The sequence below is a fragment of the Grus americana genome, chromosome 1 (genome assembly GCF_028858705.1).
Source record: "Grus americana isolate bGruAme1 chromosome 1, bGruAme1.mat, whole genome shotgun sequence".
Taxonomy (NCBI): Eukaryota; Metazoa; Chordata; class Aves; order Gruiformes; family Gruidae; genus Grus; species Grus americana.
Genome location: NC_072852.1, coordinates 48,827 through 1,042,166, shown reverse-complemented (window position 1 = coordinate 1,042,166; position 993,340 = coordinate 48,827). Strand labels below are relative to the sequence as shown.

The following is a 993,340-nucleotide window of genomic DNA, read 5'->3' as shown; positions in this document are numbered from 1 at the left end:
GAGCGCCGTAACGTCCTGGTCTCCTCTTGGCAGGGGCAGTAAGTAATTCTCAAGCGTGCTCTGCAGCCCGTTATCTCGGGCGTCAATACCCCGTGCGCAGCCTCGCGACACCGCTAATGACCTCCTGGTGCTTCGTTCGTTCAAACGGGCTGCAGAAGGTCTGCGTGGGACGGGGGCTCAGCCCCCCCGCTCCCTCTCCCCCAGTGGCACCCAGGGACCGAAGCCACTTGCTGAATGCCGGACAAATCCCGGGCACGAACCATGGCCGCGCGGTAGCGAGTGAACCCCTCGCTGCCGAGAATCTCCTGTAATAACTGATTCCCCGTTCCGCGGCACTATCGGTGGCTGCGAGCTGTGCCGGCAGAGAGCTGGTCCCCTCCGTCCCCCCAGCTCCTCGTCCCTGTCCCCCCCGGGGGTCCCGTTTACCTCCCGTGTCCCTTCCAGCCGCAGGCTCTGAGACCCCAAACCCCGGCACGTTTCCGTTTCCTCGCTGCAAGCCCGGGCTCCTGACCCCCGTGATCCCGGGCAGGGAAGCTGCTCGTCACCCCCCTCCCAGCACTGAGGTTGTCTCCAGCCTGCTGCCGGCTCCCACAGGAGGAAAAACCTCCCGGAGATCTCCGGTGGAATCAGGGGGGGGACTTTGGGAGGGGAACTGGTCCCTAAGCCTCTGGTCGGCCCCAGACCCTGGGGGGGTTTAACCTTGGCTGGACACCCGGTGTGCACCAAGCCGCTCTGTGCTCAGCAGGGCAGGGAGGGCAGCAAAATAAGATGGAAAAACCAACCCCAAACTCGCGGGTCAAGGTAAAGGCAGTTTAATACAGCAAAAGCAAAAGATTATTCTCTGCTTCCCATCAGCAGGCGATGCCCGGCCGCTTCCCGGGAAGCAGGGCTTCAGTATGCGTAGCGTTTGCTCCGGATAACAAACGTAAAACCAAATGCCCCCCGTTCCTCCCCCTATCGCTCCGCTTCTTATTGCTGAGCAGATGCCATTCGGTACGGAATATCCCTTGGGTCGGTGTGGGTCAGCTCTCCCGGCCGTGTCCCCTCCCAAGACCTTGCCCACCCCCAGCCTGCTGCTGAGGGGGGGAAATGTTGGGGAGACAGCCCGGATGCGTGCCGGCAGCGCTCAGGAGTAGCCAAACCGCTGGGGTGTTACCAGCACCTTGCCGGCTACCGGCACACGGCACTGGGGCTGCTGTGGGACAATTCCCTCCATCGCAGGCAGAGCCGACACAGACCCGCCGGCACGACACGGCGCTGCCCGGCATGCTGGCAGCGCAGGATGTCTGCGCCGTCGTGGGCGCAGCACAGGAGTGCCGAGAGCACGTCCTCAAGGCCCCGCTGCCACCCACTCCGCTCTCGGGCTGCACCTTCCCAAGCCCCAGGCGGGTCCCAGGCCGAGGCAGAACCCTGGCTCCGGTGCCGGCGCCTCCTCCGGTTAAACTCCCCGAATCCAGCTGGCGGGGGCACAGAGGAATCGCTTTCCTGGGTAGGGAGAGCTCAGCAACACCCAGCCGCCTGCAATTATGTTTGATTGCAATTACGGGTTGATGAAGGCTCGTCAGAGCTCCCGTCTGCCTGGGGAGCTTTGGGGTGACCCTCGGGGCTCTGCTTCCCCCCGGCCCATGGTGGTCACCGGTCCCAGGTGCACCCACCGATCCTCCTCCCCCTTTGCCACCTGGGACTGGCGCCACCGGGAAATGTCTCCGCTCAGAAAACACGATGCTGGTGGCTGCGGCCGGTCCCGTGGATCCCGCTGCACCATTCCGCTGCAGGCTGGCTCCCCGCAGACAGCATCTCATCTGCCTAACGTGCGCTCACCTAATTTCGCATCACAAGAGGGTTTTACTCAAACCGTCCCACCACGGTAAGTCAAATGTCTTGCAGAAATCCAATTACCCTCTATCAACACGGGTGTCGTCATCAGCCAGACCTGAAATCTACTCCAAAAAGGAGATGGAGATGGAGATGGAGATGGAGATGGAGATGGAGATGGAGATGGAGATGGAGATGGAGATGAGATGGAGATGGAGATGAGATGGAGATGGAGATGGAGATGAAATGGAGATGAAATGGAGATGGAGATGGAGATGAGATGGAGATGGAGATGGAGATGAAATGGAGAAGAGATGGAGATGAGATGGAGATGGAGAAGAGATGGAGATGGAGATGGAGATGGAGATGAAATGGAGATGGAGATGGAGATGAAATGGAGATGGAGATGAAATGGAGATGGAGATGAAATGGAGATGGAGATGGAGATGGAGATGAGATGGAGATGGAGATGGAGATGAAATGGAGATGGAGATGGAGATGAAATGGAAATGGAGATGGAGATGAGATGGAGATGGAGATGAGATGGAGATGGAGATGGAGATGAAATGGAGATGGAGATGAAATGGAGATGGAGATGGAGATGGAGATGAGATGGAGATGAGATGGAGATGGAGATGGAGATGGAGATGGAGATGAAATGGAGACGGAGATGAGATGGAGAAGAGATGGAGATGAGATGGAGAAGAGATGGAGATGAGATGGAGATGGAGAAGAGATGGAGATGGAGATGAAATGGAGATGGAGATGGAGATGGAGATGAAATGGAGATGGAGATGGAGATGAGATGGAGATGGAGATGGAGATGAAATGGAGATGGAGATGAGATGGAGATGGAGATGGAGATGAGATGGAGATGGAGATGGAGATGGAGATGAAATGGAGATGGAGATGAAATGGAGATGGAGATGAGATGGAGATGGAGATGAGATGGAGATGGAGATGAGATGGAGATGGAGATGAGATGGAGATGGAGATGAAATGGAGATGGAGATGAGATGGAGATGGAGATGGAGATGGAGATGAAATGGAGATGGAGATGAGATGGAGAAGAGATGGAGATGAGATGGAGTTGGAGATGGAGATGAAATGGAGATGGAGATGGAGATGAAATGGAGATGGAGATGAAATGGAGATGGAGATGGAGATGAAATGGAGATGGAGAAGAGATGGAGAAGAGATGGAGATGAGATGGAGATGGAGATGAAGTGGAGATGGAGATGAAATGGAGATGAGATGGAGATGGAGATGAAATGGAGATGGAGATGGAGATGAGATGGAGATGAGATGGAGAAGAGATGGAGAAGAGATGGAGAAGAGATGGAGATGGAGATGAGATGGAGATGAGATGGAGATGAGATGGAGATGTGGATGGAGATGGAGAAGAGATGGAGAAGAGATGGAGATGGAGATGGAGATGGAGATGGAGATGAGATGGAGATGAGATGGAGATGAGATGGAGATGTGGATGGAGATGGAGATGAGATGGAGAAGAGATGGAGATGAGATGGAGATGGAGATGGAGACAAGAGATCCCCTTGGCCAGATCCCCATCCTGTGCAAACCCCCAGACACACCAGCAGCCATGGCAGACACCACCTCACTGCCCTCTCTTTGGGACACCCAAAGTCTTAACACTGCTCCGCAGCCCCCCGCGCACCCGGCATGCCGGGGTGGCAGCAGGGACCTGGGTGCTGGTGGGTGCCCCTCTGGGGCAGGAGAGCCAGGCCCCGGCTTGCTGTGGGCAGCAGAGTCGTCCTGCGTGCTGGCCACCCAGCCTCTGCCCTCCAGAGAGGGGATCCCCTGGGACACAGCAGCCCCCTCCTCTGCACCAGACTGGGGGGATGGAGCTGCCTCGGATAACGCCAGAGCTGGGGAAGCCGGGACAAGCCCGGAGCACAGGGTGGGCTCCTGGTCCCTGCAAGGCGCTGGGATGTGGGAGAAAGGAGGCAACTTCTGGAGAGCCCCGTGGCGGGGGGTGATGCCGTGGGGCACCCGGCTGCACCCCCAGCACAGCCCCCACACCCCTTCCCACACCCCTTCCCACACCCCAGCCCAGAGGGACGGACGCTGCTCCGGCTCCAGCCGCGCTCTCCCGCCGGCTGCCACCCAGGAGGGCTGGGTGCCTGCTGCACCCTGCAGCCATCGCATCCGGGCATCTGCAGAAACCGCACCAAGAGCCTCCCGCGCCACAGACTGCTCCGGGCAAACGCTCCAGGCAGAAAATTGCCTCTTATCAGGGACGTGGGGAAAAAATCTATCCCTGGCAAAGGAATGCTTTCCCTGGGGCCAGGTACTTAATTTTCTGAGTTTTCATGTGTTTGGATTTATTCCTCCACCCAAGAGCAGGGACCACCCTCAGCGCCCTGTGCCCACCCAGCCGCATGGATGGAGGTTGGGGAGGGCGACCCAGGTCCGGCCGCAGGCTCCAGGGGCTCCACGGGGGATTTTGGAGACCTGAGTGGCTGCTGCTCTTCCCTACGCCCTTGCCCACGGGTCTGAGCGCAGGCTGGGACGGAGCCTGCAGCAGAGGAAATATTGTGGCACTGCTTATGTGGTGTGAAAATACCCAACGATATCTGCTCTCCTGGGTTTCCTGCATCTGAATGCCTGCCTGCCTTCCTTCCTTCCTTCCTTCCTTCCTTCCTTCCTTCCTTCCTTCCTTCCCCTGCCTGCCCACCTTCCTGCCTTCTCACTTTTTGCCTTGCCTTGCCTCGCCTTCCCTTCCCTTCCCTTCCCTTCCCTTCCCTTCCCTTCCCTTCCCTTCCCTTCCCTTCCCTTCCCTTCCCTTCCCTTCCCTTCCCTTCCCTTCCCTTCCCTTCCCTTCCCTTCCTTCCCTTCCCTTCCCTTCCCTTCCCTTCCCTTCCCTTCCCTTCCCTTCCCTTCCCTTCCCTCCCCTCCCCTCCCTCCCCTCCCCTCCCCTCCCCTCCCCTCCCCTCCCCTCCCCTCCCCTCCCCTCCCCTCTCCCTCTCCCTCTCCCTCTCCCTCTCCCTCTCCCTCTCCCTCTCCCTCTGCACCCTGGGCACAGCTCACCCATGATACCTGCAGTATTTGCCTGCAAGGCACAGGGTGTTCCCTGGGCACTGGGGGAGCTTTGCCACGCTCGTGCCACGCTCATGCCATGCTTGTGCCACGCTCGTGCCAAGCTCGCACACGGGGAGAAGCAACAGTGAATCCCTCCCGTTCCCCTCTCTCCCCACCCGCCCCCCGGCCAGCCCTGCCCGCCGATGCCGGCCAGCCCCTGCACACTCGCTGCTGCGCCCAGTCCCATCCTGCACCCCCCCACGTCCCTCCTCCCCGCAGCGGAGCCCAAAGCGAGGTGGGGGAAGGGGGTGCCGTGCTCCCGGTCGGGGCTGGCCTGGCTGCTGCAGCTCTGCCCTGGGGCTCCTGGGTGCCAGGGAGAGAGCTCTGCTGGCAGCTGGGGTGATGAGGAGCTGGGGACTGGGGACACTTGGGTGCCCACCAGCCACCACGGTATATGATGGCACACAGAGTCAGGAGGTGATCAGCCAGCAAGGTCCCCAGGCCACTGGGCCAGCACCACCACGTGCCAGCTGCTGAAAATCCAGGCAGCCCAGCATCCCCGTCCTGCCCCCAGTAAACACAGCATCCCCGTCCTGCCCCGGGATGCTCAGCATCCCCGTCCTGCCCCCAGTAAACACAGCATCCCCGTCCTGCCCCAGGATGCTCAGCATCCCCGTCCTGCCCCCAGTAAACACAGCATCCCCATCCTGCCCCGGGATGCTCAGCATCCCCGTCCTGCCCCCAGTAAACACAGCATCCCCATCCTGCCCCAGGATGCTCAGCATCCCCGTCCTGCCCCCAGTAAACACAGCATCCCTGTCCTGCCCCGGGATGCTCAGCATCCTCGTCCTTCCCCTGGGAAGCACAGCATCCCCATCCTGCCCCGGGATGCTCAGTATCCTCGTCCTTCCCCTGGGAAGCACAGCATCCCCATCCTGCCCCGGGATGCTCAGCATCCTCGTCCTTCCCCTGGGAAGCACAGCATCCCCATCCTGCCCCGGGATGCTCAGCATCCCCATCCTGCCCCCAGTAAACACAGCATCCCTGTCCTGCCCCGCGATGCTCAGCATCCTTGTCCTTCCCCTGGGAAGCACAGCATCCCCGTCCTGCCCCGGGATGCTCAGCATCCCTGTCCTTCCCCTGGGAAGCACAGCATCCCCGTCCTGCCCCGGGATGCTCAGCATCCTTGTCCTGTTCCAGAACAGCACTCGATCCCTCTCCTGCTTGAGAGCAGCACAGCAGCCCCATCCTTCCCCAGGACACCCCAGCACCCTCCCTTTCCCCAGGCAGCACTCCCTCCTCCAGCCCCTCGCCAGGCACTCGCCTTTACGCTCCCCGCGGTTGAAGGTGCTGCCCGAAGGCTGCCGGTGCTGGCTGCAGCCAGGGCACAGCCCGAGTCCCAGCTGCCGGCAGCAGAGTCCCAGCTGGAGACACGGTCATGGCAGCGCACATCTGGGCGAGCGGCAGCCCGGCTCGGCGGCTCACGGCACCTGCCGGAGGGGCTACCAGGACACCTTCCACTTGCTCCTCACCAGGGAGGCACTGCCCGGTCCTTCAGGCAGGTGAGGGCAGGCAGGGAGGGAGCTGCCCTCCGTGCTGCCATACCTCCCTCGCCCATGTCAGCAGACATGCGTCCACCGAGCACCCACAGGCAGCACCGTCAAACCCTCCCCGGGTGCTCCCTGCCCACCACGTAGGGGCAAATTCATGAAGTCGGATCCAAAACAAAGCTGAGGTCCTGGGATCAGCGTCGGGGGCCAGGCTGAAGTGAGCGGTGTTCTGCTTTGAAATGAAGCACTGGCTTGGAGAAACAGTAATTACACCGTGATGATGAACAGCGGAGCCCATGGCACAGCCAAACTCACCAGGAATAACAGACCTTCATCCCCCCGCCCACGGCTAACACAGAGGCATGAAGATGCCAAAGCCATCCCTGGCTTTCTGGAGTGGGTCCCTGGGGCATGGGGCAGCGTTGAGTGTTGGTGTGGCGCTTTCTGAGCTCTGGTCGCAGCGTGGGGAGGCTCGTGGGGTCCTGGAGCAGGGGACACGGAGAGCCTGACCCAGGGGCCCTGCACACCATCAGGTCCCGGCACGGGAGGTGCCTGCCCAGGCCCAGGGAAAGGCAGGAGAGGAGGGACTGGCACCACGCCCCCCCCCAGCTCCTGCCTGACCCCATCCTGCCAGGTCCCGTCCCTGTCCCCAGACCGCTCTGTTGTGCTACACACACCAGTACTGGCTGCACTTCCCATCACAAAAGAAATGATTACCAAAAGCTCTTCCCTGGGGTGTGGAGGAAGGTGGACAGCAGAAGACGTGGAAGAAAGTATGAAATACAGATGGCACGGTGGGACCCGGAGCATGTCTCCATGTCCCCATGTCTCCACCTCTCCATCTGTCCATGTCTCCCTCTCCACCTCTCCGCATCTCTGTCTCCACCTCTCCATGTCTCCATGTCTCCATGTCTCCATCTCTCTGTCTCTCCATCTCTCTGTCTCTCCATCTCTTGTCTATCTCTTTGTCTTTCCACCTCTCCATCTCTCCGCGTCTCCATCTCTCCATCTCTCCACGTCTCCATCTCTCCACCTCTCCATCTCCCTCCATCTCTCTCCATCTCTCTCCATCTCCCCATCTCCCCACCTCCCCGACCCCCCCCTCACCCCCCCTCGCCTCCCCGACACCCCCCCCCCCGTGCCCGCCCCGGCCGTTCCCCGCTGCCCGGTGGCGCTCCGGCCGCCGTGCCCGAGCCGCGCCGAGGACGCACCGCCCGGTGCCCCCCCGCTCCCGCCTTCCCCGGGCCCTCAGCGCTCCGCCGGCCCCGCCGGGCTCCGGGCGGCTCCGTGGGCCTCGTCCCGCCTGCGGGGCAGCGGCGGGAACCGCTCTGCCCCGCTCCGCGCTCCCCGCCGCTCCCCACCCGCCGCCGGCGCGCCCGGCCCCGGTGCGCACAGCCCCGGGGGGCCCCGCTGAGCGCTCCCGGGCCCGCCCGGCCCCGCACCGCCCGGCCCCCCCCCGCCGCCAGCACCGCCCGCTGCCCGGCTCGGCCCGGCCCGGGCGGGGGGGGGGGGGGAGCGGCGGAACAGGGCTCGCTGCCGCCGGGTTCCCCCCCCCGCCGCCGCCGCCGCCCCGGGGCCGAGCCCCGCTCCCTGGCGCCGCGTTACGCACGGGGCTCGCCCGGCCCGGGGGCCCCGTCGGAGCTCCCCGGCCGTCGGGACGGAGCGAGGGGGGGCCCGACCCCGGCTGCCGGCGCTCCCCGCGCCGCCCGGAGCCCGGCCCCGGCTCCCACGGGTGGGCACGGAGGGGGGGACGGCCGGGGCGCCCCGGGGATGGAGGGGGGGCGGCGCGGCGGCTCCTCGGGGGCCGGGGCCGGGCCCGGCCCCGCAGGGCTGTGGTTAATGTGTAATTCGGAGCATATGGTATTTTCCAAAGGCGGGCAGTTGTGCGCGGAGCGCGGGGGCCGGGAGCGGGGTGCTAATAACGCTCAATTACTCGCGGGGCCGGGCGCGGAGGACCGCGGTGCAGGGCTCCTCGCTGGCTAATATTTGCTCTTCAAATATTTTACTTGAAAGGTTTACAACGTGTTTTTTATCTCCGAAGAGGGGGGGGCCATCTGTGCCGAGCCCTCGGGTTGCACACCAGGGCAGTCCCCGCAGTGCCCATCCACCCCTGGGCCGCTTTCTATTTGTTCAACACCAAGGGGGGGGAAAAAAAAAAAAATTAAATAAATGTAATAAAACCGAATCTGGATTTATGATTGAATCCCAAGCGCTTTACCATATGGCAGCTCTGTCTGTCCCTGTTTGTTTTGCGGGAGCCACGGGAGTGCAGCCCCCCGGGGAGGCTCCGTCGGGGGTTACTGGGGATGCTCGGGGCGGCGGGATGCGGCGGGGCGTGTGCTGTCCACCGGGCGCTAGTGCTGAAATACCGGCGGTAACACCGGTTACGACGCATTGCCCGGCCCGGGGGGGTCCGTCGGGGCTCGGGGTCGCCTCGGGGCCGGTGGCCCCGAGGCGACCCCGAGCCCCGACGGAGCCCCCGGGCCGGGCGTGTGCTGGGCGCGGCCGCTCGTTCTCCATCGGGCCGCCCCTTCCTCCCCATCCTCCTCTTCCTCCTGCCCCGTGACATCACGGCCCCGCTACCTCATCAGCCGCCCCGCACGACACCGGCACGGCAGCACCCGGTTGGCTCCGAGGACGATCCGGTTCTGGTCCTTCGTGGCTCCACAGGTACCCCCTTGCATCCCTCCGGGCATCCCTTGCTGTCCGTACAAAATACACGCACATATATGTGCACACGGCAGCGTGGGTGCACGCATACGTACACGTGTGTGCAGGTAGGCACGCGGAGAAAGGAGCATGTGCGTGCACAAGCGTGCATCCGTACACATAGACGTGTGCACAGACATCTGCGCATGCTTGCACGCACATGGGGTGTAGCACGGGGCAAGCTCGGGCATGGGAAGGCTGCTCTGGGGCACGGGGCTTCTGGTCCTGCGGAGCCACAGGAAACAATTCCCAGTAGCAATTGGGTGGTGAAGGCGCCGTAACGCTGGGAAGGTTTGGGGCTTCCTCCAGGAACGAGCGGCTCTGCTCTAGCCTAGTCGAGCCCCGTCTCATTGACTCCTCTCCTCGCCCCTGCGTGCTGCACAAAGACCAAGCTCACCACCCCTCCGGTTACCAGCTGAGATCCCCCAACGGGACCCCAGAGGGACCATGGGCTCGCAACTCGGCTTTCCCCGTGCACCATTTCTCCGTGGGGAAAGAAATCCCCGTGCCACCTCCCGGCACAGCACGGGCCAAGCCCTTGGCTGGGGCAAAGCCAGGGAACACCTGAGGGGCCACGCGTCCTGCCGGTACCGCTTGTTCCCTCCTTCCCGGAGCAGCCCCCCTGCGCTTTGCTCCAGGGCGATCCGTCCCTTTCCAAACGAGAGGGAGACTGGGTGCACCGCACGCTCACTTTTCACCCATGGGAAATTTGCCGAATTGTCCCATTGTTGGGTTTATTTTGCTTTTCTTGAATTTCATAATGAGGGTCAGTGTCTCCAAACAGCGTTCCCAAGCTGCGCAGGGAAACATTGCCAGGGCTGCAGTGGGATTTGGGGACTGCGGCAGGGAAAGCCCCACGCTGGGGGTGTCCAGGAGTTTTCAGGGTGTCTCAGGTGAGATCCCAGGCTAACCAGGGGTGCCAGCCAGCTGCCCGGGCTTTGGCAAGGCAGCGGTGGCAGCAGCAGCCGTCAGGTTTTGTGGCAACTGCGCGGCTGAGCGCGCTGCTCACGAATTACCACAAGTGTTTCTGCCTGAGCAGGCAGCAAGGGGAGCGGGGTTTTCCTTGAGAGAAGGGCTGGCACCAGCGTCCCTGTGGAAATGTCCCCTCTCCCCCGTTTCATGGGGCAGGGTCCTGCCCCGGACCCCGCAGCGCCCCTTGCCCGATGCCTGGCGCTCGGAGCTGCGCTGCCTTTCACCGCTTCCATGAGGCTGAAACCTCCCGCAGGGATGAGCCGGTGGTGAGGGGCCCCTCCTGCCCTGGCTCCCACCGGGGCCGTCTCCTCCAGGAGGAATGGCTGCTCTCAGCCCGGCGTGGTCCCGGGTGGTCTGAGACCACCGGGGCTTGGCAAAGTGTCTCTCCGCAGGTGTCCTGCAGGATCTGCTGGCGTTGCATTCCTGGCCACCAGTAAATCCCCAGGGTGGCACTCACCGACCCGGGGAGCAGCAGGAGAGGGCAGGACGGGCAGGATGGGCAGGACGGGCAGGGCAGCAGGAATGTGGGGCAGCACTTGCTCCAGGGGTGCTGGGTGCGGTGGCGGTGTCCCGCAGCTGGGGCATCTGTGTTTAAATCCGTGGGGCCGCCTTAGGTCGGGATCTGGAGCGAGGGAAGGTGCGCGGGGGGCAGACGAAGTGCTGGGGATGGGGAGTAGCACAGGAGCTCTGGGAGCATGTGTGCATGCATGTGGGGAGACCCAGCCTTGATCTCCGGAGCTGGCAGAGGAGGTGGCAGAGCGGTGGAGCGTCTCCAACCGAAGGAGGGGGGGCTGCTTGTAACCTGGTCATCGCTTGCCAGGCTCTCCTTGGCTGCGTTAGGCTCGCAGGGCTGCACCCCCCGCTCCCCCCGCCCACGCCGTCGGCTGCAGCTGAGCCGCTCTGGATTTACAGGGGGGCAATGGGAGCGCGGGGCCAGACCCTCCCTCTGAGATAAATAAAAACGCCGAGAGACAGCGATGCTGCCGGCGAGGACGTGAGGGGGAAGCGGTGATCCCATGCACGGGCGCGTGGGAAGGATTCACGTGGGTGATAAACAGCCCGTGGAGCAGCACTGAAGCTGTTGCACACAAACTCAGAGCTCCTGATCCTGTCGCCTCCTCTGCTCCTGCCACCTCCTGCCCCCGTCCCGCCGACACCCTGCAGGACCCTGGTGCTCAGCTGCGGTGGGGTGGGCGTGGGGAAACCCTCCGTCCCCCGTGGCTCATCCAAGGGAGTGCGTGCCGGCGCTGGGACACAGCTCAGCCAAGCCAGCTCCGTTGCGTGCTGGCGGCTGCTGGGTACAGGCAGCGCAGGCAGCATTCCTGGTGTCTCCGCAGCCACTTCAGAGCCCGAGTGCCTCTTGCAGCCATGGAAGCACTTTAAAGCCGGGGTCCCTTTGATCCGCTGTGCCTGGAGTGCAATGATTTCCCAAGCACTCAGATACCCTGGAGCATTTCCACCCTCCGCTCAGGTATTTCTGCCCTTGCTCCCCTGCAGGAGGGTGGGCAGAGGACGTGGCTGAGCCCTGGACACCCGCACTGATTTACCCGGCCTCACGGCAGCGCCTGGCTGTCTCCTCCTGGCAATTCCCAGGCACTGAAAGCCCCGAGAAGCCTCACCATGCAACACCGAGGTGAGCGATGCTGCTGCACCCGGGCGGCCCAGGGACCGTGGTCCTTGCGTCCATGGTCCTGGGGGAATCGGGGACGCGCCGCATCGGCCCCCGCTCCCTCACAGATGAGGCTGCTTTCCCCCCCCAAAGCCTGCATTGGGTGCTGGTAGCTGATAGACCTGTGGCTCTGCAGAGCCCCCCGATGCTTCCAGTGCTTCCCTGCCCACCCCAGCCTGTCACCCCCCTCTGCAGCTGCCTTCCCCTCCTTCTCCCCGTGCTCCTCTGTGGGGTATTTTTTCTGCCAGCATCGCCTGAGCTGGCCCCCCCCCGTTCCCTGCCTGGTCCTGCCGCATGCTGCCTGCACCCACACCCCAACAAACGAGTCCCGCGTTGCTCCAAGACCCCTGCCCGGCCCCCTCCAAACCCCCACTCAATGCAGAGGGGTCCTCAGCGCCACCGGTCCTGCACCCTGCGAAGCCTCAGGACCTGGAGCTCTCCCGGGGAGCCGGGGAGGGAAGGGCAGGCAGCGTCCCCCCTCGCAGCAAGCCCTGTCCCCCGTCACCGGCTGCTTGGCCTCTCCCCAGCACCCAGCAGCGTGAACCAGCTGGGGGGTCTCTTCGTGAACGGCTGCCCCCTCCCCGCCTGCAAGAGGAAGAGGATCATCGAGCTGGCGGCATGCGGCGTCCGGACCTCGGACATCTCCCGCAGCCTCAAGGTGCGCCTGGGTCGGGGATCCCCCTCCAAATCCTTTTCCCGCTGAGCCTCTGCCCCAGCCGCCCCGTCCGCAGGTGTCCAACGGCTGCGTCAGCAAGATCCTGGGCCGCTACTACCGGACGGGGGCCGTGGAGCCCAAGGCCATCGGGGGCAGCAAGCCCCGCTTGGCCACCCCTGAGGTGGTGGCCCGGATCGCGCAGCTGAAGCTGGAGCAGCCGTCCCTCTTCGCCTGGGAGATCCGCCGGCAGCTGCACGCCGAGGGCGTCTGCGCCAGCAACAGGACCCCCAGCGTGAGTCCCCGCCGGGGAGAGCCGCGGGGGGGCTGTGGGGACACCGGGGACGCCGGGACCAGGCTCTGTGCGGGGGCCCAACCCCACGGCTGGGTGCTGCGGGCTGGGGTCCCTCGCCGGGGTGGGAGGGGGCAATGGGAGGGATGCGCTGGGAAGGACTGGGTGCTGGGTGAGACGGCGGAGGGAGCAGCAGGCGGGGAGGGGAAGGCAAATTGCTCCCTCCCAGCTAAAGCAGAGCCCCAGCCGGCCGGCCGCAGCAAGCCTGGCCGTCGCCTCGGGCATTGGGACGCCGTGATGCGTCTGTTACAAGTGCCACTGGTGGGCAGAGACAATAAAATGCAATCTGCAGCGTCAGCGCGGAGAGCCGCACTTCCTAATGACAGACCCACCCCTATAAATCTCACGGTCTGCAGCCCCGAGGTGCAGATTGCCTCACATCAAATATTGTCGGTCCACCGAAATTCAAGGGTTGCCTGTATCAACAAAGAGCGGAGCAGATGGGCACGGCCCCGGCACGGAGAATCCCTGGCACGTGCTCAGGCGCGGCCGCAGGACGGCACCTCGGAGACGGGCTTTGGGGCACCGGCCTCGACCGCCGCCCGCCGCGGCGCTCCCCGAGCGCGTCTCCGGCTCCTGCGGCGAGCGGAGGGATGCCCAGCGCAGGCAGGGGCTTTGCCCAGCCCCCCCGCTCCCACCCTTGCAGGGTCCTGCACCCCCTGCCCATGGCGCAGCCCCGTCTCTCCCTGCCCAGGTCTCCTCCATCAATCGGGTGCTGAGGAACCTGCCCAGCGACCTGCGGCTGGCGGCTGAGCGGGGTTTCGCGAGGGACCCGCTGCCACAGGGTGAGCCTCGCTGGGGGGCAGGGGCTGCGGGGGGGTGCACCCCGAGGGAGAGACCGGCTCCGAGCAGGCAGAGAGCTCCTGCCACCACTGGCCTCCCGGCACCACGCGCATCCACGGGTGCCCGCGCATATGGACACACGTGCGTGTGCAGGCACACGGCTCCTCCGCACACTCCTGCACTGAGCCGGTGCCCCAAAGCAAAGGGGCTCATCGACCCTCCCTGACCCTTCCCAGCCCCCCCCCGGGGAGCCCCCAGGGCCGGATCCCCCCCACCTTCCGCCTTTCTGTCCCCGCAGTTTCCCCTCCCGCCACCCCCTCCGCCCCGCATCCCCCCGGCTGCCACTCGCCCGTCGAAGCTGGTGCCGCCGTCTCCCCGGGGACCCAGCACCCTCCACAGAGCTCCGCATCCGACCGACGACTCCCGCTGAGCACCCAGCACAGGAACAGGACGATCTTCTCCAGCAAGCAGTCGGAGGCCCTGGAGAAAGGTGCGGCTCTCACGGGACGCCGGCCGAGGCCGGGACATTCGGCGTGCCTGCCCTGAGCTGCCGCAGGGTGCCGGGAGGGAGCGGGGCCGTTCCCAGGGAAGGGCACTGCCGCTTTCTGGATGGGCTCCCGCCCCTTTGAATGGCACGGCCATCGCTGCGGTGCCCCGAACCGCTCCGAATTGTGGGCACCGGGCTCTGGTGATGGACCGGCTGCAGCCGCACATCCCAGCATCGCCCGCCAAGGCACCGGGGCGGGGGGGGCTGCACCGGATGGGCTGATCTCACCCCAACCCCTCTTGCAGAGTTTCAGAGGGGACAGTACCCGGACACCGTCACCCGGGAGAGACTGGCCGCAGCCACCCAGCTCCCTGACACAACCATCAGGGTAAGAGGAGACCCTCCATGCTGGCCTGATCCTGCTGACCAAAGCATCCCCGCCGGGGCGCTGGGCTCGGGGCTGCCCAGCCTGCCAGCACGGGGGGAACAGGGTCCCTCTGAGCGTGCGGGGACACCTCCAAACCAACCGTGTCACTGGTGCTGGCGGTGGCAGTGGTGGGAACGGGCAGCGTGCGTGGGGCAGACGGTGTTGGAGTGACCCCCGAGAGCAGGTTTTGTCCCCAGCTCGGGGGTCTCTACCCCCTGATGGCTGGGCACGGGCAGGAGCGGGGCAGGGCTGGCTCCATCGGGACGTGCCGGGCTCTCGTGCTCCCTCCTGGTTGCCGGGGCAAGGCTGGGGCCGGGGGAGCGGGACCCTCGGGCTGCTCCTGGCAGCAGCCCCCATGCCAGGGCCACACGCCTGCGCTGCACAGCCACGAGCGGCCACGTGCCCCGTCCCACTGCAGCCACCGCTCCAGCCCCACTCCCCAGGCTCTGCCCCGCCGTGGGGCCAGCGTGGGGCCCGGAGGGTGTGAGGACGCTGCTGGACCCCAGCACGGGGGGTGCAGGGGAGGACGGCACAGTGCTGCAGAACCACGGCATGCGCCAGGGCACGTTGCGTGGCACGCTTCGCGGCGCGCTCCATGGCACGCACCATGGCACGCTCCGTGGCATGCACCACAGCACGCTCCGTGGCACGCTCCGTGGCACGCGCCCCCTCAAACACGCACCCAGGGCACACTCGGTAGCTCCAGGCAGACACCCCCGTGCTGCTGGCAAACCTTCGCAGGTTCGCGGCAGCCCCTTCCCCTCCCAGCCCCAGACCATCGCCGGCCATCTCAGTTCCCCAGGCAGCAACAGCAGCGAGTCCCCGCTCTGCTGGGGCAGGGCTGCCCGTGCACGCCGTCACCCCACGCCGTGGCAGTGCACACACACGCACACACGTGTCTCCCATGCCCTGTGCTGGAGAAAGCACCCCGGAGCCTGGCATGTGCCTGCAGCCCAACGAGGTGGAGAAGATGCGGGATCGACCCCCTTCCCGTGCCCATGTGCATGTGTCCCAGCAGGAGGAGCGGTGCCGAGGAGCCGGAGCGCTGCCCAGGGCGCGGGTGCTGCAGGGTGAGGGCCAGCAGCCTCAGCCCCTTCCTTCCTCCCCAGGTCTGGTTCTCAAACCGACGAGCGAAATGGAGACGCGAGGCCAAGCAGAAGCTGGAGGCTGGCAGTGCAGGTGACAGCCCAGGGGTGGAGAGGACGGGACGTGGGACCTCATGCCCAAGGAGAGGGCTGGGGTCCAGGGGCCACCCTGGGAGGGGTGCTGAGCACCGGGATGCAGGGATTTGCCTCCCAGCTCCAGAGCCCTGCTGGGAGCTGGGGAGAGGACACAGCTGCTCTGTGCTCCTCCCGGCTCGGGCAGAAGGGAGCCCTCCCCACCCCAAAATCAGGGCTGGTGGCCCCGTGGTCCCTGAGCCAGCACGCTGCCCTCCCCGCCTCTCCCCACGCAGGCTCCTGGTGCAACTGGATGCTGCCCCACGGGGCGGCCGTGGCTGCTTTCCACCCCTGCTCCGCGACAGCCACCGGCTCCGCACAGGTAGGGTGGCCAGGGGTCCCTTCCCGCACCGCAGCCTCCAGCCGGGGCGATGGGGAGCCCTCGCCAGCACCCCAACAGGCTCCAGGCACCCTCTGGAGCCCGCGCTCCCATTGCCGAGCTGCTCTGGTCTCTCCAGCAGCCGTTCCCGGAGCCACCCCGGAGGGTGACACTTTGCAGGTCCCCTCCGGGGTGGCCTGGTCCCAAAGCATCCCCACGGATGCCCCGTGACATCCTGCTCTCTGCTCCCCGCGCAGCATCCCCCAGCCACCCCCGCCGCCTCGCCACAGCCCCTCCACGGCCACGGCCACGGCCTCACCGCCTACCCTCACACCCCGGCCCCGCTGCACCTCTGCACCTCTGGTCCCCGTGCCTGGGATGACGCTTGCTGCGGTAAAACGGCCGGGAGGGGGGCTGGGACCCCCGGGCACAGCCAGGGTGGGAGCCGGCGGTAGAGGGGGGGACCCCATGGGATGCTGGAGGGTGCGGGAAGCCGGGCTGTGGGGTGGGTGTCCCCTGCCCCACAGCAGAGCAGGGCTGGGGGCGAGGGCGATGCTCCATGCGCTGCCTCAGCCCCGTTTCCATCCCGCAGGCCTGGCCCCCGGCAGCAGCCCCCCTCGGGCTCCCTGGCAACCTCTGGAGGGCCCCCCCTTTGCCCTGCTGCCCCCCCGGGCTCATCTGCGCCCCGCTGCCAGCCTGCTGCCCGGACCCCCGCTGAGCCCCCCGGCACCGCCGCTCCACGCCAGCTCGCCAGAGCCCCTCGCTCGCCTCCACGCACTGGGGTGCCCCTGGCTCTGAGGGTCCCTGGCAAGGCGGGGGGCTCTGACACACCCTCTGGTGCCGTGAGTCAAGGATCCCCGTGCACGGGTGCACATCGGTGACGGCCGGGCCGCCGTCACCTCGCCGCCTGCCCCCTCCAAACCAGAACTCCCCGTCCCCGTCCCGGGAGCTCAGCCCCGTGGGGTCTGGCGGGGCAGAGGGGGTGCGTGCTCAGGGGAGAGCACCCTGCTGTGCCCCCCCGGTTTGGCTTATCGGGGCTCAAAGCCTTGCGGGCACGTGGGGGATGAGTGTGCCCCTTCCCAGCTGGGCGAGGGGTTTATCCCAGTGCTACCGGCTGCGGCGCAGCCCTGCCAGCCCGCAGAGCCAGAGCTCGTCCTGCAAGGCTCTGCCTGGGACCGTGCCGTGCAGCTCACCCAGGAGCTGCCAGACAGCCAGCGTCCTGCTGTCTGCACTGCAGGGTCCCCACAGCCGCCCCATGTCCCCGTCATCCAGCCCGCTGCTCCCCATCTCTCGTGGCACCCCCCACGCCATCCCGCAGCCCCTGCAGCCCCCCTCCGCTCTCCCCCGCCCCAGACACCCTCTGATCCCAGCCGGCGTTTTAAGCCTAGCACAGCAGGGCCGGGATGGTCCCCGGCAGCCCCCAAACCATGTCCCCCCGCAGTGGGGTGATGCCCCCCTGCATCCGTCCCAGGGGGAGTTTGCCACCCCCAGGGCAGGAAAGCTTCGTTCCGGGCTTTGCCCGGCCACCGGCCTCTTCCTCAATGTCCTTGGGTGGCTTGTGGGGACCAGGACCACAGCCATGGCACTGGGGCTGTGGTCGGGGTCAGGCAGCGGGGCCCAAGCACCGGGGGACCCTCCCCTCGCGCTGGAGCATTTGTCACCTTCCCCAGCGTCGCGTCCCTGCCCCAACCCCTGGGACGCTGCAGAAGGGTGGGCAGCGTCACTGCCCCGCTTCGCTGCTGCATCCTCCGATTAGCATCCCTCCCGCCCGTTCAAGCTTCCCCCTCCCCTTCTATTTATAATACCATTGAATTACCCTGGGAAACATTAATTAGCGGCACGTGGGGAGGGACATTCAATGCCCACTCTCCCATCCACCCTGCTGCGAGTGCCGATGCACGACACCGCAGCAGCAGGCACCGGTGGCTGGGCGCTTCTGCCCGTCTCTGCCCAGACGTCGGGGCAGTGCTGTGAGACAGCCGGGGCTCGGCCCCGTGCAGACGCTGCCTGGCCCCCCCCGAGCCTCCCTCCCCACAGCAGCCAGCCGGAGCGGCCCCCCGAGTCCCTCTTCCCCGCAGAGCCCCCAGTTCGACGCCTCTGCTCCGGGTGCCGGGGTGCTGCTCGGCGGGAGGGTGCGGAGGAGCGGGGGTGGCGGCGTGGGAGCCCACCCAGGGACCCCTTCTCCTGCCTGCCAGGCTTGCGCTGCATCCCTGCCGCAGCGCCGTGAAGCACCGGCTCCCATCGGGGGCTGTTGGAAAGAGGGGACACCCCGCTGTTAAATGGGGCTTTGCCTGGCACCTCCGGAGAAACCTCTGTCCCGAAGGGAGCTCTCCTGGCTGGAAAGCCGGGGAGTGTCCGGAGCCGGGGAACAGGGGCTGTGCAGGATGGGCAAGCAGGAAAAAATCTCGCAGTGGCTGTCGTGCCCCCCCGGTGATTGCCCGTAGCTGCTGGCCAGCCCCCGAGCTGCGGTATCGCTTCAGCACACCCCGGTACGGAGACGGGAGCGTGCGGCACGGCCAGGACCAGCTCCGGCCGTCCCAGATCCCACTCTGGTCCCTCCACCGTGACCTCGCAGAGCCGACGGGCCCCGGCTGCGTGGCACATCCTTGCTCTAAATAAAGAGTGTTGGGTTTCTGTCTGTTTAGAAGGTGAATTTAACGGCGGAGCCAGGGTAAAGGCACCCATCGCTGGCGTGGAGCATCGCTGCAGGCTGAAGAAATGGTTTTATTTGAAGGATAATGGCTGTTCCCTTCAGCCAAAGGAAACCAACTGAAGGGGGCTTAGCCTGAGGCGGGGGCTTCCCCTGTTTGCAGCCCCACAGGAACACTGCCCGGTGGTCACTGTCCCCATGCGCCCACAGCCCCTGGCCGGGACCCCAGCCTCGGCAGACCCCCACCCCCAGCCTGAGCAGACCCCCAGCCTCGGCAGACCCCCACCCCCAGCTTCGGCAGACCCCCACCCCCAGCCTCGGCAGACCCCCAGCCTCGGCAGACCCCCACCCCCAGCCTTGGCAGACCCCCAGCCTCGGCAGACCCCCACCCCCAGCCTCGGCAGACCGCTCCGGACTGCAGAGCCCAGGCTGGGCAGCCCCGGGGGGCTCCTCTCTCCCCCATGACAACTTTGGGTTTCAGCATAGTTTGTGTCTTTTTAAGCACGAAAAAATAATTTCTATAAGGGAAAAATTTTCTAAGGACTCCTCTAAGTGAAAAGCCACCCCAGGAGTACGCAGCCGCGTTATCCCGACCGATCGGTCTTGCTAAAGTCTCAGGCCTGAGCACCCCGCTGAAGGCTTTTACCCTCTGCACCCAGGACGCAGGACTCTCCTGCACCCTGTCTTGGCTCGCTGGCTGTCCCCGCCGCCTCTCTGAGCTGCGGCAGCATCTTGGGACCGGGTCAGCACGCTGCTGCCTGCGGAGAGGTGGGCTGAGACCTCCCAAACTCGTGGCATGTATTGCTGACCAGCTGATGGGGAAAGCCGTACAGGAATAGGGACGTCGCCGATGTCCGAGCAGACTCATAAGATGGAGGTGAGCAATGATGCCCTGGGCCACCCCGAGCCCCCGGCACCCTCGGGCTGTAGCTCCGCCGAGCATCTCCCTCTGCCCTGTGCCGCAGGCTGCACGATGCTGCGGGCTGCCGAGCACCCAGCGCCGCCGGGGCTGCAAACAGCCGGTACGGCCCCAGACAGCTCCACATCACGCATGGAGCCCACGGCAGTGGGATTTCAACCACGTTCAGCCCCAGGGACAGGGATGGGGACAGGACGGGTGGCACCGCCGCGACGGCGGCAGAGCAGGACCGTGCCCCGGCAATACCCGAACCCGCAGCCACTCCCTGCCGCGGCTGGGTGCTGTGAGGCTGCGAAACGCCTGCTCAAGTCCAGGACCTCCAAACGCCCCACATCAGCTCGGAAGGAGCCTTTTCCTGCCAGAAACCTGGAGCGACTCGGCCGGATGTGGGTGTATCTTTCAGGGGCTGCTGTGGTCGCCGGCACCCGGGCCCTGCAGCACCGCTCGGCAGCGGAGCCACGATTGCACCCCCAGCCCTTCAAAAACGTTTAGACCTGAGATTGCTGGACCCCCTAGAAGAGACCTCAGCAGGGGCTGGCCCCTGGCGCGGCATGCTGCCACGGACGTGCCCGTTCACACGCTGTAGGACCTTGCTTGCAGGGGCCGGCCAGGCAGGAGGGTCTGCAGGTGCCCTGCTGGGGCACCCGAAATGCTGTGGGGTGCTGGGAGCCCTCGGGGTGCCTGGCTGCGGGGAGGGAGCGCAGAGCAGGACCCCCCCAGCCCTTCGGCAGCTCGTACAAAGGCACCATCCCACCGGGAGCCCTCGCCGGCAGCCGCAGTGTGATGGGGGGCTCCTTCCCTGGCTCGGGGTGCAGCCAGGGCGTTCGCTCCCCCCCCTTGGCTGTGACTGTGCAATGCCTTGGGCACCGGCGAGTTTTGCAGCCCCCTCCTGGAGAAGCAAGCGGGCAGCAAGCTCTCCCTGCCTGCTCTCCTGCCTCCGGGCTCCTGCAGCACCAACCGCGCTGAGCGAACCGGGGACCTCAGCGTGGCCAAGGGGACGCGTCCTGGCTGCACCGCTGGAGGAGAAGGGACTCCGGCACAGCTGGGCACCTGCCGGCAGCCGGGGCCGCGGGGAAGCGGCAGGGCTGGAGCAGGCAGCAAACAGGCAGGGCTGCAAAGGGCATGACGGCACGTGCACTCCTGGGCTGCTGGCTTGGAGGTGGCGGTGGTTGGTGCCACAGGGACGTCCCCACGGCCTTACAGCCGGCATTTTCGGGGCACTGCACCTCAGCCTGAGGGTGATGTCCAGGCCAGGCTGGAGGAACTGGTGCTAAATGGGGCGTTAAATTATTTGCAGTGAGTGGCTGTCCTTTTGTTCCCCGGCTCTCTGAGAGCGGGGCGAGCAGGGCTCCAGCCCCGCCGGGCACAGGGGGGTTGCGCATGTCGGACGTAGAGCTGTCGCCGTCCCCCCCAGGCTGTCCCCAGGGAGATGGGGGGGCACAGCTGTCCCCAGTGCCGGCAGGACGGTCCAAGACCCAGGGGAGGGAGCCTGGCACCGGGAGCTGGTGGGCACGGGTGATCCCACGTCACCGTGAAACCTCACGACCTTGCAGGGGTTAATCGTGCCCCAGGGCTCATGGCGGCGAGCAAAGGCACCGGCATCACCTTGTCCTGTGCTGCAAAGCGGCCTCTGAGGCTCGAGGCTGCCGCGATCGTGATCGTGGGGAGGCTGATGCACCACCAGCCGGGATGTGGCTCCTCCCGGTCCGTTCTCAGTCCCCGAGGGTTCTCCAGCTCTGCTGTAAATCAAGCCTGGTGCCCCACATCGGGTGGGATGGATGTGTCCCTCAAAGGCCATGGCGTAACCCCCACTTTCCGTCCTGGGGCCACCCCGGGTGCATCTGCCTCCTGCCCAGCCTGGGCTCCCCGTGCTCTGCCCATGGCCCTGCTCTCACGCCTCTGCACCACGAGCAATCCCGGCTCCAAGCCAGCACCAATCCGGACCATGGTGCTGTGCCCCAGAGCCAAGTGCTCTGGGGAAATCTTGCACCAAAGAACCGGGGAACCCCCCTGTCCCATCCTGTTCCCCCCACTTTTCTCCACCAAAGGCAACAACCTGCATCAGCTCCGGTGGCAGAGTCGGGGCTCTGGGGCAGCAGTGCTGAGCCCTGGGAACATGCGAGTTCTGCTCTCGGGCTCCAGCTGCCCCCCAGCTGCCCCCCAGCTGCCCCCCAGCTGCCCGAGGGACGGGGCACACAGAGGGCCAGCCCCAAGTCTGCCACTAAAGCGGGGTGGGTCTGCGTCCCCCCTCCCCTCGCTGCCCGGGCTGCGAAAGGACCCAGCTCCCATCTCCCTGGACTCCGCAGCCCCCTCGCTCCCTGGCCAGGCACCCCTGGGCTGGGTGGAAGCCCCCCAGCAGGATGGGTGCTGGTGCACTGAGCACCCACCTGAGCCATTACAGGGGGACAGCCAGGGCATCCCCGGGGGGACAGCCTGGGGTGGGGGGGACAGCCAGCACATCCCTGGGCGGGGGACAGCCAGGACATCCCCACAGGGACAGCCCGGGGGGGACAGCCAGCACATCCCTGGGGGGACAGCCAGGACATCCCCACAGGGACAGCCCGGGGGGGACAGCCTGGGGTGGGGGGACAGCCAGCACATCCCTGGGGGGGGGACAGCCAGGGCATCCCCGGGGGGACAGCCTGGGGGGACAGCCAGCGCAGGGCTCAGCTCAGTGCAGGGCCCGTGGTTTCGCAGGGCCCGCAGCTTGCCGGTGCACCTTGCTGATAGACCCCCCCGCCCCAGCCACGCGCGGCCAGGGGATGTGCCGTGCCCATCGCCTCCCACCAGCCAGCCTTGGGCTCTTTGGAGGCAGCACCCGGGACCCGTCTGCTCCCCCTTCTCCTGGTGCCCACGGCTCTGCCCTTCGCTGCCAGAGCACGGCCACCGTCGGGCTGCCAAAAACTTCGCTTTGCCTGGTCCCACTAATTACAACGCAATTAGCGGTGCTGCAGCACGCAGCCCGAGCCGACCCCGCGGGGCTTCCCCCCCGCACGGCCCCAGCCCCCGGGGCCAGCAGCCAGCGCCGTGCAGAGGCAGCACCAACCCCAACAGCACCTGGGGCAGCTATAAACCAGGTCAGACCCGCTCCTGGCACCAGGGCACGAGGAAACGAGCTTGCAAACGCTTCTCGAAGCCTCTGCCCGCCTCCATGCATCCCAGCATAGCGCACGCAGGGTTTTATTGAGACCCAAATCCCCGTGCCCCGAGATGCTTGTGGAAGATGCACGTCGGGGCGCAGGGCTCTAAGGTGACACCCGCAGTCAGCCAGAACCGTGCCGGGCACAGGGTACAAAGTGGTGGTGTTTAATTACTCGATATACAACAGCACGTTATGCAGCCATACGCCCCCTCCCCGAGAGAAAGAGAACTATAAAGTTTATCGAAGGATAAAAAGGAGGATCCTTCTTGTCCTGCAGCGGCAGGGCTGCCTCCCAGCCCCGCTCAGCCCCCGGCTCCGGGCGAGGAGCAGGGACGCGTGGGGACATGCCACCCCGGCAGGTCCGGGCAAGCTCTCGCAGACGGCACATGCAGGTGGGGAGGGCGGCCAGCACGCAGCACTGCCGGGGCGAAGGCAGGACACCGCAAAGTGGAGCTGCCCGAAGAGTCCTTGAGGTTCAAGTCCTACCAGATAAACACACAGAGACGAGGCCACTCTGGGGAGAAAAGAAAAACACCCCCCCCCAAATAAAACAAAGAAACCCAAACAAAACAGCAGTTGGAAGAGACGTCTCCGGCTCATCCGGTCCCTGTGCCGCCAGCCCAGCTAGCGCTTGGAGAGCTCGTGCGACAGCCAGTCCAGCCCGTCGTAGAGCCCCGTGCCCTGGGTCGCGCACGTTGCCTGCACGTACCACTGCAAAACAGAGGGAGATGGAGAAAAGGGCTTCGGGCTCTGCAGATCGCCAGCCCGGCGCTCCCTAGGAGCAGCCCCGTGGCCCCACGGGTCCCTCCTGCAGGGACAGGGACAGGGACGGCACCCCGGCCACTCACGGTCCTGCTGCGCAGCGTCTGCAGCCCCAGCTTGTCGGTCAGCTCGCTCACCGCCATGGCGTTGGGCATGTCCTGCTTGTTGGCGAACACCAGCAAGACGGCGTCCCGCAGCTCGTCCTCCTGCAGCTGCGGAGAGAGCGGGGACGGCTGAGCCGGGCGCTGCCGGAGGGCGGCTCTCGGTGAGCCCTCGGTGAGCCCCCGCAGCGCCGGCACCCCGGCCCCAGTGTCCTGGCACGGTGACACCCAGCTTGGACAGACCTCTCCAGCCCTTCTGCTTGCTTCCAGCACCTCGGCTGCCCTCCCGCCCCCAGCGCTGCTCCAAGGTCTCAGTGGCACCAGGATGCTCTTCCAGGAGCACCCGTGCCCTTCACAGAGGGGACACCCACATTGGAGCGTGGGGCTGCAGGGGATGGGGGGCACGGCGACCGCCGTGGGGGCAGCGCAAGACAGCGGGCACGACGTTCTCCAAACAACAAGCAGGCAGTGGGCATCTGCCCGTCCCTTCTCCCCGCTCTCTGGCTGCGACACGCTCCGCTCTGTGCCAGCTTCCCTCCCCAAGGATGCTCTGCCTCCCCCAGGCAGCTGCACCGAGGAGTAAGCGACCCCCGCCTCGCAGGCTGGCTTTCAGACGTCATTTCTGGATGCTGCCTCCCCTCCCCATGTGCCCTGGCCTCCCGCCTAGCAAAGCCCCGACTAAGTAAAACCTAGAACTGCGTTTTCTTGGCCATTTTCCCCCCTTGCACTTGCTCCTGATCCCTGCAGGTCCAGCCTCTGCCTGGCACAGGAGTTGCTGTCAGGTCCCCAAGCCCATCTCTGGACAGATGCCCCTGGCACCGTGTCGCGGGCAGAGCAGAGCTGGGTCTCATCTCGCACCCACCCAGGCGTTCCTGCAGAGCCAGGCGAGCGGGAGGAAGGCTGGGGGACGCCCACCTCTCTGCCAGACCGAATTCCCCCCCTCCATCACTTACCATCTTCTGCAGCTCGTCAGCAGACTCCTGCACTCGCTCTCGGTCATTGCTGTCCACCACGAAGATGAGACCCTGTGGGAGAATCATAGAATCCCAGAATCCCAGACCGGTTTGGGTTGGAAGGGACCCCACAGCCCACCTTGTTCCACCCCCTGCCACGGGCAGGGACACCCTCCACTAGCCCAGCTTGCCCAAAGCCCCATCCAACCTGGCCTTGAACACTGCCAGGGAGCCAGGGGCAGCCACAGCTTCTCTGGGCACCCTGTGCCAGGGCCTCAGCACCCTCAGGCTGGAGCCAGCAGCTTGCACAGAGAAGGGGGGGACATCCCAGGCGGGCTGCAGGCACCCCCTGCCCAAGGGGGAGAGCGGCCCCACTGCCCACCCGAGGCTCCCTGTGCACCCCCCGCAGAGCCAGAGCAAACACCCATGTGAGGTCTCAGCGCTCCCAGCGGGGTCACCGCACCGGGGACCAGGACGCATTCCCTGTCGCCACCCACACACCCAGTTCAGGCAGGATCAGGCCCCAAGCCCCGGAGAACCCCAGGCCAGCCCCGCCGCAGGGGATGAAGTTTATCCCTGACTCTGCGTACCTGCGTGTTTTGGAAGTAGTGCCTCCAGAGGGGTCGGATTTTGTCCTGGCCGCCCACGTCCCAGACAGTGAAGCAAATGTTCTTGTACTCCACCGTCTCCACGTTGAACCCTGGGGGGAGCAGGAGGGGCATGGGGAGAGGCTGCCCGCTGCCTCTGGGGACAGCTGAGGAGAACCTGGCTCCACTTTGCTCCCCATGAGGGATTTACACGCACGGCTGAGCCCCCCCTGAGCCACCCCCTCTCCAGGCTGAGCAGCCCCAGCTCTCCCAGCCCATCCCCGTACGAGAGATGCTCCAGTCCTTTCGGCACGGCCGTGGCCCGGCACTGGGCTCGCTCCAGCATATCCCTGTCTCCCCTGCCCAGCACCAGGCCCAGCACCCTGAGGCGTCTCAGCAGAGCTGAGCAGAGGGGCAGGAGCTTTTCTCCCGACCCACTCTCGGTGCTCTGCCCAGCACAGCCCAGGGTCTGGTGGCCCCAAGCCACAAGGGCACGTGCCCGGCGCTTGCTCAGGTTCCTTCCCACCGGGACTGCCAGGACCTTCTCCCCAGAGCTGCTCTCCAGCAGGCACCGGGGCCTGGGGCTGTTCCTCTCCAAGGGCAGGACTTGGCATTCCCCTGGTTGAACTCCCTGAGGTTCCTCTGCCCATTTCTCCAGCCTGCCCTGGTCCTCCTGGACGGCAGCGCGACCCTCGGGGGTATAACCACTCCTCCTAGCTCAGGACCGTCCGCAAGCTTGCCGAGGGTGCTCTCTCCCCATCACCCGGGTCACTAATGAAGCTGTTCGGCAGCACCGGCCAGCGCGGTGCACCACAGGGGACCAGCCTCCCTGACCCGGCGGCTCAGCCCGCTCCCAATCCACCTCCATCCACTTCTGGGAGATGCTACGGGAGATGGTGCTGAGCACCCTGCTGAAGGCTTTGCACCCAGGATCTGGCAGGATAGCCGTGTGGTCTGAGCAACCTCCTGCCCATGAAGGTGCCTTCGTGCCCCCCGGACCGGAGCTGGAGCACGCCGGCCTAACGGCCCCGGCGCCGTGTTCGTCACTGCGGGGCAGGCGGAAGGCAGCAAACCAGGGCGGCAAATTTGGGTTGCACCCGCTGCGCCGCGCAGGTCAGGGCGGCTGGGCTGTGCCGACACCCGTGCCGGGGACCGCAACGGGCGTTTTGGGGTGCGAGGCAGGCTCCCCACCGGGCAGCACCCACGGCCGTGCCCCAGCGCCGTGACAGGCAGGGGATAACGGGAGGGTAACGGCTGGGCAACAGGGCGACGGGCTGTCACGCGGCACATCTCACCCCACACGGCCCCCAGCTCATCGGGGTCACCAGTGCACAGGGGACCCGCGGGAAAGCGGTACCCGGGCGGGTGGCACGGCCTGCAGGATGTGGCGGGTGGGGGGCCCTGCCCGGTACCCGGGGCTCGACGGGGGCCCTGCCCGGTGCCGGGGCACTCACCGATGGTGGGGATGGTGGTGACGATCTCGCCCAGCTTCAGCTTGTAGAGGATGGTGGTCTTACCGGCGGCGTCCAGCCCCACTGCAACGAAGAGGTGGCGTCACCGGCGCCGGTACCGGTACGTGCCCCGGCCCCATCCCCATCCCCCGCCCATCCCTGCTCCGCCGCCCCCGCGCTCACCCATCAGGATCCGCATCTGCTTCTTGCCGAAGATGCGGGAGAAGATGGCGGAGACCGTGAGGCCCATGACGGCGGCGGGAGGGACGGGACGGGACGGGACGGGACGGGACGGCCGCGCTGCCACCCCGCTGCCTCCGCGCTCCGCCGCGCCGCAGGCCCCGCCCCCGCGCACCGGGCCCCGCCCCCGCGGCTGCCGCCCCTGCTCCCTGCGCTGCCAGGCCACGCCCCTCACGGGTAAGCCCCGCCCACACCGCTTGGTACCGCCCCCTCCCCGAGGGGCTGCGCCTGGCGGGGACCCGCGCATCGCCCCGCCCCTCTGCAGAGCCCCGCCCCTCTGGCCACACCCCTACCGGCGGGCCCGCAGCCCTGCCCGTGCCCCGCGGAAGCGCATGCGCAGTGCGCGTCGGCGACAGGCGGCGTCCGGCGGAAGTGGCGCGTGGCGCTCTGCGCATGCGCGGCGGGCACCGGCCCGGAGGTAAGGCCTGGGGGGGGGGGGGGGGGGACGGGACATACCCCGCGCTCCACGGACACCCGGGACACCCGTCACACACCCCGGGGGCCGCTGCGCCGCGGCCGGGTTGCGCCCAGCTCCTCCGCCACGGCCCCGCGGCCTCCCCTGCCCCACCGGCCTCTCCGCCGCTGCCCAAAAGCCTCCTCTGTCCCTGCCCCACAGCCCCCCCTCCCCGCCCCACGGGCCTCCCCCCTGCCCCACGGGCCCCCCTCCCCGCCCCACGGGCCTCCCCCTGCCCCACGGCCCCCCCTCCCCCTGTCCCACGGGCTTCCCCCCTGTCCCACGGCCCCCCCTCCCCGCCCCACGGGCCTCCCCCTGCCCCACGGGCCTCCCCCTGCCCCACGCCCCCCCTCCCTGCCCCACGGGCCTCCCCTGCCCGCGGCCCGTCAGCCCCGCCTGCTCCCCGGGCCCCTCCGCCACGGCCCCACAGTCGCTCCTGCTCTCCACGGCCCCTTTGCTCCAGCCGTGTGGCCCCTCTGCCACTGCCCCGCAGCAGCCCCCCCCCCCCCTCCGAACCCCACCATATCCCTGTCCCACCCTGTCGTACTCCCCTCCTGCGACTTCCCCGGCCCCCGGTGCTGACACTCCACCCCTCCGTGGCAGGTCCTTTGCAGTGAACACCCCCCTGCAGCGCTGGCGCGGTTGGCTTACCCTCGCTGTGCTGCCAAGGGGCTGTTTCTCTTGAAAAGGAAAAATTGAGCCATTCATCGATGTGAACCCCCAGACTGACCTGAGCGGGAGCGGCTGCAGTGGCAGGTACCGCTGCACGAGGCGTTAAAGTGCTTTCTCTGCCCCTGGCTGAGGAGCTTGAGGCACCCAAGTCGTAGCACGAGCGCGTTTCCCCTCAGAGCGTGACCTGTGCGCTAAGCCGTGCGGCCCCCGGGCGTGCAGGCGCTCTGCAGGATTCGGTGCGTGGTGGCAGAGGCACCGCAGAGTCATTAGCTGTGTGTGTGCTGGGGGGGTCGGGGTGCTGGTCCTGCTCAGCTGTGTGCTCCTGCCCATCACAAACGTGTCTGATGCTCATTTAGTCTTTGTGCTGTTTTTCTCCTTTCAGATTGCATCAATCATGGAGAAGTTTGGCATGAACTTTGGAGGTGGCCCAAGTAAAAAAGATCTTCTAGAGACTATTGAATCGCAGAAGCAGCAGCTTCTTCGGTACCAGGTTCGGCTGAAGGATGTTGTCAGAGCCTACAAGAGCCTGCTCAAAGAGAAGGAAGCCTTGGAAGCCAGCTTGAAAGTATTGTCTGTGTCTCATGAGGCAGATATTGGCTTGAGCGGTGCTCAGCCTGCGTCAGTGGCTAGCTCCGGCTCTTCCTTTGCCGATTCTGCTGATGACAGGAGCTCAGTTCACAGTGAAGATAGTGTGGGGACCGCTACCAGCGCAGACACTGCTGCCAGTCTGGCCAGTACCAAGGGTGAACCAGGGCCTGAGGATGATAAGCCTGCGGCCACCGCTTCCTCTCTTAAATCAGAAGAGACGAGCAGTTCAGAGAGCGGCATCAGCACGAGCAGCGGAGATGTGTGCTCTCCTGGTAGTGAGGCTGATAAAAGAGTGCTCCAGCTGAAGACCCAGTTGGCCACCTTGACCAGTGCTCTGTCAACAGTCACGCAAGAGAAGTCCCGCATGGAAGCTTCATACCAAGCAGACAAGAAGAAGATGAAGCAGGACCTGGATGATGCTGTTAAGAAAGCAGAGGACGAGACCGAGAAGTTGGAGACAGAGCTGAAGTCTGTCCAGGAACAGCTAGCCGAGACCAAAGCCCGTCTGATCACGCAGCAGCACGACCGAGCCCAAGAACAGAGTGACCACGCTGTTATGCTGCGAGAGCTACAGAAGCTGCTGCAGAGCGAGAGGACTTTGCGCCAGGATGCGGAGCTGAAGCTGGAGGAGACCAGGGAGGTGCTGGCCGGGAGGGCATGCATGGCTGACCGTGCCGAGGGGTACGAGCTGCAGATCAGGCAGCTGAGCCAGGAGGTGGAAAACCTGAAGAGAGAGCTGCAAGCTGTCCAGGAGGAGAACAACAAGCCAGACCCCCGGATACAGGATCTGCAGGAGGAGATGGCCAGCGTTAAGAACCACTTCCAGGTGCAGCTGCTGCAAGAGATGAGGAAGGTAATTCCCTGTCTGGGCCCTGGAGCGGCTCGCCCTGGGATATATCAGCAGCAATTGGGGCAGGGTATGAGGCTGCAGGAGCGCAGATTCCCCTTCCCAGTCCTGCAGAGGTTTGAAATGAATGAGAGCACCATGGCTTTGATGGGATGATAGTTCCTAGGAAAATAAAAGCTGTTTCTGATACAGCATATAAGTCATTTGTTGGGTGGTGGTGACCATTGGATTTGGGAGGACCTCGGAGGTGATTACGTGGTGACTGTCCTCCACAGTGTCACTTAGTTCACGTTACCGTCTGGTGTGAGAGTGGCTGGGTTTGGGAGGAGAGACCTTTCCCCTGACCCACTCTGGCAATGAGTGTGGTCTGGTCTCATAAAGTCTGCACGTGCAATGCAAGGTACAATTCCAGGAGCTCGTAAAAAGGAAGAAACTTCTCAATAACCTTCTTCAGTGGAGTGCTCTAGGGAAGGCAGAAAGGTAAATACAGGAGAAAGGCTCTAGCCTGTGTGCATGCGGGGGAGAGCGAAGAGCCAGAAAGGGGGATGTGGTAGAAAGGAGGAACCTGTGTAACTGCGGGTTGTGGGGCAGTGTGCTCCGGGGCTGGCATTGGGGTAACCGAATTTGTGTCTGGAAACACTCTGGAATAGATCTTCCTCATCTCCTTGCAGTCTGGAACAAGTTTTCTTCTTTCTAATCTGTAGCATCAGGCTGATGTAATGCCATTTGCCCCTTTTTGGAAGTGGTCTCTAACAGCTTCTCTCTGACAGAGGTGGAGGTTCACAGTGGCGGTTGTCAAATGCTGCCATTATCCACGAGACTTATTAGTCAGTCAGATCTCAACAGCTGTAAAAGCTGTGAACACCAGGAGTTTGCTGTAGCTACTCAGAAACCACTCAATTATAGGAATATCAGTGCAACAAAGCATAGCATTTAAGAAAATTGCAGTTAGGTGTATGGAGGCTTTAGAGCACACGTTTTAAAAAAATCCTGTAGCAGATTGTGACGTGAATTTGCTGCTTCCCACCCCCTTGCACGCCTACAGCAGCGCAAATAATGCTGGTAATGGGAACTCTGCAGAGCAGGAAACAAAAGCAAAAATGCTTTTAGTTTGTTTTATCCCCAAATAAACAAAAAGGCACGTCAGTGTGGTGGCTCGTATAGGATTCTAGGGGAAAGGATGGCTCCGCACTTGTGTGGAGTTCAGCAGAGCAGAAGTAAGCCCCCGTGTAAACCTCCTGCTCAGCATGCTGAGCAAATCTAACCCTGCCGTGTCTCTCTGCTCACAGACTGCACAGGCAGAGGAGCAGCTCCGCCAGCACGCCCAGATGGAGGAGCGGCGAGTGGCCGACTTGGAGGGCCAAGTCTCCGAAGTGTCAGAACTACTTGGCACGTACGAAAAAGCCAAGCAGAAAGACCAAGTGGTCATTCAGAAGCTAAAGGACCGCATCGTACAGTTGGACCTGGAGAACAAAACCCTGGCCATCGCTGCCTCCAGCCGATCCCCTCTTGATATTCACGTAGAAGAAGCCAATCTTGATGTTAATGTTCTGAAGGATAAAATGGAGAAGCTGAAGAAGCTCTTGCAGGCAGCAGCTAAGAAGAGTCAACCCGCTCTGGACGTCGAGAAGCTGTGTGAGCTGGAGCTGCCAAAGGGCACTGAGGCTGGGGATGGTGAGAAGGCCACAGCTCTGTACTACCAGCAGGAGCTGAAGCAGCTGAAGGAAGAGTTTGAAAGGTACAAGATGAGGGCACAAGTGGTTCTCAAGAACAAGTCAGCCAAAGATGGCAATCTGGCTAAAGAACTGGAGGAAGCTCAAGAGCAGCTGGCTGACCTGAAAGAGAAATATGTTGTGCTTCAGCTCTCCTCTGATGAAATGGAGAAGCAGCACCAGCAAGACATGGAAGCCAAGAAGCAAGAGCTGTTGCAGCTGCAGCAAATTCATAGGCAGGAACTAGAGCGATGCCAGCTGGACTACAGGGAACGGGCGCTGAAGCTGGAGGAGGAGATGCACAAGCAGCGGGACCGAGCACTGGCAGTGCTGGCAGAAAAGGACCAAGAGCTGGAGCAGCTGAGATCTGTCACGCTGCCTTACGGGCTTCAGGGATCCAAAAACTACCTGGCGCCAGGGACTGACCTTACTGGCAATGACTCACCGGGTAACGAGTCCTCAGACATTCTCCCCCAGGCCCTTCATCTCTCCGCCGCCAGTGAGCCCACCTTCTTCTTGTATGCAGAGCAGCTGGCTCGCAAAGAAGTGGAAATTGTAGCGCTGAGGAAGCAGAAGCACAAGCTGGAAATGCAAGTTCACCAGCTCCAGGAGAAAATCTTGGTTGAGGAGGAGAAGCACCATGAAGAGGTATCCGCACTTCAAAGCGAAATCGAGAAGAACTTCCGAGACAAGAGCAGAGAGGGAGCCAACCTGGAATATCTCAAGAACATTGTCTATAGATTTTTGACGCTGCCGGATTCTCTCGGTCGCCAGCAGACTCTAACTGCCATATTGACTATTCTGCATTTCAGCCCAGAAGAAAAGCAAGCTATTACAAAACAGTCAGCGTACAGCAGCTGGTGGCTTTCTGGGAAGAGATGAGATGGTAGCTTCTGTTCCTAACTGCTTTTGCACAGTGACACGTTTCTGATTATCAACGAAGACCACTTCACTTGTGGTGTAACCTCTTCCCAACCATGCGATGCAGCAGGGAGCTTTCAGCAAAGAATCGGACTTAAACTAGTGCTCTTAGCACTAATTTCAAGTAGAATTGTGCCAACTATTCCAGTAGAATCACAGTGCTTCCTTGCTCTGTGGTGTGAGAATTTGCTCTGAGTTGGAACTTGATTTAAAAAAAAAAAATTGAAGATACTGATGCTTTTTTTAAACACCATTTAAAAAAGCCCTACCTGTCAGGCGTAGGGTGAGGAGCTCTATTAGAGTGGAACTTGCTTGTATCTTCAAACACCAGACAGCTTGTGACTCAGAAGATTTAAAGGCAGGGGGAGCACTTAACATGGTGCTAAAATAACATAAGACAAAGAGCTGAAAGTCTGCAAGGGTGAGTCTTAACTACCAGCGTCATCCAAATGCAGAAAACGTTGAGCAATTTCTCAAAAGTACGGGTTGGTTTTGGGGTGGGTTTTTTTGTTACCTAGAGCCAAACTGACAGCAGCGGATCCAGCAGCTCCTCGCAGCACTGGGACCATCCGATGGCACAGTGTGTTACGGTGTGCTCCGGTTACTGACCGGGGAGTCTCTCTGCAGTCATCCATGTTTCCCAGGAAGGAGGAAAGCTATCCCGAGCGCCGGACAGCCTGAGCCCATGTACCTGCAGTGGTGCAGGCAGCGATTCCCCACCAGTGTCAAACCAGCAGGTGCTTTGTCCCCGTTCTTTTAGAGCAGGTACCTGAGTTTTCTGACCCTCTTTGAGGTGGGAACCAGGGCATTGCAGAAAGCAAACTGAGGAGAGGCTGGAATAGGCACTTTGACCCTTCACCAGTCATTTTCTGAGCATTTGGGAGGTTTGGTGAAGTTTTGGATGTTCCACAACGTTGGTTTTAGAAACAAGGCCTTGCTCCTGCTGGGATAGAAGCAGCAAGCAGCTGCAAGGGGCAGAAGATACCAGCTCTGGTGGCAATGTGTGCCCTGGGTTTGCAGCAAACACTGAGGACGAAGGCCTGATGGTTGCTGCATAGACCTTGAAGTTCTTGGGCAACTTCCTTGCAAATTGGTGAGCGTGGCAGGAAGGAAGTCAAACCATTTTGAAACACCTCTGGCTTTGGTGGACGGCTGTAAGCTCCCTGCTGACATTCCTGCGTTCTGCAGTTGTGTTCCAGATCTGCCAGCTCCCGGCCGCTTTAACCCAGAACGACTGAGCTGAAAGCCCTGGCTGGGTGAGGAGATGGCTGTAGCGCGCGTTTCATGAACGGTCGCGAGACTAAAACCAGAGCCTGTGTTTTGGACATCAGTGGCGAGGGGCAGCTGGCAGGCTCGGCGCGAGGCCAGCACTGGCACGAGCGAACTCCTCTGCTGCGGTGAGAACCTGACTTTCCTTGTGTTGTGTGAGCTCCGCGCTCGGGTGCCTTGAGAGCCGACCGGCTGGAGGAGGGGAACGCGCCGTTTCACCCTCAAAGCCCGTGTTCACTCCGGTGGAGGGGCTGGGGTGGTGGCTGGCCTTACCCTGTTGCCTTCCCTTCGCCTTCCATCTCCCCGCTGCCAGGCTGATGGTTGAGACCAGGGAAGCAGCCGCCTGTCTGGAGGGACGGGCTGTCCCCCTGGGGATGTCCCTGCCGAGCCCCTGGGTGCTGGGGCCACTAGAGGGCACCCACCACTTGCCCAGTCCCTGGGGACAGGGACCCTAGGGTGCTGCAGCACTGCCGGGGCCTGCTCCCCCAGGACGGGACCTGGCTCAGGAAAGCAACACGGAAGGAAAGCAGCAAGGTGGCACGAGAGGGCTGGGCTCGGCAATGCTGCATCTTGGCGCAGCTCGTGCGGGGGCTTTGGGCTCTGCAGGGGTTCTGTGCGGTTGGCAGGGCGGGTTTCTCTGTCCAAAACGTGGTCTGCTGCGCTGAACTGCTCCTGGGGCAGGGTGACGGCACTTTCTGTAACGAAGGGTATGCAAAGTAAAAGAAAGTGTGCTTATTGTGTGTCCGGTGCTGCCTGTTGGCATTAAGTTACCCCAAATGGGAAAGAGCATCTCTGCGAGGCCGGAAGAACTGCGCTGGCTGGATCTCCTGGAAAAGCATCCATCAGGAAGTGTTTGTGCTGATATCTAAATGGTCCTTACTCTCTTAAACCAGGGAGGGATGTTTTGCTTCCAGAGATGTTGGGTGGTTGCCTGCAGCCCTGGGAACCGGCTACTCCCAGCTGTGCTTTTACTGAAGCTTCTAGAGCTTTCTCAGCTGCGTAGGCAAAATCTCACTTGAGTTTTGTTTTCGTGCACCTGCTTTGTTTTTAATTAGAGCTTGGCTACTACAGCACAACTTCCCAGTCCCAGAGTACAGGGAAAGTGTTTGTAAACACCGGCATTAAGTCTCGTTTTAACAGTCCCCAGGCCTTAGTGCACTGCCCAGCCTGGGCAGCTCTTCGGGAGGGAGCTGCTGTGCCTCCGGGCAGCACCGGTGCCTTGGCAGCTTGTGCCGGCTCAGCCGCGTTGATGAGCCGTTGCTGCTCCAGCCGGACAAGCCCCACTGCTCAGCGCAGGGTCGGTGCCGCTTGCTTTTGAGCGTGCGGCCTTGCACGGCTGCAACTTTGCAGCTGCTGCTGTTTTTTTACCGGAGCGTGCCCCGGACATGTGATGGGGCCAGCATGGCGTGCACTGTTTTTCTGGCAGAGGAAGTGGGCTCTGAGAGGCTGCAGGAGCCGAGTGGGGCTCCCCAGCCACTGCAGCCTTCCCTGCCTCTCCGTGTCTCGGCACGGGGAGCCAGAGGCTGCGAGTGCCTCTGCGATCCAAGAGCCTGGGATGTGCGAAGAGCTTCAGCAGCTGAGCAAGACGGGGTCCTTTCCTCTCTCGGTGCTGTGCCAGTGCTCCTTGTCCTGTCAGTGGCCGAGTTCCCTGGAGTCTGCTCCACAAATCCCACCTTGCTGAAGGCAAGGGCGGCGCTCCAGCTAATGCAACCCTTGGTGCCAATTTCTCCTCAAAAAATCCTCAGGGAAACCATGCCCCAGGCAGAACCTGTGGAACCTGTGCCTGCTGGAGGCCTTGGGAGGGGTGACAAAGCCAAGCAGTCGACAGTTCCTCGTGCTGACATGGATGTTGCCTCTGCGCAGAGGCCAGGCTGAGAGCGTCGGCGGAGGGGACATCAGCTGGTTGGTCCCACGCAGGATCCACGTGCTGCTCTGATGGAGGCAACTGGACAGACATTGGAGTTTGTTCCAGGGAGCGTTTGGTCTTGGGCTCCTCCGCTTTGAAACGCTTCTCAACGCTACGAGTGTTGGCTCAGCCCAGGGATCTGCTGAGAAGAGCCCAGTCCAGAGTCCCTGTTTGGAAAGCTTGAATCAAGTGGTGCCTCTGAAACCACAGGGATTGCTCCAAATCTTGCCCTGCAGCAGCAGGAGCCGTTCCTGCGACAGCTGAGGGTGGTGATGCTTCCTTCTTGGTGATGCTTCCTCCTGCTTCGGCCTCGCTGCACAGGCTGAGAGTGGATCCCTGTTCTCCCTTTGCCTCATGCTCTTCCGGAGGAGCCTCTGCCCAGAGAATGGAGTGACCCAGAAGCGATCCCGAGTGGTGGTGGGTTTTGTGATGGTTGTCAGATGCAGCAGGACCAACCCTGCTGTCCCAGGAGCGCTGGGAGGTGTCTGGTTCCTCCTCTGGTCCTGGGCAGGAAAAGTTGCTGGCCAAGCTGGAGAGTGGGTGGCCGGCGGGGAGGCAGCAGCAGCGGTGGTGACGGTGTGAGGGAACAGAACGGGGCCTGGCCGGGACCACGCGGAGCCGCTGCTCAGGGGCCAACAGGGCTTAAGGAGCGTTTCCTCGCCTGATGGAGGAAGGAGGGAGCAGCTACAACGGAGGCAGCTGGGACCCACGGGGGAACATCTCCAGGAGCTGCCAAAGGCCCTCTCCTTGCTGTCAACCTGGTGCAGCTCTCCCCGTGCAGTTCCTTTCTCTGTTCCCCCGCAGCCCCTATCCCTCCTTCCCTCAGACCTTCCCCCACATCCCTCCCTCCTCCCTCTTCATTCAGCCAATACCCTCCAAAATAAAACTAAAACTACCCTGTTTGAAGCATGACCCTGCTGTTTGGTGACCTGGGGTTTAAGGGGTGAGCTGTGCTCCCCAGGAGCCCGGCTCGGCGTCACGCCAGCACTCTCCCCGTGCTGGCTACGTTTTCACCAGCGTTTCATGTGTGTTGACGCAGTCATGTGCCAGCTCCCGCTAAATGCAGTCCTCTCGAAGGTGCAGCATGTTCCTTTGCAGCTGTGGCTGAACCCCCCATGTTGTTGGGGGCTGCGGTTGCCCTCCCTGACATGGTGGTGGGGTGGCTGTCTCCCCTCCAGCAGCTTTTCTGCTGCTCTTGACAGCGTCTGTCGTGCGCGCATGGGCTTTTCCTCCCAGAGCTTCCTGCTGCGAGCAACCAGCGGGGCCGCGTCGTGGCCGCATCCTGCAAAGGCAGCTGCACCGAGCCCTCCTCTTGCCCTGTCCTGCTTGTGCCCAGCCTCCAGGTGTGGGCAGAGCAGCCCTCCCATGGCACATTTGCCATCTCAGCGCCAGCTGGCGCACTGGGCTTGCCTGGCACAGGCTTCCTCTGCCCCGGTGACCCTTTTCCCGTGCCTCAGTTTCCCCTTTGAGCGAGAAGTCTGCGCCCGTAGTGGCGGATGTGGGGATGCCCGTGCTGGTTTGCAGCAGGCAGCCAAGCAGTGGGGAGGCACAGGGGATGGAGAAGGGCAGTGCTCGTGTCTGCACCCCCAGCACCCGTGGGGAGCTGCGTCTCTTGCTGCTTTCTTGCTGCCCAGCGTGCAAGAGGGAAGCGCGAAGGAGGCTGCTGCGAGTTCGCCTGGGCTCCGTGAGCACGAGGGGCTGATCCCCTCCCTGCTCGCAGGGCTGGCACGTTGCAGCTGCGTGTCCGCAGGGAAGCTCCTGCCGCCCCGGCCGGGCAGGTTCCTCCGGCTGCGCTGCGCAGGCAGAGCTGCGGCCGAGTCCCCGCAGACGGGGTGTGGAGTGAGCCCAGCCAGCAGCGGCTGCAGGAGCTGCTCCGGTTCTGGCCTCTCCAGCGCTGCTGGCCCGTCCCCAGGCTCTGCCTGGTAGCAGAGAGGAGCCGGGAAGGCTCCTGGCTCCCAGCTGCCCGGCCATGGCGAATGAAGAGGAACAGCCGTCGGCTCTCTCGGATGACGAGGTAAAGGCGTGTGTGTGCGGGAAACCCTCTGCAGAGACCTGGAAAGCTGCTGCCAAGCGCTGCAGACCCTGCTCAGGCCTCGACGGCAGGCCCTGGCCGAGGGGGCTGCCTCAGCCGTGGGGGTGCCGCAGAAGGCGGCCACGGCTGCCAGCAAAGGGGTGCCAGCCCGCCCGGCCCAGGGCTTCGCGGGCTTGTGCTCGCTGGAGCCCGAGCGGCGCTTCCCAGGGCGGCTGCTCCGGCCCTGCTGTCTCTGCGTGACTCACCGGGCCCTGGGAGCCGTCCGGCTCCGGCGGTCTCACCGGTTCCTCCATGGCAGCCCCACGCCGCGCTGTCTGGGAGCTGCTGTCGGCAGCGTGGCCCAGAGCGGGACGCAGCTTCTTGGCGCTCCTCAGCCCCGGGCGAGGGATACCCAAGCGCTGCAGCGAGCTTGGGAGGGTGCGACAGGGAAACCCCCTCTGCCGCCACCGCCGAGGGGGTCCATCCCGCGGGGCTGGTGGGGCACCGGCTGCTGGCCCCTCCGCTTTGCCCATCCCTGGGGAAGGGCTCCAGCCTCTTGGGGAAGATCCCTTTTTTGCCTTGGCTCTGCAGCGACATGCGGGCACTGGCCGCCCACTGCTGCCCAAGGGAGTGAGTCCGGCCATGCCTGCGGCTCCACGTCCTCCCGCGCCGTGGGACAGCAAGGGTCCCGTGGTGGCTCTGCTGCAGGACTCCTCGCGGTCTCTTTCCTTCAGGTCTTCGTGCTGACGTGCATCTACCTGTCGGCCTCGCTGCTGAGGTGGGTTCTGCCCCCCTGGCCCTTTGGCCACAGCTGGACCCAGCGGCACTGGGGGGAGGCAGCAGCCGTAGCCCTGCCTGCATGGGGACTCTTGTCTTACCCGCAGCCCGCTCAGCCCCTGGACCTGGGGCAGGGGGATCTGGCCTCGCACCGACCCGGGTCTCTGCCCTGTCCTGCTGCCCTTGCAGGGAGGGTCCCCTCACCCCCCCACCCCCCCATCACCCATGCCGGCCCCTGCCCATTCTGTGGGAGGCTGCGCACAGGGTCCCCGCTGGGAGGGGTTCACTGGGAACCACCGTGCTGGGGCACCGTCAGCTCCGCTCTGCCAGGCCATGAACCGCCAGCCCTGTCTCTTCCAGCCTCCTGGGCAGCGGGTCGGTCCTCGCTGTCACCTCCCGGCGGAGGCGATGCTGCCACATCCAGGTGAGTGCCACTGGCTCCCGGGGCACAGGGACAGGTTTTGGCCCCAGCTAAGCCCAAGGCAGAGCTGGGCTGGCACCGCTGCTGCTGGGCTTAAAGCACCCTGGGGCTGGAGGGGGGGTAGGGGATGCAGGATGCTCGCACCAGCCTCCCCTGAGAGCAGCCGGTCCCAGCTCCGCTCCCGGCCGGCCGGGGAGGGACGTGGCTGTGGCAGCTCTGCAGAGCTGGGGAGAGGCTGCCACTCCTGGGGTGCTGCTGCCAGCCAGAGCTAACGCTGTGTCCCGTTCCCCCAGCTTCGCCCCCTTTTCCTCCTTGCCCTGGCAGATTTCCTGGCCGCCGCTGTGCTGCTGAGCATGGCCGTCATCCAGCTGCTGCCAGCCCCGCTCTTCGTCCCAGCGTATGCCGCCTGTCCCTACGGACTGATGCTGGCCACGGTAAGGGTCAGCTCACACCATGGCGTGGCACCGGGAGCGGGGCACCTCTCCTGTACTGCTGGGAACAGCTGAGACCAGTCTGCGGGCTGGAGCATCCCCTCGGGTGGGGAACTAGTTCTCTTACGGAGAAACGGCTCCTGTTCCCCTGTCACTGTCCTGAGCCAGGGGTAATTAGTTCCCCAGGGAAACGTGCCCAGCGTTTCTCCCCAGCCCTGATGAGGCGAGCGCTGTGTCCCCCCTGCAGTGTCCCCCCCCGCCCCGTCCTGCCATGCCAGCTCTGGGATGGCAAACCCGATGGCATGCACCAGAGCAAAGCAGAGCGTGGCTCTCCCTGGTGCAGACGTGCTCTCCCCTTCCTGCGGCTCCACCGGCCCCTCTCCGCCCTGCCTGCACACGGACCCCGCAGCGAGTGGTGCCACTTCCCTCCTGCCCCCCACTCATCCCGATGGCAACGGGGCCTTTGCCTCAGCCACACGTGGGGACAGGGACCAGGAGGGGCTCTGCTCCACTTTGCACGGATCAGCCCGCCCGGCTGTGTAGTGCAGAGGGTGCCCATCACCGTGGTTGCAGGCCTGCTGGCAAGCCATGAGGGCAGAGCTCTGTTTGTGCCACCTAGAGCCCAGCATGGACGGACAGACCTGGGTGGTCAGTGCTGCCTGCAGCTGCCTGCCCCGCCGCAGCAGAGCGGCCACCCAGTCCCCCTCCCCGGGGTGGGTGTGGGGACAGCACCGGGCTGTTTGCCGCACGTCTCGGAGAGCTGCTCCCTTGTTGCGCTGCTGCTCCTGGCACAGCTCTTCTGCGGGGACAGGGGACATCAGGGTGCAGAGCACGAGGAGGGGAAGGTGCCTTCGGGCGCTGTGCACAGCAGGAGCCCGCTCTCCCTCTCCTCCCCCAGACCTTCTACGCAGTCTCATTTCTGATGGTGGTCGTCTACGCGTACGAAGCCTACCGCACCATCCACGGCTGGAGAGCCTGGCACGTGGCAGCTCTGCAGGTCGGTGGCCCCCAGCCACGGTGCAGCTGGGCATTGCCCTTCCCGCACAGAGCTGCTCCGGCCCCGTGAGGACCTGGGGAGCAGCGGGGGGATCCGAGGGCAGCCCCTTTCCCTGGGGTGTTAGTGACTTCCCCTGCACCCTGTGTCCCCACGGAGCGGGGCTGGAGCCCTGAGCTGCTGCGAGACCTGCAGCCCTGGGTCACCGGCATTTCCTCCATGCAGGAGAGGAGCGGCTGCCTGGAGAGCGCGTGGCAGGGGCTGCCTTACATCCTGGCCTGGTAGGTGCCAGCCGCCGGCCCTGGCCCCTCTCCACGCCGGGCAGGGCTGCGGCACAACGCCTGCCCTCCCGGCTCTGCCCAGGGCAGGACGGATGGGCTCACCTCCGCCTGTCCCCGCAAGGCTGGTGCCAGCACTCACGCTCCTGGGACAGCTGATCGCCCGCGGCACCTCCCTCACCGACATCGCGCCAAAACCCATCGAGCCCGTCGTGCCGTGGAAAGGCAACCGCTCTCACGAGACCTACAGCCTTTACTGCTCCAGGTACACCGCCATCCTGCCACCCCCACCCCGAGCGGGCAGCCAGCGCTGGGCACCGCTCTCAGCCCCCGCAAGGCTGGGAGGGACACCTCCGGGCGGTGAAGGCTTTGGGGCAGGGGATTAGGGGACCACCACCAGCACCCTCTGTCCTTTCAGCTGCCTGCTCCTCATCCACCGCGCCCAGGATATCTGCTACGAGGTGAGCGCTGCCGGCTGCCCGTCCCCTTCCCCATCCAGCAGACGCTGCTGCCCGACGCTGCCAAGGGCGGCTCAGAAAGCCCCTGGGAAGGCAGCAGGTCTGCGGTGCGTGGGCAGGTGCTGCCGGAGGGACGGGGCCGGGGGTGTCCGTGCTCGAGCGGAGGCAGAGGGGCAGCTCCCAGCTCCGGCAGCGCCCTGGTGCTGGCTGCTCCCATGCCGTGGTGCTTGTGGCACAGCTCAGCCCTGCTCCTGTGGAAGGAGCCGCTCGGGGCAGGGCTGGCCCGTGGCCCCGCTGATTTCCCGTTGCCGCTCAGTACGTAGGTAGGAAGGACGTGGGCCTGGAGGGGAAAATCATCTTCTTCTTGTACCTGCTGCTGGTGCTCAGCTGCTGCACGGTAAGGCAGCGGCACAGCGGGGCGAGCGCAGGGTCCGGCCGCAGCAGCCAGCACGCCCCGGCTGATGCCACTCCCCATCGCCCAGCTCCTGTACCGCAGGGTGAAGCTCCGGTGCCGGAGGAACACCGTGGCGCCCTTGCTGACCCTGGAGAAGGATGGCTTTGCTGGCAGGAGCATCCGCAGCGTCAGCAGAGTCTCTCACTACTTCCAGCTGGTTTTCCTGCTCTGCTGGGCGCCAGGCAAGTTGCGGGGGGTGTGGGGGGGGTGTGATGCCCCGCAGCCCTAGCAGGCAAGAGCCACCGCTGCTCCTGCTCCAGCCCCTTTATTCCTGGGCGGCAGCAGCACCCAGGCCCAAGACAAGAGGCTGAGACTGAATAACTGCAAAGCCTTGAGGCGGCTGTTTTAAGCCCCTGGGTGGCTGGGCAGAGCCAGGACGAGAGGACAGCCAGCCCCGACCACCGCCGTTGAGTCCGACCGGCGGCTGGTTCAGCCCACACTGACAGGCTTTTCAGCAGCGGTTCCTGAGCTGGAGGCTGCGTCGTGTTGGATGGACCTGCTTTTAATCAGTAGCTCATCACTTTGGGGGCCCAGTTCTGCTGTCAGCCATACAGAAACCTGTGGCAATGAGTTCCCCGAGGTCCCTGGGCACCGTGTGGGGAGGTTCCCTGTTGTACACACACGTGCCTGCCCCGCCACGGGAGATGGGCTGTGACAGGGGACGGGCATCTGCCACTTGGCCAGGGAAGCTCTCGATGAACCATTATCAGAGAGAGGGAGATCAAAGAGTATCTTATTGTTGTCTTCCATCCACAGCCTTCCTCCTCACCCTCCTCTCCTTCACCAGCATCAAGCCTTCCTCGGTCTTTGTCCTCTACGTTGCTACAGTAAGTAAAAACCCGTTTCCTGGGCTCCAGAGCTGGGACGTTTGTCCCCATCAGAGGTGTGAGCGGTGATGGGACAGGGGGGCTGTCAGAGCTGCGCTGTCCCTGTGCCGCAGCGGCAGGGCTGCGGGAGCCGGGCAAGGGGAGCGGGAGCACACCGACCACCCGACCAGGTGCCACCCGAGATGGACGCAGGACAAAGGACCTGGGTGGCCGGTGGCAGCCCTGGTCCCGGCCCAGCCCAGCTCTGCTGGGGCTCTTCCCCCTGGTTTGGTGCTTGATGTTTTGCTCCTCAGCTCTTCCCAGATGCTTGCCCTGGTTTAGTTGACTGCACCAAGAAGAAAGCCACCTCCTGTGTCCCTGTGTCACCCTGCCTGTGTCCTCACATGGGCTGATCCCACACGGCTCCTCTCCCCCGTGGAGAGGGTGATGGGGTTTGCAGCGCCGCTGCCTTCTGTCTCGCAGGCCCTGACCGTCTCCCTCCAGGGCTTCCTGCACAGCTTGGTCTACGGCTGGCTGAGGCAAAACTTCCGTCAGGAGGCAGTGGGCAAGAGACCGTCCCTCCAGGCTTTCTACGACGAGTCCCTGGGGGCTGTTCCCTAGGCTGCCACCTCAGCCCGGTGCCTCCGGGCCACCCAAAGCCTCGGCAGGATTTGCACGTCCCTGGCAGTTCCCCCACGGTCCGGCCGTAGCCGGGCAGGATCTCTCTGGACTTGGCCCTTGGTGCCTGGAAAGGTTCGAGCAAGGTGCAGGCAGCGCCGGGAAGGTTTCCAACAGCGGTGGGGGGGCTGCAGTGGCTCTGCCCCGCTGGGAAGCTCATCCGTAGCCCCTCGCTGCTGGGGGCAGCCCGACTTCCCACCGCCTGCCCATGCGGACAGGAAAACCATCAGCAGTGGCTGCACGGGAGCTGGGCCATGGGAGGTGGAACAGGAGCTCTCCAGGGGAAAGGTGCCCCCGTTCTGCACCACGAACGACCCAGCTGTTGGCAGCAGCGGGGCTCTGCAGGCTCCTGTGCGAGGAAGCTGGTGCCACGCAGACGGTTTGGCAATTCCCAGACCTTCCGGGAACCAAACATCAACTGCAGCTATCCCAGGGACGGTGGCAGTTCTTTCTATTTTGTCTGGTCTTGTGTTACGCTTTCTGCCAGAGAGCAATCCGCATTCCTCCGCAGGGCTTGGGAGAAGGTGCTTACGAATAAAGGTACTACGGTTGAGGTTGCTGCTGTTAGATAAGTAACCGAAACAGGCAGCTCATGGCTCCTTCTGCCTCGGGGGGGAGGCTCCTGGCCAAGGCCATGCCAGCAGAGATGGAGGAGCCGTGGCTGGAGCTGATTCTGCCCTGTCCTGGTTTCGGCAGGGACAGAGTTAATCCCAAGCACAACGCCAGGCTGGGTGGGGAAGGGGGAATGGATGGAGAGCAGCCCTGAGGAAAAGGACTTGGGGGTGTTGGGGGGGTGAGAAGCTCAACGTGAGCCAGCAATGTGCGCTGGCAGCCCAGAAAGCCACCCGTGTCCTGGGCTGCATGTCCAGCAGCGTGAGCAGCAGGTCGAGGGAGGGGATTGTGTGTCCAGCTCGGGGGTCCCCAGCGCAAGAAGGACATGGAGCTGTTGGAGCGAGTCCAGAGGAGGCCACGGAGATGATGCGAGGGCTGGAGCACCTCTGCTATGGAGACCTCAGGCTGAGAGAGTTGGGGTGGTTCAGCCTGGAGAAGAGAAGGCTGCGGGGAGACCTTAGAGCCCCTTCCAGTCCCTGCAGGGGCTCCAGGAAAGCTGGAGAGGGGCTGGTGACAAGGGCAGGGAGTGACAGGCCAAGGGGAAGGGCCTGAAGCTGCAGGAGGGCAGATGGAGATGGGATGTGAGGCAGAAATCCTTCCCTGTGAGGGTGCTGAGGCCCTGGCACAGGTTGCCCAGAGAAGCTGTGGCTGCCCCTGGCTCCCTGGCAGGGTTCAAGGCCAGGTTGGATGGGGCTTTGGGCAACCTGGGCTAGTGGAGGGTGTCCCTGCCCATGGCAGGGGTGGCACTGGGTGGGCTGGGAGGTCCCTGCCCACCCAAACCAGGCTGGGGTTCTGTGATGTGAAGTGGGAGCACAGACTGACTGGGCACTGACTTGGCAGCGGCTCCTTCCAGTGCAGCTACTGGAAGTGTCCCATCTGCCAGGCAGCAGTGTGCCCTTTGGTGACCGCTGGGACCCCTGCGCCACCAAAAATAGAGGTGAGAACTCAGAGTCATTTAAAAGTTGGTTATTACCAGCAGCACAATGCAGATATTTCTGGGGGAGGACAGGGACAAGGTCCCAGGTTCTTACTGCAGGCATGGGAAGCAGGACGTAAGAATAGGGCAGAGCAGAAAAGCCTGTAAGAAAATGAGAGGGTGGAGAAAAAGCAGCGTGGAAGCCTAGATAGAAAAGTGAAAAGGATAATAATGGGTGCAATTTGCAGGAAATAGGATCTGACCTCCTCGGGAGGAATGCAAAGCTAAAAATACATGGTCAAGAGGAGTAATGCCCAAAGGAGGTTTGGGATCTTGAGGAACAGCTACAAGATGAGTGGGAGATGAGCCGGTGGCACAAGGTCAGGGTGCATGATGCACCAACCCGGCTCCGGGCACAGCCTCTGCCCCCGGGGCCGTACACCCATCTTGGTGCAGATGCAGAAGACAAAGGACTTGCTTGGTGTCAGGCAGGACAGCACCCGAGGAGGATGTGAGGGCTGAGTCACCGCCGGGCAGCATGACCCGTGTTTGCTTTGGCGTTACACAAGTCCAAAGGCCGTGGGGCTGCGAGCACTCAGGGCTTCTCCCGTGGGTACCAGGGGAGCGCCAGAAGTGTTTGTGGTGTCATCCTCGCCCACGTGGGGCTGGGAGAGAAAATCATTAGGCTGAGGCATGCTAGGAGAAATGGGAACAAAGCCACTGCTAGGGCTACAGGGGCGGAAAGGCTCCGCAAGCAGAAATGGGAGCAAACGGGTGGGGGAGCAGAAAGGCGGATGGGGACAGCGACGGGGAGGACAAGTTGGGTTGATCTTGGATCCCAGTCCAGCAGATTCCCAGAGGAAAGGAAGGGCTGGAAGAGAGTAAGCAGAGACAAACCACTAGACTGTGAAAACGAGGGGGACCCTCCCCATCCCTTCAGTAGCACCACGTTTCTGTGAAAATACTGCTGGACAAGCGTGGGGCAGGCCCGTGGCCAGCGCTGCAGGTTGGGCACCATCAGGGCACGCAGCAGCAGGGCCATGATTCCAACCCAGCGCAAGGGAGGGGGACAAGCCCGCACCTATGGAGGGTGTAACAGGAACCACAGCTGGCCCGGGTGACAAAAAGCCAAAAATCAATGACCAGGCAGAGAGCGGTGAAGAGCTGGATGTGGGATCTCTGGAGTACCAAAACCAGCTGAGGACAAAACCATCCTTGGAGGAGCGGCAACAGAGCTGGAGGGCAGAGAGAACAGTGCACACAGCAGCGCAACCGGCACAGGAGCCCAGCTGGGTCCAAAGGGGGAACCCGAACGCCGAGATGCCTGGCCAGGGGATTGCTCTGCCCAAGCAGTGGGTCCCAAGGCTTCTGACCGAGGGCCCTCCACCCCATGCAGCGTCTGCTTTGCAGGTGCCACGGGCAGGGCAGAGCGACGCAGAGCAGCGGGAGGCTGCGAGTCACCCTTTGCAGGGCTGGGCTTTGCGAACCCTACGGAGAAGTCTCCTAACGGGGACAGCAGCCTCCATGCTGACCGAGCGCCCCGGACAGATGTGTAACGGAGACAGAAAACACCACGCTGAGGGCCACGAGAGACCAAGCTCCGCAGCAGCTCTGCAGAGAAACCCCATCCCTAACCAAATAAAGCTACTGAGACCCCAAAACAGGACACATTTAGGCTTAATTTTTTTTTTAAACTAGTATTTTCTACTATACATTAGTGCTTCGGTCCACCACAGTCACTGCAGAGCTATTGCACGGACGCACACAGGAACTCTATATACAGAATATACACTGTACAGGCAGGGCGGCCACTAAGGAGTATTGTACAGAATTTGGTACTACAGCGGGGTACGGCTGTGTCTCCTCACTTGGCCGCTTCCAGGCTGGAGGCGGTGGGACCCGGAGCAGCCTCCCACCGTTCCTGCACTGCCATCTCCCCAGCCCCGAGGCAGAGCAGCAACGGGCAGGGACAGGCAGCAAAACAGCACGGCTTCCACCCCGCGGGCTCTGGGCACTGCCGCCAGCTTTGTGCGGGTCTCAGGCAATGCTGTCCTCTCCTGCCGCGTGCAGAGGTACGCTCCGAGGCTTCTTAGGGAACGAGAGCGCATCAGGCTGCCAGGCCCATCCCAAAAACTCGTTCTGTAGGCAAACATTCAGGCCCTGGCCAGGCTGGCAGATGGTGAAATGCAGTTACAGGCGCAGCGATCGTCCCTGGGGTTACAGTAAATCCACCTCCAAGGCAGCTGGCAGAAAGACTGCTCGCTCAGGCAGAGGGCAGCTGCCTCCAAAGCCGGCAGCAGAACTTCAAGTCTTTCTGCCTTCGGCCCAGAAGGACACACACGTGTCTCTCTTTCCCAGGTGAACGGGAGCAGAATGACTGAGCTGGAAGCTGGGTTGTGGTAAGAAAGGTTGTGGTGAGAGCTGGAGAGGCTGCTCCCCTCAGATCTCAGCACAGGGTGAGCACACACCTCCACACCGGGGCCCGCACAGCCACCCGACGGCCGCTCTGAGTCCCCCCTTGGCAAGGCTGACGCAGGCGTAAAAACCAGATTCTCCAACACATCTTATCGGCAAGCGAGCTGACCACATTAGCTATCTCATTGCCTCAGGTAGAGCTCCAGCTCTCTTCTATGTTATTAGAGCACACAAACTTGATTTTTCAAGCAGAATAAATTACATTTGGAGGCCAGCTCCTCTCTGTGGAGCTCCAGCAGCTATTGCCACTCACGCAGCATCCCGCCGTGATCACTGGAGAGCTCTGTTCCTTGCAGATGCACCAGGCCCTTCTCTGTCTCTGCCTTGGAGAGAAAAGAACAGCATTCCACGTCCAGCAATTCATCCTCCCACTCCCATCATGGCTGAAGCTCTTGCTGGCATGAGCCAGACTGCGGAACGGGCAGTGACAATTTTTTCACATCATTTGTGTGTAGGGGACTAGCATCCCTCTCCTTATCATCAGGAGCTGTTCTGGAAAGAACTCCCCCCTACAGGGCTGGTCCTGCTTCTTCCAGGCAGGATGACAGCACTGAAATTTGGAGAGCCCAAGCACTAGACAAAGACGGATGTGTATATACGGGCAACAGGGGTTTTGCACAGCCTGTCACATGCTGCTGGAAGCCTGGCTGTCACTTTCTGACCTACTAACAGCCAGACAGGGAACAGTTTCTGGTGTACAGTCCCCTGACCCGGCTCCTCAAAGCAGGACTAGGCAGAGGACAGTGCACACAGTTCCCCGTCTCTGCTGCAGTTCTGACCCACACGCTCACGTGCTCAAAATCATACGCAGTTGTGAGTCAGGTCCAGATCAGGTCCTGTTGGCTGGATCAGGGAAGAACTTTTCTTTCCGAACGCAACTGCGGCTGCCCACAGCTCGGAGCAGGGTGGGAGCACCCGTCCTTCTCCAAGAGAGTCCCTTCACTGTGCTCAGTGGTGGTGCAGCACAGTCTGGAGGTCCTCTGGCAAGGAGCCGATGATGGTCTCGATGTACAGGCCCACCCGCTGCAGAGTTTCCTCCTTCACAGGGAGGTGCTGGCACCTGGCTCTTACCTACAGGGAGAGAGAGGAGGAAAACAGAGGAAATTTCTAATGGCTTCAAAGTTCCTCCTTCCGCTTTGCCACTGACTGAGCAAACTTCACGTTGTCTCTTTAGTTCAGGGTATGAGACGACAGACAGGAAACTGCCACCTGAGCCTCAGGGAGATGAAAAGAGTCAGAACTTTGAATCCTTTTCTACACAAACACTAAAGTTTCATGACTGTCCCATTTGCCAGTCTACAAATCAGGGAGCAAGAGCAAAGTTTTCCAAGCAACAAGTGTGATCCATGTCCCTGGTCTCTCCCTGCCGCAGAGATACAGGCAGAAAGGAATGAGTGCAGGAAGAAGGGAGGAAAACTTACCAGCTTCTCACGAAGTTTTAGCACCAGGTCTACAATCTCCACCTCAGACTTGTCCTTCATCCAGGCCACAATGTTCTAAAGAGAGAGAAGAGCTTTCTTCAGAGACATTTCTTCTTTACAGAAGCTTTTCTCAAAGAGATACCCCTAAGCAAAGCCTGAAATAAAAGTGAGGAGGAGGTTTCTCATCCTCTTTCATAATTCTGCTCACAGCACTTAAGCCTAAATGAGCAAGAAGACAGAATGCTCTCCACTCTTTTCTGCCCATGGCAGCAGCAAGCTCTTGCCTGCAAGAGTAGTCAAGGAAAGATGCAGTAACGCGCAGACAGAGCAGGGTTCCCCTCCTACAGTCAGCACCAGGAACCTTGTGCCGTGCCCAGAATTTACATCTACTTGCCAGAGTCAGGCCTGTTACAAAAGGAGACAGCTTTGGCATTCCCCACACTGTGCTCGAGGACCTGCACTGCTGAACAGTGAAGCAAGTGCCGCAGCTGAAGATGCACCAGGGCTCCTGGGACTACCCCAGCTGCTGCTCAGTTTAAGAGACTGCACCAGCAGCCACTACTAGAAATCCTACCTATTTTCATTTTTTGTTAGGCGTTAAGGAAGCCAGCAACAGGTGACGCTTCCAGTCTGGCACAATGTTGGCTTGGGAAGGACCTGATGAATGAGAAATAGTTGATAGAAGTAGCCAGAGCAGGACCCGCACTGGCTGACAAAGTGGGGAGCTGAGCTGTTCGTGTTCCTGTCCCCCACATGTGCTGCTATTCCTGCGCCTGGCAGATGGGAGGCAGAGCTGTTATTCCCAAGGGCACAGAGCACCGTCCCCTATCCATCAGAGCCGCATCGAGAGGTGTCAACAAGTGTCCAAGGTAGCAGTGCCCTCATCTCCCAGGTTTCAGGCCTGAGAAGTCTGGTGTTGGTTTTAATACCTGGAGCTGGTACATACCGCTTCACAGATCGCCTCCAAATGAAGGGCCTCCAGCTTCTGGGTCATTTCCTTGTGCCTCTGACGGTACCAGCCATCAAAGTTGGGGGACTTGAAGAAACGCCTGCAGAAAGTGAGGTGCCATTGAGAAGGGGACAGAGGGGGATCCAGAGCAGTACGCTGGCTCTGTTCCACGCAGATTCCCCATCCCACTGCAGCAGACACAGATGTGAGAGGAAAAGACATTCTGATTCACAGTGGCATTAGGGGTGGTAACTGATTAAGAGCTAAAACATGCTTTGCGTATTTTGTCTACTCCAGGGGCTTCTCTAACCAACAGGATACAGCCGAGCAGCTTCAGCAGATTGTCACTGATGAGAGGGGCAATCCTGCCAGACTTGCGCCTCTGCCAAGGCAAGAAGCGGTGCTTTGCCATTCGGTAGCTTTATTTTGGCCCACTTTTCCTTTGGAGTTAGGCTAACTGGGATGGTTCAGCATGGGAAGAAATGTACACTCCTCTGCAGTATCTTGCTTAATTCCTCTCCTTTCCTTAGAGCTTTCAACCATTTGCTAGCACAGAGCCAAGTCCCCTATAACTGGTGATGTACGTGTCTCCTGCATAAACAAGGTATCACCTAGGCTATGCTAAAGGCCCTGCGATTTACAGCTCCCCCGTGCAGTACAGTAGTCAGTCTCGTTTTTTACTGAGCTACACAGGAAAATGAACAGGGGGCAGCACAATACCTGTTTTTATCTCACGGTGCTACAGAGTTTTAGATCAAATTCAAAATGGGATTGAAAAGCCACTGACTGAAAGAGAAGGGTTGTGGCCGCACAGAAAGACGAGATGAGAAAGTTTAAGATGCCGTACAGAGCTGAGACGCAGCCACTTTAGCAGTGCATTCTTTGCAACTCTTTGATCAACAGCGGGGATCTCTCAGATGCTGTATTTCAGCATTTTCCTCTATTAAGAGTGGCCCACTTAGTATCTCTTCAAGCTACTTCCTCCAGCTACCTGCAGAGAGCACTTCACCAGCAGAGCTCAGCTGATGTTTGTAGTTTCTTTTTGCAACTTCAAGGAGTCTTGCTCTCGCACGCTCTCCCCAGCACAGTGGAGTCCTAAAACCCAGCCAAGATCTCAAGACGCCACTGCGATACAGACAGACTTATTTTTTAATTAAAAGTTTGACTTAGGAACACAAGAAATAATAGATATGCAAAATCTCACACAGTTAAGAACCCTGGAATGTGCAAGCTTCTGCATGTACATCAGTTGCCTGCAAACCTCAACCAATTTCCTGAAACAACTTGTTGTTTGTTACTATTTTTCAAAATGTTAGATAATCAAAATTAAATCCGTCTACCACACCCACACCATAAGGAGTGGAACTACTTGCTTTCTGCTAGATACATTAAAGCAAAAAACGGTACAAACTTTATCACAGCAACAAAACATACTCATCCATGATTATTGTCTCTGCTCACTTTCTGGAAATTTTTCCCTTCTCCATAACCGTACATCTCCCATTTTCCTTCCCACTGGGTATCTGATTTCTGGATTTTTCCTACACATATTGTGGTAAGTGTCTTCTCCATCCCAATTATAACTTCAAACAGAAAGACTCCCTGGAGGACAGTAAATGACATAGCTGATGTCAGAGATGAGTCCCCTTCTTCTCCAGCAGTGAGGACTTAGTTTAACTTCCTGAAGGTGGAGAGTTGACAGCTTCCAAACCCAACTGTCTACGCATTTAAGAGATTACGTAAAACATAGGATTGATTCTGCCCTGCATTTGCTTTCCCTGACCATTATCAATCAGCTCCTCATAGGCATGAGTTTTTCAGGTGAGCAGTCTCTGTCCTGAAACTCCCTTTTTGCTCCCAATCCTACCAGGATTCGATGGTCGTTATAACCTGTACCAGCTGCCAAGGGGATGAGGCAAGTCATGAGCAAGCTCTTACCTGTAGAGGCCCAACCAGTCACCCTTAAGCACACAGGTAAGTTGGGGACCAGCATGCTCCAGGGTCTTCATGAAATCTTCCTGTCGGAAAGGACGAATCTGTGGAGGATTCTGCACAACAGAAAGACTGTATTACATGGCTCCCAAAAGAAACGGGGGGAAATGGAAGAGGCTGCACAAGGCAGACTCAGTAACTACGAGAACAAAAAATGCATGAACATCTTAACCAGCCTTGCTAGTAAAATTCAAATTAGCTTCACAATAGCTGAGCTTACTGCAAAACAGGAAGCATCTGTCCCAATGTTTGTTTCAACTTTTTTTTTTTTTAATAACAGAGTAATAACCTTCTTCCTTCAACGAGGGAAGTGCACACAGAATATCAGAGTATGTGATCAGCATATGGCATAACTATTCCAAATCCCCGCAGAAAATTGAACATACCTTCCATGGAGTAATGGCCCTCTGCAGAGGCATCAGACTTGCAATATAATGCTCCTAATAAGAAATTAAAAAAAAAATAAACAAGAATTATTAAAAAAAGTTACAACAATCGAGGAACCCCTTGCACGGTCACTGAGTGTGATGGTCTTCTCCAATGCATCACAGGCACAATCAACAGTCTCCTACCCTCTCTGTTTTTTTCTTCATAGTTGCATTTTACACGAGCTTGAGTGTTCCAGCTGGTTTCCCCCCCAGGGCTAGGTCACAAAATGATGCTGCAAGAATCCTAAGCACACCATGTGAGAAGAGGTCAGGTGGGAAGAAGTTGGCAGGAGGGACCAGAATCTGAGACGATGCACTGTCCTCCCATGTACTACCTCCTGAGATGATGTAGGAAAGAAAGAGGACCCAAAGTTGGACAGCTGGACGGTCACCAAAAAAGCACCAGTGGCTTTCTAGTGGGACTAGACAGAGAAGGCCTTGAAAGCAAGCATTGGCTAAAAGCTGCCTTAGGGTGGTGATCACCGTGTGGACAGGCCTCAAGCTCTACAGCAAAGCTTCCCAAAGCCAGAAGGGAGGTTTTCACACTGGCAGTGGGTTTGATTGCAGCGTTAGAGGGGAAAAGGAATGCTTTGGGCTCCCGTCCCTTTCCTAGATATCTGTTTTGACCGCCTGCTGAAAAGAGGAAACAGTTGGCATTAGAATCCAGTAACAGGTAACACCTATTGCAGGAGACAATGTTCTGTCTCCACACACAGTGTGCTGAATATCCAACCTGCAGACTTTTATGCTAATTACTGAAATTTGCATTCAAGAGACATTCAGTAAAACATCTCTAGAGAGCGCCACATCCTGAATCTGTTTTATTCAGCCACGGGTGAATAAAAAAGAGCAAGTGCAAACTTGTCACTCAAGCATCTCCTGTTCACCTCCCCTCACCTTTACACCACCCTGACAAGTCTCTGCCCAACTCACCAGGGGAATAATGAAACTCTGGGTGAGCTCCAGGAGGTGCCGCCTCAAAAGGGCACTTTGGACTTCAGATGGGCGTTTCCGCTGAATCCCCTGCAAGCACAAGCAGCGTGGTCACAGAGGTGCTATTCTCTATTACACAGGTAGATGCAGAATTTGCAAACACTGCAGCTATAAGCAACCAGGCCAGAGTAGTCTGGAAAACTGTACCACCCAAAATACACATTGCCCTCTCTAGTTCAACATATCACTCACATTTCACCGCATAGAATCTGTTTTCTCAGACTCTTTTTTTTGATAAGGGTTGTTCTCAATTAGATTATCATTAGTGCCAGCATTTAATCCATAATATAAGTGAAAAATTTATAAACTGGCATGATAAACATAATCACTACACACTGTAAAGAGTCTGTTCCTTTTGGAGAGTTTTGTCTGTTTAAACCAAGCTGTTAGCACAGTTTTCCCATAATGACATACAGGACGCAGGATAATGGGAAGTGCTTACCTTTAGTAATCTTTTTATCAGGGTTTTGTCTTTGTGAAGAAATGTTTTATAAGAAGTATAGATTCCTAGACAGAAAAAAAACAAAACCAGAAAAAACCCGCAGAAGTTAGAAACAAATCCTTGCCCACGGATCTAGAGGAGGCACCATTATATAGCGCAGGGATAGCGGAACTGAAATTCCCAGTGCAAACCCTGGCAGCTGTGTGTGGGGGGTTAATTACAACAATTATTAAAAAATAATTACAAAAATGATGAAATAGCTAATGCAGCCAGTACTCACAGCAAGATTAAAGGACACTGAACTATCTCAAGGACCTTCTTATGCTAAGCTTATAGTGAGATAACTCACCGGAGTCAGCCTATGGCTAGGCCTGAGATGAACCGTTAGTTGGGTGACAGACAGCTGATCTAGGTAAGCAAGTTCCTTTGACTTCCATTGCATCTAAAAAGTGGGTATGATATATAAAATAAACCCAAGAAAATTAGAAGCTGTTCTCCCAACACTAATTTGTTCAATTAATTTATATTGGCTTTTTCAATCTGAGAACAAAGATGTATAGTTTTTCTGTATTAGACGGGGATGCCACCACTGTGTAGCAGATCAAGTCTGAGAAGATGGTAATGCCAAAACGGCCATTTGTTGAGATGCAAAGAATACCGTATGCAATGTCCGCATGCCTGCAAAGCCTGCAAAATCCCCCATGCGGAAGGGTAAACAAAATTAAATGACGTCCCACAAAGGGACTTACCTGGTTTTGTGTCTAGGGTTTTTAGTTTAGCTAGCTTCTTCACCTTAACTTGCTTGGGCAGGTCTCCTGTGGAAAAACATCAAATGACCAGTTCAGGCTCCAAATCTCCCCTCGCAGCCACAGCACACACACGAGAGGCTTTGCACTCGAGAACATCCAGCCCTATGCTTGTACATCTTAAATCATATCCTCCCTTAATTCCACCCTCACATAAGCCTTCTCATCTGCTAATTTCCCTGCTAGAATTTTGGAACAGGAACACGTTAAGGAGGCACTGCAAAAACCCAACTCCTCAACCCAGAGATTTTCTTGGCTTTGTAGATAATAATCAGTCTCTCTCTCCACCCCTCTCATCTTCTCTATGCAATTTCCTCTTTCCTGCCTAGGATGGACTCTCCTTTTCTTAATGCTTCAGAAAAAAACACAGCAAGTTATCCTCTCAGCGATTCATCTTCACCATCGTTTGCGCTCATCCTGCACATCAACTGAGTCAGAGTCTAGACTTCCCTTTGGTTTCTCAGCTCTCACAGGAATGAAGATGTGTAAAACAATGGCTAGCACCCAACTGTCAGCTCACTACTAGCCTCCAACAAGGTCTCCCAGCCCAACGGGACTTTGGTTCCACCCTTACCTGACATTCTGAGCTCCCCAACCCGAAGAATGTGTGGCCAGTGCTGGAGAGTTTTGATGAAGAAAGGGTTTGTGACTCCCACAACGATGTTTGGCCTGGAAAGTGGGGGGAAAAAAAGGCAGAAAAATGCTAACCTCAGGGTTTCCTTCACCCAGACAGTGGCAAGTGGGTAGCAAGGGTCTATTGGCTACTTACGGAGCTTGTGTCCTGGTGGTATACTCTTTAAATTCACTGTCGTGGATAGTAAAATAGGGGCGGTAGTCACAACAGTACCTCAGAGGAGCAAGGCAGCTGTAACAATAGACGCAGTAGTTGCCATATAAACTTCACAGAGGAGGAATGTGTGTTTACATCAGGTTTATGCCCTAGAGCAGTGTTTTGTCCTGTCAGAGGTGACACTTTGGAGGAGTTCCAGGCTTTTTTTTTTTTTTCTTGCTAAAGCAGAGTTCAAAGCTGGGGAGACAAAGTTCCTCAGGGCTATGAACCACCAGATCTCCCAACACGGGAGATTTACTTTTACTCTTCTCTACCATTGGTGGAATATGAGCAAGACTCTCTTGCTACGCTATTCGTCTCACATGCTTTCATAAGCAAACTAAATCTAACACAACTGATTCAGTAGAAGAGTGGATCTGAAAAACTGTCACAATTTATTATTAGTTACCTGTATCTCAGGATCTGAAGGCATTACCTGGTAAGAGCCAGAACCATTTCTGAAGAAACCGTAGGGGATGGTGCCATAACAACAATTGGCTCTCCTAGTAACATCAGCTCCCACAACATCTGGATGTGAATTAGCACTGGCTGGAAACACCTGACAGCGAAAGGAAGAATGACAAGCTGAGGTTAGACATGCAGGTCAGAAAAGACCAGACACAGTTATGCCATGTAAGCCTACCCAGATGGGCTTCTATCTGGGAGCGTGAAACCTCGGATTGATTTTTAGGATCCCACAACAGAATGCCACGTGTCTTTACACACGCTGTTGCTGAACCATTTTATACATGTTTAAAGGAAACGTGTTAAGTGATGTAAAGCAACCTGCTGATCATACTGCTCTCAGTATGCCTTTTCATCTAAGTAAAACGCACGTGCATTCCAGCAGATGTACATCTATTACAGTAGCACCTACAACGCTGTGAAGTTTGGTTCCGACACACAATGTGTACGCTTCAGAGCGTAAGCTGATCACCAGCTGAGGCCAAGAAAAGAAACCCTCCTCTAACCAGGACACGGCGGGTGTTAAGGGCAGCGCACACCGGTTTAAGCACTGCACGAGCTCTGCAAGCCCAGTATTCTAAACAACACTCTGCAAAGCAGTCATTTTTGATTCCTCATTTCACATTTTCGCTCTACCTATGATTTAGAGGATACTCTGAGCAGGGAGAGGGGAAAGAGGATTGAGAGGAGAGGGTTACAGGGATGGTGGCTCTCACCTGAAAAGATCCAGTTCATGAATACTGGGGAGAACCAGTGGGGCTGGTAACAGATTCTGAATGAGGAAGGAAAAAAAACACCAAACAAACCCAAAACTGTTAGTAAATGGAAGCATCCTGACTGAAATGCCATCTAAACTGACCACATCAATCACAAAGTAGCTCCCTCTACAATAAGCATAAAAAGAAGAGAACAAGGTTAATGCTTGGAGGTACGAGGCAGGAACAGATCTGAATTGAGCATTCACAGTCCAAATGAATTTCCTTTGGTAAAAGATAGCCAAGAATCCCTTCTTTTCAAGATGTGAAAGGCTTCCTGTGTCTGCTCCTTTATTTTCTAGAGTTTTCTCTGGTGCAATGCAGAGCTTAAGATACAGCTAGAGACAATAAGGGTTGGTAATATGGGTACCAAAAGTTGTGAAATATGACAACATTACTCAAAGGAGAGAAAAAGGGAAAAGACCAAACAAACAAGAATCAAAATCAAAGCTGAATTAAAGCAATAAAGATGCTCAGACAGCAAATGCTGCAAAACAACACAGAAGACTAAGGCAGGGTCTCGTGGAGACCTACCCATGCCTGAATTCCCAGGAAAGGCAAGGTGAACGAAAACTGTGAGAACTATGCACATACATAACCTGAAACACACAAATTCTGTGGACAGAATCCTGTTTTGAAAGGCGCAGGCATGACAGCGTGCAGTTTGAACCAGATGGGTAGCCAAAACCACATTAATCCCAAGCCAAAGTGGTTTCAAATAGATTAAGGCTGAAGGAGTTCCAGTTCTTCTCCACCCTCCTTCCTTACTAGACTAGATTCTGCTCATCACTGGCGTGTCATGCCACACTTCATCTCACCTCTTGATTGAACTGCTTCACTGGGCTTGATCCTGGCTTGTCCACCCTTGATGGGATTCTCACCTAGATTACAAATAAGAACAGACAGCTTACCGAGGGAGATGGAGTCAGCATGCACACACATTTTGCTTTCTTCCCTAACAACCCTCCACATGAGAAAGCTTCCTCAATTATCAGTTCTAATTGTACAGAGGTTTGGAATAAAAGGGAAGAATCTAGAATAAAGAGCAATTTTAACATCCAGAAGGAAAGGGAATACATGTCCCACTTCCCAGTTTGTCTGTCTGCTGATCATCAGCAACAAGTACCTGGATGACAACTCCCATCACTGGAAGGTTCAGAGTCTGTCCTGGCACAGGAGGCGGCCACTGATCAATCTCATTGCACACTGCAGGGACACAGGTAAAGAAAAAAGTTTAATCTGAAGGTCAATACGGCTAATTCAGCTGGTCCTATGAGTTCTACCAATTTAATTATTGCTCATTCCTAGTTCACCTGCCCCCCGGCTAGTTACAGACAAACACTATATCAAATAATTGTGCAAGTTTAGGTCAGACACCAGACTCACATCCGCACCACCGTTTCCAGTGCAGGCCCAGCAGCACTATTCGGTTGATAAATCATGATTAAGTTGAACAGTGCAATAAAGACCTAGACAGAAATGTAGCATTAGCGGTTTTTTCCTCTCTCTGGGAATACATTGTATGCAAAACTGACAGCATCATCTATTAAGGTTGTCAGACATTTCCCATTAATGCATCCTCTACAGCTGTTTATAATTTTGACAAGCCAACCACTTGGATGAAAGTGTTTCCCTGTTGGAATTTGTTCCAGAATGAACTAATTTGGAACATTTCAACTGTCTTTCAGGAGCCTCCTGATAAAACTTCTGAAAGATTTCAGCATGCAAGCCCTCCCTCCTAGATCTGACTGCTCACCTGCCTCCAGGCACGGCTCCAGCTTGTCAAAGTATTCTGGAGCAATCAGCTGCAGCAACGACTGGAACAAGTTCACATATGGAAGGCGTGACACTAGCACCAAAGACTGAAAAAAAGGTACATTTAGGAGTCAGAGACCCCCTGACACGATCGTTTCTAGCACTGCTTACATTTACACTGCTTGCCAGAGGGTTACACTTAAAAAAACAAAATCAAGAACATGAAAGAGCTCAAAAGCAGCACTTTTACTGGTGGAATTCTTGCTAGCTACCTAGTCATGAGCCTTCAGGCTTTGGGAGACCCTAGGTGTCCATGCAGACAAGGAGGTTTTTGTTTCATGAATAAGCACAGCTGGTGGCTTCTACCGGGGAGCCACCACAACTATGAGGGATGAGTTTGTGACCTAGGAAAAGATCAGCTGGAGGAAAAATAAAAATAAAAATAAATTGCTGATAGGTTCAAAGCTACCAAAGCAACCATTTCAGACAAAGAAGTGCAAAGGAGCAGACCGCTGAAACTGAAATTAGATAGATAAATAAAATAAAGGAATTCTGGGGAAGAAGAAACAAAGTAACTTGAAATAATGCTGATTTGTTTCCAGCAATGTTTTTTTTTGTTGTTGTTTTGGCTTCTTTCTAATGCATCCTTATGAAATGTATCACTATTTTTTACAACTTTTCCAACTCAGTCCCACTGGGCGTTTTCATTACTGTGCTGATTATTCCCTTCCTCTAATCATTAATGAATACATTAATTAGGATCCAGTGAAAATTTCCACCACAGTCATTTAAACACCTCCTTCCCAACCCCAAATTTTGCCATTTGAAATAAAAAAGCCATCCAAGCATGACAATATACTTCACTGAGGAATTCCACGTGCCCACTACTTTTGTAAGTCTACCAAAAAGCAAGCACATTACCCTGGGGTAAATATCTGTTCAGCAGGTCCCCATGTTGTCCAGTTTCTCTAATCCCCCAACTGAGTGATCAATCCACTGCTTTAGTGGAGATGAAGAAACTCACTTCTGTATTAGCATTTCTCTTTGAAGGGAACTCCACATCACTGCCTCGAAATGAAGAGAAAGCACAGCAGGGCAAGTACCCGCTGGGACGGAAGGGTGTCCCCAGTTTCCAAGGGGTTACCTGACCCATCTACCATGAAGCACTGCTCTTTGAAGAGCAGGTGTGCAAAGCTCATTTGTTTGAGAGGATGGCATTTTACCTTTTGATGTGAAAAAACACTACTGAAAGCGTAATTCCATGGTTCCATGGAGAAAAACAGGGTCAAAGTAAAATATTTTTCTTCTCCAGAAGAAGTCTGAAATTCCACTCTGTATCAGGCAGCGACCGTACCTATCTGTCTGAATAACACAAAGCACTTTGTGTATTCATACTGAAATAAAGATGCAGTTCATATTCTTTTTTCCACCGCCCGTGTCAAAGGAGTTTATGCGAAGAGACAAGGCTGGTGAGGTACCAGCACCATCATTGCTGCGAGTTAGAAACAACCAGCCCAGCAGGAAATCCATTCCCAGATGGCTACTAGGAAGAAGAAAGATTAACACAATAATAAGAGTGGGGTTAAGGTATAACTAGTGCAGGCTGCAATAACGAAGTATATCCTCTCCCTGTCGGTGACACCAGCGTACATTCTGAAGCAAATGCTCGAGTACTTCAGGATCTCATGATTCAGACAGCAGGTCACTGCTCATGTGATTAACGCACCATGGCAACCGCATCCAGGTTTGTTTGGAATTACACTTTCCACATACTCCTGTTCTCCGTGACCTTTGCTGTTTCCTGCAGAAACACTGTGGGTGTCACGTAGGAAGCGGTGCTGTTTTACAGCTATGGGTAGGAGCCTTTTTACAGCTACGTACCAGTTGAGAGTAGCAAGCTATCCGGTTTCAGTACTCACCTTCTGAAAATAACCTCTCTTCATCGAGCTGTCCTTGACTTGCCTGAAGTATACATAACCAAAGTAATGAGCCGACTCCCGCTGCAAGAGAGACCCACAGTGCTGTTACTGAGAAACCGATGACTGCTGTCGACAAACTCCCTCCGATCTACCAACGTTACCCACACTCAGCTATCTGGGTGAGTTTAACAAATGGGAAGATAGAGAGGAGATACGAGCAGCTAAAGTCACAAAAAATGAAAGGTAGCACCTTTCGCTAGCCCCTATCTGCAGCACCGAAAGGGTTAATTGAGGTTTCCACTAAAACAACCAGCTGAGCCAACCCCGTGAGCTCACCCTGGCACCCCGTGCTGCCACTGATGTTCTCTGACTGTCAGTTTTCTTTGCCAGCCAGAGGATTATGTATTGTTGAGGAAGGAATACATCATGTTCCGAGAGGAGGAAATGTCCCCTACCCTACCCATTGCATTCCTCTTTAGTCAGGCATTTAAGGCAGTGCCAGTCAAGCTTTGCTCAGAACGAAGCACAAAGCTGAATGACGCTTCCTTCACAGCATCCATGAAAACTATCAGATTTAATACAAATCCCCAGTGATCATTTCAAACAGTTCCCACAGACATCAAGGAACTGAACTTCGCTGAACACAATGATCATCCTTAAAATCATTTTTTGAAGCCCCACAGGCCTCATGGTTTAAGGCACCTTTCTCTTCCCAAATACTAGTTTTCCACAACAGAATCCAGTACTTTGGCAGTGAACCTGTGAGGCAATGCCCGATTGCTACAAAGCAGTAAAGATGTATGCAAGCTGAAAAATCTCTAGACCAGCATTTAGGAAAAGCGATCCTCCTACTCCGTCTCAGACCAGCAATCCATTTCTGGATTGCATATCACAAAGAGATTGCAGAAGTGTTAAAAAGGCACATGCACAGGAAGCAGCATCTCAAAGAAGAAAGCAGAAGAGGACAAGTTGATCTGATGGCCATCTGCTCGATTAAAAGAAGCAACAGCGTTCGGCACATCCCTTCTCTGCATGAAGCGCACAGTTCACTGATGGAAACCCCACAACTAACGGACACTCCTGATATCAGCGCTGGGTATGGTTAAACCAGCACAAGTGTGGATCTGTGGCACATCAATTATTCCGGCTGGTTTTATATACATAGATCCTGCAACAAATGAACAGAACTCTCATCTCTCAACAAGAGAGGTAAACATCTAAGTCACTGCAGACAAGGATATTCTTATCTTGCCTCAGGGAAACGTGCACAAGTAGCCCTGCACTCTGTTGGATGTCACCGGTGTGCCACCATTTATCGTTTCGCTGTAGCTAGGCATGGCCACTGCTCCAGTCTGGGGTCCCCTGATTCAGTTCCATCTCTCAGAGTAGCTGAGATTCTCAACACGGCCCTCTATGAGTATTAACGTGGAAGTAAGTCCCCGTGCTGAAAGCCTTCTCCATTTCTGACTATTCCCAGGCCAGAGAAAATGTATTTCGTGCATAGAAAAAAAAAAAAAGTATATTTTAACCCACTAACACTACTGTTTGCTTAGCAAGTAGAGTAGTGCATGGAAATGGAACTGACCTGCAGTGTTAGGGGTGCTTCTCTATTGTACTCGCCATCATCCTCGTAATGAGTGGTCCTCTGTCCCCCAGACTGACGAAGGCGGAAGCTAAATTGAGTATCACCCAGGCCACCTGAGACAGAGAAGATCACAAATGCTTAGGAAGAGGTTTCAGTAAAGAGAAAGCTGGAAATTGCTTAAAAGACAAACGCTGACAAACCAGGGATGCTGATTTACACAAAACTCCAAACCTGAAAATGGAGAGGAACAGCATAAAGAAACCCTCCAAACCTGGTGCAAGGTTGAACCCATAGCTCAATGCAAGAACTGGTATCATCGAGCTAAACCTTGCCAGGCCACTGCTGGGAACCTTAAGAGACATTGCCCAGTATCATCTATCCTGAGTAGCTGCAGCCACCACTTCTTATCCACCATACTGCAAAACCTACAAACAGCCTTAATCCAAGACCACACAAACACCGATTTTAATGACAGTCCCCTGCACAATAGTTTTAGCACAAGCACCAGAGCCAGGCAGCTCCCAGGTCACCCCTCACCAACAATACTTTGTACAGCAGAAAACCAAGCAGCGTGAAGTCCTCAGGAGTTTTCATCAGCTGGACAGGATGGGCAGGAGTAGGGCCGAGTACGTACAAAGAGGTCAGTTATGAGGAAAGAGTTAAACACGCTAAGCTCACTGGTGAACAGTCTTAAGGTGCTCCAAGGGTGAGAGGACGTACTCCCGTCCCACTGTTTGCAGATGCTATGCTCCAAAGAGTAGAGACTGTTGCGTGTGTTACAAAGATATTACTATTAGTAAATAATTTACTTTAACAAAAGGGACATTTAGCCTGAGTGTTCTCTGAGAAACTAGTGAAAGTGCATCCCTAAAAACCTTTAAAACTAAACTGGGCAAAGCTGTAGAAAACGAAGAGTCAGGAACCAGTCTTAAAGAAACAGGTACTGGGATGAATTCATGTACTGATTTCTTATTGCCACCTTTCTGATTTAGAAATACAAGCTTTGGGAATATTTCTGCTGTGAAAGCATCCTCTCCCCATCACTTCTCTTCCCCGAGCGCTTCACTCACAAACACAGAAATGCTGATAGCCGACAGCTGCAAACCTCAGGGAACCTACCCTTCCTGGCTATTTGTTTTATTTTATTGGCACAGGCAAAGCATGAGTGTGCAAGCTTATCAAGAAATTTTCCTGTCACCCACTATATCACAGATTCGATATCCAGAGAGCAATCAAAATCACAAGAAACCTCTTTGTTCAGACCAAAGGGCTGGGTGCTCCTTGATGTCACACTTCTAGAAGATACAGCCCATCAGTCTCTGCTGCATTAGAGGCGATGACTCACTCTTTCCATCATGAACCCGTTTCTTTCATAACGGCAATGAACCATCCCGCAGGCTGCAGGCGAGGCCAACAGATGCCACCTACCTGAGTAGGAGTCTGGGAAGGACAAGTAGCAGATACTAGTTTTCTGCAACAAACAAAAACATACAATAAGAAAACCTTCATTGCCGCTGCCCAGTATCTTTAAAACCAGAAAAAAAAAAAAATAGTTGTTACCTCTTTCTCTGTTAACCTAAAGTCATAAGGATACACCAACTGCAAAAGAGACAAGAGCCAGTAAGTCACTCTGTTCCCGTGACTGCTACAGAGATCTATAAACGTTGCTTCCATACAATAAGTGCCTTATTTTTCCCAAAGTAACATATCCTACAAGGAGGTGCCTCTACCCATTTAAAATCTGACTGTCAATAGCCCACTGCACGGAACCTGCCGCAGAATCTGTGTTTATTCTAGATTTGGAGACAGACCAATTAGCTAATATTTTACTTAGATTTTAACTTGAGAGTTGAGTTTGTTCACTTGAGAGTGAACAAATTCAATTGAGAGTGAACAAACAGCCCCACGAGCCCATTGGTAACTTCTCTGTACCAACCACTAATGTGCAAATGTCCGTTTTCTCTAAAGCAGGCAGGAGAGGACTTATTCCAACGCTGCTGGAAATTATGTTAACATAGGCTTACTCTCCAAGCTCCAAGCCTGGAAAGCATTAATATTCAATTCTGCAGCTAAATATAAGTTTACAAACTGCCCAAAATAATGTCCTATGTAGAAAGTTTTGGACTTTGTGTATTTCTAATTGTTGTTTGGAGGACAGTCACTTTTTATTTTGATTTTTTATACCTGGCTAAAAAGTCACTAACAATTCACTAAACCCACCAAATACTCTGAAGGACTGGGGAAGGCTGGCATCATGAGCTGCTCAGAGGTAAAAGCAGATTTCACAGCAATGAAGTGAGCAGACAGACTACGAGCGGCTTTAAAAACGAAGCTGTGCATACATGCAAAGAGGTACAGAAAGGGGATGGCAGAGAGAGCATTAACAGTCGTGGCTGGGGAAACAACCTTTGCAGCAGCATTCTGCAAAGACACAGGCAGGGCAAGATGACTGTCCTCAAGAGCAGAGGAAAGGATGTGGTAATAATCAAGAGTGAGACAATGACAGCCTGGACAAAGGTTCTACCTGTACGAAGAGACTAACAACCAACATATCCGATGTACGTTAAACGATACAAAGTCTGGTGGCGGACACAGACTTGGGTATATAGCCTAGCCTCCAGGGTGGAAACGTTTATTTAACAGTCCTGAGCAACTGGTCAGCAAGAGATGCTGTTCACAGCAACCGACAAGCAGAAAATGGGCAGCAGCAGAAGTCTGAGGGGATTCAGATCGGTGTTTCAGCCTCCTCGATTTGAGATCTGTCGGCAGAAAGACAAGCCAAGGTTTATTTTGTGCAGAAAGAGGCGGGTCTGGCACAGGCTTGAGGATTCATGCTTTGTCAGCATACCACTGACAGCTGAATTGTGTCACACCCAATTTATCATCCAGCATTTCAGATAAGAGAGGTCGTCAAGAATTTTAAAGCATCTAGTTAAAGACTCTAGCGTTGCAGCTGAACTCTGTAAATGCTGATCACACTCTTTCTGCATTTACTGTAACCCAAAGAGAACTCAAGGCAGGACTTCTCGGGTCGGGGCTGAGGGCAGAACTGTGAGCAAGATCCACGGCAGAAACAATCCCATGAAGAAGAGAGAAATGACACAGCTACAGCAATAACGAGTTTCCCACGTCACTTGGCAGAGGCTAGAAACTGAAGTACTTACAAATCTGTGTAAGCACACGGCCTTTATAGCACTGACTGGAAATGCAGAAATTGCAGGTGGCTTTAAATAAGCGGATGAGAAAGAAACTAGCACTGAATGACTTGAAAAATGGAGATCTGCCCATCAGCCTTCTGTAACTCTGCTTCAGGTCAGCGTCGAGTCATCTGGTCCTCAAATCAGGAGCTCTCTTCAGCGCTTGACTCTTCTTACAAGTCTATAAATAGCAAGGGTGGCACCACGCCAGAGTGCTGGAAGTTCACCGAGCAAGCTCGCTGCGCTCTAACAATTCCCCGCTGATTCCTTGGCAAGGTCATCTAATCAGCTTCAGAGAGCGAGCCAAATTAACAATTAAAAATTACGCTGATTAGCCTTCGGTTAAAGCTTCTCTGAAAGACGAAAGCTACAAAAGTACAGGAGCAAAATTATCATGTACGAGCTATGGGGATGAGGCAGCACATTAAGGCACACTAGAAAATGCGGGCTTTTCAGACGCCGAAGCATGAAGGGACGCGTTACGCTACGCCACGGGAGAAGGCACGCTTCTCTGCTTGCTGTGTTTTTGCATTAGGTGACTGAATCAATTCTTGTGGTTGTGACTAATTTAATGATCATACAAACACGTATTTGGTTAATTCCCGTGTAATAATGGCTAGAGCAGGAACAGAGACCTGGACATCTGATGCAGATTCATCGAGAAGCTCAGGAATCTCACAGCATCGTGCTTTCTGCAGCGCTTGCTGATGGCCTAAACATTAAGTTCAGGTCAAGACGGACTTCTCATTCTCCTGCTGCCTTTTTTGGGGGGGTCCTTCTGCCAGGAGTGGATACTGACGGCTCCTAGCTGCTCTCTGGGCCCAAGTTTAAGTTATGCTAAGCGTATGTTTCACTTGGGGATGTGTGCTCAGTGTTTTGGGAGATAAAAGAAGGGGGGGGGGAAATCAGGCCCAAATGCTTCTGTCTGAGCATAGAAATGCTGACAGACCCAAAAATTCAGATATCATGTTTTTAAAAAACAGGCCTTATCTTCCACATCCTTGCTTCCCCTCCAGTTTAACAGTGACATACACTTCCGTGTTTGGGAGGATCGCTAAATATTTACAAGATTAAAACCCCAGTCTAAAATAGTGAGAACCCTAGTCACTAGAACTTTTCAAAAGCAAAAAGACAGTAAACAAAAAGGAACTTTTCATTTGTAAATGTCCCTAGATATCTCAGAAGTAGCCCAAAAGGGCTTAAATTATGTCATAACTTGCGATGTAGCGCTCTCCCCCATCAATACCGACTTAACAAGCGTGGAGGTGACACATGTTGTTGAAAACAGATCCTCACAGTAAAGCTTTGCTGTTGATATCGGTACGGTGCCAAGGACTCTGCGGCTGTCATAGCAACATGGAGAACACCCCAGAAAATGACTTCTGGTGACTCTGAAGTAACCCAGCTTCACAAAGTGCCTGTGTTTGGAACAGCTCGGGGAGGGAGGAGCCAGTGCCGTGCTGAAAAGGGATATTTCAGAGCCACCAGGATGGATTTTCAGCGTTTCTGACAGTGGCACCAGAGAAGTCGGAGCCCTTGGGAGTCGGATGGCAAACGGCTGGTGGGGAGGGCTGCGGCTGAAGGACACAGACCGCTAGCCGGAAAGAGGAGCGTCTGAGAAACACATCTTCTCGCTCCCTGGTATTTTTGCTATCTGTAACTGAGTATTTGAAGCAATTATACCCAATTGCTGCATTAACCTATGTTTTCCTTTGAAACATCTTTTCTACTGTATATTTAAAGAACAGCAGAGTGGGACTCACAGAATTTCAGGACGATGGTGTATCTGCACTGTGAGTTGACTGACACAAGTCAGGCGATACTCAGAAACCTGAGCAGAGCCTGAACAAGCTCTTGGCTGCCAAGTTGAATCCACAGAGCCTACCCCATTCCGGGGGTAACTTTGCCTTTCTACTCGCTGTCATCAAAGGACGGACAACACACACTAAGCAGGCTTCAACAACGTGGCTTCTGCGTAGATTTGGGCAGCAAGGAAAGAAAAGAGATGTTTTATCTGGGAAGAATCCTATACTTAGGAAAAGGGAATCTTCAGGAAAGGATGACGAAGTCTCAGCGCAGAAAACCTGACTGAGACAGACCTAAAGCAGAACTGCAGGGGACATCCTAAGGTTGGACTATACTTGCGATGTCTGAATCTTCACGCACTGATTTACAGAGATGATGCAAAAGTACAGTGCAGTCTCCAGAATGGGAGGTTTCCCTTCCTTCTGACTCGCTTTGCTGCGAGCACGTGAGGTAGCGCAAGTTACTCCAAGCATTTGTATCCTGTCACCGTGTGTAATCCTTGGGCGTGTGAACAGCATCAATCACTCTTTAGGGGGATATACCCACATCCACAAAACCACAGAGAGCTCTGTCAAGATCTAATCTCAGTCAGCTATGCTGATCTGGTAATGTCTATGGCAAACTTCCCGTGCAAACTCAGCCAGGACTGAAGTCCCACAGGGCTGGGTGCCACAGACGCATTTTTTTAACCCAGAAACTTGCAATCGAGAACCCAACCCATACAACTCCCTCTTCTTGGCTGCAGAAATCAGCCCACTTGGAGACAAGCCATGGTATCTGGACCCAATCTAAACCAATCAAGGCCACAGATGGAAATAGGGAATAATCCTCTGCCTGCCATCCTTCCTGGGCGTCTTACCCGACACAGACCCTGTTCCTTGCCCAAACCCTTCGCTCAGAGACAGAAATCCACAATGGATGAATGAAAGGAAAAGCAACGGTGGGGCTGTGTCACCACTCCATCCAGATGCTGAGATGTTCCCAGTCTTCTGTAATTTATGCCACATGAGAAACATTTTTCCCATCAATACTTATGTAGGCAAAGGAGGAAAAGGGAGGAAAGGAAGAAAAATAATAAAAATACCCTTCCAGGGATTAAGAAACCCTACTACTGCATACCCCGATCAGAGTCCCCTCCTTATAATGCTAGACACGTAATACAACGGGCAAGAAAGCACCTTTATAGCTACATATTAAGACACACCTATGAAGCATTAAGTTGTAAATGCTAATTATTATCCCAGTATTCATATCCTTTCCAGGGTATATCAGGTCTGGTTTTGCAGGAAAGAGTATACAGCATGTGAAACTGTGGTCTACAGTAGATTTTTTTAATTTATTTTCAGGCTTCATGAAAAGAAACATAGTCAAGTATTCAAGAAAACAGAGCAGCAATAGGCTAACTTGATCTCTACTGCTTTCCATTCTCTTCAGAAGCTTCAGCATGACTTTAAAAATGGAAAGTCTCCATTCTCTAAAAAACAGTGTTAACCTCCTTACACAAAGGCAAAGCAAGGAGTACTTCCAACAATTACACAACAAATATCAAGGAATTTGAGATAATGCCCTAGGTTCAGCACAACCCAGAGATACCTGGTCCCCTGATGTTGATTTTGTTGCCTGAACACCAGCCAGCTCTTGCCTTCAGTCCCATTACAAGCCTTAGGTACCTCACTCCCGCCAAATCCTCGTTCAGATTCCAGGGAATAGGGAAAAACCGTTCCAGGCCTTTCACTCCCAGTTCATCCTCTCTGCCCCCCCCCCGGCACATCAGACCTCCTGCGAAGCCTCCGCCACAGAGGCCGACAGAGCCGCCTCAGCCTCCGCTCCACCGCGCCCCATTATCCCCCCATCGCTCCCCCACTCCCACCCAGCTCCCGACTCCTTCCCTATCGCGACATCCACCTCGGGCCCTCCTCAGTGCCTGCTGCCCCACGCATCAGATCCGTATTTCCGAGCAGGATCCCCCCTACGCCCGCTCCCCACCCCCGGCCTTCCTGCCTCCTGTTTCCACATCCCTTCCTCCGCAGCCCCCTCCCCGCCACCCTCCTCCCTGCACAGCCCGCCCCCCCTCCTCGGCAGCGCTGCAGCCCACCGCCCACCTCAGGCACCGCGCTGCCCTGCTCCTCTCGGCCCTGCGCCCCCAGGCCCTGTCCTGCCCGGGCCCCCGAGCCTCCCTGCCCGCTCCTGCCTGACCCAGGAGACAGCCCAGCTGCCCCCCCCCGCAGTAGTTCTGCCCTCTCTGCCCCCCGCACAGGGCCCTTCTCCGCTCCCCACCACCCCTCTGCCTGCTCTCACCCCACCTCGCCATCCCGCCCTGCCCGGCCCCCATCACCCCTCAGCCTCCATCTTTGCTCTGCCCCCACCCTCCCCTGCCTGCTCGCTGCCACACACAGCGCCGCCCCTCGTCCCCCACACCCTGCCTGTCCCCCCTTCTCCACAGCCCCCGGCCCTGCCCGGGCCCAGACCCCCCTGCAGCCCCCGGCCCTGCCCGCACCTCCATAGCCTGGCCCAGCTCCAGGTCGAAGGTGACCACGCAGACACAGTCGAGCCAGGCGGAGAAGCGGGCCCAGGGCAGCGGGGAGGCGGCGGCGGGCCGGCGGGGCCGGGGCTCGGTCCGGCACAGCGCGTCCATGGCAGCGCCCGCTCCGCCCGGCCCGGCCCGGCCCCGCCGCCCCCCGGCCCCGCCCCGCCGCGCCGCGCCCCCCGGCGGACCGGAGGTCCCGCGCCCGCCGCCCCCACCATCGAGACGGTTCCGGCCGCGCAGAGCGGCCCGGGGCCGGGTGTCATGGCAGGCGCTGCCGGGGAGGGGGGGGGGCCGGGCGGTGGCCTGTGTCCCGCGGACCGCAGGGCCCGGCGGCGGCCGAAACACGGGGGGACTTGGCCGCCGCTGAACCCCGCTCCTGCGCCCCGCCGGGGGCTGCTGCCCCTCCCCAGAGCTTCACCCCTCCGCCCCCAGCCCGCCATGGGCCGCAGCTGCAGCCCCGGGTCCTGACTGGGCCTCCCCGGCCCGGGCCTCCCCAGCCCGCACCACCGGGGCGGCTGCCCAGGCCCCCTGCCCGCGGCCGGGCCCGGCCCCTGGACTCATGCGGGCTGGGAACGGTGCCGGTGGCAGGGAGGGCAGCCTGGGTGTGCCGGGCCCCGCAGACGAGGGGCCAGGGGGGTGAGACGTTATCCCGAGTAAATGGCAAAGGGTCAACTGGGACCTTAGCGTGCTTGCTTTTGTTAGATTTAAGGCATGTGAACTCTGTGACACGAGCTGCTTCCTTCTCACATTGACTCAGTGCTCAGGGTGGGAGGACACTGACGTCTAGGTGATATTTATTGGTGATAAGTAACAGTATCATGGCAGATTTCCTGAGGTGCTGGCTAGAACTCCTTCACTTTCTTTTCTTTTTTTGCTTACTAATTGCTAGGCTGCTGTTCAGCCAGTTTTAGTCATGGAGCAGATAAGGCCAGGACCGCTGTAAAGAGAAAGTGCGAGAAGGAGAAAGCACCTGCAGCAGCTCCGACTTGGGCTTACACTGACTGTGAGCGTCCCGCCTGCGCCCCGTGCTTCCTGGAGAAGTTTGTCTGCCGAGTTATGTGATGGAGCAGCTAGTTTTCACTCAGGCGAGCAGTAACCTCAGTCCTAACATTAGCCACGTGAGCTTGGCCGTAAAGCCTCTTCATTGGGCTAAACCAAAGTTTTGTTGTCTAATTTTATGGGAAAGGTGTGTGCGTTTCTGTGTGCTTCCTTGAGAAACTGCATTGTGGCCCAAAGGTACAAATTGGGGGTAATTCTGTGAAAACCAATAGTATTGTTTTGGATTTACGTGATTTTAGAGGAGGATCTGCTTTATTAGCTTTAACTATTAGATCCTTTTCTGGTGGCCTTTCCTTTGGCTATATGTCCAATATATGGGTAAATGATCTTTGAGGTCCCTTCCAACCCAAACCGTTCTATGATTCTGTGAAGTTTAAAACTCATTTTAGGATTCCAATACTCGCCTGTCCTGCAGTGTGACTCCTGGGAATTGCCTCTGAGAAGACAGAAATGGAGACTTTGGATTTGTGCTGCCTTTGTGCCTATGATAGATTCCTGTTCAGAGTAAAGGGGTGTGTTTCAATATTAATTTAAATCTTTCAGCTATTGTTTTGATACTTCTCAGATAAGTACTTTCATTACTGATTTTAGTCACAGTAAATTGTCTTCTGCTTGGCTACCCAGTAACGTACGTGTGGCTGCAGTGAAATCAGCTATAGAGACCCCTTGGCAATAAGATTAAAGGTGACTTTTATTATGGGACAAAGGATGTCAGGCAAAAAATGTCAAGTAGTTTTTATTCAGGTTCTTTTACTTAGATTTTCATCATGCCCCTTTTCTGTCAAGAATCAGCTGTAAGCTTGGGGGTTTTCCACTTGTTTTCTCTGATAACTTGTCCTATGCATTTAGTAATAAAGAAAAATGTATTAGGATTTTCTGAGATTGTAGGTAGGACCAAAGTAGATGTGTCTCTCGTGCTGGACTTCTGTAGAGACCTCACCAGCATTTCATACGATTGTGGTGGCGAAATTGGCTGATGCACAAAGTCCTCAACAATAGGACGACTAAAGAGCTGCTTCTCCTCGTGTGTATGTATTCTGACAGCTATGTGATTGGACGTAACACGCACATCAGACAAGTAATGTAGCATATCATAACAAAAATTATTCAAATACAGTATGCTGAGAGCCTATAATAAATAATAATCAATATTACCGTTCAATATTTGCGTAGTGTAGCACCTCTGCACCCTAATAATGGGCCACAGCTACCTTTGGCAAGGCACAGTGCGATCCAGGCAAGGAGATTATGTGGCTTGAGCATGAAGAAACAGCACGTCGGGGGAATCGAAGTGCAGGAAAAAAAAAAAAAAAGCCGAGGGGATGATGCTGGTTAGCGCAATATGTGTTGGGCCTACCGCATCATTAGCCTAACGATGGTATTAGTGCACTGTGCTGTTTGGAAAACAACTTCTGACCTGCTGGGTCATAACGCACACAGGATATCTGAGGGAAGGCCTGGCATTTGATCTTTACTTTGATATCTGCTGACAATTTACACAAGCTGAGGACGTGCCCCAGAGTATTTTTGGTTTAATGTTGTCTAAACACAAGAGCCTTTGTAATGAATTTCCTCAGCTTGTCTGGAAACAAAACCAGGGGAGGCTTTAAGCCCTGGTGGGTGTCTGGCTCTGCAGCCCTTTCGCGGGGGCTGAGGAGGGTGCTGGTCCTGCGCTCCTCTGGGCTTCTGCAGAGAAAGCTGCAAAGTGCTGTTTTCTCCAAGAGAAGAATTTAATCTGCTCGGCGTGGAGGGCTGGGCCGCCTGAGCTTTCGGTCTCTACAAAAGGGCTGATCACAGGCCCACAATTTCTAGCCTTTTAAGCGCCTTTATGCTCCTGGACCATATTTGGGCAGTAAAGGTTCTGCAGAACTCGAGAACGCTGCAGATCTGATCCTCTCCAAAGCTCCGAGAGGCCGGAGATACTGTGCTGCACAGGGCCAGCGTGTCGTTTTTGCACGGCTCCTAAGCAACCTGAGTAAACAGAACATTTCGCAACCTTAACCACAGCGGTTGCTACACTTTCATCTATAATTATCCTTTGCATCAGAGCTCTCAAGAGCAACCGGCCTACCAGATTTTGCAGGATATTTTGCATTCAGCTTCAGTTTCCCTGCCCTTTCTCTTGCATTGCCAGTCAGGATAATATTCCCCAGACGAGAGAAGAAACATAAATACCCTGCAGACTAGAGGAACGTGCAATACGCTGTAAGCCAAGCGATGTTAGCTCGCCAGCCTCACTTCTGATTGCTGTTTATATTCTGTGCACTTCAGAGCTTTGTTGTTTGAAGGAGGCCTTGTAACTTGCCCCAAAAGGCAGCCAAATATAATTCTCGGTCTTTGGAAAGCCCAATGCACAAATTATATTTAGGAAAAGAGCCTGCGACTCCAGTAGAACAAACTGAGTCTCTTCCCCTCCTCCCTTCGGCGTTTCTCAGAATTAATGTCCAAACTGAAGCTTGGCGATCCTGATACAATATCTGTTCTAGGCACTAGATCACGCTTCATTTCCAAGCCAAGAATAGAGCCCGGCATTCTTGATCATCGACAGCCTATTTCTGGTCGGGCAGCCTCCTAGCAAACTGTGTGCCTGATCCCGCTCTAGGTGTGAATCTTAGGAAGGCTCAGGCTCATTCCTCCGCGCCCAGAACAGGCGAGCTGCGCTTAGGATCTGAAACTAGAAATGCTCCTTGCGCTGAGGGTCTGAAGACACAAGTATCCGCGCTCTGCCCAAGTCTTAGCTGCAGTGATCTCTGGCCAAAATTCTGGTTTTTATGCTTTTTTCACTGATCTTCAAACTCAGAATCCTTAGAACTTCCTTAGAACAGGGTTCAATGCTTCAAAGAAACCAACAAACCCTCGCTAGCTAGTCGTCCAGCAAGTCACACAACGAAACACGATTTAATATGTCCTGACTGCTTGATGTGTAAATCAGTTATTTGCGCTAAAGAGTGGCAGCTTTTCAAGTTCAGAGCTGTATGTTAACGACATCGTTCTGGTGGATTTTGTACCACTGGGAAATCTATGCACAATGCTAAGATAAAAAGTGAGACCGTCTTCACCAGCCTTGTAGTCCAAAGGCTGAGAATTTGCACGCAGGCTGAGGATGTCATTGCACACAGGAATACCGGGGGGTAATCCCGAGGAAATCGGGGCTAAGCGCCCCAGACTGGTGTTGGTCTGGAGCCGGGGCCCTAGGTATGGTGCTGCAGCCGCGCAGGTAAGGAAATCGCAGGGACAGGCTGTCCTCGTCCGGCGCAGCAGGGTGAATTTGTACCGTGCCCTTCGAGTGCCTGTTTGGCCACCTGCGAGAACGAGTTTTAGACGTTGCGTGCTTACACAATTGGGATTGTTTCTAAATTGTCCGTATCCATTATTGTTAGCGTCAATGATATGCTAAATGACACACAAATTGGCACGATGACAACTTTGCTATCTCGGAGAGCTTGCGGCTGAGCTGCTGTTCCACGAGGCTTTTTGACACAGCACAATGGCAGAGGCTGAGCTGCTTAATCTCTCTCCAAGACAGGGAGAACTGAGGTCACCGGCCAGAATAGCGGCTCCGTCCCAGCGCTTGAGTTACTGTTAATTTAAGCGTAGCTGGCACCGTTGTACCTTGCTCCTTCTGCTCATTCTGTGCGACTTCTGAAATGATCGCAGGGAAACCAGGCTGGTAGAAAACACCACGCAAACAGCAAAGTCGTTTCTTTTTCTTATTCACAGGCGTTAGGGTTTAAAAGTAAATTCATGTTTTTGTAACCCGGTGAGATCCCCGTGCTAGGTTAGTACAAAATGGTAAAAATCCTTAGGCATTTTACTATCAAACTGTGAGAGAGGCTGTCCTTTTCTGTATATATTTTCACTGTGTAGGAAACTAAATACTCGTAGAACTGTCCAAGATGCATGTTTTTAAGTACACATTGGACTGAATTTCAGTAATTGCCCTGGAAATGCTAAAGCAGTCTGAGGAAGGACACTAAACGCTCAGCTTCTCCCTGTTTAGGAAAGCTGAAACATTGGTGAGAGGACAATAACACGATAATCTTTTTCATTGCTGACATCCCGCCGTGGATTTTAACAACAGCAAAGGATGTGAAACCAAAAATTACTGAATTTTTATATGTGCACAAGCAGGCAAACACTGATGTTTGTATCTGTTTGAACAGGCAAGAGGTCCTACCCGTATTCGGTGTCTGCATGTCAGCACGAGTAGCCACAGAGGAGAGCGACGGCACGTCTGCAGTGGAATATAGCTGCCCTTGTGAAACGACCAGGGTCCCAAACCCGTGGGTTATCGTCCCTACCGAAGTGGCTCTCCCCGTCCCTGTACCTGCCTGCGTCCCGGCCGGGGAGAGGTGAGCTGGCAGCCCGAGCCCGTGCTGGCTGCCAAGCCCAGCGAGTTAAGCTGTATTTCAGTGGAGGGGAAAAGAGGGGAGCTGTTCCAAGAGCGGTGCTCCGGAGATCAGCTGGAGAAGGCAGGGTCTGCGGCCCCGGCCCTCGGGAATACGCTCTGGGGATGGCTGGAAGACTTGGGAATTTGCCTGGATAGCCGTCGCCGCGTCCCCGGAAGCCACAATAAGCCGCAAAAAATGCTTTATAACCTCATTATCCTCCAAGAGACAAAATAGAGAAATGAAACTTCTGAGATTGTACTGGTTTCTTTTCCTTATTAATGGCTGACAAAGTGTTAATTACCATACTGGTACCCTATAAACTCGTGGAGCCCTTGCCTTCAAGCCCTTATGGTTTAGACCCAAGCATGAAACAGAAATTTTGCCCATTTAGTCATGGGTGAAGTTTTTGGTGGTACTTCTGTGGCAAAACCCCCCCAAACCCTAAAGTCTAAACAGAGCAGAATAAAACCATTTATTTTTTTCACATGCCTTGCTGGCAAACCCCACGTTTCCCCCGTCATCATCCCCATCCACTGGGCACGTTTGCCACCGAGGCTGCTCCAGCAGGTGCTTCCACGGAAGATCTGTCCGCAGGCTCCGAAGCAGGCACGTTACGCGTTAAATTTTAAGCACGTGTATTAATATTTGCAGGGTCAAGGCCTAAGTAAGACCAGCGAAGACAAGAAGACGTTGCGGTAGACGTAGTGGCGGGAACTCCCCCTGGAATTAGGGGAAGGACGGGATCGGTTCCGGTTGGGTTCCTGCGAGATGCTGGCACTTAAAAGCGGTTGATTCACGTACAGGACAAATCTGGGCAAGGCAACACCAGAATGTACTTAACCCAGCAGGCAGGCATGACTAAGAGCTCTCTCTCCCCGGTCCCGTTTTCTCCTGCCGTTCGGGTCGTCCCTGTTTGCTCCTTCTCCCCTTTCTGCCATCAGCCTCCCCCCGCACGGGGAGGGCCGTGTCACCCCCCGAGCCCCCAGCCCCACCACAGTGCCCCTCTCCGGCCTCTCCCCCCGCCCTTATTCCCAGTGCCGCCACCCCCCTCCCCGTGCTGGGTGCGGAGCAGGGGCCCGCGCCCCTCCCGCCGTTTCTGCCCCCCGTTACTCGAGGGCAGGGGCCGCAGAAGGGCTTCCGCTGTCCCCAACCGCCCCGGGGTCCTGCCCTCCTCCCGGCCTGGGCCCGTGTCCCCCGAAGCCGGGAGCCACCGCCCGCGGGCCTGCCCGCCCATCGCTAGGAACCCCCCGGGCCGCGGCTCGGGCCCGGCCCCCCCCGCCCCGCCCCGGCTCCGCCCCCCGCCCCGGGATGCCCCGCCCACCCAGCCCAGCCCCGCCCCTGCCTCGCCACGCCCCCTCTCCGCCCCGCCCTCCCGCCCCTCCCCCGCGCGGCGCTGGGCAGCAGCGGGGCCGCCGCCATTTTGGAGGCAGCCGGAGTGTCCGCAGCTCGCCGCCTCGCCGCCCGCTGTCAGCGCAGCCCCGGCCGCGGCGCTCCGCCTCGGACGCGGCCCATGCCCGCCGGGCCGCCGGCCCTCGCAGCCAGGCAGCGCGCCAGCGGCCTCGCCGTGGGGCGGAGGGCAGGCCCGGACCCCCAGCAGGTGAGACCCGCGGGCCGGGCCCGCCGCCGCCCCGCGTCGCCGAACTGTCACCGCCGCCCGCCCTCCCGCCGCCACCTGCCGCCGCGCCGGGGCCGGGACCGGGGCCCGCCGGGCCGAGGGCTGCGCCCCGCCGCGGGCCGCTTCCGCCTTCCTGCGCCGGGGCCGGGGCGCTGGGCCCGGCGGGCCGCGGAGGCGGTGCGCGGCCTGCCGCCCCGCCAGCCCGCCGCCTCCTGCCCCCGCCGCCGCCTCCGCCTCGGCCTCCCCGGCGGCAGCGACACCCCCGCCCCAGGCCGGCGGGAGGAATTGGTCCCCGGGCCGTAGCGCTGCCCGGGCTGCAGGGCCGCGTCCCGCTGCCCCTGCTTTGTTTTTGGCTGGATTTCGGCCGCTGAAGCAGCCGGTGGTCCCGCTGGCCGCGCCGCCCCTCTGGCAGCTCTGATGGCAGAGCCCCGGTGTTGAGTCCTTGCTCTCGGCTGTGCCGGCCTCCCACTGGGTCGTTTCAGGCGATATCTGGGTGAAATCGCACGTACTGCGCCTGGGAGAGAGATCACTTTGCGTTTTTTCGTGGGTTTTTTCTTTGGGGGGGGGTCCGACCTGGCGGGGCTGGGCCGTGGGAAGGCGGGGATCCTGTTTCCGTGACTCATGCCCAGGCGGAGGTTGATGGGTGAAGCCGTGGGGTGAGGGGGGGATCAGCCTCCCGGGGACCCCCCGGCCTCGCCTGTGCAGTGTGTGAAAATAAATGTCACTGTGCCGGCATCAATAACATACAGAAACCAGGGTGGGAGTCGTAGCTGCAGTTGGAATCACTACAACACGTAATCTTACAGAAAGACGACTTCTTGACAGGTCTAACGAGGGCTCCTTTCCTAATTTGAAGGCCTTGTTTTGCACTAGTTTAAAAAACAAACAACAAAAAAACCCCAAACCCAACAACAACCAAAAACTAGGAAGTGAAAAAGAGAAACTGAGAGAACTCAGAGGGACCTGAGGTATTTTTCATGTTTTGATCTCCCACTTCAACATTAATATTTTAAAAACGGAAGCTTGTTTTCATACTGTACTTTATTTTCTCCCTCAAAAAACAAAGGAGAAAGTTGTGATTCCAGTCCTGTCCAGAGCTACACGTTTGCAGCCAAGCATGTAATCACCTACTAGCAGATTCTTGCTAGAAAGCACCGTTTTAAGAATGATGGCAGAATAAACATTTATGATTTTTCTTATTACTGTGACACTTAAAAGCAAACACTCTGCCAAGATACTTCAGTGGTAAAAAAAAATCTGGTGGATGGTAATATAGCAATTTCCATAGTAACCAATGGTGATATCATGGTAAGCAAAGTTAAATTTTGGAACGTGCAGTAGGAACACATAATGATCTGTGCTGGTTTCAGTGGTATCGATAAACATTTGCTCAGGAGGAGATTACTGAGGATTGGAGAAGAACAAAACGGTTTGAAATTGAAGGCTTGCTTTGTTTTTCGTGTATTCAATATGCTGACATTTCTGGTGGCTTTCGTACGTACTTTGTATTGTGTTGCAAATTCAGAGACCTAGGCCAACGTCCTGTCTAGAAATGGTGGAAAACTTGTGGTACCGCAGCAGCTTTCTGGGAAGAGCTCGGTCTGTAGCAGGATGGTATCAGGCAGGTGGCGCAGAAACCAGTGGCAAGGTTTGGGGAGAGTCCTGGAAACCTCAGGCTGCGAGAGAGCGACTGATGGCAAGCGTTTGTTCTGGCGACGGCAGGGAGCACTGAAGCATCCTCTTCCTGAACCTGGTATCCGATGAAGTCTTGGTTGTATCGTAGGAGGGACAGGTTGAATTTCTAAGTTCATAGTTCAGAAATTGGAGACACTGTCAAAAGTGAATAAGATCGAGAAAACTATCTTTAAGAGCTTATGTTGTTGTGGTTTGTTTTTTTCTTAGTGAGCAAGCATCCTCAGTCTGTGGGCTTACATTATTTTTAGCAAACTCTAGGCCACTGTGAGGAGCGGCACGGCCTGTTTCGCGGTGCTTCCCTGGGGAGCAGGCTAAGCCCTTGCAGCCCCCCTTCTGCGGGGGGTGCCGGAGCGGCAGTGCTTCCGAGGGGGCTTCCCCCCAACACACTGTTTGCTGCTTGGACTGGGAGTCAGCTGGAGCGAATTAAATTCTTGCCATCCACAGATAGTGCAATCCTGAGCTAGAAGGAGGAATCGTTTGGTTACGCTTCTGCTCCTCTTCAGTAGGGAGATGTCCCAGGCATAGCTGATGGTGTCTTTCCATGCTCCGTGGAGGGAACACTTCATTCCTGTTCTCCCCTGAGATTTATTGGCTGTCAGCTAAGGCGTGGAAGAGAAACCAAAACTGTTTTCTCCCCTGCGATGCAGCGGTACAGAAGAATTTCAGCAAAGAAAGGTGATATGTTTGAGGAGACCTCAGGGCGGGGTGGGGGGGAACAGGATGAGCTTTCTTACTCTGTGTTTCTGATAATAAGGTGTTTAGAAGCATAAGTGTAAAAGCTGTAGATTATATGTTAGGGAAAATGACTTCACATACATAATCAAGTAGTATGTTTTCCTAACACAGTGGTTTGGAGCCTGAAGTGTTAGTGCCTGAAGGGCAATAGCTAGAACACTGTAATAAGCCCAGCCATAAAAATGGACGAACTGGAATGCCAAGAAATAGAAGAGTATCTTGTTATAGTAAATGTTTCTGAAACACCAGTAGAATGGCAAGAATAACTGGGAAACTTGGGTGTAAATGACCCAGGAAAAATGGACGAGGTCCGTGAGTTGGGAGCAAAGCAGGAGCTGAGTGGTTGACAGAACTTCTGAGAACTTCATAGGGAGGAATATTTGTGGGAGGTCTGGTTGGTTTGCTAGATGTAAAATTATTGAACAACTCATGGAGGAGACAGAGCTAATAGACTGTATTACTGATGGATGTCAGCTCTCCATCTGAGCAGTCAGATACGGAGCCACAGTTCAGAGCAGCAGTCTTTACTCTTAGTCCTATTTATAGGGTAACACAGTTCTGTTCTGAATTACGTTTTATGGGCTGGGGAATCGGCTTGACTGTTTGGTACCTCCTTTTCACGGAAAATCTACAGATGTTGGTGGGTTTATATAAGGATCGGGGAAAGAACGTGGCCTCTGTGCGACCAATAGTAGCAACAAAGGAACTGAAGTGTCTTCTTTGATTCAGTATTATTAGAAGCAAAAGTATGTTGTCTTTTTCTGTCCACTGCTATGTTTCTAGAGCACTTGTTTCTTTAATTGTGCTTTTCTTTCCCTCTCCTCTATATTCCTCTCACCACCCTCCCCTCCCCCTGTGATGGACTTCTCTGCTCCTTGTTTTGATCTGCTAAAGCAGTCAGCAGTGCAGTAACCAATATTGACATTATTATTTTTGCATGCCTTGGCTATTTTTACCTGCCTGTTAACTCTGGTATTGGGGGAAACTCGGGCAAATAAATAATGGTTATCTTGGGAAATGAAGCTTTCCTAACCAAGGTTAAAAATCTCGAGACTAAAAAAGCTCAGATTTTTGTGGAATTTGAATGCCAGACGCATCACATGCGTAGCGTTCGGATCGGGTCTGCAAATGGGAAGTTTGACATCACTGGCTGAATTAACAGTAACGTTCTCTCTTGTTGCTTATTAATGCCATTTAGTCCTGGATAAAGCCGAGACAGTGCAAGTAGTTAAAATAATAACTGGCTACGTAGCAATGCCCAAAGCTTGATTAAAATCTTTGGCAGGGGTCACTTCAAATGAAACACCGTGTGGCACTGAGCTTTGGAAAGGGGGTAGTCAGCAAAATTGGGATGAGCTAGCTTAGGAGGACGTGATGTCAAAAGAAGGAAGTTAAAATCATCAGGCCGAGCATGGAAGCTCTGCAGCTGTTGAGCTGTGACTGCTACTGATCTTCCCTCTCCATTTCTCTTTCTCTGTGTCTGTTTTCTCGTCCCGTGCATGGATTGTAAGCTCTCCGGGGCAGCGGCGGTGCAGTGCCTGGGACGGGGGGCTGCCTGTCCTTGCAGTGGTGCCTCTGGGTATCACTGCATTGCAAATACCCAACTTCATACTGCTGGGTGCTTAAGGACACAATCTTATCTATACAGCAGGGGAAACCGGAAAGCATGAGAAAATAACGTTGTGGTTAAATGGCAAAGTTCAAGGAGTTATTTGGGGCAAACAGGCAGAGCTTGGAACTATTTCCTTACCGAGGCAAAGCAAGAAACTTGCACCAGCGCTTTTGTTTTGGTAGGCGGGATAGTAGGCAAGCTACCTGAGGTACAACGAAAACTTTCCAAACATATCGATTACTTGAATTCAAGGTTTGTGTTCAGTTGGCAAATGTCTCTGCTGCTCTTCCCAGTATGCCTATGCTAGTACTTGTCTTTTTAATTTTATTTCAGTTCTGCAGTTTGCTGCTATTCAGAGCATTGTGGCCTGCAGTGACACTGATAACTATTAAGTCACTTTGATTCTGATTTTGTTTGGCAGAATTAGGAGCAATAGCAGCAAAGTAGACACTGGCGCTGCTTGCTGGGAGAAAGACAAAAAAATGCGAAGACTCCAGTAGTGGAGATGGTCTGTTTTGCTGCAACCTGCAGGAAGGAAGAAGGAAATAGAACACAAGATATTTCAGTTTCAGTTTTGTCTTTTTCTATGGTAGACTTAATTATGTTAGCTGAGAAAATGCATGATGGGTATGCCTTGACATTTTGTGATAAGCGACTTAGGTTCTCTTCTGCGTAGTGATTTTGTCCTTTCTTTTCATTCCCCATAGTCTTGCAAAACCTACGGATTGTTTCAGCTTCTTGCTTTCATGTGCAGCAGGGTGGGGTGAGAAAGGTTGTGTTTCTTTAGCTGTTTACTTTTCATTTTCTTCCTTCAGAAGATCCTCTGGTATGCCATTTAACATAATCCTTTTATGTTAAGACTGATTTCTTTTTGTTTTAGAAGGATAATTGAGACTGTAAGCTAACAGGTTGAAAGCTGTATCCCGTCTCCCCGAGCCGGAGGACTAAGGGTGCAGTTCCACAGCGACATCCACGGGCCCGAGCCCAGGTTACTGCGTGTTGGCATTAACATTTGCGTGGTATGCCACCTCGGAGAGCTGAGCGGGCTGAACGCTAGCCCTGCTCGGAGGGAGTAGTTCTCAGCTGGATCGGCTCCCTCGACCAGCTCGGTGTGTAGTTGCACAAACGGCGCTGACACGAGGGAGGATGCAGGGACGTGTGACCCAGGAAGGAGAGGAGTAAAAAGAGCAGGTCTGTCACCATCTGGGTTTAAGTCGGGTGTGGTTCAGTTTAACTCACCTACGTTTGGGATGCAACGTGTTCCTGGTGCGTCCCTCTGCGTTAGTGCTGGTCCCGCGCTTACAGGGAGCCAGTCTGGCAGAAAACTACCCCCCTTCCCCTGCTTGTTGCCCGCTGGTTTATTTTACTTAGCAGGCGTGGTAGGAACAGAGGAGCACTGCTGCCGGAACGTTTGCTGGACGATTTAAATGTGAAGGGGTTGGGAACAGTGGGGCTGCAGTGGTGTTAACGAAAGCCATGATTCCGTGTTAGATCAAATCAAACCAAGCCTAGGGAATAAAGTAACCAGGGCGTCCTCAGAGTCCCAGGACCTCAGCTCCTGAGCCAGAGTACCCGATTAATGGTCAACAGATGTTCAATTAGCACTCCATTTAACAAATTAGAAAATACTAAGTAATGGATTTCCACTTAGTTCTATTACATGTTACCCTTTTTTTGGTTGGTTTTTTTTTTTAATATGGAAGATTATTTTTCTTCGTGCTCAGTTGGTTTTTACTATTTCATTCTCCCAGTCCTTACTACTTTTTAACATTACATTGTCCATGGTATATTCTAAATTTTCTTTTATCTTTTTTATTTTCTTCTATGACTTTCTAAGCCTTGTTTTGTTTTTTGTTTTTCCCCCTAACATTGTGTTTCAGACTTTGCCCTCATTTTCAAGGGGCTGGAGGCCTCTCACTGAAGTTCACACATCTATGATGTAAATGCCTACTTCTGAGGTAACCATTTAGGATTCCTTTTTTAGTCAGGGGAGAGAAACAGATGCTTATTTTCTTTTGATGCAGAAGTCTAAAATAGAGCTGAGTTTTGCTGTAGAAGTGCTCATTTCTCTCCTCCTGCAAAGGGAGTCTGGTGACTAATTCAGATTAGTCATCCATAGTATAAATATCTACACATTAGGTGAGACAGATCCCATTGCAGAAGACCCAACTTGCTAGGTGGAGATTCTGACCAGGACCTTCTCAGCGTGGTGCAGTTGCCTTCTCGCCCTTGAGGGATTCTAAGGTGAATGAGACACTGGATGTGTTTTGCCCTTCACTTTGATGAATCTTCTTTCTCTTTCAGAGCTGACTGATAAGTTTGAGGTTGAAAGCTGTGTCTATAGATGATTCAGAATCATATAGCTATCTATTCAAGACCAGTACAATAAAACAAATGTAAGTTTTTGTCATATACATGACGAGCATGGTTGGTTTTTCAGATTCTGTTTGAGACATATGGATGCTATACCATTGCGGTTGTCTGCCTAGTTAGGGTCATAAATAAGCAATAAGCTCCGTGCTGCAGGAGACAGGATTTCTCCATGTTTCTTCAGTGCTTAGCATGAAGAAGGACCCAGACTGAAAAGAACTTTGTCACTCTTCTAGTAAATATAAATATTGAGTTTTTTCCTTGTATTTTCTCTAAAGACCGTTTAATTATGACCAGTCCCAGAGACCGCTACATGTGGCTGGGTTTTGTGAAGACTCAAGAATGAAGTAGCACAGTAATTTACAAAAATACGAAGGGGCTTGAGGATGCCAAATTTTGCAGAAAGGCACGTAATGTTTTAGGGATGCAGTGCCAGGAATAAATGCATATTCGATTTCATTGATGTTACACTGTACCCACTGTTTCCTCTTACAAAATAGGCAGCTAATTTCATTACTTCTGTTTTTCCTGTTACTTCTGTCCTCCTTGTTCTTAGCTAACTATGGTCCTTAGAAAATAACGGTTACAAGTGATTAGTGTTAGTCTCTGCAGTGCTTTCAAGCATGGCAGCTTTCATCCCGTGTGTCCGTGGCCTCCCTGGCACTGGTTTTCCCCTCCATTTCAAGTAGCAGTGCTGGTAAAGAACGTCGTGTCTTGCAGAGAGAGACCTCGCTCCTTCGACTTTGTTTTTCATGAGTGAAATTTTTTACTCAATTGAAGTGGGCTTGTAAGTGCTGGTTTTTAAAATATCCACAAGAAAATGTTGGAATGAAGTGGTGCAGTTCCCAAGAACAAAACTATTTAATAATTTTTAGTTTTAGATGAGAACAGCAAGTAAAAATACTGAGTGTATACTTGGGGTTTGGGTATATGCTTGAGTTTTTACAAGGAACTGTGAAGTGAAACTGAATCACCTGGTAGTCAGGGTAGATATTTGCCATGTGAGGGAGATACTGTTGTGTAATCGGGGTTTGTTCTTAGAGCTGGTGGACTGTGCCCTGTCATGGATATATTATTTTGGGAAAAGCAGAAACTTTACCAAATCACTAACAATCAAACAGCAGACTTAGTGTTTGGAGAAACAGGAGGATCTCAAAGGCCCTTGATAAAAAGAAACAGTCTGCCGTTGACCTACATGCTTAAGTTTTGGTACATGAAAGGCAATTCTTGCTGAAAGGAAATCACTACGGTTTGTGTATATTGGCCAGTTTAAACTCCGCTGCCTAATGGGGAGGAGCTGGGGGAAGACCAGGCAGTGTTGGTGGAAGGTCTGTGAAATTTCATCTCTGTGCGTGAAGTAATAAGCCAGAATAACATGGAAAGTGTAATTATTGGAATGGCTGCTATGCCTGAAAATGGCAAAATATTATGCATTTTAGAGACAATTTTGAGGTACGTGATTAAATAAAATAGTAGGGCAGAAAAGATAAAAACCATGCTGGGTAATCTGCTATATTTAAGAAAAGCAAGGGCAAGTCTGATGGTACGCGTGGAATTCTAAATATGTTTCTTTTTCACAATTTTTGGCGTCTGTATAACTTGCCAAGCTTGATGTCAGGGATATCGATTAGGCCAAGAGTTTGCGTGGGTGTTTTACCTGTCTAAATGAGAGGAGAAAACATTTGTCTATGCATAATGCCTTCGTGCGCTGGGAAGTACGCCGGTGGAGTGGCGAGTCCCTCCTGCATTTGCTCTGACTCTGGAGCACGTTGTGCTCCTGTGGTCCCGTACGGGTGTTCCTGTTCTCGTCCTGAGGCAGCGGGTGCTTTCGGGGACGGAATGCCACAAGCTTTTTCTCTATAATGGTATTTCTTACTTGAAACCTAGGATGCTTCCCTTTCCCTTACCACTTCTTTGTTCTTACTTGGGCTGTCACACGCAGCAGCAGAGGGAAATTTAGCATCGGCTCCTGAGGTTACGCCTGTACCGTGAGGTTATGTCTGAATTCGATGCCGGGAGATGTGTGGACGAGGTGCAGAGCTGGAAGGAGTCCTGCTGCGTCACCTCCAGCTCAGTGCGGGGCTGATGTGCTTCTCTGCTTTCGAAACCTGAGCTGGTGTCTCTGTACAGCGTATGCTGTACATGTAAATGCCCCAGCTTGCTAAATGGGGAAGGACATCTCGTAATACAGTGCTGTATCGTGCTATTCGGATGCAGAAGCAACAAGAACGTTATTTAAAATGTCACTATGGCATTTTCCAGCTGAGGAAAAACCCACGCCTTACCTCCAGAATTTGTAGAAAGCAAAAGGAACTCTTATCTTTAGAAAGTATCAACAGTCTTCTGTATTCTTCATAGTTGAAGTCAGATTTTAAATTAACTGGAAGAAGTTTCATGGAGCTGAGCTGCTGTGAGGCCCGTGAGGTGCTGGGGGCTTTTAGGAGAGTTACGGTGGGGAGTGCTCGGCGCTGGGGAGAACGCTTGGCCTTGCACCAGTGGGGCGAACGTTTCTGTTGTGTATGGTGTGCCTTGCTTGAACCTGAATTTCTGACTTGGGAATTGTTATTCAAATAGACTTTGAGTGTTATATGTGGATTAGTACCTGGCGATGACTCCTTGTAACTGAGTATTTAGTTGCAACACCAAGCAAGCTTGATTACAAAGTTTTATGATAGTCAGAGATGATGATACTCTATTCCTGTAGCTATCATAATTTGCATTCTCTGAGGTATTTATAGAGATCAAGACTATTTACTGATGATCTTTTGTGCAAGGTTGATGTTATTTTCCCAAAGTTTATACAATCCCTAGAATTCTTTATTAAACTTGGAAAAATAAATGTCATCCTTTTCAGTCATTTGAAATCTTCACCATTTCTGTTCCAGACTTTGTGCTTTTTATTAGTGTTTTTGGTTTTGATTAAGGCCATTTAGTTACAGTGTGAACGACTTCTTCGAATTTGTGCTTAAATCTATAGTTTGACGTGCATTTAAGCTGGCGTTGCTGCAGAAAAGCCGTCCCCTTCTTGCTGCTCATACCCATTCCTTGTCACTTCTGTCACCCCTCCTTGCTGGCACCGGTGTTTGTGCAGCCGTGTTGTGAACCAGTCTGGGGCAGTGATCCAGCTGAAAGGCTTTTTTTCTGCTAATACGGCATGGAAAAGGAGAACGTTTTTTTTTTTCCAGCAGTGCCAGTTTAAATACATGGCAACCTGTGGCCTAAAATCACGAGTGCGTAATTCTGATTTGTGATTTCACGAGCAACCTGAGCGTTAATGTTTGTTTGTCTGGGTAAAAGCCCATTGATCTTCTAAGGGTGGGTCTGAGATTTCCAAATGTTTGTTTTCCTTTCAAGATGTTTTATGACGAATGAAGCTTAGCCCATAAATATTGTTTAGGTGGTGCCATGCAGGGAAAACAGGCTGGTGGTCCAGTGTCATATATGAGATTTTTTTTCCTTCTGACTGTCTTAATATTTATTTTAACTGTAAAACTACTTAAAATTTGTGTGGACTGTGTCTGTATGATGTCCTGAAAGATTAAGGAAATTAAAACGCATGGTGTTTAATATCCTGTTTTAATGTTTGTTACGGGTTTGGCAAAGCACCGTTGTGCCTCGTTTGCATGTCATTTGGTTGGTAGAACAGCGCAATGTCAGAATATTCTGGTAAAAACTGCAGCATGCGGAAGGCTGAACTGTTTTAACGTAGGTAGAGGCACAACTGCACTTTGGAAGCTTTGAACTTGTAGAAAGGACCATTAAAGGAGCACAAGCAGTTGTTTTTCTTGCTCAGTTGAGGACATCATGGTACTGATACTATAGGTATATCTGAAACACACAGCTCTCCGTCTTCTTGTAAAGCACAACAGGAAATCTTAGTTTGCAAATGCTGCTGCCTTGCTATCTAACGGTCTGAGCCGTGTGATGCCACATTTATAATAGTGCCTTATTCTGCATGTGCAGCAAAAAATGAAATAGCCGGGGTCCGTAGATCAATGTGGTAAATGGCTTTGACAAAAGGATTTCTGAAAAACACTGTGTGCCCCAGTAAATACCAGCATCTCACTTCTGAGATAATAGTCTAATTAATAGTAATTATTTCTGAAGAGTTTAACTGTGGTGATCCAGGAAAAAAATTAATTTGTTGCTTAAACAATGTCTAGTAAACAGTCTAAGTGGCATCAAAGTCTCTTTACTAATGTAAGCAGAGTGAGTGGAGTGTCTGTCCTGCAAGAGAGATCTGTACACCGACACTTAAAAACCCCCATGACTTTGTTTTGCTTGTTTAACAGTGATTGTGTGCTAGCTTTTTAAGATTCGCAACTCGATCTGAATATTAACCTTAATCTTTGAAGTGAAGCACAGAACCCCCCGAGGTTCCTCGCAGATGCTGCTGCTGCCTGCTTCCGTGGGGGAGATGGGCTCTCGAGCTGCGTAAACAGAGCAGTGACTGAAAATGTTTGACTATTCATCTGCTTAAATTATCAGTGATTGAGTGAAATACAGATTAAAAATGTTGAGATGACTATGCCCTTATAGATAATTTGAAGCTGGTAGGCTGTGGGGTTTAATTCCTTGCTGTGTATTTAGCTCCATATGCTTTTGACTGACCTAGAAAAAAAGACCTTTTTTGTGCAATTATGTTCACAGTGAGTTTGGTATATTTTTAAGACTGACTTTTTCCTGCATTTTTTTGAAGCGCTGCAGTTTCTTCAGTGTCTGGGTGTGTTTGAATTTAATTAAAAATGTAACATTTAAATAAAGAAGCTGTGCAAATTTTGTCCTTAGCATGGGGTAGGGCGTCAATTAGAAGGCTGTTGAACTAGATGAGGATAAAGTTGATCATCAAAACAAAGTACTTCTTGATATCATCTCTTTATTAGGGAACTTCAGAAGCATGGAATAATTAGAAGTAGCTCTTAATTTTGTGTGCGTATTTGTACAACAGACAGGCCTTCATCATTTTTTGCCTGCAGCAGTTTTTTATTAAAAGAAAAAAAACCCAACCCCTTACTGTGCTGGTATAGCAGACTCCTGCAGCACTTGTGATTTACTGTTTGTGCCCAAGGAGTGTAAACCTGGATGTCTCTCTTGTTTGTCAGTTAGATGGTAAGAAAAAATGAAGAAATTCAGATTGCTGGCTCAGAAGAGGAAAACAAAAATAGTCTCGTGGCTAACTGGTGAAATACTATTTTGGTTAAGAGTAAATTATATCTGAGAATTACAAGTGTATCTAAGTGTTTTCAGTCAACAGCAAGGGCTAAGCAATCTCTCGGGGAGCTGGAACACAACTTCAGTTATATGGTAACACCTGAAGATGTACAGAACCCCCTGCTGAGTGTTTCCATCTTCCTCCCCATGTGTTCGCTGCAGCCCCGGAGCGACACGAGTGCCCTCGTAGCCCAGGTGCCCTCAGAGGGTGCACCCCCTTTCTGAAGGGTGGCTTTTCCCTTGCTGGGAGGGAGCCAGCGACAAGGCAAACCCTGAACGATGTGGCAGGAGAGTGCTGTGCCAGAACGCTGCAAAGAAAAGGCTATTGGAAAAGGAGCTGCGGAGCTGGTACCATGGCAAAAGCAGGAGCCCGACTTAAGAGCCGCCTGGGCTGTGGGGCTGCAGGGCGGGTTTCAGCGCTGCTGCCTAAGCGTCGGGAGGTGAACCCAGGCTGAGTATACAGCGCGGGATTCAGTAGTTCTGAAACTCTGAACTTCAGCTGAATCTTTCCTGAAAATGCCATCGATAAAGTGTATTGTGATCGCTGCTTAACTGATACTGTGGGGCTGGATACAGGGTGATGAGGGGTGGAAAATTTCGGTGGGGGGATTCGACTGTTGTTGTTGTTCCAGAGGTGTCTGCCTGTGTCTGGCAGGACGACAACCTGTCCTTTCCTTTGGAAGCAGCTGCTGCTTGGAAGGCAGAGGCAGGTGCCTGCACTGGAGTTCAGGGGTGCACGCACTAGAGGAAGCTCTTTCCACTCCAGCAGACCTTGGCAAGCCGCTCTGCTGTTCAGACAAAGCTGTGCTGGCCTTCTGCTCTGAAAGTGGCCTACAGGCAAAATACTCCTTTTTTAATTTTTTTTTTTATTTTATTTTTGAGATGTGTCCTTCACCTGTACAAACCAGAAGCTTCTCACTGACTGTTCACCTCTGAAGGTTGAGACACTGAGGGGGTGGATGGAAGATGAAGTAATAAAATTATGATAAACTAAGTCTTTTTTTTTTTTACTAAGACTAAAACGTGGTATAAGGTAATAGTTTTCACAGGTTTTAAGTATTTAAGTTATCCCAATACTATGATAGTAGCTAACTACAAAGCTAGCTGAGTACAATAGAGACAATGTATAATTTTGTGTGCTCAGTTGTAGGAGGGAATAAAGACTGTAATTCCTTTCTGTGTTTTATGCTCTTGCAACTTTGATGTGTACATGTGCGGTCAGAGCTTGGCAGAAATTGCTGAGATCGTAAGAGTTTGATGTCCAGTGGGACAGGCCTGCTAACTGGGGAGTGCTGGAACCATCACTGCCTCTGCAGACTCGACTCTATCCTGCTTTGCCTTTTGTTCAGAGTTTATAAAAAAGAATCGGGTGAATGAAAGAGGGATGGGAACAAAGAGAATAGTGATGAATGAGAATATATTTATGTGAAATTCTGATGTTAAAATAGTCGTTTTATTCGTGTCCTGCAACTTCTAAAGGTGTCCTGAAACTGCAGTGATGCCTCTTGCAGAGTTCTGTAGAGAACCCTTCATGGGTAATGTCCCTTGGCTTTATTTTAGCTAAACCTATAGCTGGCTGGTTTGAGCGAGGAAGGGCTTGTTGCATGAGCTGAAGTTGGGAACAGGGAAGGCTGGTTTGGGCTCAGCAGTTGTCCTTAATACAGCAGCCTCATTTCATTGTAATTCTTTAACTTACTGCAGCTATTGCTTGTAAAATTGTGTTCTTATACCTAAGGCCTACTTTGGTTTGCTACGTGAATTGTTACTTATTTCACAGGCTATAATCAAACCCTTGATTTCTGTTTTTCTCATGGCCTTGTGCTTAGTCTTTCATTGTAGTATTAAGCTACAGTTTCAATGTGGCACTAAGGTTGGAACAGATTTGCCTAAGTGTTTGATCTTGGGACATTAAGGCTCTGTGTACTGTAGAAGACAGATTTGTATCTTACTACTTTACTCTTATGCTTTGGGCATTATTGCTTGCAACAGACCGTACTTAAAATAATGCCTACCCATGTTAGCATTGCTTGTGAAAGCATGTGGAGCATGTCAGATAACTCTCCATAACGTCTATTTTTGTGGTTGCTGAGTTGATGTGACACTTTAATGCTTGGGGAGGGGCTGATGTAGAGCTTGCCAAGACTTGGCTTTCAAAGGGTGTCTGCAAGTAGGTTTCTAAAGAGAAAAACATTCTTTCAGGTGAGAGAGGTTCCTCTGTCATAAGCTTGAATTTTCTATTACCATCAAGGATAGCATGACTACCAAGGGTGGACACAATACCAATTTGAATTTGGTGTAGTGTGTATTAATGAAGCCTAAGTCCTTCCAAATTACAGAGTAGGTGGGCTAGAAAGAAGAAGGAGGTTGGTGAAGAGGCGTTCTGTATTTCCTGCTTTTAACTTTCTAGCTTTTATTTTGTCGTCTTGTGGCTCTGTGGACAGCTACTTCCCAGAAGTATCGCTGGTAGGAAGGAGATAGCTGACTGCCTGAAAGGGATTTATTTGTTCTCCTTATAGTGGTGGGCTTCCACAGCTCTAATGCTTATTAGATACGGCAGGAAATCCCCAGTACTGCTTTAGTTTGTCTGGAGAACCACAGTCTTCTCAGGTGCAACTTCATAATAATCTGAAAAAAAATCTCTCTTCTTGAGCTATGGTATTTATTTATGGAGCAAGCTTTGCCTTTTCTCCATTGGGGTTTTTCACCGTTCTTCATGCCTTGTGTGAATGTAAGAGGAATCAATACAGATCTTTGATTTAATCTTGGCTATGCTGTAAGATGAACAAGGAAATCTTTTATCAGTGTTGTTTCGTCTTGGAAGCAAGCACTGCAAGTGCATTCCTAAACAGTCTGAGGTAGGACCCTGAAGAGCTTGAGAGTGAGCTCTACAAATAATTGGGTAGCTCGTGATTCTCTTCCCCTGACAGACCGAAAGGTGGATTCTGAGCATTTTGAACCCAAAGAAGAGTAGACTGGTCTAAGTCATCTGTTACCTGTGTTGTGGGTGTACTTCAACAGCAAGGCATGATGCCGCATCCCAGCTCTGTCAGCACGGGGCTGGTACCGTGCTGTGCCATCCCCTTGTAGTAGGCTTCTGGCTGTGCTAAGTGGAGAGAGAAGGTCGAAGGACAGTGATGAGCCCATGGAGCTGGAAGATGACGGTGATGGCACTGGAGGTATTGGTCATGGTGAACTGCAGAGGCAGTTAGAGGCAACAAGTAACAGCCAGTAACCTCGTACTGGGGACAGGCGACTGCCATGGGGTTTGAAGAGGTGGCAGCCTGGGGTGTGGACGTGCAAAGCAGCAGCACAGTGTAGATGCTTCAGTCCCAAAAGGTTGGAGGCACTGTCATACAGAGTACTCTAACGCAGGTCGTCCGTGTACTGCAAGCAGTTGTCTTTTGACAGGTCTCAGCAGTTAAATCCTTGAGAAACCAAAGTGGTGTGTGCAACAGCAGAAGACAAGACATAGTTGAGTGCTGTTGGTGTGCAGGGCCTCAGCAGCAGGAGAGCACTTGAGGCATTAAAATACATTCGGAAGATGCTAACATCTAATTCGTGCTGTATGCAGCGTAGGTTAAAACATCACCAAGATGTCCATCAGTCTGACCAGGCTAAAATCCTTTCAAACACAACAGCTGCTGGTTGGTAGGAGCTGGAGAAAGAATTATTTCAAAGAGATTGTTAGTGTGCCCAAAGTATATTTTTCAGTTGTTTTGAACAGATCCGCTAACAGCTCTTTCCTTGTTTCTGCTCTTAAACACATAATACTGTTCTGGTCACCTCCCATGCAGAACTGCAGTTGTGAAGTACTTGCATCTTCAAAAGCCTGATTCCTCCCTTTTTGAACAATATGTGCTTCCCTGTCCCTTGACAAATAACAGCATATCTTCTGAACGGATGGAATGAAGCACATCTGGGCTGCACTGTATGACACAAAACTGGGAGGAGCGCTTAACAGACCTGTGCTGCCGTACAGAGGGACCTCCACAGACTGGAGAAATTGGGCAGTAGCAGAATTGAGAAGTTCAGCCAAGGGAAATGCCAAGCCCTGCCCCTGGGGAGTGATAACGCCAAGCACTGGTCCAGGCTGGGGCTGAGCCGCTGGAACACAGCCCTGCAGTGAATGACCTTGAGGTCTTGGTGGATGCAAGACCAGCCAGGGGCCAGCAGTGTTCCCCTGCTGCAAAAGTGACTAGCAGCCTCCTGGGCTGCAGCGTGCAGAGTGTTGCCAGCAGGCCAAGGGAGGTGATCCTTCCCCTCTGCCCAGCGCCAGTGGGGTCACGTCTGGAGTGCTGGGCCCAGTACTGGGCTCTGCAGGATGAGAGATGTGGACGTAGTGGAGAGAGCCTGGCGGAGCCACAAAATTGGTTAGGTAATTGGAGCATTCGCCATGTGAGGAGAGCTGGGGCTCTCATCCTGGAGAAGAGATGACTTGAGGGGCATCTCATCGATGTGTATAAATCCCTCATGGGGAATAAAGAAGATGGAGCCAGCTTCTCCTCAGCTGTCCCCAGTGACAGGGCAAGAGGCAGTGGGCACAAACTGAAATATGGTGAGCTGAATGAAAGAAAATGCAGCGTTACTGTGAGAGTGTTTGCACAGGCAGAGGCTGCCAAAGAGGTGGTGGAGTCTCCATCCTTGGAGATGTTCAAAACCTGCCTGGACGTGGTCCTGGGCAGCCAGCTCCAGCTGACCCCACTTTGAAAAGCAGCGGGTTGGACTGGATGATCTCCAGAGCTACCCTTCTGTCTCTGTGGCTGTTACCGGAAACTGCTGGCTGATACCCTCGTTAAGGTAAAAGCTGCTCAACTGTAAACAGTGCTCTGCACAACTGCCCTTAATTTGCATGAAGCTGCTGTGTCTTTACTTTGTCTTCAGGAGTCTCTCAAACTACCGTACATGGCAGCCAGCACTTGAGGTTGGTTGTGTGCCCCGAGACTGTTGTCGGGCTGTAGTCCTCAGCAGGGACAGGCTGTTGGCCTTATTTGCATCGTTATGTTTTGGCATAGGAGTGCACAATGCTTCTGGACGCACGTGCGTTGTGTCTCCTGTTGCAGTGCAAGCCCTGGCACCCGCTGAGGATGGTCTGTGAGCTGGTCAGCGCGGCTGTCGGAGCCCAGGGTTGCACGTGCGTCAGGGTGAAAGCATGCAGTTCTGTGGGACACAGCACAGCCTGTAAAACAACGCGGTTGCTCTTTACTTACATCTGCTTGCTCAAAACAGTCTGAGTCATTCTTGTGGTGCGTCCCCAGTGGGTACATGCCGGTTTGGAGATCACAGTCAGTACGACAGAGTGTGGTTGATGGTATTTTTGCTTTCTGTTTCCTGGCTTTTGTGGAGTTAGCTTCAGCTCTACTGTCGTTGGCTAATTAACTTTGTATTGGTGTCAGCTTTGGGTGACATTTAATGGACTGGTTCTGTGATAACCCACGTGCTTGCTGATTTTCTTTTAAGCTACCTCAGGTGGGAAATACTCTTCCCAGAAGAGGAGGAATTGAGTTTTCTATCTGAATGTGCTCTGACCTGACTGTCAGAGGGAAAGTGAAGAGAATGAGAATGTTGGAAAGGGGAATAAGCAGGATGGACCCTTCACCCAGCAGCATCTTCCGTTTGTCTGGTTGGTGGCGGACGCTTTTGCATCTACAGATGGTGGTGGTATTGGCCTCTGCCAACCCTGGGGTGCAGGGTGTTGGTGGTGTGGGGCGAGGTCTGGGCCAGGCACCTTTCTCAGCCTTCCTAAGGCTCTGCACAGCATGGTGGTGGGACCGCTCTGCCTCTCCAGGGCTGCTGTGGGCTGCCGTAGGGGCTTTGAAACTATTCTCCGAGATGTTACAAAAACCCTAAATAGAACTTGCTTCCAGCAGGAGAGCGTGGTTTGCATTACTGCTGGGAGCAAGCGGAAAAGAGCCTTAAAGAAGGCTGTGAACGCTCAGGGAAAACTGTCCAATTTCTGTACAAGCTCCATGTGTTCAGGAGACCCCGGGGAACACAGCGACACTGCACCTTCCACTCGCCAGCCGTGGCACTGGTGCTATTTCAGTTGCAAACAGACTGGAAACTCCCCCCCTACCCCTGTCCCCCCCCGTCCTCTCCCCCTTAACCTGAAGTACCCATTTGGGTGGCATGAAGACTTTCTTCAGGAAGGGGACCTTCTGGTCACTGGGTGATTTTTCTTCTTTGGAGCTGTTACCTGGTGTGTGGGTGATGTTTATGTGGTGGTCTTGTTAAATTGGGAAAGGCTTTTAAAAATAAATGATAATAAAAGAATGGGATGAAGCAAAAATGAGACCAAGTGTCTTTTTAGTTGGTAAATATACTTACTGCTGATTCCTTCTGGCAAGTTAGGCTCATGTGGAAGACTGCCCAGGAGATCCGTAGCCTTTTTGTTGGTGCAGAACGTGTTACTGTCGGAGCTCGCCAGACACATTTCTTCTGGCTGGTTAGCCAGCCAGTAACTCTCTTAATAGGTACCAAACAGCTTAGCAGTGCTCCTTTTTTTGTTTTGGTGTGTTTTTCTTCCTTCCTCTTCCCAGCTTCCCATGGACCCGAGGCCTAGGAGTGTGCTACTTGTCAGCAGCGGGCTGCCAAAGCCGCCTTGGAGGATTTGGAACCAGACGCTTTTTCCATTTATTCTACAGAGTTGTTTCTCTCATAGTACAAAAGGCAATGTTCTCGGAGCTCTTGTTATGCAAGCTGAATTTCAGGGAAAATGGCACGCAAATAGTCATCAGTGTGATTGGGAAGCTCCTTTTTAAAAATGATCATGAAGTTGATTTGAAGTGGTAGTGCACATCAGGAGCCTTGCTTGCAGTTTCTCTCATTTCAGAACAAGCATTGCTCATGCCACGTGCACAGCTGACTTTTTTTTTTCCTTCCTGTTTGCAACGTTTCTGTGCGGATTCTGGATGGGATTTTTGTAATTTCGATATTATGCATGTCTTACACGGGATCATCAGTTCAGATGGCATCCTAAAATACTTGTGGAGAAATAAGACGTTCTTGCATCTTTCTGTTCAATTCTTAGAAATAAACCCAAGCAAGAACAGAGGTGATAAACAGCATGACTTTTTTTTTTTTTTTTACTCTGAGAGGTTTTTGTCCTTCTTTTGAAGGAATACCATTCATAATGGTTCATTATAGTAATAATAACTTGAAGCACCTTTCCAGGCAGTGCTTCTCAGTTTGTAGTGTGTCCGGTGAGACTGATTTCCTTCCAGTTGCAGATCTGATCGCTAAATTTGTATGTGCTGTACCCTGTAAATGCACTTCTGGGGAAGAATGAAGAACCTTGAAAACTGACAGTACATTTTGAGTTCCCAAGCGCATGGAGCTGATGTGAGATCTGGTTAAGGAGGCAGAGGCCAGGAGTTAAGTTGAGCAGTCTTCATCGTTGTTTGGTTGCTGTCTATGCATTTCATGCTGAGTTACAGTGTGTAGAGTGCATTGTCTGTGGGTGAGCATAGAAAATTTGTGTGACTATAGCTTGGTGTCCATGCCTTTGATGAGACTCAGAGTGGTTCCATAGCCGTTTGCGCCTTTCTGGCACAGTTGGTTGTTTTTTTGGTGAATGCTTGGTGAGGCCCTGGGCACTAAATGGGTCAAAGCAGCCCCCAGCCGGTGCCGCTGCCTGCCTCGCTGGGTTTCCCTGCCCGCTTGGCACCCGCGGCTGGCACGCCGAGGGCCGGGGCAAGCAGTGGTGCTCATCCAGGGGAAGAGTTGTGGCAGTGGGAGTTCAGAGATTGGCTTGAGCTGTTGTAGAGCTGCACTTCAAAAGCACTCGTTTTAGTCGGGGCAGATCACTGATACAGGATTAAATTATTTCTCACATGCCTTTTTCCTCTTGCTCTGACAAATGTGCTGTTGAACAAAGAGGTGGAAACCACCGACGGTCCTGGTTTCGTTGCCGGTGATGGTAAAGGTGAAAACAAGGGACCCTGACCTGTCCTGGCAGCAAGGCCTCAGGTGTGGGAGAAGCAGGAGAGATTATGGTGAAAAGAAAATGGTGAAATGTAGAGAAGCTTCAATGCTTCCAGGTTTTGTCAGAATTAGTTCTAGACTGTCCAGTGTGCCATGTTTTCTTATAACTGTGTGTTTTCATTGAAATCCATTCTTTTTGTGCCTTGAGTCAGGAGCATGATAAGTTTTAGGTAGTATTTTTATACATTTATGTGTCTTCTAGAAATAGATGCCTTGGGCTCCATGTGATTTTTATTTTTCTAGCAGGAACTCTGTAGTTGCTGTGCTGACAGTTGTCGTTCTGCCCCCACATCCCCTCCGCATGGCCTGCGCAGAGGTGTGTGTGCCACAGCGTACCTGAAAAGCTTAGCAGCTTGGGTTTTCCATTGCAGAATTTGAGCAAGTGTTAGTTTTTTGTTCACTGTGAGTTTTGTATGTTAAAACTAAAAATTGAAATTCTGAGTAGAACGAGTTTAATCTGCTTGCTTGTCCTTACCAGCCCCAACGCGGTGTGCAGACCTGGAGCAGTGCTGGTGACTGTGCTTAGTGACCAGGTTCCTCTCATGGAGCCCTGCACGAGTGGAACAACCCTTACTGAAGTGCAGTTGCAGCTCCATAGTTGAGATTAAATCAAGTTCTGTTCTGAATAGAACAGTAGAGAGACTTTGGGTTTTCTAGAACAAGAACTTGGATAGGCAAGGGGGATTCTCAAGAGTCGTGTGCCTTTTTCGATACAAGCTGAGTCCAGCACGATGACTTTCTGTCCAGTAGTCACAGGAGGAGGACTTCCAGATGTGCCTGCAGACTTTGTCATGGGTGACTTGAGACATTAGTGTGTGCTCTGAATTTTGGAGGGTGTTTACTTAACTCTTCTGGAAAGTCGGACCCTTTTTAGGCAACTTAAGTTGTGCAGTCAAAAAATCTTGATAAGGCAATTTATCAAATTTCTTGGGAAGATCTTGGTGATAAAAATACTGAAAATGTAAATTCCTCTGAGGTAACAGCGTGGTGTTATGTATTAAACTGGCAACTTTCCTCAGCTTGTTTAGTTACTGAGTGGCTTGACACGTTCTTAAAATGGATTATAGCTGACTTAAAGTATCAGCTTGGGAGTGTGAGAGAGCGGTATGCTACATGGGCAATAGAAGAAAAATGGGTTGAGGTGACACTGTCCCCTGCCTTGTGAATCACCGGCCTTCATGTGACGCTTCTGTAGTTATTAATGCAAGGTAAGAAAGAGCAGGAGGGTGCTTGGGCCTTCCATGCTTCTGCAAGTGACTTCTTGTAGGTCCAGCTTCCTTTCAGCCAACACATTTGACAATAAAACGCTGTCCTTGATTTCCTTCTCTGCCACAGCTCTGGTGCTATTTGGCAGTTTGTTGCCATAAAAAACTGCACTGGATCATCTTCAGCTTCCTTTTCGTTATCTGGTTATGCCTGACCTTGTGGATGGGGCCTTCTGTGGACTTCATTGTCTGACCCCAAACCCGTGATGGCTTCGCATTCATCCTGTGTGTACTTCGCAGTTTTGAAAAGATTCCGTGCGAACTCTGTCATCATAACATGCTGTTTTTGTGGATGGGTCAGCTTCTGTGAAAGACATGCACAGTGCTTGGCCAAAAGTTTAAAATAGTAACTGGTCTCGGTTACTTCTATAATTACCAGTATCATTTCATGTATCTCATGATTTGCATATCATTTTGCAGATGTCCAGATGGAGAGGAAAATAAATTTTCAGTCGCTCTGAACCTGAGTTTGTAAAGGATGTATTTTAAACTGGTATTTGCTGTCAAGAGCGTGCGTGTGAAGTTTGAGAAATGAATTGCAGAGGCTGGGAACAGACATCAGCATTCGGGTAGGGAGGAGCAGGCTGTCTGCTCTTCCAGTTAGGGAGAAAATGAATTCCAGGGGGAGTGGAAAAGGAAAATATTTTATAGTCTCTTGAGATGAGAGGGTATATACCCAGACTAATGATTTAAAGGAATTCTTCTGTTGTTATCAGAAAAGTACAATAATATTAAAACCTTAAGATTAGACTAGTTGCTGACTCTTTAAATGCATTCATACCCTTTGACTGAAGGACTGCAGTAAAATAGCCGAAGTTGGACTCTGGACAGTACTGTTGCTGCAGAAATACTGTCCATACTGAAAATTATCCTAAGGGGTTGATAAAAACTAAGAGTACTGCTGTGCTCTCTGTGGGAAGTATTAAAATCAAACCAGATCTTTGCATGAGACACCAGGTAGTATTCATTATTGTTTGAGAGCAATGAGAAGATACAGGCCTCTCGGATCTCGCGCTCTGAGTCTGCAGCTTGCGCAAATGCAGGAAGATGCAACCGGCCTTGTTTCATCTCGTTCCAAAACTGCCGCTAATTACCTCAAATTCGGCAAGGACAGCATTTAGTCTTCAGGGAGACATGAACCTTTGTTTCAGAACATACATCATTTAAAAAGGATGGTAGATCAGTTTGATTTTGTCCACAAATAACGTTTTACTTCTTGGGTGTTGGCTTTTTAAAAAAGTCAGCAATTTCTATAAAATTTCGAGCGCTCTGAAAACATGGAGGGATCCAAATCTCTTCTGCAAATGACACAAAGCAGCAGTGGAAGCTGGAGGAGGATTCCCTATAGCTTTGGTTGCAGCATAGCTTCTGCAGAAATAGCACCGTGTTCAATGTATACTAATAAATGCCCCAAGTAGCCCTTAACTGTACAGTGATTCATTTGTGTAAGCTGTTGTGTTTATTTACTGCTGTAACTAGTGACTATGGGAATATTTAACTTCCCATATTATGGTTGAGGCTCAGAAGTTGGATGGCTGATTTATTTTTATTTTTTATTTATTTTTTTGGCTGGGGAATGAGGAAGTGGAAAAGACCAAACATCGTCTAAGCGAGCTCAGGGCTGTGTGTGGGTTAGTAGAAGGATACAGGATTTTGTGGACTAAAATTAGTCTGGAATATCTGGAGTAATAATGTTGGTCACTTGGTGTTTGTCTTAACTTTGCAGCCCTAGCTGAGGATTCACGTGGTACCTGTGCCTGGCAGAATGCTGCCAGGGAGTCTTTTCCTTGGCACCTATGGATTAATTTCCAAATAAGAGATCGGTGCTAAGTACGGGGCCACAGCTTTGGCAAACAGCCTTGATGCCTGCATGCCTGTGGGCAGTGCAGATGTTGGAGCTGACAGATCATAGTCTCTTGTGGGAGGTGAACTCTTGACAGCTTTCAAGAAGCCAGAAAAAGTATCCCGATTTTTCACCCATCTTTTGGAAATAGTGAATAAGTTGTCTTGTTCTTCTCCTCGACTGTTTTACAGCTGTTACACCATTTTATCCCTGAATTCCTGGCGGCATTATCTTGACAGAAGTAAGGTTAGGAAGGAGTTGATGATCTCCAAAAAGCCCAACCTCAGAAACTTGATGCCAACCGTGTCCTGGGCTGCATCAAGAGAGGTGTGACCGGCAGGTCGAGGGAGGTGATCCTGCCCCTCTACTCTGCTCTTGTGAGACCCCACCTGGAGTACTGCGTCCAGCTCTGGTGTCCCCAGTACAGGAGAGACATGGAGCTGTTGGAGCGAGTCCAGAGGAGGCCACGAAGCTGATCAGAGGGCTGGAGCACCTCTCCTATGAGGACAGGCTGAGAGAGTTGGGATTGTTCAGCCTGGAGAAAAGGCAGCTCCGGGGAGATCTAATTGCAGCTTTACTGGTACCTGAAGGGGCCTACAGGAAAGCTGGTGAGGGACTGTTTATCAGGGAGTGTAGTGACAGGACAAGGGGGAATGGGTTCAAGCTGAAGGAGGGTCAATTTAGATTAGATGTGAGAAAGAAATTCTTTACTGTTAGAGTGGTGAGGCCCTGGCACAGGTTGCCCAGAGAGGCTGTGGATGCCCCATCCCTGGCAGTGTTTAAGGCCAGGTTGGATGAGGCTTTGGGCAACGTGGTCTAGTGGAGGGTGTCCCTGCCTGCAGTAGGGGATTGGAACTAGATGATCTTTAAGGTCCCTTCCAACCCAAACCATTGTACAATTGTATGTATAAGTATTGAAAGTATAAAATCGCATGAACGGGCAAGGCTCTGGACTGTCGTCAGTGGTGCTTGTACTTCTCACTTGTTGCACTGGAGAGGAAAAGGAGGAAAGGATGACTGCTTTATGCCGGCTTTTTTTTCCTTTGGATTATGATCATTTTTGTGTGACTGTTCTTAAAGTAGGTGGGAAGCCGCTGAATGAATTCCACAATATATGCAAGTGGAGATAGAATTGACTAGAGAATTGTTTGTGTTTTTGCTTTTACGTAAACTACCTGTTCCTTCCTTTAGCTCTTTAATTGCAGTGGAGCTACCCTGTAGAAATGCTTTTTTCTTAGTTTGGGAAACTAGAATTCTAACTTTACTAATAAAGTCTTGAGGGACATTATAGCTTATATAAAAGGTTGAATTTAGTTAATCTTGCTTGATATTTCTGATCAAGTGTATGAAAGTAACTAAGGCAGTGGGAAGACTTTAAATTTCTTTAAAAATAGCAGCTTTTTGTATAGTATTATCAAAACATGCATGTCCTTTTTTCAGAGGCTTACATCCTGCTGCTGACTGCAGCTAGGTGCTACATACGGGAAGGCAAGAGTCTTGTTTCCCTCTTGCTGTGCCCAAGCTGTTAGAATAGCCAGCCAGAGATGCTCTTTTTTAAGAGTTAAAATAATCAAAAGGTATATTTTATCTAGGAATTCTCATTCTCCTCAGTATTTTCCTCTTCAAATGCCTTTTCCAGGTAAATAATCGTCCTGTACTAGTAGTTAGTAGAAACTGTGTATAGATACACTGCAGGGAAGCAGTGTTCCAGCCTCCGAGTACCTTGGTGCAGTTTGATCGCTTCTCCCTCCTCCCCTAGAGCAGCCGGTACCAGAGCAGGAGGAGCCCATGGAGAGTTCTCTGCTCACCGATGACTTCCTTATGCATGCTCGGTTTCCAATGTCTTGCTTTTTTTAAGCAGAGGAGCGCTGCAAGGAGCACCCAAGCTCTCCTGGTGCCCACGCTGCGGGCACACTGCTCTCTCGGTTGGCCGAGGCTGACTTGTGCAGGCTCATGGGGTCGGGTCCGAGTCGCAGTTCTCCAGCAGAGATGACGGGGAGGCTGCTGCCCCGGGGCCAAGCGATTTCGGTGCGGCCCTCGGGAGCCCGGGGAGATGGGCACAGCTGGGGGTGCTCCTCTAGCAGAGGGGCTGAGCTGCGGGGGTGCAGTGCCCGTCCCTGTGGTATGGTACCCATGCTGTCTCAGGGTTTCCAGTATTGTATATGTTACTTTGGCACCAGCTACCCAAAGTAATAGAAGGGTACGTGCGATAGGTTGTGCAAATCCTTCAGCAAGTCTTTTTTTAGGTGGAATTTTCCTGAAGAGGGCTCAGGAGGTTGTTGAGAAACTGGGATATTTTTAATATTTTTTTTCTTGACTTGCTAAAGCGTAAATGCTCTTTCAGAGGCATTGCAGAGGTTTATATAGTGGATTTTAGGCTGTTGTTACCAAGCTTTTCTTAGTTTTCTGAGTGGATTCAATAAAAAGACTGTGGAGAGTGGATTCGATAAAAAGACTGTGGAATATCTCTCCAAACCCTGCTGTTGGAAGGACTGCAAGAAGCAGTGGTAGGGAGGTCAGACTCTGCTCGCAGCCTGTTTGAAGAGAAATGTCCGGAAAAGCTGCAGCACACTTCACTTTCATAGTGACTTGGAACTAAACTATATACAAACCGGACTTTCACTCTTGATTGATGTTTTAATTTACATCTTTGAGTTAATATGTTTGGAAGCATGTCTTGCTATATGAAAGACACATAGCTATTTTTAGTTATTTTGGATATTTGGAAACAAGTGCTGCCTAATGAAAGGGGCTGTAAATCAGCACTCTCTTGAATTCCTTTAGATTTTGCTCACACTAAACTTTGGGCAAGTTACTCAGGCATTTTGCCAATGTTCTTTCATAAAGTGAAAGTGGTTCAATTTTTTTCTGCCTTGTTGGTTCTAATGACTATTTGAAAGGTTTGGCTGGTGGGTGGCTACTTTGAAGCTGGAAATCATTAAGTAATGCTGAACAGTAGATTTACCAGCCTCTTGTTCTCTGTGTAATAGCTTCACCAGTTGCTTGCATAACTAAGAGCATTCCATTTTTCCAGGGATACATGATTACAAGACAGGTAATGATGACAGAGTAATGACACCCCAAATCCCACCATGAACCCCTCTCCCTAATCAGGTACTTAACGACAGCCGCTTGTGCTCTACATCGTGTTTATGTTTATTCTTTCAGAGTGTTTCCATCTGTGTTTTTGAGCCTTCCAAAGCTTTGTTATCATTTAACCCAGAGATCTGTCGAATTTTTTGCCATGGCAGTGAATTCTGTTGATTGTCATTCAAAATAATTGGTTTCCTATCGATTGTTTTCAGGCGTGTTGCCTTACAGTGAGTAAGTACAGTGAACTTATCTGGGATGCGTATGCTGGAGGCCTGAAGAACAGGGATAAGTCTAGCACAGCAGCATCTATGAGCATTAGATTTCCAAAGCATCAGAAGTGTGCTGTTGGAATAAGGAAGGTAGGCAGCTCGAATTTAACTGCATTCAAGGCTGTATCTCCCCCAGTTGAAAAGCTGTATTGTGGTGGTGGATTCCAGCAGCGCTAAGGCGAGTGCCGGTGTTTCTGGGAAGTGAGGTGGCTTTCCCAAAGACGCGAGAGCTCCTGTGACACCAGTAAGACTCAGGGTGGTTCTGCTCTTCTGAAGCCTCGTGCTTAATTATTTCATTGTGGAACCTGGGGATGCTTCTCTCTCCATACAGATGCTTTTAAAAAGAATTTGCTGATAGCTGTCCATTCACCTTGCCATACTGTGTCTGCACTGTAGGGAACCACAGCATACTCTGTTTGGCGTATATTTTAAAATTCCTAGCCTGAGTTAAGTTACATTTCTTCCAAAGTCTGTGAGTACGGAGAGTGTGTTTGATCTACTGGGTTTATTCTCTCTTCCCTGTTTCAGGAAATCACTGGAGATACTAGTTGTTATTTTGAGGTGAATGATTTCTCCTGTTAGAAATGAGACGCTTTGGTTTTGATGACATAGAAAGCTGTGTGTGGTTCGACTTCAAAACTGAACTTCTATATGAGTATACTATGCAAAATTTTTGAACATGTCTGTGTATGTCACTGGTTAACATGCAGTGAGTTTAGCGAAAGATTTAAAATCACTAGGAGGGAAGGTAGAAAATATAAACTCTTATTTACTTTAACTACTTCATTGCGCGTTGCTTCAAAACAGTTGTCAGATAAAATAAAGTACATGTCTCAGAAGAGAACAAGGCTGAAATCTCAGCAGTATGTGTTCAGAATGGAGGAACGTACTTAACCACAACATCCAAGTCTGTGTTTCAACTGTACTGAAATCAGCAGATCCAATTGCCCTACCACTCTCATTGGGAAATTCATTCAGTAACTATTTCACTTAAAAAAATAATTGAAGATATTGAAGAAAAATTGAGATGAATGTGGCATGAAGACTAACGATGACAGTTCTAACTGAGGCTGATGTCAGTCACTTGAAATGTTAGAGATTAAATTCTTACTCTTTTTCAAGTTAGGAAGACAGTGTCCCAGAGGCTTGTTCCCATTGTTCGTAGTGCGGGAAGGCCGTTTCAGCAAGGTGTGACCTGGTCGCATCCTTAAGATACACCGCTGTGAGCGCCCTGTCAGTAAGAACCAGGTGGGCCCTCGTTCCTGCTTGCCACGGGTCTCACTGTACGGACTCGGCGTTAGTGGCTGAGGGAGCGTGGGGCTCTGCACGTGGAGTCGTTCTTAGCTCTTCTACCAACCACCTTCGCGTGGGTGATGTAAACTTGAGCCTGGATCTTGGGCTCAGCTGGCCTGACAGGACTGCTCATGTGCTGCACTTAGGCACAAGCTTAACAGAACCAGACTGAAGTAATATTACGTGTCTTGTGGAGCTGTGGAATGAAGCATGGTTTATCTTGACCACAAGAACAACAAACAAGTGTGAGAATAGCGCAGATGTTTTGAATTTCCACAATAAAGTGGCTTCTAAGTAAAAATTACTGTGCCAAACTTAGTCATTATTAAGAGTTGCTCTTCTCACACTTTGCTTTTAAGTAGAAATACAGCAAATATATCCACAACTACAAATTAATTTCCAAAACATAGTTTGACTCTTTAAGGGGAGATGTAGAATCAAAAGGTGCAGCTTTTCCTGAAGCTCTGTCAGAGTATTCTTGCTGTACTCTGACTACATCCAAGGCGAATGGCGATTTCTCTGGAAAACAATTCAATCTGTTTTCACAGCAGCACTTTAATTGTTGGGCCTCAGGTTATGATTTTAAATCTATGCTGCACTGTTTTACGTTCAATTTATCATTTATAATGTTTAAAAGACTTTGTAGGACAAATGCTGAGAGAAAGGAAGACATCAAATTTACAGACCTTAAATATGCATAATAAAATCGTGGACACTCTCTGTTCAAATTGATCACTTCAGGTTTGGGTGAATATTGTACCTCCAATTAAGTAATTACTGATAAAAAGATGAGAAAATATGTTGTTCTTTCTGCTGGTGCTCTCTGTTACACTGTCATGCCTTCTCTGGATTCTAACATTGAGGTTTGCAAGGCCATCTAGATATGCAGAGTATTTGCCCTTATACTGTGAGTGTACTCTTTTTATCGGGATAGTGTGGGAACGTTCTAGGATTCTGTGAATGATAATGGCCTGGGTTGGAAGGGACCTCCCAGCCCATCCAGTGCCACCCCGTGCCATGGGCAGGGACACCTTCCACTAGCCCAGCTTGCCCAAAGCCCCATCCAACCTGGCCTTGAACACTGCCAGGGAGCCAGGGGCAGCCACAGCTTCTCTGGGCACCCTGTGCCAGGGCCTCAGCACCCTCACAGGGAAGGATTTCTGCCTCACATCCCATCTCCATCTGCCCTCCTGCAGCTTCAGGCCCTTCCCCTTGGCCTGTCACTCCCTGCCCTTGTCACCAGCCCCTCTCCAGCTTTCCTGGAGCCCCTGCAGGGACTGGAAGGGGCTCTAAGGTCTCCCCGCAGCCTTCTCTTCTCCAGGCTGAACAAGCCCAACTCTCTCAGCCTGAGGTCTCCATAGCAGAGGTGCTCCAGCCCTCGCATCATCTCCGTGGCCTCCTCTGGTCTCGCTCCAACAGCTCCATGTCCTTCTTGTGCTGGGGACCCCCGAGCTGGACGCAGTACTGCAGGGCAGGGGGCTGATTGCTGTTATTTTCTGTTTGGTCGTAACCCTACAATACAAAAGGAGTACCTGGATTTGGAGAGGTTTGCTTACACCTCAGCTCTGTCAGTTGTGGGGGGAGCTCAGCAGTCTAAGCCAAGCCTCATTCTCTTGCCTGCTTCCCATCTGTGAATCACCTTCAGACAGCACGGAGAACTGTGTTCTGGGCGCGAGTCCCTCGCTGCCTCCTGAAGGTGATGGGGGCCCCAGACCGAATGTGAAATACGTGTATTGTTGCTGCAGTTATTCTTGGAACAAGTGAAAATGACCGTTCGGTTTCCTTGACAACCTATAACTTTCTTTTGAAGTGATGTCAAGAAAACAAACGTGTTCTTGAATGAGGTACAAGGCTCGCAGCTGAGCCCAGGGCCAGGGTGGGGAAGGGGCTGTTAACCCCTGCCTACTCACAGCTTGGCGTGAAGGCACCTGTTTGTCCCCTGCTACAGAGGGGGATCACTGACAGGAGTACGTCCGACATGGCTTCACAAAGCGTGTTAGGCGCCTATGGTCTTGCTCAAATTATTCTTTGGGCTGAAAGGTTACGTGGAAGTTTGTTTAGGAGGGGAAAAAAACAATCAATCTTTGGCCCTCAATTACCTTTGGTTAATAATAACTTTTTAAAATATTTTCCAGGATAGGAAGCTTGAGAGAGAATTCACACTGGATGAAAATAATTTTCTGAAGCTGGGTATATTCCAGGAACTGTAACCCAAATGTTTCTCTGTCCGCGGAGAAGATTTCACATTTGAAATAACCTCTACTGAAGGTATGCACATCTATCTACCTTTTTAAGCTCGGTCACAATAATGTGCTTTATCATGCTATATTATGTGTTCTGGTGGTTGCTAGTGAGATTGTTCTTAGTTTTTAATACCTGGAGTCATTTGAGAGGGAACTGTAGTGTCATTGGGATGGTCCTGCCGATGAGATTCAGAGCTGGTTACACACAGCCGAGAAGCTCAGTTCTGCCGTTGTTGAGTCTGCAGTCCAGTCATGGTATGTTGTTCAGGTTGCTCCTTAAAACCGGGTTTAACTGGTAAGTGCTTCTCAAAACGTGAGCTCTAACTTAATGTACATAATTGTTGGGAAGAAGATGGAACTTCTTTTTTCCTTCCGGTGGCTGTCTGTGCTTCTGGGAACTGCTTGTGGCTGTTCCAAGAAGTAGCAATATGGAAATGACACAGTGTGTTTTCTTATTGGGGTAGTGAAAGTGAATAGGCCGTGATTACTCACAGGTTTTCGTAAGGTGAGAAACTGGAAGCATCCAATAAAGTTCTCAAGCAGGCAGTTTTAAGCAAACAAGAAGAACTGCCCTTTCATGCAGCACATAATTACATTGGGGATCCCCTGCCGCAGGATTATTTGGGGATGGACCTGCTGCCTGTGGGAGCACCGCAGTCCTTCCCGGTCTGACAGTGGAGCTGGCTGACTTGGTCATTTTCCTATTGGCAGTTCAGTTAGGAAAAGCTTTCTTAATGCTACAAGGGAAGAGATTTTACATAAAGCAAGGCTTTCCAGGGGAAATAGGTTATGAATTAAAGGCATTCTCGAAGATCCTAAAAGAATGCAGGAAATCCTGAGTTTTGTTGCAGAAAAGTGCAGGTTTTAGGTGAGCTACTGCTGATGGAGCTGGTTATATTTATGTTGCGTGTCAGACCTGATGGCTTGAAAGTGGTGAAAATTGAGGGTGGATTCAGACTGGATGTAAGGAAGAACTTTTTTTACACCAAGGGCAGTGAGGCACTGGCACAGGTTGCTCAGAGAGGTGGTGGACGCCCCCTCCCTGGAAACATTCAGGGTCGGGCTGGATGGGGCTCTGAGCAGCTGATGTAGTTGGAAATGTCCCTGCCCATGGCAGGGGGTTGGACGAGATGGCCTTGAAAGGTCCCTGCAGCCCAAAACATCCTGTGATTCTATGAGAATTATTCTGGAAGGCATCTAGGAAGTGGAGCATGTAGATGGTACCCAGACATTCATAGTCATCTCTGCCAGTGAGAGAGATACAGAAGTGAAAAATAGTAGTCAACAGTAACAGTGTAGCCCAGCCTGGGAATGACAGTCGCCCTTGAGGTCCACTAGCTCAGGACCCTCTGGTACCTGCTCCTGCTAACGATGTACCTGGACAAAGTTTGGAACGGTACAAATGGAGAGCAGGCACCCCCACTGTCTGACAGTCACCCGGGTCAGTGATTTCTCTGACACAGCAGTGTCTGCGGAACAGTTGAGGGTCCTTTAGAAACCTGGTCTTTATGAACTACTGTGATCAGGTGAGTCTTTGAGCTCAGTCGAGCTTTTGGACACCATAACCATCCATGGCAGTAAGTTCCACAGGGTTTCTTCTTCCCGTGCAGAGCACAGTTAGTGTTTCTTTCTGCCTGGTTTTGAGTTGGCTGCTTGATAACTTTGTGAGGTGTCCCTGTTGTTGGGTGTATAGGAAGCTCTAAGTAACTGTTTATTCACCTCCTTAATACCATTCATGCCTTTCTCTGTATCTGTTGTTTTTCTGAGCTGTGGTCACGTATCAAGTCAAGTTTAACGCGTCTTCCATTAGGAGCTGTGCTGCGTCTCGTTCTGCTCAGTCTCTTTTAAGAGAAGCTGATCAGACCAGCTGTACTGGTTCCAACTCTACTGTCTCTTCTGAGGGAAGCTAACCAGACCAGCACTCAAGATGCAAACGCACGATAGTCAGATGATGTCATGCCTTCTGTTTACTTGCTTATTCTTTCTTGTAATAACTTCTGACATTCCTTTTACCTCTTTGGCTGCTGCTCTATATTGAGATCCGTGAACAGTGGCTCCAAGATCATTTCCAAATGGCTGTAACAAACAGGATCTGTTCTATTTGTATGCTAAAATGTCACGTTTCTTCAAAAGGATTGCCGTGCATCGCAGAGGAGGGCTGCTTGTTTGCGTTGTCCTGACTGTGGCACTCGGGTCAGGCAAAGCCCTCCGGAAGGAGGGGAGGTGGCTCCTTCCTGGGACCATCTGCGCGTAGTTGGGGGAAGGGGTCCCCAGACTGCGGGATAGGGAGGCAGAAGAATGTGAGTGTGTGAAAGTTTGGCAGGAAAGAACCTTGCGGCCCAGGAGAGCGTGGGATACATCTTGGATGAGCGAGGGGCAGATGGACAGCCTGGCTGCAGAACCGGTGGAGAATGAGAGACTTCCTGAGAATCCAGTGAACACTGCAGACCTCGACTGGTCCCAGAAAGCTCCTGGGTTAGACGGACCCAAGCCCAGAGGAAAGGATTTGCCAGTCAGGACACAACTGACAGGGACAAGTTGCTTATTCTCTGCTTGTCCTCTTGTCAAAAAGACAAACTCGCCTGAAGTGACGCAGTGGCTGCTCAAATCCCTGTTGGTGATGTTTAGAAACCTGCAAGTATTTATTTTCCTAGCGTGCCCACAATAAAGATTTGGGCGCTTCTGTCGAAAAGTACGGGATGGCCGCAGGCCCCTGCTCAGAGCGATGTTAGCTAGCTTGGCGGTTGTGGTTCGGCATGGGTTTTCTCCTGTGATTAGGACTTTGCTTTTGTCAGCACTGAGTTAAATCTGCCATTTCATTGTCTGGCTGCTGCTTTGCATGAAATCATTCCGCAGCGGTTTCTGACAGCTCTGGTAGGTTTAAGCTAAGTAATTTTTCTGTCACTAGTAAAGGTTACTACCTTGCTATTCATCTTTCTTCTGAGATCACTTACAAATGCATTGAACAGCACTATTTCTTTTGGGATCCTGCTTGCTGCATTTTTCTTTTTTTTTTTTTTCCTTTGCTTTTGATTTCTTTCTTATGTTTTACTCAGCTGCTGACTCACAAAGGAAGGTGAGCTTTTCTTTCAAGCTGTTTGGAGAAGCCTGTGCAAAATACTTCTGTGGGATTCAGATGAACTATCGATCGATCATACTGTCCTTGTCCATCTGTATGTTTTCGTTGTGGGGTTTTTAAATTGTGTAACCGCTTGCGTAAAAAGCTAGGTTTAGGCTTCAAGTTCACCGGGTTAAATAAAGTGATACTTTATTCCCTGCAATTAGTTGTTTGGTAGCTGCGGTTTAAAGGCGTAGAGCTCTTGGGTGAATGCCATCTAGTCCTGGTGATCTGTGACCTGATTTTCTTTTCTTTTGCTCTGTGTAGTAAAGCTTAAAATTATTTATGTTTATAGAGGAAATAAAAGAAAATTTGTATTAAAACTTAGCAAAACCGTTAATCATGAAATAACCTTAAAATTTGTATCAGGAATCCATACCTGTCAAGACTAACAAGACAGACTCAATTAAATGGCACCTAGGAAGACTCTTGAGCTGGGACATAGCTGCTGAAGTTAGGTTTGTCCTTTGTGTTTTGTAACAGAAAGGATGTTATGGGAACGTCAGAAGTATTCAGAAATACTTTTTGTTTGGAAACAAGTTGGGTAATGTACTTCTCTCAGCATTTCCATGCGTTTCCACTTAGTAACTAAGTGGAAAATGTTAAATGTTTTATTTTATCAGGAATGAGCTTAAATAGGCTTAAACAAAAAAACCAGTAACTCTTGGTAGTTTCCTCCCAGTTTCCAGAGGAGTGGCCCGTGGTGATTGCTGGCCCTCTGTCTTCAGTTTTACTGGTCTCGGAATACTGAGAGCATTCTAAAAGGTTGGGAAATGTCGTGGGTTTTTGTGCATATGCCTGTATTCAGTAAGGCTCAGGGTAGCCTTTGGGACCCATGGAACTTCCTACAGTAATAATCCTGGGCAAAATTACGCAAATACAGAATTCAGATAATAGAATAAGACAAAAATTCACCCAAAGTTTTAGGGGAAGCAGGAGATGCAGTCTGTATTTTTCTTTTTATGGCAGCCAAAGAAGCATTGCAAGGCACCGTAAGTGTTGCAATATGTAGAGGTACTAGTCTTTCAGTCGGTGCATTTTAATCACCTATTATTTTTGCAGACTCCTCCTGACATTTTCTAGCAAAGGTAGAGGCCTGTGTACCAAACTTAATGGGACTTGGGTGAAGGCTCTAAAAGATCCCTGCTGCTCCCCAGTCGTTAACTAAAATAAACCCCAGGGCACAAGTGGGAATCACCAATGAGCAGAGGGATGAGAGGAAGTGAGACGAGAGAGGTGAAACGGGCATTACTGGCCTCACAGAGGAGAAGGGAGACTTTGGACATTCCACTTGTATGAGGAGTAAGACAAAAAGTAGGGATTGCTTTGAAACATGCATCGTAAGAGGAAATACTTGTATTTTTTTAAAAATTTTCTCTTTTTAAACCTCTACCCCAGAATCTTTGTGCAGCCAGGGATTCTTGATTGAAGCCTCTGCATACCTTCTCAATATTAAAACATTCCTGCAGTGTGGTGTTGGCAAATAGCGGGTGTTTGAATGACAGTTTAATTCTACACGTATCACGTTTAGAAATGCTCTCCATAAAGCAGTTAATCTTCAAAAATGGCAGCATATAGTTATGGAAAACTTGTTTCCTTAAATGATTATGGTTTTTCCTTTCGTTGGATACTCTAGTTCAGAAATAACGTGGGCAACCTTGAAGGGCTTTGAGATCTCTGCCTGAAAAAGCAAAAGGTATTTCTAGTTTGCTGGCGGTGCAGATGACTGAGACTGAAGTACTGAGATGGGGCAGACACCAGGGGAAAGATACTTTTTGTAGAAATGTGTGTGGCCCCCATCTGGATTAAAATCTGAATGTAGCCATGCTTTAGTGCATAGTACAAGTTTAGAATACATACAGTTAATTCATTTTAATAATAAAAGGGAAAGGTGGTGATATTTAACTTGTTCGGAAAAATGTTGGAAATATTTCATCTCCCTGTTCCTATACTGAATTACCAGACTGACAAACCCTGCCTCCTCAGAGTGGGGTGTGTGTTATTTCTTGCCCACAAAAGAGGAGGATGACTAAGGGACGTGTTGCTGACCAGGAAGAGAGCAAACACTGCGGTGACAAAAGTGCCCTTCCCTGGTTCACACCAGGGATCGCTCTTATGCACTAGGTTTAAAGATGAGTTTACAAAAAGTCACAACAATTAACCCAGTAAATTTAAAAATAAAAACCAAGGAACACCTTTTGCCACCTCTGTTCAGTTTTTTCTCTTGTTCTCCATCTGATTAGTAGCCTACTTTTTTTTTACTTTTTATTTTTTTTCCCTCTGTACTACCTAGAGCAAGGATGGTCCTTCCTGCGTGCCTGGAAAGCACCTGCCTGCCTTAAAAGCTGCTCATTATCATGAAGGAATCAAATCGATCTTCTGCACAGAATGTTCTGAACCTGACGTGTTTCTTGCTGTGAATTGTAATACAAAATTTGTACTTTTTTTTTTTAAATTCCATGATTTGTCAGAGCTTCCTATTGGTGGCACTCTTCAGTGGAATGGCTTGGTCATAGAGGCCATCGAGCACGCCTAGCTTTCATCAAGTCTCATTTTTGCAACTCCAAGCAAGAACAGAAGAAAGCTGACAAACCAGGGGACTAAATTGCGAATTTATTCTGTTTTGACACCAAAGATGACTGTCATGGGACAGCAGAGCACATAAATTGTAAGACTTTCTCCCTGCTACGAATTTTGCAGTCTGTAGTTTGCTCCTGCCCAGACCAGGTTGCTGGACCCTCCTCTCTTGTGCCAGAGCTGTCTTTCGAGAGTTTTCTAGCACTCTGTGGTGTTACAGTAGTAAAGATGTAGAGGACAGGGAAAATGCTCTTTGTGCATAACGATTGAGCATATTCCTAGATTATTTTGAGTGTAAATCAGAATAGGCTCTTAAGGAAGCTGTTCAGTAAACTTGTTGCCCAGATAAAATTACCTGCACCCGTGTATCAATTGTGCCGCTGTGGTTGAATTAACTCCCTGAGAATAAGCAACTTGAATCTTTTATTTTACATCTAGAAAACCTGAATCAAAAGCTAAGCGTGAACAACAGTGATTCCTTGGTGTCATTTGGAGACAATTGGAAGTGGTAAAGGTCAGTACCAGTAATTGCTGCACAGCTGATTAAAGCGCTTGGGAAATTAAGGCCTCAGGTCATTACAGGAGTTGTAATGAGTACGTTTAACTTCCCCACCACCACCCAAGTATAAGAGCTAGAAACAGCTTTAAAAGAAAAACAGGAGGAGTTATCTTGAGCAGCAGGAATGTGACCCTTGACGCTAACATGTTTATCCTCATGTTCTCATATTCTGATTTAGCTCTTTTTTTACTTGTTGTTTAAGGGAGGAGAGTGAAACTTGAGAAGCATTGTAAAGGGATTGTTTTGAATCTGTACGGGGCTGTAAGCAGCCTGTTGGTCTCTCAAATGAGCTCTGCCTCTGCTGCAAATAAAGGCAGGCCGGTGGTGGGGGATAACAGCTTGGTGAAGAAAGACCCAGTTATGGAAAGCTTATTTTAAGTGTCCACAGCTGTTAATCTCTGTAACGTCCTTGTGCAGCTCAGGACTTCCCCAGCTTTACAAAACTGGAAACTCAAGTATGGGGAGAACCAGTGAACCATGGTAGGTGCAGGAACGAGCTTTGTGTGGTGTGAGGTTAGGCGAAAGAACGACAACTGCTTCGTTCAATATGGTTAGTAAAATCAGAAAATGACAATTAACTACTTAGTTATGGTCCGAAAAGCACTTATGTCTCTCTTCACTTCCTTGAGTTTATCCAAGGAACTTACCCATCATCTTTAAGGAAAAGGTACTACTTTTATCAAATGCTCCTTTTTGGTTGCAGCCTTTTGGTTTTAAGTTTTATAAAGATACCGAGTATTTCAGTGTAGAGATCAGATTAAAACAAAGACTGAGACTTAACTCCAGCATCTGATGTATAGAAAAAACTACAGTACAGCTTTCCAATTTCATATTTCCTAAAAATCAGCTTGCTTTTAATTCATCTGCTGTACACAGCTTGAAGTTTTTAACTTCTCCTCCTTAACTTCTACCATCCTCAGGTACTTCTTAAACAATTGTAACTTAAAGCAATGATTTTTGTGTACACAATGTCATGGCTGTAGACAGACAAAATTATGCATGTACTGCACTCTGGCCTTGTGATCAACGTTGTCTTTATACTTCAGCTTTGCTCCTCCTTCTGCTTTTAATAGAGGAGCAGTTTTTCAGAGTTGACTGGTGTTGTTTGAACAGTTTGTATTCCAATTCTGTGTCTGAGAGAGATGGTAAGGAGAAAGTGAGTGTGAGGCAGCTGTGGTTTATAACTCAGCACGGATGGAAGGAGGAGCGATACCTGGTGAATTCAAAACGGCAGGTTTAAAAAGTACTTTTCCAAAGAATTTGAAACTTTGGTATGGTTTAAGGTCAGAGAACACTCTTGGGTGCAAGCCCAAATGGGTTTGAAAAGATTAGGCATGTTCGGAGGATGTATTCACTGATAGTTATCAAACGTGGGGTTTCAGGTGTGACTTAAGATTCTCTGAAACGATGAGAGAAGGTTGAGGAGGTTTGGCAGCAAAGGATCACTCTTGGCGTGCTTTCCAGCGTCCAGATCCTGTACTTCAGGGGGGCTGCTCTCGTTGAAGGCTGACGCAGCATACTGCTTCCTGTGGCGATGGGGCATCTCACTGCTGTTTCAGGCCTTCTTTGAGGCACTGCTTTGCTTTTTCTGAGAAGATCCAAGAAATGAAGGAGTCCTGACCAAAGAAGTTACTGTATTTCAAGAAAATTACAAAAGCCTCTTCATTTACAGAAGGGGAGATTGGCATCAGCCAGGAGCTGATGTTGGAAGCTGAGCCTTGGGCTCTGTTTGGCGTCTTGCCTGCTGAGTTAATAAACGCTTCCCTTTCCTTCTCAGCCCTATGTTGAGGGTAGGAAAACAGAAACACATCCAGTGTGCCTGGCAACCTAAGCCTCCGTTTCTGGAGTGAGTTGATGCAAAGTAGTGATAGCTTGAAAGTAGAGTAAGCAGACACTTTGCGGAAGGATAGTTGGGCAACTCTGACAGTACTCAAAGGTGCTTCCAGCACTGGAGATGCATTCTTGGAGCAGTATCAAAGGTCAAATCAAAAGTCCACCTCAGACTTTTATACAGTGACAACCTGGGGTGAGGAACGGGCATTCTTCATTTGACAAACTGCTCCCTCTTGCTTAGCTTCAGAATGGAAAGCTCTTTCAAAAGAAAACTGCTGTACTGCTATTAAAGTCAGAATAGGCTATTTCAGCATTAGACCTAGGGAAAAGCAGTTTGTTGAAATGGTGCAATTTGAAGGATTTTGTTCCAATTAAAGAGAGTTACAAACCCCAGTTCCTGAGTATGTCCTCATCCCTTTAAGCACTCTGGGTTAGGCTGCTGCTTCTGACACTCCTGCGTTTGGCCGTTACTTGTTACAGCCCTGAAACTCCCAGCACGTTGGAGTCTCGTTATACTGTACTCTGATGCTTTTCTGGACATAGAATAAATAATTGCAAATACTGAGAAGGCTTAGTGAAGGGTGGTAGTACCTGTAGTGACTGTAAATGAGTTGGTATATGTTTATATAGCAGACTTTTATAAACCTTCAAGAAATGTTTCTCCGTGGTGCTTTCTGATGTGTCTTAGTGTTCAGTCTATCTCCTGATGGTGACAGAGGTTCAGTTCTGTTGTCGATGAAAGAGTTACTCTGTTCCTGTCTGAACTTTTAGTTGTGCCAGGAAGGGGTATGGGAGGTTAGTGGTTATCAGGGAGAGAAGGCAGGAGAAATCACGCAATCGTATGGATACGCTGTGTTGCTTTTCTGATCAGAAATGTCAATAACAGATCTTGTTAGAATGTGGTAGAGCTGTACCGCTGGCCTTCCCTTGAGTGGGGCCTGATCAAAGGTGAGTACATTTTGAGTGCTCTTAGCGGGCTTTAATGCTTCTTAGTTGTTCTATGTCTGGATAACTGAAACTGTCCATGAGATGATACCGCACCAGTAAGGCAAAAGGCCAAGAGTCAAAGTTGTGGGAAAAGCGTGTTTTCTTTGGAGCAGAGACACATTCATCAGCCTTTCTACAGATGTACATATTTAGCGCCCGGCTAAATTGGCCTTTCAGTTCTTTGAGCACCATAATGCACTAAAAGGTACTGCAGAGACTTGGGAAAAAAGCTCAAATTCCTGCTGGTGGAGAGAAGGCTAGTTGTTCCCTCCTCCTTTGTGGGGTTCCCTCCTCTTTGCTACTGGACAGATACAGGTAGCTTGGATGTGGTAGTTTGTTGGATGTTGAACATGGTGCTGATATTATTCTTGTTGGTAGGTTTTTGGGGATACCAAAATAGTAGGGCCATTGAGGCCCTACTTTTCTGAGGACTGGAACCTCCCCAACAAGAACGAAGAAACAAATGCAGAAAGCAGTTCACACTTAAAGGGTATAAAGACCAAGCTGAGCTCTGTAAGAAGATTCGGCAATTCTGCAAGAGGAAATAATGCAGACCACAAAATTATTCAGCGTAGATAGGATGTTCTTCTGCTCTGGTCAGCAAGTAGTGCCGCAGCCGTTGGAAGAGGCACCAGCTCTGGAGAGGACCTCTTCTGCTTTTGTCCTCCTTCAGTTACAGCTGTGCATCATCAGCTTTGCTAGTGACCGAGTTGCTTGTGGTGAAGAGAGTATATACTTCATTTCCTAACCTCTTCTTATGGACTTCCCTACACAGGTCTGTTCAGTGCTATCATTTCCAAACCCAGCTTTTGCAGTAGGGAGTAAAATGTGGTGTTCAGCTTCAGAGAGCCCTCCTGTTCATGCTGGGTGGAAAGAGCCCTGCTTTCGTTAGCTTGTTCTGAAATTGCGTTAACCACCCCACCAGAGCCCAAAACTAGAGAACAGAACTCTGTTTGATGCTTAATAATTGGAAACATTTAAAGTTGGCAGTTAGCATCCACTTCTTCGTGGTCTTTTGTCCTGGAAATCTGCAAATTTTTTTATGCTTTATTTTTTGCTGTCAGATGCCTAAGATGACCCTGATTCGATTTAATTTCCTGGGTTTTTTCTTTATTGGGCTGTGCAATGCCACAAATTGTTAGAGAAAGTAGGATATTCTTTCACATTCCTGTTTTTTCATCTACCTGCCTCTTCTGCTGTACAGTTACCTTGTATTCCTTAACTTTATTAGTGATTTCTAGTGTTTAATATTTTAGTATTTAGAAGTTCCTCAATTTAAGTAGGTGTCTTAAAGACAGTATAAACAGGAAACGGTGTTGAATCTTTGCAAGTCATTTATCACAAGAAGAAATTGCATTTACCATTTTTTGGGCTCATAATAACAACTCAGCAACTCTAGCTGTTTTCAGTTTCTCTTAGCCCATTTCCTGTTATGCAGGAGGTGTTTTTTCTTACCAGCATTTTGGAAGGAGATGAAGGGCACTTTTTGAGTTACAGAGGGAAGGTGGGTTTATATCCTGCAGCTTGATGAATACTGCTGAAGTTCTTTCCGAGTAGCCCTAGTTCTTCATGGGGAGATCCCATTTCCTATGAGTGCTTCTCTTCAAGCTCTCCGTAGCTTGCAGAGAACAAGTGCCTTGTTATGATGGCTTATCTATGGTGAGGCAGATTAAAGAAAAATTAATTAGCTAATCATTGCAGAATGGGGCAGTAACTTTTCTAGATTATCAGGGGTTTTTTTAAGTAATCGTGAACATTTTTTATTATGTTTAGACATACTAGTTTGTTTTGTGATACAACTCAAAATGGAGCATTCACAGGGGTGTAACTTTCATCACGTAGAACTTTTTTCTGGCCTCTGTCCTGTGTTTTTTTCAATATGTTTTCATGTGCTTCATGCAAAAATACGCATACTGAAATCAGCATGTGTGTTGTGTGCATGCTGTATGTATGTGCACGTGTGCTGGTGCTTCCACAGAAGGGATAGCTGGGTTTCAGCAAGAGCTTACCTCTTGTGTCTTGTTGGTGCTGCCTGGGAACGGGGAATGGGGTGCCATTGCCCCCCTGTCGGCTGCAAGCCTCCTGCTGTTGTGTATGTTGATGTTTGGGTGGAAGGTTCTGGACCATCCAAGTCTGTAAAGTCTCAGTGAACTGGCAAGGGATGTGAGAAATAATAATAAAGGCATTCTACGGGTACATTGGCCAGAAAAGGAAGATTAAAGAAAATCCACAGCTGCCCTCCCCCAATACGTAAGGCAGGAGAACTGGTGACAACTGACATGGAGAAGGCTGGGGTACTCAACAATTCTTCTGCCTCAGTTTTTAATGGTAATTACTCTTCCCACTTCTCTCAAGCCCCTGAACCTCAAGGCAGTCCCTCCCACCATAAGGGAAGATCAGGTTTGAGACTACCTGAGGAACATACATAGGTCCATAGGACCCGACAAGCTCCATCCCAGGATCCTGAGGCTGATACAGTTATCAAGCTACTCTCCATCATGTTTGAAAAGTTGTGGCAGTCAGGTGAAGTCCCCAGTGACTGGAAAAAGGGAAACATCATGCCCATTTTAAAAAAGGGTGAAAAGGAGGATGCTGGGAACTACTGAGCAGTCAGCCTCGCCTCCGTGCCTGGTAAGATCATGGAGCAGATCCTCCTGGAAGACATAGAAACATATGGAAGACAGGAGGTGATTAGAGACAGCCAGCATGGCTTCACCAATGGCAAATTGTGCCTGACTAATCTAGTGGCCTTCTACAATGGAGTGACTCTGTCAGTGGACAAGGGAAGAGCTACAGATGTCATCTACCTGGACTTCTGTAAAGCCTTTGATATGGTCCCACACAAGATTCTGGCCACTAAATTGGAGAGATATGGATCTGATGGATGGACCATTAGATGAGTAAGAAATTGGCTGGATGGTTGTGTCCAAAGAATTACAGTCAGTGTCTCAGTGTCCAAGTGGAAACCTGTAATGAGTGGTGTCCCTCAAGGGTCCGTACTGGGACCAGTACTATTTAATGTCTTCATCAACGACAGTGGGATTGAGTGTGCCCTCACCACATTTGGAGATGATACCAAGCTGAGTGATGCAGTTGACTCGCTAAAGGGAAGGGATGTCATTGAGAGGGACCTTCACAGGCCTGAGGAGCAGGCCCGTGCAAACCTCATGGAGTTCAGCAAAGCCAATGCGAGGCCCTGCACATGGGTCAGGGCAATCCCCAGTGTCAGTACAGACTGAGGGGGTGAATGGATTGAGAGCAGTCCTGCAGAAAAGGACTTAAGGATACTGGTGGATGAAAAATTGGACATAAGCCAGCAATGTGCGCTTGAAGCCCAGAAAGCCAACCGTGTCCTGGGCTGCATGTCCAGCAGCATGACCAGCAGGTCGAGGGAGGGGATTCTGCCCCTCTGCTCTGCTCTGGTGAGACCCCCCTGCAGTACTGTGTCCAGCTCGGGGGTCCCCAGCACAGGAAGGACATGGAGCTGTTGGAGCGAGTCCAGAGGAGGCCACAGAGATGATGCAAGGGCTGGAGCACCTCTGCTATGGAGACCTCAGGCTGAGAGAGTTGGGCTTGTTCAGCCTGGAGAAGAGAAGGCTGCGGGGAGACCTTATTGTGTCCTTGCAATATATAAAGGGGGCTTAAAAGAAAGACTGAGACACACTTTTCACCAAGGCCTGTAGGGACAGGACAAGGGGAAACTGTTTTAAACTAAAAGAAGGTAGATTGAGATGAGATCTGAGGCAGAGCTTCTTCCCTGTGAGGGTGCTGAGGCCCTGGCACAGGGTGCCCAGAGAAGCTGTGGCTGCCCCTGGCTCCCTGGCAGTGTTCAAGGCCAGGTTGGATGGGGCTTTGGGCAAGCTGGGCTAGTGGAGGGTGTCCCTGCCCATGGCAGGGGGTCGGAACTAGATGGGCTTTGAGGTCCCTTCCAACTCAAACCAGTCTGTGACTCTGAATTCACTAGCAATCAGAGCTGCTGGTTCAGCCTTTGCTGTACTTCTCTGCTTCCAGAGGCACTGTAGTTCAGACCCTATGGACAATGTTACGGCAGCGTACTGTCTCTGTGCCTGGCTTGTGGCCTTCCAGGACAGTTCATCTGGCTCCTGTGGGTTGTGACTCATTCTGCTGGTCCTGAAGTGGTGTGTATGTCTCTCTGGGGTTTTTTGTGTGTGCGGTACCATTCCACTTTCAAGCTTGCAGAGATACTACGTGGATTACAAAACCTCACTTCGTTGCCTGGACACCTGCATTGGCCTAACTGTCTGTGGTTTTCACTGTGCCATAAACAATCATTTCCAGATCTCACTTCCTGCGTTTTATTGAGTAGCTTATAAGATCACTGTAGCTGAAAGAGCTTTCTTTGGCTGGAGCGATGGCAAGGAAGAAGAGTCTCATGTTGTTGCCTGTGCTTTGGCCAACATGGTGGGAGAGTAACTGCTGCGGGGCAGCCTCTGTTCCCACTTGGCTGCAGCTGCACCCAGTCCCAAGAAGCTGGGAATTGCATCCGTGTCTTCCAGAGGCTCTGCCAGTGAGGACCAGCCAAACTCCTTGGCAATTCTTGCAGAATCCCAGGATGGCTGAGGTTGGCAGGGACCTCTGGAGATCATCTGGTCCAACCCCCTGCTAGAGCAGGATCACCCAGAGCAGGTCGCACAGGATGGCGTCCAGGCGGGTTTGGAATCTCTCCAGAGAAGGAGACTCCACAACCTCTCTGGGCAGCCTGTCCCAGGGCTCGGTCACCCTCAGAGGGAAGAAGTTTTTCCTCCTGTTGAGATGGAACTTCCCGTGTTCCAGTTTGTGCCCGTTGCCCCTTGTCCTGTCGCTGGGCACCACGGAGAAGAGTCTGGCCCCATCCTGCTGACCCCCACCCTTTAGATCTTGATAAGTGTTGATGAGATCCCCTCTCAGCCTTCTCTTCTCCAGACTAAACAGCCCCGGGTCTCTCAGCCTTTCCTCGTCCGAGAGATGCTCCAGTCCCCTCCTCATCCTCGCAGCCCTTGGCTGGACTCTCCCCAGTAGTTCCCAGTCTGTCTGGAACTGGGGAGCCCAGCACTGGACACAGAACTCCAGATGTGGCCTCAGCAGGGCAGAGCAGAGGGGGAGGAGAACCTCCCTGGACCTGCTGGCCACGCTGCTCTTAATGCACCCCGGGACACCATTGGCCTTCTTGGCCACGAGGGCACACTGCTGGTCATGGAGAGCTTGTTGTCCACCAGGACTCCCAGGTCCTTCTCCGCAGTGCTGCTTCCCAGCAGGTCAACCCCCAACCTGTCCTGGTGCCTGGGGTTATTCCTTCCCAGGTGCAGGACCCTACACTTGCCCTCGTTGAATTTCATTTGGTTCCTTTTCACTCAACGCTCCAGCCTGTCCAGAAATTCTCCTCAGCCTTTGCTTTGAGGAGGAGGTTGGGAAGGGGATCTGCCTGCTCTGTGTTGAGAGAAGAGCCGTCCGCCTTTCCAAAGGACAGCTTATCAGAGTGTCTCCTATAGATTATAGACAGCTTTGCTTATAGAGGTATAAAAAGTTTTGAAAAACTGTAGAATTGACAGGTTTATAATGAGTTTAAATTTGAAAAATGAGATTTACTTGTGTATTCTACATATATATATATATGGAATATATATGTATTTGGGTTAACTGTGCACCCAAACATTCTTAATTTTTAAGGCCTTTTATGCCAGCTTTTCACTTGGTGAATTTATAACTAAGCATAGTTAGTTAAAAATATCTGAAGAACAGTGTGTAACGAACACACTATACAGCCAAACAGCACTACTGTCACAGAAATGTCACGTAGGTTGAAAATTCAGATGTCTCTTCCCAACTCAGAAATTCAGTTACTTGAGTGCATTTTCAGTGGCTGATGGATGGATGCAGGTCTTGCTTGATGCTGTAATACTAAAACTTAACAACTTTTTTTATTTAATTCAATATACCGTTGATTTAAACCACTCAAATTAGAAACTGCTTCTCTCTCTGCCATATATTGTGCTGGTTTTTGGAAGGACTAGATCCCAAAAGACTAGGCTCGACCTAAGTTAACTGATCTGGCAGTTTGGAAGAGTGTTAGGAAACACATGGATGGGTGATGGGGGAGGTCTGGGTAAGCCTTTGGTTTGGACAGCACCTCCCCACTTCCCTCCCCGTAACTCTGAGCTTGGGCCCACCGTGAATAAAGCCTGTAGCCTGGGGTTACTCGTAGGGAGCTTTACAAGAAACACGATGCTGTAGGTTTGACTGGAAGCAGTTGACTCCTGATGTTTCAAAGGAACTTAATGTTAAGTATTAAGTGGTGTTCTAGGCGTGCTGCTTGACCAGGGTCTTGGTTCTGTTCCTGCTGGGCTCCAGGCCATGTACTTCCCCGCAATGTGTATATGAGCTCTGCCTCAGAATGCTGGAAGTCCAAAGCCAGCGAGTAAACGCGGCGTAGAGGAGGACTGCGGGAAGACGAGGCTGTACTCTGGGTGGCCTGATCCTTCTTAGCTTAAATGTCCCCTTTATAATCAAGTCTTGCAACAAATGGGGCTTCATCGTATCAGCAATGTTGTGTCACAAGAGAGAAACTTGCCAAGATTTTCTTGATTTCTTCTAAATATCTGAGATAAAGACATTAAAAGAATTACATTGACATGGAAAAAAGCTCTCTGAAATAGAAGAGTTATCTGTGACAAATTTTGAAGCACTGAGTGGAGCTCCATGGAGTTTGTTATTGAATATCCTGGGTAAGGGAGCTATTCCAAGAAAGAAACAGCCTTAATTTCACCAGGTCATCCTCCTTCTTTTAGAGATCCTTAGATCCTTCACATGCACACGTGAAGAATCTTTGAACTGAGGTATGGCAGAAAATGCATCTCAATAACTTAATTGGTAAAAATGTGAAAAGAAAGACTATTTTTTAATTTGTGTTTCATTTAGTACTTCCTATAAGCCCTTCAGTTGGAGGTTCAGTGTGAAAGTTACACTGCGAGGGACCCAGATATTTAAACATGTAATTAAAAAATCTAGGTCTTCACATAGCCTTTTAAATCGCCCGGCTGTGGTAACTGGAAAGCAGTGCCCCCCTTCTGCAGCAAACCTTCCTGGAGGAAAAAAGTGGTGGTTTCTGTTTGGTTTTTAAAAAGGATAATTTCAGAATTCTGCCTTGGATGTAGTTACGCAAGCGGTGGGACTGGTGTGGTGACATTTTTGGATGCTGGTGAAAGCGAAATGAATGGTTGGAGCAAGTGTTCCTGCTGCTGCGGAAATAGTAATGTGGGTTAGGTTAAAAAAAGCATTGTGATCCTGCTGTATAAAATCACATGCTTATACAGAAATAATCTGGGAAAGCAGCACACTGGCATCTCATCCAATTTACTTCATTTTATAACACGTGTTTTAGCTTAATGATATTATTACACAGAATGTTTCTCTTGTTTGAGCTATGCCTCTCACCTTTGCCAGTGGGGAATAACAGTTATTCTCTTGCTTTCTTTAACGTGAATGATCGTTTATTTCTTGAAACCATCTCTGATCTCCGATGCCGTCTCCTCGTGGTCTCTGACATACTGACCCTGGAGCGCACCGGCTCTGCCTGCACAGGCTCCTGCCTTCAGAAGCTCACCCTCCCTTTCGTCAGGCTTCTGTACGTGTAGCGGAGCCACGGGCTTTGAGCGAGGATGAGACGGTGTCTGGGGAGGAATTTAGTCTGAAACGCTAAACGGAAGCCAGCGATGAAAGGCTGTACTCACATTCTCAGATAGTTAAATGACTTGGCTGCTTTTTGAAGTACAAACGTCTGCTGCTGAGGAATTGGACTTATCTTGTACTCTCTGAAGATACCGAAAGCGTTACTGGGGAAGAGTGAAGATTGCTCCTCATTTCCTCCCTATAGGGAACAGAAAAAGACATGACAATAAAAAAAATGAAATTAAAATCAGTAATTTAAATTGTGCCAGACTAATCTGGGCTCTTTCTTTGGCAGCCGATACTGCAAATAAAAGAAATTCAGTAAATCTTGTTTCTTTGTGGAGATCATTAAGATATGCGGTGTGACAGCCAGAGCAGGATTGTGAAGGTTATGGCTCATTGAGGTGAACTAGCCAGGTCCTGAGGCGAGCTGGTAAAGGGCAGAATGCTAAGAGAAAATATTAAGCGGGAGGAAGAAGACCACTGGGAGAGTTTCTTAGGGATCAGTCTGAACACTGTCTGGTTTTGATATCGTTAATGACTGCTCTAAAAGTTGAGGTGTATTGGGGAAGCTAACTGGAAAAATGTAATTCATAGAGCTCACATGGAGAAAAATCAGGAAAACAAAAAGGAAAGAAAGCATTAGGGGTAGGAGTGGGATGTAAATGAGGAATACAAAGTGCGATGTTCTGTACTTAGCAAAAATGATTTGGAGGGGAATATTCTCACTGCTCTCCATGGCAGGAGTGAAACCCCATCTGAGATACAGCACATGGTTCCGGTCGGACGCTGAAGCCTCCTGCGAAGCGCAGCAGATGCAGAGGGGACGTTGAGGGGGGACGGTCTGAGCCGTTGGAGCGGGGTGGAGGGAGCCCTGCTCGGGCAGGGGGTCCCCACGCACTGCCTGGGGACAAAGAGTGCGGCTGGCAGGGTGCGATTGCTGCTGCTGAAAGGTGACTTGTGTGGTTCTGCAGGACTAGGCCAGCCCAAGTCAGGCCTTAAGAGTTAGCCTTTTTTTGTTACATGCCACATCTCGCTTTTAGTGCTTTTGCAAAGAACTGTATGAAAATCTTTTGTAGTTAGTTGGGAGGATGTAAAATGTCCATGTGAAACTTGTGGGAGGGAAGGTGATGGTGAGGAGGATTTCCCTTCAGCAAGTATTTACGAGCACTTGAGGTCCAGAACATGCAGGGAAAGGAGGCCATTCCTTCGGTTTCTGCTTCTAGCTTTGATTTATAGCATCCTTTTGGCATTTCTGGTATTGATAAACATCTGTAAATCCCAATCCCAGGACGTAGTAAAATGTGTGAACCCACCCCAGTTGAGAGGTGGGCGCGTGGAGATTCCGTATTGTCTGTTTTGGGGTGGTCGAGAACAGAGTTTGGGCGTTGTTTTACAGACGAAACTTTAGCTGCCCAGCCGTATGCCCTCTAGGTAATATAAACCACCAGTCTCTAAGCCGTACTTTTTCCCCCAGTAAGGTTAGAGTTCAGAATTTTGGAACTTTCTACTAACGGTGCAGCCCAGCGACCTGCTGTGTTCATCCCCGCTCGGCCTCTCGGGGAGGTCGATGGTCCCGGAGCTGCAGACCTGGCAGTGCAGGTTGCACACCACTCCTGGCTGTGGAACAACAGAATACACACTTCTGCCCCACAAAAAACCACTCACAGTTACTTACACGCTTCTGTGATGTCTATGCGATTAAGAGCATATTCTAGCATTCTGTAAGGTTTATATTTACTGGCAGTTCAGCTCTGGATTTGCTGATGTTATCGCTCACAGTGTCCAGTAGTTTTTTTTAATACTTTCCAATTATGGCCTGTCTCTATTTATCTCTTGCTGTTACGTGTACATTGGAGGTCTGTCTTCCACTCAGGTTAAGTCATTGATTGTTGCAGTTTTAGCTGATGAGCACGATTCTGTAATACAAATAACACCAATCCCCCCCCAAACCCTTTAATGCAAACTGTTTGTAGTGCAGTAGTGTGGTTTCCCTATCTGTGAACAGCCCTGACTCTAATCCAGCATTTCTGTGCACGAACGTACTTTGATTTTTTTATTCAAGCTACTTGCAGTTACAGTTAGTTCATGCGTATATTGTGTCCATTGTTGATACTATACAATTATATAATCTAAGTCGCGTTAGTTTGCTGGTGCTAAAGGTTGTTAATTTTGTTTATGGAGTTTAACTGATTTTTCCAAGCTGTCTGGCAGTTACATTAAGGCGTGCTGCTCAGAATATACGGAGGAGGAGAAAATAGCAAAGATGGAATATTCACTCATATTCTTATGTGTTACAGCTAGTTGTGTCCCATCAACATGTTCTGGAAGTTTGATTTGAACACAACATCGCATGTGGACAAGCTGCTGGATAAAGAAGATGTGACACTTCACGAGCTGATGGATGAAGATGACATCTTACAGGAGTGCAAGGCTCAGAACCGCAAGCTGCTGGACTTCCTTTGCCAGCAGCACTGCATGGAGGAGCTGGTCAACCTCATCACACATGAGCCCCCTGTGGATATGGATGAGAAGGTCCGCTTCAAGTAGGTATTTGTTTTCTGTCATATACGGAGAAAAGCGAATGTGAGATCTTGAGGTTGGAAATGCTCTGGTGCGAGATGGACAGAACCTTTTCAGTCTTGGGGAAAAGGCGTTCGAGGACTGTGAGATGTTTCACAGCCTTTTGTTATTTGTAGTGAATTTTCAGAAGCTTGTTTATTTTTAATGGCTTAACATTGAATTTATCTAAAAAAAAAAAAAGTAAAAATCTCTTGCTGTTTGTTCAAAACTTTGCAAGCAAAGCAATCAGCATCTCAAAAGTACCTTTAGTACGTTTTTATCAAAATTGCAAGCAAAGAGCATTCTGCTCTGAGTTACAAATTTCTGAACTTGATTGGTTTTCAGTAGTCAAGCCCACAGAAGGAGGAGAACTGTACAGTGAATAAAAGATGTAATATTTTCAGTGTGCTGCATATGCAAAACCTGCTGATTTCAGTGATGATATAATTAAGGAGACGGCCTTACTCTGTAGTGGGCCTCTTTCCTATGGTGGTGAACTCTTTAGATGTGTTTGGTTCTCATAGCAAGTTGTGTTTCTACATTTTTAACTGAATGTATACTTGAAAATATTTACATTTTGGATTTGGGAAGTATGTTTTTATTTGTTAAGTTTATGTAAAAATAAAAGGCTGCTCTGTGTATAAATAAATAAAAAAAAATGGGGGAGTCGGTCCCTGCGGGAATGGATCAGCATTGGTTATTGCTGTTGTTGCTTGAAATCCACAGAAGAAGCGATAGTATTGTTTGGAGTTATGGTTAGCTGAGGTAGTTGATCGACTAGGTTTAGGTGACTAACCTGACTATTTCCAGGTAAGTGAATGCCGGGAAATACATTATGTAGTGACGTGGAGTTTTATATGGCTGCTGTTGCAAGGCTTCTGCTATAGAAGGTGAATTACCAGAAGGACCCAGAAGTATTTGTTTTGTGCTCTTGTCCTACAAAGGTAAATTCTGTGCAGGTCTAAACCAGGGCCGTGGCACACAGCAGTCTTCTGACTTTTGGCACTTCCTTTATCGTGTCAGAATAACTGGCTTTTCAGTGGGTGAGCGGCTCCGTGTTACTGCAGCTCTTTAGCCGTATTGTTTGCACAGTGAACCTGAGACAAACTCAAACCCCAGATGTCTGACTGAAGAGATGGGCAACGCTTCCCTGAGCAGAGGAAGTGCTGATCAATGCAAGGCTTGCGGTCCTTTGCCGGAGGAGAGAATGAGGGATTCCAGTACCACACCAGTACCAATTCATATGTTGTCCGTATCACTGCAGAATACCGCTTCAGTTAACCAGGCCATATTTTTAAGTCCTGTTCTTTTGGAGATTTTTGGGGCTGCTGTTGGAAAACGGTTTATCTGTCTGATCCTGCGTGCTACAGGGTGGAAGGGAGACCTTTCCTAGTGTAACCAAACAGATTAGGAAGGAGGAAAGGTGGGGACAAACAAAAAATTCTCAAGAAGCAAAATCCCGGAATCCCAGACTGGTTTGGGTTGGAAGGGACCTCCCAGCCCATCTAGTTCCGACCCCCTGCCATGGGCAGGGACACCCTCCACTAGCCCAGGTTGCCCAAAGCCCCATCCAACCTGGCCTTGAACACTGCCAGGGAGCCAGGGGCAGCCACAGCTTCTCTGGGCACCCTGTGCCAGGGCCTCAGCACCCTCACAGGGAAGGATTTCTGCCTCACATCCCATCTCCATCTGCCCTCCTGCAGCTTCAGGCCATTCCCCTTGTCCTGTCACTCCCTGCCCTTGTCACCAGCCCCTCTCCAGCTTTCCTGGAGCCCCTGCAGGGACTGGAAGGGGCTCTAAGGAGCCTTCCTTATAAAATCCTTAATGCAAACCAAAATGAAAAGGGAAGCTCAGTATGACAGCATTTACCTTGAATTTCCCGTGCAGGATTATGTGCCTTTTCATGAGCTTTTGAGGGCAGCGTGTGGTTTAGGCAGCTGGAGGCCAGGCTGGCTGATGAGGAGGCCCAGACGAGGGTAGACCCTGATGGCGAGAGGTCCCCTGTGCTGGCACCATAGAAGGAAGTCTGGCCTTGGGAAGGCCTTAAGTTAGCAGTCTCATTCACTGACCTCTTCATCAGATGATGGCATTATAGCCTCTTCCTCTTTTGAGAGTGGTCCGTAAGGTGTCTGCTCGAAAGCGGGTGTAGCGGTGGGGAAGTGTGGTTATACACCATAGCGATAAGTGAGTCTTTGATGGCAACAATGTCAGGACAAGCAGCTGATCTTTATGAAGCATTTTTTGGGAAATGCTTCCAGTACCATAGGTCGACCAGGCAGAGAAACATTTTCAGAGCATGGTGAGGCACTGGAGAGGGGAAGGAGGGTTTAAGCTTATTAGAAACTGGGGAAGCTTTTGGAATACATAGAGGCTAAGCAGGAGGAATGGACTCTCGACTAAATCCAAATGGAATCCAATTTTTGGCTTTTAAGAAAAGGTTATGAAAGTTTTTAAACTGGAACACGGGAGAATCTTGATAAGTTTGGAAGGATGTGCAGCTCAGAATGACGCATGCTGTGGCAATGGAATTGTCAAAACGCTTTATTCTCAAAACCTCAGTAGAATGGAAGTTCATAAAGTTCAGAAGGGAAACTGCAGAGAGGAAAACTCAACAGTAAATCCCCATCTAAGCATAGCACGCAAAACTAAGCAACCACGTGAAGTCCTACAGCAATCAAAAGAAGTGTGTAAACCCTTTGTACTAATGGCTATTTATAATGAACTTGTTGACATAGACCTGTTGAGACCATGCAGTGGTGAGAGTACAGCCTCCAGGAAAGACGGCGAGGACTCTGCTGGTGAAGAGGGGGCTGTAGGGGACGGGGTGTTGAGGGAGAGCAGTTGGCTGCAGCGTGGAGAGGGTATGGGTTGGGTGCCGTGCCTGAACCGAACGGGTGAAGTATTAGATCTGACTGTGGGAGACTGTAAAGGCTGCAAGAGCAGAGCATGCTATAACAATGAGAGGTTTCATTTATCCCCATGGCGACAGGATATATATCACGGGGAGGCACGGTGCATGAATTTCTAGGGATCATGAATGCCTTTTGCATGGAGCAGTGAGCAAGAAAAAGGAGAAATAAGTCTCGTATACCCTTGGGGGCTCTAAGAAATGTAACTGTTGTAAAATTACTTTGTAATAGCAACTATAATGTACTCAGATTTAACATCCTCGTAGGAGCAAAGACGACATAAACAGCATTATCAAGGGCTTGGGGTTTGTTTTTCTAACTTTCAGGAGTGGAACTACATAAATCAGAGGAGGCTGGTTAGGAAGTAAATGGTGCTGTGAAAGGGTAAAAAGCTCACAGCTGGCCGGGAAACATTTTAGTGGCTCATGGTAAATGCAGATGCAAAGATTTTTAAAAAATCCTAATGTAGAAAATGGTCTTGGTTCAAAACAAATAATCCATTACAGGTATAATTACATCCTCACAAAAGGGAGGTTCTGTCCAGATACAGAAAAAGGATATTGTGGCTAGTTCATCTGTGAGAATAAGCAATGGGATTTTGAGAAGCAGTTTCTAACAGCAAAACCACTAATACTCTGAACCCATCGAAATAAGGATGCCTCTCCAAGAACGCGTAGGGTGGATAGGTGATCCCAGTGTAAAGGAAGATAGGGCCATAGCAGAAAATCTATTAAACTGGCTGTGTTGGTGCTCACTTCAGAGACTTCTCGGGAGATTCCCACATGGTGTCTGTCTTTACGGGGGAATAGTCTGAGAACTGTCCCAAACTGGAGCACCTGTGGAACTAAATCAGTAGAATAATTGCTAGGACTGGCTGGTGTTCACCCCAGTGATTTAAAGGAACTCAAATATGAAATTGCTCACCTGGTCAGCCTTAAAACCAGTGGAATGGAAGTGGCAAACAGGGCATGCCAGTTCTTAAGAAGGGTCTGTGAGCCAGTGAATCTGACTTCTGCATTGTGCATGTTGAAAAATGGATGGTGTAGTGTTAGTATCCACAGACACCTCTCTGGATGCAGACCGTACCGTTGTAGAGGGACGTCAGGCTTCTGTTCAGGAGCCGAGTTCGATGGAGTCACTGAAACATGTGGATCGTGGTGATGTGCCGAATGTGTCCTGAAAAGATAAGGTCCCTTACAAAGCAAAGACTGTAGACAACAAGCTGTCGGGATAGTGGAGAAGGGTTCTGTCATCAGTTAATAACTGTTTAAAGAAAATAAATACAGATGAGGGGAAGATGGCCGGTCCAGCTTTCTGGTTTTGCGCTGCTGAGTCCTGTGCTGTTTGGTGTATTCACACATGAAATAAGAGGGGGAATGAATTATTATAAAGGTAGAAAATTGGTAATGCAAAATTACTTAGGTTAGTTAAAAGGTAAAGGGATTTAATGTTCTATGGCCAGGGAGTAATAAAGCAAATACAGTCAGTGCTGATTGTTTAACGACTGATAGCCCAAGTTACATGTGCACATTGACGGGCTTCAAATGAGTTTTTACTAATCTTGGGGAAGGCTTTGGCATCCTCATGGGCAGTATGCTGGGAATGCTCAGTAAAGAAGGCGAGTGTGTGTTTGTGGTCGAAAGCACAAGGCTGTACACAAAGCAATTCAGTGTATGTATGGAAAAGTTCTTGTGGTCCTGTAAATCTTGTCTTCACCCTTTATATACTGCCAGGGCAAGAAGTATTTCCCTTGTTAAGAACCAAAGGAACTGTGATGAGTAAAGTAAGGCTTAAATTGAGAAGACTGAAGTGTGGAATTTCTTCCAAAATAAAAATCATATTCAGCGAGTGTAAGAGAACCAAACCAGTAACAGTTACTAAGGGTAAAGGTGGGCATGGTGATGCACTGGAAAGCACAGGAACGGAAAGGAAGCTCCAGCTTGAGCCAAGGGCCAGAAGAGCATCCTGCCAGCGAGGGCAGGTGTACCGCTGGGATGAGAGCCACCCGTACATAACTCCTGGGTTACGGCTAGGGCAAGCCCACGGGACGGACAGGCAGCTGAAGGGAGAGCTGCAGGTCTCTGCACAGAAGAGGTGCAAATGCCAAGAACACAAGTGGGATCAGAGGAGAAGACCTTCCTTTCCTGGGGTCTGGTTCCTGACAGTGGTCCTAGCAGTGTCTTTAGCCAGTGGCATGCTCAGACATGCAGTACTGGAGAGATGGGCACACTGTGAATTCACAAAACGACACCATCTTTTTCCTCTCTGTTCCTTTTGTGGGATTTCCAGCCATCCGTGTGTCCCTCTTGTCGCTCCACAAACTGAGGTGAAATTTCCAGAGCCCCACCGATGTTCCACTGTTCCTTCCCTGGCGATAAGTGGGCATTAGCTGAGGAAACATTGCCAGATGTGTGAGGTGTGCTGGGTCTGGGCGGGGGGGAGACCGAAGCTCTGAGCAGAGGGTCCCATTTCAGGTTCGGGAGTTCTGTTAAGATTTCTTCTTGATTTTCTGTTAATGAGGTTTAGAGCAGAAATCTAACTGATTGCAACTACAAGAGAGCAGCACAGCAGATAAATGCTGCAGCCCAGATCCTGTTAGTGCTCACAGGTCTCACTGCAAAGGTGGTGGAGCTGTGGGAGTTACTAATGGTTTCCACAGCTCTTTTCTGTAAGGTTTTTTCCTTTGCCATTGAGGCAAAAATTGTTTCAGCATCACTGTTCTACAGAAGTGAAGGTATCCCCTTTGTGTTGTAGAAACAGTCATATTATTGCAGGAGTGTTCTATATCGATCTTGGAGTTGGCTTGTGTCTAAAGTTACAAAAAGTGGTAAACCTTGGTCAAGTACTGAAAATGGGAAATCTCTTGGGTTTGTGTCTTATGGAATGGCATGATTTTTATTTGGAAGGTGAATGTACCACTTAAAAAATGGACATGCATTTGCAGCAAGACTGTTCTGTAGGTTTTTTAATGTTGTTATTCATTTAGTTGATCGTTATTAAAATACATGGTAAATTTTCTTTTTGCTTGGGGGGGAGATAACCAGTTATGCTTACAGAGAGAAAATACTTAAACTGTAGAGGACCAGGTTTATTTTTAATCTGTATCAGTTGGTAACAAACAAAAACTCCTTGAGGAAGCACAAATAAGCAGGGCGCGCAGCGGGAGGTTTGGTGCTCAGAACCGCTGAACCACCCGAGCACGCCCTGACAGAGTCCTTAAACAATTAGTGGGGTAAGAGTAAATCATGGTTTAAAAATAAAGTCCAGCTGCCTTCTGACTCTGGGATCATATGTATCATCGAAACTGTGGAAATAGCGTTGAAGTTCAGTGCTGGGTTGAATTTCACAGCGCGACTGAGCTGCTGTTTCTGAGTGCGGAAACCTCCGGGGTGGGGGGGAAGGTCTTTTTCTGAGGCGCTCCCGTAAGCCTTTCCTATAGTAGCTAGAACACGGCATTGAGGCACTAATCTAACAACGAAAGGCTGTATTAAAAAAAGAGCCAGACGAATTTCAGCGTTGTAGCGTGCGTGCAGGACAGGCTCAGGTCGCCGACTTAACCCCGGCTTAACCCCTTCATCGCGTGAGGAGCGGAGAGGCTGGGTGGGTGCCCCTGCGGGCAGCTGCCCTTTAACGGGGAGGTTCAACCAGAGGAACCTGAGTCTTTTCGCAAAACTAACTGTCTAACACTTTGATATTTGAGACTTTGCCCAATTGTAAACATAATATTAATTATAAACACGTTATTGCCCTTTCTGATCATAAATGCGGCCTATTTCTAAAAGTCCCACCTGGAAGAGGCAGAAACAAGGTCTGGGAAAAAAAGAATTTCATTAGCTGTCAAATAGAATTTCATATTCTGATTTAAGTGAGCAAAATTATCTAAACCAGGCGCAGTAATATTTTCTGAAAAACAAGTTAATTTTTCAGAAGTTTGTAGGTATTACTGAAAAATTGAAACTCAGTTGGCTGTGAATGGCTTGCTCTTGTACAGAGTGCATGCTCATTTGTTAGGAGTTTTGCATTAGATCTAATGGTCTGTCCCTAAATTCTAGTCCTCTTGATTAAAAAAAAAAAAAAAAAAAAGTGATGCCCATTTTTAATTCAGTTCCAGTAGCGGAAAGAAAAATTGTTCAGAAACGTTCCAGAAACCTGATAAAATAGGCTTTCTCCAGATCAACCTTCAATTTTGGGGCTAATTTTGCTTGTGCAAATAGATGTACGTTAAAAGATTTTAAGAGACTGTAAGTGTATTGAAACTGATAAAGCATCGCTTTTCAAAATCAGAACTAGCGTCAGCTTGAAGGCAGCCGAGAGGCATAATTTACTGGTTAAAAACCCACACAGTGTGCCACAGGAAATGGTGTTCCCTCAAATTGTGCCATTAATGTCGATGACCCTTGTTTCTCGTGTGGGTTTTTTCCCTGTCTCCAGGAAGGGCAATCCTTCTGCTCCTTCCTTTATAACTTTAATAAGAGAAAATTTCCTTGAGAGTTTTCATTTCACCTTTAGTTGCTGTGTTTCTGTCCTTCCAGGTATCCAAACACAGCCTGCGAACTGCTGACCTCGGATGTGCCGCAGATCAACGACAAGCTGGGAGGGGATGAAACCCTGCTGAACATCCTCTATGACTTCTTGGATCACGAGCCTCCTTTGAACCCTTTGCTTGCCAGTTTCTTCAGTAAGACTATTGGGAATCTCATTGCAAGAAAAACGGAACAGGTAGTGATTAGATTTGTCCTGATACGTAAGACAAATGAATTCACATACGTTGGTTGTGTTGTATGCCGGTAGCATTGCTACCCTCGTGAGCTTGTTGTGTTCTTAGAGTTGAAAAATAGCTCGCTGTACTCTTTAGGGTTGGAGCTGAAACGTAGGCTTTGCAAAGGGCTTCAGGCTTCCTTGGCCAAGGGAGCTGCTGGCTCATGTAGACACTTCTGCATAGTTCTGGTTTCAGATCTGCAGTGGCTGGGATATTCCTGTGCCACAGCTAGAGCTCTATTTTTCGTACAAAGGCATATTGATGCATCCTTTGATCATTGCCCAGAATCATCTCGTTATATAAACAGTGCCTCAGCCTCATGCCTATAAAAGGGGTGCTGGAAACATGAGCTGAGCAGTGTTTTAGGAGTATATGCGTTCCAATTCAAAATCGATTTTTGAAATGAAGGCTGTCAGAGAGCCTTAGTAGAATGGAAAATTCTCCAGCTTCTTGGCGCTCTTATTTCTGCGGACTTGGCCTTCTTTGTGGCATAGAGGAAAGAAAAGATAGCAAAGGAGCTTTGATTGGGTATCGCCTTGAAATGATAATGTTATTCTCTTCTCATTCTCTGGAGAATTTCTCAACCCAGTCACTGTTTTGCATCAAGGTTGGTTGGTTGAGACAAGAAAGTAAAGTCTAGGAAGTTGTGTGCCGTGTCTGCATGTTGTACTAGCAACTGATGATGACGCTTTTATTTTTAGGTGATTGCATTTTTAAGGAAAAAAGACAAATTTATTAGCCTGGTGCTAAAGCATATAGATACATCAGCGATGATGGACCTCCTGCTTCGTCTAATCAGCTGCGTGGAGCCTGCGACTCTACGGCAGGAAGTACTGAATGTGAGAATTGACTACTACTTTTCTTTACGGGATTGGGAACAAGGGGGTTGGTTTGTTTGTGTCTTAAAGAGATAGAATTCTTTTTGTCATTTATTATGAGAGCGGATCCACTCTTCTGAAAACTGTTTTTCTTAGCACTAGAGCCTGCACATTGGTTACTGTGGGTGCTTCAGCCTGTTTGTGGCTTGCACGGCAGAGCAAGCCTGGTTCAGTCACTGGTGCTGAATGATTTTCAACTTGTTTTTCCATACAGCAACCACTATTTACTCTAGCTGGTTTTGCTGCAGAGCTTTGACAAAGGAAATTTGTAATCTTTCCTGGTGTTCGGAATTTCAGACTGATCATTTGGGACAGTAATTTGTTTAATTCCTCGCTGTGTATGTGATTTTTGGAGATGTTATCTCGTGCCTCCTCCTTCCCCTTCCTCTTTAATAGGCAGCCTTATAAAATATCTCATTGAGCCGCTTACTTTGCTCTACAGGTAGGACAAGTTTTTCTCCCTTCATAGCCCAGTCTGGGTGAGGCTGCATCAGCCCCCCTTTATGGGCAGATGTGCAGGATTGGAGGGAAAAACCTACTTTAGCTCCCTCAGTAAAGCAGGAGAGCAGTGTGCCATGTGGAAAACAGAACTCAAGTCGTTGAAGCCCACACTGGGATTTCTAAGTTTGGCAAGCTTTGCTGCCTAAGTCTTGTGTGTCCGGAGCATCGACCACGCGGTAGCTGAGCAGTAAATGTTCATTGCAGAGGCTCAGGAGAGACGATTCCCATCGCTTGATTCCTCCTCTCAACCCTCCCGTGCGTAGTGCAGTACACAAGCAAAAACGACAGGCACAAAGCATTCCTTATGGACTCAGATGGGCATTCACCCATGAAAGGAGGTCTTCATTTTTTGACATCAAATAGTAATACCAGGAAAGGAGATGGGAGGAAAAAACCTTCAAGAGGTGGACTGACGGAGGATAATAATGATGGAGGATTCTCTGGAAGAGAAAGCAGCTTTGCAGAAAAGGTCCAACCGCACCCCAGGCCATGATGGCCCGAGGGGCGAGGGCAGGGATTGCTGCCCTCTGCTCAGCTCCGGTCAGACCCGTCAGGATACTGGGGCCAGGCTGGGGCTCACCAGTGCAGGGCAGACATCACAGTAGTGCAGCATAATATCATTGCGAAGATAAATGCAATTATTTTTTCTTGTGATGTTAAAATGGCATTTTAACTGAGTAGTGTTTTTCTTGGAAGCATGGCTCCAAATATTAACCACACACAAACAGGCAGCTCTGGATGGGGGATATTTAACCCATCCTATTCAGTTAATTCCACCTGTTTTCACACAGTCAGAAAAATGAAAAGAAGTTGAAGATACCAGCTGGCACTAGAGGTGCTCCTGAAGGGTTTGGTTTTTTTTCCAAAACAAGTCTTAAGTATTATCCCAAAGCATTTAAAAATTTGATGGCTTAAGGACATGTCAGAAAACCAGAAAGTAGTAGTGATATTGAAATTTGGGATTGAATGCTTAGAGAAGCCACTTACCAGCAATTTTGGCAATATATTCAGAAACTTAAGTCTCTGGAAAAGTTAAATTGCAATCTTGATTTTTGGTAGGTGTTAGAAGTAAAAGTTACACTTCATGGACTGCTTTAACTTTCCATCACATCAGGAAAAAAATACTGTTTGTTTGTCTGTAGCTCGAATGAATGTGAATGGTTCTCTGTCTTGAAGCAATCTTCATGTTTCTGTGGGCTGCTGGGCACCTCGGAGAGGTATCAGGCTCTTTGGAGTTTTAGCAAGAGGAAAAGTATTATTATTAATTTTTCAGGAACTGATGCAGCTGCAGTTGGCTGATCTTCCCAGGTTCTCACTCCTGCTTAGCCACTCTTCTCTCACTCCTAACTGCTGAAATTGTGGAGAACGTGGTCCGTTGAGCAGTGTATCGGATGGTAACCATAAGGCTGTGCACCTGTTATCAAACAGCAGTTGATCTATCCTGTGATAAGCTTCTGAGCTGCACTTGTTTGTTTGTGTGCACTTAATTAACTTCTTATATATCACGTCCTGTGTATTGTCATCTTGTGTTTAACGGCTTCTGGTTGATTGATTCCTCTATCCATATAGAATCCCAGCCTGGTTTGGGTGGGCAGGGACCTCCCAGCCCATCCAGTGCCACCCCTGCCATGGGCAGGGACACCCTCCACTAGCCCAGGTTGCCCAAAGCCCCATCCAACCTGGCCTTGAACACTGCCAGGGAGCCAGGGGCAGCCACAGCTTCTCTGGGCACCCTGTGCCAGGGCCTCAGCACCCTCACAGGGAAGGATTTCTGCCTCACATCCCATCTCCATCTGCCCTCCTGCAGCTTCAGGCCCTTCCCCTTGGCCTGTCACTCCCTGCCCTTGTCACCAGCCCCTCTCCAGCTTTCCTGGAGCCCCTGCAGGGACTGGAAGGGGCTCTAAGGTCTCCCTGGAGCCTTCTCTTCTCCAGGCTGAACCAGCCCAACTCTCTCAGCCTGAGGTCTCCAGAGCAGAGGTGCTCCAGCCCTCGGATCAGCTTCGTGGCTCTTTTAAACTGTTTGCAGAACTACAGTTTGTGGTGGTTTTCCCCTTTCTCTTCCTTGATCTGTAATTGAGGGCATACAGTTAACATGAAAATATGACAATTCTTTATCCATTTCCTTCTATCCATGCGTGACAGACAAAGTCTTTGTTCATATAGCTTGGATTTGCTGGTTTGGAGAGCTGTGCTGTCAGGAAAAAACCTTGTTAGCACATGCTTTTCCTCCATACTTCTGTCCTGAGCTGGACAGGAGCACCACTGTACAAGGAAGCCTCCAGATTCAGCAGCCCGCAGGTAGGTGCAATGTAAGTGACATAATCTGTTGTCTGCGTTGCATCTTTACAGCCCTGTCTGCCCCCTGTTTCTGGTCTCTCACAATTGAAACTACTAGAGGAGTCTTCGTCAGGATCCTCTAAGGAGGTCGTTCCAGCAGGCTTGTCTTTCAGGCACCTACATTTTGATATCTTTGGACAACTCTGACATCGTGCAGATGGATGACAGCATATTCACTTTGATCGGTGTCATCTGGTCCTGAAATGTCTCTGTGGATTTGTGAAAGAAATAGTATTGACTTTAAATAATTTACTTCTTGTGCAGCAAGAAAGCTCAGATACGGGTTGCTTCTTGAAGCATTTTTAATACCAGGACAGATAAGTGACATCAAAGAAGCCTGTCCTTGGTCTGCATGTTCATGTACCCTTTTTGTCAGTCTAACATGGATAGTGGTCATAACACAGGAAAAAAACCCTACCACATGTTGTCCTGCTTTTTTCTGTTGCTTTCACAGTTAAACTACAGGAATAAACAGAGCGTGTTCTTCATGCTGTATTTACCCTAAAGAAATGGTGGCTCCCAGGGCTTGATTAGACTACACAGATATCCTTCTCTTGTACAAAAATTGTCCTGCTGCACGATCAGTCCTCAGGGAAGTTTAATGTCAGCACTTTGGTGAAGTGACTGTTGGTGGTGTGATCCTTGAGAGAGTAGACAACTTGGTCTGTTGATGGCTGCAGAGCCCCTTGTTTAATTACCATCTTAAATAATAAATCACAATCTTTCTTTTACTGTGGCTGATGAGGAATATGCAAGCCAAAGTCACACTGTTATTAGGTATGTTTTCAGCAGGTTTTAGAAAACTAAGTTTTGCTGAAGTCCTAATATAACAGACTTTCTTAAGCATTGACTCTGCAAGACCTCAAAGATTTGTTCATAGGACAGTGCAAGTTGGAAGGCCCCCAGGAAGGTCCAGTTGCCTCTGCAGAGCAGGTCCCATTAAATAGATTGCTCGACGTCTTATCCAGGGTTTTCAGTATCTCCAGAACTGGAGACCTGCCTGAGCCCTCTTCCAGTGTTTGATCACCCTCAAGTGGAGATTTATTTTTTTCCCTAATACCCGGTTGGAATCTCCTGTGTTGCGTCTTGTGCCTCTTGTCCCAGCACCTCCAAGAGCAGCCTGGCTCCATCCTCTCTCCCCACCCTGCTAAGCAGCCGCAGGCCACAGTAGGGTCTCCCCATCGCCTTCTCCTCTCTGGGCTGAACAAACCCCACGCTCAGCCTCTCCTGTGACCTCATGTGCCCCAGCCCCGACCATCGCAGGGGCCTCCACGGGACCTGCTGCACTATCGCAATGCCTGTCCTGTGCTGGTGAGCCCCAGCCTGACCCGGTATCTTGATGGCTCTCACTGGTGCAGAATGGAAGGGAGCAATCCCTGCTGTCATGCTGCTGGCTGCCCTCAGGGGCACAACGCTGACTCCAGGTGTAAGAGGTCCACTATGGGCCCTCAGCCTTTTCTGCGAGCTGTTCCTGGCTAGTTGACTCTCACCTCGTTATTCCATGCCCCGTGCAGGACTTTGCATTTTGCCTTTCTTGACCTTCTGAGGTTCCTCTGAGGTCATTTCTCCAGCGTGTCTAGGCTCCTCCTGCGTGAGCGAGCAGGACACTCCTGCCTGAGCTCACGCATGCACAGACAGCGCCAAGATGGTGGAGGGGGGACGGAACACCCAGGAGCAGCAGTGAGAGGCTGCCTGAGCAGGCAGGGATGTGGTAGGAAAGCCAAAGCTCAGCCAAGAGTTGAACCGGGCAGCACAGGGACTGACCCAGGGCTTCACCCTAGCAGGGCCCTGTAGTTCCTCCTGACACGCCTGCGATGTCCCTTGGCAGTGGTACCGGTGCACACATGGCATCGGGAGGAAGAGGTGGTCGGCCAGGGGCTGGCCGAGCCTTGGCAGTCTCCCATGTGCTGGGGAGGCTGAGCCGCTGGCAAGCAGCGTGCTTGTCAAAACAGCAAATCTGGCCGGCGAGTGGGTTCGTCATTCCCTGCAGAAGGGAGTCTCCAGCCACGCTCATCTGCTGCCGCCTCTTTCGTTGGGGCGAGTTTCAGGCTCCAACGCCTCCCTTGAGGAAACCTGTTCCTCCTCGCCTGTTACTGCCAAGCCATTACGCCCGTTCTGTAAGTGCACATCTCCTGGTGGTGAAAGAGCTTTTCTCGTGTTGCAACTTCCAGCTGCTCCCCCCTCGAGAGTCTCCATCCTCTAATTCCTGTGCAGTCTCTGGCTATCCCTTCTTCCATGCAAAATTAGAGTCCAGGAAACCCTGACTGTTTCCATGGTCTCTGCAAAAAACAAACCCTGTTGAAATTCTGTTCATCCAGAATATAACATTACATTGTCTTGTCACCTCTGCCCATAACTCCCATTGCCTGACAGCTCAGTGCCTTGACGTGAGTGCACCTGCAGTGGGTGAGGACCATTTTGTCCTCCGAGGAGAAGCACCAGGCAGTCCTGCAGCCGGGGCCCTGGCTGACCGTGCCCTCTCCCAGGAGCTCCACGTGGGTTGAGGCTTCCTAAGTGCCAGATTTAGTTGTCCCAGCTGGTGGTGGGGACCATGCCCTCTTGCATGTCACCGCCGTGATTGCACCAATCTTGCAGACCCACACAGCCTCGAGCAGCATCTCCACACCCCCTTCCATGCCCGCTGCCTCATTACCTGCCACGTCCCAGTTTGCCCGGACCAGTTTGCCGTGTCCCACTTGTTCTGTGGTGCCTGAGCATACGTGATCCAGGTGCTCCCCAGCAGCCCAGCGCTCCCTCATCGGGAGGCAGCAAACAGGAGCCTGGTTTGTTTGCGGACAACAAACAGCTGCTACGTCAACCACCTCCTGCTTGCTGGCCCTGCGTCTTGCTGTCTTCTTTTTTCTGTAGAATAATTCAAGTCGCACATATGTGTGAGTTTTCTGTCCATGAATTCCTTACAAGTGTGTCATTCCTCAGGGAGAGTAAACACGCTGCTGGGTTGCGTGCGGTCAGGAGAGTTTGCGTTCCAGGTGTGACCCTTTGGAGGGAGATGCTGAGGGTAACGCTACTGTACCTCAGTCCTGCAGGTGTCACAGCTGTCGTTCGAGGAGCCGGTTACCGAGTATTCCTTGTCTTGTGAGTGTCAAAATCCATCTCTTCGACAACAGCCTCGAGGCCGATGAATTGACCTCTTCCAGGTTTACTAGGTGCTTCTTAATGCACCAAGTGTTGGTATTGCTCTTCTAATCTTAACAGATTCTTTCAGTTGGGTTATTTTGCTTTTGAATTTCATTTTCTGTGTCCCTCTGTTCCCAGGAACAGTAATTCCTTTGTTCAGATGAAGCTTGTGCTTCCCTCTCTTCAGTACCTCTCTCTGGCCATCCAACTCCCCCCAGAGCCCACTGTTAGGGCAGTCCAGGCAAAAAGAGCAAACCTTATCCTTGCTTACTGTGTAATTCCCAATTTTAATTAATGAGGCCCATAGGCTCAACCGCTGTGGGACCTGGGGGAGGATGTGGACACTGAATGACGTTGAAACTGCAAGGGAGGGCTGGGATTTAACTTGCTGTGCTCTGCGAGGGAAAGGAAATAGATGTAATGCAGGAGCGTTAGTAAGGGTTTTCTTCTGGGCTGTGGAAGTCGTCAGGGTAGATGGAGCTTCGACAGGTAAATTCCTCTGCTGACACGGATCGGCAGGTGGGTTCTGCACGAAGCACAAACAGGCTGAAACGCCCTCTGTACCGTATCGATGGAGCTTAGTATTTGAAGAATGGAAACTTGCAGATAGAAGCGGATAGAAATATTTGGGGGTTTTGTATTGCTGTTGTGCAATGTGTTAATGCGGTGGGAATACCCAGAGGTGGCAGTCAAAATCTGGGCTCATAGTCACGGAGCTGTGCAAGCACGGGGAGTGGAACTGATGATGAAAAGTGAAACGTGCCAATGTAACAGCGGAGAGATGGGTAAATTTATTGTTACAGACGCTGCCGGTAGGCATAACGGGTAGATCTGAGCAGCTGTTTCTTAGAAGATATTAATGAGGAGAATTTCATTAATTTTGGTGAAGCCATTTTGGTAAATTGCCAGTTGACAGCTGCCTGAGCTGTCATCAGAAGACCGAGTCTTGGGATTTGGAAGAAGGGTTCCAGTAGTGATCCAAGCACAGGGAGATGGGAAAAGATGCTTCTAGACTAAACAAGCCAAGAGGGAATGGACAGTTGCTTTGTTAATGGACTGGAGGGGGCCAGACTGATGTATTAAGACACAGGAGGGATCAACTCTACTCTGTTGTCTTGAGAAGAAGGTTCAGGAGTTTAATTTAGATGCTGGAAAATTAGAAACCAGTAGAAGAATCTGGAGAGATAGGTTGGTAGAGAGACTGGTGAGGAAAAATGCCTTAGGAACCCAGGTTTTTGACTTTTTGGGTAAACCGGATCTTGGGAAGAAGAAATTACAGAAACCAGAGCTAAAAATATGGTCTTGAATGAAACATTTGGTTTTGCAGCTGTATGCTGGGTAGATTTTTGGACAGCATTAGTATTTTTGCAATAATAAGGGACACCAGAAAGGAGACAAAGTCAGAAGTTTCAGACTTAGTAAGAAAACAGCGGTATTATTCATGGGAAAAGTCACTAAAAATGGTGATCTGGAATTTTTGTTTTAAGTCAGACGTACGTCATACTCAGCATGGCATCGGAGAGGGCAGGATGAGAGCTGTAGGAAGGTTAGTAGAGCAAAGCCGGGAAAGAGTCAACGTGAGGATTATAGCTGAAGCCATGTGAACAGATAACATAAAAATGAGCGTTCAAGCGGAGAAGATGTGCATAGAGCCTTCTTACAAAGAAGTGGAAGGCAGGAGGCTGATCATTTTCTCCATGACTCATCCGAAGAGTGATGGAAGATTAGATCATTGCAGAAACCTCCAGAGTCTTTTTCCTTTTAATTAATGTTTGGTCAGTCATTTCAAAAGCCACCGAGAATGCATTAGTGTGACTGATTGACGGAATAGTTTGCTTGATGTTGGACATCCAGCAGTTTGCCTGGAACAAAGGCTGTAGAAACGTGAGTGAAAATGCTTGGGTGGAGATGAGACGTTGAGCTTGCAGATGAAGCTGGGAAGGAAGAAACTGGAAGGTATCATTTGCAGATGGCGTACTTGGTTTGCATGAGGTCAGGAAAGGGAGGTAAAGTGATAGCTTCTCTGAGAAAAGGAAGTGGTCTGAAGTTGGTGTAGAGCAAGGAGATGAGGTGCAATATCAGCATTGTTATGTCATCTCGAAGTCTGAGAAATTATTTTGTGTAAACAGTAGTTAAGTCAGTAAGAATATGAAATGGTAGGAGAACAACATGTTGATGATTATGCTAGTGCTGCTTCAGATGAAATTGTGTTTATGACTGATCTAGTCTGTTTTCCAGAGGTATTTAGGTTTGTAGTTCCCTGGGCAGGGTGTACCTGCTGATGCAAATGAAAATACATCTCTCTCTGTGCCTAGGGGAGTTTGTGTATGGCCCACGGCTTTGATTTTAAAATAGAGGGAAAGGGCTTTCCCTTCCTGAAGGGCCTGTGTTACGCAAAGCTTCTCGCAGATCCTCTTGTTTTGAATTCTGTGACATCAAACAAGGATTTTCTTTTCCCCTTCCTTTCCCTCCAGTGGCTTAATGAAGCAAAGATTATTCAGAGACTTGTGGAACTGATCCATTCAAGCCAGGACGAGGACGTGAGTATGACAAGACTAACTTTCGTCTTTGTGGGTAGCGGGTCCTGTAGGTCCAGAAGAATCTCTCTGTCTCTTTGGTAATGCCCAGGTGACTTATGGAGGGAGATAAGCTGTATGGATGGATATTCTCTCCGCTGGTTGCCAAGCTCAATACCAAAACATTTTCTTGTATTTTTAATCTACCAATTTGCTGCTAGTTTCTTAGTTCATTCTGCTGCTGCATCAGTTCACCTCAGTAGCTACAGTCAGCGGTAACTTACTTGGTTTAAGTAGGAACCTGCTATTTGAAACAGGCTGTTGAAAAACTTTTTAAATTAAACAGTTTGCGATAACTTTCAATTCTTTTTAGGCCATAAGTAAGTAGGTATTCCGTTATAGCATCTACAAGATGCAGTTCTGTGAGCCCATGAGAAAGACGTGCTGAGTATTAAATTATACGAGTGCTCTTTTTTTTTTTTTCCCCCCCTTTTTTTCCTTTCAATAATTTTTACAAAACATCTGAGCCAGGAGCTCTAGGTCTGGATTTCGGTTTCCTACACTATTATTTCACGTTTGGGCGTTGACTGCCATCCCTGGTGTCAAGCAGGAAAAAGAGAAGGAAGCGCGTTGATCTCTAGCTCTGACTTAGGTGGGCTGGGGGCACAGATTCCTGTGAGTGCCAGCAGCAAAGTGAGCTGGATGGCACAGGATTCTTTGGGTGTAGTGTTAATGCCGACGATATGATTCCCTCATCTCGTCGCAGCAAAAATTGCCCCTTCTGAGAGAAAAAATGGGAAGTTATGTGCTGATTCGTATGCCCTCAGCAGTGCTGTCTTATGGCTGTATGCTCAATGACAGCCCAAGATCTCATACATACAGTAGCTACAGCGAGTCTTTGATTGATAGCCAGAATGAGATGATTAATTTATCAAAATACTACTTTAAAGCCTTTTAGAACATACTAATTAAATTGTAAAGGTTTTATCAAGCCATTTATTTTCCTTCATGCAGGAAACCTCCCGAGTAGTGAGAACTAAGAATGAAATACTTGTATTTGAAATTTGCAAATTAACGCACTTGGTCAGGAAGATAAAGAAAGAATCCTCGCTTTCTGAAATCTTTAACTGCTTTTAATTGTTAAGTTCAGGAAGCCTTCCTCTTTGATTTTAAAATCTGTTAATGCTTTGACTAATTCACATCACTGTTATATTTAACAGATGAATACTCTAGAGCCTGGTAGCACTTGTTCTGAAAAATTCTGATTTATTCAGTGCCTTGCATCCCCAGCTGTGTTAAGTTTTCTCTGTGGCAGCCAGAATGAGCCAAGTTGAGACGCTAGCACTGAACTGTGCTGTATGTCGTTGTTCACAGAGGCAATCAAATGCTTCCCAGACCCTGTGTGATATCATAAGATTGAGCAGAGACCAGAGCAATCAACTCCAGGATATACCTGAGCCTGATCCACTTCTCACAGCACTGGAATCGTAAGTACTTGTCAGAGGACCGTTGCTAAACTAATTGCTACTAATACTGTCACTTACTGAGAGCTCTCCAGAGACACAAACAGTGCAGTAAGTAGTCTGAAGCCTTTACTTAACTCTTGGCATTTGTGCTGACCATTTAATACTGCTTTTAAATTGTAGCATCTGCCTCTGTTGAGATTTCTGGGTTTTGTCGCTCTGTCTGAAGGCAGGAGATCGGGGTTAGTGATCCCCAAAGCTCACAACTGAATTCAAGACAAGGCAATACTAGTTGTGTGTTAACATGCTCATAGTGAGTTTGGAGGAAGGTGAACTGCAATGGCAAGAGTTGAGGGAAATGCCATAAAGACAAATCTTAAAATTCCTATATTAACAGTGTTCCGTGATGCCAAGTGTGACTTCAGGTGCAAGATGTCACTCATACTTGGCCAAACAGTGGCTGTTATTGCCCGATGGTAAACATGTTGTACCATACAGATGGATTTCAGGTCATCAGGTTGCTCTTCATCAAAACAGGGAAGAAAATGCTGTGACAACAGAAGGAGTTTCTCACCATAGAACCCCAGACTGGTTTGGGTTGGAAGGGACCCCACAGCCCATCCAGTCCCACCCCTGCCATGGGCAGGGACACCTTCCACTAGCCCAGCTTGCCCAAAGCCCCATCCAATCTGGCCTTGAACACTGCCAGGGAGCCAGGGGCAGCCACAGCTTCTCTGGGCAACCTGTGCCAGGGCCTCAGCACCCTCACAGGGAAGGATTTCTGCCTCACATCCCATCTCCATCTGCCCTCCTGCAGCTTCAGGCCATTCCCCTTGGCCTGGCACTCCCTGCCCTTGGCACCAGCCCCTCTCCAGCTTTCTTGGCTCCCGAGTCAAATACCAGTCGAAGACTTAAGTGAACCTTGGGTTGTGTGCACTTAGAGACAAGGTGGTGCTGGGATACGGCCCGATACATCTCACCAAGGAGTCTCTGCCTGCCTCTGACTGAATCATTACTCTCCCTGGTTTTATTGTCCACCTGTGGTTGAACCTGAAGAAGTAAGCCTGCACGCTTTAAATGCCTCCCTAGCCCTCCCTCATCGTTCAAAAAGTTATTCAGTGGATCTGTGGCTCGATGCTGAGAATTCAGGTCTCCTCTCTCTGTACACCATCCCCACGGAACCCTTACTACACTAGAGGTAGTGCCAGCCACTTCTTCCTCAAAGCCCTGTCACCTGCGACCACCACGAGCTCTCTTCATGCCTCAGAAACATCGTCCAGTGCTTTAATTAGAGATGACATGTCACAGCGCAGATACAGAATTGCTTTAATCATTTTCTACCTTCCGATTGATAAACTTTGCAGAGAAGATTTGTAAATAGAGGTATTACTGTCTTTTGTTAGGCCTGGTAGTTTGGCTGGAAAAAGTAGAGAAGCTGTTTTGGTTCGTGTTTTGTCATGTTTGCACATGATCTTGTATAACTTACAGGAAGGTGGTCTGCCACTGACCATTGTGGGGAGCGGAATCTAGTGAATCTGGAAACTGTTGGAGTGTGTTGGGTTGTTCTAAAGGTGTAATCGAGTAATAAAATGGTACTAGTGTGCAGTCGGCAAAAGAAGCTGTTGTAGTCTTTCAGGGTTTTGAAGTTACCTTTGACAGAAAGTGTTCTCTTGAAATAAGGTCGAAGGACGCTGTGGTCCCAGCTAGCGGTGCTCAGCACTTCTTTTCAGAACCTGCGATTGTATGTCCAGACAACTTGAGTGAAACTTGGAAGAATTTTTTTTTTCATTTGAAGTTGTTTTGTTTTTTTAAAATCCAGAGCTAATTGCTCTAATGTTACTGAGGGAACAAATTGATGAGAAACTTGCACATTCGAAGAGTATTTTTATGAGGAGTTATTTCCCAAATAATGTTAAGTATGAATTGTGTACCAGAAAATGTTGATTTTTCAAGTTCCCTTGGCTTTGTTTCTTTGCTCATTATAAGGTAATTTTAAGTTACTCATGTTAGCATGTTTACCACTTCCTACTTTTGCTTCAAACCTAAAAACATTTACTGAAGATTCAACATGAGATTAAAACCAAAAAAGGTTAGGTTTAGGCCTAAAGGAGCCATTTTGACAGACAAAGGATGAAATGAGAGATTTGCAATGAATAATACAGCATCTATAACTAGGGCTTAAAATTCCTCTTTTGCATGGTTTTGCCAACCCAGAGCTTTCTTAGTTTCTGTGACGTCGCTGTTATTTTCTCCTGATTGTGAGCTTATTTTCTTACCAACAAGCATGATGTTGGATTTTCAGAGCAGATTGCACCCCTAGTTACGGAGCCTTTGGCATCTCACCAAATCTGTCTCGGTTTTGAACCTTTGAAAGTTTGGAGATGAGCCTCCAGCTTGGTTGTTTCACCTGGAAAGCCCAGGAGCTTTAACCAGGGTTGTGGTCCACCACGGTGGGAGGTGTGGCGGGCCGTGGGCAATGCGGTACTTTCAGGCTTTTGGGGTAATTTTAGACTTTCTTGGTAGTTTTGGAGTGGGATGTGGAATCCTGCTGTGTGTGGGGCAAAAGATTGCTGCCCGTGGTCTTTCGTGAGAGCCTCAGGGACACCAGTGGTATAATTTAAGCAAGTTTCCTTGATTACACAAGGAGTTGTACAAGGCTGTGGTTTGAAGTTTGGCTTGGACTGTGCTCCGATGGTCGTTGGCTTCTTCCCCCTCTCCCTTCGCTCTCCCTCACCTCCCTGGTGTTCTCCGCCGATGAGCTTTGCTCGTGTTCAGGTACTCCCTGTAACTTCCATGAGATAAATAAAAATGGGGTTGCACTTTCAAAAAGCATTTCTAAAAGTCATTATACCACTTCACTGTTTAGAAGAAAAAATATTTTGAACGAAAGTGATTTTTTTTCACAACTTACCTTTCTGCCAAAGGTCACATCTCGTTTCTTTTCTTGATCAGTTTTTCCAGGCATTCCTGGTAACCTTTTTTGAGCTTTGGATAACTTTTTTTTCCATCTATGAATGATGAATTAATGATTAGCTAGTGCAGCAAGAAGGAGCCCTGCTCAGGGTTATGGAATAAATGCCAAATCTAGATTTTTCTAGACATAGAAAAATACAACTGTGGCTGTATGCAGTAGAAGTGAATTCAGTTAATCATGGTAAACTGTTACTTCTTTTTCTGACTGCCTCTTCTGCTTGTGCTGATGGAGTGTATTTAGAGGCTACTTATTAAAATAATTGTCTCTCATGCATTATTCATGTATTTTTACATTTTTATCTCTATTTATTTATACAAATGTAAATGAGATTTTTTCAAATGTTAGAAAATAGTAAAAATGAGACTGTGAACTTGAGTAATACTGTTTTTAGCTGGACATGTGACTTAGCAAGTCGAGAAAGGCACTTGCTGAGTGCTGGATTTTGGAGAACTATCATCAACATCCGCAGAATCAGCCTGGGAAAGCATCTGAGCACAGATGCTGCAGTCAGGTAACTGCAGATGAGTGACAGTGCCAGCCCAAACCTCGTATTCCTCTTATCTGTTACTCATTTAGTGTGTGGGCTGTTACCTTTGTGCTAATTATTCTTCAGTTCTAAGGTCATGTTTGAGCGTCCAAATAATTTTTAGTGCCAGAAAGGACCGAGGTCATCATTCATTCAGACTCCAGCAGTCTTCAGCACTCGGTGGTCCCTCCACCTGGCCCCAAATCTGTCAGTAATCGGGAGGCATCTTACCTTGCTTTAAGGGCTCAAAGAGATGGTGATTTGATCAAAATATTTCAAGAGGCTAATAGCTAAGACTTCTAAAAATGTGCGTATTATTTACGGTTTGCATTTGTTGGCCTCTCTTTCCAGGATCTTACCATGCCAGCAGCAAATAAGAAGGGTCAACTTCCACTGTTTGTTGTCTTTCTTCTGTGATTTTGGCAGATAATTTTAGTCTATGAGCTAATAGCTTCATATTGTTTTTAATAAATTAAATTGAGTTAACAGTTGGGTTGTCTTCCAGTTTGTAAGAGGTATGTCCTGTTGATAAAGGAGAACGGCATTTTGGGTTGGAGTCTAGGTGTTTATAAGCAGGTCTTGCCTTAGTTCAGAAACCTGGTGTAGAACCGTTCTTGTCATGTAAGACTTTAGAGAGGAATGCCTTTATTCTTTCTCAAAAAAAGAAAAAAAAAGAAAAAGAAAAAAAGCAGTCTTTTTTTTCCCCAGAAAACCCAGAAGTAGATATTTTGTGATTAAAACAACTGCCGAATACTTCTAGTTCTTACACTGCTACTCTGTGTGCGTTGATCAACAGGCAGGAATGTGTGGAGCAGCTCCTGAAGAATATGTTTGACGGAGAGCAGACTGAAAATTGCATAGTGAATGGAACACAAGTTCTTCTAACATTGCTGGAAACAAGGCGCTCTGGGTAAGTTAGCACTTGCTTCCCTAGCAAGAACAATTTTAGGAACTCCCATCTAGTTTTACTTGGGGAAAAAAAGGCAATTTTTTGGCCAAGTGTGAAGTGCTGCCTAGAACGGAGCACAAGAAAAGCTGTCTGGTTGGTTTGATGCAGTCGCTGCACCTCACGGCAGTGGTACCAGTTGGCACCTGGGCCCTGCTGTGGGCTCCTCTCGTTCTCTTGCACACGTCTAGCAAAGGCTTGTCGGGGGTAGCAGAGATCGTACAGCAGAATGTATGCAGAGGGGGGGAGGAAACGGGGCATCATGCGTAATCTGTGTGATGATGGCTATATAGTTTTCATTTTGGTTTTTTAACTTATGTCTGCCTTTTATTTCTTTTTGTGGAGATAGAGGAGAGAAAAGGCGAAAGAGAGTTCTGGGGAGGGAGGGAGACACTGAAAATCTAAAAGAGGAGAAAATAAGGAAGAGCGAGGGAGATAATGGAAGGTTAGGAAGAGGTACTGGAGGGAAGGGCAGAGTGCCCAGGATCTCTGACGAGTTCTGAGTCGGAGGCGTAGGGGTTCCTCCGCAGCCCCTTCCCACCTGGCCAGAGTTACGTTTCATTACTGACATGAAAGCGTTTCTTTTATTGCAGTGCAGACTCTGCTGTTGGAAGGGGCTAGTAATAGTTGTGATTTACTGCTTACCCGGACAGAGGTGCGATTCTGAGCCCAGCTACATGTCTGCTCAAGGCTTTCATCAGTCGGTGTACTTCTGTGCATCTTCTGAACACTTGGGGAAGGTGTACAGTTTTAACAAATGTTTATAGTTCTAATTTACTTTTCCGATGTTTGGGAAGTTCTAAAAAAACAGGAAGCACTTCAGTAATTTGTCAGCTCTACAGACAGCTTGTTCTCTGTCTTCCTGCTCATCTCATTCCCAGTTTTGATTATGTGACTATCATCTTGTAAATGACATATTAATATAGTGTAGTTATGTAAATACAGTCAGTAGCTGGAAATGGTTGTTCTTCCTATTTATAGTTATTTTTCAAGAGAAAATGACCAACATGGGCAGTGTGACTGGAGACCATTTTAAGGTTTTATCAAATCCTAACTGTTGTTTTTTTCTTCTTCACAGAGTGGAAGGACTGATGGACTCATACACTCAGGGATTTGAAAGGTCTTACACTGTCAATAGCAGCATCTTGCATGGCATTGAACCGAGGCTAAAGGACTTCCACCAGCTGCTGCTCAGCCCTCCCAAGGTAGAGCATCACAGCCTTCCTCAGGAGCAACCAAACCGCTCCTGACCCGCGTTTCAGGGTTTCCCTTTCCTTACACAGGCTTCCTGGGTATTTTCTGAAAGTGCTGTATGCAGGAACAAGCAAACGTCTTTGGAAGAAAAATTCATGCTTAGAGCTTATAATTCAGGTGCTGAGGGACTAGGCAGTGGGAATTTTGAAAGCCATTGCATCTGTGTAAAAGCGAGAGATAGGGATACATTGGGACCGTGGCTTGTGGAGAGATGGTGAGGGGTGAAGAGAAAGGAACTTGTAGTTAGTGGGTATTTTGAGTTTAATCTTCAGTTTTGGAAGTACAAGTCTCACAGTGGCCACACGACACTGACCTCTGCATGGGCAGATGGTTTAGGTTTACCTGCAGAGAATATTTATGAAGTGAACTAGTTATGTGTAGTCAAATCATGGTGCGTGTACACCCAAGGCAATGCTGGTCTTTGTTGAGATGCTCACTCTCTGCTTCTTTGATAGAAAACAGCAATCCTAACTACAATTGGTGTCTTGGAGGAGCCACTGGGGAATGCTCGTCTTCATGGATCTCGTCTAATAGCTGCTCTGCTTCACACAAACACTCCCAGTATTAATCAGGAACTATGCAGACTCAGTACCATGAATTTATTACTTGTGAGTAATATGAGTGGGGAGAGGGGGAGTAACTAAACTGGGAACCTTTTTGCTTTCCCTTTTTTTTGTTCAGTGCAAGGTGGTTTGTTTCATGTGTGCCAGTGTCTAATTATTTTTCTAATCTGCTGAAAATAGGAACATCCATCCTCAGAATAGCTCGTGTAATACAAGTACAGTTGCTTAGTATTTTCAGCTGAACCTCATGCATGAAATTTACTGTTTTACAGTAGTTTGGTAGTGTGTATGCAAAACAGTCTGTTTCTTGAGAAAGCTTGGGTATGTTGTGTACCTATCAGCTCTCATACATCTGAGAGCTGATCTTTCTGTCTAGCTGTGGATAGGGACATGTTCTGAAAACGGCCAATATAACCAGGACAGTCTTTCAGAAAATTATTTTTCTACTTAGAAATGATGTAGTTAATATTTTTCTTATGATTAATTCAGCCACAGAATAGATAACTTTTTTTAGTATGTCTGTGCTGTGAGCCCCAGCTGTGTATGAGAGTATTTCCAATGTGCTCAGTTTATAGGAAAGTATACATCGCAGAGCGCAAACAGAGCACATTCAGCTATAAGTCGATACTGTGGCATATAAGTGAATTTGTTTTAGTGGAATTGCTGATGAAACAACTGGCTGGGCACTGTTTTAATATCAGTAGTTAAGAATGGAATGATGTATCTAGAGTGAATTTTTTTTTGTTTCTCATTTTGTTCCAGGACTTATTTTTTAAATACACATGGAATAACTTTTTGCATTTCCAAGTGGAATTGTCTATAGCAGCTATTCTCTCACACTCTGTGCAAGAGGGAAAAACTACTACTAATGACCTAGAAAGCAAAGAAGAGGTGCTGAATGGAAATGTGGCCACAGAGAACTCAGAGACTCCGGGAAACGATACCGAGAATATCATGGTTACTCATGTAAGTCTGGTTGTGTCACCTGAGAATTTTAGACTGATTGATTCAGCCTGAATATGCATTAACAAGAAAATGGTATGACAAACCGTTCAAGAGTGTGGAGTTTATTTAAAAGTATCTAGATATAACTTAGAATCCTAGAATCACAGAATTGTTTCAGTTGGAAAAGACCTTTAAGATCATCCAGTCCAACCGCTATGCCAGCACTGCCAATCCCACCACTAACCCATGTCCCCAAGCACCACATCCACACGGCTTTTAAATCCCTCCAGGGATGGTGACTCCACCGCTTCCCTGGGCAGCCTGTCCCAGTGCTTGACAACCCTTTCGGGGAAGAAATTTTCCCTGATACCCAATCTAAACCTCCCCTGGCACAACTTGAGGCCATTTCCTCATGTCCTATCGCTTGTTACTTGGGAGAAGAGACCGACCCCACCTGGCTACACCCTCCTTCCAGGGAGTTGTAGGGAGCAAGAAGGTCTCCCCTCAGCCTCCTCTTCTCCAGGCTCAACACCCCCAGTTCCCTCAGCCGCTCCTCATCACACTGGTGCTCCAGAGCCTTCGTTGCTCGTCTCTGGACGTGCTCCAGCACCTCCATGTCCTTCTTGGAGTGGGGGGCCCAGAACTGAACCCAGCACTCGAGGTGCAGCCTCAGCAGAGCCCAGCACAGGGGAACAGTCACTGCCCTGCTCCTGCTGGCCACGCTGGTGCTGATACAAGCCAGGATGCTGTTGGCCACCTGGGCACGCTGCTGGCTCATATTCAGCTGTTGTCGACCAGCACCCCCAGGTCCTTTTCTGCCGGGCAGTTTCCAGCCACTCTGCCCCCAGCCTGCAGCGCTGCCTGGGGTTGGTGTGACCCAAGGGCAGGACCCAGCACTGAGCCTTGTTCAACCTCACACAGTTGCCTCGAGCCGTTGATCCCTGTCCATGTCCCTCTGCAGAGCCTTCCTGCCCTCCAGCAGATCAACACTCCCACCCAACTTGGTGTCATCTGTGAACTTACTGAGGAGGCACTCCATCCCCTGAACTTGGTTCTGTCAGTTCCGGTGGAAGTGTATTTGCTTTTGTGTGTTTGGTTTTAACATCCAATTGCAAAATAAACATATCACCCACTGCATTTAATAGGCTTGTGAATCCATTTTTTTTTTTTTTTTAGTGAAGGTGCATATAAACTTTGAACAAATATTTTAGTAACTGCAGCTAGCTAACTACATTTCAGTTTCTGCATTGTGGCCCTAGCGATGAAAACTTTGCGTTGTGTTTGTAAAATGACAGCAGTGTTCTCCATTGCTGCTCACAGCAGGCTGCAGATGTTTACAGGTAGTGCTGTTTCCCTGGGTCCGCTGAGAAAAAAATTGAGAAAGAAGAAACTTGAGCTCTTGGAAAGACAAGTGCTGCACTTACTGTTCAGTAGGAGCGAAGGAATGAACAAAAGTCAGAACAGTTCAGCACAGACTTCCTCAGGCTTGAGTCTTACCTTGGCAATGTTGACGTGTTCTTCCCGTCTCTTTTTTTCCCCTCTAGCTGTTCCAGAAGTGCTGCCTGGTGCAAAGGATACTGGATGCCTGGGAGGCCAATGACAAAATACAGTAAGGGATTTGGGGTTCAGAAGGCCCTTGGTCTAGGGATGCAGATGGAGAATATCCCCTGGAAACAATCTTTGGATCATTTACAATTTAGTGGTGTCTAAGATTATTTGGATTTAGATTGTGATTTGGAATGAGGATTATTTGCATGTTAAAAAGCAAATTCACCAAGTAGATATATAATTTGAAAGCATGACTTTTTTAAAAAATGCTTATAACATCTCAATCCAAATACACAATATGGTTCTTTCTTGCTTTCTCAGGAAATTCCGTAGCATATTAATTACATAGAATATTAACTTTTTTCTTTTTCTTTTTTTTAAAATGCGTAATTATATTCTCCCTAGAGTGAGCAGCTATGGAAACTGAGGTGGGAAAGCATTTTTGCCCCAGATTTGCCCCACATTTAATATTCTAACTTCATAAAACACTTGGATTTCCTGCTGATGGCAATAAGAACTAAATAATTAAAAACCCCCTAAAACATATTAAAGTAAAAATATCGTCTAGGCTTCTGTTTCTTTGTCCATCTAAACGTCCATCCCTCACTATTTTGAGCTCTTCATGGCTTCAAAGCGCTTTGTAGTCTCACTGTAATTACTTTAGGCTTGCTGTCAGGCCATAATTGGTGGGTTGGGGTTTGGGTTGATTTTTTGGTTTGGTTTGGTTTTGTTGTGGTTTTTTTTTCTCTTGTAACCCCTTGGGCTGTTGATAACAAACTTTGCTGATAGTTTCATTGCACAACTATCATTGCGCACAGTTTTGTAGGTAACAAATATCCATGGTTGCTGCTCAAGAGTTTTCCTAATTAAATTAGATAGGAACTAGAGCTCATACATATTTCATGCCAAACAGTTCCAGTCACCACATTGGAAAGAATTTTAATGGCAAGAAAACAATAGTGAGTTAACAAAGAGGAATCTCAGATGGTGTGCTTTAGGAAGTTTGAGTTCCTATGAAGGTTATGGTATGCACTCTGTGAGGAGATGGTGGGACTCCAGCGTCAGAGGTGCCAGGTTGAGAGTTTGGGGATTATTTCTTAAAAATTGTCAGCAAGAATGGTGGTAATATGTTTTCCTGTTGGGACATGGGATTTCTCCTTAGGTTCTCTTCGTTTTAGTTATTTCATATGTTCTTGATAAAGAACTTTATAACTGCTAGAACTTCTGGTTAATCCACGTAATTCTGTTACTGCAGTCCATTTGATCTGCCCAGGTAATTAGAATTTAAAATAAAGTGAGTCTGGTCATCAACATGAGTTTATAGGAAAGAGCAGTTTACTGTAGCGCATCTGTCTTTGCCTTCCTAGCCATGTAAATGTAGTGACCACCACTTGTGGTTGATAAAAATATTCAGAAGTGTCGAAATGAAAGTTAATTTTGTGTGTTTGCTGGCTGCATTCCAGCAGTGTCCTGCTCAACTCAGGAAAAATGTCGTCTTGGTCCTCCCAGAGCATACAGCCGAAGACGACAGATACAACATTGCCGTATGCTGCTTTATCCCCATACGGTTTAAATTTTTGGGAAAGCGGAGCTTTGCGAGTTTGCTAGAAAACATACTTTTTCCTAGAGAGCAGTGGGAGAGTGCCAGGTCCCTTCGCCCCGTCTACCCAGAGGTTTCATCCTCCGGAGCGCTGGCATGGGGCCCTGATAAAGCGCTGGTGTAACCTGTCGCTGGGTTCCTGCGGCTGCGGGGACATACTACAGATACAGGGTTTGTATTCTGGGTTTTGGTGTAGGAATATGTGGAGGGGTAAGGCAGGTTTTTCCCAAAGCGTCTAGTCTCCTCATGTGCCTCTGTTCAGCTCCAGCGTTCAGGGAAAGCCCGAGATAGTTTCAGTATAAACTTATCCTTTTTAGAGACTCAGGAGGTGATGAGTACACTTGTCAAGGGGTGTGAGGGTCATAAAAAACCCCAACTTAAAAATGTAGCTGTAACCCCACGTGATTAGGAGAGCTGATTGTGCCTGATGGCTCTCAGCCTAGGCTGCAACACCACGTCCCCCAGGCAAGGGGAGAGAAGAATTTCCAGGAGCACTGCGTAGCAGCTCAAAACTAATTCTGATGCATTTAGTGTCTTCCTCTCTCCCAGGGGAAAATGAAAGTCTTTACTACGCGTTGGCTCTGTTAGCATTGCGGGAAGGAAGCTTTGTTTTACAGCTCAGACTCAGTAACATGAGGTGGAAACTTCTCGTCATCCTCTTTGTAAGGGGGTTCAGTTTGATTCTGACCCACCAATTTTATTTGTGGTGGCTTGAGTCAACCTCGCGTGCTCCTTCTGCTGCAGCAAGCAAGAATAATTTCTGAATTTGACTTCAGGATTTGGGATACTTTAATGTCACATAATGACATAATGTCACAATGGATAATAGCATTGTAGGTAAGAGTTTTGTCCAGACTCCCCTTCAGCACCAGCCAGTTTCAAGGCAGAAATGCTGTTTCTAAACATGATACAGCAAATTTATTCTAGGAATCCGCCACTAGGATTTACATTTTTCTTCCCAAATCTTGTCAGTCCTTTGATACTGTGGAAAGCAGAATTATTTCAGGCTCTTCATCCCCTGATTTTTAGATTGCTGCTTTGCCATCCAGTGAAGGAGAGCCAATGAAGGTTCAGAGAAAAGGGGCTTAGAGAGTGCTTGGACTTAGTGTTGGCTGCTTAGATTTTTTGTGAGGGGGAAATCTACTGCTTGTAGATTAGTGTCTTCTGTTCTCTTGAATTCCTCTGCTAAATAATTCCATTGCAAGTAAAACTCCACAGCTTTTTCAGCAGTAGTGATGTAAATTCTTACTGCTGAGTTTTCTTTAGTGGAAATTATAACCAGATTATTTATTTCTGCACTGGTCTTTCAATGTCCCCGATTAGCTTACTCTTTGTAACTGGCTTAAATTTTACCTAGTCCATTCCTACTGGACGAGTGATCGCTTCCCTCTCAACATGTGAGAAAAATGCAGAAAGGATCGTTTGTTCTGGGTAAACTCATCCTGTGCCCTGCCTGCACGAGCAGAGCGCGTTCCTGCTGATTCTCTGCTGCATCATCTATACTAATGCTGCTCGGAGGCAGGTGTACGTACGTCCGGCTATCGTGGCAGTGGGGAACTCTCAGCGTGTCTGGGTTATGGCTGCGACCGATGATTCGTGGTGCCTGGTTCTGTTGCTACTGGCTGGTTTCTCTTTTCAGGGCAGAAGGTGGAATGAGGCGAGGCAATATGGGCCACCTCACCCGGATAGCCAATGCTGTCGTGCAGAATATGGAGAAGGGCCCCATGCAGACTCAAATTAGTGAGTTCATTAAAGGTACGTGCTCCTTCCTACATTCCGTTTTTTTTTTCTCCTTGGTTAAATAACCCTTGCAGGCCTCTTGGAAAAACTTCTATTGCACGTATTTCGTGAGGGTCCCTTTTATAATGAACAATTTCCAGATAAATATCACAGTTTCCCATAAGTTAAAAAAAAGGTCTAGACCAAATTTGGTTGCTCTTTGTTTTCATACAATTACATTGAAATTTCTGGAACTTCATTTTTAGAGCTGGAGGCCGAAGGTATCCTTTTTGTGCTAAAGAATGCTTCTTTTCATCCGGATTTGTGTGTACATTTATAGTGCTTATTTACAGCCCTCCAGGGTGGTGTTTCTGCATGTCCTTATTCTGGTACCTGTCTGAGCGGACGGGACACCCCAGAGTAAACGATCCCAGAGACCCTACATCTCTGCTTTGTCGGGGACATTCACATCGCCAGGCTGTGTCCATCATGTCTTCATCGGACTTTATTTGGAGAACTAGTTCTATCTGACATCTTTGTGTGAGAGGAAATAAGATTTTCCACCTGCATTTATTAAGAGAAACAGTGAGCACAAATGTGACTTGAGTTTCCATTTTTGGCATCTAACGAACATGCCCAAATGGTAATATAGTAACTTGGTGTGTTGGCATATCTACGTGGAAATTGAGAAGTCAGAAACGTTTTAGCGAAGACTGAAAGTTTCACGGTTATTTCTCCCCGTTGTTTCACCGTACGGGATGTGGCTGGGATGAGGATAACTTCATTGAGAGCAGCCGTGCGGTGCTGTGTTTCGGATTTGTGACTAGATGATGTTGGTAACACACGACTCCGGCGGCTCTGGCTGAGCAGTGCCTGCACAGCACCAAGGCTTTCTCTTGTACCCACTCCGTGTGTCCCCCCCCGGGGACAGACGGACAGGCGGCCGGGAGGGTCACAGCCGGACAGCTGTCCTGCGCTGGCGGAAGGGCTGTTCCATGCCACGTGCCCAGCAGTAGGAGCGGGGGCATGGTCCTTCCAGGGTAGCTCCTGCTCGGAGGCTGGCTGAGCAGCCGTCTGCGGGTGGGCAGTGCTGAGCGAGTGCCTTCGCATCCCTTCATTTGGGGTGTTTTCCTCTTTGCTCCACTTACTAAACTTTCTTCATCTCAACCCGTGAGTTTTTCTTACTTTTGGCCTTCCAGTTCTCTCCCCATCCTGCTGTGGGGTGGAGTGAGTGAGCTGCTGGCTGGGTGCTGGCTGGGGTCAACCCACCACAGTCACCATGAAAGAAAAGGAAGAAAAAAGCAGGACTTAAGTCACATGTGTGCTGAGTTTCAGAAAGTTGTAGAAATTTTGTGTCTTTAGCCCACTGTAATTCCACGAGCCAGGTGAGGATGGTAAGACCAGTAATACCTTACTGGTTGGCCTGATGAAAGCTGTTCCTTTCTCTGCAGAGCTTGCCAACTTACCTTTTTTAGAAAATCACGAGTAAAATGTAATTCACTCTGCAGAGCACTTCCATAATGCAAGCATTACGTTGCTCATGTGCAGGTATATGTGTCTGTTCAAAAACGTCTGGGTGACCAGTGAGATTGACTGGCTTTGATCCTTCTCCCGAGTCGTGGTAATCTTTATGGTGCCGTTGTTGTTCCAGAGCTACCTGAAGATTGCAGAGGGAGATGGGAGAGTTTTGTAGAAGAGACGCTGACGGAAACGAACAGGAGGAATACAGTGGATTTGGTGAGAACAGTGATATTGTGCCAATTTTGGATAGGCCTGCTATCTTCTGGAATTCTTTAACTAAGAAAAAGAGATACTGCTAGATTTTTTTCTTCTTTTGCTTGTTTTTATGACGTAGGCTTACAGGGGCAGGGTGTTTGTAGAAAACGTATTCCAGAATAGTTCTTCAAGCAGCAGCAGCTCTTGATACATGTTGGTCAACTCCAGTCCACAGTTCTGTGTTATTCACTGGGACAGTTTCTGCCTTCTGGGGAGTTTGGCCTTCAATTGTGTGTGTGGAATGGAAGCATTTGAGCTTTCTTAGCTTTCACTTGTGCTTATTTTTTTGTGCTTTTTTCAGGTGAGCACTCACCATCTGCACTCTTCTAGTGAGGATGAAGACATTGAGAGTGCTTTTCCCAATGAACTTTCTCTCCAGCAGGTGAGTTGACAACATGCTCTTCACTGTTCCTGGGAAGCCTCCTTCTCCGATTCACCCTTAATCCATTCTAGTATAGAGCAGCTTCCTAAATTTTTCTCTCAGTCAGTGTGTTCAGCTCTTTTGTGTTTTCCCACTATAGTTACTTACGTGGTCTAGACTCTGGTTTGGAATAGATTTGGCTCAGACTGCGTGCAAGTCCCAGATACATGATGTGTCTCATGTTCCTGTGAGACACCACGTGTTTCTTTCTCTCTCCACACTGGGGCGATTGGCTGGTCCTGATCTTGCAGACCAGCTGCAGGGAGTTGCTGTATTTCCCAGCTGAGCAGGTAGTGTGTATCGCCTACCTGCCGCAGAACTGGAGCTGATAGACGTGTCCTGCTTCCTCTTGGGCTGTGCAGACTTCTACTAAAAACCGAGAGTGCCATACTAAAATGTTAGCAGTAAAGAGCAGTAAACAGTAGCAGTAAGAGCAGTAAAAAAACCTTGACTTAGGAAGAAATGGAGGTAATTAAAGGTTCACTTGAATTTAGCAAAGATCTCAGGATCCTCAAAACGTGAGGTATGAGGTACTCTGCTAAAGGTGCATCAAATACGTGGAAGCTGCTTTTCAGGATGAAATACTTAGACAAGTCTTTCCAACCTTTTTTGATGCCAAGAGCATAAAGAGCATTAACAGAACCTACGAGTTTCAACCTGTTCAGTAGGAAGCTACCTATGGGGAGTAAAAAGACAATCTCAATCTCAAATCTAGTTAAGGGTAAAACTTAGCTGAAAATAGTTTATAGTTACTCTTTTGTCCAAATACTCTTAACTGGCCACTCTGACATTACAAATAGCTTTCTTTTCTTCAGCTGATACTTAGCGCATCAAAAATGAGAAAATGCATTGCCTTTGTAAAAATAAATAAATAGTTTTGTCTTCTGTTGTGACAAGTATCAGTAGAAACATTGATAGGAGCCTGCAGAACTCCTTGGACAGGAACTTCCTGGCACCTGCAGTGGAGTGACGCCGAAGTGCAGCTGCAGAGATGCTGTAGCTGGAGTGGGCTGCGTACCAGTATTCAGAATTATCCTCCAAATAATCTGAAAAAAAAAAAACCCAAATGCAATGCATAAGAGCAAGCGTGAGATCTATTTGGAGGCAGAAGCAGTCCTTTTCATAAATAGAGAATAGGGCACGAGTGAGTAGGCAGGAATGTGACCAAGAGCATATCTGAGCAATTAACCCGAGATGCAAGCTGAAAACTGGAAGACCCAAACTGCTGTGGGAACCCAAAGGTGATAGGTGGGAGTGTTGTCTCCAGGACATGTGGAATGATTCTCCCATTCTCCTCGGTCAGTGTCCAGTTGGAGGCAGTGAGCTTCAAAAGTGATTTGTGTTGGCGAAAGGTAAGGTGGAGGGTAGTAATGGGAATGATCAGAGGTGCAGGACATGACGTGGGACGAAAAGCTGAAAGAACTTGGTCCATTTGGTCAAGAGAAGACAATATTATGTGGAGACATATGCCTCATCCTACAAGGGAGAGCGACTCAGAGGAACTGAAAAGTACCTTTGTGATGTCCGTGCTGGGTTTAAGTTGCAGCAAGGTAAACTTCATGCTGCGCCAGGGGAAATCAACCAAATGAAAACAACCCAATACAGCGTTCTGACGGAATGACGAAGGCACAAATGGTTTCCTAGGGAAAATTCCATACCTCTCTTTGGGAGAAGTTAAGAGCAGATCACAGAAGCATCTGTCCAGGGCTTGCAGAAGTCTGTTGGATCCTGCTTTGAGAAAGGGGGTTGGAGTAGGTGATTTCTCAAAGTGCATCAGTTTTCTATGATTGTAATGCTTTTTAGAATGTGCGTTTTCAGCCAGCTTAATTGAATATCTTTGTCACCTTAACGATGGCTCTTTTGGGGTTCCATTGCTCAGGCCTTCTCCGAGTACCAGATCCAGCAGATGACAGCTAACTTTGTGGATCAGTTTGGCTTTAACGATGAGGAGTTTGCAGACCAGGATGATAATATCAAGTAAGTTTATAAAACTTTGAGAGGCTTATATGTAGCATTTAAGCCTCTTTGCATCTAATCTTTCTTCTTCTGGTTCAGGTTTTAAGAGGAACCCCGCTGTGTACCCCCTTTGGTTTGATACAAATAGACTGATCAGTGGCTGGGAAAACAGCTGACCTTTTTTCTTTTCATAGGAGTCTGCCACTCAGCTCCGAAGACAGTTGTAGAACCAAGGAAAAGTGCTTCTTCATTTTGAAGAGAAACGTTTTTAATAAAACACACGATTATTATCCAGCCATATTCTAGAATTAATTTAATTGCACAGAAAGCAAAGCATTAGAGCTAACTCTAGGCAATTATACAGCTATTCTCCAGTGGCATTAAGTCCTTACTGAAATTCGGAGTAGAAAGAACAGTGTTCTGATGAAGTCCGTGGAAAAATTGAGCCATTCTCTCTCTTACGAAAAAGGAAACATGGGTAAGGCAGGAGCAAATAACAGTTCAAAGGCGGCAGATACAGGTGGATTTAATGTTACGTGACTTGCTGAATTCAGTGTTTGGAATTTGTGCCGTTTTTATAGAAGAACTGCTGTAATTAATTAAAACTGCAGCTCATCTTCTCACCTTAAAAATTGTAGCTAAGGAAATGACTGGGACTGTAATTATCCCTCTTATCCATAATGTAATCAGAAATTGTAACCGTTTAGTATACATTTATTGACAGAGGATGTTCAGGAGGATACCAGCGTGTTTCCCGCTCGTTGATGTTGCCTGTTCACTTTCATCTTGTGGCAACACTCATCTCAATCAAAGGAGTGGTCTGTCACACAGGGTGACAGGGAGAGAACGTGGCCGTACCCGCGGCGCGTGCTGTCCTGGGGCTGATGCTCATCAGCCAGCAAACGTTGGGTCTGCTCAGCAGAGAGCTGCAGGATCCTGGCGTCCTGGAATCCCGACAGAAACGGGGAGCTTTCAGCCCAGAAAGCTCGGGGCATGCCACATTGCTCCGGCTCTTTGGCTGCCCCACATCTGATTTATCGAGGATTCTTTTGCTGGTTCTGCTCACACCATATTTTTAGCAACTGCTGGGCTCCATGAAATTCCTTAACTGAAATGACGACGTGAAAATAGTTTGGCTGCTTCAGAGGTGCTTTCAAACATGAATCAAAGTAGAGAGTCACAAGATCCTTGGGGTCGTGGGAACTCCATGAAGGTGTTTGCCAGATAGTTGGGAGCTGTATTCCGACATGGAGAAAGATTTTTGAAGTTCAACTTTCCCATCTGTTTTTTTCCTGAGCATTGTAGATGTCCAGATCTTTAATATTAAAGGTCAAAAAGTTCCAGACTAGAAGGAGAATTTAACTGAACATGGATTACTTAGTTCTACACTTTTTTTTTTAATAAAATACACTTTTAACTTCTTATCAGAGAGCAGCAAGTACTGAACTTCTGAGTGTGTAGGTGGAGGGGAAGAGGTAATTGATGTGTGGAGCTGCTGAAGGTACTAACGTCCGTTTTGAAAATGAACATGAAACCAAACATCTGTAACTGAGATGTGCTGGCCTTCTCTGTTGTTAGAAAAGAAGAATATACTATAAAACTGTTCTGGTCTTGAATATTCTGAGAATGCTGCTCCCTGTCATCTGTTTTCCAGCTGTTGAGAACTGTTGCAGATACGAATTTGAATATTTTCAGAAGTATTAATTGTGTTTCAGTGTCCTGGTGTTTTGCATGACAGTATTTTTTACTGAGCAAAGTTGTCTTTAAAAGAAAGTAATACTGTTGAAACTTAGAGAAACACAGATAGGGTGAAAAAATGGTGCCTGGCCCCAGCTGTGTGGAGTTTTCTGGCCTGTAGCACCCTCTGCTGTTCTTACAATAGACGCTCAGGTCTAAATCAGAAATGAGGTTATTTAATGATTTTTGCAGCAAACGTGTCTTAGGAATGCATCGGGGTTGTTGAGCCACTTGTGCACTAAGCTTCCCTGAAGCTGCCGTAATTCCGTTAAACCAGGCAGGTGCAATCCCATCGGGATGTTTCGGATGTACACCCACCCTGCGGGATTCAGTTCCGTCCCTGCGTCTCGTCCCGTGCTGGGGAACCCAGTGGAATTCTTGGGTGGATGTAGGACTGGAATCCCAGAGCTCCTCTTTTGAATTACTTAGGAGTTTGGGTTTTTTCTGTAAGATTTGATTCAGCTGGAGAGAGCTGGCAAAAAAAATTGAGATAGCCTTGATGCTCCGTAGGTACCATGAGAGTTGCAAAATAACAGCCAGACATGGCTGTGGTTGCCGTGAAGCTTCAAAATACCATATCAACAAGATAATGATAAGAGTTGTTCGCTCAGGTATTGAATCAGACCTAAGAATGAAAATCCTACATATTTTTTTAAAAAAATTCAAAAATGCTAAATAATCTTCAAGGGACGAAGCCATTGTGTATGGAAGAGAATATTCAGGGAACAAACGCAGGAGGCGTTGAGCGGTCATATGTGGTTAATTGTCCTCTGGGCTGGGGCTGCGAGAGCGCTCTGTTACTCCATGCCATCACTGAAGTTTCTTTCCCTTCTTTCGCAGTGCTCCCTTTGACAGGATCGCAGAGATCAACTTCAATATCGATGCTGATGATGACAGTGTAAGTGGGTATTTGGGGATATTTCTTTAACAGGACGGATTCTGGCAAGTTAGTTTGTGCTTGAATTAGCTGTTATCATTTTGGAAGAAAAAAGGTTTGGTCTGTGATTTTGGTAAATGAAAAACCGTATTGTAGCTAAATCCAGTTAAGGAACTCGGGCCGTTATGTGGACCCTCGGGGAACCTCCCTACATTTTACTGTGCTGTTGAGAGTCTTCAGAAGTAGCACTCTGTACATCGGAGGAATTTTTCCCTCTGCAGTGGGAATCTATTGTCCTTATTTTTGCTTTGATAATCTTTCCATACACAGTCAAGGGAAAGAATGCGAACAGAGAGGATTGGGTTTCTGTGGGTCTAAATATTGCCGTGCTGCGTCGTGCCTTTTCCATGTGATTGACCTAAATCGGTTCTCGTTGAGGAAGCTGGACAGTGGCTCAGAGGTGATTCCAAGCTCGTCTTCTGGCCTTTTAGTCAATACTAAGTCTTAGGTCCCTTAGTCTTAAAATACTTTCTTTTTCACTTCAATAGTACTATGAAGAGTATTTTATTTTTTCTCTTTCTTCTGGCTGCTCTAGACAGTGCTCTATAGATACAGAAAATTTCCTTTTGAATCTGCCAGCTCAGTCTGCAGCCACCAAGAGCTGTTTATGTGCTTATCTGAACGTCTCTTCCCAAGTAGACAGTTTTTGTCCTAATGCAGCTTGTCCTAATTGGACTGTGCACCAACTGGAAGTCACCACTTAGTCTTAATCGAGAGATCCCAGAACGCTCAATGGGCAGATCGGTTGTGTATTTACAGATAACCTCATTTTACCACTGCCAGAACGTTGCTTGTTGCGCAGCTTGGGATGTAAAATGAAATAAATGCAAACACCTTCATGGTACTGGTTGTGTACAAATGCTGTTCCATCAACTTCTTCATCACTGAACTTCTTGTTTCTGTCTCCAGAGAATAAATTGAACTTGATTTCTTTGTAATGCTGTTTTAGCCCAATGCTTCCCTTTTTGAAGCCTGCTGCAATGAGCGGATCCAACAATTTGATGATAATGAGGAGGAAGAAGATATCTGGGAAGAGAAGGAGATAACCTATGCAACCCAAGTTAAATCAAGAACACGGTAAGGTGAAAACAAAAGATGAATTTTTTTAAAAAATATTTTTCCCCCTAAATGCTATGAAACTGTATGTTTCAGTTAAGTGCATGCTTAATTTTTTATTATTTATGTGCTGTGAGGCCTTTTTCTGACATAAACCAGGGTGCTTTCCGTGTCACACTTCTGCAAAGATAGATGGTGGTTTGTCTTGAATGTGAGACAACGATCCCATTTGAGGGAATGCAGTAATGATGGAAACACTCAACTACTGAGTCTGTTATCAAAGATACTAAAAAAAAAAAAAACCCACACTCAGTTTGAAATACTTAGAACTTAGTCCTTTCCTCATATTTGGAGCGGAGGAGGTTGAAAGAATTGCAAGACTGAGGGTAGTGAACAGAATATTCTTTTCCAGAATGTCAAGAGAAGAAAAGTTCTGTTTTGCCTGAGGAGGAGTGACCTCCCGTGGTGCATCTGTGGCACTGCAAATCACTTACAGTTTGTCATCCCTTTCAATAAAGTTACTCCTGTAATTCGAAGTCTGAAAACATTTGATCAAACGAGACAGGAAAAACGGCCAAGACCTTTGTGTTTATTTACCTGGCATCGACAAACTGATTGTCTTGTTCCTGCACGGAATTGATACCACACTGGTGTTCCCCTCGTTGGCCGCTGGTCTGTCTGCTCACGTCCAGCTCCAGCCCTGAATATGTCACTGCAGCGTGTTTCCCATGACAACTCTGCAGATGCGTTTTGACAAGTACGGCACTTGGGGACGTCAGCGGAAGTATCCAGAGCCGTGCCTGCCATCGCCTGCCTGCGCTTCGTATCTTTGGGGGAAATAAGCCCTGTAAAAGGCGTTCCCAATTCCCAGTTTGTGCATTCTCCCTGGGGCAGGGAGGAAGCAGGAGAGGAATGAACTGACCGCTGTGAGAGCTTTTCTAATTCTGAGTTCTGCAATTTAGATTTGGAGCATCTCAGACCTCAGAGAGTTCATCAAAAAGCGATCTTGAGAACGGAGATCATGATGGTAGTGTGGACTCCGAAGAAGAGGAGGAAACAGAACAGCAGCCACCTCCTTCCTCAGCAAACAACAACAAGAATAATGTTTCTGAGCAGAAAGACTCTGACTCCTCTGAAGGTAAAGGGTTTAAAACAGCGCCATCCATTTGAAACACGATCCGTAACGTCCCTGCAGAATAGCAGTTTGCACATTGCCAGGTTTCTGTGGCTATTCTGTAATTCCACCTGTGCGGACGAGAAGCGTGCGTTTTGGTCGTCATGCTTTGCCTCTGAAATATTAGTGAGATTGAGCCCTGCCCAGCTTCTTCAGAATAGCAGTGTGGTGCTTCAGTTATGCTAAGGCAGCCACAGGTACAAGTACAGTAACACTACTAGCTCTTTTAGTGCAAATACTAAAGAACGAAATATTAGTGGACGATTATGACATTAACTCCTGATAAGAGTTTTATTCAGACCCTTGCCAAGTATCTCCACACTCCATGTATCTGCCTTTTCCCCCTCAGTGCCTTTCTAGATTTAGTTAGCATGTTGTAAACCCGTTCTTACAGTGCCTGGAGGAGGACTGCAGCGGGGCACGGTTTTCCCAGCCCACGATGCAAATAGTGCTGTGTAAGTTCATGAGACACGCAGGGTGGTCAGCAGAACAAATTCAGTCAGCTGAAACAAAGGGACAGAAGTGTTTTCCCAAACATTCATTTCTCGTTTGGTGCACACATTTTCAGTTGTAGAACGTTACTTTTTGTAGGTGATGTCTTTGTACTGTAACCATGAGCATAATGCGGATTTATTCTAGTAGCCAGCGCTCTGCACTCGTTTGGTACTGTCAGGTATTTTCAATTCTTATTAGGAAGAACCAGTATAAACAACACGAACAGCAACCTGGAGGTAGTGTACATCAGTTTAGTTCCCTTCTAGAGACTTTAGTTCAAATTTTGATTCAATTTTTGAGTGAGCGTAGCCTTGGTGGATCTCTCCTACTCTTTGTTTCGTTGCATGCAGATGAGTTTGCACAACAGACCTCTGCAATTCTTTCTCTCTCTCTCTTGAGAGAAGGTAACAAAAATGCTTTTTAAAAATTTGTAATTTGTAGGAATAGAAGTGTGTTCTAATGAAAAGGAGTAGGCTGGGACTGTAAAAGACAAATTATCTTCTTAGTTTTGCTCAAGATCACTTCTGTGATCTTAAACATTTGAATCCGTACATCAGTTCCTTACCTGTGACTGCCAAAACTGAACAGTTTGTGATTGAAATGGTTGCAAGCCGTGCCACTTAGCCTTTGGCAGGAAACTGAGGTACCTGGAGCTCAGCTGAAACTCACTGGCCCAAAGAATGAAGACATTTGTAATGTCACTTTTCTTGATTGATGCTTCTCTCTTGTGGATAACGCTAGTATTTATCGAAGAGGGATTTTCAAGCCGGTTGTCTATAACGTGCGAGACAGGCAGCTTCCTGTAGGTGTCGAAGGAGTGCCGTCGGGTGGTCTGTCTGGGTTTGGTCTCTGGGATCGCTTTGAACGTTTCTGGGATGGTGAAAGATGGTGAAAACTCATAGGAATTCCAGTCCGTTGTTCGGTGTCTCCAGGGTCGGGATGGACAGCCGTGTTCGAGCCCGTGAACGCGAAGCCCCCCGCACCCTGCGTTGCCATGGATGTTGGCTCGAGCGTGTGGGATTCGGCAGCCCCCGAGAACACCACGCCAGAGGAGAAAGGATGGGCAAAGTTTACAGACTTCCAACCGTTCTGTTGGTAAGAGGGGCACACGTTCTTTACGTTTCATCATCACTTTACAATGAAACAGTATCTGAAATACGGTTTGAAGAAAGACATTGACTGTAACCTTTTCTTCCTTCCTTCCCCTTGCCACCCCTTTTAGTTTTTAATAACGTCTGAGTATTCTGGATCAGGGCTTCCTACTTCCCTCTGCCTTCCAGTGCTTCTACCTGGTGCTAGCACTCACGTCTTCTGATACAGGAATATACTTTACGTAGCATCACTGCTGCTACGCTAGGAGTATAAAATAAGTAAATGAGTAAGTTTTTTAGAAGTTACAAGCCCTAATGATTTCTTCTCTCGGGGATATTTGGAAGCACAACCAAGATATTTGTACTTCATTCTCAAGACTTTCCCCCTCTACTTTAGCTCAGAGTCAGGTCCACGGTGCAGTTCTCCCGTCGACACCGAGAGCAACGATTCAGACGGAAACCTGAAGCAAAGTCAAGACAAGAACTGTAAGTGAGACTGTTATAAGACAAACCCGATGTATTATTTAAGCTGTTTGAAATTCTGCAGAGTGTCTACTAGGGAGAACTTCCCTCCAGTGTCATCTGCCTTACCTACGTGAAGGCTCTCTTTCGTACAGAGATCAACCTATTAAAATAGTAACTCAGAAATCCTGAATGCTTGTTGGGATAATACTATTCAGCAAGAAAAGGACGGAGTTTAAGTTACTAAGAGTTGATGTCGCAGAGACAATTCATTTATAAACTGTTCAAAATTCCTGTTCTAACCGAATGCTTGATTATAAAATTACTTGCCAAAAATGAAAAGGATCGGGTAAGCAATACTGTTGGTACTTGTGCCAAGCCAGTTGGTTAGCTTCAGGCTGATTTCTTTCCCTCCTCCTTTCTGAACAAGGGAAAATAACATTTAACAAAGGGCTTTTATGGAACTAAATGAAACTTTTGTCTGTAGTGACCACTGAACGGTGGATAATACTGGAAGGGGTAGCACGGTACCTTTCTCTGCCATGTGTGTTTTCTCGTACACTCTCCCAGCGGATTTGGAGCCTCAGTTCAGTCGAGCTCAGAGTGGCTGAGGTGGCCACTTTACGCACGCACGTTGGTTAGGTCTACCCAGGTGGTGATCTTCAGGCAGGCACGGTGCGTTACATCGAGTTGTGTGAGCAGGTGCCAGCTTTGGGAAGAAAAACACTTTCTGAGACTGCAGCGCTGCTTTGCCACTTTTGAGAGAGGTTTTCCTTGCCTGTAGAAGGGAAACCAGTGAACACTTCAGAAAGTATAGCTGCCTAAATTATGCCACAGCCAGTTCCCAGAGCTAGGTCACAGTCAGCAGCGACCCCCGGGGCTGCCTTAATCCTCCGTTCAGTTACCACCTTCAACAGGCGAATAGTCTCCTCTGCTCTCTGTATTAAACACAGGCGTGAGGTGGCAGGCGGAGAGCAACGGTTTGTGGGGTTATGGTTTTTTTCCTTACTTGCAAAAATAATATTGCACGCTATATGATCTGCACAGAATATCATATTAAAATTTGCAATAGTTGTAATCACTCCATTTCACACCACCCTGCTTACTCGGGGTCATATCTGGAGAGTTATTCCTGTGGTTTTGTTCATTTTGTGATGTGAATTACTTACTTTTCTTAGTCAGCGCTGCCTCTCCCTGTGTTTGGAACGTCTGTGTCACGAGGAAAGCGCCGCTGGTGGCCTCAGACAGCAGCTCCTCTGGAGGCTCCGACAGCGACGAGGAGGAGGACAAAGCTGATATCGTCACAGAAACCATCAGCACGGGCTCAGGCCAGGAAACCATCAAGCTGACCATGGATGCTAAAAACGAGAAGGCTGTTTTCACCAGGTGCGAAAGGAATCTCCTGGGCTGGGGTCCTGCTCTGCCCTGGGTTTGATCTGTGTGTGGATGGGCTTAAGGTGTTACTTCCCCTTCCAAATGTTCGGTGGGAGGATGTCTTACAGCTTTCTTGTCACAGGGGTTTGTTTTAAAAAAATATTTATAACGGGTTTATTTTAAGAGTCGTTTGTGGCTCATTTTAGCCTCTGAGCCGCGTCACGGAAGCATCGCCCGTCTGGCTGGCTGGCTGCACCAGAGATCTGGGGCCAGGCTCAGGGCAGAGATGCCAGGGCAGATCGCACAGAAGAGTCGTGCAAAACCTCACACGATGGCAAGTGCAAGGTCTGACATCGAATCAGCGTACAGCCCCACAGGGGGAAGATTTGAATGTCTCAAGCTATCATTTCCCCCTCATTTTCAAAGGAGTACATTATAGACAATAAATTATGAAAAAACCGCAAGATGCCAGAAGAAGACACGGCAGATCCTGAGATCTGTTAGCTCTTGGGCAGCAGTTTGGTTGGAATTGCATGTGCTCGAACCTGGCCTGCTCTTATCATTTGAGAGGGAAACTTGCTTTTCAAAACAGTAAGCATCTAGTTCACTTCAGTGCATCCAGAAATATTACCCAGTTGAAGATATTTGAGTTTTTTCCCTCGTGTTCCTTACAAGTATGTAGGGTATAATTTAACTAGTCAGAGTCCCTGTATTTTATGCATCTGACTCAGGAACAGGTATTTACTTTTTATAATGTTGTGGTTATGTGACTTTTCTGGGTAGTCCACGTGAGCTGCTTGGCATGTGTACGCGTGCCAGCAAATAGCTACCAGGAGTTAAAAAGCAGTGCCTCAGAAAACAAGTGGGATTATAGAACTAGGTAAAATTCCAGGACGTTTGGTCAGCCAACTCTGAATTGAGGTTTTAATAACGTGACTGGTTTTTATTTTTGATGTCCACCTCAAATGGCCTTCACTCTTCATACTTGAAATGAGTGAGATGCCTGAGATTGCTTGCAGCGCGTGCATCTGAAGAGCTGTTCTGCTACCTAGAGTTAGTTTGTACGCGTAGGGATGGCATGGCCAAGCAGGCTGGCTTCACGAGGACTGGCAGAATAAAAGAACGCTGCCTGCCGTGCTGAAAGCAGCATCTCCTGTTCCGGTCTTCAGAGGACTTGAATTACAGCTAATTAAATCCATTGGCATGTGTATCTAAACCAAACTGTGCTCCAGATGTTTTTCCTCTCGGAATGCATGGTGTTTGTGAGTAGAGTAGCAGGACGCATGTGGCTGCCTGGATTCACAGTAGCAGTGTGAATCGTGTTTGGCATGTTCTTATGTCTTCCACTTCTTTCCTAGCAGGTAGGGAGAGGTTTTTTCTGATTTGGCTGGTTAAATGATGTGGGCTATGCTGCTGTTTCAGGCGGTGTAATTTTGAATGTGTTTTTCCCTCTGAATAAGTGTGTATATCTCAAGCACTTACGGACAAGGCTTCCAGAACCTGCTTGGTTTTACTTGACTGCAGTTCTACAAAACTAATTCCATTTTGGCACAGAAAGTAAATACTTGAATAACCACAGTCTCCACTTTAAAGGTGTTTGTAGCTTTCAACAACTATAACTGTAGCCAAAAAATCAAAATAGAAGCTGTGGGAAGACAGAAGCCTGTTACATAGATGGTGATGGCAGCTGCTCCAGATCTGTTTAGTCTCCAGGTTTCTCCCGGTGCATGAATTGCTGTATTGACCAGTGATGATAATGGAAACCTCCTGGTATCCTCAGCTCTCAAACCTTCTGTTGGAAGAGACGCAATTAAACTCAAACGGCCATTTCTTACTATGTCCCCTTAGTGATTCCAAGGAAATGAACTGTACTAAAAGTTTAAGAGTTTTTTAGATGGAATATGTGGTTCTTGATGACTTTCTCCAAGCACTTCCCCAGAAGTGCTAAGCTTTCACCAAACCACATTCCTGTTTCTGTAGGAACAGGTCTCCCCTCTCCTTTTTCCCTCTCCCTGCGATCCTGGGAGATGGCTAATGCTCCTTGGAGCTACACGAGGACTCTGTAGATCCTACTGTCGCTAGGGTGAAGAAAGCTCCAGAAGTTACAGTGCGTGCCTCTAATACCCTCTGCGATCATCTTCCCAACTGCTGGTGCTTCTCTTCCTGCCCGTGCTGCCCAAAATGTAAACCCTGGAAAGTCAACGGTTTGTCCTTGCATGGCTTAGTAGAATGTCCCTCATGGGAGCTCTGCTTAAACCGCACCTAAGAATATTGGCCACCTTAAACATCATACAAAAGAAGGTGTTTCAGATGTATTTAGCTAACTCCTCTACTTTAAATGTATTTAGCTACCATCTTCCCCATATCTGATTCTGTATGGTAGTTTCTTGGGAAAAAAATAAGTAGGAATGCAGAAGTTCTCTGACTAAAGAGCTTCCAGTATTGCCAAATCTTGCTCTTTGGTAACTTCAGAATATGCGTGTTAGGCTTGAGAAGGATGCTTTTTACGGTGTATTGAATCTTCTGCTTTTTTGTATATTGATCTGAATTTTATGTGGAAAATGCTGTGTTCGGTGACTGTACTCTGAAATAGCTTTTAAAATGTTCCTGCATGTCCTCCTGGCAGGAACACTGCTTGAGGATATGGTTGCAAAGTTAATGATTTGTCTCTTTTTTCAGCAAACTTTACTGTTTTCTTTTTCTTCCTTTCTTTGCTTTCTTTCTATTTCTGCCTCTTGCTGCCTTTCTCTCTTGCTGTGGGTATTGCTCAGAGTATTTAGACCTGCAGTCAGAGGGTATGTATGACCGTGACCTTCGCAGGGTTCCAAACATCCACCTGACAAGTAGTTTCTCCCTTTAGTTACTTCACACTGGGCTGGAAAAAGAGCTGTTGGACCGTTGGACTGGGAAAGCTCATCTTTTCACAATCAGTTAAAACAAATCCTAGATGTTATATTTCGAAAACTTGAATTTGAGGTTGCGTATAGTCCTCTGTGAAAGTATGCGCACAGTCAGCGTAGCCATTGGCGAACCATTAAAAAGCAAATACGGTGTTTAGGTGTTTCATGCATCCTGTCCTTGAGCTTCTGCCATCCCACCTGTTTGTGAGCTCTTTCTGCAAATAGGATTTTTTTAATTATTATTTTAAAAGGAAAGTCTGTGCTCTGGTCAAGACGACTGTAGGAAAGCCTCGCTGGCTGCGTTTGCTAGCGCACACGCTCCTGGGGCTGCTGCCCACGCAGGTGGGGTGGTGGTCAAGTCTCTGGAGCCTTTCTTGCAACAGCGCTAACAAATAGCTTATTGTATGCTGTAATACGCCATCAAATAATGGTTGCTGTGCTTTCCAAAGGCTATTTTTTTTTTACTAAATACTTCCCCCCCCCCAATGTTTTCTTTCTGGTTTAAATTGTGAGTTTTTACTAATTATTTTCTAGAATTCATCCATTTAAATGAATTTTCCCAGTTGCTGTGTAAGCTAGCAAAGTTTTGCTGTAATTTCTGGATGAGATCAGTGACAAAAAGAGAAGTAAGCATGTCTCATAACTGTTTCATTGGAATAGGAGTATGTTACAGCAAACGTGGAAACTTTCATATCTAGAACCCAATGAACAGCAACCCGTCCTGACTTCCCGAGCAGGAGGTTCAGGGGATGTAGCTCAGCGTGAGCCTGCAGTCTCCAGAGACTAAAGGCTTTCGGAATTGTAAGCCGTAGCTGTAATTACAACATGCACTTGCTCAACTTACCATTTTAATAATTAACAATGCCATTTTAACAAACTTTTGGAAGTTTTCTGCCTCTTTCATAAGTAGGCGAGTACGTATTGCATTTATCTCGCCGTACGTGCTATCAGGCTGTACTTTTTGCCAGAAAAATGTCATAATAGTCAAGCTGTTAATGAATGATCGGTGAGGCATGGCCCGTGCCAGTATTTGACCGGTCGAGCGTTCTGGAAGCTGTTCAGAGCAAGCGCAAGCTGTGGAGGCCTCGGAGATCTCTGCAAGGCTTTGCCGAAGCTGGAGAAGCGATCGGTTAAGTCGGCAGATGAGATGCGAGGGCTCTGCAGCAGCATTAGCCCGGGCAGCTCCGCGCTGCTCGCATTTCTCGATCTGTGCGTAGCAGAACAAACAGTCATGAGACTTGCGTTTAATGGGGAAAGCAGAATAATGGATGCAAAAGTATATGCAATGGAAGCAGTACTTTTTGTGGGAAATGGCTCGCATTTCCGTGTCTGCGCGCTTAATTTTTAGTTGTATGCTATTAACCCGAGCTTTTGCATTTCTTCTTTATGATTTCAAAAGCTAGCTGAAGTATTTCGCTGAAGTATTTCGCTGCTGAACTGTTCAAACAGGGTTTCTAAGCGGCTTCTTAAAAGATGAGCTCCACTTAAAAATAATAATTAAAAAATCCAGCTTTTGCTGTGTGTGGTGAGAGTGGGCTTGGGATATTTGTAACTTTTCATTTCTCTTTCAGTTTATTAACTTTACCTGAAATGCTTTTTTCCCCTTTAATCTTTTCCTTTCTTTTCTTTCTTTTTTTTTTGAATGGTTGAATACGTTTACTGTCCCCTTCTCCCTGGTGCCTCCTCACCCGACTAGCTTGGATAAGCAGCTGAAAAAGAAAGGTTAGAGGGGAGGCTGGAATCCACCTGAAAATAGCGTTTGCTGCCTGTTAAAAACAAATACAGTTCTTCTGGGTCTGTATGATGCCAGCTCGCATTTGGGACGTTCTTCAGCTTTGGAGGCAGACGCTGTAGGCGCTGCAGCAGCAGTTCCCTTAGAACTGAGGTGAAAATGAGACAACAATTTCTGCATTTTGCAGAAGTTTCTGCAATTTCTGCCGTACAGTTTCTATAACATCACTGTAAAAGTCTTCTCCCTCTGCGGGGGTCCAGGCGCTTGGCTGTTACTGAGCAAGCAGCTTTGGTGCAGCGCCTGCTTACACGCGGTAGAGAAAATAATCCTCCAGTTTCCCAAGCTGAGTGGAGTGACGTTGTCACAGTGGATGTTTTGAGCTCTCCCGTTTTGGGATACGTTTTTCTTTTCTGTGCCTGCCGACTGTTCATCCTGCATGACGTTCGGATTCGCCGTTGCACGTGACGAGCATGAAACATCAGCATGAGACGTGGTTGTCTTGCTTGGATCTCCTTTTGCTGCCTAACTGCAAGGAGTCGCTGGAATGCTTTGACCAGATGATTAGGGGAGCCGAGCATGCTGTGGGAATTGGGGCATGGAGCATGACGCCACCAGTTTTGTAAAATTTGGCTGCGTATCGGTGTACATTTATGCAGAAAGAAACATAAAGTGACTAATCTGAGGTCCCATTTCACCAGAAAACTTTTCCAATTGAAGGTGAACACTTAGCGCAATAATTGCCGTAGATGGGATTGTCTAAGCTGACCGAAGCGTTGGCCTTTTAACGGAAGATTGCATGTGAATTTGGAAGCCAGACCTCCCATGTTGTGTGACTTTGTCTAATTAACAGCCGACAAACGATTCTGCAGTGTTTTGAGAAGCGTGAGCGTAGCATGGCTGCCCTTGCATCTCTTACTTCCCGTCTTGTGCTTGGTTGTTGCAGAGCCTGGTTTTTAAGGACTTGCTTGTGAGCTCAGCATGAGACTTGTATTTAGGTACGCTTTTTATATGTGTCTTGTTTCTCTGTTTATTGTACCACTGTTTTTCCCAGTATGTCTTCATGTTTTTTGTTGTCTATGATACTAATTGTTTACCAAAGAGACTAGAGGATATCTAAAGTGTATCCCAGGAGCCACAGTAGTGAGCTTCAGAGGTGGGTAGAATTGAACTCTAAGGCTGTTTCGTTCAGTATCAGATCCTTCTTTCCTGAAATACATAAAGCTCTTGGACCGCCTGAACTCTTTACAGACCCTTTGGCAGTGAGATGCAGCTCAGTATTGCACGTAGCGTCGCGAAGAGCTGCGTTAGGTGTTGTAACATGTGGATTTCCATCTGGCACTACAATTCGGGTCAGCTTGGCTTATTTGATCCACCAGCAAAGCTGTTGTAGCTTAATTTGTCATGCTAGGTCCGAGAGGCTCTCAATAAACAGACCGGTGGAAAGTCAGGGTGGGAGTGTGATGTATTTTGCAGTAGTGTTGTCAAAACGGGCGTTATAAAGATGTTCGCATAATGAAACTGGGCAAGAGAGGTGTTCCAAAAAATCACGATGCTGAAGTATTTTCTCTGTGAAGGTGGTGGAAATCTACAGGAAGAACGGAATTCTTATCAAAAGTGAAGTGAACTCCTGACATCATCTTCTCTATAAATAAAACAGCATGCAACTATTTTAACAGGGTATCAGTTTTGATATGGAATTATGACAATTTCAGTAATTATGAAGTGTGAACTTTGTTGAATCCTGTTTTTCTCAGAAGAAATTGCACTTTGAGGAGAACAGTTGTATTGTTAGCTTGGGGAAGCTTTGTGTTTGCAGGATTTGGGCATTACAGCAAAAAAGAATGAACAACCGTTTTGTAGCACCCAAGGTCTGGAATGAGGATATACAGTATTTCTCATTTACATCTATTTATTACATGTAGTAAAAGCTGAGAACGTCACGCTATCTTTATGACAGATTTTTCGAAGAAGTTGCCGTAGTTGAAACTCGTTAGTTGAGAGCGCTGCAAGTTCTCAGCAGCGTGTGAAAAGCACATCTCCGCAGAGCGGTCACGGGAGGGCAGGGTGAGCAGCTCCCGCTCCCCGCGCGGCTCATCCCTGTCGGGCTTCGCCGAAGGTGAACCCTTCCCCAGAGGCAGCTAGAAGCCCAAGTTCACTTTCTCAAGTCCCTCGCCCAAAGCGATGTGTGTGCACTGGGAGAGGTCACTGGGCGCCTTCTTGAAACCAGATGTCCTACTGTCACGGCTTTCCGTGCCTGCCCGCTCTTCTGACCGTTGGTGTAAACAGAAAGCCTGTTCCTGTCTCCCAGTGGTGAGGCAGTGTGCGTGTACGTGTGCGCGCGTGTATTTTGCACAGACACTAGCGACTTTGACTCCAGAAGCGTTTTGGTAGCCTTCCCTGGGCAATACATGTACACATCAGTTAACAGAAAATCACAGCTTCTGAAGAAGCAGTATTCTGAATACTTCTTAGCTTAAAATTATTGTTGTAATTTATCACATAATTATTCTAAGTGAAATCCGAGTGCTTGGCAGTATGCATCACCCAGAGGAGATGTGATGGTACCTGCCTCAAGGAACTCGCTGTCTTAAAAGACAAACCATAGATGATGTTTAAGGTATGAAATACATCGGGAAGAGTAAATGAGAAGGACTTGTTTCCGGTTCACTCTCTGTACAGTCCCCTGCCGTGCCTCAAAGCAGTCTGTGAAACGTGTCCAGGGAGGGTATTCCTCAGCTCGCCACACTCAAGCAGCAACGGCCAACGCTCACCAACTTCCACGTGCTCTGGCGGGAGGTGTTCCTTGCCAGTGTCTGTAGTAGCACACCGGTATCTTCCCCTCCCGGAGATTCCCAGCTGATAATTGCCTGCTTTCTTCACCGGGCTAGATGCCAGGCAGTAATAGTCCACTGCTGCCACAGTGGTTCTTCTGTCTCTAGACCCCAAGATGATCTTAAAGTTCTCCTGCAGAAGCCCTGTTGCATAAAGGTCAAGTAGAGACTGTCCTGTTGAGGATGCTTTGAGCTCAGCTGTGTCCGCCTGCAGTGAAGCAAACTGGATCGGCTCTGCTAAGCCCAATATTCGCCAGGCACCCAGGTGATGACTGGACCGTCCCAAAGCAGTGGTTAGGAGGAGACGTCTCCAACTTATTTTACGCAAACTCTGCTCTAACCTTCTAGAGGGCCTAATAACACAGGTCATATCTTCCAGACTTATTTTCTGATGAGCCTGAAGAGTTTGGACATTCAGCTTGTGCACTGGGGCGGTTAGGTCTCTCAGAAAGCATCGCAGTGCTTGGAGAAAGAGAGGAGTCTCTGTTACAAGTGACCTCCAGAGTAATATTTACAAACTTGGTGGTTGAGTTGCAGAATTTGGCTACGATGTTGAACTTGGTGAACATAAAGGAAAATTGTCCTGACTGTTGTGTTGGAAGGCGCGGTGGGCATGGCTGTAGGTGGCATTCACAAGTTGTGCCGAGTGCTTGTCCACTGTCAACAAAGACACTGTTCTGGACAGACTGGAAAATTTATACAAGTGGCTTTGAATTAGAGCTTAAAAACTCCTAATTCTTTCTGGAGTGGGAAGTATGAGAGATCTGTTTGCAGACCTTAGCTAAGAAGGGTTTAGAGTCTAGAGTAGATACAGACGTTGCTGCTGCTAACACTTTTTCCTTAGCCTGCCGTGACCAGCCTCGTGAGAGAAGGGTTATGTTCTTTGGAGGTAACGTGCTCTCTGTCCCTGCCCGCAGCCTGGTCAGGTGCGGAGCACGGACCCGGGCTGGTGGGGACCGTTCGATCCATGGCACTGGCAGCAGGATTGGGCCAGCCTGGCATTTCGGGGACACACCTTGCTGCTAAAACCAGAGGAATGCTGGTGCAAAATATTGACTGGTGCTAGAGTTTATTCTAGGCTGGCATGAGATATTGTTATTGACCCTCCCGCCTGGGTCAGAGCATTCTCTGTTCCACACAGACTCCTTGTTCTGGTTGACCCCATCGGTTTGGCCTGTGAGTGTCCTTCTGCAGAGGTTCGCGTGTCCGGCTTTGGTTTTCCGTGAGCCTCTTGAAGAGAGATAAATTTCCATGCCCCCTCAGCGGTCAGGTAACCTCAGGACTTCATAACATCGGAATCCTTGTGTCATGGAAATTTTAGTGATTGAATGTAAGAAGTTTATCTTTGGGCGATTTCAATCTCATGAGCTCCAGTTTCTTGTGTGGGAAGTCATTTTCTAATGACATTTCTGGCAACTCCGTTCATTTCTCTGCTGTCTCATCCATCCCCTGCAGTTTCTCTAAAGTATATTTTTGTACTTGCAGCTTTTCTTTTTAAGAGCATGTTAGCCCTTTAGGAAGATAAATGTTTTGATCTCATTATTCCTCATTTTTTATGTGATTTTTTTTCAAGAACACACAGAAAAGTAGCTACAGAAATAGAACCTTGATCTGAAAATCTCTGTCACATGTCTTAATTACCAGACTGTGATTATACAAATGCATTATAAACTCCCTCGGCAGCAGCTGACAGGATTCCAGCTCAGTCATCTGCTGAGCTTTCCTTCCATTTTTGTAGCCGTGCTCTCTGAAAGCAGAAGAAGAAATCATTCTTGAAACTGGGACCGGGTTAAAATTCAGAGGAATATCGTTCACATGCAAGCTTCTCCTCTGCCTTAGAAGGCAAAAAATGAAGATGTTCACAGAAATCGCTTCTCCGGTTAGAAGTATGGCTCTTTTTAATACCAATGTAGACGATTTGGAGGTTTCGTGCTAGCAGGGGTTTCCTTTTTCAGGATTTGAGCTTCTGTTTTGTTGTAGGGAGACATCATTGGAAGTGTTACCCCTCGGGCGTGGGAATCTGTCATCTGATGTGTTACTGAAAGCAAGTTAATTTAACTGCGTTTGGCTTCTGAAGATGCCACTCATGAACATCCTGTCAACTTTTTTTTCCTCCTTAGGATTTTAGGTTCTGTACTTCAGTTTAAGTCTTTTCTAGGTGCACACAGAAGTATCAGGTGCCACGCAGGAAAGATCTGTAGAGTAGAGCAGCGTAGGTGCCTGGCTGAGATCAGAATTGTGCTTTGCCAAAACCAGGAGTTTAAGGAGCTTGGAAATCTGCTGGGCGGTGTTGGGTGACGGAGGGCGATTCCAGGAAAGGTGAGCTCATCTAGGCCCCCTTTCCCAGGAAGGGCTGGACCAGAGATCTTCTGAGGCCGGTCTGTGGTCTCCCCCCACCACCCGACTTGACTTTCTGGACCCTCTAAACTTGCAAAGTCTTGGCCGAATGCACGTCACGCTTGCATCCTTCTGCTGTTTGTTTCCTGTGCTTGTCCGTGGGAGCGCGCCCCAGCAGAGGTGGTTGCAGAGGGCGGTAACGCGTCTCGTTTGCAGGCAGTGAGGATACGTGGGGAGCTCTTAGGCCGGATTTTGCTGCAGGAAACGGGAATGCCTTTCTTGAGGAGCTATCATTCTTGTGCCTGTTTGGTGTCTTGTTGATTTTTAGGAAACATAGCCTCCAGGACACATACACTGCTTTTTAATTCCAGTTTATTTTCAGTTCTTATTTCTTTATGGGGATTTCTGTGGCCTCTGCTAGGAGAGGAGGAGGAATATTTTTTCCTCTGTTGGAATTTAATCTCCGTTAATTGACATTTTAACGTGAACTTGAATTCTCCCCACACAGCGATGCAGACTGCATGGTTATTGATAAGCTGGCCATCACTGACATCGGAACGACAAAACCATCCAAACCCCTGAACAACGTGGCCCAGCACGCAGAGGAGCACCAGAACACCGCCACGGTTGTCACAGCAGTCACGGAAACGGCCACAAAAGACAGGTGAGATGATCAAAACTCTCCTTTCCCAGCCTGCAACAGAGAATCAGTTTTTACTGTGTCACTGACTGCGGTTATTCTACCATTAGTGTATGGTCAGAGCTACACGAGTAGTACATCTGGAGTGTCTTGGAGAGCATTATACTGCGGGTAGCGTAGAACTATTCCTGCAATACATTGCACGTATCTTCCAGTTTCCCAGAAGTGCTGTCAAATAATCTGTTTTATTAAAATAACGGACTTCTCGTTTCTTACTTGTGCATAACAAGTACTCAGCATGAGTTTGTATGTTCAGGTGAACATACGGACATTTACTACTAAAATATTATGAGAAAATGTGGGAATATGTTTTGATAACTGAAACTGGAAATAATCTCGAGGAGAAATGATATTAATATATTTTTTGTGAATGTGATAGTTCTTTTTAAATACGGAAACCGATCCTTCCACGTATCCAGTGCTATCCCCAGTTCCCCAGCTTTGCTCTGGCTCCTGGTTTTGGCCGGAGATGCGTATCAGTACAAGGTGCTTCTGGTCTTCTGGAGCTAAGACAGCCTCTCCTGGGTGTCTCAATCCTTCTGGACCAAGCTTGTGGTTAGATTGAATCTCAGACGACGGGGCTTAGCTGAAGCCAGACTCCAGGCCACCCTACGGAAATTTCTTCTGTTAGGCACTTTTGGTGAGAGGAACCGTTCTCATCAGCGCTTGGAGCTTCTTGCAACCGATTTGCTCCACTCCGTTAAAACCTGTCCTGACATGGGCACTATTTCTGCTTCTCTCTGCCCTGTACGGCTGCTGCCAAGCGTTTGAGCCCACAATTTACCACCAGTCTCTCACAAATTCTAGCGTGGTGTAACTCGTGTTTGGGAGGAAGCCGAGTACCCCACTGGGTCGCTGTTCTCTCCACCGCACCGCCGGTACTGCCAGGGCCCTGCGCACCGGCGGCAGGGGATGCTGAGGGTGGCAGCAAGGCAGGGGACAGAACTCCTGCCAACAAGGTGCCCAGTCCCACCCGACCCCATCCAGCCATCGTCCTGGGACGAGGCGGGTCCCGGGATAAGCCGTGGAGTCAAGTCGGCAGGTCTGTGTCGGGAAGGCGCGAGGCTGGTCACGGCGTGCGTACGGCACAGCTCCGGCAAAGCCCTAAATCCAGCTCCCGGGCTGATGGGGGTTGCTGGGGGGCAGGGGAAGGCCCCAGACGAGGCCGGTCAGGTCAGAGCCTTCTGGTGGACTCGGGACCCTGACGGTCATGTTCCAAACTTCTGGTTCAACGCATTCATTAATGTTGTGTAATCGATGGTCAAAGCTGACTTCTCAGTTTCTATTTGGATTTCTAAATGTAGTATTTTGTAAAGGATTTAGAGGACGTTCTTGCTAGGAAGCTAATAGTCCCAGAATCCCAGACTGGTTTGGGTGGGAAGAGACCTCAAAGATCATCGAGTTCCCACCCCCCTGCCATGGGCAGGGACAGGGTTTATACGTTTATAATGTTTTAGCAGGCAGAAGAAACAAAAGTAGAGGAGGATTGGCTCAGATATTACCAAAGAGGAAGGTTTCCAACCAGGATGAAAGCTTTAGGAGCGAGTATGTTCCAGTAGTTCCGTTTCTGTAATACTACTCTTTGGGTTTCTCTTTAGGAAAGAAGAAGCCTTGCCCTGTGCTGAAGCCACATTAAATGGCCCTGCTTGATGAAACAGATGCAATGGGACGTGTGTGATCCAGGCCAGGCTGCTACCTGGTGATGCAATTTGTCAATTATTTTTTTTTTTTTTTCATTTTAATTTTATTTTTTAATAAATGCTGCATTGATGAGAGAGCTGGCATTCAGGACCAGACACGCAGTTTCAACACCAACAATCTGTTCTGAAAGACACTTGCATTGTCTAAATGTAGCATTGATCAGTTAGTCATCACAGGAATGATGGGGTTCTTCCCAAGCAAGCCTTCTGCCTAATTTTAGTTCCTTGTCCCCTTCCCTCTCTCCCTTGTTTTTGTTTTGTATTTGGGGTTCAGTCCTATTTTCTTAGTGTTATTGCACACAGTATTCAGCTTCTCTTCAGAAAGGTAGCAGGTCTAACGCTGGGACTTGGACAGTGCACAAGAGTCCCGCAGTCGTGTGACCAAAGTTCCTGATGGAGCTGTCTTTGGGCAGCATTTGCACCGCTTTTGTATAGCAATAAAGCCTTATCAGAAACATTTCATAGGAGGAAAAGATGCAAACACTTTAAATGGGATGAAGCAGGGAGGGATTTTATTTTACATTTTTGTGGGGTGGGAGGGAAGTCATTGACGTTGTCCCAAGCCAGAGGCCAAGCGGCTAACTTGCTGTAATGCTGAACTGTCTTGAGAAATGGGAAGTCTCTGCATTCCAGTGAATTGCTCAGTGCTCTCTCCTCTGGAGATGTGACAGTTTGCTGCGGGATCTCGGGTCGGTTAGCAATTGGTCTCTTCTGTCCGAGCCATCAAAACTCAACTTCCCGGATGTCATCCTCCGTTGGCTGGAGAGTATGCAAAGAAGGTAGCGTGTTGTTTGCCAGCTAAGAGGATAATGATCCACTGGACTGCTGCCGTGCAGGAGCGAGAGCAGATATGGCACAAACAGGTTATCAGGTGTTTGCTGGCTTTTTGGAGACTAATGTATTTTCAAATTATTATGGAAATCCTTTTCTGTTTGTTTTGTTCTGTTTTTAAAGTTTTTAATGGATGCAGGAACAGCAACACTTTTGCACTTTGTACCTAGTGACAACATTGGAGAGTGAAACGGCCCCAGCACAGGACTCCTCCTGTTACTCCCCGGGTAGTCGGTCACGGAGAAGTTTTGGGGGGATGGGGACTGGGGGGACACACGTACCCACTGCCTTGGGATAGAGAGTAAAACATAATGGAGAAATGGACTGCGCTTCAGACTGCCTGGGAGCAAGGTCGGTTGAAGGTGTGTGCTTGACTCTGGAACACAGGATCTTCTGCCTAGGCTGAAGGACCTACTCCTGTAAGGACCGTCCCAGTTTCAGACACTGGTCTGCACTCAGCGGTGCTGGCCTCTGCTTTGAGCTTGTTCCCAGACCGGACTTGTGCACATAGATCATACGGGTGTAGGTGTTGGGCCACTTGCAGAAGCAGGCTCGGGCTGGTAACAGCAGGTCGCCGCGGCCGGTGCTCCAGTGCTTGTTCTCTACCCCCGTAGTGTAGATACGGAGCTGGGCCTGCTTTTGTGTGTAAGCTGTATGCCGAAATCCACCTGTCAAATGTTAAACGCCGCTTCTTTTATTAGTCCGAGACCTAAGCTGGAAAATCATTCACTTTGGAATAAAAGCATGAAGCTTGACACGTAGGTAGCCAAATAGCTTATTTTCAGATATATTCTCACTTGTGCATAATGAGGGACTTTACCCTGTGAGTATGAAAAAGTACCTCACCCAGATCTGTTGTTATGAGCAAAGGCATCCTAGCCAGACTTCAGTCTTTTAAAAAATCCTTTATTTTTAACTGTGATATGTATGTAGTGCATATGAAATTTTCTTAACTGTATTGAGAGGTGGTGTGGGGGGGGGATGAGATGAACAAAACGTTTTCACTCTTCGAGTCAGTCTGTTCTGCTGGATCAGTATCCGACGGTGACGTACCCGCAGCACGGGGTTATCCTTGTGTGCCCAAAGATAAAACATATTTTCATTTTTGCTCTTAGGGAAAACTGAGGATTTGCTTTGCTGGAATACCAGATAGGGAGCTCGCAGGGCAGAAAGCGGGATGAGATTTCTGCGTGCATCTTGGAAGTTGTGTGCTAGGGTTGTGGGCCGCTTGTATGCTGCTGACATAGCTGTGGTTTCTCTCAGCTGCAATTACTCGGTAAGCAGGTGCTTTCGTGGCACAGTACTGTTGCTCTGGAAGTCTTCTCACTCGCTCCTTGTAATTTAACATAAATAATTTAAGGTTACATTGCGCTGGGAGGAAAAGTCTCTGCTTTGGTTACCCTGCTTGCTATTTGGAGATCAATCCCCCCCCTTAGCCAGGATTATCAGAAACAATTAGTGGGTTTGAGTTGCTAATTGGAAGCACATTAAAGTCTTAATTTTCAGAGGATTGGTGCTAGAGTTTTTCTGAAATTCAGGTTCTCTTTGGGCATTCTTTAAACACCCAAGAACGATACTATGAAGGCCAAAAAATCATTAATCTAATACAACATCAGCACAGCTTAGTCCAGCAGCTGGTTGAAGACCATGATTGGGCTTCAGTCCCATTAAATACCAGGCGATGGCAATAGTTCTCGTCCAGTCCGTTCACATTCACGGTTCTTGGCTGTGGTGCTCGCGGGTTCCACCATGCTACGATTATGACCAAGTCCATTCAGGATCAAGAGATGAAGGGGAAATGTCCATAGCAGGCAGGATTTGATCATCCTTCTGGCTTGACACGTTTTCAGCCACCCTTGAAACGGATAAATGATCTTTGCATCTTTGCGTTAGGTTCTGTCATAGACAGGGCTCACCTTACATCACCTCGAGCCGTGCTGGCCGATGTTGCAAGAATACCGATTAGCTGTACCCGCCTGATCTGTTTGTGACGCCTTGGTTTGGGGAGCAGTAACCTCCGCCTGGACAGCGGTACGGAACAGCCGGCAGCAACAGCATCCTAAACGTTTCAGAGCTGCACGCGAGGCCGCGCCTGTGCCTTTCGTTGCAGGTTCTGAACTTGTCATTCGTTAGCTTTTGGCTTTGAGTCTATACATTTAAATGAAAGCTTTAATAATCTATTTAAACATATCCAGTAAGCAGATCTAAAAACACAGTTTAGCTCCTGAGGGGCTCGTTATCTAAGTGTGTTAATTTGATTACTTGTGTCCAGCTACTTTTGCGATAAGATGTTTTACCGGTGGTTGGATTTGTAGAAATGCACAAGCTCTCTCGCTTTTGTGACAGTGAATGATTCCTCCACGTTTGGGTTTTAAGCTCCGAATTATGCCTCATTGTTCCTCATCCTTGTACGTTGGAGTTTGCAGATCAGAACAGATCCGGAATCAGGTGGTGGTTTCCTTGCCTGGCTCAGGTAAACCGTGCATAAATTTCTTTCCCGTTGTGAGGTTGAGCTTCCCGTCCCCCTGGAGTCACAGCGGATGTGCAGAGTTGGTCCCCGTCGCTGTCTCAGCTGTCTCCTCGCCGTCCCAAGGCTCTGTGACTGGTTTTGGGTGGCTGTAGGACACAGCGCGCAGGGACTCGGCCGAGCCCTTTCCGCAGGTCAGGCCGTGCCCCTGTCTGTGCCCCGTGCCGTGCTGTCCCCGCAGCCGTTGTTCACGGTGGCATTTGGGGGCTCTTACCTTCTCCCCCGGTAGCCGTGTGCTCTAGGGAGGGACTGTCGCCCCAGGGTGGGGCAGGACGTGTTGTCGACTCAAAATGCATTTACGTCACCCAGCTGTACCCCTTAAAAACCCCTCGGCTTGCTTTGATACCTGGTCAGAGAGCGGCGAAGACTAAACAGAAGTTATATTCAGCACTGTCCTTTCTCATTTATGTGCAGTATTTTGAGTCTGTCCATATCATTAGGGTATATATAATTTTAGGTTTGAATATGTATACTGATGAGTGTGTATATAGATATATATTTGCAATATGTATTATTCCATGTATATTTATACACACACAGTTGGATATTGTGAGGAACCTGGTGAAGCAGACACTCGGAGCACAATGAGCCTGAATTTTATATCTGCGTAGAGCGTAGAGCTCCCGTGATCAATAGCACCTCATCGACAAACATTCGTTGCACAAGACCAAAACCAGCAAGGCGTACCTTACTGCGGGGATGGTTCTGCTGGAACATTCTAGTTCAACCCTGCTACCCAGCTGGGCGTTGATGTGGGGGATTACAGGAGAGCGGTGGCTTGCGCGGTGATCCCAGTGGTGTTCCCGGGATCCCGGTGGTGGTCCTGGCGTCCCTGCTGCTGCAGAGCCGTGCCCACGTGCTTTCACACTGGGAGAGGAGGGGGCCTGTTCTGCACAATTAGCAATTAAAAAGCGATCAGCCGACACTAAATAATTCTTGAATCGTAGCACATTTGTCTCTGGCTGGTTGGGCTGTGGGAAAACACGCTGCTTTGGATGATCCGGCCGTTCGGGCATCCTGCCATCATCACATCAGATGACCGTTTCCAGGCGTCCAAACTCCTGTGCTCGGTACCTGGGTGTTAAGCTGCGGGGGGAGCAGAGCGGTAGGGCTTGTCATCAGAAAACCCTGTGCTGCAGAGAGATCGTTTGGAGCCACAGAGAGGTGATCCGATAGCAGATAAAAAAGTGGTTTGGGTTAATTATTTCTGTTGCTTGCTACAGGCTTTTAATGCTGGTGCAGGGATGACAGCACGGTGAGCAGGGTGGTTACGAATCCGCTTCAAACGGGGGGAGATCTGGAGGTGGGTCCGTGGGTCTGAAGTCCCTCGTGCCGTCCCAACGAGGTGGGGTCCTCTCTAAAATGGTATCCACCAACTTCAAATTAGAGTTTAGGTGCGACAGTCCTTTGAAGGAAAGCAGTCAAGGAACATGATTGTAGTTTGTTCAACAGTTTCACCAGTCTTCTAACAAAATTTCCCCCCCCACAAATATAATTTATTGCTGCTTCTCTTCAGTCATAACAGTTATGGCAGGCAAAATCCCAGTTATTCATCTGGATAATGCGTTCTCAGCAAAGCCCAATAGAAATTTCGTGAGTGTCCCAAGGCTTTGCCTCCCTTATTGCTTTTTAGAGTGCAGCAGTTGGCAAGCAGAATGGAAAACCAGTGGGTGCACAAATTTAAAAAAAAAACCCAAAACAACCCCAAAACCAATGACAAAACCCCACAGTGTTCCTCTCAGCATCTCTTTGAAAAGGCTCAGGCATCCCCGTTTGCCAGTGGGCAGGTTTGGGTATGGTGCAGTGTGCAAGGTGGCTGATAGTTAAGGGACGTTCCTAAAGAACATATCTAAAGGAAGAAAGTTAAAATGGCTTTATCGTTTCCTGCTGGCTTCCCAAAGTCATTTTTCCAAGAATTAGCCAGTCAGCGTAATTGAAATCCTTACTGATCAGTGGCATAACTCAGAGCAGATCTTGGTGCAAGGCACTAAAGGTTTACACCACGGCGTATGCTCCTTGGCGTTCCACTCTCAGCTTAATCCTTCCGGCCACGGAGCGCCGTGACTTCCCTCCTTCCCCCCGCCCGGTTAGAGCCGTGCCCGAGAAGGATGCAGCCTGGGGCTCCAGGTGCGGGTTACACCTCGCTCCGTGCGCTTCGCTGGCACTGCGCTGTCTTCACTAGCGTTGGCGTCAGTGTTTACTAGTAAAGCTTTTTTCCGACTTCCCCTTCGGTTGTGCTAAGCACCGTCCTCCTGCAGTGGTAATCCCAGTGAAGCTGGAACAGCCCCGTTTTCTTCCCTTGTTCGGTTTATCTGGTGGGGGAAACAGCTGCTGTATGGCAGAGTCCCCGAATCTCTGCAGCTCTTAAAGACCAGAGGGGTTTGCCGGTCGTGGTGGAAGAAGCGCAACAAATTCTTGGAAGTCCTCTGGTACTGACTGTGCAATCTGATGTCCCCTGGGACTTTGTGAGAGAGGAAAGTCCTGCATCCTGGCTGCCAGAGTAATTACACTCGATAAATAAAATCATTCGATATTTTTGCAATGTAATGCTTGACTTTTTTGATGCCATACAGCAGCTCATCCCGCAATTTCCAGTCATTGAAGTAATAGGTTTTCTTCTCCTCTTGCTCTTCCCAAAGCAGTGATCTCACCCTGAATCACGTTCAGAAATTATAAACAATTGATTTTGTTGTTACAAGAGGTTTTGCTGGCATTAGAAAAAGAGACAAAACGAAACCTGCTGTTTAGGATGGTATGCTCATTCTCTTTGTTGTGGTGGTGGTGGTGGTGGTGGTTTTTTACCTGGCATCTCTTCTCTCTGAAATCCTCTTTGGCCACGTACTCTTGTTCTGAAAACATCTGTACCTCCGGTTGCCAGCTCTCACGAGACCAGCGTAACACACTGCCGTGCTCTTTGGCCAGCACCAGCTTTAAAAGAAAACCTTTTCAGATGCTCTCCCTGAAGGAAAAGGTGCTCCCTTGTTCTGAGAAGATCCTGCAGCTTTCTGTTCCGATTGCGTGGGACGGGGGCTTTAAAAAAAAAAAAAAAAAAAAAAAAAAGGTTGATGCATAGGAAAGCTGAAGGAAAAATGAGCTGTACTTGGGCGTATCCGTCGGCATGGCACGGCATTGCTCGGGGGCTTATTATTAATTGCTTAAACCAGGACAGGTTGCATTCAGTGCTGTACGCAGGAGAGTCACAGCAGCCTCACCGCTGAACCGATGCTGCTGCACACTCGGAGCGGTTGTAGAAGAGCTGTCGCTTTGATTGCAGAGTACCGTTCACATTCCTGTCAGCTTCGGCTCCTCGACGCGTCTTGTGCCGCTGCCGCTTTCTTTTCTGGTCTTGTCCTAACTCGCGCGGTTTCCCTAGTCGGGGTGCGGAAGGATTTCTTTAAGCCTTGTTGCTCAAACCGCCAGGCGATGCAGGGCATGGTTGGGTGTAATATGGCTAACGCTAGGCTTGGAAGGATTTCATTTTATTTCCAAGAGCAACGTGGGCAGGGAAGAGCCGGAGGCTCTCTGACACCCGATTAAACTCAGACCTTGCCCTCGGAGGCTATCGAGTGTATTGACACTGAGTGTCCGTAAAAAATCTGGGGCTTAGGTATTCATCTGTAGCTGTTCTCTGTTTGATTCAATAGCTCACTAATCAGGTTGCAACAGGATTTTTTCCTTTGCAGAGGTTAAATTTGAGTTTGTGGCACTTTGCAACTGCGGTAGGTACGAACGGGGAGAGCTCTGTGGTTCGGAAGTGGGGGGTATCGCCTTTGTAAGGTGGGCTAAGACCGACTTCATGCAAGTTTTTCCCCTTTTGCTGATAAACGTGTCGTCCTGACAGGTTTTGGTTTGTGGATAGGTCATCCCCACGTTGGTAGTTTGTCCATCGAAGCAAGGACCGTTTTTTGAGTCCCAAATCTGAGAACAACCCAAACCCACGTGTAGCTCATTGAATCTTGGACAGAGGCTTTTAGTATTAAGTATCATGTCTTGGTGAGGTTGCACCGGTGCGTTCAGAGGCAGTGCCGTATCTCAGACGTGGGCGCTGTAAGCTCGTAAGCGCACGCTTTCCATTATTCCGAAATTTTAAAATAACTTGGGATAAAGTTTGAAGTACTAATTTTACCTTTGCATGACAACTTGCAAAAAAGGAATCCTTCTGGTCAGGGGAACCGCGTGGTTTCAGTTGCGTTACGGACAGTGCCTTAGCTTGTTTCCAGAATTACGCTTCATTAATTATTTTCATAGGTCCTAGGCAGCAGAAATGGGCACCTTAGAGGTACTTAACGTGTTAGACCGTTTGTAAAATTCAGGTCAGTGAAAGTTTAAGATTCTTTGGAAAATGGGTTTGGTACAATTCCTGTTGATTTCCTACTGGCTAAAGTTTCCAGCTTCCTGGGGAATGCTGTTTGTTTGGGGTGAGAAAGTGGGGTTTGATAATGGTTTCCCTCCGTGGTAGCTGCTGCCGAAATGCCAGCCGATAGGAAGTTCCTAGGAAACCTAAGCAGGCGTTTTCCGTGTACATTTACATACGAACTTTCTGACAGATTTGAATGCGGACAGTAATCAATTTGGCTCCTATATGTTAGCTCATCTCATCTAAAACTCACTTACCTCATTACTCGAAGGGCATTGTGGTGACCAGTCCGACCTCCCTATTCGTTTTTGTACGAAAACTAACTGTATTTCCTAGTGACTGTTAGGTCACCTTCCACAACGTAAGGATAAAAATGTCAGTGAAATATGCCTATATGTAAAAATGTATTTTTATATTTGATGCTGATCAGGAGAGAAGAATCCTTTTTCTCTCCCTGAACCCGGGGGGCTTTTATAAAGGACAGATCCTTCCCCATCTATTTTTTATTTCCTCAAATTGTTTGGACAGATGTAAACTATTAAAAATCTTTTATCATGTAATTTTGATGCTCGTAGCTAGTTTTTCAGAACTGCCTAGGAATTCTAGAAATGCTGTAGAGAATCTCCCACCGCTGGTGGATTTTGTCTCCTGCAGCAAAGCGTGCCGTTGCCGGCCGCTGCAGAAGCATCTCCTAGCCTAGATCCTTAATGGAACTAAACTTGAAACCTAATTAACTAGAGGCGCAGCAAATGTTAATTGAAAACTTCTCGTCGTGTACAGCTCGGAACTATTTCTCTCTCGTTGGCAAGCCCACGGAAATCCTTTGCCAAAACGCTGAAGATGGCATCTGAGCCAGGCAGAGCCGAGTCGCCGGCAGCGAGGTCCTGCTCTCGCTCTGGCCTCGGTTACAGCGCGTGCTGGCGCGCGTGCCGCCGGGTCACTTGGTGCCGCAGCCGTCTGGGCTCTGATTTGCGAAACAGGAATTGGAGAGTCACCTGCGGTACTTGCTTGCGCTGGCGGCCGTGGGAGAGGAGGGTTGTGGTCCTCACCGCGTGGCAGGGGCTTTGCACTGAAACTTCAACTCTTTTCCTGCTCATCTCATCTTCAGACTAAGGCTTAAACGCCAAACCGTGACTGACTTGCCCGGACAATCTGGAAAAATGGCTTTATGCAGAAAATCACCTCGTCTCTTCTCCCCCGAGGTCAGGCAGCATCCGTGTCTCACACGGCGGTGCGTTCTCTGCGTGTCCCCACCGTCCGGCTGCGTCCGCTCGAAGCGTTGGAGGCGAGCAGGCGGAACAGCTCTTGTGCTCCCTGGCGCCTGATGAGCAGGGACCGACCCCTTTTAGGGGCTTTGTCGCTCACCTGAAACACGCCGGTATCGGTTAGGGTAAGACAGGGCGCTAACCTTGCCTTACAGTGCATCGATCACACCTGCAATTTAAAGTTCTGCGTTCTTACTCTTTCAGAATCAAACAACATGAAACCATTAATTACCTCATGCTGTAAACTCATGTAAAGTTTGACTGTAACATATGGACCACATGAAAATACGCGTGTTACGTGAAAACGTTAGAAGTCTAAAAAAAAAAATAGAGTGTTTAGTAAATAACACAGTAAATTGTAATAGTTAATTCAGTGTTCAGTTCCTATACATGATTTGAAATAGAAACGTCATCTTCACAAAGAATATCTTTGCAGTCGTTTTCAAAGCAGCGTTTTCTTTCTGCCTGAGACTCTGAACAGAATTTTCTTTCTTTCTTAAAATAAACAGGCCAAAGCACGAGGTGGAGAGTTCAAAGTACTGGGGACTCCTTTGTTTCCTTTCGGAAACTTCTCTTCACATGGCATGTATCCTATTAATTTGTAATTAATCTCCATTTATTTGCCCATCCGTTTCTGCTCTTTCCTTTGTAAACCTCTGAGGACTCCTCTCCCTCTGCCAGCGTCTCTGCTGAAGCTTTACCCAGAAAAGGCATTTGTGCTCACCGAGACACGGACCGGCTCCTCGCTGGGATAGAGCTTTTCTTTTTTTTGTAACTTCAGTTTGTCTCATTTCTCACACTTTCATACTTTACCTTTTATGGTACAAATCCACCAGGCCATCCTTCCCCGCCCGCCTTCCCCTGAAACGCTCTGTCACGGGGATCGGGGCAGAACCGCATCATCTTGCGCGTACGCGCGTCGTCTTTCTTGCGCCGAGATGCGTCCGCAGCATCCGCAGTCGCTGCTCTGACCGAAGCCCCGTGGGGCTGGGGGTCGGGATCGCCCACTCCGCCCTGGCTCGGGTTTGCTCCCCCGTTCGCAGCGCTGTCCCGTTCCTCCCCGGACCCCGTCCTCGCGGAGAGCTGCCCTGTTTGCGTTCCAGCTGATGACCGAGCGCCCTTGAAGGAGCGAACTGTCTCTAGGGCAAAACAATGATCAGCAATAAAAGTTCCGGATATAAAAACACCAGTGCCTTTGTTTTAGTTTGGAAGGAGTAACTTCTTCTCATTCCAGCTTTGGAACCAAGTCATGTTTCATCTCCAGATAGCCAGGAAACAGGGAAAGAGAACGTGATGCGCAGAAGGATCCCACGCTCTAACAATAATAATTTTCAAATACCCCGTCGTTGTTCCGAGTGCCTTATATCCATCCCGAGCCCAACAAAAGGTATTTCTGTTCCTTGTGCTCTTCCTCCTCTTGCACCTCCCTCACCTCGTAGCTGCTTACGCCACTCAGCGCGTCCCTGTGCGCGTCGCCGAGCTTCCCGCTGCGGCCGTTCCTGCGCGGGGGGCCCAGCAGGTCGTCCCGCCGGGGCTGGAAGGAGGAGCCCTTCCCTGGGCTCTTCCCTGGGCTCTTCCCCGGAGCCGGGCTGTGAAGAGGAGCCGCAGACCCTTACGGCAGAGCGTGCCCACTGGTAGCGCCGGGGAACGGGGGACGCTCGGCCTTGTCGGCGTCGCCGTGCCCCCTCGCCAGCTCGCGCGTCAGTATTTCACAAAAGGGAAGGAAAGACGCCGTTTGGGAATCGTCGTCTCCGCGCCACGAGCCGTGGGTTGCCTTGAAGGATGGGGCCGTGCGAGGAGAAGGGGCTCCTGCTTCTAAGGGGAATAGAGGTTCCGCAGCGGAGGGTGGTGCAGCAGAGCGTTTAACGTGCAGTAGTCACGGTGAATTTGATGTACGTCCTGCTGTCTATTCAGAATGTTTTACTGATGTCCAACTAAAAAATGTACTTTGAATTTGTCCTCCAAGTGTTAGAGAAACTACGCTTAAAAGCGCCTAAGAAATTGATTATACATAATTTTGTGTTTAAATATAACTAATATTTAATATTAAATATTTTATTATTTAATGTGTAATTTAAATTAAAACCTCATTTGTCAATATGGGCATGTAAATATTTTCCCCTTATGAAATATAAATATTCCTCATCTGAATTTTGTTTTTTAAACGAAAAGCAATTTTTCTGTCAGTCACTGAGAAATACTTGAAAAGCTGCCGACGAGCTTTTCCCTTCCACAGTTACTCGTACCTTTAATAGCAGCACGGGATCCGTGTGACTGAAAATCACGGAAACATTAAAACATTCTGTGTTAAATTGGATGCGCGCCGAACTCGGACCTTGCTCTGGCCGCCGAAGTCACCGCGGATCCCGTCGCGCGGTTTGGGGCCGCGTTTGGGGGTCGTCGCCCTTGGGCGGGATCCCGCAAACCCCCGGCGCTCCCGAGAGGAGACGCGGGCCGGGCCGCGAGCTGGCTTCACCGTCGCTCCGAACGGCGCGAGGTGCGCTGCCACGCTGACTAGGGGTGCGCGAGGGCGGGGAGCGGCAGCTCTGTCCCTGAGCTCGCTGCAGGCTGTTCGCGGGCAGCGCTGGCGGGGGCTGTGCCGTTGCTGGTGGCACTGGGGGGGGGGGGGCACGGCTCGTCCTGGGGCGTCAGCTGGCCCGGCCGGCCGGCGAGCAGCCCAGCAGAGTGGCCGGCCTGTAATTCGGTAATTCCCGGGTGGTCGGTGCACAGCTTGGGCCAGGAGTCACCGAGCAGCAAAAGCCGGCCGTCTCATCCCGCGGGCTCCCGGCGCGGCCCTCGGCAGCGGAGGAGACACGCGCGTGTGCCGGGGGCTCCCCTGGCTCGGGAACGCCTCGTGCCGGGCTGGGGCTCCCCGGAGCCAGCCGAGCGTTGGCGGAGCCGGAGCGGGCGAGGGGCCCCACCGCCGTGTCTGCTCTCCACCGCCGGGCACGGGAGCGTCCGTCCCTCCCGAGGGTTCCCTCGCAGAGGCTCCGGGGGCCACGGTGGGCCTGCACTCCATCCTTAAAACCGGACCTCGAAACAAAGGCAGTGGCCGGAGTTAGGCTTGCCCTGAGCCGGGCTGAGCTCGCCCGAGGAAAGCGACAGGACGTTGTGTCGGGGCGGGCGCTGCAGGGATGGCGGAGCAGCCTGGGGACCGGCTCGGCCGATGTGTCATTAGCACTTGCGCGAGCCCAGCCCTTCCCCCGTGCAGGTATTTTTGCAGCATCCCTGGGAGCGGCGACTTCTCCCTCCTGGCCTCAGCTTTGGCTGAGGGCGTAAGCGACCCAGGGCTGGTGGGTTGGACCGTGGGACAGAAGAGACCTTGGGATTGAAAGCATTACCGGGATTTCCAAGAAGATAATTAGTTCTTCCGCCGGCCTTGTTGGTAACTTAAAGAGCAGATTTAGAAGCGAGAAATAGACTTCCACTTGCTGTACCTGAAATATTTTTCATCTATTTTTATAAATTCTCCTGGAAGCATCATTCCCTGCTTGCAGAGGGCCATGCCCAGTACAAGGAGAGGCCGCTCCGCCGGCGAGGTGGGAGCTGCTGGGCCGAGGGCTGCGCGGGCAGCGGCGGGACGGGCAGGAGCCGCTCGGGCGGCGGAGGCTTTGGAGGAAGGAGCTGCCGGTGGGGAACCCGGCTCTGCGTGTCCTGGGCTCCTCCGTCCCACTCCTCAGCTTCACTTGTTGATGTATATAGGGACTATTTATATATATATATATATATATAGACATATATATATATATTTCTAAATTCACGTTAAACCTATTTTTCTCAGAGCTTTTGGGTTTGCATATGACTTCTTGATTAGCAAGCGTGCACCTTCTAACGTGGCTTAATCATTGGTACAAATAAAAAAGTCAAAGGTACTGGGCGCAGGCGGGAGGCGCGGGAAGGGCAGGTTCGCTGGGCACGCGCCTCCCCCGGCCCAAGGGGCGAGAACGAAACCGCTTGGCTTTTTCAGTTCAAGATAAAATACAGTTTTATACTTGTTGCCATATTCTCTAGGTAGGTAAAGCTGCTTTCAGCCTGAAAAGTGGAAAAAAAGAAAAAAGGAAAAAAAAAAAAAAGCACTCAAGGGTGGTCTCCATTTTGGCGTTTTTCTCAGCGAGGCTCATGGAAAAGGAGGTCATTGATTTTTAACTTCTGTTCCTTGTCTGATTCTGTCTTCGCCTTTTGTATCCAAACCGGGTTTTGACAGCATTTAAAATTTAGATGAGCAGCTTCAGTTGAAATGTAAAGTTTTATAGAAACCTTTTTCTTGATCTAATATTTTGTAAACCTTTTCTTTACCACAACCCAAGTACTGGCACGAGATGGGTTTGGCAGTGCTTAAGGCAGTCGGCTCATGCGTGTGCGTGTGTACACGTATACGTGCATACATGTATGTGCGTACATGGAGCGGGTGATACGTATAATTGCACATGAAAATATCCGCGGTTCTAATGATATTTTTTACTACGGGCTGTACCTGCTCAGACAAACAGAAACTTCCTTTGTAGGCTCTGATTTTCCTAACTCGACAGGACACCATCGTTTAACCGGTTAATTTGCACTTAGCATATTTAAAGCAATCAGAATATTAAATATTCTTTGCCACCTTATCTTGGTCCACAGTCTGGTGAATTGGAGCTTCTGGAGCTGCTTCTCGGGGGCTTTTCCGTAACCTCCGTCGGGTTCTTTTCTGTTTGGCATTAGGCTGCAGTTAGACTTGAGGCGATCGACAACGTGTGGCGCTTTGACTGTTAGCACAAACGCTTATTTAAGGCCTGTCCACCCCAGAAAAAATCCACTAGTCCCCATCTTCAGCTGAAGGACCCGAAAGGCTTGTTTAAACTAAAACTAAACCAAAAATTTTTTTTTTTTTTTAAAGAATTACTTCCCTCTAGGAGACCTGGGAAGCTGTGGTGGGTGCAGCGATGCTGCTCGGAGCTGCCGGCTCCATCCAGGCATCTCCTGCAGGGAGCAGAGCTCCGGCTGGGGAGGGTGCGGGACCGTCCCTGCCCCCGGTGTTTGCTCTTTGCCGCAGCCGCTCGTTTCAGGAGAAGACCGTGGCGACGGCCACGCTGCAGTCCCTGTGTCCCAACTGGGGTAGAGCTGAAGTCCGGGGTGTGCGGGACGGGAGGGGAAACCTTCCCGGGCGCCTGCAGACAGGGGAGCCGTCAAATCCACCGCTCCACGCTGGGGAAGGCACCGCAGCCGCGGGCACCGATGGGTTTGAGAGCCGGGGTTGCAGTGCTCCGTGCCCAACCGTGAGCCCAGATTTTCAACGCAGCTCTGCACCTGCTTTTCTGAAAAAAAAAAATCCAGTCATTTTTGTTCCTGTGTCCCGAGAGCCGAGTTGCCCTGAAAATCTGCCGCTGACCGGTGGGGTGCTGTGGGGAAGCCCAGCTGCCCGAGGAGCGGCTCGGGGACGGGCTTCATGTGCAGGTGCCGGGGGGGTGATGGTGGGGGGGGCTGGCCGGAAAAGCGAGCGCTAGGGGCTGAATCGATGCCTTTAAACCCCCACAACCCATGAAGCAGTGGCCGATTGGTAAGACGCACTCTGTATAGCAATAAGAAATTCTTGCCTGCATAGACGGTATCCTGGGGCTGGGGCAGCGGCCGTACCCGTCACGGCTGAGGGATGAGACGGGGGCTGCTGCGGGAGGGTCCTCGGGAGCCCGGGATGGCCGGGGCGCCACGCCGGGAGACGCAGAAATCCCATTCCAGCTTCACGTGGCCTTTCCTCTACACCGGGAAGGGGTGGCAAAGGGGGGGGTGCCCACTGGGGGGGTAGTTAATTTAGTGCAATGACATAGGGGAGCCTTTTTTTTTTTTCTCATGATGCCTACTGCCCTTAAATGTTGAAACCGGGTCTTTGTAAGCAATGTCTGTGTATCTATGTGTATATATGAGGGACAAATTTTAAATTACTGCCTTTTTTCCCTGTTTATTTTTCTGAGTAATTCCAGATGTACTTTAGTCTCTCTACTGTCAAAACTTTTATATTGTAAATCTGATGCTGGTGGCTTTTGGTTATTTTGGTTTTTGTTTTTGTAAAAAAGAAAAAAAAAGAAAAAAAGAAAAAAGAAAAAGAAAAAAAAAGTCTGCATCTCTCTATGTTGTCAGTTTTAGGCTGTAAATTCCAACTATCAATAAAAGCTGAAAAGTCACGTGCCAGTGGTGGATTCCTCCATCCTCCAGGACACACTGAGCCCTCGCCGTGCCCCATCCCACCCTCCGCTCGCCTGAGCGGGACAACTGCGCTCTGCGGCTTCAGCCCCGCCACCCCGTGCAGGCAGGGGCTGAGCGCAGGCAGGGGCTGAGCGCAGGCAGGGGCTGAGCGCAGGCAGCGTTTTCTTCTTCCCGCACCCGCAGGCTGGAGGGTGGAGGAGGAGCCGGGGTGGGTCCCTGCAGCCCCTGGTCGCAGCTTTTCAAGTCATCTGTTGCTGTCCAAGGGCCAAGAAGGGCGAAGCGGCTTTCCGGGCGAGGCTGCCTCCTGGGCTGCTGTGGGGCGAGTGCAGCTTTGCTCGTAGGACTGCAGAGCTCAGCTGTGATGTGCCAGGGTTGCTGAGTCCAGATCCTCCCCCCCCCGGCTGTAAGAGCCGCCTGGTTAATGGGAGAGGCTCCAAAGTGACGAGGGGGTTCTCCCAGCCCCCCCGGACGGTGCTGTCACGTACCTTGGTTTAGTCTTTGCCGAGGGCTGGCATGCGAGCCTGCAAACTGCAGGCAGCGACCGGGGGCCTTGGCCATTAGCAGCTGTGCCCAACATTTGGCTCTGCACGTGGCTGGGCCCGTTGTTGAGTTGTGTTAGCTGCAGTGGAAGAAAAATCTCAATCCCATGGCTTCTTGTGCCAAAATCCTCTTCACCCCAAAGCAAGTTGCTGGTGGTGCAGCTAAAGGCCACGCCAGCACTAAGGTGGAGCAGGGTTGGCCTCCTGTGCCTCCAGCTGTGGGCAGACCTGGAGGCACCACCCCATTGGCATCTGCTCGGGCCACGTTGACCATGTCAGGCCTTGGTGATGCCGCATGGAGCCTTCTGTGCTCCATGGAAGCGTGGGGGGCATTGCAAACCAGCACCGGTGGGGTTGGGGGGGGGGGGGGGTGTGTGTGTGTCCTTCCAGCTTTCCTTGAATGCTGTTGCCCATCCCCTGCTGCAGTTTTCAGTGTGCATCACCTGCCCTGCAGATCCCGTCCCTGTCACGGTGCTGCTGGTTGCTGGGGCCAGCCATGTGCTCAGCAGGGACAGGCACAGTGGGGGGGGGGCCACCCTCCGTGCTGCAGCCCAAGGTGTACCCCCACCACACCCAGAGCCAGGCAGGGACTGACACCCCCAGGTAAACCTTCACTCACACATACATATGCATGTGCACACCCCCGCCACCCCCACCACCCCCCCGGCCCTTGGGGGGGGGGGGCGTAAAACTTGACAGTGAGCAGGAGCAGGTAGGAGAGTGCAGGCTCAGCACAGGACGAAGGTCCTTGGCTGCCGTGGGGAATGCAGGGCCCGGGGCAGCCTCTGTGTCCCCGGGGCTGTGCCAGCATCTCCCGCGGAAGCAGGGGACAGCCCTGGCCCCTTGGGACAGGCGCTGAGCCCCATCCCGTGGTTGCCGCAGCGCTGGCACTGGTGGCAGTGAGGCAAAAGAGCATGTGTCATATTAATTTTTTTTATTAAATTCAGTTAGTTTTCTCTTTATATAATAACCTTTTTCCTCTAGGCACAATACAATACAAGGACTCTGTATGTTTGACACAATGTACAGCAACTTCAATAATCTACAACTGCTCAGGTAAGTTACAAAAAAACCTCCATGTTACACCAGCTACCTGCCACAGCCATTATTGTACAATGAAACAAAGAGGGGAACCTGGGGGTTAAGACTGTACAAAGGTCTCTGCACTGAAATAAAACATTGTACTCCTTTAAAAACAAGACAGGTAGAAGAGCTGGCCGAGCCTGCAGGGAGGCGGGAGGGTCGGGGCCCAGCCGGCACGGTGGCTCTGCCGGGCAGGGAGGGCTGCGCAGGCCGGGTCCTGTCCAACAGCCGGACGGCAGCAGGTCCTGAGCGACCTCACAACGCCTCTTCGGGGCTCCCGGCCAGCGACCCTCGGGTGGAGCGGGGCCAACCCCCCCCCCCCCCCACGTTCACACCAGTGCAGGGGATGGATGAGGTGCTGCAGGATCCGTTTCTGTACCGATTCCCCCTTCGCACTGACACTGTGACAGCAACAAGCAGGGGTGACAGCGGGCAGTGGGACGCGCAGCCCCCAGCAGCGCTGCTCTGCCGCGGGGCAAACCTGCCTCTCCTGCCGCGGCCCTTTGGGCAGCAGCTCGGCCTGGCAGCGCGGGCAGAGCACAAGCACGGAGGACTGGGGAGGGGAAGAGCCCCGAGGCGGTGGGGAGAAGAGGACAGCGCTGTGCGGTGCCCCCGAGGTGCTGCCCCCTTCTTCCCGCATGAGGGCTCAGGCAGGGGGGTGACCTGTGCAAAGAGATGCGTCCCAGCATGTCCCGGCCCTGCGTCACTGCCGGCGGGGACCCCAACTGCAGCCGAGCCGGACCCCCGTCCCAGGGGCTGGGCTGGTCCTCCCGCCACGCAAGGAGACACAGGGGACCGCCCCAGGACACCGAGGAGGCTGTGGCATTTGGCACCTCCCATGGGGAACGTGCCCCCCCCCCCCCCCCCCCCATGACAGCAAGCCTGACCGTGGAGGTAGAGACCGTGCCCCAGGCAGGACAGGGAGCCCTTGTCACAGCCTGAGCAGGCAGCTGCCTGCTGGGAGCAGAGTGGCCACATCCACGTCCCCTCCCGTGACACGGAACCCAGTGCCTGCAGCTACAGCTGCCACCGTCCCCGGGCAGACAGCAGCCGTGCTCACTTGTTCTTGTGCCAGACTGGCACAGCCGAGGCTGAAGGGCTGGGACTCTCTCCCCACTGCTGCCACGGGGACGCCGGCCGGGCAGGATGGTCCCCGTGCTCAGGCGAGTCACCTCTGCCAACACCAGCACCCTGAGCTGCAGATCCCCGGATCCAGCGAGACGCGAGCGAAGCCCAGGGCACGCTTAGGTCAGCTACTGCGCTGCGGGGTGGTGGCAGCAGGGAGCAGGGCAGGTTCTCCCCGTGGATGCTCTGGCAGACATGCAAGCCGCAGGGAGGACAGGGCTTTCTCCAGCAGCGCAGGGTGGGGGAGGCGGGGTGCACCCTCTCCAGCCGGCTGACGACCCCCCTGCTGCCGCAGAGAGCTGGAGCGGGGCCGCCCGGCGCGGGGGGGTGCACAGAGGACAACACAGTAATTACAGGGCTCAGCCAGGCCCGGGAGGACAGAGCAGGACAGGCTCCCGCCCGCACCCCCAGCCTGCTTCAATGCGAAGAATTCCTCCACTACAGTCCTACCATAGTGTAACATGCTGATCCTGCCCCCACTGCCGCCTGGGGGGGGGTGGCCGCGGGCTCCCCAGCTCCGCACCCCCCTGGCAGATGGGAAGGAAGGCCATCTCCTCCGCTCCAGTCCATCACAGCCCCGGCTCGGATGTGAGCCTGGGCACTGCCTCTGCTCCACGGGCCGGGGCCCGGGAGACTCTGTGCCTGGAATAGAGGCTCCTCGGAGCCAGGCTCACGCGTCCGACAAGCAGCTCTGGATGCGGTCGATCCACTGCTGGGCTAGCTGCACGTCCTGGGCGCAGAAATTGTAAACTCGTTTCGTCGTCTTCAGCTGCAGGGGAGGAGAGAGGAGGTGAGCGGGGCTGCGCAGCTGCACGCCGTGAGCCAGCAGCACCGCAGCCCCCGGAGCCTGGCACTGCCGGAGCGAACGGCTGGGCTCCGCAGCGGGGCCACGAGTCGCCGAGCCCCTTTCCCTAAGGCGTTGCTCGGCGCCACACTCACATCGAAGAAGGCTTTCTCGTCCACCGTCTTGGGGGCCCCCATGGTGGGGGCTCCCGGGGTGATGGACTCCACCTCGGCCAGGTCAATGACCCCTTTGCACTCCGTGTCCATCCGGCTGTCGTAGTACCGCAGCTGCAGGGAGAGTCCCGCTCGGTCAGAGCTCACGGGAGGGAGGGAGGGAGGGACAGACCCCGGGGCTCACCCACCCCCCCAGGTACCTGATGTTTGGTTTTATCCAGCACGAACCAGCGAGGCTTCCACGGTTTCATGAACGCTCCCTTCTTGTACAGCGATCCCTCGTAGGACCTGCAGGGCCAGGCAGCGCGTTAGGGCGGAAAGCAGAGAGGGGCTGAAGGGCGGTTCAGCCTGCGGCACCCCAGCGTCAGCAGGGACAAGAAGCCATCGGGGTCCACGCTCTGCAGAACCCACACGTCTTCACCCCTCCCCAGGGAGGGATCCCCCTCTCCCAGTGCCAACGGCAGCCCCCAGCGCCCCGAGCCCCCCGCCTGCCTGTTCTCGCTCTCCGACATCTGGAACTGGCTGTAGAGCGTGCTGGTGCTCTTGCGGCCGCCCTGCTTCCCGCTGGAGGGGGTGGAGGTGCTGCTGGTGTCGCTGTCGAGGCTGAGGTTGAGGGTAGAGCCCACGCCGCTCTCCTGCAGGTACACGCCCAGCGAGCGCCGGTGGTGGGAGAGGCTGGAGGACATCAGCAGGGAGCTGGGGGTCTGTGGGGAGCAGAGGGCACAGCGTGAGGAGGAGGACGGCACAGCATGATGGGGAGGACGGCCCCGCGCCCCTCGGGCACAAGCCAGCCTGGGGGCAGAGCTTGGGGCACCCTTGGGCAGAGCTGACCCCCCCTCCAGCCCCTCCCGAAGCCGGCACCCACCACACAGCCCCCGGCCTACCCGGCTGCCCTCCGGCCGCGCCTCGGTGCGCTGGGAAGCTTTGACCTTGTCCCACGTGTCCTTCCAGCGCTCTGGGACCTGCCCCAGCTCCATCTCCAGGTTGTGCAGCTCCTGCGTGGGGATTCAGGCATCAGCCCAGGACGGGGCCAGACCCCTGGGATCGCTCTCCCTGTCCGGGGGCTCAACCAACTCCACCCCGGTCACAACCCTGTCCCGCTGTGTGCATGGGGAAGCGTCCCACCCCCGGGGACACCGCGGGGAGCCCAGCCCAGCGCCAAACCCAGACGACGCTGCCGCCAGCCGTGCTCACCTCCAGCAGCTTGGAGATGGCGTCGGGCTCCACGCGGCTGCGGTTGTCGTAGCACGGCCAGATGATCTTGCGCTTCGTCTGGGGAGCGCTGGTGTCCTGCCGATCCGCCTCCTCCACGTGCTCCGGCTGCCCCTGCGCCAGCTCCCAGTCGTAGGAGGGGCCCTCAGAAAGTGTCTCCTCCGTATAGTAGTCCCACACCTTCAGGTTGGAAATGTTGCTGTACGGCCTCAGCACCTGCGGAAGAGGCAGGGTTACGGTCAGGAAGGGCAGCAGCGTCCGGGCAGGACGCATCCCTGGCTGTGCCGCAGGGACATCTGTGCAGATGGGAAACGAGTCTCGTTGCAACGAGCTTTCTCCAGGGGCGATGCTTTCTGAGCGGTAACAAGAGGCAGCTGAGGCCGCTCAGGAAAAGGCAGTGCTGGGCCGGAGAAAGGCAGAGCTGCTCCCAGCTTTGGCCAAGACGGAGCCCAGACCGAGCCAGCGCTCCAAGCAGCTCGACTGCAGCCCGGCCGCATTGGCAGAGCGCAGCCCCCCGCGCCGCCCACCTGCTGAGGCCACGCGCCAGAAGCTGCCGTTTCCTCTCCCTGAGGAAGGACGTTTCCAGCTTGTGGCGGTGCAGAGCCCAGAACAAGACCCTGACGGCTCCAGCTCAGGACCACCCCGCTGCCCCAGCCCTCTGCAGCCTCACCCCCGTCCCCCCGACTCCTCTGCAGGGACACGGCTCTCGCGGGCCTGACTCTGCCCGTGCCCCCCGAGGTGGCAGACACCCTCCTCGGGGCCCCGGTGCGGCAGCTGGGCGAGACCACTCAGGTGGGCAAATGCCATGATCCAGCCGACAAGGGGCTGCTCGCTCGGCTCCACGTGGGCGAGAAGACCCCGGGGTGCCCTGGAAAGCCCCGTCTGAGCCCTGTGTGGCGTGCAGGGGCTGGGCTGACCCAGGGCAGGAGCGGAGCTCTCACCTCCCCATCCTCAGGAGCATACATGTAGTTGAAGAAGATGGGGGCTTTCTTGTTCAGCCGGTCGATGTAATCCCAGATGGACTTGTAGACCTGCTGGCTCTTCCGCTCACCCTTCTCCTCGTACAGGAGGCCTGCGGAGAGGAGGGGGAAGGGGCATTATTTGCGGCAGGGCACTGGGCTGCCATGCACTGTGGGCCCCGCGCACTGCCCTCACCCAGCTCGATGCGCTCGTAGTCGGAGTCCAGCAGGAACGTCCGGAAACGGTTGGAAATGTAGTGGTAGCTGAGGAACTTCAGGTAGTACTGGCTGAACTCAAACTCCATGGGGAACTGCAGGTGGATCTGCAAGGAAGAGCACGGGTGAGACCTCCCGGGACCCACAAACTGCTGGCTGGTCCTGGACTCGCTCTCTGCTGCACAAGGAGCCAGCCAGCCCCAGCGCTCGGGGAGACCCGGCTGGCGCAGAGCCGGCAGCCGACACGCTCGGAGCTCACCTGATGGACGCAGTCCAGGAACTGCAGGAAAATGGGGGCAAAACCGCTGCTCTGGCCGGCCAGGGTCTGGGCCCCGCGGTGGCTGAAGCGGTGCCCGAAGGACAGCCACTCCTTCTCCACGAGCAGGCGGAAGCCCTCCAGCGTCCGGTAGTAGGGGTCCGACAGCAGCTGCACCAAGGAGACCACCTGCAGGGACAGGGGGGCTCGAGACGCTCGTGGGGAGACGGCCGCAGGCAGCCGTCGCGTTCGGCAGCTGTAGGGCTCCTACCTGCGTGGTGATGTCCCAGCCGTCTTCCAGGCTGACCAGCACAGAGGAGCCCGTGTCCAGGAGCTCCACCACCAACACCGAAATCTGCAGGATCTTATGGATCTGCCAACGTAAGGGCCGAGAGTTACCAGGGTGCAGGAAACTCATTTGCTGGACATCATTGTGCAAAGCGACCCCAGCCCCTGGAAGCGGGCGAGCCAAACGAAGCAGAGCACGGGGGTTATGCAGGGCCACGATCACGACTCCCGTGTTCCGACATCTCTGCCGCACCCTTCGTCTGCAACAGCAAAGCCAGTGGGGCAGAACCGCCACAGCACAAGCAGAGCCGGGGGGGTCCTGAGCAGAGCCGGGGGGGGTCCTGAGCAGAGCCGGAGGGGTCCTGAGCAGAGCCGGGGGGTCCCGAGCTGAGCCGGGGGGTCCCAAGCTGAGCCACGGTCCCTCAGTCCCTCCAGCAGCCAGAGGATCCAGTCCCCCAGCAGCTCCACGGTGGGACCAGTCGTACAAGCAGCAGGCACCGGGTCACCCTCGTGCGCTGCCCCGTACCAGCCCCTTACAGCGCTCTGCCGTCCCGCGCATCCTGCCCGGGCACTCGCAGCTCTGCCGTCCAGAGCCACCAGGCAGTACTCCGGGCTCTTTTATCCTTGTTCCTCTTACGCCAAGCTTGCTCCCTTAGTGTCCCCCGCTCCGTGCCAGAGCCATGCTCCGGAGAGGGCACCCAGACCCCGGCCCTCGCCTTGCCAGGAGGTAAGAGCACGTGCCCTTGAGCGACCGCCACAGCAAAGATTCCTGCCGTGGGGACAGACCAGGGCCCCTCCAGGCTTTGGGTGACAGCTGACCTGGGACAGCCACTCGGACTCCTCCAGGGACCGCAAGTAGGTGACGCTGGTGTCGCCAGTGGAGAGGCAGCCAGGCACGCAGGCCTTCATCAGCTTCTTGAAGCTGGCCTTCACCTGCCGCACGTCGAACACCTCGATGGGAACCACCTCCCAGTGCTGCAGCGGGTCCGGTTTCACCCCCTGAGGAAGGAGAATCAGCGCCGTCCCAAGGAAGGCCCCGAGCGGACCCACCGTCGCCCCCCCTCGCCCCCCCAGGAGGCTGCTGCCAGGTGCTGGGGTTACCTTCAGCTGTGACTTGTCCCCGATGATGTAGAGCGAGGCCCGGTGCGGGCGCAGGAAGCTGGCCTCCGACGGGGTGCCGTTGTGCTGGGCGCCCAGCAGGTCTTTCCCAGCCAGGCGCGACCCAATCTCCACGTTCAGGGCGTAGCTGCTCATGCGCCCGCTGGCTCGGATGCTGCCCCATTTCCCTGCAAGACGGCGGGCCGTCAGGCTGGGGGTCTCGGCCGGCCGGTGGGCTGTGCTGGGGGGTGAGCGGCTCGCCACGAAAGCGGCGGCTGAGCGGCTGTCACCCCGCAGCCAAGCGCCCTGGGAGCACATGCCGGGAAGGTGCTGGGAACCAGGTTTGCTTTTGCTCCTCCTCCTTGCTGGGTGCTGTAGGATTTCCTGCCCCGGCGGCTCCGCGTCCCATCACCCGCGCCGCGCTCCCGCCCCAGGCCTGCGCCCGCACCGCCAGGCCCCGTGCCCTCCCTGTCAGCCAGCCCTTGGCCCCGGCCACCTCCACCCGAGCACCCGCAGATGCGCAAGGAGCCTAAAGCAAACCTGAGAGGTGCTGCGGGACCAGCTGGGGACAGGCCCGGTACTTACCGCTGGCGCCGCGAGCTGGACCCAGCCAGCGACATGCTCGGTGGAGGCGTTAGCGGGCCGAGGTGGGGTGTTACTGGGGCATTAGTCGTGTGACGGGGGGAGTGTGCGTGGGGGGGGGGGGGTCAGTGGTCAGGTTAGCACCCGGGTGGCGGTTAGGCGGCCGGCGGTACCGTACCTCGGGGCGTCTCGCGGCCCTTCGCCGACACGCACTTGGGGGTGGAGAGAGTGATGACCCTAGCTCTGTGACCGAGCCCTGAGAGCACAGGACGAAAGCAACCTCAGCGAGGGCACCGGGGCGAGGCGGACCCACGCTCTCGCTGGGCGGATGCCGGCCAGGCGGGAATTGGCGCCCGGGATGGAGCGACTGGAGCGATGAGCGGGATGAAGGAGCTGGCTCCGGGGCACTGCAGCAGGTCCCTCCCCCCCTCCGCGCAGCTGCCCCACGGCAGAGAGCTCGGGGGGAGCAAAGGGGAAGCATCTACTCTACGGCAGCTGCCCCGAGCCGGGGGCCTTTGTGAGGCCCCCACGAGGCAGCGTTCACTCGCACGTCCTCACCTCCGCGGCTAATAGTACCGGGCCCATCGTCCTTCCCTCCCATCACCTGCTTCATGAGCGATCCCAGCTTAGGCTGCCTCTTGTCGGAGAAATCTGTAGCACCAACAAAACGTCAGCTCTCGGCCTCGCTGTGCTGCTCCAGAGGAGCCCTCCCGCCTTGCCTACCCACAACTGCTGCGGCGGGAGGGAGGGGAAGGGGCCAGAGAGAGAAAGCGGCAGCAAGCAGCAGCGCCCGGGGCCGGGAGGCCAGCATGCGGGAAATGCCCTTCCAGCGGGAAAGGCACCGGGTGCAGCAGCGTCATCGGGGGCTCGACCCTCCCGTAGCTCTGCCCCGGCCCTGCCCCAGGTGCTTCGCACCGTGGGGGGGTCACCCAGGCACTGCCGCAGCATGGCAGCCCCCTGCTCTGCGGCAGCCCCCTGCTCTGTGGCTCCCTCGCCACCACGCCGGGTCACTCCTCTGCCACCCCCAACCCTCCCTCCTTCAGCCACAGCTCCGGGCACGTCCCCCCGCGCCAGGGGGGAGGCTTTCGGCAGGTCCTCTCCTCCCCGGGCTGCGCTGCAGGGAGCCCCTGGCTGGGTTCCCCCGCGGTCCCTCTGGCCCCCCTCTGCAGCAATGGGGGGGTGGAATGGCTGGGACAGAGGATGAACGACAGCGGAGCGTGGTGGGGCAGCGGTGGGCAGCTCTGCCCTGGCAGGAGAGGGCGGGCTGCTCAGAGAGCAAGGGAGGCAGAGACTTACCGAGGCTTCCCGCAACAGCCCCCGAGCACCGCAGCCGTGCGCTGGGGCGCAGCCGGTGCCGAGATCTCGGCGAGTGGGGTCTGTCCCCACCCGGTCCTCAACGAGCACCTGGATCCGAGCACAGTCTGGGGCTCCCAGTGCTCACAGGTCCAGGGCCGCCGTATTTCCCAAAATCCGTCCCCACCACCAGCCATGGAGGCCCAGCTGGAGCTGGGAGCTCTGGCGAGCGCGCTGGGAAGGCTCTGCTGCCTCCTCTGATGCGGCACAGCAGCTCACCTGGCTGCCCAGGCTCTGGGACGGACAGCACGACCCACGGCCGGGGCCCCACGCACATGAGTGTGAGCCCTCCTGCTCCCCGCTGCGCTGTGACCGAGCTCCTCACCTGAGCTGCTCATGTGCGCAGAGGTGAAGCCGCTGAGCGTGTTGCGCCCGCTGGCGTCGGCGTAGTGCGGCATGGAGTTGATCACGGCCTGCAGGTACTTCTCCTGCTCCAAACTGGTGGAGTCCGTCTGCGAGGGGCCTAGGAGGAGAGCCACGAGCATCACCGCTCCGCCACGAGACCCGAGGAGGGGTCTGCACCCCAGTCCCGGCACGGGCGCTGCCCAGGGGCGGAGGGGACGGGCACCTGCGGTGGGGGCGTTCTGGGACTTGAAGAGGCCCACGACGCCCTTGCCGTGCAGCCCCCCCGAGCGCAGCAGCACGGCCTTGGTGCGGGAGTTTCGCCAGCACACCACGGGGAAGCGGTTCTGGCGGTAGCAGCGGGAGATCCGCTGGATCGTGTTGTCCTGGATGCTCTGCGGCACGATGAGCAGCCCGGGGTAGCTGCAGGAGAGAGCGGAGGGTCTGCAGAGCCCAGCGGGGCGCAGCACGAGCCCCCACAAACCAGGAAAGACCCCCGCTGTCCTCTCCTACCCCCTGCAGACCCCTCTCGCGAGCCGCGGCCCCGCTGAGTCTCACCTCCGGCAAATGGCGTACATGCGGTTCACGGTGGAGATGCGGAAGGGCTCGTTCTTGGAGCGGGTGAGGCTGCTGCTGAGGGTGCCCAGCCCCATCCGCTGGTAGTCGCGGCAGCAGGCTCGCTCCACCAAGTGGTTGATGGTCATCTTGTCCGAAGGTTTGATGGTGGTGGTGGGGGTCAAAGTGCTTCTGTCCATCTCTTCAGACACTGCGGAGACGAAGGGGAGATGCGGGTCCGCCCTTGGCACGGACACGGCGTCCCACACGCAGCTGGAGGAGACGGCTGGGCGGGAGGCGCAGAGACAGCGCAGGGCAGGGTCTCCCTCCCTCTGCCCTCCCCCGAAATGGCAGAGCTCAGCTGCCCCGACCAAAGGGCTGGGCACTGGCTTGGGGGCGAGAGCCTTTACTTGTGGGGTTAAAAGCACCCAGAAAAGTCAGCTGCCTGGGTACTGACATCAGAGCAGATTTCTTTGGAGCTTTCACATCGCCTGATACCACAGAGCTGAGGAGCAGCCCAAGACAGATCTGTCCAGAGCTGCTCCATCAAACTGGGGTGTCTTCCCTCAGAAAAGGGCAACCTCCTGGGAGATGGGGGTAGCACGGGCAAGCCCTCGGCTCCAGCGAGGCTTTCAGCCCGGGACACTTCACAGAATCCCAGCCTGGTTTGGGTGGGAAGGGACCTCCCAGCCCATCCAGTGCCACCCCTGCCATGGGCAGGGACACCCTCCACTAGCCCAGGTTGCCCAAAGCCCCATCCAACCTGGCCTTGAACACTGCCAGGGAGCCAGGGGCAGCCACAGCTTCTCTGGGCACCCTGTGCCAGGGCCTCAGCACCCTCACAGGGAAGGATTTCTGCCTCACATCCCATCTCCATCTGCCCTCCTGCAGCTTCAGGCCATTCCCCTTGGCCTGTCACTCCCTGCCCTTGGCACCAGCCCCTCTCCAGCTTTCCTGGAGCCCCTGTAGGGACTGGAAGGGGCTCTAAGGTCTCCCCGGAGCCTTCTCTTCTCCAGGCTGAACCACCCCAACTCTCTCAGCCTGTCTCCACAGCAGAGGTGCTCCAGCCCTCAGATCAGCTTCCATCCAGGCAAAATTGCCGCCCTCGGTGGCTGCTCTCTGCAGGCAGCTCTCCTAATGCTCCCAATGCACTTCCCAATGCCAGAACTGGAGGACAACGGATCTCAGGGGCACCTCTTCTGGGCCTGAATGCAGCTGGTGCTTTTGCTAATAACTTAAACGATGGACACAGTGGAGGCTTTTAATGTTTGTGGCAGACCTCGAGCCGAAAAGTGCTGCAAACAAACTGGGGAGCGAACAAAACGAGCAGAATCCAAAGTATCTTGGCGACCAGAAAGATCCAAAAATCAGCCACATCCAGTCTGACGGATCAGCCCTACCTGTGGCAGGAGGGACTGGTCCCCGCAGAGCCCGCTCCCGACCGAACCCCCAAATCCCATCCACCGTGTCTCTCTGAAAGGCCTTCCCCCCGGGAAGGTTGTAATCTCCAACGCAGAGGACTCCTGTCCCTTCCAGTCCTTTGTTACTCTCAAGCCAGTCAAGCCCTTCTCCCGTCTAACCTAACCTGCCTTGCTGCAGCTTAAACCTGCGACTTTCCACCGAGGAGCTGAGGCCACAGAGCACAGAACTCCCTCCTCTCTGCAGGGCTCGCTCGGTATCAGCAGCACGTTGAGCTGCTGACTGGCCACCACCAGCAGATGACAGCGACGGGGAGAGGTGACCGTGGTGGCAACGCTCCACGCCAGGGAAGCTCCCACGCCTGCTCCGCTGCAGAGTGACGGCCGAGACCTCTCCCAGCTGGAAGACGCTCCTGCTCCAGCAAAGGCCCCGCTCCCCACAGCCTCCCTCCCCTGCTCGGGGTGCTCCCGACCTGAGATCTCGTCCTCGTTGTCCTCTGGGAAGTGCTGGCTGCTCCGCTGCTCCCACATGGGCGGCGTGTATTTCTTTCGTGTCACGTACTGGCGGCCGATTGTTTTCTTGGCATTTTTCACCAGGTTTTTGGAGAGCGTCCTGAAACCAGAGAAGAGGTTGAGGCCAGCAGACACCACGTGCGTGACCACAGCCCAGCGCGGCCGAAGAGCAGCCCCTGAAGGGTTAGAGACACCAACGCTCAGTCACACCAAGAGCAAAGCAGAGACAGGAGCATCCCTCACCACCGGCTACAGGCGCGGGGTCAAAGTCGCTGTCACCACAGGAGGGGAGATGTCACCTGCCAGCTCCCCAGCAGAGAGGAGCTGGGTCCTTGGCTGTCGGAGGGCACCGAGCCAGAGGCAGAACCCACAGCGCTGCCTTCCCCCGAGGGTGCCCGGGGAGGCTGGACAGGACCCCCAGCCTCCCGACCCGAGGGGACGCCAGCCTCGTCCCAGGCCCTAACGCCATCACCTCCGCATGGGAGCTCCCACGGGCAGCGATCTGGCTCGTCCCCAGAGGAGGTGGCTCCAGCTCGTGGCAGGGGCCAGGGGATCCACTGCAGGCAGGGCAGGGACGCTGCCAGCCCGGGGCAGACGGGAGGCAGCTTGCGGACGGTGACCTGCCCGACGCCACGTAAGGGACAGGGACAGAGCAGCTGGGCTCAGCCACTCCCGAGGGGAAGGCAGGGAAGGGAGACCTTCCAAAACCCGCGGGTGATGAGGCTGCACGGTCAGACCAGGCTCCGCATGACGGAGCTCCAGGAGGCAGGAATTCCTGAAGGCAGGAACGGCCTGCCCACACGCAGGACCTCGCACTCATCACCACCTGGTGAGCCTCTGGGCTCAAAGGGGAGCAAATAAAGCTGTGGGATACACATCAGCCAGGGAAGGGGCCACATCCAACCCAGGATAACAGCTACGCTGATGCACACATTTCTAGGAATTCACCTTCTCGTGGTGGGGGCCAAAGTGACACTAGGAGGTGCCTTGTTTTGCTTTGCAAAGCAGTGAGGGAATCCAATGGCTCCCTACATTCACCAAGGGAGGGAAAGCCTTGGGAGCGAGGAGGAACGCTGTCCTGAGAACAAACGCTCGGGTACGGAGGCTAGGAACGGGAGGGCTTTCTCACCGGAGGAACAAGATTTGCAGATAGCGTGGGGCACTGGAAGCAGACGTGGAGGGGGGTGACAAAGCACGTCTTGCCAGGTCAGACAGAGTTCTGAGACTGTGCCCAGGCCCGGAGCTGGACCCAGGAGGTCTCTGGAGGTTAGTGGTACACGCGCAGCCCCCTCAGCAGGGGGGGATCCACCAGAGTGCCGTGGAGCACCAGGACGACCGACGGACCGACCGACCGCCTCCAGGGGCCGCGGTGCTGGGACGGCGAGAGCGCGCACCCCAAACCTGAACGTCAGAGGCAGCCTGGAAAGGGCATTCCCCAAGTGACAAGCCCACAGCCCAGGTCGCATGCAGAGCAGGTGAGAAGGAACCCTGGGAGCAGTGAAGGCTGCAGCCTGAGCCAATGCCACCTCGCAAGCTCCCGCCCAGGGTGAAGGCATCTTACGTGGTTGAATGGCCAAGGTGCCCAAGGGACATGACCCCCACTGTCAGGCCCTGGAACATATCGGTCACCTGCTGGGAGCTGAGTCACAAACACATGGGAGAGACGCTTAGACTCCAGGGCACACCAAGCACGAACACAGCAGCAACCAGACCCCAGCGCTACAGCATCGCTTGACCTAGCCACCGAGCGCAGGAGCAGGGTCTGGCCGCAGGTCAGCACCACGCACAGAGCTTTGCCGCTGCCCCGCAGCGCTCCCCGTCCTCCGGCACGGCAGAGACTGCTCTCTCCTGCCCGCTGGAACAAGCCTCCTCGGGGCTCGCGCTGTTTTGGCCTGGGTGACGGGGCGGGGAATGCCACTGAAGCAAACGCCCTGCTTCCCCGAGTCCCACCGGTCCTCTGCGCGGAGCTGGGAGACCGCTGCCGGACGTGCGGCACGTGCCCTCCCAAAGACCAGTGGAGATCCCGTGCAAGGACAGGTCTGGGCGAGGGCGGCTCAGGACCCTGACCTCCAGCTCTGGAGCCCGTGCCCCGGCTTTTCTCGAGTGGCTTTGCTCAGCGGCTCTCTGCTGGGTGGGCCGGAGGAGGGAGAGGAGCAGCCCTGCAGTGCCTGAAAGGGTCAAGCGCATCCCACGTGCTGTTCTCCCACGGCACGGGTACCTGAGCGAGGGGTTCTTCTCCTTGGCCTTGGGCTGCATGGCTTGCTTGGGTGACTGGCCCACGGTGAAGGCGAAGGTGCCACGCACGTGCTGGGGGTAGCGCAGCTTGTGCAGGTGCTTCCTGAAGACCTCCGCGCTGTCTGAAGCCACTTCCTCGTCGAAGGCAATCCTCAGCAACTGCAGGAACAGCGGGGTCGGTCACAGCGTGCTCAGCACGGCGGGGCCAGGGACGGGGAAGGGCTCTTCCCACAGCACGGGGCAGAGCTCGGACCCCGGCTGGGAGCAGGGACCGCAACGGGCACAGGCCATGCCGGCTGCCGTGTCTGTCCCTCCGTGCCAGTTACTCTGTCCCCTGCCCCTTCCTCCTGGAGACCGCTCCGTACCCGGCACTGCTGCCCCTGTGGTGTCCCCAGTGCCCGGTCACTGCGGCTCTGAGCACGCGAGATGGGCAGGAAGGAGGAGACAGCATGTTGTAGGTGCTCTCCTCCCAGCATTGCTCAACCTCCACAAGTCTCTAAAAGACGTAAAATGCTTAAAAACTACTCGCATTGTGACATCTCTCCCCATTGTATTTCTCTTCCCAAGACCTGCTACGAGGTTTTGCAGAACCACCTCCCAGGGTGCTGGGGGGACGTCTCGTACCTTCCCAGGGCTCCAGCAGCCACTGGAGCGGCTGGAAAGGAGCCCTGAGCTAACGAGCAAGAATTTGTTCCTGTGTACAACAGAACGTGACTGGAGCACCTCTGCTCTGGAGACAGGCTGAGAGAGTTGGGGTGGTTCAGCCTGGAGAAGAGAAGGCTCCGGGGAGACCTTAGAGCCCCTTCCAGTCCCTGCAGGGGCTCCAGGAAAGCTGGAGAGGGGCTGGTGCCAAGGGCAGGGAGTGACAGGCCAAGGGGAATGGCCTGAAGCTGCAGGAGGGCAGATGGAGATGGGATGTGAGGCAGAAATCCTTCCCTGTGAGGGTGCTGAGGCCCTGGCACAGGGTGCCCAGAGAAGCTGTGGCTGCCCCTGGCTCCCTGGCAGTGTTCAAGGCCAGGTTGGATGGGGCTTTGGGCAACCTGGGCTAGTGGAGGGTGTCCCTGCCCATGGCAGGGGTGGCACTGGGTGGGCTGGGAGGTCCCTGCCCACCCAAACCAGGCTGGGATTCTGGGATTCTAATTTAAAAAGTAACATTTTTCATTTTTCGAAGCAGTTTATGAACAAACTAAAGACAACAAGCTCTCCGTGACCAGCAGTGTGCCCTCGTGGCCAAGAAGGCCAATGGTGTCCTGGGGTGCATGGAGAAGAGCGTGGCCAGCAGGTCCAGGGAGGTTCTCCTCCCCCTCTGCTCTGCCCTGCTGAGGCCACATCTGGAGTTCTGTGTCCAGTGCTGGGCTCCCCAGTTCCAGACAGACTGGGAACTACTGGGGAGAGTCCAGCCGAGGGCTGCGAGGATGAGGAGGGGACTGGAGCATCTCTCGGACAAGGAAAGGCTGAGAGACCTGGGGCTGCTTAGTCTGGGGAAGAGAAGGCTGAGAGGGGATCTCATCAACACTTATCACGATCTAAAGGGTGGGGGTCAGCAGGATGGGGCCAGACTCTTCTCCGTGGTGCCCAGCGACAGGACAAGGGGCAACGGGCACAAACTGGAACACGGGAAGTTCCATCTCAACAGGAGGAAAAACTTCTTCCCTCTGAGGGTGACCGAGCCCTGGGACAGGCTGCCCAGAGAGGTTGTGGAGTCTCCTTCTCTGGAGAGATTCCAAACCCGCCTGGACGCCATCCTGTGCGACCTGCTCTGGGTGATCCTGCTCTAGCAGGGGGTTGGACCAGATGATCTCCAGAGGTCCCTGCCCACCCCCACCAGACTGGGGTTCTATGGACCACAGTCTACTCCTTCCTCTGCAAGGGGTCTCTGGCTCCATCCCCTCAGGTGCTACAGAGGTTGCCTTTGGTCCCCTCAGGAAAACTGCCCCAAACCACGTCAGCCCAGGCACCGAGTGCCTCGTTCCATGGGATGGTGCCAGCCATAGCCACGTACCCACTGGGTCCCACCAGCCGCGTGCTCCTCAGCTGAGACAGTGCAAAGCAGAGGAGCAGCCCACAGCCCCGGGTGGTCTCACCTGGAATGTGCACGAGCGCAGCTGCCAGCACTCCTGGATCAAATGCTCCACCTGGCCCTGGACATTGGTTAGCTTCTTCTCTTTGGTCAGCGAGGCGATGGGGAAGGATCGGATCACCACCTGCTCCCCCACTGGGCACAAGCAAGAGAACAGGTTAGCCGCAGCCCATCGCCTCAGCCCAGCACATGGCCGGGCCGCTCTGGACCACCCTCAGTGGCCATCACTGCAGAGAGCCCCATAGGACAAAGCGTCCAGAAACAGGCTAGACATACAACGACCAGCCTGTGGCGACTTGGAGATGACGCCTATGACGGGCATGAGTAATTTATCGTCTACCAAAGGTGGACAGCAAGAGCAACCACCTCCTCCACAGTACTGGGAGCAACCATCAAGCTTGTGGTGGTTGCAGCAGCCCCCAGCAAGGCCTGGTGCTGGCCGGTCACTCGTCCCAGGCAGCCGCTCGAGGCCCTCACCACCCGCTCCTGCAGCAAGGTGAGCTGCAGCCACGGCTCCAGGAGAGCTACCAGCTCCTCCCCAGGCACTACCGACCCCAGCAGACAGGGGACGCGGTGCACGCAGGCCCCTTACCCAGAGGGTCCGTGGGAGTGCCTTTGAAGATGATGCGGTAAGTGGTGAGGAAGATGGCTCCTTCTGCAGGGAGGAGAGGTGGACCACCAATATACCCTCCGGCAGCTTCTTCCCGTCCGTCAGGCATGAGGTACACGCGAAGCCCCTCCATCACACACTCCTCACCCACCAACAGGTTGGGGCGCAGCAGCTTTGGCTACGGGGACGTACAACACAAGTTCAGGCCCACGCGGACCGTGGAAGGGGACCCCCACGCAGCACGGGAACCTTCCCCCCGTGCAGTGGGCCAGGTCCGTACCTTCTGGATGGGAGGAAGCCTCCTGCTCTCCCTGTGCACGGCGTCCAGTGTCTCTATGTGCATCTGCACAATATCTGTGGACAGACGCGAAGTTAGAGACCGCGAGCAAAGCCCTGTCCTACGTGCCACCCCGCGGGCTGCCAACCCGCCCCGTTGCGCTGTGGGCCCCTTCTCTTGGCCTTCCCACTGCTTCTTTCAGACCCTCCTCTTGAGCAGACCCCCGAGTTCATCTGGAAGGATCCCCAGTGAGATCACACGGCCGCCCGTTCCCCAGCGCCGCTGTGACGCGCGTTACCAGGGATCATGACGTGCAGCCCCTTGAGGTGCTCGTTGGTGACTCCGCTCTCCGTGCAGACTTTGTCCACGAAGCGGTTGATGAATCGCACCACGTAGTTGGCCACATCTGAGCTCTCAGCATCCTCAAATCCACTTTCTGTGTCATAGCTCTCAGCCACGCTGCCAGCGATGCTGCCGTGCAGGAGTAGGGAAGAGTTAACCCTGAACATCCCTGTCCTCTGCTGTAACCCGTGCGAGGCAGAGCCCAAGGGAGTTCCCACTCTTGATATGAACCCAGGAGAGCTTCCACTCTTGATAGGAAACACCCAATAATCCTGACAGCAGCCGAATGGCCCAGATACCCCAGGCAGCGCACCGAGGAGCTCCCATCCCTGGTTCAGGCTGCTCGGTGTCCCTGCACCACGGCCCTGCCAAGCTTTCCGGCCCTGCTTACCTGTTGGTGACAAAGCTGTTGCTGACGCTCTCCACGTCCCCCAGCCCAGAGCTGCGGAGCAGGCGGTTCTTGCTGGTGTCGAGAGGCAGCAGCAGGTAGCTCATGCGGTTGGCGTAGTGGATGGCCTGGCTGAAAACAGTGCTCTCCTCCTTCTGGATCAGCTCCTGCTGTTTCTCCCGGCTCATGGTGGGCCAGAGCCTCAGCTGCTCCGATGCTATCTCCAGGGCAGACTTGGCTTCCTGTGGCCCCTCCGTGCTCTCCTGAAGGAATTGGAAGGAGATGTCAGTCATCCGCACGGACAGGAGACCTGCCAGCCTTCACCGCGCTGTTCCCGCAGGAATCTCCCAGAACCAGGCTGGCTCAGCATCGTCATCGGCCCCTGGACCTTTGGGGAGAGCTGCTTCTGTGCAGCTGCTCTCCAGGGACGCTGGCACCACCTCACCTCATCCGTGTGGTTCTCCTCGTTGTTGTCCAGGTACAAGGCTCGGATGTGGTTCTGCACATCGCAGTAGAACATGGCCTCCCAGAACTGGATGTTGGTCCACACCACATGCTCCTGCACGCAGCTGTAGGCGAACTGCGTGATGCCTGGGCTCAGTTTCTGGGGAAGCAGAAGGTGGAAGAGAGTTTTGTACAAACGCTGCCTTTGTGCCAAGCTCTCCTCTCCAGGTAATCCTTGCTCTCGCCTGTTGCTGGGAAAGGCAGCGTACCACCCTTGGGCAGGCAGGAGGGACACTTGCATCCTCCACGCATTCCCTGCACGCTCAGAGTTGCCCAGCACCCACCCAGAGCCCCGCGGGGCCTCACGCTACAGATGCGTTTTGGGAGGCAGAATCTCATCTCAGCCCAGCTCGACCAATAGATCAAGCTGGCACTTCGGAGCAGCCCGATTTCTGAGCACCCTTCCGGCGGGTGCTCCAGCTATCTTGGGAGCCTTGGGCCCACGGACTGGTGCAGCCAGCCTGGCCAAGCCTGCAAGTGGCTGGAAACTGCTGAGCAGGACCCTCTACTCTGAGAAGCACCAAGGGGACAACGTGCCCTCGGCCTGGCTCTCGGTCCCGCAGCCTCTGCAGCCTCCAAGGAGTTCCGAGTTGGCGAGGGCCATACAGGGGGGCAGGACCCTGCAGAGACTCACTCGGCAGAAGGCGGTGACCAGCGGCAAGAGAGCGGCTGCGATCCCGTGCTCGTCCATGGCAGTGCAGTCCTGGGGAAGGGAGCAGAGGTCACAAGAGGATTCGCTGCAAGACCCCCAGACCCACTCCGATCCCGGCACCACGCTGTCTCTCGCAAGGGGAGACAAACCCCTTCGTAAGGGACAGGCTCTCCCCAGCCCTCCCCTACCTGCAAACAGCAGTTCATCATGCGGATTATGAAATCAAACTGCTGGTGATCCAGCACTGCCCGGTTCTGCTGCACGTGCAGGTTCAGCTCCTGGGTCAGGCAGTGCCTGGCAGCTCGGCCCTTCATGGCGCGCAGCACGGCAGGGAATAACTGCAGAGGGAAGCAGAAGTCACGGAGTAGGAAGACGGGGCCCAGCGGAGCTCCGGTCAGACACTGAGCACAAGAGCAGCCCGCGACGAGGAGGTGCAGGAGGGGCTTCGCATTCTGGCTGTGCCGGCTGACCCCAGGGTGTTTCCAGACAGCTCGTCCGCACTCAGACGTGGAGGCAAACCAGAGCAAAACCCCACGTCTGGCCAGCCGGAGCATGGCCCGGCAGGTCCCGGCCCGGTCAGCTCCACGGGACAGAGCCCGAGGGGCACCGGGAGATGCAGAAGTAGCGCTCAGCTGGTGTGGCCAGGGCACAACCAGGAGGGACAGCGCTGAGGGGGGAACATGGGAACATTCGGGAACGGAGCTGGTCAGCAGAGATCTGGACACGGGCAGGGAACGTCCCCTCCGGCCCGCCGCAGAGGAGAGGTGAGCACCCCCCCACCTCCCCTCAACCACCAGCTCCTCAGGAGCCCCCCTCACCTTTTTGGCTTCTAACATCTTGTTCTCAAAGACGTAGGAGATGCAGTTCCGGACCACCTCCAGGCGACGGGCGCTGTTGGCCAGGGCATTGCCGTTGCGCTCCATGATGGCAGCTGGGGAGAGAATCGCCTGTTAGTTCCATCGGGGCAGGACTTTCCCCCGGGTGGGGAGAGACGGGTGCCCCCTGCCCTGCTCCGCGTGGCTGACAGACCCCAGGGAGCTCTAAGCAGCAGCTCTAAGGGGACAGTGCTGCTGCTTCTGCAAGGCACGTTTTGCTCACGCGGGACCCTCGGACACGCCGTAGTGTGACAAGGAGCCGGGAACACCACGGTAAAGCTGCTCCCGAGCAGGGTTTCTCACCGCGGGGAAAGGCCCTCGGCGCACACGTACCAATGGGGGGCCCGGATGGCACCATGCATTTCTTCTCTGCCTTCACAGCGGGAGGAGCCGTCTGCAGCTTGGCCGTGGCCTGGTCGATGATCCACTGCACTGTCCCCTCATCCAGACGGGGAAAAGGCTTCTGGTGGAGGCGCAGGTGACAGCCTTCCGTGGGCTTCTGCACCTTGTGCATGGTCACCGCGGGGTACGGGTTCTCCTGGCACAGCAAAGACAGTTTCTTTTCAGGCATGCGGACATCACGCGTCCTCTCCCAGGGCAGGAGCCGCCGCGAGGCATCCTTCAGCAACCTGGGGCTGCAACCAGATGATCTCTACGGTCCCTTCCAACCCAAAGCGTTCCCTGATTCTATAACCTCTACTGCTCTGAGGCCAAACGCTCTCCCAGCTGGTATCTCCACCCCCAGAACCCCGCAGCCCCGAGGGCAGGCCGTCTGGGCAGCCATGCTGGTGTGCTCTGCTCCCAGGGGCCACGAGGACAGCTCGCTTTGGCCCTGAGCGCAGCAGTGAGTACAGCACCATTCAGGATCACACCCCACAAGCACCAGTTCCAGCAGGAGCTTTCGGAGGGAGGGAGGACAGACTGGCCGGGGTCCGACCCAGGCTCTCCCTGCCCCGTCCCTGCTCTGACCAGGTTCCCCCTCCTGCGCTCAGGCCTCTGGGACTCACGTTTTTGTAAAGTTTCTCCGCCAGCTCCTTGATGTGCCGCAGTATTTTCTGCTTGTTCCCCTCTTCTGTGTGCATCCGCTTCACTTCGTACGCCACAAGCTGGGAGAAGAAAGACAGGTGAGCGGAGAGGCTGCGTGCCGGGCAGGATCCGGCCACCCTCCCCATACCCCGTCCCCGGGTGCAACACCGCAGCCACAGCGTCACGGCAGATCCCCAGCTCAGTCCCTCGAGGGGAAGGGAGAGCTGAGCGGAGCAAGGACACGCGGGACTGCCGGGCAGGGGGGTGCTGCTCCCAAACTGTCACTTACCTCGTCAAACAGGTCGATCGAGCGGTACGGGGCTCCCCGCTCGGTCACGAAGCCAGCAAAGGCCATGCCCTCCAGCACCTTGGTGAGGAAGTCGTCCTCCGTCAGCCCCCTCTGCCCAAGGAAGGCTGCCTGGAAGAGGGGGGAGCGTGCACCATCAGCAGCACTGTCCGGGCACCAGTCACTCGGGCTGACGTGGCAGCGCGGGTGACACCGTTACCGCAGCGAAGGACAGGCGCCTGTGTGGCAGCGGGACCACACCATCTCCTTCCCCGTCCCACGCGGGCGCAGGGACTGGGTTTGCACAGAAACCTGTGCTCTGGCCTGCGGCAGAGACACGTCTGCAGCAGGACACACTCGGCGGCAAGTGAAGAGCAGCAGCATCGGCCCCGGCGTGCACCCCCGGGGAAGCGGGGGGGGGCACAGTGGCCGCAGGCTCCTTCTGGCAGCTGTGAGGAGGAGCCTGTGCCCCCCACCTCCTCCCCAAACGTGGCTCTGAAGGAGCCTCTCGCCGGCGCCACAAAGGGAGCCCGAAGCACCAGGTTTCCCGTGCCTGCAGAAGGCCCTTAGGACTCTCCCCTCGGCAGATGAGCGTGGGAGCTCGTCCCACCCGAGAACCGCTGGCTGCAGCCCACCGTGTGCCTTCAGGAGCAGCCGGCGGGGAACAGCTTTTGCTGCTCCGAACACCCTCGCCCGCTCGCTGCACGCTGACTCACTGACTGGGACGGGACAAGGGTGCCACGGCACGGACCCTCGCCCGCAGCCCCGGCGACGCCACCTACGCTCGCTCCCCTCGCCGCTCTGCGGAGGAGCTGGACCGGCCCCTTTCCTGGCGCAGGGCTTGGTGCTGGGGCCACGGGCGCTGCACCAGAACACGGACCTGCGCAGCCCGTGGGCCTAAACCCGCTGTGCGAGAGGCACAGATGTTGCTGTGACCACAGCAGCCGAGTGAGCGAAATTCAGGCTATTTTGGACTGCGTACGGTTGCTGTGTGCAATGGTTTTATGAAATGGAAGTTCATTATGCTTCATTCATTTTATAGCAGTTTTATGAAAGGGCGTTTTCTTACTTTTTTTGTGTGTTTATGATTTTATGGAACTACTGCATCGTTGTTGGGAATAACCTTTTATTGACCATAAAAAACTAGTTCAAAACCCTTACGAACACACTGCCTGCTTTAAACGTCAGGGAACAGAGCACATTTTACAGCGCAGAGCAGCGCTGGTGATGCACGAGCCCAGGACGTGCCCGGCATGTGCGTGCTCACGCTTCTGCAGGTACAAGGTGTTGCCCCTTGACGTCACGGCAGGCTGGGCAGAGCGGGCAGGCGCAGGCAGCAGGTGCAGGCAGCAGTAAGGCTCCTGCCTGCCTGTCCTTGGCAGCCTCAAGCGTGCAGCGGGGAGGGCTGCAGGCCGTGTGACGTGGCCACGCCAAGCTGCAACGCACGAGTCCCTCTGCTCTCGCTCCCCATCCGCTGCCTTCTCCCGCGTTAGGTCTCCTCCACGGATGCGCAAACACTTCAAGCTTTTCCCTGCCCTGCCAGCCCTTCTGGTACAGCTAACGCCCCAGAAACGCCCCAGCAGTGCTGGGGAAGGCAGGCCCTGCCTGCTTCCTCTCCCAGATCGTAAGAAAATTGAGCTGTTGGAGCGAGTCCAGAGGAGGCCACGAAGCTGATCGGAGGGCTGGAGCACCTCTCCTATGAGGACAGGCTGAGAGAGTTGGGGTTGTTCAGCCTGGAGAAAAGGCAGCTCCAGGGAGATCTAATTGCGGCCTTCCAGTACCTGAAGGGGCCTACAGGAAAGCTGGTGAGGGACTGTTTATGAGGGAGTGTAGTGACAGGACAAGGGGGGAATGGGTTCAAGCTGAAGGAGGGTCGATTTAGATTAGATGTGAGAAAGAAATTCTTTACTGTTAGAGTGGTGAGGCCCTGGCACAGGTTGCCCAGAGAGGCTGTGGATGCCCCATCCCTGGCAGTGTTTAAGACCAGGTTGGATGAGGCTTTGGGCAACGTGGTCCAGTGGAGGGTGTCCCTGCCCGTGGCAGGGGGTTGGAACTAGATGATCTTTAAGATCCCTTCCAATCCAAACCATTCCATGATTCTATGAAAATCCCCAGCTCCCGGCCAGGACGTGAGGGACACTCTCTGTGAGCCTCAAAGGCTGCTCCACACCAGGCACGCGGGACCCCAGCTGCAGGGTGTCTGACCGCGCACGGGCAAAACCAGGGGAGCGCTGCCTGACCTGCGAGACCTTGGACGGTGAAGGACAAACAAGGGATGCGGGTGGGTGATGTAGGGGAGGTCACTTGCTGGAAACACAGACCCGCCTTCTAGAAGCAGCTGTATTTGTGCAAACCTCTTCACAGATCAACTCACCCCAACCTCTGCCCAGCCCACCTGGGGAAGAGTTATCCCACAGGACAGTTTCAAAAAATTATCCTGCCGTGTGGACAGGGGACCGTAGAGCTGAGGGAGCAGGGTCACTGCCGGACCGTTCCCTGCCCTCCCTCGCCGGCTGGGCCCCGGAGGGAGCCTCCTCCCTTCCCAACACTCTGTGTTCCCCGCCGGGAGCTGCCTCCGCCGCTCAGACCGAAGCCAGGCTGGCAGACCCGGCATGCCAGAGGTGCCTGCCAGCCCCTGCACGCGTGTGCCCGTGCCGGTGCCTCACCTTATGGAATCGGATGACCGGCTCGGGATGGATGCGGATGATGTGCAGACACCAGCGATAGCCCTGAAGCAGCTGTGCAAACAAGCGGAGGAAGACGGCCCGGATCTCCTTATCCTGCAAAGAGGGGAGGACAGCGTGGTCACGGCGTGGTCAGGCACGGTGCAGGCGAGCCAGCTCACGGGGGCAGGAGTTTACACCCAGCACAGAGGTGAGGGGATCAAACCACGTGTCAGGGTCAGCATCAGCTGAACAGGGCAGGAATCCCAGCAGAGATTCCAGGGAAAAGGGACGCGGCAGGCTGGATTCACTGTTCTGCCTCCCCTCACAGCATCCCCGACGCTGCACACGGAGGAAAAGGGAGCTCCCACAGCCCCAGGGTTTGCTGAAGCGCCCAAACGTTCAGTGTCTGCCTCCAGCCCCTGCTCCAGCGCGGCAGTAAACCCGGCAGCCCCTGTCCAGGGGCCAGCTACCGAAACGGCGCTGCTGGCTTCCAGGCCGTGGCTTGGAGCTGCGGCCTCGGTGTCCCGGCACTACTGTGCTATGTCCCTTAACCTCAGCAACACCGAGATGGAGAGAGGCCTGAAATCGTGCTGTCTACTCCAAGAAACGGGGTGTCCGGCAGGGATGGCAGCCTCACTGCCGGGGTCCCCCTTCCTCCCTGCTCCACTCACCTGCATTTTGAGAGAAGAGGCAGAAATCGTTGAAGGGGGGAATGCGAGATCTGCCACCTCCAGCTCTGGGTCCAAGACCTGCACAGACAAGGCACGAAGCACGCTCAGGCCCTGGCCCAGGGGCGTCTCTACCGTCACGGCCGGAAGAAGCCAAGCAGCATTCCCCAGAGACCCCACAGCACCCACAGAAAAGGTCCAAGGGGCTTGGAAGGAAACCTACAGGGCTGGAATCAGCAGGTATCGGAAAACACTCTGCCGTGCAAGGGAATTCTCAAGCCCCGACCCTTCCTCGCGAAGCCCCGCTGCCCGGGGGCAGCTCGGTGGGCTGAGGGCAGTGGGGAAGGGGGAGCTCCAGCTCTGCGCTGGGGGCTCAGCATGGCGGGGCTACGACAGAACCAGCCCCCCGGCCGCAGTCAAGGAGCAGAAGCTGAGGCTGCAGCATTTGTTTGGCGCGGCTGTCCTGGGCACGCTCTCGCACGGCCAGCGGTCTCTGGGAACACACGAGCAGCCAGAAAAGCTTCAGGGCCGCAGCTGCTTCCTGCCCACAGGCTGGGAGCCAGCCGCACGATTCCCAGAAACCTTTGGCAGAAGAATCCCCCTCCGGCACTGCCATGCACCAGAGGCCATCAGGATCAGGAAAGGTCTCCTGTGACATGGTCAGCAGGACCCCGAGACAGGGATCTCTGCTCTCAGAGGAGCCCCCGCCGCTCCGTTCCCAGCTGCCCTTGGAAACACGTGCCGTTCCCGAGGCGCTCGCACCCCGCAGACGGGGAAAAGGCTGCGGCACTTACCATGGAGAGGGCTTCCCGGGTCTGCTGGAGCAGCGGTTCGGGGAGCAGGGAGATATGTACACACTCGGGGACGTTCACCGTCCCGCCATCCAGGTCTGCGATAACAACGTCCAGCTGGAAGCAGCAGGACAGGCATGAGATGAGGCCAGGCTCTGACCCACCCCACCACCTCCCGCTGGGTGACGGGGACTAGCGAGGGGGTAAGCCCAGCTCAGGGGAGGAGGGCTTGGGAACCGTGTCTGTCTCCTCTCCGTCTTCTGCGAGCACTCTAGCCCTCAGTAGTTACTTTCTCTTATCCACTCTCACCAAACCCAAGCTATAGAGGGATCCCAAAACTCCTGCAAGGAGACGGGAGGGCGAGGAGAACCTGGCAGGAGAGGGACACGGCTCTGCTCAGCAGGAACCCGACGGGACTCTGTGGCGTCCGACCCCTGGGCACCTCATCAGCCTGGGCGAGCACAAACGCTGGCCCCGGCCCCACACAGAGGCCATCCTGCTCAACCAAAGCAGCACACTGCAGTTTGTTCAGACGGCTGCACAAAAGCTTGGTTTGGTTTAGATCAGACTCATTATGCTTTGATTTAATTCAGTTTCTGATCTGAAGTCTGAAGTGCCAATGCAGCCTCTTGGACCAACGCTGCCAGCCGAGTTTCAAAATCAAATCCTCAGTTAACCCCAGCCGTTCCTGCGCCGGCTCCGCAGCCCTAAGCCCCGACAACGCGCGGCCCGGCCAGCCCTGCTTGGCTTGTGCAGCACGTCTGGATCGCGGCCCGGGCTGGCCGGCCTGAACAAGCAGAGCCTGTGCGAGCCGGCGTGCTCAGCCTGCTGCCCCGGGCACCCGCAGGACGACGTTTGCTGCTATCTGAGCCTGCCGGCACGACCCCTGCTTCTTCCTCGGACCGCCCCTGCTCCCGCACGAGGGCCGGGGTACGCGGCGTCTCACCAGCTCCTGTGTCTCCGACTGGAAGATGGAGTGGACTCCGATAATGAAGGGTGTTGGTGTGCTCAGTACCTCGAGGAGCTGTGCAGGCAAGATGGGCACGTACGTGAAACTGAAACCAAAAAAGAGCATCACTGCAGCAGTCGAGTCCTGCTCTCTACCCAAGCACCATCCTCAACACCAGCTGGTGGTCCCCCTCCAGAGGTTCTGGGGGTGACCGCGTCCCCAGGGAGGCAGGCTTTCTCCTGGCATTATCAGTACGTGCCCTACAACTGCACAACATTTCTGAGTGGACGCTGACCATCATCGTTCTCTGGCACTGAAGTTATAAGCTAAGTCTGACCAAGGGAAAGGTTTCCAGCAGAGCAATTTAACTCCAAGAGAAAGCTTTCTTTGGAATACAAATAGCCTTTCTGCAGCCCGGGGGTATGGCAGGCCAGCGTGGAAACAGTGCGACAGGAGCGGGCAGCAACAATAGCCTGTCTATCTCAGCTGTCCTACTTGGGAGATGTGCAAACAGCCCCGGTGGCGGCCGCTCCGCGAGCCGGCATCCCCCTCCCTGGCCAGGCCCCGCGGGTCAACAGCACCCCCGGCTCCCGGGCTGGGGCGAGCGGGGTGCCAGCCGTCCGCAGGAGTCACCGCGGCGGCTTGGCCACCACCGCCGGCCCCTTAACAAAAGCCCTGTATGCGCGTGCCCCTTTCCAGGGAGGGCAGAATTTGCACCGCGGCTCTCTGGAAGCCTCCCAGCGCCCAGCCTCCCCGTCCAGAGAGGCTTGGTGCCTGGGGCTGGGACGGAGGGCTGCCAGCAGAAGTGGTGCACCGGGGCTCTGTGCTCTGCACAGGCTGCAACACGGCTGAGAGGAGGGAACGGGGATGGATTCGGGAGAGATAAGCACCTCCGGCCTCTCCCACACGCACCACGGGCACTGCCAGACCACGTCCCACGGCCTGACGGGCTTGTTTCCCTCTGTCAAGGGTCGCCACGGCTAGGAATAACGCACACCAGCAGCTCCTGGAGCTACAGACACTGCTGGCAACGCCTCGCTCCCTGCTTCCAGTGCCAGAGGCCTGGCTTTGCCCTAGGGAGGAGGGAGGCAGGGGTGGAACGGTCACACCCCTTCGCTGCGGACACACTCTGGAATTACACTGCTGCGCACGCGGAAAGCTTCGGGAAAGGGGCGTTCAGCACAGCCAAGGGCTGTGGGCGTTCACCTACCTGCTCCTTCGCCAGCAGTGCCAAACACGGCCGCGCCAGCTAGGACTAGGGCAGGTTTGGATTGCGTATCAGGAAACCTTTCTTCCCCGAAAGGGTTGTCAAGCATTGGGACAGGCTGCCCAGGGCAGTGGCGGAGTCACCATCCCTGGAGGGACTTAAAAGCCGTGTGGATGTGGTGCCTGGGGACATGGGTTAGTGGTGGGATTGGTGGTGCTGGGGTAACGGCTGCACTGGATGATCTTAAGGGTCTTTTCCAACCAAATCGATTCTGTGATTCTAGGATTCCATGAAACTAGGAGGCAGCGAGGGCGTGAAGCAGGGGGAGGCAGGACAGCCAGCACGGGCTCGGCAGGCGGCTGTGCCCCCGGGCTCTCGGTCGCTGCGGGAGGGCTGAGGGGCTCGAGAAGTGGGGGGGCTCCCTCACCTGTACTTGAGGGGGAACATAAGCGCGAGGAGAGCCCGGCAGGCGTCAGTCAGCCTCTGGTAACTGCTGGAGAGAAACAGGATCTTGTGTTCAGTGAGCGCTGCGCAGAAGAGATACAGCACGTTGGTGATGCCTGGGGAGAAAAGGAGAAGAGTGCTCAGAAACAGGGGTCCCCTCTCACACCCCACCAGAGACCGCTAACCCCCACCCAAGCTGGATCCCACTCCCCATCCCCACATTCTGCACAACGGAGGAATTCAACATCCTCCCAGAGAGCCGCTTCTGGGTCACCCAGGTACGCCCCCCCTTCCGAGGGACGCTCAGCAGCTCCGTGGAGCTGCTGACTTCCTTTGATCAGAGGCGCGAGGCTAACGCAGCGCACCTCCGGGCTCTCCTTCCTGCCACCCCGGCTGTTTCCCATGAGGGCTGGCCACACATCTGCGCCCGAGCCGGGGAGAGCTGCCAGTCTCCTGCCCTCCTGGGAGCAGGAGGCAAAGCAGGGCCAGGGAGGGCTCGCGCCGAGGTGGCTGCAGCCGGAAAGGAGCCCTGAACCAACAAGCCAGGCTCAGGAGCGCGTGGGAAGCGACGTGCGGGGAACTCCAGCCCAGGACTCGGCCAGCTGGCTTTGGCACCGGACCCGATGAGAAGGAGGCGTGGGGAGAAGTCTCACCAAGCTGGCGGAAGAGCAGGGCCACGCTGCAGCTGCTGACGGGAAGCGAGTCATTGATGGGTGTCTGGATCACCTGCCTGTCCCCTGCTCCCAGAGAGATCGTCCTCTGCAAGAGAAAACAGACCCGGTCACCGGGCATCCACCCAAGCAAGGGGCAAGCACAAGCATCGAGGGCGAGCCGGCGAGGCGGCAGGGCAGCCAAGCCGGGGGCAGCCCGAATCCCCCGGATGCACAGGGCCGGGGTGACTGCGCCCTCGGCACAACCCTCGTACCCAACGGGGCGGCGTGTCCTGCCACGGCACACCGCCGCACGGCTGGGGCACGGCTGCTGCGGGAAGAGGGACGAGCACCCTGCCACAACACACATCGCGTGCTTGACTGGGGCCACGGGCTACGGGGAGGAACGAGATCTGCAGAAACAGCCGGCAGTCCCAGCCAGCACGAGCAACCCCTCGACGGCGGGCAGAAGGCAGCAGCAAGCCCTGAGACCCGCACTGCGACACGGGGCTCTCCAGGACCTCGCAACCAGAGGGGAGCAGCTCGGCTGTGCCGTGCCCAGCCAGCACTGCCAGGAGAAGGAGCGGCACCAGCTCCGCAGCCTCCCCCGTCAGACAGGGTGAGCGGCCCCGATGGCTCCTGGTGTCAGGGCTGGGGACAGACACCGCTCATTGCCAGCGGCACGGGGAAGCCTCCACGTCCTCACCCTCTCCAGGCTGCAGGGGCTGGGGCAGCATCAGATCACTGGCCCCCTTCTCCTCTTTCTACACCTCTCTAGGGAAAACGCTCCTCTGCAATAGCAGGTTTCGCCATGCAACCCACCTCCTCGCCCCTGCAGCCGCAAGAGCTCACGCCACCGCAACAGCCCAGAAATCTGTTTCTGTTCTGGCAGAGCAGAACAAACACCCCTGACCTGGTCTTCGAGACCAGGCCACCACGTTTTCACAACCCCCAGGAGAGCGCGCTCACGAAGAGGCAAACGGTGCACAGCCAATTTGCCGCGGTGCAGGAATGCAACCCCCTTCCCCAGAGCCCGCGCGCGCGCGTTCCCCGCTGCCCGTCAGTGCAACACACGCAGACGCGCGCGCACCCGAGGGTGCTCGGACCGAGACGAACGGTGCCCGGGCCTCCACCGCTGCATCAGCTGCAGCGTCTGCCGCCCTCAAAAACAGTAAGAGAGAAGGTTGCTAACGAGGAGACAGACCCAATGAAAGAAAAGGTGTGCGTACCGCTGCTTCGTCGTCCGCGTCAAGCTGAGATAGAGACAGACAGAGATAGCACAGTCAGTTAGAAACACACACAGACAGCAAGGCTGCGGGGAAGACAAATGCAGGCAGAGGCCAACGACAAGCAGGGACCAACACTTTGGAGAGGAGATGCACACACACACACAAAGCAAAAGCAATAGCTACTACACTGGAAAAGAGCGTTCGGACACAGCGGGAGAACAGGTAAAGCACGGGAAGGGAAGTGCCACCAACAAACTGTCCTCCCTGTCGCACACTACTTGTTCCCACAGCACGGATCGATCCTGCAAGAACTGGGAGGTGACAAGTAATTGTGCCAAAAAGCGCTGTTCAGCGAGGCACAGCGGCTCGAGGAGCCGCCCTGGTCCCAACAGCCTCTGCTCTCCCGTAGTGCCGCTTACACGTCCCACCGGGGAGGAACCAGACGGAGTCGGACAGATCCGGGCAGATCCCACAGGAATGCTACTGCTCTCGCCCCCAGCCAGAGCGAGCCCGGGACGCCTGGCAGAGGCAGAGCCGCGGGTGCCGGCAGCACCCTGCCCGTGTCCCCGCAGGGCTCGGGTACGACTGGCATCCCCCCCTCTCCTGCAGCACCAGCACCACTGCTGAGCCCTCCCGGGACCCGCACGGCTCTGGAAGCACCAAAGGTACGGTGGGCCGTGCCGGCGGGCCACGGGGCACCGCTCCTGCCCAGCACAAAGCACCCGCCCAAGAAGCCTGCACAGACCCCGGTTCAAGACAGCAGCCTCCCCTCGGGGTCACGGGCTGCAGCAGCGGAAGAAACCCCTGTCTCCAGGCACCAGGGACCTGCCGCACTGCCCCAGCCCTGCAAAGGCTCCTCCGCTCGGGTGCAGCCGGGGTGCGAGAGAATCAGGTGGCATCTTTTGCTGGGGGAAGCGGAGCTCAGCTGAAAGCGAAGCCAGTACAGGAGACGAGTGCACGTCCATGGTCACGTTCCCGGCGTTAGCATGGCAGAAGAGCTCCAGGGCGTTACGCTGCTGTCTCCAAACGCCTCCTGCCAGAGGGTCCAGCTGGGCTCTCTCCACTTCTGCCATCTCCAAATCAGCTTCAATTAGCCCTTCCTTACCCATCTGCTGCTCACAAGAGCAAGACTGAGCCCAGCTGGCCCTCCTCGAGCAGGAGGAGGAGTGCAGGAGGCACACATGGCTCAGAGGGAAACACAGGAGGGTTATCTCCGATGGCCTCGGTTCTGGGCACAAGCGAGGCTGCTGCTCCTCAAGCCCATCAGAGATGCTGGCCACGCACAGGCACACGCCAGCGGTTTGAGGAGAGCTCCAAGCTGGCAAACATTAGCCGTGCTTGGCCCGTCTCCCTAGAGCTGACTCGCGCCTGCTCTCACAGATGGCCCGTGACCGCTTGGCTCTGGAGCAGCTCTCCAGGCAATCAGACAGGCCTGAGCGGAGGAGCAAGACCTCCCTGATGCAGGAATGACCAGAGACCATGGCAATTGTTTGCACAGATCCATCGGGGACTACGTAAGCCAGCGGGTGGTCGAGCCAACCAGTATTCCCTCCTGGAGGGAGCAAGGAGCCAGACCGAGCCGCCTAGTCATGGCAAGCTGTAGCTAAGCAAAGCAGCAAGATCTTCTCAGCTGACTGAGGAGCTGAGCGGCTCCAAATCACGAGGTTTGTTGTTTCTACTCTCAAGCGCTTAGGAAGGCACTGCCCACGCTAGCCGAGCACGTGCCACTAGCAGCGCACCGCGGCAGCTCCTCGGTTGCCAGCGCAGTGAGCCAGACTCTGCCCACGAGTCAAATCAGCCTTGCTCGGCTCACCCAGCCAGCAAAACCCGAGACAGCTGAGCGAAACGTCCCTGCTGCTGTCAGAGCTGCTGAGGAGGCAGAAGCACGGAGGGGGAAGAGGGGGAAGGGGCAGGTTACCCACCTGAGCTCCCCCGGTGATGGGGATGGTACACGTCAGGAGGTTCCCAATGACGTTCTCCAGGGACACACTCAGTCCGTCCACGTAGATGGTATAGATCAACCCCAGGCTGTTCTGGAGAGGAAAGCACAGCACAGCTGAGCACCAGGGTGGGACGCAGACGCGTACAGGTGCAGCTCCGGTTTGGAGCGCCGTTGCACGGAGGGGCTCCCGGTGCTTGTCATCAGACAGACAGACAGACCCCATGACAGTCACCTTGTGGGTGCAGTGCTCGAGGGCTTCCCCCTCAGACCTCTCACAGCGAGTCCTCAGCAGCAGGGACCCGACGTTTAGCATGTGCTCGGTTTTGCTCACCCCAGCACCGAGCCGTCCCCAGAGGCGTCCCCCGGGCTGGAGCCCAGCAGGAGCAGCACCGGGGGTTCCAAAGCTCCGCGGGCAGAGGTGACTGAAAACAGCTGGACTTCTCCAGCCCCCCCTAAGCACTCCCAGTCCCTGCAGCTTTGCATCAAGTCTCACAAAAACCCCAAGCAAGGGATAGGAAGGAGATCCCCTTCCCTGCCGAGGGCTGGCCGAGACCCGCTCTGCCCGATGTCTGCTCGCTGGGTGCGTTTGGGAAGCGACACCAGCTCCGCACAGACGGAGTCAGGGGGCACAAGCACGGGGCAGCGTTCAACACAAGCTGTAATACACAGATGAATAAGGAATCTGAGGAATTTGTCTTCAAGGCACGCTCTGGGTGGATTTTTTTCACTCGAACCATCTCCCCATGTCAGTGAGGAAAAGAGAGAACACAAATACTGGAGCTCTGGAGAGAACCGGCCAGGCAGGCTGCTGCCCATGGGAATAACTGCGTGAAAAGCAGGCTCACGCTCCTGCACGTCCCTGCACACGCACTGCGCTGCTGGACACTCCATGGAGGAAGCAGGAGGAGATCTGCAAGAAGGCGCAGCCTCGCCGGGTGCCGGAAGGGAGATCCAGGGCAACCTGTCCCTCTTCCCGAAGGCTGGACACCGGCCCAGCTTCAGGGGGCACGGCAGCTACGGTGGTGGAGGCTCCTGGCGTAACGCGTGTATGGCCTGACCTCGCCCTGAGCGAGAGGCAGACCCTCGGACCAGCATCACGCCGACCGAGAGGTCCAGGTCTTGGGCTGCACGGAGATGAGAAGGGCAGAGTTTCCACCCATCGCCCTTCTCCTGGCAGGGCCGGGGAGCAGTGTCGGGAGAGGCAAACAAACACGCCATGTCAGCGCGGTCCCCAGGGCAGGAAACGCCGGTCTCCTGGAACCAGTTAGCTGACCCGCTTTCCCCCAGAGCCATCCCCAAACACAACCGGCTTTTGCCTGGCCGGAGAGCAGCAGCCGCTGCAGCCCTGCTGACCCCGCTCTGCTCTCCCCGGCCTGAGAAAAGGAACAGCCCCTGCGTTTTAGAGAATTCCAGCTCCACGGGAGGCCAGGCGTGGCGAGCCCCATCCCAGATGTGAGGATGGCCCTACGATGCAACTGCTTGCGACAAGGGAAACGGAGTGATGATGCGGGCTCACTTCTGTTCCTACACTCCCTTCTATCTCGGTCTCGCTGCTCCCGCTCGCTGGAAAGGAGCTGCTGTTTTACCACCACCTATAGCCAAGACAGGCTTGACCTCGGGTCAGACAACTTTCCCAACAAAATACCCAAGAATGCAGACTTTTTTACTGTGAGGGTGCCTGAACACTGGCACAGGTTTCCCAGAGAAGTTGTACGGTCTCCATCCTTGGAGATAATTCAAAACCCAACTGGACGATACCCTGGAGAACCTGCTCCAGCTGACGCTGCTCGAGCAGGGGCTCGACCAGAGACCTCCAGAACTTCAGTTCCCTGCTTTGGGACTGGGAGTCCATGACACCCCAAGTTTCTGCTGTTTGACGCAGCTCCAGCCCAAAGAACAGAGTGATTTAATTCCCCCGCCGTCAGTTATTAATGCCTTGAGCACGCTGTGGCTGAATGCCCCGAGGGAACACCGTGTGCTCCCATTCAGAGAGGGCTGTGAACAGGAGGTTTGAGAACAGGGCACCACCCAGCAGCGATATCCTCGCAGTGGGAGGGGGAGAAGGAAGGACGCAGCCTGGCCCGATGGAGAACGCTGCCCTCCTCCAAGCCCAGCACGTGGGCGAGCTAGCCAAGAGCCCACCCTGAATGCCGGGTGGATTCCTCCTTCGGAGCAGGGGAGCAGCCAGGCAGCCAGGCTGCTCAGTCCGGAGGAGGCTGCCCACACCCCACCGGCCGCAGCCACAGACCTGCGGGCACAATACGCACGGAGGCAGTTTGCAAACACGCCAGCTTGCAGCCCGTGCCCTCCCAAACCTTCTACAGCCACATAATGCAGCACATTTTAAAAAAATAAAGATGGCAAAGATAAATGCTCCCACAGGAACGGGCTGTTCTTCACGGTTTTTCTATTAACAAAAGTGGGTCAAGGCCACCAGCTGCCCGGTGCGGCCGAGTCCTTGGTTTGCCGTTCCGCAGCCAGCCGTTCGGGTTCAGCGTGCAGCCGCTGACCCGGCCCGTGGAGCTGGAGCAGGATGTGAGGAGGGTCCCACGGGGTGCTGTGCCAGGGTGCTCCTACAGCTCCCGTTCCTGGCAGCGCCTGCCTGGCTCCTGGTTGCTCCCAGAGCCAGAAAGTCCGTACTGATGTTGCTCCCCCCACCGCCCCGAGCAGGGGCCCTGCTCCCCCAGCCCAGGCACGGGGCATTTCAGACTTACCCTGAACACCTCCGCGTGGTCCAGCCGCGACACCAGCACCAAGCTTTTGGGAGCAAAGAGCTGCGCGGGTTGAACGGGAGATGATGGCTCCTCTTCCTCCTCCTCACCATTCCTGGAGTGGCTCTGAGGCTACAGAGACACACACCACCAAGCCCCAGGGTCAGAAAAAGGGTGCTCTTCACTCTCCCCAGCCTCTGGCGCCAGGACCTGGATTCCTCCGACAAGAGGAAAGCAGGAACCACTGGCCAAAGCTGAAGGCAGCCGGATGCTTCCCCACCAGTGCTGCCGACCACCCTTCCCAACCTGCCTCCGCAGACACACTGCCGGCAGCCCGCAGTACCTGTGCGCTCTCGACGGCCTCCCAGAAGGTGAAGCAGGCGCAGTAATGCCGCTCTGAATTGATGTCGGTCAGCACAGCCACGAAGAAGGTGGGGGGGTTCCTCTCCGTGAAGAGCTGCCAGCCGCTGGGCTGGCAGAACTGCAAGCGAGGGCAGAGGATGGTGGTCAGGGGTCTGGCCTGCCCGTGCTGCTGCCCCTCGCTCCCCCGCATCGCTTCGGCGGCAGGAGCCTGGAGCCGCGGTGGGCTGGACGATGCGAAAGCAAACCACCAGGTACCGATACTGCCGGGAGCGGGCAGCTTGGTGTGGCAGCGTGGCACTTAGGGAGAACACAGGGAAACGCCTGGGCGCAGGCTGCAGCCGCCGCACTCCGGGGAGGGGGGAGCAGGGGCCAGAGCCTCCCGTCCCCTCTGCAGGGGGAGACCTGGGCAGGCGCCTTCCCCTCCTCCCCGCGGGACAGCAGGAGCCGCTCGGGGAAACCCAAGCTGGGAGGAAGGGCGACAGGATGTCCTGGCCGAGCCGGGCACCCTCCACCACCCCGCACCCTACGCCCACCTTGAGCCGCAGGCACTCCCCGGCACAGGGGCTGCCGGCAGCCGGCACCGAGCCCGCCAGCGTTGCCCGGCCCTGCCAGGTCCCTGCAGCCCCCCAAGGTGCGGGGCGGCTGCACGTGGGCACCGCACCAGCTCCGGGAAGGAAAGGCGAGCTGCACGCTGCCGGGGCCCGGCGAGCTCCCCGCAGGGCAGGGCTGGCTCCGGGCACCGGGTCTGTCCCGGGAGGTGGCACCCCTCCCTCCCTGGGGGGGGCAGCTGGGAAACACCCGGCCCGGGCTGCACCAACGCCGCGCTTCAGGCAGCTCAAACGCAGTTTTACTGGTTTCTGGGGACTTTCCAAACACCCTCCCCGGGCCGGTGGGTAATTCCAGCCAGTGGCCCCAGAATTTCCCCTGGGTTTTGAAGTCTCAAGGGATTTTTCTTTATTTCCTCAGCTTCTCCATTTGGAGCTGTGGAAAATTCCGGGCACTTTTGGGACTTCACTGACAGCGGGACAGCTCGGCTCCTCCTGGGGCCGCAGCCCGATGCGCTCTGAGGACAAGGGGACCTGAGCAAAACCGAGGATGAGAATAAGGCGGCAACGAGGCCGGACTGGCAGGAAGGACTGACGCGCTGCAAGCTGCAGAAATCGCTGCTCCTGCCCAAACCCTTGCGAACTGAAGCTGGTTTCAACCTGGGCAGCAGCCGCCGCACAAGCGCTCGGCCTTTTTCAGCTGCCCAGGTACGGCAGCGGGAAGGAGACGAGGCGAAAGCACTGGTGCAGCTGCTTCCCAGGCCCTGCCACGTCCGTCCCTGCACACCTGCATCCCAGGGCCTCTCCCTCCTGGGGCCGTTTCCAAACCGGGCTGCCTCCTGCCCGGCTCCCCTATCAGCGCGCGGGAGGAAGGAATGGCTCAGCTGCTATCAGGGCGAGTACACAGCGTCACTATCCCAACAAGAGATTTCCTCTCCTCGCTGGGCTCCACGACAAACCCGTAACTCACCGCTCTGTGCAAACACTGCAGAGATGACGAGACCAAAGCACACGAAGCCACTACCCTCCCGCAGTTTGCTGCTGGGTCCCACCCAGCACTTCCCAACTGCCGCATCCCGGTGCAAAGGGATGCACCCCACGCCCGCGGCACCAAAGTTTCCCCGCGGAGACAGGTACGTACAAGACAGATGTCGGGGGTCAAGCGTGCTCATCCAGAGGCCTGAGAAATGGAAGTCCAGACCCCCTGGACCGCTCCTCCAGCAGGGAACCCCAGGAGGACATCGACATCACCACACCGAGCAGGCTCCGACACCTTCTGCCCCAGCGCGCGGGCTGCCGGAGCCCTCGGTCCCACCGCGGGAGGTGCGGGAGGCTCCTGACACCCACCTGGGCTCCAGGCACCAAACCGCTCTGCGACTCTTCCCAAGCCACGGGATAAGATGTCAGCTTCCTAAAAATAGCACGTGCTGAGAGCATGGGTCACGTCAAACCACAGCAGGTGGCACCCTGGGTTGGGTCATGCCACTGGGGTACGCAGATACACCCCACCTATGCCCTGGGGTCGCTCACGCCCGGTTTGATCACACTCAATGCTCCTCAGCCAATTTATCCTGCAAAAATCAACACGAAGCAGCCACGCGTTCGTAAAGCACCAGGCACACGGACGTCCGACCTCCACAACCATTTCACGCCTCATTTCAAGCCAGATCCTCTACGCTCGTCCTCCATCAAAGAGGGCGTAGGTTGGCTGGTGATTACAAGTGTCCTCCAGAAGCAGCCCGACCGTGACCGGTGGCGGTACCGTGGCTCTCTGCAGCACAGAAGGTGCCACAGGCAAAAACAGACAAAACTACGGCCCCTCACCAGAACTAAGATCCCCGTGGATCTGTGTCTGCAAGAGGTGAGCTCTTCACCCATACCTTGCCCGAACTCGGAGCCGCGCTGGGAAGATGCTCACCCACCGCCCGGGCAGAACCAGCGCTCCCAGTGCTCTGTCCTCGGGTGCGGAACGACCCCCGCGTGCAGGGCAGCACCACGGCACACGTGGCCGCTGGGGCTGTGCGGGACCTGCTGGGAGCCCACGGAGAACAGGAGCAAGCTGCAGCCAGCCAGAAGAGAGGAAAGTCTCAAATCTTACATGAGGGGGGCACTGATGGAAGCGACGGGCCTGGAGGAGGTACTGCAGCCCCCCTACAGACCAGCGCTGGTGGATGCCCCGGCCGAGCTGCACCTGAGCCTCTCCGGAGCCCTTCCGTTAGTGAGAAAGGTCCCACAGGCAGGCAGAGCTGCGTGCCGGGCTCTGCAGACACTGCCCAGAGCAGTTTTACCAGCAAAGCCAACCTCCGTGACAACGCGGTGCGTGTGTGTGTGTCTGGCAAGCCTCGTTCTCCACATCATTGCACGGCTCAGCGCTGCTTTACCACCTCTTCTTCTTCCACCGGTTACATCACAGGCCTTTCCCAAGCTCGCAAGGATCAATTTTGCAAGGATCTAGCCTACGATGTCCCAAGGCATCTTCCTCATCATTTATTTCCACCCCAGAAAGCTTGAGGGAGAGCAAGGCAACCCCGCAGCAGAGCCGGCTGCCAGGCAGGAGGGACCACGCGTGGAGCCACCGCTGACCAGTGTCCCACTGGATAAGGAGCTGCCCGCTCCTCTCCTGACCAAACCCACGGCCAAGCGTGGCGGCAGCTCTCCTCTCTCCCAGCGTTGCTGGAACAGCCGCTGGCTGCGCGGGCTTGGCTGTCGGCTGCCAACCTCGGGTCAGGATGGAAGCAGAAGAGGAGGCTCCGCTCGGCTACCATCACCCTACAAACACAAAGCAACAGAGGAAGCTTTGCTGCGAGCAGCAGAGCGCCGTGCTGTCCCCTGGAAGTGGAGAGCCCTGCCCCAGACCTGCGGACCCTGCCCCGCCAAATCCTCCGGCCAGCGCCAGGACGCAGCGTTCTCCGACAGACGCCTCTGCCCAGGCGCTCCCGGCAGCGGGAACGAACCTCGTACAGACCCGTGCCCACCCCCACCGGACACGGAGACTGAAGCTGCAAACCCGTGCAGCGGGCAATGACCTGCTGGTTGGAAAACAAAAGGATTTCACTGTTTTCTCTCAGAGCAGCAGAAACCCTAACGCTCTCCAGTGCCCAGGCGCCAGGAGGGAACGCTGGCATATGCTGGCTCGGGTGCCAGCGCGTGCCGGCAGAGGTGAAACACGTCTGGAGGCTTGGACGTGCCCGGTAGGCACGACGACACGTCTGCGACATGGAACAGCCATCCACGAGCGGCCTTAAGACACGGGAAGCGCCACGCTGCGTTAAGCAGCCCTGTGGGACCGTGCTACAGGCGCACAGCCACGGGAATCTCCGCTGCCGTTAACGCGCGCCTCGCTCGGTACCACTGCTGGTGCTGCAACCAGTAACCCCCGGCAGCGGGAGCTGTTAGTCGCAGCCCGAAACGGGGGTCCCTGCGTGGTCTCACCTGCGGTACAGCCCCGGTTGTCCCCGGGGATCCTGCGCCTCGGTCTGCACCGGGCACAGCCAGCGCAACCCACCGAGGGCTGCCAGCGGGGACGGCTCTGGCCTGGGAGGGGAGGATGCTGCCGCAGAGGAGACACGTTCACATCCTGTGTTCCTCTCCAGAGGAACTTCCATCCATTCAGAGATTATTTTTCCCTGGAAATGCTGTCAGACAGCATACAAGGGCAGAAGCTACAAATCCCTGCTCCATATACACACCAGGAAACCTTCTCCCCCAAAAAGCTGCTAAAAAGGAACACAGTGGTGACTGCAATGTAACGTACAGCCCAACCCCCCGGGTGGGCTCCGTCTGATTTTCGGAAGCTGCCCTAGTTTCAGCCCCCGTGCTGTTCACCCAGGACGCCTCCTGACAGCTTGTGGGAAGCCTCAGAGCCACCCCCGGCTCAACGGGATGGGGCTCCAATTGTTTGAATTCCAGGGATTTTTTGGCCGGACAGTTTGACCCTTGGGGAAAAAAAGCAGCTTTCCTCTTTCTTGGGACAGTTCCCAAGTCCCCTACAGACAACCAGGAAACACTAACCAGAAAATTAATATATACTCTTGCCTCAGACAAAACAGCACATAAAAGTCCGAAATGGCGCTGGAGTTACGGCCAGCACGCGATAGAAGACGAGCCGGCCACCGCCGCTGATCCCGGTGACTGGCCACGCTTGCCGGCAGGCACACGGCACGACTCGACGGCTGCACCGGTGACTGCCGAAGCCAAGCGCCTGGGACAGGGCAGAGGGACGAGGACGGGGACCAGAGACATGTCCAGCTCTGACGCCCTCTGCTCCACAAGCTGGTTGCTCCTGGCCGGGTACGAGGAGCACGCCGGCAGCTCTCCTTTGCAAGTGCCAGCAGAGATCGTGGTTTTTGGTGAAGCGTGATACAAGAGTTTTGGAGGGCACACGACACGGGGTGTCCTGGTCGGCCTCCAACAGCCACAGCTCACGGGGAAGTTCTCTGGCACCAGCACACACGAAGAGGGAGATGGCCACCGGCTCTGGACGAGGCCACGAAACATGGGAGGGCAGCCGAGAGCAGAACTGAGTCCGGGCAGGCGAGTAGGGGTGGTCACAGATCCACCGCTCAGAAAACGAGCGTTAAATAGAGCAGGGAACTCGCCCAGCACTTACCCGGGACGCCCCCGACCAAAACAAGCCCCCTCATCAGAGACGCACAAACACCCTTTGGCGAGTCCTGCCGGCAGCACACTCGGGCCGGGCTCGTCCGAACAGGGAGGTGCAAACCCTCTGTGCGCACCGACGGAGGCAGAAAGGGCTGGGCGCTGCCAGCTGCTCTGCTCAGGAGAGGACGGGGGCTCTCGGCTGGCCGGCGTCCCCGCACCGACCATCACACACCGGCCTCGCAGGTGCTGTCACCTCCCAGCACGGCAAAGGGGCTCGCGAGGCCCCGAGGAGCAGGGTCTGGATAGTCCCGGCGCCAGGAGGCTGCGAGGCGCGGAAAGAACCTCTGAAGCCTCCTCTGTCCCCGCGTTCTGTGCTCCGCCGTACTTCAGCTGGGAAAGGGAAGAACTGCAGGGAAGGGGGCGAGCAGCCAAGAAGGGGGCGAAGAGGGGGCTCGGCGTAGGGGTGAACGGGGGGCTTGGCGTAGGGGTGAACGGGGGGCTCGGCGTAGGGGCGAACGGGGGGCTCGGCGTAGGGGCTCAGAGGGGTCTGGACAGCCGGCGGCCCAACCCAGTGGCTTTCGCTGGCAGCGGAGCACGAGCTCCTCTCCTTCAGAGCTCCTCAGCTCAGCACCAGTGCAGCAGGGCAGGGTTTGAGGAGAACTTCTCAAATTTAGCCACCAAGGAGAACAATCTATTGTTCTAGCCGAGGAGAACAAACTATTATCCTTGATTAGTTAAAAGCCGGTTTCTGAAGAACCCACGCAGTGCCGAATTAGAGCGGGTGTGTCACTTTCTGGGTACGACCCAGCAATGCTCACAACCTCAAAGCGCTCACAGCAGCAGGCGAATGTGTCCAGAGGCTGGGGAAGGGATCCAGGGCCCAGCAACCCTCCTCGCCGCGCATGAGAACAGAGCACACCCAGGCCTGCCGGAGGGCGAGCCGCTGCCGACACCGCCAGCCCGAGGAGGGAGCGGTGAAGGGCTCGGGGGAGGCCTGGCAATGGCAGAGCCCGGCTATTTGTGACGGGGCCATTTATACCACCGCTGCATCCGTGCGGCTCCTCCCGGAAGCGTTCCAGCATCCCCAGCAGCAGGCCCCAGAGGGGGAGCATGGAGCCAGCCGCAGGCAGGGCACGCAGCAGCGACCGCCCCTCGACAGCTCTGCCGCGGCCCGGCCGGGAGCCAGTACACCAGAGCCCGTGGTTGTCTGGAGCTGGAGCTGCGTCGGGGGGCAGGTGGGAACCCCTCTCTCGGGGGCTCCCCCGGTCAGACCCTGCAGCGCCCAGCGCGATGCGTGCAAGCAGTGCCACGGTGTCGCCTGCCCCCGCACGCCCGTCCCGGTCCCGAGGGACAGCACACTCACCAGCTCGATGCCTTGGGGAAAGGGGTTGTCCTCCCAGTCCTTCTCTGGGAAACGCTGGAGTATCTGTCCCTGTCCATCCCCACTCCCTGCAGAGACAAGAGGGGGGTTAGAGGGCAGGCAGCAGGCACCCAGCCGGCATTTCAGCCTCCAGTAACTGGAGGCAACACCGGGACGCTCCGGCACCGCGTCAGCCCTCCATGGACACGGGCAGCACGGAGGAGACCCCAGCCCCTTCCAGCGCTGCCCCCGCCGCAGGGAGAAGCGGGGATTTTCACTGGGCCGTTGAGCAAACAGCTCACAAACTCCTTATCTGAAGGTGCGTGACAGGCAAAGCAGAAGTGCGGCAGATCTCTGGTCCAGTTTAAGTTAAAGTTTCCTTCCTTGTGTCACTTACACAAGATCACACGTACAGATTTTGAGCTGTATTTCACTGCTCGTTAGCTACAACCTGGCACTTGACATTTTCCCCAAACCATGGCATCATCCTGCTCGGCTTTACTTTCGGGTTCCCCTGGAGCTGCCGTTTCCCTGTGGCTTTACGGCACCCGGGGCCTGCAGCGCTGTTGGGGGGAGCGCTCCCACCCACGCCTGCCCACCCCCCCCCATGCCAGCCCAAAGGAAAACACCCGCTCTTCACCCAGATCGTGCCCTGCTCTAGCTGGCCACGCAAGCGTGGAAACCGGCACACCAGGGAGCGGGACGGCTCTCCTGGCGGCAGCCGGCTCTTGGGACAGCCTGGAGCAACAGCTAAACCGCCGCGGAACCTCAGGTGGCTGCTGCTTCGTTCACAGAGCGGCGAGGCCGGGGAAGCGCCTCTACACTGGCCACATCCTCGCGGCGACGAAGCTGCTCAGGGTAAAACCCTGCTCCAGTGATCAAGCTGGAGCCTGGGATTGGGAAATCCTGAGAAGGGTTTTGCTTGCAGAGCCGCTGAGGGATTACTGCATCCACGGCGTCGTTCTGGGGGACGACTGCCCCTCTCGTCCCTTACAGTAACGCCTGCTGCCATTGGCAGCGCAAGCCCTCCGGCCTCCCTCCGGCACAGCCGGATTTTGGCCCCGGGACCGCTGACGGGGCCAGGTAGCAGGAGGCGTGCAGCATCGAAGGGCTATTTTCGGCACCTAGACCTGTTTCCACCGCTCCACCTCCCACCAGCCAGCCACAGCTGAATTTAGCAGAACAAGGCATCAGAAAAAATGCCACTTATAGTCTGAGGACCAAAATGGAAAGGTCAGTGCCAAGCTGTGAAGAAAATAGCACCGAGCGTCAGGTTGACCAAATCCACCCCCCATGCTCAGACACCACTTTCCCCCCCCCGGCCGGGTCCCTGGCGCCGCTGACGGCACCCGGTGCTGCAAGGTGCTCACGGCCAAACACGTTGAGTAAGACCTGCCTCCTGCGAGCACAAACGGCCCGACTCAAACTTCACAGACAGGAAAATCCCTTTTAGACACACGGGCCAGAATTACAGCTCTGCGGCGGCCTGCCCTCGGCGAGCTCTCTCGGACCCATGCCCTCCACCACGGCTCGCTCCAGCAGCCTCGCCGCGTCCGCACGCGTCTTCACTCGCACTCTTGGTCACAAGGGAAACAGACACGGGATCGTCCTCAACACGAACGTAAAAATCACTCCAGGAGTTTAGAGCAAGGGGAAACTCAACCCCCTGGGTTTTCTCAGTGCTGCCACGTTATTTAGTGATCTGTGGGCTACATACACCCTGATTTTAGCGACTGGTATCGGCACGCAGCCTGACTTACAAATTCTGGCCAGCCAAGCCACCCAGCGCTTTCCTCAGCCACTCCTCAGGCGGCCTGATCCCTGCCATCCTACTTCCCATCATTCACCAGACGCAGCAGCGTTCGAGCCGCTCGCCGGCCGTATCGGGCTGTCCGATCAGCGCGTCCCTTCCTGCGGAGGGGAGCTGGACCAGCCCTGCCGATTCTTCTGCGGTCCCCAGCTGAGATGCCTGGGAAAGCACGTGTGCCTGCGATTCACGCAGCTGCTTCGCTTCGCGTCTTCCTTCCTGCCCCCTCCTGCCGCCGCGCTGCAGAAAGGCCGGCACGACTTAAGGTGACACCTGGTCACCGTTCCTGGGGCAGCCTGTCACGGCCTAAATTAGCGTTAAGCTGTATTTGGAAGTTTATGAGATGTTATCGTAATACAGGAAATTCTAAATAAGCAAAAAGTTAAACACTCAGCTGACACAACACAACCAGATGACCTTAACTCTCGGGCAGGCCAGCGGCGGTGAGCGCTGGCACGCCGGGGACGCTCTCCGGGAACGGCCGGTTCTCAGTCCGGCGGGGTCACGGCCAAGCGCAAGACTCCCCATCACTTCCCTGACTCTCGATGTCTCTTACGCGACGTGCCAAGCTCAGCCTGAACACCGTGCAGAAAGACCAAGCCAGGACTCTGTCTCCTGGGTCCCGCGGCTGCATTTCCAGAGCGTTTCCAGTCCTGGCAGAGAGGTGTCCGCCTGCCCCGGCAAACTCTCGTGGCAACTGCCTGCGGCCGACGGGAACACGGCTACAGAGCTGTGCTGATGTACAAACCCCACAGCAGCCAGCGCAAAGGCCTCACTGTCCCGGCCACCCGGCGCAGGCGAAGCCGGTCTGTGCCCCAGCGACTGGGCTGCTGCTCCAGGGAAGCCGAAGGGTCTGGGCAGCGAGGAACCCAACCGTGCGGCAGCTTCTCCGGCTGCTGCAGGAGCTGGACCTTCTCTGTGAGCCTGCCACGATGACGGAGTGCAGAGAGTCACAGGACAAGTGAATTTTCACGTTCTTTAGGCAAAGGATCTCGTTTGGAACACGTCCTTTTCCAACACTCACACTTGAAGCCCTCTGCTCTCAGCAGTGAAGGTTCCTGAAAGCACGGGAGGGTGTTTCACCGAGCGACACGGTACCGCCTGAACGGTCAGGCTCAAGAAATCAGCCCAGCTGCAGGCTCAGACACGACTCCCACACCTGAACCTCAAAAATTTGGTATGACACAATACAGGGGAACGCGAAGCTCACAAGTCCTCAACACATGAGCAAGAGGTGCGTCAGCCTTCCTTCAGCCCTGGCTGCCGGCACGGGGGCTGGGGGGTCTCTACCTGGGGGCACGGTTCAAACACGGAAACGTTTTGGCAGCTCATCCCAGGTGGAGGGAGACGGACCTCAACTCCAGCGTTGCTCTCAAGTGTCGCTAGCAGAGGCCACCAAGAGCTGCTCGGTACCTCAAAGCAGAAATGATTTTAAAAGTTTAGCTGTTTTGAAGTGTCATAAAATACTTTATGCTACAAAGCACTGAGGTGGCCTCCTGCAAACCAGTATTAACCCACAAGGCCATGAAACTCAACCTGCAAGGGGACCCGAGGCTTCTGCCAAGAGTGCTTACTGCTAGGATCTGCGGTAGCGGTGCGACGTACCCAAACCACGCCTGCCAGCCTGCTCCATCAGATGCACATCGGACGCCAGCCCTGGACTGCGGAGCAGGTCGCTAATGGTGCTCTTGGAACGAGCAACGAGCCACGTAACCCTTGCAGGGCTGCGAGCAGTATCAAACAGCAGTTGGGCAATTACCCCGCAAGAAGTAGGAGCTATTGCATCAACCGACGTTACGGCCTGACTAACCTGCCAGCACATCCCTCGGCAACGCTCCGCTCCACCTGCAAAGCGAGGCGGTGGCTGCGGGCAGGGGGGTGCGGAAGCACAACTGCCCGGTGCTGGCCAGCGAGGAACGGGCATCGCACGGTGTCGGGAAGAAAACAAGCGCTCTCTCTAGGGAAGCCCCGTGCGAGAGATTCTCATGCAAAACGTGCAGGCTGCAGTTAATACAAAGCAGCACCTGACTACCCAGGATGGCTGGAATTAAAAACCAAACCCACTACGTTCAGCTGCTGTGACAAACCGACGAGATCGTGTCGGGAACAAAGCGATGCGCAGAGCGAGGTCCAGGAGGCTCTGGCAGGCTCCTCGCTCCCCCTCTGCAGCTTTCCAGGGTGACAGGGAGCAGCACATCCTCGCTGCAGTCCATCAAAGCTGAATCCAAGCCAGATCATGCTTCAGCACCTGGCTGCGTGACGCCTGTGACAAGAAAGCAAAGGCAGGAAGCTCCCCCGGTCCACGCCTGCCCAGCAAACAGGAAGGTCTGCCAGGAGCAGGAGAGCGAGCAGTCCAAGGCTGCAAAGCTTTGACAGACGTCGACGGCTGCCCGGGACATGCCCGGCCGCTCAGCCGCAGGCTGGCAGGCAGTCAGCTCGTTGTGGGACGGGGCGCTGCAAACGCTGCGGTCTGACCTGCACATGCAGAGCAGCACGCGCTGCTCGCAGGGGAGCTGCAGGCTGCTCTGCAGGCAGCCCTCGGATCCCACACCCCAACCCACAAAACTATCAAACCGTGGGTGACAAGCTGCTGCAGGTCTGCCGGGCATCGCAAAGAGCTACGTGCCCCTTCCCCAGTCCTCCACCTCTCTTGCCCTGTCCGATGGAATTCACTTTTTAGGTAAAAAATTCAACAGCTTAAAAAGAGAAGGGGAAAGAGCCCGCACAATTTCAGACAATAACTTGCAGCTCTCCCAAGCGGAGACGCACAGGAGACGAGCTGCAGCCGTGACGGCTGCTGGAGGCCACCGCCGCAAGACCCTGCCCTGGCCGGAGGAGACCCAGCCTCACGGGGACGGATGCCTGCCTACGGCCCCGTGGCTCCCACCAAGCTCGCAGAGCCGCACAGTTCTCCTCTCAAGCACGCCAACCAGGAAATACAATTTTATTTTTCACTTTAACATCCACACCTGCTGTTTCGCTTTCAGATATAACCATTACAGGCCAAGTCATCGCTGGCTCTCATTTCCCCTGCTCTGCCCGTCACACCTCACCCCAGCAGAGCAGGTCCAGGCAAAACCCCTCGTCCTTCTCATTTCTCCCATTCTCAGCATGAGAAGCACCTTTGAGATCTCCCCTAGCTGTAAGATCTTCACACCTAGGCTTCCACGTTCATCCTGCTGGCCTCCCACGAGAAGACTTATCGTGCTGACCCGATGAGAAAGGCAGGACTACCACTCAGCACTCCTGGTAACTGGGAGTCAACGCCTGCAGACTGGAGAAGCTGGGACGTTCTAGCACATGGACATCAGCTCCTCCTTCCTGGAGAGCAGGGAGAAGCTTGGGGGGGTTTATGAAACGACACAAAGAGAGGGAGAATGAAGCAGAAATAGGGAGGCAGAACTCGGCCCAGCCAGCCATGCCCATCCTAGAGACCAAGGTCCTCCCCCCGTCCCCACCAAACCCACCGCACCGGCGGGCACAGCAGCCCCAGAACAACACGACAAGTGTCTGCTCGCAGGACAATGACTGCCCTGTTCCCTCGTTACATATTTATGAAAGGAGCACGAAGAATGGCTTTTCTATGGAGGAAAACAAAAGGGCTGTGTGCGGGGCCGGCCTGCTCCTCCCGGCCACCGCGGCAGCCCCGCGTCTGCCACCGTCCCCGGCGCCCAGAGCCCTCCCCTGGGGAAAGCCCACCCGCCCCAAACCGACCGAGCAGGCTGCCCTCGTCCCCACGCCCCGGCCACCAGCAACGTCCCACCGGCACGGGAGGAGATGCCCGTCCCCACCACGCCATGCCGCCCCGGCAGTGCAGACCGTGGCCGGCAGCACCGTGGCGTGCCACCCACCGGAGTTCCCGCCGCGGGTTGGAACCAGGTACAGGATGTGCACCCGGCGGCAAGTCTGCAGGACGGGACGACACAGAGACTTTCGGCTCGTACAAAAGTCCTTTTGACGGTATTTAAGGTAAAAGTCTCTACAAAGAAACAAAGTCGCACCCAGAACACCAATTCCTGTCCTGGGTACATTTAAAAAAAAAAAAAAAAAACCTTAGGGGAAAAATGAACTCATTCTGTGTTTAACAATCGCCTTGGTGATGTTTGGGGACACGTTTGACTCTCTGTAAACACAAGATGATAATGATCAGAAGGACAAACAGTTTGGGATGGGACCGAATGCAGAACTGGGTGGAAAGCAAACTGTCTACATGCAACTCTGACCAAAACACGACCGACTCCTCGATGGGAAAGTTCCTTACAACGGCGGAACAGCCCCCAAAGCCAGGCGAAATACTGCGTTCCTGGGTCACTCACTCCCACACAAAACATCCCCAAGAAGAGTCGGTGGGACGTCACCGGGGCAGCGAGGACCCGCTCGTGTTTTCCCAGCACAGCCCTTCCACTGAAAGTCACGACTCTCGGAGGTTCTTCTGCACGAGCTGCTTCGTAACGAGATGTTTATGGAAGAGCTAAAATTAAAGCCTCTGAAGAACTGGACAGCATTGTTCTCCCCCACAGAGCTCTTCGCCATTCTATTTTCACACCGTTCCTTCCCCGGGCCCCTGCTCCCGTCCCCGAGCTGTCATTACCTTCCTCAAACCCGTTCTTACTCGCTCTCAAATTAAGGCTGAAAAGTGTCAGCGAGACACCCCAGCTCCCCCCGGCCGGCGGGTGCACGGCACCGGCCCAGCGAGCAGGCAGAGCAGGCAGGCAGAGCAGGCAGCCCAGCGAGCAGGCAGAGCAGGCAGGCAGAGCAGGCAGCCCAGCAAGTAGGCAGAGCAGGCAGGTAGAGCGGGCAGGCAGAGTGGGCAGAGCAGGCAGGCAGCCCAGCAAGCAGGTAGAGCAGGCAGGCAGAGCGGGCAGGCAGAGCGGGCAGGCAGGCAGAGCAGGCAGCCCAGCAAGGAGGCAGAGCAGGCAGAGCAGGCGGCAGCCCAGCAAGCAGGCAGAGCGGGCAGGTAGAGCAGGCGGGCAGAGCAGGCGGGCAGCCCAGCAAGCAGGTAGAGCAGGCAGGCAGAGCGGGCAGGCAGAGCGGGCAGGGCAGAGCAGGGTCGGTTGGGGCCCAGACCCCTCCCGGGGCAGCACCGCGCTGCAGGACCTGCGAGGTGTGAACTCGCCGGCAAACCCCTGTGGGGCGAGGAGTCACGGCTGGAAAACCCCGGCGAGCCACGCAGGACCACGGGGACGTGGGGCCGGTCGCTCTCCCACCACCCCGCTCCCTGCGGAAAGGCCCGCTCGGATCTCCCCGCTGCTCCTGCCCGAGCACGACGCTGCCAGGGTGGCACTCGGCTGCCCCGACAGACGCCCCAGAGCAAACGGTGGAACCAGGCAGGAAAGAGGCCGGGCGCGGGACCGGTCGGCTGAAGGACGGATCAGCTCGGCTGGACCTCTTGTCCCCCGTGAAATAAATCATCCTGGGCAGGGAGCTGGAGAAAAAGATTTACTACTGTCTACAAAACAAACCACAGATTTGGAGACGAGGCACGGTACATGCTGATATGGAGCGTGGCTCCTTTGTAAAGCTTTACTGTTCCTTGAGCAGATGCCAAGAGGAGAGCTGTATTTATCTTTAGAAACATTAAGGCATAAGAGGAAGTAATTAAAAAAAAAAAAAAAATCCGCCTGTTTCCGAGAGCTCGTCCCAGGAAAGTGCTGCTCGGGGCCCGGAGGGTTACTGGCAGGGAGACAGAGATAAGCGTTTTACAGCTGCCTACCACTTGTTCACCCACAGCCAGTGCTGGAAACGCTCCTGCCAGCGCCTAACAGGAAGCCCTTGGTAAATACCTGGGGGTTCACGTGCCAGCAGAGCCTCCCGGCCAGCGCAGGGCCCCCAGCCCACCCTGCCCACCACGGCCACCGTGCCTCGGCCGCCACCGGCTGCCGCAGAGAGCACCCGCTCCTCCCAGCCCGCGCCCGGACCCAGGGGGCCCTTCGGAGGAGCCCTCCGTGAAAACACTCCCAGGCCACCGCGGCCCAGGAACTGCCTTAAGGCGCAGCAAAGCCAAGAGCTGCAATGTGACAGGGCCAGGCGCTTGGATGGAGAAGGCGAGATGGGTGTCGGGGGGGTTCGTCCAAGCCCGGAGGGACCAGGGGCGATGCGGAGCTATGGAAGCTGCTGGGAGCAGCATCCTCCACCCAGCGCCACCGACTGAAAACGCTCGCGTGAACTTTGGTTTTTACGCTCTCTCTAGGGAGGAACTGGCCCCGAACAGCCGGCCCTTGCTGTTCGAGCTGCACCTGAAGCGCGGAGGTGATGGCCTCACACCCTGGGGCACGGGAGGCCTGGGGCGACCAGACACTGGTTCCCCATCCCGCTCCTGGAAACGCGGCGGGCTCGCCCCCCACCTAACCCCACTGACAACAGCTCTGCCCGGCTCACGCTGTGCAGGCTGGTTGGATTTGCAACCGAGCTCCCAAATCTCTATAAACCACAACTCGAAAGGCACCGTTTTAGGAAGAGTTTCTGGAGAACCCAGTTTGCCAAAAAGCGAGACAAAGTCGTACCCCAGCCCTGCGCCTGTGCTGCAGAGGGAATCCCCCACCCCGAGCGGCTGCAAACGCCCCTCTGGAAGGGCCGAGAGCAGCAGCAAAGCCTCAGACATCACCAAGGGGCCAAGGCTGCAGAGGACTCACGGTCCTCAACCAGGGGAAACGCTTCCTGACCGTGACTGCCCCGCTCCGGCACTCTCCATTCACCGGGGTCGTACTGGGGTGGAAATAGGGGTCCCTAGCGCAAGCAAGACACCCCAAAGGATGAGACCGCCCGACGTAGGGCATCTGACCAATTCAGGTTCACTCCTCCAAACAAAATTAAAAAAAAAAATCATGGTTCTCAATGTCCCACAGCTGTCATTGGGCATTTGAAGATTGTCTCAAGTACCGCTGCCTCAACGGAGCATCGTCAGGGCAGGGGGCAGCTTCGTGCGGTGGCGCAGCACAGCAGCACGCCTGCGCAGCAAGTGCAGGCAGAGACGTGGCAGGCAGCCCTCGTGGTGACACGCTCACCGGACCGAGACACACCAGGAAGATTTTCACCTCCTCCAAGCTGAAAAGGGCCGGTGCCACCCCACCGGTGATGCTCGCACGGCTGGGCTGAACGCGCGCGGTGCCGGCTTGAGCACGGCCCAACCGTCCGGCGTTGCGGGAAACAGCCCTGCCTGATCTACGGCTCGCGCCGTTTGCCGAGGGCCTTGGTAATGTCGCACAGAGATCAAGCGCTGAGCGTGCCAGGGCTCCTCCAGCCTCGGGGCTGTGAGATACCGGGCACTGCTGAGCAGCCGGAGGGACGACAGGACAGCGGGGATGGTTTCGGAGAGCACCGTTTCCTTGGCAATGAGCACGTTCGCGGCCTCCAACAAATCCCTTGCGCAGGGTGAGCCTCCCTGCTTTGGGTGCCCCCCAGCACTGCCTTGAGGGCAATAAAGGTGGAGAAAGGCGTTGGAGCAGTGTGGAGAGGAGAGCAAGGCACGGCTGCTGGGAGCCAGGTACCCCCGGCTGCGGCCACGTCCCCGGCTCAGCCGGAGAGCAGGCTCACGGCACGGGACGTGCCCTCATCAGCCCCACAGCCCAGACTTCCTGCAACAAAAATAACGCCTTGCTGAGCTAGATGGGACGGCACGGAGCTGCAGCTGGCGCGGCACCCAGGGCGGATGCTGCTGCTCAAGCCCTCCCAGGAGGAGGGGACCCCGCGCCCGTCGGGAGCTCTGCACGGGAAAGCGACCATGTCTGGATGTGGGACAGAGCTGGTCTTCCCTGCCCCAACCTTAGCATCCCTCCCTCTCTGCCGCTGCAGCAGGGACAGAGCTCCCGACCGCAGCCAGCAGAGCCGTCCCGCCGAGCAGCACCGCGGTAATCCCCGGCCATCACACGCGGGCGCGGAGCAAACAGCGCGGCCCACGCACGGCTCCGCGGGTGCACGGCGGGGCGTGGGGAGAGCTGCTAAAAGCGTTTTGGGGAGGAACCAGTTCTATTTTTACCTGATGCCAAATTCCAGTTACTTCCCAGGGGAGCTATTAACCAGCTCCACTGGCACCCTGTCCCAATAATTAGAGGGCCACGCCACCAACATTTACCCAAGGCCTAAAAACAGCACGTGCTGCGCCGACGGCTCCTCCTGCCCCGCCACAGCCCGGCAGCGCCAGCGGGGACCCTCCAGTCCCGCCAGAAACCAGCTCTGGCCGTGCAGACGGGACACAGCGGCTGGGCACATCCCAGCTCTCGGGATACGAGGCACCTCCGTGACCCACCGTTATTTTCAGTCTTAAGCTTCGGGACCTTGCAGCCCCACAGGCAGCACGGGATTTCCAGCGCTCCAGCCCACCGTGCACAGAGGCCTCGGGAAGGAGCACAGAAAGCGGCGTCTTCGCCTCAAAAACCGCACGGGAGCCGTGCATGTCCCAACACGCAGCTGCCGAGGTCCCCCGCGCAGGGCTGCATTCCCCGGCCGTGCCCTCGGCAGCGGGAGCGAGCCCAGCTCCAGCACCGCCTCTCCCACGACTGCCCCGGCCAGCCAGGCTGCCAAAGCTGCTCATTAATTACCGCCTCTTCTTCGACCAGCGCGTTTCAGCCCCTCCTCTAATCAGTTCCGAGCATTATTCGTTAGGCGTAAGCTCCTTTTACTCTCATTTCCAACGCGTTTCCCAGAGCAGAAGAGCAGAGCAAAGTGAAAAGGGACGCCGAAGGCCAAGGGAAAGCCCGACCAAGCTGGGAGTGAGCACGGCGTTGGAAAGTCGCGTTCCCTGCTCCCAACAGCCGCTTTGTTGGGAAACTGTGGCAGCAAATACGTGGACATCCCAACCGGCAAACGGATGCAAAGGGATAGCGGGAGCAAGATACAGCCGCAGGTGCGCGGCAGAGAAGGAAACCGGCTCCGAGTCTCAGGACAGAACAACTAAATGCCGGCACCTCTCCGTCTCGAGGGCACGCTGTCCATCCCGCCGGGCAGCACCCTGGGAAGCAGACAAGGGCAGAGGGGAAAGAACCAAAACCCAAACAGACCGGACTTCCTCTCTGGCTCACGCACAAGTGCCCCCCTTTTCAAGCAGGCCAGGAAAGAGAGAGGCACGATCTAAGCGCTAGCTCAGCTTGTCCCGACCCCGCAGAGATCATTTACATCACAGAGTTTGCCAGGATCAACATCTCCCACAACTGCAGAAGGAGCTTTTGTTCCCGGTGCCCCGCGCAGGAGGCGGCAGCGGGGAGGAACAACGGGGTCGGAGCCGGGAGCGCGGCACCTCCAGAGGGAAAAACGTGCCGTGACGCTACCGAGAGCTGCGGGGATACGAAATACAGAAACTAGAACCAAGGTCAGCTTCCACATGCGCCTCAGCCAGTCGGCTGTGCTGGTACTACGAGAGGACTTGCATTAGGTGTTAAATTGGAGAAACGTTCTTACAAATGCGATACTAACCCTGCTAGAGAGCACTGCCGTTAGCGCACCCGCTCTCCTGGCACAACGCACAGACGAAGTGCATCAGCCGTACTGAACGGCCGCCGGCCGCAGCGCAAATTGCCATCGGAAAGCCAGAGCTCCACGGGGCCGTCGGAAAGGCTCTTCCAGGGACCCCTGTGCTCAGTCCAACCAGCGGCAACTCGGTCGCCCAGGAGCTGTCACGCAAGGTGGCCTCGCAGAGATCACTCCATCGCCTCTCCAACTCCAACCAGAAGGATCCAAGTCAGAAAATAGCTCAGCCAGGAGGTGCAAGATGAACCCTCAAGCAGCCACAATCCGCACAGGTCGGACACAGCCTCCCACCTCCTCCATGTGTGCCTGGTGGGGAGTGGCACCTTATTTTGGGGCCAGGTCTGGTGCACGGTCAAGGCAGCGGGTGCTGGTGGGCTGCGCAGGGCTGCGCTGGCCGAGGCAGCTGCGGGTGGGAAAGCAGGCGGCAGCGGGACAGAACCATCCCGGCGTTGGCCAGCACGGCCTCCGGCTGCAACACCAGCGGACCGAGGGATGAGTTGACATTGCTTGCAGGACTGGTGCTTCAAGTTACAAGCAGCAAAGGCCAGGAACTCTGCAAAGTCGGTGCTGAGGCTCATTGCTAACGGGAGACTGGGATGCGATAGACATCCGCCTGCCTGGCTGAAGAGGGAGGGGAAACGCCGTCCCGCAGCATCTGCTGCAGGGGATGCAGGAAGGAACTCACCTGCCAGCCCAGAGGAGAGCAACCAAGGACTGCGCGCTTCCCTAAACTGGATTTACTTCAGACTGATGTAGTTCTTCCCCCGTCCCCCCAGCATGGTAATATCGATCATGCCCCATTCCTCCCCATCCCTTCCTCCTCCTCTTCCCACCCAGACAATCGCACTAGCCGGGAGACGCCAGGACGCTCTGCAGACTGGTCATCACCAGAGTGCCACAAAGAAAGAGCACAGGACTCTCACCGTCCGTGGGGGTGGAAAGCTAAGGAATCACTTAGCTCTGCTGCTTCAGCGCAGACCCACAAGCAACACGGCCATCTGCTTCACGGCTCCTCTTCCCAAGCTCCAAACCAGACTCTACGTGCAACGCAAGCCCTCCCCGAGAGGCCCCTTGCTGGGGCAGGGTGCACGGAGCAGAACGGCAGCTCACCCGCAGGCGACCGGGCAGCGGCTCAGCAGCTTGCCCGAGGTGCCCGGGCACTCAGCCTTCTCCTCAGCCTTCTTGCCAGGATTCCAGCCTGGTGTGCAGGCAGAAGGAGCAGCTCCATGAAGGAGGACCTGCCTCGGTGGGGTTAATTGGTGTCCTGGGGTGCATGGAGAAGAGCGTGGCCAGCAGGTCGAGGGAGGTTCTCCTCCCCCTCTGCTCTGCCCTGCTGAGGCCACATCTGGAGTTCTGTGTCCAGTGCTGGGCTCCCCAGTTCCAGACAGACTGGGAACTACTGGGGAGAGTCCAGCCGAGGGCTGCGAGGATGAGGAGGGGACTGGAGCATCTCTCGGACGAGGAAAGGCTGAGAGACCTGGGGCTGCTTAGTCTGGGGAAGAGAAGGCTGAGAGGGGATCTCATCAACACTTATCACGATCTAAAGGGTGGGGGTCAGCAGGATGGGGCCAGACTCTTCTCCGTGGTGCCCAGCGACAGGACAAGGGGCAACGGGCACAAACTGGAACACGGGAAGTTCCATCTCAACAGGAGGAAAAACTTCTTCCCTCTGAGGGTGACCGAGCCCTGGGACAGGCTGCCCAGAGAGGTTGTGGAGTCTCCTTCTCTGGAGAGATTCCAAACCCGCCTGGACGCCATCCTGTGCGACCTGCTCTGGGTGATCCTGCTCTAGCAGGGGGTTGGACCAGATGATCTCCAGAGGTCCCTGCCCACCCCCACCAGACTGGGGTTCTGTAACTCCCACCCAGAGCCGGCTGGGCAGCGGGAAGGAGGGAGCTGGGGCAGAGCGGAGCATAAAGGAGAAGCGAAGCAGCGCAGTTCCTGCAGGAACCTCTCGGTTTGAGCCAGGCAGCCCAGCCTGGAGGAGGAAGGGGCTGATGCTAACGAGAACTGAAAACACCATCAATCACAAACTGCTTTAGGATGGAGAACTAACGCTCCCCCTTGAGCCTTCAGCTTCCGCATCGACAGTTCCGCAGTGAACCGGGCACGCTTTCTGGAGCGGGCAGAGCCCGTCCCACAGAGCGACGGGCAGCCCTGGTCCCCAGGGCTGGTTTTGGGCACAGTGCCTCTCCGCAGAGAGACCCTGCTCTCACCAGGGTCAGGACCACCGCTCCCTTCCGCGCAGGGACGGGACGCAGCAGCGGGAGGCACGCACCCTGACCGGTGGTCTCGGGTCTCTGCCCCTTGCAGCTCGGGGGCAGCAGGCAGCTCGTCACCTTTAATCCCTTTGTAATTATCAGACAAGCAGGGAGACGGCCACTGCAGCGGGCGAATCCAAGCACCACGGTGTGCCGGCCGGCACTGAGCCCTGCCAGGGAGATTACCGGGATTAACGTGTCTCCAGCAGCTTCTGCTACCGGCTACCTACGGCACCACCAACACCCAGGTGGGGCTCACCCTGGGCCTCCCAAGCCCGCCCCATGTTAGGTAAACCACCCCATCCTCCGCACACAGGGATTATCTCGAAAGCCTTTAAGAGGCAGGGGTGCCTCCTGAGGCCACCGGAGCCGAGCGGGAAGGACGGCGGCACCGCACCGACCGACGCCAGAGCTGCTCCCAGCCCTGTCCCAGCACCGGGTCCTTGCCACCGACGCCACTCGGCTGCGGCCGCGCCAGGCGCAGGGACCAGCATTTCTGGGCCAGCTCCTCGAGATCGGCAGGGCATGCAGCTCTTCTCTGCTCTAGCCCAGGCACAGGCCAGCAACCCCGTAGATGGTGACTGCTCCCTGCTTGGGGAAATCAAAAGGCATGCCCCGTGCTCACGCTGGACCCCCGCAGGAACGGCCTTTGCAGACTCCAGACTAGCAGAATGCCTGATTTCAGCCCCGAGGGAGAAGCTTCTAGGCAATGTGAAGCACATCCATCACCTCCGGTAGCCTGGGAGATGCACAGTTTGATGGGCAAGGCAAGGAAACACCGTTCAATCTAATTCTTATGAGCATGAAAGAAAATTCTCCTCCTCCACCCAAAATCAACAGGCCCGAGGCACAGGGCAGGCAGCAGGACATGTCATTCATTCCCGGCCTGGCTGCCCGTCTCTGCCCATACCTGCAAAACTGGGTCCCTCCCTAAAAGTGGATCCTGAAGACCAGAGGACAAGGCCAGAAGAGTTTCCATGGGGCTTGAGGAGCTCCCCCATCTCCACAAGCCTAAAATTCCCCATCTCCTGAAAGAATGCAAATTAAATCATAAGAGAGTTCAGAATTGCTTTTGAGGGCAAGGGAAGACAGGGAAGCCCAACAGGAGTAAGAAAGGTCTTAACAGATTGAGACCTGCCCGCTGAGCGGCTGAAATCACGACTGGGCGCTTGGAGGAGCGACCTCAATGCCAACACATCGTCAAGAGAGGGGACAGCAATGCGACTCAGCGCGAACACGGATCGAGCGGATGCTCAGACACCGCCGTGCTTTACAGCGGGTCCCAGCTGCCCTCGGGGTGGGGGCATCGCCGGGGTCTTTCACTCAACCGCAGTGCTGAGCCAGGAGGAAAGCTGGAAACCCTCGCAGCCAGCTCGGCACCAAGAGCTCCGGCCACCCAGCTCCGCGCCCATGCACGATGGCTGGCAGGGCTCGTGTCTGACGGGGCACGCCGCTCTGCCAGACACACATCCAGAAGCCCAGGGAACAGCAGTAACGTCTCTTTTTCATTTCCTAAGGCAGGCAGACCTGGCCCAGCCTCAGCACGGTGCGTAAGGACGGGCACGAACCCCCAACTCCAAGCCAAGGGCTGCATTTTCTACCGATGACAGAGCTTAACCCCTGGGACGAGGGAAACAAAGCACCGCTCTGACGGGTGATGGTTCTGGCAGAGAGGGACTCCCCATCCTGCAAAGACAGAGGAGAAATTGGGCCAAAGCAGAAGTGCACCTCACCGAGATGCCTGCCCCACAGCCTGCCCCACAAAGGGGGCGTTTCCAGCCTCGTGACAACTTGGAACAGCAATCGTTCATCTCTGCTGCTGTTTTGCCAGAAAAATTAAGCGAGACATTGTTACATGGACAGGAGACTCTGAAGATCTCCAAGCCCCAGCTCACCGCTGGCTCGGTCCCCTTTCCCACAGCATCCTTCCATGCACCGCCACGCCTGCAGCGAGCAGGGGCTGCTCACCAGACGGTGCACGCGGGCGCTGCGACGGATGGAAGTCGGCAGCCTACTTCACCTGGACCAAACCCAGTTCCGTTCGGTCCTACAGCTGAGCCTACGCCACAGCCAGTCTGGCAACCTGTTTCTGAACGGCAAATAAAAGTCTGGCTAATGGCAGCACTGAGAGGTCCAGGTGACTCTCGGAGGACGTGTGACCACGCGGGCCAGGCGAGACCTCGGTCCCTGCTTGCACATCTCCCACCCCACGCCAAGCCCACCGCCCCCCCTGCGGCTCCAGCACCCGCCAGCTCTGTCGCCCTGCGCCCACGCACCCCTCTGGGCTTTCAAGCCTTCCATCCCTTTCTCTTCACTACGCCCCTTCCACCCCTCCAGACAAAGATTTCCGCGAGGGTAACTAAATGCAAAACCAAGTAAGCAAGATCTTCCGAACTCCCCGTTCACGCAAGCTTTACAAAGCGTTATAAAACACGGAGTTACTGTCCTGCCTGCAGTAGCAGCCGGCACATTATCAGCTGTTCATTAAGGACTTTTTGTCCTGTTTGTGAATTACTACCTAGGTTCTAAGCTATCCAAATCGAAATTATTTTAAAAAGGAAAGTGATCGCAGCCTCTTAACAATGCAATGCCTGAATTCACGGAAATAGTTAATCTCAAATTGTAACGTTACGGCAGTTTTGCCACTAATTTATACGCAAGCCTGAACTACTTGGCAGCGCCGCTCCTACCCGTACTATAATGCCAATTATCTGAGCCATCAGTGGCTTTAGGTCACTGGTAGAAACTCTCACAGCCCTGCCTCCCCTGCAGCCTACAAACGCCAACACCACACGTCCACACTGACCCAGCTGCCCGGGGGCTGCTGCAACACGGGGGCTGAGCCGAGGGCCCGTTGGCATCCGGACGCCCAAGCCCCCCCGTTGCTCCATCTGCACGGAGTACCCTGGTGCGCGGGACGCGTTGCCTGCAGCCCACGCTACCCCCCGGCTCCCGGCCCAAGGCAGAGCCGTGAACCCCGCTCAGCGCAGGGCTGTTCCAGCTCCCTGCTGCGAGAGGCCGTGCACGGGGAAAGCCATCGGCGCACGGTGCCATCCTAAGCCATGGTTGCACATCTGCCCTCCAAACAGCTTGTGCTTTAACTGCAGAGAGGGGCTGTCGAGACCCTTTTCTCCCCAGAAAGGGAGAAAACCCCTCAAACGCTTTCCTAAGCTTTATCACAGCACAGAAAACAAACTTTCCAGCGACAAGGTAAGCTTACGGTGACAGACAGGAGCTTGGTTTAATCTGACCCATATAACCGAGACATGCGTGGGCACACGGGGCTGGCTGGGAGACAAATCCCGCAGGCAGCCTGCCTGCAGAGCGGCCAGCCTGCCCGGACCGCAGCAGACCCCCCAGGCACAGAGGCAGGCAGCGCTGCAGGTTGTTCACAAAGAGACTCCCACCCTGGAGGGGCCCAGAGTCCCACCATAGAGAATATTTTATCAACTGGAAAGTCACCAGTGGGGAAAGAGAAAATGGGACCAAAATCAAACCAAACCTGTCTAAAATAAGAAATGAAGTAGAGAAACTTCATGGGGAGGAAAACCTCCTACAGCAACTCCTTGAAACAGATCCCCTGCGCCATCAGCGCCTCGTTCCCTGCGCCCAGCTGGGCTTCGGGTTTTATTTCGCCACCATCAGCACATAGACCGAGTTTGTGGGCAGGTTTCAGCCTTTTCCTCCGACACATCTGAAGGTTTCCGTGCACAGAGGAATTTCCGTACAGCCGGGTTTACAAGCAGTGGCCACGGCCGGAGCCGTGCTGTGGGGAAACCGCCTCTGCAAGGTGGAGAGCTCGATGTCTGACTGCAGGTTACGTGGGAGGACCACGCCGAGCCTCCTCCTCCTCCTCCTGAGAGCGGACCTGGCCTGAGCTCCATCAGGACGGTCCCCCCGGCGCTGTGCTCGGGGCTCCCCGCTGCTCAGAGCACCCTGCCAGGGTGCCAGGGCCGTCCCAGCTCCCTGCTCTCCCCTGCGCCGGGCCCTGGGTCTGCGGGGAGGATGCTCTCCACATCTCCTCCCCAGCGCCCAGCCCTGAGAAACAGCACAGGCTCGATAAGGAGATGGAAGATTTAAGAGAAAAGCTTGGCCAGTCGGGGACCCTGCTTTAACCCATCAGCTGCTTTTAGTGCCATCAGTAGAGCAAGCACCTCGGGCTGGAGGCCGCACACATTTCCACCCAAGAGCCTCGAGAGCTCGCTGCCTGCACGCTGCGGTTACTGCACCCCGCGCACGGCCCACCGCACCCCGGCAGCGGTCAGTCCTGGCCGAGGCAGGAGCTGGGACGAGCCCACCAGCTCCACCAGCTCCACCAGCTCCCCATCCCTCCCTCCAGACCCAGGGAGGGGAGTCCGCGCTTTCCAGCAAGCGCTTCTGGGAAGCGATCCAAGCCCAGGGAGCAGCAATCTTCTTGCTCTTCCCCCTCCTCCACAGCCCCTTCCTCATCCTCCTTTTGCCCGAGGCCAGGCTCGATGCCAGGGTGAGGAGACGGCTTTTGCTTTCGGGGTGGTGTGCGATGACACCCTCAACATGAGATTTGCGGACGCCATGGGGTCTGGAGCTCCCTTCCAGTCCCCCCCAGTGCCTGGAAAATTCCATGAACCCCAAAGCCCTCATGGGCTGGGACAAAGCAGCGGAGCCAAGCAAAATAATCACGTTGCAAATGATTTCAGTAAAAGAGAGAGGGAGGGCTGCAATGGGAAACGCTCTCAGGCCCGCCAACAGGAAGGACAGCGTGCTCCCCAGGGACGAGGCCACCAGCAGCCACGTCGGTGTTGGTGTGCCGGCACGGCTCCTGCCGCTTCTCAAACCTAATGCCAGACCAGGTATTGTATCTCGATTGCATCCGAGTTTGCACAGCGAAGCAAGACGCAGCAGCGTGCAATCACCCCCAGAACAGTCCCGGACCCCAGGAACTCCCTTTTCGGCATCTGGATTGCTCCGTTGCGGTTTTGGGTTGGACCGAGCAGCTCTGACCAGCCTGGTGCAGGCCCGTCCTGGAGCGAGGGCTGCCTACGGGCACCCACACACATTTTGGACTTCTCTCACCCTCAGCTAGCAGCCACGAGCTCGTGCTGAGCTGGACGGCTGCACAACATGCCTTCCTCAAGGCTGCACAGAAAATGAAGACGGCGCGCACGGCACAGGCCCCGCCGGGCACCGGCCCAGAGCAGCCAGCCTGCCACACCACTGCGGCTGCGGCCGAGCCATCACAGCCCGGAGCATCTCCCCGTCAGCAGCGCCCACGGGGGTGCAGAGGAAACTGCGGCGAACACAGCTACGCTGACTCCAGGGGACTAAGCAAAAAGAACAGCGAGTGGAAAAGTAACTTCTGTCCTTAATACAACAAGGGGAAAAGAAAACAAGAGCAAAATATTCATGCTGCGAGAAAACAAAACAAACACACACAAAACAACACAGAAAACAAACCAACAAAGCAACACCCTGTGGTCTCACCTTAACCCTCCATCGAGACAGCACCGCTTAACCGGTGCAAGCGCTGCGCACGCAGCCACAGACACGGATGCACACCACACAGCCCAAGTGTCAGAAGAAAAGAGCAGATTTGAGAGGCTGTGAAAACCACCTTCGACTGCACCGGGCGCCGACTGCTCCGCCACTTCTCTTGGGTGGGAACCGGCCCGAGGACGGAGCTGGAGGCTGAAGCCCGAGGCAGCGGCTGCTGCAGTGGAGCCCAGCCCTGGCCCCGCTGCCCTCCTGCCTCCCGCACCCGGCTCCTGCCCACAGCATCAGCACCTCCCGCACAGGATGCTTCTCCCAGAGCCAGGGAGGGCAGAGCTTGAGTCACAGCACCCTTCAAAACCTGCAGGATGCTAAAAAAATGAACGTTCCCCAGTCTCTCCAACTGAAGGAATTGATTTTAGGTAGATGTAGGGGTTGGACTGCTTTGCCCTGATGTGATGAGGCCACATCTGGAGTTCTGTGTCCAGTGCTGGGCTCCCCAGTTCCAGACAGACTGGGAACTACTGGGGAGAGTCCAGCCGAGGGCTGCGAGGATGAGGAGGGGACTGGAGCATCTCTCGGACGAGGAAAGGCTGAGAGACCTGGGGCTGCTTAGTCTGGGGAAGAGAAGGCTGAGAGGGGATCTCATCAACACTTATCACGATCTAAAGGGTGGGGGTCAGCAGGATGGGGCCAGACTCTTCTCCGTGGTGCCCAGCGACAGGACAAGGGGCAACGGGCACAAACTGGAACACGGGAAGTTCCATCTCAACAGGAGGAAAAACTTCTTCCCTCTGAGGGTGACCGAGCCCTGGGACAGGCTGCCCAGAGAGGTTGTGGAGTCTCCTTCTCTGGAGAGATTCCAAACCCGCCTGGACGCCATCCTGTGCGACCTGCTCTGGGTGATCCTGCTCTAGCAGGGGGTTGGACCAGATGATCTCCAGAGGTCCCTGCCCACCCCCACCAGACTGGGGTTCTGTGAATCTGTGCAAACCACAGCAGGGAAGGGCTGAAGGCGAGGAGGGGGCAGCAGCCGGGGGACCTTGCTGTGGCTCCTGGGGAGGCACAGGCCGCCCCTCTGCCATGGGAGGCCGATGCCGGCCGGGCTGCCGGTGCTCCAGCCAGGCAGTCCCAGCACCGCCGGGGCAGCACCCGCAGCCCAAGAGGGAAGCAGGCTAAAAGCAGCGCGTTAACAGCGAGCAGCATCACACACACGCGTCCATGTTGGCAAGTGAAATAAAAACCCTGCTGCGTGAAGCCACCCCAGAGATGGCTCTCCTCTGGAAAGAAAAGGAAGCGGCCGCCTGCCAGAGCGAGGAGCAGCCCCGCCGGGGCACGGCACGGCCGGCGTTCGGCCGGAGCCCCTTCTCCACAATACACCCACTCAAGCGCACCAGCTTTCCATCCAGCCTCTCCGGGTGCTTTGTGCTCGGCGCGTCCATCCCACCACACAACAGGACAGTTTTGCACAGTGGGGACCTGCAGCCCCCCCGGCCCTGCACACAGCGGAGGGGACCTGCCCGTCCCCCTGCACCACTCTGAGGGAGGATCTGGGGTCACCCACAGCCACGCAGGCAAAGCCCTCGCTGGCCGATGCTTCAGAAGCAGCACCGACTCCCACACGGCTGAACCCTCGTTTCGCGACGCTGCCGGGGGACGGGAGGCTCGTGCACAGGGATGCCGGGATCCTCTGCTGCTTCCAGTGAAGGAAACCACGGCACAGCCCCCTCCCCAGCACAACTGACGGGAGAAACAGAGGAATGAGATTGCTGCGCTCTCCTGCGGCTTGAGACAGAGGTGACACAGATGCGCTTTACCGCAGCCGTTTTCCGGCCGAGCTTTAAACAGTCCAAGAGAACTTACTTCAGGTTTCCAGGGCAATGCCCCGCTCCCAGCCTCCACGCTCGGCTCTGCGGGAACTCTTCCCTACATCGCCTTTGGCACCTTCAAGGCCCTGGCCCCTTCCCGAACCAACACAGACGAGGCAGCAGATCTCCCTGGATGCTGCTGGGGGGAACCTGGCACTTGATAGGATGTTTTGAGATCTGTGAATAAAGTCTGGAGAAACACAACGGACTAAATCCCCAAATCGTGTCTCAAACGCGGATTCAAACAGCTCTCCGTGGCAGGGACCGGCTGCTCCAGGGCTGGCGCAGGAGCTCACCGGCACGGGGCCAGGACAGCAGGCGGGAGCCCCGTAACCCGGCCAGAGACAGGGAGCCCGGCGCAGGGCTGTGGGACACACTGCGGGGTGCAGGGCAGAGCATTTGGGGGCTGCACAAGACGGGCCATGGGGGGCTTGAGGAGGGACCAACGGAGGGAAAGGGGGCGGCCAGGAGGTCCTTGAGGAGGGAGTGTGGGGAAATGGGGACGAGGAGACGAAGGGGGTTGGCTGGCGGTGAGCGGGCACTAGACACCCCATGTCCGACCAGCACAGTCCTGCCCTCACTGCACCCCACTTCTGCCCCCTTCCCGGGCGGTGGGCTCTGTCGTGAGCACACAGGGGTTCAGGTGCCAGCCGCTGGAGTCAGGATGGGCGACAGCCCAGCCTCGGCCGTGAGGGACAGCTCGCACATCGGCACGGTCGCCAGCAAAGATCAAGCCAGAGCAGGCGGCGAGCAGGTCCCTGGTTGGGCAGGCAGGTACGTGTGTGCTCCAGAGCGAGACAACCAGGGTCCAGGCCAACTGCTGAGAGCGTAAGGCGTGGGGGTCGCGTGAGACCCATTTGCACGCATGCGTGTCCGTGCGTGGGAGGCAGCTGGGGAGAGCCAGGACCCAGTGCTGGATGGACTGCGTGTCTATGAGGCTCCTGGAGGGATGCCCGGGGTGGGGTACCCAGAGCGAGCGGGCAGGGCAGTTCCTCTTGCTGCCTCCAGCCCTGGCACCGCTCTTTCGCATCCCCTTCTCGCCCCAGGCACGGCAATCTCCACGCCGATCAGGTGAGCGCAGAGGCTGTGTCTATATAAGGGAAGACAGATGAAGGGCTACACGCTGCTCAGAAAACCCCAGCTTCCCGTTCAGTTCCCTTCAACCCACCACAGCTTTTTGTTTTGTTTTGTTTTGTTTCAGACCGATAACAGCGAACAATACCAGGAACGCGGCTTCAGTCAGCGAGGAGACAGAGGAGGGCAAGGCAGGAGCGGCGTGCAAGCCCCAGGTGGCACACGCAGCAGGAGGGCACAGGCTCCCCCCGCGAGCGGCCCGAAGCCGGCGTGCAGGGAACACGCTCCTGCGGTCTCCCCAGATATTTCCCCGCTCCCTGACGCTTCGTCGTGAGTCTCGGGATAGGTGAGGTCCGTAAACCCCTAACCCAAAAGGGCTGGCAGCTGATCTGCAGGGAAGGAGCTACCACGGCAAGGTGGCATTGCTGCTCAAAAAGCTGTTGTGCGTTAGCACGAGGGAACGGGCTGCTATGGTGAATGGTCATCACCCTGTAAAGTGGGAAATAAAGGAGGAATAAAGTCTAGTCGCCCTCCTTTATTTTTATTTTTCAAGTACAACAATGCGGCTCACCGATTACCTCTTCTCAGGAGAGATGCTAACATTACCTGGGTTGGAACGTATCTTTTTTCCTCAGGAAAGCTCCACCCTGGAGCAGGAGAAGCTGCTGTAGGACGTATCGGCACAACCAACAGGAAGCCACAGTGGTTTGAAACCCCAGAGACGAGACCGAAACCTGCCTGGATCCTGAGGAAAGGGAGAGGCTGTGGATGGAGGGAGCTCCAGGAATGAGAGGTCCCTACTGCTTCCCACCCCCAGAAGCAAAGAGCAACCAAACTCACAACAGGTTCATCACAGAACCCTTCTGGAAATTTGAAACCCACTGTGCTTCAGACACAACCTGTTGTCATCATCGGTAAATAATTCATGGCAGGGTCCCAGGCAGCGCTAGGGAGAACACGCTGCCTTCAGAAAGGGCCCTCCGTGAAGACCAGCGATCTCCCACCCGGTGCAACCACCCGTCCTGGGAAGGTCTACGCTGGCCTGGACCAGGAGAGACGCCCATGGACAAGCTCCTGTCACCGCTGCCCATGCCAGGTCACACCACAGAGCACGACCTGCAGCCGCTCGCATTCATCCAACCTGGAAACGCAGCCCGGCCGTTACGTGGTGCTCAGCCGATGGGTCCGTGGCCAGGGCTGGCGTGGTGTGGAAGGGGATCCTCAGTGCCAGCGAGTTCAGGTGTGATCTGCTCCCGCTGGGCTCCGAGCCCTGCTCACATGGGCACCAACACCCCTTTCTGCTACCGATTTGCCTGGGCCGTTATTTCCACAGCACCAACTCAGAGGGGAAGATTTGGAGTCTGTTCTCCTTAAAAACCCTCTTGACCTGGTCAGGCCATTCCCAGATGGGGAACCCCATGAGCCAGGACACCCAGTTTCTGCCCACTTATCCCCTCCTTTCACCCCAACCCACGCTGGCAGGCAGGGACTCGCGCTGATAACTCCCCAGCCCTGAAACGGGCTCTGCCAGCTCCCGGCTGCTCAACAGCAGGAGCCGGGTTTGTGAAGGACCCGTTTCTGAGCCCCGCTCCCCCTCTGCAGGGGTCATGTTCCTGGCCAGGGACGCTGCTGGGCTGGCCACATCCAGCACGGGGGCTGCGGCAGTGAGCACGCCAACACCAACACTAACGCTCCCTCCCACGCGTCCTCCACGGTCATGCAGCACATTTATCTCCATCGGTGGAACGGCCGAGCGCCACACCACGCTCCACTGCTGGAAAACACCGGTAAATCCCAAGATTTTCTTTAACTCCTGGTCACCTCTCCCTCTGGCAGAAGGTTTGCAAACCCCACAGCAGCCTTGCCCTCCCCACTTAAGCCTAGGAGCGCGTGCTGCGCTGCTGGTGGGGCCACACGGGACAGGTCCCCCAGCCCGTAACTGCACTGGGGACACGTGAGCAAGGTCACCCGATGCTGCTGCCTCGGAGGAGCCGCACGTTCCTCCTCCACCTCTTGGGCTCTGTGCTGTCCCGTGGGGCAGGACATGCTTTCTTCCCTTCCCACCCCATGAGCTTTACTCTCTTCTCTCCATCCATCCTTCCCCACGGTTTCTGGGTTCCCTGTCCTCGTTCTCATCACGGTACCATGCTTCTCATGCAATTCATCCACCCGGCTGCGGCACGTGAGCCGAGCGGGCATGCTGCTCGCTCCTGCGAGCCTGCTGCGGAGAAGGCAGGGCAACGCTGGCAGCCGCACGCCAAGGCACTGCCCGTCCTGCCGGTACTGGCTGCCCGCACTCCCCAGCCTGCATCCTGGTGCCTGAGGTCATCAGCAGCGGTGCCCACATCCCTCAGGTCAAACTTCACGGGCGATGATAAAGGAAGTCCAACAGTCAACATCCACCCAAAGCGAGCTGAGTTCTGGGAAGAGGAGGGGGAACCGCTCGCTCTTGGAGTATCCCAGGACTTGGAAATCTGACTGAGGCACAGAATTCCCTGCAGCCACGGCCCTGGGCTCCCCCCTGCGCTGTGGGAAATGCCAGTGAGAAGCACCTTCCGAGAGGAGACCTGGAGCTTTTCCTACCCTCAGCCTTGGGCACTGTCCTCACCCACCGGCTTTCGCTTGCCCGGGCTCCGCAGCCGGCTCCTCGCCTCCCTGCAAGCTGGCAAGGTGGGTGGCAGTGCCACGGGGGTCTGTGGAGCTGCTGCACTAGGACAGACTGAATTAAAGGAAAGCAATTTAAATATTCTATTTTAACATTAAATTCAATCTGTAAAGAAGATGAGCAGTGTTAAGTTACTCTACGTTTGTCCCTTGTTACCTCCCCGCAGGGAAAGGGCTGTGCTGAGCGCAGTGCTCTCTGCAACGTGGGCGAGCTGCCCCGGCAGCTAAGTCCCCTGTCCGGGGGCATAAATCATGCCTATACGTACTAAAGCAATTATGGAGCTTATCACATATAACAAAACGCTGGATGTGCCATTTCCCATTTTCTAATGTATAATCAAAGGCATTTTTCCTCGGGATTTCTGCGCAGCTGTGAACAGCGGTATTCAACCACTACATACACAGATACGTAAGCGAAGCCCTCCTCAAGCCCTGCAGGACAGGTTTCACTAACTTTGAGATGATTATGGAACTGTCATCTCTTGAGAACGTTCCAGGGTCCGTGCAAGAATCAGCATTTGTCCACACGTTTGGTTCCAGATGGAAAGCTGGGGATTTGGTTTCAGATGGAAAGCTGGTGTTGCACACAGAGAGATGCCCAGGAGAAAACAGACTGAAGAACAAATACAGTGGTGATTGTCACGCGTGTGCTCCTGATGGGCAAAGAGCTACTCGAGAACCTCCGTGATGCTTTCATCTTGCGTACTGTTACAGGGAACAGAGAGGAGGGACAGGGACACCGGTGCCCTTCACAAGCCGAAGGTGACAGCCGTAGTCCTGGCTGAAGAGGAATGCTGATGAGATCCTAGGAGTAACTCTTAATTTTACATGTCATCTACGTGTCATGGTGGGCAGTGCTCTGCTGTGCCCACGCGCGGATGATCTAGCCTGCAGAACATCACCAGAACGAACCCAGCACCCACAGAAACAGCTGCGCACCGGGCTTCACGCTGACCAAGGCGAGCACTTGGTAGATACCACCCTCCCTCTAGCACAGAGCCCCTAAACTATCAGGGCTACTTCCTCGGAGGAGTTGGATTATCTCCACCTTCTCCACATGTACAAGTAGAAATATATAAAATCGGACCTAGAACGGGGCCAACGGCCAAACACAATGCTGCAGACAAAACACCCAAGATGAATTCACGCACGCTGCACAGACACGGCAGCTCGCTGCTCGCACCGGCGGAGCGGCTCTGTTCCCCAGGCACGACGCGCGTTTCCACAGCATTACTCATTTTCTCATTATAACCATCCTCCTCTTCTGCAATGAAGCTCTGAACGGGCAGCACTGGCTTCAGACGACAGCTCATTTTCCTGGTCCAAGTGTGTCTCCTAAACCCCAAGTGCTCCCGGACGCTGCCTCAGCGCTGCGGGGACACCCGAAGAGCCTGGGAAAGGGGAGCAGGATACAGGGATCGACAAAACACCGAGTGGGACCCCGAGGGGAGATAATACTGAGAATACTGTTAGCCACCTCCGAACCGTACAAGTTGTCCCAGGTGGAGAACAGTGGAAATGCTTTCAGGAAAATCCTCCATTTGAACTGGGAGTGCTCCAGGGCCGCAGCACTGCCGCTCTGAAACTGGAAAGCGGACGGTATTAAAAGCTGCAATTTCCCTTTAAGGCCAAGGATGTGTCTGCTCTCCACTGGCTGGCAAACCGGGAGGAAAGCTGTGACCGCTTTCGGGGAGGTGCAGTTGCCTGGGGAGTTGTTTTGGGTGTTTGGGAGGTTTTTTTGTTTGTTTTAATACCTCCAGGAGGGTATCCATCCTCCTTGAGCTACACCCAGTGCTCTCACTGGATGGTGGCTACAGAGAGCCCTTCATCTCCAAACGGAAAGCACCTCCTCGGTCAAAACGCCCAGCACTTCGAGCAGTCACACCATCGCCCTACCAGACGAGAACTACGATGCATTACTTCTAATCACACGTGCTGTCAAGACCTTGATTCCTAAGATGTTCACTTCTCACCTTCTGCTTTATGTGGACTCACAAACACTTTCTATACCCGCGAGCTATGAAAGAAAATGGGACCTTTTATGGTGGTGAGAGCCCCAAACCCCTGGCTGGAGCAGTGCAGGCACCACTGCCCCCACTCCTCACCTGCTGCAGCCCAACACACCATCATCCCCCTCTCGCTGCTTGGCAGGACTTCACCGCTCCCAGCTGCTCGACGGCTGAACCTCCAGCTCTCCACGGCGCTCCCGACAGCACCCTTTGCTGGGAACAGGTCTCTCTAAGCAAATGATTCCGAGGACCAAGGCCCCTGGACCTTCCATTTAACGCTCGCCTCATGACTTTACCCAACAACAAGCCTGCAGCAGCTGAATTTCTAAAGAAACAGCACTTGCAATGCCGCCTATTCATCCTACCGTGTCCCGTGACAGATCATATTTATTCTCCTTGGCCCGATGCCACCCGGGGTTTTTCATATCCAGAAGAAAGGGCCAAGATGTGCCCACAGACACATGGATGCTTATGAAGGGCCTTTATGAGAAAGTAGCCACTTTTTCGCAGGCAAAACCTTCTCTGCAAAGGGCAAGACCATGCTGAAGTACAGGTCATGACACTTATCTCGGGGAGGTGTGCCTGACTTCTGCGTGGATTATGTATGATCTGGATAACCTCACTGCTAGACCCTTCAGTGCACCTCTGAGCAAGTCGGAGGATAGCTGCCTGCCTCTGAAGTGGCATTTTACAACACTCAGTCCGTTCTTGCCAAAAAACTCAGTTCTCTAGGGTTTATTTCTATTTGTTCTCTGACAGGTCTGGTGCAGCCTTCCTCTGCGTCCTGTCCTGGAGGAGCCAGTGCCAGCCAGCCCTCTTCTGCACCCACCTCTGGGGCCACGCTCCGAACAGACGAGTCAGGAAGCCCAGAACCCAGCAGTGCCATTCCCTACTCTGCCAAGAACGGGAGAAAGCAGCATTCGTGTCGTTAATAAGCATGATATTAAATGCCCTCTTGAGCATCCATCTCCATAATCCTGCTTCAGAAGACTGCTATTTCAAATGGCTAGTTGCTCCATGGTCTTCAATTCTGGCCTCATGTTTCTCTCTCAGCAGTATGAGTTGAGAAAGTCCCATAAATAAAGCCCTGACGCAGGGACAGCTGGCCAGAAGAAGCGGCAGGAATTTTCCCCGCAGGCTTGGAGCTACGCTTCCCCGCCCTCAGAAGCACCGACCACCACGTCGGAGCAGGGACCCGGCTCGTGATCGAAGGCAGGCGGTTCCTTCGCTAGCAAAGGTTCCCTGCCTGCAGGTCGCAGGCAGCCCCACCACTGCAAACTGAAGGATCACACCGGCTTGACCCGCGGTGCCTCGGAAGCACCAACCACCCCCGAGCTGCCCCCGGGGAGAGCACTACAATAAACCCCCCCACGGCCGCACTCCTGAACTGAGGGGCTCTCCAAGCCCACGTCTCCCCTGCCTACTCATTTTCACTCATTTCTAAATACCTACTCTTCTTGTGCTCTCTGCTATCCCTCAAATGTCACGTCAAGCTGGGAGACTGCAGGTAGAAGCAAAGTTCCTGCATGTTTGAACAGCGCAGCGTCGGTCGGTCCCGGGTGAAGTCCTCCAAACCAAGCAGCTCAAGCAGCAGTTGGAGCTGCTCCTTGAACAGTCCGTTCTGACGAGACAAGCCCAAACCATATGGCAAACCTCGAGTTCGTGCATCAGCACTTTAAAAGCGTACAAAATCCTGACATCCTCAATGGGGAGGAATTGCCAAGAGATGCAACATTTTTAAAAGGTACTTCTATAAAACGAGAGTTGTCGAGAAAACTTAAGGTCAGAAGAGAATCAACATTCCCATCCTCTACATGAATACGATGTTAAAGTGACCTCCGCTGCCAGGACTTAGGGAGGAAACAACAAAACAGGGACGCAAGAGAAAGATGGTAAGGTTAAAACAGTAAGGATGCAGATCATTATGTGAAAGGAACAAAGCAGCCTTCAAACACAGCCAAAAACCAGCCCAAACGGAGAGGAAAATAAAAAGTTAAGTGAAAACATGGACCAGAGTCAAGACAGCTGAGAGAAACTTGGAGAGCCTGAAGCCAAAGGCAGAAGAACAAGAAGTTTAATTGACTGAACCAGCAGCAGAAATCCCCCCAAAGAGTCACAGGCTGCTGGGCCGATAGAAAGATCGGGGGTGGGTTAGGAGACATGGCACGGCTTTGGGACGTGCAAGGTTTGTTTGCAGTGTCCCTGTCCCCCTCTCCTCCGCCGGCACGGCACCTCCGCCAGGGCAGGACACCCGGACAGCACTTTTGTCTGCAGACACGCAGGCCAGTCCAGCACGGCCTCTGCTTTACGGCACATTTTCGAGGAACAGACTGGAAAATCAAAAATGCAGGCAGTGACCAAAGCCAGCCAGGGTTTATCCTAGAACTGAAGGAATAAAAACATGAAAGATCTCCCCGATGCCTCAGAATAACTTTTTGCCCCCAGCTAATTTTTAAATAAATAAAATTACAAAGAAAGGTGTTCCTCTGACTCAAAACCACAGGACAATCACCAGAAGACACTGACAGAGAAGCACTGCCTCCAAAACACGCAGGTCAATTCTCCGATACGCTCCCAAAAAACTTCAAGAAAAGAACTCTTCCTTTGCTTGCCTGTACTCAGGTCAACCGTAAGACGCCCGCGGTGCCCGAGGGCTTGCAGCCCAGCCAAGACACCCGTCTGCCTTAACCTCGGGGTCCAGCCAGTCCCCCATCGCTGAACCCCTCTGCCGCCGCTTCTGCGCCCACGGGACCAGCAGCGACTCAGAGCTGCCGCAGCCGGAACAGCATAGCCTGGCCCACCCCAACTCAGCCTTTTGGGAGAGTTGCTCTGAATTGATCCCCTGCCCCAAAAGCACGCAGACCCCCAAGCCCACGCAGGGGCAAGAACGGCACGGATAGATCCCCGGAGGAGGATGCAGCCGGGGAGAGGGGCCGTGGGTAAAGCAGCCAGCCTGGCAGCACTCCCCGGGTGCCGGGAGCAGCGCACGCTCTGGGCTAAGACGGTACCGTCACTCGGTGTCTGCTGACCCTGAGCAGAAACGGGCCCAGCAGACACAACGCTAAGGGCTTGGCACGCGAGTTGGGCTGCTACAGCCCCAGAAGGCAAAGGCCAAGTCCCCCGAACAGCCCTGACGTCCAGGTGCAAGCTGCACAGCTCTGCAGCCGTGCTCAGCATTCCCCCTTCGCCTCCAGGCTGACAGCTCCAGATACGCTGAGGTTTTCCCAGTAATAAAACAAACGCAAAGTTGCTGTAACAGTATTCCAGGTGCTGGAGGTGGAAGAAGCCTGCTGAAGCAGTCCTCCTCCAGCCAAGCTCCCCCGGGCGAAGGGGCAGCTCCGTGAGCAGGCAGCGGGTCACGGGTGCCAGTGGCGCACACACACCGACGGCGATCTTGCTCCAGCCTGACGCAGAGCTCTGAATCTCAGTCCCACGCCTTGCTAAACACACTGGGCTACATCAGACCGAATGGCATTTACACCATGCCGATACCTGCCGGTGTATGTCGTCTTAGTTACTGCTTAGCCAGCTTAAATATATTTTAATCTCCTTGTCACACTGGGCATACAAGCCCGCCTGAACTGAGCACCCTTCCAGCAGCGAGGGCCCCGAGCGGAGCACGATGGCGGCGGCGCAGTCCCGGCACAGGCAGCGCGGCAGCCCTGGCTCCGGGGATTCGGGGAGCCCGAACCTCAGCCATGTGCTGCGCCTGTTCCCCCTCTCCAAACGCGGGCACCCCAGGCTGCTCTCACCTGCCGAGAGCGGGGCTCTGCCCTGCTCCCCCTGAAAAGTCTCCGATTGTTATTACAGAAAATGTGATTTCTTTCTGGAGCGAATCACAGCAAGAGCTCAGCAGCTCTCCAAATTATTTTTGTGCTTTAAGATACTAGCAACTCCTTCCTCTCAATTTCCTATTGGCCACAAATGTTAACAACATATGGTTCTCTCCCGGCTCATTAAGGGAGGCTATAATTAACAGCTATTCCAAAACCTGCTACAGCGGTGCTGTAGTACCCACCTCTCCTTGCGCAGTTTTGCATAACTGGGTGTTTACACCCTTGAACTTCCAGCTCACAAAAGCACCCGTGTTCCCACTGCCACCTTCTCCTGCGCGGCCACAGCAGCGTCCCTGGGTGAAGCCACCGTGTGCTTGGGGACACGCGGTCCTCAGCCCCTCCTCGCCCCGTAAGCGCCCACCGCTCGATCTGTGCTCAGACCTCTCTGGCAGCGTGATGTCTACGGCTTCCCTGCAGCAGTCAGGTACCCCTCCCGCAGAGAAGGACACCGTCACTCCTCACTTTTTCGGGGGAAAAAGCGCTGCCTGCGCCCACAGCCAGCAGCAGACTCCATGGACTGCCCGTCGGCACAGCCCATGCAGCTCGCTAATCTTGGTTTTAGCCACCTCGTCAGCTGCGCTGCAGACGTCCCAAGGAACAAGGCTGTGTTTTCCTTATCCACTTTAACATCTCTAACAGACCGAACGAACAGGAACCATCACATTAAGACTAGGGGCCAAGTTTTAACCTCCACCGTGGCCAAGCAGTGCAGACGGAGCACGGATCTCCCTGCCGCAGCCTGCACAGGGGCTTCCTCCGATGTGTCTGCCGACGAGGCAGCACCTTCTTTCCCAACGTCACCACAGGTATCCTCATCCACATAAATATCTAACACATCGCTAGACATAGCATTTAAGCTCCTTGCCTTGTTGATAACCCATAGGAGTCACTCCTGCACATAATTACTGCATAAATCAGTACGGGTCTCATTCTCTTCGTTAGGAAGGCAAATTGGAGCAGTCTATCTTTGGTACACCACACTTCACCACGCATATTGTCTGACCTCCTTCCTAACTAGGTCTGCTCAGTTCACATTTATCTCCTCCAGGAGCTTATCTCTCCTCCTTTCTAACCACCTGCCTTTCCAAAGGAAGCCCTGCCATACCCGTCCAGCTGCTGACCGAATCCAAAGCGCCATCCAACGCACTGCTTCCTCACGACAACATTCATCCTGCGCCTCTCAGACAATGTGCAAATCCAAATCACTCATTTCTAAATACAACTCATGACGCATCCCCTTGCTGGTACCCCCGCTGCCACCACAGCCGCTCCCCCAGAAGCGGCTGAAGCAAACGATTGTCCCCCAGCTTCACCCCGGTCAGCGCTGAACAGAGATGTTGTGTTCGAAGGCGAGCGCGGGACAGTATCCCCGCTCTCCGCTCGCGGCGGACGCAGCAGCAGCTGTGCTGACCAACTCTCCCACCCCTGTGCTCCCACCACCCCTGGGGCCGACCCCCAGCCACGACAGAGGGGCAGCCGGCGCGGTGCAGCCGGCACGATGGAGGCAGCGGGGACAGGCAGAGGCACGGGCAGGAGGAGGAGGAGAGGAGATGCACGCACTCCGTTATCTGCCCGGGGTTCAAGCTTCCCAGCACATCGTTGGAAGGATCCAGCTGAAAACCTGACAGGCAAAGATGGAGATAACCAGCACCGATTGCCACAGCCGTGCTCGTGCACTGCGCTGGGACACATGGCATTGTTGGGGGTGTTGACACGAGCGTGTTCACGCTGCAACGACTGCGGGGGTGTTACAGCCGAAGGGGGTACCTGGTCCCGGCACGAACGCCTGCCGGTTATCCACGGACCCCGCGCTCCCCACGGCCCGAGCAGGCAGTCTGCCAGGAGACGTACCACGGGCTTTCCCAGGGCTCAATTAACAGACACACATCTCTGTTCTCAAAACATTAGATGCATGACTGCACGTATCTAAAACAAAACCAAAACAAGACATGTTAGGGTAAGGTGTGTGTCCCGTCCCATCCCCCTCCCCCCCTAAAAAAAAAAAAAGGCAGAAGTCTTTTTCCACTCTAAAAGAGCAATGTTCACAGAATCGTTCAAGTTGGAAATGCCCTTCAAGACCATCCAGTCCAACCGTTAACCCGGCACTGCCAAGCCCAGCCACTAAACCTCAACCATCCCTGCACAAGGGGTGATGGCCTGAAGCTAGAGGAGGGCAGATTTACATTAGATATAAGGAAGAAATTCTTCGCTGAGGGAGGTGCGGCCTCACCAGTGCCGAGCACAGCGGGACGGTCACTGCCCTGGTCCTGCTGAACGCACCATTCCTGGTACGTTACTGCAGTTTTGGAGCGGAGGTGACGTGGACGCTGCCCAGAGCACCGGCGTGCAGGCAGAGCGACCCGGGCTCTGCAGGAGGTGCTCTGCTCCGGCCGCAGCGCCGAGCCCCAGGGCGCACCACGGCTGTGATCCCCCCCCCCGATCAGAAGCTGTCCGAGGCCGGGGCAGGGTGAACGGCCCCTCCGGAAGGGCACTGCTCCTCCTCGCGTGGCTTCGGTGCCAGAGCCGCTCATTTTTGGCAGGGGTGCGGCTCCGCCGGACTGAAAAGCACGGTTATCTGGGCAATCAGCACCTTTTGGAGATCTCTGCTTTGGGGAAGAAGATGCCGTACAGAGGAGAGGAGAGCAGCCTGAGCAGCTTTCTGCTCTACTTCCTACAGCTACCACAACACAAAAATACGTCCAACGAATAGAGACAGAAAGACTCGGGTTCTCCTCCCAAAAAAACTTCCTGCTGCATCGTCTTGATCAAAAAGCATTCAGAAACATAAAAATAACGTGCAAGACTATCCAAATCTCAGCTACGAGGCGGCAGCAGCTGCCAAATACGCAGGCTGTTCCCTGCAAACCGACACGTGGCACTTTTGAGCCACACCATAAACAAAAACCGATTCGAATCGGTGCAAGAGAAAAGCCTTTGGTCCTGGGAGACAAAGGGCCCTCGCACGCTGCTCCTCCTCACGCCTGCCCCTTCTCACCTGCAACTGCCACCACCTTCACCAAACCCTCCCTGCCACATTTTTTTCCGGTTGCAAAACTGGAAGGGATGAACACGCTTGGGATACCGGAAAGATGCGTCCCTAGAAGCAGGATGATCCCCGCCCCGGGGCACTCGCAGGCTCTCAATGCCTGGTTTAATAACAAAAGTATTTAGCGGGCAAAAGCTCTGCAGCCACAGAGAGGAAAAGACAAGCAGCCCAGCCCCGGAAGGCTTCGTGCCACCATCGCGGCGAGAGAGGCGGGGAAAAAGCTCCCCCGGCTCGGCAGTATGGCCCCTCGCTCCTCCAACCCCCCAGGGGTCTTGGGGGAACCGAACCAAAGGGGTTTTTGGGGCAAACTCCCCCTCCTGCCCCAGGAGGTCCCAGGGGAGCACAGCTGGGCAGCCTGGGGAACTCCACGGCATGCTTCTCATTCGGGCCAAGCCTTTTTTTTTGTGTGTGTGTGTGTGTTTTTAGCATCCGTAAGACCGCAGCTGCTTTCCAAGCCTAGCATCCCAGCACGAGAAATGGGAAAATGAAACTTGCTGCAAACAAAGTCTTCAGATTCCTGCTCAGTTGAGATAAATACAAGCTCAAGTGAGATAAATGAAAACGAAGTTTTCAAAATTCTCACTGACAGCAAACAAAATATTAGTAACAGTTAAAGAATCTGGTTACAACATATGTTTTAGACTGATGCTTCCTCCTTGCGTTCACCTACCTTCCCGAAACCGTGACACGGGTGTTATGCGGCCACGCGAACACCAGCTGCCCTCTCGGCAACGCAGCCCCGGGACAGCCCTCACAGAGGACGAGAGGCGACGAGAGCATTACAGCAAAAGGACTGATCCCTCACCGATATCAAATACGTTTATTCCCCCACAAAAAGGAAGCATCACCCACGATGGGGTAGAGAGAATTTTCTGTCTCGTCTTAAGCGACATCATGGGTTTACAACCCGCAGAGGTGAGCCCATGGAAAGCTTTACACTGAGGTGCTTCTTGTGCCATATTTAGACCGTTTCAAAGCATCATCCCACTCGGTGACCTTTGGGAAACGGAGCTGACGACTGCACGAGACAGCCGCGGGGGCTCGGCTGCCCCGGCACCTCCGGGAGAGGCTGCCGGCGTGCGTCGACCAAACCAAGCTCCGGCAGCGACAGGAAAGAGGTACGGTGTAGGGAGAAGTGGTGGCGGGGAGAGAAGAGAGACACACCTCACCGTTCCTGCGCAGACCGGGGCCCGGCGGGGAACAGGCACCCGAGCAAGGCCCGGCGCAGCCAGCATGCCACGGGTGCAGCTGCAGCTCACACACCGGCTGGTGCCGCGCTCACCGGACCCTGCAAGCTCAAGAGGGTTTCAGAAGCCGCGAGAGGATCGCCTGGCAGCGCCCACGCAGGCACTGGCCTGCCCATGACGGCAGCAGAAAATGGCTGTGGTTCCGCTGCCGGGACGGCTGGAGTGTTCACACCTAGGCACTACCAGCACCACGCTGCCGGCCCGGCAAGCAGGATGGACGTACACGGCCGTGAAGAAACGGCAGTGCAGTCCACACAGCCCAAACGATGGCTTTCAGGGCCCGCTGTCTCACAAATCTTACAGCAACCACGGGATCAATCTCTTCCGATCTACAAAAGTGCCTCAAAGGAACTGGAAGTGCCGAGACCGATCGAAGCCAGGGCATTGCTGCACTAAACCCCCACCCTGTGCATCGGGCCTGGCGCTGGCCGAAGGAAGATCTAATCCCGTGTCACTGTCAGGCATCCGACTCCCTGGGTTTTGATCCACAGCACACAGAGCTCCTCTGCCTGGGCAAAAGTTCAAAGAGAATGAGACAAGTATTAATAGAGCATCTGGGATCAGAGGAGCTGCAGTTCCCAGCCCGACCGGTGCGGCTGGGATGCTGCGGCGTGGGGGCTGGCGGCTGCCGGGGTAGGGTGACCCCCTTCGACAGCATCCACGCCGAAGGCTGCAGCGTTCCCTCATTTCGAGCGGCCAGGTAACCGGACAGAAGACAGGCAGCCCTGCACGTGGCGTGGACAGGGGTTATATCCTCTCTTCCCGAGGTCCCCTCTGCAAATATTTATACAGCAAACAGAGCCCGCTGTTAGCAACCACTGGAGGCATTTCAATGTATGGGGTTTTTTTTGCTAGATGTGCGCATTACAAGAACCCAGTCTGAGTCAAACCGATGAGTCACTTGGCCAGGTCCATGCACGACAGAGCAAAATGTATTTTTACTGCCAGTTAGAAATGCCTCCCACCAGCGAGAGCTGCATGGACATCTTGCAGCAGCAGAGCGCCTGGCACTCTCGGGCTGAAAACCCACTCAAAACACAGGTGGGACAGTAGCAGGACAAGTCGTGAGAACTCTCCCCTGCCCAGCAGATTTACTTCAGCATTAGCTCCTCACTCCAGGCATCGGCTCCAGCTGCACAGCGGAAGCCTGAGAGGCAGAGGAGCTGTGAGCAGCTCGGAGGAGCGCAGGACCCGTCAACGCCTGTGTCCACGTTCCTCCGATCGCCTGCACGGAGCCTGAGCCACCAGAAGCTGCGTCAGAGACCTCACAGAAAGAGACAGCACCAAGCACGGAGGCAGTTTCCTCTCAACATCCACCTTTACCTCCTGCAGAAGCTCAAAACTAGAATTCACGTGTGCAAACCCCAGCCCCAACCGCGGGAGCGGCGAGGCATTCTGAAGGAGCTACCTTTCAGTATAGCAAGAGTGCGCTCAGCGTAGCACGACACTGCAGTCCGCACAACTGCAAAGAAACACGGAAAATGCTGCAACCTCCCCAGCTCAGTGGAGGCCTCCGAGCCGCCTCACCAGTCTCCGTGCCACCCCCTCACAGAAAACCAGCACCCTCCCAGGCTGCCCGGGCCTCGGGAGGCAGCAGGAACTGCAATTTTGGATCAGACATCAGCAGGTCTGCGCCTACCGGAGCCCGGGACACTGCTCAGCCCATGCCCCCACGGAAGCCAACCTGGGGTCAGGCAACGGCACGGCAAGAACTGTGGCACATCACCGGGGACACACAGGGCTGCCGTCTCGTTGGGGAGCGATGCCGCGTGGCCTTGCCGTCGCCCCAGGCCTCCAACAGCCCACCCGAGGTTTGAGCAGGCGTGACAATTCACCGGCAAGATCCCACGGAGCTGGGGGGCTCCCGCCACCCACCGCCTGCCCCGCAGGAAGCCTTTCCCTCCTCCCGCTGCACTTGACCTGGGGGGATCCTCAGCAGTTTGGCCCGAGCCTGCAGCCCCCCGCAACGCCAGGGTTGGGGCAGCCGGACAGCTGCGACCTCGGACACAGACAGAAACAGCCGCGGATCGTCAATGGCCTATTCAGAAACGCATGTGCTCTAAATCCCCCTGTTTCTGTTTGTTTGTTTTCTAATTCCCCGCAGGGAAGAGGCTGTGCCTCACTCAGTGCTCCGTATAGAAAACCCTAAGATAAGCCCTTCATCCATGCTAAACGTGTTTCAAAATTGAGCTGGACTCTTCGGACACGCAGAGAAAAACCTCTCGGATCCGGAGGCAAAAAGCAGCCAGAAGTCCTGGCTCTGCAAAGCAGTCATTTGTCTGCATCAACGACAAGAGCCAAGAGATTTAACAACATCCATTTGAAGAGAATAACATGAGCAATCATGACACAATATGACGAACACTCACATGTGAAAAGACCCAATTCCCACTGCTGGGGCACACTGAGCTCCAGACATTGACCCGGAGCCCCGGAGGCGTGCAGCCCCGCTGCCGACACAAGCGCACGGACGCTGGCCCGGTGCACGGCAGCCGCGGCCTGCAACCATAACCGACCGGGACACACGGTATCGGTGTCAGGCAGCCGCTTCTCACCGTAGTGCGTCAGTGCTCTGCTGCCCTGGACGCAAGCCCTGCCACCCCGCAGCTCCGCACACCGTGGCGGGGCTCCGAAACTGGGGGGAAAGCGGCCGGACACCCACTCGCCGGCCCAGCTCACGGTCACGCCGTCCAGCTGGAGGATCTCGTGCTGCATCACGAGCACACCGGTTTCACAGCAGACAACACGTTTACTGAAAGAGTTAACGGTCTTTTCTCTCATCCTTTCAGATGAGCAGAACACCAGCAGAGACGCTGCTTCCAGCATCACCACGACTGCACCGCAAGCCTGCGTGTGCCAGGGAGCATCGGGACCCCTCAGGAAGATAACGCTGCACCGGGAGCGGATGCCGGCTGCAAACCCCAGCAAACGCTGCGGGCACGCCGGGCTCCACCACGGCAGCACCCAGCAGCTGCAGCGAGCCCCACGCTGGCTCTGGCACACCCCGCTTGCTGCCCTCAAGCCCGTCTCTCTTGCTTTCGGTTTCGTTCCCACAAAATGCGCTGAGCTACGTTAACACCGTCGGGGACAGGCCGAGGGAGCGGGGGTGGTGCAGCCTGGCGAGGAGAAGGCTCCGTCCGGGGAGACCTTACTGCGGCCGATGAGAAGGATGGGGACAGATTTTTTAATAGGGCCTATAGCAATGGGACAAGGGGTCATGGTTTTGAACTAAAAGAGGGTGGATTCAGACTGGATGTAAGGAAGAACTTTTTTTACACCAAGGGCAGTGAGGCACTGGCACAGGTTGCTCAGAGAGGTGGTGGACGCCCCCTCCCTGGAAACATTCAGGGTCGGGCTGGACGGGGCTCTGAGCAGCTGATGTAGTTGGAAATGTCCCTGCCCATGGCAGGGGGTTGGACGAGATGGCCTTGAAAGGTCCCTGCACCCCAAACCACTCTCTGATTCTATCTCTGGAGATGATGCAGAGCTACCTCAGGTCCCAGCAGACCTTCCCCTTTCACCATCCCCAACCGCAAACCCACCCCTGCCCAGTAATCCCCCTGGCACACGATCTCAGCAGCCACAGCCCTTTGCCGCACGCAAACACGTCTCAGCTGCACGCACACGTCCGGCTGCAGGCAGAGCAGAGCTCCCTCCCTGCCCACGCAAAGGGTCCCATCCTGCCGAGCCCCCCCCAGCTGCCGAGCGGGTTCCCCCCGCTGTGTTTAGAGCTGGCAGGGAGGTGCCGGCACGGCACGGCCACGGCAGCAGCCTGCCGCCCAGGCCACGGCGACTAACCCAACCTGTAAAGCAATTAGTCACTTGCAGATGCGAGCGGCGTGCCCTTCCTCCAAACATTATCTGTGCCGCCCGTAGGGAGGGGGAATGGGAAAACAGGACAGCGGGGAGTAAGTGGTGTCATATTGATCCCAAAAATCAAATAACCGGTATCAGTCAATCTTCACATCCTTAGTGGATGAATCCTCAGGGGTGCTCATGAGGGCTTGGCACGTCACTTGGACGCACGTCTTGCTTCAAACCGCCCGTCACGCAGCTCGGGAGAGCGCTCGGACACTGGGATGGGGAGGGCTTTGCTTCAGCTGTCACTGGCCAGAACAGACATTTACAGGGCGCTGGGCAGCGTCGTTCTCTGGCAGAGGATGCCCCTGCTCCTGGGTACCTCCTCACCCCGGCAAGGCCGCCTCCACGTCCACCAGCAGCGAGGAAGCTCGGGCTCTGCAGTGGGTCCCCCAGGGGTCCTGGGCACATCTCCCGACCTCGCAGCTTTGCCACGCTCGAAGGAGACAGCTGCGTGTCTTCTGTCGACCGGCCCTGACAGACGTGCTGAATTCTCCACCGAGCCAGCAGCCAGGGGCAAAAAGCCCACCCGAGTTGTACAAAGCAGAGTAGCCCGCAGCCAGCTCCTACCACGCACAAACACTCTCGGCTGCGGAGCGTCCCCCGCGGGCCCCGAGGCCGTGCCGAGGTCTCCATCCACAGTCATGGGGAAGTGGCGGCCCTGCAGACCTCAGGCCTCCCTTCACCAGCAGCGCTGCTCAGCCAAAACACAACCTAGGGAAGTCCCGCGACTTTCAACTGCCTCGCTAATTAAACCAGGATGATAGTCTAAAAGCGCTTTGCTGGGAGCAGAGCTAATAACACCGTACCTACGCCTCCTGGTTCGAGGGCCTCCCAAACCTGAGCCCAGCGGCGGAGGTCAGGGAGGTTCAGGCTAGACACAGGCACGCTTTCACTGGGACCCGGACAAGTGCTGCAGCTGGTGGCAGCTTTTCACGCTACCAAAACCTGCTAATGGCTTTCAAGGCAAAGCTGGATGCTTTGCCAAGGTCTATACTAGCCCAAACACAAGTGTGTTCCGCTCAGTTCTCCAGCCTGTATGCTGCAGATGAGATTTAAAATAAAGAAAGCGAGCAATTAAGAGGAATTCAGTTCATTAATTGTGAGCTCCTTCCTTTCTAATGGCTCACTGCAATTAACCACTTCACCCCGGAGCACTGTCCGAGTCTCAAATGACAGTGAGAGATGCAAGCCACGCATTGCTCCCTCCCAAAAGTTGGGTTTGAGTCTCCAGACAAGGACACAGGGCTAAAGCGCTCACCCGCTCCATGAGCCCCGCTGTGCCCCGTCCGTTACTGACCGCTACGAACCACCGCCAGCTTTACGGTGCAAATGTCAGATGCACCTCCACGAGGGAGGCTGGGATGAGCAAGAGGGGGCAGAGGGAAACGCTCAGAAGGCCCAGAGACAGCGCTCAGAAGTGAGGCGAAGACAGTTCGGCTGCAAACCCTTCGGTCCCGGACAGGCCGCTGCGTCTGCTCACAGCCGGTGCAGCCGCGGGCACCCACCTCCGCACCCACCTCCGGCAGCTCTGCCAGGCAGGGTCCGCCCCGAGGGCATGGGGGACAGAGCGACTCCTTCCCACGCTGACGCTACAGGATGATGCTACAGGATGCTGGGGGAAGACGCCTGCAACGATGATGATAATGAAACACCCCGCCACGTGATCAGACACCACTCAGAAAACACCAAAACTCTGATCTGGTGCTCTCCGGCCCAAACACCTTCCGAAAACCAAACGCATAGTGGGGCTGCGCTGCCCAGAGCGCCTGCCTTCTGCAGGGGAGCCCCGGCCTGCTCCAGAACCAGGGAGATGGAAAGCATGGAGCTCGGGATCTGCACTGAGCATTGCCAACGCGCGTACCCGTACGGCCGTGCAGCCGCTCCAAACATTAACTAAGCCCTCGGCCTCAGCAGCTTCCCGTAGTAACCAAACCCACGGTTTAACAGGCGCTGCGTGGAAAAGGATTCCCTCTCCTCAGCTCTGAGCGCACACTGAAAACAATTCCAGCCTCTTCTTCTGCAAACAGGCAGTTTGGGGAACGGACACTCTCAGGGTGCGTTCTGCAAGAAAGCCCTGATTTTAGGTAAATCTCACCAAGTTTATAACGCCGACAAAGCCCATTTCTGCCACAACCGGTGGAGCGCAGAACACCACGCAGAGAGCCCCGGACCGGTAAAACCCCGGGACCGGGACAACCAACCCAGCGCCCGCGGCCACGAACGGCCGAGGCCCCCCCGCAGCCCCGGGCCGGGCCCTGCGAGGCCGCGGGGTCAGACGGAGCCGGGCCCGGCCCCACGCCCCACTCCGGGGGCAGCCAGGCAGGAACCCCCCGCCCCAAACCGGCCGCCGCTTCCGGAGCGATGGGGGGGGGGGGGGGCAGCCCCTAACGTTACAGAGCGGTAATCCGGCAGAACCGCGCACCGACGCTTCGGGCTGCCCGGGAACGGGCAAAGGCACGTACCCCCGGGGACGGGGCAGCCGGAGCTGCGACACCCACCGCCGGGGCTTATCCCCCGGCCGCGGGCCTGGCCGTGAGGGGCTTCACGGGGAGAGAGGGACGGACACGGACACGGACACACACACACCCCCGGCCCGGGGGAGCGGCCTGCGCCCGCCCGGCCCCGCCGGCGTGGTCCGGGGCTGCCGCGGTCCCGCCGGGCCCGGCCGGTTGAAGGACGCCGACGGCCGCCCCCGCCCCGCTGCCCCGGCCGGGTCCCTCCCGCCACCCCCGGTACCGGCCGCGGTCCCGCCCGTGGAACCAGCCGGGCGCCCGCCACGTCGCGCGGGCGCGGCCCGGGCCCGGACCCGAACCCGCACCCACGGCCGGCGCTGCCCCGCGTGGGCCCGTCCCGTATCCCACCCCCCCCCTCCCGCCTCCCCCGCGGCCCCACGCGCGGCGCCGCCCGCGCCCCTCCCCCGCGGCAAGTGACAGCGGTCGCGCCCCCGCCGGCCCCGCGCCGCCGCTCACCGCGCTTGCCGGGGTCGTAGCCCACGAGGACGAAGTAGTCGGCCAGGCGGGCCATGGCGGGGCGGCGGCCGCTCCGCTGCGCCGCGCTCACAGCCCCCCCGCCGCCGCCGCCGCGCTCCCCGCCCGCCCGCGCGTCCCGCCGACCGCCGCCATCTTGGCCCTTCGCGCGGCCGGCCCGGCCCGCCCGCACTGCGCCTGCGCCGCCGCCGCCGCGGGGGGCGGGACGCCGCACCCCATTGGGCGCGCCGGGCGGGGCGGGGCGCGGCCCGGCGGGGGCGGGGCCCGGAGGGGGCGGGGCTGCGGCACGGGCAGCGGGGGGGGGCGGTGGCCCCGGGTGTGCACTGACACGCGCGTGCGGGGACCCCTGTGTGCACTGACACGCGTGTGCTGAGACCCTTGGTATGCACTGACACGCACGTGCGGGGTGTTCTGGTGTGCACTGACACGCGTGCGCTGAGACCATCCGTGTGCACTGACACGCGCGTGCGGGGTGTTCTGGTGTGCACTGACACGCGTGTGCTGGGACCCCCATGTGCACTGACACGCGCGTGCGGGGTGTTCTGGTGTGCACTGACACGCGTGTGCAGGGACCCCATGTGCACTGACACACATGTGCGGGGTGTTCTCGTGTGCACTGACACGCGTGTGCGGGGTGTTCTGGTGTGCACTGACATGCATGCGCTGAGACCATCCGTGTGCACTGACACGCGTGTGCTGAGACCCTTGGTATGAACTGACACGCGCGTGCGGGGTGTTCTGGTGTGCACTGACACGCGTGTGCAGGGTGGTGTGCACTGACACGCGCGTGCGGGGTGTTCTGGTGTGCACTGACACACGTGCGCTGAGACCATCCGTGTGCACTGACACGTGTGTGCGGGGTGTTCTGGTGTGCACTGACACGCGTGCGCTGAGACCATCCGTGTGCACTGACACGTGTGCGCGGGGCCCCCATGTGCACTGACACACGTGTGCGGGGTGTTCTGGTGTGCACCGACACGTGTGCGGGGACCCCATGTGCACTGACACACGTGTGCGGGGACCCTTGGTATGCACTGACACGTGTGTGCGGGGGCTGCCCGGGTGTGCACGGTCCCCGGTGTGCATGCATGATGCACGGCCCACCCCTGCAATGTGCATGGCCCTGTGGTGTGCACCGCCCGTCCCCTCCACGCACAGATCCCTCGCTGGTGTGCAAGGCCTCCCCCAGTGTGCATGCCCCTCTGGAGTGTGCATGGCCCCCCCGGTGTGCGCAGCCACCCACCCGTGTGCACCGACCCGCAGTGTGCACAGACGCCCCTCCAGTGTGTGTGCCCCCCCAGCGTGCTCAGCCCCCCCAGGGCGTTCACGGCCCCCCCCTAGCGTGCACAGCCCGCTGGTGTGCACACCCCCCCTCGGGTGCGCGTGTGCTCCCCCCGGTGTGCACAGCCCCCATATATACACATGGCCCTCTGGTGTGCAAGCCCCCCGCAGTGTGCATGCACCCCCCATTTTGCACAGCCCCCTCTGTTGTGCAGAGCCCCCAGGGACACCCCCACACACACCCCGGGGTCCCTGGGTGTGTACGACCCCCCCAGGTGTGCACGGCCCCCGAGTGTGCACGGCCCCCCTGTGCACGGTCACCCCTGAGTGTGCAGAGCCCACTGGGTGTGCGCGGCCGCCCAGGGTGTGCATCCCCCCCCGTGTGCAGCCCCCCATTACGCACGGCCCCCCCGAGGGGTGGGATCCCCCACAGGGACGGCATCCCGGGGCGCCGTGACCCCGGCCCTCGCAGCCGCCCGGGGGGTGCCGGGACACACGTGGGGGAGGCTGCGCGGACGCGGGGGCCGCCGCGGTGTTCGGTGCCGACAGGACGCAGCGCCGGGTCCGCGTGGGTCCGGCCGGAGCCAGGATCGGGCCTGCGGAGGGCCAGGCAGCAGTCCGGCAGCCGTGCGGGCAGCGCGTGTCCGGCAGCAGGGCCCCGGTGCCGGTGCCGGTCCCTCCCGGGGTGCTGAGTCCGTCCGGGCCGTCCCTGGTCCCCCGGCAGCTCCCACCGGCACCGGGCCCCACGTCCGTTTGCAGCCGCCCCGGCACAAGCCCAGGCGCGGGGACAGGGCCGGGGGTGCGGGGCAGGACCCACCGCACGGCTGCCCACGGCCCTGACCGTCCCGCAGCGAGCGGGGTCGGCGGGCACACGCCACGGCACAGCCGCTGCCGGAGCGGGGCATGATTCATCGGGGAAAATCCCCGTTCCCACTCCCACGCGGGAGCGGGACGTGGGGTGCGTGCGGGATGGGGGGGCAGCTCGGCACCGCCCGGCCTCGGCCCCTCCGGCCCGTGGGCACCGGCGGAGGGAAGGCAGGAGCGCGTCAGCCCTGCCTGCAGGCAGCTGCCAGCCCCGCAGAGTCCCGCAGGCAGCAGCGGCCCCGGGAGCTCCCCAGCCCCCCTGGACCCCCCGGGGCTCCCCCCGCCCCTCAGCCGGACCCGCGCGTCCCAGCAGCAGCAGGGTACGGGGATTATCCGAGGGCAGAGGGGACAAGGAAAAGGCACAGGGGACGTGGGGACGTGGAACGATGGGGCGTAGAACGAATGTCCTGCAGGTCCCCACGGGCGGGGGGTGCAGGGATGGGGTCCCACGGGACCCCACGGGTGGGGGGTGCGGGGGCTGGGTGGGCTGGGCAGACTTTGGCAGACGGCCTCTCCCCCTCCCTGGGGTCCCCCTGGGCTGGGAGGGGTGCCTGGGGTGCAGGGCACGGCCAGCCCCAGAGTCCCTCTGCACCCCCCGCTCCCGGGCACGATACAATCCTGCACGGCCCCTGCACCTCCTGCTGCCCCGGCGTCACCAGCTGCCACGGGCCGGGGCACGTGCAGCTCCACACCGTGGGCACCGTCCTGGCACCCACCTCCCCGCCCCGGGCACCGCGGTGGGGTCCCACCAGCGCCCCGCTGCCAGGACAGGCACCGTGCCAGCTGCCGGCAGAGGCGGCCGGGCACCCCGGTCCTGGCCCAGGTCTGTGAGCCCCCACCCCGGGTGCTGGGGCGGCTGGGGGACCCCTGGGTGCCGGCCCGTGGGAGGTGCTGCGCGCCCCGAGCCGCGCAATGCCGGGACCAGCCGCCAGGAACAGCTTCCCCACGCCGGGCCAGTGCCCGTCCCACGGCACGGGGCCACGGGGGTGTTCCTGGGGACACTGGGTGCCATGGTGCTGGAGCAGGGGGTGCCCGGTGGCACTGAGCCGCCGGCGTCCCTGTGCCACCCAGCTCAGCCCACCCACGCCACGCACCTGCGCCAGCGCCGCTCAGCCCTTGGCCTCTTCCCGGGGCTTGTGCTGGCTCCGCCGCGACTCTGCCACCCCGGGGCTCCGCCACCGCTGCGCCCAGGGCTGCCTCCTGACCCACGGCCGGGCGGGGGTCTGACACCGGGGTGGCCGTCCCCACGTCCCTACATCCCCGCATCCCCACGCACGGGGCCCGGTGCTGCTGTGGGCAAACCCTCCAGCTCCGACGGCGGTGCCAGCCCTGCCGGGGCCCAGCTCGGAGGCAGCAAGGTCACCCCTGCGGCAGCCGGGGAGGGGACACAGGTCAGGCAAGACCCAGTAGGGACGAGGCTCTGGGCATGATCCCGTGGGACGGGACGGCAGCACAGGGCCAGGGGATGCGCCGAGGCACCTGTCCCACTGCCGGGGGATGCGCAGAGGCAGCCCGGGGACAGCCCCGGGGACGGGGGACCGGAGCGGTGCCGGAGAGTGGGGATGGGAAATGGGGCTGAGCTGCCCTGGGAGCACCCGAGGCGAAATGTGCCCGGGGTGGGACGTGTCTCGCCCTGCGCAGGGTGGAAGGGGCGCGGGGCTGCGGCAGTGACGAGCACCGGGGGAGATGGGCACCGGCAGGGACTGGTGCCAGCAGAGCGGGCGGTGGTCCTGCCCGCCCACGGGGCCGCGGTGGCAGCGGGCAGTGGGGGAGCAGGGGGTGCGCAGGACCTGCGGCGGCAGCAATGGGTGCAGAGCGCCCTGTGGCGTGGGGCCTGGGTGCGGGGTGGGCACAGGAGTATGTGCCCGTGGGTCCACATGGCACACGCAGATCCCAGCCGCGGCCGCGTGCCCGGGACCCTCCCGGGGTCTGGCCGTGAGCCACTTCCAGCACGGGGTGACTCCTGGGTGCGCCGGGGCTCTGCGTGCAGCCTTGGCTGCCTGCCCGCGGTGCCCCCCAGGGACACCCATAACCCCAGCCCCCTGCCCTCAGTGCCCCCCAGGGACGGCCATAACCCTGGCCCCCTGCCCGCGGTGCCCCCCGGGGACGCCCATAACCCTGGCCCCCTGCCCGCGGTGCCCCCCGGGGACGGCCATAACCCTGGCCCCCTGCCCGCGGTGCCCCCCAGGGACGCCCATAACCCTGGCCCCCTGCCCGTGGCGCCCCCGGGGATGGCCATAACCCTGGCCCCCTGCCCGCGGTGCCCCCCAGGGACGCCCATAACCCCCGCCCCCTGCCCACGGTGCCCCCCAGGGACGCCCATAACCCCGGCCCCCTGCCCGCGGTGCCCCCCAGGGACGGCCATAACCCTGGCCCCCTGCCCGCGGTGCCCCCCAGGGACGGCCATAACCCTGGCCCCCTGCCCGCGGTGCCCCCCAGGGACGGCCATAACCCCAGCCCCCTGCCCGCGGTGCCCCCCAGGGACGGCTGTGGCCCAACTCCCCAGGGCAGGAGCAGCCCCGCAGCCAACCTGCTCCGACACCCCGATGCCCCGAGTCACTGCCGTGGGCTGGATCCTGTGGTGGGCCACCCCCGACTGGGCTCTCACTGTGGGACCACCATGGTGTGGGTGATGCCAGGCCCGTGGCCTCCCTGCCTTGCTGTGGGTCCCCAGCCCTGCTGCACCCACGGGTGCCACGTGGCCATGGGCTCCCCGTGGCCCCACGGCCGCTGCTGCTGGAGGGAGGCGCAGCCCTGCCCAGAGCGGGTGACAGGAGGCCGGGGGCTGTGCTGGGGTCCCCATCCCTGTGGCAGAGGGCAGGGTGTCCCCAGGCTGCACCCCGCCTGGGGGTTTGGGTCCCAGAGCTGCCCCCCACTGCTCCCCCGTGGCGAACGGCAAAGCCGGGAGTGGGTGCTGGGGGAGGGACGAATCCTGGCCACAGCCCCCGTCCCCAGCAAGCTGCTGCTCAGGGCAGCCTCGGCTGGAGGCTGCGCCCACGTCCCCGAGCCCACACGCAGTGACACCCCACCACCCCCTGCCCCACACCCCTCGGCCCACTCCCGTCTCACCAACGGTGCTTTGTGCCCCTCTCCCTGCTTTCCCCAGGGCTGGTCCCTTCTGTGGAGATGCTGGGGACCCTGGGGACGTTGGGGACCCTGGGGACCCTGGAGATGCTGGGGATGTTGGGGACCCTGGGGACGCTGGGGACCCTGGGGATGCTGGGGACCCTGGGGACACTCCCCACGTTTGCAGGGCCGGAGGACACGTTTCTCCCCTCTCCTGCGATTTCTGGCTGCTTCCCGTGGGCTGCACCACCACTTTTCCTGGCTGCAGAGCGGATCCGGAGCCCGTGGCTGTGTGCAAGCGGTGACCCCCGGCCCCTCGGCAGTTACCGGGGGGCCTGATTCAGCCTGACGGTAATGCTGGCCCCCAGCACCCCGAGCTCCTCCTGCCGCTCTCCCGTCCCCGTCACCCCCTCACGTCCCTTTCTGCCCTGCGCCCTGGCTCAGCAAGCAGCGGGGCAGGGATGCTGCGGCACGGCCTGGGCCGACCCCGCTCCCCTGGGACGAGCGAGGGGGCTCTGCCCTGCACCCCCTTGTCAGCCACCAGCACCCGAAACCTTCGTTTGGGTTTAAAACCCCTTGGAAGAGCCGGGTGATGGCGGGTTTGGATGTCCCCGTGCCCCGGCTCTGCCGTTCCCAGCCCTGAGCGGCCGAGGGAGCTGGGGCCACTGCTGGGGGAGGGGTGGCAGCAATGGGGCGCCCACTGTGCCCCCCGGCAGCGGGGGCCATGGGCAGAGAAGCCCGGTGTGCCCGTGTCCGTGTGCCGTGCCATGCCAGGCAGGGAGAGCGCTGGAAATGCTGCGGGGACGCAGCAACCGGGCACGTCAGGGGGAGCATCGTCCCACGTCCTCGGGGGGCTCAGCACCTCCCCCAGCCCTGCTGGGGGGCACTGATGGGGCTGGGGGTCCTGGCCACGCACACACCGCTGGCAGGCTCTGCCCCACTGCCGCTTCGCCCCGCAGCCCCAGATGGAGCAGGGATGCGGGCGCTCGGGGGGCCTGGGGGTGGGCAGAGCCCTCACCCCGGGGCACCTCTGTGTGAGCCGGGCATCGTGCTGCGAGCGGCCGGGTTTCAGCGGGGTGTTTGCCATCGGTTCCCTCGCTGGCGGAGCCTGCTGGCAGGTTTCCACGTGGCTCCTGGGGAAAACTCCCCACATTCCCACCTCGCAGGGAATTCCCCAGCGAGGCCTCCCTCGCACCCCCCCATGCCCGCACGGCTCCGCTGCGTTGCTCCACGCGTGGGGTCAGCCACCGTGCGGGGGGCTCTGCTGTGATGAGGGGCTCAGGCACGATAGGGGGGTTCTGTCGTGACGAGGGGTGAAGCCACGACATGGGGCGAAGCGCGGCGCCCAGGCAAGGGCCAGGAGAAGGCCTGGGGAGCGCGGGTGATTCAGCGCGGCCAGGGCAGGGTGCCGCCCGTTCCCGCACCCGTCGCTCCGGGCCCAGCAGCTGCAGGAAAGCCGTGTTTACCTTCCTGATCACCTGCATCACGCGTGGCCGTGGAGCTGCCGGCCCGGGCAGGGGCTCTGCGGCTCCGGCCCCCCGGCCCGGGCATCCCCCGTCACCCCACGCTCTGCCACTCTCCGGGCGATGCCGCCAGCCGGAGGGAGCGGCGGGGCTGGCCGGGGTCCCAGCGGGGCTCGGGGATGGGGTACCGGCCCCTCGGCACGCAGCCGCCGCCTGGGGACCGCTGGGCAGGGAGGGGGCAGGGACCCGGCTCTGCCTCCCCCCATCCCTCCGGGAGGCAGCGGGGGCCCGCGGGCCGTGCCGGGGGTGCAGCGCACCCCGCTCCTGTTCCACGCACCTGCCCCCAAAAGCGCTTTTTGGCGAGCGGGAGAGCGGAGCGGGGCTGCAGCCGCTGTTCTCAGCCCCCGCCCTCCCCCGGGGCCTCAGCCGGGAGGCAATTAAGCTAATTGAAATTTAGCAATTGATTCCCATGGCTGGAAGCCAGGCTGCCTCGGAGGAGAGGGCGAGCGCTGCCGGTCCCCAGCGGAGGGCGGGTGCGGGTCCCGGGGCAGGTCCCGGTGCGGGTCCCGGTGCGGGTCCCGGGGCAGATCCCGGTGCGGGTCCCGGGGCAGGTCCCGGTGCGGGCCGGGCCGAGGCACAGCGCTGGGTGCGGGTGAGGGGTGAGCCGTGAGCTCTGCCGGGATGGCCGGATCGGGCGCAGCTGGGCGGTGAAGCAGGACCCGGGGTCCTTCCCAGCGCCCCCGGGGCGGTGATCCCCGAGGGGGACGGGGTCTGCCCTTGCTGCGGGAGCCCGGGGGGCTCAGCCGTGTCCGCAGGGCAGCACGCCACCGGAGCAGGGACCGGTGGAGAGACCTGCTCCTGCTCCTCTGCCCCGTGCAGCGCCCCGAGCTGCACAGCCGAGGCGTGCCGGGGGTCCCACCGAGCCCCGGCCTCCCGCTCACCCCCGCGTGGGAAGGGGCGACCGGCCAGCGAGGGCTGCTCCCCCCCCCCCAGTACCCTGCATCAAGCAAACGGTAATTAGCCAGCGCCCCCTCCTCGCGCCCGGGGATGCGGGTTTGTCCCCGGGGCCGCAGCGGCTGGCGCTGCCCCGCATGGGGACCTTGCCTGGGGGCGAGCCCCGGCCGGGACCCCCCGGCACTGCCCGGGTTTGCTTTGGGGTGCCGGAGCCGCGCCGGGGGCCGCAGGGTGAATCCCCCCGGGGCAGCGGCGGTGAGCGCGGGCAGGGGGGCGGCGTGCGCAGTGCCGGGTGCCCGGTCCCGGTGCCCCCCGCCCGCAGCTCTGCCGCTGGTTTCGTGCCGGGGGCCCGGGGATCACCCGGCCGGGGCGATCCGGCAGAGCCCGGCGCGCCGCAGAACCCCCCCCCCCCGGGAGGCGCTGGGGGAGGCTGAGCCGCCTGGGCCGGGGCTGGACCCGCACCCCGCTCGGGGGGGGCTGTGCCCGCCGCCCCCCCGGCCCCCCGATCAGGTGCTGCCGCAAATCCCCCTGCCCGGGGACCGGCTGTTTGAAGCCTTTGTGTCCTGATAATGCAGAAGAATCCCAGCGATTTGGAGCACGCGGAGGCCCCCGGCCCCTCGGCCTGGGGAGGCGGCGGCGGGGGGAGCGGGCAGGGGAGGGGGCGCGGGTACCCCCGCCCTGGGGTCCGGACCCCGGCTCGGGCACCCCGGGGGTTCGGGGGGTGTCCTCGCCCCGGCAGCACGGGCAGCACGGCCCCCCGGGCCGGAGCAGGGGGCTGCCCGGGCCCCCTCCCCTGCTGAGCTCCGGCTGCCCGGCTCCAGGGGCAGCACCCCGGGGCACCCCGAGCCCCACCGCCTGCCACCCCCTGTGCCCCCCGGCACCGCCGGCAGCGGCTCCCCCCCCTCACCCCCGGTTCGGCGAGCTGCTTCCCCCGCGGGGGAACGCCGGGGCTGGTCTGACCTCCGCGGATTACATTCCTTAATTGTTTTAGAAGGGCCCATGTGATGTTTAACAACATGAACCTAAATTAGCCCCGGGAGAAGGTGCGTGCAGCCACACGTCCCCGGAGAGCGGCTCCGGCCTCGCTCATGGCCCGGCTGCAGCACGGGGGGGGGGGGGGGAACAGGGGGGTGCCGGGGTGCTGCCCCCCGGGGGACAGGGCTCCCGGGCAGCGTGGGGCAGGAGGGGCTGGCCCCGGGGGCACAGGGGGCACTGGGATGCACTGGGATGCACCGGGCTGCACTGGGATGCACTGGGCTTCCCTGCGCAGCCTTGGCCCTCGAGCCCGGGTTTGCCCCCCGAGCGTGGGGAGCAGCGAGCGGAGCTGGGGGGCTCTGCCCCCCCTCCCTGAGCAGGGCCGCAGGGCGCAGGACGGGGGTGTCGGGGTGCCCCTGGGGCCGGGCCCCGCTCCCCGGGGTGCCAGGCAGGAGGCACGCCGTGGGGCTTGGCAGGGCTGAGCGGGCGCGACGTGGCGCAGCGTGGCTCCCGGGGCCTGGCAGGGCCAGCGCCAGCTCCGCCTGGCCTGGCCCACGGCCGGGTCTGGGCACCGGGGCAGACGTGCTGGGGAGGGGGCTGGGGGGGTACCCCGACCCCCCACATCAGCCCCAGCCCAGATTCCCTGGATGGGCCCCCCAGCCCAGCTCCATCCCATATTGCCCGGATGGGTCCTCCAGTCCTATGCCAGCCCCCCCCCCCCGCCCCATCCCACCCCCAGCCCCCCAGGAGAGCCCCCCACCCCACCCCCAGCCCATCCCAGCCCCCCAGGTCAGCCCCCCCACCCCATCCCATCTCATCCCAGTGCCCCCCGGGACAGCTCCCCCGGCCCCATGCCGGCCCCCCCGGCCCGCTCCCCCAGCCCCGGCCCAGCCCGGTCCCGCTCCGGGGGGGCTCCGGGGGGGCTCCGGGGGCGGCGCTGGGGGAGCGGCGGGGCCGGGAGCGGCGGCGGGGCCGGGCCGGTGCCGGGAAGCGGGGCGGGGGGGGCGGTGCGGGGCCGGTGAAGGGCTGCCCCCGCCCGTGGCTCCTCCCGCGGCCGCTCGGCGGCTCCTCCTCGCCCGCCGCGCCGGGCCCGGCGATATTTAACCTGGGCCGGGCCGGGGAGCGGCAGCGCCGAGCGAGGCACGGACCCGACCTGAGCCCCGACCCCCGGCCCCCGCCCAGGTACGGCCGAGACCCCTCGGGACCCCCTGGGGACCCCGCACCGCCCCCCCGGGCTGTGGGCCGGGCCGGGGCAGGGAGGGACCGGGAGGGACCGGGCGGCACCGGAGCCCAGCCCCGAGCCCTTCTGTTCTCCCCGCAGCCGCTGCCCCGGCCCGGCCCCGCCATGAGAGCCCCGGCGCCGGTTGCGCTGGGTTGCATCAGCTTGGTGCTGTGTCTGCTGGAGCTGCCCGCCTGCCTGCCCCTGCCCGACGGCCGCTCGCCCAAGCGCAGGTGAGCCCGCACCCTGCCCCCCCCGGGACCCCGCACCCCTCTGCGGGGTGGCTCGGGCACCCTGCCTGCGCCTCTGCCTGCGCCCCTGCCTGCACCCCTGCGCGGGCAGCTCTGTGCCCCCCTGCCCACCCCCCGATGAGGGGCAGCTCTGTGCCCCCCTGCCCGCCCCCCTGCCCGGGACCCAGCCCCGCACCCTCCGAGGGGGCTCGGCCACCCCAAGCCCCCACGGGCCCAGCCCCACAGCCCTGCCCTGCGTGGGGGGCTCTGTGCCCACTGCTCGGCCGTGCCCGGGGGGCCGGGTGCTGCCCCCGCTGTGCAGCCCGTGTCCGTCTGTCCCGCCAGCCGCTCTCCCGTGGGCCCAGCCCGGCAGCGTGTCCGTGTGTCCGGCTGTCCCCGTGGAGGGGGCACACTGCCCCACACCGCAGCCCCTTGTGCTGGCGGCAGGTTGGGGGTGTGGGGGGGTACACGGCGCCCCAGAGAGCGGGGGCAGACGGGTGCTGCGTGGTGGGGTGTGCTGGGGTCCCCTGGGCTCCATCTCGCATGCGGACCCCAGCCCTGTCTTTGCTGTGTGTCCCGTGTCTGTCCCTTGTCCCTTGGGGACCGGGGGGGGGTGGCGGGAGTGGGGCGAGGGGTCCCCGGTGGGGATGGGGGGGCGGTGCATGGGGGGCAGGATGCGGCGTGCCCGGGACGGCGAGACCGGTCTGCGGGCTCGGGAGGGCACGGGGGCCGGAGTGGAAACTGCGTGGGTGTGCGTGCGCGGGTGTGCGAAGGTTGGACGAGGTTTCCATTCATGCCGTGATGGAGAGTGTGCGTGTGCAAGAACTCCCGGTGTGTGTGTGCCAAGGTGCGTGTGATTGCATGCGTGTGCAAGGTGAGGGGCAGCTGGGGGCCGCGGTGCCCGTGGAGGCTGCGGGGTGCTGGGATCTCCTGCCCGGACCCCCTGCTGAGGGGGTCCCCCGGGTCAGGACTGAACCTCCTGCGTGTGCGTGTGTGCATGCACAGGCTCTGCGGTGTGCGTGTGTGCGTGCGCAGGCTCTGCGGTGTGCGTGTTGGCGCTTGAGGAGCGGGTTTGGGCCGTGCCCGGCGCCGTGGGAAGCCTGCGCCTGGCTCCGGAGGGATCTGCGAGCGGCTCCTGCCTGCCTGGCAGCCGTCAGCGCAGCTCCCGGGGCGTGGGAGGGGGGGCCCTGCCCGGGCCGTGCGCGGGGCCACGTCCCGCTGCGGGGATGGATGGGGGGGCCGGGGCGCCCCGACCCTGGGCACAGGCTGGGCAGCCGATGGCACGGCCGCAGCTCGCTCTGCCGTGGGTCGTGGCGTGGGGGTCCCTGGGACAGGGGGCTGGAGGCGAGGGGGTCCTGGGGGGGGGGGGGGGGGGGTGGGAGAGCTCTGTGCTGCTGTGGGGGTGTCCTCAGACCCCCAGACCCCACCACACAGGTGCCTGGGGTCCGGGTGTCGGTGCCCGCAGCCGGGAGCGCGGGTGCCAGCTCTGCGCCGGTGGGAACGGGTGGGCAGCGGCGGGGGAAGCTGAAGGGGGCTGGGAGCTGCGCGGGAGCCACCTGCGGGAGCCGGGGGGTGCGGGGGGTGCCGGTGCTGGAGCAGCCGGTGGCAGCCCCGGGCTCGGCACGCATCCCGCAGCGTGTCCGGCGAGGCTCGCAAAGCCCCGGGCCCCGGCGCGGAAGCCAGATCGGCGGTGATCCCGCGGGATCCCACGCGCAGCCGGATGCGCTGGGAGCTCGGCCGAGGCGGGCGCTGCGCCGTGCCGGGGCGAAGCCGGGGCAGAAGCCAAACGTGGGGCGGGAGGGGAACTCCGCAGCCGTCCCGCTGGACGCCGGCACGGGGGGCTTCTTGGCTGGGGGCTGGCGGTGCCGGAGCTGCCTGGAAGAGAGCCGGCCGGGAAAGTCCCACGTGCCGCGGCCCAGGCAGCCCAGGACGGGAAGGCCGAGGCTGCCGGTGTTTCCGGGCACCGGCCGCCTCCTGTAAACACGTCCCGGGCCAGGAAGGGGCAGCGGGTGCTCGCCAGCCCCCCCAGCGCTTCCCGTCCCCGCAGAGCCGGAGGAATTTGGCCTCTGTCCCCGCTCCCGCGGCTCGTGGCCAAGCGGCGTCCGGCCTCGACCTGGCTGTGCCGTGCCGGGATGAGCCCTCGGGCACCGCTTCCCCCCGGCCCTGGGTGGGGGGACGGGGTGCACGGGGGGCGCTGAGGTGTGTGTCCGGGGCTGCGTGTGCACACCGGCACACCCGTGCTGCCCGGGGTCACGCTGTGGGTGTGCACGCGTGCGGGGCTGGGGGAGCGTGGTGTGAGCGTGTGTGTGTGCACTGGGGTGTGGGCGTACCTGCGTGTGTGCAGGGGCTATAGAGCGTGTGCGTGTGCTGGGACACGCGTGTGCCTGTGCGTGTGTACAGGGGTCACCGCATGCGTGTGTGTCTGCACGCACACCGGGCTGTGGGTGGACCATGTGTGTACATGGGTTATAGGGCGAGCGAGTGTGCGTGCGTGTGTGCATGCTGGGACATGTGTGTGTTCACGGGTAGCAAAGGGGGTGTGCATGCAGGGACACGCGTGTGCAGGGGGCTGCGGGGGCTCTGGCCGGGGGTGCAGCAGCGGGTGCTGGTGCGGGGTGCCACCGTGTGTGCCCGTGCGCAGGCAGGGCCGGTGCGGGCAGCAGAGGGGGTCCCGCCAGTGCCACCACGTGCCACCCCCGCAGCCACGTGCCACCCCCCAGCCGCCCCGGCACTGCGGATTCCTCCTGGGCAGCGACCCGGGGCGGCTGCGGACGGCAGAGCCCTGCGGCCACTGCGGCAGGTGCCCCCCTGCAGGTGTGGGGTCACCGGCTCCTCCGTTTGTGCACCCCGGGGGCACCCTTGGGGGGGTGGCAGGGTCAGCGCCCCCCGGAGCTCGGGGACCCCAGGGACCCGCCTGGCCCCGGTGCTGCCTGCGCTTGTGGGTCGGCAGCGGGCTCGGCGTGGGGCTGGCGGGGGTGTGGGGCGTGTGGCGGGGCTGCCGGCAGCGGTCACGCGGTGCCGTGGGGGGTGGTGGGGTCCTCTCTGCCCGGGGGGACGGGGGTGTCCCAGCCCCCCTGGTTTGGGGTGGGAAGGGGCTGGTCCGGGGCTGTGGCAGGCAGCTCCTGCTGCCGCGGCGTGACGCTGGAGCGTGGAGGACGTGTGCGGCTGCAGGTAGCAGCTCCCCTCCCCTGGCTGCTGCCACCGCCGCCTCCTCGTCCTGGGCAGAGCCGGGCAGAGGGACCGGGGGGGGGCGGGTGAGGTGCCCCCGGCACAGCCAGCCCCCCTGTACCCCTGCTGTCACGGTGCCACGCAGACCCCCTGCCCGGGGCGCCGCGGCTCTGCCCGCCGCTGCCTGCTGAGCGTTGCCCCCTCCCGCTGACCCCGCTGCCGCTCTCTTGCAGGGAGCCCCCGGACCGGAGACCCTTCCCGGCCTCGCTCCTTGGGAAGCACCCGGCACCGCAGCAACCCGCCCTGCTGCAGCCCGCCGGCGGCTCCCGCCACAGGCCGCTCGTCCCGCGCCACGGCCCGAAGCTCGTCCCGCGCCACGGCCCCCGCCCGGCCCCCCGGCACAGACTGCTCATCCCACGGCACCGCCCCAAGTTCGTCCCCCGGCACGGACCCCGGCACGGTGCCCTCCTGGCCCCCCGGCACAGCCGCCGCCTCGTGCTGCGGCACGGCCCCCGGCACGCGCGAGGCCGCCGACACGCGTCGGGACGGCTGCAGCACGCGCAGCTGCTGCGGGTGGGCTGCGTGCTGGGCACCTGCCAGGTGCAGAACCTGAGCCACCGCCTCTGGCAGCTCATGGGCCAGTCGGGCCGCCAGGACTCGTCCCCCATGAACCCCAACAGCCCCCACAGCTACGGGTGAGGGGGGGGGGCACCACGCCGGACCGCCTGGCCCCGCGCCCCCCCGCCCTGCCCCGCGGGACCCCCCACTAAAGCGCTTCCAGAGTCAGACGTGGCTGGGCTCCCTCTGCACCTTTCTGGGGGTGCCCGGTGCCCCCTCCCGGGGCAGAGCCCGGCTCCGGCCACGGCCCCACCAGGGACGGGGGGCCCGTGGGAGCACCCCACGCTGTCGCCAGCCGGCGCCCCGTGGAGCAGAGAGGACCACGGGCTGGGGAGCTGGTGGCCCGCGGTGGCCGGCGGTGGCCCGCCCGGCCGGGGTGTTGATGGCGGGTCCAAGGGGCGGCGGGGGATCGTGCTGACCACAGCAGCGCCGGCGCCTTGTGCAAGAGCGTGGGGCCGAGCCCCTGGCCGTGCTCCCGCCTGACTCAGCAGCTCAGCACCCTGCCACGGCACGCACGGCCATGGGTGGGGTGAGCCTCGCTGCAGCACCCCCATAGCACCCCACTGCACCCCCCTCGCCCCACCCCAGACCCCTCCTGCGCCCATCCGGGGCGGCACAGCTACGTGGGTGGGGGTCCCGCAGGGTGCGCGGACCCCGCTCCAGCCCAGCTCGCCCAGGCAGGGTGGGGGCACGGGGCACCCCCCCACACCTTCCCCACTCGGGGGTCCCAGGTCAGGCTCAGCATCTCAGGGGGTCCCTTCCCAGGTCAGAGGCCAGGGTGCCTGGGGGTCCCGTCCTCCCTGGAGAGGATGCTGTCCCCTTCCCCTGGCTCCTCCCCGTACGGCCCACAGCCCTGCGGTGAGACGGGGAGTGGGTGCTGGTGGGTGCTGGCGGGGTGGCGAGCCGTCCCCAAGCACAGGGGGGCAGAGGAAAGGCCAGGGTCCCGCACCCCAGTCCTGCCCTGTCCCCTCCCATTCCTGTCCCTGCCTCTGTCCCCTCCTGTCCCCCGGCGCGGCCTCGGGCATGACCTGGGTGGGCTGGGGATGGCCCCTGGCCCCACCGGTGACAAGTTGTGCCCCCACGGCCTCAGTGAGGGCTGGGACTGGGGGGTGGCCTGCAGACACGAGGGGACCCCAGCTATCCCCGTCACCCCATGCCGTGACACCCCAGGAGTGCCGGTGTCACCCCAAAGGAGCTGCCACCCCCGTGGCCTGGTGGGATGGGGACGTGCGGCCCCAGTCACTGGCCTGGCCCCCCCACCCCCAGCCTGGGCTGCCCCCCAGCCCTGGCGCAGGGACGGGCAGCTGGGGGGGGTGGGGGGTGATGACGCAGATCCAGCCGCCCATGGGGAGGGCAGGGAGCCCAGCCCGCCGGCGGCTTGCTCCTTCCTGCCAGCACCCTTGTCCCCTCCTGCCAGGAGCACCCCTGTCCCCCCAGGAGCACCCCAGCCCCCCACAACACCCCCAGCCCCAGGAGCACCCAGACTGCAGCAGCACTGGGTGAGGGTGGGGGGGGAGCACCCAGGGGTGCTGGTCCTGGCACTTGCTCGAGCCGGCTGACGGGGCAGGATGGGGCCAGGCCAGGACGGGGTGTCCGTGGCTGTCACGGGACGTTCCTGGGCTCCTCTCCCTGGTGCGGGCAGGGGCCGATCCCGGCATCGCCCTGAGCCCGCGGAGCTGCAGCTCTGGGCAGCCCCGGCTGCAGGCAGCTCTGCCCGCAGCCCCCAGCGCTGCCCATTTGGCAAAGGGGTGAGGGACCCAGCGCCGTGGGACACGGGCCCCTTGCCTGGCCAAGGCCTTCACCCCCCCCCATCCCTTGGGTGCCCCCAGGCGCAGAGGGGCCGCGCTGAGCCCCACGGGTGCCTGGGCCGGATCCTGCCCTGCGGCAGCACTGGAGCTGGGCTGGGCGGATGGCGCAGCGCAGAGGACTCCCCTTCTTTTTTCAAGCGACAATCTGATTTTGTGCAGAATAAACTGTGTGAGGAGGGGGTCACGTCTGGTGCCCGGATCGGCAGCGTTCCTGTGGGAGTGGGGCACGGAGTGTGGGTGGGGGGGGGGAGCACAGGGCTGGGGCACCCAGGTCCCACGGCCACCGGTGACGGAAGGTGAGTGGCACCAGCTGTTTCATGCAGCGCAGCCGGGCCAGCAGCACAGCACCCAGCCAGCACCCACGCTCAGCCAGCACCCGCAGCCGCGTGGGGCCGTGGGTCTGGGCAGGAGGAGGAGGAGGAGGAGGGTGAGGAGGAGGAAGCTAAAGGGGAGACGTGGGAGGGTGCAGGGACCGTGCCGGGGCGGGGGGATGTGTGTGTGCACCCCCAGTACCAGCAGCTGCTGGGCACAGCAGGGCCCCTGCCCACGGACGCTCTGCCCACGGACGCTCTGCCCACGGACACGCTGCCCACGGACACGCTGCCCGCCGCTGCCCGCTCCTGCCTCTGCCCCGGCGCGCAGGGACCCACGAGCGACCACGGCACAGCACGACCCTGCCTCTGTGCCCACGGGCGTGCACCGCCCCCTGCCCCGTTGTCACCCCGCCAGCCCCCCCGCCCCCCCCGGGTTCGGCACCAGAGCGGGGGCAGCCGGTGCCCGCCCCCCCCCCGGGAGCGCTGGTGGCCCCGGGGCTCTCGGTGGCCGCACGGCGATGGCCGCGCCGCGGCGGTGCCCCCCCCCCCCCCAGCTGCTCCCCGCGATCCCGCCCCCCCCCCCCCGCCGCCCGCAGCCCCTCGCCGTGCGTCGGGGCGCCAGGTCCGGCCCCGCTCCCTGTGTCCCGACGGGGGGGGTGGGGGGAGGGATCGTCCCTTCGCCCCCGCGAGGGGCCCGGCAGCCCGGGGCCACCCGTGGCCGTGGCTCCCCAGCCCGGGGGGGGGGGGGGGGCTGCAGCGTGGGGCACCCCGGGTCGGGCTCCCCCCAGCCCCTGGAGCAGCGTCCCCGGTGCCGCGCTCAAACATTAACCGGGGCCGGTTAACTGGTGACCGATTGCCCCCACGCTGCCCGCGCCGCCCCCCGCGGGGATAAAGCTGGGGGGGGTCCCACGGCCGCCCCACAGCCCCCCGCCCCGCGCCACGGCCGCCATGAGGAGCCTCCGGGCGGTGAGTACCGGCCCGTGGGACCGGGGGCCCCGCACCCCTCGGGGGCAGCCCCCCGCACGGCACCCCACGCCCCGTGGGGGCAGCCCCCCGCACGGCACCCCGCACCTCGGGGTCATCTCCCCCCACGCGGGGGTGCAGGCCCTCCCAGGCGCACACAGCCACACGTGCAGGCCATGGGGCACAGCCCCCCCAGAATTGCCCCCCGTGGGGTCTGTGCCCACAGGCAGAAGCCCTCGGGGCCCCCCCACCCCAGCTCTGCGCAGGGGGGGGGCCCGCACAGCTCAGCACCGGGGCTGTGGCCTTTTGGGGGGTGGAGGAGATCCCCGGGGCCCTCCCTGCGGTGGGGGTGCCAGTCCCACGGGGACACCACCCCACGTGGGTCCCAGCCCACTCACTGTCCCTGCCCCACGTCCATCCCGGCCCCACGGGGGACCCAGCCCCACGGCAACACTCGTTCCTCGGCAGGTGACATGCCACGAGGGGTGGGGGGGGCTGCTCACCCCCGAGGGGCTGCGGGGTGTCGTGCAGCACCCACAGGCCTCGCTCCAGGGGCTGCAGGGGGCCGAGGCAGCGACTCCTGGGACCCAAACCAGCACCCCCCGCTCTGCACCCCGCCGGGGCGGCCCTCGCTCCGCACCGGGAATGGGGCAGGGGGCTGCACTGTGTGGTGCTGTGCAGTGGTGTGCAACGCTGTGCAAGGCTGTGCAAGGCTGTGCAGCGCTGCGTGATGCTGTCCAGTGGTGTGCAACGCTGTGCAAGGCTGTGCAAGGCTGTGCAGCGCTGCGTGATGCTGTACAGTGGTGTGCAACGCTGTGAAAGGCTGTGCAAGGCTGTGTGATGCTGTGCAGCACTGTGCAACGCTGTGCAAGGCTGTGCAAGGCTGTGTGATGCTGTGCAGCACTGTGCAACGCTGTGCAAGGCTGTGCAAGGCTGTGCAGCGCTGTGTGATGCTGTGCAGTGGTGTGCAACGCTGTGCGATGCTGTATGATGCTGTGCAGCGCTGTGCAACGCTGTGCAAGGCTGTGCAAGGCTGTGCGATGCTGTATGATGCTGTGCAGCGCTGTGCAACACTGTGCAAGGCTGTGCAACACTGTGTGATGCTGTACAGTGGTGTGCAACGCTGTGCGATGCTGTGCGATGCTGTGCAGCACCGCACGATGCCATGCAGTGCTGTATGATGCTGTGGCGTGCAACACCGCGCTGTGCTGTGCAATGCCGTGCAATACAGTGCAACGCTGTGCGATGCCGTGCAGCACCGTGCGATGCCGTGCACTGCTGTGCAGCACCGTGCGATGCCGCGCGCTCAGGGCTTTCCTTTGGAGATGCCGCGGTCTCAACCTCCAGAACACGCTGCCCGGGGTGTTCTCGCTCTCTGCGCACGGCTGCGGGGCCGGGGGCAGGATCCGTCCCCACTGACCGGGCCCGGCCCTTCTCGCCCAGGACGCTGACCCCTCCGAGGAGCCCGAGTCCGGCAGCGCCAAGTCCGAGTACCGGAACTACACGGTGAGCCCGGCAGGGCCGGTCGTGCTGCCGCTGGGGCGGGCGGTGACCCCGAGGCGGTGAGGACCCCCCCGCTCCAGGCAGGGCGTGGGGGGGACCCCGTGGTACGAGGCCACGCCGGGGGTCCAGCCGTGCTGGGGGGCTCATCCTGCTGCTGGAGAGGCCGGAGGAGCCCGGTGGGAGCTCTGCTGCCCCAGGCTGGGAGGGACGCTGGGGGGGCTCCCCCCAGCCCCAGAGCCCCCCCGAGCCCGACGCTGCGCTGCAGGAGGGGAAGCTGCTGGACCGCGTCTACAACACCTACCTGCTGATGCACACCCACCAGACCGTTGACTTCGTCCGGAAGAAGGTGCGAGCCCCCCAGGTTGCCCTGGCCCCCCCCGGGGCCCACCCACAGCGGGGGGATGCCACGGCCCCCCCACCCCAGCGCCCCATCCCGGCCTGCTCGGGGGGCACGTGCTGTGCCCCGCTCCCCACGCGGCTCTGGGGAGGGTCCGGGGGGGGTTCGGGGCAGCAGCGCGGGCGGGGGGGGGGGGGGGTCACGGTCGCCAGCCCCCGCCGTGTCCCCAGAGCGCCGAGTACGGGACGTGCGCCCTGCGCAGGATGAGTGCCATGGAGGCGCTGGAGCTGCTGGACCAGCTGGTGGATGAGTCGGACCCGGACGTGGACTTCCCCAACTCCTACCACGCCTACCAAACGGCCGAGGGCATCCGCCGCGCCCACCCCGACAAAGGTAGGGCCGGTGCCCCCCACCCCGACATGGAGCCCGTGTGGGGTCGCATCCCACAGGGGGTGACGGCCCCGCTCGCCCCCAGACTGGTTCCACCTCGTGGGGCTGCTGCACGACCTGGGGAAGGTCCTGGCGCTCTTCGGGGAGCCCCAGGTGAGCGGGACGGCGGGGAGGGGGGGGCCGGGGCACAGGGGATCCCACCGGCCAGGGGCCCCTCCCTGGGGACCCCCCCGGCCGGACGCCTGTCGCACCCCTCCACAGTGGGCCGTGGTGGGGGACACCTTCCCCGTGGGCTGCAAGGTGCAGAAGTCGGTGGTCTTCAGGGACTCCACCTTCCACGACAACCCTGACACCAGAGACCCCCTGTACAGGTGAGGCCGGACCCTGGCGGGGCGCTGTGGGGGGCCACGGCCCACGTCGCAGCCGGGGAAGGGGCTGGGGGTGCCGGGGGTGCCGGCAGGGGCCCAGCCCTGAGCCCCCACCCCACCCCCAGCACCGAATACGGGATGTACCGGCCCCGCTGCGGCCTGGAGAATGTCCTCATGTCCTGGGGACACGACGGTAAGGGCCGGGGGGCTGGGGGGGTTCCTCCTGGGGGCAGGGCCCCTCACCCCCAAACAGGACACCGACGCCCTGGGGTGGCTGCGCCCGGCCCCTTTGCTGGGGGATTCGGGGCTGGAGCCCTTGGCATGGGGCGGGGGGGGCAGCGGCTCTCAGGGGGGGCCTGTCCCACATGGGGGTCCAGCCCGGCGGCTGGGTCCCGTTGCCGCACGCCCCCCTCTCTCCCCAGAGTACATGTACAGAGTCATGAAGTTCAACAACTTCGCCCTGCCCAAGGAGGTAAGGGCTGGGGGGCGCATGGGGCCGGCCCCGTGGGGCGGGGGGCACCCCAGCCTGGCACGTCCCCGTCCCCCCCCAGGCGTTCTACATGGTCCGCTTCCACTCCTTCTACCCCTGGCACGCGCACGGGGACTACCTGCACCTCTGCACCGAGGAGGACCTCCGCATGCTGCCCTGGGTCAGGGAGCTCAAGTGCGTGCCAGGGGGGCTGGGGGGGCCCGGGGGGTGCGTGGGGGAGCAGCCCCGCACTGACCCACCCTCGCTCCCGCAGCAAGTTCGACCTCTACACCAAGCAGGAGGAGCTGCCCGACGTGCAGCAGCTCCGGGGCTACTACCAGTCCCTGATCGACAAGTACTGCCCCGGGCAGCTCTGCTGGTGAGCGGGACCCCCGCCCGCCCCACCGAGACCCCCGCCTGCCCCACCGCCCCCTGCACAGCACCCAGCACCCCCCGCTCGACCCCAGCCCCACGGCACAGCCTCTGCCAGAGCAGCCGCCTCGCGCTGGGGGGGCACCAGGACTATCTAATAAACCTGCTCGTCACGCAGCCCCGCTGCCAGTCGCTCCCTGCGCAGCCCCCAGCCCCACGGGGGCAGGGACCACCAACCCCTGGGGGGGGGGGGGGCAGCGGCACCGTCCCCACTGCCCAGGGGGACAGGGGCAAGGGCCGGGCCAGCGCCAGGGAGAGCCGCGGGGCTGGAATGTCAAAGGCTTTATTTAGAAAATTATAGGAAACCTCTGTGCTCACCGCGGAGCCGAGGGGAAGCACGTTACAGCCAAAGCCCCCCCGCGGGGCAGGGGGCTCCGGGGGGACACAGCACCCCAAACTGCCCCAAGCACTGGTCTGGGGGCAGCCGAGGGGGCCAGGCAGCATAGCCACGAGGGCCGGCACCGGCTTGCTGCACCCCGCCAGCGCAGAGCACCCCACCGCAGCCCGGCACGGCCCCACCACGGGCCAGAGGGGCAGCTGCAGCCCCCAGGGAGCCGGGCGGGGGGGGGGAGCTGCCCCGCACTGCCCCCTCCAAGCCACGACCGCGCTGTGGGTGAAGGCAGCGGCAGAGAGCAGCGAGCTCACCCGGGGTGGGCAGCGTGAGGGCAGGGGCGGGGGCCTGCCCGTGCCCCAGCCAGGGACCCCCGCCCCGGGAAGGCAGGCAGGGGCAGGCAGGGCCAGGAGGAAGGGCGGCGGCGGGGCGCGCAGGCAGCGCCATCAGTCCGTAGGTGGAAGACGGGACCTGGGCCGGCGGCTCCAGGCGTTACTTCTTCTTCTTGGTGCTGCGGGGGCCGTCACCGTGGCTGTCGGCCACCCCCCGGGCCCGGCCCTCGCTTTTCTCCTCCGCCTCTCTGGCCTCCTTCCGCCGCACCTGCCCGTTCTTCTCGCCGCCCCCTCGGTCCGCAGGCTCCCCTCTCCTGGGCCCTTTGTGGCGGGCGGGGGGCGCGCCCCCCCGGGGCCGGCGGCCCAGGGCTTGCAGGAGGCAGACGGTGGCCGCCACCAGGTACAGGGACCAAAGGATGGTGGGGCCGGAGAAGGGGCGGCTGAGCTGGCGCACGGACTGCAGCAGCCAGGGCAGGAACGCGTCCGCCGAGCGCTTCAGCGGCGTCTTGTCCTGGGGGGGCGAGGGAGGGGGGGGTCAGGGCCGCTCCTCGGTGCTGCCGGCAGCACGGCCCGTCCGCGGCGCGAGGTCCTACCTTCAGCCCGTGCTGGTTGAGCAGGCTCTCCAGCGTGGGGTCGCCCAGGGAGACGGTGGGGAAGAACTCCTGTACGTGCTGCCGCCGCCACCACGGCGCAGGGCCCTTGCTGCGGGACGGAGAGCTCAGCGCCCAGCCCTCGCCCCCCAGCCCGGGCTCCTGCCTCCCCCGCGCAGCCCCCGTACCGACTCAGCCTTGCCAAGCGGAGCTCGGGGCACTGACGAGCTGCTGCGGGCGCGTGCTGAGTTAATGAGCCAATTAGCCAGGGGAGAGGCAGCTCCCACACTCAGGGCTCTCCCCCCTCCCCAGCCCCAGCTGCCTGAGCAGCCAAGCGCCCGCGCCGTCCGCGCCTTGATGCAGCCTCACGCGTTTTGGGGAGCAGAGCGTGGCCGCAGAGGGGGTGCGGGTGCTGGCGCTGCCCTCCCGTGCGCTGGCGCTGCCCTCCCGGCCCCGCTCACCTGCCCTCGGCGCTGCCGGTGAACCAGTACTTGTAGAGCTGGGCGCGGACGTAGACGGGGGGCTGGGCGCTGAAGGGGTACCGGGACTCGTCCACCTGCACCAGGCGGATCACTGCCGGAGACACAGCGTCAGCCCCCCTGGAGCTGGGACACCCCCAACCGCGTGCGCTGGGGCTCGGCCGCCACGAAGCCCCAGGGAAGGGCCTGGAGCGCAGACCCGCTGCATGGGGGGGGGGGCAGCGACAGCCCCCAGCCAGGGGGGACACACGACTGCTGGGTGGGGGGCCTTGGACCGCCTCTGCCGCGACACCAGGCCTGGGGAGCCCCCGGCACAACCTGTCCCACGGCTCCAAGCCCTGCTGAGCCCCCCCCCAGCCCCAGTGAGCCCCCCCGGCCCCGCTCACCGTCCTTCTTGCCCTGCAGCAGGCGGTAGACGAAGCTGGTGAACCAGGGGCTGCTGCTGTGGTGGGCCAGGGCCGCGAACCACATCTGCCAGTCGAGGCGGGGCTGGTGTGGGATGATCATGGGGGGGGCCGTGCTGACGTTCCCGGGCTTGTACATGAACTCAATCTCCTGCGGGCAGGGAGCAGAGCGGGCTGGGGGGCCTCCAGCAGCAGGCACCGGGCCGGGACCTCCCCTAGCTCCGCTGTCCTGGGGCAGGGCTCCCCCCATCTCACCCCCCCGCAGCGCCTGGGCTCACCGGCTCCTTCCAGAGGGACAAAGCCCACGGGGACGACCGGGTGCCCCAGAGGGACCACGCCAGCAGGACAGGGATGTGTGGCTCTGTCCCCGGCCACCCCACCCAACCGGCTGCAGTTCAGCCCTTCTGCCCCACAGCCCTTTTGATCCCCACCGTGACTGTTGAACTTGACCCAGCTCAGTGCCGGGTCCTGCCCTTGGGTCACACCAACCCCAGGCAGCGCTGCAGGCTGGGGGCAGAGTGGCTGGAAACTGCCCGGCAGAAAAGGACCTGGGGGTGCTGGTCGACAACAGCTGAATATGAGCCAGCAGCGTGCCCAGGTGGCCAACAGCATCCTGGCTTGTATCAGCACCAGCGTGGCCAGCAGGAGCAGGGCAGTGACTGTTCCCCTGTGCTGGGCTCTGCTGAGGCCGCACCTCGAGTGCTGGGTTCAGTTCTGGGCCCCCCACTCCAAGAAGGACATGGAGGTGCTGGAGCACGTCCAGAGACGGGCAACGAAGGCTCTGGAGCACCAGTGTGATGAGGAGCGGCTGAGGGAACTGGGGGTGCTGAGCCTGGAGAAGAGGAGGCTGAGGGGAGACCTTCTTGCTCCCTACAACTCCCTGGAAGGAGGGTGTAGCCAGGTGGGGTCGGTCTCTTCTCCCAAGTAACAAGCGATAGGACAAGAGGAAATGGCCTCAAGTTGTGCCAGGGGAGGTTTAGATTGGGTATCAGGGAAAATTTCTTCCCCGAAAGGGTTGTCAAGCACTGGGACAGGCTGCCCAGGGAAGCGGTGGAGTCACCATCCCTGGAGGGATTTAAAAGCCGTGTGGATGTGGTGCCTGGGGACATGGGTTAGTGGTGGGATTGGCAGTGCTGGCATAGCGGTTGGACTGGATGATCTTAAAGGTCTTTTCCAACTGAAACAATTCTGTGATTTGTTTGACAGCAGCTCACCGTCCAGGTCTGCTTGTCGTAGCTGCCCTCCAGCACCACCTCGGGCCGCCCCCCGACGCCCGTCATCCTGCGGAAGAGCCCGTAGGAGTTCACCACCTGGAAGCGTTCGACCGCGTTGAACATCTGGTGGATGCCGGGCCACAGCTTGCCGTTGGACTCGTAGTCGATGTAGGTGAAGGGCACCTGGGGAGCGGCAGAGAGCGGCTCCGTCACCACGGCCAGGAGCGGCCTGGGGGGCCCAGGCCGAGTCTCCCACTGCCCGTACCCCAAGACACGCGCCTGCCCCGCTGCCCCCTGCCCTCCCCAGCCGCTTCCCGCCCGCTCACCAAGCTGACGGCGAACACCCCCACGGTTGCTGTGGTGAAGACGGCCCACTGCAGCGCGGCCCACAGCTTCCAGAAGCAGCCGCGGACACAGGCACACCTGTGAGGGGGAAGGACACGGGTCACAGCGGCACGGCCCCGCAGTCTGGAGCTCCGGCCGCGGGGTTCAGAGCTGCCCGGGCTGTGCCCAAAGCGACGGAGGGCTCGGCCACCTCCAACGCTGCAAGGAAAATCCCTCCTGGCTCCCCCAGCACCCCCGAGCCGCGTCCCCACCCCACACCCACGAGATCCAAGGGTCCCTCCACGCACAAATCGCACCCTCAGGGTGGCACCAGGCCACCCGCACCGGCTGCCCCGCTCCCGCCCAGCTCTCCGGGGGGACCCCAGCGCCACCCACCACCCACCTGTACACGGCAGAGAGGATCTCCCAGGAGAGCGAGAGGAAGCCCAGCCCCACCAGCGGCAGGGTCACCGCCCGCAGCCATGTCGTGAACTCGTGGTAGGTGAAGGCTGGAGCAAAGGAAAACCCACGGGATCAGAGAGGAGCCCCTCCTGCCCCGGGGGGCGCAGGGGCCCAGGCACTGCCGTGGGGACAAGGGCAGGCACGGCTGTGACGTACCCACTTTGGACTCCAGCAGCCTCTTCTCCCAGTTGATCTCCAGGCCGAAGAACTGGACGCTCCAGTAGAGCAGGAAGCTGTAGGTGCTCAGCTCCATCAGGGTGGAGAGGACGGACCGCAGGCTGGGGGGCCAGGCTGCAGCACAGCGGGGCAGCTGAACGCCGGGGGCTGCCGGGGGCTGGGCGAGCCCGACCCACGGCTGCACGGAGGGGGGCAAACTGCACCCCGAGAGCCCGGGCAAGTTGGAGCGGATCCCCGCAGCAGGAGCCAACGTGCTGCTTCACGGGGCTTCATGGGCACAGACCCCAGGAGGGGGCGAGGCGGCCGCGCCGGCAGCGGCTCTCACAGCACCGAGGCAGAGGGCAGCCGCGGGCAGCCACAACGCCGCCGCTTGCTGTCAGACCCAGACAGGGGTGGTCAGTGACGGTGGCCCATCCCCTCCCCACCCCGGGCACAGCAGAGGGGGGACCCCACCCCCCCAAACAAGGCACCCAGGGACTCACTGCTGGTGTGCCTCCTCTTGCTGCGCCCCAGCCAGCGCCCCACGTGCTCCTCGTCCAGCAGGGAGAAGGCCAGGATGATGGTGAGCACGTTGAAGAAGTTGTAGTTACCCGTGAGGATGATGAGGACCTGCAGCAGGACCTGGGGAGGAGCAAAGGCAGGGCTGGGGTGTCACAGTGCTGAGCTGACTGTTCTGGGGGGCACCCCAGCACCCCCAGCAGCGCGGCCACCCCAGCACACAGCACTCAGCGCCTGGGGGGGCCCCACCTGCAAGGGCCCACAGAGCGAGGAGCCCATCCTGCCCACAGACTGAGCAGGGACCCCGGCCCCTGGGGGGCCCCAGGGCACCCGGCAGCAGGAGGGGCAGGAATGGGGGGCCCGGCTCTGCCCACCTACCTGGCTGTAGAAGGCGAAGAGCCGGAGGCGGCGGATAGGTGCGAAGAAGAGGAGCGGGACAGCGATCTCGATGACGTAGGTGGCCACCACGCTGAACTTCTGGAACCAGACGGGCAGCTGGTGGGCGAACCAGGCGCCCGGCGTGGGGATGCACTGGGTCTCGTAGTGGTAGGTGAGAGCTGGGGGGGGGACAGGAGGGGTCGGGGTGCAGAGGGGACACAGGGACACGGCTCAGAGCAGGCAGAGCTGGCACAGGGTGGTGCAGAACACGGGAGAGGTGCCGACAGCAGCTGCCTTCGGGGCGGGGGGGGGCACAGCCTGAGGCTTTGGGCGATGCCCCTGCTCCCCCCTGCCTGGCAGAGTCCCCCAAAGCCCGTGACACCCCAAAACCCATGACGTCCCTCACCTGTGAGCCCCCACCAGGTGGGGCAGCGGCTGGTCAGCTTCACCACGCCCGAGGCGAACATCAGCCGGAAGAGGAGCCAGCGCACCAGCCAGAAGGTGATGCCGTCGTGGGCACGCCAGGCTGTGGACCGCCACTTCAGCAGGCGCAGGGGGGCCACCAGCACCGCCAGGAATCCTGCTTCCAGCAGCAAGCTGTCCCTGCAGGGACACCACTGTCCCTCACCGCCACCTCAGGGCTGCAGACCCCTTGGGGCACCCAGCTCCCACCCCGCTGTGCCGGCACCGAGGGGCCGACCGGCCTGCCGTCACTTCCCAGAGCCCCCACGGCAGCCCCCCCCTTGCTCAGCCCCATGGATCGACGTGACGTCGACTTACCACTGGAAGTAGAGGAAGACCTGCCCCACCTGCGGGGAGAGGGAGCAGAGCGGTGAGCAGGGCGCAGGTTTGGCCCACAGCCCCTTCCCCAGGCCCACCCTGTGGGGAGGGGGCAGAAGGGTCGAAGGGTGGCCACAGATCCCTCCCGGTTCCCCCTGGCGCCACCGATCCCTCCTGGTTCCCCCCCGGTGCTGCCGGCAGCTCCTCTCCCACAACCGGGCTACAGGCCAAACCCAAGGAGCGGAGCAGCGGCTTCAGCTCGCCGCCAAGACTGGCGGTGCCGGGACACCACGGTGGCAGTACCGGGGCAGGGAAGGAAGAGGATGCTCGCCGGTGGGGTGTGCCGGGAGGTGGCCGTGCTGGGAACCACAGCCCCGGACCACCCAGCTCCAGCACCCAGGGTGACACCCCAGGGACTCACAAGGGGGAGGAGGGCAGCAGGCTGGGGGGGGGCCCTGCTCCGCTGCCTGGGTGCTCCCAGCCCCGGGCGCTCCCCTCCTGCCCGCAGCCGGGCCCAGAGCAGCGCTCGGCAGCAGAGCGGGCTGCAGGCCTGGCTGGCGGCAGGGCAGAGGGCTGCAGGGGAGGAGCAGGCACTGTCTCTCCAGCATCACCTTAAAAGGGAGCGAGGAGAGGAAGGCCCGGCTGGCAGACGGGAGCCGCGTGCGCCATGCTCCCCAAGCAGCACGGCACCCTCGCAGTCACGCCGGGAGACAGAGTCCCTGCGGGCGGGAGTCAGCCAGGGCTTCCTGGGTGCCGCTTCCTCTCCCTGCCAAGGCAGTGAGTCACGCCAGAGCCCCGGCTCCCACCCTGCCTCTCCTCAGCCCCAAAACATGGGCCACGCAGCTCGGCAGGGCTGCTCGCAATGGCTCCCCGCGGGACACGGCTGTGTGGCGGGAGGGCCACGAGCAGTTCAGAGGGGTAACCGCACCGCAGGGCAGCCCCCTGCGTGGGAGAAACCCTGCTCCCACGGCTGGCACCTCGCTTCCCCGGCCTCCCAACACCGCTCCCTGCAGCCGCCGGTGCTGGGCACGGCCGAGCCCTGGCAGGAGGGACTGGCAAGGGCTGCCGGCATCGCCAGCCACCCGGGCGGCCTGCCAGCAAGGCAGGAGAGCTCCTCCCTGGGGTAACAGCTGCCCAGTCGGGAGGGATTTCCAAACACACAGGCAGTTTTTCCCTCTAACACCCCCGGTTTCAGAGGGAAGAGAAACCCTCCTCCCCCCGCCGCCTGTGCTAGCGGACTCTGACTCACCCCAGCACGAAGACACCAACCCCGGCAGCGAGCACAAACGGCTCAGGAGGATGGATTCGTGGCCGGGGGGCACAGAGCTCTTATGGGATGCAGGGAAAGGGCCTGGCGCCTGGGACAAGGGTCCCGGGAGGGTTCAGTGAGGCTGTGGGGAGGCAGGGGATGGAGCTACCCCCACAGCGGTGCGGGAATTGGCTTCGTAGGCAAGTCTGGGGGGGGTTTATCCTGGGGAAGGCACTGAGAACCAGAGCAGGGATAGGGAAGGATGTCCCCGCATGGCCCAGGGAGCCGCCAGCACCTTCCCCTGCTCCACGAGGAAGGGAGCTGAGCATGTCAGGAGCTCGTAGGATGATGCTAACACAAGAACGTCACCCCCCTTCCCTCCTAGGTCCCAGCTCTGACCCCTCCAAGTCACTGTGAGATTCCCCCTGACCCAATCTCATACCTGGTAGAGCGAGAGATAGAGCACCCTGAGCAGGGCGAAGAGCAGGCTGTCCCGCAGGGACTCGAACAGCAAGGCGCCGAAGGAAGCGAGCACGCCGAGGAGGCAGAGCAGCTCCATTCCCAGCTCCGTATCCAAACCCAGGCGGGGACCGAGCCACAAAAGGGTGGGAAAATCCCGGAGCTGCTCCCATAGCCCCTTCCCACTGAGGCGCAGCACTCTGCGGGCCGGCAGGATGCCATCTCTCCCGTACAGCCCTGGAAAAGGGACGATGACAGTAGGGACAAAGCCTCCTTAGCTCCATACAACCGAGGCAGCAGAACTGGGAGCCCCCCGCTCGTCGAGACGCTGACCTAGGGGGGCTCCAGATAGTTCTCCCCGCACGCTGTTTTCCCAGTTTCCTCGTGAAACTGGGAAACGGCGCAGCAGTGGGAAGAGCCCATGTGGAGCGTAGCAGCTGCCAGACCCAGCCCGGCCACGTGGAAAGGAAACGAATGCCCTGACTGCTGCAGGCAGGAGAAATCTGTGCAGGCAGAGCTCTGCTGGGCCGCTCCGGTGGGTGTGTGAGGGGCTGGGGCAGCCCCCAGACCCCCCAGAGTGGTGGGGAAGAAGGGAGCAGACCCTCTCCCAACAGAGGAGTACCGGCCTCGGTAGCTCCCGCTCTTCCCGGTGCTCATGGCAGGGCACAGCTCAGCACCTCGCCGGCCCCCCCCCGGGGCAGGAAAACGGGACGCTGGAGGCCGCGGGTAGAGGGAGAACCGGTACCGAGGGGCAGCGGGATGCCGAGCCCCCCCGGGGCAGCCGTAGGGACGGCTGGTAGGGCCAGCCCCGCGCCCCCGGGGGTTCCACATCCTCCTGCCCCGCACGCAGAGGGGGGATGCCCGGGCACCCAGCGAGAGGACCCGCGGCTCCGGAGCGGGGGAACGGCCCCAGCCCGGCTCTCCCCACGTCCCCTCGGGACTGGCCCCAGCCCGGCCGCGGGACGAGCAGGGACGAGCAGGCCGGGCTCCGCTCCCCTCGCTGCTGCCGCCGGCGGGGCCTCCCCGGCCTGTCCCAGTGAGGCCTCCCCGGCCCCCACAGACCCTCCCCGGCCCCCCACAGCCCGGGAACGGGTCCGGGCGGACCCCGGCACTGCCCCCCCCCCCCCCGCTTTCCCTCCCCGCCGTACCGGGGATCTGGACGTAGAGCGAGGCGAAGGCGGCGAGGTACGCGGCGGCCAGCCCGGCCAGGAACAGCGACCGCGGCCGCTGCGGCGGATCCCCCATGGCGCTGGCGGCGGCACCGCACGGCCCCGCGCGCGACCTCAGCGCGCACGCTGCGTCAGCTCGCGCTCCGCGTCAGCACGCCCCGCCCCGCGCGTCACGTCAGGCGGGAAACACAAAATGGCGGCGGCGGCCGGAGAGTGAGGGGCTGAGGGGGGTGAGGGCGAGCGAGCGAGCGAGCGAGCGAGCGAGCGAGCGAGCGAGCGGCGGGACCGGGGGTCGCGATCGGGGCCGGGGCCTGCGGGGGGGGGTGTGTGTGTCTGTCTGCCGCCGGTGTTTGTCTCGGAGGGGGTCAGCGTTAGGTCCGGCTTGCGGAGGCTGTCTGGTGAGGTAAAGGATGACGTTAGGTTTCTGGTTCTGGGTCCTTAGGTGCCTGTCTGGTGGCCTTGGGCCCCTCTGTGAGGCTGAGGGGAGGCCTGGTTGGCTGTAGCTGGGTGGGGTCGGTCTCTCCTCCCAGGTAACGAGGGACAGGGCATGAGGAAACGGCCTCAGGTTGTGCCGGGGGAGGTTTAGGCTGGAGATCAGGGAAAATGTCTTCACCCAAAGGGTTGTCAGGCACTGGGACGGGCTGCCCAGGGACGTGGTGGAGTCACCATCCCTTAAAAGCCGCGTGGATGCGGTGCCTGGGGACACGGGTTAGTGGTGGGCTGGGCAGGGCTGGGGTAACGGCTGGGCCCCGTGATCCTAAGGGTCTTTTCCGACTGAAATGATTCTACGATTCCCTGTTTACTGAAGACTTGCGTTCCTGTTGAAATCCAGTTGACTTCAGGTTTCTACGCTAGCCGGTGACCCCAGGACCCCAGCCGTGCGAGCTCGAGTGACCTGCCACCCTCAGATGTCGCCTGCGGGATCATCCGCGGGGAAGCGGGTGGTGTAAACCCCCTCCAGCCCCGGGGCTGCGGCCATGGAGGAGGTGGAGTCGCGCTTCCTGCACCTCCTGCAGCCCATCCGCGACCTCACCAAGAACTGGGAGGTGGATGTGGCTGCCCAGCTCGGGGAGTACCTGGAGGAGGTGAGGGGGGCCTGGGTCTGCATGGGGGGGGGCTTTCCATCTGTGTCCCCTGCACGGGGGGCTGTTTGTGTCCCCTGCATGGGGGGGGGCTTTCCATCTGTGTCCCCTGCATGGGGGGGGGCTTTCCATCTGTGTCCCCTGCATGGGGGGGGGCTTTCCATCTGTGTCCCCTGCATGGGGGGGGGCTTTCCATCTGTGTCCCCTGCATGGGGGGGGCTTTCCATCTGTGTCCCCTGCACAGGGGGGGGGCTTTCCGTCTGTATCCCCTGCACAAGGGTGCTTTCCATCCGCGCCCCCGCAGCCCTCCAGCGCGCTGCCGGCACTCTCGACTCTTCCTTCTCCCTGTGCTACCCTCGGATGCGGCCTGCTCATCAGCCTTTTGCTTTCCTTCTTTGGCGTGTTTCGCAGCTCGATCAAATCTGCATTTCCTTTGACAATGGCAAAACCACCATGAACTTCATCGAAGCGGCCCTGCTGATCCAGGGCTCCGCCTGCATCTACAGCAGGAAGGTGAGGAAGCCGGCGGCAACTGCTGCATCGGGGCCCCCATCCCGTCACCCTGCCCATTTCGTGATCCCTCTGCCGGGTCCCGAGGCCGAGCTCGAGGGGGGCTGCGCTGGGATTTTGGAAGACTTGAACATAATGACCACTAATGGAAATGAAAGGATATAGATTTATAATTCCTAAGTTCAACCCCTTTATACCCATTGTGGTTGGCAGCCTGGAAAAGAGCAAGAATTTTGCTGTTCAGCACTTTGTTCTTTAGAGGGTGGAACATAAAAACCCTGCTTCCTCAAATCTGGCCTCAGAACAGCTTAGACGGTGAAAAGAGCGTCGGGATTGTGAAGGCACTGAGCTCCAGCTGCCTGGGGATAAGAAGAGGGTGGTGGTTCACCCCGGCGTCAGCCAGAATAGCTTTTCTGGGAGCTGCTTTCTCCTTCTCCAAGAGTCTGGCCCCTGTCTTGCAGGTGGAGTATCTCTACTCACTGGTCTACCAGACGCTCGACTTCATCTCTGATAAAAAGTAAGCAGAGCCCCCGCGCTGAGGAGGTGGCTTTGCCAGGGGCTCAGGTTGGGGCTGCTGCCTTCCGGGGCTGCGGCGTGCTCCCGCCTCGCTGCTCTCGCCCTCTGCGTTGCAGTAGGGTCCGCGTCCTTCCCCGCTCTCTTTCCTGCCAAGGTTCGGTACCTCCTGGCACCCCCTGCTTTTGGGGAGGAGGCTGGGACCTTCCCCGCCTGCAGCGGGAGCCTGTGGGAAGGTCCATGCTCCCGCTGGAGCTCTGAGCTGGAGCAAACCTCTTGCAGTGTCAGTGTCCAGCCCCGTAAAAAGCTCTTTGAAGCAGAAGGGTTTTTGTGGCTGCAGGAAAGGCCCCTGGCGGGGCTGCACTCATCCCCACGCCCCTTCCAGTGGCGTCATCCTGTGGTTTTCTGTGCTGTTGTGTAAGGACGCCTAGCGTCCCGCAGAGTAAATCTTGGCGGGCAAGATACTGTCCTGTACGGCAAAGCAGCTTGTGATTTATTTTCCCTCTTATTGTGATTTATTTTCCCCCTTCTTGCTGAAAGCGGGGCTCTCGAGCTGCCTTGCGTAACTTGCCTATTGCCAGCCTGGCGCCAGCTCTGAGCGCTGCTAAGGTGAGGTTGGCTCAGCACCCTCCCGTCTGCGCTCAGACTGGGGATTTGGGGATAGAGGAGGTTTTTGTGCTGCGCTTGGCTCCACCACGCAAACGAGCTTTCCGAGGGAACTGTCCTGCCCCTGCTTTGCCGGGCTGCGAGCCCCACTCGTGGGAAATACCGGCAGTAGTCGGGCAGTTGAGCCCTTCGCTGCCGCCCCGGGCGGATCCCGACTGTGTGCTCTGTTCCCTGACTCAGGCGGGAGAAACAGCCCAGCTCCGTGGGGCAGGACGGCAAAGACGCCGACGTGAGCTTTGGGGCTGAGGAGGAGGAAGAGGTGAGAGCGGCGTCTGCGCCCCGTTGCGGCGTGGGGAGCGGAGCGCTCGGCGGCTTGTGAGCATGGGCAGAGCTGGGTTCGGCTGCCGCGCTGCTTCTGTCCCCAGGGGTGCGGCAGCTGTCAGGGCCAGACCCTTCCCACGGGAACAGGCACCTTCATCCCTCCCTCGCCTTCCTCCTGCCCGTGCGGCGCTGCCCTCGCAGTGCCGCCCACCCAGCCCCGCTCCCGTCCCGCTACAGCGGCTCGAAGCCGCAGCTCTGCCGTTTCTGCCGCCAGGTCTGTCCCGCCTGGCGGTGCAGCTGCAGGAGCGCCCCGTGTCTGCCCCCCTACTCCAGTGAGGGCGTCTCGGGGGCGGCACGGCCCGGCCCGGCGGGCTGAGCCGGGGTGACCGCTGGCGGGGGGCTCTCTCGGCAGTTCCTCTCCCTGGATGACATCAGGGATGCCAGCCCGGTGACCGTGGACATGAAGAAGGACCATCAACCCAACGTAAGAGAAGCTGTTCTCATCCTTCTCCATCCCTCCCTGGGTGAATTCCAAAGGTGCCCCGGGGCCAGCCGCCGTCCCGTCCTGGCTCTGCAGGGATGGTGGCACCTGGGCAGCGCTGCATCGTGCCGGGCGCCTTCCCTGGGGTCCCTCCCACCCTCCCTCCACCTTGCTTTGCAGGCTGTGAACATCGTTCCCCTGACTCCGATGTCTTTGGTGCCCCCGGAAGAGGCTGAGAAGAGAGACAACCCTCTGCTCAGGTGAAAGCCCCCTCACCGCGCCCCTCGGCCGCCCCTGCGGGTTTTGTTGGCCCCCCCTCCCATTGCTGCAGTAGGGTCAGGCACTCCCCGTGCCTCAGCCGAGGAAGGAGTGCCTTCCCAGTTAAAACTGGAAAGGAAGAGTAATCTCACAGGCCCCGGAGAGCTGGGAGGTGTGGAGTCCTCTGGTGAAGGCAGGGTGGGGGGTCCCTGGGGAGGGACGAGCTGAGGCTCTGCTGGGAGATCCAGGCAGGGCTTTGCTGAGAACAGCCGGTGGTAGGGCTGGGGCTGATCTCCCGGGGCAGAACCCCAGAACCCCAGTCTGGTGGGGGTGGGCAGGGACCTCTGGAGATCATCTGGTCCAACCCCCTGCTAGAGCAGGATCACCCAGAGCAGGTCGCACAGGATGGCGTCCAGGCGGGTTTGGAATCTCTCCAGAGAAGGAGACTCCACAACCTCTCTGGGCAGCCTGTCCCAGGGCTCGGTCACCCTCAGAGGGAAGAAGTTTTTCCTCCTGTTGAGATGGAACTTCCCGTGTTCCAGTTTGTGCCCGTTGCCCCTTGTCCTGTCGCTGGGCACCACGGAGAAGAGTCTGGCCCCATCCTGCTGACCCCCACCCTTTAGATCGTGATAAGTGTTGATGAGATCCCCTCTCAGCCTTCTCTTCTCCAGACTAAGCAGCCCCAGGTCTCTCAGCCTTTCCTCGTCCGAGAGATGCTCCAGTCCCCTCCTCATCCTCGCAGCCCTCGGCTGGACTCTCCCCAGTAGTTCCCAGTCTGTCTGGAACTGGGGAGCCCAGCACTGGACACAGAACTCCAGATGTGGCCTCAGCAGGGCAGAGCAGAGGGGGAGGAGAACCTCCCTGGACCTGCTGGCCACGCTGCCCTTAATGCACCCCGGGACACCATTGGCCTTCTTGGCCACGAGGGCACACTGCTGGTCATGGAGAGCTTGTTGTCCACCAGGACTGCCAGGTCCTTCTCTGCGGGGGGCTTTGGCTTTGGGGACACACCGGCAGCCCCCCCCCCCCGCTGAGGCAGGCCAGTGCCCCCCCCTCCCCGGGCTCCCAGGGGGTCAGGGCAGATCTCAGGGGGTCCCCTGACAGGTTTTCACCCCCAGCCGGAAAGGGGAGCTCCTCGCCAGCCGGAAGGATTTCCGGATGAACACGTGCACCCCTCACGCCAGTGGAGCCTTCCTGCTGGAGCTGGCGGGCCTCTCCCCCACCTGCCTGCAGGAGTGGCAGCGCGAAGGGGGCCCCGGCAGAGCCGCAGGTATGGGGGTGCGGGGTGCCACGGAGCTGGGGGGAGCACCCTGGGGTGCTTTGCCAGCCACTTGCCCCCAGAGCACCCAGCTCCCTGGGGTGGGGGGGATGCGCCCGTGGCGTTCCTCTGCTGCCTGCCTTCAGCAGAACCGCGCTGCCTGCTAGGACAGCCGGGCCCCTCGTTGCCAGAGATGATCGGGTGCTGGGCAAGGGTCGGGTGCTGATGCCGGCAGCTGCCCCCACCCACTCCCTGGCTGTGGGGACGCCGCTCAGCGCCGGCAGCTGGGGGTCCTGTGGGCAGGGGTGGTGGGGGGCTGCCTGCCGGGGCGGCCGGTGACCTCTCGCCTCTGTCACCGTGGCAGGAGCGCAGTCCTGCGTCCTCGGCAGCGGGAGGGAGCACGGGAGCACCGGCGGGGCTCCCATCCAGGCACTGAGCTTCTCTGAAGACGGAGGTGAGACGTGCGTGGTCGGTGGGTCGAGGGGGGGTCCGGCCGTCTGTCCTTCCTGCCCGCGGGCCGGGCCGGGCTGTGTGCGTTCAGGCAGCCACGGCTGTGCGGGATGCTCCTGCCCTCTCACGTCCAGGCAGCCTGGCCCTCGGCAGCTTCGGCTGGGCCCGTGGCTGGCCCAGGGAACCTCCCTGCGGGAGCTCTGCGGCAGAAATGGGGGACCCCAGGGGCTTTGACGGCATTTGACCATTTAGTTCCCCTGCCAGGTGCCGCAGGACCATGCAATGACGATGGCAGCGGGGACGACATGCCCTGGGCCCCGGAGGACAATGTGGAAATGACTCCGGCCGCTAACGAACGTGTCGAGGCACAGAGGGTAGGCTGGGGCGGGGGCTCGTGGGGGCAATGCCATCGCTCGCTCCTGCCCCGGAGCCCGCCGCTGCAGGAAACTCACTGGTGGTCCTGTGTCTGCCAGAGCACGCCGCGGGCCAAGGGGTACGCGCTGCGGGAGAGAGCCCCTGCCGAGGACCCCAAAGCCCACATCAAGGTAGGGGGGCCCAGAGCCGGGGAGCCTCTCTGGGCCGGTGTGGGACACTGCGGGGAGCCCCGGAATGTCCCTGCCCTCCCCCCCTTGCCGTGCACCGGTGCGGGTGGTGGGGTGACCCGCCAAGCCAGCCCGCACCCACCCCGGGGTGCCGCAGGGACCTCGGCCGGGAGCAGAGCAGCCCAGAGCTTTGCCGGTTTCACCTCTGCTCGCTCCTCCGCCAGGAGATGCTGGATCCGTGGCAAAGCCTCGACCCCTTCAGTGACTCTGAGGACAAGCCGTTCAAGAAAGGTCTGTGAGGTGGAGCTGGGGAAGAGGGGCTGCTCCCTGGCTCTCGGTTTGCCCGGGCCGGGGCCCAGCTGCACAGGGGCAGCAAGGCTCGGTTTCCCGGCCACACGTCCTCCAGCGTCCCCAGAGCCACGGCGGGGCTCTCCCAGCCCTGTGCCAGTCCCTCGGGGGTGGCCAGGCCGTTCCTCAGGCACAGCGTGGGACTGTCCCCGTGGCACCCAGCGCCTGGCAGGGCTGCTGATCTCTGCCTGCCTCCAGGGAGGCCCTTCCTGGTGCCGCACGGCCTGGATGACGTGGTCGGGGGGAAGCGGAAGAGGAAGGGACCAAGGAAGCTCCAGGACTTCATGAAATGGTTCTCTGCAGCCTGTGAGTATTGCGGCCACGGTGCTTCCCGTGGGATGCTGCCGTCATCCGGCAGCAGGGTCCCTCTCTGCCAGGAAGCGCCTTGCCCAAACCCTTCTGCTGCGGGCGCTCCGGTCCTGGCCGGCCCCGTTTGGCAGCGGCTTCGGTCCCGTTACGGCTGGCGTCTCTGCTCTCGTCTTGGTCTTGCCGGAGCTGCCCAGGCAACTCCATCCCATTGACCGAGCGGGATGCGAAGCACCTTCATTGGCCCAGGACCTCCTCACCTGGCTTGTCCCTCGGCCTTAGCCAAGGCTCCGAGGACAAAGGCACAAATTCCCCCAGAGGGAACAAACCGGCCAGAGCTCTCTGCCGCGGCGCAGCGGTCGGTGGTGCTGTCGCTGGAGGGCTGCTGGCCGCTGCCGGGCCTCGCACGCCGCTTCTCCCTGCTGGCTTCTCTGGGAGCGTTCTGGGACTGGCCACTCTAACGGTTTGTAACCTCGATCCTCTCTGGTTCCCCAGATGACGGCATCGCCGATGGCAGGAAAACCAAGAAAGGGCCGACCTTCGCAGGTGAGCGGGACGCGGCGGGCCTGCCGGAGAGGGGGCATTGCACTCCCAGCCTGCGGCTCCTGGCTGGGGCTGGCAGGAATCGCCCGAGCGCCGGGGACGGTGCTGATGCCGTGCCCCGTGGCGGTGCTGTGCCCCGTGCCGTACGGCCCCCCTGGGTGGGCTTTGGGCTGGAAAGCGGCAGGGCGCCTCGTCGGGGAGCCGAGACCAAGGCGAATACCCGGGAGGGAGCGCAGGCAGAGCCGCCGCGGCAGGGCTGTGCCGGGGCAGCTCCTGGCAGAGCCAGGGCCCCGCTGTCGGGGCCGGAGGAGGACGGTAGTTTAGGAATCGCGGGAGATTTTGAGGCCTTGGGGCTGTTCCTCTCCCAGCCAGACCCAGAACCTGGCTGGGCTAAACCTCGCTGGCTGCAGAGCCCCTCCTGCGCTGGGGGGGGGACGAGGGCCCGTAGCCCCAAAGCCCCGCGAGGGGGGTGCAGGAAGGCACCCCAACAGCCTCGGTGTGCCGGGGTGGGGGGCCGGAGGGGCCGCATGCCCCCTCTGCGGGGTGCGGAGGAGCGCTCCCCAGGCCCGCGCGCCCCCTCTCCGCAGATCTGGAGGTGCTGTACTGGAGGCAGCTGAAGGAGCGGATGGCGGCGCAGAGGAAGCTGCAGCGCGGGGCGGTAAGCGGGCACGGCACGGGGGAGCTGGCTCACCGGGACCCCCTGGGGTGGGGGTCCTGGCACCCTGGGGTGGGGGGTCCCGACCTGGCGCCGCACCCCTCCTGCGGGCCCTGTGTGGGTGCCAGTGGGCTGCGGGGGCTCAGGGCTGCTCTCTAGCAGGGGCTGCTGTGGCCGCCACCGCGTGAGGAGGAGCCGGATGTGCCGGAGGAGGAACGCAGGGACGACTACGACGAAGGAACGGGTACTGCTGCACCCCCACGCGTCCCCCACCCCAGCCGGGGGTCCCAGCCCCTCCCCTCCTGCGGTGGTGGGGGTGACGGGCGGCCCTTGTTGAGACAGGGCCTGGCCTGGGGGGGCTGGTGGTGCCTGGGGGGGCACTGAGCGGGGGTCCCCTCCTGGCAGATGACTTTGCGGAGCACGAGGACGTGCAGCCCGAGGGCCCGGAGGAGCTGCGGGAAGGAGCCCTGGGTGAGCGCTGGTGGGGGACGGGCGGGCGCGTTCCCCTCGGTGCCACGGCCGGGACGTGCTGCCGGCCAGGGGGCTGCTGCCGCGCCCCTCCCAAATGCCCCCGCCCCGTCCATCCGCGGGCACGTCCCCCGTTGGCAGGAGGGGGCAGCTGTGCAGTGATGCTGCTGGTGACGCTCTGCCCCCCCCCCCCCCCCCAGAACCCACCGACCTGGGCGCGCTGGGCTACGAGGAGCTGGTGCGCAGGAACGTGGTAGGGGCCCGTGGCAGGGCGTGGGGGGATCCGTGGGGGGGTGGCAGGGGGTGCGGGTGCCCCCACTCCCCTCTCCCCGCAGGAGCTGTTCATCGCCAACTCCCAGAAGTACGCGCAGGAGACGGAGCTGTCCCAGCACATCCGCCGCTGGGAGGAGAGGATGGGGCCGCTGCTGCAGGAACAGGCAGGGACCCGCGCGGGCAGGGGGTGGGCAGGAACCCACGTGGGCAGGGGGGCCGCCAGCCCCCTCCCCGCCTCTGAGCCCGCTCTGCCCGCAGGAGGAACGAGCCGCCTTCGACATCCACAGCTACGGGGACGCGGTGGCGGGCAGGTGCGGGGCGCTGGGGCAGTGGCGCTCCTTCGCCAGCCTGGTGGCGGGGCAGCCCCCCTTCGAGGTGTGCCGCTACATGCTGGCCTCGCTCCAGCTGGTAAGTGCGGGGGGACGCGCACCCCCACCCCGGGCTCTGCCAGGACCCCCCCTGACCCTTCCCCCCCGTCCCTCTCCCCAGGCCAACGACTACGTGGTGGAGCTGGCGCAGGACCCCGGGCTGGAGCAGGCGCTGGACACCGTGCGGCTGCGGCTCCTCACCCACCAGCGCCCGCACGACCGCTTCCACGCCTTCCAGCCCCCCTCCGCCTGCCCCTGACCAGCACCCCCCGTGCCCCCCCTGTACCCCCCGGGGCCTCGGCAATAAACAACCCCCGCTCTGGGACCGGCGCTGCTGGTGGGGGGGGCGCGCAGGGAAAGGGGGGGGGGGGCTGGCGGGGGTCCCCGGAGCAGCAGGAGGCGTTGGGGGGGGGGGGGGCGCAGGGGTGTTTATTGCACGGGCTCGTAGGTCTCCATGTGCCGGCGGACGCTCTGGGCGATCTGGGCATCCGTCTTGCTGCGCCCGTAGTAGTCGAGGAAGAGCCCGTCGGGGCCCAGCAGGTAGATGAGGACGGTGTGATCCACCACGTAGTCGCCGTCCTCGTCCTTGGGGCCGGCGCTGGCGTAGACGCGATAGGCCCTGCCGGCCGCCCGCACCTCCTCGGGGCTGCCGGTCAGCCCCAGCAGCCGGGGGTGGAAATCGCGGACGTAGCGCCCCACGGCCGCCACGTCGTCGCGCTCGGGGTCGACGGTGATGAAGAGGGGCTGGACGGGCGGCAGGCCCGGCTCCCGCTCCAGCAGCGCCACGGCCCGGCACAGCTTCTCCAGCTCCTCGGGGCAGACGTCGGGGCAGTGGGTGAAGCCGAAGTAGAGCAGCACCCACCGCCCGAGGAAATCGGCCTTGCGCCGCGGCCGCCCCTCCTGGTCCAGCAGCGCGAAGTCGCCCTGGCCCAGCGCCAGCGCCCGCAGCTCCTCCCGCCGCCGCGCCCGCCGCCGCCGCTCCTTCTCCTGCCGCAGGTACAGCCAGCCCGCCCCCGCCGCCGCGCCCGCCGCCGCCACCGCCGCCACGCGCCGGCCCAGCGGCAGCCCCCCGTCCCTCGTGGGGTCCCGGCCCCGCAGGCCTCGGCGCGGGGGGGCGGCGGCGGGCGGGCGGCGGGGGGGCAGCAGGCAGCGCACGGGCAGCAGCGCCCGGAACATGGCGGGGCTGTGGGGAGGGGGAGGGTGGGGAGACTGACCCCCCCATGCCCTCTGACCCCCATGATGCCCCCTGACCCCCCTGACCCCTCACCTCAGCCCCCGATGCCCTCTGACCCCCCGATGCCCTCTGACCCCCCGACCCCTCGCCTCAGCCCCCAGTGCCCTCTGACCCCCTCAGCCATGCCCCACACATGCCCTTTGACCCCCACACACCCTTTGACCTCTCCCCATGTCTGTTCTGCTGCCCTTTGACCCCCAATCTGACCCCTGCCCTACCCAGTGCCCTTTCACCCCTCCTGCTGACCCCTGACCCCAGCCCCGCCCCCCAGCCCTTTGACCCCGCCCCCGCAGGCGCCCTTGGGCTCCGGCCCGGCCGCTCTCTCCCACCCGCTGCCCTTTGACCCCGCCCCTCCCACGCGCAAGCCCCGCCGGTGCCCTCTGCCCCGCGCTGACCTTTGCCCTCTGACCCCGAGCCCCGTTCCGCCCGCGCCGCCCGGTGCGCGCCGTGCCGGTACACCCGGAAGCGGAAGTCTCGGAGGCGGGACGGGGAGGGCGCATGCGCACCGAGCGCTCCCCGGCGGGGACGGCTTTGCGCTTGCGCGTTCCCGTGTGACTCCGCCAGGGGGCGCCGCTGTGCCCGGCAGGACCCTGACCCTGGCCGTGACCCGGCCGTGACCCCGGCAGGAGCGGGCAGGAACAGGCAGGAGCGGGCAGGAGCGGGCAGACCGCGGCTTTATTGCCCGTCCCCGCGGCCGGGGGCGAACCCCGCCAGTGCGGGGGCCCCGGGGGGCAGGATGGCCTCGGCCAGGCGGGGCGGGGGGGCGCGGGGGGGGCCCGTGGCGAGGCGCAGCGCGGTCTGCAGGGCCCGGCGCCCCCCCGCGCCCAGGCCCCCGTCGTGGTGCACCCGCAGCCAGGGTTCGCCTGCGGGCAGGGCGGCCGTGGGCAGGGGATCGCGGGGGGCCCGCCAGTACACCCCCCGGTCAGCCCCCCCCCCCCGGTCAGCCCCCCCCCCGTCAGCGCCCCCCCCCGGTCAGCTCCACCCCCCCCCCCCCGCCAAGGGTCCCGCCAGCCCCCCCTGCCCCGGGCAGCCCCCGCCACCTGCCCCCCCCCCCCCCATCACATGCCCCCCCCCGGTCAGCCCCCCCAGGGGCCCCGCCAGCCCCCCCTGCCCTGGTCACCCCCCCCAGGCCCCCGCTCCCTGCCCCCCTCTGGTCAGCCCCCCCTCCCAGGGGCCCCGCCAACCCCCCCAGCCCCCGTCACCCCCCCCCGTTACCTTCCCGCAGGTGCTGCCCCACGGCCACCAGCAGCTCGGCGCCCACGTGGGGGTTCACGGGGTCCCCGGCCCGCGCCCGGCCGGCCCCCAGCTCGTGCAGGACACGGGCCAGCGGCAGCGCCTGCACCTGCTGCACCCAGCCTGGGGGGCACGGGGGGCACGGGCAGGGGGCGCGGGCAGGGACCCCGGGGGTTGGTGCCAGGGAGTGCAAACGGGGCAGGGGGAGGTGGGGGGCGCAGGCAGGGGTGCAGGTTGGGGGTGCGGGCAGGGACCCTGGGTGGGGGAATGAGCCAGGGGAGTCCTGAGCATCCCGGAGGGCGATGGGGCCGGGGGGGGGGGATGGGGCAGCCCTGGGGAAGGGCAGGGGGCACGGGGCTCGGGGGGGGCCCTCAGTGCCCCGGGGTACGGGGTGGGGGGGGTGGGGAGGGCAGGGCCGCCCCCTCCCGCTCACCTGCGCTCGGCGCGGGCAGCTCCTCGCAGACCCTCGCCTGCCCCAGGACCTGGCGGCGTTGGGCGGGGGTCCCGGCGCAGAGGCGGTGGGCGGTGTCGGGGGGCACCCCCTGCGCCCCCAGCATGGCCTCGAAGGTGCGCAGGGCCGAGCCGTCGTCCAGCGCCCGCCCCAGCCTCTCCTGGCCCTGCTCGGCCGCCCCAGCCAGCCCGCACTGCCACAGCAGCACCCCACCTGCGGGACACGGGCTGGCACCCACGGGTGGGACCCCCACCCCTGCCCGGCCAGCGCGAGGCAGCGGGGGTGAAGCTCTGGGGGATGGCCCGTGGGGCGGGCGGGCGGGGGGCTGGGGGCTTGGGGGGGGCAAGGGTTGGGGTGTCGTGGGGGGACAAGGGCAGGGAGTGCTGGGTGGGGGAAGGGACAGGGGGGGCAGGACAGGACCCCCAGTGCGGGGGGGGGGACACACGGGGCAGCGGCACAGGGACAGGGCTGGGGGGGGCAGGGACAGACCCTGAGGCCATGGAGGGGTGCAGGGCCGGGGGTGAGGGGGACCCCGGGGCTGGAGGGGGGTGTGCAGGGCTGGGTAAGGGACTGGTGCGTGTACGTGTGCGCGTGCGTGTGTGCGTGTGTGCCCCCCGGGCCGTGCCCCCCCCCCCATCCCCGAGCCCGTGACTGACCCAGGGTGGTGACCAGCTCCCGCAGGTCGGGGGGGCCGCCCCCCCCCAGGCACTCCAGGGCCTCCAGCACCTCCAGCGAGTTGCCCACGCAGCGGCCCAGCGGCTCGTCCATGCGGCTCAGCACGGCCGCCGTGCGGATGCCCAGCCGCTCGCCCACCGCCACCTGCGCGGGGACACGGCAGGGCAGGCAGGGCAGGCAGGGCAGGCAGGGCAGGCAGGGCGGGAGGTGGCCCCAGCTGTCCCGGGGCAGAGGGGGTGGCGGGGGCCGGGGGCTCACCAGGCTCTGGGCCAGCTCCCGCGCGCTCTCCTGCGTGGGGTACAGGGCCGCGCTCCCGAACTTGACGTCCAGCACCAGCGCCCAGAGCTGCTCCGCCGCCTTCTTGCTCAGGATGGAGGCTGGGGCCGGGGGAGCCTCGCTGGGGCCGCTGCCCTCACCCCCCCCGCAGCCCCCTCCCCGGCCGTGCGCCGAGCTGGGGTGCTGCCCCCGGCCCCTCTACCTGTGATGAGGGGCAGGCTGTCGACGGTGGCGGTGACGTCCCGCAGGCCGTACAGCACCCGGTCAGCCGGCGCCAGCTCCTCGCTCTGCCCCACAATGCAGCAGCCCACCCGCTCCAGGATGCTCTGCATCTGCGGGGCCACCGGTGAGCTGCCTCCCACCCGCATCCCGTATCCCATCTGCATCCCGTATCCCACCCGCATCCCGTATCCCATCTGCATTCTGTATCCCACCTGCATCCTGTATCCCATCTGCATCCTGTATCCCACCCGCATCCCATATCCCACCTGCATCCTGTATCCCATCTGCATCCCGTATCCCATCTGCATCCCGTATCCCACCCGCATCCCGTATCCCATCTGCATCCTGTATCCCACCTGCATCCCATATCCCACCCGCATCCCGTATCCCATCTGCATCCCGTATCCCATCTGCATTCTGTATCCCACCTGCATCCCATATCCCATCTGCATCCCGTATCCCACCCGCATCCCGTATCCCACCCTCATCCCGTATCCCACCCGCATCCCGTATCCCATCTGCATCCCGTATCCCACCCTCATCCCGTATCCCACCCTCATCCCGTATCCCACCTGCATCCCGTATCCCATCTGCATCCCGTATCCCACCCACATCCTGTATCCCACCCGCATCCCGTATCCCATCTGCATCCCGTATCCCACCTGCATCCTGTATCCCATCTGCATTCTGTATCCCACCCTCATCCCGTATCCCATCTGCATTCTGTATCCCATCTGCATCCTGTATCCCACCCGCATCCCGTATCCCACCCTCATCCCGTATCCCACCCGCATCCCGTATCCCACCTGCATCCCGTATCCCATCTGCATCCCGTATCCCACCCACATCCCGTATCCCACCCGCATCCCGTATCCCATCTGCATCCTGTATCCCACCCTCATCCCATATCCCACCTGCATCCTGTATCCCACCCGCATCCCGTATCCCATCTGCATCCCGTATCCCATCTGCATCCTGTATCCCACCCTCATCCCGTATCCCACCCTCATCCCGTATCCCACCCGCATCCCGTATCCCATCTGCATCCTGTATCCCACCCTCATCCCGTATCCCACCTGCATCCTGTATCCCACCCGCATCCCGTATCCCATCTGCATCCTGTATCCCACCCGCATCCCGTATCCCATCTGCATCCCGTATCCCATCTGCATCCCGTATCCCACCCACATCCCGTATCCCATCTGCATCCCGTATCCCATCTGTATCCCACCCACATCCTGTATCCCACCCACATCCCATATCCCACCCGCATCCCGTATCCCATCTGCATCCTGTATCCCATCTGTATCCCACCCACATCCCATATCCTATCTGTATCCCATCCACATCCCACCCACATCTCGTATCCCACCCGCATCCCATATCCCATCCGTATCCCACATCCCACCCACGTCCCATGTCCCACCCGTGTCCCATCGGAGCCCCCAGCCCCCCGGTGATGGTGTGGGGGGGCCGCGTCCCCGTCCCTCACCTGCTCGGGGCTCTGGGTGACGCGGAAGCCGGGGATGGCCTCCAGCTTGTCCAGCGTGCCCCCGGTGTGGGCCAGGCCCCGGCCGCTGATCATGGGCACCTGCGGGCACGGGGCGGGTGGGCGCGGGGGGGCCTGGGGACCCGCCGGCCCTGCCCGACCCCCCCCCCCCGCCCCGCTCACCTTGCAGCCGCAGGCGGCCAGGGCGGGGGCCAGGGCCAGGCTGACCTTGTCGCCCACGCCGCCCGTGGAGTGCTTGTCCACCAGCAGCCCCCGCCAGGCGGGGGGCCAGGCCAGCGCCCGCCCCGAGGCCGCCATGGCCCGCGTCAGCGCCAGCGTCTCGGCCGCGTCCATGCCCCGCAGCCGGATGGCCATCAGCATGGCGCCTGGGGGGGCGCGGGGTGGGCCGGGGCGATCCCCCTCTCCCCGCCCGGGGACCCCGGCGCCCAGCAGCCTCCGTCCCTGCCGTCCCCGTCCCGCCCGAGGGTCCCTCTCCCGTCCCCCCGTTGGTCCCCAGCCGCACCCCCTGGCCGTGACCCCCCACCGCAGCCTTGCCGTCCCACCCCCGCCCTGCCCCGGCCACCTCCCCCGGTGCGTCCCGCCGCGCCGGCCTTTGCCCTGTCCCCGTGCCGGGTCCCCGGCGATGTCCCCCCCCCGGTCCCGGCCGTGCCCCGCCGCGTGCCCCCCACGTCCCTGTGCCATGACCCCGCCATGCCCCCGGCCGCGTCCCCCCCATCCCGCCGCCACAAGCCCCCTCCTGCCCCCGCCGCGTCCCCATCCCCGTCCCCTCGGCGCGTCCCCGGGCTGGCTCCCCTGCCGCTCCATGCGCCCACCGATCTGGCCCTGCTGCGCGGTGCCCTCCGTCACGCCGCGCACGAAGCTCCGGATCTCCTCCTCCTCCAGCCGCTCGCCATCCCGCTTCTTGCGGATGAGGGCCGGGAGGGAGGCCTGGGCGGCCATCCCCGAGCCCCCGCGCCTGCACCCCGGTCCCGCGGAGCCGGCACCGCTCCTGCCCAGCCTGGCCCCGTGCCCGCGGCGAGGCGGCGTCTCCGGCGCTGGACTCTGTCCCCGGGGCAGCGAGCGAGGGTCAGGCCGGGTACGGAGAGGCCGGAGTGGGTGGGTGGCAGGGCTGGGTGCCCCTGGCACCCCCGGTCACCCCGGGACAGCCCCGAGGGCTCTGCACGGCCACCACTGCTCGCACCTGCACAGCTCTCAGCATCCCCACCCGCAGCACCCACGGCACCCACGGCACCCACGGCACCCACGGCACCCATGGCACCCACAGCACCCACGGCACCCACGGCACCCACGGCACCCATGGCACCCACAGCACCCACAGCACCCATGGCACCCATGGCACCCACGGCACCCATGGCACACACAGCACCCATGGCACACGTGGCACCCATGGCACATGCAGCACCCACGGCACCCTGAGCATGGGGCGTGTCCCATGACACTTTGCTGACGTGTCCCCTCCCTGGCCGGTGCCCCCAGCGCCGCCCCACACCCCAAGGTCCCGCGTGGGGTCTGGGTGACCTCGTGTGCCCCCCCCACCCACTGGGCTGACACAGCCCCGGGGTGGGCACCTGCCGAGGGGGTCTGGTGCCACGAGGGAGCCGTGGGCACGCCCGGCATGGGGACCCGTGGCCAGAGCCGGGCCTGGGTGGCAATGGGACGGGCACAGCGGGGGGGGCACCACAGGAGATGCGAGTGGCAGTCCTGGCACCGCCGTGGGGCTGCGGCACGGCGGGCAGAGCACCAGCACCCAGCGGCACAGCACCCAGCGGCACGGGGAGCCGGTGGCACCAGCCCTGCCCCGGCCGAGACTCACTGCCGTCCTCTGCCCGGCTGCGACGGGGACCGGGACGGGGAGTGGGACGGGGACCGGGACTGGGAGCACCCGTGGCAGACCCCCCACTGTTCAGGGGTCACAGCTGGACAGGCGGGGATGGGATGAGGGGGGGACAGGGACGGGACAGGGGTGGGACAGGGACGGGATGGGGTTTTGTGAGGACAGCAGCAGCAAAAGGAGGGATGAGGGAGGAGGGGTCCTGAGCTGGGGGGGCTCAGGGGACTCGGTGGCCCCAAGGGCAGAGAAGGGCCCGGGTCCCCTGTGCCCCTTTTGCCCCAGCCCCGCCCCCGGGTCCCTGCGGCTGCTCCCAGAGCGGGGCCGGGCGGGAGCCCCTCGGCCAGTGGGATGGGGCTGTGGCAACCCCGGCTGTGGGGATGGGATGGGATGGGATGGGATGGGATGGGATGGGGATGGGATGGGATGGGGATGGGGATGGGGATGGGATGGGGATGGGATGGGGATGGGATGGGATGGGGATGGGGATGGGGATGGGATGGGGATGGGATGGGGATGGGATGGGGATGGGATGGGATGGGATGGGATGGGATGGGGATGGGATGGGATGGGATGGGGATGGGATGGGGATGGGGATGGGATGGGGATGGGATGGGGATGGGATGGGATGGGATGGGGATGGGATGGGATGGGATGGGATGGGATGGGGATGGGATGGGGATGGGGATGGGATGGGATGGGGATGGGATGGGGATGGGATGGGGATGGGGATGGGGATGGGATGGGGATGGGATGGGATGGGATGGGGTGGGGATGGGGTGGGGATGGGATGGGGATGGGATGGGATGGGGATGGGGATGGGGATGGGGATGGGGATGGGATGGGATGGGGATGGGATGGGGATGGGGATGGGGATGGGATGGGGATGGGGATGGGGATGGGGATGGGGATGGGATGGGATGGGGATGGGATGGGGATGGGATGGGATGGGATGGGGATGGGATGGGATGGGGTGGGGATGGGGTGGGGATGGGGATGGGATGGGATGGGGATGGGGATGGGGATGGGGATGGGATGGGATGGGATGGGGATGGGGATGGGGATGGGATGGGATGGGGATGGGGATGGGATGGGATGGGATGGGGATGGGATGGGGATGGGATGGGATGGGGATGGGATGGGATGGGGATGGGATGGGGATGGGGATGGGGATGGGGATGGGATGGGATGGGGATGGGATGGGGATGGGGATGGGGATGGGGATGGGATGGGGATGGGATGGGGATGGGATGGGATGGGATGGGATGGGATGGGGATGGGATGGGATGGGATGGGATGGGATGGGGATGGGATGGGGATGGGGATGGGGATGGGGATGGGATGGGGATGGGATGGGGATGGGGATGGGGATGGGGATGGGGATGGGATGGGGATGGGGATGGGGATGGGATGGGGATGGGATGGGGATGGGGATGGGGATGGGATGGGGATGGGGATGGGATGGGGATGGGATGGGGATGGGATGGGATGGGGATGGGGATGGGGATGGGGATGGGGATGGGGATGGGGATGGGATGGGGATGGGATGGGATGGGGATGGGGATGGGATGGGATGGGGATGGGATGGGGATGGGATGGGGATGGGGATGGGATGGGATGGGGATGGGATGGGGATGGGGATGGGATGGGGATGGGATGGGATGGGGATGGGGATGGGGATGGGGATGGGGATGGGATGGGGATGGGATGGGATGGGGATGGGGATGGGATGGGATGGGGATGGGATGGGGATGGGATGGGGATGGGGATGGGGATGGGGATGGGGATGGGATGGGATGGGGATGGGATGGGATGGGATGGGGATGGGATGGGGATGGGATGGGGATGGGGATGGGATGGGATGGGATGGGGTGGGGATGGGATGGGGATGAGATGGGGATGGGGATGGGGATGGGATGGGGATGGGGATGGGATGGGATGGGATGGGATGGGGATGGGGATGGGGATGGGATGGGGATGGGGATGGGATGGGATGGGATGGGGATGGGGATGGGGATGGGATGGGATGGGGATGGGGATGGGGATGGGATGGGGATGGGGATGGGATGGGGATGGGGATGGGATGGGGATGGGGATGGGATGGGATGGGGATGGGGATGGGATGGGATGGGATGGGGATGGGGATGGGATGGGGATGGGATGGGGATGGGGATGGGATGGGATGGGGATGGGATGGGGATGGGGATGGGATGGGGATGGGATGGGGATGGGGATGGGGATGGGGATGGGATGGGGATGGGATGGGATGGGGATGGGGATGGGATGGGATGGGGATGGGGATGGGGATGGGATGGGATGGGATGGGGATGGGATGGGATGGGGATGGGGATGGGATGGGGATGGGATGGGGATGGGATGGGATGGGGATGGGGATGGGATGGGATGGGGATGGGGATGGGATGGGATGGGGATGGGATGGGGATGGGATGGGATGGGGATGGGGATGGGATGGGGATGGGATGGGGATGGGGATGGGATGGGATGGGATGGGGATGGGGATGGGATGGGATGGGGATGGGGATGGGGATGGGGATGGGGATGGGATGGGGATGAGATGGGATGGGATGGGATGGGATGGGGATGGGATGGGGATGGGGATGGGATGGGATGGGGATGGGGATGGGGATGGGATGGGATGGGGATGGGGATGGGATGGGGATGGGGATGGGATGGGGATGGGATGGGGATGGGATGGGGATGGGGATGGGGATGAGATGGGATGGGGATGGGATGGGGATGGGGATGGGATGGGGATGGGATGGGATGGGATGGGGATGGGATGGGGATGGGGATGGGGATGGGGATGGGGATGGGGATGGGATGGGATGGGGATGGGATGGGGATGGGGATGGGATGGGGATGGGATGGGGATGGGGATGGGGATGGGATGGGATGGGGATGGGGATGGGATGGGGATGGGGATGGGATGGGATGGGGATGGGATGGGATGGGGATGGGGATGGGATGGGGATGGGATGGGATGGGATGGGGATGGGGATGGGATGGGGATGGGGATGGGATGGGATGGGGATGGGATGGGGATGGGATGGGGATGGGATGGGATGGGGATGGGATGGGGATGGGGATGGGATGGGGATGGGGATGGGGATGGGATGGGATGGGGATGGGGATGGGGATGGGGATGGGATGGGATGGGATGGGGATGGGGATGGGATGGGGATGGGGATGGGATGGGATGGGGATGGGGATGGGATGGGGATGGGGATGGGGATGGGATGGGATGGGGATGGGATGGGATGGGGATGGGATGGGGATGGGATGGGGATGGGATGGGATGGGGATGGGATGGGGATGGGATGGGGATGGGATGGGATGGGGATGGGATGGGGATGGGGATGGGGATGGGATGGGATGGGGATGGGGATGGGGATGGGGATGGGATGGGGATGGGATTGGGATTGGGAATGGGATGGGGATGGGATGGGATGGGGATGGGATGGGGATGGGGATGGGGATGGGATGGGGATGGGATGGGATGAGGATGGGGATGGGATGGGGATGGGGATGGGATGGGATGGGATGGGGATGGGATGGGGATGGGATGGGATGGGATGGGGTGGGATGGGGATGGGATGGGGATGGGATGGGGATGGGGATGGGATGGGGATGGGGATGGGATGGGGATGGGATGGGATGGGATGGGATGGGGATGGGGATGGGATGGGATGGGATGGGATGGGATGGGGATGGGATGGGGATGGGATGGGATGGGGATGGGGATGGGATGGGGATGGGATGGGGATGGGGATGGGATGGGGATGGGGATGGGGATGGGGATGGGATGGGGATGGGGATGGGGATGGGATGGGATGGGATGGGGATGGGATGGGGATGGGGATGGGATGGGATGGGATGGGGATGGGATGGGGATGGGATGGGGATGGGATGGGATGGGGATGGGATGGGGATGGGGATGGGATGGGATGGGATGGGGATGGGATGGGGATGGGATGGGGATGGGATGGGGATGGGGATGGGGATGGGGATGGGGATGGGGATGGGGATGGGGATGGGATGGGATGGGGATGGGGATGGGGATGGGATGGGATGGGATGGGGATGGGATGGGGATGGGGATGGGATGGGATGGGATGGGGATGGGATGGGGATGGGATGGGGATGGGATGGGATGGGGATGGGATGGGGATGGGGATGGGATGGGATGGGATGGGGATGGGATGGGGATGGGTTGGGGATGGGATGGGATGGGGATGGGGATGGGGATGGGGATGGGATGGGGATGGGATGGGGATGGGGATGGGATGGGATGGGATGGGGATGGGGATGGGGATGGGGATGGGGATGGGGATGGGGATGGGGATGGGATGGGATGGGGATGGGGATGGGGATGTGGATGGGGATGGGATGGGATGGGGATGGGATGGGATGGGGATGGGATGGGATGGGATGGGGATGGGATGGGATGGGATGGGGATGGGATGGGATGGGATGGGATGGGATGGGGATGGGGATGGGGATGTGGATGGGATGGGGATGGGACAGGACGGGATGGGACAGGACGGGATGGGACAGGGATGGGATGGGACAGGACGGGATGGGACAGGACGGGATGGGACAGGACGGGATGGGACAGGATAGTGTCCCCAGCCAGAAGGTGTCAGCTGGGTGCACTGGGCTGGCGGTGGGGATGGGGCTGGCGCAGGGAGGGGGCTGGTACCCGTGTGGGCAGCGCATCCTCCATCCCCAGCACGGACAAGTGGGGCCGTGGGGCCGTGGGGCCGGAGCTCAGCCCTGCTTCCCCAGCCACGGCCTCGCTGGGGTCTCCTCCAGGAGAGGGGAGCACGGGCTGGGGCGAGGGCAGCTCCTGGAAGGCCGGTGCTCCCCGACCCCCCGGCACAGCCACGGTTCCCTGCGTGGCACTGACCAGCCCAGGGCGGAGCGGGACGGGACGCGGTGGGACACGAGGAGAGCGACTCTGGCTGAAGGCATCGATCTTTTCGTATCAGTTGTGTCCATCGCCCACGGCCCCGCGGCAGCCCCGCACCCCCCTAGTCGGGCACGTCCACGATGAGGGGAGCCAGGTAGTCCGAGTGCCGGATGCCGAATGTCAGCCCCCGCTGCCGGCCCTGCTGGGTGGGAGAGACGGCGGCGGTGAGGGCCGGGGGTCCTGGGCCCCGCTGCCGCCATCCCCGCCCTGCCCTGCCCGTGCCGGCGGGACCCCCGGTGCCCCCTCACCTGCTCGGGGCTGTAGGCGCCAGGTCCGGGCTTGGCGGTGGTGTCCCCGGGGAGGGCGTTGCGCGCCAGCATGCTGTACTGCGGCGCCCGCTGCTTGTAGACGTCGGGGTTCACCACGCGGTAGCTGCAGGGCCCCGGCGTCTGTGGGCAGAGGGTGCGGTGACCGGACCCCCAGCACCCCCACCCCAGCCCCCAGCCCCCCAGCCCCCCGGCCCCCCCACCTTGCACAGGTCCTCGTAGAAGGCGCCGACGTGGCTGCGTCCCAGGATGGAGTAGTTGGGGGCCGAGCTCTTGCTCACCACGCGTGGCCCCAGCATGGGGGGCAGCCGGTAGGCAGCGGGGCCTGGGGAGTGGGGCGCAGCGGGGGTCTGACGGGGGGGGCCTGGGGCGAGGGGGGGCTGGGGGGGTTGTCCCTCTTGGGGAGGTAGGGAGGGAGGGCCCAGCCCAGGGATGACAGGGGCTCAGCCTGGGATGATGGGGGGTCCCAGCCCAGGGATGATGGGGGGTCCCAGCCCAGGGATAATGGGGGGTCCCAGCCCAGGGATAATGGGGGGTCCCAGCCCGGGGATGATGGGGGGGCTCAGCCTGGGATGATGGGGGGGCTCAGCCCAGGGATGACAGGGGCTCAGCCCAGGGATAATGGGGGGTCCCAGCCCAGGGATGATGGGGGGGCTCAGCCTGGGGATGATGGGGGGTCCCAGCCCGGGGATGACAGGGGCTCAGCCTGGGATGATGGGGGGGCTCAGCCCAGAGATGATGGGGGGTCCCAGCCTGGGGATGATGGGGGGTCCCAGCCCCGGGATAATGGGGGGTCCCAGCCTGGGATGATGGGGGGGCTCAGCCCAGGGATAATGGGGGGTCCCAGCCCAAGGATAATGGGGGGTCCCAGCCTGGGATGATGGGGGGTCCCAGCCCGGGGACGATGTGGCCCAGCCCCCCCGTCCGCCCTACCTGGTGTCTGGTGGCTGGTGCCCTGCTGGGTGCGGGAGCGGAGGGAGCAGGCGGGTGCGGAGGGGAAGGCCAACCTGCCGGCCCGCTCCGGGGAGTAGCAGCCTGGGGGGAGCGGGGGACAGGGCCGTGGGCACAGCTGGGGGTCCCCGGCCCTGCCATCCCCCCCGGCCCCCCCGGCCCCCCCTCACCTGGCCCGGGCGTGTGGATGGGCGGCAGGTCGCGGGGGCGGCCGTAGATGGAGAAAGCGGGGGTCCCGTCCTGGCCCTTGGCGGTGGTCCCGGGGGGCAGCAGGTACGCCGGTCCCGGGGAGCGCTCGTCCTGCCGCCCCCCCGTGCGCACCCCAAAGCTGTAGGCGGGGGCGCGGCCGCGGGAGGGGTCGTGCAGACGGTAGCCTGCCGGGCAGGGGGCTCGGTGGGCTGCGGGACCCCCGGCCCCCTGGCCCCAGCACCCCCCAGCACCACGGGCCCCCCGGCCGCCCCCCGGCCCCGACTCACCGACGTTGGTTGGGAGCCCATACTTGGGCCCGGGGCTGCCGTAGAGAGCCGCGATGGGGCCCCGCGGGCGGTGGGGCCTCCAGCTGCCCACCCAGGCGTCGGCCGACATGGCGGGGCTCTGCCGGCAGCGAGCGCGGCCCCTCAGCACTGACCCCCCCGCCCCGGCGCCGGCCCCGGCCCCTCGGAGGGAGATGGGGGTCCGCAGCCTGGGCACGGTGGCCGACCGTGGGTGAGCGGCTGGCGGCACCGGCATCACAATGGCCGGGGGGCTCTGGAGCTCTGCACCCCCCCGCAACCCCTGCTCAGCACCCCGGGGCACAACAGCCCTGACAGCCCCAGGGAAGAAACCCCGGCCCCCCTGGGGTGCAGCCCCAGCCCCCCATAGATACAGCCCCAGCCCCCCATAGGTACAGCCCCAGCCCCCCATGGATGCACCCCCAGCCCCCCATGGATGCACCCCCAGCCCCCCAGGGATGCACCCCCAGCCCCCCATGACTGCACCCCCAGCCCCCCAGGGATGCACCCCCAGCCCCCCATAGGTACAGCCCCAGCCCCCCATAGATACAGCCCCCAGCCCCCCATGACTGCACCCCCAGCCCCCCATGGATGCACCCCCATCACCCCACGGATGCAGCCCCAGCCCCCAGGTTGGGGGTCCCGGGGGGCTGCGGCCCCTCACCCTGAGTGGTGCTGAGCTCCGGCCGGGCTCTCCCTCCCCCAGTTACTATGGCACCTGCACAACAAACGGCGCTGGGCAGCCCGGGGGGGGACGGGACGGGGGGATGGGGACGGGGGGACGGGGGGACGGGGCTGGGGACAGCACAGGCAGGACACGGGGGGACGCAGGCGGCCGTGGGTGGGGGGCTGCCCCACTGCAGGAGCCATCTCTAGGGGAGACTGGTCCAGGGCGTGGGGGTCCCACGGGGCCGTAGGGGGTCTGCGGGGCTGGAGGGGTTTGCTGGGGGTGATGGGGGTCCCACCTGTGTCCATAGGGGTCCTGGGGGGTCCTGGGGGGTCCTGGGGGGCCATAGAGGTTCCACAAGAGCTGAGGGGGATCCCACATGGATTCCCAGTGGGACCGTGGGGATCCTCTTGTGTCTCTGGGGGTCCCACATGGGTCACAGGCGTCCCAAGGCCATGGGGGACCCTCGGGGATCGCAGGGGTCCCACATGGGCCGTGGGGTCCCTCTGGGACTGCAAGAGCCCCACTGGGGTGATGGGGGTCTCCCAGGGGCCGTGGGGGTCCCGTGGGGGCTATGGGGGTCCCATGGGGCTGTGGGGGTCCCGTGGGGGCTGTGGGGGTCCTGTGGGGGCTGTGGGGGTCCCATGGGGTTGTGGGGGTCCCGTGGGGCTGTGGGGGTCCCATGGGGGCTGTGGGGGCTGTGGGGGTCCCATGGGGTTGTGGGGGTCCCGTGGGGAATGTGGGGGTCCCATGGGGTTGTGGGGGTCCTGTGGGGTTGTGGGGGTCCCATGGGGGCTGTGGGGGTCCCGTGGGGCTGTGGGGGTCCCGTGGGGTTGTGGGGGTCCTGTGGGGGTTGTGGGGGTCCCGTGGGGCTGTGGGGGTCCCGTGGGGTTGTGGGGGTCCCGTGGGGGCTGTGGGGGTCCCATGGGGGCTGTGGGGGTCCCGTGGGGTTGTGGGGGTCCTGTGGGGGCTGTGGGGGTCCCATGGGGTTGTGGGGGTCCTGTGGGGGCTGTGGGGGTCCCGTGGGGTTGTGGGGGTCCCGTGGGGTTGTGGGGGTCCCATGGGGGCTGTGGGGGTCCCATGGGGTTGTGGGGGTCCCGTGGGGCTGTGGGGGTCCCGTGGGGTTGTGGGGGTCCCGTGGGGGCTGTGGGGGTCCCGTGGGGGCTGTGGGGGTCCCGTGGGGTGTGCTGCAGGACTCTCCACCAGCCCCGGCTGTTCCTCCGGCAGAAGCTTTCCCTGTCCTGGGCTGCCCAGACCGTCCCCGTGCCGTCCCCCATCCTGGTTCCTCTCCCCGTTCCCGCACCCCGTGGTGGCTGGTGGCCGGGTGACCCCAGCACCCCGAGTCCCTCCCTCCCCAGCCCCACGGCGCTGTGGGGCAGCGTGGGATCCCGATGGGGGCAGCGAGGTGTGGGATGAAGGATGCGCAGACCAGGCTGGGCTCAGGGACCTTTACTTCGGCTGGCGGCTGCGCTGCACCATGGCAGGCAGGGGTGCAGGCAGGGGTGCAGGCAGGGGTGCAGGCAGGGGGGCAGGCAGGGATGCAGGCAGGGGTGCGGGCAGGGAGGCAGGCAGGGGTGCAGGCAGGGGTGCAGGCAGGGGTGCGGGCAGGGGTGCGGGCAGGGGTGCAGGCAGGGAGGCAGGCAGGGGTGCAGGCAGGGGTGCAGGCAGGTGTGCGGGCAGAGGTGCAGGCAGGGGTGCAGGCAGGGGCAGTGGGGCAGGCGCCGGGGGCTGCCCGTGGCTCTAGGCGCTGGACTTGCAGACGAAGGGTTTTCTGTCGGCGCAGGCGTCGCTGAGCCACGTCATGAAATCTGGGAGGGAAAGAGGCCGTCAGCCCCCCGGGACCCCCCACCCCCGGCACGGCCCCCTGCGGCCAGGAGCGCAGCTTGGGGCACACGCGCTGCACGGGGGGTGTGTGTGCACGCACAGAGTGTGTGTGTGTGTGTGTGCAAGGGATGTCTGCGTGTGCACATGGTGTGTACGTGTGTGTGTGTGTGTGTGCATGGTGTGCGTGTGTGTCCATGTGTGCACAGCGTGTGTCCATACGTGTGCACGGGGTGCATGCGTCTGTGCCTGCACACGTGTCCGTGCGCGTGTCCATGTCGGTGTGTGCGTGCACACCCAGGTGCCGCCCACCACCCAGGGCTGCCCCAGCCGCGAGCTGGCAGGAGCTGTGGGGGCTCAGCCCGTGCCGCGGGTGCCTGAGGGTGCTGGTGGCTGGGGGTGCCGGTGGCCGGGGGTGCCGGTGGTGAGGGGTGCCGGTGGCCAGGGGTGCTGGTGGCCAGGGGTGCTGGTGGTGAGGGGTGCTGGTGGCCAGGGGTGCCAGTGGCCGGGGGTGCTGGTGGTGAGGGGTGCTGGTGGCCGGGGGTGCTGGTGGTGAGGGGTGCTGGTGGCTGGGGGTGCTGGTGGTGAGGGGTGCCAGTGGCGAAGGGTGCCGGTGGCCAGGGGTGCTGGTGGCCAGGGGTGCCGGTGGCCGGGGGTGCTGGTGGCCAGGGGTGCTGGTGGCCAGGGGTGCTGGTGGTGAGGGGTGCTGGTGGCCGGGGGTGCTGGTAGCCAGGGGTGCTGGTGGTGAGGGGTGCTGGTGGTGAGGGGTGCCAGTGGCGAAGGGTGCCGGTGGCCAGGGGTGCCGGTGGCCAGGGGTGCCAGTGGCCGGGGGTGCTGGTAGCCGGGGGTGCTGGTAGCCGGGGGTGCTGGTAGCCGGGGGTGCCGGTGGCCAGGGGTGCTGGTGGTGAGGGGTGCCGGTGGTGAGGGGTGCCAGTGGCCAGGGGTGCCAGTGGCCAGGGGTGCCGGTGGCCAGGGGTGCTGGTGGCCAGGGGTGCTGGTGGCCAGGGGTGCTGGTAGCCGGGGGTGCCGGTGGTGAGGGGTGCCGGTGGCCAGGGGTGCCGGTGGCCAGGGGTGCCGGTGGTGAGGGGTGCTGGTGGTGAGGGGTGCCGGTGGCCAGGGGTGCTGGTGGCCAGGGGTGCTGGTGGCCAGGGGTGCTGGTAGCCGGGGGTGCCGGTGGTGAGGGGTGCCGGTGGCCAGGGGTGCTGGTGGCCGGGGGTGCCGGTGGCCGGGGACACCTGACGGACGGGTCCCCGGTGCCAGCAGCGGGGCCGTGCTCACCGGCAGCATCCTGCAGCGCGGCGCAGGCTCTCCTCCTGGAGCTGGGCTGCCGGTGCCAGGAGCCGTAGTCCACCTCCGAGCTGTCCGACCACTGCCAGCGGCGGCTCTAAAGGGGGGAGAGACCCCGTGACCCCCATCTGGTGCCCCCCGGCCCCGCTCGGGGCTGCTGGGAGCAGGTCAAGGGGGTCCTGGGAGGGTCCCGGCTCTGCCCCGGGGCCGCGCTCACCCCCAGGGGACGGTGGAGGCCGATCCAGATGCCGTCATCCACGTCCTCCTCCTCGCTGTCCTCGCTGGAGCGGGAGGAGGAGAGCAGCGTGGCGATGGCCCGGTGCTCCTCCACGCTGTGCACCGAGGCCAGGTGGGTGCCCGCGCCGAAGCGCTGGCAAAAGGCCTGTGGCGGGGATGGCAGGGTGACACCGGACCCCGACCCCTGGTCCTCGACCCCGGTTCCTGGCCCCAGTCCCCAATCCCCTGGTCCCAGACCCCAGGATGAGGATGGCGGGACCGGTGCTGTGGGCACACGCGGTGCCTGGCGCAGCCGGATGCTCCCTCGGCACAGGGTGGCCGCGGTGCCACCGCGGTGGCCGCCGGTCCCGCACGGGGCCAGGACGTCCTCGGAGAGGAGCGCCCCATCCCAGGTGCCACCAGCACCCCAATGCTTGGTCCCGTCGGGGACCGGCAAAGCCCAGCTCCCTGCCGAGTGCCGTGGGGCACCGGAGGTGGATGCGGTGCCCCGTGGTGGGGGTCACCCCCAAAACCCACCCCCCCCCCCCGATGCCCTCACCTCCGCCCTTCTCCAGCTCAGCTCCCGGGGGAAGAAGCCGTAGCACCCTTCCTCGAAGGGCACCCAGCCCCAGGCGCAGGCAGCCGGCTCCTGCCCTGCGGGGAAGGCAGGGGGTCAGGCAGCGGGGGGGGGGGATGACGGGCAGGGGGCACCCCCCCCCCCATCCCGGCACTCACCGTGCAGGCAGGACACGAGCAGCAGGCAGCCCAGCAGCCCGAGCCTCAGGGTCCTTCTCGGTCCCATCTGTCCCTTCCCTGGGGAGGGATGGCGGTAGGATGGGGGGTGCTCAGCACCCTGCTGAGCTCCCCCCCCACCTATGGGTGCCCAAGTCCGGCTGTCCTGCTGCCAGGCTGACTGGGCAGGGGGAGCTCGAAAGGGGGGCACGGGGACCCCCCCAACCCGGCGGTGGTGTGGTTGCAGCAGTGGGTGCAGGGGAGTCCATAGGGTGCAGCTGGGGGGCGGGGGGTCAGGGTGCTCCAGCAGTGGGGAGGGGAGCAGCAGTGAGATGGCATCAGGAGGGAGGGGAGCAGGGTGCGGGGGGGGTTTGGGGGGTGCAGGGTGCATGGATTTGGGGCGCAGGGTGTGTGGGGGTTCAGGGGGTGCAAGGGTGCAGGGTGCACGCATTCGGGGTGCAGGGTGTGGGGGTTCAGGGGGTTCAGGGGGTTCAGGGGGTGCAAGGGTGCACGGATTCGGGGTGCAGGGTGTGTGGGGGTTCAGGGGGTGCAAGGGTGCAGGGTGCACGGATTCGGGGTGCAGGGTGTGTGGGGGTTCAGGGGGTGCAAGGGTGCAGGGTGCACGGATTCGGGGTGCAGGGTGTGTGGGGGTTCAGGGGGTTCAGGGGGTGCAAGGGTGCAGGGTGCACGGATTCGGGGTGCAGGGTGTGTGGGGGTTCAGGGGGTGCAAGGGTGCAGGGTGAACGGATTCGGGGTGCAGGGTGTGGGGGTTCAGGGGGTTCAGGGGGTGCAAGGGTGCAGGGTGAATGGATTCGGGGTGTAGGGTGTGGGGGACTTGGGGTGCAGCGGTGCAGGGTGCATGATGTAGTGGTGCTGGGGTGCTGCGGTACAGGAGTGGAGGGTTGTGGGGTGCAGGGGTGCAGGGTGTGGAGTGCAGGGTGCAGACATACAGGGTGTGGGATGCTGGGGTGCAGGGGTGCAGGGTGCAGGGGTGCAGGATACAGGGGTGCAGGGTGCAGGGTGCAGGGGTGCAGGGGTGCAGGGTGCAGGGTGCAGGGTGCAGGGTGCAGGGGTGCAGGGTGCAGGGTGCAGAGGTGCAGGGTGCAGGGGTGCAGGGTGCAGGGTGCAGGGTGCAGGGCTGCAGAGGTGCAGGGGTGCAGAGGTGCAGGGTGCAGGGGTGCAGGATACAGGGGTGCAGGGGGCAGGGTGCAGGGGTGCAGAGGTGCAGGGTGCAGGATACAGGGGTGCAGGGGGCAGGGTGCAGGGTACAGGGGTGCAGGGTGCAGGGTGCAGGGTGCAGAGGTGCAGGGGTGCAGAGGTGCAGGGTGCAGGATACAGGGGTGCAGGGTGCAGGGGTGCAGAGGTGCAGGGGTGCAGGGTGCAGGGTGCAGGGTGCAGGGTGCAGGGTGCAGAGGTGCAGGGTGCAGGGTGCAGGATACAGGGGTGCAGGGTGCAGGTTGCAGGGGTGCAGGGGTGCAGGGTGCAGGATACAGGGGTGCAGGGTGCAGGGGTGCAGAGGTGCAGGGGTGCAGGGTGCAGGGTGCAGGATACAGGGGTGCAGGATACAGGGGTGCAGGGTGCAGGGGTGCAGGGTGCAGGGTGCAGGATACAGGGGTGCAGGGTGCAGGGGTGCAGAGGTGCAGGGGTGCAGGGTGCAGGGTGCAGGATACAGGGGTGCAGGGTGCAGGGGTGCAGGGGTGCAGGGTGCAGGGGTGCAGGGGTGCAGGGTGCAGGGGTGCAGGGGCTCCTGAGCTGCTGGGGCTGCAGCTGGGGCAGGGGAAGCCCCACGGCCAGGGCACCCCAACGGGGGAGCGCAGCCCCCCTGCCCGCGGTGCGGCTGCAGGGACTCACCCGCGTCCCCTCGGGCGCTCGGCACGGCAGCGGGCGCTGGCTGGGTCCCCGTGGGGAGCTGGGCGCAGCCCCGGGGGGTTTTATCCCCGGGCAGGAGGGGAGGGGTGGGTGGCGAGGCGCTCCGGGAGCCACCCCAAATGTCGTCCCAGCCCAAAGCAAACAGCCGGGCCCCATCGACGCACGCGGGCGGCTCAGCGACGCGTGGCCCCCGCTGCTCCCTTTGATGGGGCGGCCGTGGCGGGGAGGCCCCGGCTTTGCTTTCGTCCTCACCCCGCAAAGGGGTGGCCGTGCCCAGGGCCCAGCGCCGGAGCCGGGGGGGAGCCCGGCCGAGATGAAAAGGGCTGCCCAGGCCCCGCGTCCCGTTTTCGCTCGCGAGCGGCAGGAGCAGCGTGTCCCCCAGCACCCGCTCACGCGGCCCTGACGCCACCGCTGCCACGTGTCCCCCTCGCCCCGCGCGGGCACCCGGCGGTGGCGGCGGCACCCCGGCCTCCAGCACGCCCAAGGAAGGGTGCCGGCGCGGTGCCGATCCCCGGTGCGGGGAGAAGCACCCGGAGCTGGGGGTGCCGGGGCTGCTGGGGCGGGGGGGCCCTGCCCGGTTGGGCAACGGGGCTCGGCGGGCGCCATGGCACCGCGCACCCCCCGGGACGGAGGGCAGGGGTCACTCCGCAACGGAAGGGGCAGTGACGGGGGGGTCCCCCTCGGCCCAGCTGCACCCCCGGCCCCTCGCCCCGGCAATGGTGCTGGGGGGTCCCCCGGCTCCCTGGCACCGAGGCCGAGCCCCGAAGCGCCGGCCCGTGCCAAGGGCCCCGCAGCCGTTCTCGCCCGCCGATCAAACGCCTCCGCCTGGCACCAAACCGGCCGCGGGCACGGCGCCAAGCCGGCCGGCACGGCAGGGAAAGCACCGGCACAGCCGGGCTGGGGGGGCTCCAGCGCCCGCCCGTGGGGTTCAGCAGCCAGTCGGGGGGGGGTCGCATCCAGCTGTGGGGCTTGGCACCCGGCCGTGGGGCTCAGCACCCAGCTACGGTGTTCAGCACCCGGCCGTGGGGTTTGGCACCCAGCTGCAGGACTCGGCACCCGGCTGCAGGGCTGAGCACCCAGCTGCAGGACTCGGCACCCAGCCATGGGGCTCAGCACCCAGGTGCGGGGCTCAGCACCCAGCTATGGGGCTCAGCACCCAGGTGCGGGGCTCAGCACCCAGCCTTTGGCACTGCTGGAGCAGCCCGCGGCCGACGCGGCCGTCATGGAAACATCCTGTCAGGGAAGGATCTCCGTTTATCTGGGAGCCTGCGGCATCCTTGATAAGGGCGGCAGAACCGGCGATAACGAACGGCCCTTCCAGGAAAGCAGAAGTCGGTAACGGCCGTGCCAGCAGCCGGTGACCCTTCCCGGGCACCGCGTCAGCCGGCGTGGAGGCCGTGACTGCGCGCAGGGGGACGCGCCGGAGAGGCGGGGGGACGCGGAGGTGGCGGGGGACGGGCGAGTGGGAATGGGGTCACCGACAGCGGCGATGGGGGAGAGGCAGGGGTGAGGAGGGGAGAGAAGGATGCCGGGGGGAGAGGAGGATGCGGGGGGGACAGCAGCCGCCTTTGGGTCTCGGTTGTGTCAAGAGCCGCCAACGGCAACGGTCAGAATCCGGCCCCAGCCCCGGCCTTGCGAAAGCGGGAGCAGGGCGAGCGCGGCCGGTCGCAAGGGGAGGTGATGGAAGCGATAAACGCGCCGGGAGCTGGGGCGGGGGCACGAGCCTGATTTCGCTCCGATGATGGGCTTTGTCCCCCCCCCCCCCCCGGCCACGCTGCTGCCTGTCCCTGGGTGGGCAGGGCGCCGGACACGGGACAAGACGTCCGTGATGGCAATGGGGGTGTCGGAACCGCAGAGTGTCCCCCCCCGGCACCCGGAACGCCACAGGCACAGGGTGCAGCCGGCCAGGGCGCAGGCGGGTGTGCTGCATGTGAGACGGGCCCCTGCACAACACACGTGTGCTCCTGCACAACACACGTGTGCTCCCGCACAGCATCCGTGTGCTCCTGCACAACACACGTGTGCTCCCGCACAACACACGTGTGCTCCGGCACAGCATCCGTGTGCTCCTGCACAGCATCCGTGTGCCCCTGCACAACACACGTGTGCTCCCGCACAACACACGTGTGCTCCGGCACAGCATCCGTGTGCTCCTGCACAGCATCCGTGTGCCCCTGCACAACACACGTGTGCTCCCGCACAGCATCCGTGTGCTCCTGCACAGCATCCGTGTGCCCCTGCACAACACACGTGTGCTCCGGCACAGCATCCATGTGCTCCTACTCAATATATACGTGCTCCCGCACAGCATCCGTGTGCTCCCGCACAACACACGTGTGCTCCCGCACAGCATCCGTGTGCTCCTGCACAACACGCCCAGGCTCCGGCGCGGTGCGGGCTGGGGCTGCCCCGTGGCTCGGTGCTGGAAGGGTGCCCTGGCCAAGGGGGTGCTCAGCCCCCCTCGTCTCCCAGCAGCGCCCACCCCCGGTATCCCACATCCAGGGGGATTCTCCGGCGGGTCTCGGGGTGCTCTCCTCCCGGCTCCTCCCCCAGCAGCAGCCGCAGCCCAGGGGCTCCCCTGGCTCCTCGGTCCCACCTTGCCCGTCCCGGCCGCGTGTCCGGCACATCGGCTGGACAAAGTCACGGGCAGCCGGGAGCACCGGAGCGGGGAAGGGCTTTGGGGGACAACTCCTCCGACTGCCTTTCCCTCCCGTGATTATTATTTCCCGTAGATCTGACGGCTGGGTGATGAGTGCGGCGACACTCGCTCCCCGCTGCCGTCACGCCCCCAGCTCACCCGTGAGCCCCCAGCAGCACCCCGCACCGACGCCGACCTGGGCACCTCGCGGGCCCCTGGTAACGAACCCCCAATTAAAAGCGCTGATAGGTTTGACAGCCTGGAGCTCCGGCACGGGGAATACATAACACGAATCACCAAAGTTACCGTCATTTCACCGGCCCAAACCGCACGCTTACAGCCGAAGGGTTGGCCGAGCGCTAACGATAACCGGGACCGGCGTGGCGAGGTGCCCGGCTGTGCGGGTCGCAGCCCCTCCTGCTCAGTCCACGGCGCCCGGTGACGTTCAGAGGCTCTGCCAAGCCGCGGCACTCTCTCGGCCGAGCCCCCAGCGATGCCGCGTGGAGCCGGGCAGCTGCCTGGACCCTGGCACGTCTTGCTCCCTCCGCGTTTCAATCCCGAAATCCGAGGTTTAATGTCCTACGTGGCCATCGCCCTGCGCGTGCTGAGCACGAGGTGTCCGGCCCCCGGCACGGCGCGGTTCGGTGGGGCGAGCTCCGGTTGGAGCTGCCGGGTGGTGCTTCGCGGTGTCACAGCTCGTCTGGGATCGTCGCCTGCAGCGCTTTTGTGGGTTCACTGGTGGGACCTCGCGGGGCCGCAGCAGCCCTGGGCTTGGCGTGGGTACCGCTCTCCGCCTGGCCCCTGGGTGCTGGGGGGTCACTGCTGGAGACCCCAGGGTGCTGGGGGGTCACTGGAGACCCCGGGATGCTGGGGGGTCACTGCTGGAGACCCCAGGGTGCTGTGGGGTCACTGGAGACCCCAGGGTGCTGGGGGGGTCACTGGAGACCCCGGGATGCTGGGGGGTCACTGCTGGAGACCCCAGGGTGCTGGGGGGTCACTGGAGACCCCAGGGTGCTGTGGGCTCACTGCTGGAGACCCCAGGGTGCTGGGGGGTCACTGGAGACCCCAGGATGCTGGGGGGTCACTGCTGGAGACCCCAGGGTGCTGGGGGGTCACTGGAGACCGCAGGGTGCTGTGGGCTCACTGCTGGAGACCCCAGGGTGCTGGGGGGTCACTGGAGACCCCGGGATGCTGGGGGGTCACTGCTGGAGACCCCAAGGTGCTGGGGGGTCACTGGAGACCGCAGGGTGCTGGGGGGGTCACTGGAGACCCCAGGGTGCTGTGGGGTCACTGGAGACCCCAGGGTGCTGGGGGGTCACTGCTGGAGGGACGCTGGTGCCCCAGGGGTGCCCGCAGGCCGAGTGGGAGCAGCCGGGAAGCCGAGCTGGTCTCAGCGGGAGCACGGGACCCCCGGTTCGGGGCAGAGCGGAGGAGGTGCAGCAGCGAGCCCACCTTCCAGGAAAGCAGAAGTGGCCCGGCTCTTCCAGGAAGGCTGTCCTGCCCCGCACCCTCCCCGCGCCGCAGCCATAAAAGCCGCGCGTGCCCGGCCCGGGGAGCTCCCGCCGGCGCAGCCCTCGCCCCGGCAGACGGACGGACCCCGTGGGGAACCGGGCCACCCCGGGACGTGGGTCGCTCACCCGGAGACGTGTCGCCCGCCGGCCAGTCCCGCTGCCGGGAGCCGTCTGGTGAGTGTCTTACGGTCAGCGCCTCACGGCGCGTTCCCGGGCGCTGTCGGTGAGCAACGGTTGGCGCCCCGTGGTAGCGCCTCGCGACGGGGAAAGGTGGGGACCAGCAGCCTGGCCTGCGCCACAGGCTCCCACGCACCCGCCATCCGCACGTCACCCACGCGGGGCGTCTGCACCCGCTGCGGGCACCCGGCCGGGGGGCCCAGCACCCAACGAGGGATGCCGGCACCCAGCCACAGTGCCTGGCCAGGGGGGTCCTATTGCCCAGCCGGGGGTCCAGCACCCAGTCAGGGGGTCCAGCGCCCATCCAGGTGGTCCAGCAGCCAGCTGGGGGGGTCCAGCACCCATCCAGCAGCCAGCTGTGGGGTCTAGCGCCCATCTGGGGGGTCTGGTTGCAGGAGGTGCTGGGTGGGGGTGGGCAGGGCTCCGTCGCTCCCCATTTTCCGGTGAGGGCAAGCAAGGATGAACCACCCTGACGGGGTGGTGGAGACCCAGGGGGCAGCAAGGGCAGCGGGGCGAAGGCAGCACGGCCGCCCTCGGCACCCCAGGGACCTCCCAGCCCATCCAGTGCCACCCCTGCCACGGGCAGGGACACCCTCCACTAGCCCAGCTTGCCCAAAGCCCCATCCAACCTGGCCTTGAACCCTGCCAGGGAGCCAGGGGCAGCCACAGCTTCTCTGGGCACCCTGTGCCAGGGCCTCAGCACCCTCAGCGTAAAACCTTCCGGCCCTATGTCCTTCGGGTGCGGGCGGCAGCGTCACCTCCAGCGCATCCCCCAGCACGTCCCCGCTTCCTCCCAGGGCCACCGCTGCCTCCCGGCTGGTGGCTGTAAAGCCCAGGAGTGACATTTGCCCTCTGGGCTCCTCCGTGACCATCAGCCCCCTCGCAGGGACTCGTGACCTGCCTGTGACCTGTCCCCAGGGCGGCCACCGCCGCTCGGTCCCCAAACGTCGTCCCGACCTTCCCGCCTGCCTGCCCCGTGCCACCTTGGCGAGTGCCTTCCCCTGCCTGCATCTCCTTCACCCTGGTGGGTGCTGGGTCCTGCTGCACCCTGGCTCTGCTCCTCGGGGTGCTGAGCTGAGCTGGGCGTCCCCTGCCCCCTGTCCTGGGATGGGATGGGATGGAGCTGGGCATCCCCTGCCCCCTGTCCTGGATGGAGCTGGGCATCCCCTGCCCTCCATCCCAGGGGGTGCATGGTGCCATGGAGCCCGCCGAGCCCCGTTGCCCAGCCGGGCAGGACCCCCCCCGAGCAGCCCTGGCACCCCCAGCTCCGGGTGCTTCTCCCTGTGCTGCCCCCCCCCCCCCGATCACGGCCCTTCCCCGCTCTCTCCGCAGCAGAAGAGATGAGTGCGGGGCCCCAGCTCCCCCCGTGCCTGCTCGGCGTCCTGCTCCTCCTGGCCGTCCTGGGAGGTGACTCCCTGCCCGGGGCTTGGGTGCTCATGGCAGCAGGCGCCAGTCCCCCTCCAAGGCAGCAGCACCCGGTCCAGCACACCCCGATCCCTGATCCCCCCATCCCTGCTCCCCTGTTCCTGCTCCCTGCTCCCCAATCCCTGATCCTGGATCCCAGATCCCAGATCCCTGCTCCCCAATCCCTGCTCCCCGATGCCTCATCCCCAATCCCTGATCTGTGATTCCTGATCTCCAGTGCCTCATCCCTGATCCCTGATCTCCAATCCCCGATCCCCAATCCCCCTCATCCCCAACCCCTCATTCCCGATCCCCAGTCCCCAATCCCTGATCCCCGATCCCCAGTCCCTGATCCCCAATCCCCGATCCCCAGTCCCCGATTCCCAATCCCTGATCCCCAATCCCTGATCCCTGATCTCCAATCCCCGATCCCCAATTCCCCTCATCCCCAATCCCTCATTCCCGATCCCCGATCCCCAGTCCCCAATCCCTGATCCCCAATCCCCAGTCCCCGATCCCCAATCCCCGATCCCCAATCCCCCTCATCCCCAATCCCTCATTCCCGATCCCCAGTCCCCAATCCCTGATCCCCGATCCCCAGTCCCCGATCCCCAGTCCCTGATCCCCAATCCCTGATCCCTGATCTCCAATCCCCAATCCCCAATTCCCCTCATCCCCAATCCCTCATTCCCGATCCCCGATCCCCAGTCCCTGATCCCCAATCCCCAGTCCCCGATCCCTGATCCCTCATCCCTGCTCCCCATCCCGTGGCAGCCCCCCATGCCCAGCCTTGTCTGTGGGACCCCTCCCTGCACCCTGCCCCGGGCACCCCAAATGCTGGGTGCAGGGCAGAGCCTGGGGGTGCTGCAGGGTGGGGGTGCTGCAGGGTGGGGGTGCCCCTGGGTGGGGGTGCTGTCGGGTGGGGGTGCTGCTGCGTGGGGGTGCTGCTGGGCGAGGGTGCCCCTGGGTGGGGGTGCTGTCGGGTGGGGGTGCTGTTGGGTTGGGGTGCCCCTGGGTGGGGGTGCTGCTGAGTGGGGGTGCCTTTGGGTGGGGGGTGCTGCCAGGTGGGGGTGCTGCTGCGTGGGGGTGCTGCTGGGCGAGGGTGCCCCTGGGTGGGGGTGCTGTTGGGTTGGGGTGCCCCTGGGTGGGGGTGCTGCTGGGCGAGGGTGCCTCTGGGTGGGGGTGCTGTTGGGTGGGGGTGCCCCTGGGTGGGGGTGCTGCTGGGCGAGGGTGCCTCTGGGTGGGGGTGCCCCTGGGTGGGGGTGCTGCTGAGTGGGGGTGCCCCTGGGTGGGGGTGCTGTCGGGTGGGGGTGCCCCTGGGTGGGGGTGCTGCTGACTGGGGGTGCCTTTGGGTGGGGGGTGCTGCCAGGTGGGGGTGCCCCTGGGTGGGGGTGCTGCTGGGCGAGGGTGCCTCTGGGTGGGGGTGCTGTCGGGTGGGGGTGTCCCTGGGTGGGGGTGCCCCTGGGTGGGGGTGTCCCTGGGTGGGGGTGCTGCCGGGCAGGGTCTGGGGGGGGTGTCGCAGCCCACCTGCAGCAGGCAGCCTGGCTCCCTCCTGGCCGCGGCGTGGGGGTCGTGGTGGGTGCCCCCCTCCCGTGGGACAGCGGCGGCTCTGCCCGTGTTTGGAAGGTGCCACCGCCAGCACTGCCGACCCCGCGCGATGGAGGCCGCGGGCAGCCAGCTGCCCCCAGAAATGGCTCTACTACCGGGGGTACTGCTACGGGTACTTCATCGAGAGGAGGACCTGGGCCGAGGCTGAGGTGGGTGCTGGCACCGCCGGGCACGCTGGGGGGGTCCCCGGGGAGGGACAGCGGGTGGGGGGGGGGTGGGCATGGCCCCGGGCAGGAGCAGGACCCCAGCGCCCGGGCAGGGTGGGGGCTGCAGCCCGGGCAGGACTCTGCTCTGTGCACCCCAGACGTGGTTGGGGGGGCTCTGCTGCACACCCCCCGCCCCTGGGCTTTCTGTGGGGGGGTGCCCAGCACCCAGTGCCGGGTGGCTGCAGGCGCTGGGTGCTGAGCCGCCCACCCGTGCCCCCCAGGCCGAGTGCACGCGGTACGGCCCCAGGGGGCGGCTGGCCTCCATCCACAGCCTGGGGGCCAGCAGGGTCCTCGCCCACTACATCTCCGGGCAGAGGGACGGCACCAACACCTGGATCGGGCTGCAGGACGAGGAGCACGTGAGTGTCGGGGGGCTGCGCCTCCGTCTGGGGGCTGCCCCGGCCCCCTGCCCCGGCACACACTGAGCCCCCCGCTCTGGGAACCCACTGACCCCCCCCCAGTCCCCTGCCCTGGGCACCCACTGCCCCCCCAATCCTGGGAACCCACTGACCCCCCCCAGTCCCCTGCCCTGGGCACCCACTGCCCCCCCAATCCTGGGAACCCACTGACCCCCCCCCCCGTCCCCTGCCCTGGGCACCCACTGACCCCCCCAATCCTGGGAACCCACTGACCCCCCCCAGTCCCCTGCCCTGGGCACCCACTGCCCCCCCAATCCTGGGAACCCACGGCCCCCCCCCCATCCCCTGCCCTGGGCACCCACTGACCCCCCCAATCCTGGGAACCCACTGACCCCCCCCCATCCCCTGCCCTGGGCACCCACTGACCCCCCCAATCCTGGGAACCCACTGACCCCCCCCCGTCCCCTGCCCTGGGCACCCACTGCCCCCCGGCCCAGGCACCCACTGTCGCCCGCCCCACAGAGCCGGCGGTGGAAGTGGTCGGATAACTCCATCTTCGACTACAAGCGCTGGGCCCCGGGGCAGCCCAACAACCTGTGGGACAAGGAGGACTGCGTGGTGCTCGACAAGTCCTCGGGTGAGCCAGGTCCTGGGGGGCGGGGGGGGCCCCGGCCTGGCTGGGACCCCCGGCTGCTGCCGGAGAGTTGGGGTGGCTGGTGGTAAAGGGGGTGAGGGAAGAGAGGGGGTGATGGGGGGGTGGAGGTAAAAGGGGGTGATGGAGGTGGGGGGGATGGAGGTAAAAGGGGGTGATGGAGGTGGGGGTGATGGGGGTGGGAGTGATGGGGAGGTGATGGAGGAAAAAGGGGTGTGCTGGGGGGGGGGTGACAGGGCTCGGGGTGACTCGCTGCCCCCCCGCCTAGGTTTCGAGTTCTGGCACGACTACCCCTGTAACAGCCAGTTCCCCTTCCTGTGCCAGCACCAGCTCTGAGGGGTGTCTGGACCCCCTGGCTCTGGGGTCTCGGGGTGCCCCTGCACCCCCCCCTCCCTGCCACCCCCCGTGCCCCTCCCTGCCTGCCGCCTCCCTGGGGCCCCGCCGGCTCCCCCGCACACCCGGCGGGCAATAAACCTTGGCTTGTGCACCCAGCACCCACCTGCGCCTGTCCTCCTTCCCCGGCACGCGTGGGCGCAGGCAGTGCCACACCACAACCACTCGTGCCCTGCGTGGCCACTGCCCAGCCCCACAGCTGGGGACACCCCCTGTCCTGGGACACCCCCTGTCCTGGGACACCTCCTGTCCTGGGACACCTCCTGTCCTGGGGACACCCCCTGCCTTGGGGACACCCCCTGTCCTGGGGACACCTCCTGTCCTGGGACACCCCCTGTCCTGGGACACCTCCTGTCCTGGGACACCCCCTGTCCTGGGACACCTCCTGCCTTGGGGACACCTCCTGTCCTGGGACACCCCCTGCCTTGGGGACACCTCCTGCCTTGGGGACACCCCCTGTCCTGGGGACACCTCCTGTCCTGGGACACCTCCTGCCTTGGGGACACCCCCTGCCTTGGGGACACCCCCTGTCCTGGGACACCCCCTGTCCTGGGACACCTCCTGCCTTGGGGACACCCCCTGTCCTGGGACACCCCCTGCCTTGGGGACACCTCCTGCCTTGGGGACACCCCCTGTCCTGGGGACACCTCCTGTCCTGGGACACCTCCTGCCTTGGGGACACCCCCTGCCTTGGGGACACCCCCTGTCCTGGGACACCCCCTGTCCTGGGACACCTCCTGCCTTGGGGACACCCCCTGTCCTGGGACACCCCCTGTCCTGGGGACACCTCCTGTCCTGGGACACCTCCTGCCTTGGGGACACCCCCTGTCCTGGGACACCTCCTGCCTTGGGGACACCCCCTGCCTTGGGGACACCCCCTGTCCTGGGACACCCCCTGCCTTGGGGACACCCCCTGTCCTGGAGCAGCGGGGGCCGAGCCGTGGGGTTTGCGTGGACCCCCAGGCACACACCCACGGGAACGCACCCTTGGACACCTCGTGGTGCTCCCCCACTGCCCACGCCGCTGACCCCCCCCGGGGCAGCCCCAGAGCGGGGGGGGGGGGGGGGGGGCCCGCCGGGATGGCAGCGGGTCCCGGGGCTGCGGGGGGCGAAGGGACGGGGGGGGTCCCTGCGCTCGGCTGTGCTCCCCCCCCCCCCCAGCCTTGCCCCGTTTCCCCGGCCAGGCCCGTGGGGAGCTCGGGGGACACACGGTGCTGCCGAGTCCCCGTCCCCCGTGGGGGCCGCCCGTGGGGGCCGGTCTTGCCCGGGCAGGGTGGGCGGCGCCGGGGCCACGGAGGCGGTGGAGAAAGACGCGGGGGCCCACGGGTGCTGTGGGGGGGCTTTATTGTCGTGGTCGGGGAGGGGGGCGGTGCGGGAGCTGCCGGGGTCTGGGGGCGATGGGGTGCGGGGTTTGGGGGTCCGGGCTGTGACACGCGGTGCGATGGGGCAGGGGGGTGCGGGGCTGGGGGGCTGGGGCGTGACACAAGCGGGCGCGGGGGTTGGGGTGCAGGGCGCGGTGCGGGGGGGGGGAGGGGGGGCTGCCTCGCCGGGCCCCCCTAGGCAGCGTATTTGCAGATGAAGGGTTTCCTCTCGCTGCAGGAATCGTCCTCCCAGGACAGGAAACCTGCAGGGGGAGAGGAGCGAGCGCTGGGGGGGCGACCCGACCCCCCCCGACCGGACCCCCCCTCCCCTGCCCCCCCCCCGACCCGCCCCCCCCTCCCCTGCCCTCCCCTCCTCTTTCATCCCCCCCTCCCCCCCCCGCCCCCCCCTCCTCTTTCATCCCCCCGCCCTCCCCTGCCCTCCCCTCCTCTTTCATCCCCCCTCCCCCCCCCCGCCCCCCCCCTCCTCTTTCATCCCCCCCTCCCCTGCCCCCCTCACCCGAGGACTCCTCCAGCGCGGCGCAGCGTTTGCCCCTGGGGGAGTCGTCCCCCTCCCAGGCGGAGTAGCGCTTCTTGGACCCGTCCACCCACATCCAGGCTTGGCTCTGGCGCCCCGGGACGGGCAGGAGGCAAGGCAGGCGTCAGGCAGCGACCGGGGGGCGGGGGGGGGGAGCCCCAGCACGGGGGAGGGGGGGGTGCAGACGGGAAGAGGACGGACACAGGCAGTGCAGAAACACGCGTGGGTGCGGGCAGGGGCGCGGGCACCTCTTCGGGACGGGCCCAGGCACGCGTGGGAAGGGTCCGGGGCAGAGCACGGGGGGCGGTTCCCCCCCCCCCCCCGGGAGCGCGGGGGGCGGCTGCAGGCAGCACCGCGGGCAGCATCACGGGCAGCACCGCGGGCAGCACCGCGGGCAGCACCGCAGGCAGCACCGCAGGCAGCACCGCAGGCAGCACCGCGGGCAGCATCACGGGCAGCACCGCGGGCAGCACCGCAGGCAGCACCGCGGCCCGGGACACTCACCCGGTGGTAGAGGCCGATCCAGACGTTCTCCTCCTCGTCCTCCCCCCGGCGCTGGCGCTGGGCGATGAAGGCGGCGAGGGCGCGGTGCTCCTCGGGGGTGTGCAGCGAGGCCAGGTGGCACCCCCCGCGGGTGGCCCTGCACCAGGCCTGGCAGGGACAGGCAGGTCGGGGGGGCTGGCAGCGCTGCCCGCGCGGGGGGGGGCCCGGGCACCCCCCCACCCCCCCAGCACCTACCTCTGCCTTCCTCCAGCTGAGCTCCTGGCCGAAGAGCCCGTAGCAGTGGCCCCTGAAGGCCAGCCAGCCCCGGGGGCACTTGTTCGCCTGCACCGCTGCGGGGGGGGCCCAGGGGCCGGGGGTGAGGGGCTTCACCGTGCCCCCCCCAGCAGCGCCCGGCGGGCAGCAGCCCCTGGGGGGGCTCGGGGCACCCCCGGCCTCCGTCTAGGGGGGGGCTGCTGCGGAGCCCCCGCGTTTTGGGGAGCCCCCGGTGCCCATCACTGCACGGGGCGTGGGGGGGAGCAGTGCCCGTCCCCGGGCCATGCAGGCAGCTGCAGAGGGCAGGGCGGGCAGGGCAGGCAGGCAGGCAGGCAGGGGGGTGCCTGGGGGTGGGTAAGGTGGCGAGGAGCCGGGGGGGGGGAGGGCAGGGTGCAGGCAGGGGCTCACCTTGCAGCGAGGGGTGCAGGGCCAGGCAGACGAGCAGGCAGAGCCCCAGGAAAGCGGCTGGTCCCATCCTCGCCCTTCCCTGTGACAGCCGGGCGGCTGGACTGAGCGTCGTGGGGCTGGCCCAGGCACCCGCTGCCTCCCCGGCACCCACCGCCCCAGCACCCACCGCCCCACTGCCTGCCCCAGCACCCACCACCCAGTGCCCACCCCAGCACCCACTGCCCCAGCACCCACCACCCAGTGCCCACCCCAGCACCCACTGCCCCAGCACCCACTGCCCCAGCACCCACCACCCAGTGCCTGTCCCAGCACCCACCACCCAGTGCCTGCCCCAGCACCCACCACCCCACTGCCTGCCCCAGCACCCACCACCCAGTGCCCGTCCCGGCACCCACCGCCCCAGCACCCACCACCCCACTGCCTGTCCCAGCACCCACCACCCAGTGCCCGTCCCGGCACCCACCGCCCCAGCACCCACCACCCCACTGCCTGTCCCAGCACCCACCACCCAGTGCCCACCCCAGCACCCACTGCCCCAGCACCCACCACCCAGTGCCCACCCCAGCACCCACTGCCCCAGCACCCACTGCCCCAGCACCCACCACCCAGTGCCTGTCCCAGCACCCACCACCCAGTGCCTGCCCCAGCACCCACCACCCCACTGCCTGCCCCAGCACCCACCACCCAGTGCCCGTCCCGGCACCCACCGCCCCAGCACCCACCACCCCACTGCCTGTCCCAGCACCCACCACCCAGTGCCCACCCCAGCACCCACTGCCCCAGCACCCACCACCCAGTGCCCACCCCAGCACCCACTGCCCCAGCACCCACTGCCCCAGCACCCACCACCCAGTGCCTGCCCCAGCACCCACCACCCCACTGCCTGTCCCAGCACCCACCACCCAGTGCCCGTCCCGGCACCCACCGCCCCAGCACCCACCACCCCACTGCCTGTCCCAGGACCCGCTGCTCCATCACCTTCCCTGGCCCCCACCACCCTACCACCTCCCTGGGCACCCACTGCCTCATCATCTGCCCCAGCACCCACCACCGCAGCACCCACCCAGCACCTGCGGGAGCGACGTGGAGATGAGCCTGGCTGGAGCAGGACGTGGCCGCCCCGATGCCTTTATAGGCGCCGCAGCCGGGGTGCAGGGTGTCGGGCAGCGTGGGAGATGGGGTGGGTGGCACCGGCTCTGGGGAGCCGCCCGGCCCCGCTGGCAGCCAGATCAAAGGGGAGATGCGGCCACCCCACGGTCTGGCCCCGCCAGCGGCTCCTCATGTGCTGGGGGGGGGGCAGGGGGGAGCCCCAGAGCTGGCACAGCCCCCTCAGCAGGACCCCCAGCCCGGGCTGACCCCCACCCGAACACCCCCAGAGGCACCGATCCCTGGACGACGTGCCCGCGGTCCCCGTCAGTGCTGGCAGCCAGTGCCACCCAGGACCCCAGGGAGCCCACGGCAGAGTCCCCTCGTCCCGGGGCAGCTCTGCACCCCCCAGCAGTGAGAGCCACCGGCACCAGCCATGGGCGATGCTCCCAACCACGCCGGGAGCCCTGAGCCCCCATGCCCAGGCAGGCCCCACGGTCCCAGCCCCTGGGCACCCTGGGGTGCTGCCCTCCCTGCCTGCACCCTGGGTGCCGGGGCAGAGCACCCTGCGGGAGGGCAATGCCGACCAACCCGGCGTGGGGGAGCTGGGCTGTGCTGGGGTGCAGCGTCAGTCCCGCAGCACGACCTGCGCCGGCCCCACTCGTGATGGTCCCTGGGTGTCACGGGGACTGTCCCGGCAGAGCCCTGCCGTGTCCGTGCTTCTCGGGCAGCTTCTGGTGTTCACCCCAGCCGTGGGGCCCGGCCCTGGGCTGCGCCTCGCCGCGCTGCGTGCTCTGCACCAGGCAGCACCCAGCCCTGGCTGCAGCCGTCTGCGGCACCCACCGCACCGGTGTGAGCACACACCACTCTGGCGTGAGCACGCGCAGCTCCGCAGTGAGCACCCACGGCACTGGTGTGAGCTCTGACCAGCGCAGGGGCCGGGTCGCTGCCCCACAGGTGGGGGTGGCAGCAGCCGGGACCCCCGGGCAGCGCCGCACCCGAGCACGACATGACACGCGGGCCGAGCCGTGCCGAGCGATGCCCAGGTGATGGGCACGGACCCGTGGGGGGAGCGGGGTGCCGGGAAGGAGCACCCTGCCGCAGGGGGACCCCTGGGCACGCAGCCCCCCGAGCAGGGCCAGGCTGGGGTGGGGGGTCAAGGTGCTGCAGCGCTGGGTTAAGGACCGGGGCCGGGGCTGGGCTTGCTGCCCGTGGCTGCGCATCAGATAAGGGAGCAGAGACCAGCGGCTCCCGGCGCGGCTCCAGACGCTCGTCCTGGCTCCAGACACGCACCGGCAGCTCCTGCTCCCCCCGCGCAGGGACCCGGCACGGCCGCCTGGCAGAGGCACCCGACTGTGGCTGCCAGGGTCCCCACCGCGCTCAGGGGGCTCCAGGTCCCAACTTTGAGCCCCCTGGCCACATGGCTGTGCTGGGCCATGGGGGCGAGGTGCAGGATGCGGCCCCAATGCAGGATTTGGGTGCAGGACATGGCCCCAGCACAGGATCGGGGTGCAGGATGTGGCCCCAATGCAGGATTTGGGTGCAGGACATGGCCCCAGCACAGGATCGGGGTGCAGGATGTGGCCCAGCACCGGGCCCGGGGCAGGGGCTGGCAGATGCCCACACAAGGGGACTGGCACCGGCGTGGGCAGGCAGCAGCTCCCGCTCGGTGTCCCCACATCCCGTCGATGCTCCAGCCCCCCTCGGCTGAGTTGGGGTGCATGGCCGGGGGTCACACACACACACACACCCCCCCTTGGGATGAGGGTGACGGTGGCCCCTGCGCCTGGCTGCAGGAGGGACCCCGGCTCAGCAGCCCATGGTGGGTGCAGCATCTGTGCCGGCTCCAGGGATGTCACCGCAGTGCCACCTCCCCATCACCGCGCTGTGTCCCTCTGCGCAGGGACATGGGGCAGCTCTGGCAGCGCAGGAGGGGAACAGGCAGGGGCGCAGAAAGGGGGGGTAGGGCAGCGTGTGCAGGCAGGGTGTGCAGGCAGGGTGTGCAGGCAGGGTGTGGGTGCTGGGTGGGCTCTCAGCCTGCATCCTGGAGCTGGAGCATCCCGGGATGGGGGGGGGGCTCCCAGCCCCGTGTCCTGCTCGATGGGTGCAGGCAGCCGGCGGGAGGAGGGTGCTGGCCGCCTCCAACCATCGGGTGCTGCACAGGGCGAGGCGTCCCGCCGTGCCGGACACGGCCGAGGGGCTCTGTGCAGCAACCGTCCCTGCCGCCGTGCCCCGCTGCACACTCCCCGTCACCACTACGCAGGCAGCCAGCAGGCACGGCTCACCGGTCACCGGCTCACCGCGGGCACGGCTCACGGTGGGCACGGCTCACCGGTCACCGGCTCACCGCGGGCACGGCTCTCCGTGGGCACGGCTCACCGGTCACCGGCTCTCCGCGGGCACGGCTCACTGTGGGCACGGCTCACCGGTCACTGGCTCTCTGCGGGCACGGCTCACCGGTCACCGGCTCACCGTGGGCACGGCTCACTGTGGGCACGGCTCACCGGTCACCGGCTCTCCGCGGGCACGGCTCACCGTGGGCACAGCTCACCGCGGGCACGGCTCTCCGGTCACCGGCTCACTGCAGGCATGGCTCTCCGTGGGCACGGCTCACTGGTCACCGACTCACCATGGGCACGGCTCACCACGGGCACGGCTCACCGGTCACCGGCTCTCCGTGGGCACGGCTCACCGGTCACCGGCTCACTGCGGGCACGGCTCACCGCGGGCACGGCTCACCGTGGGCACAGCTCACCGGTCACCGGCGCCTTTCATCCAGTGCCCAAGGAGCTGCTGACGCCCTGGCCGGTGCCCGCTGGCCGGTGCCCGTCGGCTGCCCGGGGGCTGCCAGGACCCCGTGGGGGTGCAGTGGGTGCGGGGAGCCCCAGCCCGGGGTGCGCCTGCCCAGCGCGGGGGGGACCCCAGCCCGATGGTGGGCGCGGAGCAGGGAGGGGCTCACACCAACAGCCTTTATTGGAAACATTTACAGAGCAGCGACGTCCCAGCTGCCCCCCGCCCCTCGCCCAGCTCCGTGTCCCCCCACACGGGGGGCCAGGCCCCCTCCCCCCTCACTTCCCCCCCTTCTCGGCCGGCTTGTCGAAGAGCTCGGCGACGTCCAGCATGGCCTGGCGGATGTTGCTCCCAAAGCGCTTGGAGTCCTGCGGGGCAGCACCCGTGAGCCCCGCGGCCCCCCCGAGAGCGGGAACCGGCCCCCCCCCCGCCCCTGGGACCCCCGGCACGTCCTGCACCGGCACCACCACAGGCCTCGAGTGGGGTGGGGGTCCCACAGGAGAGGGGCTGGGATGCGGCGGGTTGGGGGGCTGCCCCAGGCCCGTGGGGACCCTGCCCTGCCTGGGGAGCCCCCAGCCCCCACTCGGGGGGTGCCCCCTGCCCTGGGGCTCTCACCGTCTCAGAGCTGGAGAACTTGCTGGAGACATGGAAGGTGATGAGGTTCTCGCCGGCGATGATGTAGGAGACGCCATAGCCGTCGTCCGCCACCTGCGGGGGGTGATGAGTGGGGCCACGGCACCCCGGGGGCACCGGGCACCACTGGGGGCACCCGCCGGGGGCACCCGCCTGGGCCACGGCACTGGGGCACCCGGCTGGGGCTGCCTGCCCCAGAGCCACGGGGGGGGGGCACGGACCACCTGCCTGCCCCTTTGCACACTCATACACCTGCCCCTTGCACACACATACACACACACACAGAGCCCCTTTGCACACTCATACACCTGCCCCTTGCACACACCCCCCCCGCCCCTTTGCACACTCATACACCTGCCCCTTTGCACACCCCCCCGCCCCTTTGCACACTCATACACCTGCCCCTTGCACACACATACACACACACACAGAGCCCCTTTGCACACTCATACACCTGCCCCTTTGCACCCCCCCCCCCCGCCCCTTTGCACACTCATACACCTGCCCCTTTGCACACCCCCCCGCCCCTTTGCACACTCATACACCTGCCCCTTGCACACACACCCCCCGCCCTTTTGCACACTCATACACCTGCCCCTTGCACACCCACCCCCCCGCCCCTTTGCACACTCATACACCTGCCCCTTGCGCACACACACACACACACACTGCCCCTTTGCACACTCATACACCTGCCCCTTGCACACACATACACACACACTGCCCCTTTGCACACTCATACACCTGCCCCTTGCACACCCACCCCCCTGCCCCTTTGCACTCTCATACACCTGCCCCTTGCACACCTGCACTCCAGCCCCTTGCACAGCCACCTGCTGCCCCCACCCCGTGCACACCCCCACCCTCTCTGCTCCCCCCCCAGCCCTGCTGCCCCCCCCCCCCCCCCCCCCCCCGGGGATGCTCACGGGGCCGAAGCCGCCGCCGGTGGAGACGTGGTCGGGGTACTTGTTCAGGTCGAACATCTTCAGCTGCTGCTGCGGCGTCTGGCTCGTGGAGAGGCGCCAGGGCTCCGACAGCACCTGCCCCGACCCCGGACCGGGTGTCAGCGCTGCCGGCTGAGCACCCCACTGCACCCCACTGCTCCCCACTGCGCTCCACTGCACCCCGCTGCACCCCGCTGCACCCCACTGCACCCCACTGCGCCCCACTGCACCCCGCTGCACTCAGCTGCACCCCACTGTGCCCCACTGCACCCCGCTGCACCCCACTGCACCCCACTGCGCCCAGGTGCACCCCACTGCACCCCACTGCACCCCACTGCACCCCACTGCACTCAGCTGCACCCCACTGCGCCCAGCTGCACCCCGCTGCACCCCGCTGCACCCCACTGCACCCCACTGCGCCCCACTGCACCCCACTGCACCCAGCTGCACCCCACTGCATCCAGCTGCACTCCACTGTGCCCCACTGCACCCCACTGCACTCAGCTGCACCCCACTGCGCCCAGCTGCACCCCACTGCACCCCAGTGCATCCAGCTGCACTCCACTGTGCCCCACTGCACCCCACTGCACTCAGCTGCACCCCACTGCGCCCAGCTGCACCCCACTGCACCCCAGTGCATCCAGCTGCACTCCACTGCGCCCCACTGCACCCCACTGCACTCAGCTGCACCCCACTGCGCCCAGCTGCACCCCACTGCGCCCCACTGCACCCAGCTGCACCCCACTGCATCCAGCTGCACTCCACTGCGCCCCACTGCACCCCACTGCACCCAGCTGCACTCCACTGCACCCCACTGCGCCCTGCTGCACCCCACTGCACCCAGCTGCACTCCACTGCGCCCCACTGCACCCCACTGCCCACGGGCACAGCCTCCAGCCCAGCCCCTGCCCCACGTGCCCATGCAGCGTCCTGCGTGCCATGCACATCACCGTTGTGGTGCTGCACGGTGCTGCGTGGTGCTGCGTGGTGCTGCATGCCCCCACGCCCGCCTGGGCTCACCTGGGCCAGGAAGGGGGACTGCACCCCCAGGTAGCGGGACACCACGTAGAGGCAGAAGAGGTGCCGGTCGATGCCGGCCCCGGTCATGGCCATGCGGTACATGTGCTGGTGCTTGTCGGCCGCCAGCTTGAAGAGCCGCTGGCGCTCGGCTCGCTGCGGGGAGAACCGGCTCAGGGCCTGGGTCCCGTCACCCCCGGCCCGGCCACCCCGGGTGCTCTGCGTGGGACGAGCCCTCCCTGGTCCTGCCCGGGGGAGGCAACGGCTGCGCAGCTCCAGGGAGACAGTCCCAAGGGACGGGCACCTCTCCCAGGGAAAGGGACCTCCCCAGGGGATGAGGACCACCCCGAGGGATGGGGACCTCCCTGAGAGATGGGGACCTCCCCGAGAGATGGGGACCTTTTCCAGAGATGGGCACTTTCTCCAGAGTCAGGGACATTCCCAAGGAATAGGGACATCTGCCAGAGGTGGGGACCTCCCCGAGGGACAGGGACCTCCCCAGGGGATGGGACCACCAGAGAGGGGAGGTGCTGGCTCAGCCGGCCGTGCAGGGACTGTCGTGACCCGGCAGGACGGGGCTGAGGGCTCAGAGGGGAGGTCCGGGGAGGAGGGGTGGGGGGGGGGTCGTAGACGCGGACCCTGGCGCATTGCTCACGGTCTGCCTGGGGTCCCCCATGCTGCGCACGAAGGCGGTGGACTCGGCGGTGCAGGACCTCACTGTCTCCGTCCGGCCCTCGCGGAACAGCCGTGTCATGGAGGCCTCGTAGGTGAGGCAGAAGCAGCCCTTGTCCTGCAGAGGCCAGGTGAGACCAGGGCATGTCCAGGAGGTGCTGTGCCTGTCCCTGTCCCTGTCCCATCCCATCCCATCCCATCCCATCCCCATCCCCATCCCCATCCCATCCCCATCCCCATCCCATCCCCATCCCATCCCATCCCCATCCCATCCCCATCCCATCCCCATCCCATCCCATCCCATCCCCATCCCATCCCATCCCCATCCCATCCCCATCCCATCCCATCCCTATCCCATCCCCATCCCATCCCCATCCCATCCCATCCCATCCCCATCCCATCCCATCCCCATCCCATCCCCATCCCATCCCATCACCATCCCATCCCCATCCCATCCCCATCCCCATCCCCATCCCCATCCCCATCCCATCCCATCCCGTCCTGTCCCATCCCATCCCCATCCCATCCCCATCCCATCCCCATCCCCATCCCATCCCCATCCCATCCCATCCCCATCCCATCCCATCCCATCCCCATCCCATCCCATCCCATCCCCATCCCATCCCATCCCCATCCCATCCCATCCCCATCCCCATCCCATCCCATCCCCATCCCATCCCCATCCCCATCCCCATCCCATCCCCATCCCCATCCCCATCCCATCCCCATCCCCATCCCCATCCCCATCCCATCCCATCCCATCCCATCCCATCCCCATCCCATCCCCATCCCCATCCCATCCCCATCCCATCCCCATCCCCATCCCCATCCCCATCCCATCCCATCCCCATCCCATCCCATCCCCATCCCATCCCATCCCATCCCTATCCCCATCCCATCCCATCCCCTCCCCATCCCCATCCCCATCCCATCCCCATCCCATCCCCATCCCCATCCCATCCCATCCCATCCCCATCCCCATCCCATCCCCATCCCATCCCCATCCCCATCCCCATCCCCATCCCATCCCCATCCCATCCCCATCCCCATCCCATCCCCATCCCATCCCCATCCCCATCCCCATCCCCATCCCATCCCATCCCCATCCCATCCCCATCCCCATCCCATCCCATCCCATCCCATCCCATCCCCATCCCATCCCATCCCATCCCCATCCCATCCCCATCCCCATCCCATCCCATCCCATCCCATCCCATCCCATCCCCATCCCATCCCCATCCCATCCCATCCCCATCCCATCCCCATCCCCATCCCCATCCCCATCCCATCCCATCCCATCCCCATCCCCATCCCCATCCCCATCCCATCCCCATCCCCATCCCATCCCATCCCCATCCCATCCCATCCCATCCCATCCCCATCCCCATCCCCATCCCCATCCCCATCCCCATCCCATCCCATCCCCATCCCATCCCATCCCCATCCCATCCCCATCCCATCCCCATCCCATCCCCATCCCATCCCATCCCATCCCATCCCCATCCCCATCCCCATCCCCATCCCATCCCCATCCCCATCCCATCCCATCCCCATCCCATCCCATCCCCATCCCATCCCCATCCCCATCCCCATCCCATCCCATCCCATCCCCATCCCCATCCCCATCCCATCCCCATCCCATCCCATCCCATCCCCATCCCCATCCCCATCCCCATCCCATCCCCATCCCATCCCCATCCCATCCCCATCCCCATCCCCATCCCATCCCCATCCCCATCCCCATCCCATCCCCATCCCATCCCATCCCGTCCCATCCCATCCCATCCCCATCCCATCCCCATCCCCATCCCCATCCCATCCCCATCCCATCCCATCCCCATCCCCATCCCATCCCATCCCCTCCCCATCCCATCCCCATCCCCTCCCCATCCCATCCCATCCCATCCCCATCCCATCCCATCCCCATCCCATCCCATCCCCATCCCCATCCCATCCCATCCCCTCCCCATCCCCATCCCCATCCCCATCCCATCCCCATCCCCATCCCATCCCATCCCATCCCCATCCCATCCCATCCCATCCCATCCCCATCTCCATCCCATCCCATCCCCTCCCCATCCCATCCCCATCCCATCCCCATCCCCATCCCCATCCCCATCCCCATCCCCATCCCATCCCATCCCATCCCCATCCCATCCCCATCCCATCCCCATCCCCATCCCATCCCCATCCCATCCCCATCCCATCCCCATCCCCATCCCATCCCCATCCCCATCCCATCCCCATCCCATCCCATCCCATCCCATCCCCATCCCATCCCCATCCCCATCCCATCCCATCCCCATCCCCACCCCATCCCCATCCCTATCCCATCCCCATCCCTATCCCATCCCCATCCCATCCCCATCCCCATCCCATCCCATCCCATCCCATCCCCATCCCATCCCATCCCATCCCATCCCATCCCCATCCCATCCCCATCCCCATCCCATCCCATCCCCATCCCCACCCCATCCCCATCCCCATCCCATCCCCATCCCCATCCCCATCCCATCCCATCCCCTCCCCATCCCCATCCCCATCCCCATCCCCATCCCCATCCCATCCCATCCCATCCCATCCCATCCCATCCCATCCCATCCCATCCCCATCCCCATCCCATCCCATCCCCTCCCCATCCCATCCCCATCCCATCCCCATCCCCATCCCCATCCCCATCCCCATCCCATCCCATCCCATCCCCATCCCCATCCCATCCCATCCCCATCCCATCCCCATCCCCATCCCCATCCCATCCCATCCCCATCCCATCCCCATCCCCATCCCATCCCCATCCCATCCCCATCCCCATCCCATCCCATCCCATCCCATCCCCATCCCATCCCATCCCATCCCATCCCATCCCCATCCCATCCCATCCCATCCCATCCCCATCCCATCCCCATCCCCATCCCCATCCCCATCCCCATCCCATCCCCATCCCCATCCCATCCCATCCCATCCCCATCCCATCCCATCCCCATCCCATCCCATCCCCATCCCATCCCCATCCCCATCCCATCCCATCCCATCCCCATCCCATCCCCATCCCATCCCATCCCCATCCCATCCCATCCCCATCCCATCCCCATCCCATCCCCATCCCATCCCATCCCATCCCCATCCCATCCCATCCCCATCCCATCCCCATCCCCATCCCATCCCATCCCATCCCCATCCCATCCCCATCCCATCCCATCCCCATCCCATCCCATCCCCATCCCATCCCCATCCCATCCCCATCCCATCCCATCCCATCCCCATCCCATCCCCATCCCCATCCCATCCCCATCCCATCCCCATCCCCATCCCATCCCATCCCATCCCATCCCATCCCCATCCCATCCCATCCCATCCCATCCCCATCCCATCCCCATCCCCATCCCCATCCCCATCCCCATCCCCATCCCATCCCCATCCCCATCCCATCCCATCCCATCCCCATCCCATCCCCATCCCCATCCCATCCCATCCCCATCCCCATCCCATCCCCATCCCATCCCCATCCCCATCCCATCCCCATCCCCATCCCATCCCCATCCCATCCCATCCCCATCCCATCCCATCCCCATCCCATCCCCATCCCATCCCCATCCCCATCCCATCCCATCCCATCCCCATCCCATCCCCATCCCCATCCCATCCCATCCCCATCCCATCCCCATCCCCATCCCATCCCCATCCCATCCCCATCCCCATCCCCATCCCATCCCATCCCCATCCCCATCCCATCCCATCCCATCCCCATCCCCATCCCATCCCATCCCCATCCCATCCCCATCCCATCCCCATCCCATCCCCATCCCATCCCATCCCCATCCCATCCCCATCCCATCCCCATCCCCATCCCATCCCATCCCCATCCCATCCCCATCCCCATCCCATCCCCACCCCCATCCCATCCCCATCCCCATCCCCATCCCCATCCCATCCCATCCCATCCCATCCCATCCCCATCCCCTCCCCATCCCATCCCATCCCATCCCCATCCCCATCCCATCCCATCCCCATCCCCATCCCCATCCCATCCCCATCCCCATCCCATCCCCATCCCATCCCATCCCATCCCATCCCCATCCCGTCGGAGCAGCTCACGCGGAAGTGGGCGAGCTGCAGGGAGATCTGGATGAAGGCGTCGGGGCTGGTCCGGCACTTCTTGATCAGCCCCTTCCCGAAGTCGGAGAACTGGAAGCAGCAGAAGTCCACGTCGTCGGCCAGCGCCTTGGCCAGGCGGTACGAGCCCTCGATGGCGGCACGGCACTGCGGAGAGGCGCGCCTATGGCAGACGGGGCGCACGGCACCGGCCCCCCGCCCCCCCCCGTCGCCCGGAGCGGGGAGACGCTGACGGCTCAGCCCCAGCCCGGGGCGCAGGCAGGGGCGCTGGGGGGGCCAACGGGACCCCGGCGTGCCGATGCTGCGGGGTGCAGAGCCCACCCTGCTGCCGCGCGGTGCAGGGGGACCCCGAGATCCTGCCTGCAGGGCCGGAGCGGGGACACTTGGGGGTCAGACCCACCTCCTGGGGGATGTCCCACTGGAGGCGCTGGGGGGGGGCGAGCAGGGTGTCGGGCTCGCCCAGGCAGTGCCCCCCCTCCGTGTAGCCCAGCTGGAATTTGTCTGTCGCCAGCATGAACTGGGGGGAGAGGTGCCCCTGAGCGCGGGGCCACGGCCCCCCAAACCCCCCGCATCGCCCCATTCCCCCCCTGGCTGCCCCACTCACCCCAGGGCGGCCCCTTGCCCCCCCACCGCAGCCCCCCTCACCCCAGCTTGTCCCAGGGCTCCCCCCAGGGCATCCCCCGGGACCCCCCTGCCCCCAGGAGGGGGGTGCCCATCTCTGGGGTGCCCAGCTGGGGGTGCCCCATGGGGGTGCTCAGCCTGGGGACGCCCAACGGGAGTGCCCAGCCCTGGGGGTGCCCACCTCTGGGGGTCCCTAAGTGGGGGTCCCCAACCCGGGGGTCCCAACAGGGGTGCCCCATGGGGGTGCTCAGCCCGGGGGTGCCCCCCCCCCCCCCGTTACCTCCCAGAGGTGCCCGATGATGGGCGCGTCGGCCCAGGAGTGCTCGGCGTTGGCCCCCAGCTTCCCGTTCTTGTAGACCACCAGGGTGAAGGACTTGTCGAACCAGCTGCGGGGAGGGGGGTGAGGGCTGGGTGGGGGCCGCGGGGCGGGGGAGCCTGGGGTGGGGCCTGGGGGGGTGCCCACCGGTCGTAGCACTGGCCGTGCAGCAGGGACTTGGCGTAGGCGTCCATGCAGCCCTCGCGGCCCGGGCGGTAGCCGTGCTCCTCCTCGTCCAGCGTCAGGAAGAAGGCTGCCCGCTCGATGGCGTCCAGCGACGCCTTGTTCTTCCCGTGGCTGAAGAACCGGGCTCGAGCCTCGGCCCAGGGCACCCTGACGGCACCGCCAGCGTGAGGGCGGGGGCTGCCGATGCCCGGACCCACCACCCTGCGCCAGCTCCCCGAGCCCCCCGACCCGACCCGCACCGCGGCCCCCACCCGTGGGTGGCCCTGGGGTCTGGCACGGGGCCCGTGGGGGTGCGGGGCTGGTGACGCCCACTGTCCCGCTGAGGCCCTGAGCCCACCGCCCCCGTGCCCTGACCCACGCTGCAGCCCCCACCCATGGGTGGCCCCAAGGTCCCCATCCCAGAGCATCTCCTCCATCCCCCTGTGCCTGCTCCTGCTGCTCCGGGCAAGTGTGCACAGCGTGTACAGCACCCACAGCACCCACAGCACCTATAGCACCCACAGCACCTATAGCACCTATAGCACCCACAGCACCTATAGCACCCACAGCACCCACAGCACCCACAGCACCCACAGCACCTATAGCACCCACAGCACCTATAGCACCCACAGCACCCACAGCACCCACAGCACTCACAGCACCCATAGCACCCACAGCACCTATAGCACCTATAGCACCCACAGCACCCACAGCACCTATAGCACCCACAGCACCCCCAGCACCCACAGCACCCATAGCACCCACAGCACTCACAGCACCCATAGCACCCACAGCACCTATAGCACCCACAGCACCTATAGCACCCACAGCACCCACAGCACCCACAGCACCTATAGCACCTATAGCACTCACAGCACCCACAGCACCTATAGCACCCACAGCACCTATAGCACCCACAGCACCCACAGCACCTATAGCACCTATAGCACCCACAGCACTCACAGCACCCACAGCACCCCCAGCACCCCCAGCACCCACAGCACCCACAGCACCTATAGCACCTATAGCACCCACAGCACCTATAGCACCTATAGCACCCACAGCACCTATAGCACCCACAGCACTCACAGCACCCACAGCACCCCCAGCACCCCCAGCACCCCCAGCACCTATAGCACCCACAGCACCCACAGCACTCACAGCACCCATAGCACCCACAGCACCTATAGCACCTATAGCACCCACAGCACCTATAGCACCCACAGCACCCCCAGCACCCACAGCACCCATAGCACCCACAGCACTCACAGCACCCATAGCACCCACAGCACCTATAGCACCCACAGCACCCACAGCACCCACAGCACCCACAGCACCTATAGCACCCACAGCACCTATAGCACCCACAGCACCCACAGCACCCACAGCACTCACAGCACCCATAGCACCCACAGCACCTATAGCACCTATAGCACCCACAGCACCCACAGCACCTATAGCACCCACAGCACCCCCAGCACCCACAGCACCCATAGCACCCACAGCACTCACAGCACCCATAGCACCCACAGCACCTATAGCACCCACAGCACCTATAGCACCCACAGCACCCACAGCACCCACAGCACCTATAGCACCTATAGCACTCACAGCACCCACAGCACCTATAGCACCCACAGCACCTATAGCACCCACAGCACCCACAGCACCTATAGCACCTATAGCACCCACAGCACTCACAGCACCCACAGCACCCCCAGCACCCCCAGCACCCACAGCACCCACAGCACCTATAGCACCTATAGCACCCACAGCACCTATAGCACCTATAGCACCCACAGCACCTATAGCACCCACAGCACTCACAGCACCCACAGCACCCCCAGCACCCCCAGCACCCCCAGCACCCCCAGCACCTATAGCACCCACAGCACCCACAGCACTCACAGCACCCATAGCACCCACAGCACCTATAGCACCTATAGCACCCACAGCACCTATAGCACCCACAGCACCCCCAGCACCCACAGCACCCATAGCACCCACAGCACTCACAGCACCCATAGCACCCACAGCACCTATAGCACCCACAGCACCTATAGCACCCACAGCACCCACTGCACCCACAGCACCTATAGCACCTATAGCACTCACAGCACCCACAGCACCTATAGCACCCACAGCACCTATAGCACCCACAGCACCCACAGCACCTATAGCACCCATAGCACCCACAGCACTCACAGCACCCACAGCACCCCCAGCACCCATAGCACCCACAGCACCTATAGCACCTATAGCACCTATAGCACCCACAGCACCTATAGCACCCCCAGCACCCCCAGCACCCCCAGCACCTATAGCACCCACAGCACCCACAGCACTCACAGCACCCATAGCACTCACAGCACTCACAGCACCCCCAGCACCCCCAGCACCCCCAGCACCCCCAGCACCTATAGCACCCACAGCACCCACAGCACCCACAGCACTCACAGCACCCATAGCACTCACAGCACTCACAGCACCCCCAGCACCTATAGCACCTATAGCACCCACAGCACCTATAGCACCCCCAGCACCCCCAGCACCCCCAGCACCCACAGCACTCACAGCACCCACAGCACCCATAGCACCCCCAGCACCCCCAGCACCCCCAGCACCTATAGCACCTATAGCACCCACAGCACCCACAGCACCCCCAGCACCCCCAGCACCCACAGCACCCCCAGCACCCCCAGCACCCCCAGCACGCAGAGCGTGCCCGGAGCACGGGGACCGGCCGGGACGCTGGCACCTCTCTCCGGCGGTGAGTGCCGCCAGCCGCTCCTCGCCAGGCTGGGGGGCCGAGGGGTCGTCCAGGATGCGCTGGAACTGCAGCTCCAGGTCGCGGGGCCGCAACAGCTGCCCCCCGTAGTAGAGCCAGACCTTGTAGAAGCGGCCCTTGTGGTAGACGGCCAGGTGCTTGCTGTCCACCAGGTGCAGCAGCGTGTCTGGGGGGGGACAGCGGTGTCACGGCCACCCCGCGGCCCCGGGACCCCACCCGGGACAGACCCTGTGCGGGGGATGGGGGATGGGGTGCCCCCCCCCGGCCCCCCCGTACCCGTCTCCTTGCCGGGGATGCGGGTGGTGTTGAACATCCGTTCCGACTGGTAGGAGCACATGGGCACGATGCCCAGCGCCATCATCTGTGCGGGGCCGCGGTGAGGGGGGGGGCCGGGGCACCTACGCCCCCACCTCCAGCCCCTGCACCCCCCAACCCCCCCCAGCAGCCCCGGGACCCCATGCCAGCCCCACGGCAACTCCCCGCTGGCCCTACCCCTGCCCCCCACCTCCCCTGCCCCCCTGCTCTCCCCAAGACCCCCAGCCCCAGCGGTGCCCCCCCCCCCACCCCAGCCCCTCGGGTGCTCACGGGGGGGATCTCCCCGCGGTCCAGCTTGCGGCGGTACAGCAGGATGGCGTGCACCACGTTGCCCGCCCGGGCAGCCTGGATGTGGCTGGGGGTCACGTAGAGAAAATCCTGGGGACAAGGGACGGGGCTCAGGGAGGATGTCGGGGGGACACCCGGTGGGGGTTTCGGTCATGCCGGCGGTGTCCGTCCCCCCCCCTCCTGCCCTTACCATGGCGTAGTAGTTGCTGTTGACCATGAGCGGGCTGCGGCCGCGCAGGTAGATGTACTGCTCCCACCAGTCGCTCACCTACAGGGACAGGGATGGGGACAAGGATGGGGTGCAGGACCATGGGCTTGGGTTTTGGGGGGAGCACCGCCGCGTCACCCCCCCCCGACGGCCGGACGGCCGTCGGGGGGGGGTGACGCGGCGGTGCTCCCCCCCCCTTCTCCAGCACCGGAGGAGCCCCAGGGTACTCACATAATTAGTTGTCCACCAGGACTTGAGGATCAGGTACTTCTGCAGCCGCGGAGCCGTCTTCTCCTTGAATTCCTTGGCCAGAGCTTCCATCCTGCTGTACTTCTCGTCATCCATGAGCGGGCGCACCGACTCCAGGTACTGTGGGGAGGGGGTCTCATCCCTGTCCCACCGTGGACGGACACTTCCCCCCCCCCTCCCCGGTCCCATCCCAGCCCCTTACCCGGGTGATGGTGGCCTCCACGGAGGGCACGGGCAGCTTGGGGAGAGAGGTCTGGAAGCTGTAGAGCAGGGGCTTGCGGACAGACAGCACCTTCATCAGCGCCTGCCGGGCACGCGGAGAGGATGGAGGGGACGGGGCAGAGCCGCAGGACCACGGCGTGGCCGTGCATCACCCGCGTACCAGTTCCTGCTGCCGGCACCGTGAGTCCTGCACGTGCCTGCTGCGCCACAGCCGGGTGCCAGCCCTGCGCCGTCGCCGGTCCCAGCCCTGCGCGGTGTCCCTGGCCCATCCCCGCACGCTGTCCCGGTCCCAGCCCGGTCTGGGCAGCTGCTCCTGCCCGTGCCCACCCCCGGCAGAGCAGCTCCGAGCGGCTCCCGGCTTTGCTGCCGGGTTCCTGCGGCTCCCCTGGGCCCCTGGCACCCACCACGGAGCGGGCTCAGCTCGTCCCCAGCGTCACCAGCCCCCACCAGCACCCTGGCACCCACCGTCTGCACACGCGCGCGTGCGCACACACACACACGTGCATGCAGACACAGCACCCCATGCCGCAGCATCCTCCTGTGCCCATGCCGGCACCCACGCCAGCAGCACCCTGCTCGGCACCACTTGCCCTGCCGGGCCGGTGCCGGTGCCGGCTGCAGGCGTCGCTCACCACCCAAATCCTGGTGCTGCGGCTCATCTTGCCGTGGGGCTCAAACATCCAACCATGGTAGGAGAGGAGCAGCTTCAGCGCCTGCCGGAACAGCACGACGGCAGAGAGCCAGACGCCGGTGGAGAAGAGCGCGGCGCTCACCATCGTCCGGCTCTCGTAGCTCAGGAGGCGGCTGTGGGGGCAGACGGGGGGAGGGGGGACGTGACGGGCTGGGGGACACGAATGGTGGGACCCCCTCGGGGATGTCCGTGGTGTTGGGGGACGTGAAGTGGGCCCCCCCGGGAGGTCTCCAAGTGGGGCTGTGCCTGTGGGGTGGGGGTGCGTGGGGTGGGAACCCCCGGGGGGTGCTGCCGGCCCCCGTGGCCATGCTGGGGGTTGGGGGGCGTGTGGACGGGTGCCCCTGGGAGACGGGGCAGGTGGGGCCGTGCCCACGGGCTGAGGGCAGCGGCCCCCCCCCGGCCGAGCCACCCGCGCTCACCTCTCGGGCAGGCAGTGGCGGATGCGGGCGATCATCCCCAGGGAGGGGTCCACCTGGCAGTAGAAGGAGCCGGCGGTGGCCATCACGACCACCATCCAGCTGGAGGGGGAGGCGGGGTAGACGCCGGTCAGGAAGCTGTTCTGTGGGCACAGGGGGCGTCAGGGCGGTGGGGGCGGCGGGGACAGGGGGTCCGACCCTCCGGCTGCCCCTGGCTGGGCCCACCTTGGCGCGGACCAGGCGCTTCTTCCAGGAGGAGATGCCGGCGAGGTAGAGCTGCCTGACGGCCTCGCGGCTGAGGTGGAAGTCCAAGCCCTCGGGGGTGACAGTGAACTGGAAGGCCACGGCCTGGTGAGCCTCCGCCATCCTGGGGGTCTGCCGGCTCCTGCGGGGGTACACGGGGGTGCTGAGCGCGGGGACGGCCACCGCCGGGAAACGCCGCCCGGGACGGAGGGGGGAACCCTGCCCGGCTCAAACGCCACCGGGGGCGGGGGGGGGGATGGCGGGTGCCCTTGCCCGAGGGGTGGGGGGGCACTGCCGCACGGTGCACGGGCACCGGAGGGCCTCAGAAGCGCGTGCCGGCGGCGGTGCGAGGACGGCCACGTCCCGGGGGGGCCTGCCAGCCCGGTGCGCGTGCCGCGGCCCAGTCACGCGGCGCTGGCCGGGCGCCCACTGAGGGAAGGGTCAGTGCTGCCTCTGGCCCCGGCAGCGTCCCCAGCGCTTGCGGAGAGGGCACGGCGGTGCAGACACACCCCCGCTCACGGGCAGCTGCCTGGGCCCTGCCTGCGGCAAAACACTCGGAGGACAAGGCAGCACCTGCCCCCGCGCCGGCACACGGCACACGGCACACGGCACACGGCACACGCTGTCCCCACGCAGGCAGCCGCGGCCGCGCCGGGAACGCCGCTGGCCGAGGCAGCAGCAGGAGCCATGGGGCGAGGAGGGACCCCTCTGCGGGCACAGCCGGGCTCCCAGGGGGTCCCCGGGGACCCTCTGGTGTCAGCGCAGCCGGTGCCAGCCCGGGGTGCTGCTGGAGCCCAGGCCTCGGGGCGGGGGGAGCCCCCAGAGGTGCCCCCAGTGCGGGTGTGCTAAGGGTGCCCTTTCACAAGGGCGTCCCTGGGCCGGAGGCAAACAGCAACAGCTCTGCAAGAGCCAAGATACACCGCTACCGCTGCACCGCACTGCACCGCACTGCACCGCACTGCACCGCACTGCACCGTGCTGCACTGCACTGCACTGCACTGCACCGCATGGCTACACCGCACTGCACCGTGCTGCACCACACTGCACCGCACTGCACGGCTGCACCGCACTGCGCTGGTGTGCATTGCACTGCCTTGCTCTGCGCTGGGCTGCACCGCACTGCAACCCGCTGCACCGCCCTGCGTGGCACAGCACCGCCCTGCACGGCACAGCATTAGACCGCATCACCCCGCAGGAAAGCGCACCGCAGTGCGTGGCACTGCCCGGCTGCAGGCTGCACCGCACCCCACTGTGCGCAATCACCCGGCACGGCACGGCACGGCACGGCACGGCAGTGTCACCGCAGGCTCCCGGGGACCCCGCAGGGCCCACGGCCGCGGGTGGGACGAGGCCGCGTGGGGCCGCCGCCCACCCTCCCCCGCAGCGAGCGCCGCAAGGTCACCAGGCCCGGGCCGGGCCCGCCGGGACACGGAGCTCACGGAGCCCACGGAGATCCCGCAGCCCCCGGGGGCGGCCTCGCCAGACACCGCCGCCGGCCCACGGAGCCCTCCCCGCGGCCTCGGGCCCCGCTGCCGGGGCTGCGCTAAGGGCCGGGGGTGCGGGCCGGGGGGTGCGGGCCGGGGGCAGCACAGGCGGGACCCACGGCGGTGCGGGGAGCCGTGGGGCAGTGGGCCAGTGGGGGTCTGGAGGGCGCTGCCCACGGACACGGGTGGGACCCGGCGCCGGGCGGGTGCGGGGCCGTGGGGTCCCCCGGCGCCGGGGGTGGGGGGGGGCCCCGTCCCGTGCGGCTCCCGCCCCCGCGGTACTCCCCCACGCGTGGGTCCCCCCGCCCGCCCGCCCGGGTGCCCGGTACCTTCTCGGGGGCGCGGACGGCGGGCGGCAGCCCCGGGAACGGCGGGTCCCTGCGGCCCGGAGCGGGTAACCGGACACCGGCGGCGGGCGGGAGCCGCTCCATGGCCCGAAATGGCAGCGGCGGCACCGCTCCCCCCCCGCCCCGCCCGCCGCCCCGCTCCTCCCCCGGGCAGGGACCCGCTTCACAGAACCACGGAAACACGGACCGGTTTGGGTGGGCAGGGACCTCCCAGCCCACCCAGTGCCACCCCGTGCCATGGGCAGGGACACCCTCCACTAGCCCAGGTTGCCCAAAGCCCCATCCAACCTGGCCTTGAACACTGCCAGGGAGCCAGGGGCAGCCACAGCTTCTCTGGGCACCCTGGGCCAGGGCCTCAGCACCCTCACAGGGAAGGATTTCTGCCTCACATCCCATCTCCATCTGCCCTCCTGCAGCTTCAGGCCATTCCCCTTGGCCTGTCACTCCCTGCCCTTGGCACCAGCCCCTCTCCAGCTTTCCTGGAGCCCCTGCAGGGACTGGAAGGGGCTCTAAGGTCTCCCTGGAGCCTTCTCTTCTCCAGGCTGAACCACCCCAACTCTCTCAGCCTGAGGTCTCCATAGCAGAGGTGCTCCAGCCCTCGCAGCATCTCCGTGGCCTCCTCTGGCCTCGCTCCAACAGCTCCATGTCCTTCTTGTGCTGGGGACCCCCGAGCTGGACGCAGCACTGCAGGGGGGTCTCAGCAGAGCGGAGCAGAGGGGCAGAATCCCCTCCCTCGACCTGCTGCTCACGCTGCTGGACACGCAGCCCAGGACATGGGTGGCTTTCTGGGCTGCCAGCGCACATTGCTGGTTTATGTCCAATTTTCATCCAGCAGTACCCCCAAGTCCTTCTGCCCAGGGCTGCTCCCCATCCATTCCTCGCCCAGCCTGGAGCTGTGCTTGGGATTGCCCTGACCCACGTGCAGGACCTTGCCCTTGGCCTTGTGCATCCCTGGGCAGGGACTGGCACCCCGGGCAGGTCCCCGCACCACGCAAGCCGCCCCCCCCCATCCCGGCTCAGCTGTGGGCAGCGTGGCCGTGGGGCTGCCCCGGGGGGTCCGTGCACGGGCAGGGCTGTGCTGGGCCTGTCCCACTCCCCGGGCCGTACGGGGCCACAGGGCCGGATCCTGCCACGCCACGGCAGCGGAGCAGGGCAGCGCCGGGCAAGGGCAGGTGGAGGAGAGGCCACTGCCTGCGTGCCTGGGAGGCCCTGGCCGTCCCCTCCCCGCTCACTCTGGAGCAGACCGGAGGCAGCTGCCTGCACTGCCTGTGCTGCCTGCCCGCAGGGAAGGGCGTCTGGAGGAGGCTGCAGCGCAGCAGCAGCACGGCCCCCCCAGCCACAGCCCAGGGCAAGGGCTGCCTCCCCAGCGATGGTGGGGGTGCAGGTGGGGCACACGCGTGTGCGCACAGGCTGCACACATGCTCAGGTGTGTGCTGGGTGCTCGCCACGACCCAGGCTCATCCCCTGCACAGCCCGGGGCTCGACCCCCGGGGCTCTGCCCCCCTCTCTGCTCCCAGAGAGGGCCCCGGGCTGGGCAGCGCACGGGGAAGGAGCCCCCCGCCCTGCAGAGCTGCCCGCTGGCCGCGGGGCTATAAATAGCCGGTATGTGGGTGAAAGAGGAGCTGGGCGAGCGGCGAGGGGGAGCACCGGGCCCTGGCCCCCCACGCTGCCCCGTGCTCGGCCCCACGGTGCCAGCGGGCAGCTCCTGCCAGGGCAGCCGGGGACGGGCAGCAGGCAGCGCAGCCCGGCGAGGGCGGCAGGCGGCCATGGGGAAGGCGAAGCCACGAGCCCCCACCGCTCCCGGGAGCTGCCGATGGGGAAGGTGTCGCTGAGGAGCTGCACCGTGCTGAAGCTCCGCTCATCAGCGTGGACAGGCAGAGCCGTGACCCGCTGCCAGGCCCAGGCGGGAGCAGGCAGAGCCCAGCACCCCAGAGCCCCCCGCACCAGCACCCACACCCGTGGGCTGGGTCAGGACCAGGGTCTGAAGCCCCAGGGCTGGCGAGGGGCCGGGGCTGCACCGGGCTGGGGGGCGGAGGTCTGGGGTGAGCCCGGTTCCCCCCTGCTCCCATGTTGCCTGTGAGCCCCCATAGGGCCGGGCCCCCCCCCCCGGGCCCCCGAGAGCAGGGACGGGCACACAGGGCCGGGACCCCCCCGGCCCCTGACAGCGGGGACAGGCACACAGGGCCGGGACCCCCCCCCCGGCCCCCAAAAGCGGGGATGGGCACACAGGGCCGGGACCCCCCCCCGGCCCCCAAAAGCGGGGATGGGCACACAGGGCCGGGACCCCCCCCCGGCCCCCGAGAACGGGGACGGGCACACAGGGCCAGGACCCCCCCCCGGCCCCCAAAAGCGGGGATGGGCACACAGGGCTGGGACCCCCCCGGCCCCCGAGAGCGGGGATGGGCACACAGGGCCAGGCCCCGGTCACTCGCAGCCCCCAGGCTCTGCTGACCGCACCACGGGCCAAGGAAGGTCCCGGGGGAGCCGGGGTGACCTGGAGCAGGGGGTGGACACAAGCCACGGGAGTGGGCAGCAAACCCACGCTTGCCTGTTCCCCCCAGAGCACCCACAGACCATTGCTGCTCTGGGGGGACTGCGGGGGGGGCAGGACAGCACCCAAAAATCACCCAGAGATACATCTTGAACAGGCGAGAAGCCAGGCAGCACCTCTGCCACAGCACAAACCAGAGCTGCCGCGACGGGCGAGACCCTCCTCGCCATGGGTGAGACCCTCCTCGCCATCCGCAGGGGCAGGGTGGGTGCAGCACCCGCCCCAGGGCACAGGGTGGGTGCTGGGACGTACCTCCGGGAACAGGAGGGCGGCAGGGCCTGGGGCTCCCGTGTCCCCGCCATCCCCTCCAGCCCGGCTCCGGGCAGACGTAAGCTGCGGCACCCGCTGCGCGTCCCAAACCACGGCCCCCGCCGACCCCCCGGCGCTGGCTGCTGGCTCTGGGGAGGGGCTGGCACATGCTGCTGTGGGGCAGCCCCCCACCCACGGCGATGGCTGGGGCTGCGGGCCAGCACGGAGGAGGAGGTGGCCACGGGGACACGGAGAGCAAGCAGGAGCCGTGCACCACCGCAGCGTTTATTGGTCTGGGGACGGTTTACATTCTGCTGTCGGGAGGGGAGGGGAGGAGCGGCCCCCGGCCCCCGGCCCCCGGCCCAGCCAAGCAGCGACGCGGCGCAGCTGAGAGCCGCAGGGAAGGCAGCCCGGCACAGGGCCTGGCCCCAGGGGCCTGGGGAGGGGCATGGGGGGGAATGAAACGCAAGAGCAGGGCCCCCACACCCCTCTGCCCCCAGCAGAGCCCTTGGACCTCGGCAGCTCTGCCTAGACCCTGCTGCAGGCAGGGCCCCAGCTGCAGGCAGGAGGGTGCAGGGGACAGGCAGGAGGGTGCAGGGGACAGGCAGGACAGCCCAGCCACCCGCCCCACCTGGCTCCAGGCTGCACCAGCTCCCTGCTGCTGGCCAGGGCCGGGGGCTCCCACCAGCCGGGACCCGCAGCTCAAGCCCTGCTCAGTGCCAACGGCGCAGAGGTGAGGGACACGCTGCCATGGGGGGACGTGCCGCAGGCAGCACCGCGCGGGCCAGCAGCCTCCCTGCTCTGCCTGGGGCCGTGTCTGCAGGAGCTGCAGCAAAGACATGGCCGACGTGCCACCTCTCCGTGACAGGACGTCCCCTCGTCCAGGGGGCACACGCCGGGGCAGACCCACCTCTCTCCCTGCATCGCTGCACAGTCCTGGGGAGCACCTGAACCGTTACAGCCCCCACCCGGGCAGCACACCCCTCGCAGCACGGGGGGGCAGCCCACCCTGGGGGGACACCGTGCCCCTGGGCTGCCCCACGGCATGGGCGCTGCTGGGGGGGGTGGGGGGCTGCGAAGCGGAGGTGGGCGCAGGCAGGGCTGGGCGGTCGCTCAGGAGCACTGCGCCTTGTGCTGGAAGTAGGCCTCGAAGCGGCTCTGTGCATAGTCCTGCGACGGGAAAGGGGCGTCAGGAACCGCCTGTGCTCCCGACACCCCCCAGCCAGCCCCCTGCCCCGACACCCGGAGTCAGAGGAGGGGTGACAGGCAGGGGATCCCCAGGGCAGCCCTGCACGAGGCAGGGCCTGATCCACTGCCAGCGCCCACAGACAGCGCTCACCAGGTACCCGAACTCGATGGTGGAGATCTTTGCCTGCAGAATGGACCACAGGCCCCAGAAGAAGTGGGAGGCCAGAGCGAACCTGATGGGGAACAGCCGTCAGCCCCGCCGGGACCCCCGTCCCCACCCCACCGGCACGCAGGAGGGAGCGGGATGAGGAGGGTTTTGGGGATGCTGCGCTCTCTGCAGCAGGGACCAGGTGATATGCCCTCAGGATGGCCCCCGGGACCCCCCCGCACCCCAGTGTGCCCCTCACCGGTTGATCTCCGTGAGCATCTCCTCCTCGATGCGGGCCTGCTCCTCGTGCGTGGTGTCCCCACGTCGCCCCGAGTCCTCCCAGAGGTAGTGCCGAATGAAATGCAGCTGGAAGAGGGACACAGCAGGCAGGGACGCTGCTGAATGCAGGCAGGGGGCTGGACTGCCCGCACCGACGTCCGACACAGCCCCACCAACCTCCGCAAGGCCCCCCTGCCTCACCCCCCTCGCTGGGAGCACCCCCTGCCCGCTGCCGGGGGACAGGGCAGCTCTACCTGCTGCTGCCGGCTGGGGTAGTGTTCTGGGGAAGCCTTGAAGAAGGGCCAGGAGTCGTGGGTGTAGTTGTAAACCCACTCGCAGAAGTGGTTGCCGATGTCGAAGCCCCTGGGGAAAGGGGAGAGTGAGCAGAGCCCCGGCCTCTCACCAGCAGGAGACGGGACCCCGGCCCCCTCAGACCCACCGGTAGTTGTAGCTGCTGTACTCGAAGTCGATGAGCATGAGCTTGTCAGAGGATGAAGCCTCGTGCCCAGCCAGCAGCAGGATGTTCCCTGCGCAGGGAACAGGGATGGGGCTGGCTCAGGGGGGCCGGGGGAACCACCAGCTCTCCTGGGGCTGCAGGCAGCTCAGGGGGGGCCAGGAGCATCAGCCTGTGCCCGGGGCCGGCAGGGTCTGGCTGGGCAGGCCGGGGCAGAGACCGGCTGCAGGACCAGGCCTCTGCGAGGGGACGCGCCCACCCGCCCGCCGCACTCACCCTCCTGGACATCGTTGTGGCAGAAGACCACCGGCGAGGGGGTGGACTCCAGCAGCTCCCTGCAGTTCAGGGGAGAGATGCCTCAGCAGGGGCAGGATCTGCCGGCCCTTGCCCCCCAGCCGCAGGGATGTGGGGGCCACCGCTGCCACCACACGTGGGCGGACAGAGCTACGGACACGGCTGGGACCCGGAACGTGAGGAACCTGGTGGGAACCCTGCCCCAGGGACGCAGGGACCCCTCTGAGAGCCGCCCCCGGGGGCCTGCATGGGGCCCTTGGGCAAAAGGCACGCTCCAAGGACAGGGGACAGAAGAGACCAGTTTCCGGAGAAGTCGAGTCCCCCCCGGCTCCCCATGAGGGGGCTGGCGATGGAACAGGGTTGTTCCCGCCTGCATTGTGCCAGCGGGCAGCTCGGGTTCACCTGAGGCTCTTCATCTCCTCCCCCAGGTTATAAGTCTTGAGGTGGTTGAACTTCTTTAGCTGCCCTTCCTCGGGGAAGGTGAGCTCCGAAATCTGCTTCAGGTACCTGGGAGCGCAGGAAATGGCGCTGCAGTGGGACAGACGCCCCATGGCGCTGCCACCCCACCCCACTGTCTCCCTCCCCAGCCCAGCGCAGAGCCGGGGCTGCCGAGGAGCTGCTCTGCACCCTGCTCCTGTGGGCCCCGCCAGCAGCCGGCCAGGAAACCTCCCCGTGCTCCAGACCCCAGGGGATTTCAGGAGTTGAGGTGATCCAGGAGCCCACGCAGGACGGCAGCTGCCCTCACCGCTCCATGGTCCCAAACAGCCACTTGGGCTCCTTGTTGAAGGGCATCACCATGCCATGGAACCGGGACATCTTCACCGCAATCTCCTTGGAGATGTCGGGGTCCCGCAGGTCCTCGGTCCACAGGCGCCGGCTCTGGGGGGACACAGCAGTGACGTGAGTGGCCTGCCCGCCCCAGGGGAGCCGGCTCTGCCCTCAGCAGCAGGAGGACCCGCGTGGGGCATCCCTTCCTCCCTTCCTCCGACTGGCCGGAGCTGGGGTGAGGAGCCCCCCAGGCAGCACAGGGTAGGGGGGGGGGGGGAGCCCATCCCGTACCGGAATGTACTGCTCCAGCCTCCCCTGGGGGAAGACCCCGTAGAGCCGTGGCCCCAGCGCCCGCTCGGCCAGGATGGCGAACATCACGCTCTCCAGCACCAGCGAGTCCACGCCCTGCAGACACAGCAGTGAGCCCCCGCGCCGGCAGCCCCTGCGCCGGCAGCCCCCGCTCCCACAGCCCCGCAGGAGACACGGGGCAGCTGCCAGGCCCAGGCCGGCAGGAAGATGCTGGCGGAGCTCGGAGCCGTGCAGCTGCCGGGCGGGGGGTGCTGCCGGGCGGGGGGTGCTCTGCCCCACGCTTACCTGCAGGATGGCCCCGTAGACGCGCAGCAGCACCTGCCGGGGCTCGTCCCCCACGCTCAGGATGTGCTCCGGCAGCGCGCACTTGAACAGCAGGTTGCTGAGCCCCCCGCTGCGGGCACAGCCGGTCAGGGGCTGCCACCGGGTGTGGGGTATGGTGGGGGGGACAACCGGGGCACCCGGGGTGGGGACACGACTGGGGGGGACAAGGGGTAGGACTGGGGAGGGGGTCTGGAGCACCTGGCAGGTGACAGGGCCACCGGTCGGGGGGGCAACAGGGGCACTGGGGGGGACACGGCTGAGGGCAGCACTGGGGCACCGGGCGGGGGGACATGACGGCAGGGCCACCGGTTGAAGGGGGAGTGGGGCACTGGGGGGGGACACACACACACAACTGGGGCACCGGGGTGGGGGGGACTGGGGCACCGGGAGCGGGTAGGACAGAGACACCGGGGTGGCACAGGGGTCCCGGGGCGGGGAGTGGGGGGCCCGGTTGCGGCCCCCAGTTCCGGTTCGTACCTGACAGGCTCGATACCGAACTCTTCGGGCCCGATGAGCTTCCAAGACCCGGCGAGGAACTCCCGGCACCAGGCATAGGCCTGCAGGCGGGTGGCGGCGGGCACGGGCACGGGCACGGCCACGGGCACGGGCACGGGCACGGCCCCGGCCCCGGCCCCGGCCCCGGCCCCGGCCCCGGTCCCGGTCCCGCTGCCCCGTCCCGCCGCCGCCGCCATGGCCGCCCCGTTCCGCCCGGCTGGGCGTAGCCTCCCGTCGCGTCCCAGCCGGGCGGGACAGGGCGCTTGCTGTCCAATAGGAAAGCGCGCAGGGGGATGACGTCGCGAAGCAGAACCAATAGGCTTGAGCCGTGGGGATGCGGCGGAACGTGGAGGTGAAGGCGCGGCTGCGGGAGCTGGCGGCGGTGCGGGGCGCGGCCGAGAGGCTCGGAGGGCCGGCCCGGGCCCAAGTCCTGGTCCAGGCCGATACCTTCTTTCGCGTCCCGCGGGGCCGCCTCAAGCTGCGCCGCACGCCGGTTAGTGCGGGGCAGGGGATGGGGACGGTCAGGCACCCGGGGGGGGCACCGGGCAGCTGCTGGGGGTGCTTGGGCCTTGGGGAGGGGGCGCCTGCGGGCCCGGCACTGACCCTGCCCCTGCCCCAGGGCGGCCGAGGGGAGCTGATCTTCTACGAGCGCCCCGATGCCGCCGGCCCCAAGCTCTCCTGCTTCAGCATCACCCCCACGGACGACCCCGATGGCCTGGAGGTGAGCGCTGGGAGGGTTCCCCCGGACAACGCACCCGGGGGTGCCGGCCGCTCCCCCCGCGGGGCTGCGTGTGCGCCCGTGGCCCGGCCGGGGCCTCGCTGTGGGGGCTCGGGGCCTTGGCTTTGCCGCCCGGCGCTGCGGCTGCCCCTTCCCGGGGCGTCTGCCAGCCACGGGCGGCTCCTCTCCCGGTGCGCAGGCGGTGCTGGCGCAGGCGCTGGGCGTGCTGGGCGTGCTGAGGAAGCAGCGACTCCTCTACCTCGTGGGACAGACCCGGGTGCACCTGGACAGCGTGGAGGGGCTGGGAGACTTCCTGGAGCTGGAGGTGAGCGGGGCACGGCCGGGGCGCGTGTGCCGGCCCCGGGGCGCCCCAGGGCTCACCTTCCCTGTGCCCGCAGGTGGTGCTGAGCGAGGAGCAGAGCGTGGAGGATGGCGAGCGCGTGGCCCGCCAGCTGATGAAGGAGCTGGGCATCGAGGAGGAGGACCTGATCTCCGGGGCCTACCTGGACCTTCTCCTGGCCAAGGGGGAGTCGGGCTCGTGAGGGCTCAGGGGCAGAGCCCCCACTGCCACCCCCGCCCCGGGCTGTGCCAGCGCACCCACAAGTGGCGGGGACGGGGCCAGCCCACCCCACGGCCCCCCGCCCTCTGCCACACAATAAAGGCTGGGGACGGAAGGTGTCTGTGCCTGGGACCGGCCGCTCTGCTGGGTGCTGGGGCCTCGGCGCTGGGGTCGGGGCACCCGCAGTTGCCCCTTGCTGCCCCCCTGTGCTCAGCACTGAGCCAGGATTACATCCTCTCCCCATGCTCGGCACCAGCCGGTGCCATGGGCTGTGCCGGGAACGGAGCACAGCGGTGCCGGGGGCAGAGGGGGGGCTCTGGGCCGCTGCTGCAGCAGCAGATGGGTCAGCGGGGGGGCTGGGGAGGCTGGAGGCCTCTGTGCTGCCTGCTGCTGCCTGCCGCCCGCCGGGCAGGTCCCCATGGCCACTGCTGTGGCTGCCTGATCCTGCCCGGGGGGGTGGGCTGGGGCCTGGGCAGGGGCTGCTGGGTGGGGGGTGCTGGGCAGGGGGGTGCTGCCTGTGCTGCACCAAGGCCGGGAGTCGGGCAGAGATGGGGCTGGGGGCCCTGCCTGGCCCTGCGCACCCAGCAGCCACCGCTCCTACCGAGTCCATCGGCATGCGTCGCAGCCCCGCGCCAAGGGGTGCTGGAGAGAAAAGGCCCGTGTGGAGCCGGGGGTGGTGGGAGCAACTGGTGAGAAGGGAACGGCTGTGGCCCTGCTCTGCCCGGGAGTCTCTGTGCTCCTGTCCCCCCACCCACCCCATTCACGGGGTGCTGCCGAGCCCCTCATCTGCTGGCTGCGCTGCCCGGGGGAGCGAGTGAGCTTCATGGGGGAGGGCGTCCCCTCCGACAGCTCCTCCCCAGGAGCCACATCTCGGGGTGCTGGCAGGGCCGGGCCATGCCGGGGTCAGCCCTTCCCCAGCTGCTGTGCCCAGGGCCCTTCGCAGCCCCTGCTTGCCCGCCCCAGCCACAGACCGTGCTGGGCCACAGCGGCCCTGTCCTGGGGAAGCCTCTCCCCCAGAACCCCAGTCTGGTGGGGGTGGGCAGGGACCTCTGGAGATCATCTGGTCCAACCCCCTGCTAGAGCAGGATCACCCAGAGCAGGTCGCACAGGATGGCGTCCAGGCGGGTTTGGAATCTCTCCAGAGAAGGAGACTCCACAACCTCTCTGGGCAGCCTGTCCCAGGGCTCGGTCACCCTCAGAGGGAAGAAGTTTTTCCTCCTGTTGAGATGGAACTTCCCGTGTTCCAGTTTGTACCCGTTGCCCCTTGTCCTGTCGCTGGGCACCACGGAGAAGAGTCTGGCCCCATCCTGCTGACCCCCACCCTTTAGATCGTGATAAGTGTTGATGAGATCCCCTCTCAGCCTTCTCTTCCCCAGACTAAGCAGCCCCAGGTCTCTCAGCCTTTCCTCGTCCAAGAGATGCTCCAGTCCCCTCCTCATCCTCGCAGCCCTCGGCTGGACTCTCCCCAGTAGTTCCCAGTCTGTCTGGAACTGGGGAGCCCAGCACTGGACACAGAACTCCCCCAGGGAAGCCACAGGCGAGGAGCGGGGTTGCTGTATCTCACCACAGCTGCTCTTGGGGTGCAGCCCTGTCAGCGCTGTCTTGTGGCCCCTGAGCCCCGTGGAGCTGGGAAGGGGCACCCACCCCTGGGAAGGGGCACCCACCCCTGACCAGGGACCCAGCGTGGAGCATGAGTGTCTGCCTGCACCGTGGAGGCTGGTGGGACGGGAGTCGGTGCAGGCATTGCCCGCTGGTGGCAGAAGGAGAGGTGGTGGCTGCTCGGTGTCCCGCTGCCGCCCCGGTGTTGTCCCACAGGACGGGCAGCGCCCTTCAGGCAGCTGCTGCCTGCGTCGGGGTCAAACCCCCTCGGCCGAGGCAGCTGCCCTCATGGGAGCCGTTCCCGAGTGGGTCTGCTCTGCCTGCGAGCTGGGGAGGCTCCGTCTGTACGGTGCCTGGGGGGAGAGGCGCTCCCCTGCGCCCCGAAGCATCCTTGGGGTGGGCTGAGCGGGTGGGGAGGCAGGGCCAGCGCCCCTCCAAGGGCCGGGGTCTCGGGGTGTCACCGGGTGGCTGCTATGCCCCTGTGTGCTCTGCGCTGGCACAGCGCTGGCCTTGCTCTCACCGGGGCTCCTCCATCGGTGGAGGGGCGGGTGGCTGGGAGGTGACGGGGCAGAGGGGGCTGGGAGCAGCTGCAGGACCCCCTGGGCTCAGCACCTCACCGGGCCTGTGGGGGATGGGGTGTGGGGGGGCCCCCGGGGCAGCGCGGGGGTGGGCGCAGGGCAGCCGTGCTGGTCCCAGCCCTCTGCCCGGTGCCCTGGGGCTGCAGGGAGCAGTCGGAGAAGGGGAACCTTGCGACGGGTCCCTGGGGCCCAGCACAGGGCCATGACGGGGGGGAGCCCGGCCACGAGCCAGTCCCAAGCACAGGCCGAGGAGCCACGGAGAGGGGCTGGGGCACCAGCCCCCCCATTCCCACTGCCTTTGGACCCCCCCAGTGCAACCTGCTCCCCAGTGCAGGGATTCCCTCCCCGCCCCCGGGTCCTCATGGCCCCTTCCCGCCTCTGACCCCCAGCAGCTCCTGCCCCCCCCATCCTGTCGCCCAGTGCATGGCCCCCGAACACGCTGACCCGTGGGACCCTACAGCCTCCCGTGCCCCGCCACCTCCCTGTCCCGCTCGCTCTGTGCCCCCCCCACTCTCCAGCCCCCCCACCCCCCGTGCAGATGCTCCTCGCTGCCCCCTCACCCCCCTCACTGTGTCCTCCTGCTCCCCAATGCAACGACTCCCCCCCCCCCCCAAGTCCCGCAGGGCCCCTTGCAGCTTCTAGACCCCCCTCGCTCCCTCTCGGCCCCCCCTTCCACCCTGTCCCCTCAATGCACAGACCCCCCCAAGGCCTCCTGAGCACCCCTTACATCTCGTCCCAGTGCACGTACCCCCCCTCCTCCTGGATGCCCCACTGCACCCCACTCCCCGCAGCACGGACCTCCACTCCTCCTGGACCCCCATTGTGCCCCCCCCGCTGCCTCGTCCACCTCCACCATCTCCCCCCGCCCTCCCCATTGCTCTCTGCCCCCAAAGCAGGAACCTCCACGATCTCCTGGGCCCCCCACCGCCCCTGCACCCCCCGTGCCTTCAGCACCGGGCACCGGACAGCCCGGCCCGTCAGCACCGCGGGGGGAACAGCCCGGCCCGTCAGCACCGGGCACCGGACAGCCCCGGCCCGTGAGTACCGGGCACCGGACAGCCCGGCCCGTCAGCACCGCGGGGGGAACAGCCCGGCCCGTCAGCACCGGGCACCGGACAGCCCCGGCCCGTCAGCACCGGACAGCTCCCGCCACGCGGCCGCGGGGCCGTGTCTGCCCGCCCCGGCCGGGCCCGCTCCGCCTCCACCGGCCTATAGGCTCCCTGCCCCCCCCTACGGCTCCCTATAGGCTCCCTGCCCCCCCTACGGCTCCCTATAGGCTCCCTGCCCCCCCTACGGCTCCCTATAGGCTCCCTGCCCCCCCCCCAGCTCCCTATAGGCTCCCTGCCCCCCCCATAGCCTCTGTGCCCCCCATACAGCTCCCTGCCCCCCCCCCCAGCTCCCTATAGGCTCCCTGCCCCTCCCCTATAGCCCCTGTGCCCCCCCCTACAGCTCCCTGCCCCCCCCCCAGCTCCCTATAGGCTCCCTGCCCCCCCCCCCAGCTCCCTATAGGCTCCCTGCCCCTCCCCTATAGCCCCTGTGCCCCCCCCTACAGCTCCCTGCCCCCCCCCAGCTCCCTATAGGCTCCCTGCCCCCCCCCATAGCCCCTGTGCCCCCCCCCAGCTCCCTGCCCGTCCCTTTACAGCCCCCCGAAGCTCTCCTATACATCTCCCCACATCTCCCTATAGGAGACCCCCCCTGTGCAGCGCTGCCCCTCCCCTGCACCCCCCCCTCCCCAGCCCCCAGAGCCCCCCACCCCCGCGTGCCACCCTGCTCGGTGCCTGTCCCCCCTTATAGAGCCCCCCGCTCCCCCCAGACAGCCCCTGCTCCCCTCCATAGGAACCGCCAGCCCGCTCCCCTTCTATACAGCCTTCCCTAGGCCCCCTCCTTATACAGCCCCCCTCCCCTCCCCAGAGAGCCCCCAGCTCCTCCCTGCTCCCCTCTAGACGGCCCCCCCGGCTATACCACCCCCCCGATCCCCTCCCTATACACCCCGCCCGCTCCCTATACCCCCCCGCTCCCCTCCCTATAACGACCCCCCGCCCCTCCCCGCTCTCCTCCCTATTCCACCGCCCTCCTCTCCTATTCCACCCCCTTCTCCTGTCCTATTCCACCCCCCGCCCCTCCCTATACCACCCCCTCCTCTCCTATACCACCCCCCACCCCTCCCTATACCCCCCCCATCTCTCCCATACCCCTCCCGCCCCCCCCCCCCCCCGCGCAGCCCCCGCCCCTCCCGGCTCCTCCCTCGCTACAAGCCCCCCCCCGGGCGGCCCTCGGCCCCGTCCCCCGCCGCCCCCCCCCGCCATAGCGCGGCTCCCCGCCCCCGCGCCCCGCCCGGCCGCGCTCCCCGCGCAGCTCCGCAGTCCGGCGCAGCCCCGGCCGGGAGAAGATGGCGGATCGCGCCGAGATGTTCTCGCTCTCCACCTTCCACTCGCTCTCCCCGCCCGGCTGCAGGTGAGCCCGGCCCGGGGCGCGGCGGGGGGGCGATGCGGGGCGGCCCGGGGCACTGCGGCGGGGCGGGGGCTGCCCTTCCCGGCGCGCCGCCCTTGGCAGTGCCCAGGGGCCCGGGGCCCGGCGGGGGAGGCGGCGGCACCACGGCGGGTCCGGGCCGCCTCCCGCCCGCTCCCCCGCCCGTTCACCTTGGGAGGCCGGGGCCGCCGCCGCTCGGGGCCGAGCAGGCCGCCTCCCCCCCGCGCCGGGCAGCGCTTCCCGGTGCGGCCCCGTCCCGGGGATTAACAACGCAGCAGCCGCCGGCCGCATCCCGCCCCCCCCCACCCCCGGAGCTGCCCCAGCCGCTCCCTCCCGGGCGGGGGGTGCTGGGGCTCGGGGGGTCCCTCTGCCCCCTCCACCCCTCGAAGCCCCGGTCGCGGACGGACAGAGCTTCCCCCCCCCCTGGGCTCAGGGCCCTCCCCCGGCTCGGCTCTGCCCGGTGCCGCCGCATCCCGCCGCTGCGGGGGGAGCCGCCGCCTCTTTGTCTCTCCCGCCGCGCCGCAGCGGCCCCGGACGCGGCCGGGGGTGGTCGGGGCCGGCACCGGGAACGGGCCCTTCCGAGCCCCGCAGGGCCCGGCGGCCGCGGGAGGGGGCCCGGGCCGACAAACCCCCCCCGGCTGGTGGGTCGGGGGCTCGGCAGCCGCCCCGGCTCCTGCCGGGCTGCCCCGCCGAGGCTCGGCCGTCCCCAGGTGAAGCGCGGGTGCCCGAAGCCGGCGGGTGCCCCCCCCCCGCCCCCGGGAGCAGCGCCAGGGCCCGGCCGTGCCGTGCGGGTCACCTTACCGCAGGTCCCGCGGGACGGACACGCAGGGCCGTGGTGCGTGGGGCCCGGGCACCGGCCTGGCCCCGCCGGCGGGTCCCTGGCGTAGCGGGGAGGGGGACGCGGCTGGGCCCTCACCCCCTTCCCGCACGACCTTGGCAGGAGCCTCAGCGGGTTGGGGTCCCGGTGGGGGTCCCTGGGCGAGCGGTGGGGTGCGGGGCCGGGCGGGAGCTGGGCGCGGGGCTCTGGGGCCCCGGCAGTGCGGTGGGAAGGGTGGGAGACGGCGGCGGGGTCATCGGGGGGGCCCTGGGGGCGCGAGGCTGCAGGCCGAGGGAGCTGGGGTCTATTGGGGACACGGGACGTGCCCTCGGTTGGTTCTGGCCTGCGCTGGGCAGGGCTCATGGCTTCCCCCCCCCGGACTGTCCCCGGCCACGCTGCACAGCGGGACCCCGGGCGTCCCCGCTTGTGGTGGTGCAGGGAGGACGGGACGTGGCCTCTGCCGAGGCTGCTCGGCTCCTTCCTGCCTCTTGCCCGGGCAGTTCTCTTGGGGCTCGGCCGTGTCCTCGCAGTGCTCCCCGTTCAGCCCCCGCGCCCTGCCCGCACCCTGCCTGCACCTTGCCGTGCGGGGTCAGGGCTGGCACGGGCAGGTCCCGGCCGTTCGCTGGAGCTGAGGCCTGGGCCAGGGACGTGTCCCAGCGAGGGGCAGGTGAGGCCGGAGCCCCCCGAGGCCCCCCCAGCCCAACCCAGACCTGCTCCTCTCCCCCCAGGGAGTTCGGTCCCCCAGGACTGAACTTGCTGCTCCTCCATGTCTCCCCCTGCCCTTGTGCTCCGTGAGGGAGGGATGGCAGCAGCCTGGCCCCTGCACCGGCCATGTCTGCTCTCCTCCAGCCGCGTCCATCACCCCTCGGCTCCCATGGGAGCACTCGGTCACCGAGGTCCCCAATGGTGGCCCCGAGCCCTGGGCAGCACCGTGAGCAGCTCGAAGCTCCTTTGTGGGTGCCAAAGGGCTGGAGCCATGACTGTGACCCCCAGCCCACGCCGCTCCCTGCCGGGAGGAGGAGGCGGCAGCCTGGGGAGCAGGCGCTGCACCCCTGCACCAGCCCAGAGAACTGGCTCAAATCCCCGGGGACACCGTGGCAGCGAGTGCACCCAGGTCTCGCTGAGCACCCGCGAGGGCAGGGCCTGGTGAGGGAGGGTGAGTCCCTGGCTGTCCTGGCTCGGCAGCGCCGGGTTCGGGATGTGCCAGGTCCATGTTGTGCCCCTGGGGAGGCTGCACCCAGCCCAGGGCTCGGTGGGGCTGGTGGGGTGGGATCCCCTCACCGGAGGGGAAGGAGCAGCCGGTAAAGGCGACATGACGGGGAGGGATGGGTGCGGAAAGGCCATGGTGCACCCGTGGCAGGGCCTCGGCAGGGCTCCAGTGGGACGGCTCTTGTGTCCAGGGTATGAGCCCCGGTGGGGCCGGTCGTGGGTCAGGCCAGGGAGCCTCGGGGGCCGGTCACAGGTTTGGGGTGAGGTACACTGGCCGGGGCCAGCCCCCGAGGGTCAGCACTGACCTCCCTGTGGCTGCGGAGATGTCGGGGACCATGGGTGCAGAAGGGGGTGGGGGCAAATCTGCCGTCCTGTCCCTGTCCCATCCCTGTGGGAGAAGCCATTGCAGGAGAACCACTGCCAGGGCGAACTGTCCAGGGAGCTGGTCTGAAAATAATGAGGAAATTCAATCTTCCTGTGGCCTGCTCGATCGTCACTCCCTCCTCGGGAAGCCCGGCCCCCGGCAGCTCCCGTGCAAACACCGGTGTGCATGCCTGTGTGCGCCCCGGTGTGTGCCCTGCTCCCCGTCCCTGCGCAGCCCCGCTCCCTGTGCCCCAGGCGTGGGTGATTTTGGGCCCCAGCGCTGCCCCAGCCCCCCGCTTCCCTCCCCCGGCTCAGGACATGCCAAAGCGGAGGTGGCGAGGCCGGCTTGGGGCACTCAGCGGGGTGCTGGGTCCCTGCACAACCCATGGTGGGACATCCTGCTGCCTTCTGCCCTTCCTGACCCCCTCTGCATGTGCGGGGCTGGGGTGAGCTCCCCCCTCCTCGAACCGCTGCCTCGGCTCCACGTCAGCTCCGGACCCTCACTCGGGTGCTCCCCGGCCAGCCGCGGTGCCTGGGGCAGCCATTGCAGGGATGGACGCCGTCCTTCCCGCCTGCTGCTCGTCACCGGTGTGGTGAGGCGCCTGTTGCTGTATCCCTGCACCCAGAGCGATGGTGCTGCCTCTTCTCCGGCTGCAGCGGGGCCATGGCCAAAGCCCCCAAGTTCCCCCCGGGGAGGCTGTGGGGCTGGGCCGGCTCTCGCTGGTGGCCCCATCCTGCCATGGCAGCCCCATCCCGCCGTGCCCGCCCCAGCTCTGGAGCTGCGTGACCTAGAAATTTCAACTGTGGTTTGTCGCTCCCCGCTGCAGGGGATGGCTGCCGTGGGTGGGCAGCAGCCCCAGCCCTGCTCGTGCGGGGCAGCCATGCCGTGCTGAGCCGATGTCTGTGTCCCCTCAGCCAGGACGAGGGCTGGTGGAGGAGTTGGTCCCCACGTGAGGAGGGTCCAGGGGTGCGGAGCGGAGCCCGGCGGGGGGTTTGCAGGACCCCGGCAGGTCTCTGTTCCAGGAGGACTCACGGCCGTGCTGTCCCTGCCCTCCCACCTGCCTCCCCCCGGGTGCCAAAGGACTCCTGAGGCCCCCGGGAGCACAGCAGGTCCAAGCAGCTGGTCTGGTAGCAGGAGGGTTCTGCCCCCCACCCTGCAGCCGCCGATGTCCCCCGGAGCTGGGGAGCCGGGCTCTGGTCCCCGCTGCCCCGGGGCTCCCCCTCCCCTGGCCGGGGTCCGGCCCCATGCCCGGCTGAGGCCATGGCTGTGGTCCTGCCGCCGGCTCTGATGCTTTTGCCACAAATCTGCGAAGATTTGATGCCGTCTCAATGGCCTACTTCTGGGAATTATGTGATTTGGGGAAATGTTTCTCCCTGTGAAATGGGAGTAAGCGCCTGGCCTCCGTGCTGGAAAAAGGGAGTTTGGGGCAAAGTGGGGGAGGCGGCTCAGGAGGCAGCCGTGGCTGTGGGGGCTGGGACGCCCCGCTGTGTGGGGGTCTGCTCCCGCTGCCAGCTGGGTCCCGAGGCCGAGGTCCCAGCGAGGCCCCAGACCCGTCCCCGCCGGAGGAGCCCCACGTGCCCCGGCCCCTGCCCGGGTGCTCCCGTGCTCCCTTGGAGCCAGGCTGTGGGGGGCCCTGGGTGCCCCCAGACCCCGGCGGGGCGGGGGTGGGCAGAGGGTCCCTGCCGGCACCCGGGCGCTGCCGCGCCTCCCACCTTACAGAGCCGCCAGAAACGTTTCATTTCCGCTTTCCGACACCAAACCCTGCCAAGAGTTGTCATCTTTTTATTTTTTTTTTCCCCTTTCCCTGCAGAAACCGCTGGTTTCCATGACACCCCCGTTCCTGACGGGAACGCATCGGCTTGGTTTCTGTGACTGCCCTTACCTGGGGGCAGGCAGGGAGGCAGCGCGGGCAAGGCCGGGGTGTCAGGGTGTCGATCCTCCCTCGCCGCCCCCGTCCCTGCCTGTGCCCCGCAGCGCTGCGAGACGCTGCGTGGCTCTGCTCCAGGTGATGCCTACAGCAAACCGCCCAGGCCCGAGGCAGCCCTGGGGTGCTGGTCACCCCGAAGCCGGCGGCGGCAGCAGCCGTCCCCTCCCTGCCTCGGCTCCAGCACGTGCCTTGGGTTTGGCTCAAGGGATTTTGCTGGGCTGGGAACTGGGGAGACGTGGTGGTCTCGGCACCTCTGCCCGGCCGGGGGTGACCCTGAGCCGTGCTGGGCTCCCACTTTGGGCTCTCACCGCCCCGGCACGAGGCTGGTGGTGAATCTGGGCGGTTTGTGGTGAGCCGGGCGGGAGGGAGCGGCTGCCCTGCGCACCGCTGCGGCCATTGCCCTCCCCATCACCTCTGGTCTCGCCTGGCTCCCGGCGCGGGGCCAAGCCCCGGACTGCGGCTCAGGGTCCCGGGCGCTGCGCTGCCTGGCCGGAGCGTGCCGTGTCGGCTTGGCTGGTGCTCCCGTGCCGGCGCCCTGGGGTGACGGTGTTACAATGCCAGCACGTCCCTGCGGTGCCGCTCAGCTCTCCGGGCCCTCGTGGTGCCGTGGGCAGAGCGGGAGGCGTTTCCCTGAGGCTTGTCGGCATGTCGTCCCCGGCCTGACGTCCCCGGCCCCTCTCCCCAGGCCCCCCCAGGACATCAGCCTGGAGGAGTTCGACGACGAGGACCTGTCGGAGATCACGGACGACTGCGGCATCGGGCTGAACTACGACTCGGACCACTATGAGAAGGTGCAGGAGCTGAGCGTGCCGAGCCTCCCGGGGACGCGATGGCTGCGCAGAGCTTTGGTGGGGACCGGGCGGGGGCATCGGCCCGACAAAGCCCCTCCCGGAGCAGAGGGTGCAGGGGCCCCGTGCCAGCACACCAAGGGGATGCACCGCAGGGCACAGGCAGGGTTCTGAGCCCAGGGACCCCCGGCAGGACCGGGCACCCCGGGGCCTCCCACCTCCTCTGGCTGAGCCCCGTGGGGTGGCCGTGGGGAACACGGGTGGCTCAGCACCAGCCCCACCAGCCGGGCGCCCGCCTGCCGCTGCGCTCCCCTGGCTCCGGTGGCTCCGGTGGCTCCCACTTACTCAGCTCTCGCCCCGCTCTGCCCGGCGCAGGGGGGACGGTGCTGGGGAAACGGGCAGGGGCCAGGCAGGCGTATGGGTGGGATGAGGCACTGGGTGCTGGGGCCGGGACGGGCAGGGAGGGACAGGGAGGGCTTTGGCAGAGCCGGGGGGGTCCCTGGTCCCAGCACAGGGCACCTTCCTCATGGAGACCCCCGTCCTGTTGGGGCAGGAGCAGAGGGGAGTGGAGGTGCTGCCAGCCCGGTGCCGGCGGAGCTGCTGGGGAGGGTTGTACCGCGGCGGCCGTGCCGTCCTGGCGAGCGGGGCCGTGACCACTAACCCGGTGCCGCATCCCCAGGACTGCCTGGTGCTGGAGCGCGGCGAGCAGCCGCACCCCGTCTGCACCTTCCAGGACGACTTCCAGGAGTTCGAGATGATCGACGACAACGAGGAGGAGGAGGAAGAGGAGGAGGAGGGCAACGAGCTGGAAGCTCCACCGTCCCCTTCGCCCTCACCCATCCCCTCGCCCGCTCTGGAGGAGACGCAGAAGCACCGGCCCACCACTCTCAACCTGACAGCCCCGGGCACCCAGGTGAGGGTGGGGGCGGGCCGGGAGGGGTCTCTGCCCCCCAGGGCCGGCGGAGTGGGAGGAGCGGGGGCCCTGTGGGGCGCAGCGTGGGAAGGGGCCCCGCAGAGGCGGGTGATGGGCACCGGGAGCACCAGCAGCACTGGGGCAAAGCTGGCTCCAGCTCCAGCTCCAGCTCCGCGGCAGGGCCCCTGCACGCTCCCTGCCAGGCCCTGGCCTGGGGGTCGGGGGGTCCAGCGGGCCCCATCGCCGTGTGCAGGGTGCTGGGGTGAGCGGGGGGGTCCGGGACGTCTCCGTGGGGCAGAGGGCTGTGAGGTGCCGCGGGCGGTTGCTGGCTGCAGGCACAGCAGGTGTCGCGTGCTGGCCCCGGGCGTTGCACGCGCGTGTGCACGGCTGCGTGTGCACGGGTGCTCGTGCGCGCCACGTCCCTCCTTTTCCATCCCCGGAGCTGGGCTGAGTGAGGGGCTCCCCCAGGGCGGATGGGGTGGGGGGGTCCCCGCAGGCGTGGCGCAGCGGGGGTGTCCCTGTGTGTACGCGTGTACGGTGCTGGCGCTGAGCTGCTGCGCCGCCGCAGTGTGTGGGAAGCCGCGTGCGGTGCCGCCTGCATCCGGCTGCGTTGCCATGGTGCCGGGGGGCTTTTGGGATTCTTGGCCCCCCTCCCGGGAGGGCACCGCAGACGGCGGGGGCCGGGGGGGCTGTCGGGGGGCTGGGGGTCTTGGCCAGGCTGGTGCAGGAGGGCGGCAAAGCCCCAGGGCTGTCCCCCAGAGCCGGCCAGCCCCGACGCGCTGCACCCCGGCGTGACGCACTGTCAATGCCGGATCACGCCGGCCGCCCTGGTCCATTGTCCTCGGGGCGTGAGCGGAGCCCCCGGCGGTGGCCGGGTCTGGCCCCATCGGTGTGCCCAGGGTGCAAATCCCGGTAATCCCTGCTCCGGCCCATTTACACCGGCCCTGGGAGGAGGCGACACCCTGGTCCTGGGACACTGCCCCCCCCCAGCACCCACCCGGGCCTGCGGCACAGCCTGTGTGACGCCCGACCGTCCCTGCCCTGCCGTGCCGGCCCCCCCCCGCGCCCTCCCCAACGCCGCGCTCGTGCGTGCCCTGCAGCACGTGGCGCCGGCCCCGCTCGCTAATCTCCCGCTCGGCAGGATTATCGCTGCCCGCGCTTCCCGACGGGACTAATCCGCAGCTGCCGCCGCACCGGATGGGGCAGCCGTGGCCCTGCCGGCTCCTGCCCGCGCCGTGGGGCCAGCGGCTCTCTGGGGGAGGCAGCGGGGTCCCGCTCCCTGGGGTCGGGCTCTGTTTGCGGAGGGACAGGGCGCAGCAGGGCCTCACACCGGGGGTCCCGTGGGGTCAGCACCGGTGCTGGCATGTCCCCCGCGGGGTGCTGTCCCCAGGGCCGTGCGGGATGGGCAGCGTGCCGTCCCTCAGTCCCGCTCTGCGGCAGGCGATGCCGGGTGTGCGTCTGGCTGGGCAGGGGAGCTGGGGACATTGCGGCCCTAATCCAGATAAGCCCCCGGGCACGTGGCCCGGGCGCTGCCAAGCCGGCGGGGAGCACCGAGCCGTGCCGAGGGGCGTCCCTGGGCCAGCCCCGCCACGTTTGGTGCCCCTGTGTAGCCCCCGCCGGGCACCCGGCACCCCCCTCGCCGGGTCCCCAAATGCGCCTGGGCCCCCTCCCTGGGCTCCAGGTCCCCTCCCCAGGCTGGTCCACCCACCCACCCTCCCACCCTGCCTCCGCTCTTCCCCCAGGACTCCCTGAACAACAACGGCAGCTTCCCACCGCCCGCTCACCGCACCACCTGGCAGGACGCCCTTCTCCACTCCTCCTCCTCCTCCTCTTCCTCACACACTGGTGAGCAGGGGCTGGGGCTGGGGCCGTGGGGCTGGCGCCGGGGCGGGCTGCACCCGGGGATCCCGCAGCCGGCCCCTTTGGTGAAAGCCTGGCGGGGTTTTGGCCCCGGGGCGGGGGGCTGACGCGGGGCTCTGCCTTCCCTCGCAGGACACTCGTCTCCCCACGCCTGCATCCAAGACGGACCGTGCCTGGAGAGCCCGAAGGGGCCGAGCCCCGGCCAGGCCGGGCAGGCCCCCGCCTCGCTGCAGCCCTCCCCCTTTGACTCGCAAGGCAACAGCCACGAGTCCCTGGCACATGGTAACCCATCGCCCCCGAGAGCCGGGGAAGATTATAACATGAATATCATCTCCTCTGCGCTCCGAGCACCGCACTCCCCGTCGCGCCTCCGCCAGCCGCCCCCTAAACCGTCTCTCTCTCCAACAGGGCCTGCGGCTCCTCCCGGCCGCCCCGCCGGCCCCGACGCGGCTTCGCCGCCCCAGGTCCCCGCGGCCGCCGACGGCCGCCACGCCAAGCCAAAGCACGACACGGCTGGCGGGCGGGAGAGGCCGGCGCCCGGCGAAGGGGGCGGCCTGGGGGCCGGGAGCCCGGGGTCCCCTGCGGCCCCCCGTGAGCAGCCCGGCTCCCCGCGGCCCCAGGAGGAGCCGGCGGCCGTGGCCGTCGCCGAGCGGCACAACGGGCAGGGCGCCCGGCTGACAGGTGCCTACGTGTGCCCCGCGGGGCCGGCGGAGCCGCTCAGCTCCGACGGGGAGGGCCCTCAGCCCGGCCGGGCAGCCAGCGTGCGCGGGCACCCCTCGGGCTCCTCGGAGACCACCTCGCCCTCCTCGGACCCTGGCATCGAGGCCGACCTCACCAGCAGGACCACCAAGCCCTTCCTGCCCGGCGGCCGGCACAGCGAAGACCTCAGCTCGCCTGGCTCCGACTCGGACGTGGAGGGGGAGATCGAGGCGGCTTTCGCCGGCGGGCGCCTGGTCAGCAACATGATCTCCTCCATCTCGGAGACGGAGCTGGACCTGAGCAGCGACAGCAGCAGCGGCAGGTCCTCCCACCTCACCAACTCCATCGAGGAGGCCAGCTCGCCCACCTCCGAGGCTGAGCTGGAGACGGAGCTGGAGGCCCCCGGCCTGATGGGCATCAAGGACTCCCTGCTGCTGGACAAGGGCAAGGAGGAGGAGGAGGAGACGACCCTGGAGAGGGAGCTCCCAGAGCACGGCATGGTGAGGCGGGAGAGCCTGGCGGAGCTGAAGATGGAGGGCTACTATGACAGCCTGAACCCGGCGGACTCCTCCGCGCCCACGGGCCAGACGGACGTCTCCGCCTCCAGCCCCCTGGACCTGAAGATCGACCCGGACCACAGCCTGGAGAGCATCCGGCGCTCCTTCTACCTGCCCGTGGGGCCCAAGCTGATGCCCGAGGCGGACGAGGAGGACAACAGCGAGTATGACTCCGACTCTGAGTCGGAGCCCGACCTGAGTGAGGACTCGGACTCGCCCTGGCTGCTCAGCAACCTCGTCAACAAGATGATCTCGGAGGGCTCCTACCCCATCAAGTGCCCGGACGAGTGCTTCCAGCAGACCCACTCGCTCTGCGACACCATCTCCCCGGCCTCTGACCTGGAGCCCGAGATCCTGAGCGAGGCGCTGGACGGGGACCCCGGCTCGCAGGACTCCCCGGTGGGCACGGGGGAGCCAGCCGCCCTGCCCCGCTGCCAGCGCGCCATCGAGCTGGTGGACATGGAGACGCTGCGCAGCTCCCTCCAGCGAGCCGAGGACGAGCGGGCCCTGGGTGCCGGGACGGAGCCGGTGCCGGAGCTGCCTGCCGACGAGCCGGGTCCCTTCCTCTTCCTGAGCAACCCCACGAACGACACCATCGCGCCCGTCTTCCCGGGCCACCCCGTCACCCTCGACAGGCTGGGCGCCTCCGAGGTCCTGGCCACCTTCGGCTGCTGCCCGGGGCCGCCCCGCAGCCCCCTGCGCGCCTCCCCGGGGAGCGAGGCCGCCGGTGGGGAGCACCGTGCCACCGCGGCGCCATCGGCCGCCGGCCCGGAGGACTGGGCCGTCGACAGGGACCTGGACTCGGGTGTCCTGGAGGCCGACGACATGATCGACGATGTCCGGTTAGCGCCCCAGGGGCAGGGCCCCGACGCTGGCCCGCCTGCCCTGGACGTCTCCACCGCCAAGACCAACCGCGGCTTCACCATGGCCTACTCCACGGACGAGGACGAGACGCCCTACCTGAAGGGCTCCCCCTTCGCCGAGGACCCGCTGCGGGGAAGCTTCGGGGGGGAGCTGCCGCCCGCCCCCGGGGCGCTGGAGCCGCGGGCACTGGATGAGTCCCTGGCCTACGACTCGGTGAAGTACACGCTGGTGGTGGACGAGCACACGCAGCTGGAGCTGGTGAGCCTGCGGCGCTGCACCTCGGTGCTGAGCGACGACAGCGACCTGCTCCGTGCCTGTGACCGCTGCGACCTGGATGACGAGGCGGCCTTCGGGGACGGGCTGGTGGCCCCCGATGCCCACAGCTCCTCTGAGGACTCGTCCCCCGAGGCTGACCTGCAGTTCTCCAAGAAGTTCCTCAACGTTTTCGTCAACAGCACCTCACGCTCCTCCAGTAAGTGACCCGCGCCGTGCCGTGCCGTGGTGTCCCGCGCTGCTCTGCGTGCTGTCGGCTGGCTGGCTGCCCTCTGCCATCCTGGCCACGGCATCATCGCCGTGTGGCACGGCACAGCACGGCACGGGAGGTGGGGCAGGGGCAGGGTGGCTGCAGGGGCCGTGGGGCCGGACCCAAATGCCGTGGGCTCTCCCCCGCGGGGCCGTGAGGCTTCACGGGGTCCCCAACATGGCTCCGCACTGGCACCCCGCGGGGTCCTGGGCCCCGGGCTGCTGGGTGAGGGGCGCAGGGCGAGGGGCTCAGGTGGGACCCCCTGCGGAGGGGCCGGAGCCCATGGGTGATGGCCATCTGCTCCCCTCGGCCCGGGGGTCCTGCGGCCCCTGGGGTGGGCAGAGGCGGTGGGGTGGGAGCTGCTCCTCGGCCCCACGGCAGCCGCCTCCTCCACAGGCACAGAGTCCTTCGGGCTGTTCTCCTGCATGGTGAATGGCGAGGAGCGGGAGCAAACCCACCGGGCCGTCTTCAGGTGAGCAGCGAGCCTGGCCGTGCCGGCCATGGGCACCTGGGGGGGGTCTCGCAGCACCCCCTCTCCTGCGGCTCTGCCCCTCCCTGCCCACGTCCTCCTTCCGTCTGTACCCCCCAGGTTCATCCCCCGCCACGAGGACGAGCTGGAGCTGGACGTGGACGACCCCATCCTGGTGGAGCTGGAGGAGGATGACTACTGGTACCGGGGCTACAACATGCGGACGGGGGAGAGGGGCATCTTCCCCGCCTTCTACGCCCACGAGGTCGTTGGCCAAGCCAGGGACACCATCGGTAGGAGCCTGCGGGGTCCCCGGGGCCGTGGGGGTGGCAGGAGCTGTGGGGCGCGGGGGGCTTGGGGGGCTCAGGGCGCCGTCTCCTCCCCTCTCCCCGCAGGCCTGAAGAGGAACCCGTGCTGGGTGGAGCGGTTCAACGTGCAGTTCCTGGGCTCGGTGGAGGTGCCGTACCACCAGGGCAACGGCATCCTCTGCGCCGCCATGCAGAAGGTGAGCCTGAGGGAGGGGGCGGCGGCGGGGCCCCCTCCTCCCCACGCCGGCACCCTCACGCTCCCCCCCCGTGCCCCCAGATTGCCACCACCAGGAAGCTGACGGTGCACCTGCGCCCGCCGGCCAGCTGCGACCTGGAGATCACGCTGCAGGGCATCAAGCTCATCCTGACCGTCACCGAGTACAGCCAGGATGAGGAGGTGAGGGGCGCGGGCGGGGGTCCGTCGCCTGCCTTGCCGCAAGCCGCGCGCCCACACCTCGGCCGGCTTTTCTCTTCCAGTTTGAGCGCTGCAGCCACTTCTTCCAGATGAAGAACATCTCCTTCTGCGGGTGCCACCCCCGGAACAGCTGGTGAGACCCCCTCCTCCCACGGCCCCCGGGCACTCCCAGCCCCAAGGGACCCCCGTCTATCCCCTGCCCGGGGGCACCCGCGCTCCTGCGGTGTCACGCCAGGTCCCCCTGCTTGGTCCCCGTCCCAGCGTGGCCGCCCCAGCCCCAGGGCCCCGGTGGGTGTCCCCTCTGCAGAGCCCCCCGCGGCCGCTGGGCCACCCCATGGGGCAGGAGTGGGGTGTCCCCCCCCTCACCCTGCCCTTCCCCTGCAGCTACTTCGGGTTCATCACCAAGCACCCGGTGCTGAGCCGCTTCGCCTGCCACGTCTTCGTCTCCCAGGAATCCATGCGGCACGTCGCTGAGTGCGTCGGGTAAGATGGGGATGGGGCTGGCCATGTGGGGCACGGTGGGGCTGGGGCTGCAGGGGGGCTGGGGGCAGGGGGGCTGGCTGTGCCGGCACTGGGGGTGCAGGGGGGCTGGGGGTGCAGGGGGGCTGCCCCAGCCCAGCCCAGCCCTGAGCTGCCCGTTGTGCCCTTCCTTGCAGCCGAGCGTTTCAGGAATATTACCAGGAGCACCTGGAGTACGCCTGCCCCACAGAGGACATTTACCTGGAGTAAGGGGGCAGGCGCTGTGTCTCCTGCTTCCGCACCCCCCTCCAGCCCCACAGACGGCCAGAGACTCTGTCTGACCCCACAACCAGCCGGCTTGGCCCCCCCTGCACATGCTCCAGCCCCCGCCCCACGGACTCCCTGCACATCCTCACCGCTTCTTGGGGGGCCAGGGGCCAGGCTGCAGCCGCGGACCACGGGTGGGTATCTGGGGTGCGCCCAGCACCGCCCCGGCCCTGAGTCCTGGGGACCCTGGCCAGGGGGGTGACGCAGCCGAGCCTCGAGGCCGGGGGAGAAGCTGCCCCCCTGCATGAGCGAAGCCGGCCCGGGGGCCGCAGGAACGGGGACCGGCTGTGCCCCCGCTGTCACAGGGGATGGGGATGCCGGGGGTGAGTGGGGTCGGGGGTGTGCAGGGGGGCAACTGCTTGCGGGGGCAGCGGGGGGGGGGGCTCAGGGGGGTGAATGGGGCTGGGGGGGAGGTTGTGGGGGGCTGATGGGGGCATGGGGAGGTAGGGGTGCTAGGGTGAGCATCTCCAGCCATGAAGCCCCCCAGTCCATGCTGTCCCCGTGCACAGTGGCAGCACCACCCTCCCAGCCCCCCTGGGGGGGGCTCCCCCCACAGCTGCAGACCCCTCGGAACAGCCCTGTGCCCCGGTGCAGCCGCCTTGACCCTGGCCCCTCCACGGCCCCAGCACTGCAGCCCCCCGGGGAGCACGGCACAGCCCCTCCTGCCCCCGGCTCCCTCGCCTCCATCGGTGTCCCTGGCTCCCGCCCCACCGCTGCTCTGCCATCCCCTCCTTCCCCGGGGGACCGTGCCGGCCTTGGGGCGCAGGACCGGCAGTCGGGCCGGGGGGCTCCCCACGGGGCAGGGGGCGACGCCGCCGGCCCTGCGAGAGCCCCCCCCGGCCTGAATGTATTTGCCCTGCGAGAGGAAAACCCGCGGCCGGGGCGGCTGCCGGGGTCCGGCCCGAGCGTGGCACCGGGCAGGCGGCCGCCCCCGCTCCTCACTGCTGTGCCTGGTGATTTATTTTGCTTGCCGGCCCCGTATATCCGACCAGTGCTAGTTTAGTGACTATAACTCCACTCCGCTCTATGTACCAATATTTATCTTGTAACTCGAACAACAAGAGGACAACTGACACTTGTACAAACCCTGGTTAAAGGTTCTCCCCTCACTGCCTTGTCATCCACTTGGTCTTTCAATAAAATATATGCTTGGTGTGACTGCGAGGCCGGGGCCGCTCTGTGGGTGCTGCGGGGGGTCTGTGTGGGTGCAGGGTGGGGGCACCGCACCCTGGAGAGCGGGGTGCTGCGTGCAGGGAAGGCAGGTTGCGGTCAGTAGCGGTGTACGCGAGCGGGGGATGCGGGGGTGCGAGTGCAGGAGGAGCAGGGGCACGGCTGGGTGTGCAGCGTGCACGGGGTGGGGGGTGATGCGTGGGGAGGGCGGGGGTGTGTGCAGGAGGAGCAGAGCATGTGAGGGGCATGGGGGGTGTGTGCGAGAGGCGCAGGGCATGCAGGGTGCACGGGGGTGTGTGTGCAGGGGGTGCGGGGTGCTCAGCTGGGTGTCGGGGTGCTGTGGGGTGCACAGCCGATGTGGCACGGCTCCTCTCGCTGCCCCCGTCACCTCTTGCAGCCTGTTTCTGCGTGAGCGTCGCTGCCACGCTGCGGTGCCCCGAGGTTTGTGGCGCGGCTTCCCAGCTCGGGGGGGGCCGCAGCAGTCAGGGGGCAGCGAGCCGTTACCCCAGAGCAGGAGCACCCAGCCCGTGTGCGGCAGCCTGTGGCAGAGATGCCCCACGGACACGCGCTGGGTCCCAGCCCGTGGCTACGAGGGGAGAAGGCCTCAGTGTCACCAAAACGGGGGTGCTGGCCTGGCACAGGAGCATCAGGCGTGGGGACAGCGGGGCTCGGGGACGGAGCGGCACGGGGGCTGCCACGCTCAGCAGGGATGGCTGTGGGGATGCCCGGGTGCCGCAGCCTCGGGGTGCAGGCACGGTGGGGCTGGCCAGCAGCGTGGCCGTGGGGGACGCAGGGCCAGTGGGGGGGGGGGTGTGGGACGTGGTGTCCGCCCCACCACCCCCCGTGCCGGCTGCAGAGGTGACCGTGACGGCTGCTGGGGGCTGCTGTGAGGCCCTGACCCCCCCCGGCCCCAGAGCCCCGTCCCTGGTGCCCGGCTCCGCGGGCTGCGTGCCAGGAGGGCTCTCGCTGGGGGGTGCGACCCCAGCCCGGGCTGTGCCGCGGCCCTGGGGCTGAGCGGTGCTGTGCCCCCTCCCGGCGCTGCCGCTGGGCCCGTGCTGTTGGCCCAGGCCTGGCACATCCCCGGAGGCTGCTGCGGCAGCGTCTTGGCCGGGCTCTCGCCCTCGCGGTGCAGCCCCCCGCACCGGGATCAGCCCCTTCTCCTCCGCCCCTCGCCCGCAGCCCCCGCTGGGGTGGCAGCCCCCCCCACCCTCCCTGTCCCGCAGCCCCTCGGCTGCTGCCGCCAGCGGGTCCCCGGGTGAGCAAAGGTCACTTCATCGCCCATGAATCTCGCCAGGTAGCAGACGTGTGCCAGGCGCTGCAGCCAATCGTCACGCCACATTTGCATCTAATTAAGCATATTCCAATCAGTGCCAATAACGCGACCAAACCCAGACCACTGCCGAGCAGCTCGAGCGTGTGCCAGTGGAGGAGTGACGGTCCTGGGGAGAACTGGGGTGACCGTGATGCCCCCTGTGCTGGAGAGGCTGCCCAGGGCGGGGGTGCTCGGCTGGGGGGACCCCAGGACCCCGCACACCTCTCCTGCCCTCTTCCCCTCCGCTCTTTCTCTCTCGGCTGCTGGTTTTCGCCATGTCCAGGTTTGCCGGCAGCTGCAGACACCTCATGTGTGTCCACCCCCCTCAACTCTTGGCACCCGGCACCCAGGACCCCCAGTGCCACCTGGCCGGGACCCGGGAGCTGCTGGAACTGCCCCGTGCCTCTGCCCCCGCCGCCGGGCTGCCCACCCTGCCGGGCCCCGCTCCCGCTGGGGACAGTGGCACCATGCCCCGGGCTGGGGAGAAGCACCACTCGGCGCTGGTGGCTCTCGCAGGGCCCCGGTGGGGCTGCGGCCGGGCGGCTGGGTCTGTCTGGCACGGGCGGCCCTGGTGCAGTCGCTGGCACCCTGCTCAGAGGCTGGCGGGGGCCAGGGCCGTCCCCACACGCAGCTGCTGCCCGTGGGGCAGGCAGCCAGACATGGGGCAGCGTGGGCAGAGATGGGCACCGACGGCGGCTCTGCGGGGTCCTGGCTCATCCTGCCTGCGGCTCCGGTGCTGCTGCAGGAGCAGCTGCAAGACACAGTGCTGCGGAGGAGGCGGGAACAAATGTCCCCAAAGACACCCAGCGCTCAGCACGAGGTGCCACGGGGCCTGCACCGGCGTCACCGCTCCCGAGAGCTGGCGCGGCCCCAGCCCTGCAGCGGCACAGCTCGGGGTGACCCTTTTGCCTGGGTAAGTCCCACATCGGCCTCAGGGACGGGGAGTGATCCCAGCCCCTCCGCAGCCCACCCGTCCCGGGAACGGGGGGAGTCTGGCCACGGCTCGGCCGGACACCCTGGGGCTGGGCACGGCGGAGGGCTTGGTGCTGGGGAGGGACCCGGGCAGAGGCGTCGGGGTGGGGGTGGCCGCAGTCCCCAGGAGTGGTGGGGCCCCACGAGTGGGGTGGGACGGGCAGGAGCCCGCGGGGCTGTGGCTGCTGGCACGCTCCCCACCATGGCTGGCTTCACAGGGCCGCTTGCCAGCCCCGCGGCCGTGGGCTCCATGCACTGCGGCCAGCCCCTGCCCTGAGCACGTCCGTCCCTCCGGGGCTCCCGCTCGCACCCGGTCCTGCGGGGTGAGCCCCAGACGTCAAGCCTGGGGCAGCGCAAGGGACAGGCCGGCATGGGGGGGGGGGATGTTGGTTGTGCAGGTCACCGCAGGGCTGGGAGCAGGAGGGTGCCCGCAGCACTGCGCCAGCTCCAGGGCAAAGCCAAGCCGGGCACGGCAGCTCCGGGAGAGCCCGGCTCCCTGCAGCGGGGCACCAGCCCCAGGCAGCTGATCCTGCCAGCCAGGGAGCTCTGGGGCACGGGGCGATGGTGCAGGTCTGTCCCACACCACCCTGCACAGACCAGCAGCCCTGGGGAGCAGCGAGCGGCCCTGGCATCCCCCTCCGCCCCGAGTGCAGCGGGACATCGCCCCTGCCCAGCCCCACTCCCCCCACACCGTCCCTGCTGCCAGCTCGGGCCTGGGGCAGCGCAGGAGCCCCAGCGGGCAGGAAGGCAGGCTGCCCATGCCTGCCCACACCTGCCCGTGCCTGCCCACGCCTGCCCACGGCCGGGGGTGCCAGTGCGTCCCCCGTGGAGACGGGCAGAGGGACCCTGGAGGGCTGCCCCAGTCTGGGGCCGCTGGAGCTGAGAGACACCACAGAACAAAGCAGAGCTTTCTTATAAATTTATTACATAATAATAATAATAATTAATAATAATAATATAATATAAGAAACATAGATCTCTGTGGGGTATGTGTATCACAACGTCAAGGGCGGGAGGCGAATGGCCACACCTCCATGACTCTGGAGAAGGAGAAATCTCCTCCGAAAATCCATACAAAATAAGGGTGAAGTCAAACTGACCCTGTAAAATTAAAAACAGAACAAAAACCCACAGGTGAGTCCGTCTGGGTAAGAAACAAGAGTGTGGATGTTGGAGCCGCGCGCGCGTGCGTGTGTGGTCGCACGCGTGCATGTGAGGGCGGGAGCCGGTATATGCACATGCAGTGGGTGTGAGCGCGCGCCCGGGGGCGTGCGGGGGTGTCTCGGCGGGTGACACATGCATGCGGCAGTGAGGGCTGCCCACGGGCGGACAGAAAGAAAACCACGCCGCACTTTGTCGCTGTTTGGAAATGGTTTTGGCTGGGGAAGCTCTTCACCACCAGAACAAAGTGCTTTGGGTTTTGTTTTCTCTTCTTTTACAGTCAGAATTACAGACAGGAGCTGATGGAGAACAGGGACCGATGACGTTAGTTTGGACAAAGGAAAAATACCAACAACTTCTAAAAAAAAACCCCTTCAAAGCAAAAAAAAAGTGTATCCCTTTTTACAGAAGATAACCCAAGTCATTGAGAAGCCATGAGAATCACAGTAACCACCGCGCGCGGCCAGTCCCGGTGCCGCCGGGATGGCGCGGCCGAGGGGTGCGGCGCTCGCTGCCGGCCGCGCCGCAGGCTCGTGGGGTCGGTTCCTCGCCCGCTACCGCTCTGCCTTCTCCTGGATGGCTTTTCAAAATGAAATGTCTCACTGGGTCTGGAGATGTTTGGAGTGGAGGTGCCAATGCAGCCAGAATAGATACAGAGTCAGGAAAGCGCTATCTACACCTGGGGAAAATCCTCTTTGCTTCAGCTGAGAAAATAAACGTAAAGTAGCAGCAGCTGCGTTAGCGGGGGGGTTTGGTTCTGCCGGGGGGGTGGGAATGGCCACGGGACAAGACCTCGGCCCTCGGGCAACCCGGCATCCCCGGCGAGGGCACCGCCGGGCACCGTGCCGCTGGGGCGAGCGCCCTGACCCTGGCCGGGCGCTGCGGACGCCGGGGCTGTGCGGGATGTGGCTGCCCCGGGAGCCGGTGGTACCGCGAAGCGCAGGCTGTGCAGAGGGTGGGAGCGGGCTGTCTGCAGCTCGGGAGGAACACGTGGGGCAGGTGAAGGGGCCTCGGCACCCTGCACGAAACCACCCGCGCTGCCCCAGGTGCCGCCCCGAAGCGAAGCACGTTCACCGGTGACCCTGGTGCTGCCCAAGGACAATGCTGTCTGCAAAGCCCCGAGCCCACGCTCGTCTGGCTCTGCCACGCGCGTGCGTCCGTGGTGGGCGCGGGGGGGGAACAGGGAGGGCACAGCACAGGGCAGGAGGGCGATGAGGAGGATGGAGGTGTCGCTGCTGGGGGAGCAGGTTTGCGGCAGACCCGGGCAGCCCCTGGGATGGGGGCGATGGCGCGGCAGCGTGGTTGGAAGTCGCCTTCTTTTGTGTTACGCCTGACTGGGACGAGCCGTGGTGTCCCTGGGAGCGACGGCCGTGGCCGCCGTCCCGCAGCAGGGATCACGCAGTGTTTGCCAACACAGGTACGGCTGCAGCTGCTTTGTGGCGGAAGCTGGGATGCACGGCAGGGCGGCACGGCCGCCGGCTCCGCCAGGGCAGAGCGGTGCATCCACCATTTCCAGCCCTCCCAAGAGGATCAGGGCGGTTGGGGGGGGGGATCGGGGTGGGGAGGAGGAGGGCTCCTCAGAAATGGCAAGAAGGCGTTCAGCTTTCCTGGTCCCAGACCGAACTTTCTGCAGAAAAGTTGCGCTCTGCAGACTTCTGGCCTCTTGCGGCAAGAGGCGGGTGCAGGCGGGTCTCTCTTGGTCGCCCCAGAAACAGCTGCAGAAGGGGCAGAGACCCCGGGTTTGCCCGGCGTGAACCTGCCGAGCAGCCTGCACTCAGGCGAACACACCGTCACACCAGCAGCGCCCGCCGGGGCAGCTCTGCCGGCCACGGGCTGCAGGGCTGCGCCGGGGCACGAGGACCCCCGGGGTCTCCGAGTACCGCCGGGGTCTCCGAGGGCTGCCGGGGTCTGCGTTACCTGTGGGCAAAGCGGGGAAGGAGCCAGCAGCGCCATGGGAATGAAGCACAGCAGGGGAAGAAGTGACGGGTGGCGGTGGGACGAGCTGGCCGGGCAGGCAGGGGTGGGCAGGAGCGGGCAGGGCTGGGGCGTGCAGAGGGGCTGCGGGGCGCTGGCAGCACCAAGTGGGGCGGGGGGCTGTGCGGCCGGGGACGAGCCATCAGCGGTGCAGAGGCTTGGCCAAGCTGCGGCGTGCGGACCCCCAGCATGCTCTGGCGGATGTTGTTCGGGGGGGCCACTTGTGTCCACCGTGTCCCCGCAGCAGGACCCGTCCCCGGGGGATGGAGCCGCGTGGGGACGGTCGGGGGCTCTGCAAGCAGGCGGCAGCAGGGGCCAAAGCCAGCCAGCGGGCACAGGTCCCCCGTGGCACGCCGTGGCTGCACACGAGCGTTTCCACATCAGCGGGAGGCTCCAGAGCGGCCTCGTAAAAGCAGCGCGAGGAACAGCCAGCCAAGCGACTTCCTAGGAAATCCCGATGCTCCACAGCTTGGGAGAGGCTGCGTGACACCGACCCGGGAACGTGCCCAGGCCCGTGCGTGCAGCGGAGCCTCCTCGGGGGGCTGTGCTGTGGCAGACCCCACATGCGGCGTTCCTGCAGGGATGCAGAGGAGCTGGGTGCTCACCCGCATCCCAGGATGTGCTGGTGCTGCTTCTCCAGGCATGGAGCTGGAGAAGCAGCATCAGCCCAGAGAGACGAGCTCCGGTTGCAGGGGTGAGAACAGCTCAGGTCACGGGGGAGAAGCGGCGAGTCCGGTTCACGGGCAGGTGTCTGTGAACAGCGCCGGGGGTGCGGGCACTGCAAAGCGTGCGGGAGGTGGCGGAGGGGCCAGGTGAGGGGACGGCCAGAGCTGGGGGGGGCTCAGGAGGGAGCGAGCGCGGGGCCAGGGGACGCGAGAGCAGCAGCGGCCGTGCTGGCAGGTGCAGTGCAACCGCGCCGGTGTCACAGGACGTCTCTGGAGCGGGACCGTCCCCACCCATGCAGGACCGTGCCAGCGAGCCCTTGCGACCGAAGGGTGCCGGGCAATGCCAGCACGGGTGAAGGAGCTGAAGGCCGGGCAATGGAGGGTGAGGGGAGCCAGGGTGCGGGGTGGTCAGCGGGCGCGTGCATCTGCGCATGCTGCTGGCCGCAGGCGAGGCGTGCAGGGGCCGGTGGGGTGAGTTCAAGGGTGAGGGTGCCAGGTAGGCGGGAGGGCACGTGGGGGGGCCAGCGGGGTGAACGGAGGGGTGGGTGCGCGGCGGCGGAGGGGCGATGGGCCGGCTGCGACTGCGGGGCAGGGAAGTGGAAGGGGCAGGACCTGGTCTGCGGCGTCCCGCTCCAGGTCACGCAGGACAGTGGTGGCGTTGGCACGGACGGGGCCGGGGGGCCATGGGGTGCGATGGCACACCTGGTAAAGCAGGCGGTGGGTTCAGGCAGACGCAATGGCTGCTATCGCGATTCGGACGCCTCTTGGCTCACCAGGTTATGGGGCAGGAGGCCTGGGGTACCCTGGGGCGCGGACCACAGGCTGTTTGCTCGCCAGTCCGGCTCGAAGCCCCTCGCCGTCCCCGGGCGCCTGCCCCAGCGGGGAGCAGTGGGATGGCGCCTGGGGAGGGGGAGAGGCCATGGCCCCCCAGGGCCCAGTGGCTCCGGAGAGCTCTGGATGGAGCTGCTCGGGCAGGCGCCCAGCAAGAGCTCAGGGAAAAGGAGATGGCACCACAGTGCATCAGGATCTGTCCCGGGAGGGCCTGGTGTGCCAGCACAGGTCAGGATCCGTCCCAGGAGAGCCTGGTGTGCCGGCACAGGTCAGGATCTGTCCCGGGAGGGCCTGGTGTGCCGGCACAGGTCAGGATCCGTCCCAGGAGAGCCTGGTGTGCCGGCACAGGTCAGGATCCGTCCCAGGAGAGCCTGGTGTGCCGGCACAGGTCAGGATCCGTCCCAGGAGAGCCTGGTGTGCCGGCACAGGTCAGGATCTGTCCCAGGAGGGCCTGGTGTGCCGGCACAGGTCAGGATCCGTCCCAGGAGAGCCTGGTGTGCCGGCACAGGTCAGGATCTGTCCCAGGAGGGCCTGGTGTGCCGGCACAGGTCCAGACCCTCCCGGAAGCGCCTGGTGCGCAGGAGGGGCTGCCGCCCCTGCCCCGGCCTTTTCCCTGGCTGAAGGTTGTAAAGGTTCGGAGATGTGTGAGGGTCAGAAGGAACCTCCTTGTCCTTCCCTCTAGCACCAGAAAAGTTAATGCCTTCGTGGGGGACTCAGCTTTTTGGGAACACCGGTCACCAAGCCATCCCCTCCCGAGCTGGCGGCCGAGCCCTGGCCGCCCCTGAGCAGGCACCGCCAGCCCCCGGCTCTCCAGTGGTGCGGCGGGAGCCAGCCCGGCCGCCGGACCCGCACGCCGGCCTCTTCCCGCTCCCGACGGCCGCTCCGGAGGAGCAGCTCCACGGGGACCCTCGTGGCCGGGCCGGCGGTACCTGCGCAGGGCCGTGCCGGCGGCGGCGCGGTGTGAGCGCTGGGCGCGATGGTGGCGATTGCTCCCCAGGAGCGGAGGCGGGAGAGGGACCTGATGGCGCGGGGCCCGTGCCTGCCAGCGGCGCCGGGTTCTGTGGGGAGGTGGAAGCGCCAGCTCCGTGTGTCTCTGCCTGGTGGGGTGGAAGACTCGGTGTGTCCCAAAAACCAAGTTTTTTTGTTTTGTGTTTCTAAATCTTTAAAATCCAGAGTGTCTGAAAGGAGCTGTTGGGATTTTTTTTTGTTTTTTTTTTTTAAAAAGACTTTAACATTCATTCAGTCAGTCGCTAAAAACTCCCATGAGCCATGGGCGTCCCAGGGGAGGGGTGCAGGCACCGCCTCGTCAGCATCTCAACAAGTCTAGAGATATATAGATTTAGTAAAATTATAACAAAATCAGGTGGCTATAGCTATAGATATAGATATATAGATATTTGTTCTCTCTTTTCAAATATATAGCTGATTAAAAAGATGCAAAATAAGGATGACTAGGACGGAGTGGGAATCCTGTAGTTCAATATCATCTCTTGTAGATCATCAGCTGCTCTCTATATAAATGCACGGAGATTATATATTATCCATCAACGTGTCCCCCTTGGAAACAAGACCCCAAACCAAGAGGAAATAAAACATCTCCCTCCCCCCCTCCCTCCCCCTCATTGAACGTTGGCAAAGCGTTTTCTGCTGGATTCCCGACCAGCCTCCCTCCAACATCCCCAAACATGCTTCTATCCATGCGGTTTCAGTCCCTCTCTCACCAGGACACCCGAGGGCGACAGGCAGAGCAGCAGCACAGAGTCCAGGGCTAGTCTCTCACACGGGAATCGCTCTTCTGGCTTGCACGGCAAGGCTGGCCGCTCCCCGGGGCGGCTCTGCGCGGGAGGGAGCAGGTCTGGGCGTCACCGCAGGCGTCCACCCGGCCACCGTGCTGGGACTGCCCTTCCACGGAGACCTCTGCGCGCTGGAGCCCTTCCCCTCCGAGCACTGGCGGGACGACCCGGCTCGGCCGGCCGCCTCCGACCCCGGCAGGGACAGCCTGCACGGGGCCGGGGCCACCGCCGGAGCCGTGGTGCCTCCTGCCCGCTCTTCCCAACGCGGGCCGAGTGCCGGCACCGGTGCTGGCCCTGCCTGCCTCCTGCAGCTGCCCCTGCCCTGCCGTGCTCCCACCACGCCTGCCGGCTCGGAGCAGCTCGGGGTCTCCACGCCGCGGGCTGCCCCGACCTGCCCGAGACACGGCCCGGCGGCACGCGCCCGGCCCGCTCGCCTCCCTGCCGTGCTCTAACATGCGTCTCCCTGCCTGCCAGACCTGAGCCTACAGCAGAAGCCCTCTCCCTAGCCAGGGCCGGGCTCCTCCCTGCACCCCTGGCCCTGCCCTGCTCCCTGCCCCGGCCAGGTGTTGCCCTTCGACCACGGGGAGCCCGGGCTCGGCAGCACGTGGCACCTCGGCCCCTCCGGCCACCAGCGACGCCCCCGGGGAAGAGCACATCAAGCGATATACAGGCCAGACTCTCTGGGAGGAACAGAAACGAGGATGTATTTCATGCAACATTCCTTGTCCCGAAGGCGTCGCGGGGCTGGCGGGGCCGAGCGGGGCTCTGCGTGTGCGTGGCACGCCGGGGCGGTGTGGGAGCGGGCGGGAGCCCCTTGGCTCCGCGCCCTTCAGTGCAGTGCTCAGAATAGAAAGAGAATCAAAGTGGGTTTTATTAGTCTAGTAGAAACACCCCCCACCCCCCCCCGTGGTGGCTCTGGAAGAGGCCAGCGCTGCCTGGGACGGTCAGCTGTCTACCAGCTGCTTGAGTGCCCGCTCAATGTTCATCCGGTGCCCGACACGGGTCACCCCCAACTCCACAAAGTCCTCCTTGGTGAGGGCGGGCAGGTGCGTGCCCTCTATTTCATGGTCCTCAAACTTGTCTCGGTGCTCCACCAAATTGATGCTTTCCAGCCAGTCCCCGACGTCGTACTTGTTCCACAGGTGGAGGGGTTTCTGCATGAAGGGCCGAGGCGGGTGGAGGGTGTGCAGGGGCGGCCCTGGAGAGGGGGACGGGGACGGGGAGCGGCTCCGGGCGCTCACGCTCCTCACCACAAAGCGCACCTCCTTGGGCTCGTGTGGGATGGAGAGGCTGGAAGATTTGAGGATGGTGGGAGGGGTCAGACCGTAGGGCCGGACGGTGCTGAGGGGCTCTGTCCGATCCAGAGCCGGCTTCACGGGGCTGGGGGTACGTCGGGTTACAGGGTAGCGACTGCCAGGTCGGACTGTGTAGGTGGTCCCGGAGCTCCGCTGGGAAATGGTGCTGAGTTCTCCTAAACTACTGAAAAGTCTGCAGAAAGAACGGTACAGCGAGAGAGAGAGGAGAGAGAGCAGAGGGCAGGGGTGAGGCGGAGGTCCCCAGACACAGGAGCACACACACAATATACACGGGGGGGCCGCTGGAGGGCTGGGCCAGCCTGAGACAGGGGGGACCCTGCAGCGCTCGGGGGACACGGCTCGGAGCACTTCAGCCAAGACTTTCTTGCAAGCCCTGCCAGGACTGTTCCAGAGGAGGTGGAAGAGGTTCAAGCAAGTATCTCCAGTAGCTCCGGTTCCTGGCCAGACCTGCCCTGGCTACCACGGCTCTGAAGCCCACCGAGACCGACCAGGGAGGAACATAGCCCTGCAGCTCGCTGGGTGTACAAAGACTTGCTGCAGCTGAAGACCCTGCACCTCGCCCTGATCAGCGAGGACCCCTGCCTCGGCTGGTCAACAAGAAGCTGCGGCAGAGCTGCACCGAAGCCCACCGGCCCCACTTCCCGCCAGGGACCCCCATCTCGCTAACTGCACTACCACCGGCATGCTCTCGGGTCCCACCACGGACCCGGAGTGAACCAGTGCTCCCGAGCACATCGGCCAGTTGGGACAGAGCCCCTTCCCGGGACAAGAGGGAACCTCCCAGCATCTCCCCAGAGAGCGGCGTGGGGACGGCAGGACCGTCACACCACCCCAAGGACCCCAAGCACGGAGGCAGCAGGGTCTGCTCATCACCCGGCGGCGGGCAGCTCGCTCGTGTGGGCTGAGGCAGCCCAGAGGGGTCTGGTCTGCTCTTCCCCTCACACTACGCCACGTCCACCTCCCCAGCCTGCACCCTGCGTCGTGGTGGGCACAGGCCATGGAGCTGGGTGGGGGGCAGCCCCTCCTGCAGCACTCGGCCCTACCCCGTGCTCGGTGCCAGCTCTGCGCCTGCTCGCCCACGAGAGCCTCTGACGGGGGACAAACCATGCTGCAAGCGTGCCTGCCTTCTGCCATCGCCCCTTGCCTTACTGCCTCCCCTCCATAAACAAGTGCTCTGGGTGTGTGAAAAGAAATGGATCTAAAACCTGGCGGGGCAAGATCATGGAGGAGGAGTCCTTCGAGCACAACGAGCGAGTGCCTCAGCCCGGGTGGCCTTGGGAAGGCACGCTGCTGGGCCCGGCTCTGTTCGTGCCCTGCTTTGGGTTCTCCAGCCATAAGCACCCGCTGCTGACTGCAGGGAGCTCCGACCAGGAGTGACCCGGGGCTCCCATGCAGGCTCTCCGTCCTGGCGGCACCCTGAGCCTGCCCCGGGGCTCTGGCCGCTGCTCCGTGGTAGCCTCCGGTTGAGGCTGGCGGCGTCCCAGCTCCGAGGACGGTTCTCAACAGGGGCCCACGTCCCGCGGCAGCTCGGGGCCTGGATGCTCCGGCAGCAGAAGTGCTGCAGCCCTGACCGAGCGGGAGTGGGGAGGGAAGGGAGGAGGGGCCCGCGGCTGCAGGGCTGCGCAGCCCTGGGCCAGGAGGTACGGCATCGCCGGGGCCCGGTGGGTTATCGCTTTGCTAAATAGTCCCTGACCACTCACTTGGGTCAGCAACGTGGCTTGCTTGTCCTCCAAACTAACTGATGAAATGCAACAGACCTGCGGCTCCCTGCCCCGGATGTGAGGTCCGTTAACAAAGCAGCAGTCTGGGTGCGGCACGGTGCCCCGCGCGCAGCCCGGCGCCTTTGCTTCCCAGCCCCGCCAAGCCCTGCCCTCCCATCTCGGGTCCCTCCTGCAGCCGACGGACGCTCTGCAAAGCGGTTGCTGGCAAAAGGAGTCCAAGGGCCACAGCTACTGGCACACACCCGCTGCCACTCACGCGCACTCCGCACAGACCCACGCTTCAGGGAGGTTAATAAGCACTAACGATCTCTTAGAGAGAGATGGCTCCAAGAAGATTCGCTTAACACGAATGCAAAGGCCTGCTCATAGTCCGTGGGCTTAGGCACATTTCCTCTTATTTTTATTTTCCTGCCGCCTTGGCACGGAAGGCAAGCGGGCTATCAAGCAGCATGACGATGAATCACATTTGGGAAGCTCCGTCAGCACAGAAGAGGAAGAGCTGAATGACCTTGAGAGCTGCGGTACAAGAAACAGAACGAAAAGTGACAGTCCAAGACACGGCGTCCTGCTCAGAGGGCTGGCAAGGGATCTCCGCTCTCGAGCGGGAGTGATGAAGGGAGAGAAAGTTCTGGGTCTTCTGACAGACCCCGGGGGGGTGACCAGGAGGCACCGATGTACCGCGGCCACGAAAAGGAGAAGAAACCCTGCAAGATCTAAGGTGCGTATTTCTCAGAGACATAAGGAAGCATTTGTGTCGCCACAGGACACCGCTACGCTCTCATTTGAAATTCTGAGCAGAGTTCTGGTCGCTCGCGTTCAAGATGAATGTGAAGAAGAATGGCTGCAGACACCGCAGCTGGCGTGCCCGAGGCTGGTTTAACCTGCCCGAGGGGGGACAGAGGTGGAAATTGCTGTCAGTGTCTGTGAAAGGAGGAGAGAGACTTCAGAGGGTACCGAGGACTCCAGGCCACCAACACGTGCTCACTGGAAAGTACAAGAGGACGCCTGGTTCTCAAACCGATAGCTCTGGTCAGAGGAGCCTGGGAGCCCACCAGGCGTTTTGGGTGGTACTGCCGAACGAGGACGTGCTTCGGGCACGGTGCGAGCAACGCACGGGGGTCAAGCCGTGGCCCTACCTTCAAGGCGTGCGATCAGCCGTACAGTTACTGGTTGAAGATTCCTCTTCCCTATGGTTGGGAAAACAAATCAAAATCGCTGCCCAAACATGAATGAATCTTGCTACAGGATGAATGACGGCTGCTGCACCGAGGATTTCAGAGGGCAGCGATGCGCTCGTGCTCGTGACCCCAGACATCTTCTGCACTGCTTCATGCTGGGCAGTTCTTTGGTTTCTGGGGTGCAGGGGGTGCTGAGGGCTTCCTCTGCTGTGGTCTGCTGGGAGGGAGAACTCCTGGGCCACGGAGGCATTTCCTATGTGAGCTCAGACAGCAGAGACTTGCCCCACAAGTGCCACAGTTTTTCTTTTCTCTTTTATCTTCTTTTATCTTCTTTTTTCCTTTTCTTTTTTCTTTTCTTCTCATTTGTCCTGAGCATTTTTGAGTTTAAGCTGCAAATAAGAAGGGTTTGTGAACGTGGGGCATTGCTCCAGAGGATTCGGAAAGCTCCACAGATGGGTAAATGAAGCCCTTATAGTCCAGGTGTGTCCCGGTATTCCTGCTGCCCCTCTGCCAAGAGACGGGGTAAGACTGGCGTGCAGGTATAGCCCAGACAACACCGACCTCAGCGCTGCTGTCGCAACACGTAGGTTAGTTCCCACCTGCCTGTTGACAAGGGATTAACTAACTGCTGAGGTGCTGGGACGCCGGGGGCACGGAGAGGTGTTGCAGGCAGCCCCCCCACCAGGCAGCGCCCGCGAGATGCGGAGGCAGCAGGCCAGACCTGCGGCAGCCCTGGGCAGGCGCGCGCCTCACCGAAGCGGCGGCACACAACGGCCGTCCGGCAGCGCGGGCCTTGCCAGCGGTGGAGGTCCCAGAGAGCCGCACCACGTGGCGGCTGTGCTGCAAGGCCTCCCTGGCTCTCGGCAGTTGCTTTTTTGCTGGGTGGCTGTTTGACAGGGCCTGGGAAGTTGGCTGCTCCTGCTCTCGGGGAGCGGGGATGCTGGAGCCACACGTGAGAAATCAGCTGCGTGCCCAAGGTTCCACGGCTGGCAGGTCCTTGCAGTGAGGAGACAGCGGTGCCACGGCAGACCTTCCTGGGCAGGGTGCTCAGCAGATGTAATCTGCAGGTCTGTCCTCCTCTGCAGAGCACCGGCTGGGTCAGTGCAGCACACCGTTGGCAATACACTGCTGGCCCTCAACATCTTGAGCAGCGCTGCTCTGCTCTGCTCTGCCAACCTCGCGCTGTGCTGCAGACAGCCCACCAGTCTCCGATGTCCTGCCCGGCTCTGGAAGCTGACTTCACTATGGGCCATCAGTCCAACCACTTGGTCGCAGGCACGTCACTCTGCTCCGAGCAGGGAAGTTCTTCTGGATGGGACCGTTCACGAGTGGCGCCGCAGCACAGTATCCCTCCCAAGGACTTGCACGTCCTGCACAGTGACAACAGCGGCTTAGGGAGGGTTTTTTAGGGAGTTTTTCCTGCATCGCTGCTCTTCTTCATCGCAGGTTCGTGTTGGCGTATCACGCATTTTGCCAGAGGAACGCATGTTGACAGAGATGTGTACCGGCCAGCTGCAGCCAGGCTGAGGCCAACTGCTGCTAGTTTTAGGATGCTGCTATCGAGGACTTTGGCTCTGCAGGTTTCATGCGCTCTACGGCATTGTCCACTTCTCCTTGAGGCAACACCAAGTCAAGGTAACTGAGGAGCTTAACAAGAAAAATGAAATGCTTCACTCTCCATTTCTGGTGGTGCTCCAGCTGGGCGCTGGAAGACCAGCAGCCCAGAGATGGTGGGATTGCTGGTGGCCACAGGTTTCTCGGTGAGTTGGGACGTGGCAGCTCTGATCCCCGTTGTGGGGCTGCCTCTGCCTGCTGAACACGTGAAACCCGGGTTCTGGCAGCTCCCAGCCTGTCCCGCAGAGCTCAGTGGTGGCAGTCTGTCAGCACCAATAGATTGGTTCCCTGGATCGCTTCTCACTGCAGTCAGAAAAACCAGGCTGTTGAGATGGAGAAGCCAAGGTCTGATTTGTGCACCACAGCACGCGCGTGGAACTGCCTGGGATCAGCAACGAGGGAGAACAGGTCTCGTGGGAAGCGGCCTCGCCAGCATAGAAACACCAGCTTGATGAAAGGGAAGTTCTAACCAAAGAAAGAGGGATTATGCATTTGCAGGACAGCTAATTAAGCCTTCTGGGAATACTTTTACTGAAGGTATTAAAAAGCAGATTTCTTGAATGAGTCACTAATGGATGAGGATTCTTCCTTTGAACTCTGCATCTCAGCCCAAATTTCTTCAAGAGTAACAAAGGGGAGGACAGAATTCAGCAACAGAGGGAGCACAGTTCTAACCACTCCAAAGAGAGAAACTTCGCTTTTGCCCAGCAAGTCCTTCGTGTTGCTGCTCGCGTTCCATACCGGCCTTCAAAAGCATCTCCATTGCTTTGCACTAGAACTGCACGAAGGACTCGCCTCCGGTGGTGAACAACCTTCGCTAACTGATGAGCGGGGCATGAGGCTGCTCTCGTGATGCTCCATCGGTGCTTGGTGAAGGCTCGGCGCTGTGACCACGGCCAGGCTGCGCTTTAGGGCCAGGGTTGGAGACTCATCCTCTCCCTCTTTGTGTGAAATGCAGATGGGCACTTTGAGGCTTCCTGCCTAGAACCGTGATGCACAGATGACACGACACCTCTACAGTTCCCACTTCAAAAGGATTTTGTCTTCTAGAACTGTCTCATGAGAACTGTCCCTGAAAAGGGAGGGCAAAGGGGAGGAGTACAGAAAGGAAAGAAAGTCTGGATGGCCCCCAAACCAAAAATCAGAAGCGTTTGTGCTGCATGTCGCCATGGAAGTAACACAACTGCCAAAGAGGACACAGACTGACTGGCACGAGCCGGACGCTGTCACACACCACTCTGTACGTGAGAACGGCGTGCAGGGGGAGCGGCACTTCCCGGCCCTGCCCGCGCCCTGCGCCCGCCCACGGACTCCGCTCAGAGGAGCGCTCTTTTGGTGGACGGCTGGTGAAGGGGTGCTGGCCTGTTTCAAAACCTCAAAGGAAATACGCTTCTCCGCAGAAGGCTGGGGAAGCCCCACTGAGCAGAGGGCCAAGCAGAGCCTCGCCACGAAGGCGCCGGGAAAGCCCTTCCCTCCCCAGAGCCCTCCCAGCCCCGGGACGAGGGGCAGCACTGCAGCCACCCCGCTCCGTGGTGTGCACGGCTCCGGCGGCAGGCAGAGCTGCCGCGCTGGGAGATCGATGAGCTGCTCTCAGGGACCGTCTGCCAACCCACTGCTCTTCCTTAACTACGGAATTTTGGCAAGACGTTTGTTCCTGGCTCTCAGCAAAAGAATCCGAAGAGAGGATAAGCTTGTCCCCATAAAGAAAGCCCACAGGGCAAAGGGTGCCCAGCAGCGCGTGAGGCTTCTCTGAAGAATTACTGAGAACAAGGTTTTTTACTGAAGGCGATCTAATTTCCTGCTTTCTTAGGACTCTCCTAGTGCAGCCAGCACTTTCACTAGGGAAGATAAATGCGGCACTTCCGAGTTCTTCTCTCACAGCAGAAAACCCAAGGGACGCTGAGAGAGAACACCTGCGAAACCGATGCAAACCAGTGGGGTTATCTGTACCCAACGTGCTGGCCCTCCCGAAGGCAGCGCAGTAACTCCACCAGCATCTGGAGGGCTGATGATGCTCAAGAAGTACTGGAAGAGTTTCCCTTCAGATGAATACAAGAATGAGCAAACCAGAAGAGAACAGTTAAATTTTGTAGCTCTAAGGGCTGCTACATTCTGTGTGGAGTCTCCTGAGCAGAAATAAATGCAGATCCTATGGGCAGTGCTTATGGGGCAGGTTCAGACTAGATAAAAGGAAGAAATTTTCTATGCTGAGAGTGGTGAGGCACTGGCACAGGTTGCCCAGAGAAGTGGTAGATTCCCCACTCTTGGAAACATTCAAGGCCAGGTTGGATGGGGGTCTGGGCAACCCGGTCTGGTTGAAGATGTCTCTGCCCTTGGCAGGGGGTTGGACGAGATGGCCTTGAAAGGTCCCTTCAGCCCAAACCATCCTGTGATTCTATGAACCTAAGCATGAAGTCCTACAAATCAGGAAGCTTGGTCCTATGGGTCATGGCCTGCAAAGATCGGCTACCTTGGCACCGCTCTTGTGTTCTTGGCACACGTGGGACTTACAAGGCACAGACAGCTGAACACACGCAACTGGCCTAATGTTTCCCGAAAGAGCTTTCACAGGGGTCAGAGACTTTATGAAGGGGCCCCGCAACTGCATTGTGCAAGAGCGGTAAAGCTGATGCTTTCCGAAAGCAGCCAAGGTACCGCACAAGCACAGTACGATCAACCCGTACCTCCACGCATGAAACAGCTCCGCGGCAGCGGGGTGCAGCAGTTCAGACTGGCATGCCACCTGCCTAGGAATCCCGGACAAAATTCCCAAATCTTCAGGTTCTGCCCAGACGACATTTCAAGTGGAAAGGCCAGCATTTTGGGGAGAACTCACAAGTTGGGCACCTCTATGCCCCTCTTCTGAGAGGGACGGCTCCTTTGGCAGGTCTGGTCCTTTCGGGAAGGTGGCCAGTAAGAATGCCGAAAGACATCAGGTGGATAACCTGTTACCTTGGCGCTGGGGAAACCAGGCAGGAACGCGTTTCAGACAGGCTGTGGTGCGGCGGGAAGGCGAGCCACACGGCACCAGGGCAGGAGGAGGCTGAGGGGGCTCTGCAGGAGCTTCACCTCGCGCTGGCTCTCCAGCAACTGCACCTCGCTGTGCTGGGGCTCAGCTCCCTTGGCCACCAGCGAGGAGGAAGCTCAGCATCCAGAAGGCAATCCCTTTCTTTTCCTTCTATCGAGTTGCTATGGCAACCAGCATGCTTCATCTAAGCCTAATATTTGGCAAGGGGCAGCCCACTCTCGATGCCTGTCTTGGCTTGCAGCCACTGTCCGGGTGCTCAGCAAAGCAGTCGCTGTAACACCACAGGAACTCCTGTCCTCAAGGAGGAGGACCCGGGGAACAACAGGCCGGCCAGCCTCACATCAGTCCCTGGGAAGATGATGGAGCAATGGTTTGGAAGCCATTTCCAAATATAGGGAGGACAAGAAAGCAATTTGGAGTAGACGGCACGGCTTTACAAAGGGGAAATCACACCTGACCAACCTGGCAGCCTTCTACGACCAAATGACCAGGTTGGTGGATGAGGGACGAGCCATGGATCTTGACTTCAGCAAGGCTTTCGAAACCATCTCCCATAACATCCTCACTGACAAACTGGTGAAGTATGCACAGGACAAGTGGAAGGTGAGGTAGAGTGGGAATGGGCCGAACTGCCAGGCTCTACGGGCTGTGGTCCGCAGCGTGAAGTCCAGCTGGAGGCTGGACTTGCGGTGCGGTGGGAAGGCGAGCCACGCAGCACCAGGGCAGGAGGAGGCCGAGGGGGCTCTGCAGGAGCTTCACCTCGCGCTGGCTCTCCAGCAAAGCAGCTGCACCTCGCTGTGCTGGGGCTCAGCTCCCTCGGCCATCAGCGAGGAGGAAGCTCAGCATCCCCAGTCCAGCTGGAGGGTGGACTTATGGTGTACACAACCCCCCGGGTTGGTATTGGGGCCAATACCTCTTAATAATGTCTTCATTAATTACTTGGATGAGAGGGTATCCTCAGCGAGTGAGCAGATGACACAAAACGGAGGAGTGGCTGATGATACTCCAAATGGGTGGGCTGCCCCTCAGGGTGTCCCCGACTGGCTGGAGGAATGGGCCAAGAGCAATTCATGAAGTTCAACAAAGGGAATCGCAAAGTCCTGCACCTGAGAAGGTGGAACGAGCCCACCCACCAGGATACGCTGGGGGCTGACCAGCTGGAAAGCAGCTCTGCAGAGAAGGACTGGGAGGTGCTGACTGATAGACACCAAGTTGAACAGGAGGCAGCAACGTGTCCCAGCAGTAAAAAAGCTGTTGGTGCCCTGGGCTGCATTAGGGACAGCACTGTCAGCAGGTCAAGGAGATCTCTCCTCTCTGCCCAGCGCCGATGGAGCACACCTGGAGTACTATGTCCGGTACTGGGGTCCCCAGTACAAGAGAGACAGGGACTTACTGGAGAGAGTCCATTGAAGGGTCACAAAGATGATTAAAGTATTGGAGCATCTGACACAGGAGCAGAGACTGAGAGGGCTGGGACTGCTCAGCCTGGAGAAGACAGTTCAAGGGGACCTCATCAGCTCATATAAATACCCGATGGGGGAGTAAAGGAGATGGAGCCAGACTCTTTGGTGACCACAAGAGGACAAGAGGCAATGGGCACAACTGAAATACAGGAAATTCCATCTGAACATACAAAATCCCTTGTTCACAGTGAGGGTGACCGAGCACAGGCACAGGCTGCCCAGAGAGGTAGTGGGTCCCTGTCCTTGGAGGCGACCAATGTCCTGGGCACGCTGCTCTAGGTGGCCCTGCTGAGTAGGGGGCAGGACCAGATGACCTCCAGAGGTCCCTTCCAACCTCAGCCATTCTGTGAGCCTGTGAAATCAGACTGTGGGGCACCAGCGCAGATCTGCCATCAGCCAACAGCCAACGATGAGAAAGCACGGATTTGTGTAAGCCTATTATGACGGGCTGTTCCTTTTTGCGGAAGCTGCCCAGTGGCAGAGCCTTCTGCGAGGCTTTATGCAGAGAGTGCTTGAGCTGATAGACCTTCCCAAGGACCTTCCTCCAGACCCTTCAGCCAGCGTCCTCAACCTTCTCTGGTGCACATGCAGCAAGAAAACAGCAACGTACTCCTGCAGCACCATCCACGCCCGACCTTCCCTGCCAGCCCCCACCATTTCAGTATCAGCTCTCACTCCTCACACCGTACGGTGCAGAAGACGCTGGAGGCATCGGCACCACTGCCAGCATCGACAGCCACAACTCAGGGGGACTGCGCTGGTCGGCCTGCAGAATTCAGCTTTAGCCCTCGGCTGCCCATCCCTTTACGTTTATTAACACTGAACTTCCTCTGCTCTCACGCAGGTCACTCATTTGGCTTGGCTAGTTTCCCTCTAGTTCTTCTCTGTCCTCTCTAAGTTCGATGTCCCCCAAAAATTCATGTTTTCTGCAAATCATGAACTCTCATTAATCGTGATGGTTTTCATGCAATTAATAAATCTATTAAATGAAATAGGACCCTGCTACGAAATACCTGACTGCCTGCTATTAACCTTTTTCCACAGCAAACACTGACAAGCTACTTCTATTCTTCATTTCTGGTATTTTTTTCTCTGTAAAACATGTCCAGACTGAAGTCCTACTTCTTGCTCTGCAAGAATTCCTCAATATTAATAATCCCGCTCCTACGCCTCCGATGCCTGGCTCCTGAACCGCAGCCTGGGACAAGGACTGCCGCCTTTGCTCCCGGGACAGGGGCAGCTGGCAGGAGAGCACAAGCTTCCCTGCTCAAGAGCAGCCTGGGTGAGGAGCGTCGAGTGAGGGACAAGCACAGCTCCCTCCAGCCGAGCGTCCTCAGTGTCAGAGGACTGCGTTCAGCACAAGTCTCATCACGGTGCCCAACCACTGATAAGATGACAAACCCACAAACAATCCACTTGTAATTTTCTGTCTGGAGAGGGGAATGCAAAGGAGCCCAAAGCATCCCTCCCGCATTGCTGGCGTGCTCAGCCGCCGTGCGGGCAGCGCACCAAGACCTCCGTCCCCAGATGAGTGCAGACCTGCCAACAGTGAGGAAGCAGAGGATGCTCAGGGCAATGAAACAGTCTACAGAGGACAAACCTCCCTCCCTGAAGGCATGTGTGCCGCTGACACGCCTCTGCACCGGGGACCAGCTAGAGCCAGTGTCTCCTGCATCCATGGCACACCATGGTACCATGCAGAAAAAGTTTGAGTTCCTACATCTAAGAAGTGAAGTTCTAGATTTCCTCAGTCTGCTCGGGATCTGACTTCCTTCTGCTTACTGCAAGAGCAGACAAGGGAAGAAGTCCTAGAACTAGCACAGATTCAGCATCTTCCTTGACTCTGGGGATGACAAAGAGATGGGAAAGCTGATTCCTACCGCTTAAGCAGAAAGTGAACACGTAGCAACCAATGGTGTGAATCAGGGCAGCTCTGTGCTGCTATTCGGGTGTTCAGCAAGAGACCCTCATTTCACAGGGCAAGCTTTTAATAAACCCCAGGTCATGCAGGACCAGCCAAGTTTGCGGATCACGCTTAGGACTGCAGGACATGAGTGCAGTGATGTGGCCAGAAGCTCTGTGACCACAGGAGCTACAAGCGGGAGAATGCTTTACAGTACAGCTGGAGACAATGAATTTAAAAACTGGAGTAAGATATAAAGTCTCTTAAGCCATGACTCCCTGCAGGCCATAGCACGGGGCGGTAACGCCAAAGCTGCTGCTGGGCTGAGCTGCTACAGGCGCCGCGGCTGGGGTGAGCGCTGGAAGCAGCTTGGTGCGTGCTGCCGTCGGGAGAGCCGTGACCCACCACAGCAGATCCCGGCAGCGCGGGTCGAACCCTGGTCTGACCTGTGCAGCCGGCTCAGCTGGCCTGGTGCATCGCAGAGGACGATTAGGGAGGGACTTGCCCGTGGTCAGGTAACACCATCACGCACAGAAAACACCAACTATGAAACACTCTGCGCAGTCTAGCGGGGACAGGAGCATGAACAAATCCGTGGAAGGCAAAGGCAAGCAGACATGAATGGAAAATAAGGCCCGTGTGTCGGGCTGGAAGATGATGTGGACCCAACTGAAGTTTGTTCCAGCCCTGGGTGCCCTCAAAGCACGGCACTCAGCTCTGGGGGCACGTCCGGCAAATGCCCCAACAGACAAATGGAAACAGCGGGCCTGAAGCTCTTCTCGCCTGAGGAGCATCTCAGAGTGACCTGGAGGATGCTGCGCTAGGTTTAACGATTCTTGTCTAATCACTTCAAGCAGAGTAAGAAAATCCACTCCAGAAAGCCGTGGCAATTGCCACTGTTTTACTCATTATGGGAGGACAAAGCTGAAGATCTAAGCAATGGGACGGTATCCCTGATGAAACTGCGTGGGGACGCGACAAGACGGGGAACCCCGGTTGGTGCCTGGAGAGCAGAAGGATGAAGCTGCTGCTCTGAGGCTTCGGGTTTCCTTGCAGTGCGAGGTGCACGTGAAGACCAAGCCCTGAACTGGCGTGATGCCCAAAGGATGATATTCACCTAGGAACTGCCCGCAGTCCCCGTCTCCTATGGATGCACTGCCGTTCTTACGGAGAGTTCCCGTACCAGCCTGACATGGTCAGATGAGAGCAAATTGCACTTTCGCTAGGTTTATTTACTTTTTTGCTCTCCCAAACTGCGTATAAGACATTATCCCAATATAGTACAGAGGCTGGATTTGGGAAAAAGCCAGCCAGCCATGAAAACCCTGGAGGTATGTTCCCTTTTGTGGTTTCTCAGTGTAATGTCTCCTTCCTGTTTCAAAACAACCCTTTTTTCCTCTCTCTCTCTCTCTCTCTCTCCATAATTTCCCCCTTCTCTCTGATCACACTTGTGCAGCTGGAACAGGAGTCATTCTTGCTGTTCACTGCTAGAGCATTTTCCCCTGACCTCCAAAAACTACCTGACCTTCCTAGCTTGCCGCACCATCCCACAAACTTCAGCAGGACCTGTCTGCAGGGTCAGAACAGCCTGTCCTGTCTCCTGCGCTCCTGGCTCACAGTCACGGGCGGCTGACCTGGAGCAGAACGCCTCTGGGCTCAGCAGCCTCTGCACAGATCACGGGAAGGTGAGAGCTGCTGGCAGAGCATTTGACGCAGAGCTGTCATTTAACGGGCCCCTGGAAGCACCCAACCGCTCTGAAGTGTGGTTCTAGTCCAAAAAGTGCCCAGAAAAAGAAGAACTCGTGACTCTTCCTATTTATTGTTCCTTGCTGGTGTCAGATGAGCTGGGGGAGGGTACGTTTGGGTTTGTTCTTCAGTTCCCGATTCCCAGTGCTGAGCTCTGAGAGCCAACACAGAGCATCCCTTCTCCCGTTGTCGCCCATGGTGGCACGGCGCAGGCCACGTGAAGCCCTGGGGACACTGCTGCGTGCCCCGCGCTGGGGCGTGCATGGGAGAGCGGGGAGACACGGCTTCACACGGCCGGCGCGGTGCTTGCTGCGAGTGCTACAGGCAGGAAGAGAGCAGCGGGCGTTGCTCGAGAAACCCTGGCCTTGCCTCTTGCTGCGCTGGAGCCCGGGGACGGTCCCCTGGCCTCGGGCAGGGCACGGGCTGGACACAGAGGGTTCAGTCGAGCCGTTTCATTGCTTTCCCTCAGACCCAACTCGCCTTGTGAATCTCACCGACAGCTAAAACCTGTGCCTGGGCCACAGGCTCTGCGTTCTGGGAGCTGGGCTCTCCTCCGGGCTGGGTGTGGGGCCGAGCCCCCGGCCGTGGCTCGTGCAGGGCAGCGCTGCCCGATCCTGCAGCCTGAGCTCTGCCACGTGTGGAGGAAAGCTGGTCTAAGGTTTACATTTTAGGTGACAGGTTTTGTTGCAGGGAAAAATGACCAGAGTCTGCAGTGAAAGCCTGACCCTTTGTGCAGCTACTGAGAGGGGACGGTGGCCCGTCGCTGTCTGACTGTGATGGCACAGGAGGTTAATCTACAGGGTCAGAAGACAGATAATTGTGTACACAGAGCTAACCCCGTGCCTCCAGCCAGCGGCAAGCACTCATGCATCTGAACTGATGGTGCCTTAGATCTGTTGTGGAATTGAGTCTCCTCACTTGTGCACCCTAAAAATACTCTGGGCTTACAGCACCCCTCCTTTCCAGGGAATTAAATGCAAAAAACTGTGCTAAGAAAACGCTAAAGGTGCTCAGACCCCTGTGAAACCCAGCACAGATTGCGTATCCAGGTTCAACACTGATCTTCCTGGACCAAAGCAGCAGCTACCCCTACCCCTACCCCTACCCCTACCCCTGCCCCTACCCTCTTCGGGCAGCAGAAGGGAACGATGCCACTCGCGATGGGCCCTGGGCAGAGGCAGAGTCTGCTGTTCCCCTCTCCTGCTCGTGTTTACACGCTGAGCACAGCTCCTGGCAAGGGCTCCCTCCGCCGCAGGGCAGTGCAGGCGGGTGCGGGGAGCGTGGGGGCCAAGCAGCCCACTGCAGCACCCCGAGCCTGGGCACGGGGCTGCAGCCCGCAGGAAAGCAGCAGCCAAAGCTCACACTTGCTGAGCTGAGCCAGAGCCTGCCCGCAGCGTCGGGCCCCTGCTCGGGGCTGTGCTCAGGGCTGGCGGGGCTGCACAGGGTGACTGCAGCTCACGCTCCGAGTCGGGCAGGGATGCTGGGCGCGGGCGAAACAATGTCCAAAGCTTTCACACAAACAGGGCTGTGCAAGAGAGGAAACATCAGCTGATGATCACAATCAGTCAGATGGTGCTGGACCGGAGCAGGCACTGCTATTGTCTGAAGTGCCGGCTCAGCGGAACGGGGACAAGCCGGCTCCCATTCAGCGCAGCCAGCCATCATCCCCGAACGCTTTCTGACCAGCTGGTGCTGCCACTGGGGCCGCCGGGCAGCGTCCTAACGACGCGGGGGCAGAAGACAGACTGAGCAGACCAAATTCGCTCCGTCCTGCACCACAAAGCTGAGGGATGACCCAAGCACCCGCAGTGCTAACGCGAGCGGCAGATCTCCCTTGGGCGCAGCCCCAAACACTCAGACGCTCTGCGACACCAGCAACAGGACTGAATGCATGGAGACATGGGCGTATGCAATGACATGAGCACCCTCCCACCGCTGACCACACGCAAACGAAGCAAGATTTACTGTGCAGAACCTGAGGCATGAATCTCTCCACCCAGCTCTAGCCAGAGCAGCGCTCCGTCTCCGGCCAGACCGAGGGGCTCTACAACCTTTTGCTCCACCAGAAGGACCGAAGTGGGCCAGATGGCTTCTGAGTCTCCCACACCTCTGCTTAAACCCGCCGTGTTACAGCCCGGGACTGGAGCAGAGCCGATCCCTGGGGCAGGCATCCGGGTGGCTGTCTGGAAAGCCCAGCGGTGGTGCAGGGCTTCTGGCAAGAGGAGTTTCCTAGCGCTGCCATTCTGCTCTCCCGGGGCTGGCCCTGTCCAGCTGGGCACCGGGAAAGGGATGCAGACTTGGAAATTCGGCACTTGGCAGAAAATGACAAGTAAAATCAAACATGAGACTGCCCAGCGCTCTGCGTGGGCTCTGGGGTTGCGTTCACACGTGGAAGCGACACAGATGTAGGTAGCTAGTTTCATACACGCTACGGGTAAAAAAACCAGGACAGACAGACAAACACGGAAGCAGCACAACCAAGACCACACAGCTGGCCATGCACACTGGGGAAATTCGCCTGGTGGGCCCCCGGATCAGGGGCGCATGCCACAGCAAAAACCCTCCAGATCCCGCCCAGGCTGCAGGCGACCTGCTGCTGCCGGAGAGCGATCCTGCCACTCAGCCCAGGGGCGTCGTGCGGACAGGGGGGCCTCTCCCAGGTCTCACTGCCTGGGGAATGCACGCAGCTCATCCGCCACGGGCTGGCGACGGGATTCGGCAGCTCTGGTGGCAACTCAGACCTGCTGGGGACGTGGACCAGGGAGCTATGCCAGCGAGGACTCCTCCAGCGGCAGTCATTAACCAGTTTGGGAGCAGGGGGGGGCAGTTTCCTGTACCCTGATTTCCCTACAGCTCTCTCAGGTAAACACTTATCCACGGTTTAAGTTTGTGCCAACAGTGACTTCCCTGGGGACACCGTGAGTCACCCGCTGTGGGTCGCGGGGCTGGAGCTCCTGCGGCGCTGGGGTGCCTGCCGGAGGGCAGCACTGCCTGCGGGCCTCTTCCCCGCTGGCCAGCCGAGCCCCGGCCTGGGACGGCTCTGCCATCTCGGGCAGCAAGAGCTGCTGCCTCTGCCTCACGGGGCTTCTGCTCCAGATGACCCAGGGACACCCACGAGTGGGAAGTCAGGAGCCTGCGGGAAGGGGGAGCCTTGTGCACCAACTGCACGGCGGGAGCTGCTGGGGCTCAGAAAGGGGATGTTGGGGCGGCAGCCGGCTCAGCCCCACACTTGCTGGGGTCCCTCCCGTCCCTTGCTGGGGTCCCTCCCCTCCCTTGCTGGGGTCTCCCCACCCTTGCTGGGGTCCCTCCCCAGGGGCCTGAGTTGCGCCAAGGGGGCCCTGCCCCTGCGCAGCCCTTGCTGGACGTCCCCTGGGCAGCCGCGACGGGGGCACACGGTCTGGTCCGGGCTACGGCAGGAATCCCATGGAAACCCGAGGGAATTTCCTCAGTCGTCACCTACGAGCAACAGCACAGGACATCACAGCACAGGGACACGGACATGCTACCGGGGCACACCAGGGCGGGCGGGGGACACTCACATGCCAGAGCAAGCGCCGCTGCCCGCTCTCGGCCAGCCGGGATGGCGGGAGAGCGGGGAGCGGGACCGGCACGGGCGCGGGGAGACGAGGTGAGTTTGCTATGGGATGAGAACATGCTCACTTACACAACTCGCCCACCCTCCGGAGGCCAGAGGCGGTTCTAGACAGAGCAGCGCGGACATGCAGATGGAGAGCAGGAAGAGAGGCAATGAGAGAGAATGTTAGCTCCGGTCCAGGGCAGCAACAAGACGGAGAAGAGCGAACGGACTTCATCACACGGCCCGAGGCCGGCACGGGGCCGAGGCCAAGCGGCACCACCGCAGGAGCCCGGCCATGCCGCGAGGCCCGAGCACCTCCCATGCTGGGCGGGCCTGGGGGCTCCGGCGTCATCGTGCACGGCACGGCGATGCCCCGCGCCGGGGATGGGGCAGGCCTCGCAGCGCCGGCAGCGCCGGGCAGAAAGGCTTCGCCATCTGGGGAGCGTGGCTGAGCCCCGGGCAGCTCTGGGAAAGGGGCGATCCCGGGGGCAGCGAGGGGAGCCAGGAAATGGCCGACACGGGGCTTTTGGGGCAGTGAAGGTCGGGACGTTCCACAGCGGCTGAGGTTCCGTTCGTGTGTTTACTACAGGAAATGGGACATTCATAATTGCATGAGTTCGACAGCCAAAGCCTGAAGGATTCGACAGAGCTATTTGTAACAGCTGGAGGAGAGGGAGGAGGAGGGGAAGAGACAGGGAAGGGACAGGACAGAGATTGGGGAAGGCAGAAGAGGGAGGGGAAGGAAACAACATATGCATGAGAAAAAATGCCCCACAGCAAGAACAAGAAAGAGCGGCAAATACAGTTCAACATCTTTTCTGACTTTACCCAATAGCTGTGTTAAGCGTTTTGCTTTCATGGTTGTGAGAATAACAGCTACAGCTAAAGGTCAATGGAATATTATTAGGGCCTTGCAAGTGAGTTAGGGTTCCCAGAGGGGATAATCACAGTTCCCCTGGTACGGGCGTTTGCTTCAATCCCTTGCTGAGGTCTGTGCTGTGCCCAAGGACCTTCCCTGGGCTGGCAGGGGAAAATTCAACATCTGCTCTCCAGCGGGCAGGAGGGACATGTCGCAGCTCCTCGCAGGGGCAAGAGAGACCTTGCACCCGCTGCCGGGGTGCTGGGCTGCTCTACTGGGCTTTCCAAACCTTCTTGTGCATTGCAAAATCTCTCAACTGTGGCTATGGGGAGGGAGCAAGAGGCCTCGCCCCACCTAGACGACATGGCCCCCTCCTCCGAGCAGAGACGCCTCGTCTCCCCAGTCTGCACTGCTGGATCAGGGGCTTCCAGCAATGGTTCGGTTTGGCACGGAGGCTACAAACGTCAAATGATCTCTGCTGTCTTTCAGACTTTTATCTCTTTTCTGCAGGTGGAGTGGCTGCACGCAGAACGGGAAGAAATGGCCAGGAGCTGTGCAGGGAGCATGGCCACCTGGGTTGGGAGCTGTGCTGCTCCCGGCAGGGTTTGCTTGGCCAAACAGGGCACTGCAGGGGAAAGCGCTGTCAGGCAGCTGCCGCAGGTCTCTGACGGCAGGGTCAAGCAAAGACTGCGCTGTTTCAGCTAGAGGATCCAGCCCGGTGCTGCGCAGCTCGCAGCGGAGGCATTCGGGCAGCCCCAGGGACGCGTGGTTATCCCCTGGGGAACGCGGGCACCTCCAGGGACGGCGTCCCGGCTGTGTCATGGTGACCAACCCGCTACGCTCGAGGAGTGATGTAGAAGAGCAAGAGGACTTCTAAACGCACTTTCAACGCTCTCCCTCTCATGCTTCTCCATACAAGAGGGTCTCAGCCTGCAGCTATGGTTTTTCTTGGGCAGTTTTGCAGATGGAGCTGTAACTGGACTGCGAGTCTTCCAGCCATGAGCTCTCGCCTGCCTGTGCTCCATCGTGGAACAGGGACAACTGGGAGCAAAGCTGGTGTCACTAAATGTTTACAACAGCGGGGCTCTGGCAGACTCAGAGCATTACGGATCGAAGAGCTGCTTACACCTTAACTCAACGTTACATCTCTTGTTGCGGCAACCCTGTTTTGTCCTCTGATCTCATCTTTGTAGGAAAAGGAAATTTAGGGCTAGTATCCACAGGAGACTTCCAGTCTCCTCGTGTGCTGCCCCTGGGACTCTCCAAGCCAGCTCTCACCGTGGCAGACTGCCTGCAGAACTGCTCCAAGGGAGCGGGCGGCCTCTTCCCATGTGGTTGCTTTGCCTCTTGGTTGCTGACAAAAGAGCTGGAATTTGGGTCCCTTCGTATTTCTCCATACAAGAGGAAAAGCCCTTTCTCTGTGACTTCCACTTCTAGTCTGCTAAAGCTCTGAAAGGAAGAGCCCTTACGGCCCTTCTCCTGCAATGGGTGATAAAGCAACTGCATCGTGAGACCTTCCTGGGGCTCGACTCAGCAACGAGTGAACCCTTCAGGCTTTACCTCTTCCCTCTTTTGGGCCGCTTTGGCACTGACACAGTCTTGGTGGGACCCAGAGGTCTTCTTGCTGAGGCCTAGACAACCCCTCACTGCTCTTCCCAAGTCTCGCTCTGGACAAGCATGAGGCAGAGTCACGGTTTGCTCTTCTACTCACTCGGAGGGATGAGTGGATGAGCTGTGATTAGTAGATGTTAGTGACCAGATGAGGTGAAGCCAGCTGTGCTTGCTGTGACATGGACACATGCTGAGACTTGCTACCCACAATGCCCCTGTCTCCTTGTAGGCAATGCACGTCAGCGTCAAAAACAGACCCCCCGGCCACCAGTGGCAGGAAGCATTGAGCTGGTGTCAGGTCGGTGCGTCACCTCGGGTCGAGGGGAGCGTTTCCCTGCGGTAGGTGCTCTCTCAGTTACTACGTTTTCACAGCACCCTCTAGAAACTCCTGCTTTTCCAAATACCCAACCTCCATCCGCTTATCTCTACACAGCCTGTGCTCTCCCGCTCCCTTGCTGGCTGCAGAGCCACGTTTACGTGGAAAAGTCGCAGAGGTGGACCGGGCTCAGGAGGGCCCCATCCCCAGCCTGACATCCTGCGGTGAAGGCTGGGAAAACGCCATGGCAACCAGGAGGGAAGAGCATCCTTGGGCACGCCGCTCTGAGCTGCCAGCAGAACGCTGGCGTGACGAGCTCCCCTGCCGCCCAGGAGCCCCCGCCGCAGTGCCGGTGGCCCCGCTGCAGTACGCCTCCACGAGCAGAAGCCTCCTCCCGCAGGAAGGGGAGCCCATGGAGCGAAGGATGCATTTTTAGTTACCTACAGGGATGCATTAAGCATCTTTAAGTCCAGCTGCCGCAGGAAAGCAGATGGAGACCTGTCAAGCCTCCGTCACGGGACTGCAGGTTTGCCTTCCCCTTCGGCGGCTGCAGCCGACACGTGAGGAAAGGCGGGGTGCTCGGGGGAGCTCGGGGGCTCGCAGGACAGCGTGCTGCTGCGAGCACCAGCTGGGTCTCACATCTCCAGAAGCCGCAGGCTTCGTGGCCGTTAGCAGCCCGGCCATTCCAGGCAGGGCTGTGGGGACGCCGTGCCTGACGTTGCCGAAGGATGCTGCTGTCGCCTGCCGAGGGGCTTCAGCCTCCCGGCACACGGGGACCGGGGCTGCTGCCGGCACCCTGCCCGAGACTCTGCCGCTCAGCTGGAAGGCCACCTCCTCTGCCAACCTCAGTGCAGAACAAATAATTCCCGTTTGCCCCAAACTCCCTCTAGGGAAGGCGCTGAGCAGCGCGGATCTCAGCTGGCCTCATCAATGCCAATCTCCAGCTTTTCATCAGCTCTCCACGGACAATTCCCTTGACTGTGGAAAGAAAGCTCAGCTCTGCTTTGTGCATGAGTTTAGACACCATGAAGAGACAAAAAGCCTACAAGGAAACAGGGGGTTGTATCTGCAGCGGCTGAAAGCTTGCACCAGAAATGTTACACCATTTAACTGAAACAGAATTAATTGATGAGTTTATATAGAAAGAGGTAGCTTTACCCTAGGAGCTAAATGCCTAAAGGGCTTATTTTTCTTCTCTCTCTCTTTCAGATCTGTAGAAATACAAAGCAGTTGTGGGTTTCCAGAACAGCACCTGAAAAACTCAGTTTTGCATCTAAAATTCTGCTTTACATGATACGTTTGGCATGTTCGGCTGTTGCTTAAAGATAAACAGGCAAGCAAACAAACAAACAAACAAACCCCTTTGCAAAGCACCCTCTAACCCAGGTTCTTGGCTGCATTAGCTGGAGCCCCAAGCCGGACCTGTGTTGGGACTTCGGACGCTTCTGCCCTGCGTCAGCACGAGCTCCCTCTGGCTCGAAGGGCTGGCCGATCAGCATCGCGCCGACCCCGGCAGCGGAGGTGGGAGGTTGAGATCTGAGTGTGACTATGCGCAATGAGGAATGACACAAGCCTGATGAGGCTGGATGGCCACGGCCAGTCACAGGACAAGGGGACACTGAACAAGAATGCCATCTCAACACAGGGTTGAACGTTGCACATTTAACGCGTGAGTCACCCTGAAGCGCGTGAGTTCGGTCTCGGTACTAATGCGGTTCTTCGGCTGGCATTTGCATCGCTAGCTGTGACTCACTGGATCACTAATCAGAAACGTACACCTCTCATTAGTTAGCGTCAGCTTTATTGTGGTAATGGATGTCACACAATGAATCCATCTCAGCGTTCAGCAGCAGCTCTGAGCTGCGGGGTCCTCGCACTGCTCCTGCGCAGCGGAACGACTGCTCGGCATCTGCTGCTGCGTGAGCTCTGTCCGGGGCTGGCTGGGAAGTTCAGGTCAGAGAGACGCCAAGGCGCCTGGTTGCTCTCCTGCAGCTCAGCTCAGCAAAGGCTACTGCGTGTTGGGACGCTGGATCTTCAAGGATCCCGCTCATGTTAGACACGAAGCTAGCTGCTGCTGGCCTCAGGTCAGCCGTCAGAGACATGCTGTGCCAACGTAACGTCAGGGCAGCTCCCAGCGGAGCAAAGTTCCTGTGTCCCCACCTCAAGGGTCATCGCTTATTCCCATGGGACAGCACGAATGAAGATGTCACTCTGCTCTGCTGTCACTGTCACCGCCGAGCTACGGCGTCTCGGTGAGGACTGTGCAGAAGGCTGCATCTCAGCAAGCGGGCACACTACTGCTCCGGGAGCGGAACCTTCCTCTGACAGCATGCGGTGCCCGGCACAGCAGAGCTTCCCTCGCCACGCTCAGCCCTGGCCGAGCGCACAGGGCCCGAGGAGCGGGGAGGATGGAATAAATAGCATCTTTATCGATTGCCTTAACCTTATGTTCTCATGCTCAGTATTTCTTGGCCTCTTTCTCAGTCCCTCTTGTCAAACGTCCTCCTGTGGAAGACCGTCTTGGAAGGAGACACAGCCAGAGTTAGAGTTACGGAGAAAGCGGTTTGTGTCTTCTGTTCCTGGGGTCCCAGGCAGGACCCTCACAGACCTCTGCAAGAGAAACGCACCAGGGCCTGCACTACAGCCGCCACGTGCAAAGAGAAGTCACCTGCTCTTAGATGGAACTACTGTAAATTCAGAATTTAATGTGCTTAGAGAACACCAGCAAGCTGCCCCTCCTGCTTCAGCAGTCCTGGAGGGGCACGGGCAGCATGAGGACAGCTCCTGCAAGGGCACCTCGTCCCCCCCCCCCCCGAGTCCTGCGGAGCTCCAGGACACCTCTGGCTCTAGGTAAGAGCTGCAGTTTGGCTCACGACCCTCTCTGGAGCAGAGCTAAATGTAGGAATGACAGAAGAAGCTGCAGCACAAGTCAGTCCACAGCCCTCGAGTCCTCCACATGCCCCGTGGGCGCTGGCCACAGCATCACCGGGGCTTTCAGGAAGCCTGTCCGAAGGGCTGCAGCACCCTTCAGCCCCTGAGGCGACGCTCAAGGGCTGGCAGTGGCCATCGGTACCACCGCACTCCTCAGCGGTACTGCTGTGTTTAGGGGTGGCTGTTGTGGGAGGTTTTGGTAATACTGTTGTTCTCAGGACAGGCTCAGGGACTGGAAAATGTGTCCCGAAATGGGTTATCTAAGCTTATCTAACTGCTCGTTACATTATTTTCTGAATTTACAGCAATTTCATAAAAGAGAGGAATTTTCACAATGAAGGAGAGTGGCTGACATCATTAAATATTCTATTTACAGCTGACTTCCTGGGAAATATTTCAAATCTTTGACATCAACTGGGAGCATAAAAATTTCAGAGATGAAAGGCCATGACTTTCAGAAAAAGGAATGAGAACGTTTAACTCTGGAGGACAGCTGAAGTGCCAAACACTCGGTGGCAGGGCGGGAAGGAGAGGAGGAGGATGGGGTCTCTACGGAAGGTGATATGCGGCAGGAACACGTCACAGGGTGGGAGCTTGGGCAGGGTCTGCTGCTCCCGGGAGAGACGGAGCGAGGGAAGCACGAGGGGATCGAGGGGAAGCAGTGGTGGTCCTGGAGGCGTGAAGGACAGGAAGAGTTGAAGAGAGGCAGAGGATGGACGAGGGGTATCCCCTGGAAACGGGGGGTACGTGCACATCACTGCCGGGAGGCTGCATGAGGAACAGCAGATCGGCCGTACGCGTGACCTGGACGGACGCGGGAGGGCAGGGAAGGAAGGGGGGACGGGCAGCGGGGGGGGCGGCGTTCTGACACCACCTGGAGTCACAGCTGCTTTTGGCTGCGGGCGCTGGGAGGCAAAGGGGGCTGAGGGCGGACGACCCAGCGGCCCCCCACCAGCCCTGCATGGCGGGGGGGCAGCTGGGCCCCGGAGCAGATCTCAGCGAAGGGCCAATGCCTGGCACGGGCAAGCTGCTTGAGGTGCCACGGCTGCCGTTCAGAGCTGGCAGCGTGCAAGTTCTCTAGTGTCACTGAAGATATGCACAGTCAGCACTCTTTAGGAACGGGGGCGTGGTGTGCCCGATTTCAGAAGGGTCCCCAAACGCAATTAAACTGCGTTCAGCACAGGACCCCGTGGTGCCCGACTGAGCAGCGCAGGGGGAAGGGACCCCGTGGGAGACGCCGGTCTCCAGGGAACGGCCACAATCGGCACCTGGGGCTCAGTCCTGACAGGCAGAACAGCGTAAGATCCACAGATTTTATTCCATGCTGTGGTGGTAACTACAAGTTTGGCCCCTACTGAGAGGTGGGTCAGCGGTGCAGCCAGGCTGGCACTGCCAGCACAGGCACCGCAGGGAGCCGGGAGCCGAAGGATGGAGCTACACGCCCACTCCCTCGGGGTACGTCAGGACGGACTGTGCTACAGCCTGAAACGTCACCAGCTGTGCTAGCACCACGTGGACCTGTCAGCCTTCACTGTCATGACTTGGTCAGAAAAACCCGTCCAAAAGAAGGGCTCCCCTTAGCTCAGAGCTCCCTGCTGAACTGGCACCTTGCTGACCCCAGCAACCACCCATGGGTGACGCCGGTGGGATCTGCTCGCTGCGGCTTTGCTGCTGCGGGAGGTGTGGTGTGGCGGCATCCTGAAAGGGTAAATCGAGATCACGGATTTTGGGTCACTTCCTGATATAACTTAAGATTTCAAAGCCTTGTAGGGTTTGCTCTCAAATCTCAGGCTCTAATTTAGAGTTTTTGTTTAGTTTAGTACTACAGTTAGGTGGGGATGTCGGGGCAGAGGGGCTGCTGCTGCCATGGGGGCAGCAGGTCAGAACAGACGCCGGGTGCCGGCAGGTCGGTGGGCGCCGGGCACTGAGGACACGGCGGGCAGGAGAGCAGCGCAGGGCAGCGTGAGGGACGGAGAGGTCCGTGCTGCTTGGGGAGCGTGACGGTCACAGCTCCAGCGTGAGGGAGAGAACCGGTGTCTCCTGAGCGCGTGAGGGACGAGGGAACCCCAGTATGGCTTTCTAAGAGAAAGAGGCTCCTGCGTGGCCTGGGGTCCCTCTGCCGTGACCTTTCGGGTCTCCTGGGCGGACTGGGCTCTGCGCAGGTCTGTGCGTGGAGGGGGAGAACAAGGGCTGAGAGGCTCTACCACGCTTAGGCGCTGAGTAGGTACCTCTGAGCCAGCAGCCAACCCACCGGCCCGCTGGCATGGAGACGTGTGTGACCGGCGCTGCGAGCGCCCGTGGGAGCGATGCCCGGCTGCACCCCCCTGCCCGGAGCCACGCGTTACACCCCCAGCTGCGCCCTGCCAAAACTCCTCCCTGCGGATCACCAGGGCCGGCTCGTTCCAGAAACGGCACCGAGCTCTGCCTCAGCGAACCACGGTCGGGGCGGTGCTGCTGTGTCCTTTCTAGGGCTGTCACGACCACCCCGTGACGGCTCCTGCTCAGCAGCGACTGACCAGAGCTCTAATACGTAGTGTGACAACATTTGGAGATCCTTTGAAATGAAAAGCACTAGAGAAACACACATTGTTATTAATTGTTCAGGAGCAAACATTTAGAAGTGAAACCCACGACTAAATAGAGCAGCTTAACAATAGCATCGAGACAGAGGAGGAACATGAAACAACAGGAAGGCAATTTAAAAGGAAAAAGCAGGAAAAAGCAACAGTGCGAGCTCGCTACGTGTGCGGTGTGTAGAGAGGAGCCATGAACAAATCACACCAACTTCTGGAAAGCATGTCTCAGCATTGTCTCTCCCCGTGCAGCTGAGAAGTCCTGACATCTCTGAAATGCCCCTCAAAACACACCCTGGATCTCTCAGCACGCTTACACTCTGCTTATGCACCTCCCTGTCCCCCCCGGGGGCCTGAGCCCTGCACCCACCCCCCCGCCAGCGACCAGCACCTTACCGTGCCGCGACCACAGGCGACTTCTTCCCGGGATCTAACGTGGACCCGGCCGGTTCCTCCCCCAGTGATCGTGTATCCTTATTCAGTTGCTGTAGCCGGGAACTTAGCTCACTGATCACAGTTGGCTTGTCATCATCAGCCCCATGGATTGGCCTGCTCTCCATGGGGTCCCCCCATAGCTTGGACCTTCTCTGAAAGAGGTAGCGTGGCCGGCCAATGCTGGCTGACGCCAGAGTGGCCGCATGTTGCTGGGAGATGAGCTCGCTGTCCGAAGACTGCTTCAAAAGTGGGTCCCTGAAAGTAACTGGCCCCTTGCTGAGCTGGGACTTGAGTTTTGGCTTTGGAGGCACTGGTGGCTTCTCGAGTATAAAAGTTTGTCCATCCGCAAAGGAAGTGTATGTGTCAGTAGGCTCCCCGCTTTCTGAGGACAACGTAGACATGCTGGAGACCGTAGAGATGGTGCTTGTGGTCTCCAGGTGATGGTCACTTGAACTTCTGGTGTCCACCTCTTCCACTCCCGAGTCTGCAGCAGACTCTGGGGCTATGGGGGCATCAGAGGGCTTCCCTGAGGGTGTTCCGCCAGTGGTAGAAGGTGCTACTGCTGCCGCTGGTATGGATGGCGTGCTAGGCGTAGCCAGGTGGCTGACTGGTGTGCCAGGGGTGGTGACCAGTACCCCGTTTGCAAACTCATCTGGTGGAGGGACCAGCCCTATCTTGGCCAGCTCCTCCCTGGTCTCTTCGTCACTTGAAGACAACTGAGCTGGTGGGAGGGTAACCGTGTAGGGCTCCACTTCTTCCTCCGAACTCCCTTGTCCCAACGTCTTGTCAGAGGCTGGACTGACTGGAGGCTTTCCCACGGGACTGGGCTGGGTCTCTGCTTTGGGGGACTCTGCTGGCTCTGTGCATGCTTCAGGGACAGCTGGTTTCTCCTCTTTTACCTCAAGTCCTATCTCGTCTTGGCCATTACTTGTGGCATGAACCATGATGAGGCCAGCGGTCTTCTGCTGTGATGTATCCACTATGCTAATAATCATGGACTTCTTGTCTTCTTGTTTCTTCTCCTCCTTCCCAGGTGTTTCTGCTCTTGCCTCAGTTTCTTTTCTCAGCGTGGACGGAGTCCCCCACTGGCTCTTAGTGGGGGCCAAAGTCCCAGAGTCTGTTCCGATTGCCCCTTTGCCTCCGGGTGAGTATGCAGGGGACACTAAGCTCTCCAACTCCCCCCTCTCTGGTTCTTTGGTTTGGATGTCCACAAACAGGGGTGCTGCTCTGTCTGAGTCTGGGCTGTGGATCGGGGTGGGCGACCGGGATGGGACTTGCGTTGAGAGGGCCCGTTCCCTTGCGGCCAGCGCAAGCGCCAGTGGCGAGTTCGGATCCAAGGGCTTTCCTGTTAGGGGGTGGATGAAGGTTGAGGATGAGCTGCTAATTAATGGCTTTAAAGCTGAGACAGGGGAAGGCAGTAGTACATCTCGGCTTCCTAACAACCGCTCATCAATAGACCTGGACTGCTGCAAGGATGGCATGTCGCTGCTGGGGGGGCTTCCTTCAATGGCCCCAACCGAGAGGAAGACAGTGGATTTCCGCCTCTCATCCAGACGACGGTCTCTGTCCTTCATGACTCCAGCGATGGCAGTGGCGAAGGGGATGCTTGTGGTTTCAACCTGAGCAATGCCGGTGTGGTGCTGATATTCCACTCCACTCAGGCGATGGCTCCTGCGGGTGGGAGAGGGCTCCCGTGTAAAGCCTCCGGTGATGGACAGTGCTGCTCTCTCCTGTGCATCCTCCACTTGCAACTGCTTAACAAGAGGACTCTTCTTCCTCTGTGGCTTGGTGGGAGCAAACAGGCTGACGTTGAACTGACCCATGTTGGCATAAGGGTTGTCGATCACTCTCCCCTTCCTCTTCAGCTTCTCTGGAGGAGTTGCAGATGGGCCAGGCCGGGGGATCTCTGTTGGCTCCACAGGAAGATGAGAGGAATCTTGTAGGATTATCATGGATCGGGCCCTCTTCTGCCTTTCAGGGTAAGGAATGGAAGTCCTCGTCTGATCATACATCTCAGCTGCGCTAATGACCTGTGGGAGTCCATGGAGTTTAGCCTCCAGGCTTGGCTTAAAGCTTGATCTTATGGTATCGTAAGCTCTTCCTGGTGGTGGAGGTGGCGAGAAGGATGGAGGGGGGCCTGTGTCAAAGTAATATGGAGAAGGAGGTGGAGGTGGGGCTGTCTGAGGTGGTGGTGGAATCCCATGTCCTTCCCTAACAGTGTCTTGCATCGATGTGCTCCGGGGAAACTTTCCATCTAGCAAAGAAGCAGCAAGTTTCTCATCTTCGCCTGGAAAACAAGAAGAACAGCGAAGTCAGAGAGGATGTCTCTAGAGAATCCAGAGCACAATGCTTGCCGCAAATCAGATATATGACATCCTTTCCTTCCCCCACCACACTTTCCCTCTGAGGTGACTTTCCACTTCATCTTTTGTATGCTTGGTGCAAGCATTTGCAGTTTGGCCCTTTGCTCACGTTCACTTGGCACAGAAGGGTGGCCACAGACTTTCACAGTGTCTTACGTTCTCTTAAATCCATCAGACAGTTGTGCTCAACACTTTCCAACCAGGCTGAACACTTCCAGACCAAGGCAACGGTGACAGAACTGAACACTTGCTCCATCAAACCTCTCGACACCCAACTGCCAACATGTGAGACAGCTGAGTGCAACCAGGTTGTGCAACTCACAGCAAACGGTGCCGTCTCCCATGTGCGGGTTCTCGCACTCTCCCGCTCGCTCTTCGCGTGTCGCACTCCCCCCCTTTCCCCCGAGGGGTTACATATGCTTCAATGTGCCAGACTGAATTCAGAAGCAGGGTCTAGCAGAAACTTGTTATGTATTTCAAGAATTGGAAGTACCCAAGGAAGCCAGATTCTGCCATTCTTACTACTAGCTTACTACCTGGGTGCACAGCGGGAGCTTTTTCAGGTACTCGTAATACTCAGTGAAAGAGTATGAGAATCCTGCTAAGTAAAGTAAGAGGAGGAAAAATCCATTAACGCAGCAAGTATGGTGCAAGCACTTGCACGGATGCAAGTTAACCAGCCCAGCTTGCTCCAGCTTTCGGCATCGGCCTGCCCCTCTTCACCAAGTCCTGCTTTGCTGCGCTCACCTCTCACTTGCCGCACCGCCCTCAGCCACGGTTCAGCTGTTTTCAAAGTTTCGCACTGCTCGTGAGAGAATGCTCGAGCTGGCAGAAAGCCACGTCTTGGCATGGTGACCACTGGCTTTTTTGGCTCTAATGCTTTTTCCGTGATGTCCACCAGCATTCAAAGTGCTTTGGCAACTGCGCTTGCATTACATTACCGATCTCACCAAATGCCTGCAGATGCAGAGTCTGCATTATTAAGGGGAATATTTTGGCCAGTGAGCATTGAACTTTACATCTCATCACATTGTTCCGACTATCACTGTGTTCAAAGCCATGCTATTTTTGCTGAGCACAGTTTGGGGATTTTTAATACCAAGGTAGCATAATGAACTGGAAGCACGAAACAAGTTCAAAGAGGGACTGGACAAAGCCGTGGAGGATGCACTTTTTGTGGGCTATTATGTGCACAGAAACCTCCGTAGCTGCCTGGGTGAGTATTCAGCAGAAATATATCCTTGCCCTGTTTTCACTCTTCCCTGGGCATCTGCTTAAGACAGGATCCTGCACTAGATGGAGCCATGGTTTGATTCAGTATAGACATTGTCATGTTCTTAACAGCATGAAGATCCAAAAAACCCCAGTTGTGCCTTTATGCTTATTTCTGCTCACCTGGGAATGGCCGAGAGTTAAAACAAGGAAATTTATGCAGCACTGAGCTGTTACCATGCCCAGACTGTTACAGAACATGGTCTAGTGCCATCAGAGCTTGTCTTAGGGATGCGCTGACCACCCTGCAGAGAGGTACGACTGTGTCGAGTACAGAGCTACTTCAGGAAGCAAAACTGGAAAGGTGGTTCACCTTCCTCAAATTTCCTGACCTGCAAAGAGCAGCCTGCCAAGCGGCTGCCAGGCCAGCGGAGACGCTGACTACCAACAGTCACTGGCTGCTGCAAACTCTCAGCGGTCAGCCATGAACAGCTGTAGGTGTGGTAACCCCTGTTCTGCCTCCGGGGCTTCCACAAGCCCCAGTAGCTCATGGTTCCTGCTGTGAAGTTCTTTTAAAGTGCTGAAAGCAAAGTATTTCAAGTGAAGGAAGGGCGAAGGGACAGCTAGATAACCTAAAGATATTCAAGGTGTGGGCATTAGTTTTTGTTTTATTTTACACAGCTGCCTCTACAATTATTCATTTTATTCTTTCTGTTCCCCACTTGTTATTTTTTTTTGCCTCCATTTTTTTCTTAAATGAGGGGAGCACTATGGAAAACAATATCCGAAGCACTACCAAGTTCAATGACCAGCTAGACATCTCAAAAGCACTGAGACAGACCAGAGGAATGGGCCAGCAGAAACTCCATGAATTTCAAAGAGGACAGATGCCAAGTCCCACACCTGAGGGGGAAGAACCCCTTGGAACTGGACGGGCTGGGGACGGGCTGCCTGCGAAGCAAGAACTTGGGGGGCTTGGTACGCAGCAAGGTGAACGTGGGCTGGCGCTGGGCCTGGGCAGCAAAGGCCAGCAGTGTCCTGGGCTGCGGGAACAGGAGCAAAGGCGACAGGCAGAGCAAAGCCGTTATCCCTCTCCCTCCCACTCATCAGACCACACCGGCAATACCGCACCAGTTTTGGGGCCCCCAATACAAGAGAGCCGCCCAGATGGTCGGGGCTGGAGCTCTTGCTCTGTCTGGAGAGGCTGAGGGAGCTGGGCTTGTTCAGCTTGAAGGAGGAATGGCTTTGGGGGGACCTAACAGCAGCCTTCCGGTACCTACAGCGAGGTTACCAAGAAGATAAAGCCAGGCTTTTCACAGCGGTACGTGGTGGGGGACAAGAGACAATGGGCAAAACTGGTATGACAGGTTCTGACTGAACAAAAGGAGAAATTTTATGATGAGGCCATTTTGTGATGAGGCTGCCCAGAAAGGGTGTGCAGTCTCCGTCCTTGGAGGTTTTCAAGACCAGACTGGATAAAACCCTGAGCAACATGATCTGATGTCACAGCTGGATAAAACCCTGAGCAACATGATCTGATGTCACAGCTGCCCCTGCTTTGAGCTGAAGGTTGGACTAGAGACCTTCCCCATCCAACCTGAATTATCCTTTGATCCTACAGGAGAAGAAGAGTGGCTTCTTTCCAGTCCTGGTTCCCAAGCTGACCATCTCTACAACCCCGCTCCTTGGTATAGTGGGAATAATGTCTGCTCCCTGTGAAACCGAACGTTTCCTATTGCTCCTCAGCAAGAAAATCAGCACTCAGGAGAGATCACTGATGGGAGTGGTGGGAGGAAAGCAAATTCTTGGCACGCTCTTTCTTCACTACCTGCAACTCACCATTCTGACACAGCTGCTCTGCTCACTGTACCGGCGTGTTTGCCATCCGCGTCCTGCATAAACAACTACATCCATTTACTCATCTGCCTCTCCTCCTCTCCGCGCAGCTTGCTCACTCCCTATATTCTGTTGACGACGCTGCCTCGATCCCCACTTCTCCAGTCTTGCAGATCAAAGGCACATCTTGCCCAGCGTGCTGCCTGGCAGCAGCCAATACTACTTGCCTGAGGAAGCATGTAGGAACACAGCGAGCACGCAGCGCTGCTTCGCCCCTCCCAAATACTCTGTCAGCTTCCAGCAATTTGCTGATCAAGAGCTGGCTGAGTCAGACTGATTTGTGTTTAACCCTTGTAGGACTTTCTTCTTCCAGACGCTTGGCAGTGCTCTTTGAACTGATGCAAATTTCTCGCGCTCCCCATATCCTGCAGCAACGAGTTCTGTGGCTCGCCAGCACCCTGTGCAGAATTACCTCCCTTTCTTGCTTTTGAAATTCCATCGCAGTTTAATTTGGTGCCCATCTGGTCTGTAAAGACCTTTTACAAGGCTTTCTTTGAATTGTGTTGCTGTGTTATTATGCTCTCTTATTCGAATCTTTCACTACCCATTCCTACTGTGATAGTGAATTTTGTAAAATACAGTCTTCACAATAGGAAAAAACTCCTCACTGATATTTAAATGTGATCACATGGGCAAAATGAAACCTCTCCCTTAACACGGAGAAGCATCTGTTTATAGTTAAGCATGAGACTAATCGTTGCTGAGTTTTATTTACTGTCTGCACAGGATATAGTTCTGCTCAGGGAGTCCCCGAAGTTGAACAAAGACAACCAGTAATCCCTTGGGAGCAGGCTTGAAAACTGATGTCTTGATTAAGTATTGGATTTATGAATTGCGTTCGATCCTTGCAGAGCAGGCTGGACTCTGCACAGAGCCCTGCAGAGGTAGCGAGCACCCAGCCACAGAGAAACCCCCCTGGTGAAAGCAGTGCCGAGGACAAGGGTCCTCCTACAAGGTGAGGGACCAGCTACGAGACCAGTGCAATCATCCTGGCAGGTTTTAACTTGAAATGGAGAGACAATCTACTTATCTAAAATGCTGGTAGCCAAAAGCATGGCTCTTTCATCCAACTTCACTCCTACTGACTGAAATGTTAACAGTTAATCACTGGTCGTAAATATGCGGATTTTTCACTTTTACCTTAACACTTGCCTGTTGGCGAGTGCTGCGTCGGGCACTGGGCAGACCTCGGCCCAGGGGACGGGCAGTCTGCAGGAGAAGGAGCCCAACCACCTCCTGCAGCACGTGGAGCCCTTCTACATGACCCAGAGGCACCCAAGAGACCGCAGAGCCACCAACGTGTGCACCCACACAGCAGACCATCACCCCGCACTAGAACTCTTGGGTGAGGAGCCTCAGCCAGACTCTAACACGCAGCACGACACGGGGGGGAGGCAGTTCCTTTGAATTCGGAGCACCTGAACTAGATTGTCCTTTCGTTCTGTGGATCTCAACCTAGCAGTTACCGACTTGCTGCTTGCTGTTCCCCCGTGTCGCAGGATCACGCACGGCATCTGTGCTGTGTTTCCCGGCACACTTGGCTGCCAGCGACCGAGCGCTCCCACCTCCTCCAGACCCCCTCCACCACCCACCGAAGGGCTGCCAGATGAACGTGAAACCTTGTGAGCTGCTCCGGGTTCTCTGGAGGGATGGGGGCGGTGGGGCTGACCTCCGAGAAGAGGGAGCGTTTGTCTGTCACAAACGGCACGACCCCGTGTCTGCCCGGGACCTCCCTCTGCGCCTGATCAGTCTTCCATATGCAGAACTGGAAGATTAAACTTCCAATGACAAACAAACAACGCTGTCCCTTTGCTAACTGCCATTGAGATTTTGTGTCTCAGCTCTCTTCAAACAGCATGTACTGCATCTTCAGCGTAGGGGAGCACATACGCTTCCTACAAAGAGCAACAAGACATCACCGGGATCGAACTACAGAGGTCGGTGCATGCAGGAATAAAGAGCCCGAGTCAAAACGGAGCCTCCAGCGACCAGCAAGGACCAGCGAAGATCCCCATCTCCGAGCTCTCAGAGTGACCTGTCTGAAATGAGAATCACGCTCCGGGCGCACGCCCGAAGCGCAGCCTGGCAGTGCCACAAGCCTCATGGCAACCCCTTCTGCAATTCACAGCATGCTCAATGCATTATTAATCCCCAAGGAAAACACAAAAACTCTCCGTAATGCTTTTGGGCCCGTTGCCATAACAGCCTAAATCCCTGTGAGAATCTAACTCTGTACATTAATTTGGGCCAGCTAATGAGGTGGCTGTCTCCAGAGCACACCCCACCGTTCCCAGCCTTGCTTTCCCCATGCAGGGATGGCAGAGCAGCTCCCAGCCGAACGGTGCCCCGTGCCGCGGCTTCGCTCACGTCCAGAAGCGGAAAGCGGGCGAGCATCGCCATCCTCGGGTGTGCGGGGCTGACATCAGCCACAGGCAACAACCAAACTGACTGGAGGAGGAGGAAAGCCCACTGTCCTTCGGAGAGCAGGGAAATAACAGTAGTGTGCTGGCTGCTATGGCATGAAGCTTAAATCCCAGCCAGGGTGAACCTGAGAACCTGTTTAGAAGAGGGGAAAGCACTGGGAGTTCCCCAGGATGAGGGAAGGACGGTCCTGGAACGGGATCGGGGAGGGCTGCCCCCACCCTGCCAGCCCTTCCTCGGCCAGGGAAGGATGCACACTCACCCTGAGCTGGCAGAGCAGGAGCAGCCCGACATCCTCAGCGTCTCTTTGAACACCAAGTCACCCCGTATTTCCTCAGCAGTGACGATGCTTAGTCAGTACGGAGCATCTGCCACCTACAGCCAGCGCCCACAGTCCATCGGGCTTCTACCTGACACGGGGGGACACGCTACTTCTCTCCGTGCAAAACCTCCCTCTACATCATCTTGAATTTGCTCAGGGGAGAGACTTAGTGGGTACCATGACGGTTCTGCAGACTTTCAAGTGTTTTTAACTTCTGATGCTGGAGCAGATGGCGTGGTAGCTATCTTGGAAGTCTGACAGAAATTTTTCTTTTCTGTCAGCCTCCCCACTGCAATGCATTTCTTCAGATTTTTGTTGAAATATTTCTTCCCCTCTGCTTTCTTTGTAGCCAGTCGAGGGTTAACTACCTGCGTCTCAAGAAATTTTTAGATGCAAACATGAAATGCTTTGATCTTTTGTCACAAGTCCCTGGGAATCTAAACCAGCTGTGTAATATGCAAATAATTGAGAGCGTTTCTTCACCAAAAAACCAAACCAAGCAACCAACCTCTGCTTATTTTTCATCTCGTTCCTTGCTTTTAGTAGTGATTTTTATCATGAAGTCAACTGACTGTACAGCGTGTGAGCCTGTCATTGTGGGTGTGAAATGACAGCTCAAGGAGGACTTCTAAAACAAGCCTATTGCAACCCAATTTCTGCTGTTTGGCTGTTTTCTATTTTAGCTTATCTGGAATTCCACAAAAATTAGCCAGCTTCTAAGAGGCACTGCTTTTGGTGTCTATTGTGGCAGGCAAACTGGAAACAAGAAGTTGCTGTCCCCTGCTCAACAGGAATTGTTCCCTTTCGGTGCAGACAGACATATGTCACTCTTGGATCGAGCCTAGAATTAAGAGCTACGTGTGATTTTTTTCCTGTATTTATTGTTGGGTTCTTCTTAGATGCTGTACTCGTGGCAGCTGCAGCCGTTCCTGCTCAAAACAGGGCATCTCCAGGTCTGCTTTTAATCTTCCCTGATGCAATTAAATCTAGCGTTTCTAATCCCCTTGGTGCACAGCGTGTGTAGCTGCGATGGTTGGGAATCCCGTGCAAGGATCAAGGTCTCAATGCTCTAGGCGCTGAACAGAAAGGACGTACGTGGGGCATTAACCTCTAAGCTCATGAGCTTATAAACCCTACACACAACCCAACAAACTGTACAGCTGTACAGACCCTACAAACTTCGAATCTCTCTTCCCGTACAGAGATCCTTGGCAGCAGACCTGCACGACAAGCATCACACGATGAGGTGTAGCTTTAGGGGACTTCCTCAGTCAGTCTGCTTTCGCAAGCAAAAAGGAGCTCCTTACGGGCAAGTGTTTTGTATTTAATGAATGCTTTTCCAGTTTATGAGCTACTACTGGGTTAAGATGCTATTTTACACAACAGATCGCCTTTAATATGATTTCCAGCTGTTTGTGGCTTGATTGAACCTTGAACAACTTCTGCTTAGAAGCATTGTCACAAACATTCTCACGCATAAACCAAACACCTAGGGTATAGTTTGCAAAAGAAAGATGCACTTGAGACACCGCTGGCGACCGCATGCTTGTCTGCCGGGTAGCCGTACACCTCAGCAGTCCCTACATCCCCCTGCAGTCCTGTGCAGGATTCACCTCTAAGATCAAGACATCAGATAAATCATGTTAAAAGTGCCTACTGCCTCTGTAGAGGGTTCCCGGGCACCTTACTTGGATGGAGATTTCTGTTAACATGTATGGCTGGATGAGACGAATCCCATCCTGCAGGTGCCACTGATGGTTTTCACCTTTGTGAGAAAATTAACTGGTTCCTTCTACTCCAGCAAGCCCGTGGGTCGGTGCTGTGGTGATCCCTGGCACCAAGGCAGCCAGCTCTGCTCTCCGTCTACCGTGTACATTAACAGCATTGCAACGTACGAGCAATTAATTAATGCCTACATTGGCTTCCAACTCCGCATCTCATCGTCTGCTCGGCCCAGGTTCTAGTTCAGCCCTTCAGTTACGGGAGGTTGCGGCAGGACAGGAGCTTTACCAACACGGTGTGTAGGTACACACCAGGGCAGTCCCTTAAACACCCGCTCTTTATTTTTTTTTCAAGATTTTCTCTCCTAGTTTGTTTTCCAGATTAATCATACACACATTTGATTATCTCTACCTCTCTACTACTCTCAGACCAATTTCATGCGGGACTACAGGTACCAGCTGCTCTCACACAAACACAAATGTGAGGCACGTATGCACAGCAATTCCATGGCTCTGTACATTAAAAAGTGCATTTTGAATACTAATCCCTGCATTTTTCAAATATTTTTTACATTTTTCCTGGGATTGTGCTGCTCTCAGCTGTAGTTCAAAGCAGAATTTACTTTCTATTAACTTATTTTGTGTGTTAAACACACAATCTGTTTTGGCACCACCATTACCATCAAATCATGCCTTGGGGTTACCTAAAACCAGCACTCACCACAGAGCACACCGCCTTTCTCTCTGCTCCTTTCCTCCTGCCCCTCAGCTTCTCTACCTAAGTGCCAACGCACTGTCCCCAGCTCCGACCTGCACAGCCCTCAGCCCTCGCTAACACCGCGGCTTGGTGTTACCACCCGGATGAAAACACAGAACCCCAGTCTGGTGGGGGTGGGCAGGGACCTCTGGAGATCATCTGGTCCAACCCCCTGCTAGAGCAGGATCACCCAGAGCAGGTCGCACAGGATGGCGTCCAGGCGGGTTTGGAATCTCTCCAGAGAAGGAGACTCCACAACCTCTCTGGGCAGCCTGTCCCAGGGCTCGGTCACCCTCAGAGGGAAGAAGTTTTTCCTCCTGTTGAGATGGAACTTCCCGTGTTCCAGTTTGTGCCCGTTGCCCCTTGTCCTGTCGCTGGGCACCACGGAGAAGAGTCTGGCCCCATCCTGCTGACCCCCACCCTTTAGATCGTGATAAGTGTTGATGAGATCCCCTCTCAGCCTTCTCTTCTCCAGACTAAGCAGCCCCAGGTCTCTCAGCCTTTCCTCGTCCGAGAGATGCTCCAGTCCCCTCCTCATCCTCGCAGCCCTCGGCTGGACTCTCCCCAGTAGTTCCCAGTCTGTCTGGAACTGGGGAGCCCAGCACTGGACACAGAACTCCAGATGTGGCCTCAGCAGGGCAGAGCAGAGGGGGAGGAGAACCTCCCTCGACCTGCTGGCCATGCTGCTCTTAATGCACCCCGGGACACCATTGGCCTTCTTGGCCACGAGGGCACACTGCTGGTCACGGAGAGCTTGTTGTCCACCAGGACTGCCAGGTCCTTCTCCGCAGTGCTGCTTCCCAGCAGGTCAACCCCCAGCCTGTCCTGGTGCCTGGGGTTGTTCTTCCCTGGGTGCAGGACCCTACACAATCAAACCACGTCTTTCCTCCTGGGCCTTTTATCTTCCAGGTGTCCTCCTTGGGACTCTCCTCTTGACCCACATCCTTCTGGAAGTGTGGTGCTAAGACCTGGGCAACTGGAGTGTTACCTAACTTTAGTAATGTCAACCCCCAACCTGTCCTGGTGCCTGAGGTTATTCCTTCCCAGGTGCAGGACCCTACACTTGCCCTTGTTGAACTTCATTTGGTTCCTCTCCACCCAACTCTCCAGCCTGTCCTGATCTGGCTGAATGGCAGCGCAGCCTTCTGCTGTGTCGGCCACTCCTCCCAGTTTTGTATCATCAGCGAATTTGTTGAGGGTACACTCTGTCCCCTTGCCCAGGTCATCGATGAATACATTGAATAAGACCAGATCAAGCACTGATCCTTGGGGCACACCACTAGCTACAGGCCTCCAACTATACTCTGCGCCGCTGATCACAACCCTCTGGGTTCTGCCATTCAGCCAGTTCTCAACCCACCTCACTGTCCACTCATCCAACCCACACTGCCTAAGCTTGCCTATGAGGATGTTATGAGAGATGGTGTCAAAAACCCACCGACACACAAAAGCAAGAGAAGAAAATGAGACCCCACACTGTCATTGTGCCACCAGCCCTTGTTCACTCTGCCCTGTCCTCCCATCTCCCTCCTCCAGCATATTTTTGGTTTTAGTTGCACTGTAAACCTTTTGGGACAGGGTCAAAAGATCCCAACGTAGCCCATAGACAAGACCCTGTCCTGATTTTACTTAGAAAAAATTCAGAGGTTACTTGCTCCATTGTCTCAGTCTGTGAATGCTCATGGTCTTATGCTCAAGCAGCCATGTGTTCAGCACACTGCATGCCCAGCCCAGCTGCCCCATGGGCAGACAGAAAATCAGCCACCGACCCTCATTTGCCAGCATGGAGGGTGGGAGAAACTCCCGTCCCTGGCAGTGCCGTAAGGAACCCAAGAGCGCCAGGCACCTCTGGAGGTCTCCAGTCCAACCTTCTGCTCAGAGCAGGACCAGTGTCAGCGTTAGAACAGGCTGCTCAGGACACAGGCAGCCTTCCATCCCCTCTCCAAAGATCTTTAGCTACAAGCCGGTTGAGAGGGTCGAGTCTTTCCTGCTGATTCCTGTGCAGGCACGAACGCTCCATAGGGACAGTCTTTCCTCTTTAGGAAGGGATTTCCCCCCAGCTTGCCTTACCTACAGATTTTGTCCGTGGAATTCCTTTGCGCAGTGAAACATGGGGCTTCTCAGCTCCCGCAAGGACCCCCGAGTGTGCTGCCATACCCTGGCGTTCAAAGAGTGACTGGAAGAGACAAAAAGAAATTTCCATTCTGGACATCAGCAAGACTCAGCTGGAAGGACACAACACTTCATCTCAGTCTGCCAGATCCTTCCAACTGTGGGCGATGCTGGGGCTCTACCCCGCATCAGTCTGCACCCAGAGCCTGTCCCTGCTGCGCCTGCAGCTGGGGCTGCCACTGCCCGGGGGGGGGACGGCTTCCCCGGGGACCAGGACGGACCCTTCCTCACCTCTACACTCCATCCTGCGTGCACCATCCAGCACCCCTCCAAACCCTAAGCTATTGCCCTTTGAAGGGCTAACCCTCCCTCCATATCCCTTGCCTGCTCCCCTCTGCCTGCCCGCTCTTCCCTGCCTGCCCTCTCTACCCTGACTGCTTGCTCCCCCCCTGCCTGCTCCCCCATCTGCCTGCTCCCCCTGCCTGCCCTGTCTCCCCTGCCTGCTCCCCATGCCTGCCTGCTCCCCACCGCCTGCCTACTCCCCACTACCTGCCTGCTCTCCCCTACCTGCCTGCTCCCCCCTGCCTGCTCTCAGGCACTTTGTGCCCAGGGTGGGGTGGCACAGTGATGCTGACTCCAGCAGCAGCCTTCCTCCCGTGGGAAGGCTTCGCTCAGGCCAGTCTCTGCTCAGAAGCAGCCTGTCCCATTTTACCTCCTGCTCCAGAAGCTGCCTCCCACCGCCTGCAGCACTTTCACAATCCAGACAGCCTGGAGCTGGCAGCCCCACTCCTACTCCATCCATGCTTCCCCTCGGAGATGGCGTTTTTCTCTTCTTTGATTCCTCCTAATTTCCAGCTTCACATCCAGAAAATTGCACCCAGACTAAGCTCTCCGGCTCAGCTTTCCACACTCCTTCAGATCTGCTCTTACGTCCTCCCCGTGGCAATGCCGTGCCAGCGAGCGAGTGCCAAACAGCCCGGGTCAGCCCCTCCACCACCTGCCTGGACTCCTGCTCTGTGTCTCCATCTCCCCCCAGACTCTCTCCTTCCGCTCCCTGGGGAAACCCTCTCCCCAGCGCGAGTCTCAGGGCTGGCAGTCAGCATCTGTCACAGCACGACGTGCCCTTCCCTCTCCCACCGCGAGCCCTCCTCTCTCACACTGATTTCTGCTGGCGTGATGCGCCGGCTTGTTGGTCGCTGCTTCACAGTGGCTGCCCTAGAATCTGCTTCAACAATGTCTGCTCTCAGCGCGGGCTCGGCTGCTGCCAAAATCTCATCCAGTTTCTCTGAAAATCCAAACATAAAAGCAAACGGATCAGCAAGGGCCACCGTGCCGAGGCAGCTCCCCCACGATGGGCCCATCCCCTGCAGCGCGGCTCGGCAGGGAGCGAATGTCCCCACAGGGAGAGCGGTTCGTAGGCCTGCTGAGCACAGAGTCGAGGAAGCGGCCACTCAGTCGTCTCCTCCCCAGCCAGCGGGTAATGAAGATTTGAGGTGTTTGTGGAGCCGCCCACCCGCCACGATGCACAACCAGGCACCGGCCTGGCTCAGCTGGGGGACCCGCAGCCGACAGCCCGGTGCGGCGGTACCGTGCCATGCCGCTCTCCCACCCTGGCTGCACCCGGCGCATCTGCACCGCCTGGGCACCCCTGACCGGCCTGCCTGACCTCCGGGGTCTGACCTGCCAGCGCCCAAGGTGGGGCCACTCCCACTGTGCCACGCTTTGAGGAAGCCTCGATCCTTACACTAAAAGAGCAAATTTTTGCCCAGATAATATTTTTGATATTCAGAATGAGACCGAGCCCCCCACTGAAGGGGGTGTGGGCAGCGGCTGTGATACGGCAGGTAAGGGAACCCAGGTGCCGCAGGGACCACAAGCGATGCAGAAGTCCACGGGACTCCACGGGATTCAGTCCGGCTCCAGCACAACCAGCGTCACTCCAGTGTCTGTCTGGGACAAACTGGGACGTTTCTTCCCCAAGTGGACTCGTGCCCAAATGGCCCTGACAGGGGTAACCTGCCCCCTCACGCACGCCGTGTCGGTGGGCCCGGGAGCTCCGGGTGGGTGCAGGCTGGGGGCGTCAGTGGTGCAAGCAGCAGCCTCTGCAGAGCTGTCACAGCCGTGTCTGTGCCGCCACAGGCCTGACCCACACACCGACTCCCAGGCCTGACCTCGGCCCTGCCTCATCGCTACAGACCTGCCTGACGCGCTGGACTCGTGGGTGAAGGCGACAGACCTCGGCCTGCCCTGCCCGAGGTGCTCAGGGTGGTGGGGCCGGCCGGGCCCCCGGCCTGTCAGCTGTGCGACCATGCCTGTCCTCTGGGGAGCCCTCGCTGCTCCCACAGCCTGCACGGCTGCCCCGGCTGCTGCTGGGGTTTTCTGTCTGGGGCTGCGGAGCATCCTGAAACTCAGGACATCGGAAGGGGCAGCAGGCAGACGCTGGCCACCGTCACCACTGACCCCTCCTGAGCTTCCTCCGCGTGGAGCCGGACAGGGTCCAGCACAGCCGAGCTAACGAAGGCTGCGGGGCTGGTGCTCAGCCCACACCGGGTCCATTCACGTGTGGCTGCTCCCTGCTCCTACAGCTCCCTGGGCCGGGCAGGGTTGAGTCTCTCGGCTGCATGTCATAAATGGTGCCAGCTGGCTCTGCAGCACGGCCGTCACGCTGGCGTGTTGCTGTGCTGGGGCTGATGGCTCTGCCTTGGCATTCATCAAGAAGGGAGAACACGTGCAGCGTTCACCCCATAAGGCTGACAAGCTCTGCCTGCCTCCAGCTGAGGCTTGTAAACTTCTGGGCTCCTTCCGGCCTGGTCATTGGACTTGGCACTGTGAAACATCACGGCTGTGGGGTGGGAGCTGCTGATCCCTGTGACCCGAGTGACCTGGAGAGCTCTGACCATCAGGCCTGTATTCCTGCAGAACCCTGCCGGGGGCTGACGGGACTCACGGGACGGCTTCAGTACCTTGCACACTGCGGCCACGGCAGGTGTCTGCGGGACAGTTTGCAAGCCAGCACTCCTGAGTTACGGAAGCTAAAAACGAGTCCCAGACATTTCAGAAGCCTGGTCTGTGGAGGAGCAAGCCCTACGCAAACATTGATGCCAAGTGGTCTTTGCCAATGGGACCTAGGTGCCCTCTGAGGCCAGCAGCCTTGGTGGCAGGTATCCACCAAGGCCCCAGAACTAAGGACCTGCACCTGCCTCACGGAAACAGCTCCTGAACTTCCTCGGCACAAGACCTCCAGTAACCAACCATCCTTGTCTCTGGGGGCCTTCATGGTTCCTCTTCCTCGCCGCCATGCGACGCTCACGCTGTGCTCACCCCAAGATGCGGGGGGCTGTTCACCCTGCTTGGCGGGGAGCTGGCTCATCCCTTACGGCCAAACGCTGCTGAGCAACTGCATGGAGCTCTAACAGCCAAGCCTCGGGGGGGCCGGGCCGTGGGCTGATTCTAAAGACTGTGTGCTAGAAGGCCATCTCATCGGTGTCTCTGGAAGCTGCTCTGGGCAGCCCTGTAGCGATGTAGTTAGTGCTGTGAGAGGAGTAACAGCGATGCTCAGCCCTCTCCACCTGCCTCTGCTTCCAGCTTTATCCTACTTTCTGTCCCTTAATGCCATTAGAGCGCAGGGAGATAAATCACCGCTAACTGCACTTTGTATCTGCCATCCTGGAGCGGATCCTGCCTGGGCTGCTGGGGCAGGAGATGAGGCAGTGCTGGGGCTTCCCTGGAAAGAGGGACCCCCCAGGAATGCGTGCACCCCGACGGCTCTGGCTGTCCAAAGGGGCAAGAGCTCTCCACCACGCACTTGGAGATGGCCATCTTCTATGTCAGGACATCCCTGGTGACCTCCAGCTGATCATTCTGGTCCATGGGACCTCTGCATTGCCTCCACCTCAGGGTCTGACAGATCTGCTCGGCATAGAGGAAGTCTGGGGACGTCCCTGAGAAACCTCCCACTTGCAAGCCCTGCTCACCTTCCCTATGCTATCACTGCCATGGTGGAAGAGTTGGTCCCTCAAATTTCCTGTTCTTTGGGCAACAGTTCTCCAGCTTCGCATTACCTGGACAGAGTTTTGCTTCTGAAAGGCTAAGAACCGGGGTCAGGTCTCCAGGCTCCCTGTCCTCTACCCTGTGCTGGAGAAATGCAGAGCTGTGTGCTGGCACAGGATGAGCCTTCCCGTCCATTCAGGACTGTCCATTACTGGCTCTCAGCCCGGGCAAGAACCTCCTGGTTTTGTAGCGTCCCTCATGCAACGTCCACAGGGACACTGCGCAGTGCAACTGTCATGTATGTAGAGTCCTGCTGCAACCAGCTTTACCCCGGCCAGCTTGGGCACCTCTCCACCCTGAACAGCCAAACTGGCTCTCCCCCAGCTAACTGGGGTGTGCCCTTGGAGCTGCCACCAAACCCTGTCTGCAGCGCAGGTACGTGCTCGGCGCCTTCCTCGGCGCAGGACCGCCGGGAGCAGTGGGGCAGCCCACGCAGAGGCAGAAGCAGAGGCAGCACCTGCATTGCTGGACACGGCAAAGAGCGTGGCTGCCATTTCATCTGACTGAGCTCCAGAGGCCTGACCCGGGGTGGAGGGGGGCTGTGCTTAGGACCCCACATTTCTGTGCAGGGCATTTTCACCGTGGAGCAAACACGGAGCAAGCATAACACCCGGGGAAGCCAGCCCCAGAGATTCATAGGCTGAGCCTTCCCGCAACAGCTAGGGGACGGTGACCCGGGCCAGTCCCTTGGGGTGCACCGTGTGTGCCTGCGCGGGGCGGACCGGGTGCTGGCTGGGTGGCTGACGGGGAAGGGAGGAGCCCCAGGATGTGTGGTTTCACTCACCCCCTTTTCTTCTCCGCATGGAGGCTTGGAATCAAGAAACAAAAGACAACATGAATGGCATGCACAGTTCCTGCTTTCATTCCCAGCTCCAGCCTCGCTGCCTGCCTGCTGTGCCTCTTCCCCACACACTCTCCTGCCTCCCAGCATGCGGGCAGGATCAGCCCTGGCAGCCGAGCGCGTACCTGCCTCGCCGGGGGCTCTCGGGACGAAGGCTCAGGTGGGGCAGAGGGTGCAGCACCTTGTGCATCCCCCTGGGCGCCGTTGCCCCTCCGTGGGAAGGCGGGCGCCTGTCCTGGCCCCGAGACAGGCTGGGCTGTTTGCCAGCCGCACGGCTGGGACCAGCCCTCCTCCTCTTCACTCAGACCCGGAAAGCAGAGGGATGGTGCAATGTCAGAAGAAGTAAGACCAGGAGGAAGTCTGGATGGCATTTAATGCCCGAGCCATGGAGAAACTCTTTTAAAAAAGCTTTTAATCCCTTCCTGCTCACCGAGGAGACACAGCAGTCTGCCCATCTCCCAAAGCCAGCTCCCTCTGCTTCCAGCAAATGCTGGGACTGCAGGACAGGAGTGCTTTGTTAGCAGCTTGCTGGGATTCTGCTTTTCCAAGGGGACTGGCACAACATGCAGGAAGAAAACATGAAGGTATGGCTATGGGCACCTGCGATGTCCTGCAAGCTGCAGGACAGGGACAGGCTTCAAGGAAAAAGGGGCAGGGACCACCTGACAAAGCTCCCCTTATGAAGCTGCAGGTAGAAATGTCCCCTTCACTAACAAACACCACTGTCCCCTCAGAAAAGGAGACTGGGCTCTGAACTTACACACCACTGAGGCGTGGGGCTGCTGACCTGCACAAAACCTCCCCCTTCGCAGTAAAAGCCGGAGGATCAACCACCAGAAGACAAAGTGCAGGAGGAGGAGCGATCCCCCATTTTCCCTGTGCTGTGCTCCCTGGGGGTGCGTGGTGGGGCTGGCGACAGCATTCTCCCTGATCCACAGGACATGAAGTAGGGACTAACCACCTCAATTTCCTGGAAAACATGTGCACTAAGGCCAAGCACTGGCGACAAATCCCTCTCTCAGAAGCCATGGGCAGCTGCTGCTCCTAGTCCCTCTCCAGGCAGCAGAGAGGCAGAATCGAGATGCAAAATCCTCAGGGAGACCCAGAGGACTCATCTTTAATATATTCTCTGGCAGAGCTATTTCTTTGCTCTTCGTGACTTCCCATTCCATGAACTCGCTCCCCTCCCCCTCGAGCCCAGCAGCTCTGCTTGCCGACACACATGCAAATGGGGCCCCCTTCCCTCACGCCGCTGCGGGCTTCCACGTGCCGTGGTGCCACGGTGCTGTCCCACACCCCGCCTGGCGCTCGCAAGGCCAAAAGCCGTGGCTGGTGCGCCCGTCCCTCTGCAGAGGCGCCTGCACGACGCGTGCCAGGCTTCGGCTCGGGCGTGATGTTCGCCAAGACGGGCACATGCAGCTGGGGAATGCGTTCTCACAGAGGCAACATGCTGCCTGTGCGTGCAAGCAGGCACCCATCACACCGGCTAGGAACTGCTTTCAGGACCAGCAATCAAGAGGAAAAATATGAACCCTGGGGTCTCTGTAGTATCCGTGCAAAGGGAAGAGCAAAAAGTGGAAGAAACGGGCTATTCTGAATCCTCTCCTCACGGCTACCAGCAAACACAGCGCCTTCAGGTTTAGCAATACGGGTCTGGAGAAGCGGGGAACAGGCTAGGGTGAAAATCTAGCAATGGGCTCAGCATAACATAAATCACAGTGGCCACCAACCAGTTGATGCAAGTTCTTAAATGCTGAGATTTGTCCCTTCAAACCCACATTTGAGTGTGAGCCCGAACCCTCAAGGTCTATTTCTTCCAGGAGAACCCCACAGGGTTGTAAAGCCTGGATGGCATGTGGGACAGGGAGGAGAGCAGAGCGAGAAGGGTCATGGACCTTCTTCAATGCCCTGAAAAAGAGAGGGAGTGGGGGGGTCTCTGCCTGGGTTTCTGCCTCTCAGGTGGGTCCCCTCCCAGGCAGGACAGGGCTCTGCTGTGCGCAGCCTCTGCGCCATGGCCAGCAAGCACATCTGTACACATCACCATACTTCTGCACAGCAAAAAACATATATATACAATAAAAAACCAGCAGAAGCGCGAGCCAGGGCAGTAGGCAGTGCCGAGAGCGGCTCCCTCTCGCTCTGCTGATGCTTTCGGTGGGAGCTTGCAGCACATCCGACTCCCGCCCTGTGTCAGCCCTGAACAGCCCGTCTCGGCAAAGCCAACCTCCTCTGCACCGGAGCCGCGTGGCTGCCCCGAAGGCTCCCCCAGAACGGGGGGTCCCTCCGCACCTCCTGTGCCTGGCAGGCCGCGAGGGCCGCACGGCCACCGTTCTGCTAGCCAGCCTCCCCGGCACTGCCACTGCCAGCGGGACGCCCTGCTCAGCTGCCCTGCGGCCTCTGCAGCGCACCGGGGACAACGCGCAGCAAAACGGGCAAATCGCTCTGTGCAGCGGGAAGGGACCGCCGTTCGGAACACCGGCACCCCTCCAGCCTCAGCTGGCTGAATGCTCCTGGGGGGAGCCCAGCGCACCGGGAAGGTGTGGGCTCCACGAGGCCGCCAGAGGAGACGGGAAGGCTGAGGGGCTGCAGTGCAGGGGGGAGGTGGTGGAGAGGCTTTAGGAGAATACAGGAACATGTAGATGCAAGCTGGGATACCAAAGCATCTGGAAACGTGGGTAGGCTCTGTAGTGACAGCAGAACGTGTGAGCGTGTGTGCATATGCATGTGTGTGTGTAAGGGGGGAGGGCAGCCCATGGGGATGCCAGCTAATCTGGCAGCATGTGGTATCTGCCTGGAGGTAGAGGAAAATAAAAACAAGGGGCTGTTTAGAGTGCAGGAGGAGCAGGGTGCCTGACGACGGGGCACGGGGGCGGCGAGCCTCTCTGCAAGCACGCGGAGGCAGCCAGCGTCCTTCCCCCAGGCTGCCTCTCCAGGGAGGTGGCACCGAAAGGGTGGATCGGCTCTACGGGGGTCTCCCGTGGGCTCTGAGCCCCCCGTGCCCCACACACCACTAAGCACGACGGAAACTTCGGCGCAGGAGACGCACGCGTCGCCTCGCGCTCGAGCTCATGCACCCCTCTGGAAAACAGATGTTGGGCGAGTGTGCTGCCTGCTCCAGCCCGGCCCCGCATGCTCCTCATGCACCCCTGCATGCACGCGCGAGCCCCTGCTGCCGCTTACCCAGCTCTTCCAGCTCGGCCGTCATGGACTTGGAACGCAGCGTCAGGGTGGTGCTGGGCGCTCTCTTGGGAGGCGGTGGAGCTGAAAGGAAGAGAGACGGCATTTTGCATTTCTTGTCCAGGAACTTACGAGGAGTGGCCAGATGCAGATGCCACTTCTTCTCCACAGCCTGGATCTCCTCGTACTCGCGGGATGAGGAGTCGCACTGCTGCAGGATCTTATTGAGGCTGCGCGTGGAAGCAAACTTCTTCATGGTCTCGGTAGCACAGTCCCGGGGCACGGGGCAGGCCCCGGCACGGAGGGGCCGGTGGCTCCCGCAGGCACGTGCACGCTGCCCAGGCTCCCACAGCCCTCAGCGGAGGAGAGTCCAAGTCATGTCCCCGGGCTGCGCCTGCCCCCCTGCAGCTACCGGAGATGCTATGGCTATGAAAGCCTCTCGCGAATTAAATCTGTCTCAGGCAGCTGGCTGCCTGCCTGTGGGACTCAGCAAACAGCTTTGATGGCTGCTTCCCCTCCGCACACGCCATGGGTGGAGGGTAGGAGGGAGAAACAAGTCCAGCAGGCCTGATCTCAGTCTCTCATTCCCGCCTCGGCGCGGCGCATCCCCCAGCGAAACACAGCCCACCCACCCTCCTCTGCCGGCTCGGCTGTATCCAGGACGGGGCGAGGCTCCCGCGGCCCTAGCGAAGCGCTGGAGGCGGCCGGCTCCGCACCGGGCAGCGGAGGCACATGGCCGGCACGGGGTGGCGCGGTGCTGTGCCGGGGCGTGGGGCTGCCCTGAGGGGCTGGCTAGCTGGGCCGGCCCGCGGGGCTGCCCCAGAGGCACTGCATGCCATGAGCCCACCGGAGCGGGGACGAGTTGAAGGCTCTTCCTCTTCACTTGGGGTGCCTCCTCCTCCTCGCGCTCGCTCGCTGACAATGCTGGATTCAACGCTCAGGCATTGCCATGGCAACCAGAGCTTCAGGCTTTGCTGGCGCTGCCTGCATCAGAGACCCCGACAGGGGCGGATTCAGCCAGAAAACGCCAGTCCCACTCAGGCCTCCTTCACCCCCAGGGAGAGGCGAGCCCCGGCCGGGGGTCCGGGGGTCCGGCCCCCTCCCACCACGCTACAGCCGGGGTCCTGCAGGGGCGACTCAGCTCCGGTCCCCACGCCCTGTGCTGGAAGAGCGGCCGTCCAGCTCTGTGGGCTCAGGGCACGGACAGCAGGCAGTGACGGGCAGCGATGGGCAGTGACGGGCAGCTGCTCACCGGCTGCAGGGCTGGAAGCACCAGGAGAAGCGGCGAGCAGCACCGGCGCTGGTCCCAGCACTGGTTCCGGAGCCTCAGCCTTTCCCACAACTCGTGCTTTTGTGCCGTGACAATATAATTGCAGCTCTTCGTGTCAGCGCAGAGAGCTGCCTCCCTCCCCCACGCCCCGCTCCCGTCCCCCCCCGCGCCGGGCTCTGAGCTGCGCTCCCCCAGAAAACACTCCTGCCCCACAGCCTGCCCCACAGCCTGCCCCACAGCCTGCCCAGAGTGGGGGCCGACAGGGACAGTCTGCCCTGTGCTGCAGGCTGCTCCCACATGTGCCCCTGCCCTCTGCTGCCAGATGTGCCTCCAGCCTCCACCTCTGGCTGCCCCTGGATGAGGCCCTATCCTCCACAGACAGCTGCTGCCAGATGTGCCCCTGCCCTCCACTGCCGGCTGCTCCCAGATGTGCCTCCAGCCTCCGTAGCGGGCTGTGCTGAGATGTGCCCCCACCCTCCACAGCTGTATGCCACGATGTGTCCGCCCTGTATACAGCTGGCTGCCTCTCATCCAGCTGCCCTCCAGATGTGCCCCTGTCCTCCTCAGCTGGATGCCCCCCACCCCGAGGGCTGCCCTGCCCCGCTGGCCATGAGCACATCAGCCCACCACCAAATTCCCCTTTGGGCCCCGTGTCTGGCCGAGGGTCTCAGCTCCACCCTCAGGGCTCGGGAATGATGGGGCGAAGGCCCAGATCCTTCTGGTGCCCCCACGGCCGCCTGTGCTCCCCTGCGTGAGGGCAAGTCCCACGCGCGGCCAGCAGCCCCAGGACTGGCCGTGCCCCAGGAGCTCCCAGCCCAGGGGGCTGCTCCAACCCCAGCACCTCCCCGAGAGGACAGGCTCCACCCTGGCATCCCCTCCACCATGGGGGCTGTCCTCCAGCCCGACACCCCCCGCACCCCTGCAGGGACAGTTCTCCACCCTGACAGCCCCACGCATAGCGGGGGCAGCTCTCCGTCACAACCCCACTCACACAGCAGGGCCGGATCTCTACCACGACCCCCCCCGCACGCCGAAGCAGGGGCGGCTCCCCACCATGGCACCCCTCAGGGCAGGGCAGGGCAGGGCAGGGCAGTGTCTGCTCGCCAGCTCAGCCTGCCGCTGGCACCACGGGCCGCAGGCGCCAGAAGCAGCTCTGTTCCCGAGGAGCCAGCTCCAACCTTCGCTGAGCACACGCGGCTGCAGTGTCAGATCGGAGCTGCTGGTGTCCTGCAGCCTGGCCACGGACGGGACCTGCAGAAGGCCTGGTCGGCAGCTGCCGGCTGTGCCGGGCTTCCCCAGCGTCAGCAGCAGTGCTCTGCCGCAGCCCCTCTGCCCGACCACCGTCCCCGTCTGCCCCACGCCGCTCCCAGCCACAGCCACCATCTGCCGGCGCGTCCCGTGTGGCAGCGCTGCGTGTGCGGAGGTTTCTGTGCCCGGGACGGGCAGGTCTTCCCCTCGCGGTGCCCTCCTTCCTCACCAGCTGCAGCTTGGCAGCCTCACGGCCATCCACCCGTGCAGCAGGTCCATGCTGCTGGCTGCTCCCCGCAGACCCACGGGCTTCTGCACGCCTGCTCACGTTTAGGTGGCGCAACGTCCCCCTTAGAGAACTGCGAGACCCCACACCTACCCTTCTTCCGAACAACTTCTTCTGATTCTGGCTTGCGGCTGACGGAAACAACTTTCATCACCAGGTGGTTCCCCCCTTGTCGGATCAAGGAGACCACCTGCTTGTGCCCCACCTTCACCACGTTGACACCATTCACCTAGGACACAAACAGAAAGAGAGCGGCGTAAAGGCTGGCTGTCACAAAGAGAGCGGGCAGAGGGCGAGACCGATGGACGTCGGGCCACAAAACCAGATGATTTTGCATCTCTGCATCTGTTGTGCAGCCAGGCACATTTCTGGATTTACGCTGTCCCTGTGGGATGTCACCCACCCGGGACCGCAACCTTCTGGAGAAGCTGAGGAACCTGCAGCAGGCCAGCGCACACCAGGGCTGCAGCCTGGCAAGAGCTGGGCCCCCTCCCCTTCCTCCGGGGCCGTCAGGGCAGATCACTAAAAATGGGGCATTTCCCGGTTCTGCCCGGGTATTCGGCAGCCACAGGGGAGGTGCCTGGAGCTGCAGGCCTGGAGCTGTGCCGCAGGTCTGCAAGGGGTGCTGGACGAGCACAGGCACCCGCGCAGAGGGATCGCCCCACCAGCAGCAGCCTGTCTTGTACCGACGGAGACACTTGTCTGTCCCCCTAGCTATCGATGTGCCGATCGATCGACTCCTGCCAGGGACGACGCATGCTGAAGCTCACTCCTGCCGCCGTTTTTAGCGCTAGCACAACCTATCAGTTTCCTGGACAGCGCGCGCTGGGCTGTGACGGCGGGCTAGGCAATCTCCAAGACACAAACCCAAGAAATAAACTGGAAAATGCAACCGCAGTACTTGGGTATCTACCAAGCAGCAACGAACACAAGGTTCTCCTGGGGTACTGACAGATGGACTCTCGCTCAGGTAACTGAGGTTTAGGGGTAGTGCGGATGAGGATGCCACAGATGTTCAGACGCTTCACTGCTGGAAAAACTGGTTTCAACTTTTGCAGCTTAGTTACCCACTTCGTAAAAGAACCAGAGGTGTTAACCAGGTGCTAACCAGAGGTGTTAGCACACTTTGGTGTTCGCTTTGGAAACGTGCTGTGTGCTCCAGGGCTGCTGCTACCCTGGGTGGGAGATAACAACCGACCGCAAATAACAGACAAGCGATTATCTGTGGGCAATAAATATAGAAGCACTTATTTTAATATTTACATTAATGTTTACGTTTCCAGAAGCGGAGCACTCGGAAGACAGGCAAGGACAGGATTTAGGTTGTCCAGGCAACATTGCTTTCGTCACCCTAAGTTCAAGGCCAGATGATACATTACAGCCAAGCTGCCGCACGCCACCGGCTTCAGGTCTCAAAGACACCAGGAGACGGAGAGTTCAGCCTCTCCTCCGCAGGTTTGCTCCAAACGTTCAGGAATTCCCAGCGCTTAAAAACCCCAACCCGTTCCTGTATCGCTGTCAGGAAATCGGTTTCAGTCAGAGGCTCTTGTGCTGCCCTCCCCGACGCGCAGTCCCACCTCCCCCACCGCCGGCATCGTCCCTGCGCCACGGCGCAAGAACAGACCGAAATGCAGGACTGCGCCGGATGCTGGAAACTTCGGCACTGCGGGAATGTTTGGGTTTTATGTGTTTCAACTCCAGCTGGAAATGTTTCATGCTTAGACCGAACTGTTGTTTAAATAATTAAACTTATGTAGGTTATAACATTTGCAATACATGAGCCGTAGTGCTGTTTTTCTATGAAAAACTGTAAAAAATATAAAAATAGAAAATGGGGTTGAGCTAAATTCTGAAATGGAACATCAACGTTCTCTGAGATGCAAAGCTTTTGAAATAGTAATTTTATTTCAAATATTCAATTGATTCAATTTTGATTATAATCGACTCAATAATTATTCAATTTGCATGAAAACACACATTTTCCTCAGGAAATTTGGTTTTGATGAAATTACCAGTCTACTCTAGTTAAAGCACCTCTTAAGATTTTTTTTTTTTTTTGGATGAACTGGATGGAATGGATTAACCCTGGAGCCTGGTTCTCCTGTATCTCCTGATGCTAAACCACCTCAGCAGTTTTTCCTTGCAAGCCCTTTAGTTTTCCAAAGCACGGCCGCGGAGCGGAGCCTAGGGCCGCCCAGCGTACCCCCAGCACCGCAGCCCGCGGGTCCTGCACATCTATTACGTATTAGCCGGTCATTTCCAGAAGGCGTATGAAATCACCGAGCAGCATCAGGTCTTGAGCCGAGTCCTGGGGAGACCCGCCGGAGCGCCCGGCCCGCGACGGTTCCTCGCCGACAGGTCCTTGCCGAGACCCGTCATCTGGCAAACCGGTGAACCGCCTCCCCGGCCGGTTTTGAACACCGCGGGTTTTGTAATGGGGATGTTATACAGACGTAAACAAAACCTGTTACATCGAACCAGTTAGCTTTATCAGACAAATCTGACACCTCAAAGAATGAAATGAAATTTGTTTTATGAGGTTTTCTGCTGGCAGTTACGTTCTCGACATTAACTCTTTACCAACTGCCTACAGCCTCTGATGGTTTTTCGCCAGCAGCTGACACCAGACTCCCCGGTTTGTCACTAACTGGAGCACCCTTCGCCCCTTCCAAGCGCTCTGCCAGTCTCCAGGCATTGCCCCAACATCAGGCAACTGCCGAACGCACGGAGACATGACCTGACCACCCGAGAGACGCCCGCAGCTTCGTTTGATCACCTGCATGTGATACGTGCACATCACCCTGCTCCCTCCCAAACAAAGACCAGAAATACTGACAGAACATGCCTGAGCTTTCTCTTTCATTTTTAATCATCCACACTTGTCCACCCAAATGGGCGGCAGTTCAGATTTTTCAGGTTACTCAAACGCAGAGAAGCAGGAGTGGGAGGTTTTCACCCTGCGGGCTGGAAAGGCGAGACCTTCTCCCTCTGCTCCATCCTGCTGCAGCGCTGGTGGCAAAAGCCAAGGCACGAGGTCTCCAGAGAGCATCAGGCCGCTGTGGCGCTGCCTGGCAGAAGCAGGATGGGAGCACCGTATCCGTTGGTGTTCTGGCAGACTGTCGGTGTTCTGCTGACAGTCAAGTGACAGATGGAAAATGCCAATTTTTAATTGTTTATAACTTGGTGAGATCAGGGATGAGGAAAAGGTACCAATGTGGTCAGACAGCTTTTTGCCCGATGTATTTCAAATGTGACCACAGATGGACAACTCCTACAAAAGCCGTAAGACACCAACTTACCCTGTATTAGAATCACAGAATTGTTTAGGTTGGAAAAGACCTTTAAGATCACACAGCCCGACCGTTAACGTAGCACTGCCAAGTCCACCACTAACCCATGTCCCCAAGCACACATCTACACGGCTTTTAAACACCTCCAGGGATGGTGACTCCACCACTTCCCTACTGTGCAACTTCATCCACTGCTGGGCACTCCTTGACTGCCTGGACCACGACAAAGCAGCTGCCGTGACAGCAACACCGGCTTTACAAAGCACACTAAGGGCCAGCCACGAAAGACAAGAAGAACATGACGCCGGCCAGCAAGTAAGGAGAGTCTCAGTGCCACGCTTGGCCGGGAACGCCGACTTGACTCCCTGACCCTGAAACACCCTTGGCCAGAAGGATGTCACCCCAAAGCCACCACCAAACCAGAAACGTGCCAGAGCTGGGTTAGGTTGCAGAGTCTGCAAAGGAAAGCTCGTCACTGCGGTGTGGATGTGGATGATTTGGCCTACGGGAAAAACAACATCTCTGCTGTTGTTTAAAACAGAGGGAACAGCCCACTAAAGGTCTTCCAGTGACAACCTCAAAGCATCAGTCCCACGTTGCCAGGCCTTTTCTGTGAAAGATGGAGTAAAACCAAGTGGGTGCTCAAACCCCAGGAAACTGCAGCTCAACCTGACCAGCAGGAATGACGTCCTGCAGAAAGCAGGTAAGAAAAGCAGCTGAGAGGCTGTAATAACACAGGAGGTCAAGAATGAACGTTGTACAGTGAAGCTGACCACTGGGGAGACTGGTCAGACAGTTGCTTGTACTGTGCAAGAATGTCTGGGGAAAAAAACAATTTCTGAAAAATACAAAATCCTGATTCACCTCCGGTTCCTGGTGATACCCAAGAAGTTGAACTACAGAACTCTGCAACTGCAAACAATTTTGGCTAAACACTCATCCGAGCAAAATTTCTCTAACAGTTGCTCTTGAAAAATTCAAAATACAAAGAGAACAACTCATCTGCTGAAGGGGGTTAGCTCACCAAGAAGATGGTGTGAAGATTTTCAGCTCTTTTTCAGCTTCCAAACCGGGCTGACTCAATACGGCACGAAAAACCGCGTGTACTGAGATGGCGGAGCCTGGTACCCAGGCTGGGTTTGTAACCGACGGGCAGGTGAGCTCTCATCCACAGTGAGCAAACCAGTGGTTCAAGACGCGGCTCCACAGTGGGACGGAAGACCCGGCAGCAGCTCTGGCAGCCCGCCGGCAGGCTGCCCGGTGAAGCCACAACAGCCAGAGACCCCGGCGTCAGGCGCCTGAGAGGGAACGGGGGCTGCGGGTCGATGCTGCTGCACCGAACTGGGAGAGGATCTCAGCCGGGCCACCCCCACCTTCAGCAGCAACGAAGCGTCAGGACTGCGCTCTCAGGAGCACAATGCCATCTCCCACAGGAGGAAGAAAAGCACTTAGACATAAAAAGAGGAGGCAGCAAAATGAACAAAGCAAACTGTTTCATCTCTCTGAGCAGACCCATGCACGGAGGATCCCTGTCACGCAGACAGCCTGGGGCTGTCTGACGACGTTAGAGCGACACAGGGGAATTGCCTGACACACACGCACACAAATCAGGTTTTGGTCCCAGTCTGTGAAGCGCAGAGATGAATCTCGAAGAAGACCGGCAGCTGGGAGTCCTGCCCATTGAACTAAACACTCCAAAGGATTGCTGGCCCTCAAACGAGGAGGTGTTGGAATGAGAAAGATCAGACAGGCAGTGGTGGAAACGTGACTGGTTTTGATCCACCAATAAAGAAAAACTTCCAGTTTCTTGGACACTACTGCCTGATGAGGATGCCCTGCTCTTGGAGATGTGCTTCTGGCCTGGAAGAAGGCAACGGATCAAAAGTCAAACCATGCAGAAAGTGTCTACAAAACATAAAAGAACATACATAGAAATGTGAAGACACTATGTCAAAGTCTGGGCATTGTAAACTGCTGCAACTATCTTCTGAGTAGCCACATGATGCATCAATGCTGATGAGCTCCAGAAGTCCCAGTCTGAGGGCAAAAGGTGGCAGATGGGTCACCAGGTAGATACGTGAAAAGCCATGCTTCTAAGGAAGAGCCATCTGAAGATGCTACATGATGCTGAACATGGACCTGGTGGGTACGGCTCCAGAAGAGTCTTGCTGATACTGACAGCTCTCAAAATCATGGGCTCTGTGCACAACGGCAGCCAAAAAAGCCAACAAAACATATCAGGGAGGAGGTGGAAAGTGAGGTGGGCAATGACATCTGGGGTTTTGCTGGTCCTGCACGTGCACGCATTCAGTGCTGTGTGCTCATCCGGTCAGCATCTCAAGGAGGAAGTGGTGGAACTACAGGAGGTCCAGAGAAAGGCAACTAAAATGGTCAAGGGGATGGAGCAACTGCCCTATGAAGACAGAGTGAGAAGGCTGGGACTCTCCAGTTTGGAAAAGAGAAGGCTCCAGAAGACACATGGCCAAGGCTTACAGAACTCACCGAGGCAGTGGATACAGTGCAGACAAAGCTGCTGTTCACCAAATCCTGCAGCGTTAGAAGGAGAGGACTCTCAAGGAGACTAGTGGCAGATCAGGTGAAACCAGACAAAACCAGGACTTCTTTATGCAGCAGGCAGTGGTCGTCTGGAGCTTGGTGCTGTGGGAGGCCATGGAGGTGGACAGTAGTGGTAGGTTCAGAGAGAGTAGATGAATTCCTGGAGAGCAGGTCTTTGCACAGATTGTAACGGGACTGGGAAGGGTCATTCCTGCTAACGTCCTCAGTGCGATGACACTGGATGCTGGAAGGGACAAGGGGAATGGACCACCCAAAATGGCCAGGCACGTGTCATTTCCTTAATTAATAGCATCTTGTAATGCCAGTGTGAAGGACATGGAACTGGGCTAATGACCAGCCCGGCCCAGCGGGACATGTCATACATCCAGTCTGGTCCCTCCCAGCAAGGTGATAAGGATACGAAGCTTTAGCAGTCTGTCACAGGAGATAATGTCCCCATTCTCCTGATCATTTCAGTAGCTTTTCTATGCTCCTGTTCCAGCCTGAATTCATCTTTCCTGAACACGGATTTCTGCGTTGGTGGTTATTATTCCAGATGACCTCTTGTGTGACTTGAGTAACAGCACTAATGCTTCCCACCTTGTGACTGACTGACAGAGAATATAAAAACTGAACAAACAGAAAGACCTCAAAGTCAACAGCGGGCTTGAGCTGGTGTCAACCCAGTTATGCCTCTGAGGTGACCGGGGACAGCCGGTGCCGTGATGGTGGGCGGATTACAGAGACTGGTAAAAGAATCACATCTGTACGGCCATTCAGCTCTATATTGCACCTGCTATATCCTGCTTTATTTGCATTTACATACATTATATTTGCATTTACATACCTTGCTGTACCACTCTGCTAAATCAAAACCCCGTGTAAAGTCAAATAACTTCAAATAAGTGAATCTGGTATGAAACACTGAACCCACCCGTGTGGAATATCTAAAAGCAGCTGGTCAGAGAACCAGGCTGTGACCTGAGATCAGCACATCTGGCTGTCCTCAAGCATGAGAAAACTTCCTCCTCAAGAAGATGGCACCTACATGGAGATCAGCGGTACATCCATGCAGTCCCTAGCATGGTGCCAGCAGCGCTGGGACAAACAAAACGTTCCCAGCTAAAGTCAGGCTGTGGGAAAAAGAGAACAGAAAACTGTCCCCGTGCAAGGAAGGAATCCTGTAATGGCGACCGGTGCCCAAAACTATGACAATGCAGCGTTTGACTGTTGAAGGAGGATAAAGGTGCTATCCCTGCAGCTTCAGCAACATGCTGTGGTCCATTTGGGAGACTTCATTACCCAAATGATGTTAACCAGTGAGAAGCAGCTTTAGAAATGCACAGTATTATCAGAAAATTAGAAGGGCTGAGTTCTGAGGAACGACTGAAAGAACTGCGCACTACGGGCTATCTGTCCGTACCGTCATTAGCGGTATCTGTCTGTACATAAGAAGCCTGACCTGACAATGAACCACCTGAACCACGCGCGTTCCAGGAATAAGAAGTTACTTAGAGGAATGTAAGCTCTGAAGCCTGAAATAAGTTTGTTCTGCTCCAGAGCTTCGTTATGGACATCTACCAGGAGAAGATGGGGCTTTGGGCAAGCTGGTCTAGTGGAGGGTGTCCCTGCCCATGGCAGGGGGTTGAACTAGATGATCTTTGAGGCCCCTTCCAACCCAAACCATGATAAAAATGGGCCCATCAACGAGGATACGCACAGACCACAGGCAAAACTCAGGGGGCTTCGGGGGTAAATCTTCACCAAAGGAACCAACCCGTACTTCACTCCAGAGCTCCACCCTATGGATTTCTGATTGCCAACTTCACCCTTTCAGCATCTCTAAGCACTCCAACTGGAGAAAGGCTGCAAGACTACCCAGGTCCTAAGATGCTCCTTCTGAGAACTTGAGCTCTAAACTCTCCTTCCCACCTCGCCTGGGCAATCTCGTTCTCTGGGCATAGGACGTACTGGTGCGGAAATGTCTGAAATGCGGTTTCACTAAAATCCGTGACTGTGGTTATCCAGGGAATCTTCTGTACAGGCACTGAGATCTGCGATGAGCTGTCTCCCTCCAAGCGGGGCGATGGAATTAAATACCCCCACACCAGAGCTATTGCCCTCATCGGCCCTGCTTCAGTACCCTGGCAAGACGGACTCCTTAAGCCTCAAACCTTTTTTCAGCTCGTGAATCATTCTGAGGCCCTTTTAGAATTCCACTCAGTAACGCCAGATTCATCCCGCGGTGTGAATGTCTGACTTGCACAAAGCGATGTTTTCGTGATCTTCCAAAGCTGCAACCAGAATATGCAAGTTCACATAACTCTGGAAGTTTGTCCTTTCCGTACACAAAATCTCTCTGCCACATCCTACGCAATCAACTAACATTAACACAATTATCTTGGAGAAACCCATGTCCTTTGCTGAATTACATTTTTCCAGGGTGCTTTCATAGCCTGTAACCTACATTCTTTGCTTGCAGACACGCCACCTTGCACGGTCTGCTGGAAGATGGCTGCTTCAGCAGGAAAGCCAGATCGTTCCGCAGCAGTTACTTTACTCTTAGCAATTCTCCCACTGTTTGCGATACCTGCGATCCGTACAAACACGGGGGTTTGTCACTATTTTGAAACACTGATCGAAGTGTTGAGCTGTGGGGATCAAAAATTGTAAAGAAACCTTGCTGGTGATGGCCCCCACATTTTTCCTTAGTTGCAGCTTTCCGAAACGTGCCCTGCCTGACTTTGCAATGCTTCTAAGCCACGTTCGTTCCCTTAATTCCATTTATTGCAAGGTTGTTTATACACAAGTCACGCGGTTATTAAAGGAGTCAAAACATACTACGTAAACACAGTCCTGACTTTAACCAGTCCTGCGATGCTGTCGAGAAAAGACAGCAGGTTTGTTTCCACCTTCCATGGAACCTCACTGTATGGTATTAATTGTACTTTCACTCTCTAATTCTTTGTTGATTGTGCTCCAAATTAATTGCTTCATTATTTTACCCAGGATTGATGCTGAGCTAAACAAGCTATAGTTTCCTGAATCACCTACTTCGTACCCTCAGAATATTAGAATAGCAACAGCCCTCTACCAACTCTTTGGAATTTCATAGATTAGCAAGATTTTGAGGTATTAACATCAGTGGTTCAGACAACTCCCCAGCTAGGCTCTTTTCGACACTTGGGGATATGTTATTCAAGCCTGTTAATTTGAGTATGCTTATTTTTAGCAAATACTATCTCACTTTCTCCTTGGTTACAGCTGGGAAACTTTCTGTTCCAAGCACATCATATGGATAGATACATCCTCCTGATTTGTTCCAAACTCAGAACAGAACATTTCTGCCTTTTTTTTTTTTTTTTTTGCACCAGAATATACAATTTTATCATTTACATATAGAAACAGATCTCTACCAGACTCTTTTTTTTTTTCTTCTAATGCTCTAAAATTTTTCTTATTATCTTTACATATTGGCCTTTGATATTTCCTTTGGCTCCCCTTATCAACCTCCTACATACTTTAGCTCAAATTAACCGCATTTCCTTCTCCTTTACTTGCTAACCTTTCCAGTAAGAAGGGGATACATGTGTCTGCAAGTAATATTTAACTGCTCCCTCATTATCTCACTGAAGTGGGTGATGTCTTGCCCAGCAGATTTTTTCCCCCCTGATTTTTGGACTGCATTTAGCAGCGCGTCCTCAAATAACCCTTAGATTTTGTTAATTACATAAAATTTATGTTCCCATATATCAAAACCTCTGAGGTTCAGAAAACTGGCACTCTCTCCTCCCCAGGACCCACAGGTTGCGGACGTGCTCTGCACGTGACAGGCACAGCCAGAGCCGACCACCTGCACGTTTGTGTTGGAGCCATCAGTTCTTCTTTTTTTTAATCTGTCAAATGAAATTAATACTAGATCACATTACCTCACGGCGCCAACACTTCTCTGGAGGCAGAAGAGACGTTCAAGACGCGTTCCCCGATGGAACGCACCTCTGCCCTAGCAGGTTTTCTCCTCTCCAGAAAGGAAGGCGACTGGCGGGGTCTCCTCAGCACCCGCGCCCAGAAGCCTCCTCACTGCCCGACACCCCAACGCTCTGGCAGCGCGATCCCGGGCCGATTGTTAATTGCAATTTTCTTGTCTTCTAACAATGCTTTTCTATGACTAGATCATACAGACCTAAGTAATGAAAATATCCACAGCTTTATGTCCGTATTTGTATTTACTGTCCGTAAGTCCTGTGCGTGTACGCGCACATGTGCAACGTATGTGTGAAATGGAAGCGTACGTACAAAGGCTCTCGCCACATCACTACAGGTTCCTCAAGGAAAGAAATCAAGGATCTAAAACCTGCCAGGCTCAGAGGGAGATACAAGGGCAGACACGACAGACCCTGCTCGTGAATCCTGGTCAGTCAAAGCAGGGTTTTGAAGTCCCACGCCCCGATAGGTCTCATCGAGTCCTGACCGGTGGCACCGTCAGTCAGACGCTGTCCCACTGACTCCAGCTGAGCGCTAAGTGCTCAATGGTGCAATTGCCTGCACGTATTTCCTTCTGCGCCCGGCACGGCGAGGCAGCCACCCGGATCCCTCTGCAGCAGCTACTCGACGCAAATCCCACTTCGTTCGGAGGTATCTCGATAAAGCCCATGGCTGTACTCTGCATGACTGCCTAAATCTTTGCAGTTTGAAACCTTCCCTCAAGATAAACCACATCTTTGTGCTACTGCATTTCATCCAGCTACGTGACGTTGTAACATCCACTTCCCCTGCCTTCTCAAGATGACCTACCGTTAAGTGCAGCATCCTCACGACGCGCTGCCCACCAGCGCTGTCGCACTCTGGCTGAGCATCCACCCCAGGAGTCAAGCACAGACCCTCTTTGCCTTAGTCTGTAGGATTTGTTGACCCAGGCTGTCTGGCCGTGGAACGAAAGGGTAAAGCCCACCTACTCCTATCGTTCCGCCAAACCTTTCAGTTCTGAGCGAAAGAGCCCAGGACACGTTGTGACTCTGCCCTGGACGCTGAATTCCTAGGAACACGTGAGCAGTTAGTTACCTCCTTTCCTCCTTCAATTCCCTTACCCACGTGCATCCTCACTCAATGGTTCATGCCAGGCAGCAATGCCGAAGTGAAGAGGTGACAACGGCAGGCCAAGTTCCCATCCGGGGAGTGACGGCGTGGCTCTCCCCAGCCCTGCGTCTCGCCTGCAGGCTGCAGCGCTGGCAGTGACCTTAGGTGCGGTACGCGCCGAACTCCGGAGTGGAGACGCTTCCCAAAGGCAACCTGGAGGACACCTGAGCCCTGCTGAAATATGCCTGGAGAGCTGCTGGCAGCTCCAGCTCAGCTACCAAAGTCCTGCCCTGCGCTGCTCTCCAGTAAGACAGTCTCTGCACTCGGATCGGCCTTCTCAGACACCTCTGCTGCAGAACGCAAGAGACGCAGGGGTCTTCTGAACAGACTTTGTCAAGTGGATAAAGAACAAAATGCATTTAAAATGGAGAGAGAGCTCTGCCTGGGAAGAACAAAACTCAGGAAAGAAAACAGATACAATTCAGAGGCTGCCTTGGCCAAAAACCTTCAGTGGTTCTGTCAGGTGACTGTGCTGGAAGAAAGTAAGGACATGTTTTAGGGCTTTTGGTCTCTACCCTCGCCATGTTATCATCACGGGGAAGGCTGCCACCAGACAACTACTGTTCTGGAAGGTTTGCTGCCTGTCCTGGGGCCTGGATTGGCGGTGCTGTGGAAAGCTTTTAGGACTCCTCTGCCCTTCTGATTACTACCCGTTGGTGCTCATCCAGGTGGGTAAGTGATACAGCCAGGAAAAGCCTTGAGCAGCTGAAGGGTGACTGCAGGGCTTTGGGGTTAAGGGCGATGGAGACACAGCAAGAGTCTGTTCCAGCTATGTTCTCAACAGTCTGTCCCCAAAAACTCTTCTGGCTGAAGAAAAGACCCACTATGGAGTGTACACATCTGCCAGACCAATGCCTGGCTGTGCAGCTGATGCTGCCAGCTACGATTCAGCTTCCTTGATCCTGATGCCTAACCGGAAGATGATGGAAGACTATCAGGAAGAGAAAGACCCTGTGTAACTACAAGACAGAAGAAACCTTTGTGACCATGCTTGCTGCTGTGGACAGAAGGGTTTTTACACTAGGCTCATTAGAGAATGGGCACCTAAACCCAGAGATAAGAGAGGAAGGCATGGAGGAGGTATGCCAGTAAAGGTGCACAGGGGGACATTCATTTTCTTGTCCAGAGGACTGGGCATTCAGAGGCTTTCCTCGGGTTCCCAGAGCGTGGACAGCAAACACAAAGAACCGCACATCGTGCTGTGGTCGTAGGGCTATGATGTGGTCAGACCTGGGACAGCATGTGTTTACCAGGATGTGGCCAGAGTTGCCCACAAACTGTTCAGGAAGGACAGGCAGGGAAGGGAGGTGTCCCCACATGATGGAGCTCCCAACTGTGCAGAGCTGCAGTGTGGGAGCAGACATGCCTTCTGCAAGTCTCTGCATCTAGGTTAGGAGCAGGAGGGACGCTGGGTCTGTTACCACCGCCCAAGAGGAGGTGGTGGGTGAGGCTGTCCATAAAAAACTAGTGGAAGCCTTGCAAGTCCAGGATTTCCAGTGTCCAGACATCTGCTGGGAAGGCAATGGATCACTGGCCAGGGAACCCAAGAGGCTCCCAGACCGCTGGTGACAATTTCCTAACAAACATCGGAGAGGGCTGCTAGAGGTGACCTGCTGCTTGACTTGCTGCTCACCAACAGGGAAAAACTGGTGGTGAATGTGGTCACTGGGTAGCTCGGGCTGCAGCAACCGCGAGATGGCTGCGTGGAGCATCTGGAGGAAGGCTTGAAAGGTGAGGAGCAGAGCTAGGATCCTGAGGTTCAGGACAGACTTCAGCTTCCGGAGAAGCAACCCAAAGGGAAGGGGGTGATGGTATTCAAAGAAAAATTTCTTGAGATCTCAGGAACAACCCACCAACCCTGTCGTTTAGGAAGACTGGATATTTTTGCAGAAGGCTTGCTTGATAAGGTAGCAAGCTTCTTAATGAACTAAAATGCAAGAAGCATTCGCAAGAAGGAGAAACAGTGACCAACGGGCACCAAAAGAATAAAAACATTACTCAAGCACTAGGGACAATATCAGGGACGCCAAAGCCCAGCTGGAGCAAAGACTATCAAAAGACATTAAGTAGAACAAGGACATCTTGTAGTGGTACACTGGCACCAAAAGGAAGTTCAGGGAAAATGCGAGTCTGCTGACGAAAAATCAGCCATGGACAGTACAGACATGACCAAAGTGCTTGACTTGGTTTTATATCTCAGTGCTCATGGACAAAGCGTGCTCCCAGACCTTGGGCTGTAGTGAACAATATAAGACAGGCAGCCAGTCGTGGGGAAGCAGCAGGTTAGGGTCTTCTTAGAAGAGCTGCTGCATCCGGGTCCGCAGGCCCGGTGGGATTCAGCAGAGGGGGCTGAGGGAGCTGCTGAAGCAATCCTCTTCCTAGGAGGAATCATGGTGATTTGGAAAGTCCCTGCCAACTGGTCCCGAATGTGACACTCACCGCTGAAAAGGGCAGCAGAGTCAGCCCTTCCTCAGCCTTGTTAAGGCCATGGAGCATGGCCTCTTCATGCACAAACATTTGAAGGACAAGGCAGCAAACAGGAACAGTCAATATGGATTTCCCAACAAGCTTAACCATTATAATGTGACTGTTTTCTGTGGGCGAGGGGGGAGTGCTGGACGTGCCATAGCATGACTCCAGCAAGGCTTCTGACACCAACTCCCACAGCATTCTCATTTGGAAACTGAGGAGCTATGGACCAGATGCATGGACAGCTAGGCGGGCTGAGAATTGAGGGGAGCACTGCATGAACAGGTAGTGACTGATGACCAGGCAGCTGGCAACGAGCAGAGTGCTCTAGGGGCCAGTCCAGGGGCCCATCTTCTTCAACACCCTCATCAACGACACAGAGGACACAGAGGACAGCCTCAGTAAAAGTACAGATGAGATTAAAGTAGGGGTAGCGCCTGACATAGTGAAACGCAGAGCTTCAAACCAGAGGGGCCTTGGGAAATTTGAGGACCAGGCTAACAGAAACCTCATGAAGTTCAACAATGGGAAGAAGGGTGTGCATCTAGGGTAGACCAACCCAATGCATTGGTCCAGGCTCAGGAGAGACTGCCCAAGTAGCAGCTCTGTTCAAGAGGCTGAAAAGGGATTTCCAGTGACTGCCAGGCTGAGTATGAGCCCGTAACGCACTCTTGCAGAGAGTAAGGCAAGCTGCACGCTGGGCTACGTAACAAGCAGCCTGGCCAGCAGATCGAGGGAAGTCATTGCCCTACAGGCCAGTCAGTCTCACCTCCGTGCCTGGCAAGATTATGGAGCAGACCCTCCTGGAGACTATGCTCAGGCACATGGAAAATAAGGAGGTGATTGGTGACAGCCAACACGGCTTCACTAAGGGCAAATTGTGCCTGACAAATTGGGTGGCCTTCTATGATGGGGTTACAGCGTCGGTGGACAAGGGAAGGGCAACTGACATCATCTACCTGGACTTGTGCAAGGCATTTGACACTGTCCCGCACAACATCCTAAATTGGAGAGACATGGATTCCATGGATGGACCACTCGGTGGATAAGGAATTGGCTGGACGGTCACACTTGAAGAGTTGTGGTCAACGGCTCAATGTCCAAGTGGAGAATGGTGACGAGTGGTGTTCCTCAGGTGTTGGTACTGGGACCAGCACTGTTTAACATCTTTCTCAGCGACATGGACAGTGGGATCGAGTGCACCCTCAGCAAGTTTGCTGACGACACCGAGCTGTGTGGTGTGGTCAACATGCTGGAGGGAAGGGATGCCACCCAGAGGGACCCTGACAGGCTGGAGAAGTGGGCCCGTGCAAACCGCATGAAATTCAACAAGGCCAAGTGCAAGGTCCTGCATGTGGGTCGGCGCAATCCCAAGCGTGACTATAGGCTGGGTGGAGAATGGATTGAGAGCAGCCCTGAGGAGAAGGACTCGGGGGTTTTGATTGACGAGAAGCTCAACATGAGCCGGCAGTGTGAGCCTGCAGCCCAGAAAGCCAACCGTGTCCTGGGCTGCATCAAGAGAGGTGTGACCAGCAGGTCGAGGGAGGTGATCCTGCCCCTCTACTCTGCTCTGGTGAGACCCCACCTGGGGTACTGCGTCCAGCTCTGGGGGCCCCAGTACAGGAGAGACATGGAGCTGTTGGAGAGAGTCCAGAGGAGGCCACAAAGATGATCAGAGGGCTGGAGCACCTCTGCTATGAGGACAGGCTGAGAGAGTTGGGGTTGTTCAGCCTGGAGAAAAGGCAGCTCCGGGGAGATCTAATTGCGGCTTACCAGTACCTGAAGGGGCTACAGGAAAGATGGTGAGGGACTGTTTATGAGGGAGTGTAGTGACAGGACAAGGGGGAGTGGGTTCAAGCTGAAGGAGGGTCAATTTAGATTGGATGTTAGAAAAAAATTCTTTACTGTTAGAGTGGTGAGGCACTGGAACAGGTTGCCCAGAGAGGTTGTGGATGCCCCATCCCTGGCAGTGTTTAAGACCAGGTTGGATGGGGCTTTGGGCGATGTGGTCTAGTGGAGGGTGTCCCTGCCCATGGCAGGGGGGTTGGAACTAGATGATCTTTAAGATCCCTTCCAACCCAAACCATTGTATGATTGTATGATTTTTACTCAGCACGGGTGAGGCTGCACCCAGAATATTGTGTTCAGTTTTTGGCCATTGAGTTCAAGAGAGACAGGGAAAAACTGAAGAGGGTCCAGGCCCAGATTGTATGACAAAACCCCCAAGCAGCCTACAACTGCTTGCAGGGCACTTACAAAGATGACTGAGCCAAACTCTTCCTGGAAATAGCAGATGATGTAATGAACATGGCCAACAGCCACAAATTGTGCTTTGGGAGGGTCAGGTTGGACTCAGATTTTAGAAAAAAAATCAATTTCCCGGGAGGGCGGTACAGCCCAGAACAGGCCAACAGAAAGACTGGAGCACCACCATCCTGCAGAAGGTTTCCAAGGCTTGCTGGACAGAGCCAGAGCTGACCTAACGTAGTCCTTTTCGGAGCAGGATCTCAGAGAACTCTTCCAACCAGCACTTCCATGACTCTGCAGAGCAGCGAACATGCAGCTGTGGGCTCAAAAGCTGGCTCAGGAGGAAGATCAGCCCAAACGTATGGTTTCACTGTAAAACACAGTAAGTAATTGATGGAAAAACCCTCAAAGATCCCCAGAGAGCCCTGACAAGGAGCAATGGGACAATATTCTCTCCACTTTTTGCCATTGAAAGATATTTGGAAACTGTACTGAGACACATGCTCAGGGAACTAAGAGAAAATCCCTCCATTTTAGCACGTAAAAAAGACTCGTGTAACTAGGACACAAGTTTCTACAATGGATAAGGATTCGACCATATCCCAGGCTGAAAAGATGGTCCACCAAGCCACAAAAAGGCATCTGCTAATTATTAAAATTATCTGTCTGTTATTAAAAGGAGTATTTCTCACAGGAAAGGAACAGTCTTCAGAGCCATCTGACGTCCAGGCCACTGAGTGAAAATATCATGCTCAGAATCACGTTCAAAGACTGAATCTCCAAATGAAAGCACTGTGTCCAGGAAGGGTTTCCTCCTCCTACGCCTGCTGCAGGAGGACAGGACAAACTCACAGCAATCTCTGTGTTACTTCTCAGTCTCCAGGAGGTCAGCACCTCAGAGCATACAGATGCCACAAAATTCTCTGACTTCACGTTGGAGAGGCATCACTGGTTTGTTGTCAAGGCTTTGCCACCCCTAGACCTGAGGAGTACCAGTGGCAATTGCACATCCAGCTATATCCATCGTGCCGACAGCACCCAGGCTCTAGCAGTTCCTCAGAGAGAAACCCTCGACAGCACAGAGAGCAAACCCCAAATGTTCCAGGGAGCTGCTCCATGTTTGGTATTTCTCACCCATGGTGCTACAGAATAACGTGCTTTTTGCCAAGAGACCACAGTGCTGGATTCCCTCGACAGAATGTTTTGTGCACAAAATGGGCACCTATGCTGGAAAAAGTTACCCTGTGATTCCTGTCCGGTCAGGGGAGAGCTGGTCAGTGGATCCACCAGATCCTGAGTGCAATTTGCCCCATCCTAAGGCAGACTCCAGGCTGGGTCAGAGGTTCTCCTCCCCCTCTGCTCTGCCCTGCTGAGGCCACATCTGGAGTTCTGTGTCCAGTGCTGGGCTCCCCAGTTCCAGACAGACTGGGAACTACTGGGGAGAGTCCAGCCGAGGGCTACGAGGATGAGGAGGGGACTGGAGCATCTCTCGGACGAGGAAAGGCTGAGAGACCTGGGGCTGCTTAGTCTGGAGAAGAGAAGGCTGAGAGGGGATCTCATCAACACTTATCACGATCTAAAGGGCAGGTGTCAAGAAGATGGGGCCAGACTCTTCTCAGTGGTGCCCAGCGACAGGACAAGGGGCAACGGGCACAAACTGGAACACGGGAAGTTCCATCTCAACAGGAGGAAAAACTTCTTCCCTCTGAGGGTGACCGAGCCCTGGGACAGGCTGCCCAGAGAGGTTGTGGAGTCTCCTTCTCTGGAGAGATTCCAAACCCGCCTGGACGCCATCCTGTGCGACCTGCTCTGGGTGATCCTGCTCTAGCAGGGGGTTGGACCAGATGATCTCCAGAGGTCCCTGCCAACCCCCACCAGTCTGGGGTTCTGTGAATTAATTACTCCCTGAATTCCATCCCCACATTTATTTGGTCTCCACAGGCAGAACTGGCAAACTAGACAAGGCAGGCAGATGCAGGCACCCAGGTAACTGAAGCCTGAAGTGAGGTGAGATGAATCCCACCATCGATCTCTACCATGTACCGAGATCATCTGTCTGTGTTGTCGCAGCAGCCCTGTGGGTTGCAGGACCAGAGCGGTACTTAGGAAATTAGAGTGCCCATGGATAGCTGGCACCTGGACATTCAAATGCGAACAAGAACAGTGACAAGCTGGTGTTGGCCAAATGAACCAGAGAAAAGCAGCCACTTGGCTTCATGTTAGAGCTGTCCTCCAGTCCCTCTACTTGGAGCGCATACGATGGAAGTGCAGCTAAAAGAGATGCTGAGTAAACACTGCGATTACTTATCTAGCTATTTCTATACATAGAAATACTGTGGGAGAGAGGGTGAGGGGTGGTGATCTCAGCGCTGGAAGATCAAGGGCAGAGCTTGATGCCTCTAAGCTAGCAGCAGCCCTGGGAATTTTCTGTCCCTTCTCGTTCCTGGCGCAGCCCGTGTCAACCAGCACAACAGGCTGCTCTGCCCGTGGCTGGTCTGAATCACACTCCTCGCAGACGGGGAGGGTTAGTTGCTAGGAAGAAAGGGCAGCCTGCTCATTGGCGATGAACCGACAGTCTTTCTTTAGAAGATGGTACAAAATAGCTTGGTTCATGCATTTGTTTTTGCGTAAGAATCTGCAAAATAGGATCCTTTGGTTGCTGGATCAGCAGACAACAAAGATGCTGAGCAATACTGCTGGAGTTTCACCTGGACTGCTTTTCTTGAAACCTGGGCAGCTGCACATTTTGGAGGTCTCTGGGCTCTTGGCAGGCAAATGAATGAAGCGGTGAGCATGCCTGTCTGAAAGCCCAACCAGATGTGCAGCCTGAGCCTGATGGAGTAGCCGTGGAGGGGTCAAGGAAAGGAAATGGAGAGACAGGGCTTATGAAGCAAACAAAGGGGTTATGAAGTAAATGAAAAACTAAGACCAAGAGTGAGCAGCAGCTCATGGGAAAACGCTGAAGGATTGCAAGACAAATGCAAGCGACTTGGCTGGATCCCCTGGCAGACTGGAGGGGCTGCCAATGTTCTGCCCGATTTCTGCCTTCAGCCAGCCTGGGGCACAGCAGTGAGGCAGGAAGCCCTGTCCGGGCTCCTCACGGAGACAGGCACGCAGAGGAAGGCAGTGCGTGATGCATTGCTCTGCCCCGCTCGTGCGATGCACACAACGCTCTATGCATCTCCCCGTCTCGCAGGCTTTGTTCTCCTCAAGGCAGAATTTCCTCCCTATGAGCATGGCATAAACGGGTCAGGACAATCAGGTCCAGGCACAAGCTTACAAGATTTTACCCACTGTCTCGATTAAGTAGTAATAAAATTAGGATCAGATTCCAACCCAAAATACACTGCTGGAAGCAGGGGCTGACTCAACACAAAAAGCAGGAGATTTATGACTAGTGACCACTCCACACAGAATCACAGAATCCTTTAGGTTGGAAAAGATCTTTAAGATCATTGAGTCCAACCGTAAACATGTTTTGCTGGGATTAAAAAATGAACCTGTGCACTCCAATATGAAGAGATGGCTTAAGCGTCTGGACCTCCTGAGAGAGAGGCTTTGAAGGAGAGCAGAACAAGCAACAAGCCCAGAACGTAAGGAAAAAAGAGACAGTATCTCTCTGCAAGGAGAGCAAGGGCCAGATGTTCCAGTCTATTATGGTACTTTAGAGCTGCAAATACTTGCAAGACTGGGACTTGGCTGGTCTAAGGGCCTCGGCATAAGCTGTGAGGGCAAAACTTTAAACATGCTTCTTCTGATGCTTGCATTTCTGTTGATAGGTGGCATTGCAGGATTGAGGTTACGTCTCTCCACAGCTCCAGGCTCCCTCTGCCACAGCTCAGAGCCAGAAGAAAATCCGAGGTGGAGAAGCGTGAGGGAGCTGGGCGGCCTCGCAGCAGACGCTTCTGGGATCAGCAGGAGAGAAATTCCACGGGAGAGGAGCGAGCAGGTGGCGCACATGGCTACGTGCAGGCTGCAGATGGGATGACGGGTTGTTCATGGGGGATTATGTGATCAAAGGCTAATCACCACAGTCGTAACGGAGCAGGGGTGTCGGTGGAGCACCCTGGCTCTGCTACCCCCAGGCTCAGCCCCCGGTCTGCGCTCGAGCCCCGTGGGATGAGGCGGTGGGACCTCCCTCCGGGTCACCCTGCGGACTGAGGGGAGCTGCTGCCTGTGCGGCATTACGGGATGATGAGTCCCCTGCCACAGGGACTCATTATGGGATGCCGGGAGGAGCATTCTGGGGTTGTGCCAGACCTACAGAGCTGCTCAGTGAAAGGACCAAAGGCAGGAAAAGCGAGGGAAGATGGTGGATCAGGCAAGAACAAGCACGGGAGAAGAGCGGGAGAAGGGTGTGGAAGAGGCCAGCCGAGTGTCAGGCTGCTGGTCAGTACGCTTGTCACCATACCCTGTGCCTGGGCACCGCAGTCTGCCACGGCTTGTCACTGCACTGCTGCTAACCGACTTTCTGGGCGAGGGTGTGCGCATGAAGGTATAGCTGCCAGCAACTGGGGAAGGGGCTGTGGGTGGTAGGGCCCAGAGGTGCTGGGGTGCCAGCAACTCCAGAGACAGGACTGCATGCATATTGTATGTCGATGCACGTGTAGGTGCATTTAATTTGCTAGGAATTGTCAAGCTGGACTGGCCCATGAGTAGGGTAAGAGGCTTGGAGCCAGGGATCAGAGAGCCCCTAGACCTGGGGCAGATACTGGAGAGACTGGGGGTCTGGGAATTTGCTGCTGGAGGGACCAGATTGACCAGTGGGTTTGAGAGTCAGCTACTGGTAAGGCCCTGTGTCTGGAGCAGCTGCCAGGGAGACCAGGGGACTGGAGACCAGCTCCTGTGGGGACCAAGTGTGTAAGGTCTGGGGAATCCAGTGCACGTGTGTGTGTGCACGTGTGCGTGTACATGTGCACACGTGTGTGTCAAGAGATCCGAGTGCCGGCAAGGGGGTTTCAGGGGTTCACACGCTCAGGTGCCAGCAGCTGGGGAGACTGGGGGAGCTAGGGGCCAGCTACTGGGCAGACTGGAGGTCCAAGGCCAGCTACTAGAGGGATCCATATTGTATATACACACACATATATGTATATATTCTCTTCTGACAGGCTTTCATTCTGATCAGCTGGGGAGGAAGAGGGTCAGGCCATTTGTGCTGTGTGCGTTTGCACGATGCTGTGTGTTTTCCGATCCGTGTGGCAGGCTGTGTGCCTACGTGTGTGCTGTCCATATGTGTGCGTGTGTCCCCATGGGGAACGCGTGCTCAGCCCGGGTACTGACCAGACCAGGGAACACGGAGCTGCAGCAGCCTAGCATCTATTGGGTGACTGGATGTAAAGCTCCCGACAGCTACCGGGGAGCTCTCACTTTCCTTCTTCAAGATTGTCTGCTCCTCCTGGAAGGTTCTGGTGAAATTTTCCACCTTTATAATATTAGGCAGAGGTTTCCTAGTTAAACGTGAACAGAGACCAGTCTTGCTGAAGAAAGTATCAGGTGAGGACACCAGCACTCACCAAATCAGCATCCAGAAACCATCCAGCCATCCCATGGACCTCACTGACAAAGCCACCCCAACTTGCCAACCAAGCAGGCTTCAGCCTGCCGTGTTGGTCCAGGCCGGTCATGGCTCTCCCTTGCACAGAAGGTGCTGGTGAGAAATGGAGGGTAAAAAGGCTGGGGAAGCAGTGTGGCACAGACCAGAGGGCTCAACCAGAGGGCTGGGACATTGCAGTTTAAACACGGTACAACTCGGTCAGGTCTTGTACTACAGTTGTTGTAGGTTGGTATCAATCAATCGAAAAGCCTTAGTGCTAAATGTTGAATTTCCCCGAAGCTCTGCTCCCACTTCAGGGGCAGATTCCCCTCTGCCCACCTCCACAAAGAGCCTCATGGAGGAACAGGATCTGCTGGAGCAGCCACGGGACCACCCCTGCCAGCCACCCCTCTCCCAGCTTCAGAGGCTGATCTCACTGCTGATTTAGTGAGAGGAAGACCAGGGCAGGTCAGGGCTGGGAGCTGTAAGCAGTGTCCCTGCCACCTGGTCCTGGCACAAAAGACCCATTTTGTGGTACCGGAGGAGCTGTTCCCCACCGCTGGGCAAGGTCAGCTCTCACGTGGAGACTGTCACTGTCACCAAACACTTCTCCGCCTGCAAACACCTCTCAGGACCATTTATTTGAGTGTGCTAACTCCTGCGTGAAAGCATCTTGTGTGTATCTGGCTGTCTAGCACTGATCTCCAATACCAAGAAAGCTTTAAAGCTGAAAGACTAATGATTAATTTCAGCAAGAGATGGTCTCAGGCTACAAGTTACAAGGCTAGAAATGAGGTTTCACACTTAAAATGCCCATGCACCTTCCATCTAAATTTAACACATCCCTAATCCATACACTTGGACAGGCTGATGAAGATGGTCCCAGAGAGCTGTACAAGGCTTCAAGCTGTATCACAACATCTCCCCTCCTGAATATTGCCCTTGGGATGTGGCTTTACATTGCGGCAAAGCTGCTGTGCTCATTCTAAACCCACCTCCAGCTTCCCTTCCCAGGGAAAGCACACATGCCTATTGCTCCACTTGCCATAGATTTAATGATCACGCAGCCACGGGGGAAGTCAGCTCAGCCAGCTGATCCAAGGGCAATGGTAACCTGCTGAGGGCAGGTTATCAGCTAAATACATTTATTCTGCAGCTGAACATCCAAACTGGGAGGGAGGGGAGAGGGACTGTGAGTCTCAGCTGGGACGAGGATGCTCTACTGCAGCACTAACCTCATCCTCGCACCCCACGTGCCTTTGTACGCATTTCAAATTCTTCCTTGCTTTGTAATGTTTCTAATACTACATATCAGAAAAAGTATCAGCTCTCTAACGATTTTGTCAGGTTTATGACAATGGGTACTTCCCTGGCATTCTTTAGAGGCTGCAGGAGACACCCCAACCACGCAGGCGACGTTGCCGGCAGCAGGCTGCTGGGGTCACGCAGCCTTTGCCAGGACCCTCCTGCTCACAGCTCTTGGGGGACTTTCTGGCTGCAAGAACTGTGCCCATGCGCAGGACAGACAGAGCCAACGGCCCTACCGGGAGCTGCTCCCCAGAAGGTCTGGTGCGAGCACGAGGGCAAATCTGAGCCCCACTAAGAGCAGACAGGGGAGCAGAGGAGAGGCGTGCTCTCCCCACTGAATTAAGGCCAAACGCCGACCTGCACCTCTGCTGAGAGACCCCCAAGCCCAGCTCCGCTCTCCCCTTCCCCTGTGCTCCACCAGCCGTGGCATTCCCTGTGCCTGGGGCAGCACGTGGCTCCACGTCCCCGCACGTTGGCTGCCGGTCCTCCTGCCTGCCCGGCAGCAGCTTGGGCACGGCACCACGCGTGGGACTCCCCGATGTGGATGAAGGGCACAGCACACGCAGCACCCTGGCATGGACACGTCACGGCCGGTCCCTGCTTTGGGCACAGGCCTTCCATCAACTACGTATTCAATGTCAAGTCCGTTGCTGTGTCTGTGATACTCGCTCCAGAAAAAGTATTGCTAGAAAGGTCCCACAGAGCACTGATGGGAGCTGCAGGGTGCATCGACTGACTGCCCGGGACAGAGGTGATGACCACCCCTGGAAAAGAGCATTTGTCAGCGTAAGCTCCAGACCGCAGAGCGAATCACAGCAGCTGAGCTGAGCAAAGCCTCAGCACCCACCTCCCCAGTCCCAGGAGCACTTCCACGACCAGTACAACTTCACACGTCTACCTGCCAGAAGCGTGCAGCTCTGCTTGCCTTACACCACACACAACCTACAGCACACCACCATCACCACGTTGGACCAACGCAGGTTTCATATCCTACGTTACCGGGCTTAAAGCCTTGTGGTTTTTGCATGGGAAGATGCGAGAAAGCAAAATCCCACGGGATGTCAGCCTTTCCTCTGACCGTACGGACTGCCTGCCCTGGAGAGACTCGCAGCGAAGCCCCACCACGCCACCCACCTCAAACCTTACACAACGTTCCCCTCCCATCCCATCGGTCACTTCACAGACTCGGTGTCAATTCGGCCTCACGCCACCTCTTCTGCCACCGTGGCTCCCTTGGAAGGGGCAGGATTCATCTCACATCCCATCCTGCACTGACCGTGCAGACCTCTCCGTTTGAAACAAACTCTCCGGGATCCCTTTACAATTAAGGCACAGAAACGGGCATCTTGACTGATGATTCACAAACACTTTAATCATTTCTCAGCTGCCTTATTGTAACAGCCTTTTCTCTGGCTTTAAGAAATGCAGACTTGGCCTATTCATACCATACCCAGTTGGCACAGATTCTGAACATAATTTTCCTTTGCAAGTACCACAGTAATGTCTCCTACACTTTCCTCCTATAGCGAGGAGACTCCCTATAAACATTAACAAATTAATGCTATCATTCTCTTTTAAACCACTCCTTAAAACTATCCTCTGCTACGTTCACTACAAGATGAAGCGATACGCCAAGACTGCTCCTTGCAGTGTCATCGCACTGTCCAGAGACAGCGACACCAGCGCGGGACCACCCCTGCCATCGGTGTGCTGGGACACGGCGTCACCGCCCGTACTGCCGCGCACCATACGGCACCGACCACAACGCGTTCCTGACCTGTCGCTGAGGTTCTGGGCAGACACTAATACAAACAGTAACAAAATAATAATGATGCCAAGCTGCCGGACAAGGAAGCGCTGCTGCTGCTGCTGCAGACCTGCCGGCCGGCGTCAGAGCCATGCCCCGGCTTTCTCCCATCTCCCGCCTGCGCCCCAGGGAGGCTGCACCTCTATTTCACCTCGCGGTGCCTTGCTGCTGAGCCCTCGAGCCACTTGTTTAATGTGAATTGCCGGTGACTCTAGTCCTTGCTTTCTTTGTTTTAAACATAATCAGGAAAATCCAGTCGGCTGTGGCCTCGGAGCAGAGCGAAGGCAGCACGCAGCCTCCAACATCGCCTTCTCGAGAAAGGGAAAGGCCAAGGGGGAGATACAAGAGCAGAGCCCGACGTACCTGGTCAATCTAATTCTTCTTGACAGACCCCAAGACTTGTACCACACTGGGCAAAGCTGCAATAAATATCAGTACAAAACAATCCTGATGGGCCTCCAGAGAGGGCATCTAATGAGTCTTTTCTCCAGCCTCCATTTTCCCCATAATTTCAGTTAGCAGAAGGGAACCTGTCAGCTCATCTTCTAGCACAGAGAGCATGTATCTGCTTGAATTACTGTACCTGAAGAACATTTTTTCATCAAGCCATCCAGGCAGCAGGCATTTCAGTAACAATTATTACACAGCTCTCAAAACCCCTTATAAAGGAAAATAATTTTACGCAAGACGCAGGCCCTTGTCCTGCAGAGGAGGATGCTGCTGGCAGCGCCCGGGCTCACCTCGATCAGAAAGTCTCCCGTGCGAAGCCCTGCTCTCCAAGCGACACCTTCCACATCCACTGATTCCAGGTACTGGAGCGCTGGGAAGGCTGGGGTTGGGGTGAACTCCTCAATTGGGGTTTCAGCTACAAAACACAGAGAGAGAGAGAGAGAGATTGAGACAGCGTGGCCAAAAGCAAGCAGTAGCTGGACAAGAATGTCCAGGAGCCTGGGAAAGTCTCTATATTTTGGTTCAGAAAGAACACGCATGCAAGGCTCAGCTTGACTTCAACGCAGGAACCAGAGCTGATGCTACATGTCTACAGTGTTCATCAGCTTAGACCCTGAGATAGCCCCTGGGCCTCCTGGACTGCTGTGACTCCCAGAGTCAGGTTATGTTCCCACAAGGTCCCTAAAGCCTCATCCATCTACCAGTACCACAGACGAACCAAGAACAACATCTGTGAACGATGCCAGGAGGGGTGGAACTCACTCCTCCCATGTCTACGTCGGAGTTACCGGCTCCAGGCCTCTTCCACAGTCAGCAGAGGAAAAAAACCACGTGCCCCATCCGCCTGTGCATTCCTGGTTGGAAAACCTGCTCCTGTCCGCAAAAGAACACCAGGGAAGGGACTTTCTAGGATGGACCCAGGCTGCACACTTACATTATCCAGCTCCAGCCCACCTTGCTTCACTGCTCATCCAGAATGAAGGCATTTTGGACAGGGGATGCTCAACTTACAGCAGAGGGGAGCTTGTGTGATGTGTGCTACCTTGTGTGATGTCACGAAGGAAGAAGCTTCCTTTGTCTGTTTATCAAGAGGACACTGTTGCAGATGTTTAGAAACATCAGATCCATTAAAGAAATGAAGCAGAAAGGCCACAGCTACTCTACACATCTGGCCAGACTCTGGTCACCTGAAACCACGAGTGGTACCCAGGCGGGTTGCTGGCCCAGCACAGTGTATGAACTGTGGCTGTTTCAGGCGCTGGTCATGATTCTCTGAGAAGGTTTTTCTTTTCGCCTTCATGTACTGGGAACAGACCCGCTGCCAGAATACCTCCTTTCGTGCAGAGGGGATTCGTGTGTTGCTGCACGAGACCACAGCATTGGATCAGGGAGGACTTCTTCACTGGGCCTTATGTGACTGGGAACACCTGAAGCAGATCCAGAAGCTCGAGACATCCCTTTTCTGATGGCATGCAATCTCATCAATGGCTTTCACGCGCTACCAGACAGATGGCCGTTCCTATTAGCCCATGCCATTTCCAGATGAGGAAAGAGAGAAGTTACCCTTCCAAGAAAAGTGCTGCTTCTCGGCACTCCGACACCTGGCCACTTGTTTGCGCAGCCTTCCAGGGAGCACTACCTATAGGTCATTCCAGCCCACCCCCACTTAGTGGCAGTCCCAGGACCAGAGAGGGGCTTGTGCCACCTCCAGTGATCTACACTGGTTTCGGAGCTGTTCTCATCTGGTAGCAGCCTCAAAGGCTGAAGATGGGTGACCAGATACAGGAGTACTCAGTGAGTGAGGGGTGACGGTGCAGTCCTGAAGCTACCTGGGCCAGCTAAGCTGTTTTCCCTGCCTGCAGGAACAGGAGATGGTGTTCCACATCACCTGACCGTCACCGACAAAGAGAAGTATTGCCGCATTAGGAATAAGCGGCTGAAAGCTCCAGACATGCTCCGACAGATCGGCGCTCTCCTGAAAGCGTGACACTGGAGGGTCAGCGAGTGGGTTTTACTCTTCCTTGACCTGGGACAGCCACTTTGCTCAAGGCTAGCTGTCAAACAAGAGATCGCAGCTGTACGGCACAAGTCCTGCAACAGCACTACAGCAGTCATTCTGCTGAGTCGCTCTTGAACACAGTTAAATCAGCGGGAGGAGAGGGGCTAACGAGCCATTGTTTCGTCTAATGATGCAGAGTGTGCCATGCACCAAAAGGCACTAGTGCCCGAAACATCTACATTTTGGCTGCTGACCAGTGGCTTGCCAACAGCATGGCACTGCCACTTGCACAGGGTCAGCTGAAAAGCGTGATGCACAGCTTCTGGCACCGATGGTGGTGATGCCGATTATCTCAGTCCACTGCTCTATACAAGTAGTAAGTTTAGGTCTAGCGGTCTTGACTGGGTGTGTAGAGACTCCTGGCAGATGGCATATTTGATGTTGCAATGAATTGCTTTGCATTACTTTCTCTGAAGGGTAATTAATACAGGCACATAAAGAAGGGCTTGCAAACCAGCACCAAGACCAGCACAAGAGACCCTCAGAGCTTGGCTGTGGTGGCTCGTAGTGCCCTACCCTCAAGTAGAGTAATTCTCACGTGTGCAGGAGAGAAGCTGAAGCTGGTTGGTAAGAAATGCAATGGCGAGGCCCCAGTTGTGTGAAGCAGTTGGCTCAAACATATGCAGAGCTGGAATTCAGAACAGAGACACGCTCCCCAAACCCAGGCCAGGCGGGCAATTCTGGGGCCAGGTGAACTGAAAGCTCTCGCTCAGGGCTTTTCAGTGGACTGACGGAGGTGTCTTTCTCACATGAAATCTTTAGCCTGTGCAGGATTCACTGTCTCATCTTCATTCAGAAGAGCCAGTGGTAAAAGGACACTCTTTGCTAGTGTAGGGAGCAGGAGGCACTGAAGGATCCAGGCTAACTGTCTAAGAAATCCAACACCAAATGTCTTCTTCAGTGGCTGATGATGCCTGAACAAACCATTTGCCTTGGAGACGTGTAACAAGCGAGTCAGAAAAAAACCCACAATTATCTCATCTGATATCATGCCTGACAAGGGCCACAGCCTTCAGCAAAGGTCCCTGTAGGTCCACCTCTCACCTTGGCTGATCTATGCAGAAAGCGTGGTTTATTTTTGTTAGCAATATCGATAAAGATGTATTGTATCAACAGGCCTAGATAATTTAGCCATCACTCTAGGTCTACTATCAAAACAACATATTTTTAAAGAAAAAGCTGTGCGAAAACCCTAATGAAGCAGTAGATTTAATAACAGTCAGTGGATGATCTTGTGCATACATCTCCTTTGATGTCAGGTCACTCCAGTAAACGTGACTTACATTCTCTTTCATTTGTGTAAAATGCAGAGACACTAATTTTATACAGATAAAAATATTTCCATCATTTATCATACTACTTCTTTATTATTTTATTTGCAATTTTTATGCAAGATTTTTTCTGCTAACTCAGCCATCAGCTAGCACCAGAGCAAGACGAAGTTTGCCTGACAAGATGTTAATAAGTTGAATGCTTAGATGTTTTTTATCAACAGCTTTCCATAACTTCTTGCTTGGATGGAAGCTAGCTTAAGTGGCAAACAGTTGACAAGTCACCCTACCTATTTTTAGAAATGCCAATGTGACATTTGATTTCTCCAAATCCTTCATGACTTCCCCAGTGTTAAATTCAACTCTTTGGATCACTGTTGACCCATAAGTTCTTTCAACAGTCTGAAGTTCAAAGAACCACAAACATGACCTTGCTGCAGACTGTAGCGGCAAAACTAGGCGCCCATTAACTTAGGGTAGGTGCAGGCCCAGAAGGATATCAGGTGTATGGTGCGAAGGAGGTTGTATATTGCCTGAACCTCTGAAAACGAGAAAAGGGGAGACTGAGGCTCTCTGAATGTCAGGTAAATTATTTACACAGTGATAACGAGACACGCGGTCTCTGAAGAAGATCAGTGCTGCACTTCACAAAACATACCAGTACTGCCCTCTCATCATACATGCATCACGATCAAGTCATGAAAAGGCTAAGCGGAAGTCCTGATCCCTGGGGAGGACAGAGTTGGACGGATGACAATTTAATTGGTTTCCTAGCCAGGAGAAGGAGCCTGACGTGAGCAAACCATGTTATCACAGCGGCTCCAGATACCCCCATCCCATCAGGCTTAACCCCGCTGCGATCCCATGGCTGCACAAGTCAGAAGCGCTGCCCCGCGTTTCCCCACCACGGGGCTGACGACAGCCTGCAGACGGTGGGGAAATCCCTAATCATAGCTCAGAGAAGAGTCGTCTGAGGGATAGTTAGAGGATGCATTTTTCTTATTGGTAATCAAAGATATAAACTCATAGGGAATACAGATAAAATTAACTTAGGAAACCCAGCTTTATAGCCAATTTTGTCCCCTGCGTTATTGATGTGTTACACGAGGACTCCAGGCACACCATTTTCCGTGGGCTGGAAGCCATATATCTACGGTAACTGCAGCCGTGATACACGATTCAGTAAACAAGAAAATGCATCTTGAAGTCAGAACTGTATCCTTATGAAACAAATACTAGAAGCGTAATTTAATGCAGGAGGGGGAAAAATGTAGACAAGAGGAAGCAGCCAGCTCTCCCCTGCTACTGCCTGAAGCCCAGCACTCGGTCACAGGGAACAAGCAAGAAGTTCTAGCAATGGACAAGTGAACATAAACTTCCTTGCAGAGAACAGGTCTGCAGGGCCAACTGCTCCAGCTGTCTCCTAGGGCCACATCAGGCAGTGGATGAGGAGCTGAGACCTCCAGGCATAGGTGCCATCCAGCACTGGAAGGCTGCGGGGAGACCTTAGAGCCCCTTCCAGTCCCTGCAGGGGCTCCAGGAAAGCTGGAGAGGGGCTGGTGACAAGGGCAGGGAGTGACAGGCCAAGGGGAATGGCCTGAAGCTGCAGGAGGGCAGATGGAGATGGGATGTGAGGCAGAAATCCTTCCCTGTGAGGGTGCTGAGGCCCTGGCACAGGGTGCCCAGAGAAGCTGTGGCTGCCCCTGGCTCCCTGGCAGGGTTCAAGGCCAGGTTGGATGGGGCTTTGGGCAACCTGGGCTAATGGAGGGTGTCCCTGCCCATGGCAGGGGTGGCACTGGGTGGGCTGGGAGGTCCCTGCCCACCCAAACCAGTCTGGGATTCTATGGTGATTCTATGATTTCCCATCTGCCTCAATGAACTCGGAGGCTCAGCAATTCAGGGGAAACCCACTGTTTACTGGAGTCCACAGCTGCGCTTCCTCGTTTCAGACCTTTCCCTTACAGCTGCTTTTAGTTTTTATTCAGTCAGTGCTGTGCTCATACCTGGTCAGTACTGAGACTGCTCTGTACTTTATGGCAAAGGGAGAATATTCTCCTGCAGTACAGAGCAATTAAAACTTCCCGGGTAAGTGCCACAAAAGTTGTAACACCAGCTCACCACCTGAAAGCCCAACCCTGCCTTGCGCGTTAAGCTGATGGGTACTGGGCACATCGTTTTCTCAGAACAGAGCAGAACTAAATGAAACGCGTGTTGACAGCAGCCCTGTGGAGCAGCCACGTGCAGGAGGCCTCGGTGATGGCAATGTCTCCTTCCAAACCACCAGACTGTGTGGAAAGGGGCAGAGGCAGAACACCGCTCTGGCAACAGCAAGGGATGAACAGAAACCCCACTGCTGTGGGAGAACCCCAACTGCCACCCCTCTGTCCCCACGGCAGTCTGTCCCGCCCACACGCCTGACACAGGAAAGCCGTGCCATGTGTCATGGGCGATGGAGCCCTGCACGGGATGCGGTGCTGCACACAGCGCCTGAGCGTGGCTGTACGGACACCCGCACGCTGCCTGCAGACAGCACGGCCTTTACAACACCCTCGAGTCAGTACTGGCCACGGGAAGTGGTGGCTCAGAGCAAACCTCAGGAGCACTCCCTGCCCGTTCTTCCCTGAAAGCTGGCCGTTCGGTGGTGGTGGACAGATGCCAACGCCGACAGCCCTGGAGCAGGCACCAACCCGGCCCCAAGATGCTCGATCTGTCTGTTGGGCTGTTCTGCTGACAGCCGGGACCGAGGAGCAGGTTGGACACACAGGGATGGACAGAAGAACAGATTTGGTTTATTGCCCTGACCTGGGCTGTGGTGATCAGAGCTGTGCAGCAGAACTCCCTGCCAAACAGCCCATCATGTCATTCAGGTACCTTAGCAAGCTTTTTCCTGGTTCCTGACACTCCTTTTTGCTGCCCCAGTTTCCCCCCCAAATGAACAATCTGCCTGTAGCTACTTTTACACCACTCACCCCAATTCTGCTACATCTGCACTCAATCTGGTATTTCCAATACCATGACCTAGGTAATGCTGGCCTCACCCGCTATCACCGAGAGGTCACCCCCGAAGGTCTCCCGTATTCCCTCTCAGTTATCTGTGAAGCTTGGCCCCTTCTAGCACCGCTCCCCCTCACACACGGACAAAGTCCAGCCATTCCTCCAAAGCGCGGCCCGTGACTTCGCCAGCTCCCTCAGCGCGGTCACGTCCAACCCCTCCTGTCACGTCCAGTTGTTCTCTGCTCCCTGTTCAGTCAGCGTAACCCCGGCCTCGCCAGCAGCCCAGCCATTCGCCTACAGCCCCAACACCAACGAAACAAGAAATTTTAACCAGAACAACCCTCAGCGTCCAGAGCTGGTTGTAGCCCCGGTGACGGAGGAGGAGGACACCCATACTCCTTACACAGCCCTGGAATCCCGACCTGTCTCTCACGGAGGCCCAACGATGGCTGAGCGCAGCACATCAGCCACCACAAAAGCCGGCTTGGGACCAGACCCTCCAAAACACCGTTTCCAGATCAGAGCCCGTGGGAAAGCTTTAGGACAGAAGTATGTAATTCAGTGACAATTCATCTGCAAGTGCCTATCCAGGAAGGAAATAAAATCGAAGGATGCTCTCTTATCCAACTGGCAAGGGCAAAACTAATTCAAAAGGTTTGGAATTAAATTACAGAAATTCTCGCTGGTAATGAGGTAAAATTTCCTAACAAAGAGGTCTACTGTTCATTGCAAAAGCTCATGACTTTAAATCTTGGGAGGTATAATTCGTACCTCTCAAGGAACTATCACATTAACACTGCAGCTTTGGTTGTGCAATTCGATCACGGCGGCCATTTCCTGGTCTTAGAAACCCTCAGTCCGGGCTGTCTCATACCAGGGACGCCAGCTGCGCCCTGCAGGACCCAGGTGACCAGGGAGCCCCGGGGTGGCTTTGAAAAGCCCCTCAGCACCAGAGGTCTGAGGGCAGAGGCCCTGCAGCACCCCAATCCTGCCCTTTGGCACAGGCGCGCTGAGCCCCCAGACGCCAAGGGAAAGGTCCCTGAGAGGGGTCAGCTCTGCCTCCACCACACCGCTGGCAAGATGGCACCAGTGCTGGCACACAGCGACATCCTGAAGGGACACCCATGGCACAAAGCTGGTTCAGTGGCACCTGCCATGGCCAGAAGCATGCCCAGACCTGAGAGCTCTCGTCTCTTCCCTGGGCTGCCCAGAGAAGCTGTGGCTGCCCCTGGCTCCCTGGCAGGGTTCAAGGCCAGGTTGGATGGGGCTTTGGGCAACCTGGGCTAGTGGAGGGTGTCCCTGCCCATGGCAGGGGTGGCACTGGGTGGGCTGGGAGGTACCTTCCAACCCAAAGCAGGCTGGGATTCTATGATCTCCACGAGGAATTGCTACCCAGAACCTGATACAGTAAACCCCAGCCCCGATTTTGACTGTTGCAGCATCACAGCTGATCGCACTTCAAGAAGCAGGCTTCCAGGGACCCCCAGCAGCCCACAGGCAAACTGCATCCTGGGGGCATCAAACACAGCAAACCCAGCTGGTCCAGGGAGGAGATTATCCTGCTGTATCTAGCGCTGGTGCGGCCTCACCTCGAATACTGTGTTCAGTGCTGGGCCCCACCATTTAAGAAGGATGCTAAGGTCTTCAAATGTATCCAGAGGAGGGCAACAGTTGGTGACAGGGCTGGAGGGCATGTCCTGTGAGGCGTGAGTGAGAACTCTGGGCTTGTCTGGTTTGGAGAGAAGGAGGCTGAGGGGCGACCTCATTGCTCTCTGCAGCTTCCTGAGGAGGGGACATGAGAGGGAGGTGCTGAGCTCTTCTCCCTGGGATCCGGGGACAGGAGCAGCAGGAACCTGCCTGTGGCTGGATGCTCAACAGAGAACAGGTACTAATGGAGTATGCGTATCTGGGGGCAGGGAGAAAAGAGGTGTACAGCAGTTATTTCAAATCAGCTCCAGAGTTTTTAAATTTCTAAGGCTACTATAAAAGGTGTGTCGTAAGTGGCATTTGCCATACGTAGACTGTACTGGGCCTTGTTTCTACTTTTCCATTAGATCTCCACAATGAAGACACCACCTGTAACAACACAGATGACAGACTTGTGTTTGACGTGCTCTGTCTGAACATCTCCAGCCCCAATTTCTGTCCATCCTGAGGGTCACAAAGTGTCACAGTACTCCTCTGCACAAGTTCTGAAAACCACCAGTGAGCTCTTCCATTTCCATGAAACATTATGATTGCATCCCAAAACTTGCTGCAGGGCTTTAGGACAACCTCCCTTTTGCCCCAGACCAACAGCAAGGTCCTCAAGCTTGGGCCGTGCTTCCCTCACCGTAGCTCTCCTCATGCCCCCAGGACTGTGCAGGGCGGGAGCTGCGGCTCTCAGACCCCCGTCAGGTCAAGGAGACCCAGCACCAGGCACTTCACAGCACCAGAACACAGCTGGCACAGGCTTCTGAGCCCAAGGTCTTCACCCCACGTGCTAGACAGGAAACAAAACTACAACTCCCTCAAATGATCCACTGATTGCTACAGCTCCAGGCATGCTCTGCACTTGGATCACTGAATTCACCAAAGGAGATTTGTCTCAGTGACCACAATACCAGCTGCTCTGGCTGGTCTTTACACAAAAAGAGATGCAAACGCAAACATCTGATGCTGAACATCAAACTTTAACCTTCCTGCACAGAAAATGCTGCGAAAAACCAAGTGGGAGTTTGTGAAGCGAGCAGACCATGTCCACACAGAGATCCTCCCTAGCCTGAGCCCTGAGCTCTCTGCACTTTCCCCCGCAGAGCCCGTGCAGCCAGAACTCGCTCTTGGCCGTGGGACCGAGTCACTGGCCAAGGGCACCAATGTGCCGCTGGAGGAGAACTGGGCCTGCCATGCCGAGCTCACCATGGCCAGGCGCAGGCAAAGGGCGGTGGCGATGGCTGCATGGGTGTCCAGGTGCAGGACTGGAAGCTGCGTGATCACAGTGACCAGTTTTTCCATGATGCTGAAGATAACAAGATGCTCCAGGGAGTGCTCCGGAGCGACCGTGGCGCTGGGGACAGCACTGGCTCCCCTGGGGCCCTGCTGCAGCCCAGCCCGGAGGGACTGGGCTGGGGTACAGACCAACCCTCCCCGTCAGTGAGTCCCATGGGTTGGCACTTTGGTCACGAGCTGTGATCTCGTGGTTTTCCAAGTGTTCCTCAAGGGTCCGGCTCCAATGCAAGGACCGACATTGGACACAGGAGGGGCACTGAGGGGCAGGGAGGCCATGGCAGGCAGATAAACACCGGGAGGGCCTGGGGCTGGAGGAGGCCATGGTGCCAGGGCAGGCAGAGTGACAAGGGCACTTGCTCCAGGGAGCAGCGAGAATTGGGAGGTGTGAGGAGCTGGGCAGAAACCTGGAAAGCAGGTCTGCATTCTGCATCAAGGCAGGTGTGCCTGGAAAAGCAGGTGAAGTGGTTGCTTGGCTGGAGAACTGGGATTGGGTGGGGGGAATAAAAAATTGACAATGATTTGGAAAGAAGCAGGAGCAAACCAAGCCCCACAGTGGATCAGCACAGCATTGTCCCCCCAAAAGTGTACGGGATCAGCTCCTTCGGGAGATACACAACTCACGGGAAGCAATCAAATCATCTCGGGTAACTTCGTGAATAACCTGCCCTGCTGGTGGCTCCTCCCCAAACTAAGTAGACAAAAGAAAGGTCGCACCCTGAAGTGAGGACGTAGAGCCATTTCCTTTTCTTTTTCCACACATCATTTGTATTATCGGCAATATCCTTGCCATTCATGTTATCTACTCCTTTCTTAGAGAGTAAACTCCCAGTCAGGGACTGCGTGTCCCTCTACCGCTTCCACAGAACCCACCATAACCAGATGCCAATGAGCATTAACTGGCCCAGGAACAATATTCCTCTGCCCAGAGAACTTGGGATTTGCTGAGAGCATGTGAGGTGCAGTCACTGTATCAGCTCTAACAACCACTGTTTACAGGGATGGCCCCAGGGAAGTATGTATGAATATTTTATGAATCATATTACTAAATAGATAGTGCCTGGTCTGTGGTCAGGTTAGCCAGGAAGAGGGAGGCTGATCCACTCCAGGCACAGAAGAACGGTTGAGTTCCGGATATTACAAGCCAAGAAATACCATCTTTCAGCATTTGAGCACAGGTCTATCATTTGTGTGTGTGAAAGGTAGGGGTGGTCCCTCTGGGCCAAGACATGAAGAAGTGAATGCACCTGCTCACCACCTTCCGTCACAGCGCTGAGTGAAGGGGCTGCTATGCCCCCCCCAATCCGCTCCAAAGGATTCTCCAAGGCAATGGCTGCAGGCAAGTCCCAGGTCTGAAAGCTGCAGCTTGTTTCCTGCGGGGACCAGGATAAAATAATCTTTGCCCAAACGCTCAGTGGGTGTGACTGGGACATCACCTCCTCCCAGTACTGGGCAGAGGTGGAGATGGGATGGGCTGGGAAGGACTGGCTCCCCAGCGTGGTGCAGAGCGTGCTCTGCCGGGGGTGCAGCCGATGGGGCAGCTCACACGGATGGGCAAATTTGGGTTTGGGAAGGAATCAGCCCTCAGCAAGACTGGTAGAAGCCATGCAAGATTCTCACCATCCTCTGCAGCACCAAGTGCAGTTTCCTTTGAGGATCATCCAGCTGAGTCTCACTTAATAACCAGCCCCCTCCCTCTGCAGGGACTTTGCTGATGCTCTGGTCCCTCCTGTTTTCAGACCCCTTCCCTGGTTCACCCCATGAGGCCTGAAGCGCTTTGCACAGAATATCTAAATGAAGCGTGAGTGGTGGTGACACCAACAGGGCCAAGACAGAGAGTCCCAGCGTTCCTTCCAGCTTAAACCCCACGAAGCAGCACGAAGCACCAGGCTGAGTGGCTGGGAAATACGGGGGTGACTCAGAGCCACCACAGCCACCTCTCTGTCAAGAGGATGCTGCTCCCCAAGGGGCTTCAGCAGACCCCCCAGCACCCCTGTCCCAGATGGCAGCACGACAGACCATGCCGCCCTGCGGGGGCTTCCAAGCCCCGACCCTCTGCAGCCACGCGCTGCTCAGTGCCCCCCGCAGCAACACCGGGCTGCGAATCTGTAAGCCGGACCCAAGTCCCACACAGCCTCACACCCACTGTTTAATCCGTTCCAAGTCCTCTCCTTTCAGCCCCAGTAGACAAAGGAAAATACAGAGCCTACAAATGTTAGGAGGGCAAATAAGAAAAAAGAAAGAAAAAAGGAAACAGGACAAAATTTATCCCATTTTTCCTAACACAATAGCTGCAAGTCTGATCCTGCAAAAAATGGATGCCATTTTGAGCCCTGAAGTTTCACTTCACGTTACACAGACTGATGTGAGCAGCACACAGACAGACACGTATGTCACATATATAGGGAAGGGGAGAGAGAGGGAAGAGACAGCAACCATATTCCGACAGGAACGCAAACACACCCACCAGCACACAGAGCCCTTTCGCCATACGGACAGAACAAAGACAATTCAGGAATCCCCACAGAAAATCACACCCAAGATTAAAGCCCAAATCACAACAATCTTCAGGCACACCGAGGTCCAGGAAAGGAGCAGCACTACCAAGCGAGCTGGCAGCCCCTGGTTTAAGCTTTCCCTCCTGCATCCTGCACCCTACGTGCCAGGAAGCAGTGGAAGCACGCACCGCTGTGCCTCTGCTTTCAGCAGCTGCATTGCCGAGACCCCTTCGCCTCTCCCCAGCCTTCAGTCTGGAACTGCTGGAGAGAGGACCCTCCAGCCGGAGGTGGACCTGCCTCCCGAGCACGGGGCTGAAGCCTGTTTCCTATGTGAATATGAGCACCTTCACTACCAGTCCCCAAGGGACTCCCTTCTTTTGTAGCAAAAAGATTGGTTTGTGGCAAGAGGAGCCACAGTAACAACCCGGTCCGAGGTACCGGCTGCACGAGCGCAGGTGCTCCAGCGCTGCGCAGGGGACGCAAGCCCCCGGCACGAGCAGAGGCTGCCTGGCAGCACAGGGTCGAAGGTATGGTGGCAGCTGCAGGACAGACGTCTACCGGTTTGTCCTCACGCTGGGGCTGAACCCCAGCACAGCCAGGGCTCCTGGGAGAAGCACCTCCAACTCTACACAGTCAAAGTATAGTGAAATACTTCAAGTATTTAAAAAAAGGAAAGAAAAAAAAAGCCACGGAGGACACAGGCCCTGCCCCACGGGGCTTACACCTGCACCTGAAACGGAGCACATGCACTTTACACACCCGCTAAATAGGCAGAAGTGAAAACTCCTACAAATGCAAAGCTACAAATACCAGCACCTGTACCGGAGAAACACCCCAGAACGTGCGAGATGCACATTTGCCACGAATGGCATTTTCTGTACAATGCACATAACCAGAGAGAAGCTGCGCTCCCGCTGCCTAGCCATCGGAGAAGAGTCCCCCAAGAGACCCCGATGTGCAGGGGCTGGCGGACTGCTCGGGGCAGCCAGGGAGACGGGGTCCTGAGCACCAGCCAAAGTGAGGAGAAGGAGCTTTCCCTCCCAGCCCCAGCACCGAGCGAAAGAAGCAGCCCTTACCTTTGGCCCCTCGCAACACAAACCCGAATCCCTCATGCTCCCTCTTCTGCAGCACGGCCGTCTTCTCCTCAATGATGTAGTCACTGGGCAGGAAAGAGCACAAGAGAATGATGCTAGGGTTAGATTTCAGCACCATGCTGCCAGGTGGAGGTGGCCTTTGTGCCTGTGACAAGGAGACCTCTTCTCATCGACCGTTTCATCTCAGCAAGGAGTTGGGCACAATCTGCTTCCCTCCCTCCCTTGCCCAAAGTCAGAACAAAAAGACGAAAGCTACTTTCCCTCAACGTGTAGGTGGAGGAGAGCCCCGGCTGCCTGGATCACCCTTCTGCCCACCGGTCCCCTTCTCAGTCACCTGCATACGCATGCAGGGAGCTTACTGATCCCACTTTGGGCTTCCCTTTAGATGATGCCCTCAGCATATAACTGACGAGCGGAGCGCCTGAGCAGAGGAGGTGCGGGGGGAGGCAGCCAGCCAGCCATCAGGGAAGCAGCTCTCTCAGACTTTCCGCTTGCCTCTCGTATGAAAAAATTAGACGCTTGACAAAAGGAGAGGTGCCTCTTTGGTAAGTTCCCTGGGAGGGAGAACAGCAGAGTTTATATCCTCATCCCGGCGCTCTGATCTTCTCTTAAAATCCCCCCCCGCGTTGCTAAGTAACGGTCTGTCATTAGCAGAGGGGGGATGCATTGCATTGTCCTAGTTTAACAAAGCTGCTCTCCCTGCCCTCCGCGGCGGCCAGACGAGAAGAACGGGGAAAATCCAGCGGTGGAGAGAGGTGAACGGACGCGCAGCTCCGCGCGGACCCCGGCCGCCGGCGACCCTTCCAACACAGCACCTCTATGCGTGCCGGGAGGGGCGGGGGGCGCGCGGGGAGGGGAGACGGGAGAGGGATTCTCTCAGCAAACGGGAGCTTAAATGCAGCCCTGCAAATCCCTCCCAGCAGAGCCGCATGTCTGACATCAGAGTGGAATTAATCAGGGACCTCGGTCCCTCTCGGCAGCGCGGGGAAGGAGCCTTGCCCACCCAGCCAAAACCGAGGGAGGCAGAGGGAGCGATGGCGCGGGCCTGTCGCCAGACCCAGGCACGTGCAGCCAGCGGCGGGGTCTGCCCAGCGCGCGGCAGCGGGAACAAAGCCCCGCGCAGCACCGCACTGCACAGGACACGCGGCCAAGGAGCAGGTGGAGCGGCGGGCGCGCGGGCAGGCGCGCAGGCAGGCGCGCAGGCAGGAGGGAGGAGACGGCCGTAGACGGGCGCTGGCACAGAGCAGGCTGGGTTCGCACACTGCGGTATGAGGTGCCCCAACATGCGCGGTACGGCCGCTGCAGGCAGGCACACGCCCCACCGGCACACGCGTCCCACGCCGCACCACGCCGAGCCTGCCGCCTCCGGCCCCTCGCTGCAGGGAAGGGGTGGCTCAGGCTGCGCCCGTGTCCCCCCCCGCCGGGACCCTGCCGAATGCAGCAGGGTTGGGGAGGGGGCGGGTGTTTCTGGATGGGAGGCGATGGGCTCACAGTGCTGCTGCGTGGACTACCCACGATTTTGTGTGTAGTTCCTAGCAGCCATGGACTGACCGACAAGCCCCGGGACAGGACACACCTCTCTGCACCCTGTCTGTCTGTAGCCTCATCTGCCAGGGCTGCATCTACGGGCATCACAACCCCTTTCTGGGCAGGTAGTTCTGTGATTCTGCCATTACCACCACAACAGTACTGAGTTCCTGGCAAGACGGATAGAAACACTCCTTCGTTTTCCAGACCAAGGGAAGGAATCACAAAAGTCAATACACGCAACGGCTGCAGGTACCAAAAGACATACAACAGACATCATCCACGCAAACTAACGCAAGACATAAGCCTGAATTCCTTGGACTTCCCTGGCAGTTCACTTTGCACCATAATTTTGGACACGCTTAGGCGTTATCCATGAAAAAACAGGGTATCTTTGAAACCAGTGACTTCATGCCACAAAGTACCTAGACGTGGATAAACTTCAAGAAAACTATGTGAACCGCTTTAAAGGAGGCGGCTGCTGTCATACAGTCATCCCTTTATGTCACATTTTCAACACATTGCCTGTCTTTGAAAAGCAGAGCTGGTTATGCATATGTTCCTCAATATGCGTGAAACTCTCCCCTCTACAACGAAATCCTCTCTTCCAAATGTAGAGCATCCTACTGGAAACAGATTCATAACTACCGTGCCCAGAAGAGGTCATTACGGGAACATAATCCTCCAGTCCATGTCACTAGAGCCAGACAACCTCAAACCGTGATTCCTGTATCAAAGCAGCTGTGGCTGCCCCTGGCTCCCTGGCAGTGTTCAAGGCCAGGTTGGATGGGGCTTTGGGCAACCTGGGCTAGTGGAGGGTGTCCCTGCCCATGGCAGGGGTGGCACTGGGTGGGCTGGGAGGTCCCTTCCCACCCAAACCCTTCTGGCATTCTGCGATAAGCCTTTTTTTGCGCTATGACTTACCATTTAGGAGGAGAGCTAGACCTACCACGTTTCCATCCACAGGAATATCCCCCCACATGACTTGTCAATCCCTTGTAGATGACCTGTGCCAGATCTTACTCCCATACCAAGAGCAAATTCTGCCACCTCTACAAGAACGTGTTTGTGTGTGTGTACATGCGAGAGAAAGAGAGAGAAGGGAAGCAAAGGTTTACGTACAAAATCATGATTTCTGTTTACCTGGGGTGGGCTGAAGTGCCCAATTAGTCCTGCTGTGATTGCTTTGTCAGTGAGAAAGTGAGGAATCCATGACGAAAGAAAATTCTGTACCTCTGGTTCTTCCCATAGGACCTCTGTGGTTGTTTCATCCACATGATAAACTGAAGAAACTCTTGACAAAACTGCTTGTACTCTGTATAAGTACAATTTCACCCAGCCTCCCCCACCAATCCTCATCTGCCAAGATTTCCTGCAATAATGTAAGCCTTTAAATAAGTTCAGCCTGCTGCTGCTCTTACCCAAAGTTATTCTGTACAAAGAATATTTGATTCTTTCCGCCACCTCTGAATTATTCCTCCTCCTCCAAGTAAACTGGCAAGTACCACCTTAATTCAAAAACCTAAACTTGTCAGAAACAACAGGAAAACTTCCCAACACACTTTCTGTCCCTGAACACTCCAAAAATATGAATGTAGAGCTACCTGTGGGATTTTTAGAAACGCTGGACATTTATTTTTTTTAGCTCACTCTCTTCCATTGTGCCGTCCACAGAGGGATTTATGGAGTTACCCTTGCAAGTTTAAGTCCCTCCAGAACCTGCGAACACTCTGCCTGTTGCCATCTGGCTCTGCAGGCACCTAAAAATCCTCAGCTTCGTAACTGAGTACAGCGAGATCCGTTGGACACCTTCACGTTTGGATACAACCGCGCCATTTGGTTCTATAGATAGATGTATGTAAAAAGTGAAATAAAAAGTCCCTACATTTTTGTGAACTAGAATTGTGGGGGAGTAGAGAGACACCCGAGATGCCACTGATGGGCACTGCTGGAGCTCCGAGGGCTGGAAAATGCAATATAAAACAGCCTGGGGAAAGAGATGAAGCAGTGTAATCAAAGACTTGTGATAGTGTCATACTGAAAAAAATAACCTGAATTACTCATTTTTTTTTTTATTTTTGTCTAAATAAAAATAGGAACTTTCAAAAAATAAGATGTAGTAGGGAGTTATTTTAAGGTATAAGAGAAAGATTAAGCAAAATAATGATTTAATACTCTCATGACATAAATGTTTAAATAAATTTATGATACCCAATGGAAAACAGCACCTCAAGTTCACTGCCAGATTACCGTGCCCTACATGTAACTGGTAAATGAATAAACAGACGAGCTAAAGTAACGATACAGAGGCATCAGAGCACGGCTCCTCAAGATGACACAAGGTCTCTCGGAGCGTCTCGTTTCCGCAGGGTTGAGTGTCAGACCTTCTGCTGGTTTGTCTTTTGTGGAAACCTAATTAAAAAGACAGTTAACGCACATGACTCTTGACTAGGGCAAAATTTTACTAACTTTGGGACTCTTTAGAGGGACAAACCTAATAGATCTGTCAAATGAACAATTAAAAAAATGGCACGGCTATGGCTGTACTAAATAGCTACAGCTGACTCCTGGTAACACCATAACAGCAAGGACTAGCTCTGATCCTAAAGTGAAAACCCAGTGGTTAGAAGAATTAGAGATTTTTTCAATTGTCTGGGCCTGGTGAAATTCACTGAAGGTGCCCAGGCAGCCAGTGGAATGTAGCTGGCATCTGCGGTGGGTTGTCTCTGAGAGTTTGCATGGGATGCACGACACTCCAGAAGATCTGAAAAAGGGACGATGCTCATCTTTAAAAACAGGCAGTAGAAAGATCAAAGGAAGTATAAAATGAAGCAACTCATCTTTAATTTCCAGGAAAATCCTCTAACAAACAACACAACAGTTTAATAAAACATCTAGAAGAAAAGAAGGTGATGAGTACCAGGTGGCATGGATTTGAAAGAACTGATTGTGCTAAATGAACCTAATTTCTGTTTGAACATAACAGGTCTCATGAACATGGGGAAGGCAGTTCTGTGAAATGCATCTTGATGTCAGTTAAGCATTCTGAATGCTCTCACAAGGCATTCTCATAAAAAAAAACAAGGGGAACATAAACTACTGCAAGGTGAGTAAACTGCTGGTTGGACACATTTTTCACTGTTGAACGGAAGGATGTATCAAGTGGGATTTCACAGGGCTCTGTCTTGGGACAAGCTCGATGTTTTCCCCAATGACTAGGATGTAACAGAGAGTAAACTCAATAAACTTGCAGAAGAGCCCATCTGAGAGGGCAGCACCACACCGGAAGAGCAGACTTGGATTCATGTGCTGCTATCACTGGAGAAATGGCCTGAAAAATACCAGAGGAAAAAGGAAGAGTGCGAGGGACTACAGTCAGAGCTATGACAAGAGAAACAGAAGATGGAGGAGGTCCAGCTGGGCAGCCGGCTGGCAGGAGAGGCCATGAACACCGGCCTGGACTCATACGCGCCAGCAGCAGTGTCACACTTTGGTGAAAAAAGGATGATGGACTGACTGGAGATACATGAACAGGAGTGCTGTCTGAGACCTGAAATAATCTTTCTGCCCTAGCCCGTGCTGCAGGAGCCTTGGGAGTCATCTAGTTAAACGTGGGCATATATAAAAGAAGCACCTACAGTGAGCAAGTCGCTCTGGGCTCCTTTTAGACTCAATGGAGAGCTATTCAGTGAAGTCAATGGAGCTGTGATTCATCCCATGCTGAAATGGCCGCCTACATTTGTCAAATGAATGGCACCCCTGGCTCCACTGATTGCACACATCTGTATCGACTCCCAGGGTGAGCCAGGGCGATGAGCTCAGACACCTACATGGCAGACACCTACAACGAAGTGACGTGAATCACATTACTAAAGTTAGGTAACACTCCAGTTGCCCAGGTCTTAGCACCACACTTCCAGAAGGATGTGGGTCAAGAGGAGAGTCCCAAGGAGGACACCTGGAAGATAAAAGGCCCAGGAGGAAAGACGTGGTTTGATTGTGTAGGGTCCTGCACCCAGGGAGGAACAACCCCAGGCACCAGGACAGGTTGGGGGTTGACCTGCTGGGAAGCAGCACTGCGGAGAAGGACCTGGCAGTCCTGGTGGACAACAAGCTCTCCGTGACCAGCAGTGTGCCCTCGTGGCCAAGAAGGCCAATGGTGTCCCGGGGTGCATTAAGAGCAGCGTGGCCAGCAGGTCGAGGGAGGTTCTCCTCCCCCTCTGCTCTGCCCTGCTGAGGCCACATCTGGAGTTCTGTGTCCAGTGCTGGGCTCCCCAGTTCCAGACAGACTGGGAACTACTGGGGAGAGTCCAGCCGAGGGCTGCGAGGATGAGGAGGGGACTGGAGCATCTCTCGGACGAGGAAAGGCTGAGAGACCCGGGGCTGTTTAGTCTGGAGAAGAGAAGGCTGAGAGGGGATCTCATCAACACTTATCACGATCTAAAGGGTGGGGGTCAGCAGGATGGGGCCAGACTCTTCTCCGTGGTGCCCAGCGACAGGACAAGGGGCAACGGGCACAAACTGGAACACGGGAAGTTCCATCTCAACAGGAGGAAAAACTTCTTCCCTCTGAGGGTGACCGAGCCCTGGGACAGGCTGCCCAGAGAGGTTGTGGAGTCTCCTTCTCTGGAGAGATTCCAAACCCGCCTGGACGCCATCCTGTGCGACCTGCTCTGGGTGATCCTGCTCTAGCAGGGGGTTGGACCAGATGATCTCCAGAGGTCCTTTGCAACTCCCACCAGTGTGGGATTCTGTGAATCTGTGACTGATTGGTTTGGTTGTTCCCATGAGAAAATGCTTAAAAGGTGTTGTACAACTTCTCAGTAGTGATATTGCTGAAGCACAGGAACAGGGGGTGGTGATGGAAGGCCACTCACTGGGAACTTTCAGATAAAACTCTCACTAGAAAAAATTAAGTTCAGCTGAAGCTGGTGTTGGTGGAGGGATGGACCATTTCAGGCCTCTCCCAGTAGAAACCTCACTCATACTGTGGTGTTCCACAGTCACAGCCAGGCAGTGCGGGGAGTTTAATTCTGCTCAGCTACCTCGTGCAGAAGCCATCTCGCACAACAGAAGGATGATTTACGGTAACAGTAAACAAGTGGGGCACAGACCATGCTCTGGCCCCAAAAGCATGTGGTACAGCCTGAGTCTTTATGGACAAACTTCCTTCTCTCCCCCCAAAAATCAAAGCCATAACTCAGGGCAGCTCTTTCCAACCTAGAGATTGCCTCTGGCTAGGGCTGGCCTTGCGCTATGCCTGGGCTTGTCCAGGAGGCTGCAAGTTGGCCCAGATCAAATCTATCCCATAGAGCAAGCCAGCAATGAAACAGCACGGCTGACGATGAGATGGCATGCGTGTCTCCTTCCTGCCCCTATCTCATGTCACAGAGCAGATGAAGCTTTAGGGAGGGAGATCACAGGTCACCCTTGGATTTATATACAAAACAGTTAAGCTTCTAGCAGAAATCAACAGGGAAGAGGCATGTCCCCGAGGTTTGGGATCAGCTGGGCACACGGCTATTGAACGGGTTGCTGGGCACAGCGTCCCTCGCAGTGATGGAGCCTGGAGAGACGTACCCGACCCGAGCAAGCTCAGAGGCTGCTGTCACACAGTCCTGCTCTTCTGCAGCGCGGATGCTAGCCAAAGCACAACACAGCTGTATTTCTTGGCTCTACTTGGATACGAGAGAAAAAGAGCGACCACAGTGGGTCAGATCTGGTGTCTCCAACATCTACGGACAGCAGCAGCCTGGAGAGAGGGAAGGAGCAGCTCTGGGGTGACTGCTGCTGTCCCAGGAAAGCTCCCAGCCCAGAGCCTGGCAGCCAGGGACCCCAGCAACAACATCAGAAGTGAAACTGGGAAAAGCCCTATCCCGAATGGAAAAATGAAGCGTTACATCTCCTCTGTAGATGAGGAAATCCCTGGGAAGGCAGGCGACAGTGGTGCTTCTGTATGGAAAGCAAAGGACAGCAGGAAACGGAGAGGGGGCTAGAAAGGAGCCTATTTGTGCTCCTAACTGATCCTGAAGCACTGATTACCATCAGTAAGATTTTCTGTTTAATTTAGTCAGGAGGCAGCTCATCAAGGCACTGATTATGAGCTACGTCAAAAGCAAACTGACAGATGAAAAGCAACTCTGACTCCAGAAGAAACCATCTTCCAGCCATGCACACCCCCCATCTGGAAGCGCAGCAAGCCCCTGGGAGGACGCGTTGTCTGAGATCACATTCCCTCCAGCACGGGTCAAACCCGTGTCAGACACCAGTTACAAACCCAAAGCCAGTACTGCCCCGTCCCAGATGAGACGTGGGCTGCGAGTACCAGAGAAATTCTGAAGATCAGATACTTCAGAAAGTGAGGAAGACCGTTAGTGAAAGGCACCGAAAAGCAGCATCTTCCCCATTCAAACGCGGACGGTTTTCACAGAAACTTTCAGCACTGGATTCATTTCATTTAAACACAGCAAGCTAGGAACTTCTAGGGCATTAACCAAAACACTAAAATACGGCAGCTCATTAAGGGAACAAGAAGTCTAAGGAAGTCCAAGACACGCTTTGCCTGGACTCCAAACTAGCAGTGATACTGAGAAAGCTGTTAAGAACTCGCTGGGAACGCCAAAAAGCAGTCGAGGACAAGGTGCCATCACGGAGATGCGCAACAGGTAAGCCCTTGGAGTAATCAGGCTTATATTTATACTGGCAGAAGGAAACTCTTTGTCCCGGATTTTTATCCTCACTTGCCAGAAGAGGCATTGCAGCTGAAGAGGCGACGCTATCCAGCTCCTTCTCCCCGGGTATGCTCTCCACCAGACAGGCCAAACCTGGCACCCACAGTGGGAACGGACCGCAGATGAGCAAACGTGGCTCCGTCTGCAGGGAGAGGAGGTCAGGTCCGTCATTCACAGCCTCCCGCTACCACTTCTTCAGCAAACGGTGCTAAATGGGGTCTACTAAAAAAGGAGGCAAAGGCAGCCTCTGATCCACGCTTAGCGCTGCCAAATTACCGATGTCACCGGTGGGAATTCTGCTCCACAGAAACAGCATTGTTCAAAGCTGACGTCGGAGCCATTTGGCTGCGCAGATGCACAGAGACGGATAAGGTAACACGCAACAGCATCTCAAATCTTAGGATGTCTCACTAGCTCACGAAATTCATGCTGCATATATCTAAAGGGGAAGATGGCCACGAACAGAGGGATGTTACGGGAGTTAGTCCCACCGCTGCCTTCTGTTGTCACATGTACTGGGAAAGGACAGGTGACACCCAAAATCTCCCTTTGCTTGAATGAAAGGAGATTAAAAAATATTATGTCTGCCTCTTGCCCAATACACATTCAGGAAAGAACAAAGCATATTTCTATAAATAATAAAAAAAAGTCCTAAAAAATCCGAACCCTACAATGTGGATTTATTCCGTCCTCGGCAAAGGAGACAGATGGAGACTGTTTAAGGGCACTGTGCTGCAGACACAGTACAAATACATGCCACACATTGAGAAAAAACAGAAAGAAGCTGGCATGGCTAAACAGCAGGGAAATGGAGGTTATTAAAATCAAGAAAATATCCTTCATAAAGCTGAAGCCATATCCAAATGAGGAAAAAGGAAAGGACTGTGAGCTCTTGCAGGTTAAATGTAAAATCACAGTATGACAGGCCAAATATGCATCTGTGGACCAATGCGCAGAAGACCTCAAAACCACACTAAATCGGTTTTCAAGTGCTTATGGAGCAGGAAGCCTCCCGGAGCGTCTTCGGGGTCAGCTCGTCATGGTGTCAAAGCAGCACCCGGAGAGGTTAGGCCATAACAGAAACTAAACACAATTTCTGCTTCCATGTTGCGGGGAGGTTTCCCCTTCAGACGTGCAGAGACTTGTGGGCAGACGCATCCAAAACTGAACGTCTCTACAAGAGGTTCCGGCACAAGGAGAGGCACAAGCCACCAGGACCAGACAGCAGACAGCTAAGTGTCTGGAGTACCTTGTGGGCGACAGAGCCGTGCCGCTCACGGTGCGTAGGCTGCGGTGAGCAGCACTGTGGCATCTGGGGCCGCGACAGCGGGCACGTGGCGCCTGTTTTTATAGGGACGCTGGGAGAGAAGGAAGGTGCTGCAGGTCCCTCTTCCTGACGCCTCCCTGGGCAAGGCTCTGAGAGCAAGCAGAGAGCCCACCAACACACGGATAAATATTACACTTGGGAAAGCTAACGTGGCATTTTAAGTGAATGCCTTGCCTCATAAACTCCAGTAACGAGTGGTGTCCCTCAAGGGTCCATACTGGGACCAATACTATTTAATATCTTCATTAACAACATAGTGGGATCGAGTGCACCCTCAGCAAGTTGCTGACAACACCAAGCTGTGTGGTGTGGTCGACACGCTGGAGGGAAGGGATGCCATCCAGAGGGACCTGGACAGGCTGGAGAGGTGGGACTGTGAGAACTGCATGGAGTTCAACAAGGCCAAGGGCAAGGTCCTGCACGTGGGTCGGGGCAATCCCAAGCACAGCTCCAGGCTGGGCGAGGAATGGATGGGGAGCAGCCCTGGGCAGAAGGACTTGGGGGTACTGCTGGATGAAAATTGGACATAAACCAGCAACGTGCACTGGCAGCCCAGAAAGCCACCCATGTCCTGGGCTGCGTGTCCAGCAGCGTGAGCAGCAGGTCGAGGGAGGGGATTTTGCCCCTCTGCTCTGCTCTGGGGAGACCCCCCCTGCAGTGCTGCATCCAGCTTGGGGGTCCCCAGCACAAGAAGGACATGGAGCTGTTGGAGCGAGTCCAGAGGAGGCCACGGAGATGCTGCGAGGGCTGGAGCACCTCTGCTATGGAGACCTCAGGCTGAGAGAATTGGGGTTGTTCAGCCTGGAGAAGAGAAGGCTGCGGGGAGACCTTATTGTGGCCCTGCAATACTTAAAAGGAGGCTTATAAGAAATATAGCTGTGGCTGCCCCTGGCTCCCTGGCAGTGTTCAACCTGGGCTAGTGGAGGCTGCAGGGGGATTGGACTAGATGATCTTTAAAGGTCCCTTCCAACCCAAACCATTCTGTGATAAAGCACATATGGATGCAGGTAAGGGAGGTCCCTCCCCCCCTCCAGCAATTCTGGGATTCTGTAGATAGTGGGGGAAACCCAACCCACAACGCTGCTCTCAGCCACGTCAGGAAGTACCCTTGGTCCCCAAAACCAACCAGTGCAGAAGGGCTTGTGTCGACACCGCTCCGGCAACCTCCCTCAGAGCCCCCACCTGCGCCCTCACTGCCCTGGGGGTCCCTGGGAACGAACATACCACCTTTTGTTTTAAAGTGGTTTAGGTTCAAAATGCTCAAATAACCTGAGGACTGTGCAGCAGGTGATGAAGCAGTGTTCCACGACAAGGTGCTAAGGGCGAGCACGGCACAGGGACAGGCAATGGTGTCTGAGGGTACAGGACCTGCTGAGACGACTCTGGAGGATCACGCCGAACTCAAGAGTCTCCTCAGTAGCACCCTTAGCAAGCGCTCGCTAAATTAAACATTCCCAGAACCACAAGCAGGTTTTGTTCCAGAGATGCAGCGGGCCAACACCAGAACGGAGCAAGGGGTGAACTGCCATACAGCCAGAGGGAATGACCAATGGGGAAAAAAGCAGAGATCCAAATTATTTGACAACATAAAACTTAAATAAAGTCTACTTAGATTTCCAAAAGCATTTGACAAGGTCTCTCATTAAAGTCTCTTGAGGAAGCTAAGAAGCCATGGGATAAAAAGGAAGGGTATTACATGTTAAATTTGCTAAAAGGTTTAAAATAAAAGTAAATGATTGGATTTCACATCAGAAGAAAGGTCAGCAGCAGTCTCATGGGGATCGGTGCCAGGACTTACGCTGCTCAACATAGCCCGAGATCACTTATGAGAGAGGAATGAAAAAGAGGTTTGCTGATAATGCTGAATTATTCAGGATAATAAAGACAGGGAAAACTGTGAGGAACTGTAGAAAGATCTTAAAATGTAAGATGAACTGTAAGGTGGAGAAAAACTGATGCACACGGGAAAAAATAATTCTCTCCTCATACATAAAAACACAGGCTCTGAGTTGACCATTACGACCAGGATTAAGAACTTGGGGATATGGTAGTGTCAGCCTGATGTCCTACAACAGCCAGGAAGGACGAGCAATGAAAAGTGAGTTGGACAGAGGAACGTTGTACCACTGGCACAGCCAAAGTGTCCCCACAGCTTAAATACCGGCAGTAACTCTGATGCTCCCATTTTGGAAAAGAATACAACAAAACTGGAAAAAAATAAAGGTGACATGGACTATCCAAAGTATGGGAAGATTTTCCGTACAAGGAAAGGTGATGCTTAGTACCGCCTAACCTGGAAGAAACACAGCCAGGGGAAATGGTTCTACCAAATCCCGAGTGCTACGGCGGGGCCAAGAGTGGTGGCCTGCCCACCGCCTCCTCCAGCACAAGGACTAAGCCACACTGAATGAACCTAGAAGGTAAGTTTCAAAACAAACTGCGTTTTTCACATGACATGGGATAAAGTTTCTTCTTGCCACAGGATACTGTGCTAAAAATTTACATGGAATCAAGGAGCGACTGGACAAACTCCTGGAAGAGCAATCCCTGAAATACTACTGCATACAGGACACACTTTGGATGGAGAATCTCCGACCCACGGGAAGCATCACCGTGCATATGCCCTGTTCCCATACCTTTCCCTGGTCACCCCGGACTGGTCTCACAGAAAGGAGAGGCAGACTTCTTGCCTGAGCCAGTACGACCGCTCTTCCGAAGCTCAGCAAAAAAAAGCCCTTCTCAGCTCACAAACCTCTGCTAAAAAAAGACGCATCTGCAGTATGTGCACATCACGCTGCTCAAAGTCTTTTCTTCTCGAAAACCCACTTAAGTGTTTGAAAAGAAATGTGGCTCTAAGGACTCAAACCCATCAGACCTAAATCACTTCTGAAAGCTTGCTGGTAGAAACCGCAGGAGCAGGCAGCCGCACGGCAGACACATCCGACTTCCTCGCACAGCCGGAGTCACTCGCCGCACTCCCTGGTTGCTTCGACAGTGACTGCAGGAGCGTGCGGTTCCTGAATCACCCCACAGACAGCATCAGAGGCTGGCTGTCCTCGGCCTGTCAGGACCACCAGCGACTGGCCTGGCCATGCTGCGTGCCCCGCGCGTTTGAGGTGATTCGCGGTGATAGCTCTGTTCAGACCCTAACCAGCGACGCTGGGAAAAAACTTCACCCATAGAGCAAAAGATTAAAGCTCAAAAAGAGCCAAGCATGAAATCATACCTGACAGGAGGCCTGAGCCTCAGTAGCTGGAGAACGGTTAGAGCACGGCCCTTCACCGACAGCCCGTCCCCAGCCACTGGCTTTTGTCCATCTTGGTCATTGCTGCATTGTCATTGTAAGAATTAAATCAAGGAGACTCAGCGCAAGACCTCCCTGAAGAAGGTGATCTGGACTGTATTTAACTTCTCCTATTAAGCTGACTCTGTCCACTCACATCCCCATAACCACGTTCTCAGAACTGCCAAAGCGTGAGCTACCAAATATTCCGATGGAGGTCACTTGTGTGACACTACAAGGGACCATGGCTGTTAAGTTCTCACCGTGTCTCCTAGTTTCCTCGTTTGGCGAAACCAAACTACACCATGGACAAATCTTTTAGACCCTGTAGGAGTCAACAGTTGTTATGACATGATCCCCGTCCTGTATCCTTCTTGCTTCATCCTCTTCAATCCTAGCAAGGCTGCTGACAACTACCTTTTCTTTCCTCATTTGGGGCAGGCAGTGGCTGCAGTCTGTCTTCCTGCAGATTGAAAGGATGAGGAATGGCGCACGCAGCGTGCCGTGACCTCGTCGCCATCCTCCCGTTCTCAGAGGGCAGGAGGTCTGCTGATGAGCCGCCTGTGCGGTGGCATTGCCAGCACACAGGACTCCCGCCTAACGCAGCATCTGCACGGTGCGCAGCCCAGGGCAGCAACCCAGCCCCCAGTGTGGGGTTACCTGCGCAGGATGTGCCTTTGATCCCTGGCCCACTGTCTCTTGGTGCTTTCTCATGTGGACATCTCCATTGATATTTTGATCATAACCACCCTCTGTATTTCTCTTACAAAATCTCCACACCAGGACTCACTCGGTGTCTGGGGGTCCCGTCCCGTGACACCAGTCATGGCATTGGTTCTGCTGGCCAGCCCCATCTGCGGCGTCGGTCACGCTTGCTTTCATGAAACACTCAGTGCTGGAGGGCAGCAACTCATCCACAGTCACCACGTGTCGGGTTTTCTTGACACACATTTGTCTAACGAGCCAACCATCCTCAGGCAGCACTTCGGTCCTCTAGCGCTGGAAGCTGCTGCACTCTGCAGATCGTAGCCTCTGGTCTTCGAGTTATCTAGCGGTACTGATGGCTACGTGGCCCAAGATATGGCACTGTTTCTTCAAGGCACACCACTTTGCATTAAAGGTAAATCCAGCTCCTTGTGACAGCTGCAACACTTTCCGACATCATCCTCATGAAGCTCAAAGGTAGGTCCCAAAATCACTGAGAGCGACTGTCTTACTGTCTTTATAAGATCTCAGATTCACAGCATATTCAGAACAGTAGGAAAAGAAACTCGTGTCCCCTAAGTGGAACAGTGAATGTCACGAGAAAACATTTTTGCTGAGGCTGTGCACTATCGTCCAATTTGCCGAGCAGTTTGAACCTCGCAGCCTGCGGAAGGAGCGCCCGGGTTTCACACAGCTGCTGGGTATTCGGGTTTCCCGCTCTTGCTGAAATACCAGTGCAAATGTGATCTCAGAGGGCCTTGTTCTGAGGACCATGAGCGCACACCCAAACCTCACTGACTGATGCAGTAACTTGCTTGAGGGCCGCATGTTGGAACCAATTTTCAACAGCCTTCATCAGCGGAGGCATCGCTTTATCCTTGCTGTTTTACAAATTGTTTTATTTTACCAGGTGTACTGCTGCAACTCAAGATTTGACCAATTTAGTCCTAATTCTCTAAGAGCTCAATAGCAATTATTTAATTTCTCCAAGAGTACAGATGTCATGTATGCAGGATCTTACGCTGCAGCTGCTCCCTTGCTGTTCTGGCAATCCGCAGGGATGACTTGAAGTGCCAGCAGACTCCTGTCATCAGCTGGTTCATGACATGAGTCAGAGGGGACCTTTGCAATTTCTTGGTGATGCCATGAATGGCTGTGCCCACCCTGGGGCAGCTTTGTATGTGTCAGAGTATCGTATGCCTGTGTCTGAGCGCCAATCATCAGAGTGTGTCCCTGGAGAGCACTCCCACCACCACCACCATCAGGGGCCAGCTCTGGGGTGAGGCTTTTCCCCTGAGTGCACGCAGGCACACACTGATCCTCTCCACGACGTCCGCAGCAAGAAATACCCGTGGCATGTAGGCATGTCCAGATCAGGAGTGACTGCGACTGCAGCTGCTCCAGACTCAGCACAGGCAGTGTAGTCACTATTGATCGACACATCCTTCATGGTCTTAACCGACAGCTCCTGTCTTTGTAATAAATGACTTAGCACCTTCAGAATGAGAAAAAAACGAATGATGCTTTCTGGTTTTATGCCTTCAGTTGTCTAGCCGAACCGCTTTCTCATAAATCAAACCAGTTGGGAGCCGCAACGTCTCTGACCCGTGATGGTCCCTCTACAAGGAGCAGCACGACTGTGCATCGCTCTGGATTACATCTTCACCTCTCACGCCGGCTGGGCTGAGAGACCGCTGACAGCTCGCACAGACCTGGCTCGGCTTCCTGGCTCATTCTGAGGGGCAGCGTCGTGCAAAGATCATTTCGCAAACGTACTCCTGGGATGAAAATGACTCATCTCACAATGCGGGATGGGTCCACTTCGCAAAACCCCTCTGCAGTGGCCTGGGACAGGCAGAGGCCAGGCGGAACATCCTCTGGGCTGTCCCCACACAGCAGCCTCCATCACTGTATCTTCTCCCTGGACTCACGTTTCCTTGTCGTACTCACGATATCCAATAATTTGCACAATTCTCATTCTAATACAACGGCTGTTTCCCTTGGGTCTGACACATTTCCTCTGTAATAATTATCATTAACTTTTTACTGTAATTAAGAATAACTTTAAGTTAACGCGCTCTGGGTCTCACAATATATTTTGTCATCTCTGTTTGGAACATGAACACTCAGAAACAAAACCTCTTTTTTATATCTTCTATGCTAGTAATTTAACATTCAGTGCTTATAGTGGGTTTCCAACCAGCAAAGACATCGTGTGAAAAACAATTAATTCCTTAAGCCGCCTCCTGTGTTTATCAGCTACTTCTGCTGCCATTAGTGACAAAGACACCTATTGCACTGACACAGCTAGAAGGGCGTTAGCGGAACTCTGCACAACCCTAATGCTGCTAACATTCAACACGGGTGCTCCTTTGCTCCCAGTCCAGCTCGATGTGGAAAACCTCTCAACCTGACAGAGTGATGCGGATGTGACTGTCACCGTCTGCACGAGCCACTTTTCCGTACGTTACTGAATTTCAGTTAATTAAGCAATCACTTCCCCTTTCTTCCCCGTCCTCCCATGCTTCCTGTCACACACACATAAAATGGACTGCGGACAACCCCCAAATCTCTCTTTCAGGAACCTGTTCCAGAAACGTATTTATTCCTTTTAATTTCCTACTGATAATGATGCATGCTGGTTGTCTGGAGCCCCGAGTGTTCTCCCACCCATAAAAAAGCACCTAGAAATGACACGAACTGCTGTGAAAGAGCATCCTAGGCCCGTCTGTGAACAGAACACGGCCCCGGCAGAACACAGCCCTCCCGAAGAGCCGGCAGGGTCATTTCCCCAGCCGAGGGCTCGCTCCTGCGGCCCCGGCTGCACCCGCACGTCCCCAGGCCTGTGAGCCAAAACCCTCAGCGGAGTTTGACTACGGAAGAGCTCACACTAATTTTTTAGAGCCTTGTTCACCACGGATGGTCTGGATTGGAAATCAATGCAGCGCGTGCACAGTGTGCCTGGCCCAGCGTTCGGTGCTCTAAGCAAGCTGCTTGTCACAGCATTAAGCTCACAAGCAGTCTTCAAAAAATGAAAAGGCCAATATGACCGTGACGCAGGCATGTCATGTCATGTCATGTCGTGGTAAGGGTTGTGTGGGAGAAAGGAACGATCCGCTGAAAAGCCAAACGTGGCAAAGAGCTTTCCGGCGCGGTTGCTACTCAAGGAAGCAGAAGAACATGTGGATCCACAACCTTGCGTTTCTGTGGCTGTCTGAAAAAAAAGGAAAGCCGACCAGATCACCAAGCGAGGCAGCAGACGCCACGACGCAGACTGCACCAGCAGCTCCGCAGGCACCAACCGGCCCCTCGGCCGTGGCGACTCCAGGTTTCACCTTACTCTCGTTCAAACTCTCACCAGTCCAAACTCCCAGCAGAGCAGTACTACGCCGGAGGCTTCTCTTAACGCCCGGGGACGGTGAAGCAGAAAAAAGATCACATTTATTAGCAATGTAATGCTTCTGACTTCTTGACTTCTTATACTATGTATTTATTAGTCCAGTTTAAACAACAAGGAAATGAAAAAGTATTTGTATATGAAGACCACACCACGAAAAACTCCAAGACAGTAACAGGAATGGAAATACTTTGATAATTAATGCTTGCACCATGGACAGTGTAGCAACCCTGACAACTATTCCTGAAAAGACAGAAAAGAACATAAATGTAGCAGAAACTTAAGGAAAGCAAACAGAACAGTATTTTTTCTAAAAAGTGATCCAAGTAATCACCAGCCTGAAAGTTAGTTAGCATTCCTAACAAAAACAAACATTACAAGAAAATCACCCTCACGAAGCATTCACGAGCAGCAGCAGCGTACCGGCACCCGGGACTGCTTCGAAGCCAGCGCTGCAGTCCGTGTATGGAGGAAGAGGGACGGAATTATGGTTTGATTCTCTTCTGCCCTGCAGCTCGAGTAGTAACTTACACCCACGCAAAACAATTATAAAACCTATTGTGATTTGTTAGTATGTGATTCCCGCTGTGCACATGCCTGTTAGCATTCATACATGCAAATATATGCAGCTAACATATGGGTAGCTCTGCACACTTCTCGGGGCTGACGCGAGCACTCCTTGTCTGCTGAGAAGGCTGGGACTGTCCATCACTGGGACAGGCTGCCCAGGGAAGTGGCGGAGTCACCATCCCTGGGGGTATTTAGAAGATGTGTAGATGTGGTGCCTGGGGACATGATTTAGTGGTGGACTTGGCAGTGCTGGGTTAACAGCTGGGCTGGATGATATTAAGGACCTTTTCCAACCTAAATGATTCTGTGATTTTATGATTCCCCAAGTCAGCTGCCTCCAAGGTCTGAAGTTCAACCTTCTCTTGCCACAAGATCTATGAAACCCACTGGAGAAAGCAAGATATTTAATTTTGTGAGGATGGAAACAGCTCTCCCGGAATACCAGCGGGACCCATTATTAAATGACATCTCTGACTGAAACATCCAGTTTCCCATTTGGTGATTGAATTTTCCCTCACCCTACCGAAGTCCTGCTTGGCCTTTATGTGAAGTGCCAGAACCAGCTATAATCATTCCTCTGGAATCAATCTTCTCTTCCTCAGCATCTCCTACAGAAGATGGGCCAAGAAGCTACTTTCAAATCCCCATAACTGATGTCAGCATATTACATGTTGTACTAACTGGATTAAATTCAAATCACAAAACAAAGACCCGTTATTACTGTTGTTTGAACTCTGGGGGTACCTACACCCCGAGCGGGCCATGGCCTTTGGCAGGAGCCCACCCTCCCCGGCCAGGGTGCCCAGGACCAGCGGGGCGGTCCAGAAGCAACGGGGTTGGGGCATACCTGGGAGCCAGGGACACGGCAGTGCCCAGCCCCAGCCCTGCCGGCAGCCGCCACGGGCAGCGGCCACGGGTAGCCCCACCAGCCAGGCTCCAAGCCCAAGCACCCCTGGCTTGGTCCTGTCTCACCCGGACCTCACCAGTGGGCTCTGCAGGGAGGGATGGATGCGGCAGCGAGGGTGTAGTGGGGGGCTGCCTGCAGGCAGGTGGGGACCAGGGACCTGCTCTGCTCCCGGCACCTCTCACACTCGGGAGGTGATGGTGGAGCTCGGGCACTGGGGCAGGAACCAGGTCTGCTCAGCGCACCCCGCCACAGCAGCCTCCTGCAGAGCACAGCTCCTCCAGCCCCACCTGGCTGCCCCCACCACCCCGTTTCAGGTCTGCCCTGCCCTGAGGGTGCAGCTGGCGTAGCAGGCACTGCACAACCACAGGGACCCCCAGCCCCGCCGGCTTACACTGAAACAACCGCCCACGGCACGAGAGGACTCAGCACTGAGGCGGTCTGCTCCCAGCCATGTGGCTGCAGACCTCTGCCCCGACGTGTCCTGGCACTGCTCGCGCTCGCCCCGCGCTCTCCAGGGGGGCACAGCAGCCTCCGGCACCCACGGCCAAGGGCGGCATGAGGTCCAGAGACTGGCGTCGGGCACAGTCCCGTTCACAAGTCGTCCTAACCCCCTGCCTTGAGGAAGGTGGCTTTTCATCAGTGTCTTCACCGAGGACAGGTTCCCGTAAAGAACGGGCTGCAGCTCTTCGCCGTGTCGGTCCCGCTCAGGTGCATGTCTGCCCAGCGCTGTGGGTTATCCCACAGAGGGGGGTCCACTGTATTCTTCAGCTGTTTAACAATAAATTACCTTTGTTGTTAAAAGCTTTGGCGTTATTGCCAAAGAGATGGTATTCAGCCCCCAGCCTGTGTCTGCCGGCTGCAGCAGCACCCTGTCGTGACCCACGGCGCGAGGGGCATCTCCCGGGCCCCACACGGCCCCCCCGTCGTAATCAGACCAAGCTCGCATGGGTAAGCGAGCAGTAAAACAGCCATCACAGCATTTCTGTTCTGACTAGATGATTTGCATCACATTTTTAGTCTGTGTTCTTACAAAGCGTGTTTCTAGCAGATGTATCACAAGGGTCTGAATTACCCTTCTCTGTAATCTTAGTGCAAGTCACGAGTTACTTTGCTGGAAGAGTTACAGGCAGCCGAACTCCAGGCACACAATCCAAGAGAAAATGCCACCACAAACCAAGAGCACGTGCCGCATGTGATCTTCAGGACCCCGCCAGCATAAAGAAGATCTTGGCAAACATTTGCCCAAGGACAGTTGAAAACAAACAAGACAACAAACCTGTAGTAGAAACCTCTCTTATCTTAACTGAGTACAAGAGATGGTGCAGATCCTGCTTTGGCTGGAAAGTTAAATGAGTCCTGTTGAAATAATCTGGTCTCACAAAGCTCTCTAGTGAGGTGAGTCTGCACCGGTTACGTGGGGCAAAACACCTTTTGTTCACTTGCTGAGTGTCAAGATTCATGATTTCTCTTGAAGCATCTTCTTTCTTCAAGAGCACTTACAATCTGTAGTATACACCAACTACTGTTTCAACATATATTCTTCATAGCTCCTACAGCATCGCCATTGCAAGAAGAGATTGCCTACAAGTTAGGCATGGCTCAAGTATAAGGCCATCATTGAGGTGGGTGAGGCAACGTGAACTGTAATGTAGGAAAGACAGAAATGCCCAGTAGATACTTTGGTGCTGAATTTGGACCAGAGAAGGGCACTGCCGTCATCTACTAGAACGATGTGGGTGGAATAGAGAACTTGTCACCTCTATGGAAAGCATGAGGCAGCATCTGTTAAAATAAAGCATTTTCAAATCCAGAAGCCAGAATGCTGAAGAGCTTTAGAGAAATCAGCTAAGGCACTATCTCAGTAACAAATGTCAGCAGTTAAGAAGTTCTGGAAACTTGGGAAATTCCAGCCCTGGAAGGACTGCCAGGCACGACACAAGAAGTATAAACTATCAGCCTGACTCCAATCCTAAGTAAATTAACAGAATGCTTTATTTAGAAGATCGAATAGGAAATCTCATCGGTGTGGTTAACGTGAGGTCGATCCTGTCGAGCATCTTGTCAAGATCCCAATATAATTGATGACAGCAATCACAGGAGACCATGTACTGTGACTTAAGGGTTTGGCACCACTGCACACGTTAACTCCATACGCTGCAACCTTCCCACAGGACATTCGCTGATGATACAAATGCACTGATGATACTAAGCTGGGAGGAGTGGCCGACACACCGTAAGGCTGCGCTGCCATTCAGCAAGATCTGGACAGACTAGAGAACTGGGCAAAGAGGAACCAAATGAAATTCAGTAAGGGCAAGCACAGGGTCCTGCACCCAGGGAAGAACAACCCCAGGCACCAGGACAGGTTGGGGGTGACCTGCTGGGAAGCAGCACTGCGGAGAAGGACCTGGCAGTCCTGGTGGACAACAAGCTCTCCATGACCAGCAGTGTGCCCTTGTGGCCAAGAAGGCCAATGGTGTCCTGGGGTGCATTAAGAGCAGCGTGGCCAGCAGGTCGAGGGAGGTTCTCCTCCCCCTCTGCTCTGCCCTGCTGAGGCCACATCTGGAGTTCTGTGTCCAGTGCTGGGCTCCCCAGTTCCAGACAGACTGGGAACTACTGGGGAGAGTCCAGCCGAGGGCTGCGAGGATGAGGAGGGGACTGGAGCATCTCTCGGACAAGGAAAGGCTGAGAGACCTGGGGCTGCTTAGTCTGGAGAAGAGAAGGCTGAGAGGGGATCTCATCAACACTTATCACGATCTAAAGGGTGGGGGTCAGCAGGATGGGGCCAGACTCTTCTCCGTGGTGCCCAGCGACAGGACAAGGGGCAACAGGCACAAACTGGAACACGGGAAGTTCCATCTCAACAGGAGGAAAAACTTCTTCCCTCTGAGGGTGACCGAGCCCTGGGACAGGCTGCCCAGAGAGGTTGTGGAGTCTCCTTCTCTGGAGAGATTCCAAACCCGCCTGGACGCCATCCTGTGCGACCTGCTCTGGGTGATCCTGCTCTAGCAGGGGGTTGGACCAGATGATCTCCAGAGGTCCCTGCCAACCCTGACCATCCTGTGAATCTGTGACATATTAGTATACTGAAAGTACACTCACCAAAATGCCAAAAAATGTACTCAAAAGCATGCAGACGTGGGCAGCTGCCTCCAGTTAGCCCCATAAGGACCAGTGCTAGTCGGTGTTGCAATCGATGGTCTGTACCAGAGCTGTCCAACCTCTGCACCGTCAGAGTCGTGTCCCACTTCACTGCGGTCACCGAGTGTGGCCGCAGGCCCAGGGCTGACCACACCGGTTCCAGGAAACACCCCAAATAATCGTAGGGATTGGACAGGCTCTTTGAATAAGCCACGTCCAGTTTGTGAATAATAATGTAAACTCGTGATTTAGAAACTCAAGATCTTTGTGTTTGAAGTTTGAAGGGGATACAAGGAACGCTGCCATAGCAGAGAAGTGATTGTTAGAGCGATCTGGACCGCGTCACCTAATACTTAGGACAAAATTTTTTTTAATACAGGTAAATGCAAAGTGTCAAAAACACAGGCTCAGTTTTCAAGATAAGAGACATTCCCGGAAAGCGACAATTCAAAAAGGATATACTGCCGCAACACCAGCTCTCACTGCAGTCCAGTGAAGAAAGGCAATCTCTGGACTTACAAAAATGGTACAGTGGAAACAAAATGCTCTTCCCTCTGTACACACTATTGCCAGAATAGTCCAGCTGGTGTCTTCAAGAATGACGTGAAAACATTTGAGACCAGAAGGCAATGAAAAAAGAATCCCAGGAGTAGGAAAGGAAGTCTTACAATGTGAAATTCATCTCGATTTATTCCTATCAAAGAGAAAGTCAAGAGGCATCTAGATCACTATACACAGGTACATTCTGAAAGAAAAATACTTTCAATATTTTAGAATTTTCAAACAATGCTGAGAAAAAAGGTCAGATTTCAAGATGTGACTCAAGAGCCTTGGAATGAGGCAGAATTCCCACTAGGGAGGGCAACTAAACATTGAACGCCGTGTGAAGAAAGCGGTGGGCTCTTGCTTCTCCAGACTACATATGGGGGAGGACTCGGCTGCCTGGAAGCTGTGACTGCTTCTGGTCTTGACCTCTGTACTGCTCATCCCCCCACCTTCTCCCTTCCGCTCCCTCCCTTTGCGGATGCTGTTTCAGGAAAAGGTGAAAATCAAAACTGGCCAGAACAGGGTAAACGGCAACGGACGGGGCGAGCCAGGTCTCTGAGGTCGTGCAAGGATGCCTGCACGCTCCGAGTCAACCAATTACCGGACTTGAGGAGGGGAACAAACAATCTCCCAAATTAGACTGGTAAAAAAATCCAGGAGTTTTCGCTTCCTTTGCATCCCATGACGCCAGTCCTCTGCTGGAAAACTATCTGCTAAATCCCGTAACTGTGGAAGGGCTTTTGAGGCAAAGAACAGTTCAGCCTTGTGAATATCTTAATGTTTTAGTCTACCAAAAGTCTTTTTGTAATCAAATACAATACCTAGGTAAAATTTAATGGGCTGTTATACACAGGAAGTCAAATTAAATGTAATTGTCCCTTCTCACTCATATTTTATCAAAACAGAAAAAATTTTGGTAATTCTTACCTATTTAATTGAACTACTGTGAGTTGAAGAAGTGCTGGAGGAAAGAACATTTGACACCATTTTTTTAATTTCATTTGTTTATAATGATCTGATTATCTTCTGCCTGGAAGAACAAGAGCCAGCAGACTCTAATCAAAAAAAGCCACCAAAATTCACTAAGGAGATATTGTAAGAATCTGCTGTAGTTTTCGTAATTCTAGTTTCTGCAGATAATGATATAGCTCAGAAAAATATGACAATCTCCTGTTATACCTGCTTTTAATTGCTTTCTGGAAATCAGTACAAATAACTTACAGTTGGTCACATTGAAGAAATACTTTTGTTTCCCCTTCCTCATGACACTCAAAGAACAGCTACCAAGGCTTGCAGCGACACACGCAGCCTGAAGCCCCATCCATCAGGAGTGGAACGCTTGATGAAGGACTGTCGACATTTAGCACAGGAATGATAATAAATATCACAGACCTCCCCCTCCCTGCAAGTGATTTTAAGGCGGCTTGCCCCAGTGCAGAATCAATTATACCAAAACATTCCTAACAGATGTTTGTCTAAAATGTTCTTTATTTTCCAACGACAGACCTTTAAATAACTACCTAGACAATCTTTTCTAATGCTATGCTACCCTTATAATTAGAAATTTTCTCTGACTGCCAGGCTAAAATGTTGTTTGCTGTGATTGTTGCTGATTACCTCTTATCCTATTCAAAAAGGCACGATGCAGAGCTTATTCCCACCTCTGCAGTATAAATTATGCATCTGAAGACTGTTACCGTGCACTCACTCAGCACAGCACCTCGGTTTATACTGTACCAGTGCTAAGCTAAGGAGAGTGTTTGCTGGACTTCTGTTTGAATACCCCGTTATCTTTGGGTTTTGCAACATTTTGATATTGCTAATTGATGTTCAGCTGAGGATTCACTATAACTTCTGAACCTTTTCTCCATTCTTCTCTTTCCCGCCTTTGCGCAGCTGAGTACTTTTCTGCAACTGTGGTAATCTGTATTTCTCCTTACTGAATTGCATCTAAACGTTTTCAAACAATAGTTTCTATTCGTCAAGCTGATTCTGAATTCTCATCCTGCCTACAAATTTGCAGTGGCTCACTGAGGGCATTTGCAGTGTCTTCTGTCCTTCATCAAGCAAGTATTCTTGTCCAGAAGAGGGGAGGATGATGCCTGCCCCGATGCTTTAACACTTTGGGGAGCTGAAGTTAGGTGCTGAGTGTTTCTCTTCTGCTCCTTCAGGTCTCCAAGTCAATAAACAACAATAACGCTGCTGAGACATTCTCAGTGCTGGGGCAAACACGGGGGAAAGACCACAGCAGAAGCAAGTCTTGGTGCAGCGGGGGGAAAGGAACGGATTGCAGGGGATGGGTCATGGCGTGTTAGGGAACGTGTCTGAAGTCAGATAAATTTTGCTGTGGAAGACCCTATTTTTCTGCGTCAAGCCACTGGGTTTAACTGGGTAGTTAAATGAGGACCTTTTGTTGCCAACACCTAGAGTAGGATGCATCTTGTCTAAGTTTTGACAGCGATGGTGAACATGCCTCCATGTGCGCTAGTACTTCTGTGGTTCCCTCATACCCTATGGAGCGAAAGATGCACAACGAGGTCATGATTCATCCCACTTAAATGATTGTTTTAGGTGGAAATTACTTGCACCCTGCAAGTCTCATTTTGCTACTGCATACTATAAAGAGGACCTTGATGACACGGTCAGGTAGACAGGTACTGAAGTGTCTGAAGTTACACAAGATGAATTTCTCCACTAACGACAGATAACAAAAGCTGCTCCTCTCCCCCATTCAAAGATGGGAGAAAACCATTACACAAAGTGCAGCATCAGAGAAAACATCTATGCCTTGCTCAAAGACACCAAATGGTTGGTAGGAAAATAAAGTTTTCAAAGACCAACCGAAGAACTGCACCATGGAAGAAAACCACCTAATTTCAATGGCTGTAAAATGTTCAAAGAACCAAGTCAGTCGTTCATCTCTAAAGGTGGCTGAGAAGAAATGAAAAGGCTTCAACATGGTCTAACTTGTTTTATTCCTCCACCTAGCCTGAAGGAACAAGAAAATGCCCTCTCTGGAATTTGTGACTTCTTGTGGTTGGTGGTTTGTCGTTTTTTTTTAAAGTTAGTCTCGAGTGTTCAATTGCACTCAGTGATAAAGTACAGAGGGGGGCGACTCCTTCCACCTGACATCCTTTTGTAAACCAGAACACAAGGACAGGGGCACTGCAGAAGACTGGGGGTTCAGAGACACCAGCATCCTTTCGTGAGTAGCGGTCAGTAACAAACAGCAAAGGAAAGAGTCTAAGAAACAGAATAAAAAGTCGGTGATTCCACCATGTGGTACCTTCCCCGCTTCCGACAGCCCGTCACCACATTCCTCATCTCAGGCCTCTGAACAGGTCACGGTGTTTCTCGGTCAGAAATTTACTCTTCAGTAATTTTGTACTCTCATTTTGAATCCATTTATATTTTTGGCCTCTACAACATGCAGTAGGAATAAATTCTGCAATTTAATCACCTGCAGTGTGACAAAGTACTTTGTTTTATTTTAATCTTGCTGCTTGCTAATTCCACAGAGTGCCACCTCATTCCTTTGTACTGAGAAATCACTATTGTTCCATATTCACCTTCTCCTTGCCTACTCATGATTTCATAAAACTCTGTCAATTCTTCCTCAGGCACCTCTTCCCCGAGCTGAAGAGTTCCAGTCTATTTAACCTTCCCCCAAGTGAAAAGTGGGCCGTGCCTTGGGTCACCCTTGTTGGTTGCCTCTGAACCTTTTCTAATTCTTCTTATTCAGATGGTTAAACTACAACTGCAAGTAAGAGACCGTCACACCGTGGATTTACATAGAAGTATAACACTATTTTTAGTAGACTTTCTATTTCTTTCCTAACATCCTATATGTGTCATCAGCTGCTGCCCAGCTGATGCTTGCCGAGGACTACCCACATGACTCCAAAAGCTGTCGGAGCAAAATGCCTTACAGGAATCCATCGCTAAGCAGGTGTGTGCTTCCAAGACTTTCAACCTGAAAGACAGCCGGAGCCAGAAGACTTCAGTCTCAGACGAGCTGTTCAGTGACCAACAGCTCTACCAGTTGCCACCTCTTCACCAAGAGCTGGCTGTATTCCGTCTATTACCTGACCAAAACTTACTGCAAACGCACTGCAGACAACAGTCTCTTGACAAATACTGCGGGCAGCGTGCACCATCCCTCCCACCACCCACCATAAACCCTTTGCTTCAGCATTTCATCTACAGCGACATTCACGGCAGTGACGCTGGGCACGGCATCCTTTGCTTGCCTGCAAAAAGAAAGGAAAAACTAAAGGGAAACCCCACCAACTTTTCTGCACCTGGCAAATAATTTCTGGACAGATTGTTCGTACAGTTCCCCAGGACCTGCTTTCCGATCTGCTAGCCAGTGGTCCTGAATAGTTTTTTAACAGAATGAAGGGGCGTTAGTAAACAGTTCCCCTTTCCAACGCTCCTTTGAGCATTAACAAGCAGCTCTGAAGGCTGGAGCTGCTCAGCTCTGCACCTCTCAACAGCTCGCGCTGGCTGGCCGCACGCCGCTGCCACCAGTTCGTCCTATCATTCCCCGGTCCTATTTCTTGTCTAAAACAGGCCCCAAAGGCTCGCATTACCCACCAGTTCTGAAATCCTAAATTTCAGGAAGAGCTGAGCAGTCTGGCACAGGAGCCAAGCACGATGGCTGCTGAGGGAGAGCGCGGGCTGGGGGAGCTCAGCAGTTACCATGCACGTTCCTGAAACTCTCTGTGCAAGAGGGAAGTGGTCCCAAAAGATACTGTTCACCAAAAGATCTTAAAAGACTCTTCTGAAGGCATGTTGATTTGACAAGTGGGACTATACAGAAGCCTTTTCAAGAAGAGATTTAGTTTTCTCCCTCTACGCTTTTGTTGCTATAGAAATGCAGGTTGCACCAGCCCAGTGCAAATTACCTTTTTCCAGCTAGACGGGCTTGCCGCTGTAAAACCCCTTGCCTGTAACACAGCACGAGCAGGCACCTCTCCAGATCGGCTGCCGCCGTCTGACCAGCAGCTCGAGTTGCACAACAAATACGTTTGTCAAAGATTCATCCCCACTCTCTGTTTCTAAGCATGAAACGCCTTTTGCAGGGGTATTTTTGATGCCCTGCCCTGCAAGGCCATTACCTTGGCCTCTTCCACGCTCCTCGCTGAGCCCTGCCTGTAACACGGCTTCTCTCTGGGCTTGCTAATTAGTCACAATTAGACGGAACGACAGAAAAAAACAATGCAATTTCCAACTCCCTGCCTGCTGCTTGCCTCGTAGACGTAATTCACAGGAGCAGAAATTGGGGAGGGTTCCACCCGCTCAGCACACTTTAATACCAATCCTAAACTAACAGCGTGCTGGGGACTGACGAGGCGAGAACAGCCAATAAATAAGCTGCAGAGTGGAAAAGACTCAAGGCAGCTGTCTCAGAGCACGCACCGCCATTAAACAGCTCGAGGAAATCCAGGGCGACTCCTTTAACTCGGTCCTGTCTGGAAGAACAGGAACCAGCTCTTTGCTTGCGTGTCCCCACCGCCTGCACGGCCCCGGCCCCCCGAGGCACGTACGGCCTTTGGACACCGGTGTGCAGAGGAGAAGGGGGATCCCACTGCCCGACGCGGGCAAAGATGCCAGAATCGAGGGGGGGGGGTACGAGCCGTGACCACACTGCCAAGAGGGATGACCCCTGAACAGCACCAGAAGGAAACGGCAGCCATGGAGCCACATCCGTGCGGGGCAAACACGGGTGCTGCGCTCCTGCATGTGGGGGCAAAGGAGAAATAGCAAGTTATTGGTGCAGCCCCAAGGATTTCTAGGTGATTTTACCAGTCACTTATATTACCGACTCATTCTGCCTGAGCAGATGGGGGCTAGTGGGTACAAGGAGAGGCTGAGGGCACCGGGCTTTCGCAGCCTGGAGGAGAGATGGTGGACACCTCCCTGCCTCTGCAGCTACCTCATGGGAGGCTGTACAGAAGAGAGAGACTCTTGGAGGCACGCAGGGATGGGACAAGAGGCCATGGACACAAACTGAAGCACAAGAAATTACAATGAGATGTATTTCACAGAAACACAGACTGGGACATGGGCCCAAGGGGGCCGGTGGGACCTCCGACCTCGGACGCATGCAAAGCAACCTCATCTAGTTGGCCCTGCTCTGAGCAACCGGTTGTGCTAGAAACCTCCGGACATCCCTTCCAACCTAAATTAGTCTGTAATTCTCTGTACTGACATATTTGGCCGGTCACAGTGTCTAAGGGCACAGAAATCCCTGCTTAGAGACTTCTTCATGTTTCCCCTCTTCTAAGGGGAGGCCCATCCAGATGGCTTGTGAATACTCACAGTTGTAATCTCTCTCTCTGGTCAACTAATCCCCGTGATTGATTAATATAAAAAAATAAATCCTAAATTGTCTATTGCTCCCAATTCTTTTCCTTCCCAGCTGTGCCCTGCAGAATGTGGACTCTTAATTTTATAGAGTTAATTTCCAATCACTTTAATCTCTTCCCTTAACATAGTTCATCAGAGAAGTCAATTCCCCTTGTGATTGCCTCTTTCTGATAAGAACAAGCTCAGACTTCTCTTCCTGTTTGCCTTATTCCTATTTCAGACCAGATTAGGTTTGCTGAGCCCTGTCCCGTGCTCCTCATCCTCAGAGGTCTGGGGAAGGCTCTCATTGCCTCTGGTGACCCTGGGTGCACCCCAGCACACCTCGACTCCAGAGCAGCCTCCTGCTCCCTTCCCTCAGACTACGGTTATGCTTCTGCATGCCGTGACGGAGAGGTGGGGACCCTGCCCAGAACAGTCTCTCCGCCGCCGCCGCCGCAGACCTCGTCCCTACCCACCACTGCTGGCAACGTGCTTGTGAAGGTACATTGCTTTCCCAGAGGCTGACTCCACAAAAGAAAGTATTTTTATTCAGTATACAGCCTAATATCTTCTCATGTTCTCATGTATACCTCTCCATATAGGCGTAGCTTTCTTTTCACCTTATTAAGCCAAAAAAGAGGAAATTACATACCCTGCCCAAATCTGCAATTCAGCCGTGTGAATGCTGTTCCCTGCTCTGCTGCACAGGGCATCCATTCAAACCTGCAACTACTTCAAAGGCTTTTCCTGAACTCTGAAGTCACTCGTGTGTAATTTTCTCAAGTACTTTTAAGTTGTTCCTCAAACATTGTCATTATGTTAATCTTCTCCCACGTTTGAGACCTCCAGTGAAGTCAGGGATGATGGAACACGCACTCTCCTGCAAATCGTGTTAATTGATCTGCTGCAGTGATCTTACAACACCTTAGTTAGTTCTTAATTTCTGCTTTCAAGCAATCTATTGACCCAAATGTTTAATATTTTAAAAAAATGGGGAAAAATGCATTTTGTTTATCCTATTTATTAAGGCGGTCCTAAACCCACCGTGTGAATCCTCACACCACACTCCTGACCACCACCCCACGTCCACAAGCTGCCCACTATCGAGTCCAAACCACTCCCACCCCGTAACACGGACAAAATGCACCCTCGCACCCCTGACGGCACGGCTCCGCTCCCCCGTGCTCAGCCCCATGCTGCAAGCCACCGACGCCATCTCCGTGCTGTGGCAACAGCCACATTCTGAGCCCAGCAAACAGAGCAGAGAAGCTTCCGCTGAAATGGCGCTTCTGCAACTGCCTGGTGCCTCTGTCGCGGGACGCCTTTTGCTGGTGGGATGGCTGATGGCTCCACAGCGCTGCTCACACCTCCCACCCCTGCAGACAGGGCGGTGGGTGCTGCACAGGCTGCGGAAAGGCCAGCGCCTGGTCTCAGGGAAGGTAACAAGGGCAGCCACTTGTTTTACCTCGCACCGGTTTTCCCTAACCGAACGGTGCGGCTATGTTTCACTTTTGTGCTCAGAGCAACCTATGAGTGAGTGACAGCATATATATACGCTTCAGGAAACTTCTTTCTCTTTTCCTGTCTCCACACTATAAGCACTTTGACACAGCAGGAGCAGAAGACACAGGTCCCCACTGGTCAGCGCCACCACTGTCTCACCGCCTCCACCAAAGCCAACCCTAGCTCCTTCTCCATCTCAGGAGAGAGTGAAAGCACGCGAGCTACATGTCATCGGGCAAATTAACAGAATAACAACCCATTAAAGGAGATTAAATACACAGACTTTGCCTCTGGCTCAGAAAGACTCTGAACAGAAAATTGCAGCAGGCAGGACTAATATTCTGGGTTGCTTATTCTGTTCTCCTAACTGCACGAAGCACTTGCCATTGGCTACCATGCAACGCAGGATACTGGCCTGGAGGACCTGTAGCATGCGCCAGAGTGGCCGTCCTCATGTTTTTGTGTTGCATGACTGCACACCATACTATGGCAATGCAGCTAAAATCCTCCAACCTTTTGCAATTCAACCCAGCAAAATCTGTCAAAACACCCAGTGCTCACCGCCAGTGTCAGCATCGCTCCTGTGGCCCCAGCTGATCCCAGGCACGCTTCAGCAGAGCAGTCCAGTTTAGCAGTAATTTCCATGCACCAACTACCCGCGAATGCCAAGACCAACTGGACTATGATCTGCAAGAAGCCAGATATGACTGGGTCCAGAGGAGGCTTACATCCTCCTGACACACAGCCCTGGGGGACTTCAGGGTGGAAGATGTGGTCTTCCTCTTGGCTAAGGGTGCAGCTAAAGGCACACGACCTCCTCCTCCTCTTCTGCCGGTCGATTCTGGGGAAACGGGGCCACTATGAACAAAACTGCCTCCAGCAGAACAGCTCTGCTCCCAGCTGCCCTCTGTCATGAGGGTCCCTGGAGACCGAGTTATAAAACAGACGGGACGGCTGCTTATTTACCTGTGGGAGATGACTCCTGTCTGCCGTCCCTCCCAGCACCCTCCTCCTCGACACAGACTCTTCGTGCAGACAAATACTTCTGGCAAATACACATATGGCAGTGGAAGGGATTTCCCCCGGATTAGAGGGAAAACAGGAACAAGTCAGAGCCAAGATGGGCTCCTCTGCAGCAACACAGGGCCCACAGACCAAAGGGCGAGCACCTTTCTCTAAGTACAGTTTTTCTTTTGCCTTACACGGAAAATAAACTGGCCTGAGGGAAAGCGTCTGAACAAGGGGCCTGAGTTGGCAAGGGATTCTGGGAGCATGCGTCACATCATGTGCAATTCTGGAAATAACTGTCCAAACCGCAGGTTTATTCCTGTGGAGGTGTAGCTCAACAAGAAGACTTAAAAGCTGCATCAGTCTACATTTGCCAGTCGGGAAACTCACAGCACTGGTGAGCTTGGAAGGGGACTCCTGCGATCATCTAGTCCAACCTCCCCGCTCAAGCAGCCTGCCCAGGACCATGGCCAGTCAGGTTTTGGATATCTCCAGAGCTGGAAGCTCCCCAGATTCCAGACTTTACATTTCCCTTGGTTGAACTTCATGAGGTTCCTTCTCCGCCCATTTCTCCAGCCTGCCCAGGCCCCTCTGGATGGCAGCACACCCAGCTGGTGCATCAGCCATTCCTCCCAGTTTTGTACGGGCTGCAAACTTGCTGAGGGTGCGCTCTGCCCCAGGCCATTAATGAAGATGGTCAACGGTACTGGACCCAGTATTGACCCCGGGGTACTGCACTAATGACTGGCCTCCAACTAGACTTTGTGCCACTGACCACAACACTCCGGGCCGGGTCTTACCAGTAAAGACTGATGCAAAGAAGGCAGAGGTGATTCTTCCCCACTACTCCGCTCTGCTGAGACCCCCCTGCAGTGCTGCGTCCAGCTCGGGGGTCCCCAGCACAAGAAGGACATGGAGCTGCTGGAGAGAGTCCAGAGGAGGCCACGGAGATGATGCGAGGGCTGGAGCACCTCTGCTGTGGAGACCTCGGGCTGAGAGAGTTGGGCTTGTTCAGCCTGGAGAAGAGAAGGCTGCGGGGAGACCTTAGAGCCCCTTCCAGTCCCTGCAGGGGCTCCAGGAAAGCTGGAGAGGGACTGGTGACAAGGGCAGGGAGTGACAGGCCAAGGGGAATGGCCTGAAGCTGCAGGAGGGGAGATGGAGATGGGATGTGAGGCAGAAATCCTTCCCTGTGAGGGTGCTGAGGCCCTGGCACAGGGTGCCCAGAGAAGCTGTGGCTGCCCCTGGCTCCCTGGCAGTGTTCAAGGCCAGGTTGGATGGGGCTTTGGGCAAGCTGGGCTAGTGGAGGGTGTCCCTGCCCATGGCAGGGGTGCCACTGGGTGGGCTGGGAGGTCCCTTCCCACCCAAACCAGTTGAGGATTCTATAGCTACCTCTGGTTCACTTTTTCCGTGTCACTCATTTAGGGACTTCTACCAACCCCCTTCTCCTTCAGCGTTATTGCTTGAAAAGCATTTTCCAGACTATTCGGTCTCACCTCTTACGGAAGATGTTTCACAGTTTTGAGCACCTGTTAGTTTTCCCTGCCAACTTTTCAAGTATTACTTTGGTCTGAAAGACCAAAACTGCATGTAGGTTTCAAGATGTGGGTATAGCACAGATTTATACAAAGATATTAATAATTACATTTTCCATTTTGTTCTTTTTTCCTTTCCTAACAATTCCAACAATTCAATTTGCTTTTGCAGGTTTGGACTGGAATCAAAGCAAGCCCCCAATCCTGTTCCTGAGCCAAAGTCAATCCAACTCCTTCACTGAATATGAAATACTACTACTGTTTTTTTCCCCACATTCATTACTTTTTGTTCTTCTGTGTTGATGGTCAGCTGTTGTTTCATCATCCAGTACCCAGTGTCACCAGTGACCGTCCTTGACGACTGCTTTACTTCTATTTTCTGACTTACTCTCTGGTCTGGTTTTTTTTTAATGCCTCAGTGCTAAAGATGATGTTTTCACTACGATGCCACAGTGATGTCAGATCTTTATTCCTAAACACATATGAAGAGCTGAAAGATCTTTAATGGGCAAGAGTACCTCACAGTGTTTCTTCTGGTGTGTGCTACCTTGCATGTGCCAAAATAAATTTATTCTACTATCACGCTGTTTATCAACCTAGCTTGATGCAATCCCATCCACCTACTCTTCTTTTGCTTAAGGAAAGTAATTTTGACTCATCCGCAAATTTTGACATATTTCCTGCCCTTTAAGACCAAGAACAACCAGTGACCCCCAGCAGAGACCTTCTAGGGGTTCCCTGTAGCATTTGGCCATGGTGGAAATGGATCGTTTCTCCCATTTGTTTTTCTTCTTTACTGTTTTCTGAGTCATAGCAGCGTTTTCTCTTTCGCCTCATGATCAGTTAAGAAAATAAACAGCTCTGAAGAAGCGTGTCACAGGATTTTTGAAAATCAAAACAAGTTACACACATTACTTTGAGTAAAAAGTGCTCAGACCCATGGAGTCGGACTTGGGATAAGAAGCTCGGTAAACCAGAACACATTCACTGCTTTTCTGGTAAGCTCCAAGACTTCAGGATAATTTGGTTTCTCCATAATGAATTCTCACAATTTGCTCCTGTCACGTCATAAGCAATAATGCCCATCCAATTACTTTAATGACCTATAGCTTTTAAGGGCACTAAAGCTTGACCGCAAGCAGAGATCATATTCCACGGAGTAACCCTACCTCTACCCCTCAAACCCAGAAACCCGGTGCCCAAGCGTATTCCCGAACCCAACCAGCAGACCCTTTCCTACAGGCGAGCCCCCTACGGACATGTCCACCAGCCACACATGCTCATACCAAGCACAAACCAGCAACGTCACCCCTGCTTTCACGACCAGTTCCCTGTAGAGTTTGACCACCCTCCCAAGGGTCGGGCTCCATCGCCAATGAACCAGAACAGCGCTGGTGAACACCCCTGTATCAGGCAGCACTTCCAGCACTGCCGACAGGCTGGAGTGGCAGCTGCCTTCAGGCCAGCCCCTGCACAACAGCAACCTCTTTTCCCCTGCAGAGTAAAGCTGTAACGCTGCATCTGCATCCAATGTATGTTCTTCACTTCCCAGACCACGCCAAAAATTCTCCAGAACGTTTGTTCCTCAACTGAGACATGAGCCAGACTGCTCTGCAGCTTCAACGTTTTATTCAACTAAGCCTTATCTAGGACTTACTGTTTAGACTATAACTGAACAGACCAAAACAACCATAAAAGTTTTCTTGCCATGAAATTAAAAAAAATTAAATAATTAAAACAACGTATATGTCTCTGTCAGGAAAAGGAGATGCTTTTCCATGGAATCCCAAAGCAAAGACACTGATGCTTACCTGTGAGAGGTGAAGTTGTCGTAAGAGCCCACAGTATAATGTCGGAAGAGGCGCTTTGTTCTGTCTTCTCTGGTTTCTACAAGAAAAAAAAGACACATCACAAAGCTGAGAGTTAAAGAACCCTTCTCCCTTGTGCCTGCTTCCCCTACATGTATAGAGTGACCCCCACGTTCATGCATGCATTTACCAATAATCTGTGTGCAGACATGTGTCAGTGTGATCAGCCCCATGCGCGCTTGTGTACAGTCCCGTACGCACACAAACAGCTTCTGTGAACGTAAGACCTCTTCACCAAAACTTCCAAATCCCATCAAGATGTGGCTCAATTTCACCAAGACTCCAAAGTAGAGCCGAAGAGGAGAATCAGCGCTGGCAAGGCAAACACATGCTCCATGTCCCATGGCAGCAGCAGCAGCCAGATTCCTTCCCTTGCTCTGTTCGGCCACACCACTCTTGCACGCCTCAGCGCAGAGGGATGCAGTTCCCGCAGAGGAGATGCTGACAGTCCTGGCTAGCCTTCCTTCTCACCTGGTGGTCACCCAGCTCGCCAGGTGCACACGAGTTATGAGGAAGGAAAGGTGGGATCCCAGAGAGACTTCTGTTACCACCCGGCTGTTAACCCTGGCACCATCCCCAACAGCGCTTTGGCCAAAGCCGGGGCAGCGGGCTTTTCAGGCCGTACTTGTTGGACCAAGTCTCCCCTTCAGGGTGTAACAACTCAGGAGTCTACTTGCCAGCCTCAGAAGTGTGAAAGAGGCAGAGAACCTGCCAGCCTGATCTGTGAAGCCGACAACAAGAGAGATGCCAGGGCCTCCAGGTTGCTGGATGCTGAAGGAAGGCAGCCTGACTCATGGCTAAGTGGACAGAGATGCTACTGCAGACACCCAAAATACGGTCTGCAGCTGATGGCTTAAGAGGAGACACGACAGGGACGTGGAAAAGAATCTGAGCTACCATTCTCCTAACACAGAAGGAATTTGCATCACACTACCAAAGACGAATTTATTGCATGACCCAGGAACAGTATGCAAGACTCACCCTGCAGAAAACAACTGGGTCCTCGCACTAACCTGACTGAGTACACCACATCGAACCAACCCATCCATGGCCACAGTAGGGTGACGGGACTCCAAACATCAGGTAACTCCACTCCTCTATGGTGTCACCACTTTCTTGTGAAGCCCTTGGTGCTGCTCCCTGCGCTACTGGCTACACCACCAGGTAGGCTGTTGGTCTGATTTAATTCAGCAGGTCTTTAAGCACGCCAACTAGGGCAGTCGGCAGGAGTGAATAAAGGGGATGAATAAGAGGAAATCAAGAGTAAAGTATAGAAGAGACTGACCTTTTTCTTCAGTAGGGACATGAACTGTTTGCACCCAAAGCAGTAGCAACACAAAATAAACATTTGGTTTTACCTGCGCTGGAATTCAGGATGGCAACAGCCCATGGGAAGGGGCTGCAAAAGCAGAGGGGCAGTTTTTACTGTTATTACAGTGCTGGCGATTCAACGAACTTTGTTTTAAGCTGAGGACAGGATGCACTTTCGATCCTTTCATCCCGGTGTCACCATCACACGAAACCATCGCTGCTGGCAGAGGGGAATGCCGCCCCAGCAGCCACAACGCCACTGTCCCACCCTGGGGACAGAGGACAGCCCTCGAGGCGGCGGCAGCAGCCCTGTCACCCCGCCGACACGCTGTCCTGCCGCTCGGGTTCCCTCACAGGCACCAGCTGCCCTCCGCTCCCAGAGACTTGGCTGCAGCCTCTGCACCCCACAGGGGCCTCTGATGGGGTCCAAGGTACCCGCTGCGGCACAGACGTCCTGCTCTCGGGGAGCCTCACCCTCAGCACACACCTCCGTTTCACACGCAAAGCAATGCTGACTATCGGCGCGGCTGAAAGAACAACTGACTTTACCAAAGTTTAGAAATAAAATCACCAAAGACACTACTTGTTCATACTATTGAAAACACAGCTTTACTTTTGTTCACCCCTAATTCTTGTTTTTCTGCTCCTCTTGCATGTTTGGTTTGGTTTTTTTTTTTTAGCTTTTTTCTTTTTTTTCTCAGAAGAACTGAAGAACAGCCCTAGCATCCTGGCGCTTGGTCCCCCCAGAATAATGCCCCACACCACGTGGTCCTGGCTCTCCTTCCTGCCTCGTCAGACAGCCTCATACGGCAGCGGTCTCCAAAGTGGGGTGTGCAAGACAATCACTGGGGCGCGGGAAGAAAACATTTTTTTGTACCATTAAAACAATTTAAAAATAGATTTAAAATGTTGTTTGTTCTATCTTTATCTCACTATTTTTCAGTTTCTATTTTTGCATGCGCTTTACAGTGCACGTAGTATATTAGCAGAGTAGTACAGGTGCATAACTCTTAAGTAAATATATGTGTACAGGGCGCGCGTGCTCAAAAATTGTTTTTTACTGAGGGGCACGTGATCAAAACGGTGAGACCCCAAGGCACGGGACATGCAGCATCCCAGAGGTCAAGGCGGGTGCTCTGGAAATCCCCCCAAAAGAAGTGAGTGCACAGCAACCCCCCAGCAAGCCCAGGCAGACAGCGAGGACGAGGCGAGGTGCAGCCCGGCCCGCGCCGTGGCTCCGGAGCGCTCGGGGACGTCACGGTGCAGGGAGCAGCCCCTGGTGATCCGACGTCCCATTCCAGCCTTGCCGCTGTGCATCGCCTGGTGTATTTACCTAATCCGGAGGGAGATTTCTTGGAGCCTGATGAAACAACAAGGGGGGCTGATGGCTCCCCGTGAATCTTCCGATTAGGCGGTCGTCCACTGAGCCCCATCCCTGCAGTCCTGGGAAAAACTGTCTCAAAGAACCAAGGAATTAATCTTACTGGGAAAAAGATATGCCATGCCAAGAAATGGAGATGTTAAGGACTGATCAGCACAGCAACATGCCACAAAGAGTTAAAGGAGGCAACCCTTTCGCCTGGACCATCTGAGGCAGCTTCTCACCTTCCTCACCCTCCTCCGTGGAGGCACAGGGTTCTCAGCTCCGACTTGGGGGAACACCGGACTCTGCCCCTGGCAGCACAAGCACAGCATGCTGCGGCCATGAAGAAAAGGAGGCACCACGCGTTCTCAAGGGGACTGACGTGCTGTCGGGGAAGCACCCGCACCGCACGCCGGCTCCTTCCCTGCTGCTGCGGGAGCACCCAGACAGCGGCAGCAGGGAGCAACCTCCCGCTCCAGTTCTGCCTGCACGCCACGACACGTCTGGGATCCCGCAATGCCTCCCAACGGGGAATAAGGCAAGACAGCAGTGGCCTAAGAAATACCTGAAACATCAGGACAAGACTTATTTGCTGTGCCTGTGAACAAGCTGGCACCCACCACTCTTTACAACTTGACGTGGATGTACAAAAAAACGGGAGGAGGTGGGAGAGGGAAGGAAGGAGGGCTCTCGTGGAGGCGCTGGCACGGCACAGACCCAAGCAGGTCACGACAGTGACGGTGAGCACGTCCACCCTCTCCGCCTCATGGCACGTGAAGAGACTTCGGTGAGGGACATCCGCAGTCCCCTTGGGCCCCTGCGAGGGAGGGAGCGCGCTGCTGCTGCGGCACAGCACGCCCCATTCAGACAGACACCCCCTCCCATCGCTCCTGCCTTCAGGAAGTCCGGTCCCCCCGGCCCCACGCGCCTGTGCTTCCATCCCTTCTCCTCCCTCTTCTCCACCCTACTCTGCCTCCTCCTCTTCATCCCCTGCCTCCCTCCACGCATGCACGGACACGTGTACCTCATCTGCAAACACCTCTATCGATCTCATTCCAGATAAAAGGACGGTGATTTGGTGACGGGAGCTGGATTTATGGGCTGTCCGCAGCCCAAAGGCTCGTTCTCTTCCTGATCCTAAATATAGCTGCTGCCGAGCGCGTGTTTAATGGAGCCGTCACGGAGGCACCAGGGACTGAGGCTGATGGATGGAGAGGAGCGAATCACTTGGAGATAGGTGTGGAGAGGGAGGCTCTATATTTAGAGAAGAGGGAGCAAGAGGACACCAGGGCAGCCCGGAGGGACGGGCTGTGCTGGGGGTGGCAGGGGCTCATCCAGGCGCACGCAGCAGCACAGGCAGCCCAAAAGGACAGGCAGAGCAGGGAAACAGGGAATGCAGAACGCTGGAGGAAACCAGGAGGAGCGTGTGGACGGGTGCAGGCTGTACTAAAGCTGCTCTACACACGGCCTGTAAAGCACTTCTGTAAAGTTTTTTAAAACGCGATTCTTTCCAGGTAAGTCTGCCTCATACATTAGATAAAAATACAGGAATATTACCATCCCGTGGCTGGCTGGCCAAAAGCAGTCCGGACGTGCCAGAGAAAAGGTTCTGGGAGAGAAGCATCTCTCACGCAAACTGACCGGACAGAGAGACCTGCTGGGCCAGGGCAGACTGACGAGGTGCTTGGGTGCCATGCCCATGCATCCTCCAGCGCCTGGAACGTCCCCATCCTCTCCTCTCCTCTCCGGCACCAACGCTGGGTTGCAAATAGAAAAAAATAACTCTTTTGGAATGTGAAAATAAACATTTTTGTTTCTCCAGAACATTGGAACTATATTTCTAAATACTATTTAGAATTTAATTTAATTCAGTTTAATCTTATTAAATGCAAGATTTACGCACCTCTAATTATTGGCAACAATTTCTCTTTCATCATCTATTTTTGACCAACTGCATGCTGCATCACCACGAGCACCTGAACCGCCGGCATTCCCAGAGGTGAGCAGGCACAAGTAGCCCACGCCAGCAAACCCAGGGCTGGACCCCGCAGCCAGCACATGCCTTTCCTGATGCATGCCCTTCGGGCCAGCGCAACGCCTGCACCGTGGCACTGGGTGAAGAATGACAAGTGATATTTTGGAAACTGATCTCTTTAATCATTTGATGCAGCAGCAGGGACGTTATGGTTATCACCCAAGAGCTACTTCAAACCACCTGAGAGGTCAAGGTCACAGCAAACCATAGAGCCATCAGGCAGATAAGGAACTGAGGGAGAGAAATACCAGTTAGGCTCTATGCTAGTCAAGAAAGAGGGTTTAAAATAGATTCTATCTTCTAAGTTGAAATGCCAACTAAAAGCAGTAACATGCAAGTCAGAGGAGATGTGGTCTCAGGAATGGAGAAGGCTGGGGTCCGTGTTTGTGCCTTCTCGAGCACATGGACACTTCTTGTGCCAACACACCCACGTGGGAGGCTCGCAGACACCCTGTCTCGGTTTCAGCGATCCCGTACGGGAGCACTGATTCATTGCTTTTTGAACTGTCTCATCACCCTGGAACAGACACCGTATTCAGCTGATGCTCTCAGTGACGACAAGTGGTGGGTGGTCTCGTCCTCTGCAGCGGCTGGACCACGAGCCTGGCTGATGCTGTTCTCAGTGCCAAGGGAGAGCTGTGCTGCTCCGCGGGTACAGCCAGCACCGGGACCGCAGGCAGAACCCTCCAAAGCTGGGAAGGGGTTCGGTGGGACAGCCGTGCTGCCACAGCACGTCCGAGAAGCAGCGTCTCAGCCCTGGAGCAAGCAAGGTGCTGTGGCACCCCCCTCCCCTGCTGCCCCCCCTCTCCCCGCCCCGGCGCGGGCAGACGGAGCGCTGCTGCCCATTGTGGATTTCACCCACGCGTCCCAAACCGTGCTCCCGAGCACCTGACTCGGAGTAGGCTGATGAGCAGATGCCACCACAATTAAAGCCTCTTCCAGGCTCTCTGCCAGGCAGCCAATCTGGCTGGGGCGGCCTCAGCACGCCGGTGATGAAGAGAAAGGGAATAATTTCAGAAGAAGAAATGCTGAATTACGCTGAGGGGGAGGAAGGACGCTCAGTGCCCGAGACCAGAGCCTGATGCTCCTCCACCCAGGGAAGGAGCCAGAGCAGGACAGGGGCTGGAGCACACCACCTCTGTCGCCAGCAGCAGCGATCGCTGGCCGGGGCAGCAGTGGGTCCCATTCAGGCTGGGGCTCTGCCTGCCGCAGCCAGGAGCCTTATTTCAAGTGCAGGAAAGCACAGAAACCCTTGAAGTATGACCCTTCTCCTTCTCCCGGGACTGCCAGGAGAATGAACTAACTCACATCCCTGCGGCACCGGGATCTGCTGACTGGAAACAGAGAAAAGCCCCAGGATGTATTTGTGTAGTGATTTGTGGTATTACTGCATTTTATGCAGAATGGTTAACTAATTTATGCTTTCACCATGACTGATCTTTATCCTATGAAGTTCAAATACAACTTTTCTCTGAGAGTGAATACTTTTGGAAGCCTTGCTATATCAATTCATAGTTTCATACAACAAATTCGCATACAAGATGTGATACATTTGATGAAATTTTGGCCTGCGTTTCATGAATGCACAGAGGAGATCATTGTATTAGTCCCTCTTGCCCTTAATTTATGAGTTATACTTGCAATACAGTTATGCTTGTTAGCATTTTTAGCTTATCTGCAACTGAAAAAGTGCAAATAAAATGAAAGTCTACTCCCAGATAACTCTGAGTCAGAGAGCAGCATCTGTGCGTTACCTCTCCCGGGGACCCGCGGGCCGGGCTGTCAGCCTGAGGGGAGCGGGGAGATCAGGTAAAGCCACAATGCCGAACCAGCAAACCCAGCACAGCAGGGCCCGAGGAGGTTCAGTTCAGCGGAAGGTCTCCACAGCTATTCCGTGTGGATTTATCCACATTTCTGCCACAACGGTACCTCCCGCAGTGCCATCCAGGCAGCTGTAGCCGTTTCTGACTGAGCCCGAAGCCCTCGGGGGGGTCTCTGTCCGACCTCCCCTCCCTGCAGCGCAGGGCTGAGGTGCTCGGGGCAGGGGGTCCTGGTCCGCAGCCCCCGCAGAGGCCACACGTGTCGGGGGAAGCGGCAGCGGCAGCTCCCCATGCAAACTGCTCGCGCTGGAGACGCTGCCGCCATGAGCTCAGCAGCAGGACATGGCCCTTGGGACATGCCCACAACTCGACAGCACCAGGGGAGGGGACGACACAATCCCAGTATGGATGTTTTTCTTCTGCTTTGTTGTTTTGTTTGGGTTTTGCCTTTTTTTTTTTTTTTTTTTAAAAATAGATATAAAACAAGTCTATGAGGATCAGGAACTCCCCAAGCTGCGTTACCTCCAGGGAAAATCATTTGTGCCAATGGCTTCCACAGCCAAATCCTAGGGTAAAGCCTGCCAGTCCTGCACCGGCGCCTCCGTGCTAGGACAGCCGGTCCTGCACCAACGCCATCTCCAGTGGCCTCAGAGCCGTGACCCAGCGGGGCGGTTTGGGTTCCTGAGCCCAGACCACACACAGCAAGCGGAGCACTGGGAAGTGCAAGGACCCTGCCCGAGTGTGAAGATCCACACCAACGCCTTCGGTACCGACAGCCTGGATTCCTTTGCCATGTCTCCAACCGCCGTGGGGCACACGCCACCTCCCTCCAGACCACTCTGCCCTCCAGGGACAGAAGGCACCCATGGCACACGAAGCCCCGGGAGCCACCTCCTCGTTACGGGGACCACAGCTCTGTTGATGCCAGAGGGGACCAAATTCCTCAGCACAGCCCGGGACAGGCGCTTTCGCTCTGAACGCTCGCACATGTTACTGTCCCGCCATTACAGGGACTCTGCTATTGTGAGCAACAGAAACTGGGCAAAGGTGCTCAGAGGCAGCAGCGGGTGGCACGGCATGCACTCGGTATGCTCCTTCTCCACAGATGACAACGCAGGTGAAATATGAACCAGTTTTCAGTAGAGAGCTTCCCATCGAGGGCTACTCGCCCGCCAACGCAGTCAAACCAGGGCAACTACACCAGGAATACAGCTGCAGCGTCTCCACGGGTCTGTGCAGAGGTGCCACCGAGCAGCATTTTGTTCACACATTCACGTGCTTTTCCCACCTTCCCAGATCTCTAGGGTTCAGCAAATGGCACGGCAGTACCTGACACTGCTTCACCCTTTTACCATCTCGGCCTTCAACGCTCTGCACAGCAGGGTGGCATGGCCCAAGGGTCGCACAAGCCCCGAAGTTCTGCATGTGACAGCACTGAGACAGAGAGGGGCTTCCTCCTCCTGTGGCTGAACAAGCAGCTAGAATAAAAGCATCCTCACCGAGACCAGCGAACCCTGCGCCAGGAGAAGCAGAAGAGAGAGGTGTTCATCCATGATAGCCTTGCTGGCCATTGGGCTTTGCCTAGTGCCCAGGAGACGACAGCTTCAGGAGGACATAACAGCCCAGACACATGAGGAGGTTATTGGGAAGACAGAGCAAAGCTCTTCACTGAGGTGTATGGTAGGAGTGACCCTGCCGAGGATGCAACATCTCCATTTTACACCACTGACTCTACACCAAAACGCTTGATGCCAAATGCACAACCATCTCCACACCTGCCAACTGCATTGCTCTTATGGGACAAAAGCACTTCAGTCATATTTATGCTTCTCATCCTTGTTCTCTGCAGACAGAGCCACTGTCCCCATCTCTTCCAAGGAAAGATGCCTGCAGAAACCTTCCACGCAGACGATCCAGCTCACTGAAGCATGCCCAGAGCTGACTCTCGCCAACAGGCTGAATCCTTTGTCCCCATGCACATGGAGAGAACTGCAACCCTCCTATGAACATAGCATTGCATCTATGAATGTAGCATTGCATCTGTGCTCAACATGAAGATGATACCACAGAGAGGAACAGTCACACCAAAACTGGGTGTTTCTAGTAGAGTTAGGGCCCCAGCGTCAAAAGGATCACACTGAAGACACGACCGTGGCCAGGCCTGTGGACATTTTAGTGCCCACAACCCTCAGGGCAGCCTGCACTCAAGTTCTGGCTCTGAGATGGATCTTAACCGAAGCCTGTAACATCCTTTCTGGAGTACGTGGATGCAGACACAGCTAAAGCTATCTGAGTGTGGCACACCTTATAAATGAAGTGTGTCTGGCCATCTGGCAGAACGGAAAAACAGGAATGCCTCTGGAGTATGCTCTTTTGCCCACAGCATCTAATTTTCTTAAGTCCTGATCTAAAGATTTAGCTTAACTAGACCTTCGCGTAGTAGTCAGGACCATCAAAGTAGGGTACATAATAGGAATTCAGGTTCTTTCTTGGATTCTGGTACTAGGTCTATTTTTAGAGGTGCAGGCTTTAGCAGAGGTAGGGAAGTGCCAGATGGCCGTAGCAGGGTCTGTTATGACCTCACTGATGGACAGGGTCACCTTAACAGAAGCTCTGTGGTGACAGACATCCAAGAGCACATATGTTCACGTTGCTCAGAGTGCGCAAAGATGCAACCGATCTGACATCCTGCTGAAGAGGCCTCGATTCAGTTGATCCCACTGAGAGCGGAGAGCAGCCCTCCCCTGCGGGAATCACGAGCTGCTCGTTGCGGAGTGCTGTCCCAAACCCAGCCGAGAGAGGGGACCACGAAGAGTAAAGAGGGGAAGCTGGCAAGTGAGATTTGTCCCCCTGCAAAAGCTCGTTGCCAAGCTAGGAAACCCACTGACAGCACAACTGACCTGGAACTTGGTGCCAGCGACAGAGAACGGAGATTCTGGAGATACAGGCACCCACAGGGCCACTGAGGACGGTGACACTGCAAGGAGCACAGGATTTACAACCACAGCAAGTCTGGGCAGGATCGTTTGTGTTTCTGTCTGCTGATTCTCGAACATGACACTCCTGCTGCAGAACAATTGGGATTAGCACCAAAGATTCGGGCGCTCTCATCTCCACAGTGACTTAAAAGATTTCCTGGACGGGGAGGCTCTGGAGAAGACCTCTCAGGAGGATGCTTTCGGGGAGGCTTTGCGTGCTGGCAAACAGCAGTGGTCAGTGCAGATGCTCTGAACAAAGAATGTGCTAGAAAAGGCTTCATTCTTCCCCTCAGCAGCGGGAATATCAGAATCATTGCTCTACTAAACCTAAGGGATGCAACCTCCATGGACTTGCCTAACCTCCTTCTGGAGCCTTGAATCTGCACCAACTGTGGCAATGAGATGCACAACCGCGCGCTGCGTGGAAATAGTTCATTTTGTGGCCTTAACTTGCTGCCTAATTTCATTGACTGTCCTCGATTCTCGCATTTAGGCAACCAATAAATCACTCAACTTCTCCATTTTTTCTCAGACCCCACTGTATTCTCCTGACAATCTCTCCACATTTGCCTCTTTTTTTTAATTCAGCTTCTATTCATCTGCAAAGTCTTGTGGCCCACCACTGGCAATCTCCATCTGCTGCAGGACTTGCCTGCTTATGTCTATCCTTTGCTTTTTAGCTTTCAACCACTGTTTTTTTTTTTAAGCAAACTTTGAGAAAGCCTACTTGACAGCTTTTGGGAAGCCCTGGTACACTGTGTCAATCCTCACCCCAGTGCTTGTTGACTACTTCAAAGACTTGTAGGACATCTAGTGGACTTCCTCCTAAAAAGGTTATAAAATGAGGAAGAGTCAATAAAATATTACTTTATTCTAGTTTTCACTAATTTGCAAGATGCAAAAAAATTTAAAAAAATCAGACTTACTGGTCTTTATATCATGGCAGGGGTGCTAGCCTATTACAATAATGAAAATAATGCAGTTAAAGAGTTTAGCCTTAAGCGAGACTTCTTTTCTGTGTATGAGGGGAAAAAAAGATGATGCACAGTGACTACGTAGTTTTTATTCTAGTGGTAACTACAGAGATGCTGAACAACAACTATGAGAGGGGAGTACCTTAAAATTAGCACTTCTAGGTAGGAGTTCTCAGCTAGGATCTCACTTTTAAGGATCTCACCGATGATCTCTCTGGAACAACATTTTCAGTAAGCCCCGGAGCGCAGAGCAAGTAACCGAGGAGCAGAAGAAAGCCGAGTCGGTGGCAAGTGTTCCAAGGGTGAGCGGGGACAACTCCTGCAGTTACAGCGTGCAAGACTGACACCGATCCTGAGGTAGATGTTAAACCCAGTAAGAACTTGATTATTTAATGATTTGATTTGGTTGCTAATTTTGATATTACTCAAATGGGTCACCTGGAACTTAACAGCAACGCTGTATCATGTTTTGCCTTCGGAGAACGTATCACAAACCAATTACAGGCTTACAGAGCAGATCGAGGTTGTCCAAGGGAACCTAACCTTAACCAGCGCTCCTGGCTCTGTGGGGAGATGCCCAGCCCCAGATGAAGCCCTCCAGACTCCACACACACGTTGGGATTCCAACTGTGCAGCCAGCCTTGAGGACGGGCACCTAATTAAGAGCAAGGCCCCTACCTTTCACCTGCCGCCCAGCAGCCTGAAGCTGGACAAATACTTGTTGCAAGCTCCAGAAGATAAGAAATGAAGAAGTTAACCAAGAAAAGCAGGGAACTAGATATAGAAAGGATTTGTATCCATTTCTTTTAAGACCGTTGAGCTACTGAAACAATGGGAAGTGCATAGTACAAAAGAGCACCAGAAGATATTAGCAACTAATAATGATACAGTTGCTTAAAAAAATCAACAGAAATTCTGACTGTCTGAGCTAATATCAAACACAGTGCCAGAAATGAGTAAAACATAAATCAGCCTGAAATAAAAATGATCAGAAGACACTAACGATGACAACTTACAGCATCAACAGACCAGAAAATTTACAGAGCTGGAAACAACCAGCCTGTGGTCAGGCATTTGGATGGCAATAAAAAGGACCGACTGCTGTCAAGAGCTCTGGAATAAGGTACAGATAAGCCCGAGTCCACCACGTGCAGACTAGTGCTTTGCTGAAACAAGAGAGATGCAGAATTCAGAATTACTCCTCTCCTCCCAGGCTACCAGAAGCAGCAGTGCAAGTCTTTGGTCCAGGGAGCCTCTTGGTCTTTATGCTCTGTAATGTCAATAAAACTATTCTGCTGAGTCCAAATTCCTTCTGCAGGAGGCCAAATAGCCATGACGTGGTTTTTTTTTTAAAGTAAGTAATGCTACAGACTTTTTTTTTATTATTTATTTTACAGACCTCAACAAATCAGCCCAGGAGAAAACACTTTAAGCAACTTTTTTTTTTTGTATTTCAAATTCCCTTGCATTCTGAACAGTTCAAATGTCAGCCTAAGAGTGCTTTAAGACAACCAGATCCCTGCTCCTTGGAGACATAGTGCAAGTGAGATAAACGGGCTAAGAGTGCCAAGGCACTGACAAGAGGTTCACAGTAACTGGCACGGGAAATCTGGGTACTTTGTACTGTTCCTTGATACACCTGCTTGAGCTCAGTAGTCTTCTACTAAGGAACAGGGATGTTCAGTTCATGCCCAGAACATCTGTAGTACCTCAGCCTGACCACTGAACTACTCGTGATACTGTGAGGTTTTGTTGCTACGTGGTCAAAACAGCACGAGGTGTTCTGTTACCGAAAATGTTACGGAAAAGTGAATCTGGAAAGAACCTAGCGTCAAAAACTTTTAAGTTCCCACTTTGGGAAGGGGGAAAAAAAAACCACCAGCAAATCTAATAGATACTAGTTTTAAAAGCTAAGCAGCACCTTGGGATATTCATAACGTTGACCTTGATTCTTGACCGCAAGAGGAAGCTGCTGGCAGAGCAGCAGATTAATTAAGACAGGAGCAAAGTTCAGAGAAACGAAGGGGATCAAGGTTAAAGGCAGCACAGTCAGAGAGGAAGCCTAAAACTTGAGCAGCAATATAATGGAGACAAGATCAGGCTTGGAAGGAAGTTAGAAAAGTGAAAGAGAAATCAAGAGGATTTTTAAAATGCTGGGATAGAAGTAGCTAGAGGACTCGTTCCCACCTCGTGCATGACAAGTGATGCACGCTGGAGGGAAAAGCAGCTCTGCTTGGAAGGCTGGACGGTGCACCAGGCCCGGGGGAGATGAGAGGTTATCTGAGCTCTTGGAAGATGGATTTAATTTGCATGCTTTTCCAGCGGCAGCTGGCTGGCCGTGTCAATCAATGCTCCATAATCTACAGCTCTATTGTTATCAGGTCTTCAGCCGCTTCTGCACATGCTCCCGTGTGCTGCTGTGCTGCATGCAGAACTCCAGCCGGGACAGCAGTCAGCTGCGGAAAGCTCAGCATGCATGTTCTGTCTGCAGACGAGGAAATTCCGATTTCCCGTTCTGTCAGGGAATTGTCACCTTATGAGTGGCCAAATGGGAAGAGTCACCTCTCTCTCCAGCTGTGGTAAAAGCAGACACGTTTCTTTGCTAACGAGGAAGCTATTTTAGGCTGCAGATCTCCTACCACCACTCTTCATGTGGAAGTACACGGCTATAAGGATAGTACAGGAGATTGTGTCAAAGGCTTTGTACGACAACCACCAGAGCCAGCCCTCCCAATGCAGGAGGCCATCAGGCATGCCAGGCACGACTTGTCCATGGCGAATCCACGCTGGTCATTCCATTCTTTTGCTCCCCCGCTTCCCTCACTCTTCCTGTCCCAAGCTCAGAGCTTTCATCAGCTTGCCTGTCTGCCTGGGCAACATCTGAGCACCAAGTGCATGCTGGCTGGTCATGCAGGATGACTCGGTGGCCAGTAGGCCAAGAAGGGTTCCAGCTCAGCTCATGCTGAAGTCTTTCCCCAGGACCATTAAGTGTACAGACTAAAGAGGGGACTGAACTCAGCATCAGAAGGTGAAACACAGAGTCGCAGCAGGGTAACTTGCAGCACTTGTGCTGCTCCCTGGCTGCGCCCTTCGTGCGAGCTGTCACTTGGTATCCTCCGAGAAAGCCGCCTCCGAGCTTGTCACCAAGCGCAGGAGCTCGTCACGCAGAGCTGAGGTGCAGATCCGCTCCCCAGCACAGCTACAGTGGAGCGTTTGCGTGTCCATCTTCTTGCTGATCGTTCTGCAATGCCACATCGAAGGGCTGGAAAAGTAAAAGAGGGACCTTCCTTCCCGCAGGGGCTCTCGGGATGGTGCTCCAGCTCCTGAGGCGGGGCTTGTGCCTTGACTCCCAACCTGCTGCTCTGAGGCAGATGCCTCCTTAGGAGCTCCTTCCCCCCACGCAGGGACTCTCAAAAAACCCGCTCAGAAAAGCCACAGTGTTGGGGCTCTGTGCTCGCTGCTCAGCCAGGGCTTCTCCTTTCCATCTGGGAAGTTTAGCTGACTGACTTTTTTCATTTCCCGCTGTCTGTACTCCTCTCCTAGCGTAGTCTTTCTTCAAAAACCAAGGTATTTGTCAAAAGCAATGATTGCTAAGTTACAAGGTACGTGGGTGCTACAAGTGAACCCCTACAACCAATGAGACCCGACTCATACAAACGGCCACAGGGGACACCAACAGCATCTCAGCCGCAGGACTACAACTCCATGCCATCACTCTACACGCCATCCGTCTCCCTGTGGATGAGGCTATGGCCCCCGTTAGCTCAACACCACCCCAGTCTCGCTTTAGGATAGAGTTCTCCAGAGGAGGATCATCATCAGTCAAGGCAGACTCTGTAGCGCACCAAGAAAACAAAAGAGAAGGTGGAATAGATAGCTCATCCCTTCGCATGCAGGACACACAGAGATAGTTATGAAATGGGTACCATAACAAGACAAGCCGACCTCCCCAAAGGCTGGTGCAGACCTCCAGGAGGGAGACGATCGATTCACTGCAGGAAATTAGAGAGCTGTATTTCATTAAGGTACCAAAATCCTCCACAATCCTCCTCCTCCTCTGCAACCTACGCATCTGCATCACCTGAGGTTGGCATCAGAGATGAGCGAAGAACAACAGTGCCCTCTACCAAAAGAAACAGCCAACGACTTCTGCAACCTCCCGTCCTGAGCCAAGCGGCCGGGACAAACAGCCCTGCTCTCCAACGGAGGGCAGCTCGGGCTGGGCTCTGGACAACGTGGTCCAGGTTCAGACCACTGGGGCCAAGCACACACCCCAACACTTCATCCACCTCAGTGGTGATGTGCTCTGCTGCCTCTGATGTACCGGGCTGGAAAATACTTCTGACTCTTACACAACGCAGGAATGGACGATTCAGGAACAGCGATGCTGGTCATTTTTTTTTAAATCCCGTTGTTATACCATCTGCTCTTCCAATATCTACACTGGCCACTAGGAGAGACGGTGAGGGGACAGGCCCAGCCAGCAAGATGCTCTTGCTGTCAGACTTCTGAATAATTTGAAGTATCCAACAACTGTTATTCCAAATTGCAAAACATTTCTTACACAAGAAGCTCATTTCTCGATCAAAAGTTGATTCAAGTTCCTAATTCTTTCTTCAGAAAGCCTTTCCACCACCTCCACTGCTACCCGCAGGTACCAAGGAAGTAACTAAATACACCCCCATCATATGAGAGGGGTGCATTCCACCCTTAAAATTATTTTTATTTTCTCAGAAAAAGAAGAAATGTCAAAGACTAAGTCCACTAGGAACTCAGTTAACATGGTTTCATGTATTAGTAATTTAGACCCTATGATGATGGAAAACAACTGGAAATCTTGCCACAAATAAACGGGCAGACAAGGAGCAGTAAGGAGAGGTCTCTGCCGCACAAAACAGACAGTTCGCTGGACACCACCGACTCCCACATCCTTCCACAGGTATCAAAGCAAGATAAAAGAGATCCAATAAAGAAGATACTCGCGCCACGGTTATTGCACACCCAGGATCAGCCGTAGCTCTTAGTCCCACCCTCCCACAACACGCTCTCCACAGCCCCGACCGCAGCCGGTGTCGGCACCTTCCTGGTCTGCTCGGCCGCGCCCCTGCGTCTCCCAGCGCCGAGGGTCTGCCCACCCGTTGAGAACCCCTACCCCGGGAGCAGGCGTATCTGCAGCGCACCCGCCTCCTGGCTCTGCAATCATCTGAGCCGGGGCACTGCCAGAGCACCCCACGTCTCGGCTGCTTCACAGGCAGGAGACGGCAGCACGTCCCTGAGGGGTGGGGAAGTGGCCGCAGGAAAACCCAGACCCCGTGCGTCTGGAAGTGCTCGTCAGCCCACCGGTTCAGACGCAGCCTAATTAAGTTTGCAAAGAGCTTTCCTACATTTCTCTCCACAGACAGATCTGTGCATGGAAGCAGATAAACAGCACAGAATGTTTGCTAGAGGAGACGGCACAGCATCTCTCCCAACAAACACAACTTGGGAGAGGCAAATAGTAGCAAGGTGATACCCGACAGTCTTGGATTTCTACCAAGGCCAGGTTCCAGGCTTGCAGTGCACGGGGGAGCTTATGCTCCGTTCTCACACCTTCTCTCAGTCCACGGACGAGTTACTGTGACAACAGGCTGCTCACACATACGCACTGAAGCATTTGGCACATTCCGCTTCACACCCCCAAACTTGTCCTTTCATTTCTGGGTGTCGCTTCCCGAGAGATCAGCGAGCTCTGTACAGCAGGTGAGGTCTGTTCCATCACCGAAATCAGGTGGGAGGCACGGCCAGGAGCTGCCGCAAAAGGTGATTTTGAAAAACGCATGGGAGCGAGGGTCAGGGGAGAGAGAGACCATAGCTCGGGGTGAAGTGAGCCCAAACTGGATGCTGACACCACCACAGGACCACCACATTTCAAGGTACAATAAATAAATGCACATTTTACGGTGCCTGCAACCTACCCCAAACAGCTATTTTGTCTTAACTACAGTTACCAAATGTTCCTCTGCAATTTTAACCAAAGCTGCAGGTCCTTCTCCCAACATGTCCCTGGACCACAGACTCAGCACTACTCTGTAATTAACCCAAAGCAAGAATGAGTTGTGTTCAAAGCGGAGGTGCAGCCATTCCAGTGCCAACTTCAGCAGAAAGTTGTCCAGCAACTGACAAACTAGGTCCTGAAAAATTAATAGTCATATTTAATTTCATATATTGCAAATACTTCCTAGTGATATTACTGAGATTTGTGTGCGCAAGCTTAGCACGTGCGTAGTCCCAGCCCTACGAGCCGTTACTCAATTCCCGTCCAAGAAGGGATCCCACCATCGAGGCTTTGGTTCCTCACCGAGCACACAAAGGCTGCTTGCATTTTGAATTTCTCTTATTAGAGCTGCACAGCTCCCAACAGCAAGCGCGGGCAGACGAGGAGAACAAGACCAAGACCGATGTGAATCCAGATTCCTGAGGACAGTGATTGGAATGACAATCAATTCCTGATCTGAAGTTAACAGCTCCTCGTGCCGTAGCACTAACGCCTCCACATACTGGAAACGCCTTGTACGAGACACCCCAGGCTCACGTCTGCCTCTTGGCAACACATGACGCTATAGTCATCTCCTGAGCCACTAACATGCCTCCTCTTGTTGTTTCAAGAAGTAAAACGTTAGTGTGTAACTACGGAGAAGATTTTCTGTTAAGTGCAAGATCCTGCATTTTATCCTACTGAATTTCATCCCACTTCTGCTACGCGAACTCATCCAGCTCTGAACGTAAAGCGTTCTCACCTCTTAAGACGTCACAAGGAAACATTAGCAGTGCATTTCAGTTTTCTTTTGGCCACAGCTATTAGTGAAAGCATTTAGTAGGTGAAATCATTAATCAGCTAGTGACAGATGACAGATTTCCAGTGCTCCCCCACATTTCCTCCAACTTTGCTAATAATTTCCCACGTAACACTGTCCTGAAATACGAGCAAGCTGGAACAACGGCATTTCCTTAGCCAACACAGTCAATCTCCTTTAGCACAAAAATGTTCCTGGATAAACACCGTTCTGTCCTACCCCTTTTCCCATCTTCCCCCATCTCTTTCTGCCTTCAAAATCTACTGTGAACACTTTTGTGCCAGTGAACTCAGAGCATCGTAACTGGGGCCGCCCCAGCGCTCCCACACACAAGGGTCACCGTTACCTCATTGAAATCTTCGCTAACGTGCCACTAGTTTTCCCCATTATTTTTTCAGAATGCTGGTGTCCTTTGTTGGTTGGGGGGTGCAAGGGCAGGGCTGCCCCCAAAAGGGAGGTGGGCCAGGAACCCAGGAGACCCCACAGCCAGCAGGGCAGTGGCCTCGCTGGCCACGACTCAAGCAAGGCAAGTAGGACAGACCCAGAGATGGTGGCCAGGTCCCACCAGGAGTCCGGCTCACAAGGCAGTAGCACAACGATGGGGCAGGTCTCAAGACAAGCCAGGAAGCCAATATGCAGGTTGGGGTTAAGGTCAGGTCTAATGATCACTGGGCAGGTCCACAATCATGAGGCAGGTCTGAGGTCAAGCTGGGAAATCAGTCCATGGGTCAGGGTCTGGACCAAGAGGGTCCATGACCAGCCATAGGCATGACTATGACTGAACTGGAGACCAGGACTCCTCCAACATAGTTCAGGCAGGGACTGAAAGCCGCAGCCTTAAACAGAGCTTCTGGGATGAGTGGTGGGGAGGAGACCCCAGGTGAAGTTGGTCAGGGACATTAAGACACATTAGTGCCCTCAGAGCCCTGATATTCACAGAATCGTTTAGGTTGGAAAAGACCCTTAAGATCATCCAGTCCAACTGTTAACCCAGCACTGCCAAGCCCACCACTAAACCATGTCCCCAAGCACCACATCTACACATCTAAATACCTCCAGGGATGGTGACTCAACCCCTTGGGCAGCCTGTTCTGGTGCTTGACAACCCTTTGGGTGAAGAAATCTTACCTAATATCCAATCTAAACCTCCCCTGGCACAACTGGAGGCCAATTCTCCCTAGCTGGCAGTATCAGTCCCACCATAGCCTATCCATCCAGCCTCGTGCCCGTTTTGACAGGGAACTGTTCTGGTAGGTTTGGACCTTTATCTAATTAGCTTTGATCTTATCTCATTCTCATTGCTTAAGAGCTCTACACCCTCTTTCTTTACTCTTTTATTTGTACAGCTGAAGAATCTACTATTACTCCTCTTAACATTCTCAAGGCTTAGCCCAGTTTTTGGCAAGTTGCATCTTACATGTGTGATTTCAGATCCCCCCGATACAGATTGTTTTTTTGCAGATGAATCCTAGTCGTTCTTTGACAGCTTTGCTTACTCCTAGAGGCCTAGGGACAATTGCTTTTGGATTCCCTACCTGCAAGATTTCTCTTTTGCCAGGAATACATCAGGGCAGGTTTTTGTAGCTTTGACTTAAAATATCCACTCAAAATTCACTGTATTTTAACTCACAGTCAATTCCATTTACTTGCCTACATTTTTCTTCTTTATCAAATATAAAAATCTAGACTCTAGCCTTATTACCCGGATATCTTACACCATCATTTTTCAAAGCAATGTCCAGGTATACGTTTTTGTCCTATCTCTGTGCCTGCACAGCCCATGCATCACACACACTTCCTACCCTCAGCTTTCCTGTTACCTCTGCCTTTCCTTAAAGCACAGACACGCTGCTCTGGCCTGTTCTCGCCCACGACAGCTGTTGGACTGACCAAATCACTTGGCTCAGCTTCTTCCCCTCTGCACTCGTAAGATGGTGTTTGCATTCCAAACACCTCAGCCTTACCCCACAGGCCACCATCATTCCATCGGCAGAGAAGACAGCCTCTTCTCAGAGCAGCCTGCCGGCTTTGCTGCTGCTTTAACCTGTCCACTTGCCTCCTCTCTTGTGTTCCTTCAGGCAAAGATACGTCAACGTCCATCTGATTTTCCTCCTCTTATACTCAAACTAGCAATGCAGAAAGCAGCCTGTCAAAAACAACCCCCTCAATTCTTGGTTTAAAACCACTTTGATTTTCTGAGGGACCAGACGCTTGGGCAGAGTCCCTTCACCGAGTGCCCCTTCTCGGAATGCTTTCAGTAGCTGAATAGCAGGTGACTTACCAGTGCGGGAACCACCACTCGCCTGTGCCTGGGCCATCACCACCTCAGGCAAAGGGCTTTAGCTCTAGCACAGGCAACACGGGCATGTCTCCTTCCCTCAATGATGATGCACGTTAGGCAGCTCATGCTCAGGGACCTGGTGCTCTCTAAACCCTGCACTACATGGTCCTTGGGGACATGCTGAGGAGGAGAGGAAGGAGAATGAGAAGTAGACATACATATAGGCTGAAAAACAGTCACTGACAAACAACCTCTTTTTCTGTTTCATTTTAGTCAGAGCCCTACATGCATTCACACTGTGAAAGACCATCTTCCTACATCACTTGGAGACAGATCTGCAGTCTCTCAGGTACAAGTGCTGCCCACCCATGGTACCCGTCACATCCCCTGGTGACACTCCACAGCACCTCTGCAAGCATGAACGAAGCTCCAAATGGCTGCTCGACAAGTAGGAGCGCAGTCCCTCTGGTCCAAAGCTCCACCAGTGCCTCTGCTCGGGGAGACAAAGACATTCTGGTGCAGAACCACAGCTGCAGCTGAGATCGAGGAGGGCACTCCCACCGCCCTGCGGCAGCTCTGCACACCGTAATCTCATAACAGACCCAGAGACAGGCAGATCTGACCAGCTGGTGTTTGCATGCGGGTTCTGACACCCACAGATCCCAGACCACCAACAGCTGGGGGGACAACCCGATGAGCTTGATCCTGTATGGGCAGAAAGTCAAGGCCTGTTTCAACCACATGGAAGGCACAAAAAGATTAATTCCCTGAATCCAACAGAAATGTCACACCACTTTAAGTAGAATGTGGGGTATGGTGTTAGAGGAGGTGCAGACAGGAATATAAGTGTGCAATGAAGCTATGGCATTGATAGCTAGAACTTGGATCTCCTCTTGGGATGTCAGGATGATACAAGAAGGATCATCTCTATGGGAAAACGGGCAAAAGCAGAGATCTCCAACTCAGTAGGGCCAGAAGAACTAAATTTAGAGCATACAGAAAGTTTGAGTTATTTACCAAAGAAACTCTGTTTAGGCCCCAAAGGATTTCAGTTCCACAGACAGGAGATATCTAAGGAGACCCTCACTGGGAAGTCAGAAACTTAAGTTTCTGCCTTGGGGCCTGTAACAGAGATGGGCAACAGGCCATCTCCCTTTAGAGCCAGCAAGCACTGCAGCGCCTACGAGGTGGGACCTGAGAGGGAAGCGCTGACCCAGAGGCACCCATAGAGAAGAACTTGGCTCATTTAGGTAGATCAATATGCAGCTCATGGCCTCTTCCCTCAAAGCATGAAACTATATGCAGGTTAAAGGAACATCCTAATACCACCTCCAAAATGTCAACCCTGAAAGTTGCTCTGTCTGAATTTCAATGAAGATCACAATGAATTTCCTGAGCTGCTCTCATCCTTGTCACAGTCATCTTCAATCTCTTCCAACAAGAGTCTAGTCAGGTATCTGCTGCTGCTTTCCTCAATCGATAAACACAGTTGGAGATGTCCGCAAGTCTGATGTGGCTTTCTTCCCCAGCAAAGTATAGTCAGGCAAAAACCCTTCCACCAGAGCACAGCCTAGTCAGCTGTTAGGCTATACTTAAACTCAGGAGACAGACACTTCCCTTTCTTTGATCTTGATGAGAAGTGGCAGAGCAACATCATGTCCATACAGATAAACTACTTCTGTGCACAAACATCATGGCCTTATCCAAACACTCTGTACCTGAAAAACCGTGCCCAAGCTTTGTCTGGAAAAGTAAGTCGGCAAAAGCCAAAACCATGCCGGGGAACGTGCCAAGAACTAAACAGTACAGACAACCGGAGGAAAATGCTCATACCTCTGCTCCACCTTTAGTGTCTAAGAACCATCTGTTCTTCACATTTCACTACACAACTTCAATTCAACCCAAACACGTAACATTCTCCATTAAAGCACCCAGCAAACGTGAACTCCTAGATACAGGAAGGGCTTATAAACCACATCGATAAGTCTATTCTCTTTTTCATGCAGCATCACAGAGGACAGGGCAAACAGCCCCTGCACACTGAGATGGCTCCAGAGTAGAGCTCCAAAGCAGCACAAGAGGAAGGAAGGTGGGACCTCCTCAGGGGAAGTCCCAACTCATCAGCCCTAATCACTCCTGAAAAAGGAGGAATATCCCATTCAAGTCTTTACTGTCATCAAGCTTTTCCCATCAGCACAACAGGAGCACATTTGCTTCACTTCCAGTGGGCCCAGGGTACAGCCGAGTGCACAACCCACGCACAACAGGAGTGTGCAAAGGCAGAGGTGACCAGCGCAGCAAGATGAAGCACATACAAAGATAATTTGAAGGAAGAATACAAATGAGCACTGGGAACACAAGTGGGAGCTGCAGACTAGAGAGCTAACAGCCGGACCAGTTCAGAGGCAGGGGGAGAAAAGCTTTGCTGATGAGACCCTGCAGTGCACGGGTGCGAAGTGCTACCCGTGGAGTTTCACTCCTGCTACACCCTCCACGGCCACGAGACCAGGTCCCAAAGGCACCAAATACTTTATCCACAGGGACCAGTGTGCAGGTGTCCCAGAGGGCACGCGACCTGCCACGTACTTGTCACAGCACGCGCAGAGTTTGTGGCTCACTTACGGAATCCAAGCATCCTGGTAAGGAGATGCCTGAGGGTGCAAACACAGGCGTTTAAAACACTCAGGAAGGACTGGGATTAGAGCAAAGAAAAGACTTTGTAAGTGGGTTCAGGCTTCCAGAAACTAATTAAAAGTAGTTGTTGTGCAAAACAGAGAACTGTATTTTATTGATTTTCTTTTCTCTTCTACAACTTTGTTTCTAACTTTGCAATCAAGGTTTAATTCTGACCAGAATCCAGCTGTGTGAATTTTAAAGCTTGTTTAATATGCAAAGTGAACTTTTCACTGAATCTGTCAAACCAGGACCACTTCTGCCCTCTCCTAAGTAATATATTGGAAGAAAAATAAAATCCAGATGTTCTCTTCAGTTGCTTTACACCAGGACAAGTTCAGGCTTGCCAGAAGCGCTTCCCACCCAGTCCTCAGGCTGGGAGCGGAACGCTGCCCGGGCAGCTCTCGGTGACAAGGGGTAAGCTGTGGTGATACACCTCACAACAGCGGGAAAACCACTGAGTCATGGTGACCTCCAAGAACACCGTACTGTTTGGCACATGCAATCCACAGCTCCTCCTGACACCGCTATCGTCCAGGAACAGCAAATTCCTGTTAGGTGGTGGCTGGTGCTGGAGATGGAGAGCCAGGAGTGCCAGGGCTGAGTCACAGCTGGTTTTAGTATTTTCTGTCTGACTAGAACAAACACATGTAGATTACAGAGGGACATGTGAAAACACAGGGACTGGTGACAAGGGCAGGGAGTGACAGGCCAAGGGGCATGGCCTGAAGCTGCAGGAGGGGAGATGGAGATGGGATGTGAGGCAGAAATCCTTCCCTGTGAGGGTGCTGAGGCCCTGGCACAGGGTGCCCAGAGAAGCTGTGGCTGCCCCTGGCTCCCTGGCAGGGTTCAAGGCCAGGTTGGATGGGGCTTTGGGCAACCTGGGCTAGTGGAGGGTGTCCCTGCCCATGGCAGGGGTGCCACTGGGTGGGCTGGGAGGTCCCTTCCAACTCAAACCATTCTAGAATTCAGTGAAACTCAGGACCCATCTACTGCTTTCTTTTGAAGTCTTCTACAATGTAATGCAGTGTTGGAGGCTCAGATCAACAGTCACGGTTCTCTTGCTCCATCACTCGCTGTTGCCTGCAGAAGACCCTACCCCTGCAGCGATCTCTGCAAAAGGGACTGATGATTGCTCTCTCATGAGAGTTCCACACACTTACCATGGGTCAGCGTGTCTACTGCTGGATGCTAATGCCCTCAGTAACATAGACTTTGAGCAATACAATTCTTCAGATGCATCCATCACCCATCGCAAAGAATGGGCAAACTCAGAGACCGCTAGAAATTTAAAATGAATGCTTCTGAATTTCCGGGGTTGTTCAGTGTGTCTGCTGAGAGACACTCAGATCTAAGAAAACAGCTTACCTTGCCGTGGATCATATTGTCGCATCTGCACCTCCTCAACACATTCTGCTGGGAACCAGCCAGTTCTTCCTTTCACGGTTCCTTCCCAAAAGCCACCTTCGCCAATACTCAGCACTGTGGGAAGAAACAAACAGGTACAGGAGAATCAGCAGCGCTCCCAGAAAAAGGGAAGGCCAGAATGACCATCGTGTAGTGTTACTGCAGCAGAGACACGACAGGGCAGAGCACAGAAAATTTGTCTGGGGTCAGGAGAGGTCTGGAGGAAGAGAGCACCTCAAGAAGCCTTCAAAGCTTCTTTCACTCATGTCCAGAAGAGAGACGGTGTCCTTCATGCAGCCACGTGCTGCAAAAACGAAACAGCAAATCGGTAGCATCCACCTCTGTAAAACGGATTGTTAATGGGGGACCCAGACATAACATGGGCTCTGTTAGAACCGTTTCCTGGAAAGATGCTACCTACTGTAACTTCTGACATCCTCAGAGCAACAGAGAAATCACAGACCCATCAGGAAAATGAGATGCAGAGAGGGAAAGAAATTGGCCGTGGAGACCAACACAAGTCACTCCGAGAACTGGGTTGTCCCGACTGGCCCGTGCTCAAAAACCAAGAGCTGTTTCACTCTAAATGACACAGCAAACAGGAAGGCACTTCATTGTCACAGCAAAATTCTCCCAGCCCATTAAGCCTTGTTTTTACTCGCTCAAAGCTTAGAGAAACAGAAGGAAAGTCTTGAAATGTGCTTTGAAGATTAAATGAATTCAGAGTCAAGGAGATTTTAACAGAGAATCACATCAGGAGCATCCTCATTAAACCAGGGAACTATCAGCTTGAACCCCACACCAACTATCGGCTGAAAAGGACGGCTTTCAGGCAGCCAGGACACAAACTGCTGAAGAGGCACAGACAAAACCAGTGCTTCTTATTACACCTGAAGAATGAACTGGGGTCCAAAGCAGACTAGCCAGCACAGCTCAAGGTTACAAAACAGTTTGAGGTTTCTGCTATGAAAACCATTGCCAGCAAATGTCTGTTTGATGTCTCCTACTCCCTGCAACTGGATCCCCCACACCTCATGCTAGCAGGCTCTGCAAGGAAGATCTAGATTGTTTGGGACATTTGAAAATGCATCAGATGTAACCGTTACATTTCCTACGGCCACAGAGAAAACGATTGTCATTCCCAGAGCACCCAAGAGAACAGAAACATGCACAATGCAAGAGAGAAAAAAGGGGGATGAGAATCATTACCAATCTTTCTGGATGTTCCCCATGTATATATGATATCCAGAGTGCCCAGATATTATCCCTATTTTATCCAGAAAATGGCTGATGCGCATCTCTCCCTTGAATTCAAGCACTTACAAGGCCAATTAATTGCACCATCCTGATCCAAGAAAGCGGAGGAGAGCAGTTCCACATGTTTGCAGGTTACTGTGGCTCACAACGCTTTCCCAACTCCTTGTAACACAGTGGTCTCCAGAACAGATTGTGAATTAATGTGTTAGATGTAGTCTATAAAATGCTATAGATCAAGAGAAACTGCTCCGTGTCACCTGAAAGTGATAAGCTTTTGATACATCCTTTGGAAAACATTTTGGTGTAGCATTTGTAACAGCGATTCACTTGACATCCAGACAGAAAATAAACAGAAGAGTCTGTGTCCTGGGGTCCCTGCTGTCAACGATCCCACAGGTATCCCCTCAACATCATCTGGACAGCAAGTTCTTAAAACGAAGCCCACCACATCAAGAGATCCCCTTGGTTAGCACACAGACGTGGGCCACCTTGGGACTTGCTTTGAAACCCCGCAGTACAGAGAGGGGACACTAAACTGGACTCAAACTCCTCAACAAATCCCTGGACAACAGGTGAAGGAAAAGGCTGACGTCGGGTCTATTTTAAACTTGCATTTTTCTTATCTTATGCTTTTTTCCTATGGCTGTTTCTCCAACTTTGTAATCATAACTTAACCTTGCAGCTTTGATAGCAGAAACTTCATCTTCATTTTGAGCTTGCCTACAATCTGAAACGCACTCGAGGGAATTTGACAGAGAGAGCTGGTTCTGCCAGAGGCAGAGACCGCAGGTTTGCAGACAGGCCTCAGGACCTGACCCAGCACAGGGGCACTGACCTTGGGGGCTGCTGGAAGCTCCCTCTGACCATCAGGCAGGTCCCCATAAAAGATGAGGAGCCTCCCGTGCCTGATTACCGAAAAGGCCCTTTGGCAACGGGATGACAGCGATGACCAGCAAGCACGGGGAAACCTTAGTGCTCGTTCTCCTAAGGCTGCACCGCAGCCAGGCAGAAGGAACAGAGCTGATCAGCAGTTAGCTCCAGGTGCAAGAAACCACCACGCAAACGAGAGCACTGGTCCTTCGATCCTCAGTAGGAACAGCTCTCCAGACAAACTCTTTGATAATAATGACGTTTGTACCACAAGGCTATGCAAGTATCCTTGTGCCAGAGCCACACCAACACAGTTACTGCTCGGCTTCTCCACAGCACAAGGATTCTGCACAATTCCCCGTATCCCATTGCTCCACACATTTTTACCTATTGCCTCAGAACGGGCTGGGCGCTCTGCAGGACGCACAAAAATGCCCAGTTTGAAAGGGTGAGCCCCCACCCACCCCCAAAAATCCGTCCTCTCAGATTACCTCCCCATGGAGACACGTCGACCCACAGCCGAAACACGGCGAGACATCTGTCCTGAAGGCCGCAGAGGGCTGTGGAGGCTAGCGCGCTCAACTCCTCTCTCCTGGATGTCTCTGCTTCACCGCGGCACGGGGGGAGGCCGGAGCACTGCGCTCAAACGACCACGCTGCTGCCTGTCCCCTCTGCGTCATCCCGCGTCCTCCACTGCCCCCGGGGCCCCCCCCTGCACCTCCCTCAGCATTCAGGCTTCATGGGGGCTAGCTGCACCACTTTTTGCCCCAGCTAGAAATCTCTACACAAATCACTGTGTAATTAGCTCTCTTCACTACTGCAGTGGTGCCTTCCAAGTCAAAATGGTTTCTTTTCTCTTTTCCTGTCTTGATGCAAAGTATCAGCAAGAGTCCTTGTGCTCTTGCTATGTCCACCGAGGCCAACACCTCTGGGACTCGCTCCCGCTGCTCCTGGGCGTCCGCCACCCGCCCCGGGCGATGGGCAGGGCTGCAAGGGAAAGCTGTCCTTCCCCAGCCAGGCACACAAGTGCCGGTGGTGGGAGTACAACATAAGGCTCACCTCCCGGCTGGCAGATTTACGGGACTTTCCGCTGAGGGAAAAAGCGTGCGATCATGCAGAAGGCAGCACCCCTGACCCCGACATGGACCACGGTCCTACTGCCAGGCTGGGATTTCTGTTGCTGGTAACTGAGCAGTTTTGTTTGGGTTTTGTTTGTTTGGGTTTTTTTTAATCAGTTAACAAACACCTGAATTACTATCGTATCTGATACCCTGACTGGCCGAAGGCACAGGCACAGCCACACTCTGCCAGGTGCTGGTACCTTTCCAACTCGGCTCCCTGCTCACGCCTCACAGACAGCACCGTGGGATTTACCCCTGCACCCATCACCACAGTGCCCTCGTGTCATTCATAGCTACATCCAAACACCACAGTTATTAATAAATTAAGCGCTGCTCCATGCCAGCCAAAGCAAATTCCCCAAAGAAGAGGAACTTCACGATTGTCTGTATCTAGGCATTAGTCTGATCGGAAGCAAGGGAAAAAACAAACAAGCAAGCCTGATTTACAAGGCAGACAGGAGACTCATTTCAGTCTCTTCTCTAGATCTTTTCTTGAGATGCAAACACTCCAGCTCTCCAAAGGTTATGATGTTGTCACCATTTGGAATAGACCCAAATCCCGTACCTTATTTCCCACTGCTCTCGTCCATGCTTTAGAAGCTCTGCTAACACTTCCCAATGGAAAATTTCCCTTTTCTATTACTTTGTAATTCCAGCTTCCAAACCAGCCCTTCATGGAGGAGAGCTCATCCAGAGCCTTCTGTTCTTGCATTGAATGCTTGGCTCTTCAATCACATTGTACTCCTTTTTAAGATTTGCTGCTTCTTGAGGACTGGAAGGACTGAAGTTTCAGTCTGTCTGGCATCAAGCTGCACACTGATTTTAAGGTAACAGCAAATTGAATCTATTCTAATGAAATGAAAAATGTAGAGTTGTCCATATTTCACCAGTTTGTTTCTGAGGATGTTACATGAGACAACATAAAAACCTTGCTCAAGTCAAGATAAACAACATCCACTGCTCTCCCCTCATCCAACAAGCTGCCACCTCATTGCAGAAGGTGATCAGCTTGGTTAAGCAGGATTTCCCCCTCACAAATCTAGGCTGGCTACTCCCAATCACCATTTTGCCCTTCATGTGTTTGGAAATGGTTTCCAGGGTTAGTTGCTCCATCACCTTCCCAGGGATCAAGGTAAGACTGACCAGCTTGGAGGTCCCCACACCCTCTGTCTTGCCTTTCTTGAAGACAGTGGCATTTGCTTTCTTCCAGTCATCAGAAAATTCTCCTGACCACCATGACCTTTCAAAGATGATGGAGAGTAGCCTGACAAAGCCACCAGCCAGCTCCCTCAGCACCCACCGGTGCATCTCATCAGGCCCATGGACTTGTGTATGTCCTGTTCATTTGGATGTTCCCTAACCTGATCCTCCTCCACTGCCCACCTTGCCATGGACTGTCCCTCTGGTCTTGGGGACCTAGGATTACTGAAGCCTGGTCTTACTAGTGAAGGCTGAGGCAAAGAAGCTAGGTACCTCCACCTCAGCCAGCTCATTCAAACTTTTCTTGCTGTATAAACATGCAACATCTTCAGAAACGAGGTACAGACAGGATGAGCTTTGGGCTGGCAGGGAGAGGAGTAGATGGGTGCCAAGGAGCTCTGAAGCTACAGCAATTCATGCCTGGCACGCCAAAAGGCCAGTGCTCAAAGCAGCAGCCCGGATTCAGCTGGGCTTCGGCAGGGCCTGACTTGACCGCAAATGCTGTCTCTCAGCAACCTCTCCTGTCAGGTCACTCCAAAAGCCCATTTCATTTTCTACTGCAAAGTCATCCCTTCTCTGTTGGCGCCAGGCTCGGAACCCCCTCTGAGCCCTCTCACCTGCGACAGCCCTCTGCTCCCGCAGCACCCTGGACCTCGTGGGCAACACCACAGCGGTCAAGAACAGGATGGTGCTGACAGAAGGAGAGAAATAAATGGCCTACTGAGGCCTGCAAATCATGGATGCAAGCTGGGCGACTCAGACACACAGCCATCAGCTCTGAAGGTCACTGGTAATTTGAACAGCTCTAAACATGGTAATGAGGCATATACCGAGTCATGCTGGGATGCGCACATGAAATGCTTAAATATGCTTTCAAGAAATTAACAAACAAGACATACTGGGAAAAGACTTCTTTAACAAAGGAAGTCACAGCTAATCAACTCTTGATGCCAGACCCCGGCCAGTCAAGTCCCACTGCCTTCCCTGGTGTCGCGCTACACTGCTCTTTGCTCCATGGCCTGAACAAAGAAGCCCAAGTGACCGTCACATTCTCAAGTTGAGTTTGCCTGCAAGGATCCTAGAACCTGCTGCTGCAGAAACCTAGAGGAAAAGCCCACAGCAGCTCTGAAGTCATCTTGGCTTTCTCTCAACCACTCCTGAGGGTTCTCTCGCTGGCTCCCTCTCCACTCTCATACCAAATGCAGACATTTCTACCTTCCCCTTTGAGGCACAAATCCACCTTCCACCACTGTTCTACCACGGACCTGACCCTACTTTCCCCCCATCCCATTTGCAGCCCCATCTCATCTCCAAACATGCCTTCCAGACCATTTTGTGCTGCCTCCTACACACTCCACTGTACCTGCAAACCTCTCCCTTAGAGAATCCACTGTAGCATCCTTCAGGTCTTGTGGAAAATTCCCTGCTGAAATGATGCTTATGGACCCCAGCCAGCTGCAAATGACAAGGCAGTTGTCCTGACCAAAGACTATGTTCTTTCCCTTGTGTTCCTTCCACTCATTTCAATCTCATTTAACTCTTAAAGCCTACATATAGAACAAGCTCAGCAGCATTAGCTCTTTAAGACTACCTCTTTGCACCCCATATTTGCACTGCCAGCTGTTCTACTGTTGACTTCACAACCTGCAATTCCACGATCTGGTCCTGCCTCTTCTCTGTCGCACAGCACAAAGCAGGTCTCCAACCTGACAGGACTCTAGATGCCACCAAGATATGACTCTCACGTGGGCTGGCAACGTCACAGGTGGCTGGGACTGCAAAACTCTTCACTTTGTTCCTACCACCTCTGTTCCTCTTGAAGCTCTCGTTTTCCCTTGCTTCACTGGTTCCAAGAACAAAAGAAATGGAAAAAAAGAAAACCAAACCCCAACCCATAGCGGCCATGGGTTTTCCCTTTCTTGAGTCCCCTACACACCTTTCCAGGGTAATCCCAGAAGTTGCCTTCTTACAGTCTCTCAGATACAGATTTGCCCCACTTTGATTTGTTATTGTTTCCTCCCTATTAGAAATGTCACTCTTAGCAGCCAAGCTGCTCATTTATTCACGAGGCTGGGCTCAGGCCAACCCTTGTCTCATTCACTGCTCAAGCAGAATCTTCCTCCTCCGTTTGGTCTCACAAGACAATTTCCCTCTCCTGCTCCATCCCTCTGGCGCATGCTGAGGACTTAGCAGCCACTGGCCCAGTTCCCAGTGATGAGGAACGGTCCCCATCTTGCTCTGAGGAACACAGGATCTCTTTTCAGCATCAGGGGTTCTCCCATAAGAGGAATGCTCTGCCATATTCCTCCTCCTAGCTTCTCCGTGGTGAGTCCCAAGGATGGCACTGTGCCTGGAGCGCAGCACAGCCCGCAGAGCACTCCAAGTCTTGCTTTAGAAGCTGCCTGACCCAGCCACCTGCATCTGCACGGACTCTGCTGGAAGCCAGGCTGCCTACAGACCCTTTGGCCTTTGCAGTCAATGGTATCTTTTAAGAAATGCTTTGGTGGTTAGTCCTGTCTAAAGCCATTACTACAAGGAGAGGTGACAGCTGGAAGACTAGGATCCACCCATGCTGCAGAGAACATGCCCTGGAAAGGTTTCTCCCAAGGGCCACCTGCAGGTCACCCATAAGCCATATGTGAAGGTCTCCTCCTGGCAGGCATGTAGAGTGGCAGCCGTTGGAGACCTGAGCCCATCCTGGGGGCCTCTCCGCACTTACAACAGGCATGCCACAGTAGTTTTCTCCAACACGCCCATCAAATTATTACCTCTGTTCCAACCCCCTGCAGCTCCTGGTCAGCCTCGCTCAGACGCTGCACCTGGATCTCACCCACCACCGTGTTTGCGGGTTTTCTGTGTCCTTGGGAGCTGTCACGGCCGAATTCCTAGATAACAAAGTTAATTTAGTTTCAGCCCCGAGGGGCAGAAAAACATCAGAATTTGCATCCTGTGTCTTCAGCTACACACAATGGACAAAGCCATTCTGCTTTTTTTATCTATTAAATGACCATCAGGAAGGATTTCGGGGACAGATGTAGAATCTGAATCCAGAGACTTTCAAATCTTGTGATAAGGCACACCTCAGAAACCCAGAGACATCGTACTGCACCTTTGCGACAGGCAGCACAAAGATGTGCACTGATGCCCAGAGAGAGGTGTCTGACCTGGGTTTCAGAGACCTCCCCTGACCACTCTGATGGAAAGGACATCCTGAAGCCACCCTGACCATGTAAGATGCCCTCAAGGGTGAGGCAGAAAGGCTGAGGCAGTGTTCGTCTTTCTCTCAAACATGACTGCAAGGGGCATATCTGCAGTGCTCGGTAATCCATGAAGATGATCATCTGGGACCCTTCCTGCTAATAGCACTGTTGCTGTCCATATGCCACAGGGCTTCCTAAATCCCTGGGCATGCAGGATTACTTGCAGTCCCAGATTATCATAGAATCATTTAGGTTGGAAAAGACCCTTAAGATCATCAAGTCCAACTGTTAACCCAGCACTGCCAATCCCACCACTAACCCGTGTCCCCAAGCACCACATCCACACATCTTTTAAATCCCTCCAGGGATGGTGACTCCACCACTTCCCTGGGCAGCCTGTCCCAGTGCTTGACAACCCTTTCGGTGAAGAAATTTTTTCCTAATATCCAATCTAAACCTCCCCTGGCACAACTTGAGGCCATTTCCTCTTGTCCTATCGCTTGTTACTTGGGAGAAGAGACTGACCCCACCTGGCTACACCCTCCTTCCAGGGAGTTGTAGAGAGCGATCAAGTCTCCCCTCAGCCTCCTTTTCTCCAGGCTAAACACCTCCAGTTCTCTCAGCCGCTCCTCATCAGACTTGTGCTCCAGACCCTTCGCCAGCTTCACTGTCCTTCTTTGCATGCTACAACATACTTCTTTAGCTACAAGACGCAGCTGCCAAGCGTGGCTGAAGCTGTAAACTTGACTGCATTGCTAAGATCTTGTTCCAATCTAATCCAACCCTACCCCAGTAGAGGTGGTCCCTGGAAGATGTGTTACAAGCAAAGCCAAACTCTAGGTGGCTACAAAATGAGTAAGAGTGCAACAGGTACCCTGACCTCACTCCAACACTAGATGCACATCACATCATGGAAACACCACCACTACATACTTGTACTCCAAGTCAAGAGGAAATGGGTGCTTCTGTCATACACAAGTCTCTAGGCAGTTTTATGCCATAAGAATTTCCCAGCAAACAAGCAAACGTTGCCTCGACTTGCGCAACAACTCCCTGTCCCATACAATCTCTCATGTAACCTGGGCATTATACAAAGCACCCAAATCTATTTGGGAGGCTAACATGGACATGCCGTGGCCTCTCAACCACACTCTTCACCTTCACGTTTTTCATTTCTGAGCCAGTGCCGTACCAAGGACCCAGAAAAAGGGAAGCTGCCAGAGCCATGCTAACAGCACAGCTTTGCTCAATGTCAGCTGTAAATTACTGTTGCTGAGCTCTGAAAAATCATCAGCAACTGACCCATTTTTTGGTCAAGTCCCTCATCTGAGCAGCAGTATTGTGCTGTGACCTTCACTTTGTTCCAGTGCTTATCGGACTCCGAGTTTCTTCCTACGGTTGTTTTCCCACACTAGGAAAGGTTTCTCTTTTCCATTTAATTTGCCTGTGTCTATAGTGAGACTTAGTCAAAACTGGAAGTAAGCCAAGCAATGTAAAGTTTCACGTGGCTTTAAATCCTTTGCTGTGAGCCCTGTGAACTCCCAGCTGAACTTCAACACCCGACCATGTTGCCCAAGGGTATGCACAGTCTAGTAAGCCTGAGCACATACCACACGCACAGGCTACATATTTGCAAATACACAGTTACTCACAGTCTTGATACTCAAATCCCAGGAGCATTTGTGAACCAATGTTGGCCATATCCTCTTTCCAGAGGAAGCCCACCAACTGTGCCATGCAGATCTCAGGAACGTTAGACCTGGGAAGGTTCACTCTCTAGTAGCAGCACAATGAGGCTACAGTCTGCCTAACTCCCAGGACGGGGGCACTCTCTAACCCCGTTATCTGGTGGAGTTCACAGATCCCTGATGGGTTAAGCTGTAAAACCCAAGGCATTTCTAAAGTCAGTGAGCCCCTGGTATACATCACGATAGCCCGACTTTTAACTCTGCACAGCTGCTTTATTTGTTATGAAATTAAAATGCAATTATAAAAGCTGATTTTAAATGCCCCATCAAATTAATAAACTGACTGCGTACAATCCATCTGGCAGATGTTGAAGGGTCCTTTCATCACAACAACAGATTTCACTTGGGTGTATTAATAAAAAAAACAAGGAAGAGACAAGTTGGCAGTTAAAGAAATTAGGGACAATAGGAAAGATTCATATGGAGCCCCCAGGTCAACAGTCATAGAATTCTACAGAAAAAAACGGTTCGTCCATAAATCTCATAACCTTCCACTGAAATGCCCTGGGGAGGCTTTTGATCCTGGTTACACTTGAAGAAGCCTTCATTAGACACCGCTTGCTCCTTTATTGCCAACAGATGAGAAGCCAGAGTCTGCATGCAACATGGAAACTGAGTCCTCCTCTCAGTCAGGCATGGATATAGACGTCTTCCACTCCAAAGGCACATCCACCATCCCACTGAACACACCTGCATTGACACAGACCTCAAAACACACTACAGAACTACATGTGGACAATGAGCCATTCCCACATTGCTCATGAACAGAAGCACACCCCAATGCACTTTTCGTTCGTGAAGGAAAGCATTTTGCTTTCCAACGGGAAGTCCTACATATAGCCTGAGGCTGGACCTTCTCCCAGCCCTTTGTATGTGCCTAACTCTCCCTAACAAAGGCACTCCGCTCTTCCTCCTGCTGTAGACTCTAGCAAGCCTGCTGCAGAAATGGTACCTGCCTTTGAGGTTGTACACCACCGGAACGAGAACTTCTACTCAGGTCTTGCCTTGTTCTAACCTGCTTTCCACAGCCAGCCTCTTCCTGAGCACCTCCCCTCAGGGAGTCCTCGGTGTTCAGAGCAGTTTACCACACCAACAATTCAGCAGCTCAAAGGCAGGAGCATCTGCACCTGGTTAGCTGTGCCACTGCTAGGTTACACCAGGATGTAAGCGCACGTGAAGATCCCTACGACAGCCTCCAGGCATTCCTATCCGAACAGGCTTCATGTGACTGCTCCTCTGTGAGGGCCATTTGGCACCCTTCAACCACAGCTATCTCCTACTTATTTAATGATAATAAAAAATAGTCTCAAAGCAAATTGAGTGGATTTCTCTCACTCAACGGTTACACGTTTTCTTGATAATGTTAAAACAAATTACTCCAGAAAGCAATCCAACACAGAAAGTGTTAGCTGAGAAGGGAAGAGTCTTCAGACATCCTGCCATGAAAACGTCAGCTCTCCACGTAGGTAGAAAGTCAGTGGGCTCTCTAGTCACTTATTCACCTCTGTGGAGTTTGCAGGTGCTCTCTACGACCAGAGGCAGATTAATCTTGGTGGCTAGTGGAGATCTTGACCAAAACCCATCAGTGAAAATGATCAGAGTTAAAGGAGAGCTTCAGAATCTACAATGCAAGTTTAGTCTTGCAGCAGAATAATGTTTCCCCCTCAAATAAAGACAACAAATTAATAAAGACTGAAGAATTCCTGTCTCTTCAAGCTTCTTTTTCCTTGGTTCACAGTAGGGGCTAGGATAGCAAGTAAGAGTACAAATATTCAGACCATACAGAAGAGACCTTAAATCCCCTTTTGAAATGTCTCACTAAGAATTTTAAGAGTTAAAAACTACCATCGCACCAGAGCATGTTTTAAGATGCTTTTAGTCCTGGGCACATAAAGTCTCAGTGTGACATATCAAATGCCCAACAACTTACAGCCCTTGCCTTGGTTTGCTCAAACTGCAGCCACCAGTGACCCCATGAAACTGTTGGCATGATTTAGAGTTATCAGTGGATGAAAAAAGTGAATACTGCAGCTGCATGTGCTGGCCTGAGTCCTGGCTGCAGCCTGCCACGCTGAGCTGAACAAGCAGAGACAACTACCTACCTGGTCAAGTGCGTGGCTCCTGAGGAAAGGATGCTCTTGGAGCATCTTCAGAACAGCCAAGCCAGCAGAACTGGTGTTAAAGCCAAGTAACTTTGTCAGCAATTCAGCATGCCAGATCATGGACTTCCAAGTCAAGCAGAAAATGCAAATCATCTCAAGAAGAAGGGACAAAAAAGACCCCGGAACTAAAGTGAACTCTGAGGACAGGGCACTTTGATCTGCTTCCTATACAGGAAGAGGCCAAGATGATGGACATGACTGTTTTGGTACCCTACTATTTTGCATTCATGGTACTCTACATCTAAACAATTTTTAAAACATAAAAGGATGAAAAGGAAGGAAAAATCTTCATTGCTGTGTGAGAAATTAAAGAAGAGGGGTGAGGTGCGTTTCCTCATTTTTCTTGAAGAAATCCTGGGGAGAATTCAATTTTACAGTGGTTCAAAGAATCAGTGGGGTAACGCTGCCGCAGCCACCTGCCCTGGTGGTACGTGTAGCTGGGCTGGAAGCTGAGGACAGTAAGGTTGTGCAGGGTTCTTGCCCCAAGAGTTTCTTCCACAAGCTTGGACCAGCTGTGTCTGTAAAAAGAGAAGTGGTGCCTTTGCTGGGGACTATGCTGTGTGCTTGAGGAACAGAAATCACCACTCATCCTGTCCCAGGAGCTCGGGCAAGGGACCAGCATGCTGTCAAGCCCAGTTCTGAAGAACACAAGCCAACAAGCCTCGATGGGTCTGGCAGAGGTTTGCACATACTGGTTCCTCACAGCCTTTCACATCGGACAGTCCAGGCTCAGGTTTGTGGTGGCAGCTCTGCACCCCCAGTGTCCAGGGGGCCATGACAGGGACGCCCTCCAAGCAGAGCTGCTCTGCAGACTTGCAGCCAGCCCTGAGCGGCACCAAAGCACGGCAGTGCTGGTAACGGCTGAGCGACAGCGTCCAGTCCCTCCTCGCAGCTCCTGCCCACAGGCACCCCCCGCCTTGCTTGAACGCTCCCAGGCAGAGACACGGTGCTTCCCCCCTAGGAGCACTAGAACATCTGCTACAAACACATAACCTGCATTTTGACGGACGTAACCTATTTTAGAGGCACACAGCTCTAGACAAAAAGAAACAAAAAGGACTTCTCTCAAGATCTGTTCCTACCATTGCTTCATCAGTGCACACTTAAATAGCTTGCAACTTTTTTTAAACTGCCCTTGAACATCATATTAAGTGTCTATGCTTTATTAAACTTTCAACCCTCAGCTTTTCACACAGACTACCCCAACCCAGGCACGGCACAATTAACAGTCTGGGGTGAGGGGCACTTTCTAAATTGCCTGTTCCATATCTTGTGAAGTTTGGGGCTCCAGCTACTGCAGAGGAACAGAGGCACAGCTGGGTCCAAGTGAGATCTGAGATGGCATAGAGCTCAAATACAGCAGTGGAGGAAATGAGATCATTATGGATGAATGGGGACACGACCTGAAGAACGGGCACAAAGAGGGAACTGGCACGGCAGAGAAAGCTCAGACCACCCTTGCCCACACCATCTGTCACCAACTACATCACAACTTTCCTGGCACCTTCAGATGCAGGCAGGTAAAAGCAATTAAACTCAAGGCCTGGGGACCTGAAAAGTCTCCAGGAGCAGATGGGATCCACCTGAGTGCCATTAGAAGGGAAGGGCAGGAGCCCACGCAGCAGCGGTAAGACCAGAACACACCGCCCTTGGCCCTGCAGCACAGCACATGGTCCAACAGAAGACAAGCCGCAGGCTCTGCAGGGGACCGTCACGCTCCCTTCTCCTGGGTCATTTCGGCTCTACCCGAGTTTCATGTCATGCTCACCAGTGCTTTAAGGACACACCAAATGCTGGCCAGCACACCCAACTATCACGTTTCATGCCCACCACTCCTCAGGGACAAGATCTGCATGAGCAGGGAGGGACTGGGCAGAGAAGGACCTGGTTTGGTTGTACACCGACCGCAGAGGTGGCTCAGCGAGGCGCGGCGGAGCTCGGGGCAGGAGGCAGTGAGGCTGGGAGAGGAGCTGTCAGCACGCTGTCCCTAAACTGGCATGTCTCACCCTGCCTGGGGACAGTGTTGCTGTGCCCGAGGAGCAACACGTCAGTCATGGCCTTAGCCCAGAGCTTCAGGCTCCTTGTGCTGGATGGGGCTGTGGTGCACCCTGTAGGTAAGGGCCCAGACCTTGAACTTGGCTCGCTAGTCTGTGGGACTTGGAGCGCAGCAGAGACCTGAGGCTACGGCTGATGCAGAAGTGCATTACGTTTTGTGGCTTCCTTCATGTCACAGCTCTGCTCCTCATCTGCAGTAATCCCGGTAGCAGGCAGCAACGGCACATCTGCCTCTCCCCCGCCTACTGCTGGTTTAGGCTGAAATTCCTTAAGGCAGAAGGTATTTCTGCAGTCAGGCTCTGCACAGTGCTCAGAACGAGGGGGCTGGGGGTCCGCGAGTGCAACGGCAGAGATGCTGCGTATAATCAACTTGTGAGCACAGCCTCCACAGCACCGCCGCACTGATTTCTGCTCTGAGCTATTCCAGCCCTGCAGCCTCCAGCTGCTAAGCTGATTTTTATAATCATCTTGCTTTTAATACAATCATTATACAGTCATTATGCCTTTAATTAAGCATTTATTGTAAAAAATAGTGCCAATCAAAGTCAGCAGGTTGGAATAGGAAAGGAAGGGAATTAACGTATTCCCAAAATGTTAATGAGGACTTTTCAGCCTAAGCGGAGCTTCAGGATCTGGTACCCAGAAAGCAGATTCAAAACGTGATATGCGAAGCTTGAGCAGGGTGGCCCTGACCCAGATGGCCAGAGCTGACAGGCAACGGCTGCAGTTCTGTCCATGCTCACCCCTCTCCTCTCCCAGCACCGGCTGATCTTTTCCCCTTTCCCTTCCTGCCTCCTGGGGACATTAACCCCACCTGGGCTGCTCACAGCAGCGGTATTTCCACACCGCGAGTGGACTCCGCAGGGCCCCGCGCCCCTTCCCTGGCCACTGCAGGCCCACCGGAGCATGCGTCCAGCGCTCTGGATTTCAGTCAGACAGCCCCGGCCCCTGCAGGTCCCCTGGCACGAGCAGCCGGCCTGACAAGCGGTCTTCGGGGAGACGTCTCAGGACGCTGGGCCTGTCAAACCTTCCCTAAAGCCAAGTCTGCCCTGGAAAACTCAGATGAATCATGGCACAGGTTACTGTGCCCGGCACCCGAGTGCATGCACCGCCAGCAACTTCTCCCACAGCAGTTTCCTCTGTCTCAGGGGGCCGACACCCCCAGGGTACCCCAACTTCCCGGGGGCAGCCCCAGCAGGGCCGGGGCCGTGGGACTGGCAGCCAGAGACCCGTCCCGAGGCACCTTCCTGCCCGGCAGTGTGGCTCCAGCCCTGCCTGAGGGGCTCAGGCTGCTCTGCTGCGCCAGGCGAGCCGGCATGGCTCTCCATCAAAACCTGTCGTTCACTCTCGCCAGGATAAAGGGCAGGTTCCCCCAAATCCAGCTCCTGCTACAGCCACAGTGCAGGGAAACCTGAGGAAACGCGTGTGACCATGCCGCTCCTCCTCAGGTCGTGCAAAAGCACGAGAACAACAGAGCAGTACAAAGACAGAGTACATCCAGCCTTCAGTGACGACAGGAGCCGTAGCAGGTGTTCTCCAAGACATCCCTTCCACACACATGCTCACACCGTGAATGAACACTCAGTCCTGCAACCAGTCAGGGGTACCACCACTGCAGGCTGGCACTCGGAGGCGTGCAACGGAGCCCCTTGCACCCTTGAGTTCCCCCTCGGGCTCAGAGCTTCCCCGTGGGAGTCTGGTGCTGCATGGTAACGCTCCGTGCTGCTGGGGAAAAGCAAGAGCTCTCACAAAATCTGTCACAAAGACCCAGCTGGGCCCCTGACCCCTCCACAATGCGGGCGGCCACTTCCAGGATGCCGGCTGCTGCCAACAGCTGGGAACACGGGGAGCATCCCGTCCGCTCCTGCAGCGGGACAGGCTGGGGTTCAGCCGCACGGGAAGGTGCGAAGGTGCCTGCACTCACTGGCTGGAAGCGCTCCAGGGGAGAGGAGCCAGACCACAGACATCGCCCCTAACGTTTACCGTGTGTGACCACCAGCGACGGGGCGAGAAATTGAATCCAGGCAGGCGTGCCCTGGCTGTGTACGAGCAGAAGTAACTGCGTGGTACGATGCCGGGCTCTGACCTGTTGCCCCTCAGGAAGGAGGGTTTGAGTTAGGTCTTCGCGTGAGAACACCTCAGTGACTGGCAGCAACAAAACCTAACTAAGTGCTAGGGATGATCAGGAAAGGGAGAGTACCTTACATACGTGTGCAGTTCAGTCCCCTCAGCTCAGAGAGGTCACGGCACAACTGGGAAAGATACAGAAAAGGGTGACAAGGACAGTGAAAGGGATGGCTCTGGACGAGGAACGGCAAAGCCTCTAGCCTGGAGCAGAAGTAAGGGCTGAGACAGAAGTGTACAAAGTCGAGAGCAGCACTGCACGAACAGGGATCCCCTGCCTGCTGCTTCTTTCACCAGGAATTTAGGGGTCATCAAGCAAAACCAGCAGACAGCAGGCCAAAAAAGCCTCAAAAGAAATGGCTTTTCACACAATGCACAGCTAAGAATTTGTATGGGCTAAAAGAGCAAAGAGACAAGGTCCCTACAAAAACCCCAGTCCTGTTAGGGACTATGAATGCAGATGAAGAGCTCTGAGCCTCATACGCTTCCCAACCTCATCCTCTTCCCCAGACAGCTGGTGCTGGCCACCGCTGAGGGCAGGCTGATGGGGCCGCTCCTATTCCCCTTCCCAGCAGGCAGGATCACACCAAGGACTAACACGATTCTCCCGAAGATGTTCTGCAGCTTCTGGTCCCTCGTGAAGCGTGGATCTCATGACTGCAGGACTGGCAGCTGCAGCACGTCACACGAGTTCAGCAGGCGCTGCCCGGTGCTGGAGGCACTGCCCGGGAGCGCCGGTGAACGGAAGGAGAACTGCAGGCAGCTGCCTTCCTGCTGCTGGACCCCTGCATGGGCCAAACTGACCGTTGGCTGGCTGTCTCTCCAAAAGCCACAAACAGCCACTCACCAGAGGAGACTCTTTAGGAAGTATTCCAAGTTTCCAGCAAAGGAGGGGAACGCAGCACTGCCGGAGGAGTCTGCTCATGACGTGGTCCTTCTCCCCGCTTGCCCAAGAGGAACTGTAAGAACCCCGGGCACACGGGGCCTGCAGGCACAGGCAGGCAACACACACTCCCCCAAGGCTCCCCGATACGCACCCTCACAGGAGAGCGGAGCCTCCAGCCGAAAGGGTAAACTTTGGATAAAAGCAGGTTGGAGAGAACCGGTCCAAGGAAGCACTACCAGTAACAACCACCCTCATCGCAATCTCCCCTCCAGCTAGTGCCAACTCACTCCTACCCTGCATCCACAGAGCACCGACACATACAGCCTTTCCAGCTTGCTCACCATCCCTCCCTCCCTCCCTCCCTCGGTCTCCAGAGAAACTCCTCCACCCCCTGAAGAGATGCCACCAGGACTGACCCAAGACTCCTACAGAGACGCTTCTCCCAGTTACTGGGTGCAACTGGCACCTTACCACAAGCCTGGTGTCATGTCCTGGCTCTAAAGCTTCTTGTTTGTATGTGTTCAGTCCCCCTTCATTTCAAGATGGCATAACAGACCTGATGGGGAATCCTTTGGGAGTTCTCCTGGTGCTGCATACTTCAGCTGGATTCGTCACAGCTCCTCGTCTGTTCCCTGCACGGCTGATTGCATTGAGACAGAGAAAGGGAGGGAGAAGCCTGCACTCCACTCCCACTGGCATTCTGAAAGTGCCCCAAAGAAAGCTGGTTTGAACTGGTCCCATCCATGCTCTCACTTCACATACCAGAAATATGCTCAGTTCAGCCAAAGCAAGCAACGCTTCCACTCTGTCTCTTCCTCCCCTGTGCTCATCAGCATCTGCCTCACAACATGGAAGGAGTTCTGGGAAAGCACGGGTGGGCACCTCAGACACATCTAACCCAGCTGCGGGCTACAGGCACGGCCAGGCTCTCCTGTGCCAGCAAGCAGCGGCGCGAGCAGCGAGCACACCAGGGCAGCTTGGGCACAGCGCAGTTGTTCAACACGTGCAAAGAGCAGCGTGGGTGGAGGACCCACACGTGTGCAAACAAAGGTATAGACAACAGGCATATCTAGCACTTTCTGTACCCAAGATGCTGATAGATGTGCAAAGCACAAAATAGGTTGATTTGAAGAGCCCTGATTAGGACACAAAGTTGGTAATTAGCGATAGATCCCCTCCTGTAATAACTAGCTATTGATGTGCTGGACAGAAGGTGAGGTATGCCGGTACCTGTGAGCAGGTAGGCTCAGAGATCACCCACCATAAAAAGCGGCATCTGGGGATTGCCCGCGTCTCAGAGGCACAGCAAGAACAACGCCGGGAATGACGCAGCAGTGCAGAGACAGCCGTTTGCAATGTTCCCCTCCTTGCTTTTTCTTTCTTTCTGTTACAGAGGAATGACTATGGAGGCATTCCAGGTAAATAAAAAGGAGAGAAAGAGAGGGTGAGGTGCTGTGCATCTTGCGTGATGTACAATACACGCGCACACCACCCCTCCCTCATTCCCTCTTCCTCCAATCTGCCAGCAACAGACGATAATGCAACAGCAGCCGTATCCGACAGTCTTTGGATCTGGACAGACCGATCAAAAAGATGATGTCTGAGGATGAGCTGAAGGCTACAGAAGTGTCTGCCTCAGAAGGATAAAGTGGAAACTAGTCAATAATCCCTGTTCAGAAACAGTACTAAAAGCAGCAAACAGAAAATCAGAAAATTGCCCATTTCCACCTCTGCTATCAATATGGTGATCTGCAATTCCTAAATTCTCAGAAATTCCTGCTGCTGTGAACACACCCTGTGCGGACCACGGAGCAGGCTCAACCCTACGCTGTACGCTCCGACTGACACTGGTCCAAAGTCTCACTTGTCCACCAGTCACCAGAAGGCCAGCTCAGCCCCTCTGAAGCCCACCTTTGTCCCAGCCATCCTGGTTACCTAACTGAAGCACCCATGGAGCAAGCGTCAGGCGATGAGCCTCAGCCGGGAGCTGCAGTGCCACTGCAGTGCATGGGGAGAGACAAAGGGTGGCCGAGTCCGCACACGACCATATGCTCCAGCACCCCCCCCTCTCCCCCCACCTTGGCAGAACCAGTCAAAGCCAGGCGATTCAGCTTGGTGCCTAAATAACAGGACTTGCAGCTGCACCCCAACCACTGAACACCACATCTACAGACAGTCTGCACCCCGACAGCCTGCCGTGCAACCACAGGCAGCAAGGGGAGCGGTGCTGGCAGGCTGGGAACAGGCGGGAGGAGCAGGTGAAGCATCCCAGGCACGAGCCAGAGCTTCCATGGGCTAAACCTCTCTGCAGAGGCAGGGCCACGGGCAGCAGCAATCACTGCTCGCAGACGACAGCACCACAACATGCTGCACAGGATGCTGCAAGCGAGGGGGAACACGGGAGTCATGCAGCTGCCTGAGCAGGACTTCATCTAACCTCCTCTCTGGTCTGTGAACAGAGAAAGAGGCAGATGTTTGGGGGAAGGAGCAAGGTTCTTTCTAACAGACCAGAACAGAATCACTTGCCCTAGGGATGGGGATGCATCGGGGGGACGTGCCTTCCCAAATCTGTCACAAGAGCTGGTTTGTACCTGAAGCAGAAGTTTGTATACTCTCGTGACTTCTGTCCCGTGCAGGCAGCTGCAGGAATGCCCTCACTGACACGCATGCCCAGGAGCTGGCTCCAGGTCTCAGGGCAGCACGCGTGCCAGCTCTGCCAGGGGCCAGGCAGGTGCCCCATCCACGGCATTTGGTAACGGGGACACTCAGGCTCCAGGAGGGCAGGCATATACCCACTGCTGCTCATTCAGAGAGAACCAAGGCCAGAAAAGGTGGAACAATAACGGCTGCAGGAGCCTGTTTCGAAACCATCCTGCCTGCACAAACCAGAAACCAAGCCTCAACAGCCGATGCTGTTCACAGTGTGATGAACAGATGACAAACAACACTGAGTCCGTGGGCTTCACTAAATACAAAGTTTCTGACAGCTTCTGAGCAGCACCACAACTCCAGCGATCCCATCCTGGTCGCCTTTGTTCTCCCTGCTACACAATCTCTCAATGACCCGTAAGTGAGGCAGAAACATAGATAAAGGATTTCAACACCTACACCAAGTTCAATCCAAGTAAGATGAGCAGCCACTGATGCACCCATCAGCAGGAAATCAGAACCAAGGCTGGACAGGATTTTGTGCTGACCACAGCTTCCACCACCCAGAGAGGGTTGGAGAAGCTCCCAGTGACAGCTCCCAGCTGCTGGGACACACCAGGGTCACTGTCCTCAACTTCACCACTGGGGTCCTAAACGTTTCAGCTGCGAAATCCAAATGCTTGTCTCTTCCTCTGTCTCCCTCCAGTGCCCACCAACGGTTTCAGGGGTCTTCAGGCTGCAGGTCCCAGTAGGGACTTTACAAACAGCTACTGCCTGGAAGAGTCCTGCGTTTCATCCAGTCAGTTCCTAGGAAGGGGCAACCCTGGCTATGCATACAGACTGGGCGATGAGATGCTGGAGACCAGCCATGCTGAAAGGGACTTGGGGGTCTTGGTTGACAGCGAGTTGAACATGAGTCAACAGTGTGCCCAGGAAGCCAGGAAGGCCAACCGTACCCTGGGGTGCATCAAGCACGGCATTGCTAGCCGGTCTAGGGAATGGATTGTCCCACTCGACACTGCGCTGGTGCAGCCTCACCTCGAGTGCTGCGTGCAGTTTTGGGCGCCACAGTACAAAAAGGACATAAAACTATTGGAGAGTGTCCAAAGGAGGGCAACAAAGACAGTGAAGGGTCTAGAGGGGAAGACGTATGAGGAGAGGCTCTCCAGGGAAGTGGTCACAGCACCGAGCTTGACTGAGTTCAAGAAGCGTCTGGATAATGCTCTCAGTCATACGCTCTGATTCGGCTGGGCCTGTGTGGAGCCAGGAGTTGACTCGATGATCCTTATGGGTCCCTTCCAACTCAGGACACTCTGCTCAGGCAGGTCATGTAGCAAGCCAAATCTGACATGCTCAAGGACACAGGGCTTTGAGTTCATGTCTTTTGAGGATGGAGGAAACTGCTGTATTAATCTTGCATTGCCAGTTACCAGAATCTCTTCATCCTGCCCATTGCTCTGTCTGTATTAGAACAAGTGTTTTAGAAAGAAACACTAAATCTTTCTTTAACTGCAGGGGATGGTAAATCCACCACATCCCATTTTCAGTGTCCCAACAATTCACTGACTCTAGGGCCAGAGCAGATGCCCGAGGCAGGGAAGCCACTTCAGCTCTTACTAAGTTTTAACCAGATTAAATTTTACTAAAATTAAAAAAAAACCAAACAAAAAAAACCCCAAACCACAACACAACACTCAGCTCTTGCAGTCTGAAGTTTTCATTTCAGCTTCTACCATCCTGTTTCCTCCTGCGCTATATTAGAGTCTCTTCTGTAAGCTGCCTCCTTCCGTAAAGCTGTTGTGTAAGCTTTCCAGAGTCAGGTCTCTTTCCTAAGATCTCCTCTACACTTCTAATTTGCTAACATCTTCCCCCAAAGTGCAGACATCAGATAGACTCAGGAGACAGCAATGGATGTACAATGGGCAGACACAGCATTACAAAGGGGTCGCCCAGATGAGAAGGACTAAAGGTCACTGAAATATCTCGTTAGCACCTAAAAGTTTTAACGGCCACCAGAGTCATCTCTGGATGACCATGTAATTCTAGTTCAACTGCACCCTGCAGATCTCCTGGTCCTCAGACATCTCCTGCCACGGGAAGGGCACGCAGAGGGCACAGAGTTTGGGAAGGACCTGAACTCCTCCACATGTGCAGAGGCAGTGCTCATGAAACACTCCTGCGTTGCCTGGTGGAGACAGGAGGACACAAACATGGGGAGCTCTTCAGAAGGTGTACCCAAAAAGAGCTGCAGGCAATTGTATTCCTGCTGCTGGATCCCTCACATGTCAAGATTTTGGAAGGATCACATCTCTAGTACAATTGACACCTGCAGGCAACCAGGAGATGAAATGGCTGGGTGACAGAAATGGAAGTAAGAACTATGAGCACCTAACACATCTCTATCCACCTTCCACTGTGTCGATCCACACAACCAGCAGCAAGAGGACCCACTATTTGGCAAAACACTCACGGAGAGCAGCTAGAAGTTAACTATGAGAAAGACATGACTTTGCTGATGTGGTGTTGTGGTTTTTTTCTAATATATAATTACACAGATAAAATTTAGGAGAATCCTAGATTCCTCACAATCTTGATCACTGCAGAGCAGTATGTACAAAAAACACCTGTGTGATGTCTGGTCACCCGCAGGCTCAGCATCATCCTGAGGGCCAACATCCTGGTCTTGTTTTTACACACACCGTACTAGGGGATACAAGAAACAACAAACCCCCAAACCCCAGGGACCCCAGTTACCCAGAGCACATGTGCCTCTCCAGCCAGGCTCCTGCACGCCGACTGCTGCATCGCTTTCTCATGGAGCACCTGAAAGGACCAAAAGGCCTGGAAGAAAGACCCCAAGAGAAGGCGTTGACTGCTCCTTAGACATCAGGGCATTTCTTGCTGTGGGAGAGGCAACACTGAAGCCGTTTTTCTTTTCCTCTCTCTCCTAGGGTGCTGGTGTTTTTGTCGTTGGGGTTGTGGGGTTTTTTTTCTATTGCTAATATACAGAGCTCAGAACAAGTGTAATATATTCATTAAAAATGATAGATAATGCCTGCTTGATTTCCCAGCACAGGGAAGGAAGCAGAACTCACAAGGTGTGTGGACACGCTGGTGACGACGGTCTGAAGAGCAAGGAGAACATCACCCAGCCTCCTCCAGGACAGCAGAGGGAAAAGCAGCAGGTGCCCAGCACTGAGCACTCAGTTGTCCATTTACTGCCTTCCCGGGCAGGTTACACCAATTAACACATGCCCTAGGACCAGAGCACACCCCGGGGGAGGGTGCTCTGCACCGCCCCCAGCCCCACGCTGGCAGGATCAGCCCTGCCAGCTCCACTGTGGGAGGACTTTCTGGATTCAGAGCTCACAGCTCAGCAGTCCTCAAGGGGGGGGCCCTTGACATCAGCCCTGTCTTCTGCACAAGGGGGTGACACAGACACAGCATCCCTCCACATGCCTGCTGTCGTCTGACTCAGTTTTCTCCTCAGCACAAGACATTTTGCTTCTTTTGCCTCATTACCATTTTACCTGCCCTTGCCCATCTCATTTCCAACCCGCTGGCGGGCAATCAGAGGAGAGTGGGGCCGTTAGAGCACTTCTCCGCAGAGCCCGGCACTGCCGCTGTCCTGCTGCGCATACCGATGCCTTCCCACGTCGGGCACGTTCATTAGCACTGCAGAGCAGGATGCGTGCCGTTGGTTTGCAGGGTCACAGGCTCTCAGTGGCATTGCTGGTGTGAAGGAAGCAGCAGCACATGCTTCCCTAGCTCCTGAACACGGAAAAGCAGCCAGAGAGCTCTCTCAGCCGGCTCGCACCCAGAGCTCAGCGTGCTGCCCACAGAACAAACTCCCAGCCACACACTAGCGCTGGGTTGCCAGGAAGAAGAGAGATCCAGGAGAAACGCAGCCACCTTGCCAAGCTGCATCATGCTGCTTGCTCGTCTCCCCCCAGCTCCTCGCCGACAAGCTGTTTTTCTGGAGGAGGAGCCCCGTCAGAGTCCCAGAGTTCAGGAAATCCCTTTGTCTGCTGCCTGAATCCTCTTTACGTTGAAGTGCTGTGACGTGCTTTGCCGTATTAACACCACTCAAGCAGCTAAAATGCCTTGTCAAAGAAAGGCAAGAAAGCGTCTTGCAGGTTATTACAGGCTGATGTGATTTTTCTAAACCCTTGCTGAATGAGCCCCATTCTGAGGAACGTTTCGGGATCAGACACTTATGCAGGGACTGGCAATTGCAATTCTAATTTACTGCTGCAGCTGAGAAAGCTTGTCCTTAAAGACAGAAGGGTTAGGAATGCCCAGATCCACTCAAGAGCCACGCAGAGAGGAAATCCTGAACTGCAAAGCACTTGGTGGCCTCTTGGGAAGGAATCCCCACCCTGACACACTGCTCTCGGGAAGCAGGCAGGATAGCAGAGTGACTAGTACAGGCTCGCTGCGGAGGTGTCCACAGCCATCCATCAGCTCCGAGAGCTCGGAGCGAAGGCTGCTCTCCCAAACGCTCTCTGCGAGACCAGAGCTAAGCCAAACTCAGCAGTTAGAGCCCGGGTACCCAAAGGGAGCTCAGCACGCACTGCCTCACCTAGCCCTGTGCGACGCTCACGTTCTCCCTCCTCCCTTTGCACATCGAGGGCAGCACAAAGCACAAAATCATTCTCCCTTCTCATATTCCCCTCTTGGACTGGAAAAACCAGCCATAGAAATCAGGCAAATTCGGGCAGCCAGCAAGCCCCCAAAAGAATCAGAACCCGGTCTCACATCCAAAGCAGGAGCCATGGGCAATGCCAGCTTAGCCCTCGTGAGCCCAGCCACAGGCTTAGGCACCCAGCACCCATGTGCTATGGCAGCTGCCTGAGAAGGGCTGCGAGGAACAGCACGCTCTGCTTCCCAACGCTGATGGTCCAGGGGGTTTTCCGGAGCCGGAGAGCGCAGCAGCCATACTGCCTAAAAGGCACTGACAAACCAAACCTGTCTTCCATAAACGAACCTACTCCTTTTTTAAAATCCGTTCACATTCTTGGCCTCCACAATGTCCTGCAGCAATAAATTCTGCAGTTTAACACCACACTGCACAAAAAAGTGCTCTCCTCTCTCTTAAGGCTGGAGCCAATATTTCTTTGAGCATCTCCAGGTTCCTGTATTAGAGGATTAGTAAGCAGCCTTTCTCCAGACTATTCATGAAACTACGGACTGCGGTCACACCATTTATTTCCCAAATGGAGAAGTCTTAAACTGCACAAGGGTATCTCCTTGTGCAGATGCCACTGAAGGCTGCGGATCACCCTCCCACAGCTGCATGCCATGGGGGGGGGGGTGGGGTGTGTATGTTAAGCTGTCAGATGAGGCATATCATGGATTTACACCATGCACGTTGATGGGTTTTATTGTGGTCTTAAGAGCTTTCCTAAGAATTCCTAACTTTCCATCAGCTGGGCTGGGGTTGACCAGTTCTGGAGCACTGCACTGATTCTACAGAGAGTATTGCTGGTTATCTCTTTATTTATAATTATTACTGACAATGCTACAGAGAAACTGCTACTCCAAGATCTGGTATCTGAATGCCAATAGCTAATTGACTCCCATTGCTGTTTATGTACCATTGGGCTATTCTTCACTATATGCATAATTTGCATTTATTACCTCTGAACTTCAACAGACATTTTACTCCTCCCTCACTCTGCATCATGTCATCCCTCCACAGCTCTCGGTAGTCAGCTTTCGAGCCCGGGTACACACGGACGCTGTGCTGTCTGCAGACTGCTCGCAGAGACAACGAGGCGAGCTGTTCTCTGCCTGACTCCGCAGACAGCTCGCAGCACTGCGAGTAGTAGCATGCAACCTTTTCCTTTAACTCGTAGCCATTTCACTACTGCCTTTTTTTTTTTTTTAAACAAAAATTACCAGATCATATACTTCTGAGCAACCCACTGACACCTTTGCAATTTCAAATGCCAAGAGCTCGCTGCTCTGTAATTAGCAGCACAGACCTCTCCTCCTGTCCAAGGCACTTTGCAGCATGACACTGCACTTCTGCAAAACAGAAGTGAAGCACTTTGAAAATTAAACATCTCCTGTGATATTAAATACACTGAATTTGACACGAGCGTACAAAGCACAGAACTAGAGCACTGTTAGGGTCACTCAGCTCATTGCTTCAGCTTCCAGAGGGATACAGCCCTGGCTTCTGTCTCCCACGACGGCAGAGTACAAAGCGACCAAGAGGGCAACGCACCCTGGCACGTCACCAGGACGTGGCGCGGCTGGGCCCCACGGAGCCCCCCACCAGCCAGGGAGAGCTGCTGCGCTCCCAGCTTCATGCCTTGCACCCCTCTGTTTCTGCAGTCCAACCAGAGGAATCACCCATGGAAGGACAAAGTTGACCTGAAAACTTTAAAGCCACGTAGGAAATTAGTACAGCTGGGGCAGAAGAGAAGCTGGGGAGTTCTCTGCTTGGAACCAGCAAGGGAGGGAAGGGACCACGCGCTCACGGGCTGGGGTCCAAATCACGGTGGACACCGGAGCAGTTACACAGTCAGCATTGAAATGGCTTGTGAAATAAACAGCAGACACTAAAAAACTGCTCTGTCCTCGGGGAAACTCCCAAATTCATTAATACTGTATTTAATTTTCTCTTCCAAAGTCCATTACGGACAGGCAAGTGAACGACTTTGCCAGGGCTGCTCCAGGGGCTAGATTTGATCAAGTGGCAGGGCACCAGATGCTGGCAGATGCCCCGAGGTCATTGACCACCCACGAGACGCGGCTGCGGTGCCGGTCCTCACACCGCGCTGCCTCTCGCTTGCCAGCTTGGGGGCCACCGGGGCTGGCACCAGCCTCCCTGCAGGTCACCAGGCCGCCCCGCTGCCCGCGCCGGGAGCCGGTGCTCCGGTGCTGCGTGCTGAGCACGGCCGCCGCCTCTAGCTGCCGGCCTGAGCGCTGGAGCTACGCCGGCCGCTTTTCCCAGAGGAGCTGCTTCATCAACCCGCAATCCAATTTGCTTGAGACAGAAACACCCACACAGACGTGAATGAGGGAAGGGAGCGGATGAAAGGGAAGATTCATTTCTGATTAGCAGCTGCCCCCGCAGCCCATTCCTGCAGAGACCTGAGGGATGAGCAGACCCCAGCCCGGGCAGGGAGAAAGGCACTTGTGTGCAGCAGCCATCGCTCCTGGCCGGCACCACCGAGCAAAGCCAGGCACGGCGTTAGCCGCTCCTGCAGGCGGCACAGTGAAAGCAGCTTGTGACTCACCTCGGCGTGCCGGCGTTTCCAACCAGCCCCGCAACGCCGAGGGCTTGCCCGCAGCTCTCATACAGCAGCCAGACATTGGCAGCTTCCTACCTCTTCCATCTGGACTGAGCCACAGGCGTTGTTCTGCTTATCCCCACACCTTTCCTTCCCTGCCTTCTCCTCCATGCATTTCCACTTCATCCCTCTAATACTACTTTATTTCTTATCCTTTTCATTTTTTGTGAAAAGCCTGGGTGACCTTTTGAGGAACGTAACGCCCCTTTGAACATCTGACCAAGAGCAGCTGAAAGCAACAGAGCCTTAGAGAGCTTCGAGGTGAGATGAGTTTATCAGGACTTGGAAGGGCCGACCATATTTTGCACTCCTGCCATGCCTTCCAAGCAGCAGCTCTGAAAATAAAGATGTGTTTATGCTGCACAAGGTAGTTCAGTGCACAGATGCCCAAAGCCGCATCAGGAGCAGACACTGTTTATTTTATCCTGTCTTAAAAGGACTAGATTCCACCCCACTGCTCTAGATCATCACCACTACCTTTCACTTTGCCTCCCCAAAATGGCACATACCAACAAAAAAAAGGATCGAGCATGGGAGTTTCAAATACTGCTCCCTCCTGGGACACAGAGAGGAAATGTTAAATCGAAAGTTTTATTAACTACTTTGTATTTTTAAAGTTATTTTTCCTTTAATTTCCACAGTTAATGCAAAGTTAAAAGTGCTTTTAAAGCTAGTTTCTGTAAAAAGAATACGCTGGTAAAAGCCATCCTTTAGCACACTATTATATGATGAATCACAGAATCCCAGACTGGTTTGGGTGGGCAGGGACCTCCCAGCCCACCCAGTGCCACCCCTGCCATGGGCAGGGACACCCTCCACTAGCCCAGCTTGCCCAAAGCCCCATCCAACCTGGCCTTGAACACTGCCAGGGAGCCAGGGGCAGCCACAGCTTCTCTGGGTGAGTTGGGGATGCCCTCTCTGATGAAGACCAGCTTCATCAGTATCTTCCTTCTTGCTGGGCCTGAGCATTCCCCAGCACCGTTCTTCGGGTTAGGAGGGCACCTAAACATTTTGGTCTCTTACTGCTGCAGGTTCAGTAAGATCAAGCATGAGCAAAGCTGTCACTGAGCCACTGCATAATCCCGAGCGTGCCCACCTATTTAAGAGCACGCACAGCTCCAGTCTCCCCATTTCAAAAGCGACAAAGAGAACTGGGAGAAGGTCCAGAGGAGGGCAACAAGAACAAAGGTCTAGAATAGCATCTGCACACAAAATAATACCCAAACCGGGACCCTTCAGCCTGTAAGAGACCAGTGGAATTGCACATGGCCGGGAAAGGACAAACATGCATCAGCCGTTCACTGCTGCTCCTAACACAAGAGTTGGGGTGTTCAACCGAAATGCCGGGCAGCAGGTCTGAAATGAGACCAGGGAGGCAACTCTTCCTACAGTGCTTACTAAGCTGAGGAACACTTTGCCACAGGACATTACTGACAGTAGAAATTATCATGGGTTCAATATGCCACTGGAGAAATTAGTGAAGGAAAAAAAAAGGTCACTAAGAGCTATAAATTAAGCCTTGAGTCATTACCGGTATAACCTCCCAGCTGCCAGCCAAGCGCCACTACGCACCTTCCTCCCTTCACAGTCTTCTGCAAACCGCTGCTTTGGGCCACTCTCACCAACAAGAAGTGGAACTGGCTGGTCCTTTGTCCTGATCAAACATGGCCGTTTTTAGTGTCGTATATTAAAGGACAAGAACGCAGAGAAGACGTCCTTGCACTGAGCTGACGTCACACACAACTCCTGTTGCTAAGTGGGACAAGGTGATTATGGAAGGAACATGAAAAATCATAGCTCAGAGGGTAATTCTGTCATACGATCATGGACAGCAGTTTGTATGATGCGCACCTTGCAGTGAATGTTAAGAACAATCCGAGAAGCTCACACTCCGTTGCATTCAAACTAAATATATCCCCAGAGCAAGGAGACCCCTGAAGCGTGACAAGCAGGTACTGAGACTTCTGGATAGCTGTCATAACTACAAAAAAAAAAATTCTAAAAAAGTCAGGGGAACAAGACACATGACACAACAAATGGGCCACCTCATCTGTGCATCAAGTGCAACACTGGCACTTCATTTCAAGAGTGCTTCACAGCTACGGACAAGTTAGAGACCAAGTGACATGACCTGAGCCATGAAAGAACTTTTTATGGTAAAAGACTGAAAACCCAGGGAACTTTTAAAGAAGATAAAATAAGGGTGGAATGATGAAGAACTGTAATAATGAAACCCTAGGTGCTGTCCTGCACGCACTCGTCAGTTTTGGTGTTAAGAACGAGGCATTTAGCACAAAGACTCATCAGCGATCGCGATGTCACGCGGGTTCTCAGCAGAGACTACAAGTTAGCGACCCAGTAAGACGTATGCGCAGTAAACACTTCGTATGGCGTATGGCTGGCAACATATGCTATCCATGTTGCAAGCGTTGCAAAGTGAAGGAAAACCTTTCAGGGGGAAAGAAATGTGCTAATTAATGAAGCTGCCTAAGAAAGCGAGAGAATTTCCTGTCTAGAAAGACGAGATAGGAAGGAGTTACGAGTCCTTCGCAGCCGTGCTTCGCACAAGTCTTGGAGCAGCACCCCTGACATAAAACAACAGGGAAGGAAGAAAAAGTCAAAGAAAATTATGAGGGAGGAAAAAAAAACACTCAATTTTTATGAAAGTTCTTAAAGGAGTGGTTCTGAAGTAGCCCAAGGAAGCCAAGGATGAAGACCAAGTAGCCAGTATATCGGTAGGGGAGATATTCCATTTCTTAATTAAGAGACAAAGGCTACTGAAAGGTGCTGGATCCAAAAATTAATACTGGCAGTGTGGAGCATTGTTGGGAAGTTCCCTGTGAAATGGCAGGAGAGGCGCCCCGGCAGCAGCAGAAATACTGCTACATTTGAAGCAGATATTGATAACACCTTTTTTTTTTTTTCCCCTCTCCACTCTGCCAGAGCACCTCATTCTGCACTTCACTGTGCTTGGCACCGAGAGCACTTCACGGTGAGCTGGCAGCGCCGCTGGTCCTCAAAGAACAGCGAATCCCGTTACAGCAACACCCAAATTCACGATTGCACTCCACATACAAGACGAGGGCTGGGGGACTGAAGAGCAGGGATGTGCCTCGCTGACCAGCCTGCCAGAACCCAACCGCGGGCTGACGAGAGCGGCTTCCTCCCGTCCCACGTCCGCAGCTACCCAGCGCGGGCTGGTACCCACGGGGGAGCGGGGTTCCTCCTCCCCTCAGGGCCACGCCAGCCAAGCTGACAACGCTGTCGCACAGATCGGGGCTCGTGAGTCAGCAGAGCCCCAGGAAACGCTCCCGAGCAGCATCAGCATTTGCAAATCTAATAGCATTTCAGGGAAACACTGGCAATGCTTTACAACAGGATAAATCATCACGGTGGAGCTGCCAGTGCGTTATGATGTCTCACATTTTTTCACTGAAACATTCTGTTTGAAGCAACCTTTAGTGTGTCTTAAGCTAACTGTTTAGTATGACTTTTCCTATAGCGAGTATTTGCCTCAATGATCTTCTTTTAAGTAACGAGTTCCAGCCAGGCCTGGAACTGAACTGGAGCCCAGCTGTGGTTCAGAACTACAGCTGAAAGAAAACATTTGCATAGTGTCTAAACCAAACACAAAGCTCTTACAAATATTCTGAATGGGAAGTCATGACACTTGGACACTCCAGATGATGGGCTTACATTTGGCAGAAAAGGTCTCTGCAAGGCGCTTACTGCCACCGACACAGGAAACCAACCCCACCTGGGAACAGTTTCAGCTTAAAAAAATTTTTAAAAATCACTGCTGAACACATGCTTGGTGTCACTTTTCCATGGCTGCAGGTAAATTTCTGGAGCCTATTCACAGTGAGAGCACGTAGAGCCCCTTTCTCTGACAGGCTAAGAGGTCCCATTTCACCCTAGTGAGGAAGAACACCTCCAAACCTGTTCTGGTCCCCTGCCTCTCCTCTTCTGTGCCGCCTCTGCTGCATCCTCCCCAGCTGCCCACAGCATTCCTGCGATGCTGTGCCTCCTCCTCCCGCTTCCCAGCGGGATGGCTGCCCTCCCATGCCGAGGCCACAACGGATACCAGGGGTGGGAGAAGCAAGCCTGGGAAAGCCCAGAAGGTGTGTGGCAATCTCAACTGCCTGCACTCGTAAACTACAATGTCCACGGGCAGAAGGCAACTACTATTCAATGTGAATGAGAAAGACAATTCTGTTTTCATGCGGAGTTTCCTCTGCCTTTCCTGCATCGACTAGCAGCTAGCTTGAGCCTGGAGGAGACAGACCCCAGGTTTAGAGCTACCTGCCCCCCCCCACCCCATGCTGGAACAAGGGGTGGACCTGTTTGGCAGTGAGTGGGCATCTACCTGGAATGAGTGGGGCTTCCTCTGCAGATACAGCAAAGGGATGGCGCTTTTGTGGGACTCAGCTCAAGGCTCCCCCCGCTCCCCACGAAGAGAGCGATGGGAGCAGATGGGACCTTGGTGGTGCACAGCACTTGCTGGGGTCAGTTCTGCTTCCCCATTGCTCCCCAGTCACACCCTCGCAGATCAAGGGACTGGACCTCCAGCCTGGGGGACTGGTATCACAAAGGAGTATGGTATCTGTCCCTCCTGACCAAGCTCAAATACTCCTATCCTGGCATGGAAAAGCCCAAACCACCTACACCAAGACCACATGACCTGGGTCTGAACTTCAGACACCTTGCTCATAATTGTGCTGGCTGTGGCTGGGATAGAGTTACTTTTCTACATCGCAGCTGGTATGGGGCTATGTTTTGGATTTGTGCTGAAAACAGTGTTGATAATACAGAGAGGTTTTTGTTATTGTTGAGCAGGGTTTACGCAGAGACAAGGCCTTTTCTGTTTCTCACCCCACCAGCGAGTAGGCTGGGGGTGCACAAGAAGTCGGGAGGAGACACAGCCGGGAGGAGACACAGCCGGGACAGCTGACCCAAACTGGCCAAAGGGATATTCCGTATCATATAACGTCATGCTCTGGGTATAACTGGGGAAGGAGGAGGAAGAGGGGGGACATTTGGAGTGATGGTGTTTGCCTTCCCAAGTCACCGTTACACGTAACGGAGCCCTGCTCTCCTGGAGATGGCTGAACACCTGCCCACGATGGGCAGTGGGGAATGAATTCCTTGGTTTGCTTTGCTTGTGCGTGTGGCTTTTGCTTTACCTATTAAACTGTCTTTATCTCAACCCACCAGTTTTCTCACTTTTACCCTTCAAATTCTCTCCCCCATCCCACTCGGGGGACTGAGCGAGTGGCTGCGTGGGGCTCAGCTGCCAGCGGGGGTTGAACCAGGCAGTAAGGAACAGGGGAAGCAGCAGGGTCTGGTGCTGCCTCTTCCCTGCTGTCCTGCACCACCTCGGCGGCAAGCAGCTAGCACTTCTGCAGAGACTCTCCTGGGACGAGCTCAGTCCTTTCCACAGCTCTCACCAGACACCAGAGGAGTTTCTTAGGAGGCATGTGCATCTCCTCGGTTAGTCTTCGTGTGTACATCACAAGAGACACTCAAGAACAGAGAAACTTCAGGGACTGTGGGGAAACCAGCAGGATGGGAAAGGAAGGTTTCTTCTTGTACTCTGCCCCCCAACCCCATCCAGGCTAGACAGAAGAATCAAGGAAAGGCAAGGAAAGACTGGTCTCCAGAAGCCCTTGTAAACTCCCACACACAGAGGACACAGCAAGGAGAAAAGCGGAAAAGGATGCAGCGGAGTGAAGGGAGAAAAAAAAAGAAAAAATTCATAGTTACCTAGTTCACGAAGCTGCTCGTCTACTGTGAAGCATGAATGAAAATGAGAGAAAAAACATGGGACACATGCACTAGCTGACAGCAAAGCAGAAACACACAGAAGTGAAGCACAAGAGTTGACTCCAGCTCAGTCACCAGGACATGTCTGGGCCATGGGTAGCAACAGGGCACTGACAGCCTGGCATCCTACAGCCCATGGATGTTGGCCCCACAGTGTCTGATTTACCAGAACGCAGAGGTCCACACGCTTTCTAACCATGCAGCCTTTAGAGGACAACGCTTCTTGACTCCTTTACCTCATGGCCTCACATCCAAGACACAAACCCATTCTGCAAGGCCCTGTCAGTCTAAAACAGAAAGGAAATTCAATTTATAAGATAGTCCATATACTAAAGACAAAAATTAAAAAAGTCTTCTCTCTCCCTCCTGCCCAGGAGGGAAACAAAGCATTTTTTTTTCCTCCCTGCACCACCTCCTGCTCAGATCTGCACAGGCCACTACATTCCTCCTCTAGATTGCCTGCCCACCAGGCAAGCCACAAAGATCATCCGAGAACTGGAGCACCTCTGCTATGGAGACAGGCTGAGAGAGTTGGGCTTGTTCAGCCTGGAGAAGAGAAGGCTCCAGGGATACCTTAGAGCCCTTTCCAGTCCCTGCAGGGGCTCCAGGAAAGCTGGAGAGGGACTGGTGACAAGGGCAGGGAGTGACAGGACAAGGGGAAGGGCCTGAAGCTGCAGGAGGGGAGATGGAGATGGGATGTGAGGCAGAAATCCTTCCCTGTGAGGGTGCTGAGGCCCTGGCACAGGGTGCCCAGAGAAGCTGTGGCTCCCCTGGCTCCCTGGCAGTGTTCAAGGCCAGGTTGGATGGGGCTTTGGGCAACCTGGGCTAGTGGAGGGGGTCCCTGCCCATGGCAGGGGTGGCACTGGGTGGGCTGGGAGGTCCCTGCCCACCCAAACCAGGCTGGGATTCTATGCTGCAAAAAACAGTCAGAGAATGTTACTCTAGAAGCACAGAAGCAAGCAAGAGAAAGGAGTTGGTCTGTCTCCTAGCAGCTTCTTGAATCAAAGGGCCTAAAGAAACCATCACCTTGCATGCCTTGCTGCTTCTTGGTGCTCTGCAGAGATGTGAACATACATTCCTCTACATTCAACTGATATGATCCTCAGTACCATGCTTGTGTAAACTGTGAGGATACTAAACACGCATTCTCCTCGAGCATGGATTTGGACCAAAGTCCACCAAGACTGCGCACACCAGACTGTCCCAGCAGCCCCTACCCTCAAGGTGCTTCAGGCCTGCTCACTCCCAGGTTCAGCTCCCAGCTCCTGGACCCAGCTGAGTGAAGGACGGTGAACCCTACTCAAACAAACACCGTGCTGCACGGGATGTCAGCATCCTCAACGCAGATCCCCAGATCAGGTTGAATACCCAAGTCAGACTGTTACACAGCCCTCTCAAACCTGTTGCTACCATTAAATTGACAGGTACAAAGAATATCCACCTGTAAAGAGAGAAGCCAGGGCTTCACGAGGCAGTTCGTTGGATGTCTAAGAACTTGACTACATAAGCAGGCTCTTGAAGAACACAAAAGCATGCAAACATATGGTTAGTGCCTCAGCTGCTCTGCACTTGTCCACATGCACAATTTACCTTGCTGTGAACACAGCACATGCACTCTCACAGCGAGCAGAAAGCTAAGCTGTCCTCGTGCACATCAATCCTATGGCAAGTAAAGCCTGGCAAGCTCACACCTGAGTTTTCCCTCTAATAATAGGTATGTGTGCCCCCATAGTCGAAAACTGGGACACTACTGAGGTCAAGCTGAGGCATACAGAAGATTTTACTTGAATTAATGAAGCATTTTCTAATTCTGGAAGGTAAATAGGGACAGCTGCCAGCTCAGTGCACACCTAAATGCATTTGACTTGAGTCTTACTAATTTCAGTAGTTCCCAAGGAAAGACAGACTATGTATTGCTAAAATGGCATTCCCAAATTACAACAGGTCATGTTTAGAGGTCATCTACAGAACACATTTTAGCCCCAGATTTGTTTATCGGTATGTCTGGCAAGAAGACACATCCCTGCCGCATCACCAGGTTTGTCTGCAGCCGAGGCAAGAGGCAAGCCTATCTTGTACTTGTTGGTGATCTAGCCAGCGGTTACCAAAACCACCCCCAAACCCCAGAGAGTGTTCCACCACAGAGGAGAACACAGGTACTATCTTGTTTACGTGCGTTTGTAGGAATGCCCCATAACTCCAACTAATAACTGATTTATAGCCCCAGACATCTCAGTGAGGAACGGGGAGTACAAGGAAACTTTTTCCCAGAGGACAGAGAAAAGCAACGCTCCAAACCATGGGATTATACACGCAGTAAGAAGTAAGTGCCAGGAAATGTAGAAATATCCTAGCTAAACCTTAAAAGAAAGAGGGGGAGGTTTGTTTGTTTTTTTAAAACTACAGCAAGTTTGCTACTACATTTACTATTTGTATGTCCAAAAGTTTGTGAATAGCAACTTTGGTGAAAGATGTGTGTGCATCCTGACCACTCTGTACAGATCAGCAAGGTTATACCACCAGGCGCATCCCCTTTATCTGTCACCATTAAAGATTCTATTACCATGTCAAGGCTCTGATGTGCAAAAAAATTAGTTAATTTATATCAGTGATCTGAACTGAAATGTATTAGTCACAGCAAATCATATTTATAAGTGGATGCTCTTATGCAGAATTAAAGTGAATATAATTTCTTTTACCATAATTATAGCTTTGGGAGTGAACTGAACTAAACCAAATGAACTATTTTAGTCCCAAGTCAGAGGCCACAACAGCTGTAAGTGGGTAAACTGGTCTATTACAAAGGGCAGCATGGATCGGCTCTTCTGGTTACCCTATCTGGCCAAGCCATAAAGGAAAAAATGAATTGTGGGATTACGAGATAGAAGGCTCAAAGGACCGTGCTGTTGATAAGCAGACATTCAACACTCAGTACTGCCTGTGCTGATGCTCACTATAGACAGCCAATTAACAAGAAATCCCTGGGTTCAGAAATGATCATGATCAAAAGTTTTAGCTAAACAAGTTACCAAGCTCCCAGCAGCAGATCTAGGTGTCAGGGCCACAGAACAGAGCCGAGTAGAAGTGCAAAGAAAACTCTTGTCAAGTTAAAGGCCAGAAGGCAAATTACAGCTGGTCCAATTTCTGCCAGCACGCAGCCTCACGCAGCAGCTTCTGCACCGAGAAGGAACCCCGGGCAGATCGGAACGGGGCTGGACAGCGGGCTGACAACCACAAGCCATGACTAGGTGCACACCTCAGGGATCCACGCCAAGCTAAAGCCTCTCCCACAGACCTGCGGTACGCTGGCAAAAGCTGCTCCGAAGACACCTCTTCCTGGCCTGTGCTCGGTCCCTGAGACCCCCGCAGTTCAGCGGAGGAGGTCCCCCTTGTCCTGCAGGCATATGAACTCGTACGGAGCACCGAGCATCTCTCGAGCTACAGCAGCCTAAAGCAACCACCTTGAACTGTAACACTTGTGCTCCTAAGAAACTGCAATTATTCTTACAATTAAAAATTAACCAAACAGTATTCAGAGGTAACATACAGAAATGATAGAAAATCATTCTTATCCTTACTTGTATTTTAGAAATAGATAATGTAGCTTCTCCTTGTCAACCTCCTAAAAATCTGCTGGGACACCCCTCCGTGCCTCCCATGGATGGGATCTTGATCTGCATCCTGGCTTTAGCTTTTATGCTGCATCAGAGCTGAGCTCTTCCCAAGACTCAGTTCAGACTCAAGCCTTCCTTCCCGAAGGCTCCCTATGAGTTAGCAACCGATGTGCTGGCGCTTGGGCACACGGAGACAGCAGCATCTCTTGCCCAGTCTGTAGGCAGACTATATTAACAACTGTCCCAACATTTTACTCAACTATATCAATCATGAGCCCACTGAGAAGGAAATGCTGCTTCTGACAGGCAGCAGGGGATCAAAGGAAAATGGCAATGATTTGACAGCGAGCTTGAAACGAGGAGCAGAGTATGTGGATCATTACTAATTCTAATCAAGACGAGAAACAAACCCACCAAGGATGACCCCTCATGCCCACCAGCTATTCCCAGCTGTCGTGACAGCTATGCCTCTAGTTTTAAGAGACTGTGACACACCGTTTGGAGAGCCCAAGAGAGGCAGCTCCGGTGCGTCTTACAGGTGTTAGACCCAAGGTCCATATTTAATCCACAAACATGTGGCTGGATTTGAAGCAAGCTGTTACTGTCAGGCACAGAGATTTCTGCTGGCACGCTTCTTCCCAAAGCTGAAGATTCAGATTATCTAGCAAGCCTGTGTGCCAGCAGAGTCCCAGACAGTCAAACAACAGAGCTCCACCTTGGGAGCAAACTGCTAAAGTGCCAGTCTCACCTCTCCTGAGCTGGAAAGCCTTGAATAGAAACACATCTGATCTTTATGCAAAAGACACCCACCGGTAGGTTTGTTCGGTCGTTAATTAACTTCACCCTTTAAAGATTAAAGATATGAATTCGCTATTTAAATCAAGCGGCGTACGCTGAAGCAGTCATGAACATCTGTCTCTCGCTCCCTTTGCAAAGCGATGCTTCGGCCACACGGAAAGCAGCCTTTATGCTGGGAAAGCACGGCGATTCATTAGGGAACACTTTGCTGGTTCCAAGAGAAGACCCACAACTTTCATTAATAGCCCCTTGGGATAGGTGAGGAGTGTCAGATTGATGACTGCCCTTTTCATTAACTTCCACAGCAGGATGCTGAAGACGACAGCAGAGCACACTTTCTGGACAGAAAGTAGATGCTCAAGTCAAACCAACCCTTGCTATGGTTTGCAAGAGCCACTGCTAATGGCCAAGACAGACGAAAGACACAGCTAAAAGGCTATCTATATCTGAGCTAGTCAACAGAGAAATAGGCTATTTCAGAGTGTGATTCATCAGACTTATTTTAAATGTCTAACTTGGGATGAGATAAATTGCACTTTGGAAGAGCTATTTCTTGCCACTGACTAGAGGGAGTCTAGACAACTACCTGAGGTGTAGCTGTGTACATCAGCCAGCCACACACAGACAGATGAATCACCCCCTCCCCTCTCCGACAGCCTTTAAACTTCCCTCTGGCCCGGAGAGGAGACTCACACCGATGCTTGGAACACGATGGCAGCTCTGCCAGCGGTGGGGTGACCGAACCCCTCGGTGAGTCTGCGCGAGGGCCGCTGCAGCCAAGGACCTCAGCAGAGGCTCTGCAGCAACAGCCACCGACTGCCACTGGTTCGTGCTCGCTGGCTCCTGCCCCCGAGGACGAGCTCCTCAGAGGTGCCTTTGCCCGAGGGAGCCATGACCGCCTAGGAGGAGCTTTTAAAGACCCCAGACTTTGGGAGAATGCATCTTCCGCCTAAGCCTCTCCTTTCTACGGCTGCCAGATCAGCCAGAGAAACCTGATAGAAAGCTGATGAGGGGCAAAAAAATACCAGACTTTCTGCCCTATACAGAAACAACTCAAGTGCAACAGATAAGAAACTTCAGAAGAAAAACTTCCAGAGCTGGAAAAACACCTTGGGGAGGAAAAAAATACTCACTTTGTGGTGGAAAGCTGCTGTGCAAAGAGAGATCCTGGAGCCTAGCCATCCACCCAGGACAGCCAGCTTTTGCTGCGAGGGGATGTGGAAAGGGAGAGCGCCTGGTTCAGTACAGTATCTGGTTAGAACTGCTCAAGTGTGACAGAAATCCCAAATACCAGAGGAAGCCATACATTAAATGCAGGCACACAAGCATTTGCAGCAGGTTGTACCGGAGGTAAGAGTGAAGACCAAAACGCTGTGGGTCTGCGCTGAGGGCAGCGAGGGAACCGGGCAGGCACCGTGCTGGAGGGGGCCACCCAACCTCGTCACCAACGGGAGCAGGGAAACGTGACAAGCAGGAACATTTGGGGGTATGTGGGGGTCTGGTGGGACCATGCAAAATATATTATGTGATATCAGAAAGGAGCTGTGGTATTATGTAAAACTGCAGAGAGACACAGACACATATATATAAAAGATAAAATTCTGAGACTATAAACAGGTGAAAGCTGGTGACAGGCCAAGGGGAATGGACTGAAGCTGCAGGAGGGGAGATGGAGATGGGATGTGAGGCAGAAATTCTTCCCTGTGAGGGTGCTGAGGCCCTGGCACAGGGTGCCCAGAGAAGCTGTGGCTGCCCCTGGCTCCCTGGCAGTGTTCAAGGCCAGGTTGGATGGGGCTTTGGGCAAGCTGGGCTAGTGGAGGGTGTCCCTGCCCATGGCAGGGGTGGCACTGGATGGGCTGGGAGGTCCCTGCCCACCCAAACCAGTCTGGGATTCTCTGATAAATTTTCCTTCATAGCCTAACACAAATTTCAAACTATTTCATGGTTTAAAAAAAAAAACCAAAAACCCAAAACCAAACAACAAAGCCACAAGCAAGTTACAGCAGAAAGAGCAGGCCTGTTCAGCTATGGAGTGACAGCAGGTCAGGGATTACCAGGGCCGCGCAGCTTGGTTAGTGCAGCTGGAGCCAGCGTCAGGTTCAGAACTGCTACGGGCCGAAGACAGGACTGAACTAAAGGGAAGAACCGTTTAATTGATCAGCCATGGTGCAGGCACGGGATGGGTTGTGCTCACAAGAAGATGGCTCAGTAGCACCAAACAGCATCTGCCAGGAATTTGACTGAAGACATTCGGCAGCTAAAGCAAACCTCGCTGTAATTTGATTTAAGACAGAGAGGCAATGCTAGCTGTCAGTACCCGATTGTCCTGAAAGCGCATCTGACAGATGTGGGAAGTAGAGGAGCATGTGGTAGATGAGATGAGACATTTGTATTTGTCCTGCTCTTCCTGTGTCAACAAGCAGAAAATGTTACCGCGTTAAGGAGAACTCTACCTTGCTAGAAGAAACCAGAGGAGGGAATAACCTTGCCTATTATTTTGGCAAGTACTTGGTTCAGCAGCCACTCATGAGGATGCTTTTTAAATTCTTTATGCTTTCAAACATACCATTTAGCAGTGCACAATTCAGAGACAAATTTATCTCTGCTGTAGAATTCAGGTGTAGGCAAAGCATAGGAAATGGAGAAAGACCTTCAGAAAGAGTTCAGGAGAATAAATCCACCCCCCACCCCCAAATGCACCTTCTGAAAAACACTCTCAATGTTAAATTAAGATGATTGATTTTACATTTTTCTCCAAGAACCTGCATCTGTAAGTACTGCAGTGCTAGAAGAGCATCCAGAGGATGAACAACAAACTGGATCACAGGTTTGGTTGAAAAATAAAATAAAAAGGGGGGTATCTTCAGGAGAAAAAACAAAACTCCTCAAAGGAAAAAGTCCATCCAAAAGCGAGATGCAAGAAAGAGACAGAGGCATTCTGAACAACCTCTTGGAAATATGGCTAAAAATAAAGGACAATTTCTGTGCTAGTCAATCTCAAGCACGTACGTTTTCCCTGTACTTGGGTCCAGCTACTGAACTGATGCACACAAGCCAAGTACAACCACCTCAATAAAGTCTGCTGGGAACCTTCCATTTTCCTGCTGCGCACTGGGCTCAGGATGCGGCCGTAGATACTGGGTACCTGACGAGGAGAAAGCAGGAGACAGAGGATTTCTGCTACAGAAGAGTTCTGATGGTATCTTGTTCTTTTGACTTGTCAACAAGGTTTCCTCTCCTACAGTGACAAGCTGATAAGAATTCTCAATGTATCATCGCAGGTGCCAAGTTCAAATGCTATCATTTTTACGGCAATATGCAATAATCCAACCTCACACTGGGTACCTATATGACTTTCAAATGGTATTTGATCCATGCACATTTTGGTGTATTTCAGAGAGATACTGAGCAACGTTACTCATTGCTGAATATGCAAACACAAAGCTGTTGACACAGGAAATGCTTATTACCCTTCTCTTAAAAAAAGGAGAGAAGAAATTCCATTAAAAACGTGCATGTGAAGAAAGAATGAAAAATCCCAAACATCACAGAAAATAGTTGTCTTGACCTAAAGGTGCTCAAACATTTTAAAGCTTCAACACAAATACTCAAAGGCAGCAGAGCAGAGTCCTGCGTGGGAAACAGGCACAATAGGACAGACGGCATACCAGCGCGATATCCAGTAATACAAACCCTGTATCTTACACGGTTGTTCTTCCAGCATCTAATTATCTCACCGGTATGGTGTTACACATATAATGAGTGTCTTTGTAGAAAGCTGGTACCGAAACAAGCTGACATCTGAAGAAAGTTCCCATAGGTTTTGAAGACTAATATTCCCTGGCAGAGGAATTTATGATGAAGAATAAAGAAAGTACAAAAAAGTTTCAGAGATTTGTTTTCTCGTAAGCAAGCAAAATCTCTCCACCAGTGTACCTGAATGGAAAGCAAATTTGGAGGCAAGCGGACTACAACAGCTCAGGCCACTTTTGTCCTTCCTACGTGCAGCAGATCCTGATCCTGTTCTGCCTGACATCCTCTCTAAATCCTCCCTTCATTTTGTGATTTTTTTCCCCCAAATTCTTAAGCAGAGACCTTCTTGTCAATGACACCTTGACTTCCAGAAGGGTTATTTGGCCTTAGCAGGACATTTTCAGTTTAATAGCTCCAACAATCCAGAAACCATGCTGTTGACCTGCAAGATGCAAGAGCTCAGTGGAAAAATCCTGTCCTAACCTCAAGCAAAGAAATTCAGCACAGCAGAAAGCAGGACTTATGACAGACAGCAGTCCCAAGAGGTTGTATAATTCTCATACCAGGCTACAGCAACTAGCCGCATCTTGGCTTCTTCCCATCTCTTTCAAAATGACCTTCCCAGTAGACAAAACAAGAAGGAACAGGAGAAATTCCTGACCCCAGTACAAAGGAAAAGCTTCACCAGTAACTCTGAGTCTCTCCCAGTCGTGAAGCAGTAACAGAGACACTCTGTAATGAACTCATTTACGGAAATGAAGCTAGAAAGGAAAACACAGGACCGAGGGGGGTTTGTTAACTTTTATTGCTAGTGATCATAAACCCCACTCAGCTTAAGCACATGCCAAGAGATGTCTTCTACAGGCAACATACAGCCAGTGGAGCCTGACCCAACCAACCACCCGAACAGCCCTCAGCTGCGACACGAGTGCTGGTGGCCGACCCTGTCTTCAAATACGGCAACTCTGGAGATCAACCCCTGATGCCAGGATGCACCTTGTCTATAGTCGTGTGTGCACATTTCCTGCTTTGTTCAGGGACGGAGCTGGGACTGCCCGTCCTGTCCGAGGTCAGTTAGTGCCCCGAGCCCCAAGGCATGAGCACAAGGCACAGAAGCGCTCCCTTCAGCAAGCAAGCATGCTTATCCCTTCGGATGACACTGAAGAAGCCTGAACGTGCACAGCCTGATATGTGGCAAAAATTAAACTTTAAACAGAGTGAGAAAATTTTAGGCCAGACCGATTTTTCTAGCTATAGTTTAGGATTACTAAAAATAGAGTTTGTGATGTCAACTGGTGGCAGCTTTAATAATCATAGAGGGATTACTTGTTCCATGTGTCCTCAGGGAATCTCCATCTCTTCTTCGCACTGAAGTAGATTTTGACACTTCTTCCCATTGTGCTGTCCTCATCAGATCCCACCTGACCTTTTTCTTAATCCTTGATTGGTATTAGACCATAAACAGCACCCCAGAAAGCTTGTCAGACTCTAACAAGCTACTTTCCTGTCCTCCCCAGTGTCCTAACGTACCTCAAGGACTCATGGGATCTGATGGCCATCTCCTGCAAACGCTCAGAGCCCCAGACTCTGGACACGCCTGGTGCTAGGGGCTGTGCAGGCAGATGCACGTATCTAGCAGACTTCTGATCACCTGTATTCACTAGGAAGGCAGGGTCCTTCGAGCTGAAACCCCTACTGAGGCTCCTGCTCAGGCTTTTGGTCTCCTCCTTTCTTTCCAGGCTGTGCTGCTGCGGTGGGTATAATTCAGAATCACCACAAACCTGCAGCCAGGTCTGAATGGAAGACACTGCCTACTAAACAGCACTTCCCTCCAAAAAGCACATTCCTCCCTCCGGTCCCGGTCTGTTCCAACCACCAAACGACCAGCAAGCGACGTTTCAGGTGTCGGGCCCAGCTCAATGCTGGCTACCAAGAGCTGGCTGCCTGCGTAACCCCGGAGAAACCCAACGCAGTCCCTGGAGCTGCTGGTGCTGCACGGCTGCGTGACAGCAAGCACTGGGGAGGGCGATGCCGTGACTTCCCAACGTAACCCAGCTCATCGGCCCCCTCCTCAGTAAACGGGAGGGTACACTCATAGGATAGTCTTGGAACAACTGTATGCACTGCAATCCAAGCTGTGACACCCCTGAAGAAACACCAAATGAAGTACAGTCACCTTTATTTGTGACTTATGTGGGCTGTTACCAACTTTTAGCATGTGAATAAACATGCGAAAGGAAAGGGAGGTATGGGTCACAGCTTAAGCTAAGTATGCATTTAATATTCCTAAACTTTGTAAAGTTTATTTTCTTTAAAAAAGTAAAACAAGGTATATAAATTCTATGTCCTCTTTATCTTAAACCACTTATTCAAAGCGATGCAAGATCCATCTGGACACCACCCAAGACTGCAATCACAAAGACCTATTTATTTGTAATAGAAACCAAACTGGGTTAGAGAGGAGCAGAAGGGTTGATCAGAGGTGTAAAGAAAATTAACTGCAGGAAAAGATTTATAGAATGGGGCGTATTAATGGCAAAGCGGTGCGTGCAAGCAGATACAAAACAGGCATATAAAATGGTGAGCAGGATTTCAAAAACCCAAAACTTCCGCGGAGCATCTGAACAAGAGAACACTACTCAAACTGAAGAGTAACATAGTTATAAACCAGTAACATTAAATACTTTTCTACATCACGCATAATTAGCTGGCTTATGACACAGAGCACAGCAGGGATCAGAAAGAGATCAGGTATTTACACAGAACACAACAGCCAGAGATGTCCGAGGCAGGACACAAGGAAGCCCACCGCCTCTGCAGCCCATCGCTGAGCCACAGGCCCCACGTCCCCCCACGCACCCTCTCCCTCCCACGCTACCTGCTCCCCACGCAGCCCAGCTCCTCTTCCCACCGCGATGTTCCCAGCCACCCCCTCACTGCTCTTTGGCCCGAACGGGGCAGACCACGCCACGGCTGTCAGGCAGCTTGAGCGGGCTCGGCGGCCAGGACCACCGGGCTCGATGAGCCATGAACCGGCTGCTTTCCCCACCCTCGGCTGCCATGTCTCGAGCAACTTGGCCTTGAAACCTCCACACGTGGGACAAATTTGGTTGAAAATGTTTAAGTGGCTTGAAAGTGAGTATGAAACTATCAGAAGAGAAACAACATTTGCTTATGTCCAGCTGCCTCAGGGGAATGGTCTAAAAGTAGTGACCATGGATCTTCCTGTGCGGGGCAGGAGCCAGACAAGGACCATCGGGCTCTCTCAAGGGCCAGCTCTTCTGCAGGTCAGTGCACTACTGCACCCTTTCCAGGAGCCCCTGGCATTAGCTAATCACCGACTAATTACCATGCAGGGACAGGACACTGCTTAGATCTAGGAGAGAAATTACACAAGCCTATGGTGGAAAAGCGTTACTTGTGTGTCCCGCTGACCTGAAAGGGAGCGGGATTGTACCGTCACCTCGTCACCACGGGCTTGGCCATGCAGCTGCACATATCATAACCAACAAAACCACTTCTTCCAAACAAATTTTTTCACAACCCTGAGATATTTTAGTTTTATTTTGCTCATGAAAGACAAAATGAACAGTTGTTCTTCCTCTTCCATGACTCATTTTTCAAAGTTTCCAACAACAAGAGGAAATAATTTATCCATGTCTCAAGAAGCTCTCATTATTCCTGAAAAATCTTTTAACTTCCAAACATTGACCACTAGACAAACAGCACAGAAGCATTGCTCCCAGGCTCCCACAGCATCCAACAACCTCAGCCACCCAGGCAGGGTGCTTTGTGCTTGGTTCCCAAAGAAGGTATCGTTCAAGTCGCTCCAGGGCGTGTGTCCAAGACTGCCCTGCTCATGGCAGAGCACCTTTGGTAAAGCCACAGCACAGGAGATGCACAGGAACGTACAACAGCGGATGGGGACAGCTCTGCACTGTCTGCCATCGCTCCCCTCCAGCACATGATGAGAGATAATGACTCCTGATCTCTGAAGGCCTGGTAGGATCCACACTCATGACTAATTACCTCCGAGGAACTGTGGGCTGCAGAGATCTAGGACAGCATTCATCCACTCTCACAGTCCCGTTCTCAGCAAAGTCACAATGGTGGGGGCAAAGACAGTTTTTTAACGCATTTCAGTCCTCAGGAGAGTTAAAGAGTTCTTCAAAGGGAAAGCAAGAATGGTCGATATCCAAGGACTGCGAGAGAACTGAGAGAGTGAAACACCATGAGCTCAGAAGACAACAGGCTCTCGACGACCTCCAGCTTTGTCTGGTGCTGCAGAGAACACCCTGGAGCCAGCACCACAGGACAGGGTGGATTGAGCTGAAGAGACCGCGGAGACAACGAGCACCAGGAGATGCTCTGCAGCATCAGGTGGGAAACTGCTCTCACACACAGAACCCTCCTCAGAGCCAGCGAGCCCTGGGATCCCTGCTTGGTGGATCACTAGGATAAGGCTAGCAGGTAGTACTCATGTCCAAGTCCTATCATTTGTTAGGAAAGGAAAAAATCAGTCTCCTCCTCCAAACGAGGACCTGGTCACAGTGCCTTTGGTGTCGCACAGCAGTCAGTTGTGTCTAAAGGCACACTAAAAAATGATTAAACCAGCCATGAACACCTATTCCAGAAGTTAGAAGAGATGAAGCCTGAAGTCTGGAAGGTTCTAGAGCCGCCTCCCCACCAGAAGAGGAGGAAAGCGTCCGTGGTTTTAAAGGTGGAGTGAACATTTGCAGGTGAACGTTTACGTTCAGTTTACAGGTGAACATAAAGCCGTGCAGGGCCAAGGTCTCAACTCATGGACCACGAGACTCCTTCTCCATCTCTGTTCTTCCAACACGGGAGCAGCAGTCTGGCAAGGAGGTGGCAGCTGTTTGTCACCCCTTTGCTCTAGATCACCACGGGCAAAGACGGTTTGAGGGGGAAGTTTAAAGCTCTGGCATAACCTTCAATTATTAACGGCTCCATCTCTAACCAGCTGCATGAACTGCCAGAACAGCTGCCTTCTGGGGGTACTGGGGATCCTACAGCCCAGAGCAAACTGCGTGTGAGCAGCCTCTCCTAAATGTTTCTGGATGGATAAAGAAAGTCCAGAGGAAACTAGCTGGCAGAGCATCAAAAAGAAAACTGCAAAACCCTCCACTAACAAAACCTATATTCACTGTGCAATAACAACTTTATTCACAAGTAAAATAATCCCCTCTATCTAAACAACCTCCAGCACAACTGAGAACTGCTACAATAATAATTCAACAAAACCATAACCATAGCCAACAGAAATTCAGTTTGCCATTTATTTCACAGAGGGTTAGCTTAGATACTGCAGTAGGGAATGTCAATAAGGAACGACACTAGAGAGGAAAACCTACTGTTGGATGCACATGGTAACAGTTGCTTGAGAATAACTCCTCCTAATCACAAAGTGCAAAGAAATGAGACTCCAAAAGCAGCACATTCATAGTGTTCCTAATTTCTCCCTAGTTTCCAGGCCAGAGATTCAATCCTCGTTGTGCCTTGTCTCTGAACCATTTCTCCCTGTGACCTTGTGATTTCAGTGCTGGTGACTACTGGTTCTCCCTTTGCTTGGGGCGCTCACATCTCATTTCATTTCTCATTATCAGTAACAAGCAGATCAAGGACAGACTCTCCTCTGCTTGAATTCTTTAGCTATCTTACAAACGAAATAACTGTATTGATTATTGCCTTTTGTCATCCAACAGCTACCAGGACAGTTACGGTATACAGTCAAGACAGACACCCTGACTTTCACCATGCTCTTGAAACCAAACCAGCTCCTACTGAAAAGGCCCAAGGAAATCATCACACAACGCAAGGTTCAGTGCAGCTCTCGCTCCACCAAATCCAGTACACAAGACCCCTGCTTAACATCAGCGTTCGGCAGAACCTTCACAGCAGTCCATTTGCTTTCAACAAGGAGCACGACCTCTGAATGTGACCCTGGGTGAATGTTCATGGATCCTCGATGTTCTCTCAAGACAGCAAACCAACAAGCAGCACTTGCTTCATAACACAGTCACGCTTCAAACAAGGCCATACACAAACCTTTGCATGCTTTTCCATTCTCCTCTCCAACAGTAACTGCTTGCAGCCCCAGCCATCTGAAATCACTGCGTCTTGTTGCATTGAAGGGATGGCTGCCAAGTCCCCTCACTAACACATCTCAAGATGAGACGCTGGCCCTAACGCAGCTTCCACACCAGCGACCTCCAGTCCCTAGCCTCTGCCTGCTCAACGCTGCCCTCCCCATGGAGGTCCCTTCCCAGCACACTCGTGCCTGTAGACAGCTCTTCACGCAGACTTCCATCTTCGGACACGTTTTTCCCTCAGCATCACACTCAGAGCTCCCTCCATGCAGAGCTCTCACCCTTGCACATCTCCCCAAACGCAGCTCATCTCGTTAGGCAACTGCCTCCTTTGACAACACTCCCCAAATCTGCTCCCACCCATCCCCAAACGGCTCTTCTGCTCATACCCACCACGCTTCAACACTTCCTCCGACTGCCACCTTCTCCCTCCAGGACCCTCCACCCCGAACGCTTTGATTCCTGAGCAGCCCAGTTAGTCCTCACCCAGCTGGTATGTCCTTTTCAGGACCCTGGTCCGAAGTACCCCCAGCTGCCCATGGCAAGGCATCCTGTCAAACCACATCTTCCAACACCTCTCACCGCTGCTGCCCGGTTGTGGACACCCTGGCACCCCCGTTAGCTCAAAGCAGAAGTCCGGCACCACCTCAGAGACCTTCACTTATACCAACTTCTATTTCCCACAAGCCGGGTGTGAGAGAGTTCTTCCCACCAACTGCAGATCACCCGTTTCCAAAGGAGTCCCGAGCCCACCAAACATGACAAAGCACCAGCCGTAGCAGTTCTGCTCAGACCGCTGGTTCCGTTTATCCCCATCACTCCACCTGTCTGCAACGCCGGGGCACCCTATCCAATAACTGTCAATATTCCTATCCTCACAAAAATTAATCAGCATCTCAAAAGCAGTAAATAACTGAGCGCTGCCCATCTACATCGCCTGGGGATCTCTCAAAAGCGAGTCAGTCACTGAAGTGACTCTCTTTTAACTTCTATTAAGCCTTCTCAGTCACACATTAAGAAAGTCAGCTGAGAGTGCCGCCAGCTCTGGGGAGCCATTGCCGTCATAGTCCGCACTATCCCCATGGTACTTTCCACAACTTGCTTTCTCTCTGGAGATCACATGAAGATGATATGCAAACAATTACAGGTGAATACACGAGTTAAGGATTCTGTTGCAATTACTGAGGAATGGCATCAGGACCATCTACTCAATGCAAACGTGAGGAGACACAGAAGGGTGTGATAGAAAACACTGGGTAAGCGGGTGAAGACGAGGGATGGGAAAAGCACTTCTGACCCAAAAGCCCCGTCCATCTGTTGATTACTGCCAGCCTCCTGGAAACAAACACCACAACCACACATTGTGTAGCTCCACACATCTAACGCCCGTAAACTCCAGCTACCCTGCTGCAGAAAGCCTCACCAACTGGCACATCAGCCAAGTCGCAGGCACTTCGCGTCTATCTCCTCCTCCACTCAGGGGACAAAAACACATCAGTGGGGGCAACAGCAAGTCTGCTTGGACTGCTAGCTCCGAGGGGAGGGTTTTGGCATCCACAGCACAGGGCCTGGCTGTCTCATGGGCTTTTGAGGCAGCAGTTCAGAGCATGAACAGCAAGCCCTGACTCCCACTCCAAAGCTGGGATCCACATTACAGCTAATGCAACTAGTCAGATTAGCAACTGCTCCAGCCCGCACTGTAAGAGGCATCAGCAAAAAAAGTGGAGGCAGGAGGATGAAAAGAAGATACTTAAACTTTCTGTGAAAAACTATGGAATTAGCCCGCTTGCAGAGGAAGGCTTTTCTTATCCCTATCTGCTGGAAACTGACTTATGACCTACCGCAGGGTTTACACGTCTTTCAGGAAGCCTGCCCAACATAACGGGCAATGCCATTATCCCTCTAAGCCTCGCGTCTCCCTGTGAGCTCTGCGTTGCTGTGGTTAGGAGTTTGTTTAGGAAGCGCTTCCTTGCCCGCCTCCCCCTCGCTGCTCTCAGCCCGCCCCACCAGCGCCCAGCAAGAGGCGGGCTGGCAACCCGGAGCCTTGCGGATGGCCCATGGCACAGGAAGGAGCAGCTCTCAGGGCACACAGTCAACCCCGGGCTGGGGAGGAGAGGGTTCGGAGAGGTGCCCGCTTCTCCTGGGGGTCCCAGCAAAGCATGGCACCCATGGCCCTGTGTCACAGGGCGGGACCGACGACCCAGGGCCTGACAGCAGGACCAGAGCTCCAGGGCCGCACCGAGGAGCCGTGACCCCACATCTGGGGCCCGACCGGGCAGCCCCAGGGCCTGACCAGCACCCCACAGCCCTGCACCCCAATGGCTTGGCCAAGGGACCCTCGGCTGGAGCTGACTGGGGACCCCACAGCTCTGCCACCCCTCAGCTGGGCTACGGCCCTGGCACCCCACAGCCAGACCCGGGACCCCGTGGCCACAGACAGGACAACCAATGCTGCTGGCCCCCAGCCCGTGGCTGCAGCGGGAGCCCCGGGCAGCAGCCCGCGGCTGGTGGGTGCCATCCCCGGGCCCCCACTCCCCCACCCGCCCGCCGCCCGCCCGCACTCACCCTTGACGGCTTCGCCCCGGTTGAGCTGGATCTCGCCCTCGCCCTGCGGCGCGTAGCTCTTCACCACGATGAACTTGCGGCCGGGCACGGCGCTGTACAGCTTCCGCTTGGGCCCGCGCAGCGGGGCGGGCGCGGCGTGCGGCGCGGGCTCGGGGCCGGGGCCGGGGGGGCCCGCCGGGCCGCCGGGGCTGTAAACGAAGACGTAGGTTACGGTGCTGATGCCCGGCAGCTCGCGGCTCGGCCCACCGCGGCCCGCGGGCTGCGCCATGGCGGGGCCGGCGGGGCTCAGCGCAGCCCCGGCCGCCGCGGCGCCGCCCGGGCGCGGGCACCGGCTGCGGCTGGGGGGCCGCCGCCCGCCGCCGGCTCCATGGCGCGGCGCCGCCCGCCCCGCGCGGCGCTCCGCTCCCTCCGGCGCCGCGCCGCCGCCGCGCGCACCATGGCCCGGGGCAGGTGCCGCCGCCGGCGGCTCCTCCCCCTGCGGGCGGGGACGGCGCCGGCCCAGCCGCCTCCCGCCCCCGGCCGCCGCCCCCGCCGCGCCGCCGCCGCCCCGAGCCGCCGCTGCCGCCGCTGCCGCCGCCGCCGCGGGGCCGGGGCCGCGCTCCGAGACGCCCCCTGGCGGCCGCCACTGCCCCGGGCCGGGGAGCGGGGCGGGGGCAGTGCCGGGGCAGTTGGAGGGGCAGGGCCGGGGGGCGGGCAGCTTGGGGGGGGAGTGGGGAGGGAGGGAGTTCCCGGGGAGCAGCGTACGGGGCGGGGGAGTTTGGAGGGCCAATGCCCGGCGAGGCATTGGGGGGGGGCGGGACAGATTTGGGGGGCGATGCCCGACGAGGCGTGTGCGGGGGGGGGGGGGCAGTTTGCGGGGGGCGGTGCCCGGCGAGGCAGTGGAGGGGGCAGTTTGGGGGGGGAGCAATGCCGAGGTGGGGGGGCGGGGGGATGTGCGGGGGTGCCCGGCTCCCGCTCCCGGGGCGGGGAGCAGTGCCCCGGAGGGGTGACAGCAGTGCCCTATTCGGGGGGCAGTGCCGGGGGCGGGGGGTCCCCTCTGCCCCCGAGCTGCCAGCGCCGCGCACCGCAGTCCCGCCGCTCGCAGCCCCCCGCACACGGGGCGGCGGGGGGCGCTCGGGACTGGCCGCAGCCTCGCTGGCAGCACCCCGGCTCCCGCCGCTCCAGCAGGCTGCTCCCCCCTGCTGCCCCTGCAGCGCCCTGTTCGCAGCCCCCCCAGCTCCCAGCCCCCACGCCCCGCAGTCGCAGCCCCCCTGATCTGCACTCTCAGCCCCTCTTGGGTGGGTACATCCTCACCCCGCAGCCCGTGGGGCCGTGCATCCACAGCCCCTATGGGGCTGCCCCCCAACCACCCACCCGCTGCCCCCCGGGGCCCTCGGGAGGGGCAGGGGCACAGCGGTGCAGGGGGTCTCCTCCCGCAGACCCTCCTGCTGCCGGAGGCGCTGCCTGGTGATGGTGCAGGTAGAGGGGAACAGCCGCTGCGGCAGGAAAAGCTGTCCCTCACACGCCCCCCCAGAAATGGCCGTAACCCAAAGGGGTTCGCCGCTCCTTGGAAAGCAGGGTGCAGCCCGGAGAGAGGACGGCGTCCCTCAGCCTGGGACAGTCTGAGCTCCCCCAGGAGCTCTGCCGCCGTCACGGAGCAGTTCTGCTGGCGGACGCCTGCCGCACAGAAACCAGCAGAGAGCCAGGAACGGTGACCCAACGCAGAAACAAACAGGCCGGCACAAGAGGCACGGCTTCCCGTCTTGGCATCTGCGGGCTGCCCAAACCCTCCCGTCAAACTTCCATCCGCAGCCACGAAGCTTCAGCAGAAGGCACTGTCACGCCGGGGACGTGCGCCGGGTAACCTGCCAGCCTCAGCCCAGAAGCCTGCTGCTTCAGTACTGCGCTAAGTTATAGTCCCTCAAGGGAAAAAACACTTAATAAGAAATAAATAGCTACCCTTTCCTTATAATACTTCTAAATGTCACTCCAGTATCATTTTTAGTCAATGCAGAGATATTAAAGACCAGCTCAGATCTCTAAAAGGGCCCTTTATGTTTTTAGAAACAGTCACGAGAAGCATGCAGAAAAGGTAGGTATTGCAGACAGCTCACAGAAATATCTGCTCAGTGCAGCGCGCCTCGCCAGCACTGCAGCTCTGCACACTGCCGCGTGCTCACGCTGGCCTGGGGACGCTCGGCCCCCAGGACTGGGCACTCGCGCTTCGGGCTTTGCACGTGGGTGTGGGTACGCATGCGGGGCGGCCAGGCTGCCGGCGCACGGTGGGATCGCCGCAGCACTGGGGCCACGCACCCCCTCCAGCTCCGCGGACTGCAATGGGTGCCCACACAGACCTGTCAGCAAGCAGGACCCGCTCCCACCATTGCGCTTCTCCAGGCTACCGACTACGAGCCTACCCTCCCCTTGCCGTGCCGCCGACGCTGCTCTCAAACAACCGCGCTGCCGACGCGCGGCCACTGAGGACCCCACAGCTCCACCACTGATCCTGCACCTTGGCACCCTCCAGTAGGATTGCGGCAGTTTGATGCACCGTTGCCTGTGCATTTTCTCAGCAACAACCTTGCATCGTCTTTCACGTGATTTTTGAAAATACTGCTGCTGGACCAAGAGCCGGTCCTTGCACAAGTGACATGAAGATCAAAACAACAGCCCAAAGTCTCCGTGGCTCCTCTTCAGCAGCTGCACTGGGGAAGCATTAATTATGTGGCTTGCAATCCAGTTCGTATCTGCCATATTGATTTTGTAGCACGCTCATTTTTCAATCGTTAAGGAGTTATTAAGTCAAAATGTCTCAGAAGCCTACATCTATTATATCAGAGGTACATTTATAACAAGTTTTGTAATAACTTCAAAGAATACCACCATTTTTGTTTGGGCACTTTTGGCAGGCTCAATTTCAATTAAAGGATGTTAATCAGTTTAATCGTATTTCGTGTTAATGCCCGCTTGATAGAGACCTGTCGTGCAGCTGCTCCAGGTTCAGGCTCTACTCCGGGAACATTTCTACCTATATTCCCAACTGGAAAATGTGAGAAAAACTGCCTGGAATGGGTTTCAGGCTTTCTATCAGTCAAGAGCAGAGCATCTCTTGGCATGTTTCCACGTGAACTGACAACGTGTTTCTTCACCTACTTTATCACCCTGTGCCATAAGGCACCTTGAGGCCTGAAGGAGCGGGTTTCATCCTTTCTATCGCCTAGTTAAGCTGTAGCTAATCGCTGCTGGATCCATAACTTATTTCTGAACAGCAGCCAGGACGCCTTGTATATTATGAATAAAACAAACACTACCGCGGCGGCGTTTATTAAGCAGCTAAGGAGCTTCTTAACGTCCCCAGTGTGTAATCGTGATTTCGCCGCGTGCGATGCCCACATCCTCCTCCCCCTCTCCGAGTCACACAGGACAGACGCCGTGACCGAGAAGCCTGGGCGCCAGAGGAGGCTGCTCCCCACAGGGGTGCAGAGTGGGGGCAGCTCAAATAAACATCATCACTGCAAAAGAGCCGCAGCCCTTTCTTTTTCTGCACAGAGATCCTGTCCTTGGGGATCACAGGGCTTTTCTCTTCATGGCGGCCGTTTATCTGGAACTTGTCTGTCCGAACTGCACGTCAGATTTCACCGCAGCGACCGGAGAGCGACGTTGGGTAAATCAGCCCAGCAGTAGGTATCGTTCCACTAAAGCACGCGGCAAGAGGGACGCGTCCGGTTTGAATGAGCCTCAGCAGCAGATGGAGGACTCGTCCTCCTAACGTCACCTGCTGCCTCTGCAACCGGCAACCTGCTCTGGAAGCCGGCGAGCTGAAATTTCTCTGGACGCTTCGCCAGAGCCAGGAGGAGCCCGAGCAGCCTGCAGACGGTGTTCCTCCTGGTCAGGTCCTGAGGGGGTTGCTCGCAGTCCAGGTGCTCGGGTTTGGTTCTCCTGCAGATAAACGAGCGCCCAAGAAACGCTGTTGTAAGCCTACGCATCAGTATGCAAAACCTGATGGCACGCCTTTGTATAAAATTTCTGAGATCCCACATTCGCTCTGCCTGTTGAAAACAACTGTTTGAGATGGATTTGATGCGTGACTCCATGTCTTACGCTTCTTACAGATATTTTAGCCCCTGGAAGCATCCAGAGTCGATAGTGCCTGGAGACGGTGATGGAGACTTGACCATCTGACAGGGTGTCTCCATCAGAAACAGTGTTGGGTCCCAGTACGGAAGAGCTTCCTCACGAGAGCAGACACGTACGATAATCCCCTCAACAAGCCATAGTCGTTTCTGAGGGAAGACAGACTTCCTTTCCGCAGGCTGGTGGTAGGTTTAAATCACCGCAAGTGAATTAACAGCCCATAATAGTCCCCACAATTACTTCAAACACATCAAGCAGCCCCAAATACCCAGGACGGCTGCTTTAATTTTTATGCGCTCTCAAGGGGCTGATCAGAAGAGAATCACTTTTTTATCAGGTGAGTTCTGCCTGAAGGAATCTCAGTTTAGGTTTAAACCACCCTCCTCTTCCTCCTCCTTCTCCCTTCTTTGGGGAATTCCTGCCCACCACCGTCCCGGCGGAGCACCCACGGTGCGAGGTGAAGGCACGCCGGTTTTCGGAGCGCACAGCCGATGCTCTATGGGCGCTGCAGTGTTTGTGCCGCAGCACGGGCCGTGAAGGTAGGACCAGGGAATGTGGCAGATCCGAGCCAACGAGGCTGTGCTGGAGCTGTGGGAATAACTCAGGCTTCGTCTTGCAACATTTCTGCATGTCTCCGGGAGGCAGTGAACATACTAAGGCATCTTGCACATTATCATGAAAGTATCTATTATGGATCCTGATTTTTTTTCCCCTTGAGAGCTGAATATTGGATTTTTTGTTGCTTTAGGATACAGAAAGGTTTTTGCATGGGGAAACTTCCTACGGTTTCAAAATGTGTTATAAACTGAACCCTTCAGGAATGAAATGTATTTGGCAGCTTTGCAGTTACCCTGTTAACCTTTCCTAGTAACTGTATGACTGTTAAATTGTTCTTGTCCACAAGGCACCAATCCCAAAAGCATGCTTTTTCTTCTGTTTTTCTTTTTTTTTTTTTTAAATGAGTCATGTCTGGTGCTGGAGTTGTCTTTCACTTCAGCCATGGAAGGAGGGATTTGTAAACTACTCCTCTTGCTCTGAGAACATTTATGTGCTCTCACACACACAGCTCTGCACCCATGGAGTACCTGGAGACGATTTCTCTGTAGGAACCTTTCTGGAGACACCTGTACCCAAAGCTTGGTGGGAAGAAGCACACAACGCATGCCCTGCCACGGGTCTTTCAGCTTTGTCCAGGAGTGAGAGCGGTAGTGGTCTCCTTTGTGAGTTGCACTTTTCGGTACTTAGGTAAGAGAGATTTTGCCATCACACAAGCAGTATTATAAAGTCCACCAGGTCCCTATAACCCGGCACTGTTAGTCAGAATTTGACTGACAACCAAACACTGCTTCTCAGTTATGGCACTTACTACGTGTCCTTTGGAAGAAATGCTTCTGCTGTTCTGGAGCTTCAAATTGTTACTACAAGCGTGGCTGACAGATACAGAAATAGACTGGGTTTGATCGAAACTATTTCAGCTCCAGCAAGAAAATAGCAGCTTCGTCGCTTCTAACTTTCCCAGATTCACAGAACCAAACAGACTGGTTGAGGGTGGCAGGGACCTCCGGAGGTCATCCCATCCAATTCCCTGCTCAAGCTGGGACACCTACGGCCAGTTGCCCAGGACCATGTCTGGATGACTTTTGAACATCTCCAAGGATGGAGACTCCACAACCTCTCTGGGCAGCCTGGCCCAGTGCTCGGTCAATCTCACAGTGAAAAAGTGTTTCCTGATGCTCAGGGGGAATCTCCCGCGTTTCAGTTTGTGCCCGTTGCCTCTGGTCGTGTCACTGGGCACCACCGGAAAGAGCCTGGTTCCCTCCTCTCTCGGCATCCTCCCTGCAGGTATTTATACACATCGATGAGATCCCCTGAGTCTTCTCCTCACCAGGCTGAACAGTCCCAGCCCTCTCAGCCTTTCCTCACAGGAGAGATGCTCCAGTCCCCTCATCATCTTCGTGGCCCTTCCCTGGACTCTCTCCAGTATGTCCATCTCTCTCGTCCTGGGGAGCCCAGCACTGGACCTTGCATGCCAGGGGTGGCCTCACCAGTGCTGAGCAGAAGGGAAAGCTCACCCCCCCTCAACCTGCTGGAGACGCTTTGCCTAATGCAGCCCATGATACCCTTCACCACCTTTGTGGCAAGGGCACATTGCTGGCTCATGTTCAACTTGGTGTCAGCCAGGAACCCCTGGACCTTCTCTGGAAAGCTGTTTTCCAGTGGGATGTCCCCCAGCATATATTTGGGGTCAATGGGAATTTCCTTTGGCTGTCAATTAGCTATTTTTGGAGCGATCTTGAATTCAGAAATGGGAGAAATCTTCAGAGACACTCTGGCTAGGGTATCACCTGGGTCAGACCTGATATAATGACCAAAAGACACAGGTTCTGTCCAAAATTCAGGAGGCAGTTTCTGATATTGAGAGCTTTATGCCTCACCACTGGGGCTCTCCCCAGCCACAAAAGCAGAGCAGGACCCCCACCTTCTCCCCCACGTGCCCCCCGAGCTGGGTAACGAGGCAGACCCGGGCTGGTATTCTGGGGCCAACTGCTACTGCTCTTGCACAAAATGATTTTATTCCTTCCAGTTCCTAGAGCATGGCTCATTTAGCTTGCTGTTCAGTCTGCTGAGAAACTTCTGGTCTCAGATCATCTCTGCACAGTTAAATGAGAATAGCACCGTCACCTGCTAACGAGAGCCAATTAGTGGTAGATTCACACTGTTCGGGAAAGGGGAGGCAACGGGAGAACGGGAGTCACTCGCCTTCCCTGCTCCTCCTCAGACAGCCGCCAGACCAGCGCCCCAGCTAATTAGCATGGGGGCCTGAGCAAGGATGTAAAGCTGGAGCCGTGGAGCCCTCGGTCAGCTCACAGCATCCGCCAGGAGCAGCGGGAGCTCGGCGGGGCTGCTCCTCCCGCCGCAGCGCAGTGAGGATGGAGCGCAGCGCTGCACCGCGCGAGGGAAACGCAGTGTGGGACAACGTCGGCCAACGACCAAACGTGAAAATCCTCAGAAGAGGTGCATTCGGCCGAGCAGCGCTGGCACTCGTGACCTACAAGATGCTTCGGAAACCTGGAATGAGAGTCTGCTGCCAAGGACACACTGATAATGGCTGCGAGAGCTGGCCAAAGCGGCAGCTGGGAAAGGTCCTGCAGGCACCTCCTCTCCGGGCAGTGACCTACGCTTTACTGCAATGATTAGTCTGGATGTTGAACTACCTCCCCTGAAGTATAAACACCTCCGCCTGGCTGTGGCTACAGCCTTACAAATGTGTCTGGAGAAGATGGAGCAGAACTGGAAACCCGAGAGAGACAATTAATTAAAAGGTTTTGTCTCCCTTTATATAATCACAGATATCGATTCACTCTTTAAAGCACTCTGTGTGAATCCCAGCCAGTGAAACACCCCCAGTGGTAGCTGGATTTGTGCCTCTCCACCCTGACAGCTGAAAGTGTTTTATATCACTGGGCAGCTCCATCAGATCTTAAAGAGTCCTACTGAAAAGATAAAATATAGTTTTATCAGTTGACAAAGAGGATAACGGGATTTCCTAAAATTATGCCTCTAATCCTGCCTATCCTGCAAGATCACAGTCCTTAGGAATTTGGACAACCTGTCTGATAAGCCTAGCAAATGCAGGAACAGGCAACTACCGTGAATTAACATGCACCGCACTCTGGCAGATGCTCTTCGCAAAGGTGAGAGAAAGCCTAGTTCTGCTAAAGGCACGTGACAAGTTTAGATACTGACTGAAAGGGGCTGCAAGAGGCTTACCAAACCCCACACCTCACTGGCACATGAAGGCAAAGGTCCAGGTGGATCCTCACGAGCTGCTGCTGATCAAGACAAGCTATTTCAAAAAGTTTGCTCTAGGGGAAAAAAAAAAAGGCGGGGGGGAGAAAAAGAAGAATAATTGCAGCAGTATCTCCTGGTCAGTGTTACTCGGGAGTGACAGGAGATGATTGATCAGTCCCTCCCTACTTTAGGCACCATGAACCTTCCAATCCCAGAAGGTCTGTGGCTTTGCGGCTCCTAGAGGTGGAGGAACCCATGCCGTGCAGAAGGCAGGAGCTACTTTGTAAAGAAGGAAATAATTTGCGAAGTCTGTGACTATGAAATCTTTAATATTTTGATTGCTAAGTCTTTATGTGTGTCTCAAAACCCAGTGCCCTACACATGGCATTCAGCATCTGCTGTATGCAACTGGTTTCTGGGCACACATTCCATTCCTCATAAACAAATGTTAGCATCACCACCTCCCTGTACGTGGCCAGACACTGAGCAGACCACTCAAAGGTCTACAAGGACCTTTTCTAGAAGGTCCTCCCCGAGTGCCCAAGCAGCTCCACAGAGGACCATGACAAAGACTGACATAGATCTGGTTACTCCAGTGCAACTGGTAAACGACATCTGACTCTGCAACCCACAGCTTGACACCTTCTGCCTTCACTAAAATTACCTTGGGAAAACTGTTTAGGTGGCACAGGCATCTGGAGCAAGAACCATGAGGAGAATGAGTTGAGACTTTGACGCTGCAGCCCGAAATGTTGGTCCTCAAAATTATTCTTCAACCTAAGGCACCCTTCTTGCACACCCTTCAGCCAGAGACGCATAGCTCACTTCACCTCTGAGAAACCAGGAAAGATGATCCTGAAACTGCCTTTGTCAAGCTAAATATCCCAACTCCGGTCAGTTTGTTTCAGGAGCCAGCACAAAGATATCAGTATTTCTATTCCAATCACAACCATCGTTACTCTGAGCTCCGTTAGGCTGATGCCATGGCTTGCCTGGACTAATGCCCATAGATCATTACCCTCTTTTGTCCTTGCTGTTGGAAATCCAGAGTTTCCGAATGGATCCCACTCTCACGGATCCCGTGGACTCCAGCAGTCATTTTCTGTCTTTGCGACGGTAGCTGTCAGCTACTTTCCAACTCCCTCTCAATGGTGAATTTAAATAATTTGACCAAATGATATTCACTCATTCTGCTCACACAGTTCCTTAATCACAGGAACAGTGGCTGGGAGACAGCCATGGTCGAGTCCAGAAGTTACTGGAACTGCTTGGAAATGTTAAAGGATTAAAATAAGGCCAAAGAATGGGAACTTGCGCAGAAGCATACCCCATGCTGCCAAAACACCGTTCAGAATATCCCGGAGGGAGGAAGGGCAGCTGTCACTCAGTGCAGCGTGCAAGGTCAGGCACACAGCAACTGCACCATCTCCCGACCCAAACTTCAGAAGAAGCCTTTGGTGTGAGATGACACAGGACACACCTCAGATCCGGAGAAGACAACAACTTTGCACGAAATTCCCACTGCATTGGCAGAGCGTGCAGAGTATTGTCTCTTGGCTGGTCCGCAGCACTCGTTTTCCTCTCCTTGTACAGCGGAGAGAGGAGCCACTGCCATTACTGTGACACCGGGAGAGCGGGAGGTGCTGGAGGGAGCATCTGTGGCAGCGAGCAGGGCTGCGGCACCAGAGGCGAGAGCAGAAGTACCGAGCTGAGCAGTGCCTGGCCGGGTGCGTCCCAGAAACGTCACAGCCCCTGACAGCAAAGTCCCAGCTCAGGCGCTGGCTCTGTTTAGAAAAAAGTGGCTTTGAAACTTGGACTGTAAAGCACTTTACCAAGAATGCTGGGGCCAAACTGTCCTGGTTTTGAGACATGAAAACCACCCCCAGCCTGGGACATGGCCTCCAGAGGACCTCCAGGGTGGCTGCAGCCACCTCCTTGTGATCCAGATATTCTGCTGGCAATTGCTCTTGCACTGAAACTGTCATTGCCCAAAGACTGATCAAAGACAACTGCTGACCTGTATGGCACAAAGGAAGAGATTTCTTCTCAAAGGACTGGCAGTTTGGGAGCATTAGTTTTCTCTTCCATAACATTGTAAGACGCTCAGTCCCGAAGAATTTTTTTACCTGAATCTATGGTGCCATGGATGTTTCTCCACGACATGCTGCACCTCCAGTGAGGGGGGCTGGATCTGCGGGAGATGCAGCCCAAGCCAGCAGAGGCGATGAGGAGGCACCACGAGCATGCCAGGCCTACTGAGACCATGTCTGCGGCTGCTGGGAGCTGACAGCATGCGTCTCCAGAAAGATGAGAGAAATCTGGAAACAACTGAGGCCCCGCTTGATATATGGAAATTAAATTTTTTGTCCTTCTTCTTATTTTCCATATTATTGCTTAGATAAAGCAAAATAAGGAAAAACATAGAGGAGACGCACTGCTCAGCTGGATACGAACACAACTTGCTGTTTGAGCCCCAAAGCAGGCATTCAGGCATTCTGCCCTATGCCGTGTTGCAAACAGACCTATCTTCAGACACCCCCAGACCGCAGGGAGCCAGTCTGTCACTGACTTCCCACTCGTGCACCTCGACCCATCCCCGGTCACTGGCTCTGCCCGAGAGACAGAGCAACAGGGTGAAGCTTGTGAGGAACATCCCAGCCCCTCGAGCCACAGGTCCTTGTTACTCGGCAGTTAAATTGGCCCTTCTTCTCCGTTCCTGGACATGCAAACACAGACACTTTGTTGTAAATAACATTTGGGACTGGCGTGTTCATCTCTCGGACGAGGAAAGGCTGAGAGACCTGGGGCTGCTTAGTCTGGAGAAGAGAAGCCTGAGAGGGGATCTCATCAACACTTATCAAGATCTAAAGGGTGGGGGTCAGCAGGATGGGGCCAGACTCTTCTCCGTGGTGCCCAGCGACAGGACAAGGGGCAACGGGCACAAACTGGAACACGGGAAGTTCCATCTCAACAGGAGGAAAAACTTCTTCCCTCTGAGGGTGACCGAGCCCTGGGACAGGCTGCCCAGAGAGGTTGTGGAGTCTCCTTCTCTGGAGAGATTCCAAACCCGCCTGGACGCCATCCTGTGCGACCTGCTCTGGGTGATCCTGCTCTAGCAGGGGGTTGGACCAGATGATCTCCAGAGGTCCCTGCCCACCCCCACCAGTCTGGGTTCTGTGTGATTCTGTGTCCAAGCACTAGCGAAGGAAAGCCACGCTCTCAGGGCTGCTGCTCAGGTCAGACGCTTATTTCATCGCAGTGGCTGCAGGGTGCCGGGGCGAAGCAGGTCCTTCCCCGCAGTGGAAAGGGGAAGCGGCAGCAGCAATTCCATCCCCGAGCACAGCCCAGCCCCTCGGCGCTGCCACAGGAGGGTCCGCTCAGGAAGGGGCCCTCTGTCACCGGCAGATGTTCGGTCACCGGTGCTGCGGGAACCCTCACGTGTGTGACGTGGCTGAAGAGAGTCACTGCTGAGGAAGAGCATTCGTAACTGAAATTTCCCTACAACTCAAATTAATTTTCAATGTTGTTCCCTTGGAAGGAAGGATGTATCTGTGTCAGATGCCAAATCAAGGGAATTCTTTGTGTAGGAAGTGTAATTGATTCCCATTTACTCCGCATCTGTATTTCTTAAAAAAGAGAGCATGCGTGAGTCATACGCCTGGGCAGAGCGGCTTGTTGTGACGCCTGTAGCAGACAGACACCTGGGAAGGGGCATATTGTCTACCCCGCTGCCAGAATGTTTTGCCACCACCAAGTCTGATTCAGGATCCAAGCGGTGACACAGTTCTTGCAGATGTGGCGGCAGCAGGCAGCAGGCATCCAGAGCTCACCGCGGCAGCGGGGTGACCTTCACACGGGACCCGACTTCAGCCCCAGCCATGGCGTTTGCCCGGTGCTCGAAACGTTTTCAGGATGAGGAGCTGTGTCCCCAGCTTCTGGCAAAATGACGTAAAGACAAGGCTTGCCAACAAAGACAGCTGCAGCAGGTGGAAACGGGACCCAATGGCACTGGAAATGGACCCACTGGGTTGTCCCTCATCTCAGTGCTCAGAGCAGCAGTGGCTGTGCAGAAAACACCACCACTGAGGTTTCCACCACTAACCCTGACCCGCTGAGATCTACCAGAGGTACCGACAAGAAGCATCCGAGAGGGATCACCGTGAACAGGTCCCTGACCCACGTGCTTGTAGGACAGGGGGTGGTGTGGCTATCTCTTACTGCCCCTGCTCAGCAAACACAGGACTGAGGAGAAGTACTCGGGGTGTCAGCGCAGCCTGTACAACACATTTCACCCCCAGAATAGTGCAGCATCACAACCTGGGACTGGACTGCAAGTTTGCAAGTGTCATCCCAGAAAAAAGAGGGGAATGACTGCTTGGGAATATGTAGCAAACACAGCAATGACCCCTTCTGTTTAAAATGATGCAGCTTGGATCTAGGACAACAAACCTGCAGGATAAACTATACGGTAAAGTCCCCAAAGGGTAACTCTTTCACTCTGCAATGGTCCTTCTGTCTACAAAGGATTGTGATCCTGTTGCTAATAACTTCTCATACCTGCAGAAAATCTTTTTCCTTGATATTTAATCTCTCTATACATCAGTCTAGGGGAATAATAAAGCCAGACCTGCTTTATTTTATGTTATCAATGCTTTAATTCTACTCAAAGTTAGACCAACTTTGCATAAAGCATGCAGTGCACATGACTACGGCACAGCAAAGAGCAGGTATGGCACAGTCAAAACACTTACTTGAGCCTGACTCTACCGCACTCACTCATCAAAGCAATTTCACCGTCCTAACAGGGGCTGATCCTTTGGATAGAAACTACTCTTTAAGCAGACTGGCAGGTTTGTCCCATAACTTTAAAGTATTCTACTAAAGCCTGGAAGATGAACTAAGCCAGGTATCCCCCAACAGTGGTAGGGGGATGCTGAAACCACGTCCACGCAGCGTAACGCCGAGGATGGGGTGGGGCGGCAGGAGCCACCACTGCCAGCCCTACCGTGCTGCTCAGGGCTGTGCCGGGCAGTACTGGCACCAGCGGGACCATTTGGGACCCCCAGACTGGCTGAGCGCCATGAGGCTGAGATTGCATCTCGCAGTCCTTCTGGCAGAGCCCACTGACAGTGTCTGGGAAATATATTACTTATAAATTATATGGTCATTAAAATACCAGCAAAAATAGTTCCAGCAAGCTAAAATGAAGCCTTCGGCACTGCAGTTACTACATTTTGTCCCAGAGCCCGAAGCTCCCTGAGACAGCTGTAGCACATGTGAGACAACTGGCGAGCGAGCTCAGGAGAGGATGGGATGTTTTGAGAAGCCAAGGTACAAGGTCCCGCTTGGAGAGGGTGCTGGAGCTGAGACAGGCTGAGAGTTAATGGCAGAATAAAGACCATCTCACGCATTTGTCCCCTTGGAGGAATCTGAGCTTGCAGCTTGAGAAACGGCACACAGCACCAATGCGGGAGATGAAGTTCTTTCCTACGGGGCAGATGTTGTGGACCAGACATGCTCAGGTCAGTTTTAGAGGACATCTCAGGGGCACAAACTAAGAGAAGATGGAAGAACATATTCAGGGAAGACCAAAACTGAATTCAGAGTGGGTTTGCTTGCCAGAAGGTATCAAAAGGTCTAGCAGCCACCACTTCAGCACGTGAGGATTCAGGAAACTGGTAATACACTTCAGAAAGCTGACAGCCCTTGGTGGATGTATGATCCTTTCCTTTCCCTCACCTCCGTGACCTTCTCCTGCACGGCTCCATCTGTAACTGAGAGCGCCTCGTCCCAGGTGCGCGTCCCCTCTTCGCCCAGGAGATGTGCCAGGTGCTTAGCTGGTGCCCACGGAGATGGAGGCAGCCAAAGAGGAGCCGGGCTGCTGCTACAGCTCTGCCTGAGCAGTGCCGTACCTCCAGCGAGGCACGTTCCTCCGGACAGAGGTTAGACTCGCAGCTCTCAGCGTGTTTGGGCTAATGTCTGAATCCACCTCCCAGACACATACGTGATTTCTGTGAACACCCCGCGCTGTTTTCCTCTGCTATCGGAGCAGCGAGAGGAGGTGCTCTCTGCGGGCGTACCCTGACCTCCTGTGCCCGGACAGCCAGGGAGGTCCTGGCGAGACCGCAGAGGGTGCCACAGACTCCATCCACTCCATGGAGCAGCCCTGCCCCGGCACTCAGGGCCTCCAGCCACGCGGACGGACACGCCAACGGCTGCGTGGCTCCTGCGAGGGATGCGTGGGGCTCCCGGGCACCCGCCGCCTGCGGTCTCCCGAGTCACTCTCTAGCTCGTTTCCACGTCAGCCGCCCGGTCAGGGGTTGGGATTGTTAGGAGTTGGGTACTGTGCACAAACTGAAGACCATTATGTCTCTGAAAGTGACTATGGAAAATGTTATACATGAACAACAGAGCGAGTAATTCTCATACCGTGTCTCTTACACAGAGTCCTCACACCGCCTCACCCTCAGGTGTCACCCCATAAGCAGCGATGGCAAACATCGCCAAAGCAGGTAAAGCACACCAAGGACAACGATTCCCACACCAGGTGGATCTTATGGCATCTGTAGCTTCAGATGGAGAGACCACCTCTTCAACATAAAAATGATTACACCTTGAGGTTTCACATTCGAGGGAGGAGAGATGATGGTGCAGAACAACTCCATGAGCACCAACACCACGAGCTGGACCCACAGTACCAGTAAAACAGGCAGGAGCTGTTCCCCGGCCCTGAAGCCAAGCAGCAGTCGCTGGCTCACGTCCACACGTCTCCCCTCACTGCAGAGCGACTGCGAGCAGCCGGACCCTGGCCCCACCGCCCCACACAACGCTGGCCCTGCCTGGGAACATGGCCACGGCCACACCGGTCAGACTGTGCTCCGACCCTGCGGTATTTACTACAATAATTGTAGCTGTTTCCAACTCAGAAACAGCCAAAGAACACTCCAAGGGCTTTATCTGCGTAGAATGACAGTAAGTGCAAATATGAACGGCGGTGCACAGGGCCGTGAGCACTTGCTCCCCACGCAGATGGGGTGTCAGGAGCCTTACACGGCTCCCAAGGAAGAGCATCCGCACTGGGTGCTGCAAACTGGCTTCTGTGCTGCAAAGTCACTCCTCAGCTTGTTTAGCACTAACTCCGTCTTGCAGACAAGCTGCTTGATTAGAGCTGTTGAAGTCACACAGGGTGAGTTTATTATGGAGCACTGTACGACAGCTCTTAATATCTCCGAGTCTGGAACGTCTAACCCTAAAACTTATGCCATAAGGATGACTGACGACAAGCTGTGCACGTGATTTGTAGCTTTGCATGGAGCTTTGAAAGGCACAGGATATGAGCATGCAAGTTTGCAAAAGCAAAGACAACGTGACAGCTGGAAAAAGTGAACCCCTGCAGAGACCTAAGATGCTGAGTAAGCAGTTAAGGCCAACCACTGAAGCAGTAAGCAGATCTGGCTAAGGTGGAGGCCCAGCCACAGCTGCAGTTAGGAGAGAAGAGCTGAAGTCCCACTGCGTGGAGCCATCTCCCTTCCAACTTCAGTCCCGGTGCTGCTGAAGAGGGGTCACGTCTTCACGCTGGAAAAGGATAAAGCTCGAGAAGGGGGAAATGCTGCCCAGCAAGGCAAATTACAGAGCAGTCGATCTGGTTACCAAGCACAGAGATGACCAAGTTTGTGAAACATGAGTAGACTTCACGGTGACTAACGTCCCACCTGGTAGTGCCGCAGACCTCCTGGGATGTCTGGACACACTGGGGAGGATCCCGTGTTTGGGGTCCCTGGGTCTGTGAAATGAGGAGGGCAGGAGAGAGCTGGAGGCAACTTTTTGGGAGCTGAAGATCAAGACCTGCATGTTAATGTCTTCTGAAATACCCTCAGTGCCATGCAGAAGGCAGAAAGAGGAGCAGGGAGGTAAAATCCCACTGCATGACTGAGACAATGGTGTAAAAAAGAAGGATGTGTACTGATTAGAAACTAGGGAAAACTCTGAAAATAGGATACCCATGGAGGAGAGGCTTACTACTTCTAAACCACGGTGGAAGCAAGCTGCTGGGATTTAACATTAACAAGGTTATAGGAGAGCTTTTAGCTAAAGGGATAGGAAAGCCAGCATATGCAGAAAAGCACCTGCTTTGGGATGACTCATGCTGTAGGGGTGAAGCCATGAAGAGATAGGACAGAAGCCGGCAAAAGTCAGCTATAAAACACGGAGAGCAGTTGCACAAACAGAATGAAAAAATAGAAACCCCAGACTAGTGCATATGTTCCTCTGTACAGGAGCTGGAAGTCTAATACGACAGGAGAACCAGAATGCCTAGTTTTAATAAAAGTATTGATACAACAGAAGTGCTGGAAACTGAGTGGAAGGAGGATGCAGTAGGAAAGCGTAACAGAGCGTTCGGGGAAGGCAGAGCGAGCACTCGCAGGGGAGGAGGTGCATCACTGCGAAGACGGCTTAGAGCTAAATCAGATTAACAAGTGTGCCAATGAGGAACACAGACTTGCCAGGGGTTGATGCTCCAGCAGGAGACGTACGTGGTTACGGCTACACTCCCAGCCACCCAGGGATGCTGAGTGTAATCTGCCGGAGACCAGAGAGGTCAGTGAACCAGGAGAACGAGATACGCCGGTTAATTCTGCACAAACTGAGCAAACACCATGTCGGGGCACCATGGCAAGATTAAATTTTTAGGCATGGCCAGTGGAGCAGCCAGGCAGGGAATCGACTGCAGGAAAATGCATTCCTGACCTCGCACTGACCAGTGAGCATCCTGTAGCTCATAATCTTATTAATTAATAGTCATTATTGGGGCCCAATATTGCTAGGTTCATAATCTTGCTGAAGCAATGGAAGCTGATAAAGCAACTACCATTGTGCTCAGTTTAAAACACAGAGACTTCAAAATTCATAAAAATTAAATTTGATATTAAGAAACTAAAAGGGATTATTAAAAGTAAAGCCTTTGCTGGTGTCCTGGAGACTATTTCAAGACATGTTATGGATGCTCAGACACATATTACCCATCGAGAAGGACTTAGACCTAAAGAATAGTAGGGTTCTTAAGGTTATAAGCAGAAAGGAATGCCAGTCAAAAAGACAAAGTTGTATTTCAATAGGAAAAACCAGGACGGATCGTGTATTATGTTGTTAAATGGGGGGGGCAGGAGAGCGGGGAGAGCAAACATGGAGTTGGAAGAATAACATGCAGAAAGCCTAAAAACTAGTAAGTCATTTTTCAGAAACATCAAGAATAGAAAACCTGCCAGGGACTTAAAAGACCAATAGATAACCAAGGTATAAAAGAAGTGCTCAGAGAGAATAAAGGCACAGTAGAAAAACAAAATGAAAATTGCCATCTGTGTTTTCAGGAGGTTGGACAGAGGCTGGCGACAGCCCCACACGGGATCTCTTCCCGCCTGACGGCGTATCAGGGGTTGCCTCAGCCCTGACGGGACTCAACAGAAAAGCAGATCAGCAGAGGGGCAGTAAGAACTCACCAGGAACTCGAGTTGGAAACAGCTGGACCAGTGAGTGTGGTGTGTAACCTTTTCCTCAGATCTGCTTTCAGCGCTAGAACACGGCAAATGGGCCAGCAATTTTTTAAAAAGTTTCTGGGGGACAAATAGCACAGCATTAAACCTGCTATCTCTGCCGGCCAAATTGAGAGGCTATTTAAAGATGAAGACTACTGTACGGATGGACAAACAGGAATTTCTGGGAAGAGTCAACCTGTCTTCATGAATCTCTGTGCAGTTCTGGTCTCTTGCCTCCAAAAGGCTGTTGCAGATCTGGGAGAGGCCAAGGAACTGTCACGGGCATCAGCAGAGTTCTACGATGGCTTCTGCACAAGGAGCAACCTGATCCAGTTGAAGATGTCCCTGCTCATTGCAGGGGGGTTGGGCTAGATGACCTTTAAAGGTCCCTTCCAACCCAAACTACTCTGTGATTCTATGATTCATAACCAAAGCATCCCCAGCCCGGGAGGAGAACACCGGGGGGACACAGCAGAGATCTGTGAAACCAAGGGTGGGATTGAGAAGATCAATAGGGATCTGCTGTTCACAGGCTCTGCCGCTGCGGGACCTGGGCAGTGTAAAACAAAGCAGGGCGAGGGTTGGTCCGCAACGGAGAAAAGGAGGTACTTACGTATGGGTAAGGAAGCTGCAAAATTCTCCCTGTCTGATGTTGTGGAAAGGAAAGTTTACATGGGCTTAAAACCCCACAGAACAAACTCAAGGCAGAAACCTCTGCACTGAGAGCCATTAAGTACAAAAGATACCAAGCTGACTCAAAGAGGACTCAAAAGATAACACCTGATTCAAGGTGCTGCTACTGGAAGAACTCCCCTTGCAGCTCCAAGGGTCACTTTTTATCTTCCAGATCCACAGTGATGTATGGAAAAATTATACCAACTTGTACCTGTACCAACATTGTCTCTCACTGCTGTTAATTTTGGCCTTTCTTGATGCTTAATCCCATCTCTGTCTCCAATTCTTTAGGATAAACAAGCCCATTTTCCAGTGCTTTTATTTTAGTTAACCTTGTGGCAGGGACATGGAGTTTAACACAAGAAGGAAACGTGGTTTCACTCAGCTAAGGGACTAAGTGTCGCAGGACGTTATGAATGTCAATAGCACAGATGACTTCAAAAAGGGATTAGATGAGTTCACGAAGGACGATCCACCGCTGGTTAATGATGATGATAACCCATAGGCAACCTCTGTCTCAGGGAGCCTGATGACCGCTGCTCACCAGTTACGGGCAAACACGTCGTGGGAGTCGCTCCTGGGCATTTCCTCTGTTTTGCGACTTTTCCGTGCGTAGGCACTACCGGCTGTCACTGGGGACAGGGTCCAGGGCGCAAGGAGGCCTGGTCCCATGATGGTCACCCCCGTGTCTTGTGGTCCTACCGACAGCCCTCCTCTGCTCTAGCTTCTCTTCATCTTTTTCTGAGCTTTTGTAATGATGAACGGTGCAAAGTACTTAAAATAAGTCTTTGGGGATGTTGTACAACTATGGTAGCGCTTGCCTTCACGTCACAACAGACACTGGCCGTCATCTTCTGATTAATATCCCCAAACATTTTCCTCTATTGTTTCTAACAGATAAGGCAACTATGAACTCATAGTAGAAATTTTTGTTGTTATCTTTTAAATACAGCTTGCTTACTGTTTTATCTTATTTCTAGTTTTCCCATCCTTCAAATTCTTCCTAATATTCCAGTCCTCCTAAGCACTGACTTTATATCATCAGTGAAGTTCAAGAGTGTGCTCCTTCTGTCAAGGACACTAGAGAAAACACTAAAGACCATTCACAAGACCGACGCTTGATTTTTTCCTCCTAATCTCCTTCCGCCCCAGCACTTCCCCTTTCAGCAACCCACTGCTCTTGCATATTGAGATCACTGCTTATTTACATTACACCTCTGCACGATGCCATGTTCTCCATGAGAACAAACCATTTAACACAGGGCATTATATCAAATGTCCACTGTCACCCAGACAGATTAGATCTATTGTGTTCACCTTTGCTGGGGAACTGCACATGTAGCAGTATAAATCTAAGAGGACTCAATTTTCTGATAATAAAAAAAGATGCACACGCTCCCTAAAACCTAAATCATGGATTATAAAGGGCAAGCCACAATAAATTATTTATATATATATAATATATGCATGTGTGCATCTTCACAGCACTGTAAAATATGAATTCAGCTTCCACATACTGTGGCCAGGCAGGAGGTGACTCCATCTGTCCTCTACCCCTGTGTGACCCTGGGCCAATTCCTGCCTGTGTTTTGCACGACTGCGAAGCCTGCCTGCACCACGCCGAGGCCCAGCTGCAGAGGACCACCAGTGATGGAAACAGCAATGCTCTGGGAAGAGGACCCCATCCTGCCCAGTCCAGACCCTGCGGGTCATGGCTGGTGTCAGTGGGGTGGTGATGCAGCCCAGGGGAGGCTGCTGCAACCCTGAGGCTCCCCAGATTAGCACCATCCCCCGTGGGCACGTGTCCCAGAAACACTTGGCCATGGGGTGCAGCAATCCCCCTCGTTGCCTTGAGCTTTGTGGAGCCACTTCCCAAAGGTCCAGCTCTCCTGTAGTGTGTTTTCTCCTGCTGTGGGGCAGAGCATCATCCCCTCCCCATCTTGCTGCCTTGTCCCCCCCCACCTCCCTCTTCCAACACCTGCACGTCACTGCCCTGGCTTTCCCTACAGCACTCTTTCCAGATCAGAAATTTTTCCATCCATGCATCCCATGCTACCACAAACCCACCAGCAGGCCCCACTCTTGGAGCTAGTGTGGACAGGATGGGTTTCATTACCTTCCTTTCTCCAAAGAGAAACACACATCTGGTACCCCCCAGCACCCCAGCCCTCGGTGAGCTGCAGGAGATGGACCCCCCGAGAGGTGTCTGTAGCCCCGCTCTGTCTCTGCACGCAACGGGCCATCTCACGGGAAGAGCCTCCTCCCCCATCTCCTGCTGGTCCCAGCACCCTCCAGGTGCCTTCACACCTTGGGAGCTCCTCACCTGCTTTCACACCTTCTCTCAAACCATCGTCTTGCTGCTGCCTTTCTTTCATACGTGTCACCGTTGCCCTCTAAAACACAAACACCGCTAATCGCCGTCTCCTGCATTGGCCACAGCGACAGGCTCTGCAACACGCTCAAGGCAGAGGCAGGGTATGCTAAATTCTACACAAAATGAGGTTGTATGATATCGTATGTGCAGCAGCTCCTGTGGAAGGGTGATCTCTGCCACCACCCAACATGCACCTCCCCTACTCCGGGTCTCTGCCAAGGCTCCATGCCAGCCAGTCTCTCCCACCAACTGCAAATTGCAAAGAGACAAAAGGCAACATGGAAGACTCAAGCCAGCTCACCACGCTTCCCATCCCCGGGTAGCAGAAGGCACCTGGGACCCCCTCCCAGCTGCCCGCCTCCTGCCTGGCTAACCAAGGCTTTTGGAACGGTGCCATGGGCCGGTCTGGCCCGACTCCGGTGCTCAACAGCGCAGCCCCGCTGCCTGCACCCTGTCTGGCTGCCAGCACCCCCAGCCACGGCAGAGCTCTCTGCTGCAGTAAGGCAGCCGTGTCACCCCAGAAGACCTCGAGCACATCAGTCAAGGGACGGGAAGCCACAGCTCCTAGAGCAAAGCAGTCCTTATCGGTACCCTGATGTAACACAGTAGTCCCCACCCTGACGTTACCAGCACGATTTTGGGAGCCCACACATCGCTTGCGGCCAGCCCATGCCACCACGCGAGCCCTCCTGGGCCGGCAATCGCTGTGGACCAGCACCCAGCAGTAACCCGCACTTGCACCCACTCCTTAGGCAGAGCTTTCAGGTCCTCTGCAACAGTAATCAGAGCTCACGTGCCCTCTCGCGTAAAGGCTGAGGGACAATAGCTTCACCGATCAAGAAAACTTCACCACGTCTGGGGTGAACTAGGAGAGCTGGTTTGCTGTGCACGGCAACGCTACCCATCAGTTTAATATAGGAAGTGAAGTAGAATGCCATATTCAATTGAAAGTACATAGGAAATTTAGATAAGCAGATTATAAATATACAAACTGGAATTTAACTGAGGGGAAGACATTGCTTATCAGTAGCGGCAATTCTTCACATAGATTGTCACCATAGTATCTACTCTTTGTCTTTGACTAAGCCTTCAGATTGTCTCGCTGATAAAACCCTCCTGCAGCAGTGACTGCCAATGCTGTTTCCTCGCCTGAACACCATGGACTACAACTATACAAACGAGTTCAGCCCCAGCCGTCCTTCCGGCCTTTCCCCTCCACAAGATCCCCCCCCAAAACTGGGGAAGCTGGCGTATAGACCGGGCCTGCATCTAAATGGCAAAGCTGGAATTGCCACAGGTACCAGCAAGTTATCTGCCAGCGCAACTGATATCGTCTGAATTCTGCCTGCACCCTAGCAGACAAATTAGCCAGCAGCAAAATAACTGGATTTAAGGATGTCACAAAACATTACTTCGCTGAACTGCCTTAGCCGAAAAGCATGTCAGACCTTACTCTCTGCGGGGATGGCAAATGAACAAACACACAGCTCCGTTTGCTGCAGTCCTGTGTATGTGGTCTTGCAGGATGTAAGATTATTCATTTCAGGGAAAAAAAGGGAAACTAGAACTGCACCCTTAAGAAATGTGAAAGGAACAACATAATTTAATATATTCCAATAATAAAAAATCTGCTGAAGTACATTAGCCAACTGGAAGGGAGATCTGATTGAATTTTAGAACTGGTTCTTGAATATGTGAATCTGATTAGGAGGAAGAGCTGATGGAAAGAGCGGGATGTGCCTGGTAGTCAGTGTGCAAGAGAATCTCTAGAGCATGTAAATACCTTAAATGAAACTCTAGGAGAGACAAAGAGGACTCGTGGAGTTTCCATTTCATTTTCCTCCTTTTGAAGTAGTCCAAAACAACCCCCAGATGACCATAAGCTGCTGAAGGGATGTTTCACCTAGATGAGGGACTTAGCTGAGCCATGGCTGGGGAAATACTGGAGCAGCACAAGAGCAGACTCAGGCCACAGGGATGGAAGAATCCACGGCATCCAGAGGACACAAGGAGCCGTTTCCACAGAGCTCCAGCAGTCCCCTCACCAAGCTGGAGGCAGCGCTGGTGCAGGGGCTGAGGGCAAGGGTGCAGCAGCGTTTATAGAGATGGTCTTCTGCTCGGCCATTGAACGTGCAATTCTCGGGCTCTCAATACAATCTGAGCAACTTTGTGCAAGAACTCTGCAGGACAAACTAACTTCTCAGTTGCCACTATCACCACAGGCTGCAAGCTATGAGGCATGCAGGGCCTGACCAGCAAAGGTAACTGCCCCTCTCTGTGAGTCTCCAAGCTTGCGTGGAGGGATGTGCCCTCAGAGCTCTTGAGCTTCAGGACATCTCCAGCCTGTTAGAGGTGGGTTAGGAAAGGGCTGTCCGACACTGATCCAACCTCTGCCCCTGGCAGGCATCAGGTGCTGGAGAAAAGACCTGGTGGGAGCCAGAACGGGCAGGCTGGCTGGCATGGCACCGTACTGACACTCACCAAGGCCACCTTCCATTTCCGGCTCGCCCAAAGACCCCTGAGACTGGCAGAGTCTCAGGGGCCAGATCTCAGCCAGCCTCAGATGATTCATTCCCACTGAGACACGTTGGTCAGAGCCAGCGTGACAGAAGTGGCCAAGTGCCCCAGGAACGAGCTCTGTGTCAGGACCTGGACAGCCTCTTCAGAGTTATCCTTCTTCTTTAAGGCATCCTCAAACTGACACAACTGAGACAAGAGAGAGAAAACTTCAGGGATGTGGTTTGAGAAGTTCCACTCAACCGAAGTCGCAGACTTAGCCCCAACAAAGCAAGCAGCAGCTCTGGCAGCACATCCAAAGTATCGATGGGCGCATTGCCCCAGGCAGGGTTCCCACATGCAGAAACTCTACAGCAACACTGGAGCGAAGCTGTGTCAGCTCTAATACGGAGGGAGATAAGGCCTGAGGTTGGAAATCATACCTAACCGAAACAGATCTTACCAATGACACATCTAATGCAATCAGACATGCGTGCTGCTTGCAACTTCTGGCACATACTGAAAGCCAAAAGCTTTCCATGACAGTTTCAACATCTAGGGTGGGAACTGAAACACGCTCTACAAACTTGAGGTCAATGAAATACAACACAACGACAGTAACAATCTCATTCTAAGCTAATTAACCAATAAAACATACTCCACAGGACCAAGTTGATGGTCCATTAGCATTACAAGATCCTGTTAAGGAAATGACACGTGCCTGGCCATTTTGGGTGGTCCATTCCCCTTGTCCCTTCCAGCATCCAGTGTCATCGCACTGGGGACGTTAGCAGGAATGACCCTTCCCAGTCCCGTTACAATCTGTGCAAAGACCTGCTCTCCAGGAATTCATCTACTCTCTCTCTGAACCTGCCACTACTGTCCACCTCCATGGCCTCCCACGGCACCAAGCTCCAGACGACCACTGCCTGCTGCATAAAGAAGTCCTGGTTTTGTCTGGTTTCACCTGATCTGCCACTAGTCTCCTTGAGAGTCCTCTCCTTCTAACGCTGCAGGATTTGGTGAACAGCAGCTTTGTCTGCACTGTATCCACTGCCTCGGTGAGTTCTGTAAGCCTTGGCCATGTGTCTTCTGGAGCCTTCTCTTTTCCAAACTGGAGAGTCCCAGAATCATAGAATCATTTAGGTTGGAAAAGACCTTTAAGATTAAGTCCAACCATTAACGTAGCACTGCCAAGCCCACCACTAAACCATATCCCTAAGCACTACATCTGCGCGTCTTTTAAATACCTCCAGGGATGGTGACTCAACCACTTCCCTGGGCAGCCTGTTCCAGTGCTTGATAGTCCCACCCTTCTCAGTCTGTCTTCATAGGGCAGTTGCTCTGGCCCTACTCTAGTTCCACCACTTCCTCCTTGAGATGCCGAATCAGACATGCACACAGCACTGAATGTGTGTACGTGCAGGAGCAGCAAAACCCCAGATGTCATTGCCCACCTCACTTTCCACCTCCTCCCTGATATGTTTTGTTGGCTTTTTTGGCTGCCGTTGTGCACAGAGCCCATGATTTTGAGAGCTGTCAGTATCAGCAAGACTCTTCTGGAGCCGTACCCACCAGGTCCATGTTCAGCATCATGCAGCATTTTCAGGTGGCTCTTCCCTAGAAGCACGCCTTGTAAGGGAACAGCAAAGCAATGCCGGGCTTTTGCCTGGATCGTATTCAGGAGGGTTTTGCTATGAATGCTGCGAATGATGACGGATCCTTTTTCTGAACTGTGCAGCCAGACGGAATCTTCTCCCCAGCCTGTTGCTGCCAGTCCTGAGCTTGCAGAGGCTCCTCTGGTGAGCCAGGCATCAAGTCTGATGTGCCATCAGTTTAACCTACAGCTTTCTTTTTCATTAAGGAGAAGTTCAGAGCCATCTTCGTTCTCAGGACAAGACTCAGGTGATCCTTCTGTATGTAAAATCATTTCACAGCCCACTCAGTTGTTCAAAGACAGAAGCACAGGCTCCCAGTGCCCACCAGCTTACCAGTCCTTCAAATCCTGGTAGTGACCAGTATCAGCTTCTTCCAGGAAAAACATCAGGTGGATCATCCACGAGGGAAGTTTCGTCTAACTTCACGTAGACAGAAGTTGGTCTGTGCCTAAAGAGGGCTTTTTAAATCCCTTCCTAAATCAATGGATATACTCACCTGCAGCTTCCTTCTTCCTGCTGGATGACTCCAGTCTGAGACCCTGAGTGACTTAGTGCATCCACGTGCATAATTCGCTGCTGGGGGGGAGTTTAGGTCTCTTTCTCTCAATAGAGGCAACAAGTTGGGAGCGGGCAGGTTCAGAAATAAGACACTAAAATCCTGGAAAGACTCCTGTGTGAGAAGGCAGTGAAAAGGCGAGGATTGTGAAACTGCAGCAGTCAGAAAACCTTGCGAAGGAAATTAAAGCAAATGGGGAAAAGCTCTTCTGACACTCAGAAAAGAAGAACACAGACAAAAGAAGTGAGGTGCTATGTGGTGAGAGTGGTATAAAGATAGTCTAAAAATTAGATTAATGCTTTGCCCTAGTTTTTGATAAGAATGCAATGCAAAAGTTGACTGGCTAATGGAGATGAGACTATGGAAATCAACACAGAGGAAGAACAGGCAAGCCCCAGAGTTTGTTGTGTTCAGCGAGGACCCTGGATGATCTTCGCCTCAGATTTCTAAAGGAGCTAGCACATGACAGCAGTGGACCAGTAGCAAGGATTTTTAATGAAGTTTTCAAGTCAGGGAAGGATACTATATTGCTTAGAGAGTGGTAAGTACAACTGTGTGTATTCTATGGAGGGGAAAATTGATACGGGCAACAACCTATTTCAATAACCCCCGCAGCACTATAGCAGCCAGAGTGGGACCCAAAAATGTTTACAGGCATAAACGACACAAAAACCATTTTTGCAACAGGTACAAGGGGCAATGTTACAGTTATGGGAACCTCAAACAGAGTCTGAAGAAAGTGATGGCTTGTAATAAGGAGGCAGACACCACTGCATCTGCTGTTTGTTAGGAAAGACTTTGCACAGAAAACTGGCACGGTGCTGGGGATTCCAGACTGAAGACGAGCCCTTTTGCTCCAGTGACCCTGGAATTAAAGGAGGTTTGAAAGACCATGCAGAAGAAGGCATGGAGGAGGACAGAAGAATCACACATTAGGCAAAAATGTCTGATCAGACTTCTGGGTAAACCTCAGCTCAAAAGGCAACGTTGTCCATGGCCACCTGAACTCACTGCTCATCGGCTGGGGCAGGAAACAGCCAAAGCGCTCCTGACCATCATGACCTCAGGTTTCTGCTACCACCTGCAAGCCAAACACTCAGCTCCACACTGGGTTTGTGCACAGCGCTCACTCTCACCATCGTGCAGAGCACTCACATATGAACAACAGCAGGTCCTAAATGGGCACTCCTCAAAGGAGAACGCAAGTTAAAGGTGACAGCTTTTACAAAACCTGTCCTGGCACCTGTAAAGGCAGCAGAAGATGAGGCAGCATGTCCACACCTCAGGCCACACGCCCCGCAGCCATCTCTCCCAGTCCAGCACTGGGGATCCCAAGGTGAGCTCCATCGTGGAGGGAAAAACGTGCCAAACTGCACGCATCCGCTGATCGCCTGCGTCACAACTGTGCCGGTCCCTCGCCAGGGCTGGCTCCATGGCGTGCCCCAGGAAAAGCAGCGTGCACCTTGACGGAGGGGCACCCAAGCTCCCAAGGTGGCCTCTCCAGTGCTCGTCAAACCATCTCTGCCCAGCTGGTCATCTGGCATCCTCCTCACATCGACACGGACAGCTGTGCTACGAGAAATGTGAGCGAAGTGCTGCAGGAAAGGGCTCCCCACCCTGCTCTAAGGCAGATATTTATATGGGCTGTGAATTTTAGGGTCTATTTCAGGCTCCTGAGCAAGAAGTGTCACCGCCGGCTCAAGTGCTTAGTGCGGTCAAAGGCATGAATGTACATCACCATCTCATGGCACACCCGGGAGACAAGGACCTGCGCTCGGCTTTCTAACTGCAAGCTCTATTAGGCGTCCGTGTAGTTTTGTTGGGGCAAGGATCAGTAAGTGACTGCAGGAGAGGGAAGTGAAGCCAAGGTAAATCTCTCTGTAGAGATATGACCTAGACCACAACAGCATTTATGGGACCCTGATTTAGTGGACTGCCATTTATAAATAAATATATAACTACAAAACCTGATTTTTCTAATCCCTACTACCATGCAAAATTGGAATTCATTTCCTCTGAAGCACTGTCACCTATTTGCTTCACTGCTAACACCCATGTGAAATATTAGCTTTCTATCATGCTGGGTTTTTTTTTTTTAAAGCATCATGTCTACTCAAAGAATATATTGCAACCATTTTTCCTTCACCTTGCCTCATTTGAAAAATTCTGGTCCATTTTAACTGAAACTGAGCCAGAAGCAATGAAAAGCCTGGGAAATTTCAGATTGGAAGATATTTGAACAGAAAGATTAAAACCAGCTAAAAAAAATCTTCACTACAAGCAGTCTAGCTCAGTAAATGCCACTGGCGAGACTTCTACCCACCGTAAAGTAATAGCTCCATAAATGGGAAACACCACCACTTTACGACAGCTGAGATATTGCTACCCAGTGTCAGCAATGCTAAATTCCAGGCAATATTAGCAATTTCATGCCAAGTCATAAAGCGCGGTCTTATTTGGGGCGCAGATACCATAGCTAGGGAGTCTTATAAAAATGTGTAATAAATACTGCATCATTGAAATGGCAATGATGATACGTTCATTGCTTCAGCAGAGGGTCACTCCATATGGCTCACACCAGAAAGCTCCGGGGGTCCTGAGTGCCTTTGGCGGTCTTACAGGGAGACTTCTGCACGCTGGTTATGAGCCACATAAACATTAAACCGAGACATAATATTCTTACAATATCAGATATTATGGGCTGAAGCCCAGCCTCATAACCAGGGCACCTCTTTACCACCCTTGGGTGCCTGGTCCCTCCTGTGAGCCCACCTGGCTGAATGTCCCATGGAGGTGGCGGAGATGCCCCAGAGGTGTATGGCTGCACAACGCCAGCGCTCGTGCCCAGCCCTTGCTGGGATGGAAAGCAGGTAGCTGTGCCTGCCCTGGAGTGGCAGGCACTCTGGGGAAGCTGCAGCCTTATGTCCTGGAGGTGTAGCCTAATGACCCTCCCAAAAAAAGACAGACAGGGAACCACTGGGGAGAGTCCAGCCGAGGGCTGCGAGGATGAGGAGGGGACTGGAGCATCTCTCGGACGAGGAAAGGCTGAGAGACCTGGGGCTGCTTAGTCTGGAGAAGAGAAGCCTGAGAGGGGATCTCATCAACACTTATCAAGATCTAAAGGGTGGGGGTCAGCAGGATGGGGCCAGACTCTTCTCCGTGGTGCCCAGCGACAGGACAAGGGGCAACGGGCACAAACTGGAACACGGGAAGTTCCATCTCAACAGGAGGAAAAACTTCTTCCCTCTGAGGGTGACCGAGCCCTGGGACAGGCTGCCCAGAGAGGTTGTGGAGTCTCCTTCTCTGGAGAGATTCCAAACCCGCCTGGACGCCATCCTGTGCGACCTGCTCTGGGTGATCCTGCTCTAGCAGGGGGTTGGACCAGATGATCTCCAGAGGTCCCTGCCAACCCTGACCATCCTGTGAATCTGTGAATCTGTAAATAGCATGTCATCCAAGTGATAGCGCTGTCCAAACCAAGGCCAAACTCCTGCCAAACCAGGGCCGCTCTCTGGGCAGGCAGACAAGAATTGTAATGCCAAAATGAGACTACAAAGGACGAGGTGCTTAATCATTCTGGCCTTGCATTAGGGCACTTGTTTGGGAGAAGCAGGCAAAAAAAAGGATTATGGACTGGCCTTCCAGATTTAATGTGTATTTCAAAGTTGGCCATCTTTAGATAAAATTAAAAGCTGTGCTGGAGCCCAAACCCCCACTGAATAGGGTGCCATGAGCACTGCTCCCTCCTCTCCTTCTGGCCTCGTGCCCACCTGCACAGTGTGCAGCGTGCGGGCTGCTCGCACCGGGGCATGCGGTGTCGGGGTTATTGCAGTCCCTCCCGTGCTCAGGAAACCCCCTTGCACCGGCGTCTGCTTCCTGCTCCGAGACTTTGGTGATGCAGACAGTTGTGCTCAAGGTGAGCACCACTCCTGCAACATCAGATGAAGCAAAGCACCAATGGCACGCATGCAGACACTTTATGAACTTTGGTATGTGCAGCTTAGCCGAGTTTAAGCACACTGGACCCTTCTTTGCCTGCTGGAGTGTAAGTCACCTCTCCCCACAGCTGGCCACGCTCTTACTGGACCAGAGCAGCGTTTGGTGGCAGACACCAGGGCTGGACGGCTCACACTGCCGCACTGAGCTCTAGGACTCAGCGCTGAGCCTGCTGAAAAGCTCTGAGGGGACGGGTGCTTTCCCAGAAAAGAACCAGCGCCTCGGAACTGCGGGGCAGCACTGCCAGCCCAGCCCCGCTGCTGGCACAGCCACAGAGCAAGGAACAACAACCCCTGCCATGCACCGTGCTATAGAACTGAGATAGTTTATGGCGAAACAAAAGTATAACCCTAGAAATGGCAAATAAAGTCCAGCCTGCACAATCAGCAGTGGGAGGCAGGGTTAATTCAGAAGGCAGGAGGTGTAAAAACCCATAGCAAGCCAGGAATAACCTGCCCCCGCACAGGCAGTTTTCTATTCCCACAGGAATTCCATTACAGGAGCTGTAATGCTCCTGCCATAACTCCTGTGAGCAGCAGCCTCATGCCTTGGCCAGAAGCATCACTCCTCTGCGTCTCCCCGGGTGCTGAGCACATGCGCCTGCACAGGGAGTTCCCCAGGTTCGTTACTTGATAGGCAGCACTGACTTCCTTTACAGTTCAGCATTCCATGGCTCATTCTTTTTGCTGTGAGTCAGCCAATGTCAGTTTTAAAGAGTCTGTACAGGCAAAACTGAAATCATCTACCGATTCCACACACTACAGCATCCTTGTGCCTTGCCAGGGCACCCGGCTCTGCAGCATCTCTGGAGCAGAGCGCGCTCCCCGCTGAGGAGTGCAGTCAGTATTGACCAGCCGACCAGCCGCCGCTCTGCCTGCCTGCTCATCTATCATCTATAAATAAATGTGTACCTGCTCACATTTACAGAAACAGCGATGCTGTGAGGAACGTGAGTGAATCACCACAGGGAGGGCATCATTACGAACAGGTGCCTCCACCCTGCTCAGAACAGACCACCGGTTTTATGGCTCCTCCAAACCAACCGTTACATTAAATCACATCCTCCTTGTTTGATCCCGTTCTTTCCAACATCTCTGCATACAAGAAGCATCTCCAGGCACCCACTAATTCAGAGCATTTGTCTCTGCCTTCACCCTGCACAGCTCTCTTCAACGCTCGCATTATTCAGACTAGACTGTGCCACTGATGGATACAAAGGCACCAGGATATCTTCGCTGCTACTCACTATGCTGTCTCTTACGTTGCCAAAATGCCTGTTTAATTTCTGGCAGTACCTGCACAGCAGGCAAAGCCTCCCCTGATGTGGCTGCAATGACATCTCGGCTCCTGCCCGGCACTCACATGGCACGTCAGGCAGCGGTTGCAGGTGGAGCACCGAGAAACAGTGCTGAAATGGCACAGCAATGGTGCGAAGGGTGGTGGGCAACACGGCAGGTAAATACAGACAGCAGGAGGCTGAAGATGAAGAAGGGCCGAGGGACATCACCTACAGCTCCTCAGGGACAGGAGCAAAGCACAGCGAGTCTGCCATCTCCTATAACTCAAAGACTGAAGTCAAGAGTATTAGCTGACTCCCCAGTGTGAAGCCCTCAGAGATCACAGCTGGAGGATGCTGGAGAGGAGAAAAAATTGTTTTACTGACATATTTGGGAAAAGCAGCTGGATGCACAGAGAACACGTAGATAAGCACAAGTTGAGAGTCGTGACACATCACTATCCGGAAAACATATCGCTGGAACCAGCCCAGCACGCACCAGGGCACCGCATCAGAGAAGACAACCATGACTGTCTACTGCAACGCAGTTTCCTTCCTGGCAAACCTTCCCTCAGGACAGCATCGCCCACCTGCTCAAACTGCTTTGCGTTGCTGTCTGCTCTCCAGGTCCCCGGTGAGGAGGTGTGGGCTGCTCGTGCCTGCAGAGCCTCTCATTGCTCATCCGCATGCCGGGCATTGCCTTCGCTCCCAGCCCGCTGCTCTGAGCCATGCGGCCGCTCGCATCCTGCCAGGAACGCACATCGACGCCAAAACTCACCCCGGGTCTTTTGAGGACATCCCTCCCTGAACCTGCATGGGGACAGAGGAATGCCCAAGTGCACCCCATGGGCACAGGGAGAAGAGCAGGTGCCGTTCTGCTAACAGGGCATGCAAATTGCAAGTGAGGGATAAGAAACTCACACTGAGACCCCGCAGCTGAAGGCAGGCACCCCTTAAAAAAAAAAAAAAGGTTAAAAAATTAAAAGAGGAAAGGAAGAGCTCCGAGCAGAAATATTCTGTGGTTTGAAAAGCTCATCTGGGAGAGCAACATCACAGTGCTGGACTGGGAAGGATGCGGGTGGTCCTCCGGCACAGCCAGGACATCCACAGGACTGACCTGCCCATGGGCTGGCACAGGCAATGCACGGCCACCTCGGCTCAGACCCTGCCGAGGCGGGGCTGGACACCCCGTGGGGGTAAGCTGGTCCTTGGAAAACATCCTCCTCACCAGCAAGCTGACACTCACACGTCAAGTGTAAATCACAAGCAGCAAATCTCAGCAAGCACAGATCGCAATGAAGTACAATTGTGAGAAATGAAGCCACGGGAGTTGCGTGGCGCAGCTGGGTGTGAAGGAAAACACTTTCCTTCTGGTAGCTTTCAGTGTCGCCTCAATTTCACTGACGATTCCCCTCCTCTGGACAAACCCATTGCTGCTCCGCTGGCAGACCCCTCCTCGCAGCCCACCTCGAGGCACGGCTCGTGTCCTCCGCTCAGCTGGGGCGACCGGGGCTGCACTCCAGCCAGGTACCAGTGTCCCACCGAGTGACAGAATAGCATCGTCATGTTATTGACATTAATTTCCATCTCATTGTATACATTCAACGTTTTGTTCTGTATTTTAATGAATGAGTCCTCATAAAAAAGCAGAGCTTTTTCATGGCGGCACTGACAAGGAAGCCTGTGGGACTGCAGTAATTTAAAATCCAGCAAAATGTAGAAGCTGTCTGAATTTCCTCCTTGCGGTATGCATCGCCTGTATTTATCAACAAACTCCATCGGCCTTTGAAGTCTCAGAGTTTCCTCTATAGTACAAAATCCACTAAGCCAGGGACCAGCAATGCGGAGACGCGGAGCGAGGGAGGCACGAAGACCAGCTCTGGAGGGTTTGCAGGGGCCCCAGGGCTCCAGGCTGTCCTGAATTAGGATTCTGGAAGACACGGAGAGCTGCTGCCTGGTCACAGGCTGCCTGCTGCCTGCCAGCCCCAGGGGCAGCGGCTCTGCCTCCCACCGAGCCCGTTGCGGGGCAGGAGTCAGGAGCCAACGCCTCCAGCTTGGGTAAAAGTAGGGACTGGCACTCGCTCCGAAAGGCTGTCAGCCTGACTTAAACAGTTTTTGCTATGTTGTTGTCATTGCAGCACTCATTTTTAATGTGGATAATTTCCTTTCTCTTAGATAAAGTTCATGGCGTTGCTCTGCATCGTACTCCTAAGTACCTAGTTTCCCTATTAACCTCACGCGAGGGGAAACCTAATGAAAGCTCTCAAAACCCTCGAGCGTTAGCTCCGGTCAGTGGCCTTCTTTACCCTCTGTTTCCCCACTCCTGTCTCCTGTTTGGCCTTTGCTCTTCATCTCCATCATTCACCCTGCTGCTCCCAGCCCTGTGCTATCAAAAAGATCAAACCGCTGTACGGGGGTGGGGGGGGTACCCACTCTAATGTGTTATTTGTACATCACTGTAGCATTTCTAATGTAAAGTTTTAATGTTTTGGACTGGTGAAACTGAAATTCTCTGCTAACAAAATCCCATTACAGTTTAAGCCCTTCTCCCCTCATGTAGCCACCACCTGCTAAACATAAACATGTTGTGCAATCCTGCTGACGCTTGCCACCGCAGTACTCTGCTCAGGGGGACACGGTTGCTCTTCCCAAACCTTGATTTGCCCTGCCAGCTCGGGGGGAGAGGGCAGTAAAGGAATTCTCCTTTGGGACACTCCATCCTGCCAGTTGCTCTGGGACCTCACCTTGGCCGAAGATGTCCGATCCCACCGGCATCACAGAAACTCCTCCTTTGGAAGACAGCTTCACCTTGCTCTTGGCTGCTCATGCTGCCTTCCCCAAACCCAGACTCCCTTTACTCTCAGATACTCTCCTAGACTCGCTCCGTCACCTTATTGATGATCTCCTCTTCCAAAGGGCCTGCTTTGTGTAGCTCTGCCTGGATCATCCAGCCCTTCCGATATCACTCTTACAGATGTTGTTACTGCGTTTGATTTTTCAGGCCTTTCTGATGAATTTCTGTTATGTTTCTGAAGCCAGCAAGGCAAGTGTTTTCAGTTGTCTCTCCTTCCTCAAGATGCTGAGCCCAGTAAAACTGTTGTCATTCAATACTCCATGTTTTCTGAAAGGTGGCTACTTCTGCAAAGCCGTGCACAGGCAGTGCAGCCTCTCCTCCGATGCTCTCCGGAGTCAGTGGTTCCCGGGGGTTCACCAACGGAGCTCCTGCCGTGGGACATGCGACCACGGGGCTCTTGCCGTTAAGCCCTTCACCACCAATGAGCCGCCACACCGTCGGGCTCTGGCAGCCCTCCCAGCATCCCCAGGCTTCGGGGTTTGTCTCCACAGCAGCTCGCATCATGTCACACATTCAAACTTCAGCTCCTCAGACTCTGTCAAACCTTCCCAAATACTGCTCCAGCCATCCCAGACCTAACCTCCTCTTCCACATGTCACATCAGATCTAACGCTAGCCCGTCGCGTCTCCTCTCTCTACCATCATGCCAAGACCTTCCTCCACTGCTGGGCACTCCGGTTCACTTGGAACAAAACAGCTCTCCAGGAGGGTCCTGCAAACTCTGTTGCACTTCAGAAATCCTGCAGTATAATTCTCAGACACAAAATTCAATGTTTTAACCAACAGAATACGTGAAAGCCTGTCAAAATGCTCTGCTATTTATTCGGGTGGTGAGTTATATTTATTGTAAGAGCTGTGTGCATCGCGCACTCTCTGAACCGCTGCAGATTTTTGTCTGTATTTGGCAAGAACGCCCTGGCCAAAAGCTGGGACTATCGTCATGAGGGGTGGCCTTCGGTCCTGGGCAGGGCAGGCATCTGCACCCCAGCAGAGGAGAGTGCTCTGCTGGGCATCTCCGCTCGTCTGATCGAGTCCCGTTTTAATTTTGCCCAACTAAAATAAATACTCCCGAAGCTTCGCTGGTATCCCAGATTGACAGCACATATTCTTAAGGGAACTTTGAGGCAAACAGAAAAAGCTATTACAGAGACAAACACTCCTGGCAGGGAAGTAATCTCACTTGAATATTGCTGAGATTCCCTTTTGGTTTATCAAAACTTAAAAAGCATTTGTCCTAGTTACTTCAGGCGAGTTTTGGCGTGCATGGAGGGGAGCAGCACGTCTCAGAGACATTTTGTGGCGTGGGTGGTTACTTGCACGTTTAAGGGGAGACTGTCCTGAGAAGGCATTCTGCCAAAGCAGGTTCCTCTCACCGGCGGCCCTTCTCCTGCAGCAGACGGACGGTGGAGGGGAGCCGGCTCCAGGGTGCATAAGGGGTCTGCAGCGGGTCCTGCCGGGAGCAGTCATAGCGGCCGCCCTGCAAGGGCCGGGGAGCCGGGAGCCCGAGGCGAGGGCAGGGCACCGGCCCCATGGACAGGGGCACAGTCCCAGGGGACAAAGGTGATGGGCTGGCAGGACAGTGACCCTGGGACTACCAGGCAAGCCCTGGGCACGAGGCAGGTCCCAGCGCCCGCCAGGCACCGGCACCCCACGGCTTAGCTCAGGACCAGCAACGAGGCCCTGAGCTCAGAGGCAGGTCCCTGGCCAAGGGGCTGCCCCCGACGAGGCTTCCTGCACCCTCTTGACTCAGCCCCGTCCCTGAGCCCGACCCCGGCTGCAGCAGCTGGAGCCCTTGGTGAGGGGCCAACGAGGCCCTTCTACCAACAAGTTTTTGGAGCCAGCTTTTCTCCTTTCGATGGGAGGGCTGGACCAGATGACCTCCAGATGTCCCTTCCAACTTGAATTATTCCGCAAGTCTGTAACTCCTCTGCAAACACCTCGCATTTCTTGCACAAGGTCTCCAGTCTGACGACTGGGGACTCGGTCTCCTCACCACACATTTCCCCACAAAGCACCGTCCATCTAATTGCTTACTGGTGGACTTATCTTGGACTACGGTGTCACACTAGCAGCAAGAGATCCCCTACCCACGCTCTCCGCTATCCCCTAAAATAAAACCTCATACCCGAAGCGACAGGCACGGCGCTGGCGTTGCTGCGCTGCTCAGCGCTATCAGCTGAGCTGCGAACAGCGCAGAAGGACCGTAAGCAGCCTGGAGACCCCAGGTGCATCCGGAGAAGTGGATGGCCTGTGCACCACCCACCTTCGGGTTCCCCCCCACCACCCCAGCGATTTATTTTTAAGAAGCTGCTGTAGGGAGACCAAGGTTACGGCTGAGACGCAGAGGAGACTCAAATCAACAAGCTGAAAACCGAGGCATGAAGGAGAGAATGAAACAAATTGTGGTAATTTCTTCTCAAATCCCTGATGCAGGTAGAACAAATCAAATGGATCTAACCCCTTCAAAAGCCAGGAAGGGAAAACAAATCGTCTAAGGCTTTTAATAAATAAATAAATAATCCAGTGACTTAGTACTTAGGGCAAAGATCTCATTCACATTGCTGAGGAATAAAAGGGCCTGGGAATAGTGAATCAGTTCATATTGTTAAAAGTAATAATATGAAAAAAGAGATTGGGACAAGGCATTTATTTTATTAAACCCCCCAAGGAGAGGTCAAGAATATTAGAAATAGAGTCCCCAGGTTCCAGTTGATGCAATAACTGCAGTTTTAGCAATTTCAGAAGAAGGATGTTTGTTCAATGTGGCAAAGTGCCAAGAATCTTCAGGGGAGGTGCTAGAGAAGGACGCTGTCTGTATTTACTTGCCGCTGAAGAGCACTGAGCTCAGTGCAGTTTTTATGGAGAGTGTCTGTCTGAACAGGACTCTACCAGCCAGCCGCGCACCAGCAACTCACATCATTGCCTCTTGCGGAGCTGCTCAGGGACAGGACCAAAGGAGAAGGTATTTCAGGGAGTGGGGGGATAATCCCTGGTCTCCTCAGCACGTGTCCTGCTCTTGAGGCACATGCTGGGGGCAGGCGTCGGACAAGATACCGGGCTTGGCAGACATCCATTCTGATCCAGTGCAGTGTCTTATGCTCCGCCCCTCTGATGCTAGATTATGGGACTTAGGGATAATAAGAGATTGCATTTATCCAGCGATCTACTGGGGAAGGATCAGGACACTGTCCAGCAAGCTCTTGGACTATATTCATGACAATTTATTTTTATAGAGAACGTGCAGAAAACAGCCTTAGAAGCTCTTCTAGCACTTTGATTCCAAGTGGCTGAAAATGTGAAGGCAGAGGTAATGCTGGCAGGACTGATCATGAAATTCTAAGTGTTCGGCACTTCTTAGGAAGAAAGCAAAAAAGACCAGCGAAATATGAGCGATGCATTTTGAGGCGACCCTCCATACATTCTTGAACACGGGAGGCAAGGTTTCATGAAAGGACAGCCCAGGGTGGGACAGATGTCCTCCAAAGGTCGCTTTTAACCCAAACAATTACATGATCCCATGATGGGGAAGGCAAAGGAAAACAGACTTCAGACCTATCCCAACATGGAGGATGCATAAGCAGTGAAGTAAGAAACCAGCTAAATCATAAGACGGTCATTGACTTCAAACACACTACATGAACTAGAAAACAGGAGTGATTCCTATGGACACATGTAAAGGAAAAACACAAGCTAAGAGAAGCAAACATCTGGGCAGCACAAGCATGAGAGAAATGCCACCATGGAGAGAAGCGGGTTTTCATTCTGTAAATACACTGACAGCAAGAAAAAGATCCCAGGAACTGCTGGGAATCGCTGGTGCTCTTTTGGCTAACTGCAGAGAGGGAAAGCTTTCAATGGATGGAACCAAGATGACCAATGTGCTTAATACTTTTTTGTCTTCAAATCGGAGATCAACTGTGAGACTTCAGAGGAAGAGAGTTAAAATCCTACCTGGAAACCAGAAGCAGGAATTAATTAAGAATATTTTGATTTGCCTGACTACACATCTGGGAGGAAGTTTAAGAACAGATTGAAGCAATCTAAGAACACCTAAGGTCATCTTTGAAGGCTCATGTTATATAGGGTATGTCCGAAAGAGTGGAAAATGGCAAATGGCCAAAAAGGTGGAAAAAAAAAAGCTAAAGAAATACCGTCACTTCACATCTTGGAAAACAACATGGGAACAAACGCCTAGAAGGAAGCAATGCAGTAACAGTCAGAAGGGATTTGTCAAGGACAGATGGCGAGAGGAGCTGGCTGCCGAGCAGCCATCGCGCACCTCAGCCTTCGCTGGGCTCCTCACAGCCCCGCAGCTGCCCCGAGACCAACCGACCGCAGGGTGGGAGAAGGACCCTCCAATGCCTCCCCATCCAAGGGTGGAGGTACCCCGGGGCTGACCTGGTCAGTGCCTCCTTTAGCACAATGAACAATGGACTGGAGAAGATCCTTGCCAAATCTACAGGCAGCACACAGGGGCTGCAAAATACTCCAAAGGACTGGATTAGGGTTTAAATGGATCCTGATAAACTGAAGGCACTAAATCTGCACACAAGGATTCAGATAGGGAAACACTGGTTATGTAGTGGGTTTTGAGGGGGGGAAGAAACGTGGAGGCTATCACACGCTGAATGTGAGTCACACATCACACCATTTCATAAAACGCAATATGATGAGCTATCAAAACTACAGCCTGAAAAGCATGCAACACAATTCTGCTGCCGCTCTCCTCTGCTGCTGTGTGCCTGCTCCAGGCACCGCACTGCCGGGAGGGACTGGGACAGTGGGAGCCTGGACAGGAACCACAGCAGGAGCTCGGAGAAAACAGACCTTTGGGAAGGGCAAGGCAGCGGGGGCTAACAGCCGACACAAGAGACGACAAGGAGGAAAACATAGCAAGGAGTCTTCAGCGTGCACAAGACTGCTGCGAGGGGGAAGTGAGCAAGCTCCTCACCGTACCTATGCAGAGTAAACATGGCATAAGAAAACTAGAGGAAGAAATATTCGGATCAGACACTAGAAAACTTCCTAGTGGTGAGGACAGAGGGAGGCAGGAGCGAGGAGAACACCAGGGCACATCTGTCACCGGGGTTTCCCAAGAACAGGCAGGATGAGCACAGTCGGTGTTCTGTGGGTTAGACCCTTCCCACTGGTCCTCCCTGGATGCCTGACGATCCACAACATGACTGGGGGGTTCGGAGCCAACTGCATCAGCAACAGCCTCCCCCAGGGCTTGCTCCTAGGAGCGGGCTATTAGCACAAAGGCAGCCAACCACCAAAAGGCATTTGCAGACACGCCACGCATTTGCAGACACGCCACGTGGGGCTCACCCAAGCCTTGCTGGGGTGGATTAACCTCTGGCACCACCTGGGTCCGTTGCTCCAGGCTCCTTGCAGCCCTGCCCGTCCCACTTGGGAGAGGCTCCTGGCCACGGTCCATCCCTTGCTGCAGGGATGGTCCACCCCGGCTCACACCCACCACCCCTGCTCCAAGGTCACAGCTGTGCTGCCATGCTCAGCATCCCCGGCCGGGACCTCTGCGCGGCCTCCGTGGAGGTCAGAGAGCCACAGTCCACGGGAGGACTCAGCCACCAGAACCACTGCCGTGGCTGAAGTGGTGGGAGCAGCATGGACAAATAACTGCTGCTGCTGTTAGCATGACTGAACACCAGCACCAAGGCTACTGCCAGGCAGCCCGCAGGCACATGAGGGGCTTTTGTGCATCATTTCTGGAAAAAATGAAACGCTAACACTAAGCTAGTTTTCATTTAAATTCTCTTTGCCATCCTGAATATATTTGCAAAACAACCTGAATTTTGCTGGGAGTTTTTGCCTTCAAAATAAAGAATTTTGGGGCAACATTGCAGACACTAAATTTTCTTGATATTTACTCTAATAAAAATCTGACCCAGAATCAATTTTTCTGCAAGACTTTTCAAGGAAGATGTGAGAGGACTCCATGTGTTTATGGATGCCTTGTCACTTACTACAAAGCAAAGGCTTTCTCGTTTAAAAATAAAACATCCCTGGGAACTGAGTACTCAGATGAGATAGGGATCACTGCGCTGCTCTTCCCCATCCCCGGAGTAAATAAAAGCTCTGTCAAACCAACGCAGACACGCTGGGAACCGACCGGAGAGCGATAAGGCCAAACAACAAGTGGAAGAAATACTGGGTCAAACAAAATACCACTATTAATTAGCTGCTCTAAGCACCTGTTAGCACACAGCTTCATGCTGAACCTCAATGGTGCGCGCATACATCTGTATAATTTAAAAGAATATCAGCCTGTGCGACTTGGCGAGCGGCACCCACCCAGCACCCCCGGCCATCGCGGGGTGGTGGTGACGCAAGGCAGCTGCGGGAAGGGCCGGCAGTGCTGACAGCCTCCCCAGCGTCACCGGCAGCCCCCGCGGCCGGGGGGGACAGGCAGGAGACCCCCCTCTCTGCTCAACCCTCACACGAGGGCTCCTCCAGGGCTTTGTGGCCCTACGCAGCGCTGCTCTTCAACGGGCGCCACGTGGGGACGGCCAGCCCTACACAGGAACATCCCTTTTGCTGCCCTGCTCACAGCCCGGGGCTGCCGGCCCCCCGTGATGTGAGAGGACATGGGAGAGCAGCTCCCAGCTCAAACCCCGCTGCCTGAGCAACAGCCTTTGCTTTTCCTCCCCTCTGACTTACCGCCTCTGTTTTTCTCACATCACTAAGACCACCTCTGGACAATCCTGACAGCTCTGAACTTACCAGCACGTACCAGTCACTGAACACGTAGGCTGCATGCATGTGACTGTCACTTGCCCCAAACTCAGTGTAATTAATTTCATAATCCTCCTATCCCTGCAAAAATATACAAGTACTTGAAAATAACGCAGTAAAATGCACTTTTATATCTACTTTATAAAATGCATATGACTAGGAATAATTAAGCCACCTCCAGCAATCCTTTAAAAGTTTGCACAAGCAGGAGACAGAAGAAAATGGGGCAGACGCTCACTCTACCAGCACTTAGCTGTAGGATGAAGAGGCAGCTGCCTTCCTCTGCCCTTTCTGGGTACTTGCTGAGCTGCAATGGACGGCATGGCGAGCAGCCTTCCCACCGGCTTCAGCACAGAGCTGGTCAACCCAGGCGCAAAGGCTTAGCAGGTATTTTGGAGGTCGGTGCACCCAGTCAGAGAACAGCCCAAGCCTGCAGCAGCATCCCACCCTCCTGCACGCGGCAGGGAGCAAACGGGCCAGCAGACGAGGTGGCAGCTACCTGGGTTGGAGCCAGCGGCACAGCACACCAGCTGCTGACGCCCGGCTCTTGCAGCGGCACTAGATATCCACTTTTGCAAGCCCTCCTCGCTCCACTGCCCACAGCAGACCCCAGACCCCGCAGCACCTCTGTGCCCAGCCATGCTCCTGCCCTCCCCTTGCCGGGAACTGCCTGGCTGGGTAAGGCTCGACCTCCCCAGCTGCCCTCCTCCTGCGTTGCCATCAGGTGCTCCAGGTAATTCTGAGAACACTTCCAAAATCTTACTAGTTATAAAAGCCCACAGTATTTTTTTACCCACACCAACCTCCTAATGCTTTTATAATCATACTGTGCTTCTGGCTTCAGCAAGATCCTGAGGCAGTGAATCCCCGAGCTAACTGCAGGGTGGAGAAAAACCACTGCTTCGTACTGGTTTTGAGTGTGCTTGCCATTAATTTCATTGCACGCTCCTTTCTCCCTGTGCTGTGAAACAGGCAGAGGTTTCCTATATCCCTCTGATAAGCCACTCAGTATTTTCAATATTTTTAACATATTTCCTCCTATTCATCTCGTTTCTAAGGTAACAATCCCGCTCTTCTAAATCTCTCTTCAAAGCCGAGATTTTTTTTTTTCTCATTCCCAATCATTTTCACTGCATCTCCCAAACCCTTTAACTCACGCTGTTCTTGCTGACTGGTAGAGCCCAGCCAGGTATGCAGCACTCAGAGGTGTCATCATTGATTCTGACCAAGGCATCAGACTGTTTTCCACATTAGCATCCACTACGCTGTTAGGTCATCTAATAGCACTGCATTTCGTACTGGAGTTGCACATAGAGCAGAGGCCTCCATTGGGCTGTTCAGAAAACATCCTGCAACTTTTCTTGAGTTAAGAATCCTAGCAGGTACTTGAGTAGCTCAATTTTTTCCCCATTGGTAGCAATTTTACATTTATTTTCATTATTTTTTATTCACTGACATGTTTCTTTTTCCCCAAATTCCTTAGATGGCCTCACAGGGCTCAGAGCTGTTTCTGCAATGGAGTTAATGTGAATAGCTGCCATCTGCAGACCGGTCCTTCAACACTCAAATCCATTTCCTGGTCATTAGTGAACGCAGCTGTAACCCAGACCCCGTACCCACTCTTCAAAGTCCTGCTCTGGCCTCACAGTACCAGAGCTTCCCGTTGGCCCTTTCTGAGCGGAGGCCGCTTTACATCAGCCAGGGTCGCTCTCGCCTCTACTAACAGAGGACTTCTGAAGCACAGCCTGGCCCCAGCGGTCACCAAAGGGACCCTCGGCCACGAAGGCTCCCACAGCTCCTCTGCTGTCTGAGGGAAGCTGCACGTCTGAGGGAAGTTGGCATGACACGCTTCCCATGTCTGAGGGAAGCAGCAGCCATCCTCCTGATCAGAACGGGTGCCCATACCTGGCTTCCAGCCGAAGGCAAGCGCCAGCAGTGCAGAGCAGAGTCAGAGCCGACGTTCACATTGCATGTGGCCAGTGAGTGACGGGGAGCAGCGGGAGAACATGAGGTCCACGTTGCTCCCGCACCTACAGGCCATGGAAACCACGCAAAACACAAGGAAGACCTCCCCATGTCGCCAGTGGGTCGGGCAAGGGCGTCCATCAGCCGCTCCCGGGCCCCGGTAGGCTCAGCAGAGCAACGCCACCACCCGTGCCCGTAGGCAGAATGCCGATAACCGCAATAACCACTGGTCGGTCGGGACACATTAGGTGTTGGCTTATCTGCAATGTGCAGCCTAGAAGTATTAGTTTTCAAGATGCATTCATTGTCATAGCAACGACAAGTGCAACGCGGCATTGATGCACTTACCATATTCCTGAGACGCAAGATTAGACCAAGGGCTGGGGAGAAGATGGAGGAAAAAACCCCTCAGCACCTTCTCTGGGCCCCGGCCAGCCCCGCTCCCCACGGCACGTGGACAGGGAGACGCAGGGCTGCCTCGGGCTCCACCGGCCTTCCTGCTGCCCACCCTCTGCCCGGGGTCCCGCGGGTGCCCGGCACCACGCAGGCACAGGGGGCTTTGGTGGGTGCCGAGACAGGCACCGGCCATGGCACAGAGCAGCCTCACTCTGCCTCCCCCTGGCCCCTCACCTGGCCTTGCCGCGGCTGCTCCTCCGGAGCGTGGGCAGGTCGGCCTCCTTCTCCTCCTGCACCCGCTGCAGGGACGGGGAGCGGCTGTGGGCGCTGCGGGCGCTGCTGGAGCTTGCCAGGCTGCCGTCCCCTGCCCCGGCCCCCACCGCCTCCTGCATCTGTGCCAGCAGCTGTGGGGGCAGGCTGCGGAGCGAGGGCACGGGCGAGTAGGACGCTCGGCTCTCCGCCTTCAGGTTGTTGTCGCTGGCCGAGCGCTGCAGCATGCGCGGGGAGGCGAGGCTGCCGGCACCGAGGATCCGTCTCCGCTTCGTGTAGCTGGGAGTTTCTCTGAAAGGCACTGCAAAAGAGCCGGGGAAAGCGGTGTTAGCATAAAGTCGGCGTCGGCCATCCACGGTCGAGCTGGAAGATGGCGGCAAAGCTGGAGGGCTGAGAAAGCGCATGGAGCTGGGCCGGGAGGGCGGGAACGGCCAAGGCAGAGGGGGACACAGCTCCGTCTGCTCCCAGCCTCTCTCCCTGCACCACCCTGGGGGAAACCACCCCAGGAGCACATGGGGCAGGCGAGCCTGACCGCAGCGCACCAGCGTGGGGAGGATTTGGAGGTGGCATCTCAGGAAGCACCAAGGAGTGCTGCCGGGGGGGGGAGGCAGTGCCAGCAAGGACACGCAGAGAGAGTGTGCGGGGCCGCCAGCGGGACCCCTGCCAGCCCATCTCCAGCTGCCACCCTGGTTCAGAGGCGGTGACACATGTGCTGGACATTGACACCGGCAGTAACCTCAGCCACTGCTTACTCTTGTTTTGGAGGCACGGAAGGCCTAAATCCACAGCTTCAGGCATGTGCCAAGTGCAAGCCTAGAAAATACAACGCACAGGATAAAATACCAGCTGCTCCCTGCCCTTCTTGACTGTCTACCTAACCCTCAGGAGTGTGCAGAACAAACAGACCTCACGAAGCCACCTGAAGATGCGAACACCTGCCTCTGCCTGCAGTTCTGCAGAGGGAGAAAGAGCAGAAACGGGGAACCTGATGGGGTTGCAGCAGCAAAGGGCTCTGCTGCAGAGCTGCAGCACTGCAGACCTCAGGTCAGGAAAGACATACGTTTTGTTTAATGAATCCATTTCCATCCTGAAGCTTAACATGCATAAAGTTTGTCTGACGTGTGGCAACATCCATCGGTGAACCCAGAGTCGACAATATCCAGCCCATTTCTGGTGCAAACGCAGTGGCAAAAGCAAGGGGACGGGTAAAGCAGGCAGAGGTCTCCTGCGCTCCTGCTCAAAGGCACACTCAGAAGTGGTGTGATCCTGCTAACAGGGGATCTCCGGCCCCATCTGTGTTCAAGACCCCCCTGGCTGCACCCTTTCAAGGCCACCCCTCCCACCACAACTTGCACAAAGGCGCGTGAGCCCTGAACGTGCTCCAACGGCCACCAAGGGGCTGGGAGGACGGGAGCAGCCAGGGGTCTGGGCAGGATGCTGCCCGACAGTGAGGACGCCTCAGACCTGTGTCATCCGTGACCGAACACCCGGAAGGCACTTCCCAGCTGTGCTGGGAGGCCGCACTCGGAATATTTTCTGAGAAATATTTTAGGTTCAAAGTACAAGAATTTCAGGCTCCTGTAAATCTTCCTGTTGTCATAGCAACATGATGCATTTGTTCTCTGATGAGTTTCAGCCACGTGGTGGGGGAATTTCTGCCGGCAGCATCTGCACTCCCCGTGGCGGCTCAGCCTGGCTCCCCAGCCTCCTGCTGCCGGCCGCCTGCCCGCAGCCTCGGCGCTGCCAGCGCCCCACGTCCAGGCCCCCCTGACGGGAGAAACGGGTCAAAACAGTCACCCAGAGGCCACAGGCACGGAGGGATGTCGAACGGGAAGCAGCAAAGCCTGGGCCATGGATGTGATGCAGTCCCTGGGGTAAAATGTGCTGTGGATTCAATGTCCGGGAGTTTGCAGCACAGCACCACACAGGGAGTACAGCGTTCCACCAATGCAACACACTGGAGAGGAAGCCACAGTCAGGGCTAACTACAGCCGTTTCACAGGCAATGCTGAACAGGTTTGGTTGACGAGGACTGCCGACCCAAGTGCCTGTGTCATCCAGATACATGAGAGATCTCCAGGAGACATTTCATTTTGTACTACATCACTTCTCATAGAAAACCACTTTAAAAAAAAATCAGAGAAGCAAATATTAAATGGATGCATGTCATGCTAACTGACAGATCTAAAAATTATTAGAAATTGGAAATATTCACTAGAAACACAAGGAAGTTTCTTGCTAATCTCCAAGAGCTGTTTTCAAACCAAGCCAAGTCAGTAACTTTAAGCATGGTTCTTGGAAAAAAATACAGAATTACTTTTAGTGAAAGTGTTGAACAGTGCCTAGTGATGAAAGTACATCAGTCAGTGCCTGAATACCTCTCCAAACCGAAAGCCAAGACATATACTGGCCAAGTGAGTACAGCGATGGCGTGCTTCCAGGGACTGACGCCATAGGTGAAACCAAGCGATCATGGGATTGTAACCTCAGGAAGGCTGTGAGCTCGTAGCATCAGTCAACCAAACATGGGCATAGCGCCATTCTGCCAGAACAGAGTCAACCCGAGTCTGTTACGTCGAAGCTGGGGAAGAGCAATGCCCCAGAGAGGTGGTCTCGGCGGTGCTCCATCAATAGGCAATGTCACAGCTGGAGAAATGCCTGGTTTGGATCTGCACTGTATGAGAATTTTGGTAAACAGGAAATAGCCAGAAAAAATTCAAGATCTAGAAAAATCTGCCTGGACCATTCTTCCCCCATCCTGGGAGAAGCCAGGAGCAGCAGTCAGCTCTTTGCAGATGACCGGTGCCACCCGTGCTCGCACCAGCTGCTCAGGCAGAGTCCACGCTGTGCTCCCCCCGTGCACACTCGTTACTACGAGGTGGCAAAAAGGGCCACTCAAAGCAGCAGAACTACAGCAGACCCGTGTCGAGGTACTGGTCTAGTTCACCGCTCTTCCGTGCGTGACTGGGCTCAGCATCATTGGTCTTGGCACCAAACCAAGAAAGAAAGCAATAGAAAAACAGGAGTGCGACAATGAAAACTTCAGACAGCAGGAGTTGGCCTGGGCTTGCTTTAGTGTGTTTTATAAATTATTAGTTTCTTGCTATTAATTGCTTAGAAAAAAAAAATCGCAACTGTATGTTGAACTGATCATATGCATGCTTACTGTAAAACAATCTTATTGGTGAGCTGCTTTTACCAAGTCGACAGGAAAAAAAAAAAAAAGGAAAAAAGAAAGAAAAAAAACACACAGAGATTCATCTTGCAAGGGAAGAAAGCAGCGCACCAGGCGGGAGATTCTTTTGGTGCGTGCTAGATCTCCTCTGCTCCTGGGTTGTCTTAGCTTAACTGAAAAGCAGTAAGCCTGTCCCAGCCCCTGCTCTCCCCATCGCGACTAGCACAGACTTTGCACCAGGGAGATGTCGAATGGGTCAGGGTCAGGTTCGGAGGGGGGAAGATCGGCCCGGTTCGTGGCGAGACATTCACAGCAAGCACCAATCACTGGGCAATGAGACACAAACAGGCTGCTCAAGGACTCGCTGGTAAAAGGGAAGGTACTTTATAATTCTTGACACAGGTCAGGGCAAGTGCTTTAATTTAGCCTGTCAAATAAATCACCTGGTCACCCATTTCCACACTCTATGCAAGATCCATCGTCACCATATATATTCAAAGTGCTCCTTCCCAACACAAAATTACAGCATCCACCTTAAGAACAAGGAAAACCACAACCTCTGTCTCAGATTCACATCAGAGAGGAGTATCCAGGACACAAAACAAGTTGTAAAGCCAAAGTTTCCCGAGTATCTCATTCCAGAAGCATATTAAGAGGATGGTATTATAGCTGCAAAGGCAGTCTCTTGAAAGACAGGACGTACATGCATGGTGTAATTCTAATTTGGCCCCCCCAGTGCACAGAAACCGCATGTGAGGTGGGATTCAGACAGCTTATTTCATTTGTTAATGTGGGATTTAGGGGCAAGGGAGTCACACGAGTCCCAGAAATGAGTGAAAAAAACCTGCTTTCCAGCACTATGACAAGAGCTTAGACTTTCAGCTGATATACACTTAGATTGCAAAGTTCCATAGGCTGTCAAGTGCCCAAACATGCTCTGATGTCTCCTGACCCAAGCAGCTGCAGCCAAGGACCCAGGGCATCTACCCTAGCAGGTAGAGGGGGGGACTCAGCAAAGCCCTCAGGAGCCTCAGAGCAGAGGTACAGATGACATCTGCCCCAATTTCAGCGCTTAGCTTCTGGCGCCTGGACTGCCTCGGGGCCCATTTCAGGGCACTGCGCAGCCAGGAAGGCAACTGGACCAAGATCAGATGTTTCTACACAGAGGTGTAGAGCCTGAGTCTTTCTGGACAGAGATTAGATATATTCAGAGAGCTGCAACCGTGTTCTCAGCCGTGATACACAACGAGATGAAGACAGCGAGGGAGACGAAATCCGTTGCACGTGGCAGAAATGTGGAAGAGAAGATTGTCTGTGCTGCAGCCAGATGGCAAAAAGGACAGGAGAGATGGCCACATTGCCTGGGATGTGGGCTGGGGCAAATCTGTAAAACAGATCCTGAAGCAAAAGAGGAACCGGTGGAGGCAGTGTGCTGTTGAAAGGTGCTATGGGTGCACTTTTTTACACCAGAAAGTCCAGCAGGAGGTCAGCATTTGGCACAGTCACAAGGACAGCAAAGGCACCAGGAACACGTCCAGGGGCTGCAGCAGACAGAAAATCGAGGCCACCGCATACACAGGGCAGGGACGCAGGCAAAGGACAACCGCAGTCTGCACTGACAGCAGAGCCTGGCTCAGTGCTGGAGCCCTCCAGGCATCCTCTTATTGCTGGTTTTAAATTGGCCTTTCCTAGGAGAGGTAGGCAAGGGACCAACAACCCTAACGCGTGATTAGCTGTTTACTTCTCTTCCCGGGAGAGCACCGTGTGTTCAAGAGCAAAAGTCTTGGGGAAACTCTCTGCTGTTCCGAGACAAGTGTGAAAGACAAGAACTTCCTGCTAGGGCTGGAAGTGCTGAATTAACCGTAACTCTCTCCTTTGAGCAGCATGCTTCAGAGGCCCTGGCTCCCTTACCGAGAACAATGCACACAGCCATGTGCTCCCAACAGCCGAATTACACTCGTGCAGCTACACCCAGGACTCCAGAATATGCAAGAATCCCAGGCCCATGTAATGTCTTAAAAACGCAGGAGGAGCCCCCCTCTGCCCGCGCTGCCCTGCGGGACAGCTGGTGCTCGGCTCCTGCACCATGTCAGTGAGGATGCTGCGGTCCCACCTGCTCTGCTGGCTCTGACTGTGGAGCCAACCCCCTCCAGCACAGCAGAGTGGCTTCATTCAGCCAGAAGTTAGGCGAACCCCAGCTTTACAGAGAGCTTAGTCCTCTTCTGTTCAGAAGGACATTGAGAAAGGCTTCCTTCATGCCGCTCTCCCCATTGCATCCTCTGCACGAGCCCCAGCTTGTCACTGGGATGGGACCCTGCCCCATCTCCTGCCACCACTGTCACAGCAGTACGAAGGGCTGAAATCACACTCTTCACCAGAAAGCAGGTAGCTGAAAGGGAGGGCTGCAGAGGGCTCCCGGCAGGCTGGGGATCTGTTGCAGGACACGAGATGTGTCTCATCCAACAGCTTCCCAAAGCCAGAAGGCAGAGGCACTCCCTCCATCCCCTCGTCTGCTCCCTCCTGCACTGGGTGCCAGCCCCCAGCGTCCAGCTCCACTCATCAGCCTCCTGGAAAGCACACGCAGCAAAATGAAACCAATGACTAACCGTGTGAGAGCAGTTTTCTTCTGGGTCAGTGAATACCAGAGCCATACAAAAGTAAGGGGCAGGAAAACATGCAGGAGCAAGGTGGACTGGTGGACAAGACCTTGCCCTGGGCCAGGAGCTGAGACCAGCAGGGCCCTGTCCTAGTGCCAGGGAACCGTGGGAGGAACCACCGCTGGCCACAGCTACGGCAGAGGCTGGGAAGCGGCTTCATTACACCATCCTCGCAGGGCTGGGGACAGCATGGGGACCACCAGGGCAGGAGCCAGCCAGGAAAGGGCGAGAAGGGGTGTGCACAGCGGGGCATTCAAGGAAGCCCCCACATGCTAACAGCAGGCAGGGAAGCAGCCCGGTCTGGCTACCTGTGTCCTCAGGCCCCCGGCAAAGGCAGTCGGGATGTTTGGGAACCAGGCTCAGAGAGGGCGGGTTTCCCCCACCCACGGGCAGTGCAGTCCCCAGCCAGAGCAGCCAGCCCAGTGCGGGCAGGGGGACACAGCCGCTGTGCCCCGCAGGCTGGGGAGCAGAGTGCCCAGCCGGGACACTGCTCCTCATCCCCCAGCCTCTGAGCAGGGACAGGGTAGCAGAAAGAGACCTTGGACCAGACATGAAACCTGAGGAGCTGCTCCCCAGCCAGGGTCTGATGTGCCAAACCTCGGGGTGGAGACTCAGGTTTTGTACAGGCAGTTTACTCATAACACCAATTTATAATGGGAAGAGCTAATTTGCCCTGGTTTGGCAGGTGAAATCCTTGCCAGGAGGCTCAGAAGTGCTCTGGCGTGCCGTGATGCCCCAAACCGTACGTCCCAGGGTGCCTGAGGCATGCTTTGGCCAGCCCTGCGGGCTGCATGGCCGGCTTCTCCCTGCTCCTCAACCTGCCTGACGCTGGAAATAATAACCAAAATAAACTGCTGAGCCTGAGCTCCAGCCACCAGGTGCCAGAAACAGGACAGTTTCAGGCTGCTGCCAAATAGTCAATTCTGACAAAAGTTTCCTCTCCCCATCCCCCAAATCCACCGTCCCCAGTGGGGAAGGGAGGGAAGTGAGAGCAATAAAGAAAAAAACTTTGTGCAGTTCATACAATCAGCTTTGAAGATTCTTTTCTATACCTTCTCAAGAGTTTAATCAAAGTATGTTTACTGGATTTCTCGCAGCAAAATGAATCACCAGTTACCATGACAGCGCTGCTCGAAGCAGCACAACTGTGCCCCAGCCAGCCTGGTTCATCTGATGCTACCGCGTTTGCTTTCTGCCCTCCAGAAGGGGAAATGCACGGCGCTCGACTCAAAAACGCCTCTCACCGCTCAGGTGTGGTGGGAGGACACAGCCAGGACTCCCCGAGGAGTTCCTGCCCCAAGACGCTGCATGGGCACCTGGGCAGCACCTGGACCACGCTCCAAACAACCCCGAGCTGCAGCCTAATGAACCAAAGTGTAATCAACACTCGGAGGTTATTTAGATTTGCCGGCTCAATGTTAAATATTCATGTAAAAGAGCAAAAGCACACAGAGTGCAAATGTCTCCACAGTTCCAAGCTGAGAGGCCACATTTACATTTTAATAGTGGAAAATTACAAAGCAAACTGGAGACGGCGCACAGCATCTCCCCTCATGTGGCACGCGGCAGATTATGCCCAGGCTTCCTCCCATGCAGGAGAGAGAGGCCACTCCAGGAGACCTTCCAGGTATTCTTTTTCTAGGAATGAAAACTGAAGGAAAAGGACAAGATGATGAGGCAGACCAGAACCTCTCAGCTCCAAAGAGGGAGCTGGAAATTTACCTTGGTACTGAGAAGTAGTCCACTGAAATGAATTATAGTCTCATTATATTTTTTTAATTTAAAAAAAAAAAAGTCATCCTCATCCTCCAACCACTTCTCCAGCCATCTTCATTTGCCTCTCAGTTACCAACCTTCACACCTGAGGCTGCACCCCTGGACATGGTCCCTCAGAGCCCCCCCGCAGTCCTGCACCTGAACGTAGGTCTCTCGCCCGGTCCTGCTCAGTGCCAGCCCTTCACAGCTGGGAACAGATTTTACTCTGCATTTGTAAAACTCAAACTGAAACTACTAAAAATACATCTTAATTAAACTTGCTAGTTTTCCCCTACAAGCAATTCTCAAATGTGCTGGCAATTCACCTGTGAGTGGTACTCTGATATGAGATGTTCAGCCTTTCTCTTCAGATAAAATCCATCAGCCTGATGCATTTCAACACTGGAAATTTTTCCTTGCAAGGGTTTGGTGCATTTTTCATTCCTCTGTTTTGCCTTGTTACATTCAGCACATCGAGGGTCCTGCTTGGACTATCAGACCATTGCTACCCCCCCCGCAGAGGAAATCCTAACAACTGCTCAGACCTGTTACAGGCGGCACGCAATCAAATTAACAATAATGATGAGAGAAAATTAGAAAAACCTAACCAGTATTTCTGATTTGTCCTTGAAAATAATTCCCATACATACCTCTGTACTGGCAAAAAAATGCACCCGAGACCAAAATGGAGCATTTAAAACTTCCCCAATTCCAAGGATAGCAGTAACTGATGCTTGCTCAGTTATGTACGTTCAAATTAGCAGGTCAAAAGCTTCTGCAGCAAAGTTCAAAAGAATTTGCAATACAGCTGACTGAGTCGCTGGCCTATATTTATAGTACTCCTTCAAAAGCTCCAGAGGTAGGGAGGCAGCTTTGAAAGGGTCAATGGGATGATTCTGATAACCATACAGAGCTTGGCTTCATATCGTTTCTAGGAAAAGTCTGGAAAAACTGAAACAGGACACATATCAATTAAGAAAAAGGAACGAGAATTTAATTTGTATCAGCCAGGATGGCTTTAAGACCTCAAATCTCGCTGACAAAAATAACTGCTGACATCATAAGCTTGGGTGAAAGTGTTGATCCTATGTTACTCTGATTACATGCTACCACTGGACAAGTTACCAGAGCACGTTTTAACAGACACAGTAACGAATTGTTAATGGAGAACCGCGGTTGGGAATATTTCCAATACTATCCAGTAAGTCAGTTCTTGGTACAGTTGTATTTATATTTTTCTCTTTATCAATGACTTAGAAAAAATACAGATCATTTGCAATAAAAGTACAGGTGATGCAATGACATTGGTCAAATGTCATTGGCCAAAGTGAGTAGATTTAGATTGGACATAAGTACAAAATTTTTACTATGAAGGTGGTGAGGCCCTGGCACAGGGTGCCCAGAGAAGCTGTGGCTGCCCCTGGCTCCCTGGCAGGGTTCAAGGCCAGGTTGGATGGGGCTTTGGGCAAGCTGGGCTAGTGGAGGGTGTCCCTGCCCATGGCAGGGGTGGCACTGGATGGGCTGGGAGGTCCCTGCCCACCCAAACCAGTCTGGGATTCTATGACATACAAGAAAAGGTATCAATACAGAGAAGTCTCGGGCATTTGTTAAGACAGGATCATCTCAACATGCTTCATCACAGCTTGATGCAAGATGAAGAATCTGGGAAACATGAATGGAGGTTGTACAATATAGGACTGTTCCTTCAAAAGCAGCAAGATTGAAACAAGCCCGTGAGTCCTGACACAAACCACCTGAGGACAGGCTCCAAGACCAATGCAGCAAGCAGAAGAGCTAACATAACCAGCAGATATATCACCCTCTGAAAAGGGTAGCATTGTCTGTTCATCCATAAGGTTACTATGGAAAAATGCATCTAAATTGAGTCCACATTTCTAAAAATAATGCTAAAAACCAGAAAGTGTTCAAAATAAAGCCATGCAATAGTTCAGAAGCTGGTCAACCTGATCTATATTAAGAAAATAAGGAAACAGAAGCTATTCATGGTTTGCCAAGGTGACAGCTAGAGTCACAGTCATATTTGTATACAGGGAAAGAGTTCTTATGCAAAAGTTTGCATGGACTTGTGCAAGCATTGCTGTTTCCATCAGAAGATCACAATGTGGGTCACTCTGGTCCTAAAAAATTACTGTTCCATCAGTAGCTTTTTGAGGAATTTTTCAAACCCATGAAGAAAAAATAAATTTCTCATGTGAGAAAATTTCTCCTGTCCTTGAGCAGGCCTGGGGTCACTGGTGGATGGACCACATTCCCTGCAGAAGGGGTGGCAAAGAGTTTTCAGAGAGATGAGGACAGGAGGAATATCCTGGGCGCAGGCTCACAGCATCCCGCACGGGTGTCCTAGCCAGCCTGAGGTGAAAATGAAGGATCAACAACTGCCAGCATTTCACCATGGAGAAACAAGTCTCCCAGTGAGGTGCAGATGTCTGAGCATCACCACAAGGCACAGGCGTCCCTTCTCTTCAGAGAGGGGAAACCACAGTGTGAGGAGCTGCTGTGCTCATGCCCAAGATACAAATAAACTCTAAGGTTTGAGTTTACCCAGCCTGGACTTGTTTCCAAACAGGTACTGCCACCAAACACAGCTCAGTCTTCCCAGCCAGGAGTGATTTTCTGCAGAATACCTATGTTCTATGACCATCCTGTGACTTCTGCCGTGGAACATCCCTGGGCTGGACCACTGAATTTGCTGTGCCAAGAAGAGTATGAAACCTACCTCTACCCTGCTGTAATTGGCAGGACCCAGGAGCTGTTCCAGTTGTCCCACCATATTTGACTGCATTTTTTCCAGAGAACCATACCCTTTCTTAGGAACTGCTGGACTGGTCAGACCAAGGCCTCACGTAGGTTAATATTCTGTCAGACAACTGTGAGCAAAAAAAGTCTTTGTAGAAGGCACACAAGAAAGAAGGGCACATAGAAAGCTATCGTTCTCTGTCTTATCTCTTTGCCACTGCCAGCTTACAGATTTCCAACTATCCTTACAAATAGAGTAAGTTCAACAAAAACATTCACACCTGTTACACATTCCAGGAAATTGGTCACAAATAGAGAAAAAGAAATAAAGCTTTCCATCATCAAGAACTCATTTATGGCTTCCATACAAAGTTTTTCAACATCTACCTCAATTAGTACTTTCCAAAAATTACTCTGAGAAGAGATCAAGGGGAAAGGTTAGAAAGGTTAGAAAGAAATGTTATAATCTCTACTTCTGCTTGTTATACACATCTGTCTGAGATGCTCTATGCCATTCTACAGCATAGCTCCAAGAAAAAGTTCTAGCTGAGCTTGGTAGTGGTCAGAAACACTACTCAAACACGGGATACTGTTAGAAAAATATAGAAAGCAAAGCAGACTTCCTTGTGCCACTGCAGAAATCCCCCATCTCAAAAAAGACATAGTAGAGCCAGAAGAGATTCAAACCAGTGCAACATGGATGGTCAAAGATCAGAAATGACATCACATTTCTCTCATACAAGGAAAAATGTTTCACCAATGGTGAATATTATGAACAAGTTACTGGATCTTAGCAACAAGTGATATGAAGTCATAGTGTCCTAAGGAAGCAAAATGCTGTCTTTTAAATCCTTTGGGATGGATTTCTCCTCTTCACAGGGGAGAACTTGAAGAAACAGTAGCACTAGAAGATGTTAGATTTTTAATACACTGGGTAATCCCAGACTGAACTCCCCCAGTTTCTGACAGATAGCTTCGCGGTGCATGGACATACCTGGGACAGGCCTCAGATAATGAGGGCACCTGAAGGACAAGGAGACACTGATCTTGGGTTGGCTCCAGGACACCCTCATTAATGAGAAATAACTTATTTTTTGGTTTGAGCTATAAAACATCATAAAGCTGAGATTTCTCAGCAACAACTGATAATTCAACGCCCAAAGTCTCATGTAATCTTCCTAACACGTCGTGCTCTAAATTAATACCCTGGTGTCAGCTCACACAGAGAAGGGACTAGGGAACGGGCCCATGTGAATCTGGATATGCGCTGCGTATTATCTTTCCATCTGGGATGGACACCTCATGAGGAGTTAGGTGACCAGGTCATTTTCTGACCTTTGCTATGTCCAGTCTGTGTCTTCATATGCCTAAATACCTTGAAAAAAATCCATCTCGAAGTAGCAGGAGAGAGGAAGGTTGTGGTGCAACACTGCCCATACAGAGCTAACGGTATGCCAGGGCTGTAGTAACCCCAGCAGACATGGGCCAAGAGACGAACATGTCCCAAAAGCAGGGACCATGACAAGGTCACTGAGGGATGACTTACCCCCAGCCCTGCCTGTACACGTAAGGAAAACAAGTGGTGTTACGGTGCGCTTCAGTTTGACAAACGAATGCTGGTGATCTCATACAGAGCTGCAGATCATCACCCTCCAACAAAAAGGTATTCCACGTAATATGGGGTAACTGTTTGGGGCCTTGTTATGACTGATAATGAATTAATTCCTTTGACTTGAAGTTGGTGGTTGCCTAGTGACCATGAATCATGACCTGATTATATTCAGCGTAAGAAAAGGGAAGACAGTCCCAACCAGTCTTATGCACATGTAACGCTTAAGGGTAAATTCTCAGTATTGAACTAACGTTATATTATTCCTCCAGATCTACTTTCATGTAGGGAGAGAAAACGTGAATGAAAATCAGGAGTTATTTAAAAAATTAACAAAGAAAAGTTACAAAATCACAATTCTGAAATAAAGCAACTATGGTTAAATGTCTGTTTGGACAAGAGTGGCAAAATGAAGATGACAATTGGTACTGCAGAATATATTTATTCTGTAATTATGGAAAATAATTGAAATCAATATGAAACTACAATACACTCAAAATCAGTACGGGGAGCCAAAAACATTAAAGAAAAACAAGCAGTTTGTAGAATGGAGGAAAATTCAAAAAAGCTTTTGGGTTGTTGTTTTGTAGATGCAGAAGTATATTCTAAAAGAAGCAGGAAGAGGCATTTGTGTCATCACGATGACAAAGCTACTAATTAGCTGAAACAAGTACTTTAAAACTCGCAGGCTAAGAAAACTTACTAAAAAGATGGATCATGAAAATTATTGAGCAGCTGGCACAGGATCAAACTGATAAAAAAAACAATGTGCAATTAACACCACTGCAAATGTTTTAATGAAAAACAGGTAATGTCATGCACATCTGATTTTCTTGAGTGGAATTACGCATTCGACTGATAAATGTTGATGCAGATTTAAGACTTGAACACCAATGGAACAAGCAAATGGACATGCCAGGAGGTTGACAGTGGCACTCCAGAGAGGCCTTGAGCTTCAGACACCATCCTGTTTGCAGTGTTTCCCATTGACCAGCTCCTAGTGTTCCTACTCAACACGCAGCCTTTTTCCACTGCCATCTCCAGGGACTGTGCTGGGTACGAGACACATGGCTCAGGATCGCCTTGGAGTGAGCTCTCCCTTTATAGCCCCTGCAAACCAACCCAAATCTGCTAGAGTAGGTGGCCTAGGTATTTCCCCAAGGCATTAGCAGTAAACGTCTCCAAATCTGCCTGGAGCAGTCGGAAACAAGGCTCTGCAGCCGTACCCTAGGAGACCCTCCTGCCACTTAGGAAGGGGATTAGGGCTGCCCTTGCCACTCCACAGAAACCAGTCCCATGTGGGCAACACCAGAGGCTGCACTGACCAAGCAGCACCGGGATATGCCACGGAGGGTCTATGGTGGCATTGACAAGCCCTCATGATCCAACCTCCCAGGTCCAACCAAGAAAATAAAGCACAGCAGTTGCCATTCATGGCATTCTCTGTCTGCAGATCCTTAAAGCATGAGAACAAGGAAAAAGCCAGAAATGACAGAACAGCCCAATTCCACAGTTTCCGCAAACATTTTGTACTTGTAAGAACATGTTCTCCCTCCCCAGGTTTGCAGCCTTCCACTCTGACCGTCTTCAACCCCAGTGCTGGTGGCTGTGATGAAACAAGCGGCTCTCGGTCTCTGAACCGACTGAAGGGACGGAGAGCTGTGCACAGGGAACCACAGTAAAGCCTGCACGAGAAGTCCTGCAGCCCTATGGGCTGTGCACGGCTGTCGCTGACCGCCCAGCATCCACACCGAGCATATGACTTCAAACTGTGCTGACCCTGGTTAGAGCCACGGGCTGAATGCCTGTCAGCAGACGGAGCACATCAGATGTTTTTCTGGAACACAGTTTCTGGGTTGTTTTCACCTGAAAGAAACTCGGTTCGCACCCTCCGGGCTTCCTCTCCGCTGTAAGACAAAGCACAGCCAGTGGGGACAGCCAGCTCCACCTCAGAGGAGCGCACCGGATCCAGACAGAAACACTGGCCAAAGCTCTAAGAGCCTGGAAGTACAGCTACGTGCCAAGGGCTGTCCTGCAGAACGGAGCAAAAGCCACTGCTAACCATTCTTCCTCCCCCAGCCTTAACACAGCAGGTCCTCTCGGAATATTTCTGATGGTGGGGGCCACCAATTCCTGTCTCACAGCCCAACAAGTGCAGCCTAACGTTGGGAACTCGAGAAGATTTCTCCAAGGGCTATCGCTTACAATGCTGCCCCATGCTGCCCTTTCCCACCAGATTCTCGGATTCAGTATTTCTTCAGTTGTTCTTACAGAACCATCAGAGAACTATCAGACCAAGCCCTGCCCCTTCCTCATCCCAGTAAAGCCAGTCTGCTCTCCTCCGGTCAGACACTTGCACTTCTCAGTTCTTAATGAACTTCAAAAAACAATTTCTCCTTGCTTGGGAAGTTCACTGCCAGTTCCCTTGACCCCAGGTGGATACCATCTGGACCTGCTGGTTTGCATGTGATTAGTTTGCAACTGTTACCTGACCTATTTTATACAAACAGCCATACCTACAACATGAACAATTCATTCTACCTGACATGTTTTCATGCCCTTTTTCCTTACACTTTTTCAATAAAAGTAATTGAGCCAGTCAATCACAGATTAAGATTCAATCATAGAAGAATTTAGGCTGGAAGGGACCTTTGGAGGTCATCTAGTCCAAAACCCCTCTCACAGCACAGTCACTTTCCTCTTGAATTAATACGGTGGCTTTCTTGTGAGCACTGTTCACTGACATACTTACGAGGAATTTTCAGGCTTTCCCCATGTCCTTTCTGACCCTTACATCTTCCTAAGAATTCTCAGCAACTGCTTGTAACTATCAGCAATAGCCAGCTGAGAAAAGAGCTGACAAAGGATGTCTTGGGGCCCAGGTTTCTAGATTCACAGCCACTCTCAAGAACCAAGCCCAGTACTTGCTGGCTGTTTCAAACTCCACAAGTCTTTTTTCAGCTGCTGCTCTGATGACTCTGCACCTTCTGCGGAGGCACACACGCTGAGAATTAACTCTTCGCACTGGTTCCTCCATTGCCCTAGAGAGCTCTGGACCAATACACGTCTCAGAATAATTCAAGAAAACTCAGTAAGTGTTGATTTTAGATCTGACCTAAAACTCAGTTTTGCATAGCATATAATAATATATCGCATGATAATCTCTACACCGCAGAAAGAAGAGATGTCGCAAGGAAAAAGGCTGAGCAGAAAATCCAAAAATATTCTTGCATAAAGAAGCAAGTGCAACCAGAACGGCTGCTGCTTTGCTTCTTTTACTTATAGGAGCTTCAGCGTGGGGCAGCCCCATAACCATTACCACTGCTAAGAGAGAGGATATCTTCTCCTTTGCCAAGCCCAGTTCATAGCCTTAGCAGGAGAAGATCTCTAGTACAAAATGGCCTCAAGGATGCAAAGAGAGAGAAAAAGGTAAGGGATTTTACAGAAGAGCTTTTCAGAGCTGCTCCAGACTAATGGTTTGGCTAATTCTTTAGCTTGGCAATCTCAGCAGTCATAAGCAAACACTGGACTGAATAAACAGACCGGATACTGATGGCCCCAGGAGCAAAGCAGTTCTGTCCTGCCTCTCCCAAGACCCAAAATGAGCTGCAAGCTGCAGCTTCCACTGACCACTGCAGGCAGCACCAGGAAACCACCAGTTAACAGACCCACGCCGAGATAGCCCTGGACTCTACAGCAAGATTAAAAAGGAAGAAAAGTGGGAAGAAGAAAGATCAAACTCACCAACATCGGACTCTTTGTGGGTTTTGATGATTTCAGCCAACTCAAAATTTCCTGCAATGATGGCCACCTGAAAAGAGAGGGAGGGAAGACAGTTGAGCGGCTCTGAATGCACCGATCCTGCACTCGCTTGCACGGATTACGCCATATGGACTAGCAACAGCTGCTTTCCGTGGGGGACGCAGAGCCAACAATTGTTCTGCCTCAGCTCACCCAGTCAGTAACCCCAAGGTGAAAATACGCTCTCGGCACTGCAGGGAGAGCGTATGTCGATGGCTTGTGCAACGAGAGGGTGGCGAATAGCTCAGAGATAACCGTTCCCCTCTCCTCGCTCTGGTGGTGGTATGCCTAACACCAGCTAGGAATTAATCTTAGGTCCTGCAGGTACTGACAAGATGTTCTCCAGCCTGAAGCTTTTCAGTGAATTCTAGTTAGCTGACAAAAGGCGACTTACCAGCAGCCGAGCAACCTGCACGTCTCACCTGAGCAGTCCACAGGACTAACTCACGCTTGCTCCAGGCTGCACTGGCCAAGGAACCGCTTCCACTCAGAAAGCTGCAGCAGCAGCTTGCCCCAGTAAAGCCATGGCATTTTAGACCAACGTTAAATATTGCTTTGCCCACCACCCATCCCGTGGTTTCTCTCCACAGGAAAAATCGTAGAGAACTCAAAGGAACAAGGGAAAAGGGGAAGCTAACGTGGGTTTTGCCAGCAAAAAACACAGACACAACTGCTCCATCTTACTCCAGGAACTGCTTCTACAGATGCTCACATCCTGGGGAACTGCAGAACAGCAGCAGTCTACACAAAGGCAGGTTAACGCGTGAGTAAGATGAGAGAGACTGAAGTAATACTCTCCTGAAGCAAGACTTCAACCAATACACTAGCAACATGAACTCTTTGTTGATTACTCGTGTATTTGGGAAAGAAAAACCCACAAACAGCACCACATCACAGCTAGTAAGGCAGAACAATCCAATATTGTCAGAACAAGGTCCAAAAGTATTCTTTTAATGTGTGAAAGAACCACAGTGAGGTAGGTAGGAGTACACAAAAGCCATCACTGTCCTCAGAAATGAAACTGGAAGAACTGCTCTGGACTGAACCGGTTGAGTCTGATGCCCCCATGAACCGCAGCCACCTCTGCCCTTCCCACCCCTCCCAGCACACCCGGTCCCCACGAGGCTCTCGGGACAGTGTCCTCACTCAGCAGCACCTACAGCTGATTTGGGGACGACAAGAAGCTGGATCAAGTTGATTCTGGGTGAAAACAAAGTGCTGCTGCTCAGAGCATGGAAACGTGTGTAGGAACAGGCTGAGATACAGCTGCTGGTTTTGCCTGTCCGTGCTGGGACCATCACTCCCCTTTTTCTTTTTTAAGTTAGGGTTGGTATTTGAGACAAATGTATTTGATCAGGCAGGCAAAAACCAAACCCTCCCAGACACTGACAAAGTCAAGAGCAATACTGGCAGCTCCAGCTGTTAAACGTTTCCCTGCCCTCCTACAAGAACAGCTTTTAGAAATACGAGGTTCATTTGCATTTTACCACTAACTTGTGACGAAGGGATATATTTAACTTGATGACTCAGTACAGCATGCACACCTCTCTACTATGATCCTTTATCAGCAGAAATAGTCTTACTATCCTCAGCTCAACAATGTTTATGTGAATTTTTCTCTTTTTCTGAAGCCCAGAATTCATGCTCTACTCCTCAGCCAGAGCTGGAAGCAATCAGTGATGGCTGGAAGAAAGGAAACCTTCCTTCTGCATTTAGGAAATTAGGCCACAGCAGCAGAGAAAAATCAAGTAAAAATCTCTGTTTTCCCCCAAGCTTGCTTCAAATTGCAATCTTGCTGTCTCTCCTTATACATACATACACATTTATAAGGTCTGCTCTCCCAAAGGTCGCATTCTTTGAGCAGGCAAAGAAAGCTTCTGTATAGAAGGGCAAATGACCTGATTTGAGGAAATTTGAAAGCAAAAATAACCAAACTGACAAAGGACTGGAAAGGAGAATTTAGGAAAAGCATTTGAACTTCAAAGTTCCTCAAATGAACAATTAAGGTATAGTCCACCGTCTCTGTGAAAAATCCAGACTCAACATACAAATTATGAGCCTCATTAGATGTACGTCTTGGGACTAATTCCTAAAATGTACGGTGAACGTATGTGGAGCAGCTCCTGCCATTGCACATACCCCGGGTATTGCACATTGCACATACCCTGGTCTGGCTGCAGGAGGAGGAGGTCTCCGTCTCCCACCGCTGTGCCCACTGCCCTGCCAAGCTCTCGGCGCCAGGACAGCTGACGCTGCCGGCAACAGAAGCTCCCTCTCTCCCTGCCTTGGAAGTGTTACGACTTCCAGGAAAGGCGAGAAGAAACACGCTGGATAAGAAGTCTGTTAAGAATATAATCTCACATAAATCCCTAGGAAAGGAGAAGAGCCCTGCTGGTTACATTTTTCAGTCCAACTTGGAAAAAGCAAAGGAGATGAAAGGGTTTCACGTATTGCACTGTCACCTCAGCTGGTGCTCCATGGCACACTGGCCTCCCCAGCTGTGAAACCACCGACGACGTTCCCGCACCTGCTGCTCGCTCCTGCCCCAGCACCGCTTTTCTGCATGCAATCCCATCGTTTGAGAGACCGTACCATAGACCACATCAGTGACCTCCTCTAAGTTAAAAGCAATAGCTTTTTGGGGACAGGTAAATTAGAAAAGGAAGTCTCAAGGATGGGAACTCTTGAAAATGTACATTATTTTTTAAAAATATTTCACAGCTACCAATTTTAGTGCTTCTGCACCCAAGTGGGAGGAATTGGTGACTATAAGAAGTCCCCACAGAAGATAAATGATCTAATTTCAAGCAATAAACCAGATTTCCCACATAGGAATGCCATCTTAACATGACAGCCAAGCTACTCATCCTGGTGATGTCACAGAGACAGCAGGCATTGTGCAAAGGGCGTTTCTCATTGAGTCTTGCCCTGATGATTCGAATGTAGACTGTCCTTCCGCACGCCACAGACTGAGCAACGAAAATCCACGTTCAGGCTACACAAGACACACAACTATATTATGGCTCTGGCACAGGGTTATTTTCTGAAATGCTGTAACACCTTGAGTCGTTCCATAGCATGATATCAAAGTGACAATGCTTTTTAATCTAACAGCTATTTGCCTATTTTTATCTTTTGAGGCAAACTCAGTAATTTCTAAAAGAAAGAAGGAGGGACATCTGAATAGGTTGTGCAGCACGTAATGTCAGTGTGCTCATAAGGTCCCAAAAGTTAACAGCAGAAAACAGAACGATCGTTTAAATGTTCCTGGTAAGAGTCGTAGCGCTGAGATGTAACCCAGGTTCTGTGGATAACAGTACTGTACAAACATCCCTTAAAAAAAAAACCCCAAAAAACCCCCCAAACCAAACCCAAAACCCAACCCACTACACTGGATGAAACCATGAGAAGATCCCCCAGCCCCTGCGACCCTCCTGGGGACACAGGCTGGCACAGAGCTTGGGTAACAACCAACGAGGATTCACCACGAACGCGACAACACCGTGCCAAAGCACAAGAGTATGGAGAGGCCATCTGCAAACTGCTGCTGCACATCACGTCAGTAAAAGCAGTATCATGTCAGCTGTCCACTAACCCAGCCCTCAAGCCACACGGGGGGTCCAGCCCCTACAGAACAGAAACCAAAGCAACTCATCTCCACATTGTCAAGGCCATCAGCGCAGCTGGCCAGGACCGCTGCCTCCTGCTCCACCCAGCACAGGTTTCTCGAGGTGTGCAATCACTTGTTTGCCACCAAATGTAAATCAAAGATGCACAGAGACTGGTTAAACAACTTTAAACCATGGCACTTAACTGGGTTTTCATCCTGGGCCTGCTTTTAAGATAATATTTAATTTTTCTTGTTCTGAATTGTTGCTGCATACTCATATTAAAGGATCTGTTAACTCCTTTCACTGAGTTCTGATGCATGACAGAGAGCAAAGATGGATCTCAGATGGATGTATTGAGCTATGGGAAGACATTGTGTTTTTCAGCTCCAGAAGGCATCTCAAAGGGGTAGGGTGCTTGGACAAGTGAGATGACAAGTTCACGTTGCATGAAGAACTGATCCACTGAGAACAGGAACACAGAGGCAGCACCCCCAGGCTCCCATCAGACGGAAAAGAGCCCTGCAGACCAAACCCCGTGGCCCCTCTGTGCCCGCTATCGCCAGCCCGTGTCCTTCACATGCTGCAGATGCGGATCTGCACAGAGGCCCAGGGCAGGGAAACCATCCCCGGGAGAGACTGTGGCTCCCATGCGCCCCCGGGTGGGCAGCCCACTCTAGAGGGGTAACAAACCCTGCAGCCGCCTGCGCTCCACAGGCACCACGCGAGTCCCACCCAGCACGGCTGCTCAGACCGTCCGACAGGACACAACGGGAGCTCCAGCTCCCAGTCCTGCAGTTTTTCTGAGAAAGGAAGAAACTCAGCACAAAGGGATATAAAATCTATTTTGATGATCCTGCTGCCATGGCCAGGATCTCAGCGGTCCTGTGGAGGGCTCAGGTAGGAGTATCTCCAGAGATAGAGAGTCCTGGCCAACCTGCAACACAGTGATGGGAAACGTGAAGAATAGCTGTCCTGAAGATTAAAACAAATGGAGCCACTTTCCTGGCGCAACAACAGTACAACAGTAGGCAGAATCACCTTGAACTTCTTACAAGTACAGACACTGCTAGGTCCAAGGTGGACTTCCACCATTGTCTGATCTTTGGTCCCTAAAAACATTCATGGTAAAGCACCATTCCCCTATGATGAGGAAGCGATGGGTCCTATGGCATGCAAAGCTCACAGACAGGCTGCCACCACTGGAGATATCACCTTGCAAAGGTCTCAAGGAGAAGGACATTGGGGAGTTGGGAGACAGAAGAGTAGCAAAACATATCAACTAGCCATGAGTCACAGACTCCTAGCCATATACATCTGCGTTGAGGGAAGCATCCTGTTGACAAAAAAGCTGATACGGATCTCCACGAAGCAGGAAGAAAAAGGAAGAGAGGGTAGCAAAGAAATCAAGTTCAGTGACAGTTTTCATGGTATCTTCAAAAGGGAGTTACCTGGATGAAGGTCAGAAGAACACTAAGTAGATGCCAGAGCGGCTCTGAAAACGCTGGTATTTTCACGTATTTTCATATCTGAAAAAGTACATACCCCCCACCCACCGGAATCTCTAGCTTGAAAAGTGAAAGACTCCGAATCAAACAAACCTCCATGTTGTTTGCTCCGTACTAAAGCACACCATGCTTTCAGAGGTATTTCTCATTTGCAGACTGCAACAATTAGAGAAGTCCAGAACTTCACTGTTATCATCCTACATGTGCAAAAGGCATCAGGAGCAGTGATGGCTACGGGGTGCAAAGGCAGGAGCAGAGCCATGAGGGAGGCAGGTGAGATGCAGCAGCAGCTCTAGGAGAAGCAATCATCAGCAGTGCTGCTACACAAGAAGGGAGCAGACCTTCTGTGGAAGAGGAATGTAAAAGGGCTTATTAGGTAGGGTGCAGGCAGCCAATTTAGTGTCATAACACGTTCAAGCTACTCAGCTGTCCCCAGACCCTGAGAAGCATCTGTAAACATGCCAGACTCAGTTGTCAACTATTTTTGTATCACTTTACCCAAGACTTCTCCAATTATTGAGGCTTTCCATTGTTGATGGTTGCTACCTCTCCATTATCCCAGATAACAGAGAGCAGAATTCTTTTTAATCATCACACTTTATTTAATCAGGTAGGACTGCTATATGTCTGGACTTTTTCCAAAGTTGTCTACCTTTACTTGGCCAGGCAGACTTCAAGCATGTTCTATATTTGTTCTAGATTTCCAGAAATCTGGCAATCCTACTAGGTCAGTCCTACCGCTCACATATGGCGGTTCCATCTGGGCTGCCATATGAGCAGAAGCTCTAGATACGTTCACAGCAATGTGTGCTGCCATGATATTGCACAGATGCAGCTAGTCTGATGCTTTCAGGGAGTGTCACTAGGGTCAGTCACTGTACGACTATGCTGTAGACCCAACACTTCCCAGAAGCAGACAGACAGACCTCCTGTGCATGAGCTACACAGCTGATCCGGGACAAATGCATCTGAAATGCCCTCTGTGCCTGCAAACCAGCCAAGCAATGCGTATGCAGGAGATCCAACACTTCCTGGAAACACCCCACTTGCAGTCTGTGGTCTATGTAGCAAATGAGTATTTTTTCCCATGGTCCGCACACTGAGCCCTTGATTTAGATGAGGCACTTAGGCAGCTAGACTAACTTTCTGAAAAACATATGAGAAACAAAAAATGTCCAAAGCTGCAACCATTCAGCTCTAGGCTAAGAGAGACAGGTAACTTTCTCAGTATTTTCAGATGAGGCACATGGAGCTTCTGGGAAAACAAGATGATTCTCCTAATGAGACGCATCACAAAACTATCCCAAAGAGAGGCAGATGATGCTGTGATCTCCTCCATCAAGGGGAGCAGGGTGTTCTCATCTCTGAATGTTTCTGGGAAGCAGGAACAAACCTTAAAAAGGCACCTTGGAGCCATTATGCTCAGGAAGCCTTTGAGCTGGAGAAGGAGAAATGTGATCTCCAGACTCCGAGGAGTGAATCTCACCTCTGCTGGGACTGACGATTCCAGCAGGGCTGATAACCATCAGTACAGGCTGTAAGAAGAACAGTGGTGTGTTATCCAAGAAGTACAGGTATGAACATCACCTGCAGCCTTGGCAGAGGGGTGTCACCTCCCCTACACCCTGCTGTGACACTTGCAGGCCATGGCAGCAATGTGCTGGGCAGCCAACCAGGCTGACAAGTGGGATGTCCTGGAGGTCACAATTTTCATGAATTTGTTGTCCTGCAGAAAGGCTCTGGAAATGAGCTACAGCTTTCTGAAGAGACCAAAAGTGGGTTGGTGGCATCTCCTGGAAGATTAGAAACAGATTCTGCAAGGGAATGATGACAGATTTGGCCAAAGCCATGATGACATCTGCACAGAAACCTCCCAGTGCCACAAAGCATGCCTTAAACAAATCAGTTGCTGAGGGGAGCTGCCCCAGAGCTGGCCCAAGCCACAGCACAGCAGCAGATCTTGGCACACAGGGGGGTTTCCCAAGGCAGGGAAATGCTGGGGAACAGAGAGACCAGTGGAGAGCCAGCAGCTCTGGCAGGAGATGCTGATGGGACCTGGGCATTGCCAGAGCCACGGTGGCCACCCCTGCACCTACACAAGGAAGCCTAGGGAGCATGAGCCACCAGGAGCACTGCGACCAGAGTGGGCAGCCAGGGCATGGCATGACAGCTGGCGTGGGAGGGTGCGCAGGGAGGGTGCCTCTTTGGAGGAAGGACATTCCACTGGCCGAGTGGGAGACCTGAAGTACACATAACCCAGCAATCAGGCACCGTGCTGTGAAGGTCAAGGGCACCTGTCCTACCTGACCCTTGAGGCAGAATGGTGGGTGCTTGTTTGAGAGCAAAGGCTGCAACTCTGGCTGGGGGTCTGCGCCATCTACCCTGCGGCGGCCGATGCCTCCACCTAGATGGAGCTGCTGGAGGAAGAGGCTGCAGTGCAGACCTCAGGCTGCAGGACGTGCCCAGCCCTTTCTCCTGGCGCAGGGACAGGTGGCAGACCTGCCTGCAGAAGGTGTGCCCAGGTGGAGGAGCTCCTGCAGTGGTGGCTGAGCCGCAGGAGGTGGTGAGAAGGCTGCCTAACATCAGGGAGGCTGAGAAGGAGTTAGATAGCTCGTTCCAAGCGCAGTCTGCAGTGGACCCCCAGGCCATGGCCAAACAGCCAAAAACTCCCCCACTGGCGCATGCAGAAGGGAGGGAGCCAATAATGCAAAAGAATGGAAGCTTGCAACGGCAAGGGCTGGCAGGAGGAAGAGATTTCCCCCGAAGCCTGAGGTGCCCTTGCAGAACCGCTTCACTGCTCTGCAGATGGAAGAAGAAAGACCCACCACACCAGGAGAGATCCTGGAGCTGCGTAAGGCAGCCTGGTCTGCTCCCTGGGCAACTAAGCACAACCAGTGCAATGAAGAAAAGGCAACAGACAACGGTAGTAGGCGACTCTCTTCTGAGAGGCACAGAGGCGCCCATCCGCCGACATGATGCACTCTGGAGAGGTGTGCTGCTTACTGGAGGCTCGGATGAGGGATGTCACAGGGAGACTACTGAACCTCCCACGGTCCACTCACTATTATCCACTGTTGTTGTTTTTTCACATGGGAACCAGTGACACAGCCAGGAGCAGTCTGAGGAGCATCAAGAAGGATCACAGAGCCCTGGGAGCAGTGGTGAGGGACTCTGGAGCACAGGCAGTTGTTCCATCAATCCCAGCCAAAGGGAAGGGGTACAAAAGGGCCCATCAAATCTGGCAAGTCACAAATGGTTACAGGACTGGTGCCACAGCCAGGGCTTCAGCTACTTAGACCATAGGACTCGCTTTGAGAAACCTAGTCTACTGGGAGCTGATGGGGTCCATCTGTCAGAGAAGGCAAAGATCACCTTTGGTCATAGGCTTGCCAAGCTGGTGAAGAGGGCTTTAAACTAACACTGCCAGGTGAGGGGAACCTCAATCCATCCCATTCCTACCAGTTTGATGACAGTGCCAGCAATAGTTGCCCTCTCTATAGCCTGGAGAAGGATCACAGGTCAGCAGAACACCTAAAGTGCAGCACGAATTAATTCAAACCACTCCAGCCAGTCAGTCGCTTCATCGGGGCCCAAACTTAAATGCCTCTATGCAAACACACATAGCATGGGGAACAAACAAGAGGAGTTAGAGATGTGCGCATGCCTGCAGGGCTGTGATCTCCCTGGCATCACAGAGACATGGTGGGATGGCTCCTATGACTAGAGGGTTGGAATGGAAGAATACAGGCTCTTCAGGAAGGACAGGCAGGGGACAAAAGGAGGGGGTGTCCCCTCTATGTCAGTGACCAGCTGGAGTGCATGGAGCTCTGTCTGGGGACGGGTGAGGAGCCACTGAGAGCTTGTGGGTCAGGATTAAAGGGAGCTCAGGGACAGGGGACACTATAGTAGAGGTCTGCTACAGACCACCTAATCAGGAAGACCGAGCGGATGAGGCCCTCTATAGACAGATAGAGGCAGCCTCACATTCACAAGCCCTGGTCTTCATGGGGGACTTCAATCACCCTGATATCTGTTGGAGGGACAACACAGCAGGGCATAAGCAATTGAGGAGGTTCCTGGAATGTATTGACGATAACTTCCTCCTCCAAGTGACACAGAAGCCAAAAAAAGAGAAGCACCATGCTGCATCTTGTTCTCACTAACAAGGAGGGGCTGGTGGGGGATGTGAAGCTCAAGGGCAGCCTTGACTGCAGTGACCACGAAATGGTGAAGTTCAAGATCCTCAGGGCAGTGAGGAGGGGGCACAGCAAGCTCACTACCCTGGACTTCAAGAGAGCAGGCTTTGGCCTCTTCAGGGACCTGCTTGGAAAGTACCATGGGACAAAGCCCTGGAGGGAAGAGGGGCCCAAGACAGCTGGTTGGTATTCAAGGGTCACCTCCTCCAAGCTCAGGGGCAATGCATCCCAACAAAGAGGAAGTCAGGCAAAAACACCCAGATGTCCGCATGGATGAACAAGGAGCTCCTGGACAAACTCAAACACAAAAAGGAAACCTACAGAGGGTGGAAGCAAGGGCAGGTAGCCTGGGAGGAATACAGAGAAGTTGTCAGAGCAGCCAGGAATCAGGTTAGGAAAGCAAAAGCCCTGATAGAATTAAATCTGGCCAGGGACATCAAGGACAACAAGAAAAGCTTCTACAGGTACATCAACAATAAAAGGAAGACAAGGGAAAATGTGGGCCCCCTCCAGAATGGAAGAGGAGACCTGGTTACCTGGAATGCAAAGAAGGCCGAGGTTCTCAATGACTTCTTTGCCTCAGTCTTTATCGGCAAGTGTTCTAGCCACACTAGGCAGGGACTGGAAGAATGAAGAACCACCCACTGCAGGAAAAGATCAGGTTCAAGACTATCTAGGGAACCTGAAGGTGCACAAGTCCATGGGACCTGATGAGATGCATCCACGGGTCCTGAGGGAACTGGTGGATGAAGTTGCTAAGCCACTATCCATCGTATTTGAGAAGTTGTGGCAGTCCAGTGTAGTTCCCACTGACTGGACATAACGCCCATTTTTAAAAAGGGAAAAAAGGAAGACCCAGGGAACTACGGGCCAGTCAGTCTCACCTCTGTGCCCAACAAGATCATGAAGCAGATCCTCCTGGAAACTATAGTAAGGCACATGGAAAACAAGGAGGTGATTGGTAACAGCCAACATGGCTTCACTAAGCGCAAACTGTGCCTGGCAAATTTTGTCGCCTTCTGTGATGGGGTTGCAGCATTGGTGGTTAAGGGAAGAGCAACTGACATCGTCTACCTGGACTTGTGCAAAGCATTTGACACTGTCCCACATGCATCCTTGTCTCTAAATTGGAGAGATGTGGATTTGACGGATGGACCGCTCGATGGATAAGGAATTGGTTGGATCATTCCACTCAAAGACTTGCGGTCAATGGCTCAGTGTCCAAGTGGAGACCAGTCACAAGTGGCTTTCCTCAGGGGTCAGTATTAGGACCAGCGCTGTTTAATATCTTTGTCAACAACATGGACAGTAAGATTGAGCGCACCCTCAGCAAGTTTGACGACACCACCAAGCTGTGTGGTGCGGTTGGCACACTGGAGGGAAGGGATGCCATCCAGAGAGACCTTGACAGGCTTGAGAGGTGGGCCCATGCAAATCTCATGAAGTTCAACAAGGCCGAGTGCAAGGTCCTGCACATGGCTTGGGGCAATCCCAAACACAACTACAGGCTGGGTGGAGAATGGATTGAGAGCAGCCCTGAGGAGAAGGACTTGGGGGTTTGGTGGATGAGAAGCTCAACATGAGCTGGCAATGTGTGCTTGCAGCCCAGAAAGCCAACCATGACCTGGGCTGCATCACCAGCAGTGTGACCAGCAGGACGAGGGAGGGGATTCTGCCCATCTACTCTGCTCTCATGAGACCCCACTTGGAGTACTGCGTCCAGCTCAGGGGTCCCCAGGACAAGGAGCTGTTGGAGGGAGTCCAGAGGAGGCCATGAAGATGATAGAGGGCTGGAGCACCTCTCCTATGAAGACAGGCTCAGAGAGTTGGGATACCCCTAGTGATAGGACAAGGGGTAATGACTTTAAGCTGAAGGAGGGGAGATTTAGATGAGATCTGAGGAAGAAATTCTTCCCAGTGAGGCCCTGGCACAGGTTGCCCAGAGAAGCTGTGGCTGCCCCTGGATCCCTGGAAGTGTTCAAGGCCAGGTTGGATGGGGTTTTGGGCAACCTGGGCTAGTGGAGGGTGTGCCTGCCCATGGCAGGGGGGTTTGGAAATAGGTGATCTTTTAAGGTCCTTTCCAACCCAAACCATTCTAAAAAAATCAAGTCATGGTTACTTGTCACAGGGATCCACATATAAGGTCCATGGGTTGTCAGTGCCTGGGAAGAGAGTACCTCAGACATAGGAGAGAGGGGAGACATATCAGTGAGGGTATTTCCTGACCACCTTGTTCAGATGGAGTCATGATGGATAGTGCTATCTAGACCAGGGAGAATGGGATAGAGAGGACAGGCCAGTCCTCTTGGGGAAGAGGTGGTCAATCTAGTCTCTGGTCCAGCCAACACTGAAGGATGCTCTCAAGGGACTGGACAGTGTCTAGATCTGTGTCCAGAATGTTCCTTACCACCAGAATTAGAGATGGGTCTGACGGACCTTTTGAGAGCTATCAGACTCAGCCTGAAGGACAGGGAAATGCAGGGCCTCCTGTGCGAAGCAGAGACTTTTGTGTAACATCTGTGACTGGAGTGCGACTGCTGCAGGTCAGGGAAGATTTCAAGTCAGCAACATCATCTGGATAATCAAAGCTGAGATGGCATCTGACTCAGAATTAGATCAGTCTAACACTGAAGACTGTAGGAGGAGTGGGAGGGAGCCAGGAGGCCAGAAACCTGATCAATTTTTACAAGACAAACTTCAAATGAAAAGAGAGAGAAAACAAATCAAATAAAATGAGGATAAGAAGAAAGCCTTGAGAGAGGAGGTAAATAAAAAAAAAATTCATCAAGCAAATGAAAGCTGCTCCTTGGTAACCAGATTGCCCTGTGCCTGGAGCAGCACATGGGAACGTACCTCCAGGTGCCCAGAGGTGGCATATGGGAGAGGGGAATGCGCGTCCCACGCAGGCGGCAAGGCTGGGGTACTTCTCATGCACTCTGTGAGTGTGCCCACATGTGGCCTCTCAAAAAAAACCAACTCCAGCCTGGTACACGATGACAGAATATCATTCATGGCTAGAGTGTCTTCTCAGCATCTGCAATCTTATAGGATCATAGAATCTTTAAGGTTAGAAAAGACCTCTAAGATCATCAAGTCCAACAGTCATATATACTCCAGCAATGGGAAGCCCAGAGTTCAACTATGTCATGATTGATAAGCAAAGCTAAATAAACCAGTAATCTACCAGGAGAAGACATTTTAAATCTATCACAAAGAAAAGACACAGGTCTGTCCTTGGTCCATCACAGGCACAGATGATACAACTGTAGACAGCAACGCAGAAGAGGCAAGAAGGCAGGTGCTTAGCAGGAACAGGGGAATCCATCCTTCCCAAATGACCAGGCGTATGGAGCCGAAGTCTCCCAGCTATAACAAAGGAAGATGGCAGACAGCATTTGCCAAACGTAATTAATATTCAAACAGGCAAATCCTGGTAAGTTACTGAAAAGCTTGAAAAAATGAGTAGAGGAAATTTCCATACCCACTAAAATATTTTGTCTTGGGAACTTAAAGAGAAATTCCAGGGAACACCATCAGTGCTTTTAAACACTTGAAATTATGAAAAGCATTGACCTCAGAAAACACAGGCTGAGCTGCCTGGCATCAATGCCACCATTACCTATACTCACAATATCTAGTTTGTTTTGTAAAATCTTCACAGAGGCCACGTATGGTACATTAAGAATACTGATACATATTTAGCATTTAGAATGCTTTTCTGAATGATCTTCTTCTGCATACCTTATGCCAGTTTTGATACCATAGACTCTAATTAGATTTTATTCTTGTTTTACTGATAATTTCCCTAGTTTTGGGAAAGTAAATCCTGTTAAAAGAAAAACCATAATACATAAAGTTTGATTGACAAGTTTATGAGTCTGGCTGACAAATGTCTGAAATCAGAAAGATGAAATCCAGTAAGGTCTAGTACCAACTGTTACACTTGGAATGGAGAAATCAAGTGCATAAATATGAGGTGGAGAGTAAGTGGCCAGGCATCATAAAGTAGAAAATGTGTGGTAACCCCAAACTAAACACAAGTCAAGAAATGGTGACGTTGCATAAAGACAAATTTCATTCTAGGAGGTATTAACAAGATGGAGAGGACCCATCTGCACTGATACATCCAGTTCTGGGATACAGGTCTTTAAGAAGCAGGTAAAGAAATTTAAAGCAGTAAGCTGGAAAAGACACGTGGCAATCTCAACTATCAAGACTGACAGAAGTGGGTTTGCTCACCTTAAAGCTTAAAAGAGTATTCGAAAAAATGTTGGCGATCAATTATCCCACCAGTCCACTGTTGGAAGGACAAATATGCTTACTTTGCCAAGAAAAAAATAATTATTAAAACCTAAGAACAAATTTCTTGTTTTCTCAGCACAGAGGAGCACTGAGAAAAATCTACCTTGACTGAACATAGGGTTTCCTTAGCTGATAGTTTTGAAGCAGATTTGACAAATGTTTCTAGGACTGATTGCCTACTTAGAGTAGCTAGAAAAAGTAGTATCTTGACCTCCATTCAAGACATTTGTGCCCAGAAATGTACGATACAACATATTTACCTTTTTTCATGACAGTATATCTAGATTGGGTCCAGGAGATAGACATAGATAGATATGTGCACATGTAATTTGTTATATATAATTTTTCTTGCTCAAACTGTATTTGTTAACATAGAGATATCATCAAGGAGGACATTACTCAACAGTATTGCTCAGGTTCTTGGTCCAAACCTGATGTGTGCTAGCAATGACCACCTAGCCTAAGACAGGTCACTCCCAGAGCCAAGGTCAAGACGAACATAGGAACAGAGGAAGATTCACATGATGGACACAAAAGCGATCCAGTAGCTGTAAAAGCCTTTAAAATGTGAATGTTGAAGGAGATTAAATTATTATTCTTCTCAATGGAGATGAGGAGATCACTGTGTGCAGGTGCTAAGGTATGGGGAGAAAGTCCATCTGCAAGGCTTTCCAGTTACTGCAATACACAAGTGCTAACAACAGGATGATTAAATCAGGCAGAGGTAAAAGACGACTTCTAGCAGCGAGGGTAATTAAACAGCTTATGAAGAGAGGTGGCAGACTCCACCATGCATGTGCGAGGAGCACAGACCTGGCAGCCCTGCTGAGCCCATGGAGCCATGCATCGCACCCCCGGGACAGGGGGGTGGGTTTGCCCGCACCCCCCATTGGTGCCCCAAATCCCCCAGTTCCAGCCCTGAATCAAGACCAAGTTTGCACTGCAGAGAGTTAATGAATTTTTATTTTCAGGAGGAAGAGGAGGAAGTTGCTGTACCTATAATTCCCAATAGGCCTAAAGAGACATGACAATTAAAAAATGAGAGAAGTCACCCACGTTAAATATTTGGCACATCAGAGAAGCTGAGCACTGCAGAGGCAACAGCTCTTCTGTATCTGGAGATGCAGGCAAGGTGGTGGGGACAGCCACTCAGCACCCCAAGAGGCAGTGAGCCCAGCTCGGTCCCACAGTCAGACCCGGAGGTGCCAATCATCTGTGGAAATCACCATTGCTCTAAGAGCAAACGGGTATTGCAACCACTAGTAGCTTATTTTCATTGCAAACTACACTTTTAAAGTCTGGATTATGAGTGAGCTTTTAATAAATCTGAAGTATAAGAAAGGTTAGAAGCAGCTGGGTTACTATGTTACCTGATCATTTAGGACAACAGAGCCTAAGCACCAATAATAAACTTCTGAGAGGTCCCAAACTTTAATTAATTACTGTTAAAAGTTAACAAACATTTTTAAATGCCAAAACAAAAAATGTTTTCCCACTCAGATAACAAATGCAATAAGTTTGAGGAAGATGCGTTGCATTTTTAATACGTAACAGGTTGAATAACCACTCCAAGTGCCAACAGGAACTCCACACCTCCATAAATTATTTTAATTTCTACTATAGTAGAGCTAGAGAGCAAAATCAGTAGGCTCTGCACACACACACAAAAATCCACAACCCTTACTATCCAAATGTTTGACAGGAGAGAACAGATGGAGGAGGACAAGGTTACTGTTGTAGTGACGACAAGAAAAATACGGAGCTTATTAATAAAAATAATGCTATAGACATTCTCACATCAGCTACAATTTTTGGCATTAGTTAGGACTAAGTATTTAAAAGTCGTTAAGCAGATGTTGTTTCTGTGTTTTACACATGTTGAGGAACAATGGCAGCTAGCTAGCAAGAGTTTATGGCTAAGCTAACTAAACTGTAAAATATCTAGTAGCTTCATAATTTCCTTCCAAGTATGCTTAACACTGAACACTTTTAATCTATAAACTGAAGACATTCTTAACAAAATCACTCCATTTGAGAATATTCTGTTGCCTGGGCAACATGACTGCAAATTGCAGAGTTCAAACCACGATGTCTATTTTAAAGCAACAAGATACAAATCTTTGAAGAAAATACATCTAACAACCTTTTTGTATTGTACCAAAAAGCCAATACGAACGGTACGTTACGATAAAAGTGTAAATCTTTAAGGAGAACCATTCAAAGCATTGTAAGGCCCAATTATATGTGCGACAGATGCAAAAGAGGTTGAGAAAGATCAAGGTACGAAATGGGATACCACAAGCAAGCGTGCAAAGAAGAACGGGACTGCAGGAAAGCACGCTACCGCGCGCTCTCAGCAAGAGCCGATGGAGCACGGCAGGGCTGGAAAGCTTTAGTACCTCGAACACCGGAGGGTTTGCTGCCTTTTTGCTTCAGCTTTTTACTCCACAATTGGCTGCGATCATGCAGCAAATATCACCAACTCAGCAGATTGGTTGGGCCTCATAAAACTGACACACAGTATTTGGGGTATTATCTGCCTTTGTGCCTGGTTCAGCAATCAATTTATAAATCGCCTTTACTTTTCAACAAATGCCAGAGATCTGCAGACCACGAGCTGAGTCACACTGCCAAAAACCTGCTAGGAGCAATCTCAGTTAGTGGTGAATTCTGATCATCTCTGACAGTTCTCAGATGCCTGGAAAAGAAGAGAAGTTACAACTAGCCTTAAACACACGGCGCAAGGAGAGGAACACTGCACTATGGACCAGGCGACTTAATTTTGTTGTCCAGAAAAACACTGGGCGAAGCAGTTTGTAAACCGAGATGACCAACAGCAGCAATTTGTAAAGAGCAAACTAAATTTAAGGGATCCAAGTTCCTTCTACAAGAGGGCAGCAGGCCAGGCTTTGTGAAGAGCAAAGAAACTGAAGCTATCATATAGCTGTCTTCTGCAAAAGTTTTGACAGCCTTATGTGACATTCTCAGAAACAACAGAAATTAAATCTAACTGAAACTCCTGCCAAGTGATGAAAAACTGATCAGAAAACTAATTCATGACTAACTGTCAGACTAAAAATGTACACTAAATGGATTTCACAGGACCCTACCCCAGGTTCAGCAGTGTTCAATTTTTTCATTAGCAACCTGGATGATAGAGTGCAGAATATGTTTATTAAATTCCTAGATGAGACCAAGCTGGAAGGAGATGCAAACTCATTAGAGGATTAGAATTGAAAGGATTGTTGGAAACTCAAGAAATAGGCAGGGGGAAGATTTAGTCAATAGAGACAAAAGTAACGACAGTTTATGTACAGGGATTACAGAAGATGAAGCCAGCCCCTTCTCCGAGGCGTACGAAGAACAAGAGTCAATGGACTCAAGGTGCAATGGGGGAAATTTTGTCTGGGCATAATGAAAAGGCTCTTCACCAGGAGAACAGCTGAGTACAGGAACAAGCCCCAGGGTGGGAGTGCTTCAGGTGTGGGGGCTTTCCAAGCCGGGTAAGGTCCTGAGCACCCTCAGCAGCCGTGGGGCTGGATGGGAGACATCCCCGGTCTCCCCAGTCCCGATGGCTCAGCGAGTCTGCGACTCCAGGCACAAACGCAGGGTAGGAGACGGCAGGCAGCAGTCCTGCTGAAGAAGATCTGAGGATTGCAGGATCACAAGCTGAAAATGAGTCAACAAAGTCACACTGTGGCAGAAAAAGGAAAAACATACCAGGATGTACAATTAGCAGCCTCACCTTAACACGTGTGATGTAACCTCTCTGCTCTGTGCGGAACAGGTTGGGTTTCAGTTGGAGAAGGCTACTTTAGGAACAGAGTTAAATAAAAGATATGGGGAGAATCTAGAGTAACTCAACAGTAATGATCGGATTGTGCTTTCAAGGTCTCTGCAGGAAAGCCTGTGTGCTCTGGATATTCAGCCCAGAGAACAGAAGACTGGGCGGGGAAGGGGCGATCTGACTGTAAAAGCAGAAAGAAGGCAGCTGCAATGAGGACAAAAATCATCTGTTCTCAATAACCATGGAAAAGTAATAGGCTTAAAATTCAATAATAAAGGTTCAGGTTAGATGTCAGAAAAAGCTTTCTGAGAGCGCAGACAGCTAAGCGCAGGAGCAGACCATCTCGGGAGGCTGCAGCCAGTGCCCAGCACAGGGGCGGCTCATGAGCAGCTTTAGCAAACACCAGTCAAAAAACAAAACAAAACAAAACAAACCCCCAACTCTCAGAGCTAATCCTAACAGGCAGGCAGAAGAGCCCAAAAAAATGACCTCTTGGGTTCCTTCTCAGCCCTGGCTTTTTACTGCCTTCTCCAGGGGGGTGGCTGGCTCTGAACAAGGGGAGCACAGGAAAGGTTGCCAGCCTCAGTCTTGGGGAGGAGTTCAGTGTGGTCTCCCGTAGCATCCTTATTGCTAAAGGGGACAGGGATGGTTTGGGCAGGTGGACAACGAGGTGGGTGGAAAGCTGGCTGGACCACCAGGCTCAAGGCGTGGTGATGGGCCATATAGAGTCCAGCTGGTGGCTGGGTATGAGCCCATTCCTCAGGGATGGACACGGGGGCCGGTCCCTTTTGGTACCTTCATCCACCACCGGGACGATGGGAGGGAGATCCCTGCCACCAGCCTCGGGAGCAGCCGACAGGCAGGAGGGCAGGGCCGCTCATCGGCGGGACCTCCCCAGGCTGGAGAAACGGGCCGACAGGGACTGGTGGGGCTTGGCCGGGACCAGTGCCAGGTCCTGCCTGTGGGCTGCAGCCGCCCCATGCGGCTTCCCCAAAAAGGCCTGGGGGATCCTGGGGCCCCTCAGACCCGGTGCCGGCAGCGCCCTCAGGCAGTGGAGGCTGAGCACCTCCCGGGCGGTGATGGCCGAAGGCGGCCAGCGGGGTGAGGGCAGGGATTGCTGCCCTCTGCTCAGTGCTGGCAGGACCCGTCGGGATACTGGGGCCAGGCTGCGCTCACCAGCGCAGGACGGACGCTGCAGTAGTGTGGCGGGATACCGGGGGGGCCTCGGGACAGTCAGGGCTGGAGCACGGGAGGTCGGAGGAGAGGCTGAGCATGGGGTTTGCTCAGCCTGGAGAGGAGAAGGCAAAGGGGGGACCCTATTGAGGCCTGCGGGGAGAGAGGACGGAGCCAGGTTCCTCTTGGAGATGCCGGGACAGGGCGAGAGGCACAAGCTGCAGCCAGGGCATCCCCTCGCCGTGGCAGGAAAAGCCCTTCACTGGAGGGAGGTTGGACACAGACGGGGGCCCCGAGAGGCCATGAGGTCTCCGTCCTTGGAGATGCTCAGTACTCGCCCGACCACAGCCCTGAGCAGCCCATGCTGATGGACACTGCTCCCTGCAGGGCTGGCACTGGACACCTCGGGGACCCTTCCCCACCTCTCCAATACTGGAGTTTATGATGCTGTTAATTTCACATGTAAAACTATCATAGCTACCTTATCGCCCACGAGCTAGGAAAGGAATCAAGCTGCGATACTGAGACGCACGTCCTGCTCTGCAGTGTGTTCGAGGGACGGATCGCACCCATGCCCGGAGGGGGACCTTGGCTCCCCACGCGAGCTGCTGCTGCCTGTCCCTGTGCCACTGTCCAGTGGCACCATGGGCATCTCTGCCAGCCAGCACATCCCCTGCCCTGCATCCCCAAAATGTGGTAATCAAAAGGTCAGAGAACTTTTTGACAGAAAAGCAGCAGTTCCAATTGCTAAATTTCAGTGAAATTAGAAGAAGTTTGAAGCAACTACTTGCATACTGTTTTTATATTCTGCATATGATAATCCTGTATATGTATAAATGGAAAAGTTCAACCATGAGTATCATGAGGACAAAGATATTTGTACAAAATTGACATTTACTGATCATTAAGAAACTTGTCTGCACTTCTAAAACCTACACTAGACATGTTTGGGATGAGCTAACACAAGCAATCCCATAGCTCCATTGGCATGCTAGTTCGACAGGAGAGAAATCATGATCTATGTTTAGTTTCAGCTTGATACCAGAGTCACCTGCTTGTATACATAAGCAAACCTTTAGATCAATATGAAAGAAAATTATGAGGTTTTTCTCAAATAAGACTGAATTATTATGTCTTGATAATTAAAACTTCCAATGCCGAGTTCACATTTGGATAGGTCCTCATAACCATCATTATTAGCTGTAAAAGCTACATTTATAACAAGCTCACGCATTTACAATAATTTTCCAGTGTATACCTTGGGTAAGTAAACAGTCCAAAGCAGAGTGGAAATGAAATAGAGACAAATGGTTACACCATACAACCAAGCCGTGTTGACCTTTCTTATACGGAAAGATTTTGGTAGGTACTATAAGGAGCACTTGGGCACCAACAGCACCGGGGCCTCGGATGGAGTGGCCCTGAAGGCCACAGTCTGGACATCCGAAACATTGTTGAGGAGACAAGGGAAAAGCCAACGTTGACTTTGGCCAAGCAATGTGATTTTTGGAAAATGCAGATGAGAAGCCTCCATCCAGAAAAGGCATGTCAAAGGTGCGGTAAAGTATCTTCCATTACTGCTGGGAAAGGAAGATTGGAAGAACACATACAGAAACAAAGATCACTTACCAGATGACTTACACCCACATAAACACAGATGTGAACTAGAAACACCCCAATGTCCCATTTGTTTCCCTTTGAACTACCACAGGAAGTCAAGTTCATTGCCATCGCCCTTCTCCTTCCAAGTCTGAAGACAAAAGGTACAGCGTGCCCACCATCATTTCAGATCCCCTTCCACTTCAGTGGAAGAAGTCAGTGCTGCAGCAGGCTCTGGGAAAGGCAGGTGCACAGTAAGCCAGCATGTGGACGAGACTGCTTGAGAAACTGCAACTTCTCACCAGCCTGCATGTACTGGTGTGTGCAAATGACGCTGAAGAAGCGGCACTCTGGCTGCAGAGGGGTCCTGAAGTCCTTCCTGCATGCACCAGCTGCAAACTGCTCCACCAAGACCACTTCAGCTCCAAGATGCTGCAGTATACAGTGCCTAGGGAAGGCAGGGGCCAAGCTCCAGGTGTCCACACCAGAAATATCAAGGGTGGAGATATTCAACAAGTGACTCTGAAGTCCCTTGGGCGCTGAAAGCATTCCTCTAATTAAGACTGGAACCTTCACTATAGCCAATGACAGCAAGGTCTGTCATATGGCCATCGTGGTTGACCCACAGACCTTCTGGGAATGTACAGGGGCAGCATAAGGAACCGCCAAAACTTTCCAGACAAGAAAGATCCATCTTGACATCGAAAACACAAAGTTCAGATTCCATGTGAGACATGTGAGGTTTGGGAAAGAAAACTGGGAAGTTTGCATTGTGAACAAGATAAAACTTGGACGCTTCTTAGAAGGAAACTGCTGGCATCTCTGGCAGACCACTGAAAAATACAGTGTGAGGCAGGTGATGAGGTGCGAGGCAGCCCATAAGAACCTGGACTTTTCCTACTTTTTATGTAGGGGTAAGGGCAACTGGAAAATCTACTTTTTTAAAACAAAAGGTGAAAAAAATGACACAGAGGTTCAAAGTGCAGGGCTGCCAGCATGTGACATCTGGTTTAATGCCAGAGTACTGGGCTCCTGAGAAAGACGACAGTTAAACGACTCCTTAAGATATGAGAAAACCAGGGAGGAAAGGGAAAGCAAGACCTGATGCACTGGCAGAGACTAGCCAGGTGATAAGAAACCAAAAGACTGAACCCAGCTAAGGCAGGGTCTTACCTCCAGCTCACACCAGTCACACAGAGCAGCTGGGACTGATGGGGAAACAGATGCACAGGCACCAGAAACAAACTGGTACAGGTACTGAACAGCAGCAGTTTAGGATTCTCCTGCTGTTCACAGGGAAATCTCTGCGTAGAGGAGAACAGAGTTCCTGTGGCAGAAGCAAATCTCCAGCCCCACACCACTAGGCAGACTGCTGAGAGACAGGTCTGGCACAGACGGCCCAACCTCTTTGATACAAGATAGGAAAACCAGCAGTCATCTCAGAGGACACAGGGAAGTAAGACAGATGGAGCCTTCCAAGTCTCATCTTTATCTGTATATAAATTAGGACATGGATGGGTAGGCAGTTGGATGGGGAAAAAATGGCTGGATGGTTAGGCTCAGAGAGTGGCTGTTAATGGGTTGTTCCCTACCCGATGACCAGTGACTGGTGGAGCATCAGAGAGGTCATCGCATTTGTAGGTAACACCAAACTGGGGGGAATGATCAATATCCACAAAGGCAGGACTGCCATCCAGAGGGACCTGGACAGGCTGGAGGAACAGGCCAGCAGGACCGCCATGAAATTGAAAAAGGACAAATGCAGAGTCCTGTGTCTGGGAAAGCAGCAGCTTTGGCAATCATAGAATTGTTTGGGTTGGAAGGGACCACAAAGATCATCTAGTTCCAACCCCCCTGCCATGGGCAGGGACACCCTCCACTAGACCGCGTTGCCCAAAGCCTCATCCAACCTGGCATTAAACACTTCCAGGGATGGGGCAGCCACAGCTTCTCTGGGCAGCCTGTGCCAGGGCCTCACCACTCTAACAGTAAAGAATTTCTTTCTCACATCTAATCTAAATCGACCCTCCTTCAGCTTGAACCCATTACCCCTTGTCCTGTCACTACACTCCCTGATAAACAGTCCCTCACCATCTTTCCTGTAGGCCCCCAACTCTCTCAGCCTGTCAATGACACAGACTGGGGAGCAGCTCAGCAGAAGAGGCCCTGGAGGTCGTGGTAGATAGCAAGCTGGATGAGAGCCATGAGGACAGTGACTTTTGCAAGAGTAGATGGTATCTCCTTCCCTCTCACACACTTGTTAATGAAGACCCCAACAAATCAAACCATTTCTCACCAGCTGGATGTCAAACCCCAGCGTGACACAGGAAGGCTGTTTCACATGGCCTGTCTGCAACATCAGGTGTGGACCATCATTCAGATGAAGTTCAGCTTGCAAAGGTAAATGATTTCATTTCCAAGTCAAGTCATGTGATTTGCATGCTCAGTGACAGACACGGTCATTCACAGAATTTGAAAGGTCTTCTCTTTTGCAATCACTCTCTCAACCTGACATTAAGGAAAGGGAAAGAAGAAACCCCAAAATACTGCAGTTGAACAGCAGCTAACACTTAATACTTTCATAAAAAACACAAGAAACTATAGACACGCTGATCTGGAGGACTTTGAGCTATCAATAGTCCCATGCAAGAAAAAGATTGAAGTAGTGAGGGTGGGTAACCTTATCAGAATATAAAAAAAGAACCTCTTGAAGAACAAGACTTAGAGACAAGTCTTCACCCTTTGAGACAAAACATTGCCTAACATCGCCATCCTGAATTTAAACTTATGAATACTGGAATTCAGCTCCCTGGGATCCAGCACAAATCACCAGCGGGAGGGAAGACACTACTGACTGACTCAGCCGCCATTCATGGACTTTGCACAACTGCCTACCCATGTGCCTGTCCACACATTCCAGTCCTCACTGAGTACCTTTCCTGTTGTTTAAATAGGATGGTGGGTTCACCACATCAACAACAGCAGCTGCCGGTTTTCACAGTCGCAGCTTGAGTGCCGTGCCCTTCCCATCGCAGGCTCCCGACCCACGGCATGCTCCAGAGGCAACACTCCAGCTCCAGTCAGTGAGCACCTCAAGGCACATGGGAGGTTTGAGACACAACTAATGCTTTTGCAGTACTTTGTTTTTGCTACTGCTAAAGCAGCTGGAAGGTAAAAAATAAAACCAACAACAAACCCCAACTTTCTTTTCATCCTGTGTATTCTGAGTATGCAATATCCATCTGAAAAACGATGTCTCCATCCTTCTGTGGTAAGAACATTTGGATGAGGATGGGGAGCTTTGGAAAGGACTGCATCTGCACAGGGGACTCTGTTAGACAATTTATGAAAGAAAAGTCAGCTAAGAGCAGTTGAAGACAGATATAGGCACAAATCTGGCTTGGGAAAACAGAGAGTTGCAGATTGCCAGAAGCTGGGAAGATACTCTGGGAAAACTCTCACCCTAAACCTGTGCTGCTCTTGCACTGCTACCAGCCACAAAGAGGTGAGATGGCTCCCAGCACTCCTGCCCCACCACACACACAGGTCAGACTGCTCCCAGCACTCCTGCCCCACCACACCGGCCACGCGCTCTGCTCCACAAGTGGGGTCAGGCCCCTCTGCGGCAGGAGGAACTCAACACAGCGAGAGGCGGCGTGCCACCCCAGGCAATGAGCATGCTGATTTGCTTGCCTCAGGGAAGATAACCAAGCAGATTACAACTTCTAAACCCTCTAAATTACTCACTGCTATCTCGAGTCATCTCGGGCCACTGACACCAAGCTATCTGATTAACAGTAGCAATCAAATTAACAGGAGGTACGTGCAGTAAACTGACTAACTAGCCATGCGGCAGCAGAGATATTTACGTGAGCTCCCAGCAGCCACAGAACTGCCAGGGTAGCGCACGCTCCCTCGTACAGGCTCAGCCCTCCTCCACTGTGCTGAAACTCCATCGTAGAAAGGCAGGACCCATTACCACGGCCGTGCGAGGACGATACGTGAGAAAGCGCCAGACTTTGCAGTGGACAGTGACTTAATGACACGCTGAAGTCTTGAGCAAGCAATCCAAGCAGGGAGTCAGAGTTTCTCTTTGGAAGCTGGGAACTGAAGAGAGCACATCACACTAATATCAAGTTCTGGTTCAGATTTGCCAATAAACAAACCGATTGGATTACCAATGACAGTTTTCATTCTCCGGAACAGAAGATTCCAATTAGTCGCACTGCTTCAGAAAGGAAAAAGACAAGCGCTGTTTCTCCCTCATTAGGACCCACTTAGGACTTGGCAGGACACCCTCAGGCAAACGACTGTGCTTCAGTAAGAACACAGACAGAATGGCTATTCCAAGTTCAAAAACTTTAAAAAAAAAAAAAGAAGGGCAAAGCAGACCTTGGATGGGAAGAGACCTCCTCACAAACTACAGCCTGCAGGCAGTCACTTCCCAGAACTGCAAACTTACAGAAGGAGTCACACTGCAAAATGACCGAGTTTCCCTTTTCCACCTGTGTTACCCAGCATATTTACTAGAAAACTATTCCAGAGTTACACTCCTCTTGTGGCTAGAGGTCTTCTAACTTGCAGTTTAAGTTTATTAATGGCAAGTTTAGGTGCATTCATTTCTGTGGCAACACTGTCCTTTATTTCTAAGGATTCTGCTCCTTCTCTAACATTTACATTCCTACGGACAGCAACAACTTCTCCTTTCTACCTCCATTACACGTGGCCAGACACGCTTTTAGCCTCCCACCACAAGATACAACCTTCACAGCCCTTTCCACTTGTACCACACATTCTCTTTCTTCCCTCCTGCTCCAGCAGTTGAGCCAGTGTCAGAATAGACATCCTGAATCAACGGGTTTGTTCCAGTAAGCGTTACCCTACATGTGCCCAAGACACGTTGCAGAGGCTGCCCTCGTCGGGGGCCACGAGGAGCTCTGCAGGAGTGTCGGGGCCCGGAGCTCGCTGCCTCACCTGGAATGCTGTTTGGCTGTTGTAGTTGCGAATCTCTTTGCTCGCACCACGGAAGAGGAGAACCCGAGCGCAGCTCTCCTGTGAAAGCAAACAAGGGGAAGAGGGGAAGAAACCAATTAGCACTGCAGACTGGTGACAACAAAGAAGTAAACCACGTGGTTTCATTGCGCTCGGAAAGCCTCCTTTGGCAAGGGCAAGGAAGGATGCTCAACCCCTACGAGCCAGCCACCCCCAACCCCAAGTGACCAAGTCCACTCGCCTGTGTGCGGCTCTGGGGCACTGGCAGCGTGGCCATGCCCAAACATCAGCCCAAGAGCTACAGGCACAGTGGCCACCACTCATCCCCAGGTATTGCTATTTCCTAAAGCCTTTCATTGTTTTTGTTTTGAACGCTCTGTGCTTCTAAATGATGTTAATTCCACATGCTTACGAGCCCAGTGGACAGGGTACAAGATCTGCAGAACGTACCTACCACCTAACAAGCCACAAACGAGCCTCACTGTACCACTATCCATTGCAAAACATAACAGTACTGAACTTTTAAAGCATGGACACCTCAGAAACTGAAAATTCCCTTTAGAATCAGAACACATAATACAACATATAAAATCTCTAGGAAGAAACAAACCCTGCAGGACAAATCCTTAGATACCGACCTCCACATCTCAGAAAGAGAACAGTGGGTGTGTAAGATCAGAGAGGGCCCACCCTCGATTTCACCTGAACTGAGGGTAGTGACCACACAGAAGATAAAACAGAAGTGGTGCCCTACATTGTCTGGACAGCCTTCTTCAAAATTCAGAGATTAGTAGTAAGACTTCAGGGCCATTTGTGAGAAGGACAGGACCCCAGCCCACATGCCTTCCCCAGAACAGGGTGAAAACCACAGGATATGCCCAACAAGCCCTACCTAGGCCACCTGCCCACCTCAAATTAAATGTGAGCACCTGGGCCAAATTAGCACTCTCCACCCAGGCAAACCGGTCCCTCCCAACCAGTAAAGGGGGCTTGCTGTGAGGTAGGAGTAGGAACCAGAGGAAAAATCACAGACCACGTTAGGCAGTAAATCAGAAAAAACATCTTGGGAATGGGAACAGATTAAACCATGGACTCTTCTCTGGCCACCTGCCTCCTAAGAAATCCAAAATCAGGCTGGTGCTACAAACAGAAACAGCCTCATCCCAGGACAGAGTGTGGATACAATTCAGAAGAACCTTTCAGGGCCTGGGAACAGTAACAGCAATGAGAAGGTGCCCCAGCCCAATGCTGTGCTCTCTCAGGCAGGCTATTGCCCCATATATGCTTTCTAGTTCTCATGCCCCAAATCACACACATTTACCTGGTTATAGAGAGCACAAATATGAAGAGCGGTATTTCCTGAGGCATTCTGTGCAGTCATATCAGCTCCGTAGAAGAGAAGATGCTCCAGGTGCTGAACATGGCCATAGCGACATGCCTGCTCAAAACACAAAACAGAAAAAAGAAATAGAATAAGAAAATCAAGGAGCAGCAGGAAGATGATAAATCTCATAACATCCTCTGCTGGATTCATCTCTGCTAGAAAAGTTATATCAGGCTGGACCTGGAGCCTGAAAAGTCCCATTAACATGCATGCACACACACTGCTGCTCCTTACAGCACTATACACCTGAATACTTATCAGGCAAATTACCGCTACATCAATTGCAAATTTGGGATCAGTATCGTACTGGTGCCAGGGCCTCCTCCTCCAGACTGTTTGCTATCTCAGTATTATTATCCGGTGAAAAGAAGCTCTGAAGCACAAGGAGGCAAAGAGGAGGGCAACGGCCCCACATCTGTAGTTAACTGGTGTGGTATTTTCTTCTACGTTTGGTCCATCCTGGGACCAGCAGTCCTCAAAGATCTCGCAAGGCAAGGCAGGATGGAGGCAGGAAGGAGGCCAGTCATATCCAGTAAATCAAGATCACAAACACACGTCTTGTTCTTTCATTCTCATCCATTCGTCCTTAGCTGTGCCAGTACTCATCCACCTTGCAGGGGGCTGACAGCTGGGTGCTTTGGGAGGCCACGGGCCCAAAGACAACCTGCCCTACCGATGCTCCAAGACTCTAGGCAGAGCCAGCGCATCCTCCCTTCTCCCACGGGTCTCGGTCTTGAAGCACAAAGCCAGCTCAGGTCCCCTAACCCCTAGCCCATGTCTTCCTATGCCAAATCCACTTGTCAATGTGTAAAACAGGGACAGATACCATTGTGGCTTGGAACCAAGATGGCATTGGACTGAGATCCCAAAGCACTGTCCTATGAGCCAGTCATAATCTGGGAAGGATCCCAGACACTACTGACTGAGGCCAGAACAGAAGAGCCTGAGCACTGGCCTGGGATGGGAGCCAGAGCTGGCACACCACGTGCAAGTCCTCCACACAGGAGCCTGGCCCCCTGTGCTGGCCACCCTTGCTGAGCAGTGCCTCCACCACCCACCAGGACACTGCGTCCCCATGGCACCCGAGGGGATGGGATGAGCCCCTCCATCGGCAGCAGGTCAGCGGTCACCCCATCCGGATCCCGTCCTGCTGCCCATCCCACCTGGTGGATCTCCTGCCAGCCATTCTCATCCACGCAGCCGAGCCGGGCGTAGTCGTGCAGCAGGAGCTCGCAGCAGTAGGGATCCCCCCCCACCATGGCACTGTGGTACAGGGGCGTCAGCCCCCGGCTGTCCTTGTAGTCCGGGGAGGCACCCAGGTCCAGCAGCGTCTGCAAGAGAAGCGCCTGCCTTGCTCTGCAGCTTCAGGCAGCCACGCAGCAGGGAAACCTGCCCCGCAGAGGGTCCGGGGATGCTCTGGCCATGGCAGCAGGCAGCACTCACCCCACATTCCCCCCAAGACTCAGGTTATCAGTGCCATGCTTTTGTAATGGGCTGTGCTCCCCAACAGCAACATGAGAGATGCTTTGGCCCAGGGAGGGCACAACCCTGCCAGCAGCCTGGACGGGGCGGGAGGAGCAGCCGGTGCTGGGGTGCAGGGCAGAGGGGAGGAGAGCCCCTGCGGCAGGTTCCCCCAACTCACCAGCAGCGCTGCGTGGTTGCGGCACCGGACGGCCTTGTGAAGAGCTGTCATTCCTTCCCGCGTCCGGAAATCCAGGTGCGCTCCCCCGTTGCGCAGTGCCTTGATCATCTCGGCGCTGAGCTCCAGCTGAGCAGCCGCAGTCAGGGGACACTCTGCAGAGCCCCGGGAGAGAGATGGGTGAGACCGCGGGCGCACCCGCCCCATCAACGGGCGCCGTGACACCACTGGCCTCTGGCTTGGGCACATCTCCTGCCTGTGCTCCAGCAACGCAGGGTGCCCCCCACTCCCCTCGAGGGAGCCACACCAAACCCCACGCCCGCTCCCAGCCCTGCTCAGACGCCAGCAGTTTTCCCAAACACTGTACGTGCACGGTCTGAGCGGGCCATTATGCTGCCCACTGGCTTCTTTTGGGTGCGGATGTGAGCCCCGCAGAGGAGAGAGGGGAGGAAAGCGCCGGCAGTTTAACGAATGGCAGAAATGCCATTGCTGGCTCTTACGCTGCAGGAAAGCACGCATCTGGACCCACCATTTATAGAAAGGAGAGAGGAAGGGGGTGAAAATCAGTATCCTCGCCCAGTTTCTCCCTGCAGCAAGGCACGGAGAAGGGGCTGCTGTTTCAGGGGGAGAGGCACAGCTACGCACCCCAGCACCACCACCAGCATCCACAGAGCTGTTTGGAGCTCCTCCACACACGGCTGTCCCGCAGCCAGTCCTCACCGCCTCACGTCACCAGCAGCAAGCTCCAAAGGCGAAACACTCACCCCAAATGGGAGGAACACCCCTGCATCTGTGCAACACCCCCCCCGGCCTCTGAGGAGCCCGGCTTGTCGCGCAGCAGAGCCTGCACTAACTCACTGGCTGGCTCAGTCCCAGCTCCGACCAGGATCAGTCCCGACTCCTAGGACTGCCCAGCGCATAGGACTTGCTCCACTTAGGGATATAATTTGAGCAGGCCACAGAAGAACCACAGAAATCCCCTTCAACAGTCTTCCCTCACCAAGTGCACCCCCCCCCGGCCCCCAGCCACCCTCTGCTTCTGTTTCTCAGGTGGGTGCAGGCGCCCCGGTGCACATCTCTTGCTCTCTATCGGTGCATGAAGCTCCGAAATGCAGAAAGGTGCCTCTGTGCTGGACGGGCAAAGCCTCTTCCGATGGGAGCTACTACACCCCTCCCTTGGATCTCAGTGCCCAGCTGTCGGCCAAACGCGACCTTGGCAGGTTTGCAAGCTAGCAGCACAGCTTTCCTGCCTGCCCCTGCAGGTCCCCACCGCAGTCCTCGTGTGACACAGCGTGGAGGACCTCTCCTTGGCGGGGGCCACGGTGCTGACAGAGGATGGGGCTTTCTGTCCTGCCCTGATGGGGTTAGGGAGATCTGAGCTGCACAAGGACTGTGCTCACTGATCCACGGGCTGATGTGATAGCACAAAGAAGAAAGAAAAATGTCCTTTGACATAAAATGAGTAAAGTCTCCTTAAGAGACAGAATGTTTTTCTGAACATTTTGCTTATAATTAAATAAATTTGTTTGCCTCAGAGTGCAATATTACAAAAAAAAAAGTAAGTAGGCCTTCTTCCTCAAACAAATCCCCCATACCACAAATGGAGCAACGTGTAGACTAGCTAAAATAAGTTGCCATCAGCTAGAAATACCTTTGTGTATTTTTTAGAAAGGTACCTGCTTTGCACATAAATTAAAATCTCTCCATTCAGTAGAAATGACTATTTAAATGAGAATAATAAAATGGTTTGAGATACAAATAAAAAATACGACTATTAATTTCAGAGCATTGCTATTAGCCAAATTTTTAAATGCGATAGGTAGAGGTCAGACAAGGTTCTGTGGCTTTGCTAAAACTCTCTGGGTTTTGTGCTACAAGACACCAATATAAAAAAAATGAAGATTACTGAAGACTGTTGTCAAGAGGATTAAAGATGGGTTCACCGATAAGAGGAATCGTCAGTGAATGAGAATGTTACAGCTGGGTCTTCTAAGGAACTGTCCTCAACTCAAAACTGTCAATCATTTTTAACAACAATCGGGAAGAAAATAGGAAGTAATCTCTAAGAACTTTCACACTCACACACACACACACACGATGTTGTTATATAGGACAAAGTCAAGGGTACAATGAATAAAATGGCTTCATGCATTCATTGCGAACCGCATGAAGTTCAACAAGGCCAAGTGCAAGGTCCTGCATGTGGGTCGGCGCAATCCCAAGCGTGACTATAGGCTGGGTGGAGAATGGATTGAAAGCAGCCCTGAGGAGAAGGACTCGGGGGTTTTGATTGACGAGAAGCTCAACATGAGCCGGCAGTGTGCGCTTGCAGCCCAGAAAGCCAACCGTGTCCTGGGCTGCATCAAAAGAGGCACGACCAGCAGGTCGAGGGAGGGGATCCTGCCCCTCTACTCTGCTCTGGTGAGACCCCACCTGGGGTACTGCGTCCAGCTCTGGGGGCCCCAGTACAGGAGAGACATGGAGCTGTTGGAGAGAGTCCAGAGGAGGGCCATGAAGATGATCAAAGGGCTGGAGCACCTCTGCTATGAGGACAGGCTGAGAGAGTTGGGGTTGTTCAGCCTGGAGAAAAGGCGGCTCCGGGGAGATCTAATTGCAGCTTACCGGTACCTGAAGGGGCCTACAGGAAAGATGGTGAGGGACTGTTTATGAGGGAGTATAGTGACAGGACAAGGGTAATGGGTTCAAGCTGAAGGAGGGTCAATTTAGATTAGATGTGAGAAAGAAATTCTTTACTGTTAGAGTGGTGAGGCCCTGGCACAGGTTGCCCAGAGAGGTTGTGGATGCCCCATCCCTGGCAGTGTTCAAGGCCAGGTTGGATGAGGCTTTGGGCAACGTGGTCTAGTGGAGGGTGTCCCTGCCTGCAGCAGGGGGGGTTGGAACTAGATGATCTTTGTGGTCCCTTCCAACCCAAACCATTCTATGATTCTATGATTCTATGAAATACTTCCTTAGCTCAGCAGCAGCTGTGAAGATAAGGGTTTGTTGGAGGGTTATTGGTAATGGTCTACAACCCTTCTCACACCGGGTGCAGCCACCAGAAGAAAGCAGTGCCAGATGCAGCCCAAGAAATGGCGGAAAACGCCATCACTTGTGGCGACTATCAGACGGATGGATGCACTGCTGACGTGGTGCCGCAGGAGGTTCTCGGAAGACCTCGGTGGAGTCTGCAGGGACATTGCCGTGGTTTCTCTGCTCAGAAGAGCTGGGCAGCCGTGGTGGAAGCACAGTCCGCTCTTCCACTGAAGCAGGATGGGGATGGGAGGTCCTGACTCACACATCCACCATGCACCAAGGGAGATGAAGAGAAGGTGACTGTGGGTGAGCTCCCAGGGCAGGAGAGCCTTCCTCCTCCTCCCCACCAACACCAAAACCACCTCTGTGCAGCTCCCCAGCTCTCTAGCCACGGCGACCTCCAGTTGAAGGCAAAGATAAGCTAGAGGGGAGAGTCTAGTGAACTTATGGTCTTTTAAGGCCCATCGCTTATCTTTTGCGCCAAATACCATTGTTTTAATTTCTGTTGTTATCACTGACTTTCAGTTACTGCTTTTTCACCAGAATTTCTATAAAATTCTTCCTTATTTATGGTTAAATTATTTTGAGAGCACCTATTTGGCCCTTGCAGTGTGATAACACTGCTGCAAACTTCAGGTTGTGCATATGAACTGAAGTATCCTCATCAGTCCCTGCTCCAGGCATCTACTTCCATTTCCACATGCAGTTAAATCACCAGTCTTTCTTCAATATCTCAGTTTAAATGAGACAAACTTTTCAAAGAGGCAAAAGACACAGAAAACAAGGCTTCGAATCTTCCTTTAGTCTCAGTTATTAATATGTCAAATTCGATTGAAAAATCTATCACATTATCTTGAATCCCTAAGACTGAGAAAGGTCCGAGTAGGGCATTTCGAGATGCACTGAATGAACTGCAGCTAGCAATTTGTTCACTACATCTAATCTAATCACTATCTAATCTAGGATTTTAGTGATTACACTCTGCTAATTCTTGGAAACGTGCATATCCAAATATATGCTTAAAGTAATTAACTAATAAGTGCATGAGATCCGTTGCAGCAAACGAGAACCAGCAAGACAACGCATTGCACGTTGCACAGCGTAAGAAACTGAGTAATGGCCGTGAGAAGGAGACGCAGGTTGGACTCTGCCTTTGGGCTGTCAGGCAGCCGAGCTCCACAGCGTGGGTCTGACACCCTGTGCTCCCTCCGACGCTCACTGAACTGCTCTAATGGGAAGAGCTTGCTGGCAAAGCCAGCACCCAGCTGGGCACAGCGGCTGCTCCAGCACACCTGATCCCTGACGGGGGTGAGATTAAATTCTGCAGCCCAAATCTGCAACAGCAAATCGGGGCCAGCAGACAAGAGCTGTTCTTGGGGGCACCACCGATGCTCAGAGGAACAGGAGCCTGGGGAAGGAGCAGGTGAGATGGACTGGGTCTAAAAAGCTGCTAGTGGGACTGTTCCATTAATCAGTAGGTTGTAGGGAAGCAGAGGTGGGGACTGTAACAGCTTCTTGGAGGATTTCCTCGTGCAAAGGGCACCCTTGCAATCCATCAGCCCGACTGGCGAGAGCAGCACAGGACTGGGACACCGTGCCAAGAGCACTCGGCTCCGGCAGCTGGAGCATGAAGCAGGTATGGTTCCAGGAAAGCTCGCTGAAGTCCAGTTCTACTCCACTTAAAGGAGTTTTTTTCTCTATGTTTTTGTCTTGTAAATATGTTTTCTCTTCTTTCTGCTAAAAGCAGCTTAGGATGAAAAGCATCGCTAATGTTTTAATTGCAAACAAGGTATTCTGGCAATCCTCGGGCTGGTCACTTCTGTGAAAGCGATGAATCCAAACAAGGCTGAGTTGCGGAACAAAACGTCTGAGGTCCCGTACCCAGAACCAGGTCAAGATCCCTGTTCTTGCCAACCGCAGCCAACTCCACTCTGGACCAGGTGTTACCCACACACCCCCCAGAAGCTGGCAGCAAAGAGACAACTTGGGAGGACAGCCACCATGTCACACAGTGTGGACGATCCTCTACAGCCTGGCAGAAGAAACACTGCGGAGGCTCCTCACATTCAGGGGGTGTCATGAGAACTGGAATTCACGTGGCGAGGGAAGGTGAGAAACACCAGAGAGTGCTCCAACATGAGCAGGAACAACGTCTCCACTATGATACTAGAATTTAAAAAAAAAAAACTTTAAAAACAAATAATAAATCTGTGTTAACTGCAGGACTTAATTTATCATTTAGGAAAAGGGAGGACATCTGTTCAAGTTGACATAACAACACTCTCGATATGAAAGTTTTCATGCAAGCTACTGGAGAGGAGGGTTACCATCTACATAGTGTTCCTGTACAGACCTATAGTACACTGTAACGGAAAATACCTGCCTGTGACAAATACCACCTATAAGTAGAACCTCATGGCAGTGTTTTTCAGCTGTAGGTGAAAACATTACGAGATGGCCTTTCACCTCCAATTTCACTTGAATGCAAACATATCATTTTTCATTAATCTCCAGTTGCACATTCGATTCAAAGAGATGATACCAGTTTGCTTAATAAAAAGGTTTAAAGCAACTAGATTAACAGATTTTAAACTGAGAAACCAGCCACTGGAGTTTCATCCAGTGTTTCCCCCATCTAACCACAGCTGCTGGCTGAACCAGCACTTCCAGCCGTAACTTTCAGCTACTAAAATTGAAAGCAACAGAAAATATATCAAATATGAATGTGCGTTATTCAGGTAATTAATCAAGTAATTGCGTGCGTGTACCTTGAATGCATTATGCCACAGCTAGCAGACAGCCTGAATACAGGGCAGCCAAAGCAGGAGAGGAGCAAGCTCCCCACGCCTTGGGCAGAGGGGTTTTTTCCTAACAGTAAGCAGAAGGTTGAGAAAGCACTGTGATGCACAGCAAGTATTAAGCAAATACTTATTCCTGCTGCTATTTGTCCTCGCATTGTATTGGGGCCACAGTCCGTATTGCTGCACACAGTCAAGAATATTTCTTTGTAAATGCAATGATTTCCTCTCATTCTCCTGCTGTTCCCCAGTTGCCATCCTATGTTAAATATTGAGGATTGCCTTTCTCTCTTCTACATGGTAAACTATCACTCAGGCTTGGGTCTAATTTTAGAATAACGGTAACTTCTCAAGTGGTTCTTTTACACCCTTAAAATGTACCTACAGGAAGCAACTGTGATTTTTTTCCTTTCATCTCTTCCAAGGACAGTTAATCTTTCCTAGAATATCTTCTGAACAATCCTGCAGCACTGAAATGTGAACAATGCAAATTGGGCTGCAATGGTTTAAGACATGGCTCTTCTTTGCCCTCTTAGCCCAGCAGAGTCAGGGGAAGGGGAACATGTGCTGCACTTCAGCTGCCCCAGTGCACCATAAAATCCTCCCAAAAGCAGCTTAAATGAAGATACCAGGCTTCGCGCTGAAGAGGCCGGGCCGCTGCCGTATCTTCCTGTTGGCTCTGCTGTGAGGAAGGCACCGCAAAGCACAGAACATTTCACGGTGCAGCCAGTGTTATTTGAAGTCCATTAACTGGATTTAACTCTGCAGAAGAACATTTCTCCAAGCGGGGAAGTCCAGCTTGCCTTGGGGAGCTCCCCACACGCACCACCTGCGTGCAAGGGAACCGCTCTGTTCAGAAGAATTCAGCACAGGACAAGCGTGCAACACCTGCAGAGATGAGGCGTGAGGGGACCCTGGTGTGACCGGGCTGCAAATCCCCCGTGTTTCCAGCAAACCTGGCATTGACATTAGAAATACAAACAGGCTGTGCGAAGGGCAGAAGAAGGGAAACGTTTCCCTTCTAATGGGGACAATTGGATGACAAGTCCCGGAGCACGGCTGCTGTGTGACCTGGGAAGAGAAAGAACAGCACATGCTGGAAAGAGAAACCAAGAGTAAGCACAGGTATTTTGGTGGCCCAGATGAACTGGGCAAACACGCATCATCCTTCTAATCTATGACACAGATATATTCCCTTCTGAACCTCTAGGATTTAAACTTCAGGCAGGATTATATGAGTTCTCTCTAAAAGAAATAGTTCATGAGCAAGGGGAGACCTCTGCTTTCTGGAAAACTTAGCAGGCTGCAGATAAAGACTATTAATTTCCCTGTGTTGAACAGGATTGTGGATAATGACCCACAAATAATTTCTGCAGGGATATTTTTTCCCCCAGTTCAAAAGAGGTAGAAGAAAAGGTTATAGAAACTGAGAAGAGGATGAATCATTTTTTATTAGGGATCTATTCTGCAAAGTCTTTGAGACAGTATTACTGCATTTGCTGCCTCAAAAATCAGCAGAGCAGTTACAAACTGCCTTCAGACAGGGATGTTGCACAGGAGTGGTTAAAGAAGAAAGCTTTAGCAGCTGAAGGCCTGAATTTCTAAAACCTCAACGGTTTGGGTTCCCCCACTCCGCTTTTGTACAAGGAAGGAGAATAAATGGTGGTTGTAATTATCCAAGCTGCTGAAGACCTGGCCACACAGAAAGGAGCATTTGGTGTCAGAGCCTATTTGCAATATCCCTGGTAGACTCATCCCTAGAGACGCAGTGGATAAAAGAGCATTGCTAATAGCAATGCTGCTCTGCCTAAAAGGAGAGTAGATTTACTACAGTGATTTTGTGAAGGGTGGCTGAGAAGTTAAGAATAGCACTTAGGCACTGCAGTTTTTTCTATCTTTGCTAAATACCAACCACTGGAAATACCATCATTTATTTATTCCTTCTCTTGAAATCTTAGTCGGCCATCTGCCCACGGTCCCATCAATTTACTCATAAACCTGAAAGCTCCAGGTTAAAAATTCAGTATAGAAGTATTCCCAACCAAGGAAAGACTAAGGTTTTCAAAGCATCTGGAGAGAGGAGGCTTGACTTGGCAGCAAAGTGGCCTTTTCTCCCTCCATGCACGGTACCCCTGCAGGTCCTTAAAGGAGATACAGAGCAGTCAGCAAGACAATGGTCTTAGACAAAGTCTAAGACCTTTTGGAAAGACAGTGTCTCCTCCTTGTGTTTGTATCCTCTTTATTTTCAGGTTTTACCAGATTCCCACATCTGAGAGTCCCAGCTGACAGGTCAGGAGGGCATCTCCTGGCAAAGAGGAGCTCTTCCGCCTCTGCCTGCCAGCAGCACAGTCTGCACCTTCATCCCTACGTGCCTCCTGGCACACTTCTGCTGAATTCAGTGGGAAGAAGGTAGTTTCCACGATTGCTGGCTGGCCAGGAGGCAGGGATGTCAGTGATTCTTATCCCCCTTGCACAGTGCCGGTCCAGCCTCTCGCTGGCTCTCAGGGCTGTCCCCTGCATGCAGTGCTCAGCAGCCTGGCCTGAAACAGCTCCCTGCTTCCCAGAGGAGGAAAAAAACACATTGACGTTGTTACGCCTTGTCTCGGAGACAGGTCACAGCACCGCTGGCCCCCATGCCGTACGGCTTTGCTGCGGGCAGCCTGGCCACATCTGCAGACCTCCCTGGTCAGCTGGAGGTCCCAGAGGGTAATTCCCAGGCACCTGTAGATTCACAGATGGGTTCGGATGCCAAATCAAAGGCTTCTGCTTCAACAGGAAGGCTTCCCCACAGCCTGCAAGTAAGCTTTAAGAGCAAACATAACGAAAAAGGCAGCCCCTACAAACCCAGTCGGGTCCTGCCCAGAACTGTAGGCACAGAAGCCAGTTCTTGGACTAGCTCAGCCTTGGCATAATCAAAGTCCAAATCACCAACGGTCTTCCCTATTTTGGAAGAGGATATTAAGTATTAAATTAATGCTCTCCTTTCTCTCTACATCCTTTCTCTGCTTCCGCAGGGACTGGCAAGGAGATGGTGTCCTGCAACGAGACTTCAATGGCTTCATCCTCAGCAACTCCATCCATTTCCTGTGTCAGGCAAGTCCCAGTGTCCCTCCCAGCTTGGGCAAGCCAACAGCCTCCTTCCTTGATTAACCTCGGGGACTGCACACGCTCATTTTAGCAGACCTCCTGCATTGCAGACTGAGACTTGGTTAAGCCCCTTGAATATAAAACTATAAGACAAAACATTATTCCATCCATCACCCTTGGCTAGCTAACATAAAGACAGAGCAGGAAGGACACAGAACCATTACATTTTTACTTTACCATTCACCAAGATAAAACGCTATCCTGCACACATGTATATTTATTTTCTCCCAGGACAAGATGGTAAAAAAAGGATCACAACTGACACACATCAATAATACTACTTAACATACTCTCATTAAGGGCAGTATGAAAACTCGTAGCAGAAAACAAATGATCTCAGAAAAGTAATTTGCTTTCTCTCTGCCCCAAATCCTAAAGTTTAGATAAAAACGCATTGGGCTCTTAACAACAGCAAAAAAGCAGTGATCGGAAGCAGGGAGAGGTCTCTAGTTAAAGGAGCCAGACACCACGAAGATGCAGCACTTGTACACCGTGTACTGCTGTTGGGTTTTCACCACTGCTGACTTGTAACGATCAGCATTACAAAACAGGCATCACTGATAATACGAAGAGCTTTATCAGGAGGTAGAGAAGCAAGTGTCCTTTCTAATCTTGCTTTTCCTCATGGGTTTCCACACAGAGCTCTAACCTAAGGCTCCATCCATATGTGCTGCCATTGTACAGATGTTTACTTTATTAAAAGAAAAAAAATGCTAAAGAAAAATAGCCCAAAGATACTTATTTTTATAAAAAAGCTATTTGTAAAGCCTCTTCCAAACCAACTTTAAGATATTCATATTAAAATAACTGTCTCTGCTGCTTTGTGAAGCCTTTAAAATTCATACCATAAATTGAATCAGTGCAATTTTACATGGGAACACTCTGAAGGCTTGTTAAAACATCCTCTTCCAACCGCAATTGTGCCAGTTGAAGAGGCTGCCTCCCCCAGCCTTCCTCCACTGTTTGTTCACTACCCTACACTTGGAGGTTCTCCATCCCGGCATGCTAGCTCAGCTCTTCACAAGAGTCTCGCCTAACATTTTTCAGTAAAAATGAGCCACATTTTTTCCAAAACTTGGGTTAATTGAATGATTAGGTACCTGAGATAACTAATTTATCTTCTTGCAGAGGAACAGAAGGGAGGCAGGTTGGAAGCAGAAGTCCATGATAAATTCCATAAACTTTTCCTTGATGGGAATTGCTATGTGCCTTCTCCACCTGTGTGAGCATTGCAAAATGCTAGGAGGCCGGATAACAAGAAAAGGATGTGGATTGCTGTCACGGGTAATAAGAATTGTGACATAAGTGTCAGTACTGAAATCTACAGACAATGACATCGTTTTAGAATATTAAGGATGCCTGCTTGTTACAAGAATGAGAAAGTACTGAGTGAGCAAGGAGGACCAGAGAAAAAGTTTACATTAAAATCTCATCATGTATTATACTGATTATTCAGAACAGGACTTTGAATGCATGTGGATTAGTGTCTGAAGTAATAAGTTAAAAGGTCCTTCATAAGATTTTGTTGCAGACTACTAACTGGGGAAAAAAAAAAAATGTATTAACTTCTCAGTGTTTACCTCCAAGTTGTATAAATTAACATTTGCTCTACTAGGGCAACTTCAACTTGAAGGAAAATGCTGGGTGTCCCATCCAACAAGCAATAAAGTATCATTTCATTTTTCTAAAAAGGAGAAAATTGATCACTTTTCTATAGATACTGTTTCCCTAGGCAGATAGTGTATAATTCCTAATAAATACAGACAGCAAAATGACCAATCATTTCTTTTTCACTTTGCTGCTGTGGAAATGCATTATTTTCCTTTCCATTACCAAATAAGGATTTTTAGCATGAACTACCCAAGATTGAATAAATTGTTTAACATCTAGTGAATGTTGTAGATCACCCTCCTTATCTTCTCCCTGAAGATATTCCTGGTCCAAAAAAAGTTAAACTTTAATACATTTTGAAATATTGGCACATTCTAAAAGACCAGAAGAAAAGCAGTGTCAGGCCAATGTTCAAAAAGGGGCAAGTAAAACGATCCATGAAACTACAAGTCAGAAGAATAACACTGATCCTGGGAATTTAATTGACACAGCATTAAATAATACCTGTATTATTAATATTGCCCAATCAAGTTTTACAGTAAATAGGTCTTCCTACTCAAATGTAATTCCTTTCCTTGGTAAATTACAAGTCTGATAATGCAGATAGCTGTATTGATGTAAGACTCACGCTTGGCTGAGTCCTACATGACATTAAAAATAAGTGGTATAAAATGTCAGTCAAGCATGTTCCAAATGAACAGAAATCCAGCTGAAGAGCAGCAGTCAGAGCAGTCACTGGGGAATGTGGCCAACCACGTGGGCGCTGAAGAGGCTTCAGGGTATTGGTCTTGACTCTATTCTAGATCCTCATCAATTATCCTGAAGTAAATCTCTGACCAGATTTGTAGATGCCACAGGGCTTGGAGGAGTGCTAGGAGCAATCAGGGCTGGGCAATCCCAGAACCAGGAACAACAGACATGGAAACCCTGCAGGATGATGCATTTGAGACACTACACATCGGGGAGGAGATGTGCTGCCCTGGGCGGCTGCAGCAGCAGCAGCTGCACCCTGCGGTCATGGCTCTGCGACATGCTCCAGCCTGGGGGACCACACCGGACCTCCCCAGACCTCCCCGGCCGCGTTGCTGCAGTTGGCAGCCCGGGGGCAGCAGCACGCTCCCGCCATGCTCTTCCATCAGCCCAGGCTGCACGGCAAGTCAACGGGAAGGAAAACAAACAACGCTCCATAGCAAGGAACTCCTTAGTGGTTCCACTTCGTTCAGTTGTCATGGGCCAAGTAATCTCAGGTTAAGGTGGGCGCAGGACCAACACAGGAGGAGGAACAGGAAGGGAAACCCCCTCCCCCAGCCCCTCCGTCTAGCAGGACATAACGTGGGGTCCCATCCCAGAGACACACGGTCACCCCCATGCTCCCAAACACGGCCCCAGGAAGCCAGAGAGCAGGAAGAGCCGCGCCTGCCCCTGACAGGCGCACAGGCTGGCAGCAGGGTGTCTGGTACCCGCGTTCCTAAAAACCTCTTAAAAATGGAGTAGTGACATATAAGCCACAGAAATGACAGGAAAAATGGAGAAAATACCTTCAGATGAAAGACTGGAGGAGTTTGGCCTCTCTCTAATTAAGGAAAGGAAGATTGAATGTTGACTTGATTACCATGTATAAATACCTTCATGTGAAGACATACCAGGTACTAAAGTGCTCTTTAATCTAGAAGATAAAGTATAACGACAGCTGGAAGCTGAAGCATACAAATTTAAATGAAATACGAATTTTAAACAGTGAAAGTGATTAACCAAATAAGAAAGGAAAGGCACGGCTCTTCTGTTCCCTGAATCAAGATTGATGACTTTCTGGAAAACATGTTTAAGCTTTCCTTAGTGAACACACACACACACACAGAGGGTGAAGAGCATCCTGTGAGATGCAGGAGGTCAGGTCGGATAGTATAATAGCTCCATCTGGTCTTAAATTTCAGGAACCCATGAATACTGAACGGCAGTTTTATGTCATTCTTTCACGTTGTGTTGGGTTTTGTGTGGCAAGGTTTTGGTAGCAGGGGGGGCTACAGGGGTGACTTCTGTGAGAAGCTGCTAGAAGCTCCCCCTGTGTCGGATAGAGCCAATGCCAGCCGGCTCCGAGATGGACCCGCCCCTGGCCAAGGCCAAGCCAATCAGCGCCTCTGGGATAACATATTTAAGAAGGAAAACAAAGGAGTTAAAGGAAACTTTTGCAACCGGAGAGAGGAGTGAGAAGATGTAAGAAGCTCTGCAGACACCAAGGTCAGTGCAGATGGAGGGGGGAGGAGGTGCTCCAGGCGCCAGAGCAGAGATCCCCCTGCAGCCCGTGGTGAAGGCCATGGTGAAGCAGGCTGTCCCCCTGCAGCCCATGGAGGAAGGATGAGGGGGTGTAGAGATTCCACCTGCAGCCTGTGGAGGACCCCACGCCGGAGCAGGTGGAGGCACCTGAAGGAGGCTGTGGCCCGTGGGAAGCCCACACTGGAGCAAGTCCGGGCCGGACCGGTGGACCCGTGAAGAGGGGAGCCCACGCCAGGGCAGGTTTGCTGGCAGGACTTGTGACCCTGTGGGAGAGACCCCACGCTGGAGCAGTTTGCTCCTGAAGGTCTGCACCCCGTGGGAGAGACCCCACGCTGGAGCAGTCTGCTCCTGAAGGTCTGCACCCTGTGGGAGAGACCCCACGCTGGAGCAGTTTGCTCCTGAAGGTCTGCACCCTGTGGGAGAGACCCCACGCTGGAGCAGTCTGCTCCTGAAGGTCTGCACCCTGTGGGAGAGACCCCACGCTGGAGCAGTTCGTGAAGGACTGTAGCCCGTGGGAGAGACTCCATGTTGGAGCAGGGGAATGTTGAGAGGAGTCCTCCCCCTGAGGATGAAGAAGCGGCAGAGACAATGTGTGCTGAACTGACCGCAACCCCCATTCCCTGCCCCCTTGTGCCGCTGAGGGGGGAGGAGGTTGAAGCCGGGAGCAAAGTTGAGCCCGGGAAGATGGGAGGGGTGGGGGGAGGTGTTTTAAGGCTGGATTGTATTTTCTCATTGTTCTACTCTGTTTTGCCTAGTAATAAATTAGATGAATCTCCTCTCTACATTCAGTCTGTTTTGCTCGTGACGGTAATTAGTGAGTGATCTCCCCCTGTCCTTATCTCGACCCAAGCCTTTTGTTAGACTTCTCCCCATCCCGCTGGGGGAGGGGTGAGTGAGCGGCCGCATGGCACCCAGCTACCGGCTGGGCCTAAACCACGACACACGTTCATGAAACAGATTGTAAAGCAAGCATTAATGAAGTGTTTTTGCACAAGAATTAGGACTTCAGAAGTGAGATGTCCAAGACTCCCTCTGCTCCAACAGTCTATTTTCACATCTCATAGCATCCACTCTGGTTTTGCCCTTGGTTCTGAACCGGATCCAAACAACTATTTGTGTCAGGTGTTTTTCCTTCTTCCCCCTCTATATCTAACACAGTCTTTTCAGTACTCAAGAGCCTGCTCCTGTAAGCCTCTACCCTTCTGTGAAATAACATCGGGGTTCAAACCATATCACATTCAAAACTCTCACAGCATCTTTTCAAGCAGCGCACTGCACTCTGCAACATAATGTACTCTGGAAAGCTGAATCAGCTTTGGAAGAGCGGAGGACTTTCTTTATAAGGAAAGATCCCTCAAAACGCTTGTAAAGTCTTGGGCAAAAATGAAAACCACACGGAGCTGAGCTGTTTGGACATGCTCCAGGGCAGACAGTGATCGTGTGTGCATGCTGTCAGCTACTTTTCATATCAGTGGTTGTTCATCAGGACACTGGCAGGTTCAGAGTGGCTACACCAGCAAATTAAACAGCATGAACATTCCTGGGTGCTGTTCAAATGGTTCTTGCCAGACCCTGGCTACACCAGCTTTCAGCTTCCCAGTGCAGGAGCTGGCAGAGACTGTTCTCAAAGGGCAGTTCAGATGCAGCCGTGTTGTCTGAGAGGGTAAGAGAGGTTAATAGTGGCACACTCTGCCACCTGATCTTGGTGCTGAAAAATGGTCTGGACACATTCCCGAGTACAGAGGTACCCAGTGTTTCAGAAACAACCTGAAAAACCATCCAACTGAACCAGAAACGCGGAAAATTAATCATCAGATTCGAGTCCGCTCATGGGTTGGAAATGTGCCCATGATTCACAACACAGAAGCCTAACTCTATAATAAATAATAATAAGCTGCATTACTTTAAAACAGGAACAACAAAAGCAGTAACTCCTCTCTCAGAACAAGACTACGAGACTTCACAGCAGATGAAATGGGGAGAGGTCCTCCCTCACTGCCCCATCAGTAAGGCAAATGTGCTGGAGTCTGATCCTCACTTCTCACAGCCGGGAGCCCGCAGACAACCCAAGAGCCAGCGCTCCAGCGACCATACTTCTCTGGGGTGAATTTTGCTCACATAGATAGGAAAAAAAAAAGAAGAAAAACAATGGAGGAAACCAGAGGCAACTATTTTATTTTCTTGACATCCAAAATACTGCTTAAACCTTCAGACTGCCTCATGAAGAGATCCTCGGGCAGCAATTCGCATTTGCACAACTTGCCAGTCCCAGAGACAGCCTCATCCTCCCCAGAATCCCACAGAAAGGTGCTCAGCCCCACAGCTCTTTCATTTTCTGCTGTGTTCCCAGACCCTGTATCTTTCCCACACACACACACCATCTTCTCCCAAGAGCCTTCTGTAACTTCATGCTCCCAAGACCCAAGCGTCAGAGGCAGACATACTACTGAGAAATTCCACTTAGGTCCCCCTATTCCAAACCTTATGTTTCAGACAATGTATCATTTGCTACACCCCCTCAAAAACAACCACTCCCCAAATTCCCACTGTGTCCGCTGGACGCTTTCTCCCCCAACCCCGCTCTGTCATCCTCCCCTCTCTGGGGAAGCCAGTCTCACCTCCAGTATCCGGATCATGAAAGTTGGGGTCCAGTCCCTTCTCCAGCAGTCTGCAGACCTTCTCCGCATTTAGCATCTGCACGTACTCCATGAACTTCTTCAGATTTGCCTGCAGCCATGACACCCCAGGAAAACACAACACACAGTGTTAACACCCCAATATGAAGAAAGAAGCCACCAGAGGAATATCCCCATTCAGGAGACCCAAGGCAACCATCAAGAATAATGGGGCAGCACCCACCAGAACTCATGAGGGTATGCTGCAAATCTACATGGAACATGGCCCTTCCGTCCCTCTCCTCGAGACCAAGATTGCTGGGTCACCCCATGGAAACCGTCAGGGGCCACCAGCCACCACCCTCTGCCCCCACCGCCATTCCCCTGCTAAAGCACTTTCTGTTCCTACACACCGTGAGGGCAGGCACACAGGTTGCACGCGCTTGTGACACAGGCGCATCAACAGGCACGTGTGCCAGCTGAGCAGCATCCCACCGACAGCGAACCGTACTGCTGGGGTTTCATCCACGTCTCACTGCACCATCGTGTGCATCGTGTTGCGTCACAAACATTTTAAGGGCTTATCACCCATCTGCCTGCTGAACTTAAAACACTTTGGAGGAAAGATCAAGCTACTCAAACACTGACCGTTATTGTATGGCTGCCACACTGTCTGCTGTGCAACTGTGCTTTATCCTTGGTGTAATTTTCTGTCTTTGGCCAAAGACTAAATATTGCTGTCCTGAGGGGACTGAGTGCTCAAAAGACTCTTCTTTAAGTCTGCCTGGTTGTTTGTGGTTTGTTGGTTTTTTTTCCCTTTTTTCTCTTTTGGATAGCTATATGTGATGAAAACATTATTTTATTAAATTTCTAGACTCTAGAAATTGCAACTCTGCCAGGCAAGGCAGGCAACGCTTGGACAGACTACAGTGTGAAAACACCCATTTCAGACACATTTTCAGTCTGGATTTTCAGACCTTTGATTGTAGGTTGGCTGGGGGTTTTCAAGTTTATTTTAATCAAACGTTGCAGTAGCCAGCTTTAGGAAAGGCACTCTAGAAAGTGTCTGACACAGCAGAAATACCGTGCAATTAGCTGAGGGAAGTCTTTGGGAAAAGCTCTAACCAACTGCAGCCAACAGTCAGAGAACTGCTCTTGCTCCTGTGAACCACTGCACAGCTGGCTGAGCGTGTCCGAGCAAAGCAGAATTTTCACCCAGTGAAAGAAATCAAATTTCAACATTTTCTCCTAATTTGATATAGAAAAATTATATCTTTCATGAAACAAAATGAATTCCAAAGTGTTTCATTTCAAATTTCATTTTGAAGATTTCCAGTTGGAAAATAGGAAAAGAAAATCTGAAAATAACAAACAGGATGGAGAAACATGTCCAATTCTTTTCAAAGGCTTCCTAAACAAAATTTCATCATGTTATTTTGCATAATATTTTTGATTTTGTCAAAATTTAATTTTCTAGGGGGAAAACTTAATACTTTTAGAACCAATTCTACAGAGGACCCTGCAAATCCCAAACCTTGGGACCCACAAGCTCATCTCTGCTATTTCTCTGACACGCCAAGGAGACCGTTGTAAGAAGTCAGACAGAAAATAACACCAAAATGAAACTTTCCAGGAATGAGACAAATTAATGCTGGGCTGTGAATCTGATTTAAACCAAATTCAGTCTCTGTGTGGTTAGTCTGCAGAACCAAGCCTAAAACATATAGCACATTTTTTCTAAAATCAGCACCATGGAACCATGCCATAAAGAAGCCAGGTCACGTATTTAAAATTACATAGCCATTTTAGCGCACTACCCCCCTGCAACGTTACTCCATCTCAGCAGAGCTAATTAGCTGAGGCAAAACCCTGTGGTAACAGCTCTACTGCACCCGTGCCAGTACTTGACCTGCTCACTCTGGCTGTCTGCAGCAATATGCAGACACGTGCAGAGATACCAATGCCACAGGAACACACAAAATAATGCACAAAGCCACAAACATGCAATTCAGTTCCAAGGTTCGCTCCCCTTAGTGCCCCAGGGACAACAACGCAGTAAGGCAAGAGCCAGGAGGAGCAGGGATTCACCAGGGATGGCGGATGCCACAGCAGATCCCTCGGTGCGGAACACGGCCCCGCTCCCCATCTTGCCCATCCCTGGGTGCTCCCCCGCATCCCTCAAGACGGCACCAGCCCAGGCAGGGCTGCCAGGACAGACCCAACGCAACCGCAGGACAGTGCACACGAGCAAGGAGAAACCACTCAGAGGGTAAGAGTTGGGTCACCTGCACTGGGAGGTGCTGGAAATGTCTATTGCGCAGTATAAGCAATTCCCACAGCACCAACGCTCTTATCAGCGCGGCAAAAGGGCAACTGGCATCAACTGCAGCAGGGCACAAGCTCTGCCTTTTCGGGTGGCAAGACATTCCCCCGACCCTCGCTGTTCAGTGTTACTTCTCCCCCAGATCCCCTCTCGCCTCGCAAGTAACTGAAAGCAAAATCCACCTCCTGCTCAGTATCCCTTCAGCTACTGCAGAAGTACAGAAACACTGAAGGAAATCACAGCTGCCTGCCAGCAATAGCACAGACGGGACTTGACAACTCCAGCAACCGCCTCCAGGATGCCATCCCAAAATGCCTCTTCCTAACCATCACCCGATTGCGCAGATTTAACCCTGTTCCTTCCACTCCCGTTCGTCCATACACCTCTTCTCCTCCCAGCAGCCGTTCAGCAGATGATGCTAACCCAACCCAACAGATGATGCTCCATGCATGGTCCCACTAAGCCCATGGCCAAGAATGGCACTGCCCAGTCCCACCAAGAACCACACCAGTGGACACATGGAGGCACAAGCCAAGGAAGGGACCCTCTGCCACACAGCCCATCCCCTTGAAGCTGGCAGCCTCTGTCCACGCAGGGCCCTGCCCCGGCAGCCTTCCTGGGGCCTCCAGGGACAGAGGCACTTATGTGCACTCCCTGCAAAGGCAAATGCCGTAACTCTGCACCGGCGACAGCGGCTTACAGCAGTTTCACTTTTATGCTGCTTCCAGACACATCTCAGGCACTAACTTGAAGTTCTGCTCCTGCCAGCGACTCTTACTTACAGCCCCAGAAATGCGTCCTACCCAGACCATTGATGCCCAGCAGTGTGCTTGGTTATATTTCTAGTTTTTTAGGTGCTCAGGAATTGAAAACACCTTCAGACAGTAGGAAGTTGATGCAATATGTCAACTTTTAATAGTACCTTTTACATTTAGAAAGGGAACTGAAGAGAGCGCATGAGCGAAAGGAGGATGCAGAGAAGGCATCCTCAGTTCTGGGATCTGCATTCTCCCACTGTAGATGCTTGTTTGTCATCGTGGTCCTGTGCACCACGCAGGCATGAACAGGTCTACACACGGAATTTCCCTTTGGGGGAAATCAATTACTACTCTGAATTTCCAGATGAAGAGCAAAGAAGGTTCATCTATCCAAGGTCTCAGACCAAATCCACAGTAATGCCTCAAAAATAATTTATAAAGTCCAGGGACTTAACCACTAATTTTTACATAGGAAAAAAATCTCGTTCCATCAGTTCGTAGCTGCCTATCTGTGCTGCAGCATGTTCCAGGTGTGCAGCTCGGTGCCCACGTTAAGAGGTTGCTGCAATTCACAAACTTAACAGTATGGGGAAAGGGTAGGACACCAGCACAGTGATTTCTGGCCCAGTTCTGTTCCTCCGGTTTGGTCCTAGACCTCAAGGAACAATGAAAATGCCTAAGAAAACTGAGAATATAGATAAAGACCATCCGCCCAGAGGCGTAACATTATGGCATTACAAGAATCCCATGCCCAGGATTTAGGTGACAGCCTTGCTCCACTTACAAACAAACCTGAATTAAGGCATAACAAGGAACGAGACCAAAAAAGGGGAAAAATAAAAAGAAGATCACAACCTAGATGGTGTCTCTGATCAGGCCTAACTAGGATCTGTGCTTGTGCAGTGGAGGCGGTGAGCTCTGGCAGGAGACGTGGTTGAGCAGTCAGGAGCAGGGTCAGCGAACACATTTCACTGCCAAAAGACGGCGGGTTTGGAGCTGTGCGTTTGGGTAACCTGGTGGCAACTGGAGTGACCACAGAAACGGGGAGCAGCAGCGTGTGAGAGCAGAACGGCCCAACACTTCTCGTTATCAGTTTTCGGTTTCTTATTCTTTACCAACAGAGAAGTATATAATTAGCTCAATTAAGCTGTTTTCCAGAATAAAGTTATAGAAAAATACGTTGTTTGACTCAAGTTCAATATTTCTATGACCACAGAGAGAAGGAGATCACCATTTCTACGCACAAATTCTGGGGAGGCAGTCTGATACTTCCCAGATAGCTCTACGGCGCTACGTCAATAGCCAGATTTGGGAAATAACAGAAACTGTATTGGGTAAATGAACAGGAACTTGCTAATTGAGATGTCCTCGTCAGTATATGCTTGAAACCACTGCATCAAGATCCAGGGACTCTCTTCGTTGGAGGCATATCCTGCCTTTGCAGCCCAATAACTGGAGAACTGGAACGCCCCGTCAAGCTCCCTGCTCACTCCCAGCACCTCCCGGGCATCCGTCAGGGTCCCTGGAGAGAAGCTGCGTCAGGTCTGGGGACCCCCTGTGGAGGAACCCCAGCTCTGCCAAGGCATCTGCAGATGGCGGGGGGGTTGTGTGTGTGTGTGCAATGCCCCCTCCACAGCCCGCAGCCCCCAGGTGCCATTTCGGCTGGTTTGGTCAAAGCAGCCCATTCCCAGCAAGCCAGTGCAGCCAGACCCGAGGCACCCAATGCTTGAACAACACACCGAAGCACAGCACAGGTCCGACCAAAGAGCTCAACCAAAACCATTCCAGCACTGCGCGGTGCAACCAGAACCGCGCTGCCATCCCCACACGCGGCACGGCCGTCCCCACAGCCCCCTCCTCGCAGAGGGGACGCAGGGGCTCTCAGGGAGCTGCTCCCCACCCAGGCACGACCGTGGTCATTGCAGCAGCCCCCAGAGCTGCAGCACACGGAGCGGCGCCAAGCCAACAACAATTCGATCCTGGCTTCAATGTTTTCACTTGCATAAGATTTCAGTTGCCCTGAAGGTATCTCCCATCTTCAAAAGGCACCTGTTTAACCCGAGTTTGCAGCACGACAGCTGATGCGGCTGTCTGTATTTACAAGCATTCACAAAAATGTACTGGTTAAATGGCCCTTCTGCCAATAGTTATGAATTCAAACGTGCTTTTTTCATTCAGAATCAGAAGCAAAATATACTTAGCTTTTGAAATGAACTCAAACACTACAAATATGTCACAGCCATGTCCCTTGCTGGGCACATTATATCCACTTTTCACAATGAAGCAAACACTGGTATTTACATTCTTCCGTGTCGTTTTTTTCAGCTTACACTGCATAGAAAAGCTTTCCTATCTGATTGTTTTCCATTTCAATTTAGCTAGAAACACAGAATATTTTCCTTATTATTTCGACTGATTCACTCAAAGCTGAAAGGAGATTTGAGAACTGAGAAAGTAAGGAAGCTTGTTTTCCTCCCCCAACCTATGAATAAAACCCTGGTGGGAAAGGAATGAGATCTCATTATTCTAGGAACTTGAGGGATTTGGGGCCAGGTTTTCAAATGTATTAAGGTGACTAGACATGAAGAGAGAGAGCAAATGTCAGACTCCCACTGAAATCAAGGGGAGCTAAGCAGATGCCTAAACCGCTTAGGCAATTTTGAAATCTCACTAGATACTTGCTTATTTCCTGGCACTTAAATACCTTTGAGAATTTGTGATGAGAACCACTCATACAAACCAAATCTTCCTTTGTTTAAAAGATCAGTCAGCTTTAAATACAAAAGATATGTACTGATAAATTTACTTTTCATCTTCCGTGTCCAGTACATTCAAGCAACATTTATTTGATACGGACACAATTTAAAATGTTATTTTGCTTTAATTTTAATTGAATTTCAGCTTTCATCCAAATGCAGTTTGATAGAAATCAAAAGAATAAAAAAATAATCAGAAGCCAGTAAAGGCATGGCATCCCATTTCCTACATGCAAAAATTAAAACCTAAATGTATTTATATAAAGCTATCTAACTGCTTAAACAAACACTCATAACGGATCTTCCCGTGAGCAAAAGCACCATATTCAGTGTGAAGATTATGGTGATTTGCAAATCGATATGTTTGAACGGCTACAGTAGCCAGAGCGAAGCAAGCTTTCTCTGGGGAGGAAAAAAAAACCCAAGACCCAACAAAACCTCATGCAAATAAAATTAAAGCTCAGAGTAAGACTCCGCCTTGCTATTTTAAGGGGACTTTTAAGTCCCTTATTTCCCTGGTGCCTTCGCAAGCAGCAGCAGGTGGCACGGCCCGGGCAGGGCTGGGGGCTCGGGGCTGCGGGCAGGCGGGACCCCTCTCACCCCGCACCGGGACCAACGAGGTCTGTAAGGGAACTGCGACAGAGCGGGGCTCACATCTCCTGTATCTCCCGCCTGCTATCCGGAAACCCTTTGGGAAGCAATCCCTGTCTTTGGGATCTTCTTTCTTGTGGGTAAGGCTGCGCTGCTCCCCGAGGAGGAGGAGGATCCCCGTAAGGAGGGACAGGAACCAAAGCCGGGGTCTGCCATCACCCTTTGGCCCGGAGCCACCGGGGCTCCTGCCCGAACCGTGGCTCCGGTGCTTCAGCTCACGTATCGTTACACCCGCCTCGGCAGATGACTCCTGAGCAAGTTGGAGGCACTTTTGTTTGTTCACAAGAGTGAGGAGGTTCGCGCCGGGAGAGCGCCTGGGGACGGGGCGCAGCTCCAGCCGCCCAGCTGGCAGCCGCCGTGCCGCAGTCCATTATCCTCCGCTAGCACCAAACCGCAAGAAAAATCAACACCCTCCAGAAAAGAAAAGCTCATTGAGAGCAAACTGGTGCGAGGGAACAAGCTTCTCTCTCTCTTGAATTGAAATGAAAGAAAATAAATGAGATATTCTTCTTGCAGAGAAATTATTCTGTCACTTGCTATTCACCGCAGGCTGGGTGCGGGGGGAAGCCAACCGCAGGCACCCGGCTCGGGTGCTCTGCAGGAGCGGAAAGACAACACATCCCCTTCACGTTAAGCACACGCTGATGTTTCCAGCAATTTGAGTACTGAGGAAAGACTAATCTTTTTTCAGGGTCCAGTTTGCTCCAAACAGCAGCTGGAATTAAGACAAACCATCCGCTTTCCAGAGCACGGCAGCTGCCACAGCGTCACCGGCCCTGGAAGGGGCTGAGGAAGACCACCCTCCCTCACACCGGCTGTGTGACAAGCTCTCACACCGGCCATTAGGCAGCAGCAAACAGACACCTCACTGATACCCACTGAAACGTCAAAGAATCGATTTCATGACACATCACAAAGTTTAACCGCAGCCTCGGAGGCCGGCTCAGCACATCTCCACGCCCGCCCGGAGCACCCCCAACGTGAGCAGGACTGAGGCCCTGCAGAGGCCCATGCATGGAGGCAGCCGAGTCCTCGCAAAGGAGCGGGGGCAGCCCCGCCGTCCTGCCCACAGCACCTCCCCAGCGGGGACACCTCCTCCGCATGGACGCTGCCGGGATGTACCGGCTTTGGCTGGGAGAGAGCTGCATTTCTTCACAGTAGCTGGTATGGGGCTACACCTTGGATTTGTGCTGAAAACAGTGCTGATAACACAGGGATGTGTTAGTTACCGCTGAGCAGTGCTTGCACAGCACCAAGGGCTGTTCTGCTCCTCACCCTGCCCTGCCAGCAGGATGGCTGGGGGTGCACGAGGAGCTGGGAGGGGGCTCAGCCGGGACAGCTGACCCCACTGACCAAGCGATATCCCAGCCCACAGGATGTCGTGCTCAGCAATAAAAGCTGGGGAAGGAGGAGGAAGGGGGGACGTTTCAAGTGATGGCGTTTGTCTTCCCAAGTCACCATCACACGTGATGGAGCCCTGCTGTCCTGGAGATGGCTGAACACCTGCCTGTGATGGGAAGCAGTGGATGAATTCCTGATTTTGCTTTGCCTGCGTGCACAGCTTTTGCTTTACCTGTTAAACTGTCTTTATCTCAACCAGCTTTTTCGCTTTCGCCCCTCTGTTTCCCTGCAAAGACACACTGAAATGTCAGTCAGCTGTTACCAGAGGAGGATGGCAGCTGGATGGGCTGTGGTCACCCAGGGCAGCCTTCACATGTGCTCAGCCATTAGATCCTGCTGTCCTGCCCTTCCTTCGTTAGTTTGTCTGGGTAGAGAAGAAGTCAGCGGGAAGACAAGCGAGAGGCCTCCTGCAGCAGAGAGGCAGGACAGGATGGGCCTCATTTGCTGCCAGCTTTGATACGCCAGTTTATGAAGTCCGATGTGTTTCTTGCTGTAAAGGGGGGCCCTGAGACACAGATGGCACTGATGGCAGTGCAAAAGAGCAAACAGCAATACACCACCCTGTTCTCCATCCTCGGGTCTGGAATCCTTGCCCCAGCCTTGATCTCTTCCTGAGGTCCTTCACAGCCTGCACCAGCTCCTTTCTGCTGTCACCTCCCAGCATCGCCATGGCCATGGCAGTCGCTCCCCTCACGCAGGTGCTCCTTGGGTGAAGACGTCCCCCGCGTCCCGCTCTCCGCAGGGCAGTGCCACCGTCCCCTCCCCGCTACAACCACCCCTCTTGCGCACTAGCCCCAACAGGAAAGGTGGTGACAGTCACGCTGTGGACCTGCTGTGGGTGATGTCCACCAAGCCGACACCTTCTCATTGTTTCGCCACCCTCGGTCTGCCTGCAGCCCCTGCCTGCACCCGCCCCAGCCCCACGCCAGGGCTGCCATTCTTCTCTAACTGTACAGTTTGCAGCACGAGAGGATCGCCGTCTGCAGCCAGCGCTTCTGGCTCTTTGCTAATGTCAGTCATCTACCACAGTAATGGCATACATGCTCCTAATAATTACTTTAAGTGTGTTTTAAATGTGTTGCTTCTTTCCCCTGCAGGGTGGTAATATGCCAAGTCTCTTGGTAGCACAACGTCCTTTGTGGACATTCTGGTAAATGCCAAGATTTTTCTGCACAGATTTTTGTTTATGAGCACAATGGGATTACCCTTTTCTAAAACGCAATTTTTTGTACTTCCATTTCTAAATGGTCTACTGCAATTCAACGGGGAGAATATCTACAAGAAATGTCACTGCCTGCAGATTCCAAGAGGTGCAAGGGACTGAGGCTGATTGACTGATTCTACCAAGTCACTTCGTTATTGCTAGTGATACAAGAAATCAGTTTCCCCACTTCTTAGAACAAGTCAAAAAAAGGAGTTATTTTTATTTTTGTTTTTCTTTTTTAATGGCAGTTAAGCATCATGTTTCAAGGTCATTAAAAGATTCAGGCAGTGTATCTTGCCATGAAAAGTCAGACCCTAAACTCTGAACAGGTTCATACTTTGCTTTCATTGAGGTGAGACCATTAGCCACAGGCCTAAAGATTTTGCACATACCACAGCCTCAGGAGTAGTCCCACCATCCTATTAGACCTAAAACTAATCCTTCACAGCCCTTTAAATTACCACATCTCAGAATAAAATGGTATTTCACTGCCCGAGCAATTAGGCATCACTATAAATAACAGAGAAGCCTCATGCCTCAAGCAACGTGTACAGTCTGCACCACATCGCAGAGGCATCACCTCCGTGCATCTGCTTTCCCAGAAGAAAACACCAACCCATAAATGCACAGACAGAAGCAGAAACCCCCGCAGCAGCCGACCCAATGCACAAGCCTGCACAAGCCTGCAGCGGTGGAGGAGCCAGCCGTTCCCCGAGTCAGCTCAGAGACACCTCCTCACTGCGCGTTTGACATGGGGAATGAACCCCCCACCCGGTCCTGCCCTGCCGCCAGCCCCTGCAGCATCCCTCTGCGGGGTCGGTGTCACCGTGGGAGGACTGTTCCCCACATCCCCTCGCCCGGCGGTGCCTGGCGCAGCCATAGTGGAGGCGGCACAGCAGACGGGGCAGAAGCAGGCAGTACCGTGCTCTTCGCTCGGGGTCTGCAGTCCCCAGCAGCTTGCCAGTTTTCTCTCTGCTCAGCCAGCCACCGTCCCAGAGAGGAGCCCATGTCCCTCTGTGCTCCATCCCCCTCTCATCCTCAAGCCAGCTGCCAGGAGGCTGCACACGCACGCTCTGCTCTGACCCTCTCCCAGCAAAAACAGCGTCGATCTGTGCCGGGCGGGTAAGTCACACCACCACACCGAGAGCTCTCAGTGCCGGCATCGCTCCAACGAGTGGCCAGCACGAGCACGTCTCCTGCTTGCACCCCTCCTGGCACTACACCCTGCGGCTGCCTCCGCCGCCTCCCTCACTCCGCACCCCCACAGAGCAGCCCCAGGGCAGGACGAGGGCTCCTCTTGTGACCCCCACAAGCACCGTGGCCCAGGGTACCCGCGGGCTCTAGGAAAACACCAGCCAAAGGAAACACCCATCAGCATCCTCTTGATGGAGGCAAAAGGAGGTGCAGGATCTTGCTCAGATGCCGTATTTTATCGGCAAGGGATAGTTTAAAAATAAAGAAACAACATGAAGGAAATTTGGTTTTAAGTAGAAATGAAAGCATGGAGATTAAGTGAATATTTCATAAAGTGCATTTATGGCTACCAGACACTCGTAGGGGAAGTCCTCAGATGCTGCTGCTCGGGTCTCCCTGTGGCAGACGCCTCCAGCCCTCCCTCCAGCAGGCATGGTCTCTCACTGGCAAGACTCAGGAGGACCGTGATTCACGCTTCCGGGCGCCAGGAAGATGCTGAGAGCTTTCCAGATTTGCTGCCTGGATACTCTTATGCCACCAGACAGAAGCCTCGTGACTTCAATCTTCGTGAGTCAAACCTGAACCCTAACAGCATTTTGTTTCTTGTTTCTGCAGCTCTGCAAACCAAAGGCAGAGGACCTGCTTCTTGCAAACAAAACACAGAGGACCTGCTTCTTCCCATGAAAAAGATTTTTGCCTTTGGGGTAGGTCAAGTCCTTTGGGAGAAGGTTTTCTTCCCTTCTGCTTTACGTCTGTGGCTCCACCTAGCTCAGCTCTTGCTGTTGTACCTGTTAAATGAAAATTTACAACCCCTGTCTGCCTGTCTCTTGCAGAGCAGATGTGACCAGAAGCAAAGCACCACCCTGAAGACCCGTGGCAGGAGCCACGCACGGGTGCCCTGCACCCAGCGGCAACACGGGCTGCCAGGAGGCCGAGGAGGAGGCACTGCGCCCGAGCACGCCTCCACAGCCGCCCGGCCCTGGGCACCTCCTGCGTGTGTCTCAGAGCTGCTGGCTATCGGGCGAGAGCGGCCGAGCAGCCGAGAAGGGTCAAGGCACACAACAGCACGTGTCTCGTCAGAGGGCAAAAGGAAAACAGCCCAGAGGCTGCCCAGCCCTCAGTGGGAAGCGGTCGCTCTGCACGGGGGGGTTTCCGAGGGAGCTTGTTATACACACAACAAGGGAGCTAGCAGGGAGCCCTGGCGTCCTGGCCAGTCCCACGTCCTTCCTAAACAAGAACCTCCAAAGCCTCTCTGCACAGTGTCCTCCACACACGGGCCATCCCTACGTGCCTCTCCACACCACCACTCCCTGCCCCAGTCCTTCCCCACAGACTCTCCCGGAAAATGAGTTTGATAGGGGCTGAAGATGTCCTCGTGTCGCCCAGCAGTTCGAATGCTGCCCAGCTGTGCAATGGCCACCGCACTGCCGGAGCCCACCTCCTCCCTCCTGTCTTGCAGTTCCCACGTGCCGCTGGCCCCAGCCTCCCAGGAACCATCAAAGTCCCCACAGGGAAACATGCCATCTCAAGGCACAACTGTTAGTGGCAGCAGAAATCTTCTGATGGTCCCAGACCTCTCCACAATTATTGGTCTTCATTTCTTAGGCAAGAAGTGACATCATGGGACCACCACAGCTACAGCTGCCCGGGGGGAGAGCAATGCAAGAGGGCATCCAGCCAACACGTACCCAAGGCCTGGTCACCATTAGCATCCCTGACCCTCCGGCTGTGCCAGCTGGGGTGTCCCTGGCTGCAGAGCCCAGTAGTTTTGGTGGGGTGCCTCTCCTCCCAGAAACACCCATGCATGCAAAAGCACCATTCCTGCCACACTCCCTGTTCTCCAAACACCTAGATGGCCCGTTCTGTGCCTGCACCATTAATACTGACATATGCCTTGATCACTGCCCACGACATGTGGGACTGCAGTAGACCAAGAGTGCTTTCCACTTCACATGAGGATCCTACCAGCGAAATCCTGACCCAAAGGCATGGGTTAAAGCCAGAGACAAGGCCACGAGCCCGCGTGCAAGGTGGAGGCGTGCTGCAGCCTCTCGCTGGGGGAAGGGAAGGCGTGCTCTTCAATGCGCACCATTGTGCTTTCCAGGCATTTAGTGACTCCTCCGTGTCAGAGAATAAAGCTTCTCTTCAGCCGGCCCATCATGTGTTCCTCTGCCTCACCACCCCATGGAAAGCTGACCCCACGCTCTCCCGCAGAGCCTAGTCCAACCACATACCTTCCTGCAAGTACACATAAGCCGTGCAAGTCCATCCCTGTGTGGGCACTCTACCATGGCTCGATGGGGTCCTTCAGCTTGCACCCCCACCTAAACCACCCCAGGCTCCAGCAAGCACCATCCATTCCTGGGGAGTGCTTTGCAGCCTGGCAAGCAGGGAAGACTGAAACATCCCAAAACCTGGTATCCTCTCTGTGGTAGGCCACCATCAGTGCTCAACATGCTACCAGGGCTTTGAGCTTGCCAGCTAGACTCCAGCCTTACCTTTGTGTGGAGCTTGGCAAACTGCTTGTCATCCAGCAAAGTCTGGGTGTACACACGCCTTTTGTACCGGAACTGCAAGAGGGAAGAATGTCAGATATGAGATGAACAAAACCCACTCAGCATCAAACTGCTCTTGAGCAGCTCCAGTAAATGTCATATTGCATGAAGACATTCAGCCTGTATCTGAAAACAACAGGTACAGAATACACTGTTCTTCATAATTTGCTATAATAGTTAATTGCTTTCCTCACTAAAGAAATTCTGACCAGTTTTTCATATGAATCTGTCTGGCTTCAGCTTTTAGTGTGGGCTTTGTTCTGCTTCTTCCCAATTAATTAGGGATTTCTCTAACAACAGAACAGTTGGACAGGACAGTTCTTACACAGGTGGTCTCAAGCTGGCCTCCCTGTAAGCAGGCTGAGCTCAAAATCTCTCATTGAGGGATCTTCTGTTCTCAGATCATTTCTGCTGCTCTTTTCTGTGCCGTGCCTCTTTCCAATGTCCTTTCAAGTACACTGACTCTCGCCCACGTATTGCTCCAATACCAACCACTTCCACCCCAACCACTCCTAAAACCGACTCACTACTTGTCAGGGTACACTGAAGGATTGCAGGGTCACGTTGTGCCACAGCATCACACTGGGAATTACTGTTAGGTTTCAAAAAAATTTCTTCAGAAACTTTGTTTTCCACAGAGTCCTTCCTTTGCAAGCACTCCTTGTCCCTGTATGTTTGTCATTTGGCTGACTTAGAGCACACTTCGATGGGACCCCCACTTAGCAAATGACCTGGACAGCACAGGCGACATTGTTACATTCTCTGCCATACTTTGTGTAATAAGACTTTATCAGCAGTGATTTTACATTTACACCCAGATCCCTGGGGTAACCACATCAAGCTTGACGTTGGTCCCTAAGAAACCCCACTAGAAATACATCTGTGCAGTGATGACTGCAGTGACAATGCTTTTCATCAGATTAGTTAGCCAGTGGCACTTGTCCTACTGATGCTTTAATAGTGCTAATCCTGAACTTGAATATCACGTAGAACAAAATCAAGTACCCCCAAGTGGCTGCTACCTTTGTATAGTTATCTTTATCAAGCAGAATTACAATTTCCTTAAAGAATGAAATTGGATTTGTTTGACTAGATCTTTTTTCAATGCATGAATTGTATTCTGAGATTTTGAATTGCTACGAACTTAATCCTCCATCAACATTTCATTATTTCAGCTGGAAATGACACCAAGTTATCTTTGGACTGCAGTTACTAAACTCATCCCACTTACTTTTCAATACTGGCAAAATATTAGCACATTTTCAGTCTATCACAAACTTGTACTGCTTGGCAGATGTTTTCTCACACATCTTTTTTTTTAAATCATTCCACGGTAAAAATTGTCTTGCCCACTGATTTACAGGTGTTGGTCCTCTGCAGACACTGCCAGTGTCAGGGATCCTCTGTGCCTCCCTATGCAGTCATGCAAGCATCCTTCAGTGGCTCCTCTTCACCCCCGGCACCACATTAGAGGGTCTGCAAACGAGCTATGCTCCCAGCCTCCGCCTCCGAGCCCTGGGCAGCGCTCTGGCTGAGCCGGGGCAGCGCTGCTCTGCGGATCGCTCGCTTTCAGCTTCCTGCCCGAACGCACCGGCTCAGGTGGAGTCCCCCACTGCTGCCCTCCCAGTGCCCAGCCTTGGGGAAGGTCCTGCAGGGCTCCCAGCTGCCCCACGCTGTGCAGGCAGGGGCCAGGGCAGCGCATCAGCGAGGCAGGACTGAGAAAGGGAAGCCAGGCTACATCGGCTTTGATGCAAGAGCAATGCACGCTGCCACAGGTGCAAGGCAAAAACCTCATCCAAGCACAGTTAAGTTGTACAACTCATCAGCTGCTCAAAACTGAGCAGCAAAACTTCTGAAGAAGCGACTGAAGTGGGCAGTTGACCCTAAGCTAGTCACAACTCAACAGTTTTGCTCCAACAGCTCACCCATGGACCAGACTTGTGCGGGGAGGACACACAGGCACAAGAATTTCCAAATCCTATTGGTGTTCCAATAGGATTCTCCACTGCTCAGCTGCCATTCTTGTCAAGTTATGAAGAATCAAAATGACATACAACAAATACCCATGTCAAGTCTGCATTTAAATGTGTGTGCTAAGGTATTAAGTGTGGACATTATGCTAAATTATACAAAAACAAAGCATTAAAGCCTGTATAAGGGACATTAAGGAATTTACTACCTCATAGGTTTATTTGCAAGCATTCTTAATGTTGTTCCAAATGTTTTTGTCTACATTAAATGTTAGTTTGCTAAGAAATTGTGCTGCACTTTCTTTCCAAATTAGTCAGGATTAGTTATAATAACAGCATTCACGCTTGCATTTATAAGAGCTTGTGCAGCTTAAGCGTGTAATGCTTTCTAAATAGACTTTGTGGGTAAAATATAGCACAAGATCCCTAAATTTAGAAGTTCACGTGCAGGTAACTAGAGTCCCATTACAGCCAGTGGGGATGTCCACTGTGACAGTCAATGGAGCCCAAGAAATGCTGCAGGTCACCTTAGAATAAATACCTACATGCAATCACTTGAATCCCAGCCCAAGGCAAAACCTATATGAATGTAAATACAGAGTTAATTCAGTTAATATCTGCTCTAGTGAATTTTCTGGAACAGAAAATAGTATAGATTATCCTCCGTGCTCATCACACAAATGAGGTCCATACAGGCACAGTCATTTACTGTCAAAGCACACAGTTGCGTTCCAGTCTCTACAGTAACTGCAAATTAAATAAAATATCAAACTCAAGTCCTTCGGCCTCATATTCAAAGATCTCCCTACGATTTTCCCTCTGTATCTACGAGACTGGCTCTCCTTCTGTTACTGCAATTTCCCATGACAGTTATTTTTCAAAAAGAAATTTTGATCAACAGGGTCAGAAAACAGGGAAGCTGTTTTGCAGGGCTGTGACAGATGTGATGGAGCTCTCGAGCAGACAGTCACGAGCAACTAAAACTCAGAGGCATTTGCCTCAGCTTTCTCTCAATGAATTCTCCGAGAGTAAACATACACCCACTCAAATTTCTATACTTTCACTCCTGGAAGGGAAATGGAAGAAAAAGGGGAAGGGGACAGGGGGCATTAATATTTGTGGTCCCTACAGAGACCACAGTGGAAGGGATCACAGAAGTCGGCTACCTCCAAGTAGGGGACAGGAGTGTCTGGATTCAGGGGGTACTCCCTCAGCAGCCGCTCCTCATCCAGGAACTTCCCAGCCCTGCCGTTGAAGGCCGGCTGGAAGAGCCCGTAGTTCAGAACATCCTTCAGGCTGTGGTTCAAAGTGCAGAGGATGCGCTGCTTGGAAACCCACACTGGGACATCTGGATTCAACCGTAGACACTTCTGTGGAGAGACACAGAGGGCAGTTAGAGTCGAGCATCACCAAGGCCCTGTACCCCATAGCTGCACCCAGGAACAGTCACAGCAAGAACAAGAAGGATAAAATGGGAAAGCCACAACCTGTCCCATGTCAGTGGATTAAAGGAAGGAAAAAAAAAAAAAAAGAGTTAGAGAAGGATGAGACTTAGCAGATCCCCTGTAATGCATTTTGTGGGGCTCAAGGCAGACTCAAACCCTGTATGTTATAACATCCTGTAAGATATGAGAAGTGACAAAGAATATTTTATGGCCTAGTAACTGTGTAATAGCAAAATTTCACTTAAAAATCCCTAATAGGGTGTAAGGAGTCTGTTGACTTCTCCACCACGGAGTTCCCAGGTGTGCAAACACGGGAGGGATGGGCGCAGCACTGTGGGCGCTGGCAGGGGCCAGAGGCACCCAGCGAGGCCTTCCCCAGCGGGAGGAGGGGAGAAGAGCCCTCTGCCTCCCCGCACGGAAAATCACTTCCCCACCTCACCCTGTGACTGCAGCGGGTTTCCCTGATACTGTAAGCAGTTCCCCTCCCTCCTCAGGACCCAACTCACCAAATATTTATAGCCCATCATCCTCACGCTGTCTTTCCTACAGCTGCAACCCCCGCTGCCGCACTCCCGGTTGGCCGTGGGCTGGGGTTGTGGTGCTGGCAAAGCACGCCAGCCATGGGAACCTGCCTCTGCCAGAGCCCGCCGAGCCTCACAGCCCGGCGCAAGCGCTGCAGCACATTCACCACATCCCCTTCGCCATGGTGGCAGGGCAGCAGGCTCTTCCCAGCATCTGCTCTTGTGGGTGAGGAGCAGCAAGGCAAAGGGATGCCGTGCTGGCAGCACCAGAGGTCAGTCTCGCAACAGCCTGCCCTGTCGGCAGCCACCGTGTTCCCTCCCAGGTCCCTGGTTTTGCATTTTAGTGTGCAACTTTTCCTCATTCCCATCACTTTTTTTTTCTCCTTGTTTGTTTCTCCTCCTCCACATTTTCTGCAGGAGAGGACAGCATTTAGTCTTGTTTCAGCATTTCATTTCAAAGCCACAGCCTGTCAGCCCCGTTTAATGCTCCTGATTTTTGTGCTGGAAGGCAAAGTGAACAACCACCCTCCCTGCCTCTGCAGCACTCCCCAGCTGCTGCTTTCCCAGGCTGAGTCCTGCTCCACTCATCACATGGAGGCACTCCACACTTCTGCCCACTCTTGTTACCCCCCTAGACCACATCATCACCCTTGCAATGGGAGACTGGAGGTGCACGCTGTGTCCGAGGGATGGGTGCAGCACGGATCCACACAGCAGCACAAGCACATCGTCCATGAAGGCGTTGAAGAGTTGAGGCCTGAACACAGACATCTATCTGGATTTCCAAACAGTCAGATTGACTCGTGCTCAGCAGCACTTCCAGCGGCTGTGATGGACCCACAGTGCCACAGCTCCTGCCACCGCCACACCACATTCCCACCAGACCAGGAGAAGGACACTCACCCCGGGCACCAGAAGTAACTGCACATCCTCCCTCCCTCACCCCTTCTGCCCCACTTCCAACTGCAAAATTTAACCCCAGGTCCTGTTTCGGTCCCTTTTCCACTTAATAGAATCTGTTTGGTTCTGTGAATTAAACGGGCACTGTTTTGAAAAAATTAAACAGCTTTGCCCAGAGAGAAGCAAAGGACCCTGCCGGGGCACAGGGTGGGAGCCAGCAGAGCCCTGCATGGTGCCAGCCCACACGCCTGCACATCACCACCCGGAAAAGCCACCATGTAAGACAGAAAGCCACCAAGATGATGTTACGGGTCATTTTTCTCAGGCACAGATAACCTGCACTTGGCAGCGTGCACCTGTACTGCAAACAGAGGTCAGTGTTATCTATTTCATCACTGACCATATTAGCGAGTCGGCATGATTATCAGCTATGGCTTGTCCTGCCGCGGGTACTAAGATGCGGCCGGTTGCTGGTGTGAGAAATCAGGAGTTCAAAACCTTTGAGTAACGCCAGCTCTGCTCTCTTTCAGACCTCAGAGAGAAGTAGAACACACATCATTCTTTCAGGGAACCCATAAATAAAAAATAAACTTTGCCTATATCTTCCTACATGCTTATTCAGCCTCTAGGACTCTTCCTCACTGTCAAATTATGCTGTTCAGTATTAAAATATGTGGCTAATGGAAAAAAAGCACTGCCAGGCATGCACATGTGTACAAGCACAAGCACTGGTTGAAGGAAGGTCCTGGCATAAAAAACCACTGAATTTTATACCAAACTTTATACTGCAGAGACATACTCTGGAGACTATCAACACTTCACATTTAAGAGTGAAAACAACTTCCACCCCACAGTATGTCTCTTTCTGTCTTTAACCTGCATCAGAAATCAGAAGGAAGAAAATGCCTACTTCAGTTGTGAGGTCAAAATGCTGCACAGCCCTTTGTGAGCATAATCCAGCTACTTAAATGTCTCTTACAGCTCTGTTTCTCCAGACACCATCACACGTATTAATGACTTTCTCATATCAGAGATCCTGCAACTGAACTTGCTTATACCACTCCATGATCCAGCACAGCCACTCCAGGAGCAATCCAAAACCACAAGGCTAATCCCACAAACTCCTGCCAGGGGGGCTGCAAGAGATATTTTTGTGCAGCCTTAACTCTGAAGCCTGCAGGGATTAGCAGAAGAAAGCTGCTCTGTGCACGGGGGGGACCGGGCTCACTTTGCTCCAAGAGCCACAGCAGCAAGGGTTCCTCTGCTTTCCATCTCACAGAGGGGCACGTTGCTCTCCTCCATCTTCCTGCGTGGCAGGGATAGCAGCCTCGCCAGCTCCCACACCAGCACCAGGCTGGTGCTGGGCAGAGCAGGACTTGGCTGCCCCAGCTGCAGATGCCGTGCCAGGTGCTGATCCCATCTCCATCAGGAGGAGGGGGCTGAGCTCGGACAGCGTGGGGCACCCGCCACCACCACGCAGAGAGATCCAGCCCAGAGACAGCACTTCACAGCAGCTCACACGGGGTGCAAGCAGCTTCCAACCCTGAGGGACTGGACACACAAGTCAACATACATTTTAAAAGGAACCAAATTGCCTCGTACAGTCCCGAACCTGCAGGAGAAAGAAAGGTCTCTGCCCCTTCCTCTTGATGCTCTCCTGAAACCAGGGGCTCAGCACTGTTCAGTCCCCAGAAGACTCAGGATGGATCCCTGGGAGCTGAAGGAGGCACCTCGCGGGGAGCACACCGCGGTGGCACCAGTCCTGTGTGCCATCCGGCACGGCACGGCACCCACAGAGCCCACCTTGCAGCCAGGGCAGGCGCCCGAGCCGGCAGGCAGGCTCAGAGAAGGGCAGGGGTGGGAGCAGCTTTCAGAACAAGTTGCTCACTCTGGTGTGCAGTTACAAGCGATAATTTCTTCCATACAATTCTAAGCTCTGATCACAACAATCAAAGCCTTAGGAACAACTCCTGAAAGAAAATGGTACAGCTTCTCAACTTTTAGACAGCACGGATGACTCCTTCCTGGAGGAAGAAAGAGCTCAGAGCTCCAGATTCAATCCCCAGCAACGCACAGGATGACAGACAAGATCTATTCAAGGGCCACCCTGCAATAATGACAATAAAGAACTTACATTCAACAATCCCTTAAGAGCAAAAAAGACAGAAATTCTTCATCGAAGAGCACACAAATGAGAAAGAGTTGAAAGGAAATTAAAAGAAGCAGCTGAAAAGGTAATGTGCTTGCAGGCAGCAGGGAGTATATTTCATAATATCACATTAGAAGCTCTGAGCAAATGTACGGCAAAAATGAAAAAACAGCCTCTAAGAGGCCCCTACAGAAAGACAGAGCAGCCAAACCAACAGAGCAGAGGAATCTATCAAAAGTAGAAGATTTCCTCTAGAAAATGGGAGTTGCCTCTGAATGGGAACAGAAAAGAGCACAATCCTGCCACACCACACGCAAAATGACAATGGTATTGAAGTCATAAAAAACTAGCAAACACAGAGGAAGAGAGGAGCCCAATGGAAAGTGGGTGAGGCTGGCAAGCAATCGAGGCATGAGAGTCATCCAAGGAGGAGTCCCGGAGCTCTTCCCGTGAGGACCGGCTGCAGGACAGGCTCCTCGCCGGTTGGCATTGCAACAGATGCCAAGGCAAAGGGTCTTGCAGACAAGGAATAAAAGCTCCCCAGTAGATGCACGAGCACGGCAGATTGGAGAGCACAACGGCAAGTGGCACTGATTGCCCGTGCACGGTGCTGGGTGTGCTCTGCACCACATCGTGCACGCCCTCTCGGGAGTGGGAGCACAGCATGGGCAGGAGACGCTGATACCCAGGATCGGCTCTGCGATTCTGCCATGCTCTGGGCCCAAAGGCCTGGCCTCTGTCCACAGGCAGGAACTGCGACAAACATTTACATTGCTGAAAAATCTGCTTATTTTCTGTAGAGTCATGCATCACACCTATGAGGAGAGTCTGGAGGAAACCCACACCTACCAGAATAAGGCCGGCCTGCTTACCAATACACACGTGCATTTCCAAAATGTTTTCAGCAAGGTCCCTTGCTGCCATAAACTCAAGTGCCAGAAGCAAGAAAGCACTCTTTTGGATCCCTAACCGACAAGGAAACTAGTAAACAAAGGTGAAGGTCAACCAGGCAGGTTTCCTGACATGGGAGTTCATCAGCGGAGTCACGTGGGGCCCACGCTGGGATCTGGGCTGAAGTGATGTAGAAAGGGCTGCTATGACACTCATGAATTGGCAGCACATCCAGATCTTCTACGTCACATGCAGGTCTGGTGGCCCTGTCTTTCAGGAAACAACAGGAACAGGAAAAAGGTAAAGAAGACAAAGGTGACCAGAGGCACAGAGCGGTCTGCAGAGGACAAACGCACCACATCTGAACTCGGAGCTGGAGCAGAGCGTCCTGGAGGAGCATGCAGCATCCGCAGCACCGAGCCAGGTGCTTGCACCAAGCGAGCAGCAGCTCCTTGTAACACCAGGACTGGGACGAAGTCACAGGAACAGACGCTATGTATAAAACAAACCCCAGATAACTTTTTCACCTTCCCTTAAAAGGTTCTGTTTGTTTTTCTCCAATTATACTTTTTTTTCTTCACAGTCACTCATTTAAAGCCTATTCCCTTAAGTAGCAGTTTCAGCACCAAGCTCTTCCTGTGACCCAGGGCAGACGTCACTGCAGCATGTGAAATCCCGCGGGATCCTCCTGGCCTCACTCGCACGTCATAGGGAGAAGGGATCAGAGCCACAAGACAGCCCTGAGCAGGACTCTCCCAGAGCACTCCCACCAGCAACCTCTCAAACCCACCACCTTCCTGCGGGGCAGAGGCTGGGCAGCGAGCAGCAGCCCCCATGTGCAGACAGCCCCAGGCCAGGGACCATGGGACAGTTTGAACATCACCGTTACAGCTGGTTTCCCTTCACGACCATGGTCCAGGGAAGGAGCTGGGCTCTGCAGGGTCTCCACTCTGTGTTTTAGTGGAGGAGAGGAAAAAACAACACAAGCTTTCTGTGTGCTGGATGCTGGTGAAAGGCAAACTGAGACCAGCGTAGAAAGCAAGTTGTGTATGCTGGCAAGACAACAGGAATTTCTGGGCTTAGATCACCTCCTGAGGAAAGCTCTGGCCCTGCCATCCGCTGTGCTAAACACCACGCTGGGAGAGGCTGCCTCCACCAAAAGGAAACAAGATAAAGAGCAGGAGGGAGGTTCTCAGCTCCCAGCAGGAAAGCGCCCGGTGCACGAGCCCTTCTTGCAGAGTTACGTGCTGCAGATAACAAAGTATTTTGGTTTTACGGGTTTTCCAGCAAAACGGTTGCGGCTTATGAGCCAGTCTGGAAGGATGTTGCTCACTGTTGTATCATCCCCCGGAATCCACCACCTGAGACAGGAAGCGATCCAGTTACTTCTATTTAAAAAACAGGAGTCCAAGAGCCCCCTTATCACAACTCTTCAGTAGTACTGACAGTGACAACCAGCCCCATCCTATAGTCCCACCAGTCAGTGCTTTCAGAGGAGCAGCTGCCTCTGATATAAACGCAGCTTGAAATGAATGTTTAAAGAGATTCAGCTCCTGATTAACTCTAAGTGACTGGTTCAGGCAAAGCCTCCCTCTTACATAGAGCTACCACAGCTTTATTATTAGCCACCTGCATGGAAAGGGCTGCCGAAGAGCAAAATCGTCGACCGGTTTCATCCAACTGCTGAACTCCTCATACGGAAAAGACAGCACAGAGGGAAATGCAAAAGTGTTGGACCTGTAAATCAAGCTGATCACACCAAAGAGCCCAAGACAGGTTAAAGAGATGACTGTTATCTTCAGTAACCTGGGAATGTTTCCTGTTTGGCTTATTGCAACAACACAACCACCAACCCTCCTCCCCCCCCCAAAAAAAACCCCCAAAAAACAAAACAAAACAAAAAAAAACCCAACCAAACAAAAAAAATCCACCTGTGTCTAACTTGTGATCACATGGAAAATGAGGACGTGGGAAGCTCTAGCTCTACCTAGGGCTGAAAAAAACAATGTAGTGCAAAGCTGCTTCTGGAGAAGAGGGAGTAAGATCTTCTGTTCATCCAGCATCAAGACTGATACATGTTAGATAGATAGATAGGTCCTAATAAACACATGCAAAAGAGATACAGAACTTCTCAGTATAAAGGAGCAAATTAAATCAAGTTTGACTAGAGAATGAAAGAAACCAGTGAAAACACCATACTGTAGTTGCCTTCGTAGCACATATTCAGCATGCCCTCTGATTCAGCAAATTCAAAGCCAAGAGGGCCCGTAAGATCATCTTGTCAGAGCAATGTATCACTGCCCCATAAGTTTCAACCAGTAACTCCCATAGTGGACTAAATTACTTGACTGTGGCTAACAGATTCCTGAAAAGCATCCAACTTGAGTCTAAAAACATCACAATGGAAACCATGTTCCCTCCTTAGATAAATTAATAAGCAAATACTCATCCTCAATGAAAAAAGGTACGTCTTAGTTCTCATTTGATTTCCATCGTTTAAACTTCCAATACAATCATTATTTCTTGTTATATCCTTCTCCATGATACTGAATAGCTCTTTAGTACTCAGTTTCTTGCTACATCGGTAGCCCCATTTAACACTGTCACCTCTCAGTCTTGGTAAGGGTGAGCAGAAGAGGCTGATGTTCATAAATGGTAGTGCATTTTCTCCAGATCTCAAATAATTTCTGTTGCGCTTTTCAGCACCCTCTTTAATTTTAAATACACTTTTTAAAGTGCAGAATTCAGAGCCAGAGGCAATATTCCAGCATCTGTCTCCCAGCTGTCATATGCAGCTATAAAATATTGTCCTCACCTCAACTCACTATCCCCTTGCTTCCATCTCCAGGCATCACATTAGGGCTTTTCACTAATAAAGCACATGGCAGTTTAGGTTCAGTTTACTTTGACCACTCCATTCCTTTCAGAAAGTCAAACCCCACATCCTTTCCAGTATACACTCCCTGTTTTCTATATTGGGCATTAGTCCTTAATATTCTGCATATTAATTAATTAAAAGATAATTTATTTTGATGGGCCCAGGTATAATTTGTTCTACATGTGTATTAAAAAAAAAAAAGAAAAAGAAAAAAAAAGAGAAGATGGGGATGCAGCCTCTAACAACCCTAAACCAGCAGTTGTTGAAACGGGAGGAGCAGGTGGGAATGGAGTGCAGAAAGTGGCCAGACTTCGTGCATTCCCTGAACAGCACGTCCTTCGGCCGCTGCTAGAGACGGATACTGGGTCAGACAGACCACTGATTTGGCCCAGTGGGGCTTTTCTGTGCTCTTATTTAGGGCACCTATGCTCACATCTTTATTCATAACTCCACTACTGCTTTTAGTTATATGAAAAAATTGTCAGTGGAAGTAACATATTTACTCCTGTTTCTGTATATTTATACTTAGCACATTGCAAACCAGGCATTTCTAACATAGCCTAACAACCTGATCCATAAAGATCCTATCAATCAATTCATAAGGTTGTTAATGTAAGAACTCAGGGGTTAATGTTTAGGTCCTTGTGGATCTTTATGATCCTTATGATCCAAAAGGGACTAAATTTCTTATGTTAACCCCTGAGTCCCTTTCCAGCGTTGAGGCAGTTTAGCCTATTCCACAGGCATTAAAGTAGTTCATGTTTCTCGCTTTAATGCGCCTTCTTTTGCATCGTCAACACTGATTCTTGTCCATTGGGCTTTTATGCTTGTGTTACTGATTAGGCCCCCCTGAACCTCCTCTCTGGGCTTGGCCTGTTGCAGATATCTCTGTGCAGCTGAACAGCTTTCCCAGGGAGGAGAGCGAAAGGCCTCCCCTGCACTGACAGCCGAGCAAGAGATGTGCCGTGGAGGGCAGGCAGGCACAACCAGGTTGTTTTCACTTCTCTCCTATGGAGACAGGCTGAGAGAGTTGGGGTTGTTCAGCCTGGAGAAGAGAAGGCTCCGCGGAGACCTTAGAGCCCCTTCCAGTCCCTGCAGGGGCTCCAGGAAAGCTGGAGAGGGGCTGGTGCCAAGGGCAGGGAGTGACAGGCCAAGGGGAATGGCCTGAAGCTGCAGGAGGGCAGATGGAGATGGGATGTGAGGCAGAAATCCTTCCCTGTGAGGGTGCTGAGGCCCTGGCACAGGGTGCCCAGAGAAGCTGTGGCTGCCCCTGGCTCCCTGGCAGTGTTCAAGGCCAGGTTGGATGGGGCTTTGGGCAACCTGGGCTAGTGGAGGGTGTCCCTGCCCATGGCAGGGGTGGCACTGGATGGGCTGGGAGGTCCCTTCCCACCCAAACCAGTCTGGGATTCTATGATTCACGACAGAGTCCCACAGGACTTGTGCCAATGCCTGTGCTACTCATGGGTCTGGGATGACCTGGGAAGGTGAGCAGAACTGTGAGCCAACACCTAAGGTACCAGGCATAGTAAAACTGAGAGCCAACTGCAAAACCCAGCAGAAGGACCTCACAGAGCCAACGGCTGAGGAATAGAGCAGATCAGGCCCATGCAAGTTAAATGCTAACGATGACAGGCCCCGAGCTGGCTATTGCCTGACTGTAGTCGGCAGTCCTGTGACCCCACCGCAGCAATGCTCAGCAGGTGCCTGACAGAACAGCAGGGACCGAAGGAACAGAAAGTGCCACCACATCGCTGTGTGAGCCCCTGGTATGCCTGTGTCCTCAAGGTCACCTGCAGTCCCGGCTCCCCTTTCACAAAGGCCATACCAGAAGTGGAAAACGTGCAGACAAGGGAGAAAAGATCAATGGTCTGGAGCGGCATCTGTGTGAGACTCAACTAAATAGACAAGACTTTTCAGTCTGGGAAAGAGAAGACTGAGAAGGAATATGACAAAACCAAAAGTGGCACGGAAAAGATAAACAGGTATTACGTCCCTGGGAACTGATGCAAACACCGCAAGACAAGGTGACAGATAGGACATCTTCATTAGACACACTTGCGCTGATCTGCTCAACAGCATGCTGCTGGGCTCTGGCAATCGACTCCAAATTGGTCTCCCAGGTACCTTCACTTGCATAGTCATAACCACAAATCAGCACGGTGTGCATCATTGGGCATTTGGCTTAGCCAGTCAGAGCACCCTACCCAGATCTGACTCTAATTGCAGCAATAAATCTTGGGTTAGAGTTTACTACCACTCTTTTCTTCAAAGCTACAGCTTCTCCCATCTTACATTAACCTATACCCCCTCTGCCTTGAGGTCTCAACAACCAGTCTAATTTTGTGGCTGGATCCTTTTTGAGACTTGAGACTCCAAGACTTTGCACATACACCTTGTTTGTTACAATTGGATCATTTCTGTTAAATTACACTAACTCCTACCCACCAGCAGCAAAGTCTCCTTCAAAACAAAACTTGGGAGGGTATTAAGTGAGACTAGTAGAGTCTAAAGCAGGACAAAGAATTGGTATTTCTTTACAAACTGGCATGTGTTCCCTGTGGAGCTCCAGACCAGCAAGTCACAGGCTCATGCCAGGAAAAATCGTCCTGGAGAAAGCTGGTCTGGCTCAGAGCAGGCAGCTACTCAGGGCTGTGGCCGGGCGAGTGCTGAGCATCTCCAAGGATGGAGACCCCACGACCTCTCGGGGCCCCTGTTGGTGTCCGACCTCCCTCTGGTGACGTTCCCTCCAGCCCCGACTGTCCCGAGGCCCCCCCGGTATCCCGCCACACTACTGCAGCATCCGTCCTGCGATGGTGAGCCCAGCCTGGCCCCAGTATCCCGACGGGTCCCGCCAGCACTGAGCGGAGGGCAGCAATCCCTGCCCTCACCCCGCTGGCCGCCTTCGGCCATCACCACCTGGGATCCCCCAGGCCTTTTTGGGGAAGCCGCATGGGGCGGCTGCAGCCCACAGGCAGGACCTGGCACTGGTCCCGGCCAAGCCCCACCAGTCCCTGTTGGCCCGTTTCTCCAGCCTGGGGAGGTCCCGCCGATGAGCGGCCCTGCCCTCCCACCTGTCGGCTGCTCCCGAGGCTGGTGGCAGGGATCTCCCTCCCATCGTCCCGGTGGTGGATGAAGGTACCAAAAGGGACCGGCCCCCGTGTCCATCCCTGAGGAATGGGCTCATACCCAGCCACCAGCTGGACTCTGTATGGCCCATCACCACGCCTTGAGCCTGGTGGTCCAGCCAGCTTTCCACCCACCTCGTTGTCCACCTGCCCAAACCATCCCTGTCCCCTTTAGCAATAAGGATGCTACGGGAGACCACACTGAACTCCTCCCCAAGATCGAGGCTGGCAACCTTTCCTGCGCTAGTTCCCTGCAGCTTCCTTTTTCCCCACCCTTGATGAGAGCACTAAGAGCCTATATGCATTCAAAACATAATACTACAATTTCCTGGAAAAGACACCAGTTGGGGGTTATCAGAGAACCCACCTCTGGCCCAGGGAGCCCTAAGCCAACTGCTGATCTTGGCTGGAAGGGTCCCCTGGGGAGGCGTCACTCTGTGCATGTCCCTTGCCTCACCCCTCCAGGGTTTATCCTTACCCTTTCGGGAGCAACAGTTCTGCCTGTCGCTCCAGACAGGACCCTGGTGGACCCTCGTGGTCTGATCTGGTGTCACCACACTCACATCTGCCTGCTTGCTACATTCGTCTTCAAATCGTTAATGCTCTGTGGGTGTTTTCCCTCCTGCCCTTCAGCATTCTGCCGAACTCTCCTGAAGGCAAGAATCCATCATTTGTTCGTGCTTTCCCATGCCGATCTCTTTGCCTGGACTTGGTGCGTTGCAACTCTTCTGCTCTCCACATGTAACTCCTACAGCCCTTTCAGAAGCGTATCCATCAAGCTGTTTGGAAGTTTTGATAAATCCCATCAGGCAGCTTTCTTGTATGCATTCTCTCTTATTAAAGAATTAAAATAGACTAGGAAGACATGGTCTTCTGAAAATGCAATGGTTAAATCTCATCAGAAATTATTTTCCAGCTGATAAATTTTCCTGTTTTCCATTAACAGTATAACTACTATACCACATATATGTTCATCATTCTTTAGCTCTCCACATTGACACTAAGGCTTTTGCTAAAGAGGGCTTCAACAGCTCCTTCTTGCTAATCTCTTTTCCCTGATATAATAACTGTTTTGAGTGAAAAGAAAATGCACATTATTACTACCTACTCATCTGCTCCATACTTAAAATTTCTTCAGTAATTACCTACTGTTTTGTTTTTTTAAATCAGTTTGCTTCAGCACTCACCTGCTGATCCATTCTTTTGTGAAACTTCCCCAATACCTTACGCTGTTAATTCGGTTTGTTTCTTCGCCTCACTTACTGCCTCCTTGCACGGCTCTGCCCCGAGCTCCAGATGCTCGAAAGGGACCGTACTCCTGCGGGCTGAGGTGCGTGGTGCTCGGGCTGGCACCTCACTGCTCTCCGCCATCACTGAGGCCCCAGATAAGGGGCTGTCGTGGCCGGGGGTCCCGGCACCGGTGACTCTGCAGGTGCTGTCACACAACCCTTTTGGCCGAGCTGCGCTGCCAAGGGGCTGCCGCCCCCAGCTGCCTTCCCACCCCTTGCAAAGAAGCACCCCAACAGCCAGGTGAGCAGCGAGGCTTGCAGCAGTGCCAGCCGGCGAGCCAAATGAGACGCTGGAAGAGGCACGCTCCTCTACTCAGTGGCTTTTAATTAAAAAAAAAATAATGACAATGTTGATAAATTTATTAACCACTCCTCTGATGATCAATTCAGCCAGTATTTGTCCAACATGCGGAGCCTTGGCAGCCTCCCAACAGCAACCCGAAAGCTTGACTGTTCCCAGGCAACCACAGCCTCCAGGTTCACACAGGACAATTTTACAGTATTACTATGCTTTCAATAAAAATTCTGCCGTACAAAGGACTTTCAAGTTGTCAAATAAACTAAAGTTAATATTAAGTTAAATAGTATTAGGAGGGCCGATACTGACTGCCTTACTTCCATATTTTATCCAGTTTAAAAAATTTGCATTTTTCTTCTATTAGCATCTGCAGAGTTTGCAGGCTGCTGCATTTAAGTACTGCAGATTCCTTTGGGTCTATATGGAAATTTATATTACACCTCCCACAGTAAACAAAGACCCTGAAGCAGGATGCAATTACTTTGGTCACAACGGCACAAAAAGTAGGAAAAATTCTAAACCAACACAGCAAAGAAGATGACAACAACTGAACGTGTCCATGCAGTAAGAATCTAGGGAAACATAGTGGGCTAAAAATGGTCTAACAACCATATAAAAATTACAACTTCTTGGTGTTAAGAAAGGCTTCTCAGCAAGAAAAAAATGGTGACTAACCATGAAAAATCTTATCCATACATTCACTTTGGCCTAATGCAAACTAAAACAAGGATATCAATTAAACAAACACTGTTGAAACTCTAAGGAGAAGATGCAGAGCTTTCATCAACATCACTAAGAAGGAAAAGGAAGATTTCAACAGAAGTATGAACATTAACAGAGAAAAAAAATATCAAAAGTATGCATTACTTCATTTCTAAGTTTTTTTTTGTTATCAAATTCAAGGCCAGGTTGGACAGGACTTAAAGCAACCTGATCTAGTGAAAGATGTCCCTGCTCATTGCATGGGGGTGGACTAGATGATCTTTCAAAGTCCCTTCCAACCCAAACCATTCTGTGATTCTATGATTCTAAATAAAACATTTCACAAAGCATTGTACGTTGCTACAAACATCCATAATTTACAATGACAAGTCCATCCTGAAGCACGTGCCCTAATTCCAGCCACCTACTATATATTAGTATTTAGCAGTACCAGCAGGTGAGCTAGCCCAGAAGATAACAATTTGGTGAAAATCCTACAGAACTGGGAGGTAGCAGAGGCACGTGCGCTCTCCAAAAGGAGGTGATCTAAGCTGCTACCATTACACTTATCATCTGTGCCTCACTCCAGAGGCCTCAGTCTCCAACCGTGCTGGAGTGACCCCATCAAGTGCTAACGGCGCAGCATCCAGAGCCGCTGTGCTCACCTCGACGTTGCCTGGGACAACTTGCAGCACAACCTTGGCTCTGCTTTCCCTGCAGCAGCTACACCTCATTACATACAAAATGAATGCCAAGACATTATTAAGGGAAGAGAATGAACATGCCTTTGCTTTACTGAAGTAGACAGTGCTGCTCTAACAACCTCCCATTTTGCGCTTGGTCTACGAGCGCTTTCCACCCATTAGCAGATGCTGCGCCCTCTCCCCTCCAGTGCTCCCTGCCCACACTATCTCTGAGCGTACATCAGCTCTCTCCCTTCGACACCCTCCACAGCATGTGGCCCATCCCGAGCACGCATTGCTGCCCGTCCCAAGCACGCATTGCTGCCCGTCCTGAGCATGCATTGCTGCCCATCCCAAGCATGCACTGCTGCCCGTCCCAAGCACGCACTGCTGCCCGTCCTGAGCACGCATTGCTGCCCGTCCCAGGCACATACTGCTGCCCATCTTGAGCATGCATTGCTGCCCATCCCAAGCACGCATTGCTGCCCGTCCCGAGCACGCACTGCTGCCCGTCCCGAGCACGCACTGCTGCCCGTCCCAAGCACGCACTGCTGCCCGTCCCGAGCACGCACTGCTGCCCGTCCCAAGCACACATTGCCGCCCATCCTGAGCATGCATTGCCGCCCATCCCGAGCACGCATTGCTGCCCGTCCCAAGCACACATTGCCGCCCATCCTGAGCATGCATTGCCGCCCATCCCGAGCACGCATTGCTGCCCGTCCCAAGCACGCACTGCTGCCCATCCCGAGCCTGTGCTGCTGCTCTGCACATTCTGCCTCTGGGCACTTGCTGCCTTTCCCCAGTCACCACTCGAGGTTTCCTCTGCTCCAACGGCTGGTCGCTCATTACAGAAGTCAATTTTGTAAAACAATGGGTATAAAAAAAAAAGTATGTATTTCTGTCGATCAACCAGTAACAACAAAGAGCCAATCAGAAGCAGCAAGGAGGATTTTGTTAGGTTAGCTGGCTGTTTAATTAATCAATCAAGCCTTTAACGATGCCAATGACCTGTGAATGTCAGGACACATTTAGAGAAACAGTGGTCTACAGCAAAACTGAGCTATAAGCCCAAAGCAGTTATGGAGTGTTTTATTAAAACTAGCATCAGCAGGAAAAACATGACTTTTAACAGATTGACAGAAGTTTTATTTCTATTGAGAACTGTAAAATTACTGGACCATGGGAATGGACTAGATGCCATGTTTTAGAGGCATTGTTTAATATTGCTCCATGACATCTGGTTTGCGTGATTTTAATTAATCAAAATTGTCATGGATATGCTACCATCATACCAGCTGAGGGCTGAAGAAACATATAGTAGCAACAAGTAATGTCAAAGACCTGAATGGAGGAATGAGGTTGGATGGCATCTAGGGCCAATCAAACAGCAAAGATAATAAAAGGAAGTAAGATGACACTAACAAAGTTTGCATCCTAAATAAGCAGGATGTTATATCATCAAGTATATACTATCAGAGTTACACCACAAAATGCAACATGTTTCTAGACAACAAAATGAGACTCAGCAAAAACTAATCCTGTTTTGTAAAACTTCCCACACGCACATACTCAGTAGAGGAGAGAAGCTATGTAAGTTGCAATTCCTGATAATGACCTATACATGAGACAGCAAATTAGAAATGTATTTGCCAGCAATAAGGGGGCGGGGGGGGGAGGGAGAGAGAAAAAGAAATATGGAAAAATACACTCTGTCAGATCACAGAAAAGGGAAGAGAAATTACACCCATCCAGCTCCAGTTGAGCTTCATTTGGAGCACCAGTCCCTAAATTAATCTGTGCCTTGATAAATAAGCACTAGGAGTGGGAAGAAACACCATTTAGTTTTAGTTGCTGGTAAATACCAGCCGTGCTCTCAGAGAAAAACCCAGCAAGCGCAAGCAGCCAGCTCAGGCCCGGGCAAGGCTAACACCAAGGCAAAAGGCTTGAAGACAAAGCACTGTCACCGCTCCAGGTTTATGATCCCCTGGGAGACAACACCCACAGGAGAAAGGACACCGCTGCTTCATCCCCTCCACCAGCACGACGCTTCTTTCTGGTACAAGTCAACGTGCAGATTCTGCCTTGAGGATCCCAGCAGTCTGTGACCACGGTACTGCAAAGGGTCCACAGGGAGCAGCTTTGCAATCCTCCATCACGCTTTACATTGCCCTATGGACAGCCAGCCTCCCCAGGGAAATTCCCCCAGCAGGGAAGTAAGATAACCTGCAATGTCCTGCCCAGCACCATCAGAGAAGGGGCATTTCCAAGTGCCCCACTCCCCTTTTGTCCAAGGGCAGAGGAGCAGGGCATGCCTCTTGCTCTGCTGAAGAGGCATCAGGCGTTCAGAAACGGAGCACATAAGAGAGAGACACATCTCTAAACACGCAGCCCAATGTTGTCAGGAAGCACCATTGTGCTAATAGGAACCGTAAGTGGCTCCAAGACTGGGATCCTGGCCCTTACAGCTTGGGATCAGTGATCTCGCTCTGTGCTGCTTTCCTGCACTGTGCAAAGAGGTACATGTTCAGGGCTACTCAAGTTTGCCTTGCCTTGGTCTGGATGCCAAGGCAGTCTAAGGAGTGGGAAGGTAGCACGGAAACCTTTTGCTCCTCATTTCCCAGCTCTTTCTGCTTCGTTGATTTTTCTAAACAAGCACAGCCCAGCATCCCTACTTCACACACACAAGCACAGAAATGGCTCTCCCTCAGGAACACTGAAGTGCCTAGAGGAAATACTGGGGGACCAAGACGGCTCCCTTCTGCAGCAGCAACCCTGAGGTCGTTGCAGCAGCTGCAGGAGCACAGCGCAGCGAGCCCTCTCCGGAGAGCTGCGAGAGCGGCACTGGCCTTGGCGGCTCTCCACGGGCAGCCGCAGGACAGCCATCTGCAGCCCAAGCCTCTGGCCCACCGGGGCCACCACGGGCGGCTCAAGCCATCAGGGATGGGCAGTGGGACAGCAGATCCTACCCACAGGCAAAGGCAGCTCAGCACCCACAGTCCCAGCCATTGTAATAACAGGGCTGAGACAGGCTTTGCCAGGTCATCCCAGGAAAAGACACAAGCCGTAGGGGGATCCAAACCGAGCTCCATGATGCTTAATGCTCTCTGATGTGAATGAAGTTCATTTCTGTGCAGCATGTTGCACTGGAACCTGAGAGCCCAGGTCCCAGAGCTGCTCCTTAGCCATTTCTTGGACTGAGAAATGCTGTGTACCCACCACTGTACAAACGTCCTTACTAACACAGCACTAAAAACTCATACGGAGAGACAGCAGATGATGAGAAAAAGACAGCATCAGAAAATATGTCTTCCCAACAGCCAGGGATAGTAAACCATGCTGTAATCTCCCACAGAAGCAAATAAACTGCTTTCTTGAGATACTTGGGATGGAAAGTAAGTAGCAAGGTGACAAGTTAGGGTGGGAAAAGGCTTACTGGATCTTTTAGTTGTTTTGGTTCTTGGATGTGGAGCTACATTGCAAAGGCATTACACCACAGAACAACTGAAGTAAATGCATTTAAGATCACGCATTAATGTTAGGACACTTCAGTATCAGACAAGTGCCAAAAAGAATGAAAGGAATTCAAAGAACAGTTCGTACTTATTAGTTAATCTGAAATGACCGATGGAAGGAAAGATTAGTAAAACAAATATTGAAACACGATTACTTTAATGGATCATGACAGTGTTGTGCAGTTACAAAGACAGACAAATAATTTATGGTTATTAGTAAAACTAAATCAATGCTTCTGCACACCCTTTTTTATGCAACATATTAACTGGGAAAAAAGCACATACTGAAATGTAACTTTAAGCAGGAAAACAGAAATAGAAATAAGAACATTTGCAGGTTGGAAAATTTGTATTTGGATGTGTTTATACAACACCTAGCAAACTGACACTGCAGTCACAAATGAGAACCTGGATATTGCCATAAATACGTATCAGTATCTCTAACAATTATGAATCCATAAGCCTGCATGACCAATTAAGGTTGCCGCAAAGCTACAGGAAACATTAGTAAGGTCCCTTAGACTCAACTACCAACAGCAAGTGTGCACTCTTCAGTCCCGTATTTCATTCACTACTGGAGCAGCCATTAGCTCTGCCCCCCCCCGCCAGAGAAGCCCCCGGGATCACAGCCGGCTCCGCAGCAGTCCAGACAAGACCACCTACACCAAATGTGCACAGCCCCCATCCCAAAGCAATGCGAAAACTCAAATCCTGTTTGACTCTTTTCACTGAGTGCTAACATGAGCCAGCAGCAGACACTAAAAAGCAGGTATCCTTATATTTAAGCCCATTCCCGAGGGGTGCAGTGACCCGTCCGGTTTTCCTCCCCGACAGCATTCTCTTGACCGCTGCCTGGGTGCAGGCAGTGTGACCGGCACAGGTGAGCTGCCTCCCTCCCCCAGGGACAAGCTTTATCAGCCCAGCAGCCAGACCCACCTCCTGCTCCAGCCACCATCACGGGGTTGCTGCGGGCCTCATTCCTCATCCTGCAAGCAATTGATTGACCAAACCCAGTGAAATGAAAGATAAACTTTCAATTTGTGAAAGGCTGAATACTGCTCTGAGGCAAAGCCAGTGGTTTGCACTGTCCCTGGGACCAACAGCGTGTAACATCATGTAATACCAAATCTTCATAAACTGCTAGTAAACCGAAAGCAAAACTGAAAACAATGCCAAAAACTTTTTACTACGTAGTTTACAAAATACGAGTTTATGGATCTAATTCCATTGACTTTTTGAAAGAAAAAATGAACAGGCTGAAGATGAAGCAGGAGAATCTCTCATATCAAAGAGATGCTTTTTCTCAAACATGCTTACATGTTCTGCTGGGCTCCTCTTCAAGGAAACAAGCAGCTAAATGCATGGTCACAATACCAAGAGGTCCCATCGTTAGTAGAGAATGGGGGGGGGAGGCATTAGGACAAGCTTTCAAATTTTATATATATAAGCTAATTTGGAAATAAAAAGTATAGATTGGAGATCAAGATTTCTGCATTAGAAAGTGTTCCAAATGAGTAACTTGGATGCAGGATACTGCCAGGCAGGAAACTCAGCTTCCTGTAGCTGAAAGACAAAAAATGTAAATGCAAGATATATTCTAAAACTGTGCTCTGTTACCTCTTTTCTAACTGCGCTGCTGACTGTAATCTGGGATTTAACATTTTCTTTTCCTAGCGTAAAGCTCATGTTTTCACTCTGAGCTTGTCTACTGTGTAAAGAGGATTTGGGCAAACCAGAACCATGCTATTCTTTCATGAGTGGTGATGCCCCATAAGCCATGTTGAGAACAAATCCTCTGGGGCCTCTGCAAATTTAGGAGTCCAGGAATCGGGGAATGATTGCTGTCAAGGTACAGAGATCACCCGAGCTGGCCCAGACTCTCGGGGGTGCAGAAGACGTCATGGGAGACTTGGGACCACCGAGGAACGGGCAGCCAGCGTGCCCTGGGCGTGTGCACAGGCACCATCCCGACACCCAGCTGCACCACAGTGATAACTAACGAACAAACTGGATTTTCACACTTATAACTCACTCACAGCTTGATCCTCACAGCTCTTGCCACATCCCAGCCAGGTACCATAGGCAAAGGTGAGGAAAGACATCTCCCCAAAGGCTTGCTACCCCACACTCTTCTGGCAACAGCATTGCCATTGCCATCTACGGCTGTATGACCACCCGGGTATAAAGCAAGAGGTACTGTCTACTGTCAACTCATCTGATACAGCTAAAAAAAACCAGATGGGGTTTCAGGCCCACCACTCATTCCTCAGGTTGGGAGAGCTTTGTCTGCTTTTTCCAGATATATTAGCCCAGGTCACAGAAGGCAGGGACTGGGAGATTGCAGAACCGCCCACTGTAGGAGAAGATCAGGTTCGAGAATATCTAAGGAACCTGAAGGTGCACAAGTCCATGGGACCTGATGAGTTGCATCCACAGGTCTTGAGGGAACTGGCGGATGAAGTGGCCAGGCTACTCGCCATCGTATTTGAGAAGTCCTGGCAGTCTCGCGAAGTTCCCGCCGACTGGAAGAGGGGGAACATAACCCCCATTTTTAAGAAGGGTAAAAAGGAAGACCCAGGGAACTACAGGCCGGTCAGTCTCACCTCCATGCCTGGCAAGATTATGGAGCAGACCCTCCTGGAGACTATGCTCAGGCACATGGGAAATAAGGAGGTGACTGGTGACAACCAACACGGCTTCACTAGGGACAAATCGTGCCTGACAAACTTGGTGGCCTTCTATGATGGGGTTACAGCGTCAGTGGATAAGGGAAGGGCAACTGACGTCATCTACCTGGACTTGTGCAAGGCATTTGACACTGTCCTGCACAACATCCTTGTCTCTAAATTGGAGAGACATGGATTCGATGGATGGACCACTCGGTGGATAAGGAATTGGCTGGATGGTTGCACTCAGAGAGTTGTGGTCAACGGCTCAATGTCCAAGTGGAGAACAGTGACGAGTGGAGTTCCTATGGGGTCGGTACTGGGACCAGCACTGTTTAACATCTTTGTCAGTGATATGGACAATGGGATCGAGTGCACCCTCAGCAAGTTTGCCGACGACACCAAGCTGTGTGGTGTGGTCGACACGCTGGAGGGAAGGGATGCCATCCAGAGGGACCTTGACAGGCTGGAGAGGTGGGCCCGTGCGAACCGCATGAAGTTCAACAAGGCCAAGTGCAAGGTCCTGCACGTGGGTCGGCGCAATCCCAAGCGTGACTATAGGCTGGGCGAGGAATGGATTGAAAGCAGCCCCGAGGAGAAGGACTTGGGGGTTTTGATTGACGAGAAGCTCAACACAAGCCGGCAGTGTGTGCTTGCAGCCCAGAAAGCCAACCGTGACCTGGGCTGCATCAAAAGAAGTGTGACCAGCAGGTCGAGGGAGGTGATCCTGCCCCTCTACTCTGCTCTGGTGAGACCCCACCTGGGGTACTGCATCCAGCTCTGGGGGCCCCAGTACCGGAGAGACACGGAGCTGTTGGAGCGAGTCCAGAGGAGGCCACGAAGCTGATCAGAGGGCTGGAGCACCTCTGCTATGAGGACAGGCTGAGAGAGCTGGGATTGTTCAGCCTGGAGAAAAGGCAGCTCCGGGGAGATCTAATTGCAGCTTACCGGTACCTGAAGGGGCCTACAGGAAAGATGGTGAGGGACTGTTTATGAGGGAGTGTAGTGACAGGACAAGGGGTAATGGGTTTAAGCTGAAGGAGGGTCGATTTAGATTAGATGTTAGAAAGAAATTCTTTACTGTTAGAGTGGTGAGGCACCGGAACAGGTTGCCCAGAGAAGCTGTGGATGCCCCATCCCTGGCAGTGTTCAAGGCCAGGTTGGATGGGGCTTTGGGCGATGTGGTCTAGTGGAGGGTGTCCCTGCCTGCAGCAGGGGGGTTGGAACTAGATGATCTTTGAGGTCCCTTCCAACCCAAACCATTCTATGATTCTATGATTCTATGATTAGTATGTCTAACGAAGCATAGTGCTGCTCCACATCCCTCTCCTGTCTCAGACAAGAAGCAGACAGTAGACAAGTGGCCCAAAGTTCTAGAAAAAAGCCCATGTTGCCATAAAAGTATCTGAGACAACATAATGAGAGATGGGAAGAAAGGAGGGAATCCACCGCAGAACCAGCTTCTATGGGATATTTGGCAAGTCCAAGTTTGAACATCTTCAGATTTGCAATGACTTACAACCTACTGCCAAACCTTCACCTTTGACGTAATCTCACCCACTACAGCAAGAAGGACCTTCACATAATTGGCTTGCGCAGTCCATCCATCCACACATCTATGCACAACATTGCAAGTTTTTAAAAATATACTCTCTATCTAAATGCATAAAAAGCTTCCTGACACAGCTAGAGGCAGTCAGAGTGGTGTTAGGCAGCGAACTTGTCTCCAGAGCTGTACACAACACGCACTCCAATTCCTCCCTCTTAAAGCCTTTTTCTGTTAACTTCTTGTACTGTGTTTGGTCCCTGCATGACACTAAGAAAGAAATAATTTCAATTATGTTTCTTCAGCACTTGTGTAGATACTCATTTTTAAGGTATATGATTCACAAACTCTAACTGCAGGCTGAGAAATGCTGGGGACAGCAAAAAACAATTTAAAGCCAGAGGTGCATGCTGAATAGCGCAGCAGGGCAGTGAATTCGGACCAAGCCCACAGGCAGCCCCTCTCTGCATGCACAGGTCCCAGCCTTCCGCCAAAACCAAGGGAGAAAACATCATGAGTCACCTCACCCATGCTTGATAAAACTGTAGTCTGAAAACGAACAGCACGCTCTAATGTATTACACTGAGTCTCTGCGAAACGTGGGCAACAAAGAACTCTAACAGCGTGTACTTTATGAAAGGTTACCTTGTAAATTTATTATTACAGTTCAATTAACTTACTGAGGGAGGGGACGAACAGCACAGAGGGAGCTGAGGCTGTGCTGTGGGGTGAGCCGAACCCAGTGCAAGAGAAGTGATCCCCCCTCTCCCTCCTGCGAGCGCAGCCTTTGTAGATGATGAGTGGGATCAGGGAACTGGTCCAACAGTAACGAACCCCAGAGTCCCCGTCACTCCAGACATAATCCATTAGCAGATCAGATCCATAGTCATCAACAGCCACCGCCAAGCCATTAGCAAAGAAAAACCCTAAGTGTGAAAGCACATCAGGAAATTTTTCAGACATAATTTAAAAATTCAGGGACATTCCTGAGGTCCCGGCAGGCACCACGTGGGCGCTGAGAAGCCCCGGCCATGCTGGAGCACACTTCAGTCGTGCAAGGCAGGGGCAGGACTGGACAGCCCTGGTCCCAGTGTGTGACCAGGAGCACTGTGTTCCCAGGCACTGCTGGGTGTTTGCACTGCAAAGGGTTCCATGGTACGGGTGCAACTGCTGGTTCTTCCTGAGAGCCATCACAAAGACACAGAATTCAAGGACAGAGCTGGCACCCTGATAGGGTGCAAGTCTCCACCCTGGCCAGACATGGGCAAGGACAGTCAGCAGACTTCAGCAGCAGCACGCATCCTCCGGGCAGCCCCGTGGTGCAGAGCCAGAGACCTGTTTGCAGGTGTAGAGACCGTGCCCAGCTCACTGCTGGCAGCCTGCAGTGGGACCCTGGGTGCCCTGGGGCAGACATCCATCATGCTACAGCACATTGGTACTGGCCCTCCAACGCTGCATCTGCACAAGCTGTTATTCCCACAGCACGTAGCACGGCCAGCCCTGACCTCCTCCCTCCCCAGCTCTTCCAAAACTCACTGCTGTCAGCCCTTGCTTGTGCATCAGTTCACACCAATTTAACTAGAAGAGCACCTCTTAGACCAAAGTATCAAACGGGACAGCACGCACAGCCCCTAAAAGTGCAGAAGTGGGATGCTTTCACCTTCGTTACCACACCTGCATGGCGTACCTACACCAGCATGAGCGTACCCCACTGAGAAGCGGTTGGTTCTGCTACATGATGGCACTGGCTCAGTGGCAACCGCTGGGCACCCACTGTGTGCCTACACCAGCCAGCAGGACAGAGCCAGGCTGCTCCGTGGCACAAGAGGGGCTCAGCTCTCGGGTCACCGGCTGGGCTGCCACGGGAAGGAGGAGGCATGACACGTGGGGAGAGGGCTGCCCGCCTGCCCGTCCCATGGACATGGGATGCTACCAGCAAGGACAGCCTGTGCTCCTTCCAATGGGGCACTTTTCTCCCAGCAACACAGTGTCGTAACAAATCCCACTGGGCAGAGATGCTCCTTCCTCTGCTCGCACTCCCAGATCTGCCATCGCACATTTTCCTTGCATGCGAATAGAGTTGGTGGAGGTTTTGTGAAGAAGTGGGTCTGCAGCACTGTTCATTTTTACTGTAAATTTCCAATAATTTGTGTGGGTTTTTTCACCTAAGATTTCATATCCACCTTTTTTTGGAAATGCTGATAAATAACTTTGGACGTTTACTTTGATATGGGCATCTTCAGCACATCGGGAGTCATGTCACAGCACTGCCGGGCACAGGAATACCAACAGCCCGGCAGCTGGAGACAGCAGGAAGCCTCTTTTTGGGCTGATCCACAGAGAACCATACATTAAAAATGAAGCTAATCTCAGAATTTTCCACCAACCCAGATTTTAATAAAAATAATCTCCCCTGGAGATAGCTGTAATATAAAGCTCCAATACTGCTTCTCATACTGTGGCCCATGCTTTCTTTCCAGTAACTGTGAATTATGGCTCAATTATGTTCACTTTGCCCTCTAAGCACAAGCAGGGAAAGAGAGGGAGGGCTGCCCTCATGTCTTCTTTCAAAAATTAAGTGCATAGCACAAGCTTGTGCCTGCTCCTGAGCTCCTCGCTGCACACACAAGCAGGATCTCATGCGCACGGTGCAATATATTTTGCAAGCACTTTCCCACGGAGGATCTGCAAAACCCACCCTGCTCTGTCCGTGCTGGCCGCAAACAAACCTTCAGCTCCCCGAGTGGATCAATGGTTGAACCTCTGAGCTGCAAAAGCTCTGGCAACTACAGGTCTGCAACTGCTTAGGGGACAGAGCTCAGAAAGACAAGAAATGCTTGTTTTGACAATTTAGCCCAAGGAAAACGTGCCCGCTATATCCTTCATGCCTTGCTTACTCTTAAGTTTTCCTCCATCCATTTCACTAGCAGTTACATACTCCCCCCATCCCACAGAGCTGCCCGGTCTCCTGGCTCCCAACCCCACCACCAGCAGCACTGCCACCTCCCTCCTGGCAGGTTCTGTGGGGCTGTGGTGGCACCTCCTGCCTTGACCACCAGCTCAGAAAGTTGCCTTGTGGGACGGGGAACCCAGCAACCTTCAGATTGACGGTAACGACTTTGCAGAAAAAGAGGTTTTCTCTTTTTAAGTAGAAAAAGCAACGGCAAGGAAAATTTCCACTTTGGTCAGTGCAGCCAGTCTGTGATCGGGGCACAGCTCAACCCCGGGCAGAGCCCCTCGTTGTCACCCACCCCAGCCCTTTGCAACGCCATGCAGGCACCTTCCCTTTCTCCAGCCAGGCTTGAGCAGAGCAAGCTTTCACAGCCCACACACTGGGCAGCCAGGAAAGAAGCAGTCGCAGAAAGAACCCTGTGTCCTACAGCCCGTCTCACAAAGCTGAAAGCACAGGAATAATTACTCCAGAACACAGGACACAGAAATTATGCAGGAGGAAGCTCCTGCAGGGACCCGAGGTCCATAGTGCAGGCTGTGTCCAGCATGCCCTACCACAAAGCTGGCTCTGGCATCAGACAGGAATGGACAGAAGCATCAGCAAACTATCCAAGGATGCTGGAGGCCCCAGAGTGAACCTGACAGGCAAGAATGAAATGCGAGTTCCATTTTTATTTAAATGCATTTATGAGCGTGTCCAGCTGGAAGTCAGGGAAACAAAAGCATAACCCATGTTAATGAGAGAAAAATTCTAGCTCACATGTGTGGTCATCACAGGTGAAACCTCTTTCTTCTCATTTCTCTCTCCATCACTTAACACCTCTACCATCACTGTCTCTGAGCCTCCTAGGATGAACCATGACTCTTTGCCTCAGTTCTTGCACTGATGATGCTCAACGCTGCTTTTGGCACCCGCCCTTAAACAGTGAAGGGCACATCCTAAACGTTAGGGTGAGGTAGCTGCTATTGACCCACTTTACAGACAAGCTCTCTGCAAGGCTGAACAGCTCACTGAAAACAGAAATGAGATATGAATGCTCAGCTCCAGGAAAACATTTCACCCCTGCTCCCGCACCCTCTCCCAGCAAAACACGACAAACAGGGTGTCACGACGACCTGCAATGCTCGGCACTGATCATCAGCGCAGCTATCAGAGCTCTAACCGCCCACTTTCGCCCCTTCCTCCTCAGCCCTGTGCCTTGCCATTCGCATCCTTGCACCAGGACTGCCCATGCATCAGCCCAAGGCGCTTGTGACGGTGGTGCCAGGGACCTTCCGGCACCATTCCCATGTAGGAGTCCCACTCTGTCCAAAGGGAAGGATACAAACTCAGAACAAATGTCCAAGATGGAGGCATGTGCCTCATTAGTCAATGTCGTGTTCAAATCTTAGAGCAATTCTGTGAGGAAGCAATTAACTGGAGAGAAAGACGGGCTCAGAGCAGTGCCCGCCTGCATGGCAGGGTCAGTGCCAGGGAGCCACCTGCGCCGGTCCCCAGGACCCATGGGCTCTTCCCAAGCTGTCCCATGCCTCAGGGAAGGGTCCTCAGCTCCCAACTACCCCAGGACTAGACGGACCCCACTGCCAGAGACAGCCTCTCCTTTTTCAGCCCCTAAACCAGAGGAAGGTTTGGGCACCTGCAGCTGCGCCGCCAGCTCGGGTGTTCTTGCTTCAGGGACCCTAGCCCAGCTACTGCAGCGCCCACCAACCCTCGCCATACACAAATAGCCACACCAGCCACCCTGCTGCCAGGGACAAAATGCAGGAAACCCCAGTGTCACACCGCATGGCAAGGTCCTCCTGCCCTCCTCATGGAGAGGACCTGGCTGCAGCAGCCAGCCTGTGCACCACAGCCACTGGGCTTCACAACTAACTGGCCTCAGTGCCTGAAACACCCTCTCTGCTCTGAAGAAGGAATCCCCTTTCCCCACCCATTCTCCATCAGGGCCGTGAAGTGCTTACAGAGCAGGACCTAGGGAGAGCCAACTGCTTTGCCCTGTTGATAAGCAGAGGGCTCAATCTGCTATGGTAGTGCACACATGCATATTTACGTGGCTTTCTTTAACTCAAGTTTGAACAGTTTTATGCAAATAAATCACATTTATTCAAAACAACTCATTAAATAATTCACCCACAACGTCCCAAAGGATGTTGCACAACACTTGGCAGCTAAACTTTCCAGTCCCCAAAATAATCAACCACAGCCACAGATCCAACGCAGTGACCCGCAGCTCTCCTGCTTCAGGCAAAAGCCTCCCTCCACGCACATAATAAAGCAAAGTGGATTGATTTAAGTCAAAGTGATCACCAATTTTAACCATGATAAATCAGCTGGCAGAAAATCTGGATATAAATAATCGAGTCTGATGTTGTTTTGCATCGGTAGTCCTTAGCTATTTTCCTAAAGAAAGGCTGAGATGGATCAATTCTTAACCATTACATTAGATTAATTTGCAATCTAATATAGACTTTACAACTAAAAGCTCTTTTTCCTAAGTAGCTACACTGTAACTGTATGTATCTATTTAAGCAATTATAATGTAAAATATAAATTCATTTTTTAAATTTTACCCTAATATTTTAGAAAAGAGTGAGTAGCATATTTCTTACTTAATAGAGGATGACTAAACTACCTGTGCTGGATTCAGAGGAAACGTATAAGCACCCAACATATCCCTTGCACCTAGAAGCAACAGACATAAAAAGGGACTTTTATCGGTAATTAAATTAACTGTTTCTTCATGGCCATCGAGATCTTAGAGCTGGTGGGTCTCATACTCTTGAAATTGCTTTTTATGGCTGGACTGGAAGAGGAAAGCAAGTTCTTCACAGCTTTCTCAGCCTCCACTGGCTCCTCACTTCCAGAGTGGAACTGGCTGAAATGAAGGAAACACACTGATTTATGGTTAAAAGTTGGGTTACTATCATCTGAATTAGTTTCACACATTTCACCAAGGGATTCTTTGAGATCGCTCTTTTGATTTACCCTGACTGGCTACCCCGTGGGTCACAGCACCCTGAGCTGGTGCCGTGGGGCTGATCCATGAGTCCCTCCTGCTGGCTGCGCCCTCTCAGGACCCTCCGGCTGAAGTCACCGGTGGGAACATGAATTACTTGTAATGCAGCCCGTGCACGACGCACCTGACAGATGTGCTGCAGGCAGGAACCGGCAGCGTTGCACGAGTGAGGGCAGGGATGGGCAGAATGCCCCAGTGCCTCACTGCCGTAGTCCCTCGAGGCGGCGGCACGGTCTTCAGTCCCCATGCCAGACTTTGAGGCTGCCAGCCCCAGATCCGCCGCCCAGATGCGGTGTGGTGAGGGGCTGGCAGCCTCAAAGTGAGGAGGTGGTGAGGGGTCCCATGTGCCCAGTGAGCCTAGTGAGCTGTGCCAGTACCAGCTCTCAGCACGCAGCCCAGAGTTTGTGCCAGTCTTTGGTGGTCCGTGGGCAACAGGCAGTGCCGGAGCCAGCAGAAAGCCCAGGGCTGCAGAGCCTGCCAGTACGGCCCACCACACGCCTGAACACCGGACCGGAGCTTTGCATCTTGCGACCAGGCATGGCACCATCAGCCCAGCCCTCGCTGGGGCTCCTCCGAGCACCCCAGGCCACGTCCCCCTCGCGCAGGGTGCGCGGCTCTCCCACAGCCGGGCACGACCGCCCCGCTGCATCCCACGGGCTCCAATACCTCAGGCAAATCAGGGGTGGCTGTGGGGCCCCAGGCTCTGCCCTGCTCCCCATGCAGGCTTCGAGGGTAAGCTCCAGCAACCCTGGCCAATGGGTTTAGTATTAACTGTTAAACTGCAGCCTAAGCTGCAGCACCTTTGCTGAGGAATGTGACCCACGTTGATGACTGGTGTGCAAACGTCAGCTGACACCTCTCTGCTCCTCACCTCCCTTCGTGCAAGGGGCAAACTGACACGCTGCTGCGGACACGCTCCCCAGGGAGTGAGTGGGCTCCTCAGCTCGCACCAGCTCTGCACCTGGACACCGTGCCGGCTGGGTGCTACGTTGCAGCTAACCCCAACCTACTCAGCTTGGTGTAAGGGACACTGGATAAAATGTAATGGTGTGCTATACTGAGGCTCTTGGTCCACTCTTCTATAGATCCTACTGTCTGGGTGCTGACAGAGTGCTCAAACGTTTGTGTTGGGAAAACAGACACAAAAAAAGCTACAAAGGGACTTCAAAATATGTCATGCTTGGTGCCGCATTCAACAGCATACAGTAATGAAGCATGGGGCTGCACAGTGAATAAGAAAGATAAAAAAAAGCAGAACAGCTGCCTCATTCATTGAGCACTATTAATCTGATCTGAAAGAGGCCGGCTTCCTATGGAAAAACAATGTGCAGCTTGTAATCAAAAAGCATCTCAAAGCATGTGCATAAGTAGTTTGATTCTCCCCTAAACGGGGTGAAAAATCCAATACAACTATTGACAGCTAGAGGTTTTTACAGTAGCAGAAAGCAGATGCTTTGGCCAAGGATCAAAGTTTTCCGCGCAGGTTTACGCCATTCCAGAGGTCAATTCCTGACCTCCAGATCTTCCCTTTGCAGCAATAAAGTTCTCCTGATTTTTTTTTTCTTCACTGCTCACATAGCTGAGACAAAACAAGAGCATGGAAAAAGGAATTTTAGGATCTAGGTGGCACTGGGAAACCAGTGAGAGGCAAAGCCCAGGACAGCGGAGAGGAGCCTGAACGCCCAGGAGCAGAGGTCTGGTGCGGCCAGCAGCCACGCTCCTGCCCCTGGGGAAGCCGCCACGCTGGCAGGGCGCAGTGCAAGCCCCGCTCTCCTCGCCCCTCTCTTTTCTGCCCAGCACAGAAAGCAGCCGGGAGCACAGGCTGGCTCCTGCCTCTTCCTCCTGAAGGAAGCCACCGTGAGCGGCGTTCCCGCACAGCCTCGGGACCCAGGGTCACGTCCTCCTCGGCCCTTGGGGAAAGGCCTTTGTGGTAAAGCGAGTTAAAAATTACCTCAGAGAAGATGAAATGCAAGAACACAATTCTGAGCTTTTTATTCCTGATTTGTGATAGCAGATAAGGATCTAAGTAGAGCGCGGTGTGGGTGGGTGTATATTTAAATCGCGGGCTCCATTCGTGCCGCCAGGAGCTCACAACACATCCCTGGTGTCGGTCAGTGTAAACACCTGGAATAAAGCTAGACGCCACCTCTCTCGGCTTCCCCGGATCTGCCGGCAAGTGCCGGCACTGGCTCCATGCAGGACAGGGATGGGCAGTCATCGTTTCTGCCAGTGGCGATGTCTGCGGACGCCATTTTACACCAGAGACAGTTGAACGCAATGCAGAATAGGGGAAAGGCCTCTGTTCCCCATGAAGGACACGGTTTACAGACATGTCAGGCTACTGCTGCTGCTGCCGAAGGGGGCCCACCTCCTCCCTGGGCTCCACCGGTGCATGCTGGCCTGGCACAGGGAGCTGCTGCAGGTTTAAGATAATGGGGGAAAATGTCATTTTAACCTACAGCAGCTCCTCGGTCTGGCTTTAACATGATTTAAAAGGGAAAAGAAAAGAGTTGCCAGCACACAATGGAGAAGAAAAGCCCTTGGAAATCTCTGGAGGAAGTCTCATCAGCTGTACATCACCATTCCTCTGGAACTTTCCAAGCTATTTCAATAAGCTCCAGCTCTCTGATAGTTAGCAGCTTCCTAAGTACCACTCATCTGCAAGAGGCTCTTATCTTTCTACATATACATTTTTTATGCGATGTGCCGAGCCATGATTCCTTGGAACAAGTTTTCCCCATTTCCAGTGAAAAAGTAAATAGAAAATCTGCGCCTCATCACTCCATAATTACAGCCATGGTGGCAACTGGCCATGTGGAGGGCAGCCAGTACTGCCCACTGGCTGCTGCAGAAAGTGTTTTCCCATGGGATATATCCCAGGTTTGGTCAGATGCCTTGCAGGATTTTAGCACCAGCACACACTGCAGACAGAGAGGACTTTGATGACTGCTGGAGGCACTTTTGCACTCTCCTAGGATTATTTCTGTATTGCCATCTTTTCCTACCTCAAACCCATGAAAGTTGCGACTCACTTCCAAAGCGCTCCTGCTGCAAGACTTTGGGAATCAGTTTTCAAACATGTTTTAATGATACAGACCCACGATTCATAACTATTTCTCAGAAACAAAACTTAGCTTGGGCATGTTTCTGTCTCCTTAAAAAACAGACTATAATCTCATAAATCTTGTGGGTGTTTTGGATAATTTTATCCTGGGTCTCCACCACCCTCTCCCACAGAGCAACGCACAGCCAAAAGCTGAGCTGAAATGGCTCTTCCTGGTGGATAAGCAGCCGCGGGCCAAATGCAGGACCAGGCAGATGAGATAGAGAAGCTCCACCAGTGTTAGGAAGGATCCTCAGGACCTTGCACATCGGCCTCCTCTTTACTTTGCCCTGGCTTACACTCCCTCCCTGTGCAAGGGCCAGCACCAGTGTGCACCAGCAGCTCATGCAGACCAGGGTTGAAGGAGAAGGGGAGGTTCCCAGGTTATCAAACTCCAAATAAATTGCTATCTTGGGAGTCACTACAGAGCCCAGGCTGCCGAAAAAAATCAATTCCCTGCCCTACAGCCACAGTACAGAATAGGTCCATGGAGTGAAGTGTTAGCACCGCGCTGACAGTGGGTGCGTGGAGCTCCACACCGGACACCGCTGCCGCCAGCAACAAGCCCCTCTACCGTGCCACTGCTTTCCCGGCACAGCTGAGCAGGGAGCAGGACAGTGGCGAGAAGCTAGCACTGGGACCAGTGAAGCGCTCGGGCTCCCCACACCATGCCACCGGCACTCCGGACCCTGGGCTGCAGCCCCGCTCTCCCACCAGGGGTCTGCCCAGCCCTGTTTGGTCACAGCACACTGCTCACCCCTGCCCACCCACTCTGTTTTGCACAGCCCATCAAGCAGGGTTAATCCCCAAATTCAGCCCTGCAGTGCACTGATACACACAAGGGCAGCCAGGAGCATCTGGGGTTTACCAGCAAGTGTTAGATCCTGCAGGAGAGGATCCCTGGAGCCAGAGAGGAGAGTGCCACTTGCCAGCCACGCTGTCTGCAGGCAGTTGCTGAACACAGAGCACGCTAGCTCTGCCCCCTCGTGAGCTCAGCACCTTGCAGTCTTTAATTACACCATCACACGCCACTGCTCAAAGACTACACCACCGATCAGACAATTTTTCCTCCTCCTTTGAAATGACAGCAGCCTCTCATATTTTTCTGTGCAGCAGCTGATGGTGAGGAGGGATTCTATGCAACTGAGTGGTCCTCTGTGTTGATTCATATCACAGTGTATATAGGGCAGATCTACCCAAAGTCTGCACATTAACAACATCAGCCCTGGTGCCAGGGGGTCCTGCGGGGAGCCGGCATGCCCCAGAGCACAGTGCTGCCCCAGGCCTCTGCCACCACGGCCCCAGAAAGCCTTTCCTACTCTGCCAACACCCGAACCCACCCCAGGAGCAACATGGATTTGGGACAGCAATTTATTTAAAGCATGCATGCCAGCAGATTTTCACTACAATTTTTATTACTGGATTTTTAACCCACAACAAATGTTAAGAATAGTTCATTCATCCTTTTCATATTAATTGCTTCCATGAGCTCAGCGTTTCTGTCTGCTGAGGTGTCCACAGTCAGCACCATGTTACTTAGCGTGTGGCATCTGCATAGCCATGCAGAGTAAAACTCACTGTAGCTTCAGGAAAGCAGCCAGTGTGACGGACTGCACCTTGTCCAGGAAGCCAGAGCGGGCTGCGGGCAGGTCTGCTGCTGTGCCTGCCAGCATGGTGCTGCAGTGGCCCTCCCAGCTGCTTCGCAGGAGCTGCTGAGTGACTGCAGCTGCCAAACCAGCGCAGGCAAACCAACTGCACCTCTTCACATACTGTTCATAGTTAAAATCCATCCTGTGTCATGGGCAATCACCAGGGGACAGAGCACACAGCAATGGAGCAAGAGGCTTTGGCACTCCCTGGCTCAGATGTGCCCACTGGCATTTCCTACATCCCCCCTGTCTTTCCTCTGCTTTTCTTTTAGGAAGAGGAAACAGCACAGCAGGTAGCTCCTATGCAAACTGCCTGGTCAGAACCAGTGTCCCTTGTCACACAGCCCCTCTGCAGCACCCAGAGCCATATCAGCAAAGGCGCCACAGCCCCCTCCCTACCTGCCCTGCACCGACCGCACCACACCTCTCCTCCAGCCACAGGCGAAGGTGCGTGCAGTCCCCGTGCCTCTGTGGGCAGCTCGCTTGGCCACGGCTCATGGCCATCGCATCCCCACCTCACCAGGCTGCAGAGACACAGAATTGGTACTGCTTGCAGGATGGACTGCAGCCGCGCTCATGGGTTTGTGTCACAGTGAATTCAAATCAAATGCCAAATGAATGGCAAGCCACACAGTCTCTTAGCAGCCTACCTTCCCACCGTCAGTCCTGGCTAAGCCGAAGTTCAGGAAAACTTTGTCTATCTCTCTTTTATAATAGGAAAGTTTATTTCTTCACTTCCCTTGGCTTAACAGAAGAATCAATGCTTTGTGCACTGGTTTTCAGGTTCTTCTTTCATTTGCATTACAGAGATAACAAGCCAGAATATTAACCTGAAGTGTCAGGTGACTGAGAAGTGGGATGAGGGCAGAGCTCTCCTCAGCAGAGACCTCAAACAGCCTCTCACAAATGGAGCTGGGGGGGGGTCCAAGGCCCTTGGTCGTGGGGCATTTCCTTGCCAGTCCCCGACATCAAAAAAACCCTGCGTGGGGGAGGAGCCCTCCTGCAGAAAGATGCCAGCAGAGGAAAGACATGTCAACCCCGCTGCCTGGACACCACAGGACATCCTTCCACAGGATGCGGATCTTTCAGCATCACCCAGGTTTTCCCGGCTGCGACACATCTAACAGACCGTGCTTCAGAATGGTCCCCTTTGCAGATGAGACCAAATTCTCCCCAGGGCTGCAAATCCACCAGTTTGGGAACCGATGATCTGGCCTGAAACCACCAAGGCTGTCACCACAGGGCTGCACCCAAACAGATGCCACGGGAGACAGTAGCTCCCTCTCGGTGCTGCCCACTCTGCCAGTGCTGAGGAGTAGAGCCCCAGGTTCCTGGCATCACCACGCAGCCGTGCTCACACACCTCCCATAGACGGACAGTCCCTCCAGACAGCATCCTCGCTCACCTGGCTCCCCTGAGCAGCCCAGACCCAGCCCATACGCTTCTGAATGGCACTGTCACAAGAAACCCGTCCACAGCTCCGTGCCTCTCCAACCCAAACATCCTCCCAAATTAGCATCTGCCACTCAAAGGGTCTCTTTGCTCTCAGTATCACTCTTCCCCTTCATTACAGTACAAACTGTCCTTCTTCATTCTGCCAGGCCACCATGACCTGTCATCACTTCACTCCACCTCAGGGGTCCCAGCAGACCGGCTGCCCCCTTTACACCCACCATCCCCTAAAACCTGCTTGCAGAAGCACAGCACCCACAGTCCAGGTGGGAGAAGCAGGAGCTGGGGTCCCATCACGGTGGACCCCACAGCAGGCTGGGCAGGTCCTGGCACCTCCCAAAGTACTCAACCCCAAACACATGGGACACTGCTACTTAGAGTCCAAACTGCTTGTGAGAAGGGAGGGGAGGAGGCAAGGACCCAAAATCAGAGCAACAAGACGTACCCATCTTGTGGCACCTTCCTTTCCCCAAACACTTGCCTTGAGTGCCTCAGCTGCCACACAGAGAGCTCACAGAGGGGAATAGGGGACAGCAAATTTTGGGCACCATGAAAAACATCCAGCTAAGTAGTGGAGTTGCCTGCCAGGGGCTGTGCAGGACAGAGGACCCTCCAGGCTGTAGGGTATCCTGTGGCTCCTGACCGCAGTCCCAGGCACTCCCCAGCACAGGAGCAGTGTGTGCCAGCATGCGGCAAGCACTGCTTTTCTCCCACAGCCCCAGCCTCTGCCCCTGCCCAGGACAGTCCACAGCCCCCATCACCTGCAAGGCTGTCCCATGCCCATAGGCTTTGGGAACCATGCAACTCCCTGGGGCATCTCTGCCCGTCAGAAAGGAGGGCCATTTGCGAGCTCTGTTGGTCAGTACTCTGAGGGGTTTATAGCCTGATTATGTCCCCAACAGAGCTCTTCACCTACACAGCAGGGAATGCCACCAGCTACTTCTGCACTGCGAGAAAAGGAGTCTCCTTTTGGTGATTAACATGTGCTCCCCCACAAGCACACCCCTCCCCAGTTTCTGCACTGCAGAAGGGCCCATCCCTCACCCCATCTCCACCTGCCTCTCTCCATCTCATGTGTCTGTGGGGAGCAGGAGATGTGTCCTGTTTCTCCTGCACTCCAGGCTCCATTTCTCAGGCTGTTTGTATGGGTGTAGGTCAGCTTAGCCTCTCTTCCCTGAGCTCAGAGTTGGTGCAAGTTGCTCAGACTATTTAACCTGAAAGTGCTGGCCCCTCATTAGGATGTAAACAGTGACGTGCCTGAAGAGACTGCCTTTTCAGAGACAAGGTCACAGCCTTGGGTGGAGATTTGCTCCTAAATGGAAACCACTAACAGTGAATTCAAAGGCTTTCAGCTGAATAGAGACAGTGATGGAGAGTTGCAAAGGAACCCGAAAGAGGTTTGGAGACAACTCCAAGAGAGCTGGCAAACTCGACTTGAAAAGTCAGCTGCTTCACAGTTTAAAAACTCACCTGGAGGCTCCAACCCTGACAGAAGACATGAACTTGAATAAACTGAACTTTGCCCAGCTGAAGTCCTGATCTCTGAAATGCTGGCGGCTAATGGAGTCTGACTTGCTACTGAAAAGCTACCTGTCCACTCTATGTCTGAAGATCCTAAAGGAGACAATCCCCATCTTCAAGCAAAGCTTGCGATAGCAAAGCCCATGGCAGATCAGCTATATGCTGCAGCTGCCAAGCCAGACCCAGAGGCACCCATGGGAGGAGGGTAGGGGGTCACTTCAGACTGTGCAAGGGCTGGAGTTCAGTGAGCAAAACCCCTTCAGCACACCAACCAACCCCTTGTTGGCACCACAGATGCCAGCAATCCCTCTGGGGTCCCATCCCTGCTCCTTATGCTTGTGCTTTTCATAGAACAAGCAGGGAAGAAAGCCTTTTCTCTTGGATGATCCCTGATGCATGTGCCCCATTGCTCAGAGCAACTCAACCATTTGACTGCCTCTCTTGCAGGTATCATCAGGGTCCTGTGCCTTATCCTTGTCTACAGGATGTCCTTCCCTTTCCTCAGCCTGCCTGAGTCCCAGTCTGCACCTGTGAGGTCCCTCCCAGGGTGCAGACACTAACCCTGGCCAGGAGCAGGAGCCCCACACAGACTTACAGAGTGGCCAAAGTATCAGCCTCCCTGCAGGCTCTCCATCAGGGAGGGCCACTGCTGCAGCAAAGCCAGACAAGCAGAGCAGCAAAAGCAGAGGAAGGACACCTCTGGGAAGATGCCTGTGCCTCAGGGTCTTCCCTGCCCTGCTGATGCAGACTCAGGGGAACAACAGCTTGACAGCAGCTCCTCTGAAGTGCAAAGACCTATCCCAGCCCAGGGGAAACAGTCTGAGCAGCAGGAGACGGTGCCAGGAGAGGGGTCCCCACCTGGCCCAAGAGACAGTGTGCTGACAGCCCTGCTGAGCCACTGAGAAGGATAGCCAGGCTCTGGTCGGACGGATGCCAGCACAATGTCCACTAACTGCAGGGAGGAGCAGGACCTCTAAGGGCCAGAAGCCAAAGCAGGAAAGGGGTCTAGGATCCTCGCTGCTCTCCAGCTGGGTGAGACCAAGGACCCCGTGACCTTTAAGAGGGGAGGAGGAGACAGGGAACGCACACAGCTCTAGAGCATCTGTCCTATGAGCTTCTACCGAACGCAGCAAACATCCTCTGACACATCCCAGAGCGCCTCATGAAGGAGACGAGAGCGCAGCAGCAAGCCCAGCAGTGGCAGATAGGACAGGCTCAATTGCTCATTTTCCCCTTGTCCCCTTTCACACTGGTCAGGTCACCATCTGCTTGGATGTCACCTTCTGCTTGGATGTCACCTTGCAGACAGGGACCAAGCCTGTCTGCTCAAGGCGCAAGGAATGTGCACTGCAAGTGCCCGGATCAGAGAGCTGATGTATGGGGATGATGCACAGGAGCCTAGGGAAGTTCAGGGTCAGTCACAGGACACTATACAGCTCTTAGGGATGCATACTGTTAAGCAAGCTGGGTTTTTCCTGCCTCCCTTTATTTCAGTGAAGGTACCTCAGCTAGCACAGAAGGGGAATTTGCAAAACAGGCAGTTTCTATTTGGGAAGTCAGCCCCCACCTGAGCTGTAAATGCAACAGCCCTCTGCAAGCACTGCCTTGATCTGAAAGAAAGGGATGCCCCTGACACCAGCTTGAGCATGGCTGCGGGCTGGTGACAGCGCAGGAGTACTGTGCAGGGAGCAGCACAATGTGTCTGGCTCCAATCGCCCAGCCCGCAGGGCAGCAGAGGGTCTGACAGAGCAGCCATCACAGTCCTGCCTCCCACAACTCCCCAAGGCAGACTGTGCTGCAGGACACCTTGCACCCAAATCTCCTTTCATCCTGCCTCTCTCTGCCACGGCACAGCCTTCAACTCCCACCTGCATTCCGTGAAATCCAGCGCATGCTGCCCTGTGGAGCAGCAGCTGTGGGATGGGCTGCCGGAACAGGGGTGATCAGGCAGCCCTGCACCTCCACGAGCACCATGCACGACCTGTGAGCTCCCGCTACTCATACTGCAAATCCAGAGCCCTGAGCTGCAACTGCAGTGAATTCCTCTGCACATCAACCAGGCTCGCGGTGTGCAGGCTGCACTTCCCAGGATGCGAGTGCTGTGGTGCTCTTATCTGTACCCGGCAGCGCTGCCCCACGTCCCCAGCGCTCCCCACTGCACCTCTGCCAGCACCCGAAGTGCTGCCTGCCCGTGTAGCTCGGCTGTCTTGAGGGGAGCATCGCCACCAGCCCCTAGGCAGCCCGCGGGTCTCCCCAGCAGCTCCTACTCTGCTGGCTCCCACCCCCAGCCCAAGGAGGTTGCACCAGAAACATTTCCACTCTTCAGCTCTCTGATATGCATCTGCCCCTTGGGGAAGAGAGATCTGGGAGGGAAATTCCTACTTTATACATGCAAAGATGCTCTGCTCTGCGTGAAGTGCCCCATTCCCTCCACTGCCTCAGGTGATCTTTGGTCTGCCAAGGCTGAGCTGCTTCACTCTTGACTCTGGGACTATCCTCTGGTTGCAGTGAAGGACTTGTAAGGAGGAAGGGGGTGGGGGGTTACAACACACTGTCACACTGACTCCATCATCCCTGCTTCCTCCAGTGCCCACGCACACTCCCAAAACAAACTAAGAGAGGGAAGGGAGGTGCGGAGCGGTGCCCAAGGAACAGCAAAGCAGACAGGTGGATACCATGGCAATGTGCAGAGCAAGGGCCCTCACTGACAGTCCTTGGACCCTGCCCCGTGCTGCATCGCACAACGGAATCTGGGGCAAGGGCTGGAGCAAATGAGGCTCGGGTCTGTGCATCAGCTCAGGGATGCGTGTGCACAGGGATGACGGAGGAGGAGCTGATGTGCCGGGGCTAATAAAGCAGTGAAGGGAAAGAGCAGGCACCATGTCCCCAAGAACCTTGCTCAAAACCCCAGCAGGTTCCTGCAGCACAAGGTCAGTCCTCACTAGAGCAGAGTGTCTGTCCGATTCTTCGACAGCAAAGGCAGTGCTGCCTCGCCTGCCTCGGCTGCTCCCCAGCACTTGGCAGCTGAGCCTGCAGAGCCGTGCCTGTGAGTGTTCCAGCACTTCAGCCCCAAGCGCTCAGCCCTCAGCCTCAGGGTCTCCATCCTATAGCAAGCTCTCTGGCCCCAGCCACTACCCCTCCATCATTGAGCAGGACCCCCACACCAGTCTCCAAAAAAGAACTCTTCCCCCACCAAAGAGGAGAGCTAGTCCAGTCCACCCCCAGCAATGCTCTGCTGGCCCCAAGTCTCTGCCTCCTCATCTCTCCCCACTCCTCATCCCCAAGGGGCACCCCCCACAACACCCCATCCCGGAGCACATGCTCCCTGTGCCTTGCAAGCCACACGTTCCCAGGCAAACCACTGCTCCCAGCACTCCACCTCTAACGAGCACTCTTCATTCGGGCCACAGTTACGGCAGCCCTTCAATGAACTTTTTCCCTGCGCTGACTAAGCTCAGTATCCAAGCACTTGCTCCCCCCTAAGCACCCTAGGTGACCCCCAGCACTACCCCAGCCTGTGACAACCACCCCACACCACAACCTGCTGTGCTGCACCCGGGCCTGTCACCTGGCACCCTGCGGTCACACCAGCATCCGTGCACAGCCCACGCACACCCACACCTGGCTCGGCGCAGCCTGCTGCCCGCACAACCTGCCCGGTCTTGCCTGCCCACACCGCCAGCAAGCAGGCGGCCGTCAGCTCCCAGCGCTGCGCTGCGGCTCCGTGCTCCCGCAGCCCGGCCCAGCCGGTACCGGTGCCGGAGCCGATCGCGGTGCCGGAGCCAGTGCTGGAGCAGTACTGGTACCGGTACCATGCCGGTGCTGGAGCCTCCTGAGCTGTGCCCGCTCCCCACGCCCAGCCCCGCTCTCCCCCGCGCTCGGGGCAGGCGGCGGAGCGCAGCCCGGTCCCGGGCCGGTGCGGGCCCCCGGCGGCGAGAGCGGCCCCTCCCTGCGGCCGCACCGGGGGCCCCGCAGCGCCCCGGAAAAGCAGCGCTGCAGCCGGGGCTACCCGGCCCGCTCCGCCCGCGTCCCCGCCGGGCTCTGAGGGGAAAAGGGGAGCGGGGCAATGGGGAGCCCTCCTGCCGGGCCCGTGGCTGGCCGGCCCACCGCCCGCGGGCGGTGTGAAGTTTGCCGGGTGGTGGCCGAGGCGGCTGCTGTCGCGGAGCGGGGCTGGGGTCGGGTCGGGGTGCGGGTCGGGGCCGGGGCGGGCACTCACCGTCTGCTGGAGGTCGGGGATGCCGATGCGGACGACGATGGCGCCGGGCGCGGGCTCCTCCATCCGCGCCGGGGCCGCCAGCTTGGGGGAGCGGGGCCCGCCGGGGCCCCGGGCCGGGTCGAGCCGCGTCTCCTCCCGCAGGCCGGCTCCCGGCTCCCCGGCGGCGGCGGCGCGGGGCTGTCGCTCCGGCGGCGGCGGCGGCTCTGGCGGCGGCGACTCCGGGCTCTCATGTTTGCTGCCGGCGGGGCTCAGAGGCATGCTCCGTGCGGCGCGGCGGGGCGGCCGGCACCGGGGGCCGCGCTCACAGCCCGCCCGGGGGCCCTGCGGGGTGAGGACAGGCGGTGAGCGCGGCCGTCGCGACCCGCGGGGGTACCCCGGCTGGGACCCCGCAGGGGGACCCCGCCAAGGACCATCCCCCGGCAGCGGCCCGGCGGAGGACCCCCACACTGCACTCGAGCGCCCCGGCAGGGACCCCACGGGGGGACCCCCGGCAGGGGCCCAGTGGAGGACCCCCACGCTCCACCCAGGCCACCCCCACAGGGACCTCGTACAGGACCCCCGTCTGCCCCACACAGAGATCCCCATCTCGGGGCGCTCACCCAGGAACCCCCAACCAACCGTGCAGACCGTGCAGGAATCTCACAGAGGCATCCCCACAGGGTTCCCCATGGCAGGAACGCTGTAGGGACAGCCTCCCCTCCCCCCCCCCCCGCCCCCTCCCCGGGATCCTCGTGTTGAGGGCCTTGCAGAGGACCACTCCCACCCTACACGGGAATCTCCATGTCAGGGACCTCACCGAGAAGCCCCACACCATGCAGGGATTCCTACAAGTGCCGCTCCCCAGCAAGGGCCAACTGCCACTGCACGCCCTCCCCGGCCCCCACAGTGGGCACAGCCCTCATTGTGGTGACTCCCACCAGCCACCCTGAAGGGACCCTTCCTCATCCTGGCAGAGGGATGGGGCAGCAAAGAATGGTTGACCCCACCCAGGCGCAGGTGCAGTGACACCCAGAGCCCTGTTTCCCCAGGGAGGGCTCAGAGTGCAGTGCACCAGAACCAGCACAGAGGGGCTGGACACAGCACTCTGGGGCAGAGGACAGCTTGTCCCAGGTTCTGGGGCCTGTTCTGCTCCTTCGATCAACTGTCTTCACACCACCACCAATGCCTGCAGTTCATCCCAATGGCCCTGTTCCCCATCTGCAACCATGATCCTCCATCTCCACATCTGCACCAGCATATCTGGAGGGCCTGCCCGACTTCCTCCCCATCTGCCAGGGTGGCCTCATGAGGGAGGCTGGACATCAGCAGGACAAGCAGGTATGACTCAAGGGAGCTCAGCACCCTGTCTGTCTCTGGGTTTTACAGGGAAAGGTCTTGGTTTTGGCCCTGTAAACTGTGTCCCCTGCAGGTACTGGAGTGCTGCTCGCTGTGAGGTCCCCGATATGCCTGCTCAGAGGCAGTCACCACCCAGTGCATGTCTGTGCACACCCGCAAACAGCCAGACTGGCCGCTGGCCTGCAGGCTCCAGCAGCATCTCCACCGGCCCGTCAGGCAAGGAGCTGGGGCTGTCTGCCAGGGGTTTCCCGAACTGGCTCGTACTTGGACAACAGGATGCAGAGGTGCCCTTGTGCCAAGCTTTTGGGAGTGGGCGGATGGCTGACCTGTGTTTCCGCCCCAGAGACCTGTCTCAGTCAGAGAAGCCACGTGCAAGCACACTGGAGTGGTGGCAGGCACAGCTACCATTAGCTGCAGCGTAGAGCACAGGCACAAGCAGCCCCCACCATGGGCTGCTATTTCTGCTCGTCCCCCTGCCAGTCAGGGCTAATTAAAGCCAGGAGGACCCTGCCTGCCCAGCTGGTCAAGCCCTTGCTCCCAGGCAGGGACAGACCAGTGACTGCCCTGCCAAGAGCAGATGGGATGCTGGGCTGAGCCCTGCAGGACTGTGCATGGGACTGTGTCCGGTCCATCACTGGCTGGGATTCAAGGCTTTAATCTACGTGACAATCCTCAAACAGAAATAGCCCCCAAACCACTGAGAGCTGGAGAGATTTACAGTATGGCCTGGATCTGTCCAGGAAATGACTAATGGACCTTCCTTCAGCCCTCCCACCCTGAGGCCAAGGGACTGCACAAGGCAGGCATCAGTGAGAGCCTGACTCTGCCAGGGCAGCCGGCCCTGAGCAACTCTCCCAGCTGGAACAGCATCTGCTGCAAATGTCCTGCACCAGCAGAACAGGAGAGACAGGCAGGGAAGGATGCATACACAGACCTGGAAGTTCAGGATCACAGGGGGAGTCTCATGGGTCTTGGAGCACAAGCACTGCAACTCCATGGCACTAGCCCCAGAATGGAAATCATGGGTTGATCATGACAATGAGATCAACCAAGGAGCAACCAGCTGGTCTCTGGGTTCCTCCTTTCCTTCGATCCACACCTGCACTCCTGTGCTGGACAGCCACAGGTCCTGTCTGTCTGCTGCTGCTTTACAGATGCAAGGACCAGGGAGTCTCCAGCTTCCCCTGAACCCTGGACTCCCATCATCCCTGGCATGGGTCAAGCCTTTGTGCCCGGACAGGAGGACACAGTGCCATGACAGTTTCAGTCATCCCTAACCAGTCCTTTTTCAAGGTACGGCAAAACATTCTTGCCCAGCAGCAAAGCACGCCAAACCCATCCCTTTTCAGGGTTCCTGTCCCGCAGCAGCTCTCCCAGGATCTGAGAACAGTCCTCTAACAGGACAGTGGGGCGAGAGATGAGACTGGTGGCATTAGAAAGCCTTCCACCCCATGGAGCGCACAGCACACCCCATCCTGCATCTGTCCAGACCCCAGGTAGAGACACATCAAAACTGCAGCTCCACAGAGCATACGCTGGGGCCGAACAGCTCACAGGTCTCAGGCAAAGGGATGCAGGCTTTGAAGCAGACAAGGCCACCTGGCAAAAGTGAGGGCTGCAGGGAATAGGCTGGGCTCTGCGGCTGAGTCAGGGACACCAGGGATGAGGTGGGGCTGGTGAGGGGAAGAAGTGGATGAAATGACCGTGAGTCACAAACAGCCGACAAGAAGTCATCAGCTGAGGTGTCTCACAGCACAAAAGACAAAGGAGTAAGAGTGGTCAGGAAGGGAGACAGCAAAAATATCTGTCGAACAAAGGGCCAGAGAGGGAAGCACGTAAAGTTTGAACTGGGAAGCCAGCAGCTGTGGCCTGCACATGACAGAGTCACACCAAACGGCTCGAGGCCAAGAGAAGAAACCTGCAGCCACACGAGCGTGGGTCCATGGGGCCTCTCCCAATCCGCAGCCAGCAGCATGCTGAGGTCCTGGGGGACAGGCAAGAGTGGCACGGCATTCAGGGAGGCCGGCCCATCCTCACACACACACTGAAACACTGCAGGACCAGGAGGCACAGCGTAAGGCCAGGCCCTGAGCCCAGTGGCAACGGGCTGAGGGCAGGGCACAGACTGCATAGACCCTTGGCAGGACCCATCACAACCCATGCGCGACCCCGAGAGTGTGTGGTCTCAAATCTCAGCAGCTGATGCTGATGCCTCCTCAGTGGAGGAAGTGGAGCTGAGGGAAGCTGGGTCTGTACAGGTGTGCCAGCCGCCCAGCAAGGCCAGGAGACGGCCCAATGAAGGGTCCATGTTGAAGCCCCTTGCCTGGGATTGCTCCCTGAGGCTGGCAGCTGCTGTGGGATGGGCAGAGCCTCACCAAACATGGTGGCGTGGGAGACTGGCTCTGCCTGCCTCTTGGTCAGGCCTGAAAGTCACCGAAGGCTGGACGCAAAACAAGCTGTCGCCACTGCTGTTCAGCTACTGCCGCGGGCTCGGGGCGAGGACTGGGTCTAGGCCTGATTTTTATTAGTGACTTGGAAAAAGGGATCAAACAGCACCTTAATGGAATGCAGTGTGACACTGGGAGGAGGCAAGTGAAAAGGCTCTAAAGAGATTAGAAACAAGAGCATGAGGAACACAAAGTTTTGCTTGGAAAAATGCACATAGTAGAGATAAATCATCAGAAATACAAGTGACACGTGGTCTGACTGTGTCCCATGGGCATGCATACACACAGAGGCGGGCAGACCCTGGAACAGATGGGACAACAGCAACACACACTTGTGTACACCCTCACAAGCAGCAGAGCAGGAAGACCTCCTGCAGCTGGGGCACACGCGTGTACCTGCACCTTCACGGAGCTGGTGAGGACCCATGAGCTGCAGAAGCCTGGAGCCAGCACACAGGAATACTTTGGATGCGTACCCATCTGCTCAAAGGCATTGTGGAAGGATCCCAAGCTCTGCCCACCACCTCTCCGGAGCCATGCCTGTGCCGTGCAGGCAGGGGCACGCCTCACTGACAGCGGGCACCATTCAGCACAAGACCCCCCAAATGCTACAGCTTTCCCCTGAACGTGCACTGGTGCAGAGGGGCCTGGCTCCCACCCCCTGCCTTCCTCCCTTGGACATACTGCCACACAGGGAATTAAGTAAGAGCAATGCCACAACTGTCCCTTCATGCTGCCTCAGCCAGCACAGCTCCAGCTACTGTCAGATAGCACCCTGTGGCAACAAACCCAGCAGGCCAGGATCTAACCCCTAAATCAGTCCTGCAACCAGGGTGTCCCAGCATGCAGAGGTGGCTTGTGGCCTCTCAGGGGCAAATCTCCCTCCACACAGCCCGGCAGCAGCACCCATCTGAGCCTGTGCCTGTGGCCCACTGCCTGTGGTTCTGTTCGACTAGTGCCATTCATTGATTTTATTTCTTTTCTTTTTTTTTCTTTTCTGTCTTATTTCACTGGGGGAGAAATTAAATGCTCCAGATGGTAATTGTCAGGATTATTCTTGCTTTTTTTCCCCAATCTTCTGGTACCTCATTAGTTCCCAATAATGTTTAAGACACAACTGTGAATGGTTGGAAAAATGCACTGGCCACCCCCACCCCCGAACTCCATTACAGACTTGCAGAGTCATTCACATTCATTTTCTCTTATTAAATCAACTTCTCTGCTGAGGAAAAAAAATCACTTATCTTGAAAAAAGATACAAGTTGAGTATCTTAGAAATTATAATCCAATGAGTCTTATTCTAACATCAGGAAAAAATGGATGAAGAATCATCAAAGAGAGTCATAAAATCTTTCAAGAAGATTTTATAGTGCCAGGGCAAATCAGTAATGCTTCCATCAAAGAAAGTCACGCCTCACTAGTCTAGTAGAGCTCCCTGCATGTGCCACCAGGAGCACCAATAAGCAAAACCCAGAGTAGAGCAGTTTATTTGGATTTCCAAATACTCCTTGCAACAGCCCTCACAAGAGGTTGTAAAGTCTAGCGACCTTTACCTCTTACACTGTGAGGAATACTGTTCCTGGATGGCCTGCCCCTCCACTACTGCCAGTGTTACAGAGTCTAAGCCACCTTCCCTCCATCCAGGGCAGCCATGCCATGGGGATCATAGAATAACTCCAGTTGGAAGGGGCCCATGAGGATCATCGAGTCCAACTCCCTGCTCCTCTGAGAACTACCTAAAACTAAACCATAGGACTAAGAATGTCGTCCAGATGTTCCCTGAACCATGTTCGGGTCGGCAGCAAACCCAGGAATACACCAATTCTGGGCCAAACTTCATACTGAGGCATTCAGGGAAGTGGATGCTGGCAGTGTCAGCAAGCAGGTAGCTGGGCATGGGACTACTCAGCTTCCCTGGTGGGACCGGCCTACTAAATGCTGAGCCACATCACCCCACGCTATGCTGCTGAATACTGCTATGGTATCTTCAGAGTTCTCCATCAGGGCTCCAGGTCCCCCTGGGTTAGAAGTAATGCAGAACCACAGCCATCACTCAGTGTATCACTGAATTACTCTTCCTCTGTAGGGAAGACATCCAGCTGGGAGGATCCTGGGACATGCGCAGTGCTAGCGCTGCAGTGGTGGGACCTAGAAAGGTGCAACAGGTAAGATCTGAAGAAGAGAAGCAGCCCCAGGGCATGATAAGGGCAGGAAGAAGAAACCAAGGCACGCTGGAGCAGGGGTGCCAGCTGGAACTGTTCCTGAGACAGGGGAAGCTGGCACTTCTCAGGGGAGGAGGAAAGGTGCTGCCAGTCCGTTTGGTGGCAGGATGAAGAGCGGGTTGCAAAGACCTGCAGCTGTTGTCGGCATTGGCACCAGATCCTGCAGCCTGGGACAAGAGCCCAGTGCTGTGTGGAGGCAGAGCTGGCCAGCACTGGGCTGTGGGAGGTTGTTCTTTCCACCCTCAGGGACAGGGCTGCTGGCACCCCAGGTGCCACATCTGAAATCTTCTTACCAAACTCCTTCCTCCAGGTCTCCTCTTGCCCTCTCTCCTCTTCCTGGAAAGCTGCTTCAGACCCTTCTTTGCTGTGACTTTTAGAAATGGCCTAATTTCTAGCCCACACATTCACGGCTAGTTTACCCTACTCTTGCGTCAGCATTGTCTGTTAGCCTGTGCAGCTCTTCTCTCCTCCTTTGTTTATGTAAGTATTTATATACATATCACAGGCAGCAATTAGATCCACACTCAGACTTCACTTTGCAGGCTAAACAAGTGCCACTTAGGTGGTCTGCTCTTACATGGCAGATTCCTTCCCCCAGGGACACACTTGGAGGGACTGACAGGCTCAGGAGGGGCCCGGGTCACAGGGATCAACCACAGATTGGATTCATACTTAGGGAAACAAAATAACGCACTTCAAAAGAAATCCTGTGCATGGCTTCTGCCTTTCCAGGATTCAAAACCCTTGCCACCCAGAGCGCACATCGCAGGGATGTTGCAGCTCCTGCCCCAGCAGCAGTCCCACGGATGCTAACAGTCTGCTAGGGAGCACTGGAAATGAAACAAGGATAATAGCAGCTGACATCTCAACAGCAAGAGCCACAATCTTTCCAGAATCAAAGGAGATCTTGCAAGTGTCAGCATGGGGGCAAAGCAGAACTGCACACCTTCCACATCTTCCTCCGCAGGGGCTGTTGGTCACCCAGGCATCATGGCCACAAGCACCTGAGTGGGTTAACCTGCACCCAGCCATGCTGTCTTGCAGAAACCTCCAAGCACCGGTCAACTACAGCAAGCAATGCAGCCTGCCTGGGACTGGCAGTTTTCCCTGGCTGAATCAGGGTTAAATTTCCTTGCCTTTCCAGCGCCTGCTTTCCCATGCACAGCCCTGCTGGTGCACTGCCTCAGGCTTCGCCTCTCCATTCACATGCCCCTTGACTCTGTGACTCCCAAAAGGCCTGGCCCTTTGAGGAACAGGGTCTCCGCAGGCATGCCAGCATGGGAGCATCTGGCTCATCATATCCCCAGGTGCGCCTGCACAGCAAGGGCTGGTGCTTCAGGCATGGCACCGGAGGCTGCAGACAGCTGCTCTCCAGCACAAGTGCTGCTTTCCTGGGAGAGACAGCAGGGAGCAACAGCTAGTGCAGCACCAACTGTGCAGGGACCAGGTATTTGGGTAGTGCTGATGTGTGGGAGAAGCATACACACCCCAGCTCTCCCCCATGGCCGCACGCTGGCAGGGCACAAGCTGCACCAGGTCCCTGTGCTCCAGGGCTCCTTGCGCCACACAGGGGTTGTGGGTGAATACAGCAGCGTCACAAGTGGGGGCCAAAGGGAGATCCAGCATTCTGCTGGGGTGTCACTGCCAGGGTGGGTGTGGAGAGTAGCACACGGGGCTGTCACTACTGGGATCCCTGGGAATGGCCCTGCATGCTGGGACTGTCACGGCTGCAGCAGGACAAGCTTTCAGTTTACCGCCTCTGCCTCACTGCTAGTGAAAGGACCGACTAGGACAGACTTCACCTGACTTAATCCAGATCAGCACCAGGCAGCTGCACCAGGGACAAGGCAGCACATCCATCCACCCACCTGCACCAGCAATGCCCCTGCCCTGCCAGACCTGGCTGCAGAGCCCCAGGCATTGCTTGCCCTTCCAGAGACCAGACCTGACCGCTCTTCCAGTGGCTCCCACAGCACCCCATGCTCCACTCCTAAAACAGCACCAAGCCTGGCCCCGGCTCTGCGTGCAGGTGCTGTGCAAGCTCCTTGTCACCCCCAAGTCCTCCCAGGACCAGGGAGCCCTGGGTGACGTTTAACAGCACTGCCCACAGCCCCCAACCCTCCCACGCTGCTACAGGGAGTCAAGCCCTCACCTCAAAGGATCGGGGAGCGTCCGCTTTTGCTTGGCTGGCAATGCCCATGGGACAAGCAGAGTCGTCCTCTCACACAGGCCAGACGTTACTGATTTACCAGGGGTGGCTGCGACTGCAGCTGGAACGCACGGTCGATGGTTGCAGGCACTGTGGAAGGCACGGTGGCCTCTGCGGGGGGGACAGGGAGCGGGAGGGACTGTGCTGCTCTGTCCCCACCGCAGGGCCTGAGCTCAGTGCCCTGCACAGGGTGTTAGGAGTCCAGGGCTCCCATGAGCCACCTTCCCACCAACCCAGGGTTGGTATCCTGCCAGCTCCACGCCTGGGGCTGCCAGGCAGGGCCCTGCCCAGAGCTAGGGCTCCACAATGCCAGAGCCGTACTCATTGCTTATCTGGGCACAAGCAGGTCAGTTGGCTCTGCTGTTTGCCATGGCTCTGTCCCAGCCCCACGTGACAGGTAGCACAAAGCAGTCTGTACCAGCCCAACCTTGTCCTTTGCCACCACTGCCCGTGTTCTCCAGAACTGACCCATGCAGACAGAGGCAGGAGCAGGCACAGCACTGTGCTTACTGTGGCCCCAGACTGAGTGTCAGGATGCACAGAGCTAATGAGGAGAGGGAGAGGGAGCAATGCTCATTGATCAGTCTGTGTGTGGCCACAGTGTCCTACAGTGCCTGATGGGTAATTCTCCTGCCAATTGATTTTTCCTCTCCCCATTTGCCAGGGTTAGTTGGTCACTGGGGATGTGCGGATGATTAAAGGGCAAGTGCCACAACACACCCCTCTTGGAAGCAAAGCCATTGCACCAGCACTTGGCTTTCCTAGGGTGACAGCGAACCAGTGCTGATCCCAGTGATGGGCAGCAGGATAAGGAGCAACATCCTATGCCCCACACAGTGCAGGCCTGGGAGCAGTGGGGCTCATCTGTGTCTCTGCCCAGCAAAGAGGCAGGGGCACCCATGAACTCCCCCAGCACACGTAGAGGCAGCTGCAGTGCATGGCTGGTGGCGATTTGTAGAGTGTGCAGAGGTCTGGGGCAATAGTCTTTGGCACAGGGGTTCCCAAGAGTTGTCCTTAATAGCTGTTCCACAGTCCTGCAGCTCCTCACTGCCTGCCAATGTCCACTGTACAGCACTGCCGAAGAGGAACCCAGTGCTTGGCCACCAGCGAGTGCAGCACTGCAAAACCACAGGAGCCGATTCCCCACCAGCCTGGCCCCAGGGCAGCCCCACTTGGCCAAAGCAAAGGCTTTCTGCTCACTCCTGACACTGTCCCAGGTGGAGCTGACTCTTCAGGTCAACAGGACAGATGCCAGTAATCCCTGGCCCAAAACACGTATCCTTCCCTGCACAGCCCTGCACAGACTCCTGGCTGCCCACATCCCACAGGGCTGTGCATCCCCAGCTCCAGGACACAGCCACACCACCTGCCCCATCCCTGCTCCATCACCCCATGGGGGATGCAGGAATTCCTCCCTTGTGGAAGGAGCCAGACCCCCTCAGAGGTGACCTGATGGGCAGCAGAGCTCCCAGCCAGCCTGTGCAGGGGAGCAGGAACTAACAGCCCCAGCCAGGACCCCCAGCCCCCACGGTAGAGGAGCAGCACCCACTGGCTGGTCCCAGCCAGGAGGAAGGAGCACAGGCCAGCAAATCCTCTGTCTGTCCCTGCAGTCCCCACATGGGGTACACTGCTATATGGTGCCAGGCACTGGCCACATAGCCCTGAGTGTGGCTTGGGGCAGCACAGCCACTGCCACGCTCAGCTCTGCCTGCTGCCTGGCCATGCACCCCCTTCCTTGACAAGCTGGGCAGGTAGGACAGTGGTCTGGTGGGCAGGACAGCACATGCATGCTGAGGCTGCACGACACAGGCGTTTCAGCAGCAACATTGGGACAGTGCTTTGGTCCTTGCCCCCGTCTCTGTCCACTCACTTCCACCCCTGGGCCAGACATGCAGACACACAGGCAGCCCATGCTGCCAGCTGGCCAAGGGAGCTGGCCCAGGTTAAAACCAAGTCCATTTAGTCGTGATAGCTTTTAGTAGGAGCAGCTCACAACTCCAGCTGTTCCTGTAAAGCAGAAGTGGCGATGAACAATGACACAAGAGCAGGAATGAGGGGCTGGGGTGGAAAGTCTGTAACCCAGACCTGTCAGACTGCATACACAGTGCTAGTCATACACGTGGCCTCTTGAATACAGGTTTCTGTCACATGCCCACCTCCCCAGGGTTTGCTGCTTCCCCACCCTCTCTAAGACAGCCAGTTCCTGGTCTTGCACAGAAACAGCTAACTCTCAGGCAATTTTGGGTTTGTAGCATCCCAGCCTCATTCCTTGGACTCTGTGCATCCATCTCTGCATGGGGCTGCAGGCTCCAGCAGCAGCAGCAAGTGGCTGCCCCTCCATGGTCAGCACCACCGGACACTGCCCACATGAGGACAGTCCCTCAGACCTCCCAGCCTCAGCTCACTCCAGTACAAAGCCAGAGTGGAGAACCACTTCCCAGACATCCCCCTTCCTTCTTCGACTAACCCATGTCTCAGCTCTCCCCAAGCTCTTCTCCATCAGAGATGGGGCAAGTCTCCTGTTGCCTCCTGCCCCACGGCCCCCTCCCGTACCTGTCCCAGTTCCTGGCAAAGCATCAGTGACTGTGGTCCTTCCTCCCAGGCTGCTCTCACCCTTCCCTGTGCAGCACGCACTCAGAGTCAGCCCCATGGGCCACACAGCACCCCAGTCTGTCCCCACAGGACTCCGCCTCAGGGTGCACCTGGCTGAAGGGAAGAACAGAACCTGGGGAAAGGCAGAGGTGGATGAAGACTTTGAAGCTTGCAGGACCTACTCCCCTGTGATTCAGATGGGATCCATGGGCTCCATGTGCAATGAGGGCACCTCACAGGAGCTGGCACCACTAATGCAGGGCTCCAGGGATGTGGTGACTGCTGCTTTAGAGGGAAGGGTGTCCCCAGAGCCCCATCACCAGGCAGGGCCTGTCCCAAGCCTGTCCCAACAGGGGTGTCTGCAAACCGCAGGTCCTTCCCTGTCAGACAAGGAGACCCAGGCAGGGACAGTGTACGGTGGTCCAGCTGCAGGCCCTTGGGGTCTGCAGGGCCCAGCAGAGCCCACAGCCCATGGGACAGCTCAGCACCAAGAGCTGCCCATGCAGCCTCTCCCACCCTGGGAAGGTGTCTCCAGAGCAGGAGCCAGGGGATGGTTGCAATGAGAACAGCCTCACCAGGAGGCGCCAGGGATCTTGGGGGCTTTGCACGCTCCCCCTGCAGTAACTCTGAGCACGAGCAGTGCGTAGCCATAGGAACATCACTTAACACAGTCACCTTGGTAACCACAGCTACACGCTCTCACAGAGCACGTGTGAGGCCCTGTGCACCCTCGGTTGGTCCCCAGATCCGGCACCTGTGTCGCAGCCTGCTGCCTGCCTAGGCTGCGGTCACACTGCCATGTGGGACCAGCGAGGACAGGGACAGACCTCTCCTCACTGGCAGCACTGCACCATCCACAGTACCATAAGAGCAGTTGGAAATCACCACCAAGACCAGAGCAGGGAGTCAGACCCATCCAGAGTCCTGTGGACCAGCCTGGCCACAGACACCTCTGCTTGGAGGTGTGCACTGGATGGACTGGCATCTCCTCCCATCCCACAAGTCACTGAACCCTCATCAGCTCCTCATGCGGAGCCAGAGCATAAGGACCCCCCCACACATGCACTCCCAGCCCATCAATGCAGAAGAGGAACACGCCTGGGTCAGACACACGTGAGGACACAGCCAGGAGGAACAAGACATTGGAGCCTGCCCCTACCATGGACAGGCTGGCAGAAAGCACATCTGCTCCCTCCATCTCCCCACACCACTGCTGGGCACAACTTCAGGTAAGCATAGCCCAGGAAGGTGGTACAGCCAAAGGACAAGTAAATCCAAGCATTAGGTTGCCACACCTCCCACCCTCATCTCAGCAAGCACCTCTGTGTCCCTGCACAGGGGGCAGCAGGCACAGACCCACAGCAGCACAGCCAGGTAAACAATCAGCCCCTCAATGTGTGGGCGATGCCACGGCCCAGGCTGACCCAGCTTGCCATCCTGCACAGATGTAGGGCTGCACAGACTTCAGGACTGCCCTGTACCTGTTGCAATCCTGCACTGTTCCTCCACTGGCTCCAGCTTAGGAGCACAACACAGCAAGAAGCAAGAAAGCCCAGGAATCACACAATCCATGAAGCAACCTGGACAGCCTTCATCATCATCACCAGTGAGGTCCCATTACCATCCCCTTGCTCAGCCTCACCTGTGATGGCCTTGGCTCTGCCCCAGTATGGTCCCTGCACCACCCCAGCACCCCAGCCTTGCAGGCACCCTGGCCTCCCTGCCAAAGCTCCAGGCCCCAGCAGGAGAACGCGTTGTCCAGGGCTGCCAGTGCTGACCCCATGTCTAGGACCCCATGTATATCTGACCTGTTCCCAGGGACTCGGTGCTGCCCGGGTGCAGACACTATCCAGAGCTGGTGTCAGGGTGGTTGCCACCCCAGAAAAACATCCTGCCACTGCAGGAGCCCAGGGCGCCCACTGATCGCCCAGCCTGAATGCAGCGCTCAGCTTCTCCCGCTTAGCCGTTAGGTAATAGGATAACGCTGCCTCCATCTGTTTGTCTGGGACTGAGACGCTAATCGCCTCTCTGGCATCCCTCCCCTCCCTGCACCCCTGCCTGGCCCTGCCTCCAGCCCCATCCCATCTCGCAGACGCAGCAGAGGGCCAGCATAGGGCAGAGCTGCTGCACTGGCAAGGAGTCGGGGCAGAGGTTCCAGGCAGCAGCCGGCCTGGCAGCCATGGCAGGGACAGAGCAGGCCAGGACTGAGCCAGGCTCCCAACTCAGCCACAGCCTCCCACAGATGCTGAGAAGCCTCCCCATGTCCCACAGACTTGGGCTCCTGCTGTAGCAGAGAAGGATGGTCCTTCTCCTTCAGGGCTAGCAACAAAGCCCTGCAACAGCGATTGCCTTTGCCAAGCCCAGCTCCATGGGGCCCCACTCCCACTGGGATTTGCAGAATGAGGAGGACCAGGTCAGAGCGCTGTCTTCTGTGGAGTGATCTGCTGCAACTGTTCAGAAATGATGCTGCCACAGCAATCAGATTTGGGCCCTGCAAATTATGGATGCGCTCTGGGACCAGGCAAGACTGACTTCATTGAACACATAAGCCAGTAGAAGAATAGCTTGGATAAACGCCCACATCTCAGTACAAACACAATTCATCCCCACCGCACATATTCCAAGACTGGACCTGCCCTGCATGGGCAGTCAGTGCTTAGACAACTGGCACAGCCCTGCAGGGAAGCACCTCTTGCAGCAGAGCAGCTTCCCAGCCCTGAACCACCTGGCACAGCAAGGCACGGCACAGCGACTCCCCTGTATGGAAACATGCAGTACAACCCACGCAGTGCAGCCCACGCAGCGCAGCCCGCCCTTGCATGGAAACACGCAGCACAGCCCACACAGCCTGGCCCACGCAGCACAGCCAGCCCTGCACGGGCAGCCTGAATTATCTGGAGGATTTACAAGGTGAAGTGGCAACACATTTCAGGGGTCCTGAAATGAAGCTGCCGGCTCTGAAAGGAGCCTGCCGAAGCCAGAAAAAGCACCCACTATTCTTGTGCATTAGCATTTTATGTTTCCTTTGTTTCATCCTCTGGTTTCCAAGCCTTCACCCTGAAGCTTGACATATACTGCTTGCTGCACACCACACCTCAGCCTGCCTAGTGCACAGGGAGAAGGGGCTGGGTGAGGCTGGGACTTTCTAAGCCCCAGCGCCACAGAGGTGTCCATATGGTGTGCACGTGCTTGGGGTCCCCCACTTCTCAGCTCACCCCCTGCCCTGGGGTGAGACATGGCAAATCTCTGCAGTGAATGGGGTTGGCATCTCACAGCCTGGGGGCAGGGGCAGAAGCTGGAGTCTTGCTCCCCTGCAAGCACCAGCACTGGCTGCACTGGTGCATGGCGACAAGTAGGTGGGAACACGCTCTCAAGGCCATGCTCCAGGTGTGCACACCTGGAGCAGGAACAGCATCAGCCAGACCCTCCATTGGCAGGAACCAGCCAGTACTGTGCCAGGTAGGGGCTGGGGTCCTTGCTGGGCACCAAGAAACCCCTTTGGAGAAGTAAGAGAGAGGGCTTTTCAGAGAAGCATGCAGAGGCCAAGGCAGTGCATGACTCAGGGCAGGAGACTGGGCCTACCACCAAGCAAAGAACATAAGGCAGGCAGGGGACAGACCAGCCCCAGATCATGGGGAGACATTTGTCATTCACCATCTCCAATGGGACATCTCTCCCCTACCTTTCCCCAGCTGTGTCTCACAGCTCAAGCTGCTTCTTCACCAGCTGTGAGCAGCAGCTTCCCCATTGCCCTCTCCCATGTTGTCCCTCATGCTTCCCTGTCCCCAGTGTAGCTCTGGCTGCCTTTTTCTCCCCCTGTGCCAGGTTCCAGCCCTACCACAGTCACAGCAAGCAGCTGCTGCACCCCTCCCTTGCCTGCATCCATTCGGTGCCCTGGGAGGAAGCATGTGCCACCCCTGCCCTTGACCTGGTATCCTGGGGTAGGGGCACTCACCATTGCTTTCTTCCCTTTATGGGCCATGAGCTCCGGCACCTGCCAGCAATGGTGCTGCAGGTTCACTGTGCACAAATGGAGCTGGCTGGCCTCACACCATGGCACTGCAACTCCCATTGTGCCAGCCTGACAGCAGTCACAGAGGCAGCACCAAAAGCCTAAATGACTCAGTGCAGCCAAAGAAAATGCCTTTCACACCATGCTGCACGTTTGCACCCAGCTCCCATCAAGACCTTGCCCTGGTCTGTAGAGTAGCGTGCATGCAGCACCCAATCTGGGAGCACAGCTGTGGGGTGACATGATCACTGAGGGGGGCGGGGGGCAGCACTTGCAAAGGGTCCAGTGTCCTCAGGCAGGGCGGGAAATAGCCCCATTGCATGAGGCAGCATCTGAGCAGCCAGGGCTGGAAGAAGCACCCACACCAGTGCGATGTCCAGGAACCCTCCTGTCCTCTGAGACCAGTGGTACTTGTCCCAGAGAGATCCTGGATCCCAGCTGGATGGGCCTGAGGGTATCCCATCAGAGAAGGCACCCTGAATCCCAGTTGGAAGGCCCCAGGCATAACTGGTTAGCCAGCCTCCCCAGGACCTTTCCTCTTGATGCCTCCTCAAAGCATGCCATGTAGTAATGACCTACCCTTGACTCATAACTGCTTCTGCATCACTTGCAGCCTGCCTGAACACATCCTGTCCCCTCCAGCCCGAGTCCTGCCATCCTTTGCCAGCCCCCACAAGCCCCATTTCTGCCCACAGTTCTCCACCTGGCTGCCCCTGAGCATCACAGCCAGGTCCCTGAACCCACTGCCCCAGGCAGGCCATCCCCTCCTGGGACAAGGCTGCAGGGCCCTCACCAGCCTGAGCCCTCTCCTCACCACCTCCTGTCAGGAGGCCCAGGGGGGTTCTGAAGGAAGAAAGGGAAGGACAGAACAGCGCTTACCTGAAACGACTGTCACGGGCACAGGGTCACAGCGCTCGCTCTTCATCAACCTGTGGACAACAAAGAGCAAGGACAGCATCAGTTCAGCGCACCACATACATGGCCCCCAGGCACACTGCACACACGTAGACACAGCCTCAGGACAGCAGGGAGGTGTGGAACCCGCAGGGCTGGTAACAGGAGCATCCCCAGAGCAATCCTTCTACAGGACACCAGGGAGAGAGGCAAGGTCACCTATGGCTTGCACCAACACCTGCCGCCCCGCTGCAGCAGAGCATCCCCGGCCTCCCTGCACAAGCAGAAGTGCTGTGCCCCGAGCTCTCCTGTCCATGCGAGGCCATCCTCACCCTGTGGACAGGCACGTCTGCTGCCCCCCTAGGAGAGCCACAGAGGCTCTGGCTCTCGCCCAGGCAGGCTGGAGGACTGGCAGCCCCCTGCCTCTGCTGGTCCTTCAGCACGGCTTGGCAAGACCACACGCAAGAGCAATGCAGCTTCCCAAGGGAACAGCCCAGGCCCGAGCACCAGGGAAGGCAGGTGCAGCTGTCCTGGGTTGGCGGGGATCCTCAAACACCTCTCCCACCCTGACTCATCCGCTCCCAGGCAGAGTCCTGGGTGGAACACAGCCCGAGAGCAGAGGAAGGCTCAAGCTGAAATGCCAACAATGCTAAAAGGTCAGCTCCTCCACAGCGCTGACCCTCTTGTTCGGGATGAGCAACAGGGAACCAGGGCCCAGCTGAGCCCACCTCCAGAAGACAACACAGCAAGTGCCCCAGGCTAAATTCAGGAACAGCTATGGGCAGCCAGGAAAAGAGAAAAGTGTATCCATAATGTCTCTGCTCTCTTACGTGCTGGAAACGTGCATGCTCTCACTCCTCGCTTGGCATTAAAGATCCTTTCTGGGTGAGTGGCTGAAATGGCTGCTCTGTTGTAGAAAATTAAAAATGTATGACTTGGGATTTCTTGGAGCACGGCTGTTGTGCTGCAGCTGGTGTCAGCAAGTGCAAGGTGCTGCAGGGGGAAGGGACTGAGGCAAGGATCCCATTTTGCAGAGAGCTCGTGGTGTGCCACATGGGCAGCTGGGGTGCCACCAGGCTTTAAACATTTTATAAGATACACTCCAGCCTCCACTGGCAGAGGGATCACAGACACTGTGATGCACCTGGAAAACTTAGCAGCTATTGTGTGCCTCTCTGTAAAATGATGCTGCTGAGGTCCCAGTGGGGCCATAGCACAGTGCTCCGGACACAGCTGCCGCTGGTCCATTGACTCCTCTCAAGAAAAGCTCACAGGACACCTGTGTCATGAAAACAGAGGAAACCTAGCACAGCTGTTTATGTAGGACCTAAACAAAATAGCACAGGGCATCTCTGTGTCCTGCTTGGACATTCAGTGACTGTAGCGAACTGTGTCTCTCTCCTGTCCCTTAGCACTGGGAATACCAAGACTGCGCAGGGCAAGTGGTGGAGCAGGGGACTGCTGTGCCTGCAGGGACATCAAACCTTGACAAGCACAGCTTTGCAGGGCTTAGGGCTGAGGGGTAACAGGGTGGCACAGGCTGGAACACTTACACAGCCTCTCTCCCACCCACGTGCCATCCAAAATCCCTCACTGCAGCACAGAGCATGGTCCAAAGCCAGGCAAGGGCACAGATCAGTCCCAGACCTCCCACCCCACCACTGTCAGCAGTGCTAGGAGACTTGTTTGCTGCAATTAGGAGGCTTGGATGAGGGGGTGGGTTATGTGGTGCCACAGAGCAGGAACTCCCCATCCACCAAAGGTGCCTCCTGCAGCTCATGCTCCCAGCTCACCTCGCCGCCTCCAGGCAGCCTCAGCCCAGGGAAAGGTTTGGGCTGGAGCTAAGCAGCATGGCTACAACTGCATGTCACCAAAGGTGGCGTAACTCAAAACACGCCATTAAGTCTGATGGCCCAGCTCCACACCCTCTGGGCCTCCGCATGGGCATCAGATAGACAGCTAACCAAACCACACACATGCAGCAGTCATCTGGAGCACAGAAGCCTTCCTCAGACACTCGCCAAGTGCTAGCACAGCCACGGCACAACCCTGGGAAGCCAAGCTACGAGCCCCTGACGGCACCTTGTCCCAACCCAGCCAAGCACTGGCTTCACTTTACCACCATCTCCCTGGGTATGGGAGGGCTGCAGGCAGCACTGGGAGTTAAATGGGCAACAGAGCATGTGGGGAATACGTGCCTGCACAGCCGCCATCCTGGGCACCAACCCATGCATCTAACGGGTGCAGGACTGGGCACCAGGGCTCCCTGGGAAAATGCAAACCCAAGGGGACTCAAAAACAGGAGGCAAGAATAACCAAAGGGCAAGAAAAACTGTCATAAGAGAAAGGAAAGAGCAGAGATTGCTGCCTTAGAAGGAAGCAAATAAGAAGGGACACAGATAAAAGGCCGTAACATCCTGAACAGTCTGCAGAAAGGAGATGACACTTCTGCTCTTTTCATCTCACAGCATGAAGGCAGCGGAAAACGTCGTGGGATCTCGCACTAAGAAAAGGAAATACTTCTCCACATCGCAAATAAGTAGATGGTGTAGTTCACTGCCGCAGGAAGCCCTTGAGGCCCAGAACAGTGCAAGTTCCCAGCCAGATCTAGAGCTTTCTGTGGGTGAGGATACCAACTAAAGTTACCAGCAGTAGCAATCAGGCAAGGCTGTGCAGCCCCCTCCTGCAAACTCTGCTGCAGCCTGCTGATGGCCAGCAGGATCACCCCTCAGTGCAGACAGCCGGTCCCCAACTCCCCGGGGCAGTGCCAGAGATGGGCCAGGGCAGCGAGATGGTCCCAAAGGGTGGCTCTGAACTGCAGAGTGGCTCCCAGCACCAGCAGCAGCCTTGCTCAGTCTCCAGCAGGATGGCTCTTCCTCCTGACTCTCGTCTGCACCGTCTCCATCCCACCCTGACCTCCAGAGCAGATCTGGGCCAGCATGACAACCTCCTGGGCTCCTCCTGAGCTGGGCCTCTCGAGCACCATCTTTTCTGTCCTCAGGTGACAAGGGCCTGGTGGAACGTCGACCATGGGAATATACATCCAGTAATGCCAAAGGCACTTATCTGTACGGGAAGCAGCTCAGGAGATAAATTAAATGCTTATAATATGAGCATCTTCTCCCAACCCTGATAACAGGCAAAGGAGATTTATGAGTTTATTATTGGACCTGATAAATTAAACTCTTCACAGAAGAATAAATTATGCAGATGATCTGCGATGTATTTAGACTGCAGCTTGCACACCGCCAGGATCCTAGCCCTCACAGTCCCTGAGGATCCTGCTGCCTGTGGAGCCAGAGGGGCCTTGTTCAGACTAGCAGGGAGAGCTCCAGGGAGGCTGTTATTCCTCTTGCTCATGAATGGCAATTCTGCCTTTCGTTTGTCTAAGTCTGACTCTTTTATCACGAACGTCCAGATTCCCTGCTTTTTGTTCAGCTTCTTCCCTTTCTGGGATAAGAGGCAAGCACTGCAGACTCACAGTAACCACAGCAGCTGGTCCCCAGCAGTCTAACAAACATGACATGATCAGAAATGACAAGTCATTGGAAGTAAAACTGTCCCCAAGACAGAACTGGGAGCTGGGAAGCATCTGGAGACTCCTATCTCGGGAGGGTTGTGGGAATGCCTCTCTGCGTAGAGACACGTGCATGGGGTTATGATTTGGCAGATGGGACACACACAGATGCCTGTGATCAGGGTTCATACAGAGGGGACGTGCCCATTTCTGCCTCTTGAGGCCTCCTGGGGCCCTGACTCCGCAAAGGCACAATGCCACTTGGTCCCCTCTCACAAGCACCATTAAGGAATCCATTCCAGCTGCTCCAGACAAGAAATGCAGACAAAGCCTTCCCTGGCAATAGGGCAGCCCCAAACCCAGGCCAAGGGCTGCAGTGCCACAGGGAGACACCGCTGCACATCTCTGTGCAAGACCAAGCTCAACCACTGGTCTGGCCACACCGCAGCCAAATTGCCACTGTAGCACAGCACTGCCTGGCACAGCCTGGTCAGGCACTGCTGCTCCACGTGGCTCCCACAGGCCTGTGGGACTCAGGCTGGAAGTGAGCAGTCAGTGTGAGCTCAAGTATGGCCATCATGTCCCAGCAGGCTTCTGTCACAGCACCAGGGATTTATGACCCTGCAGAGGAACAGGAGACATTGAAGAAGGGGTACAGCCTGCAGTCCCCGAGCTCCAGCATGCGATGTCCTGTATCCCCGCGCACGTCGGGAGCTGTAGTCCCTTTCTACCAAGGCCAGGAAATATTACATCATGCTGTAAGGACATGGCTGAGCCTCCACTGAACCTCCTCCGGGCAGGGGAAGGTCCCCCGGGGAAGCCCTGCCTGTGGCCGGCTTCCGCCAGTACTGAACAATAGCGTCCAGGACTGAGCACTTGCGGGGCCACCGAGTTTCCTGCCATTCTTTGCACTCCCCTGAGGATGTCTATAAAAAGCAGAAGAATCCAGACCTGGAAGTCTAAACCACTCCTTAAATAAGCCAGGAATGCCAGCCTCTCCTGGGGGAGGGAGCCCTGCAGTGCTCAAGGCAGGGAGCAGCCGTAGGGAGGCAGGACACAGCCCAGGACCCATTGGTTCTGTCCTGGGGAGAAGCGCGGCCCTGAACCAAATTGTACCCTCGAGTTTCTCGGTGCAAACAAGGCCCAGTCAATCACCAAACCCACCCCTGTCCACCGAGGTCTCTCTGCTGTTCTGGAGCTTGCAAAGTCATTCACCTTAGCATGAAAGAGCAATGCAAAGAACCAACTCCTTCCAAACAAGCAGACCCTTAAAGCAGGGGCTGGGCTGGAGCACAACCGCCCAGCCCCACGATGGAGGACTTGTGGCAAGTCGAGGCTGCAGGAAGTCATTTGTGGGGCGCACATCCTGCATATGTCCTAGGGGCTCAGCTCTGCTTGGGGAGGAGCTCATTGTGGTAAGAAGCTGACACTGATGGTCCCCCCTGCGCCATGCACAGCCCCGTTCCCACCTGAAGTCACCCATGCAGTCACATCTGAGTCCATACAACATCCAGAATCACAAACTCACAGAGCTGCTGTCAGTGAGGGGAGAACGTGCTGCCGCCAGAGAAGATCTTTCAATATTTAATGATGGAAGAGTCTCCTGATCGACCTGCTTCTCGGGTTACAAAAGTCCCCATCCATTCTGCTCCCCATAACGAGATGGGCAGCCTGACTGCTGGTAGTGGCACAGGCACCCCATCCCCTGAAAGTTAGGCTGATACTTGAGAGACTTCCACAAAGCCAGCACTGCCTCCCCTTCCCACGCTGCCAACAGGAGCCAAGACACTCATGAACCAGAGCTTTTGCCTGTTGTCACAGTTACAGCAGCTCAGCTGCATTTAGGAGTGGGATGGCAATTTACTCTTTGTACTCGTTTTAGCTGCATGGCCTCCCCCTGCTCCAGGTCTGCCATGGCAGAGGGGATTCCCGCCCCACAGCACTGTCTGCCCTATGAGGCTGCCGAGCTCCTGATGCACCCTGCAGATCCTGCTCCTTGCGTCCCTGGTGCTGAGGGCAGAGCTGGACCACCAGATCCCACCTCCCGGGCTAGCGGTCGGCACCAGGCTGGGGAAGGAAGCAGGGCACAACCAGTCCCCCTTGCTGCCGGGGAGGGGACCCTTTCCCTGCCCCATGGCTCTGCTCCCTCAGCTTGTTCCGGCTCCCCTCACAGCCCTTCCTTATCTCCTGCGCAAAGGGAGAGTGGGGCAGGAGCCAGGAGCACTGCTGGGCAGCTGGCCCTCCCGACACGACCTCCTGGCGGTGGCCCATCCCTGGAATACTCTTTGGTCCTGAAGGCAGCTGCCAGGAGCAGCTCCACTCCCACATCCCCACCACATGCGTGCCCCTGCCCTGGCTCTCACGGGAGAGGTCTCAGCTCTACCCCAAACACCGTCACCAGACTGTGGCCCAGCTCTGCAAAGCCCCACTGCAGCCTCGTGCTCTGTACTGTGCTCCAGGGCAGGACCAGCTTGCCATTGCCCCATACTCAGCTCCTCACCACTCGCACACGCGTGTCTCACCATTTGTACATGCACTTACACACTCCTGTGTGGAGGCAGTAGTAAGAATTTTTAGCTGGTGGAAATCTTAACAAAATATTCTGTAGCGGGCTGTTTGTGTGTCTGTCTGTGTGCATCTCCAGAACACAATAGTGGTTTAAGTGAACAATGCAGTACAAAGCACAAACAGTACAGATATGCATTATTCATATCATAATACTAACAATATTAAGAATACTTAGGTGTTATATGAATATTTAGGTGTTACCTGCTGTACAACAGGAAAAAAAAGATTATCCAGGAAAAAAAAAAGAAAAAAAAAGGACCTTGCAATATTCTCCTTTGTGCCCTTTTTTTCCCCTCAGTCCCTGTTGCCACATACCTTGCAAGTTTGACATAGCCAGCAAAATCTCCAGAGAGGGCTACTGTGCAGGTGCAAAACACACTTTGTAATACATTTAAGCGTTAGTATAAAAAAATCTTATTATGTGTTGTCTCCATTACCTGCATGTCACTACTGAGACAGAATGACAATGAAAGTTCTTAGTGAAGTTTATAAAGTTCTGGTGGAGAAAGACCCTTCCGTGCCCCAGGTAGGAGCCATCCCTGCCCCCACACTCTTCCCAGGCAAGTTGAGCCCCAAGCCTCATCGCCTGCACACAAGCAATGCACACACCATGCACTGCACCAGTCCCACAGCCTCAAGGTCTCTAGCTCCCGCTCACACTCTCAGAGACTGGGTTCTTGTGCAACATCCAGATCTGCAAGGCCACAGCAAGCATCACTTGGCCAGCACAGCAGACACTGAGCAAGAGCGATTGCACATCCTGGGCAAAGGCACCCTCCAGGAGACCTAGACCAAGAGAAGACCAGAACCCTGCAGAGGTCACTGCCCAAGTCCTCAGCTGCTCTCTTTATAACCCAAGACTCTGGCACAAACACACAACAGCTAAAAGAATGCCTTGTACGCTAACACAGCAAGACATTTTCCCACCATGCCTTGCTATAGGTACAGTTGCAAAGCTAGCCTCATGTTTGACTATGTTTCTCACAGATGCCTGACAGATGTAACCCTTCTTATACCATGAAGGCTTTGAGGATCCCTGCCCATAGACATCAAGGCAAGATACAGCAAGTACTGTTCCTGTTTAAATCCTCTTCACTTAAATCCATTGCTCTCTTCATGCTAGCATCCTGATTTACACAAGCATCCACAGGCACGCATAGGTACCAGTACCTGTGCAGTGAAATCCAGCTCTGGAGTTTCCTGCTTCCTTGACCCAGTTTCGGAAGAGTAGGAGAGTAGCAGACTCTCGCTTTTCCAGCAGTTCCCTAAGACATCAGGGACAGGCAAAATTGCAAGCGGAGGCCCAGACACAAGAACAGAAGCACACAAATCCCATACACAGGGCTGTCCAGCACACCCCAAGCCCAGAGAACAGTTCATTATCCATGACAGCCTAGGGTGGAGGTGACTTACACACAAATTGTGCTTACACAAAGACAACAGAGCACACAGAAAAACAGGGTGCTGAGCATCATGCATAGGTATGTGCAAAGCCCTGAGAATAGATACACCCAATTACGCAGATACACAAGGACCACAAACTACTAAGTTCCAAAACCAATGGCACATGCTACAAAAGCAATGCCGTGCCTTCACCAGAAATCCCTCTGCCTGTCTAAATGCTTCTGGACCATACCGCCGGTGTCATGGTCCCCATCCTCTGATGCATGCTCTGCCTGCATGCATGCTACCAAAAAGTAGGGCTTCTGTTCCCCGGCACATACACCTAATCGCAAACCATGGCCTCTACTTCCCAGCACGTATGTGCCACCACAAACCACAGCATCTATCCCTAAGCACATTCGTCTCTCTGCAGTTCTCAGCCCTTATCCCCTAAAATAGAATCCCAGTATAGCCACAGCCTCCACTCTCCAGTCCACATGCCCCAAAGCACATCACAGTCCTTACTCCCCAGCACAAGCACCCCAGTTCTGACCACAGCTCCTGTCCTGAAGTGCCGACATCCCAAAGCAAGTCATGGCTCCTAACCCCCAAGACATCCCACTGCAAACCACAGTTACGGCCACCCCACGTATACATCCCAATGCAAGCCACAGCCCCATTCCCCAAAACATATATTCAACCACTCACCACAGCCCTTAACTCCCAGGATGGGCACCCAACCACAAACCACAGCCCAAATTCCCCAGCACAAAAGCACCAGACTGCGCACCACGGCCCAATGCCCAGCACATATGCCCCACTGCAAACCACAGCCCCCACCCGGTAGCACACCAATGCAAACCACGGCCCCTGCTCCCCTGCACGCCCTACAGCCCCCACCGCCCAGCACAGCTACCCTCCCGCACCCCATGGCCCCCGCCCACCCGGGCACCCCCTACACGGCAGCCCCCGGCCCCAGCCGACGAGCTCGTCGCCAGCCGCGGCTCCACCTGCACACGGGGCTGCTGCAGCCGCCTCTCCCCCCCCGCCGTGGCACCAGCCCCCGGTAGCTCCGGGTCCAGCCCGCCGGCGGGCAGACCCCTCCCGCCTGTGCCCCGGCGAGCCGCCGTCCCTCCGCCTGAACGCGCACCTGCGCGCCCGGACCCGAAGCTGGACTCTCCGCCGGCGCCCGGGGCGCATCCCCGGGGCAGCCTCCCGCTCCCCCGCGCAGGGCTGACCCCGCCGCCGCGGGCGCCCCGCTCCGCTCCGCTCCCCGCCCCAGCCCGGCCCCGCCGCCACCCCCGCCGCACGGGACAGCCCGGCGCCGGCCCTGCCCCGGGGCCGCTCGTTACCTGCCGGGCGGCGGGCGGCGGGGCCCGAGCCACCATAGCCGCGGCGTGGCCGGGGGCAGCGGCTGCCGCCGGCAGCGGGAGAGGCGCGGAGCGGGGCGGCGGGCGGGGGCGGCGGGGCCGGGGCGGGGAGCGGAGCGCGCGGCGGGTGTTAGTTTAAGGAGTTGTCATGGCAACGGAGAGCCGGTGCGCGCGGGAAGGGGCGGGCGGAGGGAAACTTCAGAGGCGGCTGCTCGGGCTCCGGCACCCGCATCGGCCGCCGCCCCCGGGGGTCGCCGCCCCGCGCCCGCAGCCGCCACCGGCACCCCGGGTTCTCCGCTGCCCGGCGCCCCTGAGCGCCGCGCGGCCCCGCTGCTCCCCGACTCCCCGGCACTTTGGTTCCCCCGGTCTCTCCCCGCTCCCCGCTCCGCGCCCTCCAGCACCCTCCGCCCGACGCGCTCGGCCCCGGCTCGGCCTTCCACCGCCGGCGGCCCCGCCAGCGGCAGCCCCGGGAAGACCCGGCGGGCGGCGGCCTGCAGGGGGGAGCAGAGGGCAGTGTTGTCCCCCCGGCGCATCCCCGCGTGGGGCACCCCACGGCCGCGCAGGCGAGCCCTGTGCTCCCCGGGCCGGGCCGCGTGAGCGGGACGCCCCTAGAGCAGGGCAGGGCTCCTCACGCTGAGGTCCCGGCACAGCCACAGCCCACGGCCCAGCCCCACGACCCAGCCCCATGGTGCCCCACAGACCTGCCTCGTGGCGTAGCCTGAACTGTCCCACAGCCACAGCCAAGACCCATGGCCCAGCCCTGTGCTGCCAAGTCCGGCCCCACTGAGCCCACAGCAAAGCACCAGCCCACCCTGCTGACCCCAGGGCGAGGTACGAGAACTGTCCCAGCACTGCTGGTCCCGCGGGGGTACCGGGCTGCCCTTCCCAGGGCTGTCCCTGCCGCACGGCCGCAGCAGGGAACAGAGGAGCCCCAGTCCCATGCTGCTCGGGGGCAGCCAGGCTCCCACAGCCCAGCCCCGGTGCTGTTACCTGGCACAGGCCTGCGTCCTCCTGCACAGGCTGCTCTGGCTCCTGGCGCCTGCGGAGCTGGAACCTACAGGAAACCCGTGGCCGCCAGCTCAGCCCCTTTCCTGCCAGGAAGGGGACACCCCTGGCCCCCGCCAGGCTACCGCCCCCCTCTGCGCCCTACGTCGCAGCTGGGCTGAGGCAGCGGCCCAGGACACACGGACATCCTGGGTCAGGGTCTGGCCGTGGGGTCATGCATGCATACATGTGGCTGCATGTGCATGTGTTTGGGGTGCTGTGGGGTGCAGTGCATCATAGGGGGTCTGTGTCATGCACAGCTCCAGGGTCTGTGCACATCCGCGGGGGTCAGGATGTGCCTCCGCATCCTATCTGGGGAGCCAGGAAACACCTTGCCAGAGCAGAGATTCTCCCTTCCTGTGGGAGCACCACTGGCCAGGAGGAAACCCTGCTGCAAGGCCCAGAGCGGAGCGCTGGCAGCACTGCCCACAGCGGTGCCGGATGGACGGACAGACAGATGGACGGGCAGATGGCGCGCTGGCCTGGGGCGCTTGCTGGGGCACACAGTCTGCGCTGGCCTGGTGTGGGCAGGACGAGCTCGGGCAGGGCCAGAGCAGCCGGGGCAGGGTGCAGGGCCGAGCCAGCGAGCGCAGGCCCAGGACACAGCGGTGCATTACTCCGCATCAGCACTCTTGGCACGGCGGTGGTGGGAAGGGGGAACCCTACCTTGCCCAGCTGCATCTGTGCACCCAGTGGTGACACCCTCTCCCACCTCGCTGCCCTCCCTGGTGTGCCCCTATGCCCCTCCTGCTGCCCAGCCTGGCGTGCCCCTGGCCTCTGCTCCACTCAGCGGTCTCCATGCGCGCAGCAGCATCATCCAGCTACAGTGCAGCGCAAGGACGAGTGTCTGAGTGGGCTCAGCTGAAAGCATGTCAAGCGTGTCCTCAATGGCCTGACTGAGCTGCACAGGGACCCGCGCCCAGCAGCTGCAGGGCCCCAGGTGCCAGCTCTCCTGAATGCCATGTCCCTCTCCAGAAACAGGCTGCCTTGTCCCAGTCAGTAGCTCTGTCCCTGCCTGACAATCATCCCACCTCGGAGCAGTGGGAGTCACCCTGCAGCAGTCACACCTGGCTCAGGCGAGCCACAAGAGAGACAGACCTGTCCAGCCGGCTGCAGGACCTCGTGAGGCTCTTCTCCCCATCCATAGGACAGCTTTCCAGCATCCCTTGAGACCTGTGCTGGCCATAGCTCCTACACATCCCTCCTCCACCCTCAGTGGGGAGCTACAGCCACCAAGGGATGTCTTCCTGCTACTTACCAGGTCAGTGTTGTCAACGCAGAGGCTCGGAAATAACGTCCAGGCTCTCTCTGTGCCTTTGGCCTGGTTTTGATCACGAGCTGTTTAGTTGCAATTCTTTGGGTATTTTGTAGCTCGTGGAGGCATACTGCCTGGATTTCCTTCATGAGCCTGGAAAGACGAGAACACACTATTCCCATAAAGCTGACACCGTTCCCCCAGTCCCATGACTCCAGGTGTTTTCTGAGTACTGCAGTGCTCACACCAGCAGTTCAGAACTGATATGCTCTGCAGACCCACAGTGTTAGGAACAAGTCCCAGCTGCACAGGAGAGAAACAGGTCCTGGGGTCATAGGAATGGGACCAGACCTAGACACACAGCAGTGGAATGGGTACTGGGCTTGCAGCCCTAAGAATCCCTTCTAGGCAAAATGACACATGAAGAGGTCCTGGTGGAGGTCGAGCAAGCAGATCCTGGCTGCATGGCAGAGGGAGCAATTAAACTGCAAGGGATGGGCCTCAGTGGGGTGGTGTGGGGCAGAACCTCTTCCTTTTGGCCAGCAGCCCCCAGGGAGGGCAGAGCGGGAGACCCTTTCCCAGATCTCCCTGAGCTGTGGTGGGGCAGCCCAGTCCTGAGCTCCTTCACATCACAGCCCAGGCACAGGGCAGCTCGATATGAGCACCACCTGACATATTGAATGTGGCAGCTCCCCTTGAGACCAACCAAGTGTGAAATAGAGCCAGTACAAGCTGGGAGAAGAGGCATTGCTCAGGGGAGAACAGCCAAAAGTGTGCTCAGCTTAGGGGATTTCTGCAGCAGTCAGCACGTGTGGTGCAGACAATGAGGAACCCTGTGCCAATGTCTGTACATGTAACTGACCCACAACATGCATGCAGCCAAACGAGGTGAGCACCTCCAAGCCAGGGCAATCCCAAGGAATGGGAAGCCATCCCTCCTTCTGCCCTTTAGGGAAGTCCCAGTGCAGTCCTGTGGAGTGGACCCATGTTTGTACCCATGCCAAGATGAGAAGCTTATGTACATTACTTTGAACAACTATGGGGCATGCCAGTCCTGGCTGAGCCTCAGCCTCCAAGGAGGTACATGGATATGACACCATGTGTGCAAGCACGTAAGGCAGGTCAGTCTGACAGCGTGCAGTCCAGGAGGTTAAACCAGCACACAGACAGGCTCTGGCTCAGTGAAGTGGGAGTCCCAAATGGGGGGGGGGGGTGTCTGCAATGGGGCAGGTTGATGGTGGTGCACACACTCCTGGGGGATATGGGCACACAAGCCCCAGGAAGCAGGCAGTGGGCTCAACAGGGCTGGGGGGTCTCCACCTGGGGCTGGCACGGGGCAGGGACTGCAGACAAGTGCTGTGCCTTGGAGCAGGGGGCCTGACTGTGCGGAACAGAGCTCGTTGCCTGCGTTGCTTTCTCCAAAGGTCAGAGAACAAGTGCAATGCAAATGCTGGCGAGTGGGAAGCAGCAGGAAGCCATGTCTCCCAGACGGGAGCGTAGAGCCAGGCGGAGGCTGGGCCCATCTGGTCTCTTCAGTCTGGCAGCCAGGAGGATAGTAGAGACCGCACAGGGGCCCCAAGGGAGGCAGGGGAAGGGGGCAGATGTGGAGGGCAGCCGGAGCTGCCCAGCTCTGGCAGAGTTTGCTCCCAGGCATGCCAGGGCACCCCACAGTGCAGGGCTGGGAAACCAGGTCCAGCAAAGGAACCGAGGAGACTCCACAGGCGCTCGTCCTCTGGGTGGGGAGATACGCCCCACGAGGAAGGAGCTCGGATGATGACCATGAAAAGGCCAGAGGACCAGAGAGCCAGGTGGACCTCGGGGGCTGCACAGGGATCCAGGTGGCTCAGCTTTCTGCCCACCCATCAAGTAGACATGGCTGCTGTGGCTTCATGTGGGGATGCTATGCAATGCTCAAGGCACAAGTCTCACTGCAGGGAAGGAGAAGCAGGTAGTATCTCTGAATCTCACACATGGTGCATGAGCTGCGCTGCATATGGAGCAGGGAACTGCCTTCCCCACATCCATACTTCTGTAAGTACGCTTTGTTGAGATCCTGCAGCCCCTGACAGGGGCAAATAATGGGGGAGCAGGGCTCAGCATCAGAGGCACAGCTCAGCTCCCCCTCCTCCTTTGAGCCTCCCTACTTCACACTTGCTCTTCCCATCACTGATGGGCCCAAAGCACAGCATGGGATGGTGGGGAGGTGGGAGGTTGGCTGAAGCCCCCTCTGTTGCTGCCATTTGGAGGGAAGGACATGGCAGTAGAGAGTGCTCCCACACTCTGGTGCACTACACAGTGAAAGAGATCTGCACACGAAAGCAGAGGGGCCAGGCTGGCGCCAGCTGGGGTCAGAGCCGGGCTGGCAGTCTCCACAGGGCCGGCAGCATGCCCAGCACTCCTGGCAGCACAGAGTGGATTACTCCTGGCCATAGCAGCTCCTTCAGCCTCCATCCAAGTCCCAGTCTCCAGGAAGGCCAGGACATGGGCAGGGAACTTCTTGGACAGCTCTGGCATAAACTTGCGCTCTGGTATTGCTTGGAGTGAAACAGAGCTGTGGATGCCCCATCCCTGAAAGTGTTCAAGGCCAGGTTGGATGGGCCTCTGAGTGGAGGGTGTCCCTGCCCATGGCAGGGGGGTTGGAAGTAGATGATCTTTAAATTTCCTTTCCAACCCAAACCATTCTATGATGCTGTGTGCCAGCAAAATGCCTCTTTCACCATATAGTGACACCAAACTACTTCTCCCAAGGCACTCCAAGTGCTTAGGGCTCCAAGGAATGGAGCAATTGGCTCCAGCTGAGCACAGGCAAGGACAGGGCTAATGCCTTGGGTGTAGTGTGCCAACAAGCCTGTGCACTGGGCAGCACTCCAGCTGCAGGTTCACCACTGCTCTCTGCAGCCCTTGGTGAGGGTGATTCAATGCTCAGGGTTTCATTAGAGTCACACTGCTGAAAGCTCTTGCTGGAAATGATGCATCACCCACCACCTATGATGATACAAAAACACTGCAGCGTGGCTCCTCAGCGGCACTGGCTACCTCAAGCAAAGCCTCAGGTCTCTGCTGCGCTCCAAGTCCCACAGACTAGCAAGCCAAGTTCAAGGTCTGGGCCCTTATCTGCAGGGTGCACCACAGCCCCATCCAGCACAAGGAGCCTGAAGCTCTGAGCTAAGGCCATGACTGACGTGTTGCTCCTCGGGCACAGCAACACTGTCCCCAGGCAGGGTGAGACATGCCAGTTTAGGGACAGATTGCTGAGAGCTTGCCAGGCCCCTCACCTAGCTTCACTGCCTCCTGCTCTGAGCCCCGCCACCCCTCGCTGGGCCACCTCTGCAATCATGCAGCCCAGACACTGATAGATGGCATACAGCCTTTATTGCCCACATTGCCCTTCCCAAGGCAAGTGCCCAGCAGCTGCACTTGCCCACTGATACTGCTGGTGCATGTGCAATAGTTGCATTTGGGGTCCACTTGGACCCAGCATCTCTGGGCTATGTTCTGCCTCTGCACTGAGTCCTACCTGGCTGCTCATAGAATAAACTGTACATCTTCTGGGACTCCTTCTCTGTGCCATGTCCTATATGATGGATCCCACGCTGTCCCCTTCACGGCCATTCCTGGATGTTCGGTACAAAGCTGGTGGTCCAAGAACAGGTCTAAAAGGTGGAAAAATGCAGGATGAGGTCTTGTGTTTTCCAACTCCTGATGATAGCAGAAGGTGCAGCTGTCTCTTTTTCCTGAGCTCATGGTGTAGAAGCAACTGCTGTGGGACTCTGAAATGTCAGATCTTCCTAGCTGACACAGATAAGCCTTGGGCTCTGCCAGTAGCAGCCTCCGAGCATGCTGCTAAGGGCACCCCATGCTCAGCCCTCTGCTTCCTGCAGCAGAGGCTTTGATGAGTGCATGTATCCCACTGTGCATCTGCCTGCTTTGGGCTGTAATCTACCTGGGTGCAGAGGCATACGGTGAGGAGGAGCGAAGTGGCAGACCTAGGCCACTGGCTGCAGCCCATGCTTTCTCAAAAACTATGTCATGCAGCACGACTGCGTTGTAGTCGCATATAAGGCATCTCGTATCTTACCACATTTCCTGCCCTCGCCACTTGTGCTGTGCTGGGAGGCAGCTCCAGAATATCACTACCTACAGCCTATACAAAGCTTTTGGCACCAATATCCTGCCCTGGAAATCTCCTGTGCTGAGGTTTGGACGCGGTCCCTGTAGTCCTGCTGCTAAGGAGTCTCTGGCTAACACTTGTTAGTGAAAATGTCTCTTCTATACCAATGTCCTGTGCTACCAGCTGCTTCTCTAGCCCATCCTGCTGCATGGCAAACACCTTGTCTCTTGAGCGCCTGACTCTGTTGCAGTGGGCTACTCTCAGCACCCACCTGTTGAATGTGAAGTCTTGGCATGTGCCTCAAAAAACCTTCAACACAAGACAAATGCTATTGCAAGAGTTAAGAATATTTTTAGTAGGATGCAGCCTTTAACAATGCTGTGCCTAGGATCAGGCAGGGAGGTGACATAAAAAGCTTTATTTACAGCTCCCTGTGCTATGAGGCAGAGTTATTCCTTTCCCTCTAACCAGATCACACCCACCAGGATGCGGATACAATCTTTGGCCATAGTCATAGAATCATAGAGTCATTTAGGTTGGAAAAGACCTTTAAGATCATCAAGTCCAACTGTTAACCTAACTCTGCCAAGTCCCACTAAACCATCTCCCTAAGTGCCACATCTGCGCGTCTTTTAAATACCTCCAGGGATGGTGACTCCACCACTTCCCTGGGCAGCCTGTTCCAGTGCTTGATAATCCTTTCAGTGAAGAAATTTTTCCTAATATCCAATCTAAACCTCCCCTGGCACAACTTGAGGCCATTTCCTCTCATCCTGTCACTTGTTACTTGGGAGAAGAGACTGACCCTACCTGGCTACAACCTCCTTTCAGGTAGTTGTAGAGTCTCCCCTCAGCCTCCTTTTCTCCAGGCTAAACAACCCCAGTTCCCTCAGCTGCTCCTCATCAGGCTTGCACTCCAGACCCGTCACCCTTTGTTGCTCTTCTCTGAACACACTCCAGTACCTCAATGTCTTTCTGGTAGTGAGGGGCCCACTTCAGTTTGAACACAGTACTCAAGGTGCAGCCTCACCAGTGCCGAGTACAGGGGGACGATCACTGCCCCAGTCCAGCTGGCCACACTATTTCTTTGGTCATTACTCCGAGCCTCTACTCTAGCTTTTGTTTTCCTGCAGAGGAATTTGCTTTGGTGCTACAGACACCTTGGCATACCGAATTCTCCCCTGGTGTCTTTTCAGGGTCACACTTTGACTCTTTCTCTGAATGCCAATCTTTGTGCTTCTCCCAAGAATTGCAGATCCACCTAGGGTGCAGAAATGCTGCAGGCCCCTGAGCATGGCAACATGCAGCTGTCTTGTGCCCAGACTCTATATGGAGCCTCTCAGCTTCCCTGGTGCTTCATGAAGTACATTTAACCTCACATGGTAGAAGACTTTATTCTACCCCACTGAGAACAGCTCAGCCCTTTACATGCTCAGCCTTTTGAGCCTATTTTTCATATAAACATATTTTCAAAGTATTCTCTCTACCAGCTTGCAAAGAACCCCAAATGCAAATCCTGACCAGCTTTACACCAAGAAACAACTGCATCTCCCCTGGGGTGGCTTCACCAGCACCAAGACATACCATTTGTCTACTCCCAGGATTCACAAACAAGCCAAACTCTTGCAGCACCACTGGGAAAACAGGTGCTGGTCTCCCAGATCATACCAGCCAGCTTCTCTGCTTACAGATTGAGGCCACATGAAACTGAGCCCTGTCTCCAAACTGCCTGTAGCTGGTGGTGGACCCCTATGGCAGCACCCACCCTGTCTGGCGCAGACCAGCGATGCTGGGCTGAGGCAGGGCTCAGCCTGAACAAAGCACGCACATCTGGTACCTGCCTGTGGTCCTTCTGCAGGTGGCTCCAAGCCCTCTTGGTCACTCCTGATCCCAAGGCGGGGTGTGCCACTGTGCTCTGTATGGGCAGCAAGGCACGCTCAGCTTTTCTGCAGCCAGACCACCAGCCTAAGCACCATCTGCACTTGATTCTGCGTCATACTCAAAAAGTCATGGTAGTCAGGCAAAGTCCTCAGTGACTGGAAAACAGGAAACATAGTGCCTGTTTTTAAAAGGGGTAAAAAGGAGGACCCTAGGAGCTACTAATCAGTCAGCCTCACCTCTGTGCCTGGCAAAATCATGGAGCAGATCCTCCTGGAAGACATGTTGAAACAAATGGAAGACTGGGAGGTGATTAGAGACAGCCAGCATGGCTTCACCAATGGCAAATCATGCCTGACTAATCTAGTGGCCTTCTACAATGGAGTAACTGCATCAATGGACAAGGGATAAGCTATGGATTTAATCTACCTAGACTTCTGTAAGGCCTTTGATATGGTCCCTCACAACATTCTTGCTGCTAAATTGGAGAGGTATGGGTTTGATGGATGGACTGTTAGATGGATCAGGAATTGTTTGGATGGCCACATCCAAAGAGTTACAGTCAATGGCCAACAGGTTGGGGGAGGGGATTCTCCCCCTCTACTCCGCTCTCGTGAGATCTCACCTGGAGTACTGTGTCCAGCTCTGGGGTTCCCAGAACAAGAAAGACATGGAGCTGTTGGATCGAGTCCAGAGGAGGCCACAAAGTTGATCTGAGGGCTGGAGCACCTCTCCTATGAAGACAGGCTGACAGAGTTGGAGTTGTTCAGCCTGGAGAAGAGAAGGCTCCGGGGAGACATTATAGCAGCCTTTCAATATATGAAGGAGGCTTGTAAGAAAGGTGGAGAAAGACTTTTTACCAAGTGCTGTAGTGACAGGAGAAGGGGCAATGGTTTTAAGCTGAAAGAGGGCAGGTTTAGATTGGACATAAGGAAGAAACGTTTTACACTGAAGGTGGTGAGGCCCTGGCACAGGGTGCCCAGAGAAGCTGTGGATGCCTCTGGCTCCCTGGAAGTGTTCAAGGCCAGGTTGGATGGGGCTTTGGGCAACCTGGTGTCCCTGTCCATAGCAGGGGGGTTGGACTAGATGATCTTTAAAGGTCTCTTCCAACCCAAACCATTCTGCGATTTTATGATTCTACGATTTTATGACCAGCCTCCTCCAGCCCAGCCCTGCTCCAGACAGGACAGCAAGCTCCGCACCCAGCCCGGCTGCCCCGAGGTGACCAGGAACTGTGTCCAGATGGGAGACATGCTGCAGCCCTTCTGTCTAGAAACATGACTCTAGGAAGAGGTGTCACGCTAGCTCAGTGTGATCTTGCTTTGGTGAGCATGCACCTTGGTTTCTGTACACCTCCATGGTCTCCATTTTTTTCCCTACATGGCTTGTCCCAGGGCCTTGCCCTCTGTCATGGTCACCCAAGGAGGTCTGCTGCTTCCTGTAAGCCCTCTGCCCCTGCTGAGGGGTGCAGCAGCACCAGGCCAGCACGGCCCAGGCACTTTAACCTTCATCCCCTCCTTGCAGGCCCCGCTGCACAGGCTGGAGTGGCCACAGTCCCCATGGGGGGTATCCAATCCTGCACCTGACCAGGCCACCCTCTGCTGAAGGGTGATGCTCAGGGGCCTGCATTTCATTGCATCCCCACTTGTGTCCGCAGGCAGGTCCTCCAGCCTTGCTGGAGGTGGCGGTCCTGGCTCTGGCAGCTCTGGGCTGGAGGCTGCTGTGTCCTGCTAGATCCCCAGATCTAGAGTCTGTGTGAGCCTTGGGGAAAGGAAAGGGGAAGGGAAATGGAAAGGGGAGGGAAAAGGGAAGGGGGAGGAGAGGGGAAGGGAGCCTTGCAGCACCTGACCACACATGCTGCAGTAGTCTAGCCTCTCCAGAGAATTAATTTCTGCAGGGAGCATGTGGCACAGGCCTGTCTGGACAGTTAGTTAACCAAGTCTCACAGGGGTCAGCATCTGTCCTGGATATTGTCTGAGATGCCATTGTGCATGCTTTGCCCTGTTTGAGCACCACAAATTCCCTGGCTGTGAGAGGAGCCCCAGCAGCAGGCTGGGTGAGCCATCCTCCACGTGCCATGCCATAGTTCCTGTGGGGATTTACCCTGTCCCCCTCATGCCATGCCATGGGCCTCCTGCAGCCAACATCACTGAGCCAGCAAATCCTCCTGGGGACAGGCTTGCAAATGGAAACCATCTGCTCTTGGAAGGGGGAGCTTGTAGGGAGACATTTAAGCAAGGTGGAGCAAGATGTTCAGGGCAGGACTGGCTTGGGATGGAGTGGGGAGATGAGGAGGCTGGCAGAGGACAGTGTCAGACCTGGATGCGTTGGACACAATCCCTGCCCTGCGACAGGAATGAGTGCTGGCTGACTGCCTCCCAGGGGTTCTGCTGGCAGCACCTGCCCCTTCCTGCTGCTTAATCACCATTCTCTATGATAATGAGGCGACAGCTCCTTAAGGGAAACATGCCTGCTAATTAAGCCCTTAATTTGGTGGCACTGCACATTTCCAGAGGCTGCCTCTCTGCGTGCCTGCCTGCAAGGATATCCTGTCCCAGCCTGGCCATGGCACAGCCCTCTGCCCTCCTGCCCTGGCCCTGCTACAGCCACAGGCCCCCACTGCCCCAGGCTCTTGCCACAGAGGGTGGTGAAAAACAGCCACTTACACACACACACACACACACACACACACACAGAGTCATCATGATGCTGGAGAGGAGGATGAACTGTCTGCATGTCCCTCTTGGCTCTCAGGAAGGAGTACTTTGGCTGGCACAAGCACAGATCATGGCAGAGGTTTCCACTCCCAGGTCCTTGCTCTGTCATACTTGGCCATGGCAGAAGGGCCTCCTGCTCCCTTTGGGCCCATGAAACTGAATGGAGTGAGGCTGGGGAGGCACCATCTCTGCCACCTGGCACCGATGGTACCAGGAGACATTTCTGCAGGGACTGGCTTTGGCCAGGATAACCATGGTTTGTCACCTCTGTGCTGCACTAAAGCACTGCCTCGCTGGTGCAGGCTGGAAGAGATCATCAGGTAGACAAGGGGGTGCATATGACCCAGCAGCTTTGCCAAACAAGGGACCAGGAGCATCTTCCTTGGGTGCCCTCCTGCATGTTCGCACAGCATGACATGGCCTGGTGTGTCCACACTGCACCAGCATCCCACAACCATCACAGGGGACACTGGAGTCGGGGAATGGTGCCCTGGCACCACATCCTCTGTGAGCACACAGTGCCAAGCGGGCCACCGCTGCTGCCCAGAGCACAAGCAGCCAGGGACCTCGCAGCAAGACAGGAGTCACTGTGTGATATGAGACAATTTCCCAGCCACAGCTGGGCTGTGGGGTACAAGAGTCCCCGCTGGGGTGGCGGGTGAGGGACTACATGCATGCTGTCTGGCAGCATGTGTAGGGCCTCTGGAGCAGGGGCAGTTGGTCACTCCACTCATGTCCTGACAGGACAAGGGTTGTTGCCCCTCCCAACAGCAGAGCCCAGCCCGGAGAGGGATGGTACCTGCTGCATAAAGCTGACAGCAGCCTCTCCCCTCCCAGCAGCGTGCTAATTAGTGAGGTGCTAAGTCCTGAATATTATTCATTGCTGTGATTACACATTCAGATAAGCATGAGTCGTGCCGTTATTGCCATGTGATTACAGCTCACTCTGGGATTAATCAGGTATCTCTCTCCCTCAAAAACCCTGGAAGTCAGTCACAGTGATATGCAGGAGTAGCCAGTGGATGGGGAGGGAGCTGTCGGGATGGAGACAGAGATGGATAGGGGTGGGGATAGCTGTGGGGACCGTGCTGGTGACAGGGATGGGAAAGTGATCAGGATGGGGACAGGGATGGTGCTGGGATGGGGATAGCAATGGGACTGGGAATGGGTTTGGGGCTGGGAACAGGGATAGAGATGGTAATTTTGGAAAGGGCAGGTGAGTGGGGCAGGGAGGGAGATCAGGGGAGGCCAAGCACAGTTTGGCTGCAGGGGGTGATTTCACAGGGAAATATTAACAAAACAGGCTGCTATGAGACCACAGCAGGGTTTGCTCAGCATGCTAGTGCTCAGTTCGAGGTGCAGTTCTGGGGCTCCCAGAGCAGGGCAGGCACCTTTCCTGGATGTGGAGGAGCCCTTCTGAGCCAGCAGAGAGTGACCCTCCGCAGACCACACCAGACAGCAGTTTTCCCACAGCCAAGGGAGGAGCACGCCATGGGTGCTTGGGACATGCTTGGAGGCAGCTGTCCGCAGCGGGGCGGGTGTTGCATCTCACCCATGTGTGCACCTGGGAAGTGACATACCTGGGCACACCACTGCTGTGGACACAAGAGACAGGATCCTCGGCATCCCTCCCCAGGGGCCAGAGGACCCTGCCTGCTGGGGTGCACTGCCAAGGGGCAGCAGGGCACAAGGCAGGCAGCTGGGGAGCAGACATGGCTCACGCCAGAAGATGAGCAGTTGCCCCAGACCCCGCTGGCACAAAGGCACTAGCTTACATCTGTAGGCCTGTCCAGGGAGGATGTAGCTGCTGCAGTCATAAGCCCAGGACATGAAGTACCCCAGGAACTAAAGCTCTCCTGGGCTGTGGGGCAAAGGTCACAGCTGTCCACCTCAGGGTAACAGTCATGGAGAGAATGTGTGCAAGGGAGATGCTCAGTTTCACCAAGAAACAGGGACTGCAGAAAAGAGGCAATATGCCATAGCATTGCTGAACATGATGTAACTGCCCAAGATCTGCTTGGACTGAGCTCCAGGGACCGCATGCGCACCAGAGTCTCCTGTACATACATCACATTGCACCGGGGCATAGTATTCCTCTCGTCACCATCTCTGGATAGGCACATGCTGGCATGCTTACATGAATACTGAGTACAAAGGAGACGCAGATGGGGCACGCTGCCAAGTCTGCCCGGCTTCCTAATCCAGCAATCATGCCTCCCTCAATCTCTGCCATGACTAAAGCTCTATATGGCACCTGCTTCCAGTAAGACATAGGCAGACTCATGGCACCACCAGGCAGAGCAGCCAGTGAGCACAATCCTGTGCCACAGGACCGTCCTGGGCACAGGCTGTAGCATACAAACCCATGAAACAATCAGGAACACAATCCTAATGCGCAGCACTCGCAGATGGAGCAGGACTCTGAGCCCAAGGCGCCAGAACTGCACACTGTGCGCTCACACCAGCCCAACTCTGGCATCATGACACAGTGACAATGTTATGATACCCAAAAAACATGCACTGCCACAGCCAGCTCACACCAGTCTTCCTTGTCCCCATCCCCATGAACTGGTTCCTCAGGAACTACTCTGGTAAGAGTCTCATCCTTGACTCACGTACAATCTGTTACATGGGCTAAAACCCTGGCTGTGATGACTTTTGTCAACATACTTCACCTTTGGCACCAAGGGCATCTGTTCAGCAATAAAGCTTATAGGCAAGGCCCCCCCAGGGCAGTTGTGCCCACTCCTCTGGGAGCTGAGGTCACTCCACACTACATCTCTGCCTGCTCCAGGCACAAGCACATCTATAAACTGCTTTTGCAGTAATGGCCACAGGAGAGCAAGAAAACGAGGAGAAAAACGGACCCTGGAAAAGTCACACACTGCTGCACTGCACAGAGCGCCACCCCCACGACAGACCCATGGGCATGAGCCACGCACAGTGGTCCTGTCAACCCAGCTCCTGGCCAGTGGGTCTCAGTCACCACAGAGGGTGGCATGGCATAGTGCTGAGCAAAGGGAGCAGCTTGAACATGGAAAGTATTCTGTTGAACACCCTATGGATTGTGCCCCAGGGAGCCTCACAGGAGCAACTCGCACAGGATGGTGCTTTGAAGCACACTCCAGCTGCACACTTCCTCTTGCTGTTTTCTTACCTGCTTGTTCCTAAACAATACGTAAACAGGCACTTTCTTCTTCTGGCTACCTGTCTTTCACTGAGTGACGGGGTAAATCAAGCTGCAGCCACTGGCTGCGGAGATCTGCCTCCACAGGATACTGACCAGGGTGAAGGGATACGTGACAGGATAGCAGCCAGTGCCCACGCAGGAAGCCCCGCAGCCGTTGATCTGTGTTGCAGCTAGTACCCACAAGCTGAGCCTGGTGTCCCTCAGACCCCATGCCACAGCACACACCAGTCCCAGCACAAGGGCAGACCACCTCACCACACCCTCACCTCGCAATATCCGTCATTGGCATGGCTCAGCATGGGAGGTGCAGCGCTTCTGCTGTGGTTGCAGCTATTCCTCACCTGTCCAGGATGGCTGCACAAGATTAAATCCCCAACCCTCTGCTTCTCACTGAGGGGCTCTGAGACTGCAGCACTGAGTATGCTGGGTCACTTCTGCAAGCCTGGGAAACAATGGGGAAGCAAAGAGGATCTCAAGACTCGGCAGCAGCAGATGCCTGCAGCTCAGGCCCATGGAGGAAGAGAGACTTTGCACCTCAGAAGGAAAGACTTGCATCCATGGGGCTGGTTCCCATTGCAGTTCAGAGTGCAGATGACGAATGTGAGTCTTTCACACCCCAGACCCTTCTTGTATGGAACTGCGTTCTCAGGAACTGAATCACAGAATCACAGAAGGATAGGGGTTGGAAAGGACCTCTGGAGATCATCTCGTCCAACCCCCTGCTAGAGCAGGATCACCCAGAGCAGGTCGCACAGGATGGCGTCCAGGCAGGTTTGGAATCTCTCCAGAGAAGGAGACTCCACAACCTCTCTGGGCAGCCTGTCCCAGGGCTCGGTCACCCTCAGAGGGAAGAAGTTTTTCCTCCTGTTCAGACGGAACTTCCCGTGTTCCAGTTTGTGCCCGTTGCCCCTTGTCCTGTTGCTGGGCACCACTGAGAAGAGTCTGGCCCCATCTTCTTGACACCTGCCCTTTAGATCGTGATAAGTGTTGATGAGATCCCCTCTCAGCCTTCTCTTCTCCAGACTAACCAGCCCCAGGTCTCTCAGCCTTTCCTCGTCTGAGAGATGCTCCAGTCCCCTCCTCATCCTCACAGCCCTTGGCTGGACTCTCCCCAGTAGTTCCCTGTCTGTCTTGAACTGGGGAGCCCAGACCTGGACACAGAACTCCAGAATCATCTGGATATAACTTTTAATGGTTGGACTCGATGATCTTAAAGGTCTTTTCCAACCAAAACAATTCTATGATTCTATGAACTACTGAAACTGCTCCCTCAAAAAAGCCTTGGGGTTCAACTTTTCTGCAAAAGAGGGCAGAGGCCTCAGGAACCAGAACAAGCCCCATGAGGACTGAAAGCCTTTGTGGCACCACTAGCTGGTTTGTGCAAACTCACTGAAGTGCACACACAAATACAGTGCAGGGGGACACATATGCACCTGACCTGGGAGAGGAGTGGCTGGAGAGCAGCCCTGCAGAAAGGGATCTGGGGATACTGGTTGGCAGCAGGCTCAATAGGAGCCAGCAGTGTGCCCTGGCAGCCAACGGAGCAAACTGCATCCTGGGGGGCATCAAACACAGTATCACCAACTGGTCAAGAGAGGTGATTATCCTGCTGTATGTAGCACTGGTGCAGCCTCACCTGGAGTACTGTGTGTAGTTCTGGCCCCGAACATTTAAAAAACGATGCTAAGGTCCTTGAATGCGTCCAGAGGAGGGCAACAAAGCTATTGACAGGGCTGGAAGGCATGTCCTGTGAGGTGCAAGCGAGAACTCTGGGTTTGTCTGGTTTGGAGAGAAGAAGGCTGAGGGGTGACCTCATTGCTCTCTGCAGCTTCCTGAGGAGGGGACATGAGAGGGAGGTGCTGAGCTCTTCTCCCTGGGATCCATGGACAGGACACCTGGGAATGGTTCAAAGCTGCATCAGGGGAAGTTCAGACTGGACATTAGGAAGCATTTCTTTACCGAGAGGGTGGTCAAACCCTGGAAGAGGCTTCCTGGAGAGGTGGTTGATGCCCCAAACCTGTCAGTGTTTAGGAGGCATTTGGACAATGCCCTTAACATGCTTTAACTTTTGGTCAGCCCTTGAAGAGGTCAGGCAGCTGGACTAGATAATCGCTGTAGGTCTCTTCCAACTGAAGTCTCCTCTCCTCTCCTCTCCTCTCCTCTCCTCTCCTCTCTTCTGCACATGGCTCAGGGGGCCGAGGGCTGCAGGAGAGGGCAGGAGGTGCTAGACAAAAGCTGTCCTGCTCTGTCTGCCCCTGCTAGGTCTGTGGTCTTCACCAGTCCCCTGTGGCCTGTCCCTGCCACCCCACAGTTCATCTCCCAGCCCTCTCAGGGATACACGACTCATGGTGTTGCGCTCCTGGCTCCTGTGCCAGTCTGTGCTGGTTGCAGCCCTTGGAGAGGCAGCAGCAGGGACAGAAGCAGGCCTTGCAGTCACGTCCAAGTGTCCAGAGGTCTTGATGCAGCCACTGTGGTGTGACAGCCATGGTGGGGCTGCCGGGTCAGGAGAGCCAACTGGCAGGTTGCAAACCAGCTCAGCAGCTGTGGGCAGACGCTCAGTGTGGGACGGCATCGTGGGCCAAGGACAGCGTGTCACTGTGCAGTGAGTGTGCTCCCAGCTTCCCACCCTGCCAGTGCAAGCCCATCAGCAGGATGCCAGGCTCTCATCCCCAGCCAGCACAGACAAGCTCCAGCACATACTGCACCACTGAGAAGAGTCAGACATGAAAGAGAGGTAGAAAGAGCTTGTGGTGCAGAGATAACCTGCCATCCATGCAAAAGGTGTCATGGAGCAGATTTCCCTGTCCTCCCTTTCCCTGTGCTAAATCCTCTCCCGCAGCATGCCTCTCCCCATGCCCAGGGTGATGGACCAGCATTCACTGTGATACATGGGATTATTACACTGAACACCGAGGCATTAAATATTGAGCAACAGTTAAATGCTCATTAGATAGATTTAAACATTGAGACCCAAAGAGCCATTAAATATGCAGTGTGCAGAGTGGGGGGATCTGATGATTGACTGCCCACCATCTCCTTTGTGCAGAGCTGCTGCAAGCTTCCCAGCCCATTTGAAGTCTCTCTGCTGTAGATGTGTCTGCTCCATCTTCTGAATGTTATCTCACAGCAGCCTCTCACAGCTGCAAGAGGTGCGGGAGAGACAAGCTCTGGGAAGCAGCAGGGTGTGGAAGAGCAGCTCAGCACAATGAAGAAAAGAGCACACCTCTGGCACAGCGTGGCCCCAAGCAGAGAGCAATCTCCTGGCATATGGCTGGCCTCACTGTAGCCAGCTGTGGTGGCCTCAGCAGCAGTGCTGGAGCTCTGCAAGGCAGCTGTGGGGCTGTGCAGGGCCACAGCCTTCCCCTTTGCCCAGGAAGTCCTAGGGGCACAGCATGGCACAGGGCAGGTGGACTTCTGGGCTCCAGGGCACCTTGCAAGTTTTCCTCTCTCACCATCCCACCTTGCTCTGCCCTTACGAGCACCCTGCCCTCCCCACTCCCAGTGCCCCCCCCCAGTGCTCAGCACCCCAAATGCACTCCAACAGCCATACAAGCTCTGGCCCCACTCCATGGTCACTGTCTCAGCACCAAGGTTCAAGCATCAACTGCCCCAGCCCTGACCCCCAAGGACACAGGGGCTCCTACAGCCTGTTCCCCGGGAGCCTGCTGCAGGGAGCAACGCAGAGGGTTTTCTGAATGCCCCTGACTGCAGCCCTGGAGCTGTTTGAGACCTTGTATGTCCCCAAACCCACTGCAGGATGCACTGTCTGGGGGCACATTTCACCCTCCTGCTCCAGGCAGAGCAACAAGCAGCATCCCCAGTCCTGCCACCAAGCCTGGAGAGTGGCTAGGAGAGGGCCTTGCATGGCCTGGCCAGCTCCAGAGCTGGCTTCAGATGGCGGTGTGTCACTGGGTTTTGGAGAGGGTGGTTAGCAAAGGAGAAAAGCTCCGCTCCCAGAAGCAATTTCTTCCCTTGTAACACCTTTCCCTGGACACATTGTCCTTCAGCCTGCTATCTCCAAGGCATTCTCAGTCTGCCACACTTCCCAAGCCTCTCCCCTCAGTCTGTTTTCTCCCCTCCTTGCTGCTTGGATCACCCACTGGGCATAACCTTAGCCCTCAGCCCAGAGAGCCCCAATTGCCTCCTGCAGCACAAAGATGCACTTGGCTCCCATTTGGGAAAAAATACCAATTTCCCACATTACTTTGGCTGGCACTGAGAATATCCTGCTCTGTTCCTGGCAGGCCATGGCACAGCATTGGTACTGTGAGCAGCCAGCATCATCCTGCGGTCTGCTTCCTCCCTCTGCTCCTACTCACTCAACCGCACTCCCAATCTGCTTTGCAGGAAAAGTATCTTCCTGCATGACATGCAATCTGCTTTATTTAAAGACCAGTCGCAAATTATTTCTGCTGGAGCCCTAGTCCCAGCCTGTGCCTGCCTTTGTGTTCAAAGGCCTGCCTGCAGCACATCTTCCCCATCACCTGGCAAAGGGGCCACTTATTCCAGAGAGCAACTGGCAGCACAGCACTGCACGGGTGCAGGCAGGGCAGCAGGACAGGGTAAGGAGGGATTGTGGGACAGCAGATGAGCTTGGTTTGCACAAGAATGCAAATCATGGAGGTAGGAATCATAAAATCACAGAATCCTAGAATTGTTTGGGTTGGAACGGACCTCAAAGCCCATCTAGTTCCAACCCCCCTGCCATGGGCAGGGACACCCTCCATTAGCCCAGGTTGCCCAAAGCCCCATCCAACCTGGCCTTGAACACTGCCAGGGAGCCAGGGGCAGCCACAGCTTCTCTGGGCACCCTGTGCCAGGGCCTCACCACCCTCACAGAGAAGAATTTCTTCCCAATATCTAATCTAAATTTACTCTCCTTCAGCTTAAGGCCATTCCCCTTGGCCTGTCACTCCCTGCCCTTGTCACCAGTCCCTCTCCAGCTTTCCTGGAGCCCCTTCAGGGACTGGAAGGTGCTCTAAGGTCTCCCTGGAGCCTTCTCTTCTCCAGGCTGAACAAGCCCAACTCTCTCAGCCTGTCTCCATAGCAGAGGTGCTCCAGCCCTCGGATCATCTCCTTGGCCTCCTCTGGACTCTCTCCAACAGCTCCATGTCCTTCTTGTGCTGGGGACCCCCGAGCTGGACACAGTACTCCAAGTGGGGTCTCATGAGAGCAGAGTAGAGGGGCAGAATCCCCTCCCTCGTCCTGCTGGTCACACTACTGGTGATGCAGCCCAGGTCATGGTTGGCTTTCTGGGCTGCAAGCACGCATTGCCAGCTCATGTTGAGCTTCTCATCCACCAAACCCCCAAGTCCTTCTCCTCAGGGCTGCTCTCAATCCATTCTCCGCCCAGCCTGTAGTTGTGTTTGGGATTGCCCCAAGCCATGTGCAGGACCTTGCACTCGGCCTTGTTGAACTTCATGAGATTTGCATGGGCCCACCTCTCAAGCCTGTCAAGGTCTCTCTGGATGGCATCCCTTCCCTCCAGTGTGCCAACCGCACCACACAGCTTGGTGGTGTTGTCAAACTTGCTGAGGGTGCGCTCAATCTTACTGTCCATGTTGTTGACAAAGATATTAAACAGCGCTGGTCCTAATACTGACCCCTGAGGAAAGCCACTTGTGACTGGTCTCCACTTGGACACTGAGCCATTGACCGCAAGTCTTTGAGTGGAATGATCCAACCAATTCCTTATCCATCGAGCGGTCCATCCGTCAAATCCACATCTCTCCAATTTAGAGACAAGGATGCATGTGGGACAGTGTCAAATGCTTTGCACAAGTCCAGGTAGACGATGTCAGTTGCTCTTCCCTTAACCACCAATGCTGCAACCCCATCACAGAAGGCGACAAAATTTGCCAGGCACAGTTTGCGCTTAGTGAAGCCATGTTGGCTGTTACCAATCACCTCCTTGTTTTCCATGTGCCTTACTATAGTTTCCAGGAGGATCTGCTTCATGATCTTGTTGGGCACAGAGGTGAGACTGACTGGCCCGTAGTTCCCTGGGTCTTCCTTTTTTCCCTTTTTAAAAATGGGCGTTATGTCCAGTCAGTGGGAACTACACTGGACTGCCACAACTTCTCAAATACGATGGATAGTGGCTTAGCAACTTCATCCACCAGTTCCCTCAGGACCCGTGGATGCATCTCATCAGGTCCCATGGACTTGTGCACCTTCAGGTTCCCTAGATGGTCTTGAACCTGATCTTCTCCTACAGTAGGCAGAACAAAGGCTGGGGGTGGGGGGGGAGGGCATGTGTGTGTGGGGGGGGGCCTCTTGAGATTGCGTTATAGTGTCCCTTCAGTGCTGTGAGTTTCCAGGGGAAAGGGGGGCAGGCCTCAGGGAATGGGACTGTTTTGCCTATGGAAGGTGACCAGCTAATCCTGTCTTATCCTGTGGTCCAGGGAAGGGAAGGGCACCTGGGTGCTCTCTGCTGTGGCGCAGCCCTCTAGGACTATAGCTGAAGCCCATGGCTGAGCTTCCTTGGCCCCTTTTGCCACTCCCCTGCTAGCAAGGACCATGCAGGGACAAGTGTCTGTCACCCTCCTTAAGGCAGCTCAGAAGGGTGGTGGGGCAGGGCTGATGCTGCAGCACCTGGGGCAGAAGAAACATCACCTGTTTCCCTGTGAGCTGGCAGGCAGGCCAGCCACAGCCCTGCTCAGTGACAAGTCACAGTCCAGGCACAGGACAGACGAACAGATGCTCCAAGAGGCTCTTGGGGGCCCTGATCCCCAAGCCAAGCAAGCCCAATGGCAGCCGGCCTCAGCCTCCCCACCACCGCATCCGGCCAGACCCAGCCACAGTGCCACAGGATCGGCAACACCTTGGCTTCTTAGCCCACAGCTGGATGAACAGCAGAGGAAGCAATTCTGAGCAGGGCTGCAAGAGCTGTGACAGCCTGGGTGGCCTGCTGTGAGCCAGCCCCTGCCATGCTCTGTCCTGCGCCCTCCCCTCAGACTACGTGGCCTGCTACCAAAACCTTCCCATGCAAACACAAAACACTTGCATGTGTAGGTCAGCATCTGCACAACCTAGGAAGTCTCTGAACATGCAGGGAGAAACTTGCATCCAAAGCCGGGACAGCCTAATGCCTAGTTCTGGGCACCACCCTGACAGTCCCGCAGTGCCGGGCGGCTTGCTCTCTTATCTACACCAGAGGCACAGGCACAGTGTGTGCAGTGAGATGGTATGAGGCAGCAAAGTGAGGCCCTAGGCCATCCACGTGCTGTCTGGGGTGGGGAGGTGAGTGTGAGTGTGAAGATGGGGAAATGGGAGCAGCTAGCCAGCTCTGCATGGGAAGGTAAGACAGGAAGGCTTGCCGCAGGGGCACAGCGCAGAACCCCAAGGCACCAGGACACTCTGTGGGCAGCATCCATACACAGCTTGAGGCTGAGACGCACGGATTGGCTCAGGCCGGGAGAGGAGCTGTCTCTCATGCTCAAACAGAACCACAGTAAGCTCATTTCACTTTAACCTTTCATTTTCAGGCTGCTGTGTGGGTGAGATGATGACCCAGGCACTGATTTTGTGGAGCAAAGTGGGCGTTCAGCTTCTCTGGGGAGACCTACCCAGACACGAGGGGTACCAAAGGCTGCATCCATCAGCGTGTGCTTATGGAGGAGGGCAGGGCTGCTCTGTGAAAGCTTTGAGGAAAGAACCCCCACCCCTGCAGGGAGTAAATGCACCCACCACAGCCCTGGCTCTAGGCAGGAAAGACATCAGATCCTTCTCCAAGTTCCAGCAGCAAGAGGCATCACCCCATTCCCATGTTGCAGCCAGCCCCAGGCCCCTCCACAGTTCCAGCGCCCTGGTCTTCCTCTCTGCCCAGGCTTGCCCTTTGGACGCCACCCAGCAGTGCTGAAGACAGCCCAGCCTAGCAGGGTCTGGGCAGGGTTTGAGCAGTGTCTGGGCAGGCTGCTACAGCCATGCAGAGCTCAGGCTGCCTCCACACAGCATGGTCTGCACCAGGCCATGCACACATGGCAGCAGAGCCCTTCACCTGATCATAGCCATCCCCACATTGCTCTGCAGCCCGAGATAACCACAGCCAGCTGTACCCTGCTTGTCAGCTGTGGCAGGCACTGGCTCCCCTGACACAGGCATGAAATGGGTGCAGATGGCAGTGGTGGGTGCCAGGTGGCGGGGCAGGATGAGACAGTGTGGGTTTAAAAAGGGGAAATTGTGCTTAACCAGCCTGACAGCCTAGTAGGATAAGATGACTGGCTTGGAGGATGAGGGGGGAGCAGCGGATAAGCTGGGGAGCAGCAGATAAGCCTGGGGGGAGGCACGCTAATGTTTGACAGTGTGCTAGTGAGGTCCTTCAGTCTGCCATCTCAGTGGAGGTAGGGGCTGGAGATCCATGCAGCAGCAAAGACGCAAGGGTTATTGATGTGTTAGAAACCACAAAAGTGCCTGAGAATGGTCACATACGAATTAGGGCTTCTCCCCCCAAAAAGGTGGCAGGATCAATAGCCCGACTGAAGTGCATCTACACCAATGGATGCAGCATGGGCAACAAACAGTAGGAGCTGGAAGCCATTGTGCAGCAGGAAAACCATGATATAATTTCCATCATGGAAACATGGTGGGATGACTCTCACAACTGGAGTGCTGCAGTGAATGGCTACAAACTCTTCAGGAGAGAGAGGCAAGGAAGGAGAGGCAGCGATGTAGCCCTGTATGTTAAGGAAGTGTTTTTGATTGTCTAGAGCTTAATGATGGTGATGATAGCATTGAGTGTTTATGGGTAAGAATCAGGGGGAAGGCCAACAAGGCAGATATCATGGAGGGAGTCTGTTATAGACCACCCAACCAGGATGAAGAGGCAGATAAAATATTCTATAAGCATCTGGGAGAAGTCTCATCACTGCTAGCCCTTCTTCTTGTGGGGGACTTCAACTTACCAGACTTCTGCTGGAAATACAATACAGCAGAGAGGAAACAATCTAGGAGGTTCCTGGAGCATGTGGAAGATAACTTCTTGACACAGCTGGTGAGTGAGCCAACTAGAGAAGGCACCCCAATGGACCTGTTGTTTGTGAACAGAGGACTTGTGGGTGATGTGATGGGTGGAGGCCATCTTGGGCACAGCGATCATGAAATGATAGAGTTTTTTATTCTCAGAGAAGTAAGGAGGGGGGGCAGCAGAACTGCAACCTTAGACTTCCAGAGGGCAGACTTTGGCCTGTTTAGGAGAAGCTGGCTGCTCATGGCTTGGATGGGCATATGCTTCACTGGGTAAAAAACTGTCTGGATGGCCGGGCCCAAAGAGTTGTGGGGAATGGAGTTAAATCCAGTTGGCGGACGGTCACAAGTGGTGTTCCCCAGAGCTCAGTATTAGGACCAATTCTCTTTAATATCTTTAACCATGATCTGGACAAGGGGATCAAGTGCACCCACCCTCAATAAGTTTGCAGACAAGACCAAGTTGGGCGGGAGTGTTGATCTGCTCGAGGGTAGGAAGGCTCTACAGAGGGATCTGGACAGGCTGGATCAATGGGCCGAGGCCAACTACTATATGAGGTTCAACAAGGCTCAGTGCTGGGTCCTGCACTTGGGCCACAACAACCCCATGCAATGCTACGGGCTTGGGGAAGACTGGCTGGAAAGCTGCCCGGCAGAAAAGGAGGGGGTTGGTCGACAGCCAGCTGAATATGAGCCAGCAGTGTGCCCAGGTGGCCAAGAAGGCCAACAGTATCTTGGCTTGTATCAGAAATACTGTGGCTAGCAGGACTAGGGCAGTGATCATCCCCCTGTACTCAGCACTGGTGAGGCTGCACCTCAAGTAATGTGTTCAGCTTTGGGCCCCTCACTACCAGAAAGACATTGAGGTGCTGGAGCGTGTCCAGAGAAGGGCAACAAAGCTGGTGAAGGGTCTAGAGAACAAGTCTGATGAGGAGCGGCTGAGGGAACTGTGGTTGTTTAGCCTGGAGAAAAGGAGGCTGAGGGGAGACCTTATCGCTCTCTACAACTACCTGAAAGGAGGTTATCAAGCATTGGAACAGGCTGCCCAGGGAGGTGGTTGAATCACCATCCCTGGAGGTATTTAAAAGACACACAGATGTGGTGCTTAGGGACATGGTTTAGCGGTGGACTTGGCAGTGCTAGGTTAACAGTTGGACTTGATGATCTTAAAGGTCTTCTCCAACCTAAACAATTCTATGATGTTGTTTACCTCAACTTTAGTAATGCTTTTCATAATGTCTCCTGTAACATCCTCACAGGCAAGTGATAAGCATTAGGTAAGCAAACAGTGAGGTGGACTGAAAATTTGCTGAATGGCCAGGTCCAGAGGGTTGTGACTAGTGGTACAAAGTCCAGATGGAGGAGGCCAGTCACTAGTGGAGTAGCCCAGAGGTCAATACTGGGGCCAATATTGTTCAACATCTTCATTAATAACATCTTCATTAATAACTTGCATGATGGGGCAGAGCACATAATCAGCAAGTTTGTGGATGACTTAAAACTGGTAGGAGCGGCTGATACACCAGATGGGTGTGCTGCCATACAGAGAGGAGAAATCTGGAATCTCATGAAGTTCAACCAAGGGAATGCAAAGTCCTGCACCTGGGGAAGAGTAACCTGATAGCACCAGTATATGCTGTGTGTTCTCTGGCCACAAGGCAGCTCCACCAAGAAGGACCTGGGGGTGCTGGTTGACCCCAAGTTCACCATATGCAAGCAATGTGCCCTTGTGGCAAAGCAAGCCAACAGTATCCTGGCCTGTGTTAGGGGTGTTGTCACAAGGGAGGTGACCCTTCCTCTCTACTCAGCACTGGTGAGACCACATCTGGAGTGCTGTGTCCAGTTCTAGGCTCCCCTGTACAAGGAAGACATGGACATACTGGAGAGTCCACCAAACGGCCATTCTGATGATTAAGTGACTGGAACAACCCCTCATATGAGGAAAGGCTGAGAGAGCTGGGACTGTTTAGCCTACAGAAGAGAGGGCTCAGGGGGGATTTCATCAATGTGTGTCAACAGCTGATAGAAGCAAATGAAGAGGGAGCCAGATTCTTCTCAGTGCTGTCCAGTGACAGGACAAGAAGTAATGGGCACAAATTAAAAAACATGAAATGCCACCTGAACACAAGAAAACACTTTTGATACTGTGAGGGTGACTGAGCACTGGAACAGGTTTCCCAGAGAGGCTGTGGAGTCTCCATCCTTGGAGATAATTTGAAATCCAACTGGTCATGGTCCTGGGCAACCTCTTGTAGCTGACCCTGCTTGAGCAGGGGATTGGACCAGATGACCTTCAGAGGTCTGTTCCAACCTCAAACACTTTGTGATTCTGTGACAGTTCCTCACAGCACACTTGGCCAGCATTTCCTTCTTGCACAAGCTCAGCCAACCACTCCCTGACTCCTGGTGTCTCATATGCCCATGCAGCATCCTCCACCACACAGACCATCTCTGCCATCCCCTGGCATGCAGCCTACAGCCTAAGCATGCAGATGGAAAGAAGCAGGCATGGCCTATGGAAAATAATGTTGGGAACAGGATCAGAGAGAGCCCGTCAGGAGACTCCAGCTGGCATGTGAGGGGTAGTACTGGGCTGCAGAGGGACACCCCAGATCCATCTGCCACCTGGAAGATGCAGGATGTCTGCCCAGAACCACCCCCAGCCCAGGAACACCAAGGCCTTCTGTTGGGGGCAATCCTCTGCTGTATCTCCTCATAGTGGGATGGCAGGGCCTTGGTCTGGGAAGGGGAAGGTCTCCTCACATCAGGAAGCAGCAGTGACTCTGACCCTTCCCCTGGAAGGGAGACAGAGTCTCTCCTGCACTTTATCCCCCTTTCTGTGTCCCCTGCCGATAGCCCCTCCATGCCTGCTCTTCTCTGGTGCAATCCTGCATCCCTGCTGCTCAAGGAGCCATTGTCCACATGCCCTGGTCCCGCATGCCAGGCTACAGCTGCATGTGCACATTGGTCCCTCTCCTAGGGACACCCTAAGCCTCACACTTATTTCCAGGGCCTGGCCCCATGGGGACAGAGACCTTTGTTTGCTTCTAGCTCTTGCCTACTGTCATTGGGTTGTTGCAGTGCTCTGTGTAACCAGCACACCAGGACAACGCATACGAGCTCTCCAAACACCCAGAGCTAGGCAATGTCCCTGGGACCCCATTTTACAGCACTGATCCCTATGCTAGTTGTAGCACCTTGAACATTACCCCAGCCTACAAACACCCCTGCATCCCATCCACTACCCCACAGCATCCTCTCCTTGCTGCTCTGCTCCACCAGCAAAAGACCCCTAGAATCCCAGTGACAGGCTGCTGCAAGCACAGAGACCAGGCTGCTATGCAAGAAATTTGGTAGTGCTTGCTTGAGAAAAGCATCACTCCATGGAGCTGCACTCAACTTCACAACAGTGCCACACAGATGCCACTGCTTGGGGTGGAGAGGGGTCCAGAACCTGCCCTCGGTGGAGCAGCTGCCCTGCAGCCACCCTGTGGATGCCCACACTCCCCCTGTGCGCCGCAGCTCTGCCCTGCAGCCCCTTGTCCTTGTTTGCGGCACTTGAACTCCAGGGTGACCTTCCCCCCCCCCGAGTCTAAGCCCTTCTCAGCCCTTGGCACCAGACAGCCTCAGGGGAATGCTTCCTTCCCCTCTGTTGGCATCCTGGAAATGCCACCTGTGCCATCAGCAGCATGGGTAAGACCCAGCTACTACGGGAGCAGCACAGAGCTGGCTCAGAGGCAGCTTTGCACAGAGGGAGGCACAGGCAGCAGGTGAAAGAGCTCTGCAGGGAAGCAGCAGCAACCTCAGCACAGCCCTGCTCTAGCTGCAGGGCCCGGCTCCCAGCCTCAGAGGGTGGAAGACAAGGGAGATGCAAGAACACTGCTCCCCGGGGGACAACCCAAGCTCCAGGGTTGTTCGTCTGCATGCATGGAATGGGTGCGCTACCCATGGTTCCCGCCACCTCTTCCCACTGCAAGCTCCCTCGTTCTCTCCCATCCTTCCTCTGCCTTCTCCTTAGCAGCCACAAATCCTGGGAAGCAGGATTATTGAAACCGGGGTGTCCAGAGCTCCTTCGGCGGTCACGCTGCCCTGAAGAGATGGGAGAGCGAGCAGGGAGCTCCTGCAGGCAGCCCGTGCCTCTGCCCTGCACCCCCGCAGCCCCTCCAGCCCAGCCTTGTCCTGCGCAGCCCGACAAAGCTGCCGGCAGGTCCGCGGGCCCGGAGCGCGGTGCTGGCCAAACGGCGAAGCGGCAGCCCGGGGCCGCCGCTCGGACCTCGCCGCTCCCGCGAGTGCTGCGGCCTCTCTCGGGGCCCCGGGCCGCGGCCAGCCCAGCAATCGCGACCCGCGTTGGCCGCGACCCGCCCCGCCCGGACGCCTCCGCGCACAGCTCCACACGCCCGGACCGCCGGGGGTGGCCCCAGCCCGGCGGCTCGGCACCCCAGGGACACCCCGCCCGGCCCGGCCCGACCGCGGGTGCCGCCTCCCCGCCAGACGGGACCCACCGGGGCACGGGGCTCCAGGGAGAACAGACCCCGGCCCGGCCCCGAGCCTGCGGGAGGCCGGGCCCCACGGCGACGGGCGGCGGCGTCTCCTGGCGGCGGTGGCGGGGAACGGCACGGAGGGGCGGGGACGGACAGGGCTGCACACGGAGGCACCGACACACAGACCGCACACCGACACACATGCACACAGGCACACCAGTACATAGCGCACACACACAGTGCACACCAACACACTCTCACACACTCTGAGTGCACACCAACACATATACACAGACTGCACATCAACACATGTGCGTGCACACATACAGACTACACACAAACACTGCATACCAACACATGCTTGCGTGTACACACCACACATGAACACACCAAGTAATGCACACGTGTGCACACGCTCACACAAAGTGCATGCACAGACAGCCTGCCTGCATACAGACAAAATGCTGACACGCGCTGCACGCACTCCACCCATACGCATGCGTATGGTTTGCACACTCACAGGCTCACCTATACCACACTGCATGTGTACAGTGTGCATCCACACTGTGTGTACATAGATGTAGAGTGCATCCAGACACTGAGTACATGCACTATGTGTGAGTGCACCGTGCAGGCCAACATGCCAGCATGTGTGCACCCAGACGTGCGCATACATAGAGTGTGCACAGTGTGCTGGACTAGTACCACTCACACATCACTGCTTGCCTGTAACTGTGACTGTAACCAGATTTGCTCTACAACACCCAAACATGTGCATACTGCCCGTAGTAGTTATGTTCTCTGGTGTAGGTTTTTTGGGAAGCACCTGGTGGCAAATGGCTGCAGAGAGCAGGGTGGCAATGAACTTCCCAAAGAGGCTGTGATGCCACACTTTGTTTTCTCCTGCTAGTGCACAGACCCAGGTGTTGCTGCCTGCCACGGGGCCTGCACACCCTCATCCCGCAAGCAGAGCATTCAGCGGGGGTCTCTCGGGGCTGTCCGATCCCAGCTTCTGCCTCCCCTCCTGCTCGGAACCCCCCCATGTTGCCCCTCCCCAGCACCCAGAACCAGCAGCTCTGTGACATCAGCCCCAGGGCCAAGGGCACCACGGGCAACGTGAGTACTGTGGGCACTACGTCAGCTGCTGCACTGGCGGTGACGAGCCCTCGGTTCTTGTGGTTGCCACGTACTGCTGGCAACGATGAATTTGCTCCCCCTCCTCATCCTGCTGGCCGCGCGCTGGCCGGTGCACGGCACGTGGGACAACTGTGGGTAAGTGGCCCGAGGCTCTGGGAGGGAGCTTAGGCAACCCTTATGGGATATGCTGGCAGGTGCCCGCTTGTTCCCGTGACCACGCCACACCTTCCCGAACCCCATGTGGGAGCCTCAGTTCCTTGCCAGCACTCAGGCTGCTGGCACAACTCATCTACGGGGCTAAAGCAGAAACGGGCAGACAGACGCATGCCCCATGGGGTTCCCTGGCCCTGTTGTCCATACGCTGCCTCGTGGGGAGGGAAGACGGCTGACCTTCAGCCTGAACAGCAGCAAGCCATCGAGCAGGACAGTAATGAGTTTCTGGTTACAGAGGGACCTGCGGGCTCCGGCCCATGGCTTCTTACTACGGCATGTCACGCGTTGTGGGTGGCACAGATGCCCAGCCAGGGGCCTGGCCCTGGATCGTCAGCATCCAGAATCCCTGGAAAATAGGCACAGGGCATGTATGCGGAGGGTCCCTCATCAGCCCACAGTGGGTCCTCACAGCAGCCCACTGCTTCATCGAGGCCAGGTAAGGAGGACCAGGGAACGGGGATATCCCCACAACACTACTAGCTGCCCTGTCTGCAGCACCATGTGTTACTCCCATCCTGTTTCCTTGCAGTACTCCCAGTGCCCGGGCGCTCCCGAGCCCAGCTGAGAGGCTGCTCAGGGTAAGGCTGGGCTCGTGCCACAGCTTCCTAGCAGCCTCCAGCTCAACATTCCTTGTGCCTAAGGCATGCTAGGGCAGTCGCACCCTCCGTAGCATCGCGTTCCTCTCTCCCTTGTGTAGCAGATGGCAGGGAACTGCTGGGCTGCTGCAGCACGTGGCTCTGCTCCCTCTGACCCCTCTCTCCATCTGCCTTCCAGGCACATTACAATGTGGCGTGTGGTGATCGGCGCCACACAGTTGACTCGGCTGGGCCCTGAGGTCCAAGTGCGCAATATTAAGCGGCTACTGGTTCATGAACACTATAGTAATATCACACAGAGGAACGACATTGCGTTGCTGGAATTGGACCAGCCTGTCCAGTGCAGCTACTACATACAGCTTGCCTGTGTGCCCGATGCCTCGCTGAGAGTGTCAGAGCTGACAACTTGCTACGTCAGTGGTTGGGGCTCCACAAAAGCAAGATGTGAGTTCCCCAAAAGTACTTGCAGCCTGAGTGCAAGCTTGGCATGCTGGGGAGGTGGGTTGGGCTTCCTGACAGCAGAGGCGAAATTTCGCTGCAGTCAGGCTGTGGGGACGTATACCTATAGAGAGAGAGGTGGGCTTGACCCATTACCCGAAGCAAGACAGAAGGGAAACACCGGTACAATGCCTTCAAGATGCAAAGCCAAGACCTAGCAAAGGGGAGGAGAACCGGCAACAAGCTGCTGGGTGTTAATTCCTTTCTGTGCTCGCAGCTGGAGTATCAACTGATATCCTGCAGGAGGCCAAGGTCCACCTCATTGATATCAACCTCTGTAACAGCAGCCGGTGGTACAGAGGGGCCATCCACACCCACAACTTGTGTGCTGGCTATCCGCAGGGTGGCATCGACACCTGCCAGGTAGGAGTGTGCTACAAGTCAACCCCCAGCACCACAGGCAGCCCTGTCACAACCACCCAAACATACCCCGACGTGTGCTTTGCCTGGCGAGTCATCCTCCCACCTCTGGGTCCCCACCGCTGTTGGGGCTCGCCTCCCCTTCCCCATCTGCAGGTCCTTGCCCAGTGCCCCCCTTGTCCCAGTGGCCGTCTTCCGCACATCCAGAATGACTGTGCAGAGATGGGGGAGAGCCCTACCTTACAGGCCCATGACCCCCTCCCAAGGTTCTGTAGGCTCCAGCACCTGAGGCGAGCCTTTCTGCACAGTGAATACAGCTCTGGCAGGTGCTGTGAGAGAGAAGGAGCCAGCCATAGTGCTGACAACAGCCACCCAACACCACCTTAATCCTCTCTCCTCCCCTGCAGGGTGACAGCGGTGGTCCTCTTGTCTGCAAAGATAACAATGCTGACTACTTCTGGCTTGTTGGAGCGACCAGCTGGGGGAGAGGCTGTGCAAGAGCAAAACAGCCCGGAGTCTACACCTCCACTCAACACTTTTATGACTGGATCCTGGTACAGATGGGACTGCACCCAGCAATAAGGGCTGCTCCAACATCACGGGCATGGAGTCATTTTCTCACTGCCTCAACCCCCTTTCAGAGGCCAAGGCCAACACCAACACAATCAGGCAGGTTTCCACCCTGCCCATTTCCACGTCAGAAGCTGGTGGAATTCTTTACTCGGGTGCAGGAGCTCCTGCAGGTCCTAAGGGGAAAAAAGGCTTGAGCAGCAGGATGAACAGGATCCAGTGCAGGCTGCAGTGTACCACGCCACTTCCTTCTGGGGCAATGTCCGCTGATCCAAAGGCAGCCTCAGTGTCAAAGGCCTGCTCTGTCCTGCCCACGCCCCTCTGAGTGCAAACAAATGCTGAAGTTGCCTTAGTTCTTGAAATAAAGTTGCCAATTTTCACAGCTAACCCTGCTTCAGTTCAGTCTCCTGTGCAAGGCAAGGACTTCCATGCCCCGCACCTGCAAAATGAGGCCGCAGTCAAGTAGAGCACAAAGGGGAAGAGTCGCTCAAAAGGGCTGAAACCGTGCCTGGTCAGAGCAGAGGTTGCTCAGAGCCACCATGGGATGGAGAAGGCTGTCACATTGAGGCTAGAAAGAGGATAGGAAAAAACAATGTGACACACAGGCAACTTTGGGGGTATGCCTTAAGGCACACAAGCTGATGATTAGGGCCTGGCATAAGCCTTAGCTAACTGAGCAGACCGTGGGAAACTCCTGAGCATGACAAGAGAAATTGCTGACCACAGCAAACAGAGAGACGAGCTCACAGGAGTCACAGTGCCATGAGGAAGAGCCAGATTTTGCAAGTGGTCAAGGGGGAATGATGTGAGAGGTGGCCACACTTCACAGCTAATTGAAGGAAGAGTTGGGGTCATTTTGGGGAGAGGAATCTGGCACGGACAGCAGTACCCCAGAAACCGCATCAGTAATGCCATGGAAGTCCAAGGTGACCTAGCTAACAGCACCTGAAATACCAAATCTGTTCACAGATGTGGAAACCTGGGAGCAAGGGGGAAAAAAATAACTGTGGGTAAGTCCCTTGTTTGGGAGGAGACAAGGGCGGAGAAAGGGATGAGCCAAAGAAGGTGAGGGGGGATGTATAAGCATGGAAAACGGAGAGAAGGGGGGCGGTCAAAGAGCCAGTCGCACATAAGCAAACTGCTGGTTGGTTTGCTTGTTTGACTGAGCCCTGCACCTAATCACCACAGTACATCCTTCTTTCTTTTTGAGAGCGACTCCAAATCCTTTTCGTGTGGCCCCACTCTGTACCCGCTGCGGGGTGGGTCCAGAGGCCTGGCTGCTAGCAATGGCAGAAGGGAACACAGGAGACTGCGACCCAGCAGTTGGAAACGACGAGCGTCTAGGGCCAGCTACTGGTGGGAGCACTGTGTGCATGTGCAATTCACTAGTGAACCTGACGCTGGACTAGCTCATGAGCAAGAGGAGATACAGATCTGGAAAGTCCCAAGGTCTGTGCCAATTACTGGGTAAGTACCTTGACATCCATCCATGGATTTTAATTGAACTTAATTCCCATGCTAAATATTTAAGGGATCCATGAACATGCTTGTTGTGCTTTAACCCCCACCGGTAACTAAGCACCACGCAGCCGCTTGCTCACTCCCCCGCCAGTGGGATGGGGAGGAGAATGGAAAAGAAAAAACCTTGTGGTGAGATAAAGACAGTTTAATAGCATAACAAAGGAAGAGAATAACAATAATAATAATAATTATACATATAAAACAAGTGATGCACCAATGCAATTGCTCATCACCTACAGAGGAAAAAAAAAAACCCGGGATGCCCAGTCTGTTTCCAAGCAGCGATCCTGCCTCCCAGCTAGCTTCCCCAGTTATACACAGAGCATGACGTTATAGGATACGGAATATCCCTTTGGCCAGTTTGGGTCAGCTGTCCCGGCTGTGTCTCCTCCCGACTTCTTGTGCACCCCCAGCCTACTCGCTGGTGGGGTGGGGTGAGAAACAGAAAAGGCCTTGACTCTGAGTAAACCCTGCTCAACAATAACAAAAACCTCTCTGTATTATCAACACTGTTTTCAGCACAAATCCAAAACATAGCCCCATACCAGCTGCTATGGAGAAAAGTAACTCTGTCCCAGCCAAAGCCAGCACAATGCTGTGCTTGCAAATCTAGGGAGCGATGTTAAGCTGAAGGAGGGCAGATTTAGATTAGATATTAGGAAAAAAAAAAAATCTTCTCCATGAGGGTGCTGAGGCCCTGGCACAGGTTGCCCAGAGAAGCTGTGGCTGCCCCTGGCTCCCTGGCAGTGTTTAAGGCCAGGTTGGATGGGGCTTTGGGCAACCTGGGCTAGTGGAGGGTGTCCCTGCCCATGGCAGGGGTGGCACTGGGTGGGCTGGGAGGTCCCTTCCAACCCAAACCATTCTATGGTTCTATGATTTTATGATTCTATGATGTGTGTGTATGTTTCACTACTGAACATCGGTCCTGATCAGCTGGAGAGGAAGACAAGGACTGGGTTGTGCTTTTTGTGTTAAGTAGGTGCTGGTAAAGGTGCTGCTCTATGTTACTCTGTTTTGCCGTTCATGTCAGTGAAGTATGTGGGCGTGTTCTTGAACGTGACCTGGCTCTTTGAAACACAAACCAAGTCTCTTGTACCTGCACATGGGAACAGCTGTCACATCCATTGGACTGAGACGGGAGAAACCTCCTGGGAACGAGAGTCCTCCCAATTCAGTCCCAGCTCTTCTGCAAGGAGAAATTCTCTGGGAGGAACACGGGCTGGATACACCATGCACAGAGCGCGCGCGCGCGCACACAAGGAGCGCGCACAGAGTACATGCACAAAAATGCTGTGCGCGTGCACACTGCATTCACGCACAGGGCACACGTGCACACAGGGTGCGCGGAGACACACGCAGGGTACAAACAGAAGGTGCAACGCACACCCAGCGTGTGTGCACACCCGTACTCCAAAACACACGTCTTGAACTCGGAGCGCAATGCGCAGTGTTCACATACACACAGAGCGTATGCATATGCATGCCTGGCCGGCGCGCGCACGCACACACACAGAGAGTGTGCACACACACGCAGAAAACATACACGCGCAGAGGCAGTCGTGCACACCCTACAGGAGGCATGCATGCGGAATGCACCCACCTCCACACCGCGCATGCATGCACACAGTGTGCACCCACCCATCTGCCCACATGAATGCTCACAGCATAGACCCAGTTGATGCATGCACACGTAGAATGCACCTCGCATGGGTGCACGTGCAAACTCACTTGTCCATGCATGCGCATCCATGCATGCATACACATACATGGGTATACACACATGCACACACACACAGTGTTGCACCCATACAAACATATAGCCCGTTAACACCCCACATGCTCACGAGCCGCTCACATGGACACAGCCTATCACACCCACCCCTGCCCGTTCCCAGCTGTGCCTGGCCTGCACATGTCTTTCAGCGTGTGCTTCCACAGCACTGCAGCAGTCACTCGGGCCTCGCCTTCCACGCCTGGCCGTGTGGACACCGTTCATCTGCGTGCCCTACCTGCTGGCGCCTGTGTAGGTTGGGGCAGTCATGCCATGCCTTGTTCAGTTTCCTGCAGCCGAGTTACCTGCACACGGCGCACATCGTCCCACACCTCCCGCCCTGTTCCTTGTCTGGTCACTGAAACTCTGTCCCCACAACGTGGGGGCCCCCCCCCAGAGCTCAGAGCCCCAGCTGTTGTCCTCTCAGTGTCCTGACTGTCAGATCCCAGAGCCCTGGTTGCTGTGGCCAGGCGCTGCCATGCCCTCTGAGCAAAGTGGGCTCCATGAATTATGCAGCAGTTTTGCCTCCTGCTGCAGCACCAGCCTCCTTGCTCTGCCTCTTGGCCCTGAATAATTGAGGGCAGCGAGCACGGCAGCAGCAGCAGCAGCAGCAGCCCCAGCACCCTTCTTGTGCCAAGGACCAGGTCGTTAGGAGGCACGGGATTAGACACACAGGAAGGCCAGGAGGTGTTACGGGGACAGTCTGAACTATGGAGGACAGGGAGCAGACTTCACTGACACATTAGAAAGTGGCTGTAAAATTGGGGTGGGTCGTAAGAAATGCTGACTAGTAATAACAGGAAAAATCCAGAACAGACTGATCACACAGGCTGGATGCAAACCACAGGTACATCTCCATGAGAACATCCAGACTAGGACATTAGCCAGCCTTACCCCTGCTTTGTCTTTGGGCTGAAAGTCCTCACCTCTGCCTGCTCTGTGGTTAATCCTAGACCACCACCACTGTGCCTGTGCTTGTACACCATCTCTGGTCTTGCTTTAATCTCATTTTGGATAAACTGAACAAATGGATGTCTTCAGGACATTAGACCTCAATTCCTTTCTGTGCCTGTCTTCCAAGCTTTCTCCGGTTTTCAAAAGCAGACACGGCAATAGGGTACAGCCATCCCGTGGTGCAGAACCTCCCCTTTTCCTCCTCATTCTCCTTATCACTCCCTTCCACCAGAGAATTGCTGTTGCTCTTTCCACTGTCCCTTCCTCACTCTGATTTTTTTTTCTTTTTTTAATCTTTAAGGTTGGAAAAGACCTCCAGGATCAAGTCCAACTGTCAACCCAACCCAACCACCATGTCTACTAGACCATGTCCCGAAGTGCCATGTCTACACGCTTTTTGAACACCTCCAGTGATGGCAACTCCACCACCTCTCTGGGGAGCCTGTTCCAATGTCTGACCACCCTTTCAGTGAAGAATTTTTTCCTAATATCCAACCTAAACCTCCCCTGGAGCAATTTGAGGCCGTTTCCTCTTGTCCTATCACTTGTTGCTTGGGAGGAGACCAACACCCACCTCACCACAACCTCCATTCATTACAAGTCATTGATCTGCAGGATATGGGCTCCTATGTTCAGGCACAACCAGCAGTCCTTGAGCCTGAACGTGAAACTCTGTCATTGCTGTATGAAAACATACTTTGCTTGAAAAGTGCCCAGGCTCCCACAGGGCCCAGTCTGCCCCAAACAATGCCATGCTCTCTGCCTGCATCTGGAGAAAAGCAGCTTCGTTTGCTCTTCCAGAAGGCGGGAAGTCAGGAGCAGAGGCCTGGGCCAGCCGGGCTGGTGGCTGGCACCAGCCACAGGAGGGAAGCAGGGGACGTCCACCCGGGCCACCCAGTACGTCCCCTCGCTGCCACATGCCGAGGTGCCCGTCTCCTCCCAGGACAGCCTCGCGGTTTCCCGGCCTCGGCCCCGGTGCTGCTGGGCGCAGGCTGGGGTGCTGGTGGCCGCGAGGCCATGTCCCCCAGAGACCAGGGGTGGACACACGGGCTGAGTCCGCAGCCCCCAAACCTGGGCAACGCTGAGGGCGGTTCTGTGGAAAATCCCTGTTGTTAATAAACCACCCTCGACCGCAGCACCCGGGGGCAGGCCCGGGTCCCAGGAGGCCGCCTGCACCGGGCACGGCGGTCCGGGAGGCGGCTGCGAGGGACCGACACCGCCGCGAGGTAGGACCCGGCGCGGCCCCTGTCCGGTGCTGTCCCGCGGCGGACTACAATTCCCGGCACGCCCCGCGGCTGTGCTGGGTCACGTGGCTCCCCGCGCCGGTCAGGTGGTCGCCTGCGGCGGCTGGGCGCGGCGCTGTTCGGCTGCGCCGGTCGGGGAGTTGCCTGCCCTGCCCGGCTGGTGCCGTGACGGGGCTGCGGGTCCTGCGGAGCCGCCGCCGCCGCCGCGCCGGGCTCGGAGCGCACCGGACCGGAACGAACCGAACTGGACCGGACCGCAGGAGGGCAGCGCTGTACCCCCTGCTGAGCGCGCGTATCGGCGGGCCGTGGGCCTCTCCGGGCGGCAGCGCTATGGGGCCGCGGGGCCGAGGTCTGCCGTGGGCCCTGGTGCTGCTGGCCTTGCGCGGAGCGGCCGGCGCCCCCCCCAGCTTCGTCCTTTTGCTGGCGGACGACTTGGGCTTCGGGGACCTGGGGAGCTACGGGCACCCTTCTTCTGCCACGCCCAACCTGGACTGGATGGCTTCCAGAGGTCTGCGGTTCACCAACTTCTACAGCAGCTCCCCAGTGTGCAGCCCGTCCCGGTACGTTCCCCACCGCTCCTGCTCCGCTGGCTGGCAACTGCTGCAGGGCCCCAGGGTGGGGATGGAGGAAGCGTCGAGGCAGGGCTTGGGCACCCAGCTGGGGAGCTGCAGTGCTGGGAGGAACGAGTGGCTGATAAACCTGCCGTGTCCCAGGAAGCACCAAGGTCCAGCTGTTCTGTGAGGGGACCGATTGCGTGTCCCAGCAGACAGGAGAGGTGGCAGCGGCAGCCATGAGACTGGGGAGCCAGGCTGCCAGGTCCTGAGGAATGGGGCACCCTCTGCGGAGTTTGAGCACCATGACCTGCGCTGTGTCCAGTGTGATGTCTGTCTCCTCTCTCTCTTTCAACTCTCACCTGTAGGGCAGCCCTGCTGACTGGCCGGTTCCAGATGCGCTCTGGGGTTTATCCCGGTGTGTTCAACCCAGACTCACGGGGGGGCCTACCGCTGTCCGAGGTCACCATTGCAGAGGTGCTGAAGGCTGAGGGCTATGCCACAGCCATGGTTGGCAAGTGGCACCTTGGCCTGGGGATTAATGGCTCCTTCCTGCCCATCCATCAGGGCTTTGACCACTTCTTGGGGGTGCCCTACTCCCATGACCAGGTGAGAGGCCTGTCAAGCCCTGAAGGGTGCCCCGGGGCTGGCTGGGGAGAATGCCTGAAAGATGAAGCTTGCTTGAGAGCACATAGGCCGGATTAGTGCTTGCATGGGCAGATGAGTGTGGGTGGCTGCTGGCCGGGGAGATGGGTGCTGGTGGGGAAAGCCCATCTCTGAGGTGCTCATATGATAGGGCAGTTTTGCAGAATGTGGGTGGCAGTTGTGTGTGGGGACATGTGCCCTTTGTCAAGGTAGCGAGGGTCAGTTTCTGGGCTACAAAGAAACATCTGAATTGCTGCCAGGAGAAAATGATGCTGGGGCAGCATGGTCCTTGGACGGTTCTAGGGTAGGCACAGACTCCTGGGCTTCTGGGAGTGGCTGCCCAAAGGGTGCCTGTAGGACCTGGTGGTGGGCCACTGTGAGACTCTTTGCTCCCCGCCCCTCACTGTCCTGCAACACGGGTAAAAGACAAAGTGTTATTTGTTCTTTCCAGGGCCCCTGCCAGAATCTCACCTGCTTCCCACCTGACATCAAGTGTTTTGGGACTTGTGACCAAGGCTTAGTGCCAGTACCGCTGCTCCGGAACCAGAGCATCGTGCAGCAGCCGATCTCTTTCCCTGATCTGGTGCCACTCTACAACAAATTCTCCCGGGACTTCATTGCTGACTGTGCCCGACGAGGCCTCCCCTTCCTGCTCTACTATGCCTCCCACGTAGGAGACGGGGAGGGCTGCTCTGGGCCCAAGGGTGGGGAAGGGAGCCTTTGTCCTGTGGGGACAGCAGGGAAGCATCTCAGCTCCTGCAGCCCCAGGACTGTGCTGAGCAGTCAATACCTGCCCCTGGATGACCTGGGGTTGCTGTTCCCACACCCAGCTCTTGTGGTAGCACCATTCTGATAATGTTCTTGGGCTGCTTCTCTCTGGAGCTTTGCCCGCTTCTCTGGATCAGGAGTCCACCTGGGAAAACTTCCCACTCTGAGTCTCCACATCCTCTCCTGGGGCTCAGCTCCTTTGTGCCATTTCTGAGAGACACTTCTGAAGCTTGGGGACAAGCCTCCTCTCGTCTCATGGGTATTGTCACATAGCTCCGTGTCCTAGTTGGGGTGCTTACTGTTCCTGGGTGAACTGGGAACCAGATGTGGCTCTGGGAGTTTGCGTAGCAGTCTTCTCTGCCCTTTCTCCAGCATACCCACTACCCCCAATTTGCAAGCCAGGAGTACTCAGGGCAGTCACGGCGTGGGCCGTTTGGTGATGCACTCTTGGAGTTTGATGGCTCGGTGGGACAGCTGCTGCAGGCGTTGCAGGAAAATGGTCTTGCAAACACGACCTTGGTGTTTTTCACCTCTGACAATGGGTGAGTGGGCTCAGCAGGAGGGACTTCGTCACTGATAAGATTCTGCTGCCATTATACGGGGGAACTGGAATGAGGCATTGGTTGGCTGGGGCAAAAGGGACATGGCATGGCATTGCCAGGTGAGAGTCCAGTGACCTGAAGTGAGGCAAGAGGTAGACGCTGCTCTGGAGTGGACCCAGTGCATGATCTGCTCCTTGTTCCTGTGACTCAGCTGCGCCCCTCCTCATGGCCAGGAGCGTGCAGCCCGAATATGCCCCGATTCCCTTTGTGTGTGAGTGGCATTGGTCTCTGGTGCCCTGCTTAGGCGTCTTGCACACCTTGGCTTCTTCACCTGCCCCATGTCTTCTGCCTCACAAGGCTGAGAAGGATGGCAGTGTCACTCGCTGGCACCATGCCTCTCTTGTCGTGGCCTCATTGGCAGCATCAGGTAGCATGAACCAGTGAAACTGATGGTAGGTGGTTCTTCTCTCTCACAGCCCTTCCACCATGCGGATGGCACGTGGAGGCAGCTCTGGCCTTCTGAAGTGTGGGAAGGGCACAACATATGAAGGTGGCATGCGGGAACCAGCAGTGGCTTATTGGCCAGGCCGTATCACTCCAGGTGAGACTTGGCACTGCTTGTGCCTTTGACGTGGTGATGCCAACTGAGGCAGGGGTGTCATGGCAGCTCAGCTGCCCCAGGACAAGCAGAGGTTGGGGGAGAAGTGAGGATGGCAGGGATGGGAGTGGGATCAAGTGCTTGAACCTTTCCTTGTGCCTTGCTGTGGTGGGTGACAGGAGTGACGCATGAGCTGGCAAGCACCCTGGACATCCTGCCAACCCTGACTGCCCTGGCTGGAGCAGCTCTTCCCAAAGTTGCCCTGGATGGCTATGACCTGAGTCCAGTGCTGTTTGGGTCGGGGAAGGTGAGTCCTGCGGGCTGGTTCGGCTGGCATTGTGTGTGAAGGCTGGGTGCAGGGCTGGAGCTGTGTGCCTGATGAGCAGAACCAGCTGGGGGTCAGGGGGGATCCATGAGCGGGGGCCTTTTGTCTGGCCTGGGTCATGCCATGGAGTTTCTGGGCTTCCCCAAGTTGCTCTGCTCTAACACGTGCAACGTTGCCAAGCTAAACCCCCATGGCTGCAGTGGATGGACAGAGCCCCAGTAGCTTTGAGTAGGGAGCAAACAGGATGCTGCTGCTCATCAGCTTCCCCCCTCTCTGGCCATGTTCTGACTGTAGTATTGGGGCTCCTGTGTGACTCCCTGGAGTCTCTGCCTGGTCCTGTTCCAGGCTCTTCTTCAGCCTCATGGCTGCACAGGTGAACTTAGCTCTGCTGCTTCCCACAGAGTCGCCGTCAGACGATGTTCTTCTACCCGCCGTCCCCTGATCCACTGCACGGCCCCTTCGCTGTCAGGTTTGGGAAGTACAAGGCCCATTACTTGACACAAGGTTAGTGCTGCCTCCTCTCCTCTGCATGGGCAGCTTTGTGAAATCCAGTATGGTTTTGCTGTTCAAAGCTCAAAGAGAAGACACTGAGCTACACCTGGGGCTTTCTTTTGCAGGTTCCTTTCACAGTGATACGACCCCAGACCAGGCCTGCCACGGGCTGACCCCGCTGACCCCTCACTTGCCCCCGCTGCTCTTTGACCTGGAGTCAGACCCAGCCGAGAACTATGATCTGCTGCAAAGCGGCGCAGGGCCAGAGGTTCTGCACGTCCTGAAGGAGATCAATCTGCAGAAAGTGCTTTTTGAACAGCGCATGGAGTTTGGGGAAAGCCAGATCAGGAAGGGCAGGGATCCCGCCCTGCAGCCCTGCTGCGTACCGAACTGCACTCCTAAGCCTTCCTGCTGCCGTTGCTCCTAGGCTTTTGCTGTTCCACCCCCCTTCAGTTGCTCCACACTATCCCAAACCCACCAGACACCACCTCCTGCCCCCAACTAGCCAAGCTCAGCCTTAGAGCTACCCTGCAGCTTTGGCTCAGTGACACCTCTGACTAATGGAGTGATAGGGTAGCAAACTGTGGGCTGGGGAGATTACCAACCCCACTAACAGTGCAGATCAGTGGACCGTGTGCTCTGTGTTGGATGTTCAAGTTGAGGACTTGACAGAAACCCTGACTTGTTCAAGGAGGGACCATGATACAGCATCATCTCCAGAGCCAGAGCAGCTCCTTTCAAATCACGATCAAGATGAAGCAAAGGACACTGCCCCAGTGTCCAGAGATCCCAACTCAGCTGGAAGCATGCCGTGCACCCCTGGGTGGGAACAGAGCCGGGAGATGCAGCACCATCATTCACCAGGGGCCAATGGCACAGCAAGAGGAGGATGGGATGGATGGTCCTGGCAGCTTCAGAGGCACGACCTTGTGCAGCTGATGCAGAGGGGACATGCTTAGGTGGGAAGCAGCCCAGGGTATGCATGCTCAAGCATCTCCAAGTCCTTCATGCCTCCAGGAGGTAGGGATGTGGCCAGTGGTTGGCAGGCCTGGTCTTCTTGTAAGTTCTGTCGATGGTGGGGCTGGTCAATCAGGTGGGCTGCACTGCATGACTGAAAGGGTCTCTCTCTTGCTCATGAGCTAGTCCAGCTTCAGGGGTATTTTTATTGGTTGGTTGGGGGTTTTTTTTGGTTTTTTAGAAGGGTAGGGGTTGGAAGGGACTGCTGGAGATCACCTAGTCCAACCTCCCCTGCTAAAGTGGGATCACCTAGAGCAGGTTGCACAGGATCACGTCCAGGCAGGTTTGGAATCTCTCCAGAGAAGGAGACTCCACAACCTCTCTGGGCAGCCTGTCCCAGGGCTCGGTCACCCTCAGAGGGAAGAAGTTTTTCCTCATGTTGAGATGGAACTGCCGGTGTTCCAGCTTGTGCCCGTTGCCCCTTGTCCTGTCACTGGGCACCACTGAGAAGAGTCTGGCCCCATCGTCTTGGCATCCACCCTTTAGATATTGATAAGTGTTAATGAGATTCCCCTCTCAGTCTTCTCCAGACTAACCAGCCCCAGGTCTCTCAGCCTTTCCTCATACGAGAGATGCTCCAGTCCCCTCGTCATCTTCTAAATTCCAGTACCCTAATCATCTTCTAAATTCCAGTCCTCTAATCATACTCTAAATTCACTACTGAATTGCACACATACGTTTTGGACTACGGGCATGCAGGCACTCTGGGCGTGCATTGCACCTTCTGTTTCTACCCCGTGTGTGTCTCCATGCACCGTGTGCACGTGTGCCCTGTGCATGAATGCAGTGTGCACGCACACAGCATTTTTGTGCCTGTACTCTTATGACCCACCCCAATTTTACAGCCACTTTCTAATGTGTCAGTGAAGTCTGCTCCCTGTCCTCCATAGTTCAGACTGTCCCCGTAACACCTCCTGGCCTTCCTGTGTGTCTAATCCCGTGCCTCCTAACGACCTGGTCCTTGGCACAAGAAGGGTGCTGGGGCTGCTGCTGCTGCTGCTGCTGCCGTGCTCGCTGCCCTCAATTATTCAGGGCCAAGAGGCAGAGCAAGGAGGCTGGTGCTGCAGCAGGAGGCAAAACTGCTGCATAATTCATGGAGCCCACTTTGCTCAGAGGGCATGGCAGCGCCTGGCCACAGCAACCAGGGCTCTGGGATCTGACAGTCAGGACACTGAGAGGACAACAGCTGGGGCTCTGAGCTCTGGGGGGGGGCCCCCACGTTGTGGGGACAGAGTTTCAGTGACCAGACAAGGAACAGGGCGGGAGGTGTGGGACGATGTGCGCCGTGTGCAGGTAACTCGGCTGCAGGAAACTGAACAAGGCATGGCATGACTGCCCCAACCTACACAGGCGCCAGCAGGTAGGGCACGCAGATGAACGGTGTCCACACGGCCAGGCGTGGAAGGCGAGGCCCGAGTGACTGCTGCAGTGCTGTGGAAGCACACGCTGAAAGACATGTGCAGGCCAGGCACAGCTGGGAACGGGCAGGGGTGGGTGTGATAGGCTGTGTCCATGTGAGCGGCTCGTGAGCATGTGGGGTGTTAACGGGCTATATGTTTGTATGGGTGCAACACTGTGTGTGTGTGCATGTGTGTATACCCATGTATGTGTATGCATGCATGGATGCGCATGCATGGACAAGTGAGTTTGCACGTGCACCCATGCGAGGTGCATTCTACGTGTGCATGCATCAACTGGGTCTATGCTGTGAGCATTCATGTGGGCAGATGGGTGGGTGCACACTGTGTGCATGCATGCGCGGTGTGGAGGTGGGTGCATTCCGCATGCATGCCTCCTGTAGGGTGTGCACGACTGCCTCTGCGCGTGTATGTTTTCTGCGTGTGTGTGCACACTCTCTGTGTGTGTGCGTGCGCGCGCCGGCCAGGCATGCATATGCATACGCTCTGTGTGTATGTGAACACTGCGCATTGCGCTCCGAGTTCAAGACGTGTGTTTTGGAGTACGGGTGTGCACACACGCTGGGTGTGCGTTGCACCTTCTGTTTGTACCCTGCGTGTGTCTCCGCGCACCCTGTGTGCACGTGTGCCCTGTGCGTGAATGCAGTGTGCACGCGCACAGCATTTTTGTGCATGTACTCTGTGCGCGCTCCTTGTGTGCGCGCGCGCGCGCTCTGTGCATGGTGTATCCAGCCCGTGTTCCTCCCAGAGAATTTCTCCTTGCAGAAGAGCTGGGACTGAATTGGGAGGACTCTCGTTCCCAGGAGGTTTCTCCCGTCTCAGTCCAATGGATGTGACAGCTGTTCCCATGTGCAGGTACAAGAGACTTGGTTTGTGTTTCAAAGAGCCAGGTCACGTTCAAGAACACGCCCACATACTTCACTGACATGAATGGCAAAACAGAGTAACATAGAGCAGCACCTTTACCAGCACCTACTTAACACAAAAAGCACAACCCAGTCCTTGTCTTCCTCTCCAGCTGATCAGGACCGATGTTCAGTAGTGAAACATACACACACATCATAGAATCATAAAATCATAGAACCATAGAATGGTTTGGGTTGGAAGGGACCTCCCAGCCCACCCAGTGCCACCCCTGCCATGGGCAGGGACACCCTCCACTAGCCCAGGTTGCCCAAAGCCTCATCCAACCTGGCCTTGAACCCTGCCAGGGAGCCAGGGGCAGCCACAGCTTCTCTGGGCACCCTGTGCCAGGGCCTCAGCACCCTCATGGAGAAGATTTTTTTTTTTTCCTAATATCTAATCTAAATCTGCCCTCCAGCTTAACATCGCTCCCTAGATTTGCAAGCACAGCATTGTGCTGGCTTTGGCTGGGACAGAGTTACTTTTCTCCATAGCAGCTGGTATGGGGCTATGTTTTGGATTTGTGCTGAAAACAGTGTTGATAATACAGAGAGGTTTTTGTTATTGTTGAGCAGGGTTTACTCAGAGTCAAGGCCTTTTCTGTTTCTCACCCCACCCCACCAGCGAGTAGGCTGGGGGTGCACAAGAAGTCGGGAGGAGACACAGCCGGGACAGCTGACCCAAACTGGCCAAAGGGATATTCCGTATCCTATAACGTCATGCTCTGTGTATAACTGGGGAAGCTAGCTGGGAGGCAGGATCGCTGCTTGGAAACAGACTGGGCATCCCGGGTTTTTTTTTTTCTTCTGTAGGTGATGAGCAATTGCATTGGTGCATCACTTGTTTTATATGTATAATTATTATTATTATTGTTATTCTCTTCCTTTGTTATGCTATTAAACTGTCTTTATCTCACCACAAGGTTTTTTCTTTTCCATTCTCCTCCCCATCCCACTGGCAGGGGAGTGAGCAAGCGGCTGCGTGGTGCTTAGTTACCGGTGGGGGTTAAAGCACAACAAGCATGTTCATGGATCCCTTAAATATTTAGCATGGGAATTAAGTTCAATTAAAATCCATGGATGGATGTCAAGGTACTTACCCAGTAATTGGCACAGACCTTGGGACTTTCCAGATCTGTATCTCCTCTTGCTCATGAGCTAGTCCAGCGTCAGGTTCACTAGTGAATTGCACATGCACACAGTGCTCCCACCAGTAGCTGGCCCTAGACGCTCGTCGTTTCCAACTGCTGGGTCGCAGTCTCCTGTGTTCCCTTCTGCCATTGCTAGCAGCCAGGCCTCTGGACCCACCCCGCAGCGGGTACAGAGTGGGGCCACACGAAAAGGATTTGGAGTCGCTCTCAAAAAGAAAGAAGGATGTACTGTGGTGATTAGGTGCAGGGCTCAGTCAAACAAGCAAACCAACCAGCAGTTTGCTTATGTGCGACTGGCTCTTTGACCGCCCCCCTTCTCTCCGTTTTCCATGCTTATACATCCCCCCTCACCTTCTTTGGCTCATCCCTTTCTCCGCCCTTGTCTCCTCCCAAACAAGGGACTTACCCACAGTTATTTTTTTCCCCCTTGCTCCCAGGTTTCCACATCTGTGAACAGATTTGGTATTTCAGGTGCTGTTAGCTAGGTCACCTTGGACTTCCATGGCATTACTGATGCGGTTTCTGGGGTACTGCTGTCCGTGCCAGATTCCTCTCCCCAAAATGACCCCAACTCTTCCTTCAATTAGCTGTGAAGTGTGGCCACCTCTCACATCATTCCCCCTTGACCACTTGCAAAATCTGGTGCTGCAATAGCAGAGTGTCCACAGAAGACAAGTTGCCTTCTCCAAGGCTGCCTTTTGCCTGATCTAAGTAGATATGGAGCATCGCCTTCAGGTCAGTTTTCAAAAAACAAAGCAGCCTGGAGTGCAGTTTGGGGCCCAGTTTTGGTGCCTATGAAGCCATGCTACACCTCAAGGGCCTTGAGAGCAGCATTCCACTTTCAGACAGAGCCTGCCCTTTCATCGTAGGGACCAGGCTGCACACTCAGCTGTATGCCTTACATCTATCCACACAAGCCAGCATGGCAGCGGGAAGTTCCTGCACCTTTCATGAGCTTTGAGACTGCCATTCTTCAAGCCACTGCTCTCTACCCTCCAGGGACCTAGCTATGCTCAGCAAATGCAACACACGTGGCTGACCCCTGCTTTTCTCCCATGACTGCCCTGCACTCCAGCATGTGTGCAAGGCTTCTCCATGTAGCTGTGGAAGGCAGACTGGAGATGAGAATTTACCAAAGCCATGCAAAATGACATGTGGGGCTGAGAGCAGGAGCATCCTTCTCTGTCTAGAGCTTAAAAATTGCATGTCCTTGGCCACACATACCAGGTGCCACGACTGCCCTTGTCAGCATTGGCCCAGAACAGCAATATAACTCATAGATAGCAAGGACGTGAAGCCTGCTAGAGGGTGTTGCTGTGGTTGAAATAGCCAGTGTGGACTGTGCTGCATTTGCGTTTCACCGTGCTTTGTGCAGGAAGGATGACACTGCTTGGATGTGCTTGGCTTGTTTGGTTTGCACATCACTGCTTGCCTGTAACTGTGACTGTAACCAGATTTGCTCTACAACACCCAAACGTGCATACTGCCTGTAGTAGTTATGTTCTCTGGTGTAGGTTTTTTGGGAAGCACCTGGTGGCAAATGGCTGCAGAGAGCAGGGTGGCAATGAACTTCCCAAAGAGGCTGTGATGCCACACTTTGTTTTCTCCTGCTAGTGCACAGACCCAGGTGTTGCTGCCTGCCACAGGGCCTGCACACCCTCATCCCGCAAGCAGAGCATTCAGCGGGGGTCTCTCGGGGCTGTCCGATCCCAGCTTCTGCCTCCCCTCCTGCTCGGAACCCCCCCATGTTGCCCCTCCCCAGCACCCAGAACCAGCAGCTCTGTGACATCAGCCCCAGGGCCAAGGGCACCACGGGCAACGTGAGTACTGTGGGCACTACGTCAGCTGCTGCACTGGCGGTGACGAGCCCTCGGTTCTTGTGGTTGCCACGTACTGCTGGCAACGATGAATTTGCTCCCCCTCCTCATCCTGCTGGCCGCGCGCTGGCCGGTGCACGGCACGTGGGACAACTGTGGGTAAGTGGCCCGAGGCTCTGGGAGGGAGCTTAGGCAACCCTTATGGGATATGCTGGCAGGTGCCCGCTTGTTCCCGTGACCACGCCACACCTTCCCGAACCCCATGTGGGAGCCTCAGTTCCTTGCCAGCACTCAGGCTGCTGGCACAACTCATCTACGGGGCTAAAGCAGAAACGGGCAGACAGACGCATGCCCCATGGGGTTCCCTGGCCCTGTTGTCCATACGCTGCCTCGTGGGGAGGGAAGACGGCTGACCTTCAGCCTGAACAGCAGCAAGCCATCGAGCAGGACAGTAATGAGTTTCTGGTTACAGAGGGACCTGCGGGCTCCGGCCCATGGCTTCTTACTACGGCATGTCACGCGTTGTGGGTGGCACAGATGCCCAGCCAGGGGCCTGGCCCTGGATCGTCAGCATCCAGAATCCCTGGAAAATAGGCACAGGGCATGTATGCGGAGGGTCCCTCATCAGCCCACAGTGGGTCCTCACAGCAGCCCACTGCTTCATCGAGGCCAGGTAAGGAGGACCAGGGAACGGGGATATCCCCACAACACTACTAGCTGCCCTGTCTGCAGCACCATGTGTTACTCCCATCCTGTTTCCTTGCAGTACTCCCAGTGCCCGGGCGCTCCCGAGCCCAGCTGAGAGGCTGCTCAGGGTAAGGCTGGGCTCGTGCCACAGCTTCCTAGCAGCCTCCAGCTCAACATTCCTTGTGCCTAAGGCATGCTAGGGCAGTCGCACCCTCCGTAGCATCGCGTTCCTCTCTCCCTTGTGTAGCAGATGGCAGGGAACTGCTGGGCTGCTGCAGCACGTGGCTCTGCTCCCTCTGACCCCTCTCTCCATCTGCCTTCCAGGCACATTACAATGTGGCGTGTGGTGATCGGCGCCACACAGTTGACTCGGCTGGGCCCTGAGGTCCAAGTGCGCAATATTAAGCGGCTACTGGTTCATGAACGCTATAGTAATATCACAGAGAGGAACGACATTGCGTTGCTGGAATTGGACCAGCCTGTCCAGTGCAGTGACTACATACAGCTTGCCTGTGTGCCCGATGCCTCGCTGAGAGTGTCAGAGCTGACAACTTGCTACGTCAGTGGTTGGGGCTCCACAAAAGCAAGATGTGAGTTCCCCAAAAGTACTTGCAGCCTGAGTGCAAGCTTGGCATGCTGGGGAGGTGGGTTGGGCTTCCTGACAGCAGAGGCGAAATTTCGCTGCAGTCAGGCTGTGGGGACGTATACCTATAGAGAGAGAGAGGTGGGCTTGACCCATTACCCGAAGCAAGACAGAAGGGAAACACCGGTACAATGCCTTCAAGATGCAAAGCCAAGACCTAGCAAAGGGGTTCACCCAGACAGGGGAGGAGAACCGGCAACAAGCTGCTGGGTGTTAATTCCTTTCTGTGCTCGCAGCTGGAGTATCAACTGATATCCTGCAGGAGGCCAAGGTCCACCTCATTGATATCAACCTCTGTAACAGCAGCCGGTGGTACAGAGGGGCCATCCACACCCACAACTTGTGTGCTGGCTATCCGCAGGGTGGCATCGACACCTGCCAGGTAGGAGTGTGCTACAAGTCAACCCCCAGCACCACAGGCAGCCCTGTCACAACCACCCAAACATACCCCGACGTGTGCTTTGCCTGGCGAGTCATCCTCCCACCTCTGGGTCCCCACCGCTGTTGGGGCTCGCCTCCCCTTCCCCATCTGCAGGTCCTTGCCCAGTGCCCCCCTTGTCCCAGTGGCCGTCTTCCGCACATCCAGAATGACTGTGCAGAGATGGGGGAGAGCCCTACCTTACAGGCCCATGACCCCCTCCCAAGGTTCTGTAGGCTCCAGCACCTGAGGCGAGCCTTTCTGCACAGTGAATACAGCTCTGGCAGGTGCTGTGAGAGAGAAGGAGCCAGCCATAGTGCTGACAACAGCCACCCAACACCACCTTAATCCTCTCTCCTCCCCTGCAGGGTGACAGCGGTGGTCCTCTTGTCTGCAAAGATAACAATGCTGACTACTTCTGGCTTGTTGGAGCGACCAGCTGGGGGACAGGCTGTGCAAGAGCAAAACAGCCTGGAGTCTACACCTCCACTCAACATTTTTATGACTGGATCCTGGTACAGATGGGACTGCACCCAGCAATAACGGCTCCTCCAACACCACAGCCAGTCTTCACCTCAACCCCCTTTCAGAGGCCAAGGCCAACACCAACACAATCAGGCAGGTTTCCACCCTGCCCATTTCCACGCCAGAAGCTGGTGGAATTCTTTAATCTGCTGCAGGAGCTCCTGCAATTCATAAGGGGAAAAAAGGCTTGAGCAGCAGGATGAACAGGATCCAGTGCAGGCTGCAGTGTACCACGCCACTTCCTTCTGGGGCAATGCCCGCTGATCCAAAGGCAGCCTCAGTGTCAAAGGCCTGCTCTGTCCTGCCCACACCCCTCTGAGTGCAAACAAATGCTGAAGTTGCCTTAGTTCTTGAAATAAAGTTGCCAATTTTCACAGCTAACCCTGCTTCAGTTCAGTCTCCTGTGCAAGGCAAGGACTTCCATGCCCCGCACCTGCAAAATGAGGCCGCAGTCAAGTAGAGCACAAAGGGGAAGAGTCGCTCAAAAGGGCTGAAACCGTGCCTGGTCAGAGAGGAGGGTGAAGGTGCAGTGGAATAAGGGAATACAAGTCACAGGGGGCTAGATTTTTTCGGGACAGCAGTTGGAAACACGAAACGTCTTAGGCCACATACTGGCGGGATCGCTGCATGTGTGTGTACAATGCACCAGTGAATGTGAAAGTGGACTATCTCATGACCCGGGAGACACAGATCTAGAAAGACACAAGGTTTGTACCAGTGAGTGGGTAAAGAGCTTGACATCCAATCACAGATATTACATGGACTTAATTTCCATACTCTTATTTGAAGAAGCTATGAACATGCTGTGCTTATGAATGAGTGAAGGTGTGTTTACGTTTCACTAGTAAACACCCAGTCCTGATCATCCTGAAAGGACTGCATTCATGTTTATGTAAGTGATGGTTACGTATACATGGGTGCTTTTAAAGGCATTGCTCTATGTCAGTTTGTTTTGCCGTTCACATTACTTGTGTAAGTCTGTGTGTGTGTTTGTCTATCTGGCTCTTTGGAATGAAGTATAAGTTGTTTGAACGCACACATGGGAACAGCAGCAGCCACATCCATCAGGCTGGGATAGGACAAGCCTCCTGGGTGTGAGAGTCCACCTGATTCAGCTCTAGTGGATCTGAAAGGAGAAATCCTCCATGTTCAGAAGTCTACTGGATTGGGCTGCTCTGTAAGAGAATGGGGAAGGAAACTGAAAGAAACTCTGCATCAGAGATCAGAGGGATGGACAGATAGGCAGCACTGGCTAGGCTGTGAAAGACAGGGCTGGCAGTTGGACTACACTGTATAGTAACTGGACTGCCTTATAACAAAAGTGCAGGAAGAATGCAAGCTCAAAGCTTTATAAAAAAAAAATTCTTTAGTGTTTGTTTTCTCTAGTAGGTACCATTAAAGCATCTGGGCAGGACCCTTCCCTGCAGGTCCAAGAGTGGCTCAACTCTCCTGGCATGCTTTGCCTTGAAGAAGCATGCAGTAACTAGCAACCATGTGGATACTCTCGCCCCTTCCTTGACTGTGACACTCTCCCACAAGAAGGGGAGAGGCCCAGCTGCCCATCACCAGAGCTCTCAGGGCATGAGAAAAATCATTTTCCTCTGTGAAGGCCAGCTCTAACTAGCTCCAGAAATCTAGAGCAAAGGGAAAAACACACTCAGGGTCCAGAGCTTAGGCAGATGGGGGCTTCTCTTCAGGGCAGCTCTCTTCTTTATCTGACAAATTCTCAGTCGTCTTCTGCAGGTCAAAGCTCTGGAAAGGAGCAGGACAAGGAACTGCTGAGAAGTGTGAGAACAACAGCTACACTCTGCTGTGGTTCTTTCAAATTCAGTCTAGTGCAGCATGGGCTCTTCAGAGTGTCACCACCTCATTCCTTCCAACCTAAACATGAGCAGCACACAAACCCCATGATGTCACCAGCATAAGGCAAATCTTTCCATGCCTGCAAAGTTTCACCCTTTGCCACAGGCTCTGCTTTCCCTGAGGAAAAAAAGAACAGAGCTGCTAATCACTTAGGAGGAGTGCAGTAAGTAGAGCCTTTCTTACCTCCAGTTCTCGCATGACCTCATCCATGAAATCTCCTGAATTCTGTTTGTAAGCAACTGCCAGTTTGATAGCATCATTGAAGAGCTGATGAGAAGGAGAATGCTTGTCACTCAAAGTAAGGGGCATTGAGTTTCTGTAACATATGGAAACTGTTCCCACACCCCAAGGAAAAAAAACCCAAACCCAACCTCAGCAACTACCTATAGCTACCAGGACTTCACAAGCAGCCAAACAGATGTACCAGCCCATTTTCTGTTCTCTGTGCCTACAGCAGTCTCGATGTCCTTGGACTGTATAGGGGTCTCATGGATATTGAGCCAACTAGCTATGTTTTACCTTCACTACATTGGTGCCATCTGCAGCAGACACAAAGTAAAAGGGCAAACTGAACTTGCGGGCAAAGTTGAAGCTTTTCTGGGTCACCTTCATATCCGCTGGGGGCAAAAAAAGAAGTGGTCAGCAAGACATCACTGTAGGAAGAATGCCAACATACACAGGAGTGGTGGAACAGATGGAGACCAGAGCCCAATTTAGCTGTCAAGGCCTTCTCACTGTAGTAATAAGGCTAGGAGAGTCCCCCCCAAAAGCTATAGGGTTTTAAAAGCAACAGCATCAGCAAACAGACATTAAAAAAAAAAATAAAGAGTTCTTGTTGGTTTATCCATGGTGCTTGACTAAATTATATATGGATTCTGATGTGCTATAAATGAGTAATGCTTTGCAGCTTAGAACATATCAGTTTACTTGCTGTGTGGCAACTATGAATGTTTTGCAGGCACATCCCTACAATTTTTGCTGTATGTCCACATGACCTGGACACCATTGCCAGTACTAGTTATGCCTCTCCCTCCAATTTGGCCTTTTTAACCAGAACTCCCCACTGCCTTTATGCCATGTTACCTATATTCCTGTGGGTCAAGGGCACACTCACAGTATACGAATGACTCAACTGTTATATATTTTTACTTAACAGGCAGTTAGGTCTAGCTACCTCAACCTCAGTAGGCCAGAGGCTTTATTTCAGTTTTGGAACAAATCTACTGCATATTTACAGGATGTGCTGACACAGCAGTAACAGCTCAAAGTTTTGATAGGTAGGTAGCCTGTATGCCAGTGCAGGAAGATGACTCCAGATGATCTGCCTTTTCTCATAGAAGCAACAGCTGAAATAGTTCAGACTCCAAATGCTTGCCCAGGCAGCCGCTCCCTACCTCTTTGCAGGAAGCTGGATCAACTGTTTTGCACACTGGTCCTGTATTATGTGCTGTGGACTGATCAATTCCTAGCCCAGGTGGAATACAGCAAACGAAGGCAAGGCAGAGGTCTCTCTTGGAGCAGCGTCCACTCATAGAACACTAAGAACAGGATTCATCTGCACAGAGGTTCTGTCTACAATATGGCTGTGAACACCAAGCCTATTTGCCTTGGACTTCCTGTACACTTCATGCAATCAGTGGATTCAAGGCTGACTTGACACATCCTATAGGAAAGGCTTTTATTAGGTAAGATCAATCATGCCCTAAACCACACTGCTGAACCAAATGAACCTCCATAGACTACAGCAGGACCCCAGACATCTCATTCAGGTGGACACACCTATTCATAGCTGCGATGATTTCTACTATGAATGTTAGCAAGGAAGCCCATGTCTGACACTGTACGTGATAGAGAATAGCAGGAGACTGTGGTCCTAAGGGTATGTGTTCTCTCGTTGATGCTGAGCAGAAAGTCAATGCGTTACGAGCTCTCAGAAGCAGAAAGTCGATGCGTTACGAGCTCTCAGAGGATGCAGGAGACAAATCACAACCCAAATTATAGCAATAATGAATGCCTAGCTGGCATTCCTAAGAGGAGGGAATTATCCAGTCATCTGCAGCGAAGGTGAACAATTTTGCCATCAGGTATATTTAGACACTTTATCACAGGGGAGTCCCATGGAAACCTGCAGGCTGAATTAGCAATACAAAGGCAGTTACTGACCATACGAGGGGAGGCCACATAATAGGTTATGCTCTTTTTCCAGCAAGACATCCTGCAATTTTTGAGTAGGTACTGCTCCAGTCAGCTTTTGGGTTCTTGCTGGATGAAATGGACAGCGTGGTAAGGACAGAATTGGAAGGACATCACTTGAATAAACTTTAAATCAATCAAATTTGTATTTTTAATTGCTAGTAAAACAAGGACAAGAGCCTCTAAGACAGCCTGCAAGGTCAGTAGAGGACCCAGCTATTTGTTTGGTAAAATACAGCCCTGAGGGACTAATACTCAAGAACTCATCTGCACCTAACAGATGAATGACATTCTTTCTCAGCCAGGTCAGAAGAGAATCACATCACAATCCTGAGACTTTGCAAGAAGAAGATATACTCACCATCAATTTTGTTGGCCACCACAATGCAAGGAATTTCTGGGCGGAATTCTCTCAGCTCCTTGTACCAGCTGTTTAAGTTCTTGTAGGTGACTTTCCGCTGCACATCAAACACCTTTCGAAAAAAAACCAGCTATCATGGGGCCAACAGCAGGACTGCTAATGATCAGCCCACTGCATCAAACACAAGTACAGAATCCAGAATTTTCCCAGGAGGACAACAAAGGAAGCTGGCCTTTGTTAGAAAGGATGAAAGAGAAAAGGGAGAATATCCAGCAAGCCTTGAAACATGCAGCCAGCCTGTTTCTTTGCATAATGCAGGAAACAGTCCCTCACTTTCCTTTACATTCTTATTTTGTAGTATGACAAGCACTCTATCATCCAAGCACTGGGAAAGACGTGAGGCTTCTCTATTTTAACAATTAAAATATCAATGAAGTTGACTGATGCTCACAAGTGATGAGAAATAGTGGAAAGTTAGAGCAACAGTACAAACCAAGATACCTAAGCAGGTTAGGAGTCAGGAAACAAGACTGATTTGAGCTAATAAATGGGAAGTGCAAAGTATAGGAAAATAGGGCAGAAGACCAGAGAAGAATGTCTTATGTAGTACCCTGCAGAAGACATCAGAACAGTTTTGAACTACATAATCCAATAGTCACATCACAAACCAAGAAAGGAATCCCCTCTCCCCTGCATAACCTCTGACAGGACTGCTTCTATATAAGGTACTTACCACTTTAATGGTAACACAGTGACAAAAGTAAGGAAATTTAGAACACAGTAAATCCAGGGAATATAGTAAGAGTGCTATTAGAAAAGACAGAAGAGAGCTAAACATACCCAACTACTCTGGTTTTATCTGGTGAGAGAAGAAAGAACAATATAGGAAAGTTTTTTAAACCACTGGAAGAGACAAAAAATATAAGATGGCATAATCATAAAAAGAAACACACAGGCCAAGTGTCAACTGGGACGGTTATTAGTCAAAATTCCATCATATCATAGCAGAGACACTACCCTTACCATGATACAAGCATGAGCCTTATGGTAATAGGATGCATGCATGCTCTGGAACCTCTCCTGTCCAGCTGTGTCCCAGAAGTCTGTAAGACACAAAAAACCAAGCTTAGAACGATGTAACTTTCCAAGTTCTGTTTTCTTCACAACTTAAACCCAGGATGCAAAGCCCAGTCCATCTGGGTCACAAATTAGGTTTCACCTCACTAATATGAAACATTCCAGGGCTAAGAGATTAAGCAAAACTAGGAGCTTTTCTTAGCTAGGCTTAGATATGAGATGTGCTGACACTACACATTGCTATAAACATATTAGCAACAGAGAAGTCATCAGTAGACATGACTTATAAAGGACAGTAAGACAAAGCTAGTCAAAAGTGCAAAGAGTGATAACAACGTATGGTGCTTTGTCACTAGAGATGACAACAGGAACCAAAATCTTGAACCAACATCTTGAAACAGCTTGATTTCTGACACAGTGATAAATAACCAGGTGCCTGCCATAGGAAATGTTTCATCTCCTTTCACAGACAGTATAACTCTGCTCCTTCCAGGGGCACAACTCATTTTAAAATTATGAATGGTAAGTAAGTTAGCCTGAGACAGACGGGTCCCAATTCATTAAGCACCTTGCAGATTAGGTATCATAAAGCATACCTGAACAGTCATGAACATTTTAATACCTTTTTCTGTTTGTGTGTCTCAGGTAGAGATCTCCTCCCATCCTCTTACTGGATTTATAGGCTAATATTGTGTCTTATTTGTTGTAAAAATTTATATAGCTTTAACTAAGAACGACCAGATGTAGTTATACTTCTGTCAACTAGACTGAAGCATGCCACTCCACCTAAAGCCAAATAAGCCATTTTCCTTAATGTTTACTTTGCATTGAAATTAGTTTCTGACCGAATACTGTATCAGACTTGCAGGATGGTGATTTCTTAAACTGCCCAAAATATAGACCAGTACTCATCCTACTACGTTTACATTCATTTTGGGTAGTTTTGCTTAGCTTCTAAAATTGCCTGATCCTTTTAATGTGCCATTTCAGAATCCTCATTTACAAGGGAAAAAGAGGTCCCAGTGACCATGACCTACCGAATGTCCCTAAATTAACTTCCTGAACAATGCGGCAGCTGCCATGAGAGAACCTGCCATGGCTTATGGAAAAACACTCCTGCTTTTATTATTAAATCTCCAGATCTTGCCTGTCATACCCCATGTCACTCCAGAACATAGGAATTTATCAACCTTAAAATCCTTGGGGAAAAATAAGATTCATAGAGTAAAGAAATACATCACATTTTAATGCAAACCTAACTCTACCACATGGAATTTGGCCATGGCCGCTAAGAATAGTTCAGTAGAGTAAAAATTAAACTAGCAAGGGAAGTGGTAATTCTGCACAATTCAAAGTCTTCAGATCAAACTACCTGCCTTTACAAATCACACTTCATGACAGGTCTTCTCTGCAAGGTAGCCTGGATGATTAGCATTATGTTCATAAAAGGTGAAGACAGAAGATACTGTGAACTCTTGCATAACATGGGCCAGATGAATTACTTAAACTAGAGTGAGTTACTTTATTAAGTACTAAATCCATGTTAAAAATAAGTCCCTGACACATGAATCCATATTTTCACAAGTTGCCTTAATAGTAATTTCACTTACTGCTTAAAAAAACCTCTACCTTACCTCTTATGAGTTTACCTAACATCAACTAGAGTCTGTTAAATATTTCTTGCTATGTTGAAGTCCCCTTTTGTACCAAGTTCCTGTTTTCTGATATTTTACCTTCTCCCTAAGAATCTAACCAGACTCATCATTAGGCCCCTTTTTCCCATTGTTCAGTTATTCTCATGGCTCTTCTCTGAAACCTTGTATTGGGTTTAAGTGGCAAGGTTTTTTTAAGGGGGGAGTGGGGTGGGGGAACGGGGAGCTGCAGGGGTGGCTTCTGTGAGACGACACCAGAAGCTGACCCCATGTCAGGCAGAGCCAGTTTCAGTCAGCTCCAAGACAGACCAACCTCTGGCCACATCACACCCAATCAGTGATGTTGGTGATAACATATTTAAGAAAGGGTAAAAACACTACACTACACAGGAGCTGTAGACAAGGAAGTAAGAAAATGTGAGACTCTGCAGACACCAAGGTCAGTGAAGAAGAAGGGAGAGGAGGTGCTACAGGTGCCGGAGCAGAGATTCCCCTGCAGCCTGTGGGGAAGATGCAGATAGTTCCCCTGTGTCCAAGTGTCCTCCACCTGGAGAACCGTGGTGGAGCAGACGTCCACACTGCAGCCTGTGGAGGGCCCCATGCTGCAGTAGGATGTGCCCTGAAGGAAGCTGCATCCCATGGAGAGCCCACACTGGAGCAGGCTCCTAGCAAGAACTGTGGCCTGTAGAGAGTAGTCCATGCAGGAGCAGGTTTTCTGGCAGTACCTGTGGCCCATAGGAGACCCATGCTGGAGCAGTCCATTCCTGAAGGACGGTACCCCATGGAAAGGACCCATGCTGGAGCAGTTCTTGAAGAACTGCAGCCCATGGGAAGGACCCAAGTTGGAGAAGTTTGTGAAGGACTGTATCCCATGGGAGGCACCTCACACTGGAGCAGGGGAATAATGTGAGGAGGAAGGAGCAGCAGAGGCAAAGTGTTATGAACTGAGCGCAATCCCCATTCCGTATTCCCCTGCACCGCTTGGGGGGAGGAGGACGAGGTAGAAGATTTAAGAGTGAAGTTGAGCCTGGGAATAAAGGAGGGATGACAGAGGGAAGGTGGTTTTAGTTTTGTTTTACTTCTCACTATCCTACTATGTTACAATTAATTGTCAATAAATTAAATTCATTTCCCCAGGTCAAGTCTGTTTTGCCTATGATGGTAACTGGTAAGTAACCTCCCTGTCCCTACCTCAACCCACAAGCTTTTTCATTATACTTTCTCCCGCTGTCCTGAGAAGGGGGAGTGATAGAGTGGCTTGGTGGGCACCTGGTGGTCAGCCAAGGTCAACCCACCACAAACCTCTACCATTTTTCAATGCTTTTACTGAATCACAGAAATAAGAATTAGACACAGTCTTGCTGTAGCGGTTTCAAAAAGGAGTCTTAGTGTAATGTTTCAAATTTTGGATAGTTATAAAACCTCTGAAATTAATATTCTGGTTTTATATCCAAAGATCACCTTAGCTGTTTGGAATACAGCCCTCTTTTGAAGCTCATATTCAGCTAAGCACTGTTCATTATGTTCTTTTTTGCTTCCCAGGATGGTATCTAATTCTCCCTATAAAATTATATGGAACTATATTATAAACCATCCCAGATTACCTGCATTAGTTTATTACTGAAATCATTGTTACTAACCAGGTAGGAACAATGCAACCAGCAAAATAGGTGAGTGATGATGTACACTGATAAGACTGATGAAGAACAATCTCCATCTTTGTAAAATGTATTTCAAACATGAACCAACTGAATTCAAAAGAACCATAAAGAATGACAAGAGATCTAGAAAACATGCCCTGTGATAAGAGGCAGAATAAAATGATGTTGTTAACCGTAAAAGAGAGAAGAAATAGAATCACAGAATCATAGAATGGTTTGGGTTGGAAGGGACCTTAAAGATCATCTTGTTCCAACCCCCCTGCCATGGGCAGGGACATCTTCCACTAGATCAAAGCCCCATCCAACCTGGTCTTGAACACTTCCACGGAGGGGGCATCCACAACTTCTCTGGGCAACCTGTTCCAGTGGTTCCTGAGTGTCACCACCCTCTTCCTTATGTTGAATTTAAATCTGCCCTCTTTCAGTTGAAAACCATTGCTCCTTGTCCTGTCACTAAAGGCCCTGGTAAAAAGTCTTGCTCCATCTTTCTTATAAGCCCCCTTTATATATTGAAAGGCCACAATAAGGCCTCCTCAGAGCATTCTCTTCTCCAGACTGAATAACCTCAACTCTCTCAGCCTCTCTCCACAGCAGAGGTGTTCCAGCCTTCTGATAATTTCTGTGAACCTGCTCCAATAGGTCCATGTCTTTCTTGTAGTGGAGATCCAAGAGCTGGATGCAGTATTCCAGGTGGGGTCTTGAGCAGAGCAGAGGGGGAGAATCACCTCCCTCAACCTGCTGGCCACGCTTCTTTTTACGCAGTCCAGGATCAATTGACTTTCTGGGCTGCAAGTGCACATTGCTGGGTCATGTCCAGTTTTCCATTCACCAGTAAAGGAGAAAGGTGCAGTGTTCAAACATGTACAAAGCTGGTGCAAACTGGAAGAGGAAAAAACTTGCTCAGTGTCCAGAAAACACAGGAAATAACTGGTTTACCTTGAATAAAGAAGATTTGCATTAAATATCAAGAAAGAAATACTTTCTAGTAGTAAGAACCCTGATATGTTGGAATAGATGGCCTAAGCAGTCTTTGTCATTGGAAGTCTTTAAATACATTTTATATATACATATCAGTGAAGAGTATCATTAAGTAAAGAGTTTTTCCTGTGCAGAGATGTGCAAGATAACCTCTCACAGTCCCTTCCAGAGCTGCAATACTCTGAAAACACAGAAATTGTAGCGATACAGGCAGCAGTACAGAATATCAACTCAAACCACAGGATAAGATGTTTTTCTTGAATTTCCATCTGTAACACACAGTGAACAATACTGTGCTGTCAGAGGCTAATTCACATAGGTTAAAGCAATGCTCCATTGGCATAAAAAAAAGAAAGTTAGCACTTGTGGTAAAACTGAAGTTATGGGATATTTGAGAGGATGACTGATAAATAGGTGACTGATAAAGCTAGGATACTTGTAGTCTATCAAAAAAACTAACAAAGGTTGAGATAAAACAGATAGTATTCTATGATAAGATCATACAGGCTGGACATATCCAGAGAAAGAATTTATTCTATAAGCTTGAAATACAGCAATTGGTACATACACCCAAAGTAATTAATCAATCAAAAATACCCAATAAAAGGATGACCAATAATAGGAAGACTGTGTTAAAGTATATTTTAAAACCAGCAACTAAAATAGTAGATCTACTAAAGTAATCCATGGCATGGATTTTTAGAATTGGTGCTGATAGGCAGCTAAATCCCACTGTAGACTATTATGTAATTAGCATATGGCATATTTCTCCTCACTTGTTTACTATATTGACAGAGTAAGTCTGAAGACAGTTTCATATTGCAGCTAAACTGATATAATACCTAGCTTGCTAAAAAGAGCAAGCCCACTCTCTACTCTTCCTTCCTTTGCCTTTGCATTCCCACTTGCCCCTTTCACCAGCACTAGTGTGTATAGATCTCCATGGTGAAATGTTTTAGGAAACCCATTCACTTATTTTGCGAGTGCTTAATATGCACAGTTAGCTTCCTGAACTGGCTTAACAATGGACAGGGCTAGGCCTATAAGCGAATGCTAGTGGTACACAAGGGAAAAGGACTGCAACTTTCATGGGAAGCTAGTTCAGCTTCATGATAAAATTTAAATCTTAGTTTGTTTAGTTCCATCATGACACTGCATCCTGAGCAACAAGCACTTTCACTAACAGTGACTAACAAAGCTAAATCAAGATTTTTGCACCAATTACTTTGACAGGTATCCAATTCCTTGAAAAAACCGAAGATAATTGTTGACTTAGATATCCCCTTGCCTGGAAGACAAATGTAAAAGACTACTGGCATAGCTGAAGAACCTAATAACTGAACAGTGATCTGCCTGGTAGATGAGGGGAGAGCAGTGGCTATTGTCTACCTAGACTTCAGTAAGGCTTTCGGCACTATCTCTCATAAGAGCCTCATAGAGAAGCTGTTGATGTATGGCCTGGATGAGCAGACAGTGAGGTGGATTGAAAACTGGCTGAAGGGCCAGCCAAGAGGGTGGTGATCAGTGGCATGAAGTCTAGTTGGAGGCCTGTAACTTAGCAGCGTACCCCAGGGGTCAATACTGGGTCCGATCCTGTTCAACATCTTCATTAATGATCTGGATGATGGGGCAGATTGCACCCTCAGCAAGCTCGCAGATGACTCAAAACTGGGAGGAGTTACTGATACACCAGAGGGTTGTGCTGCCATGCAGAAGGACCCGGACAGGCTGGAGAAACGGGCTGACAGGAATCTCATAAAGTTCAACAAGGAGAAGCGCAAAGTCCTGCACCTGGGGAGGAACAACCCCATAGCGTCAGTTTAAGCTGGACACCACCCAGCTGGAAAGCACCTTTGCAGAAAAGGCCTTGGCTGACACCAAGCTGACTGGGAGCCAGCAATGTGCCCTTGCCACAAAGAAGGCTAATGGTATCCTGGGCTGCATTAGGCAAAGCATTCCTTCACCTCTACTCAGCACTGGTGAGGCCACACCTGGAGTACTGTGTCCAGCTCTGGGCTCCTGAGTACAGGAGAGGCACAGACATACTGGAGAGAGTCCAATGAAGAGCCATAAAGATGATGAATGGACACGAGCATCTCTCCTGTGAGGAAGGGCTAAGAGGGCTGGAACTCTTTAGCCTAGCAAGAAGAAGGTTCAGCAAGGGATCTCATCAATGAGTATAAATAACTGAAGGAAGAGTGTAAAGAAGATGGAGCCAGGCTCTTTCTAGTGGTGCCCAGTGACAGGACCAGAGGCTCCCTCTGACCATCAGGAAACACTTTTTCCACTGTGAGGCTGACGGAACATGGACACAGGTTGCCGAGGGAGGTTGTGAAGTCTCCCTCCTTGGAGATGTTGAAAAGCCATTGGACATGGTCCTGGGCAACTGGCTTTTGGTGGTCCTGCTTTAACACGAGGTTGGACAGGATTACCTCCAGAGGTCCCTTCCAATCCCAACCATTCTGTGATCCCTTCATTCCCCCATTTCCCTGCCTACGAACCACTGTTTGGCATCGCCTTGCCCACCACAATGAACTCTGCTGTCATGTTTTTGGGTCCATATACTGTTTCATATGCCAACAGCACCGTTGCTGTTTCCCTCTCTGCACATAGCCGGCATCAGCCTGTCCCCAGGGCCAACTGAATACCTAGCAGGGCACTCCCCACTTACCCACGAGGACGGCCTGCCCGTCCACCCGAGCACGGTACTTGTAGAGCGTCAGGGCGAAGGTGGAAAGCTGCTGAGGGCGGCTGCGCCCGCGTCAAGGAGCCAACGGAGGAGCACTTTCCTCCCGCTCCGCAGCGACGGCCGGCACCCGCTTCCCCGGCCGGGCCCGCCGCAGTTCCCCGGGCCGAGCCGCCCGCCGCCCGCTCGCCCCGGCCGCGCCTCCCGCCACGTTCCGCCGGGCCGGGCCGCCACCTGCGCAGCGGCGCGGGGCTGCTCAGGGCGCAGGCCCGGGAATACGGACGGGAACTAAGGGGGCGCGGGCGGCGCACCACAAGGATACAAGCCGTCGAGCAGGAACCTCTCCAGCAGCCTGCGGAAAGAGCACCACACAGCCGTTAGGCCGCGGGACCGAGCCGCCCCTCCCCTCTCCGAGGGGAACTGGCCGGGCGGCGACGTGCCCGCGCGGCCACGCACTTGGACTTGCCCACGGCGCTGTCGCCCAGGCAGATGATCTTCACGGTCTCCTCTGCGCTGGCCGCGGCTTCATCCCGGGCCTGCTCCGCCGCTGCCGCATCCGCCATGGCACCGCCTCCGCGTCGTCGCTGCTACGCGACATGGCGGGCCCCGCCTCGCGGCCTGGCTCCACCCACGCCTCACGGCCCCTTCGGGCGTCATCGAGCACTCTGCCCCGCCCTTTTTCTCCTTGTTAGTGCGTCACACGCGTGACGTCCCGCTCCACTTGTCGTCACTAGCGCGACGCCTCCCGGCGAGGCGGGCGCCATGGTGGCAGCGGGATGCTCAGGACGGCCGCTGCAGCTGACGCTGGCGCTGCTGAAGCCGGACGCTGTGGCCCACCCGCTGGTGCTAGAGGTGAGGGCTGGGCGGACCGGACCGCCTGGCCTGGCCTGGTCTGTCGCGGGGCGTCCTGGCGGTGCGCGTCACCCGCCCAACGTCTGCGCCTCTGCCCGCAGGCCGTGCACGAAACAATCCTCAGCAACCGGTTCCTCATCGTGCGCGCCAAGAAGCTGCGCTGCGGACGGGAGGAGAGTTGCCGCTTCTACCGGGAGCACGCAGGTAGGCGGGTCGGGGCTCCCGGGCGGACGAGGCCGCCGTTGCCACCAGGAGCACGCGAGCAGGCGCTGCGGGCGGACGAGCATGGCCGCCGGACAGGGCCTGTGCCGGCGGAGCTGGGCTGTGTGACTCGGGCCGTCTTTCTTCCGCAGGGCGGTTCTTCTACCAGCGGCTGGTGGAGTTCATGGCCAGGTACCTGCCGTGCCCGCAGCCGGGCTGTGCGAGGCACGAGGATGAAGCTCACTTCGCTTTGTGGGTCTTGCCTGAGCAGTGCTTCTGTATCTGGAGGGATTCACCTCGGCGTGGGATGCGTCTCTTAAGGAGTTGATGCTTGTGGTGTACCGAGGGGGAAGGCTCTGGCCTCAGGGGTGGAGAAGTGTCAGGAACCATCTCTGCTGTGACAACAGTAGTACTTGGTGGGGTGGCATCCTCAAAGGTTGTGTGTACCATCACCTAGGAGTTCATTCATGCAAATGCTTTGCTTCTGAGCCATGGTCTCAGTGTCTAGTGTCACGGCAAGTCTTTTTCCCATCCCAGAAATCACTGCACGGCATTTGCACTTCCTTGCTTCTTTGCACTTGCTGTATTTATAAGAATGAAGGAGCTATGCCCTTTTGTAACCTTATCTACTTCTGTTCTTACCTGGTCTTTTTCTAGTGGCCCCATGTGGGCTTATATCTTGGCCCATGAGAATGCTGTTCCTCTCTGGAGATCCCTGATGGGACCCACCAAAGTATTCCGAGCCCGAAACAATGTCCCGGACTCCATCCGAGGATCTTATGGCCTCACTGACACCAGGAATACCACTCATGGCTCAGGTAGACCTGTCCTTCTTGGCTGAGTGTTGTGCAAAGACTGGAGCTCAGGGAGGCATAATGGTATTTTGTCTACCTTTGCTTGCTTTCCGTTCTGGCAGAGTTAATGATTCGCTCACTTCTGCAGGCTCCACTCACACCTGTCCTGGTGTGACCGAGCCTGGCGCTTTTCTTTATGGCTTCTGCCCTTCCCTTTGGAATATAGCACATATTTGTGGTGCCAGATTGGTATTTCTTATCTTCTTTTCCTCTGTTTTCTAACAGATTCACCAGCATCAGCCAGCAGAGAAATTGCTTTTTTCTTCCCAGAGTTCAATGAACAGCTCTGGTACCAGCATGAAGAGCCACATCTGCGCTGTAGGCAGGTGTATTACAACGCAGAGGAGCGTGTTCACTGTGTGTTCAGGGATGAAGAAACAGAGTTGACCTGAGTTACCCAGGGGTATGGTTTGCTGATCTGGAAGTAGCTGCTAGGCATATTGTTTGGGTCAGCCCCATAACAAGACCTAGAGCCATGGCATGTTTTAAGGAGTGCAGGGGAGGGAAAGACTAAATGGTCATTATGTTGTGCTACCTGGGATTATGTTATTCATGCAGCATACAGGTGCTGGGGCATTTCAGGAAAACTAGCAATAGTCCGACTTGATATAGAGGTCTAGCCATGCAGTTCACTGGTCCCTTATGTGTTTATTTGGATATAAGTGATACAGGTGAGTTCATCAAAGGGCTCTGTGGAAATGGTGGTGTTAGTTCTAGTTAGGAAATGATTGGTTTTGCTGATAGTAGGCCTCAGATTCTTAATATTTCCTCTGTTCCCACAGTCCCTTAAGGAGAAAAGGAGGGGGGGGAAAGGATATGAAAAAAATGCAGTGGTAAGCAGGGCAGTATTAACTCTCCTGTCCTTGCTTTGCTGGATCCAAGCTGAGAAACAAGGCTGTTTTCAGTTTTGTATCATGATTTGTGTCTTAAGCATCTGGTGGAGGGCATAGTTAGAAGCCATTCTCAGGAGGAAAGCAGCATATCCTTTTGGTTCAGTTTGGTCTCGGCTGACAAGCCTGCAACAGAAGTTCTAGGGGAATTTGCAGAAAGGTGTGAAGTAGTTCAGTGAAAGATCATCTGTTTTGTGCTCTTAGATTGCCTGGGGCATGAGATCAGTAGTTCTGATGAAACATGATAGTGGCTGTTAGAGCTGTGGATTTCTTAAATCCATAAAAAAAGGCCAGAGAAGTTAACTTGAATGCTGGCACGCAGAGGCTGTAGGATGTCTGCCAGGACCTCTTTACATTAAGCCTTGTAACGAAATGCCTAATGGCAACTCAAAGACTTCATTGCCTATTGACTTACTGGGCATTGAAGCACTGAGTTCCATATCCTTTGTAAATTATATGGACAAAGTCATTTAATTATCCAGATAATTGATAAAATTATTATATGGTGGTGCATAAGGACTTGGTTTTGAGGTACAATGCAAGGTTCTGACATGCTTATTTATGTTTTCCTGTTTGACGCATTTTGAGATCTGTTCCTGTATGAGTTTTTAATCCATTTAAACTGTCCCTCTAACAGCTTCTTACAATGCTGATTTTAATTAAGGTGCCATGTTGTACTGAGTGAATTTCTTTCAGATAATTTTAAATGCCCTGTATTGGTGAAGGTACCTTTGTAATGTATTTGGGACAAGAAGTTCATTGGCTTGACTCCCGTTTCTGAAGTTATGTGTGACTAGTGTGGATGATACTAGTCACTAAAGCTGTTGACTGGGCTGTTGATTGAGTCCCAAGTTTACTTGTGCATTATTGTGTCACAGATCAAAGGCAAGTTACTCTTTGAGTAGTCAAAGACAGCTATGTGAAATATTGGGCATTTGAGTGAAAAATGTTTAATTGTAGGAAGTGCTGCCATAGAGCTTCCTTGATTAAATACATCAACATTTTTGTTCCTTCCTTACTATTATGTGAGACTAAATGCAATCGTTGTTTTGTTCCAGGTACAGATCAAAAGGATCTGCGGAATATTTCTGCATTTTTGCATTGCTGCTTTTATTTTCACCAGCAGTATCCAACGGTGGATCTGCTCATGATCGAATATGCGTTTACAGAGGTCTGAAATCTTGCTGTTCTTAATACTACTGTCAATTGATATTTTACTGATTCCCTGAGTTTCTCTTATGTGTGGTTTTCTTGTAACTATTAACCCTTACTATTTTTTCACCTTTCTTCTTTATATTGTGCTTTCTTTTTTGCATATTATCATTTAATGACATCCCAAATTAATTGCTGGCTTACATTTCTCATTTAAAATTTTTTTTCTAGTCACTTGCAATTATTACATTTGGGGAAACTGACCTTTTTAAAATTTCAAGTACAAATAACACTGGCTTAGTGGTGCAGTCTTTTCACAGAATAATTATCAGATCACAATCATCATTACTTAGAAAGCTGCCAGTTGTTACGTCCTAATTAACATTTCTTTGGTCCACCAAGACTGTACCTGAGGAGAAGTTGTCAAAATTGTGCAGTCCCATTTCCCTAGACAGAGTGTTTATTTTGCAAATCTAAAGTTGTTTTGCGAACTTATCAGGAGATCTAATATTGAAATATTTGCTGTTAGATGCAGAAGATAGTGTCAAAATTATTTTTAATATCAAAGGAAGCCTTTGGATTTATGAGATGACAGCAGATGCTCTCGGTTCTGAGGACTCTTATGAATGTCTTTTTTTTTGTCTTTCTTTCTCTTCCCTTCCTTGTAAGTGCTCAAGAAATGATTTTAACTTCTCTGGTGACACTTAGCATCTGTTTTGCATACCTCCTGATGCCTCTTGGTTCTGTGGTGAATCACCTTTGATTTTGTAACTTCCAATGGCTTTAAATTAAACCGATTTCTTGTACCTTTTCTCACTTTTCTCTTCTTGCTGTCCCTCCCTGTCCATAATCTATCTTTACAGAACAAGTTGAAACCTCTGATTATATTTTTTTAACACCTGGGTCAAACCATTCTTAAGAAATCTTTGTAATGCATAGCATATGTTATTTCTTCTTTTTCATAAAGATTTTTGGTTGCTTTATTTGAGCTCCAAACATTATGTTCTAAAATAATAAAGGCAAGTTATCTGAATGCTGTTTTAGCTTAAATTTGTAATGTCTGATGCTGCAACAATCTCGTGTACAGTAGACGTTTGTACTTTGATGGTTGTCCTCTTTTTTACTAATGCTTAAATGCCTTCTGCCTGTTGTTTATTTGCACAGAAGCATGGTACCTGAATATTAGACTGAAGGATGCTGAACCATACAGTTTCTGCTTTCTAGAGGAAGTGCTCCAGTATTTCACAGAAACACCACAGTCCTGTAAACATTATTTATCTTACCAATTGCTTAGCTTCCAGACCTCTCCTTCTGCTCAGGAGATGGGACAGATTTCTGAAGAATTTCTCTAGCGTTTCTTTTCTCTGGAAAAGATAAACATAGTCTCATTTTACATTTAAGTACTCAACTTCAACAACAGCTTGCATAACTGACTACTTTTTTTTTTTTCTCCTCTAGGTGTTGTGTGAAAACATGGAAGCCAGGTTTTGTTTGTCTGGGATGTTTTGGAAGGAAAGGGAGCAAATAAAGAGGAAACCTGGGTAATAACAATACTAGATAGCCAATGGGGAGCCTAATATAAAGATGTTTGAATGCAAGGGTAGTTCATGTCCTGAACATGTTAGTAACTGGTATCAGGATCTGATGAAGAGAGATGGAAACTGTTTCTGACTGGGATCTACCAGGGCTTTGAACTGTGTATCATGTCGATGTGGCTGTCTTGCTTCTGGACCCAGGCAAACCCATGAAGCAAATGTGGATCATTATGTAGACATGAGTACAGTCTGTCATGTGTTTTTTCTTGCCTGTACCTCTACCTTGCAGAGCCTGAGATTAAGTTTGGTTAACAAGTTCAAATCTAGCCCCTACTTGACCTGTCTTGGACATAAGGTGGGAAATTGTTAGTTTTCTGTGATAGGGGGAAAACGGTCCTGATCTAATTGTTTTTCTGCAGTTTGTTCCTCTTATTCTTTCATCTTCCTGTTCTGTGTATACAGAGTTTAGTTTCTTTAGGACTGAAATGCTTGGAGCGAATGGAAAACTTGGGCTCAATTCATAATAAGCCAAGATATTAACAGACTGCAATGCAGGTACAGACAGACTGTGAAGTATAGTTGTGTCAGCATTGCACTTTTTCCATTACTGAGAATGGTGCTGCATATGACTTTTAATGGCAAATTGGACCTCTTACAAAAGAGACTTGCTTTAGAGCCAGTCCTACAACACAGGTAATAAAAACGTCTCAGCAATCATCTGTATCAGGATTTTGCTGCCAGAAAACTTGTGCCACCTTGTGGAGGGAAGCATTTGCAAAGAGCAGGTGAAGGGCAGGCATGGCAGCTTCAGTTTGCTGCAGTCACCTCAGGCTTCACATAGCTATTGTGTACTGGAGGTGTCTCAGATGCAACAGCAGATTCTGGAGAATCTGCACTAGCAGCTGCTTAGTGGCATATTTCTCTTCAGGAGATATATCCATAGTCACAGTGTTGATACTGGAAATAGCATGACCAGCAAATGCAGTACAAGGGTTCAGTTATGGTACTGTCCACCTCTGCAAAGTCCTGTGGCAGCCAATTTCAAAAGTCCATTGCCTGCAGCATAAAAAAAAAAGTTCCTTATTTTTGTCTGTCTTAATCTGATCTGCCATTATTTTCCATGGAGTGTCCCTTCTTCCTAGTGCTGCTGGATTTCATAAAATCATAGAATAGTTTGGGTTGGAAGGGACCTTTAAAGGTCATCTAGTCCAACGCCCCTGCAATGAGCAGGGACATCTTCCACTAGATCAGGTTGCTCAGACCCCCGTCCAACCTGACCTTGAATGTTTCCAGGGGTGCAGCATCTACCGCCGCTCTGGGCAGCCTGATGCTGATTTGGGTAACAGCAGTTCTGTGTTCATCATAATCACTGCCTTTGTGATTTACTTACTTTGGTCAAACTCCACCTCTAGCTTTCAAGCACTAATTCAGATGTTATACTCCCAAGAACATGAGCTTACTATGATACAAGTTTAGTTCAGACTTAGACAAGATGTTACTGCCTTCTACCATGTGATTTGAACTTCCCTGAGGTCCCATTCTCAGGTTCTTCCGCAAGCCTTACTTCTCTGCCTCCTTTTTCCTTCCCAGGTAAGGAAAATGGTAGAGAGTTGGGAAAAGCTGGTAGATGTAGAAATCTTCATTGCCTCCAGCCCCTGAAGTCTTTTTGCTTATATGTTCACAAGTAACACTGGAATATAAATTGCTGCTATTCTTCTATTGCAGACCAGGTACGTAACTGGGTGACTCCTCAGGTACATGACTGTAGCGGCAGCTTTCACTTTGGGGATAGTGAGTCCCTCCCCATCAGAACTTTATAACCCAGAGTAAAAATGATAACACCAAATTGAATCTACTTGACGCCAAGCTTGCGCCATGCTGGAGAGAAGAGATGCTATCCAGAGGAACCTTGACAGCCCTGAAAAGTGGGCCTGTGTAAACCTCATGAGGTTCAACAAGGCCAAATGCAAGGTCCCGCATCTGGGTTGGGGCAATCCCCAGTATCACTACAGACTGGAGGATGGATGGATGGATGGATGGATGGATGGAGAGCAGCCTTGTGTAGAAAGACTTGGGGATACTGGTGGATGAAAAGCGAGACATGAGCCGGCAATGTGTACTTGCAGCCCAGAAATCCGATTCATCTTGGGCTGTGTAACAAGAAGTGTGGCCAGCAGGTTGAGGGAGGTGATTTTCCCCCTCTACTCCACTCTCGTGAGACCCCACCATGAGTACTGTGTCTGGCTCTGGAGTCCCCAGTACAAGAAGGACACAGACCTGTCAGCATGAGTCCAGAGGAGGGCCACAAAGATGGTCAGAGGGCTGGAGCACCTGTGCTATGGAGAGGGACAGAGAGTTGGGCTTGTTGAGCGTGGAAAAGAGAAGGATCTAGGGACCTTTTTCACTCAAGGGACAACAAGGGGAGCTGAGACTAGGAATGGGGGGTGGGGGGAGAAAAGGTGTTGGTCTGAAGCTGAGCCTGGGAAAGGGGAGGAAAGGGATTTCCCTAAGTGTTTATTTGTTATCTTGTCTTTTTCATAGGATGGTTTGGGTTGGAAGGGACCATCTAGTTCCAGCCCCCCTGCCATGAGCAAGGACACCTTCCACTAGACCAGGTTGCTCGAAGCCCCATCCAGCCTGGCCTTGAACCACTTCCAGGGATGGGGCATCCACAGCTTCTCTGGGCAACTTGTTCCAGTGTCTCACCACTCTCATAGTGAAGAATTTCTTCTTAATATCTAATCTAAATCTACCATCCTTCAGGTTAAGGCCATTCCCCCATGTCCTGTCACTACTTGCCCTTGTAAACAGTCCCTCTCCAGCTTTCTTGTAGGCTCCTTTAAGTACTTGAAGGCTGCTCTAAGGTCTCCCCAGAGCCTTCTCTTCTCCAGGCTGAACAACCCCAACTCTCTCAGCCTGTCTCCATAGCAGAGGTGCTCCAGCCCTCGGATCATCTTCATGGCCTCCTCCAGACTTGCTCCAACAGGTCCATATCTGTCTTGTCCTGGGGACCCCAGAGCTGGATGCAGTACTGCGGGGTGTGTGTGTGTCTCACAAGAGCAGAGTGAATCAGTAATTAAAAGTTTATGTTAATTGGCAATAAGTGAAATTCCTCAAGCTGAGTTTGTTTTGCCCATGATTGCATGGATTAAGGTCCAGGTCTGATCTGAAGTGGAGCTCTTCAGACCATGAGCAGACTGTGGGTGGAGGTCCTACGTGAGACTGGTCAGGGACCTTAAGACATATTAGCACCCTCAGGCCCTCACACTTTTTGCCTTTCTCCCTGCTCTTGGGATTCTGAACTCGTGGTCACTGCATCTAAGGCTACCTTCAGCCTTTACGTGCCTGACCAGTTCTTTCTTGAGTACCATGTCTGGCAGAGTGTCTATCCATATCCAGAAACCTCTTGGATTGCTTTTGCCCTGCTTGGCAACAGAAGTGCTGCACACCTGCATCCCTGCAAAATAGCCTTGAAAATGCTGGATGTTGGAAGCAGACTCCAGGGATGCTCAGATTGTCTCAGGCCTGGCATGGGGTCCCTCCCTCCAGAGGGACCATGAGTCTGAGGTGTCCCAGCCTGACAGATTGGGCAAATTGCCCCCAAACTACCAGTCACTCTCCATTGATGAAAGAGAACACAGACTGACTAGTGCAGGTGAGGCTGTGTCATCTTTGTGCTGTGCTATGTATTACTCTAAACAGGTCAAGAAATCAGTGCTGGTGTCTTGAATTCTGGCTATCAAATCAGCAGCACTGTCTTTCCCTGTAAAACCTTTATCAAGGGCTTGTGCTGTGCTCCCTCTGCTTGCTCAGGGCATGCTATGTCCTGCCCTCCAGTGTTGCCACAAACACTCTTGCTAAATTCCTCCAATAGCAAATCAAGTTCATATGTAAAACTGTAAACCATACATTTGTATGAAAAACTCTCTCTTGGCTTCATATTGTGAGATGTCTTTCCAGGTGCTTAGATCAGACACTGTGGCCTGAGCCAATGTGCTTTTGCTGCAGCACCTGTTGTGGTACCCACTCCGGATATGTAGCTGTGATCTAGCTCACCTCAGCCATGGAGTGGGTCTTGCACTAAATATGAACCTATATCTCCCTGTGCACTCACGTCACAGATGGGTCAGGAACCTGTAGTTCCCAGTAAAAGTCGGGGATATCAAACTCCCCTTCGTACCTATAACAATCTGCCATACCTATCTGACGTGGCTGTAATATATGGTGTAGATATACTGCTTCAGAGTGGAGCAGGAATTTAGGCAAGAAGGCACAACTGGTATTACAAATGGCCATGGAACTTCAGCTTTGTATTTCCTGTTGCAATAACTTATGTTTTCCATAAAGTTTACTGTCATTCAGATATTAACTGCTAAAGCACTGTTAAATTATTTACCTTTTTCTCCTACTTCAACAACTTTGTGTGTATTTTTTTGTCTAAAGTGTGAACATTTCAAAGATGGGAAGTCTACATAGAACAAAGACATTATTTCTCCATGTCTCATTCTGCTGCTTTTACATTATGATGCAATTGATTACAGCAGAGGTAAACAGCTTCAAAGTTATTGCATGAGTGACTGCCTCAAACTTTTAATAGCCCGCTTTGTGCCTTGTTTACAAGTCTCACAAAAACATGCTAGGTAAGAAAGTTCTCTAGGCTTTTGGTAATTGGCACTGAAACCCTAGTGGCGTTTTCTCTGTGGAGGGAAGCCTGTGGGGAATTGGTACCAAGGGGACAAACTGGAAACAAGAAAACCTCTCTCAAACTTCAGCCTTCTATTTAAAGCATCTTGTTTAAAGTGCACTAATTGGCCCCTGGGGCAGACTTGATGCCCAAGCCTGGTCAAGGCCTGGGTGAGAAGCCTTGGAGGGCTGGCTCTGTGCAGCAGGAGGATGGAGCTAGTTATAGGAAGAGGGAGGAATGGAGATGGGGCAGCAGGTGCCATAGTTGTCCAGGAAATACCAGGTAGCAATCATCAGGCAAGGGTACTGCTCACTGGTGACAGGAAAGACTTTCCTTGTTGCTTTCTGAGTCCAAGTTGGCCAGGAAGAAACAGTGACCCTGGGGCTGGTGCTAGGACCTCCCTTTCCATTTTCCGAGACCGCGTAGGTGTTAGAACTGCCCCAAAACTCCGCAATGCAGGAATGATACCAGAGGGTAACAAGTCACTTTATGTTGCGTGATCATGATGTTTAAGTTTGTGCATGCTCTTAGCTCATGACAAACACAAGTAAATCAGGTCAGCTTTGGCCACTTTTATAGTTGGAACATGTAGGTGCAACCCTCAATGCCTTTTTTTGTTAAATATAAAAACAAGTGGTTACATAAACTAATAAAAGCTTGAGACAATGCAATTTTCTTCAGCCAAAAAATCTCCTTGTCAAATGTTAGGGAAAAAAAAAGACAGTAATCCATTACTACTCTCACAAGATGCAGTGTGAGGCTTTTGTCCTATCTTGGGTAGGCCAAATAGGAAATGCCAAATTTTGCTTATTCTTGTTTCTTGCCTGGCCCAGGTAATGGGCAACTCCGGCACCTTTGGGGAAAAAAAAAAATTCCCAAAGGAAACTCTTTCCCTGAGGAATCAATGGGAAAAAATCTGAAATACTGTTCTTACAAAACCCGATGAGAATTTCATTCCATAAATCAGATTTGTGCTGATGGAAAGGAGCCCCTGGTCCAAGCCCTGCTTAGAGCAGGACCCACTAGCACAGGTTGCTCAGGGCAGCGACCAGGTGAATGTTGAGTATCTCCAAGGACAGAGAGTCCATGGCCCCTCTGGACTTTAATCCAGTGCTTGAAGGATTTTTCCCTGATGTCCAGTGAGGATGTCTGCTGTTACAGCTTGTGCCTGTTCCCTCTTCTCATCACCATGCAACTGTGAGAAGAGTCTGCATCCATCATCTCTCCCTACTCCCATTAGGCAGTTGCAGACCACAGTAAGATCTCCCTTTCGCTTTCTCCTTTCCAGGCTCAACAAAGCAGTTTCAGCCTTTCCTTGTATGTCCTGTCCTCCAACCCCAACCACCTCCACAGGACCTACTCCAGTATGGCAATGTCTGGCTGATACAAGGGAGTCGGAAGTTCAGGACACTTGACTGTATTGCTGTCATAGTAAAACAGGGTGTTTTACTGTAATCTCTGTTACATAAGTCTGAGTGCTACAACTGTGGCATTTATAAGGAAATCATACAGACCATTGCCATGGAGATTTTTAAAAAGGGATGTTCAGAGGAAAAAGAGGACACCCAAGCCCGAGCTACAGTTTGTACTAAATCTGAACTAGTGTTTGGATGACATCTGCATTGGACAGTTCAGTTTAAGTGCCATCAAAATTGCATCGGTGACAGTCAAAATCACTGAGGGAAAAAACAGAGCACAAGCCCATTGCAGCCAGCAGGGAGAAACATTGCTGTAAACAAATCACTAACCTCCTGAGCCAGATATGGCCACAGAAAGCCAGGGCAAATGAGGTTGCCCAGCTTGTAGAAGTGTGTGCAGAAAAATACAGGATGAAAAGTACATTCAGCTTGCATATGTCAAAGCAACAGCAACATTGGTGAAAACAGTGGTGTAAAACTGTCTGGATCATCAGGTTTAGAGAGCAGTGGTTAAAAGGTCATAGGCTACCTGGAGTCCAGTGATAAGCAGAGCACCACAGGTATCTGTCCTGGGACCTGTCCTGTTTGACATCTTCATTAGTGATATGAAAGAGATAATAGAGTGCACTCTTGTCAAATTTGCAGGTGACACCAAATTGAGGGGACCAGTCAATATGCTCAAGGGCAGGGCTGCCATCCAGAGGGACCTGGACAGACTGGAAGAATGAGTTAGAAGGAACACCATGTATTTCAACAAGGACAAATGCCAGTATTGCACCTGAGAAGGAAGAGCCCCTGTCAACAAGACAGTCTAGGGATGCCTGGTCAGGCAGCAGCTCTGCAGAAAAGACCCTAGGGACCCTTGGTGGACAGCAAGGCAGACATGAGTGAGCCATGTGCCCTAGCAGCAAAGAAGGCCAACAGCATCCTGAGCTGTGAGAACAGAACCAAAGAGAGTAGAATGAAGGAAATGCTTATGGCCCTCTACTCAGTACTTCTGTGATCATATTCAGGTACTGCATCCAGTGCTGGGTTCCCCAAAACAAGAAATACACCAACAAACTCAGAAGACTTCAGCAGAGAGTCACCAAGATGGTCCAGGCTGGAGCACTTGCACAGTAAGCAGAGGCTGAGGGAGCTGGGCTTGTTCAGCCAGCAGAAGGAATGGCTTGGGAGGGACACCAAATAGCAGCCTTCCAGTACCTATGGGGAAATTATCAAGAAACCAATGCCAGGCTCATCACAATGGGGCATGGAGGGAGGATGAGAGGCAGCAGGCAAAATTCAGACAGGAGGTTTCAAGTTCATTGAATCATAGAATATTCTCAGTTTGAAGGGACCCACAAGGATCATTGAGTCAAACGCTTGACTCCACACAGGGCAACCTAAAATTAAACCATATATAAAAATGCTGTCCAGACTCTTTTCAGTGGTGCCCAGTGGCAAGACAAGGAGCAACAGGCACAAACCAGAACACAGGCAGTTCCATCTCAATATGAGGAAAAACTTCACTCTGAGGGTAACTGAGCACTGGAACAGGCTGCCCAGAGAGGATGTGGAGTCTCCTTCTCTGGAGAGATTCCAAACTTGCCTGGATGTGATACTGTGCAACCTGCTCTAGGTGAACCTGCTTTAGCAGGGGGTTGGACTAGATGATCTCCAGAGGTCCCTTCCAACCTCTACCATTCTGTGATTGCGTGTGATTCTGTTATCCAAACACTTCTTGAACACTGACAGGCTTGGAGCCATGGCCATTTCCCTGGGGAGCTTGTTCAAGTGCTTGACCACCCTCTCACTGAAGAACTTTTCCCTAATATCCAATCTGAACTTCTCCGACACAGCTTTAAGCCATTCCCTTGTGTTTTATTACTGTACACCAGAGATAAGTCATCATCTCCCTCTCCACTCCCCCTCATGAGGAAGTTGTAGACAGCAATGAAGTCTCTTCTAAGCTGAACAAACCTAGTATCCTCATGTGCTCCACGTAAGTCACGCCCTCTAGTCCTTTCACCAGCTTTGTTGCGTTCCTTTGGACACATTCTAATATTTCTATATCCTTCTTACATTGTGAAGCGCAAAATTGCACAGTACTTGAGGTACAGTTAAGTATATCATAGAATACCAGGTTGGAAGGAACCTCAAGGATCATCTGGTCCAACCTTTCTTGGCAAAAACTCCATCTAGACAAAAGCACCATCTAGACAAGATGGCCCAGCATCCTGTCCAGCTGAATCTTAAAAGTGTCCAATGTTGGGGAATCCACCACTTCTCTGGAGGGATTATTCCAATGGCTGATTGTTCTCATTGTGAAAAATTGTCCTTTTGTGTCCAATAGGAATCTCCCCAGGAGTAACTTGCACCCATTACCCCTCGTCTTTTCCATGTGACTCCTTGTAAAAAGGGAGTTCCCATCTTCTTTGTAGCCACCATTTAAGTACTGGAACATGGTGATGAGGTCTCCCCTAAGCCTTCTTTTGTCAAGGGTGAACAAATCCAGTTCTCTCAGCCTTTCCTTATATGCCAGGCTTCCCAGTCCTTTGATCATCTTCATGACCCTTCTCTGGACCCTCTGCAGCCTGAATAGTGGGACAATCACTTCTTTCGACCAATTAGCTATGCTGTGCCTAATGCACCCTGGGATATGATTGGCCCTTTTGGCCACCAAGACACATTATAGAATCATAGAATCATAGAATGGTTTGGGTTGGAAGGGACCTTAAAGATCATCTAGTTCCAACCCCCCTGCTGCGGGCAGGGAAACCCTCAACTAGACCACATTGCTCGTTGTTGACTCACATTGAGCTTACCATCAATCAAAACCCCCAGAGGTTTTAGAGTTGTTCAAGAGGTTTCCTTCCATGTGGATGTAGGGAACAATAGTCACTCTGAGGATCATTAAGTAGTGGAGCGGGGGTCTCGGAGAGGCTGTGGAATCTCTGGCCTTAGAGGTTTTCCAGACCTGACTGCATACAGTCCAGGGCAGCTTTATCTGGCTATGGAGCTGGCTATAATTTGGGTTTGGGTTGGATGCAGCAAACACATTCCTGCCACCCTGAACATGATGAATTGCACTGTTTTCATTGTCTCTGTGTCCAAAGAAAGGATTTGTGCACACGTGGAGACCATTAACAGTGAGCTGGCAGTATTGCTGTACTGATCTGTGATACAAACGATGGTGGGTTTTGCTTGAGAAAGAATCCTTGAGCTGGAAGAATACATCTCTCAAAACAAGTAGGGAAACATGACTTTGAGAAATTCCAGGTTTTACAACAGTACACTTGTTTTTTGGAAAGTGCAACACTTATGCTTGGAGAAGGTAAGGGCCCTGCACCCAGTTAAGAGTCCAATTTCCAGAAGTGCTGAGTACTTACAGGAGCTGGACCCAATCCTTGTGGTTACACCCCCAAATTTAGGCATTTGGTTTAAAAAACAATTTCCTTAATACTTTGCAAATTCATGGAGATTTGATTTCTCACTGGATCCCCAAGGCTAGATTTGATATGCCTCAGTAGACCAGAGTAGGATACAAACATTGATATATCTTATAAAGGCTGTCCTGAAGACATTACCACAGACAATGGACATGGATTACCAGAACTGAATACCAAGTTTCTGGCATCTGGCAAGATTTCAGTATATTTCAATATTTATGCCAAGTGTTGATGGTCTTGGCAAAGCCCCATTTCAAATATCAGTGTGGGAGAGGGTTTCTCTGAGTGCTGCCAACATGTACCTTCATCTAAAATCCTGGGAGAGTAGACGGGTTATATTGGAGTGCCATGCCACTGAGTTTCTGTATGAAACAAGGAAATGTTCATCATTGCTGCAGAAGAAAGGTGTAATTTTGCAAAAATCAAAGCAAATGGTTGTGTCACAAAGTCCTGTTATCACGGTCTTTCTACCCTGTCAGCCCAGCTTCCCCGAAAACGTGCTCTTAGACACACAGGACTCAAAATTAGTGCTATTCATCTTTTACAACCTCAGACATCCTCTCTGACACGAATTTTCCCCTCATTGAGGTAGTAGCTCCCTCTAGTGTCTATGCTGAATTTCCTCACAGGGTATTCCTGCCATGCCTGTGCTTTCCCTACTTTCCAAATTATGTTACTGCTCAGCAATTCAACTCTTGACATTTCAGATACAGAGCTTATCCTCCTATCAACTCCTATTGCCCTATGATCAGGAAACAGAGGTTGCAAAAAGATTGCAATAAAGCAATGCTGTATTCCTGCTGCAGAAACAATCATGTCTCAGTCTTGATCTGCAGATTCACACTCTGTTGCAGTCTTCACATTTCCTGGGTTTCCCACTTTACATTTCCATGGCACTATGTGTTGAACTCCAGCTAAACCTGCAGTTTCTATTCAGGAATGGTTCCATGCTCAGAGCAGGCAGCATTCACCCAGTGTAAGTCCATGTAATCCTGTGCCTAGCTCTTCAAGAACTCATAGGACTCTACTTGGTACCTTAGCTAAGTCCAATCAGAGCTGCTGCCAGATCACAGTCCCACCATGGCCATGTCCCCTGGACCACACTCTCCACTCCAGAGAGCCCTGCACAGCCTGGGCCAGGTAGGCATGGTTATTATAGATGGTGGGAGCACTGATGTGGTGAAGATGCCATGCAGTCGCATTATGGCTGTGTTGCCCACAGGTTTGTTGCTGCAAGTGTGGCCAATGGCCGGACCTCCTAATTGCTGCCTCTCTGCTGGCATTGGCCAGTGTAGGCGCCTCATAGCCCTGCAACAGATAAAATGGGGTCGTAAAGAAGGACTTAGGGCACAGGGACTGCAGCTCTCAACCTCTCCAGCCAGGCACCCTCCTATGGCCCAGGGTGCCTGGCATGGTCAGTTGTGCTGCAGCCCAGGCACCTCAAGAGCTGCCACAGGGCTAGAGCAGGAGTCCAGGGCTAGGGAGCTCTGGCTGGTTTGCGTTTCGCATAGCCTGGAGCAGAACAGGAGATCAGGGTGGGTCCTGTGCCAGGACGGCTTTGTCCTGTGGGCTCAGATCCCACTTGTGCAGGCTGATTGGGGGAATGCTCCTTGCTCCTGCCACTGAGCAAGAGCTACCTCTGAAAGCCTCTCCCCCAGGGCCCTTGCAGGGTTAAAAACCTCTCCTCCACTCACAAGCCTTGAGGACACAGACTTTTCCTCATGCAGGTAAGACAAACTGGACAGCACCTGGGGACATTTCCCTCTTACCAAACACTGGATGCCACCCACTATTTGCTCTTGGACATGGAGACAAGGGAGGGCAGGACTCCTACCCATGGTGGGGCAGGGCCTCACTCATGGTGAGACCCTCACAGGGGTTCCTATCAGCACACTACTTGGGGGCAAGCCTAGTTCTGGCACCCAGGGCTCCTGGGTGGTCAGGGCATGCAAGCAGGCTGTGGCTGCTGGTGATGCCTCAAACAAAACAATCCAGTCCTTTTCAGAAGAAATCAATCCTGTGTTATTGCCAGCTCCCTCAGTCCAGCCATCACCTTTAACTGGGACTGGACCATACCCAGGGCTCAGGACCTTTACCTCCCATGGATATATGCTCCAGGCTATCTGGTCTGCTCACCTAAGTGCAAATGGGATGTAGTGGCTTGATGAGGAAAGCCACATCCTCCGGCAGGAGCAGCTGGCTTCCCTGGGTGGGCATGGAGCACATCTGGCCTCCTGTAGGAGGAAGGGTGACATAATGACTCCCAAAATGCTGGAACTATGCAGAAGTGCACAGTGGTGACATAATGCACCCTGCTTCAGGAACTGCACCAGAGCTGAACTAGTCAGGGGTACCTTCCTTGTTCCAGGGGGAATGACAGAAACCAGTCGCCTCTCTAGCACCGATGGCATCAGTGCTCCCTCTCTGCACCTCTATCCATCCTTTCTGGACTTGTCAGTGGTGGGCAAAGATGTAGCTGCACTGGGAAATTCTTGGTAAGTCATTAGTTACCATGAGAAATCGCCTTCAGTGCAAGTGAGAGAGAGAGAGAAAAGGAGCTGAGGCAAGGTGGAGATTTTTTCAAGGCTTATTCCTGTGCAGTCCAAGGGAGAAAGGGAGATTTTCCTACCATGTCTTCCTATTTTGTTGTGTACAGGATGTCTGAGGACAAAGGGTTTAAAGCTGGCATTTGTCATGTGGCTGTGTCCACTGACTGCTACATTGCTCCAAACCATGGTGAAAAATTAAGGTAATTCCTCTGCATGACTCCTATAGCAGTACTGTAGCCCTGTAGCTCCATACCTAATCCAGCCTGAATTTGTCAGCATGGGGAGAACATCATCTGCAGCTCTCCAGAACTCACTGTCATTCCTGCAGTGGAACTAACAATTCCCTGCTGCTGCTGCAAATACAATGACTTACATACCATCACTATGTACCTACATCAAACAAGGGCTTGTTGATAGCATGTGATGAGCTCACACACATCTTGCTCACCTGCTCTTATTTCCAAGTGAACTCCAGTGCTCCAGTTCAGAGCATAAACAGGTGACTAATTCTTACATGCCTAACTCCCTACTATTGAATTTATCCTTATTTTTATCACTCTGGTTCCTGAGGTCCCCTATTCCTCCACACCTTCACTGGTGCTGGTTTCACGGTAACTTGTTGGCAGGCTCCTACCTCTGGCTAACAGATCAGTGGTAAAAGCATCCAAAAAGGTCCTGGACAGAACCTTCACCTCTCACACCTATGTCATGGAGGCATTTGTGCCCTAACAAAACCACCATCTGCCTTAGTGCTGTGAAAGTTCACACATACATAATTTTGAATTTATACAGATCAATGTGCACATTATGCAGCTTTGCAGACAGGGACAGCTGGAGACGGGACGATTCCTAGGGATCACTGCTGTGGTCTCTTTGAGCTCTCACCCCTCTCAGGCACCCCAAACAAGTTGGGCTGTTCTTGCAGCAGAATGCACATGACTTTGGCTAGGGGCTGGCTGGAGGAAGAGTAATGGTCCAAGATTTCCAGAATATTGGATGATATAGTCCTTATGTACCTATCCAGTGTATGCAAAATTAGTAATTAAAAATCCCTATTAAAGAATATGTTGATCTGGGAGACTGCTGGACAGCTTGGCCAGGCAGTGGTTTCTCAGCCTTGTAGCACCCATATCCAGGATGGAGTAAAAAGTTTGGACGTCATTATGCTAGGCAAGGAAGAATTAATCTTTTGACTGGAAGTTTTCCTCTCAATATTAAAATAAAAAAAAAAAATTAAAAGTTTAAAAACTGGAGAGTAAAAGAGAAATGAATCAGAACTTAGCTCTTCTACTTAGCAAACTGATACTGATCACAGTGCAGAAGTAGAAGCGAGGAGAAAATACTATTAGAATAGAGGGTCATTAATCTGGAAGAGAAAGACGTGAAAATTATGAATGAGACATTTGAGTAATTCCAACATGAAAAAAAAAGCACACAATTTTTAAGTGCTTTGACAGTTTATTGCAGTAAGTAGTTATAAGAAAAAAACTCCCAACAGAAGCAGAGAATTCTCCATTGTTCAATGTTTTGAAATCATGACCAATATATAGATACATGCTTTGGGACAGAGAAATTAAAAACAGATTACTGGGTGTAAAGCAAGGGTACCAACCTGAAAATTTAATCTTGTTTAATTTTGTGAAGAGACATGACAATTGACCTCAGTTGCTAAAAACACATTTATAAAGAGGAAAAGGGGAAGGAAATGCCTTTTTTTTGGGGGGGTGGGGGGTGGGGGGGTGAGGGGGTGGTGGAGTCATATTCTCTTTGAGTCCCTACATAGCCATTCAGGTGACATCTTCAATGTTTTGTAAATGGAGTGACATGAATTGATAGCTTCTCTGGGAACACTGTTGAATCCTGACCACAGGTTTGTCAGAGTTACCTATAAGGAAAAGCTGCTCACAGCTGCCCTATACTGAGGCAGGCAGGCTTTGTTTCGAAGCATACAATTTCCAAGTCAGAATAGCAGGGAACTAAATCCTTGAGTTCAGTGATGTGCAATCCTCCCTTGCACCCCAGCCATATCCCAGTGCTGTTACTGAGAACCCATCCAGAAGCCAGTGGTGGTTCTGCTGCAGATCCTGGCAAACTTGCTCAGCAATCGCCATTACACTGTGCAGTTACCTTATTCTCTGATTCAGGAATAGTTTAGAGTGTTAACATCTACTGAGGCAATCAAATAGAGCCAAAGAAAAAGCTGCATAGGGAGAGCAGGATTTTATTATGCACAGCCCAAAGATGCTCTGTATTGTCATGCAGCCACAGTCCTGCTGCTTTCCAACCCTGTTTGCCCCCTTATCGTCATATCAAGGCTCAAGCCTCTCTGGATCCTTTTCCTCACCCAGCTGAGAGTAGCCCCTGGTTTCAGACTGGCTGAGTGTAATATGTGCCTGTGCTGAATGCTGGCTGGGACAGATCTGCACCCCAAGACAAGGTGATTGCAGGTGGTTTTTAACCTTTCTTTCAGACCCATTTATTCAGCAGCCTCACAGAGGTTGCTGTACCAGGCTGAATTTGTGCATCAAAGCACCTGGCCTGTGTTTGCTGGCTTCATGGCACTGGCATGGTGGGCAGCAGCAGCCCTGGCCACAAGCACCCAGCAAGCACCACCTTCAACAGCCCTTGGCTGAGTTTTAAGCAATAACTGCTTCCCCATGCCTCGTTCCTCATGTGGACATGGTTACTGTAGCTTCACATGCCAGTAAGCAAAACCCTTGTGTCGGGGTGAAAACTGAAACAGGATGATGGAACAAAGGTCAGGAGGCCCAGGCTAGTGGAGATCTCTGATGGCTTAAATTCACCTGTGGCTCGACAAACACCATGTGGTGAGTCACCCTCATTCGGAACCTGTGCTTTTTAAAGTGCTGATTATTGCTGAGCAAAGCACCCCAAAAATGGCAGAGCCAGAGACAAGATAAAGAAAAAAACAATTCTTTTAACTGGTGCAGGGTGATGCTACATCCCCACCCTAGCGGCTGGGGAAGAGCAAGCTTAGTGGCTATGGAATCTAAGGAATGATGTGACCACGTCCAGGTGGAAGGGAAGCCTGTAGTCGCCATAAGTGCAATCAGGAGGAAAAGAGGTATGTGTTTGGTGTAGTCATCAAGAAAGGGGGTTGGACTGGCAGGAGAACCCAAGAAGTGTGGGTCAGTCTAGATGCACAGTTCTTGGTTTCTTCTGTGTGATTCTCTTGCAGTCAGGTATCCAACACTGAATGGCAGCTCTCTGGACTCTAAAATCCTAGGGTCTGTGAAATCCCAATATGGGAAGCTCTCAACCATTATGGAGAGAGGACCAAAGCCATCCTGCCAGTGAAACTTTTGCCTCATGGGTAGTTGTGCTCTGGTCTCCTGGCTCACAGTTATCACCTTCTTCTCACGATGCTCATTTCTGCCCACAGACCAACCCAGCTGGCCCCATGGCAGGTGAGAACCAGACTCAAATGACAGAGTTCATGCTCCTGGGCTTTTCCCACGGCCAGCCCTTCTTCTTTGTTCTTTTCCTGGCTATTTACCTGGCCACGCTGCTGGGGAACTCTGCAATACTCACTCTTGTGTCCCTGGATCCCCATCTCCACAGCCCCATGTACTTCTTCCTCAGTCACCTGTCCTGCTTGGACATTTGCTACTCATCAGTGACGGTGCCCAAGATCCTGGCAAATGCCCTGCGCCCGCAGGCGACCATCTCCTACCGCGGATGCCTGGCACAGATGTTCTTCCTGATGGGGTGCGCGGGGGCTGAGTGCGCACTCCTGGCTGTCATGGCCTACGATCGATATGCAGCCATATGCCAGCCCCTGCGCTACACCCATGCCATGAACCGGGGTGTCTGTGTGGTGGCAGCTGTCAGCTGCTGGCTCTGGGGGATGCTGGACTCGGCTGTGCACACTATCCTGGCCTCCAGGCTCTCTTTCTGCGGGGCTGTCCGGCTCCAGCACATCTTCTGTGATGTCCCCCCACTGCTGAGTGCTGCGTGCAGCAACACCCGCCCCAGCCAAGTGGCACTCCACGCTGCCAGTGTCTTTGTAGGCCTCAGCCCCTTCCTGCTTGTTGTCGTCTCCTACCTCCACATCCTGGCCACCATATTCAGGATGCCTATGGCTACCGGCCGGCGCAAGGCCTTCTCCACGTGCTCTGCCCATCTGCTTGTGGTTGCCCTGTACTTTATGACGGCCAACCTGAACTATAACCGGCCCAGCTCTGGCTACTCCGCAGCAGCTGACACACTGGTCTCCGCACTGTACTGCATCATCACCCCCATGCTAAACCCCCTCATCTACAGCCTCCGCAACCAGGAGGTGCTGAGGGCCCTGCGGAAGGCCGTATGGGGACGGGGCACGCCAGGGTCCCCAGGCAGCAACGCATGAGCAATACCAGGGCTGCAAGAGAGTGCTGGTGTGGCACTGGTGCAGTATTGTCCACCTGTACGAAATCTTTGATGGCAGCTGTGGGATCAGGGCTCCCTGTCCAGGCAGTGGCTGCTTGTGGCACACTGCCATCACTTGTCTGACCCTCAGCACATCACTGATGGCAGAATGGCAAAATCAAGTTGTGAACAAGGCTACAGTTCCAGGATTATGTGTTTATTTTGCAAGTGCCATGTGCTGAGCTCAGCACAGGACCCATTGCAGCTATGGCAAGTTTATGTAGCACCAGACACATGCTGGCCCTGAGTAAGGGCATGAGGTCTGCCTTGGGGCTGCCCAAGGTGCTGAGCCGGGCCCTGCATGGGACAAGGGGTAGTGTCTTGGATTGCAAAATCTGGCCTCTGCAACATGGCTGTCACACCATCCTCCTTCCACACATGCTTTGACACTGAGTCTGATGTCTGCTGGGTTTCTCCAGACTGCCATGAAAGCTCTGTAGAATTTCGTACATTAGCACAGCAGCCAGCAGTTTAAACAGGCCACCAATTATTCTCACTGTTTTGGTCAAACACCAAGTTATCAGCACTGAGCTGTGAGCAGGCATTGCTTAAATCCTCACCAGAAATTATTGATTTACTCTACAGCCATAAAAAAATAAAAATGCAGTTGTTGTGAGTGGTGTGGCTGTGGATAATAGTGGCTAAGGGCTGGCTGGTGGCGTGGGGCAGCCAGCTTCAGCCACTTCTCTTTAATATCTTTATCCATGATCTGGACAAGGGGATCAAGTGCACCCACCCTCAATAAGTTTGCAGACAAGACCAAGTTGGGCGGGAGTGTTGATCTGCTCGAGGGTAGGAAGGCTCTACAGAGGGATCTGGACAGGCTGGATCAATGGGCCGAGGCCAACTACTGTATGAGGTTCAACAAGGCTCAGTGCTGGGTCCTGCACTTGGGCCACAACAACCCCATGCAATGCTACGGGCTTGGGGAAGAGTGGCTGGAAAGCTGCCCAGCAGAAAAGGACCTGGGGGTATTGGTCGACAGCCGGCTGACTTTTGGCCAAGGTGGCCAACAGCATCCTGGCTTGTATCAGAAATATTGTGGCCAGCAGGACTAGGGCAGTGATCGTCCCCCTGTACTTGGCACTGGTGAGGCTGCACCTTGAGTACTGTGCTCGGTTTTGGGCTCCTTGTTACCAGAAAGACATTGAGGTGCTGGAGCATGGCCAAAGAAGAGCAACGAAGCCAATGAAGGGTCTAGAGAACAAGTATGATGAGGAGTGGCAGTGGAAACTGGGATTGTTTAGCCTGGAGAAAAGGAGGTCGAGGGGAGACCTCATCACTCTCTACAAGTACCTGAAAGGAGGTTGTAGCAAGGGGGGGGGGGGGGTGTTAGTCTCTTCTCCCAAATAACAAGTGATGGGATGAGAGGAAATGGCCTCAAGTTGTGCCAGGGGAGGTTTAGATTGGATATTAGGGAAAATTTCTTCACTGAAAGGGTTAGCAAGCACTGGAACAGGCTGCCCAGGGAAGTGGTGGAGTCACCATCCCTGGAGGTATTTAAAAGATGCACAGATGCGCTGCTTAGGGACATGGTTTAGTGGTAGACTTGACAGTGCTAGGTTAGCGATTGGACTTGATGATCTTAAAGGTCTCTTCCAACCTAAATGATTCTATGATTCTATGCTCCTGCAGCTTCTCAGATGCTGTGCTATTCAGCATGTCTCCGATTTATTCCTATTGTGATGGTACTTGCATACCACAAAGGATCAGCAAACAACTCCTACAGTGGCATGTTGAACATCTAGCCTGGAATATACTGGTTCAAGGGAGGGTTTCAGTTTGCATTGGATTACTACTGAAAACTGCTTTAAGCAGTAAAATAATTTCCTCTTGTCCTGCTTCCCAGCTGCTTAGCCTTTTCCCCACATCTGTGATGAAGGAGGGCTAGAATGGAGGCCCCTTATCATTGTGCAAAGAACCAAGCCTACAACAGACACAGGGGACATGTGCTGCCACAGAATAACTGAGACGCAATTTTAGTAAGCCAGAACAGAAACAGTTTATTACTACAGCTATGAGGGAGAGCACAGCACAGCAGAATGACAGACACTGCCAATATGAACTCTACCCAAATGGGGCAGTTACAGAGTTTATATACCCTTAGGTTATGCAACTCATTCTTCACCAATGTCACATAAACAGGATATTGTAAATAACAATAGCATTCTTCAGATATAGCATTCTTCAATAGCATTCTTCAGATTCTAGCCAGAACACCCTTCAACAAATAATTCACATCTTTATTAATTAAACTGGTGAGACCATTACCTGTGAATATTTCTTAACTAGTGAGTCCTGCAAATGCCTATGAGTCGTTAACTATTTCACTGCCACACTGGGGATGCCTAACTTCAGCACAGAGACTCAAACCACCCAACAGCAGTGAGAACAGGCTGAGCCAAATACCGGATGGGGGAACCTACCTTTAGCACTGACTGCAAAGCACGCTGGAGCCCTTACGCTAGTGACAAGTTGTGGAACTGTTCTTCCCACCCCATCTGCATGTGTTTGCTTATTTATACTGTCAGAACAGCTAACAGGAAAAATGGAGCGCTCTCAAAAATATTGTACTGCCTGTATTAAGCAGCACTTACTCCGATTCATTTTCTAGATTGAAAGGACTTCCCTAGCAGAACATTCCTTTGATGGGCTGCCTGGATGAGGACCAAGACAGTTCTTAACGTACTCTTTGTTAACTGAAGCCTTTTAGTATTTTTCTTTTGCTCCAAGACAGGTTTTCCATAATAATTTTTTCTCAGAAAATAATCTGATTTTTACACTTCCTTTTTCAAGGTTTACCCCAGAAATGACACATCTCCCAACAGCATTCTTGGCACGTAGAGGAAAACCAAGTGAGTAATCTCCTACCTTAGCAAGATCATCCTACATTTTCATTGATCCAGCGCACACTTCTCTTGTTTAATGGAACAGCCCACTACAGCCAAGCTTGTGTCAGTGTGCAGGAAAATCAGTTCACTGTGATGATGGTTAAATGTTCTAAGGCCCCAGCCCTCAAATCTGCCCAGACAGACCAGGTTCGTGTTTCTCTACCCTATGCTGCAAACATGGTTCATCCTGCAAATGGAAACTCTTCTTGGGAACAAAGGTAAGTTTGGCTTTCACAGTGCTCTTTTCCTTGACCTCTGGGTAGGATGAGATCCAGGGCCACAGTTACTTAAAAAGGTCCCATAGCTCATGTCCCTTCTGCCTTGACTGGATTAGAGTTGGTGTTTCTTTTCTTTGAATTGCTGTGTTGGGAACAGGAGCAACAAAGGAAAGTCCATCCATGGATACTGGCAAAGGTCACTGAAGAAGGCTGTGCCCTTCTCAAGCAGTCCAGCTCTCGTCACATGGAGATACTTCAAAAGCAGAATTGCCCAGCACAACACATGAGCATTGTGCATATCCCTAACATCAGTTGTGCAGATGTGTTTTATAAGAGAGCACGTCAATCTAAAAAGTGAAGTGCTCTGCAAAAATACCATTTTTCTTCTCAAACAAACTTTGTACTTGCTCAAATTCCAGGGGCACATCAACAGCCTTTTTCTTTAGTTTTCTTTATCAAAAAGCCCATAACCTAAAGAGCTCCAGGAGCCTTGCTATGTCATCCTCTATTTCAGACAGTGACTGGTTCAGGACATCAGCTGCCTTGTCCCCATCTTGGTGAAGGGTCTAGAGAGAAAGTCTTATGAGTGGCTGAGGGAGCTGGGGTAGTTTAGCCTGGAGAAAAGGGGGCTCAGGAGAGAACTTACTGCTCTCTACAACTACCTGAAAGGAGGTTGTAGCAAGAGAGGGGTGTCAGTGTCTTCTCCCAAGTAACAAGTGATAAGATGACAGGAAATGACCTCAAGTGCCAGGAGAGGTTTAGATTGGATATTAGGGAAAATTTCTTCACTGAAAGGATTATCAAGCACTGCAACAGGCTGCCCAGGGAAGTGGTGGAGTCACCATCCCTGGAGGTATTTAAAAGACACATAGATGTGGTGCTTAGGAACATGGTTTAGTGGTGGACTTGGCAGTGCTAGATTAGCGGTTGGACTTGATGATCTTAAAGGTCTCTTCCAACCTAAATGATTCTATGATTCTGGGAGTGGACACACTTCTGCAAACTTGCTGGTTGATGTGTGCGACAGCCTAGGTAGAAAAGACGTCTTATGTCGCACTCCCATGCTCTTAAACCATCCCATCTGGAAGTAGATGGGAACCAAAGTCCTCAGACTGAGGGAACCATTCCCTCAGACAATGCCAGTTTGCTCCTTGGCATTTCTTGCATGTACACATACCAGGCCGAGCCAAATTAAGCTAATAACATGTAAAAGGCTCAAGCAGAGAGAGAGAGAAAAGTTTGGACGGAAGCAGTTTGGACAATGCTGGTTTCACTGCAGAAGCTTCACATAATTTGCTGGAAAGAGGCCTACTTTGCCCCGGCACTGCCCCCGCCACCAGCCTTCGTCTACCATCTCGATGTGTGTGATTGTGTCATCAGGATCAAAAGAAATCTCATCATCTCCATCTGCAAAAATTGTTCAGAAAAGATTATCACAATGCAAAAATAATCCCAGAAAGAGCTGGTTTTACATCCCTCCCCGCCCCAGGAGGAGAATACAGAACAAGCGTTCTGATCACCCTCAGAGTTCATCCCATCCAACCCCCATCAAACAGTTCAGATAAAGCAGAGATGGCGCAAGACTACACAGATGAAAGATGAAGCTTCTGTGTTCCCAAGTCAGGTCTCATTCTGCTTTCCAAGAGGAAGAAATATAAACCACCAAGTCAAAATCTTTTCACCATTGCTGATGGTCTAAGTCACCACCTCCCTGTTGCACCACCTCAGCCAGCTCCCAGTGCCTCTCCCCACAGCCTGGATGGCAGACCCACCTCCTTGGTAATCATAGAGAGCCACTGCGCAGGTCCCAGGGCTCTTCACCTCATAACCATTGTCCATTTCCCCTGCAGAAGACAGGACGGGCAGATGAGAAAGAGGCTGAAAGCAGCCATATAGATCTGGTGAGTGCCACCCTCCGCCCAGCTGTCAGCCTTGGGGTGAACCACATCCAAACGCTATCAACAGGGAAAGGTGTACCATGGCTCAAAGCAAGGTATGACTTCCTTCCCCTTCTGCAAGGAGACAGGTGGGGTCCTGACGCTTCATGTTCCTCTCCCAAGAAAAAGGCTGGACATACCTCCAGCCTCTCCACTTACCATGTCCAGTAGCATTGAGGCTGCAACAGAAACATCAACAGCAGCCCATGCAGTTTGCTTATGTGCTTGGAGGAAGACTACCCTGCACTCCTCACACCCAGGAGAAACTACCAGATCAGGTCTTATGGGCATCAGCTGTTTGAGCAACAAGCTGAATTAAGAAGGCACCCCCAGGCCTCAGTGCAGCACTGGCAGTCATTTGCCAGGAAACAGTGCACCAAGAGCATCGGTCCAGGTCCAACTTCTTCAGAGCTCACGGCAGCCCTCTGGTCCTCCTGCCTGAGTTCTGCTCCAGCAGAGATACTTGCTGCCTGGCCCAGCATCCCATGAAGCTGATCTCACACCTTGAAGCCAGCAAGAGAGTGCGAGATAACCAAAGCTGTCATCTTCATGGGCTGCTACCCTGACCACAGTAGACTTCAGGATACAAATTCCCTCTGGAGTCTGTCCCAGACATCCAGTGAGGTGAGTGGACAGATACAAGCTCCCCAAGACATGGGCTCTTCCATCAGTACTCACCCAGGTGGGGCTGACTCTGGTTGGGCTCCTCAGGAAGGATCTCCTCATAGTCCTCACCTCCATCTCCTCCATGGTCATAGATGGCATCTAGCTTTCCCAAAGGAGCTGGCAGCTCCTCATAGTCAGCACCTCCATTGGTACTGTCACAGTAGTCAGAGGGCTCTGGCAGCTCCTCATAGTCTCCACCGACATCCAAGCTTTCACTATAGATGGGCTGATCCTGGCTGTGGATCTTGCATAGCTCTTCACCCAGATCTGCTGGCCTTGGTGGCAAAGTGGGTGGTGTTTCCTCATCTTCCCTTTTTGCCTGCTGCCATGAAGTGAGAAAGTGACAGGAAAATCACCTGCAAAACATCCACTGCAGGCAGCTCTCCCATGACTGCACGGCAACCAACACAAGGGAGCCCGCTCCATTGCAGGTGCCTTTAGTGCTACCATGACAAGAATGGCACATCACCCTCTGCACAATGGGGAAACAGTTCAGCCTTTAGGTCTGTGCTGAACCGGCACCTGGGATTGCTGTGAAGACCCTCGTGGCTCATGTATTTGAACCTCTCACATATTTAGCTACAGCTCACTGTACTGCCACTACACCGACCCACTTCAAGAGCCCATCTCACGCTATAAGGTGCTGTGCAGCCATGTCCCATCGCCACCCCAATGTTTCCTCCCTCACTCCTTCCAAAGCCTCTCCCACACTGTGGCTGCACCCCACTTCTTCCTGCAGGGCTGCCCGTAAAGCACAGCCCCCTCTCAGGTGCCATCCCCTCTGCCTGCTCCCCTTTCTGGCTCTCCCCAGCCCGCCTTGGCACCTGTTCTCCTTGTGACGCAGGCCTGGCTCGGTCAGCACTCTCAGGCACCCTTGCTGGCACGGTGGCAGGCACTGCCTCTGTGTGGTCCTTCTCCCTCTGCGGGATTTGCTGCTGGAGAAAAGTCATCAGATCATAGAATCATAGAACGGTTTGGGTTGGAAGGGACCTTAAAGATCATCTAGTTCCAACCCACCTGCTACAGGCAGGGACACCCTCCACTAAACTAGGTTGCTCAAAGGCCCATCCAACTTGGTCTTGAACACTTCCAGGGATGGGGCATCCACAACTTCTCTGGGATCCCCTCAATCCCTTTGAATGAGGTCCAGAGTGATGTCCACTCCCAACAGAGCAACTCAGAAAATTTTCATTCAGCTGAAATCTGTTCCAGCTCACAGAGCAACTCTCAGTTTTCCTCCAGCTGAAATATGTTCTAGCTCCCATAAACCTGCCCTAGGGACTGGACACTAGCAGACCTGTAATGACTATGGGGTCTGCAGAAAGTAGCCTCAAGGAGGGAATGTATCAGGGAGTGCTTTATTGGTGAAACCTTATCTGCACATAGAATACAGAAACAGCACAATGTAAAAGGAGATCTTGTAAAAGTGAGGGTTTGGGTGCAATCTCCAGTGATACTGGGGACATGTGATTTGCACTGTGTTTGCCAGGCACTAAAGGCAAGAAGGAGCCTAGGCCAAAGCACAGGGGGTCATGGCTGGGTGCAGGCACGTCCTGATCTGTGTGCTGTGAAGTTCAATAGCAGTCCCTGGAAGTTGCAGGGAAGCAGTTTAGGCAAGAAGTTACTGCAAAGAGATCAGGTACAAGGACAGGGAGCTGCATGGCCCTGAGGAAAAGTCTGCTTCTCAGTCCCTGGAGAACATGGCAAGATGGTCATGGCTCACCTTCTGCCGAGCCACCTGGCACTCCCGAGCCTGCCGCCTCACCCGGTCCTCCTCTGCCTGCCTTCTGCTCTCCTCCTCTGCTGACTTAGCCATGTTTTCAAACTGTGACCGCAGGCTTCTGGTGCCACTGGAAGCTCCTGTGAAGACAGCTGATCAAGCCTGCTCAATAGCTCCCTTCCAGCACCCCAAGCATCCAGGAGAAACGCAGACCTCTGCCTCCCCCAAAGAAACTTGCAGTTCAGCCACCTTCTCCTGCCCCTCAACACAGGTTAAATCCACAGCACATGTCTGCCAATGTGCTGCCACAGAGGGACCATGAGGCCCACAGCTTCCAATCAAGCCCAGGGCTGGTACTCAGTTGTCTCACCTGCCTCCAGTGGTCTTGTTTTCTCATACGAGGAGGTGGGAGCTGCCATCTCACTAAAGCCAGCAGCACTCTGCAAGAGGAAGTGAATGAAGTTTCCAGCTTGTTAGGCAAGGCCAGTGCTGAGATCCCCTGCTGGGTTTGGCTACTGGTGACTGCAAGCTTTGTTCCCAGCTGTGTCCATCCTCATCTGTACAACTGTGGAGGCTTCTGGCTGCATCTCTGCTCTCCTGATGCCTCCCTGCCCTGTGGGAGTGCCTGCTGCCCTGCAGCCAAAGGCAAGGGCTGTTCCTGTTAGAAGGATGGCGCTCTGAGGGCTGAAAAGGCTACATGGAGGCAAGTGGAAGACGGTGCACAGTGGCAAGATGACTGTTGCATGGGACAGCAGGGCTGGGCATTCAAGGCAGAAGCGCTCACCAGTAACACAGCAAAGAGCTGAGTGGATGCCTGGCAGTCTACCACTTCCTAAGGTCCAAGGACCTGATGTATCCATCCCCTGCACTCCCAGCAGTATGAGGCATGGAAGCACTTCCCTATTGGATGCACAACTGCAGCTGCCTAACCGTGAAAAACATGTCCCCTCAGCAGGTCATTGCCTGCAGTACGTGTACACAGTAGCATAGTCTGGAAAACATCAAAGTGAAAACGTGTGAACATCTGAGATATCACTGGCTTTATGAGGTGTGAAGAGATGGCTAAACTGGTAATAGCATTGATGGGGTGTTTGCAGCAAAAAGAGAAGTGAGATAGAGGGGTTTTATCTACTTTGATAAGAAAACTTTCATACAAAAAGGAAACTGCAGGTAGGATCCAGACTAATCAGACTAATACAGCTACATTTAGGGTTCCACCTGCAGGTGTCACTAATGGGCTGGGTGGCCAAATTCCTACTACAGTCAGTGGAGCCCAGAGAGCAGCTTTGCTCTCAAAGAAAACCCACCTGAGCAGGCAAGCAGCACTGCATGCTCAGAACCAGGTCTACACAGACCACAGCAGAGACATGTTGCTTATATGACAGCATTTAAATTTATGAGTCTTAATGTGAGAGCTGAATCCCACACTTAGTGTTCAAAACTTTATCAAAAGGGTGTTAAGATTGCCTGGTGGTATATTGCCTGGTGGTGCTCTACTCTGGAGCAATGAATTCAGCACTACCCAGTGCCTGAAAAGCAGGCAATCAAGAACTTGGGTACTTGCCCAAATATCCTTATTTTTACCATCTTTGATTATGCTTCAGTACTCTCAAAATGCACAAATTCATGTTCCACTTTGAGCTGACCAAGAACTGCTTATCTCCTTTCTGCATCCTGCTATTCAAATGACCCACAGCCGTGACTTTTGCTCAAGTGCTCATCTGATTTTGCATGTTTTTTTTCTGCCACATACATGATGCCTTGCCTTTTGACAGTGCACCTCCATTTGCTGCTGTTAAATTCATAGACCATGTTAATCTCTTCCATGGGTAGGATGCCATTCCCACTCTGCTACTGGCCCAATCTACACATGCAGCATGGAAAGGAACATGCTTGGTTGTTGCAGGTATGTGTTTATGTATGTCCTTCCTTGGCTCAAGGCCCTGAAGAAAGGTCCTCATCTGCCTCCTCCAGCTCCTGAGTATGGCGATGTTGATACTGTACTGGGCAAAACACTGCACCACTAGCACTGTGCCCAGCAACAGAAAAAGTATGGTTCAGATAAGGTACCCTCGCTTCCTCTTCCTAATGCCCCAAAGCCCCACCACCATCCAGGATTCTTATTTTTTAGGTTATTCCCATCTGTGCAGATCATCATCCACTGGCAAGACCCCCTTTCCTGAACAAGCTTGCAGGGTAGCCTGCCAAAGCACAACATTAATTCAAGTGCCTGAGACAGTCTGCATTTTGACTGTATATAAACCTTTGTCTGGTTCCGGCCCAGACAGAAAACTTGAACCAGCAAACTGGATGACCTCTTCTCGTGCAAGGTTGATCCCTGCCCATCCCATCCCTGCTGGGTTTTGTTAAGGTTTGCAGACCGATGACTAGGCCCTGGCCTGAGATTTAGCTAACTGAACAGACCATAAGAAACTCCTGGACAGGACAGAAAAACCTGCAGAAGGTAACAAATAACAGAGAAGCTGATGAGTTACGGACAGCACCATGAGGAATGGCCAGATTTCACCAGTAATTAAGGGGGAGTGATACGGGGACAGTTACCCATACACAAAGCCACATGAGCTGGTAATATAAGAGGATAAGGAGCCAGTTACCAGGGCGGCCACAGATCTGCGTCAGATACTGGAGAGACCGGGGAGGTCTGCAAGTTGGCTACTTGAGGGACCAAAGATTCAAGTCAGCTTCTGGGAAGCCTTGTTTACATGTGGGTGTGACAGCTGCTAACAAAACTCACACCATGAGTAAGAATAGCTAGAGGAATGCCAGCCACGGCAATACCACCTTCTCGCTGGAGGTAGTCCAAGGGAAGAACCACGCTCTGTGCTACTGCTCTCTGTGTGATCATGACCTACCAGTCAGCGCTGGGGACATGACACCAGATGAGCTTTCAGTCTGATCCAAAACCTGTCCTGTGTAAGAGAGTTCCTCCACGGTGCAATAGCCTGTGGTCTCTCAGACTTCGCACAAGGCTGCACGCTCACAAAATTTCATCTCCAAGGAGCTATCATTGCTCATCCTGACTGTATTGGTACACACAGGGTCTTCAGGAGTGATGACAAGCAGCCAGACAGAACACTCCCAGTATCTCAGATGGTACTAGATATCCAGGAGAGCACTGCCTGATGCCCTTAGAAAGCTCTTCACTGGCTCTGCTATTAAATCCTGCCCCAAGAGAAAGCAGGTGTATGACTGTTCAGTCTGAGAGTGGAATGATTGAAAAGCAGCTGAGAGTGGAAAAACTTTTTCTCCCTTGCATTATGGTCTCCCCAGGCCGCATTCCTCTGCACCCTCTGGTATTTACACTGGGCCAGTTCCCTCACCCTTGCAATAGCTCTGCACTGAGCAGTGTGACCTCATCTCCCAGCTGGGAAGTCACTTCTTTGGCAGCAGTGCAAAGATCAGTGGTTAGCGGGAAGCAATTGCAGGCTGCAGCATGCAGTCTTACCTTATCTACTCTGTCCTTCTGGATCCCGTAACGGCCTCCAAAACCCTTGGCATAGTCTGTATGGAAAAAATGAGGCTATTTTATAATATTTTACATTCTGTGTGCACCTCTGACTTCAGTATGCTGTGACCAGTGAAATGAGTTACCTTTGTCTGCATCTTATCACAAATGGAACTAAATAGAGATAATACATGCAAAATGCTCTGGACAGTTGCTTTTAAGACTAATCTTTCATTCCTTTCAGTGAGGTGCACAGGTGTTCAGTGAGGTACACTGGCAAATCTGCTTCCAGGGCACTGGGGTGAGAAGCCAGTCATGCTGTTTGAGTGTAATGTGGTCTTGTTCACTGAAGTTAAACATAAAATCATAGAATCATGGATTGGAAGGGACCTTAAAGACCATCTAGTTTCAACCCCCTGCCATGGGCAAGGACACCCTCCACTAGACCAGATTGCCCAACGCCCCATCCAACCTGGCCTTGAACACCTCCAGGGATGGGGCATCCACAGCTTCACTGAGCAACATGTTCCAGTGCCTCACCACCCTCACAGTAAATAATTTTGTCTTAACATCTAATGTAAATCTACCCTCTTTCAGTTTAAAGGCATTACCCCTTGTCCTATCACTACACTCCCTAATAAAGAGTCCCTCTATAGCTTTCCTGTAGGCCCCTTTAGGTACTGGAAGGCTGCTCTACGTTTTCCCCGGAGCCTTGTCTTCTCCAGACTAAACAACCCCAACTTTCTCAGCCTGTCTTCAAAGGAGAGGTGCTCCAGCCATGTGATCATCTTTGTGGCCTCCTCTAGACTCCAACAGGTCTGTGTCCTTCTTATGTTGGGGGCTCCAGAGCTTGATGCAGTACTCCAGGTGGGGTCTCATGAGAGCGGAGTAGAGGGGGAGAATCCCCTCCCTCCACCTGCTGGTCATACTTCTTTGGATGCAGCCCAGGACACAGTTGACTTTCTGGGCTGCAAGCACACATTGCTGGCTCATGTTGAGCTTTTCATCCACCAACACTCTCAAGTCCTTCTCCTCAGGGCTGCTTTCAATCCATTCTCCGCCCAACCTGCAGCTGTGTTTGGGATTGCCCCGACCCATGTGCAGGACTTTACACTCGGCCTTGTTGAACATCATGAAGTTTGCATGGGGCCCACCTCTCAAGCCTACCAAGGTCCCTCTGGATGACATCCCTTCCCTCCAGTGTGTTGACCACACCACACAGGTTGGTGTCGTTGGCAAACTTGCTGAGGGTGCACTCAATATATACTGTAGTTAAGCCACTGCTGGAACCTGCTTTGCCTCATTCCCACGTGCTCACCTTTGGAATGACCTTATGATCAGGAATGTACCTCACAGAAAAAGCACAGTATAGTCTGGGAAGCCTGACTCAGGGACTTGCATTCAATGTTCCCCGCTGATCCAAGCATGCACCTACTCTGGCAGAGTTTACCCTTGTGCTTTGGGAGTTCACAACGTCCCAGCTGTTCCACAACATGGCCATACACATTCAGTTTTCAGCAGCTGGATTTCTGTCAAGTATGAACCACTAGCTCTAGGTCTGTGTGCGCTCCAAGGAAATTGTGCTGCTACCTCTGGCAGCGTTGCCCTACCTGTTTGGGATGCATGGGGTTGCACTTCCTCCTGATGGTCCCAGCCAAGGGCACTCTTGTCCTGACGATCCTTCTGGACACCGAACTTCCCACCAAAGCCCACAGAATAGTCTTCAGCCATAGGGATCCAGATCATGGCATGAAAGAGAACAGACCAGGGAGGGAAAGAAAGAAGTGGCAGCACTGTGAGCTCAGTTCTCAAAGGGACAATAGTTTTCCCTGCCCAGGGCTCAAAGACATGGAGCAAGGCCAGATTTCCCCACTGGTGGCTGCAGCGACAGCCCTCCCTCCTCCCTGTGACATGTCACCTGCTATTAGCACCTGCCTGGGCTTCCCCTGCACCCTTCCTTTGGTGACATACTGCCCAAGAGATCCCTGTGTTCCTCTTCATTTAGCCTGAGCTTTTTCCAGCAGTCATACCATGCAGTGGCTTTCATCATCCGCCCCATTCCCTTGCTGCAAGCAGCGGGTACCCAACAGCTCCCTGTAGCTTTTCCACCATTCATGCAACAGGTTGCAAAAATCAAGCATGGTGCCCCAGAGTCCCAGTGGGCATAGTCCCAAGTTCCAGTCCTGACACTGCCTTCTGCATTGCACTCCCCCAGCTCACCTTTCTGAGAGTCATGCTTCTCTGCCTGGCTCTTGTAGTCAAATCCTACTGCTGCTTTGTCCACCTTGTCCCTCTCCACACCGTAACGGCCACCAAAGCCCTTGGAGTAATCTGAGGTGGTGCATGGAGTGAAAACCTGCCCCACATATGGGGAGGGGAGGGGATAAAGATGGGGAGCAGCAACGGGGAGGAGCACCAGGGAGGAGGAAGAGCAGCAGGGACAATGGAAAACACTAGAAAAAGCAAGAAGCTTGGAGGGGACAGAGTGGATGGCTGGGAGTACCATGAGGGCCATTGAGGACGAGGGTTCATGGGGGTGGGTGCACAGGGCAAGCATAGGTCATGGCAGCAAGAGAGCGTGCGTGCTGTGGGCAGCAGAAGACACAGCAGGCCGAGGGCAAAGAAGAAAAGTGACATGCCAAGGGCAGCTGGGGAGGCAGTGGGAGCTCAGCCACCCAAGGACACAAGGCCAAAGCAAGACTTGGTCACTGACAGCCTGGGCATCTACCCACTCACACACCTCCAGAGCAAGGATTTCAATCTGTGTTCTCCCAGTCTCTGAAAAGGTCGGTGAATAAATATATTGAGCCCTTGAAAGTACAGAACAAATGGCAAACTCTTGTTGTATGGCTTACATTTGCTATAATCGAATCTCAACTTCTACAAGGAAACCAGACTCTGGATGCTGCAGCAAAGGCTGAGACCCACATTTCTGAAGACATGCTCTAGCTTCCCCCCCCCCCCCCGCCCCGACTGTCTCTGGCACACCCGACCATTACGTGATAGAGGCACAGCACATCTTACATCTCTCCTTTTTCCATCTTCTAAACTAGTAATGTATTAACTACTTCAACTGCGTTCAGTTACTCTCTCAGGACTACCTTATTATTATTGGCTAATGTCCTAAGAAATTTCAGCCTCTGTCCTACCTGCTGGCTGTATTGAGACACTTTCCTTTCAGAGACCTAGTCTGCCAGGTCTGTTTCCAAATCCTGCCCTTCAGAAGGAGTAAATCACAGTTACCTCTGTTCCCTGACCATATCTTACTGGTCTGCATTTCACAGGAATGAGTTGGGGCTTCTCCAGCAAATTCAACATTGTCAATTCATGAAAACTGTGATCCAGAGAAATATACATCAAAATATTTTGTATTCAGAAATGGTTCTCTGTTTCATAGAAGCTCAATCACTTAAGAATGAATCTTTAAGTTCTAGAAATGTCTTAAACTTATCCTGATTAAACTATTATTTACCCATTAGGCCATTAGGAAATGGACCTTTTAGGATGCTGCTTTCAGCAAATATAGATTTTATGACTGTTACCTTGATGCTGGAGTTTCCAGTATGGCCACATCTTTATGAAAAACAATCCAAACACCTATTTCTAACATTTTCATTTTGTCCTGAGTGATTTCTCTGGTTTTACACAGCCTGATGAATTTCTATGTCTACAATCTAGTACACAATCTCCAATACAGGAATATGTTAATGTAGCGCAACTGCATGTGAACCAAGAATGCCTCAAAACATCTTCTTTTAGAGTTTCCTCTGAAACAAACATGATTCAGTTCTTCTCTTCTTGGTAATGCAGTATTCCTCACATTTATCTGAAATAGTAACAGACCTTGCCCTCTCATCTTCTCTTGGTTGCAGAATATTTAAAATATATTTAGTTTCAGTTCTTGCAATGTTCTTAATGAACATTGTACGTGTCAAAGTTTGGTTGAATCATGGCCAGAATTCTGCAAAAGTTTGGGTGCTGTATAGGCTTTTGTTTCCATATTCATTGTTGTGCTTTTTCTTATATGCCGTTTTTTCAGAAATCATTTCTCGCATCCTACAGTGCTTGGGTTCCCTCTGGGGCAGTTGCTCTGAAGGACTTTTAGAGGAAAGGGAGCATCAGCCATCCATTGGGGGGGGGGTGTGGGGATGTCTTCTCTGCTCAGCGATGATGTGGTTTCCATCAAAGCAAAAGGTAGAGACAAGTAGAATGTACAACAGAAAGGTGGTGACAGGGCAGCAGGGAATGGAGCCACAAGGGTGACTGACTGGGAACAGGAATCTGAAACAAGTGACAGGAGGGGAATAACAAAGGAGAATGTGCCACAGCAGACAGCACAGGATATTGGGAGCAGAAAAAAAGCTGGGCAAAGTGTCAAGGGGCCTTATGTGCCCATGGACTTGCCTTTCTGGGACGAGTGTTTTTCCACCTCACCCTTGTATTCAAAGCCCAGTGCTGACTGGAACAAGAAGGGGAGAAATGTCAGTCATCCTGAGGGCCAAGCCGGGTCTCACCTAACCTGCTCCAGAGGCCGGGCTGGGATCCTGCTCCCTGTTTTGTGTGCAGGTATCTGGCCACAACTTGGTTGGTATGGACCTTCTCAGCCTCCCACATCATCCCTGCTGTCCATGTGGCAGTGTGCCCAGGAACAGGCCCTCACAAGAGCCTATGCACTCAAGGTAAGAGGGACTCAATCCTGACTCCACACCCTGTCAGCAGGCAAGGGACACCAGGATGTGCATGGGAGGGACGGCATCCTGCTGTCTCCCTCCAGTCCTGCCACGGCCAGTCACTGTGCATGGCACAGCTTGGGGGTTTGGAGACGCAAAACACCACAGCCCCCGCCCAAGACAAACACAGTGCTGCCTGTATAGGATAGTGCAAGTAGGTTAATGCACACCAGAGAGTTAATCTTCACAAAGTGCCCTGCAAATTGTCATCAATCATTGTCCTGCACGCAGGAGGTGAGCTGCGTGCCTCAGTGGAGACCATGGTACATGGCATGCCTAGACCTGCACCCACTAGCACTTTGAAAACTGCAAGTACATATTTCAGCTGCCCTGTCCAACACACCTTGTCAGCTCGGTCCCGTTGGACTCCATACTTTCCCCCAAAGCCCTGGGCGGCATCCGTCTGCGAGGAGTGCTTCCCAACATCAGCAATGTACTCATGGCCCACTGCGCACTAAGAGAGACACCATGACATGAGCATCCATGGTCAGACTGGCAGGGTGGACAGAGACATAGGCACCACACAGTTGCTCTGCCCTGCTGCCAAGATGCTTGCAGCCATGAGGTGACAGGTCCAAATTGACCATGCTGGTGGTGGCGGTGATGCCTTCTGCACAGCCTTTGCCAGTACCAGCTCTGCTCTGAGACCTGTGATCCAGCTTCAAGGGCAGCCATCCCACACAACTGGCCCCAGTGCTAGCTCATCATGCAGACTGTGGGATGCTGAATACCTGCTGCTCCCAAATACCGGTGGAGTGGTGGATAATCATGTGGGGAAACTGAGAAGAAAAGTGCAGATAGGCATGCACATCTGAAAACCTACAGGTAGCAGGTCTGGCACCTGCTCCCTGTTTTCTATGTCTGAGCGTGAGGGTCAGCAGACCTGGCTGGGATCACCCTTTATGCCAACCATAGGCCAGGCCAGGGTCCCACTGCTCCCTGCAGGAGGTGGTACAACTACTGGGGATGGTCCAGTGGAGGGCTACAAGGATGATGAAGAGACTGGAGCATCTCATATGAGGAAAGGCTGAGAGAGCTGCATCTGTTTAGTCTGGAGAAGATTAAGAGGGGATCTGATCAATACTTATGAATATCTAAAGGGTGGATGTCAAGAGGATGAGGCCAGACTCTTCTCAGTGGTGCCCAGTGACAGGACAAGGGGCAACGGGCACAAACTGGAACACAGGAAGTTCCGCTTGAACATGAGAAAAAAAATTCCTTACTGTGAGGGTGACCGAGCACTGGGACAGGCTGCCCAGAGAGGTTGTGGAGTCTCCTTCTCTGGAGACATTCAAAAATCCACCTGGACACAATCCTGTGCAACCTGCTCTAGGTGATCCTGCTTTAGCGGGGGGTTGGACTCTATGACCTCCAGAGGTCCCCTTCCAAACCCTACCATTCTGTGATTCTGTGAAGGAAGTTGTAGCGACAAATTATACAAATGGGTTCAAACAGATCCTGGAGACAGATTATGGGCTAGCTAGACATGTTTGAATCTGCCAGCTCTCCATTCTCTCCCTTTAGGGTCAGATCAGAAAACTGGGATGCTCTTTCCTTCATGAGAAAAAGACTTTTCCACTGGGGTCCAAGGAAGCCCTCTACAACTGTTACCTTATCCATTCGGTCCCGCTCTGTTCCAAATTTGCCCCCATAACCATAGGAGGCCTTGGGGCCAGTCTCCAGCTCCTTCTTCTTGATGACCTCATGTTCCTCTGATACCTTGTTCCTCAGCTGATGGATGCTGGTGAGAAAGAGAGAGTCAGGGCAAGTCACTGTGGGATTGTGCAGACCCATGTAGCCAGGTGGAGTATCCCTGTGCCAGCCATAGGCCAGCACAGAGCAGGACATAAACCCACTGCCAGCTGCCATTGTGTGCCCACACTGGGCCCCCTCTGTGTGATAGCCACATACGTGCAGACACTGCACTGTGGTAGGAGATGAAGCTACCCTGGGGGCTGGCAAAGGATCCAGAGTGGTAGGCTCAGTGGGTGCATCCAGCCACAACCCTGCAGCCCCCATTCAGGGTCACACCCTACCTTCAACAGGCACCCATGCTTCCTTTTTCTGTGTGCTGCACTAGTGACACTGTGCAGGGCAGTACTGGGATGTCCCAAGGAGCTGCTGGATAGGGTCAGCTTTGGACAGGGAAGGAGCAGGAAGTCTTTGCCACAGGGAACCGCTGTCTGGAGGTACTTTAAAGTTAACCCCTCGCAGCATCTCAGGTGGCCTGTGAATTTTGCCTCTGGTGCAACACCATCATCTCAAACCAAGAGCCCGGATGCAGCCGGCAGAGCCCAGGCAGGCAGGCTGCAGCCTCGGGGTGCGGGGGGTGGGGGGGGGCAGTGCAGCCCCAAGGCCCTCCATGACGGGGGTGAGGTCTCCCATGCCACCTCGCTGCTTTCTGGGGCCGGAGGTGTACCCCAAGCGAGGAGTCCGAGGCCGGCCGGCAGGGAACCCGCAGCCCTCTCGGCCTCATCTGTACCCCACAGCTCCGCGGGCGGGCGGGCGCGAAACGGCGGGCCACGCCTCCCCCGGGCCGTTCCGCCCCTGCCGCGGCCTCGCAGCGCGCAAGCCCTTATTTGGCTGGTTTCGGCCGGCGCTGCCGCTTCCCCTCACGGGACGTCGCCGTGGTAACGGCCCGCCCGCAGCTCCCGGTTCCCAGACGCCCGTGGGAGCCGCAGCGCCCGGGGACTGGGCCCCGCCGGCACCGCGACTTGGACCGCCCGCTGCCCTCCGCGCCCCGCCTGGCCGCACTCACTCGATGTGCTCGGCGCGCCCGGAGCCTTCGATGGTTTTAGCTCCCCAGCGCTGCTCCTTCTCGGAAATGTCGTTCTGCAGAGCGAACCGTAGCCGTCAGCCGCCGGCGGGGCCCGCCCGCCCCAGAGAAACAGGGGTCTCTTCCCCCGGCCCTCCGAGCGAGCCCGGACGACCCGTGCCGGGGCGGACGAAGAGACGAGGACGACTCCCGGTCACGGACGGGAAGGGGGTGGCGGGCAAGGCACAGCGGGGACGGTCGGGGGTCCCGGGAGACCCATCCCCGCCGGCGACCGGCGTCCTGCAGGGCCAGGAGCCCGGGGACGGCGGGTCCGCGGCCCGGGACGGTCGCGGGGACAGGACGCAGGGCTGCGGAAGCTCCATCCCTCTTCCTCAGGGAGGAGCTAGCAAACAAAAATGCTGTGGAAATTGTTTAGGAAAATGTTGGAAGAACACTGAAATGAACATTTCATTCAAGGTCTGCTGTTCTGCCTCAGCTTTGTTATGACAGCACTTGTTTTGTCTTCTTTTTGGAAGGTCTGAACATGTATTTGATACTTTGAAGCATCAATAGTGTATTTCCTAACATAAGGTAAAGCTAAAAATATGTATATTTAAAATAGAATTAAAAAATACAAAGTCTTATTCTGTTCAGGCTTATATTAAATGCTTCCACAAATAGAAGAAAAAAAGTAAATCCAAATTTTGACAGCAAAGAATTTTTTTAAAAACATTAATAATTTGGAACTTTGGGGAGGGAACTTGCTTTTCTGTCCCAAACTGGAATTACTTATTGGAAATAACTAGGCAAGACTGAACATCGAAAACATGCGACTTGTGTAACAGAAGAGACTGTTGATCAAGAAACTATCTTGGAAAGGAAACCAAAATCTCAACAGAGCTCAGAGAGACCTGTGGCTGTAGAGTATGGCTGGCACTCCTTGGTGCCAGGAGGAGCAGGACTTTTGCTGTGCTATGTGCTCCTAAGAGGTTTAGAAAAAAGGTGTGAAGAATGAGATGTCAGTGTCTTGAGACAGTAAAGGACTGTTTAGGTTAACCAAATAGAGAAGACAAAGCAGTGCAGAAAAATCTTGTGATGCCAAATCAATGGGTGATAAAATTGTAAATGACAGTTAGTAAGTACAAAAGTAAAGCATACGGGGAAAAAAAAAAATCCTAATTATATCTGCACAATGAAGGTTCCAAAATATTTACCATTCAGGAAGGAGTATGAAATACGGAATTATGTGCAATTACGTAAAAGAGTAGCAAATGCAGAATTGGCCAAAAAGATGAAGTGTGAGTAACTTATTAGGAAAGGAATAGAGAATCAAATAGGCTGAGTCCTATTCTCTCACCATCTCACCTAGAAAACTGGACTAGACAGAAAACAAGGCTATTTAGAGGCATGGAGCTGCATCTGCACAAGGTGACTGTAAATAGAGTAGGATTCTTCCATCTGGAAAAAAGACAAATGAGGGCAATGCTGGAATCCTGTACAATTACAAACAGTGTAGGAAAGAGAAAAATGTAAGTCTTCTCTATTTTTTGTAACATAAGTCGTGGGGAGGACTCAGTGAAGTTACCAGGGAGCGGGTTTAAAAGAAACTAAATATTCTATACTTCTTATGTGATATTACTTGTCGTCAGATGCAGGGTACACTGATGTAGGACGTTCTGGAGACTAAACATAGATATGGGTCAGAAATGGCTTAGACAAGTGACCTGACAGTACCTGCAAGGGGTAGATGGGACTTGGCTGATCCTGCACAGCCTTGCCTCACCCTGAGCCCTGGCCCAGTTGACCAGCACATGCCCAGGGCCAGTGAACCCTTCACACCACCACCAATATTATGGATTACCACACCCGACACTCACCACAAAATCAGGGTCAGTGTCCCAGTCATCTCCCTGAGCCTCAATCTTCACTGACACGTCATGTCCCACGACTGCTTTCCACATCTGCACAAGGAGGACACAGTATCACCCAAAGTCCAGCATGTGGGCACTGCTGGCTCACAGCCATGGGCATGTGAGACCACAGCAGTCATGGCATAACTCGGGCTGGAAGGGACCCTTGCAGGCCATCTGCTCTGCTGATCTCTCTGTCCCTCATACAGCATAGGGCACCCCAAAATAGCTACTCTCAAACCCCAGCACCTCTTTCAGCAACACCCACAGGGATTTTAAGTGTAAACCACAATCTTCATGCACACTGACTCCACAGTTAAAATGCACGCCTTAGTTTAATGTAAATTAGCGCTAGCAACCAACTACCAGATTCTGCTTTTCCAACAACCATTGATTTTCTGTGCTGTGGGAGACTGTTCCCTGCTGTAAGCTCCTTCTGTTATGCACAGTCACAGCACACCACCAGAGGCCATGGCTTGCTCTGCCACCATGATACAATGCTTATTTACCAGAGGTTGGACTCTTCAAGTTTAATGTCTGTTTTCCAACCTTTTAATCACTGCCTAGTGTGCTTGAGAAGGTTCAGAGAAAAACTGTATGCTGATCTGACGGTGCTGGTACAGTATGCTGTGCGGTGTTTATGTATGTTTGTCATATGGTAAAAAACAGGAAATGGGGCTAAAATCATTAAGTGTGCAGGGCTAAAAAGGCTGAAGTTGTAGCGTACAAGCTGCAGAAGCTTCTACAGGCTGTCTGAAGAGGCCTGTAGGAAATGATAGGCCCAGGAAGAGGAAGTTAAATAACAGTAATGTGAAATCTAAACCTCCTGCATTTCATTTTCAAGGTGACAGTGAAAAATAAGAAAGTCCCTCACAAGTAACACAGTTTCTACAAAACGAGAGACAGAGGAAAGATGGCTTGCCTGCCCCTACACAACAGAGCAATCACTCTCAGCAGAGGTCTCATGTCCCACCACCTATTACTCCCTGTGGCGTGGAGGAGCCCCAAATTGTTTTGGCGCCCAAAGTAGCTTTTCGCTGCGGCCGAGAGAAAGACTCAATAGAATTTGCAGCAAAGACTGGGCTGCTGAGCCCTGGTTCACATGGCTGCAAATATCACATAAACCTGTGAATGAACCAACAGGAGGGAACTGCTTTGTGATGCATCCTCCTTTAACAGCATGCTTTTATTAGGTGCTTCTCAACAGCACTAACCCCTCAATCCCACAACCATACAGTAGCCTATAAATTGCCCCCAACTACCCAGGACAGTTGCTTTCTGTGCAAGCAAAATGTTTATGCTGAACAAGTAATAATTGCACAACACAAAAAGCAGTTAAGTGAATAACCTTCCAGTTCAGTCCAGTGCACTGTTCAGTTCAGTTTCAAGCTGCCCTTACCAATTGTCTAGACAATCAGCACTGTAAGACCAGGGAGCAAAGACAACAGAAACTAAAAGAGCACAGAAGGGATGAGTCTTTCTTTTGTTAAACAAAAGCCAGATAGTTAAGTGGATGTAGGACCAAGGCAGATTTACTGTGAAGATCTGGCTTTAGGCCTTCCCCAGGCTGCTTCAGGAAAATAAAAAAAAAAAAAAATTGTCATACTCCATAACACAGCAGGTCTGTGACATACTCTGCTGTGCTTGTATGCACTGACAGTAATCTTACGACAAAGTGAATATAGCTAATTGCAAATGGAAGCAGGAGAATCAGGAAGTCTCATGTGGACAACATAGCACAATCTAACGATGTCTTTCATCTCCTTTTCCCCTCCCTAATTTATTAGCATCTCTCACTCCAAAGATTTTTAAAGTTTGTGGCTCATTTTTGTTAACGATAAAACAGCAGCAATAACCAGCTAGCACAGGGCTGTAAACAGGGTAGCTGATTTGAGCAGCTAGCTCGAATGCAGATGGTTCAGGGTTTTAAATCCTGCTGTAAATAGTTCTCGACCACCTACTCTCCAAAGCCACCCACCATGCATCTTGGGAGCCATCACACCACAAGGCTCTAGACACCCTCTATAGTGAGGAATATGACCCAGAGTAGCATCTCGACCCTTTAGTTTGTCCCATTTTTCCCCTTGAAAGCATCCACTACAGCACAAATACGGGGCTACCACACTTAGAACAGTCATGCTGGTTGATTTGGAAACACGGTTCTTTAGCACCTCAAACACAAGAGCAACAACGATGACCAAAGAACAGACTGAGAAAAAAATGTTGAGCACTATCAACTCCCATGCTGGGTCAGGAAGGAGTTCTCTTCACCCACCAAACCCCTACATTTTCTTGTTGCTGTTTTTCACTTTCCACTCTCAAAATCCACTCAGCTTTCTTACCTTAAAAGGCTCACCAGCTCCTGCTGGCAAACTTGCTGCTTTTTGCTCAGGCACCTGTTGCCAGCGACAGCTTTTCAAGTGCTGCGTGCTCCAAGTTCCTGTTTTAACTTCAGCTATCTTCACTTCCTGTGTCCCAGCCCCCAACCCTGCCCAAGTCATGAGTGCCAAAACCTGCCCTAGAGCGCTGCAGTTCCCTTGCACGCTGCCTGTGGTGTGGGATGCTGACAAGGCACGTACCCAGGATACAAATTGCTAACTCCGTCAGTAGCTCTTGATGGGGCACAATTATATTTCTTAGTGTGCAAAACCAGATTGTGATCTCCATTTTCATCTCTTCCAAAAAATAATTCTGCCCTAAAAGTACAAAAAAGTTAAAAGGCTAAAGCCTCCAGGCTTGACAATTACAATGAGATCCAAAGCAAGCAAGCTACTGCTTACAGAACTTGTTATGAAATTTGACTCAGTACATTACAGCACAATTAAAAATCTATATAAACACACACACATATATATATACATATACATACATGAAAGCTCTTCCAGGATAAAAAAAAAGAGAAGTCAATAGCTTGAACTAGGAAGATGGAAAGCATGTAGTTAAAGAATCCTAATCACTTACAGATCAAACTCTTTGGTACATTGCTCATTGGTGAGAAGTGCACAATTTTGGAATGAGTAGCGTGAATCACACTAGTTTGACACTAGATAAAAATCTCAAACCAAAATAACTTCCTTTCTGAATGAGTCAAATGAAGCAAGATAATCTGCTAGAGCAGTCATTTCTATTTGACATAATGACAAGATATACAGGGCTTAGAATAGAATAGAGTGGAATAGTTCAGTTGGAAGGCACCTACAATGATCATCTAGTCCAACTGCCTGACCACTTCAGGGCTGACCAAAAGTTAAAGCATGTTAAGGGCATTGTCCAAATGCCTCCTAAACACTGACAGGTTTGGGGCATCGACCACCTCTCCAGGAAGCCTCTTCCAGGGTTTGACCACCCTCTCGGTAAAGAAATGCTTCCTAATGTCCAGTCTGAACTTCCCCTGATGCAGCTTTGAACCATTCCCAGGTGTCCTGTCCATGGATCCCAGGGAGAAGAGCTCAGCGCCTCCCTCTCATGTCCCCTCCTCAGGAAGCTGCAGAGAGCAATGAGGTCACCCCTCAGCCTTCTTCTCTCCAAACCAGACAAACCCAGAGTTCTCGCTTGCACCTCACAGGACATGCCTTCCAGCCCTGTCAATAGCTTTGTTGCCCTCCTCTGGACGCATTCAAGGACCTTAGCATCGTTTTTTAAATGTTCGGGGCCAGAACTACACACAGTACTCCAGGTGAGGCTGCACCAGTGCTACATACAGCAGGATAATCACCTCTCTTGACCAGTTGGTGATACTGTGTTTGATGCCCCCCAGGATGCAGTTTGCTCCGTTGGCTGCCAGGGCACACTGCTGGCTCCTATTGAGCCTGCTGCCAACCAGTATCCCCAGATCCCTTTCTGCAGGGCCGCTCTCCAGCCACTCCTCTCCCAATTTATACTTGTGTCTGGCATTACTCCATCCCAGATGCAGAATCCAGCATTTGGTCTTGTTAAATTTCATGCCATTGATGATTGCCCAATGCTCCAATCTATCTAGCTCCCTCTGCAAGGCCTCTTGTCCCTCGAGAGAGTTAACAGCAACTCCTAGTTTACTGTCACCAGCAAACTCCTGCATCCAGATAAGCGATAAAAATATTGAACAGCACTGGCCCTAGAATTGAGCCCCGAGGAACACCACTGATGACTGGTTGCCAGCCAGGTGTTTCAGCCTTGTATAGCCAGTTCTTCACTCAATGCACTGTGTAGCTGATCATGTCACAGTTGTCCAGAAGCATGCTGTGAGGGACAGTATCAAAAGCCTTACTAAAATCTAGAAAAAACTACATCCACCTCCTTCTCTCAATCCACTAGATGGGTGACCTTATCACAGAAGGATATCAAATTAGTTAAATGGGACTTTCCCTTTGTGAACCCATGTTGACTGTGCCTGATGATCACATATTGTTCTTTAAATGTCTTTCAATAGCACCCAATATGATCTTCTCCACAATTTTTCCAGGAACTGAAGTTAGACTAACAGGTCTGTAGCTTCCTTGGTCTTCCCTCACACCCTTGGAATAACATTGCCTAGCTTCCAGTCAGGGGGGACCTCCCCAGACTCCCAAGACCTTTGGCAGATGATCAAGAGGGGTCCTGCCATAACATCCGCCAGCTCCTTCAGTACTCTGGGGTGAATCCCATCAGGACCTGTGGACTTGGGAACATTCAGCTGGTCCCTTACAGTGTGCAGAAATGGAAAGTCACTGTTCCCACACTCATGATCCTCTGACTCAGGGGACCAGACAGCCCAAGGTATATCAATATTATTAAAGACTGAGGCAAAAAAAGCATGGAGTGCCTCTGCTTTTTCTTCATCCCTATTATTCAGGTGACCATCTTCAACAAGGATCACTCCAATGTTTTCTTTAGACCTTCTCTTGCTATTAATCTATTTAAAAAAGCCTTTCTTGTTGCCTGACACAACACTGACCAATTTAAACTCTCGAGATTTGGCTTTTTGTGTCTTCTCCCTGCATATGCGAAACCACAGCTCTGTCATCTTCCTGCGAAGCCTGTCCTCATTTCCAGAGATCATACAATTCCTTTTTCTTCTTGAGCTGCATGAGGAGTTCCCTGTTCAGCCAAGCTGGTCTTCCGCACCGCTTGCTTGAGACAGTGAAATTGCCTGCTCCTGTGCTTTTAAAAGGTGTTTCTTAAAAACTGACCAGCACTTGCTGACTCCTAAGTCCCAGGTGACACTGATAAGTAGCTCCCTGAATAGCTTAAAGTTTCCTCTCGAAATCCAGGGTAGCAACTCTGCTAATCTTTTTTCTCATTACACTGCAAATTTTAAACTCAATCATTTCATGATCACTGTGGCCAAGAGAACCACTTACCATCACATCTTCCATGAATCCTTCTCTATTCACAAACAACAAGTCTAGGAGAGCATCTTTCCTAGTTGGCTCACTGAGTACTTGTGACAAGATGTTATCTTCCACAAATTTCAGGAATTTCTGACTTGCTCGTCACAGCAGCATGGAATTCCCAGTTGATGTCTGGGAAGTTGAAATCTCCCATAAGGACAAGGACTACCGATCCAGAAATTTCTCCTAATTGTCTGTAGAATAACTCATCAGTGCTATCATCCTGGATGGACGATCAACAGTAGACACCCACTATGCTTTGTTTTCCATCCCCCTTATCCTCACCCAGAGGCGCTCAACCATATCATCCCTAACTGTAAGGGCTGTATGGTCAAACCTCTCCCTTACATGTAGTGCAACTCCTCCACCTCATCTGCCCTGCCTAACCCTCCTGAACAGCCTGTAGCCTCCATCCCAGCACACCAGTTGTGAACTCATTCCACCAAGTCTCACTAAGACCAATGATATCATAGCTCTGGGAACTGACCAATGCTTCTAGTTCATCCTGTTTGTTTCTCATCCTGCATGCATTGGTGTACAAGCATTTCAGGTGTGCTCCTGAGCCCTTAGTGCTCCCTGGAGCAGTGTAAATGCTCCCATTAGCATTGGCACTCTCAGGCGATGTCATGCCAATCCTTGGCTTACCTTCAGCTATCTTGTTGGTGTCCCTTCCCCCCATTGACTCTAGTTTAAAGCCCTCTCAATGAGTCCCGCCATTTTACAAGCAAAGATGCATTTCTGCCATCGGGACGGGTGGATCCCATCATGCCCCAGCATAACTTGAGTTTTAAAGACTCTTCCATGGTTATAAAAACAAAGTTCTGCTGGAGGCACCAATCCTGGAGCCAAGTATTAACGTCTTGGGCATGCCTGTTTCTTCCAATGTCTCTCCCCACTGCACAAAAACAGATCCTGGGGTCCTGCCTCAGTAGTGGCCATGAGGTATAAAATATTTAAATGTCTCTGAACCAGCAGAAACTTGTCTTATTTCAGTTCAGGAAAACTTGCATCACAGGCTTTAAGAAAACACACTTGTAATTCTTGCTCCTATTAAATACAGTGGAAACATCATTTATAGTCTTACAACACCCCATTACTACACATGCTGGTTTGTGTGTACCAGAGATGGCAGAGCACAGCTCCATTGGTCAATCTCCTCACACTCTACTGGAGATAGATCAAAAAAACAGGCAGGAAAGGTCCATCAGAGAAGAAATGAAGAGTTGAAATGTTTGAAACAGGAAACATCAGCTAAAATGTCACATCTTTCATTAGGTCAAATCATAAAGCTGTTAGGTCAGACTATGATTATCACATCAGGCATTCCTTCAGAGGTTTTATTTTATTTATATATTTAATCTAAGCAGTAACTGTTCCATCTGAAGGTATAAAATATTTAAATGTCTCTGAAGCAGCAGAAACTTAGTTCACGAGAACTTGCATCATGGGCTTTAAGAAAACATACTCTGCTTAGAATTCTTGCGCCTATTAAACACAGTGGAAACATTATCTACAATCTTACAACACTCCATTACTAGCTTTTATTCTAATGGTGGTGGTGGATTGTAGCAGTTAATATGAACAAAAGTACCTTTCTTTGGCTACACAAAGTTCGAAGAGGACAGTATGTTTTAACTAGTCCCATCTAAGTTACTAGCATGCTTCCAGTTTGCTGTTGCTAAGTCCTGTGTCTTTCCTGGGGCTGCACAACTCCAACAGAGTGCAGTGTTCAGTCAAATGTGCCTAAATGCAAAGAAAGTAAACTCAAGCAGATCTTGTTTTATTGGAATTGCTTTCACTATTAAAGTGCTATTTCCTTTGTCATTGCAGCAAAAGCTGAAAAAGGCCAAGAGAGAAGTGAGACAGGGAAAAAGGTCATCTCCACAGGCATTCAAATAATACCAAGAAACAGAGCTTCTGCAATTGACATACAAGGAAGTGTACACGAAAGTGACCTACAGTCCCATGGTGGTCCTGTGAAAGGTATGATACAGCAGCACTATACCCTCAAGAGACCGCTGACATTTATATGACAACAGTACACAAATTCCATCTGAAAAATAATCTTTATTATATATACAGGAAGCTATAGGCAAAGTATTTGGTCACTGAATTTTATATAGTTGAGGAAGTCCATACAGATAATCAAGGGTAGTGCAAGGGATATATAGTGTCAATGTTCTGGACCTGCCAGAGATCCAGTTATTCTAGCTACCATGATGACATCAATCCAGCCTCAACCAGGCTTTGTTCACTGGCTAGAGAATCTTAGCTTACCAGCAATATCAAAAGAACTACGTCCTTCCCATAGGAAAAATATGACTGTTAATACTCTAGCCAAGAGGCAGATACAATCCTTCTGGCAAGTACTCTGAACAGAATGACCACTTGGTCTCTGACAGGGAACTCGACTGGAACTACCGTCTTTGCATTCAGCATTCTTTCTTTGGAAGAGGGCAGTCTCAATTCCAGGACATATTCAAGAGTTCTTTAGAAAACACAGCTTTCCATACATCCTATAAGATCAAGTCCATTTGCATCAGTTTGCTTTAGATTCAACAAGTCCAATGACCAGCACTAGCTTTCTACAACAGGCTTTTCCTAAAGCAGATACGCCAGTAGGTTTCAGAACTCTATTCCCTTCCTTAGTGTAGGGGGGGGGGGACCAGTTTATTTCTGGAGCTTTCGCCTTTTATTTAGGCCCACATACCACATTATGGAACCCTTCAACACAACCTGTACAGGTTTAATCTTGTGACGAGGGTTCAGTGGATGACAATGCAAGAGCACAGCTGCTCTCATTTCAAGAGGTACACAAGCAACTTCCCTCGTGAGAGGTGTACAAATGCTATAAACAGCAAGTTTATTAACTTGGAGCTAAAAAGTTTCTTGTTTCTTATCCCTTTTCAATAACTAAATTACTGACATTATTTTACAGGATTGTCAGGGCAGACATATAACTCTTTTTAAATGGAATGCTCGGCAGGTCCAGATATACTAATTTTGGCCTTTCTTCAAGAGGAGAGGCAACTGAGCAGGAAACATGATTTTGAAATTCAATACATGTTTCTTAAAGTGTCCAACACTTCCTTAGGATATGTATTTCAAACAGCACTGAGCCATGGAGCAAATCTCAGGGATGGAGGAAAGGGAAGAAGCTTCTCTCTCTTATATCTAGCTACAGGGTTTCCCCAACCCAACTCACTGATTTGGTCTTAGAGGGGGAAGATCCCACAGTTCCTAGAAGTGTTGAAGTACTGCAGCAACTCAAGAATATTTTTCTTATTCCTACCACAGCACAATACTATATAAAATGAGTGGTGATACCTCCAGGTACAGGAACAGATGCTGCCCTTGAAGCTTGTAGTGTGGGGACCCTTGCTCAGAAAATGTACCAAGCATCAGCACTGACTGCTGCATACTCAGACAACAAGCAACCAAGGTACAAATTGCTGGGTGCAGTTGTTCCTTAAGGGCTGATTTGGAAAAAGAAGGCAGCTCGGTGAAGTGCTACCCTGTTGATAGGGAATGCAGGCCCAGGGATTACACAAGGCTCAAGAAAAGGCTGTTATTCCTGTTCATAGGTGGCCTGTAAAGCACAGGAAGAGCAGAACATGGAGAGTAAGGAGATACACAGCCACTAGCAGAGGCAAGTGGGTCCGGGAACGGAAGAGAGAGCGTAACAGGCGTCGTAGTCCAAGGATATTCCGAGTCTGGAAGAGTAAAACAGAGACCAGTCAGTACCAGGAATGGGTATGTCCCTAGCTGCCTTCACCCAGAGCTCTCCAGACCATGAAGACTGTTTAAGCTAATGAGCATGAACCTTCCCAAAGTCATTCCACTGACAAATTTGATCTCTAGAGCCAATCCTCAGTGAAATATTCCCCTTCCCCTGCTCTCTGCAGGTTTCTCATGAATTAACTCTCTCCAACTCTGCTTGAGAAGTGGCAACAGAATGCAGAACATACCCCTCTAACATTTGGTCTCTATGAATTTCTAGCCCTTCCAAGTGAAATGTAAACAAATGGATCAATGGTACTTTACTGCTAGAGCCTTGAGCTACTAGGAATCCTGATTCACTCTCTGGCCTAAAAGAAGAAAATTATTATTTATTTGTTACATTCTTTCACCCTTGCAACAGAAAGGACTTCTGAAGCTGTTAAAAGAAGCTGCTGTAGAGTGACCTTACTCTACTGGGGCTCTTCCAGGAGTCCTCAGACAATGTAACATCTACTGGCAAAGTTCCAGTAGAAAGAAAAAAATTGTCTATTCTAGTAACAAACGCCAAGCATGAACACAGAGTAGCATCCAGTTACGGCTCTTGCCGAAATTCTGCTGATGCTGCTCTTGACAGCACCACCTCTAAGTCTTGAAGAGACCAAGGGACAAACTCTTCAGGAGGGCTTCATCCTTAGCAAAACAGGACAGATGACTGTCAGGCTGTCATTCAGCACAGTGAAAAAGCAGCTCTCCACTTCGGCTCCCAGCCTGACTGATGCAGTTTTGAAAGACGATGAGTGAGGAAAAACTGAGATGGTTACTAAAAGAAAGGGCAAGCTCTCCAGACACTGTAGATTCTAGGGCCAGTAAGATGTATACTTCTTATGCATGAGATTACACATTGTTTGCACAGACTTTGCCTATTTGCTCACCACTGAGGCCTTGAATATTCCACAAGGAACCTGGGACCACATTTTAGGCACAGACAATGCTAGTCTCTGAGATCAAGTCTGCTTATGCAGATTGTAGCAGAGAGGCTTTTGGCATGGAAAACAGAGCAAGACGAGCAGAAACCTACACAAACCCAGATTTAAATGTGCCTACAGAAGGATTTAGCTCCCATAGGTTCACAGTTTTCAGTTCACATTTTCTTGCATCAACCAGGGCTCACATCATTGACAGCTGTGAATGTAAATTCTTACTTTGCTGAAATTATTGTCCATGGAGTCAATCAGCAAGGAATGCTCATGACCTGGAGTCATATCAATGCTAGCACTTAAGGAAGACGCCCACTCACTTGACTGCAACCTGTCACAAAAAACATGAAATTAAATTCAGTTTCTTACGATGCCCCAAACCAACACTGTAGACAAGCTTAGGAAAGGAAGTATTTCTTCAAAAAGTAATCAACCATTGCAAGGAAGCCATGGCCTCACTTGATGAGAACTGGTTTCTTTTGTACAACTGTAGCACCTCCTGAGGTCAAGCTGAGCAGCACTGCGTGATCCACCTAGCAGTAGTCCTGCTTCCTTCACCAGGAGGCTGGAGAAACAGTATCAGAATAGGCATATTGTGCTCTCTTTACAAGTTATACTTGCTCAGTGCCAGCCACTTCCTGTGCCCATAGTCATAGTTGTAGTCAGAGAGAAAAGTAAAACCTCCATACTGCATGATGTGCAGATTACCATTCCTCTCCAGTAGAGAGGACAATTCAGGACAAAGGCAGTGGAGACCTTTCTTACCTAATTTATATCTTGTCACTTCAAAACTCATGATTTTTTTTTGTGCTGGTTTTTTCCTTTAGTCTTTCAGGAATTTCAAACTCTTAAACTTAACTGAGGTGTCTGTGTTCTACATGGGGGCTTTCAAGTGAAATTTCATAGAGCGTGACTTGAAAGAAGCCAGGGCAGATGATTTAACTGTATTTTAAATTCTGTGAATTTATTTTGGGAGCCAGCTCTGGTCCCAATAGTGCTGGTTCTTGCTAACTATTTTCTAGTGACAGATATTCAAGATTGATAAGATACTATTAAAGGATGAAACACGGAAGCACCACTGTCAAATCTTCAGGCAAACATTAGTCAGTGAAGTGAAATCAGTTGTAGGAGGCTTTCATAGACTTAAATGCTGTATGTGAGTTGTGTAGCAATTACCAAGGAACTTCATCCAGCAGACCATTATGTTTTGGTTGAATCAGCATGTGTGTCAGAAGAAAGCCATTGTTTTCATGTAAAAGACTCCAATTTATTTTAACTACCAGGAAATGCACAGCACAAGTGCCTACAATCAGGTTACGTGATAAAACCCACTTTCATAGTCAATGAGGAGAAACAGGCATTTCTAATATGTGACTCACTGCATCCTACTCCTAACATCTAGTCTAGGTCAGCCTCCTTTGCTGACTATAAGGGCGTCTGCCAAGTAACCTGAGATACACTGTGTATTAGGTATAAATGGCAAGGTTTTGGTAACAGGGAATTGCAAGGGAGAGCTGTGTGGCAGGAGGCCATGAAGTGCACTGTACCAGTCTCAGCTGGTTCCAGCTGGCTTGGCAATGGATGATGCCTCACTGTGTGCCAAAACTACAATCAGAGGAGCATATGGTGCCTCTGCTCAGACTTATTTAACAAAGAGCGGTAGCTGCCAGGGGAAGGAGGAAATGAATAAGAAACAAGGAGCAGCAGAGAGAAATCACTGCATACTGACCCCAGCCTCCTATGCTGCCCTTTGCTTCACCAAAGGGACTGAGTGTGATGTGTGGTGCAAACAACGCGACAGGATACTAGGAAGCAGGGAGGAAAGGTGTCTAGACTGAAGTTGAGTCTGGGAAAGGCAGGGGGAAGTGTTTTCCCTAAATGTTCAATTGTTTCTCAATACCCAAATTAAAAGTTTATGTTAATTAGAAATACATTAAAATTGAGTGGCATTCTTCAAGACTGTTTTGCCCATGACAGACAGGTGCTTACTGAGGACACAAATCTCTGGAAGTATGAAAACTCCTCTTATGCTTTCATCCAATTCCTAGTGTCTAAATTATATTTTCCAGTAGTTAATTTAACTCACTGAGAAAGCTGACATCTCATTTCTAGTCAGAATTTGTCTTAATGTCTAGCCAGTTGTCTCATTCTATCTTTGTCTACAATCGAAGGATAGCCTGAACATCAGGAAACACTTTTTTACTGACTGAGCACTGGCACAGGTTGCCCAGGGAGGTTGTGAAGTCTTCATTCTTGGAGGTATTCAAAAACTATCTGGACATGGTCCTGGGCAACTGGCTCTAGGTAGCCCTGCTAGAGCAGGGGCATTGGACCAGATGACCTCCAGAGGTCCCTTCCAACCTCAACCATTCTTAGAATCTGTGATAGACATGGTATAGTTGTTGCTATGCCCACAGTCACATTCAACAGAAGGATGTAATGAAGTGCAGATGAACGCAGAGCTAGGATCACAATACTTTTATGGTGATACTGCCTGTTTGCTCAAGCTCCCTCACCTCCTTATCTGATCCTGTGCTGCAGAGAGTGCCTCCTCTACAGCAAGACGACGGTCCCGTTCTTCCTCCAGCTGCTCCTCCAAATACCTCAGATCTTGCTTTGTGCTGCTATGTAAATGTTCTGTTTCAGACAACCTGTCAGAAAATAAAGCATACGCCAAAAAAGGTCTAATTCATCGACTATTCTGTTTCTGTTGTATTCACTGATGCAGTATGTGAACAGACTCCAGTTCCCTTGCACTTCACACAGAAGACTTAGTTATCTTAAAATATATTTAAATTATTTGGAAAGCAAGAGAGAACATAAATCTTTTGAAGCTTCTGTGTCACATCAGGAAGGAGTTCCTTGGCTCTGTCATCCATAGCCCCACCTTCTGAAAATTATTTTGAAAGAGTATGATGAATCATGTGCTAGATCTTAGTTCCAGAAAGTTATAAGGAATCATGTGCTAGGTCTCAATTCCAGACACTCTCAGGCTAACAGCCTTGAGACCAGGACAATTAATATACTCAAGCAGTTACTGAGGACCCAACCTCATCAAATCAAAGATGCTACTTTGGCTGGTGATGGTCAACTGGAATTGCTGCTGCATGTTGTCTCTTCATTTTTTTGAAGTTCTATCCAAAAAGATAACTAATGACAGCTGTCAAGTGCATATAACAGCTCCTCTACTTCCACAAGGTCCTAGTGTGGAACTGAGTTTTTCCAACGCTCTGACAGAGAGTAACAGGAATAGGCTCATCACTAGCCCAAAGACCTCCATCAGGACTAACACTCCTACCCCTGTTTTCTCAGGCTTTCTTTACCTCAGTTGCAACTCCTGCAGTTCTGGTGTGTAACTGCCTCTCTGAGGCTCATTCTTTTCTTGGGGTGCTCCTGGAGCAGCATCTGTTGGAAACAAATCCTGAAAGAAAGCATCAATAGCTTGAAAGGTAGCACTGAATGAAAAGGATAGATAGTAGATACAATGCTGCACAATTAGTGGAGCCATCTGAAATAAGCTTTTCCCTCCCTTGCACCAAGACAACCACCCTTACCATGCCCTTGTCTGCAGACTGCAGCTCCTGGAGCTGCCTCTCAAGCACGAAGCAACGGTTCAGAACCTCACTGTAGTGCTGATGGCTCTCACAGATGTTCCGACTGCTACTGCGCAGCTGGAGGGAGAGGGCATTTTTCTCCTCAAACACCTGAGATAGCTGAGAAGAGAACGTAACTGCTAAGTAAAGAACTCATATTTTTGTGAAAGTAAAATTGTTCTCTGTGTAACTGAGGGTAAGAATTCTATTGAGAACATGGGAACTGCCACGCTGCACGTTACTAAGGTCCAAAGACCAGTGATAATCTCCAACAGTAGCCCGTGGCTAAGGTTTCCGGAACAGAAGTCCCAAAACATTAACACGATGTACAGAATAACATGCTTCCAGAACAAGATTTATAAAGTGCTGAGATTGACCTAAACCTTTCAGAAATATTATCAATAAATTATGATTTCATATTCTTGCTGTCTACTTGAATGCAATGCTCTTTCTGAAGACTGAAATGGAAGACTCAGAATTTAGCAATGTGGGAATTGGACTGCTTGTGATTCTGCACTGAAATACAGGAACTTTTTCAAGATCACGGGCAGCACTGAAGATCACAAGCATGCCTTCTGAAGGCAGGACTTCCTTCAGGAGGCTAGAAAGAACTCCCAACAACAGAAATGGAACCTGGCAACAACTTTCTTCACATAATCTTGCTCTCTGGTCCCTTTGTCTGGTCTCCCTCTCTCTTCCCTCACCCCCATTCTCCCTTTTGCCCTTCCATCCTTCCCCCATTGTCCTCCTCCCGAATCTGTCCTCTCCCTCCCCTCTCCTCTTCTCCCCTCTCTTTCTTTCTTCCCCTGTCCCTCTCCTCCTCTGTCCTCTTCCCTTCTCCCTCTGGTCACTTTACAGAAAGGGCAATAAAATTAAGTGGCAGAAAAGTTGCTGATTTAGATGCTACTCTCACTCATCTTCCTGAATGTGATCTATATATGGCCTGGAATATCCCTCTGGTCCATTCAGGTCAGCTGTCCCAGTTGTGACCTCTCCCAAACTTCTGCTCACCCTCAGCCTACTCACTGCAGGGAGAGCAAAGTGAGAAACGGAGGCCTTAATCCTGTGCAAGCACTGTTCAGCAATAGCTAATACATTGGTGTGTTATCAACACTGCTTTAGTCACAAATCTAGAACACAACACCCTAGGGGCTGCTATGAAGTAAACAAACTCCATCCCAGCCAGCTCCAGTACACAGAACTTTTTAACACTCAAAGAGTTGTGGTCAACGGCTCAATGTCCAAGTGGAGAACGGTGACGAGTGGTGTTCCTCAGGGGTCGGTATTGGGACCGGCACTGTTCAACATCTTTGTCAGCGACATGGACAGTGGGATCGAGTGCACCCTCAGCAAGTTTGCCAACAACACCGAGCTGTGTGGTGTGGTCGACACGCTGGAGGGAAGGGATGCCATCCAGAGGGACCTTGACAGGCTGGAGAGATGGGCCCGTGCGAACCATATGAAGTTCAACAAGGCCAAGTGCAAGGTCCTGCACGTGGGTCAGCGCAATCCCAAGCACGACTATAGGCTGGGTGGAGAATGGATTGAGAGCAGCCCTGAGGAGAAGGACTTGGGAGTATTGATTGATGAGAAGCTCAACATGAGCCGGCAGTGTGTGCTTGCAGCCCAGAAAGCCAACCGTGTCCTGGGCTGCATCAAAAGAGGCACGACCAGCAGGTCGAGGGAGGGGATCCTGCCCCTCTACTCTGCTCTGGTGAGACCCCACCTGGGGTACTGCGTCCAGCTCTGGGGGCCCCAGTACTGGAGAGACATGGAGCTGTTGGAGCGAGTCCAGAGGAGGGCCACGAAGATGATCAAAGGGCTGGAGCACCTCTGCTACGAGGACAGGCTGAGAGAGTTGGGGTTGTTCAGCCTGGAGAAAAGGTGGCTCCAGGGAGATCTAATTGCAGCTTACCGGTACCTGAAGGGGACCTACAGGAAAGATGGTGAAGGACTGTGTAGTGACAGGACAAGGGGTAATGGGTTCAAGCTGAAGGAGGGTCGATTTAGATTAGATGTTAGAAAGAAATTCTTTACTGTTAGAGTGGTGAGGCTTTGGGCAATGTGGTCTAGTGGAGGGTGTCCGTGCCCGCAGCAGGGGGGTTGGAACTAGATGATCTTTAAGGTCCCTTCCAACCCAAACCATTCTATGATTCTATGATAACATCATCACAGATAGTATTCATGTTTGAAAACTAAGGAGCTATGAACGAGACAAATGAACTGCTACATAGTCAAAAATTGACTGGACCACTGGACAAAGGCAATGATCAATGGCTTGACAGCCACCAATGAGCAGAATACTCCTTGGACCTACCTGGGGCACATATTGCTCAACATTGACAGCAATACAAGTTATGACATCGAGTATAGCACCAGCAAATTTGCAGCCAGTATTGAATTTTGGAGAGTGGCTGACATGTCTAAGACTAAAACTTCGATCTGGAGGGACCTTGAGAAACTTGAGGATCGGGCCAACAGAAATCTCAAGTTCAATAAGGAGAAGTGTAAACTTCTGCACCTGAGGCAAAACCCATGCATCAATATAGGATGGGAAGAGACTGCAGAGGCAACAGTTCTGCTGTAAAGGACCAGGGATTACAGCAGTTACCCAGCTGAATACAAGCCAAGAGTACATCCTCATGTGAACAAGGCAAACTGTCTACATCAGGAGAAGCAAGGCCAGCAGATTGAGGGAAGTTATTACCTGCTCTGCTTCGCAGCAGTAAGACTGTACCTGGTATACTGGGACTGGTTTTATGTCGCTCATTTTGAGCTGGGGAGGTCCCAGTTGACTGGAGGTTAGCAAATGTAATGCCCATCTACAAGAAGGGCGTGAAGGAAGATCGGGGAACTTCAGGCCTGTCAGCCTGACCTTGCTGCTGGGGAAGGTTATGGAGCACATCATCTTGAGTGCCATCACGCGGCAATTACAGGACAACCAGGTGATCAGGCCCAGCCAGCATGGGTTCATGAAAGACAGGTCCTGCTTGACTAACCTGATCTCCTTCTATGACAAGGTGACCCACTTAGTGGATGAGGGAAAGGCTGTGGATGTTGTCTGCCTGGACTTTAGTAAAGCCTTTGATACCGTTTCCCACAGCATTCTCCTGGAGAAACTGGCTGCTCATGGCTGGGATGGGCATACTCTTCACTGGGTAAAAAACTGGCTGGATGGCCGGGCCCAAAGAGTTGTGGGGAGTGGAGTTAAATCCAGTTGGCGGACGGTCACAAGTGGTGTTCCCCAGGGCTCAGTATTAGGACCAGTTCTCTTTAATATCTTTAACCATTATCTGGACAAGGGGATCAAGTGCACCCACCCTCAATAAGTTTGCAGACAAGACCAAGTTGGGCGGGAGTGTTGATCTGCTCGAGGGTAGGAAGGCTCTACAGAGGGATCTGGACAGGCTGGATCGATGGGCCGAGGCCAACTACTGTATGAGGTTCAACAAGGCTCAGTGCTGGGTCCTGCACTTGGGCCACAACAACCCCATGCAACGCTACGGGCTTGGGGAAGAGTGGCTGGAAAGCTGCCCGGCGGAAAAGGACCTGGGGGTATTGGTCGACAGCCGGCTGACTTTTGGCCAAGGCGGCCAACAGCATCCCGGCTTGTATCAGAAATATTGTGGCCAGCAGGACTAGGGCAGCGATCGTCCCCCTGGACTTGGCACTGGTGAGGCTGCACCTTGAGTACTGTGCTCGGTTTTGGGCTCCTTGTTACCAGAAAGACATTGAGGTGCTGGAGCATGTCCAGAGAAGGGCAACAAAGCTGGTGAAGGGTCTAGAGAATAAGTCTGATGAGGAGCGGCTGAGGGAACTGGGGTTGTTTAGCCTGGAGAAAAGGAGGCTGAGGGGAGACCTGAAAGGAGGTCATAGCAAGGTGGGTGTTGGTATCTTCTCCCAAGTAACAAGTGATGGGACGAGAGGAAATGGCCTCAAGTTGTGCCGGGGAGGTTTAGATTGGATATTAGGGAAAATTTCTTCACTGAAAGGGTTAGCAAGCACTGGAACAGGCTGCCCAGGGAAGTGGTTGAGTTGCCATCCCTGGAGGTATTTAAAAGATGCACAGATGCGCTGCTTAGGGACATGGCTTAGTGGTAGACTTGGCAGTGCTAGGTTAGTGATTGGACTTGATGATCTTAAAGGTCTTTTCCAACCTAAATGATTCTAAAATGGATAGAGAAATTGGAAGGAGTCCAGGCAAAGGCTGCTGAGATTGTTGAGGGATTGGAGCGCATGATGCTTGTGAGAGCAGGTTGCTCCTAAAGAGGAGGCTAAAGGGTCATTTTACAACAGCTTGCAATTAAATTAAATGGAGTCATAAAGTAGACAGAGCCAAACTCTTTCTGATAGTGGCAGAAAATATAATAAGGAGTGTTCTGGTTTCAGCTGAGAGGGTTAATTTTCTTCATAGTAGCTAGTAAGGGGCTTTAACTTTTCCAATTCTCTCCCCCATCTTGATGGAGGGGAGTGAGTGAGTGGCTGCGTGGTGCTCAGCTGCTGGCTGAGGTAAAACCATGACAGTCTTTTTTGGTGCCCAACGTGGGGCTTGAAGGGTTCGAGATAACGATGGATTTGATTGGAATGTGCTAGATTGAATTTATAGCTGTTATTAGCTATTTAGTATTAGCTGTTTAGCTATTAATTGGCAGGCTCCTGTGCTTGCCATGGGGCTTGCTTGCCTTACTGCATAGTAGAGTCTAGTGCTCGTTAGTGGCTGCATGGTGCTCAGCTGCTGGCTGGGGTAAAACTGCAACAAGGAGCCATAGCCACAGACTGTGGCTTGGAAGAGTCAGAGGAGACATTAAGGAAAACATTTGCATTAAATGTGTAGAGCGGCATTGGACAAAGGCCCAAAGAGGTTCTGGAATCTCTCTTCTTTCACAACTCAGCTAGACAAAGTCATCGCTGACTTGACCTAATGTTGGTGACAGTGCTGCTTTGAGCAGCAGAAGGATGTACTAGATCATCTCCAGAAGTCTCTTCTAACTAATATTTCAGATTTTGTGTTACTTCACTAAATGCCCACAAGAACAGAAAAAATCTTTCCTGCTCCCTGAGCCGTATTCAAGCTCTTTCCCACATTCCTCATCCCAGACTCCGCAAGCAAGTATAAGATATAATTGGTACCTTGCTGTTTAACTGCTGAATTCTGAGCTCTTTTTGGTGCAGTTCTTTCAGGCTGTCACTTAGCTGGGCCTGGAGATGTTTTGTCTCTGTTTCGAGGTTTGAGAAGTTCCCTCTCAGAACGTCTGAAGAAATCTGCCAGGGAAAGAACAATGAAAAATATACTGCACATGTGACAACCCACTCTCATATTAGTCCCCTCTGTTTAGTATTCCAAGGTCAAAGCCCAACATTATTCCTAGGCCTGGAACTTGATCTGCTCACGCAAAACAGCAAATGGGGAATAAACAGAAATATCCTCAAAGCCATCTGAAAATCCAGACTATTAGGAAGGATCACTGAACTTGCAAATCCTTCTCAAAAGCTGTCTTAAAGCTGTCTACAATACAGGAAGGAAAAAAAAGCGTATGAATGAGAACAAAAAAAACCAAACAAAAAACCAAAGCAATGTCCACACTGCTCTCATTTAACACAGACCAAAAAGTCAGCACTGAAACATTCTCCTGGAAAGCATCACATGCACATTTTTCTAGCTTTTTCTTTACCTATATGTATGTGTGTGTCAAAGGGATAGGGAGAGATTTCATCCCTCCTCCACTAACAGAAAAGCTCACTGAAACATTACAGATGTGGGCAGGAGAGTTCTTTCCTTGCTCATAATGTAATGGTATTGTACGTGCAGCAGGCAAGTGTCCTTCCCTAGACCAAGCAAAATACTCAACATATTCCACTCTACTTTTATGACTGTGATACAGGGGAAAGAAGGCAGAAAGTGCAATGTTCAATCCTCAGCCTCTCTGGCCTTGAGTCAGGATTGTAGATCCCTGTCACGGTAAAAACAGCAATAAAAATTCAATAGGAAACTTAAAAATTAGAATGTGTCATTAAAAGGAGAACTAAACCAGATCTTAGATTCAAACACAGTGCAAGAGGCAATTCTAAAATAGCCAGAAAGAAAGACCTGAGAAGTTCCATACTGCTTAGAAGGACCTAAGGCACCTAGGCAGCCCTGTCTCTTTTACTCGCTTTCTTGAAACATTAGCAACCATGAACTAAGGGAAGAGCACATAAGGATAAGCCAGAGTCTTCTAAAGATTTTCAATGATCCAAGTTGTATTGTTGGTATAGTCCTTGGAGGCCACAAAACAAAATCTGATACTGCAGTCTGTATGAGCTGAATACAAGCAACACATGCTATTTTGGCTGAATTTCAAGCCTCAGATTTCCATGCAATAAAGAATCTGTGTATTTCCACCCACCTTTGTTTGGTACTGCTCCTCTATAATTTGAGACTTGCTGAGGGGCAGTTTAATTTCTTGTGTGATCCTTTGTAAATGGCTCAGCTGCTTGTCTTTTTCTGCTATGACCAACAGGTACTGCTCCTTTATGCTGTTGTTCTGCTTTTCCCACGTAGTTTTCTCTTGTCTTCCCAGTACAACACAAAGGAAATTACCAGAAAGTTACCAGCATCACTTATGATATCCAGGTGTCTAGCTCAGAAGAGCTGAGGATGATTCTATTTCCCATCATTACCCCATGCCAGAAAAGAAGTTTTATAACTAAACCAAAACGAAACCACCAACCCACTTAAGTACAGGAACCTTAAAAGCAGGTTTAAGGAAGTATTCTGTATTTGGCTCAACGCTGCAGATTGTTCAATGCTCACACTTTTGGTATTCCTGGACATGGTTTTGATCTTACTGTACAGAGAGTTTTGTCAAGCAAGTCATTGACAATGCCACTTGTCATCATAACATTATCACTGACTCAGTCAAATGTGCACCAGAACCATAGCATTGATCCCAACATGCAAACTTGAGGCCTTAGCTTCATTTACATTGTAGAAGCTAGACAGGAAATAAATCTCCTTTTCTTTTATCAGGAGATAAATAAAATTTGTAAGCTGTCTCAAACTTTACGAGATCTGAAGTTTAGTCTGAGGGTCAGACTGGGGGCAGGGGGAGGGGGAAGGAGCACTGCAAGTTCTTACATCACTTTGGACGAAGATAAGCCACGTTTCCACAAAACAACCCCCACCTCTTTCACTCTAGGTTCAGTCATTCTTAGATGGATCTCTGAAGTACCTGAAAGGATTTTCTCCCCATTTTTAGAAAACAGCACATTTGTCTAATTTTAGTCTAGTTGGAAATGACAATTTACTAGACTTGAATTACAGACTTTTTTAAAAATAGAAGACATAAAGCAAGTGAAACAAAGGATTAGACAGTCATTCAAAATGAGTATTTTCTAAACAATGGTATCAGTGGGATAATAAAGGGTGTTCATCATCAGCTTGGAATGGAGAGTTCTGTAATTATATACATAAGCTCCAATACAAGAAACAGCCTAAGTTTCCTCTGAAACAGATGATATTGGCCACCACTGGATGAAGGAAATAAAAATTAAAAGGTCATTGATCTATTTAACACAGGCATTTTCTTCCAGTATATTTGGCTGTTATCCTTCACCCTAAGTCTGAGGCTAAAGCTGAACAAGGGAAATGTGTGCTCGCTCCTGAACAGGGCAAAGTGATTTACTGACAGCTGACATAGGTAAGCCTGTGGTTCTCAATGCTTTCTTTGCCTTCTGCCCACAATTGCTCTTTGAATGAAAGAAATGGCACATTTGCATCTCTGAGGCAGTGAGAAGACAGACAATTCTCACCTAAGCTGCTGGAGCTCCCGCTGATAGAAAATACTTTCTTGCTTCAGCTCTTCTTGGAGACGGTGCTGTTTATCTGCATCTTGCTGATATTCCTGCAGTTGTGCTTTTAAGCGAGAATTTTCAGCTGATTCTACCCCGACTAGTATGTATTGCTGCTGCAGATTCTTCAGCTCTCTTACCTTTAATTAAAGGGAAATATCAGAGTGTGTGACAACTGAGCAACTAGCTAGGTTTATGACTTATAAGTGTTTAAGAGCATTTCTCACTGTGGCATCTGGAGGAAAAAAAGTCACATTCAGATGACAGAGAAACTAGAAACTGCACTGGTGATTACAGCAGTCTACTAAAAAACTGCTCAGAAAAAAACCTCAGAGAATTCTACCGTTAATGAGAGTAGTGAGTTCTGAGACCTTCCAGGAAGATTTGACATACATTAAGAAAAAGACCCCAAACTACAATATTAATTCCCTTATTCAGAGGAAGACAAAGTGAGATAGAAAGAGCTGCATAACTCCTGAAGTTAGTATTTACTGCATACCAACTGAGGCACTAAAATCCTTTTGACAGTCTGCTCAGACTGGAATTAGAAATAAGTTGTCATTACATGTCCATCGCTGAAATTAGTTTTTGAAGACAAGAAGACACGACTGACTTTGGAGGCAGGGAAGTACTTAATGAGTCAGGAGATCCCTCTACTGAGGATCTATCTTAGTATTAGCAGCGCTACACAGATATGCAAGTTCAACAAAACAGCAGTAAAGAAGACATAAATTTACAAATAACTGAGATATAAAATGGACAAGAAGGATGATGTGTGTAAGACAGTATCACAAAGTCTGTTGTGAAATAGCAGAAGGGAAAACTAAGGCAGACTCAGTGACAGTGGAAAATGATTGTAAAAGTCATCCGACCAGCAACTATAACTCTGAAGCTTACTGAGCTACATTGTTCCAGAGACTATACACAGACACATTAAGTATGCAAGCAAGGATGTCAAAATGAAGCTGCAATGCCTTGTACCTGTCTTGAAAATCAGCTGCCAAGAGAAGAAACAGACCCAAGTCTTTTCTCTAGTCTCTTCTAAAAATCTAAGACAAATCAAATGCATGAGCTTCCACAGATGTGGACTAAGCAGGTTAACAGGGAACCCATAACTTATTTCTATGATTCCATAATTTAAATCAAGCTAAGAAGAGAAACCACCCTGCAAAGTTAACAATGATATCACAGCTTCTGTATGTCAGAGAAGATGACATAGATGGCACATACTAAATCCATGAGATCTGATGGAATGTGCCCATAAGTGCTAACGTCATACAGAAGCAACCCAATTACCTTTGAAATGTCATGGTGACTGGGAGAGGTTCCTGAAGACTGGAAGAAAGCAAATGTCATCCCTACCTACAAGAAGGGTAGGAAGGAGGAAATGGGGAACTGCAGGCTGGTCAGCCTCATCTCCATCCCCGGGATGGTGATGGAGCAACTAATTTTGGAAACCATTTCCAGATACATGATAAATCAGGTTGCCCAGAGAAGTTGTGGAATATCCACCAATGGAGATATTCAAAATCCGACTAGACACTGTCTTGGGCGACCTATTCCAGCTGACTTTGTTTGAGCAGTGGGGGTGGACTAGAGGATCTCCAGAAGTCCCTTCCAACCTCAACTATTCTGTGATTCGCTGAAAACAATGATCCATGTTTCACATTGCAAATACCAAATCTAAGTGTGCTGAATTTTAAGATGTGAAGATCCTATAGGGCTTTACGTAAGAGCAGGAAAAGAGAACAAGGACTTACTACTCTGTCTCTGTCATTCTGCAAGGAGGACAGTGCCTTCTTAAGACTCTGCACTTCTGAAGGAGTGGTCGAAGTGCTCCCTTCTGCTTGTTGCTTCATTTCTTCAATCTTACGTGTTTTGCCCAATTCATTCAGCAGACGGTCTCGCTCATTCTGGAGGCTTGCCATAGCCTTGGAGAAAGATTTGATTTGGTTGGAAGAGCCTTCTAGTTCTGAAGACAAATGGAGAAGCTCATCATCTTTGGCTCTGAGCTTCTGATTAAGTTTCTCAATCTGGGCCAAAAGACCTCTTTCATCAGTGGCTTTCTGCAGTTCCGTCAGCTCAGACCTCACTGTATCTCGGTCCCTGGCAGTGGAATGTTGCTCCTCTTGTAGCTGAAGCATCTGTTTTTGAAGATTCTGCACTAGAGTCTTTTGTTCCTCTAAGTCTGCAGAGTATTTCTGTTTCAAAACGTGAAGCTCTTCATTGGCCTGGTCCCGGCTATCCTGAAGAGAGCTCATAGACTTCCCAAAAGACTGAATTTGAGCTCTGAGATCTTTGTTTTCATCTGTGACTGCAAGAAATTTCTGTTCCATTTCCATCAAGTCCTGTGCCAACTCTGCTACTCTCTCTTCTGCTGTTTCTGTTTCATTCCTCATTATCCCTGCATCATGATGTAGGTGCTTCAATTCCTTTCGAAGCCTGTCCTCGGCCTCTCCCACTCTCTTGGCTGCATCCCTTTGAACACATATTAGTTCCCCCTCAAGTTCTGTTATCCTTTTCTGTGAGAGGGAAAGCTTATGACTCAGTTCTTGTGCCTCTTCTTCTCGGGCCTTCAGTTGTGCTTGACACTTTATGATAGGACCCCCCTCACGTAATGCTGTCATCTCACTCTGCACCCGAGACAGAGAGGACATAAGGGTTTCAATCTCTTGAGACATACTGACTTTATCCTCTCTCAAGGCTTCCATGAACTTCCTGAGATCATCCTGAGTATGCTCAGACTCTTTCAGCTGTGTTTCTATGATTGCCTTCTCCTTTTCCAGAGTTTGGATCCGCTGAAGCTGTGTTTTGAGAAGTTGTTTCTGTTGGGAGTCCTTTATTGAAATCACCTGGTTCAGGTCTTCTCTATACTGCATCAACTCTGCATTCAGCTTGGCATTCTCAGAGTTGAGGTCGTCCATCTGGCTATGAAAACTTCTGATTTCTTCCTTGAGCTTATTGTTTTCAGAAGCAGCCTCTTGAATTAGCTGGTCTTTTTCCAAGATTATAACAAGATGACGTTCCTCAAGTTGCTTGTAGTCTGTCAGTATGCGGTCTCTGTCATCTTGCAAAGATGACATGGACTTGGTGAAGGAGTCCAGTTGTGCCTTCTGCTGCTTACTTTCTTCTCTGCTTATCTTCATCTTTTCAGTGAGGCGATCAAGTTTGTCAAGAAATTTGTTCTTCTCATTTTCCAAGGCTTTTTTTTCTTCTTCCTCCTTACTTAGCCTATGCTCCAACTCTTTCATCTCTTCAGAATGTTGCTGCTGTAATTCAGATAGAGCAGCCAAAACTGCTTCTTCCTTGGCAGACAGCAAACTAATGATCTTTTGATCCTTGGCACTAGTTTCTTCATGCAGCTTATTTGTTAGGTCCTTGGAAGCTTGCAGATCAGCCTCAAGCTGTTCACAGCTGAATTTAAAATTCTGGATACTGGTCTCTTGTTGCTTGACCATACTCCCCAGCTCTTCTCTGACCAATTCACATGTGGTGAAGGAATTCTGTAAGTCAGCAAGCTGGTCTCTCAGGCTGCTGATTTCTGACTCCAGTTTCTGCTGTTCATTCTGAGACTTGCTGTACAGTTTCTGAGTTCCTTCAAGCTGAGTCAAAAGCTCCTTTTTTTCCTCCTGCAACATTTCACATGTCTTTTGATGATGCTGAATCTCCTTCCTGGATTCAGCCTCCCAGTCTTTCTTGTTGCGTTCCAGCCTGAAAACAGAGAAGAGAAAGTCAGTCATAAATCAGTGAAGTATCTCAGTATCCAAAACCACAGTCATAGTCTTAATTGCTTATACTAGTTTAGAAAAGCCACAAAATTAGTTTTACTTTAAGAAAGCAAGCTGGAAATATCCAGATGATTAATTTTCCCTCAATTTAAAATTCAAGGCATGTTTTAAAGTTCTGACTGTACTACTGCCTGAGGGGGGTGGTGCGGGGAAAATATTTTTTAAAAGTTGTCCAGTGAGATAAATCTTGATGTCAATATTGAAAAAATGGAGGAGGTTAAACATTGAATGTTATCACCTCCTTTTCATTAAAATACTTTTTTCTCTCATCCATTGTAGCTAACATAAAAATAAAAATCAATGAAATCATTGTTCTCATATGCTTGATGTTCATTTCATGTTCCAGCATGCAAAGATATAGCATTTTGATCACAAACTTTATAGAACAATTTTACTCATGTAAGAACAGTTTGGGTTTGAATTTTGAAAATTCCTAAATGTACATTTTGGTACATTTCTATAGCTCCATCTTTCCCTCAAAATCTATTTTGGGATTAAACTGGAATTATGTATTCCAATGCTCTCTCGACCTGCCAAGTTTAATCTCTGAATGCAATAACTCTATGCAAAAGAATCTATTTCAAATTTCAGATTAATAAAGACTCTAGATAGTATACAGATGGCTACTGCTTGTCACAGAGAATAGATTTAACATGGGTACCCTAATGATGAGAAGGAATACTTTACAGTGTTAATCTCCCTGCATCCTCGTGCAGACAACAAATATATAGTAACTCCCTACAACATAATTCCAAACCTCTTTTCTATCCAAATATGAGCGAATCAGATGAGCCTTATGTTTATGGCTGTATTAGGAAGACTAATTCTGCTCTCCATTTTAGGCATTTATTAGTCTTGCCAATCACACGTCCCATTTAGTATATTTACATACTCAAAATTCTTTCTTTCTGGTATACTGCAAAAGGAAAGGGGAATCCTACCTAACCTCTGGCTGCTGCCTTGTCAAAAGGAAATACAAGAGTACCAGCTGAGTCATTAGCACTTTCTTTACCTGGATATATGAGTCTGAAGTTCTTCCACATGTATGGTCATCTGCTTCATCTGGTCTTTCAGCACAACACAAGTTTCCTCTTTTGAACGTATTTCTTCCTCCTTCTTTTGAATAGTTTCCGTGAATTTCTTCTCCCATGTTTTTGATTCATCTATCACTCTATCCCTGTCATCCTGAAGGGAAGACATGCTCCTAGTGAAGGCTGCTAGCTGAGCTAGTGTTTTGTTTAGGCTGCCTTCCAATTGCTGGGCTTCCTGATCCTTTGTCTTCAGGGTGTCTTGAAGATCACCAACAGTTGTTTCCATATAGTCTTTCTCCCTCTGCAAAGTTGCCAGCTTTTCTTCTATGTTTTTAATTTCCTTTGAGTGCTTGTCTTTTTCCTGTTCCAGTCTTCTCTCAAAGTCCTCATCTTTTTTCTTCATTTGAATTTTAATGTTCTCTTTGTTTGCCTGCAACTCTTCTTTCACTTTGACACTCTCTGCTAGAACCCTTGCTGCCTCACTTTGGGTGTCATCCAATACTACTCTGCAGAGAGCAAGCTCTTCTTGGGCTTTCTTGGTGTCTTCAACTGCTTTAGCTAAAGTCTCTTTGGCTGCTTCTACCTCTTTCTGAGATTCACTTTGCACAAATTCCAGAGCTTTAACAGTTCTTTCTAAACTACTGTTCTTTTCCTGGGTTTTAATACAGTCCTTCTGCAGCTGCTTAATCTCCTGCTGTTTCTGTTTCAGCAGTTCCTGAAGTTCCTTTACATGTGTGCTGGTGTCTCCCCTCCAACTGCATTTTAGCTTTTCTACAAATTCCTTTGGCTTTTCTGAACTTGCTTCACTTTTCTGCTTTGCCATCTGACATTTCTCCTCCTCCAGTTCATGCATCATTCTCTGCAAACTCTGAAGCTCATGTTTCAGTTGCTCATTTTTGATCTGGAAGTCTGTTGCATCTTGCTGATAGTTTCCAATACTCCCATTAAGTTCTGCCAGCTGATTCATGAGCCTTTCTTCCAAATCATCCTTCTCAGTCTCTAGCATGTCCTTCAATTCTGTCATCCTGAGGAGGTCGTCTTTGGTTTTTTGGACTGTTTGTTCCATCTTTGCTACTGTGTCCTGAAGAGCAGTCAATTCATGAACTTTCTCTTCCATTTGGGCCTCTAAAGCTCTTTTCTCAGCTGCTAAAGTCTCAACACACATGTGGATGTCACCCAGCTGTTGCTCTGAAGCCCTCCTATTATCTTCTAGTTCTGCGATTCGCTCTGTGAGCTCAGCTATCTGCTGTATATAGGTACTAAGATCTTCACAGGGGCTACTACCTTCAAATGCTTTTTGTTCCAGCTCTGCAGTAGGAGATTCTGGTCTAAAACTTATGTTCACTTGATTTTCAGTCTTCTCCACTAGTGGTGGTGTGGCAACTGCCTGATTTGTTTCTTCCCCTGTTGTCTTCTGAGCAACATACTTGTCTACCAGTTCTCTGCTTTCTTTCAGCTTAGATTCTGTTAACTGCAAATGACACTTTAAGTCTGTGATCTCTTGACTAAGAGACTCCTTTTCAGCCATTACTGTATCAAGCTGAGTAGAAAGAGACTGGTAATCCCTCCTAGAGCTCTCCAGATCTTCTTTCAGGCTAGTATTTGTAAAGACGTCTCCAGTTACATTTGTAAAATGCATCTCTGCTCTAAGCTTCTCATTCTCCTCCTCTAGTTCGAGGATCTTTTGTTGCTTTGATTTTGCAAATTTCCTCATTTTCTCCTTCATTTCATCAATTTCCTGTCCAGCTTCCTGTAGCTGCTTATCTGTTTCCTCTTTTTTTCCTTCAACACTTTTCAGCTTAATAAAAATTTCCTGCTTTTCCTGCCTAACAGTTTCAAAAACACGCTGTATCCGCTCAGCCTCATTACTCACATTCTCATATGACTGCAGCAGAGTTTCATATTCTTTCTGAAGCTCCCTGTATTTCTCATGCCACTCAGAACTCTCAGCAGCGTGAAAGCATTTCAAGGATTCCACCTCCTTCTCCAGCTTCTCCTTCTCTAGAACAACTCTGTCTAAAGTAAATGTCAGTTTTTTGCAGCATCCATCAAGATTCTGATTTTCTTGAAGTACTTTACCAACTTCTGCAATAAGTTTTTCTCGCTCTTCAGTGAGGCCCTCTAACTTTTCTGTTAAAGTATCTGTTTCTTTAACATGGCCACATATTTGGCTCTCCATATTTGTCAACTTGACATGAAGATTTTCAATAGTAGTTTTAGCATTAGCCAGCTCCTCTTTCAGAGATTTGCTCTCCTTTAGTGCCTCTTTTCTAGAGATAAGTGCAGCTTGCAACTTTCTCTGCATTTGATTCTTCTGTTTAGCCACTTCTGCGCTGTCATCTTGCTTCTCCTGAATTTCAAGCAACTCTGTTTGCAGTCGCTTGCTTTGTTCCTCATGTACCTGAGCCTGAGTTTCCAACTGACTACATAGTCTCTTGACTGAATCCTCTTTTTCCAACAACTGTGCCTGCACATTATTGAGAGCTTCACTCTTCTCCCTTAACTGCAAGTTGAGAAATTCCATTTCTTCATCCTTTTGGTGCATAAGTGTTTTTAGTTCTTCCAGACTGCCCTCTCCAGAAATTTTTGCTTGACTCTCCTCCAATTCTGTCTGAAGACTTGCTGCCTTAGCTTCAGCTTGGTCAGAGGTTCTCTTCAGCCCTTCCATCTCCAGAAACAACTGTGCTATGTGCTCTTGCAAATGAAAGACTAATTCTGATTTGCAAGCAAGTTCACTTTGCATATGGCCAACATTATATTCCAATTCCTCTTTCTCTATCTGCAATTTTTCAAGTTTTTTCTTAAACTCTTCCCCAGAAACATCTGCAACTTGTACAAGCTTGTTATTTGTGGCATTTTCTGCTTCCACGCACGAAGAATCCAACCTACCATGACTCCCAAGAACAGTCTCTGTTGATCCTTTCTGCTCTTGGAGTTGTCTGAGCTCAGCTTGGATGCTCTCCTTCTCTTTGCTTTGCTTATCAAATTGTTCTTGTAGGATGTTGTAATCATCTTTCTGCTGTTTCAGCTGTTCTCTGTGATGCCTGTCTTTTTCTTGAGCCTTTTTTATAGTGTCTTTGCGAGATACCAGGGCTTCCTGAAGTTTTTTTTGAAGTTGTTCTTTTTCTTGTTCAAGAGTTGAAATCCTCTCTTTCAGAGCAGACTTTTGGTCTTCTTCAAGATTTGTAGCTGCTGAACTATTTTTTTCATTTTCTTCACAAGCTTTTGGGCTTCTATTGGTTTCAGTTACTTTGTCAGCAATTGTCTGACTCTCCATGATTTCATCTTTAATGGAAACAATGTTTGTCTTACCTTGCAAGCTTTGCCTCATTTCCTCAATCACTGCCTGCAATTGTGCTTCAGTAGTTTCTTTATCCAGCAGATTCTTTCGGACGCTCTGCAACTCAGATTCCTTTTCAGAAAGCAGTTGAATTAGATACTCCTCACTGGCCTGGCTTTCAAGATTCGCTTCTCTGCTTGTCACACTTGTCATATTCTCTTCCCCTTCAGCTTCTTGAGCCACTGAGGTTTCTGATTGATGTTCTTTCCTCAATTGCACTAATTCATTCTCCAATTTGCTAACTTTCTTCAGAAGCTCCTTCCTGTTTACAAGTGCTGCTTGCAGCTTCCGCTTTACTTGCTCATTTTCTTTTTTCAGAAGTTCAAGTTTATTTATTAATACCTCACTTTCTTTACATGCTGCCTCTGTCTCATACTGCTGCTCAGATGCCCCACATTTCAGATATGTATCTTTTGCTTCTATGTTTTGGTCTTTTTCTTCTTGAGCTTTTAATAATAGACTTGTTTGCTCTTTAAGACTCTTCAGCTCATTTCCTAGAGAAAATTTCTCTTCATTCAGCAGGACCATTTTCTCAGACATGCTGACACTGATCTCTGTCATCTGTTGGTCTTTCTCCAGCAAGGTTTGTTGCAGGCTCTCTATAGACCTGGTGTGTTCAGCAACAAGCTGTTCTAGGCTTGCTGCTTCGCATCCCTTTAAGGCTAAGTTTTGGGAAAGCTCTTCTATCTCAGATGTACTCTTCCTCAAAAGTTGTTGGAGATCAAATACTTCGCATTCCTTCTTTTCAATCTGGCTTCTCAGATCTTTTAGTTGCATGTCCTGGTCAGAAAGCTGAAGTTGCGCTTCATCCAAGTCTTTTTGCAAAGCTTCAATTTTTATCTCCTTGGATTTAAATTCATTTTTAAGGCTCTGGATTTGTTCTCTCAGAAGACTGCTTTGACTGTCTGACAGTCTCTGCTTTTCTGAAAGAGCTAGATTTTCCTCAAGTTGCTTTACTTGCTCTTTCAGTTTTGTTATGGTAGAAAGTTCCTTCATCTGACACAGGAGCTGATCTCGTTCTTCAGTCAAAACACAAAATGCACTGTCAGAATCCTCTATTTTTTTTCTGTATTCCTCAGCCAGCTGGTTTAGCCTACTTATTTCTGCACCTTTTTCTCCTAGATCTTTCTTATAGGATTCTTCTGATTTCTGCAGAATTATTTGCAGTTCTCTAATTTGGTTTTGTAACTTTATCAGTTCTTGAGATTGAGAAGTGCCAAGCTCTGGATCTGCTGTAGAGACTTCTTGCATTGCGTCCATCTTCCCTCTGCAGGGGACAGTGCTACCCTGGGGTACTTCTTGAAGACTGATTCTGGTTTTTTGAAGCACATCAATTTGCTGCACTTCTATTTCTCTCTGTAATGAGCTACTGCTCAACTCATCTTCTGTATCTGAAGCCTTTTGCTCTTCCCTCTCAAGAAACTGTATCTGTGAATTATCTTCCAGCTGGTTATCTGCTTCTCCTGTTTGGTCACCTGTAGAAGTTTGGCCGTTTGGGCCCTTGAGCTGCCTTTTCAGAAAAGTAATTTCTTCATGGGCTTCTTTCAGTTCCAGGAGCAAAACTGACAGCTCTTTCTGCTTCTCTGCAGCAAGATATTCTAGAATTCCAGGCGGACAACTTTCCTCAGTAAACTGCTCACTTCCATTGGGAAAGCCATCGGTTCTTGCCTAAAAGAAAATAATAGGTTTCAATTTTCCTTTGAATCCTGTGAAAGGGTCACTTTTGGAAGTATCTGCTTTCTGCATTTTGTAGTTTAAGGATACCCTTTCTTGAGCTGGCTATTGCAATAAATAGCAGCCTCACTAAGAACAGGAGAACTCCTCAGGTCATTTCTGTTCATTTCAGTTTCAGCATGAAAGATTCTGGCTTTAGGATTAGACCATAAATGTAACTTCCTATCCCTTATTTCCCATTCTCTCTTGATTACAAGATAGTATAATTCTGAGGCTTTTCAGTTCTCCTGTGATTCTCACAAGCCCTCCAGTGTACTTATCCAGCCACATTTTCTTGGCATCCTATCCATAGTCTCTGAATGAAGAGGTTTTGTCCCATATTCTATCTGTCCATTTAACATGGCAATGAAACAGTGTAGAAGCCAATATTCCAGTCTGTGTCCACCTCCAAAGTGAGAGCACTAAGACAAAGCATCGGGACCAAAGTGCTTAGCTTTTTCGAAATAACTATCTTAAAGTTTCCTCCCACCCCCCAAAAACAGGCCACAAAAGAAAAGCAGTCACAAATCCTTCCCAGAAACCATGGAACAGCAGCCCACCAATAAGTCAACATCTTGTGTTGTAAAGGCTGTCCGTCAATCAGTTTGGAGGGCAGAAACAATTTACAGGGAACCATTAAAGGAGAGCTATCTCTTAAAGCCTGTTGCAGTGTTGCAACAACCTTTTTAAGTTACAGGATGTTAAAAACACAACTCTTTGGGGCTTTTAAACAAAATGAAAGGTTTTGTATCCATAGATGCATACAATACTGAGAGGAAAAATGTTCCGGACTAAATTTGTACCTCAGAGAGCGCCAGTGTGTCATCAAAAGGCTTTTGCACTTCAGAATTCACCAGGTCTCCTGACACACCTAGTGATAAAAGGTACACTTGTCACCATAAGCATAACAAGTTGCATGTAAAGTCAGTAGATAAGTGGAGAGAATATATGGGACTGGAGCTTCTCTAGTTTCCAAGGTGAGAAAGACACAAACAACAACAAAAAAAACCCAAAACAAAAAAAAAAGTTTGAGCCTATGCATTGCACCCAGACATCCCCAATAATTCTGCACATGCAAAATCTCCTGCATTTGCTGCATGCTGGCATCACCTAAGTCTACACTATAACTAATCTCTACAGAAGAATGAAGAGATGAAGAGGTAAAGAAACAAGTGAACTAGGCAACAGCTTATTTTGTTCGGGGTTGGTTGGTTTCTTGGGTTTTTTTAATAATTTGGGGGTGGTACTTTCAGACACAAAAAGAAACTTACTAGCTTGCAGAGAGGAACCCAATTCTTCATCTTACCCTAATCCTCTTCTGTGTCTCAGACATCAGCCTTTGCATCTACAAACACACTCTCCTTCAAATCCTTCTCCCTTTCTCATCTTAAGAACCACTTCTTTATTCTCTTCTGACAAATCCTATCCATCCCACATTAGAATGCTCTCTTCTACCTTGTGTGCATCTTTTCTATCTCCTGTACATCTTTAGATTCTGACCTCAAAGCTCCTCTTTAGATTTGTCCCTGAAACTCCTCAAATTTCCACAATTTTCTTGTCACATGCCTATTCTGTGTCCTCACCTGTAGAAGTAGAAGAGCAGTCTACATAAGAGGCTGGAGCTTCCAGAGACTGCAAGTCTTGCAATTTCACCTCAGGTCCAACGTTCTTATTCTATTGGTTGAAGAAAAAAATACTTAGTTTTGAGCCATGATCTTTGCATTAGAAGACAGCTATCTTAGCTACCTGCTGATCTGCCAAGGTTTAGGTAAAACTATCAGTCCCAACTTAAAATAAATTAAAAAATTAAAATAAAAGGTATATTGGTTTTGATGTTAAGCAAGAGACTACGACATATTTCAGCAGATTAGGATATCAATAAATGCAATGATTCTAGTAACTTCCTTCCCACCTTGAGATGATTCCTCTTCCATCTTCACTGCTTCAAAAAGACTAATTATAGATTCATAACCTTTCACTGATCTACCCAAGCAGAGAAGGTGAGAAGTCATGTGTTTGTCGCTGTATGCCTCACTACTCCAGCAGAGGAATCTGTAGTCTTCCCAGGAAAGTTACATTAGGCTCCACCACACAGACAAACAAACCACTCCACAACAATCTATTAACTGCTATATGTCTCCCCCTTTTCTGTCAGACAGGACAGAGTCTTCTTCCGTTGAAGACGACAGAACACACTGGAAAGAGAGGACATTTTGCTATTTCACAGACGCAAACTCTATTTGCCCACACAAAGATGGTGAACAAAGCCCAGGAAATTGGTTAGTTTGCTCTTGATATCCATACAAGAACTAAGACTTCATCTACTAATTTCTTCATTCTGAAAAGTCCGCTTATATGTTAACATGCACCTAAAATGAATGGCAATACTTCTGGCTAGCTCCCAACACACCTTGTCTTTCACCACAACAAACAGTTGCCACCATTAGCACTACTTCTGTGGGAAAAGGTTTGAACTAGAGTACAAAGAGACTACAAGTCAGAACTAAGTAAAGTGTCTTTAAAAAAAGCTACTCCCTCCCACCCCAAAAAAACAAGTAAAAAAACCCCAACCCAACAATGGAAAGACTGAGAACAAAATGAAGGGTTCAGAATTAACATTTGCTGTAACTACCTAGAATCTAAGTACAGGGCACTAACAGGTCACACAATCATAAGGAAACTATCTCCAGTCCCAAGTTCTGGAGCACTTTGCCTTTGCAAGCTCCAAGCACTGAAACGGAATGTATGGCACACATCTAAAGAACTTGTGCACATGGCCCAAACCCCTGACCTGGGTTTGGATTCACACATATCTTGGCATAACGTCATGGGTGAGATGCACAGATGGCAAGATATAGCTGTTCTAATGTAAATACTTATATGCAAGCTATTTAGCTAGACTCTTTTTATAATTAAGACGTTGAAATGGACAATTCCAGGGTTGGATTCATTGACCCATTTTCCACCTTGGTCCAGGTGAATCATATGTAAAAGAACCTGTTATCGCCACTGTCTATAAAGGGGCTCTAGAAAATAGCTCAAAGGCTTATGTCTGCCCTTGAAAAGACAGTGTGTGGGTGTGGGTATGTACCCATTGATCCACTAGCTTACACCTTGACTACAGGCAGTTGTAATGTAAGGGTCTGAAGTCAAGCAGGATGAGCTGACTCAAAATGCCTTCTCCAGTTCCAACACGAGTCCCAAATGTCAACTTTTGCCCTAATACTTCATAGTAATATATATCCTAGAAACTTTCTCTGTTGGAGAGGAATGTATTAGATAAAACACAGCATCTTCTTCTTCCTGCTGCTGGCAGGTTGAAACAGAGTGGAGCAGTTTGGAAAGAGCCCAGACCTTGCTCTAAGTTAACAAACAATTCTACAACAAATTCTTACAGATATACAGAGGCAGCCATCTCCATCACCTTGCTGACTGAGTATAAAGCAAAGCAGCAGGTATCTAATCCTGCACTCTTCTCACCACCTGATGGCAATTGTACCTGCAGCTGTTGACAGTGGCAGAGTAAAAGGATAGACTCTACTTGTCTCCCACTTAACAAAGAGAACTCAGCTTCCTCCAGTCAGTCTGCCATATCCCCATCAGGGCAGTGGGAATGGATAAGGTTGGTTTGAAAGGCATTCCATAATGACAGCTAAGCCTTTGGGATTGTACTTCTTGAGACTTGCCTCAGTTTAGTTTATGGTTTTGCTGAAGAACTAACTCAGAAGAGGCAGAAAATAGCATGCATGCAGACTGAGTGGATAAAGGACAACAAGATTTCCACACAGCTGGAAATACAATCTGATAAGAACACAGTACAAGCAGTATTTCGAAGCTATTTTTGTCTTTCATCATTAATCCAGTTAATAATAACCTTCCAAAGAGGATTGTTAAAAAAGGCCGTAACAGCTTAGCTGTTTTAAGGCCAGTCCTTGACCTATTTTAGTTTTAGCTTATTTCAGCTGCTTAATCATTACCTGCTTCGCATTTTCTGTGTCCATCACAGCTTCCTGCTGAGGCTCCTGGAGAACAAGTTGCAAGTGTGGTATTTCTGAAACATCCAAACAGAGATAATTTCTGTGAAAATTAAAACTCTGATTTAGAAAGTAATAAGATATTCTTCCAGGAGCTTTAGAGAACAGAGCACATGGCTGTTAGTAACACTTACGTAGTGGAGATATATAACACTATCATTGGATAATGCATTTTGCTTTTTTTAGAGGCAAACAACCAAAACAGCATGCTCTTTGAAGCACCTTTTGGAAAAGAACGATTGTTGTTATACAGGCTAAAATTAAAGGAGAGTTGATAGAGTTTTGAGTTTTAAGAAACATTTTTATAAAGGAGAGGAAAGAAAGAACTATTGCAGCAAAATGTTTCAAATTTCATTTGGATAAAAGTGACATGAGAAATCGTTAAAATTAGAGAGGAATAAAACACTCAAGGGCCAGGGTCCAAGTCAAGATTGGTATAAGAACTCAGCTGCTGTTTGACTCTGGATATTTTTACACTTGCAGTTCCGTAAACTGGCACATAAACACCATTCATCATAGGTACGTCAACGTATATGATGAAATGACTGGCTTGGTACATGAGGGGAGAGCAGTGGATATCATCAAGGCCTTCAGTAAGGCTTTCGGCACTATCTCTCATAAGAGCCTCATAGAGAAGCTGTTGATGTATGGCCTGGATGAGCAGACAGTGAGGTGGATTGAAAACTGGCTGAAGGGCCAGCCAAGAGGGTGGTGATCAGTGGCATGAAGTCTAGTTGGAGGCCTGTAACTTAGCAGCGTACCCCAGGGGTCAATACTGGGTCCGATCCTGTTCAACATCTTCATTAATGATCTGGATGATGGGGCAGATTGCACCCTCAGCAAGCTCGCAGATGACTCAAAACTGGGAGGAGTTACTGATACACCAGAGGGTTGTGCTGCCATGCAGAAGGACCCGGACAGGCTGGAGAAACGGGCTGACAGGAATCTCATAAAGTTCAACAAGGAGAAGCGCAAAGTCCTGCACCTGGGGAGGAACAACCCCATAGCGTCAGTTTAAGCTGGACACCACCCAGCTGGAAAGCACCTTTGCAGAAAAGGCCTTGGCTGACACCAAGCTGACTGGGAGCCAGCAATGTGCCCTTGCCACAAAGAAGGCTAATGGTATCCTGGGCTGCATTAGGCAAAGCATTCCTTCACCTCTACTCAGCACTGGTGAGGCCACACCTGGAGTACTGTGTCCAGCTCTGGGCTCCTGAGTACAGGAGAGGCACAGACATACTGGAGAGAGTCCAATGAAGAGCCATAAAGATGATGAATGGACACGAGCATCTCTCCTGTGAGGAAGGGCTAAGAGGGCTGGAACTCTTTAGCCTAGCAAGGAGAAGGTTCAGCAAGGGATCTCATCAATGAGTATAAATAACTGAAGGAAGAGTGTAAAGAAGATGGAGCCAGGCTCTTTCTAGTGGTGCCCAGTGACAGCTCCCTCTGAACATCAGGAAACACTTTTTACACTGTGAGGGTGACGGAACATGGGCACAGGTTGCCCAAGGAGGTTGTAAAGTCTCCCTCCTTGGAGATGTTGAAAAGCCATTGGACATGGTCCTGGGCAACTGGCTTTTGGTGGTCCTGCTTTAACACGAGGTTGGACAGGATTACCTCCAGAGGTCCCTTCCAATCTCCACCATTCTATGATACTCAAGACATACCAAGGCATTTTGATACGCCAAAGCAGAAGATAGGCAAAAAAGTGTCCTATACTACATCTAGGGAAAAAAAAATTAACATTTGAAAGTAATAATTATGGCTATTTAGCTATCCTGATTAATTACTACAGGAAGAAAACTTCCATTTACATTTGATACCAACAGACACCATCTCAGTCTTCTCACTGCCTGGGAAGACAGAGAATGTGATCATTTCCACGCTGGCTACTTGCCAGTAAATGTCTGTCTTTAAACTATTTGAGGAAGTCTCTGTATCACAGATCCTGAATCTTCTGGGGGACCTTAATCTCCCTGACATCTGCTGGAAGGGTAACACATCAGAACGCAAGCAATCAATGAGTTTTCTGGAGAGCATCAGAGATAAATTCTTGATACGGGTGCTGGATGGGCCAACCAAGAGTGACACACAGCTGGATTTGCTGTTCATAAGCAGGGAATAACTGGCTGGATATGTGATAATCAGTGAAGCCTTGGCTGTTGTGACCATGAAATAGAGGAGTTCAAGATCCTGAGGAGAGTGAGGAAGGAGAGTAACAGAGGTACAGATCCTATATTTCAGGAGACCAGACTTCACCTTATTTGGGGAACTGGTAGGTGGGATCCCATGGCAGACAGCTCTGAAGGGCAAAGGAGCTCAGGAAGCCTGGCAGGTTTGTAAAGAAAGCACCCACCAAGCACAAGGACAGTCAATCTCAACACTCAGGAAAACAAGCCAACATATCAGGAGACTGGCTTGGGTAAACAAGGAACTCATGACAGAGCTCTGAGGCAAAGAAGTATTATACAGGAGATGAAAACAGGGACAGGCTGCAAAGCAGGTATTGAGGAACACTTAAGGACAGTGTTAGAAAAGCAAAAAATTACTGGAGTTCAGACTTGCAAGGGATGTCAAGGGCAACAAGAATAGCTTCTACCTCTACATTAGTAGTAAAAGGCTGTACAAAGAATATGTGGGACTGTTGCTGAATGAGGTTCATGATTTAGTGACAGTGCACACAGGTAATGCTAAGATACTCTGTACCTTCTTTGTCTCTGTCTTCACCAACAAAGTTTTCCAAGCCTCTGTCCTGAGGATTGAGTCGGGTACTACTTGTGAGAAATCAAACGATATAAATCTATGAGAACGGACGGGTTGTCTTGTATTCAAGGGTCCTTCCTGAGAGAGCTGGCCAGCAATCCTTGCAAGGACAGTATCATCGCTGAAAGGTTATGGAAATTGAGGGAAGTCCACTATGACTGGAGAAAGACAAATGGCATATCCATCTTCAAAAAAAGGCCAAAAAGATAATATGGTAAACTACAAGCCAGTATGCCTCACTTCAGTCCCTCCAGAAATCACAAAGTGAGACCTCTTGGAGCACATTAGCAGGCACATGGAAGAGACGGCAGTGACTGAGAAACAGTCAGCATGGATTTTTAAGGTTAGATCACATTTGGACTACATGATTGCCTTTTATGCATTTGTGGATGAGGACAGAGCAGTGGATAGCATTTACATTGAGTTTAACAAGGCTTTTGCCAGTGTCTCACACAATATTTTTGTATTGAAAATAAGAAGTGATGGCCCGGACTGAAGGGCAACTCAATGCATAAAAACCTGGTTGGATGATCAGGCTCAGAGAATAGTGGTGAATGTCATACTCTATCTGGAGGCTAGTAACAAGTGGAACATCACAGAGGTCTACCTGTGACCTCTCCTGTTTAACAACTTTGTGACCTGGAGGTAGCAGAGTTCACATTCAAGTCTGGAGAACACAACACACTGCGGGGGAAAGAGCTGATACCCTCACAGGCAGGGCTGCCATTTACAGTAACCCGGGCAGGCTAGAAGAATGGGCCAACAGGAATCTCATCACATTCAACAAGCACAAATGTAATGTCCCGTCCCTGGGAATGCAGGTGTCGGACCAGCTCTGCCAGAAAGGATGAAGAGGATCTGCTAGACATTAGGCTACAAATCAGCCAGCAAGTGTGCCTGGCAGCAAGCAAGGTCAACAGCATTCTGGACTGTATGAACAGCAGTCTAGCCAGCAGATTGATCAAAGATATTATCCTCTTCTACTGGGCACTCATTAGACTGCATTTCAAGAACTGCATTCAGTTTTGGACCCCAAATATAGGAAAAACATTGATAAACTGAAGCAAGTTTGGCAGAAGACCACCAAGATGGTCACGGGGCTGGAGCACTTTCCCTGCGAGAAGATGCTGAGGGAACAAGGTTTTTTTACACTGGAGTCTAGAAGGCTTTGGGGAGACCTAAAAGAAGCTTTCCAACACCTATGAAGAGATTATTGAGAAGACAGAGCTAGGCTTTTTACAGTAGTGCAAGGAAGGAGGATGAAAGACAACACACACAGACTGAAACAAAATAGGTTACAACTGGATGTAATGAAGATTTTTTTTTTGCCATAAGGACAGTCAAATACAGGACAACCAGGTGATCAGGCCCAGCCAGCATGGGTTCATGAAAGACAGGTCCTGCTTGACTAACCTGATCTCCTTCTATGACAAGGTGACCCACTTAGTGGATGAGGGAAAGGCTGTGGATGTTGTCTGCCTGGACTTTAGTAAAGCCTTTGATACCGTTTCCCACAGCATTCTCCTGGAGAAACTGGCTGCTCATGGCTGGGATGGGCATACTCTTCACTGGGTAAAAAACTGGCTGGATGGCCGGGCCCAAAGAGTTGTGGGGAATGGAGTTAAATCCAGTTGGCGGACGGTCACAAGTGGTGTTCCCCAGGGCTCAGTATTAGGACCAGTTCTCTTTAATATATTTAACCATTATCTGGACAAGGGGATCAAGTGCACCCACCCTCAATAAGTTTGCAGACAAGACCAAGTTGGGCGGGAGTGTTGATCTGCTCGAGGGTAGGAAGGCTCTACAGAGGGATCTGGACAGGCTGGATCGATGGGCCGAGGCCAACTACTGTATGAGGTTCAACAAGGCTCAGTGCTGGGTCCTGCACTTGGGCCACAACAACCCCATGCAACGCTACGGGCTTGGGGAAGAGTGGCTGGAAAGCTGCCCGGCGGAAAAGGACCTGGGGGTATTGGTCGACAGCCGGCTGACTTTTGGCCAAGGCGGCCAACAGCATCCCGGCTTGTATCAGAAATATTGTGGCCAGCAGGACTAGGGCAGCGATCGTCCCCCTGGACTTGGCACTGGTGAGGCTGCACCTTGAGTACTGTGCTCGGTTTTGGGCTCCTTGTTACCAGAAAGACATTGAGGTGCTGGAGCATGTCCAGAGAAGGGCAACAAAGCTGGTGAAGGGTCTAGAGAATAAGTCTGATGAGGAGCGGCTGAGGGAACTGGGGTTGTTTAGCCTGGAGAAAAGGAGGCTGAGGGGAGACCTGAAAGGAGGTCATAGCAAGGTGGGTGTTGGTATCTTCTCCCAAGTAACAAGTGATGGGACGAGAGGAAATGGCCTCAAGTTGTGCCGGGGAGGTTTAGATTGGATATTAGGGAAAATTTCTTCACTGAAAGGGTTAGCAAGCATTGGAACAGGCTGCCCATGCAAGTGGTTGAGTTGCCATCCCTGGAGGTATTTAAAAGACGCGCAGATGCGCTGCTTAAGGACATGGCTTAGTGGTAGACTTGGCAGTGCTAGGTTAGCGGTTGGACTTGATGACCTTACAGGTCTTTTCCAACCTAAACAATTCTACGATTCTATGTTTGCTTTCCCTGAAATTGGCTGAACTTCATAGGCTTTTCCTGAAGATGATGGAATCATGGAACCATTTAGGTTCAAAAAGACCCTTAAAATCATCAAGTCAACTATTAACCTAACTCTTGTCTATTTTCTTAGTGTAGAAGGGAAAGTAGAAAAAGGTAAACTGAACATTCTTATGTAGCATGAGGAGAGACATTCAATCCCTCAAAGAGCTGCTTCAAGAAAAGTTTATGGAATCCATATGACTAGTAAAGAGAGCAACAGATATACTGGTATAATGTACCACTAAGCCCATGAAAATTAAAAGACTATACAAAGATTTCAAATTGTTTACAATTTAGACAATGATAGTTAAGTAGTTTAGTAGTATTTGTTGAGGTCCCCTTGAAAATCATCAGAAATTGCAAAATATCAGGTAACTATAGGTAAATCCTTATTTCATTCTACTCAAGTTAGGACTGGAGTATTGTGGGCAGTTTTAGGGTTAGGCTTACACTTCAAAGAAGATTGACAAATTAGAAAGTCATCAGGAGACAGAGAGGAGAAGCAAAGTATTTAGAACCTACAGAGGGAGGAGGTTTGAAAGATGATGATTTTTTACATGTTTCCATTTAATCTTTTGGTGTTTTGGGTTTGTTTTTGGTTTTGTTTGTTTTTTTAAGAAATGACATCTCCCAGTGTTTAAAATGTTAAAAAATGTTAGTAATCAAGTGTTCAACACATCCACTGGAGACAAAATTACAACAAAAAAAATCTTGTTTTGAAGTAAACATGCATTGGGAAAGACCATGCATGACAATGACAGTAACATGACAGTGAAGCTTTAAAAGTCACTGCATTTTTCAAGTGGAATTCCTCAGTGGAGGAAGGACCTGCTTTTTAAGGAAGCTGATAAAAGCATTCCAGGTACATTTTGGATATACTCAATCTTAACTCAGGGCATGCTATCTGATTAAGAGTTGGACTTCTGTCAGGCCTTAGATATAGTTCCCCCCAACATTCTTGCCACTAAATTGCAGAGATAAGGGTTTGATGGATGGACTGGTAGACAGATAAGGAACTGGCTGGATGGCTGTGTGCAAAGAGTTATAGTCAATGTCCAAGTGGAAACCAGTAATGAGTGGTGTCCTTCAAGGGTCCATACTGGGACCAATACTATTTACTATCTTCGTTCATGACGTAGACAGCGTGATTGAGTGCACCCTCAGCAAGCCTGCAGATGACACCAAGCTAAACAGTGCAGTTGATTTGTTAGAGGGATGGAACGCCATCCAGAGAGACACTGACAAGCTTGAGGAGTGGGCCCGTGCGGACCTCATGAAGTTCAACAAGGCCAAGTGCAAGGTCCTGCATCTGGGTTGGGGCAATGCCCAGCATCAATGCAGACTAGGAGGTAAATGGACTGAGAACAGGCCTGCAGAGAAGGACTTGGGGATACTGGTAAACAAAAAATTAGACAGGAGCTGGCAATGTGCACTTGCAGCCCAGAAAGCCAATCATATCCTGGGCTGCATGGAAAGAAGTGTGAGCAGCAAGTCAAGGGAGGTGATTCTCCCCCTCTACTCTGCTCTCGTGAGACCCCACCTGGAGTACTGCGTCCATTTCTGGGGCCCCCCAGTACAAGAGAGACATGGATCTGTTAGAGTGAGTCCAGAGGAGAGCCACAAAGATGATCCAAGGGCTGGAGCACCTCTCCTGTGAGGAAAGGCTGAGAGAGTTGGGGTTGTTCAGCCTGGAGAAGAGAAGGCTCCAGGGAGGCCTTATAGCAGCCTTTCAAGAGGGCTTCTTCTCTTTTGGTTGCCCAGAGTTGTCGTCAGCTGCCCCATCATTGGACATGTCCAAGATCAGGCTGGATGGGTCTTTGAGCAACCTGATCTAGTGAAGGATGTCGCTGCCTAGGGCAGGGGGGTTGAACTACATGATCTTTAAAAGTCCCTTCCAAGACAAACCATTGTATGATTCTAAACGATGTCTTGAAGTCCATTGAAGACCTACATTTCTGAGTTCATGGAATAAAAAGAGAGAAGGGAGGTGTTCTAGGATTGCAGGTATCTGGTTTATTGCTGATTACTCCCCTACCAGGATTCTTACAAAGAGGGTGTATCTCTGAATGACAGGAGGCAAAAGGAATCTATTTCTGCAAAAATGAAGACAGCCTATTGCCATAGTGCATCATACCCTAAAGTAAAAAACTGTGGGAACCCATTTTTTTAATACTGTAATTCTGATAGAGTGCTGATATTACTGCTACCAGTCTACATGCCTAGAGACTCAAAATCAAATTAATTGTCTGTCTTTTTTTAATGTGGCATATGTATGGGCTCTTTACTGTTTCAGCAAAAGCCATCAAATATACACCCCCCCTCCCGAAGCACCACCTGCAGATTGCCAGCATTTTATATCAGGGAGGAGCTACTACTTCAGTTATATCTTATCTTGTACAATCTAAAAATGTGCAAGTACATAGTGTCTTGGAATACAAAATTTATTCTACCATCTTTAGGCTTAACTGACATTAATGGAACACAAAACCCAATAAACCAAAACTATTCATTGCACTTAATGTGCCCTATCACAATGAAGCTTACCTCAGCGCCCTTTTATGGAAAAGCCTGCAATCACATAATATTACCGTCCCTGCCTTCATCCTAACTATTTCACATCTTCTCCATTTTATTTGCACCCATCATCATAGATGATACATGCAGGAACATGAAGCATGTGAACCATACAGGTAACAAGTTCTACCCACTCTGTGTCATGGCCAAAACACTAACCATCGCTTCATATCACTAGACAACACCATGCAGGCAGGCCTATGATGCACAGCCCAGTCTTTTTAATAATTGTAGTTGGTTTACTTATTTTTTTCTGTCAGTCTGTTCACTGTCTGAGATTCAGATAGCTCCTCTTCCCTTTAGAATTAAATTCTACTTTAACCATTGGAAAGAATTATATAGTATTTTTTAAGATCTTGGTAATGAAAGCATAATGAACCAGTAACCATGGACATGTTTATTATCTAAAAATAGGCAAGAATAATTCTTAAAATATTTAATTAAAATAGGTAAGATAATCTCACATCACCTTCAGTCTTCTGTCTTTCCAAGTTCTCTGTGGGTAGGAGTGAAGTCCCATTCCAATCTTCCTGGACTATAATTTCTCCCTGTGAAGTTGTTTCATCCTGTTTAAGCATAGGACAGAGGGCAGAAAGATAAATTTCAATACAGTTTATACGTACACATTAGTCTTTGATCTTGCAGTTAACCTTTCAAAAAAAATCAATTGGCAACTTTTAAGTTACTCAATTTGACTCCTATTTCTTCCCAGGCTTCCATAGACATAACATGTCTGCCCATCAGCTGAGAGAACCCATAAGAGCCTTTCTCAAGCAATACATCATAAAAAAAGAACTAGAAATATTTCATTCAGTTTCAGCTCCTGAACATATGAGAAAATTTCAGGAGAGACATATGAAAAGATCATACCTGTTTCTTATATTCGGAGACCTGCACTACTGACTGGGATTTCAGCTCATTCTGACAGCTGACAAATTCTTCAGATTTCTGTACAAGTTCATCTAATGGAGGGGAAAAAAGGGAGTTAAGGTGTGTTCTTGCCTTCTTTTCTGAAATATATCCAGTTCACGCATATGCATAATAGTATATGAGATCCCTTATCTCTCAGTCATTGCCTCTGATTTGGGCTGTAAAGGAGCTGGAAGGAAATCACTTTGAAGTAATAGCTTGAGGCAGGATCAATGTTGTTAGTTCTAATACAAGCCTACATACAAAATGGTACAGTTTGCTTTCCTTGGTTGTTTAACTTATAATTTCAGTAGAAATTCAGACTGTCAAGAATGTGGCGCATCTAAAAAGAACTTACATAAGTTGATGGAAAAAATCCAACAAGTTATTAAAATTAACTAAAAAAATATATCTGGCTCAAGAAATCTATAAGCCTCAAAACATTATAGGCTGGGACAGTAAAGGAAAGCACCATATATGCTGCCATACTCTTATGCTCCTCCTCTTGCAACTGGCTTTGGTCACTGCCAAAGACAGAAAGGTGGGATTGAACCAGAGAGACCTTTAGTTTGATACAGTACAACCACTCCTACGTTCCTATGCAATTAGGAATTGTTATACCAAGAATTTCTTATGAGCTATTTTAAAAACAAAGCCAAATAGAAGGCAACCGAATAACCCTTAGGCTCTTGACAACCTGCTTCACCACCTGCTGTGCTTGCTTACCCTGTAGTTTCCGTATTGTAGCACTGTTTTCAGCAGACAATACCAACAGCCGGTCAACATCCTGTTTCAGCTGATCATTTTCAGCTACAAGGACAGCATGGCTAGATTTCAGCTCTTGCTCAGCCACCTTAAGACAACTGATCTGCAGGTTTTTCTCTTCCACCTTCAGCCTTTGTTCCTGCTCCAGGTCTTTATACTTCATCTCTAATTCAGCTTGTGCTCTTCTTGCTTCTTCCAGCTGTTCTGAGAGACACTGCACCTCCTCCTGCAAGCGATGGGAGGACAGCTTCCTCTCAGCTAGTTCCAGCTCCATCTTCTCTCTGAGATCCTGAGACTCTCGTCTCTCTGCATCTAACACATCCCTCAGGGACCGTAGATCCACTTCCATCTTCTGGCACTGGTCTAGGAGTGTCTGTAAAAGGATATGGAAATCAATTTAACTCTCAACTAGTTGAATACATTGCCAAAGTACTTGAATTATATTTTTAAATTGCCATTAAATCCTTTCGAATATCTAAGTAGCAGAAAGGAGGAAACAAACATGGCAGAAATCTCAATTTGTTAGAAAAATTGCCCTAGTATTTGCAAATTGCAAGAAAGCAATACTGGGAGAAACAAAACCTCTCAATTTTGGTAAAGAAAAGAGCAGGGGAATATAGAGGAAAGAAACAATAGAACAGTGGCCATGAATCCTCTTTTAAAGGAAAGAGAGAGCTTCCCAAAAAGCGAAGGAAGGACTACAACAAAAGAAGAGGAACTCAACTATTACAGAGTACAACTGAAAAAAACCCAAAACAAAAGTGCCTATGCGAAAGGGGGTCAAAACTGCTGAAACAGAAAACAGAAGGTAACAGAGTGCTCCACAGTGCCCACTGCTTCAAGAAAGATCCCAGAAAGCTGGTTGACACTGACCAGGGATTTAAGACAACCAAGGAACAGAAACAGACCCTACTTGCCAGATTTCCTTTTGTCAAACTTCCTCCTCCTGGACCTGTGATGATCAGCATAGCTAGTTTCAGGAGGAGGCTGATAAGGAGCAACCTTTACTTTATGAGTAGGAAGAGAAGCTTCAGCCACATGGCCTCAAGCTTTTAAGTGTACCAAGGTCTCCCTCTGACCATATAATGTGCACGAGGGGAGTCAAAGACACAGAGAAGGAGTCGGGGAACCCCAACAACCATGCCATGAAGATATCCATGCTGCCACTCCATGAAACACTCTGGTAAGAAATGTTATCAGTAGCAAGTAAAAGTCAGCTCACTGAGGTTCTTCACCTCTTCGTAGTGGTAAGAGGTCCCACCACTGTGCCTGGCTGGGACACACAGGAAAAGAAAATATAGTAGTTCACAAGTGTGTAAAAGTTATCAAAGCGAGGTTCAGCACTAGATTGGCTGGAAATTGTGCATCCTACTAACATCCCTTCTGAAGGGATGGAGAATTATTTTCAGAAGTTCAGTCCAGGATACGGTTGGCTTTCTGGGCTGTTGACAAAGTTTCTGAGCTGCTGACAAAGGCCCCATTCACCACTTACACATGAGAGTAAGGCAATAAGCAAAGCATGAAAAGGTACCTGTTTTTGTTGTTCAGCAGTACGTAATTCCTGCTCCAGCAATTCTACCACCTGAGTCCGTCCTAGCAGAGCTGCGTTCTGCTCCTCTAGCTTTCTATGAAGTGTACGCAGGTTCTGTGAGAGATACAGTGCTATACCAGTATCTGGGAGGCTAACATAAGGCGGCTAGATTTCCTAGTTTGATCAACACACCTAGTTTTCATAACACAGTTACTTTAATAGCCTGAATAACTTCATTTTTGTTGACACTTATTCTGGAACTCTGGTGCAATAGGAAGATCTCACCATTGTTTCACAAATAGGGACCTGGAGCACAATAATTTAAGACTTTCTATTTAACTGATAGCAAATCAGCAGATTGAAGCTGAGACCCTGAAAGTCCAAACTAGCATCCCAAAAAACCCAAACAATCAAATCATATCTCTTCTCACCCCTTCTGAGTTACTTTGATGAGAACTGCTCTCTCAGGATGTCTTCAGACCAGTAAAACTTCTTTTCCTTTCTCGTCCCATAATAAGATTATTATATCAAATATACCTGCTGCATCTCTACTTCGAGATCTGACTGGGCCACTGTCTGAGGCAATTCAGCTTGGTGCTGGTGAACCTGCTCTTCTAGGAGAGCTTCCTTCTCCTGAATCACCTCCTGCAGGGAGCTCAGCTGAAAACATAAGCCACAAAATGAACAAACAAACAAACAAACAAACAACAAGAAGGTTATGAGCTTGACAGACATGCAGGCTTCCTTTCAACATGCACCAGCATATTATGTGTGTGATGAGGTCTTCAGCTTAATAATCCTATACGTCACCTTGGTCAAATGGTATCTTTATCCTACTAATACGTACATATGAACTGATAATATTTCAGATCCCAGAAAGCAAAACCCATTGAATTTCATCTACAAATATGCAGAACAATAAACAATATGATTACTATACAAGTTCATAAAACTTCTGGGCTTTTATTTGTATAGGATGCCGCCCACTTCACAGATCAAAACCTAAACCTGCAATTCAGAGTATTAACAAAAATCTTTTCGTAAATAAATACAATGTAACATAACAGCTGTTACATTATGTGATAAAAAGCTCCTCTGCACATTCACAGTAGAACACAGAAAGGCAATGGCAGGTCTGGGAGCTGAAAGAATACTCTGCCCCAGCTATTCCAAAGCCCATCACAGAACAGCAACAGCAGGCAGGAAAGAACTCAAATTCTAACTCAGAGGAAGGAACACTCTGTCCAGGCCCTTCCAGGGGCTGTTCCTCGACTCCTCAGAGAGGCACCAGTCCCATTGTTCAAGTGTGAAACCCATTAAGATGACTTAACTGTGGAGCACCTTTTGCACCAAGGGTGGTTACTGTCTAGGGGTATAGGATATATTATGGGACACAGGTAAAGAGCATTTTGGGATTGCAAAAGACTTATACAATGTTTAGGGAAGGAACCAAAGGCAGGGAAAGGGATGGATTTAGGTGATTTGGGGAAGAACAAAAACAAAGAAAATAGAGTGTAAGGGAATTAAAAAAGGCCAGTTGTTTAAATAGTGGCCGCTCAATATGCTTGTCTGGCCATGCCCTGCACCTGATCAGCAGTCTGTCTTGTCTTCTTACTAAACACCATTTCCAACTACTTCATTGTAGGAGAGGGTCTCTATTTGGTGTGCATTTGTGTGTGTATGGGAGGTCTAAGTGCTAGTAACTGGATTCAGACTGTGGGGTCAGAGGGCCTGTGTGTACACGGTGCCAGAAACTGGATGGAACAAGTGCAAGTGTATGTATGATCACTAGCGAGTATCAAGCCAGGCTAACCAGCAAGTAGGTGAAGTAGCTTGGGAGCCAGGACAGAGCGGGATGGTGCCCAAGGGTGAGGCCACAGGCAGACCTGACTACTGGATGGACCGACCACAGGAGTTCTGGCCAGCTGCCAGAGACCATAAAGTCTTGGGGGTCTCCAAGGACGAGACCTGCTTTTGTGCACTTGTGAATTTCTAAGGGAGTTAGCTAATAGAGAGACAAGGGGGAGTCCTGGTCAACATGCATGTGCATGCCTGTGTGTCTCTAAGAGTGAGACCACAGGGAGGCTGGCTACCAGAGGGACCAGGAGAGTCCTGGTCAGGGTGCGCATGTGTCTCTCTAAGGATAAGACCAGAGGGGGTTGGCTACTGAAGGGTGCAGGGGAGCCCTAGTCAGGTGTGGTGGTGGGGTGCGTGCACACATGCACCAATGCGTGCATTTTTCTAAAAGCAAGACAGCGCAGGGGGGTTGGCTATTGGAGGGACCAGGGGAGTACCAGTCAGTTCTGTGCACATGTGTGTGTGAGCAATGGGTCCGAACCAGCAGCTGGAGTGGAGCTGTGGGCCCTGGGGCTTTGCATATCCACATGCCAGCAACTGGGGAGACTTGGATCCAGGGGCCAGTTACCAGGCAGACTGAACGTCTAAGCATAGCTATTAGTGAGATCCACAATGTATATCCGTATATATTCTTACTATTCTCTCATCTGAGCTGCCATAGAGGGGAACAGGGTGAGACTGTTGGTGCTGTTTGTGTTCATGTGAGTGCTGGGTGCTTCTGTGTTATCTATGTGGTTGGCCATCTATATATGTATACAGAAGTCACACACGCGTGCCAGCTGGGAACATATTCTCAGCCATGTGACTAGCTGGACTTGGAGGGGCATGGAGCTTTGGCAACCTTGCCTCTGTCAGGCTGCAGGATTTAGCCATATTCCCTAGCAGCAGCATGTCCTCAGGAACAACTGTCTCTTATATTATCCAGTGACAAGACACACGTGAATGGTTCACAGCTGCATCAGGAGAGGTTCAGACTTGACATTAGGAAACATATCTTTACCAAGAGGGTGGTCACACACTGGAACAGGATTCCTAGAGAGGTGGTCAATGCTCCAAACCCATCAATGTTTAAGAGGTATTTGGATGATGCCCTTAATAACATGCTTTAACTTTTGGTCAGCGCTGAAGTGGTCAGGCATTTGGACTAGATGATCACTGTAGGTTCCTTCCAGCTGAACTATTCCATTCTATCATGCTAGTGTAAGCGGTGGGGCAGGAAACACAGACTGACGAATAGAAAAATTTTCCTGTACCTGTGTTGCATACTTGATTTCGGCATCTTTCAGATTCACTTTGGCTAGAGCCAGCTGTTCCTTCAGATCCTGAACAGTCTCCTCTCGCTCCCTGAGCTGCTCTTTTAGTGCTTCGACTTTGTCTCTATGCTCTTCATTTGTATTTTGGTTATTCTGACATTGCAAGAGGAAAGAAGTGGGAAGAAAAGAAACAGAAGAAAGTAAACTGATCAGTATTACTGGTCAATCAAAAAAAAAAATGAAATTAGAATGCTACTGCACTCTTGACTCCTAACCAGATGCTTATTTCTACTACATTTCTTAATTTCTTAACTTTACATTTTGTTTCTTTAAATTAAGTTGTCCTACATTAAGTAACTATTTTCCCTATTTCTGTGTAGATATGCATAAGATGTATTTAATTGGGAAGTGTCAAATCACTTTGGAATGACTAATTATCCATAAATGCTTACCACATAAACTAAGGTAAATCATATTATTAAATATAATACACAATCTACGATATGACAACCTTAATCTGTGAGCCTTTTTAATTTCACAGATTTTGCTAATATCAGAAATGAAACATTTTTTAATTAGCAATAGAAAAATATTCTTCACATGACAAAGGGGCAGACATTAAACATTCTAGGCTACAGAAAATGCCCATAGAAGTCTCTTTAGACTAAAGGGATTTATAGCAATGAACCTGTCTGAAATAAGCAAAGGGAACATGCAAACATTCATCAGTTCTATTCCACTCTGAGGCACTAAAATCCTCTGTTTATGACCATGAAATTTAAACTCAGACAAAATTTCACATAAAACACGTGCTTAGGCTATGTCTACTCAGACATACTAGCACACTACACCTGCACTCTTTTTTGTCTCTCAAAGACCATCTGTATGGCAGGCAATCCTGTAATAACCACAGTTGTACACCTACTTAACACAGCGTCACATACTAGGTCCAGCATATCAACACTGTCACTGAAAAGCAGGAAAAACATCCTTCTACTGTTATCATCTCAACACTCCCAACTACTTCAAGCACTCAGTGCTGGGGATTTTTGACTGAATACATACAAAATGTATATCTTTCCTTTTTCTTGTTACAGGTATTGGATCAAAGATCACCAATAACATATGGAGTCTACAGAGTATTTATGTCCTTTAAACCCATTCTGAAAAATTTATGAAGGCATTTAGAAGGACAAGTGAGTGTAATAAAAATAATTAAGAACCTACTGTTCCTCAAACAATGCGTCACCTACAGAGAAGGTCTTTGGAAGCAGGTAGAACAGACAGACAAGGAAAGCTTTAATTGCACTTAAGCTTAGAAGTAGAACAAGGGGAAAAAAGAAACAACAGAAGTGCAGGAATCTTTAAGAAGCCAGGGATATACATATTTTATAAGACTGGGGCAAAGCAGTTGCTAGGGGGAAAAGATGGGTGGATTAGTTTGCTTACTTGGGATTAGCTCTCAGGATCATGCATAGCATTTGCCACTGTCCCGCAAAAGATACTTGTCTCTAAATTCAAGAGACATGGATTTGGCAGATGGACCACTCGGTGGATAAGAATTGGCTGGATGGTCTCAAAGAGTTGCGGTCAACAGCTCAATGTCCAAGCAGAGATCAGTGACAAGTGGCATTCCTCAGGGGTCGGTATTGTGATTGGCACTGTTGAACATCTTTCTCAGCGACATGGACAGTGAGATTGTGTACACCCTCAGCAAGTTTGCCGATGACAGCTGGCACGCTGGAGGGAAGGGATGCCATCCAGAGGGTGGGCCTGTGGGAACCACATGAAGTGCAAGGCCCTGCATGCAGGTCGGGGCAATCCCAAGCACAACTACAGGCTGGGTGGAGAATAGATTGAGAGCAGCCCTGAGGAGAAGGACTTTAGAGTGTTGGTTGACGAGAAGCTCAACATGAGCTCGCAATGCACACTTGCGGCACAGAAAGCCAACTGTATCCTGGGCTGCATCCAAAGAAGCATGACCAGCAGGTCAAGGGAGGGGATTCTCCCTCTCTACTCTGCTCTGGTGAGACCCCACCTGGAATATTGCAGCCAGCTCTGGGGTCCCCAGTACAAGACAGACGTGGAGCTGTTAAAGCAAGTCCAGAGGAGGGCCACGAAGGTGATCAGAGGGCTGGAGCACCTCTCCTATGAGGACAGGCTGAGAGAGTTGGGGTTGTTCAGCCTGGAGAAGAGAAGGCTCCGGGGAAAATTTATAGCAGCCTTCCAGTACCTAAAGGGGCCTACAAGAAGGCTAGATAGGGACTTCTTACAAGGGCAAGTAGTGACAGGACAAGGGATAATGGGTTTAAACTAAAAGAGGGTAGATTTAGATCAGATGTTAGGAAGAAATTCTTCCCTGTGGGGGTGGTGAGGCATTGGAACAGGTTGCCCAGAGAAGTTATGGATGCCCCATCCCTGGAAGTGTTTGAGGCCAGGCTGGATGGAGCTTTGGGCAACCTGGTCTAGCGGAGGGTGTCCCTGTCCATGGCAGGGGCATTGAAACTAGATGATCTCTAAGGACCATTAAGGACAGTAGCACAGCCACAAAGTGCCCAGAGCTCAAGCTTTCAGATATCATGTTTTTCCAAAATGTACAAACTCATATCTGACCATAATTTGTGTTTACCCACTTTAAAAGTTTGAGGAGCCTCAATTGTTCTGTGTACTAATTCCAACAACTTAATGGGAAGATGTAAGCTTATGTTTTGATTCTCCTGGAAATGAGACTCTCAGTTAAAAGCCCAGAAAGTAATAGTAACAATTAGGTATTTAAAATACAGCCTTCCCATGAAGACCCAATCATGGGGGGTGTGGGGGTGTGGGGTGGGGGTGTGGCAGGAGGAAAGCCCTTTGCTATATTTATCCCTCACGATTTCCAAAAGGAACCACTAATGTTCAATACCTCAGCACAACATGCAACCCTAATCTAAATTTTTCATCTTGAAATGACAGGTATCTGTCTAGGAAATATCACCATTACTCAAGAGAGCATCTACTCAGGGAAATAATTATAAATAAAGGAATCTGTAGCTTCTCAGTCATCTAACCTTACAAGAAAGTATCTAGAAAGTGCTTTCTGGGTCAAATACGTAATATTGAAGGTAATTGCCCTAACATCATTTCTCTTAAATGATTCTCTAACCCAAAACCAGTAAGGCTCTGCTCCACACCGTTTCCACTGGAGATTGTATCAAGACCTCATTCCTCTAATTAGAAGGGCATTTCTCTTAATCCATTCACCTGTCAGCACTGTCCTTTCACTTTAACAGTTCTCCCATTTTGTTGGTACTTACCCTCCTCATACAACTGTAGAAATAAATTATGTTTCCTCTCCAACTTTAGTTGACTAAATAGCCAAGCTATTTTGAGCGTCTAGTAAAAGTAGCTACTAACACAATGAGAAAATGGGAAGTCTTTTGCTGCTCTCAGAATTTATCTTTCCTAATTCCAAGTGAACAGAACCTGACAACACTCCACGAGGCCTTGCCACTCTTAGTACAATAGTTGGAAGGATAACTGCCTTACATAAAACACAAGTAGGCCTCTTTTTAAAAATCTACATCCCACTGATTAACTAGTGATAAGCTTTCTCTCTTTGCCACCTTCCAACTGATAAATTTGTATTTTGAAGCAAGAACACTCATTAGTCCATAACAGCAAGTCTACACAAAGTAATGTAACAGCACACAGGTCTACACATGCTACATATGAATAAGCTAAAAAAAGCCTCAGCAGCAGGACAGCAACACAAAGTGACATAGCTAAACAGCCTCCAGGGCCTTTGCTGTCCTCTGCAGCCAGGGGACTTTTTTCATGGCCTTACAGTATACAGTGGTAGGATACCACAAATGCTTGATCTTTCACTTGTTAAATTTTGCTTTATTTTTCTATTATGTCAATCCTCAAGATCATCTAATTCTTCCTGTATGAAAACCAAATGCTGCTTTGCATTGAGAGAGAGTCTCAAGATTGCATTGTAAAGTGAATTACAGTAGCACATTTCTATGATTTTATCTATCAAAAATATTAAGCACAAGTCATGGAACCAATCTTTACTCCGTTACTAGTCACCTCTCACCTGACAGCTCTCACACTCACCCTTTAATGTTTCCTATAATCTTTTAATCCTTTTTTTTTTTTTTTGAACATTTCAAATAACCCTTAACTTCTCTGGTTTAATGAGCATCATCTGATGTCCTGCAACTTCTATCCTGGACCTCTATCACATTTCCCTTGCCTACTATTACTAATTTTTAGAAGAAAACTATGTGGTCAGAAGAACAATTTTAGGTTTTCAAAAATTACCAGTTCCAATGGGAGTTTCTAGCTAGTAGCTAATAGCTTCTTTAATTTCTTGGTATAGGACACTTTCCCCTCATTTTTTACCTAGCTTTACAAAATTATGGCTTGTTAACCATAAAACTTTGTGGTGGCACAGGAAGCTACATCACTGGAAAAAATGTGGGGTTTTTTTTTGGTTTGGGTTTTTTGGTGTGTTTTCGTTTGGGGTTTTTTTTTTTTTTTTTTTACATTTAAGTAACTATCTTTCAATTGTAATGACCTTTTTACCTCCTTGTTCTTGTATTTCAGCCAACCTTTCCTCTCCTTTGCTGTACTCACATGACAGATAACATTTTGAACCTTACAGTTCAGATAGACACATGATTTCTGCAGGAAAGATCTTGGCTACAACAGATAACTGAAGACATGCAAAGTGAAACTGGCCCATACTCTTGGGGAGATCAAGTTGTGCACTCAAGGGCATCTGCAGTACAAGAAAGCTGGACAGACCGGCTTCCTACAGTAGAGACATCCTTGTTGGAACTATGAATGTCCTGCTAACAAGAGATAGGACATGCTAGCTCACTGGGACCTAAGACGTAGAGTGGCACCAGATCATCAGTAGAGGCTAATGTTTTTAAGTAGCCCTGTTCTCCCAACCTTGGGATACACTTGCTCTTCTGATAAGGTGTGTGCAGGCAATGGTGATCCTTTCTCTGTCAGCTCCTCAACGCGTTTGTTCAGAGAGGCCAGTTTGGCTTTGGCCTGAAGTTTAAGCTTCAGCAGCTTAGCATCTGCAGCCTCTCGCTCTTCCTGTAAAAGAAGGATACAAACTGACTGCACTTAAAATTCCAGTGCCATCACCCTGAAAGCATCACTTGGAAAAGTTGTGTAATTTGTCAGTCTACCATTCTTTGCCCAGACCTGCCTCCCCAGTAACAGTCCTAATTAAAACACATCCAAGAAACAAATTTGCTCTGAAACATTATACACAGCAAAATAGTTAGCTTCTGCTCTAGTACTTTCTCCTCAAGGGACTTCTCCTAGCAGTTAGTACAAACTCAGTGTGACTTCCTCTACTATATGCAGTCCCTCAACACTATCTCAGGTAACTGCACTTTCACTCATATCATGCCTCAGGGTATGCAATATGTATCTTTAGTTACATGCCATAAAACCACTGGACTGCTGTGTGACTGCGGCACAGTCTACTCTTTGTCTCAAATACTCTGAAATGGGAAAGGAAAAATCTCACATAAGAGATATCAGTATCTATTAGAGCCTCCAGGAATCTGCACGGGCCTTGAGGAGCTCTGAGACAAAATGCCACATAACTGGGATGTAACTTAGCTAGTCTAGAATGAATTACTCCTAAGCTATCCTACATCTCTTGGGTTAGGGTCTATTCTTTGGATTCCAATAATTCTCTGGAACCGATTCATTTAGTAGTGCAGGTGTCTCAAACGTTCAAAAGAAACCAGAGACTGGCTTGCATAGAAAGCTGAAGCAGCATTTTATCCTTGCTCCCAGGTCCCTGGTGAAAGAAGTGATACCTTGAGTACAGTTTCTTTTTGCTGGAGCAGGGCATCCTTTTCTCGGATCAAATCCTTCAGCTGCACAACTAGTTTTTCTGTTTCAGCTAGGCGCTCTAAAAGCTCCTCAGGTGACTCCTCCATGCTTTCTCTTTTTGGCTGCAAAGCTTCTACCTGAAACAGTGAAATGAGTGCTCTGGAGGTAAAAAGTTTAAACAGACTGCATCATAGCATCCAAATGATATCTTCAGCTCTACTTCTAAATGATGCACTCTGTTCTTTGCAAGCATTTCATGCAGCCTATAGAAGTATACACAATTAGGTGAAACCAGGAGGAAAGCTCAGCATACTGATGAACCAATACACAAAAAAAGAGCACCTTTGCCGAACACACCACCAGCAAATCTGATATGAGTGGCACTGAGAGACTCTACCACTCACACGCTATCCACTGTCTCAAGTACGAAAGGGCAACATAGAGATCAAGCCTTCCAGTGTCACCTGATCATGTGGGGCTTCCCTTTCTGCTATGCAGAATCATTGGTACTCTTAAAAGTCTTTCTTCACTCTAATTCTAGTTTGTTTTCTAGTATGACTGTGAGATGTGGAAACTAAGGAGATTATGGTCTGCCCCACAAAAGCGCTGACTTAAGAGGCCAGGAATATAGGAGAAGCAGAGTGGAATAGAGCACAGAGTGCAGTCTAGTGCTCAGCAATGAAAAAGCAGGAATCAGTTCTCACTGCAGCCAAATGATTCACACTCCCCAAACTAACTCTCAGTAAGATTTGCAAGTCTTTAGATAACACTGTACTTACAGCAATAGAGGATTCAGTAACTGCATCTCCATCATCACCTGACAGCTCTTGTAAAACAGTACTTGCTAACCCTGACAAACGGCTCAGCATCTTCAGCCTAAAACAAAAAGTCAGAATACAGTTACAGAGTCAAAACTGCTAGGAAGAATAAGCATCCCTTCATGCTGATCTCTAATAGAGGTGACCAGGCTTACAGGGAATACATCTCCTCTGCCAAGAGAGAAAAGCCAAAGTAAAACCTCAAGGAATATAGAAATAGTTATGCTAACAAAAGCAGCTAGACTCTCTGAGCATAAAAGCAGAGGATGTGCTGGTAAGACACATGAAGATACCTTCACTACTCTAACATGTATGATTGAAAAATACATTTTTATACCAGATTTCAAACAGATTTCTTAACAATGACATTACAGAACCATGATCTGTTCAGATCTTTGGCCTCTTCAAGGGACCTGCTTGGTAGAGTACCATGGGACAAAGCCCTGGAGGGAAGAGGGGCCCAAGACAGCTGGTTGGTATTCAAGGGTCACCTCCTCCAAGCTCAGGAGCAATGCATCCCAACAAAGAGGAAGTCAGGCAAAAACGCCCAGATGCCTGCATGGATGAACAAGGAGCTCCTGGACAAAGTCAAACATAAAAAAAGAAGCCTACAGAGGGTGGAAGCAAGGGCAGGTAGCCTGGGAGGAATACAGAGAAAATGTCTGAGCAGCCAGGAATCAGATTAGGAAAGCAAAAGCCCTGATAGAATTAAATCTGGCCAAGGACGTCAAGGACAACAAGAAAAGCTTCTACAGGTACATCAACGATAAAAGGAAGACAAGGGAAAATGTGGGCCCCCTCCAGAATGGAAGAGGAGACCTGGTTACCCAGGATATGGAGAAGGCTGAGGTACTCAACAAATTTTTTTGCCTCAGTCTTCACCGGCAAGTGCTCTAGCCACACTGCCCAGGTCACAGAAGGCAAAGGCAGGGACTGGGAGAATGAAGAACTGCCCACCATAGGAGAAGATCAGGTTCAAGAATATCTAAGGAACCTGAAGGTGCACAAGTCCATGGGACCTGATGAGATGCATCCACGAGTCCTGAGGGAACCAGCAGATGAAGTGGCCAGGCCACTATTTATCACAATTGAGAAGTTGTGGCAGTCCGGTGAAGTTGCCACTGACTGGAAAAGGGGAAATATAACCGCCATTATTAAAAAGGGAAAACAGGAAGATCTGGGGAACTATAGACCAGTCAGTCTCACCTCTGTGCCTGGCAAGATCATGGAGCAGACCCTCCTGGAAACTATGCTCAGGCACATGGGAAATAAGGAGGTGATTGGTGACAGCCAACACTGCTTCGCTAAGGGCAAATTGTGCCTAACGAATTTGGTGGCCTTCTACGATGGCGTTACAGCATTGGTGGATAAGGGAAGAGCAACTGACATCATCTACCAAGACTTGTGCAAAGCATTTCACACTGTCCTGCACGACACCCTTGTCTCCAAATTGGAGAGACGTGGATTTGACGGATGGACCACTCACTGGATAAGGAATTGGCTGGATGGTCACACTCAAAGAGTTGTGGTCAACGGCTCAATGTCCAAGTGGAGATCAGCGATGAGTGGCGTTCCTCAGGGGTCGGTATTGGGACCGGCACTGTTGAACATCTTTCTCAGCGACACGGACAGCGGGATCAAGTGCACCCTCAGCAAGTTTGCCAACGACACCAAGCTGTGTGGTGCGGTCGACACGCTGGAGGGAAGGGATGCCATCCAGAGGAACCTTGACAGGCTGGAGAGGTGGGCCTGTGCAAACCACATGAAGTTCAAGGCCAAGTGCAAGGCCCTGCACGTGGGTCGGGGCAATCCCAAGCACAGCTACAGGCTGGGTGGAGAACGAATTCGGAGTAGCCCTGAGGAGAACAACTTGAGAGCGTTGATTGGTGAAAAGCTCAACATGAGCCAGCAATACACACTTGCAGCCCAGAAAGCCAACCATATCCTGGGCTGCATAACAAACAGCATGACCAGCAGGTCAACGGAGGTGATTCTGCCCATCTACTCTGCTCTGGTGAGACCCCACCTGGGGTACTGCATCCAGCTCTGGGGTCCCCAGTACAGGAGACATGGAGCTGTTGGAGAGAGTCCAGAGGAGGGCCACAAAGATGATCAGAGGGCTGGAGCACCTCTCCTATGAGGACAGGCTGAGAGAGTTGGGGTTGTTCAGCCTGGAGAAGAGAAGGCCCCAGGAAGACCTAATTGCGGCCTTCCAGCACCTAAAGGGGGTCTACAGGAAAGATGGTGAGGGACTGTTTATCAGGGAGTGTAGTGATAGGACAAGGGGTAATGGGTTTAAAATAAAAGAGGGTAGATTTAGATGTTAGGAAGAAATTCTTCCCTCTGAGGGTGATGAGGCACTGGCACAGGTTGCCCAGAGAGTTTGTGATCCACATGCCTGAAAGTGTTTAAGGCCAGGTTGGATGAAGCTTTGGGCAACCTGGTCTAGTGGAAGGTGTCCCTGCCCATAATCCTTGAGGTCCCTTCCAACCCAAACCTTTCTATTCTATGATTCAGTTTACTCAAGGGTAAGTGATTCTCAAATTAAGTCACTTCTTCACAGGCCAAACATAGCCTGGAAATACATAAAAGCCTTCTGTTAATAAGTAGTGGGAATGGTGAATTCAGTACTGGCTTTTGCTAAGTAGATGCAAGTGTGTCACACCAGAGAGATGATGAGACCTCTGCATGTCATATACATGACAGGACAGGACCTTGTCATAGGGGAATAGTCTGGAGAGGACATATTCCCTGGCTGCTGCCAACCAGAGGGATCTCAACAGGCTAGAGAAACTGGTAGGTAGAAACATCATGACGTTCGGAAAAGGCAAATACAGAGCCCTACACCTGGGGTGGAACTAATGTGTGCAGTAATACAGGCAAGAGACCAACTGGCTGTAAAACTATGTTGCAGAAAACAACCTAGGGATGCTGGTGGATAAGCTTAACATGAGTCAGCAGTGTGGTCTCACAGCAGAGAAGGTCAACTATATACTGAGTTGCGTTAGTAAGACTGCAGCCAGCAGGTTGAGGCAAGCAATTATTCCCTTCTATTCAGCACTTGTAAGACTATGTTTGAAGTACAGTGTCCACTTTCAAGCTCCCTGATACACAAAGATGACAGCAAGTACAGCAGAAAGCCCACAGGATGATTGGGGGTTGGATTACAAGACATATGGAGAGACTAAGAATGCTGGACTTGTTCAGCCTTGAGAACAGAAGGTAAGGAGGGGGATATAATTGCTGTCTTCCCTATAATTGCCTATTAGGTAGCTAAAGACAGAGCCAGGCAATTCTTATGAGGTCCACAGGAGATGGACATGAGGCAGTGGACGCAAGTTGCAGCATAAGAAATTTCAATGAGAAAAAAAACATGCACAAGGAAGATGATAAAAAGTAGCGGAATAGGCTCACAGCAACCTGATCTAACTTTGAAGTTAGCCATGCTCAGAGCATAGGGTTTGACGAAATGAACTCTCAAGGTCCAATAAGAGCTAAATCATTCTAGTATTCTATTGAGAAAGGTCACATATGTCTTAACAGAAAAGCTATAGATCTGTCCAACTAAGTCCATGCCTGCAAATGGCAAAATAATTTGTACAAATGTAAAAGAAGCTCCAATAGTGAAACTAGGCAAACTCACACTAGCCATAAGATCAATTTTACATTACGATAATTATCTCCATCAAATGGAATTTTTTAATATGACAACATGTCTCTGTTTAGCTAGAAGTAGGCTTCTACAGCTGGCTACAATGACCCACTCATTCCTGACCTCCTTTATCTTAGTAGGCAAATCTTTGCTCTTAGATTGCCAATTAAAGTGCGGAAATATTGACAATGGAGAGAACAGTAGTGCATTATTTTTCTGTAGCAGTCACATCTTCTAACCACCTGATTTTGCAGAAGCAGAAAGTGTCACAATACACATTAGCGTATCAATAACAGAAAAGGGCATGTGAACACCAACCTCTTTTATGCACCGAGTAGCTCATAGGTCTGCTCATTCAGTAGTAAAGAGGCTTCCAAGGCAGAGCAGTCATACACAGGTCCTTCACGCCATTCTTTTTCATCTCTTGAGTACTGATCGAGACTCTTGATTGAGAGAGAAAAGAGACCAAAAAAAAAGAAAAGAGGAAAATAATTTATCCAAGAGTAAAGAAATAAGCCCATTCTTCATCCTACACAGTACACTTTGTGATTATTACAGTCAGTCATTTGCAATAAGCATAAAAAGTGAAAAGTCTTCCTTGTCTGGGAAACTGGATTCCTCCTGTTCTTGCAGAGACATGCCCTGGTTTCTTATGCTGTATGGCATGAGCTTAGTCTCTTCGGCCTACAGAACAAAATGCCTGAGAAGCAGTTAGTGAAGCAAGAAGACATGAGGCAGGAAGCCAGGCCTCAGTCTCTTGCAAAGAGTTCTGGAGGATGAAACTACTCAAGAAGCATACTGTCAGAAAGCCAGGATTGTCCACATTCTGTATCAATACAATAGCCAGTGAAAAAAGTACTACTACTTTGCTTATTTTTCAGCTGGCCTCAGGCGAGACTGAGGCATGGAATTCCAGAATAATATAGTTTTACAGTTCCTACTAGAGAAATTTCTTCTGTCAACATCAACTGTTCACCAAGCTGGCAATATAAAAAAACCCCCTCATTTAAAGATCTGGAATCCCTGGTTCATTATAAGAATAATAAATATTTATAGTTTTGTAAACCACCACCCCACAAAGCCCCAGCAAGGAACAGAACCTGCTGTCCTGGCAATCGTAAAAGCATATTTTAAAAAAAACAGTCATCAAAATGCCTCTTTCTGACTGTCACCAATATTTAAAGAGGATGGATCTGATCTTCCTATTGAGCATTAGGCCACAGCTTCTTGTGTTGGGTTTTGTGTGGCAAGGTTTTGGTAGCGGGGGGGCTACAGGGGTGGCTTCTGTGAGAAGCTGCTAGAAGCTCCCCCTGTGTCGGATAGAGCCAATGCCAGCCGGCTCCGAGATGGACCCGCCCCTGGCCAAGGCCAAGCCAATCAGCGCCTGTGTGATAACATATTTAAGAAGGATAAAAAAAACCAGTTAGAGAAAGCTTTTGCAGCCGGAGAGAGGGGTGAGAAGATGTAAGAAACTCTGCAGACACCAAGGTCAGTGCAGATGGAGGGGCAGGAGGTGCTCCAGGCACTGGAGCAGAGATCCCCCTGCAGCCCGTGGTGAAGACCATGGTGAGGCAGCCTGTCCCCCTGCAGCCCATTGAGGAAGGATGAGGGGGTGTAGAGATTCCACCTGCAGCCTGTGGAGGACCCCACGCCGGAGCAGGTGGAGGCACCTGAAGGAGGCTGTGACCCCGTGGGAAGCCCACGCTGGAGCAAGCTCCTGGCAGGACCTGTGGATCCGTGGAGAGAGGAGCCCACGCCAGAGCAGGTTTGCTGGCAGGACTTGTGACCCCATGGGGGACCCACGCTGGAGCGGTTTGCTCCTGAAGGTCTGCACCCTGTGGAAGAGACCCACGCTGGAGCAGGGGAATGAAGGACTGTAGCCCGTGGGAGAGACTCACGTTGGAGAAGTTTGTGAAGGACTGTCTCCCGTGAGAGGGACTCCATGTTGGAGCAGGGGAACGATGAGAGGAGTCCTCCCCCTGAGGAGGAAGAAGCGGCAGAAACAACGTGTGATGAACTGACCGTAACCCCCATTCCCCGTCCCCCTGTGCCGCTGGTGGGGGTGGAGGTTGAAGCCGGGAGTGAAGTTGAGCCCGGGAAGATGGGAGGGGTGGGGGGAGATGTTTTAAGATTTGATTTTATTTCTCATTCCTCTACTCTGTTTTGCTTAGTAAAAAATCAGATGAATTTCCTCTCTCAGTTCAGTCTGTTTTGCTCCTGATGATAATTAGTGAGTGATCTCTCCCTGTCCTTATCTCGACCCATAAGCTTTTTGTTGTACTTTTTCTCCCCTGTCTAGTGAACGAGGGGAGTGATAGAGCAGCTCTGGTGGGCACCTGGCCCCCAGGCAGGGTCAACCCACCACACTTCTTAAAGTGGCAAATGCACAATATGTGGTCGAGATGTGACATGACGTAATATAAGATAACATGATTTAGGACTGATAGAACCAATAGATGAATTATTAGAAGGGGTATTAGAAATACGGACAAAAGTAGAATCCTGGCATCTGCAGACACCCATTTTAAGCAGAAACATATATGGGGCTCAGCACGTATCTACATGCTACAGGCATTACAATTTCAAGCATATGTACATGGACTATGTTGAGAAAAGATTCCCTGGCCTTCATCCAGGCTGGCTACATTAACCTGATACTGAACTCAAGCTAATATGCCTTGCTGGGCTTGGCTCACAGTTGGCCTCCTCAAAACGCAGAGGAACTGAGACCTGTCTATACGTATTTGCACAGGCATAGACTTTAATAACCTGAACTCAAGTCTTACAGATTCACATCTTTTGAACTCACTTTTAGATTATATTCTCAGGTGAGCTGAATATGGCAAAGGATGTGGAGGGGAAGAAAAAGTGATTCTAGAATTATATAAACAGCAGAAGGAAGCCCAGGGAAAACATGGGCCCACTGCTAAATGTGGCAGGGGCCCTGATCACAGAAAAGGCTGAAGTACTCACTATCGTCTTTTCCTCAGCTTTTAGTGGCAAGACGCAGCTTCAGAAATACCAGTCCACTGACACCCAGTGGAAAGTCTGGAACAAAGAAAACTTACCTTATGCGGAAGAAGACCAGGCTAGGGAGCACAAACTGGTCATACACAAGCCTGTGGGGCCTGACAGGATGCGTCCAAAAGCGCAGAGACAGCTGGCTGATATCACTGCAGAGTGCACCCTCAGCAACTTTGCAGTAACACAAAACTGGAAGGAATGGCTGATATACCACAAATGGGCATGCTGCCATCCAAAGGGACCTGGACAGCCTGGTGAAATGGGCCAAAAGGAACCTTATGAAGTTCAACAAAGAGAAATGCAAACTCCTGCACTTGGGGAAATATAACCCATGCACCAGCACATGCTGGAGGCAGACCAGCTGGAAAGCAACTCCGCAGAGAATGACCTGGGGATCATGGTGAACAACAAGGTGACCATAAGCCATCAATGCACCCTCATGGCAAAGGCCAACAGCATCCTGGGCTGCATTAGGAGCGTTGCCAGGAAGAAGGTGATCCTTCCTCTCTACTCAGCACTGATAAGGCCATATGTGGAGTACTGTGTCCAGTTCTGGGCTCCCCAGAACAAGAGAGGTGGGAATTTGTTGGAGGAAATTCAGTGAAGGACAAAGAAAAGGCTCAGGGAGGATCTTATCACAGAATGGATGAGGTTAGAAGAAACCTCTGGAGGTCATCTGGTCCAACCTCCCTGCTCAAACAAGGCCACCTAGAACCAGTTGCCCAGGACCGTGTCCAGACAGCTTTCGAGTATCTCCAAGAACAGAGGCTCCACAACCTCCCTGGGCAACCTGTGCCAGTGCTTAGTAACCCACAGAGTGAAAAAGTGTTTCCTGATGTTCAGAGGGAACACCTTGTGTTTGTAGCCTCTCATCCTGTCACTGGACACCACTGTAAAGCGCCTCAGTCTTCTTTGAACCTTCCCTGAGAATAAATCCAGAAACAAGCACAACATAGCTTTACATACTGCCCCAAAGCCAATAGTCCACACAGAAGGTGGTAGCTGCCTTATGCATTAGCCTCAAGGACTTGTGGCAGGAATACCCTGGTGCCTGCACTTCATATTTACTTCTGAGCTTATAGCAGGAAAGCATTATACAATGTTGGCCAATTTCCTCATAAGCAGAAGTAGACAAACACAAAAGGACAGAGGTTATTCTGTGTTCCACTGCCTCACTCAAAGTAAACAGCACAGCTCTCAAAGACTATTGCTCTTCCAGGGTCATACTGACTTTGGTATGGATTTTCATTTTCATAATTAACAGCAGAACACAAGAGACCTGCACTGTGTTCATGATGTAAGCCAGTACAGTTTGTGTTCTGGCTGTAGTTGAAAATAATGTTTTAGTCAGCATTCCTATGACTATTGAACTTTTGCTCATGAAACTTGACTTTGAGCACTAGGACTACCAGTGGTGCTCTAGAAAAGGCTCCTTTACTCTGAAATATACTTCCATTACTGACCCAAACAACCTAAATCCATTACTAGTTGTAGGACAATCTCCATAGAAGTAATAAGCAGTACATAAATCCATGCATTTCTATCCCTAGGTATCAGACATAGGAAAGAAATTTTTCCGTAATTTATTCTAAGTTTCTTATACATAAATAAAGTTTAAATTCTTTGCATTTCCCTTCTTTTGAACGCAAACAGGCATTGCTGCTGTACACAAGCACTGGACCAAACCTCTCACACTGTACAGAGTCGCTCTGAAAGAGACAAGGATCGAAGGAGAGCAACAGATCTTGAGCACCACCGTCACCCACAATCCCAGGCCTCAGGAGCTAACAACAACCTTCTACTAAGGGAAGGGGAAGCCAGCTCCAATGCAGCTACAGGAACGCACGGTTGCCCTGCCAGTCCCGCAGACTTACCTATGACAGCGAAGTTGACCGCAACGCCTCCAGTGGGCCGCACAGGGCAGAAACCTTCCCAGGACGGGCCCCACTGCCAGTTACATCTGGGCACCGCGGTCAGACCGCCAGCGAAAGGCGGCACGGTCGCAGCATAGGGCCGGGCGGGACCACGGAGCCTGGAAGAAAGAGGATCACCGCCACCGGCCCAGCCCGCCCTGCTGTTCCTCACCGCCCTGGACCTCAAGAAGCTGCGAACCCGCCCCGGTTCCTTGGGCCCGGCAGGGCCGCTCCAAGCGGAGCTGGCAGCGGTGTCCCAGCGCTGTACGGCGGAAGAAGCCCGGTTCGAGGCCACTGCCGAGAGCCAGGCGACAGCGCCGACCCCGCAGACCGCACACAGCGGAAGGATAACACCGACAAGCAGAGAAGAGGTACTAACCTGCCAACGACCCGCACCCGCCAACCACCCCCCAGCCACCTCAGCACCGGAACACGCCTCGGCAGCTTCCGCTTCCAGATCGGCCCCGCCCCCCGCAGGAGGATAGCCAATCAGTTACGGAGACACAAAGATAGACGTAACCATCAGCTAATTGCGGTGAGGCAGCTGTCCGGCGCCATGGTTATCCTGACACATGGCACAAAATCACCAATCCTGAGTAGGGCTCGGGGACCTGCCCAGTAACAGGGAAGCAACTGATCAGCCAAGGCTTTCCGAGACATAATCTAGGGGTGCGGTGAGCCGGTGGCTGGGACAGTGTGGCTGGTCCGCGTGCTTGCACGGGGGTGCAACACTGCCGGGCAGTGCTTTAAGTGCTGCAAAGTCACAGAATTACAGAATGGTTTGGGTGGGAAAGGACGTTTAAGGATCATCTAGTCCATCCCCCTGCCACGGGCAGGGACATCTTTCACTAGATCAGGTTGCTCAAAGCCCCATCCAATCTGGCCTTGAATGCTTCTAGAGATGTCCAATCTAAACTTACCTCTTTCGGTTTAAAACCGTTGCCCCTTGTCCTATCACTACAGGCCTTGGTAAACAGTTTTTCACCATCTTCTAAGCCCTGTTTATATACTGAAAGGTTGCAGTAAGGTCTCCCTAGACCATTCTCTTCTCCAGGCTGAACAACCCCAACTCTCTCAGTCCGTCCTCATAGGAGAGGTGCTCCAGCCCTCAGATCATCTCCATGGCCTCCTCTGGACTCTCTCCAACAGCTCCATGTCTTTCTTGTACTGGGGGGCCCAGAGCTGGACGCAGTACTCCAGGTGGGGTCTCATGAGAGTGGAGTAGAGGGGGAGAATCCCCTCCCTTGACCTGTTGGCCACGCTTCTTTTGATGCAGCCCAGGATATGATTGGCTTTCTGGGCTGTGAGTGCACATTGCTGGCCCATATTCAATTTTTCATCCACTGATATGCTCTGGATCCCCGGTCTCCCCAGCTGCTGGCACCTGGACATGCCAGACCCCCCAAGGCCCACAGCCCCACTACAGTTGCTGATACAGATACCCTTGCACACACCAACGTGCAGACATGTACACTGTGGGTCTCTCCAGTAACTGTAATGAGACTCAGGATTCTTGCTTGCTTCAGCTGTCTCCTGCACAGAGAAACACACACAGACAAGCGGGTGTCTCTCAACCCCACACCTTACAGTCTCTTCAGCAGTTGGGCTGGACCTCTGGTCCTTCCGATAGTCAACTCCTCCAGCTGTCTCACTAACAGACTCATACACACACCTGGTTCCCAAACCACTTAACCTATTTGCTGGCTAGTCTGGCTTGATATTCATTAGTGATCATATACTGACATACATACTCTCACTCACTCCAGTTGCTAGCACCCAAGACATGGAGGACCCTGTGATCCATGCTCTGGCACCAGTTGCTGGCACTTAGACCCTCACTGATTCCAGCTGCTGGCACCAAATACATGCAGGCCCCTGTGACCCACAGTCCCCATTCCAGTTGTGGGCACTTAAATCCCCATGCACACAGAACAGAGCTGCACAGCCAGAAAAAGAGTTAGAAATGGTAGAAGACAGGAAAGACTGTGCCGATCAGGCACAGGGCATGGCTAGACACTCATACCCACCAGCAACCATTTTACATGCAACGAGCCCCTTGCATCCCCTTTCCCTCCATTTTCCCATGCTAGTTCATCCCCAAACCACCTAGACCCATCCCTTTTCCCGGCTTTGGTTCCTTCCCTAAACATCCCATTATAAGCCTTGTGCAATCCCCAAATGTTCTTCCCCTGCACCCCACAATGTTTTCATACACCTAGGCAGTAACCCCACTCAGTCTGTAAGGTACTCTGACAACTTCTCCCATTGCCTCATTGTGATGGGTGTCACCTCCAGGCCCATGGGTTTGATGGCTCCCCTATGACAGCCTTAGAAGGAACCAGGACAGGGGCTTCATTCCTCTTACTGGGTTACTTGGGTTCCCTATCCTGTGGTTGTCTTTGCTCCTTCCTGTTGGTGCAGATGAGCCTTTTATGGGTTGATTGCATTTCTGTGGTGGTTCTGGGATTAGCCAGGTCAGGGGATTATTTGGGTTCCCTTACCTGCCATTGTTCCTCTGTGCCCCTTTGTGTGTGTGGAGATGAGCTTTTTTCCCCACATAGCCTAATGTTTACTACTTCTGTAATACTTTCTGGTCCTTTACACTAAGTTATCCAACATTTCTATTTGAGAAAACAGACTCTCAAATCCAGTTAGAGGAGCAGATATTTACTTCACCTCAAATCCCACAAATTGTAGCCTTTTCCTCTTATCTTCATGTATAATTGTATCAAGGTTAAAAACTAGGGTAGGGTACCAAACCAGTATAGCTCCTGATGCCAGTGTCTGATTAACCTTCTCACCCTTTCTGATCTGGCTCCTGAAATAGCAGGAGATTTGCTAGATTATCTTGCACCTCCTTTCCATTCTAAGACGACTGTTTGTATCATTGAAACTTTCAGGTTTGTAAATCAGCCTCTAAGCAGATTAACATTTATAATTGGCTTGTGGAAAGTTTGATCCCTCAACTGACACTAATGTCAGAGCAGACAGGCAGTGCTTTGAGAGCAACAGGAGGAAGAGGATCGTTCCTGAGGCATCATTCTTCTGACCACGCATATGCATGGGGAACAACAGCAGCTCCACAGTAGATGATCTGCAAGCTGTTGAGATCCACCACTGGTATAAAAAGTTCATGACGGAGTGTCCTTCTGGACAGCTGACGGAGCATGAATTTAAACAGTTCTTTGGGCTTCGAGGGCTGGATCCAGAGGCCAATGAATATATTGAGCAGATGTTCCGCACGTTTGATATGAACAAGGTGAGTTCTCCGGCAAGGAAATTAACTGCCTTGTACTGCTTAAAAGTGAACCAAGTCCTGCACTATTAGAGTCCTTCATTTTCTCTTACAAACGTCAGTGTGGAAAGCTGCTGGGGGACACTGATGTAAAGTGGCTAAATGCAAGGAACAAATTAATGTGCATAGATAATGACACAGATAACATAACCATAGGTAATAACACCTTATCATCTAAATACCTTGTGCAAGTTTATCTTTGAATTTTGAGAATTCCTTATTGTGTATTAACTGACTTGGCCCTGTTTGACTAGCAAAGTACTAATGAAAGGAGATTTCATGATGATGATTGATGATGATGATGATGATGATGTTCTTATTATTTAAAAATATATCTGTATTACATAGTAGAGACTACAGGAATCAAACACAACAGAAATCATAACAACATTCACAGAGAAAGTAATTTCCAGGTATTTGGCAGCTGAAATTAGTACTTCATGGGCAGACAATCTACATGGCTCTCCTCAGTGGTAGGAGGTATAGTATATAGCAGTGGCTAGGAGGAAGGCAGTATTCCTCACTGTGACATGCGACCACTGTCTGTCTCTAAGGTAAGAAACAGTAGCCCCCATAATTCCTTTAAGCCTGCAATGCCCCTCACTTTTGCCTGTTTTTTATCCATATATACTTAAGCCTATGCTTGCAGGCCTGTAATCTCCGTGACAGAGAAATCTGGTTTTATGGCAGCCTGGGAAAATTCAGCTTCGCTCTCTGCTCCAAGGTTCTGAAATGGCTGGAGCAAACGTCTGTGAGTCAAGGAGGAACTAGTCACAGAGATATGTGAAACAGGTGGGAAATCACAGGGTCAGTTCTGAAGAAGGAAAACCTAGGGACTGAGCAAAGAACATTGGTTTGGACAACATGTGAGAAGGCATAAGGAGTTAAGGAGTGCTAAGGAATATTACAAAAGTCTTAAAGGTAAGAGAGGAGCAGCCAGGCTCCATTAGGGTAGCTGAGGTCTTGTGGTGGATGTAATGACTGGAAATGACTGCAAATCTCAAAGAATATCCTTTTTCATCCTGATGTTCTCTGTGCCCAGGATGATGATAGTGAAGAGAAGCAGTTTTATAAAATAAACCAACATATTTACAGTTCTTGCACAAGTCTTTCCCTTTATCTCTGTCATTTCTTGGGATATTTAAGGACCTTAAAATTTGTTTAAGGATGTTAGGCGTTCCAGAGGTCTCCTGTGAGCCCCATGTTAGGCAGTAAGCAATGTTTCAAGATGACTCTCAAATTCAAACTTGGTCATACAAAGATAAAAAGCTATCTTCTAAATAAAGTGATAGTGATCTCAAGGGGAATGAAGTAAGAGTGTGGCAACTAGTGGAGATGGACCTACATCAGTTAATCTTTGCCTGTTAAATAGTTAGTCGCTTAATCTAAGCTCCTTTTATAACCAAGGGCAAGGAACAAGAGCACCTAGAGGAAGAACCACCCTGTAGTAATACAGACATTGACAATGGATGGAATCAACTGCCCTCTGGACCTTCAGATTTTGAGAACTCTGCTGAGGACAAAGAGGATACATTTTCAATAGAGTTATTTTATAAATTGCAATCATGCCCCCCTTCCCACCTTTAGAGCTGGCTATCTTTGTTTTCTGTGACTTTGCTCAATGAAGTTATGAAAAACTCACATAAGGGGAGTACTACAATGATCCTGAATGAGTATTTTAAAATGTTGTGATCCTTGCTGTAAAACAGTAGTGCTCTGCTAGTCCATTTGTGTTTTACATATATTTACATCCATTCCAGAAAGACGTCAGACTTTGTTTAAATAGCTCAATAAATTAAAGTTTCATTTTTTCCCCCTGTAATTTGTTGAAGGACTTATTCGGAATCTTTGACAGCGATACGCACTTTATTTGTTGTTTCTTTTTAACCACTTCAAATTTTAGTTGGTGTTAAATCTAGGGATTATGATGCTTTACTGAGCTTTTTGAGTTTCTCTGCAGATTCAAGAAATGGAATGTTTAAAAAACTAAAACCATAACAGTTTTCCCAGCTGTCACATCATGTTTTATGCATTTTAAAAAACATTTAGTAATTTTTTTTCCCCAGAGAATGGAGAAATACTGAAATAGCAGCAGTTTCCCACAAAGACAAAGCAGACTAGTACAGAAAACCTAAGACAGAATTACCTTCCACTTTTCTTGCAGCCAGGGCTCTGGATCAATTTTCTCTCCTAGCAGGCCATAAGCAGTCAGCTCTGGTGGAGGGAGAGGGGTTCGTTCACACTGACCATGAGGAGTGACAGGTTCCATCTCTGCGGGTGGCAAGCACAGAGTAGCCTAGACATGTTATAGATCATAACTTTAGGAATCCAGGTATTTAGGAGATCTTAAAGGTGCCCAGAAAAATAGAATGCGCGTGTGCGCGTCTGTGCATGCTAAAGTTTTTCCCTAAGTCCAAGTCTCTGTGCCATTTGTTTTTCTTTCTCTTTTAGCTGTGTATCTAAAGAGCAATAAGGTAAAACAGCTCCAGGGCCAAACTCCCTCAGTTTGTTCCTGTCACAGTTTGGTTTTAATTTTCCCACAGGATGGATATATTGACTTCATGGAATATGTGGCTGCCCTCAGCCTTGTTCTCCGTGGGAAGATGGAGCAGAAATTGCGGTGGTATTTCAAGCTCTATGATGTAGATGGCAACGGCTGCATTGATCGACATGAATTGCTCAACATCATTAAGGTGAGTCTCCAGGGGTCTGTGTTCTTTCCTCCTTCCTTAAAGACAAATTCCACCACACAAGTAAGAGTTTCGTTATTCTCCATATGGATGATCAGGGACAAGACCTTCTTTAACAGCATTCTTTCTTTTAGCAGAACTCCCCACAATCTCATAGCCCAGTAAGCAGACTTGACAGACTCTTCTTTACCACCACGGCACATGTTACAGCATAGCTAACTCCATAAAATTGTTTTAGCTGCCTAGAGCCTAAATTGCACTTTCCAAGATTTCGGACTCTGTGACCGTCAGTTGCAGTTTCTGCAATGTCCCTTCATATGTCCCTTTCCCCATGTGAATAGTCATTGGAGAGTTACTCCCAGTTTGCTTTTTAAAACCAGCTCCTAAATGTCAATGCAATAAAACATTTCTGACTCTGGCAAATAGTTTGAAGAAGAATGACTGTCAATGGAAAAGACTGTATGCAAATAGCTATTGAGGAAGGTGTTGGAATTACAGGCATAAACATGACCTTATGAATATCTCAGAATGAATTATGCTGGAAGCTCAGATTATTCTGTAGAGACTGGGAAACTAGAAAGATGTAGGAAAGATTCAATGACTGTAAATAATTTACATGTCGTAATAAGAAAGGTCAGAAAATGGATTTGATAAAGATTTGAAGCCTGAGCTGTCCACAAATAAAACCACTAGTAAGATGTTAGTACCACATTCTCATCTGGATATGAATTTTAGTGCTGGGCATTGAAGAGACCAAACCAAATCAGTAACTGTAATAATATACAGCCTCCTACTAATACCTTGCAATAGAAATACTCAGACATCACAGTGAAGCAGCAGATAGCAATTGCTTAACATAGAGCTCTTGAGAAACAAGTCCTGTGGGTGACAATTGGTGACAACCAATTTACTACCCTTTGAATTTTGTGGGTGTAGTTCCATGTCTTTATTGCCAGCCTTAGAAAGTTGCTGAGGTGATACTTAGTTTTAGTAAAATGGAATTTTAAAAACAATGAAGAAACTCACCAAATATCAGAAAGTAAAAACTAGAAAATGAATAGTCTTAGAATCAATATGAAGGCTCTGGAATCACAGATTTCATGGACATCCTTAAACAAAGGAAACAATTAGTCATGGAAAGAAAAGAGAACCCTGCACTATATGGTTATGAATAAGAGGAATTGTAGTAAACAGTAGTGAATAATGCTTAAACTTTCTCAAGTTGAAAATGAATTTCCAGTGAGCTTTAGGGAGAAGCAGGACGCACAGGAAGCAGTATATAAATGGAAATAGGGAAATCAAGAATAGAAATAAATAACCACAGCATATAAGAAAGAAATTTCATAACATCAAATGCAGAAGGTGTTTGGCAGTGTTTATTTGGCTTGGTGAACCAGAGGGTAATAGAAAGTGGATCAATTAGGTGGATCCTGATTCTGCCATTTCTGCAGTGCTTAACATCTACCTAAGCAGATTTAGGGTGATCCTCTGGGTTTCACTGCTCATTCCATGCTCCAGAAGCATGCTCCCTTTGCACCCTTCAGTGCCAGCTGTAAGGCCTGACGATTTCTGCTGTTTTCCTATGATGCTGATTCATTTGTATCGGGATGGTACCAGGCATGGCTTTCATGTTCTGAATCTACACTGACAGGCCGCAGTGGAATCAGTCTATCATTTTGGAAGCCATTAGGCAGCTTCCTATTCTTGCTCTTTTATTTTAGGCTATTCGAGCTATTAACGGTGGTGACCACGAAACGAGTGCAGAAGAGTTCACCAACCGAGTCTTCAACAAAATCGATGTGAATGGAGATGGTAAGATTCCTGTCTTTGTCATCCAACTCAGATGGTCTCTGTCCTCAGAAAGACATCCATGCCTTCCTTTCTTGATTGACCTTTACGTATCTTCATTTTATATTTGTTTGTTATATGAATTCTTATCCAGTAATGCATTCTCCATTAATTTTGCTAAGGCATTTTTCTCCTTGCATCATACATAATCAGTATGACAGGATTTGTTCCCTGTACTAAGTCTCAGCTGTGTTCTGTCCACATCAGTTTGGTAGTGAGGTTTTGGAGTAAGGGTTTTTTCGCCTTTTTGTATGTTGTTGTGCAACTTACGTCAGAGTTACAAGTGGGAAATATTAACAGATGGTCCCAGCTGCTCCTAAATATTTCAGCAGCAGGGAAAGGAAGAACTGGAATTTAATGTTAAATTTCAGAATTTCTTCACTGTGTCTGCTACAGGCAGTACAGCAAGCACATGAAGTACCATGGACTAGTCAGTCAAAAGCTGGTCAACACCACTGTCGTTGCTGTATGTCCCTGAGACATATTTCCTCCCTTGCTACTTCATGTACTCATTACCTTCTGATGTGCTCTTTTGTTATTCCAGAAGAACTCTGCCGAGCTGTTTCCTTGCACAAGGGCTTTTTGGCCTAGGACAAGCCTATTTTGTCCTTTTGGCCTAGGACAAGCCTATTTCTGCCTGTCACAGCTTCCTTCTGTCACTTCTTTTAAACATGAAAACCAGCAAGTATGGGGCAGGTTAGGACTATGACAGGTTAGGCCAAAAAGGAGGTGGCTAATCCAGCCTTATTTATAGGAAGCTATGATCCCACGCCTTAGCTATACACTTCCTCCATTCTTTCTTATGTGCCCTTTCCCTTGTGTGGGGAAAAAAAGAAGCTGGAGTTGCCTGGATATTGGGAAGTTTCTTATAAGCTTAAAAAGACTCTGAGGCCTCTTGGTGCTTTAGAACAGTGCACGTATAGTACGCAGTCTCTAAAGTTAGATTACTGTACTCCTTTTCCTGTTCAAATGTGGATTGGCATGATTCTGATGCTCTGTGTCTGACACAGGTGAACTTTCTCTGGATGAATTTGTGGAAGGAGCAAGGAGAGATGAGGAGTTCATGGAGGTTATGATGAAAAGTTTGGACCTGTCACACATTGTGGCCATGATCAACAACCGTCGGCACAGTGTATAAATCAAGCTGGGAGAAAACGCCATGCCAATAGACAGAAGGGTGTACATGCACCAGAAAGAAGAGCCAGCATTTTTAAAAACAAACAAAATTTCCATAAACATGTATATGGAAGTAGGAACAGAAAGACACTGCTATATTTGTGTATCTGAGTGCATGTTCCTGTACAAAGGTTGAAGCTCAGCCACATACATACAGGGCAGGTTCAGAAAAACTGGAACTGGGCGGCAGTATTTGACTTGTCTTCCTAAAATATAAAGGCCACGTTTCAGAGCGCAAATTTCCTCCTTATTCTGTGTCCCAGATTCTCACTTTGCAATGGGCTAAAAGTAACACTAAGTTTGTGAAGAGTGCTAGCAGAATTGAATGATGGAGTGTGGAGAATTTCTGACTTGTACAACAGAAGAGCTTCAAACTGTTATCAATGTAGAGAACTATCAAAAGAATGTAATTTCCGCTGTTCTTGTCATGGTATTAGATCATAAAACCAGCATGTCTGTCCGTACCAGATGCGCTTGGATTTGGTAGTCTCTACAGAAGTAGCTTTATTTATAAGATCTCAAGAGCTGAAAGAAAAATCAGTCTTTAAGGCTGATAGTGACAAATCTGTTCCCAGTTGCACTGTCAGTAATGCTGCTGTTTGCAGCTTTCTGTGGTCAAAGAAGTCTTTAGCTAACAAGTCAACAGTTTAGGAGCAGCTTCTGTAACCAGAGAAAATATGCTACTCTTTTTCCCAGAGCAGAATTACCTGAGAGATCAAATCTTTTTTACACTCGTCCTACTACTCTCCTCTCATATAAGTGAATAAATGAAGTATGTGAAGATGATCCTAATACTGTTGCTTCACACATCCTTTATTGGTCTGTCTTTATTTTTCTTGGGGAGAAAGCCTAAGAAGCAAAAGAAACAACTCAGCAAGGTGATTTGTGAATTCTGCTGTCATGTGAATACAGAAGTTGATACTCTAGATCAGTGCTGCCACCAATGACTCTGTGTCTTTGTACACGATGGGAAGGGTGTTGTAGCACGAATAGAAACTGAGAAAACTGTGTCTTGATCACTACCGTTAGGTAAGGTCACAATCAGAAGCTCCTTTGAATCTGGAGAGAGAATCAGAAAGAAGAATGCAGGAAAAGTTCAGCAGAGTGCCTATGCCGTAGTTGGGCATGTTTTTCCTGTGCAGGAGGAAGAACTTGCAGATCTGTAACAAGAAGACTTTAGAGTGGACTTAATCTTGCTTATATTTAAGCTTCTATGATGTACATGTGCATACTAAACAAAGCGTCTAGGCTTTCATCTAAGTCAAGGGAGATTTAGTCAGTATTGTCACCAGAGCTTGAGAGAGTGAGTGATTGCATTTAGAGCACACACCAACATTTTGGCAGGCAGGCTCATACTCCAGGTCCCACTGGCATATACACATACGCAGTCTTAAAGCTTCTGAGAAGAATCACAACCTGGGTATTGGCAAGCATTGCTCAGTTCTCCAGAGGATTATTATGAGCATATGCTGTTGGACTCTGCCATCCCTTTGGACTGAGGATGGCAGAGGTTTTTTTGTTTGGGTTTTTTTCCCCCCAGATTCTGTTGAACCTGTCCTGTACCTGTTACAAGTCCTCAGTCTCCTGCAGTTTCCCGGGTCAGTTACATGTACAACTGCATTTTTATTAGCATCTGACATACAGAAAAAACCCTACTTTTAGTTCTTAGAAAAGTAAAGAATTTTTGTAAGTACAGCTAATGTATTAAAGAAATAACCAAGAACTTGTAGCTGCCAGCAGTGTTGCAGCAAGCTGCTATACACACTGTACAGGATCTTCGTGATGTACATGAAAGGCATGTATGCAGTACATTCTCAATAATAATCCTGAATATTTGTAAGCTGAACTTAATTTTTTTTTTTTAATAGACATTATAGAAACCTGGTTCTCCCTTAGCTGTCATTGCTGATGGTGCCGAAACATTTCCCAGCTAAGATGCAGTTACGACATTTGTAATAGACAAAAACACCCCACATCATGCTATCACTACACTAAGTTGCAGATGCATGTTTAGGTTTTAATGTTTCTGCTCTTCTGTTACTGAATGATTTCACTGGGGTTTTTTGGTTCTTTGAGAGACCAATCCAGCAGTATATGTGCCTTTGTCAGAAGCTATGGGAAGGCAGACTGGGGAGGAGGAGAGGAACTCCATATAAAGACAATTGTTTTCTGACCTACTTGACTTTCTTTGTACAGTTAAGATTAAAAAAATGTACACTAAACATATCTTGAACTGTTTCCTTTGATAGAAATAGAAGAATTAGGAGGAGTAGGATAGAATCTAGAGCTATGGTTTGGGTTCAGCGCATTAGGGTTTTCAGGTATCTCCACGGATGGGAACTCCACAACTTCTCTGGGTTAGGGTGAGGATTTGGAGTTAGGTGTTTAGGATTAGGGAATATGGTTAGGATGTTAAGTGTTGAAGTTATCATTTGGGATTGGATCAAGGTTTAGGGTTCAGGCTGGGGTTACAATGAGGGGTTTGAGTTTAGACTTGGGCTCAGGTTTGGGATTTGGGTTAATGTTGGTAGTTTAAGGGTTAGGAAGTAAAGTTCAGATTAGGGTTAAGGGGTTTGGGTTGGGGATGTAGGGGTTAGATTTAGGATTAGGTTTTAGAGAGGGTTAGAATAAATTGAAGTTTGGGGAATGGTTAAGGGCTAGGGGTCAGGTTCATCATTCAACTTCATGAGTTAGGGCTTCACGTACCTGGAGGCAGAGGGGGCTCTGGAAACTGTTTGCAGGAGCTGTCCCAGCACTGGCTGGGACCATAGAGTCACACCATTGAGCTGGTGGTATTGGAGCAGCTCCTGAACATCCTGTCTGTGGTGGGTTGACCCTGGCTGGAGGCCAGGTGCCCACCAGAGCCGCTCTATCACTCCCCTCATTCACTAGACAGGGGAGAAAAGGTATAATGAAACGCTTGTGGGTTGAGAGAAGGACAGGGAGAGATCACTCACTAATTATCATCACGAGCAAAACAGAGTAGAGGAATGAGAAATAAAATCAACTCTTAAAACACCTCCCCCCACCCCTCCCATCTTCCCGGGCTCGACTTCACTCCTGGCTTCAACCTTCCCCCCCTTCAGCGGCACAGGGGGGCGGGGAATGGGGGTTACGGTCAGTTCATCACACGTTGTTTCTGCCGCTTCTTCCTCCTCAGGGGGAGGACTCCTCTCATCATTCCCCTGCTCCAGCATGGAGTCCCTCTCACGGGAGACAGTCCTTCACAAACTTCTCCAACGTGAGTCTCTCCCACGGGCTACAGTCCTTCACGAACTGCTCCAGCGTGGGTCTCTTCCACAGGGTGCAGACCTTCAGGAGCAAACCGCTCCAGCGTGGGCTCCTCTCTCCACGGGTCCACAGGTCCTGCCAGGAGCTTGCTCCAGCCTGGGCTTCCCACAGGGTCACAGCCTCCTTCAGGTGCCTCCACCTGCTCCGGCGTGGGGTCCTCCACAGGCTGCAGGTGGAATCTCTACACCCCCTCATCCTTCCTCCATGGGCTGCAGGGGGACAGCCTGCTTCACCATGGTCTTCACCACGGGCTGCAGGGGGATCTCTGCTCCGGCGCCTGGAGCACCTCCTCCCCCCTCCATCTGCACTGACCTTGGTGTCTGCAGAGTTTCTTACATCTTCTCACTCCTCTCTCCGGCTGCAAAAGCTCTCTCTAACTTGTTTTTTTTTTCCTTCTTAAATATGTTATCACAGAGGCGCTGATTGGCTTGGCCTTGACCAGCGGCGGGTCCATCTCGGAGCCGGCTGGCATTGGCTCTATCCGACACAGGGGGAGCTTCTAGCAGCTTCTCACAGAAGCCACCCCTGTAGCCCCCCCGCTACCAAAACCTTGCCACGCAAACCCAACACACTGTCACAGGAGGTGCAGTGCTGGGTGTGGTAGTGCAGGCCTGGGACCTGCACCAAGGCTGTGGCCCTGGCCAAGGGCCAGGTTCTGGCATGCAGGAGCTGCAGATGGAAGTATTTATGTGGTAAAAGAGGGGGATGAGGCCTCCTGCCCTTGTCATGGTTTGGGGACTTTCCCTGTGAATGTGGGTGTATGGATGAGGATATGTCCCATGAGCCTTTGAAATCCTTTTACCTGTGGTCCCCTTCCTCAGGTCACCATGTGGGTGATGGCAGAAGGACCCATCATGGAGATGTCACATCCTCAAGGATCATTTAAAAACCCTGCCTAACACCTACCTCCAGGACACAGCGGAAATGGGCTTAACAAAATGCCTTCAAATCAAAATCTAGACCTTCAGCTCAGATTTCTCCTCCCTAACTCTGAGCATTGAACAGATTTCCTCTCATCTTTGTTAGGAGAGTTCTTCCACTACCAGGGATGGGCAGGGAGAAGGCACCTGGGAGACTTCTTAACTAGACAGGAAGCAGGGAGGAATGCAACTGCCAAAACATCGGGGACCTTATTTAGCTGTCTGAGCATCCTCTGTCTCTCCTACAGACTTGGAGGGGGTCTGTCCCTCATGTTCATTACAATGTTCTTCTCTCAGAGACCAGTAGGCAACTGCCCTGTAACCTCACCACAAAGATACCCCTGAGGAGGATGGACTCTACCACCTTCTTTCAGAGATCCCTTGTGACATGGAGAAAAGGGAGAATTAACATGATGTAGGAGACTAGCCAAGCCTGTTGCCTACTCCTTTCTCGTCTGCGGATAGAGCCCAGGCCCTGGGTGATCTTGGTGTTGATGGGTAGGTAGACAATGGAAGATCAGCCTGAACAAGGCTGACAAGTGCCTTCTCTCCTTACCCTGTATTAAGGGCCCTGCCCAACAGCAGGACACAGCTGGTGAGTCCTTAAGCCAGAGGGCCAACCAATCCCACCTGGGAGTAAAACTACTCACAAGCATTTTCTCCTTGCAGGAATGAGGTGGTTTAGCCCCAGCCGGCAGCTGAGCACCACACGCCACTTGCTCACCCCTCCCCCGGCAGGATGGGGAGGAGAACGGAAAAACAAAGGCAAAGCCTCATGGGTTGGGATAAGGACAGTTTACTGGGACAGCAAGGGAGAGGGAAACAATCAACAACAGTACTGATAACAGATACTCACAATGGGTGATAACAGAAAACACTTTACCGATCCAACGACCACCAACGGGACGCTCAGCCCATCCCAGAGCCATGCCGAACCCACCCCTGCCCGACTAGCCCCCTTTTATGGTGAGCATGACGTCACATGGTATGGAATAGCCCCTGGCCCGCTTGGGTCACCTGTCCTGGCTCCTTGTGAAATTAACTCTATCTTCGCCAGAACCAGGACAGGCAACAAGAGTAAGACAAAAAGGTCACAGAATAAAATGGCAAGATGGATGCCATCAGATCCCAATGGATGTGATCAATTAAATAACAGTTATGTCTCCATCAACTAGCAAAAAGGAAACACAAACTTTCTTGTGCATTGTGGGGTTTTGGCGAATGCATATTCCAAATTACAGTCTCATTATAAGCCCTCTTTATGAAGTGACCTGGAAGAAGAACAATTTCAAATGAGGCCCTAAGCAATGACAAGCCTTTGAACAAATTAAACAAAAAATTGTTCATGCAGTAGCCCTTTGCCAGTCTGGGCAGGACAAGATGTAAAAAATGTGCTCTACACCACAGCCAGCGAAAACGGCCCTATTTGGAGTCTCTGGCAGAAAGCATCAGGGGACACTCGAGGTCAGCCCTGAGGGTTTTGGAGGTGGGGATACAGAGGATCCGAGACCCACTATACTCCAACTGAAAGAGAGATATTGGCAACATATGAAGGGGTTCGAACCGCTTCAAAACACAGCTGGAACACAGCTCCTCCTGGCACCCCAACTGCCAGTGTTGGGCTGGATGTTCAAAGGCAGGGTCACACATCATGCAACCGACGCTATGTGAATTAAGTGGGTTGCACTGATCACACAGCGGGCTCAAATAGGAAACCCCAGTCACCAAGAATCTTGGAAGCAATCATGGATTGGCCAAGAAGGCAAAGATTTTGGAATATCACCAGAAGAGGAGGTGGCACGTGCTGAAGAAGCCCCACTGTATAATAAACTACCAGAAAATGAGAAGCAATATGCCCTATTCACTGATCGATCTTGTCATATCATGGGAAAACATCGCAGGAGGAAGATTGCTGTATGGAGTCCTACACGACAAATCGTGGAAGCTGCTGAAGGACAAGGTGAATTGAGTCAGTTTGCAGAGGTGAAAGCCATCCAGCTGGCTTCAGATATGTCGGTGTTGATGGCTGAACGAGAAAGTGGCCAGTACTTTATACTGACTCATGGGTGGTGGCAAATGCCCTGTGGAGGTGGTTACAGCAACGGAAGCAGAGCAACTGGCAGCACAGAAGCAAACCCATCTGGGCCTCCCCATTGTGGCAAGACATTACTGCCCAGCTAGAGAACCTAATTGTAAAAGTACGTCATGTAAAACTTTGCGTACCTGAGTCGGGCCACTGAAGAACATCAAAACAACCAGCAGGTGGATCAGGCTGCTAAGACTGAAGTGGCTCAGGTGGATCGGGACTGGCAACATAAGGGTGAATTATTTATAGCTTGCTGGGCCCATGATGCCTCAGGCCATCAAGGAAGGGATGCAACATACAGATGGGCTCATGATCGAGGGGTGGACTTAACAGGCTATTGCACAGCTTATCCATGAATGTGAAACATGCACCGCAATCAAGCAAGCCAAGCAGTTGAAGCCTCTATGGTATGGAGGACAATGGCTAAAATATAAATAAGTGGAGGCCTGGCAGATCAATTATATTACACTCCCACAAACCTGCCAAGGCAAGCACTATGTACTTACAATGGTCAAAACAACTACTGGGTGGCTGGAAATATATCCCATGCCACCGCCCGGAATACTGTCCTGGGCCTTGAAAAACAAGTCCTATGGTGACACGGCACCCCAGAAAGAACTGAGTCAGACAACGGGACTCATTTCCAAAACAACTTCATAGGCGCCTGGGACAAAGAGCATGGCATTGACTGGATGTATCACATCTCCTATCATGCACCAGCCTCCGGGAAAATCAAATGATACAATGGACTGTTAAAGACTACACTGAGAGCAATGGATGCTGGGACCTTCAAACATTGGGATATACATTTAGCAAAAGTGACCCAGTTAGTCAACCCTAGGGGGATCTACCAATTGAGCTGGCCCTGCCCAGTCAAAATTGTTACATCCTGTAGAAGCAGATAAAGTTCCTGTAGTGCCCATAAAGAATATGTTAGGGAAGGCAGTCTGGGTTACCCCTGCCTCGGGCAAAGGGAAACCCATCCATGGGATTGCTTTTGCTCAAGGACCTGGGTGCATTTGGCGGGTAACGCAGAAGGATGGGGCACTCCAATGCATACCTCAAGGGGATTTGATTTCAGGTGAGAATAGCCAATGATTTAAATTGTATGATGTTAATTGCTACATAATATTGCATGTCATCACTACTGTGATTCCTATACGCCATAACAATGGTATTACAGTGAGAATCACCCAGTCTAATGAAGAATGAACTTTGATGAAACTGAGCAAGGTGCAGGTGATGAAACCAGAACTGGCTTCAGCAAGAAACAACCAGTAACTTCCTCAAGATTGACATCTTCAACCCGCACACCGTGAGCATGGACCGCACCAGATAAGTCATCTACAAACTCTGGATTCAGCATGCAACAGTCCAACATCACACACAATCTCCCCTGCCCTGAGAGACTGTTGGATGGAGCCCAAATTCATGGACTAAATTAATTCAATGGACATTTTAGACGGATGGCCCGTAGACTAAGGAAATGACATCTGTGTGTACATATCAAAAGACAGGAAAAGTGATGGTGATTAATTGGAATGTATTGGGAGGTGTAGGACCTGGGCACGATGTAGATGGTATGGAATAAGGGGTGGATGTTGTCCTGGTTTTGGCTGAGATAGAGTTAATTTTCTTTTAATTAACTGGTATAGTGCTGTGTTTTGGATTTAGTATGAGAGTAATGCTGGTAACCCACAGATGTTTTTTAGTTGTTACTAGGCAGTTGGAGTGTTTACACTGAATCAAGGACTTTTCAGCTTCTCACGCCCTGCCAGGTGCACAAGAAGCTGGCAGAGCATAACCAGGACAGCTGACCTAGGCTGGCCAAAGGGATATTCCCTACCTTACAATGTCATGCTCTGTGTATAACTGGTGAAGCTAGCCAGGAGGCAGAATCACTGCTTGGAGACAGACTGGGCATCTGGGGTCTTTTGTTGGGGTTTGGTTTGGATTTTTGTTTTGTTTTTTTCCCCTCCATGTGGTGAGCAATTGCATTTGTGTATCACATGTTTTATATATTATTATCTTCCTTTGTTATCCTATTAAACTGTCTTTATCTCAACCCACAAGATTTTTTTTTTTCCCCCCATTCTCCTCATCACCTTGCGGGGGGAAGAGGGTGAGCTAGCAGCTCCATGGTGCTCAGGTACGGGCTAGGGTTAAACCACAACACCCACCTACCTGTCCAGCTCCCCAAAACTTGTTACTCTTCTGCCAACACTGCCCTGTACCACTTGACCTATTAATTTTTTTTCTATGTTTCCCTCTCTGTGGCTCCCTCTCCCTATTTTTTTAATTCCTCCCTCTATTCTGTACCCTGTCACTTTTTAAATTTTCTTTCTATGTTTCCTTCTATCCAGCTCCCTGTCCCTATTTTTTAATTATTTCCTCTGTTTCTTTTACCCCAGTGCTTTTAAAATTTTCTTATTATGGTTCTTTCTATCTGTATCTCTGGTTTTTTTGTATTTCTATGGTTTTTGTACATGATCACTTTTAAAATTTTTTTTCTACATTGTCCTCTAGCCATCTCCCTGTTCCTATGTTTTAATTCTTTTCTATATTTCTTGTACTCAGTTGCTTTTTAAAATTCCTTCTATCTGGTGTGTTTGATTTTTTTTTAAATTCTTCTCTATATTTCTTGCACTCCATTGCTATTTAATGTCTCTTTCAACCACTCCCTTTATCCCGCTCCCTTTCCCTAAATTTTCATGCCTCCTTTTCTTCTGTATACCCCATCACTTTAAAATTTTTTTTTCAATGTTTCCTTCTATTCTCATCCCTGTTCCTATTTTTTAATCTTACCCATGTTTGTCACCTGTCATTTTTAGAATTTCTTTCTCTGTTTCCCTCTGACTCCCTGTCCCTATTTTTTAATTCATAGAATCATTTGAGTTGGAAGGGACCTCAAAGATCACCTAGTACCAACCCCCCCTGCCATGGGCAGGGACACCCTCCACTAGCCCAGGTTACCCAAAGTCCCATCCAACCTGGCCTTGAACACTTCCAGGTATGGGGAAGTGTTTTTCTTTCCTGTACCCAGTTGCTTTAAAAATTTTCCTTCTATGTCTCCATTTATTTAGTTTCCTTTACTCAGTCAATTTTACATTTTGTTTCTATGGCTGCTTTTATCCCATTCACTGTATTTATTTTCTAATTCTCTCCTGTCTGTCCTGTATCCTGTCACTTCTTCAATATTCTTTCTAGGTCTACTTTCATCAAGCTCCCTATCCGTATTTAATTCCTTCCTGTGTTATGTACCCCATTGCTTTTTAATCTACTTTTATGTGTCTCTCTTTTCCCTGTCATTTTTAATTTATTTTTGGCTTTCCTTAAAGCAGTCACATTTTAAATTTTCTATGTCAAAGTTTATCCACTTTGCTGTCCCTATTTTTCATGTTTTCCTGTCTATCCTGTACCTTGTTGCTTTTAAAATTTTCTTTCCACGGCTACTTTAACCAATTCACCATCTTATTTGTTTCTCATCTGTCCTGTACCCCATTGCTTTTGAAATTTTCTTCCTATGTCTCTCTGTATTTTTCTCCCTATTCATATTTTGTACTTATTCTTGTCTTTCCTTAATACCTCCGCTTTTATAATTTTCTTCCTATGTCTCTATCATCCTACCCTTATTTTTAAATTTTCTTTCCTTAATGTCTTTGCTTTCTAAATTTTCTACGTTAACTTTTATCCAGTTTTCTGGCCCATTTTTACATTTTTTTTCCTGTTTGTCATTTACTCAATTGCTTTTTAGATTTTCTTTCTATTATGTCTACTTTAACCAATTCACTGCCTTTATTTTTAATTTTTTTTCCTATCTGTCCTGAATCCCATTGCTTTTTCCATTTTCATTCTGTCTACTTTTATCAAGCTCCCTATCCATATTTTTAATTTATTCCTGTCTGTTGTGTACCCTTTCACTTCTTAAATTATGTTTCCATGCATATGTCTATTTTCTACCCTATCCTTATTTTAATTTTTTTCTTATCTTTCTTAATGCCATTGCTTATTACATTTTCTTTCAATGTCACTATTTATTATGTTTTCCTGTCTTTCCTGTACCCCACACTTAAAATTTTTTTCTATGTCTCCATTTATCTGGTTTGCTGTCCCCATTTTTAAATTTTTTTCCTGTACCACAATTTTTTAAATGTTTCTGTGCTTGCTGGTTTTGGATGGGCTAGAGTTAGTTTTCTTCACAGTAGCTGGTATGGGGCTACATTTTAGATTTGTGCTGAAAACAGTGTTGATAAGACAGGGATGTGTTACTGCTGAGCAGTGCTTGCAGAGAGTCAAGGGCTGTTCTGCTCCTCACCCTGCCCTGCCAGCAAGCAGGCTGGGGGTGCACAAGGAGTTGGGAGGGGACACAGCTGGGACAGCGGACCCCAACCAACCAAAAGGATATTCCAGACTATATGACATTATGTTCAGCAATAAAACTGGGAGGGGGGGGGTGGGGGGGTGCTACTCAGGACTGGCTTGGCATCAGTGGGTTGGTGGCAAGCACTTGTTTTCGTTTGTATTGCCTGTTTTCCTTGTGCTTTATTTTCCTATCTACTGTTGTTCCCCCCCATTTTTTTCTTTTCTTTTTAATTACTGAACAGTTTTTATATCAACTCACAAGTTTCTTTCTCACATTTCAAGCAGCTGTATGGTGCTTAGTTGCCAGCCAGGGTTAAACCTACGTTTATGAAGCTGCCTATTGATATTTTTTAATTATTTCCTATCTGTTGTGTACCCCATTGCTTTTAAAATTTTCTCTGTCTACTTTTATCCAGTTGACTGTATTTTTTAATTGTTTCCTCTCTGTCCTGTGCTCTGTTGCTTCTAAATTTCCTTTATTTCTCAGTTCTAGCTCACTTATTATTTTTTTACTTTTTTCCTGTCCTGTACCAAATCACTTTTTAATTTTTCTTTCTATGTCTACTTTTATAAAGTTGCATATCACTGATTTTTAATTCTTTCCTGGCAATTGTGTACCCTATCACTTTTTACATTTTTCTTTCTGTCTACTTTAACCTATTCACTGTCTTTATTATTTCTTTATTTCCTTAATCACAGTTGCTTTTAGCATTTTCTGTCTTCTTTTATCCCATTCACAATTTTTATTTGCTTACCTTTACTTTTAAATTATTTGTCTTTCCTTAATGCCATTGCTTTTTAAATTTTTTTCTGTGTGTGTTTTAGTTCACTGTTCCTACTTTTTAATATTTCTTTTATTTCCCTAATTCTTCCTCTTTTAAAATGTTCTATGCTTATGTTTTTCCCTTCGCTATCTTTTTTTAATTATTTCTTGTCTTTTTTTAGTGCTGTTGTTTTTTAGATTTTCTTTTACATCTCCATTTTAGTTTGCCATTGCTATTTCTTAATTTCTTCTTATATCCTTAATCACTGTTGCTTTTAAAATTTTCTACTTTTATCCCATTTGCTGTCTTTATTTTTAATTATTTTTTCTTGTTTTTCCTTAGTGACATCACATTTATTTTTTCTACTTCTTTGTTTTAGTTCAATGTCACTATTATTTCTGTCCTTCTTTCTTAATCCTATTTCCTTCTTAAATTTTCTACTTTTAACTCATTTGTCTTTCACTGTCTTTATTTTTAATAATTTCTTATCCTTCCTTAGTGCAGTTGCTTTTTTAGATATAACTAGATGATCTTTGAAGTCCCTTCCAACCCAAACCATATTCCTTCTATGTCTCCATTTTAGTTCACTGTCCCTACTTTTTTCCCTTTCTTTCCCTAATCCCCCTTGTTTGTGAAAGTTTTTTCTATACCTACTTTTCTGCCTTTGCTGTCTTTTTTTTATTTCTTCTCTTGCTTCTTTGCCATCACTTTTTAGATTGTCTTTCTATGTCTGTTTTAGTTTGCCACAGCTATTTTTAATGTTTTTCCTTATTTCCTTAACCTCTGGTACTTTTAAAATTTTCTCTCTACTTTTACCCCATTCACTACCTTTATTTTTTAATTATTTCTTGTCTTTCCTCAGTGTGCTCACTTTTTAAATTTTCTATGTCTCTTTTATCAATCTCCCATCTCTACTTTTTAATTCTTTCTTGTCTGTTATGTACCCTGTTGTTTTTCAAATTTGCTTTATGTTTCTGTTTTAGTTTGCTGTTCCTATTAAGTTTTTTCTTTATTTCACTAATCCTGTCATTTTTAAAATGTTCTATGTCTACGTTTACCCAATTCCTGTTTCTATTTTTTTTCCTGCTCATCATGAAACACATTTTTTTTTAATTTTCTATGATGTCTACTTTTACCAAGATCTCTAACCCTATTTTATTATTTCCTGTTTGTCATGTGTCACATTGCTTTTAGCTTTTTTCCTATATCTACTTTTATTTTTTATTTCATTCTAGTCTGTGCTGTACCCTGTCACTTTATTTAGCTTGCTGTTCCTGTTTAAGTTTTCCTTTATTGCATTAATTCTGTTGCTTTTAAAATTTTTTCTATGTCTGCTTTTATTTAGTTCCTGTCCCTATTTTAATTCTTTCTTGTCTGTTACATACTCTCTTAACTTTTCAATTTTCTATGTCTTCATTTTTTTAGTTTGCGGACCCTATTTTTTAATTTTTTCTTCCTTTAATGCCTTCATTTTTCAATTTTTTCTCTATGTCAAGTTTTATCTAGTTTTCTCTATTTTTATTTTTTTTTATCCTCTGCCTTGTACCCTTTTACTTTTAAAGAATTCTTTCTTGTTTGTCACATACCCTGTTGCTTTTTAAATTTTCTTTGCATCTTTTTTTTTTCTTCTCTCAGTTCATCCTAAGGCTTTAGAGGGTCTCCTCGGCACAGTCATGTCTGGAGTGTAATTCATACCCCGCTCGGTCTGTCAGAACATCTCTTCAGGTCATCTCTCTTCCTCAGAGCAGTCTTTTTGTCATCTCCTCCATCTCACTTATCTGCAATGGGTCAGCATCTCCCTCACAATGTCTGTACTCTGTTCAAATCCAAAGAGTACAATGAGTACTTCTGTGCCCTCGAGCCTTCTTCTGTCTCCCTGGGCACCTCAGCACCCCTCTGTTTCCATCACGACGTTTCCTGAGAGCATCCATGTGTTCCTCTACTATCCTTTAGTTCTGCAGCAGGCTTTGTATCTTTCTTATTTAGAGACAACTCTTCCTCACGCTTTCATTGTGCCCCAGAGCACTCTCACCTTCTCCTCTGCCATATCAGATAGCTCTGTTCAGTCCCCAGTCCCCAAAGGACATCTATACTCTAGTTCTGTCGATGGAGTCAGCCAGAGAGATCATCAAGGTGACTCTGAATTGTCAGCAATTTACAGTAAACAATTTACTGTAAATTAAAGATATTTTTGAGACTAGATTCTTATAGGATCTAATTCTGCTCTGTCATTCAGTCCTATCCAGAGCATAGCTCTAGTAGAAGTTAGGTAGCGTGCGTAGTCTTGTTAGAAATTAAATATAACCCCATAGCATTTGGGGGGGGGGGCGGTTTAAAGGAAATTAAAGCACATAATTTTTAATAATAATACCATTATTGCATTTAATGAACTATTTTCCTACATAGCTTAGTATTATATCTAGCTTTTTCTATACCCTAGAAAACTTAAGTTTAATTGCTTATCTAGTCACATTGCTGATACAATAGCTGTAGTTGTAGTAAAAGAACAGCTATTGTTTCAAGCCAGAATCACTTTCTCTGTTCAGTGCTTTACATTGCAAACTTCAGACACATGGGAAAACTTACTACTGCTCTGGCTGCCTTTATGCCTTTTTATGCCTTCTGGTGGTTGGCCTCGCCCCTTTCCCAGGGATTGTGGGTGGCTGGGTGGGTGGGGCAGCCAGAGTATATGAGCCACAGGCCTCACAGAGGGAGCTCATTCTGCTTACAGGCTTCTGTGGTGTTAGTGTTTTGTTTCAGTTGGTTGCAGCTTTTGAGCTGTCTAAATTTTTTAGGCAGATCTGTCTGAGGTAAGAACTTCAGGACAAGTCAAGGTTCAGCACTGTATATAGTAGAAAGTGTACTTGTATATGGGGTTTTTTTAGGTCAATAATTTTGAATTGAGCATTGTGTTGGGTTTTGTGTGGCAAGGTTTTGGTAGCGGGGGGGCTACAGGGGTGGCTTCTGTGAGAAGCTGCTAGAAGCTTCCCCTGTGTCTGATAGAGTCAATGCCAGCTGGCTCTGAGACGGGCCTGCCGCTGGTCAAGGCCAAGCCAATCAGCGCCTCTGTGATAACATATTTAAGAAGAAGAAAAACACTTAGAGAGCTTTTGCAGCCGGAGGGAGGGGTGAGAAGATGTAAGAAACTCTGCAGACACCAAGGTCAGTGCAGATGGAGGGGCAGGAGGTGCTCTAGGCACTGGAGCAGAGATCCCCCTGCAGCCTGTGGTGAAGACCATGGTGAAGCAGGCTGTCCTCCTGCAGCCCATGGAGGAAGGATGAGGGGGTGTAGAGATTCCACCTGCAGCCTGTGGAGGACCCCACGCCGGAGCAGGTGGAGGCACCTGAAGGAGGCTGTGACCCTGTGGGAAGCCCACGCTGGAGCAAGTTCCAGGCCAGACCTGTGGACCCATGAAGAGGGGAGCCCACGCCAGGGCAGGTTTGCTGGCAGGACTTGTGACCCTGTGGGGGACCCCACGCTGGAGCAGTTTGCTCCTGAAGGTCTGCACCCCGTGAGAGGGACTCCATGCTGGCGCAGGGGAACAATGAGAGGAGTCCTCCCCCTGAGGATGAAGAAGCGGCAGAAACACTGTGAGATGAACTGACCGTAACCCCCACTCCCTGCCCCCCTGTGCCGCTGAGGGGGGGGAAGGTTGAAGCCGGGAGTGAAGTTGAGCCCGGGAAGATGGGAGGGGTGGGGGGAGGTGTTTTAAGAGTTGATTTTATTTTCTCATTCCTCTACTCTGTTTTGCCTAGTAATAAATCAGATTAATTCCCTCTCTAAGTTTGGTCTGTTTTGCTCGTGACAACAATAAGTGAGTGATCTCTCCCTGTCCTTATCTCGACCTACAAGCATTTCGTTATGTCTTTTCTCCCCTGTTTAGTGAATGAGGGGAGTAAGAGAGGGGCTCTGGTGGGCACCTGGCCTTCAGCCAGGGTCAACCCACCACAAGCATTCAGAGATTTGCAAAGTGATTTAATAGTATGCTTGTGGGGTCTTTTACTTTATTCCAGGTGTGTTGTGTTTAACTAGAATTTCTGATTTGATTAAAGATGAACCCTTGTTTTTTTAACCAGGTTTTCTGTATGCTATGTAAGTTACTGGTACAATTTCTCTTAATAAGACTGATGGTATGATTATCTATTAGGGGTTAGGGTGAGTATCTTGTATGCATCTGTTCATGAAGCTTTAGTATTTCTTAAGAAGGCAGTAGGGATGTAAGGCATAATATCTTCCAGGATACAGGACAGCTCATTGCCTTTCCCAATCACTTACAGAGTACCATGTTGTTCCCACAACCTTTGTAGCTTGTGGCAGCTCCCTTGCATATTATAAGTGTTAGGACTTCAGTTATTTTGTGGGCCTGTAGCATTTTGCAGGAAAATAGAAGATAGGAGCTGCCTGTGGAACATAAAGTACGGCTTAGAGGAGCTGATTCAGGGGTGCAAATAGAAGGAAGGAGCTGTCAGAAGGAGGGGGGGTTCCTCCCCTGAGAGTTTGGGAGACTAAAAGGAGTTTCTAAAGTTCTAGGACGGGGGGATGATTGGGGAAGGGAGGAGGGTTCATCAGCCTGTCTCAGGTCAGCTTTGCAGTTGGATTTGGGTGTCAGTGAGGCCTGTTCTGTTTTAGTCTCTCTGCAGCTGACAGGAGGTATGATGGTTCCGAGAGATGCAGCATAAACCATTTGCGCCCCTGTATCAGAATACACAGGGCTGAATGTCAGAAGACTCATCTTGTAAAGCAAGGGGAACATCAAAATATAATCTCCTGAACTCTGAGATCTCTGCTTCTCTGTGCCTTTTACTTTGTTCATTCCCTGACTTAATTGTTGTATCCATCCTTTCACCATCCATCTAGATGTCAGTCATTACTAGAGACATTGACTAAACACCAATTTCCAGCACAGGCTTGTGTTGCTGTGTTCCCTGGAATTTCTTGAAGAAGAGGCCATGTATTATTTGTGCTCATAACAATCTCCAGCCAGGGTCTGTCTTGTATTGCAGTCCCAGGCACGCAAGCTTTTTCTGTTATTCCAGTTTTGCCTTTTTCCTTAAGCATGCAATGAGGTTTGCTGTAGTATTGGTCATGGCAGTTATGTTCTCTTGTTCTTGGTTAGCTATTATGTTTTTAGCACCAGTTTCTGTAGTGGTAAGGCATCTGTTTTGGATCTTTGAGTCACCATCTGGCGATCACTCTGGTTTTTCTATAGGCTGACCACCTCCGTAATTCCCTAAGGGGCTTTGTAGGTAAGGAGGTAGTTCGTGTCACTTGTCTTCAGTGTACAATGCCATATCTTACTCAGGTCTCAGTGTTCCTGTTGAGTGTTTTGTGCTAGGCGGGCACACTGGCAGCCATTCCAAGGGTCTCATGTGCCTCAACTCATCAGCATAATGCAAACAGAGCGCTTTGTTTCTTGAGTTAGATGCTCAGTGCACAGATTTGTCTTGCATGTCTTGAGTCTCGGAAATTTATGGACGTCTTCCCTTGCAGCAGCGAGCCGGGATGTGTTGGCATATCTGCTGTCAAGCGGTCCGTTTTCACAGAGCACTTTTCTGGGACAGCTTCTTCCCTGCATCCTTTTGGCCTTAGTCTGGCTTCTTGGGCATCTATTGTCCTAGTTGCAGCCAGGCCCCTTTATTAGGGGCAGTGGTGTTTGATTTCGGGGGCAGCTGTAGATTCTTCCTTGTGGCCCATGACCCCCTAGATCTTCTCACCTAAAGGCATCCTCCCTCTGGAAGTAATTTTTCTTGCAGAGAGTCTTTTTATGTCTCTGGATCAAGTCATTCATCTTGTTTGTGTGCAGTATCAGTCTGCATATGTGTATGGGTTGGAGCTGATCTGCCTGGGGATATGGCAATGTTAGTTGGGGAAGAATAGCAGTAAGAGTCTATAGTTAATGTTGCTATCTCTAGAGCACTTAGTTACTGACTGTGCAGTCCACTGTCAGAGGAACTAGACCTCAGTAGCAGGTGAGGATGTTGAGGGGATGACTAGAACTATCTGGGAGAGGCTGCTCAAGTGATGGTTGAACAGATTGAATTGCAAAGGTGTTAAGGCTTGTGCATGGAGGCCTTAATGTTGTTTTTTAATGGCAGACTGCTGTTGGAATCCAGGTGGTATTCCTAAATGGAAATGACCTCTAGAATTGTTCAGCTATTGCTCTGCATCCAGGTGACTTGTTTGGTATTGGATTTGCAGATGCAGAGGGATGAGCTGTGTGCCAAAGGGTGACAGAGCATCTCTTATGCGGAAAGGCTGAGAGAGCTGGGGCCGTTTAGTCTGGACAAAAGAAGATTGAGAGGGGATCTGATCAATACTTATCAATATCTAAAGGGTGGATGTCAAGAGGATGGGGCTAGACTCTTCTCTGTGGTGCCCAGGGACAGGAGAAGGGGCAACGGGCACAACCTGGAACACAGGAAGTTCCATCTCAACATGAGGAAAATCTTCTTCACTTTGGGGGGTGACTGAGCACTGGGACAGGCTGCCCAGAGAGGTTGTGGAGTCTCCATCCTTGGAGATACTCAAAACCCGCCTGGACACAATCCTGTGCAACCTGCTCTAGGTGATCCTGCTTTAGTGGGGGGGTGGGGGTGGGCAGTGTTGGACTAGGTGATCTCCAGCAGTCCCTTCCAACCTGTAGCGGACTGCTACTGTATGCAGTTTGTCTCGACATTGCCATCGCACCACCATTTCCCTGCGTTGACGTCCTGCCTCGGAGGGCACTGCCCCGCCCCTCCTCACGGTCTGCGGCCGAGTGCCACCGTGCACATGCGCGAGAGCCAGGGCACGAAAAGGCTTCTTGAGGAAGCAGCACGTACCGCACGATGGGCGCTGCCATGTGCAAGAGCCAGGGCATGAAAAGGCTTCCCAAGGAGGCAACACATACTGCACGTGCTGCACAAACAGCACGTACGCAGCTGCAATCTGCGCATGAGCGTGGGACCCTATATAAAGGAGCGCATGTGCTCTGGTAAGTGGCAGGGCTTTTTCTCCTTCCTCTCCTCCTTGTGCATCTTTCGGGACCTGCTTTGACAAAACCTGTGATGCTTGGACACCATAGAGGGAGCCAACAGAACATCACTGGACTCGGAGTGGTGGTAATTAGACTTGTCCCTGACTTGGTCCCTTCCCCTCTCTACCTCTCTATCTCACTACCTCTCTATTTCTCTATCTCCCTCTCTTTCTCTCCTTTGCTCTTGCCCGCTCTCCCGGTTGCCTCTTTATGTACAGTCCTTATCCCCCTGTTCATACAAAATAAAGCTAAAAGGTTGTATGACATCTGACCTTGTTTGTGTCTTAATCTTGCTCTTGGGATTGTATCGAAACCTCCCTGATATTGGTAGGGGTTGTGTCCTGATCCAATCTGTGGAGAGGCAAGCAGAGCACTGTAAGAAGGTGGGTTGGCATGTGGTGTCCAAGGGAAGACATGACTGGCAGCTATATGACTAGCTTATAGGTCTTGTGGGGTGTTTATTTTGAAGGCGCAAAGGAAGATATCAGCACTGCAGGTGACTCGGGCAGGGTGAGCAATGACTAGTGGGCTGAAATAGCAGTTATTTTTCAGGTGTTGAGTTGAAGTGATAAACAGGAGGACGAGGGAAGAGCAACTGATATCATCTACCAGGACTTGTGCAAAGCATTTGACAGTCCTGCATGACACCCTTGTCTCCAAATTAGAGAGATGTCGATTTGACGGATGGACCACTCACTGGATAAGGAATTGGCTGGATGGTCACACTCAGAGTTGTACTCAACAGCTCAATGTCCAAGTGGAGAACGGTGACGAGTGGTGTTCCTCAGGGGTCGGTATTGGGACCGGCACTGTTCAACATCTTTCTCAGCAACATGGACAGTGGGATCGAGTGCACCCTCAGCAAGTTTGCCGATGACACCGAGCTGTGTGGTACAGTCGACACGCTGGAGGGAAGGGATGCCATCCAGAGGAACCTTGACAGGCTGGAGAGATGGGCCCATGTGAACTGCATGAAGTTCAACAAGGCCAAGTGCAAGGTCCTGCGTGTGGGTCGGCGCAATCCCAAGCATGACTATAGGCTGGGTGCAGAATGGATTGAGAGCAGCCCTGAGGAGAAGGACTTGGGAGTATTGATTGATGAGAAGCTCAACATGAGCCGGCAGTGTGCGCTTGCAGCCCAGAAAGCCAACCGTGTCCTGGGCTGCATCAAAAGAGGCACGACCAGCAGGTCGAGGGAGGTGATCCTGCCCCTCTACTCTGCTCTGGTGAGACCCCACGTGGGGTACTGCGTCCAGCTCTGGGGGCCCCAGTACTGGAGAGACATGGAGCTGTTGGAGCGAGTCCAGAGGAGGGCCATGAAGATGATCAAAGGGCTGGAGCACCTCTGCTATGAGGACAGGCTGAGAGAGTTGGGGTTGTTCAGCCTGGAGAAAAGGCAGCTCCGGGGAGATCTAATTGCAGCTTACCGGTACCTGAAGGGGACCTACAGGAAAGATGGTGAGGGACTGTTTATCAGGGAGTGTAGTGACAGGACAAGGGGTAATGGGTTCAAGCTGAAGGAGGGTCGATTTAGATTAGATGTTAGAAAGAAATTCTTTACTGTTAGAGTGGTGAGGCACTGGCACAGGTTGCCCAGAGAGGTTGCGGAGGCCCCATCCCTGGCAGTGTTCAAGGCCAGGTTGGATGAGGCTTTGGGCAACGTGGTCTAGTGGAGGGTGTCCCTGCCCGCAGCAGGGGGGTTCTTTAAGAAGGAACCCAAACCATTCTATGATTCTATGAGTGGAATGCCACAGCTGTTTGGAGGAAGGGAGTGTTGTGGAACAGGTTGGTGTTGGCTGATTTGATGTCTATAGCCAGTAGGGTGTGTTTGTGGTGTGTTTTGTTTTTCTATTGGCAGATGATGAAGAGGAACCTGGTGACTGCAGGAATGTCCCAGTTAGCTAATGTGTTGTTTTGTTGTCAAGGATGGCTTCAGACCTATAGCCTTCTGAAAGCTAAGTCAAGAGACTGGGAGGATGGGACAAGGTTGGGAATTACAGGGGAGGGATTTTAGTGTAGGGGAGAGGGCTGTCCAGGAGCAATCCTATTTGAGCAGGCAAAGGGAGAAGCTTGCTTTTTAGCATGATGCTAGTATGTGCCAGGCATGGCAGTTCCAGCCTGTGTTCTGTGTCTTAGATCTTCCTCAGGTCTTGATGTCCTCATTGCTCTCTGCACTTGGAGCACTGCACATTTCTTGGGCACCAACCCTAGGTTCTCAAATGCCTGTATTCATCAGCTTAGTGCCAGTCAGGCACTTTTCTTGTGTAATAAGCTTAAAGCGTGGATTGATCTTGCATCTCAGAAGTTTCTGGTCAGTCTTCTTTTGTGGAGTCATTCCAGACTGTGTCAGCAGTTCTACTCTCCACCTGTCCATTTTCATGGCCTGGGCCTTCTTCCCTGCATCCTTATGTTCTTAGGTCTTGAAGACAGGCTTCTTCAACATCCATAGTCTCTGTTTTGACAGCACCTTCTTATAATGTGCTATTGTGTTCAATGCTTTACTGCGGCTGCCATAGAGCCTCCTCGCCTCACAGGGTTGCACCTTGTATGTTGTCTTGCTCGGCAGTGTCTCCGGTCCAGGAGTCATTCCTCCTGTCAAGAGTTTTCTCTCACCTTTGAGTTGCATTGTTTGTAGTGTTCTGTGTAGTGTTGGTCTGTGCATGTGTGTGTTTGGTGTGGAGCAGCTTTGCCTGGGAGTGTAGAGTGAAGCATAGGTAGAGTGATAAGTCTATGGTTAATGTGTTGATCTGACCAGACTATTGGTACAGGTGGCATGGTGACCTCAGGTTGAGTAGCCGTCAGCAGGCTGTGTGGACAGTTATTTCCATAGTGTTTTATGGAGATGATGGGAGCTACCTGGGAGGGGCTGTTCAGGGGCAGTGAAGCAGATGGAATCTCAAAGGTATTAAGGCTTGTATGCATAGGGCTTAATTTGGGTTTTTTTTCTTCTAATGGCAGTGTGTAGTTGGACTGTAGATAGTTTTCCAAAATGGAAAGGAGACCTCTGGAATCGTTCAGCTATTTCTCTGCATCTGGGTGACTTGTTTTAATTCCTTTTTCAGATGCTGAGGGACAAGATGGGCACCAAAGAGGGACAGAGGAGGCAGAGAACTTGAGGAACATGGGTCAGTGCGTGGCATCAGAGGGAAGATGTGACTGGTGGCTATATGGCTATATCACAGTTTGTGGTCTCTTTTTTTTATATTTTGAAGTCGCAAAACAATGAGCAAGCGGGATATCGGCACTAGAGGTGACTCAGGCAAGGTGAGCAGCGACTAGTGGGCTGAAGTAGCAGTTATTTTTCCAGTGTCATGTTGTTGGTGAAGCGATAGGCATCCCTTGTTCATGTTTATAGGTGGTGTGCAAGCTGCAATGTGGCAACCTGTAAACAGCAGAAGCAGGGTGGCTGAGCAGTCAAGGTAAATGACTGAGAGATGGGGATTGGCGCAGGCAGGCTGTGGTTTCGGGCAGTATCTTGGTATGTGCCATTTGCTTTGATCTTTGCAGGTGTCACACGCATCCTCAGAGGTGCAAAGCAGCATCCTGACAGGTAGTCCAAGAAGGTGAGGTGGCTGTCAGTCAGGTCAGAGTCTAAGTGCAAGGTGTCCTGTGACAACCTGAAGTGTTTCTCTTTGGTTTTGCAGGTGCTGTGTGGGCTGCCTTTGGAAATGGACAAGCATTTGAAGTGAGCTTGGGTATTAGCGAGGAGGATCATGGGGCTGGTGACTTCTCACAAGCACAATTGTCACTGTGTCTCTTGGTGTCTTAAGTACCATGAGCAATGATGGCTGCAGCGTCTGTCTCTGGAACGAGCAGGTGAGTTGAACACCACTGTCCTGGTTCTGGCAAGGACAGAGTTAGTTTCACAAAGAGCCAGGACAGGTGAGCCAAGCTGGCCGGGGGCTATTCCATACCATGTGACATGATGCTCATCATAAAAGGGGGCTGGTCGGGCAGGGATGGGTTTGGCGTGGCTCCGGGACAGGTTGAGTGTCCAGTCGGTCGTCGGATTGGTAAATTGTTCTCTGTTATCACCCATTGTTAATATCTGTTATCAGTACTGTTGTTGATTGTTTCTCTCTCCCTTGCTGTCCTAGTAAACTGCCCTTACCCCAACCCTCGAGGCTTTGCCGTTGTTTTTCTGTTCTCCTCCCCAGCCCGCCAGGGGAGGGGTGAGTGAGGGGAGGGGTGAGTGAGCGGTGCGTGGCACCCAGCTGCCGACTGGGGCTAAACCACGTCAACCACGCAGTTTTGAGGAGGAGGATGTTGTGGAAGAAGGTGGTGTTGGCTGGTGTCATGCTGACTGCCAGCACTGTTTTGTCTTCTGTTTGGTTTTTTACTGCAGATGATAAGGAAGAAGAACCCAGTGAACATCTGAGTTAGCCTATGTGTGTTTTTCTTTTGTGAAGGATGGATTCTGACCCCCAGCCTTCTGAAAGTTGAGTGTCTGGGCTGGGGAGGGGCTGACTGGGAGGATGGAACAAAAATGATAATTTCAGCATGGGGTTTTAAAGTGAGTGTAAGGGAGAGGGCTGTACAGGAGCAGTCCCCTTTGGGCAGGCAAAGGGAGTTGGGTTACTTTTCAGCACAAAGCTAACGTGTCCTGGGCAGGGCACTTCCATCTTGTGTCTGTGTTGCATTACTTGTGTAGCCTGTGTTCTGTGTCTTAGACCTTCCACAGGTCTTAACGTCCTTGTTCTCCATGCTCAAACAGATGGCACGCTGCTTCTTGGGCACCATCCCTAGGGTCTTGAATGCCTGTATTCATCAGCTTAGTGCCACTTGAGGGCTTCTTTTCTTGTGTAATAAGGTGAAAGGGTGGGTAGGTCTTGGGTTTCATAAGTTTCTGGTCAGTCGTTTCTTGCGGTGTTGTTCCAGGCTGCATCAGCAGCTCTGTTCTCCAGCCATCCATTTTCATGGCCTGGGCCTTCTTCTCTGCATCCTTATGTTCTTAGGTCTTGAAGACAGGCTTTTTGCACATCCATCATCTCTGTTTTGAAAACAACTTTTTATAACGGGCCATTACATTCAACTATTCTTCTGGGGCTGCCATAGAGCCTCCTTGCCTCACAGGGTTGCGGCCCTGTAGGTCGTCTTGCTCAACAGTGTCTCTGGTCCAGGAGTCATACTTCTTGCTGGGAGTTTTCTCTCACCTTTGAGTTGCATTGTTTGTAGTGTTCTGTGTAGTTTTGGTCTGTGCATGTGTGTTTTGCATGGAGCTGCTCTGCCCAGGGGTGTAGAGTCAGGGGTAGGTGGAATAGCAATATGGATCTATGGGTAGTATGTTGGTATGCCCAGACTGTTTAGGCAAAGGTTGTATAGTTACCTCAGACTGAGTAGCCATTGGCAGGCTGTGTGGACAGTCATTTCCACAGTGTTTTATGGAGATGATGGGAGCTACCTGGGAGGGGCTGTTCAGGGGTAATGAAGCAGATAGAATTTCCAAGGTGTTAAGGCTTGTATGCATAGGGCTTAAAGTTTGGGGTGTTTTCTGTATCTGCAGTCTGTATTTGGACTGAGATGGTATTCCAAAATGGAAAGGAGACCTCTGAAATTGTTCAGCTATTGCTCTGCATCCAGGCGACTTGTTTAATAATTTTTTCAGATGCTGACGGAAAGATGATCACCAAAGGGCAACAGAGGAAATGAGCCGAGAACTTGAGGAACATGGGTCAGTGTGTGGCATCAGAGGGAAGATGTGACCAGTGGCTATATGACTACAGTTAGATTTTTTTTTTGGGGGGGGGCAGGGTGGTATTTTGAAGGTACAAAGCAATGAACAAAGTGGGATATTGGCACCAGAGGTGACTTCAGGCCAGGTTAGCAGTAACTAGTGGGCTGAAGTAGCAGTTTTTTCAGGTGTTGCATTGCTGGTTAGGTTATAGGTATTCTTTCTTGATGTATTTTAGGTGGGGCACAAGCCCCAGTGTGGCAGCCTGTAAATGGCTGAGGCGATGAGGACAAGCAGCTGAGGTAAAGGAGCAGGAGATAAGAATCGGTGCAGGCAGGGAGCAGTTCTGAGCACTATCTCAGTATGTGGCTTTCTTTTGGCAGGTGCCACAGGCACTTCGGAGGGGCGAAGCCGCGTGCAGATGTGCAGTCTGAGAAGGTGAGGCAATTGTCAGCGGCTAATAGCACAACACTATATGGCAACTACTTTAAGCATTTCCCTCTGGTTTTGGAGGCGCTGTGTGGCCATGTTTGGAACTGGAAGCATGTTTGAGGTGAGCTGGAATAATAGCAAGGGGAATCATGGGAGTGGTGACTTCTCACAAATGTAACACTAACTTTGTGTCTCTTGGTGTCTTAGGCACCACAAGCGATGACAGCCACAGTGTCTGTCTTGGGAACAAGCAGGTGAGTGGAACACCATGGCACATCTGAGGAGGGGGGGTGTTGTGGGACAGGTTGGCATTGACTGGTTTGATGCTGACTGCTAGCACTGTTTTGCTGGGGTTTTTTTTATTGTAGATGTTGAAGAGTAACCAGGCGACTGCAGGACCATCTCAGTTAGCTGATGTGTGATGTGCACGTTTTTTATTGCTGATGCTTTCAGATCCCTGGCCCTCTGAAAGCTAAGTTGAGGGACCAGGGCTGGGGAGGGGCTGGGAAGAGGGGACAAGATTGGGAGTTTGGGGGGGGAGGGGGCAGGGAGGGAGTAAGGGCATTTAAAGTTAGTGGTGTAGGGGAGAGGGCTGCCCGGGAGCAGTCCCCTCTGTGCAGTCAAAGGGAAGAGGTTACTTGTCAGAGCAATGCTAGACTGTGTCGGGCAGGGCAGATCCATCCTGTGTCTGTGGTGTGTGTTGTGTATCTTGTCTTTGCCTTAGCCCTTTCTTAGGTCTCAATGCACTCTTTGCACTGAAGGGGCACAGTGTGCTTCTAAGGTGCCATCCCTAGGGTCTCAAATGCCTGTACTCATGGCCATAGTGCCAATAGGGTGCTGCTTTTCTTGTGTAATAAGCTTAAAGTGTGGACTGATCTTGCATCTTGAAGTTTCCAGTGGGTCCTCTTCTTGCAGCATAATCCTAGGCTGTGTCAGGAGCTCTGCTCTTTAGCCATCCATTTTCAGGGACTGGGGCTTCTTCCCTGCATCCTTATGTTCTTAGGTCTTGAAGACAGGCTTCTTGCTGCATCCATCATCTCAGTTTTGACAGTAACTTCTTATATCAGGCCATCACAGTCCATTCTTTTCTGGAGTTGCCATAGAGCAGCCTCGTCTGGGCGTTGTGCCCTGTAGGTAGTCTTGCTTGGCAGCCTCTCTCTGGTCCAGGAGTCATCCTTCTTGCTCAGAGTTTTCTTTCATCTTTGAGTTGCGTTGTTTGTTGCGTTCTGTGCAGCTTTGGTTGGGAGGTGTGTGTGCGTGCGCGCACTTTGGCATGGAGCTGCTCTGCCCAGGGATGTAGAGTCAGGGTTAGGTGGAAGAGCAGTAAGAGTGTATGGTTGGTATCTCGATATGCCCAGACTGCTTGGGCAAAGGTTGTGTAGTCACCTCGGATCAAGTAGCCATTGGCAGGCTGTGTGGAGCGGCATTTCCATAGTGTTCTGTGGAGATGCTGGAAGCTGCCTGGGAAGGGGTGTTCAGGGATAATGAAAGCAGGTTGAATCTCACAGGTGTCAAAGGCCTGTCTGTGTGGGGCTTAAAGTTTGGGGGTGTTTTTTAATGGAGATCTGTAGTTGGGCTCTGAGTGGTATTCCTAAATGGGAACAAGAGCTCTGGAATTGTTCAGCTATCACTCAGCATCTGAGTGACTTCTTTAGTAATTTGGGGTGTGTTTCTCAGATGTGGACAGAAAAGATGTGCGCTAAAGAGGGGCAGAGGAGGTGAGCAGAGTGCTGTAAGAAGGTTGGTTGGCTGGTGGTGTCAGAGGGAAGATGTGGCTGCTGGCTATATGACTACATTAAAATTGGTGTGTGGGTTTTTTTTTTATTTTGAGGGTGCAAAGCTGGATATTGACACTGTAGGATATTGACACAGGAGCTGACTCGGGCCAGGTGAGCAGTGACTAGTGGGCTGAAGTGGCAGTTATTTTTCAGGTGTTGCATTGCTGGTGAAGTTAAAGGTATCCTTTGTGTTTTTCAGGTGGGGCGCAAGCATCAGTGTGGCAATGTGTGAATGGCAGGAGTGGTAGCTGATGTGTGGTGTATATGTGTTCTGTTGCAGATGGATTCAGATCCCCTGACCTCTGAATGCTGAGTTGAGAGACTGTGGCTGGGGAGGGAGTGGGATGAGGAGGGGGCAAGTTTGGGGGTTGCAGGGGAGGCGTTTTATGGTTAGCATAGGGGAGAGGACTGTCTGGGAGCAGTCCCCTTTGGGCGAGCCAAGGGAGCAGGTTACTTGACAGCCCCATGCTAGACTGGGCAGGGCAGTCCCAACCTGTGTCTGTAGCATGTTTGTCATGTATCTCATATTCTGTGTCTTAATGCCCTCTTTGCACTCAAGGGCCACAGTGTGCTTCTAAGGTGCCATCCCTAAGGTCTCAAATGCCTATACTCATGGGCATAGTGTCAATCGGGCGCTTCTTTGCTTGCGTAGCAAGCTTTACAGCGTGGATTGATCTTGTGTCTCAGAAGTTTTTGGTTGGTCGTCTTTTTGCAGCGTAGTCCCAGGCTGCGTCAGGAGCTCTGACACATTTTCAGCCATCCCTTTTCATGGACTGGGGCTTCTTCCCTGCATCCTTACATTTGTAGGTCTTGAAGACAGGCTTCTTGCCGCATCTATCATCTCAGTTTTGACAGTAACTTCTTATATCGGGCCATCACAGTCCATTCTTTTCTGGGCTAGCCATAGAGCAGCCTTGCCTGGGCGTTGTGCCCTGTAGGTAGTCTTGCTCGGCAGTGTCTCTGGTCAGGGAGTCCTTCTTGCTGAGAGTTTTCTCTCATCTTTGAGTTGCATTGTTGGTAGTGTTAGTCTCTGTGTGTGTGTGTTGGGTGTGGAGCTGCTCTGCCTGGGGGTGTCAAGTCAGGGTTAGCTGGAATAGCAATAAGAGTGTATGGTTAGTACGTTGATATGCCCAGACTGCTTGGGCAAAGGTTGTGTAGTCACCTCGGATTGAGTAGCTGTCAGCAGGCTGTGTGGAGTGTCATTTCCATAGTGTTCTGTGGAGATGATGGAAGCCACCTGGGAAGGGGTGTTCAGGGGCAGTGAAAGCAGGCTGAATCTCACAGATGTCAAAGGCGTGGCTGTGTGAGGCTTAAAGTTTAGGTTTTTTTCTTCTAATGGTAGTGTGTAGTTGGACTGTAGATGGTATTCCAAAATGGAAAGGAGACCTTTGGAATTGTTCAGCTATTGCTCTGTATCTTATGGTTTAGCCCCTGCTGGCAGCTGAGCACCACACAGCTGCTTGCTCACCTGCCTTCCCCACCTCCCCTGCTGGGATGGGGAGGAGAATGGGAAGACAAAAGCCAAACCTGTGGGTTGAGATAAGGATAGTTTACTGGACAGCAAAGGGAGAAGGAAATAACAACAGTAGTACTTAACAGCGTTTACAATCCTGGTGACGCAATGCAGTTTCTCACCCAACAACCCTACACCTCAGACTGCATGCTCAGACCGGTGCCAAAGCTGGACTGTCCCACCATCCCTGAGCCACATGTCCTGGTGTCATGCCACCCCTCCCTAACTAGGCCCACTTTTATACTGAGCATGATGTCATGTGGTATGGAATACCCCCTTTGGCTAGTTTGGGTCACCTGTTCTACCTGTGTCCTATCCTAGCCAAACCCAGGACACTTGTTTAATAATTGTTTTTTTTCTTTTTTTTTTTTTTTAGCTTCAGAGGGACAAGCAGCACAGTCTTGACAACTTTTCACAAGTGTAACAGTAATTTTGAGTCTCTTGGTGTCTTAAGTACCGTAATTGGAGTGCAAAGCAGGGATGTGAATCTGTATGCCTGTGAAAGGGGCACCTTGCCCAGAAATTAAGGTATGCAGCAGGGAAATGTACCTTTCCCTGAATGTTCCCATGAAAATTTCTCTTTTCATGAGCTTCATGACACACTCACTTCTATGTGCTGGCATTTGTCAATGGTTGGTTAGGGAACCCTGCAAAATCAGGCCTTTGAGTCCTTACAAAACCATGGATGGACAATCTTTGAATCTTCTTGAAATCTCCCCTGCAAGATATCCCAGCTTAGGGGAGATCCTGGGCCACACAGCCCACTGCCATCAAGGTCTCACTTTTGGATCACAAGATGATCATGAGAGCATGGCCTTGAGTCCCCTATAATGTGCCAGCCTCTAGGAACATCCAATGATATGATGGACTGCTAAAGACTACTCTGAGAGCAATGGGTGGTGGGACCCTCAAAGATTGGGATACACATTTACTAAAGGCCACCTGGTTAGTCGATGCCAGGGGATCTGCCAATTGAGCTGGCCCTGCCCAATCAAAACTTCCATGTACTGTAGAAGGATATAAAGTCCCCATAGTGTGCATGAAGAAGACAGTCTGGGTTAGCCCTGCTTTGGATGAAAGCAAACCCATTTGTGGGATTGCTTTTGCTCAGGGACCTGGGTGCACTTGGTGGGTGATGCAGAAAGATGGCGAAGTTTGATGTGGACACAATCCAACAGCATACAGCATCACTCCTGAACTGAGACACTGTTATGGTAGATGGAACCTAAAGTCATGGACTAAATGAACTCAATGTACACTTTAGAGGGATGGCCCATAGCCTAAGGGAATGATACCTGTATGTATAATTTTTATATATGTATGTAAAAGAGAGGGAAAGTGGTGGTTAATTGGAAGTGTAGGGTGAGGGCAGGATGTAGATGGTATCTGGTTTTGGCTGGGATAGAGTTAAATTTCACCAGAAGCTGGGATGGGACACAGCCAGGACAGGCAACCCAAACTAACCGAAGGGGTATTATGTATCACAAGTTGTCAGGCTCAGCATAAAAGGAGGCTAGATGAGAGGGGCAGCACAGCTCCTGGATGGTCTGAGTATGCAGTTCTCAGGGGAGAGGACTTTCATGGGCTCCAGCTGTGTGCTGGGGCTAGGCACCCCAGGTGCATCCAATGAGGATGGCCTAGTTTTTAAAAGGGCTGCAGTTGGGGAAGGGGCAGGGTAGCTCTTTCTGTAGCCACTGAGGATTGGGCTGGCCCTGCTGTGCCAAGGGCTTTAGCTGGGGAGGGGGTTGCCAGTGCTTGCCTAGCTGTGGGAGCTCGCCTAGGAGAGAAACAAAGGGGCTGCCTCTGACAGGAGGACCTCTGCTGGTCCCTGCAGCAAGGAAGGATCCCTCCTAGCATTCCCTGACAGAGTCCACCATCAGCACACAGCACCAGGAGTTCGGTGCCTCCCTCGCTCACGTGTGTGAGCTGCCATGCATCCAGGAAGCCTGGTGGGAGACGAGCGTCGAGGTACCTGCCACCTGCTCCTGGGTGAGTGAGGGTCAGGCAGCCAGCACTGCAGAGGAGGAAACGCCACCAGTTGCTAGCAGCGCACTGTTGTGTGTTCTGGTGGTAATTGGTGGTCGCTGCGGAGGGGTAACGTGCAGTAGATGCATGTGGTACAGCAGCTGAACGAAGTGGTTGGGTGATGCTCTGGTGGGGCCTGGCTGGTGCTGTTGGACCTACCCCTTGACAACTGTATCCTATGGCAGGGGGGAAATGGGGAGAAAACAGGAGAAAATGGGAGAAAACAGAAACAGTCAGAGAAGGGGAGTGGGCAGAAACAGGGGAAATGGGAAAACTGGAAGGAAAATGATGAAAAAAGGAGAGGAAAAAAAATGGTGGTGGAAGAAAAAAATGAGGATTCTGGGTCAGATGAGGCACAATTTGGGGCAAGAAAAGTAAAATGGCAAAACGCAGAGTCTGTGAAAAGGGGGGAAAAAACCCCAGGTAAACTGGAGGAAAAGCCAGGAAGGACACGGACAAAACCAGGCAGAATGGAGAAAATGGGTCAGTGGGGGGGAATTGGGGGCAGTTATGGGGCACTTGGGTGGTAGGTGGGGGGTGACTGGGAGATAGGGTCAGTTATGGGGCAACAGGGGCACTTGTGGGTCAGGCCCTTGACATGGGTCAGACCTGGAGCTCCTGTAGGTGCCGACAGAGGGACTGGAGTTGGTGCTTCCGGTGAGGGGGGATGATGGGGATGCCCCCCCCACAGTCCCTGAGCACACCACTATGGCCCCATACTGCCTACCCCTGCACCAGCCCAGCACTCCCAGTACGACGCCCAGCCTCAGCTCTCCAAGCATGATCCCGGTATGTGCCCCAGTGTGCCCAGTACCATGCCATCCTGAGCTGCAGCTGCCTGAGTCAGGTCCCAGTACGGACCCCAGCACTCCCAGTATAGCACCAGTGCTCCCAGTACAATGCCAGCCTGGGCTGCAGATGTCTCAGTACAATCCCCATATGGGCCCAGTGCTTCCAGTACACACCCCAAGGCTCCTAGTGCAGCTCTAGCATGCTCACAGTGGTCCCAGTCTGAGTCCCAGCATTCCCAGTAGGACCCCAGTGCACATAACCAATAAGCAGTTTCCACTGCACTGTCCCCTGGCATTTCCTTGGGCCAGGTCCCAAAACCCACACAAATTCCCCCCCCAAAATCTCCCCCTCTCCCCCAGGCAAGCTCAGAGAGGCAGGATGAGCAGGGGGGACCCCAGGTGCCTCCAGGGGGAGCAAGGAAGGGTGAGAGGGCAGCTGCCCCATGGGTCACCATGAGCAGGGACCCCCTGAGAGGCCAGTCCCTGGATCCCACAGCCTCCTATTGTTACCAAAAAAGAACTCCTTAACACTAATGTAGTATTAAAGAGCAGGCATTCTCTATTACGGCACCAGATGCACAGGGGATAGCTCCACCTATTGCACATACCTTAAAACAAAAGTTCATCCTTTATATACCTTAAAGATGTGAATATTCATACATTTTCCAAGAAGTCTCTGCCTATCTACTACATTTACATAATGCTGGTGGTGTAAAACTACATTACATGTGCACAGGGGTCATTTGGGGAGTCAGCCCCCCCCCCCCCTCCTTTTTCCCTTTTATGGTCACGAGTCTTGAGCACAATTTCTTCTCCTTGGATGTTTCCCAACTCTGTTGTCCAGCTAAGCTGTTCTTCCTTATCGACCCTGTTTGGGCGATCCTGCCAGGATGGTTCTCTTCTCAAGGTTAGGATGTCTTCTCCATACACATTTATTGCTCATAAGCCTTGTTAAATTCAAAGCTAATTGTTGCTTGATAAAAGAATTTCTCAACATTTCCCCCCTTTGAGACTTCCAAAGTAAGATCTCTTTGGGAGTTTCACCTAGATGGCATAATTTTGATAGTATCATTTTTGACTCTCAGGTATATACAACTGGGTACAACACCATGCAATTCAGGGTAAATATTGAATCACGATACAACACAATATGCACACAACTACTATAGCTATGATTACTACAAATAATTTCTTCAGCCAGGTTAGGTTTGGTAGCCATGAGGTTAACCAATTCCACCACGAGGGGGAAGACTCCTTTTGTTTTTCCCACTCTTCCTCCACTGCCCTCTCAATCAAATTGATTCCTTTCTGTTGGGTCTCAATACAACATTCTTGTCCTATAACAGCACAAATTCCTCCTTGACTAGCTAATAGATAATCTAGGGCCATACAATTTTGTAGACTCACCATTCTACTTTGGGCCATTTCATAAGATGTAAAAGGGAACCCTGTTCCTCCCAACATTATCTGTGAGCATATCCAACAATTTCTCCCATTAAGCTCTTTAGCCAATTGTATTTTCCTCTCCTCATAAAGGTTGTCGTGATTTGTCCCCCTGGTTAGCTGAACAGTTCGTTAACACCGTAGCTATTCCAACCAAAACACTTAGAGCTTACCAGCTAATTTTCATGTCGGTTTTCAAATTTTTTATTCGGAGAGGATCTTTATCTGACAAGGTGACCTTCCATTGAGGTTCTTTTGGCTCTGATGCTGGTTTTACTTGAGTATAATGGATCCAGGACTCCTTCCTTGCAATGTCAACAGCAATAAAAGTAGTTAATATCACTTGATAAGGTTCTTTCCACCTTTGCTGAAGGGGTTCTTCATTCCAGACCTTGATATAGACCCAGTCTCCAGGCTGGTAAGGATGAACCCATGTATCCAAAACCAGAGGTGAAGAAAGAGGTGTTACGCATATCTATGTAACAAGGAAACAGTCTTTCCCATTTTCATCACATATTGTTTTAAATCCTGATTTCCCAATATATGAGCCAAATTTTGAAGGATTTCAGCCACAAAGCAGGGATCCCTATCAGAGGACATTCCTATTGGTACTCCAAATCTGGGAATTATTTCTTTCATTAATACCTTTACCACTTCTCTAGCCTTGTCGGTGCGATGGGGAAAAGCCTCCGGCCATCCAGAAAAGGTGTCCGCTACCACCAATAAATATCGGTAACCATTTTGACCAGGCAATTCAGAAAAAAATCTATTTGCCAGTGATCTCCTGGACTATTCCCTTTACTAACGACTCCCATAGGCGGCCATCTAAAATTTTGCCTGATATCGCGGCCTATCCTCAGGAAGGTTAATGTGTTTATTAAGGATGATCAAAGAGATGCCCCCCTTAGCTGCTTCCTTAGCTGCCTGATCCACCAACCTGTTTCCTACATTGATTTTGGTACTTCTGAATTGATGAGCCTTACAGCGCGTCACTGCGACCTCTGCCGGTAATCGGACGCCCTCTAAGAAAGAGCTTTACACTAGTTTCTCCATATTTAGCAGGGGACCCTTGAGCTGACCATAGACCTCTCTTTCCAAATAGCTCCATGAGCATGCACCACTCCGAAGGCGTACTTGGAGTCTGTCCAAATATTTACTCGCTTTCCTTGAGAGCACTTTAATGCCCTTTCAAGTGCCACTAATTCCACCTTCTGTGCTGAGGTGTTAGGTGGAAGAGCCTTTGCTTTAATCGCCTTTTCCTGAAAAACCACCGCATAACCTGCCAACCGTCTTCCTTTTTCCACGTAGCTGCTTCCATCCGCATATAATTCCCAATCAGGGCGTTCAAGCACGGTATCCTTCAGGTGCTCTCGGCTAGAGCAGACCCGTTCGATTGTTCGCAAACAGTCACGTTCTGTTTCCCCGCTACCTTCCAAAGAGGTGGATAGAAATAATACAGGATTAAGCATAGATGTTACCTTTAAGTTCACGTCATCCATCTCCAATAAGATGGCTTGATATTTCATCATTCTGCTCGGTGATAACCAGCGATTTCCTTTTTGCTCCAGTACCGCCGTCACCATACGGGGCACCTACTCAGTCATCCGTTGCCCCATAGCAAACTTCCAGGCCTCTCGAATCGGCAATATCGTTGCCGCTACAGCCCAGAGGCAGGACGGCCAGCCTTTACTCACGTTGTCCAGCTGTTTGGAAAAGTATCCCGCCGGTCTCTTCCAGGATCCCAAATGTTGGGCGAGGACTCCCAGAGCCAGGTGAAACCTTTCATGAACGAACAATTCAAAAGGATTAATCAGATTTGGTAATCCTAGAGCTGGGGCCATCATTAAGGTTCTTTTAAGCGACTCAAAGGCTCGACGACACCGTGGGTTCCAGACCAAGCTGTCTCCCTATTCTTTCAATGCCTCGTGAAGAGGAGGTAACCTGCACCACCCCACCATTCCCAGAAAAGCCCGCAGTTCCCTTTTCAAAGTCGGTTCCAGTATTTGACATATAGTTTCTTTCCTCTCCATCCCCAGGCTTTGCAATCCTTGGGAAATAGCGAACCCTAAATATAATACTTGTTGTTTTACTAGTCTAGCCTTCTTTTTAGATGCTCAATACCCCACTCGTCCCAAGAAATTTAAAAGGCTTATAGCAATTTCCATACACTTATCGGGTGACTCGGCCGCAATTAACGCATCCTCCATATATTGCAGTGAAGTAGAGTCCTCATTATGTCAGTTCCATTCTTCTAATTCTTTGGCTAATTGATTCCCAAACAGAGCGGGCTATTTTTAAACCCCTGGGGAAGAACCATCCAAGTCAATTGAATTTTTCGCCCTGTCGTGCGGCTTTCCCATTCAAAGGCTAACAGTTCCCAACTCCCCTTGTCCAAGGATATGCAAAAAGAAAGCATCCTTCAAGTCCAGAACTG

At 53.9% G+C, this 993,340-nt stretch overlaps 30 protein-coding genes across 80 annotated transcripts; 15 read left to right on the top strand and 15 right to left on the bottom strand.

Moving 5' to 3' along the window:
* Positions 1 to 11,708: 11,708 nt before the first annotated feature.
* Positions 11,709 to 16,449, top strand: PAX4 (paired box 4). Its single transcript, XM_054847984.1, has 9 exons — positions 11,709 to 11,721; positions 12,285 to 12,415; positions 12,489 to 12,704; positions 13,456 to 13,519; positions 13,903 to 14,034; positions 14,337 to 14,419; positions 15,568 to 15,637; positions 15,912 to 15,997; positions 16,252 to 16,449. Exons 1-9 carry the CDS (start codon positions 11,709 to 11,711, stop codon positions 16,447 to 16,449), a joined length of 993 nt encoding a protein of 330 aa, XP_054703959.1.
* Positions 16,450 to 22,825: 6,376 nt separating this feature from the next.
* Positions 22,826 to 26,921, bottom strand: ARF5 (ADP ribosylation factor 5). Its single transcript, XM_054837613.1, has 6 exons — positions 26,743 to 26,921; positions 26,563 to 26,643; positions 25,112 to 25,221; positions 24,522 to 24,593; positions 23,554 to 23,679; positions 22,826 to 23,416 (listed from the first exon to the last, which is right to left on the bottom strand). The coding sequence occupies exons 1-6, from the start codon at positions 26,807 to 26,809 to the stop codon at positions 23,330 to 23,332; spliced, it is 543 nt and encodes a 180-aa protein (XP_054693588.1). The 5' UTR covers positions 26,810 to 26,921; the 3' UTR covers positions 22,826 to 23,329.
* A 228-nt stretch (positions 26,922 to 27,149) lies between these two features.
* On the top strand, positions 27,150 to 36,080 carry GCC1 (GRIP and coiled-coil domain containing 1). 3 transcript variants are annotated; one of them, XM_054803726.1, is made up of 4 exons: positions 27,150 to 27,217; positions 27,857 to 28,009; positions 28,308 to 29,366; positions 30,650 to 36,080. In XM_054803726.1, the coding sequence occupies exons 3-4, from the start codon at positions 28,320 to 28,322 to the stop codon at positions 31,952 to 31,954; spliced, it is 2,352 nt and encodes a 783-aa protein (XP_054659701.1). In that variant the 5' UTR covers positions 27,150 to 27,217; positions 27,857 to 28,009; positions 28,308 to 28,319; the 3' UTR covers positions 31,955 to 36,080. The 3 variants fall into 3 exon arrangements, with proteins under 3 accessions (XP_054659701.1, XP_054659690.1, XP_054659709.1); XM_054803715.1 differs by lacking the exon at positions 27,857 to 28,009 and having other exon boundaries at positions 27,156 to 27,217; XM_054803734.1 differs by having other exon boundaries at positions 27,179 to 28,009.
* Positions 36,081 to 37,120: 1,040 nt separating this feature from the next.
* Positions 37,121 to 42,419, top strand: LOC129215179 (uncharacterized). The gene is made up of 12 exons (XM_054847884.1): positions 37,121 to 37,182; positions 37,914 to 37,957; positions 38,317 to 38,380; positions 38,671 to 38,811; positions 39,707 to 39,805; positions 40,028 to 40,083; positions 40,205 to 40,345; positions 40,499 to 40,541; positions 40,855 to 40,935; positions 41,021 to 41,174; positions 41,749 to 41,819; positions 42,282 to 42,419. The coding sequence occupies exons 1-12, from the start codon at positions 37,138 to 37,140 to the stop codon at positions 42,417 to 42,419; spliced, it is 1,077 nt and encodes a 358-aa protein (XP_054703859.1). The 5' UTR covers positions 37,121 to 37,137.
* A 3,254-nt stretch (positions 42,420 to 45,673) lies between these two features.
* Positions 45,674 to 68,504, bottom strand: DENND6B (DENN domain containing 6B). 2 transcript variants are annotated; one of them, XR_008574162.1, is made up of 21 exons: positions 68,319 to 68,504; positions 62,379 to 62,417; positions 62,247 to 62,289; positions 60,819 to 60,931; positions 59,234 to 59,314; positions 57,316 to 57,421; positions 56,686 to 56,765; positions 56,378 to 56,440; positions 55,521 to 55,576; positions 54,776 to 54,898; positions 54,280 to 54,375; positions 54,085 to 54,179; positions 53,454 to 53,519; positions 52,705 to 52,769; positions 52,203 to 52,292; positions 51,228 to 51,281; positions 50,788 to 50,897; positions 48,847 to 48,949; positions 48,475 to 48,557; positions 47,901 to 47,975; positions 47,536 to 47,550 (listed from the first exon to the last, which is right to left on the bottom strand). XR_008574162.1 is itself a non-coding variant. In XM_054803775.1 (20 exons), the coding sequence occupies exons 1-20, from the start codon at positions 68,454 to 68,456 to the stop codon at positions 47,428 to 47,430; spliced, it is 1,719 nt and encodes a 572-aa protein (XP_054659750.1). In that variant the 5' UTR covers positions 68,457 to 68,504; the 3' UTR covers positions 45,674 to 47,427. The 2 variants fall into 2 exon arrangements, 1 of the variants encoding a protein (XP_054659750.1); XM_054803775.1 differs by lacking the exon at positions 48,475 to 48,557 and having other exon boundaries at positions 45,674 to 47,550.
* A 6,685-nt stretch (positions 68,505 to 75,189) lies between these two features.
* PPP6R2 (protein phosphatase 6 regulatory subunit 2) lies at positions 75,190 to 185,906 on the top strand. The gene is made up of 24 exons (XM_054818939.1): positions 75,190 to 75,395; positions 104,915 to 105,047; positions 124,062 to 124,307; positions 131,765 to 131,951; positions 132,693 to 132,830; positions 141,320 to 141,385; positions 142,736 to 142,848; positions 147,121 to 147,234; positions 148,349 to 148,475; positions 148,980 to 149,132; positions 149,850 to 150,053; positions 151,577 to 151,641; positions 154,820 to 154,935; positions 156,551 to 156,636; positions 156,977 to 157,057; positions 158,976 to 159,073; positions 161,630 to 161,687; positions 162,676 to 162,803; positions 163,745 to 163,920; positions 165,384 to 165,546; positions 165,940 to 166,028; positions 167,183 to 167,390; positions 177,687 to 177,842; positions 179,477 to 185,906. Exons 3-24 carry the CDS (start codon positions 124,081 to 124,083, stop codon positions 179,526 to 179,528), a joined length of 2,805 nt encoding a protein of 934 aa, XP_054674914.1. The 5' UTR covers positions 75,190 to 75,395; positions 104,915 to 105,047; positions 124,062 to 124,080; the 3' UTR covers positions 179,529 to 185,906.
* Positions 185,907 to 196,196: 10,290 nt separating this feature from the next.
* On the bottom strand, positions 196,197 to 278,398 carry SBF1 (SET binding factor 1). 8 transcript variants are annotated; one of them, XM_054830292.1, is made up of 43 exons: positions 278,207 to 278,398; positions 236,640 to 236,725; positions 230,110 to 230,247; positions 229,770 to 229,898; positions 227,036 to 227,146; positions 225,114 to 225,137; positions 223,888 to 223,993; positions 223,218 to 223,350; positions 221,581 to 221,689; positions 220,638 to 220,751; positions 219,847 to 219,924; positions 219,176 to 219,289; positions 216,513 to 216,641; positions 216,205 to 216,303; positions 215,531 to 215,735; positions 215,141 to 215,253; positions 214,511 to 214,660; positions 214,305 to 214,373; positions 213,612 to 213,770; positions 213,170 to 213,429; positions 212,735 to 212,907; positions 212,440 to 212,513; positions 212,142 to 212,337; positions 211,554 to 211,684; positions 209,453 to 209,628; positions 207,195 to 207,334; positions 205,307 to 205,514; positions 204,975 to 205,171; positions 204,732 to 204,869; positions 203,612 to 203,704; positions 203,232 to 203,309; positions 202,475 to 202,659; positions 202,193 to 202,372; positions 201,357 to 201,458; positions 201,089 to 201,274; positions 200,810 to 200,936; positions 200,596 to 200,726; positions 199,637 to 199,870; positions 199,327 to 199,437; positions 198,935 to 199,146; positions 198,643 to 198,730; positions 198,425 to 198,556; positions 196,197 to 198,254 (listed from the first exon to the last, which is right to left on the bottom strand). In XM_054830292.1, the coding sequence occupies exons 1-43, from the start codon at positions 278,259 to 278,261 to the stop codon at positions 198,156 to 198,158; spliced, it is 5,772 nt and encodes a 1,923-aa protein (XP_054686267.1). In that variant the 5' UTR covers positions 278,262 to 278,398; the 3' UTR covers positions 196,197 to 198,155. The 8 variants fall into 8 exon arrangements, with proteins under 8 accessions (XP_054686267.1, XP_054686287.1, XP_054686292.1 ...); XM_054830312.1 differs by lacking the exon at positions 203,232 to 203,309; XM_054830317.1 differs by lacking the exon at positions 203,612 to 203,704.
* Positions 278,399 to 287,903: 9,505 nt separating this feature from the next.
* On the top strand, positions 287,904 to 294,051 carry ADM2 (adrenomedullin 2). Its single transcript, XM_054813537.1, has 3 exons — positions 287,904 to 288,000; positions 288,147 to 288,279; positions 291,678 to 294,051. Exons 2-3 carry the CDS (start codon positions 288,173 to 288,175, stop codon positions 292,141 to 292,143), a joined length of 573 nt encoding a protein of 190 aa, XP_054669512.1. The 5' UTR covers positions 287,904 to 288,000; positions 288,147 to 288,172; the 3' UTR covers positions 292,144 to 294,051.
* A 976-nt stretch (positions 294,052 to 295,027) lies between these two features.
* MIOX (myo-inositol oxygenase) lies at positions 295,028 to 298,761 on the top strand. Its single transcript, XM_054844438.1, has 10 exons — positions 295,028 to 295,150; positions 296,591 to 296,653; positions 296,916 to 296,996; positions 297,218 to 297,380; positions 297,463 to 297,530; positions 297,639 to 297,748; positions 297,871 to 297,938; positions 298,168 to 298,217; positions 298,297 to 298,409; positions 298,489 to 298,761. The coding sequence occupies exons 1-10, from the start codon at positions 295,133 to 295,135 to the stop codon at positions 298,595 to 298,597; spliced, it is 843 nt and encodes a 280-aa protein (XP_054700413.1). The 5' UTR covers positions 295,028 to 295,132; the 3' UTR covers positions 298,598 to 298,761.
* A 152-nt stretch (positions 298,762 to 298,913) lies between these two features.
* Positions 298,914 to 307,625, bottom strand: LMF2 (lipase maturation factor 2). The gene is made up of 14 exons (XM_054849220.1): positions 307,472 to 307,625; positions 306,307 to 306,560; positions 304,616 to 304,644; positions 304,242 to 304,438; positions 303,836 to 304,014; positions 303,442 to 303,580; positions 302,939 to 303,073; positions 302,724 to 302,829; positions 302,323 to 302,419; positions 301,997 to 302,179; positions 300,765 to 300,933; positions 300,361 to 300,472; positions 299,903 to 300,011; positions 298,914 to 299,820 (listed from the first exon to the last, which is right to left on the bottom strand). The coding sequence occupies exons 1-14, from the start codon at positions 307,566 to 307,568 to the stop codon at positions 299,470 to 299,472; spliced, it is 2,157 nt and encodes a 718-aa protein (XP_054705195.1). The 5' UTR covers positions 307,569 to 307,625; the 3' UTR covers positions 298,914 to 299,469.
* Positions 307,626 to 307,661: 36 nt separating this feature from the next.
* On the top strand, positions 307,662 to 316,799 carry NCAPH2 (non-SMC condensin II complex subunit H2). Of its 2 annotated transcripts, XM_054849233.1 has the most exons (21): positions 307,662 to 307,722; positions 308,325 to 308,577; positions 308,986 to 309,087; positions 309,546 to 309,601; positions 310,444 to 310,522; positions 310,937 to 311,008; positions 311,186 to 311,265; positions 312,382 to 312,533; positions 312,886 to 312,975; positions 313,236 to 313,345; positions 313,445 to 313,516; positions 313,738 to 313,804; positions 314,060 to 314,167; positions 314,663 to 314,713; positions 315,298 to 315,368; positions 315,525 to 315,609; positions 315,771 to 315,836; positions 316,034 to 316,086; positions 316,169 to 316,270; positions 316,365 to 316,514; positions 316,596 to 316,799. In XM_054849233.1, the coding sequence occupies exons 2-21, from the start codon at positions 308,470 to 308,472 to the stop codon at positions 316,731 to 316,733; spliced, it is 1,812 nt and encodes a 603-aa protein (XP_054705208.1). In that variant the 5' UTR covers positions 307,662 to 307,722; positions 308,325 to 308,469; the 3' UTR covers positions 316,734 to 316,799. The 2 variants fall into 2 exon arrangements, with proteins under 2 accessions (XP_054705208.1, XP_054705216.1); XM_054849241.1 differs by lacking the exon at positions 307,662 to 307,722 and having other exon boundaries at positions 315,528 to 315,609.
* Positions 316,800 to 316,866: 67 nt separating this feature from the next.
* On the bottom strand, positions 316,867 to 318,235 carry LOC129215683 (protein SCO2 homolog, mitochondrial). Its single transcript, XM_054849268.1, has 2 exons — positions 318,104 to 318,235; positions 316,867 to 317,657 (listed from the first exon to the last, which is right to left on the bottom strand). The coding sequence occupies exon 2, from the start codon at positions 317,648 to 317,650 to the stop codon at positions 316,904 to 316,906; it is 747 nt and encodes a 248-aa protein (XP_054705243.1). The 5' UTR covers positions 317,651 to 317,657; positions 318,104 to 318,235; the 3' UTR covers positions 316,867 to 316,903.
* Positions 318,236 to 318,383: 148 nt separating this feature from the next.
* TYMP (thymidine phosphorylase) lies at positions 318,384 to 323,083 on the bottom strand. The gene is made up of 9 exons (XM_054849254.1): positions 322,888 to 323,083; positions 322,238 to 322,440; positions 322,058 to 322,156; positions 320,546 to 320,675; positions 320,326 to 320,444; positions 320,049 to 320,211; positions 319,375 to 319,605; positions 318,924 to 319,064; positions 318,384 to 318,571 (listed from the first exon to the last, which is right to left on the bottom strand). Exons 1-9 carry the CDS (start codon positions 323,012 to 323,014, stop codon positions 318,384 to 318,386), a joined length of 1,401 nt encoding a protein of 466 aa, XP_054705229.1. The 5' UTR covers positions 323,015 to 323,083.
* Positions 323,084 to 328,885: 5,802 nt separating this feature from the next.
* ODF3B (outer dense fiber of sperm tails 3B) lies at positions 328,886 to 331,300 on the bottom strand. 5 transcript variants are annotated; one of them, XM_054847620.1, is made up of 7 exons: positions 331,265 to 331,300; positions 330,586 to 330,703; positions 330,280 to 330,483; positions 330,092 to 330,193; positions 329,362 to 329,483; positions 329,141 to 329,281; positions 328,886 to 329,034 (listed from the first exon to the last, which is right to left on the bottom strand). In XM_054847620.1, exons 2-7 carry the CDS (start codon positions 330,692 to 330,694, stop codon positions 328,954 to 328,956), a joined length of 759 nt encoding a protein of 252 aa, XP_054703595.1. In that variant the 5' UTR covers positions 330,695 to 330,703; positions 331,265 to 331,300; the 3' UTR covers positions 328,886 to 328,953. The 5 variants fall into 5 exon arrangements, with proteins under 5 accessions (XP_054703595.1, XP_054703602.1, XP_054703612.1 ...); XM_054847627.1 differs by having other exon boundaries at positions 328,886 to 329,031; XM_054847637.1 differs by having other exon boundaries at positions 329,141 to 329,230.
* A 1,698-nt stretch (positions 331,301 to 332,998) lies between these two features.
* Positions 332,999 to 339,465, bottom strand: LOC129214986 (struthiocalcin-2-like). Its single transcript, XM_054847452.1, has 5 exons — positions 339,066 to 339,465; positions 335,151 to 335,245; positions 334,593 to 334,757; positions 334,367 to 334,472; positions 332,999 to 333,075 (listed from the first exon to the last, which is right to left on the bottom strand). Exons 1-5 carry the CDS (start codon positions 339,463 to 339,465, stop codon positions 333,008 to 333,010), a joined length of 834 nt encoding a protein of 277 aa, XP_054703427.1. The 3' UTR covers positions 332,999 to 333,007.
* Positions 339,466 to 341,210: 1,745 nt separating this feature from the next.
* Positions 341,211 to 346,234, top strand: LOC129215943 (C-type lectin BpLec-like). 6 transcript variants are annotated; one of them, XM_054850027.1, is made up of 7 exons: positions 341,211 to 341,515; positions 342,437 to 342,542; positions 342,851 to 342,925; positions 344,549 to 344,679; positions 344,958 to 345,095; positions 345,618 to 345,732; positions 346,016 to 346,234. In XM_054850027.1, the coding sequence occupies exons 3-7, from the start codon at positions 342,859 to 342,861 to the stop codon at positions 346,081 to 346,083; spliced, it is 519 nt and encodes a 172-aa protein (XP_054706002.1). In that variant the 5' UTR covers positions 341,211 to 341,515; positions 342,437 to 342,542; positions 342,851 to 342,858; the 3' UTR covers positions 346,084 to 346,234. The 6 variants fall into 6 exon arrangements, with proteins under 6 accessions (XP_054706002.1, XP_054706012.1, XP_054705982.1 ...); XM_054850037.1 differs by having other exon boundaries at positions 342,405 to 342,542; positions 342,854 to 342,925; XM_054850007.1 differs by having other exon boundaries at positions 342,405 to 342,542.
* A 1,366-nt stretch (positions 346,235 to 347,600) lies between these two features.
* Positions 347,601 to 349,267, bottom strand: LOC129201429 (rheacalcin-1-like). The gene is made up of 5 exons (XM_054812700.1): positions 349,201 to 349,267; positions 348,775 to 348,869; positions 348,541 to 348,687; positions 348,019 to 348,124; positions 347,601 to 347,764 (listed from the first exon to the last, which is right to left on the bottom strand). The coding sequence occupies exons 1-5, from the start codon at positions 349,265 to 349,267 to the stop codon at positions 347,697 to 347,699; spliced, it is 483 nt and encodes a 160-aa protein (XP_054668675.1). The 3' UTR covers positions 347,601 to 347,696.
* Positions 349,268 to 353,241: 3,974 nt separating this feature from the next.
* On the bottom strand, positions 353,242 to 368,921 carry CPT1B (carnitine palmitoyltransferase 1B). 2 transcript variants are annotated; one of them, XM_054830424.1, is made up of 20 exons: positions 368,791 to 368,892; position 368,350; positions 366,960 to 367,119; positions 366,738 to 366,836; positions 366,260 to 366,431; positions 365,608 to 365,709; positions 365,388 to 365,525; positions 365,139 to 365,216; positions 364,931 to 365,038; positions 364,622 to 364,706; positions 364,316 to 364,511; positions 361,540 to 361,725; positions 361,357 to 361,462; positions 360,856 to 360,972; positions 360,438 to 360,602; positions 356,326 to 356,460; positions 355,674 to 355,826; positions 354,636 to 354,749; positions 353,692 to 353,784; positions 353,242 to 353,444 (listed from the first exon to the last, which is right to left on the bottom strand). In XM_054830424.1, the coding sequence occupies exons 1-20, from the start codon at positions 368,890 to 368,892 to the stop codon at positions 353,355 to 353,357; spliced, it is 2,400 nt and encodes a 799-aa protein (XP_054686399.1). In that variant the 3' UTR covers positions 353,242 to 353,354. The 2 variants fall into 2 exon arrangements, with proteins under 2 accessions (XP_054686399.1, XP_054686391.1); XM_054830416.1 differs by lacking the exon at position 368,350 and having other exon boundaries at positions 366,738 to 366,877; positions 368,791 to 368,921.
* Positions 368,922 to 371,872: 2,951 nt separating this feature from the next.
* On the bottom strand, positions 371,873 to 376,115 carry CHKB (choline kinase beta). The gene is made up of 11 exons (XM_054813130.1): positions 375,850 to 376,115; positions 375,334 to 375,442; positions 375,031 to 375,144; positions 374,717 to 374,850; positions 374,374 to 374,478; positions 373,954 to 374,012; positions 373,663 to 373,750; positions 373,478 to 373,586; positions 373,204 to 373,310; positions 372,948 to 373,029; positions 371,873 to 372,778 (listed from the first exon to the last, which is right to left on the bottom strand). The coding sequence occupies exons 1-11, from the start codon at positions 376,062 to 376,064 to the stop codon at positions 372,722 to 372,724; spliced, it is 1,179 nt and encodes a 392-aa protein (XP_054669105.1). The 5' UTR covers positions 376,065 to 376,115; the 3' UTR covers positions 371,873 to 372,721.
* A 5,527-nt stretch (positions 376,116 to 381,642) lies between these two features.
* Positions 381,643 to 394,607, top strand: MAPK8IP2 (mitogen-activated protein kinase 8 interacting protein 2). 2 transcript variants are annotated; one of them, XM_054813432.1, is made up of 13 exons: positions 381,643 to 381,775; positions 386,793 to 386,898; positions 387,575 to 387,808; positions 389,551 to 389,653; positions 389,801 to 389,950; positions 390,077 to 392,260; positions 392,708 to 392,783; positions 392,901 to 393,073; positions 393,176 to 393,285; positions 393,366 to 393,485; positions 393,566 to 393,636; positions 393,888 to 393,986; positions 394,160 to 394,607. In XM_054813432.1, the coding sequence occupies exons 1-13, from the start codon at positions 381,711 to 381,713 to the stop codon at positions 394,230 to 394,232; spliced, it is 3,564 nt and encodes a 1,187-aa protein (XP_054669407.1). In that variant the 5' UTR covers positions 381,643 to 381,710; the 3' UTR covers positions 394,233 to 394,607. The 2 variants fall into 2 exon arrangements, with proteins under 2 accessions (XP_054669407.1, XP_054669406.1); XM_054813431.1 differs by having other exon boundaries at positions 389,801 to 392,260.
* Positions 394,608 to 398,705: 4,098 nt separating this feature from the next.
* Positions 398,706 to 782,171, bottom strand: SHANK3 (SH3 and multiple ankyrin repeat domains 3). Of its 9 annotated transcripts, none has more exons than XR_008574833.1 (26): positions 782,112 to 782,171; positions 772,269 to 772,318; positions 756,573 to 756,893; positions 717,224 to 717,427; positions 714,031 to 714,102; positions 701,249 to 701,357; positions 685,771 to 685,922; positions 685,292 to 685,459; positions 684,066 to 684,182; positions 682,727 to 682,804; positions 657,523 to 657,589; positions 641,790 to 642,126; positions 599,119 to 599,306; positions 549,844 to 549,957; positions 526,151 to 526,226; positions 491,794 to 491,876; positions 479,201 to 479,325; positions 454,208 to 454,343; positions 451,314 to 451,394; positions 448,077 to 448,100; positions 444,400 to 444,527; positions 443,201 to 443,306; positions 430,400 to 432,725; positions 425,658 to 425,710; positions 421,801 to 422,375; positions 405,543 to 405,655 (listed from the first exon to the last, which is right to left on the bottom strand). XR_008574833.1 is itself a non-coding variant. In XM_054811572.1 (25 exons), the coding sequence occupies exons 3-25, from the start codon at positions 756,828 to 756,830 to the stop codon at positions 405,639 to 405,641; spliced, it is 5,001 nt and encodes a 1,666-aa protein (XP_054667547.1). In that variant the 5' UTR covers positions 756,831 to 756,893; positions 772,269 to 772,318; positions 782,112 to 782,171; the 3' UTR covers positions 405,503 to 405,638. The 9 variants fall into 9 exon arrangements, 7 of the variants coding, with proteins under 7 accessions (XP_054667537.1, XP_054667503.1, XP_054667511.1 ...); XR_008574834.1 differs by having other exon boundaries at positions 421,801 to 422,296; XM_054811572.1 differs by lacking the exon at positions 425,658 to 425,710 and having other exon boundaries at positions 405,503 to 405,655; positions 421,801 to 421,835.
* A 27,701-nt stretch (positions 782,172 to 809,872) lies between these two features.
* Positions 809,873 to 812,632, top strand: LOC129200304 (acrosin-like). The gene is made up of 5 exons (XM_054811631.1): positions 809,873 to 810,033; positions 810,347 to 810,547; positions 810,886 to 811,151; positions 811,423 to 811,568; positions 811,973 to 812,632. Exons 1-5 carry the CDS (start codon positions 809,963 to 809,965, stop codon positions 812,330 to 812,332), a joined length of 1,044 nt encoding a protein of 347 aa, XP_054667606.1. The 5' UTR covers positions 809,873 to 809,962; the 3' UTR covers positions 812,333 to 812,632.
* A 5,192-nt stretch (positions 812,633 to 817,824) lies between these two features.
* Positions 817,825 to 825,681, top strand: ARSA (arylsulfatase A). The gene is made up of 8 exons (XM_054811601.1): positions 817,825 to 818,185; positions 818,545 to 818,785; positions 819,273 to 819,491; positions 819,962 to 820,131; positions 820,608 to 820,732; positions 820,909 to 821,036; positions 821,456 to 821,558; positions 821,672 to 825,681. Exons 1-8 carry the CDS (start codon positions 817,956 to 817,958, stop codon positions 821,971 to 821,973), a joined length of 1,518 nt encoding a protein of 505 aa, XP_054667576.1. The 5' UTR covers positions 817,825 to 817,955; the 3' UTR covers positions 821,974 to 825,681.
* A 2,137-nt stretch (positions 825,682 to 827,818) lies between these two features.
* LOC129200360 (acrosin-like) lies at positions 827,819 to 830,315 on the top strand. Its single transcript, XM_054811700.1, has 5 exons — positions 827,819 to 828,010; positions 828,324 to 828,524; positions 828,863 to 829,128; positions 829,418 to 829,563; positions 829,968 to 830,315. The coding sequence occupies exons 1-5, from the start codon at positions 827,940 to 827,942 to the stop codon at positions 830,313 to 830,315; spliced, it is 1,032 nt and encodes a 343-aa protein (XP_054667675.1). The 5' UTR covers positions 827,819 to 827,939.
* A 72-nt stretch (positions 830,316 to 830,387) lies between these two features.
* Positions 830,388 to 843,210, bottom strand: RABL2B (RAB, member of RAS oncogene family like 2B). 4 transcript variants are annotated; one of them, XM_054811642.1, is made up of 8 exons: positions 843,052 to 843,210; positions 842,918 to 842,947; positions 842,581 to 842,660; positions 835,565 to 835,644; positions 834,542 to 834,653; positions 832,507 to 832,604; positions 832,171 to 832,254; positions 830,388 to 831,876 (listed from the first exon to the last, which is right to left on the bottom strand). In XM_054811642.1, the coding sequence occupies exons 1-8, from the start codon at positions 843,156 to 843,158 to the stop codon at positions 831,796 to 831,798; spliced, it is 672 nt and encodes a 223-aa protein (XP_054667617.1). In that variant the 5' UTR covers positions 843,159 to 843,210; the 3' UTR covers positions 830,388 to 831,795. The 4 variants fall into 4 exon arrangements, with proteins under 4 accessions (XP_054667617.1, XP_054667628.1, XP_054667624.1 ...); XM_054811653.1 differs by having other exon boundaries at positions 830,388 to 831,299; XM_054811649.1 differs by having other exon boundaries at positions 831,307 to 832,005.
* Positions 843,211 to 843,296: 86 nt separating this feature from the next.
* On the top strand, positions 843,297 to 852,485 carry NME6 (NME/NM23 nucleoside diphosphate kinase 6). 4 transcript variants are annotated; one of them, XM_054811682.1, is made up of 6 exons: positions 843,297 to 843,447; positions 843,549 to 843,651; positions 843,801 to 843,840; positions 844,306 to 844,466; positions 844,728 to 844,905; positions 846,451 to 852,485. In XM_054811682.1, the coding sequence occupies exons 1-5, from the start codon at positions 843,358 to 843,360 to the stop codon at positions 844,892 to 844,894; spliced, it is 561 nt and encodes a 186-aa protein (XP_054667657.1). In that variant the 5' UTR covers positions 843,297 to 843,357; the 3' UTR covers positions 844,895 to 844,905; positions 846,451 to 852,485. The 4 variants fall into 4 exon arrangements, 3 of the variants coding, with proteins under 3 accessions (XP_054667657.1, XP_054667663.1, XP_054667645.1); XR_008574865.1 differs by having other exon boundaries at positions 843,318 to 843,651; positions 846,451 to 846,563; positions 848,003 to 852,485; XM_054811688.1 differs by lacking the exon at positions 843,801 to 843,840 and having other exon boundaries at positions 846,451 to 847,577.
* Positions 848,055 to 864,535, top strand: LOC129200290 (olfactory receptor 5V1-like). Of its 2 annotated transcripts, none has more exons than XM_054811619.1 (3): positions 848,055 to 848,085; positions 859,981 to 860,107; positions 863,361 to 864,535. In XM_054811619.1, exon 3 carries the CDS (start codon positions 863,427 to 863,429, stop codon positions 864,528 to 864,530), a length of 1,104 nt encoding a protein of 367 aa, XP_054667594.1. In that variant the 5' UTR covers positions 848,055 to 848,085; positions 859,981 to 860,107; positions 863,361 to 863,426; the 3' UTR covers positions 864,531 to 864,535. The 2 variants fall into 2 exon arrangements, with proteins under 2 accessions (XP_054667594.1, XP_054667586.1); XM_054811611.1 differs by lacking the exon at positions 848,055 to 848,085 and adding an exon at positions 852,582 to 855,299.
* Positions 864,536 to 866,566: 2,031 nt separating this feature from the next.
* HCLS1 (hematopoietic cell-specific Lyn substrate 1) lies at positions 866,567 to 887,358 on the bottom strand. 4 transcript variants are annotated; one of them, XM_054811591.1, is made up of 15 exons: positions 887,225 to 887,358; positions 884,850 to 884,933; positions 882,976 to 883,049; positions 881,829 to 881,958; positions 880,561 to 880,671; positions 879,892 to 879,946; positions 877,708 to 877,818; positions 877,098 to 877,208; positions 875,488 to 875,543; positions 872,392 to 872,461; positions 872,025 to 872,161; positions 871,126 to 871,236; positions 870,314 to 870,623; positions 869,471 to 869,542; positions 866,567 to 869,105 (listed from the first exon to the last, which is right to left on the bottom strand). In XM_054811591.1, exons 2-15 carry the CDS (start codon positions 884,931 to 884,933, stop codon positions 868,969 to 868,971), a joined length of 1,569 nt encoding a protein of 522 aa, XP_054667566.1. In that variant the 5' UTR covers positions 887,225 to 887,358; the 3' UTR covers positions 866,567 to 868,968. The 4 variants fall into 4 exon arrangements, with proteins under 4 accessions (XP_054667566.1, XP_054667568.1, XP_054667567.1 ...); XM_054811593.1 differs by having other exon boundaries at positions 870,314 to 870,620; XM_054811592.1 differs by having other exon boundaries at positions 871,126 to 871,233.
* Positions 887,359 to 892,277: 4,919 nt separating this feature from the next.
* Positions 892,278 to 950,365, bottom strand: GOLGB1 (golgin B1). Of its 11 annotated transcripts, none has more exons than XM_054811463.1 (25): positions 949,767 to 950,358; positions 947,842 to 947,916; positions 945,187 to 945,311; positions 941,178 to 941,274; positions 940,383 to 940,535; positions 939,490 to 939,642; positions 934,546 to 934,698; positions 931,973 to 932,095; positions 931,436 to 931,549; positions 929,866 to 930,277; positions 929,101 to 929,192; positions 928,700 to 928,796; positions 920,200 to 920,273; positions 917,806 to 917,896; positions 917,026 to 917,093; positions 911,151 to 916,177; positions 908,111 to 910,061; positions 906,312 to 906,490; positions 904,907 to 905,072; positions 903,651 to 903,782; positions 898,482 to 898,640; positions 898,251 to 898,348; positions 897,444 to 897,578; positions 895,153 to 895,258; positions 892,278 to 893,943 (listed from the first exon to the last, which is right to left on the bottom strand). In XM_054811463.1, exons 4-25 carry the CDS (start codon positions 941,265 to 941,267, stop codon positions 893,809 to 893,811), a joined length of 9,708 nt encoding a protein of 3,235 aa, XP_054667438.1. In that variant the 5' UTR covers positions 941,268 to 941,274; positions 945,187 to 945,311; positions 947,842 to 947,916; positions 949,767 to 950,358; the 3' UTR covers positions 892,278 to 893,808. The 11 variants fall into 11 exon arrangements, with proteins under 11 accessions (XP_054667438.1, XP_054667415.1, XP_054667408.1 ...); XM_054811440.1 differs by lacking the exon at positions 947,842 to 947,916 and having other exon boundaries at positions 949,767 to 949,924; positions 950,185 to 950,358; XM_054811433.1 differs by lacking the exon at positions 947,842 to 947,916.
* A 2,501-nt stretch (positions 950,366 to 952,866) lies between these two features.
* Positions 952,867 to 958,776, top strand: LOC129214901 (guanylyl cyclase-activating protein 1-like). Its single transcript, XM_054847176.1, has 4 exons — positions 952,867 to 953,064; positions 955,644 to 955,793; positions 957,512 to 957,602; positions 958,649 to 958,776. Exons 1-4 carry the CDS (start codon positions 952,867 to 952,869, stop codon positions 958,774 to 958,776), a joined length of 567 nt encoding a protein of 188 aa, XP_054703151.1.
* The last annotated feature ends 34,564 nt before the right edge of the window (positions 958,777 to 993,340 follow it).

Coding starts and splice junctions, on each gene's coding strand:
- TYMP (XM_054849254.1), bottom strand. CDS start 323,014: ATGGCCGCCCAGGCCTCCCTCCCGGCCCTCATCCGCAAGAAGCGGGAT. Junction 320,676..322,057: donor TCACCCAGAGCCCCGAGCAG/GTGAGGGACGGG, acceptor GTGGCCCCGCAG/ATGCAGAGCATCCTGGAGCG. Junction 320,445..320,545: donor CAGCCTGCCCCTCATCACAG/GTAGAGGGGCCG, acceptor CCCCGGCCCCAG/CCTCCATCCTGAGCAAGAAG.
- LMF2 (XM_054849220.1), bottom strand. CDS start 307,568: ATGGGGGATCCGCCGCAGCGGCCGCGGTCGCTGTTCCTGGCCGGGCTG. Junction 304,439..304,615: donor GTCTTCCTCTACTTCCAGTG/GTAAGTCGACGT, acceptor GTGTCCCTGCAG/GGACAGCTTGCTGCTGGAAG. Junction 303,581..303,835: donor TCTTCGCCTTCTACAGCCAG/GTAGGTGGGCAG, acceptor GCTCCTCCCCAG/GTCCTGCTGCAGGTCCTCAT.
- SHANK3 (XM_054811528.1), bottom strand. CDS start 756,830: ATGCCTCTGAGCCCCGCCGGCAGCAAACATGAGAGCCCGGAGTCGCCG. Junction 599,307..641,789: donor AGCAGCCGCGGCAAGGCCAG/GTGAGGGGCCAG, acceptor CTTCGTTTACAG/CCCCGGCGGCCCGGCGGGCC. Junction 451,395..454,207: donor AGAAGTTGTTCGGAAGAAGG/GTAGGTGTGGGG, acceptor TCTTCCTTTCAG/CTCCACCGCCTCCCAAGAGA.
- MIOX (XM_054844438.1), top strand. Junction 297,531..297,638: donor CGCTCTTCGGGGAGCCCCAG/GTGAGCGGGACG, acceptor ACCCCTCCACAG/TGGGCCGTGGTGGGGGACAC. Junction 297,939..298,167: donor CATGTCCTGGGGACACGACG/GTAAGGGCCGGG, acceptor CTCTCTCCCCAG/AGTACATGTACAGAGTCATG.
- SBF1 (XM_054830292.1), bottom strand. CDS start 278,261: ATGGCCCGCCTGGCCGACTACTTCGTCCTCGTGGGCTACGACCCCGGC. Junction 230,248..236,639: donor TTCCCCAAGGCATCGAGCTG/GTGAGTGTGCTG, acceptor CCTCGCTTGCAG/TTCTGCCAGCCCAGCGGCTG. Junction 229,899..230,109: donor AGGCCGTCGAGAGCGCACAG/GTACTGCGGGCT, acceptor GTGTCTCTGTAG/CCTCAGAGCCACTCCAGGAA.
- CPT1B (XM_054830424.1), bottom strand. CDS start 368,892: ATGGAGCGGCTCCCGCCCGCCGCCGGTGTCCGGTTACCCGCTCCGGGC. Junction 364,707..364,930: donor ACCGCGGGGAGATCCCCCCC/GTGAGCACCCGA, acceptor GGCCCCGCACAG/ATGATGGCGCTGGGCATCGT. Junction 354,750..355,673: donor AGTCCCCCTTCCTGGCCCAG/GTGAGCCCAGGC, acceptor GGGTCGGGGCAG/GTGCTGTCGGAGCCCTGGCG.
- GCC1 (XM_054803726.1), top strand. CDS start 28,320: ATGGAGAAGTTTGGCATGAACTTTGGAGGTGGCCCAAGTAAAAAAGAT. Junction 29,367..30,649: donor TGCTGCAAGAGATGAGGAAG/GTAATTCCCTGT, acceptor CTCTGCTCACAG/ACTGCACAGGCAGAGGAGCA.
- NCAPH2 (XM_054849233.1), top strand. CDS start 308,470: ATGGAGGAGGTGGAGTCGCGCTTCCTGCACCTCCTGCAGCCCATCCGC. Junction 308,578..308,985: donor TCGGGGAGTACCTGGAGGAG/GTGAGGGGGGCC, acceptor CGTGTTTCGCAG/CTCGATCAAATCTGCATTTC. Junction 311,266..312,381: donor AGAGACAACCCTCTGCTCAG/GTGAAAGCCCCC, acceptor TTTCACCCCCAG/CCGGAAAGGGGAGCTCCTCG.
- LOC129200360 (XM_054811700.1), top strand. CDS start 827,940: ATGAATTTGCTCCCCCTCCTCATCCTGCTGGCCGCGCGCTGGCCGGTG. Junction 828,011..828,323: donor GGCACGTGGGACAACTGTGG/GTAAGTGGCCCG, acceptor TTCTGGTTACAG/AGGGACCTGCGGGCTCCGGC. Junction 829,564..829,967: donor GTGGCATCGACACCTGCCAG/GTAGGAGTGTGC, acceptor CCTCCCCTGCAG/GGTGACAGCGGTGGTCCTCT.
- LOC129215943 (XM_054850047.1), top strand. CDS start 342,859: ATGAGTGCGGGGCCCCAGCTCCCCCCGTGCCTGCTCGGCGTCCTGCTC. Junction 344,680..344,957: donor GGACCTGGGCCGAGGCTGAG/GTGGGTGCTGGC, acceptor CGTGCCCCCCAG/GCCGAGTGCACGCGGTACGG. Junction 345,096..345,617: donor GGCTGCAGGACGAGGAGCAC/GTGAGTGTCGGG, acceptor CCCGCCCCACAG/AGCCGGCGGTGGAAGTGGTC.
- LOC129201429 (XM_054812700.1), bottom strand. CDS start 349,267: ATGGGACCAGCCGCTTTCCTGGGGCTCTGCCTGCTCGTCTGCCTGGCC. Junction 348,125..348,540: donor GGATCGGCCTCTACCACCGG/GTGAGTGTCCCG, acceptor CCGGGGCGCCAG/AGCCAAGCCTGGATGTGGGT. Junction 347,765..348,018: donor CGCGCTGGAGGAGTCCTCGG/GTGAGGGGGGCA, acceptor CTCCCCCTGCAG/GTTTCCTGTCCTGGGAGGAC.
- PAX4 (XM_054847984.1), top strand. Junction 12,705..13,455: donor CCAGCAACAGGACCCCCAGC/GTGAGTCCCCGC, acceptor CTCCCTGCCCAG/GTCTCCTCCATCAATCGGGT. Junction 14,035..14,336: donor GTCGGAGGCCCTGGAGAAAG/GTGCGGCTCTCA, acceptor CCCCTCTTGCAG/AGTTTCAGAGGGGACAGTAC.
- DENND6B (XM_054803775.1), bottom strand. CDS start 68,456: ATGGACGCGCTGTGCCGGACCGAGCCCCGGCCCCGCCGGCCCGCCGCC. Junction 56,441..56,685: donor TGATGGGAGTTGTCATCCAG/GTACTTGTTGCT, acceptor TTTGTAATCTAG/GTGAGAATCCCATCAAGGGT. Junction 48,950..50,787: donor GACTGGTTGGGCCTCTACAG/GTAAGAGCTTGC, acceptor CACTTTCTGCAG/GCGTTTCTTCAAGTCCCCCA.
- RABL2B (XM_054811642.1), bottom strand. CDS start 843,158: ATGGCGGATGCGGCAGCGGCGGAGCAGGCCCGGGATGAAGCCGCGGCC. Junction 832,255..832,506: donor ATGGCACCAATGTAGTGAAG/GTAAAACATAGC, acceptor CCTTCTCATCAG/CTCTTCAATGATGCTATCAA. Junction 831,877..832,170: donor AGGTCATGCGAGAACTGGAG/GTAAGAAAGGCT, acceptor GCTCCTTTCCAG/AGCTTTGACCTGCAGAAGAC.
- LOC129215179 (XM_054847884.1), top strand. CDS start 37,138: ATGGCGAATGAAGAGGAACAGCCGTCGGCTCTCTCGGATGACGAG. Junction 37,183..37,913: donor CGGCTCTCTCGGATGACGAG/GTAAAGGCGTGT, acceptor TCTTTCCTTCAG/GTCTTCGTGCTGACGTGCAT. Junction 38,381..38,670: donor GGCGATGCTGCCACATCCAG/GTGAGTGCCACT, acceptor CCGTTCCCCCAG/CTTCGCCCCCTTTTCCTCCT.
- LOC129215683 (XM_054849268.1), bottom strand. CDS start 317,650: ATGTTCCGGGCGCTGCTGCCCGTGCGCTGCCTGCTGCCCCCCCGCCGC.
- NME6 (XM_054811670.1), top strand. CDS start 843,372: ATGCTCAGGACGGCCGCTGCAGCTGACGCTGGCGCTGCTGAAGCCGGA. Junction 843,652..843,800: donor CTTCTACCGGGAGCACGCAG/GTAGGCGGGTCG, acceptor TTTCTTCCGCAG/GGCGGTTCTTCTACCAGCGG. Junction 843,841..844,305: donor CTGGTGGAGTTCATGGCCAG/GTACCTGCCGTG, acceptor GTCTTTTTCTAG/TGGCCCCATGTGGGCTTATA.
- LOC129214901 (XM_054847176.1), top strand. CDS start 952,867: ATGGGGAACAACAGCAGCTCCACAGTAGATGATCTGCAAGCTGTTGAG. Junction 953,065..955,643: donor GCACGTTTGATATGAACAAG/GTGAGTTCTCCG, acceptor ATTTTCCCACAG/GATGGATATATTGACTTCAT. Junction 955,794..957,511: donor AATTGCTCAACATCATTAAG/GTGAGTCTCCAG, acceptor CTTTTATTTTAG/GCTATTCGAGCTATTAACGG.
- LOC129200304 (XM_054811631.1), top strand. CDS start 809,963: ATGAATTTGCTCCCCCTCCTCATCCTGCTGGCCGCGCGCTGGCCGGTG. Junction 810,548..810,885: donor CACTGCTTCATCGAGGCCAG/GTAAGGAGGACC, acceptor TCTGCCTTCCAG/GCACATTACAATGTGGCGTG. Junction 811,569..811,972: donor GTGGCATCGACACCTGCCAG/GTAGGAGTGTGC, acceptor CCTCCCCTGCAG/GGTGACAGCGGTGGTCCTCT.
- ARF5 (XM_054837613.1), bottom strand. CDS start 26,809: ATGGGCCTCACGGTCTCCGCCATCTTCTCCCGCATCTTCGGCAAGAAG. Junction 24,594..25,111: donor ACTACTTCCAAAACACGCAG/GTACGCAGAGTC, acceptor ATTCTCCCACAG/GGTCTCATCTTCGTGGTGGA. Junction 23,680..24,521: donor CTGACGAGCTGCAGAAGATG/GTAAGTGATGGA, acceptor CTCTCTCCGCAG/CTGCAGGAGGACGAGCTGCG.
- ADM2 (XM_054813537.1), top strand. CDS start 288,173: ATGAGAGCCCCGGCGCCGGTTGCGCTGGGTTGCATCAGCTTGGTGCTG. Junction 288,280..291,677: donor GGCCGCTCGCCCAAGCGCAG/GTGAGCCCGCAC, acceptor GCTCTCTTGCAG/GGAGCCCCCGGACCGGAGAC.
- LOC129214986 (XM_054847452.1), bottom strand. CDS start 339,465: ATGGATGCTGTGCCGGAGCACACGTGTGTTGTGCAGGGGCACACGGAT. Junction 335,246..339,065: donor CTGTGCCTGTGGCGTTCCGG/GTGCCGGGGGGG, acceptor CCTTCCCCGCAG/GGCAGGAGCCGGCTGCCTGC. Junction 334,758..335,150: donor TGAGCTGGAGAAGGGCGGAG/GTGAGGGCATCG, acceptor TCCCCGCCACAG/GCCTTTTGCCAGCGCTTCGG.
- LOC129200290 (XM_054811619.1), top strand. CDS start 863,427: ATGGGAAGCTCTCAACCATTATGGAGAGAGGACCAAAGCCATCCTGCC.
- ARSA (XM_054811601.1), top strand. CDS start 817,956: ATGGGGCCGCGGGGCCGAGGTCTGCCGTGGGCCCTGGTGCTGCTGGCC. Junction 818,186..818,544: donor CCAGTGTGCAGCCCGTCCCG/GTACGTTCCCCA, acceptor TCTCACCTGTAG/GGCAGCCCTGCTGACTGGCC. Junction 818,786..819,272: donor TGCCCTACTCCCATGACCAG/GTGAGAGGCCTG, acceptor TGTTCTTTCCAG/GGCCCCTGCCAGAATCTCAC.
- MAPK8IP2 (XM_054813431.1), top strand. CDS start 381,711: ATGGCGGATCGCGCCGAGATGTTCTCGCTCTCCACCTTCCACTCGCTC. Junction 381,776..386,792: donor CTCTCCCCGCCCGGCTGCAG/GTGAGCCCGGCC, acceptor CCCTCTCCCCAG/GCCCCCCCAGGACATCAGCC. Junction 386,899..387,574: donor ACTCGGACCACTATGAGAAG/GTGCAGGAGCTG, acceptor CCGCATCCCCAG/GACTGCCTGGTGCTGGAGCG.
- CHKB (XM_054813130.1), bottom strand. CDS start 376,064: ATGGCGGCGGCGGCGGGACGGGGCAGCGGGACCGGGACCGGGGCCGGG. Junction 373,751..373,953: donor CCACAACGATGTCCAGGAGG/GTGAGTGCGGCG, acceptor TTCCCTGCGCAG/GGAACATCCTGCTGCTGGCT. Junction 372,779..372,947: donor CCATCGAGTTCGGGTACCTG/GTGAGCGCTGTC, acceptor TTCCCGTCGCAG/GACTATGCACAGAGCCGCTT.
- PPP6R2 (XM_054818939.1), top strand. CDS start 124,081: ATGTTCTGGAAGTTTGATTTGAACACAACATCGCATGTGGACAAGCTG. Junction 141,386..142,735: donor ATTCAAGCCAGGACGAGGAC/GTGAGTATGACA, acceptor CGTTGTTCACAG/AGGCAATCAAATGCTTCCCA. Junction 165,547..165,939: donor GACTTCCAACCGTTCTGTTG/GTAAGAGGGGCA, acceptor CCTCTACTTTAG/CTCAGAGTCAGGTCCACGGT.
- GOLGB1 (XM_054811463.1), bottom strand. CDS start 941,267: ATGCTGAGCCGTTTGTCAGGGTTAGCAAGTACTGTTTTACAAGAGCTG. Junction 920,274..928,699: donor GGAAAGACAGAAGACTGAAG/GTGATGTGAGAT, acceptor TGGATGTTTCAG/AAATACCACACTTGCAACTT. Junction 898,349..898,481: donor AGTCTGCAGACAAGGGCATG/GTAAGGGTGGTT, acceptor GCTTTCTTTCAG/GATTTGTTTCCAACAGATGC.
- ODF3B (XM_054847620.1), bottom strand. CDS start 330,694: ATGTCGGCCGACGCCTGGGTGGGCAGCTGGAGGCCCCACCGCCCGCGG. Junction 330,194..330,279: donor CATCCACACGCCCGGGCCAG/GTGAGGGGGGGC, acceptor CGCTCCCCCCAG/GCTGCTACTCCCCGGAGCGG. Junction 329,282..329,361: donor TCTACGAGGACCTGTGCAAG/GTGGGGGGGCCG, acceptor CTCTGCCCACAG/ACGCCGGGGCCCTGCAGCTA.
- HCLS1 (XM_054811591.1), bottom strand. CDS start 884,933: ATGTGGAAAGCAGTCGTGGGACATGACGTGTCAGTGAAGATTGAGGCT. Junction 883,050..884,849: donor ACACTGACCCTGATTTTGTG/GTGAGTGTCGGG, acceptor TTCGCTCTGCAG/AACGACATTTCCGAGAAGGA. Junction 872,162..872,391: donor AACAAGACCACTGGAGGCAG/GTGAGACAACTG, acceptor CTGTCTTCACAG/GAGCTTCCAGTGGCACCAGA.